The sequence below is a fragment of the Lissotriton vulgaris genome, chromosome 5 (assembly GCF_964263255.1).
Source record: "Lissotriton vulgaris chromosome 5, aLisVul1.2, whole genome shotgun sequence".
NCBI classification, from domain to species: domain Eukaryota; kingdom Metazoa; phylum Chordata; class Amphibia; order Caudata; family Salamandridae; genus Lissotriton; species Lissotriton vulgaris.
In genome coordinates this window covers 811,610,795-812,663,080 of record NC_141693.1, presented here as the reverse complement: position 1 = coordinate 812,663,080, position 1,052,286 = coordinate 811,610,795, and the positions used below count along the sequence as shown (strand labels likewise).

At 45.2% G+C, this 1,052,286-nt stretch overlaps 1 protein-coding gene across 3 annotated transcripts; it reads right to left on the bottom strand.

Moving 5' to 3' along the window:
• Window positions 1-123,601: 123,601 nt before the first annotated feature.
• On the bottom strand, window positions 123,602-880,472 carry NUDT13 (nudix hydrolase 13). 3 transcript variants are annotated; one of them, XM_086922287.1, is made up of 10 exons: window positions 880,425-880,465; window positions 801,097-801,197; window positions 645,950-646,044; window positions 493,931-494,070; window positions 464,108-464,218; window positions 427,398-427,504; window positions 327,501-327,626; window positions 244,634-244,745; window positions 189,938-190,089; window positions 123,602-124,381 (listed from the first exon to the last, which is right to left on the bottom strand). In XM_086922287.1, exons 3-10 carry the CDS (start codon window positions 646,027-646,029, stop codon window positions 124,169-124,171), a joined length of 1,041 nt encoding a protein of 346 aa, XP_086778413.1. In that variant the 5' UTR covers window positions 646,030-646,044; window positions 801,097-801,197; window positions 880,425-880,465; the 3' UTR covers window positions 123,602-124,168. The 3 variants fall into 3 exon arrangements, with proteins under 3 accessions (XP_086778413.1, XP_086778412.1, XP_086778414.1); XM_086922286.1 differs by lacking the exon at window positions 801,097-801,197 and having other exon boundaries at window positions 880,425-880,466; XM_086922288.1 differs by lacking the exons at window positions 493,931-494,070; window positions 801,097-801,197 and having other exon boundaries at window positions 880,425-880,472.
• Between the last annotated feature and the right edge of the window lie 171,814 nt (window positions 880,473-1,052,286).

The following is a 1,052,286-nucleotide window of genomic DNA, read 5'->3' as shown; positions in this document are numbered from 1 at the left end:
GAGGGCTGGTCCCACGAGGTGCACTGACAGTGCGCCACCTTTTAAGTGGGCATCTTTGCCTCTGCACCAACGTCGGTAATACGGCATGGGCGCAGAGGCAAAGGGATTCCCTTATTTGCATCAGGCACACCCCTATGCAAATGAGGGAAGAAGAGAGCACTGGCACTTTATATGTGCCAGCGCTATTGGTATTACAGAAGAGGTGCACAAGCGTCTATGGCCCCTTCTGTCATACCAAAGTGCCCTGGGGGGCGCGCAAAGCGGGTGTAAACACTTGTTGCGCCCCCGGGGCACTTTATGTAATCCGGCTCCAGGTGTCTGTCGATTTAAAGTGTGTGCTCTTTTGAACAGTGCCAGTTTTCAGTTGGGCGACGGAGGCTTCATTATTCTTTACTTTCTTCTCATAGAGTGACATTCCATTGCCAGTACAGAAAATTAAAGTGGCTTACCTAAACATGTGTTCCTTGGTGAAATACAAGATTGAAGTTCATGACTGCATTACTTGTCATAAACCTGAGCTATTCTTGCTAGCAGAGTCGTGGTTGACAGTGGAGACCGCCCCTGAAATAGTAGAAGCAGTCCATGAGGGCTAAGTCCTGCTAATATAAACAAAAAGGTAGGCGGAGGTGTCGCAGCCATCTTGGATAAACATTTGCAGGTCACTCAACTACAATGTAAATCCATTGGCTCAGTAGATCTTTTAGTGTTTAACTCTGATTTTAGTAAACATTCTGTGGTTTGCCTTCCAGTATATTGTCCCCTAATTTTATAGGCCATTTTAATGATCAAATGTTTCACTTGGTCTATCCACTGGTCGTACACTACTCACAAGTATTGATTATTAGAGACTTTAATTTTTTTCTAATTGATTCAGAGTTGGTTGATAATAAAGGTCAAGGATTTTTAGAATCCATGTTGTCCTTGAATTTTCAACAACACATTACTCGGTCAACGCATAGCAAGGGGCATATGCTGAACCTAGTCTGGTCACAGAATAATCAAGTGGCCAGAATTAAAATAAACCCATGCGTTTGGTCCGACAATCATTTAATTTAATTTATGCTTCCGAACCGGAGACAGTTATCCACCCAGATTTCAGTGACCTGCCAAGTACATAAGTGGCAATCTTTTACTGAAAGTGAAATGAGTATAAATCCAGCAGGCTAAACCTAAGGGGAGTGTCTCTGCTCTGGAGGCTAAATGAAAAATCCCGCATGAGTTAATGACAGCGATCGACCTACATGTGCCAGGACAGGAGGCCTACATCAGAGGCCAAACTTAAATTAAGACAGAACGGCATAGAAAATGCGAGGAAAATGTTCAAGTAAAATATAAGGAGGGGGAGGTAAAATGTAAAATACTGCTAACTTCAAGAAAATCAAACTACTACTCAAGTTTGATTATGGACCCTTAAAATAAGCGCAGAGAAACTTTTCAAATGTCAAAGGAACTTACTTCCCCATAAGCAGTAAAATATAAATGGTTCCTACCCAGGATTGTTGTGATGAACTCAATACTCTTTGTTACTCTCGGGGGTTTGAATGGTAGAATTTGTATGCCATTGAAAAAGTATGTAACCCATGGTAAGTGTATGATCATGTTTATGAAAGCGGACTGTTGTTTAACACCTTCGCTGCTAGGTGTTTTCCCCTCCTGTGCTGCAGGATGCTTATTCCCATTGTTCAGCACAGCTCAACCGTGCATCATGACGAGCTGAGCTCGTCATCAGCATCGAAAGGGTTAATAAAAAGAAGTTAAAAAAAAAATAATCCTTTGTTAGTAAAATTCAGAACATTAAAGAGGGGATTTCTATGGGCTCTCTACCATCTGTGAAATTTAATAGAACAAGGAATAAAGAAGCCCAACTAAACTTTACTGAACTTTCTGAGCACTGTGAAAATATTCAGTCAAGTAAATCAGGGTCCTTAAGGACCCTTGCCGCCCGGAGTTTTAAAAAAGGTTTAAGGCTTTCCGTCTCTATTAAATCTCCTTAATATATCACTCTTGCAAAGGGTGCTGTCCGGGCACATTCAAACATGCAGAAGATGATTCCATTACCGAAAAAGTCAGTTTACATTCGATAGAGTTAAAAAATTACCGCCCCATAGCTCTGCTTCCTTTCTGGCTAAACTATTGGAGGCTCATGTTGCCTCTGAACTGTTTAAGTTCTTACAGGATTCAGAGTTTCTGCTCCTTGTTCATAACACAGAATAGATATTACTGTCCATAATTGATGCTGTAAGTCGGAAAGAAGATCAGGAAATAAATGCAGCACAGGTATTGCTTGATCTCTTCAGGGCTTTTCAAAACGGGCGATCATAAGATATTGTGAATAACGAGAAAATTCAAGACCATGCAATCTGCAGGATTGAATCCTTTCTTGACAACGGCACTCAATCGGCCGTACACATCCTAGGCAAAAGGTTTGAGGTGGTGTCTTCACTGTCTCCTCATTTATTTAATCTTTATGTAAGGCCTCTTATCGCTGAGTTGGTAAATAGAGGTTGACAAGTTTATAACTAGGCAGATGACACTCAGTATTTCCTTTGGATGGCAGGCTTCCAGCGCATGCACACTTTCAAGATGCATTTCTGGTCGGATGGAGCTGAACCAACTCAAGTTAAACACTGATAAAACAGAAGTATTCTTGCCAAAATATAAGACTAGGGTTTGGGATCAACACTACTGGTCTAGGCCCGCTACCATCTACCTAATCAGTGGTTAAAAGTTTGGTGATAATTACTGATGGCAGTTTGTCAATGCAGACTCAAGAGCCTTTTTTGCTGTCTAAGTGCATCTTCTTTTTAAAAACGACAAGGAAAAAAGCCCCCTTGGTGACCATGGAAGCACGTAAAGTAATGATAACGGCTTCTATTTTATCCAGGTTAGACTATGCTAATGTGATATTTTGCCAGCTTGCCTATCACTCTTACATAAACTTCAGATGTTACAGAATTTCGGCATTCCAAGACATACTCATGTTACACCATTGTTGACAAAGCTGCTTTGGATTCCTATGAAACAAAGAATAAAATGTAAACTTAGTTTTAAGTGTGCAAACTATTTAGCTCTGACATTTGTGGCTTTTAAGATGAAAAAGTCTGTCTCTTCATGCAATTTAAGGTTTGCCCATTCTAATTTACCAGTTGTTCCCAAATTTTGGAAGAGCAGATCAGGAGGCAGGTACTTTGTAGCGTTAGCCCCCATTAGTTTGAACGCTCTGCCTTTGAGAATTTGCCACGCTGTGGATATTTTGTTGTTCACAAAAAATATAAAGACCTGGTTGTTTAAACAAGCCAGTGAAATTTAATTGGAACTCAAAATAAACCTCCTAATCAGTGTTTTACCTCAGCACCAGGAGACCTTTGGTGAACGTGCGCTTTCTAATTTTTAATCCACCTTCAGTTCTGATGCCTACTGAAATATTGGCTAAAATTCTACTGTTGACTGAACAAGCTAAATCTAACAACATCATAACAGACAAGGAAACAACATATCTCAATAACAGTCATCCCCGCACTCCTGTAGTCTATGTCCTACAGAAAATTCACAAAAATCAACAAAACCCTCCCAGCAGACCAATTGTGTCTGGCTGCGGTTTAATCCTCGAACCGATTGGAAAATACATTGACATCATCATTAAAGAACTCGTCCCCCTCACTGACACCTTTGTCCGTGATTGTATGGACTTAATCAATCTCATCGAGGATACCCCCTTCACTCTAGGCACAGATCTCATGGTCGGTATGGGCATTGAGTCATTATCCGCCAATATACCCCACCAAGAAGGCCTGGCAGTTATTAGAGGTATTCTTGACACAAGACCACAACCCATCAGGATCCCAACCGAGTTTGTGATGTCCCTATTGGATATTGCCTTCGGAAATAACTATTTTCTAAACAAAGATACTTACTACCTTCAAATCAAAGGTGTCTCTATGGGCACTTTTTTTGCCCCAAACTTCGCCATTCTCTATGTCCATCACCTGGAGCGTACCACCATTCTCACTGACCTCAACCCATTCAGGAATAACATAACCCTCTGGCATCGTTACATACACTGTATTCTACTTATTTGGTCAGTAAACCATGCAACCCTCCTCCAATTCATGGATTGCCTACACACCTGCCAACAACACCTGAGGTTTAGCATTGACGCAAAAGAAAACAACTTACCTTTCCTGGACCTATCACTAAAAGTGGAAGTCAACAAAATCGGGACAGCGTTATTTAGGAAACCCACAGAGAGGAACACCTTATTGCTCTACTCCAGCTACCATCTACGAGGCCCGCGCGATGGTCTACCATTTGGGCAATTACTACGCATTCGCCATAATTGTAAGTGGAGAAAGGATTTCTTTAGGGAAGCCACAGTCCTCACTGATAAACTCATCGCACGTGGCTACCCTAAGAAATATTTATGACTCCAATACCTTTAAGCACCCATAATTCTTCAAATGTCTACTAGCTCTAACTGACAACATGAATATCTGGTCACACTGAGTCTGTCTTTCCCTCTCTACTTTCTTCTGTGTTCAAAGAATGTACCTCATGAGAGTACTACAGTGTGTGTTCTGGTTGTTTCCCTTATGACTTTAATATCATCGAGCACCTATATTTTCCATTACTTATCATCTCTAACTTTTTCCGTTCTACTCTAACACTAGGCATACACGTGTGCTCTAGTGTTCCATTCCAACCCCTCCCACGTGACTGGCAGCACGTACTTACTCGCGTCTGCCCAGAATCTCAGTGTTACAGCCTGACTCCCGCCGGCTTCGTGGACTGAGCCCCAGCGACTTAGCTTGACTCCCGCTGGCTTTGTAGATTCTTTCCCACCTTTCCAGATTACACCTAGAAAGTGCTTCCTACAAAACACTGCCCCCGGACATGGAGCCCCTGCCCCGCTTGGATTTTTCACCTGCTCCGTTACTCCGTCCCTCCCTCTGCAACATGCTACCCCACCGAGCGGCCCTCCGCTGCGGGTTACATCATGCTGTTTTTCTCCACCTCGTAGATTCGGAAGGCGGTCCTGCCTCGTCTTCGTTAATTGTTAAGTCCCTGGGCTGCCTCGCAGTTACTGCTTCCCCAACCCTCCGCCACTGAGTTTGGACCTTGCTAACTCAGCTGCCGCATTCCATCCTTGCTCACGGTTTGCCACGTCTTGGCCTGCCACCCCCCACCCTCATATTCTTAGCCATCCTGTTGCTGCCTTGCTTGCCCACGACCTTCACTTCAATTCTGTCTTGTCCTGACCATCCCCACTACACATCTACCACAGAGCCGCCATAGCACCAGAACTGCGATTCACCATCAACACCACCTCTGAGACCGGCATCTTCCCTAACGACTGAAAACACGCAGAAGTCAGGCCCATGCTCAAGAAGCCTTCAGCAGATCCAACGGACCACAAAAACTACCGTCCCATCTTGCTCCTCCCCTTTGCTGCAAAAGTCGCGGAGAAAACCGTTAACACAGAACTTACGAGATTGATCGAGCACAACGCCATCCTCTACCCTTTGCAATCCGGATTCTGCTGCGACCACAGCACCGAGACGACCCTACTCGCCTCCATAGATGACATCTGCACACTCCTCGACCAAGGCCACACTGCAGCCCTGATCCTACTTGACCTATCAGCAGCTTTCGACACTGTCTCCCAACGCACACTTGCCATCAGACTTCACGATGCCAGCATACAAGGAACTGCCCTCAACTGGATTCAATCGTTCCTCACCGGCAGAAGCCAAAGGATCAGACTGCCACCCTTCCTCTCTGAACCCACAGAAACCAACTGAGGAGTACCCCAGGGATCGTTGCTCAGCCCAACCTTCTTCAACATCTACATGGCCTCCCTCGCTGCCATCATCCGACAGCACAGCCTCAGCATAGTATCCTACGCTGATGACACCAAGCTCATCCTCTCCCTCACCAAGGACCCCACCACCACCAGACTAAACTTCCAGGAAGGAATACAGAACAGTGCAGCCTGGATGAGCAACAGCTGCCTGAAGCTTAACTCAGAGAATACAGAAGTCATCGTAACCACCCCATTTGCATGGAACAACAAATGTTGGACCACCGCCCTCGGCAGCCCCCCAACCCCCAGGGACCACGCCAGAAATCTCAGCATCATTCTCTACTCCTCCTTCTCCATGAGATGACAGGTCAACTTTGTCGCCCCCAGCTGCTTCAACACTCTCTGCATCCTCTGTAAGACTATCGAATCAAGGTAGACAGTTACCCACACACTCATTACCAGCAGACTAGACTACTGAAACAACCTCTACGCTGACATAAACAAGTCCATATTCCGCAAGCTCCAAACTATACATAGCACTGCCGCCAGACTCGTCCTGGGAATCCCTCGACATACACACATCAGCCAACACCTATGAATCTCCACTTGCTCCTCCTCGTGAAGAGAATCTTGTTCAAGGTACTCAACCATGCCTACAAATGCCCACACTACACCGGACTCCAATACCTCAAAGACAGAATAACCTTCCGCTTACCCTAAAGGAACCTACCATCCGCCAACCTCGCCTTCGCTGAAACTCAACGGATCCACAAAGTCAAATCAGGGGGTAGAGCCTTCTCCCAAATCCCGGCCAAAACCTGAAACGAGCTCCCGATCAACATCAGATGCACTCACTCCCTGAACACCTTCAGGAAGGCACTTAAGACCTGGCTCTTCGGCTAAACAGAACTACCAACTGCCCCCCGAGCCTTGAGACACTAACGGGTGAGTAGCGCACTACACAGTACCTTGATTTATTGATTGAATGAATGTTGAGGGGTGATACCTAAACTAAATCATGGTTGCGGTTACTGAATATGTACATACTCTGGGAGGAAGTGTGTGCAAAAGACTTCGTTTTGAAATAATGCTTAAAAAAATGCAAGCGTGTTCCTGAAGTTATATACATGTTTCGTATGCTATTTGTTTTTTCGAAAGTATCTACTTGTCTTTTAGTATGCTTTTATGGTTTGTACAGTAACCGAATAAAGTAAATTTGACTGACTGACTGAAAGTATTTAGAAATCAAGGGCCCTATTTATGAAGAAGTGATGAGGCGCAGGAAGTCACCTTGCTGCGTGACAGGGAAAGGGCAGGAATGCACTGCATTTAACACAATATGGCACATTCCTGCCTTTTCAAAGCGTGAAGAGGCACATTTCTGCACACAAACAATCACCTGAGGCATTTTCCTCTATCCATGGTGCAAGAGTGCCTGTGTTTTGAGCAGGATTGTTTTTGTGCAAGAAGGGTCACTTTCCTGCACAACAACAATCTCCTGAGGGATTGTCCTCTTTATATGTGGGCTGCAGAATGCGGCACACCTAGAAAGATGATAAAACAAGGAGAAATTAAGATATTTCACCTCGTTACGCCTCATCTGGGAAGCTGTAGCATTTTGGTACATTCCAAGGTCTACCAGTAATGGTAAATATGGGAATACGTCAAAAACTATGGATGTTGTGTGGGAACACCCACGCATGCACCACCCATGGAATGCCACCCTAAGGAAGAGTAACTTAAAACAGCGATTTTCACTGTGTTGTGTTATTCTGGATTTATCAAGTCACTCAGGTCCATGTAAGGTGGCCTTGTGTGACTTGATAAATCGCATCTTGAGGGTTGCATTGCTTTTGCACCACTTGCATGGAGAAAAATCGAAGCAACCACTTGATAAATATGGCACAAGTCTTTCTTTTTGAAGTTTAAATTGAACAGGATAGAAAACGAGAATAAAAAACTAATTGGTCATCTTTGGTCACTATAAAACAAATTGAGGGATGTGGCAGATTAATTCTTTGTCTGCTTTTGGTTGTTGATTGCTTCTTAGAGAAACACGCTCATATCGATTAGTATTGGTGGGGAATGTAAATCTCTTAGGGGCTTATTTATGACCCACTGTGTCACTTTTGTGCCGCTGTTGTATCCCTTTTTGTAATACACTGACAGCGTAAAATATGCGTCACGTTGCGCCCTATTTGCAAAGTGACAAATCTATGCAGATGTGTCCGTTTTTAAATCCCTGCACCACATTATACCTGTGTCAGGTATAATGTATGCAGGGTGCCCACAAAAGGCCTTGTAGAATGGGCGCATTGCAGTCTATGAGATTTCAGCGCACCACTTCTAGGACGCCATTGTGTCAATATCTTATGCCTGCCTCACAGCAGGTGTAAGACTGACACAGGCCCTTTCACATGGGGCATTCCCCATGTGAAAGGACACATTGCTGGAGTTGCGTCTGTTTCAGACACACCACAGCAATGCGTCACTTTTGTGCTGACAGATACATCAGTAATACTAACGTGTCTGTTATTCCTTCAACATGATGCGTCATAAATTAAATATACAATCAACGAAGGAATATTGCCAATACTGATGTATTCTTTACGAAAGTTATATTTTCTCCAAAGTACAGGCAACAGTTCAATACCTGGGGTTGCTATTGAATAGCTATTTATTCAAAAAATATAAACACCATTTATACTTTAGTGCACCATTTCAGGTTATATTCTTAACCAGTAATGAAAGTTAGGACACAAAAAACAGTAAAAAACTTCAACCATATCATCACTCTTCAGACATATCACATTCAAACCACCTCCATTCAAACATCCATAAAATACACACAAACCGGAACTAAATGAACCAGTTGCAAGAATATCGGGTCAACTATCAGGTTGAACAATAATTCTTAAATTTGCAAGAAATACACCACTGACATTTCACTTTTTGTTAATTCTCTGTCAAGAACTTATAACGCGAAATGGGTGTAAACAAACAAAACTAAGCGCCAAATAACTAGGCACCAGAGAATCAAAAGTTGACCCCACACGGTCTACGCGTTTCGAATCCTTATTAATGACAGGATTCTCTTCAGGACCATAGAACGCTCTTCAGAGGAGACAAAAAGGGAAACAGAGACTAAATCTCAGTTTGTAATTCAAAGTTGGAATAACCAAAACCTCGAGAGCACTACTACACAAAAACCACAGCTCCAGCTTACCAGTCAGAAGACCAAATGGAGAGTTTTTAAAAAAATGAGGTGGCTCCTACATGAAATGAAAAGAGAAGCATAGGAAAAAAGGGGGGGGGGGGGAAATCGAGAGAAAAAGGGGTATTAGTCACACTCCTACATAACAAGTACATGATGCACGTCCTTGGTGTCTTAATGCCACATAGATTACCTCAAGGGGAGTAGCAAGTGTCCCAGTATACCAATAGTATAATCTTCAATAGAGGCGCAGCAAGCTGTGGTAACCTAAATAAACCACAAGTATATGATTTAGAATATGTCCGCTTCGTGGAATCGCAAAATCTTTCAAGTTCAGAGCGGAGCTGTCATTGATTGCTTACCGGGCGTAGTAGCTGGTTGGACTCCGGGGGAGGTTCCAACAGACTTGACTAGCGGTAGTGGCATCGAGGATAGAATCAACACGCCGCACTGTGAAAGCAAAACCGGCAGTCGCCGAATTTAGAATCAATTGGGCCGTAGTCTAGGGTGGCAAGTAGGTGGCTGGTCTAGGGAGAACAAGTTCTTACCGTCAGCAAGCCGGGTCTGACTCCATGGACAAACAATTTGTCAATGGCAACACGCCGCGAGTTGCGCATGCGCGTCCATCGGGAGGCTGGGTAATGTAGTCTAAGTGGCGCGAGGGCTGCAATCCGTGTAAGGGGCGGGTGGGTGGAAATCTAATCTCACTGTAATGGAATGAACCTCCAAATCTGGGGGTTAACAGGGGGGATCATATCAAATGAACTGTGCGGGGGCCGAAAACGGGAGGATCCCCGATGGCCATCGAAATGCATCAAGGGGTACCAGTGTCACAGGGGAAGGGGAATTAATTACAAGAATTACGGAGCCAGGGCCAAAGTGAAGGCCGGCGGCTAATGAAATCACAGTACAAGGGGCTACCAAGAAGACGCTGGTTTACAGCTTGTAAATTTCGGACAGCTCATTTAAACCTGACACAGCCGTGTCGAATTTAACAATAAGCAGGGCTTCCCTTCTAGATAATTTCAAATCCCAGTCACCTCCTCGGGGGTCTTTTTCTACTTTAGAGATGACTGTCCATCTCAAGTCCTTAATCTGGTGTTGAGATCTGTTCCAGTGGTTGACCAACGGTGCAGTTTTCACTTTCTGTTTTATTCTGGACTTGTGTTGTGAAATCCTTTGACGGAATTCCAGATTGGTTTTACCAATATACAAGAGTCCACATGGGCATGTTATTCCATAAACAACGTATTTGGATTTGCAATTACTGAATGTTTTGTGTTTCCACGAAATTCTATTGTGTTGGAATAGAGCACCTTCCATCGTCAGGTCACAACACAGGCATGTCCCACATTTATGGTGACCTGTAACGGGAGTCAAACCCATAAGGTGTCTTAAGGTGGGTTGTGATTCCTTCGGGGGGGCTGCTCTTACTACATAGTTGGCAATACAATTTTCTTTTTTAAATGCAAACAGGGGAAGTTCGTGTAGACTCTCACTAAATGCCAATTCTGTCCAATGACTTTTTTAAGTTTGTTGGCATTAGGGCAAAAGGTAGTGACACAAACTTGACGTTTCAGTTGGAGTTTCTGTTTCCGTTCAAGAAGGCTTTCCCTAGGGGTCCATCTAGCACGCTTCATAGAATTTCGGACTAGTTTTTTAGGGTAACCTCGTTCACACAACTTTTTGACCAGATTACCAGCATGCAGATTGTAGTCATCATTGAAAGAACAATTTCTTTGCACGCGTAGAAATTGGGCGTAAGGCAGATTTTCCTTAAGGCTCCTGGGATGATTGCTGGAGAACAATAATGCCTTATTTCTATCGGTTGGCTTAGTGAATAGTGAAGTTGCTGATTTCCCTTCAGCTGGAAAAACTTCAACATCCAGAAATGATATTCTACTGTCTGAATGAACCAGGCTGAACTGTATATCGATGGTCCTGGCATTTAGCCAATTGTGGAAAAGTGCCAACTTTTCTTCTCCTCCTGACCAAATCATAAAAACGTTGTCGATAAAACGAAGCCATGTCTCTCAATATGCCCGGAAAATGGATTGTTGTTATGTACATAGGTATCTTTATACAGTGACATAAACAATACTGCCAGCTCTGGGGCAAAAGGACACCCCATAGCTACCCCTTTCGTTTGGAAAAAGAATTCCTTCCGAAAGCAAAAGTAATTCTTTTTGAGGGCAATTGAAGCCAAATCAACCAAAAATTGTGTAGGGACTTGAACTGGTCTGGGTCTCAAATCTAGGAAATGGGAAAGCACTGCCACTTCTTCATCCTGGGGTATTTGTGTATAAAGGGAAGTCACATCCATTGTGACTAGTAAGTCTTTCCCTGTTGTAAAATTAATTGTTCCCAGTTTTTTGATAAAGTCAGTGGTGTCTTGTATGTAAGAAATCACACGGTCCATAATTTGTTTTAAAAAACAGTCCACATATTTCGCAGTTGGCTCTAATAGCAAATCACAACCCGCCACAATTGGTCTTCCGGGCGGGTTGCTTTGGTTCTTGTGAACCTTTGGTAAGATGTAAAACATTGGGACTTTGGGATGTTTATTTTGTAAGTAATCATATTCTTTCGGACCAAGGAAGCCTTGTTCGAAGCCCTCTTTGAGTAGAGAAAACAGTTGGTTTTGTAAATCAGTTGTAGGATCTTTTACGATTTTCCGGTAACATGCTCGGTCGTTAAGCTGCCTCATGACCTCGGATGTATATTCAGCTGTATCCCAGACCACAATCGACCCACCTTTATCCGATTGTTTTATTGTAACAGTGGGATCATTCCGTAGAGTTGTCAGTGCATTTGTTTCTTCTTTTGAGATGTTGAATTTAACAAATTTCTTCTGTTTTTCCATCTCAGAGATGGCGGATAGTACCGTTTTTTCAAACACAATGATTTCCTTAGGGATCTTATTGCCTGGGGGGCAAAAGGTCGATTTTTTTCGTAATCCTGTTATTTCAGGTGTCAAAGCCGCTGGACTATCTGCAAAAAACGTCGTCAACCCCAATTTGCGGCAAAACTCACGAAGTCTGTTTTCCTAGATGGCACAAAAGAAAGTCCTTTAGCGAGGACACTTTTTTCCGCCTCAGTTAGAGTTCTTTGAGATAAGTTAAAGATAGGAGAAACCGCTAGTTCTTGTAATGCTGGCGGCGGATTGTCGGTTCCCACGGTTGCGTGTATCTTGTTTTGGCTCTTGACCTGGGTTGACCTCTTCCTAAAAAAGAATTCGAAGATTGTCCTTGAGGCTGTTGCTGTTGATTCCATTTCCGATTCCTATTAGATCTATTACTGCTATTGTCACTGTCGCTTCCTGCTGATGATGACGTATCTGAGAATGTGATGAATTGATCACGTGACCTTCCTCGGTTATCACTTAAATAGCGTCTTGAATCAGACTTTGTGTAGAAATCCGCTTGTAGGAAAGGGTAAACGTTGTCCAGCGAAAAGTTCTTTTTGTCTTTTTCAAATTGGTTAGTTTTTTGTGTGACAGTATAATCTTTGAATTCCTGGATTTCCTTGTCTACTTTTTCAAGTAGGGATTTAGAGTCCGTTATGGTTTGGCTATTGCTTATTTCAGATTCCAGTTGGGCTATTTCCTCAAGTTATTTTTTGGAAATCCTAGCTGCTGTTTCTATAGTGAGGACCATAAGGTCCCTACTACATTTCGTTCAATACAGCTGAATCCTTTTTTGAAAAGAGGATCCTCAGTAAAAATCACAGGAATGTTCTTTATTTGGAGGCCTCCTGGAATAGTTCCTTCCCTTAGATGTTGGAGAAGAAAATGGCCATGCAGATCGGTTCTGATCTGTTTTTTCTTTAATCTTAGTAATTTGTCCGATTCGTTTTGTGAGGTAGCAGAAGTACTGAGGGAAACTGAAGAGAATTTAGGTGGAGCGCTCAAAAGTTTTTTTATATGATCTTCACTATAGGCAAAGGCGTCCTTCTCTGCCATAACCTTTTACAATTAGTAGACTTAAATGAAAACAACAACACAGACAAAAAGGTGCTAAAAAATGATAAGACAGAAATTGAAAGGAATAGGTAAAGAGTAGAAAAGAAACAGCCTTTACCTAAAGCAAAAAGGCCCAAATCCTCAAAGCACCCTCTCATGTAGGGTTTCCACAACAGGAAAAATATATGCCTCGCGAGACTGCTCCCGCTATCTGCACTGAGCTCTTGAGGCGGAAGCCGAGAGCGTTTTTTACCTGCTTTTAAAAATTAACTATTGAAATTTGATTGTCACTTTAACTTGTTGCACTAGTCACTTACTGAGCTCCGGTTGTGCTCGCGCAGTAGATCTAGCGCTGCCGCGGCCCCCAGACCAAACAATCTCTTCCTGCCGCCATCTCGGCGAGGCCGCAGGCCACGCCCCCTTCAGAAGCCACGCCCCCACCGCAGCCCTACAAAGAGACGCTGAATACAAGCGCTTCTCATTAAGACTGCACTGAGCTCTTGAGGCGGAAGCCGAGAGCGCTTTTTACCTGCTTTTAAAAATTAACTATTGAAATTTGATTGTCACTTTAACTTGTTGCACTAGTCACTTACTGAGCTCCGGTTGTGCTCGCGCAGTGGATCTAGCGCTGCCGCGGCCCCCAGACCAAACAATCTCTTCCTGCCGCCATCTCGGCGAGGCCACAGGCCACGCCCCCTTAAGAGGCCACGCCCCCGCCGCCGCCCTACAAAGAGACGCTGAATACAAGTGCTTCTCGTTAAGACTGCACTGAGCTCTTGAGGCGGAAGCCGAGAGCGTTTTTTACCTGCTTTTAAAAATTAACTATTGAAATTTGATTGTCACTTTAACTTTTTTTTATTTTTTTTTATTAAAGGACCTTTATTCTTCATGAAACATAGCATGCTTTGCATATCACACATTCTCGTATAGTTAGTCATAACAACGCAACTTGATTGCCTAGACCAATTATGTTGGACACAGCCATTTAGTCGGCATCCCGGGGGCCCGGCGGCGTACAATGCAGTAAACTGCCAGAGTCAACAGTGCCTAGTCACATCTATACAGCAGAGTATATAGGTCCATGAGTGTGTGCAAGCATCTGGTTTTCACTTGTGTCCAAAACCTTAGGAATACGAAAACGGTCTATAAACAAACTAGCTACCCCAACCAACCTGCCCCCTCCCCCGTGTGCCAGCAATAATGTTCCTAGTGGTGTACTCCTAACAGAGCTATCAGTAAGTTCATATTTCGCTACCTACAGCCATCACCCCAAGTTCCCTACACCTTGACCCGGGCCACCTAGAAGGGACTCTGCTCATTCTATTACCAGTTACCCCACACCCCCTCCCCGCAGCCCCCCCCCCGGGGAAACTATGTCAACTGTTCCACCTGACCCTCTGGAGAATCCGGTAGGGTCAGCCCCTCTGCGCCATCCGAGTTCTCCTCTTCACTCTGCTGTAAGTATGCCTGGTAGAGACCCCAGAAGTTTTTAGGCCTACTTCTAGGGGGGAGAAGCTCGCTATAAAATTCTGACTGAGTGCAGCAGTAGAGTAAATCACCCGCCCATCTCTTTTTGGTGAGAAGTGGCCCCCTCCTCCAGCACTGGGCCACTACCCTCCTAGCCATCAGTAGAGCCATATCAACAAGTCGACGCTGGGACGTCAGGAGTGGCTTGGAGTACCCCAGTAGCGCCAACGCCTGTCCATTAGTCAGCTCCGAGCCCAGGATCGCATTGAGCTCCGAGAAAACCTCCGTCCAGAATTTTTGAATGCCAGGACAGTACCACGCCATGTGGATAAAATCTGCAACCAGCGCGTGGCACCGTTCGCACTCCGCCGACTGCCTAAGTCCGTACCGGTGCAGCCTCTCCGGAGTATAGTATAGCCGCTGAAGAAACTTAAAGTGCACCAGTCTATGCCTTCCATTAAGGGAAAGTCTTCTCGTACTAGAGCAGCAGTATCTCCACATGTCATCGATTGGCAGCTGCAAATCTCTTTGCCACTCCTCTCTAGCTTTGGAAGGCTGGATCTGCTGGTGAGCAACACCCAGCTTGTTCAGGTTAGAGATTAGTTTACAGGAAGACGAGGTTTTAATAACATAGGTGAGCTCAGGGACCTCTGGGGGTTCCTCCATTTCCAGGCCCAATACTTCCTTGAATGCACTCCGAAGTCTATGGAACTGAAACCGCTGCAGTAGCGTAGTCCCGGACAGTGTGGGGGGAAGCTGTTCCCAGGTCTTCAAGGCACCTGCAGCAAACAGATCTTCAATTTTCGCAATCCCCAGCGCACGTAGTGCCTCCGTAACTCCCAATTCCCTGAGTGGACCCAGCCACTGCACCCAGTCAATCTGCATTTGCGGCGAGTACAAGAATCGACAGGCACGCGCATGGTTCAACGCATGCTATGCATGGTTAGTAGACTTGAGGGAGTCCAGTTGGCCAATCGTGCGATCTTCCGGGAGACAGACGGTGGCCGGAAGGGGGAGGGGCTCCGCAAACAAGCGTTCTAAAGTCACATGTGGTATGCGCGGGTCCCCATGGATCCACGAGTGTAAATGGGCTGCTTGCGCAATACGGTAGTATCTTTCCATATCAGGGGCCCCCAGCCCCCCCATTTCACAAGGGAGCAGCAGTGTCGACCACTTAACTCTAGGCTGTTTACCCCCCCATGCCAGCCTGGTAAGCACTTGCGTCAGCTGTTTGAAGAAGGCCTTTGATAGGACCACCGGAATGTTGTTGAAGAGGAATAGGAACCTCGGCAGCACTATCATTTTCATGATAGCTATTCTGCCCATGAGGGACAGCGGAAGTTTACACCATGCATCCACATCCTCTACCAGTCTAGTGTATGCTACACCATAATTTTCCCTAACTAAAACATCCGGGTCAGTGTGCAGTTGTATGCCGAGGTATCTAACTGAATCAGTAGTCCATTTCAGGGGGTACTCCATTTCAAAGGGCTGCGTCACGGGCGTCAGCGGGAAGGCAATTGACTTATCCCAGTTCACTTTCAGTCCGGAGAGAGCGCCAAAACGCACGACCTCGCGCAGAACGGCTGAGAGGTTCGTTTCCGGATCACGGACGTACAGGAGAGTATCATCAGCATACGTTGAGATGCCTATTTTATACGTTGGAAAACTAATACCTTCCAAGCTGTGATATTCTCTGATAGCACAAGCCAATGGCTCCGCCACCAGCGCATATAGAAGGGGCGAGAGAGGACACCCCTGCCTGGTACCTCTGCTGATATCAAACGGTCCGTAACTCTATCCCCTATCTTCAGCCTCGCTGTGGGCCGGTAGTCCAGGATTCCCAGCATCTGCAAAAATGGCTCCCCCAAGCCCAGCTTCCTAAGGACTCTGATCATTAAAGGCCACTCCACCGAGTCAAAGGCCTTTTCCATATCTAGGAAAACTGTTAAGGCAGTGTTTTCCTGACGCACGTGCTGCATTGTCCCTAGCACTGTGCGGAAATTATATGTCAAGTTCCTATTGGGAACGAAACCTGCCTGTTCAGGAGCTACCAGGTCCGGCACTAAGAGCGCCAAGCGGGTGGCCAGTACTTTAGCAAAGAGTTTTGCATCCACATTCAACAGGGAGAGCGGCTTGTAGGAGCTGCAGGACTCCGAGGGCTTCCCAGGCTTTAAGATGGTGACGAGTAGGGCCTCCCTCATTGAGTGGGGCATACTACTCTCCTCACAGATATCATCGAAGAGGATAATCAGGTGTGGGACCAGCTTGTCTTTAAATGACTTATAAAAGCCTACCGTCAAACCGTCCGCGCCCGGGGCACTACCAGAACGCATGCTCGCCAGTGCCTCCAATATCTCGTCCTCCTGTATGGGAGACATCAAGAATTCCCTGTCCGAATCTGGCAAGAATGGCATGGCAATATGCTCGAGGTAGTCATCTATCTCTTCCTCAACTCGTAAGGACCTGGACTTGTATAGCTCAGCATAGTACTGCCTAAACGTTTGGAGGATCCCCTCTTCGTCCGAGATGACCTCACCCTCTGGTGTGTGCAGCTCGTCCCCCACCAGTGGTCTCCTAGTACCGCGTATCATTCTAGCTAGGAGCGCTCCCGGTCGTTCCCCCTCCCCGTAAGTTCGTGCCGTAGCGTATTTTCCCATGTGTAGTACTTCCCTGTCGGCTAGCTCATGGTATTCCGTCAGCAGGTGTTTGAGTTGGGAGTCGGTGTTAGTCTCAGGGTCGCCCAGTAGAAGCCCCTCCAAATCGGTCAGTCGGGATTCAAGCGTTGTCAAGTCACGTCTAATAGACTTAAGCACACTCAAGTGTTTGGACATCGCCATACCCCTGATGCAGGCCTTAAACGCGTCCCATATAGTCTGAAAACTGTCAACAGTCCCCAGATTTGTTTCAAAGAACGTATCTAGATCGTCCGCCAGTTCACCCCAGAAAGCATCGTCCAGTAGGGAGTAAGGGGGAAATCTCCAGGTAAAGGGGGGAATAGTTTTCCTTGGGGTCACTAAGTGCAGCAGTACGGGGGAGTGATCCGAAAGAGTACGGGGGAGCACCTCACATTTCCTAACGCTATCTATTATAGCCTGAGACACTAGCCAGTAATCTATTCTGGTGTGTATATTGTGGAATGCAGAGTAGTGAGTGAAACCACCTTTCGTGGGGTGCTTGCTTCTCCACACGTCCATCAGGTCCAATTTAATCAGTTCCGCCTTCATGTGCAAGGCCGAGGCCACAGGTCTCCAAGCAGGCCCCGCCGACCTATCCAGGTCAGGATCAAATACAAAGTTAAAGTCCCCTCCCCATAACATTCTAGAGGAAACATGTGTTCTGGATTGTGTCGACAGATTTTTGTAGAAGTCAGGGCAATCATAATTAGGTCCGTAAACATTAACCACCAGCAAATCAAGACCCCTGCCCACGCACCTAGCAATGACAAAACGACCCTCCGGGTCCGACACCAGTAGAACCAGTTTTAGTTGAGAGGTAGGGCTCACCCAGGTAAGGACGCCTCTGGAGTGTGTCGTGAACCCTGCCGCCACAATATGTCCCCCAAGTCCCCTGGCCTGCAGCATCCTGCTAGTAAGTGGGAGGTGAGTCTCCTGGAGGAGAGCGAGGTCAACATGATGTCTATGCAAGTAACTTAAAATCCTTCCGTAATTTACGGTAATCATTGAGCCCTCTCACATTCCACGTCAACATCCTTAATTCCTGCAGGTTGCGCGGGACGGTCCCTCCATTAGCACTAGTCATCCCAACAGTGACCACCATAGGTCGCAGATAGCTGCAGAGTCATGTCGTACTCTCACTCTAGACTTGTAATCAGGCAACACATTGCTTGCCATTGGTTTCAAAACCCCACAATCAAGACTGCAAGTACAATCCCCAACATGGATCCCCCCCGCTCAAAGTCGGCCTCCCCCAACCTGGCCAGACAGTCCCCAACCCGCCCACAGCCGACCACCCCCAACCTGGTCAGACAGAGCCCATAACCACCCCCCTCCATCCCAGAAAAAAACAGTCTCAAAACAGTCCCTTAATTGACTCACGCCGGAGCCTTAAAGCCAAAAGCACAAGGGCAGACGTTGCCAGCCAGAAGCAGTTATCCACTAGCACACCACTACAAAGCTGGCGCGCCCCTGTGCCAAGCCCCAGCCGAAAGTTCCGTGCCATAAATGAGACCCAGATCTGCGAGTCCAAAGGTATAGTCAGTCTCACTTTTCTCGTGACCCAAGGCCCCTCTGGATCCTCTGCATCCCAAACCACCCCCCCAATTAACATAATCTTCTGCGTGAGGCAGCAGCTCAAGATGAGGATTCCTCCCGGCACACCCAAACTCAGGGATAAAGCAGAGCATTCTCACCCACCAGAGCGCCCACTGGGCTCTTCCAGAGCTTGGTCCATTGGGAGCCGTCAATACGGTTCAGTTCAGCCGCCTACCACTCCAAGTGTTGCGTGAGCCCACAAAAGGGGAATGTTCCAATCATAACGAAGTCTTGCCCAAGGCGCACTGTCACTGTGCGTTCAGTCTTGCTCATCCATTTGCGAGGAATCATTAGTGTTGTCTCGGTCGCTCCTCTGTCCGTTCCTGCGCTCTCTGGACCACTCCTTCAAAGATTTCTGGAGCTCCCTAGGGTCCGTAAAGAAATGGGAATGGCCCTGTTTGTTGATCCGGAGCTTCGCAGGGTACATCATGGCATAGTCCAATCCCAATTCACGCAGCTGTCTTTTGTAAGGCGCAAATTGTCTCCTTTCCTCCTGCACTCTAGCAGTGAAGTCCGGGTAGAGTGAGATGTCCATGCCCTCATACTGCAGCTTGCCTTTGTCCCTGGCCAAGCGGAGCGCTGTGTCTCTATCTCGATAGTTCAGTAGTTTCGCTATTATGGGACGGGGGAATGCGCCTGGTTTTGGTTTAGGCCCCAGAGTGCGATGGGCCCTCTCAACTATAAACATGGGTTAAAAGACCTCCTCTCCCAGTAGCACTTTCAGGAGTTTCTCCACGAAGAGCTCCATTTTGCCGGTCTGTGTGGTCTCCGCCACTCCCGTGATGCGAATGTTGGATCTCCGTGACCTCGCCTCCAAATCTTCAGACTTGTCTTGAATCACCTGCAGAAGTCTGCCGAACTGCTTACGGTCTTTGTCCCACTCCGACTGCGCCTCCTCCGCCTCGGTCAGTCGTCTTTCCGCCATGTCGAGACGTTCGGCATGCTTGTCAACACGTTCCGACATGCGATCCGTACGATATGTCATGGCGTCGATTTTGGTTCCAATGGTCGCTATACTGTCTTGTAGCCCCTTTTCCATGGATACTAGCAGTTCTCGGATATCGGCGCCCACAGATTCACCGGAGGCGGCACCCCTCGAGGACGTCTCTGTAGCTGGTACCTCCGTCCCCTTGGTCCGACGCTGCTCAAAGGTGAGTTTGGCCTGCGTTCTGTTGTTTTTACCCATGGCTATTCTGCTGGACATCAAAAAGCTCTGTCCTCTCGGCGCCTGCACCCAGTGAGAGCACTCTGGTGTTGTTCGGCGTGCTTCGGAGATCTACACGCTCCCTGCGTCTGGGACCAGACCACACAGGTGGGCACCCAGGGGTGGGCACGGCCGCTCTTGTGATCCTGTACCCCGCTTCACCGAAATGGCGCCAAGCAGCAGTTAGTCGTGGTGCTCTCCCACCAGGCACGCAAGGTCCATAATGTGCGGCACTGCCCCGCCGCTACAGACCCCTCATGCAAGGGATCCAGCCTAGTATGGAAACTGCCTATGCGGAGGGCTCCCACAACTCCTCAAGGACCCAGGGGTCAAGCCGCCTTAGTCAGGGCTCGCGGCTGCAGTCGCTGCAGTCACCACCGCTGCCCAGGTCAACACTGCCCAGCACCGCCGCAAGTCTATATCTTCACTCAGCTGCAGTCACAGGCCACTAGCACCCCCACACTGGCTCTGCTCTCAGTGTAGTCGGGCCTCAAAATGGCGGCCGCCACAGGGGGTTGAAGTCCGCACCAGACCACTATCAAGGGCTGCCCTCACACGCACTCACTGCGTCGCTCACCACCGCGTCCTCTTGGTCGTGTACAGGGCACAATAACGGGGCCCCGCAATGGGGGCTGTCCCAATCCGACGTTTCGCCAAACTGTCGGATCCTCGCTGTTACTCACGGTTGGCGCTCAGGTCTGGAGCGAAGACCACGGCAGTTCCCCCAATGCACTCGCTGGCGTCGCTGAGTCTCAGGTCGCACTCTTCCAGTAGGGCCTCTGCCTGTATCGTATGCCCCCTCGCCGCCAGTTCCTCCGCCAATGGTGAACCGGGCTCGGGTGGTCCACCAGAGTCTGTCCCCCAGAGTGCTCCCAGCTCCTCGCTCGTCTCTGCTGCAAAGCAGCCAGCAAGGGCTCCGCTGGAGATAAAACCCCCCACTGCCGAGGCCCCGCGGTCACAGGGGGGAGAAGCTGGTCACCGCTTCAGGATGTCCCGGTTCCGCCGAGAGATCCGTGTCCCCGGCGCATGCCGCACAGCTCCAGCCGCACGTCGTATGACGTCGCTCGGCTGGTGACTCAGGTCAGGCCGTGGTTTCGGGCCTGGTCCGCCGCTGTCGGAGCCTTCCTCCTGCTTTGCTCCAAGTCGCAGTTGGACGTGCCACCAAGTCACCACCTCGATTCCCGGGGGCTACAGGAGGGTGCACAGGGTTACTGGGGCCAGGCTAGGCACTTTCAAGGATGGTTTTGAAGGATTTTACTGGGGCAAAGGTGAGGAGCCCAGCGCTCACACGTCCACCATTGACGCCGGCAAGCTCCGCCCCCCCATTGTCACTTTAACTTGTTGCACTTGTCACTTACTGAGCTCCGGTTGTGCTCGCGCAGTGGATCTAGTGCTGCCGCGGCCCCCAGACCAAACAATCTCTTCCTGCCGCCATCTCGGCGAGGCCGCAGGCCACGCCCCCTTCAGAGGCCACGCCCCCCGCCACCGCCCTACAAAGAGACGCTGAATACAAGCGCTTCTCATTAAGACTGCACTGAGCTCTTGAGGCGGAAGCCGAGAGCGTTTTTTACCTGCTTTTAAAAATTAACTATTGAAATTTGATTGTCACTTTAACTTGTTGCACTAGTCACTTACTGAGCTTCGGTTGTGCTCGCGCAGTGGATCTAGCGCTGCCGCGGCCCCCAGACCAAACAATCTCTTCCTGCCGCCATCTCAGCGAGGCCACAGGCCATGCCCCCTTCAGAGGCCACGCCCCCCGCCGCCGCCCCTCCAGACCTATAAATCATGTGCATCTTTCGGACGCGAAGCGGACGAGCGCAGCGGGCGCGCCGTCAGCGCGCCGAAGGCGCGCCAAAGGTAAGCCCGTCTGCGCCCGTCCGCGGCAGGCCGGGCCCTAGGGCAAGCCATGCTGGCCATCCCATCTCATACTCTTCACAATCTCTCAGAGATCTACAGCATCTTGCCCCCCGCTGTCTCCCAATTCCTACAGCCGTGTACACACAGGCGGCCTTATGCGCCCTGCTCTACACTCTCCATGCGGCCACACACCTTCAGTTAAACCGACCAGGAACACTACTTCCATTAGGGTGTCATATCTGAACACCCGCTCTCTAGTAAAACACTGCGAGGACATTTTCATCCTGTTGTCTAATAACAACCCTGACATACTCCTGCTAATGGAAATATGGTTAACGTCAGAGTCCCTCCCAGATATTCTGGCGGCCCTCCCCCCTGACTACTACATCCTCCATGCCGATCGCCCCAGTGACCGGCCCGGGGGTGGGGTGGCAGCCATCATATCTAAGCGCCTGAACGCTCGACTTCTTCTTATTCCCTCCCCCTTCCTGAGGTGGATAACTTGCTTGTCAGCTTGTAAACTGACGCCATCACGTTCCTCCTCCTATACCGGCCTCCACATCCTATGCCATCCTTCTCTACCATCATGAGCGAACAGCTGTCCAATCTATTAACGCAGCACTCTAGTTTCGCCCTTTTTGGCAACCTGAACTATTGGTTCAATGATACCAATGCCGGTCCTCATGCTATTGAGCTCTTTGAGACTCTCAACAGCCTGAACCTTACCCAACAGGTCACCCGACCCACTCATATCAAGGGCCATATCCTGGACCAGATCTGGACCTGCAATCTGGCTTTGTCCCAGCCAGCTATATCCCCTTGCGTCTGGTCAGACCATCATTTAGTTGACACTTCCATCACTGTTGTTGGCCGGATCCTTGCTCCTCTGATGGCTGGTGGCTCCTCACGAAAATGGAGCACATATGACTCCCAGGGCTTTCTCACGACCCTGACACCCGCCCAGTCTTTAATCCCACTGATAACATCAACGTCATAGAAAATGACATGGGTTCCTGGCTGAGGTCGGCCAGCGACCAGTTCGCCCCCCTTACCAAATTTCCCCGCACTAGGCATCACAACTTCCACAGGTGGTTCTCTAATGACCTCAAGCAACACAAACTAAAAACGCGCCAGTTGGAACGAATCTGGAGACGCGATTAATTAACTCAGCCAGGCTGTCTTACACGGCTGCACGCAGAGAATACAAAACTGCCATTACCATAGCAAAATCTGAAATTTTTTCCAATAGGATCTCGTCTGCGGTCAATAAATCAAAGGAGGTGTTCAAAGTCATGAATGAACTTACCACAGATGACAGAACGCTCCCGGCCCAGACCCCCACTCAAGAGACATGCGACACTCTCAAACTCTTCTTTGTGGAAAAAATCATAAAAATCAAAAACTCTATCCCTCCCCCACCCCAGCCACACCCATCGGACACCTCCTCTAATAACCCCCTGACTCTTACTACCTTCCCTGCTCTGAACCCTATCCCATTAGCGGAACTCGCTACTCGTGTCAAATCTGGCTACCCTAATGACTGCTATCCGCCATCTGTCTTACGGAATATCTGCCTCAATCTACCTGATTGTATTCTACCCCTGCTGAATGGCTCACTCAGCAGCGGCATCGTTCCTAGTTCTCTCAAGGAGGCCATCCTAGTGCCCCTCCCCAAAAAACCTGGCGCCGACCCCGTGGAGCCAACCAATTATCGTCCCATCTCCCTCCTTCCCTACTTTTCCAAATTAATGGAGGCCCACGTCACCCAATGCCTGTCAAATTTTATCGAATCCTCTTGCCACCTTGAGCCCAATCAAGCTGGCTTCAGACCCGCCCACTCTACTGAGGCCGTCATTCTGGCAGTCCTGGACACGCTTAGGAGTAACGCGGATACGGGGATCCCCCAAGCCCTTGTACTCCTGGACCTGTCGGCCGCGTTCGACACGGTAGACTATAACATCCTTCTCCACCGTGTCGGACAGGCAGGCATCCAGGGTACCGCTCTTAAGTGGGTCGAGTCCTTCCTGACCGGAAGAACACAGGCTGTCTGCCTGGGCCCATATACCGCAACAAAAACCCCCACGATCTGTGGAGTCCCTCTGGGCTCCTCCCTTTCACCGCTTCTGTTCAACCTATACCTCTGGCCCTTGATCCACTCACTTCAGAAATGGGACATTATTGTTTACAACTATGCCGATGATTTGCAGATTGTCCTCCCTCTCAATTCACCTCATACCATCAATACGTGTCACACTGTCATGATTCACATCCAACATTGGATGAACCTGAATCAACTGAAGCTAAACCCCGGGAAAACCGAGCTCCTCCTTCCTGGACTCAGCCATGCTCACTGGGGTCCGCAGTTCTGGCCCTCTGAGCTAGGTCCTCCCCCAGTCCCGGTCAAATCGGTGAAGAGCCTGGGTGTGATTATCAACACCGAACTGTCCCTCAAAACTCAAGTGGGTGCGGTCATCTCATCTTGTATGCACCAGCTCCGGAATATCCGCAAAGTTTGCCACTTACTTCCACCCGCCGCACTTACCCAAGTTGTCATCTCGCTGGTACTTTCCCGTCTGGACTTCTCCAACTCCCTCTACTACGGAGTATGTGTGTATTTTATGGATGTTTGAATGGAAGTGGTTTGAATGTGATATGTCTGAAGAGTGATGATATGGTTGAAGTTTTTTACTGTTTTTTGTGTCCTAACTTTCATTACTGGTTAAGAATATACCCTGAAATGGTGCACTAAAGTATAAATGGTGTTTATATTTTTTGAATAATTTTGAATAAATACCTATTCAATAGCAACCCCAGGTATTGAACTGCCGTCTGTACTTTGGAGAAAATATATCTTTCATAAAGAATACATCAGTATTGGCAATATTCCTTCGTTGATTGTACTTTTGAAGCTCAGCCTTACTGATTAGAGCCAGCCCTTTTATTTATTAGTTGTGATAGCGGGAGCAGTCTCGCAAGGCATATATTTTTCCTGTTGTGGAAACCCTACATGAGGGGGTGCTTTGTGGACTTGGGCCTTTTTGCTTTAGGTAGAGGTTGTTTCTTTTCTACTCTTTACCTATTCCTTTCAATTTCTGTCTTATCATTTTTTAGCACCTCTTTGTCTGTGTTGTTGTTTTCATTTGAGTCTACTAATTGTAAAAGGTTATGGCAGAGAAGGACGCCTTTGCCTATAGTGAAGATCATATAAAAAACCTTTTAAGCGCTCCACCTAAATTCGCTTCAGTTTCCCTCAGTACTTCTGCTACCTCACGAAACGAATCGGACAAATTACTAAGATTAAAGAAAAAACAGGACAGAACCGATCTGCATGGCCATTTTCTTCTCCAACATCTAAGGGAAGGAACTATTCCAGGAGGCCTCCAAATAAAGAACATTCCTGTGATTTTTACTGAGGATCCTCTTTTCAAAAAAGAATTCAGCCCTATTGAAACGAAATGTAGTAGGGACCTTATGGTCCTCACTATAGAAACGGCAGCTAGGATTTCCAAAAAAGAACTTGAGGAAATAGCCTAACTGGAATCTGAAATAAGCAATAGCCAAACCATAATGGACTCTAAATACCTACTTGAAAAAGTAGACAAGGAAATCCAGGAATTCAAAGATTATACTGTCACACAAAAAACTAACCAATTTGAAAAAGACAAAAAGAACTTTTCGCTGGACAACGTTTACCCTTTCCTACAAGCGGATTTCTACACAAAGTCTGATTCAAGAAGCTATTTAAGTGATAACCGAGGAAGGTCACGTAATCAATTCATCACATTCTCAGATACGTCATCATCTGCAGGAAGCGACAGTGACAATAGCAGTAATAGATCTAATAGGAATCGCAAATGGAATCGACAGCAACAGCCTCAAGGACAATCTTCAAATTCTTTTTTAGGAAGAGGTCAACCCAGGTCAAGAGCCAAAACAAGATACACGCAACCGTGGGAAATGACAACCCGCCGCCAGCATTACAAGAACTAGCGGTTTCTCCTATCTTTAACTTATCTCAAAGAACTCTAACTGAGGCGGAAAAAAGTGTCCTCGCTAAAGGACTTTCTTTTGTGCCATCTAGGAAAACAGACTTCGTGAGAATGAAAACAGAATTCATAGAGTTTTGCCGCAAATTGAGGTTGACGACGTTTTTTGCAGATAGTCCAGCGACTTCGACACCTGAAGTAACAGGATTACGAAAAAAATCGACCTTCTGCCCCCCAGGCAATAAGATCCCTAAGGGAATCTTTGTGTTTGAAAAAACGGTACTATCCGCCATCTCTGAGATGGAAAAACAGAAGAAATTTGTTAAATTCAACATCTCAAAAGAAGAAACAAATGCACTGACAACCCTACGGAATGATCCCACTGTTACAATAAAACAATCGGATAAAGGTGGGTCGATTGTGGTCTGGGATACAGCTGAATATACATCTGAGATCATGAGGCAGCTTAACGACCGAGCATGTTACAGGAAAATCGAAAAAGATCCTACAACTGATTTACAAAACCAACTGTTTTCTCTACTCAAAGAGGGCTTCGAACAAGGCTTCCTTGGTCCGAAAGAATATGATTACTTACAAAATAAACATCCCAAAGTCCCAATGTTTTACATCTTACCAAAGGTTCACAAGAACCAAACCAACCCGCCCGGAAGACCAATTGTGGCGGGTTGTGATTCGCTATTACAGCCAATTGCGAAATATGTGGACTGTTTTTTAAAACAATTTATGGACCGTGTGATTTCTTACATACAAGACACCACTGACTTCATCAAAAAACTGGGAGCAATTAATTTTACAATAGGGAAAGACTTACTAGTCACAATGGATGTGACTTCCCTTTATACACAAATACCCCAGGATGAAGCAGTGGCAGTGCTTTCCCATATCCTAGATTTGAGACCCAGACCAGTTCAAGTCCCTACACAATTTTTGGTTGATTTGGCTTCATTTGCCCTCAAAAAGAATTACTTTTGCTTTGGGAAGGAATTCTTTTTCCAAACGAAAGGGGTAGCTATCGGGTGTCCTTTTGCCCCAGAGCTGGCAGTATTATTTCTGTCACTGTATGAAGATACCTATGTACATAACAACAATTCATTTTCCGAGCATATTGAGAGACATGGCTTCGTTTTATCGACAACGTGTTTATGATTTGGTCAGGAGGAGAATAAAAGTTGGCACTTTTCCACAATTGGCTAAATGCCAGGACCATCGATATACAGTTCAGCCTGGTTCAGTCAGACAGTAGAATATCTTTTCTGGATGTTGAAGTTTTTCCAGCTGAAGGGAAATTGGCAACTTCACTATTCACTAAGCCAACCGATAGAAATAAGGCCTTATTGTTCTCCAGCAATCATCCCAGGAGCCTTAAGGAAAATCTGCCTTACGGCCAATTTCTACGCCTGCGAAGGAATTGTTCTTTCAATGATGACTACAATCTGCATGCTGGTAATCTGGTCAAAAAGTTGTGTGAACGAGGTTACCCTATAAAACTAGTCCGAAATTCTATGAAGCGTGCTAGATGGACCCCTAGGGAAAGCCTTCTTGAACGGAAACAGAAACTCCAACTGAAACCTTTTGCCCTAATGCCAACAAACTTAAATAAGTCATTGGACAGAATTGGCATTTAGTGAAGAATGTGCATGAGAGTCTACACAAACTTCCCCTGTTTGCATTTAAAAAAGAAAATTGTATTGCCAACTATGTAGTAAGAGCAGCCGCCCGAAGGAATCACAACCCACCTTAAGACAACTTATGGGTTTGACTCCCGTTACAGGCCACCATAAATGTGGGACATGCCTGTGTTGTGACCTGACGGTGGAAGGTACTCTATTCCAACACAATGGAATTTTGTGGAAACACGAAACATACAGTAATTGCAAATCCAAATACGTTGTTTTTGGAATAACATGCCCATGTGGACTCCTGTATATTGGTAAAACCAATCGAGAAATCCGTCAAAGGATTTCACAACACAAGTCCAGAATAAAACAGAAAGTGAAAACTGCACCGTTGGTCAACCACTGGAACAGATCTCAACACCAGATTAAGGACTTGAGATGGACAGTCATCGCTAAAGTAGAAAAAGACCCCCGAGGAGGTGACTGGGATTTGAAATTATCTAGGAGGGAAGCCCTGCTTATTGTTAAATTTGACACTGCTGTGTCAGGTTTAAATGAGCTGTCCGAAATTTACAAGCTGTAAACCAGCGTCTTCTTGGTAGCCCCTTGTACTGTGATTCCATTAGCCCCCGGCCTTCACTTTGGCCCTGGCTCCGTAATTCTTGTAATTAATTCCCCTTCCCCTGTGACACCGGTACCCCTTGATGCATTTCGATGGCCATCGGGGATCCTCCAGTTTTCGGCCCCGCACAGTTCATTTAATATGATCCCCCCCTGTTAACCCCCAGATTTGGAGGTTCATTCCATTACAGTGAGATTAGATTTCCACCCACCCGCCCCTTACACTGATTGCAGCCCTCGCGCCACTTAGACTACATTACCCAGCCTCCCGATGGACGCGCATGCGCAACTTGCTGCGTGTTGCCATTGACGAATTGTTTGTCCATGGAGTCAGACCCGGCTTGCTGACGGTAAGAACTTGTTCTCCCTAGACCAGCCACCTACTTGCCACCCTAGACTACGGCCCAATTGATTCTAAATTCGGCGACTGCCGGTTTTGCTTTCACAGTGCGGCGTGTTGATTCTATCCTCGACGCCACTACTGCTAGTCAAGTTTGTTGGAACCTCCCCCGGAGTCCAACCAGCTACTCCGCCCGGTAAGCAATCAATGACAGCTCCGCTCTGAACTTGAAAGATTTTGCGATTCCACGAAGCGGACATATTATAAATCATATACTTGTGGTTTATTTAGGTTACCACAGCTTGCTGCGCCTCTATTGAAGATTATGCGATTGGTATACAGGGACACTTGCTACTCCCCTTGAGGTAATGTATGTGGCATTAAGACACCAAGGATGTGCATCATGTACTTGTTATGTAGGAGTGTGACTAATACCCCTTTTTCTCTCGATTTCCCCCCCTTTTTTCACATGCCTTTCTTTTCATTTCATGAAGGAGCCACCTCATTTTTAAAAAAACTCTTCATTTGGTCTTCTGACTGGTAAGCTGGAGCTGTGGTTTTTGTGTAGTAGTGCTCTCGAGGTTTTGGTTATTCCAACTTTGAATTACAAACTGAGATTTAGTCTCTGTTTCCCTTTCCTTTTTGTCTCCTCTGCAGAGCGTTCTATGGTCTTGAAGATAATCCTGTCATTAATAAGGATTCGAAATGCGTAGACCGTTTGGGGTCAATTTTTGATTCTCTGATGCCTAGTTATTTGGCGCTTAGTTTTGTTTGTTTACCTCCATTTAGCGTTATAAGTTCTTGAAAGCGAATTAACAAAAAGTGAAATGTCAGTGGTGTATTTCTTGCAAATTTAAGAATTATTGTTCAACCTGATAGTTGACCCGATATTCTTGCAACTGGTTCATTTAGTTCCAGTTTGTGTGTATTTTTTTGGATGTTTGAATGGAAATGGTTTGAATGTGATATGTCTGAAGAGTGATGATATGGTTGAAGTTTTTTTGTGTCCTAACTTTCATTACTGGTTAAGAATATAACCTGAAATGGTGCACTAAAGTATAAATGGTGTTTATATTTTTTGAATAATTTTGAATAAATAGCTATTCAATAGCAACCCCAGGTATTGAACTGTCGTCTGTACTTTTGAGAAAATATATCTTTCGTAAAGAATACATCAGTATTGGCAATATTCCTTCGTTGATTGTACTTTTGAGGCTCAGCCTTACTGATTAGAGCCAGTCCTTTTTGTTATAAATTAAATATGACGCAGCCATCATGTCGCAAGGAGGGAGCAGTGAAACTGTCACATCGTTGTTTTAACGCAATGATGCAACAGTTTTCATAATTGAGCCCTGAGTCTCCAGATGATTTGGCCTTGTGAGAAATGGGGTCACCAATTCCATGGGGGTAGATTGGCGCGAGCGGGAAGGCACCCGAAAGCTATGTGTAAAGTACGAGTGCAGCACACACTCGCACTGAGACAGGGAACAGACACAATAAATGACACCACACCAGCTAGTCTTTTTAAAATCAATAGACTTTTATCTAGATTGAAATCATGGCTGGCAAATCATTAATTGGAATCAATTCAGCATTAACTCATCAGCAACATTTCATTGTAGGCATAGGCAAAACCATTTCATGAGGACTCAGACAACATTCCATTATAAAAGCATAGGTACTTAATTCATTCAATGAGAACTCAATTAACATTTCATTAGGCAGGCTTCAATATCAACGTGGGTCCTCAGCAGGACCAATAAAGGAGTGTTTCATGACCATTAGGCCTAGGACCCTCTGCTGGCATGGCACATCAACAATACCCACTCAGCTCCTGCTTAAAGGCAGGCTGTAAAGAACAGTCCCCTAGCCAGGGGTTAACTCTATTACAAATCAGTCAGCAAAGGCTTAATTAGGGTCCTTGCCCAGTTCAGGGGGATTTGTAGGCCTTTTCCCCTCTCACCTTAGTGCTTGTGGGCCCACTGGGGGGTTAAACAGGGCCAACAGGGGCCAGTTCCAGCTCTCCTGAGGGGAGGGGCGGTCACGGGGCTTCCTCCTGCCTCCTGGGAGGCCTCACTTCCACTCGTGTCTGCTGCCCTCCTCTCCCGGCGGTGTGGGGCGAAGTGGGCCTCTTGCGGGCTGGTGCAGGTGAGAGGGGAGGGCTCCTGCCCTCCGGTAGGCCCCGCGCTGTCTTGGGACCAGTCCCGGGCCTCTTGTTGGATTCCCCGGCCCAGGGACCAGTTGGGATATAGCCGGGAAGGGTGCGGCCTCTTAAGTCAATGGCGGGGCAGTGCTGGCATGTGCCGGGAGCCAATCCGAGGCTCGCTTACTATGGACTCGGACGCGCCACCAATCCAGGCGCAGCGTTGGCGGGGGCGGGGCCCGTGACGCGGCCAACGCCCCTGTCACTTGATGGTGAAGTCGGGCATCGCGGGGCCCAGCGCAGCCTAACGCTGCACTGTGGCAGCCCTCTCCTGGCTCTCGGGCCTCCGCGACAATGCAGGCAGCAGCGGGAGCCTCTTCAGGCAAGCGCCGGGCCACGGCGGTGACTGCAGATCCCAGAATGCTTCTGGACGGCGCTAGGCAGCGCCTGCAATCCCCGGGCCGCAGCACTGATGACGGCAGCGCTCTCTGGGGCCAATAGCGCTACAGCTGGCACCCAAAGGAGACCTGGGCTGCGGCGGTGAGTCGGGCCTGCAGCGCGACTGTTCCCACAGCGCTTAAGCGTCCTAAGAGGCATGGGGCACAGCGACAAGCCTGATAGCGCTCTTAGGAGCACAGCACAATCGGCAGAGGCACAGTCTTGGCAGTACAGCACTCAGGAATCACAGCGCTTAGGCAGGCAACAGTCTCTAGAGTCACAGCGCTTCTCAGGGGCACAGCAGGAGAGCGCTTTGGGGGAATGGTAGTTCAGGCAGTTTAGCAAAACAACTGAGGCAGGACAGCACAGGGGGGCACAGGTCGAGCAGGGAGTCCGTGGATGATGCAGCGCCGGTACCTGGTTGATCCCCCAGCAGTCCTCCTTGTAGATAGGTGGTTCTTGGCGCTTGATGACTTCTGCGCCATTCTTAGGTTGTTCCTTGGGTGATAGGTAGTAAGGGGGGGTTGAGTTGGTGGGTCAGAGTGAGGATGGTTCCCTTAGATCACTGCAGGTGGTTCTCTGGGTTCCCCCACGCTGAGCCAGATCAGTGGGTTTAGTAGAGTCCCTCACTCAGCTTAGAAGGCAGTGCCTTGGCCCAGTCACTTCCAGTGGTGTAGGTTCCTCCCCTAGGCCCTACCGCCTAAGCTCCTGCAGAGGTTCCCCCAGGTCCAATGATGCCCCAACTGACAAGCAGGTTTCCCTCCTTTCCCTAAATACCTCTAGGTCAGGTGACCACTATCTAAGGCGGCAAAGTGAAACCCCTCCCCTATTCCGGAAGGTTCCAGGAGCTTCCACAGTCTAAGCTGTGGGCAGAAAAGGTGGGATGGCAATGCTACAGTATCCTAATGTCCCAGCTAGCTCCTGGCTACTAGTATGTTACTAAAAAGACCACTCCGCATTAGCAGGGGCCTGTGGCAGCCATGTTGGTAGGAGAGAGCACCTGCACCTTAGCACTGATTGGCAGTGGTAAGGCGCCCAGAGACCTAGGTCCAAAAAAAATGGTGGTGGAAAAACAAGGCAAGGGCGAAAAAAAACGGGGTAAGACCACCCTAGGGCCAACAGTTCTAACAGGCCTGTATATGCTTTGTCCGAAGTTTATTTTCCCAGTGAGAGCTTATTTGTACACAGTCCTAGAGAAATGTGGTACTAGATTAGGTAAACATGATTTTAATTTTTTTTAAATAAGATTTTTAAGTTGAGGTGTACAGCATACAACATATTCTGAAGAGCAGTGTAATTTTTTAATTTCCTTTTTAAGTTAATTCTTTATCTGCCACTGTAGAAGCAGCATGTTTCTGTGTCAATAAGGATACCAATTTTATTGTAAATTTTAATCCTTTGTACTTTCAGTGCTCTTAAAAAAATTATTTTACGTCTTTTAAATGTGTATTTTTAAGAATACATGTGATAATACGATACGAAAGAAACATATAAGACCATGCACTGGCAGTTTTCTGTCACTGGCTCTGTATGTGTTGACAGTGCCACTTAGTTGGAAGCAGAAGAGAAGACTGCATTTATGCCTGCTTTTCCCCATGAATGGAGAGAGCGTCAAGATGAATTGCCCCTGTAGCAGCAGGAGGGAGGATAAACCGAAAGGTCAGTGCCCGGTCTCTGTATCGTTTGTAATGGGGACTTGGAGATGTTGGCTTTGTTATATGGCCATTAGGGTCATTGTTGACATTGCTAAGTTAGCATGAGCTTTGTTGCCATGATGCTGCTTTTTTGCACGTTCCTACATGACTTTATTTTACGAGACTCTGTTTATGCCTTTCACATGAGAATTGACTGCTTTTCATGTTCTCTGCTAGTTCCTTGAGTTTAGTCTGAACACAATGTGCAAGGTAGATAAACAATGCCCCTTGTTATTCTATTTTGGTCAGTCCCTAGCACCTAGACAAAACATGCTAAACACAGCTGCACTGCTGGAGACTCTCGTGCTTTGATATTGCGGGATGCATATTGTTTAAACACCAACTTAGAGAGAGACCATTCCATGGAGAAGAGCTATGCTGTTCCAATGAAGTTAACTTTCCCTCTAGGCTTTAAAGTATGGGGTCTGCTGACAAAGCCCAGAGATCTTATTTTATATAATAAAACTTCTTCCAGCCAAGGGGAGGATGGTTAGGCCCCATACTCCTTTTTTCACTTCTGTATATGATGACATCCCCCTTTATATTCTATGGAATTGTAACAATGCTAATTGTTCTGAGTTTATGCATTTTGCTGCTGGTAGTGGCTCGTATACTGCATTATAGAGCATGATAGTTAAAATAAACATTTTGAACTATTGCAGTGACTGTCAATTCTTATTGTGGACAAGTAGGAGTGAGTGAGTGAATGGGTATGTCTTGCTACTGCAATTCCTGAGAGAGTCAGGAGTGTTGTCTAATCATTTGTAGCTTCGTGATTATGTAGAACAAATTAGACACTATAGCTAGTCAGTTTTGGCATTTTGGGTACTAAGGTGTTAGGTAGGTACAACCCCTATAGACTGAGGTCCTGTTTTCCTGTGCATAGTTCTGTGTATGTACAGAATCCCTGCAACATGGCGCCGCCAACATTTGGTCTGGTTCTTGTCTGCGAGACACCAAAGTAGTGCTTGTGCTTGTCCACAATCCCCTCACTTCTGTTTCCAGAGACGTTTGTGACGGTGTACCCTCCTATATTGTAAAAATGCATAGGCTTTTCAAGCTTGAATTTGAAAAGGAATCCCTCTTTTATCATTCATATTACCCCTTATTTGCGCTGCCATGCATAGGTTGTGCTGTTTTTTTTTTAAAATGTCGATTGTTATTGTGCCTCCTAAGCGTGCACCGCTCAGGGCACATTTGACTCAATATAGAGTACCTGATGCTGGTGTTGCGCTTACCTTTGTTGTGGAAGCGGATGCAGCTTACCACTTCGAGGGGTTTTATTCTTGGGTCACCTTTCCGGCAGTCGATGGAACAGATCATTTATTTCACGGATATACTGCTAAGGCCCTTACTTAGGATTATCGTCCTTATAGGTCTCTTGAAGTTCGCTAACAGCTTGGCAATACCAGATATGGTTTAATGGTGCCTTTACTCACCCAATAACGCCGGGCCGTTTAGTCCCCTTATTGCTAGATTGGGCCACCTGGTCCATTTTGACAGGGTATACCTCACACCCACGCTATTCAACTGTTACAATCGCAGAGTTTTGGGTATGACATGCTGTAAAGATGAGGCGGAGACAGATGATGGAAGTTGTAGGTTTATTGCAGAGCAGAACAGGAGGTAAGAAAGGCTTAAAAAGCGGAGGAACAGCCTCGGTAAGATCAGCCGGTTTAAACATTTAAACAATGTTTCGCTAGATTCCTATGGCTGGCACATGAAAAAGTCACAAAGAGCGCTGCTCAAGCTTATTTGAAAAATAACAACAAAACGGCAAGAAAGATGAACGAAAGTCTGGCGGCTGTGACGGCTCTCAACATGTACAGCAGGCAATAAAAGTTATAAATTTACTCACATGAGTGTCGAGTTTGTAGAAACAAGTGAGATAAGAAAGGTCCTGAACTTCAAAATGATTCAAACGAGGAGGTTGTTTTGAAGGTTGAAAACAGCTGAAGAACAGCCGACCATCCTTGTCGCCAGTGTAAGGATGAGGCGGAGACAGATGATGGAAGTTGTAGGTTTATTGCAGAGAAGAGAGCCGTCCAGCTTGTAGGGGAGACACAGCAGCTGCAACTGCCACACAAGGAACACTAGGGTGGAATCCTCAGCAACCCCATAGGTGACATCACAGTATTCTGTGATGGCATGACAACAGGCAGTATAAAGTACAGATTACAGATCACCACACATGCTTCATTATTACGCTTACAGAGAAATGTTAATCAGTTCATGTCGCGCAACTTCCAGGTAGGATCACCTGGCGTTGCTGCGCAACCACCTGCACCTGGTGGTGTGACTATCAGTCCATTAATGGTTAATTCAGTGATGGGCAAGCGTTCCCAGAATAAGGATGAGCTTCCTTATTGGCTTGCCGAGAAATTTAGGCAACTCAAAGCTGTTTTTCCAATTACCACTCCTGTGGAGAAACACAGGATTTTGACTATAAGTCTTCCAAAAAACCTGTTTCCCGAGTTAGCTGATTGTAGCACTTGGGGTAAAGTATTTGCAGTGGTATATTCAATTTGTTTCGGCACCCCTTCGATGACCGTACTCCCTTTCGTGATTAGATGTGTTCAGGATGAACATGGGGCCGAACCTGCCCTGTGTTAGGAATGAGACTGGCAGGGATGTTCAATATTGTTTCAATATGATCCTTGCTAATGTTAAGGGTGATGCTGTACACTTGTAGGTGGGCCAACGCCTGGAGATTGTGGCAGACACAGACAAGCAACGCAAATTGCCAAAGATTATTGCAAAAGCTTATAAATCCATAGGGCGCTATAGTCTGGGAATCAAACCTTTCACTCAACCACAGATTCAACCTCAAAATCAAGGTTAACAAAAGGCCCAGACTGATAAAGATGGGCGCTGTTTTTTTCCTAAAAAGAATTGGAGAAATAAAAAAAAAGGGGCAGCAGAATCAGGATTTGCGTGCTGGTTCACCAACACCCAAGTCTTCTGAGCGTACTTATGACTTGTGCGGCCGCTCGAAACTTAAGACTCCTGATAGGTGTCAAGTCCCTGATCAGCGCTCTCCTCGTTCTTTACAGGACACATTGGACTCTCAAGTGAGTGGTGAGGAACGCCTGGATTGAGTCAAAGGTCTGACCACACAGCAAGGACTGGATCAACCTCGACTGTTTGACATCAAAGCCAAACAAGAGGATCTGCCTCGTTTTAGACCCCCGAATCAGAAGAAAAAGGTTGCCGCTTTAACAGCAAAATATGCCTCAGATGGTGAGAACATGACTTCTAAATTGGACTTGAGCGGTGACTCTGCTCGACAGCGCAGCAGAGGTTACTATAGTGCGGGAGGCACTGCGTCCTTGTCAGGAGGCGAGAGCAACTGATACATTTATTACAGTAGAAACAGCAGATACACGAGTTGCACCCACGGATAGACTCTATGAAATTGTCTGTCAAATTGAAGGTAATATACAGCGTACAATTACAGGGTTTTTGGGGGAAAATCTCACCACTTCATACAACATTTTGTTGGCGGAGGCAGATTGGCCTCCACCATTTGTGCTAGCGGCTTCTAAAGGGGAGAACATGATAATTCCGAGCTTTTTGCGCTATGTGCCCGAGGAACATGCAAAGGCTTACGCATCTGTGTGGGCTTTGGCCCTTGCCCTGGCGATGTACCGCAATCAGGTGGGCTGGGATAGAGATTCACCAGCACATGAGATACCATTACAGTCTATGCCACAGTCCCTATATGCAATCAGACGAGAAGCCAAGGCTCCCGTTTGTGATATTCTAACACAGTTGGAGTATCAAGGAGTGATTGAATCCTGTATATAACCTATGAATAATCCTCTTTTTACATCATCAAAACCCGATGGAACGTATCGCATTGTATTAGATTATCGAAATCTGAATAGTCATTGTCGTACATTTACGGTACAGAACACACATAGCTCTGCACTAGTGAACAATATTATTCGTAAGAAGTACAAAACTACACTGGATATTTCCAATGGTTTCTATAGTCACAAACTTGGATCCTGAAAGCAGAGACTTAAGAGCATTTACCGCCGTTGGAAATCAGGAAAAACATACTTGTTTGCCTATGGGGTATACGAATAGTTCGGGGCTTTCGCTGCATGTTTATTTATTTATTGATATTTATATAGCGCTGGCTAGACCCGGAGGTATCAGAGTGTTTTACTTGAGGATTAAACAGTGTTACAGCATTAAATCAGTTACAGTTACATTTGTTACTAGTTCATTCCATGACATAGAAAAACTAAACCGATGGAGTAAGGAGGGTAATAGGGGAAACAGTAAAGGGGATTGAGTGCAGATCAGGAATTAGCAGAAAGGTCATGGGGTGAAGGGCAGTAGGGGACAGTAGATGCAGTGGGAGAGAAAGGAGCCTCAAGGTGATCATGCCCTTTGATGCAACGGAGGGAAATTAACACAATAGGGAGACAAGGAAAAGCAATGTCTGATGTCCGGCTGGGTAGATCCCCGCTGAGGGGGTGAATCCCAGAGCCAAACTCCTCTATATCTACATATGACCGCTCCACCGGGTATCAGCTCTGCTCTGGCTCTGCGATAAGTCCAAACAGTTGAAGAATCTGCCCAGGGGGCAACGTCATAGTTCGATTGAAAGCAGTGTCGAACAGAGCTGGAAGTCCAGAGGGAGGAGACAGCAGCGGAGAAAACGAGACCTATGTCCGAATATCAGGCTGGATAGGTGATGGCCCTAGCGGTGAGCCGGAGCCAATCTCCCCTATAGCCGTCGAAGCAGCTACACCGGTAATCGCCCATCTTGCTCAAGCTCTGCTAGGTTAGAATGAAGATCATGAAGTGTCCATAGGTCTCGAGTCCAGAAACAGGAGAATGGAGATGATGAGGATGGTAGGATAGGATATGGAGCTTGACTGCCATCTTAAAGTCGGTTGATCCAGTGATGCTGCAGCTGTTCTTGCCTCCAGTTCTGTGTTTCTTTTACTCTTCTATGCCTTTATTCTAGATTAAACATCGGGACCCCTCGTCTTCACGGACATCCTCCCTCTCTGGTGCCATTTTAGGGTCAGGCTCGGTGATTCTCATTTCAAAAGCACCAGCATAGTTTTCATAGTGGACCAATCTAGGTGCCAGCAGTTCCTCCAAACTCCTATAGTGATCCCTGGGGTCACCCTCCGCTCCCCCACTCACCACCGCCGAATCGCGCCTCTGCTGTGGATCTGTGGACTAATGTGCTTGGGCGTTTAATTGGTCGTGGATCAACAGTACAATAATAAGCAGGCATGGTAAGCATGGGAGAAGCTCCCTTGTAGGACGGTGTGCACGGAAAGCTGGGCACTGTCACAACGCTAACTTAATTAGCACGGGTGTGGTAGCGGTCGCCATCATAAGGTCAGGCAGCATTGAGGTCCCGATCCGCGTGCAGCATGAATTGGCTGAAATAGTAAATGGTATCTCGTGAGTGGATGGGTGGATTTTCCCTCAAGGAACAGCTGCTCGAGTAGGGAAACTGTTGCATCACTACACTGGGAGCTCTGCTGTCAGGTACAACTGGGCCACCCCCATCTAATACACGCCGCGTGTATTGCTGCCGGAGCCTTCCCGATTGCACTTTACTGGAGTTAATGCGTCCAGCTGATGATTGCTGAGTCTGAAAGATGGCAAGCTGCATTAGGTCCCAGAATCAGGCTGCGGTAATTGATAAGGAGTGGGTCAAGTACTGAATTCACGGTTACATAGACGCCATTTTGGCATTGGCGCAGCTTCAGACAAGGTGCCGTTCTCGATCCAGCCCGTGTTGTTTCTTTGTTAGACAGCTTAGACCCTGATGCGTTGTCGTACGTTGATGATATTCAACTTATTCTGCCAGTCGGCTTCCGGAACATACCTCTATTCTGCAATCTTTGCAGTCAAATCTGCTTGCGACTAACTTCTTGTTGACGCGTGACAATACCACAAACCTGGTGATACGTATAGTGCCGGGGACAGTGGGTTTCACTTACCTGACGTTCAATGAGGGAGACACAGTAAAAAATCACATTTTACACACCAGCTGAAATGCGATTTTTGAATGTTGAAAAGGATTCGACGGCAGTCCAGATGGCGATTCTAAAAGAACGCTCGCTGGCTCAGGGAAACCGCATTCTTATGGTCACCCCTTTCCCCGCTTTAGAAGCAGTGACTAAGGCAAGTGTGCCAAACTCTAAGGCATTACATCCCCATTGGATACAATGGGCTACTTCTTTGACAATGGCTGAAGTCACACTTATCTTTGATCCTGCTCTTCAGACTCAGGACTTTTTACAATATATACATGTTCATCATCCTCCTTTGTTGTTGCTTCCTTTAGATGAGTACACATGCGTCATTTAAACCGATGGCTCGGCCCAACCGGTCACCAGTTCCAAACATGCTTATTCAGTGGCTTGCACTATTGTGGCTGGTTCAGTTGTCAATGGAGAGTTTAAGTCTTCCATAGTGCATACGCAGGCACTTGGGACTGTACAGCTCAATTGGCAGAGCTGCATGCTCTTGTTCTTGCTCTTAAGTTTGCTGATCCTAATGTGAATACTCTAATTGTATGCAATTCATACTACTGTGTTCAGTCTTTTAATGACAACTTTTACTTTTGGTCACAAAATGACTATCGCAAAGAAGCTAGGCCGATGGTCCCCGGAGCATATTCTGAACCTCTACAGTTCTGTAAGTTGTGCCAAAGTTTCATATGGGAGTGAGGTTTGGTGCTTTGTAGACCAGCATAAGTTACAAATAGATGAAAACAAATATTTGAGGCCAGTACTGAAAGTCCCAGAAAGCATTTCTTCCTATATGGTTCACGAGGAACTGGGTATAGCCCATCTGTGCGACAAGCTGCAATGGAAGCCCCGCGCATGCTGGATTAAAGTATGGACAAACCCAGAGGCGGAGTTAAGTCAACAAATAGCACTAGACCGCCTGACACGGGCACAGGGTCATAATATTCCATGGCTCAGATATATTAAGGAAAACCTGATAGCCATGGGTTGTGTGGAATATTATACCCACCGACAAAATTGCTAGCTAAGGATAAGGGCTGTATTAAGTCCGAATTTTTAAACAGAGCCACATCAAATAGGGAAGCAAGACTAAGCCATCAGTAAGAACTCACCAGCTCACAAAGTCGTGCCTGGGCCTGGAACCTTAGCTGTGTCTAATCTACAATCCTCAAGACAGATTCCTGATGACCCGTGTCAGGCTAAATTTGTTACATCACACTTTGGCTGTCCCAGCAGGGGATACAAAGCATTTGGAGAGTAAGGGCCCCTGTGGCTGCGACCAACGGTCTCCACAGGATACGTTTCATTTGGTCCTACTATGCTCATTTTATGCTTACCCTAGGCGATTATTTTTAAAAGGTATTTTAAAGAAAGCCACGTTTTAACAAGCTACGGTTGCCCTACTGTTTTTGAAACTGTCAGTAGAACCTTTACCGCTGTTCTGTACAGTAAACTTCTTAAGATTAGCGATGAAATTCAGAACCAGTAGAGGGGTGGAATAATGGTTGTGAATGTTTAATATCTGCTATTGACTGCATTATATTATGGATGAAATATTTGTATTCTGGCACTTCTTGGCCATTTTTATAAGATGATCCTGGTGTTGAATCAATTTTATTTTATGTATTGCTGTTAAATAGAATTTTAGCATGTTTTTTAAAAAAACGTAGGAGATACTGCTTTTTACATGGTACTTTTATGGTATTGTTTTATGCCGAATAAAGTATATATTGAATTGACTATCAAGATTTTAAAGGCAGCACAATAAAGCATAAAATGCTTTGGGTTCGAGTGGCGCAAATTAAAAAACATCTCCCACTCACACAGGTTATACATACTCTTGGCCATCAGAGTGTGGGAGCACATGCTGTTGGTAATTCTTTGGCAGACGAAGTGGCACAATCTGCAGTAGCTACATATTCCGTAGCAGCAAGTCAAGCCAAATAAACTTTATTCCGCTCAGAAGACCTTAAAAGTTTGAACAAACAGATATACAATACAGTCTAAAAACCTTTACATAGCATACTTGAGCAATACCAAGTGTAAAATCCAGACGCTCATTTTCAGGGATTTAGACAGATAAAATGAAGAAGAGAAATATAGATCTTCTTAATATCAGATTCACAATACAACTTGGTACAACATAAATACTAAAACTTCATTAGTACATAAATAGAATTTTAAAACGTTGTATCATTCGCAGTCAACTATTGTAATCCATAACGTTTTCTGATGATCATTGCAGTTTTAATACAAGTAGACATGGCAGTGCAAATCTCAAGGGTAGCCAAGGAGTGCAAAACATCAAAACCTTCAATGGGGGTACATGGACGTTTTACCCTCAAGAGTGGAGCCAAACAGTTTCCTCTCAGCTCTGCAAAAAGGGGGCAGAACAACATAAAGTGCAGGGTGCTCTGAACTGCCATATTATCACAGGGGCAAAGTATCTCTTTATCGACCCATCCTAACTGTTTTGGGAATGCCACTAGAAAATGCAAGGTGTATAAGCCAAGTCTAGTTAAAAGAAATTGAGCCCAGGCACTTGGTAGTAAAAGTGAGATAAAATTGCTGTTGAACAGGATGCATATGCGAGGGTCCAGGCAGCTTCCCATGTGAGCGAAGTTCACTTGCCCTAGAATAGTATTCTTTTTTATGATTTTTTTCGCATTTGAATTAATAACAGGAGGGTTGTCATAGCAGTGCCTCAACCCTATCTCATAGTCTATCTCTTACAAAATGAAGCCAGGGGATCGTCAAAGCACTATCTAGCTGAGTACAATCCTTTGTAATGTCCCTTGTAAACGTTAAATCCTCTGACAGCCAGATTTTGGCCCATAAAAGAAGAGGGGTGGTGTCTTTTCCATCTTGTAAAAATTCCAGTCCTAACTCCTGATGACAAAAGAGTGAAGGGGGACTATTGGCGGTCATCAATAGCCTTTCAGAAAATTTATTTTCCGTGACCTGAAGTTGGCGGCTTTCATGGTAACCTCAAACTCCTGAACCATAGGATGTGACTGATACACATTTAGCTTTGTATAAAGTGACCAGCTCTGTCACCGTTTTATGACCGTTTGCAGGCCAAACGAAAAAGTCCCGCCACAACCCTGCTGGTATGTTGCACCCTGGCAGTGACCTGGGGACCCCAATTCATAGTTATGTTAAAATTATTCCCCAGGTATGTAAAATTAGTCTACTTATCACTAGTCTTTCCTCTTACACTAAACTTTCTTGTTTTGGTAGATTTAGGGCCATATGCCATCATATAAGATTTAATAAAATTGACTTTTAAGTCATGGGCCGACATGAAATCAGTAAAAGCATCAAGTGACTTTTGAAGGCTGTCTGCTGTCAAATCCATTAGCACAGTATCATCTGCATATGATAATAGCGGAACTGGGTTGCCACCTATTCGGAGGAAGTCATAATTCTTGTCTATTAAAAATGCAGAGGCCATTGGTATAAATGAAAAAAGAAACAGAGCTTAAATGCACCCCTGCATAGAAGGGAAATGAGAGCCTCCTCAACAACCATTGTCCCTATGTGGGCCCTGTTAACAGTATCAAAAGCACTGGACAAGTCCAAGAAGTCCAAGTGGACAGAACCCCCTGTCCCTCATGTACTAGCCCATAATCAGGGACAGGTTAAGGCACTGCTCTGTGGTACCCATCTCCTCCTGAAGCCATATTGCGTCCTGGACATGGTTACTGTGTCAGTCGCCCAGGTTTCGAGTCATGCAAGAACGACCCTCCCCAAAACCTTAGCCATAGCATCAATAAGGGAATTGGGGAGGAGGAGCTTGAACGCGTCCAAAATGGCTGCATGAGCTTGAGGCTCCCGAGGCTCCCGAGACCACTGCTGCCCCTGGGCAAATCCTGCTAACTATCCTGTTTTTGGACCGAAGAACTCGGTTGCGGACGAGAAGCGGTGCCGGGAGCTGAAATCTGCGTCCCGATCGGCCGCCGCGATCCCGTTTAAATAGGCCCGGAGGATTGCGTCCTACCTGGACAGAAGCCGGGGTCTCGAGTCGGACCCCAGCCACAGTGCATCAACATCGGGGCCGAAATCGGAAGTCTCCGGCTCGGCCCCGTAGACGTCCTGCCTCTCTCCCTGCACCTGCTGGGCAGCCCCCCCACTACCCCCCACAGAACACTGTGATGGGACCCGCTGAGGGGGCACGCTCACGCCGTGGTGGCGCTACTTTCGGCGTTGCCCGCATCTGGGGCCCCAGCCACGTGGGTGCTGAACTGTGGCCTGCTTGGGTTGCTCTAACTGGGAAGGGGAGCAGAGTTGTGCGCTGAGGGTCCTTTAGTGGACTTTGGGGAGCCACTGAAGATCAGAGGTGCCACCAGCCGTTGGGTGTGGATCGGGTGCGGTAGAGGTGACGCAGGAGAAGAAGGGCATGACGTGGCTGTTGTCGGGCAGGGAGCAAGGCGACTCTCCCACTCTGAGGACCATGGACTTTGATTGGAAGGCTTTCGCAGCGTGCATGTATCCTGTTGCCTAGCCGTCGGGCTGGGTATTGAAGATCAGCGCTGTTCTGGGGCGGTTGGGGCAATTTGGTGGATCGCCATCCCCCTGGAACGTTTGTTCGTGCGGCTGGTGGTGGGCTATGCTGGTTTAATGAGAGTGGCTACGGTCCCGCCCACGCGGTGCTACCCGTGATCTAGTCGCGGGATCTCTGCCGTGGCTGGACCCGCTCTCCACTTGACTTCAGAATGGCGACAAAACCTGAAATGGAGAAGCAACAAGCTAAGACGACGAGAGGGGCTAGATACGTTCAAGCCAACAAGTTGGATCATTACACGCAACCCAGAGGGTCGCCTACCGGGTTTGGGAAATCACAAGACGGGAGTGTGGAGGCGTCGGCCTCTACGACGGAGCCAACTCTACAGGATGTGATGGCCGCGATCGACGGGGTGAAAAACCTCCCTTGGTCAGAAGATGGAGTCCTTGGATCATAAGCTTGGCACAGTCACGATAGAGGTTAATTTAATCCGTGCGGACCTCACCAAAACCGGTGAAAAGGTAAAGTCACTCACTGGACATCAAAACCTCCAGTCTTACGGATGATGTGGCTTTGTTGCAACAGGAAGTTTGTGATCTTAAAACCTCTAGTGAAGTCGCAAGTTGGACGAATATGAAGGGAGAGCCTGTAGAAACAACGTGCGCATTATTGGTGTGCCGGAAAAGGCCGAGGGCCAGGCCGCAGACCCCTTTGTCGAAAACATTATACTTAATCATTTGAAACCTAAAGGCCTGGGGAATTTTTTTACAGTAGAAAGAGCACACAAGATACCGGGAGGGAGATCGCGACCTGGAGCACCACCCTGGCCGATGATTGCACGGGTGCTTAATTTTAGGGACAGAGATGCTATCCTGCAGGCCTCCTGGAATGGGGGGTCCTCTTAAGTATGAAAACTCTACCCTCAGTTTTTTCCCGGACTTTACGCAGGCGGTACAGAAACAACGGCAAACCTTCATGGGTGTCAAAAGGAAACTTTGTGATAAAGGGCTGAAGTATTCCCAGTGGTGCCTGCTACCTGGCCCCTGAAGAAGGAGCGCCATCTTAGGACCCTGAGGCTGCTAGTGGGACCTTGCGCCTCGCGAGCGCTACATCTAAAAAGTGCCAAGAGAAGAGGGGTGTCTGCCCTCTGCAGCACTGGGCTGAGAAAGCGCTATACCCCCATGGACTTTGACGTCCAGCTCATGGTGAGCGCTGTAACGTACTCCCCTAAGAATAAGAAGGAGGTGAGGAGCGTGAGCGCTTTATCTGGTGGGCGCTATACTCTGAGAAGTGTTTCCAGCCTGCGCACCTGCACAGGGAGAACGCTTTGCGGGATTACTGCCCATCGGAAAAGAGGAGCTGGGATGGTAAGGAATTCCAGCGTGTGGGACCCCCCTCCTCTGTTCAGGAGAAAAGCGGGTGCATACCCCGCGTGTGTACCGCCTCTGAACGCTTTGGGAAGTCCGCGGGTGCCTACCCTGCAATTTATTATCTGGCCCGGGTGCCCACCCCGCATTACTGCTGGCACCACGCGCCAGTGCCCTTTGTGATCTAGATTGTAAGGTATGAAGTCTACTGACAAAGCCCAGAGATCTTCTTTTATATAATAAACTTCTTCCAGCCAAGGGGAGGGTGGTTAGGCCTTATAGTCCTTTTGCCACTGTCTGTTTATGATGACATCCCCCTTTAAATTCTTTGGAATTGTAACAATGCTAAGTGTTCTGAGTTTATGCATTTCGCTGCTGGTAGTGGCTTGTATACTGCATTATAGAGCACAATAGTTAAAATAAACATTTTGAACTATTACAGTGACTCTGCCAATTCTTATTGTGGACAAGTACGAGTGAGTGAGCGAATGGGTATGTCTTGTTACTGCGATTCATGAGAGAGTCAGGAGTGTTTGTTCTGGGTTGTCTAATCATTGTAGCTTTGTGCTTATGTAGGAGAACGAATGAGACACTATAGCTAGTTGGGTTTGGGATTTTGGGTACTAAGGTGGTAGGTAGGTACAACCCCTATACACCGAGGTCCTGTTTTTCTGCGCATAGTTCTGTGTTTGTGCAGAATCCCTGCAACAGCATGGTCAATGAGCACTACTGCGATGAGCTCAGCACATCAGCAGCTGAAGAGTGAGTGCCTGCAGCACAAGTTCTGCCTACCTTTAACTTCAAATCCTCCTGGCCCACAGAAGTATCTGAGATTCATGTAGGGTACCAGCACAATCTGTTCATGGCGATACTGTTTGGTCTGACAACTGCAACACACATCTTCAGGAAAGTGCTGGAAGTTGGGTTGACTACATTATGGAGGTCAGGAGTCCATAATGTCCATCCTCCACAACTTTTTTACCATCAATGTACAAAAATCTCATCTAAGGAGGTTGACATTTATAGCTGGGGTGCTGGACCTAATCTGCATGTAGGCGTATTCTCTTCATCTTCCTTGGATTGTGGATAAATGTTAGATTATTCCAATATTTCTGACTCGAACATGAATCCTGGTCCTGTATGTGCTATGCCTGCAGGGTCCAATGGTTATGGATCCTGTAAATCCACAGACCAGATAGCAGATACAAGTTCTTAACTGGCGTCCGAGATAGTAGTGGCTTCAAAACAACAGTAGCCCTGCATTGCAGGTCTTGGTCTTCAAGTCGGTCATTCCAGATCTGCATTGGTGGATCAGGTTCTGAAAAGATGCATACAATTGAACGTAATACCTTCATTCTTTTATGCACAAGCATGTAATTAAACATCTTTTTTCCCCCAAAATTATATAAAATGCTATAGGATTCACAAAATATATGCAAAATGGAGTGCAAGGAGTCTTGAGATTTCTTATTTTCAATTATTCTTTAATTTTAGTCAAATGCATCAGCCCAGCCAACAGGTTTCATCCAACATGGACTTCATCAGGGTTGGAATTGTCTATTTGAAGATCACTAAGATGTTTCTCTATTATAACCACCGTAGCGTCTGTTAGATAAAGACTTTGAAGGAAGTAAAGCCATATTGAGATTATTGTATTGATGATCACCCAGAAGCTTAATTTATTGCCAGATGTAATGTAAATGCGCTGGTAATCACCATTGCGTCCATTCAATAAAATCTTAAAAGGATAATTGCCTTAGATCATTGCTAGCATGTTATCCGCTCAGGTATGTGAGGCTGTCTGTCTATCAGTTGAGGTCGTGACTTCTTAGCGGTGGGGTCACGGGAAGTTGAGCATCTCTACTACACGTATATGAGAATTAAACACACTGGTGCAGCCCCATTGACAACACTTTGAATAACTTCTGCATTGGTGGATGTTTCCCTACAAATTACATGGGGTCTTTCCTTTAGCCTTTTGCAGATGCAGGCTACCACAGTCACAGACCAATTCATACTGGGCTGGGTCATGCATATGGGTGACATCACAGTGCAAAGCCTCTGGGCCACGTCAGAGCTTAGCCTGCATGTGAATGGAGTTGTGAGAGATCTACCTGGACTTATAGGCTTTCCTCCCTTCAAAGGGGGGGGGGGGGCAGGCGGATTTCACAATCTGTCCACGAGACCACAAGTAGGAGCTATGCCTGAAGTGGCAAACATAATCTTCTCCAGACTGGGGCGTCCATCATGAATCTCTTTGTCACAACCCAAAACAGTAAGTGCACTGGGTTTTATGTCCTGCACTTTCCTTTGAATGATTCCCTGGAGGATGTCTTCAGTTTCAGTTGTTCATGGGCATGTTATGCAATTTTCCACTGATTCCATTTGTGGATGGTTCTGCGAAAGGTGCTAGAATATCATGCACAGCTAATTCTGATTGCCCCAGACTGGTTGAGAAGGATTTAATATGCAATCTGCTTGCACTCATCATTCAGCCACATTTTGTTTGCATACAGGTGGGGCTTGCTTTCACAAAAGGATAGCCAGGTCCTTCACCCCAATCACCGAAAGGTGTAGTAGAACACATGAAGATTTAGCAATCTCAGGTAAAATCCTTTAGCTTAGTTGAATATGTCTTCTGGGCAGCCAGGAAACCCACAACACAATCCATGCACGTGAGTTGCTGGAACAGGGTTGTTCCGTGGTGCAATCTGGAAGGCCAGAAACCTTTTCAGACTAGATTTTCTGATACTGTACTCTTTGCCCTGTCAATGGCCCAGCAAGTTCTACCTTTAAACGGTATTGGGCATTCCTATCCACCTTCATTTGTGTCCCTGACAAGCCTCATTTGTTTACATCGCCACTAGTGCTGATGCATTTTTAAAAGGTTTACTTTGTCTGTTTCTTTCCATTTTGCTCTTTGTTCCTCAGTGAGATTTTAGTCTTGAATCGAACTGATACACAATTGCCCTGTTCGGCTTCTCACTGTGAAGACTGTTTTCTTGATGGCAATGACTTCAGCCTCTTAGGTTGGTGAACTTCAGGCCATTTCAGTTCAAACACCCTTCATGGTAATATAGCCAGATACATTGGTTTATATGTGCAGTATCATACTCCACACACTTCACTGAACAAGGCAGTCTGGATTAAGGGAAGGCGTTGACAAAAAGAACCATCCTATTTTGGTTCATCCTCTGTACCAAGATACTCTATGTCTTGCTCAAGAATACCTTTCAAAAAAATGGCATTTGTCGTCAATACGACACCTGCGACTGCTAATGCCAAAGGGTTTCCGAAGTGGAACAGGTAGCTACATAGTCATCCTTGAGTACTTTTTTGAGTAGAGTATTTTTTTGAGTGGAGTACTTTTTATTGCTTGGTGGGTTCAAGAGCATAGTGATGGGTCCTTTCAAGGCCATTGCTGGATAATATATACTGCTCAATTCCACCTCCTTGTTAGTGCTGCTTTACAACTCTTTCAAAAGGGAAGGATTTTTTGTGAGGATGTATCCATCAGAAGAAAAAGATCTTTGCCTTCGGCAATGATAATATTCCCTCAAATTCATTACTGCCTTCCCTATTTCCCCTTTGAGTCAGTGCTGTGATTAAGACGATTCCAAGTTATACAAATAAGTGGATTGTGTTTGTCAAATTTTTGGGCAATTCTGAAGTGTTCTGGAAGAACAGGTTACTTGCCTTCAGTAATGCCTTACCTGGTAGAGACTCTATCTAGCTACAGATTTATTACCTTAGAATTGTCCCCTGGCATCAGGTGGGATCCAGAATTCTTTTAGTAAGCAGCACCCCTGTGCGCTGATAGGTGGCGTTGCTGGCTCTGCATGGCATTGTCTACTGTGCCAAAAGTGACATGCTTGGTGCCTACATAGGCGCCACCCTAGTGCAATGACACCAGTTTCTTTTCACTACTTTCCACGCCAGCAGATCCACCAAAAACACTGACCATTGATCTGTGGAACTAGGACCCTGAAAAGAAATAGCCCTGCACCTAGAAATCAGTTCGCAGAGCAGGGAGGATGAGTGGGTTGGTTAGGAATTTGCAGTTAGGCAGAGTGTCTACCAGATAAGGCATTACCAAAGGTAAGTGTCTTGTTCATCTGATAAAGGCTTCTTGTTGCAGATTTCTTACCTTAGAATAGATATCCAGAACTACCTCACCGGAGGAGGGTCTGCAAACCCGATTTAGACCAGAAAGTCCTGCAGGACCAAATGGGCAAAATGCTGGTCCTGAAGGACCTGACTGTCCAGGCAGTAGTGCTTGGTGAATGGGTGCAGTGATGCCGACTTTGCTGCATGGCAGGTGTCCAGGACTGGAACGCCATGTGTTAACGCAGTGGTCACAGTTTCTGCTTTCGTGGAATGAATACGCACATGCACTGGGTGTTGCTTTTTGGCCAATGCATAAAAGATATTGATGCAGAGTAAAATTTATCAGGAGATGGTTCGTTTCTGCATGGCCTTCCTTTTCTTGACTCTGACATACCCCAAGAAGAGTTGATCATCCACCCAAAGCAGTGTTGTGCAGTCAAGTTAGAATGACAATGCTCTTTTTGGGTCCAGACGATGGAGTCTCTCCCTTCCTTAGAGGGATGAAGCGTAGCATAAAAGACAGGCAAAGTGATGGACTGGCCTACGTGGAATGGAGTGACTACCTTCGGTAAGAAGGATGCCTGAGTCCGCAGGACCAATTTGTCTGGAAAAAAAGAGATGTACAGATGCTGAGATGCCCTCCGGGCAGATGTAGTAGCCACCAGAAAGGCTGTCTTGAAGGTGAGAAAGAGTGGACATTAAATAGGTATGCACCAAGTTATGATCCAATTAAGGCATAACAAAGGGAGCTGCTGGGCTAAGGTAAGGATAAACAACAGAACTTGGGAAGCAGATGCAGATAAAAGGTAAACCTGTATGGGTGTACACCATGCCACACACTTGCTCCAGCGGCCGGCATAAACCGTCTTAGTGGTGAGACGCAGAGCTACCAAAGAAACATTACAGACTTTGGGCGGAAGATCTAAAGCTATCAACTGTCGCCGCTTGATCTCCATACATGAAGGCGGAACATTGACGGGTTCGGTTAGAGAATCCTTCCCTGGAACTGAAGAGCCTTCTAAATGGTCAGTCTGATTGAAGGACCAATGGACATGCACAACAGCTTGGGATACAGGACTCTCAGAGTCCAGTGGGGAGGCACAAGGATTACTTGAGCTTGGTTGTTCATGATCTTCTTGAGAACTCTGGGCTGGAGTGGTATTGGCAGAAAGGCATACAGGAGGCCTACGCTCCAACTGAGACGAAAAGTGTTTCCGAGCAAGAGCCACCTTGGAAACTTCATTGTGCAGAACTGCTTACCTTGCACATTCTCCGCGGTGGCGAACAGATCTAATCAAGGCTCTCCTCACTGCTGAAAGAGACCTTGCACCACTTCTGGTTTGAGATGCCAGTAATGATTCACTAGGAATTGTTGGCTGGGCTTGTTCGCTCTGGTGTTTAGAAAGCCTGCTAGGTGTTGAGCCACTAAGGAAATGCCATGACAATCCAGCCATGCCCAGATATGCATGTGCAGGTTCAATGCCAATTGGATCACATGGTGCTCCAAAAGGTTGATGTGGTGTCGGATTCTGCCAGAGACCAGAGTCCTCTGATCTCCACCTCTCCCAGATTGCCGTCCCATCCGAAGAGTGACCTTCCTGTTACTACCGTCGGCTTTGGTTTGTAAAGGGAGAGGAGTCTATGCTGACCCAAGAGGGGTTCATCCGCCATCACTGCAGATCTTTTGCAGGGCCCTTCTAGATCTGGACCATGTTGGAGAGATTCCCCTGATGCTGCACCCACTGGAACCTCCGGTCCCACTGCAGAGCCTGCATATTCCAAAGGACGTGTCATTAGCAAGAAGAAGGCCATTAGGCCCAGCAGCCTCAGATTCAGTCTTACGGAACCCAGGATAGAGGCTCAAATATCGGTTTCATTGCCTAAATATCCTGGACGCGCTGCTTGGGAGGATAAGCCAGAAGCTGTACTGTGTTCAGAATAGCTCAGATGAGAGGGAGCATCAGAGAAGGGATTCAGTGTAATGTAATTTTGCCACGTTTATAGGGAATCCCAGTGAGTGCAGGAGCTCCGCCGTAGTCTGGAGGTATTAGACGACCGCCTCGTCGCTACAGGGGAAGACTGGTACCACTAATTTCCACAGATGAGTTGCAATCACCAAAGTCACCTTGGTGAACACCTGAGAGGCGCTGGTAAGGCCAAAGGGAAGCATGGCAAACTGAAAGGGCTTGTGACGTACCATGAACCGCAGATAACGTTGTGGACAGGCAGGATGGGAATGTGGAAATATGCATTCTGCAAGTCCAATGCTACCATCCAGTCTCCCGGGTCCAGGCCAGACAAGACTGAAGGGAGCATGAGCATTTTAAATTTCTTTTCAGGAATAAATTGAGAGACTGCAGGTCTATGATAGGATGAGGGCTTACATCCTTCTTGGGCAACAAAAAGTGGCAGGAATAACAAACACAACCTATTTCTGAAGCTAACACCCTCACTATGGCTCGCTCAAAAGTCAGTGGTTTTTAACCAGACGTGGCGCCTAAGGGACTCTGATGATGAAACCGTTCTTCCTAGTGAGTCTGCTATATACCACTCCGTTCTATGACTTGCACCCCTACAACTCTAGGCCACGCGACACCACTCCACTCTATGCCACTTTACTTCACTCTTCGCCACTCCACTCTAAGACATTTCACTCCACTCCACTGCACGCTATGCCAATGCACTATAATCTATGACACTTTACTTCACTCTACACCCCTCCGCTCTACCCCATTCTGCTCTACAACTGTTGATTCTATGCCACTTCACTCTAAGCTCCTCTGCTCTACGACACTCTTCTCCTTGCCCCTCCACTCTAGAAAGTTCCACTCTATGACACTCTGTTCCAGTCTTGACACTTTACTCCATTCTACACCCCTACACTCTAAACCCCTCCATGCCACTCTACAATTCTACAACAGTCCACTCTTTGCCATTCTATGACATTTTACTCCACAACCCTCCATTCTATCCCATTTCACTCTATACCACTCCACTCTACGACCGACACTCCACTCTACGACACTCCATGACATTCCACTCCCCTGGACCCCACTCCAGGAAACTCAATGATATGCACTCTAGGACCCTCCATGATACTCTGCTCCACTCTATGCACTTCACTCTACAACACTCTATTCCATGACATTCCACGCCACTTCACAATCCTCCACTCCATGTCACTTCACTCTAAGACACTCAACCTCACACCACTTTATGTTATTCTACTCTTTGCCACGCTACTCCACTCCTCCCTCTATGCCATTCCATGCTTCTTTTTTCCATTCTACACCACTCCACTCTTTCCCAGCCCACTCTAATACACTCTATGCCACTCCACTCTATGGCCCTTTACTTCAGTCTATGCGCCTCCACTCTATACCCCTCCATTCTACACCACTCATTAACCCTCCACTCTAAACCACTCCACTCTACACCACAATACTCCACTCTTTTCCTCAATACTCCACCGAATTCTGGACATTTCACAATACTACACTCTACTCCATAACACTTCACTCTACTCAACAACACTCTACTCTGCTCCAGGGAACTCCACTCTACTCCAAGACAGTCCACTCTACGACATTCAACACTAAGACACTGTTCTCTACAACACTCCACTCTATGACACTCCACTTCATACCACAACCCTCCACTATAATCCACTGTATGCCACTGTACTCTTCGAAACTCTACGCCTCTCTACTGACCGGCACTCCACTCTACACATCTTTCTCGGCACTCCACTCTACACATCTCGTTACATCCCACTCCATGCCACTTTGCTCCACTCTACTCCCTGCCAGCCCACTCTGACAGTCCACTCTATACCACTTCACACTACAAGACTCTATGCCATTCTATGTCACTCCACACCACTTTAATCCAATCTATGACAACCTTTCCCCTCCACTCAAAGTCCCTCTACTCTGTCATTCCACTAAACACATCTCCCTCAACGCCAATACATGCCACTTCACTCTACACTAGCCACTCTACTCTACCCCACTCCACTCCACTCCACTCTATGCCACCCCACTCTACGATACTCCACTGTATGACATGACACTCTAGGTCAATCCACTGCACTACACATCACACCACTTTAGTCCACACTATGACTCTCTATGACACTTTACTCCACTCCATGGCACTGCACTCCACAATAGTTTACTCCACTCTTCAACACTTTACTCCACTCTATGGCACTTCATTCTATGACACTCTACACCACTCTACTCTAATCCACCCTGCTCTAAGGCACTCTATGCCACAAAACTCTAATCCACTCTATGACTCTACTCCAATCTTTGCCATTCCAATCTACGCTACTCCACTGTACTCCACTCCATGCTGCTTCATTCTACTGTACAACACTTCACTCTCTACCCCTCCACTCTGCACCCCTCTGCTCTACAACACTCCACTCTATGCACCTCCACTCCAAAACAATCTACACCCCTCTACTCTATGACACTCTACGGCACTCCATACTAGTGTATGACATTCCACTCTAGGCAATTCTACTCAATCCTGCGCCATTCTACAATACTTTACTCCATTGCGTGTTACGCCACTCCACTCTATGCCACTCCACAACACTCCACTCTAGGACAGTCGACTCCATGACACTTCACTCTCCACCACCCTACCCTACTCCACTCCACTCCACCTTATACCATGCCACTCCACGACACTCCACTTTATGACCCTCCATTCCACTGTAGGACACTCTACTCCACGCCACTCTACTACACTCCATTCTACAACACTGTACCCCACTCCACATCGTTCTTTTGCTCAACACGCCACCCCAGTTTGGACACAGTCATATGCAAATCAGTTTTGACCCTGTTCCTCATGGGAACAGTCCAGCCCGAACTGCCAAACTAGTTCCTCTCTGGATCGGAAACAAGCATCCGGGTGTCAGTTTCGGGGCACCAACCCTCATCAGCCAGGCTAGATTAAATCCAGTGGCACAGTGAGCACAGAAACCAAGTCTGTGCATACCCTTCCCACTTAGGGTGACAAAAGCAAATGGAACCACAGATGGACGGATTGCTGAACCATGCAAACATTCACCCCCTGTCTGTCAGAAAGATATGGGTTTAATCCACTGTTCTTTTGCTCACCACACCACCCCAGTTTGGACCCAGCCATATGCAAATCAGACTTGACCTTGCTCCTCATGGGAACAGTCCAGTCCGAACTGCCAAGCCAGGCCCTCTTTGGATCAGAAACAAGCATCCTGGGACCGATTTTGGGGCGTTACCCCCATATCAGCCAGGCTAGTTTGAATCCAGTGGCGCAGTAGGCATGGGAGCCAGGTCAGGCCATACCCTTCCCACTTGGGGACACCAAAAGCAAAGGGAACAACTGATTGACGGAATGCTGAACAATGTAAATATTCACCCGTATCTGGGTTTAATCCATTGTTCTTTACACTATACGACACTCTACTCTACTCCATGCATCTCCTTCCATGCCACTCCATCCCACTTTACTCCAATGTACATCACACCACTCTACCCCACTACACTCTACAACACATGCCACTTCACTCTACAACACTTTGCTCCACTCAATGCGCATCAATTTTTCACCCCACAATTCTACACCATTCTTCAACACTCCACTCTCTACTCTGGATTCGCTCTAAAAGACTGAGAAATGAGAGGGTCCTGGCTCGACCAATTCAGACGTATATTAGCATTTCAGAGCTATACATTTATTGGATCTGACAACAAGGATTTTCAGGCTGAGTTTTTGTTATTACTTTGGACAGCCAAGCAAGAAATGAAACTATAAAAGCACAGACCTAGAATTGAATCATTTGGTAATCTTCTCAACTGTTGTCTCTAAAACTGTTTTCATTACTGGACACAAAACTGCACATTCCTGGAATCAGTCCACTCTCCCTGTGATCTGCAGCACTGGCCTTGCCCTTTTTCTGCCCAGTGAGCCTTAGGGTAGGCCTCTAAAGAACCTACAGACTGCCATTAGAAAACCGTTGCCCAGACAGAACAGAGTAGCTATTTTCCCTACGTCAAACATACTTTCCCATATATTTCTCTGGAACTGATCAATTTGGGTCGGATTTTCACTTGCCCTACACTTTATCCGAGATATCTATTTGTTCTCTAATGGAGGAGTGCATTATAATGTCAGTTGGCCTTGGTCCTGGTTAAATCACCTTCTAGTAGTTGTCTAGTATTTTGATTATATCTAATTACTACTCATACTCCACTATGTTTTATAAAGTAGAGGGGACTTTTGGACAACGAGGTATTTGTTGTTTTTTCCCTGCTTTCTGCAGGCTGCTTAATCACCACATCTTTTAAACTGTGCAAGGTATTTGCGAACAGTATCTTCACACAAGAAAGTCTCTGAACATGATATTTTGCCATATCCACTGTATCAGTGGATTGTTAAATGTATCCACTGTAATGTAAGGCTTATGAAACTGAGGGGCCTATTTACAAACTGCATTTTGAAGTACGTAAAGTAGTACTACAACACTACTACTCACATACAATAAAATACTACAAAAGGTCTCAGCAACAAACATCTCTCTGCTTCTAAGTACATGTTTTTAGTTGTAAATGTGAGAGGGATTACTTACTATTAAGTTAGAAGGGTTTAGAGAGATTTAAGCAGGGATGTGATTTTGGCAGGTACATATTTATACAAGCACCCTACCACTAAAGAGTACACACAAAACAGCTGTAAATGTACTCCAATACAGCCTAAGAGTAAGTTAAGCACAACCCACACATGCCAACTCATAGGTATTGGAACAGACTTCCACAGAAATAATTCAATACTTTATTACTTGCTGATTCTCCTGAGGACTAGATCCAGCATAGGATTTACGAATCTTGTGATAAAAATAAATTGTCCTTCAGTGCCCAGAGGGATCCCATGTGGGATTGCCCATGTAAGACCCCTACAAATTGGCATGAGGGTTGGCATAGTTTCAAGTTGCCCTTTTCCTTTTTCAAAAGCCAGTGCACACTGTTCAGTGGCGTGACCAAACTTGAGGGGGCCCCCCTGCAAAGTGCCTGGGGTCCCCATGCTCTGGACACAGTCAGGAGCTCTCAGGCAAGAAGCCTGCCGCCCGTGCACAGTGCCAGAGGGGGGCCCATGGAATTCGGGGGCCCCTGCACAGCAGGGGGCTATCGGTATTCCACAGACCAGCTGCAACAGAAATGTTTCTGTGATGTCAAGTTGATCACAACTGAGCACATCCGCAAATCCACTAGTAGATTAGTAAATTTGTACTGGACTAGGTGAGAAGAAGCTCCCCAATAAAATAAGGCAATTTTTTTTTTTAAAACAAGAATTTAGAAGTTCTCTTCAGATTCACGAATCCACTGAATATTTGCCAATTAATAGTCCAGATATCGCTAAAATGTAACCTCTTCATGCCCAACCCCATCACCTTTTTAAATGCTAATTACTCACATTATTGAAGGATTTATGCCAAACCAAGTAAAGGTACTTCCTTGAGTAAAGCTCTACATTCATGCCAAATTTGATATAATTCTGTTCAGGTGATTTTATCTGTATTCAGCAGCAAACAAGCCAATGGAAATTGAAAGGAGAATTGCCACTTTTGTGGCCTACCCCTTTTCTTGGCTTCTACTTGATAGATCTATTCAGAACTTGCCATCAAGAACTCAGATTGGATGTACTTTTGTTTGGAACGTTTCATGCACATTCATCAGAGGCACAAACGTTAAGAAATAAAAGAAAATGCTGCTCCTATGCAAACTCAGACACAATCGTAGCTATGCTTGCGCTATTGCCACCTATGTAACATATATTTGCATTAAAAATGTATATGTAATTATTATTGTACAATTTAATAAACCTGATAAAAATTGCCATTACATTTTAAATAAAAAAATAAATGTCCTCAAAAGTAATTTTAATTAATTTAACACAACTCTCAACAATTTACACATTTTCAACAAAAATATTTATGGTTTAAAAGTTTAATTTATATAGGTAAATTAACTATTTAGTACACATGTAATTTGAGTTACAGGGCTGCAACATTTATTTGATATGATTTGATAAGTTCTAGGTGAAAAATACATGTTTTTTTAATAATGTACATTTATATCATTCATTAAAATATATTTTTATGTTAAAAACAAAATTATACTTTTGTTTACCTAAAGGAAAATATCTACCACAATGGTGGGGATTGCCGCTAATCTGTCCAAAATTACTATTAATACCGTCACACTCATGAATCATGTTGTAGGAAGCTCAACCCTCCTCCACCGATCTGAAGGAGTGAAGACATATTGGTCTACATCCATTACATTCATCTGTAAATGTACACTTGAAAGGTGGAATAGCAAGAAAAGTGCATTACACCTAAATGTAGTGGTATATATATATATATATATTCACTGAAAAAACCATAGGTTTCCCACATGTTATAGTTAGCTGGAGATTACACTCATACAAAACCATTGAAATTCCCCCGTTATAGTTAGTTCAGCTAACTATAACTCGCGCGCCCGCAATGCACTGCTGATGACATCACATACTACATCACTCATGAGCTGGTCCTTTTTTTTTCTTCTAATGATAACGATATTTTTTTATACGTCTTCTATTTAGATGCTTTCAATCATGGAAATGCAAAGAACACATTTTCCTGAGTGACACTTTTTAAACTCTCCAACGTATGTAGATAATAATACCTTATACGTGTTACTATCAAAATCAAAACCTTTAAAGTTTCAAAGTTTGAAACTTTTCCGAATACGTGCAGACGAAAATCAGTTAAAACGTGAGCACGTGTAAACTGCAAAATGTGCCATCTACATAGGCGGAGCCACATCTTCCTTCCATAGACTACTAAACAACAAAAAACGATATAAACGACACCTACTGTGCAATTAGTTTCATTTTCCCAAGTTATTTCTGAATCGCCAATCTCTGTTGCCGGTTCCGTTCTCTTGCATCGGATTCTCTTTTTGCGTCAACAAACATATTCCGGAGTTATAAGTTGTTTCAAGATGGCATAGGCATAGTACTTAGTTATAAATTGTGACTATTTGTCAATATTTAAACATTGATATGTAGAAAAAAATGTTATTGCATGTTTTCCCTTTTTCTCTGTAACGTCAGCAGCTTGTTCTTAGAAACAGATATATTATAACAAATATTACTCCTTTTCTGGCTCCTTTTACCATATATATAGTGATTTTTTATATTATAATATTGATACTGTACTTCACTCGAGAGCCGTCGACCCTTAACATTTACAATCAACATGACAATGATACACTTGTTATTATGTTTTCCCTTAGAGATCACATACTGTTAATATGTATATTATAACATTGGCAGTCTTAGTGATGCTAGCGAAATTCACAATCGGTCGTCACAAACAGTAACTATAAGTAAGCAACATTACCAGCTTGCGGCTTTCAGTCTATTTTCCCCTTGTGATCATATGCTGTGAGAATATATACATATTATTATTCTCAACGTCATGATCTCAGAGGAGTTTATAACCCGTCGCCACGAAGATCTAATTTTTTCACCACCCGGAGAAAAGAAGTTCAGTAAATAATTACCGCTCGAAACTATTTCATTATGGATGTTCTGTTAAATACATAACTTTATTTTCCTTTTCTTTTTACTGTAACAATGGTATCAATCGTTATATTATAATAGATTGTCCTATTGCTACAGAACAGGAATGGGAGATTTTTCAGCGCCATCTGTAATATAAATATCAAATATTTATAAAAACTTGATCAGGTATTTTTGTATATATTAAAATATAGCTATCATGCATACTTTGTTACTTTAAATATTTAATAAACCCTACATTTCTGAATGTTATTTTCTAATTTCTATTCTTATTTGCGATTCCTATTCACCTTCTCCCTAAAGAATATATAGGCCCTGTGCTATATATTATAAGAGTAACATTCTATATATTCTTTGGTGAGTTTGTGATTTATAAGTGGAAGAGTCTGCAACTTGTAAACACTACGACATCAAGTTTCTGAATTGTAAAGAATACAAATTTTAAAAATAATAATACATGCATTTCTATGTAATATAAAACAATTTAGATTTTACTGTTTTACTTGTTCTCTTGATCTGAGATAATGTAGTGCAGGAGTGTTTGTTGTAGCGCTTCTATTCTACTTTATCTAAAAGTAACTGATGCCCTCTTACATCAACAAGAATGTGGGGCAACACTTTTATAAACTGTAGCACAAAAATGAACTATAGAGCCACGCTTAACTGATATTTTATGAAATTTCATTTTTAATTGTCACCCCTTTCATATATACTGCAACAGTTTCTGAAGAAAGTTTATTTGTATTTGCTTAATAAGAACTGTTTCAAACCTAGACTGAATTTTTTGCTGTGCAATCACACCTCCCCATCATGAAAGTAAACACCACATTATAAGTAAATAGTAGTACTAAGAAGTATGTCACCTACAAACTTGATAAAAGAAAACAGCGCAAAACACTGTCATTTTTGCGCCGTGATTTATACAACACACAGCAATTATATAAATGCCCTTGAAACATATATAAAAAATTGTTTACCTCATAATTCCTCTCCACCACCTTATGGGCACTGTACACAGTTAATAATTTTCCTAACCTGCCCTCTCCTACTTTATTTCCCCATACTCCTTTGGAAAATGCATCACAATATCACTGATAACAGTGAACCGTTCCCACCCAATAAGGAGCAAACTTGTTGTCGGAACCCTTTAGCCAATTAAATGTCCATCTTGTTCCAAAGACGAGCAAGGAATGGCTGCTATACATCTCTGTATACACTTAACTAACAACAGCCTGTATATCTGTTTATCTTTTCTCTTATGGCTAGTTTCATTTAGAAGAGAGCCCGGAAAGATAAACCGATGAGCAATAAATCTCCAAGAAGAGACGATTAGCTCAGAACTTTTGTCAAACGGCTCCGAGACGCCAGCAGTTTCTTAACGCAGCGATCTGATCAAGGTGAGCGCGAGCAATTCACGCTTTTAAACATTCTCGCAGATTTGTTCGTTATAGGCTTATCGTCCCTCTTAGAGTCTCTGAGACGCCATTAGTTTGTAACCGTAGCAATATACTAAATATAGTGAAAGCGAGCAATATAGGCTTGATAGCATTCTCGCTAACTTGGCTGTTAAAAACTTATCGTCCCCCGCAGTGGCTCAGAGACGCTACTAGTTTCCATATGCAGCAACCCGTGAAATACAGTGAAAGCTAACAGCATAGGCTTTAAAGCACCCTTTAGTTTATTTTTCTAAAGTTTAGCGTCTTTCACAACTCGATAATTTAAACCTGTCCTTCTTTATTTTTTCTCAGTAACGTGTTATAAGGAACCTGGAAATATAAAGTGTGATCGTGCAATGATATTTTAATACATACGGTATTCAAGAAAGGAGTAATATCTATACTTAACTATGGTAAGAAGCTAGGAAAATAGTCTTTCAACAAATAATGAGGAGCTTTAATTCATACATATTTAAATATCATGAATGGTCATTTGTAGTTTTCTGACACCATTTAGAACTTCAAGGGAAAGTGAGAAGCCTTGAGAAAACTATACCCAGTAACTGTATTCACTGAAAAGCCGTCGCAACAGACAATCCAGAATAATCTGCATTCGGCCTTAACTTCTAATTACGTAGAGGTAAGCCTGAATATACGACTTATAGACATTCATGTGTGCCATACCCTAACTTGGTTTGATTATCTAGTTGCCCTAAGTTATTATACTAGAGAGCATTAAATGTTATCTTTAAAATTCTTTGCTGTATTAATCATAGGCCATGATAGCCTCTTTGGGGTTTTAATTTGCTTAACACCTGCTAAAAAGACTGATATAGGGTTTTTGTCCCCCACTCATGATTGTGCAGGCTTTTCATGTTAATAGCCATACCCTTGGCTTTCCAGTTAGTAGTTTCAAAGACAGGATAGGACATCAGTGAGGGATTAAGCTACCAGTAACTGAAAATGGTGAGGTGTTTTTAATCCTCATAACTTTGAGTTAACACTTGGTTTCCCAGTTTCTCCTTAAATATAGTAGGGAGTTACTACAACTGCTCAGATACATGTAAATTAGTTTTGTAACTTGTTTTGCAAATGATACATTGCTATAAACATGTAGGGAGGGTTTCTTGCAATAATATGTCTGTGTATGGAAGAAATCGTTTTATAGGATATATAGATTTATTGTACATATATAAATAGATGATAAATTTAATGAATATATCTTTTATGTTTTTGTCATTAGGTGTCTTTTTAGGTATACTTTGTGGCTCCTGAAGAAGGCGTTTCTTTGAACGCCGAAACGCGCGTCGAATACTAATTGCCACCTTTTCTTTGAATTGTTAAATGACTATACACCTTGTTGTTGTTTAAGAAATTTTCTTTTTTATGTGATGATTTTAGTATGAAATAGAAATGTGTTTAAGTGTCATATGGATTTAATTTTTTGTGTAATTTTGTCGATTTTAACTTGTAATACCAATTAAAAGTGATATACAATTTTTTAATTTATTTGTTAGAATTTCTTCCTTTTTGCAACTACCCTCCTGTTGTCCTTTTTAATTTATGCACACGTTAGGAATGGCTGCTAAGCCTTCTACTTTTAATACTTTACAGCCAATGAACATTAAACTTCGTAAAGTCCCGCTTGAAGCACGTTACCCAAATACTCCCCAAAACAGGAAGGAATCCTTAATAAAACTCTTTCACAAACTTCTTCTACGACTAACGGTTCCTATGAAAAAAATTAATATAAATCTCCAGCACAATAAGTATTTCAATTAGCAACATATTGTGATGAACTTCTAACTTCTGTACTCACGCAACTGAATCATGACCTGTTACTATGGGAACAGGCAGAAAAGTAGTGGCTGTACAAATTAACATTATATTTACCTTGGATCCTCTACAAGACAGAAACAAAACCAAAATATCACATTTTCAACCCCTTTGCACAGTTTTTATAATAAAAAGAGGCCCCGGAGGTGGGGGGGGGATGGGGTGGAGGATAAAGCGGTCTCCGGAACTCCGGGGGGCCATGAGCCCGCCCGCATACATATAGTTAAGATCCGGGGGGTAGCGATCCCCACGCAGGGGAGACCCTCTAGGCCCCACATTATGAAAAACAAATTTCCCCAGAGATTTGACCCCCCAAGGCTAATTAAATAAAGCGGGCTTCATGTTTTTTTCTTTTTTGCCCAAAACGCGTACCCTGCGTTTTTTTAATAAAAAAAAATAGCCCGCGTGACTTCTTATACGGTGCCCCGTACACGTACTACACGTAAGATTCTAATTGTTCAAAAACATATATTTATATATTTAATGTACATATTAAGAGAAGACATTATCTGGGATAATCATAAAAATAGTTTTTTAAAACTGTAAAAAAGCAGATATTACTTTTAAAATCAATTATGGAAATATCGCACATACGTCGTAAGAGTAAAGATAGTTTGAAGACTTATACATTTTATAACACAATATAGCACTGCACATTAAAGAAGAAAAGTCAACACAATTATTGACCCTTCTCCCAACATATAAAAGCCCCTGGGGGAGGTGGTAAATTAATCGAGACTGAATACCTTAGTACAGCCTACTGTGCTTACGCTACCAGAAAAACACAACAACAGTACAAATCCCAGATTTCCATTGTAGTGATTTCTTAGTTGCAGGTCTAGTCGTCAGATCGACACACTCTCTCTCATGGCTGGTATACAGCCACACCACGCCTATCCAGCACATCCGTCACTACACAAGTGACCCTATGTATAAAAAAGACGGGGCGTACATGTTCTACGCCATTTTAGAGTTGTTCCCAAACTACCGAACAAGGGGCCCACTACTACATGCGTGGCCTCTTTGGTCACTGAGTTAGTGGTGCCCAAAGCACTGAGCGGGTGAACAACCTGCAATGATAATGATGGGAGCACGAGTATGTCGTTAGCCACATACATTTAACACCCATGAAAAAGGCATAAGCATAATAATGGCTTTCTGGTGAAGGACAAGCGTTGTAATGGCTGTGGCTTACGTGCTTCAAATTACTTTTTACGTATACGTGTCACCAAGTCTGATAACATCAGAGGCCAAAGACAAACACAGGACAGCTCATCGATCACAGACAAGATAGGTGGAGGGTAAAAAGAAAGTAACAGGTATAGAAAAAAATTGAGAAAAACTACTAAAATGGCAGAGGACGGAATATGTAATGAACGTTTGGCGCCTCGACAATTTGATTATTAATATATTACAAAAGTATAGCAGCGATTGGCGCACACACAGCCCGGGAAAAAAAGCGGCAAATTTAATACCTGAAATGAGGACAGCTCTGCTTGGCGAACTTAAAGAAAAAGAAAGAAGCATGGGCTTCGAAACAAGGCTGCTCATGCATAGAGAGTACAACTGGTGCACAAAAAAAACCAGAAAGTTTCACATACTATCATAGAAATATAGCTCTTTTTTTCGCCAGTAAAGTTAGTTCTCAAAAAGAACCGTAGGACATATTATCAAGCCTGGGCGATAAAATTATCGCCGCTTTATCGGCAGGAAGCTGCCGATAAAGTGGCGATAATGGGCTTCATAATATGCTCTATGGAATTCCAATCGAAGCTCATGTTAGATGTCCTTCACATCTAACATGAGCTTCGAATGGAATTCCATAAAGCATTTTATAAAACCCATTATCGTCACTTTATCCGCAGTTTCCTGCTGATAAAGCGGAGATAATTTTATCGCCCTGGCTTGATAATATGGCCCTGTTTTTTTAGCCCCAGTGCCCCCACGATCCTCCCCGCGTCCTTCAAGAGCCGGCATTGCTTTGTCAGAGAGAGGAGCTTACATGCTGCTCTCTCTATCGAAAACCAATCTGCTTTCCTACTTTAAAGAGAGACCAGATTAATGTGCTCTCTCTTTCAAATAGGAACGCGGTTTGCTGTGGTTAAGTGGTAACAGCGATGCTCACGCCCTAACATAGCAAACAGCAGTGTCCTGGGGGTAGGCACCCCGAGACACTGCAGGAGCCGGCCCTGGGAGGCGGCGATCCCCATGGCCATCAAGGGCTCCAGGAGGGGGGCCGGGTGACCCCCTCCCAACATTAAAAAGCCCCAGGGGGTGCAGGTCCCCAGGGCTGAAAGGTAATTTTACATGTTACTGCCCCAGGAAGGTAGCGGTCCCTGGGGCGTGTAAAGGGGGAGCTGAAAACATACTTAAAAAAAATAAATCCTGAGGGGGTGGCGGTCCCCGGGGCTGCGGGGGGGCCTTACAAGCCCCCCTTTATGGATAAAAATTGCCCCCAAGATTTGGCCCCCCGGGAGGCTAATTAAGAATAAAACGTATTTCTAGTTTTTTTTACCTATACGCGTACCCCGTGATTTCTTATTTTTTTTTTTTTAATTGGGTCCCTACAGATCCATGTGGGACCCCCTTAGCAGGCCTAGAAGATCCAGATCTTTCTATACTACCCCCTTTCTTCTTTTTTCCCCAACTTTGTTGTACTGTTTTCTTGTGACTCGGTTCTACTGAGCGACAAGATGGCTGCCAACACTTCCTGGTTTGGAGTGTGGACAAGCAGTTGACATCCAATCAGCAAGCAGCTCGTGCTCGTAATTGTACGGATTTCGGTACGCGTGCTGTACTTCGTCTCCAGATATCGCTATGTTTGCGAACCGAACTCTACCTCTCTGCCAAATTTGGTGTAATTCCGTTCAGCCGTTTGGCCTTTAGCCCTGGCTAAAGGTCCCTATGGAAAATTGCATGGGGAAAACACGTTTTGGCCCCTCCGTTTTTTCTCTGCCCCCACTTGACGAATCACCCCAAACTTTCAGGGAAGGAGCGGAGTAGAGCAGGCCATTTTCTTGGAGAAAATTTGCGAAGATTCGTCCACTGGCGCCAAAGTTGTTCCAAATAGAAAGTTGTGGATTTCCTAAGGAATCTAGGTCCTAACTATAACTACCTACTGGCGAGCGCCAGTAGGTAATATATATATATATATATATTACCTACTGGCGGTCGCAAGTAGGTAGATATGGTTAGGACCTAGTTTCCATAGGAAATCTGCAACATTCTATTTGGAATAACTTTGGCATCGGTTGACGAATCTTCGCGAAATTCTCCAAGAAGATGGCCTGCTCCGCTCCTTCCCTGAAAGTTTTGGGGTGATTCGTGAAGTGGGGACTGAGAAAAAAGGGGGTCCCAAAATGTGTTTTCCCCATGCAATTTTCAATAGGACCTTTAGCCAGGGCTACAGCCCTAACAGCTGAACGGAATTACACCCAATTTGGCAAAAAGGTAGACTTCGGTTCGCAGATTACCCTTTTTGTTAAATGGTGTAAATCCGTTGAGTAGTTCTTGAGAAAATCAAAAGTAAAATCATAGATATATCTATAGACGAAGTACCGTACGCGTACGGTAAGCGTACCTAAAACCATACAATTACGAGCACGAGCTGCATGCTGATTGGCTGTCAACTGTCTGTCAACACTCCAAACCAGGAAGTGTTGGCAGCCATCTTGTACCTCGGTAGAACCGAGTCACAAGAAAACAGGAAAACAAAGTTGAAAAATAAGAAAAGGGGGCAGGGTAGAAACATCCTGACCCCCTAGGCCTACTCAGGGGCTCCCACATGGATCCTTAGGCCAAAAAAAACATTTTTTTAAAAATCTCTGGGTACGTGTATGGTACGTGTTTTGGGCGAAAAAGAAAATAAAACGAAGCCCGCTTTATTGTTAATTAGCCCCCGGGGTGGCCAAATCCCGGGGGTGATTTTTTTCATAATGGGGGGCCCAGAGGGGCCCCCCTGCCTCGGAGATCGCCACCCCCGGGCTTTAACTATATGTATTCGGGGGCTCATGGCCCCCGCAGCCCTGGGGACCGCCACCCCTGGGGCCTCTTTTTATTAAAATAAACTGTGTGGGGGGCTCAAGCCCCCCAAATACCCTGGGGACCGCCACCTCCCCGGGGCTCTCATATAGAAAATAGGGGGTCCCTGAAGGACCCCCCCAGTCCCGGGGACCACCACCCCCCAGGTCTTTGGAATGTTGGGAGGGGGGCCGCGCAGACCCCCTCCTGGAGGCTTTGATAGCCCTGGGGACCACCACTTCCCAGGGCCGGCTCCTGCAGTGTCCCGGGGTGCCTACCTCCGGGAAACTGCTGTTTGCTATGGTTGGGCAGGAGCCTCGTGGCTCCCACCCTACCACAGCAAACCGCTTTCATATTTCAAAGAGAGAGCAGGAAACCTGCTCTCTCTTTCAAGTAGGAAAGCAGATTGCTTTTCGTCAGAGAGAAGCATTTAAGCTGCTCTCTCTGACGAAAAGCAATGCCGGCTCCCGAAGGACGCGGGGAGGTGGCTGGGACCATTGGGGCCTTGGGGCTCCCCCCAAGGTCCCCAACGTTATATTTCAGCCCCGGGGGATGGGGTCCCCGGGGATTATAAAAAATTAGTGATAGAGGCTATTTTTCTTTTACAGTAGATTTATCTACGCGTACCATGCACATATGGACGACGTGCGGTGCGGAGTTTGTAAGTCGTCTCGTAAGCGTACCTAAGCAAGAAAAAGAAAAATATCTTTCAGATATTCATGAAGTGTATGTGTTTAGATGTTGGGTGGCTCTAAAAAGAGCCCTTGTGTTTATTTGGAGATTTTAGTACCTACAAGTAAGTACCAATGCCGAGTCTAAAGTTCAAAAGGAAGACTCTGTTCCCCTCATTTGTCAAATGTACACTGTCACTCCTATAGATGTCATGCATATTGAAACGCATGTTTGTTGTGGTAGATGGATCCCTTTCTATAGTCTCGGAGAAAGGCAGAAACAGGTTTATTCACATGTTTCCTAGCTTTCTCAATCTGTGGACAATAGTGGTTGGAGCAGTTCCATTTCTGCCTTTGGCATATATTAGAATAGACAAAGGTAGTGTTGAAGAAAAGTGTCATCAATTGTCCAAATGTGTCCTTCATAACATTTCTAGACCTACCCCTGTCAAAGTGCCTAGGTCAATGCCACCACAGTGCACAATTATGAGGTCAGGGTGTTGGAGATGTAAAAAGGATTTCACCAATGGCATCAATTGGTGCCACTTTAACCCTCTCTGTCCAATCCATTTAATGTCTACATTTGGTAAACCTAGGTCTTTGTGAATTCCTTTCTGTTCTGCTTACGGTTGGCTCCAGAAAATATCGCTGTGTCCCATAATCCACACTCTAAGCATCTTGAAGAGAGGTCTGGATGCACTCAGATGGTCTCTGTAAATGAAAGGGCAGTTTGAAGAATGTTTTTTACTAAAATGGTAGATAAGTAGAGTTTTGAAAAAAGCAAGAAGTGATTGGTTGTTTTAAAACTTTTTATATAGAAAACTAGGGTGCATTTTTTTGTTTTTTAAAAGCCTGTTATTTATTGGTTAAGAAAAAGTGATAGAAAAGAACAGTACTTAAGATAAGCTGGTATATTGACAAGTCAAGCATACTTGCTGTTTTGATTTGCAACAATGTATGATGAACTTTTCACCTGTGTGCTCAGTTAGGTGTTCCCTGAAGTGTTTCTATGGTAACTGGCAGAATGTGGAATGGGGGAAGGGTTGAAAGTTTTGTCAGTTTGAAAGGGTTCAAAAGTTCAAGCAATAGAAAAGTGTGTTTCGTTTTGATTTAATGTGGGAATAAATGTGATTTGTTATTTATTTGTATATGTGTGTAGATTGGGTGTGTATATTAACAGGAAAGGTTTGCTATTTGCTATAGGACTTCCTGACCCCTAGGGCTCTTTAGGGGTTTTTACAATGATCCCCAAGGTCAAAATCTTTTATTTGTTCTTGCTTAGGTACGCTTACGGGACGACTTACAGACTTCGCACCGTACGTCGTACGTACGTGCATGGTACGTACACGGTAAATCTACTGTAAAAAGAAAAGCCTCTATCAGTAATTTTTATAATCCCCGGGAACCCCATGCCTGGGGCTTCTTTTTAAAATAGATTTTTTTTTAAAAACCTGTGTGGGCGGCTCAAGCCCCCCACGCGCCCTGGGGGCACCACTTCCCCGGGGCTGTAATATAGAAAATAGGGGGATCTGTGACGGACCCCCCAGCCCCGGGGACTACCACCCTGAGGGGTTTTTGAATGTTGGGAGGGGGGCCTCCTGGAGCCTTTGATGGCCCTGGGGACCACCACCTCCCAAGGCCGGCTTCTCCAGTGTCCCGGGGTAGCTACCCCAGGGACTCTGCTGTTTGCTATGGTACGGAGGGAGCCTCGTGGCTCCCACCCTACCGTAGCAAACCGCTTCCCTATTTGAAAGAGAGAGCATGTTAACCGGCTCTCTCTTTCAAGTAGGAAAGCAGGTTGCTTTTCGTCAGAGAGAGCAGCATGCAAGCTGCTCTCTCTGACGAAAAGCAATGCCGGCTCCTGAAGGACGCGGGAAGGCAGCTGGGACCGTGGGGGCCTTGGGGCTCCCCCCACGGTCCCCAACGTTATATTTCAGCCCCGGGGGATGGGCTCTCCGGGGATTATAAAAAATTTGGGATAGAGGCTATTTTTTTTTTTACGGTAGATTTACCGTACGCGTACCATGCACATACGGATGACGTACGGTGCGGAGTTTGTAAGTCGGCCCATAAGCGTACCTAAGCAAGAAAAAATCAATAAAAAATATATATTTTACAGATATCTATCAAGTTTATGTGTTTATATGTTGGTTGGTTCTAATGAGACCTTTTCTCTTTATTGGTATTTATAAGTAAGTACTTATGCATAGTCTAAACTTGTTGAGGAGCAGTGTTTTATAGAGTGGTGAACTTTTGACCTTTGTTGACAGTTGACTTTTGTACAATCTGTTGGGGGTAGGGTGGAAAGTTATGTCAGTTGGAAAGGTTTGAAATGTTGGACCAATGGAAATGTGTGTTTGTTTTTTAATTAATGTGTGAAGGATTTTGATTTGTTATTTACATGTATATATGTGTAAATTGAGAGGGAAAATGTGCCATTTCTTGGTTCTGCTGCAAACACTGAAGTAAAGAGATTCTGTATAAGAATACCTGCTGTGTGAGTGGCATTCTTCTTAATCTACAAATCAATTTCAAAGGTGAGTTGATAAGTTGTAAGGGAATGTATGTGGTATTTTTTTTTTAGTAAGAGTAATGTGTTCTCTGCATTTGGATAACTATTGTGATAAAATCATTTGGTAAGTTAATTTGTTTAGTGAGTCACCTTTGTGCAATAAAGTGCAGTACTAAAAAAGTGTAGAATGTGTGCAGTCACTTTTTCAGTTGTAGAGTAGTTAACAGTGTTGCTTGTTTAGAATTAGGTTTGTGTTCTAAATCTACAATTTTGCAGTCAGTATACATACACTGCTGCATACACTTTTGGCTGATTTATAAGCCCCTTTTGTCTTTTTGTCGTTGTATTTCTCTGTCTCTCCTTATATTCCTTCTATCTCCTCATTTTTTCCCCTCTCTCTTCATACTTCATCTTTCTCTTCATATTCCCTGTTCTGTCCTCTTACTCTTCCCTCTCTCCCTTCATACATTCTGAGGCAGATTTACAAGCCCCTTGTGTGTCTTTGTTGATCTATTGTGTCACTTTTTTATGTCATGTTGGCAAAAATAATGTTGTAAATTGCATATGTATTTTCGAAATGAGTCAGGGTTGTTCACTGAAATGTATTAGTTATATACATGGAATGTGTATGGTCACTTAAACGTTTTTCAGTAGTAAATGTGTTATGGTATAATGCATGGTTTCATTTTTTTGTCTAATATCACACTGTGCGTCTGTGTACATTAAGGAATTATATAAGCCCCTTTTTCCATATTTTCTACCCTCTCATGTCATACTCCCCCCCTCTCTCCTCTTACCCCTTCCTCTCTCCTGGTACTACCCCCTTTTTCTTATATTCTCCTCTGTCCTCATACTGCCCTTCTTTGTGTTTATATTTCCCTGTCTCTCCTCATTTTCCTGCTGTCTCCTCATTTACTTCCCTCTCTCTTCATACTTCATTTTCTCTTCATACTCAGTGTTCTCTCCTCTTTCTCCTTTCTTTCTCTCTGCATAGACTCTGGGGCAGATTTACAAGCCCTTTGTGTGTCTTTCTTGTTTTATTGTGTCACTTCTTTTGATGTAATGTTCGCAGAAATAATATAGTAAATTGCATATGTATTTTCAAAACGAGTCAGGGTTGTTCACTGAAATGTAGTAGTTATATACATGGAATGTGCATAGTCACTTAAACATTTTACAGCAGTAAATGTGTTTTGGTATAATGCATGGTGTCAAATTGTTTTGTCTAATATCACACTTTGCATCTGTGTACATTAAGGATTTATATTCGCCCCTTTTTCCATATTTTCCAGCCTCTCTTGTCATACTCCCTCCTCTCTCTACTTACTCCTTCCTCTCTCCTGATACTACTCCCTTTTTCTTATATTCTCCTCTGTCCTCATACTGCCCTTCTTTGTGTTTATATTTCCCTGTCTCTCCTCATATTCCTGCTGTCTCCTCATTTTCTTCACTCTCTCTTCATACTTCATCTTTCTCTTTATACTCTCTGTTTTGTCCTCTTACTCTTCCCTCTCTCCCTTCATATCATTCAGGGGCAGTTTTACAAGCCCCTTGTGCGTCTTTGTTGTTCTATTGTGTCACTTTTTTTAAATGTAATGTTGGCAAAAATAATGTTGTTATTTGCATATGTATTTTCACAATGAGTCAGGGTTGTTCACTGAAATGTAGTAGTTATATACATGTAATGTGTACAGTAACTTAACCGTTTTACAGTAGTAAATGTGCTTTGGTAAAATGCATGGTCTCATATTTCTTTGTCTAATATCACACTGTGCTACTGTGTACATTAAGGAATTATATTTGCCCCTTTTTCCATATTTTCTACCCTCTCTTGTCATACTCCCCCCTCTCTCCTCTTACTCCTTCCTCTCTGCTGGTACTACCCCCTTTTTCTTATATTCTCCTCTGTACTCATACTGCCCTTCTTTGTGTTTATATTTCGCTGTCTCTCCTCATATTCCTTCTGTCTCCTCATTTTCTTCCCTCTCTCTTCATATTTCATATTTCTCTTCATACTTCCTGTTCTCTCCTCTTTCTTCTTTCTCTCTCTCTGCACAGACTCTGGGGCAGATTTACAAGCCCCTTGTGTGTCTTTGTTGTTGTATTGTGTCACTTTCTTTGATGTAATGTTGGCAGAAATAATGTGGTAAATTGCATAGGTATTTGCAAAATGAGTCAGGATTGTTCACTGAAATGTAGTAGTTATGTACATGGAATGTGTATAGTGACTTAAATGTTTTACAGTAGTAAATTTGTTTTGGTATAATGCATGGTGTCATATTTTTTTGTCTAATATCAAACTGTGCGTCTGTGTATATTAGGAAATTATATTGGCCCTTTTTCCCACATTTTCCATCCTCTCTTGTCATACTCTCCCCTCACTTTTTTTGATGTAATGTTGGCAGAAATAATGTAGTAAATTGCATATGTATTTTCACAATGAGTCAGGATTGTTCACTGAAATGTAGTAGTTATATATATGTAATGTGTACAGTCACTTAACCGTTTTACAGTAGTAAATGTGTTTTGGTAAAATGCATGGTCTTATATTTCTTGTCTAATATCCCACTGTGCGTCTGTGTACATTAAGGAATTGTATTCGTCCCTTTTTCCATATTTTCTACCCTCTCTTGTCATACTCCCTCCTCTCTCCTCTTACTCCTTCCTCTCACCTGATACTACTCCTTTTTTTCCTATATTCTCCTCTGTCCTCATACTGCCCTTCTTTGTGTTTATATTTCTGTGTCTCTCCTCATATTCCTGCTGTCTCCTCATTTTCTTCATTCTCTCTTCATACTCCCTGTTCTTTCCTCTTTCTCCTTTCTCTCTCTCTGTATACATTCTGGGGCAGATTTACAAGCCCCTTGTGCGTCTTTGTTGTTTTATTGTGTCACTTTCTTTGATGTAATGTTGGCAGAAATAATGTGGTAAATTGCATAGGTATTTGCAAAATGAGTCATGATTGTTCACTGAAATGTAGTAGTTATGTACATGGAATGTGTATAGTGACTGAAATGTTTTACAGTAGTAAATTTGTTTTGGTATAATGCATGGTGTCATATTTTTTTGTCTAATATCAAACTGTGCATCTGTGTATATTAAGAAATTATATTTGCCCCTTTTTCCACATTTTCCATCCTCTCTTGTCATACTCTCCCCTCTTCTCTTACTCTTTCCTCTCTCCTGATACTACCCACTTTTTCTTATATTCTCCTCTGTCCTCATATTGCCTTTTTTTGTGTTTATATTTCCCAGTCTCTCCTCATATTCCTCCTGTCTCCTTATTTTCTTCCCTCTCTCTTCATACTTCATCTTTTTCTTCATTATCCCTGTTCTCTCCTCTTTCTACTTTTGTCTATCTCTGCATATACTCTGGGGCAGATTTACAAGTCCCTTGTGCGTTTTTTGTTTTTTTATTGTGTCACTTTTTTTGATGTAATGTTGGTAGAAATAATGTAGTAAATTGCCTATGTATTGGCAAAATGAGTCAGGGTTGTTCATTGAAATGTAGTAGTTATATACATGGAATGTGTATAGTCACTTAAACGTTTTACAGTAGTAAATGTGTTTTGGTATAATGCATGGTCTCATATTTTTTTGTCTAATATCACATTGTGCATCTGTGTACATTAAGGAATTATATTCGTCCCTTTTTCCATATTTTCAACACTCTCTTGTAATACTCCCTCCTCGTTCCTCTTACTCCTTCCTCTCTCATCATACTACCTCCTTTTTCTTATATTCTCCTCTCTTCTTATACTTCTCTTTTCTCTTTATACTTGCCCCTCTTTTTGCATACTTCCCCTACTCTTCATATTCTCTCCTGTCTTTATATTCACCCCTGTCCTCATAGTTCTTACTGTCTCCTCATAGTACTCCCTCTCTCCTTATACACCCAGTCTTCCCTTATATTTGTCTTTTCTCCACATTTTTGTCTCTCTCTTTTATATTCCTTCCTCTTTCCTCTTATATACTCTTCTGTTCTTATATTCTTCCTTTCTTCTTATTCTCGCTCTTCTTTGCACATACTCCCTATTCTTTTCTCATACTTTTCTTTTTCTTCTCCTACTCCCCTCTCTCTGCTCACACTTCTCTTCTCTTCTACTCCCCATTCTCTCCTGATATTCCCCTCCTTTCTTATTGTCACATTCCTCTCCTCATTCTCCCCCTGTCTTTATACTCCCCCTGTTTTTATATTCTCCTCTCTCTCCTCATACTTCTCCCTGTCTCCTCATACTACTGCCTTTTTCTTATATTCCCTTTTGTCCTATACTCATTCTCTCTGTGTTCATATTCTCCTGTCTCTCTTCATATTCCTTTTCAAGTTTCATTTTCTGTCCTCTCTCTTTATACTTCCCCTTTCTGTTCATACTGCCTGCTCTCTTCTCTTACTCCTCCTTGACTCCCTGCATACACTCTGCAGCACTTTCCTCATACTCCCCGTCTTTTCATACTGTCCTCTCTCTTTATATTTGTTTCTCTTGTCATACTCCTGCCTTTTTCCTCATACCCCTTTCACAGTTCATAATCCCCCATCTGTTTATACTCCTTCATTTCTCCTCATACTGTATCCTCTGTTCTTGTACATCCCTTTTCCCCTATTGCTCCACTTTTTATAGTCCTTGTCTCTCTTCTTATACTGCCCCCTCTCTCCTCACACTCTTTCTCTTTCTTCTTATACTCTCCCTTCTCTCCTCATACTCCCACCTTTCTCCTCATACTCTCCCTTACCACTTCATACTTTCCAGTCTGTTCATACTCCCTTTATCCCCTATACTGCAGTATCTGCTTATACTCCACTTTTTCCTCATATTTTCTCTTGTCTCATACTTATCCTTTCCTTTATTATAACTCCTTCTATTTTTTTTATACTCCCACCTTTGTCTTCATAATCCTCCCTCTCTTCTTATAAGTAATATAATAGTATATTTCATATTATATATATAGTTTATAATAGAGTCTATTTATCAACACTGAAAAAAATTCATCATGCCTACAAGAACTAAAAAGAGGAAACAACAAAAGAAAGCTGTTTATTTAAAGAGAACTCAAGATTTACCTGAAGAGCAATGTGTTAACAAAAATAAAACCAGTCCTGGTAAGAGAACGAAGACTTTTCTGAGGAAATTATTAAATACTAAGAGTAGTGTGCACAAAGTGAAAAATACTATTAGTGTATCTGCAACTAAAAAGAAAAACAAGAAACAAAAGAACAACCATGCAAAATCATCTTATGAAAAAACACTGTATAGTAAAAGGAGGAAAAAAACAATTTAAGGAAAATAGGAAAAAATGTTTTATAATAGAGTTGTGTTGAATTTAATCAAGGAAGTAAAGAAATGTTAAAAAACCAGCATTTTATAAGAAGAAAAGTAACGAAAATTTAGTTGAGAAGGCTTTTGAATTGAAAAATGTTTTATTTGTTTTAGTAATCAATAGAATTTGATCACTAGATAATCTAATCCATTTAATGAAGGCCAAAAGTAAGTGGCGAAAAGTAATTAACAGAAGTAATTTTTCTGAGTTTTTTTGGGTAAATGGAAACATAGTTCAAGTTCTGAGCCTTTTTTTAATGAAGAGAGTTATTTTCAGAGTAATGATTTGTTGCATGCAGTTGACACCAGTGGTCGTGCTTTTGAGGTTAGAAACGATACTCCTATTGAGAAAGAGAAAATTGTTCCTAGAAATGCAGAAGAGGTGTCAGCAGATGATGTTTTAGGGAGACGCCCTAAAGCTCCAGTGTACACTTGGAATTGCAGTAGTATTTGTAGTGTACGGCAGGAATCTATTGATTTTTTACATAATTTCCTACGTAACTATACTAAGAAAAGTGTTAAACAAAAGATTAATATGTTACAAGGACTAGACCCTTGCAGAGTGAGAGAAAATACTAGTTTGCAAGGTCATGCTCTGGCTTGTCTTTCTAAAAAAGTATCACAAAGTGTTTTTCACCACTTCAGGATGTTAGCAGTACATCATACTCAAATGAGGAAATTAGTCAGAACATTGTATTACGCAAAAAGTCCAGCACTAATGTTAAAACAGTCGAACAGTGCTCTTTTGCGTGGATCTGTATCAGATGTAATGAACGTTTGTGATGAAATTCAGGTTAGTTACTTTGGTCCTGAGGAAGACAGTGCAGAAATTGATACATTAATAGAAGGAACTGTGGAAGAGAATGTACAACATTGTAGTAGAGAAAATTTTGAGCAAGAAATTACAAAGTTTAAGGTGATTTCAGGTGAAAGGCCACATTATTCTTGTATTTGCTGTCGACGTAGTCATTATGAAAATCAGACCAGGACTGTTGATCTGTATTTAAAAAGTGAAAAGGAAAATAATAATGAGTGGATGGAATTTGCAACTTATTTGTTGGTAGAGAATTGTTTTGATTTGGGTTCTGATCAGCGTATTTGTAAATATTGTTATAACAAATTAGACGCGAACAAAATGCCTGCTAGAGCTGTGCATAATAATCTTGAGTTGGTAAATATTCCTTCTGAACTGATGGATTTAAATACCTATGAATGTATTCTTATTCAATGAATGCATCCATTTCAGGCTATTGTTCGTATGGAGCCTAAGACAGGAAAATTGCCTCCTTCAGATTTACAAAGAGGATTCAAGGGAAGAGTTGTATATTTGCCTCTAGATTTAAAAAAAATTACTGAAACAATTGGTGTAGAAAATGTAGAAGATGAACCTTTAGTTATTCTTGTTATTGGCGTTCCTACTAAGAGTAAGAAAATCTAGCAAGAATTAGTGGATGTTAGGAAAGTGAAAAAGGCAAAGTTGTATCTGGTAAAAAATAATCAATATTATAAAAATGTGTATGTGAGAGAAGAAGAAATAACTGTAGAAGAAGATAGTGACTCGCCATCTGGACAAATTGAAAAAGTGGATGTGTCCAGAACTGATGAAATCTATGAACATTACAGTGTTCATGCACTTCATTCTAAAGAAGTGAGGGGGAATACATAGAGTTATTTCAAATGAAATCAGTTGTTTCCTCAGGAAAAGGAGGACGATACGATGACCGACCTGTGCAGATTCCTGCATCCGAATACCGGACATCAAGATTGTATGCAGAAGATCCAAGATTTCGACAATGTATTCCGTATTTGTTTCATCATTTGTTTGAGAGTGATTTGTCTGGACTTTCTTATGCAGTAAACCATATATTGAAAACAGGTGTACATCTGCAAAAAAATTCGGCAATGGAATTTATGGATAAAGTACTGCAGAAAGATAATGTTTGGGAATCTCAGCTAATTAATCTCATGGCATGTCAGCGTGGTACTAATGAATACTGGTACTGGACCAACAGAAAGCTGTCTTGCCGTTTTTGGGAGCCACTGAAAGAGCCTTTGCCCAGAAAGGAGGTAACGCCAGGATTATTACCAGCTCCTTGCCGGACCCGCTGCGCGGGTCCCGCTGCGTTGCCTCTATCTGTGTGCCATCGTTTGGGAGCTGCAGGGCTGCGAGCTGACCCGCAGGGACTCAATCTCCCAGGAGTCCCTGTGTGAGGTCGAGACCCGCAACACCTGGGTCGCTCTCCCTGCCTGCCCCGCCCTCGCCTCAGCAGATAAGGACCTGCTGCACCAACCCTCGCTGGGACCAACAGAAAGCTGTCTTTCCGTTTTTGGGAGCCACTGAAAGAGCCTTTGCCCAGAAAGGAGGTAACGCCAGGATTATTACCAGCTCCTTGCCGGACCCGCTGCGCGGGTCCCGCTGCGTTGCCTGCATCTGTGTGCCATCGTTTGGGAGCTGCAGGGCTGCGAGCTGACCCGCAGGGACTCAATCTTCCAGGAGTCCCTGCGTGAGGTCGAGACCCGCAACACCTGGGTCGCTCTCCCTGCCTGCCCCGCCCTCGCCTCAGCAGATAAGGACCTCCTGCACCAACCCTCGCTGGGACCAACAGAAAGCTGTCTTGCCATTTTGGGAGCCACTGAAAGAGCCTTTGCCCAGAAAGGAGGTAACGCCAGGATTATTACCAGCTCCTTGCCGGACCCGCTGCGCGGGTCCCGCTTCGTTGCCTGCATCTGTGTGCCATCGTTTGGGAGCTGCAGGGCTGCGAGCTGACCCGCAGGGACTCAATCTCCCAGGAGTCCCTGCGTGAGGTCGAGACCCGCAACACCTGGGTCGCTCTCCCTGCCTGCCCCGCCCCTCGCCTTACACCGCCTTATTAGTGACACAGCGCACCGCTGCGCGGGAGCGCCCGGGGCGAAGCCCGGGCAAAGGGCGGACCGTTTAAGGCCGTCCAAGGTCGATCAAGGACGGGACGGGTCACCCCCTTAATGCTCATTCCTTGGTAAGTGATATCCCCTTTCCCCGCTACCACCCCCAAGGATTCCTCTACTAATCTTACGCTGTATTAGATATCGCTCCTTGTCTAATAAATCCCTGAACAACCATGCCTTCGGACCATGCAAAATCCAGGAACATTACTGTAAACACATAGAGGGGTCCAGTAACAGGAACTATTGATCAATTTTTCAAAAGAGTCACATTTGTCCTAGAAAAAGAAATAGCGGACACTGAAAAGCGCTTATCGATGGACCTGTTAACCGGTAAGCGCTCTTCCTTAGGTTTGATTGGGAACGCCCGCTCTCCAAATTTGATCGACTCTGACTCCCAGTCTTCCATTATTCCTTCCTCTGACATTAACTCACTTTCGCTTTTGGGAAATGATGCGAGGGACACAATCACTCATTCACTCAGTAATGAACCAGAACAAGAACCGGTTCCTGAAATAACTTTAGTTAGCCCCAACGCATCTAGACTATCTAGTTCCCCAAATCTCTCCATTTCCCCTCCACCTCCCTCAGACCAAATAAATAATCACACCAAGAAACGAAAGCGACAATCTTCCCCCACTGCTTCTAGTACAATCACCATCCTGAATACAACCCCCCCTCCGTCAACACCCCTCCTCCTTAGCACGGTGCAGAATACCCGCACCACGACAGGACTACTTCCTGAAATGGAGGCGGAACTTCTCTCCAGAATAGAGGTAATAGTGAAGGCACTCATGCTTCCTCTTCTAGAGAGAACAAGACTAATAAGTTCCCATTTAGAAAATCTGGGCAAACAAATAGAAGAAAACACTGCGGCCATTATCAAACTATCCTCACAACCACACAAACACCCAGCACAAAACCCCACAGGCCAAAACGCGCCTCTACTGGCCCAACCATCTACCAGCAGCGCGTCCCTGAAACCTGGAATCACACAAGGGAAAAAAGCGGTAGCAAAAACTTCAAAAGAAACAATAAATAATGAAACCCCAAAACCATCAAACAGCAATCAGGTAAAAGATGGGGCAAAAGCAACCGTAAGGGGCAAAAACTCGACAGGGAAGAACCCTGCAGTAAGAACCCTCCCCGCATCAAACACTACCTCTAACCCCCCAACGAACCCCATACCAACTAGTGAGTTGGGCGAACAGTTATCACAGCGCCCATATAGACCCAGACGTAGGATAGTTGATTTACCTCCTGAATCTGCACCTTACACAATTGTAATGGCAAGAGTACCAGAACTAGCTGAAGGGGTCAGAGAATCTTACCACGCGTTAAAAAATAAAACCATCTATTGGTTGAAGCAGAACAGACCCCTCCCTGCACATGTCAACGGGGAAATCCTGTTGGTCAGGCGGGCTGTCTGGGTGGGGTCTAGGCCGAAAGACAAAAGAGGGGATGTGATAATTATCAATTTTAAGGATCACAGGGCGGTAAGAACTATAGGTGATTGGTATGAGATTACAGGAGGGGACAATATTACAACACATTATGTCAGCTACTTCTACCCACGGGAATTAATTAACAAGCCAACTCACCATCGCATTAGTAGGCAGCGCCCTGAGCGGAGAGAAGTAGGCTATCAATTCACCCAGAATCAGTTTTTAAATCAACTTCAACACCCACCTTATTACCACCCCTACCAAAATAACCTGTTTAATAACAATTACCATCTGATTCCTTCAGACTACAACATACCTACATTCAATCCCTTCTTAGCTCTGAGCGGCTTAGACGGAATAGATTGACTTGCCAGCAATCAATCTTCACCCGTAGAACCTTCCATGACGAAAAAGAAAATACTCCCCTGGTTGACACAATTCTAGATACTCCAATTGAAACCTGCAATAACGAAAGTCAACCTTAATTTACCCAACTGCATGGAATAAGTCCGAGGGACCAGAAAGACTCTAGCATACGGAGTGAAACAAATATGAGGCCCATCCAAACTCATAGGGAACACAATCCAGACTCAGATATGGTCACAAGAAAAATGGAAGATGGACTAAATAAAGGACAGATTTCCATCAGGAGAGTAGAAAATATCCAGATAATGTTCTGGAATGTTGCGGGTCTCCGAGAAAATTTTTTGGATGGAACTATATTAGACTTTGTCAAAGACTGTCAAGTTGTGGCCCTTCAGGAAACATGGCTTACGAAAGAAATGCACCTTATAGGATACAAAACCTATTCCTCGGCAGGGATCGCAGGAACTTATGGAAGAGCCAAAGGAGGGCTGGCAATTTACATATCTAACACTATACCAGGCTTGGAAGTCACAGTACTTAGCCTAGAACCTAACTTCCAAATTTTAAAGCTGGTTTTCAAGACAAAGAGGACAGTAATTCTTGCTAACCTATATGATAATACAGGGAAAAATGAGAGGCTAAAAATGCTGGGGGCCCTTTGCAAGAAATTATCTAGTGGCGCGACACTAATACCAGGGCTGGAACCCGCAAGCATCGTATGGGGAGGCGACTTTAATCACCATACCTGTACGATGTCAAATTGCGATGTTTGCGGGATCGGAGGCGACTCAGAAGGCCAGATAACCCACCTTAGTCATTCAGCGGCGAGTGATCTATTAAACGAAACATTGTTGAGGTTGGATCTATTTATATTAAATCAAATCAACCCCTTAACCGGGAAACTGGATCCCACCTACCTTGGCAGGGGCCATGAAACAACCGTCGATTACATTCTTATGACAGCATCCCTAGTAAACAGGACCGCAAACTTTAAAACTAAAATTAACACCCTGAGTGACCACTCGGCCCTAGTTTTTGATCTAACTTTGGACCAAGCCCAGCCAATAGTCCAGACTATAATGTCTACCCTTACCCAAAATAATTTACAGCTCACAAAAACAAACGGCTACACCCTGGGGTGGGGAAAGATCGACCCAAATGAGCTGACACATAAAGTGGTAACCGAAGCAGAATCTGCTATATTGAATTGCTTAGACCTTGAGGCTAGTGAAGAGAATGTAATATCCCATTTTAAACTAATATTAGCTAAAGTAAACGAATGCCTTACTAAGAAACAGATAGGGTCTAAGGAAATAAAGAAAAAAGGTTGGTTTAGCCCAGGTTGTACGGCTGCCCATAAACAATTAAAGAGAGCTTTGTCAAAAACAACAAGAAATCAGGAGGAGATTAGGATCCTGAGGAAACAATACAGGCTCGCGTGTAAAGCGCGTAAAGAGGAACTAAAAAAGGCCCTATGGGATCAGCTGCATGAAAGTTCACTCAATAAAGACAGCGATCTGTTCTGGAAGGTGGTAAAAGCACCGTTCCTGAACGACACAGACGACCATCCTAGTATAGAAGTGGCCATTGAGGGCCAAACCTGGGTCAATCACTTTGCTAAGATCTTTGGACAAACCCAGTCTGTAGTCCCTATAGACAGAAGTCACTCCCCAAATCAGGATAAATAATACCCAATCCCATTGGAAATCCAATTACATGAAGTAATCACGGCAGTTAATGCTAGCAAGAGTGGAAAAGCGCCAGGCCCGGATGGGGTCCCGGTCGATTTCTTTAAATTCAAAATAGAACTGTGGGCCCCCATTATAACTAGGGTCTTCAATGCAACAATGCAGCGTGGTCTACTTACCTCTTGGACACAATCTATACTGGTACCCATTTTTAAAAAGGGCAACAGAGAGGAGGTGACTTGTTATCGACCTATTTCCCTCCTCGACTCACTGGGGAAAGTACTGGGAAGAGTAGTACTCCAGCGTTTGCAGGAGTGGGCAGAGGATACCGGGGCCCTCTCGGATATCCAGTATGGCTTCCGAGAGGGACTTGGAACAACGGAACAAGCCCTGAACCTGGCCCTTTTGCTGGGAAAATACGTGTCGGCAAAACGCGGGAAGGTCTACATGGTTTATGTCGACCTTTCCGCGGCTTTCGACTGCGTATCCCACGCAAAACTATGGGCGTTGCTGTCCGATATGGGAATTGACGAGGCCCTGGTGACTTTTCTCAGAGAACTCTACTCGAACGCCTCCTCCAGGGTGCGCTTCGGAGTACGGGGTGAACTGTCGGAACCATTTTCTATAGAGCGTGGGGTCAGGCAGGGGTGCGTCCTTGCCCCCTTCCTCTTCTCCCTCTATACAAATGGTCTAGAGGTGGAAATGTTGAGGGGGGGTTTGGACCTGCCCCGAGTGAACAAGAGACTGGTGCCCGCGCTCCTGTACGCGGATGACGCGGTGCTTTTAGCACGCACCCCACGTGAGCTCCAAAAATCCCAGAATAGTTACGCTAAATTTATGAGCGACCTAGACCTCCACATAAATATAAAAACAACTTATGTTATGGTGGCGGGACAACCTAGGAAACAGGGAAAAGCTATCTTCCTAAATAATGAAAAGCTGGAAACCACCTCCCAGTACCCTTACTTAGGGATTATGATAGATGAGAGGCTCACCTGGAGAGCAGCCATAGAAGCGCGCAAACACCAACTGCTGCGCTCTATCGCTGCCCTAATGAAATTTGCTCAAAAACTGGGGAAAAAGCCTCCGGTAGAATTACTCAAGATCTATAGAGCTAAGTGCCACTCCATCGCACTATACGGGGCGGGCCTATGGGGACACAAAAATACAAATGCCCTGCAGGTAGCAGAAAATATCTTTTTGAGATTCTTGCTTGCGGTCCCAAAAAGAGTCTCCACCTACGCCTGTCATGTAGAATTGGGACTCCCACACATTGAAGATCTGGCTAAAGTTGAACCAGTACTTCTTTGGCGCAGAATATGGGTCTCAACAAAAAACACACTTACCAAAGCTATAATCATGGACTGTATGACTCTAGACAGGGCCGAAAAAATAGATTGGCTCATATATGTAAAGAAACTTTTTGCAGACCTGGGAATGCCGGAGTACTATCACAATCCTGAAACCATCGCCGAAATAACAAAAAAAGAACTAAAGGTAAAGGCGTTGAGCCATTTCGAAGAACTTCGCATCACTGTGGAGACCAGGAAACAATCAGTACAGCACTCCATAGCAGTTATGTCCACCCTGGAAATGGAACCTTACCTAACCTAGGTAAACTCGCAGTTTGAACGTTTCTTATTAACGAGATTTAGGTTGAACATTTTCCACAGGGTGGAGGCATTCCCTAAAAGAAACAGCTGGGAAGAATGTTTAACTCTTTGCCCATGCGACGAACTATCAGAACAGTCAACAATGCATACTGTTTTGTTTTGTAAATTCTATTCTGCTCACCGCAAATTATGGCTAATCCCTCTGCTTCGATCTCTACATCTTAGAAGATGTCGCCCTGCTATGTTATGGTTACAATTCTTAAACTCGGCTTACGTGTGTAAAGTTGTTAGCACCTTCTTAAAATGCATTTTTAAGCACAGGCTAAACCTTCAAAATAACAATCTCTAAAACTATTTGATAAGACAATGATGATTTTTTACTAAACTGAATCTTAATCTGTAATGTTAAATTTTATAAAATGTCTGTACACTTTTATGGTTCTCTTTGTAAAAATGAAACCGAATAAAGATTTTACTACTACTACTGGTACTGTTGTCAGGGAGAACTTAAATGTATGCTAAGGAATTTAGGAACTCCTACATGGTTCCTTACTCTAAGCTGTGCTGAATATGCTTGGGATGATTTACTTAAATTTCTTAGAGAGGCAAATCCAAATATACTAAATATTGAATACAAGATACCTGGAGAATTGTGCTCTTTGGATCCAGTTTATGTATGCAGGTATTTCAATCATAGATTTGAAGCTATGATGTCTTTTATCACCAATAAAAAAAATCCTCCTCTTGGAGAGGTTCTGGATTTCTTTTGGTGAAAGGAGTATCAAGCGAGAGGTGCTTTTCACATACATATGCTAATATGGATCAAAGATGCTCCCAAATTTGGAACAAACTCAGATGATACTGTGTTGTCTTTTATTGAAGAATTTGCTACATGTGATATACCCAAAAGTACACTAGATAAGGACTTAAGACAACAAGCCTTACAATTCCAAAGCCATCTTTGTGGGAAATACTGTTGTCGAAAGTACAAATCTACGGACAAGTTCTACACCAAATGTCGTTTTGGATTTCCACGACCTGTAATATCAAAAGGAAGAGTGAACAGTTTTATGTCATCTTTGCGACATACTATCACAAGAAAGTCTCCAAGAAATACCTACAACTTAAGAAGAAATGAAGAGTCAAAATACATAAATGACTAAAACCCAGTCATTTTGTCCATGTGGAATGCTAACATGGATATTCAATACATTGCAGACAATTCCATTGCTGTTGCTCGATATGTAATATCCTACTTAACCAAATCAGAAAAAACAGAATTGAAGGAGATGTGGGAAGAGATTTCCCATGAGAAGAGTCTAAGTAAGAAATTATATAGTTACAGTTTGAAGATGTTATCTCATCGAGACATTGGAGGGTATGAATGTTCGGATCGCTTATCATCTGCAAGTCTATACTCCAAATCTAGAAGAATCATTTGGGTGAGTCTAGGTCTTGCTGCAACACGAAATTGAGTACTTAAATCTGTACAAGAAATTGAATATGTAGCTAAAAAAGAGCCAGAAAGTACAGATATTGTGAGAACAAATATGTTGGATACATATTATCCAAATAGAAGTCATTATCTTGAGAACAAGTGTCTCTATGAAGTGCTTCAAAACTATATTTTTAAACAGAATATTATAGAAAACATCAATAATGATATATATGCTGTGATTTGTTCTGAAGGATGTTTGGTGAAACAAAGAAAAGGACATTTGATTAATCACGGTAAACTGAGTTGCGAAACTCTTGACAAAAGGGAATTTTACTATTTAGCTCTATTGCAATTTTTCAAGCCATGGCGTTTAGAATTGGAATTACTTGGAGATTTTGAGAGCTATGAAGATTCACATTCGTTCAATGCAAGTAAAGATACTACAGAAAGTCCTGTTTTGCTAATTATGTGAAAATGTTGAACGACGAAATTGAGCAAGAAGCTACAATTGCAGCTGAGATTGCTAGAGACAGTTCTCAAGACAGTCAAACTTCTGCTCCGTTGAGTTAGGATCCACTAGGAGAACCAATTGTTCAAAATGAAGCAGCAACTGCTTTGGAAGAGGTGAAAACAGAAATGTATCAAGCTCAAGAAGATGTAACAAACTTAGTAAACTTGGAAGAACAACTAAATGTTGAGCAGAAAGAAATATATGAGCAAGTGAGAAAACAGATTGACCATGGATTACTTCATGAGAAGAAAGAGTGCTCTTGCTCATCATTTCAACCTATCCGAATGTACGTGAGTGGACAAGCTGGAACAGGCAAAAGTGTTTTAATTAAAATAATCACAACTTTTCTACAAAAAACAAGTGAGTCGTATTTGTCTTGTGTTGTCACTGCTCCAACTGGATTGGCAGCACACAATATTAAAGGAATTACTTTACATCGTTTATTAATGCTACCAGTAGAGCATGAAAACAAATTGGAATACCACAACCTATCTGGAGAAGCTTGTTGTGAAGTTTCAAGAGTCTTGAAGAAAATGAAACTTCTCATTATTGATGAGGTAAGCATGGTATCAAACTTAATGCTTGCCTTTGTGCGTTTAAGAATGCAGCAAATTCTTAAAACAGAATGTGACGTTTTATTTGGAGGAAAACACGTCAGCGTTTTTGGAGATCTACTACAACTTACTCCTAGAAAAGGACAACCAGTGTTTAAAACACTGGCACATGAAGATACCAGAAAGTCTTTGGGGAGCATTGGAAATGTTAACATTTGGACATATTTTGAGTATAAGGAGCCTATTACAAATATGCGACAGCCAAATGATGTTGATTATGGAACTATTCTTCAAGATATAAGAATTGGAAAAGTGACTATACATGGCAAAGAAGCTTTACAGAGACGATTACTTTCCAATTTGTTTCCAAATGAAAATATTGGTCCAGAGAAAGTATATATGTGAGAATTGCAGAAAACAAATCTGTAATTTGCTTAATGCCAACACTGCGTGAATGTTCTATATTCAACTAAGACATTTTAAAGTTGGAAAATGAAGAAATTATCAAATTGAAAGCTATTGATAAAATAGAACATGAAGGAATCACTATTATTTTGACCGAAAAGTTGAAGAGGAAATTGGATTCTTTAGAGAAATCGATAAGTAAAACTGCTGGTTTAGAAAAGAATTTATATGCATGTGTAAACTGTAGGATAATTTCACGACGTATTTTGAATGTGGAAAAAGGTTTAGTAAATGGAGCAATGGGTAAAATTGTTGATTTTGTTACTTATGTAAATAGAGATGGTATTGAATTTTTGAAAATCAAATTTGATGAAATTGAAGAAGTACAACAATTTAGTCGTTGTTCAGCTCAGTTTTTGCTTGTAAAAGATTTGTATGTTTGCAGAAAACAGTTTCCTATTTCTTTGGCGTATGCGGTGACCATTCATAAATCTCAAGGTTTAAGTGTAGATAGTGCTTTAGTGAATATTGGAAGTACCGTGTTTAAAGAGGGTATGGCATATGTTGCTTTGTCTCGAGTGAGAACTTTATCTGGATTGTACTTGATTGATTTTGATGAGACAAGATTAGTGCAGATGCAAATTGTGTGAAAGAGTATAATAGGTTAAGAAGAGAATATGCACCCAATTTAGGTCAATATTCAGTATTTGAAAAGTGTGTGGTAGGTAGAAAAAGAAGATTTGAGAATATCTGTAGTGAAGCTGTAGGGAAAGAAAAAAAACAAGATGAAGTTGTGATTGGAGGCAAAAAGAAAAAGGACAGTGTTGAAGAGAATGTTGGTTATCAGTTTGAAAATAGTTCTGGTGTCAACTGCTATGCTAATATAGTTGTTAATGTTTATTTTTTCTTGAAAGTTTGCAACAGCAAATTGTTGAAAATCGGGAAGATTCTGTTCGTTGTATTCTGTTTATGAGAAATGTAGTAGTGATAAAAGTAAAATACAAAGTGTTTCTGATATTCAAAATGTTTTGGACATATGTTCTGGTTCTACTCAAATTACGCAGAATATTCAGCAAGATTGTCAGGAATTTCTAATGTATATGCTTGTTGTATTGGAAGATGAAGGTACAGGTATTGAAAACCTTGTTGGCCTTTAAAATGGCAACATGACTGTGAAAATTGTTTGTTTACATGTAGCACTAACATTGACACTGAAAGATTCATATATTTGACTTTACCTGACTGTGAATCAGTATCTTTTAACAATCTAGTTAGAGGAGCAAGTCAAAACATGGAGTGTAGCCAATGTAAATCAGAAATATCATCAACATTATTATTATTATTATTATTATTATTTTTTTGGAAATCCTTTATTAATACTTCAACCAGTTACAAATATGGGCCTACAACCACCAGGGCCGGCCGCTAATCAATGTCATCACAACAAATCAATTAGAATCAGACTCGGCCTCCCGGGAGCCGAATATAACTGGCTGCGGATCATACTATACAAATGACAGGATACTAAAGGCTCCATTTTATAATATAAAGATAGAAGGATCAGGTGCCATACAATATCACAAAGGCGCATAAAGGGCGGGCAAAACAGTAGGAGGTCCACAATTAGCTCAATCTCATTTAAGACAGTGGCGCTAGGGCATAAAATTCAGGATAAACAAGCATACAATTACTGTTCGCACCAGTTAAGCGCCCGCCCGATGGTACTAAAGTACTGTGAAAAGTATAGGCACAGATAAAAAGTCGACAGTTGACAGAAGAATAGACCCACTACGCTGACCCGAAAAAGGAAGAAACAAAAGAAAAAGCGAGGAAAGATAAGAAGAGAAAAAGCCCAACCCCCCACCCTGCACCCCTGATCATCAACATTATTTATACAAAGATATGGACATTATGTAATTTTAATGCTGCAACGTTGTAGAGCTGATGAAAGAAAATTGGAAACTTTAATTAAAAATTGTGTAGCTACTCAACTATCAATATCAGGAAGAACTTTTGTAACTGTAGCAATTATTTTTCATGATGGATCTTCTACAACATCTGGACATTACACTGTTTATTTAAAATGTCTGAAAGGTTGGATATATTGTAATGATAGTCAATTGGTTTTTAAACAACGTTTGCCTAAAGAGTTACCAAATTCTTACCTAATATTTTTATAGCCAAAATTTTAGGAACAAAATTTGGCCTTTCAGGATTACTGCTGTTAAGGTAGGTTGGACTGGTGTTGTAGATTACTTTGTAAGTGAGGGTGAGGAGACGTGAAGCCAGTGTAGATTTCTCAGGTGGTGGGTGATATGGCTGCGGCAAGGGACATTAATGATCAGTCGGGCGGAAGTGTTTTGGACTCGTACTCGTTGTAGGTGTTTGTCTGAGTTGAGATTTAGAGAGTTGATCCTTATGCAGTTGGTTACGTCTTTCGATGGTATGTGGCTCCTTGGTGAGGGAGAAGAAGAGTTGGGTGTCGTTGCCTTAGCAGATAATGTTGAGGTTGTGATGGTGGGCAACTTGTATAAGGGTGCCATGTACATGTTGAATAGCGTCAAGTTGAGGGATGAGCCCTGGGGGACGTTGCAAATAATGTCGGTGGTTTTGGATCAGAAAGGTGAGAGACGGATGCCGAGGATTACTATTGAGGAACTTCTTTACTAAGAATTTGAGATATACTATTTGCCCATGGGAAAAGTATATAAAACTATTAAGGACTATTTGTTGTATATTTTGTCAGCATATATTTAAAAGGCACTTTGTTTACAGTGTATGCAAATTAATGATAGTGTTTTGGTATGTAAAGATTCTTTGAGATATCTCATAGTTACGTAAGAAATTGCTGTTTAAAAAAAAATTTAACATATGTTTTATTCAATTTTTTCGATTGTTATTGAAAATGTTGAATTTTTTTTTAAGATAATCTTATTGATTGTCTTTTATTTGCCCGCTGTTATGTGATGAGTACTATTGAACTCACTGTTTCTAGTGAAATTCAATATATTATGAGAACAGCAAAAAAGGGAAATGAAATGCTTCACAAATTATTTGGTGTTGTAAAGGATATATTGTAACTGTATTTTTCTTGTCTTCCACAGATGCTAATTTTATAATATATATATTTTTTATTATTTATTATGTTTAAGATAAGTATAAGTGACTGTTAAAAATGGACAATGGAGTGTGCTTCTACAGAGGTGAAATAACAAAAACAGGATGGAGTACATAAGTGTGCAAAGATGGTTTGTAACTTGTATATACATTTGAAAAACTTAAAATATAAATATACTGAGTGTACCAGTATTCTTTGTATTTTACCACAACACATCTACTAGTTTGGAACAGGTAAGGTGAATAGACATATTGTACTTTTTTTAGTACTGCATTTTATTATAACAGCCTGAGTTTTTTCCGATAGTGATAAGGAGTGACTGGTTTGATAATTTAAGACATTTTAAAAACTGAACATTCATATAGATAATTATATTTATATAATGTTTTAAAGTACTTGAGAATGGTATTTGTATAATATTTTTTAAAGGGCAAATTAGTTGATAAAGCTAGTTTTGTGTTCTGTATTAGGAAAAATGATAAAATGAACTGTTAATGTTTTTGTACAAGGACCTACAACATAAGAAATTCACTATGGAAAATCCACAAACCAATATGGAAGACGGTTTCGAAATTAGTAACAGTGTCATAGAAGAGCTGAAACATACCTTTTACGAGCTGCGAGAATGGAGAGGAAGAAATGAATGCTGTAGATATCAGCTGTGATTTTCTAGATGAAACCTTGGATGCTGCTTTTGTGGAACCATTACTGACATTGAGTTTGATCATACAAGTTTTGAAATTGATAACCAGGAAAATGAAATACCTGATGCAATTATTTTAGAAGCTCTATTAAATTATGAGATAATACAAGAATACATTTATTATTATATAATAATAATGGTTTGAGACACTCTTCTTGCCGAATTGTAATCATTTAGCTAGTACCCAAGTACTCATGGTGTAAAGTGGGCCTTAGGGCATGGACTGCTTCAAACCCTTATAGACTACTTATGTATTTTTCTATGCGCCGGCAAATTTGTCTTTTACAGCTTCTATTCCACAGTCTGTATTATTAGACTTTCACCAAACATTCTCACAGTAATGTTTCAATGTTGTAGTGAGCCATTCAGCAGTATGTGTTTATCTATACACTGTTCTAAAAGTTAAGCTGGTATACATTCAGCTAGAAACTCTCCTTGCAGAATTGTAATAATTCAGCCAGTACCCAAGTAGTCATGGTGCAAAGTGGGCCTTAGGGCATGGACTGCTTTAAACCCCTATAGGCTATGCATGTACTGTTCTATGCACCGGTAAACTTGTGTTTATACCTTCTATTCCTCAGTGTGTACCCTACACTTCCAGAAACCCCTCTGTGATTACTGATTCAGTATTGTACTAAGCTATTCAGCAGAATGTTGTTATCTATACACTGTTCTAAAAGTGAAACTGCTATACATTCAGCCAGACACTCTCCTTGCAGAATTGTAATAATTCAGCCAGTACCCAAGTAGTCATGGTACAAAGTGGGCCTTAGGGCATGGACTGCTTCAAACCGCTATAGACCTTGCGTGTACTGTTCTATGCACCGGCAAACTTGTGTTTTGTACCTTCTATTCCCCAGTCTGTATCCTTACACTTCCAGCCAACTCTCTGTAAATACTGTTTCATTTTTGTACTGAGCTATTCAGTAAAATGTTCTTATCTATGCACTGGGCAAAAAATGAAGCTCCTATAGATTCAGTCATGCACTCTCTTTGCAGAACTGTAATCATGTAGTCAGTACCCAAGTAATTATGGAGCAAAGTAGGCGTTAGGCCATGGACTGTTTTAAAACCCCCTAGACTATGCTTGCAGTCTTATATGCACCTGCAAACTTACCTTTTATACCTTCAATTTCCCCAGTCTGTATCGTTACACTTTCACCAAACACTCTCACACTACTATTTCAGTATTGAAGTGAACTATACAGCAGTATGTGCTTATCTATAAAGTGTTGTGAAAGTAAAGCTGCTATACATTCAGCTAGACATTCTCTTTGCAGAATTGTAATCATTCAGCCAGTACCCATGTGGTCTTGGGTTCTCGAGGCCTACATACTCCGCAGAATACCCTCTACACCATAAGAACTGTTGGCACGAAAACTAGAAAATGTAAAAGACAAGTTTATTAAGACCCCATGGGGTGGTGGTACATTCCTACAGCACCCTTCGGCAATGCAAGAAGTATCACACCGAACATCGGTGTAAGTCCTTCTTTTATACAGTTTTACAGACATTAAAAGATGGGAGGTACATAGTTACAGAGTTTTAAGTACATATATGGTCATTTTTGGAACACAGCCAACTCATGGGAGGGGCTACAACACCGATGGTCAGTTTGGCGGAACATTCCTAAGTGATGACTGGTCAATCAGGACTGCGCATGTGCGGGCTTGACCATTACTAAAAATAGCCTGTTGCTGGGCAAACTCAAGTGGTCAGTGGTACAGAGGAAGGACTGAAGGGCATGCTGACCACGAGGCGACGCATTCTCTAAAATGGCCGCTGTAACATACAAAATGGCGTTTCACGACTATAGTCAAGATAAGGGAATAATGTGTAGCAAAGCTTAACGCTAACCCAGTCATTGTCAAATTACGACAGATGACCCTTTTAGCGTTTAGCTGAAGCTACCTCATAATGGACATAATCAGGATACTCATCTTCTATATCGATGGACATAATCTGGCCCACTTCTTTATGAATCATTTGTTCATTTTTAACAAAAGCTTGTCTGGATGGAATACAAGCTGATGGACACATAGAACATAATGCAGGGCCACATTGAATACATAAGCATAAAAAGAATAATATCCCAATTATTATACATAGAATCGTCAGTAACTTCCAGCCCCATGTACTAAGCATTGACCAAAACCACCCCGAAAAGGTCCACGTACCATTGTCAGGATGTATCTCAGCAGCAATTTTATGTAATTTGGATATGGCATCATACACAGATGGTGAATTATCTGGCACGTAAACACAGCAACTACTTCCGATAATGCGGCATGCCCCCCCTCGGTCGGCTAGAACCACATCGAGAACCATCCGGTTCTGGAGCGTTACAATTCTAGAGATCTGAAGCTCTTCAGTTAAATTCCCTAATGCAAAAGCAGTATAATTGGCAACAGCTTCAACAACACGAGTTAATCGTCGTATTTTTCGGCTATTTAGAGCAGCTCCCACAAAAGAAAACGAACCCAAATTAAAGTCAACTTATTGTTGCAACGCAGTGTCTGTTTGGTCTATGTCATCAAGAACTACTGCTCTCTTGACTCTGTTCAATATAAAATCATGGTACAATGCATAATCATTATCATACATGGGCGGAGCAATAAATACAGGGGGCAATACAAAAGAGATGTAGCATGTTCCTAACCATCCTAAAGAGAGACGATGATAACCTTTATTACCGCATATGAAGTACGTATTTCGGGAGGCTACAAATGAAATGCCATTCGGGGTATCAAAGGTGAGAGTGGTGTTACATTCACTTCTGCCAACTGGGATTGTACCTTTATTACGTACACAGAGATCGGCTTTTGTATCAATAACATTAATAACATGAGAATTGGACATGTTGACACTTCGATGATTACTGTAGACTCGTGGTGCAGACACATTATCCGGGCGGTACTACACCCATTCAAACTTAGTTCCTTCAGCTTGTGGGTAGCCATCTTGATCATTGAAACAAATTTTATTTAAACGAAAAAGCAGCCCCCCTTTTGTTGGCCATCGCAAAGTGAACAGGAGGGTGTACCAGGCATTGCAAGACCCATTATGAGAAAACGGGAGTGGGATAAGCGGTGTGCCCCCTTTCTTCTGATGTCCAGGCAACATCCCACATACCCAGCAGTTAGAAGTGTTCGTCATATTGTGAGTGTGATGCAGAATTTGAATGAAACTATTGTTCAAGTAAGTCTGTCAGTGCCGTTCTTCATGATATGGTAGAGTGAAGTGAAAATGTTCAGATGGAGCCGGGGTAGTCGGCAACAAATGTTCTCGCACAGGTACCACAAGTTCTACTACCCAGGCTATCACAGCTATTACTACAATTGTCAACACAAATAATACAGCACCAAGAATTCTTTTGTCTCGTGCTGCAGAAGACGCCATAGTTCAAAGTTCACAATGTCTCAAAAATACAACTAAAAAATAAAAATGTGAGTGCTGAGCTCCGAGGTAGCCGTTGGTTTCTTCTCCGGGGTCAAGACGGGTGTCGCTACACTTGGCAGAACGGATCCCCCCCCCTTGAGATTCCCGGCTTCCGTTTCACAAACCTGGAGCGGTAACTCAACCAGTCTCGCGGCAAAAAAAAAACTTCTTCTTATCGTGGTCGCAGATTGTATCTTTCTCGTCCAGAAACAGTGTGGTCCGGGAAGGCTCCCTCCGATTCGGCAGACGTTACAGCTGGGCTCTTCTCCTCGTCCAAGATGTCTTGGTAGTCAGACAACGCAGTCGGGCTCACCAGATCTGGAGAGACATGACGGCAGTGAGTAAAGTGCACCCACCGCTTCCTGTTGGTAACTCGCACAGCCGTTCGAGTTGCGAGCAATAACTGCTCGGGGCCACGCCACCTCGGTTCCAAGCTGTTCGTCCTCTCAAACGAGCGAATCATCACATGGTCGCCAGGACGAAGATTGTGAGCCTCTCCAATGGAATTGTCAGGGAGCGCTTCTCGAACCTGTTGATGAATGGAAAGTAAATTATTTGTTAATCATGCCAAATAATTGTTCATCATTATACAAGGCACATCATGTAACAATCGAGGCTTAGGAACTCCCCATATGTTCATTGGCCTTACAAACACCACTTCATAAGGTGTGAGGCCAGTTCGGGAATGGGGCACTGATCTAATAGAGAGTAATGCCAAGGGCAAGGCATCCGGCCACTTCAAAGACGTGGATGCCACAATCTTTGCTAACTTTAGTTTCAGAGTAGCATTATACCTTTCAACAAGACCTGCTGACTGAGGATGGAACACAGCATGAAACTTCTGCTGGATTCCCAATCCCTTCAACACGTACTCCACAATTTTCCCAACAAAATGAGGACCATTATCGCTCCACAAAAATTTGCAAACGCCGTAGCGTGGGAAGTACTCCTTGAGCAAAACCTTAGCTGTTGTCAACGCTGTATTTTCCTTCGTGGGGAAGGCCTCAACCCATTTGCTGAAAGCACACACCACCACTAAGACATACTTGAGGTTATTGCACCGCTCAAGCTGAATATAATCCATTTGCAGAACTTCAAATGGTGCAGTAGGTGGAACAAACCCTCCTTTCGGAGTATGCGTCCCTTTTGCAGGATTGTGCTGTAAACATATCAAACAGGTCTGCACTACTCTCTTGGCCGTATTGGCAATCTCAGGATGCTCCCAAACTCGCGTTAGCAATTGAGTAATTGCAAGAGCTCCAACATGTGCCAATCCATCGCTTGCAAGTAAGCTGCAGGCAATTTCCATCGTTCCATATCTTTACTCCTCCAACAACCCTCATCATCCAGCACTCCCTCTGCTGCCCAAGTTGCAAGTTCTGCTTCGGTCGCTGATTTCTGAATGTCTAGTATCTCCTCTCTAGCATCATGCCATCGCTCAGCCTGTGACTTCACCACATACATTGGAGAGTCATTTCGTGACATAGCCGTTTGTCTTGCTATACTGTCCGCAAAAGCATTGCCTTGTCCCACTTTGTCAGTGACCTTTTTATGTACACTGCATTTGATTATCGCCACTTTCTTTGGGCAAAGCAATGCATTCAAGAGATCACGCACTAGCTCTCCGTGCATAATGTGTACTCCATGCGAAGTCAAAAACCCACGCTCTCTCCAGAGTAGGCCAAAATCATGGGCTACTCCGAAGGCGTACCGGCTGTCTGTGTAGATATTCACACATAAGCCAGCACTCAATTCGCAGGCTCTTGTCAAAGCTATCAGCTCCGCTGCTTGGGCCGATTTCTGTGGTATTCGTGCTGTTTCTACCACTGTCTTAAGTGTCGTGATCGCATATACTGCAGAAGTTGTGCCATCTGGCAGCCTTAAACACGATCCATCAACCCACAGTTCCCCATCCACATCTGGAAGTGGCGTATCCTGTAAGTCGACACAACCCTTTGTTTGTTCTTCAATCAGGAAAACACAGTCATGGTGTTCTTCCTCTTGGCCCTCCGCAACCGGATACGGCAATAAAGTGGCAGGGTTCAGGGTAGCACATCTCTTTAGTGTGATATGTGGCGCCAAGAGTGTAAGCTCATATCCTGTTAAACGTGCACTCGTGAGATACTGGGTTTTCGTTTGGTTTAGCAGAGCGTCTACCGCATGGGGAACTAAAACCAACAGTTTGTGTGACAAAACTATTCCCTCACTCTGTCGTATAGCTACTGCTGTTGCTGCAACTGCTCGGAAACACCCAGGTAATCCTCGTGCTACAGGATCAAGAATGGCCGAAAAGTATGCGCAGGGCCTCTGCTTATCCCCGTGTGTCTGCACTAACACCGACAATGCGCACCCATCTTTCTCATGCACATACAATTGGAAAATCTTTGTGTAATCTGGTGCACCTAACACGGGTGCAGAACAAAGGGCCTGTCTCAATTGTTCAAAACCATTCTGACATTCATCTGTCCATTCAAGGGGCATTGGTGTAGTTTTGGACAGTAACGCTAACAAAGGTTTTATAATGTGCGAAAACCCCATTATCCACTGTCTACAAAAGGACGTTAGTCCTATGAAGGCACGTACATCTCTCTGAGTGCGGGGGACTGGTGTATCTAAAATTGCTTGAATTCGATCAGATGTTAATGCACGTCCCTCCTTAGACAAAAGATGACCGAGGTAGGTCACCTTTGGTCTACAATATTGTAACTTTTTCCTAGAAACTTTGTGATTATTCTGAGCCAAAAAGGAGAGCAAGGCAAGAGTACTCTCCTCGCATTGTGCATAGGTATCTGTAGCCAATAGGAGGTCATCAACGTATTGAATAAGAGCTACTCCAGACCACAATTCAAAAGAGTCAAGCTGTCTTTTTAAAGCCTGGCTATAAATGCTAGGACTTTCTGTGTAACCTTGAGGAACGCGACAAAATCTATACGATTTATTATTTAACGTGAAGCCAAATAAATATCTGCTGTCGGGATGGATGGGAATGGAAAAGAACGCATTCTTAAGATCAATGACAGAGAAGGTAGTGGCAGTGGGGGGGGCCAAAGTAAGTAAGGTGGTGTTGTCAGACACCACTGGGTACTGGGGCACTACAATTTTGTTTATTTCTCTCAAATCAATAATAAATCGATAGACCTTGTCGTCAGTATCTTTCTTAAGGATCGGAAGAATAGGGCTGTTACAGACATTGTAGGGAACTTCCTCCACTACTCCTGCAATAATCAAATCCTGAACGATGTGCGTCAGGGCAATCTCACCTTCTCTAGATATCTTATACTGAGGTACACGTGGCAAAGATACTCCCTCCTTAACAGTAATTCGAATAGGCGGAATGTGCATCTGTCCCACATCCGTATCTGATATCGCCCATAACGTGTGTGGGAAAGAGGCTAGCGCTTCAATTTCCTGCATGGTACAAAGTCTGCCTGCATCTGGATAATTATCATTCAATATAACCCGCACTCCTTCAGGAGCGCAGCGTATTGTCGCTCGAAAATATTTGAGCAAATCTATGCCCATAATATTGTCTGGGGTATGAGGCGACAATAAGAATGGGCATAGGCCAAAAAATTTATCAATGCAAAATGCAAGAGGTTTTGACAATGGGCTTGGAGAGGGTGTGCCATCGAACCCTATACATGTAATCGTTTCGCCAGACAGGGGAGCCCTTGGAACCAAGTTTTTAGACAAAGCACTACGAGTAGGTAGCTCCTGTGTCAACTAAACACTGATCAGTAGAACCCAAAACGCCCGCTGATACATATGGACCTCTTTGATCTACTGGCACTTCAACCGATTCCACACCCCATCCTACGCAATCCTATGCATGCACATAATCCTGACTCTCCACATTTTCACCCTCCGATATCTGATACTGATTTCGTCGATCAAAAGTATTTCGTTCATCCTGACCACGACCCCTCGCCTCAAACCTACCACGATCACTTCCTCCACCTCTCGCTCCCGAATAACTATTCCGTGTCCTTCCACCTCCTCGACCACGCTGGCTACGTTGCTCACGAAGCACCGAACAATCTTCAGCCCAATGCCCAAACTCTTTACAATATGCACATTGGTCCTCAGCAATGTCGGTACAACCATACGACGTATTACCCCCTCCTCGCCTGCCTCTATCATTCCCTCTAGGTTGCGCACCACGAACGTGCGCCAACATCACCTTCGTCTTTAACTCCTTCGCTTTCTTATCAACACTTTCTTTAGCCTCTAATTCCTGACGCTCGTAATACTGTGCCATAGTTAACAAAGACGCAGGGGTCGCCGTGGTCCAGGAACTTTCACAAGTTTTCAACCGCTTTGCAATCTCCGGTAGGAGATTAGCCACATACTTGTCAACAAACAGATGCCTACCCGTATCATCTGTTAACAATTGTCCACTGTAATCATGAAACGCTTCTTCAAAACGTGTGAAGAAGTCAGATACCGACTCGTTTTGTTTCTGTTTGCACGAGGCTAACATAGTCCAATCAATCTTTTTAGGGGGAACAAGCGTTTCAGTTTATTCAAAATAGCTTTTGGGAAATCTAAAATCAGCTGACAGGGTTTACATGCAGGCTCCCTGTCTAAATCAGCTTGGCTTATATCTTTCCAATTTGCTCCTAACATCGTTTGATCATCAAACTTACGAATCGCTCTCCACATATCAGGGGGGAGTATTAGTCCAAAGAAAAGATCTATATCAACTAGCGTCATAACACAGGAAGAAATAGCCCCCTCCACTCCTTCATAGAAAGCTGCCGGATTTTTACAGGGATCAGGTAAAGCATTTTTCAATGCCATCACATCCGCTCTATTCCAAGGCGTATACACCCAATTATATATGAAATACCCTTTTGCATCCCCAGACAATTTATCATCACTAGTACCTTGCCCCTTAGGGGGAACATACAAAGGTGCAGCTTCACGCATAGGCATAACATGCACTTTAGAACTCTTATCTGCTCCAAAGATAGAACACTCTTTGGATTGCTCCGTCGACCCCGGAACGGCTTCTCTGATGCTTTTCGTGCTTCCCGCAATCTGGACGCCTCATCCCGTAGCTGGACCAATCGTAGGAAAAAGGCATCCACATCTGAAATATCAAATAGACCTTTACGCATATGCTCATGATGGACTGATATATCCTTAGATTCTAAATCCTCTGAATTCTTACGAAATCGTTCAACAACTTCATCTGCAAAGGTACTTAAAAAACACAACTGTTCTCGTTCTGACCATTTATTCCTTTCAGCATTAATCTCTGACATAGTTATTTTATTCAAATTCAGTTTCCTAGCGAAATTGCGCAAATCCGCGGCTCTACCAGCAGTTAACCTCGTACTCGCACTATCTCGATCTTCATCACCGAAGTCCTCGTCCGGAGCCGTAGGCGAAACGTACGGAGGCGGACCCCGATCTAATAACGAAAAATCATCAACTTCATTAGTAAGGACAGGATAAAGCGGACGTCGAATAGGAAATTGACCACTCGTTTGCAAATTACGTTCCCGTGCCTCCCTCTCTTTCTTCTCCTGCAACTCCTTCTCCTCCAGCTGTAAAGATTTATCTCGAGCAGCCTTGCGCTGCTCTTTTTCCACCATGGCAATTTCACGCTTCATACGTTCACGCACTGCTTTCTCCCACATTTGCACACAGTCAAACATATTCTGTCTAGACCTGCGTTGAAACAAACATTGCTCCACAAACCGAACCTTTCGTAAATCAAACGACCCATGTAGTGGCCATTGCAACTCAGGATCAAACTTAGTGTATTTGTTCCATAATTTACTATACAATATAGGGGGAAGGCCGAATTTAATATACATTTCACGGTTAGGAGTCCCCTCTGGGGGAGCCGGCTGAGACTCGTTTAATCGGTATGTGGTACCACTCCCAAGACAGCACATCCCTCGGAGTGTGCTTAAAACAGGCATGTTCAAAAAGTACCACGGAAACGTGATACCATAAAAATGGCACTTACTATACTTCACACAAATGTGCCGCTCAAAGTACAAACAAAGTTAGAGAAACATCTCTACATGCCTGCCTATGTGAAGTGCACTACACATATACATCAATTCATAGAACCAAATGTTAGCTAACTCAAAACATATTCATATTCATAGAACCACAGTAAGCGTCCGCAGACTACCTTACCAATCACAATTCTTACCCAAATCTCAAATATCCAGGTTCCAACTGCCAAGGTCTTTGATCAAATCAGCTAAACCGGCACTGTACGACAACGCACACGAGCAGGATCTCAGTCGGGGACCGGCGCCACCTGGAAGATCAGATCAGAAGGAAGGGAAGAAAACACAGTGGGTGCCAAGACTCAGGTCACTCAGTGGCAGCGTACGCGTCCATGGCGAGTTTCCAATCCTTCGTCACGACCTCTCCTTCGGGCATCCGAGTCGCCGATGAGTCCCTTTGTGGTCGCCAATTTGTGGTATTGGGTTCTCCAGGCCTACATACTCCGCAGAATACCCTCTACACCATAAGAACTGTTGGCACGGAAACTAGAAAATGTAAAAGACAAGTTTATTAAGACCCCATGGGGTGGTGGTACATTCCTACAGCACCCTTCGGCAATGCAAGAAGTATCACACCGAACATCGGTGTAAGTCCTTCTTTTATACAGTTTTACAGACATTAAAAGATGGGAGGTACATAGTTACAGAGTTTTAAGTACATATATGGTCATTTTTGGAACACAGCCAACTCATGGGAGGGGCTACAACACCGATGGTCAGTTTGGCGGAACATTCCTAAGTGATGACTGGTCAATCAGGACTGCGCATGTGCGGGCTTGACCATTACTAAAAATAGCCTGTTGCTGGGCAAACTCAAGTGGTCAGTGGTACAGAGGAAGGACTGAAGGGCATGCTGACCACGAGGCGACGCATTCTCTAAAATGGCCGCCGTAACATACAAAATGGCGTTTCACGACTATAGTCAAGATAAGGGAATAATGTGTAACAAAGCTTAACGCTAACCCAGTCATTGTCAAATTACGACACCCAAGTACTCATGGGGTAAGGTGAGCCTTAGGGCATGGATTGCTTAAAACCCCTATAGACTATGCATGCACTATTCTATGCCCCGGCAAACTTGTGTTTTATACCTTAAATTCCCCAGTCTCTATCCTTACACTTCCAGCAAATACCCTGTGATTGTTGATTCAGTATTGTACTAAGGTATTCAGCAGAATGTCCTCATCTATGCACTGTGATCAAAATGAAGCTCTTATAAAGTCAGTCATGCATTCTCTTGGTAGAATTGTAATCATGCAGTCAGTACCCAAGTAATTATGGAGCAAAGTAGGCCTTAGGCCATGGACTGCTTTAAACCCCTATAGACTAAATTAGCAGTTTCCTATGCACCTGCAAACTTGTCTTTTATATCTTCTATTCCCCAGTCTGTATCCTTATACTTCCAGCAAACACTATCACACTTCTGTTTCAGTATTGTAATGAGCCATACAACACTATGTGCTTATCTATACACTGTTATAAAAGAATCCATTCATTACATTAAAACACTAATCAGCAGATGTACAATAAGTGGTACATCCCCAGAGATATGCTAGTTATTGTATACTGTGACATCACCACCATGGATGCACTGTATTTACAATGTTGTGCACTATGGGGCGAAAACGGCACCATATGTGATATATCTGTGCTTTGAAGTTGGTGCATTGCTTGACTTGCATTGCAAGCGTAACACAGCTCCAGGAATGCTCTTGGGGCCCTATGCTCACAATGCTGTGTCAATCCTTACACCTGCTTCAAGCAGGTGCAGGGTTGTGACGCAGCATAAGCCCAAAAGCGACTGAATGAAATCTTATAGACTTCACTCAGTCACTTTTAGGAGACGTTCCTGCGACAGAACCCCCCCCCCCTCCCTGCACAGGAAAGCCTCCATCTGGTGCAGGGCTTTACAATGTCATGCACCTTCCAGATGCATCTTATTGTAAATACCACACACCATGGCACATCTTTTGCACCACAGCTGCATCACAAAAGTAACGCAACAGCTGTGTGAAGGAGGCACAAGGGGGTTGTAAATCCACCTCTAACACATGCACATTCATCCAGACAGTTTCACCAGCAGTGCAAATTGAAGCATAGACTTGTAACATATTTATGTGCATGTGTTACATTCAAGTGCTCCAGAGGTACTACAGCATACTATAGGTAAACACCTATAGATTTATGCTGTAGCACTTCCTTATAGTTCTGCACTTTCACATTCACCATACACTAGTAATGTATTTATTCATTCATTTATGAACTACACATTCATTCTGACAAACTTTTACACACTAACATAGAAATATAGTTCTTTCTTTGACCAGTGAAGGTAGTTCTAAAAATAAGTTTTTTTGTGTTTTTAGTTTTCTATTTTGTTTTTAGCAAGTTTTTTTTTTAATAAAAACCAAAAAATGGAACGGGAACCCAAAAAGTGTCCGAACAGAAACAAAACAATGGAAAAAAAATGAATGTCGAGTACAGCGATGCTCCTGCTTCCTGCGTTTTATCAGGTCAATAGACTGTTTGCCTTAACACAAAACTTCATCGCAATAAATGCATAGAATTTTAACTTCACCGAAATCAGGATCAATCTGTGGGTGTGGACTGCTTGCTGAAGATGCTGCTGCGGCAGTCGATGTGCTTGGTGCAGCAGCTGGTGGGTTCTCCTGTAACCTCTGTGTTGCAGCTCGAGCAAAGTTGTTGGGGTGCAAGTTCTTGACATGTCGCACCATACTCGCTGAGCCAAAGGAGTATTTTTTGGATGGATCACCCCTTGAAAGAGTTGTTTGGCAAATTTTACAGGTTACTAACGGAGCATTAACCTTTTTTTGCCCTTCAGAGAAAGTAAAAAACTTTCAAATTAGAGCTTCTTTCTTCTTCTTTGGATACTCTTCAGGAATGAAATCTCCTTTTGAAGAATGGCTGGAAGATGAGTCCATTGCTAGTATTTTGGTGATCTTCCTTCTATTTGACAGGATTCTCAGAAGAGATGGTTCTTCTTAGAAAATGAAAGTAGAATGAATAGAATGGGAGGGGTCTTTCAACAGTTGGAATATGAAGTGTTATGAACCAATCAAATCTCTTCTTTTAAAGTCACATTGCTTTGCGTACGCTTACGGTGCTCTTACGCTGCAAGTACGTACGGCGTACCGCCGCCATTTGCATAATTGCTTTTCAAAGTAATATACGCTTACTAAAAGTTTTAAAAAACTATTTTCATGATTATCCCAGATAATTTCTTCCCTTAATATGTACATTAAATACATAAATATATGTTTTTGAACAATTAGAAACTTTTGCACCGTACGCAACGCGTTACGTCAACGCTCATTCGTGACGTGTGCGCGTGTACGCGCAGAGTACGATTTACCGTAGATAGTATGGTGCGAGCACCATACGCGTACGGTAAGATTATCCCCAAAAAAATGAAAAAGGAATTATATAGGACTTAATTTTAATATTTTGAAGAAAGAAACAAAATAATTTAAAAAAAAATTGGGGATTTAGTTTTGTAATTATTTTACATAAAAAATATGAAATATAACTTAAAAATAAAATAAATCTAAATATTTATAATAAAAATGTAGGAAATTAATATAAAAAGAAATATAATAATTAATACATTTAAAAATTATCATTTACAAAACAATTGAAATTCACTGAAAAAACCATAGGTTTCACACACGTTATAGTTAGGAATTAGCATTTAAAAAACCTTGCAAATTCAATGAAAAAACCATAGGTTTCACACATGTTATAGTTAGCTGGACATTTCACTCATACAAAACCATTGAAATGTCCCCGTTCTAGTTAGTTCAGCTAACTATTACTCACGCGCCCACAATCCACTGCTGATGACATCACATATTACATCACTCATGACATGGTCAGTGACATCACTCATGACATCACTGATGTGTGAAACCTATGGTTTTTTCATTGAATTTGCAAGGTTTTTTTTAAAATGCTAATTCCTAACTATAACGTGTGTGAAGCCTTTTTTCAGTGAAAAAATAAATATATATATATATATATATATATATATATATATGAATATATATATATATATATATATGAATATATATATATATATATATATATATATATATATATATATATATATATATATATATATATATATATATATATATATATATATATGTAATTATACACACACAAATAATTATCCATGCGTACAGTTTCCATTGTGAATAGACTGCAAAATCTGCTTCTGCTTTTTATATTTTTTAAATGGAAGAAGGAACCCTTGTGATAAGTGCAGCTATTTCATTTTCAGGTTTTGGAAGACCTTTCCATTTGAATGACACCAGGAGGTGGAAATGAGACAGTGGTGCTTTTGGCTGGAGAGCAAATGTACCTGCGTCAACTTATATTTTCATCCATTTGCTTTGCTTCCTTGATATTGAAGAGGGCAGCAGTCCAGACCAGAAAAATCCAAAACCACTTTAGAAAAGTAGAGTGAATTTTACTAAATTAAATACCAGAACAACAAAAATCCAATCCGTAGAACCAGAGATATTGAATTGTAAAGTATTTAGGGAAAATAGTGCCTTTAAGCACAAATTGCCACTCGTGGTCATCTGGTCGTGCTGGACCGGTGGTAAGTCGCAAGTTCAGGCCGACCGCGATGCAGCAGGGGCCGGGCACAGGGACCTGCTGAAAAATTAGTACTGCTAAAAAATTACCTTCTCAAGTCTGGGTTGACGGGTTCTGTTCATGTTGGAGAAGGCCACGAAAAGGAGGTTGTGTCATGGATGGTTATCGTTGTAATGCTAAGAGCAGGTTGAGTGCCGTGGATGGCCATTGCAGTAGTGTGAATAGCCGGTCAAGCGTCATGGATGGTCATTCCTGTAGATTCACAATCAGGGTTGTTGTGGGATGTCTTTGCTGTAGCGTGAAGTGTGGCACATTCATGGTCACAAGGACTGCAACCTTCAATATTTTCATCTTTTCTTTGAGAGGGGTACACTCTGATGCCAGCCTAGAGTCCAGAATTCTTGGTAGATCCTCCTGGGGATCAGGGAATCACTCAAGCAGTAGCCTGCAGGGCTCAGGCTGGTCCCGTTGCAGGTCTGATTGCAGCAGGTGAGTTGGACAGTTAGAGGGAGGCCTCTGAAGCTTGTTGTGTCCCTGAAGCTCACGCAGGAGGTCAGCCCACAAACTCTTGGAGTCACTCTGGTTAGCCTGGAATGATGGTAAGGAGATCTAGTCTTCCTTCTCACACAGCAAGGTAGTCCTTCAGCAGCAGATCAATCAAGTGACAGCAGGGCACTCCTTCTGTAACATCCACATGTCCAGGAGTATTCTGAAGAGTGACTTTGGAGACCTAATATTTGTACCTGGTGTCAGCCTTTGTGTTGAGGAAATCCCTGTCCTACCACCACATCTGGTTCTGGAAAGCTCTTCTCATTCGGCTGTCAATGCTCCAAACTGCCCCGGGTGACAAAAGACAGGGCAGGCCTTGTGTAGATTGCTTTATATGATTCTTCTTTAAATTTAGGGTTTTGATCAATTGATCATGGCTCATATTATGTAATCCCTTGGAACCCCCTCTTTTGGGATCCAGGTTCATCAGCCTAGTGTATTTATCGTCTGAGAACCCAAAAGTTTTTAATTTATCCATGAATGATTGGAAATGTAATTCAATGAATACAGATGCCTTCAAAAGAAGGTCACAGGAGAAACTAGCTCCTCTCCAACCAAAAGGTTGTGCAATACAAATGAAACAAAGTGAGAGGTACCCCTTAAAAGATTCAAGGGAAGTAGGGTTAAACAACCAATACTGAGAAGAAGTTCCCTTGAATGAGATATTCAATAAAACAACTATAATAACAAATCAATTAGGACAATAAAGTTAAGAAAATTGTACACAATTTATTAATATTACAAAATATATTAAAAAACAAGTGGGCAAGAGCGCCACTGTACACAAATAAAAAGAAATAAATTGGAGGAAAAATTGTTAAAACGGTTTTTTGACATACATGGAGATCAAAATCGACCAGCAATATTGATACGAGGAAAGGGGAACAGACAACAGTACGACATCCAATTGTTACAGTACTAGGTGTACATTCGAACTCAATGTGATAACCATGTGCTGTGCACAGTTTTTATATTGTATCAACACCGGTATCCGAGTCTAGGAATTGTACTTGGGAATTGCGTTGACGCGTTTCGGTGGTTGAAATAGTTTTGGACCACCTTTATCAAGACTCAATCTTTTGACTGTCGTGTATCTGGGGTCAAGAACGATCACCCTGAAGAGTGAATATACAGAGGGATTAAAATTGGTGTAACATTATATTTTAGTTAAAACAGAAATTCGCAAGTATTATACATTGTCAAAACCCTTTTTCTTGACTGTGCATTTTGAGTTTATAACAATATTCACCTTTTAGTCAGAGTGTACCCAATATAATTTAGAAACTGTATCTTGATGGTACAACATGGCTGCTATACCCCTACACCCATAAAGATTACTATACAAACAAGAATGAACCCAGTTGGGAGAAACCAAACCCCCAAAGACAAACATATTCTAGAAATAACAACAAACTAATAACCTTCTCGGAATCCTTGGGCTCAAGTGGCGAAGAAGAACAGGACAGACCTAATGAAAATAGAGCTGGCCCCAATTATGAAAGAGAGCCTTTTTTAGACCGGCGCCCAACCCGAGGATACAGAAATCCCAGGGGATACAATCGCCCAGATTACGGGAGGAAGCAACAACCTCAAAACAGCTCCCGAGAGTAGATTGCCATGAGGAGCACTCAGTATTGGAGGTAGGCAGCTTCCCAATAATTAATCTGTCATCTAAAACCCTTAGTGATACAGAACAAACAGTATTACAAAAAGGTTTCAGTTTTGCCCCAACCCAGGTACCCTCCATGTTCCATATTGAAAGTGATCTGAGAACTTTTTTTAGAAAAATCCGTTTAAATAGGTTCTTTGAAAATCGTGAATATAACCCGCCCCCCAGTGTCACGGGTCTCAAACCCAAGTCAACTTTTTTCCCCAGTTTACAGCAAGTTGATAAAAATGTGGAAATATTCGAAAAGGTGGTGAAAGTAGAAATTAAGAACTTACTTTCCAAAAAAACTAGTTTCAACAACAACTTTTCGAAGAAACAGAGAGAGGCACTAAATAATCTACAGAATAATTCGGATTTAACAATCAAACCCGCTGATAAGGGCGGGGGAGTTGTGATCTTTGATACTGTAAAATATGAGAACAAGATGAGAGATCTTTTAAGTATCAAAGAACACTATGAAAAATCCAGATTCCAAGAGCTCAGTAAGTTAAAAAGTGAAGTAGCCCATCTTTTAAGAGTCGGTAAAGAAAGGGGAGCCATAAGTGATAATGAATATAAATTTCTGCTCAATCAAAATCCGATCACCCCAGCCATGTATGGACTTCCAAAGATTCACAAAGACCTTTATGATCCACTCATGAGACCCATAATTAGTGGAATAGGATCCATCCTTGAGCCCCTCAGTCGGTATGTAGACTTCTTTCTACAACCGATTGTGAAAAAACAGAAGTCTTACCTCAAAGACACCTCTCATGCAATATCGGTGTTTGAAGGCAGAGAGTTCAATAGGGTGACCCAGTTCATGGTCACCCTAGATATAGAAGCTCTCTATACCAATATCCCCCAAAATAACACCTTGGAAGTAATAGCCGCAATACTTGAAAATGAAGATCTCCATGGAGGCGAAGACCATTTCATCATGTCCTGCATCCATCTAATTCTTAAAAGAAACTTCTTTCTGTTCAAGGATGATCTGTACCTTCAGATCAAAGGCACCAGCATGGGGGCTACCTGTGCCCCCAGTCTGGCATGTCTGTACGTTGGGAACTTCGAACTCAAACACATTTTCAATGAGGTGGCCCCTTTTTTCGAAAATGTTTCCTGCTGGCACCTCTATATTGATGATATCATCTTCATCTGGAGCGGTGCCAGCGAGGAATTACTCAAATTCCTGCAATGGATTAATTTGGGAGACCCTAACCTGAGATTTACAGGACATCATAGTAATACAAGCGTAGAATTCCTTGATATTAAGATCAAAGATCAGGAAGGTAGCCTTAAAGTAGAGCTCTTCAACAAACCAACCGATAAGAACACCCTTTTACATTACTCAAGCAACCACCCAAAGGCGCAAAAAGACAATGTGCCATTAGGTGAATTTTTAAGATTGAGGCGAAATTGTTCTGACTTAGATGATTTTTATAAGCATTCAGACAACATGAAGAAAAAACTTAAAGAGAGAGGGTACCCCAACAAATTGATTAAAAATTCCTTCAAAAGGGCAAGATTTTATAATCGTGACAGTCTATTAGACCAAAATAAAATCAAAACCAATAATAAAATGGACAGAATTATATTTGTAACCCAATTCTCACATCTGAGTAATCAGATTAAGAATATAGTTTACAGAAACTGGTGCATAATAAATTATGATACCGATAACAAATTGGACAAACCTTTGTTCTCCTTTCGGAGAAACAAAACCCTTCGGAATAGCCTAGTACACACCTATAAGTCTCCAAATGAATCCCAACTCACTCTGAATGGATCTAGAGCACTAGGCAGCTACAAATGCGGCACATGTTCTATATGTCCGCATTGTATCACAAGTTCCAGCCTTGAATACAATGGCAAAACGCTCAGCTCCAAAACATTTAACAACTGCAGGAGCCAAAATGTAGTGCATTTGCTATTGTGTCCCTGCGACCTGGGTTATGTAGGTGAGACTAGCAGGGAGCTCAGACAACGAATACTAGAACACAAATCCGCTATCCGAACAAATAAAAGTAATGCACCTTTGACAGAACATTATAAAGAAAAAAACCACACTTGTGATGATATACGGTGGTATATCATCGAAAAGATTAGAACCACCAGACGTGGTGGGGACATCAATAAACTCAGAAAAACCAGGGAACAGTGGTTTTTCTGCTTTCTGGATACTATTCGCAATGGCCTCAATACCAGAGAAGACTGGACCCAATGCATTTAGTTTCCAACATAGTGCATTTCTCCAAGTTAAAAAATAATCCAAACTGTCCACTGCAAAAATCATGTCTTTTCTTAATGATAAATATAGTCCCCTCGCCAGTCATCAAAACAACATTTAGTCCTAAAATATCTAAAATCGCCATTTCTGAATGTCAGAGACAAATGTATCCCCTTTTGGAATTGTTACAAACATAATTAGTCCACTTAATCCCATTCAATTTAAAATTAGTATACATAGAAAGTGCGCCGTTTTTTCCAGCTACTACAAACGGCAGTTCACTAGAGTAAGTTTGTCAATATAATGCCTTTACTCTAACTCACTAAAAGGCCCGCTGCCTCTGTGAGTCTGTTGTATATGCCAGTCAATAATCATAGGTTCACAGATAGCGGTCAAATACCCTGGAACACCCACTAAATCCTTAGTTTTTTCGACCTTAGTTACTCTAGGCATTACCCATATAAAAGTAGACTCGGGTTAATTGGTTTGAATATCTTGCCTTTACAACATGGCCATAGAATAGGGCATTAGAACATAGATGACCAAACCAACCAATCATAGACCTTTACCTTGGGCCAATGGCAGTCGAGCTTTCCAAGCCAGGATATGCAAACTCCCGGGATTAAAATACAAGTCCCTGATTGGTCTAGAAAGGGAACCAATCAATCGGTAGATTAAAACACAAGTTCCTGATTGGCCTCCAATCGGGAACCAATTAAGCAGTAGTTATTGTATTTAAACCGACCCTTCAGTGGTCTCCAGTAACCGGAATGAAACCAGAGAAGCAGGCAGTTCTCTTCGGCAGAATAGGTAAGCGTTACATGCAACGTAGGAATCCCATATAAATTTGTTAAACGCTAATTCCTCAACCACCAAAAGCAACTTTACAATCTTATGCCGCCCTTTAGGGAAACAATTGTTTTTCGCCGGGAGGACAAGACGAAAGCGACCCTGGTTTCCACTTCTTTTAAACAGAAAAAGACGCTCTTTAACGAGCAGTATCGCCAAGCGCACCACGTTTATCTGCAGGTAGGATAAAATACACTATAAATTTGCGAAAAACAACAATGTTTTGAGCCACGTTCTAACTGCTTCTATAATTGTATTTACCAGGACTTTTAAACCGAAGTCAGACACACAAAAGTGTGAAAGAAAACTGATGTCACCTCACTTATCCTTAAACGCATATTTCTACAACTGAACGTACAGGAAGTTTATCCAAACAAGAATTTAAAGGTATTTAGACAAACTATTAGTTTAATTGAATTACATGAAACTAACTCATCTGAATTAGAACAAGTAGGTCTTTTTAAACCTCCAGTTAAGGATCCAATCAACAGGGACCCGTATTTAACAAAAGCTTAGAGCATTCATATACCAGACCGCTTTTAGTGCTGAATGTCATTGCTTATAGTACTTTGTTTTAAGAAAATCGCCGAAAATTGTTGCAATACATTGACTCTATGCCAAATGCCTACTGTACAATGCCATATGTTTTGTAGCGATTTTTCTGAGACCGATACCAACTGTATCACTGTAAGAGCTATACAAGATTTTGGATAAATTACAGGATGGTTGCTTTTCTAAAAAACGTTACTTTATACTGTTTGTGAAATAATGTTAAAGGTCATTAGGTGGATTGTCCCTGCAAAATGTTTTTTATCGACAATTTTCTTTAGCAGCCATGTTGTACCATCAAGATAGAGTTTCTAAATTATATTGGGTACACTCTGACTAAAAGGTGAATATTGTTATAAACTCAAAATGCACAGTCAAGAAAAAGGGTTTTGACAATGTATAATACTTGCGAATTTCTGTTTTAACTAAAATATAATGTTACATCAATTTTAATCCCTCTGTATATTCACTCTTCAGGGTGATCGTTCTTGACCCCAGATACACGACAGACAAAAGATTGAGTCTTGATAAAGGTGGTCCAAAACTATTTCAACCACCGAAACGCGTCAACGCAATTCCCAAGTACAATTCCTAGACTCGGATACCGGTGTTGATACAATATAAAAACTGTGCACAGCACATGGTTATCACATTGAGTTCGAATGTACACCTAGTACTGTAACAATTGGATGTCGTACTGTTGTCTGTTCCCCTTCCTCGTATCAATATTGCTGGTCGATTTTGATCTCCATGTATGTCAAAAAAACGTTTTAACAATTTTTCCTCCAATTTATTTGTTTTTATTTGTGTACAGTGGCGCTCTTGCCCACTTGTTTTTTAATATATTTCATAATATTAATAAATTGTGTACAATTTTCTTAACTTTATTGTCCTAATTGATTTGTTATTATAGTTGTTTTATTGAATATCTCATTCAAGGGAACTTCTTCTCAGTATTGATTGCTTTATATGGGCAGAAAGTAAAACCCTTTGAAGTGTAAGTGAGGCCGGGAACAGCCCCTCCCCAGCCATTCTGCCAAGATGACCCATCCTGTTCACACTTAAGCCCCCTTTATGTCATCGTTTGGAAGGAATACGGAAACCCTCAACAGCAGAACCATTCACTGTCATGTGACCCAGGACACTGGCAGAAGGCACTAATTGTTTGGGACAAGAAAATGCCAACTTTCTTAAAGTGGGATTTTCAGAATTGTTACTTAACATCATACTTCATCATTAAAAAGGATTTTAACCATACAAATTGTTTTGGAATGTAAACAATATATTTCTACCTGCTGCTAAACCGAATTGTTCACTTAATAAGTGTAATAAGGTAACCCAGTGTTTGGGAATGGGAAAGGTAGGCATTACAACACTGAAAAACAACTTCAGGTGTTTTTCACTGCCAGGACATGTAAAGCTTAAGAACACATCTTATATTTTAAATAAAATACACCCTGGCCAATCGGGGATTATAACCTACTTTAAGAGTGACTTTTAAGGGTTAACAAAGGGGCATGGCCAAGCAAGATGGTCGCTTAGGCGCTTTTTTCAGCGCCCCCGCTGGGGCCAATGGAATTCTTCCAGATTTTTCCACCAGCTGCTTTCCACCAGCTCCTATGCCGATACCCGACAAGCCGCTTGTTTTTGACAGCCTTCTGAGCCGCCCTGTGAACTGGCATGGAGCGCAGCCTCGCTCACTCATGCAAGGGTGCAATCTTGACTCTGGAGGTCAGTCTGAGCCACAGCAACAAGGAGAGGCCCCATCTGTAAATGAGAAGCCTGGTGTTGTTAACCCCGACTATGTAGATCTGTCCCGGTCTCCTGAATGGGCCCAGCTCACCCATTCCTGCTGCCAGATGGGAGCTTCAGGAAGTGCAGGGTGGGCACAAGTAACTGTCTCTAGCAAATCATTATTCTGCCGCCTTACAGTGCACCCTAGGCTGCACACCATAGACAAACTTAGTGGCTTTGTTGCAGTGGCACAGGCAGAAGGGAGTCAGGAGTGGCCTTAACACTAACCAGGGAGGCCCTGCTGTTGCTGAAACACCCCCACTGCAGGGGGATGACTGCTGGTTTGTGATACCCCGTGATGGTGTGCAGCGGCCGGGAGCTCTCCCAAACTCTTTCCGGTGGACTGGATTACTACAGTCCTTCTTCCCAAGTGTTAAAAAGAAAGGTTTAGGCCAGGTAAAACCTTTAACTTGTCCAGGTGGGAATGGCAGTTTAAAACTGGTCTCCAGTGGCAGACCTAAGGATAATTTGGTGTGTGGCACAATGCGGGCTGCAGGCCCACTAGTAGCATTTAATTTACAGGTTTGGAAAATATGTAGTGCCATTTAATAGGTACCTACAAGTAAATAAAATATACCAATCAGGTAGATGTCAATTGTACCATGTTTTAGGGGGCGAGCATATGCACTTTTCTGCTGGTTAGCAGAGTCCTAATGGCAACAAAAATAGGCTGAGCCACAGAAGGCAAAAATTGAGAGGGGGGGGGGTTAAGCTGCAAAAAGGGCCAGGTCCACCAATATTTATTATTGGATGACTATTTTCTTGGTGAGATTACAGTTCTACCTAAAGATTCTCCACGTCACTGTGTGATAACTGTTTTCTATCTGTCATTATATTTTGTGCAATTCACTACTCTGACTTACTATTCGTACTATTAATACATTATTAAATAATTCAAATAATGTTGTGTTCTCACATAACCTAGGCTGAATAGTCATACTTTAGTTGAACTGAGAACAATTGTTGTGTCATACACCTATCTATACTCACACCACACACCTTTGTTTGAGTTAATCAATGACTGCTTACCCACTAACCAGGGCAAGGAGGCCTAAGTGAAGTCCACTTTCTGTTAAGGACGTTGTATCCTGTGCACTGGTTACCTTTACCCGTCAGCTTTCTCCACTTAATAACACATCTTGACAGATCACACACAAAAAAAGAGAATGTTCACCCTGCCAGCAAAAACAAAAAACTGAGATTGTGTTGTGTTATTAGTTTTAATTTGTAATTATTTCTTTCCATAGTTTTGCCAGATAAGTCAGACAGGACTGACTTATTATTGTCAATATGTTTAAATACTCTTGCTAATTGCAGGACTGTCGTATCACACATGGCCAAATTATAGCGTCACATACATTTAAACCTGAAGAATTAAAAGTCACAACAGTTGAGTTGACAAATAGTTATGCCGTATGCCACAAAAGAAAGGATTATGACAACGTTTGCTCTTCAAGAAAAACACTATTATACAATGTGGCATGCAACTACTATCATTCCTGAGGTAAATGTTATTTTGTAGAACAAGAGATAAGGAACAATTAAGTAACATCAGGTCGTTTTCAGATAAGGCCAGTTTCAGTAAACAAGGTAATATAATTGAAATATCTTTAAATGTTAACATTTACACAAATGTGGGCATATACAACATAGCCCCACTCATCTTCACTGGCTCACTTCACCTGGTGTTCAGCACAGATCCTTGGACTTGATCTCCTTGTTACTCTTGCATGAAGTTCAACTCTTCTATGCCTCCTTAGCTTCACCCTCAGTTGTGCTCTATCAGAGCTCCACAGTTACCCCTCTCTTGTTTGACATATATTGAACCTATTCCCCTCCCAAATCCACTTTTATGGACCTGCATATTAAAACTGTAGAAATCTCACAGGTCCTCCTGAAACTACGAAAATGTCTTAGGGCCATATGTAGCAAGCAAATTAGCATTCGCAAAGGCCGAAATTCGCAGAATTTCGGCCTTTGCGAATGCTAATTAGCTAAATGGTATGTATGAAACATTTTGGCAGCAAAATAAGGAATCGCAAAATTTGCCATTCCTTATTTTGCGATTGCATTTAAGGAATCGCAAATTGTGCGATTCCTTAAATGCAATGTATCAAAGGAAAATTAATTCAAAAATTGCCCATAAGGATTCGCAAATTACCACCAACTTCTAGTTGGTGGTAAGTTGCAAATTCTTTCAAAAAATCAATTTATTTAAAATCCAAAGGTGCCATATGACGCTCATACATGCCCTTAGGGCATGTATGTGCGCCATATGCCCACACATGTCATTTTCAGGGGTGCAGCAGGATGTTCTGGTGACACCCCTGCACCCTTAAAAATATTCCTAAATTGCGATTAGCAAATTGCTAATCGCAAATTTCCCCTTCATTCCTATGGGCCTCCTGGCCCATGGAAATGAATGGGAATTTACGATTAGCAATTTGCTAATCGCAATTTAGGAATGTTAAGGAATCTCTAAAAAGAAGCGATTTCCTACATACATACCATTTTGCGATTTCTAAATAGCGATTCCTTAAAAATCGCTATTTAGAAATCGCAAATGGCGATGATGATACATATGGCCCTTAGCTCTTTTGCTAGCTCGCTAAAAACTTTCCTTTTTGTAAGTGATGACTAAATGACCAAGATTCATAAAAAAAATCCCAGAAAAACTCAAATTCGGGCATGTGGTAACTGGCAGCACCAGCCTACTCGGCTAGATCGCTCACCATTTCCAGCTGATTCTGTCGAGAACCCAGAAGTGATCTTGGACTTAGATTTTACTTTCGTTCCACAAATAAACCCTGTATTGAAGGCTTGTGTCCACCACTCAAGATTAATTTAATTGTAAGATAGGTGGATTCTATTATGCAGTCTCTTTTCTTACTGTTTATTTTTTACTGCATTTAAGCGCACCACAACACCCACAATTCTGCTTCCTTAGGCAGGAAATTTCATCAAATGGACCAATCAGACCACAGTATAAATAGGGAAAACCATAAATGACTTCTTGTTTCCTTGATGTTGAGAGTTAAGTTTCTAGGTGGAAGAACTTGGGGTTTATTGGTGTTTCTTATTCAGATTTTAAATTTGTTGAAAACATCTGATTGGAGAATAGCTTTTATGATTCATCTCTTTCGAGGTTTGCAGGGGATATTTTGTATTGAGTGGGATATATGGGTAGAAAGACGCGGTCCTCTTCACTGTGTCAATTTTGCTGCTTGTGCATGGCGGTTAAAAAAAGTAGAGCATTCAGATACTTTGTAGCTAGTAAGATGAACGGTAAAGATAGCGCAGTCCTGCTTGCTTTTATTGTTACTTACTGTCAATTTCAAAACATCATTGTTGTATTTTTGTGAAATCACGCATGTTGAGTGCAAGCAGCCTACAGGGGAAGCTATGGGGTATTAGGCAAGCATTGTGGGTTCACGTTTAGGGTTCAGCCTGGAACTGCAATTTCTGTTTCGTTACATTTTTACGAATGCATAAAAAAAAATGATGATTGTCTAACTAATTTCTGAATATTGTATTAATATAATACTGTTTATTATTATTTGCTACAAATATAAAAGTAGGGCATGATTCTCTTAGATGGTTTAGGTTAATATTGAACTGGACTGTGGGAGCTCAATTCATCAAATGTTATTGATCTCACATTATGACTAATGAGAGTGGCAAATACCATGTCAGAAATAATGAAGAAACAGAGAAAGATTTTTTTAAAGGTACCTCTGTGAATTTCTAGACACTTAATTGTAAAATTTGCTTCCAAAAGTGGATTGATCTTCTCTTAAAATGTTGCCATTGATGCAGATAACCCTGTTACAACCACTGTTACATCTAAGTGGTTCCGAAGGACGATTTATTTCCTTGGCAATGCAAACACTTGTCTGTCCTAAGAAAGGAAAAAGGGCCATTTGGGGATTGACTGCTATATGCAGGCCTTCTTATCTTAGTCAAAGCGCTGTGAGATTTGTGTCTCCAACAAGGGGCTGCGATGGTAGTGGAGTACCGTCCGGGACCGTCCAACATGGTAGCAGACTGGTACTTGAGGACCCTCTTTAACAATGGTCAGTGGAGGCTAAATTGGCAGGTTTTCAGGTCTCTGGAGGAAGTTTGGGGTCCGTTCAATGTGGATCGATTTGCTTCCATGTTAAGGGGCCGGTTGAAAAACATTTCCAAAGGTGGCTGGAATGAGAGTCTTTGGCAATGGATGCTTTTCTCCAGGGCTGGTCTGAGGGAAACCAATATGCTTTTCTACCCTTTTCCATGAGCTCCAGGTCTCAAGCTCAGATACACATGCAATCAGCAAAAGTGATAATGGTGTCACTGCTGTGGCAAAGAAAACCTTGCTATTCTGTTCTGTTGGAGGTAAAAATAAAATACCGGTTCAAACAAAAAGGAACTGTGTTTGACCATTAAGCAAAAATAATGAGAGCTTTAAATAGTGTTGTGGTATAGGCAATTTTGTTGTTTACTTACTGTTGGAGATATCAGCGTATTGTCCTATCCATCTGCCAGCCATCCCACAGATTTTGAAGAACCCTTATAGTCCACACCAGTCTTGTCCTACAGGGAAAGCTGAGCCTAGTAGCAGGGAACATTTCAGGATGTTCACAGACATGCCAGAACTTTTGGAAACTGCTTCTAGATACATCAAGGCCTCATTGGCACAGGGCATTGTCAAGCCTACAGCCCAGCCTGGGAAGTATGAAGTGACTGGTGTATGGACAGGGTATTAATCCTGTTTCATCAGCTGTCACCGGAATTGTTAAATTTCTTAACATCCTTAAGAGCCGGGCAAAAGTCTTACAGAACAATTCATGGTTATAGATTAGCAGTGTCAGTAGGGCACCAGGAGTTTGAGGGGAAACCTGTTTGAGAACACCTGTTTGGGTGCAGATTACTGAAGGGAATGTACATGGATCCCACCAAATCTGGGTATTCGCCTACGTGGTATGTTATCTTGGGTTTACTGTTGTTTGAGCCTTGGGATGATAATTAATGTTTGTCTTTAAATTATTATGTGCACATTTGCTAACACTGTTGTGTCTGGTATCCTCTAGGAGTATATCAGAGATCAGAGAATTGGATATTTCGGCTAGCCATTTTTAGCCCACTGGTTAAGATTTTAGCATTAGAAGATGTACCAAGAATGCATCTACTTATGTGGAATTTCCATTTTTTCTTTTACACCCTAAGCTCTATGTGGTGAGATGTGTAAATCAGAATGTGCATGTAACTGCCACAATTTTTTTTATAGCTTTGCCTATACCTTTCGTTCTAGTAACATCAACCACATTGAGTAGAAGGGTAAAGGGGGTGATGGGTTTGGCAAGAATTCATACAGGACAATTTGGGGCACATTCAACCACCTGGGCTATTGCCTCTAAGGCATTCTGGGTTAGAGGTCAGCTAGAAGCATTCTATAGTCTGCAGATTACAGTCTAGAGTGTCAACCTTTAAGACATTTTATTGCAAGCCTGCTGAGCATACAGCAATGACTGTTTGTCAACAAGCTTTGAACATGCTATTATAGACCTCGTATTTTGCAGGTTCTTCTCATCAGTTGGTGAAGGGGAGCCCTGGTTTTAATAAAGACTAGATGCAAATATTATCCTACTATGGTGAATACCCGCCCCAGCAATGATGATTAATGTGCGCCTTTTAATTACTTCAAGTGCCAGGGGCAGCCAACAAGCTGAGATGTCAAGGTATGAATGGCATGGAGGAGGTTATTCTCTTCAAACTGATCAAACAATTCGAGAGGAAATGTGCTGAGAACAAGGCGAATTGATATGTCTATTACTTGGATTTCCACTGTTGTTTATGCTGTTTCAGTTCACACACCGCTTATAGACTTTATGGGCACATCAGGAAAAGAGGAAGCACATATGGTTTACCCTATTCATACTAATCAACTGTCAAGTCCTGCCTGAGGGAGAAGGATTACTGTAGTTCTGTTGACTGCTGTAAACAATAACAGTAAGAAAAGAGACTGTATAATATTTGCCTCATTTGTCTTTAATAAAATCAATACTCTCCTCACCAACTGGCTAGGGGACTCTGCAATCTTTCCCTACTTAGACATAGATTTCTAACTGTGTTAACATCACTGCAACCTTATGCTCTTTGGGCAATGCCTCAGAGTTCCTGGACAAAGAACCCCCCAGACTGTAAAGGCATCAGTATCCAGCGGCAGGACTTGTTTTCCATCTTTACTCATGGGACTGAATCTATCCAGCTTTACTAACTTTTCACTGGCTACTGATCACCTGTAAATCTCATTCATGGACCTTTAACCGCATGCGTGCGGGCGGAATTCCGCTCGTACGCTGAGTTTTTTAAAACCGCATGTTACGTGACGAGCTGGGCTCGTCATCAGCGTGCGAGCGGGCTACGCCATGACGAGCCCAGCTCGTCATCAGCGTAGAAGGGGTTAAATTACAGGCTAAATAGTCCAAAGAAATGGATCTATGTTCAAGTAATGAAATTGCTCATTTAATTGCCTTGCTGAGCCTTGCAATCAAGACCCAGGCGAGTATTAGGATCTCGCAATGCTAAAAATTACAGAACTCACCAGGAAGGCACCTCCTTCCTGTCTTGGCACATACTACCAATAATCCCTATAAAATTTCATATGCAAAATACCGAACCACCTCTACATGTGCTATTTCTCCTGTAATCAGACTGCTGCTATATCGGTTATGTGGACTCCTGTCCCGTGATGCACATACTTGACTTGGAACCTTGATCATCTTGATATGAATAGTGGTATCAAAGGCTTTAGATTGTGTGCACAGTACTTGGTGTCCTTCTTATATAGTCCATCTCTAACACTTATACATCTAGAGCAATCAAACATATTTATTAATATACAGAATGGGACCTAAAATTCATTTGGTGGTTGTTGTGATTCCTAGGAACGTTTGCACTTGTCAAAGATCCCAGATGTAAAATGTTATGATATCTACTTTGAGTATGCACTTACAATTCGTCCAGATAGCACAAAGAAGTCTTCTAGAAGTAACACATGTTGGTTGTATCGGCTGCGCTCATTGACTTCACACAACACTATTGGGCCTCATATGTAAAAAACAGAACCAACTCTGCATCTAGAAGTCAATAGAAAGTTTGTTGTTCCCTTCTTCTAACACATGATGCACTAATGTGATCAAACTGTGTCCATATTTTCCATGAAGCTCACTTCCCAGAGACACTTCGAACATAAAGCTACTTTGTCCTCAACTCTGATAATATTCCAGAGGAGCCTTAAATCTCACCCCTGGCATGGAAGCTCTCAACATCATGAATTTAAAATAAACCCTACTTTTACTCCCTAATACACTAAATGACTCCTATATGCCTATCTTCGGTGATAACTTTGCCACAACATAACTGGAGAAACTTTCTGGACCTCATGCACTGTACCCATCAATTCACATGTAGGACCTTCACTCATGCACCGTCCCAGCACACACACAGCCTGGAGTTTGCAGTCCTTTGGAAAAATGCAACAGTGCTTCAATGTCACAATAGTTTTAGTTGCATGCTATACAAATGTAATATAAAATAAGAGACAAGGTCACATTTAAGGTCAGCCAGTCACATGGAGCTGTCATTTGAGTGGCTGCTTTTCATATGGGTTAACTGTTTCAGAAAGGAAATATGTTGGGTGCTTTACACATCATAAGGCACAATTATACATAAAATAGAGAATAGGTTCACATTTTACATGCTAATATACCGAGGTAGAAATGTTGCAAGGTACGATATGATGTGCTGCTGTGGTCTTCATTCCACCAGTTGTGTGATCCAAACACTTCACTTACTAATCACCCTTTCACAAAACACCAAAGGCTGTCGGAACACTTCAGACACTTCTCTACTAATACTGGTTTCATTTAGGTAAATTCAAAAGGCTTCCGCATTAGTGGTGTGTGGATTCAGTATTTCCTTTTGCGTAATTAAATAATGTTTCCAAAAAGTTCTGTGAAATTTAAATTTCTTTTAAAGAGTGGAGTGTCTTCACATCCAAAAATATCAAAAGCATGCACTTCGTGCAAAAAATTGCCAAAAAGACGAATGCCATGCGCAACAGCCACTTGTGTTCTGCCCATTCTCGTTGTTACGGTGCTCCAGCAATAGGAACTCTTTTACCTGAGTAACCCACAATTTCACTATAGAAAGATTCATAGACCTGAGACATTGTTACTGTGTGAAATTCCTTTCAAAAGGACGGAAGGCCCTCACCCACCATGGAGGTCGCATACTTCCTCATTGGGCCCCTCCTGCAACTGGTCATTTTGATCCAAGTGCATCCTTTAACGGGTTGCTCTGGAGGTGTTTTCTGAGACCCGGGAACCAGAAGGGTACCCATGTAATGTGAAGTACCACTATGGATGCGAAGTGCAATGGCAACTCAAAAGTGGCTTTAAAAACCCACGGTATCAGTGGAAGACAGTGAACTTTGTTCTAGTAGGGTTAAAAGAGATGCCAATATGTTGGGTCAACATGTTTCTGCCCTTCATTACCCTAAAGAGTAAAGAGTTGTGTCGGCTTTCTTCAGAACTGTGGGTGTGCCTCTCTGCTAAAAAATGGCATGGTTAGTAAAAACAAAGAAACAAAATGTTAACAACCAGCCTGCTTCAGTTTGACTGTACTATCACTTTATAAAGCAGTAGTTAATTGTCATACTCCCTCCAAATGAGTAAAAGCTGCTTCACTTGCTGCTGAAGGGTATGATCCGGGCTACTACAGAGAGCAGATTTTATATTGTCATTTTGTTAGTTGAGTTTATAAGATAACACATACTCCTGTGTAAGGTAAATTTTTACAGAAAGATATAAAGTCTACTACAGTGGTGGTGTCTCATATAGGGGTGGCTTTATATGATAGGGGTTGCCATCTGATCACTAGTTGGTGAGATGTCTTAGTCATAGTGTACTTTCACTTATACTACTGCTTCAAGTTCTAAATAGATTTTCTTGAGAAATTATAGTAACCTTTTGAGGAGTGCATGGTCTTTTTGGTGATCGAAAAAGTAAATAGGAGCTTCCTGCTTGGTCCCCACCAGCAGTACATCCCTCTGTAGCAATGAGTGGACGCTGGCTGTAGGATCGAGCGAGTCGCTTAGCTCTGGTAATGCACCATGTGGAGTGACACAGTTGCATCACACCCTTTGGTATCATGGGAGATGTCACCATTTATCCAATGGTGGGCGATGCAAGCATTTTATGGCAAGCCAGGATTTTATGATAATTTATTGTCAAAATCCAATGTTATCAGAGAACAAGTTGTTATGGCTGAGTGAGTTATGTAGATTAGGTCAGCATGTTATAGAATATAGGCGTTTACATCGCATGCGTTTACAACGCATGCGATTACAACGCAGGTGTTACAATGATCACTTTGTTACATCGCAGTACCTTTGCAACGCAAGTCGTTACAACGACTTGCTGTAGGGGCCGCGCTGGACTTAGAAATAGTATAATTTACTATTCCAACTCCAGTGTGTGGAACAGCAGGGGAAGGTGTTGGAATAGTAAATTATACTATTCCTTAGTTTAGAGCGCCCCCTACTGCAAGTCGTTGTAACAAATTGCGTTGTAATGGTACTGCGATGTAACAACGGGGTCGATGTAACGACCGCATTGTAATTGCATGCGTTGTAAGGCATGAGATATGATGGCTGTTTGCCCATCTTATAATATGCTGCCCACCTCAACTGTTTATTTGATACTCCAGGGAAGAACTTAGATTACTTATCTTCCTATCCGTAATGGGAGGTAAGTAAACGGAGCAAATTCTAAAGGAAATGCCATAAGAAGTTAATTCTGATGGACTTCAAGAACAATAAATGAAAACCCCTTGAACTTTCACCACACATCACTAAGCTACATTTTCTAAAGCTAACTGTTCTAAATATAAAGGTTTGTAGAACTGAACAAGTGCCAAATTTATTTAGAAACAACCCAATCATATTGTTGATATTGTTTAACTAATAAAAGGTTGTCTCGGAGCTACCAAAATAGAAGTCTACTCTGCTATTTACCTTAGGGAGGAGCGAGCCTATCCCACTTGGTAGTGCAGGAAACTAAAGAATATGTGGTCTCTGGAAAATACCATCTTTTGGTGGAATCTAACCTCGTATGATTACAACCAAAAAGGTCCTGGTTTGACCTTTGGGGCTGGTGGAAGACTTTTTCCTTGAAGTGTTTGAACAAATTGTGATGAGTAAGGGAGAACCTTTTTCCAAGAGCAAGCCAAAAATGTAGTAAGATGGAACTTCGTCATAGAGAGAAAACTCAATGCTTTTTTAATGTCCTATAATGGAGTGCATGAACCTTGGCTCTGACAATCAAGAAACAATTACCGCAGAGTCAATTTTGAAAGATATAAATATAAGAGGAAACACAGATGTACACTTTTTCTTCTCGGTGTTCAATGTAACCTAATGAGGATAGCAAAGAGAGGATTTCTAAAGAAGGCAACAAAGGAGAGAAACAAGAGCAAAAGGCTCCCAAATAATAAGGGATTGGTAGGTTAAGATGGAAAACAACAGAAGCCAAATGAAACAATAGTCAGACGCTATACAAATCTTTCTTCAGTCTATAAGCAACAATAGACACGAAGCACAGAAATCGGCTTCCTCTCAAGTCTTTACCGCTCTTTGTGCAGTCCTTGGGCTGTATTACAGTTAATACCACGCGGTCCAACGGGTGTGTGTGCACACTTTATGCACCCCTAGGGCACTATGGTATTACAGAAGGTGCAACAGATGCTTGTGCAACCCCTTCTCTGAAACAGATAGCACTGGTGCGCATGTAGTGCCAGCACTATCTTCAGAGGGGATCCCTCAATTACATGGGGTCTTGGCCCAATGCACATGAGGGAATCATTTTGACTCTGTGCCCATGCCGTATTATGGATGTAGTCGCAAGCATCCATTTGTGAACAGAAATTCAGATGCAACGTCAGGCTCCGTTAGTCACCGGAAGACTTTTCAAGTACCGGTTCAATTAAATGGTTAACATGGAGGTCAAACTGGTGTGGTTTGGGATACAAGTGGAAGAAGTTAATGTCAGTGTTCAGTGGATTTAGTGCATCCTTCAAGGAGAGAAGCAGTGAAACTCTTGCAGCACCTCCACAGTTCCTATACAAAGCTCCGATACGTAAAACGTGGTATATTAAATGCCTCTTCCTGTCTGTGTTGCTTTGCTACCATTCTTGATGAAAAAAAAATCTAATAAACCGAGATTGTGAACAACAGCTGTTTTATAACAAGCACTGGCGTTGCCAATAGGTCTCGCAGTAGGAAAGTTGGAGCTATTTGTTTTGTAAATGACATTTTATATTTATATATTGTTATTGACAATGCCAGTAACGATATATAAATATAAAATGTCATTTACAAAACCAATAGCTCCAACTTTCAAAAAGCGAAACCTATTGTCAACGCCAGTGCTTGTTTTAAAATGTTTAGGAAGAAAGGCTGGCTGCGAGGGGTGTTGTCCCACTTAGGACTGAGATTCGGCGAGTCCGTCTTCGTCTGTCTTGTTGTCCGTCTGCACTTCTACCTAGTGTAGGCGTTTGTCTGTGGGCCTGCAGTCTGACCTCTTAGGGTGAGTGTTCCGAGTGAGCATGCTTCATCATCCAGCTTTGCTAGTAGTATCAGTGAGGGACCCCGGCGCCCACTCTGAGAACATGAGAACTCCCCTCTGAAGCGAAAGAGTAGGGACAGTACACACTGGACCCGCAATTCTTATCCACAGTGTTGTGTTTTAATGACTTTTCAGCAGTAGTTGCACGGGGGCCTAGGGGGTGGGGAAAGGGGCGTGGGGAGGGGGGCGATTGTGCCCCAACTAGAGCTGATGGAAGGGGACAATTTTCCTATCTTGTGGGTTGGTCATGGCACCCTGGCTACGCCTCTGTGGATGAAAACTACTTATCGTGCAACGTAGGCTGCGTCTAGCGATAGCTCTGCTGTCTGGGGCCTGCGATTCACGATGAGTGCAGTGGGGAGATTTTGTGCTGCGTGACCCTGTCAGCTCGGGATAGTGCTGCGGTCTGATACCGGAGCCTCTAGGATCGAGTGCAGTGTCGACATGTGGATATAGCGTCTTCAGTCGTGCTCCTAAAACTGGACCCACATTTCACCCACACGGGGAGAAGGATGTTTCGATCTCGGTGTGTCAGCTGACTCTACAAGATGATTGTGCCAACAAATACCCAGCACTTTCCTCACAGGGGGTGATGCCTTTGTAAGACAAGCTGAGAATGAGAAACCAAATGTTACAATGCATGCCATTTTTAAAATGCTGCTCGCGCTCCCTCAACAGCTGTACAACGATGCACAATTGGTTTCACTGAATGAATAAAATGGGGCTGTTGGACTTCAGCAGAACACGGCAGAAAGAAGAGAAAAAGAGGGAGAGAGAAGGAGGGGGTGAAAGAAGCAGAGGGACTGAGCAGAGGGACTGTGCAAGGGCGACGTGTAGGAGACGGATAGAGAAAGAAGCGACAGAGGCTGAGACTGCAGAAAGAAAGAGTAGGTAGGAGCAAGAGAGAGAAGGGGGTGTGAAGTAAGACAGACAGAGCAGAGGGGATAAATAGTGACACATAGAGGGAAAATCAAACGGGTAAGGGGGATTGCAGCATGAAAGTACGATTAGGGGAGGAGAAGCCCTTTGGGAAACTGAAAGTACTAGGGGAGGAGAAGCCCTTCGGGAAACTGAAAGTACGGCCGGCCTGCGGCCGGCCATGAATAATTAGGGGAGAAGAAGCCCTTTGATGTGCTGGGCTGGCAGTGAATGCACGTGCTTGTTTGCTCACGTGATTCACGTGAACTTCAAGAAAACCGCAGGAATGAAGCCCTTGGTTTGACCATGATTTTGGCCACTTGAATTCTCGTTCCCTCAATGAGCTTGCGCGCATTGTAGGTCATGAGACCTAAAAACTAATATCTTAGTACCGTCGCAGTAAGAAAGACATATTTATGCAGATTTTTTTAATTGATATGGGTTTCTATTTAAGGCAAACTTTTAGGTTCTGAATTTTAGAAATATTTGTTTTTGTATTTATTGTAAATCGGAAGTGTTGTGATTGTTCAACTTCAATTGTGTAGGCAAATCCTGCCCTAAAATAAGGAGCTTGAGCATAAGCAAATGCTGCATGTTGTCAACAGAATACTGCATATATTACAAAAATGACGTAGAATTAATAACAATTTAAGGATGTAAATGAGGAATGGTGGGAAGTAGAAGAAGCGAGAGATGAAACTGTACAGTACCACATCCTCCTCATAAGAAAAACATTTACAGTCACTTTCGTTGGCACTTCCCATGTACTCTATAATATGCAAGTTTACCACTATCCCAGTAAAATATGTGGCCACAAAAAAAGTATTAAAAAGCCATAATAAAACAATTTCTCATGTTATACTTTTGAAGGGACCTGTAGCCAGTTCGCCTTGGTGAAAGGTGAAGAGGTGATTCCAGTCAGGGCTAACATGTTCTACGATTTGGAGCATGTTACTTAAGGCACCCAGTAATGGTGGAATGTTACAAATTTCAAGTCCCTAATTTTTTTTCCCTTTCACACTCAGCACAACAACAGCACACCTATCATTGCCCCATAGCATTCTCTTCTATTATGATCTATATGTTCTGCTTCCGGTTCCGGCGCGCTGCTCCCGGACCCATTCCTGAATCAACTGGTGAGCGATGGCCCACCTGGGGGGGACCCAGATTTGGGTTGAGTCGTCGTCTCTTTTTGAGGGCGTATGCTCTCTGTTCAGAGCTTCCTCCAGCTCCGATACATTGAACCACCGTGCTGACTCCAACTCTAGTTTGTTCACACTCAACTAAAAAAACAAAAATAAAATTGTTTAAACCTGGTTAAGTTTCACATTCATTTTATATATGATCAACACGTTTTAATCTTTCATTACAATTTTCTTGCTCTTTGCTTTATCATGACATGCCTTTGAAACAAAAAAATTTATTGTATACATTGTCTGGACCTTTTAAAGTATTTAACTGTTTGCCTAGTTCTCCTAAAACGACAAATACACTAGAAATATAATAATAATAATCCACATTTGTGGATAATTAGTTCCAGATGGTGATGTTCACTGAAAAGGCAAATGATTGGATAAAAACACATTGAAAAAGATACTGACTGCTACAGTGTAGGCAATCTTGAAAGTGTTCATCCCTGCAATGTTTAAACGTGAGGCTAAGTTGCGAGGCATAAAACCAGGGCACAGCTGTGCATGTTGAATAGGGCGGGCACTGGCATTAAATTAACTTAGAATGGATTGCACAGAAAACGGGAGCACTGAAGCGGTATCCTAACCAAGGGGTCTATTAGGATGGCGGACGAATGGCCGCCTTCGGGCCGGCGGTGGCAACCGCCAGAGCGGCAGTGGACATCCGCCCGCGATCGCTACCCGGAAAACCGCCGGTCCCATTAGCATGGCGGTGACGATAGCAGTCCGCACGCCTGCCTAGCGGGCGGAACTAGACTGCCACAATGGTGCCAGTGCAGTGCCAGGGTCCTCCAGCATGATTATAATGCCGGCGGTAGCCAGCCTTTCTGTGGCGGTGGGACCGCGATGGAAAGGCATGCAGAGAATGTCTCTGGGGGTCCATTGCGGGCCCCCAATGTGTTGGGGGTGTAGGTGCTCTGGGTGGTACCCCCCTACATGTCCCTGTACCAGGTGGCAGGCACTGTGCAGTGCCTGACATGCAGTGCAGGGATATGCTGGACATGCTCCTTTTGACATTGCGGCGGTGCTGCTGGCAGCAGCAACCGCCGCAATGTTAAAGCCCGCGATCGTACCGCCGAGTCAGATTTCGACTGCGGAGCATACTAATTGGACCGGCGGTTATGCTGCAGTCATGGCGGACGGTCTTTTCCCGCTACTATGGCGGTTGGGGTGATTTCCTGACCACCATCCTAATAGACCCCCAAGTCTCAAGGGTCAGTGTGAACAAGACCGTACCATCAAAAGATCATTTAATCTATACTACTATTATAAAGAGAGAAATGTGTCCTTTGAGCCAGGTAAACTCGAAAGGTACAACACCAATTGTAAAACCCAATACAGCGTTGGAAAGGGGGGGTCCTGTAGATGGACATAGGCTATAAAAAAAATAAAAATAAACGTTATTTAAAAAATAAACAATATAAAAAAGTAGTCCCTAAGAAGTAGCGCCAGCCGTGTGTGCTAACAACGTGCGGGCTGACATCATCGGAGGACAGGAACGCGAGGAGGAGCGGACAACAGCGCGGGGAGGAGCGGAAAACTTAGCCAGACATGGAGGGAATGAGGTACGTGAACCGCGGGGAAGAGCGGTGAAGTAAGGCGGACTGGAGCGGAATGGAGGACAACAGTGCATGGAGGAGCGGAGAACGTAGCAAGACTGCAGCGCCATGAGATATGTGAAACGCGGGGAGGAGCGGTGAAGTACGCGGGGAGGAGCGGTAAGTGAGGCGGAATGGAGCGGGATAGCGGACTGCATCGGGCGTGTAGACTGGCTTGGTGTAGTGGGGGACGGTGAAGTGAGGCGGACTGGAGCGGGATAGCAAAATAAATGATAGGTTTTAAAACGGCTTTCACATTTGGTGCAGACATTTAAGTGAGAGTAGTGGGGGGCGGAGTATTAATGTTATAATCCTAGCTGGCTCGGGGAGCATGGTGCAATGTCGAGTTTGGTATCCCTGAACTTGGGGTTTAATAACGCATCCGTTTGTGTGGATGGTTTTTGGACTCTGGGTTTGAAAATAGCACTTTTAGAAAGTGGCTATTTTCTTGTCTAACTATTTCTGGTTTCTGCTGGTTTGGTGTGTGTGTGACAGGAGCTGGGTGGCTCCAGAGGTCTGAGTGAGTCAGTGTGGGATGAGTGGGACATTTGCATTGAGAGTAGGGGGAGAGTAGTTCCTGATAGCCTGCCCTGCCTGATACAATGCTGGCTCCACCTCCTGCCAGGCGACTGATGGCTCTGTGCCTGCCGTGGACGATCCTGGCCCCACCTCCTACCAGGAGGCCGATAGCTCTCCTCCTGCCAGTGACAATGCTGGCTCCACCTCCTGCTGGGCGTCTGAGGACCCAGCCCTGCTCAGTGAATAGGCCAGGTGCCTCTGCCTGGCTACACCCACAACAGACCCAGGATGTGGGGAAATTCCCCTGCATGGACAAAGGGATCAAAGCCAAAAAGGGGTATAAAAGAAGGACCCCTGAACCAAGAATTTAGATCACTTCTGACAAGGAAACCTGAACCAAGGACAAGAAGCCTGCTGATCCAAGGACTTGCCTACCCCTTCTGCCAGTGTGCTGTTTGCTGGGGGGAATCCTGCAGTTGCTTCTTAATTTTTGCCAAGGAACCAGGAGAGAGGAACTGAGTGTTACTCTCAAGCTTTGCTAAAGAAAATCTCCAAGGGCTGGAAGAGTGCCAGCCTCCTGTTGAAGGAGTACAAGGGGAGCTTTGCCCTAGTGGACGAGTGGGGAGGCTGGGCCTAGTAAATGCAATCAGAAAAAGGAGTGCCTCTCCACGACTCAGTTAAACCCCTATTCATGGGACATTGAAAGCGCAAACTGTCGTTTCCAACCAGGTACTTTTATTTATACCATTTAATTAAACAATTGTACTTCATTTGTCGAACAAAACATATTATAGGCAGACAAAGAATGTGTTGAACATAAGGTCAAACCAAAGTAGGACTTTTAAATGCACAACAGTGTCAAAACTGAATGTGAGCAAAATTAATTGTAATCATTAATTAAATAAACATTGTATGGAAGAACAGACAGTGACATTCAAACATACATAACAATAAATGGTGAATACATTCTGACAATTGATTAAAGCAAAACGAAAAATAGAGAAAAAAGGAGTTTAAGGAAGAGACGCGAAAATGAATTCGAGAATCTTATGACACCAGTGGTGGCTGGTGTGTGAATTGTCCTTTTTCAAATTAGCCGACGCGTTTCGAATCCTGAGAATTACTTTCGGGATTCTCATCAGGGCATGGTTATTCTGTCTGTAAGGTTGCCAAAAAGAAAGTAACAGTGTATAAGTATCTTGAAAAAGGGACAAAGTCTCCCTGTGTAGTGACACTCAGCATGAGGGACCTACCGCTATTTGAAGGGCGCTAATTCATTGGAAGTATGGCAGTGCAGACTGGAGAGGGGTCCAAGGATTAGAACTACCTACAACAAAATTAAATTAACATTATGCCAATTGAAGAACTGATAGCTAGACAAAAGGCTAGACAAAAAGCGCGGTTTAGTTTGTATGGAATTAGACATACCGTCGATTATTTCAAGATTTCTCTTGGTGGTTGTCTCTTGGTTGAGTGCAGGCTCTTCGTCACACTTTAAAAAGTAGAACGGCCTGTGGCGCTGTGTGCAAGAACAATGGTGTTGATCAGGGAAGCGGGAGATTTTAAAAAAATATATGACTGGTAAACAGGTTTGCGCGGAACGTACCTTTTAATTCCAACTTGAAACGGAGCAGTCCTAGTTACTGGACGAGCATTGTATTTGAAAACCGGCGTGTTAAAATGCACCCGGGGTCCGTTTCCGCTAAAGAAAAACGGAACAGTTGTTAGCATGTTTAGCGCGTTTAACCGCGAGTGAAATAAAGGGCGATAGCAGGCGCTGGAAGAGCGCCGCTTACCTGCGTGTCTCTCGCTCTTGGCTCCCTGTGTTCTGATGAATCCACAAGATGGATGCTATCGGCGTTGTCATGGCAATATGCTTTTTGGAAAGGCGCTGAGCCTTATGGGATTAGTAGTTCACGCTGGTCTAGGCATTATGGTAATGGGGATTGTCCTATTAGAGAGACGAGTTTGCAACAAAGAGACGCGACCTGTCCGGTCATTAGGTGCCAAGGCACTATAGGGTCAAAGTCTGGCAATTTCAGATAGGCTATTGAGGCCCTTCTGGACACTATTGAATTTTAGAATTAAGTATGCTTCCATTTTAAGGAGCATTCTGTCAAAATCAACGTTACTCTGTGAGGGACGTACTGTGTGCAAAACAGTCCATTTCAAGTCATTGGCATCATGGTTCACATTTACAAAATGTTCCACCATAGGGGCAGTCATGATTTTATTTTTGATCCTTGAGCGGTGTCGGCAGATGCGTGTGTTGACCTGTTGTGTGGTTTTACCAACATAAATGAGGTCACAGAGACATCGAACCAGATAAACGACATTCTTGGTTTTGCAATTTGAAAAGTCCAAATGTTTCCATCTAATGGAACCATGTTGGAACTCATCGCCCTCAATTGTGTTTGGGCACACGACACAGGTACCACACTTGTGGTGCCCCGTAATCGGTTTGAGGTTCCACTGGCTTAAAAGGTTGCTTTTCTTTTTTGGTAGAGATACATCCGCCCTCATGATGTGTTGTCCTACATTTTGGTTTCTCTTATACGCGAACAAAGGTTTTGGCAGTGGACATTCTAAGTTCGCCATTAAGTGCCAATTACTCAGCACAGCTTTTCTCAGTTTATGAGTGTCTGGTCCAAAAGTGGTAACACAGACCAGTCTTTCAAGAGTAGGTTTGGGTCGTACTTGCAAAAGAGTTTCACGGGGGGTGAAGCGCGCTCTTTGTAGAGAGTGCTTCAAAAGTTTCTTTGGGTACCCCCTTTCCTGCATTTCTTGGCAAAATGTCTCCGCATGGGACGTGAAGTCTCTCAAGTCAGAGCAGTTTCTCCTAATGCGCAATAATTGCCCATAGGGAAGGTTGGATTTTAGATTCCTGGGATGGGCACTCTTGTGGTGCAGAATAGTATTCCTGTCTGTGTCCTTTTTAAACAGGGATGATTTGAGGACCCCATTGATGTTCACAATTTCGACATCAAGGAAGGTCATCCTTTCGTTACTGTGCGACATCGAAAATTTGATGTCGACATGCCTGTTATTCAGCCAGTCATGGAACGCTACCAGGTCAGTCTGGCTCCCCTGCCACAGGAGCCAGACATCATCTATGTAGCGAAACCATTGTAGAATGCTTGATTTGAAAGGGTTGTTGTTATCAACAAACATCTGTTCGTACTGTGCCATGTACAATACGGCCATTTCAGGAGCATAAGGGCACCCCATCGCGGTGCCCTTGACCTGCATGAAGAACTCTCCATTGAATGCAAAATAATTCTTTTTTAATGCAATTTCGGCCAGTCTCAAAATAAAGGAAGTGGGTACCTGGTGGGGTCTCTCTCTCTGATTTAAATAGAGTTCCATCACCTCTAACGCTTCCTCCTGGGGAATCTGCGTGTAGAGGGAGGTAACATCCATTGTTACTAGCAGTTGGGTCTCTGGGTCAAACTCAGTGTCTTCCACTTTAAGAAGAAAATCAGTCGTGTCGCGTAAGTACGACTTGACCGTTGTTAAGAATGGTTTCAGAAAGAAATCCACGTATTGCGAAAGGGGTTCTAGACAAGAATCGCACCCGGAGACGATTGGACGTCCCGGGGGGTCTTGGAGGCTCTTGTGGATTTTAGGCAAGAGGTAGAGAACAGGGGTTCTTGGATGTTTTCTTAGTAAATAGTCGTGTTCTTTTTTGCCCAGAAAGCCACCGTCCAACCCATCCTGAAGAGTATCAGCAATGAGTCGTTGGATATCCTTTACAGGATCTTCTGGGAGGCGTCTGTACCAAGTTACATTATTGACCTGTTTATTGCCTTCTGCTAGGTATTTCTCACGGGCCCACACCACCACAGCACCGCCTTTATCGGCTTGCTTGATGAGGATTGAATTATCTTCCTTCAGAGTTTTGATAGCTGCGCGTTGTTTTTGGCCTATGTTTTGTTGAACAAAGTGTCTGCCCTTTTCTAATTTCTCGATGGATGACAAAAGGACCTGTTCAAAAGCGAGAACCTCTTTGGGGATATTTTGATGTGGGACAAAAGTAGATTTGTTGCGTAATCCAGTAACTTCCATGGAGGTCGAGGGAGGTTGATTCCAAAAAAACAGTTTTAGGCGAATTTTTCGACAAAACTCAATGGCTTCTAGCTTGAGTCTTGTATAATCAGTTTTCCTGCCAGGCACAAACTTGAGCCCCAATGCCAGGACTGAATGTTCCTCTGGTGTTAATGGTCTATCAGATAGATTGACCACAGCGTTGGAACCCTCTATGACTTGTATGAGCGGTTCCTGGTTCGCATCTCCCATGGCTGTTTGAAGCGGGCTTTTGGCTGTTGGCCCTGATCTAAAAAAGCCACCTGTTTCTTATTAGGATTACGATTGTCCGAACCCGATGAGTCGGATGAAGAGGTTTCCGAGAATGTTGTGAATCGGTTCCTTGAACGACCTTGAAAGGTTGACAATGCTCTGCGAGATTCTTGTTGGGTATAATAATCCTCCCTTAAAAAGGGATATACCTGCTCGATTTTGAATGCCTTCACGTCTCTTTCATATTTGAAAGTTTTGTCATTAATAGTATTGTCCTTAAAGATCCTGATTTCTTTTTCGATTTTCTCCAATAGTGCCTTGGCATCCGTCACGGCCGGACTAGTCTTGATCGTCTCAATGAGTTCCTCGATCTCTTTCTGTTCTTGTAAGCACAACCTCTGTGCAGTTTCTATGGTATGGACCATGAGGTCCCTGCTGCACTTTGTATTGATAAAGCTGAAGCCTTTTTTATATTCTGCATCATCCACAAAAATTACAGGGACATTTTTGACCTGTAAGCCCCAGGGAATTGTTCCCCCTTTCAGGTGCCTCAGGAGAAAATGTCCATGTAGTTCCGTGCGTACATGCTTCTTTTGTAATCGTATTAATCGGTCTGATTCATTCTGCTGTTTAGCGGTAGAGCTAAGTGTCACATTTGAAAAGGGGGAATTGTCAATCAAATTCTGAATATGGTTTTCGCTAAAAGATAGCGTATCTTTATCTGCCATAGCGTGGGGAATGAAAATTCCCGAAGGGAATATATCACGCGTGAAACACAACCGACAAAGGTGTCCGTAGGCTCTCGCGGGCAATTACCCGCACTTAACAGGAGTACAAGGGGAGCTTGGCCCTAGTGGACGAGTGGGGAGGCTGGGCCTAGTAAATGCAATCAGAAAAAGGAGTGCCTCTCCACGACTCAGTTAAACCCCTATTCATGGGACATTGAAAGCGCAAACTGTTGTTTCCAACCAGGTACTTTTATTTATACCATTTAATTAAACAATTGTACTTCATTTGTCGAACAAAACATATTATAGGCAGACAAAGAATGTGTTGAACATAAGGTCAAACCAAAGTAGGACTTTTAAATGCACAACAGTGTCAAAACTGAATGTGAGCAAAATTCATTGTAATCATTAATTAAACAAACATTGTATGGAAGAACAGACAGTGACATTCAAACATACATAACAATAAATGGTGAATACATTCTGACAATTGATTAAAGCAAAACGAAAAATAGAGAAAAAAGGAGTTTAAGGAAGAGACGCGAAAATGAATTCGAGAATCTTATGACACCAGTGGTGGCTGGTGTGTGAATTGTCCTTTTTCAAATTAGCCGACGCGTTTCGAATCCTGAGAATTACTTTCGGGATTCTCATCAGGGCATGGTTATTCTGTCTGTAAGGTTGCCAAAAAGAAAGTAACAGTGTATAAGTATCTTGAAAAAGGGACAAAGTCTCCCTGTGTAGTGACACTCAGCATGAGGGACCTACCGCTATTTGAAGGGCGCTAATTCATTGGAAGTATGGCAGTGCAGACTGGAGAGGGGTCCAAGGATTGGAACTACCTACAACAAAATTAAATTAACATTATGCCAATTGAAGAACTGATAGCTAGACAAAAGGCTAGACAAAAAGCGCGGTTTAGTTTGTATGGAATTAGACATACCGTCGATTATTTCAAGATTTCTCTTGGTGGTTGTCTCTTGGTTGAGTGCAGGCTCTTCGTCACACTTTAAAAAGTAGAACGGCCTGTGGCGCTGTGTGCAAGAACAATGGTGTTGATCAGGGAAGCGGGAGATTTAAAAAAAATATATGACTGGTAAACAGGTTTGCGCGGAACGTACCTTTTAATTCCAACTTGAAACGGAGCAGTCCTAGTTACTGGACGAGCATTGTATTTGAAAACCGGCGTGTTAAAATGCACCCGGGGTCCGTTTCCGCTAAAGAAAAACGGAACAGTTGTTAGCATGTTTAGCGCGTTTAACCGCGAGTGAAATAAAGGGCGATAGCAGGCGCTGGAAGAGCGCCGCTTACCTGCGTGTCTCTCGCTCTTGCTCCCTGTGTTCTGATGAATCCACAAGATGGATGCTATCGGCGTTGTCATGGCAATATCCTCCTGTTGAAGTCACAGGGCTAAAGGACTTCATCTGCTAAAAGTGCTTGTTGCTGGAACTTGAGAATCCAGCACCTCAGAAAGAAACCAGCAATCTCGTCGCCGACGGACGTCGCCGAATCCAGCTCGACATCGTGAGTAACGGCTCCAGTGTCCCGCTTCCTCGACGCCGGCCGCCGGGCCCGATCGACGCCAGCAGCAACGCCAGTGAGTAGTGAGTTCGGCTCCAGCTCCAAAGTGACCTCGTGTCTGCACCGCTGCTGATCGCATCGACTTCGAGCCCTCTCGACGCCGTGAGCGCTGCTCACTCTTACAACGCCATCATCGACATCGACGACGACGACGACGCCATATCCTGCTTCAACTCGTGAGCGCTGCTCCTGCCTGACATCTGTCGACGCCGCTGCAGGTCGCCCAGACTCCGAGGCCGGATCGACGCCGGAGACGCGACGCCGGACATCTCGACGCCGCTGATCATCGTGTGCTTCGCTTTTCCAAGGTACTGTGTTGTGGGGGTCTGTGCGACTCCAGGCTCGACGTAGCGCTCCTCGCGGTCGATGCCGAACCCTTTGGATTAACCTTGCCTCGACGTCGTGTGACTCCTGTGTGGGTTACATTGTTGCCAAGAACTGTGTTTTAAAGAAGAAGAGTTGCTTTTGTTACTAAAGACTTTGTGCTAAGAAGAAACTACACTTGAACTATTATTTTTCCTTCCAAGAGTATTTATTAAGATTGTGGTATATTTTTGTCGTTATTTGGTCTTGTGCTAAGCCTTATATAAAAAATCCTTATTTTTATAATACTACTGTGTCGTGTCCATTTGTAGTGTATTCACTTTATTATTGTATGTGGTCATAAATGCTTATCACACAGCCTCTGAGATAAGCCTGTCTGCTCTGCCAAGCTACCAAGGGGGTGAGCAGGGGTTATCAAAGGGTGTGATCCCCTTGCCGTGACTAGAAAAGGTGTGTCCCTATTTGTCAGAAGTGCATACCTCTGCCAACTAGAGACAGCCGGTTCTAACACCGACCCATGGCCAGAATGTGCTGGCATTACCAGAACAGAAGACACTCCAGTACGCAGTCGCTGTTTCACAAACGTATGTGAGAGGCGGACGGCAACAAGCAGAAGCACCCAGAACAGAACCACAGTAAACGAGGTAGTCAAGTGGAAGACAGACATACACGGAAGCATACAGTGTGGATGCTAGAACCACACTAAATATAGGGAAATACCCCTGTAGGGTAGCGTGAGCAGCCCAGATGTGAAGTATGTATCACCTGGTAGACATCATAAGCACCAACAGTCATGTGGAAGCAGAGTTGGACAGGATAATGGCCAGATCCGTAAGCGACATCAGCCACCCGTCCGGAAGGAGTTACAGACCCCCGCTAGACAGAGGAGGAGATGGAGTAGGACACGAAAGTGGAAACAGGCAGGACCAACGTAATGGCGTAAGGATGTACAGACAAGAAAGCGAGTATCCTGAAGAGAACACTTCCTCTGAGTGTGTTACAGAGGAACCCATCGCAGAAGCATAGAAAACACTTGTGTGGAAGGCAGCAGGGAAATAGGAAAAACTCCTGTTTGGTAAGTGACCAATAAATGAGAGCACAAGACAGCGTACAGTATAGAAGTACGTAACGAAGGCGCCACTGCTTATAGAGAAGCCAAGACAGGGCTGAAGTACGAGAAAGAACCAACCCATCCCGGAGAGTGGAGGATAGAACCAGTCACAGCAGAAGCAGCAGAACAATGAAGGCACCATATGATAGCGAACATAACATGGTGCCCCCATACTACGCGCAAACACTAAAAGGAGTGCTGTGCAGCGTCTCCGGCCTTACGGTAGGCTACGAAGAACTACGGACAACCGTAGACCTCAACTGCAACCAAAAGTGCAATAGAGCGATGCCAACGAAAGGGTCACATAACAGAAGAAAGAGAGTACAGAACCTCTGTGACTCTATAGGAGTGTACCAAGCCTTCCTTGAAGGAAGGCAGCTATGTAATAGCCACCAAAAACCAAAACATAGGGCAAGTCTGAACCCCTGCGAGGGGAGTCCTCTTGGGATAAGGTCCCAGTCAGAGAACTGAAAAGAAGGCAGAACCAGCCGACCGGCTGTACTGAAGAAAGTCAAAGAGGGCAAAACAACCGCCTACACCATCCGGGTACTACGTTAAAAAACCAGGGCTGAAAACAAACAAGCAACATCGCCTATGCAGAAAATTAGGCCGCAAGGTCAGAAAGTCACAGTAGACCAGACATGAGGCGGGAGACCGCTGAATCAGTGTGGCAGTCAAAAGGGTCCACGCAATCGAAGAGCATCCCGAACATTGTCTGAGAAACGACTGTCGCGCAGCCATGGATGGCGGAGCAAAGCAACCGACCAGGCAAGTACCCTACCCACAGAGTTGGTTGCATCAAGGATTGATCGAAGGGAAAATGACGCCATTCCCCTGCCATCGAGAAGAAGGTGATGTAAGCCTGCCCGGGGCACTTCTGGCATAGAAGGAAGAAGGAGCTAGACTAAGTCCCAAAGGGCAAAGGAAGCACGTGCGAACATGCAAGACTTGTTTAATGCACTGATGCCGGCACTGGCAGAGGCAAAAATCTGGCGACCACATGTCTCCAACCACCTAGATTCCCTAGTGGGAGGTAACAACGGTAAAGTAGAGGAAGGCTGCAAGTCAATAGCAGCCTGAACAACCATACCCTGTGTTCTAGGGTGAAGGGATAGGCAGAGAGTATCATCCGGGGCCGGACGATGCAAACAAGCAATGGCTAGATCAATAGGGTCACCAGAGGACGGCCTTGCCCAGGTACCAAGCAGGATGTCAAACAAAGACCCCCCCAAGGGGCAGCAAAGGCTTCACCTCAACAGGCTCCATGTGGAGGAGATCCAGTAAAGTATCAGAGGGCAGGGAAACCACAGGGGGCTGAAAGTGAAGAATATCTGCTGCACTGGGAATAGCCAGTGCAAAAGCTGCACTAGCCTCAGTCGCCATTCTGGGGGGGGGCGACAATAAACCGTTGATAGGAGATGTTGGAGACTAACCCGTCCACTAGAAAGTAAAAGTGGAGGAGCCTGAGTTTGGCCACGGAACGCTAGGTACCTGCACCAAGGGGCACCGTAACGACTTCGGGCATGGGGAGTCCAAAGGAACATCAACCTCCTGTAAGATAGGAGGTGTAGGCGCCGGCACCGGCGGCGACCGACGGCGCGTCGGCGTTGTATCGACGTCGAGAACCTCCAAAGGGGACTCGGCCTGGGCGCGGTCCGATGGAGTTCCAAACCCTATATGCGGGGAGGAAAGATGTCGACAGGGCATTAAACTCGGTGCAGCATCTGAGGTCCGCGAAGGAAGCCGCGCAGGGCTATGCGGTGACTGGACGAGTCAACATCGTTCTGACTCCAGAACCGGAGTCGATGCACGCAGCCGGCGCCGAGAACAAATCTGGCGGCAAAGACCCGATATGAGTGCCTTCCACCTCAGTGGGACCCGAAGGCACACCATGGAGAGGGGGTGACCCAAAGAAAGAGTGGAGGGCTTTCAAATAAGCCTCCAAGTGGGCCTGTGTTGCTCACACTCCCGGAAAGGGAGGGTATGGAGGAGACGACTGCTGGGTGCCTGTGCCTGGCAAAGATCGAGAGCAACAGGCCCCAGCATCACGTTTACGGGAGGATGACCTCCGCGACTTATGTTTTTGCTTACCCGTCTCCGAACGATGTCTGCGGGAACGACCTCAGGAGCGGTCCCGATCTGGAGAGGGAGAACAACGACGGGAAGGCGCAGGGCCAGACAGCCGTGCGGCCAGCAATTTCATACGATGCTCCCTTAAAGACTTAGATTTCCTTTGTTGACAGGCTTCGGACTCTTCAGAGTCGTGGTGCACTCCCAGGCACCACATACATATGCGGGTCCGTGACAGACATCTGGCGCGCAGGGTTCTCACACGCTTTAAAGCCCAAAGGCATCGCACACTGTTCCGTGACGCCGAAAGCGTTGAGAAGGCCCGAAAAACAAGCCAAGAAACCGCTGGTTTTCCAGGATCCACGTTGGGACGTGGAAAAGAAGAAAACTGACGTTAGCGCGCAGGGAGGGGCTTATAGGACTCCACTGACGTCATGTCTGGGGACGACATCAGGGCGGAGCCCTGCGGCGCCGCTTCAGCGCACAGAGATGCTGCTGTGGAAAGTTTTCCGAATCCAGTCTGACGCCTGGGGATATTCTAAGTTAAGGAATCTGCGGTTAGATGTCTCTATCAGATACAGCCCTCACAGGATGCTAATTGTGCTTAAAAGCGTCTGTATTTCAGCTAGTAAAAACGCACATAAACAAACATCAGACACCCCCTTCGATTCCCCAGCAGCATCAGCTTGCAGCCAGAAATGTTCCCACAAAGCGTGGCACTGGTACTTGAAATACGGTGCGTTGAGCGGGATGCCGGCAGATCACAAGGGTTTTCGTGTTCCTGAGACCTTGGGGGAAAAAGGGGGCATGCCAACGTGCCCTTGGAGGACAATCGGGCACAAGGCAAGCAGCAGGAAGACAAGCCAGCACAAGAGTCAAAATGCATGGTGGCAGTCTCTCCAGCAGCCCATCAGGCAGCAGGCCAGCACAACACAGCAAATAGTCCAAATGGTGGTTCCTTCTGGCAGCACAGCAGTTCTCTGGCAATGTGCAGTTTGTAGAGCCAGCAGTGCCTGGTTTCAAGTCCACGCAGTTTCAGAAAAATATGGGGTCACAGTCCCTGTACTTATACTCAAAATTGTCTTTGATCAAGGGGTGACTTCAAAGGAACCCTTTCAAGTGCACAACAATCCATTTCAACTCAGCCCTGGTTCCAGACATCAGCTGGAAGGACACAGCCTATACAGATGCAAAGTGTGAATCACCTCTCAGTTTTCCAGCCCAGGAAACCTATCAGTATGCAGATAAATGCAGATGTCACCCCTGTCACACCCAGTCCTTTCTGTGTTGTGGCTGTCTGGAAAGAATGCACCAAGTGTGGCTGTCACCCAGCCCTAGACAAGTATTGCAGTCAGGCTGTAATGCACCAAAATCATAAGCACAGAGAAAAGCCCACTTTCTAAAAGTGACTTTTTTCTAAAATAGTAATGTAAAATCCAGCTACATGAGTAAGTAGGATTCCTCAACACTATTTTAAACATACCAAACATGGCAACGCTGCTCCTTTGTGATCAGGATTTACCACTTAAACATATATAATGGAATTTCCAATGCTAGCTTATGAGAGGAGTAGGCCTCACAGCAGTGAAGAACCAAAATAGGCTGTTTGTCACTACTAGGACAAGGCACATGACTTAACTTTTACTTACACAGCACCCTGTCCATAGGGCTACTTAGCATAATTGGTCCTACTAGAAATTGTTCAAATGAAAGAATAAATTGTACCCAACAGCAGGAATAACATACACTTCAATGTATTAATTTCACAATTTTGTATTGAATACCTTGGTATTCAATACAAAATTGTGATCTTAATTCATACCATACCTTACCCAAGTCCTATGGCTTACTGGGTTTCCCCACTGTTTTGTAATGGTCATAGGGCTACTTAGGGCCTACCTTAGGGGAGACGTATGTGTTATAAAAGGGGGGTTTAAAGCTTGGAAAGTAGTTTTAAATGACAGTAAACTGTGCATACAGGCCCTGCAGTGAAATACCCTGAGTCAGGTTTGAAAGGCTACGTCAGTGGGTGGCACAAGCAGGGCTGCAGGCCCACTGTGAGTCCCTTGCTCGCTGTGCCACTGAATTCAAGCTAGGTTGAAGCCATCTACTTGCCACTACTGCCACTGTGCCGTACCGCTTCCTGGATAGTCTGTCATCGCTGGGGGACAGCCGTGCCACGCTGCTGGACGCCGCTGGGGTCTCCACATCCCAGGTCCTCCTGCGCTTTCAAATGCGCTTTAAAGCATGATGCCGGACATCGGCAGACGTTGCCGCCATCTACCTACCAACACTGCCACTCTGCTGGACTGCTTCTTGGATAGCCTGTCATCGCTGGGGGAAAGCCATGCCATGCTGCTGGGCACTCCACATTCCAGCTCCACTTGCGCTTTCAAACATGCTTAAAAGTGGGATGCTAGCCCACGGCACGGGACGCACCGGGCCAAGAGTGGGCTCGTCCATGCCTGTCGGAGCCCGTCGTTGCCTGGGTTGTGCACACCTCCGGCAAGTGGATCACGAAAAAGGACCACAACCTGATGTACTGCAAGGCTGAGTGTGGAGAGAAATGGGAAAGAGGAAGAATACAAATGATCAAGGAGGTGGGTAATAGTTAATACCTTAGATGTCTTTCTGTCAAGGGCCGCAAAAGTTATATCTCAGGAGATAAAACTTATCAAGCGTCGGCTCTCCCTGGAGGAGGGTAGGCAAAATCCTGAGACATCTCAAACTTTGCCCAAAGTGCACTCTGAGCCCTTGGAAAGGGTGAAATGCGAACCTTCTATTGCCCAGTCAAACGGTTGTCATGTGACTGTTTCAGAACCTAAACTAGAATCTCCTACCCCATCTGACCCAGTTTCTGAGCCTGCAGCCAAGAGGAAAAAGGAGGTTAGGGTGCAAAAACAAATATTTACAGGACACATGAGAGCTACCAGAAGTGGGCTGTCTACAGAAGACGAGAGGAGTAAGCCTCAACCCCGCACCGTGAAGTCCTCCCGACTCTTAAAAGACGAATTTAACCACATGCGCGCTAGCGCAATTTTGCTCCTACGCTGAGATTTTCGAAACCGCATGTTACGTGACGAGCTGGGCTCGTCATCAGCGTGCTAGCGGGCTACACCATGACGAGCCCAGCTCGTCATCAGCGTCGAAGGGGTTAACTGGTTGACACTGGAAAATATGATCAATTACTTACTTGTCCCACTGACACATAGACTTAGGAAAATAGAGGAAAGACGAGCCTCCTTTGAAAAAAAATAGCCCATTAAGCATGGTCTTGCCACCCACTTCCAGCCAAGGTGGAGCTCTTCCATCTCGGGGGGATCACATAGCAGGGCCTTCAGCCCCAACCCATAGGTTCCTGACAGCGGTTGTTTCCCCTCCTACCCAATCCCTAACAGATCCACAATCTTCTGTCTCCCTCACCTAGCAGGTGAAACTTATGGGGACAGCAATATGGCCACAGGTAGACCAAATCTATATTATGGCTGAAATATCCCTGGGGGGCAAGTGATAGACATGGACAGGTCAAGTTCTCCAAACCTGTCGTAAATTGGCAGCAATGGGTTAGCGTTAGCAGAAGCCATCTTGTATTTCTGGCAGCCATCTTGTCTGCCATGTGCTGCAATGTGCTCACCATGTGCTTTGTCCTACCTTCCTGTTAACTGCGCCTGAAGTCTGCCCAGTAACAGGATAAATTTAGCCTCCTCCACTTTAACGCATGCCCAGACATGCTCAGTAGGGTCTGCAGCTGTAACTGATTAGTTTCAGATAGGAATGTGTTTACTACTTTCTGAAAACTGTTAGCTCCTCCCACTTGGTTGAGCAAGTAGAACTTGCATGTTCATATTAGGCATTTATGTATGCTCACATGAGCCAGGACTGCCCCTTGCATTTATGCTTACTATGTAACTCTAAAACATATATAAAGCCCCAGGTTTCTGCATTCTTCAGACTGCCTCATTCAGTTGCTAAGGCTTCTGTGTGACGTAGTCTCACTCATTTGAGTTTAATAAATATGTCTTTTTATATTTCAGCTCCTGTGCCAAATTCTTTATCAGTTTAAAAGGACTAAGTATCAGTGAGACCCCTGAGAAGGAGTTTTGATTTCTACAAATGGCGCACCAACGTGGGACTCATCAGAGAGGTGGCTATCTGAAGGAGTGATCTTGTCAGGAGACAGAAACCTACGGAGGAGGACAAGACAAGTTTCTACTAAGGAGGTACTCTGTGCACGGAGATTCTGGGGATTCTTTGCCTCTGCAGCCCAGTATGTTTCTGATCTTCCTGATTTTGAACCTCCAAATGATGTCACCCCTGACTGAGAACATTATTGGTGTGAGTATTCTAAAAAAAAGACCGTTAGGTCATTCAGAACTTGGCAGTTAGAACCTGGACGCTCAGGTAGTGGTAAGAACCGTTGTACGGTACTTGCTGCGAGCTTTTGTAGCCTGTGAGTGGCAAGGCAGTTTTAGAATACGCTTGCTGTGGCAATTTGGAATATGATGACTAGTCATAATGTGTATGTGTATGTGTAAGATATGCAAATTGCAATTTGTGTAGGCAGGTAATGAGGAGACTTTTCTCTACTTTGTATGAAATTTGAACGGTGCACGTACGAAGAGTACTTTAAGCACTACTTTGGGTATAATATTGTATATTCTACAATATTTTTTTGGCATGCCTGTTTCAAGCTCACATCAAAGAATGTGTTGCTTTTTGGAAGGTACCATAGTGAGATGTGAATTAAATTAGCCAGCTCCCCTAGAGGGAATACCTAAATAGGTTTAGGTATAAAAACATATTTCTTCCTTGGTGATTTTGTATCCCCAGGGAATTAAAATATGGACATAATACATATAAGGATCCTTTGTTCTGTGCAATTTTATGAATGGAGATATGCAGAGCACTTTTTTGGTGTTCTGCCAGCCAAAACTAGTGAATTGAGTGTATTTTTGCTTGTTGGACATACAGCAGTCTGTTGGACTGTTTTTGCAGTCTTTTGGAACACTATTGAGAAGGGCTTCTTGTAAATATGACTTGCAACTAGTATTTACAAATAGTTTTGTTTAAGTACAGTCTGTGGGCTGTCCTTTGTTTCAGTCCTATGTGTTGATCTGTTAGTGTAACTTCTGTAAGTAAATAGCAATGGCGCTATTTATGAAACAAATGGCTAAAGCGCTGTATTGTGTTTCCTGAGTGTTTGAACCCTTTCTGCTTATGTCCGAAATGAGCTCAATGTGTGTTTGTGGGTTTTTTGATGTTTTCAGTCTGTTAAGTAAAATGTCAGATTAATTAATATTAAGTAGAAATTAAATAAAAATCCAGCAATTGACCATGTCATATGCTAAAATAGCTATATGTTGCTATTTAATTTATAGACTAAGTAAAAATGCATATGTACAAACTGTTAAATGCGTAAAAAAGATAAAATTAAAATTCACATTCACTAGGAATTTGAAAGGCCTCAAAAATAAATTGTGTGTTTTGTAGAAAAACGAACTTATAGCATTTTTTTTACTTACATACATTGTATTACATATAAACAGGCAAACACTTCAGCTAAAGTGAATTTTTGCTAAATTCAAATGCATATTATTGCACATGCATTTTAAAACTTGAAATGTCTGTTTTAAGTAAGACTGTCACCGTACTCAGGTTTCAACACCGTGCAGGGCTCTTACTGCCGTTAAGGAAGCAGATGTTGTTTTTTGAAGGCTACGAATAACATAGGAATGTTTATTTAGCCAGGACTTCGCCGTTAGTTAATCACGGTTGGAACTTTGCATTTCAGAATAGTGTTTTAAAGGGTTACAAAAATAAGGTTCATTATTTTGTATCACAGGAAGACATTTCAATTGCGGTTTTCCTCTCTTTAAGTATTTTTTGTAAGCATATTCTTGGTTCTGTTGCTAAATAATAATTGTCCTTTTAAAAAAAAAAGTGGCGCGAAAATCTGTCATGTTTTAAGTTAGGCTTCTGTGCTTAGGCTCATAAATGAATGCGTCTAAAAATGATAGGCAAGAGATGCAGCTTGTTTTTATATGTGGAATTATCAAAAAAGATTGGGTTTATTAAAAATAACTATTAATTATGAAAAATAATTATTAAAACTAGGTGCTTCTAAATTTGTTTTTTAATATTTATAAAGCTTAATACTCATACTATGACCTACTAGCATTAAAATTTAATTTAAGTTGTGTTTTACTGCATAATGAGGACATTTGCATGTGGATTTTCACTTGGCGCAGGCGTAAAAAGTCATTTTTCTAAGGAATTACATGAGATATGTCTAATGTCCAATCTCTGCAATATGTAAAGAACATTCTGAGGATGATTAGTAAGTAATGCAATTGTAGGATCTTTATTTTTAAGTGCCACAGATATCAAAGTCGATCTTGAGTTAAATAGACTATTTAAACAGCATTCTTGCCATTTAAAATAGCTTTAAAGTGTCTCAGGCTTTAGTAAATGCATACATTTGTGTATAATACAAATTTGCAGGTTGTTACCATTTGAAGTTGCTTTTCATAGCTCAGTAAGCCAATGTGCCCGGTGCAGAGGTTTGTGTTTAATATCAGGGTTGAAGGTTCTAACTCTAGCTGGACCTACTGAGACGTTCATCCATTTGAGGTTGATGAAATGAGTACCATTGCATGGGTGGTAGCAAACATTTGTTCTAAAGCTGGTATGTTATGTTATTATGTTCTGCGAATTATTCACAGTAAATGTTTTAATAATCTAAGAATAAATAAATTTTAGCCCCTAAAAGAAGTCATTTATATAACATGTGTTTTTAAATAGGGTTGATTATTGCAGGTTAGAAAGAGTTAGGAAGGCTTTTTGTCTTTGTCAGCTTCGGAGTGAGGGAAGAGAGAGGGGGGCTGAGGAGCGCGGAGCGCGCAATGCAGATTTTGACCTTAAGGTCAGTGAGGTGGGATTTAGAAGTAAGTGAAAACAGATGGAGAAATCACTGCTTGGAAAAGCTTCTCTGACAAACAGAAATTAAAGCTTGCACATTGCGAGGCTTTCACATCGACATCTGCAGCCTATTACAGTAGTGCTTTGTCTCCGAGAAATGCATTCCTGACCGGCCTTGAAAAAAAAAAGAGCAGGGCCTTAAAGGGGGTTGGCACACGGGTCACTCTGTCTGTGAAAGAGTTTTATTTTTGGACAGTCAAAATTAAGGTGGTTTAGCATGTTTACAAAAGATGGTTGGTTACAGTTGATATTTTGTGTGTTATGTGCAGTGTCAGCAGTATGTTGAAAAAATATGTGTTTTTTATTATGACTTCTTTGACAAGAAATGTTCGTGCATTTTTCATGTTTTTGCATTTTATTCTTTTATGAATTGTTCCTGCTGGTCCTGTGTGTCAGAAGCGACACAGTAAGTTGTATTTGACAGCCGATCTCCACTAACTGGTGATCTGCTGTCAAAAGGAGGGTGAGGAAAGTAAAATAAAGTAATTTTGGTGTAATTTCGATTTTAAGCCTGACAAATTAAGCAGGCCAGAATATTGGGTTTTGGGCTGCAGTTTCACAGTGCATAAAGTGCATGCAATGGTGTTGTGTGTCACCGCTTATTTACATATGCTATTATACTTTGTCTATGCTTTTGTGCTTGATATACAGCGCGTATATCTGATGGCTTGGAATGTGTGTGTTTTTTATCTTATGCATGTTTTTGTTTTATGTTGTTTTTTGATTCTATTACAAGTTCCCCTGTGTTGTGAAGGGATCTTCATGACGATGCATATCGCTGCACAACAGTTGGGTGAATTTGCTCTGATACTAAATTTCACAGATATGATATTTTCATGCTGTGAACAAGACAGATAACACTTCACCAGTGTATGTCAATTTGGCTATATTAGTATTGAAGAAAAATAAAAAGAGATATACAGGATCAAATTGTGTCACCTGCAGTTAGCTATGACTGCCCTTTCCCTTAGGAAGAAGCAGCCCTAGACTTATGTTTCCTTGATTGGACCTAAGGATGAAATTATAGATTTGTGGCTCTTGCTAAAGGTGACCTAAACTTTTCATTTTTCCTTTGAAGAAGGAACTGGATCATTAGCTGAGATTACCGTATATGGTGTAGGGGCCAGCGGTAGAGTTAAAATTTGTGTACTATTTTGACTTTTGAGTTTCGCCCATACTCTTGGTATTATGTCCAAAACTTGACTATCACCCGAGTAATTTCTTGTTCTTCCTATAGATTTTTCTTTTGCCGCTTCTCCCCTGATCGATGTTGCATTGTGCCTAGTTATTGGGGATTTTAGCTGTGTCCTACTCCCATTTCCCTTTTCCGTATTCCTTTCACCAGTCAGCCCATTTATTATAATTGGTGTATTGTTCAGGTTCACACTTCCAGACTGCAGTGATATACCAGGGACCCCCTTATTACATATAATTCCCTTTGGTATGACCAGACTGGTTTTCAAGAATTTTCTTTAGGCCTACTTCGATGTCTTCCAGTCTGACTGTCAGGGTAGTGATAGACTGGTTAACTGACTTAATATTATAGTAAGACAAGTTTTCCACCTCAATAGGAGATACCTTACGTTTATTTTTTGAATATGACAAATTCAATGCCTATTCTAATTTGGTTTTCAGTTCCTTTTTTCTGCTGCTTTAATTTTTGATGGACCAGATGTGTTTTAATAATGGAAATACCAGGACTCTCTAGTTCTTGTCTTTTTGTTTCCACATTTTGATCATTAGTCTTTGTATTGCATAGTGCGCCTGATGCACAATTATTAAAAGGGAGGTATCTATATGTCCCTGATAATCTGTATTATGTGATTTCTCTTTTGAGATGTTTTAGATAAGGAATTTAGGAACACTTAGACTTAATCATTGAGAAAAAATGTTTACCCCGTTAGACGATGTCACTATGTGTGAGGACATCCATTCATATAGAATTCCCATGTAGCTAGCTACCCTTAGATGGTAGAGGATATGATCTTGCATGGAAATTCAATTGAAGAGGTTAGAGGCACTGTTTTTCCTACTACCTTTGTCTTTGTATTCTATGAGAATGACAGTGTATTTTAGATCATAGTAGTCCCATGGCGTATGGCCACTCCTTTGAAGATTGCAGGCCACCTGCTTGCAGTCCCCTTGTTAAATACATTGAAATGTTTTTGTACTAAATTGAAGGAAACTAACAACTGTGTCACATTTCCTACGTCATTAGGTTCTGCGGTATCAAGTCATAATAACCTGCAGAACGCTGATTTAAGTCTAATTCCCATCAGTGACAGCTACAGATGAGGGCCGGAGGTCTTGGATCTACAGTCCCTGCACCCAGAAAGTAGCAAGGCTGGACAGCGATCGCCAGCACGCCATCAATGGTATCTTCAAAGCATTGTGCTTGCTCATCAGAAGGCGTTGAACATCAGAGAAGAAGGAGGATCTGATTTTGCCACAGAACCAGAGTTTCAGTGCAAAAGAGCAAAAGCTACCTGTCATGTGCTGGTAACCTCTGACAGTGTGCAGTCCCTTGAGCCTCTTGGTCTGAGTTTTGGCCACACATCCCCCTTTTTTCTTTGCTCCAACGGAAGGGCAGTGCACTGGAGGATCCAAGATTGGCAAAGGGCACTACATTATGGTGCCCATGATAGAGCAGCCTGAGCGTCCTCTGACGCTGATTAATGAGTGTTGGAGCTTGAGAATGTAGACCCGGGTCTGCACAAGATGATCTGTGCCAATGATCAATGAAGGATTCAGAAAAGGAGGTGGTGATGAACAGAGTGTCTGAATTAAGCAGACCACTCTTTCCCAGTCCAAAGATCAGGGCTTGATCCATCACCGTTATTTATCTCACTGCACCATCCCAGCTCAGAACCTGGCTATATGCAAATCAGTCTGTCCCTGGCCCAGTGCATCATGGGAACAGGGCAGACTAAACTACCAAGCCAATTCTTCACCAGAAAGGAGACAAGCTACCGGGGACCGGTTTCTGGCATTTCAGCCTTCTTCGGCCCGGCTTGCTTGAATCCTGATGGTGCAGTGAGAAAGGGACTCATGTCTGAGTATACCCTGCCACACCTATAGTGGCCAAAAACGATTCAGAAAAGGGGGTGGTGATGAACAGAGTGTCTGAATTAAGCAGACCACTCTTACCCAGTCCAAAGATCAGGGCTTGATCCATCACCGTTATTTATCTCACTGCACCATCCCAGCTCAGAACCTGGCTATATGCAAATCAGTCTGTCCCTGGCCCAGTGCTTCATGGGAACAGGGCAGACTAAACTACCAAGCCAATTCTTCACCAGAAAGGAGACAAGCTACCGGGGACCGGTTTCTGGCATTTCAGCCTTCTTCGGCCCGGCTTGCTTGAATCCTGATGGTGCAGTGAGACAGGGACTCATGTCTGAGTATACCCTGCCACACCTATAGTGGCCAAAAACGATTCAGAAAAGGGGGTGGTGATGAACAGAGTGTCTGAATTAAGCAGACCACTCTTACCCAGTCCAAAGATCAGGGCTTGATCCATCACCGTTATTTATCTCACTGCACCATCCCAGCTCAGAACCTGGCTATATGCAAATCAGTCTGTCCCTGGCCCAGTGCATCATTGGAACAGGGCAGACTAAACTACCAAGCCAATTCTTCACCAGAAAGGAGACAAGCTACCGGGGACCGGTTTCTGGCATTTCAACCTTCTTCGGCCCGGCTTGCTTGAATCCTGATGGTGCAGTGAGAAAGGGACTCATGTCTGTGTATACCCTGCCACACCTATAGTGGCCAAAAACTATTCAGAAAAGGGGGTGGTGATGAACAGAGTGTCTGAATTAAGCAGACCACTCTTACCCAGTCCAAAGATCAGGGCTTGATCCATCACCGTTATTTATCTCACTGCACCATCCCAGCTCAGAACCTGGCTATATGCAAATCAGTCTGTCCCTGGCCCAGTGCATCATGGGAACATGGCAGACTAAACTACCAAGCCAATTCTTCACCAGAAAGGAGACAAGCTACCGGGGACCGGTTTCTGGCATTTCAGCCTTCTTCGGCCCGGCTTGCTTGAATCCTGATGGTGCAGTGAGAAAGGGACTCATGTCTGAGTATACCCTGCCACACCTATAGTGGCCAAAAACGATTCAGAAAAGGGGGTGGTGATGAACAGAGTGTCTGAATTAAGCAGACCACTCTTACCCAGTCCAAAGATCAGGGCTTGATCCATCACCGTTATTTATCTCACTGCACCATCCCAGCTCAGAACCTGGCTATATGCAAATCAGTCGCTCCCTGGCCCAGTGCATCATGGGAACAGGGCAGAGTAAACTACCAAGCCAATTCTTCACCAGAAAGGAGACAAGCTACCGGGGACCGGTTTCTGGCATTTCAGCCTTCTTCGGCCCGGCTTGCTTGAATCCTGATGGTGCAGTGAGAAAGGGACTCATGTCTGAGTATACCCTGCCACACCTATAGTGGCCAAAAACGATTCAGAAAAGGGGGTGGTGATGAACAGAGTGTCTGAATTAAGCAGACCACTCTTACCCAGTCCAAAGATCAGGGCTTGATCCATCACCGTTATTTATCTCACTGCACCATCCCAGCTCAGAACCTGGCTATAGGCAAATCAGTCTGTCCCTGGCCCAGTGCATCATGGGAACAGGGTAGACCAAACTACCAAGCCAATTCTTATACTGGGAAGGAAACAAGCTACCGGGGACCGGTTTCTGGCATTTCAGCCGTCTTCGGCCCGGCTTGCTTGAAGCCTGATGGTGCAATGAGCTAGGGACTCACATCTGAGTATACCCTTCCACGCTTATGGTGGACAAAAATGATTCAGAAAAGGGGGTGGTGATGAACAGAGTGTCTGAATTAAGCAGACCACTCTTACCCAGTCCAAGGATCAGGGCTTGATCCATCACCGTTTTTTAGCTCACTGCACCATCCCAGCTCAGAACTTGGCTATATGCAAATTATGATCAATGAAGAGCACACTATCTGTTGTGTCTACCGCAGAGGAGAGATACTGGTGTACTGTATTGAGACATTGAGACTTTTGAGTGAGCTGTGAGTGTTTGCCAGGAGGGCACTCCAACGGATACTGAGAAGCACTATTGTCATGGAAGGCCTGAATCAAGAGGCCCAATGCAACAATGGAAGCAGATTTGATGGACGATAGAAGCCTACCAGAGAGGCTTTGAACAGACTCTGGGCATAGTAGTGGTTGCACAAGAGGTTTTTGTGCGATTGCATAAAATGGGTGTTAGGAGACTGATTCTTATTGTTTTGCTGGCATGGTTTTAGAGTAGTATTCTGTTTTGTAAAAACCGAATAAAGTTCATTCTCTGTGGAAGAGTATCCCTATTCAACCTGAGAGCATTGAAGGATTGCCACTGTTTCACCTGCGTATATAGTGGTTACTGAAAGGCATGGGACCTATGAGGGTGTTTACTGGATGATTTTAGGATTTGCTTTTGCTTAGGGTTGTGAAAAATGATAATTTTGTTTGTGATAGTGGTCATTACTTTCTCCTACTGTCTGTATGTTAATTATGACCCAATGCCCCGTTCTCTTTGTATTCCTGCTCATACCCTTAATGAAATGTTTAGAATGGAAAATGCTCACCTAGCAATGAATTAGGAAATTGATAAAATTATGAAAATTAATGAGCACATGTTTTCTATGTTCCTACTGGATCATAGGAATGTCTTCAGCTAACGCTAAAACGGCCGTCTGTCGTAAATTGGCAGCAATGGGTTAGCGTTAGCAGAATCCATCTTGTATTTCTGGAAGCCATCTTGTCTGCCATGTGCTGCAATGTGCTCACCATGTGCTTTGTCCTACCTTCCTGTTAACTGCGCCTGAAGTCTGCCCAGTAACAGGATATATTTAGCCTACTCCACTTTAACGCATGCCCAGACATGCCCGGTAGGGTCTGCAGCTGTTATTGATTAGTTTCAGATAGGAATGTGTTTACTACTTTCTGAAAACTGTTAGCTCCTCCCACTTGGTTGAACAAGTAGAACTTGTATGTCCATATTAGGCATTTTTGTATGCTCACATGAGCCAGGACTGCCCCTTGCATTTATGCTTACTATGTAACTCTAAAACATATATAAAGCCAAAGGTTTCTGCATTCTTCAGACTGCCTCATTCAGTTGCTAAGGCTTCTGTGTGACGTAGTCTGACTCATTTGAGTTTAATAAATATGTCTTTATATATTTCAGCTTCTGTGCCAAATTCTTTATCAGTTTAAAGGACTAAGTATCAGTGAGACCCCTGAGAAGGAGTTTTGATTTCTACAAACCAAGGCAACTTATAAGTCACTAGAGCTCCCTTCCGCTGCTTCCCCACTAGCCTTGTTTTGGTAAATGTCCAGTGTTTAGAGAAGGGCAAAGTGAAACAACAGACCAACTAATGGATAAATCCCTCCACTGGCTACATACGCATCTTGCAAATTCTGGAAGTATTGAAGGTTTGGTTAGATACATCATTATGGCCAGGAGAGAGGGATGGGTGGGCCCCTAAATCAAGGCATTTCAGGGGGACTGTGTAGGAGCAAACTTCAACAATAAATATGTCACAAGGTCCCTTTTCCATCGATTGCTGGGCAATTTTCTATCAAGGACACAGATCTCTGCACTCTTGTTGGAGTACTTTTATAGACACCCCTAACCATCCCGTGAAATGGCTAGCAGAGCATTGAGCGTAGGAGTGGTTGGTAATGTAAAATCAAGACATATGGATCCGAGTGGGCTGAAGTCTGCAATCAGTTTGAGCCTTTAACCCATTTGACAGACCTGGAATCTTGTGACTGACTATGAGGGGAGCCCTCTGCCCAGCCTCGGGAGGTGGAAATCAGGGCTAGCAATCAGAGTGCAATCAAAATCCCTGAATGTCATCTAAGGTGGGGATGAAGTAAGCACTAAATTAGGCTCTTGGAATGTATCAGGCATTGGGTCAAAGCTGGGTAACCCCCACTGGCAACATTTTGACATCTTCTGTCTAGAAGAGACGTGGGCAACTGATCCCATATGTTTCGATGGGTTTCGCTCATTCCAAACAGAGGCATTGCCTTCCCCTTCAGGCAGAGCAAGGGGGGCCTACTGACCTTGATCTTGAACATTGCTGCTCGTTCCCTCTCTCCCTGCTGTGGCCCTATTGTCGAAATTGTTGTAACTGCACTGTACTTGTAGTCGCTGTGTACTGGTCGTTAGTTGTACTGTTGTTCTCATTCTATGCATGTAAATAACTTTTTTCCTCATTTCTGTCCAACTGTTGTGCCCCTGGTGTGCCCTCCCGCCGCTGCTCCCTCGCGGCCCACCCCTTTTCTTTCTGTGAACCCCATTGGCCCCCCGCTCCCGCCTCCCAGCTGCTTCTCCCTCCCACTTCGCCTCATATGGAGCCCACGGGTACGCGCAGCGGGCGCGCCGATTGTGCGCTGAAGGCGCGTCAAAGGCAAGCCCGTCTGCGCCCGTCCGCCCCTGGACCGCGCCCAGTGCCAGGACCCCTGGCCCCTGAGGTTGCCAGCCCACACGACGGACGTACGACGCGCCGACCTCAACGCACTCAAACCCGACCGGAACCCCGCCTGCCACCGAGCCACCCCGAAACACACCCATGGACCCTTCAGCTGCAAAACCTGCAAGTTCACCTGCCTCAGGAGCTGCGCCGCACCCGAAAGGCCAGGCACCAGCAACAACCACCTCAAGTGCATCCTGCTCAACACCCGCTCCGTCCACAGACACGCCATCGAACTCTGGAACCTGCTCGACACCACATCACCAGACGTCGCCTTCCTCACGGAAACCTGGATGAACGCCACCTCAGCGCCCGACTTCGCCATAGCCATCCGGACAGATACAAGATCACCCGGAGGGACCGCGTCAACCAGACTGGAGAAGGCATCGCCATCGTCCACAAGAACACTATCTGCATCACAACCAACTCCGACGACACCTTCACCGCCGCCGAGCACCTCCACTTCCAGATACACACCGAACCTAAGACCACCCTCAGAGGCACTCTCATCTACAGACCCCCGGGACCACGCACACAATTCAGCGAAGACATTGCAGTCTTCATCAGCCCGCACGCCCTCCCCTCCGCTGACTACATCCTCCTAGGGGACCTCAACTTCCACCTGGAGAAAAACAATGACACCAACACCACCACCCTGCTGGACAACCTCGCCAACCTCGGACTCAAGCAACTGGTGAACACCCCATCCACTATGCCGGCCACACGCTCGACCCAGTCTTCTCCTCCAGCAAGCACATCTCCGTCAGCCATTCCACCGGACTCCATTGGGCGGATCACAGCTGCGTCCACTTCAGCTTCAGAAGAACCACGACCCACCACCACCACCAAAAGGTTCCTTGCAGGAGCTGGAGCAAGACCACCGCCGACCAGCTCGTCACCTCCCTCAGCCAGAACCCCCCCGCCAACGCAACGGACCCCAACCAAGCAGCCCGCACCTTCACACAGTGGCTCACCAACTGCGCCGATGACCTCACATCACTGAAGAACCCTCCCAGCAGACCCGGCAGCAAGAAAGCCTCCTGGTTCACGGACGAACTCAAAGCATCCAAGAAAAACTGCTGCACCCTTGAAAAAGCCTGGCGCCACGACCAGACCACAGAAAACATGACTGCCCTCAAAAACGCCACCCGCAAACACCACCAGCTGATCCGCACCACCAAAAGGACAACATTCAAAGAACGACTGGACAACAACACCCACAACAGCAAGGAACTCTTCAGCATCGTCAAAGAGTTCTCCAACCCCAACGCCGGAAACAACAACATCACACCCTCACAAGACCTCTGCACTCACTCGCCACATTCTTCCACCGCAAGATCGCCGACATACACAACAGCTTCGGCGCACAGACCACGCACTCAACCACCGAACCAACGCACCCCACCACCACCCTCTGCAACTGGACGCCGGTCAGCACCAAAGACACCACCGGCACGATGAACACCATCCACTCTGGATCACCAACCGACCCCTGGCCCCATCACGTCTTCAACAAGGCCGACTCCATCATCGCACCCCAACTTCGGGACATCATCAACATCTCCTTCAGCACCGCCACCTTCCCAGAGAGCTGGAAGCACGCCGAGCTCAGCACCTTCCTGAAGAAACCGACAGCGGACCCCACCGACCTCAAGAACTTCTGCCCCATCTCGCTCCTCCCTTTTCCTGCCAAAGTCATCAAGAAGACCGTCAACAAACAGCTCGCCACCTTCCTCGAGAGAAACGGATTCCTCGACCCTTCGCAGTCTGGCTTCCGAGCCAACCACAGCACCGAGACCGCCCTCATCGCAGCCACCGACCACATCAGATCCCTGCTCGACAATGGGGAAACAGCGGCCCTCATCCTCCTGGACCTCTCTGCAGCATTCAACACCGTCTGCCACCGCACCTTAGTACAGCGCCTCAGCAACATCGGAAACCAAGGGAAGGCACTGGAGTGGATCATCTCGTTCCTCGCCGGAAGAACCCAGAGAGTCCGCCTCCCCCGTTCAGATCCGAGGCCACCGAAGTCATCTGCGGCGTACCACAAGGATCCTCACACAGCCCCACCCTCTTCAACGTCCACATTAGCCCCCTCGCAGCCATCGCACGCCAACACAACCTTAACATCATCTCCTACGCCGACGACACCCAGCTGATCCTCTCCCTCACCAACGACCCCGCCACCGCCAGAGCCAGCCTACACGAAGGGATGAAAGCCGCCTGAAACTGAACTCAGACAAGACGGAAGTCCTCATCCTAGGATCATCGCCCTCCGCCTGGGACAACTCCTGGTGGCCCCCTGCCCTGGGCACCACCCCTAAGCCAACGGACCACGCACGTAACCTGCGCTTCATCCTGGACTCCTCCCTCTCGATGACCAGACAAGTCAACGCTGTATCGTCATCGTGCTTCAACACCCTGCACATGCTCCGTAAGATCTTCCGATGGATCCCCACCGAAACCAGGAAGACAGTCACCCAGGCACTCGTCACCAGCCGACTGGACTAGGGGAACGCCCTCTACGAGGAAACCACTGCCAAACTACAGAAACGACTCCAGCGCATACAGAACGCCTCCGCACGACTCATCCTGGACGTCTCTCGCTGCAGCCACATCTCTACCCACCTGAGAGACCTGCACTGGCTCCCCGTCAACAAGAGGATCATGTTCAGACTCCTCACCCACGCACACAAGGCTCTCCACGACATGAGCCCGAAGTACCTCAACAGCCGCCTCATCTTCTACACACCCACCCGCCAGCTACGATCGGCCAGCCTCGCCCTCGCCACCGTACCACGCATTCGCAGAGCCACCGCTGGAGGAACATCATTCTCCTACCTGGCAGCCAAGAGATGTAACTCCATCCCCATCCACCTACAACTGACCCAGGACCACCTCTCCTTCAGGAAACAACTCAAGACCTGGCTTTTCGAGCAGTAACAATCCCCTCCCCCAGCGCCTTGAGAACCTACTGGGTGAATAGCACACTTTAAAAATTGTTGATTCATTGACCATTCTGTTATTGAGAATCAAGAATTTCCAATGCCTGAGCCCTCATTTCCACCTTCTTTTGGTTGAGGGGGATGATGACTGGGACTGGCTGCTAGTACATTTTTATCAACAATTTTGGGGGCAATATGAAGGAAGTAGTGGTCCACTTAGATGCCGAAATCCACAAAAGTATTAGAGTCCTCAAGGGTTCCTAGATCCACCACACACTGCGCCTTAAGTGAAAGTAGGGGGTCGGGAATTGTTTACTAATGATCTATACAATCTAGAAATGCCCCCTTTTCCTAATATGGAGAGTATGAGGGAATTCTCAGGGCGATTGTACTCTGGGACAGATAAGAATTTGTCTCGGTAGACTTTTAGGGCATGCCTAAACTGTAAGCATTAATAGAATTATGAACTATGGACGTGAAAGTTTGCCAGCAGGTCGTTATCCCACAGACTTTTTCCCCGCAGGGATTCACAACGCGGTCGTTACAACGACCGCGTTGTGATTCCGCGTACCATTACCCCGCAAGTCGTAACAACGACTTGCGGAGGGGGGGCACTGGATGTTGGAATAGTAGAATTTACTATTATAACTCCAGTCTGTGCGGACAGTACGGAAGGTGTTGGATTTTAAATCCAACACCTTCCCCCCTTCCGCAATTCGTAGTTTTGACTTGCGGAGTAATGGTATGTGGAATTAAAACGCGGTCGTTGTAATGACCGCGTTGTGATTTCCTGCAGGGAAAAAGTTTTGTGGTAAACGTTATTTACCCCTGGAAGGATTTGATGGGCACTGCCCCTTCACACATCTCCCAGGGTGGAAATTCCAATCAGGTCCCAAGTAGCGAAGCTGGCTAGCCGAGCCATTTCAGACTACCAGATATCTTACCACAACAGAGTTGCCGCTGTTAATGTACCATACCAATGGATATGTGTAAGTGTGGCGTGCTAGCAGAGGATGGGAAAAAGAGCAATCTGGGAAGTCCAAGGGGGGGTGTCTAATCAAACAGTAGATTGACAGTGCCAGTCTCCATATAACCAGTAGTTAGAAGGCCCTCATTGGGATGCTCAATAATAGAGTTCATCAGCAGCCCAGTCTAACCCCGCCTCATTTGGGGACATCCAACACTTGGTAAATGACACCCAGGGGGTTTTTACAAACCACCAGAAGAATGCCAATCTGGGTCTGAAGTTTTAGAAAGAAGGCAGGGGGAAAAGTGTACTGGTAGTGCTGAAGAACATAGAGGAATTGTGCCAGTGAGACCATCTTGAATAATGCTCCACGACCTGCAATAGCAAGTGGCAATGCTGCCACATTAGTTTCCAATATCTCTGCTGGGAAAAGGCCACATTCATTCCTTGAAGGCTTGATTAGATATCCAGCTCCACATTTATGATGGATCTTCGTACGATCTAAAATCATAAGGTCATTTATAGACAAATTCGTCTTCAAAGCAGTCCATCGTGTATCTCGAGTACGAGAAGGATACATCATAAATGTGGAGCTGGATATCTAACTCTGATGAACCGTTATTACTATTCTCCCATGTGAGATGGAATTATCACCACATAAGAAAGGTCTTTTCCAGAGATATTGAAGCCTTGAGAAAGTCGTGGGACGATTTCCCATTGTATGCGACGCAATACGTGTTGGCTGGCAAAGGACATTGTGATGTGATGCAAGACTAAAGAATAAAGAAAGGAAACAAGGCATTAATAACACTGTGTTGATATTTGTGCATACCTTTTGCAGTTATAAGTGGTGTTACACGGTAGATGTGTGCTGAGGATTTCTTTTGCTTTTGTGTTGGCCTTTTGCCGCATTTTGGGGGAGGTTGGTGGTTCTCCTCACCTTACAGAACCGTCTTCCGATATTATTCTCCCTTGAACCCATATATGTGTAACCTCTCCTGAGTGGCACCAATTCACCTAGTATTAAACCACTGATTGTTAAAGTTCTCACTTTACCACTGGTAGCTGCCTCCTGGGCTTTTTCAAGTGCCTACGATTGGGCAAGGTGGCCAACAGGTTTACAGACCTTCCTCTAATGTTGGCTAGATGCTCTATAAAGATGAGCTGAACATCCCCTTACCCGGTTAAAAACCCTCCGTTTTTTCGCAGTTGTCCTTCAATGAGTAGAGGCTGGCTCTTGGGTACTACACAAGGAAGAAGCTAGAGGATTCCAAAAGTGCCCTATCATTGTGTTATAAGATAAATTGACAATTGCTTTCCAGTAACACACCAAAGGTGACACTAGACCCTCTTGAGCACCTGGGTTGGAATATGGATGATCTTACCAGACTTCACCTTACCCCTGTACTGACATCCCAAACTTTACTGACCACACACTTACATCCCCCCTTCTTGAGGGTCTCCTACATGACCCAGCCACACTATAGGGACCATTTAAAAACACGTGTTGGGAGGGGAGATGACATTCTCAAGGACATTTTGCTTGCTTTCCCCCTTATACCCTCCGCACACGTAGTCACCAGACCTGTCAGTTTTAAGTTCTTGTTTAATGTTATTAGTTTTCTTTTTTTTTACAACAAATTTTATTAAGATTTTTGTATCCAAACGGGCTAACCCCCCACAAGCAGTGTTCAGGCAGATTACAGATTATAGGTACACAAGCTGCTGGTGAGGGTAGCACCTGAGGATCAATAAGGCATTCACCCCCCTCCCGCCTACCCCCTCTCTTGCACAGCACCTCCCACATGGAACACTATATATGCATACAGGCTTATGGGCATGTCTCCACTCTGGCCCATTCACAAATTAGATTGGAGAGTTATTAATGATAAGTCTGTCAATAGGGTCTGGATTCACTGACATTGGAAAGATGGATAGGTCAATGTCCAGGGATTCGGCCCACCTGGTCCAGATCTTTCCATGCTTTTGCGGGCAGCCTCGTGCCTGAAACACCGCCACTTCGGCCGACATACATTTATCCAAGGCAGATTTCCATGCCGCCACCCCCGGGGGAAGGAGGACTTCCAATGTTGAGTTATGTCACGCTTGGTCAATGTTAGTCCTAAAAATAGCAAATGTCTTTTAGATCTGTTCCCCCCAATATCTCCTGTACTATGGAGAAGGGTTAATCGAGGATCTGCTGGGAGGTTCCAATCTAGCACCCGCCCCAGACAAGAAAATACCCTCGACCAAAAATGTTGTAGTGCTGTGCAGCCCCAGACCGGGTGGAGAAAGGACCCTTCTTCCGAATTGCATCGGAGGAATGTTATTAGTTTTTGTTTTACTTTTTTCACTCTTCTGTAAGATATTGCCAATGGTGAGCACAATTATACCAATGCTTTGGCTCATAGGGCTGTTTAGATAACATTAAGGGAGATATATCCTACTAGAATATCTATTCTTCAGGTTGTTATAGAGGTAAAACGTAAACCTCAATCATGTATGTATAAGTCATGCACTGTTAGGGTGTCTTTAGTTAGGAGAACTGGCGCCTATGGAGTTAGCGCCAGTATGAAGTAGTAATATATTACAGCAGTGATAGAGGTGAGGGAGAATGCCCAAGACCATCAAATGATTCAACCCTGAGGTCAGTCAAAAACAGTTTCTATCCTCTGCACACGCACAAATCAAATGTGACATTTTTAACAAGTCAGCGCATAACAAAAATGTTTTTAGAGAGTGATTCATATGTTTTTTTTCTTTTTTGCTTTAATCCAAAACGCCCAGCCAACACGTGTTTTGTCAATAGGGGTTGACCCCACGACTTCTTCAGGGCTGTCAGGCTCTTTAGTTCACAATTTTAATTGTCTTCTCTGCCGGTTTTACTTCCGACCCGGCTGGCCATTTAGTATCAAAATATTTAATTTTGTCCAGACATTCATTCACCCAAAATTACTTGAGGCAAGCCCTTGCAATAAGGACTGGTGTTTGGGGAAGAAGTTGTGGGGTCAACCTCTATCGACGAAATACGTGTTGGCTGGGTGTTGTGGATTAAAGAAAAAAACATATGAATCACTCTCTCAATTTTTTTGTTATACGTTGACTTGTTAAAAATTTCACATTTGATTTGTACGTGTTCAGAGGATAGGAATTATGTATGTATATGTACAGCATTAATGATTGCTTGCAATAAAAAAAGTCAAAAGAAACAAGTAAGAAGATCAAACCATACAGACTTGAGACCTAAATCTATGAATAAGGATGTAACATGTATTACCCATGTTAAATTAATTGCATGTTCTAAGTTCAATAAATCTAATAGTGTGGTTTAAAAAAGTTTCACAGCGTCATTCGATCACATACCTTTATGGTAGCCACTTTGCCCATGTCCTCAATTCTTAACTCAAATTGTATTAATTTTGCAGAGGGAAGTCTACACACTTTGGGCCATATGTAGGTGGCGAATACCGGTCGGTAACTCCGAAAAAGGGCCTTTTTCGGTGTTACCAACCGGTATCCAGCCATGTGAGATGTACGTAATACCGAATGCAATCGTTATTAACGAATCGGAGAAAAATTACTGATTCCTTATTTACCGAATCGGAAATACCGAAACAATAAACACCGAATCGGAATTATAGAATCGGTAAAACCCCCAAGAATGCGATGTAGCAAACGTCGGTAACACCGAAAATGAGCAGAATCGAAAATAACGATTCGGTATTTACCACGTTTCAAGAGCATGTGGTAATGAGGTACAGTGCATAAAAAGCGGCCCAAAATGCATCAGTGTGACCACAATGGCAGCCCTCTACGTCATTGCAAGGCGGCTACGCTTGAGAGCAGCAGGAGTGAGGTTCTGGAGACGTGAAGAGCGGGTGTACTGAGTACGCATCACATTGTTCCAATTGACAGAAGCAGAAATTCATGAACGATACAGACTTCACCCAGACACCATCCTGGACCTAATCCATGACCTAAGACCCTATCTGGAGCATCAGACACCAAGAGCCCACGCAATCCCCACCCATGTCCAGGTACTCTGCTGCCTGCACCTCTTGCATCAGGAAGTTTCCAGGGTGTGATAGCTGCAGTGGGTGGAGTGTCACAGGGCTGTCTATCATGTTTCTTCAACACCTTCCTGGATGCCATGATGGACAGAATGGTACATTACATTTCCTTCCCCAGTACGCAGGCGGAGCTGCAGAGAACCAAGCTTGAGTTCTACCAACTAGCACAGTTCCCACACGTCATCGGATGCATCGATGGAACACACATACCCATCTGCCCACCTGCAGCAAGCGAATACATATACAGGAACCGCAAATCCACCCACTCCATCAATGTGCAGGTGATCTGTAATGCCAAGCACATCATTACTGACATCGTGGCCAAATTCCCCGGGAGTAGCCACGACGCCTACATCTTCCGTAACAGTGGCATCCATACACGTCTGCTTGATGGCGAATTTGGAGACGGATACATACTAGGTAAGTACATGTGCCACACCCTGATGTACACCCTGCCTCAAGCTGTTGTGAACAGTGATCAATACCAATTACTTCTTCACATAGGTGACAGCGCATATGCCCTCCGGCCTTATCTGCTCACTATCTCAACCCAACCACCCCAAGGGAGAGGAGGTACAATGTGGCACATAGGAGCACACGCAACGTGGTTGAGCGCATATTTGGATTGCTCAAAAGCAGATTCCGTTGCCTCCACAAAACTGGAGATGCACGTCTGCACAGCCCCCTGAAATGTTGTAAGATCATTGCTACGTGTGCAATGCTGCACAATCTAGCCACTAAAAAAGGTACAGCAGTGGAACTAACTGACTCAGAGGACGAGGACGACGACAACCCTCAGCCAGAGCCCTGCACAGCTGGTGGTGCAATTGAACAAGATGGGAGACAGAGGCGGTCAGAGATTACATCAAACTTTTTCTGAGTGAGTAACGACACTGAGCCATTACCTGTTAAATGTAAAGGTGTTTATTGTGCACACCTACACTATAGTGAGCAATGTTCAATTGGACATGGGTTACATCACCCATCTCATTCATAAAAACAGCCATAGCTCTTCACTTCTTGCGTTCACGCGCTGCTCGTCCACGTTCCCTTTCGCCACTGTCTGGTGTGGACGATTGTTCATGTGCAGGCACGTTACGTTCACTACGCCTCCTGCATTCAGTGGGTGAGGGCGTAATGACACCACGGCTGGTCGCCTCTTCACTGCCCCCCCCCCTTCCATTGTGGCTGCCTGAGCATTCTGCATGTGCTGTAGCACAGTGGTAATGGACACCGTCCCCCTGGCCACATCCCTGCTGCAATGCGCCATCTCCTCCTGCATGGCGATGGACCTGCGGCACATCACTGAAGTTGTAGAGGCCAGCCGGTTCACCCACTTGGTATAGGCCTGGAGCCTCTGTCTCTCCCCGCGCCTGCCAAGACGGTCCTGCTGAAGCTGGCTGCAGAGGTTGTCCACAGAGTTAGCTACTCTCTCCATTCCCGCACACAGGTTCTCACTCATAGCACTGATGCCCTTCTCCATCCTGACCATATGCTTGTTCATGTGTGCCACCTCCCTGTGCATTGACTTCATCTCCCTCCATTGCAGGCGCTGGACCTTCAGCATGTTGCCTTCCAGTCCAGCAAACACACTGTCACCCTGCTCGGATGCAACTGGACTGTCAGGCCTCACCCTGCGGCGTCTTGATGTGATGTGGGAGCCATCGGATGCTGCACCAGCCCTCTCCCTGGGGTAGCGATCAGCAATGGGACTTTGTTCGCCGAATCTGCCCTCCTCCTCCGACCCCTCCATCTGCTGGAGGCTGGCCACAGCATGCCTCCTGCCTGACTGTGATGGTGGTGGTGTCGGTGATCGTCGCTCTGGGGACTGCGTGAGTGGGGACTGCGGCCCTCCCTGGCGCGGTGGTGATGGCTGTGCTGGAGGAATGGGTGGCTGTGATGGCACCGTGCTTGTGGTCCCTGAGGGCATGCTGTCATCCTCATGTTGGCTCCCCTCTGGCCTGGCTGACTTGCCTCTGCTGGCCTCTGCTGCACTGCGAGATGACTCGCCTGTAATGACACAAATGTACATGTACTCAATGCTCTATCAGCAATGGTCTTGCATTAAACAACATGCGTATTGTGCACAGTGGTTGTCCTGACGTAGCCAATTCCTTTCACATGGTATTGTACTTGATAGCCTGACTGACCCAGTCATGTGTTCCCTTTGACTACATCACCCATCATGCATTGTAGGTTACCAGTAAGACATGGGTGGAGTGGATGTCCCTTTGCCACTATGGGGATTGGGGTTGGGGAGGTGGTAGCACAGTATGTTGGGCATGCTTCTTACCTTGTTTTCTTGCCGCTCGGGCGGAGCTGTCTGTGTCTCCCACGCCGCTCACACTCTCCGGCTGGATGGTGGACTCCACCATCAGTTCAAGTGGTGTTGGTGCTGGGGCTCGGCTTTTGCCTCCACCTGTAAGGCCAGCCTGCCAGTGTCTCTGCCATCCTCTGTTTTGCTGCTTTCCTGAGGTCGTACCACCTCTTCCTGATGTCCTCTATGGTGCGCTGGGTGACACCTATGGCATTGATTTTGTCACGAATGCCACTCCAGATTTGCCTCTTCTGTGACTCTGGCACTTGGTGGGACTGGGCTCCAAACAGCTTGTGGTGCTCTTGGCTGACATCCTGGATGAGGACCTCCAGCTCCTTGTCACTGAACTTTAGTTTGCGTTTTCTGTCACCTCCCTCCTTCTCCTTGTACTGGCTTGCCATTTCATTGCTTTCGGGATCTGTCTTGCTTCGTGGCTGTGTGACTGTGTTGCTGCTGCCTCCTCAGCTCTCCTGGCTGACTGCCTGCCTGCCTCACTGTGTGCTCCTGGTCCTGTACACCTCGCTGGGTGTGCCCACTTCCTGTTTGTGAGGTAATTAGTTGTTCTGGATAGGCTGACTCTCCTACGTACGATTTTTTGAATTACCAAATCGGTTTTTACCGATTCGGTAATGGATTCGGTAACACCGAATCGGTATTTCATTGTTGGATTGTAGATTTTTTTACCGATTCTTTCAGATTCGGTATTTAATACCGAATCGGTAAACTTTACCGATTTTTTACCTACATCGCGTTTTACGAATTCTTAATACCGATTCGGTAAAATTCGGTATTAAGGAATCGGTATTCGCCTTTTACCTACATATGGCCCTTTTATTTTTTAAAGTCACCCTACGCTTCAGAAAGAGAATGTTTCACTTTGAGTAACCGCATGATTCCAATGCTTATAGGGCACAACCTGTACTCTTAGATCTATATACCACCAATTACACAGTCCCAGAGGTCATGGTGCCACCTTCTTACAGAATGCTGAAAAGAAATGAGCAGCACTGGATAAACTTTCTTTACTTTTCTTTACCTATAGTTAAAGAAGTCCCCCATGAATTTGCATTTGCCCACATTTACTTCTGTTTTCTCTGGGTACAATAGTCTTGGAAAGAAAACAACAACTTATACTTGTTGTTATCCGTTATACCCAGGGCCGGACTGGCCGTAGCGGGCACTGGGCAATCCCGCGGTGCCCTGCACAGGTGGGGGCCGGTTTTGGTCCCCTGGGGGCCGTTTTTGTTACAGGACCGTTTTTGCAGCATAGCCGAGCACTTTGCCAGGGCCGGTTTTGGTTCCCAGTCCGGCCCTGGTTATACCCTAGAATAGAGTTTTGTCCGCATTCAAGAGACAGGGCACCCAACTTCTGTTCACCAAAGGGTAGTCTAGGTCATTCACTGCTAAGCAGTAATTGATAAAATTGTTAATCAAATATGGGGCACAAAGCAGCACTGTCTTATTCATTTTCTATTCTCCTTGCAGGCCCATGTGGACTGAAGGAGCGTGACTATGTAAAAAGGGTTTCTATCAAACTTCAAGGATCTTATATTTGACCAAGAAAAACCATAATATAAATCTAGCCACATGATAAAATACCACCTCATGGTCTAGGAATTCTAAAAAAATAGACATTTCCCCCTTAAGGCGACATGTTTCTTTATAAAAAACAAAATAGAGGAAATCCTGTCCAACCCTGACATTTGCTGAAAAGCTGCTTGATGCTTGTTAATTATTTCACGTGTTGCCACAGAAAAACATGCAACCTGGAGATCGAGGTTTTTACCCAAATATTCCCTCTAGAAAACAGGCAGGATTTTAATTTGATGTCTCCATCTGGTTACGTTTCTTATGGATTGAAACATTTATTGTCAAATGATAAATGAGACGTGTGAGATGGCTGATGAGAGAAGAGACAATGTTGCAGATAGGTAGGTTATTGGTGGGGAGCACCTCGATGTCAGATGCAGAGGGCTTTTAACACTATTATTTATGGAAAGTCGAATAGAGCAGCGCAGTCATATTTTGAATAAATTGAAGGGGTACAACAATGAAAGCTAGGTGGCCTAGATACAGAGATTAATCACCCAGGCTACTCTTTAATAGGATGAGTTTAGAAGCAGAGGGTCAAGTGTTCGTGGAAGCCAAATCACCATAAAACAAGTGCCAGAAATGTTGTAGATCTGGATGATAAGAGACAGACTGATATTAATTCGGATACCTAGGATGTTTACAGAGGTGGCAGAAATAGGAGAATTGCAAAGCTTGGCAGGCACCAGGCCGATGACCTGATTGAGGAGGAGAGTACAAAAAGTAGTATTTCAGTTTTATCGTTGTTAAATTTTAAGGCGGTTTGGTTCCTACACCAGGCAACAGCATGCATACATGCTCAAAACCAGCACTGCACATCTCTTTACCTCAACTGAAACAATAACTTAAATATCAGTATAAGACATAAGCGAGAACTCAAGTGAGTTTCATCAGAGGTCGAAAGAGGAGACTGAAGAGAGAAGGGCTGAGTGAAGAGCTCAGTAGACCTTCACAAGAAAGAGGTTTGAAAGATGATTAGTATTGAAGCACATATGCTCCACATACTCCATAAAACCCTATAAATAAATCCTCATTAAAATACAGATATTAAAAAGCGTATAAAGTATATAAAAGAGACCATAAAACTTATTTAACAAATATATTAAATTCTGTTTAAGTTATGGTAACATTTAGTTTCTCATATATCAGGCTGTTTGTAAAAAGCGAGCCACGGCAAAACCTACTGCACTTCTCAAAATCTGATTTTAAAATTCGCAAAACCTCTTTGTACTGTTTAAAATGTAGCAAATGGCATATAGGTACAATCCATCTTTTTCATTGGGGTGCATATGCTGGACAGAAAAATAAATAGTATGCCTCTATTTTCTTCTGTAAGGGACACCCTGGACAACAATCAAAGGGGAAAGAGGAATTAAAGCACCCTAATTTGTAGGAAACCCACTTAGGTTTACAATTCCATACTACTTTTAACATATAGACATTAGGCCAAATTCGGACTAATATCATCTAAAAATCTCTTAAAGTGCAGAGCATTTTTAATATCCAGAAAATGATCACTATTGCTCTCTAATGTAAAAGGTTTGATACCAAGACTCTGTTAGATTGACTAAAATCCTGTCTTTAGAAGGTGAGTTGCGGCGTTCGTAATCGAGATTGGTGCAATCCACTCCTCATGAAGACCCAATATTGTCAACCAATACTTCAGGTACTTAAGCCAAAGTGTTATACAATCATGGTCTACTCCTATCAACTCCTGCAAGCATGTTGTGTATGGTGCTAATTACTCGGTAAACTAAATTCTAAACTAATATAGCAATGGTCTAAGCTTAATTACATCTGCTATAACTTTGATGCCCATGTCTAGGTGTAGGTGTAATGTGGGCGCACTCTGTGAAAGGTTGTCCAGAGCTTTTAAGAATTTATTTACAGCTGGGGTTAGGCAATCAACATTACCAATATCCCACAAATCAGCGCTGTAGGTTGCTAACCCTCTAGCATTTGCCCTGTAAATCTCTAACACAGGTGGGATTAATCTAGTGGTAGTTGCTTATAAGTGCTTTAATACAATGAATACAGAATATTGAAGTGCTACTTGACTCTTAGAGACCTGCAAGGTCCAGCGGGGAATTTAGATTTTCACCCCTTATTAATCAAAACGTGTACTCTTTCAGTCAATGTCTCCCACATGGTTTACAAACGTTGCTTCATTTTGTGTGGATTAAAAGTTATGTACTTGGTTTTCTGGGAATTGAGTTCAAGACCTCGAGCATAACAGAAACTCACAAACTGGTCTAAAAGAAGTTGTATACCTGTTATAGATTTTGCCAAAACCAGGGTATTGACAGCAAATAAAAGAGCTGGGAACTTTACACCAGCTATTTTAGGGGAGTTGTAATTGCAGGCATTAAGATAATCTATAGCGCCATTAACATAAAGGGAGAAAAGTGTAAGAGTAAGTTCACACTCCTGCCTAACTCCTTTGATTGCAATGTGATCTGTGAGATCCCCATTTTTACTCCATCTGACCTGGGCATATGTGTTATTGTGGAGTCCAATTAAAATGTTCAAAATGCTACCAGGGACTCCCATTTACCGTAATGCCCATAAGATCTGATCTATTTTACTAATTTTCTCCTCAAACCCTGCTTGTAAGTTGGGGAAAATTGAGTTTTCCTGCATCCAATCATGTAACTTACTAAGCAGTTGTTGAAAAAATATTTTTTGAAGATTATCAATTCAACTAATCGGACGATAGCTGTTAATTTTATTCATAGAAAAGGTAGGAAGAGATTTGCAGAGAGCCATCAAGGAAGTAAATAAATTGTATTAGAGCCGGGAGAAAATACTCCTATTATACACCCAAAACGTCTTTCTATTCACATTTGTAAATAGCTGTAAACTTCAAAATCTGCATTTTGCTATTTTAGGACAATAGATTACTATATAGAAGGCTGTGAGTCATTTCAAAGTTTAAAACTTTGTCGGGTCCAAAACACAAGCACAATACAAAAAATTTGGACTCAAACTTTGAAAGCTATGGCACAGACCCGACAGACTTAACTTATGGAAAATAATCTAAAGTATTTAGCAGCACCGAAACAATTATGACTACAAATATAAAACATTTTAAGGCAAAAAGTTGAGGGTCTAACAAAAGTCACTGTACAAGGTTGATCAGGACCTCAACGCATTTTCAGGCCAACGACGATGGAGCACAGGTCAGATACACCAAGCATGTCACCCCGGTCAAAGTTTATACCTTAGAGCACTGTAAATATTGAATGCACTACCAATGTTTGGAGCTATTGCATTGTGAACCATTAATGCTTTGATTTAATATTGCATTTAATGCCTGCTTAACTCATGGAAATTGCTGAATCAGATTCCAGTCTTAAGTGGTGAATGTTTTTTTGGTTATATGTTGGTTCACTATATGTGATTTAAGAGAAGCACTACCACGACCATTTCTTTAGCATACTGTATCACTGACCCAGGTAGGGTAGTTTTGTATGGGTTTACCCTGTTAAAACTTAACACAGACCAATAAGAGGCAATAGCTTTGAGTGCTAGGCACTCTAGGAACAGGTCAGCCCTAATTTCTTAAATGCTCTATTGATAAATCCTAGACCCCCTATCTTGAGGAGTAGAATGCCTACTTAAACTAACTTTTTAATTAAACGTAGGGTTCCTATCTATTAAAAAAAGGTTATTTTGACATGTATGTAAGAAGTTTAAAAAGCTACAGCAGTCAGGCTACAAATATTGGCCTGGTCAGCCTAGCGGTTGGCACAATATGTGCTTCAGTCCACAGGTGAATCTAAACCTGCATACCATTGGTTTATTTCCTGCACCACACACTACAAATGTAATGAAAAATTAAATATGCCAACTAGAGATTTTCCTATTTTTTGCAGTTTCAGGAATCAGAGCACATACACTGGGCTGGGCAGCAGTACCCCAGATTACAGAGTTAAAAATCACAAGTAACATCAGTCAAAAACAAAGAAAAGTGGGGGTGATAACGCAAAAGGGGGATTTTCTCACGTACCATTCCAGTAATCCTGTTCATGTTTAATAAAAGTGATATTGCCAACTGAAATCAATAGACCCCTGCTGCTGCCCTACTTATTTGACTTTATTGGCTGGACCAAAAAAAGAACTCTATCCCTCTTTAAATTTCGCAACCTACAAATCATGTCTCCTGAAACATATCATCTGAATTTGACATATAGATTGCTGCCATTCTTTATCATGCAATTTAACTTTTCATTTATTCCAGCTCAGCGGTCCAAATGAATCCTTATAGCGAACTCTAAAATGTTAATGCAATGAGGTGGACACTAACAGAGCTTCCACATTTGCTTTGCTTTGCTTTGAGAAATCAACTTTCACCAACATTCATTTCGCTTCTAGTAGGCTATAGTCAGGGAGCATGTCGAGGTCAGAGATGTAAATAGCGATAAAATTGACTGCGGTGCAAGTCATATTATGTCAACAGGCCAGAGAAAGACTGCATGGCAGTCGTGAACATCAAATCGCATAGAAATGCAACTCTTTAAAACCCATCAGTTGGACCACCTGCCAAAGCCAGGCAATCCCCTATGGGGGGTGTTTCTCTCTTCAGGTGTCGTAATCAACCAAGGGCTCAGGATTTCTGAAATTAATGTGGTTATCCATGAGGCAAACGTCAAGCGGAAGTAGGTTCCATTGGGCCGCCACCAGATGGGCAAAGAAGCGGTCCACTGTCCTTACTTTTTTGATGAGCTTTGTCTTGTGCTAGGTTCTGTGACCTCAAGTTTCAAGTTGGTTTGTAAAATTCTAGTCTGGAACATAGAATTGCTGGGCCCGATTTGTAGAATGCTTTGTGTGCTTGGCAGAGAAGTTTACATTTTGCTCTTTTGCACATAGGTAGCCAGAGGAGGGTTTTTAAACAAACTGAGGCTGAGCTAAATCCGTCTTAATTTCAGATAAGTCTAGCTGGCACATTCTGAATTACTTGAAGAATGGAGAAAAGATCATCCGCCATGCCACATAAAGTGCTTTCCTGTGATCCAGTCTACTTGCCACTAGTGCCTGGACCACGGTTCTTCGTCCATCCACCGGAATCCAGCAAAAGACTTTAAGTATGCTGTAGCATTTGCCACAAGTGGCATTGACTTGCTCCTGCATGAATAAAGAGTTATCAATTAAAACCCCTAGATTGTTGCCACTTCATTAGGTTTGGGGGCTGAGCACAAAGCAGTTAGCCATCTTGAGGAGTCCCAAATCTGTTGAGCACCACCAAAGAGCAGGATCTCTGACTTTTTAGCGTTTAATTTCAAGCAACGGTCACTCATCCAACTTGACACCTACGTAGGACAACTGGTAAGATCTTCCCTAGTCCTGATGTTTTGTGGTGATGTGATCATGTCAGAGGACTGTAAGCATTCCGTGATGTCATCGGGAATATTGCGTTCAACATTCCCTGGATGCTCAGAGTGGCAGTTGCTCCCTGTACCTTGGCTGTACTAGGGACGGCTCTCTGTACTCCCCAATAAATCTTCAGTTGAAATCCATACAGCGTTGTTCATCTTCATTTCATATTTATCCCCTATCACAATTACCAGTTGGGTGTCATCTGTGTATGAGGAGATCTAAAATCCCCATTTCCTGACAATTTTCATGATGAATGAGATGTACACATTGGAAAACATTTTAGGGCTTACAGGTGCATTTGATGACTGCTGTGGCTCGCACAATAAGAGGCATATAGTAAAATGTCTATGCCCCAGCTACTAAATGAATTTTTTCTCCCTTCAGAATCAGGCTTGCTCCTGCCTGGGTAGTCCGAGTAACGAGAGCTGCCTTGTTTGTGTGGTTTACCAGGGCTGGGAGGAATTCAACTGATTCAATGTCCGACTAAGTTAATTCTGCCATGGTGGAAAGGATGTGAAGTAGTCTCAAGATGTTGCCACTGTTTAAGTCATGCGACCCCTCGAGTGGTACCTTGGTTCAAACAAGGTTCTTTGGCTTTCCCATTCATGCTTCATTGGATGGGCACAAGTAGTTGTATTAGTTGTGGTTGCTACTCGACGACCAAAGCTAACGTTGACACAATTGAGGTCCTCAGTTACCTGCCGGACCATGTTTTTTAATTCATGAATTCTCTCATGCCTTTTGATAGCTGAGCATAGGACTGTGGCTCTGCCACTGACGTCATATTATTATCTATGAGGGGCCAGTCTTGTGCCATTCTTCCGCTGGGTGCTCTGGGGCTGTTGCAATTGTTTCGACCTGGGGAATAGAAGCTGAGATGGGTGGTGGAGAACTACAATTAGGACTATCCAGCTTACAGAGTGCTTGTAATATGGCACACCGGCATGTGTGAGGCACACTCTTGTGAAGGTGTACCAGGCACAGACTAGGCCAAATGCATCATTTTACTGAATTAATCCACGTGAGCGAATGAGCTGCAGGCGGCACAACTCAGTGGCAGCTTTGTTTCCAAGCTGTGATGCCTGCATCTCATGCACTAACTCACACTCCAGTACTAGAGACCATGGCTTTTTGTACATCTGGCGCCATGTCTAACTTCAAAAGACCTTTTTATTTTTTGACAATCAAATTTATTGGCATTATAATAAACAAAACATACAAAGACAGCATGAGCGTGTACGCTGCATCAAAGTACATCGACAATAAACAGCAGGACATCAGACCTAGGAGCAAGAACCCCCGGGGGGCTACCTCTTGTATGTAGCACAACTGAAAAAAAACACAAATAACTTGCACAGTAATCAGAACAACAAATTTAGCCACTTGCCCCATACCCTTTCGAACTTCTCAGGACATCCCCTGGCCTCGAAGAGGGGTTCCTCTTGGGCCGTGCATCAGTCCACCCCTTGACACCATTTACGCACAGTAGGGGGTTTGGCCTGAGACCAGGCCGCTGCAAAGTCTGGTTTAGCCACTGCAATCGCAGTGCCCAAAAAGCGTTTGTCGACTCTGGAGCCATCTAGACCATTGAATACCCCCAGGAGGAGACGCAAGGGATTGTGAGGAACCAACCATCCCATCGTCAACATAAGCTCTGACTCAACACCTGCCCAGAATGAAGAGGACATTGCCAGACCATGTGATAAAAGTCAGCCAGGGCGTGTTTACACCGCATACAGGCTGGTGAGGGGCGTAGTTTTGCCCTGTACAGACGCGCAGGCGTGAGATATGTCGGGTGGAGATATTAAAGTTGGATGAGTCTTAGGAGCCATAAGCGCGTCTCACCAGTCTGCTTCTTCTAAGGGACCCAGCCAACCCTCCCATCGGGTGTGCAGTGAGTCTAGGGTCACACGCCCAGGGAGCAGTAAATCCATGACAACCCCCTTCTACCCAGGTCCCCCATCATGACTTGGGCATCTAGCGGGCTGAATTCAGGGAGGGAGGTGGCTGGTGGGATGTGCATACTAAGGGCGTGTCGAAACTGCAAATATTGATAGAATTGGGTGTTATGAACGGAGTGGCAATGTTGCAGGTCGGAAAAGGTTCTGATGTGATCTCCCACCCAGACATCCCCAAGGAGTTAAATCCTAATTCGGTCCCACTGCCGAAAACCCTTAAGGACCGACGCCTCATGGAGCCAGGTGCCGTACCACAGAAGTTATGTTATGTTAGGTGGTGTTTTATATAGCGCTCAGCTACTCCAGGGAGTGTCCCGGCGCTTCTGACCTAAGACAAACACGGGACAGGCAAAAGAGGAGGGGGGCAGGCACTACTGAACAAACAACCAGGATTTCAACTCCTTCCTGAAGGCCAACAGGTTTGTGCTCTTTCTCAGAGACACATGCACGGTGTTCCATAGTTGAGGCGCCAGACATCTAAACGACCGCCCTCCAATCCGTGCTCTCCTAGGACCAAGGCCAAAGCTAGTGATGCTGACCAGAGTGACCTAGGAGGCAGATAGAAGGCCAGCCGCCGTTGGATGTATTTGGCACCCATAGCATGGAGAGCTTTGAAGGCCAGAGTAAGCGCCTTAAAAATGATTCGTTTACGGATGGGGAGCCAGTGAAGAGTCTTCAGAAATTCAGAGACTCTGGCTCTCCGATGGAGGCCAAAAACGGCTCTAGCAGCCGAGTTTTGGACTATCTGCAGGCGTTGGAGAAGATACTCCGGCAACCCAAGATACAGGACATTGGAGTAATCAAGGCGAGACCCGATTAGAGCCTGCACTGTGATTTTCCTATGTGCCTGCGAGAGTAGAGGGAGACATTTTCGGAGCATTTTAAGAAGGCCGAAACATTTCCCAACTAGGCCAAGAATCTGGGGCTTCAACGAAAGAGTATTGTCAATTTGTACTCCGAGCTCTTGGCCACCGCCGAAGCAACCGAAGGCGGAAACATATCCACAGGCCACCAAGAATGCCACACAGGATCGGACCGACACCCAAAAAAGAGCACTTCGGATTTATCCGAGTTGCACTTAAGGCTACTTTGCAAAAACCACTGAAATACAGCCCCTAGGCAACCTCTGATGCTCTACCTGTCGAAGTCTGCCCCCTTCTCACACGTGAAAAGGAGCTGGGTGTTGTCGGCGTAAGACACGATCTGGGCACCAAACGACTCAGCTTGTGCCGCCAAGGGGGCCATAAAGATGTTAAAAAGAGTCGGGCTCAGGATAGAGCCCTGAGGAACTCCCACCTCCAATGGCGGCACCACTGCAGAGAACGGAGGGCCCCAGACCGTTTGACGCCGGCCCGCTAGAAAGGACTTGAACCAGCTGAACACCGTCCCCCGCAAACCAATCTCAGTGAGTCTCGAAAGGAGACCGGCATGGGGGACGGTATCAAAAGCCGCCGACAGGTCGAGCATCACCAGCATAGCCTTGCCCCCCGCATCCAAAGCCTCCTTTATTGCCTCCGTTACTTCAAGCAACGCTGTCTCCGTGCTCATGTTGGTGCGAAAGCCGGATTGAGTGCAATGCAGAATGCTGTTGGTTTCAAGGAAGTTGGAGAGAGTAGAATGTACATATTTCTCAACAACTTTGGCAAGGGCTGGCAGAAGAGAGATTGGCCTATAGTTGGCGTGTTCAGCTGGATCCAGATTGGGCTACTTGAGAAGCGGGATGAATAGAGGCTCACCTCCAGGCAGGAGGGACCACTCCCGTGCTGAGAGAAAGATTAAGCACCGGTTTATCTGGGGATTTAACACTTTCGCCATTCTACCTAAGAATTTGGCTGGACAAGGGTCTAGAGAGGAACCAGATTTAAGTTTAGTGATCAGATTCAATGAAGTTACACAGGAAAGCAGCGGGAATTCTGAGAGAGTGGAGGCCCCATCACTCAGGGAAGACGAAAATGGAGGGGTCATATCAGAGACTGCCACTACCCCAGACCGCGCAAAGGAATCCTGGATAGTCTTAATTTTATTGGTAAAAATTCCGCCAATGACATAACCCAGGATGCCAAATGAGCACACGGCGCTGAGCTCATCTTAGGAGAGGTAAATTCCTTCACTATTGAGAAAATTTCCTTACAGGTACTTGAGGCAGCCTCAATTCTTTTTGAGAAATACGCTTTTTCTCTAACAAAATGTTGCGGTGATAGGCATTGATGGATACCCTATACGCCATTTTGGCAGCAATGTCATAATGGCGGCACCATGCCCTTTCTTCCATCTTACATTGCCGACGCTTCACGGACAAAGCTTCAGTGAACCAAGGAGCCGAGACCCGACCGGCGGGTCTGCGGGACGATGTAACAGGGGCAAATTCCTCCAGTCTTTCCTCCAGCCACGTCTGCAGGAGGTGTATGTTGAGTAAGATTCTTGTCCCATCGCGTGTAGTGCAAAGCAGAGTGCGTCAAAAGACCTTAAGCGGTAAAACGCTGTGTGCTTGTTTGAAATGTTAAACTACGAAAAAATCACAGATTACAATTAAATTACCGACTTTAAGAGGACATCTTCACCCGCCTTAGGAGATTGCCACAGGAAATTAAAGTTACTTCTTCACTCGTCAAAATAGGATTTTACTCCAAAGTACCTAATGTAGGTAGTCAAATGGCGCTCATTCAGACTCTAATCTGCCCGCCTATTTTGAGCGCTACCTATCGCAGCTCTTGCTTTGATCTGTGAACCTGCCCCCATCACTTCGTAACCTTGGACTGAGTACATACCAGTAGACGCTGTGCTATACGACCAATCAGTGGTCATTGCAAACAAAACAGGTGATGGACCGAATGTGGATCAATGTCACACATTCACCCCAGTCCAAAGATCTGGGCCCAAATCCATCGTTTTTTTGCACTCCACACCACCCTGGGTTAGACAATGGCGATATGCAAATCAGCTCTGACCCTGTGCCCCATGGGAACAGTCCAGTCCGAACTACAAAAGCCATGTCCTTCCCAGAACGGAATCAAGCATCCGAGGACCGGACCGGTTTCGAGGTAACACCTCTCATCAGCCCGGCTAGCTTGACTCCAGTGGTGTGGAGTGCCTGGGACCCACGTCTGAGCATCCCCAGCGCACTTATGGCGGAATTTGCAAACAAAACAGGTGATGGACCGAATGTGGATCAATGTCACACATTCACCCCAGTCCAAAGATCTGGGCCCAAATCCATCGTTTTTTTGCACTCCACACCACCCTGGGTTAGACAATGGCGATATGCAAATCAGCTCTGACCCTGTTCCCCATGGGAACAGTCCAGTCCGAACTACAAAAGCCATGTCCTTCCCAGAACGGAATCAAGCATCCGAGGACCGGACCGGTTTCGAGGTAACACCTCTCATCAGCCCGGCTAGCTTGACTCCAGTGGTGTGGAGTGCCTGGGACCCACGTCTGAGCATCCCCAGCGCACTTATGGCGGAATTTGCAAACAAAACAGGTGATGGACCGAATGTGGATCAATGTCACACATTCACCCCAGTCCAAAGATCTGGGCCCAAATCCATCGTTTTTTTGCACTCCACACCACCCTGGGTTAGACAATGGCGATATGCAAATCAGCTCTGACCCTGTGCCCCATGGGAACAGTCCAGTCCGAACTACAAAAGCCATGTCCTTCCCAGAACGGAATCAAGCATCCGAGGACCGGATCGGTTTCGAGGTAACACCTCTCATCAGCCCAGCTAGCTTGACTCCAGTGGTGTGGAGTGCCTGGGACCCACGTCTGAGCATCCCCAGCGCACTTATGGCGGAATTTGCAAACAAAACAGGTGATGGACCGAATGTGGATCAATGTCACACATTCACCCCAGTCCAAAGATCTGGGCCCAAATCCATCGTTTTTTTGCAATCCACACCACCCTGGGTTAGACAATGGCGATGTGCAAATCAGCTCTGACCCTGTGCCCCATGGGAACAGTCCAGTCCGAACTACAAAAGCCATGTCCTTCCCAGAACGGAATCAAGCATCCGAGGACCGGACCGGTTTCGAGGTAACACCTCTCATCAGCCCGGCTAGCTTGACTCCAGTGGTGTGGAGTGCCTGGGACCCACGTCTGAGCATCCCCAGCGCACTTATGGCGGAATTTGCAAACAAAACAGGTGATGGACCGAATGTGGATCAATGTCACACATTCACCCCAGTCCAAAGATCTGGGCCCAAGTCCATCGTTTTTTTGCACTCCACACCACCCTGGGTTAGACAATGGCGATATGCAAATCAGCTCTGACCCTGTGCCCCATGGGAACAGTCCAGTCCGAACTACAAAAGCCATGTCCTTCCCAGAACGGAATCAAGCATCCGAGGACCGGACCGGTTTTGAGGTAACACCTCTCATCAGCCCGGCTAGCTTGACTCCAGTGGTGTGGAGTGCCTGGGACCCACGTCTGAGCATCCCCAGCGCACTTATGGCGGAATTTGCAAACAAAACAGGTGATGGACCGAATGTGGATCAATGTCACACATTCACCCCAGTCCAAAGATCTGGGCCCAAATCCATCGTTTTTTGCAATCAGTGGTCCTAGCAGATGTCACTGGATGGGAGTGTCTGCAACTCGGCAGTCTCGCCCTCTTACTCCATGCCCTTTATTTTTCGGGCTTGTCTGCTCTGGCTTCTTTCCTTTTTGGAAGTGACCGGATCAGGATATTGACGTGTCTCACCCTCCCATCTTGGCCTTGCCTGCTGCCTGACCTGCCTCCCGTTCAACATTTCCCTTCCTGGCCTTACCTGCTGCCTGACCTGCCTTGCTTGTCGGTGTCATCTACACGTAGGAAAACATTTTCGGCTTGAGCAGCTTCAATTGTTAAATCTTGCAATATGTGCAAATGATAGATCTGCTGCACATGTGATGTCACGTCCTGCTGTGATGTCACTTCATGTTGTGATGTAATGTCCTGCCGTGATGCCACTTCCTGTTGTGATGTCACGTCCTGCCGTGATGTCACTTCCTGTGACAGCACCTAACTTGGAGAGTACCCCCACTTCTTTTTTTAGGACTTGTGCCCTGCTCCTACCCACACATGCTTGGCGAGCCGCGCTGATCTTATGCCTATGTCACTCATTCTAGACGCAAAGGCTCTGTTGTCTGGGAGGCCATGATTTGCCTTTTGTATGCTGATACATTGACTGTGATGTATTGGAAGGGTGCTCTTGCCATGCTAGTTTTGTTCTGACCTCCAATGTTCTTTACTAGAGGGAGCTAATCCTGTAGTTGAACAAGATTGAGGGCTGTAAGCTGGTGTAACTGTTAATTTCAGGCCGGCGTTGCCAGTTTGTGAGACAGCTTCATGCTGCATATTGTGTTCTGCCTTACTTTTGGTCTCAGCTAGTTCTGATTTATTTTGATTGGCTTAAAAATTGGAAAGAGCTCTGGAATCTTGGCTTTGCCCTTTAGGCGTTCTGGTTGTTGACACACATCCTATTGATTTAGGCATGATTCTCTGTTGAACTGAACGGCTTAGTTTGGCTGATTGTATAATGTCAAGTTGCTCTTTTTGTGTCAAGCTTTCCTCTGTCTTTTCTTTTATCTTTTTGTTGTTGATTTGACTAGATAACCTTGATCTATGGGCGCGTCCATGGGGTGTTGTTTTAAGAGTGTATTTGCCGCATTCTGACATGGTGGCTATATTGGTAATTCTGCTTTAAATTTGGATGGGGACTTATGCTCATGAGGATACTGCAGTGTGCGCTCTCCATTGGAGTTTTAGTAATAAAATGAGTTTCCTCATATGATTTTATTGTATCATTATGACCTCTTTGCTCCTGCCTTGAAAGATCTAAATTGGTGACATTGAAAATTGGTTCGAGTGCATGGAATCGGATCTCTGGAGGGACTTATTGAGATGCTTTGTTTTACAGGTCTGAAATGGGCTGCTCAAATTTGTTTTGATCTCTTTGGTTAGGGTGTCTAAAACTGAAGAAAGTGTGCTAAGTTGATCAATTAGTGATGAACATGAGCATGCTAGCTGTTGTGGTGTATTCACAAATTAATACATTATTTAGATCTCCAAACTCAGTGCCTATGCCAGAACCAAATACTGCTAGAGCATTCAAGAGGTCGATTTGCAAGTCAATATTTTTAGATTGATAGTTTAGGGTATCTACCGAGGACTGGAATATTTTTAACAGGGTTGCCCACGTGTCTGTAGGAGAGCGTGTTAATTCTCTCCTTTATGCATTTATTACAAGTCATCTATTGTTGTTACATGAACAGTCAGACCTTCAATTTCCTTTTTTGGTTCTAATTCTTATTCTTGTGGCCACTCTATTGATGGAGGAAGAGAGTGGTCTGCAGAACCACTCCCATTGTAGAGCTCTGGAGATTGGGACTCTTATACCTAAAGTAATGTATGGGATTACAGAAGTCCATCCCTGCTCCGGCATTCCCAGAGTGGATAGAGTCCTGCTAGGGGCTGGTGCAAGGACGTAAGCATGCATTGGTTGGCAGGAGAGCACTGGTGAGTCAGAGCAGAAACGAGCTAGGGAAGCAAGGGGTCCCGGTCAAAACGCAGCTGCTGCCACCCCTAGAGTTGTCTGCTTGCAACAGTGAGTGGCAGCGGATGATAACCACATTGAAGGTGGCACTTGGAGACAGCAAAAGGCTCCTAAACAAAAGAAGAGTGCCAAAGAACAGACCAGAGGTGCTAGAGATGCCAAATGATAAGGAAAATAGGAGGGTGGAGAGTGATATTGTGTGTGAGAACAGCAACTCGAGAGCAAATGCTCTCAAGGAAGAATGGTAGGAGCCTTCCCAGGCCCAAGCAGCGGCATCTAAGCCAGCCACTTCTGTACACCAGTGAGCCTGCACAGTTGCACCTTATGGGCAACTCCCTATGCAGCCTACTTGGCCTCAAAGTTCCCGTTGTTGCCGCCCATGCAAATCCTGGCCCCACACCCCAAACTGGCTTACCGCCTTGTAACAACCGGATTTTTGGACCAGATAGAATCAGCTCACCAAGACACCACTAACCCAGCCGAAACGTAACCACCGAACTCCCTAGGACCTATTTACAACAGGTATCTATGTTTCCTACCCAAGGATGGGGAATTAGCAATATACAAGCTTTGATCTTCTAAAATACCACACTCATACAATATAGTCTCGCGACCACATGGGTCCAGACTAATCTACCCTGGGGCAGTTCTGATTACTTACCATTACACACTGGCTACAACCAGTGCTCTCTCAAGCCACAATCCTGTGGGTATAAACACTGTGTCCTCCCAGTGCTCTCACTATTACACAAGCCACAATCCTGTGGGTATACACATCGACCTCAGGCAATGCTCTCATTAACGCCGCTTTCTCTAGAGGCGATCTCATTACACACCGATTCCCCCCCTGGTGCTCTCATTAACGCCGCCTTACAACGACAATCACTTTCCTATGAATACCTTTAGCTCTTCATGTTGGGGAATCTCTCACTATCCACTAGAGGTACAATACTACAATATTATGGATCACACAAGAATGGCCGAATTACACGGTGTACAACTTATTCCCTATTTCAAGAGCTCCTCTCTCCCTCATTATTCAGTTACCATTTACCTGGACAGGAGTTGCATCCGTTCACATAACAGCATCTGACTAGAAGAAAGGCTAACTTTACTATAGGACAACAAGACATACACACTGGTTCACTAAGAACTGGGGTATCTTTATTAATCACTAATATCAACAATATAATACTATACTATAACATATAGCCTGAAAAGAAAAAGGAAAGGTTAGAATGTGTGTGCACGCTAATAAGAAAGGGTCGACGTCACCTTATTAATATGAAGTCTGGACTCAGCAGTCATCTGGGTTCCCTTCTCGTCTGTGCCTTGGCTCGTCTTAGGATCACACCTCTGCAGTCACGGATACACGTCTGCACCGCTATGCTCTGTCTCCTCCGTTTCCCTCCAAGTCACTGGAACCTTCCTCTCATCAGCTGCTTTCTCTCTGGTTGTTCTGCACTACTCCTCTCTCCTCTCAATCACGGACTATCTTCACTTGTCAGCTTCGTTTTTATAACTCAGTTTCTACCGCTCTGGTATTCGTTCTCTCAACTAACTGCTTCACTCTGTATGCTCTGATCTTAATGTCAAAGCTCGCCAGCTGCTCCAACTAAAATAACTTCAATCTTTCTAAGAGAGTATCAGCTTCTCGATCTTTCTCGGACTTCAAAATGGCGACTGTCTGCCTTGAAATAATTAATTGCATTGATGCTAATGACTAGCTGCCGCCTACAGACTGACTGACTCACTACCTCATGCTTTCGCTAATATGGAAGCTTGTCCCTTCATGGAAAGTTACGGCCAGTAACCTGCCACCCACCAAATTCTTGTACCTCCCCGTACCAAGGACACGTTCTCAGCCGGCCGGCCTGATGTTATGTCTTCGACACAGAGAAAAATACAGTCTTTAGATAAGGGCCAGCCTGAGCCGGTTCTCTCCAAGCGAACAACACCTCGTAACTAAAACATTACATTTGACCTAGAAGCATCTCAAGCTGCCGGGGCAGAAAGAAAGATGCAGTCTCTCCCGTTTGAGGCCTACAAGGCCTGAAATAAGCATAACTCCATCTGAAATATACTAGCACTCTTATAAAAGGACAGATTACTATTCATACTAAGGAATCTATCCCTTAACATAGATTTATAAGCTCTAAACTAAAGGGAAGGGTATGGAATTGTATCAAACGCCTTTGTAAATAGACCCTGTCTAAGGTTCTAGTCCTCCTATTAGAATGATAGCAGACTAAAGTCACCTTCAATCACCTTCACTCAAGAAAAGGGGCAAAAAGTCGGTCAGAACACGCCTTTACTGGCCTGGTTTGGAGGAGTGTCGGCTTCCAGGCTGTGGGTGACTCAGATTTCAGGCAGCAGCGCTTCTGGAACCTAGGGTGCTGGGATGGTATGGATGTCCAACACTGCGCAAAGCACATGGCAGCATTGGCAGCACACGGTGTGGGAGCCGAACCACAATAATTATCGGAATCCCAACATCTTATATACCCTAATTTTTACCTTAGGCAGTTTGGCTTTGGGATCTTTCATAGATCGAGCCTCAAGAGGCCACTATCCCATCAATATCTCAATATGTTTGCAGGCAGAATTCAAATAGAAACCGGGGCCCCTCAAGAACTGAGTTCTAGATCAGAATTAAGTTTAAAAGATTTCATAAAGAATTGTTAAATACATGATACGGAATAGAAGAACAGTGTCACCATACAGGGTCAGATACAGAATACAGAATTATAAAATCACTATTTAAGTGTCAAACTCATAAAGAGTACTAACAACATTCTAGGTGAGGAAAGGAAAGTCTCAAAATAATCAGACAGAGTCTTGGGAGGAAAATTAAAAGTCGCCCGCAAATCTTAAAAACCAGGGTGTTTTATACACAATCTATGCATAATAATTAGAAAAAACTGCAAAATTCAGTATAGTACGACCATGGTTAGATCGCACAGGCAAATCAAAAAACTTTGTAATAGCTCAAATTATTTAACACTAACCAATTTCTTCAAGTAAGGGAAAACTTCCAGAAACTTCATGAGAAATTGCTTTCTGAGATGTACACCATAATATGAAACATTTCTCCAATAGCTCATAGCATTATGTTCTTCTGCACACCTGCATCGGAGCGTTCAGCGGAAATCCTTCAAAATGATACATCAGGTACACAATAGAAAGTTTAATTCACAATCAATCAATCAATCAATCAAAGACATTTATAGAGCGCACTACTTACCCGTAGGGTCTCAAGGCGCTTGGGGGGGGGGGGGGTGCCGTTACTGCTCGAACAGCCAGGTCTTGAGCTTCTTCCTGAAGGAGAGGTGGTCTTGGGTCAAGCGCAGGTCGGGAGGGAGGGAGTTCCAGGTCTTGGCGGCCAGGTAGGAGAAGGACCTTCCTCCTGTTGTCGCTCTTCGGATGCGGGGGACAGCGGCGAGGGCGTGGTTGGCTGATCGGAGGTGGCGTTTGGGAGCGTAGAAGTTGACTCGGTTGTTGAGTTAGCTCGGGCCTTGATCGTGTAGGGCTTTGTGTGCGTGGGTGAGGAGACGGAAGGTGATTCTTTTGTTGACGGGGAGCCAGTGCAGGTCTCTCAGATGTCCGGAGATGTGGCTGGTTCGTGGGATGTCGAGGATGAGTCTGGCTGAGGCGTTCTGGATCCGTTGGAGTCTCTTCTGGAGCTTGGCGGTGGTACCGGCGTAGAGGGCGTTGCCGTAGTCCAGTCGGCTGGTGACGAGGGCCTGGGTGACGGTCTTCCTGGTCTCGGTGGGGATCCACCAGAAGATCTTCCGTACCTTGCGTAGGATGTTGAAGCACGACGAGGAGATGGCGTTGACTTGCCTGGTCATGGAGAGGGAGGAGTCCAGGATGAAACCCAGGTTCCGTGCGTTGTCTGTCGGTTTGGGTGCGGTGCCCAGGGCGGGGGGCCACCAGGAGTCATCCCAGGCGGAGGGCGAGGAGCCCAGGATGAGGACCTCCGTCTTGTCTGAGTTCAGTTTCAGGCGGCTGGTTGTCATCCACTCGGCTACATCTTTCATCCCTTCGTGCAGATTGGCTCTGGCGGCGGGGTCGTTGGTCAGGGAGAGGATCAGCTGGGTGTCGTCGGCGTAGGAGATTATGTTGAGGTTGTGTTGGCGTGCGATGGCCGCGAGGGGGCTCATGTAGACGTTGAAGAGGGTGGGGCTCAGCGAGGATCCTTGAGGGACGCCGCAGATGACTTCGGTGGCCTCTGACTTGAACGGTGGTAGGCGGACTCTCTGTGTTCTTCCGTCGAGGAAGGAGATGATCCATTCCAGTGCCTTCTCCTGGATTCCGACGTTGCTGAGGCGCTGCACTAGGGTGCGGTGGCAGACAGTGTCGAAGTCCGTGGAGAGGTCTAGGAGGATGAGGGCCGCTGTTTCTCCGTTGTCCATCAGGGCTCGGATGTCGTCGGTGGCGGCGATGAGGGCGGTCTCGGTGCTGTGGTTGGCTCGGAAACCAGACTGTGAGGGGTCGAGGGATCCGTTCGTCTCGAGGAAGGCGGCAAGCTGTCTGTTGACGGTCTTCTCGATGACTTTGGCTGGAAACGGGAGGAGCGAGATGGGGCGGTAATTCTTGAGTTTGGTGGGGTCCGCTGTGGGTTTCTTGCTTTCTAATCCATTTTTTGGTCTTGCCTATTCTATTCCGCAAGGAATGAATTGCGAGTCTAATGCCGCTAAACCACTACTTCAGGCCAAGGGCTCTCCTCTAGCGGATTTTGGACAGTTCACGTGAATCACAATCACGTGACCTGCTCTCATGCACGAGCCTTCCCCCTGACAGCAGCATTTCTCCTTTCACAGCCGCCAGGCCACATCAAAGGGTTCCGCTGCCCCGCCCCCTGCTTCATGGCCATCTGTTCCCCAGCTCCAGCACCTCCCCTCTCTCTCCCCGCACACCCTGCCGTGCTTTAACTCCATCCCCCTCCCTCACCAAAGAGCACATATTTGTATTCTTTATTTTTTTCATTCAGTCCATGCCACTCTCACATAAAAAATGCTGCTTTTTCACGGCCACAGACCGTGACTCGACAGTCCTGCCGTGCTTTAACTCCCTCACCAAAGAACACGTATTTGTATTCTTTTTTTCATTCAGTCCATGCCACTCTCACATAAAAAAATGCCGCTTTTTCACGGCCGCAGGAGGTGACTCGACAGTCCTGCCGTGCTTTAATTCTTTAATACTGTCTCCCCCTCGTTTCACTGGGGTCAGTCATGTTGAGGGCCACCGTTGTGCCAGTTTAGCATAGAGGAAAAGAATCTGTAGAGTACTGATGCTGCCACTTCTCTTTCTTAGGACGCGATCCTTCATTATTAAAAAAGCAGGACATTGGCGATCTGTAAAAACAAGTCCTTTTAAATGAAGGTTGCGAATACCTCTAGGACTAGATGCACGCTTGCCAATTATGCATGCCCATGTAAGCAACTTAGGATAAGGATATTAACCAGATTAAAAGGCAAATCTCAGACAGGCAGGGTTTTAAAAAGGCACCCACCAATTAAAAACTCCCTGAAAATGTCTTGTAGAAAAAAAAACAAGCATAATAGTTCTCCATAGAACCTACCCTTGTGCTGTCACCTCTCGGACACTCTTCAGTCACTGTTTGCAGTTAGTGAAATCATTCCGCCACCTTGCACCATTGACAAATTCCCTCATGTAGTTGGATTATAGAATATTTGTCTCTCTCACGGTCCCCTCGTATTGAAAAGTGAAAAGGTTATTGCATGAATGCTATCCCCTTGACTAGTAGATTGGCCGGTAAGCGGTTATGGCCATATTTGTTTATGTGATCCACAGCTTGAGCCCATTCTAACCAGTGGAAGCAGTTTGCAGTACAGCAGTTTTAAAGATAAAAAGTGTATTACTCTTCTACGTTCCTGCTGTCCTTGCCACTTTGTGCCAGAACTGGAAGCAGCTTCATAGCTGTTGGTGCAGAATGTTTGCAGTGCAGTATCACACACGTATGTAAGTGTTGTAGGGCGCACAGCCCGTCCCGTCACGTTTGTGTTCTTTGACCAGTTTCTTTTTCTGCCGCTTGGTGTGGATGGAATGCTGCTGCCAGTGTGTTATCAGAATAGTAGCCCAGCAGAGACATACGGGTATTTCGGGCTGCCCTCGTATACTAATAGTTTAGTTTTGCAATAGTGCCACAAAATGCTTTAATTAAAAAACTGATTGACAAAAACTGTTACTCATATTATCGCAACTGGGCTGAAAATGGAGATGTGCTTGTTGTAGTTGTCTTTCTTCATTCTCTCACATTTGGTTCTTAGCGTACTCACAGCCCACCCCTTTGCTCTTGTTTTAACAACATGATAACTACAGCCTTTGGAAAGGGCTCCGAGCTATAACACTACTCAGGCTTCAGAGCAACGTGTTTCTCTCTGTCTCATGAAGTGTGTAACCCTTGCACAGCGGCTCGCACTGACATGCATATTGTAGCTATTGTTAAAATGTGCTAAAGAGGGTTTCTAGAGTGCTAAGAAGAGAGGTCACTGCACAGGGAATGACAGTGTGAAACACACGAGCATCCATCCAAGCACATGATATGTCCGCGCTTTTATCCGAGCCGCCTGCCTCCGAGAGCTTCACACAAAGCCATCTGTTGCTTCCCCAGCGCACTCGGCCTCACTTCCCCTGCCCCTAATTACACTTCTTTCACGTCTGGATGAAAGGCCGACATGCCGTGCAGAGCTCGGACCCGGGCCTCCAGGTCGCACCAAATGCCCTAATCTATTGCTTAACTCACCGAGCCAACCAGAAGTAAACGAGTTACCACAGGCCTTCAAAAATATTCATTTTATTTCTGGCATTTGAAACCGACGGAGCTACTTCGGCCCTCAAAAAGTAATTTAACTTCCAAACGTAATCAAGCTCTGTCAGGTCTTTACCAGCACTCAAGTTATTTCAGACTTTTATATTTTAGTAACTTATGTCCTCTGGGCGGAAAATGTTTTTGTCTGCCCTTTTTCAAAGTATTTACTTTCCTCGCTGACAGTTTTGCGTTTAACTATTATTTTTTAAAACTTTACGTTTTGTTTTGTCAAACTAACTATAACGAAGACCCGTTGCCACTCTGGAATTGTGATGTTCTTCTGAGAAGTTATGTTTGTGTTACTATATTTTTATTAATCATTTCCACTCGAATGATTAGGGTGTGCTGGCAAATCCGAGACCAGAAGCAATATTGTGACATCAAGTTCTAATCTCATCCTCTGTGAGGATGAAATTGTGTTCATTACGTGATCTCTAGCTGGTGAGCCTGTGGCTGTGGTTTCTTCCGCTGTAACAAAGATGTTCCTGCCATTACCCAATTTAATGAGACGTCATTTATCACCCTCGTCTGGATGAAAGGCGGACATGCCGTGCAGACCTCGGACCAGGGCCTTTGTATTTTTTGCATTTTTCGCATTTTTGTCCTGAATTCCCAATGAAGGAGCTGGCACTCGGTGTGACCTTCGGCAGATTGTTTTTTCAGCATTATGCCTCGACATATGCATCTCTATGTTTTCCAGTGCCAGGCGGAACAGCTCACTCGGGATTTGGGTGCTTGTTTAATTGAGCTGAACAGTATGAAGGGCTTCCATTTGCTACCACTGTTGCCACAAAAGTGCTTCCATTTGCTACCACAGTTGCCACACGCATTGAGCTCGCCAGGCAGCCCACCCCCTCCCTCTCCAGCGCGCGCCGCGCTCTCCCTTGGTTGCCAAACGCATTCAACTCACCAGGCAGCCCACCCCCTTCCTCTCCATATGGGTGTTAGCGTTTTCTTTGATCTCCGCCGCACGTTCACACAGGCTCCTCTCTGCCCACGCATCTCTCCTCTTCAGTAAACAAAAAATTACTCTCACTCCACAAACAGCACTTTTATTAATTTGATCACTACCACATCACTCTGGGGCAACACTCATTGGCACCACAACATCACTCAGGGACACCCCAACACCACTCAGGGACACCCCCACACATCACTCAGGGACACCCCCACACATCACTCAGGGGCACCACCACATCACTCAGGGACATCCCCACACATTACTCTGGGACACCAACACATCACTCAGGGACACCACCACATCACTCAGGGACACCACCACATCACTCAGGGGCACCACCACATAACTCAGGGACACCACCACATAACTCAGGGAAACCCCCACAGCACTCAGGGACACCCCCACATCACTCAGGGACACCACCACATCACTCAGGGACACCAACACATCATTCAGGGACACCACCACATCACTCAGGGACACCACCACATCACTGAGGGGCACCACCACATCAATTAGGGACCCCCCAACACCACTCAGGGACACCCCAACATCACTCAAGGACACCACCACCACATCACTCAGGGGCACCAACACCACATCACTCAGGGGCACCACCACATCACTCAGGGGCACTACCACATCACTCTGGGACACCATCACATCACTCAGGGCCACCACCACATAACTCAGGGACACCACCACATCACTCAGGGGCACCACCACATAACTCAGGGACACCCCCATATCACTCAGGGACACTACCACATCACTGAGGGACACCACCACATCACTCAGGGGCACCACCACATAACTCAGGGACACCACCACATAACTCAGGGAAACCCCCACAGCACTCAGGGACACCCCCACATCACTCATGGACACCACCACATCACTCAGGGACACCAACACATCATTCAGGGACACCACCACATCACTCAGGGACACCACCACATCACTGAGGGGCACCACCAAATCACTCTGGGACAACACCACATCACTATGGGACACCGCCACATCACTCAGGGGCACCACCACATAACTCAGGGACACCCCCACATCACTCAGGGACACCACCACATCACTCAGGGACACCACCACATCACTCAGGGGCACCAACACATCAATCAGGGACACCACCACATCACTCAGGGGCATCACCACATAACTCAGGGACACCCCCACATCATTCAGGGACACCCCCACACATCACTCAGGGACACCCCCACACATCACTCAGGGACACCCCCACACATCACTCAGGGACACCACATCACTCAGGGACACCACATCACTCAGGGAAATCCCCACACATGACTCTGGACCCCCCCCCCACATCACTCAGGGACACCACCACATCACTCAGGGACAACACCACATCACTCAAGCACACCACCACATCACTCAGGGGCACCATCACATAACTCAGGGACACCCCCACATTACTCAGGGACACCCCCACATCACTCAGGGGCACCAACACATCACTCAGGGACACCACCACATCACTCAGGGGCACCACCACATAACTCAGGGACACCCCCACATCACTCAGGGACAACACCACATCACTCAGGTACACCACCACATCGCTCAGGGGCACCCCCACATCACTCAGGGGCACCACCACATCACTCTGGGGCACCACCACATTACTCGGGGCACGACCACATCACTCAGGGGCACCACCACATTACTCGGGGCACCACCACATCACTCAGGGGCACCACCACATCACTCGGGGGAACCACCACATCACTCGGGGGCACCACAACATCAATCTGTGCAACCATTCAACAACAACTGGTTCAAATATGTTCTCTCAATGTCTCAAACTTTATTACAAATGTCACAAAAAGATGTTAATATTTCACTTCTGTTCTTCATGAAGATTATTTACAAAAGTTTAAACTATTGCTATCATAAATTACAATACGTTTTATTTAAGTATTAATTATTTTTAAAAAAATCAAAAAACATTGTTATTTGTACTAGCAATACATCTAAGTCACGTAAATACAACACATATTGCATTACAAATGCTATAGGTGTCACATTTGCAAAAGTTATAACTATTGGCATTGTAAATGACAAAGCTAGTTATTTAGCTATTTTCAAAACCAACACTGAAATAAAAAATCTGTCATTTACAATACCAATAGCTCAAAATTTCCTAATGCAAGACCTATTGATGTAGAAGTAACATTTGCTAACTTTATAACTATTGCCATTTGTATTACCAAAATTAAAACTTTAATATTTTTAAAAACATAAACAAAAAATCAAAAATCTTTACATTTTACACACCAAAAGCTCAAACTTTTCTATTGCGAGACCAATTACATTGCAAATGCTTGTTCCTTTTGCATCATAACACACTGTGCTCCACGGAAACAGTGGGAGAGAAGACTTGCAGTGGGTCTCTGAGAGGGAGAATGAGCACAAGCAAAATGAGCAGAACAGCAGAAAGTGCATCCATTTTAAATAAATAGTGTCTCACACAAAATTGTGGCACAACTATATTACATTATTCACTCCGCGCTTGGTCCCATCCTGTAAGATGTCGGGAAGTTGCCCCCCACGCCATCGAGCCGACTTTAATCAGCCTCGAGCTTGTACCTTATTTCGGTTGGCCCTGGCAGCAGCATATCTTCTATCACGCGCTCAAGAGCAGAATATAACCAACCCTGGAAATTTCTCAAGGCACCGTGCTCATAAGACGATTCTTCTGGGGTTTTCTCACTCTCCTAGGCAGTGGTTTCGCAACCCCTCAATTCTACAAATATCAAGCCCAGGTGCGCTGCACGAACTACGGTGATGTGCAATTCCCGATCGCATTTATTGGGAGATACTCTTCTTATAGAAAGCGTTTTGAGCAATCTTTGCACCCAAGCATGCGGTTGGTAGTAAGAACTTTGTGACAGATCCCCGTAGTCCTCTACTTAGAAATTCTCCATTCGGACACTTAGAGTCGTGTTGCTGTCCCCCTCCCTTCCCTACTGTGTCCTGATGAAGGTGTGGCCCAAGTCTAGGCCGATCACCGAAACGCGCGTTGGCGCCTGAAGATTGTCCCAAAACTGTTTCATCTGGTCTCTACGGTGTATGAGACCTTATGGGACATGAGTCATCTACATCAGTCGGCAATTTGATTGTGTTGTGAGATGGATGAATGAACTTTGTTGATGCGATCGTGTTTTAGTATAAATGACTGAAGGGACGTGTGGGATGTGGGTTGAATGTGGTAATTATTTATTACATTTTTCTAACCTGAAGTTTGAATTGATAATGTGAAAAATAAAATAAAAATGAAATCGTTTTTCTACCATGGCCTCTTGATGTTATTATAATTGTTGTCCTGTGAGCTCTGGACTGATTGTATAAGTTTGGGACTCTATAAAAGCCTGTATATTTATCAGATCTAGGCAGTAGTTATGTTCGCTAGTTGTGCCTTTGATTCCCCTGCTCCTCTGCCTAGTATCAGTTCTCCCAAGGGTCCTCTTTTGTTTATTGGTTATATTACATTATTAATCACACTTCTAAACCAAATAATCAAATTGGTTTATGTCACATCGTGAATTCATCATATGCACCAAGAAAATTACTATTTTGCACAAATAATTTGTCACCCAAAGTTGCAGATTAAAAATAACTTCTACAACTTTAGAACACATCGACGGTTAGTCAGGTCACAGGTGATCTATCCCTTCCTGGGACCGAACTGCACTGCGTTCGCTATGCATCCTCAGGATGATCCAACTCCTCCCAGCTTGCTCTCCCTGATCTCCGCCTCTGAACATGTGACCTACACTTCTCCAGCAGGTTCACAAGCAACCCAGAACTGGTTTCACAGCATAGCATAATTACCAGATTGTGGGCAGTTCAAGTAGCGGCTACTGAGATTTTGGGAGAGGGGAGGTTGGTAAAGATGTAAATCATTGTGCTTATCATTTGTATTGGTAATATCCCCCACATACTATGAACTTTAATAAGTCTTCAACAAGGAGTGGTGAAGCATTCACACTGTTGGGTTACTCTCAAACTCGATGTGGACTGGGGTGACCTTACAGTTTCCCATAACAATTCTTTCGAGGCATTGAATTTCTATTATCATATCATAACACAAATCTGCCTGTAAAACTGTATTATTGAAGACAGCATGTTTAGACCCATATTTCCAAATACATTTCACTAGCTTAGGTACTTTTAGAGCCTTTAGCTGCGGTACTCAGGACGGTTAATGGGGCTAAGACCTCAAACCTGTTGCTAAGGAGAACATTAATTTCTGAGATAGTTTATCCAGTAGACTTTCTCTTTTTTTCCCCACAGCATAAGGTGTCCCAGCCTGGCGAACAACCTCTCCCTTTTGTGGAGCACCACCCAGCTTCTCAGCCCTTTTTGGATTCTTTACAATACCAAATTTGAACTGGTTTAAAACTAATGGACTTTGATTGGTACTATTTGGGGGGATTACGTGCAATGGACTAACTCTTTCATTGGAATTACCCGCGCAAGTTATTTGTATTAGTTTGTTATTCTTACAGAACATCCTACTTTTTCAATTAGTTGTTAGACTTATCCAATAATCTGTTTCCTTCCAGTATAGTTGCGTTATCGTTTCTGGCCTCAGAGATACATAAACTGACAGCAGCCTTATGTTGGTAGAGCTTTCATCATCAATGATATGTTGTAATTCAGTTAAAGAAAATGTCATATTTAATTAAAACCCATCCCAGACCCAAAAATGAACATAGCTCGCTCTTTATAAAAGCCACAACTACTATTCCCTGACTTTCTGGTTAGTGTGGGCCTTTCCTTGAACGGACTTTGTGTATCAGTGATCAAAGGCCCAGATCTTGCCTCTAGCCGGAATCAGGGTAAGTAGCCTCTGGCAGAGGACTCACTGCTTCCTGGACCATCCAGTTGTCGTAGCTAACTGTAGTCCCCCAGAGCCATCACTCCCAAGGCGCACACACAAAAAGGGGGGTAACAGAAGGACAGGTGAGCCACATATATGTGAGTCTCATAGGGGATCTCCAGGATATTTCAGTGGACAAGCAAGTTATTCTGGTGGTAGGAAAGATGGGAAGTTTGACAGACTTAGAAACTGTTAGCACGTGAGAAGTCTCACCAGAGGAGATGGAGTACAAATCCAGTGGGCGTATTTGAGGGTGGGAACCGTCAAAAATGCCAGGGCACCGATTTACTAATGTTTGTGATTGTCAAATACCTGCTGCAGATATTTTTCTATGAAGGCCATGCCTAAACTACTTATTGTTACCTTCTTTAGCAAAAAAAGAGTAGTTTCAATGTTGCAAAACACAATAGCTACCATTTTAATACATCATAGGCTGTATGTAGTAGTTTAAAGGAAAGACGTACTCACCTGCGCGTGTGGCTGGACTTTAGCTTGGCAAGCAAACATTAAAGAACTGTTGGGAAATGGCCAATGCTGAGAGCCAGAATACTTCATGGACTGTACTTCTAGGCCCACCTCCTCTGCAACCTCCCGTCGGACTGCCTCCTCCAATGTCTCACCTAGAATAGGTGTGTTAGAAAACATTGTAAACAAAAGCCAGTTTAGGAGTAATCCTAAAATAGTCAGGGATAAAAAAGGACTGTCTTCAGGAGCCCAGGCTCTGCGCATGCTTGATAGAGAAAATCTTCTTTAAAAAACGTTAGCTCCTACATGGGATTGGCTGGTGTGATATACGAATACAATAATGCAATCTGGAATTTATATCATCATTCTAATAAAACCATGCCCAACTTTTATAATTTCAAAAAGCATGGGTTGCTTGAGAAACATCCGTTTTACACACAACACCCAGTTTACTTGTTATAGCTTGTTCTTAGCCCATCTGCAGGTCATTGTAATTATTCCACTACAGATATGTATGTCATCAGAAGTTATTGAAAGCATGATACTTCCTGTAGTTACTAGCATAATCCGCAGATTTTCCAAGTAAAGCAATCCTCCATGAATGCATTCTTTCATTTAACGTGTTACTCAGTGATAAAAAACGTTGGCTAACACAGTTCAGGTAACTCAATGTTTAAGCATGTTGTGGTGAAACACTGTAAAACTGGCCCTAGTGCAGATGCAAATATTGGAAAGGCATGAAAATACAACTTATCACCCAAACTATGCTGCAGATTTTACTAACTACGGTGGTAAGTACTAACCGGAAAACTACCAGGTTAAACCCGTCAACAACATTATATACTACCAACGATTTGAACTGTGATTCACCTTCTTTTGCCTTAAACCTTTTCATAGTTAAGAGCTTTTGGCTTCTCTGTTTAAATATTAAACCAGCAGTTCCTTGTCTAGCAATAATCAGAAACATGGCCACAAAGGTTAACTTTTCGCCATTGAATTACTCCACAATTGTACAAGAACAGGACCATGCACTGAAGCTAAACAAAACTCACATCTATTTAAAAAATATGCTGCATGGCGAAGAAAAAAATGACTAAATATTTGCTTTTTTACTCGAACATATAAAACACGGGTTAAAAGCATCCAATTCAAATGTGACTGTGTTCTGAATGCACACTAAGATACTAATACATCCCCAAAAAATTCTCTTGCAAAAATCAGAGACATTACTTATGCATGTAAGTGATATTTGTATAGCACAGATGAAGCCACAGGGGGGCAACAGGGCGTTGTACAGAGTCAAAGAAACGCATAAAGTTAGCGAGTGATAGGGGAGGTAGCTGATCTGTGGACGGGCAATACATTGTGATGTAGTGTCCTTTAAAGAGGCGAGTCTTTAACTCTCTCCTAAACTAGAGCAGTGCTGGGCTGTCCTAATGGATGTGGGAACGTAACCTGGGTGCATAGATGGAAAAGACTTCTTGGTCTCCAGTCCGATGGTGTCCAGGCTGCAGGTGTGCAGAGAACCACCAGAGATGGTGAGCGTGTCTGCAAGATAAGCAGGGGTTCTGACCCCGAGTGCTTTTGTAAATGATACAGCAGGCTTTTAATATTTGCAATTTTAAGGCTATCAGAAAAATCATGTTCTGTAACGGAACATTTTTAGGTGGCTTCTATGATTGCACTGATGTCATTGTGCAAGGGGGTGATACATGTGAGTTCATTAACTTACAGAGAGCGGCTGCAAAAAGACATGTCTTCTATCACTTGCGAAAAATAAGACAATTAAAAATTGAAGGATTAATCCAAAAGAATTCCACAGGTTGAATGAAAGGACAGGAACAACTCAGCCATCCAAACAAGCTCTTTTGAAGTTGGGGATTATCAAAAGCAGAGGTAAGAATATCTAATCGATCTTATAGCAACTCAAGCAAGGCATCTGTCAGCAATGTGCAAAACCCTAAAGCAAATGAAGTCCTTCCTGGATAGCAAATGACAAGAATGTAGCAGGGGACTGGCATCGACAAAATGTAAGGGAGTTAGTCACAGGTCTCACAGCATGATTCTGAAGTTCCCGCTGCAGATCCGATTTAGGAAGCCCAAAATAAACAATGTTTACTTAATTAACTTACCGACCTGTCACTGCCACTTCTGGGTGCTATCAATCATCCTTGACCACCTTGTCAATTTCCACCAATAGAGACGATGGTAAGAGCAAGCAGCAAACACTGCAGAGATATGAGGGATAATTCGGCTCAGAATTAAAGAGAAATCCCAGTTTGACAGAAAGGAGGCAGGACCCATCACAGAGAGCGCACACTGATCGGGCCAGCTATTATCGGGCCCATGAGCCTATATCCGAAATAAAGGTTTTATCTGAGTTAATTAAGCCACTACTACCCGACTTTACTAGACCTGCCTGAAACAAAGTCAAAGATCCTCAGCTCACGGATGGTCACCAACCAGACATAAAATGAAATGAAATGGATGTCACCAGCAAGAAAACATACTAATTTTGGAAGCTGATGAGTGTAATGCAGATGTTGAATCAATAGAGCATTAGGAAGCAGCTCTGCAGCACCCCACACACAACAGGGGCAGACATGAAAGAGATATTGCTGGAGAGAAGTGAAGCAGCTCAAAACTGGACCACGCAATCAGACGGAATCAAGACAATCTAACAGGAGCGAGTACTTCAGGGTGGCAAATGCTGTTGGCAGATGTAATAAAGCTAGAGTACTGATACCAACTTTAACCATCCCTATCCTTAGGTCATTCAGAGTTGCTAAGTGAACAACTTTAGTGCAGAGCTTGGATGCAGCTCTGCATGAGAATTGTCAAGTGAAACTCCATCCGTAAATCAAGCAGGGCATCTTAGATAATGCTTTAGTGCTGTAGCTGGCTGTAAGAAAGATACCGACTATTGTCCTGAGAAGGGCACACAACTACCCATATTTGTGAAAGAAATGTTGGAAGAATTTGAAGATTTGGAATGCTCAGTGGAAGATTTCCGAATAGAGGATGGAAAGTTACTTTTGAAAACTAGAAAGGAAAGGATCCAACCAGATAACTCTAATACAGCACCTACAAACCATGCTCTTGCGATTGGATAACCTCACAAGTGATTTCCGCGCAGCACAAATCAACTGCATAAATCAACTTAAAATAACGTAACTTTCTCGCAAAGAGGCTATGTGCTTTCAAAATGTAATTAAAGACTGGAGCATTATTGTAGGACTGGTGGCTCCTTCATCTGATGGCTCCTCAGTCCACAGGTTAAAAAAACACAAATCTCATCACTGTTACAGGTAGTTGCTAGCATAGTGGCTAACTCTTTAAGAGCTGAGACAAATGTAGATTTGGGGCTTCTTGCCGACAACAAATCTAGACGCCTTCAAGTTCATATACTATGTTTGTTAGCTGGTGGTAGTTTCACTTCTTTTCTTTTGTCTTTTTTTACTTGATCATTTCAAATTGTAGAAAACAACACATACTGAACAACAATCATGGATTCACAGTAAATGTTCATGGAACATGCCAAACCTATGCACACCTACAAGTCATATAATTCAAAGAAGAGCTTTAAAACACAGGGTAGCCTGTAATACCTTTATAAAAGTCAGTCTCTGATTTCCATTTACAGGCGATTTCTAATGTCTCTAGTCTCCCCGTAATGTAGAAATGACGTTGCAGCTCAGTGTATTTAGTAAAAATACATGGGATTCTGCAATCCCTCTATAAAAACCTGTCTCTAATTTCTTTATCATAGGCAACTTGTGATATAACCAATTGCCTATTATGAAAAAATGTCATCAGATCTCAGCTTCAATAACTTGTTAGATTTGAGTTCAGACGTCACAATGCCTGCTGCCACAGCCAGTAGCCCATGAGAAAGGTAGGCCATGTAGCATGTTTAAAGCAGCTGCTTAAGGTACAGAACAGAATGTTGTTTTTCTTTCTTCTGCTTGGTTTTTCCAGCTGTATAGTTGTTGTTTTTGGACTCGGGGTATTTATAGCAAAGTTAGAATGTTTTGGTATGTTTCTACCCATTCCGAGCTGCTGCGCCTTATTTTTTTTAAAGCTGAGTTGTATCAAAGTGATTCTAACATCATTCTGCAACAAATATCTAACGGTTTATTTGATATGCTTAATAATGCATTAGAGATTCTAGTTTTATTCTTAATGTTTGCAAACATGCACTCTCTTTCATATGAAAGGGCTACGCACCAAGGATTTAAGTGGTTTGTGGGAATGGTGTGGTCCTGTATTATAAGGATTAAAGTGCAGACTGCCATACATGATAAAGATATTGCAAGCCATCTCGGAGATACATGAAGGAACTTGGCCCCCAGTCTCGTTCCTCTATAGGGTCATGGAACTCCTCAGTGAGTTGCAATACCCTTTTAATGTACTGTTGGGAATAATGTATCCCATATATACAGTTGAGTTGTGACATCACAACGCCTGTTGCCAGCAGCCAAGGGGAAATGCAGGTCACAGAGCATAATTAAAGCTGCACTTTGAAAAGGAAAACGTAACGTGCCTTTTCCTTCGTCTGATCTTTTGGTCTAGTTTAACAGTGATGGACAGAATGGGGTCAACATGCTTATTCTATTTTCCAATCTTTACGAAAGAAAGAATCACTCTGGATGTTTCCACATATTGGACGCTACAACGTTTTTTAAATCTGACTTGTATTAAATTGTGTCTAATATCTTTTTACAACAAATACCTAACTGCATTCTGGTGTGTTCAATTTGCACTAAGGATTCTAATTTTATTCTTCATGTTTACTATTTCTTTCAAATCAATTTGCACCACGTCATAAATGTAAGTGGTTAGAGGAAAGGGTTATGCTACGACCATGTTTATTAACTAATAAGGTACACCCTTCTGTACATTATCAGGATAGTACAAGTCACTTAGAGTTCCAGGATCTTATAAAGGAACACAGAAAATGCTCACAGAACTCCTAGCTGACTTGATATGAATATAACAATCCAGACTACATTAACTATAACTTGCACCCGCCATGCTCAGTGTTGTCATAAATTATGTCTGCTCAGTTGTCATCAGTAATGTTATCAATGATGTCACAGAACATGTCATGAGTGTTGTACTATGTGAGGTCATAAGCTGTGCATGGCGAGTGCACAGCTTAAACTACAGAAACCGTAGAAATTTTAAAGTTACGTTATAATTTCCGCATGCTCAAAACTTTCTATAGCTCGCGCACCTCAGTATACAGTGTTGTAATCCTGCTAGGAAGACTAAATCAAACATAACTCGCCCTTCTACCAAGTACAGACTTCCCATAAATTATGTCATTTTAGATATCATGAATGTTCTTACAAATGTTATGAATAAATATGCTATGAGTGAAGGCCTGAGTTATAGATGATTTAGCCTACCAGGGAGTTTACAACACTGTACCGAGGTGTGCAAGTTATAGCATGTTTTCAGTGGAGTGTATATTATAGCCTTATAGCCTGCTGTAGCAGGCTGTACCTCCCATTAAAGGTCCTCTTCAGTGTTTGGTGAGGGCCTTTAACAAGCAGGGTGTCATGTCCCCGTAACAAGCCACGAATGAACATGGCTGGTTGGCGGTCTAGCGCTTACGAGTAGCGCAGTACCTTGGGTCATCACCGTCCAACTTCCGGGGGAAGCACCATTTAAACAACCAACGAAGCACACCCCGGTGCTTCTGATTTAGTTTTGGACGACCGCCTTGCAAACCAGTGATTGTTTTCGTTGCGGGAAGCGCAGGAGCGCATTCCCGTTTCCTTGCCTGCTACTTCGCCTTTAATCCGATGCGGGAAGCGCTGGAGCGCATTCCCGTTTCTTTACCTTGTTTCTCCCCCGCCGGCCGGGCACGGTGAGTGCTGGAGCGCAACAACATCACCTTGCCCATATATCGCCTCTGATCAGTTGCAGGAAGCGCTGGAGTGCATTCCCATTTGCTTTGCACTTGTTTCCCCCCTGCCGGCACAGCCCGGTGAACACAGGAGCGCAACACCATTACCTTGCCCGCATTTCATCCCTGATTTAATACGGGAAGCGCTCAAGCGCATTCCCGTTTCCTTTGCCTTTGTTGCCTCCCCGCCGGCACGGCACGGTGAGCGCAGGAGCACAACACCATCACCTTGCCCGCATTTCACCCTTGATACAAGACGGGAAGCGCAGGAGAGCATTCCCGTTACCTTGTCTTTATCCCCTGAGCACAGCACGGTGAGCGCAGGAGCGCGTTATTCATCACCTTGGTTTTGGGACTCTTTCTGCACAGCACGGTGAGCGCAAGAGCTTGTTCTCTTCACCCTGCCATTTATTATTCACATTTGCAGCGCAGTAGTGCGGAGGCACTTAACCATACTTTGTCCTACTCCCTGTTGGTGGCGCAAGAGCGTATTATCTTCCTTTGTTTATCCTGGTAGCTAAGTGCTTCATCCTTATTTCTGCCATTTATCTGAACGACGAGTGCAGGAGCACATCATTTCTTTTCTTCTTCATCGATGAGGACAGCCTTGAAACTTTCTTCTTTCAGGTGACTATGGTTTTCATTACCCTTCATGCTCCCATAAATGCCTAAAGACAGCGTGCAGGCAATCATACATGATAGTAATTGTTGTGGGTTGTCATCTCTTCAGGTCCTGAGTCAAGAAGGTCCCTTATCTCATACAACATCTTCAGGCACCACCCTACCAGGATTCCTTCCCCCGGCTGTCACTGCACCCCCGTTCTGATACCATGAAGGTAGGACAGAGGGGGGTGGGTAAGAGACGGAGGAGGTTATTCATGTCATCCCTGCGAGACTACACTACAGGCAGACGTTAAGGCCTGTGGGGATCGTGACAGAGGGATCCTTTAATGGCCGGCATAGCCCAGCTACAATGGGCTATAAGGCTTTTAGAACATTCCACCACTAGAGGGCAGAATGTTCTAACAAAAAAATACAAAGTCCTCAGTGAGCCTTAGGGGTTTTAAATCCCCTATCCCCTCGGGTTCCATGAGGCCTTACAAATATTAGGATGTTGAAGCTCCAGGCTTGTACCAATGTTTTAATATAATTTTAGGGTAGAACTATAACTTTTTAATTTCTAAGGTTTTTGTATTTTAAGTTGTTTTTCTAATAATAAAACGCGTTATGGCAGACAGATTGAAATAAACAAGAAAATATTTGCACACATCTGTGGTCCACACTCAATCTTTTCTCTACAAGGGAGTGGCATGTTGCAAGAGTTTTTGACATGGTCAGTGACATCACTGATGACATCTCAAATGACATTACTGATGACATCATCCAGTGACTGTGTGTTTCTGTAAAGTTTAAATATGTTTTATATATAGGCCAAGGTGTATTGAAGAATGAGTGGGTGTATGACTGTCTGGATGATTTAGTAGGTGTGTGACTGACTGTATAAGTGAGTGATTAAAAGTGTCTTGCTGAATGCATGGGTTAGTGACTAAACTGTGTGAATGTATGTACCAGTCTGTCTGTTGGTGTGTAAGAGGTTGCATGGGTTGGTGAATAGCTACATGAGTGTCTATATGGGTTAGTGATTGTTTGTCTGTGTATCTGTATGGGTGCCTGAGTGTCTGTGTGGGTGGGCGGGGTGTGTGACTCACTGCATGAATGTGTGAGTGGGTGATTCACTGGATGTATGTGTTCAAGAGTGCGTCTGTGAGGGGCTGTGTGGGTGGGTGAGTGTGTGTATGGCTGTGTTGGTGAGTGAATGGATGTCTCAGTGGTACTTTTGTGAGTAACTACATTGGTGAAAGGCAGTATATGTGAGTGTTGGTGTATATAATGACTATATGTGACAGTGAGTGATTGTGAGAGTGGCTGTGTGGTTGAGTGTGAGCTTGTGTCAGTGATTGCATAAGAGAGTAAGTATGTGTTAGTATCTCTGTGAATAAGTGAGGTGCTGTCTGTATAACTGTAAAGGTGAGTAAATGGGAGTGTGATTGATTCTTTGCATGACTAACTAGCTGTGTAAATAACTCTATGGGTGAGTGGGGTGTGTGAGTGTCTGTATAGGTGTATGAGTCCATATGATAGTGGAGGTATTGATGAGTGACTGCATGTATGACTGAATACGGGTGAGTGAGTGGATGTGTGTGTAGACCTAAGAATCAGTGAGTGGGTATGTAGTAACTGGTATTAGTGTGTCTATGGTATTTGAGAATGGCAGTCTGTATTTTAGAGTGGGTGTATCAAAGGCTATATTAGGCTGTGAGGAGGGGCATCAGAGGATCACATGGATGATGTAATCAGTGGTGTCATCAGTGATGTCATTTGAGATATTTTTATAGCACAGATAAAGCCACAGTGGGGCAACAGGGCGTTGTACAGAGTCAAAGAAACGCATAAAGTTGGCGAGTGATAGGACGGGCAATACATTGTGAAGTAGTGTCCTTTAAAGAGGCGAGTCTTTAACTCTCTCCTAAACTAGAGCAGTGCTGGGCTGTCCTAATGGATGTGGGGATGTAACCTGGGTGCATAGATGGAAACGTCTTCTTGGTCTCCAGTCAGATGTTGTCCTGGCTGCAGGTGTGCAGAGAACCACCAGAGATGGTGAGCGTGTCTGCAAGATAAGCAGGGGTTCTGATCCTGATTGCTTTTGTAAATGATACAGCAGTCTTTTAATATTTGCAATTTTACGGCTATCAGAAAAATCAGGTTCGGTAACGAATTTTTTAGGTGGCTTCTATGCTTGCACTGATGTCATTGTGCAAGGGGGTGATACATGTGAGTTCATTAATAAGCATGGGCGAATTTTGCGAATCTCGCGTTCGCGAATTTTGCGGATTTGCGAACTCGCAATCCGCGAATTCTCGCGAATTTTTTTTTTTTTGTGTTCGCGCGGGTTTCTGCCAGGTCGCAAAGGTTTTTGTACAATTTCGCAAACGCGAACTTACCTGTCGGGTCGCAAGTTTTGCGAACTTGTTGTTTCTACGTGTCCAGCCTGTTTGGGACACTCTTCTTCATCACTGCCACCCTCTGTCACCACATGCCACCCTCTGGCTCACCCATGCCACCCTCTGTTTCATCACAGCACCCTCTGGTTGTCCAGTGTACATTATTGTGGCAAAGCAAAGCACACCTTCCCTGCCTCAAGTGACCTGAATTAATTTGGGGCTGATTAATGTGTCACAGAATATTTTTTTAGCTGGCACCTGCTTCCTTAGTGCTTCCTGATTAGTGATCTTTTGCACTTGCTAAGTGCTTTCATTGTTGCAAAATTAGTTACAACACCTGCCCTGCCCCAACTGACAATAATGAATTAGGGGCTCATTAATGTGTCACTGGATTTGAACTTCCAGCCTGGCTCCTGCTTGTCTCCCTTAGCTGTAATTCAGGACCTTTGTGGCATATGTGTAACTATTCTGAGGGTCAGAGCAGGGTCACATAATAGTTGCAAGTAGGCAACTGAACTCTGGAGGGGCCTCTCAGGAAGCACTACAGGAAATGGCTACTAATGATGAGCTTGAACTTTTGAACCTGGTAAGTAGTTTCAGTTTTGCTAAGATCGTATTTCTGCAATTTAGCGCTTATTCGCGGGGCGCGAAGTTGAACTGGGAAGCCGCGAACTCACGCGAACAGTGCGAGTAAGCCATAAAATCCGCTGCTCGCGGATTTGCGGATTTTGCGGGAAATTCGCGAATCTCGCGGATTGCGAATTTACCCAAAATCCGCGAGCGGAACGGATTTTCCGCCCATACTTATTCATTAACTTACAGAGAGCTGCTGCAAAAAGACATGTCTTCTATCACTTGCGAAAAATAAGACAATTATAAATTGAAGGATTAATCAAAGAGAATTCCACAGGTTGAATGAAAGGACAGAAACAACTCAGCCATCCAAACAAGCTCTTTTGAAGTTGGGGATTATCAAAAGCAGAGGTAAGAAGATCTAATAGATCGTATAGCAACTCAAGCAAGGCATCTGTCAGCAATGTGCAAAACACTAAAACAAATGAAGCCTTCCTGGATAGCAAATGACAAGAACGTAGCAGGGGACTAGCATCGAAAAATGTAAGGGAGTTAGTCACCGGTCTCACAGCATGATTCTGAAGTTACCGCTGCAGATCCGATTTAGGAAGCCCAAAATAAACAATGTTTACTTAATTAACTTACCGACCTGTCACTGCCACTGCTGGGTGCTATCAATCATCCTTGACCACCATGTCATTTTTCACAAATGGAGACGATGGTGAGAGCAAGCAGCCAACACTGCAGAGATATGAGGGATAATTCGGCTCAGAATTAAAGAGAAATCCCAGTTTGACAGAAAGCAGGCAGGACCAATCACAGATCGGGCCAACTATTATCAAGCCCATGAGCCTATATCCGAAATATAGGTTTTATCTGAGTTTAATTGAGCCACTACTACCCGACTTTACTAGACCTGCCTGAAACAAAGTCAAAGATCCTCACCTCACAGAGGGTCTCCAACCAGACATAAAATGAAACTGGTGTCACCAGCAAGAAAACAAACTAATTTTGAAAGCTGATGAGTGTAATGCAGATGTTGAATCAATAGAGCATTCGGAAGTAGCTCTGCAGCACCCCACACACAAAAGGGGCAGACATGAAAGAGATATTGCTGGAGAGAAGTGAGGCAGCTCAACACTGGACCAGCAATCAGACGGAATCAAGACAATCTAACAGGAGGGAGTACTTCAGGGTGGCAAATGCTGTTGGCAAATGTAATAAAGCTAGAGTACTGATACCAACTTTAACCACCCCTATCCTTGGGTCATTCAGAGGTGCTAAGTGAACAACTTTAGTGCAGAGCTTGGATGCAGCTCTCCATGAGAATTGCCAAGTGAAACTCCATCCTTAAATCAAGCAGGGCATCTTAGATAATGCTTTAGTGCTATAGCTGGCTGTAAGAAAGATACCGACTATTGTCCTGAGAAGGGCACACAACTACCCATATTTGGAAAGAAATGTTGGAAGAATCTGAAGATTTGGAATGCTCAGTGGAAGATTCCTGAAGAGAGGATGGAAAGTTACTTTTGAAAACTAGAAAGGAAAGGATCCAACGAGATAACTCTAATACAGCACCTGCAAACCATGCTCTTGCGATTGGATAACCTCACGAGTGATTTCTGCGCAGCACATATCAACTGCATAAATCAACTTAAAATAACGTAACTTTCTCGCAAAGAGGCTATGTGCTTTCAAAATGTAATTAAAGACTGGAGTATTATTGTAGGACTGGTGGCTCCTTCATCTGATGGCTCCTCAGTCCACAGGTTAAAAAGACACAAATCTCATCACTGTTACAGGTAGTTGCTAGCATAGTGGCTAACTCTTTAAGAGCTGAGACAAATGTAGTTTTGGGGCTTCTTGCCGACAACAAATCTAGACGCCTTCAAGTTCATATACTATGCTTGTTAGCTGGTGGTAGTTCCACTTCTTTTCTTTTGTCTTTTTTTACTTGATCATTTCAAATTGTAGAAAACAACACATACTGAAGAACAATCATGGATTCACAGTAAATGTTCATGGAACATACCATACCTATGCACACCCATAAGTCATATAATTCAAAGAAGAGCTTTAAAACACAGGGGAGCCTGCAATGCCTTTATAAAAGTCAGTCTCTGATTTCCATTTACAGGCTATTTCTAATGTCTCTAGTCTCCCCGTAATGAAGAAATGACGTTGTAGCTCAGTGTATTTAGTAATAATACATGGGATTCTGCAATCCTCTATAAAAACCTGTCTCTAATTTCTTTATCATAGGCAACTTGTGATATAACCAATTGCCTATTATGAAAAAATGTCATCAGATCTCAGCTTCAATAACTTGTTAGATTTGAGTTCAGACGTCACAATGCCTGCTGTCACAGCCAGTAGCCCATGAGAAAGGTAGGTCATGTAGCATGTTTAAAGCAGCTGCTTAAAGTACAGAACAGAAGGTTGCGTTTCTTTCTTCTGCTTTGTTTTTCCAGCTGTATAGTTGTTGTTTTTCCACTCGGGGTATTTATAGCAAAGTTAGAATGTTTTGGTATGTTTCTACCCATTCCAAACTGCTGCGCCTTATTTTTTTTTTTAAAGCTGAGTTGTATCAAAGTGATTCTTTTTTTTTAGTTCAAAATGATTTTATTGAATTTTTGACAGCGGAAAAACATAGAATACATACAGAAAATTGATAATAGAATTCATTAAATTACATAAAGCGAATAATCACAGTCAGAAATAAGCATTCATAAATAAATCACATCGCTTAAAAACTAACGTCAATGAAAGGATAACAAAAAATGTAAGGGAAGGAAGGAAGGGAAGAGGGAAATATACAATTCATGTCATAATAAATAAACCAAATAGAGTTACTAACTAATAGTTACAAAATCAATATATTCTAACATCATTCTTCAACAAATATCTAACGGTTTATTTGATGTGCTTAATAATGCATTAGAGATTCTAGTTTTATTCTTAATGTTTGCAAACATGCACTCTCTTTCATATGAAAGGGCTACGTACCAAGGATTTAAGTGGTTTGTGGGAATGATGCGATCATGTATTATAAGGATTAAAGTGCAGACTGCCATACATGTTAAGGATATTGCAAGTCGTCTCAGAGATACATGAAGGAACTTGGCCCCCAGTCTCGTTCCTCTATATGGTCATGGAACTCCTCAGTGAGTTGCAATACCCTTTTAATGTACTGTGGGGAAGAATGTATCCCATATATACAGTTGAGTTGTGAAATCACAACGCCTGTTGCCAGCAGCCAAGTGTTAAATTTGCACTAAGGATTCTAATTTTATTCTTTATGTTTACTATTTCTTTCAAATCAATTTTTACCACGTCATAAATGTAAGTGGTTAGAGGGAAGGATTATGCTACGATCATGTTTATTAACTAATAAGGTACACCCTTCTGTACATTATCAGGATAGTACAAGTCACTTAGAGTTCCCAGATCTTATAAAGGAACACGGAAAATGCTCACAGAACTCCTAGCTGACTTGATATAATTATAACAATCCAGACTACATTAACTATAACTTGCACCCGCCATGCTCAGTGTTGTCATCAATGATGTCTGCTCAGTTGTCATCAGTAATGTTATCAATGATGTCACAGAACATGTCATGAGTGTTGTACTATGTGAGGTCATAAGCTGTGCATGGCGAGTGCACAGATTAAACTACAGAAACCGTACAGATGTTAAAGTTATTGTTATACACAGGTTATCATCCTAAATTCCTTCCTCTTCAGCTTCCTCCCTTGTTGACGGACTTTCCAGCAGTCGCAGACCACCACACTTTCCTCATGTCTATATGGAAGCATGGCAAGCAAGAACTACTTGAAGCCAAACAACACATGAAAACACGAGCGGACAAACACAGACGTCCTGCCCGTGATTATTCTGTCGGAGATCAGATATGGCTGTCCACAAAAAACCTCAGGCTATCAGGACCCCGAAAGTTACATCCCAAATACATGGGTCCATGCACAATACTACATGTAGTTAACCCTGTGGCAGTTAAATTAGAGCTTCCATCAGACATGCATATACACCCTGTTTTTAATACTTCTCTGCTCAAACCATATGTCATCCCTTCATGTCCTGAGCCCCCACCTTCTCCTGTCACCATTGAAGGGGAACTAGAGTATGAAGTCAGGCGTATTATTGATTCACAAAGATACTGGGGGGAACTACAATACCTTGTAGATTGGGTGGGATACGCCCCTGAAGACAGAACATGGGAACCTGCTGAGAACGTTGATGCTCCTTTATTGGTGAGAAAATTCCATGCATTACATCCCTCTAAACCTAGACCGGTGAATAGGCCTTTAGGGGGAGAACTGTTAACCGTCAGGCTTCTTGTACCTTGTCCCTCCTTGATAGCAGCCAAAAACTACCATTCCCATAATGCTCTGCAACTGCTACCAGATTGAATGCTTTTCCATGCTGCACTAGTCTGTCAGATGACATATGCAGCATATAAGCTGCCAGCTCCCGGTCTCAGGTGTTTGGCTTTTTTGCTAGGACCACGCCCTTCCTGCCTGTGAGTTCCTGTTTCTCCAGTACCTGTGCTGCAGTGCCTCTGGTGATTTCCCCGAGCATAAAGCGTTTTTGTATGAGATTTTCGTCCCTGATCTACTGTTATTCAGCCTGGATGTGCTGAATACCTCTGTCTTCCTTATTGCCGTGAGCGCGAGGATGCGCTGGAGCCTGTTTCCCCTTTTCGTTTATTTTGTTCACGCCAGGACCCATTGCACTCTACAGTCTTGTGGATTTCCCTGAGCGCGAGGACGCGCTGGAGACTGTCTTTCCTTTTATTTTACTTACGCGCTATTGAGCGCTGTGCATTTGTTTGATTCCTCACTTTTAAATCTCGCTTTCTGTCGGTCTGACAGACTTTTATGTCCCTTGTGAATAGAGCGCGAGGAGCACTATTACGCTAGTGACTTCTCCTTTTTATTTTGTTGTGTTCACGTGCACGTGAGCAACGGAAGTCGCTTGGTTTTCTTTATAGCACGCACGTGCATAGTGAGGCTGATACTTTGTATCCCTCTGAACCCGTTTGCGTCTTTCAACAAGATTGAATGCTACTTTCTGCAAAGCAGTCTAGTGGGATACACGGACTGCTGGAGGACTTCCAGTTTGTTTAATTGCTTACACTCATGGGGAGTGAGGAAGGAGATTACCTTTATTTATTTTTTGTAACCAAAGAAGACGGCCACACAAAATGACTGTCTGACGTTTATAGTGTCTAGCACCTCAGAGATTTGATAATAAAACCCTCACACACCAACCTGGTTGGTGTCATGCTTCATCATTGGGTCCCAGCCAGGTAGCCGAATGCTACCCGCCTGTGCTGCGACACCTGTTTACAGTGGAGCTGGTTTTGAGGTGTGGTGAATGTCATGAAGTGAGTGAAACTATAATAAAAATACCTCCAGATTGCTACCCGTTATTTTATTCTTGGTGATCTGGGGTATGATTAAAAAAACAAGAGAGCGGATAATATGTTACAGAAACTATGGGTAACAGTATTTATTACTAGTTGGTCAACATGTTTCACCCGTTGAAAAAATATAAGGGCTTTCGTCAGGACCTCTCTAATCAAAGTGAGTGTAGTGAGAAAAAGTGAGTGGTAAAAATTTACCACGTGAAAAGCATTTTTACACTTGCGCCAAGGAGTGCCTTTCATGCGTAGAGGACTAACCTCGTAAAATGTCGAGTAGCTGCAAAGGAATGAAAAAAATGCAATAATACATTAAAAACGGCATTTGGCTCATACCACAACAATACGCAAGTACCCATGCCACAATTATTACTAGTACTGGTGTGTGATATCCGGTGCTTCTACAATTCATACCGTGAATATCGCCAGTACTAGTGGTAAATAACAGGTGCTAAGTACTGATCGCGATGTCAGACATCCGTGTCTGCTGGAAAAATTATTTTAACATGCCATGCACAACAAAAACACAACATGCACATATAGTAGTAAAGGTGCCTATCTCTTGTGTCAATAAAGCACTATTCGTATATCGAATTCCTTGTTAGGGGTGGTGGGGACACCTGTGGATTTTATAGGTGTGCCACATTTGCTGATATATTGCACTGTGTTAAGGACTGGTAGGACTAGTTACATGTGTCAACACTCAAAAATTGTCATATTGTTTATTTTTTTTTGCCTTTCATTTGGAGAGATCTGATTTAATCCTGAGACTGGAATTTCAGAAGTGAGTACGGGGAAGCATATAATTTGAGTACTTAACATGTGATGCTGTCTTATATTTATGCTTGTTCAGCTGTCCTTGGTGTAACCATAGTGTCTGCTGTTTTGTCTGTTTTATGCAGAAGTACCCGATCTATTGATTATCCCTCCTCCTAGTGGGATTGATTACACTTTGTTCTGTTTTTGACGAAACCTCGCAAGAGCAGCAGGCGAAGCTTCGGAGTAGCTGGGCAGTGAGCCGCAGGAGCGGCGAGTCGCGAGGCAAGAGGTGTGAGTCGCGAGCCTCGAGTCGCGGGGAACAGGAACGAGTGAAACGCAGAAAAATGACAGATTATAGATGAGAAGTGAGGGGTTGTGGTGCGGCGCCCTGGTGCCCGGAAGAGTGATAGAGGAGAAACCTGAGGAGCCGTTAAGGCAAACACTAACTTCTAACCGCTAACCCCCCGCCCTTTCACATTCCGGCCTCAGCTCCAACTTGCTCTGCTTAACCCCTGCGCAGTTCAGCTCAGCTTAACACCCGCCTCCACCTGCCACACAGTGCCATTCTTATTTGGTGACTCTTGGAGAGGAAAAGAGAGGAAAAGACTTTGACTTTGGACTGTGGAGAGAGAAAGACCACGCTGGGGGGGGGGGGGGTATAGGGGATTGCTGGTCACTGGTGATTGTTAGCCACGTGACCCCACCCAGAGGACCACACCACAACTGCAAGTACCAGCAGCCCCAGGGGGTGCCGACGCGCATAAAGCGCCAGCAGAGACCCGCAGCGCACCCGGGCGAAGCTCGTCTAAGCCCGTTGGAGCCTGAAGGAGGATGGGCTGGGCCTACTCTCTAACCGCCTACCACAAGAATAAGGCACTGACCTATACTCTACGTATCTACTATTAAAATAAAGGAGCTGTGTAAACCCTAGGATAACATTTTAGACCAGTTGTGGTATTGCCTGCTTGGGACACGTGGAGTAGACGCAGGGGCTAGGGAATTGTGGGGACACTCAACTCGTTTTTAACCAGAGCCACCTCTGTCTTGGAACATGAAATAGAGATAACGCAAAGGCGCCTATCTTTGAAGCCGCTCCCTCAGATAAATCCTGTTGCTATGCCTGAGTCAACATCCCCGATCTTAATACAATACTCAGAGCAAACCCAGAGGGAGGCCATAATAGATGTAGGAGAAGGGGGCGAAACCCCGATCCAAACAACACGGGTAACAACAACTGGAATATCTACCAGGGATGCGGGGGGAGCAAAGGCCAGTGGAGGTACCTTGGAAAAAACAGGGAAGAGGAAAAGAGGGGGGGGGGGCACAGAATCAGAAACCAGCGAACGCCCCCAGACAAACTAAAGATAAATATAAACAAAGAGGGAACAGCAATGAGGAGCAAACTTCCCAGAACATCCAGGATCGAGATACTATCCCAGTAGCCGCTATAACAAATACTGACCCTTTGACAAATGAGGATATGTGGCTTAGACTGGAGACCCTAGTAGCCACGATGTTGAATCCTATTACAGCTACACTCGCAAGGCTGGAGGGGAAGCTATCGGTCCTTGAACTACAGCTGGAAAAAACGAACAGTTATTAGGGTAATGGCGCCCTTAGGGAAGGGTCAAGAGGGTAATGGGACAAATGTAAGAAGGCGTTCAGAACAAGAGACTCAAACTCAAAGTAACCCAACTGGTGTAGATGGGAGGGGGTTTGTGAGGGGGACTACACGAAATACAGAGTACCCACCTTCTCACAGTAACGCCCCAGCTAACCTGTTAATGCAAAACATGAGTGCGGCCTTAAATAGATCTATGAATAATCCATCATGCAGGAAACAGGCAAGTGATATGCGCACTGTCACAAAATACCCACTATCATTACCTCCCCCCAAAGCAGTTTCTACATCTGGAGGACAAATGCAATTTGGCGTAGAGAGAGGGCCAGACAACCAAATAGAACGCCAAAGATCTGATAGGGCGAATGCCGGCCAAATACGAAGCCAATTACAAACCCTACATCTACCGCCGGCAGCTGCTCCCCTAGTATTGGTCCAAGGGAATGCACCGAAGCTGAATGAGGGTCAAGTGGAATCTACGAGTCAACTGATTCACAAAGCATTACACTGGCTGTCAGGAAAATTTAAGGGGCAGGGGGGGAGAGTCCGGAACCTCTAAAGCCAGATGATTATGGCTAGAAGGACTGTGTGAGTGGGTCCAGCGAGAAAAGAACTGGCGGGGGATTGTAATTGTTTTAAACTTTAATAATGAATTTATAGTTAGATATATATTGGAATATTTGGGAAATGACACCATAATGAACTCTGAAATTGTTGTTTCCCGTTGGGCTATTTTTATAAACCATATTACCTGCCACTCCAAAGATCAAATTTATATCACAGAGAGAATGGTCTGTGGAAAAAGGGGGGAGACCCCCTGAGGTTGAAAACTTTGACCCTTGAAAATCAATTTGCCCCATTAACTGACCTGGAAGAATGATTGACTACACCAATCCACCAAAACCACCCAAACTCATTTAGAGAGTTTAGGGCTCAGGACTCCCCGTAACGAAACAATTGCTAACTCGAGTGAGCCACAAAAGGAGCCTAGTAAAAGTTTTTTAAAGATAGCCTCATGGAATTTGGCAGGCATTGCGCAAAAATTAAGTGAGGTAAACTGGTTAAAAATGTGGCAAAACCATGATATTATATGTTTTCAGGAGACATGGTCGATTGACCCAATCTTTGTAAATGGGTATTGCTCCTACCAAACCCCAGCCAAATCTTCATCTTCGGGGAGGGCTAAGGGGGGTATTCTGACATTAATCCCAAATACCTTTTTAGCAAAGGTATTAAAATGTGCACCTTTAAGTGAAAATTCCCTTATTATTACACTGGAGATACATAGAGACGGCATATGGCTTTTAATCAACACTTACAACAATGAGACTTGCCCAAATAAATATGCTATTGTAGAAGAGGTTGATCGAGCGATAGAATATGCCACAAACAATAGTAGTAACTGTCCTTTTAATCTTCTTTGGGTGGGAGATTTTAATATATATCCCTGTAAATACAACACAGCTCCTATATGTGGTATTGAGGACTTGGGGGTGACAGCCTCAACCATTTTATGCATAATGAATATGGCAATTGTCTAAATAGGACCCTAGCAGAAAGAAACATGGTAATGACAGGTGTACTAGAAACAATATCAGGGAAGATGGGTGGAACCTTCCAAAGAAAAGACCTACAGTCAACTGTTGACTATATGTTAGTCACGGCCCCTATCAGTTTAAGAGCCACTAGGTTGGAAAATCAATTTACAATTTATAGTGATCATGCTATTCTATCACTACAGATAAAAACAGCTAGAGGGGAACCTTCAAAACCTCAAATATGGATACCCCATTAGTGGCAAGAAGGAATGGAATACAACTAAAATGGCCCCATGTTAATCAGCCTAAACCGACGGCAAATATGATATCCGCTACACTTAATAATATAGCAACATGTTTAACACCTGAGACCAAAGCAGATGAAATGGTTAAGGCCTTCTGTGATCTCCTAGAGCAGGCAAAACGGACTCTTACATGTAAGAAAGACACTAATAAGAGATACGAAAGGGGATGGTTTGACTCACCATGCTCAGCGGCAAGGAGAGATTTGATCCATGCTCTGAAAAGTAGACCCAGAAATCAGGATGAAATCAGGGGACTGCGGGCTACATATAAACTTAATAGGAGCAACAGAAAGAAGGCAATAAAATAAACCATATGGGAGGACCTTAGAGAGGCAGCAAAAATGGGTAACAGCCGTGATTTCTGGAGAATAATAAATGCACCTCATTTTTAAAATCCTGCAGATCCTACAGTAGACAACAATGTAGACGAGGAAGCGTGGGTGGCACATTTCAAGAATATCTTTGCCTCTACATCCCAACCCTTAATTCTGAATATAGAATGTGGTCAACAGGCTTCTTCTTTCTTCTCATTTAGTGAAGTTAGGGAGAGCCTGATGTTGTGTAGTTCAGGCAAGGCCCCTGGTTCGAACGGTGTCTCCATAGATCTTTTTCAGGGAATACCAGACCTATGGGCACCATTATTGACAAACGTGATGAACAGCATAATTTGAGTCGGCCTCCCTCAATCTTGGTCTGTTGGAGTCATAGTCCCTATTTTTAAAAAAGGGGACAGGTCTGACCCAAAAAAGTTCAGGCCAATATCCCTGCTGGACACAAAAGCAAAGCTAATGGGATGGCTCTGCCTCTCTAAGTTAGTGGATTGGGCCAAAGAAAATAATATCTTAAATCAGGCCCAATATGGTTTACAGCTGGGAAGGGGCACCCTAGATCAGTGCATAAACCGGTCACTCATAATAGAAAATATACCAGGATGAAGGTGGGGAAGATATACATGGCTTTCATGGACCTGTTGGAGGCGTTCGATTGTGTGACCCATGGAAAGCTGTGGACTATCATGAGGGAGATGGGAGTCTATCAATTAATATTACATTTTATTAGACAGATGTATTCCAACGCTATGGCCTCGGTACATTATACAAAAAATTGAGGCTGTACACGCCCATTTAAAATCGCCAGAGGAGTTAGGAGGGCTGTGTTCTTGCACCATTTCTCTTCTCCATTTATACAAATGGAGTAGAAAAAGCCCTTATCAAGTTTACAAGAGATGTCCCAATATTTAACTCGCAACTGGCATACGCAGATGATGCAGTGTTGATGGCCAGGACGGGTTCTGGCATTCAATACCTCATATCTTCGTATGCATCGTTTATGGACTCACTTGATTTGAGGGTGAACCGTACTAAGTCTTTTGCAGTGATAGTGGGAGCAAGGAAAAGAGATAGAACACCGTACTTCCATGTGGAGAATGAGAGGATAGAGGTGGTGGATTCCTTCCCGTATTTGGGGATTCTTATTGATAAGGATTTGGCATAGACAAAGCTAGTGCAAGGTTGCAGAGGGGAAATGGAAAGAACCCTGTCAGCTGTAAAAACTTTTGCTAAAAAATTGGGTGACAGACCAATATTACCAATAAAACAAATTTATGAAGCCAAAGTTTCGGCAGCAGTGACATATGGGGCGGTGTCGGGGGCACTGTAGAAACAGGTGCACTATAACTATAGAAAACAAGTTTTTCAAATCCCTAGTTGGCCTCCCCATCTTGACCCCTAACCACATTTTTGCACTTAGAACTGAGACTCCCCTATATCACCGATTCAATACAATTGGCCCCTGTCCTTTTGTGGCTCGCAATCTGGAGAAGGGACACACTCCCCCTGACACATACAATAATCAAGAATGGTTTAAATATGGATAACTGGAGGAGATCCAGATGGTTGTGCTAAGTAGAAAAACTCCTGAGCAAAATTGGGTTACCTCAATTGCTCCAGGATCCAGTTGAATTCAGAAAGACCTCCAAGGAAAAGGTCAAAAATTTGTTAGGATGAGGGTAGATTATTAGAGAAGGGAAATTCATAATAAGAAGAAGGCAGTGGTAAATGACAGATCAATCCCCCCAGTGATAGAGAGAGGACACTTCTTTTATCTGTCAGACGTTACAAACGCACAACAAAGATTCATATTGTTAAGGTTTCCTTTGAATATGATCCCACTTATGTTAGGTTATCCTGGTAAAATATATAACCATGCTGACCTAATTCTGTGCCCGTGTGACGGCTTGTCAAGACAAACTGATTTGCACCTGGTTTTATTCTGTAAACTGTATAAGAAGGATAGGAATAGCTATATAAAACCGTTATTACAGAAGATGAATTTTAAACAATGTAGGGTGACACTATATTTTTTAAAGAGTCTATCTGATCCTTTGACTTGTGTTATATTAGCTTCGTTTCTATGGGCTTGCATGAAAAAAAGAAAAAAAATAGCGCTAGAAGTAGTTACTGGATGAAAAGTATACATTAGGAGTAAAACCATGAAAACTGACAATTCTTTATAGTTCTAATTGTCAATTTATATAAGGATAACATTAAATATTGTTTTTTTTAACTTTTAAATGAAATTATATATTGGAAATTGGATTTACATATGTACTTTTATGATCACTTTGTATTTCATCGAATAAAGGATTTGACTATGACTATGAGTATGACTATGACTATCCCTCCTCCTTATTACAAGAAGTTCTGGTGGTCCTGCCGGGTCTCTTCACTCCCTGAGGGTATCAGTCTACCATCGGTGTGCCTAATTGGCTAGAGGTGGCTATACCCTATGTTAGTGGAGAGGCGCAATCTTCGCTCCCGTGGATATTGGTTCTTCTGACCTGGGAAAAGACCCCGACATGGGGTTGCAAAAAAGGTAGAAGAGGTGCATGAAGAGGCAAGAGAGGTACAGAAAGAGGAAGGAGGGGTGAAGAAAGAGAAGTGCAGAAAGAAGCAACAGAGGTGCTGAAAGAGGTGCGAACTGTGCAGGAAGAGCAAGAGAAGTGCAGAAAAAAGCAACAGGGGTAAAGAAAGAGGCAGGAGAGGTGCAGAAACAGCCAGGAAATGTGCAGTAAGAGAGAACAGGGGTGCAGAAAGAGGCAAGAGGGGTGCAGAAAGAGAAAAGAGGGGTACAGAAAGAGGAAAGAGGGGTATAGAAAGAAGCTAGAGCAGTGCAGAAAGAAGGACCAGAGATGCAAAAAGAGGCAAGAGAACTGCAGAATGAACCAACGGAGGTGCAAATAGAGGCAAGAGGGGTGCAGAAAGAGGTAGGAGAGGTGCAGAAAGAGGCAAGAGAACTGCTGAAAAAAGTAAAAGAGGTGTAGAAAGAAGCAAGAGAAGTGCAGAAAGGCATGCCAAGTGCAGAAAAAGCAAGAGCTGTGCAGAAAGAACCAACAGAGATGCTGAAAAAGGTGCGAAAGATGCAGAAAGAGCAAGAGATGTACAGAAAGAGGCAAGAGAGGTACAGAAAGAGGCAAGAGATGTGCAGAAACACTCAAGAGAGGTACAGAAACAGGCATGAAAGTGCAGAAACAGGGAACAGGGGTGCAGGAAGGGACAAGAGAGGTGCAGAAAGAGAAAGGGGGTGCAGAAGGAGGCAAAAGATCTGCAGACAAAAGCAACAGAGGTGCTGAAAGAGGCAAGTGAGGTGCAGAAAGAGACAAGAGATCTGCAGAAAAAAGCAACAGAGGTGCTGAAAGAGGCAAGTGAGGTGCAGGAAGAAGCAAGAAAGGTGCAGAAAGAGGTAATCGAAATACAGAAAGAAGCAGAAAGAGGCAAGATAAGTACAGAAAGAAGCAACAGAGGTACAAAAAGAAGCAAGAGCGCTGCAGAAAGAGGGAAGAGAGTTGAACAAAGAGGAAAGAGGGTTGCAGAAAGAGGCAGGAGAGGTACAGAAAGAAGCAACAGAGGTGCCGAAAGAGGCAACAGAGGTGCAGAAAGAAGCAAGTGAAGTGCAGAAAGAGGCAACATAGGTGCAGAAAGATGCAAGAGAGGTGCAGAAACAAGCAAGAGAAGTACAGAAAGAGGCAAGAGAATTGCTGAAAGAACCAACAGAGGTGTAGAAAGAAGCAAGAAAAGTACAGGAAGAGTCATGTGAGATGCAGAAACAGGCAAGAAAGGTACAGAAAGAGGGAAGACGAGCGCAGAAAGAGACAACAGGGGTGCTGAAAGAAGAAAGACACATGCAGAAAGAAGCATAGAAAGTGCAGAATGAAGCAACAGAGGTGCAGAAGGAGGCAAGAGAACTGCAGAAAGAGGCAAGAGAGTTGCAGTAACAGTCAAAAGAGGTACATAAAGAGACAACAGGGGTGCATAAAGAGACAAGAGAGTTACAGAAAGAAGCAAGTGAGGTACAGAAAAAGGCAAGAGAGATGCAGAAACAGGCAAGAGAAGTGCAGAAAAAGGCAAGTGAATTTCTGAAAGAAGTAACAGAGGTGTAAAAAGAAGCAAGAAAAGTGCAGAAAGAGGCAAGTGAGATGCAGAAACAGGCAACAAAGGTACAGAAAGAGGGTAGACGAGTGCAGAAAGAGGTAAAAGGGGCAAGAATGGTGCAGAAATGTGCAAGAAAGGTGAAGAAAGAAGCAATAGCAGTGCAAAAGAACCAACAGAGGTGCAAAAAGAGGCAGTTGAGGTGCAGAAGGAGGCAAGATAACTGCAGAAAGAGGCAAGAGAGTTGCAGAAACAGGCAAAAGGGGTGCAGAAAGAAGGAACAGGTGGGTAGACTGAGGCAAGTGAGGTGCAAAAAGAGGGAAGAGGGGTGTAGAAAAAAGTCAAAAGGGATGCACAGATTTTGGACAGAGGTGCAGGAAGAAGCCAGAGAATTGCAGAAAGATCCAACAGAGGTGCAGAAAGGGGCAAGAGAGGAACAGAAAGAGGCAAGTGAAGTGCAGAACAAAGCAAAAGAGGTACAGAAAGAAATAACAGAGGTGAAATAAGAGGTAAGACGGGTGCAGAAAGGGGTAGGAAAGTTGCACAAAGAGGCACGAGGGGTACCGAAAGAGGCAGGAGGGGTGCAGAAAGAGGAAGAGAACTGCAAAAAGAAGCAACAGAGGTGCTGAAAGAGAAACAAAGGACGCAGAAAGAGATAAGACAGGTGAAAAAAGAAGGAACAGAGGTACGGAAAGAGTCAAGAATGGTGCACAAAGAGGAAAGAGAGGTATAGAAAGAGGCAAGAGAGGTGCACAAAGAGGGAAGACGGGTATAAAAACAGGCAAAAAAGGTGCCAAAAGAAGCAAGTGAGGTGTAGGAAGAGGCAAGAGGTGTGCAGAAAGAAGTAAGAAAGTTACAGAAAGAGGCAAGAGAACGGCAGAAAGAGGCAATTGAGGTGCAGAAAAAACAAGATAGGTGCAGAAAGAAGCAACAGAAGTGCAGAGAGAAGGAAGAGGGAGAGAGAGAGGTAAGAGTGATGCAGAAAGAAGCAAGGCAGATGCAGAAAGAAACAAAAGAAGTGCAGAAAGAAGGAACAGAGGTGCAGAAAGAGGCAAAAAGGGTACAGAAAGATATAAGAGGGATACATAAAAAGACAAGTGAGTTGCAGAAAGAGGGAAGAAGGGTGCAAAAAGAGGGAAGAGAGGTGCAGAAAGTAGAAGAGATTTGCAGAAAGAATCAAGAGAAGTGAAGAAAAAGAAAGAAATGTGCATAAAAAAGCAACAGAATGTAGAAAGAGGCAAGAGAGGCACAGAAGGAAGCAAGAGTGGCTTGAACACCATTAGTACCAATTTAACACCCACATTTAGCAATAAGTAACAGGTGACCATTCTAGGTTTGCAAAGGGCCTTCCACCAGGGTGTAACACTTGTCGCTGCATTTTTTGGTAACGTTTGAGCTAGAAACAAGGCTTTTTTTGTTCAGATCTGCAGATTAGGGAGCAGATGATGAATTATGTGGCTTGCAGAAAATGTATAATTGTGCGAAAGTCGGTGCAGCCAAACAGTTGCATAATTCAAGTGGCCCTGCTCATACCACTGACTAGGTCCACAAGTGCTGCTCAGTGATTCTTTCTTTTTTTGTCTCACTGAGTTCATAGTTGAGCATCTAGGGAAGCGAAGAATACTAAATCTGATGTTACCACTCCACAACACAGACTACCATACCACACAATTACTCTCCATAACACATAATCCCACTCTACATAATTCCTATAAACTAAATGCCACATACTTTCTATCCACATAATTTCACTGCACAACATACCACATAATACCACTACACAAAACATACATCCTCTCCACTCCAAAAAACATTAGTAAAAAATGTTTACATTTACAACGTCAATAGCTCTAATTCTTGCAAATGCAAAACCTATTACATTGCAAACACTTCTTTAACTAGCAGTCGCATTTTCAGAGTGGTGGAAAAAGGGTGCTGGGCCTCCGACCAGCACTCAGGAATTCCGCTCCGTAGGATTTCCAGGAGGTACTAGGAGGGCTTCTTGTCCCCCAAAGTCCCTCAGAAGTAAATTGGACTTCATCCCCAATCCCGTAGTCTGCCAGGAGGCGCGTTTGCAGAGTGGTGGAAAAACGAGCGGCATGCCTCTGAAGACGTCTTAGCAATCCCACTGTGTGGGACTTACTAGAGGCAAGGCCAAGAGCGCACCAGGGAGCGCGTTTGCAAAGTGGTGGGCAAAGGAGGCGTGGCTTGCATGAGAAATTGGCAATCCTGCTGTGTGAGACACACTGGAGGTAATTTCTCATGCAGGCCACGCCCCCTTTGCCCGCCACTCTGCAAACGCACTCCCTGGTGCACTCTTGGATGGAGATTGAAGTCCCCTTCGCTGCTGGGGGTCCTTTGAGGGCCAACAAGCCTACCTCTTGCCTTCAGTAAGCCCCACACATTGAATTGCTGAGAGGTGGACAAAGGCCATGCACCCTTTCCCCACCAATTCTGCAAAAACACCTCCTGGGGCGCTCATCGTTGGGGGATGAAGTCACCTTGGCTCCTGAGGGTCCCTCGGGCCAACTAGCCCACAAGGTACCTCCAGTAAGCCCCACACAGCTGTATTGCTAAGTGGTCTGACGCCACGCCCCCTTTTTACACCACTCTGCAAACGTGCCGCCTGGCGCACTGCTGCTTGGGGGATAAAGTCCACTTGTGTCCTAAGGTCCTCAGAACACAAGAGGACTTCATCGCGCCACCAGCAGTGAGCCAAGAGGCGCGTTTGCAGAGTGGTGTCAAAGGAGCGTGGCCTCGGACCACCTCTCTGCAATTCAGCTGTGTGGGACTTACTGGAGGTACCTAGTGGGCTAGTTGACCCCCAGGGACCCTCAGTAATCAAGGGAAACTTAATTCCCCAATTTAGAAAGTGCCAGGGGGTGCGTTTGCAGAGTGGTGCAGGGAGGGGGGCGGGGCCTCTGGCAAGATCCTGTTTTTTTTTTGGAAGGGGAGCTGTGTGGCCCCCTGCCCTTAATTATTTTTGGGCCCTCTGAACCCTTTCCCCCAGGGCCTGAGCATTTGAATTAGCTTTGAAAAAAAAAAAAACGGGAAGGAGGCGGCGAGGCCCCCTTTCACTCGGCCACTATATATATTCTTTTAAGGAGGGGACCCCATTCCCAGGGGCCTGGCCTGTTTTTTTTAGATTTTATTTCGCGGGAGGGGGACCGCATGCCCCTCCTCCCCTGGGCCACTTCTGCCCCAGGGGATCCCATCCCCCGGGCCAGCCCTCAAGATGGGGACTGTGGGGGGAGCCCCAATGCCCCCACGGTCCCTGCCGACTCCCCGCCTCCTGCGGGAGCCGGCATTCCTTTTGGGCAAGGGGAAGTGCTGACATGCAGCTCCCCTTGCCCAAAAACAATCTGCTCTGCTTTTTGGAAGCGAGAGCAGGGAGCTGCTGCTGAATAGCGGGTGCCCTCCATTGTGTGCTCCAGCTCACCGTACAAGCGGATGCTTCCGGACGAGCTCCCAGCCAGTACTCTCAGTCACTTCCACCACCCTATGGCTCCGGGCACGTCCCTTGCTGCATTTCCTTGCTCGCCGCTGATGCGCCGGGCTTACCGCAATTGTCACTCACGAGGCTCATGTTGCCCCTCCGATGGGACACTCTCCCTGCCTTCTCACTTCAAGTTGAGGCGTAATTGGTGACTGCATAGTCTGAGGGCCTTGCGGTCCTCTGCATCCGATGTGCATCACAGCTGAAAACTCCTGTTTGACCACACCAATTCAGAAACAACTGGGTGAGTTAAGTAGCCTGTGACCCCTCTCAGCAGAGTTGCAATCAGGATTTATGCTCGGATTTTGCCGGACTGATGGTGGCGATCGGGAGAGCTACCCTAAATTGCAGCCATCTTCGAGTCAGGCAAGCTCCGCCCGTCCTTTTTGTTACTTATTCTAAATTAGATCAGTAATTCACATACACCTCCATTTTCTATTTGAGAGCTGGTGGCCCAAATATAATGGAAATGGAACTGGACCTAGAGGAGCTCATCTGGATCAGGTGGGCTCTTGTCTGCAGCTATCACTATTAACTGCAATCTGAAGGGTGTCATCAGCCACTTGAACTAACTGCACTGACTATCTCCATGTTGCAATGAGACCTGAATCCGAACTAACCTGTATACAGCAAGTGGGCGGTAGTTAGCATGCTCATCAGGATCCATGTTAACTTTCTTAGTAGTGACAGGCTTTACGGTCAGGAATCCACCTTACCTTATAGAAGGGATATTTTGATAGCAGGAAGAACCTCAAGACCTGGCTCTTCAACTGTACCACAGGAACCCCCCTCCCCTCCAGCAGCACCTTGAGACCCTTACTGGTGAGTAGCCGGCTTTACAAGATCACTGATTGATTAATTGAGTGCTGCAAGTGCTTCTCCAGAAATCTTCTACTCGATTAGTGATCGGGTGATATTGTTTTAGTAGTCCAAGTATTAACAAAAGAGTGGCTAGGTGCCTAAGAGTAATCAAGCTAAGAATGGAAGATGTTTTAACTGGTGGAGTTTAGAACAAGCATTGGTAAAACCAATAGTTCTTGGATATGAGAACTAATGGTTTTGCCAATGGTTTTTGACATCCCAGCTACTGTATAGCCTATCTAAAAAACGAATGCAGAATAATGTGGCTGCCTACAAGAAGCCACAGACCAAGACTTTATTTTATTTTTATTTATCGATCCAAGATGAATCTCTAAATTTAAAAGCACTTTTTATAAACGTACCACAAAAGTTTGTTAAACAAAAATACTATTAAAAGTTGCGTACGTTGGTGTTGGGGAAGAAGCAACACAGCGGGCAGATAAAAAGCAACCCAGCAGTTGAGAGGCGATGCAAGAGTGAGATAACACGTGGCAAAGGGAGAAGCACACAGGTGAAATAGAGTAAAATGATGTGAAGGCAAGGGATAAGAATATAGGCAAGAGAGAGCAACACAAATGCGACTGGGGTAGAGAACCACATGCATGAAAGAAAGCAACAGAGGGAGGTACAGAAACACATGAGGGAGACAGCTGGAAAACCCATGCACTCTCACAGAGTTCTTCAAAATAAGTTTGGCAGTATCTGTTTGCTAGGTAGTGGCTATAACATCAACATGTTTGATCCTCTGCATCAACATGTTAGATTATCTGTGTTGTTGTGAGGAATATGGATGATCCTGCTAAAGGGTATGTTGGGCAGCTTTAATTTTCTTTTGATAACTGCTTTATATTCACATCTGGATTCATTTTAGTTGTCAATGTCTTGTGCACTTTTATTTAAAAAACTATGAGCTTGTGTTTAGGTAACCAGGCTGTTCTGAAGCCTCCCATGAGTGGGGGAGTTTGTTATACAATCTCCCTCTTACAAGCTTATTCTTTAATTTCCCTCAGCCAGATAGGCCCATGACATCACATTTTTCCCATGGTGCTTGTTTGGGGCTTTGCCTAAGGGCAGCATTGGTCTCATCTGTCTATGCTATGTAGGGAAACCTTTTTGTGTGGGGTGGCTCCTATCATGTGTAGAGTGGTCTTGGCGTAACTTACCTTGAGGAGGCCCACCTGCATAGCATATGAAGGGGGCCCCCTCCGACCACACTCAGGAGCTCTGCTGACAGTGTACTGGGCCGAAGGGGCCCCCTGGAGCTCCGCCCCCGCCCCCGCACAGCGGGGTTCCGGGGGCCGTGGTTACGCCCCTTAGGTCAAATAAAGAAACTAAATAGTGCAAGCATTTGCAAAGCTAAAATGTCTCGCATTTGGGACCTACTGGCTTTCCCAATGATTTTAGCCATGCTGCACAGCATAGTTCAAGAATTTGTATAGCGCACTACTCACCCAGAGGGTCTCAAGGCGCTTGGGGAGGGGGTTCATTATTTATCGAATAGCCAGGTTTTAAGTTCTTTTCTGAAGGAGATGTGGTTCTGTGTAAGGCGGAGGTGAGTGGGAAGTGAGTTCCAGGTCTTGGCCGCCAAGTAGGAGAAGGATCTATCTCCCATGGTGGATCTTTGGATACGCAGAACTGCGGCGAGGCCTTGATTGGAGGATCTTAGTTGGCGGGTGGGTGTGTGGAAGGATAGTCGAGTGTTGAGGCATTCGGGTCCTAGTTTGTAGAGGGCCTTGTGTGCGTGGGTGAGGAGACGGAATGTTATTCTCTTGTTGACGGGAAGCCAGTGAAGGTCTTTCAGGTGGCCGGTAATGTGATCTTGGCGAGGGATGTCCAAAATGAGTCTCGCCGATGCGTTTTGGATGCGTTGGAGTTTTTTCTGTAATTTGGCTGTAATTCCGGCGAAGAGGGTGTTTCCGTAGTCTAGTCGACTCGTAACCAGTGCGTGGGTGACAGTCTTTCTTGTCTTGGTGGGGATCCAATGGAAGATTTTTTTGAGCATACGAAGAACATTGAAGCAGGAGGATGAGACGGCGTTGACTTGTCTGGTCATCGAGAGGGAGGAGTCTAGGATGAAGCCTATGTTACGTGCGTGGTCTGTGGGTATGGGTGCAGAGCCCAGATCTGAAGGCCACCATGAGTCGTCCCAGGCAGAGGGGGATGATCCTAGGATGAGCACTTCCATTTTGTCTGAGTTAAGTTTTAGGCGGCTGTTTTTCATCCATATGGCTACTTCTTTCATGCCTTCGTGAAGATTGGTTTTGGCGGTGTTGGGGTGTTTGGTGAGGGAAAGGATCAGCTGGGTGTCGTCAGCGTAGGAGATGATGTTGAGGTTGTGTTGGCGCGTGATGGAAGCGAGTTGTCTCATATAAACGTTGAAGAGGGTGGGGCTGAGTGATGATCCTTGTAGTACACCGCAGATGAATTCGGTGGCCTTTGATTTGAATGGGGGAAGTTGGACTTTCTGAGTTCTCCCAGCTAGGAACGAGATGATCCAGTCCAAGGCTTTTCCTTTTATGCCGATGTTGCTGAGGCGTTGTATGAGGGTGCTGTGACAGACAGTGTCGAAGGCGGCGGAGAGGTCGAGTAGAATGAGGGCCACTGTTTCTCCGTTGTCCAGTAGTGTTCGGATGTCGTCTGTTGCTGCGATGAGGGCGGTTTCGGTACTGTGTTTGGCTCGAAAGCCGGACTGTGAGGGATTGAGGGAGTTGTTGGATTCGAGGAAGGCGGCGAGTTGGCTATTGACGGCTTTCTCAATGACTTTGGCCGGGAATGGGAGGAGGGATATGGGGCGGTAGTTTTTAAGTTCAGAGGGGTCTGCTGTGGGTTTCTTCAGGAGGGCGCTGACTTCGGCATGTTTCCAACTTTCTGGGAAGGTAGCAGAGTTGAAGGAGCAGCCCGGGCAAAGGGTGGGCCGTCTGTGGCCGTCCGGGGCAGGAGGAGGCAGGGCTGGGCCATTCCCTTAACATCTTGCATGAGACAGACGAGCGGAGAGTGGATCTTAAGTTACTTCTAATATCAGGTGGTCATCCGCTGAAAATGGGAAAGAATGGTGCCATAGCCACTGCGACCAATTTAAATACTATTGACACTGTGCTGGAGCATGCTATGACCCTGGTGAGCAATGAAATTCAGTTGGCAGAGAGAAGACTGTCTGTGGGCACTTTTAAACAACCCTGTACAAACCATCATGACATCTCAGACCCAAGCTTGGCACAGTCACATTTACACGCAGTAACAGTACACCTACCACAGACTGCAACTGGTGTAACTCCACCAGACTTAGAAGAACTGGATCCTACCGGTCCAGTTGCCAATGCCGAGGCTAACTCCAGCCAAACTGACCCCCCAATCATAGCGAATGCACCTACCACGCCTGACCCTGAAAAATGTGGGACTAAAAAGAAAAGGAAGGCATCAAAATCACCCTGCCCTAAACCCAAAAGAAGACAGCCTCCACTCCTGAAATCTCAAAGTGCAACTCTAAATAAATGGCTCGAGGGCAACCATACCACCATCGTTCCTGTCACAGATCCAATCCCAATCAGCGACCCATGTAGTGATTCCACCGATCCAATCATTGTAGTTGAGGAGGACTTAGAACGTAACATCATGGAAACAAAGTCTACACAAACAGGCTTTTCAGACTTTACACTTGGGGACACCGCAATTGATATTATTGTTGATACAGTGTGCTATCGCATTAAAGGGTTTGTAGACTCAAGCTTTGATAGGTTGTGGAAACGATTAGATCGCTTGGAAAGCCTAATTCTGAAACCTATATTGCTAAATAAGGAAAATAATGATCTCCCCAACCATGCTAACACTCAGTAAACTCTTGTGTCAGGAACACCATTGCTTACCCCTGAACCCCCAGCACCCCAAATGGTAAAACCAATGTCATCAGGAACACCATTGTCCTCTTCCACACCTCCAGCACCCCAAACTGTAAAACCCAAGTCACCCACCATTGATTGTAATAAATCCTTACGCCTCGGCACATCATGTGTTGTTAACTCAAACCCTGCTCACAGCAGTGCGACAGATAACACCAGTGCTGCTGTGGCTATGGATAAGGGGCTCGACAAACCTAATAAGGAAATTCTGAACCTGCCACCTTCATCCTGCCCATATGTTCTAGTTCTTGCAGGGGTACCTCCCTTACAGAAAAATAAATCTGAGTCATGGGTTCAACTAAGAAATAAATGTATTGATTGGTTGGCTAAACATAAGAGGTTCAGAATGCCCGATATGCGCAAAATCCTAATGGTCCGTAGGGTGGGTTGGGTGGGACCTACAACAAAAAACATCAAAGGGGACTGTATTGTCATTAATTTTTCACACACGAGGATTGCTGGATCCATACTTGGAGTCAAGGAAACTAACAATTTTTCCTCAACTAATATCCGTGCCCTTTCCCTCGGATTCTTTTACAAATGTCCTCTGACACAACATCCAGTCTCTAGCTCCCCCCAGTATGTAAATCAATACGTGGCCATCTCTGACTTACACACCCTCGACTGACCTCCTGACACAACCACCCCTAATAGTGTGATGGTGTGTGGGAATGTGGACGTGACCGTCCCTGTCAACTCTGAGGTGTCTAACCCCAGCCAAGTTGATAGCCCTGAATCCATACTGAAGGTCCTAAGTTGGAATGTGGCAGGCCTAGCCCCAAAGTTAAAATTAGCAGAGTGGGTGGATATGATTAGAGCATTTGACGTTCTTGTGTTCCAAGAGACCTGGGCCTCCAAAGAACTATACCTTGAGGGATACGAATGCTTTAACTTCGTTCCCGCCAATCCCATCCACGGCAGACCGATAGGGGGTCTATCCATATGGATCAGAATTGCCTCAGGGGGTAGAAAAAAAACAATACCTACCGGAAGTACTAACTTTCAAGCACTAATTTACACACGGGGTGCTTCTATTTGTTTTGCTAACTTTTATAATAATGATTTTTTAACTACCCCGAACCCTAATTTTGAAGAACTTTTTAATTTCATTCTGGATCAAGATAATCTTTTAGGGAAGTATAATTTGGCAGGGATCTGTCTGGGGGGTGATTTTAATGCAAAGATTGGAAGAGGCGTCAACGGGCATCCCACTGACTCAAACAAACCTGACCCATGCAAAAGGGGATATGAGCTAATAGAACACCTAGTAAACTCAAGTCTCCGAAAATGTGATGGATATTGCCCCAATCAACACCAACGGGAACCCAATGCCCACATACAGAGGACTGGGACGAGCCTCAGTCATTGACTATGTCTTCCTATCTCCCTCGTTACAAGGTCACCTCCTTGGGGCAGAGGTAAAATCATCCACCTTCGGAGATCATAACCCCATAATTGTCCTGTTAAAGGTAGCACGTCTCACCAATTTCAGGAAAGAACTGAGAGCTAGTAACTTACATCTCTCTACTGACACCCTAAGAGTTAAATGGAGAGGGCTAGACTATAAAGAGATTTTTGTGAAGATGGTAAAAGCATACCCCACTTTATGTGAGACATGTCTGGTTATGTCAGACCCTAATCCTGAGGCCATCATCGCATTTAACGAATTATGCGCAGGCATAAAAAATTTGATCTCCAGACCAGTGGGCATACGTAACCCTGACCCTAAATGGTTTGATAACATCTGTTCCAGAGCTAATAGGGAGCTGTGATTGGCTTTGTCAGCACACCCCAGAGATCCCACCCTTATTCGTGCTTTAAGGTCCAACCATAAAAGGGAGTTAAGACTCAGGCGTGACACCATCCTGAAAGAACATTGGGATAATCTGGCCTGTGCCGCCAATACTAAAAGTACAACTGTCTTTTGGTCGGCCACAAAATCCCTAAGAACTCTTGGGAACCCTTCCACCCCTCTCGACTGTAACATCTCTAGCGAAGCATGGGTCGCTCACTTTTCTAAGATATATGCTCCTCCATCATACTGCGATAACTCCTTGTCTAACATGTGTCCCACCGAAATTACCATAACTCTAGGGGAGGTTGAGGAGGCAATATCCCAGAGCGCGGGCAACAAAGCCCCAGGCCCGGACGGCCTACCCATAGACCTTATAAAATCAGAACAGGAATTCTGGGCCCCCCTGCTATTAAATGTTTTTAATAATCTGACTACAACTGATATCCCCAGTACATGGTCAACCTCTGTAATCATACCAATTTTTAAAAAAGGATCAAGATCCGATCCTACTTGTTATAGGCCCATCTCATTAACCAATAACACCCTTAAAATATTAGGAAGAGTTTTATTTAATAAAATCAGGGCATTTGATTTTGTTAATAGATCAAGGCTCTGGCAACGTCTCCTGGACTATGGTCTGGATAATAACTTGGTGTACTTTCTGGCCTACCTCCATAGAGATTTAAAAGCCAGAGTAAGGATTAGTATGGATTGAGCAGTGTCAGGAGACATAACGGTGAGTAGAGTAGAGGTGTTAGACAAGGGTGCGTCCTTGCCCCTCTTTTATTCATTTTATACATTAATTAACTTCACAATGTCCTTTCTAAGCTAACTCCCGACGTCCCTATAATAAATGGCACTAAACTCCCCGCCCTATCCTATGCAGACAATGCAGTTTTAATGGGTCGTACACCAAATGCCCTGAGGATCGTAGTGAGGGGATTTGTGGATTTTATGCATAGTCTTGACCTTTGTACCAATGTTTAAAAATCGTATTTAATGTGTTGTGGCTAAAAAGAACGCCACATTAATAGGATCGTTTTGGACCAGGAATCGCTGCTATGCACTCGCACTTTCCCCTACTTGGGCGTACAATTTTCAGACAATGGTTCTTGGACCCCTCACCTGGCCTATGGCCGGTCTAAGTTTATTAAAGCCATAAACTCAGTACTGACCCACCACAAGCCTGAAAGCAGTGAGGTGGTACTGTCTTTAAAAAAAATCTATAGGACACAATGTGTCCCAATCATGACGTATGAGGCCGAAATCTGGGGGTATTCAAACCTAAAAAATGCACAGGCTGAGGAGAACAGATTCTGCAGAAGGCTACTGGGACTACCAATTTCATCATCTACTTTTATAAGCCACACCAAACTGAAACTGTCTTATTTGGAGGACTACATTAAGGCACGCCCTGTCTTGTTCTGGATTAAGGTTTGGAAAAACCCTGCAGCTTCTTTGACAAGGGAAATCCTGGCTGACTGCCTAAAATGTGATCAGGGTATTAAAATCCCTTGGCTGGCCCAAGTACGGGCGAGCCTGGCAGCAGTCAATCTTGAGCACATATTTGATAGTCCAAACGGACTAGATGGGACTAATGGGAAGACAATGTGCAACATTCTTTACAAGCATTATGGGGAGACCAGACATAATGTAGAATTGGCCAAAAAAACTGTGAAACAGTATACCCAAATAGAAGGCGACATTGAATCCACCTCGCTAAAACCAGCTGGTTACCTCCTCAAAGAGATTACATGTTGGGAGCGTAGTCTTCTGTTTCGTTTAAGAGCAGGATGTATAAAGTACCTATTGTGTTTCCCCTTGGGCTACCACCCTAATATCGAGAATTTAGTTTGCCCATGTCAGAACCCAGGAAAACAAACATTAATGCCTTTTCTGTTCTTCTGCTCCTATTATCAAAAATATAGTAAGTACCTCCTGATACCATTTTTTAGGACCAAAGGTATAAAGGACTTTAACGTGGCATATAAAACCGTTCTTCAGCTTAAAGATGATTGATTAATATACAGTGCGTGTACATTTTTAAAAATGGCTATCCGATCTCGTTCCTCTATGAATTAAGACCTATTTACCTGGAGTAACGTGACCCATACACACTTGGAGGTAGCCTCTTCGCACTTTGCACAGTTGCACTTTAACCCATGCTGCTATCTGTATATATATGAATCTTAATAATCTGAGAACTAATGCCTATCTGGCCAACATGTTTTTATTCTATGTACCCTAAAAACCTGCACCTTAAATAATGCTGCTAAATTATGTGTTCTGTGTATATATTGCTGTTATTTTAAGGGTGATCCCTGTATATTTTCATTTATTTGAAAATGTCAAAGAAAAAGACATGAATTTGAGGATCCGGACAAGAATGACACTTTGCACTTTTTTGCTGTCACAGTTCTTAATAAGGAAAATACAGCAATGTCACTCTATTTTAATGCGATTTTTATCTTGACCATGTACGTAATTATGTGTATGTAATTATGTGTGTACTTTTATGGATAACGAAATATCCGAATAAAGGTTATTGACTGACTGACTGATACCCGAACCCGCTTGTGCTGCATGACCATACTAGTGGCAATATAGTGCTGTACAAATCTCTCAACTTAACACAACACATAATAGTACATAAAGTAAACACCACATTAAATACCCAGCTTTTAAATACATTCACACAATAAACATTCACCTAAGACTTACCTTCTTAAACTGTACAAGTGGGTGAGAACATGAATATGAAAAATACCTCTCAGTAGAAAGAAAACACAATTAACCTACATCGTAGCACTAGATTCAGCTATGAATATGCACTCTCACCGAGTCACCGCCATCCATATTTGATCTTTTGACCAGTGTGCGACCGGACGCCATCTTCTTAAGTGAGACTTGGCTTCACGGGAGCTCTGGCCCTGATGTATCGGCCGAGTTGCCAGCTGATTACTCCATTGTAAGAAGAGTCCGTGAAGACAGAATGGGTGGCGGTCTTGCAATTATTTTTAACAATCTGTTAAATTAACCTTCAAGGGATGCGAGGCTATGCTTTTCCAACATGCCCTGACCCCCCAGTTCACCCTCCCAGGAATGTTACTCTACCGCCCCCCCGGGCCGGCTGGCCCTTGGGCTGCTTCTCTTCCTGACCTGTTCGCCCCTCATCTGCTCGGAGCAGCTAACTTCACGATTGTGGGGGACTTGAATCTTCACTTCGATGATCCTACTTGCTCTGTCAGCACCACCTTAATTACCATTTTGGCAGCCATGAACATTTTGCTTCAAAATAATGGTCCCACCCATGTGGCAGGTCATCTATTAGATCCTATTTTTTCGACCCTTCTTAATGTATGCTGCTCTCCTGCTCTTCCTGTCCTTTGGCCAGATCACTTTTGGTTGGGTTTAGGGTCACCTTAGACTTGAACAATTAATTTGCTCTCGTCCCAGGCAATTTGTTTAACTCAAGAAACTGGGGGAAACTAGATATGAAACTTTTCAATAATTTTTTAACAATACCCCTACTAGCAACCTAGTCTCCATGACAGACCTGGAGACGATTAATAACTGGATCTCTAACTCTGTTGATACTTGCCTCCCCCCTTTCACTCAGAAGGTGAAAAATCACCACCCTCCTGCCCCTTGGTATTCACAAAACCTAAAAATAGAAAAAGCAAATGTAAAGCATTAGAAAGGTGCTTGTGAAAGGACTATGAGTCTGAGTTAAAAATTGCTTCCAACAAGCAATCAGAGAATTTCATTCTCTTTGCAATATTGCCCGGGCGGATTATGTGAGTTCCACCATCACTAATGACCAAAATTGTCCTAAAACTCTGTTTAAATTGGTGAAGCAACTTTCCGGCGCAGCAAATCAAGCTTCCCCTCCGATTCTCACGGAATCGCAATTGAGGACCTTGCATTGTTTTTTTAAAAATAAAGTAGAGAAAATTTACTCTGCATTAAATACCACAAACACTACTACCACACAGCTAATTTCAGCTGCTCCTCCTCTATCTAAGACTGATTTTCAGTTGGAGGTTCAACAGGAGACTTGTTTGAGTAAATTAGAGCATTGGCTTCCGCTATATAATATCATTTCTTTTAGTCAGATTTTCGGGAGCCTCAAATCTGGTTCTCCTTTAGACCTGCTTCCTGTCACTGTGTTACAGAAAACTGAGTTACCTGCCATGAGGTTGATCATGGAGCTGCTGAATGCATCCTTGCAGGAAGCCGTGATTCCAACTGAGTGGAAACATGCTATGATTCTTCCGCTTTTAAAGAAAGCAAATGCTGATCTGACACAGCTGTCTAACTTTCGCCCCATTTCCTTGCTTCCAATTTTTTCAAAAATTCTAGATAAACATGTGAACTTGCAATTAACTCAGTACATTGAGTCCCAAGGGCTCTTACATCCCTCTCAATCAGGCTTTCGGAAAGGCTTTTCAACAGAAAACACGCTTCTGGGAGTCGTTCAGTTGCAGGTGACACTGTGGCACTCATACTATTAGATTGGAGTGCCGCTTTTGACACTGTATCTTACACTGTGCTATTGCAAGCCTTACGATCCGTTAGGGTGGTTGGGCCTGTCCTGAAATGGCTGGCGGATTTTTGGGAGGATCGTACTTATCAGGTCTTCACCTCAGTTGCAACTTCTAAAACCTACACATCCCCCTACGGGGTACCACAGGGCTCTATCCTTATCCCTTTATTATTTAATATTTATGTGAAACTTCTGGTGGACATCACCGCTGAGGCAGGGTTGGCAATTTTTTCTTACGCTGAAAACACCCCAAATAATTTTCTCCCTTTCTGTTGAAGGAGCTTCCAAAGCATCATCCCTTCAGGCAGTGTTCCGTAAAATTGCATGGTGGATGCAAGCCAACTCACTAAAACTTAACGGTGAGAAGACCGAAGTGTTGATACTGGGGAATAATAAAGAGCTTTCGGGTCCCCAACACTGGCCATCTGAACTGGGTGCCCTTCCTCAGCCCACCCATCAAGCCCGTAATCTAGGTTTCATTATGGATGATCAGCTTTCTATGAAACACCAGGTGGCAAAGGTGGCTGCAACCTGTTTTTGCATCCTTAGATGGCTCAGGAAAGTTATGTGGATGATGCCAGTCTCTACTCAAAGAACTGTAGTCCAGGCTCTTGTCATCTCACGCTTGGACTATGGCAACATCCTCTTTTTAGGAGCCAATAAGAATGCAATACATAAGTTGCAGGTTGTACAAAATGCTGCAGCCCGCCTACTTTGCCACATTCCGAAAACTGACTCTATTTCAAGCTCTTTACGTGAACTTCACTGGCTTAAGATTGAAAACCGCATCAAATTTAAAACTCTAACCTATATGTTCAAGATTAAAACTGGCAAGACCCCGGAATACTTAAACACTATTGTATTTGAATTTAATTTGAATTTAAAATTATTTATAAAGCGCACGTACACCAGCGGTTTCATGGCGCTACAACTAACAAAAGATCTGGGCGAAGGGGCTGGAGCTGGATGAAGGAAAAACAGACTGCTAATGGGTTAATTGAAGGATTTAGTGAACAGATGAGCTTTGAGCTGCTTCCGGAATTGCGGATACAGGGTTAAGGCTCTGAGCTCGAGAGGCAGGGAGTTCCAGAGGAGCGGGGCAAGGGTCGCAAATTTCGAGCCTCCCCATTTCTTTCTCCGGAACCGTGGGACTGTAAGAAGGGACTGGGTAGATGAACGTAGTTCCCTGGTGGGAACATAGGGGGTGATCTCAGATGAGCTGAAAGCCGGTGCCGTGCCCAGTCGTGCTTGAAAGGTGATGGAGGCGAGCTTAAACTGGACACGGGCACGAACAGGGAGCCAATGTAGAGACTTTAGGAGGGGAGTGATGTGGTGAGACTTCGGGAGTTTGAACACCAGGCGCGCCGCCTGGTTTTGGATCTGCTGCAGACGCCGTAGACTATATGCAGGTATACCTGCATATAGGGCGTTGCCGTAATCCAGGCGGGAGACGACCATAGCCAGGGTGATCAATTTGAGGGCAGCAAAGGAAAAAAAACGGGACACCCTGCGTATAGTGCGCAGTGAAAGGATGGAAGAAGAAACCACAGAGCTAACCTGGGAGTGAAGGGTGAGTTGAGAGTTGAGTTTAATGCCTAATGTTTTAACTGAGGTAGAGGGAACAGGTGGAGAGCCTAGGGAGGGGGGCCAAAATAAAGAAGACCAGGGGCTGGATGAACCACCCGTCAACACCAGCTCGGTCTTGTCTGGGTTGAGTTTCAGATGGTTGTGGTTCATCCAGTCCCGGATATGGATCATAATAGATTGGAAGTTAAGAACAGAAGAGGGGGAAGAAGACAGATTGAAGACAAGCTGGAGGTCGTCCGCATAATTAAACACGGCGACCTCCATTTGTTGCAGTGAGAAGATAAGAGGGGTGATATAAAGATTAAACAAAAGAGGGGAAAGGGAGGAGCCTTGGGGAACCCCGCACTGAACTTTCCGAACGTCCGCAGTAAAGTCACCCAGGCGGACTGCCTGGGTGCGGTCCCTCAGGAAGGAGGATAACCAAACCAGCGCGGTGCCCCCGATCCCCGCCACCTTGACACGGGAAAGCAAGATGGTATGATCCACCGTGTCAAAAGCGGCTGAGAGATCGAGGAGGACCAAGGCCTGGGGCTGGTTGGTGTCCCTTCCCTCCCTGAGGTTGTCAAGGACCGAGAGGACTACGGACTCCGTAGAGTGTGCGGGGCGGATCCGGCCTGGCGGGGGGCAAGAGCCCCGTACTTCTCCACAAAAGAGCTCAGAGCGCTGGTGACATGGCGCTCGAGCACTTTCGCCAGGAATGGCAGGAGGGAGATGGGGCGAAAATTGGCGGGGATTGAGGGGTCCGCGCCCGGCTTTTTCAAGATGGGCACAATGACCGCTGATTTGAGTGGATTAGGTACCACGCCCTGGGAAAGAGAGCTGTTGAGGAGGTGAAGGGGGAGGTCTGGACAAGTGGTAAAGATGTGACGGAGAATATGAGCAGGGCAGGGATCTAACGGGGAGCCGGATTTGACAAGGGGTATTATGGAAGTCAGAGATTCCTTAGTCAGAGGGGGGAGGGTGGTGAGTTGTCCCTTGGGAGGGGGACACTGGGGATCCACAAAAGTAGGGGAGTGGGGAGGGATATTGGCTTTGATGGTGGCTATTTTCTGAATGAAATAGTTATTGAGGGAGTGACAGAGTCCCTTAGAAGGGGCGGGCTTTAGAGACGTTCTGTCTGAAAACGCCAAATTGTGCACAATCAATAAAATTTCCTTCGATTGGTTCTCGGCTGCGAGGATTTTGGAGGAGAAATAGGTAGTTTTGGCCTCCAGGTTGTCCTTTTTGTATTGAGTCAAGATGGTAATGAACTCCAATCGCAGTGAGGGGCAATAGTTTCTCCTCCAGGCCCGCTCCGTACGACGTACCGCTAGTTTGGTGGCCTTGAGATCTTCGTTAAACCACTGATTGGCATCCTTCTTTCGCTTAGAGGTGACCCGTTTTAGAGGGGCAATAGAGTCGCAGCCTGAGGAGAGCCACTGTTCAATGGCCATGACCTGGGAAACGGGGGATTGACCTTGTAAGGAGGGGTGGGAAGTGGTGAGTAGGGAGGATAGATTTTCCGGATCAACTCGTCCCCAAGCGCGGACCCAGATGTTTTTGGGGAGTGGGGGCTTGACCGGAGGGTGTATGGGAAGGGCAAATGAGATCAGGTGGTGGTCAGACCATGTGCAGGGCGAGATGGAAAGGGACTCTACGGGACAGTTCAAAGACCAGATCTGGTCTAGGATGTGACCTTTGATATGGGTAGGAGAATGGATATGAGATGTAAAGTTGAGAGATTGAAGGGTCTCTGAAAATTCTTTTGAAGATGGACATTCAGCTGGGTCAGAGGGCCAAAAATTGAAATCACCCAGGAGTAGAATGGAGGAGTTGTTAACTGTGATCGTGGCCAGAACTTCCAAAAAATCAGGGAGGAACAATAAAGGGGATTGAGGGGGGCGATAGGTGAGTATGCAGGTAAGAGGGGGCGTAATGTCCAGTCACGTTCTCTCCGCTCATCCACTCAAATGAAATTCACGGTTCCTAGACACAGATTGTCAAGTATGGGTGGCAGATCCTTTTCTTGCCTGGGCCCCACCCAGTGGAACTCACTTCCTCTGCCATTAAGGAAAGAAACCACTTTTGTCCACTTTCGTAAGTCACTGAAAACTTGGCTATTCAATCAATAAGTTTCTTCCTTCTTTCTCTCTCCTTGGTCCCCTCAGGCGTGTCGGGAAACCCTTGGGTAGCTGTGCACCTATAAATCCGAAAAAATATAACATAACATAACATCCTCCTAGGTCCATTTTGTCTGGTCTGATTAGGGTTGAAAGAGTTAGAAAGTCATATTCAAGTACTTTTAGTTATGTCTCTCCCTCACTCCCTACAGAGTAGGAAATGCCTGTCGCACATTCAGAAATAAAAAATAATAAAAGGTATCACTAATAAGATCTTGTCACTTTAGCATTCTGTACAGTGATTCCAGCAAATATTTCCTTTTCACGTGGCTGAACGCCACCCTGGGTCACCAACCTTCCTACCTTCCTCACTTTTACACCTACACCACATGTGAGTAAGGTGAGGAGAGTTGTGCATATCCTCATCCTGAAGGAGTTTTTACACTCCAAAACATGTTGGCGCACTTTCTGAGGTTGATGTACCTTAATACACAGTAGCAACCTCACTTTGCACCCTTTTTAACGATACCAGCCGAGGGCTTAATACATTTTATTTTTCATCCTACGAGCCAGGTATCTTTTAACCATCACATTTCACCACCTCACCACTCATATTTATTTTCCCTACACACATCAACACATAGTACACTTCAAGTGCTCCCACGCAGTCGTGAGTCGTAGCACGCCGCATCCCGTAGAGGGGTGCGAAGACCCCAATGATGAAGCATGACACCAAGGGGCCTGTTGGTGTGTGAGGGGTATTCAAAACAACACTGTGTGCTCCCACCATTGTAGGGACCACTACCACTACCTGAGTGGATTCCATTTTGTTTATGTAAATTGTCAGGGGAGACAGAATCCACTTTCCCTCTCCCTCCCTCCTTTGTTATACATTCATCATCTAAGAAAGCCTGTAAAGGGTTTACGTTCTTTACAAAAGTCAAGTGGTAAAGTGAAGCCCTATGCTTCAATAATGATGCCTAGTGGAGTTCTTCCTGATAACACACATAAAAGCAACATGAAATTTACAAAAGCCAAGGTATGCATTAGCTAATTCCTCTAGAACCAAGCTCTAATGTCAAGAAACAGTCATGAGGGATAGGGAATCGTTTTTTCTAGCTGAACTATGAGCCCAGGTGAGCAGAATGTGACCTAAGCCCAAATCTGCTGTGGCCACAGTCAAAGGATCACCTCCAAGTTGTTTGAATTATTCAACTTTTACAGAGTTAATGGAAAGCCCCAGTCTTAATGGAGATCATAGCTTAGGGAATACTTTCCAGTCTCTGATGGGAGGCAACCAGTTGGAAAGGAAGAGAGAAGGAAACCGAGTGATGTAAATGAGTGATAAGTAATAATGTGAACAATCAATTTGCAATTATACCCATTTCCTTTTGTTTGGATATTTATTTTGCAAAACTTAATAATGAACCAGGTAATTATGCAGCAAATACATTTTGTGTATCCCTGAACTGCTAGCTGAAAGGCATGATAAATAAAACAGGTGAAACCATGAATCATCAAATCACGATGTTCATTGTAGGCAATGACGAAGGAGTTATTGATAAAAGAGGGCATGTGTTGTAGATGATTCTCCTAATTCTATTAAGACAATTCAAATTTCAAGTTTAATTTTGCATAGTTACTAAAAACCATTGCAACGCTTTAAAAAAATGTAGTAGAATTACTATTATATACTGATAAAATTAATAAAACACATGCTAAAAAAATACTGTACAGTAGAAAAATTTTGACAGAGCGGGCGATGGCGAGATTCGTTGGTTCACAAGATAAAGGGCAGTGAGTTTGCTATGCTTTACTGATGCCAGGTGTGCGCGTGATGAAGTGCCATATAGTGCATATTGTTCAATTGTTAGAGCCTGCTCAAAATGTATTCCAAAAAAGTGCTAGTGCTCCCTCCTTGATGAGGTCAAGAGAAGCCACTTTTAGTTTGCAGGCCGATTGCACCACAGGAAACTTCTTACTTATGTGGCCGGGATTGGACTATTACATTTTAGGCATTTTTTGTTCGGCCAACAGAAGATATTTTACCAATCTGCAGTTCAGTTGCTAGTTCCCCAGATTAAAGCAGGCCAACACCGCTTGCCTCCTGGTGCGGATGCCTTTCTGCTTAAAGGGTGCTTTTAGTAACTGTAACCATTCTTGGTGCAGTTCCTTGCATGCGCAGATTAGGTGTAAGATGTCTTCTTGATTGGTGTTACACAGCCAGCACGTGCTTTGGGTTGTTGCCCTCAACTATGGTGGAATGTGCTGAGTGCACTGGAGGATACCCAGTCAATGCCTTAGGATTTTCATTTTTAAAACTTTGGGATAACCCTGATTACCCTGGTGCAAGCGTTTTATAAGAATTTATGGTCATCCAGGCATGAGATCTAACTGAGAAAGTTGCCTTGTCCTCCACCAAAGAGATTTGTTCTATGCATTTCCAGACCAATTCTTTAAAAGTTAGATGGCCGAGTTGTGTATTCTAAAGCTCCATGAGCTGGTAGTTTCCAAACATGTCTGAAGGTAGCTTTCCGCTTGGGAAGTTTTCCTGTGTTGGATTTCGTGCCACAGCTGTTGATTTAACGTGTTTGAGGTGGCACTCCTGATCTTATGCCAGCAGATGAAGTAAGACCCGTGCCTGGCCAGGGATTGTTGTAAGAGTCCGAATTCCAGTCTTATTTGAGCCGGTGAAGTGTAATGCGGGAGGCAAAACATGGTCCTATAAGCTTTGACCAGCGTGCTGTCTAGTACCATGGTATCTCTCCCCCGCATTGCATCACTGCCGTAGGTGATCGTGGGGAGTAATTTGGCCTGGACTACCTTCAGAAGCGGGCTCAGTGTCAGCCCCATCAGTTTGTTTGAAAGATTTTTCAGCAATGGTGCTATTAACAGCCATCTCCTTCTTTTTTCCTCTTTTTGGTGAGTAAATATCCCTTCCTTGTCAATTATAACTCCTAGATACTTGTAATCCTGTGATGATTCGAGTTGAGTGCCACCCAAGAACCAATTCCTCTGCCGGTTTCTTTTGTTGTTTATTGTCATTGACCGAGTCTTACTAAGATACATTTTTAAGTTGTTATCTGTGGCATAGTTCTGCATTTCCGTTAGTAGATGTTGAAGACCCACGTAAGTGTGACTAAGCAGAACTACGTCATCTGCGTACATAAGATTGGTCAATGTTTTGCCTCCTAGCTTGGGTGAGTGTGAATTGCAGGCGTCAAGTGCCTTTGGGAGGTCAGCCATGAATAGGTTGAACAGAGTGGGTGCAAGCACACAACTCTGTTTCAAGCCTTTGGTTGAGGGGACTTTTGAGGAGAGGTGAGTGCCGCCGCCTAGTTTCACCTGCACCCAGGTGTCTTTGTGGTGAAGTGACAGGATGTTTAAGATGGGCTGTGGGATTCCCCTGCGTGCCAGCTTCCCCCACAGTCTGCTCCTCTCCACGTTGTCGCATGCAGCACTGAAATCGATAATGCATTGGTGTAAAGGAAGGATGGATGTTTTTGCTGCGTCAATCAATAAAGAGATTGCGAGCATGTTTATTGATGTACCAGCCTGTCTGATTTAGCTATATTATCTTGTTTGCCTCTACCCAGGTTGTGTGCTCCTCTAGAACGGTGCCCGCAAAATATTTTGCTTCATTATCTATCAGGGCTACTATCCGATAGTTGCTTGGCTCTGCCTTATCTCCGTTTTTGTGGATTGGCACAATATTCGAGCCCTTCCATGATTTTGGTAGTCTGTTTAAATGCCGGACTTCCAGGAAACAAAGGTTGCAGGATGTCAGCCCAGTCTTCTGACTTGGCTTTGAACAGTGTGGGCGGGATACCGTTCAGTCCCGGTACCCCTTCTCTCCTTCCTTTTGCGATATGCTTTTTTATTAGAATTGCCAGTGGGCTGCTAGCTTCGCAAGGTGGTATAACTTCTGTGACTAGCGTGTTCAGCTCTATTATTATTATTATTATAATATTTATTTTTATAGAGCGCGCAGCTACCCGGAGGTTTCCCGGCGCTAAAGACATTTTGAGCGAAAACACAGTAGGGGGACAGAAGGGCTTATAGGAGGATTATTGGTTGAACAACCATGTTTTTAGGTTCCTACGGAATTGGAGGCAGCATTTGTCCGTGCGGAGCTGGATGGGGAGAGAATTCCAAAGAGAAGGGGCAAGGTATGAGAAGGAACGTCCACCCATTCTTGCTCGGTTAATCCTGGGTACCTGAAACTTATGTTGGCTTGAAGAGCGGAGGGTTCTTGGGGGGCAATATTGGTGAACAAGGGTGCTCAGGTAGGATGGTGCTTTACCTGCCTTAATTCTGTGCATGAAACACAAGGCTTTAAATTTTGTGCGGCTTTCGATTCGAAGCCAGTGAAGATTATGTAGAACAGAGGAGGTGGAAGATTTTTTGGGCAGTTTGCAGAGCAGCCTAACCGCTTTGTTTTGTACTGTTTGAAGTTTCCTCGTGACTTCTTTACAGGCTCCCAGGTACAAGATGTTGCCGTAGTCCAGTCTAGATGTGATTAGAGCCTGGACTACGTACGGTTTTTTGTGTGTCCTGGGGGAGCATCCACATGATTTTCCTGAGCCACTTGAGGATGGTAAAACAGGTGGCTGCAACTCTGACCGCTTGTTGTTTCATAGAAATTTGGTCATCAAAAATGATGCCAAGATTGCGAGCGGTTTTGGAGGGAGAGGGTGTGGGTCCCATCTGAGGTGGCCAATGTTGGGGGCCCCACATGGCAGTGTGTTTACCAAACAGAAGCAGTTCGGTCTTTCCTCCAATGAGTTTCAGTTTGTTATCATGCATCCATTTGGCAATGTTGTTAAGGCCGGAGCAGAGGGAAGACAGGTTAGAGTGTGCATTAGCGGAGAGTGAATAAATGAGCTGGGTGTCGTCAGCATATGAGTAGATCGTCAACCCAGATTGTTCCGCTAAAGTAGCAAGAGGACTGATGTACAAATTAAATAAAATGGGGCTGAGAATCGAGCCTTGGAGAACCCCAAATTGAGAGTCATGTGGTTTTGAGGAGGATGTGGAAGAGAAGACTTGGAAGGTTCTGTCAGTAAGGAAGCTTTTGACCCATGCAAGGGCTAACCCAGATATGCCACAAGTTTGCAAGGTGTTAAGGAGGATGGTGTGGGAAACCGTGTCAAACGTGGCACTGAGGTCGAGTAAGATGAGTGCCACGGTTTCCCCATTGTCAACTTACCGGCGTATGGTCTCGGAGACCCCTAGAAGGGTCGATTTGGTTGAGAAACCTGCCCTAAATCCCGACTGGGATGTGTGAAGAAGGTTATTTGTTTCTGTAAAGTAAGTGGGTAACAATATGTTTTTCCAAGATTTTAGAAAATAGGGGTAGGAGCGAGATTGGGTGGAAATTAGAAGGGTCATCTGGATCCGCAGTAGCTTTCTTCAATAAGGTACTGATAAAGAGCTCTAGCGTCTCTTTGTAGCTGACTCCAAATTGTTCTTCTGTTGGCCAGCTGTTAGGATCTTGTGTTTCGGCGCATCCGTTTGGTTGTTATCTTGGTCTTTATGGATGTCCCATTTCAGTTTTTTGAGTGATGACCTTTGGTCCCTCCAGAGTAAGCTTGTACTAGCGTCACCCTAAAGTCTTCTCCACTTGCCCATTGTGATGTTTAGTGATTTTTTGAGCAGCTTAAGGCAATCTCTTTGACATTTTGGTATTCTGTTTCCCAGGCGCTTGGCCTGGGAGTGGTGTTTTTTTGTTGAAGTGGCGGCATGACGTTCTAAAAGAGTAACTGTGAACTGTCCCCATTAGGCAATTTGGTCTTTTGAGCTTGTCGCTTGAGATTTAAAAAGTTTGATTGCAGCTTCTGCCTGAGGATCTGTGTTAGTTACTAAGCATTTGATCCTTCTTAAATTGGAGGTGTAGATGGGCCCCAGGGTTAGATCTTGCTTAATAGAGCTAGGTGTGGTGGCTGTTAACTGCATTTCTTGTGGACAGTGGTCGCTCTCCCCCTTGTCTTTCAATCTGAACCCTAGGATATGTGTGAACAGTGAGAGACTTGCAAACTTATAGTCCAGTATGGAGCTTTTTGTTGCGGAGTAGTATGATTCAACAGGAGGTGAGTCGTCGGGGAATCTGTCATTAAGCGCTCGGAGGTTTAGATGTTCTAAATCTGCTAGGAGGCGGCTTTTCTTGCGGTTCTTCCTTCCATATGTTGGTGCACATTGGGTGGGGATGTTATAGATTTCAGTTTGTATGCAAGCCTCCTCTCCCTCTGATGTGCCAAAAAGGTATTGGTTTAGGTCACCTGACAAGACAAACGTTGAAGTTTTCATCTCTGATGCGTACTTTGTTACTTAGTTCCTTGTGTGCTGATTGGCTCCGAGATGCTGGTGCTGTCCGGAACTTTCTGGCGACCCACTGGCCCTCTGTTGTGGAGATCTTCCCAGAGCCCCTCTGAGCACGGAGTTTGTGTATGCATGATGTGTTGTTGGTGCAGGACTTGAGTTGCATGGTAATAAGGGAGATGGATACCCTAGTTTTTGGAAGGGGAAGATGTCAATTCCCCAGTGTTGAAAAGTGCCTTGTTCTGCTAGGATTTTCTCTGCAATTTTACTCGATTTCCACGTTGCCTTTGTGGTCTCTGCCCTTAGAGGGTTTGCAGTGCGGAGGAACTCTATGGAGAGTAGATCAGTTGAGCTCAGACCAGCAAGATTTGGAATTGCCATTGTTAGTCTTATGATGTTACCTCTATTGACAGTGTTCTGATGGCCTTTGGAAACGTACAGGGGGTGGGAGAATATAGCCTGTGTTTCGTACTGCATGGTTCTTAGTTGTTGTAAAACCGGCGGATGAACAGTGGCTGTGGCCCTCAGTACAGATTGGTGTGTGAGGCTAGTTGCTTCTTTTGGCTGGGTTTCAGCTCGTTTGCTTGATGCTCTTAGCATTGAATTCGATGGGTTTGTTTTGGCTGTTGTTAGCTCAGAGGATGTCTGTTTTCTGGCATGAGTGTGTCACCCTAGGCACCAGTAATCTTGTGCTGGAATCACCAGCGTATAGCTTCAGTTTAAAGTTCAACAATACTTCTCAATAATGTTTACTCCATTCGATGTTTTTTTGTTCAAAACCAAAGGTGTTTTATTCACTTTTCATTTCATTCGAAATTCAAAACAATCCATTGTTCCAATGCATTTCGGTGCATTACTACACCTTCGTCAGGGAACGTCGTTGGTGCCCGGGCTGCGACTCCGCCGGGCTCTACTCCTCCTCCACCCGCCGCCTCTCCCTACCCTGGGTGGAGGAGGAGTAGAGCCCGGCGGAGTCGCAGCCCGGGCACCAACGACGTTCCCTGACGAAGGTGTAGTAATGCACCGAAATGCATTGGAACAATAGATTGTTTTGAATTTCGAATGAAATGAAAAGTGAATAAAGCACATTTGGTTTTGAACAAAAAAACATCGAATGGAGTAAACATTATTGAGAAGTATTGTTGAACTTTAAACTGAAGCTATACGCTGGTGATTCCAGCACAAGATTACTGGTGCCTAGGGTGACACACTTATGAGTTAATAAGTGTGCAACTTGAAGTTGTTTTACATACACTCCAGGAGGGGACTGATACCCAAGAGCACAGTCGAAATTTAATGAACACTTTGGTGGTGCACAACCCGATATCCAGAAGCTGTTTTCTGGCATGCACACAGTTCTGGTCCTCCTTGTCTGGGTTCCTCCTACTGGAGCGGTCGTTGGTCGATGGCGAGGCAGGTTTATTCTCTGCAAGCCGTGAATCACAATTTGGCCTAGTTTTGTTTCTTGTGCGTACCCCTATCTGCCCGTTGCTTAGATTCCTGTTGGTTGATTTGCTCGATATTTCTGCCAACCTTTGAACACCTGAGCAATCCGCAGATGCATTTAGCTGTTGGGCATCTTCAGGGGTTTTGGATGTTGTGAAAGGCTCTCCTGTAAGAGCTTGGCAGTGCGCAGCTGTTGGCAATAGCCTATGCAGGGCTTTTTAGTTAGAGGGTTAGCTCTGGTTCCTTGTCCTTTTTCTTCCCTGTTTTTGGCATGTGCTCTAGCTATGTTTAGCAAGGATGAGATTCCTCCTTGTTCCGGAGATTTGTTCTGGCTGTTAGGCAACCGTGGGGCTTGATTTTGTGGGCTTTATCTGCCTGCGTTAATGTCCCATTTGTTGTGATGACCTGAGAAAATTGAAAAATAGGCCGGCGCATTTGTGGGGGTCTTCTGATGGCACCCCCCTTCTAGTTGGTCTTTCATCAATTCGCGGTGAGCACCTTCGTTGCCAAGTCCACGTGTCTTCTTAATGTTCTCTTGTGAATTGCCTTGGAGCAACTTACTTTTTAAGGGATTTGTTGATTGACCGTTGACCATGGCCCACGTGGTGTTAAGATTGTCCTGGCAATTGCTTGTGGTTCCAGTGGTTGAGCATTTAATGCCCTTTATTATGCTGTTTAGCATTGAGGGCAGGGTGGAAAGCTTATCAACAATCTGGCAACAGCTGCAGCTAAGGTGGGTGTCAGATTGAGCTCTCTTTATCAGGCCTTTCAGGTCTCCTAATTTCTCATCGATACCTGCTGTGAAGTGTGCCAAGGTGTTCAATAATGAAAGCTGGATCTCCGTCTTTTCAAACTGGTATTAAAGTGCTTCAACGGCAGTTGTATTGTGTTTAATAGAGAAGCCCAACTACTGATGGATTGTTCATTCGCGGACGCACCCGCCTTTGACTCGTTTTTGATTCAGTACGTGGGTGGTGGGTCCCGTTGGGGCTCTTGCGTGACGTACTCCCTTTGTGATTGGTCTGGTGAGTAAGTGGCAAGCATGTCTTCCTGTTCTTGTGCATTCAGGTAGGAGATGATCGCCTTCCCCTCCTCTTGCTGAGTTAGGTCCAAGGTCCCTGCACATGGTCCTCCTTGGTGAGCCGCGTACAGCCTAGCCAGGCCACTTCCGTGAAAATCCCCGGCTCGCTCTTCACCAGGCCCGGTTCTAGAGGGTGGGCCGGGTGGGCCGGGCCCACCCAAACTTTGGCCTGGCCCACCCAAACATAACCTTTGGCCCTGGCAGTGACGTCAGCAAGGCCAGCAGAATATGGCCACTGCAAGTTAAAACGTTCTTCGAACGTTATCTTTCTTTAGGAGTTGCGTGATTGGGCCTGGGCTCGCACCCCCAATCACGCATCTCCTATTAGGCAGGTGGGCTGTGTCCCCGCCGACTCGTGCAGGTACATTAGGGGCACTACGAAGGGGACAAATCATTTCTTTGGAACTGGATTTGTGGATAATTAATTCTTTTCTGCTGGTAAAGAGGAGTTTGTTTTGCCGTTTTCCTGACCTTCCTGACCCCTCGAGCTGTTTGTTTAACCGATCCGGCTGTGACAGAGTTCGTAAGGAGCAAGTAAGAGAATGTGTGGCTATTGTGTTTTTTAAATCTGTGAGAAAGACATACTTAGAACGCCGTGTTTATTTCATTTTCATTTATATCGTGGGTTTAAATCGTTGGTATCATTCATGAGTGGTTCTGCAAGGATGCACGACAACTAAATGTCCAAATAACCTTGGGGATTGTTGATCTTGCTGGAGAGCGTTCTTTTTTTGGTTTGTAGTATTTAAATGCAATAGAACTGTAGTTAACGTGGATAGCTCAGTAGGTTACTGCCTTTGTCACAGAGATCCTTTGATACATAGGACAGTGTGATCAAAGACGTGTATACAAACCAGAATGGTATAATTAGATTTTTTTTTGTATTGCTAGTTAGTTCGAATTTTCCCAGTATTTCATTATTCTAATGTTGCAATACAGAGTTTGGGCAGATATAATTTCTAATCAGTACAGCCAACCACTGGGGTATGCTTTAAATCCCGTGTTTGTGGTTCTCCAGACCCAACCCTCTTAATACATATTGCCCAGCAGCATGGATGAGATGTGATTCCTACACCTGGTAATCTTCATTAGCTTATGTGACATTCCCTATAGGCTGATTTGGATACTTTTATGAATCATTGTCTGCATAATGTGTGTGTGATGTACAGTACTGTGATACCCTACACTACGAGTAGCGCTATACAAGAAATAAAATGCATATGAGAGAGGGGCTATGGAGTGATGATGGGCTCTGTTGGAGGGTGGCAATGAGGGAATCCGAGGGGGCATCATGAGGGGTAGAGATACGGAGAGATGGAAGGCACTGGTGGAGGTTGTTTGTGAGGGAGTCTGAAGAGGAGGTCATGGGGGAGGGGCTTTGGAGTGATGAGAGGCACTGGCGGAGGGTGGTAGGAAGGGATTCTGAGGAGGAGGTCATAAGGGGGAGTTGCTTTGGAGTGATGAGGGGCACTGGTGGAGGGGTAGGAAGGGAGTCTGAGGAGGAGATCATGAGGGGGTGTTGCTTGGAGTGATGATGGGCACTGGTGGAGGGTGGTAGGGAGGGAGTCTGAGGAGGAGGGCATGAGGGGCACTGGTGGAGAGTGGTAGGGAGGGACTCTGAGGAAGCGGTCATGAGGGGATTGCTTTGGAGTGATGGGCACTGGTGGAGGGTGGTAGGTAGGTAGGGAGTCTGAGGAGGAGGTCATGAGGGGATTGCTTTGGAGTGATGAGGGGCACTGGTGGAGGGTAGTAGGGAGGGAGTCTGAGGAGGAGGTCATGAGGGGAAGAGGCTACGGAGAGATGAAGGCCAGTGTTGGAGGATGGCAATGAGGGAATCCGAGGAGGGGGAGGTCATGGGGAGGAGCTACGGAGAGATGAGGGGCACTGGTGGAGGGTGGTAGTGGGGGAGTCTGGGAGGAGGTCATGAGGGGCACTGGTGGAGGGTGGTAGGGAGGGAGTCTGAGGAGGCGGTCATGAGGGGGGTTGCTTTTGAGGGATGGGCACTGGTGGAGGGTGGTAGGGAGGGAGTCTGAGGAGGGGGTCATGAGGGGAAGAGGCTACGGAGAGATGAAGGCCAGTGTTGGAGGATGGCAATGAGGGAATCCGAGGAGGGGGAGGTCATGGGGAGGAGCTACGGAGAGATGAGGGGCACTGGTGGAGGGTGGTAGTGGGGGAGTCTGGGAGGAGGGTGGCAATGAGGGAATCCGATGAGGTCATGGGGGAGGTGCTTTGGAGCGATGAGGGACACTGGTGGAGGGTGGCAGTGAGGGACTCAGGAGGAGGTCAATGGGGGAGGGGTTATAGAGCGATGAGGGTCACTGGTGAAGGGTATTTGTGTGGGAGTCTGAGGAAGTGGTCATGGGGAGGGGTTTTGGAGAGATGAGGGACACTGGTGGGGGCAGGTAGGGAGGGAGTCTGATGAGGAGGTCATGACTGAAAGGGGCTAAGGAGAGATTAAGTACACTGTTGGAGGGTGGTAGTAAAGTTGTCTATCGAGTAAGAGGTCAGTGGTGGGACACCAATAAATACTTTCACACTGGCGCTATAATAGACCCTGTAATGTTTTTGCTTATTTAATTAGTAGTCGGGTCATTAGGGCCACTGTGTAACATATTTTAAAGTGTGTGCTAATTATATTTACTCTTATATTCAGGGTTTTCAGTTTGAAGGTGATTTTACAAATATTTTTAGTGGGATTATGGAGAATGAAACCAGGTGGTGCCTGATATGGGGCTGGGGACCAAGGTTAGCTGTGAGTTAAGGTGCACGGTAGAGAGATTGTAGAAAATTGATGATCAGGCCTGGAAGGGAGTGTACTGCAGAGTCTGGGGTCAGATGGAGGTAATAATGAAGAGAGATTCTCTCTGAAGGCTGGCAACGAGGCAGGCTGAGTAGTGTTACTTGCCTGATACTCCCACCTCAGAAACCTCCTCTGCCCATCAAAAGGACCTTACATGGGGATCAAAACACTTTTTGAGAGTGTTAACGATTAGAAAGAGATTTGGAAAATAATGGAGGGTCCTGAATCTCCTGTTATCCCCTTCTATCACACGCAGGAGTACAGTTTTTTCTATTTGTAGGCTACCTCCAGAAGCGACACATTGAGCCCGCAGTGGCCCACCCAAATGTGCCCTTGGCCCACCCAAACAAAAGTTCCTGGAGCCGGGCCTGCTCTTCACAGAGGGGGAAAGCCCCCCCCCCCCCCCGAGCTCAGACCCCTTGCCACGTGCCAAGGGCCTGTGCCTGCGCCAGGTCGCCTGTGGCAAGTCATTGTCCACTGTCGCCGCTTCTCACTATGCCGCTCTGGGATTTTTGCTCCTTTACCACCGTTGTAGCGGCAGCATGACAGCGGGCTTCACGCACCCTCTCCCACTCTCACCACGCGGCTCACTGGCTCTCTGGCGCACCGTCTCGCCCTCAAGGTGGAGGGGCCTGCACCAAGTATGCGGACCGAGGATAGGTGCGGGGCCTCGGCACCGCTGCGGACCACTGCCTCGCCTCGCTGCGGGCTCCGTATGGCAGTGGATGCGTCTGCTGCCCAGTAGACTCTGAGCTGAGCTGGAGCCGGAGGTCACAGAGGTCTCCCCGGTCACGTCAGCCTCCAATCAGCTGCAGAGCCGGCTGAGCGAAAGCTTCGCCTTCGCCTCAGGAGCGCGATGTTTGGCGTCTGACGTCACTCAGAGTGCGGATTCAGCATCAAACAGTGAAAGGACTCTAGGACAAAACGTCCAGGTGGTCTATAAGCATTAAGTCTTTGGTCTTGTCGCTCAAATCTTCCCGTAGGTGAGTGTGAAAGTTGTTAAAATGGATGGACAGTACCAAATACAAAAAGAGTGCGAAAAGAAGAAACATTTTATAGCATATTTAACTATCTTTGTCAGTAGTTGCAATAATCTTATTAGTTATCAAGTAAATAAAATAAACATGCTTTTCAATACAGATCAGATTGATTCATGTGTTTATGTGGCTTGTCAGCTCACTCACTGTCTTACCAATGTCACAGAAGCCTGCTATCGCTGTGTACAACCCCTTGGGAAAGGAATCCTGGCGGGCGAGAAGGCAGTGCTCTTCATTTGAGACAAGAGTGATGACCACGGGAGACATCTGAAAAAATCACAGAGAACTTCCTCAAAGAGAATTTGTTTCTAAGGGACATCACACTGATACAAAGTATATTGTAATCAAAAAACTATTAAATAAGCTATTCCATGCATGATGTCACAAGATCTCAAAACCAGAGTTGACATCATACAAACATACATTCTAGTGTGCCTAATGTTGGTAATTGTTAGAGGTGCAGGACTGAGCAAAGGGACACATTTTTTCTCTACCCTTTACAGCTCTATTTAAAGGTGAACTCCCCTAATACAAAATATAGAAGCCATTCCCCTAATGCTTCCACCTTCCCGGATTTTACATTTTCACCTCCTGGAGAAAATATTTACATCTGAATTTAGCGCTGATCACCTGCTTCTTGACACCATGTCAATCACCCAAGATGTACTACTCCGACCTGAATGGCACAGGCCTCCAAAAGATGGGCCACTGAATTAATATTGGGTATTTGGATGGACAGGGGAGAGCTATCCTCTGGAAAGTGCATTTTCTTCAGATGTCAATGGGCACTATTTTTGATGCAGGGCCCCCCTGGGTTTCTTTAGGAAACTGTGTGCCAGATTCCAATGCCCACAATAAGAATTAATCAAAGCAAAAATTGGAACCAAATATGAGCTTATTGTAACCAACTTTATCCTCCTCTATCATGAATAACATACCACTAGATGGCAGAACTTTTCTAATTATGTAGCTTTCATGGAAAACCTTGATCTACATGTGAATAAAGCAAAGTATTTTATCATGTGCATTGGAAAAAGTAAAAAGAAAGGAAATTATGCTATTGCAGAGAGAAAAGTTGATATAGTAGCTAATTTCTCATATTAAGGCATCATGATTGATGATAGTTTAGACTGGAAAATGATGGTGTCTTCAAGGGCTACACGGATGAATAAAGCAAAGGTTTGCATCGAATTTGGGTAACAAACCAATACCAGAGATGGTCAAAATGTATCAGGCAAAAACTATCTGTGGCTACATATGGGGCAGTAATCTAGGGTATAACCAATGTGGACACCCTTCAAGAAATAGAGGATGGGTTAACTAAAAGGTCCCCAAGGCGTGTACCAATGTAATTTCACACAAATCCCTAGGCTTATCCTATATTTCCAATACAATCAAACTGGCCCCTCTGTTACTTTGGTTGTCAATTTTGAAACGGGAGGCAGTACAGATAACAGACTGGCCATGTGGCAACCCAATGGGAAGTTACAACATGAAGGGAAAAATAGAAGCAATTGGGGCAGAGCCACTGAGAGAAAGTAACAGGCTCTGGGAGTGAGGGAGGGGGCAGAGGGAAAGGTGAGCGTATGTGGGAAAGAATCAGCAAGAAAAAGTAATGGGCGGCGAGGAAGGAAAGACATATAGAAGATTGGCAGAATGAGCGATATAAGGTAAGAGGCTGGGCAGAGCTGACAATTGAAGATTAGGGCATGGAAGCACTGGGAGGTTCTGCAACTGCTGACACTGCTGACATTAAACCTATATTGCTCACTAAACTGGGTACTCATGCAGCACTGGCAGCAAAGACTAACACTCTAGTGCTTGATGTAAGGTTAACTTGGATCAGAAGAAACTGGCAGTTTTAGTATCAGAAGCCGAAGCAAAATTGACAACAAGATTTGAGTCCTTAGGAAGCACTTTGAGAACATGCAAGACAGAATCTCAATCCTTGAATAGTGAGCAGAAGATACAGGAGAAAAACCTATGAGAACCAACATTCAGATTGGAGACCCTCACTGAACGAACTAAGGGCTTTAGCACGGCATGTTTTTTAGAAGGGCTACTGTTAGACCGGTCATCCTTGCTGCGATTTCCCTGACTTTTGCCTTCTGACCTCCTGTTTTTGACTGTTGCTGCTAACTTCGTATTTGCTGGCTTTAGGAATCTGGGCACTTTACCACTGCAAAGTACATGTGCTCTTTACTTAAAACATGGCAACATTGGTTCATTCAAAATTGGCATATCTAATGTACTTCTATGTCCCTAGTAAAGTGCACTGTGTGTGCCCAGGGCATGTAAATTAAATGCTTCCAGTGGGACGGCACCATTGATTGTGGCACCCACTTAAGTAGCCCTTTAAACATGCCTCATGCCTGCCATTGCAGAGCCTGTGTGTGCAATTTTAAACTGCCATGTTGACCTGGCAAGTTAACCTGCTTGCCACGCCCAAACCTTCCTTTTTTAATACATGTAGGTCACCCATCAGGTAGGCCCGGGACAGCCCATGGGCAGGGTGCTGTGTATTTAAAAAGTAGGACAAGCACTTTTAACTTTCCCATGTCCTAGTAGTGAAATACACTTAAATTCATTTTTCACTACTGCAAGGCCTATTTCTCCCATAGAATAACATTGGGATAACCTTATCATATTAGACAAGTATAATTTCCAATTGGGAAGACATGGGACCCCCCTTAAAATTGGAATTTTTGGAATCACAATTTAAAAACACAACTTATGGTGAAGTTGGTTTTTAAATTGCAATTCTGAAAATGCCACTTTTAGGAAGTTGGCCTTTTCATACTATAACCATTTCCGGTCTTCTGCTTGTCTCTGGAATACATGTCGGGGTGAGTGACAGCTAGCTTCTTTCATTCCCTCTAGACAGCAACAAACAGAGGAAGGATGAGAGATGAGCAGGATGGGTAGGAGGAGTTGACACTTACACCTGATAAGTTTGCTGGATGTGGGGGAGAAAGTTTTTTCTAAGATATTACTAGGCGTAATGAAGACCTGGTCAGAGCAGTATAACTTGATGCCAATAAAGCAAGGCGGGTTCAAAGAGGGCCACTCAACCATCGACCATTGCCTTTGGCAATGGCAAAAAAGGCAACTGAAGTGCGAGGTAACCTGTTCTGCTGCTTTGTGGACATCCGAGCTGCCTTTGATTCAGTAGATCACAGTTCTTGCTTTAATCCAGGCAATGCACTCAAGGAATTGGGCCAGGGTTATCTTGGATAACCATGGAACCCTATCTGATAAAATTAAGATAACAAATGGTTTGCACGTGGCCATGACGAGCTCAGCTCGTCATCAGCACACGAGCACTGTGGCTGATGATCAGCTGAGCTCGTCATCAGCACCGGGGCGCTGTGCGTGACCCCCCGCCCCCCAGCACAGCGGGGGAATTACCCCCGCTGCGAAGGGGTTAACGCTACATTGAATACCGCGAGTTATGTCCACCCCTGGTGAAAAGAAGTTCCACTGGGTATAACCTTATCGCTCAGCACAGCACAGTGCTCTGCTGGTGAGCAATATACCAAAACCAAGTCACTTAAAGTACTTATCAGGAAATTCATGGCATGGCCCTCTGCACGAGAAACACACCGACTCTGTCAGAATGAGAACATCAGGACCAGGTTTGCATATGGACTTTGTGCCAGATACATTCAACCCTATAATGCTCGACTTAATTTGCATGAAAGTTGCCTGCGATCAATGAGGAACTGATTTTAGGGGAAAGTTACAGTTTAACTAAGTGTAGCCAAAGTAAAGCACTTTTTAGGTCTGGCTTGACAGTTCTAGCTGTCTGCAAAAGCTTGTGTGATGAAGAAAAATAAATATATAACTAGAAAGTTGGGTCGGCTCCCTTCATTCATTATTTGATTAAAGTGTCATTCACACTTTGGAAACTATGTACTATGGGTAGTGAACATATAGTCTGACAATGAGTCAGCCAACTTAAGCCATAGCTTTGTTAGAAGTGTCCTTCACCTTTTGGGTCACTTGCCAGTGATAAGTTAGATGATTTAAAATGCAAATTATTTAGATTAACACTGAAAAATATGGAATGATTATCATAAAATTCTAAGCAATGACACACATTTCAAATGTGCAAACTGTAATAGGCACTCATAGGCACGTGTGTAGGCCATAGAAGTACTAAGAAACAAGCGTCCTTTAACTAAAAGTGAACCTGATATTGCTGAACTGTGCACAATATAATTTAAAAGTCTGACCTTAATATGACATGCCTAGAAATGTTAATCATAACTGCAGAATGTTCAAGTTTTAATCAAATGTATTATTTTACAAATTATTTTACTAAGCAACACATTGTTTGCAATGTTTAAACTTCTGATTCTCACCCTATTTCACATAATGCTTAAGTAAAATAGTTGTACATTAAAAAAAATATTTCTTGTTCGTATCAATGAAATGCATTACTAAACAGTATTTTTGCAATGATAATGTTTTTTCTCTTTAGCATAGTCCATTGTGTACGCAGTGAAACAACTATTTTAGAAGGCCAACCTGCGATTGATGCTTATGGGAACTGAAGCTATGTTTAAGGCTTCACAATCCGCATGTATTTTCGTGGGAAAGGAAGAACGGAACCCGCTCACAGAGGATTGTACCAGAGAGGAAGAAGCCTGATACATTGCATGAAACATGTATTCATGTCTCTTATACTAGTTTGTGTTCCTAGTTAGTCACAATGCGTTTTTCAATACCTATCCATGCTCTTTTCCGAATGCTCTTATTCCCTCCTCCTCACCTACCTTTAGGTGGTGGTGGCTATTGCTGCTTCTGTTCATCCTTAATTCATTTTGCAGCTTTATTTTTACAGATTGCTACTGCAAATGTAAGATCACCTACTTGATTAATGAAACTCGGCTGAGTTTTATGAACTAACCTTTCAGTGAAGTTCTACTGCTTAAAGTTGTTTTTGAGCATTATGCTCCTCAAGTCTCATGCTTTGTCTTTGAACTTGAACTTTTCATGGGTTGTAATAACTCTGAAATTCAGGTCTGACCTTTCAGAATAGGGTTTATTACTTTATGGAACGCGATTGATGCATTGTTTTGCCTATTAGACTCTAACCAGATATTTTAATTAGATTTTTGTAAACGTGCTAAAGACTTGTTGATTAGTAATAAATAAAAAAAAATAATAAAATGGCAAATACTAATCTCTTAATGGGAATAAAACTTTTAAAACGGAAAAAAAATGGTTTGCAGCTGGGCTGTGTTCTTGCCCCATTGTTATTCTCCCTATTTGTATCTGATTTGCCTAGTATATTGAGAAGGACAGGTGGTGTAAGCCCCAACATGGGGGGGGGGGGGGGGGGGGGGCATATGTCTTGTCTTTTATATGCAGATGACTTAGTAATAACGGATATGTCAGAGTTGGGCTTGCAAAAAAACTGTATGCATTTTATGAACATTGCCTAAAAAAATGCCTCACGGTCAATCTAGAAAAGACCAAAATAATGGTATTGGGAAAAAAGATGAGCTCCCTGTACTGGAAATTGGGAGAGGTTAGAGTCAAAGAAGTGGATAGATATAAATATTTTGGTATGTGGTTCAACAGTAAGTTAAACTGGAGGGATCACATACAGTCACTTAAAACAAAGGTTCTCTCTTCAGTATGGGGCCTTAAACAATTCAAGCAGTAGTATGGAGGCCCTTCTCTGCGGCCTATTCTATCAGCTTTTAATGCATTGGTATGCCCACAGTTCCAAAATGGTGTAGAGGTCTTATACATGGGCGGTAAATCGGACTGAAACTTAGAAGAGGGTAAATGCATTAAACAGCTCCTTGCACTCCCCCGTCAATTATGATACAGGCTGTACGAGTGGAATGTCATCTTACAGCCTGGAATTTTCGGGGTATGCATTGCAGTATTTAATTTTTGGCAGAGAATGGATGGAGAGGGGCCCACCAAAAAAGCAAACCTCTGTAAAAAGGAAATAAAGGGTAGCAAACTAAATTGGGTGTCCCAAGCTAGAATTAAGCTAGATAAATTATGTTTTAAACTTTTCCTAGAATCAGATCAATGGAGTTTGGGGAAGCAGATTCCCAAGTCAATGTTGCGTGATATTATTAATACGAAGGCCCGAGAGGAAGATTTGGGTTACTTAAGGAGTAAATCGTCCTCCCAGTTCTTGATAAACGGGTGAATCAATGATCAAACATTCCGCTATATAGAGGCCATGCCTAACCCAAAGCTTAGAAATATAATTCTGAAATTTAGAGTTGGCTTGAATCCACGCAACACTGATTGGAAGACAAAATCTGCTACGATGAATGAACAGGGTCTGTGCACATGTGGATTACAAGTAAAATGTAACGGCCCACATATTCTGTTGGACTGCTTGTGGTTCTTAGAAGAACCAAAAACATTTTTAAAACCCCTTTTTATTGCCTATGAAATTATTAGTAGGGATCAGGCTCTCAGTTTATTGGTAAATATGAGATTTTTAAATGTGGCATGTGCAATGGGGAGATTCTTAATTGCAATACAGGAGTCATTGAAGGAATTGGTTAAATAATTTCAAATGGGCGGGGTAGAAATGTGATCTTACCCATGTTTGGGAATACCCCCGGCTCTTGATATTTATGGTGGATGTACAATTGTATACCCAACGTATAAGTGATCTCTTCCCCTTGTTGATGATGAATTAGGTACTCCCTTTGGTCTGGTAGAGTTCCCTTTGATTATTTTATCAGGATTTTATTGCGTTTTATACTGTTTTATGGTTACAGTGTCTGTATAATTCATATTTTAATTGTATGTATTGTGGTACTTTCTTTTTATGGCTATATATGCCAAATAAAAAGTATAATAAACAGCAACTTACACCTGAAAGAGCTGTGTCCTGTTCCATAACAAAGGTTGCACCCACTCTGCAGTTAGTCTAGAGCCAAGCAGAAAATAAATTGACTCTGTACACTTCAAAGTATCTCTTTGAAGTCAGATTATTCGACTCCCTAGAATGGCCATTCTTGTTTACTATATTGCCCAGGCTAGGATTCAGCCCCAATTTTATCAAGCTTATTAGTCTGCTTTATACTAAGACCACAGCTCGCCTTTAGCAAATGGCCTACTGTCAGAACCATTCCCTATAACCTGCTGAACCAGATAGGGCTGCCCCCTCTCGCTGCTACTATTCGCAGTGGAAATGGAGCATCTTGCTTCCAGAAAACATCAACACCACACCTCTCGAGGACTGGGGTTCACAGACAGAAGTCTAATTATTTCAATGTATGCCGATGATATTAGACTGTACAGTTGAAAACCAGTCGAAAACTTTAATCTGGTGTTACGGGAAGTTCTCCAATTTGGTGGAATGTCTGGCATAAAAATCAACTGGTCTAAGTTGTCACTTCTACCCCTAACTGATGCCCAACTAGAAACCGAGCTGGAATTTCCACTCACATGGGATGATGGCACAGTTAAATACCTGAGCATATGGCTGAGCAGAGACATGCAAGAAATCTGGTGCATGAATTTCGGTTGGTTGCTGGACTGGCTGGATCGCAAATCAAAGTTCTAGTCGGCCCTGTCCTTGTCCCTGGCTGGTTGGAATAGGCATACCAGAAATGATTGTCCTCCTCAAGTTCCTATAACTATTTGCAAATATCCCCATACCCTTAACTCAAGCCTTTTCAATCCCTCTGCTCCATTGTAATAGCCCTGGTGTGAGCCGAGAAGCAGCCATGGGTAAGTTGGGAACTTTTGAAATGTCTGCACTCACTGGGGGCTGGGTGCTCCTGACTTCGAACTCTATGCACTGTGTGCGCAAGCCCAATACCTCCATTTCTGGGTGCCTCCAGTTCCATATCAACCACATGTGGCAATTGAGAAAGATGTAGCACACCCCGTCCCACTGCAAGTCGCACTACATAAACCCTATCACAGAACAACTGGTGAAGTATTATACAGTCGAGACACTGTGCTGGGTCTGGGAGTGACTTAGGAAGCACGTTAAGACCCCATTGCTATATACACTCTCCACGCCCCTTGCATATCACCCACTCTTCCCCTCTCTTCAAGACAACAGTGCCATTGCGAGCGCCCGCTCCATGGGCCTAACCACATTAGGCGAACTCTATCTGCCGGATACATTCCTGGAGACACAACAAAATCAAGAAGGTCATTCAGTATTTATATTAGATTTACTCCTACATTATTAACTTAGAGCTAACTGCAAAACATAGGACCCCTCCTTTCCAGCAGCCCCTGCCACAATGGCGCCACTAGTACACATCCTCGTTACCCCGTCTCCTCGTAAATTGATCACTAGGTTATACAACCTAACACAATCAAACACCCCCTTAGTCGCCCCAAAGGCTCTAGCACAGTGGTGGGCAGACCTGAATGAATCACCTACAGACAAACAATGGTCATTCTGCTGTTCCCAGCTTAGATATTTATCCCCAAACTATAATATGAGACTTATACACTTAAAATTTGTACACAGGGTCTATCGCACTCCCCTGCAACTACTTAAAATAGAACTATGTCCAGACGCGAACTGCTGGAAATGCAAGCAAGAGGATGCAACTTTCCTGAATGTCGCGTGGGCCTAACCATCCCTTCTGGGAAGGACTATATGCAATTATTCACGCTGTCACAGGTGTCTGATTGAAATGCACACCATTGGTAGCCCTGTTGGGTTAAGTAGAGGAGATGCCACTGGAGTAACACTGCCTCACGGCTATGATGTTGTTACATGCTAAACGTAGACCCCAAAAGAGATACCTGGGTGCAGGATGTCGCCTACTGTCAAGAGTAGCTGGCTGCGTTCTGGGAACTCATGCCCATGGCATTCCGCCCGAAAGATATCTGGGAGCCATTTGTGACTTGGCTAAGGGAGAAAGACAAGGTAACATCTGATACTTCTGCGTCAGCCATAAATACATAACTACTAACACAGCCCCACTAGTCGATCCTATAACACCTCCTTCTGCACACACCTCCCGTGGGTGCTATATAGTCAAATCTGTTCCATTCTTGTGCCAAAAGATCTCGACGTATGCATAACTGTGATAAATGCAATGCCCGATAATGATTGCAAGGTCTAATGGATAATCTCACAGCATTATAATCTATGTACATGTTACTGACAAAATTAACGTATACGACACTGGATGCTCTATAACCTTAAGGGCTGTAAACTTGTTTTGCACTGGTCTATTACTGTTTTGCTTAGAGCTATAATCCTGTAGTGAAATTGTATGGTCTGACACTATCTAAATGTCTGTATCATTTATATGTCTGAACAAAACAATAAAAAAAAATAAGTATCTCTTTGAAGTGCCTTCCACTTCAAAAGCCCAACTATATATAAGTACTGGACTTCTGACACAATGAACTCAGAGCTACTTGTTTCCTATTCGCTGGGCGAGGCGCAACCCGCGAAGCCCCTCCCTCCTCTTCGGGGGCACCGCGGTACAGCATTGTGGCCCGGTGTGGCCATTTCAACGGCATTGCGGAAAGCACCCGCGACGCCTGTTGAGTTTTAGGCTCGCTGCATATTTGCACGGCGGCCCATCCGCTTCCTGAGGCACCTTGGGATATTACACTCACCTAGTGTGGGCCTCTGGTGATCCCCCTTCCTTGCGGGCCATATTGTCGCTCTCCTCTTCACCTTGCTCTCAGAAGGCAATAGGGGAGGGTTACTTACCTTCCTAACATGGTGATCTTTCTGTAATGCACTGCTCTGTTTTCCCTATCCAAGATGGTGTCACCTCTCCTTCCTGTTCCTGTATGTTACTTCCTGTTCCCTTATGTCAATTCCGGTTTTTCTGTATCTAAAGGATCAGAACCTTTCCTTCCTTGCATTGCAACACTCCTTGTTCCTGCTGGTGTGTCCTCGCTCTTGTTGGCTCCTTGACTCTTATTTTGGTGATCCCTTCCTTCTGTTAGCGTTCCTGTTACCTTTCGACTTCTGCTCCAGCTTGATATCCAGTTTTCAACTGGTTCCTTTTGGGCTCCTGGTCTTCCAGTGTTTTCTGGCTCCTTGTCTTCTCTTTCATTCTTGGAGTCTCATCATCATCTGAGGTTTTTTCCCTCAGGGGTTTTCCTCTTGGGACTAATTCTGGAGGGCACTGGCTGCGTAGGCTTACATTGTCCGCAGCAATGTGGCTACCGAAAAGGGTCGCCCCGATCTCGGACAAACCAGGACTTACAAGAACTGAAGCCGGGAACCGTCCCAACACCTCAGGGCTGGTAAGAAAGACCCTAAACCCGACAGATTGCAATGCCCAAAAACCTGCATGAATACCTCACAGTCCTCTCCTACCGAAGGGTCGGTAGAAACAGCACAGGCATTAGTACAACTGTTTCTATAACAAGTTCAAGAACTACAATAACTAAGAGACGAAAACTTATCCTTACGCCACGTGCTGACAACTAAGACATCCGATGTACCCATGGTCTCTACCTCTACTCCTCGTTATTCTAGAGATCCCAACAAGCTGAAGGAATTCTTGGATTCCTTGACTGTTTTTTTTGCCTTTTGTCCAGCCCAGTTTTCCTTGGATAGAACTAAAGTTGGATACCGGATTGCACTGGCCCCCTCCTGATTTCACTATATGCGGACGATACGATTTTATATGTCAGGATGCCCCACATTAACCTTAAGCCTCTTATCTTGGAAATAACTCGCTTTGGCAAATCTCCAGCCTTAACATCAACTGGCATAAGTCTGTTATTTGTCTGCTGACCGCTAGCATGTCTGCCTGGACTTGCTCATCCTGCCTTGAGTGGTGTCAAGAGTCGGTTAAATATTTGGGTGTGCATATTCATCTTGATATTGCCACCATGATCAGATTGAACTATGGTAGTGAGGAAATAGAAATTTTTAGGTAGCCAATGTGTCCCCCACTCGCACCCTATCCAAACACACGTGTCCCCTGTATGTCATGTAATTCCTTTTCCGTGCCTGCCAGAAAGACGCATATGCATTTGCGTCCAACGTTAACATGTCAGTCATACAGTTCTCCAAGAAAATCACGTTAATTAGGCTTCTAGGCCTATGGTGCCAACGTCTTTACATGGTACACTTTTGAGTAAAGCACACGTTTTCTCCATGTTTTCTGGCCTAGTTGAGCCAGACCCTCAATCGAGGCTCCGAGTTCTTTTCTGCCTCTGAAAGCTGCAGTTTAGGTATGCATCCCTGACCTCTGCCTTACTTTCTGCTCAGACGAGCGGTGCCCGGCTCGGCCTGGTCTGCTTGCCAAGACGATGTTTTACCTACAAGTTATCTGCTCAGCCTCCTCGAAAACACATTCCAGTCTAGTGAAATAGGTAAACATATTCCCGGCTGCAGAGCAAAGGCCCTGCCTTCCTGTCTCCATGCAAGTAATTCACTGCTCCCGTTACCATGGTAGGCCCATGGCCCCCGCACTTCACATGAAGATACATATGCACGCACTAGCATTCAGTGAAGAACGGCCTCTGCCCGAGAGACCTTTTACTTCAGACACTACATCCTCCAAACATAAGATATCAGATATGTTTTAAGTGCAGGTCGTTCTGACATCCCAGACATTAGTCTCCTCTACTAGTGCTAAAGTCAAAGCCCCAGCTCTCCCCAGTTACACGTCATGCTCAGTTGCGCACGCATCCAGGGTAAAAGTTTCTGCTGATTCTGCAAACTTTCTCTAAAGTATCCACCCACATGTGACGTTTCTCTGACATGTCGGGTACACGCCCATGTGTACGCCTTCTTGCACGCCTCCTGTTACGCACATGTGTTCTTATCTCTCTCTTTTCACCTGTTACGCCTACTGTATTCATTTCAAGTATACTGTTTTACTATATATAATGTGTGATGTTAATAAAATGTTGAATGTCCCTTCCTGAACCTTAGTGGTGATGGAACCCGATGTCCCATGCCTCGAGGCATCCCATTAAAGCCTGTATGACTCAGATACCACGGACTCTGCCTCTCATTTGATTGAGCTATCCTTATTGCTATTTCATGTAATCAAAAATTGTACGGTAAAATTATTTACCACATAATTCTGGCGCCCGAACAGGTACCACCCCCTTCCCAACTCGCCGGCGATGTAACGCAGGCCCCTGACCCCTCCTACAGCTGCGACGGAACCAGTGCACTCCTGCGGGTTTTCCTGCTATCTCCCTCGGGCCCACGGAGGAGACGGAGACTGCGGTCCGGCATCCAGACGAGGCGGTGAGGAATGCGGAGGATCCCGACCAGAGCCCCTAGTCGAGAGAGCAAGGTCCGAGGTATCCGGAGGCCCACCTGTTCCGAAGCGCATGCGTAGTAGCAGCCAGACGTCGTGGTCCAGTCCAGTCCAGTTTCCGAGGCCTTCAGTTTTTGCTTCCCGCTGAGTACCGTTGTTGGGAACGCATCTAGACGGGTCCATTAATTTGTGCCCGGTCAAGACAGGTCTGGGTACACAGACCTGGTCCAGACGTGTTCACTTAGGTGAATACGGTAAAGACGTGTCTCTTTATGGGACCGGTATTGTCTGTACTGTTTAGCAGTGCATCTAGTGATTCAGTATTCTAGTATTGTATCTCGAGATTTCAGTATTCATGTTTTTCTATATACCAGGTAATATCAGTCTGAAATGTTTTAATGTATTTAATGTTGTGGAATGAATGATTGTTTGCTATTCATTACTGTGTTTATTGTGTTCACGTTTAAATCAGTCCGAAAATGCCACTGTTCTCGAAATTACGCCAGATAGGAACTAGGAAAGGGATACTCGAAGAAGCAGTTCCCGTCCCGCCTAGGGACACTCCAGGACATTTTATGTACCATAAGCATGGCTTAGATGCCATACTGTACCTGGATTTGTGGGTGGATTATACTAAAGATCTGGAAGAGAAGTATAGATGGCCTGTCTCAGGGACATGGGATGCTGATTGCATCATGAGAGTAGAAGAAGCATTATGGAAAAAGAAAGCCAGACAATCACAGAAAGATGCCATAGAATTATGGCGTAAAGAAGCGCATAGAAGAACAGAGAAAGAAATCAGGAAAGCAGAGAGAAGTAGAGAAGAATCTGAAAAAGCTAGAGAAAAAGAGTTACTAGAAGAAGGAGAACGAGTCAGAATAGAACAACAAGACAGACAAAGAAATGCCCTTATCACAGGCATGTATCCTGTTCTCGCCGAGGGCCTGCCCAAGGCGACCCCGGAAGTACCCCGTAACTTGCCACCACCATTGGTTCCGACTAAATTACGTCATAAACAGACCGCAGCGGACATTTTCCTTTCTTCCTATTTAGATGATGTAGCTCCAGGATATACCAATGCACGTGTACCTGTACCACCTGCTAATAATGTTCCTAATAATGTTCCTGCTAATACTTTTCCACAACAGTCTGTTCAGGATGACACGACCCCTACCACTGTCCCACCTGCTACTGTTCCTCCTGCCACTGGTCCTAACAATCCTTTTGGGACAGCAACACATGGCCAACTTACATTACCTGCACCTATTACTACTTCCCCTACTCGACCAGTTCCGTTACTACCACCGATAGCACAGTTAGTTGATGGTTACGCTTCCACTTCAGGAGGCGCAGCAGGAGGTCAACCTGTCACCCCACCTCAAGTAAAACGAATGACACTTAGAGAAATAGCATTACAACGTACCCCAAAAGCGGCGTCATTCTCAACCCGTAGACAGTACCTTACAGATTGCAGATATGATCCAGTACCAGGTGAAGACGAGATGATGCTATTCTCAATACGTTTACGACGAGTCACAAACTATCTGTTTCTTCTACCACATATGAAACAACATTTAGATAACATATATAATTTCATTAGAACAGGGGAGAAACCAGAATGCATTCACGAGGCCATAGCACACAATGAGGTTGAGACACAGAGAATGATCTTACAGTTTTTGACAAATTGTTTGATAAGGGAACGAGATCGACCAGGTACAAGCCAGGAAGAGATGGACATACTGATTAATTGGAGTAACAATATAGCTGATGGTAAACATAATAAACAAAGTTGTGTAGAATCCATGTACAGAAAGATCCGTAAAGAAATTGTAGTAATACACGAAAAAGAGAAAGCAGCTAGGGAAGCCGAAAAATAGGACGATGAAATCACAGAGGATGAAGATGTAGATGATACAGAAGCAGACACAGGTAGGATAGCTTACGTAGGTAGAGCAAGACCTTTTGACAGACCCATACGCCCAGACAGCAAGAAACGTTTTCTTTCTCCCATACCAGAACAATGTTCTCTTGAACATTTATTTCAAGACACTGATAAAGTACTAAAACAACGAATAGGTTACAGTGAACTTAGCACCATGCGTGAACAAGAATTAGCCCGATCAGCAGTACAATGGGCTGGAAATAACAATGTATATAAAGATGATTCAGTAGCGCAAACATTTTTGACTCTTTCCCCAGATGAACAGCAACTAGCTGCTATGTACATGATCCAGCATCTCATTACATAATATGAGAATCAGCATTCTGATCCAGGTCCCCTATATAATATATTGGAAGAATTACTCCTAAAAAGATGGAGAGGCCGAGGTACCGATTTAATTAACATCATTCTAGAACAACGCCATAAATACAGAACTTTCCTGACTCCACATTTCGTTCCTGTTCCACCCCCAGTAAGACAACCATTTTACATAGACAGACAGAATCCCTTACGAGAAGTTCATCCCGTCCAGACCCCAGGGGGTGAGCTTCGTCGAGTATTCGTATACACACCCTTGACTAAAATGGAACTATTGGAAATGAAGAAATTAGTGCCCTGTCATGATAAAGATCCAGCAGGGTTTCACCGTGAATTAAAAGACATGTTACTCATGGGAGATTACACATATCCCGATATTCTTAAAATGTTAAAAGTACTGTTGCCAGCCGGTATCTACGAAAAACTTAAAGAAAAGGAATGGGAGGTGGGAGATAAAAAGATTATTTGGACTGAATTAGAAAACGAAGAAAATACACGAATCCCAGGTACTGGTCTTGGGGACAAAGCTAAAGCATTACCAGGATTATTAGTTCAGGTCTTGCCGAGGTTATTGGCAATTAAAAAGGAAGACTGGGATGCAATCTCAGCCTGCAAACAGAAACAAGATGAAGACACTAGTGATTTTTATTCCAGATTCGAGAAATGTTTTATTATTAATAGCGGTTTGAAAACGAGTAGTGAATCATATCCACATCTTTTTGTAACCAAATTAGTTGAGAATTCCTTACCACAAGTTAAAAATAGAGTACTGAAAGTCGAGAGTACGTGGCAAGCAAATACCCTTTCTCAAATGTTACAAATGCTACAGTACCACCAGAACCGAATTAGAGAGGAACATGATCATGAACAGAGACGTATGAAAGACACGAAAATGAAAGTACTAGTTGCTCAGTCTGTTCCCGCTGACGGTCAGAAAAAGGGTACAGCACCGCCAGGTCATTCTGCAGCTCCCGTTAAAGGGAATTGCAACTATTGTAAACAGCCAGGTCACTATATCAACGAATGTACCGTTCTGAAATATAATATTGCTACAGGCAGGACGAAAGAAAGACCGCGTCCTCCCAGACAAGAACATGTTCCACAGAATATTTCACAGAATACGCAACCTCCACAGAATACACAACAGACAGTAGCTGTACCCCAACCCCAACCTATTACTGCCACGCAGCATGTCACACAGCAAATGTACCAGTATGCACAGTCAGATTACCCTGATTATCAGCAGTACTCATGAAACAGCCTAGAGAGGGAGGTTGGCTTGCCTCTTATCGAGGTTCCTGTAGATCAAGAGGGTCCCTATGTACATAGTCAAGTATTAGGGAAAGACAGAAATTTTTGATTGACACAGGGGCGAGCAGAACTACCATCAGTCATGACGAGGTTCCAGGGGCACCCCTCTCAGGCTCACAGAATGTTTCCCTGGGTTTTTCAGGAAAGCCTATTGTTAACGAAGTGTCAAAGCCAGTTTCCCTAGAAGTTGGTCCATTGTCCCGTACTACAGACTTGTTACTTACAAAAGCATGTCCTGAAAATCTGCTTGGTATTAAAACATTGAAAGCTCTAGGAGCAGTAATATGTTGTTCTCCGGAAGGAGTGAGATTGTTTTTACGTGATTTCAAAGGCCATTATGTGTTGAGAGATTTTGATCCAAGATTGCAAAATGTACCACAGCATTTATGGGCACAAGGTCCGACTGATGTAGGTTGTATGCACATTACGCCTTATCGTGTTACACTCAAGCCAGGAGTTGTACTACCCAGAATCCGACAATATAAATTGCCACCCGAGGCTGTAGCAGCCTTACTGAAAATTATTGACGAACTGATTGCCCAAGGAGTAGTTATAGAAACTGAATCCAATGTATGTAATTCTCCAATCATTCCAATTCTTAAACGAACTGACCCAAATGCACCACCAGACTACCGATTGGTGATTGACCTTCGCGAATTAAATAAATGCATCATTCCTCAGTACCCAGTAGTGCCAGACATTTCTTCCTTATTGACTGCCATTGATTCCGAAGCTGCGTTCTTTACTGTAATCGACCTCAAGAACGCCTTCTTTAGTGTCCCCATACATCCAGAAAGCCAGTATCTTTTCCGATTCTCTTTAAATGGCCGAAGCTTCAAATTTGCACGTGCACCTCAAGGGTTCACGGAAAGTCCTAGTATTTACAGTTAAGCCCTGAAACGACAACTAGATGGTATTCACATGCCTACTGACACTGCCCTGCTGCAATACGTTGATGACTTATTAATAACAGCACGGACCGAACGTGACTGCGAGCGAGCATCACTGACTGTCTTGTATTTCTTGGCCGAAAAGGGGCATAAAGTGTCCCCTTCGAAGCTACAATTCTGTGCCCAGCAAGTGGTTTACCTTGGGCACTTGCTGTCCAAGTGGGGGAGACAGTTGACACCAGAACGCATCCAGTTAATTGCACATTTGCCACAACCCAAGACACAAAAGGAGGTACGGGCCTTCATTGGCCTCACTTTTTACTGTAGACAATGGATCACTCAGTACGCATATCTAGCTAAACCACTCATACAGTTGACAACATAGGAGGCAGCGACTTCGACTGTCCTCCCTTGGACTCAGGAACACACACAAGCTTTTGAAGAATTGAAGAAAGCCTTATGTCAAGCACCTGTTTTAGCAACACCATGTTACAGCAAACCTTTTACACTTTTTGTCACAGAACACGATGGCACAGCATTATCTGTACTCACACAAGATCAAGCAGGACACAATAAGCCTTGTGCTTATTTTTCTAGTACATTGGATCCAGTGGCCCAGGCTCTGCCTGCGTGCCTCAAATCAGTTGCAGCAACAGCTCTAGCAATCAGACAAAGCGACTCAATAGTGTTAGGACATCCCCTGACAGTACAAGTTCCACACTCCGTGGAAGTTCTTTTGAACCGAACCCAGACACAACACTTGACCATAGCAAGACTGACAGGATAAAAATTGACATTGTTTCAGCCACACATAGAGATCAGACGTTGCAATATATTAAACCCTGCCACATTGTTACCCTCGAGCACAATTGGCCCGACACCACATGACTGCGTGGAAGTCATCAATACTGTAACGAAACCCAGACAAGACTTGACAGACATTGCATTACCCGACCCAGACCTGACACTTTATGTGGATGGTTCATGTATGAGAGCAAGTACAGGAGAGTTAGTGGCCGCCTATGCAGTGACCACTGAGACTGAAGTCATAGAAACACATCGTATTGACACATTGTCTGCCCAAGCAGCAGAACTCATTGCTCTGACCCAAGCCTGCATCCGAGCCAAGAACCTGAAAGTAAACATATATACAGATTCACAGTACGCATTCGGAGTCGTTCACGACTTCGGCGTCCTCTGGCAAGAGAGAGGTTTTTTAACTTCTCATGGAGCTAAGATACAGCATGGTCCCCTCATTCAAGCTCTATTAGAAGCGATACACTTACCTGCATCCATTGCTATCATGAAGTGCAAGGCACATACGAAAGTCACTGACACCATTTCCCAGGGTAACGACCTGGCAGAACGAACAGCTAAACTCACAGCACAGACTCAAACAGACATTCCAACGGACACGACAAAGACTGAAGTATCATCACAGACACATTGTATGACAGTGAAGGATCCCACTCTAGATGTACTCGACATACAGACACATGCCACTCCAGACGAAATCAAGAAATGGAATGAACGCTCCCCTAAGGAGGTCGCTATTTCCTCGCGTCTCCGCCTGGTACAATTTAAAATCCTGCACCGGGTGTATGTTACCGGTCCGCGGCTATTGCATATGGGCTTCTCGCCAGATGGCCTTTGTCGGAGAGGCTGCGGGGCTCTCGCTACCTTTTTACATATTCTTTGGGAGTGCCCCGTTATTGCCCCCTACTGGGCGAGAGTGCACCGTATTATGGGTGATGTGACTGGTGTAGTGTTGGCTGCGGAGGCGCGGAGGTGTCTCCTTAACGTTTGGGAACCGACTGATCACAACACCGCGCAGACTCGTTGGGTGACATTGGGCAATATGGTTGCCAAGCGTGATATTGCTCAAAAGTGGGGTTCTGCTGCAGCCCCCCTGGTGGTGCAATGGAAAGCCAACATGGACTGGTGCATGTTCCGAGAGAAGACGGTCTATGTAGCCAGGGGAAGGCCCCAGACATGGAATAAAGTGTGGGGGGCATGGAATGCGTACAGGGGGGATGTGTGCTTGCCACCGGAACCTGCCACCCTGGACGAGCACTCATCACCGTAGCCTGTGACACCAACTGTTTTTTACTGTTTGCATTTCTCCTGTCTTTTCTTCCCCCCCCCCTCCCCATCCTTCCATTCATTCTTCTATTGATTCTTTACCCGACCTTCTCCGCCCTTTGCCGACTCCTTGATTACTCTAATGCTCCATTGCCTCTTTCTCGCGCCCTCAGGCGTTTCCTTTCTTGGTTTGGTTCTCTTACTTAAAAAATAAAAAACAACCTTCAAAGTACTGTACAATAGCCTTGCACTTTTCTCTCCTGATATTATGCTGCCTTGCCTCCGGGATGTTAGGCTGAATAGCTGTGTGCTCTTCTGTAAATAAAGGTTTTAAAAATTAAAAAAAAAAAAAAAGAAATGGAATGAACAAGGAGGGATCCAGACAGATCAGGGATGGATGACGAAGGGAAGAGCCACATGGTTCCTCCCCGACTCTATGGTTCAAGTTATCATTAATACAGCACATAGTCCAGCACACTTAGGAGAAAAAGTCATGTTAGACAGCATTCAGAACCTCTGGTTCAACAAGCATTTACGTGCAGCAGCAAAACAGAAAGTGCGTACCTGTATGATCTGTTGTCAGTTCAATCCAGGCAAAGGCATTCCCGTGGAACAAGGTGGATTCCATCCTCCTGACCATCCTTTTGAAGTCCTCCAGATGGATTATATCCAGATGGACCGATGTAGAGGATTTAAATATGTCCTCGTAGTTGTATGTGCCCTTTCCAGATGGACAGAAGCATATCCAGTCCCAGATTACACTGCCGCGACCACTGCCAAGCAGTTGGTTCGTGAATTCTTCCCGCGATACGGTTTGCCCCATGTTGTGTACTCAGATAATGGACAGCCATTCTCGTCCGAGCTTATGAAACAGGTATCACTCCTGTTAGGTTACCAGTGGAAATTTCACTGTGCCCGACACCCCGAAGCAGCGGGTCTAGTCGAGCGTCACAACCAAACTCTGAAAACACGATTAGCCAAGGTCTGTGCAGAAAACGGTGTAGATTGGATAGTAGCCTTGCCAGTTGCCCTCTTCTATATGCGCATGGTTGCTCATTCTAGAACCGGACTATCTCCTTATGAGGTAGTCTTCGGCCGACCTCCCAATATGTGGGGAACGCCTATGCCTCGTAGAATAACCGATGTCGACAGTAATATGCTGACAGATTACCTAGCTTCCTTGATGTCTGCACTACTATCTTGTCGTTCACAGGTCGCGGCTGCCTTCCCGGACAACACCCAAGTAAAACCGCATGAAATAGTTCCTGGGAATTTTGTTTACGTCCGCAACTTCGACCGCACAAGCCCTCTGGAGCCGAGGTGGAAGCAGCCAAAGCTGGTGTTGATGACGACGAGGACCGCAGTAAAGCTGGAAGTTCGCAAGGGGTGGCTCCACTCTAGCCACGTGAAGCGGTTCTACGGACCGTGTCCAGAGACTGAAATAAAGGACTGCCCCCTTTCAGACACTGACTCTAAACTCCCCCTGATAGAAAAAAACTCCCCAACAGGAGTACCGAGCAAAGTTGAGGTCTAGTAAGTCAGACAGCGTTTAATTGTTTAAGTCCCCCTCGGGTGAAGCGGTTAGACAGGTTTCTGACATGAATAAGATAGACCCAAGTAGTCAGAGAGATAGGCGAATCGAAAAGAGAGAACAATATTGTAAACACTTGCATAGTAGATGCATCATAACGTTAATTTTCATGTTTATTCTGAGCATTTCGATTATATGTATAAGCTTCATGTTACATGAATTCTTTCCTTCTTTTGGTTCACATGCACATAATTCCCCTAATGACTCTGTAGAGCACACTTTCAGTGACCTACCCCCTCATGAATTATCCTATCGATTAGCAATGCGCAACAATACATTCATTCGTATGTTACACCATACTCACCAGACCAGCAATGCCACCAAATGCTGGGTATGTGGCCGACTCCCACCTTATCAGAAATACAAGGGAGCTCTGCCTCTCTTTCCCTACCCATTCTCACATAATGGTTCATGTGGAGCATGGTTTGCTTTAATGTCTTCTTTAGACAGTAAGTCCAAAGTTTCCCAAGGCAATTGGATATGGGGGAACCTGAATACAGTCATGAATAAAGCATGTTTCCCAGACGCAGACGGTCTTCCCCAAAGGAGAGGGACCGACCTAGAAAATGAAGTGTATGAATTAGGTAACTTTTCCCTCAATCTTATGATCCTAAACGTCCAGTCCGAGACTAATTCGAACTTGCCGTTTATAACAGTTTTGCCAGTGAAAGGCGAACTATGTGTTAGAAAGAATGGTTCAGTACATCTAGGACACAGTGATTGTAATACTGTGGTCGAATTCAGCGATAAAGGAAGGTCTACTTTCAAAGCCTCTCGCCATTCTTATTTTATTTGTGGTCACACCGCTTATGTACATCTGCCCCCTGATTGGGATGGGACGTGCTATATTGCATTCCTATTACCACCTGTTTTCCTAGCCCCGCCTGATTATCATCGAAATTCACGCCTTGTGCATGTAAGACACAGAAGGGAGATCAAGTCCCCAATAGTCGATCAGACTGAGACAACGTGGGAACAATATACAGATTTCAATAAAGGATTCTTTTTCTTTGTAGGTCCTGTTCAAAACAGTAAACTGATACGCAAATTAACTAGAACACTGGAAGCGGTAGTGAATGAAACTACGTCTGCTTTAGGTAACCTGACCGAAGAGCAATCTGCTATGAGACTTGTTGTTCTTCAAAATCGTCTTGTCCTTGACGTCATCCTGGCCGATAGGGGCGGGGATTGTAGAGTGATCGGATCCAGTTGTTGCGTGTTTATTCCTAATAACGCGCCATCCGTGTATAAGGCCATAACACGGCTCCATGAAATTGCTCACCTGATACACCAGAATCCAGGCACCTGGACTTGGTCCGGTTGGCTCTGGAGTGTAATGTCCGCCTGGGGATGGAAATTATTATCATTCCTAGGAATAATACTACTCATCCTATTCAGTTGTTGTCTCTGTCTGCAATGTGGGCCAGCGATTTGCGGCTTGTGCGCCACAGCTTGTATTCCAGGTCCAAGTTCCCGTTCCCGAATGATAAAAGATGAACAAATGATGTTATATGAACAGATAGATGGTCTCATGAAAATAGATATATCTTAATGGGTGTAGTAGGGGCCAAGGAGGGAATGAGGAAATAGAAATTTTTAGGTAGCCAATGTGTCCCCCACTCCCACCCTATCCAAACACACGTGTCCCCTGTATGTCATGTAATTCCTTTTCCGTGCCTGCCAGAAAGACGCATATGCATTTGCGTCCAAAGTTAACATGTCAGTCATACAGTTCTCCAAGAATATCACGTTAATTAGGCTTCTAGGCCTATGGTGCCAACGTCTTTACATGGTACACTTTTGAGTAAAGCACACGTTTTCTCCATGTTTTCTGGCCTAGTTGAGCCAGACCCTCAATCGAGGCTCCGAGTTCTTTTCTGCCTCTGAAAGCTGCAGTTTAGGTATGCATCCCTGACCTCTGCCTTACTTTCTGCTCAGACGAGCGGTGCCCGGCTCGGCCTGGTCTGCTTGCCAAGACGATGTTTTACCTACAAGTTATCTGCTCAGCCTCCTCGAAAACACATTCCAGTCTAGTGAAATAGGTAAACATATTCCCGGCTGCAGAGCAAAGGCCCTGCCTTCCTGTCTCCATGCAAGTAATTCACTGCTCCCGTTACCATGGTAGGCCCATGGCCCCGCACTTCACATGAAGATCCATATGCACGCACTAGCATTCAGTGATGAACGGCCTCTGCCCGAGAGACCTTTTACTTCAGACACTACATCCTCCAAACATAAGATATCAGATATGTTTTAAGTGCAGGTCGTTCTGACATCCCAGACATTAGTCTCCTCTACTAGTGCTAAAGTCAAAGCCCCAGCTCTCCCCAGTTACACGTCATGCTCAGTTGCGCACACATCCAGGGTAAAAGTTTCTGCTGATTCTGCAAACTTTCTCTAAAGTATCCACCCACATGTGACGTTTCTTGTGACGTTTCTCTGACATGTCGGGTACATGCCCATGTGTACACCTTCTTGCACGCCTCCTGTTACGCACATGTGTTCTTATCTCTCTCTTTTCACCTGTTACGCCTACTGTATTCATTTCAAGTATACTGTTTTACTATATATAATGTGTGATGTTAATAAAATGTTGAATGTCCCTTCCTGAACCTTAGTGGTGATGGAACCCGATGTCCCATGCCTCGAGGCATCCCATTAAAGCCCGTATGACTCAGATACCACGGACTCTGCCTCTCATTTGATTGAGCTATCCTTATTGCTATTTCATGTAATCAAAAATTGTACGGTAAAATTATTTACCACAGTAGTGCGATCAGTACGCTGGAGAGCCAGATAGAGAGGTGGATGCGCCTTCCATTATCTATGGCAGGGCGTATTGCTATAATTAAAATTATTGTCCTTCCACGGTTCTTATAACTTTTTAATAATATCCTGATTCCGCTCACCAAAATCTTTTTTTCTCACCTACGCTCTTTGTTATTGCGTCTAGTGTGGGGAGACAAATCTCCACGTGTCAACTGGCGAGTGCTGACTCTTCCATATGAAAGCGGAGGATTCGGAGTCCCTGATTTTTATCTCTATTTTTTAATAGCACAATGTTCCTACGCATACCCCTGGTTCCACCCAGACGCTCACATCTTATATCTGAAACCTGAAGCAGATTTGGTTCTTCCTAGACTCCTTTCCGCTATCCTCCCCACAGGCTTCCCACGTAACCCTCGGGACATACAGACTGTCTTGACCACCTGTTGGGACTGGGACAGACTGCGCAGACTACTGGGCCTTGCCCAGCTGTATTCACCGGCCCTTCCACTGCCCAATGCTACTTGGTTCCCAATTACGGGGGAATTAATAGTCAAAAACACACTGGAGAAATTCCACATTCATACCATCGGCGATCTCTTCCCTGAGAGTCACGCTTTTTCCATTTCAGAAGAATCCTGATTCACTGAACGATCGTTCATGGACTCCTTCGTCTTGACCCGGCTGCGCTCCATTCTACGCGCCTCGTTTATCACATTCCCACTGGCTCCAGTCCCTACACCCCCACTTACGCTCCTTATCCGGCACCCTTCGGGAGCACACATGGTCTCTAAATTGTACAAACTGTGTAGTGACTCAACTCCCGTTTTTGACTCCAGAGTTCGTCCCGCGTGGGAAGAAGATCTGGGTAAATCTATCACAGACGACCAATGGGAACAATGGGAACAATGTTTTAGAGCTACGAGGGAAGTTTCCCTAAACAATAGACATAAGCTTCTCCATTTTAAGTTTCTCCGCAGATTATACCACACCCCAGCACGTTCTCACAAAATTGACCCAATTCGCCCCCACCATTGTCCTAAGTGCAAGGCCCCCATGCCGATTTTGCCCACCTCTCTTAGACTTGCCCCCTTCTCCATGACTATTGGTCTCAGATACATAGGACCCTCAGCGATATTTTAGGCATGAACCTGATTCCCACTCCCGAAGTCGCGTTGCTGAGCTACGTTTCCAATTTCCCTCGTGCTGTTAGAAAGCTTGCTGCATTGGGTTTTTTGTTAGCCAAGAGGGAAGTCGCTTTGCTATGGGGTGGTAAACGACCTCCGAAGTTGAAATCACGGCTTGGATGCATGGCCTTCTGTAACACTAATTGCTAAGAGTATTCTGCTCAGGTCCCTAGAGCGTCCAGACCGGTGGACATCCGTACCTACATTACCAAGATTAATGCTGAGCGCCTGTCTCAGCCTGAGAATGGCATAGTCCCCGAGGGAATTGGCTGATGAGTCTTGAGGGTGCAAATGATTTACGCATGTTTTAATCTGATTGATGTTCTGTCCTCTGATGTTTTTTTAATTTTTTGCAAATCTGATGATTAGTTCTACCACATATTTGCCACTGTGCTGGCGATTGTTGTCTCTTTTTTTTGTATTTGATGCCTCACGCATCTCTCCGTCTGTACAGTCTTCTGCCTTATTGTAGCCCCTACAATGCATAATTTGTTAGGATGTATCTTGTATGGACGCTCTCCATATTGTCATCGCCTATATGTTATCATATGTAACAAACATTATGATATTGCACTTCTGTGTGGAAAAGGATAAATAAAGTTTTTTAAAAATGTAAAAAAAGTTGGATACCTGATTATTGCCTTGTCTGGTCCTGCATTAGCATGGGCTACACCCTTGGTAGACAGAAAACACCCATAATTGATTCCATTAAAAGGATGTTTGAGAGACCTGAGCTGGAGACCTCAGCGGAAGAAGCCTTGTGTGACATCCAACAAGGGGGTCTGGAGGTCTTGCAGTAAATCACACGCTTCAGGCACTTGGCGGCGGAAACCACTTGGGTGGAACGAACACTGGTAACCATTTTTCGCCGAGGGTTGCAAGGAGAAATTAAAGATGAATTAGATCATTCTCCTGCAGAAACTATGACAAAGTTAATAGACTTAACATCATCAGTTGAACATCGTCTCAAGGAACGTCATTTGGAGAGACGAAAGTCACGACTCCAGCTGCATAACGGAGTAACCCGACCTAAAGTTCATAAAATAGAAAACCCAGTGTCCGACATACACCCTTCGACAGGAGAAGAACCAATGATGATAGGCTTAACTAGGGGACCCCTGTCCGATGTCAAACGTGAACACAGAAGAAGACAAGGACTGTGTCTGTACTGTGGCGCCTCAGGGCACATGACCTGCAATTGTCCTACTCGTCTTCCTAGGCAGTCGGAAAACACCAAATCCCGTTCTCTGTGAGAAGGGTGAGGACGGGATGGTCTGGAATCCCTTCGATCTGTAGCTTGAACAAAACTTCCAACTCTCCCTTTCTTCTGCCTATGCTTATAAGGCTGCCAAATGGAGTAGAAGAAAAGATACTAGCATTGTTGGATTGTGATGCCAGCGGGATGCACTTGGATGAAGCATGGGCTAGTGAGAGGTGAATTAGTCGTGCCCCTAAAGAGATCCAAGTACACACCGTAAACTGAACCTGCCTCATTTCCGGTCCAGTCAAAGACATGACACTGTTATTACAGCTCACGTTTGGAAAACATCAAGAACACTTGTCTTTTGACCTGATCGCCGCACCCAGCCATGTCATGATCTTAGGTATATCTTAGCTGATCAGACATAACCTGTATATCAACTGGGAGACAAAGACCACTTCCCTGTCATCACTCTGCTGTCAGCATTTCTGTTATCCCATTGAAGAGTACTGGTCTCCTAAGGTAATGCCTATGATAAGAAAAGAAGCCTGTACCTCAGTTAACTCCGTCCAAGGACACCAAGTCTCAGGTGAGGGCTGCTGCACAGCGAAGCACTCGGGCTCCCCCGTACAGCCGCGGTGACGCCGGGATTAACTCCAGGCGCACACAAGTACCTGTATCCATAGCGACAATAGCGCTACCAGGACCCCCTAGAAAAGCCCCAGATTCAACTAAAATTGAGTTCCGGTAGGACCCCCCCTAATTGAAAATAAGTGAGCGCTACTCGGATCACTTCGACCATTACGGTTTAAGCATACCTCCAGCGTAAATAGGACCTTTTTGAAGCCGTTTTTTATCGAGCACAACCTGGATCTCCTGAAAAATGATGTTCTAAATACAACGAAAACCTCTCTCTGGTAAACTGCTGGAAGACCAGATAGCCTGTTTCAGAATAATTTTCTATCAGTCACCACTACCCTTAGTTTCAGGAGGCTCATCAGTCCTGATGATGATCTAAACTAACATAGATCGAAACGTCGTCGACCTACCCAAGGAAATACACCCACTTCATTGGATATATTTCTGTGGTTTTAAGCCTTGTTGTTGTGTGACATTTCGTCTTTCACTTTGTTCACTTATGTCACGTTCTGAACCTTGTCACTTACTTGAGCACCTGAAATATACTATAATAATTGTAAATAAAAATAAAAAAGAAAGTAAATAAAAGATTCTACAAGAACCTACATCTTTAGCTCCCTAGTGGTAATTAACTATTCGCTTTACTTCTTTTAGGACCTTATCAGGCCACCCCTGAACCACTGTTCCTTAAAAAGCAGGAACACAGTCAGGGCCTTGAGCAAGGACTGGGGACTGGGTAGAAAACATACAGTGCACAGAAGGAGTAGTACAACACTGGCCAGGATCACACAGGCAGTCAGACGAGAAAAAGGGATCCAAAGGGGAAGCCTGTACAGTGAACAAAATGGCAAAGACTCAAGAGGACGGGCACTCAATAGGCAATTTAGCATTCAGACTAACTACACCCAGGACAGGCGTGCAAGACATATATATAATACAACCTTATCAATAAAGGGGGGTGTGGGGTAAAGCACTCAGGAGCTCCACACGGTAAGACTGAAGCTCAGTAAGTTTCTTCCCCACAATTGCTGTTACAGATACTGACTGCAAATACCCACATGTAGGATATGCATGCAAAGGCAGGGTCTGTGGAGCTTATACCTGGGGTGATGTTATGAATGTAACTCAAAGACAATACACACAGTGAACAAGAAACACCACCTATGTAGTCAGCTGTGCCCACGGATCCTGGCGATCAAACAGGAACATGCAAGGCAGTAACAGCAAGAGGGTAGAACTAAACACAAGCACAATAGACAAAGAGCTAGCAAGGAGGAGTGCTTAACAGGAAAGGAAGGAAATCACAGGGCACACTTGGCAGAAAGCAGGTAACAAACATACAAGGTAACAGAAGCAAGACAGCAGAATAGAAAGACAGTAAACTAGGAACTGGAACCAAGGAATTGGGAAGAAAGGCAGGGACTGGAAAGGGACATACAGAAGGGGAGGCTACAAGGGTATACAAGAATAGTGCAGGTTAAGGAATCAAGAAAAAAAAGTGGCATAGAAGGCAGTGCTGGGGCAGGAACAAGAATTGAGCTAAAGCTCAGGAGTCTAGGTAGCACTGCAGGTAGTTCTGGTTTAGGAACAGGGAATTACTATAGCTAAGGAGTCAAGGTAGTACTGTAAGCAGTGCTAGTAAAAGAATAGGGAATTGCTAAAGCTTTAGGAGTCAAAGTAGCACTGCAGGCAGTGCTAGTTCAGGAACAGGGAATTAGCTACAGCTCAGGAAACCAGGAGTCAAGAGAGAATTGCAAGCAATGCAAATCAGGAACAAGAAATAGCTGAAGCCTAGAAACAGGAACTAAGAGGAACTATAGCTCAGAAACTCAAGAAACGAGAGCACTGCAGGTAGTGCTAATTTAGGTATAAGGAATAGTTATAGCGCAGGAACTTAGTAAACAAGGTATCAAAAGCTCAGAAAATACTGGAAACAAGGGGTTTAAAAGCTCAGGAAACTCTGGGAACAAGGATCGGCCTCACCGGTATACAGCTACAATGACCAACTTTAGCCTGAAGGGAGCTGGGGCTTAAAAGAGCTCACAGTAATCATATGCATCAGGGGTGAGCAGGCTAGCAGCAGCCAGCCACAGATGAGCTACATTCTTCCACCCATCATTGGCCGGCAGAGGTGGAGACAAAGCAGTGTGCAGGGAATTCTGGGTAATGGAGTTTCAGGCATGAGTAGGCTGGCTTCAAGTATAAGCAGGCTGGCTTTCACACAACCCGGCATGGATTGGGAATGGATGTCAGTTCCCAATAAGTGTCCAAATGGCTGGAAGTCAGGATATGCATGCAGGGGAGGGTCTGGAAGCTTATTAGAATACTAGAAAGTCCCACTATGTGGCCCCCTGGTGGTGGGTACGAGAGCACAGGGAGCGAACCATAACAGTACTCCCCCTCCAAAGACCGTCTCCTGGAGTCTGGAACTGGATCCAAAGCCTTTGCTCCTAAGAATCAAGTCAAGTTTCAAGTTTATTTTATTTATGTTTACGGAACTCACATAAGATCCACATAAAAAGAAGAAAGAAAAAAGAACATACTTTTACAATCCATTAAAAACATGCGAAGGATAATATTTAAAAGACATAAAGTTAAAAACGCAGAAACTCCCAACTAATACAAAGGCAAAAAACATTTGAAAAAGTTATATAATCTAAAACAAAACATTTCATTAGGCGGGTTGTACATGGCCGCAGTAAAATCTGTAGCAGAGAGAATATTTAATTTGAGACAAATGGGTCTTAGCCACTTTCGCCTATACGACATTAGAGCTGGACAAATAAAGATGACATGGAGCAAATTCTGGTTATTCTTATTACAAAGATCACATGTGGGAGATGAACTGTACCATCTAGATAGAAGAGAAGTCAGGGGAAGTAAGTTCTGCCTTACTAGAAACAATAGACGCCTGACTCCATGGGGAATATTCCAAGAAACATAAGATTGTGCCTTCCCCACCAAACAGGAATCAGTAACTGGAGTAGTACCTTTTTTAGAGGTACAATTCTCTCTATCCAGTTTGAAACCTAATTCCCAAGATGCGGATTTCAGGAGGGTTTTCAGCTGATATGCAGATAACGAAAACAAAACAGCTTCGTCTAGATGTAATTGGCTCACGGCAAATCTAAAAAATGTTACAATTACAGAGTAATCATTCAAATTTCCCAGCAGCTCCGTTTTTATAAGATTTCTTAATGTGCCAGGCTCACCCTTTCCTAGGCTATAAACCCAACGCACACTCCCCGCTAAACCTTGGACCCAGCTACTTCGTAATCCAAATTCCTGTCTAAGAGCAGCTGTAGAGCTAGCCGTATTGACAGATAAAAGGCTACGAAGGATTTTACCTTCAGAGGAGTTCAGGAAACTCCAGCAATTCATATCAATTAACTCCATTCCATAGAGTAAAGAGGTGGAATTTTTGCTCGATACACCTCCAGCGGGATCGAGAAATGCCTTCTGCCTGTAGCTTTATATAGTGAGATCAAACTCCTTCCCTGCACAATAGCTTTACGGGTGTTATTAGCTATGTGAGCTTTTTCACTTAAATTGCTCATAACAATTTTACCAAGGAAAGTGTAAGATTGCACTACTTCCAACTTTTGGCCCCCCACAGTCCAATGAAAGTTCACAAACTTAGACTTCTTCCTACCCGAGAAGCACATCACTTTACTTTTTGCGATATTTATCAGCAGATGATACTTTCCAGCATAATTGTACAATGCATGCAGGCGATTATTCAGCCCATAAGGCATTAAATCGAGAATCAGAATATCATCAGCATACATAAGACATACAATTGGGGAGCCACCGAGGCTCGGAGCAATACCTGTACTTGCAGAAAGAACCTGCGGTAGATCGGCTATATATAGAGAAAACAGCAAAGGAGCCAATAGGCAACCTTGCTTTAACCCATTAGCTGTGGGAATAGTTCCAGACAGCCCTCTTTCCCCTCCCAACAACACTCTGCACCAGGTATCTGAGTGCAAGGCACGAACTAATCTAAGAAGAGTGGAAGGCATCCCTAAAGCGGATAACTTTCCCCTTAGCGTTACCCTATCTACTTTGTCAAAGGCTGTGGAGAAGTCGATAAAGGCCCCATAAACTCGCCCTCCACGAACCTTGACATATTTCTCAGTTATAACCTGAAGTGCTGTCAGATTATCAAGGGTACCGTGCTTTTGTCTAAAGCCGGTTTGTTGATAGGGTAAAATTTTGGCCGTAGACACCCAATCATTAATTAAATTAAGAAGACATTTAGCAAAGACCTTGCCAATAGCGTCTAATAAGGCGATTTGGCGGTAGTTTTGAGGAAGGTCTCTAGCCCCTTTTTTAAAGAGGGGGGACTAGAATGCTCCCTTTCCAAGATGGGGGAACAGTGCCACTAATAAAACAAAATTTAAACACAGGAAAAAAGATTTTGCTCCACAGTTCGCTCTGATCTTTTAGAACAGAAATAGGAACATCATCTGGACCCATAGCGCCAGAGGAGCGCATGCCCTTAATTGCTAATTCTATGTCTTTTTCGGACGGGGAATCCAAAGGAAGAATGTCCTCATTAAGAGAATCATGATCCCATGACATGCCATTGCTGCTATATAAATGCTTAATGTATTGCTCCCAGATCTGCTCCTCAATACATATTGGTGTGGGTTTAGATCTAGAACCACAACCCTCACCAATTAATGACCAGAATGTCCTGGCTTGATCCTTATAAGAGGATTCCCGGAGTTTAATCCATAAAGAGTCATCCTTATCTCTTTTCAGTCTGGCCTTCAACCTTGTTCTCCTTCTTTTTAGCAGGACAATTTTATGATATCTTTCCTGGTTGAATGATAAATATTGATCCCTTATTAGTTTATTTATTTCAATATTTAATTGACGGAGGGGTAAAGGGAATACTGTAGGTTTTTTAACAGGAAGGGCCTTCTTTGCTGTTGAGGTTACTAATTTAAGTAAATCGGAAAAACCTAGGAATTCCCTTCCATCCCAATGGGACAAATTTTCCACAGTAGGTACCAAAATACTCAGCAGGCTCTTGATTGCTCGAGGATTCCAGTAACGTTTCCCCGACTTAGCTCCAAAATTCACCAAGTCAGTATCACTGTGCCAGGGATCCGACAAGAGCGGCTCAAGATCAACAGTGACAGTCAGCACCTTGTGGCCACTTAGATCCGAATTAACAACCAAGATATCCTTCAAAAAAGGGAAAAAAGAGATATCTGCTACTACATAATCAATGATAGATTCTCCATTTTGCGATTTATGTGTAAAAGCTGCAGGGGTATCAGAGGGGAATCTGCCATTTAATACTAGGCAGTCCACCTTAGATAATCCTTCCAAAAATAATTTCCCTCTTTTGTTGGACTTGATATTCGCAGGGAACTGAGCTTGCGGAATATGGAGAGATTGTTGCTTAAGCTTATTCCTGAAAAGATCAAGGCCACAGTTAGAAATTTTGCAGTTGACGTCCCCCAATAACAATATATATGGAGGGATAGCAGCGTCCATTTGTTTGAGTCTGAAGGAGAAAAGTGACTTTAGGCCATCGTTAAAACAGATATCAGGGAGAATATAAGAATTTATCAGGACAAGCGATTTAGTAGGGTCATCCTTAATCAAATTTTTTTAAGTACTGCCTGGAACAATTTATTAGGCTCCAAATAATGGGAGGCATTCAAATTAATTTTATTTAAAAGTAAACAGGCTAAGCCCCCCTTCGCATGGCCTCTCCTGGAGGGGAGCGCTCTACCATCTAGAACATAATACTCTTTTTCCATCATTAGTTTACCCTCCACCCACGTCTCCTGAAGGCAAATAATATCAGCATCTAGGGAATACAAAAATGACAATTTTTCCGAATTACTTTTAAAACCCGCAATATTCCATGAAATAATCTTTAAATCAATGTTAAAATTGTAAATGCGATTTATGAGATGTGGATTTGCTTGAGAGGACACCAGGCAACCAATTCCATTTAGATATATCATCCAATTAAACTGGGTTTGAAGGAACAGGGTTTTTATAAATTACTTGTCGCTCATTTTTTGATACACATATTTTAAGATCCTCGGTTTTAGCTGAGGACCAGTGTATAGAGACCAGTTTTACTCCATGGGTTAAAGACAAGTTAATGCATAAATTGTTACCCTGTTCCTCAAAAAAAGGAGCAACATCTATCCCTCTTATTTGTAGTTCCTCTGCCCAGTGAAGAAAATGATTTAATACCAATTTAGAGTGAAATTTGACCCTAGCTATTTTCCCTGTAGAGGAGTTCAGAAGCGATACCAGATCTAAATCCGAAGTTTGTATTAATTTTAGACTTTCAATCTCTCGAAAACATTTAAGGAGTACCGATCTATTTAAGATCAGGTCCGTATCAAAGAGACGAGTAAAATCCAAAAAGATGGTATCTACAATGGGTCTCTCCTGAACAGGGAGAATAGGGACATGCTCACTTATAGGAAAATCCTGGAGTGGCTTAGCCAGAGGATTCGAGGTTGGTAATGGGACATTTTTATTGGGAATTGAAACAATAGTTCTAGAAAAGCTTGAGGGTCCTACAGATTCAGAAACAATGTTCACAAGATTCCCTTTAGAGGCACTAGTTGTACCAGATAAGTTGGGTGACAACTCTTCAAGGCAGGATTTATTTGCCGAGACCTCTAAATTACTTTCAAACTTAATTTTCTCTGTCTTTTTTTATAGAATCTTCGAGTAGGTTTCCTTTTTTTACCTCTATTCTTTTTATTGCATTGGAGGGATTGCCTTTTCATCCTTAATTGGGGGATCGATACTTGCCTCTCTTTCTTTTTTTAAAAGAGGAGTAAATATAGGAAAAAGAGGAGGCATTTCCGTATTTTGCTTGTCAACCGAGTCTAACAAGGGTTCTATCTTTTCATCAATAATAGTGATACAGTTGCCTCCAGCTGAGAGTGCATTGTCGACTAAGAAACTCGCTGGAATAGCCGCTGTGTGATTTCCAATCAACTCTTTATTTATTTATTTGTTGGTTTGTATAGCGCTGGAATCAACTCTCAGTGGAGTATCTCTGCGCTTTGACACCTGTAGAACACCAAGAAATAAATATAGGTGGAAGCTAAATTTCATTTTTAAACAGTATTGTTTTCAATTGTTTCCGAAATTTTAGATGGTCTATGCATTGTTTGAGTGAACGAGGGAGTTTGTTCCAGAGAATAGGTCCTGCTATAGAAAGTGCCTTGCTCCCGTCTCTGGCTTTGGAGACAAGATTCATGTCCGATTGAATTGGGTCTAAAGTTTCCCTCTCCTTTGTTAACCTCCTGTCCTTACTCGAGTTTACATTTAAATTGGGGAGATCACGATGCGACCCAGGATCGGTCCCATCTTTATTGTGTAATAACACCCTAAGGATTTGGGATACCGTGTCAAGGACGCAATCTGAGCCTCCAACAAATTTTTCCAATAAAAGTAGAATGGAGGATAACAAATGTTCTAAAGAAGACAGAGATTTGGAAATTAAGTTATTATTGCCAATAGGGGAACTAGGGAGAATATTATTCATATTAGTACCAGGGCTAGAAGTGAGGTTTAACTGAGGTAGTGAGAAATCTAATTTAGAAGGAGTGCTGCTATACAGATGAAGCTTAGGTGTTAAAGGGGCTTCATGCACATCAGTATTGACCAGAACTTTAGCATGTGCAAGTTCCGAATACTGCTTGTGGGACTCTAGATCAATATCGGGTAATGTAAAATCACCCTCCGTAACTACGGGGGTATGCGATGTGCCAGAAACCCCTACTGATCCAGAGGAAAGTTTCCCAGGGGGAGGCGTTGAAAAGGCCACAATCTGAGTTATAGTGTCCTTAGCAGGACAAGAGACTATCTCTGGCTCAATACCCTTTGATTCATCAGAATTTTGGGTATCAGACACAACTATACCCTTTCCCCTTTCCCATAAACTGTACAGTTGGCATTGACCTTTCAATAGCAAAGTAGAATTAATTTTATTCCGCAGAGGGTTCGATTTCGTTTTAGAACAAGATCTCCCAACTAATACTCGGCCAGAGCGGAGTATTTTTTTTGCAGTCATAATAGAGAACAGGGGAGCACAGCAGAAAAGAAGATAATAGTATAACACTCTTAACCAGAGCCAAACGAAGTAATGGAGCAAGTAAGTCAGTCAATATAACAAAATATTAGGACAAGCCAAAGGGACGGGGCCCAGCCCAGCCTACTTCAGCCGCAGACGGCCCGCCCTTGTCCCGGGCTTCTCCCGGGACGCTCCCGCGCAGCGAGATGCAATGTCCGTTATAAAGAGGGGTGGGAGGGTCGTGGCAGCAGGGAGAGCGGGCCAGGTGTAGATGGTTTTGTCCTGCAGGGACTCCTGGGATTTCGAGTCCCTGACTCACCGCTCGCAGCCCTGCCGCTTTCACAGCCTCTTAGTCTCTGCCTCAAGCCTGGTGCACAAGAGACTCTCCTCCGAGCAACGAAGCGGGACCCGCGCAGCGGGTCCGGCGAGCAGCAGCAGCAATATCAGGCAAGTGTTAACAGGGAGTTCCTCGTAGCGAAAAGCAGCGATTCCTCTTAGTGTCCCACGAAGTGCAGAAGAAGAGGAAACTAAATACTCCTTGGGCGGGGGGCGTGGCAGCAGGGAGAACGGGCCAGGTGTAGATGGTTTTGTCCTGCAGGGACTCCTGGGATTTCGAGTCCCTGACTCACCGCTCGCAGCCCTGCCGCTTTCACAGCCTCCTAGTCTCTGCCTCAAGCCTGGTGCACAAGACACTCTGCTCCGAGAAAGGAAGCGGGACCCGCGCAGCGGGTCCGGCGAGCAGCAGCAGCAATATCAGGCAAGTGTTAACAGGGAGTTCCTCATAGCAAAAAGCAGCAATTCCTCTTAGTGTGAATCAAGTCCATTTCCATCATAGATGCAGTGCATGCTACCAGAGGACTGAAGGTAACATGTAATATTCTGGAGGGTTGGATAATGGTCTGTAAATTAACAGCAGTATTGATGATAGAACTTAAAGAGTCCAAATCCAGTGACAGGGGCTTAGAAGCCTGCATTAAAGGTGTTTGAAGTCCTGATGATGGCAGGCTAGAGTAGCCCTCTGGAAAAAAAGGCAGATTGGCTGTAGGGTCAAAAGCAGATAACGGATTGGCAGGAGGCGCAGAGGTCAAAGGCAAGTTGGCTGAAGACAAAGAAGGTGACCAGAAGCAGACCTGAAGTTCTGGCCCTAGAGGAAAATATACAGAAGGTTCACATGCAGGAGACTTTGGAAGTAGGTATGCAGGAGACCCAGGCCCTTGAGGGTTACATGTTAAGAGTTTTGTCTCTGATGCTGGAGATTCAGTCTCTGAATGTATACGTACTGAGACATCTGGAGGCTGGCAAACTGGAAGCACAGGGTCAAAAAGTAAGCAAGATAGAGGTTCAAGGACAGAAGGCAGGGGGCCTGCAAGCCATGGTGCTGAAGGCAGGGGTCCCTGAAGCCCTGGTGCTGAAGGCAGGGGGGCTTGAAGCCCTGGTGCTGAAGGCAGGGGGCCTAGAAGCCCTGGTGCTGAAGGCAGACAGGCTGGAAGCTCTGGCTCTGAAGTCAGACAGGCAGGAAGTTCTGGCTCTGTAGTCAGACAGGCTGGAGACTCTGACTTAGTAGGCAGGGGGCTGAGGGCTTGTGCTCTGAATGCAGGCAGTCTGGAGGCTCCAGTACTAATAGCTGGCAGGCTGCAGGCTTTGGCGCAGATGGCGGGAAGGCTGCAGGCTCGGGCTCGGATGGCGGGAAGGCTGCAGGCTTGGGCTCAGATGGCAGCAGGCCGACTGAGGACTCTGGAGACTCTGAAAGCAGGAGGCCGACTGAGGACTGTGGAGACTCTGAAAGCAGGAGGCCGGCTGAGGATTCTGGAGACTCTGAATGCAGCAGGCCGGCTGAGGATTCTGGAGACTGAAAGAAGACAAGCTGATGAGGCACATGGAGGCACATGGATGACAGACTTTGAAGTCTAGGAATGGCGATAGCTCATGAACAATAGATTCCCTGTTGTCAGTAATGAAATCTTCACAGTTCCTTGGCTCATTAAAAGATACTGAAGTGCTTTCTTTGGGATGGCTAAGAATACTGCTTATTTTAGAGTCTCTGTTGATCAGACTTCCTTTACTTTTTGGCACTTCACATCTCTTAGTCAGAGGAAATAGGTCAGAGACTTCCTGGTCGTGGGAGATTTGTTCAATTCCTTCTGCATTACATGGTGGTACAGATGCATCAGAGCATAGAGTAATATTTCCTGACTTTTCAATATGTTGTGTGCTTTAAGTCAAGAGAGCAAACAAGGGGTCAGGATTTTGTTCCTTCTCAGTGAGGAGGGTGACTTCAGTCGCAGAAGTTAGACCAAAAGCATAGACTGAGTCAGAGAGTGTTCTCACAATAGGGATTATGTTGAGCACTGGTTCAGGTTTTGTCTGTATGTCAATGGCCAGTGTATTTGATACCCCCGGGGTGGAACTGACCTCACTTTGAGGAAGAGAAATCAAACAAGTATTTAGTGTCTTTCAAGGCATCTGGGGTTACTTACACGTGGAGGGACACATCTCAGATGTAGTGCCTATACACAGTTTAGCACTAGAAGACAACAAATTAGAGGAGGTAGAAATTGCCGAATTCAAACAAACACTTTCATTAACTGGACTATGAAACAAGGTAATATGGTTTTTCTGAATGAAATCTGAGGGATCTGCCACTGTATTGTTCACACCATCCCTGGGCCAGCTCTGAGGGGAGCGCAATGCTTGATTCTCCATTTCTAAGGAGGCTAACATAGAGGTAGAATAGTTGTTTTCTACAGGGTTTTTAGATTCCTACTTGAACTCTGGGTTATAGTTTTTAACAGAGTCTGAAACATTTTATTCACTCGTTGTAATTCAAGAATCTCAGATGTACTTATATCCTGTGAAGACTGCAGATCTTTCTCTAGAAGGGCAGTAGTAGACTTGGCAACTTCACAACAAGCAACAGAGCTATACCTTGGATTTTGTTCAAAGTGGCTATTAGCCACCTGTGGTCTAGTAGGTCTTTTTTCTCTTTTGTTAAACTGATTGTCTACTTTGAATGTGGTGTCTAACAAGGTCCCCTTAGTATCCGGGACTGTGATATTTACTGGACTACAAGACTGGGTAGGTATACACCTGTTACAACGCATTTGTTACAACGCACTACCGTTACAACGCGACTTTTACAACGCATACCATTACAACGCATTGCGCTGGGGGGCGCTCTAGGATAGGGAATAAGTATAATTTACTATCCAACACCTTCCCTAGGGTCCACGGGGACTGGAGTTAGAATAGTAAATTATACTTACCACTATCCAGCACCTCAAAGCGCTATGCGTTGTAATGGTATGCGTTGTAACGGTCGCGTTGTAACGGTAGGTAGTTGTAATAGTATGCGGAGTAACATGGTACATCCGACTGGGTAACATTATCTGAATGGAAAACAGAGGTTATGAAATGCATCTGCTCTCTCTTTGGTTGTGTGGTTGAACATTGTATTTTACAACCACTTACAGCAGACATGGGAAAATCTGAAGTATTGTTCAGCAAACTTAGTAAGGTATTATTTTCCTTTTGCAATGCTGACACAGACATTGAATATGGATCAGAACAGAAGAGCAAGTCAGGATCTGGCAAAGAGTTGTTTGAGAGTCAATCAGTAAAATATTCAAAACGTAAATGTCCATTTCTCATAAGAGGATTTATAGTTCAAGGACTAGGGTTAACATCCTCAAATGGTAAAATGGACACTAAATGCCTCTCATTGTTGGGCACTGGCGAACTGCCCTGCATAAACTTAAATGATCCACTGGTGTGTTTCTTTCTTAAACCTCTCATTTTGACACACCTTCAAGATGTTCAAACAGAAATGTAACAGAAGAATGGTAGCTAACTGAATGCAAAGAAAACCTCACAAGTCACCCTGGAGATGTGGGTTTGTCATTCTGTCAGGGACTGTCCGGGACTATGTCAGGAACGCAGTCAGGGACTTGAGCAAGGACTGGGGACTGGGTAGAAAACGTACAGTGCACAGAAAGAGTAGTACAACGCTGCCTAGGATGACGGCGGGAGTCAGAGGAGAAACAGAGATCAAAAGGGGAAGCCTGTACAGTGACCAAAATGGCTAAGACTCAGAGAGGAAGGGCACTCACAAGGCAATTTAGCATTCAGACTAACTACACCCAGGACAGAGGTGCAAGACATATATATATATAATACAACATTATCAATAAAGGTGGGTGTAGGGTAAAGCACTCAGGAGCCCCACACGGTAAGACTGAAGCTCAGTAAATTTCTTACCCACAATTGCTGTTACAGATACTGACTGCAAATACCCACATGTATGATACGCGTGCAAAGGCAGGGTGTGTGGAGCTTATAACAGTGGTGATGTCATAAATGTAACTCAAAGAAAATACTCATAGTGAACAAGAAACACCACCTAGGTAGTTAGCTGTGCCCAAGGATCCTGGCGATCAAACAGGAACACACAAGGCAGTAACAGCAAGAGGGTAGAACTAAACACAAGCACAATAGACAAGGAGCCAGCAAGAAGGAGCGCTTAACAGGAAAGGAAGGAAATCACAGGGCACACTTGGCAGAAAGAAGGTAACAAACATACAAGGTAACAGAAGCAAGACAGCAGAATAGAAATACAGCAAACTAGGAACTCGAACCAAGGAATTTGGAAGAAAGGCAGGGACTGAAAATGGATATGCAGAAGAGAAGTCTACAAGGGTATACTAGAATAGTGCAGGTTAAGGAATCAAGAAAACAAAGTGGCATAGAAGGCAGTGCTGGGGCAGGAACAAGAATTGAGCTAAAGCTCAGGAGTGCCGGTTCAGGAAGAGGGAATTACTATAGCTAAGGAGTCATGGTAGCACTGCAGGCAGTGCTAGTACAGGAATAGGGAATTACTAAAGCTTTAGGAGTCAAAGTAGAACTGCAGGCAGTGCTAGTTCAGAAACAGGGAATTAGCTACAGCTCAGGAAACAAGGAGTCAAGAGAGCACTGCAAGCAGTGCAAATCAGGAACAAGAAATAGCTGAAGCCCAGGAACAGGAACTAAGAATAACTATAGCTCAGGAAGTCGGGAAACAAGAGCACTGCAGGCAGTGCTATTCAGGTATAAAGAATAGCTATAGCTCAGGAACTCAGGAAACAAGGTATCAAAATCTCGGGAAATACTGGAAACAAGGGTTTTAAAAGCTCAGGAAACACTGGGAACATGGATCGGTCTCACCGGTATACAGATACAATGACCACCCTTGTCCTGAAGGGAGCTGGGGCTTAAAAGAGATCACAGTGATCATATGCATCAGGTATGAACAGGCTAGCAGCAGCCAGCCACAGGTGAGCTGAATTCTTCCACCCATCCTTGGCCTGCAGGGGTGGAGACAAAGCAGTGAGCAGGGAATTCTGGGTAATGGAGTTTCAGGCATGAGTAGGCTGGCTTCAAGTATAAGCAGGCTGGCTTTCACAAATCCCTGCATGGATTGGGAATGGATGTCAGTTCCCAATAAGTGTCCAAAGGGCAGGAAGTCAGAATATGCATGCAGGGGAGGGTCTGGAAATTATTAAAAGACTGGAAAGTCCCACTATGTGACCCATTGGTGATGGGTACGAGAGCACTTGGAGCAAATTGTAACACTGTCTCTATCATAGTTCCATGTCCCCTTCTCTCTTTCTGTCTAAAAGAGATGTGCATCCATGCGAACCTGGATAGCAGAAATTCCATTATGTAACCATTTGCAAATTTCCGGTCTGCACTTTGCCCGTAGGCCCTATCATAAAAAAACGTGCTGGACCCAACGCAGGCCCTTACTCTCACCTGTAAACGTAATTTCAGTTCAGTTTCAAGGGATTTATTCGCATAGCGCCATAAAATTGCTTCATACAGTATAAAATGCAATTCATTTTCACAGCTGTTTAAATAGTTACACAGTTCCATTACAACATGTATACAATGCAAAACGCATTAAAATCTCTATATATCGTATAGCCATGACGTATTAACGCTCTATTATAACCTTAGCGCCCTCCAAAACAGGATCTACCGGCCATTAAAGGTCCACTCCAGCGTTAACAAGGAAGCGGGCCTTTGATGACCTGTAGAGCCCGCTACGGAGGGCTTTAAGGCTATTAAAGCATTCTGTTCTAGAGGGCAGAATGTTCTAATTTATAAAAAACAAAGGCCTCTCGGAACCCGAAGGGGTTTAAATCCACTCCGGCTTCGAGAGGCCTTTGCTCACAGTAACATCTGTGAAATGGAAAAATCATTGGAATGTTGCTCTATGAGCTTCTACCAGCCAGTAGAAGCCTGGAGCACTCCATTGTCTTCAATGGAGTGCTCAACATTCCAGTGTTCTAATATAGGTTCAGGCAAGTTTGAAAAGCCTTCTAATGTTATACATAGAATTAGCTAGTGAAGCCTAGCTATAGCTATTACTTCCAAAGCCTTTGGTGGATAGTTTCTTCGTATTAGCAGAATCTTTTCACAAACTTAACATAACCTTAAAGGGTGTTACTACATACTCTTGAAAACTGGTTCTAAATACTTGCAGCGAATATCCAAGAATAAAGGACAATTGAAGAAAAACTGGATTTCGTTTCATCTACAGTTCGGTGAGCTGCAGTTTTTCTGATCATTTGTAAAACTGTTTATTGGCTACATCCCCAGTCTGAATAGGAGGTAGAGAGAATGTGGGCGTGGTGCTACACACACAGGTCTACATAAAGTTCTCTGCCTGGGTTTGTTTTATACTTAAGATACTCAGGATCAAATAAACTGTAATACTATAATTTTGATAATGGCATTCATTCACTTCACTGTAGTGGGATTTGAACAAACACCTATCTGGTCTAGTTATTTCTTTAGTCAAAATAACGTCAGCCCAATGGTTATGTGAGTTGTTTTTTAAATATTTCACCTGATGTAAATAGCTATTTGTATCACATGTTAGGCCATATTGGTAGAATTTAGCCGCTGAATTTGACACTGGGTCCAGAAGTTTACTGTTTTTAGGTGGCCACATCCATAACATTCTTAAACACACGCTCTTCTCTCAAGTGTACAAAGGAGTTTACCTTTGGATGCTAGTCATTTTGCAAAAAATTCAATTTTGAGTGGACTATAGCAACATCACTGAGATATGGCCCACAGTTCTACACTGTAAAGTTCTGAATATGGCAATTTATTTTGGAATGCTTATGGACAGTTGAAAGAGGACCACCGCCTGTTTTAAAAAATAGTAAGGTGAGAGGACCCGATTTGTATTTGCTAATCCTGATGTGTATTTTACGATGCGTTGTGTCAAGTCTGCTTTTTTTAAATTAAATCTCAGTCCGCAATAATCAAAGTAGGTGATGGGATGCAGCCTCGAGCGATGGTCGGTGGCTGGGATAATTTAAGCACTCCATCCATCACTTTGTTGTTGCAATTTGTGTCCTTAAGTGGGATGAATATGCCTAGACATGGGACCCATACGAACTGTGTAACTAGAACCAACCTATACCCTGCTAGTGAGCCCAAATCAGGACGAAACGGGTCTGGGAAGCATATGTTCCAGTTCATGGAGGACCTGGCCTGGCAGTTCAAGATAGACAGTTCTTAATGAAGCAGGGTGAAGACTGATTTGCATATGGCTGGGTCCAAACTGAGGCAGCATGGCTGGTAAAAAATGATGGACTGGTATGCTACCCGGAATGTTTGCCAGTGGCTAAGATTAACCCGTTCCGTGCTCCCGTCAGCCAACGGCCGAAGGGAGCACTCCCTCCCTGGTGCTACGAACGACCATTGGCCGTCGCAGACCCGCCCACCCTTTAGAATGCCCGCAGCGTTAAGGCGTTAATTCAAGCATTCCTTCCATCATCTTGCTGTTTTTGTAGTTGATGTCTTAGGAGCGATGGGTAGGCAGAGACATGGGTCCAGTGCTCACTGTGCTACTGGAGCCATCCTATACCTGGCTGATGAGCCCTAATCAGAGTGAAACCGATCCTGGGTTGCTTGTGTTTCATTTCAGGGAAGACCTGGCCTGACAGTGTGGGCTTGACTTTTCCTACTGGAGCAGGGTCAAGAGTGATTTGCATATGGATGGGCCCAAACTGAGGTGGCATGGTGGGCGGAAACAATGGACTGGGATGTGGCCCGAGTGACTGTCAGTGGCTGAGATTGCTTCAAACATTCCATCACTCACCTTGTTGTTGTTTATGCAGGACTTCAAGCATATCTTCATTCAAGATAGTTCTATCAATATTGTTAAAGGCTGCTATGAGATCTGATCATGGTTACTTTCCCTTTCTTTCTGTTGAGTGCAGCTAGGAACACAGAGTGAATAAGTCAGAAGGACCGTCGTCCTGTAGGTTACCTAACAATACATCACAGATATGGTTACGTGACAATCAAGATCGAGAACATAAAAAAGTTATATAAGCACCCTCAAGGTACATTATGATTTAAAGTAGGAAGAACTACCTCTAATTTCAGCTGCAATCAACTGCCAAAACCTATTAGAATTTTTATCAACTCTCCCCGAATTGGGGGGGATTTGTGTATGTTCTTTTTTTTAGAAAATCATTTTTATTGACATTTCTGATATTGTACTGTACAGAGTTTATGATTGCTTTGGAAACAGACAACATACTAGGGCCGGACTTTAGAACATGACCTATACAAAATTTCTTTAAGTATTGCCGTCGACTTGGGAAAGCGTATGGGTATGAAGCGCAAGTCTGTGGGTAGGTGCCTATTGCATGTACTGTGGGCGAAGCGTGAACTCTCAATGCTGGCCCTATGAGTCATTGTTTTCTATGTTGAAGATAACAATCCAAACTCTTCAAACTGGGAAAATAGAACTGGCGTACAATGTGTCTAAGTGGGTGGCGCGTGATATGAACCGACAAGCTAATACATCGAAGCTAGGCTGTGGAATGTGTGCGCTCGGGGGGGGGCAAGGATGCTGTGCTAGGGGTGTTGTAGATCCTCGGCGTCGAGCCCCGCCCTACCCGGTACCTACTCTGCTATTGGACTGCCGTGGGCAAACTCATGGTACGCTCCTACTGAGGGATCGACTACTCTGTGACAATGGCACCTCCGCTGTCTCGTGCTTGAAGGAATGGAGTAGGATAGCCCATGGCATGGATATGGGGTGTTTACAGATACCCTTAACCTCTTCAGATTGGAGCACCTTTTCTTCTGCAGCGCCCCATTTGTTGACCGCCCCCACCGAAGCCGCCAGTGGGGCCCCCTGGGTGCCCTCCAGTGCATTGCTATGCATCTTTTAGCTAAAAGGAGTGCTAGGGACGCAAAATGTGTTTCCACTTTTTTACTCTCACAGCGCTTGTTTATGCCTAGCGCTCAGGCATCCCATGTGTGGATACCTGTTATTCATGTGACAGTGAGAAGGGTGGTGTGGATCCTGGCACAATATTCGCGGAGCATTGGGCAGTCTCAGAACATGTGTAGAAAAGATGCATTAGGTTTGGGACATCTGGGACACGTGAAGGACGTGTCCGGATAGTAATGTTGGAGTTTATCGGGAGTCAGGTAGGCGTGGCGCAACATATGGAGTTGTATGTCCTTGAAGCGATAGTTGCGGGACACTTTTTTTTAGGAAACTCTAGTGCACGTTACCACTCTTTCTCATGGAGTGGTCACTTGAACTCAGCCATCCACTTCTCCCGGAGGGGCGCGAGGGGGATTAGATGTAGTGCCCGCACCGCTTTGTATATCCATGTGACCAGATAGCGCCCTGGGCCCATCTGCAGCAGTGTGTCTATAGCTGGGTGTGTGGAGGGCTCAGTGTCTATTGTGTGCCACAGTCTGCAGCAGTCTTCCAGCAATTGCTGATGGAGAATAAATTGTCCCCTGGGGAGATCCATGTCAGCCACCTATGCCGCAAACGTCTGCAATTGCCTTTTCATGTATAAGCAGCCTACGTCCGTAACCGAGTGCTCAGTCCACTCTTGCAGCGCTCGTTCTGTATAGTGTGTGCGAAACCTAGGGAAACCCACCAGTGGCAGGACGGGTGAATACATGGGTGCCTCGCGGTTCATTCTGTGAACACGTGTCAGGCAGGCGCGCACCACTGTCACCTGGAGAGGACATTCCTGTATTGGTGCCTTGGTGCCGACCCTGGTAACAACATCCGGATTATGGTTGGGATTGGAATGAACCTGGTGTCTGTGGTTGTTTCCCCCAAGGCACGGCCTGCTGTCCATCTCAACACCCATTGAAGCTGGGCCACGAGGAAATATGCCTCAAAGGAGGTGACACCTAGCCCTCCCTGATCCATGGGTAGTTGCAGCTTAGCAAGGGCAATTCGCCAACGCCCGAGCCCCAAATAAGGGTTGTGGAGGGTGTCCAGCTCCCGGAAGAAGGAAAGTGGGGGAACCACCAGGAGGTTTGCAAAATAATATAGTAACCTCGGAACTAATATCATCTTGGCAACCGCGATTTTGCCAATGACAGCCAGAGGGAGATCCTTCCAGAAGTGCACGGAAGACCGGATAGCAGCCATCACCCCACGATAGTTCCCCTTTTATAGGTCCTGCGGCGTGTGGTACAAGCGGACGCCCAGGTACCTCGCTGCTGGTGGACTCCATTTTTTTTTTAAAACAAATGTTATTGTTTTACATTACGACTGTCAGGTAGCTTACAGTGCAATCAACAATTACTTATACAAATCCCTTCATATTAACCAATTGGCCCAACTACTGTACCAACTTACTTGCCGTATAATGGCCAATCGCTGCACTCTCACTAATGTGGACTTACCATTCTGCACACAATTGTGACATACTTCATGCTCCTCATCAAACCTAATCAATCCTACTAATCAACTACTTTTAATCCAATGAAAACCCTCCCCCCTCACCCCCCCTTCACCGGTGTGTTCTATGTATTTGCAAAAGTGTACATCCTAGTACTTGGGCTGACTGAAAGCCAGGATTCCCCTGATGGGTGCTCAATTGGCCTCCTAGGGTTGGACCACCCTATTCTCAGTCCTCCCCTGACTGTTGGTCGGTCAGAGACTGAACCAGTTCCTCCCATGCTCTCGCCGCATCCACCTATTTCTCGTTATTCAAGCGTCGCGCTTGTTGAAACCGAATAGCACCCTCACTACCAGCCCACTTCATCAGCTCGGCCCTCCACCTATTACTGCTGGGACCCTCCTTTGATTTCCTGTGCATTGTTATTTCTCTTTTTGCCAGCACCAGCCCCATATCTACGAATTTGCTTGTCACCTTTGTCTTGGAGGTATGAGGGAACCAATGTAATATGCACGTGGCCATGTCAAAATCTAACTGGCGCTCTGTAACTAAGTTCTATAGATCTCCCACTTCACCCCAGAAACTCCCCAGGTTCGGGCACTCCCACATCATGTGCTCTAGCTCCACCCCTTCCCTTGTGCGCCTAGGGCATACCGCATTGTCAACTTTAAAATATTTCATGATCTTACCAGGTGTCAAATATGCTCTGTGTATTATAAAAATGTGCACCAGGTGGAATCGTATGTTCCTGGTGCTTTTCCACGCCCTGCGTAGAATATTTCCCCATACGGTTTCCGGTATGGGCTTTCCAATACCTGCCTCCCATTTTAGTCGTCGTGTATCTAGTGGTGCTAATCCCTCGTTCAACATTCTCGAATATAGGCATGTAACTGCTTTAAAATGTTCCAGCTGCCATCACTACATACTGACATGCCATCGTTGTTTTGGGCTCTACCAATCCCCCCTTCCGATGTTTCTGAAGTGCATCCACCAGAGCAGCGTGCACCAAGAATCCCCTCTAGGGATATCGTATCCCTCCTGCAATGCCTGATAGGGCATTAATTCTCCATCTTCATATAAATCCCGAGTACCTGGAACCCTGCCTGTTCCCACTCCAGCAATGACGTCCAGTCTCCACCATGGGGCATTGCTGTAACCTTCCCCAGTGGAATTTCAGGAGCATATGGGTGCAGCACACCTGCTCTTCGCTGACTCCGATTCCAGCATAATCTCAGTGTTTTCTCTTCGAGGGAGAGATCTCTAAGGTCCAGCCGTTGTTGCAATATGATAAAGGATAGGATGTGCCTTGGTATTCCTCTACCTCTCAAGTTCTCAGGGCCCCTAAACTCTATTGCGACCGCCTGTGTAAGGACCTGTAGTTGTGCAATGCTAGACCCTCTGATTTAGTGAGGTGCATTTCATGGAGCAATGCTATATGTATTCCTCTCCTGACCAGATACACATGAACCTTGTGGCGCCTTGTCATCGTATATAGCCCCCGTACATTCCAAGTGATACAACGCAAATCAGGTATTGCCCCCATCGTAGTAAATCAACCGTCCCTGCCCTCCTTGCACAAAGATGAACACACCGGTGATCCCCGTACCCCACCCATTCCCCTCCCCCCCACCCCCCCAGAACAGGTCCTAGAACAAAACTGCTAGTCCCCATCCAAACCATTCCAATGGGTAACATACACCTAAGCCCACCAGTAGTCACTGCGGGCATGCCTTATGGGCAGTGGGGGGGCTCAGCGCAACCTCCTATGAAACACAAATAGCTTCTCTCACCCGTGCACCCTTCCGTAGACTATCGATCTACTGCACACTGAGCCATCCCACTCCAGTGCGGCCTCCCAAAGGACCCCGTAAGCTACCATGCGCCAACATCCCTCAACTGAAACAGTGCCTATGGTCAAGCCTCCTCCTTTCACACAACATTTCCCACCACAGTCTTCTGGAGTTCAGACCATCACTCGTCCAAGAGTCCATCTTCTGATGCTGGGGTTACCTGTGGCATCCGAAAACTCTCTGCCTCCGAGGCCTCAGTGTCCGACTGTGCTTTGTCTTTCTCCGAGTCCGTGCTCCCCGGCGACTGCAATACCTGTTCACCTGACAACGCCGTCACCGCTTCCAGCACTCCCTGCCTTTCCAATTCAGTCTGTGACTACGATGGTTTCTGCATACCCTGCCGCCTGCGTCGAAGGCGCTGTGACTTGCACCGCGGAAGTTCCCCCGAGGACTCTCGAAGGTGACACTCCATTTGGTCTGTTCCAGCCCTATAGGTTTCCAACCACTCCCATGCATCTTCTGGTGTATCATGGAAATGAGTGCCACCATCCAACATTCATTTCAATTTCGCTGGGAATAATAATGAGTATTGAAGGCCTTCCGATCTTAGCTCTCTCTTTACTGCCAGGAAGGATGCGCGGCGGCGCTGGATCTCCAATGTGTAATCTGGAAAGATAGTCACTTTGCCATTTTCGACTTGATATGGACCATCTGTGCGCGCTTTTTGGAGCAATAAGTCCCTGTCCCTATAATGCAGAAGCCTGGATACCACCAGGCGGGGGGTACGCCCCAGCTGCGGCGGTTTTGCAGGTACTCTGTGTGCAAGCTCCAATGTGTAGAAGGGTGACAATCTCTCCGCAGCCACCACCGTCCTTAACCAGTTCTCCAGATATCGCACCATGTCCGACCCCTCCACTTTTTCAGGCAGGCCCACCACGCGAATGTTGTTTCGCCTATTCCGACTTTCTGCATCCTCTGCTCGTTTCTCCAATGCTTGTATGCATTCCAAAGCTTCCGTCATTTTGGTCTCCAATACGGTTTGGGCCTACACCACTTACTGTAGCGTTACCTCGACCTGTTTCACCCTATCCGCAAGTTTAGAGTGGTCCGCTCTCAGGAGGCCAAGCCCCGTTGCTACCTGTGCAATGTCTTGTTGCAGGGCCGTGCGTGAGTCAGCAATCGCCGCCAATATTCGGTCAAACTGCTGCTGCATCTTAGGGTCCTGGGGCGTTTCCAATTGATCTAACTCAGCCTGGGACTGCATTTCGCTGTCCGGTGGTTGGTGCGCTCCCTCTTGCTTCTCTTTCGTTTTTCCCATGTTCTGGTCCTCCAGAGCGTGTTCAGGTGCAAGTAGGCTCGCCACGGTGCTCCGAACTTCCAGGGGGACTGCCAGTGTCCAAGTCCTCCTCAAACGAGCTCAGGTGTCCTGCTCGCCAGGAGAGCCCCCGGTCAGTGCCACAGGTGTCCCAGCTTACAGGCGGCCAGTCTCCCTCAACAGCGCAGATTCTGGAGTACTCGACTAGATCTTGGTTCGTCGCCTCCAGCCCCCCATCAACAATGTCTTGCTCTCGCGCTTAAGGGCCGTAACAACAGTAGAGGAGCAATGACTCGGACCCCCACAAGAGGTTAATGTACAGCTCCTCCACCTCCCCTGGCCCCTCTCAGTACGTGCTCTCCCTGCTGCTCCAGATCAGGGTCCACACCTCATGCTCCTGGGCACTACCATGGGTTTAGATTCTGGCGGTATAGCCCCCTCAGCCAGGGCAGCTCGGGGACACGCTGGCCCAGACCCGCATCCGACTCCACTGTTCCAGAGGCCAGAGCACTCGCCAACGGTCCCCCTCCGTGCCCTTCTTTACACCTCTACCGGCTATCCCCCAGCTGCCGGGGCCGCCACTCCCAGGCACGAGCCTTCTCCAAATTGTCACCGCTCCCGCCTGTAGACTATCGGGTGGGCCCGCAGCGGTCCCCCCACAATGGGCCACGGCCTTCCGTCTGCGCACTCTTCTACCCCCGCCACAGTTTGCAGGCCGCAGCTGCCCCCTCGGCCCGCGTCGGCCTCCGCAGCCAGGGGCCGCTGGTCAGGCCGCACCCCACTCCCCGAGGCAGGTTTGAAAGCGCCACTGCTCCACTAGCACCGATAGGCGTCTCCTCTCCGCCGCACCTACTCCAGCCCCTATGGCGCAACTTCAGGGGATGAGGGGATGAGGGTCCTTGTACCCAGTTTCCGCTCCCTCCTTTCCGCAGTCTGCCCATGTTCAGAGTGTCCGTGGCGCAGGATGCCACAGCCCACGACCGACTCATGTGCGTCTGCAATCTGCCTCTCAGCAAGTCCCTTGTTCCGGCACCACTCCGGCCCCCAGTTACATCTTGCTCCCTCAGCGGGTGGTTCCGCACTGCCTCCGTCCTAGGCCCGATCGTTCTCCGACATCACCGCCACCATTTTGGGATCCGCCACCGCCATCAAATTTGGGCCGACAAACTGCCTAAAACCCTCGCTCCGCGTCTTATTTGCTCTCAGGCAAGTGCCAGGGCAGGTCCGCACCCTCCCATTGCGCTCGGTGCCACCGGGCAGTCCAAAGAACTGTCGTAAATCAGCATTACTGTGGGGATCAGTGCGGAGTTCGGCGCTCACGCAGCCTGCTCCATCGGCCTCCAAGCCACGCCCCCCTCGTGAGCTCCATGATACACCAACGCCACCCAGTCGTATTGGGCAAGGGGGGAAATTACTGACGAGAGGGTATATTGTTGACTTGAACTTATTCACTCCGAGACCCACCACCCGCTCAAATTCTTGCAGCGTATGGGGGTCAGATCCAACGTGACATTGCGGACGTAGATGAGCACGTCGTCCGCGTACAGTGATACGGCATGGGTAGTGTCGGCAAGTTGGATGTCCCAGCTCCCGCCCTCTTTGCGGAGACGGATCGCCAACAGCTCCTTAGAGGTGAGAGCGGGCAGCCTTGGCGTGTGTCCCTAAGTATGGGAAACGATGATGACATACGGAACCTGAGTCTCACCCTAGATGTTGGTGTGGAGTATATGAGCTTGGTGTATGCTAGTAGGCGGGGTCCCTCTCCCTTCTAGCGTATGACCTGAAGTAAGTAAGGCCAAAGGAGAGTATCCAAGGCCTTCTCGAGGTCCAGGACCAGACACGCCGCACGAGGAAAGCAGTCATGGATCTGGTCCTAAAATTGGAACAGGCGCCGTCGGTTGTAGGAAGTATTTCTACCTGGTACGAACCCACACTGATCCGGGTGGATCAGCTTTGGTAGGACTGTGGCGTACCTGTCCGCTAGTATCTTCCCATATATTTCATAGTCAGCTGGTGGTAAGGCTATGGGCCAATATGAACCCATGTGCTGCAGGTCCCTGTCTGGTTTGAGGAGCGAGACTATAACCTAGTCGCACATGGATTGTGGCAACCCGCCCTCGTCCAAAGCCACCTGGAACTGCTTTAATAGTTGAGAGACCAATTGTGCCGCAAAGGTGCCATTAAATTCTAGCGGGAGCTCATCTAACCCATGAGCCTTACATGTGGCCAGTGTTTGTAGTGCCTGCTTGACCTCGGTCGCGGTTATGGGCCCATCAAGGTCTTGTTTGTCATAGCATTCTATACGAAGCAGGGGGTATATGTGTTGAAACCGGGAGAGTCGCTCTGTGTCAACTGGGCCTGGGGCCGCGTAGAGCTGTGTGTAATGGTGTTCAAAGGCATCGAGGATGGCATCTTGCAAGTGCCCCAGAGGGCCCTGTTCGGAGCATATCGCTGTGATCAGTGGGAGAGTTGAGTCCTGCTTCATCAACCACGCTAAAAGCACACCTGCTTTGTCCCTCCCCCCTCTGTGCACCCGAGCCTCGTATGCCCTAAAGTTACATCTGCGGAGGTCCGCTAGAGTCCCACGTACACAGTTTTAGCTTCCACTACTTGGGTTGGTGTGGCTGCATTCTTGTCAGCTGCGCGTGTAAGTGTGGCCAGTGCATGCTCTGTTTCTTTGATGCTTCGCTCAAGGGTTTTTACGGACTCCTGCAATGTGTTGGACACATGTGCCCCTGATAACAACCTTAAATGAGTTTCATTCCGCGGCTCGGTGGTGGCTGTGCATGCGTTCTCCTGGAAATAATTTTGTATCTGCTCCGCTTGTGCTTGTTGAGAGATCGGGTCTTCCAAACAGTCCTTGGGCAGACGCCATGTGGGGACCGGTGGCCTGGGTGGATGCCATGCAAGGGTGATTGTATGGGTGTCATGATCTGAGATGACCCTACCCAGGTAATCAGACTTCTGAATTGTGGGCAGGATGGAGGGGGTGCAGAGAAAGCAGTCCAGTCGGACCTTGAGGTTGTGTGGGATTGAGTGAAATGAGTATGGCTGTGCGTGAGGGTATTTAGCGCGCCAGGCATCCTTCAGGGACCAGTGAGCCAACCATGCCGCAAAGCGTTTAGCTCGCACTATAATTGGAGAGGCCGGTGGGGGGGATATGATCTGTCTAAAGACGTGTTTTGAACACAATTGTAGTCTCCTCCCAGGATCCATGGTGCTTGGGTATGCGAGCTTAGGGGGTGGGAGAGTGTGTCCCAGAATTTGCATTGATCTGCATTAGGAGCATAAATGCTCCCCAGGACTACCGGTTGGCCATCCAGGAGTCTTTGCATAAGGGCATAGCGCCCATCGTGATCGACTGTTCTAGACAGTTCTTGGAAGGGGATCCCTGGACGTACCCAGATAAGGATTCACCGACTATAGGCCGAATAATATGTGGTAGCGCAGAAAATGCTGCTCCATTGCTTGCGCAGTTTAGCCAATTCCTCTGCGGTGAGGTGGGTCTCTTGTAACAGCGCGATCCGCGCATCCTGGCGCTTTATGTAGGCATATATTGAGTATCATTTGCACCCTGTATGCATGCCCTGCACTTTAAGCATGAGGATAGTGATGGTACCGTTATGTGCCATTGGGAATCAGGGGGTGTTGGGGGGAGGGGCACAGTGGAGCCCAGGACCGAGCGGTGACCCGCCCTACCCCTCCCGAGCGCCTGTTTTTGCCTGGCATAGTTGCAGCCCGCTGAGGGTGCAGACATGTTGACACAGTGTGATGTGGTGTGAAAACACGGGGAGGAATAAATGGGGTAGGGGATAACCTCAATGCTGGGGACCTATCGCTACAAGTGATACGTCCAAACTGACTTTCGTAAAAGAAGAGAGCGTGAACATAATGTGAGGGTGGTGTCACATGCCAGCAAGGTGTTTCTCCATAAGGGCATTTGTATGTTCATTGCGCGCCAACTGACCTGCAGTAGGGATGTGTGGGTGCTGTGCTAGTGATGCGTGAACTCTCATCCGAAGTAGTGAGTCTTGACCCCTTTCAATATGTTACTTTTTCTTGTCAACAATTATGGTATTGTATTGTATTGTATTGTATTTATTATTTGTAATGCGCAACTGTCACCCTACGGGTATCCTGGCGCCCAAACAGGAAGTAGTCAGATGGTACTACAATACACTAGCTGTCAAGACATGTAGAACAGCCACCGGATCTATTAAATAAAGTCACAGGGATTAGACTTTGGCGAATAGCCATGTTTTCAGGCTCTTTCTGAAACCCAGTAGGGTGCCAATTTGTCTGATGTTCTGGGGAAGCTCGTTCCACAGCCTAGAGGCAGAGATGCAAAAGGCTCTGCCTCCCATCTTCGACCTCCTGATCCTGGTAGTAGCTGCCAGACTCTGGCTAGAGGAGCGCAGGGATCTGGAGGGCCTATACCAGGAGAGCCTTTCCTGTAGAGGGATAGGTCCCGTGTTGTGCAGGGCTCTGTACACAATACATAAGGATTTAAAAACAACTCTACTCCCGATTGGCAGCCAATGTAGATCTCTTAGCGCCAACGTAGTGGAGGAGCTGCGAGGTCTTTTAAGTGCCAGCTTGGCCGCTATAGACTGGACCCTCTGGAGCCCCTGTAGGATGTATAGGGGGGCCCCTAGATATAGAGAGTTACAGTAGTCCAGTCTGGCCAGGATCACACTCCTAACTACTAATGGCCTGGACTCATCAGGCAGAAGGGGCAAAATCTGTCTGAGTGCTTTCAACAATCCAAAGCAGACACTGATGGTTTTATTGGTCTGAGAGGTCATTTGGAGATCCGCATCAAACAGTACCCCTAGATTGCGCACGGTTTTAACTGGGATACAAGGTTCAGCTCCCGGCGCAAGCCTGATCTCGTGGGAAGGTTGTTGACTCAGTTTGGCTGACGAGCAATAGACAACCTCTGTCTTCCCCTCATTAAACTGAAGGGAGTTTATGGTCAGCCACCTGGAGACCCTGCTCATGCAGTTCTGAAATGTCTCCATGCTCACCGCCTGTCTTCCTTCTAAGGAGAACACCAGTTGTGTATCATCGGCATAGTTTATCAAATCTATGCCGAAGGATTTAATCATGGGGATCAGGGGCTGCAGATAAAGATTAAAGAGAATAGGGCTGATCGAGGAGCCCTGAGGTACTCCGTGACTGACCAGGGACTTGGGAGATGAAAAGGGTGCTAGGGTCACCACCTGTTGTCTACCTGCCAGATAGGATTGTATCCACCTCAGGGCCTTGCCCTTCACGCCCAGTTTTTCCAGCCTACTTAGCAGCACTGCATGGCTAACCGTGTCGAATGCGGCCGACATGTCCAACAGCACCAGGACTGAGGAATTGCCATTGTCGGCTCGCATTCGTATCGTATTGCACTTTTTCTAACAAGGAGGACCACAGTAACTTCTGTTTTTAATTCTGTTGTTAATTCAATAAAAGAGAGACTGCTTTTACCCTTCACAGTCCTTCACGAAACGTGATGTTTCTAAACTCTACTTTTCCTAATCGGTCTCAATAATTGATTTCCTAGCACGCCGATTATTTTGTCAAAATTTATTATATGTTGATTTGGATCCTTCCCAACTTGCTCTACTAGCTTGTCGAACATAGGCTACATTTCATTTATTAGTGATGAGTATGCCTCGTCCCCAGTTTGAAGGCCACTTAGTGTGGGTTCTTTAATTATTACTTGACACTGGACTGGAACAAAAGTTCCATCAGGGACCAAAAATGGTTAATAACCTGCTGTACCCTCAACATACTTCCATTTTCCGATCCAAATCCTGACTCCTCTTTTTTCCACTCATTCTGAGGTAATCCCTGGATCTTAGTGTTATCTAAATTCTGCAATGTTATTTCAAGACATTTCTCTTGAAGCAACACTTCATCCATGTGTAACCCTCCGGATGATGGATCCAATGTTGTTATTTCTCTGCCATGGCACCCTACTCAGTACTCATCCCCTTTATCTCAACATCTGGAAAGAGCTCCATTACTTTGCAGCTAGGTTTGAACCATATAAATCCACATCACTGAAAAAAGATTGGCTGTGAATGAAATTTATGTTGTGCTCCACCTTCGCTAATCATACCCCAGAGCGATCTCCATAAACGTTTTTGAAGGGAGGAACTTGTGTAACTTGCATAGGTTATGAGCATAGCATAGTTAATTATCATGTCTCTTCAAGATTTTCTAAATGTCTGCAAATAATTCTGGCAACTGGTAGATTACCCTGTGAGAGAATTTTGCATGGGTAATTTGAAGCGATAAAAAATGATTGAAAGGATATATAGATCCTAGAGACTCATCATAATAGCCATCCAAGTGAACTCTGGGTGCTCTGATGGGGATAAAGAGGCAGACTCTGACATGTTCTTTCACAAGCTACATTTGCGATGGCAGTCCTACTGAACACTGGAATATTCTTTTTTGGTTCCTTGCTGAATGGCAAAGAGGGCCATTTACAGCTACTCTTAATCTTCCTCAGGCCCCACTATAGGTGGTGTCTAGCTTTAAAATTGACAGCGTAGGGTATCAGTCCAAGGACTTATGGGTTAATCTAGCTCTACCTGCGAACAGCTTCCGAGTTAAGGAAATAAATAATTGGATTGTGAGAGTACTGTGATAAAGCCAATTTTGGACACAGAAATGCGGTCCCATGATCACCCAACACTTTGCCACTTCCCTGAATTACGATTGGTGTGGTGATAGGGATGCAATAGACAGATGTAAATGAAAAGGCAAATATAGTCTGTAACAAACTAAGTGCTAACTCTGAAGGTCTGAGCAGTAATGGTATTATTCTTAGGTGTCACAATATGCTGGTCTTCAGAGAACTTAATTATGCTGAATTTCTGCTGTGCTCTGGCTGGGATCACTAGAGACTAGATCAACCCCATATTATTGATCTGCAAACTAGGGTTCTCCAAGAAGTAGCTGGTGAGGTACTAGTAGCTCACCAGCTACCTGTACGTAGCTCTTCTTTTTGCAGCCCAGCATACTAAATTAGAAGTTTTTGCTTGGCTGAAATAATATATGCATTTCAACATTGTAAAGTGTTTATTAGAGACGAAAATGTGCTCATTTTCAGAACTCATAAGCTGATGTTTGGAGAAAAATGGCTGAATTTCCAAAATATATTTAAAGCTGGTATGTGAATGAAAAACCATCAGGTTTTGGCAGACCTAATATTACATTTATGAACTTGGCGCCTGGAGCTTTGTTACTATTGCTGTTATGTATTACCATTGTAGAGGCATACCACATTGACAACGCATTTTTTACATTACTGCGAACTACCACGCCTGATGTACTGAGATGAAAACTGTTGGTTATCATGCATACAGTAGCCACTATTGTAATCCTGGCTGATGTGGTCGTTTTTAAAGCTCTGATAATATTAGTAGCTCATGATGATTTGCATTGAATGTAAGTAGGTCTCGTTACAGAAAAGGTTGGAGACCCCCTGCCCAAAAAATACTGAATATTTAACACTTTTTTAAGTTGGGGTTGTTACTGAACACTTTCATTTTGTAATAATGTCTTAGGCATATGTTTAGTATGTAGCTTCTTGCAGTGTGTTAAGCATCCGGGGAAGGTGCTGTGATCCCACTACGCTAGTGTAAGAAATTGTTAACAGAAGTGGAAGTAGATGAAAACTAGTGAACTGTGCTCCCTTTGCTTTTATTTATTTTTATTTTGCTATTATTTGGGATCTTAAAAAGTTCCACTATTTCAGATCTTTTTCACTGACCTTGTAGGTTTTCTTTTGTCGTCAAAGCATCTCTCTTGATTTTATAATAGTATCCAATAGGTTAGTTGCTTTAATGATGCTCCATCATCAGCGGGGAGGCATCTAAACTCTGATCTCCGTTAACTAATTACCTCATCCACCTTCCAGCATGCTCCTCTGCTCCATCACCTCAGTACAGTCCACTACTTTTTGGTTACCCTTTGTCTTCAATTTCTTTTCTTATAATTATGCAAGACACTAAAGTAAAGCCCTTTCTTAGATGATTAAACTTCCACAATGTACTTCTATTAGGCTAGCTCACAGTTCGGGTTACTGACTTTTGAATATTTGAGTGCCTGATAAAAAAAGATAATGTCCACTTAAAATAGCTAGAACTTAATAAAAGCAAGAGATTATGGTATATGGCAGTTACATTTTTGTGGCCATCGGTTCCTCAATGGCAGTCCTAGGGAGAAGGTCAATAGCTATAAGAATCCAGGGTTTTCATGTTATCACTACTAATGCTTTAAACTCACAATTTCCTTTAAAAGTTGCATTGTATACATTACAACTAAGGCTATACTTCAATTTGATTGCTATTATGCAGGTCATTAGGTTCAGCCATTTATTAATGTCTACGAATGTAAGATTACGCCCATATTTATCTACGGTGCCCATATTTGGCTTTCTTAATTGAAGCAGTGCATTGACCTACTCGAGGGCCCTTCATTCCATACATTGCTTGGCTTAATAGTTATAACTTGCTTTACCAAAAACTTTGAGACCAACTGTATGACTAGGTTTTGTGCTCACATTTGTGACATTAATTAGTGAAAGCTTCATGTATCTTTAAGCAGTTCTTGATTGTAATTGAACAGTATACACTGTAGAGTTTTGAGACATAAGGTGTTAAGTATTCGACTGAGTGAGATGATAGCATTATTGAAAAATTCAGTTTCATACAACCTGCACAGCTGCTTTTAATGGCTTAGATTCTATGTCAGGGCAGGAAGAGGGGATTATTCTTTTCCTTCTTCGCTTTAATCACATTATAATAGCACAGCAGCCTTAAGGCTAAACAAAAATACTACTTTTCCCATGAACACGAGGGAAAAGAGAAAGAGTTCGACAGACTTTCTTTAGTGTCCACAACCAGGTTACAATAAAGTCCTCTGTCACTGCCTTATCTCCTTCTTTCCTAGCTGCTCAACAGCCAGTTAAGTGGTGCTCGTTTTCTTTAACATTTGTTGGGGAAAATAATGCATAGTCCTGTTATTGTTGTTAAATGTTTTTAGTAGAGCGTGGCTGTGCACCTTTGTTTCTAGATTCCCTTACGTAGTGGGACAGCTGAAGTGCGACTTAAGCAACTTGACCTGATTTTGATGGTGGTTCTGTCCTCCACCCCACAGAGGGCACTGCGGGATGGCGAGACATGCTGGCTTCATGATGCGGATCTCCAGCATTGGAATGTAAGACGTGTAGTGTCAGAGCCAGAAATTGATCAAGCCCGGTTCCCCAGCTCCTCAGGGAGACGGCCAGCGATGACGGCTGGGTCTGTATTTCTCAATTTGTACATGCTTTGGCACTCCGTTGGGGTCTGTATTTGTGAGCTGCACAGTGATCGCCCTGAGGGTGATCAATACTTTCAAGGCTTTTCTTAGGCCCGTGTGGAGACACAGTTCCTGAGCAGCTCCTAAGCCCTGCAAACTATAAGGGTGTGTTGTGTCGTCCATGGCTTGCAACCAACATTGTGTGCCTCTGGCCCACGCATACTTGCCTGAGCCACCTCCCAACTCTTATTTGGACACACTTGCATGTTGAGTGATAGCGACAAGGACTCTCCAGCCCCCATTAAAGCCTTAGGCGTTTTTATCAGTCTACCTCCAATGGGACAAGGACTTTTATGAGGAGGTTGATTCGCGATATTCAGGGTAGTTAATGACCTTGTGGGCCCAATGGAACAGAACCTCACTGAGAAAATTGTGTTGGAGTGTGTGTAAATTGCCCAGTCCACTGTCACTGCCCCGGCAGAGCCTCCACAAGACACCCTGGTCGAGGGGCCTCTACCCCCAAAGAGAAAATGCGAAGAGGGGGTTGAGAGGGAAGTATTAGCATGCCTTAATCAGGTTTTCTTGGCCAAAGCTTTCCCCAAGAAAGTCCAGACGGACCTTCTGAGCCCTATACTGACTCTCCCCGCCCTGATACCACACAACAAACTGGCGATACCCTTGACAAAATGGATAACAAGAAGGGCTCTTCCAGATCTTGGCGTCCAGCCGCGGCCTCAGTTCCCTTAACCAAGGTGGATTCAGATATTCTGGACCCAGATGACATCATCCACCCCAGGTCAGCCAAGTGTGTTCCAGCCGACAAGGTGGCGAAATATGTGGCAGTGCAGCTTAGAAAGCTGCTAGAGAAAGATACCCGCAATTGCCTTTGAGAGGAGTGTCCCCGTCCCACCATAAAGCGAAAGGTGGACCTTACTGCTAACATCGATGTGAAAGTGGCCACATTTCTGACTAAGTTTGTCAAAGACCCTAGGAAGGGCACTGATTGGTCTTGGCATTCATGCCAAGACAAACTGTTGGATGCCATAGGCCCTATAACCAAGATTTTGGATATAGCGGATTAGGCCAAGGCATCGCGGTCTCTAATCACCCTAGATGTCCTGTCCAACTGGGCACAGTGCGCTATATGTTCCATGGGCAACGCAAACTGCGCCCTGTCAACAGAACGCCGCTGCTCCCTTCACATCAAGGTAGACCCCAAGCTGGGAGACCTTGCCTCTTCGGAGGCGGTTGCATGTGGCACAGGGGTCCTATTCAGACATCCGTTTGTCAAGGAGCTGGGCAAGTTTGTGGTGATATTCACGTCGCAAGACAAGGTACAGGCGAATATCAAACATGTCTTTGTGAGAAGGTGGCCTGATATGCAGTGCTCACTATTCTAGTGAACACTATGTATCAGTCCAGCAACCCTTATTGATGATTGGTTGTAAGTCAACATTATAGACCAGCTATCCTAGTAGCATGGATACGAGCAGTCTAAGGCTAAAGACTCGAGAGGGCGTGTTAAGCCAGCCGTTTACCACACATATACCCCTTGAACACCAAGTGAAAGGACACCACACAAGTGTTATGAAAATAAACAGTTATTTATTAAAGATCACAACAGCCCTGTACTCTTTATGAGGACAGGGTACTAAGCACAAACCAAAACTCTTACAAAAATACTTAAGTTAGCACAGTATATACAAATGCCCGAGGGGCACGGAAAACCATATACTCTGAAAGTGGAATGTGAAATTCCTAGCAGGTAAGTACAGCACTAATAGCTTTTGGAATCGGTAGGACTTGACTAGGGAATCGTTAGATTACTTCTAGGAGGCCTAGGGGACTCGGGTGCAGTGTGTGCACTCTCACGCGAGATGCGGACAAAAGTCTATGGTAGCTAGGAATTAGAAAGTTAGTGTTCTCGGGCGAACCCGACCTGGTAGGGAGAAAACGAAAGTAGATTCTGACCCTTGGATAGTGAGGCTATGCTGGGGCACCGAAATGCCGAAGTTACCTAGCCCAGGGGCTGCAGCTGCATAGGTCTGAAAAGACGTCGGGAATCCTCGTAGACGGACCAGGAGCCGGAAGTAAAGATGCTGGCCGGTGACCAGTGAAGAAAGTTCAGTTGGATCCAAGCCTGGATCTCGAAGATAGATGACACCTGAAAGCAGAGGGGACCAAGTTCGAGACTACTAGCCAGTAGTCAGTGGGCACCAGGAGGGCACCGGATGGTAGCCACCTCGACAAGGTGAGTGGGTGACGCTGGAGCTCGAAGATCTCACGGACCAGGAGGCGTTGTCGGCGACCAGGATGGAGGATCGAGCTGTCCCACGAAGATAGAAGCTGTCGGCGTCGCTGGACCCAGGATTGGGCAACAAAGCCTTGGCAAATTCAAGCCCACGCGGTGGACTCAAAATGGCGTCTGGAGTGGACCAGGAGGGTCCGGGGTGCCTCTCTTCAAGAAGGAAGCAAGGGCCAGTCTGGAGCAACCAGACCAGCAGTCGTGAAGTCGTCGGGCGTCGTTCAGAAGGCCACAAGCCAGCCGGCTAGTAGCCAAACAACGCGGTGCACAGCAAACAGCAGAAGGGCCCCACGCAGATCGTGGAGATGCAGGGAGGCTGACCTTGGGTGCTGGAGCTGCGCAGGGTCGGGGCTTCTCGGACCCCAAAGCACTCACCAGTGGAGGACACGGTGGGCTTGCAGTAAAGATGTCGTGCAGTCTTGGCGATCGTCGGTCCCTCGAGGTCTCGTCGCACTCACGGTTCTCAGCTTGGCTGTAGAGGTGAGTAGAGGTCAGAGGTGCCAGGGAAGCCGGGTCTCGTCGAGCTGGGTCGTCGGATTCGTGATGAAGGACTTGCAGCAGACCGCAGTGTTCTTTAGGATGGTGCCCGCTTGATGCAGGGTGACTACTCCTTAGCCACAAGGGAGAATCTTGAAGAAGAAATCGTGAAGTCCTTTCGAAGAAAGTGGTATCTTGATTCCAAAGATGATCTAATTTGAACAGGGGGCCCGCTCCTATCTTTATACTAAAAAAGGGGGCTGACCCGGTGACTAGGTCCTGCCTATGGGTGGGACCAGGAGGGGGGTGGTTACACCCCTCTCCCCTGCCGGACTTCCCCAGGCCAGGGGCTGGTGTGCCCCTGGAACTGGTTCTGACTGGCCTATGCGTAGTGAGCACCGGGGTGCCACTCAGCAGTCACCTTCCTGAAAAGCCCTGCCTACCCAGGATACACAAAACCATGTCTGGGACGGTGCTAGCACCGCCCCGGACAGGAAACCCTTTGTCCAGGCCTCCCTCGCTGGAAGGACTCCCAGCAGCAGGAGGTCAGACTCGTGTCTGTGGTGGCAGCATCCATTTTGTGGAGCTGAGGCTTCAGTTAACTTTAACCGGGGTTCACAGTTACATACATGTCGTGTCCCTCTAGAAGGGTGGAATGCTAACCCCGTCGCCAGAATTGGCGAGGGGTTAGTATTCCAATTCGTATGACACCTTACTCGACATATTTTGATAAAGCAATACCAAAGTTAGCATTTAACCGCGAGGATTATAATGCAGTTAAGAGTATATGGTATGCGATATCATGGAACAGCTATTAGGACTTGGTTCCGCAAGCTGCAGACAGGCTCAGCTCATGCCAGAGCACCATCTCACACGATTCCAAGCACTCTGCCTTCAGGATTGTTAAGGCCTGCCATAGGAGTGACTGATAGGAATCTGTGTGTCCATTTTAGGGTTAGATATAGGTATACTATATCTACAGCAAAGGGTGATTACACGACTTTGCCCCAGCTGTCAAGCAGCCAGTTGTGTCAAATTTAGGAGGCCAGCCAGGGGTGGCATAATACATGCTGCAGCCCCTGGCAGCCCTGGGTACACCCATGCCCTGAGTTACAGGGTCTGATAGGGTGGCCCAGTACCAATTGGAAATGTACCTAGGGTACATGGAATCCATTTTAAAGAGAGAGCAGTAGGCCTGGGGTCCTGATTGGCAGGATCCCAGGTCGACTATGTCAAAAACCAGCTAAAACACTAGGAAGAAAAAGTTGGGGGCAACCATAGTCAGGATGTACCTTCCTACAGTCTTCACCCCCGGGTTTTCCAAGGGAGCGGTCTTGGGGGAAGGTTCGCAATTCTGCCTCCTACAGGGGACAAGGCACCAGGCACGACAATATCAGGCTAATTCGCGCTTCAACAATTCCGACCGACACGTGGACAAGGCTTCCAAGGCTGTGGAGGCTACAAAGGACAAGCAAGCCGTGATGCAAGAAACTGTAAGTGCTCAGATAAAAGTTTGAGGACGGCTGGCATAATTTCTCCATGCCTGGGCCTCCATTACATCAGACGCATGGGCCCTTCAGACAATGCAGGGGTTCTAAATGTAATTTTATGGTTTCTCGTGGCTAGACATTTGCCCTCGTTGCATTTGTTACTCCGCCCATGATGCAACACTCATAGACAAAGAGGTTCTGGCCCTCCTACAGAAGGGATCCATCTGTCAGGCAGTGGTACATCCAAGGGGATTCCTCAGAAATGTTTTCTGGTCAACAAAGCCAATGGAGGCCGCAGACCTGTAATGAACCTAAGGGACTTCAGCGAGTGGATGGTATACCGTCACTTCGGAGTGGAAGGCATTCATCTCCTCAGGGACGTGCTGCTTTTAACCGATTGGATGGTGCACCTGGACCTGAACGATGCATGCCTCACGGTTTCAGTATTCACCCCCGTTGTTTTCTGCAGTACATCTGGTGCTCCTTTTGAGTTCCTTACTCTTCCTTTCGACCTGTAGTGGGCCCCCTGGTGCTTCACAAAGGTTAAAGTAACACAAGAAGGGAGGAAAGAGGTAATGCTCAAAACAGCAGAAGAGTTGGATACGTCCTCCTCAAGTTATGTTGTCAAAAAACAAAAGGATCCACCCTTATGGGAAAGTATAGAAGTGTTCCTCCAGACTACATGTGTCTCCTACAATGGTGGAAAGCACACAGTTTTGTTTAAATACCCCTCACCCACCAAAAGGACCCTTGGTGGCATGCTTCCTCATCTGGGTATTCCCGCCCGCTGCGGGATGGGGCATGCTGCAACCTACGACTATGCGGGAGCACTGGTTATGAAAAACAATACTATGTGTGGTGAGGGAGTGTGAGTTTTGAAATTTCTGCCAAGAGAATCATGTCTCAGTCACGGCAGAGTATTTCCCAGGCAATTAGAACCAGGTAGTGGACTGGCACTCCTGTTACCTACAGGACTCGAACATTTGGAAACTGGACCCTCAAGTCTCCCAAAGGTTGCCCGAAAAGTAAGTCCCATTTCGATCGACCTTGTTTGCCTCTCGCTGTGATCACCAGTTGCCACGTTTCCACAGCTTTAGACTGAAATCTCTAGTGGAGGCAACAGAAGCGTTCCTCCATGACTGGAGTCAAGAGAAGGGTTAGGCATTCTCTCCCTTCTCGATGATCACCAGGGCGTCAGACCAAGTCCACAGGCAGAAGGCACAAGTGGTCTCGATAACTCCCATATGGAAATCTCAAGTGTGGTATCCAGTTCTTCTGGAACTTTAATGGGCTTCTCCAATCCAACTCCTCCCACTTTCCTCACATTCTGCTGGATCCAGATCGTGAGCTCAACTAAACGCTACCAATCGTCTTGGATGAGATGAGTGTGTTGGGGTCTGTAACGGGGTATAGATCCTGTGGGATCTGATGAAGTCCAAATCCTCAATTTCCTTTCAAGTCTAAAGGAGGATGGATTGGCATACCATTGAAGTAACATCTTTCGCTCAGCGATCTCACCTGGACATATTCCTATAGATGAGGCACCGGTTGGTGAGCACTCTTTTGCTTGCAGATTGCTCTGGGGGATTTGGCTCTATCTCCCACCCGAACCGTGTCATGCAACACTTTGGAATTTTAATTTGGTCTTGAACCTTTTTCTGTCATGTCCACCAAAACTATTTCTGTCCTGGAAGAAAGAGATTTCAGCTAAATTGCCAATGTTGCTATGCATCATTTGATACAGGAGGGTTTCAGAGGTACGAGCCTTGGATATAATAGATAGTGTTTTCTCCTGAGGAAGTAGTCTTCACAGTAAGTAGACGCACAGTAAGTAGACACACCTTCATGATTTCTTACCCAGCTTTTTCAGATTATCTCAAATTATGTATGGTAATATGTCTCAAGGCATATGAGGAGAGGACTGACGAGGTTCTCCTTCAGGGTGAGAGAGAACTTCTCGTTGTACTGATAAAGCTGTACAGAGTGGTATACTCACCTACAATAACCCTCTGTGTTCGGTGTGTGATGCAAGACGCAGGTATCTACACTAAAGTCTTTGGTGCACATTCAGTTAAAGGAGCAATGGCCTTGAAAGCTTTTGGTCTGGGAGTGCGCTTAGAAGAGCTCACACGTGCAGCATACTGGTCTTTCGAATCTACTTTAAAGAGACTCTATTTTAAACTAGTGGTGAATGTAGCACAATTAGTGGTAAGTAAGGTTTGAAATAGCATAATCCTCACCTCTGGTCCTGACATAGAATGAAAATGTGCATAACTTAAGTGAAGGTAAGTTTCAATTCTACTAAGGACAGGGAGGAAAGGATTCTCTCACCCGGCAGTCAAGTCAGATGCAAATCGGCAATATACTGGAGTAAATAGTCTGTTCTTCATTTAAAGCTTAGCATGAGTAAAGCTATGTGATGAATTTTAAATTGTTATTACTGTAGTGCAGAGGTCTTCAATCTGTGGGGCCCGACCCTCATGGGGGCCGTGGAGTCATGGGAAGGGGGTCGCGCATTCCCGGGCCTCACTTCTGCCGGGACTCTTGAAAATAACAAGCATTTGCAATGCAATAGGTCTCGCATTAGGAAAGTTTGAGGTATTGGTAATGTAAATGACACATTTTTTATGTATGTGTTGGTTTTGAAAATAGCGAAATTAGTAGCTTTGTCATTTACAATGCCAATAGTTTTAACTTTCGCAAACGTGACACCTATAGCATTTGTAATGCAATATGTGTTGTATATACATGACTTAGATGTATTAATATTACAAATAATAATGCCTTTTAATTTTTTTAAGAATTAATACTTAAATAAAAGTTATTGTAATTTATAATGGCAATAGCTTAAACTTTTGTAAATAACTTTTGGGAAGATTATGTTCAGTGTATTTTATTTGGATGAAAATCCAAGAACAGAAGTGAAATATTAACATCTTTTTATGACATCTATACTACTATTATAAAGGAGAAAGTTTCAGGCTTTGAGGCGGGTAAACTCCAGAATCACTGCGCCAATCTACACACCTGATACACCGTAGAAATCGTCAGGGTGTGGAGATGGTTATAGCCTATATAAAGTTTACAAATAAACCTTATTTAAAAAATTAATATTTAAAAAAAAGTAGTCCCACCCCTCCCCAAAGAAGCGCCGGCCGCAAAGTTTGTGCTCACGTCGAGGAGCGGCATCAGAGCGGCGTCAAAGGAGCTCCGGCCATGGCGCGGGGGAGGAGCGGTCACGTGAAGAGCAGCACGGAGAAGCGGACATGGCGCGGGGGAGGAGCGGCGGCGGACAAGCGGTGAGGAGCAGAGCGGCGAGGAGCTGTGAACTCAGGAGCGGCGGAAAAGGTAAGCAGACGGGTGTCGGGCCAGGCGGGGAACGGCCAAAAGGCAATGTCTGGGCAGGCGGGGGTCGGGGAAGGCCGGGGACTGGGATTCACTCAGGCCATGTGAGGGTCGGGCCAGGCGGCAGGCGGGGGACGGGGCGGGCGGGGGCACGGGCTGCAGGCAGGGAATGGACAAAAGGCAATGTCGGAGCTGGCGGGGGACGGGGAAGGCGGGGGACGGAGATTGACTTAGGCCACGCGAGGGTCGGGCCAGGTGGCAGGCGGGGGACTGGGCGGGCGGGGGCAAGGGCTGCAGGCGGAGAATGGACAAAAGGCAATGTCGGGGCAGGCGGGGGTCGGGGAAGGCGGGGAAGGAGTAGTTTCTGTACTGTAACTCCAGTTCTGTAGTAGGGGTATCTCTGTTATAGTCATAATCTAGTGAATAGTCCCGCCCATGTGCGTGGACCCCGGCAATCAAAAAATAATCCCTTAAGTTGTCAAAATAATGCAGAAACTGCAAAGACACTTAAGAGAGAATTTAAAGACAAATAATGCAGCCTATATCCACAGGCTACACTGTCCAGTACTTCAACTAGAAATTCCACCAAAAATCACCACACACAGCCCAGCCTGCTAGTTTCTACCATAGAGAAACCTGCCTCCCCCAGTCAAAGACTCAGGAATGATAGAGAGGAAGGTAGGGACAGACAAGCCCCATAGGCTGCCATTATGTGGCTTAAATAGGATACTGTGCCTTTAAGAGAACTTTCCAGACTTCTCCCAGTATCCCAGAATGCATAGCAGGTCCAACTTACTTTCAGTTCTTTTTGAAGGCGTATAAAACGCCAGACCTGTAGCATTGTTTACATGAAGAATTCTCCACCGGGGAGGCGGGCGGGCGCTTATGACTATAACAGAGATACCCCTACTACAGAACTGGAGTTACAGTACAGAAACTACTCCTTCTGTAGTAGGGGATCTCTGTGTATAGTCATAATCTAGTGAATAGAATGGCAAGCCCATCCCCACAACAAAGCGGCGGTGGAGAGTAAATACCTAATGCCACTATTGTGCGAACAAATTCCGCAGAGAAGCCTGTCCAACCTGAGCGTCTGCCCTGGCGTCAGTGTCCAGGCAGTAATGCTTAGCAAAGGTATGAACCGACTTCCAAGTGGCTGCCTTGCAGATTTCAGCAATCGGCACGTTACGGAGCAGAGCCGTCGTGGCAGCTTTGCCCCTGGTGGAATGAGCCTTAGGCTTACCTCCTAAGGTCTTATTAGCCTTCTGATAACACAATTGTATGCAGGACACAATCCACCTAGAGATGGACTGCTTAGAGGTCGTAAGACCTGTCCTGACCGATCCATAATTGATAAACAACTGGTCAGACCTACGAATATCTTTGCTTTTATCCAGATAAAATTTCAACACCCTCCTAACATCCAGAGAATGGAGAGACCTCTCCGCTGGGGATGAAGGGTTCTGAAAGAACGTAGGTAAAGTTATAGTCTGGTTGACATGAAAGTCAGAAATAACCTTGGGAAGAAATTTAGGGTGAGTACGCATAACAACCTTAGCAGCATGAAATACAGTATAAGGTTCATTACAACACAACGCCTGAATTTCACTCACCCTGCGGGCCGATGTAATGGCCACGAGGAACGCCGCCTTCCAGGACAGGTGCTGCAACGAAGCCTTATGAATAGGTTCAAAAGGTTCCTTCATCAATCTGGACAGCACCACATTCAATTCCCATGAAGGCGAGGGAAGCCTGACAGGAGGGAATACTTTCTTCAATCCTTCCAGAAAATCTTTGATCACAGGGATCTGGAAAAAGGAAGTCTGTGAAGGGCATTTCCTGTAGGCAGTCAATGCAGCCAGATGAACCTTAATGGAATGCACATTAAGGCCAGACTGCGCCAAATGTAAAAGGTAAGGAAGGATGACATCCTCCTTACAGGTCGTAGGATCATGGTTCTTAGACTGGCACCAGATACAAAACCTCTTCCACTTGTAAGCATACGAAGTCCTAGTGGAAGGTCTCTTGGACTCCTTCAGAACGTCCATGCAATCATCGGGCAGATTAAGATGGCCATACTGCACTATCTCAGGAGCCATGCCGCCAAACTCAAAGACGAGAGGTTGGGGTGTAACATCCGTCCCCCGAACTTCGTGAGAAGGTCCGGCCTGCACGGCAACCGAATGTGAGGAAGGAGAGACCGGTGAAGTAGGTCCGTGAACCACCACTGCCTGGGCCACTCCGGGGCGATGAGTATCATCCGAGCCCTGGACCGGGCCAGCTTGATGAGCACCGCCGGAATCAGGGGAATGGGAGGAAAGGCGTACAGAAAGGTGTCCGTCCAGTCGATCCATAACGCATTCCCCAGCGTCCCTTGCTGGAAGTACCTGGAGGCGGAGTCTCTGCACTTGCTGTTTTCGGCGGTGGCGAACAAATCTACGTCTGGAGTTCCCCACCTTGCGAAGACTTCTCCTAGTACTTCGTCGTTTATGACCCATTTGTGGTTTTCCTGAAGCAGTCTGTTCAGTGCGTCTGCCTGAACATTCTGCACACCTGGTAGATGGGTGGCCGTTATCGTCAGTCCTCTGGCCAGGAGCCAGTGCCAGATCGTCTGCGCCTCCTGTGACAGAGTGCGCGATCTCGACCCCCCCTGCTTGTTGAGGTAATACATCGTGGTGGTATTGTCCGTCTGCACAAGCAGAGAGTTGGTCCGGAAGGACGGAAGAAAGGCCTTCAGCGCCAAGTGAACAGCCCTGAGTTCCAGGAAAATGATGTGATACGTGGCCTCCATCGGTGACCACGTGCCTTGAATCTGTAGAGTCCCGGAGTGCGCTCTCCATCCCAGAAGAGACGCATCCGTCACGACAGTCTGTGTGGGAATGTCCTTGTGAAAGGGAACCCCTCTGAGGAGATTCTCCGCCGAACACCACCACTTCAGGGACTGAAGAGCATGCAGCGATAGGCGAATCTTGTCGTGCCAAGATCCTTTCCTCTGATCCCACTGGTCCTCCAAGCACTCCTGCAACGGTCTCATGTGCAGCCGTGCGTGTGGCGTCAGGAAGATACAAGAGGCCATCGATCCCAGTAGAGAAGACACCGTCCTCACTGTTGTAGATGGAGTCGTCATAAGAGCCTGAGCCTTCCGAAGGAGTGATAATCCTCGCTCTTCCGAAGGAGACACGCTTGCTGACAGCGTATTGATGGAGGCTCCCAAGTACTGTATGCATTGGACCGGAGTCGGGACAGACTTGGCCATGTTGATGTGCAACCCCAGTTTGTTCAAGAGAACGCACGTCTTCTGGAAGTGTGCTCGCGCTTCCGAGAAGGAGGATGCCTTGATCAGCCAATCGTCCAAGTAAGGGTAGACGAACACCTTGTTCTTCCTCAGGTGTGCCGCTACCACCGCCATGCACTTCGAGAATGTCCTTGGCGCAGACTTCAGTCCGAATGGGAGTACTGTGTATTGATAGTGATTGGTGCCGACTTGGAACCGCAGGAACTTCCTGTGTTTGTGTGCAATGGGCACATGGAAGTAAGCATCCTGTAGGTCTATAGCGCAAAGCCAGTCTCCCTGTTGCAACTGAGGGTAGATCTGGTGCAACGACAGCATGCAGAACTTTTCTCTGCGAATCCACTTGTTTGCCTGTCGCAAATCCAGAATGGGCCTGAACTCGTTCTTGTCCTTCTTGCGAACCAGAAAGAACCGGGAGTACAGACCTCTTCCTCTCTGAGACAGAGGTACGTCTTCTATCGCCCTTTTCCTTAACAGGATATCCGCTTCCGCCTGAAGCTCGCGCAGCTGAAACTGCGAGCTGACCGGGGGAATCGCTGGAGGAGGGCTGGTGAACCGAAGACTGTATCCATTGCAAACAATATTCAGCACCCACTTGTCCTGAGTAATGTTTCTCCACTCTGCCAGAAAAAGTTGGATGCTTCCCCCTACCGGAGTGGGTAACGGATCCGGGGGAAGTAAGTTCCTAGGGCCTAGACCTCGCCTGGCCCTTGGGCGCCGGAGCCGACTGCTGGCCTCCTCTGCCCTTCTGCTGCTTCTGGAACGGCTTACGGAACGGCTGCTGCTGTTGCGAGTGCCCCGAAGCCTGTCCCCGTCCTCGGCCTTGTCCTCCGAACCGCCGTTGGAAAGGGCGGTACTGCTTCTTGGTCTCCTTGGGCTTTTCCAGGGCCACAGCCGTCAGCGTTTCGGCCTCCGCCTTCATGCGGGCCATTTCATCATCCGCGTGCTTCCCGAAGAGGGTCTCCCCGGAAAACGGCAGATTGGCCACCCTCTGCTGTGCGTCCGGTTTCAGGGACGTCAGCCGGAGCCACGCGTGGCGCCGTTGGTTGATCCCGTGGCAGAACCCGTGAGCAGCCAACAGGGAAGAGTCCGCAGCCGCGCTGATTATCTGGTTGGCCACCAGCATCCCCTCACTCAGGACTTCCATGAAGTCTTCACGCTGCTCCCGAGGCAAATGTTCCGCAAAGCGCTCGAGGGAGTCCCAGAGGGCGCGGTCGTAACGCCCCAACAGAGCCGTGGCACTCGCCGCTTTCATGGATGTCGCGGAAGTTCCACAGATTTTTCGCCCCGCCGAGTCCATCCACCTAGACTCCTTGTCCGGGGGAACCGTGGAGGTCGGAGTGGTGGCATGCTGCTTGCGGGCCGCCGTGACGATGACGGAGTCAGGCGGAGGCTCCGCTCTCAAAAAGGCCGGATCCGAGTCGGGAGCCCGGTATTTCTTCAGTAATCTGGACGGGGCCGCTCTCGTCACCGCCGGGGTGAGAAACAGCGCCATAGCCGGTTCTTCCAGGCCCGGCACCAAGGGCAGGAGGGGACGAGACATGTGCCTCTGATGTAGAGTCTCGAAAATGACGGACGTCTTCGGAGTAGGCACTGTCAGTGAAATGCCTAGCTTCGCCGCGCCCCTCAACAGGACGTCCTGAAAGGCAACCAGGTCATCTATCGGGGACACTCTGGTGTCCGGCGACCCCGATAGCGTAGGTGAATAGTCCCTGGTCCCAGATGATCTCGTGCGAGAGCGAGATTCGCGCCTCCTATGGCGGTGTCTCGACCTCGTGGAAGATCTGCGCCTAGAGCGAGAACGAGACCTGCCAGCTCTAGGGCGCTCCTTCGGTTTGCGAGGAGGGGTCTTCCGTGGTTCCTCACGGGGTCTCTTCGGATCCTCCCGGGGCTTCGGTTTCGGGGTCCCCTTGGGAGGAGCAGGCAGGGACGGCAGTGAAGTGGACCTCGGCGGAGGAACCACCGGCTGCGGGGTGGGCCCATGCGGAGGGACCGGAGGTGGAGCAGGATCCCCCGAAGGAAGTGGTGGTATGGGCGGAGGGTCCTCCTTAGGTACGGGTGGAGGAGTAGGAGTCCTGGGTCGAGATGGAGTGTACACTTCCGAGTACACCGAGCCCGGTGACCCTTTAGGGGACGGGTGCGGAGATCCATCCCCATCCGCAGGCGACCGCTTCCTCTTGCGTCCACTGGAGGCGGCGTGACTCCTGGGGCTAGAGCCCCCTCTGTGTCGTTTTGGAGAGGGTGACCTACTCCTCGACGCTGACCGCTGTCTGCTGGACGCAGAACGACGCTTCTCCGGCGTCGAATGGCGCTTCCTGGACTCCGGCGTCGAACGTCGTCCCCTCGACGTCGACCCTCTCATCCTCGGCGTCGAACGTCGACTCCTCGCCGTCGTCGTCTCGATGTTCCCGACGTCGAGGAGCCCCTCGACGTCGATCGGCGGTGTCGCCTCGACGACGATCGACGGTGTCGCCTCGACGACGACCGACGGTGTCGCCTCGACGGCGAGCGTCGGTGCCGCTCCGACGGCGAGCGTCGATACACGTCCCTGCGCCTTCGGCGTCGGTATGAAGACCTCGACGTCGACGAAGACGATGACGTCGACGGCGGCTTCGACGTCGGCTTCTCCTTCGCCGTCGAGCCGTCACGCCGTCTCGACCCGGAGCCCCGGGGAGACGGGGAGCACGCCGTCGTCATCCCTCTCGACGTCGTCGTCGAAGCCCTCGACGTCGACGGAGAATGGGATCGTTTGCTGGACTTCCTGCCCCCAGGGAGCCCCCCAGGGGCCTCAGCAGAGGCAGAGGGATCCCTCCCAGGCTGCCCAGACCCACCTGCAGCACGTAGACGCCTATCCTCCAGGCCAGCCAGCCTGATCTTCAATCTGTCCCTGAGGGTCCTAGCAGAAAGTTGCTGGCAGATAACACACTCCTCAGGGCCATGATCTTCTGGAAGGCACACGATGCAGACATCATGGGGGTCGCTTTTGGCCTTCTTCCTCTCACATGCTGGGCACTTAACAAAAAGGCCAGGCATTTCGGAGCCCCAAAACGCCTAAAAAACAGCACAAAAGGGAGAAGAGAACACCAAGCAGTAACTGCAACACTTTTAAAAGTCAAAAGTGCAAAAACGAATTCAATAAACCCTTGAAAAAGGGAGAGCTCAATGCCAGGGTCCTGTAAGCAGGAGCCGGAAAAAAGAACTGAAAGTAAGTTGGACCTGCTATGCATTCTGGGATACTGGGAGAAGTCTGGAAAGTTCTCTTAAAGGCACAGTATCCTATTTAAGCCACATAATGGCAGCCTATGGGGCTTGTCTGTCCCTACCTTCCTCTCTATCATTCCTGAGTCTTTGACTGGGGGAGGCAGGTTTCTCTATGGTAGAAACTAGCAGGCTGGGCTGTGTGTGGTGATTTTTGGTGGAATTTCTAGTTGAAGTACTGGACAGTGTAGCCTGTGGATATAGGCTGCATTATTTGTCTTTAAATTCTCTCTTAAGTGTCTTTGCAGTTTCTGCATTATTTTGACAACTTAAGAGATTATTTTTTGATTGCCGGGGTCCACGCACATGGGCGGGACTATTCACTAGATTATGACTATACACAGAGATCCCCTACTACAGAACGGGGATTGACTCAGGCCACGCGAGGGTCGGGCCAGGCGGCAGGCGGGGGATGGGGTGGGCGGGGGCACAGGCTGCTGGGCAATGTCGGGGCGGGCGGGGGTAGGGGGAAGCCTGAAAGCTCCCGGACAAGGTCAGGACGGGCTGCTAGTTTGTAATAAAGCTGAAACATTGTGAGAACATATTATAACCAGTTGCGTTGAATGGTTTCACAGAGTTGCTGTGGCGTTCAGTGGTGCTGAGTGATGCTGTGGCCTTCAGTGGTGCTGAGTGATGCTGTGGCCTTTAGTGGTGCTGAGTGATGCTGTGGCTTTCAGTGGTGCTGAGTGATGCTGTGGCATTCAGTGGTGCTGAGTGATGCTGTGTCATTCAGTGGTGCTTAGTGATGCTGTGGCATTCAGAGGTGCTGTGGTATTGAGTGGTGCTGAGTGATGCTGTGGTGTTGAGTGATGCTGTGGTGTTGAGGGATGCTGTGGCGTTGAGGGATGCTGTGGCGTTGAGGGATGCTGTGGCGTTGAGGGATGCTGTGCACTGCGTGGTGCTGTGCGCTGAGTGGTGCTGTGCGCTGAGTGGTGCTGTGGCGTTGAGGGGTGCTGAGTGATTCTGTGGTGCTGAATGATTCTGTGGCGCTGAGTGATGCTGTGGTGCTGAGTGAAGCTGTGGCGCTGAGTGGTGCTGCGGCGCTGAGTGGTGCTGTGGCGCTGAGTGGTGCTGTGGCATTGAGTGGTGCTGTGGCATTGAGTGATGCTGTGGCATTGAGGGATGCTTTGGTGCTGAGTGGTGCTGTGGAATTGAGTAGTGCTCTGGCATTGAGGGGTTGCATTGTGTATTGTCTGGGTATTACTAAAATCTATATTTTTGAAGCACCAATTTATCATAAAACAGTTTGCACTTTTTGTAGCACTTTAGCTTATACTGTGTGTAGTGCTAGTACAATGATAATTTGCATATTCACACTGCTTTCTGTCACAGGCTGTGACCTAGTAGCACTAAAAATACACAAATCACTATTCTCCACTGCACCAACGAAGGTTTAATTCTGTGGATCTCTAGTTAAACACATACCGTTTATTAAGGTGAATTGAATACTAGAGGTGTAATAATGTACAATATTGCATTGCCCACTGAGTAGCACTTTTTAAAATTTATTTTTCATCTAAACTGACCCTTAATTTATATGCAGCTACCTGATGGTGAAGTACCTAAAAAGTGTACAGAATATTTAGTTTTTAGCCAAACGTTTTACCCACCCATGTGCTCACACTCTCAAGGCCCTCCAACCGCCCCCCAAACATGACTGAAATCAACAACCGAGGCAAACTAATGTAACCAGGAGTCTGTTTTTGCTAAAATAGAGGAGTCTGTTTTCATAATGTGAAAAATAGAACCTTTTTAGAAAAACAGCGTGAAAGAAAAATAAAGAACAACTTCCTCCCCTGGAAATAAACAAAGCATCCTACTTGGACCTAATAGTTCATCATTAATGACTGTAAATGGTATGTTTTAATGACGATGAATGATGTTCAGCAACCTCCATTTCCAAGCAGCTGTAAAAGCCAAGCCACCAGCATCCCATGAAATATAGTATGGTTCTCCTCGGATGTCTTACACTAAAGTTGCAGCCCATGCATTACAGCCATTATACCCAGGGCCACTGAGATTATGTGATTGTGTAACCACAGCGATTGTCACATTATTATACATTTTCCACATAGTCAATCATCTGCCACATAAGCTGCTGATCGTAACAAAAAAAATAGTGTTTATAGCTCAACCAGTTCACTAGTTACTAAAAAGTATCAACACATGTTTCTGCGCAGTAAGGGCTATTTGCAAGGCTGGACTGGTCACCGTTTTGTAACTTATTGCTATATATATGGGTGTTAAACTGGTATTTATAAGGTGCAAACACATACTGACTACCTCCCTGGAGAAAAACAAGCACATTCATCACTTTAGTTCAGACACATGTTAAAATCCAAATAAGTTTAGCCAAAATATGTTTTATTTTGAAAAAGTATCATTGTAAATTTATGTGTAGTTCTTTTTGGCAACTTTTTGATTGAACTGTGTAGTAAGCCTCTGATACCAATCCACAGTCACCCACAAACATTTGGTTTGCTAAACATTGTTTAATATTGTTTTCCCACCATAAAAATTATTTGCCATGGGAATTGGGGACTTTTATGGTTGTCAAGAATGGTTGTACCAGGTTCCAGAAATTTTTGTCAGGAGGGGGTCATTACGCCTAAAGTTTTTTGACAGGGGGGTCTCGGCATCAACAAGTTTAAAGACCTCTGCTGTAGTGTTATATTGTGTGTGTCCTTGCATGACCGGTTAATGCATTTGTGTCAGAGATTAAGTTGGAATGATCACTGACGCAATAATGTCTTCACAGGAAATTATGGGTCTAAAAAGGATGCTTGAAGAGAACTGTTGCTGTGATCTGTGGGACGAAAGGGAGATAAGGCAGTGACAGAGGACTTTATTGGAACCTGGCTGTGGACCTTAAAGGAAGACTGTTGAACTCCTGCAGATTTTTTCCCTACTGTTCATGGGAAAAGTAGTTTGTTTTGTATGGCTTTAATGGCTGCCGTGCTATAACAATGTGATTAAAGAAAGGAAGGAAAAGCATAATTCTCGCCTTCGTGTCCTTAACAGAATTTAAACTTACCTTCACTAAGCTAGGCACATTTTCATTATTTCTTATTTCAATAAATATCAACAGTTACGAAATCCCCATTAAAGGATTATTACATCATCTGCTGCAATCGAAGTACACTCAATCTGAGGATGTAATTTTTTATGGTAATTTTACATCGTAAAAGCTCAAAAGAACAATTATGAACATTTCTTAATAATTAAGGGTCACAGCTGACTTATAGGCACTAAATCAGTATAATAATTACCATAACTATTTTACCTAATAAAGGCCTACCATAATTTATTAGGCAATACGAAACTGTAAATATGGCCTAAGATAACTTGTAAATTGGAGATGACCAGATTTAATCACCTACTAGTTTTGGAAACAGAGATTGGGTGACGTGGTTTGCCACATGCAACCCACCTGCATTTGTTGTACAGATTTAAATTCAATATGTGAACATCTATGAATCCCTTGCAATACATTGTCTCAAGAAAGATTCTGGGTTCTTTATTAGTGTTCAGCAATATATAGGGGCGCATTAACTCCTCCAACTTCACATTGCAACATAATAAAATAACCGCTACTGTACAGTCCCAACTAATCCGAACTACAATTTCGAAACATTTAATTTGGTCCTGAAAGTTCCCAATATCAAATCAATAAACATTTTTTATACTCAATTCCTCACAAGGAGCAAATTGGGAAAAGACAGAAGACAATAGTGAGCATAATGAAAGACATGAAGGACAATCATTATAGCCTCAAATACAGTATATGCAGTCACCACTCGCCAAATACAGCATTACCCCAGCTGCATTATTTTGCAAAATATGGTTTACCCTTGGTTTCATCAGGAGTCTCACCGATGACTCTATACCCATGGGCTGCAAGCTGCCTCTTATTTCCATAAGGTATCGCCTTCTAATCAAAATATGAAGTAACACATCTAAAAGTATGAGAATGCAGAGGTTATAAGGCACAACTCTGAAACTTCAGAGCTGACCTAAAAATCACCTTCCTCCTGTCATTCTAGCACAGTACTAAAATCACTGTAACGCGACCTGAAGAATCACCACCTCTCACTCTTGCTGGAATGCTGGAAATCTTGTACACTGCTCAATCAGCATCTCCCATTTAACGACCTCCATGGGCGTCCCTCCCACTCCAACACTTTCACAATCTCTGACTTTAATTAACTAGCTTTCTGTGACAAGGACTCTGTTAAACCTGTTAGCCTTAGGGTGGTCGTACCCCAAACCATTTGCCTGTGTACCTTGCCGTTTTGCTGTTATTTTTGGCCCTAAGGACTCAGAGCATTTTACCGCTGCTAACTAGAGCTGAAGCACATGTGCTTCTCCCCTAAATATGGTACCATTGGTGTATACACAATTGGCAGATTTAATTTACTTTTAAGTCCCTTGTAGAGTGATATACCATATACCCATGCCTGTTAATTCAAAACTACTAGTGGGCCTGCAGCACTGAATGTGCTACCCATACAAGTAGCCCTGTAAATATGTCTCACGCCTCCCACTGCTTGTCTGTGCAGTGTTACTGTCACTTCAACGTGGCATTTAAAACCATTAGCCAAGCCCTAAACTACCTTTTATTACACATAAATCAGTCCAAAGTAGTCCATAGGGGAGGGTGCTGTAAAAGGTAGGACATGCACTATTAAGTTTTAAATGTCCTAATAGTGAAAAACACCTAGATTTGTTTTACAATACAGTGAGGCCTACTCCTCTCGTAGGTTATCATTGGGAATTCCTTAATACACTTTTAAACTGTAATTTCTGATTAGAAAGCAGTAGCTATGTCATATCATTCATATCTTTAGAATGTTAATGATAAATCCTTTTAACTGGTAACGTTGGGTTTAAGCTCACTATTTAAGAAATGCCACTTTTAGAAAGTGGACATTTCTCTGTTCGCACAGCTCTGTGTGCCTACAGTCTGTCTCCAATACACATCTGGGGTGGGTGACAGCTACACTTTGTGCATTCCCTCTAGACAACCAGAAACACAGGAAGCTTAGGTGTGTCTGAGTACTCATCTGCATTCTGATGGCTCTTCCTGGGCAGGAAGGGGGAGAGAGGCTGATACTTACACCTGAATAGGCAGTGCCCTGTCCCCACACAAAGGGCTGATTATCCCCTACTGATAGTCAGGAGCCAGGACTGAGAAGAAAGGACCTCTGTGCACTTCAAAGACCCTTCTTTTAAGTCACCCCCACATCAAAGGCAAAACTGGGTATAAGTATTGGATCTCTGACCCCACCAAACCAGAAACTACTGGGCCTGTGAACAACTCTGACAGGAGGAAGGACTACTGTGCTGCTACAAGGACTGTCACTCTGCTAGATTCCGCTCTGGAAGAATTGCTTTTCTGCTCTGCTGTGCAGCCCTGCTGCCTGCTACCCTCTGCCTTGCTGAGAAAAGGGCAGTACCCATCTCACTTGACCCAGAGAGACTCCAAGGACATGCTGGCTTGCCCCCTGTTCAAATGTCTAGGGGCCATATGAATGAAAGTTTGGTTTTGCGATTCTCAAATAGCGATTTTTTGGGAATCACTATTTGAGAATCGCAAAACACTATGTATGTAGGATTTGCAAATAATTTTGCGAATCCTACATATTCCTTAATTGCGAATTGCAAATTTAGATTCGCAATTAAGGAATACCTCCCCATTCATTTTTATGGGCCTGGAGCCCATAGGAATGAATGGGAAGACATTCTCAATTTGCGATTCTCTATTAGAGAATCGCAAATTGAGAATGCAATTTCAAGGGTGCAAGGGTGTCAAAAGGACACCCTGTTGCACCCCTGAAATAAGCATGGGTGCACATGTGGCGCACATACATGCCCTAAGGGCATGCATGTGCTTCACATTTCACTTTGAAAAATGCAAAAAAAGTGCATTTTTTTTAAAATCGCGAATTACCACCAACTTGAAGTTGGTGGTAATTTGCCATTACTTAAGACCAAATTCCATTTTTATGGTGCTTCTTACATTGCATTTAAGGAATCGCAAAATTTGTGATTCCTTAAATGCAATCGCAAAATAAGGAATCGCAAATTTTGCAATCCCTTATATTGCACGCAGATTTGCCTCATACATAACACTAAGCAAAATTGCGATCGCAAACACCGAAATTCTGCAAATTTCGGCATTTACAATCGCAATTTTGCTTGATACATATAGCCCTAAGTGTCATCAAAGACTTCCTGCAACCGCACCTGGACACTGCCATCTGGCATATGGCGGGTATATCAGCTATGCCCCCCCTCGCTCTTCCTTGGTCGCACCACTCATTGATCATGGCTAGCTGGGGGGTAAATTGTGATGACACTCTCCCACCCAGGAAATTTAGAATAGACAGGGCATGGTCAAGGCTCCCTGTAGAGGCCTGGAATGCCCATTTGGAGGGCACCCAGCCTGAGAAGGGTCGGGATCCGGTGACTGCAGATGCCACGGTGAGGAACTGGCTGACCAACGCAGTGGACCATGTGCTTCCACTCAAGAAGATGCTTATTAGGGATAAGAGAGTGGGGTCCGCCCCATGGTATACCCTAGAGCTCAGAACCCTGAGAAAGAAATGCAAACGGGCGGAGAGATCATGGAGGAGGAATGCGGAGACAGATAGCAGGGAAAAATATCGCATGAAACTAAGGACATACAAACTCGCAATACGTGCTGCAAAGGCCTCCTTTTATGGGGAGAGAGTTAAGCACGCTGCGTCCTCATCCAGGGAAGCTTTTCTAGTGATGAAGGAGCTTCTTAAACCGCCTGATCCCATTCTTATCCACGACAGACCACAGGAAAAATGTCTGGAATTGGCCACTTACTTTAAAGATAAAATTGATACCATTGTTAGCTCTCTCCCCCCGGTGATGGGGACTTCGGCCTTTTTTGAGGACTTGAGCATCTCGGAAAAACTATTAACGTCATTTGGCCCTGTAACCTCAGGCGAAGTACTGAAGGTCCTCGGGAGCTTGAAAAGTGGCTCACCTCGGGACCCAGTCCCAATTCGGTATTTAAAGCAGGCCGCCTTGGCGATAGGAGAGCCCTTGACCGATCTGGTCAATCTCTCCTTCGCTCACAGGACTGTGCCGCCGGACTGGAAAAGTGCGGTCGTTAAAGCGCTTCTGAAGAAGCCGGGTTTGGACCCGCAGAACCTGGCCAATTTCAGGCCCATTTCCTTGCTACCAGGGGTTAGTAAGGTTGCCGAGAGGTTGGTAAACCGTCAGCTATCCAACTTTCTCGAGGAGAATGGCCGGTTGAGGGACTCCCAGACGGGATTCCGACCGGGTCATGGAACTGACACGGCTCTGCTAGCAGTGGTAGAGGAGGCCAGAAGCACTTTGGACGCAGGGGGTCAGTGGCAGTGATCCTCCTGGACCTTAGTGCGGCCTTCGATACCGTCAATCATGGAGTGCTGATACAACGTCTAGCAGAGTCGGGTGTCACAGGAGTGGCCCTGGAATGGTTGGCCTCCTTTCTGGAGGGGCGTACCTTCGAGGTTTGGGAAGGAAACGCAAAATCTCCTCCCCCTCCCACTTCATTGCGGGGTGCCCCAGGGCTCATCCCTGAGCCCCACGTTATTCAACGTGTATATGGCACCCCTGGAGGGTGTGGTGTCTCCGTTTGGCTTTAAGACCATAAGCTATGCGGATGACACCCAGCTAGTGGTGGGTCTGACACAGCTGGAGAAACAGCCTGAGACGCTCCATTCATGCTTGAGAGAGGTGTTTGATTGGATGTCCAGGTCATCGCTCAAATTGAATGGCTCAAAAACTGAGCTGATGATCTTGGGCCAGTCAAGTTTTGCCCTCTCGCCGAGCAGCTGGCCCAACTGCATGGGCACCCCGCCTGACCCAAAGAAGGAGATCAAGAGCCTGGGGGTCTGGCTGGAGCCGGATTTGTCCTTTAGGACACACGCCAAGAAGACCGCTGGCGTGTGTTATGGAATGCTCCGGTCGGCCCGTAAGGTTCTCCCCCTGTTACCAGAACTCTCCCGGAAGCTGTTAGTCCAAGGTCTAATCATCTCACGCCTGGACTACAGCAATGCGCTCTTTCTCGGAGCACCGGAGTCAACGTTCAAGATCCTGCAACAAGTGCAGAACGGGGCAGCAAGGCTGCTGCTGAACGTTCCGGCCAGGCAGTCAGCCAGGCCTGCTTTAAAAGCACTCCACTGGCTCCCTGTCAGAGAGAGAGTGACCTTCAAGGCCCTCTGCATTGCCCACAAAAGCATACAGGGGAAAGGACCAGCCATTCTGAAGGACATGATTCGGCCCTACAAGCCCACAAGAGCTCTACACTCTGACAACAAACACCTCCTTCAGACAAAGAGAATTAGGAGAGCCCGTTCAGGTGGCAGGAGTTTTTCCATCCATACAGCACGGGCCTGGAACTCCCTCCCATTCTCACTACGTTCTGAACCAAATCTCCTCAGGTTCCGGAAACATCTGAAAACCTATCTATTTCCAGAATAATTTTAGCTCTTTCTGCTCTGTATTGGCAGCTTGCTCTAGGTCTCTATAAGCGCTTGGATGCCCCTGGGTAACCGTGCGCGGTACAAAATTTGTTAATAATAATAATAATCTGTGAGTCCCTGCCAGGTGGTGCAAATCCAGTCCTGGGCCCTTGAAGGTGAGTTTTTTTTGTGCTGCAACTCTCAACACTGACTCATCACTGCCATTGCGTCGATCAGAACTAGCGCTTTTCACCGACAACAACGCATTGCCCATCTTCAGCAATGCTTGGCACTTAAGCTTCCCCGACTGTGTGGCTTGACAAAGAAGCATCGCCCATCTTCAGTGATGCTGGATGACAAATGTTTCCCTAAGTGTGCAGCTCGACAACGACGCATCACCTACGAATCCCTCGGATTGATGAAGACGCATCGTATTCCTGGTCCTCGCATCTGGTCCTCGACACAGCCCCCTCCAAAGGTACTGTTTTGAGCAGCTGGCCGAGGCTGGTCAATGTATCCAACCTGCGCTCCGTCGCAGTCTGCTTGAAATTTTTAATTTTCCCAGGTCCAGTGCGATCAGATGGCCATGGCTGGCGCTTTGTGACTCTAAGCACTATATGTTCATTTAATATTTTAAATATTCATAACTCCGGTTTTACTTATTGAATTTTTGTCATTTTAGTTGTGTTTTATCCATAAAGGCACAGTCTATTTGTCTGACCTGGTGTGAGGTCTTTTTTGAGGTGTTTTCATTGTGTTACTGTGTGTGCATGCATTGCACAGATATTTTACACATTGCCTCTTCACTTAAGTCAGACTGCCAGGCTGCCCTGTGCCAAGCTAGCAGAGGGTGAGCACAGGTTATCTCTAAGTGCGCATCTAGCTTTCCCTGACTAGGATTGTGGTTCCTGCTAGGACAGGGTACATACCTCTGTCAATCAGAAATTCATTTCACTGTAGCCTCTAAAAGCAGCCAGGCCACTAATTTAATTTAATTTGCGTGTTTATATAGCGCTAGAATCTCTCCCGGGGGAGTATCTCCGCGCTTCGACCGCTGCGAATCCCTTCCTGGCTTCCCTGAGAGATGGTCCCATAATGGGTATCTCCAGGGTGAGACCAGGCATCCCCGGCGGTCTGGTGGGGCCGTTAGTGAAGATGAGGCAAGCTAATGCCCAGAGTTGCCGAGTGTGATCGCTGATCAGAGTGGGCACCGAGGCGAGAGAATTATCGAGTCCGCTGACCCTGGTCCAGAAACCTGCCGCGCCGGGAATCGAACCCTGGTCCTGGGCCGTCCTCTGCTCTCGGGTCTGCTGCCTCTAACCAGTGAGCCACACTACCTCACTAAGTGAGCCATTGTTTACCTGAATTGGGCTTTCACACTCTTTACTTCTGATAAAGATGACAAACTAGCTCATTTAACATTACCAGGGTGGACAGGCTAGCTTATGTTCTTCTTCTCCATTGCTCTCATCACTGTCTTAACCTTCTTAGATTTTTATTCTAGATACAGATTGAGCACGTTGGGTGACCTGACCAATATCTGCTCCCTCATGCAACAGGTCTGTCTGTTCTGGGAACTTTTAAACTCCACTGTAATTAAATGTAAGTCTAAGAGTTGACCTCAGCACAAATAAGTAATCTTTTCTGTTTTTGTTTTCTGCAACTGCCCGCCAAAATGGCCTGAGTATCCACAAGGAAGCTCACAATAGAGAGGTCAGGAAACCTAAAAAATAGTCCTGTGGATATAGGAGGGATACACCACTGTCTATGCACCATATCCCATAGCCAGGCACAACAGTATCTGTGTGGGACTAAGGCTTTCATCCCGCTGACACTGGAGAAGTCTCCAGCTACACCCACTGAAGTTTCGCTATTATAGCCCTACCAGCACACCTAGGCAGGGCTTCTTCCATGTAAGGTGGTCACTCAACTCACACACATCTCTAATGCACCTCCAGGTTACTGAATCCTACGAGTACCAATGTGCTCACCCTCTCAGGCACAGACCTGGGCATCCACATAAGCCGAATATGGTGGGCTATGTTCCACAACAAAAAAGAAAAAATGAAAAAATGCAGCTGAACACAGTTGCTGAAAAAAGGGGGACACTGAAGACTGCAGATTGCTTACTCTAGTTTTACTCAAACTCAGATTTAACCAGCCCAAAAGTTACCTCTCTGAATCCACTGCTTCTTCTGAGGCGGCTACATGGGTCACAAGTTGTCCCAATGTCGGTCAGGCAGGAAAAAAGGCAGGAGCCTCATTGAACGCTCCAAGTAACACCCAGCAAATTCCCCTCCACCCAAAGGGCATGCCGAATGAAGCAATGTCCACTTGTATTTACATATAAATATCTAAATCCGTATTATTTTTCCTCTTTGCCCATGTGTGTCCTAATTAACACGAGGAGCTTACACAAGCCTCAGATGCAGCTTGTACATCTCACTCTTCTACATTACTGGGCTCAACAACCCAGGGAAAAAAATAAGTGCATCAAGCCCGAAGTATTCTGGTTGTAAATTTGATGTCATCCACAAGCATGTTAAGTTAGGCATCGGTTAAGAAGTGAATGATAATAAACTGAGCCATCCAAAATATCAAAATCAACAGTTGATGGACAGAATGCAGAACAATGTCATACATTCACCCCAGTACAGAGATCTGGGCCTAAACCCATCGTTTTTTTGCACTCCACACCACCCCAGTTCAGACTTGGCCATATGCAAATCAGCCTTGACCCTGTGCCTCATGGGAACAGTCCAGCCCGAACTGCCAAGCCATGTCTTTGCTGGACCTAAAATATGATCATAGAAAACGAGAACCTCCACCAGACAACATTCACCCACGTTGGTTTGGAGAGAATGGTCCTCACACCTATTTTATAATGATTCAATTGTAATTTACTTCAGATGTTTATCATGTTATAGGCATGTTTACAGACCTGAAACAGCTGACACTGGATGGGAGTGAAAGACTAACTGAAGAGGTACACCATTCGGATGGCTGTAATCAGTTGCTCACCTGAGGGTAATATATGTGTCCATTGTCACTGCAAACCCGCTTACTGCCCGCCACATTCTTCTTGGTGGGCTGGCCAGTCTTACTGCAGAACTGGTGGGTGTCGTGCCAGCGAAGGAGAGCCTGGGCCTTTAAAAATAAAAACAAAGACGTCAGCCTGTGGCATCTGCTAACTACTTTGTCCTACAAGCAAATGGAAAGCTCTGAATGCAATTGGCTGTCGGTATATACAAAGCGTGAATTGAAAAATCAATACAAGCATTTCACCTGAATAAATAGGTTTGCCTTTTGCAGAGTCACATGAACTACGAGCAAACATCGAGCATTGGCACAGACCAGTACTTCCAGAGACACCCATTTCATAAAGTCCAACAGAAGCGACCGCACAGTGGCCAACAAGCACAGGCATCACTGCACACAGACCACTGTGCTGCATAACTTCACAGTCTACAGCACAATGCGTCAAGCTCAAGCACCAGGGGAGCATAGAGTTGTGCCCACCATGGCAGCAAATGTTTTGCACACATTGAGAGCTAGACCTTAGCATGCACAAATCCATCCTCAGCAATTTTAGGGCCCTCGACAAGGCATATTATGGGGCTTCCTGCAGGCAACAACATTAAACGCAGTACCTATTTTCACCTAATTAAAGCTTTCATTGTACCAACTAATATACAAAGGCCTGTTTAATTTCCAGACGAGGAAGCACAAAAACAGCCGCAATCACAAGCTGCTGTATATCTCCCAGACAAATAGTACCAAAACAAACCTTGATCAAAGATTAACAAAGACTTTTTGGGGCTTGGATCTAGATTTTTTTTTAGTCAATGAAGTGTCTAACAAGCGTATTCTTCTCTTTAGAGGAAACACAAAAAGACGGGTGCCTGGATGTTTGTTTAGAAGACAGATTCAAATAAGAAGGATGCAAAAAGAGCTTGGAATTGTAGCTTTAATTGACAGTTACCCTCACTCACAAATGAATATCTCTTCATTGCTGCCATTCTCGTCGCTGCAACAGGGAAAATCAAAGCGCTGGAAAGCAGTTTTGCCATTCCATCAGGGTAAATCTGATGATTGGATTAGTAATTCTCTACACCTGCGTTGTTTCTCAGTGTACACTTCTCTAGTTAGACTTTGACTTCAGAGTTAACCCACTTGGAGGTTGTGGGGCCACCAAGAGACTGAAGGACACAGAAGCAAAGAGAAAAGTATATCATAAGCGGTAAAATAGAGGGAGTAGAGAGGTAAAGTAGAGAGATTGGTGCAGTAGGGAGAGACGCAACGTAAAGAAAGAAAGGCGATGTAACCAGAATGATGCAGCGAGGGAGGTCGAAAAATGTAGGTATAGATGTAGGTAAGGTTTTAGACTCAGGTAGAGAGTGTTATCCATACGAAGAAACAAATGTAAATTGAGGAAGAAGGGTGGAATATATATACCAAGTAATTAGTTAGAGTGAGGCAGAGACAGAGGCAGAAAGGTGAAATCGCGATGATACAGCCAGATGACAAATAGTAGTGAAGTAGGCAGGGACCATTCAGCCCAGAGGTATATACAGATAGGTCAGGTAAAGAAAGTAGCGAGGGAACAAAAAATGTTGAGAAAGGAGGGTGAAGGTTGGTGAGGTGTTAAGCACAGGAGGGAAGCAAAGAGAGGGAAAAAATGTGGTAGTGACAAAATGAGAGAGGAACTTTGGTTAACAGATGAGCCACCTTTAAATAAAGTTATGATAATTGCAAAAAGGGTTGAACACATGTTAAAATGTGTGAGTGAATTGAGCAAGGTTGGGAAGTCTGCAGTTACTCAAGAAAAGGTAGAGGAAGTTGTGTGTCATGCGGTACATAAGACTGACGCTGATAATAAGAAGAGTGGGGAGGATGAGAAAAGAAACAAGACTGGTGAGGATGTAAAAAGAAATGTTATGCCCTTTAATGGGACTTGTTATCATTGTGGAAAAAGTGGCCATAATGCGAATGCAAGTTTTTGTAATGCACTCAGTGTGGTTTGCAAATATTGTGTGAAAAAAAGGGCATTTCTCAAAGAACTGTTGTTTCCACAATAAAAGAGATGGTAAGATTGATGTGAAAGAGGTCAGTTTTCAGGTGAATGAGGTGTGTGGTTTCGAACATCCTTCGGAATGGGTTAAGATAGGAGATGTGAAGATAAAGATGACGTTTGACTCTTGTTCTCATCTCACATTCATCTTTAAGAATATTTTTTAACAGAATTTTAAAAACAAAGTAAAATTATTAAAAACTGATGTAAGGTTATGGGGGTACTCCAATAAGAATGTTGGGATACTTTCAGACTTGTCTCGAGTGCAAAGAGAGATTTACCGACGCTAAGATCTATGTAGCAGAGAAAAGGGATAACTTACAGAGTTGGACACACCAAGCAAGGTTCGGAATTATTCTTGATCCTAACGGGAATCCTCCTGTACATGTGCAGTCTATGGAGAATGTCGAGGACCGGTATGTGAAGAAGTTCGGAGAATTATTCAAGAACACTTTATGACGTTTGAAGGGCTACAGCCATAGTATCAAGTTGACGTTAGGTGAAAAGCCTATTGCAGCCAAAGTGAGGAGAATGACACTGAGTGTACAAGTACCTGTACAAAAAGACATTGACAGATTATTGGATGCATGTGTGATTGAGCCGGTGGAAGCGACAGAAAGGTAGGCTCCCATAGTGGTGGCTAGAAAGAGCAATAATGAAATTAGTCTTTGTGTGGTCTTACGTGCACTCAATAAAGAGATGGTTGTGGACAATTTTCCATTACCTAATATAGATGAGATGGTATCAACTTTGGATGGTGCTTGTTATTTTAGTACACTGGACTTAGCTTCAGCGTATCTCCAAATGCCCTTAGAAAAAAATTCACAGGAGCTTACTGCTTTTATTATACCTATGGGAGCATTTAATTTAAGGATGCTTTCGGACTGGTCTCAGCCGCCTGTGTTTTTCAGAGAATTTTGAATGATCTGGTAAAGGGTATTAAGGCCGTCAGGTGTTATCAGGATGATCTGTTATTTTACAGAAAGACCATTGAAGAACATGATGGGAGAGTTGAACAAGTGTTAAAAACTAATAAAGGCTGGCCTGACTCTACGTTTTGATAAGTGTAAGTTTGGGGTGATTGAAGTAGATTATCTGGGTCATCATATATCGGGTAGTGGTGTAAAACCAAAGAAAGAGTTGATTGACAAATAGTAAATCTAAAGGAACCATGTTCAAAGGAAGAGCTAGCATTATTTTGGGGAATGGCTGAGTTTTATAGCAAGTTTGTAAAGAATTTTGAGACTAAAACTTGTCATCTAAGAAGTTTGCTGTGCAAAAAGACAGAGTTTGTGTGGGATGAGGTGTGTAAGGAAGAGTTCCTGAATGTCAAGCTGGATCTTAGAAGTGCGCCTAATTTACAAGTTTCAAACCTGGTGATTTGACGTACATCGTGACAGATGCGAATAAGAAAGGACTAGGCGCCTTGTTGATCCAGAAAAGAGATACTCAGAAGTGTTTGGTAGCTTGTGCATCAAGATGTTTAAGAGGGGCTGAAATAAACTACTCAGTCATTGAGAATGAGGCGTTATCCATATTTTGGGCTTTGAATAAATTTAAGAAATTTGTTTGGGGTACTCAATTTATTGTTAGGTCTGATCAAACACCTCTGAAAGAGATTTTTGAGAAAAAAGGTTTGGACTCGATTTCTTCTAGGATCAGGAGGTGGGTGATTTCACTTCGGGAATTGATTTTGCTATGGAGTATATTCCAGAAGCAAGTAATGCTTCGGCAGATTGCCTCTCACGTTTGGTAGATACTGTAGAATGTCACGATGTGAAAGGAGTTGAAGACATGGTGGATGAGTACAATGTGAAAGTTTGTGATATCAGGTCAGGAGCCATCAAGGAAGATGAATGGAGAGAAGAAGTGGAAAAAAACAAGGAAATGCCGAAAGTTATGGATATGATCACACAAGATAAATGGAACAAGCTTGAGAAACCTTGGTTAATGGTGTGTGACAAGTTAGCCATCAGTAATGGCATTTAACCAGAGGCAAGAGGTTGGTTCCCCCAGTGGGTCTGAGAGACAACATTATAAAAATGGCTCATGAGGGACACATGGGTATTTGAAAAACAAAAGAACGCATTAAACAGGACTTTTGGTGGCCTGGTCTCGATCTGATGGTAGAACGTCTTGTGCATTATTGTGTTCCTTGTTCCATGAGGGACATCACAATTCGAGGTACAGAAAGATAGGTCTTGCCTTTAAAACCTTATTGGCTCTCTTGGGGCCCGATGTAGGTGCCCTAATACCGGTCGGAAACGGCCGAATCCGGCCGTTTCCGACCGGTATTACGTTTTCCAGATGTAGGGAATGCATTTACAGAATCGGTATTTTACCGATTCTGTATTTACCGATTCGGACAAATTACCGAATCTGTAAATACAGACTCTGTAAAATACCGATTCTGTAAATGCAGATGTAGCTGGCACATGTCAGAGTGCCACAGGGCTTTAAGAATCGGTATTTTACCACCCGATTCTATTGGGTGGTAAAATACCGAATACAGGTGTGCATGCACATCTGTGCATGCACACCTGTGCAATGTGACACACAGACATGCCCTTAGGGCATGTCTGTGTGCCACATGGCACACAAGTCCGAAATTGGGGTGCTAGAGGGTGTCAAAGTGACACCCCCTGCACCCTTGCAACAATCGGAATTTACCGAACCGGTAAATACCGATTCGGTATTCCACATTGATTCCTATGGGCTTCAAGGCCCATAGGAATCAATGGGGGATACAGATTCGGTATTTACAGAATCTGTAAATACCGAATCTTACAGATTCGGTATTTACCGATTCTGAATTACCTACATTTCCCTCCCTCTAATTTACCACTTCTTAAATACCGAATCGGTATGATTCGGTATTTAAGAAGTGGTAAATTAGAATTACCTACATCGGACCCTTAATGTTTTCAGCAGTGCTTTATATGGGCTGTTACTGTCCGGTACTGAGTACCAGGACCTTTTTATTTTGAGAGGGATAGTACCAGCACTTCTCAAGAGTGACGTAATACTTTTAATTGGAGAGTACCGGCACCTCTCAGAAATAAGCAGGTACTCTGTTACAGGTACCTGCACTCATATTTTTCCATTTCAAGCACTGGATTCCAGCCAGATCAAACAACATCGCACCAGGGCTAAATACAAAAATAAACAAAAATAAATATGAACTAATGAAGAGACTGTCCCATCATTTTGTAAACATGATCATGCGTTCAACATACATGCACACACTTATTAACTAGGAAGTGAGGTGTACCTAAAAAAAAAAAAAAAAAAATATTAAATACACTGCACTGTATTTTGTAAATATAGTGTGCTACAGTATATTTGAAAATGTTTAAAATATTTAATTCTTTATAACAAAGGCTATGGAATACCGCGGTAATACCTACAAATAACCATGCTACTTGAATATGAATGTAAACATATTGTGAAAGAAATAGAAATACAGTGTACTAGATTATATTTCATTAATGTAGTCTACTACACTGTATTTTTGATTTTGAAATATTTTCCTCTAACTACTCGGGTACTTTGTAGGTACTAGTGCAGTTTTGTGTAAAGTGTTTTATAAATATATAAAAAAATATAAATACATTTCACTGATTATCACTTTATTATAGTTGTAAGAAGTAGAGAACAACAATAAAATGTACTACTTACCTATATCTATGTCCCTAACCTAGAATTCAGGCAAAATGTTCTGGAAACTTCATGGCTGCCCTTTTACGTTCTGTAAAGACAGTCATTAGCCAATCATATACTGCCTTCTCCTTAGCATTTATCACAGTATGCTGAAACGTTACAGCAGTATACCATGCCACAATAGATAAGTATTTAAAGACTTAAAATGTTATCACTACTTAAACAATTTACATCTACTACCAAAGATTATCATTTGTACCCCATAATCTATATTTCACCCAGATTACATCTACATCAGTTCACCTACTTTCATACTACAACTGTCTCAAGTATCACACTCCACTATATGCTATTTCAATGTACGCCATTTCATCTACCTCACGCCGCTATACACCACTCCAGTCTACGCTAATCCACTGTACGACACTCCACTTTACACTGCACCACTGTATGCTATTACACTATACGCCACTGCATTCTACTACATTGAAGCCTAGTTCACTCCATGTTCATCCACTTTACACCCCTGCATTCTACGCTATTCCATTGTAGGCAACTAAACTCTATGCCACTACTCTCTAAACCATTCTACTCTATGCCACTTCACTCTACGCCACTCCACTCTATGCCACTCTACTCTACGCTAGTACACTCTACACCGCGGCAGGGTCGTAGACCAGGGTCAACGGACTCGATAATTCTCGCCTCGGTGCCTACTCTAACCAGGGATCACACTCGGCAACTCTGGGCATTAAGCTTGCCTCATCTCTACAACGGCCCGCCACAGACGCCGGGGATGCCTGGTTTCACCTTGGAGATACCCAGAAGGGACCATCTCACAGGGAAAGCCAGGACGGGTTCCCGAGCGGTCTTCAGCGCCAGGACACCCCGAGATGGGGTAACAGTGCGCTTTACAAGTATCACCATTACATTATATTACATTACCGCTCCACTCTACATCACTCCAGTCTAAACCACTCCAATGTATGCCACCCCAATGTACGCCACTCCCTCTATGCTATTCCACTCTATGCCACTCCACTCTACGCTATTCCACCCCACTTACGTCACTTCACTGTATGCCACTACACTCAACACTATTCACTCTACACCAATCCACTCTGCTCTACACCGCTGTATGCCATTACACTTTACACCACTAATCTCTACACCAGTGGTCTTCAAACTTTTTGATGTCGAGACCCCCATCAAAAGATTTTAGGCGTAAGGACCCCCTCCCGACAAAAATTTCTAAGACCTGGTACTCCTTATCATAGACAATCATAAATGTTCTCCAGAGAAACGGTCAATCTGTGGTTGCACCTTATTAGTACCAATTTAACACCCAAATATTGCAATAAGAAACAACAGAAGCTCCTTGCGCTGCGTCATTTTTAATGACGCTCTGGTTGTGCAGACTACAGACCCATATATACGAGGCCACACAAAGCCACTCTGATTTCCCAACACAGGAGAGTCCCTGAATAACAACATACCAGGGAAAGCATTTTAACTACGGGAATTAACCACTTAGAAAGTTCCCTTTTAGCAAATGAAGAGCATGTGATGAGTGAGTACATGTATAAGTGACTATATAGAACTGTTGGTGAATGAGTGCATAGGTATGTAGATGGCGGAATTACTGAATAGGTTGTTGGTAAGTGGTATTATTATCTCAATTTTTTTAATTTTTACTTTCTATTTCTGAAGATGTGTATCAAAGGTTATATTACGCCAAAAAGAGGTCTGCCATTCTTTCACAAGGATGATGTCATCCGTGATGTCATTTGAGATGTCATCAGTGATGTCATCAGTGATTTCACTGACCATGTCATGAGTGATGTTATATGTGACGTCATCCGTAGTGCATTGCGGGCGCGCAAGTTGTAGTTAGCTGAGCTAACTATAACGGAGGAATTTCAAAGGTTTTGTATGAGAGAAATGTTCAGCTAACTATAATGTGTGAAAACTAGGATTTTTTCAATGAATTTGCATGGTTTTTTAAATGCTAATTCCTAACTATAACGTGTGTGAAACCTATTTTTTTTTCAATGAATTTGCAAGGTTTTTTAAATGATATTTTCTAACTATAACGCTTGTGAAACCTATGGTTTTTTCAGTGAATTTCAAAGGTTTTGTAAATCATAAGTTATAAATGTATTAATTATTATGTCTCTCTTTTTACACTAATTTCTTATATTTTTAATATAAATATTTATATGTATTTAATTTTTTAGCTTATATTTCATATTCTTATTATAAAATAATAACAAAACTAAATTGCAAAGTAATTTTTGGATTAATTATTGCTTCACTTCGGTTGCAAGTATAACACAACTCCAGCAATGCTCTGGGGCCCTATGCTCACAAAGCTGTATCAATCCTTACACCTGCTTCAAGCATGTGCAAGGTTTTGACGCAGCATAACCTCAAAAGTGACTGAATTAAATCTTATACATTTCACTCAGTCACTTTTAGGAGGCGTTGCTGCACCCCCTTCTACACAGGAAAGTCTCTTCTGGCGCACAGCTTTACAATGTAATGCACCCTCCAGGTGCGTCACATTGTTAATAGCACGCACCATGGCACATCTTTTGCACCACCACTGTGTCACAAAAGTGACGCAACAGCTGTGTAAAAGAGGCACAAGGGGATTGTAAATCCGCCCCTAACACATACAAATTCACCCAGGCAGATTCACCAGCAGCGCAAATTGAAGCATAGACTTCTAACATATGTATGTACATATGTTACATTCAAGTGCTTCGCACATACTACAGTATACTATAGGTAAACACCTTATAGATTTATGCTGTAGCACTTCCTTATAGTTCTACACTTTCACATTCTCCATACACTAGTAATATATTCATTCATTCATTTATGAACTACACATTCATTCTGACAAACTTTTACACACTAACATAGAAATATAGTTCTTTCTTTGACCAGTGAAGGTAGTTCTAAAAAGAACTGTTTTTTTTGTTTTGTATCTTTTTTGTGTTTTCTCAACAAATTCCAAGCGGAAAAAAAGAATGAAAAAAAGAACAACTAATGTCGAGGACAGCAATGATCCTGTATCCTGCGTTTTATCAGGTCGATAGACTGCTCCCCATAACTCAAAAGTTTATCGCAATTAATGCAAATACATTTAACTTTAGCAAAGTCAGAATCAATTTGTGGGTGTGGACTGCTTGCTGAAAATTCTGCCGTAGTTGATGTGCTTGGTGTAGCAGCAGGTGGGGTCTTGTGCAACCTCAGTCTTTCAGCTCGAGCAAAGTTCTTGGGGTGCAAGTTCTTCACATGTCGCACCATATTTGCTGTGCCAAAGGAGTATTTTTTACATGGATCACCCCTTGAAAGAGTTGTTTGGCAAATTTTACAGGTTACTTTTGCAGCATTAACCTTTTTTTGACCTTCTGAAAAAGTGAAAAACTTCCAAATTAGAGCTTCTTTCCTCTTCTTTGGAGGATCTTCACGAATGAAATCTCCCTCTGAAGAACTGCTGGAAGATGACTCCATTGCTCTTATTATGGTGATCTTCCTTCTATTTGAGAAGATTCTCACAACAAATGCTTCTTGTTAGAAAGTCCAAGTTGAATAATTATAATGAGACGGAACTTTCAACACTCGCAATAGGAAAAGTTATGAACCAATCAAATCTCTACTTTTAAAGTCACATGGCTTTGCGTACGCTTATGATGCGCTTGCGCAGCTCTTTCAATACGAGTACGCATGATCTTCTACCGCGATTTGTGTAATTCTTTTAAAAGTAATATAGTGTTATTAAAAGTATTTAATAAAAAAGTAATAGTTATCCCAAATGTCTGCCCTTAGTATATACATTAAATACATAAATAAATGTTTTAAACCAAGTAGAAACATTGCCCCCTTTCGCATACAGAACGCCGGACATGACGTTACACCGAAGCTTTAATGCGACGGGTAACGTCAAAGCATATTCGTACTGTATGCGCGGGTACACGCTGAGTATGATATGAATTACAAACGATGGTGCGATCACCCTCTCAGTGACAAATCAGAGCTCAGGGCGCGCTAAGGAGAATGATTAGAAGTGCTGACTCATTGCAGATCCGATTCTGGGTCCGCCTCTGCGTACATTATAACACCGCCCCATCTCTCTCTGTTGTTAATTGTTAGTGCACACACTCATACTTGCACATGCGCGGTGAACGCCCGCTCACACTACCCACATGCCACCACCAAGCATGCGTGCTATCATTTAGCCTAGAAACCAATACATTAGCAAATGTGATCTCCCCCAGGGCCATCATTCTTATAGACGGCGAAAACGCTACCAAAGACGGCCCTGGGCTTGGTTTGGTCAGCCCCCGTGGTTCCCATATAATGCGGGCACTGACGTGAGCACGCTCTCTTTTGCCTGCCTCTGCTGCGATGAGACACAGACTGTCGATAACACCCCAGACTCAGCAAAACCACAGCCTTTCAAGACACGACAAAAGACGACAGCAACAAAGGTAAGAGAAGACGTCACAACATCAGCCTCCACTGTAAATTGTATATGCATAACACTATTTTTTTTATCCTTCATATGGCTTTCCTACCCCTCAATGGTTTTAAATTGTACTTACATAATTGAAATATTTCTTTATAAGTCACGAGGTCCTTTACACCTCTAATCTTAAAAATTGTGCGTGCATAAATTTCTGTGTCGTATTTCTGTACTGCGCCACGTGCTTAGGCCTCTATTATTATTAATTATGCATCCATGATAATATTTTTTTTCCTGCATCACGACGCCGTCCCAGGCCTTTATTAACTTATTGATCTTCCTTTGTTTGCAGGAGCTGCAACAGTCTTAACTACAGAATATTAGGAACCCACATTAAAATTCACTTTTGATAGTAGTCACGCAACTCAGTTTCAATGATCAAAATCTACTTTTGTTTCCTTCACCAAACATTGTCCAGAAGCAACTACGGCCTATCGAGCAACAGCAATGGAATTCTCTGCAACTTATTCAATATACTTTGACGTATAGAAGCAGAGTTCAAGTAGAGTGGTGAACTCCGGTGGCCGCACTCTTTATACAAGGTAAGCACAGCAGCCTAGATCTCCAAAGCCTTCATAGGAATGCATTAGAAATAAGTTGGCATAACGGGCGTCAGTAACGCAGTAGGCACTTCCATATAGACACCACTTGAACGTGGCACTATAACAAGTAAAATGTACCAGGTACACTGCACTTGTAAAACTGTAGTGTAACTTTTATTTATGAAAGGAGAGAGGGCCATATTATCAAACCTTGGCAACAGAATTATCGTCACTTTATCGTCAGGAAAGTGGCGATAATGGGTTTGATAATATATTCTATGGAATTCCAATCAAAGCTAATGTTAGATGTGAAGGACATCTGACATGAGCTTCGATTGGAATTCCATAGAGCATATTATCACACCCATTATGGCCACTTTAGCGACACTTTCCTGCCGATAAAGTGGCAATAATTTTGTCGTCCAAGCTTGATACTATGGCCCAGAGTGCGTAGTATACAGCAGCTTCTCTGTAAAATGTATAATTACCTCCGAGCAGTGACAACAGATAGGTTACAACAGTCTGACAAACAGATCATCAACCGTATTACGCCACTTTTGAGTCGCCTTTAACATAGGTAAACTGGTGGAAAAAGCTAGTAAATCTACGTCTGGTTCAACAAAAAATCTCAACTCCAGACACTGCGACACAGTTTTAATGTTGTTTTCTATCTCTCTCACTCTCTGTGACATCATTTCTCTTTCTCTCTTAAACTTAGACACTGCTGTCTGCTTCGACGTGTAGAAGATCTGTTCAACTAAAGTTGTGAACTCCACTTCCTAATGTGTTTGGCGCAAAGTTTACACAACGGTAAGCACAGAGGCCTAGATCTACAAATACTTCATAGGAATACATTAGAAATAATTCGGCATAACGGGCGTCAGTAACGCAGTAGGCCCTTCCATATAGATACCACTTGAACGCGGCACTATAACAAGTAAAATGTACCAGGTACACTGCACTCGTAAAACTGTAGTGTTAGCTTTATTTCTGAAACGAGAGAGGGCCATATTATCAACCCTTGGCGACAAAATTATCGCCACTTTATCGGCTGCAAACTGCCGCTAAAGTGGCCATAATAGGTTTGATAATATGCTCTATGGAATTCCAATCGAAGCTCATGTTAGATATGAAGGACATCTGACATGAGCTTCGATTGGAATTCCATAGAGCATATTATCAAACCCATTAACGCCACTTTAGCGCCACTTTCCTGCCGATAAAGTGGCAATAATTTTTGTCGTCCAAGCTTGATATTATGGCCCAGAGTGCGTAGTGTACAGCAGCTTCTCTGTAAAATGTATAATTACCTCCGAGCAGTGACAACAGATAGGTTACAACAGTCTGACAAACAGATCATCAACCTTGTTACGCCACTTTTGAGTCACTTTTAACATGGGTAAAGTGATGCAAAGAGCTAGTAAATCTACGTCTGGTTCAACAAAAAATCTCACCTCCAGACTCTGCGACACAGTTTTAATGTTGTTTTCTATCTCTTTCACTCTCTGTGATATCATTTCTCTATCTCTCTTAAACTTAGACACTGCTGTCTGCTTGGACGTCTAAAAGATCAGCCCACCTGAAGTTGTCCATCCCAGTGCCTGCAGTGTTTGGCCGCAAGCTTTATACAACGGTAAACACACAGGCCTAGATCTACAAATCCTTCATAGGAATGCATTAGAAATAAGTCGCCATAACGGGCATCAGTAACGCAGTAGGCACTTCCATATAGACACCACTTGAACGCGGCACTATAACAGAACTGGAATGTAAGAGTCACACTGCACACGTAAAACTGTAGAGTTACCACAACTTGTAATGCTTCAGCTCATTTACTCACACCTACATAATTCTAAACTCTAATTTTCTTTTTTCTTTTGCAGATTACCAATCGGACACCTTTTGGAATCCATTTCACAATTTCTTTATAACATTGTTTAACTTATTTTCCCAGTTCTAATATAGTTATAATTGAGTTTCGTTTATATTTATTGTTTAATAAAAGTTTTTAAAAAAAATACATACTTCTTTTATTTTGTATGACGGTCCACAATAAAAAATAATGTTGAAATACTATTGTAAGATATTTAAGACTAGGATTGAAAACTACTGAGTTCTAACTAACTGATATAATAAATACAACGGTGAGAAACTACTAAAATGGCGGTGGATGGAGTACGTAATCAACGTTTGTCGCCTCGCACTACCTTTCAAATAAATATATAAAAAATATGACTATTAATACTGTACAAAAGTACAGCACCGGATGAATCACACGAACCGGGAAAAGAAAGCGACAGATTTACTAACTGATATAAAGAAAGGTTTGCTCGTTGAACTTGAAGAAAAAAACGTGAACTTCGAAACGACGCTGAAGAGAGTACAACTGCTACACCAGAAAAAAAGGAAAGCTTTACATATAAGTCAAGTCAAGTCAAGTCAAATTTAGCTTTATTCGAGGTTCACTCATAAAAGCATTGAGAATTTCATATTTTTCAAGGGTACATATCAATTTAAAAATGAGATTAAAATATAAATTACAGACAAATTAATATAAACAAGGGAGGAGCCTAGCCTGCGACCAAGATGGCCGCCTGATCCTTCGGCTCCGCCGACCTTCTCGCTTCCCTCCCGTCCCGTGCCTCATCCTGGCATTAATCCTGTTCCCGAGTTGCGTTTTCGGGTCTGGGAGGTGACCCCGATTCCAGTGGTGTGCTTCCCTCGTCGCTCCCTGTGGTGGACCCGGCGGGACGCTCCTGCCTTCTCTCGGACGTTACCCGGCGCTGGTGGTTCTTTGTTCTCCGAGATCGGCCGATCTCGTCCACAACAACAGCGGCTGCAATGGACGGGGCTGAACCGGCCGACGGAGCGTAGTGACTGAAGGGTGTCTTCCCGCGGCTGTACTTTCTTCTGCATCGCTCAACGCGAGGGACTTGCTGGTTGGACTCGCAACATTGTATCGCCGCCTAGGCTTGATACCGCTTTGTTTGCTTTGTCTTGCTTCGGGAGGCGGCGAGTGCCATTTTGAACACCGATCAATTGCAACTTGTTTTCTATTACCTCGGACTGCACTTGGTGCCACAGCAGCTGCTAACGTTACATACCTGCCTGCTTAAGACATAATGGTCTGTGTCCCATTTGTGCCCCCGGCCCGGCGATGCTATGGGAAACACCGGCGAGGTGCTCAATTCTACGATGGCGATGTGGATGACCAGTTTAAGGGGCTCCTACGAGTCTCAGAGCCCCATGGACAGAGGTCTGCAGTATCCTTTCCTCCCGAGGCACCAGTACGGATTGTGGATATCCTGAGCGCCCTGGATGATTTTCGAACTGCTATGCGAAATAATGCTTGCGACCTAGGGCACCGTCTGGATGTTGCTCCCCCTGCGGCGCCTTTGCCTGACCGAACAAACTTGCACCTGCGGGACACTGCACCACATCCCGTGTCCGATTCCTGTGGTCTACTTATCCCGGGACGCTCGGATGAGTTGGAGGTATGTGCTCCCGATATCCCCGACATGCTGTCCGTGATGGAGATGCAGTGGCCTGATGTCTATGTGCTCGCTCAGGAGACGGGGTCTCGTTCTCGGACGCCATGTTTGGGTACTCCTTTGTGGACGGTTGGAGATGCCTCCTATGTTCCTCTGCTGCTGATGCTAATGCTCAGGCCGGGTGGCCTGCTACAGTGTGCTCTCCCTCTTTACATCATTCTCGCACGCATGGCACTGGAAAGGACAAACTTTGTTGACCGGCGTCATGCTCTGCTGGGGTCGCTTCGTTTGTTTGTCCCGCTCAGGATGGCTGCTGTACAGCTGGACCGCATCGATACTCCTGATCGCAGGGGCCAGGGTTGAGTTCCTCCTATCAAAGACTGCGGTAGCGTACGCTGTTGGGACTGTGGGGGGTGGACGGTGGAGCCGCCTATTGTTTCTTTGGTTCGGGGATCCGGGGATGGGTGGCCGAGGTCTTACATGCTGATTGTTTGAATTTACGCATATGGCCCTCCTCCAGTCTTATGTGATAATTTTCTTCTTCTTTCTTTCTTCTCGTTTCTTTATCTATATTTCGGGTACTCTTTTGGGGCGACAGACACACTGCTAGGGGGGGGTAGGCCGTAGCCTCTGCATGCGTGTAGGGTGGGGATAGGGGGGTGGGGTTTTATTTTTTCCGCTTCAGTTTCTATGGGCCTCTTTTTTCTTCTTTTTGGTTCTCCTTCTCTTCCTTCTCCTTCTTTCTTGGGTCAGTGGGATGGTTCGGTGCGTGGGGGGTGGCGTCTGGCATGTAGCATTTCCTGATTTCACTATCCTGTCGTACTATTCTCATGCCGCTAGCCTGATTGCGTACTTTGGTCTTTGGATTTCCTTTGTTTGACCTGCCCTCTCATGACATTGGTGGACTGTTGGAACTCTGATCCTTCTTATTGTTTATATTGTGGCATATATAAAAAACTTTAAAATTTAACCTTCACTCCTCCTGTTGCTCGGTAGTGCGAAGATGTCCAGTGTAACCCAAATTGATTGCTATTACATGCTCAGATACTACCGAGTTATCATTTTGCTTGCCACTTTGCATCAATATGTGTCGAGGCCGGCCGGATGGTTGTAGGCCCGTATTTGTTTTGGTAACTTACTGTGCAATAAAGGTTTCAAAAATTAAAAAAAAAAAAAAATTAATAAAAACACAGTCCACAAGGTAAAATTCATCTCAATTGCTATTTACAAATGACTTATAGAATATGAATACGAATATTGTACATTGACTATGAAGACCAATATTCCTTTACAAAAAAAACACAATCAACGGTCAATATCTAAAAGCTTCAGTCTAACCACCCATGCCCAGCCTAAGTATTTAGCAATAGCTACTGAAATCGGCAATAAAGTGCTAGTGCGTATGATTCTTAAAGATTTAGAACTACTAGTAGTATCTAAGGACTTACACAGTGGGGTTAACCAGGCTCGCCTTGGAGATTCATAGGCCGGGCAGGCAAATAGAAAATGGCCAATAGTCTCCTTATGATTTCCGCATGGAGGCAGTTACTATTAGTCGGACTGCCCCACCTGCCTGTCAAAGACCTAAGGGGAAGGGAACCTGCTCTAAGTTGGAAAAAAAGCTTCCTATCCCCCTGGTTTAGTAATTACATCCCAGTAGGGTTCTAAACAGGGATTAAGCTTTGCCTCTAAGAAACCTCCGGCCATAGTCAAGGAGTCAGTACCGCTCCAATTTCGCAGATCCACCTTCTCCCAATAAATTTCCTTTAGAGCCGTTTTTTTTTTTTTTTTAAACTTAGTTTTTATTGCAGATGCACAGATATGAAAAGGGTGACAGCGGTAGCATAATTCAAGCATGTCAAATACATTCCGGATATATGTCTTACAGCCCCCAACGTTACATCGACATATAGTCCATAAAGCAGTCCGATTAAATCTTCGGGTTACACTCAGCGCATCCCCGCCTCAACATAAGCAGAGGGTGCAGTTATCATCTGGGCATCCACTTTTCTGTTTTATTTTAATTAAACTCCCCCCCCCCTCCCTCCCTCCCCAACAAGTTCAGATGTGAGTGCAACGTTAGCAAAACAACCGCTCAGTCAAGGTCGAACAGCACAAGTACAGTAGGGGCACCTACAGATCTCACCTACCCCGACTCCTCCCTCCTCCCGCCTTTCCTGAAGCCCATGGCCAGAGAAAACACTAGGCATGCATAGCGGAGTTGATATGTAGTGTCCCTTCCCATCAAGGTCTTCCCGCCGATCTCCCCCCTCCCCCAGCCCCAGGTCCTCCCACGGGTTCTCCCCCCCCAAGTCCACCATCGAGCCCATGGTAGTGCCGCCATTTTGACCAAACCTTTTTGAACTTATTCGGGCATCCCCTTGATTTGTACGTCACTCGCTCCGCCGCCATGTAGAGGTCTAATCCCATTCTCCATTCACCCACAGTGGGTATCGTCTCCGCCCCCCAATACTTGGCAATGTCACGTTTTGCCACTACCAGGGCCAATGTCAGGAACGTCAGTAAAGGTCGGGGGAGGTCTACATCATTGGTCATGCCCAATAGGGCCAGCTTAGGCTCTTGGTCGAGCGACACGGACAGGACCTCCTGCAGTTCGATGAAAATAAGTGTCCAGTAGGACTGTATTTTCACACAAGTCCACAATATGTGGAGGAAATCCCCACCCTCCTGCTGGCATCTCAGGCACCTATCGTCCGTTGTCTTCCCCATTTTAAATAACCGCACTCGGTCAAAGTACGTCCTATGGAGTACGTTATATTGAATCAGGCGCAGTCGAGATTTTATGGCCACCTCCCTTGGATGCATAAGGATTAAGTCCCAGTCAATGTCCTCCAGGTCTCCCACCTCTCGTTCCCAGACGGCCCTAAGCTTCACCAGATCCCCCAGCATGTTATTTGTGAGGGTTTTATACGTGAGCGACACGGCCTTGTGGGGTATCTGTTCCTGCAGCAGTCTGCCTTCTAGGGGTGCGTACTCCGGTAGGCCCTCAAGATTCAGAGCCTGTGCCCTCCATGCGTGGCGCAGTTGAACATACTTAAAAAATTGAGAGCGGTGGAGCCCATATTCTGTCCTTAAGGTGGCATAGGGTTTTAGCTCCCCTCTGGCGACGACATCTCCCACCGTGGAAATCCCAATGTCGTCCCACTGCTTGAATCCCTTAAGTTTGTGAAGTTCAGAGAGCCACGTGCAGTGCCAGAGTGGGGTCTGCCGGGTGGGTTTCTTATCCCAGCCCGTACGTCTCATCGCCATTTTCCAGGCCCGGAGAGTAATATGCGTGGCCGGGAGTAAGGAACGGCTCGCCGCGCCACCGTATAGGTAGGAAAGCATCGGGCGTGAGGCCAGTTTGGTGCGTTCCAATGCATACGTCGGGTGGTCTCCGGGGGCGTGGAGCCAATCGTTAATGGGGGACAGGTGCTCCGCCCAGTAGTACGCTTCAAGGTTTGGTAGGGAGATACCTCCACTGTATTGGTGGCGTTGCAGGGTGGTCAGTGCAATCCTCGGCTGCTTACCCAACCATATGAAAGATCTGAGGTCAGCATGCATTCTACGGAGGAGACTGTCTGGTATTTGATAGTATTCGTTCTGCAGGGCATACAAATATTTGGGTAGCACGATCATTTTGTACATCGCCGCCCTACCCAGGAGTGTCAGGGGAAGTTGGCGCCACCGGGCCATATCCGCCGCGGAGTTCACCAGTATTTTCTCAACATTTTTGAGAAGTGACCGGTGCCTATCCAGCGTGATGAACACTCCTAGATATTGGAAGCCGTCTGTGGATACCACCAGTCTGTCTGGGAGGTCCCCCTCACTCGCGTCCCCTTTGGGGTCAAAAAGGACGGATTTGTGCCAGTTTACTGCGTAGCCGGAGTGACTACCATATTCGTCCAGGTCTCGGAATAGTTCAGGCACAGAGGTTTGCGGGGCTGTGATATACAGGAGGACATCGTCCGCATACAGGGACAGTTTCTCCTCCGGGCTGTCCGCAGTAGTAAGGCGGAAGCCGGAAATCCTCTGATTTTGTCTGATTTTGGCCGCCAGTATCTCAATTGTCATCGTAAAGAGTAGCGGTGATAGGGGACACCCCTGCCTGGTGCCCCGTTGGATCAAGAATTCTCGAGAGAGTCTCCCGTTCACCCGCACTCTGGCTCGTGGGTTGGTGTACAGCAGGCGAACCCATGAGCGGAATTTTGGGCCGAGACCAAATTTCTCCAGGACAGCCTCGAGGAATGGCCAGTGCACAGAGTCGAAGGCCTTTTCCGCGTCCAATGAGAGGAACCAGTGGGGAGGGACCCTATCCCTAACCTCCTGCAGCCAGTTGTGGGTGCGTCGGAGATTGAGTTTCGTGGCCCGGTCCGGTAAGAAGCCGGTCTGATCTAAGTGTATTAGAGCGGGTAGGACCTCCTTAAGGCGTCGCGCAAGGATCGTGGCTAGGATTTTCACCTCTGTATTCAAGAGGGAGATGGGGCGGTAAGACGCGCAGTCGTCCCGCGGTTTACCCTCCTTGTGGATGGGAACTATGATTGCCAGGGCGAGGTCATCGGGCAGGCAGCCGTCTTGGTATGCCTTAAAATAGAGATTTTTTAGGTGGGGAGCTAAGATGTCGGCCGTGCACTTAAAGAATTCCGGGGGGAACCCGTTCGGGCCCGGCACCTTACCCGACTTCAGCCCCGCAATGGCGGTTTTGACTTCATCCAGAGAGATGTCGGCCTCTAAGGCGGGTAGGGCTTCAGCGTCTACCACGGGGAGGTCAACCTGCGACATGTAAAGAAGAGAGTCCCCACATGAACTCAGTTGCCTGGCCTCGTAGAAGCGGCCATAGTAGACTGCGAAAGCGTCTGCTATGAGGTTGTCTGCGCATAAAGTCTTCCCCCTCTCGTCTGCGACTGCCTCCACCCATCTCGCTGCCCTCTCCTTACGACTAAGCCAGGCCAGAAGTTTGCCGGATTTGTCTCCCACGTCATAAAGACGGTGTAATGTGGCCAGGCGTTGGGTCTTTGCTTCATCCGATACCAGGTCTCGATAGTGTCGCTGGTTATCTAACAGTATGCGCAAGGTGGTCGAGCTCTTTGTACGTAAGTGATCCCTTTCTAACTCCACTATAGTGCGTTCCACAGTTTCTACCTCTTCCATCGTCTTCCGCCTCTCGTCCCTCAATCTAATATTTATTCTGTCTCTTAACACCGGCTTCATCGCTTCCCACAGAGTTACCGCTGAGTCCACTGACCCAACATTCTCAGCTAGGTATACCCGGGCATCGGCACGAACACCCTGGAGTATTGTCTTGTTCGCCAGGTCCCAAGCAGCGAGGCGCCAACTCGCCTCATTCCTGTGTCTAGGGCTTCCCACTGATATTAGCAGCGGTGAGTGGTCTGAAAGACCCCTAGCCAAGTATTCCGCCGTACCCTCTACAGTAAGCTCCGGTCTAGACATAAAAATGTAGTCCAATCTGGAGAACACTTTGTGCACTGCCGAGTAGAATGAGTAGGCCCTAACAGTCGGGTGGAACAGTCGCCATACATCAGTCAGCCCCATCTCCGACACCATTTGAGCCAGGGGAGTCTGAGTACGCTGGTGGTGAGTCTCCCCTGATCTATCCATGTCTCTGTCAAGTACGTCATTAAAGTCTCCACCTACTATCTGTATAGTGTCTGAAGTGTCTAATAGTATGGTAGCTAACTGCTTCAGTGCGGTAGCCTGCAGTTTAGGTGGTGCATACATTGAGACTAGGGTGTACGTACGTCTGCGCCAAGATCCCTGTACTCCTACACATGTACCCAGAGGGTCCCCCCATGTCCGTGTGACCTGAAACGGGGAAGTGTTCTTAATAAGAATAGCTACGCCCCTGGAGTCAGTTGTGTATCCCGCATGACCCAAGACCTTGTATCTACCCCGTGCAATGAACGCGCAGGCCGTGCCCTTCAGGTGTGTCTCTTGCAGAAAAATTATGTCAGGGCCCATTCTCTTAAGGAAGTTGTTCACCAGACCCCGTTTAATTTTGTTGCCCAGGCCATTGACGTTCCACGTCATTACACTCAGTTTTTCAACGGCCATGGGTATAGTGGCGAGGCATGGTTACTCCAGGCCGAGAAGTAGGCAGGCGGGTCAACTCCCATGTAGGAAGAACCAAAGAATGTGTCGACCCCCGTGACTGCATTGCACATAATCTCACATCTCCCCCCCCCTCCCCCTCCCCACAAACAACCAAACTGCATAAACAACTCCCCAGCCCCCCCCCCCCACCCCACCTGCACCCCCCGGCCGTCCCTCCCGTGCAACCATTGACGGTATGGGCCACCAGGCAGCAAGGTCTGTCGCCCACCCTGCAAACAACCCCAACTAAGAAAAGTCTAGTTGGTCAGAGTTCAAGTCTGGTAGTGGTGTGTGACCACCCGAAAAACAACAAAGAAAAGTTACTTGCGTGCCTCCTGGCATGGACTGTATCGGTGCATCTCCGTCCCTACAGCTTCTCAGGAGTGGGAGTCCTGCGTGTCATGGTCCGTGATCACCGCGTTGCTTGGCCCTCCCTGCTCCAAGTCTCGGATGGCAACAGCTAAGGGGTGTAAGGATTGTTCCGTCTGGTCTTCCAAATCTGAAACATTGGTGACATCCTCCTGATCTGTAGCAGTCTCTGAGTCTGGAAGTAGGCACCGGAATCGCGATCCCCGAGTGATATCTCCCGCGGCGGTTGCGTGGTCGTCTCCTCGGGCTCCCCCAGTCGCCAGTTGCTGAGACGGGTAGGGTGATCTTTGTGACTGCCTGTCTGTCCGGTGGTGTCGGGACCTCTGCGATCCGCTCGTGTTCCTCCTGAAGTTGGCCGCTGCCTGCTCTTCCCGAATTCTGCGACCTTCTTCCTCCGCCTCTTGCAGCAGCGGTCTCTCTTCTAGCCAGTGCCAGGCCTCCTCCGGACGGGTGAAGAAGTGCGATCTGCCCTTGAACAGGACTTTCAGTTTCGCAGGGAAAAGGAGCATATAGGAGATGTTGAGCTCTCTTAGCTTCGCTTTCACAGTGTCGTAGGAGCGTCTCTGCTTCTGTACCTCCTGGCTATAATCAGGGAAGATCATGATAACGGTATTTTCAAACTTTAGTTCTCCCAGTTTCCGGGCTTCACGAAGGACAAGATCCCTATCAGCATAGTTGAGGAATCTCGCAATTATCGGGCGAGGTCTCGCTCCCTCCGGCGGCCTTGCGAGGAGCGCCCTGTGTGCTCTCTCGATCACGAAGCAGTTGGAGAAATGGGCCTGGGGAAACATGGTCGTCAGCCAAGAGTGGAGGAAAGCTGCCGTGTCGTTCTTTTCAATTCCTTCCCTCAGGCCCACGAAGCGCAGGTTGTTTCTGCGCGCCCTGTTCTCCGCGTCATCCACTCGCCACAACAATTGTCTATGGGAGGCCTGCAATTCTGCCATGTCCTTCTTGAGTGAGGTAACGGATTCTTCCGTTTCGGATATCCTGGTCTCCGCAGTGCCCACTCTGTCGGACAAGGTCCGGAAGTCCTGCCGCAGTAGTAGAACCTCAGATCCTACTTCCCCGATCTTGGTCTCGAGGGCCGCCCTAGAGTTCTGGATGTCCGCCCGCGAGGCCTGGATCGCCTCCAGGAGCATGGCGGTATCCGGCTGCGTGTCTCGGGCCCCCCCATCTGTGTTCCTGGGTGCCCTCGTGCTAGTGGCGTAGGATTCCATCGTCTCCTGCCTTGCGGCCCGTGGCGCCGGATCCCTCTTGCCCATGGTGGCTATCGGGCGACCCCCCGATGTAACAGGAGGGCTGGGGAGGTAAGGAGTACTGCCCGTCAAGGTGGAACTAGTCCTGCGGATCCCCTGTCTCTACCAGCAGGGCACTGCGCCACGTCCCTCCTCGCGGGCCCCAGCCAGGCGGGCGAAACCAAGTCCAGGCCAGGACCTCCCGATGAAGCGGGGTCCCCGAGGGGTTCTCGCCCACCCCCGAGGATTAGGGAGGGGGGAGGGGAGCGAAATCCAATAGTAGGCCTCTCCGCAGCTCCAGTCAGGCAGCCCCGGGCTCAGGGGACCGCGCAGCAGCCCACGAGCGTCACTGCGCACCAGGCGGGCCAGAGACAGGAAAGCTAGACCCCGGCTTCACAGGCCCCTACTCAGCCTCCGGGAGGCCAGCTCGATCCAGGACCTCGCAGGATTCACCCCCCAGTCTCTCAAGGGGGGGAGGGGGAGGGGGGGGGCGGAGGCCCACAGCGAGCCCCCTCGCAGCTTCAATGAGGCAAGTCCGGAGCGTGCTCTCGCGCACAGGCCCCACAGCTCACCAGGCGGGCCACAGTCAGCAAATTTAGGTCCCGGCTGCACAGGCCCCACTCGACCTCCGTGTGGGCAGCCTCCGATCGCCGCTGCACGGCTCTCCGCGACCCCCACCAGGCAGCACCCGGGCTAGGGCAGCGCACGTCGGCCGCGCAGCTCACCCAGGAGGCCAAGAAGCAAGGCCCCGGTGTGTCAGGCCGTAGACCGCCTCCGGTCCCGAATCCTCCAGATCACCAGAGAAAGGGGGGAGGGGGGGAGGAGGGAGGCAAAATCGCCGGGCCGACCGTCGTCGCTTCGGGGCAGGGGGTCCCCGATGTCCTCACCGTCACTCCTGTGGCGCCACCTCTCCCCCGTCAGCAGCCGGACTCGATGACTCCGGGCGCCGCCATCTTAGGGCGCCGAGTCTTCAGCCCCGGGGTGAAATCGGCGGACAGGTCTGCTTCGCCCGGTCGGAAATTGAAGCCGATGGGCTCTCCAGGCGCCTCTCGCCCTCCGCCGCCGCCACAGCCAATATTTCGGGTGATTTCCCGCTGTTTGGGTCAAAGTATCGCCGGATCAGTACCAGTCATGCCAGGAGCTGCGCTGAGGCACGTCCTACTCAGCCATGCAGCTGGCCACGCCCCCCTTTAGAGCCGTTTTTGATGGAAATGGTGCTGTCTCCAGATTTTCCCATAACATTTGCAAACCTAGGCCAACTAGGGTGTCTCTAAGTTCATTCAGCCAACTTACTTTATGAAAAACATCAGATTTAATAATGTCCAGGAATCCTACCGCATAGTGTAGGAGCTCTGGAGTAGTCCAGAGCCCCTGCCAATATAAAATCGGACGGAGCCTTGCTAGATCAAAAATAGTCTTCCTTCCGAGGTCATACCTCAGAGGAAGCAAGGGGGTGCTCACAGGAAGTCTGATGATGCCTCGGAAAAACTTGTTTTCCGAAATTATCAGAGGCTTCAATTTCTCAAACCCCCACAGCTCAGCGCCGTAAAGCGCTGAGCTGAGAGCCTTAACCTCATACACCTGGAGTACGGGCTTTATTGGCTTAGTTAAGGATGTTTTGTGCTCCAAATTAAGGGCTCCTGCAAGTTGCCTATGCCTTAGTACCGCCATATCTATGTGTTGGGTCCATCTATTGTCCTTTGCCACAAGAATCCCCAAATACATAAAAGCATTGACCACCTCTAATGGGTGTCCATTCATAATGATCTTACTTTTAAAACTACGATGAGGATTAAAAATCACGAGCTTGGTTTTAGCTACATTGACTTCCAAACCATGGTCCGCACAAAATTTATCAAAAATAGAAAGGGCATGCTGCAGACCTCTCGGGGTCTTTGATAAAATCAGCGTGTCATCTGCAAACATTAAAATCGGTGTCTTAATGCCAGCCAAAGTAGGAGCATCCGTGTTTGCAGATAACATGCGCGCGACAACACCATTAATATACAACGTAAAAAGCGTGGGTGCCATCGAGCAGCCTTGGCGAACACCTCGCTGCACCGGGAAATCAGAGGTAACCACTCTCTGCCCTCCCCACTGTATCTTAGCGAAGTTTGCTTCATGCAACCTCATCAGTAGTGTTAGCAGATCTAAGGGTAGGCCCAGATTTTGTAAAACTGCCCATAACTGAGATCTGGGAACTAGGTCGAAGGCAGCGCGTAAATGACGAATGCCGCATACAAACTGCCTTTGCCCAGCAACACAGTCTTCCATTGCAGAAGGGTAAACCGAAAAACTTGATCTATTGTGCTGGTGAACTTTCGGAACCCTGCTTGAAAGGGTGACATAGCACTAGTCTCCTCAGCCCAATCAAGTACCCTATTCACAACCATCCTCCCCACCAACTTTTGAATAGTATCGATAAGGCTTATGGGCCTATAATTACCAGGTTGCAATTCATCTCTTTCTTAAAAACTGGTATTATCACTGCGCCCTGCCATGATTCCGGGACTGGAGCTCCCTGGGCCACAGCGTTAGCAAGAAGCAGGATATTCTTGCCCCAACGATCTTTGTCATTAAGAAAAACATCCGCAGTGACCCCATCAAGTCCCGGTGCTCTACCACTTGCCACCGTGCCAAGGGCCATTGAAACTTCATCAATATTAAAAAAGTTACCTTTATAAAAAACTGGCCTAAGATCTACCAGTGAATTATCCAACTTGTTGCAGGCATATTGAGGTTGAAAATATTTTCACCCAGTCCTTCTGCAAAACATTATTTTCAGGAGGGTCAGATTGGCACCCCCTACCCCACTTGACTATATTCCAGAATTTCCTAGAATCTTTACTGTTGCTGGCTTCCTTTTGGTCTTGCCAGTGTCGATCATCCCACAGTTTCTTGGCCTTTAATATACACCTCTTATACTCCTTTCTGGCAGTACGAATGAACTTCATATGCCTTCCTTTGATAGCGATGCCTAGGGCAAGTCTGGCATTCCTACATTCGGTGTTATACCATTTAAGCAGTTGAGGGGTTGCATCAATGTTCCTCTTTACAGGTTTCAGAAAATGATCCCTAATAACCGAAAAGAGATTATCATGAAGTTTGGTTACTTCCTGTTACATTCTCCTGTTTCAATGTTACTACTGTTCCTTTAATTCTGGTGGAATGTTGGTGACTCCACTGTGTATACATAGGAATGTAGAGGTCAGTTGGAGCTGAGCTTTTCTGCCAGTGACATCTTAGGGTTTTATCTTACAAATAAACTACAAAACTACATCAGCTTCCTGTTCTTCTTACTTGCAAAAGTGGCGACGAGGATGGGATTGTGATTTCTGGTGGCCAGGTATGGACAAGGATGTTGAAAGGTGTGTAAGGAATTGTGCCGCTTGCACATGCAGTGATAAATCTCATGTTTCTCAGGAAACTACGATCTCTGCTGTTTCATTTCCTGACGGACCATGGCAGAAATTAGCTATGGATATTTGTGGTCCGTTCAGCGTTGGTAGTATTACTGGGAAGTTTGCCATTGTGTTAATGGATTATTATAGCAAATGGCCAGAGGTTGCATTTGTCAAGGAAGTTAAAGCTTCCAGTATTGTTAACTTTTGTGAGGAGGTTTTTCATAGGGAAGGTTTTCCTGAGAGCATCACGACTGATAATGGCCCACAGTTCATTGCTTCAGAGTTCCAAAGTTACTTGCATTTATGTGGTATAAAACACATTACTACGGCTGTTTATTGCCCAAGGGAGAACGGCATGGTAGAAAGGTTCAACCGTGTTTTAAAGGATTGCATACAATTAGCTGTGTCAGGTGGCAATGATTGCAAGGTTGCTGTCAAAAATTTGGTTTGGAGTTATAGGAATACTCCACATTCTGCTACCATGGTATCTCCATTCCATCTTTTAAAAGGGCGTTCTGCTGGTAATAAGGTGACTCCTACATGGATGCTTAAGATTTCTGCTGGTCGTAATTATAAAGAGAATCTCAACAGTAGGATGAGCTCTTACCAGAAGAAGTATGTAGACAGACATAATGACAAAATTACGAAACGTGTAAGTAGTTTTGATGTTGGGGATTTAGTGAGATCTTCTCGCTTTGGGTTATCCAAGGATGGTTCTTCCAGATGGTCTCGTCCAAAAAAGGTGTTAAAAGTATTGGGTAATTGCGTACTGCTAGATGATGGACAAAAATGGAATTTATGCAATGTTGTTAGGTGCAATGATTTGGAACGTGACCTTTGGTTGGAAAAGGGGTCTGGTTCTAATTCTGCTTCAAATTCTGTTCATTCTCCCCATGTTCAATCAACGTCATCTGAACTTCCAAAGGAGGATGTTTCCAAGCCCAGAAGATTGTCAGGACGAATTATTGTGAAACCTGTCAAGCTTAAAGATTATATGATGTAACTCTGTATATATATAAAATGATCCTATATTTCATTGTAATGTATATAGTTTTTTTTTTATTTTTGTTTTTTTGTTTAAGAGGGAAGATGTGTTACATTCTCCTGTTTCAATGTTACTACTGTTCCTTTAATTCTGGTGGAATTTTGGTGACTCCACTGTGTATACATAGGAATGTAGAGGTCAGTTGGAGCTGAGCTTTTCTGCCAGTGACATCTTAGGGTTTTATCTTACAAATAAACTACAAAACCACATCAGCTTCCTGTTCTTCTTACTTGCAAAACTTCCATCAAACCATCTACAGATTTATTCATTTGCTCAAGGGCCTGTATGGCTTTATCAGCCTCTTCCCCAATGTTATCCAAGACCTGTTGGTTCGCCACCCATTTGAGCCTACGAAGATCATTTGAGAGGAGACTTATAGGCAAACAATCCACAATAACATCCTTGTCTGTTACTTCTGTTTCCCACCATTAATGCCCCACACACAGTGGATTGTGGTCACTTTCGATACGCCCCCTCACCTCCATATCATCTATCAGTCTCCACAGCTTCATATTACATTGAACATAATCGATCCTACTGCTATATCGGCCATTATCAAAAGTATTAGCCCCTGTCGGGGGCGTGACTAAGCACGCGACTGCAATGGACGCCTTAAGGTAGAGCTCCGCTCCGACTCCCATTCCTGGTGAATTTATCCGCTGAAGTACCACCCACAGCTGGCCGAAAATAGGAGGAGCCGCTGCAGGACATCGTGAACGTGTGCCCAGCCGATTTTGGAGGAAATCGGAGACGTTGAACGGCACCGAGGTTTTTACGGAGCAGCGGCCGGGTGGACCGGCGCCGGGCCTGGCGCGGGCACAGGAAAGACCGAGGCTCCGGCGGGAAAGGTAGGCCCAGGAGTGCGGCCTGCGCTGACGGGGCTGGCGGAGCCGGCCGGGAACACATGAGACATGCCCGGGAACTAATCCTGAGGATCAGAGAGCGCCGATTCCCACGCACTCCCCACCTTGACGCTCGCAAACAGGGAGAAAGAAATAGTGAGGCAGCGGCGAGAGGACGCGGCGCGGCGGCCGGAGCGCTGAGGGCGGGAGCGGAGTGTGACCGAGTGGCGCACTCAGGCCAGAGGCCCGGAGCCGGCAACCACTGAGACCCCGAACCAGACTCCCAACCGCGAGGCCCGCGCCAGGACGCTTGAGGATTGCGAGGGCGAGCAGCGGTAGCTGGGGAGACGTAGGCGGCTGTGGCCTGGGGCACGGGTAGCAATAAGGCACAAGTGAGGGCGGCCGAAGAGAGCACAGCCGACCACCGCTAACGAGAGGAAAGTGAACACAGAGGCCCACGACTGGGGGAACACCTGGCCGCTGACAGGCCCCACGCACGCAGAGACAGGAACGGGGGTGAGGCGTGTAGCGCTCCCATTACTGGCTGAAATACACGAAGAGGAACCACTCGTGGGGCGAGTGAGGGGCTACTGGACCGGACGGCAAGATCGCAACCCCCCGGGGAGGAGGCCCCGCTGCAACATGGTATACGAGCGACGACACCGTGACCTGACCGACGTTGGGATATGCCGGGAACCAACGCGGTGGACGGGGAGAGGACTGAAGATACCTCAGAGCGCTAACAGAGTACGAGCAAGTTGTTACTGCCCCGGGACCCACAGCCCTACAAATACACGCCCCGGCCCGCCATCCGGTGGAAGCGCCATCGCTGCTCCCGCTGAAGTAGCCGAGTGCGCACCAGGGCGCTGATGTCTAGCGGGACCAGAACCCGGAATGGGACCGGGAGCACGAACTCTAAGGGCAAAATGGACAAGACTGGGAAGAACACCGACCCGGATCAAACGGCGGCCAAGCTTGACACCATGCTGGCCGCCATGGAGAGGCTGGAGGAGTCCATCCAACTAACTCGCACCTCCCTGGCAACCAAAATTGATAGTGTCGTGATTGACCTCACTCACCTGAGAGCTGACCATAAAAAACTGGCGGACCGCACCAGGTCCCTGGAAGGCGACATGAAAGAACTCCAGCCCCAAGTCAGCCAGTCAAATAAACAGATGCGGGACCTCTTGAACAGGGTGGAATTCCTGGAAGAAAGAGCTGAAGATGCGGAAGGTAGGGCACGAATAAACAACGTGCGACTAGTGGGGGTACCGGAAAAATGGGAAGGAAGGAACTCAGAGGAACACATGGAGCAGTGGTTAAGGGACATACTACCAGAGGGGTCACTCTCTCCGCACTTTGTGGTGGAGCGTGCGCACCGAGTTCCGACGAGGCCATTACCAACGGGCTCCAACCCAAGACCTATGCTGCTCCGCATATTGAACTACAAAGACAGAGACTCCATCCTGCGAGAAACAGGCAAACTTCAAGACATACGGATCGAGAACATGACAGTGGATGTTCTTTCCAGATTACACGGTGCAAGTGCAAAGACTAAGACACTCTTTCCTGGCAGTGAAGAGGGGCCTGAGGCAGCTCGGACTGCAATACTCTCTTCTGTTTCCTGCGAAATTGAGAGTGGTGGCTCGCGAGAAAACGCACTTCTTTACCGACCCAGACGAAGTGGAGGCATGGCTCAACAGTGGCACAGACACGACCCCTAGGGAAGCCACCGACATCGCTGCCCGGCGACACACCGGGGGAGCCCAGCGGAGACGCAGACCCCGACAGAGACCGCAGAGCGGTGTGCGAGACGCAGCAAGAGTACCCCCCCGGCAGACGCCGCGCAGCAGGAGAAACAAGACGCCCTTCACCTGGTGATGGAACTCAGCCGATCCCCTGCACAGAGTGAAACGACGGGAAGCAGCCCTCGGGATCTCCCCAGTGACGACGAAGCCATCTATGGCATACCGGACTCTCAGGCCTCGGAGGAACGACCTGACGTCACACCTCAGACAGCGGATTTCATAAACTAACTGAGCATTGGGACATACTGCCCTTGGGACGCCAGCTGAGGAGTACCACGGAGGACATAGAGCATGGGGCTGATTGAACCGTGACGCCACGACCACTAGGGACGCTCGTCGCGGCCAGAGACGCCCCTGAGCCCAAATACAATTAGTAAGGCGGGAGTACGCCGGATGTCTATCCAATGAAATCATGGCACGGGGCAGAACAGAAGCCCGTGTGAGACCGGCGCGCGGGACCTGCGCTGACCTGCCTGGCTTCAAGTTGATTGGGACACGTAATGTATAATGTTAAATGCGTGTGCAACCAGTTATCTGCCTTTTCAAGTCTGGTCTAGACTGATATGCATATCCCGGGAGGGTGTGGGGCCCTCACACAACAGACTTCATTAACTAAAAAACAGTTACAGTGCTAATTGCACAGCAACCCCCTTAGCGTTAGACTTTGTTACTCTCCTCGAGAGTATGGAAGGGGGCACGTTTGGCAACCGACCTTTTGGTATTTTACAGGTATATCACATTCCATGGCTTATCGTTTTACTAGTCATGTTCCCCCCCCCCCCCTTTATCCCAATGATGTGGTGTGTAGATATGGATACAATTTCAGGACGCACTGATGGGAGCGTTTTCTTGTTGGGAACTTTGCGGTCCTCTGGGGGGTGGTGGAGGGGCCGGGGAGGGAGATTTGTTGATGATTTACAATGTCTACTGTTAAAATCTGTACGTGGAATGTGAGGGGCATGCACACACCGTCCCGACGCTATCAGATTTACTCATACCTCAAGCGCCATCACATTCAAATAGCCCTCTTGCAGGAGACACACCTTAGCGAGACAGAAACTCGTGTCTTACGACGCAGATGGCGAGGGCAACTATATGCCACGCACTACTCCTCCTACGCTAAAGGAACTTTGGTGTGGGCAAGACCGGGCACCCCTTTGACAGTAATGGACACACATATAGACCCCGGCGGGAGATACGTTGTGGTAAATGGTAGGCTGGACGGGAGGCCAGTGGTTTTGGCCTTGATATATGCACCTAACATGGGTCAGGCGGACTTCCTAGTACAACTATCAGACACGTTAGCGCCCTGGCATGGAATTCCATGGGTATTGGGAGAAGACTACAACTGTACACTTGATCTGACGCTAGACCGGTCACATCCCCCGTCACCAGGCTCACAGACACAGAACGCCGCAAAAGCCTTGCAGGCCTGGTCCACGCAGTGGGACTTGCAAGATTCATGGCGCAGTCGCAACCCCCACACTAGGGTATATTCATACTTTTCAGGAGCACACGCCCTACACGTACGCCTGGACAGGTACATGGTCACCAGCGAGATACTTCCATACGTGACAGACACCTATTACATGGGCCGCACACACTCGGACCACAACCCACACTTCATAGACCTGACATGGGAACAGCCACGACCCCCGGTACCTACCTGGAGACTGCAGCCAGATCTGCTTCTGGACGGTCCATTCAGAAACTCCATATGCACACAAACAGCGCAATACTTCGAAGAAAACACGGGCACGGCGTCCACCCCACAGCTTGAATGGGACGCATTTAAAGTGGTACTTAGAGGGCAATGTCTGGGCACACAAGTTCACTCCCGGCGTCAGATAGAAACGAATCTGAAGCGTTTAGAGTCGGACCTGCTGCAAGCAGAACAAGAAGCAACAGAGGGCACAAACGCTAGACTGCTGGCGGCGCGAGCTGGACATGACAAATTACTGGATAAGTTACGACACGTTAACTACATAGCCCACTCGGCCCGCACGCATCATGCAGGGGATAAACCTGGCAAATTGTTAGCTTGGCTGATCAGCCGCGAGGATCAATCGTCACCTGTGACGGCGATACACTCCGCTGACGGCCCAGTGGTGTACACACCGGAGAAGATACATGAGGCCTTCGTGACACACTATTGCGCACTATATGCGTCGAGACTCCAGACGCCCCAGCCGGGCATTGGCGCCTACCTCGATGAGGTCACACTGCCTACACTGACTGATGACCAGCGAGATGACATAGGGCTGCCGCCCACACCAGACGAGATACGTAAAGCCATTTTCGCCCTCTCGAATGGCAAAAAGCTGGCCCGGACGGGCTGCTGGCCGAGTACTACAAAGCCTGTTCTGACATACTGATCCCGGAGCTCCTCCGGATATATTCTGTGGCGCTGGAGGACTCGTCCTTACCCCAGTCGATGAACGAAGCGACCTTAGTGTCTCTTCTCAAGCCAGGCAGAGATGGCACACTCCTCGGCTCATACCGGCCCCTGGCACTCTTAAATACGGACTACAAGATCCTGGCATCGACCCTAGCCCGACGGCTAGCGACCTTGGTGCCCACCTTAGTGCACAGGGATCAAAACGGCTTTGTGCCCACCAGGTGCACCTCCCAAAATATCAGGAGGTTGTTCCGAGTGCAGGAATACGCAGTGCGACGATGGCCAAGGTGGGGATGCTTGGTTTTAGACCTTGAAAAGGCATTCGACTCGGTTGAATGGCTCTATCTGCTGACAGTATTGCGTAAATTCGACCTGGGAGATGATTACATTGAGATGGTCGGTCGGCTATACAGAAGCCCCGAAGTGCGAGTCCGCACGGGCAAACTGCTATCTGATGCCATTAAAGTCAGACGAGGCACCAGGCAGGGGTGCCCGTTGTCCCCTTTGCTTTTCTCGCTAGCGATAGAGCCCCTCGCAGAGATACTGCGAAGTAGAGGTGCAAACTGGGGTATCCCGTTAGCGGATGGCACGCACATAGTCTCGCTGTACGCAGACGACCTGCTCCTGTACATTAGAGACCTAACTCAATTACCACCGGGGTTGTCGGACATCTTCCGAACCTTTGAGGCTATGTTGGGCCTTAAGGTAAATTGGGCCGAATCAGGGGTGTATTCATTCGACCCTGCCACCCCAGAGCCCGAAATCAGGATCAGTGGCGAAAGATTACCATGGTACCAAACCACGTTCAAATATTTAGGAATACATATATATAGAACCTCTCCAGACATATTGGATGGCAACCTGACGTGAGCCATCACGTCCATACGATCGCAGGTCACCTTTTGGAAGACCCTCCCACTCAACGTGCCAAGCAGAGTGACACTGGCGAAAATGATTGTGCTGCCTAGGCTACTATATTACTATGCCAACTTCCCGGTATACGTCCCGGCCCGCACGTTCAAGGAGCTGGAAACCATGGTCAGAGATCTAATTTGGAACACTGGAAGGCCCAGAGTGGCACTGAGAAAATTATATACGCCTGTCGACGACAGAGGTCTCGCAGTGCCCAACCTGGAGCTTTATTATCTGGCGGCACAGCTACAATGGGGAGCGGCCTTGCTCGGTGGCAGAAATCTAGACGATACGGCCACTTACGCAGACACGATGCCCCCTCTACAGATCCACACGTTGTTCCACCCGCTGACAAAAGTGAAGAGACAGGTACAGCTACACATAGCAGTAGCCACTAAAAGCTATATCAGGAGCCTTCGGCTCACAAAAACGATTAAGCCATATGCCCCAGCACTCCCGCTCCTAGGCACCCCCAGGACCACAGACGTGGTAACCGAAGCAGCGATGGAGCACTGGACACGTTCGGGGGTGGACACCATGGCGGACCTGTACGCCGATGGCGCCTTGATACCTTTCGCAACGCTTGCTGATGATACGGGACTGCCGGCTGGACAGTTCTTGCAACATGCTTCCATAGTTAGGGCATACACACAGCAGTGGGGAAATATTGCAGAGGAACCCCCCACACACCAACTAATACAATGCCTACACGTCATGGGAAATGGCACGCACGTGGTACACTGGTTAACACAGGCACTGTTATCGCACACGCAACATACTCTACAGCCATTACGCGACAAATGGGCGCAGATAGGGGGAAAGAATGGACGGATAAGGAATGGGCAATGGTAATAGCGAGCCCCAGATGTATCCCACGAAACGTGCACTTTAAACTGATACAATTTTACATACTGAACAGAACGTACCTCTCACCAGACAAAATTAACCAATGCTTCCCGGGTGCCTCAGCAGGATGCCCGAGATGCATGCTGACAGGGGCGGACCTACTACACATGTTGTGGCTATGTCCAAGGATCCATACGTACTGGCAGACGGTGCTGCCGTTACTTGAGCGGAGCACAGCCATGCCAATACCACACACATGGGAGGCATGTCTGCTAAGCCTCTATAAGAGGACTAAGCTTAACAAAGTCCCCTCCCGATTCTGGGACCTAGGCCTGCTCACAGCCAAGAGGCTCCTCACTAAACATTGGAAGCGCACAGAGCCACCACTGGCTGAACACTGGCGCGCCTCCCTAGACAACTGGGCGAGAGCAGAGAGTATCACTCTTCACAATGAAGAGACAGCAGGACTGCGGAAATTCCCCATTGCGACTCTATGGGACGAGACGTTGAGCTCCTTCCATCGAGAATGCCAGACACAGGGAGTTCCCTCGAACAGTACCCCCCCTGACAAAAACACGAAGTAACTTACAGGATGGACACCACAAGCCATAGCCCCGAAGGCCCCATCGAAAACAAACACGAACCACAAGATTGGGGCACCCTTTGACCTGTTGGTAGCAATTATGCCTAGCCTGCACAACAGCGTCCCTCACCCACACCACGACCCACCCACTGACTGGCATGCTAATCTCCCGGGAACGGACAAGCTGTCATGAGCAACATGTGATGACATCTCCTAGCTCCCACCACACTGATGCGTTCTCACCATAACACACGATACACACCTCCAAGTTGACTACCCCCCCCCCCCTTCTCCCCCCCATCTTTTTCTCTCTTCCCCAATTACATCCCTACTTACCCTTCTCCTCGATTCTCCCACCTCCTCCATTTCTCCTACCAGGGTCAGGAATTTCCCTCACACTTCCCAGCCGACCTCTTGACCGTACTGATGGACTATTTTGGGCTACAAGTGTCTATGATGCGGCCGTCACACCCGACCGCTACCACACGGCGATGTATATGCATCGGATTGCCTGAGTGGGGGAGATACACACTAACGCATCTGACATGGCGTTGATCGCAATAGACAACCAGGTTTAGAACCGAGACGCGGCGGCGTCAGGCCTTCCTGCTCGCACCGAAACATGAGAGTGGCGCGTCAGTCCCATATCCTGGCCCCGCGGTTGCCGCTGCAACGACACCCAAAACCGCGACACCAGAATTGAGTCACGCGATACAAGATGGGTCCCCCCAGTAGCCACGGCCCGGTGGCAGCCGGAAGGAGCAGGGACCACAGTACCTCGCACGTTGCAAGACTATTGGGACTGCCCAGGTGCCATTACAGCTAGACTGCATGTGACATGAAACTGATGATGTACCAAATGTGATGTAACACTGTATTTCATGAATAACCCCGTGGAGATACCACACACTGTTATAATGTGAGTTAATGAATGATGCACAGTTCATGTTTTTGTGAAAACAATAAAATATATTAAAAAAAAAAAGTATTAGACCCTGTCTTGTCACTCGCAGTTCTCCCTTTTAATGCCCTTAATCCCCTTTCACAACAGATCACATTTAGACATATAACATCCTCAGTCCATCTAGTTTCAGGTTGCAAATCCAATTTGGGAACACCCCATTGCCTCATCCCCAGGATACTGATCATGGGCAACCAAGGGCTCGAAGGCTAGATTTAAGTCACCAGCTATAAGTATATTATTATTTACAGAATTAATTTCTAGGAGCTGATCCAGATCCGCTATAACTTGGGACCTCCCACCTTTATTAACCCTAGCATAAATATTGTAAATATACAACCTACCCAGAGAGCCCAAATCGACTCTACTGAGCTGGATGTCAATACTTCTGGTGGCTACTCTTTGATCGTAAGTGATAAACTCTGCCGGACCCAAATAACCAAACCTCCCATCGGTCGGCCCTTCGGTCCTTTGATTGCCGGGACAAAATAATTTAGATAGCCCTGGCAAAATGCGGTTCACACAGCCAAGTCTCCTGGAAGATACACACATCAAATTCGTTGATGAATGTTAGCCATTCCGGAGACTCCAGCCTGGGGCGCAATCCAGCAATATTCCACGAGCTTAGCTTACCCCTCCAAGGTCCTTTGCTATTACTCGGGTGTGAGGATGCAGCAGTGGCAAAGATTTACATGGTTCCCTCACTATTCCTGCAATATGTTCTTGGATTGAATGGGTTACTAAATGCGCCTCGCTTTCCCCTCTTAACCTTGTGTTCCCGTCCCGTGGTTGGGCGACACCAATATTTATACTTCTAACAGGTGCAACTACTGAGGTCCCTTCTTCACTTGGGCCACCCCCCAAATTACTTAATGGTCCTGGGTTCAGGTCTGATACAAGTCAATCGTTGTTTTCAAGCCCAGAGTCATGACATCCTCTGTGACGGCTCTGTACGTGGAAAGGACGGCCTTGAAAAGAAGAGCACGACTTTCTTAGCTGAATCCATGAATGCGCTGGCGGGCTAGTTCTAAACTCCAGGGCAAACAAATTTTCAGCCAGGGATGCCGAAGTTAATGTTAGCTCAATTGCGTCATATTCATCGAGTGGGGAACTTAACCTTATTGCCTTTAATATATCTTCCCTAATCACCGAGCGACACCCTCTAACATGCTGCAACCAGCGGATTGCCTTATTAGTTAGGGAATCAGCGTTCTCTGTATGACCACTAGTCCCTTTCCCTAATTTGGGGACATTAGTCATATAAATTTTATTGGGGCAATAGTCATCATTTTTTGGGTACACGTTCCCCCTCCTGCTAAAAGCGTTGTTATCTGGTATCACCATTCTAGTGGATGCCTTAGGTATAGTGTACCTTCCTCCTGTGTTAGTAGTTCCGGGTTTCTGACCTTGTTTTGTGTTGGTGCCCATTCTAGTGGATTCCCTAGGTGTAGTGTTACTCCCTCCTGTATAAGTAGTTTCGGGTTTCTGACCTTGTTTTATGTTGGTGCCCGTTGGCCTCCTTACTGCAATTGATGCCCTGTCATTGGATTCTTTGGGGACTGAGTCGGAACTTTCCCTAGTTAAACAAATGGTCTCTGTTACCAGATTCCTAAGAGCCTTGCTAGTTACTATGAACCACAATCAACACACAATGGGGTCGGTCATGGAAAATTCATATTAGGTAAAAAGGAGAAATTGCTCCTTTTTTAGGTGTCCCCTCACTCACCAGGGGTGCCCCATGGTGACATGCTTCATCATTGGGGCATCTCAGTCTTCTACGGGCTGGGGCGTGCTACGACTTGCGAGTAACGTAGGAGCACTTTTCAGAAGACTATGTGTGGTGCATGTGTATTTGTGGAGTGGACTATGTGATGTATCTAAAAATACCTGCCCAGTAGGTTGACAATAAACTTTATTTTTGCCTCTAGGTGGTAATATTAAAAACGGGGTGGATAGATAGGGTGCCCTAAACGTAATGTGTCAAGGTGTACCTATCAACTCCTAACGTCGACATGTTTCGTGCATACCCCAAGCACTTCTTCGGGACTACACAGGGACCAGCCCTGTGTTCGCCACTCCTTAGCTCTCCAATGAGTTATTTTGGTACAATAATAAAATAAGGTGAAATTGCAGCAAACTATAATAAGTGCATGCAGTAATACCTACGTATTTAATCCAAACATGTGGTTCCTGTAAGATAAAAGACAACTTGAAAAATCAAGGGGTAAGTTACCCCAAATCTTATCACACATAGACCGTATAGTAGGATTGTTGTGGAAAACGTAATTACATTTCCCGTGGTCCTTAATGGACGTTTTTGAAGGTGGTTGTTTTCATGCACAAAACGTGTCTGTTCTCATGCATCAAAACGTGATAAAACACCTATCTGTGACACACCCAAACATTCATCTATCACACACTCTCATACTTGTTTTTACATACATGTCATGAGACCTAACTGGGCCCCATGGATTCGGAGGGGTTCAGTATCCCAGCAGATCTAATAGAGATAGGAGAGATGGGATATCGTAAATAAAAAACCACAGGGTCGTTTTTAACTAACGATGGCAAACTGGCCCGTTAAATGTAAGGGTTAACACCCTTCGTTGGTCCGATTTTCACTTACTTATTATCAAGCCCATTATCTCCACTTTATCGGCAGTTTTCTGCCAATAAATGCGACGATAATGTATCGCCTTTTGTTGATAATATGGACCATTGCTTTTTTTTTGACCAGTAAACTCAGGTGCATATTATCAAGGACCAGTGTTAAAATTATCGCCGTGTTATTGGCAAGAAACTGCTGATAAAACGGCGATAATGAGCTTCATAATACGGCCTTTTTATTTCCCATAGAACCCCATGATAGCACCAGAACATAGGCTTCTATGGGACTTAACGAGGACGTATTATCAAGCCCACCCTCCCCACATAAATAACAAACTCCAGACAATGCAGGTACCCGGAGCTAGAAGGTCATTTTACATATCACTGCCCCAGACTGTGGCGTTCCCCGCGACGTGTACGGGGACAGAGTGAGAGAGCTCAAAACATTTTTTTTATTTAAAAGACCCGAGGGGTGCCGCTCCCCGAGACTGTGGGGAGTAGGACCGTAACGCCCCCCTGCATACTTCAAAATAAAACCAGAGGAGTGCCGTTCCCCAGTGCTCGGGGCACCGTACAAGCCCCCATTATGCAGAAAAATTGCCCCCGTAATTTACCCCCCGGGACCTAATGAATAAAACGGACTTCTACTTTTTTTTTCACCTTTTCGACCGCGTACAAGTACTGCATGAGTACCGCGCCATTTTTTTTAAAAATAAAAATTGACCCTAAAGATCCATGTACCACCCCTGACCAAGACTATACGCTCAGAATGTTTCTACCCTGCCCCCTTTCCTTATTTCTCAACTTTGTTTTACTGTTTTCTTGTGACTCTGCTCTTCCGACAAACAACATGGCTGCCAATACTTCCTGGTTTGGAGTATTGACAGCCAATCAGCATGCAGCTCCTGCTCGTAATTGTAGGTATTTACATACGCGTACGCCACGATTTTTCTTTAACCTCATCAGAGCGTCGAACGTTCAGCGCCCAGTGCTGAACGTTCGGATAACGAATGCTGGCCCGTCGGCCAACGGTCGTGCACAGCACTGGGGAGGTAGTGCTCGTGACGACCGTTGGCCGACGGCAGCAGTTAAGGGGTTAAAAGAATAAAATAAAAAATAGAGCCTAAACATCCATATACGACCCACACAAGTGAGGTATCATTTTACTCGGGAGAACAAGCGGAATGCTGGGTGGTAGGACTTTTGTGCCGGCACGGAGATCCCACGCAAAAATGTATGGAAATGTGTTTTTTTAACCTAATTTTAAGGTTTGCAGGGAATTGTGGGTAGGAAACGTTGGGCGACCCCCGCATGTCATACCTCGCTGGACTCCCCCGGGTGTCTAGTTTTCAGAACTGTTTGGGTTTGGTAGGTTCCCAAGATGGCCGCCGAGCACAGGGCTAAAAACTCAGGTGCCCCCCCCCAAAAAAATAAGGTAGTTTTGCTATAGGTAATTTTTAAGTCTCCACCGTACGATTTGGGCCTTTTCCAGTTGCAGCCACTATGCCTACCCACGCAAGTGAGGTACCATTTTTTCGGGAGACCTAGGGGAACACTGGGTGGGAGGAAGTTTGAGGATCCACGCAGATTCCAAAACTTTACCACAAAGAAATGTGAGAAAAAAGCATTTTCTTTGTGAAATTTGAGGTTTACTGTGGATTCTAGGTAGGAGAATTATGAGGGACCCACGCAAGCCATACCTCGCTGGAGTCCCCCAGGTGTCTAGTTTCCACAAATGTGTGGGTTAGGTAGGTTTCCCTAGATGGCCACCGAGCCCCGGGCCAAAAACTCATGGGAACCCCCTTGCAAAACCAGGTTGGTTTGTGATAGGTAATTTTGATGTCGCCTCATTAGGTTTTGGGCCCTTGCCTGTTGCGGATCCTTGAGCCACCCAAGCAAGTGAGGTACCATTTTTATCGGGAGACCTGGCAGAACGCTGGGTGGGAGGAAATTTGTGTGAGCCCACTGATGCCACGCTTTCCCACACAAAAATGTGTGAAAAAAAAATATTTTTTCAGCTAAAATTAAGGTTTGCAAGGGATTCTGGGTAAAGGAACGTTGGAGGATCCACGCAAGCCATACCTCCTTGGAAGCCGCGGGGTGTCTATTGTGCAGAAATGTGTGGGTTTGGTAGGTTTCCCTAGATGGCCGTCTAGCACGGGGCCAAAAACCCAGGTGACCCCCCTTGCAAAAGCTCGTGGTTTTGACAAAGGCGACTTCAAAATTGCCTATGTCAAAACCACCAGCTTTTGCAAGGGGGGTCACCTAGGTTTTTGGCCCCGTGCTAGACGGCCATCTAGGGAAACCTAACAAGCTGTAAAGCCACTTCAAGGCACCAACCGCTTTACAGGCCATTCACACACTTTCATACCTGACACACAGAAGACCATTCACACCACCCGGCACAAAAGCAACTCATCACAACATTTACAAACAAGCATTTGCAATGCAATATGTCTCGCATTAGGAAAGTTAGAGCTATTGGTATTGTAAATGACAATTTTTGTATTTATGTGTTGGTTTTGAAAATAGCGAAATTAATACCTTTTGTCATTTACAATGCCAAAACTTTTAACTTTCGCAAATGTGACACCTATAGCCTTTGTAATGCAATATGTGTCGTATTTACGTGACTTAGATGTATTGATATTACAAATAACAATTGCTTTTAACTTTTTTAATAATTAATACTTAAATGAAAGTTCTTGTAATTTATAATGGCAATAGCTTAAACTTTTGTAAATAACTTTTGTGAAGATTATGTTCAGTGTATTTTATTGTGATGAAAATCCAAGAACAGAAGTGAAATATTAACATCTTTTTGTGACATTTCTAATAAAGCTTGAAACATTGAGAGAACATATTTGAAGCAGTTGTTGTTGAATGGTTGCCTAGATTGATGCTGTGGTGGCACTGAGTGATGTTGTGGTTGCGAAGAGTGATGCTGTGGCGATCAGTGATGCTGAGGCGATCAGTGATGCTGTGGTAGCGCATAGTGATGTTGTGGTGCCCCTGAGTGATGATGTGGTGGTGCTGAGTTATGCTGTGATGATGCGATAGAGTATAATTATGTGGCATGTAACTATGTGGCACTGAGTGGTATTTGAAGTGTATGTTGCATTGAGTGCAGTGTAATTATGTGGCGTGTAATTATGTGGCACTGAGTGGTATTTGGAGTGTATGTTGCGTTGAGCGCAGTGTAAATATGTAGCATATACTTATGTGGCACTGAGTGGTATTTGGAGTGTATGTTGCATTGAGTTCAGTGTCATTATGTGGCGGGTAATTATGAGGCACTGAGTGGTATTTGGAGTGTATGTTGCGTTGAGCGCAGTGTAATTATGTAGCACATAATTATGTGGCACTGAGTGGAATTGTGTGTAGTGTATGTTGCATTGAGTGCAGCCTAATTATGTGGCGTGTAACTATGTGGCACTGAGTGGTATTTGAAGTGTATGTTGCATTGAGGGCAGTGTAATTATGTGGCATGTAACTATATGGCACTGAGTGGTATTTGGAGTGTATGTTACATTGAGTGCAGTGTTATTATGTGGTGTGTAATTATGTGGCACTGAGTGGTATTTGGAGTGTATGTTGCATTGAGTGGAATGTAATTATGTGGCGTGTAACTATGTGGCACTTAGTGGTATTTGGAGTGTATGTTGCATTGGGCGTAGTGTTTTTATGTGGCGTTTACTTATGTGGCACTGAGTGGTATTTGGAGTGTATGTTGCATTGAGTGCAATGTAATTATGTGGCGTGTAACTATGTGGCACTGAGTGGTATTTGGAGTGAATGTTGCATGGAGTGCAGTTTAATTATTCGGCGTGTAATTATGTGGCACTGAGTGGTATTGTTTGGAGTGTATGTTGCATTCAGTAGAGTGTAATTGTGTGGCGTGTAATTATGTGGCACTGAGTGGTATTGTTTGTAGTGTATGTTGCATTGAGTGCATTGTAATTATGTAGCATATAATTATGTGGCACTGAGTGAAATTGTGTGGAGTGTATGTTGTAATGAGTGCAGCATAGTTATGTGGCGTGTAACTATGTGGCGCTGAGTGGTATTTGGAGTGTATGTTACATTGAGTGCAGTGTTATTATGTGGTGTGTAATTATGTGGCACTGAGTGGGATTTGGAGTTTATATTGCATTGAGTGCAATGTATTTATGTGGTGTGTAACTATGTGGCACTGAGTGGTATTTGGAGTGAATGTTGCATGGAGTGCAGTGTAATTATGCGGCATGTAATTATGTGGCACTGAGTGGTATTTGGAGTGAATGTTGCATGGAGTGCAGTTTAATTATTCGGCGTGTAATTATGTGGCACTGAGTGGTATTGTTTGGAGTGTATGTTGCATTGTAATCATGTAGCATATAATTATGTGGCATTGAGTGGTATTGTGTGGAGTGTATGTTGTATTCAGTAGAGTGTAATTGTGTGGCGTGTAGTTATGTGGCACTGAGTGGTATTGTTTGGAGTGTATGTTGCATTGAGTGCAGTGTAAATATGTGGCGTGTAATTATGTGGTACTGAGTGGTATTTGGAGTGTATGTTGCATTGAGTGCAGTGTTATTATGTGGGGTGTAATTATGTGGCACTGATTGGTATTTGGAGTGTATGTTGCATTGTAATCATGTAGCATATAATTATGTGGCATTGAGTGGTATTGTGTGGAGTGTATGTTGTATTCAGTAGAGTGTAATTGTGTGGCGTGTAATTATGTGGGACTGAGTGGTATTGTTTGGAGTGTATGTTGCATTGAGTGCAGTGTAAATATGTGGCGTGTAATTATGTCGTACTGAGTGGTATTTGGAGTGTATGTTGCATTGAGTGCAGTGTTATTATGTGGGGTGTAATTATGTGGCACTGATTGGTATTTGGAGTGTATGTTGCATTGAGTGCAGTGTAATTATGTGGCGTGTAACTATGTGGCACTGAGTGGTATTTCGAGTGTATGTTGCATTGAGTGCAGTGTAATTATGTGACGGGTAATTATGTGGCACTGAGTGGTATTTGGAGTGTATGTTGCATTGAGTGCAGTGTCATTATGTGGCATGTAATTATATGGCACTGAGTGGTATTCGGAGTGTATGTCGCATTGAGTGCAGTGTTAATATATGGCGTGTATCAATGTGGCACTGAGTGGTATTCGGAGTATAGGTTGCATTGAGTGTAGTGTAATTATGTGGCATTTAATTATGTGGCACTGAGTGGTATTTGGAGTGTAGGTTGCATTGAATGCAGTGTAATTATGTGGTGTGTAATTATGTGGCACTGAGTCGTATTTGGAGTGTATGTTGCATTGAGTGCAGTGTAACTATGTGGCGTGTAATTATGTTGCACTGAGTGGTATTTGGAGTGTATGTTGCGTTGAGGGCAGTGTAAATATGTAGCATATAGTTATGTGGAACTGAGTGGTATTGTCTCGAGTGTGGTGTAATTATGTGGTGTGTAATTATGTGACACTGAGTGGTATTGTTTGGAGTGTATGGTGCATTGAGTGCAGTGTAATTATGTGGCATGTAATCGAAATTTGCCTAGCTTAGTAACGGTAAGTTTCAATTCTATTAAGGACACGGAGGCAAGGATTATGCTTTTCTCTCTTCGCTGTTTATTCACATAACACCACACAGCAGCCAGAAAAGCATCAAAACTTGAAAATGTTTGTATTCCAAACACAGGAATCATCAGAAAACATCATAATAACATTTTTTATAACTACAAGTCCCATCAGACCAACATTAGGCAGTCCTTTCTTAGTGTCCATAAATCCAAATATAAGGCGTCCATCTTGTGAACTCCTCCTCTTTCTTCGTCGCGGGTCAGGCCAAAGTCTCAACGATCTTGTTTCGCACCATCATTACCTGGCGGAAAAAAGAACAACGTGAGCTATGCCATACCCGCTAGGCTTGAAGGCAAGTCAACGAAAAACATTGCAACAAGTCAATGACATGCAACCAAAGAGAACAGTAAATCCATATTGCAATTCGGAAAAAGATTTCTTACTCCAGTACGGGTGGGATCTCCGCAGGAGGGATGGGTGGGATAATCCTCGCCTCCGTGTCCTTAATAGATTTGAAACTTACCGTTACTAAGCTAGGCAAATTTCGATTCTATGTCAGGACCGGAGGCTTCGGATTATGCTTGTTCAAAGCTTGTTCACCACCAAACTAGCAATATCCACCACCGGCTTGAAATAAAACCTTTTGAAGGTGGAGTCCGAAGACCAATCCGCAGCGCGCATGAGGTCTTCTAAACGTGCCCCAAGGGCAAACGCTTTGGAGGCCATGGCCCCTCTTGCGTAGTGAGCTCCGAACTGCTTTGTATCAATACCAGCTTCCTGTAATACCCAACGCACCCAACGGGCTATAGTGGGGGAAGAGACAGCCTTGTGAGGTTTGCACAACGCAATGAGCAATTGCCGCTCGCCCGGAGGGCAAAGTTCTGTCGTGACATCCTCATAAGTTTTCAAACATTGCACCACACACAACTTAGGGACATCCGCAAAAGCCGGGTAAGAAATAGACCTCGTAGCAGATTTCGTGCGGCGGCCCACGGTAAAGGTAACCCCATCCGTGGAAAACGCTCTCGCCGTGACATCTAAGGCACGCACGTCGGACACTCTGCGACATGACACCAAACAGAGGAGCATTGCCAGTTTAGCTGACAGTTCCTTTAAGGAGAGATACTTGTTAGGCTGCCAAGAAAGGAAAAGATTCAACACCACGATAACATCCCACAGGACAGAATATCGTGGCTCCGGTGGTAAAGCAAGACGCACTCCTCTGAGGAGCCGGCATACAAGGGGATGTTCCCCGGCCGCCACTCCATCCAACTTCTCATGAGCTGCTGATATGGCAGAACGTATCGTGTTAATAGTCCGGTATGCTAAGCCGGCAGTAGATAGTTCCGCCAGGAAATTCAGGATGGGAACAAGACCTGCGACCATGGGATCCAAGTCCCGTCGAAGACACCAACGAAACCACCTGGTCCAAGCCGATCTATACCGTTTTGCAGTGCTGCCTGCCCAGACTTTGGACAAAAGGTGCTGAGCCGAGTTCGAAAGGCCAGGGAGCGACCAGCGTCTCCTGAAAGCCTCCATGCCATGAGGCGGAGAGAACCCTGGAGGAGATGGTGAGGGACCCCGTCTGGATTGAGGAGAAGACGAGGAAGCCGGGGGAGTAGGATTGGAGAATCCCAGGAAAGTTCCAGAAGAACTGGAAACCACACTTGCGACCTCCACACGGGCGTTACCATCACCACGTCCGCCATCTGACGGCGAAGCTGGGCCGCGGCCCGCACTATCATGGAGAAAGGCGGGAAGGCATACGGTCGTTCCTGACTCCAGTCCTGGAGGAACGCATCCGTCGCCTCCGCCAAAGGGTCCGGTCTCCAGCTGAAGAACCTCGGCAGCTGGAGTCCAGACGGGATGCAAACAGGTCTATGGAAAAAGGACCCCAGCGTGTCGCCAGCCAGTGGAACACTCGGCGAAGGAACCTGCCAGAAGTTCCAAGCAGTTGATGTGAAGTCGCTGCTCGTCGGATGACCAAGCGCCGCCTGTGGAGAATTCCCCGCAGCGGGCGCCCCAACCGGACCTGCTGGCGTCGGACTCGATCACCAAGTCCGGAACGGACCCGAAAATCGCTCGGCCGTTCCACGCCTCCATGTGGGCGAGCCACCAGGACATTTCCTCCTTGACCTCCACCGACAGGGGAATCAAGCAATCGTAAGAGAGCCCCCTGCGCAAATGATGCGCTTTGAGGCGCTGAAGGGCCCAATAATGAAGAGGGCCCGGAAATATCGCCTGAATTGACGACGAGAGAAGGCCTACCACTCTGGCAACCTGCTGAAGAGAGGTGTGCGATTTGGAAATCGTCTGCCGCAGTACATGCCTGATTTTGGCCATCTTGCTGGACGGCAGGCTGAGAGTCGAGTGCACCGAATCTACCACGAAGCCCAAGAACACCATTGTCTGGGCGGGCGTGAAAACCGACTTCTCCTTGTTGACAATAAAACCCAGACCCTGCAATAGTGAGACTGTCTGGGAAAGATGAGCGGTCAACCTGCTCGGGTCCTGGCCCAGCAGCAAAATGTCGTCCAGATAGACGATCAACCGAATCCCCTGACTCCGCAGGGTTTCTATGGCCGGGTGCAGAATTTTGGTAAAGCACCAAGGGGCCGAGGAAAGACCGAATGGAAGGGCCTTGAACTCAAAAACCATGCCTTTCCAGCAAAACTGGAGGAAACGGCGATGAGGAGGGTGGATGGGAACTACCAAATACGCATCCTTGAGGTCCAGGCGAACCATCCAATCGTTCGGGAGCAATACGTCTCTCAACAGATGGATGTCTTCCATCTTGAAGTGGTTGTACACTACCCAGCCATTGAACTCCTTGAGGTTGATGACTGGCCGTCTGCCCCCGTCCACCTTTTCCACAAGAAAAATATTGCTCAGGAAACCCCCGGGGTGACGCGTTGTTCGACAAATAGCCCCTTTGCGCAGCAGCGCCGAGACTTCCTCGTCGATCAACAGTACGTCTGGCTGAGAAAAAGTTATGGGCCGAGGTGGCTGTAACTGGCGTGGTTGATTGTAAAACTCTATGCGGAACCCCCGCACGGTCTGAAGGACCCATGCGTCCATCGTAATAGACGCCCATGCCTGTGGGAAACATGCCAACCTTCCCCCAATAACAACTTGATCCGCAGGGATCACACTCACCGTGGGAATTGTTGCCGCCGGAGTCATTCCTGAAGTTTCCGCGTCCTCAGAAACGCTGACCTCTCGTTGGGTAGAAGTTGTTGTAGTTCACAGAGGAGTTGTAGTTTCCTCTGCCGGAGCCATGCCCTTTATTGGGTTGCTGCTGACCGCCACGGCCGGTCGTGAGGCCCCTGCCACGACCAGCCCCTCGGGAAAAACGCTGGTGGAAGACCCGCTTGATGGTGGACTGGGCCTTGTCCAGGGAAGTGAAAGTGGAGACAAACTTTCCCAGCTCCTTTATAAATGGCTCCCCAAAGAGACCCCCTTGCGCAACAGCGCCAGCCTCCGAGGAGGCCAAATCTCCTAACTTGGGGTCCAGTTTGATCAGGAGAGACCGACGCCGTTCAGTCGAGAGGGCGCAGTTAGCGTTCCCTAAGAATATGACGGCCCGCTGTGCCCAATTGGACAACACCTCCGGGCATATGGCATTACCCGACACCTTGGCTTCCTCGGCCATGTCCAGGATCTTGGTGAGGGGGCCAATGGTGTCCAACAGCTTGTCCTGACAGGAGCGCCAAGAACGGTCGATCCCCTTACGGGGGTCCTTCACAAACTTCGCCATGAAAGTGGCCATCTTTCCATCCAACTCCGGCGTCATAGCCACCTTACCATCTAGAGTCGGACGGGGGCATTCCCCCCTCAAGCAGCTGCGCGCCTCCTTCTCCGAGGGCTTGCGGAGGCGGCCCGCCACAAACTGTGCGACCTTGTCCCCAGGCGCCCAAGCCGCTGACCGCGGGTGCATGATTTCATCCGGGTCGAGCATGCCCGAATTGTCCGTGGGTAACTCCGTCGAGGACGAGGCCGGTCGCCAAGACCGCACGGAGTCTTCATCATCGTCGTCCGTATCCGCGGGGGAAATACCTCCCGGGGAGGCAGAGGCAGTATCCGCCGGCGTCGAGGGGACCTGAGGCGGGAGCGACGCAGGGGTAGGCACAGTCGCCTTAGCCAGGAAAGCGTCTCGTAAGCGCTCGAAGGCGTCCTTGTCCACGCCCTGCCCGCCACTGGGACCCGGGTCCCTACATGCCTTCTTGGCCGCCGGTGGCTGGCTGGGATCGTTGGCGGGCACCCCCGCGAGGCCCGGTGCCAACTTGGCGCACTCTTCAACAATGCGGGCTGATAGCCTGTCCTCCATAGGCCCTACAATTTCCTGCACACAACGGTAAATCGACTGGTCAACAGCCGCATAGAATTCGTCGTCTTGGAGGTACTGGTGGGACTCCTCCTCCTAGACGTAATACCCCTCAGCCATGGCGTCCACAACGCGCAGCAAAGAAGATAGGTATCTGAGGGTTCCGATGGCGTAGAACAACTGCCACGTATGGGCCAACCGGAGGTTAGCAAGTTTTTGTAAGCCGGCGGAACCAGGCAGTCACGAAGGCAGCACCAGCCTTCTGAGCGCGCCGACCCTCTCTCCAGAGACCGGGTCGCACCGCCTCCCAGCGCGCTTGAGCGGGTAACACCCCAGCGGAAGCCGATGTAGGAAAGGTGCTCAAAAACTGCCCGCAGGCGTCAACGTTGTCACAACCACCAGTACGGACCCCAACGGGGCGTTCAAGCACAGGATAATACAACCCAAGAAGGGCGTCAGGGTTAGGCGGCAGCAGGGCTCCGGCGACGTTGTCTCCCCCAGCACGGCTCCAATCAGCGAGACGGAAGCCGCGCTAGGGCAGGCGAGACGCTACGGCGCCCTCTAGCGGTGATATCAACACCGCGGAACACACGGGGACATCGCGTAAGGGGCGAAGGCGTCCCTTACGAGCGCGCCGACCCTCTCTCCAGAGACCGGGCCGCACCGCCTCCCAGCGCGCTTGAGCGGATAACACCCCAGCGGAAGCCGATGTAGGAAAGGTGCTCAAAAACTGCCCGCAGGCGTCAACGTGGTCACAACCACCAGTACGGACCCCAACGGGGCGTTCAAGCACAGGATAATACAACCCAAGAAGGGCGTCAGGGTTAGGCGGCAGCAGGGCTCCGGCGACGTCGTCTCCCCCAGCGCGGCTCCAATCAGCAAGACGGAAGCCGCGCTAGGGCAGGCGAGACGCTACGGCGCCCTAATGTGATATCAACACCGCGGAACACACGGGGACATCGCGTAAGGGGCGAAGGCGTCCCCGCGATGGAAGGGGCTCTGGAAGGGAAAAAACCCCACAGACCCCCCAAAGAAACAAGCAAGAATCTATACAAATAGAATATCAAACAGACAAGAAACAAAACCCCTTTCAGACACAAACTGTGAGAGAGAGGGAGAATAGCACTTAACTTGCTGCGAAGCAGCGAAGAAAGAGGAGGAGTTCACAAGATGGACGCCTTATATTTGGATTTATGGACCCTAAGAAAGGACTGCCTAATGTTGGTCTGATGGGGCTTGTAGTTATAAAAAATGTTATTATGATGTTTTCTGATGATTCCTGTGTTTGGAATACAAAAAATTTCAAGTTTTGATGCTTTTCTGGCTGCTGTGTGGTGTTATGTGAATAAACAGCGAAGAGAGAAAAGCATAATCCAAAGCCTCCGGTCCTGACATAGAATTATGTGGTACTGAGTGGTATTGTGTGCAGTGTGTGTTGCATTCAGTAGAGTGTAATTATGTGGCGTGTAATTATGTGGCACTGAGTGGTATTTGGAGTGTATGTTGCATTGAGTGCAGTGTAATTATGTGGCGTGTAATTATGTGGCACGGAGTTGTATTTGCAGTGTATGTTGCATTGAGTGCAGTGTAATTTGTGAAGAATACTCCTAAAGCGCAGTAGCGCCAGATTATTCTAAACCACGATTATGCTGACATATAAAACTTGTATACAATATCGATTATGAGTGGACAGGCCCCATCAAAAAACAAGGGGCGTTCTCTGCAAGTAATAGTCCAAATTCAGTAAACCCTTGAACTCGTTCATAATGAGCCCACGTTGTAAATTAAACCTTGTAGGAATCAGCTCTTTTCAACAATACGCTCGGAGCTTTATCTTCATGTAGAAAGAAGCATCCTTAAGGGAGCTAGGCGTATTCAGTGTGCCGACTTTTTTCTATGCAGGAATGGTTTGTACGTGATCGGACAAATGTTCTCTTCATTGGGTCATTAAAAGAAGCCTTCTGGCCCTTGTGAGGGAATACTTGACGGTTTCGCTTTTTTCTGCCGCGGGGGGAAGAAACGTGTTGCAGCACAAACAATTTCAAAGTTGGCAGCAGACATTCTTGTGTTTAAAATACAACACGCATTTGCAGTGTTTAGCTTGTCAGTACTTGTGTTTGTCCCAAGAGGCCATATTTCTTTCTCGTTGGACATGATACAGTTGACAGTGTTCGCTGAGTCTGTCAATACAGAGGTTTTATTCCAGGGTGAAAAGGAGGGCACATACTTCAAAACTGTAGTTGCCACATTAAGGACTGCATTTCAAGCACCTCCCCAGATCCTAAGTGTATTTTTAAATTGGGAAGAAATGAATCGGTCAGTATAATTGGGTCCATAATCTACCCTTAACACATACACATATGTGTCATTATCTAGGCATGGAATAAGGTACATAAAGAATCAGTGCTCTTAGACCTTTAGTAGGAGTTTAAATGCTTAAGGTGCAGAGATACCCGGTGGCTGGAATTAACGAGTCCGGACGGTATTTCTGCACCTAGAGCCTATTATGAGGTAGGACCCACAGCAGGGAGAATAATCGCGTAGACCTGGTGTTTCTGTGTCCAATTCTCCACGGTATTCCCTTTTCTGTACAGAGTAATGATGCCCTTTGTAACCTGCAGTGAGTAGGTGGTAAATGGGAGCAGGACGAGGAGGGTGAGGACAGGGCTGGCAGCTTTTTATGCAGCCTTTCAAGTAGGAACTGGTTCAGTCAAGAGATGAAGGCCAGAGCCGGGCTGCACTTGCGATCAAAGCCTAAAGCAATTGTCCTGGCTGGATTTCCATATCAGGAAAATCAGGTGCGGTGTTCCGAAAGCAGGGAAATCATGGTGCAGGAACACTCGGCTATGTATATTTGTTTATGGTTTAAATATTTTATTGAGATTTCAAAAGGAACAGAATTCAGGGACTTCAAACGGTCATGCAGGCAAAGAGAAGCAGGCGCCAATGCAATACAGAGACACATTTCTAGTGTGAAACGGAGCCGATCGGTGATATGGGTCTCCTGTAATACCCTGGAAAACAACAACCCCACCCTCCCCCCTCCCTCTCCCCTTTGTCCACTAAAAAAAAAGATAACCCACTAATAGCGAGAAAGAGAAGAAAAGGAGATAGTCATCAGTGCGTGGATTTCAGTTTGCACTTGTTTGCCTTCTGATCCGATATCGGTGTGTCTGCCAGTCGGAGAAGGCGAAAGTATCTAGGGCAGCTCAATTCACGAAATTCCTTGGTGAGTAATGTCAAAAAGGGGCGCCATAATTCCGGGAATTCATCACCCCGCCCAGCCTGCACCAGCGACAGCTTCTCCACGCCCAGCACCATCCATAACCTATGGAGCCAGCCTGTGTGGGGGCGGGGGGTCTGCGGTGTCCTCCAGTGTGCTAGGATATTTTGCGTGGCTGCCCCTAGCGCTATAGCAATGAGGGGGCCCTTCCGGGACTTCAAGGGATACATCAGGGCATTGGGCAGGCCCAGCAGGATCTAGGCGGGGAATCGGGGGAGGTGGGTATCTAGGTGACCATCTATATCGTCTATTATCATACCCCAGTACCCCTGTAAGCGGTCACAACTCCACAGCAGGTGTTCCAATGTGCCTAGCTCACCACACCTTCTCCAGCATCGGTCGCTAATGTGCGGGTCAAATTGGTGGAGACGTTCTGGCGTAAGGAACCAGTAGGTGGGCAACTTGGTCAGGGTTTCGGTCAGCCCAGCATGGTAGGCGGAATGGCATGCCCATGGTAGATGCCACTCCATTCTTTGTGTGTGAGGGACCTTCCCAGTTCCTTTTCCCATCTGCACCTGCAAGCGTTATGTGTGTAGATGTTTGTGAGGAGGAGATTTTGGTACAGGTCGGAGATCAGTTTTTCCTCCGACGTGCGGGTGACCAGCCTCTTCTCATAGAGGGTGAGGTAGCATTGTGCCCCGGGCCTGACTTTGGGGTGAAGTACCCAGTGTCGAACCTGTAGATACGTTAACCGGTCATCCTCTCTGAGGTCAATAGTCATCTTTTACCTGTTGAAAGGAGAGGACTCAGTTTAAATTAAAAAGGTGTCCTAGGGAGTTGCAAGGAGAGTGCCGCCAGGCGGTAAATGCTTTCGGGTCGAGACCTGGAGTGAAGTTGGGGTTAGCGAGTATGGGCGTCAGAGGGGAGGGGAAGGAAGTCAGGTCGTGTTTGGTGGCCACTCGATCCCACACTTCCATGACTGTGCACGTGATGTGAGATGCATAGAGATTCGGCGACCAGTGTCGTTTGGGGAGAATGGGCACCCCCTATACTGGCATACCTGCCACAGCTTGGTCTTGGAAGAGCCAATGCTTACCCGATTCTAATAGATGCCATTCCACCAGGCTCCTAAGTTGTGCTGCGTAAAAATAAAGCTGGAGATCCGGTACTCCCACCCCGCCGTGACCCGGTGGGAGGATTGCAATATCATGTTTGAAGCGTGGACGACGGCCCTGCCATATGAAGCGTGCCAGTTCGGACTGAGTCTGTTGTATCCAATTCTTCGGTGGCCGTAGGGGGAGGGTCTGAAACAGGTATAAAATCTGAGGTAGGAGAGTCATTTTGGTTGCGGCTATCCTCCCCAGCCAGGAGAGGGAATGATGTGTCCATCTCCGGAGCTCCCCTCGGAGTTGTGTGCGCCATTTGGCATAGTTCGCTTTGGAGGTAGCTGGGTGTGTGGGGCCCAAGAGGATTCCTAGATAGGTGACTGTGGTATCTGACCACTGCATGTCATGTTCCTCCTGAACCTCAGCTAGGGACTCTGGTGACAGAGAAACATTAAGGGCTATTGATTTGTCGGAGTTGATCTTGAACCCGGATGTGAGCGCAAAGCTGTGCAGCTCGATAAATAACGGGCGCAGAATGTCATCAGCGTAAAGACTGATTTTGTGGGTATCCCCTCCGAACGGGATGCCTTTGATGAGGACATGTTGCCGGATTCTCTGTGCAAGTGGTTCCAAATAGAGGCAAATAAAATAGGGGAGAGCGGGCAACCTTTTCTGGTCCCCCTGCCGATCGAAAAGCGGGAAGAGGTGTGTCCATTGACTCGTACGGTGGCGTTGGGCTGCCTGTAGCAGTTTAATATGCGAGTACAGAGCACCTCTCCCAATCCAAATAGGTGCAGGACCTGCTCCAAGTAGGGCCAATGCACCCTATCGAAGGCCTTTTCGGCGTCGATAGTGAGGAGCATGCAGTCCGGTCTTGTGCGTGACCCGGCTTCAAGGAGGTGGAGGACCCTTCTGGTGTTGTCTCTAGTTTGCCGCTGAGGTATATAACCTGCCTGGTCTGGGTCCACTAGTTGTTGCATGTAAGATGCCAAGCGGTTCGCTAAGATTCCGGTATAGAGTTTAAAGTCGATGTTTAAAAGTGATATCGGCTGGTACGAACCACAGCGGGTCGTATCTCTGCCAGGTTTCAGTATGACCGAGATTGCGGCCTCCAGGAGTTCCGCTGGTATTGCGCCGGGCTCGGCAAAGGAATAAAAAAGGTCCCAAAGGATGGGGGCCACCTGATGACAGAACGTTTTATAAAAAACTGCTGTGTAGCCATCGGGGCCGGGCGACTTCCCAAGTTTTAAGCGCGAGATCACTGAGATTACCTCCTCCAGTCCTATGGAACTGTCCAGAAAGTCTGCCTGAGCCGGGGTCAGGGATGGAAGATGAGCGCCTTGTAGGTACGATTGACCCGCTTGTAGGGCAAGAGTGTCGCCCACGTAGAGGGACCGGTAGAACGCCCCAAAAGTTTCTGTGATAGTCGTGTCATCCGAGACCAAGTCGCCGCCATCCGTCCTTATGGCCTCTACTCCCTGCCATTGGCGCTGTTCCCGCAGTTTGTTCGCCAGTAGCCGTCCGCACCTGTCCCCACCCGCATAATAGGCCCGCTTAAGGCGAAGTGCTGCATATTCTGCAGCGTCCTGATCTAAGGTGGCTAACATCTTCCTCTCAGTGAAAAGCTGACGCCATGCCCGAGCTGCTCCCGTGCGCTGGTGCATTTGCTCCAGCTCCGCTACCTGTTGCGTAATCTCGGCCCTCTTCTGCGAGCGTTCCTTATTGTTGGCTGTAGCAATCGAGATGTAAATGTAAATGTGAATGTAAATGTAAATGTAAATGTGTTTGTATTTATATAGCGCACTTCTACCAAGAGGTCTCGTAGCGCTGTATTCATACCGCTGTGGAACCCTTCCTGGCTTTCCTGTGAAATGTCCACTCCTGGGCACCCCCAAGGTGAAGCCAGGCATCCAAGGGCTGCTGCGGCCGTTGTGGAGATTAAGCAAGCTATTGCCCCGAGTCACAGAGTGGGACCCATGATTAGACTAGGCACCGAGGCGAGAATTATCAGGTCCGGGGATATTGAGTCCAAGAGCCACGAGGCGGGGATTGAACCCTGGTCCCGGGCCAGACCTCTGCATCAGGGTCTGCCACTCTAACCATGGAGCCACGCTTCTCCACCTGATGAATTCCCCTCTCAGTACAGCCTTAAGGGCAGCCCATTGAGTGGCCCGTGTGGTGTCGGGGTTGTTGTGAGTCAAAAATTGTGTGCTAGCGGCTTTGATCCGGTCTACTGTCGAGGGGGTGTGGAGGAGGGCGTCCCTAAGGCGCCAGTGTCGTTGTGGGTGCGAGGTGGCTGGTAAGAGAAACGTGGCCACCACCGGTGAGTGGTCTGACAATGAGGCAGGCAAGATATCCACTTTTCGTGTGCGGTGTACCAGTGGGGAGGAGCAGAGGACGTAATCAAGCCGGGCGTAGGATTTATGGGCCCCCGAGTGGTAGGTATATGCAGTGCTACGTGGGTGAAGGTGTCTCCATAGGTCAGAGAGGCCTAAATCGCGGAGATGAGTGTGTCCAGACCTGGATAGGGCCCCCACCTGGCCTGATCTCTGGCACGAGCGATCCGCTACCTTATGGAAAACCAGGTTATGATCGCCCCCAAGCACCAGATGTCGTTCAGTATTGGCTGTGGCCGTCACCAGCGCCCTCAGAAGGAACTTTTCTTGTCCATCATTGGGTGCATATATCGAGCCTACCAAGACAGTGAGTCCCGCCACCAGGAAGCGGCAGACTAATAGTCGCCCTCGTATCTCCGCCATCCGTTGGAGAACTTTGCCCATAAAAGATTTGGATACCAAAATAGCCCCCCGCAGTCTTTTTAGGGGAAGATGAGAAAAGTTGTGAGGGAAAGGCGCGTTTTTGAGGCGATGTTGGTCTTTGGGCAATAAGTGGGTTTCTTGGAGGAGACAGATGTCGGCTGAAGAGTGCTCCAAGAGGGATAGGACCTCTCAGCGCTTAATAGGGTTGTTGAGCCCCCTCACATTAAGGGTTAGTATCTTAAGTCTAGAATGTGTCATTGTGAATCACGGGAAACACCAGATCCCTGAAAGGGGCGTGGGAAATAAAACAGAAGAGAAGGTGGACAAAGGAGAGCCTCTCCCCAAAAAACAACCATCCCAACAAACCCCCCCTCCACCGGTTCCCCCCAAACACCCCCCCCAGTCCCCCGTTCACCCCAACATCCCCCAACTCCCTCCCCCCAACTCCCTCCAACCACCCCCACCCTACCACCCCCCACCCTCCTCACCCCCGCCCCCAGATCCGAACCCCAGTTCGTCTCCAGGATCCAGTCAATGTCCCAGACCTGCCCTCACGTGGCGCAGGGCTGTGGAAAGTACCTGTGTGGTCGTGTAGCCATGCCGCATCCTATGTCCCCCTCCCGGAACCGTGCATAAATGTCAATGCAATGAAGAACTCCCCCCGGAGTAAAGTTAGCCTGAAGATGCGGTGTCCTTAGCCACCTCCTGGACAGCCTCGGTCATCTCTTTCTGGATGGTGTGGGTGTCCAGTCTCAGGCCCACCGGCAGCTGCGGCATTGTGCGGTCTGTTGCCATCCATCCCTGGAGGGTCGTCTCTCTGGTGGTGATGAGGCATCTCCCTCCGCCTGTGTGATGCCCAGCAGCGAGCATGTCTCCTGCAGGGAGCGAAGCTGGTGCAGTGCACAGTTCCATTTAAAAATCAGGCGGAAGGGGTGCCCCCAGGAGTATGGAAAGTCCTTCCTGTGTAGGTAGTCAGTCACGACCCTAAAGGCCTTGCGTTTCTGTAGGGTGATCGCCGATAAGTTCTGAAAGAGGGCCACTGGATGGTCCCGAAACCGTAAGGGTTGCTGCCGCCGTGCGTCCCTGAGAATGCGTTCCTTGAGAGGGAAGTCTGGCAGAAAGGCTAAAATGTCTGGTGGGGGAGCGGGCGAACGGCAAGCTAGCCCAACTCTGTGTGCCCTATCAATCCGTATCTCGAAGTCCGCCGGCTCCCCAAGTATGCTGCGGAACAGGGCCTGCAAATACCCGGTGACATCCGCCCCTTCTTCCTTGGAAGGGACCCCCCCGGACCCGTATGTTGTTCCTTCGGGACCTGTTTTCCAGGTCCTCCGCGTGGGCCTGGAGATCAACTTGCTGCTCCTTCAAACGCAATATGTCCTGTTGGAGTTGTTCCACTTCCTCGTCTCTCATGCGATCCGCTTCTTCTATGGAGGCTACGCGTTCTCCAAGACCATCAACTTCCCTCCTGATTTCTCGGACTTCCCCCGCCACCTCCTGCTTCAGGGTGTGAAAGTCCTCTCGAAGTGAGTTAAATAAGGATTTGAGGAAGGATTTGGTGATGGGGACCTCCCCATCGGTCGGGTCTGTTTGGTGTTGGGGTGTTCCCGGGGAGGGTGGACCTTTCTCCCCTTTCGCCTGGCCCTTGGCCAGCATTTCTGGAAGGGTGCGGTCTCCATTCCTCTTCTGGCCCTCCATGTAGCCCCCCTCGTAGGGCTCCGCTGCGCCGCCTCCACGGCTCTCCTAGTGGAACCTCCGTCTATTGACAGCGCTAGAACTGCGTCACTCCTCGCGGTGAAAGGCCCCTTCTCTGTATAGGTCCCCTGCTTGCCCACTTCTGTGTCACGAGTGATAGGATCACTTAGGTCACCACGACCGATCGCCACCAGGGCATTCCACGCCTATTCCCGTTGTTGTATCTGAGTGGTATGGCGCTGGGCAGATCAGCGCCTATGCCGGCAGCGTTTAAGGCCTGTCCAGAACTGCGTCCGCCGCGGTGACGGTGGGCTACCCTTGGGCCTGTGGGGTATTGTACAGGGCACCTGGTCAGCAAGCCAATCAGGCCTTTGTATCCCACCAGGGGTGTAGGACCTATATTCCCGCTCAAAGTGGGGGCCGCGCAGCCGAGCCGATGGTACGTCCTTAGGGCTGGGGTGGGTATGGGGGTCTTCAAGCGCTCCGGGGATTTCAGGCTGAGGACCTCAGGCACGGTGCTCTTCGGGTCTCAGGGCTATGGAGTCTGGGTGGGCTGATGTGGCATCCCCTCTACTGCCGCTTCCCCTGCTGCACTTCACCTTACTTGCCACCCTGGTTCTGGGATATTGGGCCTCACGGTGTGCCGGGTGTGGGGTCAGGGCTGCCAGTCTGCGGGCGTTGGGCCTTCTGGGCCGAATGTCAATTTCGAGCACTCCCCCACCGGGCGTCCTCCCTGGGCACCGGGTTGCTGGGAAAGGGCGGGCCGCCGCGCCGGGCCGCCTTGTACAGATAGGCCCGGGCGCGTCCCGCACTACGCCACGTCCCCGGCCCCGATTTTCAGGCCGCCGGTGCCCGGGCGCGCCCCGCCGCCGGCACGCCGCTCGTCTCCCGCAGCTGTTCGCGGCCCCCTCAGTGCTCTAGCGGGGCAGCCGGACCCGGTCCTTGCTTCGGTGAGGGTCGACGTAGCCCTCGGGGGCCCTCTGTGTGTTCTGCCACGGCCGGGCGGGGGTCCCAGGTCACCCTCACGTCCGCGGCCTCCGTCTTCAGGCAGGCATCTCAACGCCGACGGCCCACGCTCCCTCTGTCGTGGCTCAAAGACCAGTTTCCTCGGCTCTAGCAGCAAACAGGATATCGCGCTGCTGTCTCCCACCCCTGCGGAGGCTACTCAGGGGCAGAAATGCGTGGAATCATGACCCGGGCAGAGTGGGTACGGAGGAGCACACAGAGAGTGCGACCTCCCACTCCGCCATCTTGGCCACACCCCTACGTATATTTGTTTAGAGCCCACAAATATTATCAAAGTATGTTACTTTTCTTCTGATGGATTCTATTGCCCACAATATTGAATTAATACCTAACCAGAACCTCAAGGGAATTGGGCCTGAGGAGTGAAACGGCAAAAAAAGTCTTCAGTATTCTAGGATATCTCATGTCATGTGTAAAAGATCACAACTAAGGGTCAAAATACGACTTTTGGCGGAGCGGTGGCGCAGCGCTGCCAATTGCCGCACCACCGCTCCGCCGAAGGTCGCTACCGCCCACACACTTGATTCCGATCACTTTTGTGGTCTGGCACGCCGTCTGGCGGTCCCACTGCACTGCGTCTTTCAAAGGCGGCGGTGCTTTTGAAAGAGGGACCCCATTGGGAACGCCACACGAGTTTCGGCACGGCAGCTCGGTTTGTTCCAGCACCACCAGTCTTTGCATGGAGGAAAGACCTCCATAAAACCACTGGCTGTCCTGAAACTTGTAATATGCATGGCGCTGCCGCCCGCATATTGCATAGCCCAGGACTGCAGCACCACCACCAGGGAAGGGCGATTCCCTGGCAAAGCTGGCATTCCAATTACGGCCCAAGTGACCAAGTCGTAATCTGGTTGTCAGACCGCTGGTGCAGCGGTGGCTGGACCGCTACCACAGGTCTGGCAGTCCTTGGACCGCCAGACTCGTAATTTGGCCCTTAGTGTTCGGCAGTGTTAATAAGAATACCCTGGCAAGAAGCCTAGTTCCTATATATACCTGGAAGGTGTCCTGCATGTTTTATGTATACTGAAAAAGGAAGTTTATGCCAGTAGTTGGATCCTTTTGGATTTAAACAGACAAAACCAGGATTAGCGGTTAAACGTTGGCAAGCTTACTTGTTTTCTACACAATTTCTGTCTTCCCATTTCAATTGGATTTTCAGATTCATTCTAGGCATTTTCAGTGTCATTATTGTATATATATATTTGAGGCCATGTGTCCGTCAAAGCGAGTTTCGAGTGATAAAGTTAGGTCCAGCTCTCAAAAGTTTCCCAACTTAGATATGCTTACCTTTAACATGAAAAAGTTGTACAATTCTACATAATCTAGGTCATAAGGATATTTGAATTCTAAGAATGGTCAGGTGATCCTGGCTTGCCCAAGTCTTGAACAAATATAAGCATTTTTAGATACATTTTCCCCAGGCCATTGATGCTCCTAGAATATTTTTATTTCCCCAAATTTATATAAAAGAGGATGTGTTAAAGTCAGTTTTGAATTAAGCATATTGCACATCCTACTGCATCTAATAGTATTCAATGTGAAAGAGAGGTTATTGTTTTGTTTCTAGATTGCAGCAATAATATATATGATAAGGAGCAGAAAATTGATTTTTGATCTGTTCCTAAACCGGTGTATTTGGATTACAGGTTAAACTATCCGCAATCCTTCCAAAACAGAAAGGATGTTTGTCATAAAATATGCAAGATTACCTCCTAGATTTTATTAGTCACAGTTTATTTACTGAAGCATTTTGTGAAGCTTGATTTAGGGTTTTGAAGAAATAAACTGATGGTCAGAGAGGGGGCATACTGGTAATAGGAAATTAATTAAGGGGTTTCGATTTTACTCTACTTACCTACCAGTATTTTCTGAACGTGGTGCTCCTGCTGACTCCGCAGTCAGAAAACTTAGTCTGGTGTCCAGATGACTCAGATTAGAAAACTCTCTATCACAACAATAACCAAAAATATCAAAACAACCTAAACAAATACACAAAATGCTAGCTGGCAAAGTGCTATTACTAACAAAGGCATACCCTATACTGAAACGATAACCAGAACAATACTATAAAAAAATCACCTAAATTAAATCAAACTAAAAACTGACTTCAGAAAATTAAGCAACCAAAACATTTTTATAAATAATAAATGATTAAATTAATTTTAGCACTCTGATAAAATGATAAAATAAATAGTACAATTTCAGAATAACATAATCATAAGTATTGTTTATAAAAAAAATTCTCAAAACAGTCTCATGTACATTAATATGAACAAACCAAATATAATAATGATTGTCCATCCAACAAATAAATAATATAAGCATTTGTTACTCATAGTTTTATAGCTGAATTTCTCAGTAGACGAACACGTTGCAAGGATTCAGTTCATAGACAGAACTATGCCTGGGACTCCATCCCAGGCGAATTTGGAGCCCCTAAATACTTAAAAAAGATTAGGCTTAAGACTTTATATATGGCGACTAAATTATGGACTGAGTGTCGAGCTGCTTTAGGTTTGCCATATTATAGTGATTGGGCTCCAGTGTGGGACTCCCCAGAACGCCGGAATGCCTTATAGACGCACTATCGCTCCCATTAAAAGAGGTCTGAGTCCTATTCTGGAAGGACATACTGGTTGGGAACATCTGTTATCCTTGCAAGTATGGTGGAACATTACCAGTGGAGCCCTTTCTAGATTTAAATTTTACCAAATCTCATTCTGGTGTAGAAGTTCAAACAGGTTAAAGCCCGAGGACACCGCCATGGAAGATGAGCTGCAAGACGCAAAGGTTAGAAAAAAGGAAGTTGGTCGTTGGTACCAGCATCTTCTTGAGACAGCAAATAAGAAAATGGAACGCCCATATCTGGCCCGGGAGAAGTGCTTGCCGAGTGAAGATCTGGAAAAGTTATGGCAAGTATCTTTGGAAATTTTATATTCACTAATTAAATCTGCTGCACTCAGGAAAAACCATTTCTTCACACTGCATACGATATACTGGACACCTCTGAAGCTCGCGAAAATAAGGGAAGGTGGAGAGGCTAATTTTACGAGATGTGAAGCCCCGAACGCAGATGATGCCCACATCTTCGAGGCTTGCCCTCGGATCCAAGAGTTTTGGGGCAGCGTGGGTAAGACCTTGTCTGATCTTTTGGGCATGGAGGTAGAGGTAAGCCCCTCTCTTATTATTTTTGGTATTATATTGAAGCCTGATGGCCTGTTGGGCTTTTCGGGCCTCGAGAATAAACTGGTATTTTACCTCGTTCTGTTGGCTAGTAGGGAGATCAGTAAGCTTTGGCGACAGGTCCTCCCACCAACCTGGAGAGCCTGGTGGAGTGTGGTACGATATTTTAGAGACTTGGATCAAAAGGTCAATCAGAATAGGGGTCGGGCAGATCTGGGGTTGTTTTTGGAACCTGTTAGATGCTACTGTCGGTGTTTAATCTACCTGTGCTATCCGATGATTAGACATCTCGGTCAGCTCCTGATAAGTGGTGGGTTGGGTGCCACTTAAACACCATCAGCTGAGTCCACTCCCCTTAGAAAAAAATGACCAAGGCGGTATAGGTTGAGAGGTAGTTATATCTATGGAGGTCATATGAGGATTAAAAAAAAAAAAGAACTAAGCCTGGGATCCTGGGATCACAGATTGTCAGTATGTAGTGACTGGGGGCCCGATGTAGGTAATCCCAGATTACCGATTCTTAAATACCGAATCATACCGATTCGGTATTTAAGAACAGGCAAATGGGATGTAGGTATTTTTACCGAAAAAATTACCCAATCGGTAAGTTTAGGTAATTACCGAATCGGTATTTACCGATTCAGTAAAAGGGGGAAACATTGAAGGGTGGCAGGATGTCACTTTGACACCCTGTTACACCCCTCAATTGTGTATGGGTGCATATGTTGCATACATACATGCCCTAAGGGCATGTATGTCTGCAACATGGCACTGTTGGAAAAGGAAAAAGAAATGCTTTTTCCAAGGTTTTCATTATTTCCCACCAACTTGTAGTTGGTGGTAAATAACAAATCCTAAAAGGGGTAAAGCACTCATTTGAGTGCTTTCTTCATAGCAAAATCGGTAATTTACCGATTCTGTATTTTAAGAAATCGGTAATTTACTGATTTCCTAAAATACTGATTCGGTAAATTACCTATTCAGTAAAATGCCCACCTACATCTCATTTTCCAAATACCGGTTTGTAACGGCCGAAATGACCGAATTTCGACCGTTACCGACCGGTATTTACCTACCTACATCTGGCCCTAAGTCACCAACCACATCAGTACCTATGTACCCAAATCCTGACTAGCTCAAAGTGCCTTACTTGCCCTCCTAACCTTCTCAGGGTAACAAGTAAGCTGGCCCCCCAGAACACAACACTCTAGTCCCCTCAGGGAACTGTGGTAACAGATCATCGCCTTTTTTTCCTAACTCATGCATGTCCACAATAAACAGAAAGAGACAAAAGAAAAGTTTACAATATATACTGAAACTATCATGCTCTATCACGAAGCAACTGTGCTGCACTTAAAATACCTATGCTACATAGTAACATGATTAGCATTATCAGAAGACTGCGCACAATGAAAAGCCCTACAATAACGAATTATATATTTGCCTAACCCTACCCTCACTGTGTGAGCACAAATAATATATCACAGATCTCTGCGATTAGAGCCGGGCATCATACTTGGCATTTGCCGTTAGTTGGTCTGCATCTCAGATTATGCAAGGCTTGCAAGCTCGTACCAGGATCCTTCCTCTGCGAGAAATTTGCCTCTCTATTTTCAAAATGGAAAGCCTCAGCTTATGTGAGACGAACTGCCATTCTGGAAACAGCAGGTGGGTCTCTTTGTTATATCTATGTGTATGGGTGTTTTATTGACCAGCCACAGAGAAAAACAGGGCACAGTGTTGTTTGACCGTATACAAAATGTACAGACCAAATCCCAGCGGAAGAGCTCAATAACAAAAAGCATGTACAGCCTATTTCTAAAATAATAATGTGGCACAAAAACAAATATGTAACTTCATAATGTGTGCAAAGCAAAAGCGGCTCAAAACCGACAGGCTAACATAGGGAAGAACTACAGTGGGCCCTAAAGAGAACTCACAACATCCCTCTTTTTGTAGGGACAGCAACATAAAGAATAACTAAATAGTGAAGAATTAAGGTGCAAGAAAAGCAAATTCAAAACATTGCTAATAAGCATGTTATAATAAAAGTTATAAGTATAAGAAAAGACCTAACCTCTAAATTTTGAAATAGTAGCAAAATTAATGTGTCAAAGGTATCGATTATGTCATTCGCAACTTCAAAGGCCAGTGAATGCAGAACAGATACTCTCTGCAGACGACGATTGTGCAACAGCCCAGTTCACAAACTCCAGAGAAAAGGCATAATACTCTGTATCAGCCAATCCTGAGAAAGTAGCCGAGCTACCTGTATAAGTATTAATATAGCCAGCATTTAGTGATCCGTGTGCTGAAGCACTTATTTCTGCTGAAAAAAGTGGCTCTACTTGCATTCCGAAGGAGCCGCAGGTCAAAGGGGCAACTTTGAAAATGGGTCCCTAATGGACTCATTAATAGGTCCATATGTCCACAGGAGCCAGTGTTGGCAGAGCCAGGCAAATGTCCAATGCCATTTGAATGGGCACCAGAGGCAGTGAAACAAGGGTTGCATGCAGGTAAACCGGGCAGGTCTGAATGACCAATCAAGGTCCAGTTCCTGGAGCAAGAGGATTCCAAAGAATCGAAGCATATGGTCACAGCACTGCTGGAGCAGTGATAGTAAAGTGGACATTTCGTTGAGTGTGGGGATTCCAAGTCCCAGCAACCAGTGCACCAAGGAGGAGGGGCCGTACAGCACAAGCAGCACTTAAAAAGGGCACCTTGACCCCGATGCCTGTCTATACCCATCAAAGCGCTGTAGATGCTGGGCTGTTCTACCCCCGTAACATCTATTGTCCAAGAACCAATCACCAGCCTCATCTCGTCGTCTCAGGACCAGGAAACAAAGGCACCAAGGGTGTCTTTAAAGTCCTCAGTGATCTGGTGTTAAGCATTACCTCATCCAATCAACCACGACAGCCAGCCAGCTGCAACTGCACATGACGTTTGAGTGCAGACTTACCTGCATCAACATCATGGGCCGTGACAGAACTGGAGCCATGGTGGCCTGATCTCTAGCGATGCACTGAGGCACCCTCCGGGGGACGAAATGGCACATTGGGCTATGGCACGCCCAAATTGGAACCGCTGCCCCCTTTACTGAGGCTCCTGCTGCGTGGGACATGTGTATGTTGGTGCCAGTGGGAGCAGGAACACAGCCACTGAATCTCCCTGTGGCAGGCAGCCGCCTAAGACACTCCCTTTGCACCCGGAGGCACCTATTTAACTTTACTGGGGCTCCTGTCTGCGCCGGTCTGCGTCTTGAAGAGGCTGGGCCACATCTCTTACGTTTGTGATGGATTGCCTCGAACTCCATGGATGAGTGATTTCTGTGCCTCCCTGCCCTAAAATTTTAGTTGATCACATTCTGGGGTGAAGTTTACCATCTAACTCGGTTTGCCTTTTTAATTTTACTCAGTATTATTCTTATGGGGAAGCATAAGTGTTTGGGCGCAGCAGGCTACTCGAACCTCCATCCAAAGCTACCTCGTTTGACCTAATGCTTCAAAGAGCAGTCAAACAGGGTTAACAGATAGAAGACTCTCCCTGGGATCGGGGAAGAGCGTCCAACCTCTGTCCCGGCCGGTTGTGGCAATCACCCCATTACCCCAGGATTCCTCAATGGCAGAACCAAATTTGCAGTATACAGATCCCAGCTCACAAGCACAGTGCTGCATTAAATGAGGCAACTGGTGAGATTACCCTTAACAAATTGCAACTGGTTGCCAAAGGAGTTAGGAGGCCAGGAAGAGGCAATAAACCCGGGCGAGGCCTGTGTGTACCAGTGCTGTCATTAATAATTCAGAATCCACTTGTACTGCCAAACCAAATTGGGTGGACGATTTAATGGTAGAGCTTGTTAATAGGGCAAAATGGATTATAAAGGTGGAACTTTCCCCGTCTTTGGCCATACTGGAAGAAATTAAACTGTCTCTCAGAGCTGCTACTCAAGAGGTACCACCTCCCTGACTGCCCACTGAAAGAGGAGATCAAGGGCCTTCTCTGCTCGGTTTATTCGTAAGGCCAGATGCGGTGGGTAGTGGCAGGGGGAAGTACCCTGGTCTCTGTTGCTACAATTAACAATGATGAATATGCGAGGTCACAACGGGCCACATATACAATGGTCCCTGAACATACATTTTTTCACCGCCAAGAGGTCTGCTCAGGTTGTCATGGGACTGGAGCTGGAGACCTTATTCAGGGCACAAAGGATTTACCCTTCATTACTCTGCTGCCTGGAGCTTGACCCAATGTGATTGTGTTGACTTGAGTTCCAGGGTTGCACAGAGGGCAGAATGACACCCACGTTGAGCTGGTTTGGGTCTCGTTCCGCCTCCACCACCTCAGCATACGTGCCTTTCTGCCCCCCCACCGTGGGTTGTCTGGTTTGGGTGGGCTTTACAATGTATCAGTATCTAACAGGTTTGGGATCCCTAATCAAGTAGACTGACTATCCAATAAGAGTGATCCATCGGTTTCTTGTCACTGAAGCAGGACTTTGGCAGCTGTTACAAGAATGGATCCCAACGAGGGGGATGATACCTCTGCTTTCTTTTACAACCAGTCTTTTAGTCCAGAACTTAATGGCCTCCATGGCAACTCCGTGGTAGGTTTTCCTGTAGAAGTTTCATTGGAACGTCCACCAAATGCCGGGGTGCATTTAGATCATTGTGACTCGATCATCGTGGATAGCACAGTGACCAGCAGGAAGCGGTTTTCCTCCCCACAGCCAATTAGAGGAAGCTCTGCAGCAAGTCCTTTACGTAGAAGCATGGATTCTCGTGGTGCTTTAATTAGTCCTATTCCATCTAGCGGCCACCTAAGGCCTTCCCAGAGTACAGAGGGTGAGACCGGGCGGAAATCCGCCAGGGCCTAACTTTTTCTTGAAGATTCTATCATGGAACACTGCAGGCTTATGTTCTAAGGTAGATAACACTGATTGGGGAATGTTTACTGACTTATATGATGTGTATCTTTTCCAGGAAACTTGGTTAACATCCAAAGTACGGAGAGTGGCTTTTGTTTCCTTTATACTGAGGCAGTTTCCTGTAGCAGGGGTAGACCCTCTAGCGGGCTGGTGACTTGGGTCGGAAGTCATGTGGGATGTACGGTAGAGGGGTCAGAGGTTTTATCTGGAGATCTCTTGTGTGTTACTATTTTATTTCCTACAGGCCATAGAGTATGTATATACACTATAGACTCTAGACCCATGGCTAATAGGCAGGAGTCCTGGACAGTAAATTTGCTTGCTACCCATATGGCTGGGCTACCGGTGGGCACATTGAAGATTGTGGGTGGCGATTTAAACTGCCAGTTTGATCCTCTGGATATTTCCAGCCGCAAGATTGTGACGGAGGAGGACAACGTATGGTCTATTCCCACTCTAACTATTTGTCCCATTAGGAAATGGTCTGCTGGGGCCTTTCAACTCAATGCCCAAACAATGAGCCTAAGAATTTGTGCTTGCAATGGGAGAACTCGTTCTGACAGGGAGGGAAAACACACGTTTAATAGACTGCCCAGTTCTAGCCTATTAGATTATATTTTAGTTGACCTCAGACTATGGACGTATGTGATCGACTTCTCTGTTACAACCAGGCATACCAGCGATCATAACGCACTAGAGCTTGTCCTGGCCTTTCCCCTTATTAGGCTAGCTCTGGCTTGTGTGTCAACCCTGGATGGTAGGAACCAACTAGCCTGCAATAGGCGTAGGTTACAATGGCGAGAAGTGGCCCACTCCCAGGAGTAAATAAAGTTAATTTACACCTTAGTGGAAAGCTTAGGGTCCCTGGGAAACATGGGCTTAAACACATCCCTGGTGAAGGTAGGGGAAGTGCATAATCATTTATTTGAAAAACTTAAAGAGCACTTCTCTAAAGAATGTGGGCTCCTGGGACCAAGAAGGGGCATGCCATCGTGGTTTAACAACCACTGTAGAATTATTAAACGTGCTTTGATTAATGCTATTAGGGGACAGGATAGATGTGATTCAAGCATAGAGAATTGCATACAAGTGTGCTGTGAGTAAAACCAAAGTGGAATGGGACCAAGAGAGGTTGGAATCACTTCTTGCTACTACCAGGGAAAATGATCAGACCACCTTTTGGAATATAGTATCTACTGGGAACAAAAGAGGGGAGAGCTACCATAGAAAACTTCAACACAGCTGAAGCTTGGAAAGTACATTTTTTCAACTTGTACACAACCTCTGTGGGTGGGTGCCTGGTCGTTGCTTTGTCCAGGGAAATCTTCTTACCAGTTATAGACAGACCTTTGGATAACTGTGGGCTTCCTGCTAACACATGCAGGGAGGTAAAGCAGGCAATCAGGTAGACTGACCCCTCTAAGCACTGGCCATAGATAAAGTCCCTGGGGATTTGTTCTTGTCCAAGATTGATGTTTGGGCACCATATCTTACTGTTGTGTTTAATTCTTTCTTGAATAGGCTCCGTAGAAAACCTCCCCATTTACAAGGAGGGTTCTTAATGGACCCAGCTAACTATGGGCCTATCAACCTTAACAATATCATGCAGAAACTCTTTAGTAGAGTCATTCTCTTGAGGTTACAAAACTGGCTAGATGACAGAAACACTCTGCCCCCTGCAAGCAAGAGTTTGTGCTTGTACAACCACCATTAATCAAATGTTCAGGTTTCATCTGATCTATTGGAAATCCATTATTCTGGAGAAGGGCTGGCTATATGTGGTGTTTGTAGAAGGTCCGCTTTCGACCTAGTTCCTAGAAATACACCGTGGAGAGAGCTTGCTGATCTGGGTGTTCCTTTATATCTACACCAAACCACTGAGAGACTGCATGAACAGAATTTTGCCCAAGTCCGTTGTGGGCAGCTGGGAGAAGTTACTGACCCCTTACCTGCGAGTAGGGGTGTAATACAGGGATGTGTCCTTGCCCGACCCTTTTCGCATTCGATATTAATGACTTGGTTGCCTGCCTTCATACCTGTGACAGTAATGTCCCTAAATTGCCCAACATGAGGGCTCACGCCCTCATGTTCGCAGATGGTACCCTTCTTTTATCCAAGTCACCCGTGGGGATTCAGACAACCTTGGATGCGATCAGCAATCGTTAACAAAGAGGACTGGAAATCAATGTTGGTAAAACAAAAATGATGGTTTTCAACCCATGTCTTACTACTTCTTCTAAACCAACGCTTAATGGTACCCCATTAGAACAGGTCCATCTATTTGTCCTTGTATGTTTGGTCTCAGTTCAATGTTCTAATAAGTATTTTATCTGTATTTATTGCAAAATTGTTCTCATTGAGTCCATTTTTATATGTACATATAAGGGTAAGAATAATGTTTTAAGTGTTCTTCTTGTATATGCTTTTTATTCTATGGTTTTCATTTTTTGCTCATGTGAGGCATTTTAACCTGATTGTAATGATTTGTATTATACATTGTGTTTTGTATTATTGTCTCTTTTATGGTAAAATGCAAAATAAAGAGCATGTCACTCAACTGCAAACAGAACATTCATCGCAGAGCAGCAAAAGTAACGCCAAAATAATGCAATGAGGACTAACAGCAGTGGGAAGCCCCCAAAACAAACTAGATAAAAGGGAATGAATAAAAGTCAGTATTACTCCAAAGTCTTTCTGGAAGGAACGGACTAAGCTAGAACTGATAACTTTAAAAAAGTGGGCAAGGCCGGCAGTGTTTGATGCATTAAAAATACAGAAAACTAATTTGCTGAAATGTAAAGGAAGGTTGGTGCTTAACAAGTGCTTTATCTCACTGGTTGTCCTTGCAACTTGCAATTCAAACGTTTCTTAAGCAGATGTTAGTGCTACATCTTTTTGAAACAATATTGCTTAGTCTCCTTAGCGTGTTAAAATCTGCCTTCAAAGTTGGAATGGAAGGCTACAACGAGCTATTCATACCCTCTTGCATGGGATGGAAAAGGACATTATTGCAACAGGTGATGATTTGCAAAACCGATAAAATGTATGGGAGATCACAGCTCTCATTCCATAACACTCCTGATTGTTTAACATTACATAACTTCCATTTGAAAGGACTGTAATCAGTGGGAGCATTGCAGGGGCTGGAGTTCCTGAGAGATAACAGTCCAAATTCCCTACGGATACAATAAAGGTGCTGTGTATGGTCACATGTTTACAAACAAGTGAAAGTCTGCAGAAAAGTCATATTTGTTTCAGTGAGGAAGACCTCTTTATTGGCACTTTCACACCAACACGTAAATAGGAGGGATTGCAATTAATGAATGAGGCTACATATCTACTGACAAGGAAATGTTTCATGCAAGCTGTGAACTGAAATGTTGAAATCGGCAAAGATATTACGCTGTGTATTAGACAGACAGCAGACTGTGTTTCTGCTATTGTAAATGGGAGTTGTTCTAACTTTTCGAGACAGAACATCGTGTATGTGGCCTTTTTTAGACATGAGTTGTTGTTTGTTATGTTACTGCAAATTTGTAAAGCGCACATCCACCAGGTGATCTCTTGGCGCTAGGTAACCAGTCAACTTTCGCCTCACTTAGCAATAACCCTGTCTAAAAAGCTGTTTTTCAAAAGTTTATGAAATGTGGCACGGTCCATTAAGGCGCTTAGTTCCAAAGGCAAGCTGTTCCATACACGAGGGGCGATAATGGCAAACATGCGCCCGCCGATCCTTTGTTTTTTCCAGGGCGGAATCGTCAGGAGATGCAAGTTACTGGATCTTAAAGCTCTAGTTGGACAGTATTCAATACGTCTCGACTTCACAAAGGCAGGGTAACTCAAGTATGAAGACTTAAAAACCATGCAGCAAGCTTTAAACATTGATCTCTGTACAACAGGCACCAATGAAGGTCCATCATTTAAGGGGTAATGTGGCAAAATTTGTCAGGGTGTAAATCAGCTGGGCAACCTGGTTTTGAATAAGCTGGAGCCTGCGCTGAAGGAGTTTAGGGAGACCCAGGTAAATAGCATTAGCATAATCTAATCTCGACATAACTAATGCTAAAATCACTTGAATCAAAGCCTCCTTGATAAGGAATTTGTTTATCTTTTTCATGCGACGTAACTGGCAAAAGCAGGCAGAAGTCACAGCTCCTACCTGCTGCTTAAAAATAAGTTTTGCATCTACTATAACACCCAGGCTTTTTTCAGATTTTTTAGGTGACGGAGGAGAGCCCATCTTGCTGGGCCAAAAACGAAGGACACCAATAGTTCAACTTACTTTTTGGAAGCATTATCTCTGTTTTATTGGGGTTCAGCTTTAAATAATTGCTGTTCCTCCAGTCCCGGATGAACCGCATTGTCTCCTGAAACATGTAGCGAGATGAAGGGCAATCACTAAGCATAAATAGTAGTTGCATATCATCTGCATAATTAAAGATGTTAATTCCTTTGTGTTTGTAGGCATTGAGAAGGGGGTGAATATAGATGTTAAAAAAGTGTGGAGACAGTGAAGTACCTTGAGGAACCCCGCAATTCAGTTGCACCTCTGAAGATGAGTAAGGAGGTAGCTTAACTGATTGAAATCTGTCCCTCAAAAAGGAAAGAAGCCAGTTCAAAGCAGAATCTCGTAGGCCCGCAGCCCTGATCCGGTCGGTCAAAATACCATGGTCGATCGTATCAAAGGCTGCTGACAAATCCAACAACACCAGGACTTGGGCACTGCCATTATCTACCTCTTTTTGAATATCATCGACCACAAACATAAAAACTGTTTCTGTAGAGCGAGCAGGTCAAAATCCTGCTTGTGCATAAACCAAGAAGCCTGACTCTTCAATGAATAGACATAGGTGATGCGCTTTGTGGGCCTCCAGTAGTTTGGCAAAGAAGGGTAAAAGTTAAATAGGCCTGACGTTTTTCATATCCTTAGGATCAGCGCCAGCTTTCTTTATAATTGGGGCAATAGTCACTTTCTTAAAGGTCCAAGGGACCACCCCCACATTGACAGATTGGTTAAGAAAAACAATATACTGTCAGGCAACCAGGTACATACTGCTTTCAAAACCTGCAGGGGAGATGTCAGTTGGAGATCCAGACTTTACCTTTGTCAACAAGAGTATTAGGTCCTCTTGCGTTAGATTGGGGAAAGAAGTGAGAGTGTGTGTATTCATAAGATCCGTACATAAGTGAACAAATGGTAAACAGGTAGAGATGCTGTTCCTAATGGCCTCAATCTTATTTATAAAAAAAGACATTCAGGGAATCACACAGAACTTGAGTAGGAAGAATCGGCAAAGTGACTCTGTCTGGGTTAGAAAGGTAAGAGACAATCCAACAGATCTCTTTAGATCGATTAGTGCCGTTCATAACTCTACCTGTAAAAAGTTCATTTTAGTTTGCCGCAAAAGAGTTTAATAACTTCCAAGTTGTTTAATGTACTCTTTTTTTCAGTTCTGCCACAGATTTCACCCGCCATTTTCTTTCTGCTTACCTGAGGCTTAACTTGGCAGTTTTCAAATTCTTTGAGAACCATTTATCGGCCTCGTGGCTCCTAGGAGCACTAGTTCTACGGAGGGGTGCATGATCATTGCTAGCCGCTGTCAGCCAGCTTTTGAGCTCTTGGGCAAAGGCATCTATGTTCTCGTTCGGAGCTGGAGGGAAGTTACTTAGGTCCTCTTGCGTTAGATTAGGGAAAGAAGTGAGAGTGTGACTATTCATCACATCTGTACACAAGTTATCTATGGAGAATGTATGTATGGCTGTGCTGGTGAGTGAATGGATGTCTCAGTGGTAATCGTGTGAGTAACTACATATGGGAAAGGCAGTATATGTGAGTGTTGGAGTATATAAATGACTATATGTGAGAGTGAGTGATTGTGAGAGTGGCTGTGTGGATGAGTGTGTGCATGTGTCAGTGTTTGTGTAAGAGAGTAATTATGTGTTAGTATCTGTATGAATAAGTGAGGTGGTGAGTGTATAACTGTATAGGTGAGTAAATGAGAGTGTGATTGATTCTTTGCATGACTGACTAGCTGTGTAAGTAGCTCTATGGGTGAGTGGCGGTGTGAGAGTGTCTGTATAGGTGTATGAGTGCATATTATAGTGGCTGTATTGATGAGTGACTGCATGTATGATTGACTGTATGGGTGAGTGAGTGAATGTGTGTGTGTAGACCTAGGAATCAGTGAGTGGGTATGTAGGTATTGGTGTGTCTATGGTTTTGATAATGGTAGTCTGTATTTTAGAGTGAGTGTATCTAAGGTTATATTAGGATGTGAGGAGGTGCATTAGGTATCACGTGGATGATATCATCAGTGATGTCATTTGCCTAGACAGGGGAGCCCTGGGAAGCGAGAGCGGGAAGAGGAAATGAAACCAGAACTAGGGGAGAGGGATCCATAATGATATGGCTATACAGGATACAAGTTCACAAAAGCCTCGCAGGCCCCCCCAAGCCCCGGGGAGGTGGTGGTCCCCGGGGCTTGGAGGGCCTGCGAGGCCCCGCAAACAATTTATAAAAGCCCTGGGGACGTGGCAGTCCCCGGGGCTTGGGGGGGGGCCGTGAGGCCCCCACCCTAAAATAACAATGCTCTGGTGAGGTCCCCGGGGCAGCGTGGGGGGCAGGAGCACCCCACGCATTTTTCCAAAATGCCCTGGGGAGGTGGCCGTCCCCAGGGTTGCGGGGGGGCTGCAAGCTTCCCCCGCATATAATTATTTAAGCTCCAGGAAGGTGGCGGTCCGAAGGGCTGCGTGGGGTCCCAGCTAATTAATTGGGCATTGCCCGGGGACCTGGCCCACCCGGGGGCTTATCGTAAACGAAGCAAGGGAGCCTGCGCATCGTTTAAAAAAAATTGTTCGGATTCATGCGCCCAGCGTGAAATTCGGCCGATTTTGTTTTTTAAAAGGCCTAGGGGGTCAGGGGGGTTTTACCCGGACCCCTTTTCTTGTTTTTTTATGTTTTTTCTACTGTTGTCTTGTGACTCAGTTACAGAGTCACAAGATGGCTGCCAACACATTCTGGTTTGGAGTGTTGGCAGCCAATCAGAATTAGGCTCATGCTCGAGAGGGTTCGCAAATCCTCCTCAGTGCTCAGATATATACATTTTTATTTTTTTAATTTCTCAGCAAACACTGAATGGATTTAAACCATTTTAAAAACGGCGCTTTCTGAACCAAGAGCTACTGTTTTTGCTAGATTTGGTGTAAGTCCGTTCAGCAGTTCGGGCTGTAGCCTGTTCCAAAGTTCCTATGGAAAATAACATGGGGAAAACACGTTTTGGAACCCCCTTTTTTCTCTGCTCCCGCTTGATGAATCACCCCAAAACTTTCAAGACAGGAGCTTACCTGAGTGAACCATTAGTTTTAAAAAATTTGCAAAGATTTGTCGAACAAAGATATTGTCAAAAGAAAAAACGCTTTTTGAATAGAAGGGAGGTCCTAACTATAACTATCTACTGGCGAATGCCAGTTGGAGATATATATATATATATATTCACTGAAAAAACCATAGGTTTCACACCAGTTATAGTTACCTGGAAATATACTGACATAAAACCATTGAAATTCCCACGTTATAGTTAGTTGGACTCACTATAACTTGCGCGTGTAATGCACTGCTGATGACATCACATATTACATCACTCATGACATGGTCAGTGACATAACTCATGACATCACTGATGACACCATCCAGTGAATGTGTGTCTTTCTGAATAATAAATATGTTTTATATACGTATATGTAAAGGTCGATGGAAGAATAAATGGTTAAATAAGTGTCTTAATGGATAGAAAAAAATGATTGGTTAACTAGCTTATTAAGTGTATCATAGTGAATACATATATTAGCGAGTATTGTTTCAATATTTAAATGTTTGTATCTGTGTCTCACTTTGTATATAAGTGGGTGCATGGGTTGGTGAGTAGCTACATGTGTGTGTGTGTATATGGATTATTAGATGTTTTTTTTATTATCTGTTTGATTTGGTGAGGGTGTTACTTAGCACATAGATGCACAAATGCCTGACTCACTGTTTGTATGTGTTTTGAAGACAGCATATGTGTAGGATTGTAAGGGTGAATGAGTGTGTATATGTATGTGTTAGTAAGTAAATGAATGTCTCACTAGTGTCTTTATCAGTAACTACATATGTTTTAATCTAGTATATGTGAGTATTGGTGTATATAATTGAGTGCTCCCTTTAGGACTATTCACTTCCTCTTGGAACCCTCCGCATCAAACGCTCCCTTATTGCCCGTTTTGTGATACAAAGGTCGAATCTGTCGCCCATTTTTTGTTTGAGTGTGGAATTTATGCAGCGCCAAGATCGAAATGGCTGAAGCCCCTGTGTAAGACTTTGGGAACAAGGTCACATGTTGAAGCCCTACGCATATTGCGCTCAGATGCACGCCCGTTTTTTGCATGTTGCATGGCGAAATTCTTAGGTTGGGCTTGGCGCTTAAGAACTTCAAGGTTGTTGCTGCTCCAGTAAGTGTCCCTTGATAAAACTAAATTTCATGCTGGTGTATATATGGAAAAGGTTATCATTATCTGCACACTTGTTTTTAACGCTTTTATCCCTTGAATCTTAAAGCATTATACTGTATATTCTGTATTGTTTTTATTTGATGTTGTACTGCTTTTATGATACGTACTGTATCGAAATAAAGTTATTACTTACTATAATTGAGTATATGTGAGAGTGAGAGATTGAAAGAGTTCTTGTTTTAATAAGTATGTATTTCTATAAGTGATTGTTTAAGAGACTAAGTATGTGTAAGTTTCCTTAGAAGTAAGGTGGTAGTGTGTGTATAGCTGTATATGCAAATAAATGGACGTTCAATAGTTTATTTGCATGTGTGAGTATGTGTGTGAGCAACTTTTGGAAGACCGTCGGTGTGTTAACGGATGTATAGGTGTCTCACTACATATGATGAGTGAGTATATGTATGAGTGACTATATAGAAGTGTTGGTGAGTGAGTGGATGTGTATATAAATGGAGGAATTACTAAATTGGTTGTTGTAACTGGTATAGGTATGTCCACTTTTTTTAAATGTTAGTTTTTATTTTTCAAAATGTGTTTCAAGGGTTACTTTACAGTGAAAGTAGGTCAGTCTCTCTGTCACAAGGATGGTGTCATCAGTGATGTCATGAGTGATGTCACTGACCATGTCATGAGTGATGTAATATGTGATGTCATCAGCAGTGCATTACACGCGCAAGTTATAGTGAGTCCAACTAACTATAACGTGGGAATTTCAATGGTTTTATGTCAGTATATTTCCAGGTAACTATAACTGGTGTGAAACCTATGGTTTTTTCAGTGAATTTGATAGGTTTTTTAAATGCTAATTCCTAACTATAACTGGTGTGAAACCTATGGTTTTTTCAGTGAATTTCAAAGGTTTTTTAACTGCTAATTCCTAACTATAACTGGTGTGAAACCTTTGTTTTTTTCTGTGAATTTCATAGGTTTTTTAACTGCTAATTCTTAACTTTTTATAGGGCTTCATACTTATGTACTTTTTAGTGAATTTCTATGGTTATTTTTCCGCAAATGTCTATAGCTGAGAAAGGTATGTTTTTATAAAAATGAACACTATATTGTATATTAATATACATTTTTTTTTTAAAGTATATTAATTTTTTTTTTAAATTTCACTTTGGTGCGCTTCCGGTGCGCGTACCGGTGAGCGCCCCGGTTCGCGTACCGGGGCACGTTCCGTCAGCGCACTTTTAAAAAAAGACAGAAATGGAACTGGTCCAACCAATTTTGTCCACAATTGAGAAAGCACGGAAACATGTGAATAAATCTGTTTCTGCTTACATGAGAGACTGTGGTATGGGTTCAATATACAATAATAACTTGCGTTACAACATGCAAGACATCTACAGAGGAGATGGTGTGCACTTCTCAGATGAGGGGAATAGAATATTCCTCCTGAATTTAAGACTGTGCATTGGAACCTACTTGTAGGTACCTAAATCAGCCACAGAACCCAAAAGCTCTTTTCAGAGCTACCCTTCCTCTGATCATTCAAAACGTTTATCTTTTTCTAACTTTTTTCACTATTTTTCACCAAAGTACGCTCCCCGGTACGCTTACCGGTGCGCGTACCGAGCGCTCCCCCCCGCAAAATTTTTCAATTTTTTTTTAATTTTTTGCCTATATGAGCGTCCTAAGCCCCCCTCAGAAAACCTAGAGGGTCAGGAAGTGACTACAGTGCCCCCTTCTACCCATTCCCAATGTTGTTTGTCCTCCATCTTGTGTCTCGATTGTACCGAAACACAAAATGGAGGACCCCCGTAACGCTGCCGGTGCGCGTACCGGGGCGCGCACCAGTAAGCGCTCCCTAAAAAAAGGTGGGAAAGTAATTTACAGAAAAACCACGGGAGACACTTTCATCAAATATAGAATAGGCCCTACTACATAGCAGTCCCTACCATTTGCCCAAATTTGGTGAAATTCCATTGAGACATTTAGGCTGCAGACCTGTCTAAATATCCTGAGGTAAATTACATGACCAAAACACATATGAAGTGTTAGAATTGACAACCAATTAAAAAGTTTCTTACATTTTCTACGATTATTTTCTAACATTTGATTGGTTATGTACATGAATATATATAAAAAAAGAGAAGGAAACACAGCCATTTTGACTACTACTTCCTGAAGTACATTTGAAAAGAAATTACACTGACGACTTCAACTGCTTTCTTAAAGGTAAGTTGTTATTTGGAAAAGTGAAGTATGTTGTGAACTTTCAGTTAATTTGAGAAAAAATATTCTGTTACTCATATACTATGCCACTGTAATAGAAATAGATTGAGATAGACTTCTCTGTTATAGTTATGGATTGATTTAGGCTTCCCTTATATTATTATAAATTTACTTAGGCTTTATCACATACACTTTTATATATTTCTAATTCCAGCCTAATACCATACACTACCCAAAGATAGCTTCACTATTAAAAAATCCAAACTGCCTGTCTGAACTTAAACACAACAGTGCCCTAACTCTACTGATATATTTTTTTAATGCAATTTACAGCAACAAAATGGAAGGAGAACAGGATATTTCTTTTGAAATTGTTTTGGACAACAACACAGAAGAAACAATGGCTGAAAATGATGACTTTGATTTTATGGATGAGTCTCTGGCCCATGAATTAGTTCAGTGTGTGGAATCAATGGAATCACATAATACAAATGAGGACATTCCAGACAATATATTATTAGAAGTTTTATTAAATTATGAAAAAGAATCAGAAGAATACATTTATATTTAATAATCAAAAATTGTTCGAGCCATTATTCATTTTTATATGTAATTCATCAAGTAGATCAAACATGTTTAAAATATAAAGTGAGACTTATAGTATACTGTGCAACTTTTTTGTGTTACATAGTAAGTTTGCTCATAGTTACATCCTTTCTCCCACTATATTATCTACAATGTGTATTTAACATCTCTTTATCATCTCCTGCCTCCATGTTGTTTCTGCTTTCCTGACAGACTATGCTATGAATTCCATATACCACAATAACTTCTGTAACAACATGCAAGATATCTACAAAGGAAACAGTGGATATTAAATTATAGACTCTGCATTGGTACCAACATGTTGGTACTTAAATATTAAAAAAAAAAAAAAGAACAATTAATAAACATACAATTTTTGAAAGTCTGTCATTCTTTTTTCCCCATAGTACGCTTCCCGGACCGCTCCCCGGTGCGCGTACCGGGTGCTTCCCCCGCAAAAATCGAAAAAGAAATTATATTTTTTTTGGCCCCACGGGGCCCTTTTAAAACCCCCACATCAAACCTAGGGGGTCAGGGAGGGTCTACTCTGCCCCCTTATGATAATTTCCCCCTTTGTTTTGGCCACCTCTCATGTCTCGATCCTACCGAGACACAAGATGGCGGCCGCTCCAGACTGTTTAGAATGTTTACAGACACCCGAGAGCCAATCCGCTTTCCGTGCGTAAGTCGCGTGGCGCGCCCGGTGCGCGTACCGGGGCGCACTTATAGATATATATATTTTTTTGAACCTAAATTACTCAAACTCCACTGGAGCACATATCTTGAGACATAGCAAAGGCACATCGGGCAACCAGTCCCTACAATTTTGCCAAATTTGGTGGAAATCCATTCAGCCGTTCGAGCTACAAGTGAGGTCGACCGCCCTATGGAAATTAACATGGGGAAAACGCGTTTTGGGACCCCCCTTTTATCTCAGCCCCCGCTTGACGAATCCCCCCCAAACTTTCAGGGAAGAACCGGAGCTCGAAGAGGCCATTTTGAGGAAATTTTCAGGCAGATTCGTCAACCGGCGCCAAAGTTATTCCAAATAGAATTTTGAGATTTAACATTGAAAAAAATCCTAACTATAACTACCTACTGGCGACCGCCAGTAGAATATATATATATATATATATATATATATATATATATATATATATATATATATATATATATAACACACCCAACTGGCGATCACCAGTAGGTAGTTAAGTTAGGACCTATTTTCTAAACACCTCCACTCTACTCCAGTCTACGAAACTGTACAACTCACCACTCCATATCACACCCCCTTCAATCTACAACACACCACTCCATGACACACCACACCCCTCCATTCTGAGACACTCTATGACACGCTACAAAGGCATGCCACTCCACGGTATTCTACAACATGCCACTCCACAACACTCTACTCCATTCTATGCCCCTCCACTTTAAAACAGTCTACAACATCTCCAATCTATAACATTCCACACCTCTGCACTCGACACGCCACATCACTCCACTCGACGACACTGCACTCTATGACTCACCACTCCACTTTATGCCCCTCCACTTTAAGACACTGTCTGCCACGCCACTCAATGACATACCACTCCACAACACGCCACTCCATGACACCTCACTCCATTCTACGCCATCCAACCCTATGGCATCCACTCCACTCTATGACATACCACTCCACTCTAAGACACTCCACAATACGCCACCCAATGACATCTAAATTCACTCTACGCCACCCTACTCTATTATACTACCCGCAACCCCATTCTACGACAATCCACTCCACGCCACTCCACTCTAGGAGAGGCCATTCCACTCTATGAGATGCCACTCCTCTCTACGACAGGCCGCTCCACTCTACGACAGGCCGCTCCACTCTACGACAGGCCGCTCCATTCTACGACAGGCCGCTCCACTCTACGACATGCCACTTCACTCTACTTTACGACAAACCACTGACACTCCACTCGACGCCACTTCAGTCTACGACATGTCACTTCACTCTACACCTCTCCACTCTATGACACACTACTGCACCATTTCACTATTCAACACTCTACTCCGCTCTATGCCCCTCCCCTCTATGCCTCTCCATGATACACCACTTGACTGTAAGCCACTAAACTCTATGACCCTCCAATCTAAGACATTCTACGACATGCCACTCCAGCATTCAACACTCCACTCTACACCACTTCACTATACAACACTGTACTCCACTCTATGCCCAACCACTCTACTCCAGGCTATGACGCACATGACTCTACTCCACAACACGCCAACCCACTCTACAACAAGCCACTCAACCCTTCGACATGTCGCTCCACTCCACGTCCCTCCTCTCTGAGACACCACTTCAATCTACTTTATTACAATACCTCTATGTCAGTCAACTCTACATCACTATAATCCATTGTGTGACATGTCACTCGACTCTATGACATGATATTTCACTCTAGGAAACGCCACTCCACTGCATCATACTCGACGCCACCACACTCTACAAGATGCCATTCAAGTCTATGATATGCCACTTAACTCTACATCCCTCCAATCTAACACACGCCACTCCACTCCAGACTAAGACATGCCACTGCACTACACTCTAAGACAAGCCACTCCATAACACTCCATTCTACAACACTCCATGTCACTTCACTATACGACCCTCCACTCCACAACATGCCTTCTACGACACTCCCTTGTATGAAACATCACTCCACTCTACGATACTCAACTCTGCACCGCTCCTCAACACTGCACTCCACTCTATGCCCCTCCACTCTACCACTCAACTCCAGTCTACAACATGCCACTTCACAAAATTTCACTCTACATGGCACGCCACCCTAAGACATCCCATGCCACTCAAAGGCCCTCCACCTTAAGACACTCAACGCCATGTCACTTTAACTCGCCACTTGAGTGTACTCTATGACACACCACTTCACTTTACAACACGCTCCTCCCACTTCATGACACTGCATGCCCTCCACTCTAAGATTCTCAACAAAACGCTACTCCACTCTAGTCTATGAGACGCAACTCAACTCTTCGCCACTCCACATTATTCTACTCCACTGTACGACACGCCACTTCACAACACTTCAACACACCAGTCCACTCCACGCCACTCCATGCCTCTCCACACTATGCCACCACACTCTACACCACTTTATGAGAAGATACTCTACGACACGCAAATCCACTCTACACCCCTCTACTCTAAAACACTCTACACCCCTCCACTCTGAAACAATCTATGCCACTCCACTCTACAACACATCCCTCCACTCTCTTCTACAACAAGCCATTCCACTCTACAACATGCCACCCTACTCTATGACAGTCCTCCACACTCTACAACACTCCATGCCCCCTCTTAACTTTACAACACACCTATCCACTGTACAGCATTCCACTCTACATTATGAAAAGCCACTTCACAACATGCCTCTCCACTGTATGACACTCCACAATACTCCACTCTATGACATGCCACTCCACTCCACTCCACTCCCCAACACACTACTCCTCTATACGGCACGCCACTCTACTCCTCTCTACAACACGCCACTACACAGCATAGCCCTCCATTATACAAAACTCTACTCCACTCTATGCCTCGCCACTTTACGCCACTCCACAACACTGTATGACATGCCACTGCACCCTATGGCATGCCACTCTACTCCATTCAATGACACACTTCCCCACACTACGCCACTCCACTCTAAGACACTGTACACCACAGTACTCTAGACTTGCCACTCCACTCTCGGATACGCCATGCCAGGCCACTTCACTCTAGGCCATGCCAGTCTAAGACACTCTACAACATGCCACTCCACTCTTCTTCACAACATGCCACTCAATTATAAGACACTCCATGACAGTACACTGAACGACACTCCACTCTATGAAACACCACTCAAGTCTATGACATGCCACTCCACTCTATGCCCCTCCACCTTAAGACACTCTACGTCATGCCACTCCACTCTACAACACTCTACCCAACTCTATTGACATCCACTTTATACAACTCTACGACACGCAACTCCACTCTATGAAACTACACTCTACGACACACCACTCCACCCCAAGCAACTTCTTTGTACAACATGAAAATCTATGCCTCTCCACTCTAAGACACTCCAGCACCAGCCACTCCAATCTTACTCTACGACACGTTACTCAACAACACTTTACTCCAATCTATGTCCCTCCATTCCACCCTTTGACATGCCACTCCACCGTAAGCCCCTCCAGTCTGAGACGCTCTATGACATGCCACTCAATGATAAGCAAGTACAGTGTACTCTATCGCACGCCACTCAACTCTATAACAATCTACTTCCACTTTATTCCCCTCCACTCTGTTACACTTTCACTTTATGATATGCCACTCCATTGCATGCCACCCCACGACACACCACTCCACAACACGCTACTCCACTCCACTCTATGCCCCTCCACTCTCCAACATGCCACTCCACTCCATAAAACGGCACTCCCATCTACAACATGCCACTCCACTCGACTCTATAACATTCCACACCAATCCACTTGACACACCACTGCACAACACGCCTCTCCACTCTACGACATGCCACTCCACTGTTGCCCCTCTACTCTAAGACACTCCACTATGCCACTCCACTTTATTGTATGAAATGCCACTCCATGGCACTCCACTATACAACACTCTACTCCACGCCAATCTACTCAACTATAGAACAAGCCACTTTTCTCCTCTGTACAACACTCCACTCTATGACACTCCACTGTACCACACTACATGTAACTCAACTCCACACCACACCACGCCACACTCTATGACATGCTACTACACTCTAAGACACTGTATGGCACGCCACTAATGACACCACTCGACTCCAGAGCACGCCACTACCCTCTACTCTATGACACACCACTCAATGCCACTCTGCGACATGCCACTTCATTCTACACTCCTCCACTCTAAGACACACAAAGACATGCCACTCCACTCTACTCTACGGCACGTCACTCTACAGCACACCACCCCAATCTACGACAGTTCACTCTACTCTACGCCACTCCACTCTAGGATAGGTCACTCTACTCTACGATAGGCCACTCCAATCTAAGGCAATCCACTCAATGACATGTCTAATTCACTTTACTTTATGACATGCCACTTCACTGTACTCTATGACACTCTACTCCACTCTAAGGCACTCTTCTCGATGCCACTCCACTGTATGACACGTCACTCCACTCTATGCCACTCCACTCTGAGACAATCTATGAGATGCCACGACATGCCACTCTACGACATGCTACTCTACGAAATGCCACTCTAAGACATGTCACTCTAAGACATGCCACTACATGACACTCGCTGCGAGAATCAAGAGGGAGAGAGAGGACCAGATAGCTAGTCCAGATCCCCGGGTTATATGTATGGATATCAAAAGGAGACTAGCTCTAGAGTGGGTTAATCTGACATTAATATGATAGATTACTATTAATTACATAGCGACTCAGTATTGTCTTGCCAAGTGGCAGTGGCACCTGTTGGGTGTCTTTAGAAAGCCCTCACCCACCAACCTAGTTGGTGGCATGCTTCATCATCGGGCCCACCTAGTGACACCTAGCGTGTCCCGGGTGTGCTTCGACGCCTGATTACAGCGGAGCAGGTATGTCACTGTGTGTGCGGTGTAGGGTGTTAAGGTATGTGAAATTAAAACGGCTTGGCGGATGGTCCCTGGGGTGAGGATACTTTATTAAAAGGGCCTCCGTCAGCGGTTAAAAATAAGGCTGTGGGACGTTAGAGGCGGGTTACGACCTCCTACGTCCTTAAGTTGTCAACATGTTTCAGCCAGTGCCTTATACTAATCTGGCTTTCTTCAGGACAATATAAATATGTGTAGGTTAAAATAGGGGTTGTGTAGTGTAGTCTATGTGTCTACACGCCCTAAAGTGTATCTAACTGTGAGAGGGGGGATTCCCTTCTCAAGATCACCTGTACATTTAACATTGAGGACAGGTACAAGACAAACATAGGAGAAACAGAGTCACTAGAAGGTATTGTTCATATGCTATGACAGCCGACTTAAATAGCGAATAGTGCAGGCTATGAGCGGCTCAAGTGTAATGATACTGGTGGTATCATTAATGTGGAATCGCACTAGAACTTCGAGGGTGAAGTGATTAAAACAGCGGTAAAAATTTAACTGCAGTGAAAGGTGAAGAATTGTGGCGCAAGGAACATTTCTTACGCTTTCAATGCTTGTTTTTAGCTCCAAGGTTATTGAAGTGGCAGGGTGAAGCCCTAGTAGGGAGAGAGAGGTAGGACCATTGGGATTAGGGAACCTGTAGGAGAAAAGTAGGGAGCGCTTACCCATTGTAGTGGTACTCAGCATACTCACAGGATTTCTGGCCAGCACCAGCGTGGGACCTGTTGTGCCTCCTTCGCAAAACCGGTAGAGAATGGCTGCTGTTGCCCGTTTTTATACTGTCATAGATAGGGTAATTGATGGCACCTGTTGGAAGAGCAATGGTAGAAAGACTCGCTAGGCGGGTCTGGATAGCGCTCAGGTGTGTTGTTTATTAGCGCGCTGCAATGCCCGTCTAAAGCGCCTGTGTGGGCGTATATGGCTGCCGGGTGCCGGGGCGGCTGTGTATAGCGCATGCGCGGCCGGGAAGTGGTCCGCGCATGCGTGGACGGCAGTTAGAAGCTCATGCGCGGCCAAGAAGTGGTCCGCGCATGCGCCGTCGGTAGTGTTCCGGTGCGCGAATGGGAGGGGATCCCTGTTCGCGCTACCGATGCACTGGCTCAAGTTGCAAGTATTGGACATACGTGGAACGATGAAGCCCCAGAGCGCTACAGTTTGTGGAAAATTAAAAATAAATAAATTGAAATGAATGAAAGGCGGGTAATTAACTCTTCATTACCTACTGTCCTTGCTCATATGAGAGGTAAAGGGAAATACCACTATGGACACCAGATTGGTCTTAAGTGCCAGGTTGGCACAATGTCATGCGGGTCACACCGCATGACATTGTGCCAACCTGGCACTTAAGACCAATCTGGTGTCCATAGTGGTATTTCCCTTTACCACTTGTATTTACCAGCACCTGAAAAACACCCAGGGCAATAAGCGATATCCATTATGTCCCCCCCTTAATCCCCCTCTCATATGAGCAAGGACAGTAGGTAATGAAGAGTTAATTACCCGCCTTTCATTCATTTCAATTTATTTATTTTTAATTTTCCACAAACTGTAGCGCTCTGGGGCTTCATCGTTCCACGTATGTCCAATACTTGCAACTTGAGCCAGTGCATCGGTAGCGCGAACAGGGATCCCCTCCCATTCGCGCACCGGAACACTACCGACGGCGCATGCGCGGACCACTTCTTGGCCGCGCATGAGCTTCTAACTGCCGTCCACGCATGCGCGGACCACTTCCCGGCCGCGCATGCGCTATACACAGCCGCCCCGGCACCCGGCAGCCATATACGCCCACACAGGCGCTTTAGACGGGCATTGCAGCGCGCTAATAAACAACACACCTGAGCGCTATCCAGACCCGCCTAGCGAGTCTTTCTACCATTGCTCTTCCAACAGGTGCCATCAATTACCCTATCTATGACAGTATAAAAACGGGCAACAGCAGCCATTCTCTACCGGTTTTGCGAAGGAGGCACAACAGGTCCCACGCTGGTGCTGGCCAGAAATCCTGTGAGTATGCTGAGTACCACTACAATGGGTAAGCGCTCCCTACTTTTCTCCTACAGGTTCCCTAATCCCAATGGTCCTACCTCTCTCTCCCTACTAGGGCTTCACCCTGCCACTTCAATAACCTTGGAGCTAAAAACAAGCATTGAAAGCGTAAGAAATGTTCCTTGCGCCACAATTCTTCACCTTTCACTGCAGTTAAATTTTTACCGCTGTTTTAATCACTTCACCCTCGAAGTTCTAGTGCGATTCCACATTAATGATACCACCAGTATCATTACACTTGAGCCGCTCATAGCCTGCACTATTCGCTATTTAAGTCGGCTGTCATAGCATATGAACAATACCTTCTAGTGACTCTGTTTCTCCTATGTTTGTCTTGTACCTGTCCTCAATGTTAAATGTACAGGTGATCTTGAGAAGGGAATCCCCCCTCTCACAGTTAGATACACTTTAGGGCGTGTAGACACATAGACTACACTACACAACCCCTATTTTAACCTACACATATTTATATTGTCCTGAAGAAAGCCAGATTAGTATAAGGCACTGGCTGAAACATGTTGACAACTTAAGGACGTAGGAGGTCGTAACCCGCCTCTAACGTCCCACAGCCTTATTTTTAACCGCTGACGGAGGCCCTTTTAATAAAGTATCCTCACCCCAGGGACCATCCGCCAAGCCGTTTTAATTTCACATACCTTAACACCCTACACCGCACACACAGTGACATACCTGCTCCGCTGTAATCAGGCGTCGAAGCACACCCGGGACACGCTAGGTGTCACTAGGTGGGCCCGATGATGAAGCATGCCACCAACTAGGTTGGTGGGTGAGGGCTTTCTAAAGACACCCAACAGGTGCCACTGCCACTTGGCAAGACAATACTGAGTCGCTATGTAATTAATAGTAATCTATCATATTAATGTCAGATTAACCCACTCTAGAGCTAGTCTCCTTTTGATATCCACTACATGACACTCCACATCAAGCCACTCCACTGTGCAGCACGCTACCCCATTCAATGCCAATGCACTTTACTCCACTGTATGACATTCCACTCTGCAATAATCCACTCTACGACAATTTCCTCTACTCAACACTCAGCTCTATGACACTCTATGACACTCTACTCGATGCCACTCCACTGTATGACACGCCACTCCACTCTTAAAACATTCTAGAAAAGTATACCAAAATTTCATAGAAATCATTCATATAACAAAGATCAGTGCCCAATCCATCAAGGAATGTATAAAGTGCAGAAAAGTGCGTCAATCTTAAAACATTCCAGAAAAATATACCAAAACTAACTTCATAGTAATCCATATGATTAAAAAATCACATAAATACCCACTAAAATTGATACAAAATTCTAAAAATTCCTAACATTAAAGTAAATATTTAATTAAGAACCATTCTAAATATTACAGAATCATGAGTTCATAAGAAAGTGTGCAAATCCTCTGTATTGTTAAGACCTCCTGGGCGCATAGAGTCGAATTCTAAAATGTATCTGGCTTCCAGGCATCTCAAGTTGCCTTCCCGATCTCCACCTCTCTTGTGGGGCGGTACCGACTCTAGAGATTAGTACTTTAGATTCTTTGAGGTCACAGTCATGAAACTTCTTAAAATGTCTAGCGACAAGGTAACTGGCATCGTTATTAGTGATGGCCCTTATATGTTGTAAAATTCTTTTGTGCACTACCAGCTTGGTGCCACCTATGTATTTTAAAGTGCAACTGCATTCCAACACATACACTGAAAATTCAGTCTTGCATGTAAGATGCTGTGTGATGTTATGTGTTTTATCATCAAATGCAGTGTGATAGGTGCTGGTATTAATTCCTTGCTGGCAAGCTTTACATGTAATACATCTAAAGAATCAGTTACTTGCTGTCAGCCATGTGGTTGTACGCTGATCTGCCAGACTACTTCATATCAGTGCATTGCCCTTGCTAGTAGTTTTTCTAAAAGTAATGGAAGGATTGTTTGGTAGTAATTTGCTTATAATGGGGTCATCAGGTACGATTGGCCAATTGCGTCTAATGATAGTACGGAGTTGTTTTTCCTGTTTAGAGAAACCTAGTATAAGTCTGACCGCATCTACTTTGTTACTTTTATTGTCAGACTTTTTCTTATATTGTAGCAGGTCTAACCTTGCCTTTAGCTTGGATTTAGCTATGGCTGCTTCAATAACCTAGGTTTTTTAACCCCTTGCTAAGAAGCGGTACGGCATTCTGCTTTCATGTTATCTGCCTGATCCTCATTGCTTCATATGCGACGTAGTCGTAGCATTTCACTGTATGGGATGCTGTTAATGAGGTGGGTAGGATGGGCACTGGAAGCATGTAATAACGTGTTGCCTGCCGTAGGTTTCCTAAATAATGTAGTCGTAAGACAGTTAGTTACTATTTTGATTTGCACATATAAAAATGTAACTTCAGTTTTACTCATGGCATACGTAAATTTAAGACTGACATCATTCACATTCAATTGTTCAATAAAATCCATAGCACTTTGTTGTGTTCCTTTCCATATGATAAATAAATCATCAATAAATCTTAACCAGCTTACAATCTGCGCTAAAAATGTATGTTCATGTTGCCTCATGAGGACCAGCTCCTCCCACCAGCCCATTAATGAACAGGCATAGCTGGGGGAGAAGATGATACATTTGATTATTAAAGGTAAAAAGATTATTCTCCAAACAGAATAACAACATATTTAGAAGCATTTTGTTATGTTGTGCATATCGCATAGGTCTGTTGGACAGAAAATATTCAACAGCCCTGACTCCATCCCTATTTCTAATACATGTATAAAGGGACGAGACGTCCAGGTGCAATAAATAAATAATCCTCATTCCATTCTATGTCTTTGACTTTGCTCAAAAAGTCGCTTGTATCTTGTAAAAACGATTTTAAATTCACAACCCGCTCCTGTAAGAAATAATCTATGTACCTAGACATATTCTCTAATGGACCATTGCATGCAGCTATAATGGGTCTATCAGGCAGTCTGATTATATTTTTATTTATCCTAGGGACAAAATACATGACCGGAACGGTCGGGTGTTCTGTTTTCAAGAATTTGTATTCGTCCCAATTGATCAGACGCAAGCTTTTCCACGCAAGGAATTGGGAGAAAAAATGTTCCTGCGTTTTTCTGTATTTGGACATGGAACTTTTCCAGTAACACTCCTGATCCTTTAATTGATTGTAAGCTTCTTCCAGATATTGGTCTAAGGCCCAGAGTACTATGTTTCCACTCTTATCTGCATTTCTTATGACCACTTTTTTGTTTTTGCTCAATTTATGTATCAATAGATAGTAACTTCTTTCTTGATATGTTATTTTCGTTTTAGATCTGTTCGTTGAATAACATTACCTTTTGATCTGTGCCGCCAATTGTTCACTAAAAATGTCAAGGGAATTCCGTGGCATAATAGGTACACATTTTGACTTTGCCTTGAAGGGAGTGCTGGGTTTGAAGGTAGTTTCAGGTAGGATTTCTTGTTCCTGGCCATTAACATTTTGAGATGCTCCAGTATCAATACTGCTGACTGAATTAAGGCGCCCCAATCGCAATTCATTCAGCTCCTGTAGTAAACCCAAATCTGAGACCAAGAGGCCTGTAGGTTCCGTTCCATTGTTGGGTATCTCATTGCTGTCTGACTTATCCTAAGTTGCTTTTAACCGATGGAATTTAGCTAGTTTTAATTTTCTGATAAACAGATGAATGTCAGCCCTGGTTTGTACGTAGTCAAAATTAGATTCGAGCAGTAGGAAAGACAGTAACTGCTGCTCTGCCTTTGTCAAATTTATATTAGCCAGATCTATGATGGTATTCTCTGAAATGATATTGGGGTCAGTAGTAGTGATACTTTCCTGATGGGCATCATCTATCTGCAATTCCCTCGACCTCTCCCCCTCTTCTTGTTTTCTCCTGTTTCTCCCGGCTTCTCTTCTTCCCCTTCTCCTTTGGGTGTCCCTGCTGCCGCAGGTCCCTTGTTTCGGGGTCGCAGCGTTTCTCTTCGGCTTTTTTTTTTTAAATGTCCAGTTCTTCCCCCAACGTTAGTCTTATGGAACTTTCTTCTTGTCTCCTCCTTGCCATTTCAGTGTTTAACTCGCTGTCAGGTGCAGAGCTTAAATCAGACATAGACACTTACTCAGTTTGCTGCTGATTCATATCCTTATTGTTGGCACCTTGTAATCGTTGGTTAGCCGTAGCTGTTCTATGCGAATCGTACCTCCGCGCAAAAGTAAATGTTTGACCATTGGCGTAGTAATCTCTATCACGCCTAAATTTTTAGGTTTTTCTTGTTTTTATCTTATCCTCTTTTTTGTTAAGTCGGCTGGTCATTTCATCATACAGTTTCTGTCTGCTATGAGGGTCCTTTTGCTGTTAAATCTCATTTTCCAATATTTCGATTTTGGCTTGGAGATCTGTTCTGTCTATCTCTGCGTACTTGACTAGTATCCCTAATAGCCTATGTGAGGATTCAAGGTTGCATTGCGCCCACTCCGCCATCATCAGTGGGTTTGGTGTTTCGTAGCTGGGGGCGATCATAATGCGGAATCCCCTGGGGATTCTCCCCACATCGAGGTACCTCTGCAATGATCTAGCCTCCCATCACTTGGATTGTTCTGCCTTTTTAACTTCTCCAATGTCCGATAGTTTTCCTTAAGACCCTTATTTCTTCCATTGCTCTCACCTTCTGCATTCTTGTTTGCACTGTGTGTTATTGCTGGGTCATCTGAGAACATTTCCTCAGCTGCTGTTTCTCTATTTTTGAGCGTGTCGGTGGTCATGCTTGGTGGCGGCAATATATGTAATATGTCCCAATACGAGATTACTCTATGTCTAATAATGTCAACAGAGTATCCCTTATGGAGCACACCTCCTCTCCTGCCGTAACCAATATCACATACCAGTCGGCATTCCACCTGCGGCTGGAAACTCCCGCTCCCGTTATCACTTCTCCGAGCAATCCACAAGTAGTGCTTCACCGGCCACGATGTTGTCTGCCAGGTCAAATCCTTGTTTCACAGTTGTGCAGGGGGCTCCGGTTGTTCCGTTGCGGGAAATCTTTGTAGTGCCCCTGGGGTCCCCGCCAACTTCAAACTGCGAGCCTGCAGTGTTGTCAGTGTCAGGGAATACCCGGAAGAATGACTTGCCGATCCGGAGCCTACTTCCTGAGGGGGTCCACGAAAAGGAGGCAGCCTCTCCGTAAAATATTGTATTATCCTCGTTCAATCAATCAATCAATCAGAACAATTTGTAAAGCGCGCTACTCACCCGGAAGGGTCTCAAGGCGCTGGGGGGGGTGTTTCGGTCCGTTACTGCTCGAAAAGCCAGGTTTTGAGTTGCTTCCTGAAGGAGAGATGGTCCTGGGTCAGCCGTAGGTGGATGGGGAGGGAGTTCCATGTCTTGGCCGCCAGGTAGGGGAAGGATCTTCCTCCGGCGGTGGCTCTGCGGATGCGTGGTACGGTGGCGAGGGCGAGGCTGGTCGATCGCAGCTGGCGGGTGGGCGTGTAGAAAGTGAGGCGGTTGTTGAGGTATTTGGGGCCCAGGTCGTGGAGAGCTTTGTGTGTGTGGGTGAGGAGTCTGAACGTGATTCTCTTGCTGACGGGGGCCAGTGCAGGTCTCTCAGGTGGGCGGAGATGTGGTTGTGGCGGGGGATGTGGCGGGGGATGTCCAGGACGAGTCGTGCGGAGGCATTCTGTATGCGTTGAAGTCTTTTCTGTAGTTTGGCAGTGGTTCCCGCGTAGAGGGTGTTCCAGTAGTCCATGGTGACGAGTGCCTGGGTGACCGTCTTCCTGGTTTCGGTGGGGATCCATCGGAAGATCTTACAGAGCATGCGCAGGGTGTTGAAGCAGGATGACGATACGGCGTTGACTTGTCTGGTCATTGCGAGGGCGGAGTCCAGGATGAAGCCCAGGTTTCGTGCGTGGTCCGTTGGCTTGGGGATGGTGCCCAGGGCAGGGGGCCACCAGGAGTCGTCCCAGGCGGAGGGGGATGATCCCAGGATGAGGACTTCCGTCTTGTCTGAGTTCAGCTTCAGGCGGCTGCTCTTCATCCATTCGGCGACGTCCTTCATTCCCTCGTGTAGGCTGGCTCTGGCGTTGGCCGGGTCGTTGGTGAGGGAGAGGATCATCTGGGTGTTATCGGCGTATGAGATGATGTTAAGGTTGTGTTGGCGTACGATGGCTGCTCGTTATACGTTCCTTCCCAAGAAAAAACAAGCATAGACCCAAATCTGGGCTTTAGATTCTTTATTGCTACCAAGCTAGTACGCCATGACGCGCTTCCCCGTCCCACGGCCTTGATCACATGACACGGCTCAAACTGTGATTATCGTTTTTAAAGTGCTAGTGCTCACTTTGCATTAATTGACATAGACAACATACTAACATTGCATAGTAAACATATAACTCTGCATTGTACCTTATAAATGTGTAGGTATTATAGTATAAGTATGTATGTGTATATATATATATATATATATATATATATATATATATATATATATATATATATGTATATATATATATATATATATGATCAAGGCCCCACGCAGGCTGAAAAGCGTTATGGTGGTGGTGGTGTCGGGCATGAAATTAATACATTTGCACCATCCATTGGGTTCGCTGCTTCTGTTACTCTACGTACTACTTTACCTGAAAGACGACCAGCTTCATAAATATATATATATATACATATATAAACATATAATATTTATTAATTGAAAACCGAGCGGCCTACCTCTCCGAGCCTTGTAAGACCCTGGGGACCCCTCCCTCAGGGCCAATATCTAAAAAATAAGGGGGGGGGGTGCAGCCTCTTCGAGCCTCGAGAGGCCCTGGGGATCCCATCTCTCATTGCCATTATCAAAAACAAAGAGGAGGGGGCCACTGATTTAACAGCCCCCCTCCCTGAGCCTTGTTAGGCCCTGGGAAACCCACAGGGCCACTGATTTCAATAAAGGGAAGCCATCGCCACTCTTTAGTCTCTTTATGGCCTGGGATCCCCATGGCCTATGTTAAAAGGGGTGGGGGATGGTGCCAATGTGGTCAAGAAAACCCTTGTGTCCCATTAGTAGCCTTCCCGGGATATAGCATGTGAGCTGGCCCCAGCTCACATGCTACATCACATTGCTCACATTTCTCAGGGAAGGCAACCCCCTCCCCCTTAAAGAAATCGGCCCCAGGGATGGGCACCCTAGGGCCCCCTCCACATATAAAGTAATTTTGGCCAAAGGTGTGTCTGGAGGCTTGGGGAGCGAGCTGCACAGCTCCCTGCCCCATAGAAATAAATTTCGGACCTGGTGATGGGCTCCCAGGGGTCTTCGGAGGAATGAGGAGGGGGCCGTGCCACCACCCTCCCCAAATAAAGTCATTCCAGACCGAGGATGGGGGCCTCTGCAGGCTCGGGGGGGAGCCCCCTTTCCCTACATGAATACAGTCCCGGGTGTAGGCTCCCCGGGGCATTAAGTTAGTGAATGCGGCCAGGCCATCATTTTGTTCGGGTTTTTTCAGTCCCAAGGGATAGCTGCATTATTTTGCTTATTTTATTCAGTTTTTGGCCCTGGGAGGGGGCCCTCTGGGTCCCACAATGGGGCCTTAGGGGTTAAGGTATATCTAACCTTCCCCCTTGTACTATTTTTCTTTTAGGACAGGGGAATAAGTCCTGAGTCCTGTAATGGCAGTCAGCAAAATTTTTGTCATGTTGCTGTCAGCCAGTCAGAAAACTCTCTCCTGCAGAAGTCTAACTGCAGGAGCGAGATGGCCCAAGGAAAAATCTGAACGCTTGTTAGGCTAATCAGAACACAATATTTTTTTAATTGGCTTTCCCGCAAGAGTCTCTCTATCCTCTTGCGGACCCAACCATCCAGATATACAATTACATTTCGCTTTTAATTTCTCAAAAACCTCTGAACATCACATCACAAAAAGCACGATCTGTGGACCAAGATCTAGCTTCCCACAAAATTTGCAGTAATTCCATTCAGCAGTTTTTGCTGTAAAAGTCTATTGCGATTTTGCATTTTAGGACTTTTTTCTCGGTTCCTGCTTGACGGATCACCCCGATACATTCCATGCACAAACAAGTATAAAAGTAGCCCCACTTTGGAAAGTTTCATGGGGCTTCATCAAACCGTGCCAAACTTATTAGCAACACAAAAACACACTTTTCCTGTGGAACAGCTGACCTAACTAGAACTACCTAGTGGCGACTGTAAATACATATATACTGAAACTCTACTTTGTGCCGAAACTAACTACATCATGAACCAGCCTAAGGAAGCCTCAACCAGACCCTGAATACTCTTCTGCTCAATTGAACATTACTCCAACTCAAACCAAACACCCCATATCACCCAAAACCAATTGCTACCAACATTGCAAATAATTTCTCTAAATAAATCTTAAAAATGCACAAACGCATTCATATAAACTGTGATTCAACCACCAAAGGGGAAATTATGGAAAGAAACATTAAAGAATGGTCGTTATTCAAGAAGCACAACACTCAGGACATAATCAATATTTTTGCTTCAACTAACATCTCACCATTGGTCAGTGGTCTTCAAACCTTTTAATGCTGCGTCCCCTTCAAGTGTAAAAAAGTATTTTTTGCCCCTCTAAGAATTTTTCACATTTTTCTATTAAATTGGCAATATTTAAATATGTCTACACTGATTAAAACCTTGCAGTTAAGTAGTGTTATTCCTTTAAAAAATGTAATCAAATACATGATTGCCAAATATACTATTCTGGTCAGCTAGGTCTTACAATAGTGTACAATTATTCACAGTGTGATTATCAGAAATAGGGGCAGGGGAGGTCTGAAGAATATTTAGAGTTCCTTCCCCTTTGACACATACTCCCAGCCAGGATACCAGGATATAAATGTCAAAACAATGTAGTGATGGGCCATTAGAGAGTAGTTAACTGCCGTTTATTATGCTGTTGAATTTTTTTTGTAAACACTTATCAGCACTTATGCTTCTTTTGGCCAGAGCCAGGTGCCCCTGGTCGCTGAAGCCCCCTGCTCACCGGGGGCCCGCCCCTCAGTTTAAAGACCGCTGCCATAGGTAAATAATAACATCATGTCATGGCGCCTACACGATAGTGATGAACTTCGTGTAATTAAATCTGGTTTAATTTGCACGACTCGCCAGATGCGTTTTTGCTCCTGGAAGTTTTCTGATTGAGCTGTTATTGAAGGGGAAGTAGCAGGTTCCCTTATTTGGCTTAGATTTATTTAAGCCAATACTGCAACTGTTTAACTTCCTCAATTCCATGGATAAAAGTGGTGTGCAAGGCTGTGGCATGGCAAGTTTGTTTAACCCCTTTCTGCAACCATCATTTTGTTGATAGTGAAGTCTTGGCTCAAAACCAGTGTCATGCTTTTGTCATACAAATGGGTGTGACGACTTTAAGATATGCTTGATTTTGCTTTGGAAAACATCTCTCAGAGCAGCTCTTTTTGATTTTTGTCCCATTACTGAAGCTGACGGAATAGGGCCTTTCGCTTCTTACTGATTGTGCATATCAGAGGTGTACAATACCTATTATGGCGTCAGTCTCTACCCAGGGCAGCTATAACGCAGAAATCCTCTCCTCTTCGGGAGTCAAGCGGACACGGACTCCAGCCTCAAGATGCTCCATTGCACAACAAACACCCCCTCGAGCAAAAGATTAAACTGGGAACTGGCTGGTTCTAACTCCAAGGTCAGAATCCCTTGCCTGACCCCTAAATGGCTACCACTGTGTTCCCTACCACGTCGTGCTACTCCTCTGAGAAACAAAAACGGACTTCAATCAGTCCTCGAACACATCCCCCATCCAGCCTACCCTTCAGGATACCGAATCTGTGAATCCTACCTCTGACTGTGGAGACCTAGCTTTTTGGCCGATGCCCAGTGGAGCTACTTGATAGCTATAGAGGAGATGGGCTGTGGACTCCCCTTCGGCTGTCACCTACCCAGCCGGACACTGGGCAGACCTTACTTCGTCTCTCCGTCGTACTCTCCCTCCTAGCCATTTACTCGACCCACTTTTTCCTTTATACTCCATTTTTCCCTCCCCTTTGCTCTTTAATTGTTTTCTCGTTGAGACCTAGCCGCTTGACTGATGCCCGTGGAGCTACCTGATAGCTATAGAGGAGATGGGCTGTGGACTTCCCCCTCGACCGTCACCTACCCAGCCGGACTTGGTAGAAAGGGAGGTGATACAAAGAGAGAATACTCTGTCTGGTGCACTGCCTTAAAGTATCTACCACATCAGACATTTCAGTTATAAATTCATCCTCAAGAATATCTGATGGTCTAGATGAGGTCCTTTGTCTTCTCCTCTTGTAAAAGGAAACATCACCACCAGTCCACAGGTGTCTCCTTCAAATGTCAGACTTTGTTATCTCCCCCAAACTGTTCCCTTTAGCCAAATCATTGAGATTCACCACATATGAACATTTCACTGCATGTCTTGCAAAAACTGCCTGTTGGAATTGGCCCTTTTTGCATTTATCACTGCTGATCAGTGCTAAAGTGCATGTGCTCTCTTTAGTAAAATTGGTCTACACCTGTTAGGCAAATTTAATTTACCTCTAAGTCCCTTGTCGGTGGTATCCCATATACCCAGGGCCTGTAAATTAAATGCTACTGGTGGGCTTGCAGCGCTGCTTGCGCCACCCACCAAAGTAGCCTTTCAAACCTGTCTCAGGCCTCTGTCAGTGCAGGGTCTGCACACGCAGTTTACAGCCACCGTGAGATGGCATATACAGTGGTTGCCGCATCTGCAATTGTCCCCTTTACTACATATAAGTCGCCCCTAAGGCAGACCCTAGTGAGCCCTATGGGCAGGGTGCTGTGTAGGGAAAAGGTAGGACATGTGCCTTACTGTGTGGCATGTCCTGGTAGTGACAAACAGCCTATTTGGTTTTTCACTGCTGTGATTCTGCCCTTTCATAGGTTTCCATTGGGGATTTCCTGATAAGTGCTTCAGTGGTAATTTCTGATCTGAGAGGGGTAGCGTGACCATGTTTGGTATTTTTGGAATAGTGATAAATCCTGCTTACTGGTGAAAGCAGATTTATTATTACTATTTTAGAAATGCCACTTCTAGAAGGCATTTCTGTGTGCTTATGTATCTTTGTGCCTCTGCTGGTTTGTGAATTGACTGTCTGGTTTTGGAGTGACCGAGACAGGGGATGTAAATTCTCTTCAGACAGCCACTGGGGAGGGGGTGTTGAGGTAGGGCCCACATTTCCTGGATGAGTCAGGGCTGGGTTGAATAGACCTGGGCTGCATTAGAGTAGTGGGAGGAGATTTCTCTGCACCTAAATAGGCCTGGTCTGCCCTGAACTATGCTGTCCCCACCTCCTGTCAGGAAACTACAACAGTGAGCACAGAACTGGTTTGGACTGGGCTCAGAGCCCTCGGCCACCAGAAAACAAAGACCTTGGGATTATAAGTAAAGGGGCTGTGACCCCACATAAAAAGAAGAACACTATGTGGATTGGGAACCAGACGCTACTGGTGCCATATGTTGCCCAAGAGGATTGCTGGGCTACCAGGGAACAGCCATCTGGAATTTGTCTTTGTGGGCCGGCCTGAGCCTGCTTCCTGTTCGGGGACCCGAGTGACCTCTCAGGGCTCTGTGGCTTGCACTGGGTGCTGGCCTGTTGCTCCTTTTGCTAAGAGGGGACGCGCATGAGGAGTACTGTGTAGGAAGTCTTGGAGCTAGCACGCACAGCGCTGCTTGTACCCCGTGTGTGCCAGTGAAGGGAGGGGAAAGCAGGAAGCACTCTCCCTCTCACCTTTCTACTGTCTCTCTATTGGTACCAGTGACTGGGGTTCGGCTGGGTGGCTCCAGGCTGCCCACTGGCCCAACCAAAAAGGGAAACCGGAGCCTTGTGGGCTCACATCAGCTCAGTTCAAATGAGTTTGCAAAGAAGGACAGGGCCGACGGAGACTTCGCTCTATGTCCCACCTGCTTGGGGCGTGGTGCTGCCGAGGATCCCCACAAAAAGCAGAGCGTGTCGCATCTCTACCATTGCAGCGAGCCTGGGAGAGTGGAGAGAAGAGACATCGCTCCGTGTTTTCCCGGCCCGACAGGGATATATGTGATGGTGGGCTAAAATATGCACACATATTACAAGGGGATGGCCTCACCACGGGTTGGTGATGTGTGCAATCTAGGAGTATTTATCCCATTGCCCTGCTTAAGATTCATGCGTAATACTGTGCAGTTTATGTCCTGATGTGGATAGATGTGATGTTACATTGCCAGTAAGGATATTTCCATAATGTGTGCAACTTGCAAGTGTTTACTATGGTGCACTGCTGATGTGTTTGCATAATGATTTATGCTGAAGGTAATCCTACCAGTAGTTACTGGGTGGTACTAACTGTGATGTTTATGACAATGGCCCGATTGGACAAGTGATTTATGTAATCCCTGTGAAGTCATAACAAGTGCCTAGTGGCACAGTAATATATGTGATTGTGATCTAATGGGTTTTTATGGATAATACGAAGGATATTTTATATAACTTTGTGTGGAGTCTCTTTTATGGTGGCCTAGGTTGTCACTGTTGTTTGAGTGTGTTGCGCAAACGCTTCACACATTGCCTCTGGGATACACCTGACTGTTCTGCCAAGCTACCAAGAGGGTAAGTATGGGTTATCTTCAGTGTGTAACTTGCCCTGACTAGAATGGCGAGTTCTGCCTGGTTTAGGTGCATACCCTAGCCAACCAGAAACCCCATTTCTAACAGTGCATCATTTCAGCTATTCCTACTTAGGGAACTGAACATTGACATCTCTAACACTACTTCAACACAGCACTGTCGGTCATTTTCTTCTCTCACCTGGAGAGGTGTACTTGTCTCAAGAAATCAACCTTTCCTGTCAAACCGAATTCTCCATTCAGCAGCTCACTTTTTCACAGGAGCAAAAATATCAGATCACATAACCACCATCGGACTCTACATTGACTTCCTCTAGGACAAATAAGTAACTTTGTAGCTGCTTACATTACAAGCAAAGTGCTACATCTTAGCCCGCCCAGACACCCAAATCAAGAACCAATGTCCTGGGTCTTTGTTATCGCTCCTTGTGGAGTGCTCTGAAGGAGATAGTTCTGAGCTATATAAATGTCTTATTAAATAAATAAATACAGATCTGTAAGAAATATGGCAGACAATTAGTAAAAGTGGTAAGTTTTGGTATATCAGGTTTTGTGCTGTTCACCCAGGGGTTTTGGGGGTGGGGGGTTAAGAATAAGTGGGAAAAAACGTTAGTTCCCCACAGAAATTGTAGCAGCCCGCTACCAAACAAAATGCTTAATGGAACTACACAATACCACTCTGGGCCAAACATAAAATAAACCAAGTCAATGATATTTTCTCGTAACAACTTTCTTTAAAGTCATTCTTAGAAATACAACAATAATTAGGACATTATTCATAACTCTCTAGATATAAGCAGCGCACGAATGCCCTTTCATCAATAATGAAAACAAATCAAAACATAACCTCCAAATTCCCAATTACACAATGTATACATGTGGAAGAATTACTAGGGAATTGTCTCTGTTCTACATAACATCTTTATTGAATATTCATTCTCTAATGACATCTCTTCCACATTACAACAGTGGTGGTCTTTATGATCAAATATACAATTGTTGAATGAGCTTTGGGACACCTTACTGGAAAACTACAATAGAGGGCTCAGAGATTCTCGTCTTAAATGTAGTCATTTTAAAATATTGCATCGCTGGCCCTGGCCACCCTCTAAGTTCTATCTAGCAAAATTTAGACCCGACTCCCTCTATTGGGGATGACAGGGACCTGATTGTGACATTATATTCATATATTCATATACTGTGGAAATGTCATAAGATGTGTACTTTTGGTTTCCGATTGAGAAATATTTAAATGACTTCTCGCCCATTAACATTTCCTTATCGGTCAATATACTACGTTTTTGGAAGACAAATGTACTCCTGACAATCCATTCCTAGCTTGACGATATGAAGGAAGTGGTAACATTTGAGAAAATGATTTATATACTAAAGGATAACTTACAACAATGTTATTGTATTTGGGGCCCTTTTCTGGAACTACAACAGTTATACCATAGTTATCACATATGTATTGAGAGTATAGCTATCATGTATGTTTTATTCACTTAAGTGTTAGTTAATATATTCAAAAGATCTGTTGAGATCATTGTTATCATATATATGTGACTGACATAGTTGAATGTTCTTTGTTCTTTCCTTTTCTTATTCGATTTGTCTTCAAATGTATAATTTGTATTTTAAGCATGATCATATTAATATACCTAACATAGCCTGTTTTAGCTTTGGAATATCAATAGAACATTGGAGAAAAAAGGAACTACACAATACTTGACATAAGGCAAGGATTTTACTCAGAAGATGGATTTTGTTATCTGGTAGAAAACCATTCATGTGGTTTTGAGAGGTTTGTTTTTCAAGAATGTGTTGGATGGGCTTAGACAGTAAATTAACAGTATATCTTGACCATTAATTGGTGAAACATCTGCAGACCTTGGTCCTCGGACCCACATTTAAAAAAAGAAAAAAATCAGTTTGGAGAAAGGGGCATTTTTCCTCTCACCACTGGTGGATCCGTGGTCCAGGAACATGTCAAAGGACCCAAGAAATTTGGCTGGCCAAAGAAAGGCCTTTCCACATTGCATGTAGGATTTTGCAATTAGAGAAATAAAAGTAAATACTTATCTATAGGCTGAGAGAAGCAAAAATGTGTAGGAAGACGGAAGCTGACATTCAATTTCTGTCTTTGAATGCACAACAAATGTGACAAGATAGAAACAAGATTTTAAGTCATCTTTATTACTCATTCACTTTCTCAATGAACTGAACACCTGTTCTTTGCGAGCTTACACCTTGCACGCTACAACAGGGCAGTAGGCTCTAAAAATAGCTTGCCCCGATAAAATCTGACTTGCCATAGGGAGTAGGCAAGTAGATTTTTTGAGGTCTGCGAGTGAGACCAATTGAGATAAGTATTATCACCAAATCCAGCAGCTGGTTGAAATACTAAAGAAAGCAAAAGCAAATCAAATCAGTGAAAATTCAAGAGAATAATCCTCCACCACATCAGTCAGATCACTTTCTGAACAGTGCAGGGGCAGTACAACTCAGATAAGCTAGTGTTTAGGAGTCAGAATAAGAAAAGAAGCAAATGGTAAATTGTAGGGCCATACCCATTGAAAGTGGTATGGTATTATGATTTAGATTCATTTGCTTTCAGTGAAAGGGGCATATTCCTTTTCAATATTATTTGCAACTGATTTTGTTGTTATTTTTTGGACTTGATGCTCATGTTTGATTTACATATTTGTTGGTAGATACCAATAGCTTTTGCTGGATAGATCGGGTATGATCTCAGTAATGTAAAGATATTTTCTACTAGGACATGGAAGGCTGAAAAAAATATCCATATGATTACAGCAGATTCTATTTCCCCTACATTTCACATTAACCCTTCATCTCTGTTTTTCACACAATACTCTTCAGAAAACATTTTAAGACATGTTAATCTCAGGCACAAGCCGGGATTTCGAAGTATATTAAAAAGCTGGCACCTACCCGAGATAATAATGGAGCATCTGTTCCATCAAGCAGAAAGAAAGCCTTTCTTAGGTCAGTAAATTTTCCCTTGAGTTCTGTTTCCACTGTGGATTTTTCTAAAGCTCCTGAAATACAAGAGACTAATTTATCACCAGTATTTCGCTGGTGCATTATCATACATTGCAGCAGCATTTGAATATATTCGTTTTATATTGTTTGTGCAAATAGACAAAAGTAAACCACAGCAGGTAACCATACATTTTCATTTGCATAAATCTACAGCTCTAAGATTTAGAATGGGCACACCAATCAGTCAAGGAACTGTGCATTCAGAAAACTCTCCGACTGACACAGTGTATCACTTTTCTATGGTATTACAAGAAATATAATTCCATAATGTATCCACACTATTAGTAGCATATTGTCACGGTCTTTGGAGTTTATGTGGGTAATAAAAGGTGAATTATCACCCATGTATCTCACAACTGGGACTGGGACACATGAGAATCATGCCTCATCAGACCATTATGTAAAAAGGAGAAGAGTCTTAAATACATGGAGGAATCACAAGAGTCTTCCAAATTTAAGTGCCACAGTAGAGAGGTCACAATGGGTTGTACATGTGACATGTAAGGATACCACCAGAGTGCTTATAGCTGTTTTATAGAAGGAGAAGAGGTAGATGGAAGCAGTCCACCAGCTTATAGAAGTGTGTAAGGCTTTTGAGAAGTAGCCCTTGATGCAACTATTCACTGATTTAGCTAGAAGATACAGTCTTAAATTACAAATTTTCTGTGATTAGCAGCCAGTAGATGACCATTGGTGTGGCTGTGATCATAGACTACATTTGAGCCAGTCACCATGGATCTGAGTTTTCTAGGGCATGGAAGGTGGCTATCTTGGCAGTCCTGCTAAGTGGACACCTCTCACAACATGAATCAGGGTGTTTTATTTTAAAGTAACTGGAGTAAGGGAAGGACACTGCAAAACAAATGTATATGGTGAGACACAAATGTTGGTGATTTTGTTCACTTGAGTTGCAAAACACAGATCACTATCAAACTGTACCCCTAAAATGTATTCTCTCTGTACGATCATGGGTGTAGGGGGTCCTTGTATGTCTAGCTAACAGAAAAAGTTAGGTCTGAAGGTATTTGTGATTGTAGGATACATTCTTTTGCTAGACACCCCGCTCAATTCTTGAAGCCACAAATTCACTCAGGAAATTCACTTATCCTTTTATTCAGGATGTACAGTGCATCGGTCCATCTATTTCTGTTTGCACAATTAACAGTTCTACAAACATTAAAGCATCCCACGTATTGTTACCTGTAAATACATAGTTTCATCTGTGGTTTTAATGGACTCACTGTCTTTAGCCACATTTATCAAAGTGTCTTTCCCTGTGAGAGAGGCTGAAGGTCATTTAAGGCTTCTGCAATCCAGCACAAACAGTATTTTTACTCAATATGGTATTCTGTGTTGCCCAGAAGAGACCCTGTTTTCATACTGCATTGGAAAATGTGTTTTGAGTTACAAACATGTTTCTCATCATCTCCATTAGGTGGCCTATATTTCAGGAGAAAAAGTGTATAGCGAACTGTTTTCTTTGCATCCTTTCCACAGTCGACTACGACAAATTGTTGAAAAAAGGCAGTAAAAAATGACTAAGGCGAGCTCTCCGGATCTGCGCTGAGGACTCGGAAAAAAAGAACTGAGGTCAGCTGGCTACAGTGGCTCCTATATAAACACTATGCATGTCACTTTTGGTGCAGACAATGCCAAGCAGAGACAAACGACACCACATACCAGCTCGCAAAGGGATTGCTAAAATATGTGTCTGCATTTCTAGCCTGACACCTGGGGAATATTCTAAGAAAGGGAATATGTGCTAGAAGGCTCTATCAGTTAGCCATGTTAAATTCTTACATCCACCAGAAACCTATATTTTGTGATCCAGATGTAGGGAAGAGTGTGGTGCTGTAATTAGCATGGACGGTATAAAAGGGGGTGGTGATGGACGGAGCATCTGAATCAATCAAACACTCACACCCAGTCAAAAGATCTGGGTTTAATCCATCACCGTTCTTTAGCCCACTCTGCCACCCCAGTTCAGACATGGCTATATGCAAATCAGTCTGACCCTGTGCCTCATGGGAACAGTCCAGCCCGAACTGCCAAGCCATGTCTTCCCTGGACCGGAAACAAGCTTCCGAGGACCGCTTTCTGGCATTCCAGCCGTCTTCAGCCCGGCTTGCTTGAATCCAGTGGCAAAGTGAGCAAGGGACTCACGACTGAGCATACCCTGCCACACTTATGGCGGCCAAAAGCGGTACAAAAGGGGGTGGTGATGGACGGAGCATCTGAATCAATCAAACACTCACACCAGTGGCAAAGTGAGCAAGGGACTCAAGTCTGAGCATACCCTGCCACACTTATGCCACACTGGATTCAAGCAAGCTGGGCTGAAGATGGCTGGAATGCCAGAAACCGGTCCTCTGAAGCTTGTTTCCGGTCCAGGGAAGACATGGCTTGGCAGTTCGGGCTGGACTGTTCCCATGAGGCACAGGGTCAGACTGATTTGCATATAGCCATGTCTGAACTGGGGTGGCAGAGTGGGCTAAAGAACGGTGATGGATTAAACCCAGATCTTTTGATTGGGTGTGAGTATTTGATTCAGATGCTCCGTCCATCACCACCCCCTTTTGTACCGTAATTAGCATGGAAACATTCTTCTTCCCCTGAGTGTTCCGATACACAATATGTGATCATTTCTCATGATGTTCTCAGAGCAGAGGAGATATCAAACTTCCCAATTGCTATTAAAAGAGCCTGTACTACATGATTTTGGTGAGGAGTGCCCACCTTTGACTTTGGAATATACATCTGCTTTACGATGTACATGCAGAACACCTTTGGGGTTTGAATTGAGGTGATTGAAGAATTTTGCTGATTGAGAGCCCAGACATTTTCAAGACATAGTTGTTTCCTTTTTGATGAGAAAGTAAGGAATTCTTTTCTCCAGATGTTAAATTGTTAAAGTCCGGGCACATGGGCAGGGTCCCACCAGAAGCCTCCTTAGAACACTCTGACATTTCTCCTGAGAGTTATAGTGAGGAAGCAATCAAAATATTGGGGTATAGGAGTTTACATTTTAGGCTTACGAACAGGAAATCCACTAGCAAATTGTATATAGCAAAGAGATGACCTTCAGAACTAAGCTGGTTAGACAGAGGAAAGCTACACAAAGTCTTGAACCCAAACAGATGAGAACAAGTTCAGGTTATAAATAAAAGTGATATCACTGGGATACACATTTTAGGAAAGGGTTATTTAGTGGAAAAATCGGAACGTTGAAAGGTTTTCAGCGCAAGTTTGTCCGAAAGAAGGAAGCAATACCAAAAATGATTAGTGTCAGAAAGGTGGCAATTTTATTTAGGATGGATTGTCTAATGAGTTGAAATGTCTGGTGGAGGCTGGAGTGATAGAGCGCCATCTGAATCGTCATATTGGTTGGCATCCTTGGATGTGGCACTCATGGCCAATAGCCAAATTTGACTGTGCAGATGTCCGGAACCTGAATAACAGTATTGTAATTGACCACTTCCATCTTCCAAAGATCAATGATGTGCCAGCACCTGTATAGGTTACAGAAGTCTTCTCCACATTGATTTATTGGTGAGCTATCATTAGGTTCCACTGCATGAGGATAGTAAGTAACACACAGCTTTCATCATCCAGGGTGGTTGTTTTCGATGTAGGTGGATCCCATTTTCATTAGCTTCAATGACCACTGACTTCCTAGGGATTAGGTTCCCACCCCCCAGCCTCGCCCTTGTCACTATCCCACGGATTTGCAGAACCACCACCGGAGGAAGATCGTTCTCCTACCTGGCAGCCAAAACATGTAACTCCCTCCCTGCAGACCTACGACTGACCCAGGACCACCTCACCTTCAGGAAACACCTCAAGACCTGGCTATTAGAGCAGCAGCAGCACACAGGATTAAATATGCTATTTGGAATACTCCTGCTTTGCAGGGTTTTGACCCAAAGTGTTCTAACTATAGAAATAAAGAGTTAGGGGTCGTACTGTCGCAATGTAATAACATGGGGTAAGAAGTCATAGTGCCATTTGCTTCTAAATCCTTATCAAATGCTGAAGAGAAACATGCAGTTATTAAGTGTGAGGTATTAGCCTATGCTCAGGCTTTGCAGTATTTTTGTTCTTTTGTCTGGAGAAAAAAAGGTGACTAGCAGATGCGAACACAAACGTATGACTAGAGTTTTAACCTCAGGTCACACTTTTAACACTTACTTGCGGTTAGCGTTAATATCATGTTAATATATATACTGGTATTATCCAATCTAATAGTTTATGCTAAGGGCTTGATATAAATGTTAAATAGGAGGGGGGATAAGGGACACCCCTGTCTAGTTCATCTCTGGATGTCGAAACTTGGGGTCAGGGAACCATTCAGGAGGATCTTCGCAGAAGCTCCTAGATAACAATTCCTTAGGGTCTGTACAAACATAGTTCCCATACCCATAGCCTCCAGGACTCCCCAAAGGTACCTACAACATAAAGATCTTGTAATCAGCATTGACCAGGGAGATCGGACGGTAGGAATCAGCCAACAGGGGGTCATTTCCTGGCTTCAATATTAAAACAATTGTGGCTTCCTTCCAGATCTAGGTACAACCCCAGTGGAGCAATAAACTGAATTAAATAGGGTGTGGAATACAGGGGAAAGCTCTTCCAATAAAAGTTTATTTACTTCGTTGGGGAGAGCGTCCATACTGGCAGCCTTTTTACTTTTAGACCTCTTTATTTGATCCCTGATCTCTTCGATGGTTATGGGCTCGTCAAGAACCTCCCTGCAAGATTCAGTGAGAACAGGTAGAGATTTATCCCTTAGCCAGAAAGATATCAAGTCCTCGGAGGGGGATAATACTATCAGTCCGTTTAAATGACAAACCTATCAGTCTAAAATAGCATTGTATGCTGACGATGTTATAGTATACACTAGTGAGCCAGAGATATCCATCCCACGGCTCGAAAACATGTTGAAGGAGTTCGGTCCGATTTCAGGGTACCTCGCCAATTCGGCCAAAACTGAAGTCATGTGTTGGAACATCTGGGATTCCCGGGGACCCCTCTTTGCCTGAGGGATAGCTTGGCAACCCTGATCAAAAGAGCTGGCTTGGTGAAATGGTCGGATCTGGTGGACACAGATGGGATTCTTCCATGGGAGATCTTACACGCTAAGATTGGCCCCACTTTTTCTAAGTTTAAGTTCCTCCAATTAAGCTCATGGTATGAGACAGAAGCGGGCGAAATTACAGGGTGTTGGGAACTCGAGCGCCTACTACAAGATCCTCAGCCAAAAAAGTAAGAAATATCTTTGTGGTATACAAGGCTCCTCAAAACAGAGGATCTTGAGACTCCCTCTCAAACATCGGTCTGGAACCAAACATCACTTGCCCATGTTATTGAAGAATTTTTTTAGTCATCTCTTTAGTTACTTTACAAATACACCAAGCCCGTCAGTTTAAAGAAGAATCATTTTTTTGTGCTCAATAGACTCTATTATACCTCAGCTAAGATAGCCAAGTTTGCCAGCTCCAAATTGCTCTAGAGGTAAATTTTCTAACGCTGACAATATGCACATATTTTTTGAATGTCCAGAGTTAAGTTTCTTTTGGAAAAATGTGGGGGACTCTTTATCATCCATTCTTGAAACTGATATAGAGATCGATCTTCATCTGGTGATAATTGGCAACAACAATCGTATAAACCGGGCGCCACCACAGATTCATAAGGGCTTGTTGTTATACCTTGTATTGTTGGCCCGGAGGAAGATCTGTATAAGGTGGAAGGATTTGAGCCCCCCGAACAGAGAGGAGTGGCTTAAAGATGCGTTGAGTATGGCACGTTTAGAACAAGATGGTAGAGAGGAAAAACTGCATAATATTTGAACCCATTGCTAAACTGGGGACGGCGCCTGCGATTGATAACTTGTTAAGTGTTGTCCTCCCGCACGGGTCCTATGATTACACCAGGTCTCAACCACATGTGGAAGGCCAGGTTGTCCTAGACAAACGCAGTTAGCCGAAGGGCGCGCAGATGCAAAAAAGACGGCTTGTTAAATCTGCTGACGTCTTTGGTGAGATGAGGACAAAAAAAGCAACAAAGAAAAAAAAAAATATATATATATATATATATATATATATATATATATATATATATATATATATATATATATATATATATATATATATTACCTACTGGCGGTCGCCAGTAGGTATATATAGTTAGGATTTTTTCCCTATGGGATTTCTGAAAATTCTATGCCTAATAACTTTGGCGTTTGTGGACGGAATTGGCTGAAATTTTCAGGAAAATGGCACATTTTGTTTCTGAGCAGCCCTTGAAAATTTGGGGGGGTTTTGTGGAGGGGGGGCCGAGAAAAAAGGGGGGTCCCAAAACACGTTTTTCCCATGTTAATTTCCATAGGGCGGTTGGACTCACTTTTAGCCCGAACGGCTGAATGGATTTTCACGAAACTTGGCAAAATTGTAGGGACTGTTAGCCCGATGTGCCTTTGCTAGGTCTCAATATATGTGCTTCAGTGGATTTTGAGAAATTAACGTTTAAATCAAGATATATATCTGTAACAGCGCTCCGGGCAGCTATCCGGTTAGCGAACCTTTCGCGTAACGGAACTTTGCGATGAGAAGCTGATTGGCCCTCCGGTGTCTGTCAACATTCTAAACAGTCCGGAGCGGCCGCCATCTTGTCTCTCGGTAGGATCGAGAGACAAGAGGAGGGCAAAACAAAGGGGGAAATTACCATAAGGGGGCATAGTAGATCCTCGTTGACCCCCTAGGTTTTATGTGGAGGTTTTAAAAGGGCCTAGGAGGGTCCAAAAAAAAAAAAAAAAAATATTTTTTTTGCGTGATAAGCGCCAAGTTCGCGAACCGGAAAGCGTTCTGGGCAGCGAACTTTATGGATAAAAGAATGAAAGACTTTTCTAATGCTGTATGTTAATTGTTTGTTGTTTTTCTTGTTTTTTTTGTTTTCTTTTTTTTAAAGTGTTTTTTTTATTTTGATTCTTTTTCATAATTTATTAAACTTTCTAATATTTCAGTGTCTGAAATGTCATTATTTTCTTGATATATTGTTTGCAATCTGTGAGGTTGCAAAATGTCCTCATTTGCAAGGAGGACATCTACTGCTTGGACACATTGCAGCAGTTCATTATCCAAGCTTTCATCCATAAATTCCATGTCAATTTGTTCAATTAATTCCTGGCTGCTCTCTTGCAGGTCCATCTCAAAAGAAACTTGCTGCTCGCCTTCCATTTTGCCTGAAATTTGGATTAAAAAAATATATATTAGTAGAGATAGGGCACTGTTGGGATTAATTTTAGATAGGCAGTTTTTATCAGTGAATTTATCTTTTGGCAGTGTATAGTATGAGAGTGGAAATAGGACTATAATTTTGCCTGAAATTTGGATTAAAAAAATATATATTAGTAGAGATAGGGCACTGTTGGGATTAATTTTAGATAGGCAGTTTTTATCAGTGAATTTATCTTTTGACAGTGTATAGTATGAGAGTGGAAATAGGACTATAAAAAAGTGTATGTGATTTAACCAAGACAAGCCTTACTCCATTGATAACTATAACAGAGAAGTCTATCTAAATACATTACTACTACAGAGGGATAGTGTATATCTAGCAAAAAAAGTCTACTATATTAAGTCATAGTGCACAATATATTAAATTATAACTTACCTTCACAAAGAAGTTGAAGTTTTTTGAAGCTATTGAAATAGGAGGTGCAACAAGAAGTAGTAGTCAAAATGGCTGTGTTTCCTTCTCTCCCTTTATATATATACAGGTATATAACCAATCAAATGTCAGGTAATAAAAGTAGAAAATTAAAGTAACATTTTCATTGGTTGTCAATGCCAACAATTCAGATGTGTTTTGTGAAGTAATTTACCTCACGGTACTTGGAGAGGTCTACAGGCTAAATGGCTAAATTGAATTTCAATGAAATTTGTGAGAATGGAAGGGATTGTTATGTAGTATGAGCTAATCTATATTTGGTGAGAGTGTCTCTAGTCGTTTTTCTGTAAATTACTTTCCCGCCTTTTTTTAGGACCGCTTTCCGGAAAGCGGCCCGGTTAGCGAACCTTAAGCGTCACGGGAGTCCACCATTTTGTGTTTCGGTCGCATTAAGATACAAGATGGAGGGCAAATAATGTTTAGAATGGGTAGAAGGGGTCATGGTAGACTTATCTTGACCCCCTAGGTTTTCTGAGCGTGGCTGAGGAGGCTTATATGTGCGGAAAAAAAACTTTTTTTAAAAAAATCCGCGAGGTTAGCTTTCGGTTAGCGAACCGGGTAGCGCTCCGGGGAGCGAATTTTGTGGAAAATTAGTGAAAAAAGTTAGAGGAAAATAATAATTGTGAGTGATCAGATGTAGGGTAGCTCTGAGAAGAGCTTTTGGGTTTATGGTACATTTAGGTACTTATAAGTAGGTACCAATGCACAGTCTTAAATTCAGAATGAAAATTCTGTTGCCCTCATCTGAGAAGTGAACTCCATCTCCTCTGTAGATATCTTGCATGTAGTAACGCAAGTTATTGTTGTACAGAGAGCCCATTCCATGGTCTCTCATGTAAGCTGAAACAGATTTGTTTACATGCTTCCTCGCTTTCTCAATTTGTGGACAAAATTGGTTGGACCACCTCCATTTCTGTCTTTGGCATATATTGGAATATACCAAGGCAGTTTGAGGAAAAAGTGCCATTAATTGCTCAAAGGTGTCCTTTAAAAGCATTTCCAGACCTACCCCTGTCAAAGTGCCCAAATCATTACCTCCACAGTGCACTATTAACAGGTCAGGTTTTGGCAAATGCATAAAGGTTTTCACCAATGGTATCAATTGGTGACATTTTAATCCTCTTTGGCCCAACCACTTAATTTCCACATCTTGTAAATTGAGGTTAAGTAAATTTCTGCTCTCAGCATACCTTTGAGCCCAGTGGATGTAACTATGTCCAACAATCCAGACCTTAAACATGGTGGGAGAAGGTTGTTCTGCAGTCAGATGAAGTGTGGTAATGAAAGGGCAGTTGAAACAGTAGGAGTTTCTAAAGAAAAAAAACTGTGGATTTACAATGCTAATGATTCATTAGCAGTGATTGGTGCATTTCCATTTCTGAAAACAGAAAGTTAGGGTGCATGGATGTGTTCTTTGAAAGATGTAATTTGAATGGTCAAGGAAGAAACATTTATTGAAAGATTGCTCTGGATACGCAGGTGCACTGAGAGTTCAGAGTTCAATTGAAACATTGTTGTGTGAATTTGCAAACATGAGAGGTCTTCCAGGAGGTGGTTGCTATGGATTAAGGGAGAGAGGGCAGAGGGGGGAAGGGTTTTGATTTGAAAAAAGTGAGGGAAGAGGTATGATTGGCTAATATGAGAGATATGTGAAATGAATATCTGTATTTCTGTGCTTTCAATAGCTGCAGCCTTTGGAGTGCATCCTTTTTCTTCTGCTGAAGACAATTTGGTGTATTTCTGAGACTGTTTTCAAAACTCAAACAATATTTGCTAAGGTGAGAAAAGATTTATTTAATTTAGATAGAGAATAGTATGATTTAAGGAGAAAATGATGAAGAAAGCTGTGTTTTTAAAATGTGGTTTTGTCTCTAGTGATATAGTAATAGAATTAGTTTTATAGAGAAATTGTAATTGCATATTTGGTGTAACATTCTGGCATGCAGTAACACAAGTTATTGTGGTACATGGAGCCCATTCCATGGTTTGTTATGTAAGCTGAAACAGATATGTTGTTTTTAAAAACGATTTAAGAAATCAATTTATGTGCTATAAAATTCGCCGAAGTGCGGCGATAATTATTGTCTCTAAACAAGTTAGAGACAAAAATTACCGCTAGTTGTTGGAAATATGCCCCCGGGTTTTTCCTTGCAGGAATCGGGAAGCGAAAGACTAGCACTGAAATCAGTAGTCTCACACCTGAATCGGGAGGGTTGGCATGTCTGGATACTCTACAGCTGGAGCCATAAACTACATCCGCAGGGCTAGGTGATAGCCTAGGTCCGGCCTGGACAATCGGACACAGAGGAAGAGAAGTGTCAGAGGGTGCGGTAGTGAATAGGGTGAAAGGGAGGTGTCGAGCGGGCACAGGGTGTGATTCTCAGAGAAGAGCAGCACAGATGGGGGAAGTATATGGCCCATGCATGAGAGAGAGAGCGGGGGTGACCATTGCGTGGGGGAGATGCGTGCGAGGGTGGGGAGCCATGCTGAGAATCGGCGGCGTGCAGAGAGTGGCCCTGGTCAAGGCATCTAAAATGGCTGCCGTGCACGACAAAATTGTGGCATTGGACAAAAACGCAAGATGGCGCAGACAATGTTTATCAATAAGGATTCATTTATAATAAAATATTTACTCGCAGTGACAAAATGGTGTTCAACACTTCCTGATTTCCATCGAATCGAACGTTAACAAACGTCACGCAGCAAAAAAAAAAAAAAAAAGCTCACGCACAGAGCGGTTTTTAGCCATGTTATCCAATGGAAGGTGGATAACATGGCTAAGAGCATTTGCTGGATAATGCATGAATATCGCTGACTTTTCAGCGATATTCATGCATTGTGGCCGATGTGCGGCGATAATTTTTGTCTCTAAACAATTAAAACGAAGCACAAAATGGCGAATTCCCGTTTCGCTACCAGTTTGCGGCCCAGTTTGCGGCCCGTGAAGCGCTTCTACCGTGAAAAATCATTTTTTTTTTATTTTCCCCACGGGACCCTTTAATAACCCCAACAACATTCCTAGGGGGTCAAGAGGGGTATACCTTGCCCCCTTTCAATAAATTCCCCCTTCGTTTTTCACCTCTTCTTCTCTCTCGATCCTACCGAGAGATAAGATGGCGGCCGCTCCGGACTATTTAGAATGTTGACAGACACCGGAGAGCCAATCAGCTTTCTGTTATCCAATGGAAGGTGGATAACATGGCTAAGAGCATTTGCTGGATAATGCATGAATATTGCTGACTTTTCTGCGATGTTATGTTTACCTTTTTAAATGGAAAGTGTTCCTCTTGGGGCAAGTGTCTTGTAAATACGCTCCCATTTGCGCTTGGCAAATTTAGATTTTGATTATGGGAGTTACCTAGCCATGTTAATAGTGTCCCAAAAATGGTGCTAGGGCATTCCAGAAAACACTTTCATGTGTCTCAAGGACATTTTTAGTCATTTCTTCATGAATGCAGGTATACAATTGATTTATATGCTGTGTTTAAAAACGAATTTTGAAATCAATTAAATTTCAGGATATGTACTGTTAGAGCTTCATAGGTTGTTTGGGGTCATATTTAGAAGGCATTTTAGTGTCTTTGATGTTATTTTTCCCTTTTTAAATGGAAAGCGTTCCTCATGGGGCCCTGAGCAGTTCTTAGCCATGTTATTTAATAGGAAGTGGATAACATGGCTAAGAGCATTTGCTGGAAAATGTATGAATATCGCTGATTTTTCTGCGATATTCATGCATTGCGGCCGTTTTTTTTCACATTTGCAAGCACTTCTTAGCCATGTTATCCAATGGGAGGTGGATAACATGGCTAAGAGCATTTGCTTCAAAGGTTGTTTGGGGTTATACACCATTTTTGGGAAATTATTAACATGCCTATCTAACTCCCATAATCAAAATCTAAATTTGCCAACCGCAGGTGGGAGCGTATTTACAATAAATTTGCACCATGAACAACGTAAAATAGCATACTACACACTCAAATGCCTTATAAATATGACCCAAAACATCTTATGAAGCACTAGTAGTGCATATTTCCAGAAATGTATTGGTTTTCATTTAATGATTTACTTCATTGGTAGGCCTTCACATGTTTTTTTACCTTGTTTTTTTTCAGTGATAATCTTATCTGCAACCATGTGTTGGCCTCACCTCAAATAAACAAAACAGGTGATGGACTGAATGTGGATCAATGACACACATTCACCCCAGTCTAAAGATCTGGGCCTAAACAAATCTTTAGATAGGCTACATCTTATCGTCATCCTGAATTAATGATTTAAAATATTAGGGAGTGATTTATGAGTGTTGTATGCCTGTTTTGTACCATTGAGTGTCATTTTTGTGATGCAGTGCTGGTGGAAAATATTTGCTATGTTAAATAATTAGTACGGCATTAAGTTTTAGATGACTGTTATTTATTTACTGTTTGGTAATAGTGGTTAATAACATTTTATATTATATTTTTCCACAGATTCAACTGCAGATTCTTTCATAGTTTGTAAAATGCCTTCCAAAAGTAGAATAAGAAAGGCTAGAAAACGTCAAAGACAGCAGGATGATGTTTTATTGCAGCAGTCCTCTTCCCCAAATACTTGTCAAAACACCAAGAAAGGTCCGGGTAAGAGCACGAAATCATTCTTAAGAAATATTTGTAGTAAAAAAAGTTTTGCTCAAAAAAATGTTTCAGTTCACAAAAAGAAAAGTAATTTAAATGGAAAGGAGAGACCCATCACAAATGTTACTGGTAGAGGAAGAGATAACTCTGTGCATGATAGTAGAAGGAAACAACAGTTTAGGGACATTCGAAATCGAATGTTCCGTAATAGGATATTAGTTAATTTATTGAAAAATATTAAAAAGAAAGGCCAACAGAAAGCGGCATTTTATAAGAAGAAGAAAAATGTAGAGAAAATTATTGATCATGCTTTTGAAATTAAGCGAAAGTTGTTTATTTTGGTAATCAATAGAATTAGGAAACTAAGCAAGGTAATTTCTGATTTCAAAACAAAAAGTAGATGGAAGAGAGTAGTAAATCGTACTAACTTTTGTGAAGTTTTTTCCGGAGAATGGATGCATAGTTCAAGTTCTGAGGCATTTTTTAATGAGGAGACTTATTTTCAGGATAATGATTTGGTGCATGCAGTTGACATCAGTGGTCGAGCTTATGAAGTGAAGGATGGTTGTCCAGTTGAAAAAGAACAACTTGTGACAACAGAGACAGAAGAGGCGCTAAGTGATGAGGTTTTAGGAAGACGTCCTAAGGGTCCTGTGTACATTTGGAAGTGTAGTTCTATTTGCAGTGTGCGACAGGTTTCCATCAATTTGCTTTGTGATTTTATACGGACATTTAATAAGAAAAGTTTGAAGCAGAAAATGAAGTTGTTGCAAGATTTAGATCCTTGCAGAGTGAGACAAATGACAGGTTTGCGTGGTCATTCACTGGCTTGTCTTTCCAGGAGAGTATGCCAGAGTGTTTTTCATCATTTCAGGATGCTAGCAGTGCATCATAATAAAGTGAGAAAATTAGTGAGAATGTTGTATTATGCTAAGAGTCCAGCAATTATGCTTAAACAATTATGTGCTGCTCTTTTGCATGGTTCTGAAATAGATGTGAAGAATATTTGTGAAGAAATTGAGTTTTGTTACTTTGGTAGTAAAGATGAGAATGTTCAAATTGACCCAGAAGTAGAGGGTAATGTGGAAGATAATGTACAGGTTTCCAGTACAGATAATTTTCAGAAGGAAATTGCCACGTTTCAGATGAAATCAAGTGAGAGGCCTAATTTCACTTGTGTATGTTGTCGACGCACTTATTATAAGAATCAGACTAAGGTAGTGGATTTATATGCAAAAAGTGAAAGGGAAAATAATAGTGAATGGAAGGATTTTGCCACATACTTGATGGTAGAAAATTATTTTGATTTGGGATCGGATCAACGTGTGTGTACTTATTGTTGTAATAAATTAAACCAAAACCAGATGCCTGCTAGGGCAGTTCATAATAATCTGGAATTGGTTGAGATTCCTTCTGAATTGAAGGATTTAAATACTTATGAATCTATTTTGATTCAAAGTATCCATCCCTTTCAGGCTATTGTAAGAATGGAGCCAAAGACAGGGAAGTTGCCTCCAGCAGATTTACAGAGAGGATTAAAGGGAAGAGTTGTTTATTTGCCTCTAGATTTGAACAAAAACATTAACACAATTGGAATAGAAGAAGTGGAAGAGGAACCTCTGGTTATCTTGGTTAATGGGGTTCCGACAAAGAATAAGAAAATATGGCAAGATTTAGTGGATGTTAGGAAAGTCAAAAAGGCAACAGTGTATTTGAAGAAAAATAATAAGTACTATAAGAATGTATATGTTGCAGAAGAGGAAGTAAGTGATGAAGAGGATAGCGATTTGTGTGCTGGCCAAATTGAGAAAGTAGAGGCCTCTAAAAGTGAAGAAATATATGAACATTATAGTGTTCATCCTTTGCATTCCAAGGAAGTCATGGGGAATGCTATTGAGTTGTTTCAAATGAAACAAGCCAAAGGGAGTCCCATTAGTGTTTGGGAGGAAAGTTTGGAAGCTCGGTGTTTCCCACAGCTATTTCCCACAGGTCAAGGAGGAAGATATGATGAGCGACCTCATCAAATTCCTGCGTCTGAATACCGGACTTTACGATTGTATGCAGCAGATCCTAGGTTTCGGCAATGCATTCCCTATTTGTTTCATCTCCTGTTTGAAAGCGATCTGTCTGGACTGTCATATGCAGTGAACCACATCTTAAAAAGTGGTATACAGATGCGAAACATCTCGGCAAGTGACTTTATGCATAAAGTCAATGTCCAAGACAGTATTTTGGATTCTCACTTAATTAATCTCATGGCGTGTCAGCGTGGTACTAATGAGTACTGGTACCGTCGTCATGGTGATTTAAAATGTATGCTGAGGAACTTAGGAACTCCAACATGGTTCCTCACTCTGAGCTGTGCCGAGTATGGCTGGGAAGACTTACTTGAATTTCTACGAGAGGCAAATGGAAATATTGAAAACATTGAATTCAAGACACCTGGAGAACTGTGTTCTTTGGATCCAGTGAATGTATGCAGGTACTTCAATCATAGATTTGAAGCTATGATGTCTTTCATCACAAATAAAAAGAATCCACCTCTTGGAGAGGTGTTGGATTTCTTCTGGAGAAAGGAGTACCAAGCAAGAGGTGCCCCTCATATACATATGTTGTTGTGGATCAAGGATGCACCTAAATTTGGAACAGATCCGGATGACTTAGTGATGAATTTCATCGAACAGTATTCTACGTGTGCTGTTCCAAACGCAACGGAGAAGAAAAGTCTAAGAGAACAAGTTCTACGTTTCCAAAGCCATCGTTGTGGAAAGTACTGTCGTCGTAAATTCAGAAACAAGGACAAGTTCTACACCAAATGTCGTTTCAACTTTCCACGACCGGTGATTTCTAAAGGAAGAGTGAACAGTTTGATGTCTTCGCTGCGACATAATGTGACGAGGAAATCACCCAAGAATACATACAATTTGAAAAGGAACGAAGAGTCCAAGTACATCAATGACTACAACCCAGTGATTTTGTCCATGTGGAATGCTAACATGGATATACAGTTTGTGGCTGACAACTGTATGGCTGTGGCTCGGTATGTGACATCTTACATCACCAAAAAAGAAAAGACCGAACTGAAGGATATGTGGGAGGATATTTCTCATGAAAAGAGCCTCAGCAAGAAGTTGTACAGTTTCAGTCTGAAGATGTTGTCGCATCGAGAAATCGGAGCTTACGAATGTTCTGACCGGTTGTCTTCAGCAAGTCTCTATGCCAAATCCAGGAGTCTAGTTTGGGCGAGTCTTGGTCTTGCTGCAACGCGAAATCGAGTTCTAAAACCTGTCCGGGAAATTGAGTATTTGGCAGAAAAGGAACCAAACAGTACCGACATTTTGAAGACCAACATGTTGGATACATATTATCCAAATCGAAGCAGTCACCTTGAGAATGTTTGTCTATATGAGGTTCTCCAAAATTATATATTCAAGAGGAACATCAAAGAAGATATTGAGAAAGGAGTGTATGCTGTAATTGGAAGTGAGGGATGCCTGGTCAAGCAAAGAAAATGCCAATTAGTAAACCATCGAAAATTGAGTGGTGAATCTCCAGAAAAAAAGGAGTTTTTTTATTTAGCACTTTTGCAACTTTTCAAGCCTTGGCGTGCAGAAGAGGAACTGCTTGGAGATTTCCTCTGTTACGAAGACTCTTTCAATGCAGCCAAGGAGTCCATAGAATGTCCTGCTTTTTCTAAATATCAAGAAATGCTAACTTTGGAAATTGAGCAGGAAGCAACGATTGCAGCCGAGATTGCCAGAGACAGTTCTCAGGACAGTCAGAGTTCTGTTTCATTGAGTCAAGTTCCACTTGGAGGACCTATTATCGAAAATGAAGCTGCCACTGCTATGAATGAAGTGGAAAGAGCCATGGCACATGCTCAGGAGGATTCAGTTAACTTAGAAGACTTGGAAAAACAACTCAACGTTGAGCAGAGGAAAATATATGATGAAGTTACCACGGAAATTGAGCACGGATTAAGTCATGAGAAGAACAAGTGCTCATGTACATCGTTGAAGCCTGTCCGACTGTACGTGAGTGGAGAAGCGGGAACTGGAAAAAGTTTCCTCATTAAAGCAATCTCTTGTTATTTGAAGGAAAGGACTGAGTCATCGCTGTCTTGTGTTGTCACCGCTCCTACTGGACTGGCAGCACATAACATTAAAGGTATTACTTTGCATCGTCTACTGATGCTGCCGGTGGAGCATGACAACAAATTACAATACAACAAGTTATCTGGAGATGCTTGCTGTGAAGTTTCAAGAGTCTTGAGGAAAATGAAACTACTTATCATTGACGAAGTAAGCATGGTTTCCAATGTCATGCTTGCCTTTGTGCATTTGAGAATGCAAGAAGTACTTAAAACTGAATATGATGTGTTATTTGGTGGGAAACACATCATTGTTTTCGGAGATCTTCTGCAGCTGACACCAGTAAAAGGTCAACCTGTGTTCAAAATACTCACGCATGAAGATACCAGGAAGTGCCTAGGGAGCATTGGCAACGTCAATATATGGTTAAACTTCAATTATGCAGAACTGCATCAAAATATGCGTCAGGCAAAGGATGAAGATTACAAGAATATTCTACAAGATATTAGAATTGGAAAAGTGACTGAGCATGGGAAAGAAGCTTTAAATGCACGATTACTGTCAAATTTATATCCCAAACAAGAGATTGTGCCTGAGAATATTTTTCAGAAAATTACTGAGAAGAAATCCGGGATATGTCTCATGCCAACTCTTGCAGAATGTGCCATCTTCAACAACAAAATGTTGAATTTAGAAAAGCAAGAGATTGTGAAACTTGAAGCTATCGACAAATTAGAGCATATGGGATCAACAATTATTTTGTCAGACAATTTGAAATCAAAATTGGATTCATTAGAGAAGACTATATCTAAAACAGCGGGTTTTGAAAAGACTTTGAATGTGTGTTTAAATTGCCGAATTATTTTGAGAAGGAATTTACATGTAGAAAGAGGTCTGGTAAATGGATCAATGGGTAATGTTGTTGATTTTGAGAAATACAGAAATAGAGATGGAATAGAATTTTTAAGAATTAAATTTGATGGCATTGAGGAAGTACAGCAAATTGGTCGTTGTTCTGCTAGGTTTTTGCTTGTTAAAGATTTATATGTTCGCCGTAAACAGTTTCCTGTTTGCTTGGCATATGCGGTGACAATCCATAAATCGCAAGGTTTAAGTGTAGACTGTGCATTGGTGAATATTGGCAGTTCTGTATTCAAGGAGGGTATGGCATATGTGGCATTGTCACGAGTTAGAACTTTATCGGGATTGTACTTGATTGACTGTGATGTCACAAACATTTGTGCGGATCTAGATTGTGTTAAGGAATACAATAGGTTAAGAAGAGAGTATGCGCCACATTTGCCTCAATATCCTTTGTTTGAGAAACGTGTGGTAGGCCGCAAACGTAGAAATAGCAGTAATAGTAGGGAGGTTGTTGCAAAAAGACTAAAAGTCAATGAACCGAAAATTGTTAGCAGAAAGAAAGTGGATTCTGTTGAAGATGTTGTCGGTTTTCAATTTGAAAACAGTTCTGGTGTCAACTGCTATGCAAATGTAGTGGTTAATGTTCTCTTTTCACTAGAGAGTTTAAAAGAACAGATTCTGTTGAATTCTGAACAAATTTTATGCTGTTTGTTGAATTCTGTTTTCGAGAAATGTAGCACTGATCGAACAAAAGTAGAAAGTGTGTCTGAAGTTCGTTATCTGTTAGATGAATGTTCAGGTCAAACAGACTTCTCTGAAAATAATCAGCAAGATTGTCAGGAGTTTTTAATGTATATGCTTGATATATTGCAAGTTGAGGGTGTAGATGTAGATCACCTGTTTGGGCTTTCTTATCAATGGCAGCATGACTGCGAGAATTGTAGGGTATCAAGTACTACTAGTGTAGACTCAGAAAGATTTATATATTTAACTTTGCCAGACAGTAAATCAGTCTCCTTTAATAAGCTAGTAAATGCAGCGGATCACAACATGGAGTGTAGCCAATGTAAATCTGAAATGATGTCAACATTACTTATACGTAGATATGGACAGTATGTCATTTTAATGATCCAACGATGTAGGCCTGATGGATCAAAATTGTCAACTTTAATAAAAAATTTTGTGGCTTCTCAGCTTTCAATATCAGGAAGGACTTTTGTAACTGTAGCAATTATCTATCACGATGGTCCTTCAACAACTTCAGGACATTATACAGCTTATTTAAAGTCTCGAAACGGCTGGTCATTCTGCAATGATTCCGTTGTAAGTTTCAAAAAAAAATTGCCGTTTGACCTTAAAAATTCTTACCTGGTGTTTTTAAAACCAAAATTTTAAAGAAAGAATCTCGAGATTTCCTGTGAAGAATTGGAAAAGGTTCATCAAGTTGAGGGAATGTAAGTCTGCAATGCTGTCTAGATTATTGGTCCAAAACTTTTAATTATAATGTTATTTTGTAAAATCCGACTATATAAACCTGATGCAAGTAAGTCTGCTTCATAGTAAGCAGTATCAGTGTCATATGAAAAGGAGAACATGAGTGACAAAGAAGAGTAAGATATTAGTAGTCCAGGATTGTGAAAATAATCTCAAATGTTTTCTTTTTGCAAGTTGCGAAAATAGAAAATGTCGGGATTTGATTGGAAGAATTACAAGACTTGCGAATCGCGGCAACATGATTTGGCCTAGTGGAAACATGTGATAGAATGAGAGAAGTCTTTTTTTCTATGTAACATATTTTTCGTATCGATGGAGGTTTTCTTTCAGAAAGTGGCGGGCTGAAAATATTTATAGCACAACAGAGTGGATGCTGTTCATAGGAGATCCTTCGACGTCATTGAAAGTAAGTTAATTTTAAGGAGTTTTGAAATCAGATTTCTTAGGTTGTATGGGTTTTTTAAACACAGTCATTTTGATTGTGTTTTTTTTCCCCCGCTGTTACATGATGAATATCTTCAAGTCACTGATTTAAGTGAAATTTGATACATTCTGAGAACAGCAAAAATAAACCATTTAACATGTATAATTAATGTTCTTCTGTTTGTACTTATGATATACATTTAGAAATGTGAGGTAGATATGGAAAAACTGAGTCTTTTGTAAGTGTCAATTTTAATGCTTATAGTGCTGTATTTCCGGGTACTGTTTTTTTTAAAAGGAATAGGCCTCACCTCAAAGAAAGCTCTTCAAAGCAGACATCTTATTTGCATCCTGAAACTATCATTTAAAATATTAGAGACAATTTTATGATGGCTTTACATCTTCAACATCAAGATACAGTTTTTTGTAAAATATATATATTTAGGATTGTGTAGGGGACGTAGAGAAGCAGAGACTTCTGTAAATGTCAAAGTTGTTGAAAAACTGTTTGTTCTTGAACCTTTTCCCTTGTCTTTTCTAATTTTTAAGTACATGTTTTAATATTTTTGGAAATGTTTGTTCTCTGTTTTACAGATTGAAAGTATGAAAAAATATTTTAAAAAGGTAACAAGAATTATAAGGTAAATGTTTTCTACTCTTTTTACCCGCAATGCACTGCTGATGATGTCACTGACACTATCTCTCATTTACTCTCTATAGCTGTCTTTCTTTTTACATTATTCTCTGTTTACTTCCCTTATACTAACTCTTCTTTTTTTTAAAAAAATATTTTTTTAGTTCGCTTAAAGTTCGCGAACCGGTCAGCGAACTTGAAGCGAACCAAAAGAAATAGAGCTTGCCAGAGTGATAAACATTCTAGCAATTTTATTTGAAAGGGGAGGTAGTTCTGAAAAGAACTTTTTTTTTTGTTTTTGTTGTTTTATATATTTTTTTTTTTTTCTGAACATTTTTTGATTTTTTTGTATTTTTAGAACAGTTTTATGTTTTTTTGTGTTTTTTATGGAGGGGAAACAACAAAAAAACAGGCATTGAAAACGGCTCAACAGGAGCAAAAAAAAAATTACTTCTTGGGTGCATTAGGGCACTTATGGTTTTCGAACACCATATTAATCAAATTGATGCTCATGTTCCCATACGACAACATTGCACCGCAATATATACAAGTAAACCTCATATGTTGGAAATTTGGTTGAATATTTGGCACAGTTTCCTGTGCCTCTCTTCCTGACAAAGACATTGATGAGGTAGATCTGGCCACAGGAGTTGTCGGGGGATTGTCTTGTAGGTCCCTTAACTCAGCCCGGCTGTAGTTCAAGGGATGCCACCTGGTCATATGTCGATGCATAGTATAGTTGCCCATACTATATTTCTTCTCTGTGCCTCTTGACAATCTGTAATCACAGATGAGGCAGGTGACATATTTCGCATTCACCTTCTTCTCCCCTGGAGGGATGGAAAAAAACTGCCAGATGAAACTAGTTTTTCTCTTTGAAACACGGGGCAACTCTGGGATAAATTGTTGTTGATGTGGATCCTCTTCTTCTTCTTCCTCCTCTTCCTGCTCTCTGTTGGAGGTAAATTGACTTGGTGGTCCTCTCTTCTTATGAGGAGGTGGAGGTGGTGGTGGGGGTGTACCAGCTGCAGCAAGAATGGAAGCCATTGTTGAACTTCAGGTAAATGGTCTTTCTCTCACCAAGATGAAAGTCAGAGTGAGGAAAGAAGGAGGGGTTTACATGATTTGGGAAAAGCAAAAGTTCTGAACCAATGAAAAGTGTTATTTTTAGGTCACATGACCTAGTATTACATCATTAGGAAACCAAAAGTGAAATGAACTAATGAAAAGTGTTATTATCGAGTCACATGACCTGCTGTCTTTACGTTTCGCGCTTTGCGCCACTATCCAATCCGCTTCCGGGTCCGCTAACTTGGCGCGTCGGATAACGTATTACGCGACAACGCAAAACGTCATGATAACGTAACAGTTACGCTTAAGGAACGATTACCGGCTCGCGCACCAAGTCGCGGCTTTGAATTCAGCTAACGGGAAGCTGACCAGTTCGCGGACTAGGAGCGGAACAAATTTTTTTTTTTTTTTAAATGTATAAAAAACATGTACAATATATTTTATGATTTAAAGAAGAATACATTTTACAGATACAAATATTAGCTTTCAAAAAACCATTGAAATTCAATGAAAAAACCATAGGTTATAGTCCATATATAGTTAGGAATTAGCATTTACAAAACCTTATTTTACTCGCATAAAACCATTGAAATTCCATATATAGTTAGATGCGCTAACTATATATCGCGCACCTGCAATCCACTGCTGATGATGTCACATATTACATCATTCATGACATGGTCAGTGACATCACTGATGACATCACTGATCACAACATCCAGTGACTGTATGTTTCTGTAAAGTTAAAATATGTCTTACATATTGAAGAATGAGTGGATGTATAAATGTCTGGATGAAGGATTTAGTAGGTGCATGACTGATTGTATGAGGGAGTGATTAAATGTGTCTCACTGAGTGCATGGGTTAGTGAATAAACTATATTAGTTTGTGCATCATTATATCTGTTGTTCTGTAAACTGCTGCATGTGTTGATCAGTAGCTATATGAATAACTATATGGGTTATTGATTGGTTGCTCAAGTATTTGTATGGGAGACTGAGTATATGTGTGAGTGGCTGGGAGGTGTGTGACTCTGTGCATAGATGTGTGAGCAGTTGATTCACTAGATGTATGGTTTCAAAAGTGCATGTGGAAACAGCTGTATGGGCGGTTGACTGTGTGCATGAGTGTATTGGTGAGTGAATGGATATCTCAGTGCTACATGTCAAAGTAAGTACATATGTAAAACACAGTACATGTGAGAGTTAACATATATAAATAACTGTGCATTAGAGCCAGTGAATGTGTGAATGGCTGTATGGATCATTGTGAACTTTTATTAGGGATTATATAAGAGAGTAAATATGTGTTAGAATATGCTTCAATAAGTAAGGTGTGTATAACTGTATAGTTGAGGAATTGGAGGTGTGATTGATTCTTTGCATGACTGTCTAGGTGTATGAGTAACTCCATGGATGAGTGACAATCTGTGAGTGTCTGTTTTCACTGAGTGTATCTAAGGATATATCAGAGTCTGTAGAGGTTCATTGTATTAACACATGAATGATGTCATCTGTGATGTTGTCAGTGATGTCATTTGAGATGTCATCAGTGATGTCATTTGAGTTGTCATCAGTGATGTCATCAGTGATGTCACTGACCATGTCATGAATGATGTAATATGTGACATCATCAGCAGTGGATTGCGGGTGCGCGATATATAGTTAGCGCATCTAACTATATATGGAATTTCAATGGTTTTATGCGAGTAAAATAAGGTTTTGTAAATGCTAATTCCTAACTATATATGGACTATAACCTATGGTTTTTTCATTGAATATATATATATATATATATATATATATATATATATATATATATATATATATATATATATATACTGGTGGCCAAGCATTGGTGTTAAATGGTCAGTAAGAGAATGCACTAATTATCTGTATCTGACAAGTCTCTCAAAACCTTAGGTTCACCCATGTGCACGTATGAGTGCCCCAGTCCACCGTGGGAGGGCACTACAGTGGACATTATGGGGCCTATTGTTGATTGACACAAATATACTGTTTGTGGAATGCATGTTTTGTCAAGATGTCCATGAATGCAAGTTGTCAACAAAGTTGATACCAACTACACCTTTGCTTTTCTTCACAACTTTTTTCACAGTGAGGGTGTACTTTCATATATTCTTAAAGACAATAGAGTGCAAATCCTTTAAGTTAAGCCAAAGTAATATGTGTAGAATACAGAAATTTTATAGTGAACAAAATTTCTTTAGAATCCCAGTGGAAAAGAGATATGGCAAGTACTTAATAGAATTGGCAATAAGAAACAACTTAGCTCGGGAACTGCAACTATTAAAAAGTACTGAATTGCGTAAGTTGCTACCACCGGATATTTCCTATCTGAAATTGTGAAAGGGAAAAACCAAGATAAAAATCAAAATTCATTCACCTTCTCACACTAAAGTGCTCCGAAAGAATGATCCCGAAAGGTGAATGGGTGTGTTCTTCCCAATCTTATACTGTATCAACCAATCATATTCCTTTTTTTCCCATTCACATGAACTTCACGCCGATCTGCGTGATCGCATGGATCGGAAATTGAACAAAATAACATTTTCTTGCATATTGACTACTCAAACATAAGTTTTTACTGACTCATATTAAACCCCCTAATGTTCAACATAGAATCTAATATGTATACATATGTACTATACTCTTCATCAAAAACATGCATTCTTCGCAGTTAGCGATGTCATCGCAACGTCTGGCATCGCAGCGATCATGCAAACCAGCAAATAAAAGTAATTTATTTGAAAAATTATTACAAAATGTCAAGTTTGAAGAGTATATCAGTAAACAACTTGTGTCAAGCATTAATTGAAATATGTCTAAGTATGTGTTCCAGAGTTTCTAAAAAATCATGCGCTCTTCACGAGTACCAACGCCCTTGCACCTACGGAGTTGCTGCAAATACATAAAACACCACATGAAAGTGGTTTTTAAAACAAGTTATGACTTAAACAGAAGTATAAACAGTACAATAGTAGTGTCTAATAATAGTTCAAATTTGTCTATATATATGTTTCACAGTTTCTCAAAAATACACGCTGTTTGCGATGTCACTGTAGACATTGCAACATTGTCTCAAATATAAAAACATTTGTGGGGAAACAAAAACAACAGTTATTAGTCCAGTTAAGGAAATACAGGGTTACAGAAATACAGGCTACAGGTCAATTATATTAAGGACATAGAATTTGATAAACCTTAGAAATTCACTGAAAAAACTAAGTTTACAGATATGTTATAGTTAGGAAGCAGGAGTTTTTTTAAATCTTCGAAATTCACTGGAAAACAAAGGTTACAGGGACATTATAGTCAGGCTGACACTTTACTCATACAAAACCATAGAAGTTCAGCAGTTATAGTTACCTCAGCTAACTATAACGTACGACCCCGCAATGCACTGCTTATGACCTCACATATTACAGCAGTCATTACATGGTCAGTGACTTCACGGATGACATATCAAATAGACATCACTAATGACATCATCCATAGAGCCACTCACACACACTCTCACACCTGCATAAATCTCATAAACCACTTCCACACAACCACTGACATACTCATTTACAGATCTATACAAACATGCACACCTACTCTCTAATCCATATACCCACTCACACATCAAGTCACCCATACACACACTAATGCAACCACTAACACATTTTTATACACTCATGCACCTACTCATTGACTAATACAACAGTCACACATCCACTCACACAAACCGTTACACAACCACTCATATACCCATACAATCACTCACACACTGCAACACTCACCTATACAGCTACTCATACACCTTTACAGTCACTCACACTGCCGTTCACTCACCCATACAGTTACTCACCCAGTCACTTTACTTAAACATATCCTAACACATATACTCACTTACCTATAGTCACTGATACAAGCACATACACTTCTATACAACCTCTCTCACATTCCCTTAGTCACCCATCCAGCCACTCATACACCCATTCACTTACACACACACTCACTCACACATGCCCCATATCAATTAATGTAGATGTAACAACTATCAGATTTTCTTTAGAACATTTGAGCATATATGTGTGTGTGTCTATATATATATTCACTGAAAAAACCCATAGGTTTCAGGCCCGTTATAGTTAGAAATTAGCATTTAAAAAACCTTAGAAATTCACAGAAAAAAACATAGGTTTCAGGAGTGTTATAGCTAGCTGGACATTTCACGCGTACAAAACCATAGAAATTCCACAGTTATAGTTAGTTCAGCTAACTATAACTCGCGCCCCTGCAATGCACTGCTCATGACGTCACATATTACGTCATTCATGGCATGGTCAGTGACATCTTCACACTTTACAAATGCTGGCATTTTTTAAATTTAACAGCATAGTGATGACAAATATTAGCACACTTTTTTTTTCTTCTATTGTAAACGATATTTTTTCATGTCTTCTATTTAGATGTTTTAATCATGAGAATGCAAATGACACAGTTTACCGGGTAACACTTTTTAAACTCTCCAACGTATGTAGATATTAAGGACCTTATACGTGTTACGATGGAAATCAAAACCTTTACAGCTTCACAGTTTGTAACTTTTCCTAACACGTACACAAGTTAAACAGTTAAAACGTGAGCATGTGTAAACTGTAAAACGTGACATCTAAATGGGCGGAGGCGCATCTTCCTTCCATAGACTACTCAACAACCAAAAACGATACAAATCACACCCGTTTTGCGATTAGTTTTGTTTTTGCGAGTTATTTTTCCGTGCTCAATCTGTGATGCAGGTTCCCTTTTCTAGCATCGGATTCTTATTTTGCGTCAACAAAACATATATTCCGGAGTTGTAAGTTGTTTGAATATGGCATAGTAGATATTTATAATACGTAGCTTTTTGTCAATAGTTAAACATTTATATGTAGAAAAAAGTGTTATTCCATGTTTTTGCCTTTTTTTCTGTAACATCATCAGCTTGTTTTCAGAAACAGACAGTTTACAGCAAACATTGCTCCTTCTCTGGCTCCTTTGAGCTCATATACTGTGACTTTGTATATTATAATATTGACACTGTACTTGACCTCAGAGGTGTTGGCGCAAACCCAAAACATTTACAATTAACGTCACCACCTTCCAGTTGTTACTCTGTTTTCCCCTAGGGATCATATACTGTTAATATGTATATTATAATATGAACAGTCATGGTGATCTCAGAAGAGTTTATGACGCGTTGGCACAAAGAGTAAAGATATATAAGCAACCGCACCAGCTTCTGACTTTTGATCATATAAATATGTATATTATAATTCTCACAGTATAATGATCTCAGAGAGTTTATGACCTGTCGCCACAGAGATCAAACTTTTCGACGTCCCGGAGAAAAGAAGCTCAGAAAATAATTACAGCTCAAAAGTATTTCGTTATGGATCTTCTGTTCTATAGATAACTTTATTTTCCTTTTCTTTTTTGTGTAACAATGGCGTCATTCGTTATATTGTAATAGACTGTCCTATTGTTACAGAAGAGGAATTGGAGATTTGTCAGCGCCATCTGTAATACAGCTTACGAAACATTAGGACGTACTTGATCAGATATTTTTTCAGTGAGCATATTTTACCAAATTGCAGTATAAAAAAATATAGCTTTCATATATACTTTGTTACTTTAACTATTTGATAAACCCTACATTTATGAATGTTCTTTTTTTTATTTTTTTATTCATGCTTGATAAAAATAGACATAGTACAAAAGCATAATAACCGGGTCAAAGAACATTACGCAAAACAGGCAAAGCACATGTACATATGTAAAGAGCAAATAAACTTAGATAGAAAGCGGAATAGATACAAACATAACCCTAGACAATAAGACATAGCGAAACAAAACAGAAATGTATGAATCAAAAGCAAGGACAGAAGACCAAGCAATTTAAGGAATCAACAGAATATTGGAGGTAGGTAAGAAACAACTTAAAAAAAACATTTACTTCCTTATTCGCTAAGCCACTCCACCAGCGGAGCCAAGATTTTCTGGCCCATCTCGCGCCTCCTTTACCCCACCTCCGCCAAATTGCTGATTCTAGATTATAAAGAGCCAAAATCCTCCCTCTCCAATTAATAAAAGTAGGCGCGTCTGGGCTGATCCATTCTGATGTGATACAGAGGCGGACTAAAGACATAGCAATAAGCAGGAGGGCAGAGGCGGTCCATTATTTTCATATCCAAATATCACCACCTCTGGTGAGAGAATAACCGAAATCCTAAGCCTAGAGTTAATAAATCGCTCTACGTCTAAAAGAAAGAATCCCAATTTTGGGCAAACAAAAAACATATGTACATCATTGGCGTCTAAGAAGCCACATCTCGGACAGCAATGGGCCCCACTGCCCCCCATTTAGAAATTTTAGCCGGAGTATACTATATGTCGAATAGGGCCATATAACATTGAGAGCGTAAACTTCCAGAAATTAGCACGCTGCTGGACAGTTCAAGGGCGTGAGTAATATCTACCCCTGTCACACCCAACTTAGCCTCCCACTTAGCATTCTGTAAGGGGATATCATCCGGAAGGCCAGATAGTAAGTGTTGATAAACTACACCAATTCTAGATCTCCTCAAAATCAGTTCAAACAATGTAATCCTATCAAACATGGTGATAGATTGGGCCTTCATTCTGTCAACAAAACTTCAGATCGGCAAATATTTTAAAAAATCATGCGTATTAAGATGGAACTCATCCTTTAAAAATGAGAAAGAGGGAGGGGCGTGTCCAAGATGGTGGACGAGTAGGACGTTCCTGCTCGCCGCTCCTACCCGTGACCGGGGCCTTCCATGCACAGCTTTGCCTAGAGTGTTCCCGTCACAGATAAAGTCACGAGGACACTGAAAAGCGGGCGGACATCTGTCTTTAGCGCCCGAGTTCCGAGGCGGCCGCGTTGAGGCTGTCTGGCGCTCCTGGCATTGACGGTGTTTGTCGGCAAGTGGTGGCGGGGGCGCCGCAGTCGCTCCGGGCGGCCCTGTTGAGCCCAGATTGAAGTGCGGCTGCCGGAGCCCTGCTGCGGGGACCACGCGGAGGAGATCCTGTGGAGTCGACATGCCGGTTGTGGGTCCCGGCGGCCGGGACAAAATGGCGGCCCCCATCCGCATCTGAGGAACAGCAACGCCGGCGGGGGCAGAGAGTGGAGTGCAGCGCAGAGAGGAAGGCGTCGCGTGACTGGAAACCACCCCGGTGAGTCTTAGTGGCCCTGAAGGGGTCGCCATTGCCCGAAGTCAGAATCGGAGTTGCTGATGTGCTGAGCCCTAATCTACACTAAGATGGAGGCCGGGCGGCTGTTGGAGTGCTGTGGTGCCTGTTTGCAGACGGTGTGTCTGGGACTTGCTGGGCTGTTGCTCGACCTCGGAGCTTGCAGCTGCTGCCCTGGTGGGTGACCCAGTGGAGTGGGGGGGACGGACCCGGCTGACCCGAGGAGGAGAGCAAAGGAGCAGACGGGCCCGACACCACTGGAGAGGCGGAGAGAGCTTGGTGGTGACTGAGGGGCCAGGCAGAGACGGACGTATAGCTACTGGCCACTGCGGTGAGGTGCACGCAATAGCGGTGTGGGGCTCGCGTCCTGAGCCTAGCTTGTGGCCATGAGAGACGGCGCGGACAGGTGTGGAGTGCCTGGCAGGGGCGTGAGGAGCCAGGTGAGGCCATTGACTAAGACAAGTGACGCGGGAGAGGTGGAGCGGTGCCCTTGTGCTCTCCCTAGGAGAACGGCTGGCTTCTCCCCAGCCAACTGGCGTGACTGATTGGTTGATTGGTGGCATTACACCCGGAGCAGGGGAGCAGACTGGGAGCTTTCCTACAGCAGGGAGTTGCTACACGACGGGGTGGCCATAGCAGATAACCGGCTGCCCTCTCTGGGAGCCCGAACAGGATTTTCGAGCTCCGGACGTTAGACTAGGGGCTTAGCTACATCCAGGCTGCGATCCTGCACACCCACAGCCTGTTCAGTGCCTGGCCAACATTGGGAGAGCTCATCTTCGGTCTTCCCGAGACTGCCACTACTATCTGCGACATAGCTGGCCAATGGTGCGTAAGTGAGATCACTGCTACTCTCCCCTTGACATTGGCTTAGTGTGGTGTGGGGGTACCACCCGAGGGCGCCTGGAATTACTTTGTCCCCTCTCGGCTGGCGCGCCCCTAAGGCGACCTCCAGGAATCAGAAGGATAAGACTGTCAAGGTCCTATTTCTTAAATCTGCCATGAGAGGGGCAGAGGCCCCGTCGTGGACCGCCGAGGCAGCCGACAAGCAGGTTCCAGCGGATACCGACGGTCATGTCACGCGCTTGGTCTTGGAGTCGCTCTTCGCAGGCCACACCAAGGAGTTCCACGCCATGAAAAGGGATCTCACGCCGGAGATCCGAGAGATGCGTAGGGATCTGGACTCAGTGGGTGGAAGGGTGGACGACCTCGAGAACCAGACCGCAGCCAGAGATGAAGAACTGACTCAGCTTCAGCAAGAGGTGCTGCGCCTCCGTGAGCAGCACTTAGATCTCCAGACTCACACGGAAGACCTGGAGAACCGGTCGCGCCGCAAAAACATCAGGATCTGAGCGGTCCCACAGGGTCTGGTGGCTCCGGACATAGAGGCTTTTGTCGTAGATCTGTTTCGGCATGTCCTAGGAGATCCTCCTGACTTGGAGATTTGGCTAGATCGCACGCACCGAGTGGGCCTCAGGAGGTCGGCGACGGCACCCCCGCCTGATGTCCTTACATGCGTTCATGACTTTAAGCTCAAGGAACGTATCCTGCGGGAGCCGCGGACGAAACACCCTGTCGAGTTCCTCACCGTTTAGGCCGCTATTTTATCAGGATCTGGCTGCCTCCATGCTCCAGAAGAGATGCGATATCCGTCCTGTTACCGCATTTCTCTGCTCCAAAGACGTTGCCTACTCTTGGGGGCACCCATTTAGACTCATCTTCAAGTGGGAGGGTAGGCTCCGTCAGGTCGGCACAGTGGAAGAAGCATCTTCTCTCCTTCGCATCCCGGGGGCGACCAGTGGTTTTCCCGAGAACCCTGCAAGCCCCACTCCACGAGAGGACAGTGGCCGCTGGCGGAAAGTGGAGAGCTCAAGACCGATTCTTCGCCCGGACAGCGAAACTATGGCTAAAGAACAATCAGCGGTTCTTCGCTCTTTGTCGGAGGACTCTACTCTCACCTCCGCTGATTGATTCAGATGTTTGTTGCCATCCTGCTGTCCCCCTACGCCTCTTAGTTTGAACTCCGGTGGGACTGATCTAGCACTTTGGGATAGGCCCGGGTTTGGAGGGGCGGCGGGCACCCCTGCAATCCATCCCACGTCTCACCACAGGCGGATGCCTGGGACTCTTGTGAACTCCATCTATGACTGTTCTTTTGGGTCTGTTGGTTTTGGGGAGTTGTCTTATGGGCTTTTTTCTTGGTTCTTTATGGGGTAATCTCCTCCTCCTTTGTTATCGCGCCATGCTCCTAGTTGGGGGCCCTGTACCGGCCCGAGCGCCTCCACCGAGGGGGATCCACTGCTTTAGACATACCTTGCCACCTTTATGGTCTTTGAGGTTCGTATTGTACCCTTGAATGTGAAAGGCCTTAACAGTCCCTCTAAATGAAGGGCGCTGTTGTCCTATTTGGAGAATACTGTCGCCCATATATGCTTACTTCAAGAGACACACCTTCTCTCAGCTGACTCTCATCGCCCTCGATCACGGGCATTTCCGAATCAATTATTCTTATCAGCTACATCCAAAACTGCAGGAGTGGCCCTCTTGGTTTCCTCCTGTTTCCCGGGCCGGGTGGGAGGGAGGCAAGCTGAAATAAAGTGGAGGCATCTGGCCCACGCCTTTATACTAGACACTCACACGTTTGTTCTAGCCTCAGTTTATTCCCCTAACACTGGTCAGGAGAGTTTTCTTAAAACGGTTATCCAGGAACTTGCAGGGTTTTCAGAACGGACTATCCTGTTGGGAGGGGACATTAACTTAGTACTGGATGGGGACATGGACCGCTCGGGTCTGCGCTGGGGTCAAACGGGGTCATTATCCAATGCAGGGATACTCCTCTTAACGGATGCAGGACTCACTGATCTTTGGAGACATAAACACCCCAATACCTGAGCCTATACATTCCATTCGCACCCTGATAAAACTTATAACCGCATGGACTACATCTTTACTTCCGACCTACTCACGCAGGGCGCTAGAGAGATTGAGATCCTTCCCTGCCCATTGTCCGACAACTCCGCGCTGCGACTCTCTCTGTCTTTTCCCCCAAGGCAAGCTACTCGACGATTTTGGCGCTTGAGGGAGAGCATGCTCCAGCGCTCCTCAGTTGTGCGAGAGCCTAGCGGATTACATAGCTCTGAATGACACGCCAAACGTCTCTCCGACGATCCTCAGGGAAGCTATGAAGGCAGTCCTTAGAGGGGTCTTCATTGGCATTGCATCTGTGGACAATAAAGACAGGAGGGAGAAACGTGCACTTCTGACGGCCAAGGTAGAGGAGTTAGAGCGCATTCACAAGCGCAGCGGAGCACCAAGAGTGTGGCAACAGTTGAAAACAGCCCACGTGCAACTTGCTGGGCTAGATATTGGCCGGATGGAGTACGCCACTTTACACCTTAAGCACTCTTTCTACGTTGGGGCCGATCAATGTGGTCGTCTACTTGCCAATCGGCTCGGCGCTCAGAGACAAGCACATGGGGTGACACTGATACAAGACGCTGGGGGCGGGAGTGTAAGGAGGACGAGACGGTTGTCGAAGCATTCTGACAATTTTACGCCTCATTGTATTCGGCTCAGGTATTGCCTGCGGCTGCTCCATCTCAATATCTTCAGAAGGCGGCCACCTCCACACTTTTGCCTTCTCAGGCAGAGGAACTGAGAGCCCCCATTAGAGTGGAGGAGGTTATCTCCACGATTGCCCGTCTTCAGCATAATAAATCTCCAGGCCCGATGGGTTTTCCTCAGGTTTTTATAAGAAATTCTGTGGCAAGCTGGCCCCTATCCTCGCGCTGGTTTTTAATTCCATAGGGGCGACCGAGTCTTCTTCCCACCCTTCTTCTATGTTGGAAGCTTTAATAACTGTAATACTCAAGCCGGGGAAGGATCACCGTCTTTTGTGGCTCATACATCCCTATAACGCTTCTTAACGTAAACTTAAAGGTCTTTACAAGCATCTTGGCGACGCGGCTATCTAAATGCCTTCCTGGGTTGATAGACCCAGATCAATCCGGTGTTGTCCCCGGGCGGCAATGTTCGGATAATACTAAATGCCTTCTCCACCTTATGGACCGATCTGAGCGATTCCCAGCGGAACGTATGGTCCTCTCTGTCGACACAGAGAAGGCGTTCGACAGGGTTCACTGGTGGTACCTCCGAGCAACCCTGCTTCATTTTGGCCTTCCCGCGCGTTTTATAGCCTGCATCGTCCAGTGCTATACGAATCCCTCAGCCACAGTACGGGTGAATGGGTTGGCGGCAGCAGCCTTTCCAATATGAAGGTGGACAAGGCAAGGGTGCCCGCTGTCGCCACTCCTTTTTGCTTTGTACATGGAGCCCTTGGCCCAACGTATCTGAGGGTACACAGTCAAAATATCGATTTTGTTATTTCGACTTACACTTATATCGAGTTGCTAATATCGATGGGACAGAATATCGATGTCCAGAATATCGATGGCCAGAATATCGACCCTAAGGTAAGTAATATCGAAATTACTTATATCGATAGCATATATATCGATGTAAGTAATATCGACATTACTTATATCGATAGCATATATATTGATGTAAGTAATTTCGATTTACTAATATGTGTTAGAAATATTAGTTAAGTATTTAAATTAATTGTTATAATATGTGTTTAATATGTTTTTATAAAGAAAAAATATATAAAAGTAAATAATATGTTTTACTACCAGAGCGGGTTGTGGGTTTATAGGGGAATAGGGTGGGAAGTAATTCATTTGTAATTAAATAATTATTTTTTAATGATTAATTTATTTTGCTATTCAATAGTAATTGGCAATGAATTATTTTAATTGATTAATTGATTAATTAATTGCTAATTTATGTATTTTTTAAGTAAATTATATGTTTTACTACTGGAGCGGGTTGTGGGTTTTTAGGGGAATAGGGTGGGAAGTAATTTATTTGTAATTAAATAATTTATTTTTTAATGATTCATTTATTTTGCAATTCAATATTAATTGGCAATGAATTATTTTCATTGATTAATTGATTAATTAATTGCTAATTTATGTATTTTTTTAAGTAAATTATATGTTTTACTACTGGAGCGGGTTGTGGGTTTTTACGGGAATAGGGTGGGAAGTAATTTATTTGTAATGAAAAAAATATTTTTTAATGATTAATTTATTTTGCTATGGAATATTAATTGGCAATGATTTATTTTAATTGATTAATAGAATAATTAATTGATAATTTATGTATATTTTTAACTAAATTATATGTTTTACTGCTGGAGCGGGTTGTGGGTTTATAGGGGAATAGGGTGGGAAGTAATTTAATTGTAATATTAATTTATTTTGGGTAAATGAGTATTTTTAGGGTTCAGGGTCAGTTTTGGGTTTTTGGGTAAAGGGGTACTTTTAGTGTTCTGGGTCAGTTTTGGTTTTTGGGGTAAAGGGGTATTTTTTGGATTCAGGGTCAGTTTTCAGTTTTTGGGTAAAGGGGTATTTTTAGGGTTCAGGGTCAGTTTTCAGTTTGTGGGTAAAGAGGTTTTTTAAGGGTTCAGGGTCAGTTTTCAGTTCTTGGGTAAAGGTGTATTTTTTGGGTTCAGGGTCAGTTTTCAGTTTGTTGGTAAAGGGTTTTTTTAAGGGTTCAGGGTCAGTTTTCAGTTTTTGGGTAAAGGGGTATTTTTAGGGTTCAGGGTCAGTTTTCAGTTTTTGGGTAAAGGGGTATTTTTGGTGTTCAGGGTCAGTTTTCAGTTTTTGGGTAAAGGGGTATTTTTAGGGTTCAGGGTCAGTTTTTAGTTTTTGGGTAAAGGGGTATTTTTAGGGTTCAGGGTCAGTTTTCAGTTTTTGGGTAAAGGGGTATTTTTAGGGTTCAGGGTCAGTTTTCAGTTTTTGGGTAAAGGGGTATTTTTAGGGTTCAGGGTCAATTTTAGGTTTTTGGGTAAAGGGGTATTTTTAGGGTTCAGGGTCAGTTTTCCCTACTGTTCCACCCACTGGAGTGGGAATAGTAATTATTGTTAAGTAATTATATATTATATATGATTTTTAATTATTATTTTTTTAATTAAATATGTATTATTATTTTTTTCTCCCATTATTACATATATTTAAATATGTTTAAGTAATTAATAAGTATTGTTTACAGTATTTTTTATGTTATTTTAAATTAAAAAAAATCGATATATTTAACAACGATATTTTTAACATCGATATTATTTTTTCGATATTTTGGTACTTACCATGTTGTACATAGGGCGTCGATATTTTTGCTATCGATATAATCACGCCGATATTTGTGTAGGTCGAAATTCTGTCTGTCGAAATTCTGTCATAGATTCGTATCTGAGATGACCCATTGATTCGAGGGATACCCTTTGGGGGGTCTGAGCAAAAACTGTGCCTTTATGCTGATGATGTAGTGGCGACCCTGGAGCGTCCTTGTGATTCCTTACCAGCCTTTTTGTATGAACTATCTCACTTTGCCCTAGCCTCTGGCTTTCAGATCAATGTGCATAAGTCACAAGCTCTTAACCTATCCCTGGAGCCGGAGACACTGGCGTTCCTCCGGCAGAATTTTCGAGTTCAGTGGGCCCAAGATACCATTTCATATCTGGGGCTCCAGGTGGCACACACCATCTCCCTCACCTTTTTGTTAATTGGTGTAAATCTGTTAAGTAGTTAGAGTAATTTAAAGAAATGTCCAATTGTATATATAGGGACGCAGAGGATCCCCGACCCATTCTGATCTTGTATTGAGAATTCATTGGCAACCAACACTTCAAACCAGGAACTGTTACCAACCATCTTGGTACTCGGCTTGAACCGAGTCCCAGAATTTTTTATTTTTTTAAAGAAAAGAGGGCAGGGTAGAAACACCCTGACCCCATGGGCCTCTTGGTAAGGTCTACACAGGGCCAAAAACAGTGTTATATATTGATTTATCACTGATATTCCTGTAGGCCTGTTTATATATTTGTATATAAAGATTTTTGCCTTTTTACTTGATGATAAATTCAACATTTTCATACACAACCGCCTATTCCTGTTTTGTTTCTTTGTATCTGTTTATTGTTTGACATTAATCTGCATCTTTTGAAATTTATGTGACCTAAAAGTAATTATTGTTGAATGTTCAAACCTTGGGACCATTAAGTTGTCCTACTAATTGTTTCAAATTAATCCAAATATAGATTTAGAACAAATTCCCTTGAAGGCATCCTTTACCTTTTCAGCGATACAGTGCAACACTGTTTTAAGGGGGGAAGCTGAGAAGTAGGTAAGAGAAGATGACAAAGTACCATTCAGCCTGGTAAAAATAATGGTCTTTACAGTGGTGCCACAGTGGAAGAGTCCTGTTATTTTTCAGCAATTAATTTGAAAACATCAATCCAGTTTATTGATGTGTTACCAAAATTAAGCATGGAGTGGGGTAAAATCCAAAATGTATTGAAGACAACACTAGGAGAGTGACACAGAATGTGTAAATTGAAGAGCCGATAGAAGAAAGAAAAGGAGGAACAGAAGAAGTATAAATTACAAGCATTTAAAAACTGTATGTGACAGACAGCCCTCAATGACAATGAGATAGTCAGGCAATGGATGTTGGCAAGAAATGAACCTTAACACAGACTTGGGTACCATCTGCATAAAGATGCACTGAGAGTCAGTGCTCGGCAACATATCATTCTACAGGTCCCTGCAAATGTTAAAAAACAAGACTGCTGGAATCAACCACTGGGGCATTTTCATAGGGCATTGCAATGGAGTCCCCTTGGGCAAAATGAGTGGCTAGAAAAGAAAGAAACTCATTTAGGACCTTGTCTTCCAAACCTATGCTCGGGCATATCAACACATTGGATGAAGGAAAAATATCTTGCAAAGTTACACAGCATTCAATATGTATGGCAGCAAACAGAGTACATCATTTCTCACAGGTTTAGTTCTTAATAAGCCGCCAGATTCAGCACGTGTTACGTGAGCAGGTGAAACAGACCTTGAGGGGTGATGAGGCAGAATCAAGCCCAGTCTAGGTTCCGAAGTGCACGATTAATTATTAAAGTAACTCAGTACTGTTACTCATTGCAAGGGCATTTATCACCCAGTTCAGAGGCTTTGATCAGGATATTCATCACCATTGTTACTGAAACATGAGGCAATTTTCCTCAGTTGTCAATTCATGCCCACTTTATTTCTGATTTTCTATTAATTATTTCATGAGCTGAGATGTTCAAGAATCAGTAAGAAACAAATGCTATATCAAGTCCTCTAATTGCAATGTACTTAAATCAAAGGGGTAGTGATATTCAACATTCCGAGGTAGAAATTCTCACTGCCAATACTTCCTCAATGCTACAAAGGGACAACCAATCAGAATGTAACTCTTTACAATTAAGTAAATAAACACTTTTAAATTCTAACTGATACATTTATAAGTAATGAAAATATATTCTTACCAAGATCCAGGGCAAAATCTGCAACACAATTATCCGAGCAACCAATTAGCACAGAATCCTCCATCATCTTCTCCCCTTCGTATCCCATCTTAGCCAGGAACCTGTCCAGCTCTAGGTCATAATGAAAGAAGAAATGGGGAAATTTTTGGCATTGAAATAGTGCCAGTTACCACTGATTTCAAGTTGCAAGGGTTTTTTTCAATCGACAACAATGTTACTAGTATGTTAGACTATGGGGGAACTAAAGTGGAAAACAAACAAGAAAATACTATGGGACTGATTATAATTTGGCGGTCCAACCCACGATGGCAGTGCTGCTACCGTCGCACTGGCAGTATTTCGGGTTGGGCGGTCAAAACGTCATGGGATCTCTGCTACTACCAGGAATCTGCAATCCCTGGCATTCTTGCAGCGGTTCTGAGTCCCACTATATGCTGGTGGTGCCGCTGCGGGACAGCCAACCATATTACAAGTTTCCTCACCGCCTAGCTTCAATCGTGGTGAGCCTGCCATGGGATGCATACAGGGGGCACATTGTGTACCCCCCTGTCTGCATGCACCCCAGTGCCTGCAAGGCATGGACTGCGCCATGCCATGCAGGAACGGGCTTTGGCATTCCCATTGTGGTGCCTTGCAAAGGCTCACTACCTGGGACTGCAAAAGCGCTGCCTGCCAGACCAGGAGAAAACTTCTAATCTTGAGGGCGGTCGGTGGTCGAGTTTGGTGGTGTGGGAGCGGGGCGCTGGCTTGGTGGCCTGCTCGCACACTGCTAAACTCGGAATCAGACCCTCTGTCAGAACGGGCAACCAGGGGTTATAGGGCCACTACTGGGGTGGTTAATGCCTTTTAACTATGTGGTCCCAAGGCCCAAACTACTATGACCCTGCAGACTGAATACCAAGTACATCCTTTAAGCCCTTGACTCTCAGGCTAGGGTAGTGAGTAGTCGCAGGCTTTTGAGGAAAGAAGTGTTGTGTGTTGACTCAGACCACAACAATTACCCTATAGCATGCTGTAATGATTCTCCAATCCAGTGTTAGTCTTTCATACAAGAGAAATATTTTATTATGCCAAAAAAGAAATATCACACAATGCAAAATATCCATTAGCAAAAACTTCTATAAAAGGAATTACAGCGCACATAAGAAACTAATCAGGATCACTGTTAACAGATTAAGCAGACTTCTGTGTCGATGGCCCGTAAAGTTACTCCTTCAGTGTCCCAGTCACGGGTAACCCCATTCTAGCTTTACCTAAAGCGAAAAGGGTCAAACTGTCAGCTGAGCACAAGTACACAGTTGGACGAGTTACCTGAGCACGACGGCAGTGAGTGCTTCAAGGGAAGGCACTACTTCAGAGTGTGTGTGTGATCTCCTATCTTCCTGCTATGTTGTTCGGGTGGTCCTTTGAAACTGCAACTGATCAGCAGGTGTGGCTGCAGGCTCCAGCAGAGGACCAGGTCCAAAGAAAAAGGCTCCCTCCCACAAAAGTGAAAAGCCCACCCTCCAGTGCCGCCAGTGTTTCTTCAATCATCCTTTTCTCAGGGGCACATCAGTGGGGAACATTGGCAGACATTTTTGGAGGGCTGTAAATATGATTCTTCTCTCTCACTTACCACTTCTCCTTGGTTGGTGCAGCGTGCAGTTATGGTCAAAGTGATAATTGGGAGGATGGGAAAACTCCTGGCCGGGTCCTGCATCGCTTCCTCTTTTGTACTTTAGGGTAGCACACCGATAGTGATTTAACAGCAATCAGGGAGGCCCGCAGACCGAATCTAGCAATGGGATCAGCTCCTGTAAGGCTCCCAATCGAACAGTTTAGTGGGCTTGCCTTTCCACTCAGGCATAAAGGCTGGGCTCTTATGAGTGCTCTCCGCGTGTAGGGTTGTCTTCAGTTCACATTGCTCAGCAGGCCAGGCATGCTCCAGTAAAATTTTCAGGTGATGTCAATATCCCTCTGGGAGACCGGTCTTCAGCAACACCCGCCTTGGATGTTGTATAGTACTCCCCAGCCTGGGTACATGTAAATGATCACGCCACACACGGAGATTGTAAATGGTCTATTCCTCAGTGTGTAACTGTTAACTGAACATTCTACATCATTAATTCTAAATCAGCACCCACACCCATGCACCTACGTCACTGTTCTATGGAGTCCGTGAGGAACCAAAAGGGTCCTTTCATCTTTAACTCATGAGATACTACATCGCCCTCTTTGTTAAATAAAAGGTATCAATAATACATGTATGCATTACAACTCTTCAATAAGTCATTTTGCAGCGCAAATTAATTACCCAGATCTGGTCATGTGAGACTACAGAGATACTGGACAAGTATTCATTCACTGGCATTGGTGACAGAGACATTGGTACAATCACTGCTGCTCTCTGGATTCTCAGGAGGACACGTCTCACTCTTGACATCTGGAAATAGGGAAGATCGAGGGAGGTGCTTTAAATGTGAAGAATCCTGCATAATGGGCTTTCCTGGATAGTGAGCAGTCACCATGTGTCCTTTACTAGTCAAAGCCCTCAGTGGGTAAGCTTCAAAAGGAGTATCAGATTTGCATTCTGTTTCTGTCTGACAATAACTTAGACTCCTCTTTTGAACACAGTGCTCTCAGCAAAGCAGTGTCTGTCCACATAGTCTTTATTTTGCGTTTGTGAGATGAATCAGTGGTTCAAAGTTTATCAACGTCAATAGATCTCTCAATGGTCCACTGTGGCAATTTGGTTTCTATGGCTCTCTCAAGCATTAAGGTGGCATGACTTTCACCTGTGGTAGAATAGGAAGTTGACCTGTGTGGATGAAGCGTAGACCGAAGAACTGATTTGAGTTCAAGGCTTTCCAGTGCGCTGAACGGTCTTCTTGAGGGTAGTCATAAATCTCTCGACCACACCATTAGCCTGTGGCCAGAGAGGTGTGTTGTTCTGATGCTTGGCATTTAAATGAGTGAGAAAATCTTTAAATTATTGAGTATTAAAGGCAGGCCAGTGTCAGATTTCAAAATCAAAGGAATATCCCAAGTTACAAAAATACGTTCTAGTCTCTCAATGACAGAACGTCCACGAGGGAAAAATGTGAATATTCATCAACAATTACTAGTAGAGGATATCCATTGCCAAGGGGTGCAAAGAAATCTATTGCAATCTTCTTCCATGCATGATTTTGGAGATCAGACATGTTTAACGGATGTGGGGCTGTCTTAGATGACAAACAGTTGCACAAATGAAATGCCTTTAACTCTTTTTCAACTCTTTTATTAAGACGAGTAAACCACACTTGGTTCAGTAAAGTTCGTTTCGTAGCAACAACTCCACGGTGTCCCCCATGGGACAGTTCAATAACTTTTGACTCAAACTCTCTGGTATTTCAATTCTCGACCCTTTTAAGATGATGCCTTCTGGAGTAACTGAAAGTTCTTCTTGCACATTTTTGTATTTCGGGTATTCTAGGTCATCATGTAGAGGTTGGGTATGTTTTTGTCACGGTTTGTGTGTAATAATGTCTTTAAGTATTAGCAAATGCCTGTCAGTACTCGTGGCAGTAATGATTGTTTAACAACATATTTTTATTTGGTTTTTCGATAAAGGGTCGGGCGACAGCCCTACAGTGTACTGTAGGAGAAAAAGGATTATTATCAATAAAATTCCAGCATTTTTACCAATTTTCAATACCAGCCAAACATGCCGGTAATACAAATGAAACAAACTGCAGACAGTTTTTGATCTCGAAACATGACTACAGATCATATTTTTATAGGGATCCAGTGACAGACAATACGGGCCAGGCGATTAGAGAGCATATGGGGGCATGGGGCACCATTTAGGGGTCGTGGGTGGCAGAGGGGGAAGCTCGATTCCTCGATATCACGCCCGACGGGTGCATATTTTCCGATGTTTTGCAGGACATCCACATGCTAGATCTATCAAGTTCTGTCTTCCATTTGCCCGGTCGGGGGAGATGTTGCCTTCCATAATTGTGTAATATCCCTTTTGGTGATAGTGAGAGCTAAAAACAATAAATGCTGCTTAAACTTATTACCCCCAATGTCGTCAGTGCTGTGCAGGCGGAAGAGGCACGGGTCAAGCGGAAGATCCCATGAAAGCACCTCGCTAAGACAGGACCTAATTCTACGCCAAAGGGGTTGCAACGCTGTACAACTCCAGACTGTGTGCAAGAATGTCCCCTCTTCCTGGTCACACCGCAAACATGGGGGGGACTGGATAACACTCATCCATCCGCCCAAGTCTGGTCCGTGTGTAATAGGCCCGGTGTAGGTATTTAAACTATATCAAGCGGTATCGTGTGGAAACCGCCACGCCCTTTGGGTTGGCGATAGCTTCAGCCCAGTTATCGTCCGTCATGTCTGGGTCCAGTGTCGGGTGTACAAACTAATCTTTAATTTACCTGAAGATACATGTAACAGTCTGATCTGTATGAAGTTTGGCCTCGTCCAGCAAAGTTACGAATGTCTGGGAACACTGGCAAAATATTATTACTAAGTCACCAAAGCACCAGCAGGATGCCTAAAAGACGTGCTCGAACCAAAGATGAAGGAATGGCCAATCAGTGGAATAGGTACAGGCATAAAGCTGTGGCACTGCTCGGCAATAGAAAACTGGTTCAAGGAAGGTACGAGCTATGCCGCCAAAGAATGCTAATAATAAACTAACATACCAGATATCACGGGGCGCAGATATATCCAATTATCTGGCCACTAGAGGGAAGCTAGGCTTAAGTCAATATTACGACCGTTTTGCTCCAAACAGACATCTGCAGCGATCACATTAACCAACTGAGCTTCTATAAGAGTGCATTTCCCACTAAGGCACTCTTATGCATATATTTTTCATTTCAGTTGTGTTTAAATTTTGTACCTATTTGCCTGCAGCTGAAAGACCAACAAGATAATTGTCTAATATTTAGTTGTTTTAGCCAGATCTCCAGCCATGTCCCCAATATCAATGACATCACCCCTATAACAAAGTTCCCATTCCTTTCTCTAACCACTTCAACCACTACTGTCAAACTTCAAAAACCGTCCGCTAGGCCCCCAGAGAACTGCCTAACCTCAAAATGAACCATGTGATGTAGGGTGACGAGATGTCCCAGATTTGCCCGGATGGTCCCGGTTTTTCACCTGCTGTCCCGGCAGATTTCAGGAAATTTTGCCCCTGTCACGGTTTTTAGAGAGGGGCGACTGAAAACTGTGGGAGGTGCTTTTTTATGTTTTACAAAGCAGGGATAGTTAGCAGTAGTTTCAAGAAAGCAAATTAATTAACAGGCAAGCTTCTGGGTTTAGAAAGTGCATTGTATGTATGTTCTAACTGCCTGTTCTGTAATTGTCTGCTGAGGATGCTGTCATTCTGTGCGCTCGCTTGAAGTAAAGCTGCAGTACTTCTTCTATTTTTGTAAAATGTCCCGGTTTTTGGCTTTAACATTCTGGTCACCCTAATGTGATGTTTAACTGTAAATTGAGGCATCAAAAATAAAAGCCTTAACAAAATTGGCTTAGTACATTTGTTGTACTATTACTGATATGTTAATCAGCAATGTGAACTTGGTAGAAACACTTTGAAGATTTCCATTACGATCTTTGACCTCTCTGGGTTGTTTTTGGTTTGTAAAGACATGTCCTCCGGATCACTGTGTACATGACATTACTTGTAAAGCTGTTTTTCACTTTTCTGGGCTGTATCACAACATAAATGAAACAAGTAAGCATTTGCCGTCGTGCCTTCTGAAATATAAGACCGAAGTATTACTAAATTAATCTTGGTGATTGAACTAATATCAACGAAATCGGTAGGAAATCATTCTCGAAAATGTTTGGAGCAGCTGTACAACTTTTTCTTTACACATTAACACATTAGTTAGGTATGCATTTTTAATTGTAAGATCTGTCAGAGTTATTCAAAATCTTTACCCCTTTTTCGCTTCCTAGCTTTCCGTCTATTCGTCTCAAGATGTAGACCAACTATCAAAACTACATTTATTCAATCCTATTTCAAATCTTGCTTTGGACATCCAGCTTGTTCTAAGCTGTTAAAATGACCTCAGGGTACAGCATTGAAGGAATGAATCCTATTTTTAACCCCGACCTTCAATTTACCAATGTCGCAATCTGCTCAGTGTTCTCAAGTATTCGAATTTCTTAGGTCTGACTGACTGCTAACAAACCTGTTTGATTTCACAAAAAGAGATGCGTCACGAAACTTTGTCAACGACAATCGCAGGAAGTTATATAAAAGGCAAACGTAAAAAAAAAATAAAAAAAATAGACAACCTTCACCGAAAAAGGCACAGTATCTGTAGCTGAATGAAAGCTGTAATATATGCGAGGTGTTGGGCTCTGCAGTGACTGGCTTGATGAAGCTGGACTCTCAGAGTACCACTACACTGACGCATATCTTTTGGCGCTCCTGGTTTAAGGCCGCTTCTTTGAGTTGCTGATTTACCGGACACATCTGACTGAATCACATGCAGCATTTGCAGCGGTCACACTTGCCCTCGTCGACACCATATTTATATATTACAATGCTCCCGCCCACCTTGCCCCTTCCTCCTCTGCTTACATTATTTTCTATGACGTGGATTAACCTGTCGGTCGCCTTCTACGTTTTCAATGTGGCTCAGCAGTTTTATTTTATTTTACTTGTCACCCCTGATGTACTGCGATGGCACCCGGTCCTCGAGGAACGAAGCCTTTGTCCCCGCTGTTTTAAATATATCCTACTCTCAGCCTCTTAATATCGCGAACCGCGTGCGCCAGCACATTGTAATGGTCTGTAATGTGCTGAAAAGCGTAATAAAATATGATTTTATATATATATGCACAAGGGTTCAGACTAAATGGGAGGAAAACATCCTCATGTAGTGTAGCAGAGCTCTGGTCAATTCAGAGCAGTTACCCCTAGTTTTGGAGACACTTAACTGCTTCCTGCCTGTGTCGCGAGCATCTCTACACTCACTCACACATGATCTCTGAAAATGGTTTGTATCAGAATATGTTGTTTTAACACACCTCGCCGAGTATGGATCAGTATCCCTTCTGACCTTCAAATCTGTGTCAAGCAAGATGGCAAGACCTACCTAGTGGGGGGCGAACCAACACATGAACGTCCCGAGCACAGAACATGTTTGCCATGTAAATCGTGCAACAAACATTATTATATGACAAAGCCTCTCCAGAATTAAAAAAAGAGTATTTGTTGGACATGCAGAAGCATTTCAACCCATTACCTCAGATTATATCACTGCATCGAGAGGCATTCGTTCAAAGTGATACTTTATAAATGTGAGAAGCTGGGTTTCTGTTGCAGTAACCCCCCACTTTTTGCCAGACTACTGATGCACTTTGAATTGATGTGCACTGGGTACCTGCCAATCAGGTTCCCAGGGCCCTTGTTCTTTCCCCAAAACGAACCCAAACCCAATTGGCATCTCTGGCCATAGGTCAGAACCTGGTAAATGGTACCACAGGTACCCAGGTCACTGTGAACAGGGAAGACCTCTAAGGGCTGCAGCACTTATTGTGCCACCCTTAGAGGTGTGTTTTTTACCCTTAGAGGCCCAGCACCTTTACACACAAATACACTGCCTTTGCAGGCTACGTGTCTTGGTGCAGAACAAAGTGAAGAGTCGACATGGCACACATCCCTGTGTGCCATGCCTACAACACACTGCCCTGGCATAGATGAGTCACCCCTCTAGCTGGGTGCACTATACCAGTGGTGAGGGTACAGGTGCATGAGCCCTAAAAAGATCTGACCCTAAAAGGCACCCCTACACCCGACGCCCCACGGCCTAGGGTGGTCCAACCGACGGTGCCTAACCAACCTCCAAGATCCCAACTTACCTCTCGATGTGGTGGTCGCACCCAGAATACTTTCGTCCCCAAGCCTGCAGTGCCTTTGCAAACCTGTGGTTCCACATTGCAAACAACAGTGTGCCCTGCACCCGGTCATTCGAGTGCCGCTGAGGGTGCACCTTTGGAGCTACTTTGTTTCCCCATTTGCCTGAGCTAAAGTCTAGGAGCTTTGCTCCTACAACCAAGTCGCCTGCTCGTTAGCAGCCACAAACTGGAGACCCCCTATTCACTATTGGATAACATTGGGCCTCAGCATTCATCACCCGGCTGCCCTATTGCCGCTGAGGGTGTAACAAGAGTGCATCCCTGACCCTGGGGGACCCCTGAGTCTACCCCCAGATCCTCAACTCCCACTACCTGATACTTACCCTAAAACCGATAACACTATTTTCCTCCAGGGATATCAATGACTGTTTTTCTTGGAAAAGTTTCTAAGTGTGGACTTTGAAAACCTAAAGAAAATCTTTAAAATTGTACTAACTAACAAAAACGATTTCACTTACCTGTTTACAGGAAATGTCCCAGCGTAGTATCCAGGTATACTACACTGTGTAAGAAAAGTAATCTCAAAAGTTACTTACCTGTAATTTGACTCAAAATCCTATACAAAGTATATGTACTGTATTTAGAAAGCATTGCATTTCTCAGAAACAATGCTGTAAGTCAAAACAAAGAACATTTACAATTGCAATCTAAACTGTGTTACAATCTATCTGTATATTTACTACAAAGTACTTATCGCATACCTGTACCAGGCTTGTTTGGTTCTAGAAAATGAAAAAACTAAAAGAAGATTTTTATTCAAAAACAATTGGTCTGAAGTTTAGTCTTTGAGTGTGTGAATTCATTTGATGGCTGTGTGTGTACAACAAATGCTTACCACTGTCCTCTGATAAAGCCTTACTGCTCGACCATACTACCACAAATAGAGAGTGAGGTGCTTTCTACTTTACCTCTGCCTACCTTTTGGGTTCCACTGCACACTGTACCTCACTTTGGTATAGTATATACAGAGCTAGTTTCCTACAATAAACATGAATTCAAAGACATTAATGCACTCTAGCACACGGACATTATTGAATTATAGAGATGGGTGACCCATTGAAAGCACGTGCCAGGTTCGAGCCTGAAGCCTAGCTCAGGATCAGCTCAAGGGCCTGTTGGAATCTCGAGCTCATAACAAAGAAGTAAAAACAAAGCCTTAATATTAGCAAAGGAAAATAGGCACCCATTTCTTGGCTGATTTGTTCAAAGTGAAACTAGAAAACCCAGGGGCGTAACAAAACCCGATATGGCCCTCATGCAAAGTAAATGGAGGGGGCCCCCCCACTCAGGGCTGACGGAGCTATGAAGTGGTATGAAAAAGACGTGCAAACTGCAAGCATGGGCTTAGAAATCTACTGTTTTTTCATCAATCCTTACCAAATCTCTAAAAAGTAGCCTATAAATTCTAATTAGTATAGACTACACCAACCACAGTGTTATGTTTTTAATCCTGGGTTTTAATACCAAATGTTGTGTTTCTTTAGACCAAGGGATCTTAACATATGATATCTTGAAGTATCAATGACAAACAAGTGACTCTGACTCCTACATCTTTTAGACCTCATTGTTTTATGTAGAATTTCCTTTATGTTGATTGTACACACTTGTATGGTGTATTGTCTTTGTATAATATGTGTGTGATGTAATGCGCTCTGTCACCCTACATGATGAGAAACGCCCTTTGGCCTTAATGAAATCACAGGTAGTGACATAATATGGCATTTGACTCTGAGTTTTCCCAGGTGATCATGTCACATGAGACTAACCCTGGTGACATCACAATAAGTGACATTACTGACGTCCGATAATTGCTGCATGATTATATAACAACGCAAGACATACGTGTCTATTTTAGATACCACATATATTAAGGTGGTGACATGATCTTTGAAAGTTGTGGGGCATAATAATAACCTTGAAGAGTAGTGACCAAGTAAAGCAAGTGAGCCAGACTTCTTCGAAGATGGTTCAGGGGGCTGCCCCTGAGAACATTTTGAAAAGAATGGGGTAAAATAGTGCATTTTAAAAGACAACTTTCACATCACTTTGCTACAAAGCCATAGTCTCCGAAAGGACACTTTAAATATTCAAGTCCTCGAATGGTGGGGCAAGTCAATGGAACCAGACACTACCCTGGAGTGGACACCATTTTTTCAAAATGTGCTATGTGTGTCCCAATATATCAAAAAATACCTCCATGTTCGAGTTTCGGGGGGGAGGGAGGGGAGGGAGGGTTTTTGGGCTGGGGTGGAGGGATGGGTCGGCGGGGGTAGGGTTGAGGAGGAGGTGGGTAGGTTGTTTGACAAAGGGGGGGTAAATGCAGATGTTTCAGTATTGTTTTTGCTGTGCTCTATTCTCTTCTTATCCTTTTCCACTTCACTTACTATCTATTCTCTGCTGCCACCATGGGCGATATCCACATACGGTTCGCAAACAAAATGTGTTATTAGCTGACATGGCTTCTACAACAAACACCCTGCCCCTGGGGGCAGAAGCTAATCACATAACTCAGATGCCTCTTTGTGGCTTACCCAGCCCGAAAAGACAGTTAGTCATTTCCACACCTGTAACGGGTCTGCACCCTACTCCATACCATTCCGTTCTCTATCATGGCTCCAGATAAGAGTTTAGCAGCTTCTCTAAATATAGTCTTGCTAAACGTTAAAGGGTTTAATCACCCAGTTAAACGTTAAAAAAATTTGGACTATCTGGTTAAAATTAAAGGCAATATGATTCTCCTACAGGAGACTAAGCTATCCCAGGAGGATGCGGAATTCTTTAAACAACACTGGACCTCCCACACGTTATGCTCCCCGGCTGTTCACAAAAAAAGAGGGGTGATCACTCTTATCGCTAAAAAATCTAACTTAGCCCTGATCTCTCACTCTATCGACTCTGAGGGCAGACTAAGCATTGCTCACCTTCAAAGAGATGAGGACCATATTCACGTGGCAAACATTTATGGACCTAACGCAGACCTCCCTGAATTCTGGGAATACGTCTCAAAAGAACTAGAGAACATCCCCCAAGATGAGCTCCTGGTGGTGGGCGGGGACTTCAACCTCCCACTTGATCCCCTATTAGACAGGCAGTCTAAGTGTGTGTATCATCCCCCACGCTCTCATGAGGCATTGTCACGATTATGCTCTAAATTCCAACTACATGACTCGTGGCATCTCCAACACCCGGACGGACGTGACTACACCTTCTACTCCCCACCACACAATTCTTACTCGAGAATAGATTATTTATTGATTTCAAATCCCTTCACACACCTTATTGATGAAACAGGTATAGCCCCTATCTTGGTGTCGGATCACTCCTGTATTCACATGAATCTGGCAGGCTCACACACACTTATCCCTCCGAAGCGATGCCGTCTTAACGAGGAAATCCTGTTGGTCCCTGAGAACAAGAGACTTATAGAGCTTGCCATACAAGAATACTTTAAAATAAACTCCTGCCCAGAATCGGATGTCGCAACAGTATGGGACGCCTTTAAGGCCACAATAAGAGATACACTAATAGGAATCAGGGCTCGAATGAACAAGGACTTACATTCTGAATTAGACTCCCTAGAAAAAGAAATCAGGCAATTGGAGACTTACCACACCTCTAATTTAAATGACAAGGTGACTGTTGACCGCCTGACAAACCTGAAATATAAATATAACGCCATCCTAAGTAAACGTGCACGGCTATGGATTAATACGTTTAAGGCGCAGAAACTCTGCGAAGGTAACAAGGCAGGGAAACTCCTGGTGTCCTACCTTAAGCACAAAAGGAAACAATTCCACATCACCTCTATTAAAGATCAGGCCAATACCACCTTTACCAAACAGAAGGATATCCTTCGCACTTTTCAGTCTTTCTATGAGGATCTCTATAAGAACAAATATCAATTCAACTTGGATGAATGCACTAAACATTTAAACTCAATCCACCTACCTCATATATCTGAGGCTGACAAGACTAAATTAGGGGCCCCATTCACACTTAAAGAAATTTCGGCCGCGGTCAGAACACTAAAGAATAACAAGGCACCAGGGCCTGACGGCTTTACGGCTAACTTTTATAAGACTTTTGAAGACCATCTTAACCCCTTACTCCTCAACCTGTTCCAATCCTTTTCACTGAACAGCAGAATCACCCCCATGATGAGTGAGGCAACAATAATAGTTTTACCAAAGGACGGAAAGGACCCACTGCTGCCAAAGAACTATAGACCGATCTCCCTCATAAACTTAGATTGTAAGACTTATGCGAAAACATTAGCTTGCAGATTAAACTCCATCTTGCCAACCCTAATCTGTAGCTCCCAGGTGGGGTTCTTGAAACACCAGTTATCCAATGACAACACAAGACTCCTATGCCATGTGCTGGAGAAATCGAAAATTTCAGACGCCCCGCAGTAGCAATTACACTTGACACGGAGAAGGCGTTTGATCGGGTGTCGTGGCCCTTTCTGCACCAGTGCATGCAAATATTTAACTTGGGTGACGTGTACATTGACATGGTTATGGCACAATATGCCTGTCCTTCCGCAAGAATTGCCATAAACAGCTCGCTCTCAGAACCATTTCAACTTGAACAAGGGACTAGACAGGGTTGCCCCTTATTACCCGCTCTTTTCCTACTGGCTTTAGAGCCACTCCTTCGCTTTATACAGCAAAATAACAACATTAGTGGAATTGCATTTGGTGACAGGAGAGTAAAACTCGCAGCTTATGCAGACGACATCTTGGTGGTCACTGAACAGCCAGATATCTCTATAGCTGCACTGATGGAATCTATTGAATCCTACTCCACACACTCGGGTTATAAGCTGAATCGTGATAAATCGGAAGTTAAACCTCTTAACATTTTCACCAACAAAGAGATGTTAGGCACATCGGGACTCGTTTGGCAAAGTAGTTACATCAAAAATCTCCAGCACAATGAAACCCTGACCCTCGAAAAAATTTAAAAGCAACTAGATGGTTGGTCACCCCGCTTCATCACTTGGTGGGGCAGACTCTAGATCATCAAGATGATGGTTACACCGCTGGTAACCTACCTAGTCACCATGCTCCCTCTGATGTTGTCCCAAGAGTTCCACCATAAATTAGACAAGGCTCTTACTAACTTTCTTTTGCAAGGAAAAAAGCACGTATCAGTTTTCAGAAACTTAGACTAGATAAGTCCATAGGTGGAGTCAATCTCCCTGATTTTAAGAGATACCAAATAGCCTTCTTAGCTAAGCAAGGCTCCTACTGGTTGTCCCCCCCCCGTGGATTCCTCGCCTGTGTGGTTAGATATAGAAAAAGCTCTCCTGGGAGATATCCATCCCATCTCGATCCTATCAATGAGGGCAAACCAAATCCCTTGCTCGAAATCCATATTTACTAACACCAAGCTAGCCCTATTTAAAATTGACAAGCTGCTAGACACGACAATAAGAAAATCTAGATGGGAATCTATCTGGAAGAACCCTATTATCACATATAAAGGCAAGCCATTGTACAACCCTTCCTGGATTAAGAGTGGAATCCTCTTCCCCCACCAACTCTACCATGGTGCTTACCCTCTGCCCTTTACATGAATCCAATCAAAATTTGGGATTAATGCTTCCGATTTTTATTTATTCCTAAACATAAACACCCATTACAAAAGCGGGATTGTCCCCCACACCTCCAGCCCTTATTACATTTTTCTCCAGCCTAAATAGACTAGGCCACCAAGTCTCAAGGTTGTACAAACTACAAAGCCCACAGTCCCCCAGATTGAACGAAAACTCTACACAGTTTTGGTCTTCTCTCGCCTCTTTTTCCATCTCTGAGCCGGAGTGGTCCACGACGTGGAAATCCTGTATGAGCCATAAAATAAGCCCTACGTTATCACAAACCAAGTTCTGGCTCATGCACAGGGTCTTCTGGACGCCCTCTCGCCTCTATACCCACAAAATCAGCCCCGGCGCTTTCTGCTGGGACTGCAGGCACGCTGAAGGGGATTTAGATCACCTCGTCCTCCAATGCGACTGCGTCTCAACCTATTGGGACAGAGTATTTGACTTCATCCACAAATTGAACAATATCACGCCTCCCAAGGAACTCCCTTACCTTGTTTTTGGCTTTGTTAAGGAAACACAACTCCCTGAACCGAACAGAGCCCTACTAGACCTCCTACTCATGGTGGCTGTTAAGGTCGTCCTAAATAACTGGAAAGACACCAAAAAGGCTAGTTATGCTTGCTGGTTAAACGGGGTGATTAACCTCCGAGGGGCAGACAACATCACTCTCCAAAACACACCCTGGCGACCCTCACGAAGAAGAATGTGGAATTCACTTGATATCTACTTTAACACCCATAAACCTCAGTGAATTCTCCAATTTACCAAATTTCCCGAGCTTCCCTGAATTCCTGTCAATCATACACGGCACACACATCTCGGGTTATACCGATATGGTCAAAACCGTTTTGCTGCATCGTGGCGCACCCCCTTCTCTTTGTTCTTTTTCTCTTTTTCTCTTTGTTCTTCTTCTCTACGTCTATTCTCTCTTTCCTTTCCTTCTCTTTCCTCTTTAGTATCCGTCTCAATAAGACCTCTTGAATGAGTTGTGGTACTCGTATAACGCCCGGACCCATCTGAATGTAACAATGCCCACCATGGTTAACCATTCTAATGCCTTTGACTGTCATGTTCTTAACCATATGATCGGTATACACCTGTTACAACGCAACTTTTACAACTACCTACTATTACAACGCAACTTTTACAACGCATACCATTACAACGCATTGCGCTGGGGGGCGCTCTAGGATAGGGAATAAGTTTAATTTACTATCCAACACCTTCCCTACTGTCCACGGGGACTGGAGTTGGAATAGTAAATTATACTTACCACTATCCAGCACCTCTAAGCGCTATGCGTTGTAATGGTATGCGTTGTAATGGTAGCGTTGTAATGGTAGGTAGTTGTAATGGTATGCGTTGTAACATGGTACATCCATATGATCTTATTTCTGTTCAGATGTACTCTCACCTGCATATATAATGTATTCACAGCATATTTTGTTGCATTGAAATATCCAATAAAACGTTTTTGAAATTAAAAATAAAATACCTCCATTGTGCCAGGGCCAGCATTCTGTCCTGGATGCCCTCTTACGCCAAAAATTACAAGCTATATACCAGAGCCAGAATTTTTGCTATTAATGCCATCAATAAACCATGAGTGACACTTAGGTAATAAATTACCTCAATATGTCAATGCCAGCATTTTTCTAAGGTTTGCCCCTTTCATGCGCCCCAGTTGACCTCACTCATGGCAAAAATTACCTCCAATGTGATAGTGCCAGCATTTTGACACAGATGCTTCCAGCCAAGAATTTCCTCAAGTATGCCAGCAGGTGCCCTATAAGCCACGAATGACCTCTCATATGCCATTACCAGTATTTTATCATTATGTCAAGAACTACCCTCAGAACTAATTACCTCTATCATATCAATTCCAGCAATACACTGTTATGCCAACAACTACCTCCAGTATGCCACTACTTTGTCACAGATACTTGTCATGGTAAGAATTATATTCAGTATGCCAGTGCCAGCATTTTGCCATGGGTGCCTCCATCAACAATTACCTTTGGTATACCATGGCAAACACCAAACTGACAAGCATATTATCACAATCTCACACATGCTCACTTACGTCCACTTATTCTCACTCATGCTCACTTATTCATTTTCACCAAATTGTACTCACTTGTTCATTGCCACTCACTATCTTGCACACACTTTAACTTCCTAACTCTCATTCACTTTCACTCACTGACTCACACATTCTCACTCATTCACAGTCACTCAAATTCACTTTCTCTAACTCAGTCATACTTTCACTAACGCATTCCAAATCGTTTTTTACTCACTCATTGTTTCCCTCCCTCATTCTCACTCACATTGATTCTCACGCTCTCTAGCACTCATTCACTCATTCATTCTCTCACTTGCATTCACTCTTACTCGCAGTCTGACTAACTCATACTCACTGCCACTCAAACTCATACATTGTCATTGAATCTCACTCACATTAATATTTAGACACACATATACACACACACCCTCTCTCACACAAAAACACTCTTACGCGCAAGCAGTTACACCACATACATTTAAAAACATTTTTACCTACCTTAGGTGCCGGGAAGATCCCATTCCAGCTAATTGTACTCTATTTTTTATTACACTAATAGTGAATAACATAATGTTATTCACTATTAGTGTAGAAAACAAATTGGTAGAAAACCAGGAGAGTGAATCCCCAACTGATGCCATAAGAACAAGCAGCTTCTGTGTTCCTGTCACTGATTTTGACCTCACTGAGGCCATGGATCACAAAGAGCAAGCCAGAGCCAGGTGTCACAGCTGCAACCCCTGGTGACCCCTAAATGACACCCATGTCCTAGATAGATAGATAGCAGTTTAGACTACAGTAGAAGGAGACAATAGTGTCTACAGTACTCAGACTTGAAATAGGTTGCGCTGTGGCTTGTGCCATGTGAATGATTTCACGTGCAGTTACACTGTGCATGACTATAACTATGACATGGCCCACCCCACCCTGAGCCAAAGAAGACACCAAGGCCAGGCATTAAGGGCAGGCCCAGACGATCCTTCCAATTTATTGTCTGCGACATTGTGCTGGCTATGTTTAGATATCAATACAACTTATGGAATCGAGGCATTTTTTCAGAATTTGGCATAAATTATTTAATTTGGTGAGGTACTGTGAGACACCTTCCTCCCTGAGGACAAACACCTTAACCCCATCTGAGGACAGAGGGATTCACCTCACAACCACACTGAGTATAAACGGCAGTGCAACGTAGTCACCTGGCAATATGTTATACACATGACAAACCGAATGAACAAATCAATCACAGAAGCAATTGCAATATTGGTAATCAGAAAGACTCATAGTACATTTTCTTGGGTAGGCAAACCAAAGAAAGGTGATTCACTTACATTGGACTGTTTGCACCCCTCTGACATGTTTGGACTCACATGGAACTTGCTGTTTGTAGTTTACGGGGGCTGCAGGGCCTTACGTTACGCAACTGGCACCATAGTACAATGGTGCCTGCGTTGGCGCTCGGCTGCAGTTTGTGCACCAGCGCTGGCAGAAAGGACAGGAATGTGCCGTATCTTGTAGATACTGCATATTCCTGCCCTTTTCTTTGGATAGAGGGCGTGCAGCTCAAAGGCTTGTGGCACTGCCCTACGCCAAAATATTGCAAATATGTCCATTTATTTCTCCTTGTTTTTTCCTTTTTACGTGTGCTGCATTCTACAGAACACATGGAAAGAGGAAAAAAGCCTTAAAGATGGCCTGCAACGCATGGTGCAAGGGTGCCTGCATTGACACTAGGCTGCACTGTATGCCAGCGCAGGGAGAGAGCTTTAATGAGTTGTATCTGAGCAGCGTATTCCATCCCTCTCCATGTGACGCAGTACAATGCAGCAAGATCTCTTGCTGTGCATCACGTCTTCGTAAATCTGTCTTGTAGTCTATAGCCTAATCCACTAAATTATGTGTAACCTGTGGGTTGGGTAAGAGGTGTGAATGTACAGGCCATTAGTACTGTGCCACCTGGAGGGTTATCTGTGAGATGGCTCTGCTGTCTAAGGCCAATGTTTATACGTTCTGTGGCCCTCGAGGGATGGATTTACCACTGCGTGGGGTCCCAGCCATCATGAAGCGCAGTACCTTAGCATCTCTAAGACATGAAGGATAGATATCGTTGCTGTGTCATTTTGAATCTGCAAAGTAGTGAGAAGATATATCTCTACTGTAAAAAAAATAGTTCATGTCTGTAAGACCTGTATAACCTAAGGGTTAATTAGCTATCTACAGCCACAGACACAGCCTTTGCCTGCCCTGCGAGATCCTCTCGAGGCGAGTCAGGGGGTCATAAGGGAGTGGGACGGTGGGTTTCTCATCCTACACCCTGCGGGGTGATGTTTTAATACACTGCAGCTTCTCTTCAAACACTGTTTGATTGTAACCATCCACCTCTGAGCAAAACTGCAGTCCCTACATACCCACAACCTCTACTATCGAGGTGCTCAAGCTCCTATCTGGACTGGAGTCACATTTCCTGTTTTACATGAAGCATGTAAAACATGAAAAGAGACCCCAGTCTAGACACCGACCTGCAGGCAGCTGATCGCGCTGCCACTAAAGAACTAATTTTTTTTTTTTTTTTTTTTAAATATATTTTTATTGCAGGAATTAGTAAATCGTTACAATATCGACCAGCATTGTATCATAAGCGATATCAACAGAATAAGACCCTCTGGCCCCCCCCCGTAAGTTCCGTACACAGCCATCCGGCCCACAACCCTGGGGTCGGGCGGCAAAATGCAATGGGGGATCAGTAGGATGCTTGAGCTGGTCCGGATGATTCACTGTCCGTCATCTGCTTTTCTAAACAAGCCTATAAACCCAAAAGAAAACCCCCACCCGCAAAGGACTACTAACTAAAAGAAAACCCACCCAACCCCACCACCAGCGCCAGGGAGCTACCGACACAGGATCTGCCATGGGACCCACGGGGAAAGCAATAGGACCATCAGTACAAACGTTTACCGGGACTCGGGGCGAGTCGCTTCTTCACCTTCAGAGTCGCTGGGGGCACAATAATCCCTGAGGGCCTGCACTAACATTTCCCACTCCAACGCGGCCTCCTGCGCCTTCTCATTACGCTGCCTCCAAGCTAGTTGATATCTGAGCGCGCTCTCCCCCGCCGCCCACTTCAAAAGCTCACTGTGCCATCTGCTGCCTGTCGGACCAACTCGTGCCTTCCAGTTCCTGGTCACCTCTCGTTTAGCAAGGAGGAGCCCTAGGTCGACAAATTTACTAGAAATTTTATTCCTGGGGGTATGGGGGAACCAGTGTAGGAGCCCCACCGCCGCATCAAATGATAAGGATCTCCCCGTCACCTCCTCCAGGGTCGTTTCTACTTCCTGCCAGTAAGATGACAGACCTGGACAGGCCCATAACATATGTAGGAGGTCCGCTTCCTGAGCGGGGCACCTAGGGCATGCCGCCGAATTCGTGGCAAAATATCGCCTGATTTTCACCGGGGTCAGGTACGCTCTATGGAGAACGTAATAGTGGACCAACTGAAAACGGGCGTTGCGTGTGCCCTTCCAGGCTCGTCTCACCAACTGGGACCAAGTCGTCTCCGGGATCTCCCTACCAATGTCCACCTCCCAGCGGTTCCTTAGAGTGGTGAGAGGAGCCAACCCTTCGTTAATCAACCTGCCGTAGAGGCAAGTGACCGCCTTCACCGTGCCCGCCGACATCATCACGTACTGGCACACCTGAGATAAGGGGGGTTCCTCCTGCCCGTTCTTCCAATGTGCCTGGATCGCTCGCACAATGGCCGAGTGTAGCAGGAAGTCACCACGGGGGATCTCGAAGCGGTCAATAAGATCCTGGAAGGACAAGAGCGCTCCGTCCTCGTACAGATCCCCAACCAGCTGTAAGCCGGCATCCTCCCAGGCCGCCAAGCGTGACCAATCTCCTCCATGGGGGAGGGCCGTCAGCATCCCCAACGGTATTTCAGGCGCATATGGTATCCTCAGTTGGCCTCGGGCGTGGGCCCGATTCCAACACAGGCGGACAGTCCGCTCCTCCATCGACAAGTCCCGCAGGGCCAAACGTTGTCGCAGCGCTATAAAGGAGAGAACATGCCTGGCCATGCCCGTCCCCCTCCCGTCTTCCGGGCCCCGGAATTCCCTGGCGATCTCCTGGGTGAAGGTCTGGAGCTGCGCCGCCAGATAATACTTTTCAAAGTCCGGCACCGCGAGCCCCCCCTCGTCTTTCGGCCTCATTAGGGTTTTGAGGGCCACCCGCCGGCGGCCCGTCCCCCAGAGGAATCCGACCACCATGGAGCGTAACAGTCGAAACGTGGCCGGTGGGATCCAGATCGGTAGAGTCCGGAAGTAATATAATAGCCGGGGAAGCGCCACCATTTTAAGCAGGGCGATCCGTCCCGCCACCGAAAGCGGCAGCGTAGCCCAAAAGGCCATGCAGCCTCGGAGTGCTCGAATGCTACGGGCAATGTTCCCATCTAGGAGGTTGGGTTGGTCGTGGTAAAAAAAACACCCCAAGGTACTTAAAGCAGTCGGGTTCCCACCTAATCTCCCTACTGAGGGCAGGGGCGGGAGTACCCCTGCGTACCGGAAAAAGACAGGTCTTGGACCAATTCACTCGGAGGCCCGAGACCTCCCCGAACTCTGTGAGCGCCACCGCCGCCCCACGTAAAGCGTCGAGCGGGTCCTCCAGGAAGAGCAACAGGTCGTCCGCATACAGCGACACATAATGCGGGCCCGCAGGCGTCCACAAGCCCGTGTAGTGGGCTCCCGACCGAAGGTGCAACGCGAGTGGTTCCACCGCCAGCGCAAAGAGAAGTGGGGACAATGAACACCCTTGCCGCGTGCCTCGTTCTACCGAATACCGCGAGGAAATCAGTGGCCCCGCCCGGACCCTGGCCGAAGCAGAGGCATAGAGAACCGCGGTCCACCTGACAAAGCCCTCCCCAAGGCCGAATCTCCGCAGCACCGTGCAGAGGTAGTCCCACTCCAGGCTATCAAAAGCCTTCTCTAGGTCCACCGACAGGACGACCGGGGACGGGGCATCCACGAATGGTTCCCCTAACAAACGGAATAACCTGCGAATATTCATAGTCGTGTTCCGCCGTGGGATGAAACCAGCTTGGTCTTCATGCACCAGGGAACTCATGTGTCCCAGCAGCCTCGAGGCCAAGATGCTGCTCAATATTTTATAGTCCACCGTCAACATCGATAGGGGACGGTAAGACCCCGGGTCGGACGAGTCTCGGCCCGGTTTGAGGAGAGGAACCACCAACGCCTCACACATCGAGCTTGGGAGTCGCCCCAGCCTCTTCGCCTCCCTGTAGACCACCAATAATCGAGGGGCTAGGAGGTCAGCGTAAGCTGCATAAAACTCCACAGGCAGGCCATCCAGGCCCGGGGTCTTGTTTCTCGCCATCCGTTTAATGGCCCCGCGGATCTCCCCCAATTCAATGTCGGATCCCAGGGCTTTCGCCACTTCCTGCTCCACTGTGCGGAGCTCCAGCGGACGTAGATAATCATCAAGTCGGTCAGGGTCTCGTGCGGAGCGACTACGGTACAAACATTCGTAATAATGCCGGAAGCAGCTAAGAATCTCCGGTTGGGTGTGTACCTCGGTTCCGTCTGCCTCACGCATACTTGTCGTCAATTGGGACTGGCGCGTAGGGTTGGCCAACCACGCCAATAACGCGCTCGATCTGTCTCCCTCTGCGATGGATCGGACCGTATAGGCCTTATAGTCAAAACAGCGGAGCCGTTCGACCTCAGCCGCCACCTTCTCCCTCGCCTCCGCCGTTCGTATTTGCAATTCCGGGTGTCCCGGGCGGCGAAGTTCAAGCTCGCGGAGTCTCCGATCCGCTGCATCTAAATCAGCTAAGATAACGCGCCTCAGGCCCACCTTCTTAGAAATACAGTAACCCCTCACCACTACCTTAAAAGCGTCCCACTCTAACGCTCTAGTACTCGCGGTGCCGCCGTTGGATGCAAAATATTCCAATATCCTGTCCCCCAGGTCAGCCCTAAAGACACTGTCCTCAGGGTTGGAGCTTCCAGGTGGGCACCGCCGGCGTCCCGGGGAACCAACGAAGGTCCAGCAGGAGGGGGTTATGGTCCGAAATGGTCCTGGACAAGTACTCAGATCGGACCGCTGCCGAAACCAGTTCGGGCGACCCAAGAAAGCCATCTAGTCTGACATGCAACTCATGAAGGCTCGAGAAATACGAATAATCCCTAGATGCGGGGTGATGCGCCCTCCAAATGTCCGTCAAACCCCAGCGGGTCTGCCAATCCTGACGACCCTTAGCCGTGCGACGAACCGGAGAATCTGGAAGCGGTGGATGCGAGCGGTCAATATCCACATCCACTACAGAATTGAAGTCTCCTCCAAGCAGAAGGGGCCCGGAGAAAAAGTGGGCCAACGAGCCCAATAGCCTGGAAAGGAAGGCAGTCTGGTCCATATTAGGAGCATACACACAACAAACGTTCAAGTCCCTCCCTCCTAGAGTGCCCGAGATGGCCACGTAACGCCCCTCTGGATCTATCACTGTTCTCGTGACTTGAAAGGGGACCCTTGCCCTGATCCATATTAGCGCCCCTCTGGCATAAGCGGAGTACGACGTGGAAAAGACCTGCCCCCGCCATCTACGCTGTAGCGCCGCCCCTTCCGCCTTGTTCAGATGAGTTTCCTGCAGCAGCGCCATTTGCACTCCCCTACGCACCAAATAAGCGTGGACCTTGTGGCGCCTGGACATGGTATGAAGCCCCCTTACGTTCCAAGTGACACATTTCAAGTTAGCAACATCAGCCATTGTCCCATATTGTTCTTGCACAGTCTCCCCATCCGGGTCCCAACAAAGAAAGGACAACATTCCTCCCAGCACTGATGGCGGCCATTTTCCCCAACCAAAACCAAACAACCCAAGAACGAACCAAACCCTCACCCACCCACCCCAGAACAGGACCCAAACTGCACCATCTAGATCCCATCCAAACCTCGCCTTCCATCCACCCAGTAACCCCTACTAATCCCACGGTCGCCACCGTAGGGAGGCCTTAAGGGCCAGGTGCGGGCCGGGCGGAGGCAGTGGGCCCTCGACGCTCAGGCCACCAGGACTATAACAAGCCCTAAACAGTGCCAAAACCTCTCGGGGCAGAAACAGGGGCACCCCACCCCTCCCTCGTTGTCTGTCAGCAGCAATGGACGGCAACCGCCTCCCCCCTGCCGGGCCCCCTCCCAAAATAAGGCAGCACACCCCGTTACCCTTGTCCATCCAAAAGGTCCTCCACCGATTTCGGTGTGATCACCGGTGTGTGGGCACCATCAGTCACTGAGTCCTCCGAGTCCGATGGTGCCTCCTCTTCGCCCAGGTTTCCTTCCTCCTCAACGGCTTCGTCCCGTGCACCCGACAACTCCGACAGTACTTCCAACACTCCCCTCCGCTCCGACGACGTCTCTGCAGTTGAGGGCCCACCCGTGCGGCCGCGGCGATTCCTGATCCTCCTGGATCGCCGTCTCTGTTCCGGCTCATCTGCCTGTTGGGACGAGGAGCCGAAGCCATCTTTCCCTGTCCTGTAAAGTTCGAGCCAGGCACAGACATCCTCCGGGGTGTCGAAGAACTGAGTTTTGTCATCGACTATGATGCGGAGCCTTGCAGGGTAGAGGAGCGAGTACTGGATGCCCTCGCTCCTGAGCTCGCGCTTGACCGCCAGGAAGGAGAAACGCTTGCGTTGAGTCTCGTAGGTGTAATCCGGAAAGATGTTCACCTGACTGTTCGCTACTTTGAATGGACCATTATGTCTGGCGGCATTGAGGATTAAGTCCCTGTCCCGAAAGTGCAATAAGCGCGCCACCACCGGCCTCGGGGTGCGTCCCTGTTGCGGTGGCCGTGCCGGGACTCTGTGGGCACGCTCCAGAGTGTAGAAGGAGGATAGCCCCTCCGGGGCCACCGTGTCACGGAGCCAGGTCTCTAAGTATGCCACCATGTCGCCATCCTCGATCTTTTCCGGAAGGCCCACTACACGAATGTTGTTTCTCCTGTTGCGGCCTTCCGCATCCTCCGCCCTTTGCTCCAGGGTCGCAATTCGGGATAGGGCATCCTTCATCGTCGCAGCCAAGGTTCGCTGCGCCGGCTCTAAGGTTTTCACCGAGCTCTCCACTTCCTTGACCCGGTCCGAAAGTTTGCCGTGGTCCGCTCTGAGGAGGCCCAGGCTCGTCGCCACCTGGGCAATGTCCTGCTGGAGGGCCGATCTCGTGGTCGTTATCGCCTCCAGGACGCGGTCGAACTGTTGTTGCATCGACGCGCCACCAGAACTCTTTGGGTCCCCATGCTCCTCTTTGTCCTGGGCTTCCGAGTCCGAGGCGGTCGGGGTAGTCCCCTTGGCTCCTCTAGGTTTCCCCATGTCGCCGGGGGCACTCCGTGAAGGTCCCGGAGCAGGCGTCTCCGGGTGCAGATGTCGACCACGACCCTCCCGGTTACTGGTCTTCAAATCGAGTGTGGGAGACCTCCTTCTCCAGAGCCTGTGGAGACTTCTCCGCTTCGGCTCACGCCACCGCCACGGCGTCCGAGGGCACCGCTGAGGGGGCGGAGACAACCGTCGCCGAGTCGGGCAGACCCGCTCACCCGCTAGAGACCCGGGGTGAGGGTCACCAACTCCACCGGACGATTTGTGGCGCCAAAGTGTCGCGCCTCCCATGGAAGTGGACTGGCCGGGAAGACGTAGCTAGGTGCGGAGTCGTGAGTCGGGCCACCGCCTGGATCACAGGGCGTCCGCTCCCAGGGTCCCCTATAACGTGGGCATCCGCCCGGTCACCCAACCGAGCGCAAACTGGTTGTGAAAAGTCCGATCCAGTAGACAGCCAGTGCACAGAGCAGCCGGGGATGGCAAAGTCGGGAGCAAGTCGCTGCTCGCGACGCTCCTCCAAGTCAGTGGGTCCGACCAGGGGGACAAAGAAGTCCGGGCGCCATGTTGGGTCGCACTCCGCAACTCCGCAAACTTCGGTTTAACTCCGGAGCAATTCTCGTCCGAGCCCCATCAGGGGCCCCGGCAGGTCTTCGTCGGTCCGCTCAGCAGAATGCGGGGTCTGGGGTGCCCCGCAGCCTCCGATTTACAGGATAATACCGGGCTCAGTCCCGGAGCCGAGCTCTCAGGCGACCATCGCCATCGGCGCCCAAGCCACGCCCCGCCACTAAAGAACTAATTTGTGGATTTGGACTCTCCTGACTCCGACTCTCTGAATGTGACTGTTAGAACTGGGGTCACCAATTCCACTACGGTAGCTTGGCGCGAGGCAATGTGCAAAGCAGAAGTGCAGCACACACTCACACTGACTCAAGAAGGGACACACAATAAAAGGGACACCACACCAGATTGTTGTTTAAATCATGACACTTTATCTAGACTCTCTCCAGTGCAGGTAAGTAACTTTCCTTATATACTAGGCATCAATTCAGGTACTTAACATTACTCATAGATCAGGCAGATATCACTTTTCAGGTTCTATCAGGCAATTGAGGTCAACATCCCTCCGACCTTAATTCAATGAACATAACACTCTGCTCAGAGGCAGTCTAGGCAATCACCTTCCCTGTAACCATGGGCATCAAATGGGATTTGTCATAAAAGTGCAACTCTCCGTGGGCAGAGATATGGCGAGAACAACATTAACAGAGCATCATTAACAATTCCCAGGCAGGGGCACTCTAAAAAGGAACATTCCCCTGGCAAGGGCTACTTTAAGCACAGTACTTCAATCAGGGCAGTCTGGTGCCCAGTTCAGGAGGGTCCTTTACCCAATTTCACTCTCACTTCAGACCTACAGGGCCACCAAGGCCTTTGCAGGGTTTATTAATGCCAACAGGGCCCAGCTGCAATCTCCTGAGGGGAGGGGCGGTTGCGGGGCTGCCTCTCTGATCTCAAGAAGCTCCTCAGCAGCCCCCGCCATCTCCTGTCTCCTCCACCCTCCCCCAGGGGTGTTACCTTGGTCTGTGGAGGCTCTTGATGTGATGCAGGAGCCCATGCAGACTAAGCGGGCTCCCAGCGGCTCCTCTCTCCTTCCTTTGTACTCCTCCCGTGGGCTACCAGGCTGGGGGAAGACAGGGGGGCTCTCGGTCCTCTCGGAGCCCCCACGCCAAGACCGGGACTGGCTTCCGGCTTAGCAGCGTCTCACGGCGTCAGGGCCAATCAGGGCACAGTGTGCCAGGGGGGTGCCTGCACCCGTCAATCACAGCGCCGCTTGCAGGGGTGTGGCAGCCTCAGCCAATGGCTGCATGGCGGCAGAGGGGGCGCAGCCGATGACGCAGCGCTTTCCCTCTTCAGCGACCCCGAGGTTGTGGCGGTGAGATGGCAATTAGCGCTCCAAGGCCCCAGCGCGTCAGGGCCACATCACCCAGCAGCTGGGGGAAGTTCTGGGCCTGCACCGCGCTCGGGGCATCCGCAGGATTCTGGGCCAATAAGCGCTTTGAGGATACAGCACCTAGGTCACACAGCACAGCGCTTTGGAGGCAGACAGTTCTTCGCAGTTCTGGGCACAATAGCGCTTAGGAGTGTCACAGTGCTTTGCAAGCAGAGCCCAGGAGGACCTTGGGACATCCAGCAGAAGCAGCCTTTAGCAGTCCAGCGCTAGGTGGGCACACAGCACTTTAGGAGCACAGCACAGGGGGCACATTGCTTGGAGATTACAGCAGCAGAGTTCCATCAGTAAAGCGCTTAGGTGGTACAGCGCTGTTTACCTGGTTGATCCCCCACCAGTGCTCACAGCAGGCAGTCCACTCCTTCCTGACAGCGCTTGATAGGCACAGCGCCTTTCTTGGGGGGGATGGATGGCAGGTCTCAGTGCAGGTTCTTGGGGAAGGAAGGGGGGTTGAGTTGGTAGGCTTCAGAGGTAGGATAGTTCCCTGCAGCACACTGGAGATGGTTCCCTGGGTTCCCCCTTGCTGGGCTAGATCAGCAGGCTGGCAGAGTCCCTCATCTAACTTAGGAACAGCAGGGCCTAAGCTCAGTCAGCCCCAGTAGTGTAGGTCCCTCCCCTAGGCCCAATCGCCTACACTCCGGCAGAGGTTTCCCCAGGTCCAGTGGTGCCCCAACTGACAGCCAGGTTTCCCTCCTTTACTCTTATACCCCTAGGTCATGTGACCCTCCTCTAAAGGCGGCAAAGCATAACCCCTCCCAGGGCTGGAAGGTTCCAGGAGCTTCCACATATTAGGCTATGGAACAAAAAGGCGGGATGGCAGAGATACTGTATCAGGATGTCCCAGCTTGCTCCTAACTACTAGTGCGTGTATTCCATGGCCACTCGGCAGTAGCAGGGGCCTGTGGCAGCCATGTGGTTGGGAGGGAGCACCTACACTTCAGCACTGTTTGGCAGTGGTAAGGCGCCCAGAGACCTAGGTCCAACAAAAGATGGTGGCAAAACAAGGCGAAAAGGACAAAAAAAACGGGGTAAGACCAACCTAGTGCTGACAGGTCTAACAGTGACACTGTCACTTACTTGTGAAGCTTGCACTGCAGTTTAGTTTGTGGGCCAGCCTCCCGTCTTTCTCCTCTGACTCTTGGCCGCTGTAACACTAGTCTCTCCCTCGTCAAACGTGCATGGTGCGTCACTCCCGGCATCAGATTCACTCAGTCAGTGCCCCCGGCCCACTGGACCTGCAGTTTACACTGCGCATGACATTCCAGAGTGCTGTGCCCCACCCTGAGGCTGAAGACCAGGAAGCTGCATGCTGCGCAGCATTTGATTTATGTGATTGGACTGGAGCGGGCGGCGTACCATTTAAAGTACGTCTATGTCCCTGTTCTATGACTACTGGTGGTACAATCTAAACGTTGTTTTAGATTGTTTTAGATTGTTTATGTTTATTTAACAAATGCTGTTTGAACGCAGTCAAACTAATGCAGCGACCACTGTGTGCTGAGGGGGCCCCTCGACCTCAGGGGACCTCCCACAACGCGGGGGCTGCGGAGGCCTTAGTTACGCCCCTGAAAAAAACGTGATAAATCTGACTTAAATTGTGTGATCTTAAGCAAATACTTTATTTCACAAAAACTTTTTTCTTCATTATCGTATATGAAAGTGATAATAAAATCAAATAATTGAGTTCACACTAGCAGAGTGTGATCTGGCATTGCGAACATACGAGAACTCAGTAATGGCCGCGCCTTCTTTCTTATCGCATCTCAGAGCGAACAGTCTAGCTGTTGAGACGCACACCACGATGATGCTGGACTCTAGGCCAATCAGCGACGTAGCCGGATGGACGCAAGCAGCCAGTCAGGAAGAAAAGAACTAAAGAGGGATGATACGAGGAGAAGAGGACACAGAGAGATTTCTGCGGTGACGGAGAGGCGTTGTTGAAATCCGACTGCGAGGAACACCGTCAAGGTGTGAGGAAAGATCACGGAGCAGTTCCTGAGGGCCCAGGAGTTTAGGTCAGGTGTGATGTCCTCTGTGGTAGAAGTGGTGGCTCACCGGGGGAGCTGCCTCCTAAGGCTGGCGACTCACGACTGACCTAATTACAGAGATCTTCCTTCTCCGCTAAACTAGTGATGCTGTGTCATGCTACCCAGCAGACTGACGGCACTGATCTCTAGGGATCAGAGATGCTCCCGCAGTCAGAGGGAAAAAGCCAATACAACTGGTCCGCTACCACGCATAGCCTTTATAAAGTGGTTATTACAACGGGTCTACCAGTACCACGCATAGCCATTACCACGCATTATTTTACACGCCATACCTATCAGAGCCATACCTTAACAGAAGGGAGCGATGGTGTGGCCCAGAGATACTCAAAGTACAGCCCGGGGGCCACATGCGGCCCTCCTGACCTTTAATTGAGGCCCCCTGGTAAACAGCAGCACTGGGCTGCTGCTCACTTGACAGAGCAGGAATAACTAAAGTTGTGGTAAAGAAGAAAAGAAGGTGTCCTAGAAAACTTATATTTAGGAACACCTTCAGTTTTAAAGACATCTTGCACTAAACAAGTAAAAACATGATACACTTTTTTGACGTTCGCAGATAGTTAATTCTATTAACATGTATGAGCATTTTACCTTCGAAGATCGGATAAGGATCACTGCATGAGAGGCATTTATTAACCGTAATAGTTTTCAAACATGATCTTGAAAACATTCATGCCACCCCCATTCTTAAAACAATGCCATCAAGAGGCAGGTCATTTATCAGGTGCACCTTGTGTGGAGCCTTGATTGTTATAACATTGGAACAACATTATAGTTTATTAATTAAAACACAAGGGAATGTTTTCTGCACACAAATCCTGAACTTGTATATTTTAAGGGGCTCTCACTTGTGGGAATGAAGAAATAGGAGGCAAAGTTAAATTAACCAATTGCCTAGGATCACACAATTTCGTTAAGTAGGGAAGCCAGGACGGATACCAGGTTTTCTGGTTTCACATTTCCCAATTCAGCCACCAGATGAGTAGCTCTTTCCCACTCACATTTTACATTAGAAGTTAATGGTTTGACTTTAATTCTTGGTGCATGAGAATAGAGGGTAAGAGGCAGAAGTCACATGAAGGCTCGGTTATGTTGTCCACACCATGCATTTTTGCCTTCGCGTCCCCCTACTCCCACCTTTCATCCCCCCCCCCCCACCCGACCCTAGCATTTATGGCATAGGTGCAGCCCTCGGACATGTCACAGATAGTACTTTATGGCCCCCCTTAAAATGTTTGCGAGTTACCATGTTGTGGCCAATACAGGAGCCTGCTGAACCGGAGCCACATGGGGTCACTTCCCCCCAAAGTCCTACCTGGAAGTGAGCAGCAATGTAAAGCAGGCGGAATCTAGTGTGCTACGTTTATAGCAGATTAAAGAGCTGAATTTGTATTTGATGTGGCGACGCAACTGGGGGTTTGATACAGAGAACCTGACCCCGTTGAGAGTAGACTTAACACCTCTTGAATCCTATAGTCAATTAAAAAAAACAGCATTTTCCCAAGAAGAGATCAAAAAATATATCAACTCCATATCACACTGTACACACAATTTAAGAAGAAGTGTCTCACTATTTTGATATATCATAAAAATATCAAACTATTATATTGATTCCCAACAAATCACACTACAAGCACTTAAACTCACAATATAAATATATTTGCGTCAAAGACGAGCTATTTGTCCTGCTTTAGAATAATTACAAAAAATACTTTCCTCCGTACAATCTAATTTAAAGAATATGCTGTCTCTATTTCGGCATACTGTGTCCACAATGTTTATAACTGTATTAGCTTGAAAGGCCTGCTTACCTTTACCATAAATCTTTGGTGCAGAATACTTGTTTCCCACTTTTTCGAGGAAAGGGGTGAGGCGGTGAAAGAGATAAAATGTTCCCCGACTTAGGGCTCGTCGACAAGCTTCGTCTTCTTCCTTTAACTCAAACAGGTGTCTGTAATTATAAGAAGACCGTGAATAAAATAGGTGCGTGAGTTAGTTCCGTGAATAGAAACACTCCAAAAGATATCAAATATGACACTGCTCACAGCTTGTTGTAACAAGTCCCAGACGCTGTATATTTTGTGAGTAGTTTTCAGCACGTACAGGAGGTCAAAAACACCCACATGGGGCCATATGTAGGTGGCCAAATACCGGTCGGTAAAACCAAAAACGGGTCGTTTTCGGCGTTACCGACCGGTATTTAGCCATTTGAGATGTACGTAATAACGAATGGCATTAATAATAACGAATCGGTAAATAATTACAGATTCCTTATTTACCGATCGGAGAATACCGAAACAATGAATACCGAATCAGAAATAACGAATCGGTAAAAACCCCAAAAATGCGATGTAGCAAACCTCGTTATTACCGAATTTGACCAAAATCGGTAATAACGATTCGGTATTTACCACTTTTCAAGAGCAGGTGGTAATCAGGTGCAGTGCATAAAAACAGCCCCAAAATGCTACAGTGTGAACACAATGGCGGGCCTCTACCTCATAGCATGGCGGCTACGCTTGAGAGCAGCAGGAATGAGGATCTGGAGACGGGAAGAGCGGGTGTATAGACTATGCATCACATTGTTCCAATTGACTGAACCTGAAATCCATGAAAGGTACAGACTGCACCCAGACACCATCCTTGACCTAATACGGGACCTACAACCCTAGCTGGAGCATCAGACACCAAGGGCGCACGCAATCCCCACCCATGTCCAGGTACTCTGTTGCCTGCACCTCCTTGCATCAGGAAGTTTCCAGTGGCTGGTGTGCCACAGAGCTGTCTATCACATTTCTTTAACACCTTCCTGGATGCCATGAAGGACAAAATGGAACATTACATCGCCTTCCTCAGTAAACAGGCGGAGCTGCAGAGGACCAAGCTGGAGTACTATCAACTTGCGAAGTTCCCACATGTGATTAGCTGCGACGATGGGACCCATATACCCATCTGCCCACCTGCAGCAAGGGAATATATCTACAGAAACCGCAAATCCACCCACTCCATCAATGCGCAGGTGATATGTAATGCCAAGTACATTATAACTGACATCGTGGCCAAATTCCCCGGGAGTAGCCACGACTCGTACATCTTCCGGAACAGTGGCATCCATACACGTCTGCATTCTGGTGAATTTGGAGACGGATACCTACTAGGTAAGACAATGTGACACACTCTGATGTACACCCTGGCCCAAGCCGTTGGTCACACAAATTAATGGCACTTTCTTCTGTACATAGGTGACAGCGCATATGCCCTCCGGCCTTATCTACTCACACCATATCTCAACCCAACCACCCCAAGGAAGAGGAGATACAATGTGGCACATAGGAGCACACGCAACGTGGTGGAGCACACTTTTGGATTGCTTAAAAGCAGATTCCGTTGCCTTCACAAAACAGGAGGTGCACGTCTGTACAGCCCCATCAAATATTGCAAGATAATTGCTACATGTGCAATGCTACATAATCTGGGCACAAAAAAGGAACAGCAGTGGAACTAACTGACTCAGAGGACGGGGACGAGAACAACCCTCAGCCAGAGCCCTGCGCAGCAGGTGTTGCAAATTAACATGATGGGAGACAGAGACGGGCAGAGATTACGTCAAACTATTTCTGAGTGAGTAACGAGACAGAGCCAGTAACAGTTACATGTTAAGGTGTTTATTAGGCACACCTCCAGTCTTGTGATCAATGTCCAATCGGACATGGGTTACATCACCCATCTCATGTATGGCAACAGGCATAGGTCTCTACTTCCTGCGTCCACGCGCTGCACGTGCACGTTCACTAGCAACCCTGTCTGGTGTGTTGGACTGTTCCTGTGCAGCCCGTGGCGTTCACTGCGCCTCCTGCACTCGGTGGGTGAGGGCGTAATGCTACCATGGCTGGTAGCCTCCTCACTGTCCCCCCCCTTCCATTGTGGCCGCCTTAGCATTCTGTAGGAGCTCTAAAGCTGAGGTCATGGACACCATCCCCCTGGCCACATCCCTGCTGAAATGCGCTATCTCCTGCATGGCGATGGACCTGCGACACATCAGTGATGTTGCAGTGGCCAGCCGGTTCACGGACTTGTTATAAGCCTGGAGCATCTGCCTCTCCCTGCGCCTGCCAAGACGGTCCTGCTCCAGCTGGCTGCAGAGGTTGTCCACAGAGGTTGCTACTCTCTCCATCCCCGCGCACAAGTTCTCTCCCATAGCACTGATGCCCTTTTCCATCCTGTGAATGTGCTTGCTGATGTGTGCCACCTCCCTGTGCATTGATTTCATCTCCCTCCATTGCAGGCGCTGGACCTTCAGCATGTTGCCTTCCAGTCCAGCCAACACACTTTCTCCCTGCTCGGAAGCTTCAGGACTGTCCGGCCTTGCCCTGTGGCGTCGGGATGAACTGTGGGCGCCCTCGGATGGAGTACCAGCCCTATCCCTGTTGGATCCCTGATGTATTGGACTATGTCCGCCCACTGTGCCCTCCTCTGACGACTCCTCCATCTGCTGGAGGGTGGGCACGGCATGCCTCCTGCCTGACTGTGGTGGTGGTGTTGGTGATCGTCGCAGTGGAGACTGGGTGAGAGGGGATTGCGGCCCTCCCTGGCGCTGTGGTGATGGCTGTGGTGGAGGATTGGGTGGCTGTGATGGCGCCGAGCTTGTGGTCCCTGCAGGCATGCTGTCATCCTGATGTTGCCTCCCCTCTGGCCTGGCTGACTTGCCTCTGCTGCCCTCTGCTGTACTGCGAGATGACTCGCCTATAATGACACAAATGTAGAAGTACTCACTGCTCTGTCTGCAGTGGAATTACATTAAACATCATGCCTACAGAGCACAGTGATTGTCCTGACGTAGCCAATTACTTTACCATGCCATTGTGTTTGCTAGCCTGACTGTCCTATACATCAGTTCCCTCTAACTACATCACCCATAATACATTGCAGGTAATCAGTAAGACATGGAGTGGAGTGGGAGCCCCTATGCCACTATGGGGTATGGGGTTGGGGAGGGGGTAGCACAGCATGCTTGGCATGCTTCTTACCTTGTTTTCTTGCTGCTCTGGCAGAGCTGTCTGCGTCTCCCACGCCACTCACACTCTCCGGCTGGATGGTGGACTCCACCATCAGTTCCAGTGGTGTTGGTGCTGGGGCTCTGTTCTTTCCTCCACCTGTTTTTGCAGCCTGCCTCTGTCTCTCTGCCATCCTTAATTTTGCTGTCTTCCTGAGGTCATACCCCCTCTTCCTGATGTCCTCTATGGTGCGCTGGGTCACACCTATTGCATTGATTTTGTCACGAATGCCACTCCAGATTTGCGACTCGGGCACTTGGTGGGACTGTGCTCCAAACAGCTTGTGATGTTCTTGGCTGACATCTCGGATCAGTACCTCCAGCTCCTTGTCACTGAACTTCAGTTTTCTTTTCCTGTCACTTCCCTCCTTCTCCCTGTCCTGGCTTGCCATTTCAATGCTTGTTGTTGTCTTTTTTTTCTTGCTGGTAGCTGTGAGGCTCTGTTGCTGCTGGCTCCTCAGCTCACCTGCCTGCCTCACAGTGAGCTCCAGGTCCTGTGCAGCTGCCTGGGTGTGGCCACTTCCTGTTTGGGAGGTAATTGGGTGATACAGGATTGGCAGATTCAGCGTTTTACGATTTTTTTAATTACCGATTTGGTATTTACCGATTCGGCAATGTATTCTGTAACTCCGAATCGGTATTTGTATTTCGATATTTTAATTTATTACCGATTCGTCCGCATTCGGTATTTATTACCGAATTTTAACAAATCGGTAATGTTTAGCGATTTTTTATCTACATCGCGTTTACCGAATTCTTAATACCGATTCGGTAAAATTCGGTATTAAGGAATCGGTATTCATGATTTACCTACATATGGCCCTCGGACATTTGGCCACTTCTTGTTTTGTTTTGATCTAAGTACATCTGGTGGTATTAACACACTTTTAAGGGTTCCAGTATCAGCATTTGTGAATGTAGGCTGATGAGAACACCCACTATGCAGTTTGAATGTGTGGCTTGTAAAACTGTTTATATTGCTCTGGGGAATCTGCCTCGGTATCTAAAAGGCTTAAAGTTTGGACTTTCCATTTAGTGTTAAAGTAGAGCACCGAGAATTGTCAAACCGAGACGGCCAATAACGTCTATATCCCAATGAGATACACTCCAGTTTCTAGTAATGAGTTGATAGTACAGCTGTCCAAATAGACTTTTTGGCTCTAGGTCCATCCCCTTCACCAAATGGCTTTTTTTGATCATCCTCTTCCAGCCACTGACTCGAGAGTTTGCAACTCACATCTTGGCTCACAAGAGGTGGACTAGCTCTGTTTCTCCAGATGCTAGTGGTTTTTATGGTGTATCGTTCCACCTCCAATGCAGAGATTGCACAGAAGTTCATGAAGTAGCTTCTTTACAGCTATAGGCCTCTGGGTCTTCTCCTGTTGGCTCTCTTCCGTCAGTCCAATGTCTCTCGCTCTTCCTTTCTCCCTTCTACTTCACTCCCTTTTTTGTGTGCTCCTTGTTCCTTCAGCTTACCACCACATCTCGTTCTTCTCTTCCTTTCATCTCCTTGTCTTCCTTTGCCACGTATGCTCCTCATTCCCATACCCACCACCGCCTCTCATTACTCCCTCCTTAAAATTCTCTTTTCCATGTGTTCCTTTTGCGCTATCCATTCTCTTCTTTCTCCCGCCCGCCCCACTCTACTTACCCTAAGTGCACTCCTTGGTCTCCTATCCACCATTTGCCTTTATTTACCTGACTGCCTATTCCTCCCAGTGACAGCTCATAAGTGCCACAGGAACCATGTATTGATGTTTCCTCTCGTTTGTTAGCAACAAAAGGCTTCTATTCTGAAGGCTCCCATGTCTCCAATACAGTCCTCATTTTGCTTGTATGTTGGAAGAATATTGCGTGGCAAGGCTGCTTTATTAGTCCTTGCCTTCTTTCTATGCTATAGAAACTAAAGAATTAGTGTAATGAAGGTTCACTTGCCATCAATGCAAAACAAAAAGATGATAGACAGAATGATGAAACATTGGCAAACATTCACCCCCAGTCATAGATCTGGGTTTAATCCATCGTTATTTTGCTTGCCACGCCATTCCAGTTAGGACCAAGCCATGTGCAAATCAGCCTTGACCCTGTGCCCCATGGGAACAGTGTAGCCCGAACTGCCAGGCCAGGTCCTCTCTGGACTGGAAAACAAGAATCCTGGGACCGGTTTCAGGACATCACCCCTCATCAGCCAGGCTAGTTTGAAACTGGTGGCGTCAAACCTTTATTTGCCATAAACAAACAAGTTTGTAATGAAATTAAAAGAACTTTGATATAGACTGCCTCTCGTTTTTTTGTCTAGCTTTAGTGGTCTTATTATGCTGCTTGTGTTACCACATGAAACCTAGACCTACTAGCTTTGAAAATGCTTGCTAACTTTGGTTTTCCAACACAATATAACCATAATGCACTCTGCATGCAGGACAAAGGGATAGAAAGGCCTAACACATTATATTATCTACGGTGGAGTGCAGTTTTTATTTTATTTCACGTCCATTACCAAGGGGAGTAATGATGGATGCACTGGGACATGGCACAACTGACATGCAGGTCTTTCTGCCTGACTGACCTACGGTGGGCATAGGACAGAGACCAGAAGAAGAGCAGTGCATAATTAACCAAGACAAAGGTGTCACCTCTGCTAGATCAATATTACTTTAGACAATTCACAGACCCTTCTGGACCCCGGATGAATGATTCAAACCTGGTCTTCTAAAGTCGGACAATTGCAGTCCTGCAGAGAAACCCCAGGATACCTAGAACAAATGCTCTTCAAGTGTAAACATGCAAAACCACCCTGGGATGATATAGACAAGACAATCAACAAGATACTTCAAAAAGATATCCCACTTTAACTTATCACTATTGCTCTAGGCACAAGCTCTATGGTAATGGGCCTGCTCCTAATACCAGACATCAAGTCTATCCTATGAGAATGAAAGAACTGCAATAAAGTATCCTATCGCACCTGGTGGGCCTGGGTGTGTTGCTCAAGAAGAGCAGACAACATCATTTGTAACAAAGACTTCAAAACTAATTCCCCATGTCAACTATGGTTCAAACTGGACCTACATTTGCAAAAGTCAAAATCACCCTGCAGTTAAAAATACTCTGGGCATATTGGAGACTCAGAGATACAAATACCAATGACATAAACTATAATACTCTACAACTAGTACGTAGTAACACCCCACCAGTCGTCTACACTGCATTTCACTGACAGATATTCACAGCAGGTACTTATATCACTTAGTTTTACACAATACACACTCAGGTGGGCTTTCAAGAAGCACTCAGACCAGGCTTCTTACCACCACCCCCCCCCCCCGGCACTACTTTTTCTTATTATTTTTCTCTTCTCTCACTCATTAATTATAGAAGGAACACAGCATTAATATCTTAGTATTAATTAGATTTTTTCTTTATCATTGTTACCCTCCCTCCTGCTTTTCCCCTCCTTCTCCCATTTCACTCTTATTTTTGGTCTCCACAACCGGTCTACCACCATTTCATTCTCTTCTACCTCATCGTGCTGACTTTGGTCTCAACTTCTTGATTACCCGCTTTTCTCACATCTGCCTTTCCCTCTGAAGCTTCCCCCTCTCAAGCTACCTCATAACAAGGCCCTCACCCTTGTTTTGGTGATAATTTCCCATTCAATGACTTTTCTCCCACCCCCGCCCCTCTCACCCCCCTCCTTGCGCCACCCTCCACTCTCCCGCCCTCACTACCTGCTTTTTCCCCAGTTTATCTTAGCCGAATCACCATACCTCCCCTCAATCATTACCCCACAGCACCAGATTCACCCATCCCTAGGCATGGCCCCAATTCCTGGACCATCCTTTACCCACCCACCCAACCTTTCTAAAAATGCTAAGAAGAACTTTAAACACAAACCATGAATACGTCGCCAAGAAACCTTATTTGTTGATAACTATCTTAGCCTCACCTCCAACCAACTACATCTTTTACTCCAAACGCCCCTCTAAATGGAAAAGTATATTCCTCCATCACCTCCCCATAACGAAATCTTGGAAAATACCATATGGTTTTAAATTGTCCACCACCCCTTCCGCCACTTTTCTAGGCAAAATCAACATCTCCATTTTTAAATCCGGAAATATCCGCATACAAGCCTCTGAAAACCACCTCACTTTCTTTGAGCACCACTTCAGCTCCTTATCTGACCTACTACCTACACCTTCCCATACCCCTGCAGTCCCTCAAGCACAGGAAGTCTTCCCGCCTGCGCCCCCTGGGATGCCAACCCCTCCTCTCCTTGACCCTGCAAATACCTATGAAGCCTCCCAAGCACAGACTCTTTTTCCCCCACCCTCTTAACATTCTCTTCCCCGCTTGACATTCCCACATCATACTTAGCCACCCAAACCCTCTCCCCCCTCACCTCGTGTGCTTCTCCTCCGTCTCCTGAAATTCCTACTACCCACTCTGCCACCCAAACCCTCTCTACTCCTCCTGACCTCTCCCTACTCAACCTCAACCAACCCCTTCTTCCCTCTCACTCCTCCCAAACCCCTCACACTGATCCCCCCCCTATTCCACTAAGGACACCAATCCCTGGCCATTTAATTGACCCTCACCCCTACAGACCAGATCGCACCCCTCTTCACTCTCCACAAACCTCCTCCTCTTCTCATGACATTCATCAGGCCCATGGGAATGCTGGCTCTCACCCTACAATTCACCCGCACCCTAGCACCAGGAACACCCCTCATTACCCGCCACCTAGGTTCCCTCCACGTCCACATCCTAGTCATCTCTCCCCGACCAACTTGGAACATGCCCCTCTCCCCCGACCTCCATATCTCCTTTCCTTCCTCGCTTATCACCCAGTCACTTCTCAACATAGAACTCCACCTCTTAATCCTGACACTAGACATTTCAACACTCAGAAAAGACGTTAACGCCCTCTCCCCAACTAATCTCGCCAATCATACCTACACCATGGGCTCTATACAAACTAACACCCCATTCCCTCATCATGGGAGCGCTACCTCTTGCATTATTTCTTCATATGGTCCACCTAACGGTAACAGTTCTCTTAGACAACCCCATGCCTTGAGCCACCTCTCCTCCCCTAACCCCCATTAACTAATATCCCCTAATCTCCACGACTATTGACCCTCCTGCACTTGACTCTACCATTCCTGTGAACCTGGGGCGAAGCTGTATCCCTTCCTCCTCAGTCTCCCCCAGACCCCCTCTGCAACTCACCACTATCCATTCTTGCCCCACCCCCCAAAACAACCTTAAACCCCTCAACTGCATGCTGGTCAACTGCCGATCCATCCATCACCACCCCCTTTTGTACCGCTTTTGGCCGCCATAAGTGTGGCAGGGTATGCTCAGACGTGAGTCCCTTGCTCACTTTGCCACTGGATTCAAGCAAGCCGGGCTGAAGACGGCTGGAATGCCAGAAACCGGTCCTCGGAAGCTTGTTTCCGGTCCAGGGAAGACATGGCTTGGCAGTTCGGGCTGGACTGTTCCCATGAGGCACCGGGTCAGACTGATTTGCATATAGCCATGTCTCAACTGGGGTGGCAGAGTGGGCTAAAGAACGGTGATGGATTAAACCCAGATCTTTTGACTGGGTGTGAGTGTTTGATTGATTCAGATGCTCCGTCCATCACCACCCCCTTTTGTACCGCTTTTGGCCGCCATAAGTGTGGCAGTGTATGCTCAGACGTGAGTCCCTAGCTCACTTTGCCACTGGATTCAAGCAAGCCGGGCTGAAGACGGCTGGAATGCCAGAAACCGGTCCTCGGAAGCTTGTTTCCAGTTCAGGGAAGACATGGCTTGGCAGTTCGGGCTGGACTGTTCCCATGAGGCACAGGGTCAGACTGATTTGCATATAGCCATGTCTCAACTGGGGTGGCAGAGTGGGCTAAAGAACGGTGATGGATTAAACCCAGATCTTTTGACTGGGTGTGAGTGTTTGATTGATTCAGATGCTCCGTCCATCACCACCCCCTTTTGTACCGCTTTTGGCCGCCATAAGTGTGGCAGTGTATGCTCAGACGTGAGTCCCTTGCTCACTTTGCCACTGGATTCAAGCAAGCCGGGCTGAAGACGGCTGGAATGCCAGAAACCGGTCCTCGGAAGCTTGTTTCCGGTTCAGGGAAGACATGGCTTGGCAGTTCGGGCTGGACTGTTCCCATGAGGCACAGGGTCAGACTGATTTGCATATAGCCATGTCTCAACTGGGGTGGCAGAGTGGGCTAAAGAACGGTGATGGATTAAACCCAGATCTTTTGACTGGGTGTGAGTGTTTGATTGATTCAGATGCTCCGTCCATCACCACCCCCTTTTGTACCGCTTTTGGCCACCATAAGTGTTGCAGGGTAGGCTCAGACGTGAGTCCCTTGCTCACTTTGCCACTGGATTCAAGCAAGCCGGGCTGAAGACGGCTGGAATGCCAGAAACCGGTCCTCGGAAGCTTGTTTCCGGTCCAGGGAAGACATGGCTTGGCAGTTCGGGCTGGACTGTTCCCATGAGGCACAGGGACAGACTAATTTGCATATAGCCATGTCTCAACTGGGGCGGCAGAGTGGGCTAAAGAATGGTGATGGATTAAACCCAGATCTTTTGACTGGGTGTGAGTGTTTGATTGATTCAGATGCTCCGTCCATCACCACCCCCTTTTGTACCGGTCAACTGCCGATCGGCTGCCAGACCGCAACAGAAATATCGGAAACCATCCTTAGTGAAGCCATTGACATCACATTTCTTACGGAAACCTGGCTCAAGGCCCATTCTTCATCCATTCTTGACCTGCTCTCTCCCCCGGGTTACTCCATCCTCAGAAAAGACAGGCTTGACAAAATTGGAGGGGGCCTAGCCATAATCTATAAAGATGAACTTTAACTCTCACTTGTTCAGAACTCTGATCATGCTACTTTTGAATACATCGGAGTGAAACTTAGAGTTCTGGGTGCCCCTCCTATTTGGCTACATAATATTTATCATCCCCCTGGCCTTTGTGAAGGAATTGTCAGACCTTCTTACCCAATCCTCGATGTCCAACTCCAAAAACCTCTTCCTCTGAGACTTTAATATCCATTGGAAAAAAAAGGATGATCCTCGGTTAACCTCCTCAATGATATATTCAACATTAATGACTTGAAACAAATCTGCCATTCGCCAACTCATTCCAAAGGGGCTACTCTTGATGCTATCATTACAAGGACAGATCTGGCTTCCCTATCCCACATTGTCCCTATTGACTGGTCTGACCATCACCTTATCCTCTTCTCGATTACCAGCACCATGCCTCCCCCTTCCCCTAAAATCTTTAAACACAAGAAATTTACCAGAAATCTTCCCCTTATTCCTCCAGGCGAACTGGAGACTAAGATCAAAGCACAACTGCAGCGAACACCCCCCAAAAATGCAAATGACCTTACCGAACACTACAATAAATCCATCATTGAGGTCCTTGATCAAATTGCCCCAGCCAAATGAAAACTGCAAAAATATAACCCCGCCAAATCCTGGTTCAATACTGATCTCAACAATGAGAGACGCTCTCTCAGGCTGACTGAAAGCATGTGGAGACAACACTCTTCCCCCTTAAATCTTTATCTCCTCAGAGCCGCAAGTGCTAATTACAAAAAACATATCCTCAATGAAAAGGCCTCCTTCTACCACGCTCAACTCGACCGGGCTAAAAATAGACCTAGGGAACTATTTAGCATTGTCAAAAATTAAACAGCTTCCGCCCCCCCACAAACTGTTTGCCTCTATTGAAAGATGTGAAGAAATTGCGAGCCAAGCAACATGGCGGGCGCAACTCTCTAGAGCTCCGTCTGCAAGGCCCTAACTTCTCCTGCAATTCTCCCAAGTTTCCCCATACCGGGCGGAGCAGCTGCGGGACTGCCTGAGGAGCTTGCCGGTGTGTCCATAGTCGGGAAGCGAGGCCGGAGCGGAGGGGAACCGGCCACCGAGCAGAAGGAGCTGGCAGGAGCTGCAAAGGCGCGAAACCTAGCTGGGGTATCGGCGCGCTGGGAGGCCTCCGGCTCTGGTACTGTGAAGATGGAGGGGGGGCCCCGATTGGTGCTGCGGACTGCTGTGTGAGCCGGGGGTGAGCAGAGGCAGCCCCGAGTGAGTGGCCAGACACCGGGTGAAGCCCCTGAAGGTCAGGAGGAGAGGCCCTGCGGCAGCGGCTGCTCTCGGAGCCGGGAGGTGCGCCACCATTGGCCAGCACCGCGGCAGGCGGACAACGGCAAGTGAGAGTGGCGGAGGTGCGGACTCGGCCGCCGGCGGGCCCTGAAGGTTTGCGCTGGCAGGGAAAAGCGCACTCCCCTGCCACGAGTGAGGACCAGGGGCTTTCTGTGTGACGAGGGCGGCAGCGGGAGATTGCCGGAACCACTGTGGTGTATTGCGGTGCCCCGGAGGTGGGCGGCAGGATGGAGGCTCAGCCCTGCTGAGTGCCCGGGATACAGCGCGCCGGATATTTCCTGGCTCCGGTGCACTGGGCGTTGTAGCAGTAGCCGAGAGACACGACCGGGCAGCGGAGGATGGAGCCACGAGGTACAGGAAGTGTGACTGGCCGCAGACTGTACTGTTGGGGTGCCATTTTGTCCCGGCCGCCATTTTGAGCACTCATACAATGAGAGGCCCCTGCCCCTAGGCCACAACAATCGATCCTTCTGTTGCGGGTGCCGCCGGACTCTGAGACTGCGCCAACACTACGAAGCTGGGAGGTGAGGGGGCCCCCTTGTATGGCTGACGTGGCGGTGTATCTGGGAGGACATTGTTGTTTACGCCCCCGCATCCACCTGAAGTGGCGCGCGCTGAGGGTCTGGAGCCAGCCTGTGCGGTGAACAGTTCTTAACTGCCCCAGCATCCAGTCATAAAAGAAAAAGGAATGTATTGGATATAAGCATGGGCGAATTTTGCGAATCTCGCGTTCGCGAATTTTGCGGATTTGCGAACTCGCAATCCGCAAAATCCGCGAATTCTCGCGAATTTGCGGATTTTTTTGTGTTTGCGCGGGTTTCTGCCAGTTCGCGAGGGTTTTGTACAATTTCGCAAACGCGAACTTACCTGTCGGGTCGCAAGTTTTCCGAACTTGTTGTTTCTACGTGTCCAGCCTGTTTGGGACACTCTTCTTCATCACTGCCACTCTCTGTCACCACTGCCACTCTCTGACTACTCATGCCACCCTCTGGCCCACCCATGCCACCCTCTGTTTCATCACAGCACCCTCTGGTTGTCCAGTGTACATTATTGTGGCAAAGCAAAGCACACCTTCCCTGCCTCAAGTGACCTGAATTAATTTGGGGCTGATTAATGTGTCACAGAATATTTTTTTAGCTGGCACCAGCTTCCTTAGTGCTTCCTGATTAGTGATCTTTTGCACTTGCTAAGTGCTTTCATTGTTGCAAAATTAGTTACAACACCTGCCCTGCCCCAACTGACAATAATGAATTAGGGGCTGATTAATGTGTCACTGGATTTGAACTTCCAGCCTGGCTCCTGCTTGTCTGCCTTAGCTGTAATTCAGGACCTTTGTGTAACTATTCTGAGGGTCAGAGCAGGGTCACATAATAGTTGCAAGTAGGCAACTGAACTCTGGAGGGGCCCCTCAGGAAGCACTACAGGAAATGGCTACTAATGATGAGCTTGAACTTTTGAACCTGGTAAGTAGTTTCAGTTTTGCTAAGATCGTATTTCTGCAATTTAGCGCTTATTCGCGGGGCGCGAAGTTGAACTGGGAAGCCGCGAACTCACGCGATTTGCGGATTTTGCGGGAAATTCGCGAATCTCGCGGATTGCGAATTTACCGAAAATCCGCAAAATCCGCGAGCGTAACGGATTTTCCGCCCATGCTTAATTGGATTGGATACTGATGGACTTTCTCACTCTCAAAGCTCTGAACCGGTGGGGCTGAGATGCTTTAAACATTTTAATCTATCTTTTTTTGCTCCCGTTTTCGTTACATGGAAAAGCATTTCCCATAAAAGCGCTTTCCTTTACCTACAAATCCTGCAAAAATGCGAAACTTTCTTAATTCACTCTCAATTACACGTTTGTGTGTGTTTGCATGAGCTTCACATCCTAACAAGACATTATACTGGCTCTGCAATCCTAAAAACATTCGGCCAGATTCATCAACGGAAAATCGGCTCGCAAAGGGCCAGATTCTGAGAATCTGGCCCTTTGCGAGCGCAATTTTTGCATTTGGGATTCATCAGCCCAAATGCAAAAATCGCTATTATAGAAATCGCAAATTTGCGAGGAATTGCATTTAAGGAATCTCTATTTGAGATTCTTTAAATGGAATTCATGAAACATTTAAAAATTGCGAATTCGCAATTTTGGGCCGCTATTTTCCGCGGTAAATAGCGGAAACATAGAAAAATGCACTTAAGTGCATTTTTCTAAGTTGTATGTTACACACACACATGTCCTTGGGAAATGTGTGGGCGTAACACCAGCATCCAATATCATTTCAGGGGTGCAACAGGGTGTCCTTTGGACACCCCTGCACCCTTGAAATCGCAAACTCAAAATGCGAATCGCTATTAGCGATTCGCACATTGACATGTCTTCCCATTCATTCCTATGGGCCTTTAGGCCAATAGGAATGAATGGGGAGTTATTCCTTATTTGCTATTAGCAATTAGCTAATCGCAAATGAGGAAGCTGTAGGAATCGCAATAAATATTGAGATTCCTACATGAATCTCTTTTTGCGAGTCTGTAATAGCGATTCCTTATTAATCGCTACTACAGACTCGCAAAACATGCCGATGATGAATCTAGGGGATTGTTCCTAGGCGGTCTTTGCAGCTATTATCTTTTGATAAATGAAATCCCAGATAATGAAACACACCTCTGTGATTTTTGTTTTAGCTTCAGTGTGTCACAGGCGGTATTTGAAGCATGCAACAATAAAAACAGAAACAAAACCCAAAACCCAAACCATCCCTGGCTCCATTGCCCTTCTTATTCCTAAATTACCAAGGTGCACTCAAGTCGATCACAGCTTAAGTGAGTCATAGCTTTAAGCTATAACACAAACAAGAAACAAGAAAGAGCAATTAGGAATAGAAAACCCTTCAGTTCCAGCAAACAAACCTGGTTTAGCGCTCATTTGTACATTACTGACCCATAGGCCAAATAGGGGAACAGCTTTACCTTCATGGTTTTAACTAAGAACTCATAACTAGGACATAAAAGCTTATTTCGCAGTCTTCTAAAAGCAAATGAAAGCGACGTAGCCTTAGCTTTTAAAATGATTTTTAAAAGATACTCTATTGTCAAATGTAATTACTAAATACTTCTAAGTTTTAACAGTTTCAATCGCTGAACCATTTACTTTCCATTCCCTCATACCAGGTTTAGAGTGGCCTACCAACTTTAATTTCAGTTTTCTTTATATTGATTTTTTTTAAAACACTTTTTCTTTATTTGATTGTTAACACAAGTCATGGCAAACACAATATACAAAAATGCAAAAAAGAAAAAAAAGCAATGATACAAAGACTTAACCAGAAAAGACATAACACAAATTTAGAAATCAATGGTGGAGCCTTTAAAAGAAAAAACGAGAGATAGGCAAAAAGGAAACAGAAAAGACAAGCACGATAGGACTAATACCTATATACCCATGCCAGCAACGATTAGCCCAGCTCTTCTATAGCAATTCTCCCTTGGACCACTTCTCAATAGGGGCCCATATTCTAGTACCCATCTACCGCCTCCTTTTCCCCCTTAAACTGTAAACAGAGGGGAGAAGGCAAAGGAACTTACCTGTGAAACGCTGCCACGCCGCCACCGCCAGGAGTCATTGCCATGGCACCCAGGCACCCAGAAGCACGCCGCCACCGCCAAGAGTCATTTACTATCTGACTACACGCGCCGCCGCTCCGGGACTTCAATTCCCGGCAGCCTACGCGGCGGCGCGCTTTGCAAGCACGTGAGGGCGCCAGGAGGCGCACAAAAGCGCCGCAGCAACCGGCGGAGCGGGGTAGAAGGCAAAGGAACTTACCTGTGAAACGCTGCCACGCCGCCACCGCCAGGAGTCATTGCCAGGGCACCCAGGCACCCAGAAGCACGCCGCCACCGCCAAGAGTCATTTACTATCTGACTACACGTGCCGCCGCTCCGGGACTTCAATTCCCGGCAGCCTACGCGGCGGCGCGCTTTGCAAGCACGTGAGGGCGCCAGGAGGCGCACAAAAGCGCCGCAGCAACCCGCTTCGCGGGACGCCCGGAGCGAAGCCCGGGCAAAGGGCGGGCCCTCTACGGCCCTCATTGGCAGGAGGAGGCAGGAGCAGGGCCAAGACCGCTGCCCAAAAACATCCAAGTAAGTGAAGTAATCTCCTCATTCCTGTATTTGCCTGGGACATCATATTGACTCTAACCCTAAGGACCAGCATTGTTGCTACTTAGTAAAATGTCTAAAGCTAAAGCATCTTCTGCTCCACTTAATACAATAGACAATTATATGGTACAAAAAGTTGCCAAAATTAACCAGGACAGGAGATCATCCTTGGGACTTAGCTATTCACCGGACTTGCTTATCGACAACACGCCTCTACCACCCTCAGTTCTTGATATTAGTAATGAGGTCTTCCAAACCCCAGATAATAACCCTCTGACCCAATTACTAGTTGCAATCAATGAACCACTTCCTGAATGTACAACTGATACTGACATTATTACTTTAGAAGAGGAAACCCCTACACCGGTCCCAGCCCCTAGAGCAACAAAGGGTGGGGGAAAGAATATACCAAAAAGGGGTGGTCTTCGTTCAGGAAAAAAGCGCCTTGAGACTTCGCCTCAGGAGAAAACTGGAGATGATACTGGGAGTAACGGGGGAGGAAAGGTTCACCTGGATGAAGACCAATTTAAAAAGCTACTGAACGCCATAGATAACAAAATTAAAACTATTACCAAACCACTCCTAAGCAAAATTGACCAGCTCACAGCAGAGGTTACCAGACTGGGGGTACTTTTGCAAAAAACTACAGAAGAAAGACCAAAAACTGTTCTAACGAATTTGGGTATGGCTGATCCGGAAACTATCAAAGCCGCAGTCGGGCCAGATTTTACAGCAAATACTTCCCAAAACATCATGTGGAGGCCTGGCCAAGGGGGAGAGGGGACGGGAATTCCAAACCCAGCCACCATTGATGAGGTTTCTGCAAGGCCCGCCTCTAGAAGTACAAATGAGATAGAGAACATAGATAAAGGGCCTGTAGAATTAATAGTGGAAGCCTCCCCACTAATATTAGTTTTAGCAAATGTCCCTCAATTAGAACCAGGGCAAGTAGAGAACATCCCTTCTTTGATAAATAAATCACTTCATTGGTTATCAAAGAATATGGCTTTTAAACCAGGAGGCAGGGATCAGTTGGCACAGGAAGTAGTAAAAGCTAGAAGGGTTGAATGGATCGGGGGTGGCATCAAAAAGTTTAAGGGGGATTGCGTGGTGTTGCACTTCTCAGATCCCGAAGTCCTACCAAACATACTAGCTAATATATATCCCCCTCAGCGTAGATCTACTGAAATAGTGCCATTAACGTTGGACTTCTTCTATATAAAAAAGGGAAACAATATAAATCCAACACTGTTAAAAACCAAATGGAACCCTGTAATAAGAAAAGCCAAACTCCCTGTAAATAAAAACAATTGGGGAATTGTGATAGAAAATAGGTTCTCTGCCCTATCAGGGCTAAGTCAATGTGATTGACTGGAAAAATCAACGAGCTTAGGGCAATTAAAGATTGCAAAGGCCAAACACGGGAATACTAGTATTCTCATGACAACAGGAACAGATTGTTGTGAGTGCAAGATATCTGACCCTAGAGACTACACTTTTAATTTAGTAGAGAACAGCTCACTACCTGTTCACACTGGTATCAATGTAGATGAAGTAAGGTCTCCACCTTGTGCGCCTTTCCCTAACCTGACTATTCCCTTAAATAAGAGGAATATGGAAAGGGAAGGTAGCATCAAGATCATCTCATGGAATATTGCGGGTATCCAACATAAAATAGAGACTCCAGAATGGTGTGACTTTATAGATTCTTATGACATTGTGCTACTACAAGAAACATGGTCAGTGTCACCAGTTTTTCGCCTGGGCTTTTTAAATTTTTATGTTCCTGCGAAGAAGAATACTAAGGGACGCCCTTCAGGGGGTCTAATTATTTGGATACGGCAAGCTCTGCAATGCACTATCAAGCAGAGTCATATCACTAATAGCGACCTACTTTCTATACTGCTCACTTGTAATGACGGTTACAAGTTGGCAATATATAACATCTATGCAAGGGGAACCCAAGGGGGTAGGTCCTCTGACATAGTAGGAGCTTTAGACAATGACCTAGAGATGCTACCCACTCAGTACACTATTATGGTGGGTGGAGACCTAAACACAACATTTGAACCTCTAGGTTGCGAGGATAACGATCTGACTCATGAGGAAGACACCAAATGGGGAATTCCCCAGTTAGACCTTCCGTTGGTTAAAAAATGGACAGAAGTAGCTATACAGGTTAAAAGTTTATGCCTATCCAGAGGATTGAGGGCAGCCAATGGCCGCACCCCTTCTGACTTTCAGGGCAGGCATACCTTTGATAACCTAAGATCAAGTAGTAGGATAGATTATATTCTGATAGATGTTAGAGGTTGGAGCAAAGTGGTTGACATGCAGGTCATACCTAGGTTGGAGAGCGATCACAATCCTTTGTCTTTGCTATTCAACTTAGAACAAAAAACAACGATAGAAAATTTAGCTAGGAACTTTACGACTTTAGATGTTGTTCCATCTAATAATCTCCGACACATCAGATGGGCAACTCTAGTAGGCAACCCAGAGGATATGCAGGTCCTTGAGGGGTTAGTTATTGATGAAGTCGCCAGACTACAGGATTTAATGAACCATGAAAATTTTAAAATAAGGATTGAAGAGTCACAGCCAAAGTTCTTTGCTAGTATCCAGAAGCTATTCTTTAAAACAAACAAGAAGAGGAAGGGTATTGGACCACCCATAAAGAAGGGCTGGTACGACCAATCATGTAGAATAGCAAGACATCTTAGTATCGCATTAAGATCTAGAACGGGAGTTATAAACGCTAGGGATGAATATAGAAAAACTCAGACTAAGGCAAAAAAGCAATGGGATGAGAACCTTTGGCTAGATTTGAAGAAAGCATGTGTTGATAAACACCAGAAAGAGTTCTGGGCCATATTAAAGTGGGGCTCAGGGGGTGTAGCTGACTGCCCGAAAAATCATGTAGCTAAGGAGTCCTGGGTGGATTTTTTCAAACCCCAATATGCTGACAATTCAGGTCCACAGGCTGTTCCTCTCCCAGAAAGGGTATTTTTTACTAATGAATTATTCTCATTAAAAGATGTACACGAGGCAATGGATGGAGTGACCAGAGGCAGGGCACCAGGAATCGATGGTATACCGGCAGATGTCTTCTTATCGGACAGGGATAGCTGGTGTAAATACTTTGTATGGCTTGGAAATGCCATTGCACAGGGGGCAAAGATACCAGCAACTTGGAAAGGAGCAGAAATAATCCCAGTCTACAAAAAAGGGGACAAGGCTCTACCAAGCAACTATAGGCCCATCAGCCTCATCGATTGTGCCCAAAAACTGATGGGCAGGATGGTTCAAAACAAGATACAAGCTTGGATAGTTGATAAGGACATCCTTTCCCCATATCAAGCGGGATTTCGCCCTTTAACCAGCTCAGTCGACCAGGTATTCCACTTCCTAACTATATACTGGAAAAATGTAACCCTGCTAAATGGTCCTCTGTTTGCTGTTTTCGTTGACCTGAAGTTAGCGTTTGATTTAGTTCCCCGGCAAAAACTCTGGGATGTTTTAAGGGATTTAGGAATAAGTCCTGAACTATTAACTTTGCTTGTAAGGCTCCATGAGAACAACTATGCCCGGATTAGGTGGGGAGCCCAGGGAGAGGTCACGGAATCCTTCCCTGTTGAGAGAGGCATGAGACAGGGCTGTGTCCTGGCCCCCACCTTATTTTCCCTTTACATTAATGGCATAGTGGACTTTCTGAAGCAATTTCCGACGGATGCTCCATTATTAGACGGGAAGCGAGTTCCAGTACTAATGTTCGCAGATGACACCCTGCTGGTCTCGCGGACCCCTAGTGGTCTACAAAAGACAATAAACGCTTTTGGTGATTTCTGCCGGATCCGGGGCTTAGAAATAAATACAACTAAGACAAAATTTATGAATCTGAATCCCTCTAAGAAATTCAAGGGGAAAATGGTTTACAATGGGGCTCCTTTGGAAGAAGTGGATGCCTTCACCTACCTAGGTATCTCTTTGAATGCTAGTATGAATTGGAGATCTCACATGGACTCTGTAGTGTTAAAATTTAACCAGTTGGCAGGGGCAATAGCCAAAAAGCACAAATCTTCATTCACAAAACCAATGCAGCCAATAATGGAGATCTATGGCATGAAAGTGCTGGGTGCATGTCTTTATGGATCAGAACTTTGGGGTTTCACCAATTTGAACATTTTAACAGTGGCAGAAAACAAATTCCTGCGGGGCTTAGTTGGTGTTCCACAGAGCACCCCCTCAACTCCTCTCCACTACGACCTTGGGAGGAAAAGGATTGAGGACATGATTAGACTGCGTCCCCTCCTATATTGGAGGCGTATAAAAACTACTCCGGAGTTGAGTCACTACGCAGCTGCCCTATTGGATGTTGATAACTCTGATATATTCCATAAAGTTCTTTGGCTAAAAGAAGTGAGGAAATTACTTCAAAAACTGCACCTTGAACACTTGTGGTCCGTAGTAGACCCAGATGATTTTCCTTCAAAGACTACACTAAAAAAGTTATACTGGGACATGATAAACAATGCTGCACTGACCTCTAGTCAATCTCCTGCCCTGACATCCCAGTTCTTAGAAGTTAAAACTTCCCCAAAGTTCGAACAGTATTGGGATTTGATCTCCAAGTCTCTAGATAGGAAATTGTATTTCCAGTTCAGAATTGGCACCTTACCCTTAAATGCTTTTACTGTCAAATGGTCTTCTGATAATGTAAATACATGCTTTTATTGTAAATCCCATGTAGAAGACATTTTGCATTTTCTATTTGTATGCCCCTTATATGCTGCCCCAAGGAGTAGATGGTTGAAGCCCGCATGCAGAAATTTGGGCACAAGGAGATGTCTAGAGGCTTTAAGGATCTTGAAATCAAACTGTGCCCCTAATCTTGCAATTGCTGTGGCCAAATTCTTGGGGTGGGCTTGGATAATACGCACGCGCACTTTAAAACTCCTATGAACTATTTGAGCATCCTTTGTGCTGTGATGATATTCTTCAAAAATGTGTAATTTTTAAAAATTGTTATTCGCCAACAAAGTACAAATTGTATGGTATTTAATACGATTTTATTATTAGATTAGTATTTATTTTGTCTAGTTTAGGGATACATGCTTTTATGACAATGTTGTTGAATAAAGTATTTAAACTTGAAACTTGACTTGTAAACAGAGGACTCCAAATTATACAATGCGAGCATCCTAGCTCTCCAATTAAAAAATGTAGGAGCTTCCAGGCCTATCCATTGAGATGTGATGCACAGCCAAATCATTGGGATTGCTACAAACAAGAAAACTGCAGTATGCCTAGATCTTCCAACCGTCCCGTTGTCCTCACAACCCATTATGACCAGCTCTAAGGAAATTGCAAACAACATTTTTAACACTGAATTTATAAAAAACTCAAATTCATGAAGAAATTCCCCCAGACTTGGTCACAGATAAAACATGTGAATTGCAACAGCCGATTGAAGCCCACACCTGCCACAACTATTGTGATTATTTAACTGGAACTTCTCCCTTAAAAAAGAAAAAGGTGCTATTTGCCCCGCCGAGCACAGATCACCAATGGCTTTCAAACCCAGCAGTTGCCATTTAAAAAATAACCTGGTCCTGAAAGATTGGTAGCAGGATTCCAGCAGCCGTAAAGGGTGTGTATATATTGATATTTGGAATTCGCCATTTACAGCAGGTTTTCCGCCAAATCCAGAACGCTGCGCCAATTACTTTGAACCTCCTTTTTTTAAAATAACTTGGTTCGAGTATCCGAACTAGAATGCCCTTTGCCGCCTCTCACAGACCTATTTCATAAATAGTCGGTCTGTTTGCTACCGGAAACTCTGCCCTATCCCCTACTAAAAGTACTCCAAAATGTTGCAACATGCATGAGTAGTAATACAATAGAATATTGGGAACCGCCCATCCCCAACGGTCTTTAGGGAGACACATCCATTTAGCAGCCCTAGGTTATCGGCGATAACCCCAGAGGAATCTAGAACAAATCCTCTCAGCCCTGGCCAGGCACACTTGAGAAAATTCTATGGGGATGGGTCTAAATAAATACATACATTTTGGAAGGACCAGCATTTTAAGTATGTTACAGAGGCCATACAGCGAAAGATGCAAATGGTCTAATCTTTCCAGTTTGGTGTTTATAGATTCAACCACTGGCAGGATATTCAGGTCAGGGATGCTAACAACTGAGGCAGTAATTGTAACCCCCAGATATTATTGTTTCAGTGACAACAGGGATATCAGAAGGGCACATGACAGCTGAATGTAATATCTGCGTCTTCTCCACATTCAATTTATAGCCTGATGTTAAACCAAATTGCTCTGCAAGAGTGTGTAAAGTCGCAAAAGCCGGAGCAACATCCATGGTTAGGTTAATGTTGTCCGCATAGGCTAGCGTCTTATAATCTGTACCGTTGACCCTAATCGGCAAAATACTTTTATTCCCTTCGATTCTGTTAGGGAAAGAGTCAATGTACAAAGCAAAAAGCAAAGGCGAACACGGACAGCCTTGTCTGGTACCCCTGCTAATGTTAAATATCACTGTTTCCTGCCCTGAGATACGAATTGTTGCAACTGGAGAAATGTACAATGCTTGGAATGCCTGTATAAATTCAGTACTGAATCTTTTCCAGCGAAGAAGCACTGCCCACAGAAAACTTCAGGAGACCCTGTCGAACGCCTTCTCAGTGTCCAACAGAATAACCCCAAGGGGCGACCTTGTGGCCTGCGCCCAATCCAGCAGAGCAATAACACACCTAACATGGCCGCTGTGTCCCTTCCGGGAATGAATCCATGCTGCCCTATGGAAACTAATGGGGTAATAACTTCGGCGAGTCTAGAGGCTAGTATCGTAGAAGAAACCTTGCTATATGTGTTGATTAGCGAGATAGGCCGATATTATGAGGGATTTAACTCAGGCTTGTCTTTTTTCTTGAAGAGAACAATAGGTGTTCGCCTCCAGGATTCAGGCATGACACCCCTCTGCGCCTCCCAAAAAACCGATAGAACATCCTGTCAGATTTCTCGAGAAAAAACCCTGTAGAATTCTAGCGGGATAGCGTCAGGGCCAGCGGCCTTTCCATTGGCAAGAGATTTTATGGCCATTTCAACCTCCTTCCATGTGATTGGTACTGAGAGAGCCTCATTCTGTTCTGGTGTAATTTTAGGAGTATCAATATCCTGCAAGAACCCCTCCGCCGAAGACTCACTATATACCATGGACCCCTCTTCCTTATATAACAGAGTGTAGAACTTTCCAAAGACCTCCATAACCCCCTCCTGTGTATCCTGAATCTGACCTTGCTGATCTTGGAGTCTCAGAATTCTGTTAGCTATATTTTTTTGCTGTAGCCGTTTGGCAAGGACTCTCCCGGAATTTTCCCAAAACTCATACATCATCGTACGATATTGAATATATTTAGCAGCCAGGTCTTCCCCAAAAAATTCTAGTAATTTAGATTTGATGATAGCCACCACTTGTTGACTTTGATCCGTATTATGGCCATCCTTGATATTCTGTGTTAGCTCCATCTCTGCTACCCGTAACTGCTCAACACAGCCCTTAATCTGCTCCCGAGCGATCTTCCAGCGATAAGCCGCAAAACTCATAGTCTCACCCCGCTCTGCAGCTTTAAATGTGTCCCACACTATACAATCAGAAGCAATCTTTTTGTTGATACTTAAAAATTCAGTTATCCAATTAGTAATGTGATCCCGATAGGATTGATCCAACAACAGTTTTCTTTCGAATGTCCATGGCCTAGGCCCTCTATCCATATTCCCCCAAGGACATTCTACTATTAGTGAGTTGTGGTCAGATAACATTCTTTGGGGAACTTCAACAGAGGCTTCCTCTGCCAAATGGTCGGACATAAAGAGGTAGTCCAAACGGACCATTTTATTATGGGGGGGCGGAGAAATACATGAAGCCATCGTCATCTCCCTGATATTTCTGATTACTCAACAAGTGAAAGTTGCCTGCCAAATGAATATTTAAGTCCCCGCAGACAATCAGTGTATGCGGCCACACTGCTAATTCAACATTTACAAACTTCAAACCCTCTGATTCGTCTAGATTTGCACCATAGATCGTACAGATAGATATAGGTCTATTATTGACCATGATTTTGGCTACTGCCCATCTACCTGCTCTATCCTCTTTCACTTTCTTGCAGATCCCGACTCCCCGCCTTAGCAATATGGCCACACCTCTGATCATAGATGATTGTCATGTACAGGCTACTAAATCAAAGCCTAACCCTTTCAAACATTCCTGCTTCCCCCCTGGAATATGTGTTTCTTGTAAACACAGAATATCCACTTGCATAGTTTGTAGAACTTTGGAAAGAAGCGCTCGCACGCACCGCAGACACTGATACGCAGCCTACCCCGCCTCATTTAAACAAAACATAACTTCTAACCTCAGCTCAACAAATAATAATACTAGGATAGCACCACCATTTTTACTCATTATCTCTGCCCCAACATCAACATTCGCATTGCAGTTGCCATGACTACAATTAGAGTCCACACCCCAGCAAACTCCCCCTTGCCCCACAAACCTGCCCCCTCCCCTTACCCTGACCCAACCCCTAACCCACCCCAACACTCCACCCCCCTTGTGAGGCAACAGGACCGAGGTCCTTGTGATGGTATAAGCTGGCTACCCCTGTTCTCTCCCCTGGATCCCTGCTCACATTTTTAGCCAAAAAAGGGAATCTGAGCTAATAGAAACAGTAAAATACAGAGAAGAAAGAAACCCCTTTTGATTAGCTCATCCCCCACCTCATTACCTAATAACGTTAGCCCCCTACAATGGAAAGCAACAAAAGGATTAATGCATTAATACTTTCTAGATAGAATTCAAAAATTCCTTTGCCTGAATTTCCGACAAAAAAAATCTTGGCCGGCCCCAATATAATATTTTCAACTCCGAGGGATAGAGCAAAAAGGCTTGCGCCCCCTTTGCTTGAAATGCCACTATTAGCTGGCGGAGTAGCCACCTCTGCTCAACTGTTGCCTGACAAAAATCTGGCCTGACAAAAAACTCACAGTCTTTCCCTACTCTGTTCCTGTCTGGCCTCGCTAGATCGAAGATTCCCTCACTAGCAAAAAAAAATATTTTGACAAATTAATATCGCCCGAGGTTTATCCGAGGGCTGAGCCCGGCTTTTGCCTTAGCTTGAAGGGAAACCAATGCACTTGTTGTACCTCCGCCTGTCAGTCCCACTGCTTTAAGTCCAGAAATGCTTCAGAAAAAAGTTCTATGACGAACTGTCTGGCGTCAGACCCATCTCTAACTTCCGTAATTCCTAGAATTCGTCAATTATTCCTACTGGGATGATTCTCCAGGTCCGTCAGCTTCCACAACATATCGTCCCTTTGTGCTTTGATCGAATCTGTAAGGCCTTTCTGTATTGCAAGGTCATCCTCTAGCGTGGAAATCCTTTCTTCAGCCTCTACGATCCTAGCAGCTATATCCGAACATGTTTTGGCCACTCTCCGAATCGAATTCTGCATCTTGCGGCACGCACCCTGAGTGCGAGAGCTTTCTTGGCATGTCTCTTTGCGGTGAGCCATAATAATCTGATAAATGGTTGACAGTGTTATCTCTGCGGGGGGTCCCTGAGCAACATCTATACCACTGGCCCCATCCACAGGCCTACTCCCGACGAATCCCGGCTGAGTAGAGAAAGAATAGTCCCATACCATTGATCCCACTGTCCCAAAGGCCTTGTTTGACATGACACCCCTTGATATTTTTGTTTTATGTACTTAAGAACAGTACCCTCGCCTCGAAGCGATATTTCGCCTTTTTGTCGTTCACCAAACCGCCAGTCAGTGGGATCACTGTCGTGATCAGTCCACTCCTTATCCGGACCTTCATCCTCTGATGAACCCGTGTGGTCTGACATTGATTAGAATTTGTATGCCCCTTCAGGCTCTTTTCTGAGCCCACTACCATCAGATAAGTCCCTTGAATCAGCCCCTTGAGCTTCTGTTCTTGCAAGATCGCAGCCTTTGCTGAGTGATTTCAAATTTGGTTGGTCTACCACGTCCAGCACAACAGAATGCGGGACTACAGTTCTCATAATTCCACTACTCGGAGGAGGCACCATGGTTTTGGATTCGTTAGGTCTCGCCTGTCGATGCGCATGCGCATCGAGCAAGGCGAGAGTATTGGGACTTATCCGCTCTTTATCCACACTGCAAGGAATCGTGGCGATTCCTTGCAGTGCCCGTGACTTTTAAGCTCAATGCGCATGCGCATTGAGCTTAAAAGCGCGTGCACGTCCGTCTTTGTTTACCCGCTCCGCCCCCTCCCCTTCCCGCCGTGTCGCATTTCTCCTCCCCCTCCCCTCTCCTCCGTCCGTCTTGTTTGTTTGTTTAATTTAACCCGCTCCGCCCCCTCCCCTTCCCGCCGTGTCGCATTTCTCCTCCCCCCTCCCCTCTCTCGCTGCATGCCGCACTTTAACTTAAAATATGGTGGCACCTTTAGATTTACAAAAAAGCGTGGCGCTTGCTCCCCCGTTCCCCGCCTTGGCTACAGCTGTTTAGGTCACGCTTTATTTTTACAATAGGCGCTCAAAAAACCTAATTCCACGGGGCTGTCCTTATTATCCATCAGCAGCCGTTCTATTTTTACCTTAATCCAAGGCCCGCCCTCCCTGCCGATATCGTGCTCTCCAACAAGGCACCTTCCAAGCAACATGGCAGTAGCTTAAGTCTAGGTCTCCCACAGGCAGGAGGGCTCGAGGTGCACTGCAATCCAGTGCAAGGGGTCACAACCAAGACAAGAGAAGCTTCTTTCACCTACAGGTTCTACCATCAGAGACCATGCAGACCGCTCTTAACTAAATCCAAGTAAGCGCCAGAGCCATTGAGAGACCTGCAGCGGCACTGCACAAGCCTCCGGTGGTTCTGTGGGTCTGACTGTTAGTTCATATAAGCAAAGCTTCAACTTTCTTGTACATAGTGTGGGAGAGAATCGCTTTTAGTGGTACAGAAGTTTGTTATCCACCAAGCATCAAATTAATGTTGCAGCAAAAGTGATAGAAAGTGGGTTGTTGTTTTTTTGGATTTCAAAACTTTCATGTCTCAGTGATAATGCAGTCTTCCGTTGTGCACAATACATTGTTCTGCAGTTTATGCCTATCATGTGCAGTCCAGGTGGGAAAGCAACATGTCAGGTTTGTTGTGTTAGTGAGTGGAGTACCCTCTGAGTAGCAGGTGTCTTTTCGCAGCAGCTTAGGGCACTGCTTGCAATTTACTTAATCTCCCCGGATCGCCCCAACAAAACTTCCCGCCCCGGAATCTGCATTTAAATAACTGTAGGCGTTTCCAGGCAGGCTAACAGCTCTCATGGCTCTAGTGCTTTGCACACCAGAAACTGGGTAAAAGTGAACTTTAATACAGTGTTAGCTGCACAACATCGCCATGCTTTCTCTTTTCCTAGTGACAAAGTCAGCCTGCCTATTGCGCGCTTTTTTAATAACACTTCTCAGCACGTTGTTCATTTTACGAGCGCAGCACTTTCTCTTCTCCCAGGGACAAAATCAGCCTGCCTTTTGCGCGCTTGTTTAATAACTCTTATCAGCACACTGCTCATTCACAAGCGCTGTGCTTTCTCTTTTCCCCGTGACAAAATCAGCCTGCCTATTGCAGCTCCTCCCACCCACGCTGCCAGGTTAAGGAGACCAGGCCTTTGTAATCTGCTAGGCCGCGTGGGACATTCCTTGCTGCTAGACCCCTTAATTGCCCTCTTGGACCATGACATGCTTCCTCCCTCCTCAAAGAAATGCTCACGATCGGTACCCACCCCGGGAGTGCACAAAACCTTTCCCCTACATGTCCGGCTTCTTGTCTCTATGAGCATGCGCCGTGCGAGGGGGAAGGTGTGCATCCAGAGTGGCCTGTCTGGACTTATTTATATACTTGTGCAGGATAGCCTTGTCTTACCAATTCCTTACTCTGCCGACCCCTTTTTCCTACCACTTACCCCTTACGCCGGGTCTTCTGTGGCTGCCTGCGTTGGTGCCCCATCCCCCCAATCCCTTTGGCGCCCTTCACTCACCCTCACCCTCAACTCCTCACTCACCCTCAACCCCTCACCCTCACCCTCCCTCAACCCCTCACCCTCAACCCCTCACTCACCCTCACTCTCACTCCTCACTCCCCCTCACCCTCACTCACCCTCAACCCCTCACCCTCAACCCCTCACTCACCCTCACCCTGACTCACCCTCACTCACCCTCAACCCCTCACCCTCACTCTCACTCACCCTCACTCACCCTCACTCACCCTCACTCACCCTCAACCCCTCACTCACCCTCACTCACCCTCAACCCCTCAACATCAACCCCTCACCCTCACTCACCCTCACTCACCCTCACTCACCCCACTCACCCTCACCCTCACTCACCCTCACCCTCACTCACCCTCACTCACCCTCACTCACCCTCACCCTCACTCACTCTCACCCTCACTCACCCTCACTCTCACTCACCCTCACTCACCCTCACTCTCACTCACCCTCAACCCCTCACCCTCACTCACCCTCAACCCCTCACTCACCCTCACTCACCCTCACCCACCCTCACCCTCACTCACCCTCACTCACCCTCACTCACCCTCACACAGTGCAATAGGTCTCGGAGCATTTGAGTTAGAGCTTTTAGAAATGTTTATGGCTTTTTTTTTTAATTCTTTAGCATTGGCTACAGGAAACAAAAATGCTAAAGATTTACAAAAAAACCCATAAACAATTCTAAAAGCACTAACTCTAATGCTGCGAGACCTATTGCATTTCCAATGCTTGTTTTTCCCTTCCAAAACAGCCTCAGAGATACTTCCACTACCCCCAGCAAGCATCGAATTATTGATTACTAAGCCCCCTTTGTGAGTGTCAGAACCAGCTTCACTTCTTTTCACTGGCCAGAGACACAGGAGCAGAATGACGCAGGCTCCCAACTCCCCTTCAGGACTCCCCAGCACGCACAATATAAAATGCGTAGCCAGAAGAGCCCCGCCGGGGAAAGGGGAATTGGGCAGAGAAGAGAATGCACACAATGTAGTATTCTTTCTTCTTAAGTGATATTTAGCTTCTGCTCTACTGGTCTGGTTTTCTGCTGCAAAACAAATCACATTTATTTAATTTATCCTTCTACTCTTTTCCTACTCTTGCTCCCTCTGCCTTTCTTTACCTACCCAGTAGTTGTGTGCCTTTGCTTCTCTTCTATTACTGCTGCTCTTCTGTACTCATTTAGTGTCACTGTAATTAAAGAAAACTATTACACCTTGCTCTTTCCTCTTTAATTCTAACTCTGCTCTTTTTCTCTTTTCTTTTCTCTGCTCACCTAAAGTACAAAGACAGCTGCATTGAAATATACTTCTTATCTTCACCTAGCAAACTCTTCGATGCTTCCAGAAGTTCTACAGTTACTTCACTGCTATTTCTCTTCTTGTATCATGGAGGGAAAAAACTAACTGCTGGATATTGCTTCTTTATTTGTCACCAACTCTAGCACTTTCTTGTCAAGGAAATTCGTATTGTACCTTTTATATACTAAATATGGTTACGACTTGTGCAGGCTCTGGCTGCTTCACAAGGCGTGAATATTTTCTGCGCACTCGTATGAGGAAGCGAAGCTTCTACGAGCATGCGCTGTTCTCTATATCTCCGTAACACTAATTATTCAAATTGCGAAAAGTAACGGAACAGTCTTACTTGAATTCTTCTTTTTCTATTACTCAAGGATTCACTCTCTGGAAACGCGACGCGTAGTATTTTAGTCCCTAACTAACGCGACGCGGCAAACACCTCCTACTGCTCTGAGTGGTCCGGTGAAGTGCGTAGTTCGCAGCGCACTTCACCTGGAACTCTTCGACCTCGTTGATGGACTAAAGTGCTAACATGACTCACATTGCGGGATTGACAGCCGCCATGTTGAATTCGGCCTCGCACCCAATGCTGCTTAACTAACCTCGACAATGCCGCCACCATTATTCCAGTCTTTCTGTTTTGTGTCTTTTGTGAGGTAGTTAAGGTTTTTGTTTGGGACCTGACAGTACCCCCTCTCAAAGATCTCTCATTCTTCCGAACCTTCTGCAGGAATCTTCTATGAAACTCAGCTATTAATCATGGAGCATTAATTTCAGTTTCAGGTTCCCAAGACCTTTCTTCAGGCCCATAACCTTTCCAATCTATCAAGTAATAGAGCCTTCCTCTCTGCAATTTGGAGTCTAAAATCTGCTGGACTTCAAACTCATCTCCTTTCTCAGTGTGAATGGGTTTTGGTGTCTGATGCAATCTAACTTCTGGTTCAGCTTTCTTCAGTAAGGAAACATGGAAGACTGGGTGAATACGTAAGGCCTTTCGTAATTTTAATTGATAATTTAATGTGCTTAACCTTTTCTCTATTTGATAAGGTCCGATATATCTTGGCTGGAACTTCCTAACTCCTTTTAGCCTAAGATTCTTTGTGTTCACCCAAACCTTGTCTCCTACCACTAACTCTGGTTCTTTTCTTCTCTTCCTGTCTGCGTAATGTTTGTAATTTGCTTTAGCTGCTGCTAAATTTTGAGTTGCTCTACTATGAACTTGTGTTAGATGTTCTACTAGATCAGTTACTGCAGGGACATCAATTTCCTGGAAATTCAATGAGTGTTGAGGATGTCTACCTGCTTTCAGAAAGAATGGTGTGTAACCTGTGGATGCATTTACAGTGTTGTTATGTGCGAATTCTGCTGCCCATAAATAATCTGGCCAGTCACCCTCCTGCTCCATTAAACACATTCGTAAATACTGCTCTAGTTCCTGATTGGTGCGTTCAGTTTGGCCATCAGACTCTGGGTGAAAACTAGTGGAATATCTATTGTCTATGTTCAAACGCTTAGTGAATGCCTTCCAGAAATGGGACAGAAATTGGGAACCCCTGTCTGACACGAACACCTTTGGTATGCCATGTGCGCGAACTATGTGTTGACTAAAGGCTTCTGCTAAAATCTTGGCTGATGGAATACCTTTTAAAGGCACAAAATGCGCCATCTTGGTGAAGGCGTCCACACAAACCAAGATAGTATCACAACCATGACTAGAAGGCAAGTCAACTACCAGATCTAGAGTTACTGTATGCCATGGAAAAGGAGGGGTGGGTAAAGGCTGTAATAGGCCCTGTGGACATCTCCTGTCTGATTTTCCTTTAGCGCAAGTCTCACAAGTGGCAACATATTGATGTATGTCTTTGATCATGCGTGGCCACCAGAATCGTCGGCGCACCAAATCCTTGGTTTTGTTGATTCCTTTATGCCCAGCCAGGATGCTATCATGGCATTCTCTTAAGGCTTTCAACTGCATCTCTGAAGTGGGTAAATATAAGGCTCCATTATGATAGGGAAGACCCTCTCGTATTTCTTTCCGGGAATCTTCTTTTAACCAACACTCAATTTCCTTTTCACCCAAGGTGCCCGTTTTCTCTTGTTTCTCTGCGGTTTCTTGCAATACTGCACTGATCACCTTTTCCGTTGGGATAATGGCCTGATCCATAACCTTCTCAGTTACTCCTTCAGTTTCCAACCTTGATAAAGCATCTGCCTTTCCATTTTGGGCTCCAGGTCAATAAGTGATGACAAAATCATATTCTGAAAAGTACAAAGACCAACGTAATTGCCTGGGAGTTAAGGTTCGGGCAGATTTTAAAATTTTTAGATTTCGATGATCTGTATACACAGTCACTACATGCCGTGCTCCCATCAGATAATGCCTCCATTCCTTGAAGGCATCCTTTATGGCGAGAAGTTCTTTTTCTGTGATAGTGTAGTTGATTTCTGGGGGTGTTCATTTTCGAGAGCGGAATGCCACTGGATGAAGTTGACCTGTAGATTTGTGTCTCTGCGATAGTATTCCTCCTAAGGCCAGATTAGATGCATCAGTTTCTACAAAGAATGGCTCCGCCGGGTCAGGATGCAACAAAATGGGTGCCGTGGTGAAGTCTTTTTTCAACTGTACGAAGGCTGCTTCAGCTTCATCACTCCACTGAAAAGGAACACCTTTCTTCAATAGTTGCGTGATTGGAATTTTGGAGAAATTCTGAATAAACTTTCTATAGAAATTGGCAAATCCGATGAAACTTTGGATTTCTTTTACTGAGGTTGGTGACTTCCACTCAATCACCGCCTTTATTTTATTCTCATCCATAGTAATACCTCCAGGAGCTAGTACAAAGCCTAAAAACTCTACTAAAGTTACGTCAAAGGCACATTTGTCCAATTTTACAAATAATCCATTTTCACGAAGTCTTTGTAGTACCCTTTTGACATGTTCTTCATGACTTTCCACTTTCGTCGAATAAATCAGTATGTCATCAATATAGACGATCGCCATCTGATCTATGCAATCTTTCAAAACATCATTAATAAAATGTTGAAATGCTGCTGGTGCATTGCATAATCCATACGGCATTACCTGGTATTCAAATAGACCTTGCTTGGTTCTAAATGCCGTTTTCCACTCATCACCCTCTCTGATTCGAACCAGGTGGTAAGCACCTCGCAAGTCAAGTTTTGTGTAGATCTTTGCTTCTTTTACTTGATCAAGAAGTGTGGAAATCAATGGCAAAGGGTAGCGGTTCTTGATTGTTATCCGGTAGATAGCCCTGTAGTCTATGCACGTACGCAATTCCCCGAACTTTGGAATAAAAAACAAAGGGGAAGAAACTGGGGACTGCGAAGGTCGTATGAAACCATTCTCTAAATACTCTGCAAGATAATCTTTTAAATGCTTGTCTTCTTGTTCGGTTAAAGCATAGATCCTGCTGCAGGGTAAATTCACTCCAGGCTCCAAATCTATTTTGCAATCATACTCTCTGCGCGGAGGTAATTTCTTCGCTTCAACCTCATTAAAGACATCTTGGAACTCTTGGTATTTTTCTGGTAACGTAACCGTGTCTATCACACAGACAGAATTATCATTTCTGCTTAAATGGTATGCCAACGATTTCTCAGTTCCAATTTGGCATTCTTTGAAACAATTTTCCTTACAATACTTTGAGTTCAGTGTTATCGTTCTTGCTGCCCAATCAATGGTAGGGTTATGCTCTGTAAACCATGGTAATCCTAAAATCAATTGAAATTGAGGAGCCCCGATTAAATTGAATTGTAGTATTTCTCGATGTCCCTCAGCAGTCTCGAGTTGCACTGGCTCTGTGTGACTTATAATGGGGCCTGTCGTTAGATTGGTGCCGTCTACTGCTCTAACTGGCTCACTTTTCTCCTTCCCTATTGCTCGCAATCCAACTCTCTCTGCAAACCGCAAATCGCAGAAATTTCCCGTTCCTCCAGAGTCTATCATGACTGCGATCTGTTCTATTTTATTTTCTCGATAACTCAGAGTTACAGATATCACCTAATGAGGAGCGGCTGATTGCAATGTGTTCGCCAATGCATGGTCTTTTGGAGCTGACTTTGTTTCAGCGACCACCAGTCCAACTCCATTTACTGGTGGCGCGTGGCGTTTTCCGCCGACACAGACTTCGGCTTTTTGAGGCAATCTCGGACAAAATGCCCACTTCCTCCACAATATAGGCATAACTTGTTGGCCCGCCTCTTCTTCTCCTCCTTGGCAAGAGGTCCACTAATTGTCTGAATCTGCATAGGCTCTGCTCCGCGATTTGAGTCTTGTTCTTTGTTTGTTTCGTATCTGGCTCTATCGAAACGTGGTACATTTGGTCTATAATCCAGTTTCTTCTCTCCTCTCCTCTCACTTTGCCGAAAATCAATGTCTAAGACAAGGTCTACCAAAGCAGAAATCTCTGTGGGACGATTGAGAACTTGAGCTAAGGCATCTTTTAATTCATCCTTTAAACCCCGGTAAAATACCGTGGCTCGTTTATTCTCTGGCCATTATGTCTCTAACACCAATTTATTAAATTGTGCTAAATACGCTATTAATTCTCTGTTCCCTTGTCTTATCTTCAAAAGTTCGTTGTCTGTAGCTTAAGAGACTTTTCGCAGATCAAATATTCTCATGAACTCCTTTTTTAATTCGTCTAAATCAAGTAGCACTGGATCGTTTCTGGTAACCAGGGGCATCGACCATGCTGCAGCATCTCCACTCAAATACGATAGGATAAATGCCACACGAGACTGCGCATCTGGAAAAAGTGCAGGCCTACACATGAAATGCAGGGAACACTGAGTTAGGAAGATTTGTGCCTTCTGTGGGTCCCCACTAAAGCGTTCTGGTGGTGCTAAAGGAATCACTGGGGATAAAGAGTGTATCACTTGAGTATTTACTTTTGGTTGAAATGGAATTGACTCCCCAAATGGACCCCAATCCTGAGAAGACATCTTAATTCCTTCACCAGAAACTAAACTTCCCAACTTTTGTGACAACTCTGTGGTGTCTTTTTAAAGCTCCCTAATTTCCTCTCTAACCGTTATTAATTCTCTTTGGATGCCGTCTAGAATATCCCCCAACTTCTTCAAGTCCAATCCTTCCGCCATTTCTGCTCAGGTGCCCCTATTTGTCGTGGGCACTTCACTCTGTCAGAACCAGCTTCACTTCTTTTCACTGGCCAGAGACACAGGAGCAGAATGACGCAGGCTCCCAACTCCCCTTCAGGACTCCCCAACACGCACAATATAAAATGCGTAGCCAGAAGAGCCCCGCCGGGGAAAGGGGAATTGGACAGAGAAGAGAATGCACACAATGTAGTCTTCTTTCTTCTTAAGTGATATTTAGCTTCTGCTCTACTGGTCTGGTTTTCTGCTGCAAAACAAATCACATTTATTTAATTTATCCTTCTACTCTTTTCCTACTCTCGCTCCCTCTACCACTCTTTACCTACCCAGTAGTTGTGTGCCTTTGCTTCTCTTCTATTACTGCTGCTCTTCTGTACTCAGTTAGTGTCACTGTAATTAAAGAAAACTATTACACCTTGCTCTTTCCTCTTTAATTCTAACTCTGCTCTTTTTCTCTTTTCTTTTCTCTGCTCACCTAAAGTACAAAGACAGCTGCATTGAAATATACTTCTTATCTTCACCTAGCAAACTCTTCGATGCTTCCAGAAGTTCTACAGTTACTTCACTGCTATTTCTCTTCTTGTATCATGGAGGGAAAAAACTAACTGCTGGATATTGCTTCTTTATTTGTCACCAACTCTAGCACCTTCTCGTCAAGGAAATTCGTATTGTACCTTTTATATACTAAATATGGTTACGACTTGTGCAGGCTCTGGCTGCTTCACAAGGCGTGAATATTTTCTGCGCACTCGTATGAGGAAGCGAAGCTTCTACGAGCATGCTCTGTTCTCTATATCTTCGTAACACTAATTATTCAAATTGCGAAAAGTAACGGAACAGTCTTTCTTGAATTCTTCTTCATCTATTACTCAAGGATTCACTCTCTGGAAACGCGACGCGTAGTATTTTAGTCCCTAACTAACGCGACGCGGCAAACACCTCCTCCTGCTCTGAGTGCTCCGGTGAAGTGCGTAGTTCGCAGCGCGCTTCACCTGGAACTCTTCGACCTCGTTGATGGACTAGAGTGCTAACATGACTCAAATTGCGGGATTGACAGCCGCCATGTTGAATTCGGCCTCGCACCCAATGCTGCTTAACTAACCTCGACAATGCCGCCACCATTATTCCAGTCTTTCTGTTTTGTGTCTTTTGTGAGGTAGTTAAGGTTTTTGTTTGGGACCTGACAGTGAGCCGGCGGGCTGTCCCCAGCCTGCTCCGAATGCTGAATCCCACTACGTTCAGGGTCAGAAACTCACTGGCTCCCGTTAGGCACACCCACAGTAGAGACAGTACCTGCACTCGACTCTACCACCTGAGTGTCCACATTGCTTGCAGTTTTTCCAGCAGCTATCAGCTCATGCTTGCTAGCGCCCCCACTCACAGGAATTTCCACTTTCTTCGTTTTGCCAGCCTGTGCCTTGAAGAGGGAGGGGAGCGTCTGCTTCCCTTTACCCGTTCCAGTGACTATCATCTGGGGGTGTCCACCGGCTCCCGCTGCCATCTCTCCTGTACCGCGGGTAGCTTGCGACTCTTTTTCCACAGGGGCTAGCTGTTTGCGCTGTCAGAGCGCGAGTTTTCAGATTCTTTGCCGGTGCTTTCGGGGCCATAGCATAGTGTAATCGCCAAGACGGTCCAGAAAAGCCTATACAAATCCCAGCCAGGCTGTTTTACTGGGTGAGTCCCTTCGCAACTATATCAGCCGCCAAAACATAGCAACCAATTTCGGATTACGCAGCTTTTCTACCGCCTTCAGCGCGTCCCATCACAGCGGCAACTACGCTTGGGAGTAATTGTCCAGGAGAGCTCACAACGCCAGCTCACACAGCTGAGTGACCAGCCACCATCTTGCCCCCTAGTTTTCTTTATATTCATTAGTAGGCTATTGCCTATAATATAGTTATTAAATGAACCTATTAGGTGTAGTAGGCATATTGGAGTATGCCAAGCAATATGGTATTGCCGGCGTACGTGCAAGTATTTTATGTTGGTACTTGAAAAATGTGGCCAATGAGAAATAACTTTTTGTAAGTGGAGAGGTAGATTTGCCATAAATACATTTTAAAAAGTTTTGCTGCTTTGTAGACTTCCACGCAGCATTCGATCTTGTAAACAGGAAACAGCTATGGTCTACCTTGAAAGGCTATAAGTTACACGCAGACCTGTTAGCCCTTATCCAGGCCTTGCATACAGACAACTGGGCCGAGGTAGTCCTGGACGAGGATGATGGATTATCTGGTAAAATCCAGATTGGAAATGGCCTGAGGCAGGGGTGCATATTAGCCCCGTTGCTATACTCTTTGTTGTTGTTTATAGCGGACCTACCTCGGAATCTAAAAGAGGTTAGAGGGGCTAGCCCAAAGCTAGGGGGTAACCATATATCCTGTCTGCTTTATGCAGACGATCTGGTGATCATGGACCAGACGGAGATAGGCTTGCAGAGGAAACTAGATATGTTCCATAAATACTGCTTAAATAAAAAACTGGTAGTAAATATGGAAAAGACCAAAGTCCTATGCTTCGGCAAAAGTAAGACCCGATTCCCTTGGTATTTAGGTACGGAACAACTTGAAAAGGTAACGGAATATAGATATCTGGGAGTATGGTTCACGAGTAACTTGAAATGGACCACCCATCTGGAAGCGTTCAAAATTAGGGCAACAGCTTCTATAAAGGGCTTAAAAAGGTTTAATAGCTTCTACGGAGACTTGCCTGCTATAAAGGCCTACCTGGCAATAGTCCCCGCGCAATTCCTATATGGTTCGGAGGTTCTCCTCCTTAGCGGGAAAAAAGGTTGGGATAAAGAGGAGGGTATGATCCTAAAAAGCTTGTTCTCGTTGCCGAAATCAGCAATGGTACAAGAAGCAAGATTGGAGATAGGAGTCACTTCCTGGGCAATTACATCCAGGATGGCACTAATACGGTTCTGGCAGCGTCTGGAGACAGGGGAACCTCCCAGAAAAATATCACAGTGGTGTAGAGAGGAAATGGCCTCCAGCGAGTTATCATGGGCTAAAGAAACAAGACTCTCACTAAAGGAAGCTTATGGGAAGCTAGGAATAGAACTAGATACCCAGTTAGGGCACACCAATATAGGCAAAAAGAACTACGGTCATTGGGAGCGGATGTGTCCTGCATATGCGATCAAGAGTACTCCGGCAAAAAATATCGGTGTCCCATATGATCCAAGTATGGGTTTTAAAAGTCCACTCCTACCCTTACTTGGATAGGTTGCCGAATCAGCACTTAAGAAGAGAGGTTTTAAAACTGAGAATGGGCATAAACCCGTTATGTAAATACCAGGGTTAGAAAATTACATGATAAATAATAATGGCAATTGCACATGTACGTTAGGTACCTCCTGTGATATTATTCATATTTTATTAGACTGTAGGATGACCCTTGATATACGTAAGGAGATTTTAGGCCCGCTATTCAAAACTTATAGGATTATGAATAGAAAGCAAGCTGTAGATCTCCTGGTGGAGATGGTAAATCTGGATATAGCCTGCGCTCTGGGGAAATACATGAGCCGAGTCAGGGGGTTTCTCCAGAGTACAGAGGTATAGGCGTATGGTAACGAGATTGCACTTTAATGTATGTATTATGTTTGGAAGGCCTGGTCACATATGTTTTCTCATGTTCACCCTTGTGATTTTAACATCCTAGGAGGATACTGTTTAATAACAAAGCTATTGGGGTTTCCTGCCGGAAAGGACTGAATTGCAATATTGTGTATACTTTTATGGTTGTAACAACCCAAATAAAGTTTTAATGACTGACTGACTGAATTAAAAAGACATGGAGCTAAAACACAACCTTGTTCCAATAAGCAAAATGTTTCAAGACAACGGGCTGTACATATACCGTCACCCAGCTTTACCCTGACCCATGTATTTGTGTATAACAATATGATCATGCTCAATAGTTTCTGCAGTATACCCCATGCTACTAACTTTGCCCAGAATACTCTGCGGGGAACAGAGTCATGGCAGCTTATGGGTCTACAAGACAGATATATAACGTTTGGCTTTTATAGTTTGCCCTTTCTGCTAACATTGTGAGGGATATTAAGTTTGTGATTGTCGACTGACCTCTTCTACATCCAGATTGATACATTGGGATTATATTTGATATTAAGGCCCCTTCTTCCAAATCCTTAATTAGGCATGTTGCAAAGACTTTTGCCTCTACAGCTGTTAGGGCTATTAACCGATAGTTGGCTGGGTTATCTGCTGAGCAGCTCTTGTAGATAGGTTGTATAACACTCCCTTGCCAGGATTCCGGAACCAATTTGGTAGTAACAACATCTTTGAATAGTGGAAACATGTTGCCCATAGGACTATACTGGCTTTGAAAACGGCATTAGGAATACCATTGGGGCCGGGTTCTCAGTGTGCTTTAACCCCACCTATTATTCTTAACATTCCCTCATTTATAGATTCAATTATTAATACATTTTCATCACAAGGGTTTTTCTTTCTCTGTGCTCCTACAACTTATGTCGGTTGAGTTGACTGAAATAGTCCATTGCACATTAATACCCACGTCAGTTTCTGGCAGAGCCCCCTGCAATTTAGAAATGAGGGCAGCCCATCCTGTTTCAGATATAGCATCGAATAGCACTGAGGATGAGAGCTGGACTTGTGGGGATTCTCTCTCCAAGACCTTTTGAAAAAATAGTGGCCAAAAAATACATTTAATCGTTTGTAAAGATATTTGGTAACAGCTACAGGTTTGTCAGTTAGTGCGGAATGGGTATTCGTTAACTATTTAATACTTTGAAGGTCTACCAGGCAAGCCAAACATTCCAAAGTAGCAAAATAGTAGATTTGTTTGTACAATTTGACCAGATGTTAGGCAGGCCAATCCTATCCTGTAAATGTCTATCGGAGTCGAAGGATGGACACCTAATGTCAAGAGTGACCACGATTATGCCAAGGCCATCATTATGCAAAGGACCATCACCACTATGCTAGGTCTAGCCATTATTATGTCAAGGATGCAACAACGTGGCAGTCATAACGGCAATAGGACATCAGTATAGCCTAAGGATGAGCAAAATATATTCAAGCCTCAATTATACCATAAATACTACAATTATGCTCGCAACAAATACCAAAAAAGTGTACCCCACTCAAAACCTAGAAAACAAGTAGAGAAATACACTTGCACGCTTACACAGGTAAAATAAACATAAGTAGACACTGGTTCTCATGCAGGCACAAAGTCTCACACGTATATGCAATCTCAATTCGCCAGAACCCCACCCACTCACTCACTCCCTCAAAGACCTGGCAAATCTGCAACAGTGTTCCTGGTTTCACCGTGCTTTCTTATGATGATGAAAGGACCGCTGCATATTGCCAGTTCCTGGACAACAAGGGACGATGTGAGGATGGAGATGCAGATACCCCAAGCCATGTGCTCAACAGAGAACCCTGAGGCATGAATACACCCAGGGGGAGGTAGTAGAGAGTGGATTGCCCTGACTGCTGGGATCTAGAAACCTGGCATGCAGTAACAAGAAGAGAGAGGCACAGGCAGCAACAGGTGGCACATGCCTCCGGCTTTAGCCTCTGTATGAGTCTGCCACTGAGGGGGGAGGCGAGGATGTGAGAGCTGGATCCAGCTGCTTACAGAGTTCATTCAGAACAAGAAACTGTTTTGCATTCAGAAGTTGAATGCAAGCAAGGAAATACAGGAAGCATCCAGGAACAGGTAGTTTATTCAGGGACAAGTTGCAGGTCAAGGCACCCCATCAGGAGCTATAATGTAACAAGCTCAGCCCCAGATATATAGGCTGATATGTCAACTGAGAGGGATAGAACACAAGACTCACGCCAAGCTAAGACCAAAGACAGGCTACCACACAGTGTCTCATCCTGATCCGCGTAAATGGGCCATTATTGCCAGTGCGTGCCTGCCTTAATCTCCGACACAACCTAAGACAGATCGAACAAACACTTAAAGAAACACACACAATCACACCAGTTCGAGGGCATGAACCCAGAGCTGCCAATTTCTAAAACAAGGATTGGCATATCCAATAGTTCTCGCTTTTGGGACCTTATGTGTTTATTTTGAAGTTTTGGCTATGTTGTAGAGTATTGTGGCTCTATACTCTACTCAATACAACATAAATACAAACCACATAATATTCATCAGTGTCACATAATAACACGCCACATAGTTACACTTTACGCAATACAATATAAATACACTCCACATAACACCACTCAAAACCACATAATCACACCACATAATTAAACACTACTAAATGCAACATACACTCCACATATTACCACTAAGTACCACACATAACACTTTTTATTATAACTTTTCTACATAAAACACATCAGCCACAATACTCTACAACATAGCCAAAACTTTAAAATAAACACATAAGGTCCCATAAGCGAGACCTATTGGATATGCCAATGCTTGTTCTTGTTATCTCATAGGCAGCTGATGCTGTCCCTTACAGGGAGAGTTGGCTAGTCCCAAAGCTCTGGATCTCCGAGCATCCAGGCAGCCCTACCTATGGCTTAGGTACACATACACCAGCGTGGGATTCATAGCTAGCAACTGGTTTCGAGGTTGAGTGGGAAGAAATAGAGGTTGGGGGGTGAGCAAAGTCCAGCTGTGCTGAACATTATACTAACCATAAACGGAATGCCTTAAACTGGTGCAGCACATTGATCTTGTCTATGAGAGAAACAGGTAAAGATCCTGGAATACAAGGACAGTATAGATGTAGCCCAAGCCAAGTTCATCATCATTTACAACACTGAACAGGTATGTCCTTGCTAAGTAAGGTTGTAGGTGCAGGTACGGCAGTGCAACTGTGAAAGCAAATGTGCAAGACAAGTGCAACACTTAGATGGTGCAAGGACTTCAGTCCAAGCTAAAGACATTTGTTGCAGACTGTAGATAAGTATGCAATCTTCAGGTCCTAAGTCTGAATGTTGGTTTTCCTGCTCAGCCACTTTTCCTTCTGAAGTGTATACAATGAAGTTAATATTCACAGAAAGAGAGGTGAATGATGCCAACAACCTTTCATTAGGAGCTGTGGGGTGAACAAATTAAAATGAAACGAAAAAGAACTGATACATTCATTTGTGTAATTGCATTGTAAGAGCAAAAAAAGACTGGAAATTAGTTTTAGAGGACACTGTGTGAGACTGCCATTATGATCTACATGTTCATATATAGCCACAAATTAATTTTTGTACAGGACCCAGCACTTTAGATTGATGTGTATTAGTGGAAGTGAAGGGTGTAGGGACAGTTTAGATAGACTCTTTTTATAACAATGTTTTCCTCTTGTCGTATTTTAATGGTTTTGAGTAACCACAAAAAAATGTTATTCATTCATTCATTCATTCATTCAGATCTTTCTGAATGGTGATTTCGGTGGCGATGTCCAGCAGAGCAGTGTAGTGTGAAGTGTAAAGTATGTTTACAGAGTCGTTTAAACTCGCAGTCCTTGTCTGTAGTAAGAAATCTCTTTCACATTCAACCCCACAGTTTACAATTGCTTATTTGAACGGGTGGGCCCCTGATAGGTGAGCCCTGTGTATGGGAGGGTAGTCTACATATTCAAAGTGTGTGTGTTTTCACAGAAGAGTGAGGAAAAGTGTCTCCACCGTGGATCAATGCACTTAGTGCAACCTAACAAGGTGGGGTCACGGGTGGCAGCGATTGTGCCACTGACCGAGCCATGGAAGAGGGTTTTGCTATTTGGGGTGTTTAGAGTCTGCAGCTCATTGGGAGTATTAGGCTAACTCGTGACTCCTAGTCCTAGCTCCCGGAGTCGCATGCGGGTTACCAGACAGGTCATGCTCCTCCATCAACATTTAAGCGGCAACTATTTCCCCTCCGAGCCACCTTCATAAACACTGTTGATTGCTTGCGCAGAAGGGTTTCCTTCTATTTTCCTTCTATTTTACTCTGGAAATGTGTGTACTTGACACTTATTAGCTGTGCACAAATATTTGTCTAAACCGTTTCTCTGTTGTCTAAATACGTTGTTTATAAATGGCAGAGGTGTGCTGTGGCACACACGCAAAGACCGACCAGGATGAGAGAACGGTAAAAAAAACAAGCAAGCGCGCCTCGCGCTGAAAGTAAAAAAAAAAAGTTTCACGAGGAGAGGAGAGGAGGAGGCAGCAGGGAGGGGAGAGAGGAGGGGGCCTGCGCCTGTTTGCCTTGCGGGAGCGAGCAGGAACCATCTGTTAATTACAAACAGTTGGTTTCAAATCTCGCACCCGCAAGGGAATCGCCAAATGTGCACGGGTTGCCATTGAAAGCAATGCAATGCGTGCACATTTTTGGCCCAAAAAAGTAAATCGACTACTAAAGGTCTCCTCCTATGCAGCGCGCGGGGCCTAAAAAAATGCCACCATTTGCGAGGAGGGGGCAGTGCATACTACCAAGCGCAGCCTGGTGCGCCTCTACTCTCCCCCAACCCTTCCACCAAAAATGCAAAAGCATCTAAGCCTGCTACCGATCTCTTCGGAAGGTTTCATACAGCGTACCGGACACCAGCTGTGCAGAACTTCCAAATGCAAACTAAACCAACTCTTTTAAGGGGTTTCCACCTTATCTTTTGTTCCATCGAGTTATATCGGCCCAACTCCAGATGCCCACGTGAAGGGAGTGGATATCGGTGGCACCAAGTGAGCTGGCAGGTCTGTAAACAGCATAATCAAAGGGAAAGGTGTTTTTTACGCTGTTAGTTGCACCCCTTCTGCCAGGCAGTGGAAAAGTAGTGTGGGTGCTATCTCTCAGATAACATGCATAATAGAGCAGATCTGGGGACGGTGTTGTCCTCAAGAATCTACGAGGAAATGAGCCCTAAAAGATAAGATTAAAAAAAACATTCAAAATACTAAATAAATAGGGATTGTTTCAAAAAGGAATTGTGATCAGTAATTAAGAAAAATCATGACCGTTCATTACATGCTAAAGTGCAATACAGAAGGTAAAAATACAGTTCAGTTCAGTAGATCAGCCATAAGGCTCAGAATTCAATTGTTGTAAAGCCTCTTAGCATTCATAAAGATGCAGCAATGAGCAAAGCCTGGAGAATAAACAAAGTCCCGAATAACCAGTAAATCAATAGAAAATTGGCAGCAATCCCAGAGGCTCAGAAAAGAGACTGGCTCACCCCCAAAACATGTGTCGTTATATAACAGATTTCATCATAGGAAGTAATGGAAATCCAACAGGCAGCATGGGGTGAGCAAATGGAGCAACACATTACCAAATCATATCACAGTATTTTAAGACGTCATATAATATCACCATCCAAGAACTAGCCCCTTGAATGAATAATAATGATTCCCTTCTGAACTAATGTCATCAGATGTGTCAGAATAAATACGTTACATAAGCAAGGGAAAGCCTCATAAATGAATAGTCTGCAGAGAACAAACAGGAAGAGCCCTGAAAAGTAAGTAAAGGCTTCTTCCGGAGTACTTAAAGGACAGCTGCTCAACACAAAACAAAAGTGCACATTTTGCTGCGTGCGTGCGGTTTCAATGAGAAAATAAACACACAATAATTACTAATTGCGCCCAAAAAGATTTTCAATCATTCATTTTTGTAGATTTGTTTCTATTTATGTAACTCCTTTTCTTTACAGGACTCCGCCTGGAAGTCCCAGAGGCACAGTGACGGCACGGCTGGGTGGTTAAGACCATCTCTGCCATTCTGCTTCTACCAAGTCTCCAGTCACTGCTGTGCCATGCTTCATGCTCACATATCTCTACCCCCTCTCCTGTACCCATGGCTTTATCCTTTTGGCTTCCACCTAAGGTCCTCCATCCCTGGCACTCCAAACAATAGTGAAGTTGGATTGACTGTGGGAGTTCCTTGTCACAGACACCAATCAGTGCACCCGGGTCAGCTAGCGATACTCAAGCAGCAACCCATGCCTTTTTAGGTCTAGCCATAAGGCAGCACATGCACTGTCGCTTGCAGGACATTTTGTTAATTTACAATTGGCTTAGAGCTCGCTCATTGCTTACCATATTTTGGCTTCATTGTCGCTCTCATTTAATTTCTTGTCATTAGTTACCCTGTGAGCTTTACTTTTATTTCTTGTCTTTGTCCCTCCCCTGGAGCATGGCTGAAGAACTTGTGTTCTCCCACTGCTTTATTTTGGAGAACTGTTTGTGATTAAGCACTTGACGTGAGTGCATGTGTCGAAAGTGAGCTCATACTAGTATCGATGCCCGGACGGCTGGCGCAAGTCGCCTCTTAGTTCCCATTCTGAATAGTTACCAAATAAAGAGACGGGCGCTGGAAGCAGGAGTCACAAGAACAGGATTTATTACTCATGAGGAGAGCCTGTCATTTCGGACACGAAACACAGTGTCTTTCAGGAGGTGCTCTAACATGTGGGCTGAGACATCGTCTTTTATACCTTACAAAACACTTGGCATTACAATCACGATATTGTGAAACAAGGAAGAGACATCCCCATAATCCTCGTGTCAATCCTACCCCACATATGTTCACAATAGGGACCCTTGACCTGCTGATAAGAGGGGAGGGTAATCACGTAGCTGAGTGTTCCGCCAATTTTTAGGATGTGTGCGCCTGATCATAGCCCAGGGGGTGGGGTGGCCAGGATCAATAGTGGGTCCTTTGAAGAGGAGTGATTCCATACAATAAGCAGTAAACAGTATCTCCTGGCTTAGGCGATGACCTCAGACATGTGTGGACAGTCAATCGCGGAGGGAGGGTTTACTAACAGAGGGGTTATTCATGAAGGGAAAGGAGGTGCTGGTCAGGCGCGGCCATGACTCCCAAGGACAGGGTCTTGCAGAAGAAGAAGGTTTATGACTTGCCCGTGTGAGGGAGAAGGAGGGGGGGGGAGAGCCAGGGTGTGCACAGGGACAGAGTCGCACAGAGAGCGAGGTCTTATGACCCGTACATGAGAGAGCGGGGGCAGTCAGGTGCAGCTGGGGAGGGCTATGTCAGCCATGGCGAAGGATGCTTCTTCAAGAGGAAATGGGGGGTTTGCGTGGGTCAAGCAGGAGGGTTGCCTTTCAGGGCAGGGTCGCGCAGAGGGAGAGGGTTTCATAGTCTATGCATGGGAGAGGGGGGGGGGGTTTCAAATACGCGCAGAAGGGAAGCCGGTGATTCTAATGAGCGGGCAAAAAGGGCCAGGGTGCCTAGAATGGCTGTCATGTACATATGGGTACGGGCTTTTACTGGCGGAGTGATGTGGTCAATATTTTATGGTATTCATGGTGCTTACAGGGAGAGGAGTGGGGAAAGGGAAATGAACGCTGTTTATGTACATCAATTTCTCTAATTTTCCACAGATGTGTTCTTTTCAGCGGTCGTCCTTGTCCTTTTGTCTCCTCCGCGTCCCACTACTTTCTATTGATTTCCCCCTGGGTGTGCACTCCCTGCCCACATCCTTCGTGTTCTTTTCCTTCATAATTCGTTCCCTCCATGTCAGAGTGCTCCTACACCCACTGAGTTGCTACCTCTTTTCGTTTCCTCCCCACAAACCCTTCAACTGCGACAGGCAAACAAAATGGAAACAAAAATCAAATATATTGTGAGAGTTTCGCGGATGTCTCAATAGTGAGGTAGTTCTTAATGAAGGTCAGTGTAAAGGTGAAACATTAAAGTCCACTGTCTGCACCAGGGTCTGTTTCAAGTCAGTAAAGGAGCAGCATTGCAAGAATACTGCAAATGTCTCAGCCCATGGGACATGAGCACACATGTTGGTCAGTCTAGAGGTGGATCACTAGAGTCCTGTAAATGCCTGAGCATCAGGACAAGGAAAATCCCATCACTAAAATCTCTCAAGAGGCACGCAATGCACGTCCTCCTCACCTCACAAACAGACTACCTCCACTTTGACCATGAGACCACAAGAGCACCCCAACACCAACACATCCCTGCAGCCTGCAACAGAGCCCCGATACCAGCATCAGCATGCACCAGAAATGCAAATTGTAGACACCCAGAGCAGTCTCAAAAATCAATTTGACTTAAGCACTCCAGGATCTAAAGAAAGTTCAGGATGCTTTTTAAAAAACCTGCTGCCACAGGCCTATGGCTTAAGATTTATGGACATTTCAAAGCTGGGCAAATATCAACAACTCTCAATACTGGTTTGCCCTGCAGTGATTGCCTTGGCTTTTTTTTACCGGTGGTGCCCCCATTTTTCCTTTACCCCACGGGCCATTTGCCACCTCCAACTACAGTGCAATTTAATTTGGTGCTGCATGGCAAAATGTCAGGCATAAAACATAAAGGCAGTATGAAGTACGCTTATCATGGCTAGGGACTCCAAAGGGGATGACTTAAAGGTCAATCCTAGGCTCTACCTCATGAGACTGCACTCTGCAGGTGACGGGATATCTGGCCCAGGGAGCCAAACAAGAGAGAGCCGCCCAAGCAATAGTCTTAAGCCCCATCTCAAAACTCCTGCAACTGACAGTAAAAAGACCACAGAGCATAGCAACAAACAAAAGGCACGAACTGCCTACATTTTAAATATGCTGTATAAATGCGGCTTCTTCCATCTGTGTACCCCAATTGCTTAAATAAAGGTCTTTGATTCTGTCACAAATATTAGGTCGTTAGATGAAAAGCTGGCAACTGAGTAGTGAGTTGAACCCACACCCAGATAACTGTGGTCACATGCAGGTTACATGTTTCAGACTTCGTAAGATGGTGAGAAATCATCATCACATCAATGACAGAGAAGTGTCATTCTGTTATGGGTAGATAAATGGACTGCGATGAAGTTACAGGATCTTGAAAGTCTTTTCACTCATCTCAACGTCGCAGAGCCTGAGAAAATGTATAAGCCCTGATGTGAAAGTGTGTGTTAAGGAAATTCCTCCAGTTTCATAATGCTAAATCTGTAGGAGAATCCATCAGTAAATATTCTCCACCAAATATTGGTGGAGGGTATTCCACCGGTGGATTCTTCTTATGATTTAGAATTCCCTTCAGGGATTTTCTGTTATAAGCAAAATGTATTCAGGCCGAAAGTCTCTGGTCCGAGTCACAAAGTCAATTCTACTTATTAACCAGAGCAACACGTACAAATGGCTGAATTTGAGCCTTCAAGATTTTTTAAGGACCCAGATTTTATTGGAATCAGTGATTTTATGATACATAAGCAAATACAATCAGACAAAGGGATATAAACACATTTGCAATATAATGCAATCACCAATCTTGAGTGTTACATGAATCAAAATCCAGCTACACTTTAATGCCATCCGAAATATGTCAAATATTTTCCCCAAATGTTACTATGTTTCTGTGGGCAAACCTTAGTTACATGCATTGGTTCATCTACCTTGGACCACCAGTCCACTGCCTCTCGCCATGTATGGGGTATCGGGGAGGGGGGGTGCCGATGACCAATGTTTGGCCACGTGTCTTTTGGCAAGCATTATGCCAATCATCATCATAGTACGGTCCCTTCGACTCCCTCACATGCTCTGCAGAATTCTTAGTAACGCCACCCAAGGCAAGAACTCTTAGATTCCTTAACCCCCAGACGCCCCAACTACAGAAACCTTCAATAGGGTATCAAACATCCTTGGCCAGGATGTTATGAGAAGTGGAGAAGACCAAACAATTTTTTTTGTGTAAACTTTATATCATTTTCAGAAAAAAAGTAAAAACAAAAGAGAACATCCTTGTACAGCGCGACATGTACATTAAAAGAATCAGCGGGCAGGGATGTCATATCGATATCACCTTCCACCTTCGTAAATACATCATAAGCAAAATTCCATCCCCACTTTACCCGCCAGCATTATCACCAGAACACAACATATAGTAGTGCAGTATGAACAGCAATCTCACGACAATTGAGCGACATTAAGGAACGTACTATGAATCAAGACTAAAATATTCACCAAATAAGTAAATCGTAGTACACCAGCAAGGAACATAGATATATGAAATGTTCTAACATAATGTTTGCGTAGGCAATATCTCAGCAGTAGGATGCCATCAGAAGACCATGTCAATCAACCCTCAATATCCGTCAATTACTCCCCTTGCATTAGAGACGATTCGATTCTACCTCCTCCCCTCGCAACAGATATGTTTGTAACGGCCCCCATACATCTCTCGGTCTAGAGGCCATCGGTAATATCTCCGCATAAACTGACGCTTGCTCTTGACAATAAATAATATACCGCAACCATTCCTTAAATTTTGGGGCCCTACCCCATTGGCACGCCACTCTGCGTTTGGCCATTAATAATGCAATATCTAGTAATTTTCTACTGTGTTTGGGTGTTTGTGCTGTATATCCCAACAACATAATCAAAGGGTCTCTCTCCAATGTAAATCCTAGCATTTGTTCAAGGGCCCCGTGCACCTGCGTCCAGTATTCCCATATCGCCGGACACTCCCATGCCAAATGCAAGCAGCCCGCTCCTTCCCTCTTACACCTGTCACATCTGTCGTTATCTGAAAGATGACATTTGTATTTTGTGGCGGGAGTGTAATAAACGCGCTGTAGAAACTTATAATGTATGACCTTAAACCTACAACTGGATGATACACATTCTGTGAGGCTACAACAATAAATCCACTGGTCATCAGTAATCTCTCGCTCCAGAACTTCACTTCAGTGAGTACAGGCCGAGCTATCCACCCTATGCCACTGTGACCATATGGTACGATACATACCGGACACCAGGTGTTTACCATCGGAAGAGCTTTGTATAAAGTGCAAGGGAGGAACATTTTCCGGCTCATGGTGGTAGTCAGGGAGGATCGCCTTCATAGAGAAGACCAAACCATGAGGAAAAAAAACCTTCATACCTCAGAGCAGCGGAAATTGGTGGCTGTCAGGAGTTTATATCCGTGCCATCAATGTAGGGGGTAATGTAGGACATATTCAAGTATTTCAATTGGAGGCAAAGCTGTGAGGACATAACTAGCCCTCTTGGGTGCTAGTTATCCCCAGTTGCTGTCGTCCAAGGGACATATTTCATTTTCAGAGCCTGGAAGAAGTCAGGTGAATGTCTGACTAAGGATTTATATATTTGTGACACTCCTCACTTTCCCAAAGGACCCAAGACGACCCTTGCCTCTAGGGTACTACACTCGGGCGCTGCTACAAGGGAGCTATGGTGGGACCGGAGTGCATAGCGCACTTGCAGATAGGGAAATAATTGTTATTTATGAAATCTTGTTAAAGGTCAGAGAAAGATTTCATCTTTGTACCCGGCCATAAATTTCAATATACCAACGAGATCCCAACCTCTAAAGCCCTCAAGACATGCTGTATGTATTCGCCTGGAACCCTGCCACAAATGTGTTTCCAGCATAAGCTTCACGTACCACCATGTCTACCTCCGCGCGGATCTCGATGTGTGCAGAGCTGCCCTGATTATTTCAGCAAATGGGAGAAGGGAAGAGAGAAGACCCCACGTGTTCCAGGGAACAGGGTACTATAGACAATCAAAGTCAAAAGGCTATCCTTGGACTGGTTCAAGGACGGTAACACTCACTAAGCTTTATTCTCTTCGTATACCATTCACTCAGGATATCACATAGATATATTACTTTAGTTACCAATCAACTAAAATGTAACGTTCACAGTCTTTTATTAAAAATTCAAAGTTTCTAAAAAGCGAGACACAAAGGTTTAAAATTTTCAGGAGAAGTGTTTCCATGAAAACAATACACATTGAAACATTTCATACAAATACAATAAAATATGATAAAACATTCAATAATGCATCAAATTAATAAGCAAATATCTATATAAAAATAGAGAAACACATATACATTAACCTAATTATCATTTCTGGTCATATCATACACGTTGAATTAAAAACAAACAATGAAGGAAAAGTATGGAAAAAACCTTTCTTAAATGAGACAGTCAATACTGCTACAACTTAATCAGATCCAATGGTCTTAACATTAATCAAATTTGGCTTCCAGTATCCAAGGTTGGGATATAACTGGTACCCCTTAGACCTTATTTGGATTCTATTGTATGTGGTGCATCGACGCATTTCGGTGTTTGAAGCCGAGATGTGGTTACAACTTCTTCAGGACAGTTTTACTTCAATATGGGGTCATCATGTTCTTATATTTGGTATCCTTCTGTGTATTGAAAAGACATCAGTCAATACACACTAGTACCACTGCAGTAAGTTTTTTACAGTAAGTTTAACAAATTTAAATTATGGAGAGTAATTAAACCGCCCCTTACTGCTCCCCCACATTCGCCATCTTTAAAGCTGGGGTACCTACGGATGGTGTGCACATGTTCTATCTATTGTTCTGTACTTTATACATTATACAGATGCCAGCCGATTTTATGGCTTTTATTATCCTCCGTTATATTTTAGTTGGTTAACAGGGGAGGGTGTTTCACATGTGCCGGTCTATAATTCTAGACTAACCTTGATACTTGTCATAAGATGTCCAGGATATTTCAAGCAGCTATTTGTAAGCTTTCTTTCCCTAAGGTCGGTCGTGCTCTATGGTCGGCACTTTATTCAATAAGGGGCTTATGAGTCGAGTCTACGGGAAAGACGTGACAGATACCCAGATAGTTTTATACTTCTGTTGAACTGTTCTATACTTTCCTTTTACCCTATTTTTGACACATTCATTACCTCTTTTTTAGTACATGTCTCCGCCTGATATTTCCATATATTTATTCATGATTTTCACTCTGGTCTGGAATGATAGTGGGTTTCTATTCAGGTTCTGTAGTGGGAAAAATTGTAAATGGGCTTGATATTCTGTTTCCGGGAGATCTCACTACTGTCTTTTTTACTCCCCGTGTGTGCCTCTTACCTTGTGTATTTAGGAGTATTTCATTCCCTGAGGATTTACAAGCGGCGTGGGCTGTCGGTCATTCAGGTAATAGAACTGGATATGTTCTATAGAGAAAACAATTTTTGTTTGTTCATTATATTGTATTATTGTGGCTTGTTTTACACTCGGTCTTAGTACCTACTCCTTGATCCTTAACCCTTGTTGACTCCTCCCTTGCCATCCTATCATGCTCTTATACCTTCAGTTTTTCTTCAGTTTACTGGCGGCACTTCCCCATGCAATCTCTGTGATAACGGGGTGCAGTCAGCCATTTGGCCTTCATTTATTTTTACATTCATCTCCCCCCGTTTTTAGCAACTTTGTTTTATGACAATTGCTAATCGCAGGGGTATCGGTATATTACATTCTATCTCCTGCCCCTCTCAGCTGCCCGTTGACTCTGGGGCGGAGAGCTAAAAACTTAACTTTGGCCTCGGGTGCCCCATTGCTTATCTCTCTTAACGAGAGGTTCCCCTTTTAACTAGTGTTAACCCCTCTCGCTCACCTCTTTCTTCCTTATCGCCGTCTACGCCTCGGGTACCGTCTCGTGTTCCTTTGTTCGAGTACGGATACCTGACATCTTTTATTCCCGTTTGGCTAATTGCTGTCAGCTGATTTCCTCAGCCGCCTCTCCCTTGCCGCACATGCGCAATTAGTTTGCTTTACAATTTCGTACCTGGCAGCCATCTTACAGTGGCGGAAGGGTTTACTTTTGTGATAAATTATTTTTCCTGATCGTCGCCTACAAAGTTTATGGGCCTCGGGAGAGTATCTTTTAATGGCATTTACGTTTATTTCAATAGGTTCAAATTTTAATTTGCTTAAGCTTTCAGCGAGACGATGCCCGCATCTACTCTATCCATGCCACACATGCGCAAGTGGCTTGTTTTTCAATGTCGTGATTCGCGGCTATGTTAGAGTGGAGAAAAGATTTACTTCTATATCATATTCTTATTCCTAATCACCGGGTACAGGGTTGGTAGGCGTATACTTTGTAGCCCTCGGGGAAGTATCTTTTAATGGCATTTACGTTTCTATCAATCAGCTTAAATCTTTAATTGACTTACGTTAGCGGCACGACGGACCCCGCATCTGCTCTATCCGTGTCACTATACTAGGAATGCACTGTATTTTCACATTTACACTGTGCAATTTCCACTGTTTTTCTACAGTAAATATTTTTTACTCTCCTAACCGACCAGGTGTGGTATTATAAATAGGTTGTCTTCTATACTTCGTGTGTATTCATTGTTTCTTTACATACAGTTGTCTTGTTCCGGGTATCTCAGGATCCCATGTAATACATGTCTCACATTAGCGAGTCCCAGTCTTCCCTCGTGTTCAACCCACATTTAATGGTGTTGAACTTAATCATAAACCATTGTTCCTGCTGTTTCCTTCTCTTTTGACTATTTACCATCCTCATCTGTTCCTTGCTCTTTTCTAAGACCACCCATCTTATCTCTGTTTCAGTGTGATTTTTTTTCTCTCCAATGGCTTGCTAGGGGAGCATTTTCTTTATTTGTCCCAATTGTGGATCTATGTTCTCCTATCCTCACTCTGAGCTCCCTGCCAGTCTCTCCTATATATCCTTGACCGCTGGGACATAATATCAAATATACCAGATTTTTGCTCCTGCAGTTATTTAGTGTGTTGATAGTGTGTTTGACTGAATTCAGACACACTTCCTTACTGACCAAACATAAATCAAAGATACCACACATCCCACATTTATGGTTCCCTACCGCTTTTTCACCTGTCAGGGTTTTTTGTGTTTCCACCACATCGTCCCGATATGTATGGACTAGTGTGGAGCGCAAGTTTTGATTTTTTCTATATGCATATAATGGTCTAGGAAGATTGGTCTCACATCCTTCATTTAATATCTTCCAGTTGTGATTTATCATATTTTTTATCTGGTTGGCTATCCCTGAGAATTGGCTAACCATGACAATGTTATCCATGGTCAAGTCCTTTTCTTTCTTCTCAAGTAGGCTGGCTCTGTTGTAGTAACGTGCCCTTTTAAGGGAATGGTTTATCAATTTCTTGGGGTAACCCCTTTCTCAAAATTTTTGTTTAGTTACTTCAGCATGTTTGTAAAAATCTTCTAAAGATGAACAATTTCTTCTCAATCGGAGAAATTCTCCGAAGGGTATGCTATCCTTTTTGCTTTTGGGGTGATAGCTATTGTAGTGCAATACCGTGTTTCTGTCAGTTTTTTTCTTAAATAATTCCACCATAAGCTGATTATTTTCATTTTTTATGCTAATGTCTAGGAAATCTACTTTTTGGTTGCTGTATGTAGCTGTGAATTTTAGGTTTTCGTCCCCTAGGTTTATCCAAGACAGGAATTCTTTGAGTGAATCCTCTGTTCCTGACCAGATGAAAAAAATATCATCTATAAATCTCACCCAGTTACGGATGTTTTCGTAGAAGGGGCAGATCTCATTATAAACATGCTTTTCCTCAAATACACTAACATAAATACAGGCTAAGCTTGGTGCGCAAGTTGAGCCCATACTAGTCCTTTTTCGTTAAATGTACAGATCTTTCTTAAAGAGGAAAATATTGTTTAAAAGTACCATGGTTACACATTGAACTATGAACTCCTTACTGGCTCCCCTAATCTCGGTTTCTTCTAGCAAAGTCCTAACAACCTCTATGGTGGCTTGTTGGGGTATGTTTGTGTAGAGTGACTCTACGTCGAGAGTAACCATATACTCAGATTCCCCATCAAATGTCATTCCCTCTACTCTAGTGATCATATCAGAGGTGTCCTTTATGTAGGACTTTTGTTGCTGTACTAGGGGTTTTAGGAACCTGTCAGCATACTTGCTGAGTGGTTCTAGCAGTGAGTCAATGGAGGCCACAATTGGTCTTAAAGGTGGGTCCTCCATGCTTTTATGGACCTTTGGTAATCCATAAAATGCTGGTGTTATGGGACTGTCATTATACAGGAATTTGAATTCATCCTCGCTGATGTCTCCATTGGTTCTGGCAGTCTGTAACAACGCCTCCACCTCTCTTTTTAAAGCGTTAAGGATGGTCTGCCATATTTTTGTATAGTGTTGTTTATTAGACCAGATGACATCACTCTCCGGTCGTAGTCTGTCATATTCAAAATCACGACCCCCTCCCCCTTGTCAGCTGGTTTTATGGTTATTTGGGTGTCTTTGGCGAGACAATCTAATGCATTCTTCTGTTCTTTGGAGATGTTATGTCCCTGATAGTGTTTCTTTTCTAACAATTTCCCTATCTATTTCTTGACTATACTTTCAAAAATATCAATGTTCTTATCTACCATCCCTAAACTGGGTGTGAATGTAGATTTTGCCCTTAGGCCTGAGTCTAGAGAATATGAAGATTTTTTAGAGCAGCGTTTACAAAGACCCCAGAGAGGATTTTCGAACAGGGGAAGGGGGTCCTACACAAGGAAACCCATGATGAGAGAGCAGAATCAGGAATACCAGAACACCCGGCCCCTCAGGAATACAAAAGAACAAGGAACAAAGTATACTGGAGATAGAGATGACACCCATTATAAACCTTTCTAGTAGAAATTTGACCAATTTAGAAATAGAGGTGCTAAAGATGGGATTTAGTTTTGTCCCCACGGCAGGCATAAATAAATTCCAACTTGAAAAGAATTTAAGATCATTTTTTAGGAAAATAAGACTTTGTAGGTTTTTTAAAATAGACCAGAGAGAAATTCCCCCACAGACTCAGGCCTAAGGGCAAAATCTACATTCACACCCATAAAACCAGCTGACAAGGGGGGGAGGGTAGTGATTTTGAATACGACAGACTACGACCGGAAATTGATGTCTCTCTTGTCTAATAAACAACACTATACAAAAATATCGCAGACCAGCCTTAATGCTTTACAAAGGGAGGTGGCGGCGTTGTTACAAACTGCCAGAACCAATGGAGACATCAGCGAGGATGAATTCAAATTTCTGTATAATGACAGCCCCAAAACACCAGCATTTTATGGATTACCAAAGGTCCTTAAAGGCATGGAGGATCCACCTTTAAGACCAATTGTGGCCTCCATTGACTCACTGCTAGAACCACTCAGCAAGTATGCTGACAGGTTCCTAAAACCCCTAGTACAGCAACAAAAGTCCGACATAAAGGACACCTCTGATATGATCACTAGAGTAGAGGGAATGACATTTGATGGGGAATGTGAGTATATGGTTACTCTCGACGTAAAGTCACTCTACACGAACATACCCCAACAAGCCACCATAGAGGTAGTTAGGACTTTGCTAGAAGAAACCGAGATTAGGGGAGCCAGTAAGGAGTTCATAGTTCAATGTGTAACCATGGTACTTTTAAACAATATTTTCCTCTTTAAGAAAGATCTGTACATTCAACGAAAAGGGACTAGTATGGGCGCAACTTGGGCACCAAGCTTAGCCTGTATTTATGTTAGTGTATTTGAGGAAAAGCATGTTTATAATGAGATCTACCCCTTCTACGAAAACATCCGTAACTGGGTTAGATTTATAGATGATATTTTTTTCATCTGGTCAGGAACAGAGGATTCACTCAAAGAATTCCTGTCTTGGATAAACCTAAGGGACGAAAACCTAAAATTCACAGCTACATACAGCAAGCAAAAAGTAGATTTCCTAGACATTAGCATAAAAAATGAATATAATCAGCTTATGGTGGAATTATTTAAGAAAAAAACTGACAGAAACACGGTATTGCACTACAATAGCTATCACCCCAAAAGCCAAAAGGATAGCATACCCTTCGGAGAATTTCTCCGATTGAGAAGAAATTGTTCATCTTTAGAAGATTTTTACAAACATGCTGAAGTAACTAAACAAAAACTTAGAGAAAGGGGTTACCCCAAGAAATTGATAAACCATTCCCTTAAAAGGGCACGTTACTAGAACAGAGACAGCCTACTTGAGAAGAAAGAAAAGGACTTGACCATGGATAAAATTGTCATGGTTAGCCAATTCTCAGGGATAGCCAACCAGATAAAAAATATGATAAATCACAACTGGAAGATATTAAATGAAGGATGTGAGACCAATCTTCCTAGACCATTATATGCATATAGAAAAAATAAAAACCTGCGCTCCACACTAGTCCATACATATCGGGACGATGTGGTGGAAACGCAAAAAACCCTGACAGGCGAAAAAGCAGTAGGGAACCATAAATGTGGGATGTGTAGTAGCTGTGATTTATGTTTGGTCATTAAGGAAGTCTGTCTGAATTCAGTCAAACACACTATCAACACACTAAATAACTGCAGGAGCAAAAATCTGGTATATTTGATATTATGTCCCTGCGGTCAAGGATATATAGGAGAGACTGGCAGGGAGCTTAGAGTGAGGATAGGAGAACATAGATCCACAATTAGGACAAATAAAGAAAATGCTCCCCTAGTAAGCCATTGGAGAGAAAAAAATCACACTGAAACAGAGATGAGATGGGTGGTCTTAGAAAAGATCAAGGAACAGATGAGGATGGGAAATAGACAAAAGAGAAGGAAACAGCAGGAACAATGGTTTATGATAAAGTTCAACACCATTAAATGTGGGTTGAACACGAGGGAAGACTGGGACTCGCTAATGTGAGACATGTTTTACATGTGATCCTGAGATACCCGGAACAAGAAAACTGTATGTAAAGAAACAATGAATACACACAAAGCATAGAAGACAACCTATTTATGATACCACACCTGGTAGGTTAGGAGAGTAAAAATTATTTACTGTAGAAAAACAGTGGACATCGCACAGTGTAAATGTGAAAATACAGTGCATTCCTAGTATAGTGACACGGATAGAGCAGATGCGGGGTCCGTCGTGCCGCTAACGTAAGTATCAGGATTGGCTGTAGCTCAAGAATAAAAATATAGCCACTAACCTTTACCAAACGCCAAGCGGAGACAATGGGTGATGCAAGTCCCCTAATCCCCAGAAACACGACCTCCAACAAAGGGCAAATAACTACCTCTGCGTGAATTCGTGCCCCCAGGGAAGAAAGGAAAAGAGAAAAAATAATAAAGCAGCTGTGGTCTCGGTGTAGCACTTGCAGTCCTGGCCAACTTTCAACGAAGACCCCAAAGTTGTGCACACTACAGTAGGATGACCAAGAATGGGTATAAGTAATGTGAAGAAAAATACCTGGACTCTTATTATTTCGAATTCTCCTCACCCTACTCACCCATAGCTCAAAAACTGTCTCTTGAAATAATGTTCTCTTGCTCTCTATTTTTTAAATCAGGAACAGAATACTTTCACAGCTGAAACCAACTTTAGACAGGTACTCCTCGCATAAGTCACAAACATGAACAGTCATTTATCTTCAGAATAGGCTCGCAGCAATCCTTTCTTCATGAATGGTATTCCTGCATACCACACTAAACAGTTTACGGTTTTGCAGAAGCCTTTCTCAATTCCCAAATTTCTTCTTTCCGGAATAGAAGTTCAGATAACTAAACAAACAAAGCTGCCACGGTACTAATTGCCTCTAAGGAAAGCTTTACTACAGAAGGCGTCTTTAACTCAGACACACCTCGAATAAACACTTTCACTCTTTTCTCGCATGCCCTTTAAAAAGCAGATCTTGCGTTTTAAAGCACAGCGGCTGCTTGAACAGTTTTCAGTCGCAAGACTAATTCACAAATGATTGCTTCTTCCTGAAGCTTCTTTCTCACTTGAATACCTGGCACTTTAAACAAGTTCCACGAAGTCCTCCAGGAAACACAGTTCAACAAGGTGACAGTAAATGAAACAAGGCTTTTCTTCCTTCTTCAAGCTGAACTCCGGCGGGGAGCACCATCCGCCATTCCAAAACCTCGAGGGAAAATTGACAAGCACTCTCCTGGTCTCTGGGCAGACCTTAAGTATGCACCGCCTTCATTTTTCCCCAGTGTCAAGCCTAGGGATGCTGGGACATGTAGTTTTGTGCGCTTTTTCCCCAATATTGCGTTTTTCACTGAATAACAGTGATGTTGATTCTTACAGCGCCAGGAAATCGCTACAGTAAGTCAATTAAAGATTTAAGCTGATTGATAGAAACGTAAATGCCATTAAAATATACTTCCCCGAGGGCCACAAAGTATAAGCCTACCAACCCTGTACCCGGTGATTAGGAATAAGAATATGATATAGTAGTAAATCTTTTCGCCACTCTAAGATGGCCACCAATCACGACATTGAAAAACAAACCACTTGCGCATGTGCGGCATGGATAGAGTAGATGCAGGGATCGTCTCGCTGAAAGCTTAAGCTAATTTAAATTTGAGCCTATTGAAATAAACGTAAATGCCATTAAAAGATACTCTCCCGAGGCTCATAAACTTTGTATCCGACGATCAGGAAAAATAATTTATCACAAAAGTAAACCCTTCCGCCACTGTAAGATGGCCGCCTGGTACGAAATTGTAAAGCAAACTAATTGCGCATGTGCGGCAAGGGAGAGGCAGCTGAGGAAATCAGCTAACAGCAATTAGCCAAACGGGAATAAAAGATGTCGGGTATCCGTGCTCGAACATAGGAACACGAGACGGTACCCGAGGCGTTGACGGCGATAAGGAAGAAAGAGGTGAGCGAGAGGGGTTAACACTAGTTAAAAGGGGAACCTCTTGTTAAGAGAGATTATCAATGGGGCACCCGAGGCCAAAGTTAAGCTTGTAGCTCTCCGCCCCAGAGTCAACGGGCAGCTGGGAGGGGCAGGAGATAGAATGTAATATACCGATACCGCTGCGGTTAGCAATTGTCATAAAACAAAGTTGCTAAAAACGGGGGGAGATGAATGTAAAAATAAATGAAGGCTAAATAGCTGACTGCACCCCGTTATCACGGAGATTGCATGGGGAAGTGCCGCCAGTAAACTGAAGAAAAACTGAAGGTTTAAGAGCATGATAGAATGGCAAGGGAGGTGTCAACAAGGGTTAAGGATCAAAGAGTAGGTACTAAGACCGAGTGTAAAACAAGCCGCAATAATACAATATAATGAACAAACAAAAATTGTTTTCTCTATAGAACATATCCAGTTCTATTACCTGAATGACCAACAGCCCACGCCGCTTGTAAATCCTCGGGGAATGAAATACTCCTAAATACACAAGGTAAGAGGCACAAACGGGGAGTATAAAAGACAGTAGTTAGATCTCCCGGAAACAGAATATCAAGCCCATTTACAATTTCTCCCACTACAGAACCTGAATAGAAACCCACTATCATTCCAGACCAGAATGAAAATCATGAATAAATATATGGAAATATCAGGCGGAGACATGTACTAAAAAAAAGGTAATGAATGTGTCAAAAATAGGGTAAAAGGAAAGTATAGAACAGTTCAACAGAAGTATAAAACTATCTGGGTATCTGTCACGTCTTTCCCGTAGACTCGACTCATAAGCTCCTTATTGAATAAAGTGCCGACCATAGAGCACGACCGACCTTGGGGAAGGAAAGCTTGCAAATAGCTGCTTGAAATATCCTACCATCTTATGGCAAGTATCAAGGTTAGTCTAGAATTATAGACCGGCATGTGTGAAAAACCCTCCCCTGTTAACCAACTAAAATGCAACGGAGGATAATAAAAGCCATGAAATCGGCTGGCATCTGTATAATGTATAAAGTACAGAACAATAGATAGAACATGTGCACACCATCCGTAGGTACCCCAGCTTTAAAGATGGCGAATGTGGGGGTGCAGTAAGGGGCGGTATAATTACTCTCCATAATTTAAATTTGTTAAACTTACTGTGAAAAACTTACTGCAGTGGTACTAGTGTGTATTGACTGATGTCTTTTCAATACACAGAAGGATACCAAATATAAGAACATGATGACCCCATATTGAAGTAAAACTGTCCTGAAGAAGGTGTAACCACATCCACGGCTTCAAACACCGAAACGCGTTGACGCACCACATACAATAGAATCCAAATAAGGTCTAAGGGGTACCAGTTATATCCCAACCTTGGATACTGGAAGCCAAATGTGATTAATGTTAAGACCATTCGATCTGATTAAGTTGTAGCAGTATTGACTGTCTCATTTAAGAAAGGGTTTTTTTTTACATACTTTTCCTTCATTGTTTGTTTTTAATTCAACGTGTATGATATGACTAGAAATGATAATTAGGTTAATGTATATGTGTTTCTCTATTTTTATATAGATATTTGCTGTATTAATTTGATGCATTATTGAATGTTTTATCATATTTTATTGTATTTGTATGAAATGTTTCAATATGTATTGTTTTCATGGAAACACTTCTCCTGAAAATTTTAAACCTTTGTGTCTCGCTTTTGAGAAACTTTGAATTTTTAATAAAAGACTGTGGACGTTACATTTTAGTTGATTGATACCTAAAGTAATATATCTATGTGATGTCCTGAGTGAATGGTATACGAAGAGAATAAAGCTTAGTGAGTGTTATCGTCCTTGAACCAGTCCAGGGATAGCCTTTTGACTTTGATTATTTCAGTAAATGTACATAAAATACTGTTCCTCTACAGTAGCCCCATATTCATGTCGAGACCAGCCACCTCCAATAAGAAAGAAAGGTAATGACAACAACCAGTCAGCTACTCATATACTACTAAAATCTGTGTTGCCCAGTAATCAAGATGGACATCTGTCATGCCCTAGCCATCATCATACAGGGACAGTACACATTTCCCAAAAGCCAGGCGGGGAGACTGATGCTGCCAGAGGAAGGCGCAAAACTTACCTGTTAGCTTCTCAAACCTGTTACGCGTGAGGCTTCTTGCACCCTGGCTTGGCTGAAAACAACCCCGCTACAACTCCCATGATGCATCCTTTTGGTCATCCAGTGTTCTTGATTGTGTACTATTTCCAAAAACACCCAGGTATCACCAGGTCAGGTGACTAGCGTTGTATAAAAGAGGGTTTCTCACCAACATCAGTGCTTGGTTTACTTCTACCATGGGATAGGACCACCCCCCCTGACCCGGATTCTCTAGTGTGCTCTTCCTGTTTGTCCTGAGAGCCTTGTGGACATTCTGCACAGCGTTTGTAGGAATCTCTGGAGAGCTTAATGAAGACTCATCTGATGTGCTCGTCGGAGTCTTGATCCTGTGCTGTGCTTCCTGGTTTATTCTCTATTTTCAAGGCAGGAATCCAACTACTGAGGGATGCTGTCTGCCTCCCGTTCCACCCAGCTAACTTCTCCTGTCAAGGTCTGAAGCCCTTTCCCAGCGTTTAGGCGCTGACACTAGGAGACTGCCTGCCTCGCTTCACACTTACCAGACTTCCCCCGCCTGAGACGGATTCTTTTTCCAGCGCATGGCTCGAGGACGACCTGCTTTTGCTACATTGAATCTCCTCCTGGGCTAGCAGGTCAGATGTTTTTGGTGGTTTATGGAAACGCTGAACTCTGTGGCAGCCTGGCCCTGTTAATTTCATTAAAGCCTGACAAAGACTTTCCGTTGAATACAGAGAGCCTCTGTGGAACTCTCAGTGAGAAGAAACTGCTTTGTTAATTTTTACTATCTGACTCAGCAACAATTGTAACAGGACTCGCTACTAGTAATGGGCGTTTGACATTTTTTTCTTTACTTATGGTGCACCTGGTCTCAATCACGACGGAAGGTAGACGTGTGCCTCCGATTATACAAGACGGCAATAGCAGAGCACCTCCAGCTCTTCTAATTTGAGCGAACTGGGTATTTTCATTTCTTGCTATTCCTGAAGAGACGTCTTATGTTAAGCTCAAACCAGCAGTTATAAGTGTGAGTTTGTGATAGTGCATATTGGATGCTTATCCCGCTTAATACCCCTAGCTAACAATGTTACTTTTTAAGTATTGCTATTAAAACTCAGTATATTGTTTCTTTTTCTCTTTCTTTATTATTTTGTGTTCATGCAGTATGGAAGCATACACACAGAAACGTTATTGCTTCAACTCACCTGTCCTGCTGCTGGTCGTCCCCTGGTGGTACTCTTTTATGTCTCTTCTCTCCTAGGAGGTATTAGGCATTACCCGTGTGACTGTTCTACTTGGGATGACTATACCTTACTGGAGAGCTGAGACGCATCTTCGCTCCTGTGGATACTGGCTCTTCTGCATGACTGAAGTCCTGATAAAACCAAGGCTCGGAATGAGCAGAGGATAATTCAACAGGACATACAACTGTTGTGGCAGTGTCATCATTTTAAACAGAGCTTCTCTGCCCAAGACACCGAGTGGAAGTCTTATCCACTTTGCAAGATCTGCGATCGTTGTAAGAATTAAAGGTTTCAAGTTCAGGGCCCAAGACAGATGTGTTCCAGAGCTATATGAAGCCCCAGGTATTGAAAGCTGAGTCTATGGTTTGGCAGTACCGAATGGTAGTCCGTCATCCCCTCTCCATACAAGGCTAGCATTTGAGTCAATCGAGGTCCTGTGAGGGAGGGCCATGAGAAGAGCAGGATGACCTCATCTGCATCCAAGGCAATCCGATCTTCAGTCGCCAGTCCCCAATCAAATCCCCAGAACTGGGTGTCATGGTAGACCCAAGCCACGTAAGACTATGGCAAGAACAAAGAGTATTGGGGACAAGGGACATACCTGTGTCGTGCCTCTTGCCAATCTAGAAAGGGGAAGAGATTGTGCAATGAACTTCATCTTCAGCACGGAGATGGGTATATAGAAGACGAACATATGTTCTGCATTTCACTCCGAATCCAATACACTGTAGGACATCATAGTGAAAAGATCAATCTACGGAGTCAAATGCGTTCTTAAAATCTATGAGCATGAGGGTACTAGAGTCTGTCAGCGCCCCAATAAGGGCTAGGACCATATTAACTCTATGAATACAGTGCCTAGTCCTGCGGCGAGGGATGAAACCACATCATCTGGGTGGACCAGATGAGGTATGAGGCAGAATAACCTGTTTGCAAGAAATTTTGCATAAATCTTGAGTTCCACATTAATGAGGGATATCAGCAGGTATGAGGCACATTGATCTAACAGCTGACCAAGTCTGTGTAGCGCCACAATAGTCGCTCGATCAAGTTCAGAGGGTAACTGTCCATTTGCGATAGCTTATTGATACATATTCAGGAGGGGAAGAATGAAAAGGGGCTGGAAGCTGTGGTAATCTTCCACCCCGTAACCATCAGGGCTGGAGTCTTTCCAGATTTCATCGTTTTAAGGGACTCCCAAATCTCCTGATCCGTAATGTATTGCCATAGGTCCATTCGATAGTCAGACTGCAATCTAGTCAGAGCGAGATCTGTAATAAGAGGTCAAAGGTTTCTCTCTGTGACACTCCCTAGCCGTGAATAAGTTATGATAATAGTCTGTGAACTCAGGTGCCATGTTAGATGCAGTTGTAACGACCCTGTCATCTTCAACAGTGAGGTTGAGACCAGCCAAAAAAGCTGACTCTCTTGTGGCCAGAATCAGAACTAGGTGTAAGTTCACTAAATGCGTCCTTTGACGACTTTTACAGGAATAAGAGGGAAAAGGGATATTGTACTGCTGACAAGTAGGAGCATGGTTGAATGCTGGACGTAGGCAAGTAGTCTCATGTGGGCCTCTTTCCCCTGCCACTCCATCTGAGAGAGGGGCGGCATACATCTTAATAATACCCAGGGGGACAGGGGTGTACCGTGAGGCCGGTCCCCATGTCAATCGACGAGGTCTGGCGTTGCTGCCTGCTGAACATCTTGCGGACCCTCAGATATCCTCTAGGGGTATTGTTGCATGGTTGCGGGTGTGCTCCACATGGTGGGGTGGAGTGGGGAGGTTGGTTGCACCTGAGTGGCATTTGTATGTCATCCAGGTCCAGGCATCTTCGGGTACCTGAGTTCTGAGTTTTGATTTAACTTTCTTGTTGGACCTCCACTGCTGCTGAGTAAGGCATGTATAGTCCAGGAAGATCATGATACAGCCAGTCTGAAAAAGGAGGTCCCCAGCCTTATGCGCCTCCCGTGAAATCTAAGTATCTGTAGTTCAATAGTTTGGCATTCATGGGGCGTGCAGAGGAGTTTGGGGGGTGGTCTCTATGCTAGGGATCTGTGCACTCGCTCTTTAGTAAAACAGGGCGAAAGCTGGGACAAGGACAACCAGGTAGCAAACCAGGATTCCAAAAATTTCTCCGGAGTTGAGCCCTCTACTCCCTCTGAGGAAACCCACAAATCAGAGTGTACATCTTCTTGCTGTTTTTGGCATCCTACATGCGGTCTTCCAGGGTTTAGGATGTGTTGGAAAAGAGATACACCATAGATTAAAGTTTCCCCACTGTGTCCTCCTGTTCGGATATGCGCAGCTCCGCTGCAGAAACTGTGTCTGTGAGTCCACACAAATCTTGTTGCACTTTCACTCCGACTTCACCAATTTTGGTTTCAAGGGCTGCCCCGGAAGTTTTAATTGTTGGAGGACAGTGCCTATGTTGTTGGAGCCAAGAAGCAGAGGGGACCTACTCTCCTTCCCCAACCACTCCACTGGGAGACCCGAAGATCGGCTCGGGCGGTGAATTTATCAATCCAGGTTTAGGAGGGGGTGCTTGTGTCCTAGCCCATGATGGTAATGCTATCTCGGTCTCTCCATGGTAGCCTCTGGCTGCCCAGCACCCAAAATGTGTGAACAGTGTCTCTGCAGTTAGTCTCTGTAGGGGGACAACCAGTTGAAACACCATGTAGGTGAGTATTCATACAGTGCATTAGGAGAGCAAGAGAGCGTGCGACCCCTGGCCCACTTACCCCACACCCAGCTCAGGTGGTCAGCACAAGCAGCCAGGGGCGTGTCTTAGGGAGGCCATTTCAGGTGAGGGGGAAGGAAATAGAGTCGTTATTTGCATCGCCCGAGGGGCCCGGTCCATGGGTTTAAAGGGACACAGTAGTGGAATATGGATCCCTCCATGATCTTAGTACTCATGGTTTTCCACCTTTAACACAGGGGACAAGCAGCTAACTGTGCGGAGGTGAGCTCAGGCTTAAATCTGTACTAGGGCCCCCTGGAAAGGCCCCGTCCTCACACAAATAAATTAATGTGGGGGAGAGACAGCCCCGTCTCTTCCCACCTCCGCTTACTAAGCTCCTCGAGTCCCTGGGCCCCAACCACAACAGGGGATTTCAGTCATTGGCGGAGTCCAGCACAAGTACCGCTTGGGAGCTGGGCCTCGCAGCATGGGCGCCAGCCTGAAGAGTTCCGCAGGCTCCAGAGAGAGTCAAAAAGGGGAGAGGCTGCCATCCACCCTGCGGCACACACTCACACGCTCTATTTTTTGTTTTATATTTATATGGTGTGAACTCGACCCGAAGATATTGGAGCCCTTAACATGAGCCCCAGTTACGTTACACAAGGATGTAGTAAGTGTTACTTGTGCACTGTTGTATATTCTTTATTGAGGACACGGGGCAATCCCACGTGCCCTTGCATATGTTATATACCTATGAAGTTGCCTTGTGTTCCTTTGCGAAGATTGGGTCCACAGCAGTTTCTGTGATACCTAATTTCCGAACGGCTGCTCTGGGTGCGTCTCAGGTTTCTCAGTTTCATTAAACTTCTTAGAATACCACCCTGTGTTGAAGTGATTCATTCACTACATATTGGCGATGATCAGATCTTGCCCCACGGTTCTACAGTCCACCGATGCCATTTCATGCCCAGCAAGCCACAACTTCAAAGCCAGGTGCCAACAGCTCCCTGCCTGCATCTGGGCTTCACCGCCATACTGCCAGCAGTTCAGCTTGATTTTACCAGCTGACAGCTCCCGCCATGCTGTCCACGCCAGAGTCTCTCTAGGATCCAGCTAAACACTTTGTGAGTGTTTCAAGTTTTATTTTAATTCCTGGGCCCAGCGCCGCTTAGGCTTGCGGAGCCCCATTGCGACCTGCCTCTGTGCGCGAGCGCTCTCTGACACGCTATCTCTTTGGAGCATGATGTCACACAACGTCCAACGTGGCGGCTATCTTGGTGCAGTTTATTCTTCACAACTGCACAGATAGTTTCAGCATCGTCAGAAACCTCTTACCCTGCATCTTGGAATCAATTCTTCCGCCAGCAAGTTCTCATTACCTGCTCGTCACTGCGCTTTTTTTCTACAGCGCTCCAAACATTGACAAGTTAATATACAAATACGTTTTAAAAAACATAATAATATTAATATCCATATTCATTTTACATTTCACAAATTTTCAGATACGTAGCCTGGTTACATTATCCTCAAAATGGCAACTCCTCAACAAATAACTCGGCTACCTCCTTTTTTAGCCAAATCTGGTAAACCAGCCATCAAGTGGTCGGAGTGGCTCACACTTTTTGAAAATCATCTTGTGGCTTTTGATGCTGGCAATTACAACCCACTAAGAAAATGTGTCCTACTATTTGGCAGCCTTGGACGTGCTGCTCAACAGATCTTCGATAACTTACCATGTATTCAAGCTTCTACTGGTCGTTCTGGCAATTCACAGTGGAATATTTATATTTGGGCTCTTCAGCGGTTAAGAAAAACAATTTGCAACTGAACCCAACATCATGTTAGGGCGTCACAATTTCTTCAAGCGCAAACAGGGCGAAGGTGAAAGTGTGGAAGAATATGTTGCAGAACTCAGAATATTAGCGTTCACTTGCAAATTTGGCCCTACTGTTGACACCAGCAAACGTGATCAGTTAGTATTTAGCTGTGCTTCACAGAAAATACAGGGAAGAATACTACGGTGCCGCAACACCAGCCTTGATGAGGGCATTGGCTTCGCGATGAGCATCGAACGTTCGCTCATTTCCACCAAGGCCCATCATAGCGATGCTTCAGTCAGCACTGCTGACAACAGAGGACAATACTCAAGCTGATCACATGTGTGCTGTGAACACTAAGTACAAGAGTACCAGACCTACTCAGCATAAAGCTGGTTCTTTTTGTTTCAGATGTGGTTCCAAGAGTCACATTGGTAGCTTTGATGGATGTCCAGCTTCAGGAAAACTTTGCCTCTTTTGCAAGAAAATAGGACATTTTCAGTTGGTCTGCAGAAGTAATAAGAACACCATAGAAGTCAGCTCTATTGACGCACATGTGAATGAATGCACTGACTAAATTAGTAACGTAATCTTAACAATACAATGTAATTCTGTAAGTGTTTCAATCAAAGGTCCCACCTGTGAGGCCAGGATTCATGGTGTAAATATGCATATGATGGCAGATTCCGGCTCCCCTATTACAATTTTGAGAGATACCACATTCCACAAACTCTGGGATAGAGAACTGTTGCCCACTGATGTCAACCCAAAGGCATTTGGTGAAAAGGACATTGACATGTTCGGATTGCTTTCTGCTAAACTAGTCTGCTTGGGTAGAGAAACTGTGACTAAAATGTGCGTAGCCATCAGGGGTAAAAATATTATTGGGTGGCAGGATTTAGCAAAAATGGGAATTATTCTGAAGCCTGGTTCTGATAATCCTATTGTCTTGAGCGATTTACCTGTAGATTACGTATGCAACCTCACAGATCCAGTACAATATATTCTGACTCAATTCAAGAATGTATTTCGCGAGGAAGTGGGCAGTGTAAAAGGTTTTGAGCATTTCATAAGGCTTAAGCTTCATGCTCAGCCTGTGGTTCATAAAGTAAGACCCATTCCTTTCAGTGTGAGAGAAGAGCTCAAAACCATGCTGCAAAGTTTTTGTTCTCAAGGGATCATCGAACCATGTGACTCCTCACTTTGGGTCGCACCCATTGTGGTGGCACGCAAAAAGTGGGAATTATTCTGAAGCCTGGTTCTGATAATCCTATTGTCTTGAGCGATTTACCTGTAGATTACGTATGCAACCTCACAGATCCAGTACAATATATTCTGACTCAATTCAAGAATGTATTTCGCGAGGAAGTGGGCAGTGTAAAAGGTTTTGAGCATTTCATAAGGCTTAAGCTTCATGCTCAGCCTGTGGTTCATAAAGTAAGACCCATTCCTTTCAGTGTGAGAGAAGAGCTCAAAACCATGCTGCAAAGTTTTTGTTCTCAAGGGATCATCGAACCATGTGACTCCTCACTTTGGGTCGCACCCATTGTGGTGGCACGCAAAAAGTCTGGAGAAATCAGACTCTGCGCTGATTTCACAAGTCTTAATGCCAACATTTTCATAGACTGCCATCCCCTCCCTAATATACATGAGTTGTTGGCCAATTTGAGAAGTTCAAAATGGTGTTCCTTGATTGACTTGAGGTCAGCCTACCACCAAGTTGCCCTAGATGAAGACTCACTGGAACTCACTACGTTTATCACACCGCTCTGAGCCAACAAGTACCCAAGATTGCAATTCAGGTTGGCGTCCGTCGCAAGCGTCTTTCAAAAACTGATGGATCATCTGCTTAGTGGTGTACAGGCTTACCAGGCAATGTCCTATTCCATGATGATACCTTAGGAGAGCATAATTGGTTGCTACATTACGTATCAGACATTTTGTCTCAAAGAAACAGAACAATCAGAAAAGATAAAGGCAGGTTCGGCACAATCGAATTGGATTACCTGGGTCATACCATATCCAGCTCAGGCATAAAACCCATATTGTCACTCATCAAGCCATCAAGGAGGCAATGCTCCCATTGACAGGTATGCTTTACCCTCCTTTCTTGGTCTTGCTGAGTCCTATACCAGGTTTGTTACCAGATACGCGAAAGCTGTGGAACCTCTCCGGTCCTTATAAAGAAAAGCAACTAAGTGCACATGGTCTCAAGTCAAGGAAACAGCGTTCATTCAGGTCAAAGCACATATTGAGAAATCTCCCGCTTTAAGTGCATTTCAAGAATGTCTGACTTCTGTTATCACTGTAGAAGTGAGTCAAATGGGTCTTGGGGCTATTTTAAGCCAAAAGCAAACAGGTAAAGAAAATATAGTTGCATTCGCCTCACGAGCCCTCAAACAATGCGAGGAACAATATAGCACAATTGAATGAGAAGCTTTAGCTTGTGTCTGGTCCGTTCACAAATTCAAAATGTACGTCTGGGGTCCTAAATGTATTCTACAAACAGATAACAAACCCTTAGGATACATGTTTTCCAATGGAGCCAATAACAATTTGTCAGTAAGATTAACAAGATTAGTATCCAAATTACAAGATTTTGTGTTTGAAATTAGGCATGTTCCAGGGGAAACAACTTTTATGCAGTCGGACTTTCACGTATGCCTGTAGAAGATGTGAAAGAGGGCGACTTTATGGATGATGTGATTAGTGTGGCGTATGTGGATGCCATAAATCTTGAATTGTGTGCAGGTTTGAGTGAACTGGACTGGTTGACTGCTTGTCAGGAGGATGAAACCTGGAGCAAAGTCTGTGAGTATGTTGTTCAAGGTTGGCCAGAAAAAAGAATACTAAGCTGATCACTAAAATGATGTGCTTAAGTAGCAGATGAACTGTCTTTAGCCAATGGTTTACTCATGAGAGGGGTTTTGAATGTACCTCCAACAAAAGAAAGGGATTCTATCATTAAATATGTGCACCAAGGCCATTTAGGTTCTACCAAAACCATCAGGAAAATTAAACAGTACTTCTGGTGGCCATGAACTGATGCCCAGCTAAGATTCTTGATTGAAAGGTGCCTTGAATGTCTCATTTCTGACCAACACTGGAAGACACACAACACCCCCTTGCATTCTGTCCAGTATCCTATTGCCGCATGGGAGAATTTAGGGTTAGACTTTTCAGAAAGATTCATTTTATTACCAGACCATACGAGGGACTTGGTACATTTGATAGACTATCATTCTAAATGCATGTACTTTTTTTTGTAAAATCTACAGATTCTGAGCCAGCTATTGAATTTTTAAGACAGGTTTCCTTCATTGAAGGTTCACCCAAACGAGTAGTTACCGATAATGGTTCACACTTTACATCTGATCGCATGTCCATATTTTTTACACAACATCACATCATACACTTACGGATGGTTGTGTATGCTCATTCATCCAATGGTTTGGTAGAAAGGGCAACAGAGTCATCAAGGAAAGGGTGCAAAGCACATTTGCAAGAAACATGGGTGTTGGAATGCTTATTTGCAATACGTGTGGTGTTCTAACAGATCCCCACATTGCACCACAGGCGCTACAACATTTTTCCTGCTTAGAGGGAGAGAAGCTCACACAAACGTATTTCCATCTTGGTTAGATGATTAGGTAAACAAGGTTACTATTTCAAAAGGGAAAAAACACAATGAATCCTTGCACCATTACGGTAGGTGATTGGGTGCTCATAAAGAGTCCTTTAAAAGTTACCAAAGGACAATCATCTTATTCAGTCCCAGTCCAAGTGGAAAGGTCCGGCATTGCTTCTGTATTATTAGCTGGCAGAGGGTGATGGAACAAATGTCAGTTAGTCAAATTGGCACCTCAGAAAGCCAACATCATTATGAAAGAAACAAACCTGTTTTAGAATCAGACAGCGCAACTTGGGTGCAACCAATTTCAACTGATGTGTGTGTTTCAGCTTCAAATGATGGGGGAGTTTTTAGTGGTTCCTTTAACCCACTGCCCATCTCAGGCTGCACCCCTGTGTAAACCCCTACTGACAATTCAGTAGGAAGATCCCGCACTATCAAAACTCCTTTGAAATTTTGAGACTTTGTAATGTACTAATCTTGTGATTGTGTTTCTCATCCATGCTGATACCTTTAGTAGTGTATAATTTTTGATACCTTTTGTAATCTATAACCCCACAAAGTTTCTTTTATCTTTTGTGGTTGTAAAGGGAAAGATGATGTAGTAAGTGTTACTTGTGCACTGTTGTATATTCTTTACTGAGGACACACGGCAGCGCCACGTGCCTTTGCATGTGTTATTTACCTACGAAGTTACCTCACATTCCTTGGCGATAGTTGGGTTCCACAGCAGATTTTGCGATGCATGTATTCAGACAGGCTGCTCTGGGTTTGTCATGGGTTTCTCCATTTCAATAAGCTTCTTTGCATATCCACCCTGCCTTGGAGTGATCCATCCACTACAAAGGACACATTCATCAGTGATAGGCACAGGGAGATTAAATGATTAGCCCTGAATCATAGGATGCTGAGCCAATGCCGAGGCTTGAACCTGGTTTCCCAGATCCAAAGTTGGCAGCTCTGGCCATAAGCCCAAAAGCATTAGGCACTGTCGCTCCTCACAAGCAGACAGCGCTCTGCATCAGGCACTACAAGAGCCCGGTGGCACCATTTGCCTGTGTCTGCGCCTCCAATCTAGAGGTCTCGTAACGCCACACTGATGACAGGCTGTTGTCCCACAGGTGAGCAACTCAGGGCACACATCGCCTAGGAAGGGTTCAGGCACTAGCTCCAACGTCTTGGGGGGGGGGGGGGGGGGGCGGGGGCAAAGGTGGACTCAAGAAAAGCCATTAAATCCCATCACCTCAAAGGATTATTCGAGATCCTGGTTGGCGGCTGGGAGCTGAGTGCTGCGCGTCAACCATCTTGACCTCCTAGGCCGTCCCACTGAGCCTAACAAGAAATTTACATAAGAGAAAGCTGCAATAGTAAATCCTTTTTCTCCCTCATAATAATACCACAAAGCTAAGTAGTATTACGCAACAGGCAATACACATAATCCACTAGGAGTGGGTGTTTCAAGGCATGGTTATTCTTATAAATGTATGAACACCGACATGATATAAGTTTCTACCCCTCAACAAACACCTCTGCTGCTGTTTCTCTCCCTTTACGTGACTACTCGAGTAAAGGGTGTGAAGTGAGAGAGACACCCCTAAACTTTGAGGGGGTATAGGGGAGGAGGTTTCTCCACAGAGAAAATTATTTTCCCTATGCACAAAACGAAAGAAATAAACTGTGGCAGTGCACAAATGGAAATGCAGTCACCCCAACAAATAAATAATAGAGACAAAAAAATCCACATTAGTTTCCATGAATAATGCCTGAAAGAATGCAACTAGTATAGCTTAACAGTTTATAAAATGTATAAAAGTACACCCACGAGGAAGCAAAAATCTACAGGAACAGTTTTATACATGCATTGATGTATGGTTTAGTCGGACAAAATGAGTCCTGCTGTCTTACACAATCGAAATTGACGTGCAAAATCGTAATCAAGTGATGTAGCAAAGAGTAGGTTGCAGTGCAGAGTACTCTTTTTTTGAACAAACATTATTGCATTTTCAATGGAAAAAGCTGACAGGATGTGATAACCTACAGCAGTTAAAGCAGTGAACTAAGTTACAATAGGAGTGGTCTAATTCAGTTGCACATAGTACCTTAGTACATCTATGAAGTAGGCAAGTAGCAGTTGAAAAACGATTATGTGCAGCCATCAAAATATCGTCAAAAGTACAATTAAGGACATATTAACCCATTAAACCCCACCCCTGAACCATGCATCTGTACCATGAGCAGTATTCGTGTCAGTGTCGGTAGTCTTATCGAAGTTGTGTTGTGAAACTATATCAGTGCAAAGTACTCTTGACAATAACTGCCAATTGTGGCTTTGTAGACCAAAGTTTATTTACAAATAATGCAACCATTTACCAATGGAACATAGTGCTGACTTTACAATGGATCCTCCTTAGGTGAAAACGGTCATGGAAATAGCTTAACCAGGCTATAAAAGACCCACGTTAGATCCAGGGAGATCACCAAGAACACACCTTCAGTTTGTGAGCCAATCTGCATGATTTATCTGCCCTTATCTAAGGAAGTAAGGATTCATTTTCGTCATACCACAAGTCCGAAAGTGAGACAGCACCACTGTCGGCATATTATCATGATGGTAATTTTTACCAACACTTTTTTTTCCTTTCAAAATATGTAACTAAATTAAACTACCGAGCCCCAAGCTGAAAGGAATATTAATGCTGCACGACATAGAAATGCTCGCATGCCTCTGATTTACAATCATTCCATCTTTGGATTTAGGACGGAAAAAAATTGACACTTCCTGTACTGTGTCGTTATGTGACGTTACTCTGAGCTTTTGGTTAGTATCATTGAAGCTTTGAAGAGTCAGGTCACAAGTGGAAATATGCATAACTGCTTATTATATTTGCGCATCAGACTTATGGGTGAAGAAACTTACAGGAATTATGAAGGATGCATGTAAATCATCATGGAGACTGTGGGTATTAACCATTATAATTTGTAAGGTTCAGTGCTATTTCTGTTTGTGAATTCCAGTGATGCTTTTACAGTGTTTTCTGAAATTTTGGAAATAGGTGATTAGAACAGTTTACGCTGGCTCTTCATCAGACAGTCACAAAAACGGTGTTTTCCAGTGCTTATAACTCAAGTTGCTTTTATTTGAATGCATGCACAACATGAATATTTCGTTTTAGAAAAGGAATGTTTCAGGACGTCTAGTGTTCCTCCTGTTGCCAGTGTGTGTAATGAACTATTAGTGGACTGTGCTCAGCAGTCTTTCTGTGTTTTACATGGAATTGTCTAGCTCGCTAAAACAAAGTGTGTCACTCTCCCTCATGCCCACTGATTCTCAGTCATACTTGTTTCCCCATGCTAACTGACAGCCTATCTTTCCCTCTGGCTTGTACTGACTTAATGGGCTCTTGAGGGCTGGGGATTCTCTTAATAGGCTTGCAGGAACTTTTCTGCATTTTTCCCACGTTTACATAGAGAAGTCTTTACATTGTAGCCTAGTCAAGTGTGACAATTTCCAGCGGTCTGATTTGTTAAACACCAGGTTGTGTTCTTTGATTTGTATTTGTTTCTGTGACTAGTGCAAGTAGGATATAAAACCTAGGCATAGGGTTCTTGATACCAATGGCTATTCTGCTGTCACACGTCCCTGGGCCACCAAGTAGCTATTAGTACAGGTAGTACAGGCATTATGCTGCCTGGTAAGATAACAAGCATTTGCGATACAATAGGTATCGCATTTACAAAAGTTTGAGCTATTGGCATTGTAAATGACAAACCTTTTATCTGTGTGTATTGGTTTGGAAAACAGATAATAAAAGGCATTGTCATTGGCAATGCCAGTAGCTTAAACTCTCTCAAATGCGAGACCTATTGCATTGCGTCACAACTCTTCTGGCACATCTCTGCTGATTAGCAGAGATGCACCAGAAGTCGTAAATCTGCCCCATAGTGTCTGCTATATTAAGGAAATTTAAAGCTACATCATGCAGTGGAATCTCTCCTGTGGTCGAAGTTTACAGGGATACAGCCATAAATGGGGCCATCTATATAGTAGAGCTTTGGGGAAGCGCTGACATCTCTCCCCTTGTACGTGCCAAAAATATGTTTATTAGATCAATTCTTAATATGCCGCCCAGCTCCCCGTGGTCCCTATTTGTTTTGACATAGCACTGCAAAAGATCGATGCTGTTGCCTCTGTAAAGATATTGAAGTTCTGGATACACATCTGGTCAGCACCGGAGCTACATATTGATCTGGATGCTCTAGCAGAGCTTTTAAAGCTTGATGGAAAAGCCTAGACGCCATTGCTCAGTAAGATGAAGTCCCTTTGTAGTTTCAATAAAATGGAAGAAGTCTGATCTACTCCATTGGCCTTATCTAGGGAAACAGCGGTCAGGGTAAAAAAGAGTTTTAATTGCATAAGTGTTTAGCAAGCTTTGAATTGTATCTAGACAGGATTACACCTAGTCTTGATAGATCTTTGTACATTAAGTTCAGAATTGGTAATCTTCCACTGAAATCCCTCACATTAAAATGGGATAGATCTCTGAACTAGACTGCTGATTGTACCTTTTGGCAGTTAATATGTGAGACAGAGGACAATTTCTTGTTCTTTTGCCCAGGCTTTGCGACTCAAAGAAAGCGCTATATCGTTACGGTGTGTAGGTTTTTAGGCACAATGCATTTCTGGGAGGCTGGAAGGGTCTTGATATGTGCCACTCCAGAGCATCTTACTGTTGCCATGCCAAGATACCTGCTCTTTGCCTGGTCAGTGAGACTTGGCAAGGCTGCCGGTTAATTACCCGAAACACAACATGTTGGCATGACTCAAATTAGTAAAGTTAGAACATAGTATCAGGTTTGTAATTAAAATGCAGGTGCAAATGGCAGCGCCGGGCCTTGCCGGTTATTTACCCGAAAGGCACAATGTTTCACTGCTTTTGGTTGCTTTTGTCTGGGCTTAACGCCCCACTGTTATTTGGTGTATTATTTTTATGCAGCCTCCATCTTTGTTAATCTTTTCTGTTTTACTTGCATGGTTTTTAGCTTTTTTTTCATTGCTTACAGTGTCGCTACCATTTGCACCTGCATTTTAAATAAAAACCTGATATGATGTTCTAACTTAACTACTTTGAGTCATGCCAACGTGTTGTTTTTACCACAAGATACAGCAGCTTCTCGTCAACTATTTTCTGCAAGAAGTGCTTCCTCGTTTATCCTATTTTATGCAAATTTTAAAGCTTAAGTCATTAAGTGTGATGTGATGGGAATCAAGAAGACATTGTATTTTATTTTGTATACTGCCAAACGTTTATAGCCTATGGCATAGTAAAGTATATATAAAGAAATTGTATTCTTTTAGCACGAACTACGAACATTTTCCTCACTCTCTCCAGGTCCAGATGGTAATGGTGCTGTGCTTTGTGTGACTAGAGGCGGCATTTAATTTTGTGGTGCACCATGGTATGGATGGTTCTGAGTTGGGGTTTTTGTTGAAAAATGCTGTCAGACTATTTACAAGTAAGTAGAAGATAGGATATTGGCTTATTGGTTGAAAGAATGCCACTTCCACAAAGATGTTTGTATGTTGTTTCCAATGACTTGGGGGGGGGGGGGGGGGGGGGGGGGGGGGGATTGCTGGAGTGGAAGTGGGCCAACCTTACCTGCGGCTGCCCTGATAGACGCTGTCCTGCGGGGGTCGCTCCTGGGTGCCAGACGCTGTAGTCTCCACACCGTTTTCCTCCACCATCCTGCGGCCAGAGACTACAGCTCCCAGTGAGCTTTGCGGGGGACTTCCGGTTTTGGAAAGGATCGCGCCCGGAGGCGCTACAAAAGGTCAGACGCTCCCTCGGTGGAGAGGGGGGCATTGCTGGAGTGGAAGTGGGCCAACCTTACTTGCTGCTGCCCTGATAGACGCCGTCCTGCGGGGGTCGCTCCTGGGTGCCAGACGCTGTAGTCTCCACGCCGTTTTCCTCCACCATCCTGCGACCAGAGACTACAGCTCCCAGTGAGCTTTGCGGGGGACTTCCGGTTTTGGAAAGGATCGCGCCCGGAGGCGCTACAAAAGGTCAGACGCTCCCTCGGTGGAGAGGGGGGCATTGCTGGAGTGGAAGTGGGCCAACCTTAATTGCTGCTGCCCTGATAGACGCTGTCCTGCGGGGGTCGCTCCTGGGTGCCAGACGCTGTAGTCTCCACGCCGTTTTCCTCCACCATCCTGCGGCCAGAGACTACAGCTCCCAGTGAGCTTTGCGGGGACTTCCGGTTTTGGAAAGGATCGCGCCCGGAGGCGCTACAAAAGGTCAGACGCTCCCTCGGTGGAGCGGGGGCATTGCTGGAGTGGAAGTGGGCCAACCTTACCTGCTGCTGCCCTGATAGACACTGTCCTGCGGGGGTCGCTCCTGGGTGCCAGACGCTGTAGTCTCCACGCGGTTTTCCTCCACCATCCTGCTGCCAGAGACTACAGCTCCCAGTGAGCTTTGCGGGGACTTCCGGTTTTGGAAAGGATCGCGCCCGGAGGCGCTACAAAAGGTCAGACGTTCCCTCGGTGGAGCGGGGGGCATTGCTGGAGTGGAAGTGGGCCAACCTTACCTGCTGCTGCCCTGATAGACGCTGTCCTGCGGGGGTCGCTCCTGGGTGCCAGACGCTGTAGTCTCCACGCCGTTTTCCTCCACCATCCTGCGGCCAGAGACTACAGCTCCCAGTGAGCTTTGCAGGGACTTCCGGTTTTGGAAAGGATCGCGCCCGGAGTCGCTACAAAAGGTCAGACGCTCCCTCGGTGGAGCGGGGGGCATTGCTGGAGTGGAAGTGGGCCAACCTTACCTGCTGCTGCCCTGATAGACGCTGTCTCTCAGGAGTACCAGCACTTGCTTTGGGGAAAGCCGAAAGTCAGCAGGACCTACTAAATAAGGTCATATTCTGGTTAGGGAAAAATAGACCCCTATCACCGGACCAAGATGGCGGAATCCTGAGCGTTAGAAGGGTGAACTGGTTAGGCTCACTACCTAAAAACGTTCCCGGGGACTTGGTACTGGTCAAATTCAGAAATAGGAACATCGTTCCGTACTTAAGATCTTGCCTGCCCCAAGAAGGAGATGGCCCTATATGCACCTGGGACATACTTGACTTTTACCCTTGTAAGCCAAACATCCCTTTGCTTAGACCAACAGAAGAGCATTACCATCCGCTGGGAAGGGGGGTCTGTGTATCCCGTGGCATTAGTTTCTCTGCTCCCAACAGATTCGAACCATTACACAATTGTCGCAACTTTTGAATGTACTATGCATTACCACAGCCGATAATGATAAACTGTACCATTAACATGTCTTATTTTGGAATGCGGAGGTTGGGCATATGTCCTTTTAATTTGTAGTCACACTGTCATTGTATGTATGTATTCATTTTAACACTGTCTTTATATGTACGCTTTTATGATTTAAAAAAAAAAATCGAATAAAGCATTTTGATGATGATGACTTGGTGCATCGATGGCAGGGCCATGGACTGCTGTTGGGCTCACAATGATGTTATTGCTTTGCACTGCTAGCCCCATTCCAAAACATCTCCATCGTCCGAAGGCTCATTGACTGTGCTGTACCCCTGACTCTCTCACTTGAAAGCAGTGCTACATGGCAGTTCCCCTGTTGATTATCACATCAGATTAGCCAGTAAGGATGCGAGGACAAAGTTCAAAAGCTGCAATACTGACTCAGAGGAGAGCGCCTGGACCTACCGATCTTGCTCCCCGAGTGTAGCAGCCAACACACCTTCCAGCATGGAACCTTGATTCCAATGCTCTAATTTACTGTGCCACAGTAAACTGTTTTTAAAAGAAATATTTCCTGCAACCTGTGAACTGCAATTTTTTCACTTTTGCCTGTATATACAGTTCAGTGGTAATGGTGTACTGATTGAAATGTCTCTAATATATCAGTGACTATCTAAAACTACATCACTCATGCCGAAAATAATCTGGATTCCCAAAAGCAAGACAATGGTGGCATTAATATGGCAAAATATATAGTAGTATTGTTGCTGAAATTTATTATACAATGTATCCTAAAATCTCTAAATCAAGAGTTAACTGTGGTAATAAAAGTGCAACAGTCAGACGTAGTAGTCCAAAATATTTATCACAGTAAGTAGTGAGTAACAAGCGGTTTGAGACAGCTGATGGAAAAAGCACACATACAGTCCAAATAAAAGTAGACAAGAAAATACCCAAATACAAGAAACAAAACTGGAAGCTGCAGCATAAAAAGCAAGTCACATTCAAGAGAACAAGCTGTCTACACTGTCGAGCCAATAGGGGGGATGGAAAGGGGGAGGGAAAGTGAAAGAGCGCGATGCGCGCGCTGTGTAACGGCAGCCTGGGGACAGGTGATGTGCACCCGAACGGAGTGCACATCTCCTATCCGCGCGCGCCACCTCCTGTCTTCCTTCCAGCACCAAAGAGGCAGCAATAGAGTCTCGCTAGTGAAGCGGCGCATGCGCTGCGTTCGCAAGCAAGACCTTAAAATGCTGTTATGCTTTTGACACTCACCCACGTACAAAATGCCAGAACACTTTTCCTGGGAGCCGGTCACTCCATCATGACCTGGATGAAAACAAGCATCCTAGGACCAGTTTCGGGCTTTCTCTAGGGAAATGGCAGAGTTCTTACTTACACGGGGATAGTCACTTGTGGTTGTACCATACACTGGCAGCACAAGTGCTCTTACTGTAGAGGTGCCAGTTGGCAAAGGGCTGTGCAGTTATGCTTCTTCACGAAGTCCACCAGTAGAACCGTGCGGCTCTCCCCTTCATGATCAGGAAGAACTTGGAACTGGAACAAAGTGAGTCTGCATCGGGCAGTCATCAACCTTCCTGATGCAGAAGCTGGGACAGAAAAAGGGTAGGCCCTACCTAGGAACTTCCCCACCTCTAGCAAGAAGATCTGCTGAGCCACTCCTCTCCCCACCATCTGTCAAGGACATCTAATAAGAAATACCTTAAAAAAGGTCATCAAAGAATTTCCAAGGGTTGAGCTGTCTCCATCCTTCCTCGCCTCAGTGTCTTCACAATCTCACTTTAGGAATGCAAGCAATACACTTTCACTGTGTGAGGAAGCTGTCTTCTCCATTTTGTGCCATGCTAAACCAAGGGCATCCAAACTACATATCTCTGGTCCCAGAAAACATATCCACATGGCACACAGTCTCACTGTCATGCAAGTGCCACACATATACACACTGTATACATGCACTTGACACACCCACTAGATGTTGACCGATGGGCCTGGGAGCTACACTAAATCAGAGCTATTAAACGAATATGGCTTGCAGGGAACACTCCTTTCTGACATAGAAAAAAGGTCTTGTCAGGTCTATCACTTCACGAAAATCGGTATGCTGCAACCATCAACTAATGTCAACAACCCAGGACATGGACAATAATCAGATGTAATTAACAAGGGGGTACACTCCAGGTCAGAGAACCAGTTCTGGACCTAGGTATTACCAGTAATAGGCTTATGCCTCAGTGAACAGGTGACATTACTGTGATAAATGGGCTACTAAAAAACAAAACACCAGAATCACATGTTGTTGGGTCACTCAAAGGAGAGTTACACACCTGTATAGCATGCAGTGGACAGTGAAGGACTAGCAATGTCCTTCACTGGTTCTCCTCCTAGGGTTCCAACCGACACCTGTTTGTTCACATATCTATCACCCTTGGAATCCCACAGGGCTCCATACTTCCTAATGTCATCTTAAAACTATGCATATTGCCACCTGGTGCTCTACTCACACATAACAGCATCAAGATTCACCAATATACTGACGATACACAACTCTTCTTAAAAGTCTACTCTGTTTCAGACATCCAACGCCTCAAACACTGCTTGCACATCATCCAGACCTCGATATACAGCGCCAACCAGAAGCTCAACCAAACCAAGACAGAGTTCCTGTGTTTTGCCAAGAACAATAAAGAAGATACATTACAAACACTGCTCAATGACATGAGCCTAGATGGTTTTGAACCCTAACTTTTATCAAAGCCAAATCACTTGGATTCACCCTGGACACCTCACCCTCAAAGATACATTGCCAAAAAAAAGTTTGTAAGTGTATTTATATAGTGCTTACTATCCCTGATGAGGCACTGAAGAGCTTTTCGACGAGTAGCATGTTGCTCTGGACCCAAAAAGAATGAATGGTAAATTAATATAGGAACATATGAGTTCATTAGAGCAGTGGACATGTGAGTCTCTTAGTTGGATTGAAAAGGATAATGGAGGGACAGAAGAGGGAAGACTCTAGAAAGTATTTATTGGGAGATCATAGTAGTAAGAGGAGGTTTGGGATGGGTAAAGGAGAGTTGGAGGAGGGAAGAGTCTATAGAAATGGAATTAGAGAGATCATAGTAGTAAAATTAGTATTAGGATGAGTCTAAGGAGGGATGCATGAAGGAATAATTTAGAAAGGGTTGTTTGGGAGATCATAGTAGTAAAATGGGGTTTGGAGTGATCCAAGAAAGGGTTATTTTGGAGATCATAGTAGTAAAATGAGGTTGGGGATATGTCAGGGGAGTGGAGGTAGAGGATATATTAAGAGAGGTATAGGGTGAAGCTTAGTGAAGTGCATTGGGGAGAGACAACTTTTCTTTACATTAAGAGTAATACATATATAGATACATAAGTACATAGAGGGTAAACATGTATGAGGAAGGCAATTTAAGTTGTATTTAATAAACTCAGACTTTAAAGTGTTGCGGTACTTTAAGCACAATTGACTATTTGTTTATGTATGTATTTTTTCAGTATTTTAATAGAGAAGCAATTGTAGATAAAATAGTTATAATTTTTACATATTGTGATAGACAAATAAATGGAGAACCATAAGTATCTCATCAAGCAACTTTTAGGAGAACAATGCATTGACTTATATACATGCTATGCATAGAATAATCTATATAAATTTAACCCTATGCCATTGGTGTATCCTGTTGCCTCCTAGATCCTTGCTGCTCAGCCTGCGTGAATGTGATGGACTAGAATATTCATGAGTGCATGGTTTGTATGAATGGTCAGCTGGAATGAGTGGGGCTGAGCAGGACGATGCTGCTCCGGGTGGGGTAACTTTCTTACCATCTTACTTGTAACTGAATAAACCTACTTATATAATATACACTACTGGCTACTTGACTGATTACCTACACGGGTCTAACTCATTAACAAAAGTAATATGTACATTTGTTAAGCAGACCTAAAGAATATCTATATATTTAAAATATAATTATACATATTTATACAAATAAACACATATATCTAGATACATGCATACATACAATCAAATTAAATGTTTATATACACAGGGATATGCTGTACATTAGTGTTAGAGTATGGCAGTCATGTAAAAAAGAGCCAACTCCTACGTAGTCAATCAATCAATAAACTTTATTCAGCTTAATAGAACCATAACAGTACACTGTGCAAATATAAATAATACATGTTACAACAAACAGTGAACAATACAAGACATTTGTAATTATCACATGGCACCATAGGTAAAAGGGCAACTTCCCTCTAAAGGCAAATAAGTGCTTAAAACAGCAAAAACCTCTAAAAAGTCCTAAGGAAAATTGGGCTAAAAAGGGTTTGTCATGCCATCTAAAATAAGAAAACGCTAGCAGAAGTTCAACCTCATCAGAATACTTGAAGCTACTTTATTGAGCCATGAGAATCACAATACACAATTCAAATGTTAAAAGCTTTGTTAATGATCACTCTATTTCTAAATCTTGTGCACAACTGGGGTGTGGAGGTGGACTGAGTAGATTCCAACAACTAGGAATGACAGCATAATCTAACACACCCTACAGGAGTTTAAAATTCATTAGTCAAACCATCTAAAAATATGTTGCCTCAAGCCCTATAGGCAAAAGTGGCTACTGCGGTTCCTAGGTTTCGATATTTACTGTCCTTCCATAAGCTAGCAATGGTCTTATTTTGAACCAGTCCATGTAAAAGGTTTATACCGATATATATATATATTACCTACTGGCGGTCGCCAGTAGGTATATATAGTTAGGATTTTTTTCCTATGGGATTTCTGAAAATTCTATGTCGAATAACTTTGGCGTTTGTGGACGGGATTGGCTGAAATTTTCAGGAAAATGGCACATTTTGTTTCTGAGCAGCCCCTGAAAATTTGGGGGGGGGGGGGGGGTTTCGTCAAGGGGAGGCCGAGAAAAAAGGGGGGTCCCAAAACACGTTTTTCCCATTCATTTTTCCATAGGGCGGTTGGAATCACTTTTAGCTCGAACGGCTGAATGGATTTACACTAAACTTGGCAAAATTGTAGATATGGTTTGCCCGACGTGCCTTTGCTATGTCTCAATATATGTGATCCAGTGGATTTTGAGAAATTAACGTTTTAAAAAACAGATATATCTGTAACAGCGCTCCGGTTAGCGCCCCGGTTCGCGTACCTGACGCGTAACGGAACTTCGCGAAGCGAAGCTGATTGGCTTTCCGGTGTCTGTCAACATTCTAAACAGTCCGTAACGGCCGCCATCTTGTTTCTCGGTAGGATCGAGAGACAAGAGGTGGAGAAAAACAAAGGGGGAATTTAATGAAAGGGGGCAAGGTAGACCCCTCCAGACCCCCTAGGATTGATGAGGGGGATATTAAAGTGCCCCGCGGGGCAAAAAATAAAAAAATAAAAAATTTAGCGATTTTTCCCCAGAGGCGCGTCCCGGGAAGCGAACCGGGTAGCTTACCAGTAGCGTAACGGGAGTTCGCCATTTCGTGTTTTGGAGAAATGTTATCACAAGATGGAGGAATAACAATGTGGGAAATGGTTATAAGGGGGCACGGGAGACGTATTTTGACCCCCTAGGTTTTCTAAGGGTAGCTGAGGAGGCTCATATATGTCGAAAAAAAATAAATTATTTTTTTCGCGCGGTTAGCTGCCGGTACGCGAACCGGGAAGCGAACATAAGTGAAAATTAGTGAAAAAAGGTACATTTGAAATTTTTAAAAAGTAATTATAGTTAAGGTAGCTCTGAAAAGAGCTTTTGGGTTCTGTGTAAGTTCTAGGTACTTATAAGTAGGTACCAATACACAGTCTTAAATTTTGTATGAAAACTCTGTTTCCCTCTTCTGAGAAGTGCACACCATCTCCTCTGTAGATATCTTGCATGTAATAACGCAAGTTATTGTTGTAGATGGCGCCCATTCCATGGTCTCTCATATAAGCTGAAACAGACTTATTTACATGCTTCCTCGCTTTCTCAATTTGTGGACAAATTTGATTGGACCGCCTCCATTTCTGTCTTTGGCATATATTGGAATATACCAAGGCAGTTTGAGGGAAAAGTGCCATTAATTGCTCAAAGGTGTCCTTTAAGAGCATTTCCAGACCTACCCCAGTCAAAGTGCCCAAATCATTTCCTCCACAGTGCACTATTATGAGGTCAGGGTTTGGCAAATGTAAAAAGGTTTTCACCAATGGTATCAATTGGTGACATCTCAATCCTCTTTGGCCAATCCATTTGATTTCCCCATTTTGTAAATTGAGGTTGTGTAAATTTCTGTTATCAGCATACCTGTGAGCCCAGTGGATGTAACTATGTCCAACAATCCAGACAGAAAACATGGTGAGAGGAGGTTCTGCTGCAGTCAGATGAAGTGTGGGAATGAAATGGCAGTTGAAACAGTAGGAGTTTGTAAAGAAAAAAAACTGTGGAGTTTCAGTGCTAATGATGCAGTAGCAGTGATTGGTGGATTTCCATTGCTGAAAACAGAAAGTTAGGGTGCATGGATGTGTTCTTTGAAACATGTAATTTGAATGGTTAAGAAAACATGATTTTAAGAAAGATTGCAGTGGATTAGCAGGTGTACTGAGAGTTCAGAGTTCATTTGAAACATTGTTGTGTGAACTTGTAAACATGAGAGGTCTGGCAGGAGGTAGTTGCTATGGAAAAAGGCCAGAAAGGGCAGAGGGGGGAAGGGTGTTGATTTGAAAAAAGTGAGGGAAGAGTTTTAAATGGGTCACATGAGAGATATGTGTGATGAATTTCAGCATTTCAGTGCCTTTGTTGGTTGCAGCCTCTGGAGTGCATACCTTTTGCTCTGCTAAAGAAAAATTGGTGTGGTTCTGAGACTGTTTTGAAATTCAAAAAGCATTTGCTAAGGTAAGAAAAAAATCATTTAATTTAGATAGAGAGTAGTATAGTTTATTGAGAAAATAAGGAAGTCAGCTGTACATTTAAAATGTTGTTTTGTGTCAAGTGTTTTCATTATTTTTTCCAAAAAGATTTTGCTTCTTTGACAAATTATAATTATAGATAATGTGAAGTATTAGTACTTACAGGGTGTGCTTGTACATAGGAGGTGTGCTGTGTTTTCAAATTATGACCAGAAAATCGTTTTTTTAAAAAAATACATGCTTTTTACATTTATGAGAAGGACAACATGGGGTGTGCTTTTTTAAATAAATATTTCACTTTCCAACATGAATATGGGAGAATAATTTGCTTGTTTGTTGGTTTAAAAACTTGTTTCTTGAAGTCATTTAGGTTTCACAATATGTTTTGCAAGAGTTACATAGTCAACATGGGGGCATATTTACAAGGCTTATGAGACACATTCACGTCATTTTCCCCATTTTAAAAGTGACTTTAAAGGTGGTGCAAGGTTCTTGTAAATACACCCTCATGAGTGCTTTGCAAATTTAAGTCATTTTCCCCTGGTGCATGTGCCTTGTAAATACGCCCCTATGTGTGCTAGACAATTTTAAGGTACTTCTCCCAGGAATCTGGGAGACTAATTTGCTTACATGATTTGTTTAAAAATCGTGCTAGGTGAGAAAAGATTCCTTTAATTTAGAAGGAGATTAGTATGCTTATTGGAGAAAATAAGGAAGCCAGCTAGGGTGTGCTTGTACATAGGAGCTGTGCTGTGTTTTGAAATTATGACCAGAAAATCGTTTTTTTTTAAAAGAAATACTTTTCACATTTATGAGAAGGACAACAAGGGGTTTGCTTTTTTAAATAAATATTTTATTTCTCAACATGAATATGGGAGAATAATTTGCTTGTTTGATGGTTTAAAAACTCGTTTTTTGAAGTCATTTAGGTTTCACAATATGTACTGGTAGAGTTTCATAGTCACTATGATAATTATGATATACATTTAGGACTGTTTAGGAGGCATGGATATGCTGAGTTTTCTGTAATTGTCATTGGAGGAGAATTATGTACATTGCACTGCTGCATACAGTCCTCACCTTCTGCGTACTCTTGGATATGCTAGACTATATCTTCTCAATAAGATACCTAAGCTGAGGAAACACAGGTGATGTGATTGTGAAATGAGCAAAATTATTTGCACGTTTTTCAATTACATCACCTGTGTTTCCTAACATTACTAATCACATTGTGCTGATGAGGTTTAGGCCTGTCCAGGGAGACAGAGGAGGTCTGGCCTTTGTTGAAGTGTGCAGTGGACATGACTCACTTCTTCTGTTGGCCTGCACATGTATTATGTCCTCTGTACTCTTCAACAAGCCAAAATTTCATCTGCAGCGCTGAGTAGGCCTCACCTCAAACAAACTTTTGTGACTGCCAGACCTGCCTTTTTGCTCCTAGATATTTCTTGGTTTTACCATGGCAGACAGACAATCTAGCATACTTCTGCATAGGCCACACCTTATGGTGGTGCAAGAGCCTTGTAAATATGCCCTCATGTGTGCTTGGTAATTTTAAGTCACTTCCCCCTGTTGCAAGGTTCTTGTAAATACACCCTCATGTGTGCTTGGCCATTTCAAGTCACTTCCTCCTGGTGCAAGGGCCTTGTAAATACGCCCTTATGTGTGCTTGGCAATTTTAACTCACATTCCCCTGGTGCATGGGTGTTGTAAATACGCCCTCATGTCTGCTTGGCAATTTTAAGTCACTTCTCCCTGGTGCATGGGTGTGGTAAATACCCCGTCATGTCTGCTTGGTAATTTTAAGTCACTTCCTGCTGGTGCAAGGGCCTTTTAAATACACCCTCATGTGTGCTTGGCAATTTTAACTCACTTCCCCCTGGTGCAAGGGTGTTGTAAATACACCCTCATGTGTGCTTGGCCATTTCAAGTCACTTCTTTCTGGTGCAATGGACTTGTAAATACGCTCTCATGTGTGCTTGGCAATTTTAATTAACTTCCCTCTGGTGCATGGGTGTGGTAAATACGCCTTCATGTCTGCTTGGCAATTTTAAGTCACTTTCCCCTGGTGCAAGGTCCTTGTAAATACGACCCTATGTGTTCTTGGAATTGTAACTCATTTCCCCCATGGTGCAAGTGCGTTGTAAATATGCCCCCTTTGTCTATGTTGTTAAATTACTGTAGATGGAATTGACATCTAGTGTGTTAATTGTTTGCCTACTGTTATTGGTTTACTGTTTGGTAATAGTGGTTAATATCAATTTTTTAAATATTTTTCCACAGATTTAACTGAAGATCTTTAGAAAACTTTAAAAATGCCCTCAAGGCAGCGAAAAGTAAAAGAAGCTAAGCGACTTACACTCCATCTTGGTAAAGATTTGGAACAGTCCTGTAATATGAAATCGTATCAAGTTGCCAAAAAAGCTCCGGGTAAGAAAATAAAATCATTTTTAAAAACAATTTGCAGACAAAAATATACCAGTATTGAACATGTTTTAGTGCATAAGAAGAGAGACAATTTAAAGGAAAAGGAAAGGCCCGTAAAAAAAGTTTCTGCTAGATCAGGAGATAAGTCTGTGCATGGCAGTAGAAGGGGAAATCAATTCAGGGACATTCAGGGCGAATGTTCCGTAACAGGATAATTGTCAATTTGTAAAAAAATTTTAAGAAATTTTAAGAAAGGCCAACAGAAAGTGACATTTTATAAGAAAAAGAAAAATGTAGAGAAAATTATTGATCAGGCTTTCGAAATTAAGCGAAAGTTATTTATTTTGGTAATCAATAGAATTAGGAAACTAAACAAGGTAATTTCAGATTTCAAATCAAATAGTAGATGGAAGAGAGTAGGTAATCGTAGTAATTTTTGTGAAGTTTTCTCAGGAGAATGGATGCATAGTTCAAGTTGTGAGGCATTTTTCAATGAGTAGAGTTACTTCCAGGACAATGATTTGGTGCATGCAGTTGACATCAGTGGTCGAGCATATGAGGTAAAAGATGGTTGTCCGGTTGAAAAAGAAAAACTTGTGTCTGCAGATGCAGAAGAGGTGTTAGGTGATGAGGTTTTAGGAAGACGTCCTAAGGGACCAGTCTACACCTGGAAATGTAGTAGCATTTGTAGTGTGCGACAGGATTCCATCAATTTGTTTTGTGATTTTGTACGTACATTTAATAAGAAAAGTTTAAAACAGAAAATGAAGTTGTTGCAAGAATTAGATCCTTGCAGAGTTAGAGAAGTAACAGGTTTGCATGGGCATTCCCTGGCTTGTCTTTCCAGAAGAGTATGCCAGAGTGTTTTTCATCATTTCAGGATGCTAGCAGTGCATCATAATAAAGTGAGGAAATTAGTGAGAATGTTGTATTATGCTAAGAGTCCAGCAATTATGCTTAAACAATTGAGCAGTGCTCTTTTGCATGGTTCAGAACAACATGTGAAAAATATTTGTGAAGAAATTGAGTTCTGTTACTTTGGTAGTAAAGAGAACAATGTTGTAATTGACCCAGTAGAAGAAGGTAATGTGGTAGAGAGTGTACAGATTTCTAATATAGATAAGTTTCACAAGGAAATTTCCATCTTTCAGGTGAAATCAAGTGAGAGGCCTAATTTCACTTGTGTGTGTTGTCGACGGACTTATTATAAGAATCAGACTAAGTTAGTGGATTTATATGGAAAAAGTGAAATGGAAAACAATAGTGAATGGAAGGATTTTGCTACATACTTGATGGTAGAAAATTGTTTTGATTTGGGATCGGACCAACGCATGTGTACTTATTGTTTTAACAAATTAAACCAAAACCGGATGCCTGCTAGAGCGGTTCATAATAATCTGGAATTGGTTGACATTCCTTCTGAATTGAAGGATTTAAATACTTATGAATCTATTTTGATTCAAAGTGTGCATCCCTTTGAGGCTATTGTACGAATGGAGCCAAAGACAGAGAAATTGCCTCCATCAGATTTACAGAGAGGATTAAAGGGAAGAGTTGTTTATTTGCCTTTAGATTTGAAGAAAAACATTAATAAAATTGGAGTAGAGAAAGTGGAAGAGGAACCTCTGGTTATCCTAGATAATGGTGTTCCGACAAAGAGTAAGAAAATCTGGCAACTTTTAGTGGATGTTAGGAAAGTCAAAAAGGCAACATTGTATTTGATAAAAAACAATGAGTACTACAAGAATGTATGTGTAGCAGAAGAGGAAGTAAGTGAAGAAGAAGACAGCGAATTGTGTGCTGGACAAATTGAGAAAGTAGAAGCCTCTAAAAATGAAGAAATATATGAACATTATAGTGTTCATCCTTTGCATTCCAAGGAAGTCATGGGGAATGCTATTGAGTTGTTTCAAATGAAACAAGCAAAAGGTAGTCCCATTAGTGTTTGGGAGGAAAGTTTGGAAGCTCGGTGTTTTCCACAGTTATTTCCCTCAGGTCGAGGAGGACAATATGATGAGCGACCTGATCAAATTCCTGCTTCTGAATACCGGACTTTACGATTGTATGCAGAAGATCCTAGGTTTCGTCAATGCATTCCCTATTTGTTCCATCTACTGTTTGAAAGTGATCTGTCTGGACTGTCTTTTGCAGTGAACCACATCCTGAAAAGTGGTTTACAACTGCGAAATATCTCAGCAAGGGACTTTATGGATAAAGTCAATGTGCAAGACAGTATTTTGGATTCTCACCTGATTAATCTGATGGCATGTCAGCGTGGTACTAATGAGTATTGGTACCGTCCTCATGGTGACTTAAAATGTATGCTGAGGAACTTAGGAACTCCCACATGGTTCCTCACTCTCAGCTGTGCTGAGTATGGCTGGGAAGACTTACTTGAATTTCTACGAGAGGCAAATGGTAACATTGAAAATATTGAATTCAAGACACCCGGAGAACTGTGCTCTTTGGATCTAGTGAATGTATGCAGGTACTTCAATCATAGATTTGAAGCTATGATGTCTTTCATCACGAACAAGAAAAATCCACCTCTTGGATAGGTGTTGGATTTCTTCTGGAGAAAGGAGTATCAAGCACGAGGTGCTCCTCATATACATATGCTGCTATGGATCAAAGATGCACCCAAATTTGGAACAGATCCGGATGACTTAGTGATGAATTTCATAGAACAGTATTCTACATGTGCTGTTCCAAAGACAAAGTAAGACAAAAGTCTAAGAGAACAAGTTTTACGGTTTCAAAGCCATCGTTGTGGAAAGTACTGTCGTCGTAAATTCAGAAACAAGAACAAGTACTATACAAAATGTCGTTTTGGATTTCCACGATTGGTGATATCTAAAGGAAGAGTGAACAATTTGATGTCTTCGCTGCGACATAATGTGACAAGGAAATCACCCAAAAATACATACAATTTCAAGAGAAACTAAGAGTCCAAGAACATCAATGACTACAACCCAGTGATTTTGTCCATGTGGAATGCTAACATGGATATACAGTATGTGGCTGACAACTGTATGGCTGTGGCTCGGTATGTGACGTCTTACATCACAAAAAAAGAAAAGACAGAACTCAAGGATATGTGGGAGGACATTTCCCATGAAAAGAGCCTCAGTAAGAAGTTGTACAGTTTCAGTCTGAAGATGTTGTCGCATCGAGAAATCGGAGCTTATGAATGTTCTGACAGGTTATCTTCAGCAAGTCTCTATGCCAAATCTAGGAGTATCATTTGGGCAAGTCTTGGTCTTGCTGCAATGCGTAATCGAGTTCTCAAACCTGTACGGGAAATTGAGTATTTGGGGGAGAAGGAGCCAAGCAGTACAGATATTTTGAAGACTAACATGTTGGATACATATTATCCAAATAGAAGCAGTCACTTGGAGAATGTTTGTCTGTATGAGGTTCTACAAAATTACATTTTCAAGAGGAACATCACAGAAGATATTGAAAAAGGAGTGTATGCTGTAAATGGAAGTGAGGGATGTCTGGTCAAGTAAAAAAAATGTCTATTAGTAAATCATCGAAAATTGGATTGCGAATCTCCAGAAAGAAAAGAGTTTTTCTATTTAGCTCTTTTGCAACTTTTCAAGCCTTGGCGTGCAGAAGTGGAACTGCTTGGAGATTTCCTCTGTTACGAAGACTCTTTCAATGCAGCCAATGAGTCCATAAAATGTCCTGTTTTCCCAAAATATCTAGAAATGTTGAATGCAGAAATCGAGCAGGAAGCAACAATAGCAGCCGAGATTGCTAGAGACAGTTCTCAGGACAGTCAGAGTTCTGTTTCATTGAGTCAGGATCCACTAGGAGGACCAGTTATCGAAAATGAAGCTGCCACTGCCATGATTGAAGTGGAAAGAGCCATGGCACATGCTCAGGAGGATGTGGTTAACTTAGAAGATTTAGAAAGACAACTTAACGTTGAGCAGAGGAAAATATATGACGAAGTTACCAACCAAATTGATCATGGATTAAGTCATGAGAAGAAACAGTGCTCATGTACGTCGTTAAAGCCTATCCGACTGTACGTGAGTGGAGAAGCAGGAACTGGAAAAAGTTTCCTCATTAAAGCAATTTCATGTTATTTGCAGAAAAGGACTGAGTCATCGCTGTCTTGTGTTGTCACCGCTCCAACTGGTCTGGCAGCACATAACATTAAAGGTATTACTTTGCATCGTCTACTGATGCTGCCAGTGGAGCATGATAACAAATTACAATACCACAAGTTATCGGGAGATGCTTGTTGTGAAGTATCTAGAGTCCTGAAGAAGATGAAACTTCTTATCATTGATGAATGAAGCATGGTTTCCAATGTCATGCTTGCCTTTGTGCATTAGAGAATGCAGGACGTTCTTAAAACAGAGTATGATGTGTTATTTGGTGGCAAACATATGATTGTTTTCGGTGATCTTCTGCAGCTGACACCAGTGAAAGGACAACCAGTGTTTAAACTGCTTACGCATGAAGATAGCAGGAAGTGCCTAGGGAGCATTGGCAACGTTAACATATGGTTAAACTTCAGTTATGCTGAGCTGCGTGAAAATATGCGTCAGGCGAAGGATGAAGATTACAAGAATATTCTACAAGATGTTAGAATCGGGAAAGTGACTGAGCGTGCGAAAGAAGCTTTACATGCACGATTACTGTCAAATTTGTTTCCAGAAGAAGACGTTCTGCCAGAGAATATTTTTCATAAAATTACTGAGAAGAAATTGGGAATATGTTTGATGCCAACTCTTGCAGAATGTTCCATCTTCAACAACAAAATATTGAATTTAGAGAACCAAGAGATTGTGAAACTGGAAGCTATTGACAGAATAGAGCATATGGGTGCAACAATTGTTTTGTCTGAGAATTTGAAATGTAAATTGGATTCATTAGAGAAGACTATATCTAAAACTGCTGGTTTTGAAAAGACTCTGAATGTGTGCTTAAATTGCCGTATCATTTTGAGAAGGAATTTACATGTTGAAAGAGGTCTGGTAAATGGATCAATGGGTAATGTTGTTGATTTTGAGAAATACAGAAATAGGGATGGAATTGAATTTTTAAAAATTAAATTTGATGGCATTGAGGAAGTACAGCTAATTGGTCGTTGCACAGCTAGGTTTTTGCTTGTAAAAGACTTATATGTTCGCCGTAAGCAATTTCCTGTTTGCTTGGTATATGCGGTGGCAATCCATAAATCACAAGGTTTAAGTGTAGACAGTGCTTTGGTGAATATTGGCAGTTCTGTGTTCAAGGAGGGTATGGCTTATGTAGCATTGTCACGAGTCAGAACTTTATCGGGTTTGTACTTGATTGAGTGTGATGTCACAAATATTTGTGCGGATCTAGATTGTGTTATGGAATACAATAGGTTAAGAAGAGAGTATGCGCCACATTTGCCTCAATATCCTTTGTTTGAGAAACGTGTGGTAGGCCGTAAACGTAGAAATGTCACTAATAGTAGGGAGGTTGTAGTAAAAAAAACAAAAGTCGATGAACCCAAAATTGTAAGCAGAAAGAAAATGAATTCTGTTGAACATGTTGTTGGTTTTCAATTTGAAAATAGTTCTGGTGTGAACTGCTATGCTAATGTAGTGGTTAATGTTGTCTTTTCTCTAGAAACTTTAAAAGAACAGATTGTGATCAATTCGGATCAAAGTTTTTGCTGTTTGTTGAATTCTGTGTTAGAGAAATGTAGTGCTGATAGAACAAGAGTAGAAAGTGTGTCTGAAATTCGAAATCTGTTAGACATATGTTCAGGTCAAAAACAATTCTCTCAAAATATTCAGCAAGATTGTCAGGAGTTTTTAATGTATATGCTTAATGTATTGCAAGATGAAGGTGATGGGCTTTCTTATCGATGGCAGCATGACTGCAAGAATTGTACGTTATCAAGTATTACTAGTGTAGACTCAGAAAGATTTATATATTTAACTTTGCCAGACACTAAATCAGTATCCTTTAATAAGCTAGTAAAAGCAGCCGATCAAAACATGGAGTGTAGCCAATGTAAGTCTGCAATGCTGTCCACATTATTTATACGAAGATATGGCCAGTATGTCATTTTAATGTTCCAACGATGTAGGCCTGATGGAACAAAATTGACAACTTTAATTAAAAATGTTGTGGCTTCTCAGTTGTCAATATCAGGAAGGACTTTTCTAACTGCAGCAATTATAGCAATTAAGCAGCCCACTCCTTTTAAGCAACCTTGTTTCACTGGAGGTCTGATTAACGCCAGGTCCATGTGTAAACACAGTCAGGACATCCACGACCTCATAATCGACCACAACTTGGACTGCCTTATGATCACTGAGACCTGGCTTACTGAAGACAGTAACCCTGACATAGCCATCGCCCTCCCCCCAGGGTACTCCTTCCACAGACAGGATAGACTGAAAGGTAGAGGAGGAGGTGTCGCGGTCATTCTAAGGAACTCCTTCAGCTGCCACACCTTCTGCCTCGACCCCCTCACTGATGCCGAGGGACTAGGTTTCTCCATCAAACTTAGCCAAACCCTCTCATTTTCAGGTGGTCTGATCTACCGCCCCCCTGGAAATGCGGCGAAATTTCTCGGCTCCCTCAATGACGCACTTGGTCACTTCCTACTCCGGTACCCTCATTTCACCCTCTTGGGCGATTTTAACCTGCATCTGGAAATACCGGTTGACCCCTCCACCAGTAACCTGCTGCAGACATTGGATATCTTTGACCTGCAACAAAGCGTCAAGCTGCCCACACATTCCCTTGGTCATACCCTGGACGGTGTCTGTTCTAATTTCCCAGCCATCTCCACCTCACCTCCCATTCCCCAAATATGGTCGGATCACAGCCTGATCCCTTTTCACATTCTCAATGTTCCCCCTTCTAACTGTAAAAAACCATTTCGCCAACACACTCACTCCATAAATTGGAAAACTGTGCAGGCAAGTCTTATCTCTCATCCCTTCTCCCTTTCTAACGCCCCCCCTTCCTCTGGCAACATCGATAAAGATGCAGTCTCCTTTAACAACTGGCTTTCTCAAGAAATCTCTGAACGATGTCCACTTAATAAAAAAGATAACACCCAAAAAAAAACGAAAATCAAAGCCCCTTGGTACACACCTGACCTTACCGCCGCTCACCTTCTCTGCAGGAAAGCAGAACGCAAATGGCGTAGATCATACGACAACGACGACCGTAGCAACTATATTCACCAGAGAAAAAATTATCTCTCAAACATAAAATCAGCAAAAAGAACCTACTATGTAAACGCCATTAATGACGCTAGTCAAAAACAACAAACCCTCTTCTCCATAGTAAAGTCTTTTACTAAACCAAAAGCCCTCCAACCAGAGATCCCCCCGTCCCAAGAGCTGTGCGACAAGATCTCCGACTACTTTGAGGAAAAAATTAGTTCTATCCACATCAACTTCCCCCCTTCCCCTCCGGTGTTCTCATTTTCGGAGCTTGACAAATCTCGCCCGACTACAAACTACCTCACTCATTTCTCTCCGGTAACTTTAACTCAAACCAGAGAAGCGATCCTCTCATGCAAATCAGGCTCTCCCTCTGACCCTTGTCCCCCCAAGATCCTCCACACCATCATTGATGAAATAAACCCCATCATTAACGAAATAATTAACCTCTCCCTCAAATCTGGCTTTGTCCCGCTCGCCTGGAAAAAAGGTGTGGTTAAACCTCTGATGAAAAAGGCAAACAAACCCCCCTCCGATCTAACTAATCTTCGTCCCATCACCCTGCTACCTGCACTGGGCAAAATCACGGAACAATTAGTCCATAAAGAGCTCAAGGCCTTCCTCGATGCCCACAACCTACTTCACCCCCAGCAATCCGGTTTTCGGTCTAGACATTCTACCGAGACCGCCCTGATCGAGCTGACCGACACTATTAAAAACCTTCAAGATCAGAGGAAGAAGGCCATCCTGATCCTTCTTGACCTCACGGCGGCATTCAACACTATTTCCCACTCCATACTGCTCAACAGACTTATGGACATTGGCATCACCAACTCAGCCCTAGCCTGGATCAGCTCCTTCCTCAGTGACAGGTCTCAAACCATCTCACTGGGCCCTTTCCAATCCAAAGAAAAAAAGATCTCGTGTGGAGTACCCCAGGGCTCCATTCTAAGTCCCCTTCTATTCAACATATACCTCATCCCCCTGCTCTCACTCATAGAATCGTTCGGCATAATTGTCACGTCTTATGCCGACGATACTCAGCTTGTCATCCCTCTCGACGACAATTCCAACTCGGCCGAACTTAACCTTAAATGCTGCCTCACAGCGGTCTTTCAATGGATGGATACCAACCATCTTCGCTGTAACTCCAGCAAAACCGAGATCCTGCCCATTGGAAAGAACGCATCCTTCTGTCCCGCTCTGTGGTGGCCTGATAACTCTGCTGTCCCACCCCAGACAGTTTCGTCGGCCAGAAACCTCGGAGTCATCTTCGATTCCGATCTTTCTTTCGATTCCCATGCCACAACTGTAGCAGGTAAATGCTTTGGCATTATAAAATCCATGAGAAAGTTCTTTGACTTTCTCCCGCTCGATTCCAGAAAGACCATTGCGGTAGCCCTCATTCTCTCTCGAGTGGACTACTGCAATGGCCTCTTGGCAGGGACCAAGAAATCCACCCGACTGAAACTGCAAAGTGTCCTGCACACTGCCGCGCGTCTTGTCCTAAAACTCCCACGTAAATCCTCTATTTCCACTGCCCTCAGATTCCTTCATTGGCTCCCCTTGCACAAGAGAATACTCTTCAAAATTCTCGTTGTAGCCTTCCGAGCCTTCCACAAATCCGGCCCAGTCTACCTGGCGAAACGCTTCCCTCATTACATCCCGGGGCGCATTCTTAGATCCTCTCAAGAAAACCTCATGACCCCCCCCAAATTCAACCTGAAGTCCAAAGGCGGAAAAACTCTCAGCACCCTGGCTATTAGAGCCTGGAACAGTATGCCAAGGCATCTTAGACTTCAGACGCAGGAGAAACCTTTTAGGAAGCACCTTAAAACGTGGATTTTTAATCTCTCTGACGACTGGACTAAAGCAGCCATCTAACCCTCCACTGTCCTTCCTCTGATCTGGTCCCAGTTTTTTACAGCGCCAAGATGCTCCCTTCGGAGCGAACGTTAGCGCTCTATAAATACCCTTCCAATATCCAATATCCAATATCATGAGGGTCCTTCAACAACATCAGGACATTACACAACTTATTTGAAGTCTGGAAACGGCTGGTCATTCTACAATGATTCTGTTTTAACTTTCAAAAAAAGATTGCCTTTTCACCTTCAAAACTCTTACCTGTGTTCTTACAACCAGAATTTTAGGAAAGGAATCTCGGGATTTGTTCTGAGGAATTTCAAGAGGCTCTAATAGCTCCTACACTATATAGCCTTGTGGATAAGTGTAGCACAGAGCGAAAATTGTTTTTTTAAATAAGCTAATTCAAGCAGCAGATCAAAAGAAGGAGTAGAGGTGATGTAAGTCTGTAATGCTGTCTACATTATTTATAGAAACTTATCGGTGAAATGTCATTTTACAATTCCAACTATATAAACCGGATGTAAATAAGTTGTCAAGTCTAATTAAAAATGTTTTGGCTGCACAGTCGTCGATTTCAGGAAGAACATTTGTAACTGCAGCTATTATATGACATGATGGTCCTTTAACAAGTTCAAGATATTACACAGCTTATTCGAAATGTAAAAAAGGCTGGTCATTCGGCAATGATTAGAATTTGACTATGAAGCAATTTTGCCTTTTGACTTGTTTTCAGAAGTGAGAATTTAGGGTAGGTAACTGGATTATAATGATTCTAGGTTTTGCTGTAATTTAGTGTGCTGTTTTAAATTGCTTTGTATGTCTCATTTTTCTTAAAACGATAGAGCGTATCTTTCAGAAAGTGGCGGGCAGAAAATAATAACAGCACTACAGAGTAGAAGCTATTCATAGGACATCCTTTGACGTCATGGAAAGTAAGTTACTTTTGAGGAGTTCTGATTTCTGATTGATTATATTATATGGGTTTTTTAAACACAATCATTTTGATTGTGTTTTTTTTCCCCGCTGTTATATGATGAATACCTTCAACTCACTGTTTTCAGTGAAATTTGATATATTCTGAGAACAGCAAAAATAAACCATTTAATATGTATAATTAATTCTGTACTTTGAATTGTGATTTTTAATATGTACTCATCTTGTCTCATGCTCACTCATCTTTTACTACTTTCTATCAATTTTAAAATTTTTGTTCTCTCATTCACAGATTGAAAGTATAAAAATAACACGTGACTAAGTTAACGATAATTATAAGGTAAGTGTTTAGTACTCATTCTGTTACATCTCTTTTACATTTAACTTTTATTAGTTCCACTGCTTCATTTCTTTAACCCTCAGTTTCCTGCCTTTGCTACTTCCCTCATTCCTTTTTCTATTAATTTTTTTACTCTACTCTTTCCACTCCTTTTCTCAGTCCCTCTTTAAACAGTATCTCTGTGTTACTCCCTCTAACTGTCTTTCTTTTAACATTACTCTCAGTTTACTTACTCTTCTTTTTTTTTAAAAAAAATAATTTTTTGAGTTCGCTTCCGGTTCGCGTACCGGTGCGCGAACCGGGAAGCGAACCAAAAGAAATAGAGTTTGTCAGAGTGCTAAACATTCTAGCAATTTCTTATAAAGGGGAGGTAGTTCTGAAAAGAACTTTTTTTAAATTATTTTTGTTGTTTTATATATTTTTTATTATTTTTCTGAACATTTTTTTTTTTTGTATTTTTTGAACGGTTTTATATTTTTTTTGTTTTTTGATGGGGGGAGAAACGAAAATGATTCATTATGAAGGGCTCAACAGGAGCAACAAAAAAAAAAGATAATTTATTTTCTGGGGCATTTTGGACATTTATGATTGTCAATTGCTTTATTGATTAAATGTATGCTACTCTCCCTGAAGCAAATCAGTTGGCCACAAAAAATGCATACGTGCTTCACATTGCCAAATTTCATTTGGATATTTGGGACCATCTCCCTCGCCTCTGGTCCTCTCACTGCCTCTTCATTGGATGTACTGGCCACAGGTGGGGGGTTATCCAGCAGATCACGTACTTGTGCAGCACTGTAATTTATAGGGTGCCACCTGTCCATGTGCCGATGCATGGTATAATTGCCATAACTGTATTTCTTTTCTGTCCCTCTGGACAGTTCATTTTTACAGATGAGACAGGTAACGTACCGGGCATTTACCTTTTTTTGTCCCTGGGGAAATGTAAAAAATTGCCATATATAATTTTCTTTGACATGGGACCTCCTCGGCTGTTCAGGTAAAAACCTCCTCGTCCCTTGCTCCTCTTCCACTTCTTCCTCTTCTTCCTCCTCTTGTTGTAGGATAACCTGAGGAGGTGGTCCTCTCTTCCTAGGAGGTGGTGGTGGTGGTGGGGGGGGGGGGTGCACCAGCTGCAGCTATTAATGAAGCCATTTCTAAGGTATTCAAAGTAGGTCTTTCTCTCATAAAAATGAAAGTCAGAGTGAGGAAAAAAGGTGGGGCTTTCATCATTTGGGAAAAAAAATGTTCTAAACCAATGAAAAGTGTTATTTTTAGGTCATATGACCAAGCCTTACATCATTAGGAAACCAAAAGTAAAATGAACCAATGAAAAGTTTTATGAACAAGTCACATGACCTGTTATGCTTACGTTACGCGTCCCGCTACGCACCCGGAGCGCTTCCGGGGCGCTGCGCTTCGTGCCTCGGTTCGCGTTCCGGAGCGCTTCCGGGTGCGCTAACGCGGCACGTCATAAGACACATTACGCGGTAACGCGATACGTCGCGCTTACGCGACGCGTCACGATGTTGCTTTCTAACGCGGTAGTTGCGCTAACGGAACATTTACCGGTTCGCGGACAGGGTCGCGGAACAAAATTAAGCTAACGGGAAGCTGCCCGGTTCGCGGACGGCAGCGAAACAAAAAAAAATTATTAAAAAAAATATATAAATAAAAAATTATATTACAAAAATATAAAATATATTTTTGCATTAGAATAAAAATACATTTTACAGCTTTTGATATTTGCTATTAAAAAACCATTGAAATTCACTGAAAAAACCATAGGTTATAGACCATATATAGTTAGGGATTAGCATTTACAAAACCTTAATTTACTCGCACAAAACCATTGAAATTCGCATATATAGTTAGTTGCACTAACTATATATCGCGCACCCGCAATCCACTGCTGATGATGTCACATATTACATCATTCATGACATGGTCAGTGACATCACTGATGACATCACTGATGACATCTCAAATGACATCACTGATGACATCACTGATGACATCTCAAATGATGTCACTGATGACATCTCATTTGACATTACTTATCACATCACTGATGAGAAGCCAGCCGGCAGGTAAATGAATTCCTTTTATTAGGCGACGTGCTTGCGAGCAGGCAGCAGTGCAAAGGTCAGCTTCCCAAATGTATTTCACACAGCTTAAGCCAGACGCGTTTCGGGGAATGGAATCCCCTTCTTCAATGGCAGCTTGTTATTGACTGACGAGTGATTTTGCACAGCATTTATTTGAAAGAGTCCCAACCCATGTGGGCGTGACCGCGCACCAGGCCTTCTGGATCTCGTAGTTCATACTGGAATAAAACTCTTGTGAGTTCGTCTGTCAAAAAAATTAAAATGTTCGTACTTGCCCCAGTGGGTGGAATCATACTTTTGCACCAAATGTCTGTTCCGCTTTGTAGCCGCAGCCACGGAAAACTGCCCCCTGTGACAAGGATAGCACCGTGTGGCGCAATCCTCAGGCCCACACACCCGTGGGTTGAAAGAGTCCCACATGGGCTGGGACTCTTTCAAATAAATGCTGTGCAAAATCACTCGTCAGTCAATAACAAGCTGCCATTGAAGAAGGGGATTCCATTCCCCGATACGCGTCTGGCTTAAGCTGTGTGAAATACATTTGGGAAGCTGACCTTTGCACTGCTGCCTGCTCGCAAGCACGTCGCCCAATAAAAGGAATTCATTTACCTGCCGGCTGGCTTCTCTCATTGGGGCAACCTTGTGTGATTGGATATATATATATATATATATCCAACCAACAAGTCGCTATAGAACCCTGCCACTTGCCAAAGGCGGGCCTCGGATGGGATAGCGAGTCCCAATGTATCCAGCCAAAACCTTCTCCAGTAAAGAAAAGAAATCCGGGCCACTTGGAAGTGCAAAGCGTGATTTTATTCAATGGCTTTCTCGACGCGTTTCGCAGTCAATTCTGCTTTTTCACGAGACAGAAACCAAACAGGAAGTACTGATTATATACAGTCACATGGTATTAGATTCATACTCATGGAAAACAGACTACAGGTAAGTTCACGGGCTGAGTCCGGTGTAAACAAACACTCGCTGTGCAGTAGAATGGACAATTTAGCAATCGCATATGTGAAATAAATATTTACACATTACATACACTCGCTGTGCAGAAAAATGAACAAATAGCAATGGTGTTTGTAAAACAAAAATAATTGCAGATATGCCGTCTTGCATATATGATGCACCTTACACCATAATAATGCAGCCCCTGTGGGCACAGTGATCGCAACCTTTGCATGCAGCGGTTGTCCGATTCAAATGTAACTGCAACCAAGGGCTGTTTGCCTTATACTCGTCATTTAGAGAAAAATGACGCCCCAGTGGGCACCGTGACAGCAATGAATTCATTCATTCATACTGTCCAAATCATTTCAGACGTGCGCAGCCTACTTCATACTAATGTAATTGCGCCCAAGTGGGCCAAATAGTTCAAAATTTCAGCGAAGTCCATTCATACATATCACGTGATATGTATGAATGGACTTCGCTGAAATTTTGAACTATTTGGCCCACTTGGGCGCAATTACATTATTTTTGTTTTACAAACACCATTGCTATTTGTTCATTTTTCTGCACAGCGAGTGTATGTAATGTGTAAATATTTATTTCACATATGCGATTGCTAAATTGTCCATTCTACTGCACAGCGAGTGTTTGTTTACACCGGACTCAGCCCGTGAACTTACCTGTAGTCTGTTTTCCATGAGTATGAATCTAATACCATGTGACTGTATATAATCAGTACTTCCTGTTTGGTTTCTGTCTCGTGAAAAAGCAGAATTGACTGCGAAACGCGTCGAGAAAGCCATTGAATAAAATCACGCTTTGCACTTCCAAGTGGTATATATATATATATATATATATATATATATATATATATATATATATATATATATATATATATATATATATATATATATTCAGATCCACATCCTTTGCAACGCCGGGACACCAAGACAACGGTGCAGTCAGGGGCAAAGGTTCCCCTGTGTAAATATACAGGTCCACAACACGTAGAAGCGCTACGTTACATGCACTCCCCTCGAGAATCCAAGGATCAAAAGTTCACAACGAAGTGCGCTTTTCCAAAATCCATATTTATTCAAAATGCAGCATCGTCATAAGCCATGGAACAAACCCAACGCGTTTCGGCGAGGAAACTCGCCTTGGTCACGGGTAATTTCAGAACCAATAAACAAACAATAAATAAAGTTTCACGTCAAAGGTGCAAAATAAACAAAGGACTCATAGCTTAAACATGGTGGCCATCTTAGAGTGGAGTACCTATGCATTAATCACGTAGCCCAAGTTATACATTCTCTTGGCAACTTTTGTTAAATCAAAAACATTTCTCGGGAATGAACCCATTCCTATCACGTATATTGTATTTCATAATACAAAGGAAATAATTCCAAGAGACGTTCATCTCGCGTTCTTCAGTCTCATTAGCATATTAGCTAAGTATGAAACACATCCGATTTTTTCCCCATAATAAGACTTCAAGTGAGCTGCCCAAATGTAGATTTTAAGAGATAACCTCGTATATATCCAATCCCCAGTGAGCTTATGTACATACTGTCTTATCAAATCATAAAGTTAACTTAGATATTTGTTTAAGTCCTCCTCAAGTGAGTTTATATTTCATAAACTGTCGCACAGTACATTGCATAATATGTGAAGTCCCAAGTGAGATATATTAGACAGAGCATTCACTCGAACCAATCCAAGTATAATAGTCTTAGAAGGATGTTTCTTCATGAGCATCATAACATAATCAGTACCTATAAGTGAAACACAAAAGAGAAGTGCCAATCAAAATCCTTGTTAAGCATAACCAGGAACTAATGAATTAGCTATGAGTTATAAACTAGGTGAATTAAAGTGGTGAAACCAAATAAAAATTACAAGTTCATTAAAAACAGCAGTAGGCACTGTGTAGACCATGAGCCCAAAACATGTTACAGTCCTAGTTACATCAAGAGCTCAATTACTGAAACAGAAACATTTAGTAACACATATAAAATGCAACCTGAAACTAATCACCTAGATGCCATTTAATTTCTTCCTCCGAATTTAAACCCCTGGGCATCAGCTCAATGATGTACCTGTTCTCCATTTGTCTTAGCTTGCAGATTTTATCACCACCTCTTTTCATGGCAGGGAGCTTGTCAATTACGAAGAACTTAAGCAAATTTCTATTGCTTTTGTGTTGTTCCTCGAAATGACGTGCGATGGGTGAGGTTTGATCTTTATTGTCAATAGATCTCATGTGTTCAAGGACACGTTTCTTTGCAGGGAACATCGTGCTCCCTACGTACTTCCTTGCACAAGGGCACGTCAAAACGTACACGCAATATTCAGACAGGCATGTTAGATGTTTATTAATTGGTTTTTCAACTGCTTAAACAGGAAAGAAGACTCTTTTGATATTATGGCTATACCTGCAGGCTTTACATTTCATGCAAGTATAAAAGCCTTTGATGTCACTCGATTTAGTTGTATTCATGCTCACCTCATTTTTACTCAACTTGTCCTTCAGGGAATGCGCTTTCCTGTAAGTCATCATGGGATTCTCACTCAGAACTTCACTTAGGGTAGGTTCCGTCCTAAGGACATTCCAGTGGCGTTTAAAGGTATTAAATACTTGCCATGATCTGGAATGATAGGTAGAAATAAACCTCACTACCTCTTTGGTGTTTGCAGTTTTTGGGTTTTCGCTAGTAGCTAACAGGGATTGATGGCTGACCTCACTAGCTTTTTTCAGTGCAGCATCTATGATAGAAGATTGGTATCCCCTTTCAACAAAGCGCTCTCTCATGCCCACACTTTCAGTCATGAAATCTTCTTCAGTGCTACAATTCCTCCGAGCCCGGAGGAATTCACCAAACGGAATGCTTTTAATCAATGTTTTCGGGTGTCCACTGTCCGCATGTAATAAGGTATTACCCGCAGTTTCTTTGCGGTATAGGCTGGTTTTTAATTTCTTATTGAACACCTTCACATGTAAATCCAGAAACACCATACTCTGGGTGTTCATGTGGCCTTCCAACCTGATGTTCTGGTCATTCCTATTTAGGTCTGCCACGAAATTCTCTGCATCACTCTGTGTCCCATCCCAGATGATGAACAAGTCATCGATGTAGCGCAGCCATAGTTTCACATGGCTGCGGTACATCGGATGAGTCTTCTCTACTTGCTGCTCCCAGCTCGCCATGAAGAGATTAGCAAAGCTGGGAGCAAAACAAGTTTGTCCCTCCCATTGGCGGTAGTCCGCATGACAAAAGTCACGTGATGGCAACTCCGCTGCAGCCTGAACATCAACTACAGCTCCCAGAATGCAGTAATGCCGGGTAAGTGTTGCTGGGATCAGATTGGCACTGTGGGTGTTCAAATCCTACTGGCAAAAACGTGGGATGTTTCAATCAGGAAGTCCTTGCAATGAAATAGCAGATGTCCCTCGGGTCCCCCTGATACGTTCTCACCAACCAATGCGTGTGTCAGTCGAGTCTTGAAACAGCAGGAGCAGTGCCTCTGTCCCTTCGTTAAGTAACGAACTGCACAGCAGAAACCCAAGCGTGACGTACAATGTCTGGTGATTTTGGAAAAGCGCACTTTGTTGTGAACTTTTGATCCTTGGATTCTCGAGGGGAGTGCATGTAACGTAGCGCTGCTACGTGTTGTGGACCTGTATATATATATATATATAAAATCACAAAGTTTTGTCCCCATGGAGCAAGCCTCACAACGAGAAGGTAAGTAATAGGCGTTTATTCATGTAAGCAGCAGCTCGTTCAGTCAGAGCAAATTCCCCATGGAACAAAGTCTGTATGCCAAAGTCAAATCGCCGACGCGTTTCGTGCGTCTTGCACACTTCTTCCAGGGCTGACTTTGAAACAAACACCGCCTTGCAGATGCACCGCACCTTAAATCACCTGTGGCACTCGCCCCAGTGGGCGGGACATTCCAAATGCCTGCTGTTCTAGGTATTCTTAATGGTGACGTGAAGTGAAATTCAAGTGAATTTGCGCGTGCGCTGTTAAAATAAAATTAAAAACCCCAGTGGGTTGGTGAAATGTTCTGTGCCTCAAACAAGCTGCCCAGTGTCACTTACAGCACGCGCCTTCTGAGTCCATGCCACTGACGTCGATTAGGCGCCAGCATAGACCGTGTAGAACACGGCGGGGCTTCCTCCGCAGCAGGACGGGCCGCCAACAAATCATCACAAAGTTTTGCCACATGGAGCAAGCCTCACAACCAGAAGGTAAGTAATAGGCGTTTATTCGTGTAAGCAGCAGCTCTTTCAGTCAGAGCAAATCCCCCATGGACCAAAGTTTGTATGCCAAAGTCAAATCGCCGACGCGTTTCTTGCGTCTTGCACACTTCTTCCAGGGGTGACTTTGAAACAAAGACCGCCTTGCAGATGCACCGCACCTTAAATCACCTGTGGCAATCGCCCCAGTGGGCGGGACAATCCAAATGCCTGCTGGTCTAGGTAGTCTTAATGGTGCCGTGAAGTGAAATTCAAGTGAATTTGCAATTGCGCTGTTAAAACAAAATTAAAAACCCCAGTGGGTTGGTGAAATGTTCTGTGCCTCAAACAACCTGCCCAGTGTCACTTACAGCACGCGCCTTCTGAGTCCATGCCACTGACGTCGATTAGGCGCCAGCGTAGACCGTGTGGAACACAGCGGGGCTTCCTCCACGGCAGGACGGGCTGCCAACAAATCATCACAAAGTTTTGTCCTCATGGAGCAAGCCTCACAACCAGAAGGTAAGTAATAGGCGTTTATTCGTGTAAGCAGCAGCTCTTTCAGTCAGAGCAAATCCCCCATGGACCAAAGTTTGTATGCCAAAGTCAGATCGCCGACGCGTTTCTTGCGACTTGCACACTTCTTCCAGGGGTGACTTTGAAACAAAGACCGCCTTGCAGATGCACCGCACCTTAAATCACCTGTGGCACTCGCCCCAGCGGGACATTCTAAATGCCTGCTGGTCTAGGTAGTCTTAATGGCGCGGTGAAGTGAAATTCAAGTGAATTTGCAAGTGCGCTGTTAAAACAAAATTAAAAACCCCAGTGGGTTGGTGAAATGTTCTGTGCCTCAAACAAGCTGCCCATTGTCACTTACAGCACGCGCCTTCTGAGTCCATGCCACTGACGTCGATTAGGCGCCAGCGTAGACCGCGTGGAACACGGCGGGGCTTCCTCCGCGGCAGGACGGGCAGCCAACAAATCATCACAAAGTTTTGTCCCTATGAAGCAAGCCTCACAACCAGAAGGTAAGTAATAGGCGTTCATTCGTGTAAGCAGCAGCTCGTTCAGTCAGAGCAAATCCCCCATGGACCAAAGTCTGTATGCCAAAGTCAAATCGCCGCCGCGTTTCGTGCGTCTTGCCTACTTCTTCCAGGGCTGACTTTGAAACAAACACCGCCTTGCAGATGCACCGCACCTTAAATCACCTGTGGCACTCGCCCCAGTGGGCGGGACATTCCAAATGCCTACTGGTCTAGGTAGTCTTAATGGTGCTGTAAAGTGAAATTCAAGTGAATTTGCAAGCGCGCTGTTAAAACAAAATTCAAAACCCCAGTGGGTTGGTGAAATGTTCTGTGCCTCAAACAAGCTGCCCAGTGTCACTTACAGCATGCGCCTTCTGAGTCCATGCCACTGACGTCAATTAGGCGCCAGCGTAGACCGTGTGGAACACGGCGGGGCTTCGTCCGTGGCAGGACGGGCGGCTAAAAATCATTACAAAGTTTTGTCTCTATGGAGCAAGCCTCACAACCAGAAGGTAAGTAATAGGCGTTTATTCATGTAAGCAGCAGCTCGTTCAGTCAGAGCAAATCCCCCATGGATCAAAGTCTGTATGCCAAACTCAAATTGCCGACGCGTTTCGTGCGTCTTGCCTACTTCTTCCAGGGCTGACTTTGAAACAAACACCGCCTTGCAGATGCACCGCACCTTAAATCACCTGTGGCACTCGCCCCAGTGGGCAGGACATTCCAAATGCCTGCTGGTCTAGGTAGTCTTAATGGTGCCTTGAAGTTAAATTCAAGTGAATTTGCAAGCGCACTGTTGAAATAAAATTAAAAACCCCAGTGGGTTGGTGAAATGATCTGTGCCTCAAACAAGCTGCCCAGTGTCACTTACAGTACGCTCCTTCTGAGTCCATGCCACTGACGTCGATTAGGCACCAGCGTAGACCGTGTGGAACACGGCGGGGCTTCCTCCGCGGCAGGACGGGCGGCCAACAAATCATCATAAAGTTTTGTCCCCATGGAGCAAGCCTCACAACCAGAAGGTAAGTAATAGGCATTTATTTGTGTAAGCAGCAGCTCGTTCAGTCAGAGCAAATCCCCCATGGACCAAAGTCTGTATGCCAAAGTCAAATCACCGACGCGTTTCGTGCGTCTTGCACACTTCTTCCAGGGCTGACTTTGAAACAAACACCGCCTTGCAGATGCACCGCACCTTAAATCACCTGTGGAACTGTGGGCAGCTTGTTTGAGGCACAGAACATTTCACCAACCCACTGGGGTTTTTAATTTTGTTTTAACAGCGCACTTGCAAATTCACTTGAATTTCACTTCATGGCACCATTAAGACTACCTAGACCAGCAGGCATTTGGAATGTCCCGGCCACTGGGGCGAGTGCCACAGGTGATTTAAGGTGCGGTGCATCTGCAAGGCGGTGTTTGTTTCAAAGTCAGCCCTGGAAGAAGTGTGCAAGACACACAAAACGCTTCAGCGATTTGACTTTGGCATACAGACTTTGGTCCATGGGGGATTTGCTCTGACTGAACGAGCTGATGCTTACACGAATAAACGCCTATTACTTACCTTCTGGTTGTGAGGCTTGCTCCATGGGGACAAAACTTTGTGATATATATATATATATATATTCACTGAAAAAACCATAGGTTTCACACCAGTTATAGTTAGGAATTAGCATTTGAAAAACCTATTAAATTCACTGAAAAAACCATAGGTTTGACACCAGTTATAGTTAGCTGGAAATTTTACTGACATAAAACCATTGAAATTCCCACGTTATAGTTAGTTGGACTCACTATAACTTGCGCGCCTGCCATGCACTGCTGATGACATCACATATTACATCACTCATGACATGGTCAGTGACATCACTCATGACATCACTGATGACACCATCCAGTGAATGTGTGTCTTTCTGAAAAATAAATATGTTTTATATATGTATATGTAAAGGTCGATGGAAGAATAAATGTTTAAATAAGTGTCTTAATGGATGTTTTTTTAAAAAAAATTGATTAGTTAACTGGCTTATTAAGTGTATCTTAGTGAATACATATATTAGCGAGTATTGTTTAAATATTTAAATGTTTGTATCAGTGTTTCACTTTGTGTATAAGTGGCTGCATGGGTTGGTGAGTAGCTACATGTGTGTGTATATGGGTTATTAGATGTTTTTTTAGTATCAGTATGAGTGTCTGTATGGTTTGGTGGGGGTGTTACTTAGCACATAGATGCATCAATGACTGACTCACTGTTTGTATGTGTTTTGAGGACAGCATATGTGCAGGACTGTATGGGTGGATGAGTGTGTATATGTGTGTGTTAGTGAGTGAATAACTGTCTCACTAGTGTCTTTATCAGTAACTACATATGTTTTAATCTAGTATATGTGAGTATTGATGTATATAAGTGAGTATATGTGAGAGTGAGAGATTGAAAGAGTTCTTGTTTAAATAAGTATGTGTTTCTATAAGTGATTGTTTAAGAGAGTGAGTATGTGTAAGTTTCCTTAGAAGTAAGGTGGTAGTGTGTGTATAGCTGTATATGCAAATAAATGGATGTTCAATAGTTTATTTGCATGTGTGATTATGTGTGTGAGTAACTTTCGGATGACTGTCGGTGTGTAACAGGATGTATAGGTGTTTCACTACATATGATGAGTGAATATATGTATGAGTGACTATATAGAACTGTTGGTGAATGAGTGGATGTGTATATAGATGGTGGTATTACTGAATTGGTTGTTGTAACTGGTATGGGTATCTCTATTTTTTTGAAAATTTTAGTTTCTATTTTTGAATATGTGTTTCAAGGGTTACATTACACTGAAAGGAGGTCTGTCACTCTGTCACAAGGATGGTGTCATCAGTGATGTCATGAGTGATGTCACTGACCATGTCATGAGTGATGCAATATGTGACGTCATCAGCAGTGCATTGCAGGCGCGCAAGTTATAGTGAGTCCAACTAACTATAACGTGGGAATTTCAATGGTTTTATGTCAGTAAAATTTCCAGCTAACTATAACTGATGTCAAACCTATGGTTTTTTCTGTGAATTTAATAGGTTTTTTAAATGCTAATTCCTAACTATAACTGGTGTGAAACCTATGGTTTTTTCAGTGAATTTCATAGGTTTTTTAAATGCTAATTCCTAACTATATAAGGCCTGAAACCTATGTTTTTGTCAGTGAATTTCAAAGGTTTTTTTAATGCTAATTCCTAACTATATAAGACCTGAAAGCCCACCAGGAATCTCCAGTATGCGCCAGGGGACTGCATTGCAGAGAGGTGTAATGAAGCCACGCCCCTTTTTACGCCTCTCTGCAACGTAGCCCCCGTGCATGTTTGAAGAGGGGGAACTAATTCCCCTTGCATACTGGGGGCCCCTGGGGGCCAACTAGCCCACCTAGAACCTCCAGTATGCGCCAGGGGGCTTCATTGCAGAGGTGTAATGAGGCTATGCCCCTTGTTACACCTCTCTGCAGCGCAGCCCCCTGCCGCGTTTGCAGAGGGGAAACTAATTCCCCTTGCATACTGGGGGTCCCTGGGGGCCAACTAGCCCACCAGGAGCCTCCAGTATGCGCCAGGGGGCTGCATTGCAGAGAGGTGTAATGAGGCCACACCCTTTTTTACACCTCTCTGCAATGCAGCCCCCGTGCATGTTTGAAGAGGGGGAACTAATTCCCCTTGCATACTAGGGGTCCCTGGGGGCCAACTGCCCACCTGGAACCTCCAGTATGCGCCAGGGGGCTGCATTGCACAGAGGTGTAATGAGGCTATGCCCCTTTTTACACCTCTTTGCAACGCAGACCACTGGCGCGTTTGCAGAGGGGGGACTAATTCATCTTGCAAACTGGGGGTCCCTGGGTCATATCTGCCCAAACACTGATATTCCAAACGATTGAAAATGACTTTTCTTGAGAAACATTTGGATTTGGATTATCATGTCCTATACTTTGGAATTTTTGAAAGACTGACTTTGAGGATGCTATGATTTGTGTGGGTAAAATTGATACCTAGTCACTTTGAATAAGAATGTACTTACGTCTCGTCTAACATTTGGAAGAAATATCTAGTTATATGACAACAGGATACCGACATAACTTGAAGGAAATAAGAACGCCCTGAAGAAGTTCTGTTGTACAGAACGAAACGTTTCGGCTGGCTGTGGTACATAAACTTAAGGAAAATAAAAGCATTTGAATATACACCAAGATTCAGTGCTTCAATAAGGACTCTAAGTGATATGACTTGATTGGACTTATTGTGCAAGTGGTGCTGTGCCACACTTTGGAATATTCTCCACTACTCTCTACTACTTACTCTCTCCTACTCCACTACTCTCAAATACTCACTCTCTACTACTCATTCTCTACTATTCTCTACTACTCACTATCTACTACTCTCTACTACTCACTCTCTACTACTCTCTCTCTACTACTCACTCTCTACTACTCACTCTACTTCTCACTCTCTACTACTCACTCTCTACTACTCACTCTACTACTCACTTTCTACTACTCTCTACTACTCACTCTCTACTACTCTCTATCTATTGGTCTCTACTACTCACTCTCTACTACTCTCTACTATTCTCTCTCTCTGCTACTCACTCTCTACTACTCTCTACTACTCACTCTCTACTACTCTCTACTACTCACTCTTTACTACTCTCTACTACTCACTCTCTACTGCTCTCTACTACTCACTCTACTACTTACTCTCTACTACTCTCTACTACTCACTCTCTACTACTCTCTACTACTCTACTATTCACTCTACTACTCTATACTACTCACTCTCTTCTCTCTATTACTCACTCTCTACTCTCTACCTCTCTACCTCTCTCAACTTCTCTCTCTACTAGTCTCTACCTCTCTACCGCTCAGTGGCGGCTGGTGGAATTTGAAACTGGTAGGGCGTATGCAGAATGAATCAAGGTATGCGAGCGAGCGCAGCGAGCGGGCCCGACGGTATTTACCTATACATGAATTTTCCATATTCCATTCATTACTGTTATCCCACCTTGGCACACCCATTACAGAACCAAGCATGAACATATTTTTCATGACAGTGCCACACTTTAGATTACAGCGAGTGAACAGGAACACATCACACTGGCCGGACAATATATCACACCACAGCATACATTTTCCAACACCAGTGACACTGTGAAACACGAGCACAACATAGCTTACACACATCTAACCCATCAAACAAGCACGACTGTCAACACAATGTTCATGGCAACGATCTGCAAACAATAACAGTTAGGGTTGGGCGGTAGTCAGCCAGTGGCTTTGGGTCTGCGGAGAGTTTCTTAAGGAAGGGGGAGTATAAATGAAAACCTAGGCCTGGAAACCATGTGTTCTCATCAAACTTAGCCATTTAGTAACCCTACAGAATGGCAGATATAAGGCATCCACTGTACATATAGCCACATTTGAATTGATGAAGGATATGTGTGTAGTGCAGAATGCAGCAGCTCGTATGCAACTGGAATGTTTTTGGAGTCTGAACACGTGTTGCACATGTATCCATTCTGAACCTTGTCAGGGTATGGCATCCGGTGTATGAAACTACTCGCCACTAATAATCTGTACAAACCACAGTGTCACAAGGCACACTCGTCCAATTCCCTCAGCACCTAGATTTGCTTTTTTTTTTTACTGTTTTCCTATCTCACATATGCAGTGCGGCGTAATCTTCTACAATTCTTTAAAAAGAAAAATAAGAAAAAAAGTGACTCAATCTGTAGTGTTCTTTTTACGCTCGATTGGCACTTTATCTCTAACTAATCCCTACTGGCTTTCACTTGAATTGTTTTCGGGCAATAAAGATACAGCGCTATCTGTTAACTTCTAAACAGACATTCTTCACCCACAGTTTACACACCTTTTGGACCAGCAGTCACTTAATCCGTCTCTGTCAACAGAATTACATGCTTTAATGACGCAAGATATAAATGCATTTATAGAGCACCAAAAGAGCTTTCAACCTTATATATTCTCGAATATAAAATAATTGTTATCTCATTTCGTAAGACATTTCAGTAACGCACAAGCTCTACCAACCGAATCTTTTTAAAATGTTCATGGCCCTTTATTCTTGGATGAAAACTCACGGTATCCAGCTGTATTACACAACCGCACTAGAGCAATTTAAAACCAGAATGTCCAGTTTACATGGATACACTAGTGCTATGTTGCATCAATATTTCAATAAACTGGAGTAAAAGGTTGTTTTTTCCCCTCTGCCTTTTGGTGTAAATGTTATTTCTACAACTGTCAGTGGAATTTTTAGTTCACAATTAGTCCAGTTACTTAGGAAAGTGAGAAAAATGTAACCAGGCTACCATACGCCCTCCACGACTTAAACTAAGCAGATAAACGTTGCATAATTGCCACCATCACCAATGTGAACATTATAATCTGGACATTTTAAGGAAAAATTGGACCATGCAATCTATGCATCCCCGTCAATAAAGCAAGCCTGAACTATGCAAAAAGCAACGTGCACCTTATTTTCAAATAACAACACTGGACGTGGAAAGTATACTTTTCAATAATTAAAAGTGTATAGGCCTGCACACCAATCTCCACCTACATATGCCATTGTGAACCTCCTTCAGATTATGGTGCAAAGTCTAAAAATGTAGTGCGTATTGTTGTTGACACTATATCTCACATACATACACGTATAACTGCCGCTGAACCCTGGCCGACCATCACAAGTCTGCGCACACAGATACACAACTCATCAGACAGCACACCTCACATACATCCACACAAGTGTGTCACCCGACTTGTAAGGGTGTTCAGAGCTGTCCACCATTAACTTTCAGAGACACAACAGGGCATATCAGATCACCTCACATACACCCAGCACAGCTGTGCCACCCTGTCTGTGCACAACACGTTTCTGCATAAACATAACAGACCAGTTTTGGGTAGAACAACTCACACATATTTAACACAGCACCTTGCTGGGCACCGCGTTCTTCACACAGAACTGGCCACTGAAATACACCCCCGAGAAACACACCAGTGGGAAAGAGGCAGACCGCCCGCCTAAGAGGTTCACTCAACCACCAAACATCACATGGCATATTACCCCTGGTGATACTGAGTTCATAACACCGCACTCAATGTTACTCGTTTTATCGACACCGAGAGGATGAGAGGCAGAGCAGTGGCTGTCGAGACTTGCACTTGTGACGTGGAGGTTACATGCACGGGGTCCAGCAACTGACTTCTCATAGAAAGATTATCCCTGTGTGCAGGCCTGCCCCCACCCCAGCCCTCTCCCGTCTGCTCTCAGGTCCCACCTTCAGGGCATTCCCGAGTTTATCTATGCGGTGCCTGGGTCCTCAGTGAAGAGCAGATGCGCAAAAAAAAACCCTTGTCAGACCGGCAAGGGGACCGGGCCTGGGTCCCAGGGTGGACACATGGGGGCTTCTTTGCTCCAGCGCTCCTCGTCATGGGTCGATTCACTTCCCTGCGCTGCTTCAAATAGAGTTTCTGCCGCTAATGAGGGAGCGGGGAGTCTTATCAGGGGACTCTCCGTGCTGTATGGCACTTTAGCAACGCACACCACCTAACATAACAGAGCTGTGCTGGCCTAGAGTTGGGGCCGATATAAACCAATTAGGCTAGGGCGGAGATCAAAACTTTCCAAACTTTTAGTAAATGGAGCATGGCGCGACTGTCTGCAGGCCCCAGAATTTTAAGAAACCTTCCAATACTCCGACGTGACTGACTCCTCACTTAAGCGATGCCAGACCTCACCGCGCATCCTCCCAAGCTGGCACACCAGTCCACAGGAAAGGGGATATCTAATCTTCAAGTTCTCACAGCAGACGAGCAGCTTTTTAATAAGCGTAGAGTATGATCTGCTGTGGCTCTCAGTGGGTAGAAGAGAAAGTGTCTACATCGTCGGAGAAAAACAAGCAGCTGAGCTACCCAATGCCTATGGCTATGCCCAAATTAAAGCAGAGACAATAATGAGTGTATGAAGATCTCCGGTTGTTAATATGAGTCGTCCCACGTGGGACAAATAATAACATCCCGTGCAGGAAGCCATCGCGTATTATACTATTAATCCCACCTCTCTCTCAGTGTCGGACTCGGAATGCTTCCTATTTTAAGTAGCATTTTCGTATCAATTCAGCGTGCCCGTGACTCTATGCTAATGCTTTGCTTGTATATTTACAGAGCCCCCAACCAGTCGCGGACGGCATAACTTGGAGCCTGGAGGTACGTGCGGGGAGGGGTGGGGTGGGGGGGGGGTTAAATTAACCCGGTTAATTTAATTAATAAAACTTACCAGGCCAGGCATCTCCTCCGGTCCCACGTCGCCTCTGCAATGGTGGAACTAACTTCTAATCTCCCCGCTCTTTTCTTTTGCGGCTCAACAGGTAACTAACTGCAAATAGGGCACACACGGCGGTAACTCAGCCAATCCTGGTGCAGCATAACATTGCCACTGCACCAGGATTGGTTATAGAGCAGGGCTAATACTGCCCATTAGGAGACCCGGCTCCCCCGGATCTCTGCCTGTGTTTGTGCTAGAGGAGGAGGAGGAGGGAAGGGCCTGCTGCGTGTGTGCGCATGCGTGGGCAAGTCGAAAAAATGACTTGTCTTAAATGCGCACACACTGCAGTTGACCTGTCCTCCCTGCCTCGCTGTGCTATGCTATCTGCCACTGCCAGCCGCCTGCCACTCACTGCCACAGGCCCGCCCCCCACCCTTCCGCAATCGCATGAGGTCACCACAGTGACTCACTCACTCCGATTCTTCGAAAATAAATTATGACTGCTGGCTGCGCTCCTAATTTTAATTATTGGTATGCGCAGACAGTGTCAGACAGTGACGTGACGGTCGTCCATGGCTAGTGGGGCAACGCCCCAACGCCCCCAATGGACGAACCGCCACTGCTACCGCTACCGCTCTATCTCTACCTCTACCTCTCTCTACACGCACACATATACACATATATATATATATGCATATATATATGTACATACATATATAAACATATATAATCTGTATATCTATATAAATACAAATATAAATGCATGCATACATATACATATATGCATACAGATGCATGTTATTTACATGAAAGTTTAAAAAACACTAATAAAAGAAAAAGCTAAAAAGCCACCTCATTACAAACAGAATGGCTTTAACTTAAACGAGGGCAAGATCTATTGCATTTTCAATGCTTGTTTACTTTGGTTCCATCAAGAAGGCATTCAGATGTGTCACACATTTGCCATAAATTCTGAATGTTAGCACTCTAGTTGCTCATTAGATCACTGTAGTAAAGCTACTGCTCAGCAGGGAAGTCTGCTGCTGGTATTCAAAGTGCATGTTTCAGTCTGCATGTCAGAATTTGTTTAATGAAATAGAAGAGGATTTGAGAAATCCCTCAAAATGTGCCCTAATTTTTCTTTCTGCAGCACTAATCATACTTTCTATGGCAAAATATACCCCCTCATTTTGTTCCTTTTTAAATTAAATGTTTTAAGAGTTACCACTTTATTCCAATCAAGATGGCTTCAGGTGTGCCATACCTTTGTAATAAGTAGGACTGTTAGCGCTCTAGTTGTTCTTTAGAACACTCTGGGACATTCTGTAATTGGGCTATACTTGGGCTACATCTGGGTGATATTTGGGCAACATTTGGGCTCTTTTGTCTCTGGTGGCCATCTTGGGAGACTGCATGTCAGAATTTTTTAATGAAATAGAAGAGGATTTGGGAAGTCACTCAAAATGTGCCCTAATTTTTCTTTCTGCAGCACTAATAATACTTTCTATAGCATAATATACCCCCTCATTTTGTTCCTTTTTAAATTAAATGTTTTAAGAGTTACCACTTTATTCCCATCACGATGGCTTCAGGTGTGCTATACCTTTGTAAGAAGTAGGACTGTTAGCGCTCTAGTTGTTCTTTAGAACACTCTAGGAGGCTGCAGTAGAACACAAAGGAATCAACTGACAGTCTCTGTCCTTGTTGGATGTACATGTTTTACTGAGAATGTCAGACTTCATTCTCACATGACTGAGAAAGATAATGTGAATTTACAGAAAATATGCTTTCAGTTTAGCTTATAGATCCCCTTCCAAACCACTGTGGGAAAATCATGAGATAGTAGTTTTCTTTCAAACATGATTCATAATATCACAGCAGAAGGCTTTTTCACATTGTAAAATCACCTTAGAACACACCACAATTCCTAAAATGAATATGGTACCATCAACAAATGATTTATAATGTAACTAAAGTCCTAAAACCCTCTATTAACTACAATGCTTTTTAATGAGGTGCTATCATGTATATTGGTCCCAAGATGGCTGCCAACACTTCTTGGATGAAGTGCTGACAGCCAATCAGATCAGATGTGTGGTTAGGCTCCGCCCAGATATATATATTTTTTTGAACCTAAATTACTCAAAATCCACTGGAGCACATATCTTGAGACATAGAAAAGGCACATCGGGCTACCAGTCCCTACAATTTTGCCAGGTTTTGTGGAAATCCATTCAGCCGTTCGGGCTAAAAGTAAGTCCAACCGCCCTATGGAAATTAACATGGGGAAAACACGTTTTGGGACCCCCCTTTTATCTCGGCCCCCGCTTGACGAATCCCCCCAAACTTTCAGGGAAGGAGCGGAGTGCAGCGAGGCAAATTTAAGGAAAATTACAGGCAGATTCCTCAACCGGCGCCAAAGTTATTCCCAATAGAATGTTGCAGATTTCCTATAGAAAACAATCCTAACTATAACTACCTACTGGCGACCGCCAGTAGGTAATATATATATATATATATATATATATATATATATATATATATTACCTACTGGCGGTCGCCAGTAGGTAGTTATAGTTAAAACCTAGTTTCCATAGGAAATCCGCAACATTCTATTTGGAATAACTTTGGCGCTGGTGGACAAATCTTTGCAAATTTCTCCAAGAAAATGGTCTGCTCCGCTCCTTCCCTGAAAGTTTAGGGGTGATTCGTCAAGTGGGGGCTGAGAAAAAAGGGGGGTCCCAAAACATGTTTTTCCCATGCAATTTTCCCTAGGGACCTTTAGCCAGGGCTACAGCCCGAACGGCTGAACGGAATTACACCAAATTTGGCAGAGAGGTAGAGTTTGGTTGGCAGATTGTGCTTTTTGTTAAATGGTGTAAATCCGTTTAGTAGTTCCTGAGAAAATCAAAAGTAAAATCATAGTGACATCTAGAGACGAAGTACAGTACAGGTACTCTGTACCATCCCGAGCACGAGCTGCATGCTGATTGGCTGTCAACACTCGGAAGTGTTGGCAGCCATCTTCTGCCTCGGTAGAACCGAGGCAGAAGAAAGCAGTGAAACAAATGTGCAAAACACGCAAAGAGGGCAGGGTAGAAACACCCTGACCCCCTAGGCATGCTCTGGGGGTCCCACAAAGACCCCCAAGGCCAAAAACATTTTTTTTAAATCACGGGGTACGAAGTACAGTACTCTGTACCTTTCCGAGCGCATATTGGAGGTTCCTGGTGCGCTAGTTGGCCCCCAGGGACCACCAGTATGCAAGGGGAACTAGTTCCCCTTATGCAAACGCGCCAGGGGGCTGCGTTGCAGAGAGGTGTAAAAAGGGGCATGGCCTCATTACACCTCTCTGCAATGCAGCCCCCTGGCACATACTGGAGGTTCCTGGTGGGCTAGTTGGCCCCCAGGGACCTCCAGTATGCAAGGGCAATTAGTTCCCCCTCTGCAAATGCGCAAGGGGGCTGCGTTGCAGAGAGGTGTAATGAGGCCACGCCCCTTTTTACACCTCTCTGCAACGCAGCCCCCTGGTGCACACTGGAGGTTCCTGGTGGGCTAGTTGGCCCCCATGGACCCACAGTATGCAAGGGGACTAAATCCCCCAACTTAGAACATGCTACAGGCTGTGTTTGCACAGTGGGGAAGGTAAGGGGCAGGGCTTGAGGTGATGTGAGTGCAAACATGCCCTGTGGCGCGTTTTAAGTTGGAGAATTAATTCCTCTTCAATCCAGAGGTCCCCTAGGGGCAACTAGTCCAACAGGTATCTCCAGTAAGCGCCACAGAGCTGTGTTGCAGAGTGTTGTAAAAAGGGGGCTTGCCCTCTGAACACCTCTCTGCAACACAGCTGCCTGGCGCATACTGGAGGTGGGCTAGTTGGCTCACAGGGGACCTCAGGATTGAAGAGGAATTAATTCCCCAATCTAAAATGCACCACAGGGCGTGTTTGCACACGTTACCTCAGGCCCGCCCCCTTCCTTCACTATTGAGCAAAATATTCCTGTAAAATCAGCCGAACTACGAATTCCAATTTACTCACATGTTATCACAAGAAACGTCAGTGATGAATCTTTGAGCGTACTACTGATCCTGAAAAGTAATTCTAACCATACTTACAGTAACAAATTTCCTTCCATAGGCTAACATTGACTGGTTTCACTTGGAAATTTTTCCAAGTGTGGAGTTTTGGAACTTTAAAAAATTCCTCTAAAATCAGCCGAACTATGAATTCCGATTTACTGATCTGTTATCAGGAGAGACCTCTGTGCTGCATCTTTCAGCCCACTACTGATCCTGATAGTAATTCTAATTGTAGTTACAATAACTGGAATTTCCTTCCATAGGCTAACATTGACTGGTTTCACTTGGAAATTTTTCTAAGTGTGGAGTTTTGGAACTTAAAAAAATTCCTCAAAAATCAGTCGAACTACGAATTCCAATTCATTCCCAAAAAAGCTGCCCTTAACTTTCTCACCCATAATCATTTGATAAATTGATGGAGTCTGGCAATCGAGCACTTCCACTCTATCTCCCATAATTAAGGGGCTTATGTATTGCAATGCGGCAGAAAAATAATAAAAAAGAAAGTAAGGAACATTCCATCCGCCACATTCATTACTGAGTATCATTTTCTTTGTAGCTTTCCTATGACGTTTATAGCCCCATAGAAACCGAAAAATAGTTCTTTCTAAATTTCTAAAACAAAGCACTTGAAATTCTAATGGTATTGTGCGAAACAGATACAGTACTTTTGGTAGAATCAGCATTTTTTAAATGTTAAGTCTGCCATAAAGTGATAAATGTAAATGATCTAGGTGCTGCAGTGAAGTATTGATTTGAGTTACTATAGGGTTTAGGTTACGTTCTGGTATCTTCTCTATGGGTAATGAGATCTTAATTCCTAAGTATGTGACCTCTGGAGTAGTAGAGATATTTGCAGGTGGATTTTCTCCTGAGCAAAGAATTTGTTTTTTTTCCAAATTGAGTTTGTAACCAGAAAAAGACCCAAACTGTATAGCAATCTCATCAATAGCAGGTAGAGCTGTTTGAACATCCATAGTAGTTATCACTATATCATCGGCATAGGCTAAAACTCGATAATTGACATTAGCTAAGTGAATAGGTTTAATATTTGGTTCCAGAAAAAAACGATTAATTAGAGGATCAATATAAAAAGCAAAAAGTAACGGAGAACAGGGGCATCCCTGTCGGGTGCCCCTAGTAATTAAGAAAGGTGAGGATATTTGCCCATTAATTCGAATATACGCTCTAGGGGCAGTATACAGAGTTTTTAAAGCTTTCATAATGCCGTGGCCTAGTCCCTTCCTGGACAGGATTTCCCAAGGATAGCCCCAAGCAACCCGGTCAAAAGCTTTCTCAGCATCTAGAAATACAAGTCCAATATTAGACCGAGTTGCTTGAGACCAATCCAAGAAAGAAATCACACGCCGAATGTGATCAGCAGTGTCTCTAGCAGGAATAAAGCCATGTTGGTAAATAGAGACTAAAGGGGAAATAATATTTGATCATCGTAAAGCTAAAATTTTGGAAAAAACTTTACTATCAGCATTTATAAGTGATATAGGACGGAAAGATGAGGGTAGTAACGGAGGCTTGCCTTTCTTAAGAAACACAGTAATTATGGAATCATGCCATGATTGAGGGGCGCTACCTTGCTGAGCATTCAGACATAGATCCACTAATTCTAATTTTAGAACATTCCTAAACTGTTTAAAAAACTCTAAAGGAATGGCATCGGGGCCTGCAGCTTTTCCTAAAGCTAAAGACATTAGAGAGAGTTCGATTTCCTCCCACGTGAATGGTAAATCTAATTTCTCCTTCTCTTCATTAGATAGAGTAGTATTCAAAGCTAAGTCAACAAACCGAGTAATCTGATCTGAACAGTCAGGACGATCATCGTCAGCATACAACTTAGAATAAAAGTCACTAAATACTTTAAGAATGTCTTCTAATTTGTTAACAGTCGTCCCTGTCTGATTATTTATTTTATTGATGCTAGAAAATGTCGCTTTTTGTCTAGCCCTCTTAGCCAAGAGTTTACCAGAGTTTTCTCCAACTTCATAAACCTCTGTCCTAAAGGCAGAGACTTGCTGAGCAAATCGCTGATGTATCTTGACTTTAAGAGTCGTTAACTTCTTTATAAAACTTTCAGTAGGTAAACCTTGGTTACACGCTTGCATAAGCTGAATCTCTAGGGATCTAAGGTTTTTAATTTCTGAATCTTCTTGCATTCTAGCTTCCTTTTGTTTTCTTATTGAGTAGCTCAATGTTTCTCCCCGGACCCCACATTTAAAAGCATCCCAGACTATTTCTGGGGAAGAAGTGCCTTTATTATTAGAAAAAAATTCTGCAATCCAAGTATTCATATGATCAATATAGGATAAATCATACAGTAATTTACGGTCAAATGACCATAATCGAGGGGTATAAGAAGTACTCAATTCAAACTTAAGCGTTATAGTATTATGATCTGAGATCATTTTTGGAAGAACCTCATATTCCACTTGAGCTAGCTCATTATATAAACCTTTAGATACGAAGAAGTAATCTAATCTAAAAAATCTTTGATGCGGGGCAGAAAAAAAAGTATATCCAGACATTCCTCCCCTTTTCTCATGCCCTACGTCAGATAGTCTATATTCTTGAATAATCCCTTTGAGTGCTCCAAATACCTTCTTCTTCCTACCCTTGTATGGAGTACTGCTGTGAATGTCAAATGTTTCCTCCAAATGTAAGTTAAAATCTCCACATAGTATAATATTAGATGACCATTGAGCTAATTCTACACTTAAATGACTAAGAGCAGTGGGATCATCCATTATAGATGCATATAGTGAGCATATAGTAGTAATCAGTCATCCAAATTTAAGTTCAGCAATCACCCATCGTCCTGATGAGTCTTCTTTTATTTCCCCCATTCCATATCTCTTTAGAATTGCAACCCCTCTTATTGTAGAGCTCTGACGGGAACACCCTACAACTTCCAGTCCAAGATCTCTTAGCCACCCTCTGTTAGACCAGGCGATGTGAGTCTCCTGTACACAGACTATATACATCCGCATAGTTTTTAACATCTGAGCCATTATATCCCTTTTTCTTTTATCATTTAAGCCACAAACATTGATAGAACATATCGTCAATTTAGCCATTGTATTTTTTTTTAAGGTAAATTAGCCTAATTAAAGATACATTAACAGAAATTTCCAGAATTCGGCACCTGCCGTAAATGGATCTTAAACACAGAATGAATACATCTTCCAGCTGTATGTCCTTGCACCCTAAAAGAAAGAATTTTTCCCACCCACAACCCCCCCAGCTCTTCCCCCCCACTCCACCCTTTCCTCAGCACCCCCCCACCAGAAGCGTAAGGGCTAGCGCCCTCATTGATGGTAAGTGAGTATGGGCTGTTGATTCCGCCCGGGCCAGTCCGACCTGAAAAAATAGTATGCCTCTGGCACAAAAAAAGAGCAATGACATAAAGATAAAACACAACTAGAGGGTCCGACCACTCAATCTAGAAACAGTTGTTATCCTTAGCCTTTATCCTGTAAATCATTATTACATAGTTTCTAGAAATTGTTGTGCTTTGATCTCTGATACAAAAAAAAAAGTTCTTCCCTTATGCACAACCTTAAGCTTAGCTGGGTTTAACAGGAAGGTTTGCCCCCCCCCCCTTAGATTGTATTGGTGCCATTAACTATTTGAGTCTCCAGCGTTGTTGCACTGTTGCAAAGTAGAAATCTGGTCGAACAAAAAATTCGTGCCCCAGACCCTTTCTGGTTTTGGATAGCCTAGCCAGGTCATATAAAATCTCACGGAGGAGATAATTCTGCAAACTTATAAGATTAGCTCTTGGATTTTTATTTCCCCCTTCCTGATCATGTTTTTGGTTGAAGGGAAAGCGATGAGCTCTTATGATTTCTTTGTCCTAGTCCCATCCTTTAAGATCCTGAAAAGCGTCTGAGAACATCTGTACAACAAACCGTCGAACGTCCTTTCCTTCTGATTTTTCCGCCACTCCCAAAATACGTAAGTTGTTGCGACGAGCACGATTTTCTAAATCAGTTAATTTCCAATCGACATCTTGTCTAGTACTATCCAAGTCTTTGATTGAGTTTTTTTGTAGAGTTAGCTCATCCTCTACCGCAGATATGCGCGTTTCAGTCTCCTGTACTCTCAGATTGGTATCCGTACTAGACTTAGCCAATCGACGAACAACATTCTGGAGCTTACGTACAGCTCCTTGAGTACGAAGCCCCTCTGCTTTAGTTTCCTCTCTGTGAGTCATAATCATTCGGTACATTGACGTCTGTAACTTATATATAGATTTCAATGTAACCTCTTCATCTTCCTCTAGTAACTCTGGAGATTCAGGGTCGGTTTCAATATTCATACCAGCCCCATCCCATTGTGGTTGACTCATGGCACCTATATTTTCATCTGTTTTGGGCTCTATGACCTTGCAAACAGTATTTGTGACTCCTTAATTTGTTAAAAAATCAGATCCAAGCATATCTTCTTCAGACACTTGGTTGCAATCATCAGCCCAGTCTTTTTCAAGGAGATGACCCTCGCTAAGTAGTTCTTCATCAAGGTCTCCTTCCGATGCTATCGATACGTCAGACATTGAAAAAAATTGGCCCCCTGATTCTATAGAATCTGCATCTTGCTGTTCATTCAACCTAGGCGAAACTCTGACTCCCTCTACAGCAAGGCAGAGTTCAGATACTGCATCATCACTCACTCCCGCTCTTACTCCGACTCCTTCCTCATCTAGAGCTAAAATAGCAGGAGATTTGGCTAAATGACTTGCATCAGGATTTTTAGAAATGGCACGTGGTAAAACCTTAGAGGGGTGTCAGCTCATTTGTGCTATTTTTGTTGCGGTTAGTTGTAGTCTTTTTTCTGAATAGTTCAGGTATAATGGGCTCTTTAGTGGTACCATTTGCTTGAGAATTACGGTTTTCTGGCTCTGTTACTGTTGCTGTTGTCGTTTTCTCTGTAACTCCTGGGGTAGTATTTGCAGGGTTAACCAAATTAGTAGTATTTTTTTTTTGTTCCTCTGCCTTTGGGAGCCATGGCTGAATTTTCAATTACTGTGTCAAGATTGTAAGATAGCAAGTAGCAAGTAGCCTTGTTCAGCCTTTGTTCAGCCCTTTAAGATTTTTTATCAATCACTTAACACCGTAGGTTTTTTCAAAAACTAAACATATATTTTCAATATGGCAGAGATACCCCGATCCCCCCGGGAGGCCATCTTGGGCGGGGGGCGAGTCCCGGCTGGTATGCCCAAAGCGGCGTAGCCGGGGCGCGCCTTTTCCCGCCCTGTAGGGGGTTGTCCTAGACGCTGACGCCGCCGGCCACGCCCCCGGGGGGCAGGCGGAGGCGGGTTTACGCCCGCCCGAAGACGGATAAAAGGAGCAGCAAGCCAAGAGAGCATCCTCTTGTTCCTATGCTCTGAAGCTGCACCTCCCCGCTGCACGTGAGCTCGAGACGGAACGAAGAGCCAATTTTGAGCGTTGTAATCTTTCTCTTTGTCTTACAGATATCTTCGCTTGAGAATGCCGGGCAAGAAGGTCGGAAAGCGGGTCGGTACCGATCAGATGCTACGCATGCTCATAAAGGAGGTAGCCGATTTGAAGAAGCAGATGGCGGCTAAAGACGGGGAGGGAGGACCGAAGCGAGTCATCGGACCAGCTTTGCCGGGAGTAGTCCCTAGCGGGAGAGGCAAGAGGTCAAAAAGGGGGGCACTTGGGGGGGAAACCCCGGTTCCCGATACTCCACGTGAGGAGCCAACCTCGGTTCCGAAGGAGGGGCATCCGATCCCCGTGGTGGTCACCCCCGTGAACGGGGAAGATATGCCTCCCGAGTTGGCGGCGCAATTGGCAGCGTGGTTGGGGAAAGATAGTAAGGGCGCCACGGCTGACGACGCTCGGGCAGTAATGAGACAGCTGCGGGAATCCAGAGAGGCTGCGAAGGCACCATCTTCTGTTCCCCCACAGGTTCCGGCGGCTGAGAGTGCAGCAGGCCCGAGTTCGGCGGCAAGTGCGGGATCTACTTCAGGTAAACGGCCATTGCCGATTGCGGGGGAGGGGTCTGTACCTTCTCGAAGGGAGAAGATTGCCCAGCATGTTCCACTGGAAATTAAGGAAATGATTTGGGCGGATAAGTATGTAAACATGTTTTCATTGCTTACCGACCATTACGAGATAGAGCATGTGAAGAGCCAAAAGGAGCTCATGCATCCGAGTGTCTGGCGCGCAAAAATGGCCGCCTTTAAGGTTGACGAAAACATAGGTACTTGGGGCAGAGCGTGGGGCATTTTTACCTCCATCATGGGTGAGCGCAGGCCCGAGTTGTTGACCGAGTTGCCTATTTATCAGTCACGTATCATGGAGTATTCCCTGACGTACGGGGGCAATCAGTGGTTCTGTTATGACAATCTTTTTAGAAAAGCTAAAGAGCACACCCCAGTTCTAACATGGGATTGTTTCGACTCTGTCTCGTGGCAGAAAATGGAGTGAAACATGTATTCGCGCGACGAAAGTAAACCTGCATCAATTGCAACAAGTGGTGGGTCAGTTGAATTTTGCCCTGAGAGTGATGCCAATGGCCCGCCCCTTTTCCCGCTCGATTGCACAAGCCATGGTCGGTCTGAAGGAAGGACATCACCGCACGAGGCTCTCGGCAAAGGTTCGCCAGGACATGCTCATTTGGTTGGCATTTCTGGCGGATTTCAATGGTCGAATTGTCTGGAACAAACCAGCGGTGTCCTCCGAGGAGCTGGGGCTTTGGACAGATTCGGCGGGGAGTATAGGTTTTGGGGCCATATTTGGGACACAATGGTCGGCTCAAAAATGGCCGTCATGGTGGCACGAGTGCGGGCTGACGAGTAACATTGCTTTTCTGGAACTCTTCCCTATTCTGGTGGCCTTGAAAACGTGGCCGGAGGGGTTCCGGGATCACTCTGTGGTGTTCTGGTCTGATAACATGACTGTGGTTGAGTGTATCAATAGTCAGGCAGCACGTTGCAAATGGATTCTGAGACTGCTCAAAGAAATTGTGTTATTATGTATGCAGTTGAATGTGCTCTTTAGGGCAAGACATGTCCCGGGGGTACTGAACCAAGCGGCTGATGCACTTTCTCGTTTCCGTATGCAGGCCTTCTGGGGTTTTCTGCCCACAGCGGACCCGGTGGCGGCACCCTTTCCCGAAGCTCTCTGGTCTCTCGGTGCCCCGAACTACAAAACCTCGTGGGAGAGAGTATAGCACCCAGGACAAGGAAGGCATATGAAGGGGCGTTCCGTTCCTATTGGTCCTTTTTGGGTTCTGCTAGGGGGGAGCTTTGGGGACAGGAAGAGCTTGTCGTAAAATTCGGGGGGACAGAGTGGTCGCCCCTTTCCATTATGTGTTTTCAATTATTGTGCTGAACCACAGATACAGTCTTTTCTCCACTCGTTTTTAATCAGGTATTATAGCCCCCACCTGCTGCTGAAAAGGTTAACACACCACAATGTAGCAAGCTCAGCAAAGAATGTGTCAGCTCACCGCTTGATTTATCTGCAACTCCGAGCGCGGTACCTGGCAAGCTCAGGAAACTGCTACACTGTTGCGGCGATAAATTCAGAGAGCTTTTCGATTCAGATCCCCGGTCTTATCCTCGCGGCCCCTGCCGTCTCTCCAGCAAAGACGCCGTGAATCGCGTCCTCGCACTCCGCACAGCAACAAGTCCAAACGCCAAGGAAACACAGCTGAGACGCCGCAGTCCCACCTAAGCCACAGCAGGAGAAAGCGGACGACCGCTGTGATTTTGCAGCAGCAGCTCCAATGCGAGCCGGTCTCCCTCTCCCAAGCACCGAAGCTCAGGAATCATAAAAGTCAATGCAGCGGCCAGGTAACCTGCGGCTTATCCCAAATTACCAACGCCGGTTAAACCAGGTCGGGTCGGCCAGCGGACAGAAACATCACAGCTCCTCACACGGCTGCAGTAGCGGCCGCCATCAAATTAAAAAAATATTAAATAAAATAAAAAATATTACAATTTCAATATTTTTAAAACAACCTTTTTTTTAAATTTATAATAAAAATATGTAATGTAATTTAAAAAATAAAATATCTAAAAATAAATACTTTAAAACAGTGAAGTAAATTAGTATAAAAATATAACAATTAATACATTTAAAAATGATCATTTACAAAACCTTTGAAATTCACTGAAAAAACCATAGGTTTCAGCCACGTTATAGTTAGGAATTAGCATTTAAAAAACCTTTGAAATTCACTGAAAAAACCATAGGTTTAAGCCAGGTTATAGTTAGAAATTAGCATTTAAAAAACCTTTGAAATTCACTGAAAAAAACATAGGTTTCACACATGTTATAGTTAGCAGGACATTTCACTCTTACAAAACCATTGAAATTCCCCCCTTATAGTTACTTCAGCTAACTATAACTTGCGCGCCCGCAATGCACTGCTGATAACGTCACATATTACATCACTCATGACATGGTCAGTGACATCACTCATGACATCACTGATGACATCTCAAATGACATCACTGATGACATCATCCTTGTGAAAGAGTGGCAGACCTCCTCTCACCCTAATATACCCTTTGATACACACATTCAAAAATAGAACCTAAAATGTTCAAAAAAATTGAGATACCAATACCAGTTAGAACAACCTATTCAGTAATTCCAAAATCTACATACACATCCACTCATTCACCAATAGTTCTATATAGTCACTCATACATGTACTCACTCATCATATGTACTCATACACCTATAAATCCTGTTACAAACCTACACTTATACATAGAGTTATTTACACATATACTCACACATGCAAATAAACTATCAAACATCAATTTACTTGCATATACAGCTCTACACACACCACTATACTTATTTCTACAGAAACGTACACATACTCACTCTCTTAAACAATCAGTTATAGAAACATACTTATTTATACAGGAACTCTTCCAATCTGTCACTGTCAAATATCCTTACTTATATACATCAATACTCACATATACTAGTTTAAAACATATGTACTTACTCATAAAGACACTATTGAGGCAGTCATTCACTCACTAACACACCCACACACACATCATCCACCCATACAGTCCTGCACACATGCTGTCTTCAAAACACATACAAACAGTGAGTCAGTCATTTATGCATCAAATCAAATCAAATGATTTTATTGCACAATTATTTAAAATCGTTGCAATATGCAAGAGTACACAAGGACGGTAGTAAAAAAACTTGAGACTGTTAAAAACTCAAACAGTAAATGGGTGGGAAAGAAAAGTAAAAAGACAAGGAAAGTCAAAAATCAGTTACTTGGAGGCAATTAAATTCAGGTTTGCACAGAGGGAAAAGTCATGGAATTAATTTCAGTTATGAATTTGACAAAGTGGGTCGCCATTTGAGGCGAATCCCCCCTCATACATTCCTCAAGTTCTTCTTGGCATGTCCTAATGCCTAGAAGGAGCCAGATTGATTTCAGCCAGAATGTTCTTTATGCCGCAGTTGATGGCAAATGCACAAAATGTGAATTAGGTTTTCCTCTCCCCGTTTGCAAAACCGGCATTGGGAGGAGGCTCCTGTCTTATATCCTTGCCCAAACTTGTATGCTTTCAGCGGGATTAGGCCAAATCGAAATCTCATTAGCTGATGTTTAATATACGGTTGCATTGCTGATGCAAGGTAGGGTGGGAGGGTTTTCGGAGCATATAATTTGGCGGCCCAGGTACCGTGAGAAAGCTTACGTACCAGTTGTGTGTCCGATTGGTTTGAAAGGATTTTTGCTTGCTTGTTTAAGAGATTACTTTTCGTTTCGTTGGGCAGAGAAGAAAGCCATATATCCTCCGCTTCAAGCAATTTGAGGCAGAACATTAGGTATTTGTTCCATGATGTAGCGGGGTTGTTGAGGACCAGCCATATACAGCTCTTTAGCCTATGAGAATTTGTTTGTTTCGCTTTTAAGCAATATGTAACGAATCTTGCAGCTATAATCCAAAGCATCGAGGATAGAAAGAATTCTTTCCGTAGTTGGGCATGGGAAGTCGAATTTGGAAGTCGAAAGACCCGGCGATAGCATGATGATTGCGCTCTATCGAGCCAGTTATTCAGTTTGTCCTTGAAGATGATTGCTCCAAAGGCAATTGTGGGCAAAAGTTTTGCATTTATCAATTTTATTAATGGAACAAAATCCTGGGAGTGTAGAGCGTTCTTTGTTCTCATAAAGACCCCCTCAAGACGGCGAGCCACTGTCAGCATATCAGTTGTATGCACCGAGCATCTACCTTTGTGGTCAATCCAGACACCTAGATATTTATATGTAGGCACAGTCTCCAGTTGTTTCCCCTCTATGAACCACAGGAGGTTTTTTTTGTTCGTGGGTGAGACTGCCATCGCCTTGGTTTTACCTATATTTATCTCGAGCATATTGTTTTTACAATACTGGGCAAGAGAGTTGAACAGCCGTTGGAGGCCCACCTGAGTTTGGTCTAATAGAATCGTATCATCCGCATACTGCAGAATTTGGATTTTGCTTTGGCCCATTCCAGGGGGGAAGGCTCTTGATCCAGTTAACCATTCGGGTAGGTCAGCGAGGTACAAATTGAAAAGTAATGGTGCGAGTGTACACCCTTGTTTAAGGCCTCTATTTGTATAAATGTTATTAGAGGTGGTCCATTTTGATGTTACTCTGACCTTAACCCATGTGTCCGTATGAAGGGCTATTAGCGCATTTAGTAGAGCCCGCGGGATTCCCCATTTTGACAGTTTTTCCCATAGTTTGGGACGGCTAACACTGTCGAATGCTTTGCGGAAATCAATAAATCCCATGTACAGGGATTTGCCTTTTGCAGCTATGGTAGTCTCCATCAGGTGGACTATCGAAATCAGATTGTCTTCGATGTGGCAGCCTTTTCGGAAGCCAGTTTGGGTGAAGGGGATTAGATTTTTCGATTTCACCCATTTTGTAAGTTCTTTCAACAATATGCTTGCGTAGGCTTTCCCGTCCACATCGAGTAGAGCTATCATCCGATAGTTATCGGGATCAGAGCGCGAACCTTTTTTATGGAAAGGTACTAAGAGTGATCCTTGCCACGTATGTGGGATGGTGCGTCCCAGTATTGCATCTTCAAATAGCGGAGTCAGCAGCAAAGCCCATTTTTGTGCAGCTGCTTTAAAGACCTGAGTTGGAATTCCAATGGGGCCTGGAGCACCACCAGAGCGCATTTTCCTTATTACCGCAGCTATTTCTTCTGTGGCTATCGTGATAGGTCAGGACGTGTCTTCCTCCTCAACTTGCTGATCAGGTTTTAGTTGAACGCCCCTACTGCCAATTGGGGCGCCCGATGTTGTATACAGCTCTTTGACATACTTCTCCCAATCAGCGGGGGAGATATTAGTTGCAGTCGGAGGTTTGGCAGCTTTGGATGCCTCATTCACCCAATTCCAAAATTTCCTTTGGTCCTTGGTTTTAATTATCTCGAATGCTGCCGCCCAGTGAAGCTCTTCTTCCTGTCTTAATAAGGCGAATCTGGCCTTCCTATAGACTTTTCTAGCCGCTGATATATCGCTCTTCAGGGATTTGTATTCGCTTTCGCTGTAAGTATGGGCTCGTTGCAACTTATTTAGTTTACTCTTTGAGAGAATTACAGCTTGTTTTTGCTCCAGCAATTTAGACGAGGCCGGCAGCACCTGCAGAGGGCTACTTGTTATTTTTAATGCCAACTGATCTCTGAATTTACTCAGTCTTGTTTCCCAGGAGAGACCTGCCGAATAGTCAGCCCCATCATGACAGTGTTCAAAAAGAAGATTATCAATCTCTGCTTCAAGGACTTCACAATTCTCCTCGGACCATCTCAGTTTTTTTACCTTCTGAAGGTTTGATTCCCGTCCAATCAGGGGAATTGTTGGGCGATGTTGAGGCCAGAGGGCGATGTTACATACTAGGATGGCATGGTCGCTGTCTATAGATGGCATTACCGAGAAGTGGTGCACCAAATGGAAGGCGAGAAGAGATATCCAGATGTAATCTAGAGTAGCCATGCGGAAAGGGGATATATGGGTATAAGCTGCAGGATTATCGGTGGGAAACCTTCCATTAAGAGCACGCAGACCAGATTGGTTTAGTTTTGTTGCAAGCTTCATTCCGCTAACTTCCTTCCGTTGGTATTGAGACTTTATCTCCGGAATTGCCCACTCTTCATTTCCTGGAGCTATTTGGAAGGCTTGGGTTGGGTCCAGGTCCATTAGGTTGCAGTTGAAGTCTCCCATTATCAGCCGCAAATCATTTGGGAATAGAGCTTCCAGGTCCTCTATTATAGGAATCAAAGTATTTAAAGTTGCCTCCCGGCGGATTTTTACAGGATGAAGATAAACGCAACCGAGGATGATTTTTTGCCTTATTTTCCCCTTATCGTGGCTCTTGATCTCAATACTGAGAAAGATATAAATGTAAATGTAAATGTATTTGAGCTTATATAGCGCACAGCTACCCGCAGTGGGTGTCCCGGTGCTTGCTTAGGGAACCCGTCCTGGTATTCCCCTGTGAGATAGCCCCAGCAGGGTATTAATCGCCCTTCCCGTTGTAAAGTGGCACTAATTTTGCGTCCAGTGTGTTCTTTACGGCGATCAACACGCCCCCGGATGCATGGCCACCTACTGCAGAGGGAATAGCAAAGGATTCGACTGTAGTGAAATCTTCCCAGATGGTATTTTCTAAGGCCCAAGTCTCTTGAATCGCAAAGATGTCGTTTAGCTCCTGGAGGTCCTTGATTGTGCGACACATTTTCTCTTTGGTTAGGCCCCTGATGTTCCACGAACAAATGTTTAAGCATCGAACTGTTTCACATTTTGGTTTGCTTTCTGGCTGGCTTGCCTGTGTACTACCCTAAGGCCTTGGAAAGCCAGGACCAATCATAGGATCTGTTTAATTTAAATGTGCACTTACGTGGACCACCTGCAGCTGCAGCGGTTACTTGAAGTGGGGTGTCCATCCAGGGTGCAGCTTTTAATTCCTGTCTGGGGCCCCGTAACATCGACTGTTGCTGCTCTTTTCTCCCTTTCACATTTAAGTAAGAGCCCGTATTGTTAGACAACGGGGTTTCAAAAGTTTTTTTTAAAAAGGTCGGGTAGTTGACGGACGTGTAGGAACTGACTTGGATGCCCCATTCACTCAGTTGTTTTGAGTTTTTAGCTAATATTACCGCAGGCTCTGGGTTGGTAAAAGTTACCAGAGTTGACTAATTTATTTGGCCCCAGGCGGGGACAATAAAAGCCACTGTTTCAATGTCTGCTGAGTTGATGTTTTCTAAGCCTGGTAGATTCTGGCAAAGTGTTAGAACATTTCCCCTGTTGAGGATGTCCCATTGACCCTGCGATTCATATTCGGGATAGAGTAGTACTTTTTTATTCTGTCGCTGTAAAAGGCTAGTTCCTGGATATTAGTGGTAGCTTTATGCAGTTGTCGTCGATTAGGGCTGCAAATAGGAGGATCTATTTGGGACTTTTCTTTGAGGCGATGTTCTGAATTTTCTAGAGCAGTTTGCTTTGAAGACTGAGCGCTGCAGCGGATTCTTGAGAGGAAGGTGTTTTGTTATTAGGTCCGATCTCCTCTTGTGCGGCCTCTTTGCTGGTTTGACTTTCATCTTCCCTTAATGTTTGAGTTTCTGTGCTAGAGACTCTTTTTATTTGCCCCAGACCTTCAGCCATGGGCATATTTATTCCGCTGGTAACGGCTGAAGAGTTTTTAATGGCAGGCTTAATAGGCTTTTCACTTTGAGTCGGATGATTGCTACAGGGCATTTTCATATTGCTGTTATTTTTAAGTGCTTTTTCCTACTTTAGGTCTGTTATTTTCTGTGTAGGATTTTGAATTGGTTTTGATTTTTCAACAACAACAACGTCATTGTGGAGGTCCGTTAATTCGTCTAGCTCCTCCACCTAGTTTAACGAGGGTTTCCTCCCATTTGTTCCGAGCCATTGTACTAGTGCAGTGTTCTTTTTATTAGCTTTATTTAATTTCTTCATTTTTTTCTTATTTTTTCTCGACATCGTTGTTCCTCCCTTCAGGACTTGCTTGAGCTCACTTGAGGGCATGGAAGAGTTTATTGTGGCAAGGGGCTGATCCAGGGGGAGGCTTATTGCAGTATTTAATTGCTGCTGATCCTGGTTTGAGTTATTGTTATTATTGCTGGGGCTAACTAATTTGTTAGGGGTTGATGTAGATTGCAGTGATGTTTCATGAATTTGGGGATTGAACACGTGGCTAGTTTTCTGTTGAATTGAAGTGCATGCTTTCTGCAATTTATTTTGTGGCCTTGTCCTTAAATCTTCAATTAACTCGGACATTATTTCAGGCAGGGTCTCGAGTTGTTTTATCAGAGGCTCACAGATGCAGTTGGTATGCATATTGTTTGAATGTGGGATGATGTTTGCTAGCGGTTCCTGATTTAAGTTTGCTGCGAAGGTGTAATTTTCACCCACGTTATTTTGAACCCTTCGGATCAGTGAGTTTAACTGTTCAAGTTTTTTGTCAATGCCCATTATAGAATCTGCTAGGATTTGGAGGATAGCTATCTGCATCTCGAGTTTATCGGCATGCATATGGGCAGCAGTAGCCATTGAGTTCAGGGCCTGATTGGTGGCTGCAAGTAGCATTTCAACTTTAGGCGTTCCTGGGCTTGCTTGAGGAGACCTTTGTATAGTATTTGCCGACTGGAAATTTTTCCCATTGGTGTACTTGTAGAAAGGCGACGAGTTGAGAAGTGAATTTGTGACATCTCTTTGAGGATTTTTATTAGGATCGTAGTTGAAACACTTGTCTTTGTCTTTATTTAAAGTTTTGCTGTTGGTGAGGTTTGCAGACGTAACTTTGGGCAATGCCTCAGATAAATCGATATTGCTAAAAGGCAGGAAATGGGGGGCTCCATTTGAAATTGGGGTGGATGTGTGAGATAGGAAGAGAGGACTACATTTTTTAGTGTAGTCGTTTGGCACGCCCTCTGTCATGTTTATCGTTTTTTCATGTAGTAGCACTTCTTGCTGAGATAGTATTTTTGGTGATTGATTCAGGGGGCAAGACGATGAAATCCAGATTATTGAATCGTCTGAATCGACTGGGGAGGGCGCCGTTGTTTTATCATTGACTTTCTCTTTTCCCCGCTGGACACATGTAGTTTCTTTCTCAGGGTCATTTGCGATGGCGAGGCTATTAGCTTGCGATGTAACAAAGACAACAGACAATGACATGGGTGATAGCGCAAGTAATACCCCCCACCAAACCATACAGACACTCATTCTGATACTCAAAAAAACAACTAATCTATACTACTATAATAAAGGAAGAACTTTCAGCCTTTGAGGCGGGTAAACTCGAGAACCACAGCGCCAATCCACACATCCGATACACCGCTGGAATCGTCATGGTGTGTAGATGGTTATAGGCTATATAAATTTTTTTTAAAAACGTTATTTAAAAAATTTACAGTAAAAAAAAAAGTAGTCTCTCCGAGTAGCGCCGGCCGCGACGTGCGTGCTCACGTCAGGAGCGTGGGGAGGAGCAGCGTCCAGGAGCGCGACGAGGAGCGGCGGACATGGCGCGGGGGAGGAGCGGTAACCTGAGGAACAATGGACAGGCCAGCGGCGGTGCGAGCAGCGGACAGGCTGGAGGAGCGGTGGCTTAGGTAAGGGAGCGGGGGAGGAGCGGTGACGTGAGGAGCAGCAGACAGGCCAGTGGCAGTGCGAGCAGCGGACAGGCGGGAGGAGCGGCGGCTGAGGTAAAGGGACCCATGTCGGGGTAGGCGGGGGACGGGCTGGTCGGGGGCCCGGGCTGCAGGAGAAAAGAGAATGATCCTGTGTTTTTATGGTGAAACAGCAATCATTAACACACCTCTAGGCCAAAAAGATTAGCTATGATGTAAGCTTTCCCAGCCAATGTACACTCTGTAGAACGGATTGGTCAGCTGCACACCTCTGCAAAGAAGAACAGACATATTTAAAGCAGTATATCAGCAGTGGACAAGCGGGAGGAGCGGCGGATGAGCAGGCGGGGGTCGGGGCAGGCGGGGGTCGGGGCAGGCGGCGGACGGGCCGGGCGGGAGCCAGGGCTGCTGGACAATGTCGGGGCGGGCGGGGGGGCAGGGAAGCCTGTTACTCCCGGACAAGGTCGGGACGGGCTGCTAGTAACCCATAAAGACACTCATGTAGCTACTCAGTAACCCATGCAGCCACTTATACACAAAGTGAGATACTGATATAGATATTTACATATTGAAATATTACTCGCTAATACATGTATTCACTAAGATATACTTAGTCAGTTATTCAATCAATTTTACAAAAAAAACATTTAGACACTTATTTACCCATTTATTCTTCCATCAACCTTTAGATATACATATATAAAAAATATTTTTTTCAGAAAGACACGCATTCACTGGATGATGTCATCAGTGATGTCATTTGAGATGTCATCAGTGATGTCATGAGTGATGTCACTGACCATGTCATGAGTGATGTAATATGTGACGTCATCAGCAGTACATTGCGGGCGCGCGAGTTATAGTTAGCTGAACTAACTATAACGGGGAAATATCAATGGTTTTTTTTGGAAATGTCCAGCTAACTATAACATGTGTGAAACCTATGTTTTTTCAGTGAATATATATATATATATATATATATATATATATATATATATATATATATATATATATATATTAATTACCTACTGGCGGTCGCCAGTAGGTATATATAGTTAGGATTTTTTTGAATAGGGATTTCTGAAAATTCTATTTTGAATAACTTTGGCGTTGATGGACGGAATTGGCTGAAATTTTCAGGAAAATGGCACATTTTGTTTCCGAGCGTCCCCTGAAAGTTTGAGGGGGTTTTGTCAAGCGGGGGCCGAGAAAAAAGGGGGGGTCCCAAAACATGTTTTTAACATTGAGTTTTCCATAGGGCGGTTGGACTTACTTTTAGCTCTAATGGCTGAATGGATTTCCACAAAACTTGGCAAAATTGTAGGGACTGGTAGCCCAATGTGCCTTTGCTATGTCTCAAGATATATGCTCCAGTGGTTTTTACAAAAATTAACTTTGAAAAATATATATTGGGCTACATTGGGCTATATATATGTTAGAGCCCAAATGTAGCCCAATGTAGCCCAATGTAGCCCAAAGATGGCCACCAGAGACAAAAAAAAACAAATGTAGCCCAAATATCAGCCAGATGTAGCCCAACTATAGCCCAGTGACAGAATGCCACAGAGTGTTGTAAAGAACAACTAGAGCGCTAACAGTCTTACTTATGACAAAAGTATGGCACACCTGAAGTCATCTTGATTGGAATAAAGTGTTAACACTTAAACCATTTAATTTGCAAAGGAACAAAATGAGGGGTTTCATTTTGCCATAGAAATGTTATATATATATATATAATATATATATATATATATATATATATATATATATATATATATATATATGTATATATATATAGAGAGAGATATATATGTCATATATTACCTACTGGCGGTCGCCTGTAGGTATATATAGTTAGGATTTTTTTGAATAGGGATTTCTGAAAATTCTGAGATGTCATCAGTGATGTCATCAGTGATGTCACTGACCATGTCATGAATGATGTAATATGTGACATGATCAGCAGTGGATTGCGGGTGCGCGATATATAGTTAGTGCAACTAACTATATATGCGAATTTCAATGGTTTTGTGTGAGTAAAATAAGGTTTTGTAAATGCTAATTCCTAACTATATATGGTCTATAACCTATGGTTTTTTCAGTGAATTTTCAAGGTTTTGTAAATGCTAATTCCTAACTATATATGGTCTATAACCTATGTTTTTTTCAGTGAATATATATATATATATATCCTGCAGCAAACCTTCTAGTTTCAGAAAGTAGTCGGGACACTCCGGGATGCTCAAAATAACTTTATTTGCAACAAATGGCCACAAACCGATGCGTTTCGCCGTAAGGCTTGGTCACGACCGTGCCCGAACGGGCACAGACGGGCTTTCCTCTGGCGATATATATATATATATATATATATATATCAACTCACAAGGTGTGCCTGCTGTAGAGAGAGCCTCAATCAGGTAGGTTAATGTCCAAGTATCTTTATTGCAAGCTGCATCAAAATGGTGCTGCTCTTTCCCAAGTCCCGTTTGCACAATTCACCTCACAATAACGGGTACCTGATCCTATGGCAGCGTCGCTGTTTAACGTCACTGCAGGGCAGAGAGAACCCTGACGCCGCCTGCGGTGTCCCTGCAGTGACGTTAAACAGCGACGCTGCCATAGGATCAGGTACCCGTTATTGTGAGGTGAATTGTGCAAACGGGACTTTGAGCAAACACCAGAACCCACTTGGGAAAGAGCAGCACCATTTTGATGAAGGCACGGCAGCTCACTGAAGCAGAATATGGCACTACAATAACCAGCGGCCACGGGAGTGGCCACACCCACATGGGAGGGATTACCAGCGGTTATAATCATGCCGAAATGCCGTGCTAGTAATCTTGCAGTCCAAGCCTCTGATGAAATGCACAGCATGAAACGCGTCAGGCGAATGGATTTTAATTTTCTGTGCTGATTTGCTGAATCCCGCTGCAGCTTGCAATAAAGATACTTGGACATTAACCTACCTGATTGAGGCTCTCTCTACAGCAGGCACACCTTGTGAGTTGATATATATATATATATATATATATGTACGAGACACTTCGTTATCCAACGAAAGATGGACGGCACTCAGAGTCTATTGTCCAGCAAAAGAATTTTATTAGGCAGACCCCCTGCCCCCTCGACAAACGCGTTTCGCCACTAGGGCTTCGTCAGTGTCAACCAGATTGTGCAAAGAAACACCATTTTATCCCCACCTCCTCCTCAACATGGAAAGAGGACTTAATCTCGCCAAATCGGCAGCCATCTTATAAAGTGCAAACATCATATTCAATATACTATGTACAATACATGTTTGGTGAGGTAAATGGTGAATAGAAAGTGCTCATGTGTTTTAAAAACATTGTGTCGTCCAAAGTGTTAAAAATAGCAATTCATAAATCACACATACAACATTTTTAGTTGATTAGGGTACCACTGGTTATTTCCATGTACACAGTGTTTGACAAAACTATGTCTCGCCCCGAATTACATTTGCATCATGGGCGTCCAGGTACCATTAGTAATCCTATATGTGTATGTGGATAAGGTTTCTAGCCCTGTATGGGCATATTTATTGGACACATTATTCCCTGCTTTTCAATTGTGCCCTGTATGGGCAAGTTTTCTTGTACAGTTGCGCCACTCTTGTAATGCAAAACAGTAACAGTTTTTTCTTCCTAGTTATCCCCTCTTTATTCCAGATGGACCCATAATTCCTCGTCGTTGTTCAGACCTCTCGGCTGCATACTTTGGAGGTCAATGATATACCTTGACTCCAAGGCTCGCAGTGCTCTGATTTTATCACCACCCCGTTCTTTCCTATCCAGTTGGTCGATAAGAAAGTAAGACAATAGATCCCTATTGCTATTGTGGTAGGCCTCGAAATGGCGGGCCACAGGGTAGCTCTTATCCCTGTTTGTTATTGCTCGCATGTGCTCCAGGATACGTTTCTTGGCCTGATTGATTGTACTGCCAATGTATCTCTTGGAGCACGGGCATTCCAGGCAATAAACCACATATTCTGAATTGCAATTCAGTAATTTTGTGATGATTCTAGTAGGACGTGGATCATTGGGTCTTCCATCATATTTTGTGCGTTTTCTACTATACTTGCAAGCCTTGCAATGCATGCAAGGATAGAAGCCGCAAACTGGTTTCTTATTTGATGTTTTAGGGGAATCTTCAAAGTGGCTGTCAGTCAGATGGTCACTTAAAGATTTGCATCTTCTGTAAGTTACAGAGGGTCTGGGGGTAGAGTGTGTTTCATTATTGGATCAGTATGCAAGATGTGCCAATTTTTGCTGAATATAGCCACTAATTCGCTAGATCTCATATTGAATGTGGTTATCATTCTGGCGCTCCCCTCCGTTACTACCTCCTTCTCTTTACTTTTCATCAAGTCTTTTCTTTCTAGGAGGTCAGCTCTACTTATTGCACTCGCTAGCGTTGCCTTAGAGTACCCTCTATCTTTGAATCTATGTACCGCTTCATCCCGAGCCTGTAAGAAATCTTCCGGATCTGTACAATTCCTTTTAAGGTGGAGTAGTTCCCCAAAGGGGATATTTCTTATCATACTCCTGGGGTGATGACTATCCGCATGTAATACGGTATTGCCCGCTGTGGGCTTGCGGTACAATTTAGTTAGTAGAGAGCTTCCTTTCACAAAGACTTCCAGATCAAGATAATATACCGTCCTGTCGCTAATGTTGCTCGTAAATCTCAAATTGAGATTGTTGTCGTTCAGGGACGTAATGTAGTCCTCAGCCGAGGACCTATCGCCCCGCCATACGACAAACAGGTCATCTATATATCTTGCCCAGATCATAATCTGGTCCAACCATTTCTCATTGGTCCCCCCCCAGGCCACGTGCTTCTCCCACCAGCCCACAAACAAGTTCGCGTAGCTGGGGGCGAAGCACGTACCCATGGCAGTCCCCCTGGTTTGTCTGTACATATTTCCTGCAAAAAGAAAGACGTTATTATTGAGACAAAACTCAGCCATCTTCAACAGCATACAATTATGTTGATGGTGCTTCATATTTTTCATGCCTAAAAACCATTTCATTGCCAGGACACCATCTTGATGTTCTATGCAGGTATAGAGATTGGCCACATCGAGGGTAATTAAAAGCATATCCGGCTCCCACTCGATGCCGTCAATCAATCTTATAAAGTCTTGGGTGTCCCTGACATAGGAGGGTAAGTCCTTAACAAAGGGGGCTAAGTAGGTATCAATAAACCTTGAAGTGTTCTCCAGGAGGCTCCCTATTGAGGAGACAATGGGTCTCCCCGGAGGATTTTTCATGTCTTTGTGCACCTTGGGGAGGTGATAGAACGTTGGAATTATTGGGTGCTCACAATGTAGATATTCATATTCATGTTTATTCAGCATCCCTTCATCCCTGCACCCCTTCAATAGAGCATGATAGTCAATGGTGCATTTTACAAAGTCTTTTCTGTTTATGATGGTATAACAGTTCCTGTCCTGTAATTGTCGTAGAGCCTCTTGTTTATATTGATTTTTGCTGAAGATCACAATATTTCCCCCCTTGTCCGAGGGCTTGATTTCAATTGTTGTATCCTCCTTTAATGTTTTGATGGCTTCCCATTCCAGCCGAGAGATATTCTAATTGTTCCTGTTCAATTCCAGATTTTTGTTGGACATTGCTTCCAGATCTTGGAGGATAGCGTCATTAAAGACGTCTATTGCGTCACGTGTTATATGGGGCAGGAATCTAGATTTGCGTTTCAAATTACTGGGATCCCTGACTTGCGTAATCTCTTCTCTTTGTAGTACCTCCATGGTACTAGGTACTTCACCTATTTCCGCCAAATCATGGGTGGTTACGAGCAATGGCAAGTCATTGTCCCTGAGAGTGGTACCAGTGGCCCCAGTTGTTTCAAGAGGTCCTTCTATTCCAGATTGGGTTTTCTGTGCGAATATTTTTTGTAGCTTTAGCTTCCTTACAAACTTGAATATATCTATTCGTGTTTGTACTGGGTCGAATTTGGATTTGGGACAGAAAGTTAATCCTCTTTTCAGAACATTTTCTTCATGGGCGTTTAATTTTCTTTCAGAGAGGTTCACAATGGTTTGTTCATCCCTTACCATCTCCCTCTCCCGCCCCTGCTGCGAGTCACCATTGGTTGCGTCACTTGCGTGTTTCCTCCTGCCCCTCCTGCCCCGCCTTGTTTTCCTCTTTTTTGTTGAGGTTTCTGTGGTGTTTGGCCTTGTGGGCGATGTCGTGTCTCCTTGAGGACCTCGTACTCGTCTAAAAAAGGATCCACAGTTGTAGTGGGTGGTCCTTTCTTTTTCCCTTTGTCACCTCTCAATGATTCATCCTCCGACATAGATGCGTCAGACTCGGAAGTTACAGCTTCGCTAGTAGCCAGGGTCCCCTGCGCTAATCTCTTCCTTGTTGCGTCAAACTTTTTCGCAAAAGTCAAGATTCTACCTGTCAGGTAATCTTGTTCATCCCTTTGGAATTTGGTTTGTTTGCGTTTCTTTATACCACTTTCATAGTCTTTTAATCTTTAAAAAATATATATATATATATATATATATATATATATATGGGCTCATCTACTCTATTAGGGCTCATCTACTCTATTGCTGGACTGGAAAATCTAGACAGCATAACAGACCCTTTTTTGCCCAATACTAGGTTCTCTTAGAGGCTCTTGCTGCTATTGGTTTTACTTGTCCATTTAGGAAGAGGGATTGATAATGTGAGCTTTTATTCGATATTAGCTTAATATTTGATAATTGCTCTTGTGTTTTGTAACATATATATTGTATTAGGTATCTTAACTCCTTTTTTAAATGTAACATGTATATATGTATTTTACTAGATATTTATAACTATTTTTATCACTTGTTGAACTGTATCGCATGTTGCACTTTTAGGGTCATTCGACCAAAATAATCGCTATTGATTGATTGATCACTAATATCAAATATAAATGAGAAAGTGGCAATATATAGGTAGAATTACAGGATTTGGATCGTACTTTCAGGGCACTTAAAATGTAATTTGAAAACAGCATAAATAACAGTTTTGCTTCCCAAACAGTGAGTATAATCAAAAGCAACTACATGAGATCTGGATTCTAATACTCGTAGTACTGGGTGAAAGAACTGACTTCTTTGAGGGGTGTAAAATGTGCAAACTGTAAGTCTTCTGAAGATAAGATAGTTATCTGTGGATCTTATGTTTGGGGGTAATGAGTTCCATAGTTGAGCTGCTTAAACAGAGAGAGATGTGCTACCTATGTTTTTTTTCTTGTATGGTGGGATTTTGAGGCGAGGTGTTGAATGTATTTGGTGATTTTATTCCTGATTAACGTCGGTCCTGTTCCATGTATTGCTTTAAGGGTGATACAAAGCAGTTTGAATGCGGATCTTCTGGCAGCCAGTAACGAAGACAGGGTCTATGTGGGTTTGTGGCTTTACATGTAGGAGTAGACTGGCAACAGAGTCCTGAATCTGTTGTCGTTTTTTCACGGTTGACAAAGATGATCCGTGGTAGAGGCCATTGGCGTAATCAAGTTTAGACAGTACAAGAGAGATAGTAGCCTAGACCTTGTGTGGAAATCCCAGGTAGGGGAAGATCCGTTGCAGAGTTTTTATAGCAATGAAGCTTGATCTTGCGAACTTGTCCACTTGGGCATTCATTGATAGCTTGGAGTCCATGGTAATTCCAGGGTTTCTTACTTCCTTAGATACTTAAGGAGATGGTCCCAGATCGTCAGGCCAGTAGCTGAGTGAGTCATCATTTTTCCAATTGTCACATGTTAGTATTTTGTTTTAGAAGCATTTAATTTGAGATGGCTCCATGTCACCCACTGTTCAACAGCTTTGAGGCAACTATGTCTTTCGGGCCTTTCCAGTTTAAGGATTATTATTTATCTGTCATCTGCATAGTTATAGTATGTGAGCTGAAATTCATTGGTCATTGGCTGTAATGACTTCATGTAGACATTAAAAAGCATGTGTGAGATGATCGAGCCTTGAGAGGCCCCTCCTTTTGTGACATACGGTTTGGATTAGAAAGTTGGAGTACAGATGACAGTCCTATTTTGAAGGTAGCATGTGATCCAGTCGAGAACAGTCCCCTCTAAGCTGGCGTCATAGAGTCTTTGTAGTAGAGTATCATGGTCAACTGTACCGAAGGCAGTTGGGAGGTCCAGGCGAAGTAGTGAAGCGACCTCCATTGTGGTCTACTGTGTTTTTAAGGTCACTCCAGATGGCGATGAGGGCAGATTCTGTGCCTCTTCCTTGACGGAAACCTGTTTGGTAGCATGAAAGTATGGAGTTATCTTCAATGAATTGTGACATCAGGTTGAATGCTGTTCTTTCAGTTTGCCCAGGAAAGGCCCATTTGAAATTGGTCTGTTATTGCCGGGGTTATGTGGATCCAGGTTTGTTTTCTTTAATAATGGGAATCTGTATGCCTTTTTTAGGTTTTCAGGAAAGATTCCTGTAGGTAAAGAATTATTGATAATTCTTATTACTGGCATGGCAGCCGAGGTAGTTAAAGGAATGTTCTTGAGTGTTTGTGGTGGACAAGGGTTGGAAAGTCAGCCGCTGGCCTGCTTGCTTTGACTAGATCCATAAATTCCCTTTGAGATATTTGTGTAATGGAATGCAGAGGTTGGGGCAGTTTACTCGTGGAGGGTATTTCTGGAAATGGGTTGGTGCTAATGGTTTTCCTTTGATTCAAATAGGAGTTCAACGTGTCTACTTTGGTTGTGTAATGATTTACCAGTTTGTCAGTGAGTTCTTGAGTAATGGGATAAGTTCCATCTGTGCATTTTGCTTTACGAAATTCAGTGAGAATTAAGAAAAAATCTGTATTTGCACATTTAGCATTTTGAATTTTGTCTAAATAGTACCTTTTTATCTTTTTGATTGTTGACTTGAATAATCTGTTACATTTCTGTGTGTGAAGGTTGCCTTGATTGCTGTTCGTTTTGAGCCAGGTGCATTGCAGCTTTCTAATTTGCTGTTTTATTTCTTTATTTCTCATAGGTGTCTGTTTTCTTTTGTCCTGTTTTGCTGTTTGATATTGATTGATATTAGGCTATTAAAAGCCTCCATGTAAGGTGGTTTTAAGTGTGTTGCTTTGTGGTGTTTTATATTAGAAAACAAGCAAATGGTGGTCTGACCAAGTGACTGAAGTAATATTTTAACAGTTAACTATTTCTGGATTTGCAAAAATGACATCCATGATGTTTCCAGCAATGTGTGTGGGTTTGTGGACGATCTGATGTAGGTTCAGTGTGTCTAGCACACAAACATTCACAAATCTGGGTTTAATCCATCGTTATTTTGCTCACCAGGCCACCCCAGTTCAGACATGGCTATATGCAAAGCAGTCTTGACCCTGTGCCTCATGGGAAAAGTCCAGACCGAACTGCCAAGCCATGTCTTCCCTGGACCGGAATCAGGCATCCTAGGGCCGGTTTCTGGCTATCAGCCGTCTTCAGCCAGGATAGCTTGATTCCAGTGGCATGGAGAGCACGGGACTCACGTCTGAGCATACCCGTCCCACTCGGGGTGACAAATGCAAAAACAACAATTGATGGACGGAATGTTGCACAATGGCAATGTGTTGGTGTATTTGTGTTAGGTGTGGGAGAAGATAGACAATTTGGGAGTAAAGATGGTTTACGATGTGTATTATTTGTGTAGTCAGGAGGGTGGGAGTGGATGTTTGTGCTACGTTTTTATGGAATGTATTATGTGTGTGTGAGTTTTTGATGTATTGGTGTTTGTGTTTTTGTGGGGTAGTGAGCAGGGGCATGGTGTTGTATATGAATTTAAGACCCTAGTGTAATTCTTCCGATTCATGCCCATATATAGGTATAAATCACTCTATCCTTACATAGGAATAGAAATCATAACCTAATTTAGACTTTATTTATTTATTTATTTTTATTTATTTCAATTTGTATAGCGCATTATCACCCCGGGGTCTCTAAGCGCTTGTCAATGCAGCACTTAGCCAATGCAGTCCAAGTAAGGCATTGCTACTTCCACCAGTTCCGAAAATCCACAACGATTTCTTGGAAAAACCCGCCTTCAGCAGTCAGGGACTTCCACTTGCTTGAATATTAATTTATCTAAGAAATCATGGAGTTTTCAAAGAACTGAGTCTTTGATGATGTTATGTCCAACCGTACGTCAATCTCGGTACCTTCAAGGTATAAATATGCCCACTCTTGCCCAGGCAAACACACAGTGGTTTGGAGCAGTTCGACTATCTACCTACACGACACAGCTCGCCGTAGCAAGTGCCGAAGGAAGCCGACCCCTCCAGCAGACGCACTAGGAGACGCTGTCTTTTCTCCTGCTGAAAAATCCAGCTCCAGTGTTTTCAGGCTGCCCTTGCGGGTTGCAGGGAAATCGAGTTCTGAGAGAGAGATACAAGACCTCCTTCATTCTAAAACCAAGATACAGAGCTGATTAGACCCGTAGAGAATTCTTGGAGAGATTCTTGGCAAAGAATACTAAACTTAAGCTACACCTCACTTACTTCTTCCCTCGTACTAGACCTAGGTTAGGTACACCGGGGTAGGCATATTTTAGAAGCACCAGTTGAGTACTTTTAGTCATTATTTATTAATGTATGTATTTTATGTTATATTTTATGGCTTAGAAACCATATCATGCTTTTACAGTATTATTTTATAATACTCTTCGTACTGTATGCATAGTACTTTGCAACCAGTATTACGATTGTAGCAGTTAATTTCTCCTGCATGAGACAGAAGACTGTTCAATAAATAACTTTCATTGAAAACGCCCATCTCTCTATTTCTCTGTACCTCTGGTGAAATGAAGCATGCACGATTGACTGAGTGAAATATCTATCTATTGTTTCCGCGACTCTAGAGATACGTTTCTTATTCTTGAGGAACAAAGTTGTCATGTTTATGCGGTTGTCAAAAACGAATCCCTTCTTATGAATTCGAGAAAGTTTCTAGTGACCTCTGAGCTAGCTGGCACTCACAATTAAGTCTAATATATTCGATAGAGACCTCGTCGACCTCAGTCCTACGTCTAAACTATAGTATATATTATTCCAATGCGCAGAGCCTATTGGGAATATAGGAACTACACTACAATGGTACCAGCTCTCTCGTCTAAAGAAATTCAAACCATTTCTTCCAGAAAGCAACTTCTGAATAGCTCTTCAAGCCCTAGTACTCTGAATGGAGGAAATGTCCTACTACATGGCCTTCCAGACTCTACACTGGCATTCCCCTTAGAGGCATTCTACCTGCTACAACACTTCACATTTCGGGTCGGAAGAAATATGATTACATGATGAAACTACATTGTATTGTAATTGCAATTGTATATCGCTTACTACCCCTGACAAGCCTTCAAATCGCTTTTTTCGGTGAGTAGCACGCTGCTCCAGGACCCATAGAGGATTAGAGTTGAATTAGTATAGTGAAACATGCAGGTAAATTTTAAGTGGTGGATAGATTAGTCAGTCATTTAGATTCAGAAGCATAGCAGAAGGATAGAAGAGGGGAAAAGGTTTGAATTTATATAGAGCTTGTTACCCCTGATGGGGTGTTGAAGCACGCTACTCCGGAACCCATAAAGGATTAGTGTTGAAAATTAGTATCTTGAAATATGAAGTAATTTGAGAGGAGTATATGTTAGTAAGTTATTTAGATAGAGAAGGGTAGGTGGCGGGATAGAAGAGGGAAAGAGGTTTGTATTTATGTAGTGTTTTCTACCCCGATGGGGTTTGAAGCGCTTCTTTGGCGAGTACCACGCTACTCTGGAACCCATAAGGATTAGTGTTGAATTAGTATGGTGAAACATGAAATTAATTTGAGTGGTGGATACTTAAGTCAGTTATTTGGTTTGAGAAGAGTTGGGGAGGGGTATAAAAGGGAAAAAAGGTTTGCCTTTATATAGTGCTTGTAACCCTGATGGGGTGTTGAAACGCCTTATTGGCGAGTAGCACCCTACTCTGGAACCCATAAAGGATTAGTGGTGAGTTAGTATAGGGGAATATGGAATTTGAGAAGTGAACATGTTAGTCTGTTATTTTGATTGAAAAGGATAGTGGATGAATAGAAGAGTGAATGACTTCTTTTTTTAGGTCATAGCAGTAGGAGGAGGCTTTTGGGGTGAGTAAACAGTGGTTTTGGAGAGGAAGAGTCAGAGGGAAGAGTTTAGAAAGGTTTATTTTGGAAGATCGGAATAGTAAAAGAGGCGTCAGATGATACAAGGAGGGGTGGAGTGGGAGAGAGTGTAGAAAGGGTTATTTTGGGGATCATAGTAGTGGCATGGGGTTTGGGAGAAAATCAGAGAGTGGATGTGGAGGATATATTGATAGATGTATAGGGTTAGAGAGAGGGTAGTGCATTGGAAAGAGTAGTAGAAAGTATTTTAAGATGAGTCGGAAAGTTGGGATAGAAGATATATTGAGAGAAGTATATGCTGAGAAATAGGGTAGTACATTGGAAATGCCAAATTAGAAGAAAGAGATAAATATATAGATCCATATGTACATTGAAAGTATATAGATGCATAATGGAGATAAATATATGTAGATTAAAGATATTGATAGAGGTACAGGATGAGAAATAGGGTAGTGCATTGGATATGCTTTTTCAGGAGAAAAGTAACAGACACACAGATCCAAGTACATGGAGGTACATAGATGCACAATGGAAGCAAGTACATGTAGACCAAAGATATATATATTTTTTTACAACATAATTATTCTACGTTCATACAAAGCAATACACAAATATGGATACATGCCTATAGTGAAAATAAATTGTGGGTGGGTATTACTGAATGGGTACATGGGCAGCATTTCTGGCCCTGGTCCTGACCAAACTCAAACAGACTCAAACAGGCTCAAACAGGCAAATATGCAAATCCAAAGGGGATGATGGACTGAGTGTTGAACATTGCAAGCACTCACCCCCAGTCAACCGATCTGGGTTTAATCCATCATTATTCTTTAGCTCACTCCACCACCCCAGTTCAGAAATGGCCATATGCAAATAAGTCTGACCCTGTGCCTCATGAGAACAGTCCAGCTCGAACTGCCAAGCCATGTCTTCCCTGGAACGGAAACAAGCATCCTGGGACCGGTTTCTGGCTAATCAGCCATCGTCATCCAGGCTAGCTTGAATCCAATGGCAAAGTAGGCAATGGACCCACGTCTGGGCATACCCTGCCAACTTAGGGCGAACAAAGCAAAACCAAAGGGGATGATGGGCGGAGTGTTGACCATTGCAAACACTCACCCCAGCCAACTGATCTGGGTTTAATCCATCATCGTTCTAATCAGCCGTCATCAGCCAAATCTCTGTACTGGGGTGAATGTATGAAATTGTTCTGCATTCTGTCCATCAACTGTTGTTTTTGCATTTGTCACCCCGAGTGGGACGGGTATGCCCAGACGTGGGTCGGGTGCTCTCCATGCCATTGGAATCAAGCTATCCTGGCTGAAGAGGGGTGAAACCCCGAAACCGGTTCTAGGATGCTTGTTTCCAGTCCAGGGAGGACCTGGCTTGGCAGTTCAGGTTCAACTGTTCCAATAAGGCACAGGGTCAAGACTGATTTGCATATGGATAGGTCCAAACTGGAATGGCATGGTGAGCAGAAAAAACAATGGATTTAGGACCAGATCTCTGTACTGGAGTTAATGTATGACATTGTTCTGCATTCTGTCCATCAACGGTTGTTTTTGCATCAAACAGACAACTACTCTTAAAAGGTTCAAACAGGCAAATGCCCTTAACAGGCTTAAAGAGACAACTGCCCTTAACAGGCTCAAACAGGCAACTGTCCTTGTCCTCTCTGCCCTTAGCTGAGACACCTGGGCTGAGACGCCTTAACCCTGGCCTTTTATAGCCCTTGTAATCAGGTGACCCCCTCCGGCCAATGGGAACCCTAGCCCTAACACTATCCAATCACAACACTACGCCTAAAATCTGGAGCCAGTGGGAGACCAGGACCTTAAAGCCAATCTTAGCCCTATCCAAGCAACCAATCAGTTTAAAAAAACCTGATCTCTACGTCTAATAGAGGCCCTAGCACTACCAGTAGTCCCAAACCAAGTCCAAGCAACCAATGGCACAGGAAGCCCTAGTCCCTACTTCCAATAGAAAGTCTAACCCTACTCTTAGTCCCACATCCCACACCTAGTCCAGCAACCAATCACACCAGAAGCCCTAATAGCTACTTCCAATTAAAGGCCTAACCATAGCCCTACTTCCACTCTAGTCCCAACAACCAATAACACAGGAAGCCCTAGTCCCTACTTCCAATGGAAATCCTAACCCTAGCCCTAGTCCCAACCCTACATTGATTGAATCACAGAAACCAATCAGAACCCTCAAATACCCAACCAACGAGGACACTAACCCTAATCCAACAGAAAAACCAGATACAACCACCAATCATTGTACACATATGCCAAACAATAGCAGACTATATAAGGTCCCAGCTACCTCAGACAAGGTTTGCTGGCCAGGGAGTTGGTAGCTGCTGCTCTATTCGGAAATCTCCCAGGAGACAGACAGGCTCAATCCACACTTTGGACTTCTGCAGGTAGGAGCCTAACAAACCTGTCCTTTAACAATACTGTTTGAATACAACTTTACTCCCTCTCCCTGTTGCTGGGGAGAAAGGGGGAAGGGGGAGCTGGTTTCACTGACTTGTTAACACAAAATGGTGGCTGGGGGCGCACTTAGCTTGCTCGCACCAGCTGCATCATTTATAAAGCTATCATGACCAGCAACCCCACTTATCTTACAGATAAGCTCACCATCTCTGGCGGATCTTGGCACACCAGCAACCAGGACACCATCAAACTGCAGAATATGAATCGTAAAAAAAAAAATAAAAAAAAAGAATGCAGGCCTTTCCCCTGTATACACTAAGGATCTGGAACAACATCCCTGTATCCATCAGGACTGCCCCAGCAGTGCTTCTATTTAGGCAAGAACTGAAGAGTAACCACATTCAATACAATCATTGAATATATGCTTTATTTCATTTTTGAAATAAAAGCATAAAGGTCAAGCACAATATAATATATTATATACACAATAGCAACAATACAGAATTAGAGAGGTCACAGTTAACCTTGCTTCAAAACACTAGAGAGATATCATGATAAAAAAATAATATACTGTGGCGACTAACAAAATCTGTACAAACAATAACGCAGGTCTCACTTGGTTAAAATTCATTGGTAACAAAAGGGGCTTTCTGAAATTGTGGCGCACGCTGCCATACTTAGTGCTGGTCATTACAATGTGCAAAGTATCAGAAATTGAGACATTATCACACACACATTCAGGCAAATTAGAATCCATATAGCAGCTAAGGCTAGAAGACATGAGTCTTCGAGGGTAGATATACATATCTACATCTAGTTAAAGCTCCATGCAACTAGCAGTTTTCACCAATATTGAATGACAAACTGAATTCTCGTTTAGGGCCAGTGCCTTGCGTTCTCCTACCACCTTGTCTCTAAAGGCCTGTTTCAGCCAAATAAGATCAGTTTTGACACTACAATCTGGTTATAAAAAGAGCTCAAGCTGGATGAAACACAACATAACCAGGGGATTTGTGACGAATTGTCAAGGTCCATGCAATTGTGAACAATTAATCCATTAAACTCCAGCTCACCCTTCGTCCAAACTGAAAGGCAAAGAAGCAAGGCAGGAAGAGGAGAAAAATCAGAAACCTAACCCACACCAATTCTTTCTGGTGGACCTCAGAGGGTGTGCTTTGTTGGATCCTTAAGAGCTCCCTAAAAAACGTGTTTTCTACTATTTTTATAGATTCAATTTGGCCTATAGCCCCAAATCCCACATCCATAGTTAACTATGGGAATGCATTTAGCTTCAAAAATATCCAAAACTGTCTTCAGATGAGTATGCCCTAGCAGGCAAAAAAAAATCACCTATGCTGTAGATAGCCCTGTTAAAGGGCCTTATGTTGTGATTAATCAATGGATGCCAATTAAGATGATAATCCAACTGAACACCCAACTATCAGAAATTGTCAACCTGGCTGATATGATGAAAGTTCGCCACAAATTTGAGAGATTTAATCTTATTTGGGCCAAACAGCATCACCTGGGATTTTGAATAATTAGTGGAGGGATCAAGTCTGGCCATAAAACCAATAAAAAGATCTAAAAGACACTGTAAGCATAATTAAACTGTCTCAATTTACATTTCATCTGCATAAAGCAGAGCAGGTATTTGACTACCTCCTGCCCCAGGGACATCCAAAGGTAAGTCTGTTAAAACTGATTCCAATCGGTTGATATAAAAATTTAACAAAAAAGACGCCAGACTACAACCCTGACAGACTCTACGCTTGTGCATTCCCTATTAGGGCCATATCTAACTGATGCCGAGAGGTCCTCGTGCAAATCGCGCAAAAAGAAGACTAATGCAGGCGTGCCGACATCTGCGCCATCACGGACCGCAGCTTGGAGCAATTTACTCTATCAAAAGCTGAGCTGAGGTACATGACGGCCAGATGAATTGCACCTCTCTTGACTTTGGTATATTTACAAATGAGCAAATAAAGATTTAGGCTTTGTTCAATTGGACCCCATCCAGGCCCAAACCCATATTGTCGATCAGGCAAGATACTGTGCTCTTCGGCCCAAGATAAAAGTTGATCCAACAAAACCCCACCTATTATTTTAACCTCTGAGTCAATACGAGATATGGGTCTGTAACATGATGGGTCTGATCCGTTTCCTTTTTTGAATCTTCTTAATCATAGATGGGCTTGACATTATTAACACAGGCCTGCGGCACAATGGTTGAAGCCTGGTAAGAGAGTTGCTCGCAGCTAAACAGAGGAGATTTACGACATGCCTAAAGGCAGCATTGTCACACTGAGTTGGCAATAAGTAGATTATCCCAGGCCTCCGTTTTCAGTGGGCTCTTGCACTCATTACATGTCGAATGGTGAACTGCCCTGGTTGTCGTCTTCTCATCTTGGCATCAGGGTTTCTTATGCCAAGCCACTAGCCGGTACTTATGTGCTTACAAGCACTTTTTATATCAAACCACTTGAGGGGGCGCGGGAGGAAAAGAAGATACACTTGGCTTAAGAGCAGACTTGATGAATCTACAGATGTTTAAGAAGGACTTCAGAATGCTCTGGTCTGAAGCATCACCATTAAGGCTGGTAGTAAAATCAGTTGAACACATGGTGACCAAAGTGGAAAACAATTGATGTCCATCTGACCCTCCCACCCTGATTGGTAGTTAATACTGGATCCTAGTACAAACAGATAGCATTGACATGCTTTTTATCCCATAAAAAACCTGCTGTCATGGGGCTATGGCCACTCAGGGTATCCCGCATAACCTTACGTTTTACGAAGACAGAGAATAAACAGAATGATACAAAAAGGTAATCAATGGTGGAGCTGGTGCCCCTCCCCTTAAACATAGGTATCCTCTCAGTTGGCCCATCCTGTCTCAATTCCATAAGGTTTATTAGATTATAATAAAAAATCAGAGTGTTTATCATATCACTTTGCTGCGTGTGTTTGAGATGGAACTGATCAATAAACGGGGATTCATTCTCTGGCTCTTCGTTACCATGACAGGATAAACAGGGATGCAAGTGGAAATTTCCGAATAACAGAATCACTGCGAATAAAGACACTTGAATGAAAATAGTCATCTATGTAGGTCTTAGACTAGAGATAGCATCCACTTCTTCCTAATTATAACAGCATTATAGAAGTTAACAACCAGTAGTCTATGCTTATTAGCAAAAATCAGGACACCAGGATTGTCTGGTGATTTGGTCACCACTTTAAAGACCATTACATGACAATGCACTAGCCATCCAATACCCAGCTTCCTCTTCTCTTACTCATTGAACTTAAGCTTATCTTTGAGCATATACAGCACTCTCCTGCCTTTTGGCAACATTCACACTATAGAAACCCCATATTCATGCATACATTTCCCTCCCAACAACATATTTAAATTACAATAAACATATACAGGATTTAAGGCACACAGGGATCAATCAAAGGTCCGCAACTTAACCATTCAGACCATGCAGACAATCTTAAATGCATGTTGAAAACATTTTGACCAAACTTCTCCAGTCCGCCCATAGATTATTAGGTAACCACTGCCAGAGGTCAGCTGACCTATAAGAGAATCTGTTGATGATAGATGTCATAACCCTTTGGAAGGCAATTAAGACTGGAGCAGTGCACTGTTCGTACAGCTTTGATATGCAATTGACTGCCGCAGCCCTGTCAATTTTTTGGCTGGACGAGTTGAGTGGTCTTCAGATTTTCCTAAAAGCAAGTCTGTGTCTGGCCCACTGTAAAGCTTAATGATTTAATTCTGCCATTTACATATGCGCAAGGGTTGTGTTATTCTAGGATAAGAGGCACTTTAATGTCAACGTGCCTTGGCACTTGAGCAATTTAAGAAGTTCTGAGGGGCAATGCAATCTGCCATTCCATGGTCAAGACACTGGATGCCCAGTATTATCTTGTCAAATGAACAGCCAGTCCAGCCCCAACTGCCATGTGAATAGATACAACTTCCATTAGATAAGTATTAAACTGGCTCAAGCAATTAGTGAGTGAGGTCTTACCGCATCTGTGTAACATAGGTGGAGTACAACCTAATGCGTTGACAGGAAACATTCCTTCCAATAGCTGCAAGGATCTTCATTATAAACCATGCAAGCTGAAAAAAGAGAGTGTATAAGTGAAAGGATACAGGTGAGCAGTGAAAGCAGGAACACATTTTGCTAACTGCTGAATCTAGAACCCAACAACTTTAAGAATGCTGAATGATACCATATCACCATGTACTCAGAAGAATGACACAATAATAAACATTGCAAATAATAAAGAGAGGAAATGCTTTAGCATGTTGCTATATACTACAATTGTGGAAATCACAGATAATTGCCTTAGCATAAGCTGAAGCCAGTTTAGTTGTGGCACCTATTTTGTTAGCCGCAGGATTCTGCCAGCTTCACTGTTGCTTGCCTTTCTATTCTGTTTGAGTCATCAACTCTAGTTAACTCCTTCAGCAATGTATGAGCTCAGAAAAGGCATGTAGCTGCTAGAATGCACCTGTCTTAGAATGTAACTGCCAGGCTGTTCCAACTGATGTAAGCAGTTCTGTCTCCTCTCCCACTCTGCTGGCAAAATGGTTTCTATCTGTCCATGTTAGTCGATAGCTATTCCTGTATATGCATTTACCTTCTATTTGTAACTACATGCTTACTGTGCAACAAACTGGGTATATAAGACCGTTGGTTTCTGTATTCCATGTACTACCTCATACAGTTGTGTTGTATTGATGTAGTCAAGGGTGTTGTATTGATGTAGTCCCACTCATGAGTGATTAATAAACTTGTTATTTGATATTCCAGCTTCCGTGCCAATCTCTATTTTGTTGGTTTAAGGACCAGTGGACAGATAAGGGTTAACCCCTGCATTGGTGGGCCCCTAAAAAGGCAAATTTCCACAAATTGGCGCCCAACTTGGGGCTCATTAGAGACACGACTGCCCGAAGGAGTGCTCTTGACGGAGGAATGGAATCTACTGAGGATGTACCCTGCACAAGGAGACTCTTTGTCTTTGCAGTCTGACGTGTTTTACCGGTTTTCCTGATCTGACCCTCCAGGTGGTGGCCGGTACCAACCGAGATCTCTTTTGGCGTAAGTATTGCAGTGTATTAAATATGGTATTTCCTCCCAAATGTATAGTACACTGTGGAACAAATATATGAAAAAGGATCCAGATTTACGATGGCCAGTAAATGGGCCATTTGATTTTAAAAAGATTCAGTATGTTGAGCAGTGTCTGTTTGGACAAAAGAGTCAACAAGAGATGTTTGATTATGTACGAATGTGGAGATTTTTCTCCTTATCATATTTATAACATGGAACAGTCTTTGGGTTGTTTTCTTGTCTTGGTGCAGAACCTGGAATGCTTTTGAGAACTCTTTTTTTGGAAATATGATTTTCAATTGGTTTGGTTTGAGTACAGTCTGTGGGCTGCCTCTTGTTTTTGTCCTGGTGTTGATTTGTGGGATGATTGTGTGTTTGAGTGTCTATGAAGTTTGTGGACTGACACCGGTGGTAATGCTTGTGAAGTACTTGTTTGAGTGAGTAGCGACTGTGCTCTTTGTGTAAGGATGGCTTGCCTCAGCAAGCTGTGTTGTGTGTTATGAGTGTGTGGCCCCTTCTTGAAAATGTCTGGAATTAGCTCAATTTGGTTTGTTGTGGTCATTGTGTTCTGCAGATGCCATTGGAAGAATTACACTTTAAATTTCAAAGAATGATTTATATAAAATATGTTAAGTAGATGCACGCTACTATGGAAAGTAAAGCAGTAACAAAGTATAGATGTGTGAACATTCAATTATTATATTGCCACAATGGTAAAAAATTAGAATTAATACTCGAGGCAGAACTGCCTAGCATTCCATATAAAAATAGAAAATGTTATCTCACAACAAGTAAAGGGCTTTGAGACCTTTGGGCATAGCTAGAGCTATTTAATGTTAAAACTAACTTTACCTAGAAAAAGGCATTCAATAGGGAAAAGTAGGCCTCACAGAGAAAATTGAATGTGTGTTTTATACAACTAGGATTTAGCAAAATTAAAAATAGATGCCCAACATTTTGTGAGTATTGCAACAAGCTGTGCAAACTGTTACAGCACTATCCTTAGATACATCATATTTAATATTAAAAGGCATTCACATTATAGGAGTAATTGATTGCTGCTAAAATAAAAGCGTAATTCTTTTACAACACTGCAATTGATAGATTTTGAATGGCTTGGAAAGCCTGGTTTTTAATAGAATGAACTGAGCCTCATTCCCAGCAAAAGAAAGTGAGCCTTTAATAGCTGCTCAAGCTGTCTGTCCGAAAGAAGCTGTCTTGTCAGAGCAGAGTGAGGTAATCAGTGGTTTATCAACTTTTTGGGGTTTCTGTAAGGACATTACCCTCATTTGAGCTCGTCATGACACGTGTCGCGCTCACGCGGGGATAATTCCCCCGCTGTGCTGAGCGTTCTATAGAAACGGGCATGGTCATGACGAGCTCAGCTCGTCATGAGCACAGCGCCACCGTGCCGCGTGACGAGCTGAGCTCGTCACGAGCACCGCGGCGATGTGCTCGTCCCCCCTCCCCCCAGCACAGCGGGGGAATTAGCCATGCGGGAAGGGGTTAGAGTACAGCACATTGCTGTCATATTGGAAACAAATAGCATTATAAGGGGTCCTGTGCCATTAAATGTCAGACAGGATTTTTCAGTCCTAGAGCACAAGGCCTTCTCTCCAGAAAAAGTGTAGAAGCGAACACCTGCCGGTCATAAAATACAGCTAAATAAAGACAGGCTTTACCCAGGCACAAGCTACAAATAAACACTGTGGCAACTAGGTTATAAGTTATTACAAAATGGCATAAAAGCATGTGCATTAAAGACTACTAATTTTGAAAGTTAGAAATACAGCTTCATTATTGTGGATAAAAGAGAAAGGATAAAACTAAGGACTTTCTTTCTTGTTACTTTCCTAAGTAGCACATCTGTGGATCTGATGGTAAATAATTACTACTTTCTAAACGGTGGAACAAACTGTCTATGTTTCAGTAAAGCTTCTGTGCTTAGTTTCAAAAGAAGTTTTGTAAGTGTTATAAATAAATGCATTTAAGGACAAAAGGAAAGGAATGAGGTTTGCTTTTCATATGTAGAAACAAAAAAAGGGTTAGTCATCATTATTCAAAAAATGACTACATGTAAAAAAATATTAAAAGTCATTGCACTAAAATTGTTTTTGCATTATTATGATCTTTATAATGTCTAATAACACTATTGTGGAAATTCAATAATATTTAGCAATGAAGAAAATTACCCTGTGCAAATTGTGCATTAAGATTTCAATGTTTTAATGGTAAATATAGTGTGCATCAAAATTAAAAAGGTGAATATTAGTTTCTCTAACAATGACAATATTACTGTATCCTAGTGACAAACTTAAAATATGATTTCTAGTATGGCCTAATGGCTGCAGTCTCAAATACTATTAAAAGTTATTCAAAAAGTTAGACAGTACAATAGCTAAAAGACTAGGTAGTTGGTCAGTGGATTAATGTTTTCTAGTTAGCTCAATATGCTTGTACAGCAAAATTTACAAAGTGGTACAGTCCAATAGTATTGGACATGGTCTCCTGGGTATGGATTCCCCTGTATGGATTCCCCTAGCTATTTACCTCCTACAAGTCTGTTTGTGCCCAACTGCAAAAGGGGGTAAGTATTGTCGATAGAAGGTCACCTGCTTAGGTTACCTACTCTCGAACGAGGGGTAGGAGACTATCTGCTGGGCAAATTAAGGGTAAGCAAAATTAAGTAACACACTGTGTTTTTTTGTTTTTTGTGCTTGGTATATGTATTATTGTGTCTTTTTTCTTGGTTTATATGCCGATTATGTGTAGTATTGTGAGCTATTCTGCGTGGAAAGTACGCAGGGCAGCTTGTTGTTGTGTCCTCTCTCTCTCGCTCTCTAGCCTATCTAAGCTGTCTAGGAACGGCCATGAGACAATTGGTTGTGCTCGCTTTAGTCATTCATTTCACAGAATTGCTGTGAATATGTTCTTGAATAAAGAGACAAAGCACCTCACAAGTGCACGTCTCATTGGCTATTAAGTAATACTGTCTGAACAAATTGTTAGAATTAACAAAATGAATAAATACGCCATATTACTGCCTATCCTGTCTGTAAACTGATGAAATTGGAATTGGATAATGATGAAAGAATGGGTAGAATAGACTGATGTTCCCTTATTTGACCTTTAAGGGGAACTATATGCTGGTGTTTTTTGTTCCAAATTCCCAGGTGGCAACACCATTATTGTTTATGTTATTACAGCACTACATAAGTCGCAGAGGCATCACAAGTCCCTCATTAGTTAGTCTATGTAATTGAACTGACAACTCTTGCTAGAGCTGGTGAATAGGTTTCTCCCCTGAATATGATATTACATGGCCCAGATCGTAAAAAGTATGATGCATATGGTTCACAATGCTAGGAAAGATGCCCATATGCCCTTGGCATATATTTTTAAGAACAAAATGTTATTTTGCTTTTTTTCTTGTCTGCCACAAACAAGTTCTGCTGGAAAATTCATGTACCTGCTAGGTTATGTCTAATTTATCAGTTATTCATGTAATATGGATCTCTGCTACATTCAAAGTTTTAGAGTTACCCACTACACCTATAATATGAGAGCATGGTCATAAGCACAAAACATGGTTGTTCTTATGCAAGAAAAATAACTTTAGAAGTGTCTGCTGTTTTGCACAATAGTGAAGGTTCACAAAGTAGAAGCTGAATTGTGATTTTTATGACTTATTAAGTACGAGTTTTTTTAAAAAAAGAGTTGTTTTGAAATTTCTTTTTTCTTTGAGGTTCCTCAGAAGAATAATATAGGGACGTTTCTGAAATTGAATATCCTCTTTTGATTGATTATTTGTATGTTAAGTCTAAAGATTTCTGTTCTGTTAAGTAACAGATATCTGCTGCCCTACAACCATTGCCAGAGGGGCCAAGATATCAGATCCAACCAGGGAACTAAGTGCAAGTCTAATTTGGAGCCGAGGTGAGGGGACTCAGCCCAGGTGTTGTTGGACACTATAACAGCGGTGAAGGTGGAAGGCCGGAAGAAACGAGTACTCCTACCACTGTCTGATAATTCTTGTGTGAAAGACGGGGTCACAAATCAGGAAGGAGAGCTGATTCTTCGCTTTGTTCCTGTTTTTGATGCCTAGCTAAGAGAGGCACACACTGATAAAAAAGCAAGGAGATTTTGCCTGAGGGGATCCTCTCTGAAACAAGAGTTGCTTCAGATACTCCAGTTTCTGTGCATCAGGCGTCTGAGATCCGGTCCCCAAGTGAAAGCTAGTCTGCACCTTTGTTTGTTGATAAGGAGGTGCCTGGGTACACTAGGTACAATCTGCAGCCCGACGAAAGAGCAGTGCACCAGCAGAGAAACACAGGATTTAGGGAAGGACTTGAGTTCAGGGTACAGGTCCTGTGCCACTGGTGCCTGTTAGATTAGAGTGAAGAATACTGGTGCACTGCCTGAGACACTGGACAGGATTGTTGAGGGTATTTGCCCTGGAGGGTGATTGCCCTATCCTGAAAGAAAGACTTTTTCCTTAGCCTGGGCCATGATTGTTTTTCTGTGATGCAAGTTGTGCAGCTCCACCGTGGCAGAAGTGAACACTTGATGAACGATAAGAGCCTGCCTGTGAGGCTCAGAAGGACACAGGGAGAAGACTCCCCTCTGGCTGGTTGTACAGTGGCTTCAATCAATCAATCAATCAATCAATCATGGCATTTTTAAAGCGAGCTACTCACCCGGGAGGGTCTCAAGGCGCTGGGGGAGAGGGGTATGTTACTGCTCGAACAGCCAGGTCTTGAGCTGCTTCCTGAAGGTGAGATGGTCTTGGGTTCGCCGAAGGTGGGTGGGGAGGGAGTTCCAAGTCTTGGCTGCCAGGTAGGAGAAGGATCTTCCTCCGGCGGAGGCTCTGCGGATGCATGGTACGGTGGCGAGGGCGTGGCTGGTCGATCGTAGCTGGCGGGTGGGCGTGTAGAAGGTCATGCGGTCGTTGAGGTACTTGGGGCCCAGGTTGTGGAGAGCCTTGTGAGCGTGGGTGAGGAGTCTGAACGTGATTCTCTCGCTGACGGGGAGCCAGTGCAGGTCTCTCAGGTGTCCGGTGATGTGGCTTTGTCGGGGGATGTCCAGGATGAGTCGTGCGGAGGCGTTCTGGATGCGTTGGAGTCTTTTTTGAAGTTTAGCTGTGGTTCCGGCGTAGAGGGTGTTCCGGTAGTCCAGTCGGCTGGTGACGAATGTCTGGGTCACTGTCTTCCTGGTTTCTGTGGGGATCCATCTGAAGATCTTGCGGAGCATGCGCAGGGTGTTAAAGCATGATGAGGAAACGGCGTTGACTTATCTAGTCATCGAGAGGGAGGAGTCCAGGATGAAGCCCAGGTTGCGTGCATGGTCCGTTGGCCTGGGAGCGGTGCCCAGGGCAGGGGGCCACCAGGAGTCGTCCCAAGAGGAGGGTGATGATCCCAGGATGAGGACTTCCGTCTTGTCTGAGCTCAGTTTCAGGCGGCTGTTCTTCATCCAGTCGGCGACGTCTTTCATCCCTTCGTGTAGGCTGGCTCTGGCGGTGGCGGGGTCGTTGGTGAAGGAGAGGATCAGTTGGGTGTCATCGGCATAGGAGATGATGTTGAGGTTGTGTTGGCGTGCGATGGCTGCGAGGGGGCTCATGTAGACGTTGAAGAGGGTTGGGCTGAGTGAAGATCCCTGTGGTACGCCGCAGATGACTTCGGTGGCCTTGGATCTGAACGGGGGGAGGCGGACTCTCTGGGTTCTTCCGGCGAGGAACAAGATGATCCACTACAGTGCTTTCTCTTGGATTCCGATGTTGCTGAGGCGCTGCACTAGGGTGCGGTGGCAGACAGTGTTGAACGCCGCGGAGAGGTCCAGGAGGATGAGGGCCGCTGTTTCCCCGTTTTCGATCAGGGCTCTGATGTCGTCGGTGGCTGTGATCAGGGCGGTCTCGGTGCTGTGGTTGGCCCGAAACCCGGACTGCGAGGGGTCAAGGGATCCGTTCGTCTCGAGGAAGGCGGCGAGCTGTCTGTTGACAGTCTTCTCGATGACTTTGGCAGGAAAAGGAAGGAGCGAGATGGGACGGTAGTTCTTGAGGTCGGTGGGGTCCGCCGTTGGTTTCTTCAGGAGGGCGGTAAGCTCGGCGTGCTTCCAGCTCTCCGGGAAGGTGTCGGTGTGGAAGGAGGTGTTGATTATGTTCCGGAAATTGGGTGCTATGATGGCGTTGGCTTTGTTGAAAACGTGGTGTGGGCAGGGGTCGGTTGGTGATCCGGAGTGAATGGAGTTCATCGTGCGGATGGTGTCTTCGGTGCTGATCGGGGTCCAGTTGCAGAGGGTGGTGGTGGCGGGCGTTGGTTCGGTGGTAGGGTGCGTGGTCCGTGCGTCGAAGCTGTTGTGTATGTCGGCGATCTTGCGGTGGAAGAACGAGGCGAGTGAGTTGCAGAGGTCTTGCGAGGGAGTGATGTCGTTGTTTCCGGCGCTGGGGTTGGAGAACTCTTTGACGATGCTGAAGAGTTCCTTGCTGTCGTGGGCGTTGTTGTCCAGTCGTTCTTTGAGTGCCGTCTTCTTGGTGGCGCGGATCAGCTGATGGTGTTTGCGGGTGGCGCGCTTGAGGGCGGTCCTGTTGTCTGTGGTCTGGTCGAGCCGCCAGGCTTTCTCGAGGGTGCAGCAGTTCTTCTTGGAGTCCTTGAGTTCGTCGGTGAACCAGGGGGTTTTCTTGCTGCCGGGTTTGCTGGGAGGGTTCTTTAGTGGTGCGAGGTCATCGACGCAGGCGGTCAGCCACTTGGTGAGGTTGCTGGCTGCTTCGTTGGGGTCCGTTGTGCTGGTGGGAGTGTTCGGCTGAGGGAGGCGGTGAGCTGCTCGGCGGTGATCTTGCTCCAGCTCCGGCGGGGAACCTGTTGCGGGTGGTGGTGGGTCGTAGTTTTTCTGAAGCTGAAGTGGACACAGCTGTGGTCGGTCCAGTGGAGTCCGGTGGAGTGGCTGAAGGAGATGTGCTTGCTGGATGAGAAGACAGGGTCAAGCGTGTGGCCGGCGTAGTGGGTGGGGGTGTTCACCAGTTGCTTGAGTCCGAGGTTGGCTAGGTTGTCCAGCAGGGTGGTGTTTCTGTCATTGTTGTTTTCCAGGTGGAAGTTGAGGTCCCCTAGGAAGATGTAGTAGACGGAGGGAAGGGCGTGCGGGCTGATGAAGTCTGCGATGTCTTCGCTGAATTGTGTGCGTGGTCCCGGGGGTCTGTAGATGAGGGTGCCTCGGAGGGTGGTCTTGGGGTCGGTGTGTACCTGGAAGTGGAGGTGTTCGGCGGTGAGGAAGGTTTCGTCAGAGTTGGTCGAGATGCGGATGGTGTTCTTGTGTACGATGGCGATGCCTTCTCCCGTCTGGGTGACGCGGTCCCTCCGGGTGATCTTGTATCCGCCCGGGATGGCTATGGCGATGTCGGGTGCTGAGGAGGCGTTCATCCAGGTTTCAGTGAGGAAGGAGACGTCTGGTGCTGTCGCGTCGAGCAGGTTCCAGAGTTCCACGGCGTGCCTTCAATTCCCCAAGTACTTTTTTCTTAGCAATGTACCCCTTTGGTCATCCTATTTTTGAGGAGGAGCAGCCCTCTTATTTGGAATACTGTTTTTTATGCAAGAAAAATATTTTGTGCACACTTTGTACTACCCCCCCCCCGAACATATCATTGGTACTCTAGGCCTCATACAGAAGAACACTGGAAGGTCTATCAAGACAATGTTTTTATTTAGACATTGCATCAGACAGGTGCTGTTGGCTATTTCCAAACTGAATAAGATAGCCACTGATGTTAGTTGATATAGGTGATAACTTTCATGTTTCTTCTATTGCATAGCGAATGTCTTCAGCTAATGCTAAAAGGGCCGTCTGTGGAAATCACAGATAATTGCCTTGGCATATCCTGAAACCATTTTGGTTGCGGCACCCATTTTGTTAGCCATGTGATTCTGCCGTCTTCACTGTTGCTTGCCTTTCTATTCTGCTTGAGTCATCAACTGTAGTTAACTCCTTCAGTACTGAGGCAGAGCAATGTATGAGCTCAAAAAGGCCTGTGGCTGCTAGAATGCACTTGTCTCAGAATGTAACTGTCAGGCTGTTCCAACTGATGTTAGCAGTTCTGTCTCCCCTCCCACTCTGCTGACAAAGTGGTTTCTATCTGTCCATGTTAGTCGATAGCTATTCCTGTGTATACCTGTACCTTCTATTTGTAACTACATGCTTACTGTGCAACAAACTGGGTATATAGGACCCTTGGTTTCTGTATTCCATGTACTACCTCATACAGTGCCCGAGGGTGTTGTATTGATGTAGTCTCACTCATGAGTGATAAATAAACTTGTTATTTGATATGCCAGCAATCTCTATTGTGTTGGTTTAAGGACCAGTGGACAGATAAGGGTGAACCCCTGCACTGGTGGGCCCCTAAAAAGCCTCATTCCCACACAATTCCTGTATCCTTTAGACAGCATTCCGGTCAATTTTAGTCCCCTTGCTTGACTGTGTAACAGCAGATCAACCATGTGCACATCAGCACAATCCTGACCAACCAGGAGCATTCATCACAAACTACTGGGTGGAGCTTGACCATGAAATGACAAGACCTTCCAAATGTGTTTCAGGTGCATTTATTTCTTATTTAACATTATCAGCGAGATGTAGTTTCAGTTCCTAGGTGAAGCTAGTAAGGGGTCCATCTAGATATATATATAGCTTATTGCGAATCACCCATTTTTTAGAACCCCCTCAAACAGGCACATATGCAAGACATTAAAGGGAGATACAGCCAACTCTGAGCATCAAATAGCAAACATAAAGCATGAAAGATACTTACTGCATGTAGAGAGAGCAAGCTCGGTATTCCCTGGCTACTCTGGTATGGATTCATCTTTTCTGTCACAGCTCTGCTGTTTTCCTTCCTGTTTTGCTATCTCACCAGATTGCACATCAGTGGTTACTGTCTATGGTTACTGTCGCTGTGTACAAATATGATATGATTGATGGGAGGTTGCTGAGGGCTGATGATAGTAAAAGCATAGGAATTTCACTTGCACCCAGACTCAGCAATGGACAATTGGTCCCTGCCTGGTAAAACCTGCACAAAGTGTGATAACCGAGAGCTCTCATTCCCCCCTGAATCAAAAATTAATGTGGCTATTTTAGATGTGTGTCAACAAGCGAATACGGTTCCCCTTTGAGGTGGAGAGTGCCATTATGGACATGACTGGTTACTGTTCTCACCATCCCTTCTATGGAATGCTGCTGCTGCTCCATTCCACCTCCTTGCATGGGTCGGTTCATAGGACTAATCTGGACCATGGGAGTAATCCTAACATTCCACCCATCACTTTGAGCAAGCTCTGGGACCTGGCACATATGCAGTTGATATCAATAATGATATCAAGTTTCTTGGTGCCTCAGACATGATACCAACTACACGTGGGTAATTCTTCCATAGTTACCTCTAGGAGCCCTCTTTCAAGTTGCTGGTTATATGTTTCCTGGAGCCTACAAGGATATGGAGCTGCCTTATTTAATTTGCGCTTTTCAGTACAATAGAAGACTGACGGCATGGCCACTTACCTACATCTAACAGAAAATATTCTCTGTGTCGAAGATGTGATGGGCCTAAATAAAGCAAAAATTGGTAAAAATAGTATGTGAAAGAAAGAGAAAACAATTATGAAGAATATAGTGTTTATGGACCTGATTACATTAATAGAGAAAGGCACAGCTATGTATAAACATGAAATATCAAATTAGTTAAGGACCTTCAAGTTGTGTGTACTATCATATTCTGAGCTGTCTATAGAATAAGGAGTAGGTGTCTTTCATGTTCAAAACAAATTGTGGGTATAAGGCGTAAGAATGTGGTTTTGTGGACGATCTTTGTCAGTTTGAAGGTGAATCAATCAGAGATGCATCGTTTCCTTTATGCTCTGTGAAATGACTATTTTTAAAGTCAAGCCGACCAAACAGCGCAAGGGGACTGCTTGCAAAAGATATATTGTGAGCTTACAGCGGGCTTAAAGCTCTCCAATTGCTGATCACTGGTTAGCTTTATTGTTACTCTCGTTTGCTTGCTTAATATTCAATGGCTTGTCTTCCTCCTCATACTTTGTTCCCTTCCCTGGAGCCTAGCCTCTTTACAATCATTTTGATTGGCTGACTTGTATCCTTTTACTGCTCAAATTTAAGGCACTACTTTTTTCTTTGTCATTCAGCAGCAAAGAGAGCATTCTTTTTATTTTTCTCCCTCTTGTTCTGCTTCACCTCTTACATACCACCACCTGCGTTGTGCTGCACCCCAACCCTCCCATTATCATTGTAAAAGCACAGAAACATGGATATTTTTGCTGCGGTGTGGTTGAAAAGAAGAATGTAAGGTTTTTTTAAATCTGTATTCCACAAAGCTTAAATATTGGTACACATGGGCTCTCAGCTGGTGTCTGAGGCAGCATGACAATTCTAATAAATCTGCTCCCAGGGCTACTGCAGTGGAAGCAGGTGGGTGAATCCTGTGGAAAGTAAACTAGGCACTGAGAAGTGTTTCTGACATGTCCTTATTCTTTTTTAATTCTATTCTGATTTTCCTGAGCGAAAAAATATTAGAAAAATAAACCATGAGATTTATCAAAATTGGAAACAATTAATATAATGTACAGTTTTGAGATGTTATAAGATTTTTGTTTGTTTTTCCTTAAGTATTCTGATTTTGTTTTTATTTTACTTTTATAAACTGCTTTACAGACAAACATTTGCAAAGCCAACAGCTTGGGACTCGCATTATAAAGGTTAGATCTAGCAGATTTGCCAATGTTTGTTTGCTAAGTAGTCATTTTAGCACATCAGTTTCGAGTACCAGTCATCACTTCCCAGACACAAGCATTCTACATTGCTGTGATGAGGCAGCAAAGTTACAGAGGAGCACCAAGGTCCTGGCTGTGGAATTCTGTGTACTAGCACCATGGATATGGCAAGTACTGATGGATTTGGTTAGTCTGTATACAATAAGCATATAGGGTTGGTGGGGGTAGGGGGTGGGCGGATGTGGCCAAGACAGGAATGGAGTGAGATGTACTTGGTCTCAGCTCCAGATCCCTGTGGCCAATCAGACCTATTCTAGTGCACCAGGACTGGACTTTTAGGCCCTTACCGGCCGGCATGAATACCCGGGGAACTCCTGCAGCTGGGGTAGAGCCTGGGATCCAGGTGTGAGGCCCAGGAAGCAGCAACAGAGTCCAGCACTCAGCAGACTCTCACCGTCCTCCATCTTGAATTGCGGGTGTGAGCTTGACCGGGAGTGTTACAGCGGCCGAAACTCCGGCACCGCCCGACCCCAAGGCTTGCTGCAAAAATCAAGGGGGCCTGGGGCAGCACAGTAACACTTGACCCCTTAAAGATCCAATCCTGTGGTCTCCCCCGCTGTGGCTCGGCCTCATGGACTAGAGAGGCTATGGGGCTGGTGAGATCCCCTCCCCCCCTCACCCCCATGGAGGGCAATCATACTGACGTGGGAGTGGTGGAATGCCTGGGTCTTGAGGAGGTAGCTGAGTCTTGGACAAGCGAGCATAAAGACCTCTGGAGGCTTGGAATGGCCAGCAGCATAAGGTCTGTCTCTGGCCCTGTGCCCTGCTTCCCCCCTAGCTCGTGGCTATGGGCCCTAGACCAATCCGGGGCCTCAAACTGCCTGCTGCTTCTGAGGCACATTGGGAACACCTAACTGCCTTATCTCCCCTTAAAGATCCAATCCTGTGGTCTCCCCCGCTGTGGCTCGGCCTCATGGACTAGAGAGGCTATGGGGCTGGTGAGATCCCCTCCCCCCCTCACCCCCATGGAGGGCAATCATACTGACGTGGGAGTGGTGGAATGCCTGGGTCTTGAGGAGGTAGCTGAGTCTTGGACAAGCGAGCATAAAGACCTCTGGAGGCTTGGAATGGCCAGCAGCATAAGGTCTGTCTCTGGCCCTGTGCCCTGCTTCCCCCCTAGCTCGTGGCTATGGGCCCTAGACCAATCCGGGGCCTCAAACTGCCTGCTGCTTCTGAGGCACATTGGGAACACCTAACTGCCTTACCTCCTCTTAAAGATCCAATCCTGTGGTCTCCCCCGCTGTGGCTCGGCCTCATGGACTAGAGAGGCTATGGGGCTGGTGAGATCCCCTCCCCCCCTCACCCCCATGGAGGGCAATCATACTGACGTGGGAGTGGTGGAATGCCTGGGTCTTGAGGAGGTAGCTGAGTCTTGGACAAGCGAGCATAAAGACCTCTGGAGGCTTGGAATGGCCAGCAGCATAAGGTCTGTCTCTGGCCCTGTGCCCTGCTTCCCCCCTAGCTCGTGGCTATGGGCCCTAGACCAATACGGGGCCTCAAACTGCCTGCTGCTTCTGAGGCACATTGGGAACACCTAACTGCCTTACCTCCCCTGCCCCCCCCCCCCACTACGCTTGGGATACCTGGACTTCCATATAGAGGCAAGAGCTGTAGCTCCAGACCGAGGATAGGCTGGGTTGTTCACCACCCCACTGGCCCCCAGGTACTGCACTAGCGCTACCCCACATCCATTACAGACGGACAGAGAATTGACTGGGCAGGTGCAGGCCCCCCCCCCCTGCAACTGATGAGGACTGAGGAATCTAAAAGTAGGGACAATCTCAGAAGAGAGAAGGGCCCTGCCCCCGTGACCCTCCTGGGGGCTACCCATGAATGTGTAACAGACTGCACTCTGCAGGATTCCCAGTGGCTTTGCGCTACCACTACCCACTGAGCCACCCCTGCAAATCATCTCCCCTTCCACCTGACTGATGTGAAGTGAGCACCTGGCCCTTCTGTCGGTGCCCTGAGTTGCCCTTGCCCCACCCAATCCTTGCAGGGAGATAACAAGCGAAGCTCAGCAACAACCTACCATGCCTCGTCTTAAACCTGTAAAAGAAAGCTTGGGGGGGGCATGGCCAAGATGGCGGGCTGAGAGGACACTCTCTCGGTGAGCTCCCGTGGTCCCGAAGCCCCTGCACCGCTCTGTGGCGCTGATCTCCCCCGGATTCAGCTGTACCGGCGCCTGGTGCGGTCGAGCACACAGTGGCACTGTTTGGAGCCCGTTGCAGCCTCACAAACCCGGAGGCGCAGCACCGGTGAGGCCCCGGAGCGAGAGCCGATTGAGGCGCCATCGGAGGCCCGGAGGGCGGGCGGCCGCCGCCTGCCGGAAAGCCAGAGTCCGGCACCGGCAAAGTAGTGATGCCCTACGGAGCTGAGGCGGACCCAGCCTGCGCGGCCGACGAGACCTGGAGGCGGAGGCATCGAGTGTGGCGAACGGGGCTCCGGCCGGAGTGACCCGGGGGAGGAGCCAACAGAAAGCTGCTACTCCGGTCCGGGGATCGGGAGGCCGGTAGGCCGGTGTCTGCGCGCCGATCCCCGACCTCCAAGCCAGCAACCCCGCTTTGAGATTGAGGACGAGTTGGTACCGAGGGGTGCCTGTAGGTGCCTTGCCTGCTGGGGGAACGATTCAAGACCCCGCCGTGGCCTAGCTTCCGAGGGGACTTCTCCGCCAGGCCTGTGACGCAGCATCACCACGTGGGCCCGCAGGCCCGACCGGACATAGGCCTCTTCTTGCTGACCTTCCATTTGTGGAGCCGAAATCCGGCAGCTGAAGCGGGGGTTCCCCCGGGGCACCCCTACGGACCCCCTTAACCCCGCGCAGCAAGGCACAGCGCCCGAGGTGGCGGACGGACGCCGAGGAGGGGACTGCCTCGACATACCTCCCGCGCTTGCACTGTGGAGAGTGACCCTGACTCCGAGGGAGGTGGCGCGGCCTGTGTGTTGGCCTAGAGGGGAGGTTTGTGCCCTACACACCCAGCCGTCAGTGACTCAAGACCTCTGCTCCTGCTCCAGGACGCAGTTGAGGCGACCTGCTGCAGAGCACGGACCACTGCTGCCCCCTGGGTCGGCGCTCTCGCTGCTCGGAGAGCGTGCTGGGTGGGGAGAGACGGAGGATCGATACCCGTGGGAGCGCCACGGTGCCCGGACCTCGCAAGGCACTTGGACTCCTGACGCCGCCACACCACGCAGATCCTCGTGAGGGTCATCCTGCCTGCCGCGCATTCCCACCGCCACGATGTCGAGCACCAGAGGGGGTAAGAAAGGAGACCGCACCTTGCCGGAAATGCTAGGCAGGGGTGCCCGAGACAAGATAGGGGCCAACCGGCCCCGAGCCCTCCGAACACCTCTCATGGCAGGGAGGGGGGGGGAGCCCCCGGTAACCAGATCCTTCCTGGAGTCACTGTTCAGCTCCCTCAGAGAGGACTTCCAAACGCTGAAGCAGGAGGTGGCCGGAGAGGTGCGCGAGGTGAGGAGGGAGGTCGACTCCCTTGGTGAAAGGGTGTCCACCGTGGAGGAAGCCGGCCACTCTCGAGATGAGGAGATCACGCATCTGCAGCAAGAGGTCCTGCGGCTCAGAGACCAACAGATCGATCTCCAGGCCCACGCAGAGGATCTAGAGAACAGATCCAGGCGCAACAACATTCGGGTCCGGGGCGTACCGTCTCAAGAAGAAGGTGAGGACGCGGCCGCATACCTGCGGGACCTGTTTTGAGAAATACTGGGCGAACCTGGGGACTTCCCTGTGAGAATCGATAGAGCACACAGAGTGGGCCCGCCACGGAGAGCCTCGGCACCACCCCCAGACATCCTGGCCTTCCTGCCGGACTTCCCTCTGAAGGAAAGGATTCTCCGCGAGGCACGTCGACAGCAGCCCCCGCGTTTCCGGGGTCACCCGGTGGCCCAGTTTCAGGACTTATCAGCGATCACACTGCAGAAACGCAAGACATTCAAAATAGCTACGGATTTCCTGCGAGAACATGACACGCAGTACTCCTGGGGCCACCCTTTCCGGCTCATTTTCCGTTGGAACGGGACTCTCCATCAGCTTCGGTCCCTCCAGGACACCTGCGGAGTACTAGGGATCACCGCGACAGAAGAAGAAGTCGCTCCTACACCTCGCCGCAGACGTAGCACTAGGGATGGCTGGCAGACGATTCGGAGGCGGCGGTCCTCACCTCCGGCCCGGCGGCCTGACTCGCCCACTATCTGTGCGCAAATGGACAGTGCAATACAGGAGGTGACCAGAGACACGGTGGCTGGTGATGTGGCCCTCACGGCCTGAACATGTTCCGAGGGGAGATCATCTTGGCTTCATCTTCATTGCAGGTGCAGGGGTTCCGGGGAAGGGGGGCGGCGGGAGGGCATGGGTTGTGGCTGGACGTCCACTTAAATAACTTACCACGGACTCGTCCATTTCGGACCGGACTGGGACAATGGTGTTTTTGAATGGTTGAGGGTGAGGGAGGAGGGAGTGTGGGGGTGTTGGGGGGGATTTGGGTTCGGGGTTTGCAAGGGAGGGAAGGGGAGGAGGGGAGTTGGAGGGTAGTTCTAAAGGAGAGAGTGGGGGGGTTCAGGGGCCGTGCTATATTTTTGTTGCATTTGCTTTGACCTCACACTACCTTTACGCGGATCCGGGTACCGTGTTGTACTGTTGCTGCATCAGCTCTCACCTTGCACCACCATTTCACAATGCTGATACTAGCGATGACCCCACAGGGACACAACAGACTCATAAGCACTGCCCTTACGATTGTCATTGATGGCCCTTAAAATTGTGACCCTTAATGTGAAAGGGCTGAACAACCCGGTCAAGCGGGAAGCGGTACTGTCCCTACTTGATAACACTCAGGCCGACATTTGCCTGTTGCAGGAGACACACCTCTTAGCCAAAGACTGCCACAGGCTGCGATCGCCGAAATTCCCAGTACAGTTCTTTTCCTCTAACGCCACCAAAACAGCAGGGGTTGCAATCTTAGTGTCTAGGAGATTCAAGGGGGAGGTCTTCCATAAAGTGACGGAACAGAAAGGGAGGCTCCTGGTTTACAGGGTCAGGATGGGAGGTATGGTGTTTACTATTGGCTCGATATATAGCCCCAATGACCACCAAGAACGGTTTCTCCATACGGCCCTGGAGGACATAGCGATTACCCCGGATAGGCATATACTCATCGGAGGGGACCTGAATATAGTCTTTGACTCATCTTTAGACCGATCGGTGCAGCGAAGCCCACAAACTGGGGAGATCTCGCAACTGAGTAAATCACGCTTGGGAGATCTGGATTTGCATGATTTGTGGCGACGCCTCCACCCTACTGCCCGAGCCTATTCCTACTATTCACACGCGCATAAGTCCTATGCGAGATTAGATCACCTTCTAGTGACGGGGCCGCTTTCCGACCTAGCAACGGCCTCCGAAATAGGGGTTCTTACATTATCGGATCACGCCCCAGTAACTGGCACTTTCCAGCTACCACCGATGCCTCCCACACGGGGGTCTGGCGCCTCAGAGATTCTCTACTACATAGGCGATCTGTAGTACAACATATACGGAACTCGATCAGCGAATATCAGCGGCACAATGATAATGATGATACCACCCGAGCGACCCAATGGGCCGCACTGAAGGCGGTGCTTCGCGGTGAGTTTATTGCCGTTTCCTCTGCGGAAAACAGGGAACGCCAACAAAAAAGAGACGAACTTACGAGTAAGGTGAGGGAGTTGGAACAGGTGCACCAGAGAACGGGGGCCCCCAGAGTCTGGAGGCAACTTAAGGCGGCTCGAAAACTCGTATCTGCACTAGACATGGATAGAGCGGAATACGCGGCGTTGCGCCTGAAACACGCGTACTACACCGGTGGTGACAGGTGCGGCCGGCTCTTGGAGCATAAGCTCCGTGTTAAACACCAACTCCACCGGGTGAAGGAGCTCTCGGTTCCTGGAGGGGGGACGGCCATGGAGGATGACCAAATTGCGGACGGGTTCCGCCGCTACTATGCCGATTTATATGCCGGCGTGCCCCCCTCGGCGCAAGCAGAGGCAGACTACTTGGCTTCGGTTGATCTTCCCACACTTGCTCCGGAACAGGCAGAATACTTGGAACGGGACATTCGGATCGAGGAGGTGTTCACGGCTATTTCCCGACTCAAACAGGGGAAAGCCCCGGGACCCGATGGTTACACCCCACTTTTCTATAAAACGTTCTGCCAAAAACTGGCGCCGCTGCTGATGCGACTCTTCAACTCTTTCTCCGACCCGGGGGCTATCCCCCCGGACCTCCTCCAAGCGACGGTGTCGGTTATCCCTAAGCCGGGGAAAGACCGGACTGAGTGCGGCTCCTACCGGCCGATCTCACTTTTAAAATGTGGACCTCAAGCTGTACACGGGGATTCTGGCGGCGCGCCTAGCACCTCATATGCCGGGGCTAGTAGATTCGGACCAGGCGGGGTTAGTTCCTGGTAGGCAAAGGGTTGACAATACCAAGAGAGTGATCCACATCCTGGAAAAGGCATCCCGTATTCCTGGGGAACGAATGCTTCTTTCGGTTGACGCGGAAAAGGCGTTCGATCGGGTGCACTGGCCGTACTTAGAGAAATTTCTATGCAAACTGGGGATAGGTGAGAAATTTCGCACATTGATATTTAATTGTTATAGATTCCCGTCTGCAGTGGTTCGAGTGAACGGCTGTAGCTCCCAAAAATTTGCGATAGAGCGGGGTACCAGACAAGGGTGCCCATTATCGCCGCTACTCTTCGCTCTTTACATGGAGCCCTTCGCTCAGAGGATTCGTCTAAATCCTGATGCGTCGGGTGTTCGGATGGGGAGGTATGTCCACACCATTCGTTTATACACGGACGACGTGATCTTGACACTCGACGACCCAAGAAAGGCGCTCCCTGCCTGCATCGCCGAGTTGGACGCCTTCGCTGCAGTGGCGGGTTTTAAAATGAATATGGGAAAATCAGCAGCCCTTGACATCTCCCTGACCACCGCCACGAGAGCCGAATTACAGAGTCTTTTCCCCATGCGCTGGTCCAAGGACCTAGTGCTGTACCTGGGTCTACTATTGGCGCCCTCTTTACCAGACATGGTGACGGCCAACTACACGGCCTTAGGTAAAAAAATCAGGGAGGAACTGACACGCTGGAATAAAGGTACATTATCGTTGCTGGGCAGAATCGCAGCGGTGAGGATGACACTCTTGCCACAGGTGCTATATCTCTTTAGGGCCCTGCCACTTCAACCTCCGAAGGGGTGGATTGGGCAGGCTCAAGCCGACATTGCGCGCTTTGTCTGGCAAGGTCGCAAACCCAGGCTCAAGAGGGCCTTGCCCACGCAGGCACCTGAGTCTGGAGGACTTGGTATTCCGGATCAACACAAGTACTTCCAGGCGGCGCATTTGCGGTATTTAGTGGAATGGAGCAAGTGGGAATCTGACAAGCACTGGTTGTTCCAGGACCAGGCGGTGGCAGGTAGAACCCTGCAGGAGGTGCCCTTCCTGCGCAGGGCACACCGCCCCCCCCAACCTCTACGCGTCCTTCATCACGCGAGTCCCGCTACGAGTTTGGGACGATGTGAATGCTAAGCAGGAGCTCACCACCTTCCCCTCACCGTTTACGCCACTGGTTGAGAACCCGGACTTCCATCCTGGAATGGAACCGGGAGCCTTCGCGCACTGGCGAGCGGCTAGATGCAGTGCGCTGTTTCATATATATGGCCCGGATGGCGCCATATCATTTCAGGCTCTCAGGCGAGAATACCGTTTACCTGAGACCGAACGGATGCGATATCTGCAGGTGCGTCACTGGGCGCTTCAGCCGCAGGTGCATGTTTTAGCTGACCGGAAGCTCACACCCTATGAGAAGTAGCTGGTGACGCGCTCCTCGGACTCCAAACTCATCTCAGATCCATACAAGCTTTTGCAACCCCCCCTTTCCACATTTACAATCCAGGGCGCGAGCGCTGGGAACGGGAGCTGGGAAGGACACAGTCACATGGAATGGGACCACAGTTCCTATTGGGCGCGCCACTCTGCATACCACACCAGCCTCACCGAAACATTCACCAAGATATCCACATACTGGTACTATACACCTGAGAGAATACACGAAATGAATCGTAATATTGTAAACACCTGTTGGCGAGAATGTGGAGAGATAGGCACACTTACGCACGTCTTGTGGGATTGACCTTTACAGAGCACCTACTGGAAGGAGATCATAGATGAGATAGACCAGTGCTTCGACATTGAACTACCCCGTTTCCCAGCCTATGTCTTGCTAGGGTTGCCCAATGGCCTATTGTATCCTCTGAAGTCCAGGAAGGGTAGGCAGATAGCGATCGCCTTGGGATCCGCGTTTCAGAACATACTCATCCACTGGCGCACCACCACGCTTCCCACCACTGTTGGCTGGTTACATAGATTGTGGCACGTTCTGGGAATGGAGAAGCTGTCCCTCATGGTGGCGGGGGAGGTGGACAAGTTTGAGGAGCTGTGGTAGCCTTTCCATACCCTCCTACAGTCAGAATTCAAAGAAATTACCTGTCCCCGGTACCTTCGATTACTGCGACTAACGTCCCCGGCTAACCCGTCCACCTAGTAAGCCCGGGAAGAATGCTTAACGAGACAAGTGGGGTGCGCTGCAGATATGGTAGAGGTTTGCGACATTCGCACAACACGGGGGGACGGGAGAATTGGGGGGGCGGGAGGGTGGGGGGAAGTTGGGGAAGGGGTTGTTGGTTTTTGGAAATGGTCGTCGCCGCATGCACACTTGGCCAAATGCTCTGAAGGAATTCATAATTGCACTATATTTTGCGTGATGATGGCGCTCCTGGAGCGGGAACTTTGCACTATCTCTTATGAGACGACTGTATTTATTTGTTTGTATTGTTTTCCATTATGCAATAAAATGCTTTAAATCTAAAAGAAAGCTTGGTAACCTCTCTTTGGCACAAAGCCACAGCAGCTGAAATAGACTCTAAAGAAAGCGCTTCACCAGCAGCGATCGGAGGATCAGCCTCCATGCTTATTTCCCAGGGCTACATGAAACAATTCCTTAAAGACTGAAATAGGGTACATCAAATCCGACTTCAACTCCTTCCTGCATGATCTGCACTAAGATGTTTTTGAAATAAGGGCATGAGTGGATGACTTGGAACGAGCAACTGACTCCAGGGTGCAACATCAAGAATTGCTATGGGGCGGTGGGATTACACTTGAAGAACAGAAAGTATAAATTGCAAACTAAACAGGAATACCTTGAAAATAGATGCCGCTGCACCAAGATACACATCATAATGGCCACCACAGCCGAGTTTCTTTAGACGAACCAAGGTCAGGTGGAAGCTCCCCCCTCCAACCCCCCTTACCCCCGAGTGCTTCTTATGATACTCTGGAGCGTATATATATATAGCCTAAATCAGCGTCTGATTGAAATGTTGGAACATAACAAAATGCTGTTATCTATGACCAGTTTCTGTCTAAACCATAACTATTTCATGTTCCTCAACCAACATTACCAGCAGGTTAGGGGTGTCACCATGGGGGCCTGCTTCTCTCCCAATTATGCCTGTTTGCATATGGCTACTGGGAGAGGCAGGTCCTCTATGGTGACCACCATGACATTTGCAATAGTCACATCATACGATGGTATAGGTACATCGATGATGTTTTCTTGATCTGGCGAGGTACACATGAAGAAGCAGTTAAGTTTGTTGAAATCCTGAATTGCAATGCTTATCAAACATCAGTCAGTCCCAGGCACATTTTTTGGAAATTACGATCGAAATTAATGAGGACAAGTTGGAAACAAAACTGTACAGAAAGCCCACTGCGGGCAACACTGTACTCCATGCTGATAGCCATCACCCACCGCACTTGATCAGGAGCATCCCCTACGGGGAAATGCTTAGGATCTGGCGGATCTGCAGCACAAACGATCAGTACAAGTTAGCACAGGCAGCTAGTAAACAAAGGTTCCTGGCTAGAGGTATAAAGAGACCACAAAAGATATAGCTATCAACAAGGCAAATGCATTGTCCCGTGATGACACACTAGTCCACAAGACAGCTCGGAGACCCGTTGAGTTCAAGGCACACCAACCAACCAGACTCATCTGGACCTACAAAAGGCAGCATGGGGCACTAAGGAAAATAGTGAACAAACACTGGAACCTAATCTGGTTTGATCCAGTAATCGGCGAACATATGCCTAGCAAACCGGCAATCACATTCAGGAAGGCATATTCCATGCAGGATGCCTTATTGAAATCTAGTCCTGAGGTGATTCCCCCAAAAAACTGGATGGCAACCAGCAAGGGATTAAGAAAATGTTCCAGCTGTAAGGCGTGCTCACATGGAATCAGTAAAACTGAATTCATGACAGCATTCTCCCCGGTGCCCCGCAAAATCAATAAACAACTGACGTGCAAGAGTGAGTACGTGGTCTATGTGCTGGAGTGTCCGTGTGGCCTGCAATATATTGGTATTACCAAGTTGCAGGTCCATAAAAGGATACTCCAGCACATAAGGGCAATCAACACCAATGATGCCACGTACCCAGCTGCCAGGCATTTTAAGGAGTGCCACAATAACAACAGTGGACTCCTCAGATACTATGCCATCGATACAGTGGGTCCCTTGAGACGAGGTGGTAATAGGGAGGGTATCTCAAGAGCACTAGAAACAAGATACATTCTAGAAATGGACAGCAAGACCCTGCGGGGCCTCAACTCTACAGAAGATTTCCATACTTGTCTCTAACAACTAGGACTGTTTAGTACTCTGTCCAAATATGCCGTTGTCAATTAGAGATATATTCCGATAGTTACTCAATTTCTTTCACTGGACCAATTCTAAATGCATTTCCAGCTAGGTTGGTCAGTGACAAAATGCTTCCGATAGGTTCCTACACTTTGTGTATCACCTCAAGTATTTGCCGTAGGTTAGGACTAACCTACATGAAACATCTAGCATTACTTGGTTTTTTATAATTATACAAAATTTTGAAAAAAATCATTTTTTTTTCACATATTCACAATTAGTTGGCTGTCCCCGACAAAACTAGACGTTAAACACAGGATTAGTGGCTTAGTTGTGACCCATTAGACAGCAAGGGATAACATTGACTATAGGGAAAGTGTGATCTGGATTCAAAATTTTCCAGCCTACACGTACTTCACTTAAATTACAAAGATAAACACCAAAAGATTTTTGTATAAAAGCATAATATTACATGGTGGTTTTTAATCCGAATTTTTTACAACTATTTATTTTGTAACAAATCTTTTATCTAAGTATTTTACATCAATTGTGTATAGGGTAATTAATGTTGCTTTTATCAGATTATATTATAAACTAATATATTTGCAAAGTGATTGTTGTAAATTCCCAGAGATTACCCCACTATGAGCACTGAACGAATGTGTTTTCCATGTCTATTGCTACATACCACTGCCTTAATGTCGAGTCAGCCAATGAAATGCACTAATTTTCGCGCAGTTGCACTTTAAAAACTGCCCACTTCTCTCATTGCGTCATGTGGCCAAGGCCTCTGTGCAGGCCGAAACGTTATGCTGACGAGGAGTGCCAAATAAAAAAAACTCACCTGCATCCTAGGTCTTCTGCTCCTTCTCGCGTTCCAGAGTTGAGGGACGTGCTGCTGATTTGGAACAAGCAGGTATATATATATATATATATATTCACTGAAAAAACCATAGGTTATAGATCATATATAGTTAGGAATGAGCATTTACAAAACCTTATTTTACTCACACAAAACCATTGAAATTCGCATATATAGTTAGTTGCACTAACTATATATCGCGCACCCGCAATCCACTGCTGATCATGTCACATATTACATCATTCATGACATGGTCAGTGACATCACTGATGACATCACTGATGACATCACTGATGACATCACTGATGACATCTCAAATGACATCACTGATGACATCTCATTTGACATTACTGATCACATCACTGATGACATCATTCATGTGATAATACGATGAACCTCTTCAGACTCTAATATAACCTTAGATACACTCAGTGTAAACAGACACTCACAGACTGTCACTCATCCATGGAGTTACTCACACACCTAGTCAGTCATGCAAAGAATCAATCACACCTCCATTTCCTCAACTATACAGTTATACACACCTTACTTATTCAAACGTATACTAACACATATTTACTCTCTTATACAATCCCTGATACAAGTTCACAATGATCCATACAGCCACTCACACATTCACTGGCTCTTATGCACAGTTATTTATATATGTCAACTCTCACATGTACTGTGTTTTACATATGTACTTACTTTGACATGTAGCACTGAGATATCCATTCACTCACCAATACACTCATACACACAGTCAACCGCCCATACAGCTGTTTCCACATGCACTTTTGAACCCATACATCTAGTGAATCAACTGCTCACACATCTATGCACAGAGTCATACACCTCCCAGCCACCCACACACACACTCAGTATCCCATACAAATACTTGGGCAACCAATCAATAACCCATATAGTTACTCATATAGCTACTGATAAACACATGCAGCAGTTTATAGAACAACAGACATAATGATGCACAAATTAAGACAGTTTAGTCACTAACCCATGCACTCAGTGAGACACATTTAATCACTCACTCATACAGTCAGTCATGCACCTACTAAATCCTTCATCCAGACACTTATACATCCACTCATTCTTCAATATGTAAGACATATTTTAACTTTACAGAAACATACAGTCACTGGATGTTGTCATCAGTGATGTCATCAGTGATGTCATTTGAGATGTCATCAGTGATGTCACTGACCATGTCATGAATGATGTAATATGTGACATGATCAGCAGTGGATTGCGGGTAATTGTAATCTGTAAATTGATACTTGTATAGCACACTACTCACCCGCAAGGGTCTCAAGGCGCTTGTACGAATACCGCTGTGGAACCCATCCTGGCTTTCCCTGTGAGACGTCCACTCCTGGGCACCCCCAAGGAGGAGGCCAGGCATCCTTAGTGTTGTGGGGCCGTTGTGGAGATTAAGCAAGCTATTGCCCAGAGTTGCAGAGTGGGACTCAATGATTGGAATAGGCACCGAGGCGAGAATTATCAGGCCCGTGGAATTTTGAGCCCAAGACCCGCCGAGGCGGGGAATTGAACCCTGGTCCCGGGCTAGACCTCTGCATCAAGGTCTACCGCTCTAATCATTGAGCCACACTTCTCCACGGGTGCGCGATATATAGTTAGTGCAACTAACTATATATGCAAATTTCAATGGTTTTGTGTGAGTAAAATAAGGTTTTATAAATGCTAATTCCTAACTGTATATGGTCTATAACCTATGTTTTTTTCAGTGAATTTTCAAGGTTTTGTAAATGCTAATTCCTAACTATATATGGTCTATAACCTATGGTTTTTTCAGTGAATTTCAATGGTTTTTTAATAGCAAATATCAAAAGCTGTAAAATGTATTCTTCTTTTAAAGGAAAAATATATTTTATATGTATTTAATATAATTTTTTTATGTATATACATTTTTTGAGGGAACAAATTTATCAACTATCATGCTGAAGAAGAGTGTGGGAAAAAAAACAAAGAGGAGGACTAAGAGGAAAGAACAATCAGTTCAAAAATACAATTGCTTTAAAGCATGAAGTGCTTTTCCACACATTTACATTTAAATAACCCATATTAGAATATACAAAATATCTATAGAGGAGACGGTGTACATTGAATTTTAGACTCTTCATTGGTACCTACATGTTGGTACTTACATCACCCACACAACACAACAGCTCTATTCAGAGCTACCCTACCTCAAAGTACTCTAAAATATTATTTTACTATTTCCCTTGGTTTTCCCATTGTTACGCTTTCCGGAACGCTACCCGGTGCGCGGACCGGGCGCTAACCGTGCGAAAATTTGAAAAAAAAACTGTGTTTTTTTTCCCACATATATGGGCCTCCTCAGCCACCCTCAGAAAACCTAGGGGGTCAGGATATGTCTCCCGTGCCCCCTTATACCCATTCCCAACATTGTTTATCCTCCATCTTGTGACTAAATTCGTCGGAATGAGGAAATATAAATTTTTGGTCAAGCTATGTTCCCTATCGTGTACCCCACCGTCTCCATGTACGAGTTTAAAGTGCATGTAACTTCCCTCCTGTGCCAGCTATGAAGACGCAAATACATTTGCGTCCAACGTTAACATGTCCTCTTTCAGACCCACCCTGAATGGGTTGAATAGTCCGTTCCTAAGTATGCCATGCCAACGTCTTTTTGTGGTGTACTTTACACGTTCTTCAGCTCTGGCAAAGTAGGCCCTGAATTTTGCCATCGAGCCTTTTTCCTGCCTTCTGACTCTGAAAACATCAGCCCAGGCTGCCCCTGTACCTGTGAACTCTGCCTTACTTTCAGCGCGACCCACCGCGCTTAGCTCAGCCTGCTGCCTGCCAAGAATGAATTCAACCTTCGAGTTATCTGTTTCCCTCTCCGAAGATGCATTCCTGCCTACTAGTTTAAGTAAACATCCCCCCAGCTGCAGAGCGAAGGGCCTGGCCTTACTGTCTCTGTGCAAGTAATTCATAGCCTCTGTTACCATGCTCCCATGGAAGGCCCATGCCCCCACGCTTCTCATGCAGACACTTAGGCGCTTATACACGCACTCACAGTCAGTATAGAATAGCTTCTGCCCCAGAGACCTTTCCGTCCAGATAGCTCAGTTCCTAAACATCAGATATCAGATATGATAGAAGCACAAGTTGATCTGACATGCCAGACTTCTGTCTCTTTCCGCTAGTTGAAATGTCAAGTCCCCTGCACCCCTTCAGCTTCACGTCAGTCACACGTCATGCAGCTGCGCGCGCATCCAGGCCTCAGATTTCTGCTGACATTGCAAGATTCTGCTCTTGTTGCCACCCACTTATGACACCTACCTGTGACGTTTCTAGCACACACTTCTATGTTCACGCCTAGTTCACGCCTTCTAATTACGTATCATGACCACGTGTGTGTTTTATCTTGTTTCTCTCAGCTGTTACGCCTACTATATTGGTTTCCTATAATGTAACTCAAGTATATAAGCTATGTATTGTCAATAAAATATTGCTCTATCCCTTCCTGCACCCTCAGTGGTGGCAGGAACCAGATATCCGGTCATGACCATTCCTTTTTAAGGAATAAAACCCCTAAGAACTCTAACACCACGGACTCTGCGTCTTTCTTTCCGATTGAGTTATTATTGATTAAGTACTTACCTGCATAGAAATTAAGACGGTAAATCAAATATTTACCACATTATTTTGGCGCCCGAACAGGGACCCCTCCCCCACCTCACGCGCCGGTTGGTGCGTTGCAAACTCTGTCCCCTGCCATCAGTTAGACGGAAACTACGCGTACCGGCAGGATTTCCTGTATCTCCCTCTGGCCCACGGAGGTGACGAAGACTGCAATTAGCACCCAGACGAGGCGGTGAGGAGCGCGGAGGATCCCGACCAGAGCCTAGCCGAAAGAAGCAAGGTCCGAGGTGTCAAGAGGCCCACCAGTTTTCCGAAGTATCCACGTGTCGAGTCGAGTCGAGTCCGGTCCAGTCCAGTCGAGTTTTCCGAGGCCTTCTGTTTTCCGTGCTTCCCGGTGAGTACCATTGCTGGGACGTATCTAGACGGGTTTGGGTACACAAGTCCGGTCTGCACTGTTTTAGACAGTGTATCTGTACTGTTTAGCAGTATATCCGATGATTCAAGTTCTTGCACTGTTCTCAGCAGTGTATCTGTGCTGTTTAGCAGTACATCCGGTATAGGGGGTAGTAATAAGTGTTTTTTAAATGTCTTTTTCCATGTGATTAATGTCGTTGTATGAGTGACTGTTTTATGTACATTATTGTGTTCTTGTGTAACTAGCTGTATTCAGTATTAAGTAGCAAGGATTGAGCATTCAGAATTAAGTAAACAAGATGCCGTTTTTCAACAAGTTAAAGCAGATAGGAACTAGGAAAGGGATGCTAGAGGAAGAAATTCCTATCCCCCCTAGGGACACTCCTGGAAATTTCATGTACCATAAACATGGCATAGACGCCATACTGTATCTAGAATTATGGGCAGATTATACTAAGCATCTAGACGAAAGACACAGATGGCCCGTTACCGGAACATGGGATGCCGAGTGCATCTTGAAGGTAGAAGAAGCATTATGGAAAAAGAAAGCCAGACAATCTCAGAAAGACGCCATAGAATTTTGGCGTAAGGAATCGCATAAACGTGCTGAAAAAGCACTCCGTAGAGAAGACAGACTTAAAGAATCAGAAAAAGCTCAAGAAAACGAGTTATTTACTGAGGGGATCCGAGTAAAATCAGAGCAAATAGACCGCGCACGAAACAATCTCGTAAATGGTATGTATCTCGTGGCCGAGGGTTCGCCAGAGGCCACTTCAGAAATACCGAAAAATCTGCCGCCACCATTAATTCCAACTAAAGTAACTCACAGGACCACTAAAGACATATTCCTGAATTCCTATCTAGAGGATGTAGCTCCCGCTTACACCAATCTGCCTGTCCGCGTCCCGCCTACCGACGGTGACGGGGGTGGTAACCCGCCCCGAGATCGTATCCCGCCAGTACCACAGCAAGGTTCTCCCATCCGACAGGTTCCCCCTGTCCCACCACCTCCACCACTTCCCGCACCTAAAATTAATATACCGAAACCGCTTCTACCTGATCCTACTAAAAGACAAATTCAAGTGCCGATACAGACTCCACAAAGAGATAACGCTCAAGCTTCAGCCTCAGGAGGTGCGTCCGGGGGTCCCCAGACCCCGCCGCCAACACGTAGATTACACTTGCAGAAGCCCTTTATGCTCCACTCACCCCACCTCGACCCACTCAAAGAACCGCTTCAAGTTTGCAGATACGACCCAGTACCCGGTAAAGATGATAGGATGTTTTTAGCATCACTACGCTTACGACAAGCTACAGATTACCTACTGTACTTCCCAGGAATGAAAGAGTACCTAGATAGAATATACAATTTTGTCCGGACTGGGGAAGACCCTGACAGTATTAAGGAAGCCATGGCACATCAGAAAGTCGACACTCAAGCGTATCTACTACGTTTTCTCATAAATTGCTTAATAAGAGAACGAGACAGGCCTGAGACAGACCAGGATGAATTAGATGGACTCAACAAGTGGGGTCAAAATATATCTGAAGGAAAACATGATAAAGGGGGTTGCATAGCCAGTATGTACAAGAAAATAAGAAAAGAAGTAATAGAGATACACAAAAAAGAAAAAGAAAAAGAGAATGCCTCCTCCGGGGAGGAGGAAGAACCTGAAGAACCAGAAAAGACTACAGATACGATAGCGTATGTAGGTAAGGGGACTTACCTTAGGAAAGGCATCCGTCCAGAAAGCAAGAGAGTTTTTCTCTCTGGCATAACAAAACCGAATTCTCCTGAACATCAGTTCCAGGAGACTGATAAAAGGCTTCGAGAACGAATGGGGTACCATGTACTCAATTCTATGGATGAACAAGAACTAGCCCGGTCAGCTGTACTATGGGCTGACAACCCGAATATATACAATGATGACACCGTAGCACAGACATTTCTGCACCTTTCCCCAGACGAGCAGAAGTTAGCAGGTGTGTACATGATTCAACACCTCCTCACGCTATTCAGATATCAACACGCTGACCCAGGTCCCTTACACGATACATTAGAAGCACTACTCATGGATAGATGGAGAGATTTAAGTACCCAATTAATTCAAATAATTCTAGAACAACGACACAGACATAACACTTTCCTGGGTTCGCAATATGTTCCTGCTCCGCCCCCAGAAAGAAAAATGTATCATATGGAGCGCCTGCATGGCATTGAAAGCCAGAACCCCTTACGAGAAGTACATCCAGTCATGGGTGCCGATCATAATCTGAAACGTGTGTACGTCCACACACCTCTGACCAAGTTAGAACTATTGGAAATGAAGAAACTAGTACCCTGTCATGATAAAGACCCTGCAGGTTTTCATAGAGAACTTAAAGACATGTTACTGATGGGGGATTACACATATGAAGATATCATGAAAATGTTAAAGGTACTGCTGCCCACGGGCATCTACGAGAAACTCAAGGAAAAAGAATGGGAAGTGGGAGACAAAAAGATTGTATGGGCAGAAATAGAAGAAGAGGAGGGAAAACATACCCCAGGGCTAGGCCTTGGGGAGAAAACTAAAGCATTACCAGGTTTAATAGTACAGGTCCTCCCAAGATTACTGACAACTAGAAAGGAAGATTGGGACGCAATCTCGTCCTGTAAACAGAAACACGATGAAGATACTAGTGACTTCTATTCAAGATTCGAGAAATGTTTCATTATTAATAGTGGCCTTAAACCAAGTAGTGAGTCATACCCGCATCTTTTTGTATCAAAATTAGTCGAGAATTCCCTGCCATTAGTTAAGAACCGCGTGTATAAAGTTGAAAGTACTTGGCAGGCAAATACGCCATCCCAGATGTTACAGATGTTACAATATCATCAGAACAGAATTAGAGAAGAACAGGATCAGGATCAGAAACGCATGAAAGACACGAAAATGAAAATGTTAGTGGCCCAATCGGTTCCAGCCGACGGCCAGAGAAAGGGTACGACCCAGACAGGCCATTCCGCAGCTCCCGTTAAAGGGACATGCAACTATTGCAAGCAGCCAGGTCACTACGTACACGAATGTCCAGTTCTGAAACATAATATAGCGACAGGTAAAACTAAAGAAAGACCGCATCCGCCTAGACAAGACCATAACCAGCATCAGTCTTCACAGAATATACAGCCCATGCAGAATACACAGCCTACGCATGCTCCATCACATACAGCACAGACAGTAGCGGTACCTCAGAGACAATCACAGCCACAGGCCATTGCCGCGACTCAGCAAGTATCGCAACAGATGTACCAGTATGCTCAATCTGATTATCCCGATTATCAACGATACACATGAAACAGCCTAGAGAGGGAGGGTGGCTTGCCTCTTATTGAGATTCCTGTAGATCAAGAGGGTCCTTATGTACACAGTCAAGTATTGGAAAAAGACAGAAAGTTTTTAATTGACACAGGGGCAAGTCGCACCACAATCAGTCATGATGAAGTTCCAGGGGCACCCCTCTCAGGCTCACAGAATGTTTCCCTTGGTTTTTCAGGACAGCCTATTGTAAATGAGGTATCGAAACCAGTTCCCCTGGCTGTGGGTCCATTATCACGTGTTACAGACCTGTTACTGACGAAATCATGTCCAGAAAATCTGTTAGGAATAAAAACATTGAAAGCCCTAGGAGCTGTTATATGTTGCTCCCCGGAAGGAGTTAGACTTTTCTTGAGAGACTTTAAGGGTCATTATGTGTTACGTGAGTTTGATGTCAGATTGAAAAATGTACCAGATCACTTGTGGGCAAAAGGCCCAACTGATGTAGGTTGTATGCACATTACACCATACCGTGTTACACTCAAACCAGGTGTAGTTTTACCCAGAATCAGACAATACAAGTTACCACCCGATGCTGTAGTGGCTTTACTGGAAATCATTGAAGAGCTCATTGCCCAAGGAGTGGTCGTAGAAACCGACTCCAATATCTGTAATTCACCCATCATTCCGATTCTTAAACGTACTGATCCCAATGCACCGCCAGTATATCGGCTGGTGATTGATTTAAGAGAATTGAATAAATGCATTGTTCCACAGTACCCTGTGGTTCCCGACATCTCATCCTTATTGACTGCTATTGATTCAGAAGCAGCGTTCTTTACTGTAATTGACCTCAAGAACGCCTTCTTCAGTGTGCCCATTGATCCAGAGAGCCAATATCTCTTCGGATTCAGCTTAAATGGACGAAGTTTCAAATTTTCCCGCGCACCTCAAGGATTCACAGAAAGCCCCAGCATCTATAGCCAAGCACTGAAAAGACAACTTGATTGTATCATTATGCCAGTTAACACCGCTTTACTGCAATACGTCAATGATCTGCTGATCACCGCACGAAGTGAGCCCGAATGTGAACAAGCATCACTGACAGTTTTACATTTTCTGGCCGATAAGGGGCACAAGGTGTCTCCTTCGAAGCTACAATTCTGTGTTCAGCAAGTTGTGTACTTGGGTCACTTGCTGTCCAAAGTGGGGAGACAGCTCACTCCCGATCGCATTCAGTTAATTGTAAATATGCCACAACCCCAGACACAAAAGGAAGTGCGGGCCTTTATAGGCCTCACCTCGTACTGCAGACAATGGATTCCCCAGTATGCATTTCTAGCTAAACCACTCATCCAGTTAACAACACAGGAGGCAGCGACTTCGACTGCCCTCCCTTGGACTCAGGAACATACACAGGCTTTTGAAGAATTAAAGAAAGCTTTATGCCAAGCACCAGTTCTAGCGACACCATGTTACAGCAAACCTTTTACACTTTTCGTTACAGAACGTGAAGGTACAGCATTGTCTGTCCTCACTCAAGATCAAGCAGGTTCACATAAGCCTTGCGCTTATTTTTCAAGTACATTGGATTCAGTAGCTCAGGCACTCCCTGCGTGCTTGAAGTCAGTAGCAGCAACAGCACTAGCAATCAGACAGAGCGATTCAATTGTTTTAGGACACCCATTAACAGTTCAAGTTCCACATTCTGTAGAGGTTCTTTTAAACAGAACCCAGACTCAGCACTTGACTATAGCACGACTGACAGGTTATGAATTGACACTCTTCCAGCCACACATAGAAATCAGACGCTGTAGCATTCTGAACCCCGCAACATTGTTACCTACAATTATGACAGATCCAACCCCGCATGATTGCATAGAGATCATTAATACAGTAACAAAACCTCGACGAGACCTAACAGATGTTCCACTGGAAAATCCAGACCTGACACTTTATGTGGACGGTTCATGCATGAGAACAAGTACAGGAGAATTAGTGGCCGCGTATGCAGTGACCACTGAAACTGAAGTTAAAGAAACACATCGTATTGACACACTGTCTGCTCAAGCGGCGGAGCTCATCGCTCTGACCCGAGCTTGTATTCTAGCCAAGAACAGAAATGTTAACATATACACTGATTCCCGCTATGCGTTCGGAGTCGTACACGACTTCGGAATGTTATGGCAAGAAAGAGGTTTCTTGACCTCTCATGGTGCCAAGATCCAACACGGTCCCCTCATTCAAGCACTGTTAGAAGCAATACATTTGCCCTCGGGCATATCAGTCATGAAGTGTAAAGCACATACTAAAGTTACGGATTCTGTTTCCCAGGGTAATGACCTGGCAGACCAGACAGCAAAACATACAGCATTGACTCACACCCAGACTACTGATGTGACAAAGACAATAGTACCAACTCAGTGTATGTCAGTCAGGGATCCCACCCTAGATGTAATCGATATTCAGACACATGCCACTCCAGATGAAATAAAGAAATGGACTGAACTAGGAGGGATCCAGACAGATCAAGGATGGGTCACAAAGGGAAAATCTACATGGTTCCTCCCCGACTCTATGGTCCAAATCATGATAAATACAGCACATAGTCCTGCACATCTAGGAGAGAAAGCTATGTTAGACAGTTTACAGAATCTCTGGTACAACAAACACTTACGAGCAGCAGCAAAACAGAAAGTGCGTACTTGCATGATCTGTTGTCAGTTCAATCCAGGTAAAAGCGTTCCTGTAGAGCAAGGTGGATTTCATCCTCCCGATCACCCTTTTGAAGTCCTCCAGATGGATTATATCCAGATGGACCGTTGTCGAGGATTCAAATATGTCCTCGTAGTTGTTTGTGCACTTTCTCGTTGGACCGAAGCATACCCAGTCTCAGATTACACTGCCCCGACCAATGCCAGGCAGCTGGTTCGAGAATTCTTCCCACGATACGGCTTGCCTCGTGTCGTGTACTCAGATAACGGACAGCCGTTCTCATCCGAACTCATGAAGCATGTCTCCCTTCTGCTAGGATATCAGTGGAGATTCCATTGTGTCCGACATCCCGAAGCAGCAGGCCTTGTAGAAAGGCATAATCAGACATTAAAAACCCGTCTTGCAAAAGTTTGTAAAGAGAAAGGGGTCGACTGGATAGTCGCCCTTCCAGTTGCTTTATTCTATATGAGAATGGTGGCCCATTCGAGATCAGGATTATCCCCGTACGAAGTGGTCTTTGGCAGACCACCGAATATGTGGGGGACGCCCATGCCTAGGAAAATTACTGATGTCGATTGTAATATGCTGACAGATTACCTTGCCTCCTTGATGTCTGCACTCCAATCATGTCGTTCACAGGTTGCCGCAGCCTTCCCTGACAACACTGATGTAAAGCCGCACGATGTCCGACCAGGTGACACCGTCTTAATAAGGAACTTTGACAGGAAAAGTCCGCTGGAGCCCCGCTGGAAAGAGCCGAAGACCGTCCTGCTCACTACGAGGACAGCAATCAAAGTGGAAGGCAGAAAGGGGTGGATACATACGAGTCATATTAAAAAATGCAACGAACTGAAACCAGACCCTGACTCGTCCACCCCCACCAAAGACTGTATTAAACCTAGTGACTTTAAGGTTCCCGAACGAGAGAAAACTCCCCAAGAGGAGTATAAATTGAAACTTCGATCTAGCAAGTCAGACAGTTTAATTGTTTAAGTCCTCCCCTAGGTGAATCGGTTAAATAGTTTCTGACATGTATCCCCTAGATCGAGATAGAGAGAGAGAGAGAGAATTCAAGAAACGTGCATATTGCAAATCACTCCGCAGCCACTGTATAGTGACTTTATTAATCATGTTTTTTCTAAGTCTTCTGATTATTGTGGCGAGTATATTGCTTCCTATATATTACCCTATCTTCAAGCGTGAACAATCTGCTTACAATGTTTCTGCTGAACATTCTTTTAGTACATTACCCCCTCACGAATTGTCTTACAGACTTGCGCTGCGCAACAACACATTCATTAGCATGTTACATCACTCCCATCAGACGAGTAATGCTACAAACTGTTGGATATGTGGCCGACTCCCTCCCCATCAGAAATACAAGGGAGTTCTGCCCCTCTTTCCGTATCCGTTCACTCACAATGGCTCCTGTGGTGCATGGAGTAGATTGATTCATTCTTTAGATTCTGATATTGCTGTTACCCGCGAAGGGGGCTGGGTTTGGGGAAACCTGAATTCAGTTCTGTTCGACGTCTGTTACCCTGATAAAAGTGGACGATCCGTTAGAATAGGAACTGACCTAGAAAACGAAGTATATGGATTAGGTAATTACACAGTTAACCTCATGATCCTTACTATTGAGTCCGAAGCTGCACCCATCCTCCCCGCTATGTCAGTATTACCAGTCACTGGTCATCTTTGTGTTAGAAAGAAAGGTTCAGTACACTTAGGTCATAGTAAATGTACTACTGTGGTCGAATTCACTGATGAGGGTAGGTCCTCATTCCGAGCTACGCGTCATTCCTACTTTGTTTGCGGCCATACCGCATACATACGTTTACCTCCAGATTGGGATGGTACCTGTTACATTGCTTTCCTTCTGCCCCCTGTTTTTCTAGCTCCTCCTGATTATCATAGAAATACAAATCTAGTAAAAGATAGATTCCGAAGAGATCTCCCGATTGTCGACTATACTGAAACGGCATGGGAGCAATACACAGATTTTAATAAAGGATTCTTTTTCTTCACAGGCCCCGTCCAAAACAGTAAATTAATACGTAGATTAACTAGAACACTTGAAGCAGTAGTACATGAAACTGCCTCCGCCCTAGGAAACTTAACAGAGGAGCAGTCTGCTATGCGGATTGTTGTCCTTCAAAATCGTCTTGTTATTGACGTCATCTTGGCAGATAGAGGTGGAGCTTGTAAGGTCATCGGGTCAAGTTGCTGTGTTTTCATTCCAGAAAACGCGCCATCTGTATACAAAGCTATTACACGTCTTCATAAGATTGCAAGTTTAATACATCAGAATCCAGGCACCTGGACTTGGTCCGGATGGTTCTGGACAACGTTGACCGCTTGGGGATGGAAGATCCTATCCTTCCTAGGCATTGCCCTTGTCATAGTATTCAGTTGCTGCCTGTGCCTACAGTGTGGGCCGGCGATATGTGGACTGTGCGCCACATCGTGCATTGAACATTCCAGTTTTCTCTCAAACCGACAACGGAAGAGAGACGAGCAAATGATGTTACAAGAACAGACTGATCGATTCATGATGATCGAGATATCATGATGGGTCCGTAGGGAACAAGGAGGGAATGAGGAAATATAAATTTTTGGTCAAGCTATGTTCCCTATCGTGTACCCCACCGTCTCCATGTACGAGTTTAAAGTGCATGTAACTTCCCTCCTGTGCCAGCTATGAAGACGCAAATACATTTGCGTCCAACTTTAACATGTCCTCTTTCAGACCCACCCTGAATGGGTTGAATAGTCCGTTCCTAAGTATGCCATGCCAACGTCTTTTTGTGGTGTACTTTACACGTTCTTCAGCTCTGGCAAAGTAGGCCCTGAATTTTGCCATCGAGCCTTTTTCCTGCCTTCTGACTCTGAAAACCTCAGCCCAGGCTGCCCCTGTACCTGTGAACTCTGCCTTACTTTCAGCGCGACCCACCGCGCTTAGCTCAGCCTGCTGCCTGCCAAGAATGAATTCAACCTTCGAGTTATCTGTTTCCCTCTCCGAAGATGCATTCCTGCCTACTAGTTTAAGTAAACATCCCCCCAGCTGCAGAGCGAAGGGCCTGGCCTTACTGTCTCTGTGCAAGTAATTCATAGCCTCTGTTACCATGCTCCCATGGAAGGCCCATGCCCCCACGCTTCTCATGCAGACACTTAGGCGCTTATACACGCACTCACAGTCAGTATAGAATAGCTTCTGCCCCAGAGACCTTTCCGTCCAGATAGCTCAGTTCCTAAACATCAGATATCAGATATGATAGAAGCACAAGTTGATCTGACATGCCAGACTTCTGTCTCTTTCCGCTAGTTGAAATGTCAAGTCCCCTGCACCCCTTCAGCTTCACGTCAGTCACACGTCATGCAGCTGCGCGCGCATCCAGGCCTCAGATTTCTGCTGACATTGCAAGATTCTGCTCTTGTTGCCACCCACTTATGACACCTACCTGTGACGTTTCTAGCACACACTTCTATGTTCCCGCCTAGTTCACGCCTTCTAATTACGTATCATGACCACGTGTGTGTTTTATCTTGTTTCTCTCAGCTGTTACGCCTACTATATTGGTTTCCTATAATGTAACTCAAGTATATAAGCTATGTATTGTCAATAAAATATTGCTCTATCCCTTCCTGCACCCTCAGTGGTGGCAGGAACCAGATATCCGGTCATGACCATTCCTTTTTAAGGAATAAAACCCCTAAGAACTCTAACACCACGGACTCTGCGTCTTTCTTTCCGATTGAGTTATTATTGATTAAGCACTTACCTGCATAGAAATTAAGACGGTAAATCAAATATTTACCACAGGAAACACAAGCTGGCGGACTCCCGTTACGCTACCGGTGAGCTACCCGGTTCGCGTACCGGGTAGCGCTTCCACCGCGAAAAATCGAAAAAAAATGTATTTTCCTTTTTTGCCCCGCGGGGCCCTTTAATAGCCCTCGCATCAATCCTAGGGGGTCAGGAGGGGTCTACCTTGCCCCCTTTCATTCATTTCCCCCTTCGTTTATTTCCAGAGACAAGATGGCGGCCGCTCCGGACTGTTTAGAATGTTGACAGTCACCGGAGAGCCAATCGACTTCTCCTCGCGAAGTTCCGTTACGCGTCTGGTACGCGAACCGGGGCGTTAACCGGGACGCTGTCACAGATATATATATTTTTTTGAACGTTAATTTCTCAAAATCCACTGGAGCACATATCTTGAGACCTAGCAAAGGCACATCGGGCAAACAGTCTCTACAATTTTGCCAAGTTTCATAGAAATCCATTCAGCCGTTCGAGCTAAAAGTGAGTCCAACCGCCCTATGGAAAACTCAATGTTAAAGACACGTTTTGGGACCCCCCTTTTTTCTCGGCCCCCGCTTGCCGAAACCCCCCCAAAATTTTCAGGGGACGCCATTTTCCTGAAAATTTCAGCCAATTCCGTCCATCAACGCCAAAGTTATTCAACATAGAATTTTCAGAAATCCCTATTCAAAAAAATCCTAACTATATATACCTACTGGCGACCGCCAGTAGGTAATACATATATATATATATATATATATATATATATATATATATATATATATATATATATATATATATATATATATATATATATATATATATATATAAAACATTTCTATGGCAAAATGAAACCCCTCATTTTGTTCCTTTTCAAATTAAATGTATTATGTGTTACCACTTTATTCCAATCAAGATGACTTCAGGTGTGCCATACCCTTTGTCATAAGTAAGACTGTTAGCGTTCTAGTTGTTCTTTAGAACACTCTGGGACATTATGTCATTGGGCTATAGTTGGGCTACATCTGGCTGATATTTGGGCTACATTTGTTTTTTTTGTCTCTGGTGGCCATCTTTGGGCTACATTGGGCTACATTGGGCTACATTTGGGCTCTAACATATATATAGCTCAATGTAGCCCAATATATATTTTTCAAAGTTAATTTTCGTAAAAACCACAGGAGCATATATCTTGAGACATAGCAAGGGCACATCGGGCTACCAGTCCCTACAATTTTGCCAAGTTTTGTGGAAATCCATTCAGCCTTTCGAGCTAAAAGTGAGTCCAACCGCCCTATGGAAAACTCAATGTTAAAAACACGTTTTGGAACCCCCCTTTTTTCTCGGCCCCCGCTTGACGAAACCCCCCCAAACTTTCAGGCGACGCTCAGAAACAAAATGTGCCATTTTTCTGAAAATTTCAGCCAATTCCGTCCATCAACGCCAAAGTTATTCAACATAGAATTTTCAGAAATCCCTATTCAAAAAAATCCTAACTATATATACCTACTGGAGACCGCCAGTAGGATATATATATATATATACTTTTGTGTATACCAGCAATTGAAAGCAACATTGTATCAGCGATTAGTGTTTTCTCACTGTTTATTCAACATCACGTGATTTTGGTGGACGCCTCCAGGGGGCGGTGTCAGTTTCACTGCATACACCTATAAAAAAGCATAACGTTTTGAAACATGTTGTAGCGTGATCAAGGGCTTTCCGCCCGAAACGCGTCGCTGGTTCTGTTAAAAATAAAATTCCATCTTGCTGACTTTTGATGGTCCGGTCCTCTTTCTTTGCTGGCGTGGAGGCGGTGTCTGCGAGTGCAGAGCAAGTTGCTGAGGAATCCCTGGTCTCATACATTGACGGAAGTTGATTTGCTTCCGTAACGGACTCCCTCGTCGACTGTTGACAGCTGCCTCAAATCACGTCTTTGGGCTCTCGCATGGGAATCAAAGCGGCTGTCCCCGGATGCACTGAAACCCGGCCACTCTGGTCTTGGCAGTTTTGAGCGGCCCCGAGGATTCGCGTCGGAGGACGTGGGATGCGGAGCAGTTCCTGCCTGAAACCAACGGTGAGTGCGTTTCGAATGTTATGCCATCCGGTGACGAGGTAATCGAGCAGCAGTAAAGAGACGAGCCTTACGCGTGCTCGTTAACTTTGATTATTCGGCAGAACCTTTAACAACATGGACAGAAATGAAATTGACAAACAGCGGGAAGAAGCTGCTTTGTCACTGTTTGACTCTACAAACACGTCTTCCAATCGAAACGCAGCACAGACACAAAGTGAAAATGCCAATTCGCAAGCAAAAGATCTCAAACAATTGTTCAAGGAGCTAGTAAAACTGCACAAGGCTGAATGTACTAAATGGTGGGAGCACAAATCCCTCAGTAAATACAAAGAAGTGGTCCGGGTTCCACGAGGATTAAGGATTTTATTGGCCCCCAGTTTTGATAACCCGGACCCAGCCATGTTACAGGAATGGGGGGAGAGTAACTTGGCTGCTTCCATGAATTTAGTCTGCATCTTAATAAAATATGCTGCCAGCGACCGAGCGAAACTGCTGGAACGGATCAAAGCATTAGAATTGGAAATCGAGGCTTGTCAGAATGTCACTGAAACCAAAAAACTTACGGACAACATGAATGAGCATGAAGAAAAAATCAAAACTCGCAAAGCATCCAAATTTACCCGTGATGCAGGGAGGATATTTACATTCTCTAAAAAGTATAACACTGCTAAAAGACAGGCGTATACAAAAAAGAAAAATGCCTCTGCATCCAAATCCAACAATGACATGGCAACCACCAGCTCGGGCTCGACAGCATTAACTGATGCTAATTCCATGGAACAACAGTCGGAATCATCGATTACAAGCGCTTCAAGTATGGAATCTTTATCGTCTGGCTCAACTAGCAATGGTTTAAACTCAAACGGACTGGAAACATTAAATCTCCAGCAGGAAATGGATTTTGTGGTGGAGGAGAGACTCCAAACCCTGAGATCGTGGCAAAACAACCCACAAACAAACAAAGGAGGAATAAACGCAGGAAGGAGCGACGACGCAGACGGAAGCAACGCCGGGGAACAACCCCAACAGAAGCAAAAGAAAAAAACATGGGGGAAACGACGATAAGTGACAATACAATCATCAACCTCTCTGATGTTGTTCTAAATAAAGCTGAAGAACAATTGCTCGCATTGGGATTGAACTATTCACCCATACAATATTTTAATTACACCATGACCAGGGTTGACCTGTTTTGCTTCATCAGGAAATTAAAATTAAAAAAGCATTTTGCCTTGCAAACAGCCAAAGACCTTGATGTGCAGAACAACGACACAAGAGTAAATGAACCTGGTGAACCATTGTCCCTATTGGCATCTGACACACATGTTTTCCTTGATGCCAATGATTTACTCAATCCCAATAACGGTGTGGATTTAGATTCTATGGATTCCACCCAGAATCGCCTAAGACAAGTCCCCATTCCTCCCAAAGGAGCAGGTTTGAGTCCCTTCCACAGCAAATCAAAATTCGTTCCTCTAATGCCCAAAGACGCGATAGACATTTATCACGATTGTGTCACCAATGACATTAAGACATTGTATACCACCACCAACAACAAAAGACTTAAAAAGGAGACATATACCAAAATTGCCTATGATAAATTGATGAAGAAACTGGACAGCAATCCGGATATAGTGATCAAAAAGTCAGATAAGGGGGGCAATCTGGTGATTTGGCCAAAAAAAGATTATATCGTGGAAGCCAAGCGCCAACTTGAAGACCCTATCTGCTATGCGAAAAGTACACACTTGGAATATGAAAGAGCAACATCCAAGCTACATAAATCCCTCAGCCAATGGAAGAGAGAAGGCTTAATATCTCCTGAAGAATATAAATACATGCATGTTAATTTTCCTATCCTGCCTTCTCTCTATCTCATTCCGAAGGTACACAAGGCCGTGCAACCAATACCAGGCAGGCCAATTGTATCTGCCATTGGCAGTGCAGGGGAAAAAGTTGGGGAATATGTAGACTTTTTTCTTCAGGACTTTGTCAAACAACTCCCCAGTTTCACTCGTGACACCAGTGATTTTCTATCCAAAATATCCACTATTGTATGGGAAGATGACATGTGGCTTATAACGCTTGATGTTGAATCGCTGTACACCAGCATAGATCATGGAAAAGGCTTATCTGCTGTTCAGCATTACCTTGCTAGTAGACCCATCCAATTTTATGAGCATAATAAGGTTATTGTAGGCCTTATAGAATGGTGCCTTCACAATAATTTCTTCTCCTTCGGCAAGGAGATTTATAGGCAACTGAGAGGCGTGGCGATGGGGGCCTGCTTCTCTCCCAGCTATGCGTGCTTGCACGTTGGCTGGTGGGAGGAGCAGGTCCTCAGGGTCCGCCATAAAACTTGGATGGAGGGCCACGTTAAATGCTACTTGAGGTACATCGATGATGTCTTCATCATCTGGAAGGGCAGCAGTGAGGAAGCGTTGTCATTTATCCAGGATATAAATGACAACTCACTTAACCTGAATTTCACTGCTGATATACACAAGAATCGCATCCAATTTTGGGATGTTGAAGTATATGTCGCCGACGGAATCCTCAACACTACCCTCCACAGAAAACAGACTGCAGGTAATGCTACCCTGCATGCAGCCAGTATGCATCCTAGGCACACTATTTCTGGAATCCCCTATGGGGAAATTCTCAGGTTAAAGAGGATCTGCAGCTCCCCATCTGATTTCAATACCTGCTTGGAAGAACTATTAAACAGATTGAGAGCGAGGGGATATTCAGAGCAGATATTGAATGCTGCAGTAACTAAGTCCCTCTCTAGGTCTAGGGAGAGCCTCTTTTCTGCCTCTGCACCTACAATAGAACCCTCCTTGGGAGGGGAACCCCAACCCGAGTGCCCACGTCTCATCACAACTTACAGTAGGGAAGAAAGAAAAATCAGGTAAATTCTCAATAAACATTGGCCGATTATAATGAGTGACCATATCTTAAACACAAGGTTACCCTCTACCCCAACCATAACTTTCAGACGGGCTAGAACTACGGGCAACTATTTGGACAGAGCAGCTCCTGAACTGAAAACTAAAGTGCCATGGCTACGCCCTTCCAGAGGCTTCTTTAAATGCTCCAGCTGTAGGGCCTGTACATTTGGAATTTCCACTACACACTACCATACCCCGTTTAGCTCAGTTGCCAAGACCATCAATGGCAACTATAACTGCAAAACAGATTATGCTGTGTATGTCCTGGCGTGCACCTGTGGGCTTAGATACGTTGGCAGTACTAAGCTCCAGGTGCACGCCAGAATACTACAGCATCTACGGGCTATACTGCACAGTGACCCTACTTACCCGGTCGCCCGGCATTTCAAGCGGGTCCATAACAAAGATTTAAACTGCCTCAGTTACTTCGTAATCGGGGCTGTACCCAGCTTGAAAAGAGGGGGAGACCGTGAGGCAGAACTAAGAAAACTGGAGTCTAGGTTCATATTGGAACTCGATAGTTGTTGGCCCAACGGGCTCAACAACATTGAGGAAATGCATCACTTCTTGTAATGTACTAGACATATTTTGATTGCATTCTGTTGGTCTTCTCCGTATTATACACGTACTTCTAGTTAGGTTCCCTATTAGAATTACCTTGTGGTCCCTATATCTCCTGTCCCATGATCTGTTTTTACAACTAGTGAAGGTTTACATCATACTCACTCATGGTGACATACTCAGCGCACTTTGTTCTGTCTATGTAATACCATGCAAATTTTATTGTATTTATTCAATCCTACTCTTTGATTGTAATGTTAGAGTTCCATTAGATTATTTCAAAGGTATAGCATACAGTGTATTGTTTTTTCAATATACAAGAATTTTGTGTACATATATTTTCTGTACATTTGTAAATACATAGAATTGAGGTTTAACATTTGACATGTAATAAGGAGGTGTACATATGGAGATATGCGGGCAGTTCATCTTGTATATATGGGCTTTTGGGATGGGTGTGTGTATATAGTGACCATTTCGGTGATACATATATTATTTTGTTGTTTGGGGGGCCTCTTTGGTCTCTCACCTTTAGTCTTGTGATTTGTACGTGCTGTTTATTTCAACTAGTATTATTTTTTCTGGCATATATTTTTTCTGGTATGTTTGGTTAGATGTGTAAGTAGGCGCAAAGAGTGTATATATATGAAATATGGTCTTATTTATACATATTGTCATTTTTAGCTTCTTAGATGATAACCCCCTCCTTCTTCTCTCCTTACTTGGAACCCTTTGAAAGAACTCGGAATAGAATAGGATTTTTCTAATGAATTTAATCATATCAAATTGTTAAACAGAGTATATGACTGTTCCAATAGGAGTTTGCCATGTTCCCGCACCTTTGCACTTTAGATCCTCATCACTTATGCACTTTTTTATCAATGCACTTTAATATGATCGCTGCTATATTCTACAAATTGCATATTTGCACAACATTGGTATACATGTCATTTGTATTTTTACCATGAGAAAAGGTGTTTCGATGTATCTACATCTGAAAAATTCTTTTAACACAATGTATCAATTCTGGGATTTAACCAGTCAGAACTTTTGTGTATACCAGCAATTGAAAGCAACATTGTATCAGCGATTAGTGTTTTCTCACTGTTTATTCAACATCACGTGATTTTGGTGGACGCCTCCAGGGGGCGGTGTCAGTTTCACTGCATACACCTATAAAAAAGCATAACGTTTTGAAACATGTTGTAGCGTGATCAAGGGCTTTCCGCCCGAAACGCGTCGCTGGTTCTGTTAAAAATAAAATTCCATCTTGCTGACTTTTGATGGTCCGGTCCTCTTTCTTTGCTGGCGTGGAGGCGGTGTCTGCGAGCGCAGAGCAAGTTGCTGAGGAATCCCTGGAGATAGATAGATAGATAGATAGATAGATAGATAGATAGATATATATATATATATATATATATATATATATATATATATATATATATATATATATATATATATATATATCCATCGAAACAGGAACCCAAGTGAAAAAAGGCTTCTGGAAACTTAAGTAAGCTCGTAGGTTTAATGAACAGCTTGCCAGCAGAGTCACCACAAATGAGCATGCTTCAAACAGCTTCACACGCTGAACGCGTTTCGAGAAAGAATCTCTTCATCAGCAGCGTTTGTTCGTGGCACAAATGAAAGCGCTGCATAGGTCGCACCCTTAAATGAACATCACCTGCCCCAATGGGCGTGGCCACCCCCGTGGCCCTCTGGATGATGTAGTGCGTACCCTTCAGTTCCCAGTGGATGCGCTGTCATTGTCCAATAAAACATTCATAAATCCAAGTGGTAAGAACACAGTCACAGTGGGGACCTGCCCCGCTTCTCAGCTGCCATTGAGCTAGAACCTGGCATCACCCTGCAATGTAGCCAGTCCTGTTTCCTCCCGACATCTGCAGCAAAAGTATCGCGCTGACGCGGGCCCCGCAGCAGCAGGTGAGCCTCTCCTCTCGGCCGGGACAGCCGAATTACATCCATCGAAACAGGAACCCAAGTGAAAAAAGGCTTCTGGAAACTTAAGTAAGCTCGTAGGTTTAATGAACAGCTTGCCAGCAGAGTCACCACAAATGAGCATGCTTCAAACAGCTTCACACGCTGAACGCGTTTCGAGAAAGAATCTCTTCATCAGCAGCGTTTGTTCGTGGCACAAATGAAAGCGCTGCATAGGTCGCACCCTTAAATGAACATCACCTGCCCCAATGGGCGTGGCCACCCCCGTGGCCCTCTGGATGATGTAGTGCGTACCCTTCAGTTCCCAGTGGATGCGCTGTCATTGTCCAATAAAACATTCATAAATCCAAGTGGTAAGAACACAGTCACAGTGGGGACCTGCCCCGCTTCTCAGCTGCCATTGAGCTAGAACCTGGCATCACCCTGCAATGTAGCCAGTCCTGTTTCCTCCCGACATCTGCAGCAAAAGTATCGCGCTGACGCGGGCCCCGCAGCAGCAGGTGAGCCTCTCCTCTCGGCCGGGACAGCCGAATTACATCCATCGAAACAGGAACCCAAGTGAAAAAAGGCTTCTGGAAACTTAAGTAAGCTCGTAGGTTTAATGAACAGCTTGCCAGCAGAGTCACCACAAATGAGCATGCTTCAAACAGCTTCACACGCTGAACGCGTTTCGAGAAAGAATCTCTTCATCAGCAGCGTTTGTTCGTGGCACAAATGAAAGCGCTGCATAGGTCGCACCCTTAAATGAACATCACCTGCCCCAATGGGCGTGGCCACCCCCGTGGCCCTCTGGATGATGTAGTGCGTACCCTTCAGTTCCCAGTGGATGCGCTGTCATTGTCCAATAAAACATTCATAAATCCAAGTGGTAAGAACACAGTCACAGTGGGGACCTGCCCCGCTTCTCAGCTGCCATTGAGCTAGAACCTGGCATCACCCTGCAATGTAGCCAGTCCTGTTTCCTCCCGACATCTGCAGCAAAAGTATCGCGCTGACGCGGGCCCCGCAGCAGCAGGTGAGCCTCTCCTCTCGGCCGGGACAGCCGAATTACATCCATCGAAACAGGAACCCAAGTGAAAAAAGGCTTCTGGAAACTTAAGTAAGCTCGTAGGTTTAATGAACAGCTTGCCAGCAGAGTCACCACAAATGAGCATGCTTCAAACAGCTTCACACGCTGAACGCGTTTCGAGAAAGAATCTCTTCATCAGCAGCGTTTGTTCGTGGCACAAATGAAAGCGCTGCATAGGTCGCACCCTTAAATGAACATCACCTGCCCCAATGGGCGTGGCCACCCCCGTGGCCCTCTGGATGATGTAGTGCGTACCCTTCAGTTCCCAGTGGATGCGCTGTCATTGTCCAATAAAACATTCATAAATCCAAGTGGTAAGAACACAGTCACAGTGGGGACCTGCCCCGCTTCTCAGCTGCCATTGAGCTAGAACCTGGCATCACCCTGCAATGTAGCCAGTCCTGTTTCCTCCCGACATCTGCAGCAAAAGTATCGCGCTGACGCGGGCCCCGCAGCAGCAGGTGAGCCTCTCCTCTCGGCCGGGACAGCCGAATTACATCCATCGAAACAGGAACCCAAGTGAAAAAAGGCTTCTGGAAACTTAAGTAAGCTCGTAGGTTTAATGAACAGCTTGCCAGCAGAGTCACCACAAATGAGCATGCTTCAAACAGCTTCACACGCTGAACGCGTTTCGAGAAAGAATCTCTTCATCAGCAGCGTTTGTTCGTGGCACAAATGAAAGCGCTGCATAGGTCGCACCCTTAAATGAACATCACCTGCCCCAATGGGCGTGGCCACCCCCGTGGCCCTCTGGATGATGTAGTGCGTACCCTTCAGTTCCCAGTGGATGCGCTGTCATTGTCCAATAAAACATTCATAAATCCAAGTGGTAAGAACACAGTCACAGTGGGGACCTGCCCCGCTTCTCAGCTGCCATTGAGCTAGAACCTGGCATCACCCTGCAATGTAGCCAGTCCTGTTTCCTCCCGACATCTGCAGCAAAAGTATCGCGCTGACGCGGGCCCCGCAGCAGCAGGTGAGCCTCTCCTCTCGGCCGGGACAGCCGAATTACATCCATCGAAACAGGAACCCAAGTGAAAAAAGGCTTCTGGAAACTTAAGTAAGCTCGTAGGTTTAATGAACAGCTTGCCAGCAGAGTCACCACAAATGAGCATGCTTCAAACAGCTTCACACGCTGAACGCGTTTCGAGAAAGAATCTCTTCATCAGCAGCGTTTGTTCGTGGCACAAATGAAAGCGCTGCATAGGTCGCACCCTTAAATGAACATCACCTGCCCCAATGGGCGTGGCCACCCCCGTGGCCCTCTGGATGATGTAGTGCGTACCCTTCAGTTCCCAGTGGATGCGCTGTCATTGTCCAATAAAACATTCATAAATCCAAGTGGTAAGAACACAGTCACAGTGGGGACCTGCCCCGCTTCTCAGCTGCCATTGAGCTAGAACCTGGCATCACCCTGCAATGTAGCCAGTCCTGTTTCCTCCCGACATCTGCAGCAAAAGTATCGCCCTGACGCGGGCCCCGCAGCAGCAGGTGAGCCTCTCCTCTCGGCCGGGACAGCCGAATTACATCCATCGAAACAGGAACCCAAGTGAAAAAAGGCTTCTGGAAACTTAAGTAAGCTCGTAGGTTTAATGAACAGCTTGCCAGCAGAGTCACCACAAATGAGCATGCTTCAAACAGCTTCACACGCTGAACGCGTTTCGAGAAAGAATCTCTTCATCAGCAGCGTTTGTTCGTGGCACAAATGAAAGCGCTGCATAGGTCGCACCCTTAAATGAACATCACCTGCCCCAATGGGCGTGGCCACCCCCGTGGCCCTCTGGATGATGTAGTGCGTACCCTTCAGTTCCCAGTGGATGCGCTGTCATTGTCCAATAAAACATTCATAAATCCAAGTGGTAAGAACACAGTCACAGTGGGGACCTGCCCCGCTTCTCAGCTGCCATTGAGCTAGAACCTGGCATCACCCTGCAATGTAGCCAGTCCTGTTTCCTCCCGACATCTGCAGCAAAAGTATCGCGCTGACGCGGGCCCCGCAGCAGCAGGTGAGCCTCTCCTCTCGGCCGGGACAGCCGAATTACATCCATCGAAACAGGAACCCAAGTGAAAAAAGGCTTCTGGAAACTTAAGTAAGCTCGTAGGTTTAATGAACAGCTTGCCAGCAGAGTCACCACAAATGAGCATGCTTCAAACAGCTTCACACGCTGAACGCGTTTCGAGAAAGAATCTCTTCATCAGCAGCGTTTGTTCGTGGCACAAATGAAAGCGCTGCATAGGTCGCACCCTTAAATGAACATCACCTGCCCCAATGGGCGTGGCCACCCCCGTGGCCCTCTGGATGATGTAGTGCGTACCCTTCAGTTCCCAGTGGATGCGCTGTCATTGTCCAATAAAACATTCATAAATCCAAGTGGTAAGAACACAGTCACAGTGGGGACCTGCCCCGCTTCTCAGCTGCCATTGAGCTAGAACCTGGCATCACCCTGCAATGTAGCCAGTCCTGTTTCCTCCCGACATCTGCAGCAAAAGTATCGCGCTGACGCGGGCCCCGCAGCAGCAGGTGAGCCTCTCCTCTCGGCCGGGACAGCCGAATTACATCCATCGAAACAGGAACCCAAGTGAAAAAAGGCTTCTGGAAACTTAAGTAAGCTCGTAGGTTTAATGAACAGCTTGCCAGCAGAGTCACCACAAATGAGCATGCTTCAAACAGCTTCACACGCTGAACGCGTTTCGAGAAAGAATCTCTTCATCAGCAGCGTTTGTTCGTGGCACAAATGAAAGCGCTGCATAGGTCGCACCCTTAAATGAACATCACCTGCCCCAATGGGCGTGGCCACCCCCGTGGCCCTCTGGATGATGTAGTGCGTACCCTTCAGTTCTGGCTACATTGCAGGGTGATGCCAGGTTCTAGCTCAATGGCAGCTGAGAAGCGGGGCAGGTCCCCACTGTGACTGTGTTCTTACCACTTGGATTTATGAATGTTTTATTGGACAATGACAGCGCATCCACTGGGAACTGAAGGGTACGCACTACATCATCCAGAGGGCCACGGGGGTGGCCACGCCCATTGGGGCAGGTGATGTTCATTTAAGGGTGCGACCTATGCAGCGCTTTCATTTGTGCCACGAACAAACGCTGCTGATGAAGAGATTCTTTCTCGAAACGCGTTCAGCGTGTGAAGCTGTTTGAAGCATGCTCATTTGTGGTGACTCTGCTGGCAAGCTGTTCATTAAACCTACGAGCTTACTTAAGTTTCCAGAAGCCTTTTTTCACTTGGGTTCCTGTTTCGATGGATGTAATTCGGCTGTCCCGGCCGAGAGGAGAGGCTCACCTGCTGCTGCGGGGCCCGCGTCAGCGCGATACTTTTGCTGCAGATGTCGGGAGGAAACAGGACTGGCTACATTGCAGGGTGATGCCAGGTTCTAGCTCAATGGCAGCTGAGAAGCGGGGCAGGTCCCCACTGTGACTGTGTTCTTACCACTTGGATTTATGAATGTTTTATTGGACAATGACAGCGCATCCACTGGGAACTGAAGGGTACGCACTACATCATCCAGAGGGCCACGGGGGTGGCCACGCCCATTGGGGCAGGTGATGTTCATTTAAGGGTGCGACCTATGCAGCGCTTTCATTTGTGCCACGAACAAACGCTGCTGATGAAGAGATTCTTTCTCGAAACGCGTTCAGCGTGTGAAGCTGTTTGAAGCATGCTCATTTGTGGTGACTCTGCTGGCAAGCTGTTCATTAAACCTACGAGCTTACTTAAGTTTCCAGAAGCCTTTTTTCACTTGGGTTCCTGTTTCGATGGATGTAATTCGGCTGTCCCGGCCGAGAGGAGAGGCTCACCTGCTGCTGCGGGGCCCGCGTCAGCGCGATACTTTTGCTGCAGATGTCGGGAGGAAACAGGACTGGCTACATTGCAGGGTGATGCCAGGTTCTAGCTCAATGGCAGCTGAGAAGCGGGGCAGGTCCCCACTGTGACTGTGTTCTTACCACTTGGATTTATGAATGTTTTATTGGACAATGACAGCGCATCCACTGGGAACTGAAGGGTACGCACTACATCATCCAGAGGGCCACGGGGGTGGCCACGCCCATTGGGGCAGGTGATGTTCATTTAAGGGTGCGACCTATGCAGCGCTTTCATTTGTGCCACGAACAAACGCTGCTGATGAAGAGATTCTTTATCGAAACGCGTTCAGCGTGTGAAGCTGTTTGAAGCATGCTCATTTGTGGTGACTCTGCTGGCAAGCTGTTCATTAAACCTACGAGCTTACTTAAGTTTCCAGAAGCCTTTTTTCACTTGGGTTCCTGTTTCGATGGATATATATATATATATATATATATATATATATATATATCGACAGTCACTCCTGAAGAACCACCTCCGAACCAGCAGGAACGGCGAAGCAGGAGACAGACCACAGCTTTCAGGAAAAAGATTTATTGTTCCAGATTATTCTGTGAGTAACCAGACATGACGCGTTTCGAGCTAAACAGCCCTTGTTCACATGCAAGGCAAAAGTGCAATGATAGTGCTTATAAAGTGCTTAAAGTGCTCCGCCCACCATTCTGTTTCCCAGTGAGTCACGTGACTCGCATCACAATGGAAAACAGACTATCTTAAAAACGTATATATCTACAGGTATGTTGAACTGTCACTGTGAATATTTACAATTCCTGCATCAATGCGCAATGTGTAACAAAGATCTAAAACCAATATTTAGAATCCATTTAAAATTATTATACACACAAAAAATACATATTCTGAGGACATTTGTCCAAAGGAAGGAGTTATAACTGGATGAATCCAGATAGCAAGTATTCACAGCTGCAGAATGGAGCAGTCAAATTGATCGTAAAGAGATAGTAAAAAATCTTAGGGTGGCCAATATATACCTAATCATTACAAAGGAATCAACCTTTGACAGAGAAGTATTGGCATGGCAGAGCCATATAACTAACAACCACAAACATGCTAGGACAAACCATGCCTAGTGTGCAAAGGAGGCTAAGAATAAAGTGCATACTGTCTGTTCAACTAGATTAAGCATATCAAGTTCATGGTATTATGTACATAAAGCACTGAAATATGAAAAAACATTATTATTACCCATGATAAAATCAGGAACTATATTATGTTTTTCTGTCTAAAAAGTGCAATCTTAAAACCATGAAATTCATAAAAACCACATCCAAAAAGAACATAACAGACTATAATACAAACATTAAATAGTGTTAAAAGTGTAAAAAACGTGAAGAGAAGATATATCAACCCCAGATATAAAATTGGGGATGGCACACTATAAGAAAATTCAAAATACACAACACATAAATATGCAAATAAATAATCCTATTATACATATAAAGTGCTATGAACAGATGAGTGTCATATAAACCATGAAAGACAACAGGGAACCTGACTGTCTTTCAGCATTAACCAGGATCAAAGAGAGACTCATACTCTAAACATCCGTCCTGTGTTATATATTGAGTTGTACTGAGCAACAGGGAACCTGACTACTCGTGGACACAGGGCAGATAATCCATACTGGAGAGAACCGAACAGCTCATTTCCAATCAACAGGTATCACAGGTATGGGCACGGGAAGCAAAACATGTAGCTGGAGTTCGTAATACTTCTAGAGAAAGTTATAAAAATCCTCAGTGTTATTAAGGCCATTAGGCCACTTACTATCGAACTCGAGTATAAAGCGAGTTTCGAGCTGTCGTAATAACAGCTCTCTGTTCCCTCCCCTGCGTAAGGGCAATACAGATCCTATTACAAAGTATCTCAAACAATTGAGATCTTTGTTGTGCTTAGCCGCGAAATGGCGTGCTACAGGATATGCTGTATCTGTATGTAGTATGGCCCTTAAATGCTGGAGAATCCTGACGTGCACCTGGGCAGTAGTACTACCGATGTAATGTAGTCCACAGGTGCACGTCAGAACATAGACTGCAAAATCTGTTTTGCAGTCATACCTGCCTTTGATAGGGATGTCATTAGAGCAAAATGGAATACGATAGTGAGTTTTGTTCTCCCCAAATTTACATGCTCTACAGTGTGAACATTTCCGAAATCCTGGTGTGGCCTTCAACCATATTTCCTTCTGTTTTAATTCAGGACTGGAGATGTCAAGACAACTACCCATGTTCCTTGCTCTACGGAAAGTCACCGCAGGTCTAACAGGTAAAGTAGGGCTTAGAATATGATCAGTCAGGATAACAGGCCAATTTTTTTGAATAATTTTTTTAATGGCCTGTTGATCACTACTGTACGCGGTGATAAACCTGGGACAAGTGTGGGTAGTGGAGTCAGACATCACGGAAATATTGGCATTATCAGAATTGGATGTTGAGAATAGACTCTCTCTACTTCTCAACCTTGCTTTAGCCAAAGCTTGGTTGAAAATGTGATTGGAGTAACCACGTTCCAAAAATCTGCCTCTGAGATCAGTGATACACTTATCAAATTCTAGTGTAGAGCTGCAAATTCTTTTAACTCTCAAGATTTCGCCAAGAGGGATACTGTAAATAGTATGGTTCGGATGGAGACTGGAGGCGTGTAGCAAGGTGTTACCTGATGTCGGTTTGCGATGCAATGTGGAAAAGAGTTTGTTTTGTTCCACATAAACCTGAACATCAAGGAATTCTATTTGGCAAGCACTAATATGTGAAGTAAAGTGAAGGTTTAACACATTGTCATTGATCTCAGTAATAAACAACAAAGCTTCCTGTTCACTTCCTTGCCAAAGAATGAAGATATCATCTATGTATCTCAAATATTTGATGATCTTTTCTCTCACCCAAATTGCGTGTGTAGTGCCCAGGACCTGTTCCTCCCACCAGCCCACGTGCAAGCACACGTAGCTGGGGGAGAAACAGGAACCCATGGCCACGCCTCGCAATTGCCTCCATATGTCTTTCCCAAAGGTGAAAAAGTTGTTATTGAGACACCAGTGCATAAGTTCCATGATGACTTTATTATGTTCATAGAAGTCCGCAGAACGAGTGTCTAAGAAATGTTTAGCAGCTCTAAGTCCCTCTACATGGCCAATGCTCGTGTAGAGGGATTCCACATCCAAAGTGATAAGCAGCATGTCCTCCTGCCATTCCAAGTCTTGAATTTTCATCAAGAAATCGCCAGTGTCACGCACATAGCTGGGTAATTTCTTGACTAGGTCCTGCAAAAGTGATCAACATAGCGGCTAACATTTTCCCCTGCACTGTTGATCGCCGAGATGATAGGTCTTCCAGGGGTCGGCGAGACGTTTTTATGTATTTTCGGGATTAGATAGAAAACAGAGAGGACGGGGAACTCTTTGTGCATAAATTTGTACTCCTCACCTGAAATCAATCCCTCTCGCCGAAATCTGTTGAGCATTTTTTCCAACATAGTTTTGGCGTTGAGATAATCTTTCTTAGTTGCTTTGCAATAGCAAGTGATAGTATTCAATTGCCGCAACGCTTCAGTTACATAGTCCTTTTTATCCCAGATTACCAAATTGCCTCCTTTATCCGCTGTTTTCACAACGATATTTGGGTTACTGGATAGTTTTTTCATAAGTGCTATGTACTTGGCCTGTTGTTGGTAATATCTACCTTTATTCCTTTTGCAAGACTTTATGTATAATGACTTGATATCGTTGGTTATACATTCATGGAACGTGTCGATACCATCTTTGGCCATTAAAGGTACAAACTTAGATTTGTTTTTAAAGGGCGTGATGCCTGTACCCTTCTGGTGGATGTTAATAGTGGCCAGTCTGGTTTGAGTGTTACTTTCTGACTCAGAGATAAATGGTTGAGAATCAGTGGCTTGACAAAGGTCATTAAGATCTAAATAGGTGGATACATCAGCGGCTCTTACCTCCAACCCCCCGTCCGGGGTGTTGACATCAGTTGGAACCGGGATCACGGTATTAGACTTCAAAGTTTGTGTGGCAAAGTATTTGCGCAATTTCATTTTGCGTATAAAGCGATACACATCTATACGCGTCGCTGCATAGTCAAAAGGCTGGGCCGGGCAGAAGTTGAGTCCTAAAGATAGAAGTTGTTCTTCTGCTTTCTCCAGAACTACATTCGAGAGATTAATGACTGCGTGGCTGCCACTCACTTCTTTCGCAGCCATGGCCCCTTGGCTTTCTTTTTTTGTTGCGGTCCTTTGTTTTCTTGCGTGTTTCCTTCGTTCTCGTCTTTTTTGGTTCTTTGTTTTATGACTTGCCCTTGACTGTCCAAGCGAGGGCGCAATGTTCTCAGTCTCTCTGCCACTAAAAAATCAAGTTCTTCACCCACATCCAAAATAGGCGCTTGTTGTTGATCCCTACTAAGATCTTCGCTGGAGACACTTGATGAGATGTTACTGCCGGTTTCATCATTCGGCAGCCCCTCCTCATGTTCAGGATAGTTGCAGGCAGCAGTGGGAACCGGTTGTTGTTTGACGTTGCCACTATATTGTTGGCGTTTAGCGGCGCTATATTTCCGGGCAAAAGTAAAAATCTGACCATTAGCATAGTCTGCTTGGTCGCGGGCAAACTTGCTGACTTTTCTAGCCTTGATCTTGTCCTCATGTTTTTTGAGTCGGTCAGTCATGGAAGTTTCCAGGCTTTTTACAATTTCCTCGGACTCCTTACATTTGCTGATTTCCTCAGTAATTTTGTTTATGTTCAACAGTATTTGATCCCTGTCGATGGCAGCATATTTAATTAAAATATGCACTAAGTTCATTGAGGCTGCCAAATTACTCTGCCCCCACTCCTTGAGCATCATGGGGTTAGGGCGATCGAAACTCGGAGCCAGCATGATGCGGAGCCCCCTCGGAACACGACCAGCATCCGCATATTTGGTCAATGAGTAATGTTCCCACCACTTAGTGATCTCCAAGCGTCGTTCTTTTTCCAAATTTCTGTACAGCGTCTTAATGTTACCTTCGCCACTATTTTCCGCCCCAGCCGGGACCTTGCTAGTGGTGACACTCGTGATGGATATGTTTTCAAATAATTGTGCCGCTTCTGCTTCTCTGGCACGGAAAGCCTCCGCTGACATCCTGGTTACTGTTTACAGAATAGTGTAATCATGCGGTCCGCACTAAAACACGCCGCTTGCCGAGATTACTGCAGACGCGGCTGTAGGTTCGCGTTTGAACAGTGCAGCTGAGTTTACCGAAGCACCTCTCCACCTATCAAATGCCGTGTGGTTAGAGTCAGTTTTCGTGCACCAATCCGGAAGGCAGAGTCAGCCGACCCAGCCCGGGACTGTATCGCACTGGAACACCGACTTCCTTACACCGTACTGCAGATAGGGAGCATCTGTACCAAGTTCCGATCCCGGAAAAACGTACCGCTTGCTTTGAACGATGGATGCCACACTCGGAGAGGGGGTCTGTGATCAGAAGCAAAGCCAAACTTCTGTAATTATCGACAGTCACTCCTGAAGAACCACCTCCGAACCAGCAGGAACGGCGAAGCAGGAGACAGACCACAGCTTTCAGGAAAAAGATTTATTGTTCCAGATTATTCTGTGAGTAACCAGACATGACGCGTTTCGAGCTAAACAGCCCTTGTTCACATGCAAGGCAAAAGTGCAATGATAGTGCTTATAAAGTGCTTAAAGTGCTCCGCCCACCATTCTGTTTCCCAGTGAGTCACGTGACTCGCATCACAATGGAAAACAGACTATCTCAAAAACGTATATATCTACAGGTATGTTGAACTGTCACTGTGAATATTTACAATTCCTGCATCAATGCGCAATGTGTAACAAAGATCTAAAACCAATATTTAGAATCCATTTAAAATTATTATACACACAAAAAATACATATTCTGAGGACATTTTTTGCTGGCGTGGAGGCGGTGTCTGCGAGCGCAGAGCAAGTTGCTGAGGAATCCCTGGTCTTATATATATATATATATATATATATATATTCCATAAAAATCCAAGTTAGACGCGCACTCAGAGGTAAAGTGTACACAGTGTCGCTTTATTTGCTGTTACGCGTTTCGGAAGCCAAAACTCCCTTGCTCACACAGCAAGCCATTAGCTTTCCACCAGTTACATACACACTGCGTCATAGCCATAGAAACAGGACTGTACACATTTCATTTTGGCTGACATCTTTGAGTGTACATATTCTACATTTTTCTTGTACATATAATGTCTCCTTTTACACCACCACTTATTCATAAAAGTGATTAAGTACATTTCATAATTATTCATTATGTCACATTTCATTTGCCACAGTGGCTGATTGTGCAGTTACTGTTTCTAAACCCCTCTTCTTTCGCCTAGTGGCTTAATTAGGGTTCAATGTCTCTTGTTAAAGCTTTATCTTTAAAAACAAAAAAAGTGCCAAAAACGTGAACTATAAGTGAAGAAAATTCTACTTAGTGAAGAAGTCTTCTACTCTATTTTCCCGTGAATCTTCTGGGTGACAGGCTCAATTTCTCGTGAAGTGCACGTGATCCCTAACGATATCATCTTGATTTCGCCTGTTAGAGTAAAACAAAAGTTAAAATTACAATCTTATTCTCATTAAAAACATATTTCCAGCTTAGATATTTTAACCAACATTACTTCATTGTGACAAACATGCATCGGTTTTTACGTTTCATAGGTACAGGATTCATACTTTTCTCCTATGTTTTTTCATGAATCATATAGATGAACTACCAATTCCTCATGGTCATTGTGCCCATTCGGTTGTCGTGTTTCTAGTTCTAGAATCCATTTTGACTCTTTTTTCCTCAACTGTATCTCTCTGTTACCCCCTCTCTGATTTTGCCTCACCTGTTCGATTGCAAAGTATGTTAACAAATTGCAATTCGATCTGTGATGTTGCGCAAAATGTCTTGCGACTGGGTATTGAGGGTCCTGATTTGTGATTGCCCTTAGATGTTGCATCACCCTATTCTTGGCCATTACTGTTGTGCTGCCCACATATCTTTTTTTTACACGGACATTCAAGTACGTATACCACATGTGTAGAGCTGCACGTGAGGAATTGTGTTATCTTTCTTTTGGTCTTTCCATGAGGGAGATCGAAGTCTTTTCTCATAGGGCTATATTTGCAGGCTTTACAATGCCCGCACGGAAAGAAACCTGCAAGATTGTGTTGGTTCCTATCCTTATAGTCTGTGATGTCTCCCTTCGTGAGTATGTCCCTCAGACTATGACTTTTCCTGTAGGTAATGGCTGGTCTAGTGCTTAACTCAGGGCCAATGATAGGATCACTTTTAAGGATGTTCCAATTTTTTGCAATTATTTTCCTTATTTTGTGAGACCCTCTATTGAATGTTAGAATTACCCTGGTGGTATCATTCCCTTGGTCTTCCCTCTCTTTGGTTATTAAGGTGCTTTCCCTTGTTACACTTTCCATCTTTGCCAGGGCTCTATCAAGAACCCACTTGGGGTAACCCCTTTCTTTGAATCTCTGTATCATATTTCCACTTTCTTGTTTGTACTCCTCTGTGCTAGAACAATTACTCCTTGCTCTTAGCAGTTCCCCATAGGGGATACTCCATTTTAAGGTATCAGGGTGACTGCTAAGAGCATGGAGGACACTATTGCCTGCTGTTTCCTTCCTGAACAACTTTGTTCTTAAACGGTCACCTTCTGCTCTTACTTCTACGTCCAAATATTCAACCTTGTGTCTGTCCTTTTGATGAGTAAGTTTTATATTGTACTCATTGGTGTTTAAAAGTTTCACAAATTCATCCGCTTCTGCATCATTTCCACTCCACACTACAAAAAGGTCATCTATATACCTTAGCCATACTATGACTCTTTCAAATGCCAGTCTGTACTGGGGGTCATTGTGTATCTCCTCTTCCCATTTCCCCAAGAACAAATTCGCAAAGCTCGGCGCGAAGCTCGTACCCATACAAGTTCCAGTTGTTTGCTTGTACAGTTCACCATTAAACATAAATACATTATTCTCCAAACATATTCTTATCATTTCCCTTATCATCCTTGTATGTTCTAGGTACATTATGTTCCGTTTTTTCAGATAATGCATGCATGCCTCTATACCATGTTCATGTTCAATGACTGTGTACAATGAGTTTACATCCATTGTTATTAACATGTACTCAGCTTTCCAATTTATGGTGTCAATCTTTTTTAGAAAATCTTGGGTATCCTTCACATAGGAAGGCAGCTCCTTTACATGTTCCTGGAGGAAGAATTCAACATATTTTGACACATTTTCATACACGCTACCTATGGATGACACTATGGGTCTCCCTGGTGGTGTAAGTGGGTTCTTATGGATTTTGGGAAGAAAGTAGATTATTGGCAATTTAGGATAATCTTTTTTCAAGAAAGTAAACTCCTCCCAAGATAGGAGACCTTCCTCCTGCCATTTGCTCAGGTTAGACCACATAGTCAGGATGTTATTTTTGTATATGCTACCATTACTTTTACAGTAATAGTTTTCATTATTTAGTTGTCTTGCCGCCTCTGCTATATACGCCTCCCGATCTTGTATCACCACATTTCCCCCTTTATCTGCTGGGCGTATTATAATGGAGGAATCATTTGCTAGGGATTCAATGGCTTTCTTTTGCTTTAAATTTAGGTTGAAACCTCCTCCCTTTCCCCTTGGGCAATGCTTGTATTCCATTAGTGCCTTAGTTGTTACATCATGAAAAGTGTCTACGTTATCATGTGGGAGATTAGGAAAAAACACAGATTTGGGTTTAAAACTAGTCATGGCCGCTCTATCTGTAGTTAAGTTCAGTGATTCCGTGCCCCCCTCCCGGATGTATGTTCCTGTGTTCTCTCCTTCATATAACAGGTCCTGCGCTATTTGGATGGCACTCGCGTCTCCCACCTCTAATAAGGGCTGACTCGGGGGTATGGGTTCCTGTGTGTTCCAGTTACTAGTGTTGTTCCTGAGAGCATGCCATTTTTTTAATTTTAATTTTCTTATGAACCGGAATATATCAATTCTGGTCTCGCTGTAGTTGAATATTTCTGTTGGACAAAATGAGAGACCCAAACTCAAAGTTTTCTTTTCAACGTCAGTTAACTCTCTACTCGATAAATTTACTATAGTTTTGTTTACCATTTCATTGTTCTCCATTATTGGTTGCGTTTCTTGTAGCCCCCACGCCTGGTTCCCACTGGCTCGCGTTCCACTTCTTTTCCTCTTCCTTTGTTTCCTTCTTTTCCTATGTTGTTTGCTTCGTCCGTCCCTCTTCCGGCTCCTCTTGCTTTCCCCCGGGGCCTCCCTCTCGTGCCTCTTCCTTTTTGTACTGGAGGGGGTGAGAATCTTCCCGACTGCCGCCCCCTCTTCAGCGCTCGGAATTCGTCTAAATACGTCGGTTTGGAGGTAATTATTTCCATCTCAGCGAAATAATTACCTCCAAACCGACGTATTTAGACGAATTCCGAGCGCTGAAGAGGGGGCGGCAGTCGGGAAGATTCTCACCCCCTCCAGTACAAAGAGGAAGAGGCACGAGAGGGAGGCCCCGGGGGAAAGCAAGAGGAGCCGGAAGAGGGACGGACGAAGCAAACAACGTAGGAAAAGAAGGAAACAAAGGAAGAGGAAAAGAAGTGGAACGCGAGCCAGTGGGAACCAGGCGTGGGGGCTACAAGAAACGCAACCAATAATGGAGAACAATGAAATGGTAAACAAAACTATAGTAAATTTATCGAGTAGAGAGTTAACTGACGTTGAAAAGAAAACTTTGAGTTTGGGTCTCTCATTTTGTCCAACAGAAATATTCAACTACAGCGAGACCAGAATTGATATATTCCGGTTCATAAGAAAATTAAAACTAAAAAAATGGCATGCTCTCAGGAACAACACTAGTAACTGGAACACACAGGAACCCATACCCCCGAGTCAGCCCTTATTAGAGGTGGGAGACGCGAGTGCCATCCAAATAGCGCAGGACCTGTTATATGAAGGAGAGAACACAGGAACATACATCCGGGAGGGGGGCACGGAATCACTGAACTTAACTACAGATAGAGCGGCCATGACTAGTTTTAAACCCAAATCTGTGTTTTTTCCTAATCTCCCACATGATAACGTAGACACTTTTCATGATGTAACAACTAAGGCACTAATGGAATACAAGCATTGCCCAAGGGGAAAGGGAGGAGGTTTCAACCTAAATTTAAAGCAAAAGAAAGCCATTGAATCCCTAGCAAATGATTCCTCCATTATAATACGCCCAGCAGATAAAGGGGGAAATGTGGTGATACAAGATCGGGAGGCGTATATAGCAGAGGCGGCAAGACAACTAAATAATGAAAACTATTACTGTAAAAGTAATGGTAGCATATACAAAAATAACATCCTGACTATGTGGTCTAACCTGAGCAAATGGCAGGAGGAAGGTCTCCTATCTTGGGAGGAGTTTACTTTCTTGAAAAAAGATTATCCTAAATTGCCAATAATCTACTTTCTTCCCAAAATCCATAAGAACCCACTTACACCACCAGGGAGACCCATAGTGTCATCCATAGGTAGCGTGTATGAAAATGTGTCAAAATATGTTGAATTCTTCCTCCAGGAACATGTAAAGGAGCTGCCTTCCTATGTGAAGGATACCCAAGATTTTCTAAAAAAGATTGACACCATAAATTGGAAAGCTGAGTACATGTTAATAACAATGGATGTAAACTCATTGTACACAGTCATTGAACATGAACATGGTATAGAGGCATGCATGCATTATCTGAAAAAACGGAACATAATGTACCTAGAACATACAAGGATGATAAGGGAAATGATAAGAATATGTTTGGAGAATAATGTATTTATGTTTAATGGTGAACTGTACAAGCAAACAACTGGAACTTGTATGGGTACGAGCTTCGCGCCAAGCTTTGCGAATTTGTTCTTGGGGAAATGGGAAGAGGAGATACACAATGACCCCCAGTACAGACTGGCATTTGAAAGAGTCATAGTATGGCTAAGGTATATAGATGACCTTTTTGTAGTGTGGAGTGGAAATGATGCAGAAGCGGATGAATTTGTGAAACTTTTAAACACCAATGAGTACAATATAAAACTTACTCATCAAAAGGACAGACACAAGGTTGAATATTTGGACGTAGAAGTAAGAGCAGAAGGTGACCGTTTAAGAACAAAGTTGTTCAGGAAGGAAACAGCAGGCAATAGTGTCCTCCATGCTCTTAGCAGTCACCCTGATACCTTAAAATGGAGTATCCCCTATGGGGAACTGCTAAGAGCAAGGAGAAATTGTTCTAGCACAGAGGAGTACAAACAAGAAAGTGGAAATATGATACAGAGATTCAAAGAAAGGGGTTACCCCAAGTGGGTTCTTGATAGAGCCCTGGCAAAGATGGAAAGTGTAACAAGGGAAAGCACCTTAATAACCAAAGAGAGGGAAGACCAAGGGAATGATACCACCAGGGTAATTCTAACATTCAATAGAGGGTCTCACAAAATAAGGAAAATAATTGCAAAAAATTGGAACATCCTTAAAAGTGATCCTATCATTGGCCCTGAGTTAAGCACTAGACCAGCCATTACCTACAGGAAAAGTCATAGTCTGAGGGACATACTCACGAAGGGAGACATCACAGACTATAAGGATAGGAACCAACACAATCTTGCAGGTTTCTTTCCGTGCGGGCATTGTAAAGCCTGCAAATATAGCCCTATGAGAAAAGACTTCGATCTCCCTCATGGAAAGACCAAAAGAAAGATAACACAATTCCTCACGTGCAGCTCTACACATGTGGTATACGTACTTGAATGTCCGTGTAAAAAAAGATATGTGGGCAGCACAACAGTAATGGCCAAGAATAGGGTGATGCAACATCTAAGGGCAATCACAAATCAGGACCCTTAATACCCAGTCGCAAGACATTTTGCGCAACATCACAGATCGAATTGCAATTTGTTAACATACTTTGCAATCGAACAGGTGAGGCAAAATCAGAGAGGGGGTAACAGAGAGATACAGTTGAGGAAAAAAGAGTCAAAATGGATTCTAGAACTAGAAACACGACAACCGAATGGGCACAATGACCATGAGGAATTGGTAGTTCATCTATATGATTCATGAAAAAACATAGGAGAAAAGTATGAATCCTGTACCTATGAAACGTAAAAACCGATGCATGTTTGTCACAATGAAGTAATGTTGGTTAAAATATCTAAGCTGGAAATATGTTTTTAATGAGAATAAGATTGTAATTTTAACTTTTGTTTTACTCTAACAGGCGAAATCAAGATGATATCGTTAGGGATCACGTGCACTTCACGAGAAATTGAGCCTGTCACCCAGAAGATTCACGGGAAAATAGAGTAGAAGACTTCTTCACTAAGTAGAATTTTCTTCACTTATAGTTCACGTTTTTGGCACTTTTTTTGTTTTTAAAGATAAAGCTTTAACCAGAGACATTGAACCCTAATTAAGCCACTAGGCGAAAGAAGAGGGGTTTAGAAACAGTAACTGCACAATCAGCCACTGTGGCGAATGAAATGTGACATAATGAATAATTATGAAATGTACTTAATCACTTTTATGAATAAGTGGTGGTGTAAAAGGAGACATTATATGTACAAGAAAAATGTAGAATATGTACACTCAAAGATGTCAGCCAAAATGAAATGTGTACAGTCCTGTTTCTATGGCTATGACGCAGTGTGTATGTAACTGGTGGAAAGCTAATGGCTTGCTGTGTGAGCAAGGGAGTTTTGGCTTCCGAAACGCGTAACAGCAAATAAAGCGACACTGTGTACACTTTACCTCTGAGTGCGCGTCTAACTTGGATTTTTATGGAAAATAATTGACTGGCGGGGCTCTGCCAGCCTTGAACGCGCCACCGGACTGTGGGAGGTTCCGCCGCGAAAGAGCCGTGGAAAGTAAGCATATATATATATATATATATATATTTAGATTTTTTGCCAGCCATTTAAGAAGATTCTATGACATAGTCAACACTGTCCACACCTTAACAAACTAGAGAGTATCCTGTATAGGAAAACAACTGCAGGCAACAGCCTGCTACATGCACGCAGTTGCCATCAAAGTTCATTGATACAAAGTATCCCAGTGGATGAGCTCCTTGGAGCTAAAAGAAATTGTAGTACTACCCAGAGCTTTGAAGAAGAATGAACAATGACCGAGAGGTTTTTTGCTAGAGGCTACACACAAAAAACCATAGAGAGGGCCAAATTGATAGTTTCAGAAAGAAGCAGAGATTCACTATTGGCAGAGAAAAGTCAAAAGGTAGAAGCTAAAGAAGATAGTGTGACGAGATTTATCACCACCTATAGTAGCCAAGCATTTATGGTGAAACGCAGTCTCAATAAATTCTGGCCAGTTTTAAAAACTGACCCAGACATTGCAGAGTATGTAGAAACATACCCGCAAATAACCTTCAGAAAAGCAAAGTCATTAAAAGATGAACTATGCAGTGCAGTGGAACCAGTGAAAGAAAAAGTAAGGGGTATACAAGGCTTTTATCCCTGCAGAAACTGCAAGGCATGCAGGAACAGTAAAAATTGCAAAAAAGTTAGGTTGTCTCCAAAAGTGAAACCCTTCGAAATTCGAGAACACACATCATGTAATACAGAGTTTGCGGTGTATGCTTTGTTTTGCCCATGTGAGAAGGCCTATGTAGGTAGCACCATACATAAGGCAAAAATTAGAATTTTGAAACACCTAAGGGCAATAAAAAACGGCGAAAAGACATATTCGATTGCCAGACACTTTCAATCACAGCATAACCAAAACACAAACCTACTAAGATTTTGTGTACTCGATATGGTAAAACATGATGAGAGAGGAGGGAACAAGGTACAAAGACTGAGAAGATTAGAGTCAAGATTCATTATTAAATATCAGACAATAGTCCCAATAGGCCATAATTGTGATGAGGAACTAGAAACTCATCTGGGATAAGATACTGAAAAAGAGTAGCTGGTATTTTGAATCCTCAATACAATTCGTATGCAAACATCTGTAAATGAATTAAGATATTGATCTTGTTTAAAATTGTTTTAGTTCTGATATCTGAGAAGACACCTAGGTTTGTCAACCATAAAGGAATCTGTGACTTATGACATTTGATAATCATGTAATCGTAGACTGTCTCATATTAACGAAAAGGTTTTTTAATCACGAATGGTGTTTTTATTTGAATTTGTGGGTTGATATATGATTTATATATTCCTTATAGATTCTAAAGGAGAGTAGGAGAAGAAGATGAAAATGAGATTTGGGCAGTCTCCATTATGAATCAAATTGAATGAATGAAGAAGGTGACAAAATGGACTAATACTTCGGCATGAAGCCTTAGAGTCTAAATTACTAAATCTTTAAAATAACACGTTTTGCAGGTTCAAGCCCACTAGGGCAAGATACCTTACAAGAAATAGCAACAATAGGAATTGGCATGAAAGAGAGATCTGCCGAATTTATTTATTTTACTTTTTGCAAAATTGACATGACTGATAGCAGATGACTATTTGTTAAAGTTTTTGTTGAAAAACACGAACGTGCAAAAAATGATTAAGATTTCACAAACAAAAGATTAAACGCATGAATTTAATTTTGTCACTAGTGCATTCATTAATATTATGTTTATGAGGCAAAACGAAACCTTGATTAACAGCATTCTCTGTTTTCCATTTGAGTCAATCATGTTATATTTTAGCAGTTTCAGTCTGCTGTTTATGTTTGTTAATTTAGTGAATGTCACATGTTTATTTAAAACCTATCACTGATGACACACCATTACTCGTGAGCAAGGGAGGAGAGTTCCCGAAACGCGTTGAGTTTGGTTGCATTTGTAGAAAAATTAAGGCTGTTTTCCATTAAGAAGTGTCCGTGTGTTTCTAGCAGTGAAAAGCGGAAGAAATTGGAGTTTGATAGATAGATATATATAGATATATATATATATATATATATATATATATTTTTTTAGATTTTTTGCCAGCCATTTAAGAAGATTCTATGACATAGTCAACACTGTCCACACCTTAGTGCTTTTTTTTGCTTTTTACTTTCAGTAATTATTTTTAATGTATTTTATTAAATCTTAAAGCGTACAAAGAAAACAATGAAAAACCAGTCATCCATTTACCCCCAGCCCTCCCTCCCTAAAGTGACCAATGCTTCAATGATTCATAAATTGCAAATCCATCCTTTCCAAAGTTTATCAAACTTTTTAGGACATCCTCTCCTGTAATATATTTTTTTCCTCTATACTGCTCATATCTATTTACCATTCCCAGTCTGCTATCTTAAGAGGCCCAGCCACGCCCCATCTGCGTGCTCTCTCTCTCTTGGCCAACAGGAACCCCAGAAAAATAAGAATTCACTGGTATGAAGTGGCATAAGAAGCTGTCCATATTCCCAATAAGGCTCGCGGGGCAGATATCTCCATCTTAATTCCATTGGTCTTCTCTAATGCTGATGTAATTTCTCCCAGAAACTGTCAGTGTTTGACAGTCCCAAAGAGTATGGAATACGGTTCCCAATTGCCCACATTGCCGTGAACTGGAGGGATCAGAAACTGTCCCAATTGTGTGCAACTGTGCTCTAGTATAAAAGACTCTATATAGGACTTTTTATTGTAGTTTGTATCGATCTTTAAATCACTACCTGTTTAGGGAATTGCAACGCCACTATCCAATCATCATCGTCCAGCTCTCCAACATCAATCTGCCATTTATGTCTCAGTGTACCTAAATATTTCAGAGTATTTCTCATGAGTGCATGGTATGCATGCAATATAATTTTCTTGTCGGGGGCATCCAATAACCTATATTCTAAGGTGGAAGACTCCATAGTTTCTTCCCCTGCCGCTATTTGTCCTTTCAAAGCGTGTCACAACTTGAGGTATTTAAACATTTGAGAGGGGCGCATGCAATACTCTGTTTGAAAGGCAAGATTGATGCCTCTCCGTCGGCATCCCACACAACTGACAATATACTGATTCCTATTACATCTCATTATGTAAATCTCCCAGTGCCGCAGCATCTTGCAATCTAGTGCCCAACTACAATGGGGTCCCAGGGTTCAATCTACTTTTCAAGCCCATTGCTTTGTGTAACTCATGCCATAATTTCACTGGCAGTTTTGTAGTGGGGGGAGCATCCAATCTCAATTTCCCTCCATACAAGAAATATAGGTAACCTTATCCTAAATCAAACAAAAAGAGGGGGACCAGGAGCTTGTTGTGGTCCAGTGCCGTGCTCCAAATCAAGTGTAATAACCAAATAAGAGGGTCACTGTTCAATCGGAGTGCGTATCCGTGAAGTCACGTTCACACTCAGATAAGGAGAAGGGTAGAACGAGAAATCCTATCTAAGGAAAGAAAAGAAAACTAGGTTTTTGTTAAGAGCCCTCTCACAATGGGAGACGGGGGAGGGAGGGGGAGAACACTTTTTGTCTCTTGTTGCCCTAACACACCCGAAGGATGTCATGCTTCATCATCGGGCGGTGCTCCTCGTCGAGCCGGCGCTGCAATGCAGGTTGATCCAGTGCGCTTCATGAGGACTAGTGAAAATAAGAACTGTGTGGACTAACTAGAGCAGGTGCAGGGAAGGCACGGGAGGCGCCCTCTCAGTCCCTACATCCCAACACACCGACCGGGGTGGGTTAGAACATGGGGCACTCCTTCTTTGCACCCGCACTGGTATTGATTCAACGGTGGCACACTTCTGCCCTTCGAGGCCTGTGGTCGGGTCCTGGTGGTTTTGGGACTCATCGCCTTTCCTGGCGCCGGGGACGCTTTGCCTGACGCTAAGGGAGATTGTACAGTGTTCGGTTCATTCCTCGGACCTTTATGTCATCACACAACTGTGTAGGTTACTGATCATTGTCCGTGTCCTGGAGGGGTGGTGCAGGATATCGTCTGCTTTAGCTGGACTGTGGTTGTTGTCAGAGGTAATGCTCGCCATCACACGAGCTGAGTTGCTACGATGGTCTTGCAATCTAGTAAATATTATTTCTGTTTCTTTTATCTTACTTTCAATTTTCGTGCTATTCGTTTTCTTTTTTTTGCATCTCTGTTGCCTTATCAGAAAATGTTTCTATTGTAACATTCACAATGTTCTAATACGCAATCCTGCTGGACACTTAAATGTACTAATTGAAATGTTATATGTGGTACCTGATATTCATATGTGCCTGATGTATATTCGGTCTTTGCAAATGTGTATTGCCTCAGCAGCCTTAATAAAATGTTAAAAAAAAAAAAAACTAGAGCAGGTGCAGGGGGAAATTGCTAACCCCCTCTGCTGGAGGTAAAAGCGGTGTAATACTCCTAGTAGGGTGCCGCTGTTTAATAGATAATTAATCTCCTCTCCAGGAAAACCTCTCTGAAGGTGGAGTATTACTCCATGGGTGGGGGAGTAGGTATCACGGTCGACTCACAGTGTTTCTGTTGGTAAACATGTGAAAAGAACAGGAGTATAACCCATCAACCACGTTGGGATTGGGGTAAGAATATGTATTAAACAAACAGTATCCCAACAGGTATAGTTCAATCAGACAATTAAATATGATATGAAAAAACATTATCAATGACAGAAACAAGAGACTCAATATATCCATTTGTATGTGCCATTGGCATCATATTTATGCAAACAATGTAGGAGAAGCAGTACTATCAGCACTGGAAGTTAAAATGATACAACTCAAGTTGTACTTGGTGCAGACAAGGTGCAAGTGATGTGCACAATAGCGACGCAAGTGACAAAAGTGCTCAGCGTGAACGGCGCAAGAAATACAAGTGTACAATATTTACAGTGATAGAATACAATGTAACTAGATCCTAAGTCGGAACATAATTTCTTGGCTTTTGAAGGTGGTCACATTGTAGATAGCGCCTTTTGAATGGGCTGGGGAGTCGATGACGTTTTGATCCAGTCAAGTTAGGATCATCCTCAGGACAGGGTTGCAGGATGAAGCAGTGCTGTAGTGGGGGGGGGAGGAGTGGGGTTAGGGAGAGGGTAGGTCAGGAAGAGAACGGTGTTGGGCAGCAGGAAAGGTGGCGCGTGGTCAGGTAGTCAATTAGCCGTGGAAATGCCCAATTAGAAGAGCCAGTGTATGCAAGGGGTGGGAGGTGAACCGGTGTGCCCCGAGGCATCTGGGCAGTGCGGGAAGCAGAGTGAGACTGTTTGCCACATAAATTTAATCAGTGATCCCAGCCCAGGACATGGGGTGAGTGCGACCCTGAAAGCCAGAGCCAGCGTCTACGTGGATGGCGGTAGACCGTGTGCACTTCAACCATCTAGTAGAACTATAAACGCACGGCTGTGGAGCGTGAAACAGGGTGAAAGAATGGGAGCCGTTGGTGCTGTAAAAGCACGGCTGCGGAGCGTGAGACCGGGAGAAAGAATGGGGCCGGGAGCCATTGGTGAATAACTGAACTAGCCGGCGATACTGAGTCGGGTGTGAGCGGCGTGCCTAATATAAGGGCCTGGCCGTGAGTGGATGCTAGATCGGGGATGCGTGATGTTAGTGGACACGGGCAGGCTCAGAACCGCATGATAAGCGCGGCACGCGTGGTCTGACTTAGGTGGGGACTAGGGGCTCATCAGGGGAGGGAAACGCAAGCATGAATTATACCTGTCAGGTATCGGAGTTAATTGAGTCCTGGGCGGCGGCTCAATCAGACGTCCAGGGGAACTGTAACCTAAGGGGGAACAAGGTTTTAGTGAGGGGGGTCAATAGAGTATGACCACGGACTACGGGTGCAATCGCGCAAAGGTGTGTACCTGGATGGCTTCTGTAGTCACTCGCAACAGAAAGGTTGTGGAGGACTAGGGTCCGGCGGTCGAGAACGGTGTCTTCCGTCTGGTTGAGAGTGCGGTAGCCCCACAGGGGGACCGCAATGGCCGAAAAATGAATCTGGGGACAAAGGGAAAACTAATCAAGGGACTGTGAGGTGGGCATGGGCACTCAAAAAATTAGCAGTATCTGTGCTGCATACCTCTGGCTGAATGTAGAGAGCTTCCGGGTCAGTCGGGAGCCTCGGGCGTAGTCATGGAAACCAGGAATGCCCGAGAGGAAATAGAGTAAAGGGGCGTGGCTAAGTAGTGTGGGTGTGCCCAATGAGTAAAGGGAAGGTGGTGAGAGGGGGGGCGGGGGCGTGTCGCACGGCAGAGCTAGCACTTGCGTGATACCACGGGGGAGCGTAAACATTGGCGCTCGGATAGTATGGCATTGGAGTAAAGGTAAACAGCTAAATGTGGCACATAATAAATGTGAACAAGAGACATGAACAAATGGTGGCCTCCATTAAGTAGCTAAATGTGGTAACCATTAGGTATAAATGGAGCAGTTGGAAGCATAAATTCATAACATTCATTAAAAAACATGTCCGTTATGAGAGCCGAAGGCAAGTATTGGACAGATTGCTGTAACATTCATACAGTTAAGCCTATGGCAAACAATTGTGATGACCCCGAGGGATCATGGGGTGCAGCAGGGGTACGTGGATGATATGAGAGCAAAGATCAGTATGGGATGACACTGTTGGACCAGGAATTATATGGCAATGGTACTGTTCCACTCATCTAGGGAATTGAGCCCTTGATTGACTGAGTCACAGTATGTCATCCACTTACATTCACAGCGGTTAAGGAGGTTGCGAATGTTGCCTCCTCTGACTGGTAAAGAGACTTGTTCTAAAACCTGCCAAGCCATGTCTGTGTCCTTGTGTCCCTTTTCTAAGTAGTGTGTTACTCTTGTGCTGGATAATGGGGTTTTTCACCATCTGGGTGGTTTGGCCGATGTACAAAAGGTCGCAGGGACATTTAATGGCGTAGATGACGTTGGTGGACCTGCAATTGGTGAAGTGTCTCAATTTGTGTGTTCTGTTCAGGTATGTGAAGTCCTTGCAATTGATGGTAAGGTCGCAGACCGAGCAATTCTGACATTTGAAATGGCCAATGACAGGTGGGAGCCCCCATGCTGCTGTCAGGGTGTTTCTGTCGATAGATTTGCTGGGCCAAGTAATGGCATGTATCAGATGAGTTGCAAGTTTATCGCCTCTCTGATAAGAGAAAAGTGGTTGTTCTTGAAATGGTTTAAGAGCCCGCAATATAGGCCAGTTTTTCTTTATAATCTTGGCCACTTGATTGCTTGAGGGACTGAATTTAGATACAAATGGAATCCTCTTCATTGGTTTCTTGACTTGTGGGGTGAGAAGATGTTCAGGGTGGCAGTACCAGGCCCCCTTTTTAGCTTTTGAAACAAGTCGTTTAGGATATCAGCGAGCGATGAGTTTGTTGGCCAGCACTTCTGATTCGTTGAAATAGTCGACGCGCCACTTACAATTATGCCTAATTCGAAGGAATTGGACGTAAGGTAGACCATCAATTAGTCCGCGAGGGTGGTAGCTTGCGTATTGCAAGAGGGTATTTCTCTCTGTGGGTTTTCGGAAGAGACAAGTCCCAAGTTTGCCATCCTCTGTATGTATAGTGACATCCAGGAAGGGAAGGTCATTTGTTCTGCTGTCATGGTGAAGGTCAGATGTTCCTGCGAATTGTTGAGCCAATCCATAAAGGCGGTAAGATCAGACTGGGTGCCCTTCCACAATAGTAGGATGTCGTCTATGTAGCGTCGCAACAAATTTATGTTAGACAGAAACAGATTTGTAGTGTGAAGAATATGAGTGGTCTCCATATGATAGACAAACAGTATAGCGAAATTGGGGGCAAAATAAGCGCCCATCGAGACGCCTTTTATTTGCAGGTAGAAAGTCTCTCTGTACAAGAAGTAATTATTTTGGAATGCAATCCGTAGTAGATCCATGATGAAGTTGGTAGGAAAACGGTTGGGCCTTGGTCTGTTGTTAAGGATAGATTCAATTACTTGCAGACCCTCTGTGTGTGGAATGTTAGTATATAAGGACTCGATGTCCAATCCCACCATCAATTCGGTGTCCATGTCAAACGATCTGTCCTCAATGGTGTTAATGAGGTCCATAGTGTCCCGGATAAAGGTATCGATGAGTGGGACAAACTCTTTGAGGATGGCGTCAATGAATTTGCCAAGAGGCTCTAAGATGGATCCACATCCCGAGACGATGGGGCATCCCGGGGGATTGGTGTTATCCTTGTGGATTTTGGGCAGGATGTAAATCACCGGAGTCCTGGGTTGGGGATTGTTAAGGAATAGGTATTCCTTTTGAGAGATGATGTTGGATGCTTTTGCCTGTTCCGTGACAGACAAGAGCTTCTGTTTAATGTCTGTGAGGGGGTCTTTAGAGAGGGATCAGTAGAGGTTGGCATTATTTAGTTGGCGTTTGATTTCAGAGTTGTATTGTTCTGTACTCGTGACCACTATCCCGCCCCCTTTATCCGCTGGCTTGATTATGATATTATCGTTATTTTTCAGATTCACCAATGATTCTTTCTCTTGGCCTGAGATGTTGTATGGAATGTATTGGAATTCCGTTTGTAGTTTGGCAACTTCGAGCAGAACCAGTCTTTCAAAGGCTGTTTCTGTCATTGATAATGTTTTTTCATATCATATTTAATTGTCTGATTGAACTATATCTGTTGGTAAACAGGCGCTGACTAGCACCTACCCTCCATACGCTGCCCCGGCGTATGGAGGGTAGGTGCTAGTCAGCACCACCACAGAGCCGCAGCCAGAGTGCAGGATCAGTCCACATAGGCCCAATAGGAGGCCTCCGTATGACCTGTCCCAACACCAGCCATTGGGCGAGCATGGCAATGTCCAGGAGATCCACTGACCTGGTAAGCAGGTAGACCTCAGTCTAAAGGGCCCTCCGATCGAGCGCTCCGCTCAACCAACGCCAGGCCACAGAGCGGACGCTCACAATCTGCAGCAATTAACACTGCAGAACTATTTTGGGAAGCCGGGCCACAGCAACTGCGACCCACCTCGCTCCCAATCCACAGAGCCCGGGGGGGGGTCACACTCACTTCAGTGTCAGTCAGGCAGGGGAGCTCTTTCCCTGATGGGGAGTCCAGGGGCCAGTTTTGTGTATGTATGTATGTATGTATGTATAGGCATTTATATAGCGCACTACTTACCCGGAGGGTCCCAAGGCGCTTCGACCGCTGCGAAACCCTTCCTGGCTTCCCTGAGAGATGGTCCCTTAATGGGTATCTCCAGGGTGAGACCAGGCATCCCCGGCGGTCTGGTGGGGCCGTTAGTGAAGATGAGGCAAGCTAGTGTCCAGAGTTGCCGAGTGTGATCGCTGATCAGAGTGGGCACCGAGGCGAGAGAATTATCGAGTACGCTGACCCTGGTCCAGAAACCTGCCGCACCGGGAATCGAACCCTGGTCCCGGGCCGTCCTCTGCTCTCGGGTCTGCCGCCTCTAACCAGTGAGCCACACTACTTCACTAGGGGGACCATTATGCAGGATCTCTGCCCCCACAGCCGCAGCGCACATCGGAGCTCCACAGCTCTGTTACTGTTGCCTTGCTGCACAGTCCACGCCCCCCCTAGCAATGTTGCTTGTTATATTTGTGGTGTCCCAGCACACACAATAGACAACTCACACCTTGTACCTGGTGGGGGAATCATTGTAACTTGATTACATTACATAATCGTATCATTGAAGGGGATCACACTGTTATGGCTGATTGAGCAGAACCTGAACTGGCTTGCCTATCCACACATGGTGAGCGGGACAGCAGCAGGGGCTGGAAGCTGCGAGGACGGAAGCGGCAAGCCTTTCTACTTATAGTGCTCAGGCTTGGGGTATACTGGATGGTATCTGTCCCACACGATGTACAAATAATGTCAACATTTGCTATTATTTATAATAGAACAGAGGTCCCTTATGCAAAGCATTTAGACAGCTGAATGTACATATTGATACAGTGAAGCCTATGTGTGATGTCCAAATGCACGATTTGTAAATATTTATTTAGCACAAAAAAAAAACTAAATGGTGTGGGGGAAAAACAACCAGAATAGACCATAAATAAGATGCTACAAAAAAAATAACTGACGTTACTGATATCCTTGTCTACACAGCAGGCCAGAAGGAACACCAGCAAAAGTTCACATGACTTGTAGTTTACTCAAGGTGACGTGCGGGATAATGGCCAAATCACACAAGAATCCAGTAAAGTAGGAACATATATGAACTCAGCATGATTTGATGGGCTGAATTTCAAACACCCCGCTTTAATGAGGAGGGTATAATGAGATATCTAGAATTCCAAAATATGTGCAGGTGACTCCAATACCATTACAGACCCGTGGAGAAATAATTAAACAGCTACGGCGAGGCACCTCACAAGGGCAGCTAGGGCACCACTACAGTGTCAAGACCCATTTCAAAATGAATGATACATGCTTAGTGGCACTTACGTCCAGAGATGACAGAATGTTTATTTCACTTACAGGTACATCATGGATTTTTTAGAACATATCAGATTTTTGTATCACCTAAGATGACACATTAGGGTTCAGTCAAACTCCTACCTAGAGTGATTTTAGAAATACTATCCAGTGATCTTCAGGCTAATTTTGTACTAAAATGAAACTATAATAGGTCCAACCTTTGGCAGTTTAAGACACTGCGCTGAAATATACGGCTGTGGGAGAACACTGCACTGCAAGATTAATGATGTTTCTATGTCAGGCTGTACCGAGAGAGCTCAAGTGGGCAGTTAGAATTTAATGAAACTGCCAGGCGGGAGGGAGATGTTGTTGCTGGCAAAATGAAGAAGGTGAAAAACGCCAAACAAGAGAAATTGTGTGAACTTGAACCACTAAGGAAGTAAAGGCTGTAGATTTGTGAGGGCTGCTGCCATTAGCGAAACTATGGTTTCTGCTAATGCAGGTCCTTCAAACCAGACCATGAGGTATTTGGGATCCTCTTAGAAGCTTGCGTCTTAGCCCTTTGGCAGGATGGTGGTGACTAGGAATGGCAATGCACACGAATGGTCCCACAAAGACTATTGATTTCAAAACAGGCACTATGTGCTGCATAGCAAACGCTATTATAGCCTTGTGTCAATGGAATCCTTTGGGGGGAAAAGTGTGGTTACCATGAAAGAGACTGAACCATAAACACAGTTTAATACTGAGTATGTGTGCTGATGTCCCCACACGTTCACTATCTCTTCTGAATATCTTTGACGGCTGGCTGAACCTGAAGTTGCTGTTTGATGAGAATTATGCAATGATGACGGTTCCTTGTTATTTTGGGGTTCAGCCTATTTGGCTGCTTTCTTTTATTAGAAAAAAATCTAAAGTAAAGTTTTAAAAAATGAGACACAAAGGGATTCATGGTCACCATGGAGGCAAGTTTTACCTCACTTTTTACAAAGTATTATAGAGTTGTATTTGGAATAGCCAGGACCCCAGTAAGATAAAGCAATTCTTAGAACCATATCACATTCCATGGAGAATGGATAGAGGGAGAGTGAAGATAGCATAGGCAGGTGCTGCTGATGACCTATATTCCAAATACTGGATAAGACTAATAAGGATTGGCGGACAGGCAAAGGTGAATTGAGACTCTAATATCGTCCTATAAACATGGCGCGTTACCAACACCAAATCTGAGAACATAATTTCGAGGGGCATATGTTCACTATGCCAAATACTGCGTTTTAAAAGCCCCACAATCCCCTCATGTCGACACAAAGCATGCCATAGCATTCCCAGCGGCTCCTAAAGGAGTGCTTCTTGGTAAAGTGCGCATACCAAAATCTAAGAACAGTGTGTGGTGTATAGCAGGGTGGACAAGTCGACAACTTGCAGTGTACTCTCCTCAGCTGCACTGTGTGAATATTCCCAATAAACCGGTTGCACTTGAAAGATAATAAAAAATAGTTGGGATTTAAAACTTTAGAGACTTCTTCAGGAATAACATATTTAATATATTAAAGACACCTGGGATGGAATCCACTGAGTGCTTCAGGTATGTTTTAGTTACAGGATTAAAATAGGCTTGGCCAAATAAATCCTGGACTTCCCGGCTTAACCCAATACATTGAGGCCTTCACTGTGATATCCCACGTGACGCGTGAATACCTTCCCGGCAATTACAAGTAGCCCCATGGATTCAGAACTAATATTTCTGTGTCCGGAGACATTGGGTAGAGTTATCTCCGTATTGTTTGGCGTCAGGCGAAAATGCTGCAGAGAAGGGACAGGGGCTGTGAGCAAAAAACACTAACTAGCCCCTACTCTAATCCCTCAGCAACAGGGGGAGCAGACAATGCAACCCCCAGCCTACTCCACCTTTGCTCTGGCACAAACTCCCCGCTGGCCACTTCTGTTAGTCTCGGTGAATAGAGGGAGACCGGCCAGAACTGGAGAATTCCATCCCCGCTGGCCACTTCTGTTTGTCTCGGTGAATAGAGGGAGACCGGCCAGAACTGGAGAATTCCATCCCCGCTGGCCACTTCTGTTTGTCTCAGTGAATAGAGGGAGACCGGCCAGAACTGGGGAATTCCATTTCAGTACTCAGAGGGGCAGCTGGTGACTCATCTAAAGGTTGTGAAGGGTAAAGCAACTTTTCCTGAAATCTAGAGCAGCACATCCTTTCCTGACTCCCCTGCTGCTGAAACCCAACAGTTTCAACAGAGAGTAAAATGACTACTCTAGTATAACAGAATGTGCCTAGAGAGTACCATATATCTTTCGATCCCTTCAATTTCCAGGGCTGGAGGCTGAATTCGTGGGTGGAAATGTGCAAGTGCTGTCTTGAGTGGCAGAAGCATGGGAATCCCTGAACCACAATGTGCGTCCTTTATACGGAGTAAAATAAAATAAGATTTTCAGAATCTGTAAATATTGTTAGCAACAGTAAATACTATAATAGTTTTCAGTGTCTTTTAGTATAAATGTCACGGTATCCACATTTCTACAGGTATAATTATTTTACAATAAGCTCACGTAAGAATACATTTAGTTTAAAGAAACCATATTATGTCTCTTAGTCCGAATGTTTCATACATTTTTAAAAGATTCCAGAAGAGACCTCAAAAACTGGGTACATCACTTAAACTGTAGCTTTTGGAACTGAACACACTTGCCACCGGTGTCCCCCTGAACGGTGTATTAGGCACTCAATATTGTTATTGTTAATTAGCAAGGACATAGCTCGCAATCTGCCATTAGTATAGCATCGAAGCACGATGCGGTAGTCTGGTGCAGTATGGCTTTCCAAACAGCAGTCCTGAAGTGAAAGCATCATTCCTAAGGTAGGTAGCCTCCAGAACTGAGCGGCATATGTCAAAGATGTCCTCCAGAAAACCCACATTAGCTAGAGATGGTCCTCTTTGAATTCACAACACACCTGGGAAGGTTTCCTTAACTGGACACGAGGGAACATTCAGTACTGAACACAATTCTCAAGATGTGGCTTCCAGAGCTGGGCACATTGCTTCACAGTATTACAAATAAGCAATGCCCCTATTCATTAAATCCCAACGAGAGAAAGCTCTCACCGCGGACCAAGTGTCTATATCGGGGTTTTTCTTAGTTCTGAACAGTATTGTAGCCTGATTTCTAAGTGAGAAACTATTTAACAATGACAGAGAGTAATAGAGAATGTCTCATCACAATTTATTCACCATACACGATATTAAAAATATACAATTTCGAGCTATTTCTAGCCTCAGTAAATACTGTAATATTCCTCCTTAACCAAGGTTACAATCTAAAATATTTGTGTCACTTGGGACAATAAAAACATTTGTTAAAAAACAGTTGACGTCCGTCGTCCTAGGGACATTGCTTATTTGTAGTACTATGTTTACCCCGTCCCTTTGCTCTGCATTGGGGTAACTCCTTCCTTTTTGTCACATAGCTTCACATCAATACTCAAGCAATGGATGCAGCCCATTATGTGGCCAGCAGAACATTTCTCTTCCTGACTATGCCAGCTGTTAGGATTAGGTCCCCAGTCCTCTTTTGTTGACCATGTCCAGTACCATCACATGACACACCAGTAGTATAAAAAGGAGTCCTACCCTTATGTCTATGCTTGTTATTGCTACCTGTGGGTTCCTGCATCCTGGCTCCTGTGTTTCCTGTCGATTGCTGTTGTCTTTTCACGGGCTCGTGTAAAGACTTGGAGGATTCCCAGTTTATTTCAGCCTTTTCCCCTATCCTTGCTTCCTTCCTTAACTTGTTGCCTTGTTTTTGCCCATCCCGTTCCTTAGCAAGTTCCCCGTTGAGTTAGATGATAGTTAGTTTCATTAGGTGTAGTGTTTTTCCCCTTCCCTCTCCCTTTTTTTTGCCCCGTGTTACGGTGATCTTTGGTCGTTTCCGTTGACCTCCGCCGCCATACAGGGGCTCCTGTTTGGTGTGATTGTGAGCATTGCGTCTCTCTGTTTGTTCTGAGACGCGCTGAGCTTCACGGCGGCTTTATCGCGGATACGCGATACATTGTTGCTAAGAGTGCAACCAGTCCGCATCTGTTTACGCGGAAGTGACATTTTCGTCGATTCCGCTAGGGAAACCCGGCTGGGTTTGTTTCTTCTCCCTAGTGAGCCAGAACGGAGGTGACAGCGAGTTTTTTTCCCCGCATTTGACCCCGTTCCCAAGAATAATTAGTCAGGGGTTTTTTACATGCCGGTAAAAGTGGCACGTTTTTTTTACCCTGTGTTTTACTAATTAGACCAAACTATACACCCTCACGAACTCGTTCAGTCGCATGTATAAAACGCCTAAGAGAGTTTATCTTGGGTCAACAGAGTTTTAAGACTGACAACTCCTTGAAGCTAATCCTGCTCACGCTTCTGGTAAGTGTATGTGCTGTGGTTATTATTGGATAATGGTCTTATGTATCAGAAGAAGGATTGGGGACTGAATAATTACAGTAGGGTGGCCATTGTGTTTCCCTTTTATGCAGGTGCAGAAGAAGGAGGCGGGTGTTCCTATTTAAGCTCATTACAAGGGTGGAAGGTTTGGTTACCCTTTGATTTCCACCCTCTTTTCTGGGTCAGCAGCTTACTCATATGTGTACATCAGTGAGTGGTTGGTGAGCTAGATAAGTGGACTGGACTATTCCTCGTTCCTGCAGTGTGTGGGTTGGGCAGGAGTCCAACACCAGCAGCTTTTCATATTGTTTTCTGCTGACCGTTGCCAAAATCCTGGTGTGTGAGGGAAACCTGCACTGCTGCTATCTATGATGTTTCATTAACTTTAAAGGTAGAGTGATGTCAGAACGATCCGTTCCCTTCGTACACTCATACCCCACTCATTTCCAACAAAAGACCGATCTACTGTCTTTGTCAATAACATAAGCAACGTTGCCAATGAATGCAAAAGTAAGAGGATGCAGAAAAGAGCCTGTTAAGTATAAAAATTACGCTGTCAGAATAATTACGAATTTATGGGGAAATGAATGGCGGGCGGGCGTGATTCATTGTGTTCTTTCACCAGAAGTGGTATTTTTTGTCTGAAAAATAATCTCAAAAACAAACCCGTGCAGCAGGCACCAGTCGCCTTTAGCGGATGAAACCAGGAAAGTTGGATGTCATTACAATAATGCAAGTTCAACGCATATATTTGCCTCGGGTCGTTGCTTTGAATTGTACAAAAAAGACCTTTTAATGTAATCGGTATTTAAGTCTAAGCCTTTACGGTGTTTAATCAGTGGTTTGTAATGCCGAATCAATTTAAAAGAGTGTGTCATCCAATTTGAGTTGAATTTCTAGGTGGGATAAGCAAACAGTATCTGCTTTGGGTTAAGGAAGAGCCATCTGTTCAAACAGCTATCTGCATATACAAACGGGGTTTATTTAACTTGGCATTCGAACGCAGTTGCAACCAGTTTTACTCTTTAAGCTTTGGCATCTGGCATTTAAATTTGACAAAGTGGGATGACTGCATTTTCGCGCATATGCATGTTTCTGCTACTTTCAACGCCTTATTTTTTGTTACAAGAAGCTTCGCGTTTCATGTACGTCAGCAGTGCCAGGCTACCAGAAGCGCAGCCATGACGTCACTTCCTGCTGGGCTAAGGCTGTAGAGATCTCGGCAAACGTAATAGGTACGGGGCAAGTTGGCCGATCAAGGTACCGCCGACTGAGGAGGAAACAAGTAATACGTGGTATTCGTTTGAAAGATCACACGGATGACCCGATTAGGTGACCAGCAGTCCGTCATTTACATATACCGTCCAGTTTAGGGCAAAAGCCCGTACCTAACACACTAACTGACATTTGTCCGTAATTCAAAAGATTCTGGTGCACAGCATTGCACCGTCATTTTCCACAATCTCCACGAACAGTTTATTGTCTAACATGCCAATGCATTGCGTTTCTGATAAGGCTTTTGTAGACGTAGATAAAACAGAGCTACTCCTACCCGTTATTTCCACTGTTGGAGGCTGAAACCAAGGCTACCCTTTATGTGCATACAACCCCGTAGGAAGCTTTGCTTTGTAAATAGGTGCAGCAGAAATATATGTATGCATCATACTGCTGCACATGCACCTGCAAATTGCAAATTCCTCTGCCCAGCTCCATATTGGAGCAAAAGACACAATTGATGGACGGAATGCTGAACAAATCAAAACATTCACACACCATGCCCCCACCCCCCCTCAATAGATCTGGGTTAAAACCATCATTCGTTTACTCACCATGCCACCACAGTTTAGACCTGACCATATGCAAACCAGTCTTGACCATGTGCCTCATGGGAACAGTACAGTCCGAACTGCCAAGCCAGGTCCTCCCTGGATCGGAAACAAGCATCCTATAACTGGTATCAGGGTTTCACCCCTCACCAGCCAGGATAGCTTGGGTCCAAACAGGAATAGCATAGTGAGCAAAAAAATGATGAATTTAGGCCCAGATCTCTATACCAGGGTGAATGTATGACATTGTTCGGCGTTCTGTTCCATCAATTATTATTTTTGCCTCAGCTCCATATTGGAGCAGTGAACACGTTTATATGATCGTACTCGTAGAGAGTTTGAAACTGTTTAACATCATCAATTTGTTGGGAATGTACCACAGAGACTTGAAAAGGAAGCATTACCTTTTCACCAGCACATCTGTAGGTGTGAGTATTGTGAGTATGTGTGTGCATTATGTTTTATCCATAGGTCTGACATATGGAGTTATGATAAAGGCAGTAGGTATATTTATTGTACTGTGAAAAATGTTTGATAAGACATTGTGTTACAGGCAGTAGGCCAGTATTTTGTAATATGTAATCTCATAGATTACCATAAAAGGAAAAGGTTTTGGTGTTGGCCATGCACTCTGGCAAACCCTGGAGGCTTTCACTGTGATGATTCTAGTTAGGCGCCATTGAGACGGGTTGTATATTGTTTTGCAGACTGTATTTTTCCACAAATTTGTAATTTTATGACTGTATGGATTATGGTTAGCCATTTATGTGCACGTGACTATGTACTGTGTTGGACATTGTGTCAAGCCAATTTAAAGGCTATGATAAGGGGCTCTGAAATTATGTGATTTTGCTGCTACAGTGTCTTCTGCGTAAATATAGAACTCCCATAAAATAAATCATCTGCTACTTAATCTGCAGATTTTAACAAAAAAAGTTTCTTGCACTAACGGATTAAAAGTTCTTAAAAACTAAGTGAAACGTGTTGCCATGTAGTGGATGGCCCTTGAAAAGGTTGACTGGTCACCTTGCTGGTGCTTGTTGCTATATTCTATGTCAAACGTATACTACTGGTACTTAAACTTTGATACAATAGTATTAACATGTAAAAACAAGCATTTGCAATGCAATTGGTCTCGCCTTTGGGACCTTATATGTATTTAGCTATGCAGCACATTAGCCAGGGTGCCGAAACATCTACTGTTCTTTAATATGGTGGGAAAGTAAGCACCAAACTGCGTGGCATGCCAGGTATGTGAACACATGGAGAGAAATATTGCCTTTCATCTGGAAATGGTATAGTCCAAAGCTCTGTTTTTAATATAAAAGCAGGGCCTTCAGTGGTCATATCACTGAAAATACAAGATTTTAAAAAAATATTGTCTACGGGTCCTCGTGGAAGATAATTGCTATAGACTGGAATCTAGAGAATGCTAAAGTGATTCTGCTATTTTACTGACCTTTACTGGCCGTTTTCTATCAAGAAAGTTAAATAGAGGCAGTTGCCAGAAAAAAAAGTAGCTCAGCAGAAAGCAATTCTGGTATTTTACTGACCTCTGCTGGTCGTTTTCTATCAAGACAGTTAAATAGAGGCAGATGAACAGAAAAAAAGTCCCTAAGCGGAAGCAGACAAGTCCTAGGGCTGATCTACAGAGCCCACAAAGTACATACACATATGAGTATATACTAAAGTATATATATTAAAGTATATACAAGAGGTCTCGAATGCTCGACCTAATGACAAAATATTGAGAATGCTATCACAAAATGTGCTTCACCACATAATATGCATTTCCTTGCCACATAATTTAGTAAGCCATGCCGCATAGTTTGGTCCTCGCCACTGCATAATTCCAGTGGCCCTGGCTATAGGCATTATATGTTCATTGGGAAAAATCATGCCAGATTCAGCAGATTTGATCGGTTAATTAGAAAAAGTTATGACAAAGCCAGTAAGCTTGACTTACTGAGAAAAGTATGCATTAAACACAATAGTTTTTTAAGGATGGATTATATGAAAATGGGCTAACCTGCATGCAGGTGTATTTTGTTTACATGAACTCTCACAGACTACCACAGTAGGCAATTTTGGTGTTGGTACTTAATCAGAACGAAACAAGGGGATAGAGGATGTGCACTATGATAAACCTCATTAGGCTTTTCTAGGAGGCGTTTTATATTGTTTTAACAAATGTCATTTTGTAAATATTCGCAAGTTTATCACTGCATACCTGATGGTTGCCTTGTGGGATAGCTTATGCCAACAAAGAAGGTCTGAGTTGATTATAATGACAAACTAATGATATAGGTTATATGATTGTTTCTTATGAAAAGAATCAACAGAGGTACTAGTCATGGTATATTTATTGTGAGTATAGGCTAAAGTTATTAGGCATTGAGTGTCATTTACACTCTGCTTCCATCAGTGACAGTGCACTGCATGTGGTAATGATTCAGTCCACATCAATCATGGCTTTACCACCCCACGAATAATGGCATTTTCTGATCACATTTGCAAATTCACCTAAAAATCAGTACGCTTCAGTGTCAAAGCTGGTTGATAGTCCTTTGGTTTTACATTTTCTCATTTTTTAATTCTTCTTTAATTTCTTTGTTTTTCCTCTTTTTATATTTCTTTTTATAAGGAGATAAGAGGATACTAAAGCTCCCTAGGCAGTGCTAGGTTCCCTTGTTTACCACACATTTCATCTGCAGTGCACTGCATCCTGCGTAACCACTTCCTTTAAACCAGATAACCATAATGGAATGCTGTTTTCTGTAGTATATCATTGTTTTACCATTCCAACATGACTAAAATATTGTTGCTAAACGGGGGGGTTTTGTTTAGGTATTACTAACATACATCCGGCATTTTTAAATGCCATATTTTATTTTTTTCTACTTGCATTCATTTAATTTATCTTGCATACGTCGTTGACTTTCTGCATGTTTTATTGTGGTAGTGTCAGAGGATGACTGCAAGAATGAGTCAATTAATGGTTGAATTGAGCCCAAAGAGTGACAGAGTGGATGTGTAATGACTTATTGAGTGCCTAAACTCACTAATGACACAAGACACGTTTACAAGCCAGCACTATTGGCATTGGCAATGCTTGTTGTCACATAGATTCAATGAAGTATACATACTTTTTCTTGTGCGTTCTACTGTCAAGTGGGTTCACTATACCACTCCTAGAATTACAGCGAAAGGACTTGGTATTTGATCTATGAGGTTGGGGTGCTTTTTTGCAATCTTAATGACAGTTTTTGTAATAGATTGCAGGCAGCTATTAAATATATGCACCTATTTTAATAACTTGATGGACAATAAATAGCATGCACTGCTCTTCCTCAATGCCTCATGCTTGATTACTCTATTGATCCGTCTTCTTTTCCTTCACATCCTCCTGTTAACAAACACAACTTGACTTGGGTATCTTTTTGAAACTTTCTATAACTGTGCATGCAAATGCTTGCCTGGTGATCTCCAATGTTTTCATAAAGCTGATGGTTATTACAACAGAATCATTTGATTAAATCATGAGCCCGCACCATTTGAGAAGTCTCTGAGAGCAGAGACACTACCTCCCACAGGCAAGGGTCTAAAATACTTACCTAATAAGCCTAGGTGTACAGGACACAGAGCCATGTGATCATCTTAGTCCCAACCAGGTGTTTTCATCTTTAGTAAAAGGTAATATTTAATGTGAGCTAGGATAGGAAGACTGACCGCTGGTACTTAACTCCTTGACCGCGGTGCGAATTCCGCCGCAGTGCGGGAGTTCTAATCAGTAGGCGGTGCTGTATCGGTCAACGGACGTGTGCAGCGCCAGCGAGGTAGTGCTCGGAATGGGTTAATGGTGAGACATAGAGCTACAGAAATGGAAGATGTTAGTGAAAAAACAAAACTTCAGTTGAAGTAGCTTCCTTGCAGCGGTGCTCTAAATATTTTGAATTGGTTGTAATACATTTAGTACTATGGTGACCATTGACTCCATTTTGTGTGCACAGCTTCATTTTGACATATTTCTTGCAGCTACAGGGGGGAATGTTTTCATTTTTCACAGCACAGAGCAAAACAGTTTCTGAAACATGTAGTGTGGGATGAGTATTTGATACAGTTCACAAGCGTGAGCGAGGAATATACTGCTCTGCCTCGGAGGAAACACTGGAGCATGGCCAGCTTCCGTGAATGACCTTGAAGCAGATTGGTCTGGCATGCCAGCTTTGACTGTTTACCAAAAGGAAGGATGCGGGGGTTCTAGAAATCTCTCCTCGAGTTGAGTAAAGGTATTAAAGACAGGGACTTTTGGCACTCAGACTAGAGCTCACCTGTGGAACAGATGTGTTTCCCAGGGACCTTTTGTGATCCCGATTTAGACTTCTGCCTAACTGTGAGGGCTCCCCAGTCGTGTTGGTCAGAATGTTGAAAGATACCCAATCAGTAATGTATTTCAAGTCTTTATTACTTGTTTTGTGTATATATTATATCTTCCTTTGTATACATGTTCCCTATATTTCATTTCTTTCATTTGGCAACTGGGAAAGTGCCTTTATAAGCACATTTTGTCTTCCTCTTAAGAGTGCTGCATTAATATATACTTTATCTTCCTCTTAAGAGTGCAGCATTAATAAAGGGATTTGCTTTATTTTGACAGTGCATTGATACATTAATTCGCCTCATTTTGAGAGTGCTGAGTTCCTATTTTTTTAAGTGTGTCTTATGGTTTCAAGTCTGAAGCAACACATTTTTGGCGTAGTCGGCAGGATACAATGTTAATGGGGAAGATGTTTTCTAGGAAAACAAAGACAGATTCCCAAATACCAAATGAGATACTTGGGTGGGAAGTAGCCCCCTACGCTACACTTGCTCATGAATCGCCGCATTGTGCTGGGTTGAGTAAAAACTGGAATGCATGTATAGCAGATGTTGATTTAGTACAAGTACTGGCCTGTTTGCAGAAAGTGTCCATCTAAAAAGGAAAAGAGACAACTACGTTAGGAAGAAGGGGGTGGATTCTTTTATGTGCTTATCGAACAAGTTACTTACCTTCGGTAACGCATTATCTGGTAGAGACTCTATCTAGCTACAGATTCCTTACCTATGAATTTCCCAGGCAGCAGGCTGGATCCGCAAACTTTTGCTGAGCAATACACCTTGTGTGCGACGTTGGGTGGCTCCATTCGGTTCCGCCTGTCATCGATGGCATCAGTAGCGTAGGTTATGATGTTGCGGTGCCAACATAGGCGCAACCAGGCTCAAATACGCTGCGCATGGCCTCGTAAAAATATTTAATTTGAGGGGAGTCGCTCCGGCTCCCGGAAATGGAGTGAGGTGCGAAGTCGACTCTGGCTCCGGCTCCGTAGAACCGCGCCTAGAACGTTGGTGTTCCTTACTTCTATTGACGACGGACGCCAGTTTAGATGAAGTCAAAGTCTGCTTTTGACTTCTTCCTCTTCTTGTGCCTCTTTCCAGAGTGCCCAGATGACCTCCAATGGGAGGAAGAGGACTTAGGTCTCCGTGAGCAGTGGCGGCTCCTGCATAGGGGCGTGGGGGCATTGCCCCACTGCTTTCTCGCAGCAAGAGAAGGCAGACACATTAAATTTAAGAAAGCAGAAGGCCCTGGAGTGCCTGGTTGTGGGCGATCCTGGTCACGGACAGGGGGGGAGTGGCTGTGCCCACTGTTGTGGATACTGACTGTTTGGTCGGCCCCAGGGCCGAACAAAGCAGTCATGCGCACTCCCCCATTTTCTCTATGTAGGGTGCTACCTGCAGCCTACATAGAGAAAATAGCCCGGCTGGTGTGCTGCCTTCGCCAATCACAACGCTGCCACGCTGCCATGGCAGCGTTGTGATTGGTGGAGGGAAGGGAGGCTGCCTGTGGGTGGCTCCGCATTCCTGGGTAGAGCTGCAGGAAAAGAAAACGCGGGACTGCCAAGACATGAGGCGGTGTAAACAACCCCTCCTGCCTCCCCTCCCCCCCATCCCCACCCCCTACCACTACCCCATTTCCACCTCAGTCATGCCAGGCAGCGACTGTGTAGGTTGCATAAGTATCAGCTTACGTCACCGTAGTTCAGTTACTCTAAATAGGTCTTCCCCATGGGTATTTGTATAACGCCGCCGACTTCACTGATCTCTTTGCTGTGCGTGATCATGTGCACTTCGTGGGGTCCCGCATGATTTCTTTGTTGCGTGCATGGGTACATAAGTCATATTTATTTAATCATTGCCCGTATCTGACTGTTCAAAAAAATGGGCATTGCAGTGTTCCAGTCATTGGAAGAAGGCCAAAATCGGCAGAGAAAAGCTTGTTTCCTAGTAAAAAGCCTGTTCTGTGTCTATCACTGCCACCTGAAGCACACCTCATCAGGCATTAAAAAAGGACTGCATTATAATCCTGTGCTGTATGAGACATTCAACATTAACGGTTTTACTGTGAAATATAAAAATGGCATATTCTATAACGGCTCCATTAAAATAATGGCCCTGCATCAGGGAGGGCGCAATTGTTTTTTTTTTTTAGAAGTGTGCTAATGTATGCAAACGCAGACTTCTTTAATGCAACGAGGACAAGGGTACAACTGAAATGATTCAACAGGAAACAGAGGCAAGTGGGGGGCATTTGCACCCCCACAATGCTTTTCAATTTCACGTTGTTCAATATTCGTGTGTTAATGGTATTCTTTAAACTCACTGACTTGCTTTGTTGGTGCTCACGGATCTCTGTTCTCCTTTAATAAATTCTGAGATCAACCTCATTTAGTTAGAAATATGACACTAATAAACGTGCTGGTGACATACGTGATTTCTTTTGTTGATTGTAAGGGACTACTGTGCCCTGTGCCAGTGGGTTCAGCCTGCGAGTTTGGAGTACATGGTGATATGAAAGCTCCTTCTGCAGGTGGTTGTTAGTCTGGCAGTGCTCTTAGCGTACACATACATGTTTCATTAACGAAGCCCCTTTTAATGGACCCCATCTCCAGAATTTAGCAGAGGCGGATCTGTCTCTTAGCAGTTTTATCCTTTTTCTGTCCTCTTTCCTGAAGAACTACATTTTCAAGCCACGTTGTACTTTTCAAGTAGTATTTTTTTTACTGATTACATCTGTTATTTCTGGGCTGCTTTTGTGGGGTATGTGTCACAAATGCATTACTTTATACTGGGCCGGACTGTGATCCAAATTAAGCCCTGCCAAAATATTCATACACGGTGTACTTTACAAGGCGCGTAGACCTCACATATTTGCTTGCTCGCTGCAGTGCAGTACAATAATTGATTTACGCCTCACCACTTCCAAATGTCACCAGCCGCCACTGTCCGTGAGTGACCCCATGACCTCCTCTTCCTCGAACGGGACCGTGACCTCCTCAGAGGCTCGCTAGACGGGGTTGACTCCAGGCCACGAGCAACTTCATCGCCAGCTCCCTCAAGGTCTTCGAAGCCATCCCCTGGCAGTCTGAACAGGACTTTGAATCGTGGTCGCGTTTAAGACACCACAGACATACGCAGTGGGGATCGGTAACCAACATCATTCGGGAACAAGTCCCACATAGTTTAAAACCTGTCTTCTTACCAGACATCTCTTGCACACAAAGTCGTCAAAAATATCAACAAAAGTCAAGAACAAGCCTGCCAAAAAGCGGCAGAGGGGTAGCTCTAGCCCGGAAAGTCAGTCAACTTGCGAGGAAGGAAAAGAACTGATGTCCGCATGCCTGGAAGGCACCTATGTAGGCACAGCAACGTCATAACCGACACTACCGACGCCATCAACATCAGGCGGAGTTGAATGGAGCCACCCAACGTCGTGTGCAAGGGATTTTGCTCAGCTAATGTTTCCGGATCCAGCCTGATGCCTGGGAAATTCATAGGTAAGGAATCTGCAGCTCAAAATCTCTATCAGATCTAAAATGCATAAAAAATGTGCTCAGTTAGAGCAGGAAAATGATTACATAGAAAAGCAATTTGTGGAAGCTAAAAATACCTCCACGATGCTATCATGTCAGAATAGACTGTTGCAAGATAAACTGGAAACTTATTAGATAGTGGCTGAGAGTGCAGCAGTGCGTATAGCACAAAATAAATATAAGAGAAGAAGAGGGAAAGTTAACAAACGAAAGTTCATTTAACTATTGCTAAGGCAGGGATAGATTGGAGTCCTGAAGAATGGGATGTCTACAACATGGATTCATCCGACCTTTCAGATTCTAGGGGAGACTATTGTCAGCACATTAACCAGGGTGATTTGGAAGAGCAAAAGGTTGTTTATGCGCAGCCAGAGCATCGACGAAAAATACAGATTGATCCATAACACCCACAGGGGATTACACTGGACTCCCTGGAGGATTTTACTCAGCTAGAGATTAATGACATGTTAGACAGAAATCGACAGAGACCAGGGGGAATATTACTTTCATGGATGGTGCGACTGTTTGATTTGGGAGCGTCTGGAGTGATGTTATATAGAGGAGCTGCTGCAAAGCTTTGCATACTTAACACTGACCCCACTGTACAGGGATAGTTTAGGAGTTATGAGGGTGGTGATCAGATTGACCTGTTACAATTAGCTGTTGAAGAGTGCAGTCATACACATCCTACAGAGTCAGACTGGCCATTGAATGATTAACCCTTGTTCACATTGAGAGATGCTATGCAGAGAATTAAAGAAGTGATGAAAACTGCTGTTTGTCTAGGTAATGTGCACCGTTTAACGGAAGGATTGCTGACAGTGTCAGTGTGAAACAAAATAATTAGTTTGCCTCCCCCAGTGTACAAACATGTAATAATGACTGTATTAATTAACCAGACTAGTAATCCTGTGGGGCAGGTGATACTGGGCTGGTGGACTAAAGGATTGCCAGATGCTGGAGAGCAGTATACTCCCTTTGAAAAGCAGGTGTTAGTGTGTCACTGGGCTCTGGTGGACAGTGGGCAGATGACAATAGGGCATAATGTAATTTTGAGGAGGGTCCCAGTGGGCCCAGAAAGAACTGTAGCTCTGCATGCAAGAAGGTGGCCCAGACCCCAGATGAGGATGAGCAGGTGTTACAGGATATACCAGAGGTAAAGGAATCTCTAGTAAAGTGGGATGAGGCATTTAACGTATTGTCCCTCGAGGATAGGAAGCATGTGTGGTGTACCGATGGTTCAGCAAGATATGTGGGAGCCAAGGGACATTATAAGGCAGTGTCATACCATCCTGTGACCAAGAAGCTGCTGTCCACTACTGGAGAAGGAAAGAGTGGTCAATATGCAGAGCTGTATGTCAATCTCTAAAACAAGAGTTACTTGGGAGATGTCATATTTATACTGATGAAGGGTCTACTGCCAAAGGGCTAACTACAGTCACTGTGTATCATGTAAACGCCCACTGTCCCACTGATTCATTAGAACAATAGTTCACTTCACTTTCAGATAAAAAGGCCAAATCTTGGAAGCAGAAAAGGCAACGCAGGATTCTGATTTGGTGGGGATGGCTAAGTGGGCAGATACTGGGACCGGCTTCGTGCATCACCTCTCATTAGCCAAGCTAGCTTGAATCCAATGGCATGGTGAGCTGTAAGCAATCTACCAGGCCCTAACATGTCTGATGAAGAGGCTGTCTAGTTATAAGTGGTTACTGTTTGTAATCGCAAGGCCATAGACGTTGGAGGCCACATGGGTCACTACCTCACTTAGAGGGCATGGGGGCAAGGGAATTGTAGATCTTCTTAGGTCGTCCATATAGGTAAAACGGACACTGCGTTCCCCCCACATTGAAGTCTATGCGACCTGGGAATTGTATTTTCAATGAGGTCGTCCAAAGCCATTGTTAAAAACATCTATATCAAGGAAATCTAACATTTTACCTTTTTATCTCTATCCAGTAAATAAGAATATTTACTTCTTCATGCACTGACATTTACAAAATGTGCTTCCCTACTCACAGGAGGCCTGAATATATGCGACATATAGTTCCATTGAGGGTGCTATGTATAAAATTCAGTTTCTCTATTAATACAAATATATTTTTTTATTGCACGATTAATAAGGCTCCCAGTTTTCTATTTTTACTGATTTTTACCGAACAATACAGACAGAAAACAATGTGTTTCCTATCTGTATTTATTTTTAAAAGCGGAAGAATACTGAAAATTGTGTTTCTTGTGGGAGACTCTCCATGCTGTCTTTTACGAACTCAAGGCAAAAGCTGAGCAGATAGACATATGGGGAGTTAAAAAACAGGATCACATTTCTTTAAACACAGGCATATGTTAACATATATATGTAATGTAATGTCAGTCAGTCAGTCAAAATACTTTTATTCGATTTTTGGTAAAATCATAAAAAGACATACATTTCATACACATTAAAATACAGTAATACGTTTACAAAAATAACTTCAAATACATTGGTTTTTAAAAAAATGGTAAAAAACATTTTCAAGAGTTTTTACTGTTACATTCAATAAAAACAATTAATAAGGGGATTTATGCAAAAAGGCAAAGCGCCAAGCAAAGTGTCAATGTGGGCCGTGGGAGGTAAACAGTCATTAAATGCTGGCTAATGTATCGTGGCTGGATTTAATGCGTGATGCTGCTGCCAAGTAATTTCCCATGCAAAACATAGTGCGAATGTTAGTCATGGACAGAAGATTAAGAAGTGCCGGTCTGACTTGTGTGAAGCCAGCTTCCCTCAGAATTGGTAACAAATATTCATTACGGGGAACTGAGAATAATGAACAAAACATAACGAAGTGCTCCGTGTCCTGGGTTGAAAAATTATCACAGGAACATGGAGGGGCTGACTCTGGTCTAGCCCAAGACTGATAATTACCCAATGATAATGGATCAAATTAAATCTAAATTTGGTCAAAAGAAATCTGTGAAAAGGTCTAGTGACAATGCTGAGGTAGGGTTCCATGGAAATGGAATTAGTTAATATATAATGAGACCTCACCGAGGGCTTCTGTAATTCTTTTTCCTCGCGGGCTAATCTTGCCAAAGTCAGAAACTGCCTCTTGACTAAAGCTACGTCCATGTTGCTAATGCGTGAGGGGAATTAAAAAAGTTCCGGTCTCCCTACTTGGCCAAAGGACTTCCTCAAGTAATCCAGCCAGGGGATCTTTTTATAATGATCTAAGGACATGACATCCTCCATAATTGAGTGGTTCAGAGTTAACTCCTTATTGAGCCATGTCCTTAGCCAAAAGATCAACGGGGCCAAGTTAAGCCTATCTGTGATATAGTCCAAGCCCACCTCCCCATGGATAGAATATGTTGGGGTGGATGTAGGAACTGACAATAGGGAGCGTAGAAACCTATTTTCTGCCCTCTGTATGGGCTCTAGCTGTACATATCCCCAAATTGGAGCACCATACATAGCAATAGGGATACATTTAGTGCTATAAACCTTCAAAAGGGCCTCCATTGGCCTAGCCCCCAATCTTTTTGAAAAGGCCATAAGGGACGCCGCTGACCTGGCCACAGATAGGCATTTAGCCCTCACCTGGGGGCCGCACGATCCCCTCTCATCGAAGAGCACCCCCAGGTAGGGGAAAGTTGCCGTTCTAGAGACCACTTGACCCTTACACCTAAAGGTTTTTGGCTTCCCTTTGCGCCTTAGGGCTCCAACCACCATCGTGTGGGATTTGCCTGCATTGACCTTCATGTCCAAGTTGTCCATGAAGGCACCAAATGCCTGCAACAAGCTCTGCAGGCCATTGCCGGTACGGGCTATGAGGACTGCGTCATCGGTGTATAGGAGAGCAGGGATCTTAGCTTCTCCTACACGTGGGACGTCCCCCTCTGCTTCCTCCAGGTAGCTCCCCAAACCGTTAATGTATATGGTGAACAGTAAGGGGGCTAATATGCAGCCCTGCCGTACCCCACGCATGGACTTGAACGGGGGACTGCATCTTCCCTCCCTGGTGACCCTGACCATGGCGGACAAATCCTGGTGAAGAGAGGCCATGAACCTAACTAGGGCCCCGTCTCTCCCAATCCTCAATAGGGTGTCCCACAACTTCGACCTGTTCACCAAGTCGAAGGCCGAAGAGAGATCCATAAAGGCTAGGAATAAGGACCCCTCCTTGGCCACCGTGTACTTGGCGATCAGGAGGTGCAAATTGGAGCACTGCTCCATTGTCCCCATCTTCTCCCTAAACCTGTATTGGATGTTAGCCAGCCCACCACAGTTCTCCATACTCTCCCTCAGCTTGGTTAACAGGACTCTGCCTAGGATCTTAATGGCAGAGTCCAAGAGAGATATAGGCCTATAACAACCAGGATCATCACGGTGGCCTTTCTTGAAGATTGAGACAATGATGGAAGTTGCCCAAGTGGTTGGAAGGGAGTTACCAGTAGCTGAGTTGAATACATTTGTCAGAACTTCCGCCCACAGACCTGGGGAGTATTTATAAAAATCGGCCGGCACCCCGTCGGGGCCTGGTGCTTTATTCTTCGTGGTTTCATGAATGGCTTTTTCCACCTCACCCTTATTGAAGCTCATAGGGGACGTCTCGAGGACTGCAGGCAAGCTTAAAGTGCAGTCCACGGGCGCTCCATCGTATACTGCGCTAAAGTGGCTAATCCATTTTTCGTCCGGAATGACACAGTCCATATCTGAATTGGTCGATTCGGAGAAAAAGGGCTGGTTTATTATAGACCAAAATTGTCTAATGTCCCTCAAGAATGTAATGCTAATATGCCGCTGTGGGTGTAGTGTTTTCTTAGATGTGGATACTTAATTTGCTAAAATGCGACATGCATCCGCATTTGAGTAAACATCACGGATTAAGATAAATGTTGAAATATACCATTTTATGACTGCATTTATTCTCAAAATACAGAATAAATATGGAAAAAAACAATAAGATGACCAAAAAATAAAAATTGATAAATCAAGATGGAAATGTTAAAAAATATAAATACCTAAAACCGGGATCCCTAAGGATTAATAAAAACCTTTGCAATTTCACATATATATGTCCAAAGGATAAAACCAAAGCCATCAAGCGGGCACAGATAAATATAATAAAGTGGCAGTGCTATTGTGCTATATGTACTGAAACAGAAATAGGTATTTTATAAAATAAATACTGGTAAAATTGTGTAACTTAAACAGTTAATTTTATGTGGGTGAAAAAAACATCATCTTGCGTTATAGAATCATTGCTTGCTTGTAAACGGCTGAACTTCATCTTTGCTCTTATATGGCCTTTACCAAATCATAAAATATTGACAAACTTGACAAACCTGATATTCATATTTTAAGGGTTTATGGGTGCTATGAAGTCTGGTCCACACATTCAAACACTTAGGAGATTAAACTGGTAGCGGAGTAACCTTTTGTGATGATCAAGTAGTACAGGACATAAGTATATAATATGGAGCAGAGTGCCCTGCTCTTTTTCACAAAGTCTGCATTTTGTCTCTGGAGTTTGAACTCGCCATTTCAATAGATGAGCCAATGTTTGGAGCACTCCAAAGCGAAATGCCAGAAATAATTTTTTTATTTATCTTTGCTAAATTGTACCCAGGTGGGGCTGTTTCCCCCAACTAATGTATGATGATAAAATCATCCATGCTTGAGAGTGCAGAGTCAGGGTGCCCTTATGGGACTCTTTTTTGTCTCTTTCCTGAATTCACTCTGGCTTGTTTCCAAAATCCATACCCCATTGATTCAAAGATCGTACAGACATACATTCATGTACTGAGCATGGGCAGCGTTACCTCTGGCAGACTTGAATTTGCTCTAGTTTAAACTATTGAGTGCATCTAGTGATGCAGACCTAATCGTGTGGCACAGCTTAAGGAATGCGCCCTTCCTAAAGGCTAATTGCTGCAGAAGGACAAACTCTAAGGGGCCATGTGCTGGTAATGCTGACTTTGGGATGAAGAAGAATCTTTTGTAAATTGTTGTTTATAGAAAAATCAAGCTATCTGGCCTCTTTATGTAGCAACCTCTGTATGCCCACCTGAGTGTGGCTCAACAGGACTAGATCATCTGCATACTGCAGATTGGACAGTGGTTTAGACAAGAGAATATGGGGTGCAAGTTGATCTTGCCTAGCTCCTCTGTAAGATTTGAAATAAATAGATCAAAGAGCAAAGGGACCAAGATGCACCCCTGTTTTAAGCCATCTGGAGTGGGGATTTTCCTCAACAGGTAGCCACCCTCTCCCAGTTTAATCTGCAGCCAGGTTCCAGGGAATTATAACTGGATCAGCTTAAAAAAGCTTTTCCAGCACACCCCGGGCTTATAACTTTTTCCATAGCCTATTTCTGGAAAGTCCATCAAAAGCTGCATTAAAGCTGATAAAGCATGCGGACTGACTGATCACACAATCCATTAGCGATGAAATTGCCATAAAATGTGAACACCAGCCCTGATTTTGGCGGAATCCCCATTATTCAGGGGGATAAGCCTGTTCTTGTTGGCTCTACATTAAAGATCTTTTAACTACAACATTGAAACATATTTAGCTTCAGTGTCAATCAGAGTAATCAAACTGTAATTATTCGTTTTTGTTGGGTCCCCGTTTATATAAATTGGGTGGATTATTGAACCCCTATATGAGTCAGAAATGTCTTCAGCCTGCATAATGTTTATATAACACAGTGAGCCTACTGGCCCATAACACAGGGCCTTTTCTAAACAGGGCTTGTAGTACCCCAGGTGATCAGTCTATGCTTGATTTAGTGAGGATGTTCTCTAGGTTTTCACTGGATGGTGTAAGATAACCAACATCATTTTTCTGACCTTTTCAAATATTGCGAGTATACGCAGGTTGACACCTATGCGTTGTTGCACTGACTACAGTGCCTTCTTCTGCCGTTCCGATGACCATACCAATTCTTTTGTCCTGACTACACCTATTTAAACCTACTTGGCTCATGTTCCTAGGCCACTCCTCGGGAACCCCAAAATTATTTGTTAGATAAGTTATCCAGGCCTGCTTACTGATGTTTGCGTTGTTGGCTTTCCACTTCCCGTGCTGTTATTTGTTGATCATACACCAAACGTTTCTATCATTTTTATCCTTACTTGCTCAAAAAGTTTTGCCCAGTAGTGGTCTTATTTTGCCTTTTTGATTGCCCAAAGCACCTTCAATAAGTTTACTCCTCTCACCTGTAACTGCAGCACTTAATCTGGCACATTTTATAGATGCTCTTAGCTGCAGCATTAACTTATTTACAATCTTTTGTATTTTTCTCTCTGCTATGACATCGTCCCATCTTACCCTCCTCAGATTGATCGTATATGCATCAGTGAGAAACTCTGAGGGCTCCAGGTGGGTCTGGATATTCAACAAAAGATAATTTGCTGCAAGTGATTACTATCTGATTGATCAATATAAAATTGTTTGAGAGGGTGACATTTACATGTGAAACCATGTTTCCTGGTATAGTCTGTTGTCAAATTGCTGTAGATAAATTGTAAAATCAGTGTCACTGATTTTATTGTTTATGCCCCCAATGTTCTACAAATGAGTTGTAAACTGTTTGTGATGCAGAGCATTGTTATGTGATTTTAATGGCAATCTAGTTCGGTTGAAACATGAGGAATGAGGACTGAAAGGACTGGTATATTTATAAGAGTATGATTTATTTTTTGTTAGTCAGCAAATATCGAATTATTATTTATAGGCCACCGCGAGGTAAAGCGTGTAGTTTTGAAGGGCTCTTCTGGGACACGGAGTACAACTTGAGAAGTTAAAAGAAACCCGAGGGGGAGTGAGTTGTGGACGCAAAAATGTTCTATTTACTGGTTTTGCTTGTTTTCGTGTTGGTTTTCCGGGCATGTGACCGTGTGGTGGGTGGAGAGTAACGGGGGTAATAAAGGAATGATCAAGTTTAAACCAGTTATAACAACCTTTGTACGAGATAAGATGGTAGGGCATTCTGCTGAAATACGAATGGATTAGTTAATGAACTGATTTTAGAAACCCCCACGACTAGGTAAGCGTACCGTTTAAACATTTCATTATACTTTGAAGTAAGAAATAGAAGTTAATTTTGAATAATATATAAATCTGTTGGTAGCGTAAATATCAACACAGAAACGTGTGGTGCTTTTGAGTAAGCGGGAGGTTTATTTAGGATGAAATTGGTTGATAGAGCTGACTTAAACGTGAAGTATGATAGCAAATGTAAATACGTTTTTTAGAATATAACATTCTCGAGAAACAACTGTTTCTTATAAATGTATCATATATTTTATGATCATGCATCGCAAATAATGATGTATGTTTAAATTAATGTATGTATTAACTTTATATAGACACCCCTGACGAAGGTTCAGTATCGAAATGCATTGGGTGAAGCTCAAATAAAGTCGTGTTTTACGGAAACATCTCCTGGTTATGAATATTCTTGTATGAAAATCGGAAATGGATAAAATAAATTGATAAAAACAAGGATAACAAGGAAAAGAATTATGTTTAAAACATGGATAAAATGAAGAGTGGAACATAATATTGGTTTATTGGCTGTGCAGCTGGAGTGGGATCAGAACAGGTTCCCCGTGTATCCGTCCCAATGTTCTACAAGCACATTTTTTATTGATTGGTGTTGATTGGGATGGTAGAAGTGGGCATGAATGGTCACTTGCACTTGTACCAAGCAGGTAGTGCTGCTGCAAGCCATCCCCATTCTTGCACCTGGCTATTGTGGGATCTGGAAGTGTACCCGGTTTCCTACCTATGTCGCTTCATCAGGGGTGCACTGTTGTCCCGTTGCTGCATTGGGGAGAATCCTGTGGGGGATCTTAGTGCTCCTCACAGGACAGAGAAAGTTTTGCGGCTACCTTGCCGGGAAGATTCTTGTATAGCCAGCCAGGGGCGTGGGCTAGGAAATCCCAGTAAATCACCTGATCTTGATACCCCAATTCTATGTCAGGACTGGAGGCGAGGATTATACCTTCTTTCTTCACTTTTTTTAACACAGCAGCCATGTAATATCAAACACAACTACTTTTCCCATGGTACATCGGGAGAAAACTGTAGTTCAATCAACCAATGAGAACACCATTGTCAACCAATAAACACATAGATAGTCCCATACAGTCCTTTCTCTTTGTCCCCTTGTCCTCTTTCTTCGCTGCTGTGCAGCCAAGATAAGTACTCTGTGGTTTTATCTCTTCAGCTTGTCTGATAAAATCTTGTGTATAACGTTTGTGATGTGAGCCGTCACCGCTGTGTTTTAGGCGTGTAGTGACTTTCGAATTATCATTTATTATTGTGTAGGATTCTGTCTTTGTGGTAAAATTGCGTTCTTGCATTTTTTCTTTTGTTTTCAGGTATGCGCCACAGTTTTTCTGTGTTTTCTCTTCCTGCCCGTTATATTTGCTGCTTTGAGCCGAATCGGGCAGTTCAGGACGCAAGAGCGTTTTTTCGCTCTTACACGTCCTGTTCCTGGAGCACAGTTGTCCTCCTGCCCCCAGAGGGCGTGTGAGAGGCGCAGCAGGAGCGGCGCATTGTTTGAAATTCCTCTCAGAGGTATTTCAACATTCACAAGCTTTCCGCTGCTTGCATGTCGGTTGAGGAAGACGCAGCCCCATCTGCTTTCCCCCATTGAAGCATGTCAGACTGCCAGACAGTGACCGCCGGGCACCTGGGGGACTTCCACCTCATAGTGAGCACCCGAATCGCCAGGATGAGTACCAGGTCTGCAAACTTTAGCCGCACCATTTGGATCTTAGAGAATCTATGAAGTCCTCCACCCATCGTGCCCTAAGGGATGTAAGTGTTATTGCCGCAAGTACCCGTATCCCAGTGTAGAGCCAGCGCACCAAATGTCCTCCAGGTCCCATATAGTATAGGAGATGTACTAAGGTATGGTGTGGGGGTTCAGTCCTCTCTGGGGCCACGTGGTTCTGATATAGTGTGCCATGGTGGCGTGTAAGAGATACAGAAGCGGTGGTGCTCCCGTAGCCTGTAAAAAGGAACCATGATCCAGTATAGTGCCGTCGCCAAAGAAAGCTCCCACCTCCTGTAGTCTGGTCCGTGTGATTCTCCCCTGTGGTGTAGGGATGCCCAGTATGGGGACATTAGGGGCTTAGGGAACCACCGTGGATGTGTATGATAGGGCCTTTCTCCAGCATATTAGGGCTGTTCGTAACAGAGAGGGGACAATCAGGGGGGATCTTAGCCCTCGGCAGCAATAAAGAATGCAGTTCACCCCAGTCTAGCCGCTGCGGCGTAAACCCAATTTCGTGTAAGTTCCTGCCTGCAGTCCCATAAGACAGCCACTGAAGCTGGCTGGCGTAGTAGTACCCTCGGAAGTCCGGAACTCCCAGGCCGCCACTTTGCGTTGGCAGCTGGAGCTTTCGAAGACCTATGAGCGTCCGACCTACGCCCCCAAATGAGAGTGGATGATACAGTGTTCAGCGTATTAAAAATGGATTGTGGGAGGAGTACGGGTAGGGTCACAAAATAATGAGTTGAGGTAACATAACCATTTATGAGATGGCGATCCTCCCCATTACTGATAAGGGCAGAGAAGTCCAGAACCCAACACTAGCACGGAGCCCCCTTACAGCCCGCAATATATTGCCCTTCATTTGGTCATCTTGTGATCTTTATACGCAGACACCTAGGTATTTAAAGGTGGTGGGGGCCATTGGTAGGTCATAAGTGCAGAATTGCAGGAGGGTTATATGTGGCGTGTCTTGGTAGAAATAGCCAGCCGACTTCTCCGGGTTTACGGCCAGTCCAGAAGGGCATTCAAAGGTGGTGAACATACCCGGGAGGGGGGCATTATCCGCAGTCAAGTCCCTTAGGTATAGGAGAATATAATCCGCGTAGATAGATATTAGGTGGTGTACCCCGTCAATGCGGATACCGAGCTGGTCCGCCGATTTTCGGAGAGCCAGGGGTTCTAGCGCCAATACAAATAGTAGGGGAGATAGAGGGCACCCCTGCCTTGTGCTTCTGTAAATATTATATTGGTCGGAGATATAGTTGCCCGTAGGGGCCCTGGCTGTAGGGGATGTGTATAATAAGTGGACTTATTTAAGGTATGTATTCGGGAGCCCAAATCGTTGCAACGTCGCAAACATAAAGTCCCAAGAAAGGGAATCGAATGCCTGTCTAAGGTCCAGCGCAATGCATCCTGCATGATGGTAATCTCTCAGAGTGGCCGTCATTACAGAATGTAACCGTCTGGTGTTCAGAGAGGTGCTGCGGTTAGGGAGGAAGCCGCACTGATCGCTGTGAATAAGTGCATTAAGGTGCGGTTGTATACGGTTGGCAAGGGCCTTGCTTAGGATTTTGTATTCAGTGGCGAGCATAGAGAGGGGCCTGTAATTAGATATTTCCAAACCGTCTCGCCCCGGTTTGGGTATGGACAGGACAAGTGCTTGCATGGTGGAATCTGACAGACAACCAGTCTCAAAGGCTGTCTTGTAGACAGCCTCCAGGGCGGGCAATAGGGACTCCGAGTACGTAAGATAAAATTCAACAGGGAGCCCGTCCATTCCAGGAGTCTTGTTACGGTTTAAGCCCTTTATCGCAGTGCGGATTTCCTGTTGAGTTATAAGGCCATCAATATCTTTCCGGACGTCCTCCAGTAGAACCGGGAAGGAAAGGTCCCTGAAGAAGTCGGTGATCGAAGATCCTTCAACTGGGGCGGGGGCTGCATAGAGCGTCTCCAAGTGTTCATGGAAGGCAGCTTTTATTTTGCCTTGTGTGTGCACTACATGTCCTGCAATGGTGCGGATACTGGAAATGCATGGTGAGTCAGGTCTATCCTTTACTATGTGGGCAAGCAGTGTGCCCGCTCTGTCTGCCTCAGTGTGTTTCCGTTGGAGGTACGCCCTGTAGTCTATCGTCCGTAGAGTACCAAGGTATCCTTATGGTCTATATGAGCGGATTGTAATCTCTCCCGTTTATCCGGGTCAGACACTGCCTCTCTATCCAGTAAATTTAACTTGCTCTCAATGTTCAGCAGGCGTCAGCGAGTTTCCTGTCTAGCCCCCACTAGCTGTCCAATCACCCCCTCACCACCACCTTCAAGGTATCCCATTCGATTAAGTTGGAGGATGGTGTGTTCCAGTTTTAAGTCAGGTAGTTAGTAATGGTGTTGGACAGGGCCGTGCGAAAGGGGGCATCTTCAAGCAAGTGTGGGTGCAACTTCCAGGTGGGTACTGGAGTGGATACCATGCCTCAATGAAGTGTAAGCTCTACTGGGTTGTAGTCTGAAAACGTCTTGGCCAGGTATGTGGAGCTGTGGACCTTCGGCATGATGGAGTTTGAGCACAGGAACCTGTCATTGGATGGCTGTGTACTGGAGAGTAAAAGTAATATTCTTTATGAGTCGGATAAAGGCCTCTCCATGCGTCAGAAAGAGACCACCCGGTTACCCATGAGGTGAATTGGTCTGCGAGCTTACCAGCAGTTGTACCGTGTAAGTGGGGTGTGACCTGTCCAACCCAGTGTCTAGCACCGCGTTCCAGTCCCCGCCCAACACCCAGGAGATCCCTTCGCAGTCCGCTAAGACAGTACTCAGCTTATTCAGGAATCGGTCTTGGTCAAAGTTAGGGGCGTAAATACTCCTGAGGATCACCAGGGAGCCATCTAAAGTGCCCTTCACCAGTATGTATTGACACTGGTTGTCCACTAGGCGCTCAAGTCTTACAAATGGGACCCCATGCCGCACCCAAATAGTCGCCCAACTATCAAAAGCAGAGTAGTCAGTGGAGTATATATGCCCTCTCCATTTTTTCTCATCTTTTGTGTTTCAGAAGCAGTTAGGTGGGATTCCTGGAGGAACTCCATCTGTGTGTGCCGTCTGAGGAGATATGATTGTATACAGTGTCTTTTCTGGATTGCCCCCAGTCCCCGAACGTTCCATGTTAGCAGGTTGTATGACCCTGTTGTACTATTAGCTCCTGTCATGCTCCAACATGTAAGCTGTACTCATCTCTACGTGGTGCTAATAGGGCAGAACTGAACAGGAGTTCCCCTTCCCAAACAACCTCAACAAAACTCGTCACAGCGCCTAAACTGCGTGAGCCCAACAATAGTGTGCAAGTGGTACAAAACAAATAACTGTGTATTCGCTATTAGGGAGGTAGCCAGCCCGCCTCTAGTCATAATTCCAGGATGGCCCGTGTCCAATGGCTCACCGGTGTCCCATCTCCCGGGGGGAGGGGGGGTTAGACATTGGGATGGCAGGGACGACATCAGTAGTATAAGCAGATACGGCAGTGGAAATTGTAAAGCCCCCCCAGCAAGCAGCGCACAATCTAGACATCCCCTCGCGCTGCATATGTAAGAAGAGAACATGCATGTAGCGTTTCATACAACAGGAACCATTTATAGTAGTGCGCCAGTGAATACAGTGATCTATACCAATGAAAGGATACAAAAGTTCGACCAGCGCTGGGGTCCCACCCATCACAAGGGCAAAGCTTTTAGTCTCAGTCTCTTGTGTCCTAGACCCATCCGCCCTCCTCAACTGTCGATCAAGTTATCGGCCGCTCTCGGTGTGATGGTGGGGAACAGGATGGCACTTTGCTCGGAATCCGAATGGAGTGTGCTGTCCTCCGAGTCAGTAGCAATTGTGTGCAGGTCTTCGCTAAAGGAACCAGCCACCGCTAAAGCTCCCTCTTGGTCTCTTCGTTGCTGCTCCCGTGATGGACCCGCCCCTCCTTTGCCCCGGCTGGAGTTCTGAGTTTGTCGAGGGGTTTTCTTTGGGAGTGAGCTCGAGTCCTGCGAGGATCCATCTTTTTGACTTATTTAACTAGAGCCGATGCCCATCACCTCCAGCCATTCGTCTACGTCTGCCGGGCTCTCAAAGAAATTAGTCTTCTTGTCGTGGATGACGTTCGGGTGGGCAGGATACAAGAGAGTATATTTGAGCTGTGCCGTCTGTAGCTTTTTCTTTATTGCCTGGTAGGACGATCTCTGCCTTTGCACCAACACTGTATAGTCCAGGTATAAGGAGATACGGTGATTCTCGTACTGAATTAGGGTCCTTTCCCTAGCCCTCTGTAGCAGGATGTCACGGTCTCTATAGTTGAGGATTTCCACAATCAGAGGACGAGGTGGCTTCTGGTTTTGGTTGACCCGTTGGGATTCTATGGGCTCTTTCCACGCAGAAGTACGTGGAGAGCTCCTCGGAGGCCACATGTTCCCGGAACCATGTTTCCATGAATTCAGCCGCTCTGCTCCCCTCACATCGTTCCGGCAGTCCAATAACTCGTATGTTATTGCGTCGGTTTCTGCCCTCCGCATCCTCCACCCAGTCCAGGAGCGTGGTCAACTGTTGTTGTAGCTGTTGAAATGAGGAAGATTGTTATTTCACTGTTGGAGTGAGGTCAGCAATAGTTTGGTCGTGTTCCTTTACGGTGTCTGCCAGTTTGGTATGGTCCGCCTTCAGCAGCGTTAATCCAGAGGTGAGCGTGCCCAGCTGAATCTCCATTGCCATTCTAGAGTCTCGAATCTCTTTGAGGATAAAATCCAACTTATCCGGTGTCCCCTCCTCGTGGTCAGGCAGGTCCGTTCTAGGCGAGGGGGGTCTACTAGTGCGATCCGACATGGTAGAGGGGGGATTTGGGCCGTGTTGCCTCTCCGTTGTCTTCATCTGGTTTCTGCCCATGTCTCAGTGTCCTCTCCAGGCCTCTCGTGGAGTCGTCTCGATGGTCAGCTACAGGGGAGTGCTTCTCTTCCTCGTCGCAGTTCGACGCCACAGATCTCAACGAGCTCCGCTGTCGCCTCCAGGCTCCTGTTAGGCGGGTCTTAGGAACGTCACAAGAGGAGGTCGGTAGTGCTAGCGATGACAGCGTAACGCACGCCTGTTACCTCACTACACTCCCCAGTGATGTCCCAGCAAGGGGGGGAAGGAGGGGAGAAGGGGGGAGGTTCACCGGCCAGGCTGGGCCGAATCTTGTTGTACGCAGCCAAGTCGCCAGATGAATCCAATGGCGGCGAGTCACAGTGCTGTCAGTAAGCTGTACGGGCCCCCGGGCCGCGTCCACAGCGTGGCCCCGCTGATGACCTGCTACCAGATAATGGGCTCCAGCTGTACCCCCCGGTGTGACCGCCCTAAGGAGAAATCTTAGAACGTAGTGCCCCGCGTGGGGGTCCCGTGGGTCGCGACTCTGCACCTTGGGAGATCGGCACAGTCCCCCTCCTCCAGCACCTCTCAGTCTCGGTGCAGCTCCATCCTCGGGTCCAGTGCGGCCCCTGCACATCGGCGCAGTCAGGCACATCCTCCAGCGAATCCAGTGCAGCAGGCCTCACGCGGGTTGTGGCAAGCCACACTCAATCGGTCGCGCAGGCCCACTGCGTGTGTATCTCTCACCTCTACTCCCGTATCCACAGACACTGCCCCCAGTGCTCATGCAGGACAGTAGCTACTGGGGGTGGGGGGGGCTCCGACCCTCACGGAGAGTTGCGACGGTCCTCAGCTCCGCTGCGCTGCCTCTCACCTCCGCCAGCAGGCCGTCTCTCAGCCGGGCAGCACGGTCCGGTCGTCCCAGCGGGGAGCCCCGTTCAGGGCCCTCGTAACGTCGGGGATGCTCCCGGGGGCGTGGATCCTAGGGGGGACACAAGAACCACTGGATGCAGGTAGGGCCGAACCACTGCCCACACAGCCCCGCACCCTGCGAGTGGGCGCTGCTCTACGTCAGGCCCCGGCCTCAGACCACGTTCGGCATCGGGTAGGCCCCAATCCGAGGCGGAAACGTCAGGGCCGCTCAGGGCGTCGATGGAGTCACTCCGCTGCCGTGGGGGCCTCAGCTCATCGTCATCTGAGCTTCCCGGTAGACCTCAGCCGTGTTTACAGCGTATATCTAGCAGTCCCCAACCCCCCCCGGAAGGGTCCGGAGCTCCACTAGAACACCACCGCCATCTTAGATGGCTAGCCACGCCCCTTCACGTCCTTCGATAAGACACAGACAACGAACAAGAGGGCGTTTTCTCAGGGTTTCTGCTTGGACGGTCGAGGCAGGGGTCGCTCGACTGGCCATAGTGCAAACCAGTACCAGCAGAAGGGACAAGCCCCCTGACAGTACCAGGACCAGACAAGGTTCAACAATTTCTACCCTACAAGAGGACCCCGTGGCAAGGGTAGAGGATACAGAGGAGCGAATGCAACCGCAAGCCACCGTGAGTGTACTCCCTTCTTCCCATTTAAAATTAGGGGGATGTCTGGCAAATTTTTTCCGAGCATGCACTTCCATCACAGGGGCTGCTTGGGTCCTACAGACGGTTCAGGGATTCCATTTAGAGTTTTTCAGGAATCCTATCCAAAGAAGCCGTCCTCATCCGCTCCAGTTTTCTCATCAAGATATTGTTCTGGTGGATCAAGAAGTAGCCTCTCTTCTTTCCGAAGGCGCTATTCAGCCTACCTCCCCTCACCAGACTGGTTTCATCAGCAATATTTTTCTAGTGGAAAAAGTCCATGGTGGCCAAAGGCCTGTAATAAACCTGAGCAAGTTCAACGAGTGGGTGGTTTATCACCATTTCAAAATGGAAGGGATCCGCCATCTCAGAGATGTCCTGAGGCCTCTAGACTGGAAGGTCAGTTTGGACCTCAAAGATGCATATCTGGTAGTCTCGATTTTTCCTCCTCACCGGAAATTCCTGCAGTTCACTTGGATGGGTCCGACATACGAATTTGCATCCCTTACATTTGGTCTCTCCTCTGCCCCGTGGTGCTTTACCAAGGTTCTCAAACTGGTGGTGGAACACCTCAGGACTCTAGCAGTATGAATTATGGTATATTTAGACAATCTGCTCCTTATGGACTCTTGTTCCTGGAGGCTACTCTCACATCTTCACCTGGCAGTGACTCTCTTGCAGAACTCTGGTTTGTAATCAAGGAGAAGAAATCTCTCTTGACGCCCTCTCAGATGATAAAGTTTTTAGGATTCGTGATAGACTCCACAACCTCTACCTTAAGTCTTCCGACAAGGAATGTGGAGAAAATTTGTCACAAATTAAGACAATACCCTGTCCAGACCTCCGGTGACGCTCAGGCAGATAGCTCGAGTGGTAGGCCTCCTCTCTTCATCGATCCAAGCCATCTTCCCGGGGCCCTTACATTACAGGGCCCTTTAACGTCAAAAAGCGTCCCACCTTCGCAGGGGTTGTCCTTACTCTCACAAGGTGTCTCTGTCCGAGGAATCTCAGGAGGAGCTCCAATGGTGGCTGTGTCACATAGAAACTTAGAATGGCCGAGCGATCTTTGGTTCAGCACCAGGTTTAGTTATAGAGTCCGATGCCAGTAGGACAGGCTGGGGGGCCAGATGTGGCGCAGGTTCCACGGGAGGCCTGTGGTAGCCAGAAGAACGCTTTCACATAAATTGCCTAGAACTTGTATCCGGTTCATGCAGTGCATTGCTCGACCAAAGATTCTATTCAAGATTGGGAGGCAATCGATCGAGGGCTCTCTCGGACCTGGCAGCAGCATTATTGGAAGTATTGCCTGGACCATTAGGTCTGGTGACGGCAGAATGTTTGCCGGGCTGCGAGAACCAGGAGGCAGACTTCCAATCTTGCAGTCTCAGAGATGCCAGCCTCTGGAAGCTGGACCCGGAAGTGTTTGCAACTCTGAATTCTCGGTGGGATCAGTTTGCAATAGACCTTTTTGCCTCGAGACTGGATCACCAACTTCCTCGCTTCTTTAGTTGGAGGCCAGACCACTAGCTTTAGCCACGGATGTGTTCCTCCAGGATTGGAGTCTGGAGAAGGGGTATGCATTCCCCCTTTTGCGATGATCACAAGAGTGACCGCACAAATCAGGAGGCAAAAGGCGGCGTGGTTCTGGTCCCCCCCTCTGGAGGTCTCAAGTCTGGTTTCCAGTTCTTCCGGAACTTTCTTGGGATTCTCCAATCCTACTCCCCGAGTTTCTGACTCTCCTCGAGAGTCCAGATCAGATTCCTCATTCTCTACTTCAAGAGAATTCACTGTTGCTCATGGTGTGGCGGATTACCGGAAACGCTGTGAAATCACATGACTTTTGGAGACGGCTGAGGTGCTCATGTCCAGAGCATGGGCGGATAGTACGGTCAAGAGGTACAAGTCTGCTTGGGGCAGATGGTCCGGTTGGTGTATGTGAAGGGATCTCAATCCCTTGGACTCGGATCTAGTCAATATCCTTCATTTTTGGCTCATCTGCCTCGTAGAGGCTTAGCCTACAGGTCTATCAATACCTTCCGATCGGCCATTCCGGCCAGCCACATCCCGATTAATGATGCAGCAGTGGGCGAACCCTCATTAGTCTGCAGATTACTTCGCAGTATCGGACTTTTGCTTCCCCCAGAACCTCGTTATTCATTCCGTTGGGATGTCAATCAGGTCCTTAACCTTTTCCTCTTGTTGCAACCTAACCGTTTTCTTTCTAGGAAGGAGTTGTCAGCCAAGCTGGCTATGTTTCTTTGTCTCATTTCTTGTTGCTGTGTCTCTGATGTAAGGGCATTAGATGTCACAGGCCAAATTTTTTCCCTACCTGTTGTCACCTTTACTTTGCATGAGAGGACAAAATGGCAAGTTATTTCCTATCCAGAGTTTCCAGAGGCTCCAAAGCTCTGCGTAGTACGATGCCTTAAGGCATATGAGGAGATGACGGAGGAACTCGGTCCACCCGGAGAAGGGCAACTGTTCATTGCTTTCTGTAAGCCCTTAAAGCGGTCTCTACTCCCACTATTTCTTGATGGGTGAGGCAGGAAGCCGGGATAGATCTCAGAATTTTTGGGGCACACTCAGCCAGAGGTGCGATGGCTTCTAAAGCTTTCGGTTTGGGCGCCCATTTAGAAGATATATATATATTTTTTTTATTTGTAAAAATTTTTATTTGGAAAACCTCAAACATTACAGCATGTGCAAAGCAAGTATAGGCCAGGGGGTCACCAAACAATATAATTCCAGATGTCGAAATGTCGTGCAACAAAGGGAAACAATATGGTGTACCCCGGCCCGACCAGCCACATTAAATCAGGATCGACGTGCAAAATTGTCCACATTATTACAGGATATGGGAGGATTCCAATTTATAATAGAGTTGAAGGATCAAACAGCAAGCATTAGTACGACGTCGCATATCAATCAAAGCACAGGACAGGATAGTAGCCTTTAGTCGAACACAGCATTGGGAGAACAATAGGAAGATATTAAGCCAAATACGATCGAACTGAGCCACAGTGCCCCACTCACGAAAGCGAGCAATGACAGCCAAAATCCGTAGCTTAAAGGGACACAAGCGATGATCCTCCCAAGGAACCCGAACCCCCGCCTCCAACTATAAGGAAATATATAAGAAAGGAAGATACACCAAGAAAGAACGAGAAAAGAAGAAAGAAAGTAGGGCCATAGAGACAAAGAAAAAACAGAAATACGTCCCGCCCCCACCCCCACCCTGCATGCAGCGGAAGGCCACGGCCCACCCCCCCCCATAGGCATGCCTGTCGCCCCAGAAAACCCCACAAAAGGGAAATTAGGAGGAGGGCCCTAGCTCCGGCCCCAGATACGCCCCCCCCACCCCTCCCGAAAAACATGTAAGCCCGCCATGATGGAGGGCAAACAACAATATACAGTCATCCCGATCACCCCAAATCACCGTCACAAGCCATGGTACAGTCCGGCACCAAGAACATCCAACAAGTACATAAACAGCCCAGGTTCAGCCCTGGCCGGTCCGAACTGAAATAGTAAAGCACCGCATATCATGGAGAGGCAAGTACAATGAGTCCACAATCCCTGTTGGAGCCGATCCAACTACGAGTAAGAACAAAAGCGTCGATGCGATGATGCATCTTCATGTCACACTAGCCATCGGAAAAACTGGGCGCTGCAGAGCAGGAGAGGAAATAATGAGCTGGAGGGTAGGAAAGTCATCAAACACAGAAGCTCGGTCACATGATCCGCCAACTCCAGTTTCCAGTGTTACGCACTCCAGGGAATCCTCAGCATCGGCAAACTGGGACAGATCGTGCTCTCGATCGACAGTTTGTCCTCCCATCACTGTATAACTTGCCGCCGCCTGCAGGTCGTCCACGACCGTCCATCGACGTCTCAAAGCTGAGTGCAGATCTGTGAGGGCCAGCAGGATGTCCTGCATTGTGGGTTCCATCGCCATTTCAACGATTTACGTAGTGCACCTATCTTCCAGGGAACCTCAGAGCAGGAGAGGAAGCAAGCCCCACAGGCAGCTGAGAAATCAAGCGCTGCCCGTAACACACGCACGGGTCATATCAGGCACACTCGAGTCCACGAACACCCACCTCACTGCCAATCGCTTACCAGCCGTAGCCGGAGACTCCCATAAAAAACAGCATTGCAGGGAGATCGTTCGGCCGCCAGCAGTTCCCGAGGTAGGGCAAATCCAGGCCGTGTGTCGATAGGTGTAGCTGAGGTTACACGCAATTACAGGCACCAACGTAAAACCTTAGGTGGGCTGCTCGGGGGCTCCAGCGCCAAGCTCCGATCGACCGTCTATGGCCACGTACAGTCACAAGTCCCGGTCTGGGTCACCGGACAAACATGGCCGACCGGAGCCGATGTTGATCAATCCTGTGCCGGCCGCTGCGTCACTCGAGGTCCCGGGTCGCTCACTCCAAGGGCCAGAAAGTTTAGATCGACGGATCACGGCCACCAGGGGTGGATTTCACGCCGGAGTCACACAGCCGGGCTCCACACGCCTTCACCAGTACGGGGCCACGATCGGGATACAGGATATACGCCAGGATGGTGTGGGAGGCGAGGGCGAGCGGCGGAGCCGGGCGTCTATGCGGCCGCCGTCTTGGCTCCTCCCTTAGAAGATATTTTAAATGCGGCGGATTGGTCTTTAGACTCCACTTTTAAAAGGTTTTATTTCAAACCAGTGCTTAATATGGCACATTTGGTGGTCAACAAGTTTTAAACTAGCATAATCCTCGCCTCCAGTCCTGACATAGAATGAAAAATTTCCTGGATATCGTAACGGAAAGTTTCAATTCTATTAAGGACTTGGAGGCAAGGATTATCCCACCCTAGAGATTCTTTCAAGGAGATCACCCTCCCCGTATTGGAGTAGGTAATTCTTGCATTTAACCATGTATTCGGAAGTTGCCTTGGTTTACAGTATTTGGCTAATTTGTGAAAGGTAACTTTCCACAGGTTTTTATATTAGTGGTAGACCTTTTGTGGTGACAATTGTCCTTATTGTTGCAGGTTCTGATGCTAACAAACAGGATACATGATGGTGATCCTTTGGTTGACTCCGGTTTTCGAAAGAGGACAAGGGGACAAGGAGAAAGGACTACAGTTTTCTCCCAATGTACCATGGGACAAGTAGTTCTTGTTTGATATTACATGGCTGCTGTGTTAAATAAAGTGAAGAAAGAAGGCATAATCCTTGCCTCTGAGTCCTTAATAAAATTGAAACTTTCTATTCCGATAGCTAGGACATTTTTAATTCCTGAGAATGGTTTTATTCAGGTTGAGCTGCATGACTTGAATGACTGATGAGAAGGTGAGAACTGCAGGTTCAGACTGTTGCAGTCCAAGAAGGGCAATGACCTCTATGGAGGCAATGTCTCATGACCGTATACCTGCCAGCCCAGGGAATTTGACAAGCAGTCAAAGGATGCTAGAGCAATTTAAAACATCATGAGGTCCCCTTGTTTTATACTCTGGATACCATAGTAGTTTATTTTGCATTTCTGCTCTGTTGCTTTGATCCTGAGGGACCTCTATATTTTCAGTTTCTCCAGTTGCAGTCTGCTTAACAGTGCAGTGGACCCTGGCTCCCATTCTAATTGGAGATTGCAGTTTATGCCCTGTAGGACATCTCCCAGCTGTTGGGGCAAGTTCCTTTATGATAACCCATTCTGTTTGGAATTCCGTAAATACCATTGTGATTTTTTTCCCTTCATTAGGAGTTCCTTCTGCCAGAACCAGCTGGCTGCACTAACCTCTGCCTTGTGGATGTTGTCAGCAGGTCCGTCCTTCCCTGAGGTCGGCTTCTGGTAATTGGGATTCAGTTATTTCAGCTATGATCAGTGTGGGTACCCTCTCTAGTGGCACATCCCTCTGCTTTGATTGATTACGTTGATTAGCTTCTGCTTTCTGGCTGTCACTTGGTTGCCAGATATGATCTGTGTGTTCCATGTCTTTGCCTACTTCAGTAGTGCGACTGTTGTCTGATTTTTTAATTTAAATAATTAAATACCTGGAACTGTCCTTATTGAAAATTGGAAATAACTCTCCCACAATCTTTTCCACAGCTGGCACTGAATATCTTTTCCTACCTTTGTGTTGTCTCTTCCTTTTCCTCTTGCTCTGCTGGGATGGGGATTTGCCATGGCATAGACTTTGGGCATTAGTCGCATTATGGTTGTATCCTCGGGGGCTTCCTGGTTTACAGGTAAGTTCATGACACCCTCTCTCTCAACCCCCACCTGCTCCTTTCGATCTGCCACGCCCAGCATGCACTGGCCTGTGTTGATGGTCGCAAGGACACTTTCAGTAGTCATGTGTCTGTCATCTTTAACCCATGGTACTGGGCTTACTGAGTCTATGGCAGGACCGGAGGTTCAGATTATGCTTTTCTTTCTCCGCATTTTATTAAAACTATTCTCACAGCAGCCTCAGAAAAGCTTTATCGAAAAAAATATCTTTTCTTTTATCATCAAAACAAGATAACAACATATTCCATTTCGTTGAAACTACAAATCCCAATAGTCCGAGTAACTGTCCAAGTGCAGTCCTTCCTTAGTGTTGACCAGGGCTAGATAGCAAGTCTCTCCTCTGTGTTCTTCCTCTTTCTTCGCTGCTCACGCAGCCAGTTAAGTCATTTTTCATTGCTCTCCTGTTTTATCTGTGTGTTTCCCTGTAGGGGACCCCAGAGGGAGGGGAGCGAGTTGTGGGGTTTGCTCTGTTACCTTAATTGTATTTTGCCTTGACAGAGCCCGTTTTCATCGTCGGAACGTCTTCGTTCCTGACGCGATTCTCCCGCTTGAGTGCAGTGCATAAAAGGCCGCCAGGGGGCGCTGTGGCGTCTCGTTGCTCCGCAGCGCGGGGGTTTTTCCACACATAGAGGAACCGCGCTGTGGAGCTGCTATGCGTCAGGAGCCTTGCCCCAGCCCTTCTCTTAAGCCTGGTTTTCGGGTCGGTACTGGCTCGTGTTTGCTGGTGAACGCCCCGTGAGGGGTCAGTATTGCGGCAGAGACCGCGTTGAGTGCCCGAGGGCGAGTTTGGCACCGTGCTGGTAACTGGTGTGGCTGAGCGCGCTGAGAGCGGGCTTGTGACTCGGTCTGTTGGTCTGAGGGTCTGCGCGCTCTTGAGGTGTGGTGCCGCATTGATTGCCTGTTGTCTTGGCCCCAAACAAAATTGCAGTCCTCCGGTCTGCCCATAACTTAGGCACAACCCCATAGTTTTAAGGCCCTTGTCCTTCATTTATTTTCCTGAGGCCTGCGTGCTTGCGCGGGACGGTCATGAACCAGGAAGAGTATTATGAGGAGGATGCTTCTCACTCCTACCTCAATGATGACAAGTTTTTCCAAGCAGTGGATTCTTCCATTTACCGCTGCGTCACTGAGGTAGTGGGTCCCATGGAGGATCGCCTGTCGGCCCGTATCGTGGAGGAATGCAGACGGTCATGAACCAGGAAGAGTAATATGAGGAGGATGCTTCTCACTCCTACCTCAATGATGACAAGTTTTTCCAAGCAGTGGATTCTTCCATTTACCGCTGCGTCACTGAGGTAGTGGGTCCCATGGAGGATCGCCTGTCGGCCCGTATCGTGGAGGAATGCCCTAAGTTTGCACAAGCTCACTTGGGGGCAACTGCAGAGCTTACGGGTCCCTTGGGAGAGGCCCCTCCGGCCCCGAAGAGGCATTGCAGGGAGGGGGTCCCTGGGGGTGTGCAGTGGGTGGACAGAGACGCCTTTGAGCGTCTGCGCGACGCTTTTTTGGCAAAGGCGACCGCCACCACCACCGCGCCACCCTCGGTTCCCGACCGTTCGGTGGCCTCAGGTACCGCTCCTCCTTCCCTGGGCGTGGATTCCCCTGACTCGTACGACGATGGGGAGTCTGTGCGGTCTTGGCGTCCGTCGAGCTCCACTGCTGAGTTAGCCCAGGACAGTTCGGGCATGCTGGATCCGGACGAGATCATCCATCCGCGTTCCGTGGCCTGGACCCCTGGGGACAAGGTGGCGAAGTTCGTGGCAAGCCAGCTCCGCAAGCCCCTTGAGAAGGAAGCAAGAGGATGCCTGCGGGGTGAATGCCCTAGGCCCACACTGGAGGGGAAGGTGGCGTTAACACCAGAACTTGATCCCAAGATGGCCACCTTCTTGGCGAAATTTATCAAGGACCCGCGTAAGGGCATAGACCGCTCTTGGCGGTCTTGCCAAGATAAATTGTTAGACGCGGTTGGTCCTATAACTAAAATTCTGGACATGGCGGAAGAGGCGAAGGTTTCGGGCGCCGCTATCTCACCGGAGGTTCTCTCGAATTGGGCGCAGAGGGTGGTTGTCTTTTTAGGCAACGCCAACTGCGCCTTATTGACGGAACGCCGTAGGTCCCACTTAATCAAATTGGACGCAAAGTTGGGCGACTTGGCCTCTTCGGAGGCAGGGGCTGTGGCCCAGGGGGGCCTCTTTGGAGAGCCTTTAATAAAGAAACTGGGAAAATTTGTATTGACGTTCACTTCCCTAGATAAGGCCCAAACTAACATAAAAAAGGTCTTTCAGCGGAGGAGGAGCTACCAGCAACCAAGATGGCCACATAGGCTCCTGGCTCCGCCGACCTCCGTCTGCTGACTGATGATCCTGCCAGATATCCTGATTTTACGCCCCACCCCCGTGTGGATGAACTGCTGCTGAATCTGACGGTGCAGTCCCGAGAACTTTATCGCCCAGATTGACGGAGTTGTGGCGTGTTTAAGATCTCAGCCTAACCCAGCTTCGGAGCCGGGGCCCGAGTACTTGCCCAGCCGGGTTGCAGTTGAATAACATCGGCCGTGGAACTCAGACAGGGTCCGGTCTCTTGCAGTGGAGGTTATCCTGGCCTTTTTTTGGTGGCGAGCGTCTGGTCTGTTTTATACTGAAGGAGTAGTGATAGGCTTCGTCTGTGGCTGTGGGGGGGGTCCCCGTCCCCGGCGACCGGGTCGCCACCTCCCGGGTCTGCTGGGCCGGGGCCCTCGCTCGCGGTGGCGTACTGCTGACCGATAATGCACCCTCCGTTGCCGTCCGCTCCGCTCTTGCCTCTTCTCCCGGAGAGACCCGGCTCTCTGAGGAAACCGCCCATGCTTGGAACCGAGCGAGTGGAGGCGGATCGGACGAACTGTGAGCCGTCCTTGAAGACCGTAATGGCCGCCATCGGGGCACTTCAATTGCATCTGGAGACCATTGTCCATAAAATGATCGCTGGTGACATCGAAACTGGGCGACTGAGTCTGGGCTCTGTTCTATTGCATGACTTTCAACAAACTTATTCTCCCACGATGCCCGTAGTAAAGGAAGATGGAGACCCTGTGCGCGATAAAGTTTTGACGCCATTGACCTGTTTGCAGAATACTTGCGGAATTGTTTCTCTGGGGGTATCGCTGCATTCGCCATCGCAGCCGATTATTGTGGAGCTACCTGGTTCTACACTCCTTGAGACTACGACTAGCAAAAACCGAAAGTCACTACCGTCCCTTCCCGCCCTTGTGGTTCTTTTAGCTCTACGGAGGAAAGGACATCTGGACTGCATGTCGGGGAGGGAGATCTTACCGGTGGCGGATGCTTGCAGAGACTCAATGTGTTCGACTGGTCTCATATTAATCTTAATTGAACTTCCTACGATCTTTAACTCTCATGGGGCGGTGATGGTGTTACCGGACAGAGTCCGCATGAAAGATCGCAGGGGTCAAGGATGAGACTGTTGGTCTGGGTCTAATTTCTGGGCTTTAGAGGACAAGGGATTCCCTAACGTAATGCTTGCAGGAGGTTGGGCGGTGTCCAACGTCTCCCCTGTCTGGCTCTGTCTATAATATTTTTTGAGTACTCTGTGGTCTTAGGACAGGGGTTGTTCGTTTCAGGCGGGGGGGAAAGGTGACCGGGAGTTTGTATGACATTCTCCTCCTCCATTCCTCTTTTACTATTTGTAGTTTAGTTAGTCGGGGCGACAGGCACGCTGCTAGTTGGGGTTAGGCGAAAGCCACATGCTGGGGTGCAGGATGGGGGATGGGTTTATTGTTTTGTTAGTTAGTTCAGTTTTTATGGTTTCTTTATCTCACACTTTCCTTTCGCTCTCCTTTCATAACGTTGGGGTATTATTCTGATCTCGTATGTATTACAGTATCTGGTAACCGTACTTCTTTTTTATCCTGGCGTAGATGGGTGGGCGGGGTCGGTGTGCGGGCGACTGTGTTGGGTTATAGATTGCTTTGTCATACATCCTGTTTTGTGCTTGTTAGAGCAGGCGTCTCGGTCGTTCCCTTTAAATTGATCTGTGATTATTCTATTTTTGTACCTGCTCACTTTATCATAGTGTTTGAATGTATGGCACAAGATATGTCTGTTTCTTTTTCCTCGCTTTTTAGGTTGGGGGGGTTAAACATAAAATGAAACCTTCGTCTTATCCTGTAACGTGTGGTGAGTTCAATACAATGTTTATCCTGATTTGCTGCCGGACCTCTGGGTCGTTGGCTGAAGAGCTGTGTCATCTGATAATATAGTGGGTCTCATTCTTGTGTAGCGGCCGGCCCATGCGGTTGTTGGCCCGTGCTTGTAATTTTATTGAACTGTACAATAAAGGTTTTAAAAAAAAAAGCCTTCCAGCAACGTTTCTCCCAGGGGGCCGGGCGTGGCAGGGGCCGCACGCCCGGCCCGGCGGTCAGAATGCCAGCAATAGAGGGCAAGGCTCCGGGCGAGGCCAGTATAACTCCTCAGCCAATTATACCAACTTTTACCCAACGAGAGGGCAACGTTTCAGAGGACGTGGATTCAAGTCCAACGCAGGCAACAACAACAACGGTGAGTGTTATCCCAGCAAGTCAGGTACAAATTGGAGGTCGGTTAGCGGCCTTTCTGGGTGCGTGGGAGGCACTTACGTCAGACTGGATGGTGGGGTTAGATCTCAAGGATGCTTATCTGGTGATACCCATCCATCCCCCTCATCGTCGTTTCCTCCAGTTTCTCTGGGGAGGACAAATTTTCGAGTTCACCGCCCTTCCATTCGAGCTTTCCTCGGCCCCGTGATGTTTCACGAAAGTATTGCATCCGGCGATAGAGTTCCTGCGGGGCTGGGGGATTCGGATGATTGTCTATCCAGACGACATCCTGTTGATGGCGCAATGTCCCGAAAGACTGCACCTTCAATTGCGGCAGACCATCTCCCTTTTACAAGGGCTACGTTTTATTATCAACAGCGACAAGTCGGTTCTCGAACCGTGTCAGCAGGTAATTTTCCTGGGTTTTGTCATAGATTCGGTCCAATGTTCTTTGAGCCTACCGACTCGGAAGATGGCGAAGATCCGCCAAGTACTGCGACAGCCTATTGCCAAGACCCGGACCTCCCTGAAGGCAGATTGCCAGAGTGGTGGGTACTGACACCACTAAGTGAATTAACCAACGTCAGTCTCCTTACTCACACAGTCCCTTTCTTACAACTTGTGTGACTGTATGTATACTAACTCCTGGGTAAGGAGAACCCAAATGATGTAATAGTGGTGGTACAGAGAGACAACTGATGGGAAAATTCTCACCCTGACTGTATGTTGCGTGTATGTGTGTTCAAATGGTGTATATGTCCAACTTTTTTCAACCCACAATCTTCTCCTTTGTCGTGTAGCGGTTTGTCTATGAGAGAAACATATATTTTTGACTCCTGGATACCTTTTGTGGTAACTGGTAACATTTTCAAGCCTTCGAGAAGAGAATACAATGTACATAAAACATTTAGGCAGCTCTCGAGAAAAGTACGCTGTTCGTCGAACCGAAATGAACAGGCACACAAAACTAAATTAAAGAAAATTGCATTAAGAGCACACAAAATCAAGGACACTTACCATGTTGCTGCTACAGCGCCTTGACCCCTACACACACAGTGATCAGAGTTGCGCTACAAGACCACATGGGTGTACACAGTGCGCATGCTCTCTCCTACCCGCGAGGTTAGAGGTCACGTATGCCGGTATTTAATTTACAGAAAACTGCTTTATTTTTGCTACCAATTTACGACTCCTACTACGCACACATCGTAAGGTAGCTCGTGCTTTTTATACGGTTTAAAAGAGGCTCGTTTCATTCACAAGGAGCGGTGCGTCGAACTCCAAGAATTTCGTAACATTGCCTCTGACCTTGGCACACGCGAGACTTCCAGAAGATTCTCGAGTTTGAAGCCCCGGACTCGGCATAACGTATAACCTCATGGCAATGATGTCGCCTCTTTTTGACATTTACCGCAAGACAACTAGACTACGCAACAAGGTTTGTCAAGAGCAGCCTTGTTTTCTATGGGATTGTCTGTCTTGCTCGATGAACAAATGCAATTTTTTTTTCCCACAGAGAAACAATTCTCCTGTTAAAGAAAGCTTCCCCCCCCACCCTCCCCCCCCAAAGTTGGGAATGTGTTGTCCATTTACTACCATGGAAGAAGAGTTACTCACTCCTGCCCTTTGCTGGAGTAACTCTCCGGTCGTTTCCAGAGTGAAGAGGAGATGTGAACTGTCAGCGTCTCAGAGATAGCTGGTCTCTGTTTCTCTCGGGATACGATAAGAGAGCCTCCAGGTACTGGGCACTTTTGCGAAGATAGGACCAAAATGATCGAATGTGGAATTTGTAATTGTTTAGTTCACTCCTATGTTTATTTGTTTTTATTCTGTTATGATTTGTTTTGAGGACGGCAAGGGGCTCTGTGTCCAAGTGTTTCGCCTACTATTTATTTATCTGTGTTTATACCTTTACCACTTTGTGTCTGGATCCCGGCGAGATCATGGCTTACCTCTCTTTGGTAGACGTAAAAGTTGCCCGCCTATTTCACCCACCACTTCCAATGGCGTCTACACAGTGATTTTAAGACCTAGCATGTTGTGCTCGTCTGTCCGTCGGTTTTAACTTGCCTTACTAAGCGGCAGTTTAATATTATTTAGAATTGGATTGGCACCACTTGTATACATCCTTTGTATCCGAAGTCCACACCAATTGAGCACACATATCGTGTTTAGAATTGGATTGGCACCACTTGTATACATCCTTTGTATCCGACGTCCACACCAATTGAGCACACATATCATGTTTATGCGCATTATAAACGACCTTTACTAAATCGTTTTGAATCGATACTTACTGAACCATTTTGAGTTCAGACTTTGTTTATTCCAACTTAAAATATGCGTTGTACATTTGTTTTGCTTGTGTATCGTTAGACAGAGTGCTGTATGTCGTCACATTGATCACGTTTACCACTCATGCTTCAAGTGAATTGTGTTACATTTGGTATATACAGCAACTTTTCCAAGTGTTTTGAGTATTTGTATAACACACGTGTGCTAGTATTATGGCCCTGTAATACAGCAGTACTTTTTTGGTACGACTCCATCTGTTGGTGGTCTGGTTCATCTTGGGACTTTGGTGTTGCCATTGTTTCTTAGGAAGTTTGAACATTTTTCAAAATTATAAATGGTCATTGAGTGGCGATGTATTATTAAACAATGTTGTATGATTCTAGTTTTGGGGAATAAAGAAGGTAGAAGGCTTTTATTACCAGGTGGTTTATTTTTAGGTTGGTTGAATGTCTATTGCAGTTTAACTCTGGTGCTGTTTTGCTGGCCTTGTGGCATTTCTGAGTGGCACTGGACTTGCTTATGGTATTTTCTTATGTGTTGTGTTGCCTATAACTTAAGTTTCTTAGGTCGTCATACACAAACACGTATTGTCCACACACTTCCAGCCAATCTATACAAAAGACGGCTTTCATTTTTATTCCTAATCATTACTTAGGCCAGTAGCAATTCCTCCACCACCAAACCACCATCCAACAGTGCTCCCTCAATCCACTTGAATGTACCAGCTACAGAGACCTACGTGGATACAGACATTGCATTACTATTGTGATAAACCCAAAAGATATACTGAAATAAAGTAACCTATGAAGTTAATTACTGATCTCCTACATTCACTCCGGAATAAAACAAATCCTGAAATTAAACAAAAATACAAATACAAATACAAAAAAGATAACTTGTAATAGTCTAGCAAATGTATTGTAAATAATGTGCCTTGATGGTTGTCATTTCATAGTATAGATGATTACAAACAAAGATATGATTTTTCTTTCAAAGCTTTAAATGTGTCCTGGCTTGCTACAGGGTTGAAAAATTACTGTGCCCATTTTCATGAGGAAAAAAAACAGGTCTCAAATACTGTTCGGTCTCCCTACCCACTTTCCTCAGGCCCTCACCATCTTTGGCCTAGGTCCGCATGGTGTGCCACGCCGCACCCTCAGATCATCCAACGCTAACCTACTAAAACCCCCTGTTTTCAGGTGTGTCTCAAAAAGGGGGAAATCAATTCCAGTGATATGGACCAAGGCCTGGAACCAACTGCCCAATCATCTACGTTTCATTCAATCAGAAACCCTTTTCAGGGAAGCTCTGAAATCCTTGCATTGCAATAGGTCTCGCATTTGTGAGAGTTTAACCTATTAGCATTGTAAATGACAATGCCTTTTGTTTATGTTTTAAAAACCAACACATAAATAAAAGGCATTGCCATTTGCAATGCCAATAGCTCAAACTCTAACAACTGCGAGACCTATTGCATTGCAAATGCTTGTTAGATTTCCAGTTGGTGTGATGTCTCAGTACCCAGTGAGTTTTTAAATCAAAGCCAATTGTATTATTTCTTTCAGTGTGTGAACATTCACCACAGTGACCTCAAGGAACATTTCTGAAAATGTTCAATTAAATTACATTAATTGGTCTATATATTTGTAATTTGATTTTTTGGTTGGGTGTGTACTAACTTGTCTTTCAGTGTTTTACCTCTCATAAAAGAGATCATTGGTTTCTCAAAAGTGAACAATCATCTTGAATTCAGGATCTTCCTGGGTTTTCTTCAGCTAATTTGAATATACTCCATAAGTGGTAATACATTTTAAGCGGTCTGGTGTTGATCTGTTAAAATAGTGTAACAGTTGGTCTTGTGAGTTATTTCTGTTTTTTTCTCTGCCTTTTTCATAATTTGTAGAGGATACTGTTGGTACAATTCCGTCTAAGTCTCGGAAACTGACCCACTGGTAGATGTTTTACAGAGAGACCTCAGATGGGCACTTTCAATGCGAAGGAGGTTGTTCCTATCTGTATTTTTGTAAAAATAATTCTAACTTAAGTGTATCATTGTGTTTTCGATCAACAGGTCCAAATATAAGATCTTCTCCTTGCTCATGGGGACGCTAAATTTGAGATACTAGTTTATGTTGTTCCATGTTGCAAATTCTTTGGCTTCATCTTTTGTGCCATGCAGTATACAAAAGATGCCATCAGTATAATGTATCCCTATTCTCAGATATTGTCTGAAAGGGATGTCCTGGTTCAGTATATTTATTGTTTTAAATTGATGGATATACAGGCATGCCAGATTGGATGCAATGTGCTGTCCATTAAAGTGCCATGAATTTGAAGTAAAAAATAATTGTCAAATTTAAAGAAATTACAGGTCAACTCCATCTAGGCAAAGTTCAAAATGAAGTCTATTGGTGTGATGGAATTTCTTTGAAGAGTGCTTCTATTGCCCTTAGAGATTTTTCTTGGAGAGATCCTGGTATATAAAGATTCTACATCTAAAGTAACCAGGATCTCCGTTGCTGGATAACATTTTATCCCTTCAAGGATGTTTAACATATCTTTAGTATCCTTCACGTATGATTGCATCCTGTTGACAAGTGGCCTGAGGAAATGATCAGCAAACTTTGAAAGGAGTTCCAATAATGAGCCCGGAAACAATTGGTCCCCCAGGTGGAGTGGTCTTTCCTTTATGTACTTCTGGGAGGAAGTAAAAATAAGGGATCCCTGATTGCTTTTCTAGGACAAAAACATACTTCTCTTTGGTGACCCATTCCTTTTTTCCTGCTTTTGTACCAAAAATTCAATGCCCCCCATAATCTTTTTTTGAGGCATCTCTTTCTAGTGTTCTGTAATTCCTGGTATCTTTTAGTGGTCTAGGGCGCTCTTCCCTATACATCTGGATAGGTATAACTAATGTAGATCAAACTTTGTCAGCAGGTTTTATAATCACAGAGTCCAGTTTGCCAAGCTCTTACAAAGTCTTTTGTTTCAGCGTGGTTAGGCTGTGAAAATCTTGAGTAGGTTTGTCTTTCAAATTATCTAAATCCTAGGTAACTGCTTGCTCAAGGGCCAGTAGTTCCAAAGGTATGTTAGCAGGGGGGAGAAAACTGGATTTCTTGTACCGACCTGTGTTCCTCTCAATCTCTGTTGAATCTGTCTCTTTATTAGGGAGAAAAACCTGCAACCTTACCATCTGAAAGAATTCAAACATTTATTTTCTCAGCTCAAACATGCTGTGGTATCAGCACATCCTGTTCGATATTGTCCTTATCCCTCCAAGATATCTGCTGTCCCCTTCCTCTTCCTCTGCCTAAAAAAGGTACAGTAGTCTGAGGGAACCAAGAAACAGCTTGTTGCTGGAATGGAGGGTAACTCATGTATGGATTCCATCCACACATAAGTTGTTGTATTTCAGGATGAATATATGGAGGATTATTCCTTTTATATTGATGTTGACCTCTCCGCTGCCCTCTTCCACATCATATAATATTTGATGGCTTACTGTCATTCCAATCTGATTCTGATGAGTTAAAATCATTTGATGAGGTAACTGATATTTCTCTTCCGTTGTAAGCAGGTTTTGAGCAAGGAAAGGTTCCATCCATTGAAAACTGTTTCACATATTTTTGGAATCTAGCCACTTTGGACTATGTGAGAAAGTCTTATTGGTTTCATTTTGAACATGGCGAGTGAGAGCTGGGGTTTTAATGCTGACTCGATGTCCTTGATTTGTAGTATATCAGAACATTTCTTTGCTGTTTACCAATATCAATATAGCCCTGACTAAGGCCGTTGGCCCTAACAGACACAAGACAATGCCGAAACATGCAAGTATGCAATTCTATCACTGGAAAGGTAACACATTATACCAGTCATTAATCCACACAAACCCTTTTAATAATCTCTGGGGTTCTCCATTAATAAAGTGGTAATTCCAATCTAGTATACCCCAAGGTATTTTTAAATATCTGGATCCTGCGACTATCCAAATTTTATCTGAACTCCCGGATAGCGGTAGTGTTCACCAAGGTGGCTATTCCCCTACCTTGGTCTGTATAGGTCACACATGATGATGCATGTGACAAAGTGGGTGAGGTGACCTATCCATATCTTATAGGATACTGTTGTATCTCACAGCAATGTTAGCAATGTTATGCCATAGAATGTTATACGTGGAATGTCATTTGCCTTGTTTCCATGTACCTGACATAATTTAATTGGTGACGTCTTGGGGAAGAGCGGACTACACCAGTGTTGTGGTATCTTGACCGCAACTCACACCACAATTTATGAACTGAACTGGCTTCCGGATATGCATGAATTTAAACATTACTGTGCTGAGTGAGCCCACCCCTACGCTTCCTGGACAACCTTTATTTGAGTTTTCCCCTTTTTAGTTAACATGTTCTATGTGCCAGCCGTTACACTTAGGGTTTGCCAATATGTATGCAGAACGTGACTGTGCCTCCTTTTTTGTCTTGATTAAACCAGGTGAGCCTCCAATTTCTTGGAAGAAATGGAAATGTGTTTTTGCACATTATGCCAGGGTTTGTGGCATGTCAATAAGTGTAGGTCGCAAGATGACTTTACTACTGCATTGTCTATGGTCAGAAGGCCAAGAAGTTTTTGAACATTTGCCTGAATTAAAAGCTAATCTGAGTGCCAATTTGAAATATGCTTAATAAAATTGGATTTACTTTACTTACCAAAAGAGTTCAAAGAGTTTTAGAGAGATATCAATTTGGTAAGCGTCTGCACAGTTCTGGTGAATCAGTTGAAGAGTATATGAGCCTTTTGAGAAAATTGGCCTCAACCTGCAGTTTTGGTGCTAGTAATGAAGAAAGACTGCGAGACCAATTTATGCTAGGATGTAGCTTAGAGGAAGCGAAGGAACATTTTTGGCAAAAAGATGATCCCTCACTCTCTGAAGTAGTGACCATTTCTAAAACTTATAAACATAGTTTAGAGTGTGTAGTAATAAAAAAAAGGAAGCAACAAGAAAAAGGAGGATATAGTACCATTAGTTTCCTCCCATAAAGGACAGAACGAGCAAAGCACAAGTTGGAAAGTTATTTTTTTTAAAGGTTATGTGGGTTGGAAGGAAGAAATGTGGGAAGAAGGGACATGTTGCAAAATGTTGCAGGAGCTCTGATTATAACAAAAAGAGGATTGAAAAAGTAACATGTGGGGACTCTGTTGATTCTTCAAGTGAGGAGATTATTTTGCAGGCACAAGTGGTCCTTTGGCGATAGTACAAGTTAAAGGTGTATCAGTTTCAATGTTGTGTGACTCAGGGGCAAAGATTATGCTAATACATAAGGATTTCTTTGAAAGAAATCTGCTAGGCAAAGTCAAATTGTTCAAACCTGATAATTGATGGGTTACTTTAGTGGGTCCATAAAGTTCAAGGACAGAGTAACTGCGGGGAAGGTATAAGTCTCCATGAGAGGTGACTCTCTCATCAGTTAGTACCATCAGAGAGACGGGAAAGTGTATCTTGATCCTAATGCAAATCCTTTGGTCAGACTGAAGCAAGTTGAACAAATAAGCTAAGTGTGCAATGCCAACCTAAATTCTGAACACAAGTATTTCAGACCAAACTAGGTTGTTTGAAGGATTATGTGCATAAGATAAGAGTAAAGAAAGGTTCTTTGCCTGTAGTGAACAAGGTCATGGCCGTGCTATTGATTGTTAAGGACAAGATGAGAATGAGAATGGAATTAGACAATTTGAAGACAAATGGCATAATTGTAGAGGTACAAGCCACAGAATGACTTGCCCCAGTAGTTATGGCGAAGAAGGATAATGGGGAGGTAAGCCTCTGTAGAGCTGATGCACTGGGCCAGGGACAGACTAATTTGCATGTAGCCAGGTTCTGAGCTGGGATGGTGCAGTGAGCTAAAAAACGGTGATGGATCAAGCCCTGATCTGTTGACTGGGTAGGAGTGTTCTGTTTAATTCAGATACTCTGTCCATCATCACCCCCCTTTCTGAATCATTAATGTTGAAAGGGGCACAGCATTTCTCATCAATGGAACTCACATCAGCTTATCAGGTGAGATTACACCAAGATTCACTAGAACTGACTGCTTTTGTCACCCCGTTTGCTCCTAAAAAATTGGACGCATGCCATTTGGGTTGATCTCGGCGGCGGCTGTTTTTCAACGGGTGATGGAGAGGGTTTAAAAGGTATTGTGGGCATAAAAATCCATCACGATGATGTGTTGGTGCATTGCAAAAAGGAAGAACACAATAAACAGGTGCTAGAGGTTTTACAGAGATTTAAAACATGTATCAACTTTGAATGCAGGAAAATGTAAGTTAATTTCAACGAAATCAATTACTTGGGTCATAAAACAACGTTGGAAGGTGTTGAACCAAGAAAAGAGCCAGTTGAAACTACATGGTAACTTAGTCAGTCCTAGTTCAAAAGAGGAGCTTGTCAAGTTCCTAGGAATGCCTGAATGTTATACCAAGTTTGCTGACAATTTTGCAGAAAGAACGAAAAATATGAGGTCACTACTAAAGAAAGGTGTTCTGTTTAAGTGGAATGAAGCGTGTAAAGATGAGTTTAGGACAAAAAAGTATTGTCTTAAAAAAGGATCTTATCTGCAGAGTTTTGAACCAGGATAAGAATCTACCATAATGACTGATGCTAGTTCAAAGGACCTTGAAGCCATTCTCCTTCAAAAGCATAATTGTATAGAGAAAACCATTTTGTTTATTTCCAGAGGTCTGAAAGGGGCAGAACTGAGTTACTCAGTCATCGAGAAAGAGGCGTTAGTAGTTTTAAGGGCAGTGCAAAAATTAAGAACCTTTGAGTGGGGAAGCTGATTTCTAATAAAAACTGATCCCAAACCTCTTAAAGAGATCTTTGAAAAAAGGGGGGAAATACAGTGTCTGTGAGAATAAGACGTTGGGTAATTGCTTTGCAGGGGTTTCAATTTGAGGTAGAATATGTGCCTGGAGTAAAGAACTGTGTGGCGGATTGGTGTTCCCGTTTGGTAGGAAAAGAGGAGGATGTTGAGCAAAAGAATAAATGCACTGAGGAAGACAAATGTGAGATATGTTTGATCAGAGAAGGAATACTTAAAGATAATCGGTTAACTGAACAAGGCAAGTAATACATCATTTAGAAATGGTCTGAGTAATCAGGACAAGAATCATCCTCATTTGAAAGGTTTTTGGAGAGTTAAAGATGAATTGTCTGTGCAGGGCAATTTAGTTTTGAGAGGGATCAAATTAATCCCTCCTGTTCCTTAAGGGAAGACTTAGTTTCTCTAGCACATGAAAGTCACCCGGGGATCTCAAAAACAAAGGAGAGGCTCAGACAAATATATTGGTGGCCAGGAATGGACATCCAGGTGGAGAGAATGTTGCAAGCGTGCCAATGCAGACAAAATTCGAAAATGTAGGGTGCAGCCCATGATAATCAGGGAAAACCCAAAGAGCTATGGCAGGAGGTTGTCATAGCTATTTTGGATCTTATGAGGCACATCAAGACAAATAATTATGTCATTATTCTCATTAACATGTATACACGGTGGCCAGAGATGGAGATAACAAATCCAATAGAAACATGTGATGTGATAGGAAATCCCTCTCTTTAAAAAACACCTATGTCTATACTTACAGATAATGGGGTACAACTTGTATCTCATGTTATGGAGAAACATCTGGGTGAAAGGGGCATCAAACACAAGAAATCAGCTCTATATCGTACCGAGACCAACGGTATGGTGGAGAGACTAAACAGAGTCTAAAAATAGACTATAGAGAGGGCCACTGCAGGGAATGTGTGCTGGAAACACGCATTTTTAGGCAAAATAAAGAATCACAGGATGACAACACACTCCGCCACAGGGTTCTCTCCATTTGAACTGTTCATGAGAAGAAAAGTGAATATATTGGTTTGTCCCTTGTGGGTGAAGGACAAAGTGGGTGATAATTTGAGTGTGAATAAAAAAGGCTGAAATGAAAGAACTGAGGGAGTGTAAGGAGGCTGAAACAAAGATATGGTTTGATTGCTGCAATGCAGTAAAGAAAACAGTGTTTCAAGCTGGGGACCTTGTGAAGATTAAGAATCCTCGGGTAGGAGTCTCAAAAACGTTTTCCAAATATTCATCTCCCATTAAAGTCATCAAGGTATTTAAAAAGACCGAAGACCATAGAATTTAGAATTTAGGGTTTGTAGTAAGGGTAAAGGATGATCTGGGAAAACCCAGAGAGAGTGTGACATGTGGAGAATTGGTGAATAAGCAAGGTTTGAGGAAACGTCTGAGAACATCCAAAATACCTGAATTTCTTAAAGAGTAGGCTTAAAGGTCTGAGAGCATCCAAAAGTTCTGAATTTCATAAAGATTGTTTAAATTATATTCCTAAATAAGTTGCATGAATGTTTTCTTTGCTTTCTTTCATTTCACATTTGTATTTTTGATCTCCCACTCAAGTGTTTTCTTACTAATGAATTGTAATGTTTCCTTGTCATTTTGATGAAGAGGAGGGAGGTGTGTGGTATCTCATAGCAATATTAGGCCATAGAATGTTATCTGTGGAATGTAATTTGTTTCCATGGTGTTACTTGGGTTTGTTGGAATGTGTATTTCTGAACCAGGACGGATGAGATCAGAGGTGAGTGGTGGCTGAGGTGATTACTACTAAGTTAAATTAATATGACCTTTATCAACAACCTGGAGTACTGACATCATTTCAGATACCTTCAGATAATGTAATGTAGGGCTTTATCTAACATTAGCCTAAAAATTCCAAGCACAATTTTTATGTGACAACTGGGTGATGGAAGCTTTTCTAACAAAAGAACAAAGAGAAAGAGAAAAATATGATTGTATACAAATAAAGCCTAAGTAAGACAACTAGTTGCATTGTAAAGGCCATGGCTGAGTATGTAAGAGCTAATGAAATACAGATCTTGCTGTAGTCAGCATGAAATACAGTTTATTAGTTATAATCTCGCCGGAAAGGTGCATAGACGTAATGCAACAAAGGATCTATGCTAATACACAAAGCATTGAGGCCTAAACTAGGATCTGCTGATTGGCAGATTCTAATTAACCCATTTAAAGACTCAATGGTTTTCTGGAGTCGCCATATCGACGACATCCTGTTGATATGGACTGGCACGGAGGAAACACTAAGTCATTTCTTAACCAGGCTCAACACACGAGCCCCATTCCTGCGTTTTACCAGCTCAAGCAGTAACAACCAATTGCAATTCCTTGACCTACTGATCAGCGTAAAGGGCGAGAAACTATGTACAACTACATACTACAAACCAACTGCAAGAAACTCTTTACTACAATTTGGAAACTTTCACCCACGCCCCCTCAGGGAAAACCTGCCCTTTGGGCAATTCTTACGCATCAGTCACAACTGCAGCAGCAGAGTGGGCTATAAAATCCAGGCAGCCGACGTAGCCCAGAAACTGCACCAACGAGGTTACCCGCAAAGCATCATTAACAAAACTAAAACGTGCAGGGAACAAAAACCGAGAAGCCCTGTTTGAGGCCCCAGAAAGAACTGATGACGCCGCATCCCTCACGTGTGTCACAATCTATAACTGTATTTCAGTGGAGGAGTGTGGCTCAATGGTTAGAGCGGCAGACCCTGATGCAGAGTTCTGGCCAGGGACCAGGGTTCGATCCCCGCCTCGGCGGGGTCTCAGGCTCAATTTCCTCGGACCTGTTCATTCTCGCCTCGGTGCCTATTCTAATCACAGGCCCCACGCTGCAACTCTGGGCAATAGCTTGCTTAGCCTCCAGACCGGCCCCAACAGCGCTAAGGATGCCTGGCTTCACTCTGGGGGTGCCCAGGAGTGGACGCCTCACAGGGAAAGCCAGGAGGGGTTCCAAAGCGGTATGAGTATCAGCGCCAGGAAGCCGAATAGGCGACACCGCAAGGTGACTGTCTGGTGACAGTGCACTCTATAAGTACCATGACATTTACATTTACATTTCAAACCAAGTGGCCAAAATCATAAATAAGAATTGGAGGATCGTTAATACAGGCAACCGCGAATGGGCACAGCCCTTATTCGCCTATAAAAAATCAAGTAGCCTGAAGGACCAACTTGTGTCGAAGCGACCCAGGACCACTGAACCCGCAACAAACACTACATTGCATACAGCCCAAAGTCACAGGACATTACCCCTGTGGTGACTGCAGCATTTGCCACCTTACCCAACACAGCAAGACCTTAGACCTGGAACCAGGAAAACATGGCACCAACTAAAGCACACTAACTGTAACTCAACGAATCTAATATATCTGATTGAGTGCCCATGTAAACTCAGATATGTGGGAATGACCACCAGAAAAGTGCGCACACGGATCACAGAACACAGAAGCACGATCCGGTGCAAAAAGCCCCACAGCCAACTCATGGACCAATTTTTCCAACTAGGTCAAATCACTAATGATATAAGGTGGACAGCAATTGAACACATCCCTGTCCACCCCACCGACAATGAGAAAATCCTCCTAACAAAGAAACAACGCTGGATATACAGACTGTCTACCCACATCGGGGACTCAATGACAATATCCCGTGGAACAGCCTTAGGAGATAACTGCTCACTAATGTATATCCCAAATGGCCCCACAGCCACTGCACCCTACCAGCGTGATGACACAGGGGTCCCCAGCCCCCTTGGTCGAAGTGCATACCTTGCACCAGCACCTTGCACATGACCATAGTCTAGCTAACTAGACCCTGTAACACTTCTCAGCCACGAGTAGATTCCCTGTATATTCACCAAGGGAGATCTATGCTGAAGGTAGTCATGATGACCAGCCCCAATGGGTACCCAAAGCACATACATAACTGCATTATAGCCCGAGTTTCTGCTGCCAAATACATAAACACCCCATAGCGCAGCGCTTAATCACACACACTTTCATGCCGCAGTTGGCCTGTTCGAGACAGCAGACCCTCCCTTTTCTCAGTCTAAACAAGTTACCACTTTTATTAATGAGTCGCTTAGTTTTTTGGGAACTCTGTCTCCATTACACAACCATTCAATAATTTTATTTCGTGGTCGCTTGAAATGCTTGAATGAGGGATATATACCAATAGCAGGTTGTTAGGACATGTGCACATGTATCTTTTTTCTCTGCCTATCTTTTCAGGCACGCCCAGCAGTGAGCTCAGCAGAACGGTACACACGTACGCTACTCTCATAAAAGCCCCGCCAGCCCCTATCGAGGAACACCGGCGGCACTCAGAGGGTATTTCAAGATGCTGGCTCTGAGAGATCATTTCCATCGGAACTCCCGGGCCGGACAACAGGTGTACCAAAGGGTCCGGAGACCCTGCCAAGTAAGTGCTGAGACTCGCTCTTGCTCGCGGTACAGCCGCTATTCATGCTACCTTCGGCCGTGACTAAGCGTGCATCTTTTACCGCTAGGGGCCACTTGGTCCCTCATACTCAGACATCTCTTTTCTCAACGCCAGTCCAGAGTGCATTTTAGTCCCGACCCTCCGGCGGAGCTCCTGGGAGTTTGTCCTCTGTACTTAGTAGTAAGCACTATAAATCTATCTGCATTTTTCTCGCCGAAATTTTACTACATTGAACTGCCGCAAATAGGTACTAGTACCTTACCGCATAAATCATACCACCGGCAATTGCCACGTTTCGCCGCCAACACACTTTCGCCTTATTTGCTCGCATGTTTTAGGCACCAGGCGCAGACCCACGAATATGTGTGGTTTGAATTTGCGTGTTTTTTAACAATATGTGTCTCTTGTTTTGGTTATCCTGTTTTGTCTTTCTTTTATTTTATCTTTCACCAACAGGTACAACTCTGAGAGGAAACACCTCTCACATATAATAGCACTTTAGCGCGTGCTCAACATACAGGGCATTGACACAAATAGTTATCTCTGTACCACCCCCACACATAAAAGGTCCTGATGAAAGCCAGTTTAGAAAGAAGGCCTGGCTGAAACTAGTCGACCACACTGGACGTGGGAGACCATAAGTCAACCCCTACACGTCCGAAGCCTTTGTTTTTATTTACTGCCTCGGGCCCACCAATAAAGTATCTTCTTGGGACCCCAAGGACGGTATTTTAAAACTTCACGCAACACATCAGCACATCACACTCACGTTCCAAAACCCGCTCCGCAGTAATCTGGCGTTGCTGCACACCTGAGGCACACTCGGTGCCTCGGGTCGGGCCTGATGATGAAGCATGCCGCCAACTAGGTTGGTGGGTGAGGGCCTTCATAAAAACCAAATGGTTTTCCATGCAGACACATAGAATGCAAACATCACCCTTGAAGCTAGTTCTCTTTGTCTTTTCTCTTATACAGATTCTAATTACCAACATGAAGGATACCAAGTAGTATCTAAAATGGATTTTAAACTGCATATACAAGAAAGAAGAATCAGGAGCGGAAAGCGTGCTGGAATTAAGATATCATGTGAAGGGCTACTGCACATTATACTAAATTAGGTGGTGTGTACCTTAAGGAAATATAATCAGAGTGATCAGTATTCTGTGCATGCTACTGAAGGAATGTGTTTACTTCCTATGTACACAATATTTGTAGTATATTTGCTCCTACCTAACACTACATAGAAGACTAAGAGTTGGAGGTGGGAAGAATTAGATGGCTCTATGAAATGTGTATGCTGAATGCTCCCGGACAGTCATTTAGACTTGCCTATTGTGACTAGTAATGGATATAATCTGTCAGGAGTTGAGAATAGTCAGACCTAAATTGGCTGAAGGGGATAATCCCATTAAGATCAGAAAAGGGAGCCCACTAGTTTGCAACCCCTGTCTAGCCGTTGTTTAAACACTTCTGAATGTTGGCAGGGGGAAAGTCGGGGTTCTGGAGTATTGGTGTCTTTGGGGAGTGAAACGTGGTTAAACCATACTCAAGGACTACGGAGTCCCACACTTTCTGTGTCGCGTTTGTCACTGGTGAAGAATACAATCCCCATGCATGATGCCTGCGGGGCAGCCAAAGTAGTAGCGAGTAATTCGGGGAAGCTCCAGACCCTTGTCTCGTTTCTGGCGACACAACATCTTATGGTGAAGATGCGCCTTCTTGCATCCCAAATAAATCTGTTAATAGCTAGTTGTAGTGGGTGCAAGAGGAATAGTTTGGAATAAAGTATGGAAGGAATCACCGTCATTTTAATAGCTGCTATATACTACCAGTCCACGACAATTGGAGTCGGCTCCAAGAAGATGAAGTCTTGTTCATTAGAGAGATAAGAGTGTTACAATTTAAAGGCCAAGGTTGTAAGAAGAGTTGCAGCTACCTGGATGCCAAAGTAAGTGTTAACTTCTTCAGCCCAAGTGAAGGGGAACTGAGAATGCAGAATGATTTTGTGAGAAGGAGCAACTGAAAGATTTAGGATCTGAGATTTTTGCAGATTGACTCTGAAGCCAGAAACCTCTCCAAACAGTCAGTTTGTCAAATAATAATGGCAACGAGGTCATCAGATTAATAACAAAATAACATCATAAGCATAAAGGCTGCAACAGTGTCTGTCCCTGCCAAAAGAAATTCCGGCAGTCTGCAGATCGTCCCTCAGTCTTTGTGACATGAGCTCCATATAGAGAGGTGAAAGAAGGGGGCTCCCCTGACTAGTTCCGCGAGTTATAGGGAATGTGGGGATAACACGCCATTGGCCCGGACAGAGGCTCGGGCAGCACTATATATGCAGCGTACTCATCTAATACATTTGTCGCCAAAGCCAAATTCTCGAGGGGCCGCAAGAAGGTATGGCCAGTGAATGCGGCCAAACGCTTTCTCCACGTCAATAGAAAGAGGGCTTCTGTCTGTGACCAGTGAATTTTGTTGAAAAGGTGTATATGGCGTTTAATGTTATCTCCGCATTGCCTTGTTGGAATGAATCCGGCTTGGTCCGTATCAACCAAACTCGGCATGAGTGGGTTCAAATGGTGTGCTAAAATACTCGTAAAGAGCTTGGCGTCTTGTTGAGGAGAGAAATGGGTCTATATCACCTGCAGTTTGCGAACTCCTTGACTGGTTTGAGAATAACCGTGATGGACGCCTCCAACATAAAGTCAGTCAAGGAGCCCATATCAATGAATGAATTGAAGAGCCATGTCAGAAGGGGCGCAAGTTCCTGAAATAAGGTTTATAGAATTGGGCAGCAAAGCCATCCGGCCTTGGTAATTTTGCGGTCTTGAGGTGGGCGGTAGCCGCTATCACTTCATCCACCTGTATGGGTTAATGTAGCAGGGCTGCATCCGTTGACGGCAAATGTGTCAAGGCCAACCCATGAAGATACTGGGGTGGATCTCCCCTAGGACCATCAGAGAAGGAATACAGGGAACCTTAAAATGCATGGAACTTTGAGGCGATCTCCGTGTCTGTGTAGACCAGTATATCACGGTCAGCGCGTATCATCTTCATGGAGCCAGAGTGGACTTTGCTACAGAGACGATGAGCTAACATGCGTCCACAGCAGTTACTACCCAGATAAAAGTTTGGTTTATGGGGAAAAAGGGCATATTCTGCCCTGTCCAGATCTAGGCCCTTCAGAAGAAGTCTCATCTTCTCTAGCTCCCGTCAAATTCTAGGAGTGCACTTGCGTTTATGTATCGCCTCGAGGTCTACAACTGACTGTTCCAAGAGGTGACGTTTTTGACTTTCAGCCACAAAGATGACTATAAGCTCACCTCTCATGCCTAGTTTCAAAGCTTCCCAAACCAACGCCAAAGAGACTTCCCCGGAATTGATGATACGAAGATAATCCGTCAGAATAGTACGCAAAGAACTGACCAAGGAGGGAGATTATAATACGTGTCTCTGAGTCGCCAGCAAGGCGGGCGATATCTAGCCAATCTAGTCAGAGAGTTAGGGAAAGCGGGGAATGATCCGAAAGCGTCCAGGGCTCAAAGACTGCTTCTGCGACACGACTACTAGAGTAAGGATGGTAGGAAGTGTTCAATAAGGGCATACATTTTACGCGCCGCAGAGTAGAAAGTGTAATCCCTAGATAAGAGATGGAGGTGGCGGCAGATGTTGCATATCCCACAGTCCATTAACCATTGTAGACCTGGGGCAGAAAAATCTCCTGTCTGACTGGAAAGCTGGCTGGAACGATCTAGGTTGGGGCAATCACTAAATTCAGGTCTCATCCAATCAGTATGGCAGCATCAGGGGTGTTAGGGGCAGATTTTATAGGGTTAATGATAAAGGGTTCTTGGCGTTCGGGGCACAGATGTTCACTTAGGTAAATTAAAAAGTGCCCTATTGCTTCGAACTGCAAACAGATGAATCTTGATTTCTGCAACAGTGGATAATACATTGCCACAAAATCTGAGAGAGAGATGGATAGCTACTTTATTGCTCTTCGAGGGGCCTGAGGACCAAAGCTGGCAGCGGAGCCAGCACAACTGCATGCCAAAGGTGTCTTTAGGCAGCAGATGAGTTTCCTGAATTAGACATATGTCGCAGCTAGACTGGTCTAAAAGTGAAAGCACCACAGCCCGCTTGACAGGACTGTTTAGGCCCCAGGCATTAAAACTAAGAACCTGAGATACTGAATTAGGATGCAGGAAAAGATGAAGCTAGCTAGTAAACCAGGTCCCAAAATTATACAACAGATTTAGCCGGTGACCATGTGCATGCTGAGGGGCAAAAAAATATATAACCCCATGAACATCATTAGTAACTCCAACATATAGAGAAAAGCAACATAAAAGTGACATAAGTTCATCATACAAAGATATTGCTTGAAGAACATAAGTCAGGCAGAGACAGTGAGTTTGGTTGTGAGCCAAAGAGGAAATTTCACATGTGGTAGATTCTTGAGAGAAATCCAGCATTGTGAAAAGAAAAACTCACTCTTCCCACCGTCCTGGTACATCCCTGCCTGGAAAAACTGAGTTGTAATGTGGTAGTTCCTTTGGCATCAAGGAATTTCGACCTGGTCGGTAATTCCAGAAAGCGACATTAGTTTTGATTGTCTCTCTTTGGCCATGGTCACAGAGTCAGGTTTTACACCAGTATAAGGGGCTTTACTGCGTTGCCATCGAGATTTCTTGAGCATCTTATTTTCTTGAGGGCTATTGTTACGGTACCCTGATGCAGATTCTGGAATGTCAAGTATAAACATTCTTCTTTGAGAGATCGCAGTTGAAGTAATTTTTCTTCGAGGTGGATTATGTTCTGAAAAGGTGGGCCCAGGAATATGATATACTAGCTTTACTTAGATGGTTGGTAACTGTGCGGACATCTCTGCATTTCTGAAGGGTTATCAACCACAAGTCTCGATATAAAACAGGTGAATGGCCCCTAAGTTGCATTGGATGAGAGTTCCGGACTCTATGAGTGATGATGTCTTTCATTTGAAAGTCATGAACACAAACCAAAATGTCAGCAGGTGCATACTCATGCCTGGGTGGCCTGATACGGTGGACTCGAGCAAGTTTTAGGTCCCTATCTGCTGAGAGACCCAGAATGTGTCTGAAAAGGGCGCCCACATACTCTTCGAGATCCGAACCCTCTACTTGGGCCGGCACACCCCTGATACGAACATTGTTCCAGTGGGAGCGGTTTTCTAGGTCCTCGGCAAGCAATTGTAGATTGATGTGTTGGTCTCTAAAGCGAAGAACCTCTTGTTGGAGCCATTCTACCTCCTCATTACGCCTGGTCTCTTGGTTCGCCATAAGGGCCACCATGTTGCCAACCTTCTCTAGGGCAGAACACACTTCTCGTAGATTTGCAGAAAAATCTGTGGGTCCTCCCAAAGGGATGCGAAGAGTGCCTTTAAAAGGACTTGGTTACCGTACCGTTCATGTCCTCTGGTTATGAAAGTTGATCTGCATCAGGCATGAACAGTTCAGTGCCTGCTGCTGCCCCTCAGGGCTCCGTGAGCATATCCCTGAAAGAGTGATCAAGTTTACAAGTTTATTTATTTTATGATTACGGAACTCATATGAGATCCACATAAAAGACAAAATATTACATTCCAAATATACATGATAAAACTAGACATCAAAACTTTCGCCTAATGCAGAGTCAAGAAACATTTTAAAAAGTTGAACAATTTAAAACAAAACATTTAATTTGGGGGATTGTTCATTGCCACAATGAAGGCAGCAGCAGATAAAATATTCAATTGGAGACAAATCGGTCTTAACCACTTGCGCCTGTGCGACATTAAAGCGGGACAGACAAACATAACATGCATCAAATCCTGATTATTCATATTGCAAAAATCACATATGGCTGATGAACCATACCATTTAGATAAAAGTGATTTCAAGGGGAGTAAATCCTGCCTTAATAGAAACACAAAACGCCTAACTCCGTGAGGAATATTCCAATGAACATATGGTTGCGCTTTCCTAATCATACAGGAATCAATAGTTGGAGTGGTACCCTTGTTCTGAGTGCAAAACTCTCTGTCTAATCTAAACCCTAATTCCCAGGATGCAGACTTTAGAAGGAATTTCAATTGATATGACGATAAAGCAAATAGAACTTCTTCATCTAATTGCAAAATGTTTACAGCATATCTAAAAAAATTTAGGATCAAGGAATATTCATTAAGATTCCCCAGTAGCTCAGATTTAATAAGATATCGTAACGAGCCTGGTTCACCCTTAGTCAGGCTAAAAGCCCAGCGGACGCACCCAGCTAAACCTTGCACCCAGCTGCTACGTAGACCAAGTTCCTGTCTAAGAGCAGCTGTTGAACTAGCTGTATTGATAGAAAGAAGGCTACGTAGAATTTTACCTTCAGTGGAGTTTAAGAAACTCCAACATTTAATATCAATTAATTCCATTCCATAAAGTAGGGAGGCGGGTATTTTTGCTCTAAATACCTCCAACAGTATCGAAAGATGTCTTCTGCCTGTGGCCTTATATAGGGACACCAAGCTCTTTCCTTGGACAATAGTTTTCCGGATGTTGTTAGCTATATGAGCTTTCTCACTTAAATTGCTCATAACAATTTTGCCAAGGAAAGTATAAGATTTTACTGTTTCTAATTTTTGGCCCCCCACAGTCCAAAGAAAGTTCACATATTTGGGATTTTTCCTGCCCGATAGACACATCACTTTGCTTTTTGCGATGTTTATTGTTAAGTGATGGTTTCCTGCATATTTATGTAATGCATGCAGTCTAATATTCAACCCTTTAGGCGTTAAATCAAGAATTAAAATGTCGTCTGCATACATAAGACATATAATTGGCGAACCCCCCAAATTCGGAGCAATACCGCTACTCGCAGAAAGAGCCTGGGGTAAATCCGCTACATATAAAGAGAACAGCAAAGGAGCTAACAGGCAACCTTGCTTTAACCCATTAGATGTAGCAATAATTTTAGATAGACCTCTTCCCCCCCTCCCCAGCAACACTCTGCACCAGGTATCCGTATGCAAGGCACGGACCAGTCTGATGAGAGAAGATGGCATCCCCAAATCGAATAACTTTCCCCACAGTATTGATTTATCCACTTTGTCAAAAGCTGTGGAGAAATCAATAAAGGCTCCATAAATACACCCTCCACGAACCTTCACATATTTCTCTGTTAAAACTTGGAGAGCAGTCAAATTGTCAAGGGTACTATGCCTCTTCCTAAAGTCGGTTTGTTCAAAGGGCAAGATTTTAGTCAGAGATACCCAATCGTTAATTAAATTAAGGAGACATCTAGCAAAAACCTTACTAATAGCATCTAAAAGTGCAATTTGGCAATAGTTCTGAGGGAGATCTCTAGCTCCCTTCTTAAAGAGAGGAACTAGTATACTTCCTTTCCAAGATGTAGGAACAGTACCACTAGTAAAACAAAATTTGAACACTGGATAAAGAATTTTACTCCAGAGTTCGCAATGCTGCGTTAGAGCGTAAATCGGTATCTCATCTGGACCCATCGCGCCTGAAGAGCGCATGCCCCTAATCGCCAATTCGATGTCCTTTTCGGATGGGGTATCATAGGGGAGATAATCCTCATACAAAGGATCAGTATCCTGATGCAAACCGTTAGTACTATATAGTTGCTTGATAAATTGAACCCAAATCTGCTCTTCGATGTAGATAGACGTGGGGCGGGACTAGAGCCACAACCTTCGGCAATTAGAGACCAAAATGTCCTGGCATGGCCCTTATAAGAGGATACCCGGAGTTTAATCCATAGAGAATCCTCCTTATCTCTTTTTAATCTAGCCCTCAACCTTGATCTCCTTCTTTTTAATAAGGCCAATTTATGGTACCGATCTTTACTAAATAGTAAGTATTGCCCCCTTATCAGTTTATTTATTTCAATGTTTAATTATCGAAGAGAGTGATCCTTTTTTGACCTGGCCACCAACATGTTGTGAGACACTGTGAGACTGAGGCTGAAGGAGCGCACCCTGATCCAGCAAAGCAGTAGGCCAGACACTCCTGTGGTAGAGCCGCTGAACCACAGGCCCAACAAAGGCGGTTCGAGGCTTAAGCTGGAGAAAAGGGCCTGCCTCCATTCCCAGGTTCTATAGGGCACTAGATCCGGTCCTGGTTAGGCCTTGAAATCTGGCTAGGGTTAGGTGGTGCCCAGTGAGTACCAAGGGGCTGGAACCAAAAACCAAGGGGCAACCTACAGACACCACAGGAGGGGCTTAGGTGGAAACAATGCTAAAGAAAAGTAAAAATCCAACTGCGTGTGTCAAGATTCCAAGACTGAATGAAAGCTTAAAGCTCAACAGGGGTCCTATCCCCGGTGCGCTAGGCCGCGCTTTCACAAGCTAGTGAAAAGAAGGTGGTGTGATAATAGTAGTCCGCAGGGGAATCCTAACGCTCGACATGTCCCAAAGTTGGTGCATCCGGTGGAGTCCTCACTGTATGCTGTCCCCTCTCCAGCGACGAACAATGCAGGGGAAATGGTGCGGCAGGGCCAACGAACCTCCACTCTAAGGCCCAGATAGTCAGGGAGCATCACCACCACCTCCGCAGGGAAGCAGAAGCCCATGAGCCCATACAGGATCGGGCCTGGGACCAAGCACCAGGTAAGACCTCTTCCGGTAGGAAGAATCCGGCAATGAGGCCAATACAGGATGGTGCTAGAAAGTCAGGCTGGTGCCGTTAGGCCTCATTGTAGTGCTGCAGATCATCCTCCTCGCCCCGCAGCCAGGCAGAGGCCCCCTGGCAGCCAGGCAGGCAGGGAGGCACCAGCGTGCCGCGTCAGTTCCACGGCCCCACTGGGGTCGCCTGCCGTCCCTCCACTGGAAATGTAGGAAGAAGGGGAAGGGGGGTGTCTCACATCCGCTGCCACCCCCTCGTACCAGGAGTGTCTCGGGCTCTACATGCTGACCTGCCAGACGCGGTGCCCGCTCCGATGGGCCCGCTAGTCAGTACTGCTCCTGTGCCGGCACCAGGGGAAGCCAGCGGCCGACAAAAAAAGAGCTGGGGGGTGGGCATCAGGAAGAAGCAGCACACTGCTCCCTTATGCGATGAGGGTGTTGTTGCTCTGCCAGAATAGAGGGATGCGGGTGGGCATCAAATACCCCCACCACGTCAGCAGCTGCCATTACTCCAGAAAGGTGGCCACGCAGCCTCTCTGACCACAGCTCCCAGCACCAAATTGGGGGTCAGAGAGGGGGCCGGTGGGATCCACTGGTACCAGCGTCGATCAGGTCCCCTTCAACCATTGAGGGAACCCGCTAGAGCAGACAGGGAGGGTGTTAAGAATCGCAAAAGAAACGACGGGGACTGAGAGACAGATGGATGCGTCTCACCCGTCCTTCATCTTGGCCATGCCCAATAAGAACACTTTTAAAAGTCCTTGCACAGGCAAGATCTGTTGGAGATCATGTTGGGGGTGATTGCTTTGATTAGGTCACTAATTTCAATGTCCGATTGCTGTTTGAATGAGGTTAGAGACTGTTGAGTGTTAATGTTATTTATGATGTTGTTCCTGTTCAGTGTACGTTTAGTTTTTTTGCTGTATTACCAAAGTGGTCTTCAAGATCTTTTACTTTGTAGATAACTTTGTTGGAAATTGTGTTGCATAAAGTTTGTGATTGTGGTGCATTAGGGGTTGTAGACCTGGTCAGAAATCCTTTGTAGTGCTTTTGGGCTGCATTCTGCACTGGTTATTTGCCCCGAGTAGCCTAGGTGCTTTTTAGCTATACTGTTTTGCTTTTTGTGTTGTAGCACTGTAGAGGGATTTATCATTGTTTACATTTGACTTTCTACTTATGCACCAAAAAGGATCAAGTTCGCTTTTCAGCTTATCCTTTCATTAGACCATGGAGTCCTTTCCCTCTATTTGGTTCCTGGGATGACTTTGACAGTAATTGGTTGTCTAAAGCATTGGTACTCCAGTTGTAGAACTAGGCCACTTCTGATAGTTGTTATTTTGGGTAGGTGATTGATGAGGCATGACTCTAATGTTGTGAGAGACAGTTTCTTCAGTTTTCCATAACTATTTATTATATTTGTTATTTCAGTTGATTTAATATGAAAAGGAGATTGATGGAGAAAGAAATGGTGTGGTGGGTGCTGCAAATTATGTGGCAGCTTTCTGTTAAAATGCCATGCTCGAAGTTGTTGTAAGCTGCGGGCTAGAAGGTTTGATGTGATGGGTCTTTCTTGAGTTAGACTTGAATAGTCAAACCAAAATGTTTCAGTTCCCAAGAATACATCAAATTGTGTGACTCAATATGGTCTCTGTCACAGAACCCATTAAGGTACCCTTGAAACTCATGTTACTCAGATGTGTTCTGTGTATAAGTAGTAATGATCAAGTAAAAGCAGAAGTTGACGAGCATCTCACAAGGAGGTTCTCATTGAGTCATTATAAAATATTCAATGTTCATGGTCTTTATTGTTTTAAGACAACTTAAGACATTGTCTACCTGATAAGGTTTGTTGCAATAGATTATATTGTATTCTGTGGGAATGGCCTCATTTCAGTTTGGTGGGGTATCATCCTGAATTTGGGGTTCACTTACGAAAAGAAGTCAAGCGATGAGTCGTAGATCAAACAGAAGATGTTTGAACATTCCCTACGCGTGGAGTAGAACTTGATGGCAAAAAATGTGCTTGATGTGAGCCTGCCAATTATTATCTGAGAATGATGAGGGAGGGAAAGGGGACGTTTATATCTGTGGAGTGGGCAGGGGCACATGGGATGGGACTAGATCAGGTGTTGCCTGCAAGATGCACACTCTTATGAGGTGAAACAAGGCAAAGAGGAGTTTTATAGAAAGACTTGGACGAAAGGGTTGCTGACGGGGCTTGGAAAGAGTGTAGCTTGTGGACCATTTCAATTAAGCAGGAGGATATTATGCAGAATATGTAACTGAAGTGACTGAGTGAGGTTTGCATGTCTTGTAGAAACATAGTCCCAGACAGTGAGGAAGGAATGATTAGGTAGTTTGAACAGGGGTCACGAGTTTACGGAATTCAACTAGGCACAATACGTTTGTGAATTCCATTTTCTTTTTTTCTTTTTTATTATTAGTTTCAGTTTGCTGGTACAATACAGAAACAGTGGTGACGAGCAGTAAGTAACTAGGTAAATTTTTTTTTTTTTAAATCTGTTTTTATTGCAAAATTATAAACAAGACCTCCAAGTAGGTGAACCATTTCACTCAAGACACTGCATGCCTAGGAACAGCAATAAAGTCATACAAAGCCAGTTAGCCCACATACCGGAGGCTGGGTGGCGCACCAGTTCGTTCCTACAAAGAAAGTGTCACGGTGGTCACCTCATAGAGGTGTCTGGTTAACAACACCATTCAGTATCCGCTTTTTTGCCCCCCCAAATCCCTCCCCCCTAGATATCACCAATTATAGCCCGACACCTCACAGGGGCTGAGCCAGTATCCCTAGTGCCCACTTCCACATGAACACGTAAGAGCCCTCTATGGCGGTCTGCCCCAGGTTCGACCATATTCACTCCCCGGAGACCCGCGGTGCCCGCCCAGGGGTCCCACTTCTGGAAGGGCCAGCCTAAGGACCTAAACATAGGCATATTGCTCGACATTACTGTGATATCTAATAACACCCCTCCAACCTCCCTCCCCTCCCCCCCACTGCTGCTGATGTGGGTGTAATCATGTAGGTCTATTAGATGAGCTCGCCTCAGGTCGGGGGATGCATTTGTCCATGCAAGCCTCATGGAGCCCTACTTCCTAAGTGTACTTACTCCTCGTCCTCTATCATGTAGTCCCGCAGCGCCTGCACTATCAGTTCCCAAGCCCTCGCCATCTCCAAACTCTTATAATTGTCAGTTCTGGCAGCCTGTCGCATTCTAATCACACTTTCACATCCAGACCATTTCAACAACTCATTCATCCATCTCCTCACTGATGGGCCCTCCTTGGATTTCCAGTGCCAGGTAATCTCTCTCTGAGCCAGTATGAGTCCCAGGTCAATATATTTGCTCGTGATTTTCGTCTTTACCGTGTGTGGGAACCAAAGCAGCAGACATGCCGCCATGTAAAACTCCACCTCCCTTTCAGTTACCACATTTAGGAGTTCTCCCACTTCCTGCCAGTACGTCCCTAACTTCGGGCAATCCCATAACAGGTGATCCAGTTCGACCTCCAGCGCCAAGCACTACGGGCACATTGCATCCTGCACTCGAAAGTACCGCTTAATCCTCCCCGGGGTAAGGTAGGCCCTATGCAATATGAAGAAGTGTACCTGTTGGAAGCGTGCATTCCTGCTGCCCTTCCACGTCCGTTTCATAATGTGGCCCCAGACCGTATCCGGTATGGGCTTACCTATGCTGGTCTCCCACTTTGTCTTCAGCGCCTGCAGCGGTTCCAGTCCCTCATGCAACATTCTAGTATGGAGGCAGGTCACCGCCTTAAATGTGCCCGCAGCCATCACCACATACTGGCAGGCCATGGTCGTATCCAGTTCCACTAGCCCTCCCTTCCAGTGCTTCTGCATCGCCGCGATCACCGCCGCATGCAAAAGGTAGTCCCCGTCTGGAAGACCAAACTGATCCTGCAACGTCTGGAAGGGAACCAGCGTCCCATCTATGTATAGGTCCCAAACTACCTGCAGGCCCAGCTCCTCCCATTCTAATAACGGGGACCAATCGCCCCCATGCGGCAGCGCCGTCAGCATCCTTAACGGGATCTCTGGCGCATATGGTCGGGCTGTCTTCGCTCTCCTCAGGCTCCTGTGCCAGCACAACCGGAGGGTCCGTTCCTCCATCGTGAGATCCCTCAAGTCTAATTTCTGTTGCATGATTATATACGACAAGATATGTCGCTGGATACCAGTCCCTCGATCTTGATCCGGGCCTCTGAATTCTCTGGCAATGTTTTGTGTCAATACCTGCAGTTGAGCCGCCAGGTAATATAATTCGAAATCAGGGACTGCCATCCCTCCCTCGAGTTTGGGTCTGAGCAGAGTAGTCAGTGCCACCCTACGTTGTCTTTGTCCCCAGAGGAAGTCAGTGATCATCATCTTCAAATCTTTGAAGATCCGCTGTGGAATCCAGATCGGCAGGGTACGGAAGTAATAAAGCAATCGTGGTAAAGCCACCATCTTCAACAGCGCTACCCTGCCTAATACTGACAGAGGGAGGGAGGTCCAAAAGGACATGCACCCCCTTAGTGCTCTTATGCAGCGCCCTATATTTCCCTCCAGCAGATTCGCCGCCTCATGGTAAATGCGGACCCCCAGGTAGGTGAAGCATGTGGGCTCCCAGACTACCTCCACTGAAAGGGGGGGACACAACATGTCCACCCGTAACGGAAAAACACAGCTTTTACTCCAGTTTACTTTTAGGCCTGATATCAGTCCAAATCCAGATAACATCTCAACGGCTCCCTCCAGAGCCCGCTCCGCATCTGCCAGATACAACAGCAGATCATCTGCATACAACGATATATAATGCAACTCCTCACCACAACCGACCCCACGGTACTTTGTTCCCGACCTCGCCTGCGCTGCCAGTGGTTCCATTGCCAATGCGAACAACAGGGGAGACAGCGAGCAACCCTGCCTTGTACCTCTGCGCACCGGGTAGTCCGAGGATATAACTGACCCCAAGTGTACCCTTGCGGTAGCGGACGAGTAGAGAACTCTTGTCCATCGCCCAAATCCGTCCCCTGTGCCGAACTTCTCCAATACTTCATCCAGATACTTCCACTCAAGGCTATCGAAAGCTTTTTCGATGTCAACCGACAATACCGCTGGGTTTTGATCTGAATCCTTAGCTCTGTCTAGTACGCGGGTCAAGCGGCGTATGTTCATTGACGTGTTCCTAGTAGGGATAAACCCTGCCTGGTCCTTGTGTACCAGCTTAGTCATGTGTGGCAGCAATCTGGTGGCTAGAATACGGCTCAAGATCTTGTAATCCACCGTCAGCATAGACAAGGGTCTATACGATGTCACATCCAATGCCTCCTTACCGGGCTTCAGCAACGGCACCACTAGCGCTTCCTTCATTGACTTGGGCAAGTGCCCCAGTGTCCTAGCTTCAGAGTACACCACCAACAGCCTGGGCGCTAAAACATCTATATATTTGACGTAGAATTCAATCGGTAGGCCATCCACCCCCGGCGTTTTATTTCTAGCCATCTGCTTAATGGCCACCCGGATCTCTGACAGCGTTATGGGGCCACCTAGGTCCTTCGCATCCTCACTATCTACGACTGGGAGATGAACTGATTCTAGGTATTCGCTAATCGCGGAGACCTCCACCCCCAGCTGACTTTCATACAGACTCACGTAATAGGACTGGAAGCGTGTCAGAACAGCTGTCTGCGAGTAGACTATTTCCCCCGTCTCTTTCCTAATGCTCATTACCGGGCAACCTCTAGGTTCTGGATTGGCAAGCTTGGCAAGTAGCGTCCCCACTTTATCCCCCTCTGCATGTACCTTGGTGACATACAGCTTGTAATCATAGCATCGCAGCCGCTCCGTCTCTGTAGCCACTAGTTCCTTGGCCTCCAGTAACTGCGCTTGTAAGTCCGGTCGTTCAGGTCTACGTTGCTCCAGATCCCTCAACACACATTCCGCCATCTCCAGATCAGCCAAAACCGATGTCCTCGCATTCGAAAACCGGCCCATACATACGCCTCTCACCACCACTTTCATCGCATCCCATTCGATCGATCTCGTGGCAGCTGTGCCCTCATTCTCTCCAAAGTAGTGTTCGATGCCCTGTAGGACCTTGTCACTAAATACTAGATCTTCTAAAGTATCAGGTCGCAGCTTCCATGTCGGGACCGCGGACCTCACCTGTTGCCACTGCACTGACACTAATAAGGGATTATGATCTGAGATGGTCCTGGTAAGGTACTCCGTGTGAGCAATCATGGCGGCCAGGGGGCCACTGCATAGGATGGAGTCAATCCTGACATGCAACGCATGCAAAGCTGAGAAAAAGGAATAGTCCCTATCTTCAGGATGCTGCTCCCTCCACACATCTATGAGGCCCCACCTCTCCTGCCAGTCTTTCCTGTGTGTGGCTAGCCTGCGTACCGGGGAATCAGCCAATGGTGGGTGCGACCTATCAAGTGCTACATCGGTGATTGAGTTGAAGTCGCCTCCCAAAATGATGGGGCCCGCTAGGAAGTATGCCAGTGAATTTTTCCAACATCCGTGAACTCCGCCCCTAACTCCGTGTAGCGGTCTGTGCGGAGTTTGTTGCATGACAGGCGTAGACGGCTCTGCCCGTTTGGTTACCTGTAAGTACTCAACAGCCCTTCTCGAGTGCCTTTCGTAACTGGAGATTCACTCGTCTTGCATTCGGTTACACCCCTACTTCTTGTTTACCGTGTTCGTGCCTTTCCTGACCTGTGGACCACTTGACGGTTCCGTCGGGCCGTTAACAAATTCCACATTTGAAGAACAATTACTCTCCTTTTCGCGCCAACCTGGAGGTAAATTTTGATTTCACAATTTTTAGATTTTTCAAAGTGCCCTAACGCACAATTGCATCTTAGACATAGATTGCTTAGTGATCCGTATCACAATTCACTCTTCTCATGTGTTCCGCGATTGCTAGTCTCCATTGTCCCTGCGTGTAAGCAGTTGCACACGCTTAAAATCATTTACAGGCTCTCAGTAACCGGACATTAATTTAGTCCAGCGTCATTAGAAATCATACACGTTCTACTCTGTAAAATTGTAACCCATTATCTTTACCCACAGCCCGTGCTTGCCTGCACCGACTTTGAAATTGATTCCTGACGACCATAGTTCCACTACTCACTTACCAGTCGTCCTAACCTTGAAGTGTGTAAGTGTAGTCTCATTTTACCAGACAGCATTAAATCCTAGGACACTTTTCATCCTTTGTATCTTATCGATTGTTGTCTCCTCTGCATTTGAGGATTTTTCACAATTGTGATCGACCACGACACCCTGCGTGGCGTATTCCCCTTCCTTGTACAGAGCCCAGTCAGGCCGTACTCCATGGTAATTAATTATTTTAATTTTTTGTTATAATGTTAGATAGGATGTTTTTTTTCACTCCTATTATGTACTAAAGTGCGAATCCTTTATTAACTTTTTCAGATAGAATTGCCCCACCACCCCTCCCAGCCCTTGTAGATGTCCTGATGAAGACCCCGAGAAAGGACTCAACATAGCCTGTAGATAGGGGTCGAAACGTCGACGGTTGTTTCTTTCCTTGGACTTCTGGCACATGCCCCGATATTTCTGAATGCTGTATGTGACCGTTGAATGTCATTTATTGAATAAGTTCCAATGTATGCCTTGAATCTGGGCTTTCGCATCATAATTGTCACAACGTTGATCGCAATATTGTAATCCATTTATTCTTTCTGGAACTGTGTTTACTTTCTTTGACCTGACACTCCCCTGAGCACTACCCTTCCCTCCCCTTTTTCCCCCCTTTGGGGCCTGAAATTTTATGTGATTGTATATTGCCTTCGGCAACTACGTGGTGTTGTTTAATAAATTACAATACCTGTAAATTCCTTGTATAATTGAATTATTCTGAATATTCCTAGTGTATGTAGTTCACAATACACTTTCCTTGCGGGGACCCCCTTATATATGTATCATATAGCGCCCAGGTCCCTGTGACTGCATGGGTTCCACCCCCCTCTTTGTAACCTCTGTATTAGTAGGTCACGGTTCTTGTAGTGCAATAGTTAAACCACCATCGGCCTGGGTGGGCGGCCCAGCATGGGCGGGCGGGCCGGGACTCTATGCGCTCGCTCCAAGGAGAAGAAGGGAGAGAGGCCTTCCGGGGCCACAACCGTTTTAAACCAGTTCTCCATATAGGCCACTGCGTCATCCCCTTCAATTTTTTCCGGCAGGCCAACCACCCTTACGTTGTTCCTCCTATTACGGCTTTCGGCATCCTCCGCACGTTTCTCCAATGTCGCCAGGCGGCCAAGGATATCCGTCAGCTTGTGTTCTGCGGTCACTACCGCTGGTTTGAGCTCCTGAAGCAGCAGTTTGTTTTCCTTTACTCTATCAGAGAGTTTAGCATGGTCCGCCCTCAGGAGGCCCAGTCCCGTGGCGACCTGTGCTATGTCCTGATGTAGGGACTCCTTGGTCGCGGCTATCGCCTCCAGAATACTATCCAGTCGCAAATTCAATCTCTGTTCCTGCGCAGTTGCGTTCGGGGCAGGATGGGTTCCGCTATCCGTGCCCGGAGTGGTCGCCTTGTCATGTCCCTGCCTCACGTCCAGGCCACTGCCACTAGCGGCCATCTTGGTAGCCTCGTGCGTCGTCGTGGAATTGCCTTTTGGGGCTTTCCCAGCCCCCACCTACATCCGTCGTGTGAAGGCTGCTCTCTGTACTCCTTCGTCACTCAGCAAAATCATGGAAGGCCCAGCTCAGCCACCCGGAGGAACCAACAACACGCCTCCAACAAGGCAGACAGCCGTCGGCCAGAGCTGGATGCGCAGCCTGTTTACGGGCGTGGCGCTGTGTTAGTTTAACGGCCAATCTCAGTACTATTCAGTCCCAGCACCACCGCCTTTCATCGAGCTATACAGTTTGAGTGTAACACTGATGTTCTCCAGCTCCCCGCAACCTCAGTTTGTTCAATTAGCGTGCCCAAGTCCAGCCCTTGTACCGCACTGCAATGGCCGCCCCTGCCGATGTCTTGCTCCAGGAGCTTTACTCTGCCAGAGCCCGCGCTCGGAACGGTACACAACCTCGTAGCTGGTGATGTGCGCTCCCCATGTAAGCGGCCTTTCTGTCCCGTATGTGTCTCCCCTTCCTGGGAGACCGCCGCAAAGCTGCAGGTGATTGCCAGCGGCCGCGGGAGCCAAGGCCGCCGTTCGGAAGAGAGACAGTCGTCACACGGCCGCCATGTTGGGGAGTGGGGGGATGGGAGCCGCTTCTGTCGTTCTCCAGGTCAACGGGGAGCACTCCTCGCCGCTATCGCTTCCGCGGTGCTTTGCTCTGCCGGGACCACGCTCCGCTCACCTCCTATGGCCGTGGATCACACTTCATTCCGTCCGCGGTCTCTCTCGTGCCGAGGAGCGGCCTCTACTGCTCTCGACCGCCGCCATCTTCCACATTGCAGCTCGGCACCCCGGGTCTCCGGAATCGGGTCTTAGCGCCGTATTTTGTCACTCGCCGGCTCACAGCTGCTTCCCCCCGGTTCTCCGTGCGGGGTCTCCTTGCCGCGAGCAGCGCTTTAGGCAGTTATTACAGGATGATTTGCGGGATCAGGCGCGGAGCTGCAGGCTCACGCCGCCATCCCGATCGGCGTCCAAGCCACGCCCCTAAGTAACTAGGTACATTAAAAAGTATTGTAGTATTTGTGATAGACATGCAGAACATTATACGAAATAGCGAAGTACAGTTGACCAGTGGACAATTCTGAAGGGAGAAGGTGACATGACATAAAGAAGGAGTTAAATGGGGCAGGAGAGGGGAATTGTGCGCGGGACGCTATGCGTCTGTGTCTTGGCTGAAACCGTCCGGGGGAGGAGCACATTGGGGGGTCTGGGAGGTAAGGGAGGGTCAGGAGCTTGCGCATGAGATACAGTCTGAGAGGTTGCCATATCTTTAGGACAGGAAGTAAGGGGTAGGATGGATGAATATACCTCACTTGTCAGATCACAAAAGGTCATGCTGCAAAGCCAGGCTTTCATGGTGGGACGCACACAGCTGCCCCAGTGTAGGGCAATCTTGCGGTTACCTAAGAGCAAAGCAACTGCGGCAAATCTGCGGGCAGCTGTGGGAATAGGGGCGACATTACCCAGGAGGACCATGAAAGGGGAAGGGTCAACTGCTACAGAGATCATACCGGAGAGAACCTAAAACACATCAGCCCAGAAGGAGGCCAGGTTAGATGTAGAAAATCTGCATCAGGGCCACGACATTTGGGGCAGAGAGCGGATTTGAAAGGGTCAATGTGGGCCAGTCCGAGAAGGCATAACATAGGCTCTGCGGAGATGCATAAGTTTATGTCTGTGGTAAGGGGAGATCAGTCTAGTCTAGGCACAGCAAAATGCCCAGTACTTGTCAGCTGTGCATACATTATAAGGTTTAATGATGAGGTGGGACCATCGGGTTCTGATATCAGATGGGTTAGAGGTGTAGTCAGAGGTGATCGGTTAGGACGGGATCCGGGAGCCCAGGGCTGTCTGAAAACACATCTCCGAGTGTGGAGCTCCTACTTACGGAGGGTGCGGTGTACTAATTTTTTGGTGGTGAGGGAAAGCCGTAGATTCCCATGTAGAGGGAGATTGGGCGAATAGAGAAAATTGAAGCCCAACATGCCACTGAGCGTCCGCCAGGCTCAGCAAGTGGTGGACAAGGTCTGGATGTCGTTGGGGTCTATTCGGATGCCCAATGGTAGGAGTGCATTCAGAGGTGTCGGATCAGCCAGGACGCACTCCGGTTTGGCGTAGGGTAGGCGAGCGTCCGACTGGAACTAGTGGTATGCAAAATGTGCCTGAGCTACGAGGAAGTATAGTCGGACGTAGGGGGCTGCAAAGCGATCATGGTCACAAGGGAGTGTGATCGTGCTGTAGGCAACACATGGTCATCGGCCAGCCCAAACCAGTTTTAGGAGAAGGCCTCGAAGAGTAGCAAAAAAGGTGATGGTCAAGGGTATAGGAATATTAACAAATAGATAAAGAAACCGCAGTAGGACTACCATTTTTATAGGGGCAATGCGGCCGGTCAACGATAAGGGAAGTTGTATCCAACAGTTAATTTGGGCGGTGAGTCTTTCGATGGCTGGCCCGTAATTCTGCCGGATGACCTGTTCCTTGTTCCTGTGTAAAATCACTCCTAGGTACTTGGTAGTGTTGGTGGACGATTGAAAGGGGTAAGTGCAGGTCGGGGGTGTGGTAGGTAGAGGGGAACAACTCCGATTTAGATCAGTTAATGGCAAGGCCGGAAAGTTCACCAAAGCAGGTCACCTCCTAGACAATGGAAACTAAGTTAGAGGCAGGGTGTCTGATGAACAGGAGAATATCGTCTGCGTACATGGACATAAAAAGTGGCTGCATGGTTAATTGCAGATCGTGGTGCATATGGTGCTCCTGGAGGTGACGAGCCAGGGGGTCAATAGATATGATAAATAGAAGGGGTGAAAGTGGGCAACCTTACCTGGTGCCCCAGGAGATGCTGAAGGAGTCGATAACAGATACATTAACATGAATGTGATCTGTTGTTTTAGAGTATAAGAAAGAGACAAAGGAGGTAAATTATTCAGAGATTTTGAGTTTCCGCAGAGTGTCTAGAGAAAGGGCCACTCCAGGGAGTAGAAGGCCTTCCCTGCGTCAAGTAGGGCGACTACCGCCGGGGTGTCAGGGGATATGCAATGTAAAACTGAGAAGATGGTGCATAAATTTAAAGGGGTGTAATGATGTTGTATGAATCCGGGCTGCACCGGCGACAATATTGTTTCCAGTAGTAAGGACAGGCAGTTAGCCGGAGCCTTGGCCTAGATTATGCTGTTGAAATTGATGAGGGATAGAGGTTTGTATGAGGCACAGCAATGATGGTCTTTCCCGGGTTTCAGTAAGAGGGAGATTACTGCCTCTCACATGGAAGGAGGAAAGACACTGATGGATGAGGCCTCAGCATATACTTCAAGCAAATGGGGAACCAGTATCGCTTTATATTCCTTGTAAAAGGCAACAACAGGAGGTCCAGTCCCGGGGCCTTCGAGCCATCCAGGGAGTCAATCGACTGTGATATCTCCTCCGCAAAGAATGGTTCACTGAGGAACTGAGATTGGCCGTCAGAGAGCCAAACCATAGCTATCTCCTCTGAGTAATTCCGACACGTTGCGGACTCAGAGGTGAGTCGAGATGTCTAAAGTGTTGCATAGTAAGAGGTTACCTCAGTGAGAATGACCGTTGGAGAGGGAATGAGGGTGCCATCGTCCAGCTCCAAGGACACAACATACCCGAAGCTAGTGGGGGGATGGGGGAACAGCAGACGGGCAAGAGTCTGACTAGGGTGCTCGCCTTCGCCCTATCTGCGTGCCAGTTCAAGGAACTACTCCCACAAGACAGAGTGCTCCTGGAGGTAGGTAGGGGTAGGCAAGGGGATGCTCCTCTCGTCGATGTTTTGGAGTGCGGACTCCAAAAGGGACAAGTTATTGCAGAAGTCGCGGAGCACCCCTGTCTGTTTGGTGTCTCCACTAATATAGGCCTTAAATGCGTTCCTAAGGTTAGCATACTGCGAAAAGTCCCCACATACTAGCATGATGTTTGCGTTGGAGCTTTCTAGCAAGGCAGCTACTGAGCGATAGAAAGGGAGGGTCATCAGTTTTTGGGGCATACAGATTCAAGAAAGCAATGTGTCTCCCACAGGCCTCCTGTAAGGCCATGGTGAAATCTGGATAAATGAAGAGGGTAACCCCCCGGTAGAGAAGCGGGGAGCACTCTCATGCCTGTCGAAGGGCAGCATCTTGGTCCCTGTAGTTCAGGAGGCACCCGATCACGGGTCAGCGGTGAAAGGGGAAGTAGGGACCTCTATGCCCTCTCCAAGAGGAACTTGGAGGAGAAATGCTGGGCGCCAAATAGTTCCACCAGCAGGTTCTCCACAAACTGCTACGGTCGGCTCATGTTGGGGGACTCAACTAGGCCGATAATGCGGATGATGTTGCGCTGAGAGGGCGCCTCAAAGTCCTCGTTCTTATTGGTGACTGCATTTGGGAGTCTCTCAGTCTGTTCCAGGTGCTTGGATAAAGAGGCAGGGATGTCTTCGACCTTGGATTTGCACTCTTCTGAAGCGTCAAGGTGTGTGCCCTGTCTGTCAAGTCGCTGGTCCAAGCGTTCCAAGCAGTAAGCGAGTGTGTCAAAGCGAGCACCAATGGCGCGGAATCCAGTGCGCAGCTCAGTCAGTATGGAGGCCACCCATCCTGGGGGACCCAAGGGAACCATGGAGTCCTGGTCATCATCCATGTCGTAGGGAGGGTTCTGGTGATCCGCACCCTAGGCCGATCAAAGGACAATTTGCGCTGCTTGGGTTCGCTCCGACCCATGGCAGGGTAGCTGCGGAAAGTCCAAAAGCGTGGCAGGTAGGTACAGTAGGCACCCGCAGGGCCCTCAAAGTCACCTATTTCCATTGCCCGCTCTTGCTATACCACTGCAATCAATCACAGCATTCAAAAAAATGTAGTCATTGCTTAATTTATTATTTTTTGACTTTTCTATACAAAAACATTAATGTATTCATGAGAACAAATCGTGGCTAAAGAATTTCAGAAAAATTCATCGGATCCCATTGAACACCTTTCATTCGTCAGCAATACAATCGCTTTCATACCCACAACATACTCACGCGAAACCACCAATACATACATCACATATATACCAAAACATCATAATACACACCGAGTCCCCTCACACTGCGTGTCCTTGAACAGAGACATTTGTTTCAAACAGGGAATACCATAGTTCAAAGTGGTTTTTTTAATTTAACCAGAAGCTTGGTGTCCTAACACAAAGAAACTTTATAATTTGATTATATTCAGACAAGAGACAATTCCCAATCAATAGAAAATGTTTTGACATAATAAATCAGCTTGCAAAATAAATGAAAAGAGGGGACTGATTTAGAGCGCCACGCGCGTTTCGGTGGAACCCTTTATACTTTTGGGATATCACCTTCCTCAGGGCGCATATAAGGAATTTTCAATAAAAAAGGCAATGGGACCTGTAGAGCTCATCTGGGAGAATGCTGATGTAACTAGAATTCTCCTAATCAGTGAAGCAATTGATAATGTTGAAAAAGCAGGCGTGTCCAAAGTAGTGAGGACGACGTTCTAAGGTCAGTGTTTAAACTAATAATGAAGAGACGCAGGGGCCATAGAATGAATTGGTCACAAGGAAAGACTTTCCATATGAAATTTGCAAAAATCGTCCAAGTAAAATCTCCCTTCTATCACACGATTAATGAGAGTGCTGGCCGGGTTCAACTTGGGAGAGTTTGTTACTCTGATGCTCGTATAAGAGGCTTCACGGAGCAGACTCACGCTCCATCCTGTGGGTGTTTAAACAAACGGCTAGAAATTATTCCCTAGATGTGCGGATGAAAGTAACCCACGCCTGCCATGTAGTAGAGCGTCCCGCTGATAACACGAAAACCCCCAGGGCCCTCCCAGACAGAGGAAGCAGCCACCAAGTCGCAATTGTGGGGTGCCCAGAGAGTGTATCAAGCCGGCCAGGTAAGGTGGGACCCGCTGTCATGTGCCAGCTGCAACAGGGAGGGCCATGAGGTTCAGCAGGCAAGCAGCGGGCATATCAGGAGGGCGGGGTCCGGAGGGGTCCCCAATCCAGGAGCACCCATCACGACCGCTCCTGCACCAGGCCGACCACGGGCCTCCCCGCAGGCAAAGATAGTAAAGCCACAGGCAGAAGGGTACCAGGCACCCACCACAGGGCCGGCGCTAGGCATGGTCAGTGTGGGCAGCTGCCCAGGGCCTCACACTCTGCCAAAAAACAGGGGGCCCCCACATCAGTGTGAAAGGCCACACTTTAACAATTAGCCAACCTATTCCTGCGAGGCCCGCCCCTGCCCCAAGTTACCACATTACGTCTTGACCTTGCTGGCCAGGGCGTGGTGACATTCCTGGGGGTGCAGGGGTGGGTGGAAGGTACAAACAGAATGGGGGACCGCACACCAGCTGGGCCAGTAATTATGTTGGCTCAGTGTCAGAGTGAGGCAGCGCCGCTGTTTAGTACCGGCCATTCTAGGCGCCCTTTGTGCATTTTGTATCCAGGCGACAGAAGGCCCCTTTGTTTCCAGGGGCAGCCGGACACAGGTAAGAGGAGGCTGGTGAGGGGAGGAGGGGGCAGCCAGATCAACTGCCTTTTGACCTTTCTTTGTGTCTAAACTGCGTGTTTTGGGAAGTGTGTCCTTACAGTTTCAAGGCCCAGGGGATGGGCCCCCCTCCCTGGGCCTCGAAGCACTGGATCAAGCATAAAGGTTCAGGTGTGAGGCCCCCCGTCCCTGGGCCTTGTAGTAATTATGCAATGCCAGGGTTGGATTGAGAAGGGAGGTATTCGGCCTGTGGGAGAGGCCCAGTCCCTGAGGCTTAAGTGGGCTGTTTTTTTTCCTCTCATTTATGTTCAGGCTTGCTCTGCTGCTGTGAACTCAAGAGGCCTCAGCAGCTCCTTCCACGGTCCATTTTCATATAAATAATTCGTTTTTCTATTATCCTTGAACAGTGAAAGAACTGCATGGATTTTTGGCATTGATTTAATTTTAAATGTTGAATCTTGGTGCTCCATGTAAAGCAAGCATTTGCAATGCAATAGGTCTTGCATTTAAGCGAGTTTGAGCTATTGACATTGTAAATAACAATGCCTTTTATTTATATTTTAATTCTTAAAACATAATTAAAGGCATTGCCATTTACAATGCTAATAGCTTAAACTCTCACAAATGCGAGACATATTGCATTGTGAATGCTTGTGTCCATCTGGCACACCGAGCGCTGCAGAAGGAAAGTAAAACTACAGGTCACAGAATACACACATGTGAGGCAACTATAGAGCTCTTAGGATCTGCTTCATACCTGCCCACTAAGTCTACTTAAGCATATTAGTTGCACAGAGAGACAGTGATAGCACTGTCCACCTTTGGATCTTAAATCATCCATAACAATTACTCAGTGAGAATAATCATGACATGCTCATCCTCCTGTGTAACCTTTGAACCACAGTGTGTCCGCCTTGCATGACATCTGGCACTGCAAGTGAAAGACCGACTATACCTCTCTATTAATTTTAGAACTTCCAAAAACTCTTATTTTGCAGCCATATTTAAGTATTATGTCCCTTGTGGTTCTTGCTGAGTCATGGATTAGGAGCCTGTGGTCCCAGACCAGTTATCTGATCTGCATAAATGAGCTTTGCCTGAGGCTTTTTCTCTGTAATATAAAAAAAGAGAGAAGTCTGGCAATACCATCTGCATGTCTGTATTAAGTGGGTATATCGCTCCTTGGTACAGGGCCTGCCCTTTCACAAAAAACGCACAATGTAGCATGCAGCCTTTCAATGAAAGAGGCAAAAATAAACACACCCAGCCAGCAGTGGTCTGCAGTAGTTTATTTATGGCTGGCAGAACATTTTCAAAGAGCAGAGCAGTCAGTGCTTAATTTGTACCAACATACGTGCCAGGGCTCTCATCAGGAGGTCACTGCAGCTTCCACCACAAACTGCCCCCGCCGCCAATTTTAATAACAACACAGCTACTAACCATCACACTACTCTAAATGCGACAATTCTGACTATTTCAGGCCCCCAAGGCTATAAGAATGGCTTGGGTGACAGGGAATAATAATTTTTTATGTATATTGACTTAATAATTAACTGTTGTTGTGGCCATCTCTAAATTAGATAGACAGCACAACCTTGTGGCAGACTGTCACAAGCCCCGGTGTCGTCAATTAAGTGCCGGTGCCGAGCACCGGAAACCACCGGCTCAAATTGAGCACTGGCAGAGCTGCTGAAAACATCTGGAGTGATCACTGCATAGTGAAATGTATGACCAACTATTCCACTCACTGCCATGTCTGGGCAGGGCTGCCTTAACAGCATCATAGGCCCTCGTGCAAAGCAGTGCATTGAGCCCAGCCTACACAACCACTTTCAGGAATAAAAAATGAGAATCAGTGTTAAATTTTAGTCTGCATGGGGGCCCCTATGCTTGTGGGGGCCCCAGGCACCTGCCCAGCATGCCCTTGCATTGAGGGCACTGTGTCTGCGGGTCTCATGGTTGACAGCACTAGTCCTCAGCGCTCTCTTTACTTTTGCTTATTGCCTGCTGCAGCTGTTTCTGTGGTCGTCGCCGGAAATATGTAAATATGTCTTTTTGGTATTTGTTATGAGTTTATGAAGCACAGCATTCACCCTTGGGCTTTTTGCTGCAGAGTCAGTAAACGGTTTACAAGTAAAGGGCTTCATTGGAAGTAGGCGTTTGAAGCCTCCCTGGGTTTAAGGAGGGATTCTTCCCAGCGTGGTGACAAGGGAGTAGACTTCTGCAGCTGGGCTGCAGTGACAGAGGAAGCCTGGCTACCAGCTAAACACCTCCTGTACTTCGACACATCCTCTTTGAGTTATGCACAGACACCTGCACTAAAAACACTGCTTTTTGCAAAACCATACCAACACAGTCATAATCTAATTAAATCACAAGACACTTCCTCATGCTTAACATAAACCTATTTTATAAAAAAATACAGGAGTACATTCTGACTTTGTTATTACTGGTTCTAACAAGAAAGAGGGCAGTGGCATTCAATAGTGGGGAGATGGGTGTATATGTCAGTTAAGTGAATCTGTGTCATTGTGGTGTTTCCACTCAGCTACCAGTGAAATTGTTGCATTCTCATAGGTTGACCATGCTCCCCTGGTGAAGCTGCTCATGGGCGAGAACAACTGTGGTTCCTCCTTGTGTAAATTGCTTATTTTACTATAACCAGATGGCCTTGGCAGTGAGTTTCCTGTTCTTTAGTGTCACCCCATTGCAGCTTTTAAATGACCGTAATCAAAGGGCAGCCCTACAGAAAGTGTTACTATTTTTTAGAGAGATCAACTGTTTGATTATGTACTCCTTTTTTTAATACAAAGCTCTTTCAAACAAAGCCAGTGAAGGTGTTTATGCCTGTAGTTTGATCAGTAAGACAGCACAGTCATTAACATGCTGTCTGCTGGGGTGTAGGTGTACTGATATAACCAGGGCCACTGGAATGATGCAGCAGTCGAGGACCAAATTATGCAGCGTGGACAATACAGTGGTGTGCAAGCTCGAATCTTAAGAGAACAGACAGGCTTTTTTTACACTGTGCGCCTGTCACAATCGGAACCTGATCTTGAGAGATGCTGCAGCTTCATCTGCATATGCTGCCTACATTTCTGGTATTATTCAATGACTTTACTCATTGTTCTCTGCATCAACAAAAAGTTGGAATCATTAACCAAAGCTGGAGTGCACCTTACCCTCAAAAGCCTCTCTGCTACTCAGTGGGAATGCTGTCTGGAAAGCGTCAAAGCGGTCCGAATTCAGATGAGTCTAATACATGAAGCACTTCTGTAGGTGTCTGAAATGAATAAAGATGTGAAACCCAGCGGTGAAGCAACATTACTCGCATTAGAGCTTAAATCATAGGAATTCCTCCTATGTTTAGTCATGTGGTATGATATTTTAATGAGAATCAACACAGTCAGTAATCTGATGCAGACTGAGAACATGCAGCTTGATGTAGCTGTGAAACACGTTCAGGAACTACTTGCATTCCTAAAAAGTATCGCCATGAAGGATTTACAGCTGCATTGATCTCAGAAAATGAACTTGCAGATGAATTGGAAATTCAAAAATAATTTAAATGTGATTGAAGAAAATCAAAGAAAAAGAAAATGTTTGGATATGAGGGAGCTGACACACCAATAATAGATGCAAAAGAGCAATTGTGCGTCAAGTTTTTTAATGCTCTTGTTGATACAGCAATTGTGTGCATTGAGAGACGATTTGAGCAGCTGAAAATCACCACAACCAATTTGTCTTTCTTTATAATATTTCCAGCTTAAAAGACACGGAATCTAATCTAATTCCAACACCAGTAGATAGATTTGACGAAAGGTGGGCCATGCGAGAATACAAACTCGGATATATCATGAGCCCTGACATAATCACAGAGGCTTGTATCAGAGCTCTAATGCAATGAGAATGTTGCCATAATTTCGCGCTTTACTGCATGAAACCAAAAGGGTCAACTGTTTTGAGTTTTGTTTTACTGGATAAATTGATTTCTGAAGCATCTCGTCCTTTGACAAGCAGATATTTTATAAACTTCAATTCCCCTTGTGTCCACCGCGAGTGGGAATGCACTGTTTGGTTACACGGGACTCAACATGTACAAGCACCAGCCTAACCAATGTGTATGCTTTCTTAATTTCTACAATAAGGTCGTACGTTTTCTCAGCCCACCAGGCTTTACTTCATAAAACTGACAATGAGGATGGCCTCTCCCATGCCCATTTAGCTGCTGGGTGGTGATGTCAGCTTTGGTAGTCACTTGTTCTGTTTAATGACAGTTGGAGTGTTTGTCATGCAGAGGCGATGTCTTGTGGACTGATGACACTTGAGAGGCTGATACTTTTCTGCATGGAGTAATACATATTTGTAGCACATGCTGAGTTCCCACGAGGCAAAATTCCCTTACCTCATTCAGTGAGCTTGACGATCCCACCATCGCATGCCTCAAAGTGCGGATATAGAGATCAAATAATTATGTCAAAATGACAATGAGATCTATATAGGCTTCTGCACTATGTGACAAGAAAGAATACTAATGACTAAAACAAAGTTGCTGTGTCGCATGAGAAACATTTCTATCTCCAGATCAATTACCAATACAAATATCATATTGCAAGAGGCGGTGGAACATACTGTAGAATATCTTGATCATTTCTATGCTTGCCGATGTGAAGTCACATGCGTGGATGATGACCAGGATAAGGAGGGGAGAATACGGATAATCAAAGGGTATTAGAGTAAGTATCTTAGACTGACAAACCAATCTTGCAAGAAACTCGAATAACCTCTTGTTCTTAGAAGGCTGCATGAACTATGCACTGCATGTGCCACATCGATAGAAAAAGCACTTGCAAAGATGGCAATAAAAACAGAAGCAAGTGAAATATTGGCTGACAAGTTGGAGCACACTGATAAATTTAGATATCAAGGCCCTCCAAAGGACAATGCTTATCAGACATCGACAACCATTAACCCATTCAGAGTGTGCGGATAGTGTGGCAATAACAAGAATACTGTAGACACATGGCAGGCTCAGGGGAAGAATTGCTCAGCTTGCTGGAGCATAAACCACATCCTTATTGTCTGCAGAAGCATAAGCAGTGACTGGCCTCCTTCGGGATAAGCTCCACCAAGGTTTACACAGTGACTGCTAAGTGCGAGGACCGGGCCCCCAGTCCCGAGCTCATCTCCGCCAATGAAAAGAGAGAAAAGGAAGGCATATCCTTAGCATGCTTTGTTGGTCAAAATGGAAAACTAAGAAGATCTTAGTCAAACTATGAACTAATTGTTCAAGGCTTGAGGGTCACTGCCTTACTAGTCACCTGAACATCTGTGAATGTCAGATGAAAGAGACATCTACTGCTAAAAACCAGTCCAAGGCTGGCATCAACCCACACTCAAATTTAACCATATGGTGAAATAGAGCTGCTGTGACTGGCAGACACATTTTAGATGACGATACAGCATGGAATGGGGCCAGTCAAGGCAAAGTACGACGTCACTGAAAATGGCACTGGCACAACTGTCAATAGCTGCATCAAGAAAGACCTGTGAATGATAAAAGTAAATAAATTCAAAATAGAGGACCTTGTGTGTGAACTCTGTCACCTGTTCACAGGTTTGGGTTGCCTCCAAACCAGTCCTTTCGCATTGATCAGACCATTGAGTCTTAGGGCGTAGGATACAGATCTATCTGCTACATGTCTGTCACAGGTGACATTAAATTAAGCAAGCTGAAGATAGAAGTGGTGAGTGAGAAAGTCCCCCACCCACTACCACAGGTATCTCCTATGGTTATCACATGTAAGCCCAAAGATCCAGGTGTTGTCAAGGCTAAGTATCGATATGCCCTTTCTCAATAAAGTCAGCTCAAGAAAAAAGCAGTCAACACCAAACATGGGAAACATACTGATGGAGCACAACGTATCCAAATGATTTTCAAACTTGATCTAGATGCTGGGGACCAATAGAAAAATTAACGGAAACATCATAAAATCCTCTACGCGTGTACAAATAGTTGAGATGAGGCATCTCCTCAAAAGCAGAGGTTTTCCACAAGGCACTTGCAAGACTTAAAAGTGTAAAGAATGTTAATCGGGAAATTCTGATATAAGTTACCAAAGTATTGGAGCACCACAGGAAGTGGTGAGCAGCCCTGTAGAAAATATTAGATTATGACAGGACATTACACAGAAGGATATGAGAATTCTTAAAGGACCTCCTGCAGTTCCTTGGACAAGTCTTCTCAAGCAAAAGGGTGAGTTCTAACTTCCAAAAAATTAAAGAAATTAAACGCACTGGCCATGTAAAATGTGTCATGGAAGCCCAAAGCTTTCATGGAACAACCACCAGTTGTCAGAGGTTCATTCTGAACCTCACCATATCTCCATGCCAATGAGGAACTATAATAAGGAACAACAATATACAAATGGTATTCTTAAGCAGCTTTTTTTTTTTTAAATCTTTTTATTATTTTAAACAAACAAAAAGCATCAGGTGACATATATCTTTTCGTAGTAAGTGATTACACATTTCCAATAATCAGAATATATTTAGAATAACGGTATGGGTTACTGGGACCCCAGCGCCATCACTTCCCCATCAACACTCGGTGGAGTACAAATATCCCCCCTGTAGCCGTCCACGCTCCCCAGATCTTCCCCCATTTACGGGGCCAGCCCCTAGCAATGTAAACCGCTCTTTCCCTGAACATGCACCAGTCCAGGTCTTCCATCCATTTCTCAATGTGCGGCACCTGAGCAGCCCCCCACAACTGGGCTGTATTACGCTTGGCTATCATGCATGCCAGGGTCACCCATTGCTTCCCATGCGAGGTCAAATCAGTCAGCTCCCAGACATTCAGTATACAACGCTGTGTCTCTAGCGCCAGTTCCACTCCCACCACCTCCCTGATCTTCTCGTGATTTTGAACCCAGTATTCCTGTATTGCCCCACAGTGCCACAGAATGTGCATGAATGTGCCGGTCTCTCCACATCCCCTCCTACATTCCCCGCTGCCCGCCAAACCCATATGTACCAAGCGTGGGCCAGTGGCGTATACCCTGTGCAAGATTTTTAACTGCACCAATCTAAGTCGCATCTGGATGGCTACAACTTTTGGGGAGGAAACGGCCTCTCTCCAGTCTTCATCATCCAAGACTAGGCCACCTGCGCCATAAGCAGCTTATTTTATGCATAATATATACAACCTCCGCCATCCCTCACTCCACAGCTCCTCTTTCACCTATACTCCTCTTGAATTGAATCAAACATTCTAAGCAATCCAAGTTTCAAAACAAATTCCAAGAATACCACACTTCCTTCTGACCACAAATAACATGCAATGAAGAGTAGAGATGAAGTGAACAATAAAAGGCAACTAAGCATTGTGCTGGAGAAGTGTTACATGTGAGAAGACAAGATGAAAACCAAACTGGTAGAAATATGAATTTTCTTTTGAGGTAACTAAGCAAGGAAAGCTCAGATATAATCTAATTTTGCATAGTCTCCGAAGTAGACTGGTACCCAACATAACATTTCTGGCTCTTCAAGACCATTTTGCTTACTCCGATTGTTAGACCTGGGTGAACGTTTCAACTCTCTGTTCAGGTTCTTTTTCCTATGGTCTTCATTCTTGACTGAATTCTTGAAGATTGTTGTTTTTATCATAAGATCAGTGAATTGTGATTAGACATTACACTTCCTTGGGTTTCTGATTTTCATCAGATAACCTATCTCCACTTCAGTCTTTGCAGCCCTACACATATAAAACCTTGTCTTTCTTTCTTCCACCTTTCTCTCTTCCCTGTTCTCACAACACTCTTTTTTATCATGTTCGTGACACCCACTCATTATTTTATCATTTATACAAGGTGGACATACTCTTGTATTGACTTTTCTTACCCTTAAAAGGTCAAATGGTGTAACCCTATATTAGAGCGAGGTGACAATTTATAAACCTTCTTGTTGGTTTTTAGCTTCTTCTTTCAACACAAACCAACATCTACTGCCTTTTGAATCATCTCCCTTAAACACAATTACCAAGACCCTCTGAAAGACTGAAGCTGCAGATATTAAACCAAAAGGAATTTTCAGGCATGTATCAAACAGTTTACTGAATGATGTTAATTACTGTGATTTGTGGTGCAACCTCACCCGATGAAAATCTGAAGTCAGGTCTAATGCCGAAAAATATTTGGACCCATTCAGTATGGACAATATTAGCTCATTTATATTGGCAAAGGGTAGTGACACACTACAACACATTTGTTTAGGTCGTACAAATCCACTCACGACCTGGCCTCACTGTTGGCCTTGCATGGCACTACAATAAGTGCTAATCAGTCAGTCACTTCCACTTCCTCAATAATGCCATTGCTCTTCAACTTTTCAAGTTCCCTAGGCAAAGATATTCTAAAAAAAAAGTGGGTGCATTCTTGATTTTCTTCACTTTGGAATCTGACTCTTCCTTTAGCTTGATCATATGAAGGGATTCTTTAACACATTCCAAATCTTCCTTAAATAATTTTTGGGAACTCAATCTCAGTCTAGCTTTTCCATCCCAGCATGTTTCTCGTCTGCCTGTCGTCTTAGTCTGACTGCTGGAACTAAATTTTTTTGATGAAAGCAGCTAATTAATGAGTCGCCCTTAAATGAATCATATTTTTTTCCAGTTGCATCTCGTCGTTTAGAATTAATGCTACCTACGAAACAACCTAGCAATTTTAAGGGCTCTCTACCATGTGCCGGCATACATTGGGCTTGTACAATTTAATTATTCCTCTCAACTCTTTCACAAACACTTCCCTTGGAATTAAGGCAATCTTTGCACCTGAATCAAAAAACATATTAAAGGAGAAATTTTCAATTTGTACTTCCTCAACTGAACCATTCATACGCTTACCAATCTTTTGTAACACCACCCCCTACACGTGTCATTATCATCACTGTTTTCTATTCGCACCTTATTTTTAAGACCTTCACTCTTACAATAAAGTGTCCTTGCTTTCTACCCTAACAATCTTTACTGCTCGCCATGTGTCCTTATGTTGCGTGTCTCAAACACTTTTCTCTAAACTTCACAGTGCCCGAACTACCAAGCCGGTCCTCCCTGGACCAGAAACAAGCATGCTGAGACTGGTTTCGGGGCATCACCCCTAATCAGCCAGACTAGCTTGAGTCCAGTGGCAAAGTGACCCCAGGACCCACGTCTGGGCATATCTGGCGCACTTAGGGCGAGAAAGCAAAAGATACACAGATGATGGACGGAATGCAGCACAAATCAAACATTCACCCCCAGTTGAGAGATCTGGGTTAAATCCATCATTCTTTTGCTCTCTATGTCACCCCAGTTTAGACCCAGCCATATGCAAATCAGTCTGACCCTGTGCCTCATGGGAACAGTCCAGCCTGAACTGCCAAGCCAGGTCTTCCCTGGACCTGAAACAAGCATTCTAGGATCGGTTTCTGGGCATCATCCCTCATCAGTCAGGCTAGCTTGAATCCAGTGGCACAGTGACCCCTGGACACAAGTCTTGGCATACCTGGCGCACTTAAGGCGAGAAAGCAAAAGACACACAGATGATGGAGGGAATGCAGAGCAAATCAAACATTCACCCCCAGTCAAGAGATCTAGGTTAAATCCAGCATTCTTTTGCTTACTATGCCACCCCAGTTTAGACTCAGCCATACGCAAATCAGTCTTGACCCTGTGCCGCATGGGAACAGGCTAGCCCAAACTGCCGAGCCATGTCCTCCCTGGACCGGAAACAAGCCTCCTGGGACCAGTTTCGGGGCATCACCCCTCATCAGGCAGGCTAGTATGAATCCAGTGGCACAGTGAGCCCGGGAACCACGTCTGGCCATACCTGGCGTAATTAGAATTGAATCTAAACTTGATGGCCTTAGTGTTGGAGGGGGTCAAGCTCATAGCGTAAGTAGTCTTGATGTTTTTGAAGGTAGTAGGAGTTCTAAATTGCTTTGTGTTGGGACCTGTGATTTTGAGGATAGGGCATCAACCTTGGTTCCTCCAGGACCTCCCAGTAAACACAACACAAGCAATGGCCCAATGGGAGGGATTTTTAAAGGGCCTGTTAAGTCTAGTCAGCAAAAGTCTAGCACACCACCGAGCCCAGCTCCGAATCCCAAAGATCTTAGAGTTGAACTGGTAGGGCTGGATTTTCCATCAGAAGCAACCCCCTTAGTGGCGGTCTTAGTAGGGGTACCACCTGTCAAAAGTAACTGTGTTGAGACCACGGAGGAGCTTATCCATAAAGTCAGGTTTTGGTGTAACAGGGCTGAGGGGGGCCTAGGGGCATCTACACAAATCATAATGGCCAGGCGGGTGGGTAGGGTGGTAAGTTGCCTGAAAACGATAGCCGGAGATTGTATAGTGATCAATTTTGACCGGAAGGATGTGGCAGGGTGGCTTCTCCATGGGTGTGCCAATCAGGCATCAGAGGGATTATCGCTCTACCTTTGGGCTTTTTCTATCCCCCGTTGTAGGTACCTGGGGCAGAGCTAGCCAGGGACCACAAGGATATAGGGCAGTAAATAGGCCATTTAGTCCAGTGGTTTAAACAGCACACAACCCTCTCAAGTTCTCCAGGGTTGGTACTGTTGATCAAACCCGATATCAGCATAGAGGGATTATCCCTGTAGACGAAAGGTCTTCTGAAAGTAGGCTCACGACATTGAACAGATTTGCCCCACTAAGTGAGCATGATAATAACTACTGACTAGATCTTTATCCGGAAGGGGGAAATGAAGGTGGAGTAAATAATATGGTTTGTTTAAATAATATTACTCACGGGCCCAAGAGCAATCTGGGAGAATGCTCGAAGATATTGAGTTGGAATATTGCGGGGCTGAAAAATAAATCGGATGAGGTCAGGTGGAAGGATTTTCTAAGCGATTTTGACATCATCGGGTTACAGGAAACCTGAGATACTAATAATCTCTTCTGGCTGGATGGCTATACCACCTATTCGATACCAGCGAAAGCTTCTGCAATGGGCAGGGCAAAGGGTGGGCTATTGACCCTGATTTCTCTGAAAATTGCAGGTATTCATAGTAAATTGGAAACTGGCTCACCTAATTGTCTGGCCTTACAGATTGCCCTTACTAATGCGCGAACCGTGCTTATTGTTAATTTTTATAATTCCTTTCATAAGGCTTTTGAAAATGAACATTTGATTAGTCTCTATCATTTTCTTGAACTGTATAGTGAGAAACAAACAACTGCTTATTCGGTTATTGTTTTAGGTGATTTTAATATACATTGTTGTAACCAAAATTGTTATGTTTGGGATAGTTTTGGTCCTGTTGATCAAGCAGAGACACACTTTGAACACTCACCGCAGGGAGGTTTTCTAGAGAACCTTATGGTGGATAATGGTCTAACTTACCCCAACAAATTTGATGATGGCATAGTTGTTCCTACTTTTAAAGGCAAGGGTATGCACTCAACTATGGATTATATTTTTATCAGTGCAGCCCTGACTTCCAGGGTTATAGGCTACACCACTATTTGGTCCCTGTTTAGTGACCATAATCCTGTCATCTTGACACTGGTGGATGGACTTAAGACGCCCAACAAACCTAACAGATCCGCCGGTATTTTAGATATACAACTACAGACCAGGCCCATAGAATTAAATGGTGCTCGGTAGTGCCGCAGGATTTTCAGGCCAATTTATTGGTTGAGGTAGAAAGCAAGATGCACCTCGGTTTAGACGAAAGTTCCAGGGATGTTGATGTCCTTACGGCTTATACCACAATCTGTACCCAGATAGCCTCTGATCTTAAGCGGCCCTGCAAGGAGCAGCCAACAAAAGGGAGAGATGGTTTGATCGAAACTGTTCAGCTGCTCATCATAAGCTGTTAGCAGCTTTAAAGTCTAATCCACTGGATAAATGCGCCATAGTAGTCTAAAGAAAAAGTTATAACATGGCTCTAATAAAAAGTAAAAAGGAGATTACAAATGAGGCATGGAATGAGTTATTATCTATCAATGTCATTAAAAATAGTACCAGATTTTGGGATGTTGTCAACAAACCCTTTTTCCAAGGTTCCATGGATAACCCCCTTGATTGCAATATACAGGAACGTGCCTGGTTGGTTGGTTGATAGGCTTTATTTTGATATAAAAATATCATAAAAGCTTGTACAACAAGTATAAAACGCAGCATTTATAACAATCACTTCATAATTGTACAGAAGGGGAAGACAGGGAAGAAATGTTAAAACAGTTAAAACAGAATTAAATTGACAAAGAGAGCCTTCTTGCACGAATCAACCATGACCACTTTTAAAATTTTGACACAGCACAAACAGTCAAAGTGGATGTCAGACATTAAAATACGTAACGCCACTTTGTGTTGGCGGGTACCTAAAAGTCTACATAAGGGTTTAAGCCAACGCCTCCTAGGTGCACAGTAATCCGGACATTCGAAAAGAATGTGGGCTACCGACTCTACTCGAGTGGGACAGCGCGCACAAAAGGGGGAAAACTGGTAAAAGGATTTCCAGCGGGTAACTAGTTCACCTACTGGTAGGGTCCCCACTCTGAACTTAAAATATAGGGCACGGTCGAAAGAGATGGAAATCATGTCTAGGTAAGGTTCATAGGTCACCACGTCTTTAATCCTCACAAAGGCTACAGTGGAATTGCAATGACTTGGATCTGAAAATAGTTTGGAGGAGACCCAGTTCCAGTACAATTTCTTAATCATGGCTTTAGGTGGGGCGGTTCTCGATGCCCATGCATCGCCTAGCCCTAACTCCACTAATAGCCGTTTTACATCCCTCAACCATTTAATCGTAGACCAGCCTTCCATGGCCATTACCTCTGATAGCGCTTCTGCATAGGAGGCTAGTTCAGGCACCCGCCACAACCGAGCCCAAAGAAGCAGGGGGCGGAGTTGCGCTTGGTCCTTGATTGATCTGCAGCCTAGATCAAGTAACACTGGAACAGTAGGAGTACTCAACGGGAGAGCCATCAGATCTTTCAAAAATTTGCTCTTCGATTTTGCTAGTACATCCAGGTTGCAAGTACCCCACAGCTCCGCCCCATATAGGGCAGCGCTGACCCCTCTAGCTTTGTATATCTCCACAACTGGGGCTATAGATTTGCTTGTGGAGGAGCGTTGTTCCTTGAGTAATACTCCACCCACCCGCTTATGACTGAGGAACATTTTTTGGATGTGTGAGTTCCAGCTAAGTGAATCGTTAAGACGGATATCCAAATAGTCAAACTCGGATACCCTCTCCAATGGAACAGAATTCAAGGTCGGAGGTCGCCCAGGTTTTTTAGGGGGATTCATAATCAAATACTTAGTTTTATCGGTATTGATTACCAATCCCCTCTGTGAGCAAAACTCCTGAAAACTATTCAGGAGACTCTGGAGGCCCGTGGGGGACTTTGAAATAAGAAGGGTGTCATCGGCAAAAAGCAGTGTTGGGATCCGTTTGCCCGCCAGGGAAGGTGCATCGGAGGGGTTTCTTAACAAATGCTCAACCACTCCGTTCACATAAAGAGAGGACAGGGTGGGAGCTAGCACACATCCCTGACGGACGCCCCTTCCCACTGGAATCCTGTCAGTTTTTTCACCATTCGTGCCCCATCGCACCTGCGCAAAATTGCCAGCGTGTAGTCTCATGAGGAGGGATAGGATATACGGAGGCAACCCCAGTTCTAACAAAACCTTCCACAACTCCTCCCTTGGTACCAGGTCAAAGGCAGTCTTAAGGTCTATAAAGGCCAAATACGGACTGCCTTTGCCCAGCACCACCACCTTCCAATACAGGAGAGCCAGTCTGAAGGCCTGTTCAATAGTCCCAGTTCCAGAGCGAAATACAGCTTGGAGGTCCGACAGGATATTATTGTCGTCCACCCACTGGAGCCCCCTTCCCAAAATCACCTTTCCTGCCACTTTTTGGGATGAGTCGATAAGACTTATTGGCCTGGAGTTGGCTGGGTTGTCCCGACACCCCTTTTTGAATATCGGGACAACCTCAGCCCCCTTCCAGGATTCTGGTACAGGCGCACCTCCATTAATAGCGTTGAGCAATGATGAAACCAGCTTCCCCCACTCTTTGGGGTTTGCCCGTAGCAAGTCGCCAGGTATACCATCAGGCCCTGCTGCTTTTAGAGGCACCAATGATTTAATTACACCTTCCAACTCTCTGGCAGTAAAGGGAACGCCCTCAGTACCCCCTATACAGTCAGCCATAGAGAAGGTGGTATAAGAAGCCACCTCAATAGGGGAATAGAGGGACGAGAAGTGGCCCTAGTACCAAGTCTCCTAATTTTCTTATAGGGTTTGGGATGACAACCTTTGCGCGGGCTAGCAGTTCTTTTCCTTTTGGTATGGACAGATCTATTTACTACCAGCGATACCAATACTGGTGGAGGGAGGGGATCCCCATGACTAGGACAAATATTAGGAGGGAGCATGGGGACGGGGGCATTGCTAGACCGTAAATCCAAAGCGTCTTCCATACTCTCCAGCCTATCAGGACTGACCCTTAGAGCAGCAAACCGTGGATGATCTAAGGGAAGAGAAGCATTCACCACGGGATCAATTGCACATGCTGGAGAAAGGGCTTGCGCCAAGGATGACAACCCGCTTCTCTGGAAGATTTTTAAGAAGTACGATGGATAAACGACGCTCAGCACGTCTCTCAGCCAGGGCGATTTCTCTGTCTATCTCTCGAGTAGCCCTGACAAAATATTTATCTAGGGGTCCTAATATTGAAACCCCTACAGTAGAGGGTAAGGGATTTGGAGTACACGTAGTCATGCTATAGCCAACAATCAATAGTTATAAAAACGTAGTCACTATGGACCACTAGGTAAGAGTCCCGAAAGTGTAATAGTCCTTTAACACTAACAGTTGATGATGTCGAACAAACAACGACTCACTGTGTCAAAAGTCGAAGAATCAGAAGGAGGTCCTGAGCCAAATGTTAGGGGGTGGGCCAAGCCCAGCCTCCTGCAGCCCCTGACGGCCACAGACGGTCCCGCCCTTGTCCCGGGCTTCTCCCGCACGCTCCCACGTTGCGGTAATCAAGATCTACTAAATAGTGCCTGAGGTGAACGCGGGCGGGGCTTCCGGCCGAACGCGTGACCAGGTGTGTCAGGTCAGGCAGGGACTCCTGGTACTTGGAGTACCTGCAGCGTTCGGCGCGTTCTTCCAGCCAGCCCACATTCCCCCAGTGAGCACACAGAGCTGCCCCGGACGACAGCAGCTCCCTCCAAGGACCAAGATCGCGAAGTGGCACCCGCGGCAAGTTGTGGGTTCGATTCACTGGATAAACTGGCAACTGGCAACAGGTCCAAAGGGCTCCACCCGGTCAAAGTTATCTTTTAGAGTCCTGGTATAATCATTTTAAATCTGTGTATGGTGACCATGATATCCAAGGTCACCCTTGCACTATATTTGAGATCGAGGCATACACTCTGACCCTGACAGAGTCAGATGTAGCAGAAGCTATAAGTCAAATGACAAGCAATAAGGCCCCTGGACAAGATGGTGTTCCAGCCGATCTTTTTAACTCTGATATAAAGATATGGTCCAAAATTTTGGTCAACGTTTTTAAAAAGGCATGTAAATCAGGCCTACCCAGTTCGCGGTCTGAGTCAGTGATAGTGAAATTTTTTAAAAAGGGTAACAGAGGGGACCCTGGTTGTTACCGACCCATTTCACTTATTGATTCTGCTGTAAAGGTGCTTGGAAGCGTGGTAAGCTTACAGGTTGGCTATCTGAAACTAAAATCCTATCAGATCTGCAATACGGATTTAGGAAAGGCAGAGGCCCCACCGATCAATGCCTCAATCTACACCTTTTAATAGGGAAGTACACCGTGGCCAAGAAAGGTACACTCTATCTGGCGTTCATGGACCTTTCCTCGGCCTTTGACCGAGTGAATAGGTCCAAAGTATGGGTCATGCTTCTCGAGCTAGATGTAGATAAAAATATTGTGCATTTCCTTGCCGATTTCCGCACGGATTTTACTGCCACCGTGAGATACGATCAAAGGGGCAACTGCACTCATGAAGTACGTATTGCCAACAGTGTTAGGCAGAGGTGCATTTTGGCCTCTCTACTTTTCACCCTTTACATTAATAATTTGGATCAAGTATGTAAAGACATTCCGCACGCAGGGGAACGCCTGATCCCGGCACTCCTCTACGCGGACGATGCCGCCCTTCTACCACGAACGGCAGTTGGGTTACAACTTCTTTTAAACTCCTTTGCTGCTTTTATGAAATCCCTGGACTTAAGTGTCAACTTTTCTAAATCTCGTATCATGATAATTGGCCTTAAACCTAAAAGGGTTAAAACCTTTACAGCTGCTATCTAATGTTTGGGAGACCTTTAGTGTAGCTAGCTTTCTTACTGCAGCAGTTAAATTAAGGAGGAAAATAATGAAAAGGTAACTGACTTTTATTAATTAGCTTGAATCAATTAATTTAAAATGTTTTAAAAAAAAGGAACCCGAGGTTTTTAAAAATGTAATGAATTGCTTTTGATATGTACTTAATGTTTGAAATTTTTACTGTGAATTATTGTTTTAATAATTCAAATTTATGTATAGTATGCTTTTATGGTCTTTAAATTAACTGAATAAAGTATATTCTGACTATCAGGTAGGGATTTGCTATGCAAAATGAATTGCGCAATCTTTTGCACCCCAAGTGGTGTTAAAATTCAAACTCCAGATGAAGACTGAGTTTATAAATTAATGTTGGCCAAACACGAAACTGAAAATAAAAAGATGCTAGTGGAAGACCTCCCAAAAGAATTGCAACATGCAGTGAATCCTGAAGTGTGGGATTTCACTGGAAAAGATGTAGGATTAATGGCAAATGTTAACCCGATAAAAGTGACAGTGAAAGAAGGTGCAGTTTACCCAAACATTCGACAATACAAAATGAGCCCAAAAATAAAAGCAGGTGTTGCAGTAGAAATAAAACGATTGGTTGAGAAAGGCATTTTACAAGAAATAATGAGCAGTCCATGTAATTCACCCATAATTGACATAAAGAAACTGAGCGGTAAATATAGGGTCGTACAAGACCTTCGCAAAATTATTAAAATTGTTGTCCCATGTTGTCCAGTTGTGCCAAATCCTGCAGTGATTCTGTATCAGATACCGTAGAGAGCCGCATGGTTCACGGTAATAGATCTGTGCCATGCATTTTTCTCCATACCATTACATCTAGATAGCAAATATATTTTCTTGTTCAAATTCGACGATCATGTCTACGTTTGGAACCGTGTTCCTCAGGGGTACACAAAAGTTAATCGAATTTCAATCAGATATTGAAAAAATACCTTGAATCTCTGGTCTTGCCCGGACAGTCTGTCCTGGTGCAATATATAGACGACCTGTTGGTGGCGTCTAAGACTCGAAATGACTGTGTTGTTGATACCATTGCATTGCTGAATCATTTGGCAGAAGGAGGGCATAAAGTGTCACTTGAGAAGTTGCAATTCTGCACCACATCGGTAAAGTATCTTGGGCACCAGATAGAGAGAGGTGTCTGACGAGTTACCTCTGAAAGAATCAAAATAATCAGAAACATGAATCTACCTCAGACACAGAAAGAAATCAGGATGTTTCTTGGAGTTGTAGGTTACTGCAGGCAGTGGATGTGGGATTTGCAGTCCTAGCTAAACCTTTGATACAGATGACAATGAAAAGAGCAAAAGACCCAGTACAGTGGTATGACGAAAGCATGACTGCCTTCTTGAAGCTGCAAGACTGTCTCTGCTCAGCTCCAGCCTTAGGAATGCCTGACTATTCGAAGGAATTGGCATTATTCTGTGATGCACACGACAATTGCGCATTGTCTGTTTTGACCCAAACTCATGGTTTAATGAGACGTCCTGTGGCATATTTTTTATCCACACTAGATCCAGTGGCATCTGCATTGCCAGGATGTCTGAAAGCAGTAGCTGCAACCTGCATGAGTCTTGAACACAGTGAATCCATCATTATGGGACAGCCTGTAACTGTGTATGTTCCACACTCAGTAGTGATTCTGTTAACCAGGACACGTACTCAGTATTTGACTCCTAGTCGGCTGACTAAGTATGAGCGAATTATTCTACGTGCAGGGAATGTGACCATTGCCAAATGCACTGTTTTAAATCCAGTTACACTGTTACCTGATAAACACTTCGCAGAAGTAAAAGGGGAAGTCGAACATGATTGCATCGACCTCACAGAATACAGTACAAAGCCCCGACCAGATATAAGAGAAGAGCCATTGTTGATATTTGAATATGAGCTGTTTGTTGATGGCTCATGCATGAGACATGAGGAAGGAAGATTAAGTACTGCTTATGCTGTGTGTACTCTGTGGGGTCCAGTGGAAGCATCCTATTTACCTGGAGTCAAGTCTGCACAAGTAGCCGAATTAGTTGCATTGACAAGAGCCTGCACATTTGGGAAAATTTTGAAAGTAACCATATACACTGACAGTCAGTATGGTTACGGGGTTGTGCATGACTATGGCCAACTATGGATGCAAAGTGAGTTTCTGACTTCTTCGGGTACTCCTATTAAGAATGGACATTATGTAAAAGATTTACTAGAAGCAATTAAATTACCAAAAGAGGTGGCTGTGGTCAAGTGTGCTGCTCATCAATCTGGAAATGACAAAGTGACATCAGGTAACCGATATGCTGACCAATTAGCCCAGCATTGTGCCAAACATGAGATGGCAATAAATAAGAAAATCGATGTACATGGAAACAGCTGCCAACTTATGTTGCTTGAAAGAGTGAAAACATGGGAAGAAGTGAGAGATTTGCAAAATGAGGCAAAAATGAAGGAAAAGGAAGAGTGGGAGAAAATAGGATGTCGGAGAAAGGCTGAGAATGGTGTTATTGTTTACCTTGATGGGAGACCTGTGTTACCAGAATTTATGCTTGCTCCAATGGCTAGGATGTATCATGGAAGTACACTTGTGGGTAGAGATGCAATGATAAGACAGTTCAGACAGAGTTGGTTCAATGTGAGATTCAGGAATGTAGCAGAGAGACTTTGCCAGAGGTGTATAACATGCCAAACAATGAATCCTGGTAAAAGAACTGTAGTGTTGCCAGGAAAGATTGGAAAGGCAGAAGGTCCCTTCATACGACTCCAGATGGATTTCATCCAATTACCCCCTTGCCGAGGACTGAAGTACGACCTAGTCATTGTCTGCCTGTTTTCAAAATGGGTGGAAGCCTACCCTACACGCAGAAATGATAGCATCACTGTAGCTAGGTTACTACTGAGGGAACTCATACCACGTTTAGATTTTCCAGTAACGATTGAATCAGACCGAGGCTCTCATTTTAGAAATGAAATAATTCGTCTGATCTGTGAAGCATTCCAAATTGAGCAAAAACTGCACTGTGCTTACAGCCCAAAGGCTTCTGGAGTGGTAGAACAACTGAATGGCACAATCCAGTCACGATTGGGAAAGATGTATGAATCTACCCGATTGGAGTGGCCTGATGCTTTACCTCTTGTTCTGATGGGACTCCAAAGCATTCCAGACAGAAACACAGGCTTGAGTCCCCATGAAATACTCACGGGAAAAGCAATGAGGCAGGCATGGGTACCAGGACACAAGCTGATAAATATATCTGATGATTTAGTGCTCGAGTACTGCAAAGAACTGGCTGACGAAGTGCGTTCTATCTCTCACCAGGTTGGGGAAGACGCTGTCGCCAGACAATCAACTCCAGCACATGACCTGAATCCAGGTGACTGGGTAGTGATAAAAGAAAATACTTGAGAATCTTGCCTAGCACCAAGGTGGGGAGAGCCACATCAAGTGATATTGGTTACTACCACAGCTGTTATTTATGAGTGCGAATGATTATCTACTACTTATTTTCTTGCTAACTCCCTTGATCCCTTAGGACTCTAGGTACCGGTGACAAGGATTGGTAAGTCAAGGTATAGGTCCTAAAAAGGTTAAATTAATCACTGAGTTGAGTGTAGGTTTACCTGTTCAAGTGTGTATGTTTATGGGCCCAGGTGAGTATGGTAAAATTCTGGGCAGGTGAACCTGCTCTCCATCAGTATTTTTGGTAGCAGAGCAGTGGTTAGGGTTTAGTTAAGATAGGTAGTTAGTCTGTATTGATTATTTTGAAATTGCATAGATTTTATATATTAATCAAAACCCGTCTGTATTGCTGTACGTTTGTTTGGAATCCCAGGGGGCAGAATAGCGGGTAGTAAATGGAGGCCACTTTGCATTGAGGTCACTTGCCTAAGGAAGTAAGTGCATGGTTAGGTAAAAATGGAAGCACTGAGTAGGGAACCTTCTGTATAAATGTGTGAATAAATGATAGCAAAGGAGTTCACTGGTGAAACTTTGGCCTTATATCACCTAGAAAGGGTAAGCCAGAGGGAGTAACAGGTTCTCTAATTCTTGTATGAAGAGTAGGCGGAAGGGATCTAGTGGCAGTGTATGAAGAGTAAGTGGAAGGGATTTACTTGGAGTAAAAGAAATCATCTTTCCTTTGAATTTAGTCACTTAGGCACAGTGGTGAACGTTTTTACGTTGTAAATTAATAAATATTGCATTTAAAAGTGAAAAGGAATAAGTTTACGTATTACCTTGCAAAGGAGGGATTTAGTTGCGGAGCTGCGCTGTCACTCAGAGCCACGCTGTTATTGGTTGGGACAGCAGGTGTGTAATTGTAAAGGAGGGGTGAGTGCAGGAGCGTGAGAACTTGTGTCACGAGAAAGGCGGCGCAATTATTGGTCGAAAGTAAATTGAATTCAAATCAATGTTTGGTTCATGAAAATAAGAAACGCACTGGTATTGGTGAAGCATTTGGTAAACAATTGAGTGTAGCTGCATATTAAAGTTATTGGCGTAAAGTATATGTGGCATTTAGACCCAACAGTTATAGGAAATAGACCCGATAGGAGGAACTTATGTTTTGAGTACGAGCAATACATAAGGGGAAGTCCTCATATCATGTACGCAGGAGAGAGAAAAATGTTGCTATTTAAAAAGTTTAAGAATTTCTTTAAAAAGGACAACACTATTAAAACTAGAGAAGGGATTATTATTCCTCCACCAAATATGCCTGCAATCATACATGTTAGAAATGGGATTTCTGGTTGGTTAAGGCTTGCACCAAAGTCAGGCAGAAACCACCATTCTACGTCAGGGCAAAGAAGTCACCCGCCAAGATAACCCCTGTCACCCCCTTGGTAGCTTGGCACGAGCAGTCAGGCCTATCTCGGAGGCAAGGTGTAAAGCGTTTGCGGGCGCACCCAACAACAACACCCGAGGCCCACCACAAAGGAAACTACACACAAGGTTATATATAAAAATAGCCTTTGTATTGTACAAAACACATTAGATAATAAATACACATTTTACAATGTGCCATAGGCATGGGCAGAATTTACAGGGGATTAGGTACATGGGACAGGGCCACTGGCGCCACTGTCAGGAATAAACACTTGGTAGAAATAGCACTTAGAACATAGAATATAAAAGCACTGTAGCACAAAATAGCAACTGTAGCACACAACCAGTAATCACTGGTAAAAGGTAAGTACCACCTGCGCAACCCTAACCACCTTAGGAGAATGTCACGCAGGGAACCAGGACCTCACTTATAACACCTGTACTAGGAAGAACAACCACCTAAGTATACATTCAGGGGTATAGGCATAAGAACATTACACATGATGCATCACAACATTCAGAGGTGTAGGGAAAAATACATGATGCATAAACATACATTCAGCGGTGTAGGGAAAAGCACATGACGCATAACAACACATTCAGAGGTGCAGGGAAAAGCACATGACGCATAAAAACACATTCAGAGGTGCAGCAAAGAACACATGATGCAAAAAAACACATTCAGATGTGCAGGAAAAGCATAATTGTGCATAAAAACGTAGGCCACAACCTGGGCCTGTCCCCAGGCCAATTGGCCTCTCTGGGGCTGAAACGCCCTGTGTCCAGAAAGTCAGAGCAGGCTCCGCAGGCAGCCGAAGAAGGATTGTGCAAAGGTCCCTAAACGTAGCAACTGCCCACTAAGTGCTGGGCAGCAGTAGGAATGTGGCCTGGGCTCTCAGCAGCCCCGTGAATAGATTGCGCCACGTTGGAGCCCTCTGGCTCAAGAAACAGGATGCCCCCTGGAGCCTCGGGGGCTCGAAATACTTGTGTGCCCACTGGGGGAGCGCCCCGCTGCCAACTGGGGCCGCTTTACCCTCAGAAATGTCTGCGGGGGCTGGAGCCTCGTGGGCTCGAACTAAACAAAAATGCCCAAGAACCAAGATCACACAGGCAGGAGGGGTCGGGCACCGGCAATGTGCCCCGACGCCCCCTCTAACAACAATGGCCCCCGGAGTTGGAGTCCCCCCTCTAGGGACTCGGAATACAAAAATGCCCCCAGAGCCTTGCGGGCTCTAAATAACAGAACGCCCCTGAGCCTCGTGGGCTCTGAAGAAATGCGCCTCTGATGCTGGAGTCCCTTGCTCGGGACCCTAAAGGAAATGGCCACCGGAGCCCTCATGGGCTCTAAACACAAAGGTGTGCCCTGGACGTGGGAGTCCCGCTCAGGGGACTCGAAAACAATGTGCCCCCAAAAACGAGGCTAGTACTACTGGGGGGGAGCCGGGCACCGGCAATGTGCCCAGACGCCCCCCCTCTTGTCAAAGGAACCCGGGCCCCACTCACCGGGTCTGTTGTCAGGCAGCGGGAGGCTCTGTCCCCCGGCTTCTTCTCAGGGGACTCTTCAGTCTCGCTGGAGCCGCAGGCTGGGCTCTCCCTCGCTGGGGCCTCTCTTCTCCCACTGCCTCTTCCGGGCAGGCCGCGCTGGGATTGGCCGTCCAGCTGCTTCCGGGTTGGGGCGCTTCCGGGTCGCCGTGGGCAGGGCGGCGACCTGCAGGGAGGATTTTAACACGGGGTAGGCTCCAGTTAAATAAATAAAACTTAAGATCAGGCACAAGAGGGGTAGGCTCCCTCAGATTCACCCATATAGCGGGGTGGCACCTAATTAAATAAATAATCAAACGGGGTGGGCACCCGTGCCAAAAAGCAAAGACAGGGGGATCCCCACGCCGGGGAATCCCTCAGGAGGGCGATCGCAGCTCCAGGCTACAGTTCACATGTGAAAGCGCTCCTCTGGGGGAGAAATCAAGCGCTGCCCAGGCGCTTCAAGGAACAAGGTCACAGGTCCCAAAAGAAGCCCAGCACAAGTCTTTTAGGAAGTGGGGGGGCAAAGGCTGGGCCCAGGTGCCAGCTCACAGGGCCCTCCAGGCAGGGAGGCAGTCCCAGTGGCGGTCCTCCTGGTGCCCAGCAGCAGCAGGCCCCCTCAGGATAGGATCAGGAAGAAGACAACATTTCTGGGGACACTGCCCCTTTTATACAGGTAAATCCTTTGTCTGTGTGCAGGGTGGGGGAAAAACCAGTTGCAGCTGGTTTTGGAGCACTGTGATATGCTCAGCCACCCTTCCTATTCACTAGTCAGGCTAGGGTCATCAGTCGCACCACAGGGGGCGGAGCCAGCATTGTGTGGGGAAAGCCCAGCCCTATTCAGGTCCCAGGTGCACTCCTCCCTCACATCAGCATGCTAATCTCTCCACTCACCACCGGGGCAGACCCATCCTGACTCCTGGAGCCAGGCTCACCAGCTAGCTCCAGCCAATCACACGCCAGACATAAATTACACAGGTATGCCAACTTCTAGGAGTGGCACTTCCACACTAGACACAATCATGCCGCACACATAATCGCACAACATTTAATCACACGAGTCCGCAGATACCAAACTCGAGCTTCCACTCCGCATGCATCAGGAACTAACATGGACACATACATTCCCTATGCATTCCTATGGGAGGGCAGGCCAACCTTACTACACGCACGCACTTTACCCTGGGACACAGTGGGAAAGTGCGCCACAGCTAGAAATCACTAACGCCAAGTCACATTCATAAGCAAAAAGTTTAGGGGTGAACCTGCCAGAAGGGCCAAGTCCAACAATACATGATGGTTGAAAGGGGATACCACACCTGTGTGTGGTGAGAGAACTGGACCGAGTACACAAAAGATGATTGTGTTTTAGCATTTCCAGACCATTGCACCTTTAATTGTAGAGTTTTGTACAATTTGAGAACACGCATGAATGAATTAGATCCTAGACCTAGATTAACTCAGCACGAAGCATTAGAGGAATGGGAAACTGAGGCTTTCGAGCCAGATAGACCCAGAAGCGACAGAAATTGGAGTACATTTTATCCCAGATTTCCAAAAGAGACAAGAGATAAACAAATGAAGAATTGGAGACAGTCTATGTTGGTAGAAGGATTATATCCTGTACGAACTTTAGAGGAAGCGTCAGGAAGAAAATGCACAAAAAAAAATGAAAGATTTGATGACTTGTGGTGAGTCAGGTGATGACTACTTGGAGGATTTATTAATGAAAAGTCCGCCACCTTACCATGAAGAAGCAAATAGAGTTAACCCTAGCGCCCCGTTCTTAAAACCACCTTTGGTTCCGCAAGTAGTGCATGAAACCTTGTTAGAAAAAGTGTTACAGGAAAGGGAACGAGAAGCCATAAATAAACAGAGAAGTGAATTAATTCAGAAAATTTCACAGTTAAATAGGAGTCCTGCAGCCTTGACCATTCCGGTAACCATAGGTTCCGTTGTTCCATTATATGGAGAGAAACAGTCCTGTCCTAAACCTCCTGTTCTGACTACACCTGTAGTGCAATCTATAAAAGAACCCTTGATAGTTGATGATCAAGCAAGTGAATGTGAGTCAGTGATTTCCCTGATGAATTTACCTATAAGGGAACCGGTGGATGATTCAGTCAGGAAAAACACTCCTGGAACTTCTAGAGAGGTACGGATGGAAACATCCTCAGCTACAAGAAGTGCTACTGTAGTAACCCCAGAAGAAATAGAGAGATGATCCAGAGAAATAGAAAAACCAAAATCCCAGCCGAAGGTATTGGATATTTTTTAATTAAGAGTTGAATTAGAAGAACTGATGGCAGGAAATGTGGGATTAGACAGTTTAAACACTCTCAGTGAGGACGAATTGTTGTTTATATGTCGAAGTATCACTTGAAATACTAAAACATTTCATGAAAGGTTAATGAGTTTGGCTTCTGAAATGGGAATTGATATTGGAAAATCTAAAGTCTTACAGAAACCTTACCGAGCTGAATTTTCTGACAAGGATTTAGAAAACATGAATGTGTCAGGACGTAAAGTGCAAATTAAAGAGCTATTGTCCTTGTTACAGAAGTGGAGCGATTTAGATAAATGGAAAGCTCGATGGGCAAAGAAAAAGGAGGAAGCCCAAGTGAAAAAAACTGCAAATTAATATTTATTAAAAGAACCCGAAAAAGTGGAAAGGTTCTGCCAGATGAGAGAAGTGCCTGGAGGAGGCTATGTGCATGTCCCATGGTCGAGACAGGATATTTGATCATTTACGAATGATTTTCCGAAGCTCAGAGAAAAATCTGTAGAGTGGTACAGGCAGGTTGAAAGATTTGTAAAAGTCTCAAAAGTGCTGCTAAAAGATTTAGATGGGTTATTTGACATTGTTGTTCCTGTGGATCTATGGACAGAATGTAAGATAGCGGTTGATTGGCCTAATGACGAGTACGCTAGAGACCCGAAGACTGGAGCCCAGTCAGATGAAGTTATGAAAAAATATAATCAAGTAATACTATACTTGAAAGGAAAGGTACCCCCAAAGGATACTGACTGGACAAGAATAGACGCAACTACACAAAATAAAGATGAATCAGTACATGCATATTATGAACGCCTTTTACAGGGATTCAAGCAGTACAGTGGGTTGGAAAGCATTGACAAGAAAGACATGACCCATTTTATTTATCGATTTGTGTCAAGGTTAAAACCAGAAATTTCGCAAATGATTAAAGATCATAAAATCTGCTGGCAGGCCAAGCCAATAGATGAGATACTTAAGTAGTTAAAATATTGTGGGGATGAAATTGACAATAAACGAAACAATTTAGAAGAAAATGTAATGTGGGCACAAGTAAAATTAGCAGATCAACAGGAACTTCAATTAAATCAATTGAAAAATAATCAGAACCAGGGAGATGGAAATGGGGGTAAACCAAGAGGTAGAATGAACAGAGAGGAGGCCAAGAAGAAATTTCAGTGTCATGAGTGCGGAAAGATGGGACATTGGAGGAACGAGTGTAGAGCTGTATTGAGTAACCCTGTACAAAACGAAAATTTGAATCCACAGATGCAGAAAAGGGTGTCAAGGAAGCCACAGCAACAGGTAATACAGAACCAGTAACCACTTGCACCTATGCCAGCTTCTGGGAGCCAAGCAAATTACAAGGTGGATACCGTAAATTGGGAGGGAAGTAGAAAGAGAGACGCAAGGACATCACAACACATCACAATTTCTTTTGAGTGACGCCTTTTTTGAGGAAGATAGTTACTGACGGTGCCTGAGAGGGGAGGACGAGGAGTGCGTACTTGGCGATTCCTTACCGGTAGATCAGTCAGGTCCATACATTGAGGAAAAGGTTGAGGGAAATGATGTTACCTTTTTGTTGGATGTAAATGTAAATGTAAATGTCAAGGTATTTGTAGAGCGCACTGCCACCAAGCGGTTTCCTGGCGCTATTACTCATACCGCTGAGGAACCCTTCCTGGCTTTCCCTGTGAAGTGTCCACTCCTGGGCACCCCCAGGGTGAAGCCAGTCATTCTAGCGCTGTTGGGGCCGGTGTGGAGGTTAAGCAAGCTATTGCCCAGAGTTGCAGCGTGGGGCCCATGATAAGAATAGGCACCGAGGCGAGAATTGTCAGGTCCGAGGAAATTGAGCCCAAGACCCGCCGAGGCGGGAATTGAACCCTGGTCCCGGGCCAGAACTCTGCATCAGGGTCTGCCGCTCTAACCATTGAGCACACTCCTCCACTACTGGCGCTACCCGTTCTACTGTTAGAACAGCAGACGTTCCAAAAATACCCCTCTCGGGAGAAGCGATCCAAGTAGTGGGCATTTCTAATAAACAAATTAGTACCCCTGTTACAGGACCTATGGAAATTAGAATAGGGAATTTTAAAGAAACGCACAAATTTGTGGTGTGTGACTCCAGTCCAGTAAACCTATTAGGAGCCTGTTACAGACCTGCTGCTTTTGCCATTTGTCACTGCTTCACTCTGCCACCAGTCACACAGCGGGGAGGAGAGAGGGCCACAACTCCCACACTGCAACGCGGGCCACGGACCTGCAGCGCTGTCACGTCATCGCCAGCGCCCGGAGGCGCTTATAATGCGAACAGGGCTCCCGCAATGTGGGACGGATGCGGGCATGCCCGGGCCATGGGCAGGCCCATCCGTGCCCGTCAGTGACCGACTGAGACCGGACCGGGGCTACCCTCTTTCATCAAGGCCTCATTATGGGTAAGCGTAAAGACCTTTGCTCCGCAGACACTACAATCTCCAAGGCAAGGCTACCGCTGTAGGGGCTATCCCTAATGAGATTTAGGATGTGGAGGCTCAGCTGGGTCTGGGGTGTCTAATGGAGCGATCATAATTCCTCCAGAGGAGGTTCTAGGTTCAAACCCTGTCTCCAGTCATAGTTTGGACCTGGTTGCCAACAGTGACAGTGTTCCTCCATCTTGTCCGACAGTTCAAGCGAAGGAGAAAGGGAGCTTGGACTCTTCAAGCAGTGAGACTGTAGCCCCTGGCAAAATAGTGAGGAAAAAAAGTTTGAAACCAGGCAACACTGCCACAAAGATGCTACCAATGCGTAAGGGTGGTACCACACAAAGGACAACGGCGGAATTGGTAGGCCCTGATTTGTCTATTGTGGACTTGGACCCGGTTAATACGCATATTAATTTGCTTATTGGTTCCCTAAAGGAGGACCTATTTAAATATGTTCAATCTGGTCTAGATCGGGTGTTGGACAGGCTAATTAGAATTGAATCTAAACTTGATGACCATAGTGTAGCCCTTAGTGTTGGAGGGGGGTCAGGCTCATAGTGTAAGTAGTCTTGGTGTTGTTGAAGGGAGTAGGAGTTCTAAATTGCTTTGTGTTGGGACCCGTGATGTTGAGGATAGGGCATTCACCTTGGTTCCTCCAGGACCTCCCGGTAAACACAACGCAAGCAATGGACCAATGGGAGGGATTGTTAAAGGGCCTGTTAAGTCTAGTCAGCAAAAGTCTAGCACACCACCGAGCCCAGCGCCGAATCCCAAAGATCTTAGATTTGAACAGGTAGGGCTGGATTTGCCATCAGAAGCAACCCCCTTAGTGGCGGTCTTAGTAGGGGTACCACCTGTCAAAAGTAACTGCGTTGAGACCACGGAGGAGCTTACCTGTAAAGTCAGGTTTTGGTGTAGCAGGGCTTCTGAGGGGGGCCTAGGGGCATCTATAGACATCATAATGGCCAGGCAGGTGGTTTGGGTGGGAAGTTGCCTGAAAACGATCGCCGGAGATTGTATAGTGATCAATTTTGACCGGAAGGATGTGGCAGGGTGGCTTCTCCAGGGGTGTGACAATCAGGCATCGGGAGGGATTATTGCTCTACCTTTGGGCTTTTTTCTATCCCCCCATTGTAGGTACCTGGGGCAGAGATAGCCAGGGGCCATAAGGATATAGGGCAGAAAATAGGCCATTTATTTATTTATAAAGTAGTCCAGTGGTTGAAACAGCACACAACCCCCTCAAGTTCTCCAGGGTTGGTACTGTTGATCGAACCCGATATCAGTATTGAGGGATTATCCCTGTAGACGAAAGGTCATGTGAAAGTAGGCTCACGACGTTTAACAGATTTGGCCCACTAAGTGAGCTTGATAATAACGACTGACTAGATCTTTATCCGGAAGGGGGAAATGAAGGTGGAGTAAATAATATGGTTTGTTTAAATAATATTACTCACGGGCCCAAGAGCAATCTGGGAGAATGCTCGAAGATATTGAGTTGGAATATTGCGGGGCTGAAAAATAAATCGGATGATGTCAGGTGGAAGGATTTTCTAAGCGATTTTGACATCATCGGGTTACAGGAAACCTGAGATACTAATAATCTCTTCTGGCTGGATGGCTATACCACCTATTCGATACCAGCGAAAGCTTCTGCAATGGGCAGGGCAAAGGGTGGGCTATTGACCCTGATTTCTCTGAAAATTGCAGGTATTCATAGTAAATTGGAAACTGGCTCACCTAATTGTCTGGCCCTACAGATTGCCCTTACTAATGCGCGAACCCTGCTTATTGTTAATTTTTATAATTCCTTTCATAAGGCTTTTGAAAATGAACATTTGGTTAGTCTCTATCATTTTCTTGAACTGTATAGTGAGAAACAAACAACTGCTTCTTCGGTTATTGTTTTAGGTGATTTTAATATACATTGTTGTAACCAAAATTGTTATGTTTGGGATAGTTTTGGTCCTGTTGATCAAGCAGAGACACACGTTGAACACTCACCGCAGGGAGGTTTTCTGGAGAACCTTGTGGTGGATAATGGTCTAACTTACCCCAACAAATTTGATGATGGCATAGTTGTTCCTACTTTTAAAGGCAAGGGTATGCACTCAACTATGGATTATATTTTTATCAGTGCAGCCCTGACTTCCAGGGTTATAGGCTACACCACTATTTGGTTCCAGTTTAGGGACCATAATCCGGTCATCTTGACACTGGTGGATGGATTTAAGAAGCCCAACAAACCTAACAGATCCGCCGGTATTTTAGATATTCGAACTACAGACCAGGCCTGTAGAATAAATGGTGCTTGGTAGTGCCGCAGGATTTTCAGGCCAATTTATTGGTTGAGGTAGGAAGTGAGATGCACCTCTATTTAGACGAAAGTTCCAGGGATGTTGATGTCCTTACAGCTTATACCACAATCTGTACCCAGATAGCCTCTGATCTTAAGCGGCCCTGCAGGGATCAGCCAACAAAAGGGGAGAGATGGTTTGATCGAAACTGTTCAGCTGCTCATCATAAGCTGTTATCAGCTTTAAAGTCTAATCGGCTGGATAAATCCGCCAATCCACGTCAGCCTATATTATCCATCAGGAGATTGGAGCTGGTTTTTTGGAAGATTTAATTGCTATAGCACCTCTCCTGAAATGGATCTCAACTTGGTTAAACCCTGAATTAGAGCTGAACCATGAAGTCTTGAGAGACTGCCTTGCTCTAGATCAAGCGAATCGTATCCCCTGGTTGAGTTATGTCCATAGGCTGGCAGTGAAATTGGGACGGCAAGAGATATTTAACTCGCCAGACAAGCTACTAAAAGGTTATATGAAATGGGCGATGAAAAACTATCTGTTGATGGCTTCTATGGATAGAAAAGAAAGGGAGTTGGTAAAACCAACCGTAAGAGCTCACCAATTGTTAAAAACATCTAGTGCAATTGAACCATACCTGAATGTTGTCACAAATCCCAACCACCGCTTTCTCCTTGTAAGATTCCGGTTGAACCAACTTCACTTCTTTCTTGCTGATTCCCCGGGATGGAGGAGGGTGGAGAACTTGGGGGTATGTTCTTGTGACGATTTTTCTACCCAGGACACATTGCACCTTATCTGTTTTTTGTGAGTACTTTTAGCACATTCGGAAGCATTTCATTCTCCCAATCTTAAAGGATAAAGGTTTCTTGCAAGTTAAACCAGCTCTTTTATATTTACAGTTACAGCAGTTAGATTAAGGAGGAAAATATTGAAAAGGTAACTGATTTTTATGAATTAGCTTGAATCAATAATTTAAAATATGTTTAAAAAAAATGGACCTGAGATTTTTAAAAATGTAATTAATTGCTTTTGATATGTACTTAATGTTTGAAATTTTTACTGTGAATTATTGTTTTAATAATTCAAATGTATGTATAGTGTGCTTTTATGGTTTTTAAATTAACCAAATAAAGAATTTTCGGACTATTAGGTAGGGATTTGCTATGCAAAATGAATTGCACAATCTTTTGTACCCCAAGTGGTGTTGAAATTCAAACCCCAGATGAAGATGGAGTTTATGAATTAATGTTGGCCAAACAAGAAACTGAAAATAAAAAGCTAGTGGAAGACCTCCCAATAGAATTGCAACATACAGTGAATCCTGAAATGTGGGATTTCACTGGAAAAGATGTAGGATTAATGGCAAATGTTGACCAGGTAAAAGTGACAGTGAAAGAAGGTGCAGTTTACCCAAACATTCAACAATACAAAATTAGCCCAGAAATAAAAGCAGGTGTTGCAGTAGAAATAAAACGATTGGTTGAGCAAGGTATTTTACAAGAAATAATGAGCAGTCAATGTAATTCACCAATAATTGGAATAAAGAAATCGAGCGGGAAATTTTGGGTCGTACAAGACCTTCGCAAAATTAATAAAATTGATGTCCCATTTTGTCCAGTTGTACCAAATCCTGCAGTGATTCTGTATCAGATAGCTTGGGGAGTATGATGGTTCACGGTAATAGATCTGTGCCATGCATTTTCTCCATACCATTACATCCAGATAGCAAATATCTTTTCTCGTTCAAATTTGATGACCATGTCTACGTTTGGAACAGTGTTCCTCAGGGGTACACAGAAAGTCCATCTATTTTCCATCAGATATTGAAAAAATGACTTGAATCTCTGGTCTTGCCCGGACAGTCAGTCCTGGTGCAATATATAGACGACCTGTTGGTGGCGTCTAAGACTCGAAATGACTGTGTTGTTCATACCATTGCATTGCTGAATCATTTGGCAGAAGGAGGGCATAAAGTGTCACCTAAAGTATTTGGGCCACCAGATAGAGAGAGGTGTCAGATGAGTTACCTCTGAAAGAATCAAAATAATCAGAAACATGAATCTACCTCAGACACAGAAAGAAATCAGGATGTTTCTTGGAGTTGTAGGTTACTGCAGGCAGTGGATTGTGGGATTTGCAGTCCTAGCTAAACCTTTGATACAGATGACAACGAAAAGACCAAAAGACCCAGTAGAGTGGGATGACGAAAGCATAACTGCCTTCTTGAAGCTGCAAGACTCTCTCTGCTCAGCTCCAGCCTTAGGAATGCCTGACTATTCGTAGGAATTTGCATTATTCTGTGATGCACGAGATAATTGTGCATTGTCTGTTCTGACCCAAACTCATGGTTTAATGAGACGTCCTGTGGCATATTTTAGATACAGTGGCATCTGCATTGCCAGGATGTCTGAAAGCAGTAGCTGCAACCTGCATGAGTCTTGAACAAAGTGAATCCATCATTATGGGACAGCCTGTAACTGTGTATGTTCCACATTCAGTAGTGATTCTGTTAACCAGGACACGTACTCAGTATTTGACTCCTAGTCGGCTGACTAAGCATGAGCGAATTCTTCTAGGTGCAGGGAATGTGACCATTGCCAGATGCACTGTTTTAAATCCAGCTACACTGTTACCTGATTCACAGTTTGCAGAAGTAAAAGGGGAAGTCGAGCATGATTGCATCAGCCTCACAGAAAACAGTACAAAGATCCGACCAGACATAAGCAAAGAACCATTGTTGATATTTGAATATGAGCTGTTTGTTGATGGCTCATGCATGAGATATGAGGAAGGAGGATTAAGTGCTGCTTATGCTGTGTGTACCCTGTGGGGTCCAGTGGAAGCATCCTATTTACCTGGAGTCAAGTCTGCACTAGTAGACAAATTAGTTGCATTGACAAGAGCCTACAAGTTTGGGAAACATTTGAAAGTAACCATATACACTGGCAGTCAGTATGGTTACGGGGTTGTGCATGAGTTTGGCCAACTTTGAATGCAAAGGGAGTTTCTGACTTCTTCGGGTACTCCTATTAAGAATGGATATTATGTAAAAGATTTACTAGAAGCAATTCAACTACCGAAATAAGTGGCTGTGGTCCAGTGTGCTGCTCACCAATCTGGAAATGACAAAGTGACCGCAGTTAACCAATATGCAGGCCAATTAGCCCAGCATTGTACCAAACATAAGATGGCAATAAATAAGAAAATCGATGCACATGGAAAAAGCTGCCAACTTATGTTGCTTGAAAGAGTGAAAACATGGGAAGAATTGAGAGATTTGCAAAATGAGGCAGAAATGAAGGAAAAGGAAGAGTGGGAGAAAATAGGATGTCGGGGAAGCCCTGAGGATGGTGTTATTGTTTACCTTGAAGGGAGACATGTGTTTCCAGATTGTATACTTGCTCCTATGGCTAGCATGTATCATGGAAGTACACACATGGGTAGAGATGCAATGATAGGACAGTTCAGACAGAGTTCAATGCGATCTTCAGGAATGCAGCAGAGAGTGTTTGCCAGAGGTATATAACATGCTAACGAATGAATCCTGGTAAAAGAACTTTAGTGTTGCCAGGAAAGATTGGAAAGGCAGAAGGTCCCTTCATACGACTCCAGATTGATTTCATCCAATTACCCCCTTGCCGAGGACTGAAGTACATCCTAGTCATTGTCTGCCTGTTTTCAAAATGGGTGGAAACCTACCCTACACGCAGAAATGATAGCATCACTGTAGATAAGTTACTACTGAGGGAACTCATACCACATTTCGGTTTTCCAGTAACGATTGCATCAGATGAGGGTCTCATTTTAATATTGAAATAATTTGTCTGATCTGTGAAGCATTCCAAATTGAGCAAAAACTGCACTGTGCATACCGCTCAGAATCTTCTGGAGTGGTAGAACAACTGAATGGCACAATCAAGTCACGATTGGGAAAGGTGTATGAATCTACCCCATTGGAGTGGCCTGATGCTTTACCTCTTGTTCTGATGGGACTCAGAAGAATTCCAGACAGAAACACAGGCTTGAGTCCCCATGAAATACTCATGGGAAGAGCAATGAGGCAGGCATGGGTACCAGGAAACATGCTGATAAATATATCTGATGATTTAGTGCTCGAGTACTGCAAAGAAGTGGCTGACCAAGTGCGTTCTATCTCTCACCTGGTTGGGGAAGACGCTGTCGCCAGAAAGTCAACTCCAGCACATGACCTGAATCCAGGTGACTGGGTAGTGATAAAAGAACATACTCGAGTATCTTGCCTAGCACCAAGGTGGGGAGAGCCACATCAAGTAATATTGGTTACCACCACAGCTGTAAAGTGCAGGGGAATTCCAAACTGGATCCACGGGAGTCACACCAAGAGGGTGACTGAGCCTGATGACGTAGGAGCTGAAGGTTGTGCAGCTGAGGGGTCTCAAGAAGTTGATCTCAAAGTAGTTGATGAGGAACAACCGAGCACCAGTCAGAATGAATGGATTCCAGTAGTCGATATACCTGCAGACTTTGTGAGAACCAGAAGTCAAACCTATCTAGATAGACAGAGTGATAGTGAGGATGAGTCAGGAATAGAAGAAGGTACTCAGATTATAGAAATCCAAGTCAAAAGAGATTCTGAGGAGGACCAGATAAGGAAAGGTTGGTGTACTCAGACATTTGAAAATCAGCCAGTACTCCAGAGTCTGAGGAGGGAAAGATAGGTATTAGGGCAAAAGCTCAGGCAGAAGACAATCAAGACATCAGAAGACCTGAGCAGGACCAGACAGGTGTAGAAAAACGTGTTCAGGAAGAAAAAGGTGAACAAAATCAAAGTCAAGTACAGCAAACTCCTGAACAAGGCCAGATTAGTAACCAGGCAGAAGAAACACAATTAAGCCCTGGACCAAGTCAGATAGAGAGGAATTTAGAAGTTGACAGAGAACAAGAAGTGCCACAACTAAATGAAAATAAAAGAGCATATGAAGAAAGTCAAAGCACAGTGCCAGCTAAAAGACTCAGACAGGGAGATAAGTGGCCTGGTGTTGTTACAAGACTGAAATCTTACCTTAAAACAATAAATGAAGAACCAGAACAAGTAAACGAAATATCAAGCCAAGCTGGACCGTCCACAGAGCAACCCAGAAGGAGAAGTCCACGTTTGAAATGACTGAATAACAAGTTCAAAGGACCTGAGTAGACGTACGTCAAACTTGAAGATTTCGAAAATCTAGAACTGAGTGTTGATCAGACTGACGAAGAAGTGAGACCAACTTGAGAAAAGAATCACAGGTTAAAAGTCTGTGAAAAGTTACAAAGAGGAGATAAAATCTCCTTAGTCGAAAATGGCTGATTATAATGTTAACAGAAGACCAAAAATAAATTGTCTAAGGCCTGTTGTAGAATATGCACATGTAGTATGGTAATAGTAGTTATAGTATGGTTTGGATTTACATTAGCTATACCTTACCTAATGAGTAAAGAAATGCAGAATAACACTAATATACCTGAGCAAGTAGATTCACCTAAGACAATAGATACACATACACATGAGAAAGCAGTTAGTCTTAAGCAAGCTAGAGTAGATTTAGAAGCACCAGATGAGGGAGACTTACATTATAGAAGAGCTAGAAATAGAACTCATTTAAATGTATTTGCTAATTAGTTAGTACTTTATGTAGAAGCTATGGAAATTAGTGATTGCTACATGTGCATTAAGTTGCCCACATCAGTAGTTGAAGGAGTCACTTACCATCACTTACCACTGATCTATGGTATTTCATGTAGCATTTTAGCTAGTTTGTTTTATAGAACTGGAAAATTGCAGTATTATTCTAATTTTGAAGTAATCTTTTCTGAATTTTCTTTACGTAGAAATGTAAATCGTATTTCTAGTACTAGAGACTCCACTCACTTCATGGGAGATTATTTTCTAATAGTAGGATCAATGGATATAACTAAGGCTCACAAAGAAAATCTAACATGCACATTACAAGAGAAAGAAAAGAAGTTTTTAGATTTAGTCGAGAAAAGGAGACAGGATTTCCATAGAAAAGCCACTGATCATAAGGGAAAGATTCTTAAATGGGCTGAAAATAAAGACTTTTCCTCTAATGGCAAGACTCAAGCTGCTATGTTGCTGGATTTTGAAAATAAAGGGAAACTCTGTCTCCATAGGGAGAAAACAGATTATTATAACAATATATTCATTGGTTCCAGTGAATGTGAACACAATTTCAAAGTTATTGGGTGTTGGGGTTTCAAATATGGTACTAAACCAGTTTATCCTGGAATTTATTACATTTGTGGGTACAAAGCTTATTTTAAATTGCCTGATCATTGGTACGGGAGTTGCTATTTTGGAATAGTATTCCCAAAGGTGTACCATGTGGATAAAATCACTGGAAGCAATGACCAAACTAATGGACTAATTCGTAGTAAAAGAGCATAATTTGCTGAAATTGAGGGTGACATATTTAGTGCAATAATACCTTCAGTGGGAGTGGTTATGAATACTTAAAGAATCTGCAAATTGTCAACAGTGGTGGATCGCTTATCGACTGACACTGCTAGTGGATTCTTGATGATCTATACCGAACTAGTTGCGGTAAGATCACTGGTTTTACAAAAACGACTTGCTCTTGATATAATATTGGCAAAAGAGGGCAGAGTCTGTAGAATGCTGAAGACACAACATTGTTGCACTTACATTCCAGACAAAGGTGTGGAAATTAAAAGGTACGCAGGAAATATTACCAATTTGAGAGAAGAATTGAAACCACTGGAGGTTGACAGTGCGTGGAAGAGACTAATTAATGGTCTCTCCTCAATAGGTAGTTGGTTCACTAACGTAGGAAAGAGTTTTGTAGGTAAAATATTGATGCCAATAGTGGGAGTAGCACTACTGATTTTAGGGATAATCATGTGTTGCAAATGTCGCAAACATAAAAAGACATATAAGGTAAATCAGAGAGGAAAGAAAACAAACTTCAGTGAAATTGAGCTTGAAGAATTAAATGGGAATTTGTACAAGGAAATGAAAACCTTCCACATGAATAATGGGCAAAAGCCTAAATGAGTGTTTGAAGAAATAGAAATGAGTAAATGTTGAAAAGTTGGCATCTGCTTCTGTAATTTGTGATGATATAAAATATCATCAAAGAGGGGATTGATGGAGCAAGGTTTCGAACGCAAAGCACCTTGTTTGGACTCAACCCTCTCAAAATAATAAGTAATGTAGTAACCAACATGTTTTGTCCTATTAACAATGCACCACACGACATTTCTAGTATCTAGGGGAAGCTTTTCAATGTGCTTTTACTAACCGTAACTCGAATGCATTAAAATGGCCGCCGCAACGCAGGAACTTTTCTGCTCATGCGTCTGTCACACTCACGTGACATGACGTACTTACTGCTTGGTGGGAAAACGTTGCTTCTGCGCACTAGAAGTAAAGATGGCTGCTCTATGTTCTCATGCGCTAAATGCTTGCATTACTGCTTTTACTAAATTGTTCGTCAGCATAATCCCTAATGCTGTAGTTAAAATAAAGTAATGGGAATAGAGTAGAGATAAGTGGTATACAATACATTCATTTATAAAAGTTTCTAAAACTGTTTCTCTTTGACTTTGCTATTAGCTCGTGTTCTGACAAATCAAGTGTAATGATGTTCCATCTTGGGTCCTGAAACTGGGCATGCGCCAAATTCACCCGAGTCTACAAGCCATGGCATTGAATCCATGCCAATTTCTGACTTGCTAGAAAATGTTCCTGGGAATCCGACCTCCTGAACCTCCAAGAGGATGTCAAATTATACATTGTATTATTATTGGAACATTCATTGTTGGGTGGAATAAAAGTGCCTGGGAAAATAAATTATTGGGCGGGAACATAGATCTGAATATTGAAGAGCATGACCTCATAACTGGTATGGTGTGATAACCTCTCCTCGTCTTTTGACCAATCAAATTGAGGGAATTCACACATTTGCAACATTGGGGGGTGGTACACTGCCCTCGAAAATGGTATAGCTAAGGTAGGCTTAGCTAGTTAGATTGTCCGACTTGTCCGAATAGCTGACCTGTCACTGATCCAATGTACTCAATAGGCGATCGAGAGAAGAGGTGCTGGCGGAGCACTCTGTCAGACGATTCGATAACCCAATCGGGGTTCTGGAAAGGAGTTTGAGAACCCAATCGGGGTTCCTGAGGGAGAAGATTCGCTAACCCAATCGGGTCCGACTGTTAGCTGCAGAGAGGGGTGTGACGCTGGCGTTGCACTTTAGCTGTGGGTGCCGGTCCTGACCTGCGGTGGTCCTGTCCTGATTCAATTTGGTCCGTACTTATCCTGATTCTGGTCTGCACCTGCTCTATCCCGTTGGCACCTGCACTATCGGGGGTCCTATCCTTTATCCCAGCCCGTGGCCAGGGTAGATCTTCACACCATTCTAGGTACATTTAAAAGTTGTAATGGTAAGTCATTGTGCTGTTTCCCTCTTCTTACCCTTCTTTCTATGTTTCAATGCTTAAAGAATGTTTCGAAATATTTTCACATCATCTTGCTTTGATTTTATTCTTAATTGATCAAGCCCTGATTAATCTAGTATGGACATTGACATTTAAAGAATTATTTAGATAAAGCATTTAAATCTTTCCCAAGTCTGAGGTTATTTTATGAGTGCAAATGATTATCTACTACTTATTTTCTTGCTAACTCCCTTGATCCCATAGGACTCTAGGTACCGGTGACAAGGATTGGGAAGTCAAGGTATAGGTCCTAAAAAGGTTAAATTAATCACTGGTTGAGTGTAGGTTTACCTGTTCAAGTGTGTATGTTTATGGGCCCAGGTGAGTATGGTAAAATTCTGGGCAGGTAAGCCCGCGCTCTATCACTACTACAGGAATTCGGAGTTCAACTCACAGAATGCAAAGAAATACATCTGTAATGGCGCACCTAACCAGCATCGAGCTATAAAACTGGAGTTTTGCAAGCATGAAGAAACAGATCCCTAGAATAAGGTGAGAAGCAGGGTTGAGGCTAGAGAAAGGTGAAAGCAGGAGGATTGGACAACCCAGGCACACAGGGAAGTTTTCTAGAGCCCTCTTCTGCATCACAGATTTGTTAATCAACTGAACAACTCTTCACACTGGCCCCAAGAGTCCCTCTTTATGACTTGGAAAACAATAAAAAAGCTATTACACAAATGTCAACATTATCTCAAAAGCACAGCTCATAGCTTTCCATGGTGCTGCTGCGCTACTCTGGCAGATCAAACCGTATTTAGGTACATGACGATATAAGAGGAGGGGGCAGCAAGGAGATACGAATCTGCAACTATTCTCCTATACAGACGTTTTTCAAGCTGCTGAAATCCACAGGGGTTGTTCTTAAGCCTCCCTACGAGACACTGAATTCCAGAATTGTCAGCAGTTAACCCCTTCGCTGCTCATGACGAGCTCAGCTCGTCATGCAGTACACTGGTCGTGTGCTCATGACGAGCTGAGCTCGTCATGAACCATGGGTTATAACAATTTCCAGCACAGGAGAGGAATCAGCTTAGCAGTCATGTGGTTAAAAACAACGCGGGGGAGTAATGGGGCAGGAAGGATGGATGAAGGAGCAAACAACAGGGTGGGAGGAGTGAGGGACGAGCACAGCAAGTGACAGGGAAACAATCAATAGAAGTTGTAATTACAACTGTTATTTATAATGAGCTTACTAACCCTCACCAGGCGTCGAATCACTTTACCCCGGGCAGCACGCTGATACGGCACCCAAGGTTAGGGGTTAGCCCAGTGTTATAGGTTACTATTCGTTATTGGGATTAGTCTTGTGCCCTCAAGGAAAATATTCTAGGCAGTCATTCTCATTTCTTTACGGTGGACTAAATTAATAGGAGATAGTTGCAATCATTATTGGGGGGTATGTGAGGTCATGCACATGGGTGGTGGGATTAATGGGTGAATCAGAGGAGATTTGTTATTGTTAGTTTGCATAGGTAGGACTTTAAGAGGAAGGAGGCGAGATTGGGAACTTGTAAATGAGTTACAGGCAATTTTCAGAATTAGAGTAATAGAGAATAAGGCAAACATGCATGTGTCAGAGTAGATTATGCTCCGAGAGAGGTGGCATGCAGAGGATGGAAGGAAAGGACAGGGGCATTTGAAAGCGAACATAAAAGTAGAGGTGACAAATGGAAGCTTTGAATAATGGTCAGTTTTTCATGCTGGATTTAAGGGATTTAGAGAATATATTTGAGGAAGCATGCAGTTTGAGGATGTAAGAATGTACACAGAAAACATTATTTACTTTTGAGGATAGTGCTATATTGGGTAATTTGATAGGTACTATAATCAGGTGAATCATCTCTCCACTGCTAGGCTACTACTAGACCACCAATCCAGCCAAGTAAGTTGATCAGCATAAGGGTTATAAGCGAAAAATAATGTCTGGACGCATATGTCAGGATATATCAAGACCTATAATCTGAACTCAGAGGAAGCAGTAGCTTTAAAATCATCGCAGTGTGGGAAAATACACGAGAAATAATGTACACATTAAAAAGGAGATTCTTCAAATGTCTACCTGGTGTTCATCCTGAAGTCTGGCTCACACTATTAATTACAAAGCAGACTGGGATGTATTTGAATGTCTCTGGTTTCAATTAGCACATCATAGAATGTGAGGACAGCTTCCCAGATAGTGGAAGTGTGTTGCCTACATTCCAAACGATGGAGGGTCGTGAACCAGAGACCCTGTGAGTAGGGATGGTGAAAGGCATCCCTTTACAAATTCTGTGAAAACCCTCTTAATAAGTGGCTGCTGATTACACGTCTTGAAGCATGGTCCTTTGTAGATTCTGTAGAGGAGGAAGGGTGGAGCTGCAGGTTGAAGAGGTCCCTTTAGGTGAGGCCAAGCCTTTTGTCTGCCTTGATCATACTTCAGTGAAGAGCACTCAGACCTCTTGGTGCCTCTGCTGGGGGTTCTTGGGATGGAGACTACCCTGCTGTAAGGGGAATCAGTACACAAACGCTGTGTCTGGAGAACAGTCTATCGCTTTCGAAGATCATAAAAATGCTGTGAATGCCTTCACCACGTGTCAAAATGTGTTCTCTTTAACACTTGATGGCATTGTGCACTTCATCTTCCGATGGTCGCACTATATTTCTTCGATGTACCACACACTGAGGGTATATTGTGGACACAGATGTGACACAGCTCAGGCTTAGTCCATCCTAACAAATGGATCCCAAGCCCACCTTTCTGAACCAGTTCCCCCCATTGCAGGGGTCTTCAAACATTGGAGGGTGGACCCCCTTAGGGGGCCTCAAGGGATTCCGGAAAGAGGGGTACAGGCTCTGGCCAAACGAAGCATTATGCTGATAACAGTGCTTTGTTTTAAACAAAATAAAATGACCGGCAGTGAGCCTCTCTGTAATGGGCCATCACTATCATCTTTGTCATTTATATCCCAGGTGGGAATATGTGTCAAAAAGGACTTTAATTTTCTTCAACACCCTCACCCCCATTTCTAATAATCATGTTGTGGGTACTTGTACAGGTTAATAAGGCCTGCCTGAGCAGAACGGTATGTTTTATATAGCACTAGCAGCCCGTCCGATTCACAGTGCACTGCTGATGCACTTAAGAGTGCGCGTTCAGTAGTATGTGAACTCGAGTTTCCCTACTTTATTTTTCCTTGCAATATTATATAGCGCGAACTCGACAACATGGCATGAGCACAATTTACATTGCAGAAGAACACATTCATTTGTGGTAGGCACAGGGAGACAAAGCGATTTGCCTGGAATCACAGGATGTTGAGCTGATGCCGAGATTCAAACGTATCTCCCCAGCTCTAAAGTTCGCAATTCTAGAACTTGTGGTGGGATGTGTGTCTAAAAGTGTATGTCGGTGCTGGCCATCAATGAGAGAGACCTGTGCATTTTTCAAATGGGTGGTGAAAAATATGAGTATGTTGCTGGAGATATGGGCCGCCGTGCCACCAATGTACTTACCGGGGGAGGGTAAACACCCATTATTCCCCAACTTTCTTTCCGCATACCATGACTCTGCATACTTTCACTACGAAAGTACCATGACTCCGCAATGCCGTTATAACGCATGGCATTACATTTTATATGCTTTTACCATGCATACATTTACAACGAAATTCGTTGTAAATGCAAATGGTAAAAGCATGTTTTTGTTTTAATGTTTGGATAAGGTAAGTATGGGTATAGGGTTATATGTTTTGGGGTACTGAGGTATATGTTTTGGGGTGTTTGGGTATTTTAAGGGTTCAGATATATTTTTGGGTTATGGGGTACAGGGGTAGTTTTAGGGTTCAGGGCTAGGTTTGGGTTTTGGGGTATAGGGGTATTATTAGGGTTCAGGGGTAGGTTTGGGTTTTGGGGTACAGGGGTATTTTAAGGGTTCAGGGCTAGGTTTGGGTTTTGGGGTACAGGGGTATTTTAGGGTTCAGGGGTAGGTGTCACCTTTGGGTCACAAGAATGGAAGGAGCCAACACTGAAGGGGTCGTTTTAACTCCTTTTATTGAGTTACAACACAATGTTCGGGATATCATTAAACACAGTGAGGGTCCAGGATCCTTCCTTGGTGTCCTCAGCGTCAGGTCTTGGGGCGGAGGTCCGAGTGTACCAGATCGTGTAGGGAAACATAAAAGAAAACAATGTGGCTTTTAGGTACTGGTCACGCTTTACACTAGACAGGGGGAAAGGGAGTGAGGGGAATAGTCAGAACCACCACCAGCAATTGTGGATACCCGTGAACAGTGCTCGAGAGTTACGGTGTCAGGCCTCCCGTGAATGGTTCTCAAGAGCTGCGGTGACAGACCTCCCCTCCCGTCTCCCTACTCAGTCTGCCCTTCTTAACCCGAAAGAGCAAACCCAAACGAGCACGCACCTGGGTAAGCCACGCGTCCTCCTTTGCGTGGCTGGGAGATACGCTGTATCGTTGGCCTCCTGGAGTTCCCTTTGACGTTCTCTGCCTCTCGTCCGGTTCAGTCCTGGCATCTTCTCCGGCCGCTGTGTCGGATCCCGTGAGAAGCTCCGCCGCCTTGGTTCCGTCTTCCGTTTCAGTCGTCTTGGTCTCGGCTTCTCTGTTCCGGCTCGCGTTCTTCTGTTCCTGGCGTTGAACCTCTGCTTCCCACGAGTCTGCCAACCGAGACACGGCGTCTTCCGGACCCACCCTCAAATGGTGCAAGGTCGCACCGGATAGGCCCACAAAGTCAGGTGGTCCAGAGGCGAGGCGGTCATCCAGATAGCACGGGCTGTTCTTAAAGGGCCCGTAGTAATCCGCCTGTAGGTGAGACGTATAATCAGTCATCTCTGTCTGAGCCGAGCAAGGGACCCCCTGACAGTAGGTTTGGGTTTCGGAGTACAGGGTTATTTTTAGGGTTCAGGGCTAGGTTTGGGTTTTGGGGTACAGGGGTATTTTAGGGTTCAGGAGAAGGTTTGGGTTTTGGGGTACAGGGTATTTATAGGGTTCAGGGGTAGGTTTGGGCTTTGAGGTACAGGGGTATTTATAGGGTTCAGGGCTAGGTTTGGGTTTTGGTGTATAGGGGTATTTTTAGGGTTTAGGGATAGGTTTGGGTTTTGGGGTACAGGATACATTTATAGGGTTAAGATGGGTTAGTGTTTAAGGGTGTTGGGGTACTTTAAGGAGTAAGGGTGGGTTATGATTATGGGGTGCAGGGGTATTTAAAGGGAGCAGGGTGGGATTAGCACATGATATGAGACATGGCATGAAGGGCGGAAAGTACCACACGCCCCCAGCGTTTATCACGCCCCCAGCACACGCCCAAAGCACATCGCAGACACGTCCACAAGGGACTACTTTGCTGGCACGGTTCTTTTACCTTTTAAATGTATATGGTGGGCGTCTGCATAGCCTATGACTTCTGCTGCAACTGACCTTTCCAACGCTGTATTGGGTGTTGTGATTGGTGCTGTGGTTCCTGAGATTACCCGCCTAAACGGTTTGGGCTCTCTCTTTATTATATTAGTATGGATATGGATATGGATGAACTAGAACCGAGGCATCGGGTATCAGAGAGCTTTACATGAGCACCAGTTTCGTTACAGATAAACACATTAATTTTTGTTAGGCATGGGGTAGATTAAATGATTTGCCCAGAATCACAGGATGATGAGCGTCATTGCCCAGACTTGAACCTAGTTCTCCAAGTCCGAGGTCGACCACTCTAGCCGCAAGGCTACATGCATTTGATTGCTTGTAAAATTGTAATAGAACTTAACTGCAATACTTAAATATGTCTAGACATATTAAACATTGCCAATGTAATAGAATAATTGTTAAAAATTCTGCGGTGTGCCCCTATAATGTTTTTTCCCCACGGGGGATGAGAGCGTGGCATTAATACGGTTCATGGCCATTGCCCCATCGCTTTCTCTACTCCCACTTGTCCCCCGCGGTGAAATGCACAGGTGCCCCAGTGGCAACGCAGCGTACTGTGAGAAGAGATGTCTTGGCCAGTCTACACTCATAGTTCTACATGCTGCTTTAAGTGAAGTGATCATCATTCACGAACACAGAGGGGAGACACAGCTCTTTATGACTAATGGACACAAGCAAAGTAGCAAGAAGAGTGCCTTAACTTTAGCAACTGCACCCCGCCGAGGTCTCTACCTTGACGTATCTGGGAGTGACAGGAAAATAATTGCTATCAGAGAGAACAAGAACAATGTATACCCAGGGCTCTGGTAGCCCCTACAAGGCTACCAGAGCCCTGCGCTCGGATCACAAATATTTGTTACAAACGGTCAGAGTGAAAAGAGCCCGGACGGGCGGTAGAAGATTCTCAGTGAACGTAGCCAATTTGTGGAATGCGCTTCCTTTGAATCTACGTGCAGAGACTTGGACTATGCGGTTCCGGAAACTACTCAAGACCCACCTGCTGGGCAAGAAGGATCACCCCACATGGTGTGCAGGGATCATCTTCTCTTATATAAAGCAACTCATTTGCGATGGACTCGCTTGCCACGTGAACATAAATGGTGTAAAGTGCCGCAGGCACCCGGATGTTATTTATGTTTCTTTAGATGTATTTCCCTTCTGGAAGTACCTTAATTGAACTTATAAACAAATACAACTTATGTAACAGCATTATTTCCCTGCCAACTACTTTGTTTTACTTCTTTGTGATTAAATTATAGAGCACCCTGCTTCTCCCATTTGTCTTGGCGCTATTGAAAACGTAGGACGAATACTGTGCCACTGGATTCAAGCTATCCTGGCTGATGGAGGATGAAACCCCGAAACCGGTCCTAGGATGATTCTTTGCGGCCCAGGGAAGACCTGGTTTGGAAGTTTGGGCTGGACTGTTCCCATGAGGCACAGGGTCAAGACTGATTTGTATATGTTATGCATTCCGTCCATCAATAGTGTGCCTTTTACAATGTAAAAGGTGGCATGCATATATTTGAGCAATAAATGACTAATCGCAAAAATAAATGAAACTGAAGCAGAAACAAAAGAAGATATGGGTATACCCACACCAGCATTGAAGTAAGTGAACTACTTTCTAAGTGGATATGCATACCTGCAAGAGCAAAATGCTGTCACTCACAGTGAAGAGAACTAATAGCTGAACCACTGCCCCATTTTTTTTAACAGATTTTTATTATGTTTTATAGTTTTGATGAGAAATACATTACATTTCAAATGCATAGTCTGGTATTATAGTAACAATTCCTTTATCTGATAACAAGAATAGCAATCATTAAAGGACTACAATGACTGTATCTACCAAATACTTGTTTACATAATCAGTGCCCGAAAATAGAATAAAACAAAGCAAAGCATGATCCAGTAAGGATATGCGTCATATTTATAGACTTACCCCCAGATGCATCAAAGTTATGTTTTGCGAGTCCTTAATAGCGAATTTTAAGGAATCGCTATTTAAGACTCGCAAAACGGAATGCATGTAGGAATCGCAATGTTATATGCGATTCCTACTGATTCCTTATTTGCGATTCGCTAATTGCGAATCGCAAATAAGGAATGGCTTTCCCATTCATTCCTATGAATCGCAAATGTGCCGCAATTTCAAGGGTGCCAGGGTGTCCAAAGGACACCCTGTTGCACCCCTGAAATGGTACTGTTCACTGGTGTTGCGCACACACACATATCCCAAGGACATGTGTGTGTGTAATATACAACTTAAAAAAATGCACTAAAGTGCATATTTCTAAGTTTTTGCTATTTACCACGTACTTTGGATTCGCTGTAAATAGCGACCCCAGATTGCGAATTCGCAATCTTGGAATGGTTCATGCATTGCATTTAAGGAATCGCAAATTATGATTCTTTAAATGTAATCGCAATTTCAGAACTCGCAATTATTTGCGAATTCTTAAATTGCGAGTGTATGAACCCTTGATGCATCTCAAATGCCATTTTTGCGTGCGCAAACGGCCGAATTTTGCGATTCGCACCGTTTGCGCTCGCAAAAATGCTTGATGCATCTACCTATTAGTATGCTAGGTAAAAACGTGTCCGTTCTGCCCGTGAACACAATATTGAACAAAGATCTGTGTCAAAAATAAAGAAGAAAGAAACAACAGTAAAGAACGGTGCTACTCAAGACAACTAAACGTCTGTTCCATAATCCAATCGGGGGCTGAGCAGGGCTAGGGCACTAGGAGGTGGGCGGGGCATGGGGGGCGGGAGCGGGGTGCGGGAGATAAAACACCAGATTACTGCTTCAGTGCTACATCAGCCGTCGGCCACATATGCATTTTGTGTCTTAAAATGTTCTAATAATTGCGCCCACTCCAAGTATATTGGTTTCTTCCTCAAGCTTCTGTATCTTCGCAGTGTAACGCCGCCCTCCCAGCAGTGGGCCACTTTATAACCTCCTCCTGCCATGCCCCCACACATGGTGCCTTGTGTTACTTTCATCGCTGTGTAATAAGCCCGTTGGCCAGCATTAAGATAAGGCTCGAGAAGCAGCACAGTACTTTTGCCTTCTTAGGAAGGGGGAAGAGACCTAGGAGACAGGCCTCAGGGGTATTCCAAGAAGCTAGCTCGGTGAGTTTTGTGAGACCCTGTAGAACCTCCATCCAAAAATCTACAAGGGAGGGGCATGTCCAGAACATATGTATGAAAACTGGCTCTAGGCAAGACATCACATTCCGATGCCGAATTGGGTACATATGGTGTACCACTTGAGGTGTGAGGTAGTCCCTGTGGAGTAAACAGCTGTATTGTTTTAAGCTGGGCATTGCAGGATACCATCTAGGGATATTCAAGGACGTGCATTCACTCTTTATCTGTAAATTTCCGAGTCATCTCCGCTTCCCATCTTTGATCAAGGGTCAACAAGGAGATTCACAGATGAGACTGTAAGGCGAGATATAGCCATCTAACCAGATGACTACCACGTTCCATTATGTGTAGCATCTGCAGCAATCCAAAGGTCGGGGGATCTTTCTAATCCACTGGCCAGTATTTACGTACATACTTCGTAACCGCAGCATGGATTAATAATAATGTAGAAGGGGCTGAATAAGCCTGCACAAATTCTTCATGAGGCATAAAGTTCCAATAGGTCCCCCACAGTAGTCGCACCTGCCTCGACTAGGCTCTGCACTCTAGCGGCAGATAGTATGCCCCTTAGTGTGGGTAAACCGCACAAGGGTAAACGTGGAGCGTATGGTACAGATATATATGTACAATAATGGAGCGCAATGCAAAAGAAATGGAGGATCCTTCACCCGACAGAATGACGACTTTGACCCACGGGAATACGCAGCCGTTGTGCCAGAGGCTCTACAGCAAGCATAAACAGCAAGGGCGATAACAGGCAACCTTGCCGAATACCCCGAAACACATTATAAGCAGGAGAAAAATTGGTGCCAGTCTTGTCCCTTGCCTTGGGTCGAGTGTAAAGTAGTTACACCCATTCAATATATGCTGGGGTAATCCTGTATTAAACCAGTGCAGCCACCATTTAGGACCAGCTTACGGAGTCAAAAGCCTGATGCATATCTAAAGAGAGACATCCTGAACGTGGGGAATTAGCTCGGGCAGAGTGCAAAATGGCATAGAGGCAGCGTATATTTAAGGAGGTTCTACGATTAGATATAAAGCTGCATTGGTCCGTATGGGTCAAAGTGGGGAGTAAGGGGAGCTGTCTCGACGCCAATAGCTTACTAAGGATTTTGTATTTCGTATTGAGGATTGATAGGGGCCTATACGCTGTGAGATCTGTTGGAGACTTATCAGGTTTCAGCAAGGAGGTCTCTACCGCCTCCCTAGTCGTAGGGAGCAAAGTACCCTGCGTCAAGGCAGTAGTATACAAGTGGAGCAATTTGGGAACTATGGATTTTGCGACGGTAGAATAAAACTCAATGGGGAGCCCATCAGAGCCTGGAGTCTTGTTACAGGTAAGTCCTCTTATAGCGCACCGGATTTCTGGGTCGGACAAGGGGGCCGCCAGGTCTTCTGCCTGAGCCGCAGTGATGGTGGGAAGCATTATCGAATCCAAGAATGTAGCAGTTGCGTTTGTCGTGTCATGTGAGGGGGCAGTGTATAGGGCTTCACAATATTCGTGGAATGTTTTATTAATGTCTGTCTGCGTGGTGAGTAGTGTAGGAGGGTAGGATCTGCTTACTATGGTTACCACCACTTTTTGCTGTGTTTCACTGATTTATCGACTTTAGTCTGGCTGGGGCCCAGCTAACCAGGACCCCAGCCTAGCTGTTCCCTCTCTAAACTGATTGCATATACATTAGGTACACTGCAGATTGGTTACTGGGTTACCCTTGTGAGTCCCTATTATATGGTGCCTTAGGTACCAAGGGCATAGGTAGCCCAGAGGCCTACCGGGGGCTGAAACATGTGTTATGATACCCCTAGGAAGCCTTCCAAAATGGCACCACAGGTCTGCTACTGCAGCCTGGGTAAGGTGGTACTTGTACCCCTTACTTAGATATAGTATACCTATATATACAGACACATAGAAACCTATAAGTCACTCCTTTAGCAGGCCTTGACAATCCTGAAGGCAGAGTGCTTTGTTTTGTGTGAGAGGTTGCCCAAGCATGAGCTGAGCCCCTCTGCAGCTTTCGAAATCCCTTCCTTATAGCTGTTCTGTGATACAGCAATACTATATACTCTTAAGTGCATTATAACCTCGCTGTTAATGCCAACTTTGGAATGGCTGCATCAAAACATATCATGTTTGGTGTCAAAAACTTTGGAATACTACCCCCCCCCGCCAGTTCTGGCACGGTGGGGGTAGCATTCCACCCTTCTAGAGGAAGAAGACATGTACACACTGGTCTAACTGGTAAACGTTAGAGTCCCAGCATCACAAAATGGATGCTGTTGCCACAGACACGAGTCTGACCTCCTGCTGCTGGACGAAACTCTGGCAGGGGAGGCCTGGACACTAGGTTTCCTGCTCAGGGAGGTGTAACCACCTCCCCAGACAGGCTTTAGTGTATTTGGGCAAGGTGGGTGCATTCAGTGAATGCTTTTCAGACAGTGCCTGGGGCACACAATGTGTCCCTGTGCATACCCCAGTTCAAACCGGTTGCTAGGGCACTCAGCCCCAGCTCTGGCGCGAAACTGGACAATGGGGAAGGGGTGTAACCACCCCCTCCCCAGGTCCTCCCATAGGTGGGACCTTAGACTTAGTCCAACCCCTAGACTTAGTAGAAGTATAGGAACCCAGTCCCTAGGACTTCAGATTACCCTGTACGAAACTGTGCAACATATATCCTGGAACTTCGACATTCTATTTCGACTAGAAGACGGAAGAAGCTCCCTTGGGGTCAAGGAGTGACTCCCCTGTTCAAACAGGCACCAAAGAGGCATCTTGCCGGTCTGCATTTTCGAGGCTCCCGCCGGATCCTGAAGAATCTGCAACACAGGACACAGACTTCCAGACATCTCCGAGGGCGACACGAGATCTCAGCAGACCTGAGACCTGTAGCCATCACGAGAGACGTGGGACCGGAACACCTGGACATCCAGCACATTTGCTAGTGCATCGACTTCCCGAGCTTTCCCGAAGTTGTGCATTGGGCTACTTGTAGTCTAAGCCCTGAGCACCTTTTTCACCAAAGCTCTTGGGCATACACTCCACGAGTGTTCCGTGGGCCCGTTTCCTGCATTTCTGCTCGAGGCCCCTTCGTAATCTCTGGTCCGTCGACTGGTGGGTCCCCACAAAGGAATTTCTTTTGTTTCTTGGGCTTCCCTGGTTGCTTCAGACGTGCCCTGATTCCCCTCCAAAGGGTGAGTCCCTCAGACCTTGCTGGTCTGTTCCGAAGCCAATCTTTGCATCTTGCGTGGGTTGCTGTTGCTAAGGCTTGTTGGGTCCAATCTGGATACTGATGCTGCAGCACTCGACATCTGATGTGGACAGTTTGAATCCAGCTTCTGGCTGTTGTCGACGCCTCCTGGTCCTCGTGGCTGAAGAGTCAAGCTTCACCTGCATCTCCTGTAGTCACCGACATCGGCTGGCATTTTCTTGTCGCCTTCTTGGTTACTGGGTAGTGACCCAGACTCTGTCCCCTCAGCTTTCAGGTTCTTCACATCCTCGATCCACCCTTGGATCCACCCGGACACTCTGCATCTGGTCGCCTACAGCACTTCTTTGCAGCTTTCCATAGGAAACGACGACAAAACCCGACACGAAAAGACACCTATGCACCCGGCTTTCCTGGGTGAGGTAACACGAGTACTTTGGTGCTCCTGTGGGTCTTGACTCTCGAAGTGCCCAGTACTGAAGGGGTTTGTTCCTAGTCCACTCCTAAGTGTCCTTATTCTTTAAAAATCTAATTGCAACTTTCTACATAGAAGTCAATGGTGATTCGCGGCTGTGTTTAGACACTGCACGCGTCCCACGTGGGTCTCTTGCGTCCCTACCTTGGGTGGTTTCTGGTTGCCTCAGCAGTTCTACAGGCCCTATGCCTTGTCTCTAAGTTCACAGCGGTACTTATACCACTTTCTTAGTATATGGTTTGTGAGGCCCGTGCTCAAGGCGGTCTTGCCGAAACGAGTTGAGTTTGTTCCGGCTTGGTGCTATGCAAATAAATTCTTCCCAAGCTCTTTGATTTGTGCTGATTTTCAGAAGGAGTGCATGTGAGCATGTTTGTACAGAGAGAAATATATATATATTCACTGAAAAAACCATAGGTTATAGACCATATATAGTTAGGAATTAGCATTTACAAAACCTTATTTTACTCACACAAAACCATTGAAATTCGCATATATAGTTAGTTGCACTAACTATATATGGCGCACCCGCAATCCACTGCTGATCATGTCACATATTACATCATTCATGACATGGTCAGTGACATCACTGATGACATCACTGATGACATCTCAAATGAAACTATATATGGTCTATTGCAAATTAAATGTTTTAAGTGTTAACACTTTATTCCAATCAAGATGACTTCAGGTGTGCCATACTTTTGTCATAAGTAAGACTGTTAGCGCTCTAGTTGTTCTTTAGAACACTCTGGGACATTCTGTCACTGGGCTATAGTTGGGCTACATCTGGCTGATATTTGGGCTACATTTGTTTTTTTTTGTCTCTGGTGGCCATCTTTGGGCTACATTGGGCTACATTTGGGCTCTAACATATATATAGCCCAATGTAGCCCAATATATATTTTTCAAAGTTAATTTTCGTAAAAACCACTGGAGCATATATCTTGAGACATAGCAAAGGCACATCGGGCTACCAGTCCCTACAATTTTGCCAGGTTTTGTGGAAATCCATTCAGCCGTTCGAGCTAAAAGTGAGTCTAACTGCCCTATGGAAAACTCAATGTTAAAAACACGTTTTGGGACCCCCCTTTTTTCTCGGCCCCCGCTTGACGAAACCCCCCAAAACTTTCAGGGGACGCTCAGAAACAAAATGTGCCATTTTCCTGAAAACTTTTAGCCAATTCCGTCCATCAACGCCAAAGTTATTCAACATAGAATTTTCAGAAATCCCTATTCAAAAAAATCCTAACTATATATACCTACTGGCGACCGCCCGTAGGATAAATATTCAGTTCCTAGACATAGAACTATATGTAGAACAGAGTAAAATACAAACGAGAACATATCGTAAGCCCACAGCTGGGAACTCGGTGCTACACGCACAAAGTTTCCATCCTCAGAACCTGAAGGAATCAATTCCCTACGCAGAATGCTTAAGGATGACCAGAAATTGCAGTACAAAGACAGGACTAGATGAGGCAAAACAGAACCTATTTACAAGACTAGGAAAGAGAGGTTACAGTCAAAAAACATGCAACAGAGCAAACATAAAATGTAGCCAGACCAACAGAAAAGATCTCCTCTTTGCCAAAAAACAAGAAAAGACAGAGAAAACTCCCAAACCAGAGCCACCTAGATTGATTACAGGATTTAATACCTACCACAACCAGGTCAGAAAGATACTGACCAAGCATTGGCCGCTAGTAAGGAGAGACCCCGTAATTGGAGAATTATGTGGCAAAAGACCAATGATGGCATTTAGGAAGGCTAAATCTATGAGGGAGCACCTAGTTTGCAATGCACCAGCTATCAAAAAACAGGATGACTGGCTGTCAAAAATCAAAGGTTTCAGCAAGTGCAGTAAATGCAAAGCCTGTAAGCATGGGATAAATACTACAAAAGTGGAAATACCCTTTAGGAAGAGACCATACAAGATCAGAGGCAAATACAATTGCAAGACTGACCATGCGGTGTATGTCCTAAACTGCATCTGTGGTAAAAGATATGTGGGTAGTACCATCCACCCTGTACATATCAGAGTCCTCCAACACCTCCGCGCTATAAACAATGACGACCCAGCTTACCCTGTAGCCAGGCACATAAACACTACCCATGCAGGGGATATAGGAGTATTAACATACTTCGTCATTGACAGTGTGCCAAAAAACCCAAGAGGTGGTAATCGCCTGCAGAGTTTGAGAAGACTAGAATCACGGTATATCATAATGCTTAATTCAAAAATACCGAATGGTCTCAACTCTGATGAAGCACTCAGTGTCCATCTCTAACTATGAAAACATGGTTCTTGATGACAATGCCCCGAACCCTGTAATAGTTAACTTCCCCCCTCCCACCCAGTTAACATCTATTGTTCAGTTTTAATAATGTTCTATCACTGTATATATTAGCACTATTATGACCCCTATAGCAGTTTTAGCCTGTAAGAGCAGCATTTAGATGAATCACTTCACGCACACATAGGTCAATACATGGGGAATTACTGCTAATGTTGCACATTGATGATCCATAAAGTAATGCATATATGTAATAGGGACTAAAACCTTTTAGATGTCATATTGTATTGCTAGATATGTCATTACCCATCAGCACAAGGAACTGAAGAAATGCCTGTAATTTTGTCCACTAGGAAATAATGTATAAATGTTATGCATATTGAATGTTAGATAGGTATCCCATTACTGAGTTTTGACCTAAGTCCACTGGGAGATTAGGCAACATAAGTAAAAAACAGGCGCTATGATTAAGGCAAAATTAGCACTCTGTAGCAATAGCAGGTTTTCCCTGACTAACCCCGCGCGTCCTTGAATTACACTGCGAGGTGTGCTTACAAACGCGCGCCCAAATGAACTAAGTAACCATGTGCACTAACGCGCTAACAATATCCCCAGAACATCCCCCGCTGCACCCGCTCACAAAAGCGTCCTGTAACGCGAATACGAGGCGGCATGACAAAAACGCGTGCCTTTGAAAACCCAATGAGCCGTGTGTGTTATTAAACGCGCACGTAGTATCCCTTAAGCATTCCACAAACTGTAACCGCTTTAACACGCGCACAATACAAACAGCTTAGCGCCGCAGGCCCAACACCTCGGAAATATAAACAAACAGCAGGAATAGCCTATGGTGTCAGTTTACAAACTCACCAGCGCCGAGGAAGGGATTCAAACGCGAATTGACTCGTGGAAATCGGCCCAACGAGGCATAAGCGAGGCACACACACAGCGATTGACAGACAAGGCAGGAATGAGAAAATCACTAGGCTCATGTGACATAAGGGTTTCTATAGTAACGAAACCAAACATGGGGGCGGATGATGTAACCAATTAACAGGGAAAATGAAAGTAATTTGTTTATGTCAATCTCAAGTGGACGACGCCCCATATTACCATGGTAACTGGGTTTGACTAGAGTGTGTAATGAGAAAAACAAGCTGAAATGTGCGTAGAAACAGGAGTTTAACATGCATGATGTAATGCAATGACTAAGGGGTATAAATACAATCACAGTCTGTCATGATGTTGTGAACAAGGCGGGTGCTTACCGCCGAAACGCGTCAAGCAGCCTAAATGAGAGAATAAATTTATTTGGAATCAACCAATTTTCACGGAGTCAGTGCCTTACTTGGATGAGAAAGTTTGGAGTGTTCCAGATAAATAGAAATCTCCTGTCCTGGAGATTCAACACTGACCCTCCTCGATCTGGTGCGCTGTGGAAGATAAGGACGAATTCTTGGGTATTCTTTCTGAGGAGAGACACGCAGCGCCCCCCTTGACCAGAAATTGGAACTTGTGAAGCACCAAGAGTGTCTGGAAAACACCACGGAGAGCCTGACTGGAATCTACAGTTTCCGTAAGGCGATTGGGATTGCCAGGTAAGGCCAGTACGTGTGTGAGAGTACAAGACCCAAGGGTGTGTTTGCACTAACCAAGGTATTTAAGGGAGAGGCAGCCTAAGTGCGGAGTGCGCATAATTAAGGCAGTGAAATATTCCAAAGAACTTTAATTCCTTAAGAAACACATAATGGCTGTGGAATGGGAGAGAGAAAGGGAAGAGGCGGCACGGAACATATTCCAAGACACTGACACAGGCGAAGACAACACTCCTAATGTGTCAGCCCCAAAAGACAAAGGAGGGAACAAAGACGAAACAAAAAACCTACTGACAGAACTGGAGAAGTTAAGGAAAAAAGAGGTGGCAAAATGGTGGGAGGTGAAATCATTAAGCAGATATATTGAAGTCGGCCGAGTACCAAGAGGGCTAAGAATACTAGTAGCCCCAACGTATGAAAACCCAGACCCAGCTATGCTCCAAGATTGGACGGATAACAGCGCACTAGCATCAACCAACATGCTAAAAATCTTGACAAAATATGCAGCAAGCGACAGAGAAAAACTTATCGCCCGCATTGAGGAAATCATAAAAGAATTAGACACTAAAGAAAACAAGGAAGAAATAGCCAAAAGTTTGGATGAAATTAAAGGGAGAGTTCTTAAACATGAGGAAGAAATAAAAGAAAGAAAAGCCATAAAATTCCAAAGGGACCGGAAAGACTACATGACTGGAAGAATATATACATTCGCAAGGAAGTATGACCAAGTACGTAGTCAATCATTGCCCAAAAGCATGACCAGCACTGGAACCCTAGGAGAACAAAGTGAACCAGACTTGAGCACTGATTATGAATCAGAGAACGAAACAAATAACCCGCTGGGCGCCACTGGACCAATACCCACCCCGGCACAGGAGTTGGCTTTTTTAAGGGTACAACGCCTCACAACGCTGAGGCCAAGAAGACCATATCAACAAAGGAGCAACTCAACCTCAAAACAAGACTCCCAACAAAAACAAAAAGTCGCCGCCGGAAAGACAGACGGTGGGGAAAAGGACAAAGAAAAAACGAAACCAACGGCAACAGCAAAGAAACAATACAAAAAGAAATCTCAGCGATAATGACAGGAAACACAACAAGTAAAGATAACACAGTAATTAATCTTTCAAACATGGAACTATCGCAAAGAGAAATAGAGATTTTATCCTTGGGACTAACGTTTTGTGCCCACACAAACTTTGACTATGCTCAAACCAGAATTGACTTCTTTCAATACATGCGGAAGCTAAAACTCCAAAAACATTTTGCGAACACCCTCAACCAAAAAGACGGAATTGAAGGGAATATCCAAAACAGTCAAGGACTCAGTGTGGCAAATATGAATGTGTTGAGAGACATGATTGACATTGAACAAGACAACACAAACAATTTGGTGTCATCTGGAATGGCTGCAGAAATCACAGACATAGACATTTACAAAACAGAAAAAACCAACTTTAAGCCGAAATCGGTATTTATGCCAATAACGCTGAAGGATGGGCTTGACCTGTTCACAGAGTGTGTTATCAAAGATTTGAAGGATTTGTCTACAAAAAGCTCAGAAGAGTTCTTTACAAAATACCAGAATAGAAATGGGCCGTATGAGAAACTGATGGAAAAAATAAAAATGAGATCAGACATTGTTATCAGATGGTCAGATAAAGGAGGAAACATTGTGCTATGGCCATTACAAATGTATAACGATGAGGCAATGGCACAATTGCAAGACCAGGATTGTTACACCAGAATAACTCTGACGCAGCTGGTGAGTGTCCAAGAGAATTACACAAATGAATTATATAGATGGAAAGGCGCAGGTTTGTTGAGCAAGGAGGAATTTGAGTATTTGAAAACGGATTACCCGACATGCCCCCAACTATACCTCATCCCAAATATTCATAAAAATGAGACAACACCACCTGGAAGACCAATAATCTCAGCTATTGGCAGCCTGTTTGAGAAGACCAGCATCTTTATAGACCATTTTCTACAACCCTATGTGAAAGCCCTGCCAGCATACATAAAAGACACGAGTGATTTTTTACGTAAAGTGTATGATGTACATTGGGAAGATGATTATGTATTTATGACCCTGGATGTTCAATCCTTATACACTAGCATCCGACATCATGATGGATTAAGGGCAGTGAAACACTTCCTAGGGCAGAAACCAATTGAACTATACAATCATACTAAAATGTTGTTGGAAATGACGGAGTGGTGTCTGACTAATAATAACTTCATCTTTAATAGACTCCACTACAGACAAATCCAGGGATCGGCCATGGGTACTTGTTTCTCTCCCAGCTATGCGAATCTACACATGGGCTGGTGGGAGGAACAGATACTCATGGCTAAACACCAAGCTACTATGTCGAGAAATGTGATAATGTATAAGCGGTACATAGATGACATTTTTATACTGTGGAAAGGCCCTAAAGAAGATGCAGAATTTTTTGCTGCTGAGCTAAATGAAAACGCACTTAATCTGCGATTCACCTGCACTACTAACCCCACCTCAATTCAGTTCCTAGACATAGAACTATATGTAGAACAGAGTAAAATACAAACGAGAACATATCGTAAGCCCACAGCTGGGAACTCGGTGCTACACGCACAAAGTTTCCATCCTCAGAACCTGAAGGAATCAATTCCCTACGCAGAATGCTTAAGGATGACCAGAAATTGCAGTACAAAGACAGGACTAGATGAGGCAAAACAGAACCTATTTACAAGACTAGGAAAGAGAGGTTACAGTCAAAAAACATGCAACAGAGCAAACATAAAATGTAGCCAGACCAACAGAAAAGATCTCCTCTTTGCCAAAAAACAAGAAAAGACAGAGAAAACTCCCAAACCAGAGCCACCTAGATTGATTACAGGATTTAATACCTACCACAACCAGGTCAGAAAGATACTGACCAAGCATTGGCCGCTAGTAAGGAGAGACCCCGTAATTGGAGAATTATGTGGCAAAAGACCAATGATGGCATTTAGGAAGGCTAAATCTATGAGGGAGCACCTAGTTTGCAATGCACCGGCTATCAAAAAACAGGATGACTGGCTGTCAAAAATCAAAGGTTTCAGCAAGTGCAGTAAATGCAAAGCCTGTAAGCATGGGATAAATACCACAAAAGTGGAAATACCCTTTAGGAAGAGACCATACAAGATCAGAGGCAAATACAATTGCAAGACTGACCATGCGGTGTATGTCCTAAACTGCATCTGTGGTAAAAGATATGTGGGTAGTACCATCCACCCTGTACATATCAGAGTCCTCCAACACCTCCGCGCTATAAACAATGACGACCCAGCTTACCCTGTAGCCAGGCACATAAACACTACCCATGCAGGGGATATAGGAGTATTAACATACTTTGTCATTGACAGTGTGCCAAAAAACCCAAGAGGTGGTAATCGCCTGCAGAGTTTGAGAAGACTAGAATCACGGTATATCATAATGCTTAATTCAAAAATACCGAATGGTCTCAACTCTGATGAAGCACTCAGTGTCCATCTCTAACTATGAAAACATGGTTCTTGATGACAATGCCCCGAACCCTGTAATAGTTAACTTCCCCCCTCCCACCCAGTTAACATCTATTGTTCAGTTTTAATAATGTTCTATCACTGTATATATTAGCACTATTATGACCCCTATAGCAGTTTTAGCCTGTAAGAGCAGCATTTAGATGAATCACTTCACGCACACATAGGTCAATACATGGGGAATTACTGCTAATGTTGCACATTGATGATCCATAAAGTAATGCATATATGTAATAGGGACTAAAACCTTTTAGATGTCATATTGTATTGCTAGATATGTCATTACCCATCAGCACAAGGAACTGAAGAAATGCCTGTAATTTTGTCCACTAGGAAATAATGTATAAATGTTATGCATATTGAATGTTAGATAGGTCAAAACTCAGTAATGGGATACCTAAGTCCACTGGGAGATTAGGCAACATAAGTAAAAAACAGGCGCTATGATTAAGGCAAAATTAGCACTCTGTAGCAATAGCAGGTTTTCCCTGACTAACCCCGCGCGTCCTTGAATTACACTGCGAGGTGTTCTTACAAACGCGCGCCCAAATGAACTAAGTAACCATGTGCACTAACGCGCTAACAATATCCCCAGAACATCCCCCGCTGCACCCGCTCACAAAAGCGTCCTGTAACGCGAATACGAGGCGGCATGACAAAAACGCGCGCCTTTGAAAACCCAATGAGCCGTGTGTGTTATTAAACGCGCACGTAGTATCCCTTAAGCATTCCACAAACGGTAAAAGCTTTAACACGCGCACAATACAAACAGCTTAGCGCCGCAGGCCCAACACCTCGGAAATATAAACAAACAGCAGGAATAGCCTATGGTGTCAGTTTACAAACTCACCAGCGCCGAGGAAGGGATTCAAACGCGAATTGACTCGTGGAAATCGGCCCAACGAGGCATAAGCGAGGCACACACACAGCGATTGACAGACAAGGCAGGAATGAGAAAATCACTAGGCTCATGTGACATAAGGGTTTCTATAGTAACGAAACCAAACATGGGGGCGGATGATGTAACCAATTAACAGGGAAAATGAAAGTAATTTGTTTATGTCAATCTCAAGTGGACGACGCCCCATATTACCATGGTAACTGGGTTTGACTAGAGTGTGTAATGAGAAAAACAAGCTGAAATGTGCGTAGAAACAGGAGTTTAACATGCATGATGTAATGCAATGACTAAGGGGTATAAATACAATCACAGTCTGTCATGATGTTGTGAACAAGGCGGGTGCTTACCGCCGAAACGCGTCAAGCAGCCTAAATGAGAGAATAAATTTATTTGGAATCAACCAATTTTCACGGAGTCAGTGCCTTACTTGGATGAGAAAGTTTGGAGTGTTCCAGATATATATATATATATATATATATATATATTTTTTTTTTTTAATACATTGGAATCAAGACCCCGCAGCGCGCAGAGCCCATCCAGGGCGTGCATTGGTGAACTTCGGCGGAGCGGCACCCATCCAGGGAAAATGATACAGGACTTCATTGACCACAATCCTGTGGGAGACTGCTGGGAGTGGCTTATCAAGCACTGCCTATCAGCAGGCGGCAGATTCACTTATGAAGCCCTGTTAACGTTGCCGAGACTCTGAAGGGAACAGCCTTTGAAGAAGCCATGTCGGCGAAACGCGTCAGGCTGCTGTCTGTCCGCTGCGGAATCTAGAGGGTATTGCTGATCCCGGTTTGCGCTCTCGCCAGCGAGGGCGAACTTGGAGCATTGATTTACACGTGGCATCCCCTGCCACGGAGGGCGCACCACTGCGTGTATAACAGCAGGTCGAATACTGGGAATCTTGCCTGGTTGTGCTTGAAGGGAACAGCACCGGAATCAAGACCCCGCAGCGCGCAGAGCCCATCCAGGGCATGCATTGGTGAACTTCGGCGGAGCGGCACCCATCCAGGGAAAATGATACAGGACTTCATTGACCACAATCCTGTGGGAGACTGCTGGGAGTGGCTTATCAAGCACTGCCTATCAGCAGGCGGCAGATTCACTTATGAAGCCCTGTTAACGTTGCCGAGACTCTGAAGGGAACAGCCTTTGAAGAAGCCATGTCGGCGAAACGCGTCAGGCTGCTGTCTGTCCGCTGCGGAATCTAGAGGGTATTGCTGATCCCGGTGTGCGCTCTCGCCAGCGAGGGCGAACTTGGAGCATTGATATATATATATATATATATATATATACACATATATACATATATATATATACAGCCCCTCACAAAGCCACTCACAGACCCATTCACAGGCCCATGCAGTTGCTCACACACCCACTCACAAACCAATGCAGCCACTCACGCATTCACTCTCTAAGGTTACAGATTAAAGTGAGAAAATAGAATGTAAAAAAAATATAGAAATTCACTGAAAAAACAAAGGTTACAGGGACGTTGTAGTTAAGAAATTATATTTTAAAAACCCTTAGAAATTCACAGAAAAAAACAAAGGTTACAGGGATGTTATAGTTAGGCTCAGACTTCACACACACAAAACCATAGCAATTCAGCAGCTTTAATTACCTGTCCTAACTATAACTTACGCTCCTGCAATGCACTGTATCTTCATGTTCCAGAATGAGAATTTGCTTGACCCAGAAACCAAGACCAGCTAATGGAGTTACACATGAAATATGGGGCCACTTGGTAACTATAGTCTAAGGAAGGGGGTTGTGTCTAATCTGAGGGCAATAGGATATTATCCCTTGGTCTCTGTTATGTCATGGAATGAGGAACACCTTGGTATTCGCAGGGTGGCAGTTGACGGGAGTAGAGTGAACGGAACACCTTGGTATTCGCGGGGTGGCAGTTGACGGGAGTCGAGTGAACGGATACTATTCCTCAGTGTTGGGCTCCTGTTATATATGCACTATAGGTGTACTTTACTTTGTATTTCGTCTGCGGTATTTCTTTCCCACATTTGGCGAGGAGCGGGAAAAACTGGAGCCATCAAGGATTCAAACATGTATGCCGCATTTATTGAGGAACACTGCAGCGGCAGGACAGCAGGATGAAATTATCCATGTTGATGAGGAGTGTCTGTGAGTCCCAGATAAGCTCATGTGAAGTCACCTATTTTACTTTATTCTTCAGATGTCTCAGGCGCGAGCAGACTAATTGTATTGCCAGGAAAGGGTTGAGGAGGTAGTTTGCACTGTTGAGAAAAATCTGTGCGTGGGTGGGAATGTATGACATCACCGGCCTGAACGTGCAATGTAAAACGGCACTGCTTGCCTAGCAATGCTGAAGCAATAGCGGGCATGCACGCCCCCCTTGTATCAATGCACTAATCTTCAATTTCGTCTCGCTGTAAGTATGGGCATACTGCGAGTTGTCACTGGTTAACTAACATTTCTTTATATCTTCCATCATCACCAGCACTCCACCCTTTTTTTTCTTGCAAAGTACTGCTGATCCACTGATGGGCTGGGAGTTATAGCTTCTGTTTTTTTCTGGCTTATGAGGAAATATTGGAAGGGGAGGATTGTTAAATCGCATTGCTAAAACACTGTTTGGGTGGAGTTGGCCTGATCGAATATATGAATGTATCACCTTTGGAACATCCATGGAATGTCAATGTGTTTAAGCAGGCCACTAAATGATTAGCATTGAAGTTTGGATAAAAACGTGAGTGGTGATGGAGAGATAAAAATTTTATTCCAGGGAGCAAAAAGAGAATGAGTCTATAGAAGATTACGTCACTACTCTGCGCACATTAGCTGTTGCGTGTGAATTTGAAATAATAACATATGACCAGGTTTTAAGAGACCCGGTCATGATGAAAATGAAAAGCAAAAAATAAAAAACTAGAAAGGTAATGGGCAGGATCGGAAATGACATTAAGTGCTACAGTTAATATTGCTAAAAACATATAACAATCAGCAATATTTGTTTGAGATAAGAGTTCTAAATGACATTACTGTGAGTATTAAACAATCTGAAGTCTTATTTGAGATAAATGCAGTAGATAGGCAAAGGTAATGGGAAAAAAGTGTGGGAGAATGTGAAGAAATAGGGAAAGGAGGAAAGGAGGATGTCTTGTTTTCGCTGTAGTAGTTTCTATCATTACAGAAATTTCAAAGGATACCCGGGGTGGATAAAAGTAGCAGTCACAGTAAACGTAAAGGGCATTTCAGTTGAGTGTCTAAAGCAAATTTTAGCAATAAAATGTATATGGTTACTGGTTATATGAGGAAATAACGGAGGACAAATGCAACCCTAACCACGCGTTGTGTGAAAAATGCCAAAACACAGTTTTTTTCCCCAAACGTGTGACAAAAACTGATGGTGAAGAAGTAGAGATGATGGCCGGCTACTGTGTGTGGTACAGCATTATTGATAAAAAAATAAAGGAACGTCTAATGAGTAAGAAACATGTATTACCTCCAGATTTTCAATCAGGAGGTTACATGGGTCACATAATTGATTTTATTGGTTAATTTTGGGCTGAATTGTGTTTCCATGGTAAAGAAACTAAGTGTAACGTTTACTTTGCTGAAAAAGAAGACCTATCCTGGGTTGGTCACATCAACGGGAAATAGGTATTAATCTGATTCCTAATGCTGTACCACTAGTTTATCCTGTAATGAATGAAAATGACGGTGCTGGTTATTAAGTTCTACTTGTACATAGTTTTCCTAAGGTTTTCTGTTATGATTTCGGAAGGTTCACTGGTTTTAAGCATAACATTATACTAGAACAAAATGCTATACCTATACACCATAAGTTTCTAATTTTCAGCTGAATTACAGATCAAAGTTAAAGTCTATTTTGAATGACCTGTGTGCCAAAGAGATCATCAAACCAATTGAATCTTTTCCTTGGGTTTCTCCAGTGATGTTGTCTTTGAAGTGTTCGTGGGAACTCATGTTATGTGTGAACCTGAGAAGTCTCAATAAGGACATTTGTACAGATAATCAACCATTGCCAAATTTACATGAATTGGCGTCATCTATGAATGGAGCTTGATTTAGCTAGTGCATGCCATCAAGTAGAGTTAGATAAAGACTATACACATGTGACAACATTTGTGACACCGGAAGAGTTGCCTTTCGGTTTGGTTAGTGCTGCCTCGGTTTTCCATAGTTTATTGAAGGAAAGTTTGGAAGGAGCAAAAGGTGCAATTGCTTTCCAAGATTATATCTTGTTTTTTGGAAAAAAGTAAAAGAGAATGCCACTAATTTGTGTGATGTTTTATTTTATTTGGATAATAAACGGCTAACTGTGAAGGTTAATAAATGTTGATTTAAATGTAGTAAAGTGGAATATCTAGGACATTTAATTACAAGAAATGGCATACAACCAAAACAGAATCACATCTGTGCCATTTTGGATGCACCTTCTCCTCAATCTAGAGATCAACTGGTATCTTTTCTTGGTTTAGCCAAATTATATTCCCAGTTTGTGGACAATTATTCCACAAAAGTGAAAACTCATCGTTGTTTGCAACAAAAAAAATGTAATATTTATTGGGGTAATTAGCAACAAGACCATTTTGACCAGCTTAAGCAAGAACTGATTACCGCTCCTTGTTTTACATCGTTTGAGACTGGTGAGGTGTGTTATGTTGCTGTGGTTGCAAATGCGCATGGGCTTGGAACTGTACTTTTGCAACATGACAAAGGCAAAGAATGTGTGTTATTGTATGCTTCTCATAATTTGAATGTATCTGAAAGGAATTGCTGTGTAACAGAGAAAGCATAATTAGCTTGTTCTTGGACTAATGATTATTTCAGGCAATTTCTTTGGGAAACAAGGTTTATTCTTCGTACAGATCATAAACCGCGGGTTCATGTGTTATCACCAGGAAGTGGGAAAACACCTACCCCTAGATAGCCATCTACCAGTTAAACTACAATCCTATCAATTCAAAGTTTAATGTGTGCTGGGCAGGGATAATGTACATTCAGATTGCATGTCTTGTTTGCCCTTAAATTCAGAATTTGTAGGAGAATAATTGAATGGTGAATGTGAAGTAGAATTCACTTAATAGGACGTAAATGTTCTGAATGTGCATGATTCTATATCCAGTATTTCCAGGGAAATATGGGAATTGCAAATGATCAAGTATGATGGAATGATGAAAGTATGTAAAAATTTAAGGGATGGTGGCCACCGAGAGAAAATTAAGTGGGGACGCAAGTGCATTTCTTTTAAATTAAGAAACAGTTAATGTACAGTGATGATATACCCAGAATCCATCTGAAAAGAAATGGGGCAGCTCCTTGTCCTATCTGGCAGCTAAGTTTTGGAACTCTCTTTCCCTTGAGCTCCGTAGCTTTCAAAACCCTACTTATTTTAGGAAAAAACTCAAAACTTTCCTATTCAATTAAGCTTGTTTCCTTTTCTGCCTCTATCTCTATCTCTGTTCACGTTCTTTATGGGCTCACGCCGGGACCCTCTTCCGAGTAGCCGTGCACATTATAAATCACCAATAACATAACATAACATAACATATATTAATGAGAGGAGACAAAGTTATTCCTCCATTTGACCAAAGGAAGAGAATTTGTATGATGGGTCATGAGAGACATATGGGTATGAGGCCAATAAGAGACGGATCTGGGAATTTAATTGGTGGTAGAGATGGATTTTTTACTCGACAGTTGGGTATGCAATTGTGAAAAGTTTCTGGGTAGTGACAGCTACTAAGCCTTGTATCACTGGAAGTCTTCTTGTTGAATGTCCTGCAGGTCCATGGAGGAGAATTTGTGTCTTTATTATGGGGCCTTTCAAAATATTTCAGAGCAAATAAGCTTTTGGTTAAGTAATGGTAGACTATTTTTCAAAGTGGCCTGAAGTGAGAATATTTATTCTGAAGATGTATAGATTTTCTTGAAGTAGTTTTAGATTTTCTTAAAGACGTATTCTGTAGGGAAGGGTCACCTGAGGAAAGAGTTGCAGGATAAAAAACAAAGGAACTGGCAACTACGTACCCAACCTAATGGATATGTAGAGGGGTTTAATCATGTGGTTAGTGAAACGATACAGTTGGCAGTGAAGGGTGACATCTTCGTGGAGAAATGCACTCTGGACTGTTTTATTGACTTACAGATTAACCCCTGATTGTGTAACTTCATATGCTCCTTTTGAATTATTAAGAGGGAAAAAAACAGGGTTGAAATGTATTCCATGGTGGATAAAACAGGGTTGGAGTATGAACCTATTTTTGGGCCAGTGAAGGAATGAATCTCAAAATATCAGAGCTAAATGAAAAAAGTTACTGGTTACTGTGTAAAGAAGGGGTTAGAAATAAATTAATCAAAAACAAAATATATGTCCATAAACCAGCAAAAGTTCTTTAGAAAGAATTTGGCTCTAAATAACCAAAAATTGGAATATGTGGGGAGCTTCAACTACTTAGGCATTAAGTTGGATAGCAACCTTTCATGGAAGGGACATCTAGCAAAGAGTAAGTTATCCTTTAAGCAGAATTCGATGTCCATCCTAAAAGTGCACGGAGCCAGTTATTCTAAAGCCATTACACCGGCACTTAAAGTATTTAAGGCAAAGGCCCAATCAGAGGCACTTTATGGTACTGAGGTTTGGGGACATTATTGTAAACGCAATTTTGAAAAGGAAGAGAACCATTTTCTGCGTAGATTACTTAAACTACCAACTAAAACTCCCCTTGTTCCAATGTTTTTGGATTTGGATCTTAAACGGACAGATTATCAAGCAGCTCTTAGACCATTGCTGTATTGGATAAGATTGTGGACAACCCTGGAGTTGTGTAACTATAAAAGTGGTCTGATGGAAATTATTCAGATTGATGAATACAAAAAAATCGCCGGGTTAAAACATGTTTCCCTTTGGTGTACCAGGTTAGGGCTGTCCCATTTTTGGGACGAACCACAGAATATGACACCGGTGTGTAAAAAGCTCTTAAAATTGACTTACTGGTCCAACGTCAATGATGAGCTATCCCATAGTTCTTCTATTGGCACATTGACCCAGGAATTTATGATTATAAAAGATAATGCTGCATTCGAACCATTTATGGATGAGATAGGACCACCATTAGCAAAAACCTTATATTTACAATTTAGATATGGGGTATTGCAGATAAATGCTAAAACAAGCAATTGGGGGGCGTGGCCAAGATGGCGACGGAGTGAGTCGCTCTCTGCGTTCCCTCCGGCGCCGATTTCAACAAAGCACCGTATAGCACCCCCGGGACCGTGCTTTGACCGGTGATACTGTTGCCAAGGGGCACCGGAGCATAGTGGCTGCGTTCTGGTGGCGGCGCTGGTCCCTCGGAACGTCCCGCGAGGAGAGGCGCGCTCTTGGAGCGGAAGCGGTGGAGGGCCTGTCCGACGCCGGACTGGCGTAGGAAGGAGCGCCGACCGGAAGTGCAGGCAAAGCGGACGCAGTAAGGGAATGGAGGTCGGCCCGATGCCTGGAGCGGCACCTCAGTAGCCGGCGAGATCTCCGGAGGTCGGCATTTGCCCCGCCGCCCCCTTCCCGTGTGCCAAGCTGTGTGGAGCGGAGCCGGGGGCTGAGTGCGGATCGGGGGTGCGGAGGCCCTGCAGAACGGAAGGAGGTGAGAGCCTGGAGGCAGCCGGAGGGGGCTCAGGACCGCGATCTGGCACGCGGAGGGCGCCGACTGAGCCGGGCTGCTGGGCAGGACTTGCGAGGGGGCGGCATTGAGCTCTGGCCGAGTGCAAGGACGGCCTGGTGCAGGTTGGGCGGCCCCCCATGAGTGGGTTAACTGAAGATTGCGGCCACGAGTAGCCTCCGCCTGCAGGGCGCCCTGGACGGCGGCGGCCTATAGTGGAGGGGGTGGCGAGGCACCTGGAGCCACCGCTGAGGCCTACAACCTGAGTGAGGCTCGGCTCGGAGGGCCTGTGCCGAGCAGCGAACCTGAGCGCCATTGAATCGGGGAGCAGTGGCCTGGACACGAGGGGCGCTCTCTGGTCTTAGGGGGCACGCGCACCCCTGAACTGTGACCTGGTGGGGGCTGTCGCAAGATCTGAAGGGCTGGCCGTGAAGTGGAGCGGACCTGCTACGGCGGCCCTAGCACCTCGAGGAAGGGCACAGGGAGGCCCGCGGTGTGGAGCGAGGGAGGGGGGCCAGCCTCGGTCTCCTCACCTCGCAGACGACGATTGACGCAGTGGGTTGTGGTCGCCGGCAGATTGTGGTCGGCTTGGGGAGACGCACACGACCGGCCTTGTGATGGCGAACAACCAGAGGAGGGGGAAGACCAACAAGGATGGCCTGACCAGGGGCTCCCAGCTTCCGCCATCGCCTGGGGCGAGCTCCTCCTCCGCGTCAGGGGACGGTGATGCGCCGGTCACCAAAGCATTCATGACTGAGCTGTTTGCTTCCATTAAAGATGACATCTCAGAGCTGCGGTCCCAGCTCGCGTCGGACCTTAGGGAGGTGAGGAGAGACCTGGATGGGGTTGGCGAGAGGGTAGCCACCCTAGAGGACCATGATCTTAACCTGGCTAATGATGTCCATCAGCTGCAACAGGATGTGCTGCGTCTTAGGGAACAGAACCTGGACCTGCAGTCCCATGCGGAGGACCTGGAGAACCGCTCCAGGCGGAACAACGTCCGTATTAAGTCGGTACCATGGGACGGGGAGTCCGGCGATCTGAGAGGCTATGTCCTGGCGCTGTTCCAGCAGATCTTGGGCGACGAAGAAATTACTGATGTCAAGATGGACAGGGCCCATAGAGTTGGTCTTCCTAGGCGTGGGGGGGGCCCTCCGCCGGACATCCTAGTCTGCGTCCACGATTTTCAGTTGAAAGAGCGCATTCTGAAGAAGGCCCGGGAGGCTGCGTCTATCCAGTTTCGTGGGCACCATCCGCAGCTGTACCAGGATTTGGCAGCTTCTACTCTACGGAAACGGCGTGAGTTCAGACCAGTGACTGCCTTTCTGCGGGACCGCAACATTGCTTACTCCTGGGGCCACCCGTTTCGCATCATATTTCGTTGGAACAACAGGCTTGAACAGATCAGGTCCCTTCAAGTGGCAATGGATCTACTGGGGATCGACGGACCGGATGCTTCACCTGGCGATAGGAGTCCATCTGCAAGGGGCCGGCGACGGTCCCCCTCCTGGCACAGGGTGGGCGGGGAGGGGGGGAGGAGGGTGCCTGACGGGACCACCAGCATGCAAGAACGGGACGACGCGGTGGCCTCGGTTGCCACCGCCACGCTGTCTGCCTCTCAGCTTAGTTCCGGGGCGGCGTGATTTCTGAAGACGGATCTGGCTGGCGCCGGAGGGGCGCACCCCTGCAGGTACCATGGGTTCGTATGTACTTTGTGGGAAGACACCCAGGTACGAGGTGTGTGGGGGACATCGGCCGATGTCTCCTTGCCATCCTGTGGAGGACTCTTTTGGACTTTCGATGGTTTGTGTGGGGGTTTCCGGGGGGGGGAGGGTCTTGGAGGGGCTGTTTGGGGTGTTGGGGTTGGGGGTGAGGGGGGGTGTTGGTGGTGACGCGGACGTGTGGTGGATAGTGTTGTGTGGTGGTGAGAGGGTGGATGGGAGGTGCTGCTGGGGTGGGAGATGCGAGGCGGGTAGGCATGGGACTCGAGGTTGGGATAGTAGGGCGGAGGGTTGGCGGGAGCCTGATCTTAACACGTGTTGTGACCGGGGCATCTTCCGGCAGGGGTGGGGGGTGTGCCCCCGAGTCATAGAGGATTCTTGTTTTTTGTCTCACGATGCCTGTTAGCATAGGGACCTGGAATGTTAAGGGACTGAACTCTCCGCAGAAAAGGCAAAGGGTGTGGAAATATATAACGGACCACCAATTAGATATAGTGGGCCTGCAGGAAACTCACCTTACACGCACAGATGAGCTGCGTCTTAAGCATAAGGCATATCCCCTAATATACAGATCCTCTGCGTCCACAAAGCACAAGGGGGTGGCCCTCCTCTTCCATGCTTCGCTGCGTTTTCAGCCTGAGGCGATACGCACGGACAGGGAGGGCCGTTGGTTGATGGTGAAGGGGCTGGTTCAGGGGAGGCTCTGTACTTTTGTTGTGCTGTATGTTCCTAATTCTGGCCAGAATAAGTTTTTGCAAGGCTTACTGCATAAAGTGGGTGATTTTGTTGAAGGGCAGTTGTTCCTCATGGGGGACTGTAATTTGGTGTGGGACGGGGCGCTGGACTGTTCTGGCGCTCGCAGGGCAGATACTGGTGTGTTCTCAGAGATGTCACGGCAAAAAGTTGCGGAAATGGGGTTGGTTGATGGGTGGCGGTTTCTGCATCCAACATCCAAGGATTACGCGTTTTTTTCTCATGTACACCGCTCCTATTCACGACTGGACCATATATTCCTTAGCCAGGCTCTTAGAGGAGATGTCCTTGACTCCACCATACTGCCCCTCTCGGTCTCGGACCACAGCATGCTGGTACTTACTCTGCGCTGGTCGTCGGCAGGCGCCGGGCAACGGAAATGGTATTTCCCGGCTTCGGTGCTTCGGGATGAGGCTTCTAACAAGGCGCTGCGGGTGGCCATTAGGGAGTTCTTTGCCCTCAATCCCCCGTCTGATACCTCAGTGCCCAACACGTGGGATGCATTTAAGGCGTCCATCAGGGGCACTTGCTTGGGCCTTAACGCACAACTCAATAGGATGCGACGCAAGGAGAGGGAGGCCCTGGAGGCTGAACTGGCTTCTCTAGAGCAGGCGCATAAACTCAACCCCTCGAGGGTGACCCTCCGGCCTCTCACGGCGGTACGGGGGAAATTGAGGGCCCATTACAGCAACAGGGCGGAGTTCACCCTACTGCGATTGGGCCGACAGTCCTACTCTTGTGGTAACAAGGTGGGGAGGCACTTGGCCCGACAGCTTCGTGACAGGCGGGAACGTGAGTACATTGGAGGGATCCGCGACTCTGCTGGACAGCTGCAGCATCGGGACGAGACGAAGGCGGCCATCTTCGGTAGCTTTTACTCGGACCTATACAAGGGGGAACAGCTGGAAACGGCTGCCCAGAAAGAATACCTGAGACGTCTGCCCCTTCCGCAGGTGTCTAAGGAATGGAACGAGCTCTTAGGGGCACCGATTACCAGGGAGGAGGTGCTAGCTGCTATTAAGAACTTGAAGCTTCACAAGGCGCCTGGCCCGGACGGTTACACTGCTGTGTTTTATAAATCTTACGCCTCCGAGCTCTGCGACTTCTTGGTCACCCTCTTTAATGATGTGGCCGCCTCTGGTTCCTCCACTGGCTCCCTGGCGGAGGCAATGATTACGGTCTTGCCAAAGCCGGGGAAGGATCCGGCACAATGCGCCTCCTTTCGCCCGATAGCGCTTCTTAACTTGGACGCCAAACTATATTCGGCGATCCTGGCGCGTAGGCTACAAGACCTTATGCCGGCGCTAATCCATCCGGACCAGTCTGGCTTTATCAAGGGGCGCCAGACGCATGATAACACTCGTCGGGTAGTGCATCTAATAGAAAAAGCGGAACGTTTTCGTATCCCAGCGGTCCTAGTGGGCCTGGACGCCGAGAAGGCCTTCGATAGGGTGGACTGGGGGTTCCTATTCAATACCATGACTGCCTTTGGTTTTTCGGAGACCTTCATTACTATGGTGAGGGCTAATTACTGCTGCCCCCGGTCCCGGGTTGCGGTGAATGGTCATATGTCAGCGTTCTTTGCTCATACCCGAGGCACTAGACAGGGTTGTCCTCTGTCCCCCCTGCTATTCGCGCTGAGCATCGAGCCGCTAGCTGTGGCGGTGCGGGAGCATGGCGGGATCCGAGGTTTACCATTCGCGGGGGAACAGCATAAGATTTCGCTCTTCGCGGACGATGTCCTGTTCTCTATTACTGATCCGGAGAGCTCGCTACCTTGCATCAGGGAGGTCTTGTTGGAATTTGAGGGAGTGGCAGGCTTTAAGGTCAACTATAGCAAGTCGCACATCCTGAATCTTACCCTGTCGCAGGTCGAGAGGGACCGGGTGCGGCCGCTGACTCCGTTGGCCTGGGCCTCAGGTTCGATTGTCTACCTGGGGGTCCATCTGACTCCGACGGTGAGCGGGCTGTTCCAGGCCAATTTCCCATCTTTGCTGGCAAAATCCCGGGCGGAATTGGATAGGTGGAAGCCAAAATTTCTGTCATGGCTTGGCAGAATCCATGCCGTGAAGATGGTCCTCCTTCCTAAATTCTTATATTTGTTCCAAGCTTTGCCTATCCCCATGGGCAGCGATTTCTTTCGGCGGCTCAAGACTCAATTATTGCGTTTCGTGTGGCAGGGGGGTCAGGCACGGGTCTCCTATGCAGTTCTCCGTCGTCCGAGATCTGTGGGTGGGGTTGGGCTCCCGGACCTGCAGTTATATTACAAAGCGGCGCAACTGAGAGTCTTGGTAGAGTGGTCGCAACAGACCTCCGAGAAACACTGGCTCCATATGGACCGATGCGTTGCCGGTAGGTCAATCTGGGACCTGGCCTGGAAACCGAAGAAGGGCCGCCCGCTCAATGCATATATCAGCACTCCCACCAGCACGGTGTTGAAGGTGTGGGACTCACTAGCGGGAGACGACCGTTGGACCACGTTCCCCTCACCGTTTACGCCCTTGCATTATAACCCAGCTTTCCCACCGGCGCTACATGAAGGGCCGTTTGCGGTGTGGAGGGAAGGGGGGTGTCGGGCGCTGACCCATTTGTTCCACGGCCTGGACACCCTCACCTTCGCTAACTGTATGAGAGATTATGGGGTCCCCCAGACTGAACAATTCCGGCATGTTCAGCTGCTTCACTGGGCTACGTCACCTGGTGTGGTGGAGGCGGCTACGAGACCGCCGACGCCGTTTGAAGCCTTTATATTGCGGACTTCTGCCATGAAGGGGGCCATTTCCTTCATTTACCAGCTGTTGCTTCAATCGGCAATAGCTCCTCGACCTCGTTATATGGGGCAATGGGAAGAAATGCTGGGGCGAGAGGTCTCGGATGCGGAATGGTCGGCGCTATGGCGCGACTTGACGACCTTTAACCATTCCCTGCACTTGAGGGAAGCCCACCTCAAGACGGTCATGCAATGGTATATGTGCCCGGCTAGGCTTCACCGCATTTTTCCGGGGACCTCCGATAAGTGCTGGAGGGGTTGCGGGCTTCTGGGGGACTTCCGCCATATCTGGTGGGACTGCCCGGTGATCCGTCCGTACTGGGAGGAAATCCTCTCCCACATGAAGGACATATTGACTTATCCCATTGATGAATCTATGGCCTGTGTCCTGCTAGGGCTGCGTGACCCTGGCCTTGTTTATCAGACCAGGGCGGATAAAAAGATTTTGTGGCTATGCCTCGGCGCAGCGAAGCTCACACTGGCTGCGGCCTGGAAGAAGAAGGAGGCCCCGGCGATCTCACTGTGGCATGCGCGGCTGTGGAGGCTGCTCAGTCTGGAGAGAGTGGCGGACATCTTCCTGGGCCAGTATAAGAATTTCCGATATCAGTGGGGTCCCCTGGTTACGTTTCTTTCTAAGGGGTTACCCTCGGCCGTATGTCCGGCTTCTTTGAGGTCGATGCACCTCTTTCAAGTGTGATGTCGATGTGTTTGAGTGCTGAGTGTATGGCGTCACCACCGGGGGGGAGGGAGGGGGTGGGACAGGGATGTTGGTTGTTTTGGTTTTTTGGGCTGTGGAGGATCCACGAATTGATTATCTGCACCGCTTGTATGGATCTTGGAGGTCTGGGGTCCGGCACATTGCAGCGATGGTCATCTTAGCTGGACCGACCCAATGATAAGCTGGTAGAACACTGTGTACAGTGGTCCTAATTGATATGTTGTCTCGAGCCTGGACTGGATATGCTCATGGTATGGTTTGGGTCACTGCCGATGTGCGTACAAAGATTTTGCCTTGCTTGTGGGTACTGTGCGGATCCCCCGCAGCCCTTTGTTTATTCTCCTATGCAACTCAAAATAAAAATTTTACAAAAAAAAAAACAAGCAATTGGGGAGGTAAAAATGATAATGGCCTCTGTTCCCTTTGCTCATTAAAGGCAAAGGAAGACGAAGTCCATTTACTGCTTTTTTTGTCCAGCATATAAGTCACCTAAGCACCGCTGGATTAGACCCCTTTGTATAAATATGGGTGTCAGGTCCTACAAAGAGGCAGAGCGTATTATTAAGTCAAATACCTCACAATTGGTAGTTTTTTGCATAAGCAGGTTCTTGTTTAATGTGTATCTCATCAGGAAACGGCTTGGATACAAGCTGTAATGTAACATTGGTGCTTGTAGCCTTCGCCTTTCAGCATTAGTTAATGCAAAATGCACGGAGTTCACTTTTTGTAAAATGTGTGGTTTTAAAAGTTTTAAATTTGGTTTTTAGCCTGGCTTTTTAAGCATGGAAAAAACCCTTTTATTTAAATTATTTAGATTTTTAACGCAGTATTGTAAATGTACCTGTTTTGAATTAATCGTTACTTAGTCCCATTCTATTAATTGCCACCTATAATATGTGATGAATTGTTGGTGAGGGCACTGCAAATGTTTGTCAGTAAATGTTCTAATGTCTGTAAATGTTTTCTTGTTATCTCTGTACTCCTGCTTTTATGGCTATATTAGCCGAAATAAAGTTGAATTGAACTGAACTGAATTGAACAAAGAAAGTGGACCTTAAAAGAGGAAATGTCGGGGCGTGGCTTGGCGGGCGAAGATGGCGGTCGCAGCCTTGTAGAGCTCCCGCCGGCCCGGACCTAATCCGATCATTTATCCTGACCCCCGAGCCCGCTGTGGGTACCCAGTGCTTGCTTTCGATCTGGCGAAGTCTCCTGTCTACTTTGGTGTGTCGATCCTGCATTTCTTCCCTTCCTGTGATCGGAGGGAGGCGGCGGTGAAGTGCGGCCTGGTGACCGGCCGGAGACCGGGGTCCTCGAATTTCGCGACGCCTGGTGGCAGTTGCGATCTGGCGGGTGCGGGTGGCATCCGCTACATCGCCCTTGGCTCATCTTTCTGGCCGTGATCGTCTGGAGTTCGGGACGGTGCCAATAGCTCCTACTTATCGGCTCTCCCCCTGTGTGACCAGCGAGCGGTGACGGCACGGCGTGGCCCCGCGACAGTCTGGAAACGGGGTTCCTTGAGCCCCGAGGCGGCCGGTGACGGACTGGCGGACGGTGGTGGCATCCGATCTGCCTCTCCTGGCCCGGCCCACTGGATACGGCTGCCCACAGACCACGGAGCCACAGCTTCCTTTTGTACTTTGGACAGCCGCTCGTGGGGACGAGTGCGGGTGCGGCCTGTCCCGTCTGGGTGACGCCGGGACCTCGATTTTCGCGACACCCGATCTCGGCGGCCGGCCCGCATTCCTCTCTGGGGCCTCATCGTCCCATTCAAGACTTGTGACGGAGCCCGAAGGTTCGGGGGTGGTGTCCGCCCTGCCCAGCATGTGCCATGACCAGGGACAGAGGAGGTGGCCCGCCTAAACATGGCCCCATCGATAAATTCACTGGGCCGAGTGGTGGCGCCGGGGCGGCCGGTGGCAGCGGTGGCCCTGGGCCGGACAATGCAGCTATACTGGCAGCCATCACCCAATCCCGAGACATGCTTGATGCCAAGATTGGGGCAGTTGGGGCGGATGTCACGCTCCTGCGCCAGGACCTCCGCAACGCGGTGGAGCGGATCGCTGGGGCTGAGACCCGTATCACGGAGACCGAGGCGGACATTGGTGGCCTAAAGAAGCGGTTGGCGGAGGTGGAGAGCATCCAAAAGACACTGGCGGCCCGCGTGGAAGATGCAGAAGGGCGCGCGCGGCGCAACAACCTCCGCTTCATTGGCTTTCCGGAGCGGTGCGAGAAGGACAGCATGGAGCGGTTCTTAACCGGGTGGCTGGAAAGCTGGCTCCCCGAAGGGGCACTGTCTACGTGCTTCGTGATTGAGAGGGCCCACAGGGCTCTGACCCAGCGGCCGCCGGAGGGCGAGCGCCCACGACCTGTCATCGCTCGCCTGCTGAATTATCATGACCGGGATGTTATCCTGCGGGAGGCGAGGAACAAGGGCTCACTAGCCTTCGAGAATCATACTATCATGATTTTCCCGGACTACACGAAGATGGTACAGCAACAGAGGCAATCCTTCATGGACGCTAAGGCTAAGCTACGGGGCCTCAAGCTCCAATACTCGCTCCTGTATCCGGCTCGCCTGCGGGTGATATATCAGTCTCGGACCCATTTCTTCGATTCACCGGAGGAGGTGTTCCGCTGGACCGATGAGGCGGTGCGACTCAGGCCCCATGCCCAGCCGGGGCTGGACCCGGGCAGGTCCCAGGGATCGTCGCCGGAGCGGACGGATCGCCCGAACAGGAAGGGCCGCCATCGGAGGTCTCGCTCCAAGAAGAGATCGGCTTCCGCCAGTGCATCGCAGTCAGGTGGTGCCAGGGACTCGGAGCACTCCGATGCGGGCAGCTGAACATTGCTGGGTCTGCACGCACTTTGTATGCTGAATACTGAACTGCTCTGCTTTGGCTGGTGAGACTGTTTCATTCTGTCCTTGATGTGCCAGTCGGTTCCCATGTGAAGACTCCAGTTATTGCCATGGGGACGCAGTGGGGCTCGGGGGGTATCATTTGTGGGCCTCAGACCCTCACGGATGTGAGTGTTGTTGGGGGGTGGTGTGTGTGTCATTGTGGGGTTGTTGGGATCCATTGGTATGGCGGGCCCTGGGTCCTCTGTTTTGGACCCGGGTCTCTCCATGCCGCGACAGATACTTCAACGTTTTCTGAGGTATTGGGGTGGTGGGTGTGGGGCGTGGGGGAGAGTTCTGGTGTTGCGATTGTTGGGGGGGTTCTGGGTTGGGAAGGGGGTGCTGAGTTTGCGGGCTGGGGGGGTGGGTCCACACGTGTCTGAGGCTTTGACTTTTGTTGATTTGCGGGTTGCACCAGGGTGGGAAGGGGGGCCGGATTCTGGACTGTGCATTGACAATGGCTGATACTGCGACTATGTCTCCTTCAAAGACCCTGCGGGTGGTGACATGGAATGTGCGGGGTATCCTGGATAAGATCAAGCGTGGGGCTGTGCTGCGGTGGGGGAAGAGGGAGATGGTGGATGTACTCCTGCTCCAGGAGACTCACATGCTGGGCTCCAAGGCCCTTAGCCTTCAGAGGTTTGGTTATCAACAGGTTTATCATGCTGGCTTTACGAGGGGGTCACGGGGGGTGGCCATATTGGTACACCGTAGGGTGGCTTATGTTCATGAGAAGCAATGGATTGATCCTCAGGGTAGGTTTGTCTTTATTAAAGGCCTGCTGGGTTCCGAGCCGGTGGTCTTTGGAAGTGTGTACGCCCCTCCCCCCCTGCAGTGGGCATTGTCTGAGCGGCTGTTTGCGCTGTGGGACGAAATCCCCGAGGTCCTGACCATGGTGGGGGGTGACTGGAATGAAGTCATGGATGTGGGCCTGGACCGCCTGAGGCGAGCACATGTAGTGCCTGACCCCCCCCCCCCCCCCCGCGGCTGCTCCCACCCGATTGTGTGCGACTGTGCGTAGTCTGGGCTGGATTGATGTGTGGCGGCATTTTCATCCCGCAGTGCAGGCCTTCACGTATGTATCGGCGGTGCATGGGTCCTTCTCGAGGCTCGATTATTTGTTTGTACCGGGTGCCTGTCTGAGCCGTGTCAGGGATGCCGCAATACTCCCCAGGGGCCTCTCAGATCATTCCCCTGTCCTGGCCACCGTGACCCTCCCCTCTAAACGGCAACCCTTTCGCTGGCGTATGTCCGCCTGGCAGCTGCAGCGGCCGGAGTACGTGACGCATTTACGCGAAGCGATCGATCACTTCTGGCGCGAGAACTTGGTGGGGGGTGTCGATGCTATTGTTGTGTGGGAGGCGCTGAAGCCTACGCTCCGGGGCGTTGATATAACTTGGTGTGCGGCCGCTCGGCGGGAACGTCGGGAAGCCATTGTGACTGCCGCGGCCCGCGTGGAGGAGCTGGAGCAGCGTGGTCGGCTCGGGGGTGACGAGGGCGTCGTGCGACAGCTCCTGCAGGCCCAGCAGACGTATGCCTCGGTTCTATACGAGGAGGCCCGACAGGCGTGGCTCGCCACGCGCAGCAGGGTGTACCAGTGGGGCGATAAGTCCTGCACCATGTTGCATAGGCTTTGCCAGGCGACTTTCCAGCCCCTAGAGCTGCCCGGTCTTACGGCGGAGGACGGCTCGGTCATGACCGACCCGGGTCTGTTGGCGGCTAGCTTTGCCCGCTACTACGAGGCACAATACGCTCCTCGTGACCCCTTGGTGGAGGGCGAGATTGCCTCATACTTGGACGACCTGCTCCCACAGGCAGTCCCGGATGAGACTAGAACAGCCTTGGAGGCCCCGCTCACGTCCGAGGAACTTGGGGAGGCCCTTGGCCAGTTGAATACTGGGAAGGCGCCCGGCCCGAGCGGTTATCCTGCCGAATTTTATAAAAAGTTCCACGTCCAGCTGGGACCCCACTTTCGCAGTGCCCTGGAGGCGGCGCGGACTAGGGGCGAGCTGCCACCTGACTGGCGTCATGCCGAGATTGTGGTCTTTTTGAAGCCGGGCAGGGCGCCGGACCGGCACGACTCTTACAGGCCGATCTCCCTTCTCAACATCGAGGCCAAGATTTTGGCGAAAGCCCTGGCGAACCGCCTTCTGCCCCACATCGCCGACCTGGTCCACCCTGACCAGGCCGGGTTCATGCCGCGCAGGGCCACCCGGCATAATATCCGGCGGGCACAGGCGGCGATCGACGCCATGGGTGCTAGGGATGAACAGGCCGCACTTCTTCTTGCGGACATGGACCGAGCCTTTGACTCGGTGAGTTGGGCGTATTTGTTCACCTTGCTGGCCCGCCTCAATCTAGGGCCTGTCTTCTTGTCCTACATTCGTCTCCTATACACCAATGTTACGGCGTCGGTCCGTGTGGCCGGCGCGGTCTCTGGGCGCTTTCAAATCGGACGTGGTACTCGACAGGGTTGCCCGCTGTCCCCCTACCTGTTCGCCCTGGCCATGGAGCCCCTGGCGTGGCGGATACGAATGGATGCCCATCTACGTGGCTTTGTCTGGAATGATAACCTAGCAGATAAGATTGCATTATATGCGGACGACGTCCTCCTGTTCCTCACCGATCTGCGGCGCTCGGGTCCCCGAGTTTTGGAGATCATGCGGGGGTTTGGCGAGGTCTCAGGGCTTCGCCTTAATCTGACTAAATCGACCCTATGGATTCTGGATGGCGGAGTGGTTGCCGACCCATGGGCCGCTGAATTGCGTGTGGCGACGGACGGCCTGAAGTATCTGGGTGTCTTCCTCTCGGCCTCGCGGGCCGTGGCCTGGGCACGCAGTGTCTTGCCGGTGTGGGAACGGGTCCAGACAGATGTCAAAACGTGGTCCAGGATGCCCCTCACGATCTTTGGGAGGTCGGCCATCTTTAAGATGGTGGCGCTGCCGAGGCTGTTGTACCAACTCCAAAACTTCCCGCACCCCATTGGCATGGAGTGGTTCCGCCAGGTGAACTCTGTGCTGGGCCGCTTCCTGTGGGATGGCGGTGCAGCCAGGGTGGCCCTGAGGACGTGCTTTCTGTCCACATACTGTGGTGGTTTGGCCACATCCGACCTCCTCTCCTACTACCAAGCGTCACACCTGCTTGTCCTCAATGAATGGTGGTATGGGGATAGGAGTGACCTGGCCTATGCCCTGGAGAGACATCTCATGGGAGATCGCACGCTCCACACTATTCTTTACTCGGCCCGTATACGCCGTGGGTTGCCGTCAGTAACTAAAGTGGTATTTGCAGTGTGGCGGCAGTCTCTGCACCGCATGGGTTGGTGGGGCAAATTAACAGCTGAAACGCCGCTGTGGTACAATGGCATGCTCCCGGAACTGGCGGCCTTGGCCGGGTTTGAGGGTTGGGAGGCTATTGGAATTACACAACTGGGCCAGGTCGTATCAGGTGCCACCCTCAAGTCCTTTGAGGAACTCCGTGTGGAGTTCCAGATGCCTCAGTCCCAGTTCTTCCGTTACCTCCAGCTGCGGCATGCCCTTGCCCCGAGCATTGCCGGTCTTGACTCCCTGCCGGAGTTCAGCCCACTTGAGGCGAAAGTGTTTATGGGAGACTTGGGAGACAAGAAGGTCTCTAGGATCTATCAGTCACTTGTTATTCACTGCTCCTCCACTCTCAGCTCCCTTCGGGAGGCATGGGAGGTAGACGTGGGCGCCCTAGATGAGGACGATTGGAGGGAGGCGCTGGAGTCCCCGCGCGGCACCGCTGTTGCGGTTCGGCTCCGCCTGATACAGTTCAAATACCTGCATCGTGCCTATTATACACGTGAACGTCTGTGGAAGGCTGGCTTGATTGCGTCGTCGGAGTGCCTGCGCTGTGGGGAAGTGCCTGGCTCCCTGCTACATACGGTGTGGTCGTGTGGTCGCCTGGCTGGATTCTGGAGGGGCGTATGGAGTTGCCTGGCTGAGGTCCTGGGCTGGGATCTTCCTCGAACCCACCGGCTGGGCCTGCTGCATATCATGGAAGGGGTTGGGGGCAACATGTATAAGCGCCATCTGTTGCTCCTGGGCCTGGTGGTGGCCAAGCGTGACCTGGCTCGGGCATGGAAATCTGTGAGGGCCCCCCCCTGTCTGCGTGGAAGGCTGGGCTAGACTACTTCATGGGCCTTGAAAAACCGGTCTTTGAGGCGCGGGGCTGCCCACGCAAACATTTCAAGATCTGGAAGCGGTGGGCCGACTACCGTGGCCTGTCCTTGGAACCCCCGGCGGAGCAGGAGGAGGACATTTGCTCGCAGTGACACTTCTGGCCCGACTGGCAAAGCCCGGGGTGCATTATACCTGCTTCTTCTATGTACATCGTCTTTGTGTTGCCTTCTGTACATGTGTGGTGGGGGGGGGTGTTGGGTACGGGTGGGGGTGTAGTTGGGGTTGGGGTAGGCTGCTAGGGCATCTTCAAAGCTGAGCTTCATTGACACTTGCTTCATTGATTACTATGTTTGTCACCATTACATTGATACTGTTGTGGTGATCTTGGTGTGTGAAGATACCACATTCTTGATACTCTTCTGCTCAATAAAATTGGTTATGAAAAAAAGAGGAAATGTCACTATAGTACAACTAAAAGTGGTGGATTGGGTATGTTTTAAGGTTCCCAAAGTTAATGGGAAAGATGCACAAAAATTGTCTGATCCAATTAAGGTTGTAGAAGTTTTCAGCAACTCTATAAGAGGAGCAGTAGGAAAAATTTGGATTTTAAGTAGATTGTATGTAGAATTGGGAGTGTTTGGTGTGATTTGGAAGTGGGGAACATGCCAAAAAATTTTGTTGATAATACTATTCAGGAAAGTAATGTTTTCATTGACTTTGGAGTTAATCTGGCAGGGAAAATGAATTCTTCCCCTGGAGGTTATGTTTTGGATGATGGAAACATAACTGATAATAACAACTTTCCCCACAAATATACACTAATGTATCGCAGGAAAGTTGATTGCAGAATTTTCAAGAATATGTAGGATACAGATTGTTAATTTTATCAAGATAATCTGTCATATGTAGGATCTATAATAGACTTTTACTGTAGTTAATTTTTTTTCCTTGTATAGTATGGCTATCGTTTTGTAGACAATTTATATGCTCATTGTTTTTATATAATTTTTAGTTTCTGTTGATTCTATTTTATATTTATTTTGGGGGGGAGGGGTGGGAGGGGAAGGTATGTTATGTTGTATGTCATGGAATGTAGTACACTGCGGTGTCTGCCTGGTGGCAAATGATGGGAGAGGAGTGGATAGATGATACTCCTCTGTATTGGGCTCCTGTTATATTCGCTTGGTGTACTTTACCTTGAATTTCATTGGTGGTATTTCTTTCACACAGTGACACACGTCAGTTTACAATATACGTTGATCTACTCTCGATAAAAATAGTCTTTACTGCTTTGTAAAGAGAGTAACGCATTGTTCATAAGTAAATGCATGAATGTGGTATAGATTAACAGTTTTGGGTAAATGACTTCACCCTTTCTATAGCCCAAGAAAACAGGCAATATCAACTACTGTTAGGGGCATAACCTCAACAGCAAAACTTTTGTGGTCCCTAATTTCCCAAGTCGTCAGATGGATAATAAACAAGCATTTGCAATGCAATAGGTCTTGCATTATGATAGTTTGCGCTTTTGGCGTTGCAAATAATATTGCAACGCCAATAGCTCATACTTTCAGAAATGCAAGGCTTAGTGCATTGCAAATGCTTGCATAGTGAGCAAAGAAACAGCATTGTATGTCTGAGTGCAGTACCACAAGCTGCTCCTAGAGATCCCTAGTGAGCAAGGCACCGGCACTGAGTGTCTAGGTGCAGTACCACAAAATGCTCCTAGAGGGCCCTAGTGAGCAAGACACCACCACTGCATATCTAGGTGTAGTACAGTAAGCTGCTCCTAGAGGTCCCTAGGGAGCAAGGCACCAGCACTGCATGTCTAGGTGCAGTACCGCAAGCTGCTCCTAGAGGTCCCTAGTGAGCAAGTCACCAGCACTGCATGTCTCAGTGCAGTACCGCAAGCTGCTCCTAGAGGTCCCTAGTGAGCAAGGCACCAGCACTGCATGTCTATGTGAAGTACTTCAAGCCTGCTCCTAGAGGTCCCTAGTGAGCAAGGCACTAGCACTGCATGTCTACAAAGTTGGAGTTGTTGGCATTACAAATGGCAATGCTTTTTACCAAGTCATGTTGCAGGGTACAGTACCATATGGGGCCGAAAGGGAATCTCTTTTAGTCACATATGGTACTGCACCCTGCAGAAGTTATGGTAAATCCAACCTACCCATAATGCAATGTATGCAAGACAGTACTATGAGTATATTCAAATAGCTATGTCCATATATATAATTAGTAGCTTTGAAGTGTGACAAAATAATTATTACATTAATTTCGGATTAGGTTGTACACTGTGTGGAGCTGATAAAGGGAAAGTTATAGACAGTCTCATATAAATTTGAGATGTTCTAGTGAGTGAAGTAACACTGCCAGCCTAACTTAGGACCAAGTGTGCGTCCTGCCTCAAGCAATTTAAGAAAATAGTGCCTTGAGGCTGTAATTAAAAACTAGGGAGTGACAACACATGTAACAGGGGATGTCCTCATAGGAGGTTGCAAGAAGAGACAAGGCGGTACTAAGGAGGGAATACTAAGCCTATTGACCAATGAAAAGCCACCATTTACAAAGGGCAGGAGCTAATTAAAATGATGGCCAGAAAGTGGACAAGGCTTTATCCCCATATCCTGAATACAGCATGTCTTGAAGAGACCGCACAAGCGCTGCCTAGGAGAGACCTAAAAATGCTGGATTAAAGGGTACTAAGTAAATGGGCAATTATCAAAATGCAAAGAAGACAGTAGTGTAATGGTTGCTGAAAAGCTCTCACTTTGCACTAAACAAGTGTAATTATATTCGTCCTTTCTTTTAAATTTTTCACTCGTGAATTAGTATTATATAAACTTCAACACAAATATTATATAATCCATAACATTATGGGAAACAGATCACAATTTAGAGAAATGCAGACGGATATTAATTTTACGGGGAAGGATATTCAACATTGTACTCTACTTACAGTACACACAACACTGCCTGAAGTAGACTGCCCACGGCTCCAGTGGCAGGAAGTGACCAAAACTGGCGAAGGGCTGATGGGAATTGTAGTCTGCTCATTTGACCAATGAAAGGGTCGCTTATGTTTATCTTTGTGAAGAAAAACTCGCACTCCCAGGAACCACGCAAAACTCGCCTATGTACAGTGAATAGAAGAAACACTGTCTGACCTTTCATTAAATTCCTTAGAATGAGTAACGCTGAAAAGTCTGTTACTGAGCACATTCTGGTCCCAACGATTTAGCAGAACGCGTTAGTCAAACACATTCTTAAGTGAGTAGAGGCCTAGTTTAATGTTATTTGAGAAAACGATTTTTTAAAAATTATGTTCCATGACTGCGCTCTATTAAAAGCATGACAACTGTTTAGCGCTGTTTTGATGTTCTAATTGTACAATCTCCCTTTTATGTGTGATTTTTTTTGCTCAATTGTTTAAGGTATAGAAAACGCTAAATAAATTGTGTTCGAGCAGTTTGCGGGTAGCCCTTGGTGCTACTTCTGTTAAGTTTGTTGTGACTAAATCACTCAATCCCTCCTGGCTGAAAAAGTTGCTGTGACGCTCTTTTTAAAACCCCGTACTCATACTCCCAAAATCATCACTTTGTCACTTTAGTTTGTGAGAACCTTTTTAAAAATGTTTAATTCGTTTTTTTGTAATATGTTTCTGTCCGCTCCCACTCCCCATGCACGTCCCTATGTACTTCTGTGTAATATCAGCTACATTTTGCCTATTTATAGCTTGCTTTTTGTAGCACTAAGGGTAGTTGACTAACATATACAGATTTTTTTTTAAATAAGGATGTTATGAAAGAAATATGCTTAATACCTATGGAAATGCTTTAACAATCTTGTGGACCTGGGTAAGAGGCTCACGGTGCTAAGCTTGCAGCGCGCCCACAAACGTTGCTCAAACAGTGACTCCTAAAAGCGTGAACACAGGCTATTCAATTAAAGCTATAATGATCTCGATTGTGGACCACTCTTTATATTTTCTAAGAGACAGAGTTTTACTGTTTTTAAATACATCCTACAATGAGTCGACAGGTACATTCTTTCTGGACCTCGTTTTCCTGACTTTTAAGTTGGTGTCTTGATCCTTATAATTTATTGTTTACGTTATCTGGCATAGATTGCAATTGATGTAATTGTATTATCTATATCTGTGTGCTACTGTATTTTTATACTTTGTCTTATTTGCCTTACATCTTGCATTGGTTTATAATGACATTGCTAGCACCCCATAAGGTACCTAAACATCCCCAAGGAAAAATGTAACTGCTTCTTCCGGACATGGAGGGCCCACTTGACTGCGGAAATGCCCTTTTATGTGCTCGCTAAGCTCGGCATCACTGGTATATGTTGCGTAAGTGTGGGCAATCAGTTATGAGCCATATCTATTTACATCAAACATGAGACATAACATGCTTCTAAAACAAATGTAGTAGAGGTTCAACTCCGTTTTTGCAACTGGAACATTGGGGTGTAACTTCGTCACTCAGATCACATTGTACTTTAAGTCTTACCATAATGCAGATTATATTGCAAACCAGATACTTATTGTCAATTACATTTGACCCTAGACCGTCCTACCAGATCCTGCCAGATTTTCCTTGATGCAGACTGGGATTAGACTGGTATTTATACTCGGAAGTTCTCCTCTTCAAGCCTACCTCATGGAAAATATGTTGGACTTTTTTGTGGGCCTGAAGGTGCTTTCACATGTTTTTAAAAGTATACCTTTCTAGTGACAGCATCCTCAACTCTGGCGATCGTCATCACCACACCTCTGTAAAGGGGCGAGGGTTGGGAAAACATGGCTCTTGGATACTTATCCTTCAAAAACACCGGGTCAACCAATTGAGTGTCCTATGGGTGAGCCCTCCTTTGAATGCAGGAAACACAGCTGTGCCATAAGAATGTTCCTGTCACAAGCTGGTCGAACAGGACTACTGGAGGAGACAAGAGTATTCTGCCAGTCCCCTAAAATATAGAATAAACCTACCCCAGTGTCATTCCCTTGTCCTTTGTCCATACACAGTGTACATTTTACAGTACATGTAAACAATTCCACTTCCCAGAGGTCAAGAGGCCATAACCTTGTGGTGAGGTCCAGATACTGCAGAAACGCATCTCTGAAAAGGTGGTCTGCTGTCCCTCTTTATTTTCTGTGGTGGAATGGGAGTGAGCAGTACTTTATCCAGTTTGAGAATCACTCGATCTGTCAAGGATGAACATACTTTTCCCACCAAATGGATTCACTATGATAAAAACATATCTGCCATCTGGGACTCCGCCAAGTTGGGCACCAACCTTCCCTCGTAGCATGGTTCTTTACACATTCATTAAAAGATTTGAGGGTGTTCCTCTTAGCCAGTGCCTAATTTGAAAATTAATGTGTTCCAGGGCCCAAACTTCTCCCAGGTGACTGCTGTCAGCACTGACAAATGTTGGGGTTCCCAACACCAACATCGCAGCCAGAGAACTCCACACCTGCATCTCCAAATGCGTGAATGAACGCGCCCGCTACACAACCCCGACAAACAGCTTCCCAGGAAACCTGCCTGGTTCACCACTGATCTCCATGAAGCCAGATGCACCTGCAGACTCCTAGAGAAAAACTGAGGAACACCAAGACACCCAGAAACCACGCCACCTACAAGAATGCCATGACGGAATACTGCAACCAAATCAGAATTGCCAACATGACCTTCATCCACACCAAAATCCTTGCAAACTCCACCGACTCTAAGGAACTCTTCATGGTCGTCCAGGAGTTCACCAACCCTCGCAGCGAAGCCACAGACATCATCCCGTCCCAAGACCTCGGTGACAAGTTTGGAACCTACTTCCACCTCAAGATCAAAAACCTCTACAACTTTGTCGACCTTCCACCTGATGCCACAGCCGGCCCGCCTCCCAGACACACCAGCCAGCCCACGATCTCCACCTTGACACCGAACACAGCTGAAGACACCACCTCAACCATGAAAGGCATCCGCTCAGGGGTCCCCACAGACCCCTGCCCCCCACACATCTATCACAGAGCCACTACCACCATCGCACCCGAACTACAACGCACCATCAACACCACCCTCGACTCAGTCACCTTCCCAGATGTCTGGAAACGCGCAGAGGTCAGGCCTCTGCTCAAGAAGCCGACAGCTGACCCCACCGACCTCAAGAACTACTGGCCCATCTTGCTCCTCCCCTTTGCAGCCAAAGTTGCAGAGAAAACATTCAACAGGGAACTGACACAATTCATTGAAGACCGTGCCATCTTCGACCCATCCCAATCCGGATTCTGAAGCAACCACAACACAGAGACGTCCTGCTCGCCTCCACAGATGACATCCGTACCCTCCTGGACCAAGGCCACCCGCAGCCCTAATCCTGCTCGACCTATCTGTAGCCTTCTACACTGTCTCCCACCGCACACTCGTCGCCAGACTACACGACCCCAGCATACAAGCAACAGCCCTAGACTGGATCCGATCATTCCTCACTGGAAGAAGCCAAAGAATCAGACTGCCGCCCTTCCTTTCCGATCCCACGGAACTCACCTGCGGAGTTCCACAGGGATCATCGCTGAGCCCAACCCTCTTCAACATCTGAATGGCCCTCCTCGCCGCCATCGTCCCACAACACCTCCTCAACATAGTCTCCTACGCTGATGACACCCAACGTATCCACTTCCTCACCAAAGACCTGCCACTGCCAGACTCAACTTCCAGAAGGGAATGCAGGAGGTCACAGTCTGAATGACCAACAGCTGCCTTAAGCTCAACACCGACAAGACAGAAGTCTTTGTCCTCAGAACCACCCTTTTAGCATGGGACAACACCTGGTGGCCGACAGCCCTCGGAAACCCACCGGCCCCCTCGAACTATGCCAAGAACCTCGGCATCGTACTCGACTTATCCCTCACCATGAACTGACAGATCAACGCCATCACCTCCAGCTGCTTCAACACCCTCAGCATCCTCCGCAAGACCTTCAAATGGATCCCCCGGAGTCAAGGAAGACAGTCACCCACGCCCTCATCACCAACTGACTGGACTATGGAAACACACTATACACTGGTATAAATATAATCCGAAAACTCCAGACGATACAGAATACCGCCGCCCAGCTCGTCCTCGGCAACCCCTGGCACAAACACATCAGTCAACACCTTCGAAGGCTCCACTGGCTCCCCGTAAAGAAAAGAATCCCCTTCAAAATCCTCACCCATGCCTACAAATGCCTACACAACACCGGACCCAAATACCTCAACGAAAGAATCAACTTCCATGTACCCAAAAGAAACCTCTGATCTTCCAACCTCACAGTGGCTGAAACCCAGCACATCTGCCGAGTCAGAACAGGCGGAAGATCCTTCTCCCACAATGCGGCCAAAACCTCCTGGAACGCCCCCTCCCTGAACGCCTTCAGGAAGGCACTCAAGACCTGGCTCTTCGGCTAACTGATATGCAACCACCCCCTCCCCCGCACCTTGAGACCCTCACAGGTTGGTAGCGCACTTAATAAACCCCGATTTGTTGACCATATACAATGGCTGAATACTCTTTGTTTTCTGGAAGCCACGCTACTCACCCCTGTCACTCCGTGTTCCAGCTGCTGAGCCGCTGGTGCTCGCCGGACCCGCTGCGCGGGTCCCGCTTCGCGGTTATCAGCGGCTGTTGACTGATTACAAGGGGCATCACCTGGTGACCGGCAGGGCTGCGAGGGAACAGCGGGTGGACTCCACGGACCAGGAGTCCCCGCGCGCCCGTTCCCAGCTGGGCTCCTTTCCCTGCCGGCCCCGCCCCCATCACTGCAATCTTTAAGAGGCTCCCTGCCTTTTCATCGGCGGATTTGTTTTCTGGAAGCCACGCTACTCACCCCTGTCACTCCGTGTTCCAGCCTGCTGAGCCGCTGCTGCTCGCCGGACCCGCTGCGCGGGTCCCGCTGCGCGGTTATCAGCGGCTGTTGACTGATTACAAGGGGCATCACCTGGTGACCGGCAGGGCTGCGAGGGAACAGCGGGTGGACTCCACGGACCAGGAGTCCCCGCGCGCCCGTTTCCAGCTGGGCTCCTCTCCCTGCCGGCCCCGCCCCCATCACTGCAATCTTTAAGTGGCTCCCTGCCTTTTCATCGGTGGATTTGTTTTCTGGAAGCCACGCTACTCACCCCTGTCACTCCGTGTTCCAGCCTGCTGAGCCCCTGCTGCCTGCCGGACCCGCTGCGCGGTTATCAGCGGCTGTTGACTGATTACAAGGGGCATCACCTGGTGACCGGCAGGGCTGCGAGGGAACAGCGGGTGGACTCCACGGACCAGGAGTCCCCGCGCGCCCGTTCCCAGCTGGGCTCCTCTCCCTGCCGGCCCGCCCCCATCACTGCAATCTTTAAGAGGCTCCCTGCCTTTTCATCGGCGGATTTGTTTTCTGGAAGCCACGCTACTCACCCCTGTCACTCCGTGTTCCAGCCTGCTGAGCCGCTGCTGCGCGGGGTCCCGCTTCGCGGTTATCAGCGGCTGTTGACTGATTACAAGGGGCATCACCTGGTGACCGGCAGGGCTGCGAGGGAACAGCGGGTGGACTCCACGGACCAGGAGTCCCCGCGCGCCCGTTTCCAGGTGGGCTCCTCTCCCTGCCGGCCCCGCCCCCATCACTGCAATCTTTAAGAGGCTCCCTGCCTTTTCATCGGCGGATTTGTTTTCTGGAAGCCACGCTACTCACCCCTGTCACTCCGTGTTCCAGCCTGCTGAGCCGCTGCTGCTCGCCGGACCCGCTGCGCGGGTCCCGCTTCGCGGTTATCAGCGGCTGTTGACTGATTACAAGGGGCATCACCTGGTGACCGGCAGGGCTGCGAGGGAACAGCGGGTGGACTCCACGGACCAGGAGTCCCCGCGCGCCCGTTCCCAGCTGGGCTCCTCTCCCTGCCGGCCCCGCCCCCATCACTGCAATCTTTAAGAGGCTCCCTGCCTTTTCATCGGCGGATTTGTTTTCTGGAAGCCACGCTACTCACCCCTGTCACTCCGTGTTCCAGCCTGCTGAGCCGCTGCTGCTCGCCGGACCCGCTGCGCGGGTCCCGCTTCGCGGTTATCAGCGGCTGTTGACTGATTACAAGGGGCATCACCTGGTGACCGGCAGGGCTGCGAGGGAACAGCGGGTGGACTCCACGGACCAGGAGTCCCCGCACGCCCGTTCCCAGCTGGGCTCCTCTCCCTGCCGGCCCCACCCCCATCACTGCAATCTTTAAGAGGCTCCCTGCCTTTTCATCGGCGGATTTGTTTTCTGGAAGCCACGCTACTCACCCCTGTCACTCCGTGTTCCAGCCTGCTGAGCCGCTGCTGCTCGCCGGAACCCGCTGCGCGGGTCCCACTTCGCGGTTATCAGCGGCTGTTGACTGATTTCAAGGGGCATCACCTGGTGACCGGCAGGGCTGCGAGGGAACAGCGGGTGGACTCCACGGACCAGGAGTCCCCGCGCGCCCGTTCCCAGCTGGGCTCCTCTCCCTGCCGGCCCCGCCCCCATCACTGCAATCTTTAAGAGGCTCCCTGCCTTTTCATCGGCGGATTTGTTTTCTGGAAGCCACGCTACTCACCCCTGTCACTCCGTGTTCCAGCCTGCTGAGCCGCTGCTGCTCGCCGGACCCGCTGCGCGGGTCCCGCTTCGCGGTTATCAGCGGCTGTTGACTGATTACAAGGGGCATCACCTGGTGACCGGCAGGGCTGCGAGGGAACAGCGGGTGGACTCCACGGACCAGGAGTCCCCGCGCGCCCGTTCCCAGCTGGGCTCCTCTCCCTGCCGGCCCCGCCCCCTTGGTGTCCCAAGCACACCTATAAAGAGGAGTGGACATACCCGCTGCGCGGGAGCGCGCGGGAGGGCGCCGGGAGAAGCCCGGGACAAGGGCGGGACCGTCTGTGGCCGTCCGGGGCCGAAGGTGGCCGGGCTGGCTAGGTGATTTACATCTTGCTTGTTGTATGCAGTGTTTTAGTAACCTTACATTGTGGATAGTTAGCAGTGGTTTATAGTTATTACATCAAGCACCTTTATTCTGAACTATCCTCCTTTAACATGAGCCACTCTGCTCCGCCTGGTGTGAGTGTCTCTGTTCTGGGCCCCCTAGATAAATTTTTCAAGAAAACTGCAAAGGAGGTAGATATGGACTTACTACTTGCCGAAAGAAGAGCTGAGCGCAGACGCTCAATTGAGCAGTTAAAGAAAAACCCACTACCAGTTTTTAATACCACAAAAGAACTTCCCGCCCAAGGCTTGAGCGTTATTGACGCCGACGCGACTGATCTCAACCTTACCCCTAGTATATTTAGGTTTCCTGCTATCTCTCCGCCCTGTAGTAGTGCCACCTGCGGAGGTCAGCTTGTTTGTCCTCCTATCGATCACTCAAGCATAATTTAAACAAACATCCCCGAGACTTCCATCAGGGAAGTAGAACCAACCCCCATGCTGTCCAACTTGTCTCTGGTCTGTATTGATCCAGGCGAGATCATTCCTGAGACGAGTGGATTAAAGCCAGGAACCACGTCAGACAGAGCTACTAGGGTTGTTCACTCCCCACCAAGGAAGAAAAGGAGAAAGGGAGGGGTAAAAAGGAAAGGGCGTAGCTGTCAGGCTCCACCACTGCCCGACCTAACCCAAATATTGAGCCTGTTCCACCGCCCTTAGTAGAGCCTCTTCCCTTGGACACACGTGATCATGTTTCCTCAGAGTTAGTAACTGTAGGGGTTAGTGAGGTGTCCGTTGATATCTTGGAGAACTTTGGGTGAAAAATTGGATCGCCTTGTGGCGACCATTGAATCTACACACACCACTGGCCTGGATATGAACAAGGGCCCTTCCACTAAACCAGCCGGTTCATCTCTTGCTGCTGGCAAACCACCTAAAAGTACCACCCAACTCACTACCAATATTTCTAAAGCAGTCACCATTTCAAATAAAGCACCAATGGTGGTTGCGAAACCCACTTTAACACTACCCCCCGCGACAGCTAACCCCAGTGCGGTAGTCAGCAAACCATTGGCTAAAGGTTCAGCACCGCAGACAAAGAAAGGGATGGGTAAACCCGCTGGCGCAAACGGTAAAAAGAACAAACCCTTACCATCAAAGAGAAATGTAGACTTGCCGCCAGACTCATTAAATTTTGTTATTGTTATGACAGGTGTGCCTCCAGTTCAGGAAGGGGATAGAGAAAATGACGAAAGCCTAAAAAACAAAGTCATCTTCTGGCTAAAAACTAACAGACCCCTTCCTCCTAACCTTAACGGGGATATCGTCACGGTCAGAAGATGTCAGTGGGTTGGGGTGCGCCCTAAGGATATTGAGGGGGACATAGTGATCATCAACTTTAGGGACCATCGGGTTGTATCTCACCTTACAGATTGGTATGTGGGAAACAATGAGGGAGGAATTTCCACAAGGAATCTAAGTTATTTCTACCCCGAAACCCTGATCAACTCAAATAGTCAACCTCCTGGTAGAACTAACAAAAACACTAAAAGCCTCCTCAAATGGTCCAACTTCACACCAAGTTTCCATGTACCCCACTTCAACCCAGAGGCGCTATATCGCTCTTATATCCAATCTACCTACAACTGCCCAGTACAAACGCCGGGCTGGGCTAAGCCATATATCCAGCCCTCTGGTCCCCCATCACTTCTGGAACTGCCATTTGCAAATAATCCCCCGTTTCCCTTGGCTCCCCCAACACCTGCCTTTTCACAGTTTCAGCAGCCTCCCAGTTTATTTCCTGTAAATCCCTATACCATTAGGCCTTCCCACCCCAAAGACCTTTGGAACATTCCCCTGAGAAACTTATATGATCCTCTCTCTGGGCTGTCGTCCAATGATTGACAAACAAGAGAGAATAGTAACGATGTCCTGTACAATTCGTGTGTGGGAGGTGACTTGAGTATCCTCTCACGTACTGTTGCAAGCTCTAAAGTCTCACTCCAGTGTTGTGAGGAGGGAAGTTTAACTCACCAAAGTGAGCTGGTTATACCTACACCGTCTCTTGACACACTGTACTCTAAGGTTGCTTCTCCCTCAGGCTCTACTGCAGTGCAAGCAACCCAGGATGGGTTAATAAGTACGAGAAGGAAAGGGTTGTTCACTGAGGTATCTCTATCTGAAGAATCTTCCCTTCAACCCTGTGAACCCCCCCCTTTAGATACATTAGTCCCGTGTGTTCAAGCTTGTGTTAAGGGTACTACTTTGGGATGTTGGAATGTGGCGGGTATAGAATCCTGTTTATGCGTACCTGACTGGGCTGACTTCATCAGTCATGGTGATGTTTGGTCTTTTCAGGAGACCTGGTCAACCCATCCAGTTTTTCTTCCAGGTTTTCTGAGTTTTAACAAACCCGCAGTTAGAGGCCCAAGAGGCAGGGCTATGGGGGGCCTCACTATTTGGGTTCGCCAAACTGCAGGGGTCTCTGTGAAGGAAATTTATATTGACTGTCCTGATATCCTTATAGTTAACATGAAATTTACTTGTGGGCTGGATATTTTGTTGTTTAATGTTTATGCCAGAGGAACCCCTGGTGGTCGTGTATCAGCCACCCTAACATGTTTAGATGAATTCCTTGGCTCTACCCAACCAGTGGGTCATGTGGTTGTAATGGGTGATTTTAATACTTGCTTCGAACCTCTAAGCAGGGAGGATGGGATGCTAACTGAGGACGAGGATATGATGTGGGGTATTCCACAACTCAAGCTTCCTCCAATTACTAAGTGGTCCCAATGTGCCATTTACATCAAAGGCCTATGTCTGAATTGGGGGTTGCGCGCCCTAAACGGTCGTACAAGATCGGATAGAATGGGCAACCCAACATTCTTCAATGGCAGGCATAGTAGTCGCATCGATTATATCTTAGTCGATACAACCTTGTGGCCCTTGGTAACGGATATGTCAATCAGTCCACGGCCTGAAAGTGATCACGAACCACTCATCGCAGAACTGAAGGACCTTAGTTTTGCCGGGCCGGATGTGCGACATTCTAATCTCGTTCAAGAGGCCGTGGTATTAACTAACGATATGAGGAGGGTTCGTTGGCCAAAGGTTGCTGTAGACGTGAATGCACGTAGGGAAATAAGAACTCTGGTTTCCGGTTCCCTTAGGGAACTAGAGAAGTGTGACGACCTGAACCGGACAAACCCCAACATTTCAGACATTCATGCCAGCCTGTTTGCTTCCCTAAAGACACTATTTGTTAAAATTGTAGCCAAAAAGGGCTTAGGAAAAGCGAGAAAACCTGCGAACTGGTTTAATGAAGAGTGTGGCAAATCCCAATTCAAACTTGTTTAAAGCACTAAAATCTAGGAACCCAGCCCTAATCAAAACTAGCAGGAAGGCTTACAATGAAGCTAAACGGCGGGCCAAAGCCGCATGGGATGTTGAGCGCTGGGCCCTCCTTGTTGAGGCCTGCGGCTCTGGGAACCTCACGCAATTTTGGCATCTCCTCAAATGGGGACAGTCCCAGGATGATCGACCCAGCCCTGCTTCCGTTGATCAACTAAAATGGGTGTCCCACTTTGAGGAACAGTTTAGGTGTCTTAGGGAGGGGGAAGATCCCATTAGTTGGCCACTGACCTTTGATACCCTTGTGTTTTCAGCCAAAGAGGTTGTAAACGTTTTGAATGCCATCCCCAGGGGCAAAGCGCCCGGTCCGGACTGCATCCCAGCAGATATTTTCCAGCAGGATCAAGACTTATGGGTTCCTTATATACTGCATTTGGCAAATACGTTGGCTAGGGGCGCCAAGGTACCTGTCTCATGGGCTGGTGCCGAGATCTTGCCCATCTTCAAGAAGGGTGATCGGTCGGTTCCATCCAACTACCGGCCGATCAGTCTTATTGATGCGGTACAAAAGATAGTATCTCGTCTTGTCCTTTCTAGGGTCCAGGCATGGATTGAAGAACATAACGTACTCACTCCTCTCCAAGCAGGGTTTAGACCCCACGTAAGCACCCTGGATCAGGCTTTCCGCTTTATGCTTCTACACTGGAAGACGGTCACCCTTGGCAAAGGAAACTTATTTGCGGCATTCGTAGACCTTCGGTCTGCGTTTGACCTTGTCCCGAGGGCTGGGCTCTGGAATTGCCTTCTAGAAATGGGTATGCCTCCCACTTTGGTCCGCATTATAGTCAACCTCCACGCAGAGACATATGCCTTTGTGAGGTGGGGCAAACCTGGTGAGGTGACTAAGACCTTCCCTGTGTCGAAAGGTGTTAGACAGGGATGTGTTTTGGCACCAACCTTGTTTTCTCTCTATATTAACAGAGTTATTAAGTACTTCGACGGATTTCCCACTGATGCCCCAAGTTTGTCTGGCATGAAAATCCCCCTGCTCATGTTCGCTGACGACACTCTCCTGATTTCACGAACCAGACAGGGCCTCCAGCTTGCTCTGTCGAGGTTTGAGAGTTTCTGCAGCGAACATGAGCTGGAGGTGAACGTAGCCAAAACCAAATTTATGGTGATGAGGGGGCACAAACTGGTCAAGGCTAGGGTTACAATGGGGGATACCCCTCTGGAGCAGACCAAGCACTTCACCTATCTGGGCGTTACCTTCAGTGACACCCTAAGCTGGACTCACCAGATAGAGCTCATGACCCTGAAACACCAACAGTTGGGCGGAGTCCTGATTAAGGAACACAAAGGGTCATTCACGAAGCCTATGTCTCCGCTGATGAAGATCTATGGTGGAAAGGTTTTATCAGCGGTGTTATATGGCGCAGAGCTATGGGGTGGAAGTAATCTGGAATCCTTGAAACATGCCCAAAACAAATTTCTAAGGATGGTAACAGGTCTGCCTCAGTCAACTCCTCTAATCCCTCTTTTATTTGATCTGGGCTGCCACTCGGTGGTCGATTATGCAAAATGTCGACCATTATCATTCTGGCGACGCCTGTGGACAACGCCGGAAGTACACCATTACGCAGAAGCTTGTCTGGAGGTAAAAAATAGTCCTGGAGCCACTAAAATCGGTTGGTTCAAAGATCTTAGGGCCACCTTACTATCTTTGGGCCTCATTGAGTTGTGGTCTACGCCCGAGACAGCCAAATTTCCATCAAAAAATGAGCTCAAAAAATGTTACTGGGAATGGGTGATGCATAACATTTTCTCAAAAACGAGCTCGAGCAGTCTTGCTGGTCTATTTATGGTACATAAAGACTCACCCAGGTTAGAAAGGTACTGGGAAACCATTACCAAACCTCTGGACCGTAAACTCTTTTTTCAACTTAGATGTGGTTCTCTTCCCCTAGGGGACTTCACCAAAAAGTGGGGAACGGATGGTATGGGGTATTGTGCTAACTGTCAGGGCACTGGGGAAAGTCTTTCTCACTTTTTATACGTGTGCCCACTATACTCAGCCCCCAGAACCAAGTGGCTCAAACCAGTGTGTAGACAACTAGGTACCAGATCGGCAGCTGAAGCCTTGAGACTGTTAAAAACCAATCTGGATCCACTTATTGTTGTGGGGGTTGCTAAGTTTCTTGGGTGGGCATGGGTGATCAGATGTAGGTTTATTAAACACAATCTAGTGGAGACTGCCTAAACTTTTTGTATATACAGTGGTAGTATGGTCATGTACGACACCTTTTAAATTTTTGTATAGTTCTGTATGAAGCCAACTCGATGTCGATGATTTACTACTGGTTTTATATGTTATTGTGTACTTGTATTTATGTCTTTTATGATGAATTAATCGAATAAAGACTTCTTGAACTGAATACTCTTAATTCCCCATCTCCCTGCCCCTTCATCACACACACACTTTCAGGATATTTTCTTATCTTTGCATTCTCCCTTTATCGCTATTCTTTCTTTTTTCCTTTTTCGTCTGTTTCCCCCCTTATCTGCCTTTCTTTCTCTTGTTCTGGTCAAAGTCTGCTAATGAAAAATAAATCCCCACCACAAAATGAGTGCCGGTAAGTCCCAGGTGCTGCAATCAGCTCAATTAAACCACTGCTCTTATCCAATCACTTGACATGCTAGGCATTGGGAGGGCTTCTCTTCTACCCTGGAAGAAACACATATTTTATAGCTTTCCACGTTTTCATAGCCCCAAAATTGGGTGCATGTGCTAGTTACCTGCTCTTACATGTGGGAGATTTTGCATTACAAATTGACACCTTCTTAAGAGCCCTAGATCAACATAGAAAACTCTAAATTAATGTTCAAGAGAGCTTCTAATTCTTTGATGTAGCTTTATTGTAGGATAGTGGCCCAACCCTAAACTAGTCTTCTTCTGTTTTAATGTTGAGCCTTCATGATTACCAGTAGCCATTCATCTTGGGCAGTGGTCTAGATGATTTTGTTTACCTGCATTGCCTTGGGCTTGCTCCTTCTACCACTAGGCTCACTTGTTCCTCCAGTGTCCTGCTGGTATGGCAGGTTAGGGCTGTCCACCAGAAATTCCATTCAAGACTTGTATTTTACCTCTTAATTGGTACAGTTGATGCTGTATGGTCCATTTTTCAGTCACGGCTGTGGGACAGAAACCTTGATCGCTGGTCGTTTCACATAACCCGGGAGAGACGCATAAGTAATACCTATAGAAATTGTGCTCTCTATACAGCATTACAATGGCTTATTTTTCAATCTGGAAGTCTATATTCTCTGTGCAATTCAAAATTCTAATATGTAGTGGCAGTCAGGCAGGTTATGACTTTCAAATGATTTTTTTAAAAAATGAAATGAAAAAAAACTAAGTAAATAATGAAATCAACAGGGGTAAATAACGGTATGGTGAACAACTTGCTTAGTCAATCAATCAAATATTATCTTTATTTCGGCCCAAAATGACCATAAAAGCACATATAAATGCAGTCAACAGCATAATACATTTAAAAAACAAGGACCATGTACACAACAATAATTTAATAAATACAGTTTACAGATAAAACACATAAGTCATATCGAAAGGTATATAAAATGGTGAAAATTCCACAAAATTATATTAAAACAACATTGAATTGCGAAGTTTAACAGCCGAATTAAAAAAAAGGCCCACTCTAGAACATATTTCCTGCGTATGTAAGGACTACAAATTAATAAGTGCGGCTCTGCAATTTTCAATCTCTACCATAAGCAGACCCTTGGACAAATCTTTATAAAATCTTCATAAAAAAACAAAGTGCAACAGGGTTTGATCTGGTGATTCATCGCAGGAAGGGTTGATGGTGGTGACGTCATACTGACCAAACATTGGACCCGATTACGGTGGCGGTGAACCCAGATTACCTGTCGGATGCACCCGCATCAACAGAATGGTGGTGTGCCTAGCAGGCATCGCCCGCCAGATTTGGATGCTGGATCCCCGCCAGCCTTTCCACGGCAGTTCCTTCGCCATTGAAAGGCTGGTGAGGATCGACTTCGGGGGCCAGTTGTGCCCCCGACCCCATGCAGGGGCACTTTTGTTTTGCACTCGGGAGGGCACCCGTGGTGCAAACAGTGCATTTCTAACATTGCTGCAGGTGCTGAAGCCAGCAGCACCCACCGCAATGTTAAACGTGCCATATGCAGCTGCCGTGGTGGCGGGCGTATTATATTTTCACTTGCAGAACCCCCACCTTAAAGGCAGCTGGTCTCAATCCCCGGGACGACGGCAGACGGACTGAAGTGCATCCGCCATCATAATCACCCCCATAGTTTTCATTTGACTTAGCCCAGATGGAATCTGGAGAGAAGTGATCTCTTCCAAGGGTGGTTAACCCATTCCAAATATGGTTCAATCCCAGGGCACGTTTAGATCATTGCGTACCCTCTGAAGGTGTATTCAAAACGGACATTGACAGATCACTATCCTAGGGCCACTTGATCAGGAAATTGGATCGGTGAAGTGGCTGGGTCTCCCTAGACTAGAGAGATTTGACTGTATATACTTAAACCAAGGTATCGAAGATCCAAAGGCACACAGCAAGCAGTCTTCAACATTACATCTCTACTAAGGGAGGCCTGAACATTCCACCAGATGGAACACCAAAGTAAAAGAGGAGCAGTTTCATAAAGTCTTCCAAATAGTCTAAACCGAGCTCCTCATGTTTAGGAAGCATCCTGTTTTCTCCAATCTGTAAGTTATCCGTGTTTCAGTAACCCCTATTCCAACACCATATGTTAGAACAGGGACACACCTGCGCCTTTATATCAACGAACGGGTGAATGGGCTTATTCCCTGTGGAAGCTCAAACGTTAAAGATTGAACCAATAGCACGTGAGAAGATAACACTCCTATTAACCATACATGAGGTCCAACTAAGGATTTCGTGAAAAGTAACTCTTAGATAGGGAAAGGATTGCACTCTCTCAATATGCTTGGCCTTAATGTTAAGAGTTCTGGTCTTCACGTTTTTAGGGCCACAGACCATAACAAAGGTTTGAGACGTATTTGTTTCTAAATTAAGACTCTCCATAAAGGTCACAAAATCATCAATAAGAGCCTTTCGTCCATTAGGGGTTTTGGCTAATAAGACGGCAAAGAGTTCTAACAGCAGAAGCACTACCACCTGCTGTGGAATTGACAAGGCAACCAGAGTCAGAAATAAAGTTAGTACAGCTTCCTGGTTTGTCTTGCCAAGGTATTGAAAAGTTGCTAGACTTTACTTGGGTCAAACTCCATTGCTTTATTAAGTCTAGCTTCGATGGTCACCAACCTTGAAATGATATTAACTGTAACACTTGATGCTTCATCAAGCTCAAGCCTGATAGAAATCGACCAGGTGATCCACTAAGTTCAAGCCCTGCCTTCGGGTATCCAGATTGTGACTCGGAGTTGATCATAGTAGATTTCACCTTAAATTTAGCAGACCTCCTTGTCCTCATTCTCTTAATCTCTGTACTCGAGCACTGTGACTGAGAAGACTACTGTGTGATTTTGTTTGTTGAGTCTAGCCCTAACAAAGGACATGAGGTCGACTGGGAAGAAATCACAACTGCCTTGGTGGGAGTCTCAGGTTCGGCCTATGCAGGGCATGGTAAATGTAACTCAGAGATGGGGTCAAGGTCGAACACTGGGAAGGAAGGCTTTCCTTGGTCAGGGAGAGGTGGCACTGCGCAAGATGTATCTTTTTCTTTTTATACTCCAATTTAATTGGTTTTAAAAAATAAACAAGGCAGAGACACAACAGTACAAAGACATAAAGTGCGGATGTTTAACCCAGATCAATTGGGGTGCCGTGCAACAACATCCATCTTCTTAGAGAACGCTCACGGCGCATGCCAGGAACCGATTGGTGGTCGGATTCTCGGGGAAACAGGTGGGGGCAGGGGTTTATTTATAGGTGCCTTTCTTTTACCCATATTTCAAGCAAACTGCTGGACGGTTCCAGATAAACAAATAAACAGCCAAGTCAAAAAGTACCTGCCACGGTCCTTAATAGAGGACCAAGGGGGTGGCCCAGCCCAACAGCTGTTGGGAGATGATGGGCAGAAACAGGCCTGATGTTCACTAATGCTGCGAGCAAGGAACCAGGTTTAATAGTGCCCGACCGGCGTGAATCAGCAGCCCCGTCCTCTAGAGGCACTTATGGGCTTATGGGCAATGGAGTCCGCCTCTCTCCTTGGCGGTGTCTTTGGCTTCAGTCAATGTTAGCAAGATCTTTTTATGATAGATATTTTCTGTTCATCTATCTAGTACCAGTTGGGGAACTCAGCATTTAGGTTATGGGGGTTCCTATTTTAATTTTTGCTTATTAATTTTTTCAGATTTAGAGTACTTATGTGAGCAGAATTTATTTTACGCTTTATCCTCAAAATAAGGATGACTTCCCATCCTCAAACTGGTAGTGTTGGTCAAAGTAAAAGCACTTGCAATAAATGAGTATACCTTAGTAGGTCCACTAATATGGTCCAAAGGATAGTCAAAAACACCTGTACAGGTAAGAATCCCAGTAATCACTTATACTGACACTTAAGAGCTGCTCTGCATGAAACAAATCCGGTCACTCATCCCCACTGTAGTAGCAAAGTGAGAACATCTCCCCAGATTTCCTAAAACAGTACAGTATCTGCACCCAGCACACAAACAGAAGAGAGAGTGAATGGTACTCTACCGTGTCAGACTGAGTTATGGGTTAGATATGGGGAAGTATCCTTATCAGGGTAAGGTTATCTTCTTGACATCAATCCAATCCTGCATGGTCTTTGTGAAGAGCTTTGCTTCTGTGTCATTTAGACTTCTTAGACTGTACAACCTAGGGTCTTCTGTTTCCCCTTGAGTTTAGAGGAGGCTGATTCCAGAGTTCAACCAGAACAAAGGGATCTTAAGCTAGCAGGCACACAATGTGATGAGGGTGTGCAGTACAGGGAACATCAATCTTTATTCTGTGTAATGTGCTCACTTGGTACTACAAAATGAGGGCCAGGACCTTCCAAATGTGCTTTGATATTTCCCCAGTTGCAATCCAGTTATTTATTATGGTTTTCCCACATGTCCTGGCAGTTTTGCATATGAAGGAGTGATGGTACGGTTCTTTTTTAAATGAATGGTTCATTCAGTATCCATAAAACAGTTACAAAGAAATGCATTTAGAGTTCACTTGTCACTGGAAAGTCATAGTTGACTAATCAACAGCAAGATGTTAAACATACAATCCCAGACTCTGACCTTTACAGAACTAATGTTTTGTATGGATGTAACAATGATTAAATAGCGAGATGCCAAGTGTTATAAATGGGGGTCTCTAGTTGGCAGTGGCTGGCCACAGTCCAAAGGGGACCCTTCTTCCTAAGTCAGAGTAAGGGGGCTACACCCTTTGATAACCCCTGCTCAACCCTGTGGTAACGTAGCATGAGCAGCTAGGCTTATCTCAGAGGCAGTGTGTAAAGCATTTACGATCATACACAGTGAAGGACACTACAAAGGTACGCCACACAGGTAGTTATAAAAAATAAGTATCTTTATATATAGACTTAACACAAGACCACAAACGGTAAAAAGACACAATACCGAACAAGCATTGGAAATGCGATAGGGCTCGCATTAGGAAAGTAGGAGCTATTGGTGTTATAAATGATTTTTTTTATTTATGCGTTATTTTTTCAAATATTTAAATTAATAGCTTTGTCATTTACAATGCCAATAGTTATAACTTTCGCAAATGTGACGCCTATAGCATTTGTAATGCAACATGTTTTGTATTTAGGTGACTTAGATGTATTGATATTACAAATAACAATGCTTTTAATTTTTTAAAATAATTAATACTTAAATAATTTATTAAATTTGTAATGGCAATAGCTTACATTTTTGTAAATAACGTTTGTGAAGATTATGTTCAGTGTTTTTTATTGTGACGAAAATCCAAGAACAGAAGTGAAATATTAACATCTTTTTGTGATTTGTAATAAAGCGTGAAAGCTTAAAAACAGCTTGAAACATTGAAAGAACATATTTGAACCAGTGATGCTGTGGTGGTGCTGAGTGATGCTGTTGTTGCGCTGAGTGATGCCGTGGTTGCGCTGAGTGATGCTGTGGTTCCGCTGAGTGATGCTGTGGTTGCGCTGAGTGATGCTGTGGTTGCGCTGAGTGATGCTGTGGTTGCGCTGAGTGATGCTGTGGTTGCGCTGAGTGATGCTGTGGTTGCGCTGAGTGATGCTGTGGTGGCGCTGAGTGATGCTGTGGTGGCGCTGAGTGATGCTGTGGTTGCGCTGAGTGATGCTGTGGTTGCGCTGAGTGATGCTGTGGTTGCGCTGAGTGATGCTGTGGTGGCGCTGAGTGATGCTGTGGTGGCGCTGAGTGATGCTGTGGTGGCGCTGAGTGATGCTGTGGTGGCGCTGAGTGGTGCTGTGGTGGTGCTGAGTGGGAGATGGGGTGTGGGTGCAGAGTGCGTGAGGGTGCAGAGTGCGTGAGGGTGCAGAGTGTGTGAGGGTGCAGAGTGTGTGAGGGTGCAGAGTGTGTGAGGGTGCAGAGTGTGTGAGGGTGCAGAGTGTGTGAGGGTGCAGAGTGTGTGAGGGTGCAGAGTGTGTGAGTGGGTGCAGAGTGTGTGTGGGCGCAGCAATGGTAGTTGTACAGAGTAGGAAACCTTTGAAAGTGCATAGGAAAGGCTCCGTGTGAATGTAAAATGTTTAACGTAATACGTGCGAGACAGGAAGTCTGTGGCTGAGATGCAACCACTTTGTGATGCTGCTATGTTTTGTTATGCTATGCTATGTTTTGTTTTGCTATCCTATGCTTTGTTTTGTTATGCTATGCTATGTTTAGTTTTGCTATCCTATGCTTTGTTTTGTTTTATTATGCTATGCTTTGTTTTGCTATGCTATGTTTTGTTATGCTATGCTATACTTTTTATGCTATGTTTTGTTATGCTTTGCTATGTTTTGTTGTTTTGTTATGCTATGCTATGCTATGATATGTATTGTTTTGTTATACTATGCTTTGCTATGCTATGTTTTGTAATGCGATGCTATGTTTTGTTGTGTTGTGTTGTGTTTTGTTATGCTATGCTATGTTTTTTTGTGTTTTGTTATGTTTTGTTATGCTATGTTTTGTTACGCTATGTTTTGTTATGTTATACTATGCTTTCTTCTGCTATATTTTGTTGTGTTTTGTTATGCTATGCTATGTTTTGTTATACTATGCTATGCTTTGTTATGTTATACTATGTTTTGTTATGCTATATTATGTTTTGTTGTGCTATACTATGTTTTGTTGTCAGGGCCTTGGTTTCTTAAGCCCCCCCAAGAGTTTCTCAGGAGCTCTACCCTAAAAGCTCACAATCTGCTGAAACGCTAGTACTTCCGTTTTTCCCCAGAAGAGGCAAATAACCCCGTATTAACAGGAAAACGAAGTAACTTTCACCATGTAGTTTTTATATACAGTAACCAATATTTCAGCACGTTAGTTGCATTAATCGGCATAGGCATGAAGTATCAACATGTAACATTGATTCAGTCTGGATTCAAAATGTTTCAATAGCACAGGAATAATTCAATACATGGAGCATAAAGACATAAACACGCACAGGAGTTTTCAATACGCATTGCCTGCATAAGAGTTGCCTTCAAAGTAATACACACAAATCAAATCAGCACACAATTAAGCACAAAGAATGAATAGGTCCCAAGATCTGAATTCTGTTCTATTCACAGAATTGCTCTTTGCAGTTATTCAAATACCGAAGACCCAAGGTGAAACAAAAGTACTTAAAACAGAATCTATGTCCCAAGACCTCCTCCGAGGTAGTTCAAGTGTTTAGTAGTCTCAGAGTTAAAGGCAAGAGTCCAGAAACCAAAACCGATAAACCATGTCCAGAAAACAACAGGGAAACGCCCCTCGCGTTTGTCCTTAAGAACTCTATGAAGATTCCTCCAGCCGGCAAATAGTAATTGGATAAATCCTACCTGCGTTTTCTGCAAGCGGATTTTCGTGGTAGTTTACTACCATTTAGCAGGAAACAGGACTGTCTTGAACCTCAGCGAAGACCCTCAGCGTAGGAGACGAAGACCGGATCAGGAGCAGGGAACCTCCGACCTCTGGAACCAAAAGGAATAATCCGCGCGATGATTAGGGCGTGGCCGCCTTTATAGTCCCAAGCTGGAGTATGGAGGCTGCAAAGGGAACAAAGACCTCGGCAGCCAAACTCGAAATAGGGAACTTCTAAAGCGCAAAGAAACAAGCATTGGCAAGGCGCTTTGACAACAAGCATTGGCAAGGCGCTACAATAACAAGCATTGGCAAAGTGAAAACAACAAACACTGCGAGGGCAAGAATCACAACAGCAATCACTGGCAAATAGCAACAAGTAATGGCACAACAAGCATTGGTCCATAGCAAGGGCAAGAACATCACATAGGTGCATAGCAAGGGCAAGAATCCTGACAGTGCCCCCCAACAAAAACGGAGACACTCCCCCCCCCAGGGTCTCAGAAGTGAGATGTTGGGTGCCGGGCATGAAAAGATCGCACCAAACGAGGAGCATGAACATTGGCCTCGGAGACCCACGATTCCTCCTCAGGTCCATAGCCTTTCCAGGAGAGTAGGTACCAAAGCTTTCCCCTGACGCGTTTACAGTCCTTAATACAGCGCACCTCGTACTCATCCTGACCTTTCACAAGAAGAGCAGGAGGGCGAGGTCGCCGCTTGACAGTTGCCCTCTTTAGCAGGGAAACATGGAACACTGGGTGAATTTTCATACCATTAGGAAGGAGTAACTTGTAAGTCACTGGATTTACACACTGAAGAATCTTATATGGTCCAATGAACTTAGGGTGGAACTTGTAGCGTCTCCTGAACTGAAAGTTCCTGGTAGAAAGCCAAACTGCATCTCCCACATGAAGATCTGGACCCTTCTGACGCTTCCTGTCCGCAAATTTTTTGTATGTGGCTTTGGCTCTCAAAACATTTGTTTGTAAGGCTTTGGTGATACGTTCCATTTCTTTAAAGTGTGAATCCAAGGAAGGTATGTGGGTTTTGTGATGTGCCAGCAGCAAAGGTGAAAAATGGGGGTGCCGGCCATAAACAGCAAAAAAGGGCGACAGACCCGTGGAGGTGTTCTGCAGATTATTGTAAGCGAACTCAGCTTCCCATAAGAGTGGTAACCATGAACCCTGTTTTTTGAATAGAAAACACCTTAGATATTGTTTCAGGACCTGGTTAACTCGTTCTGTTTGCCCGTCTGACTCCGGATGAAAACTAGTGGAGGTGTTACAAGTAATGTGAAGAGCTTTACACCAGGCCTTCCAGAACTGCGAGATGAACTGTGGACCTCGATCTGAAGTGATGGATCTCGGAAGGCCGTGAAGACGAACCACATGTTCCAGGAGTAATTGGACCAATTGAGATGAAGTAGGAAGCTTAGGGCAAGGGATAAAGTGGGCCATCTTTGATAAACGATCCACCACCACAAGAATAGTGTTCATGCCTTTCTCTTCCGGTAAATCAGTTATGAAGTCCATAGCAATGTCCTCCCAAACCTGTGATGGGGTGGGGAGTGGAAGAAGAAGACCTCTCTTCCGACCATGTTCAGTTTTAGCTTGGGCACAAACATCGCAGTTCTGTACAAAAGAATGAACATCCTTACTCCAGGTTGGCCACCAGAAATTTCGCTGTAGCAACTCTTTGGTTTTTGTGATACCAGGATGACCGGCCAATTGACTTACATGACACCACTGTAAAACTTGAGTCTGTAGTTTCTTCGTTGGGACAAATAGGAGGTTGGAGAAAAAGGGTAGGTTCTGATGGATTGTTCTATTGGGCCCATCCCGAACCCAGGAAAGAAGTTTGGGTATAGGCATTGCCTGTCTAATCTGTTGAAAGAAGACATCGGACATTGTGGCACCTATGATTTGTTTTTCGGAAAGCATACTAGCTGGTTTGGGATTAGAAAGGAGATCATCTGATTTATGATCGTACCGAGACAGGGAATCTGCTTTGTTGTTCTTGGTTCCAGGTCTAAAAGTTATGATGAAGTCGAATTCTGCAAAAAACAATGTCCAACGGAGTTGTCTAGGGGTTAAGGCTTTTGCACATCTTAGAAATTGTAGATTCCGATGGTCTGTGTACACGGTTACTGTGTGTCTTGCTCCTAGTAGATAGTGACGCCATTCTTTGAAGGCATAACGAATGGCCAAGAGTTCTTTCTCTGCAATGGTGTAGTTTGTTTCTGCAGGCAGGAACTTTCTGGATAAAAAGGCGATGGGATGCAGTTCATTTGTTTCCTGATCTCTTTGTGAAAGAATCGCTCCAACTGCAAAGTCAGAAGCGTCCGCTTCCACAAGAAAGGGCAAGTTCGAGTCAGGATGTCGCAAAATGGGTGCTTGAGTAAATGTTCTTTTAAGGGTTTGAAATGAGTTATCAGTGGTAGTAGACCAAGTGAACTTGACATTTTTTCTTAAAAGCTGGGTCAAGGGTGTGGCCAAGGTTGAAAAATCTTTGATGAAACGGCGGTAGAAGTTGGCAAATCCAAGAAATCGTTGGATGTCTTTCACTGAAGTTGGGGTAGGCCAATCAAGGATTGCTTGGATTTTCCTTGGGGCCATAGTAATACCAGATGGGGAGAGAATAAAGCCAAGGAATTCAACTTTGGTGGTATGGAACTCACATTTAGATAGCTTACAGAATAGACCATGAGACCTCAAGGTGTTTAAGATGGTTTTCACATGTCTAATGTGTTCCTCCGTTGAGGAAGAAAAAATTAAAAGGTCGTCAATATAGGCTATGACAAACCTATCTAAGAAGTCCCGAAGGACGTCATTAATAAAAAATTGAAATGCTGCTGGAGCGTTGCATAAGCCAAAGGGCATTACACAATACTCAAACAAGCCAAAACGAGTTCGGAAGGCAGTCTTCCATTCATCACCTGGTCTGATACGGACCAAGTGGTAGGCGCCTCGCAAGTCGAGCTTCGTAAAGATTGTAGCCGATCGCACTTGATCAAGGAGCACTGGGATCAATGGTAGAGGATATCTATTCTTGATGGTGATATTATTGAGTGCTCTGTAATCGATACAAGTGCGCAATTCTCCATTACTTTTCTATCTCGAGACCAAGAGTTTTTAGGTTTGAGAGAACATTCCCTAACAAAATGACCCTTTTTTCCGCAATAAAGACATAGGCCATTCTTGCGCCGGGTTTCTTTTTCTTCAGAAGTTAAAGGTTTCCTCAAACTTCCTATCTCCATAGGCTCTGTGGATTCCTGGGCACTGGGGAGTGATCTATCCTTCGTTCTGGAGAAGATCCTAACATCAGTTCGTTTCTTATCTCCCTTGCGATCAGCAACTCGATGGTCAAGACGTAGACTGAGTGCTATAAGATCTGCACAAGTTCGAGGTTGGGGATCGATTGGTGCAATAAGGTCTTTAAGCTCATCTCTTAGTCCTTGGTAATAAAGAGCAGCTCTCTTGGCTTCTGGCCAGTCAGTTTCTGCAATGAGACGATTGAATTGGGTAAGGTAGTGAACAAGTTCCTTGTTTCCCTGTCTTAATTCTAATAGTTCTCTATCTGCTGATCCTGTTATTGTTCTCCTATCGAAAATTCTCTCAAACTCTCGTTTACTGCGCCCAGTTATATAACATTGGATCATCGGATTGAACCAGGGGAACCGCCCACATAGCTGCGTCGCCACTCAAAAAGGAAATCAGAAAGGCAGTTCGTGACTGAGGATTCGGGAACGAAGCTGGTTTAACCATGAAATGCAACTGAACCTGCGTAAGAAAGGTTTGGAACTTGTTTGGTTCCCCACCAAATCTCTCAGGCTGGGCCAACGGAACAGTAGTAGGAACAGTTACTGAAACAGAGGGCGATGGACCTGATACGTTTGATTGATGCTGAGTTGTAGATGGTGTTGAATCCAAACGTGATTGCAAGTGGATAACCTTATTGGCTAAAGCTGCTGTTTCTGTCCTACTGACAGTCAATTCGGTTTGAAGATTCCCAATCATTGCACACAGATCATCCATGGTGGCATTCATTTGGTTTTGCTCGGGAGAAACAAAATTCGTGGGCGGATTATTCTGTCAGGGCCTCGGTTTCTTAAGCCCCCCCAAGAGTTTCTCAGGAGCTCTACCCTAAAAGCTCACAATCTGCTGAAACGCTAGTACTTCCGTTTTTCCCCAGAAGAGGCAAATAACCCTGTATTAACAGGAAAACGAAGTAACTTTCACCATGTAGTTTTTATATACAGTAACCAATATTTCAGCACGTTAGTTGCATTAATCGGCATAGGCATGAAGTATCAACATGTAACATTGATTCAGTCTGGATTCAAAATGTTTCAATAGCACAGGAATAATTCAATACATGGAGCATAAAGACATAAACACGCACAGGAGTTTTCAATACGCATTGCCTGCATAAGAGTTGCCTTCAAAGTAATACACGCAAATCAAATCAGCACACAATTAAGCACAAAGAATGAATAGGTCCCAAGATCTGAATTCTGTTCTATTCACAGAATTGCTCTTTGCAGTTATTCAAATACCGAAGACCCAAGGTGAAACAAAAGTACTTAAAACAGAATCTATGTCCCAAGACCTCCTCCGAGGTAGTTCAAGTGTTTAGTAGTCTCAGAGTTAAAGGCAAGAGTCCAGAAACCAAAACCGATAAACCATGTCCAGAAAACAACAGGGAAACGCCCCTCGCGTTTGTCCTTAAGAACTCTATGAAGATTCCTCCAGCCGGCAAATAGTAATTGGATAAATCCTACCTGCGTTTTCTGCAAGCGGATTTTCGTGGTAGTTTACTACCATTTAGCAGGAAACAGGACTGTCTTGAACCTCAGCGAAGACCCTCAGCGTAGGAGACGAAGACCGGATCAGGAGCAGGGAACCTCCGACCTCTGGAACCAAAAGGAATAATCCGCGCGATGATTAGGGCGTGGCCGCCTTTGTAGTCCCAAGCTGGAGTATGGAGGCTGCAAAGGGAACAAAGACCTCGGCAGCCAAACTCGAAATAGGGAACTTCTAAAGCGCAAAGAAACAAGCATTGGCAAGGCGCTTTGACAACAAGCATTGGCAAGGCGCTACAATAACAAGCATTGGCAAAGTGAAAACAACAAACACTGCGAGGGCAAGAATCACAACAGCAATCACTGGCAAATAGCAACAAGTAATGGCACAACAAGCATTGGTCCATAGCAAGGGCAAGAACATCACATAGGTGCATAGCAAGGGCAAGAATCCTGACATTTGTTATGCTATGTTTTGTTTTGCTATGCTTTGTTATGTTATGCTATGCTGTTTTTGTTTTGTTATGCTATGCTATGTTTTGTTATGCTATGTTTTGTCATGCTACACTATGTTTTGTTATGCTATACTATGTTTTGTTATGCTATGTTTTGTTTTGCTATGCTATGTTTTGCTATCCTGGTGTGTGTGTGGTTGTGTGTGTGGGGGGGTTGTGTGTGGGCGGTTGTGTGTGGGGGGGTTGTGTGTGTGTGTGGGGGGGTTGTGTGTGGGGGGTTGTGTGTGTGGGGGGGTTGTGCGTGGGGGGTTGTGTGTGGGGGGTTGTGTGTGGAGGGGTTCTGTGTATGTGGGGTTGTGTGTGTGGTTTTGTGTGTTTGTGTGTGGGGAGTTGTGTGTGTGGGGGGTGTGAGGGGGCAGTGTGTGAGTGATCTGTGTGTGAGTGGGCAGTGTGTGAGTGGGCAGTGTGTGAGTGGGCAGTGTGTGAGTGGGCAGTGTGTGAGTGGGCGTTGTGTGAGTGGGCGTTGTGTGTGTGGGGGGGGTTGTGTGTGTGTGGGGTTGTGTGTGTGTGTGTGGGTGGGGTTGTGTGTGTGGGTGGGGTTGTGTGTGTGTGGATTTGTGTGTGTGTGTGTGGGGGGGCAGTTGTGTGAGGGGGCAGTGTGTGAGTGGGTTGTGTGTGTGGGTGTGGTTGTGTGTGTGTGTGGATATGTGTGTGTGTGGGGGGGTCGTGTGTGTGTGTGGGGGGGTTGTGTGTGTGGTGTTTTGCATGTGTGTGTGGTTGTGTGTGTGTCCTTTTGAGTGCCACTCACAAGGCTGGGAAGCACCACATATACTGTTGATGTCACCTCTGACACAGTTAGAGGTGTCTGGTGAGATGTGAAGTGCTAGATACAGTATCGCCATGCAATGTGACGCAATTGCAATAGGCTAACAGGGTGGCATGAACTGGATGTATATATTTATTTACATAGCGCCTTACTATTCCTGCCGAGATGTTGACTTGTGCTGTAAAGCACAGGCGGCTAAAAAACACCAAATATGCCTCTCCGGTGACTGAGATGCGAAGCACTTGATGGAGGAGTGTCCTGTAGTTCATAACCATTGAAAGTCCGACTTCACTATTTTTTGCTATTTATTTATGCCTGTCAGCTCTTGATAGCATCTGAACTATCTTAGTAGAAAGTGAGGCTGAGATTTTGCACAGTAGGTCGTGTGACGTAAAGCGACATATACAAAAGTGTTGACCATATTTCGCAGGCAAAGGGTATTTTTGTGTCAAAAATCTATACCAGCGCAATGCTAAACATCATTGTGACATGAAGCTCAAAACCACTATTAATGTATGCTGAGTGTGCGTTCTGTAAGGCAAATGCGCGTAGCACGATCGCAAAACAAACAAAACAAGATTTTGGCATTGCTGTGTGGGGGTCGGGGAGGGGAGCAGGGCAGCGAGCGAGTGGGAAGGAAGTGGGAGGGAAGGAGCATATGGCGAGCGGCGGGGGAGCAGCTTGAAAAGTTTTGACCATATTTCGCACGCAAAGGGTTTATTTTGTGTCAAAAATCGATACCAGCGCAGTGCTAAACCTCATTCTGACATGAAGCTCAAAACCTTTATTAATGTATGCCGAGTGTGCGTTCTGTAAGGCAAATGCGCGTAGCACGATCGCAAAACAAACCAAACAAGATCTTGGCATTGCTGTGTGGGGGGCAGGAGAGGGGGAGCAGGGCAGCGAGTGAGTGGGTGGGAATGCTTTGTATAGTGTATTATGCTCACAAACATAGGAAGCCTCATGTAGAGACGGCTTAGAAACAGAAGCGTGGGTGGGAGAGGCTCATTAATATGGAAAACTAGTGCGAGATGCTAACAAATGAGCCATGCATGTGAGATACTGAGTGTGATTTTACCACACACGAGAACCCTGGTGTGAGGTACTCACAAAAGTGTACAGTGTGAAATGCTCGCAAACATGAGCAGGCATGATGTATAAACCCAGATAAGGCAGCGTTCGGATGTGAAGGTGCTCTGGCTGGGGTTGGGATAGGGCGGGTGTGAGGGTGAAAAAGGCGGAGCGAGTGAAAACACGAGCACAAGTATGGACTGCTCAAACACAAAGAAAACAAGCCATAAAAGCCAGAAACACCAGGGGGGCGGGTAAGCAGATTGCCTTCAAGCATATGGGGAAAGCGAGGCACTACAGAAAGACAAGCGTGCGTGAATAATTAGGGGAGGACAAATGCAGACACGACCTGGGGGAAGCTTGTGGGAGGGAGGCTGGTGGCATTGGGCACGTGCTCATGTGCACTGCATCAAATCGCCAGTGGTTAAGCTCTCGATAAGCCCCTATATGTCTCGCCAGCTCAATGTGCAAGCGCATTGGCAGGCGAGTCCTAAAAAGGGAGGTACTCTTGAAAAGCTGGAAAAAGAGTTCAAGGTGTTCATATAGGGGTTCATCTCAAAGCAGGGATCTCTGCGACCCTTTTACTTACAAAGTACCTGGATTTCATAGCAAAACAAGCAAAATGTCGCAAACGAGCTATAGCGATGATTTTCCCCACGCTAGGCCGGCAATGCGTTGAATCCTTGCCTCAAGCGAGGATGATGCGCCGGTCTGCGGGTGGGACAAAGCGACAGACTTCTTCACTCTAGGCCAGCGATGCGTTGAATCCTTGCCGTCAGGGAGTATGATGTGCTGATCCTGTTGCGTGTGCGATCTTGTTGCAATAAAAGAAAATGGCGCCTGCTAGGGAGCGACGATCTGGGTGCGATGTGAGGAAAATGGCAGACGCACGGCGCTCGCTCTGCGATGTCGAGATGCAATGAGCTCGATGCGATGATCCGGGGTTAGCGAGCCTTCGACAAGCCCGCAAACGTGCGATGCGATGATCTCGGGGGTTAGCAAGCACTTTGAGGCCCGCAAGCGTGCGATGCGCTGATCTTTGATTTGCGAGCGCTCGGCGGCAGCAACGCAATGATTTTTCTTACGCTCTTCAGCTGCGGCGGCTCACGAACGGGTGTTAGCGACAATTTCAGCACTCTCTTCTCTGTAGTAGAACTAGAGGCCCTGGAACTCACAGGGGCAGATAGAAAACCTCGCTGGGAGGAATCAGGAGGCTGGTGGGGGATTCAGGTGTGCCTGTGACTCCAGCAGGAGGCTAGCTCTCTTCTAGCCCTTGGGTGATTGCTTAGCAAAATAAAAGTCTCTCAAAAGTCCTTTTCCCTCTTCTTCCAAGTCCAAGGGGAACTACTGCAGGCCAATCCAAGAAACAGCACACAAGCACAAGGACAGTCCTCTCCTTTAGATTCCTTCCGTAACATGGACAGAGGTTGACATCCAAGAGCAACACAAAAATCAGGGGTTTGGGCACATATATTTTTTACCCCAAAAGTCTTTGTTCTCAAAAGTCTCTAGTTGCTGAACCCAGCCAGAACCAGTTCTGCTCAGGCCTGGAGCTCTTTGTTTACCAGGCTGCATCCTTCCTTTCAGAAAGAGGGGGTCTGCCATCAGGCGCACAGTAGGAGGTGGAGCCAGCATTCACCTTGCCAGGCACAGCCCTATTCAGGTCAAGGAGCTACCCCTCCCCAGTACTCAATGCAGATCTCTCTATTCAACCCAGGTCTGACTCAGCCTGCCTTGCCCCTCTAAACCCAGACAATCAATACACATAACAGCAGAGCGCACTGGAAGGCTTAGGCAAGAAAATACCTACTATCTAAAAGTGGTATTTTCAAACACAGAGTGTTAAAACCAACTTCACTAAAAGATGTATTTTATCATTCTGAGTTCAGGCATACTAAACTCTAATTTCTACCATGTTCCCTGTGTCAGATAGGACTATAAGATGTAATAGCCAGTCTGCCCATTCTAGCCTATGGAGAACAGGTAGCCTTGTAGCAGTGAAAACAAAATGGAGGGTAATTCACTACCAGGACATGCTACACATATCAAGCCATTTCCTACCTTACACACACAATGCACCTACCGTAAGGGTGACTGATATGTTGCTAAGGGAAGGTTCAGGGGCTGGGAAGTGTGGGCACTTCACAGCCAAGATGGCAGTTCTGGACTGTACGCAGACACTGCAGTGGCAGGTCTGAGGAACACTTTAAAAGCTGCTTCTGTGGGTGGCGCAAACCAGCGCTGCTGGCCCACCAGCAGCATTTGGGTTACCAGCCCTGGGCACGCACAGGCCACACTACTAGGGACTAATAGGTAAGCCAATCAAGGATATAGAAATTCATAGTCATATTTACACAGGGAGCATTTGCGCTGTGGCACTGAATGGCAGTGGCACAGCGCCCGAGCATCTAATACCATCAAAACCAGAGGAGACAACAGCGAAAAATGGAAGGGAAACACACGCCAATCGTGCCAGGACTAACACGTGTCCCCTCCAGCTGATATGTCGGGAGAACTACCCATCTCCTTGGGGGTTCTCTTCACTAAGGTGGAAAAATCTGGACAGACCCTTGGGTGATTGCTTAGCAAAATAAGTCTCTCAAAAGTCCTTTTCCCTCTTCTTCCAAGTCCAAGGGGAACTACTGCAGGCCAATCCAAGAAACAGCACACAAGCACAAGGACAGTCCTCTCCTTTAGATTCCTTCAGTAACATGGACGCATTGGCGTGTTCTGTGTCAGGGCGGTGTTCCACTGTGAAATCCATACCCTGTAGGGAAATGGACCAACTCAACAACTTGGGATTCTCACCCCTCATCTGCATCAGCCATCTGGGTGCCTGTGGTCTGTCTGAACCCGGAAGTGAGTCCCAAACATATATGGTCTCAGCTTCTTCAGTGCCCAAACCACAGCAAATGCCTCACTCTCAATTGCACTCCACCTCTGTTCCCGGGGAAGTAACCTCCTACTTATGAAGGCTACAGTTTGGTCTAGTCCCTCCTCATTGATTTGTGACAGAACAGCCCCCACACAATGCTCTGAAGCATCTGTCTGGACAAGAAATTCCTTAGTAAAATTGGGCGCCTGGAGGACGGGTGCTGTAAACATGGCAGTCTTGAGGGCATCAACAGCTTTCTGACAGGTGTCAGACCAATCTTTGGCTGCTTCTTGGAAGTCAGCTCAGTCAAGGGGGCAACAATGTTGCCATACCCCTTGACAAATCTCCTGTAATAACCCGTGAGACCTAAGAAGGCTCTCACCAGGGTCTGGGTCCTGAGGGGCTCCCATTCCAGGATGGTTTCAATCTTAGGCTGTAGGGGTGTGTAACGGTCGGATTCTCGGACCAGATAGGAACAGCTCCTCAGAGCACCTCCAACCCAGCCGGAACGTAATCACCTCCCTCCCTAGGACGTATTTACAATAGGTATGTATATGCTTTGTACCTAAGGATGGGGAATTAGCAATATACATGTGTGGGTTTTCTACAATATCCCACTCATACTAGTTAGTCTCACGGCGACTTAGGCCCAGACTAGTCTACCCTAGGGCAGTTCTGATTAGTTACCATTACACACTGACCACAGTCAGTGCTCGCTCGGCACGCCGCAATCCTGCGTGCCTACACACCAGTGTCCTCCCTGGTGTTCTCTCACTCACATTCCGATCCACAATCCGGCGGATCTACGCACCAGTGTCCCGCCTGGTGTTCTCATTAACGCCGCTTACCAACGACGATCACTTTCCTATGAATACCTTTGGAAGGAATCTCTCATTGGCTACTTGGGATATGATACTACAATATTATGAATTATACAACAACTTACCAAATTAGAGGATGTGCAATCTATTCTTCACATCAAGGGGTCCCTCTCTCCCTCATTGCTCAGTCACTTCTTACCTGACCGGGAATTACATCTGTTCATGAAAACAATGCCTGACTAGAAGAACAGGTTACCCTGATTGAACAAGAATACGAGGCACATGCTTGTTCACTAAGAACTGGGGTACTTTATTACAATGATCATAAAAACACAATACTACACTATAACATATATCCTGCAAAGGAAAGTGAAAGGTTAGAATGTGCACACTATAGAATATAGACAGATATCACCTTATTAACGTGAAGTCGGGGTTCAGCAGTCATCTAGGTTCCCTTCTCGTCCGTGCCTTGGCTCGTCTTAGAGTCACACTTCAGCAGTCACGAGTACACGTCTGCACTGCTATGCTCTGTCTTCTCTGCTTCCCTCCAAGTCACTGGAACCTTCCTTTCATTAGCTGCTTTCTCTCTGGCTGTTCTGCGCTACTCCTCTCTCCTCTCAATCACGGACAGTCTTCACTTCTCGGCTTCGATCTTATAAATCAGTTTCAGCCACTCTGGTATTCGTTCTCCTGACTAACTGCTTCATTCGGAATGCTCTGATCTTATAGGTCAAAGCTCGCCAGCTGCTCCAACTGAAATAACTTCGATCTTTCTAAGAGAGTATCAGCTTCTTGATCTTTCTCGGACTTCAAAATGGCGACTGTCTGCCTGGAAATAATTAATGGCATTGATGCTAACGGCTAGCTGCCGCCTACAGACTGACTAACTCACTACCTCATGCTTTCGCTAATATGGAAGCTTGTCCTTTCATGGAAAGTTACGGCCAGTAACCTGCCGCCCACCAAATTCTTGTACCTCCCCGTACCAAGGACACGTTCTCAGTCGGCCGATCTGATGTTGTGTCTTCGGAGTGGAGAAAAATACAGTCTTTCGATAAGGGCCAGCCTGAGCCGGTTCTCTCCAAGCGAACAACACTTCGAAACTAAAACATTACACTTGACCTAGAAGCATCTCAAGCTGCCGGGCAGAAAGCAAGATGGAGTCTCTCCCGTTTGAGGCCTACAAGGCCCGAAATAAGCATAACTCCATAGAAGGTATACTAACACTCTTGCAAAAGGACGGATTATCACTAATACTAATGAATCTATCCCCTAACATAAGTTTATAAGCCCTGATCTAAGAAAAAGGGTACGAAAGTGCATTACTGTGCCCTATGGATAGGCCCTGTCTATGGTTCTAACCCTTGCACTAGAATGATAATAGACTGGAGTCACTTCCAATCATCCTCCCTCAAAGGAGGGCCGAAAAAGTCAGTCAGAACACTTCACCCTTGACTTTAGTCTATTAATCATTCATTATACGGAACTAACATCTGTGGAAGAACAATAGGAAACAAAACTAACTGATCTATTCCTCGTGCCGAATCTACAGTATTGGAGTAGGGAAGGGATGCACTGAATAAAGCAGCAAATTGCCACTAAAATACTAATAGCAATCACAATACCCCCTAATATCTGTCGTAGGGAATGTAAGTCAGGTAACCAATTGAAGAGCCAGTCAAACCAACCCTGGTCAATGTGTTTCTAACCTCTTCAGTCAAGTCATGAAGTTTGTCAATATGAGCCTGAATGGATTTAGTATGGTCAGACAGGTTGAAACAGCAAAGACCTTCAAAATCAGAACAATCATGTCCATGTTTTAGCAAAAGGTAATCAATGGCCGCACGATTTTGCAAGATAGCTCGGCGTTCACCCTGGGCATCTAATAACATATCCGATAAAATTGTAGAAGTTTGATTAATTGATTTGACCATCCAACAGGCCATTTTTTGGCGTTATAAACAGCCAATGCTGGGACACCAATAATGGAAATAGCTAAACTAAGGTATTCAGATTTGGAATAGAGATGTAGGGAAGAATCACAGTCCTCCATGTAACATCATAGCATCACGAACTATACGGGAATAGGTATTAGGATGTGAAGAAAACATTAATAAACTCAGTCTAGTGATGGCACATGGGCCTCCGGATATATTTGCGGGAATATAGGGCCAAGAGGTGTTGCCACAGGAAAACAACCAACCAGAAGGTAACAACATTGTACGATAATGGCTAGGAGCAACTACTATACTTTTACAATTCATATTATTTTTAACGGAAGTACATGACTTTGGGGGTCTTCGGGAGCACAAAGTTCGTTCATGAGCTGAAAAAGAGGTAGCTGCTTTGAGCTTCAGCTTTACACATTAAGTAATTGCATTGGGATCACAAGTCAGGAAAAAGCACAGGTCACCCTGTGTGATATTATAGGTAGTGATCTGGGAATGAATTGGGGGCATTGAATCTGAAAGGATAGTACATAAGGGACAGTACTCGTGAGCTGCAAAATCGCCTAGAATTACATTGGGTCGGGCATTTGATATATTAAAAATATGCTTCAGAGTCTCCATCGAGGCAGGGACAGCAACCAAACAGGTCGCTAGAATATCAGTCACTGAACGCATCGGTGTCAAGCAAAAATGCGGAGAATTGGTAACTCGTTTAGCTAAAGTTGTCCAGAAGTTCGATGATGAATCCCCCGCAGTGAAGGAACGCGGTACTCGGGTTCTCAAATCAACCAAAGTCTGTGGGTTCCCTCCTTTCCCGACGTAGCAGACCAAAAGGAGTCCAACGCCGGCACATCCTGCAGCAGCAGTCCAGAGAATGATCTGAAAGAAAATCAAATACAGGCATTATTCATTCTCGTAAATAACATTTGTCAGCCGGGACAGCTTCTCAGCTATCTTTCCCTGGTCTCATTATCAAAATGGTGTTGTCATGACCGGTTACAATGATTTCAGCTTGTTCAGGGGGATTTTTAGGCGATTGCACCCATATTCTCGCTCCAGTGTTATCTGTAGAGCCAAAGCCTTTCTGGCTTCGCATAGTTAGCAACGTTGGGGCAGTGCCTTTCTGAATCTCACCACTGAAAACAGGCATAATTAGCAATTGAGCAACTCGGTCAGTCTTTTGAATCGATAAATCAACCTCACTGCTGTTCAGCAGGAGAACCTTAATCTCTCCCTGATAATCACTGTCAATTACTCCTCCGAGTACTTGAACGCCTTTTAAGGCCAAGCCCGATCTAGGGGCAATCAGTCCAAAATTTCCAGTTAGTATACAGACACCAACACCAGTTTCAATGATGACTCGATCCTTACTCTTAATCACAGTGTCAGTCATGGCATGCAGGTCCAAGCCTGCGGAACCTGGCGTTGCTCTGCATGGAGCCAGACCTCCGAGGGAAATTTCCCAGTACATTACAGTATTGCCAATGGTGTTGGGTTTCACATTGACATTTGGGGGAAACAAACGCATTAAAGGAGATTCCGCATTCAGAAAGGGACGATTGTTCAGAATTAACAATGCTTGAAACAAATAATCTCTCCAATTTTTATATTTGTTGTCAGTCAATTTTCGCAATTGTTCTTTAAGCAAACCATTCATTCTTTCAATAAGGCCTGATGCCTGTGGATAATATGGTATATGAAACACCCATTCAATATTATTTTCCGCACAAAATTCCTGTACCAATCTTCCACGAAAGTGGGATGCATTGTCAGATTGAATTTGAAATGGAACGCCATAATACAATATAATCAATTCCAATGTTTTAATGGTATTTACTTGAGTAGCTTGTTTACAAGGAAAGGCCACTAAAAGGCCACTGTAGGTGTCGACAATTGTACAAACATATTGGCAATTTTTGCTCATAGGGAGTGGACCAATATAATCAATCTGCCAAATTTGAGCGGGCAATTTTCCTCGATGTAAATGACCTTTAACAATTTGTGGTACTTTTCGTTGTCTAGAATGTTGACAGATGGGACAATGCAAAATGGTATCTTTAATGTAATTTAAAGGAATATAAATTCCTCGATCGGCGGCCCACCTGCTAGTGGCTCTCTCTCCAAAATGTCCTGCTTTCTGGTGGGCCCATTTCGCCAATCCCGCCAAATCAGAATCCTGCATGTCCACCACTGCCTCAGCAATTTTAGATTTCTCATCTGCAAGGTTATGAAAGAATTTGTCAATGGAGTCTATTGGTGTATGAGCATCCACATGAAAGATTGTCACAGTACTCTGTGGGAGCATTTCCCAAATTTCTTGCCATAATTCTTTTCCCCACAGTTCTTTTGAATGCACTTCCCAATTATGAGAGTGCCAAGTTGGTAACCAGACCGCCAGTCCATTAGCGGTGTACCAGGAATCAGTAAAAATATGACATGTGCCAGGTAACTCCTGTTTCAAAACTTGGTAAACTGCATATAATTCAGCAAATTGACTGCTCTTTCCCTCACCAGTTGTACTCAGCAATTTCTGTGTGATCGGGTTATAGGACACTGCCTTCCAATGCCGTTTCTCTCCTATGAACCTCGCTGAACCATCCGTAAACCACACATGTTTTCTGTCCTCCACGGACAAATCATCAAATGGCTTACCCCACTTAACAGGAGATTCCTGTACTACAGGTACAGAGCAATCACTTCCAGTTTCAATCGATGGCGCCTGCGCCACTTGATCATGTAATGCTGCTACACCTTTCGGACCCACACGTGCCCTGTCTTGAATGTACCATTTCCACTTAATCACACTCGCTTCTTGAGCATGTCCAATTCGATGAGTTTTCGGCGAACTCATAACCCACTGCATAATAGGAATTTCAGGTCTCAAAATCACATCATGACCCAAAGTCAATTGCTCGGTATCCACCAGAGCCCAATAGCATGCAAGCAACTGTTTCTCAAAAGGTGTATAACCCTCACCAGCCTCAGGTAACTTTTTGGTCCAAAAACCTAATGGTACTTTTTGTCTGTCTTGTTTCTGCCACAGACTCCAATTTGCATAAAGACCTTGCACGGACACATTTAAATCCACATCACCCTCGCACACAGGCCACAGATCCAGGTAGGAAGGTATACTAACACTCTTGCAAAAGGACGGATTATCACTAATACTAATGAATCTATCCCCTAACATAAGTTTATAAGCCCTGATCTAAGAAAAAGGGTACGAAAGTGCATTACTGTGCCCTATGGATAGGCCCTGTCTATGGTTCTAACCCTTGCACTAGAATGATAATAGACTGGAGTCACTTCCAATCATCCTCCCTCAAAGGAGGGCCGAAAAAGTCGGTCAGAACAGGGTGCCACCTGGCCACTCCCAACCTGGTGTCCCAAATACCCACAGAACCCTGCCCAATCTGGCACTTACTGGCCTTGATGGTGAGGCCTGCTCTGCGCAGCGCCATCAACACTTCCCAGAGGGGGCGCAAGTGGTCCTCCCAGGAGGAACATAACACTGCAATGTCGTCTAGGTAAAATGACATCCTCCAGCCCACCCAACACCTGGTTGACCACCTTCTGAAAGGTGGCAGGGGCATTCTTCATTCCAAAGGGCATCACATGGAACTTGTAGTGCCCATCTGGTGTGAAGAATGCGGACCTCTCCTTGGCCCCATCAGTTAAGGCTATCTGGCAGTACCCAGACGTTAGACCAAACGTGCTGAGGTACCGGGCAGACCCTAACCGATCTATGAGCTCATCAGCTCCGGGGATGGGGTGCGCGTCGGTCTTTGTGACCGAATTGAGACCTCGGTAGTCCACACAGAATCTGAATTCAGGGGTGGCACCAGGCGCGGCAGCTTTTGGTACCAAGACCACGGGCTGGACCATGGGCTGCTAGAGGACTCAATCTCCCCTAGGGAAAACGTTTTGGAGACCTCCTCCTTAATGTAGGCCCTCACCCGGTCAGTCACTCGGTAAGCCTTGTGCTTGACAGGAGGACTCTTTCCAGTGTCCACATCATGGACGCACCACTCAGTGACACCAGGCACCAGAGAAAACAAAATCAGAAAATTGCCCCAACAGTTGGGGACAATCTCTCTCCTGCTCAGGGGACTACACCCTCCACTGACCCATCCTTCTCTCCTGCACACAGGAGGTCAGGAAGAGGCTCCCTCTCCTCCTCCATTCCAGCATCTGTGGCAAGAAGCATGCCCACTTCAGACCTTGTAAAGTTGGGCTTCAGGCAGTTCACATGCAGGACCCGCAAGGGGTTCCTGGGAAACTGAAAGTCCACCAAGTAGGTAACTGGACTTTTGCACTCCACCACTTCAAATGGACCGGTCCACTTATCTTGGAGCACACCAGACTCCACTGGGGCCAGTACCCAAACCTTCTGACCAGGTTGAAACTTGACCAGAGTAGTGTTCTGGTCGTGCCAGCGTTTCATTTACTCCTGGCTGACTTCCAGATTTTCCTCAGCAATTTTTCTGAAACGCCGAATCTGGTTCTTGAAGGCCAAGATGTAGTTGAATACATCTTGGGGAGGTTTCCTGTGAGATTACTCCCAGCCTTCCTTGACCAGACTCAGAGGCCCTCTTACCGGATGGCCATAGAGCAGTTCAAAGGGACTGAACCCTAAGAACTTCTGTGGCACCTCAGGGTAGACAAACAACAAGCTTGGCAAGAGGACGTCCCACTTACGCCTCAGGGGCTCTACTAGGCCCATAATCCTGCCCTTTAAGGTCCGGTCGAACCTTTCAACCAGACCATTACCTTGGGGGTGGTAAGGAGTGGTGAACTTATAAGTTAACCCACACTCCTTCCACAGGGACTTCATGTACTGGGAGATGGAATTGGTCCCCCTGTCAGACACCACCTCTCTGAGTAACCCCAAGTGGGAGAAAATCCCCATCAGTGCACGTCCCACCAAGGGGGCCATCACCGTCCTGAGTAGGATGGCTTCAGGGTACCAGGTGGCATGGTCCACCAGAACCAGGATAAACCTGTTGCCCATGGCTTTTCTGGGTTCCAGAGGCCCCACAATGCCAATGCCCACTCGCTCGAAAGGGGCACTAACAACTGGAAAGGGCTGGAGTGGGGCCTTGATCTCCCCCCCCCCCCACTTCCCACTTGCCTAGCAAGTCTCACATGTCCTGCAATGAGTGTCTGAACTCTTGCGCATCTGAGGCCAATAAAAGTGGGTGACCAGCCTTTCAAAGGTCTTGGTCTGCCCCAGATGTCCTGGCAATGGAACGTCATGATCCAACCCCAGTAGGAAGGCTCTGAAGCATGCAGGCACCACCAGCACACGGGCTGACCCCAGCTCAGCAGCCTTAGGCTCGCTATACAGGAGACCGTTCTCCCATTAAATCAGATGTGAACCGGACTGGTCACCTGCTGCCTGAGCTGCAGCCTGTTGCCGCATACTCTCAAGAGAAAGGCTAACTCTCTGCTGCTCACAAAACTCCTCTCTGGTGGGCCCTACTTCCTGCTGCCAATGTGTCAGCTCAGGCAGGTCCCCCAGGTTGGCACCCTGCTCCATGGTAGGCTCCAGGGCACCCCACTCTGGGTCTGCTCCCTCCTGGACCGCTTCTCTCTAAGGCAGGGATCTGGGCCATACTCTCAGGTCCCAGATCCTTCTCAACATCCTTCTTGGCTGCCATTGACCTAGTGGTAGCACACGCCCACTCAGACAGACCCAACATTTGCGAGTGAGCTCTCCTCTCCACCGTAGCCCACGGGCAGTTCTCTAAATCATTGCCCAACAGATAGTCTACAGGCATGGCGGGCCTCACAGCTATCTGAAGAGTTCCAGAGATTTCCCCCACTCAAAGGGAACCTGAGCCACCTCACATTTGCTCTCTTTGTTTTCTGCTGACACTACAGGGTAGATTGAATGAGGGACAACCTGTTCTTTGGACACCAACCGGGAGCTGACAGCAGTTACACTGGCTCCTGTGTCCCTTAGAGCCTCCACTCTATGGCCATTGAGGGTCACCGACTGCCTGTACTTCTTAGTGTTTTCAGGCAGTGCAGGTTTAGGGACCATCTCAAAGTCTCCTAATGAAACAAGGGTCAATTCTACGGGGTCCCACCCTTCTTGGGCGCCCATCTCTTCCTCTCCTAGGGCTACACTAGCAAGTTGGCGGGGTGGTGCATAGGTTGGTGCAGGGTGGTCCCTCTGGGGACACTGGGGATCAAAATACTGGTGGCCTGCTTGACCACACTTTTTTTTTTTTTTTGGTGAACCTTTATTCGTCTTGCAATCAAATACAGGTACGGGCCTACAACCTTCTCGGCCGGCCGCGAACCAAGGTAAAAATGTAGCAATCAATACGAAGAATCAGAGCAGTTCAAAAGCCGGAACGATAGGTATATCAGGAGACAACACATGGGCATACGGTCAGGTCCGAAGTCAGGATTACAGAGGTTCATTTTAAATATAGGGAACTGAAAAAGTGCCATACAATCACACGTGGTCCTACAACACAGCACGTAAATCAGGATATGCACAAGTAATATAAATACCGACGAAGTAGTGGTGTTACGGCACACATATCATGAGAGACATTGGCACAAATCCGGTGGAGAGCAAACCCCAACCCCACCCCTCAAAGCAGTACACGTTACAGGAACCACGAATGAAGACGACACTATAGAAAAAGACGAAGACTAAAGGGCCATGGAAACAAAGAACGGACAAACCCCACCCCCCTACCCCCACCCTGCACACCCGCGGAAGGCCAAGGCCTACCCCCCCAGCCGCGTGCCTGTCGCCCTAATGGAACCCGAAATTTAGAGAAGAGAAAGAGAAAGACAAGAAGCATAGATGGAGGAGGGCCCTCAAAGTCGCCACCCGGCCCCGCCCATCACCCCTGCACGTGGAGGAAGTCCAAAGGCAAAATGGAGTATCGCGGAGAATGTCAAGTACCAAGCACATCAAAAATACAACCCCAGTACAAACACACCCAAAGCACCATCAGTTAACATGAGGGCCACCGAAACCTAAAATGCATCACCCCTGGCCTCGTCTAACAACGGAACCACCCAATGATCCCTTGTCAATCGAAATACAGTACCTTTTGAAGGATCTGGAGGATCCAAGCAAATCAGGCCAGAATAATACCAAAAAAGGGGTTAGCAGCTCGAGTCCATCCAGTCGTGTGTAGGTGAAGTCCAAGGGCGGTAATATCACGCCCGCGGGTGCCACAAAGTCCAAGCACAGTAATGCCAGCCATGAAGAGGAATTATCACTGTCCAACGAATTCCGCGGTGTTGTTGAGGCGGTCCGAAAAGAAGAACAGCAGCGCGTCTCTAAGCTCAGATTAGGCATGTGTCCCAAAGAGGCACTCACGTGTACATCCGCACTGTCCAGGCAGGACGAAGCAACCAGGTCTCTCGGCAGTTCCTGAAATCCAGGCGGGTCCAGAGTCCTCCCCAAGGAAGTAGAAACAGGCACAGAGGCGCTCCATTGAAATCGGACTACGTCCTCACAGGGCGGTGAAACAGCAATGGCGGCCATTTTTCGATCCAGGTCACAGATATTGCAAAGCAGGGAATCGCGTAGATCCGTTAGGGCGGCCAGGACATCTTTGGGTGTGGGCTCCATTGTGCGCTGCCAGCATCCCATCTCCGTGCCTACGGCAGCCGTCCGATCGGGACATGGTCCGTGATGAGGGGTGTCAGTCGCCATCTTCGTCAGTTCGGCCCCGTCCCTCTGCACCTCACTGTGGGGACCGGCCCCGGCACAGGACGCCGCTAAAGTACGCCCAGAACACAAAGTTATGAGGCAGGTTCCCCAGGGAGAGTCACCAAAAGGCTAAACAAAAGACCCTACCACTCCCTGGGGGCTGCCCGCCTGTCTCGGGGGCGACCCTTGGTTATGTCCGGGCACGGAGTCCGAAGAGGGGGGCCAGGAGCCACGCACCCCCCTCGACTCCAGTATGCCTCTCAGGCCCCCAAGGCTCTTCAACAAGGGACCTGGCTGTTGTTGCCTTCAGCGGCACTCCAAGACAACGGCACTCCAAGACAACGGCACCCTCCGACCGACTCCACACCACCAGAGGCGGCCGCTGTGGTTGCAGTCGCCACCGGCCGCCCGCTGTAATCGACACACCGGCTTCGTCACCGCATGGGCCGCTGGGCAATGGTTGGGAAATTCTCCGGTTTCACATCACGCAGGAATCTCAGGAGCAGGTGGTAAGTGAACGCTCCCCTTCCATTATCCAAATATACCTTTGTAGTTCAGAACGAACAGCAGGATGGGCGTGCAGGGTGAGAGGGCTCGCGGAGCCGAGCGGCTATGCGGCCATATCGGATGCTGGCTTGGCCCCCCCCCCCTGCTTGACCACACTTATAACAAGTAAGGGGCCCCCTCTGAACAGGCCTAACTTACGGGGGCACTGACCTCTGCTCTTGGGGAGGCTGGGATACCACTGCTTGGTTCCCTTGGAAATTACTTTGGGGCCCTCTTGGAAACTCCCTTGGTTTACCCCTGTCCACCCACTTCTCTGCCGGGGACCCTGCCTACCTTTGGCAAAGTCTCCCATCAGACCCTTGTGAACCAGGGTGCTCACCCAGGTGTCCGCCTCCTCAGCAAGCTTCCTAGGGTTAGTTAGCTTGCGTAGCTCAGGAAAACAGTTACTAGATAAATGCTCCCATGCAATCAAATCATGCAGTTGCTCAAAAGTTTCTTCTTTGCTACCTTTTACCCAGCGCTCCATTGCTCAGCAGAGAAAAGACACATATTCAACCCACGTGGTACCCTCTAGCTTCTTGTAGGTCCTAAACCTCTGCCTATACATCTCAGGGGTTAAACCATCGCAGGTCATCAAGCTTCCTTCATGTGGGCATAAACCATTCACTTTCCTGGGGCAGGTGCAACAAGATATCTCTCCCCTCACTAACAAAGCGCCCCCACAACCCAGCTCCCCAATCCTTCTCAGGGACCCGTTGGGGCACCATGGCTAATTCGTATGCTGCAAACCACTGTCCAATATCTTCACTCTTGTGGAAATGCTTAATAACTTATTTGGGTATATACACTCTACTCTCAGTATGCACTACAGGTATGCTGCCACCAGAGGGGGAGATCTCTACACTCTTTGCCTTAATATCCAACTCCCTCAATACTCTCATGTCCAAATTTCATCTTCATTATCTCAACCTCTAACTTCTTGTTCTCTAGGTCCTTCTGACCCTCCATCTTGATCTTAACCATCTCCATGTTATGCCACCTATCTCTCTCCCTGTCCTCCATCTCTTCTGAAGACAGGCCCCTTGAGGACACACTAGTGCCCGGGCTGGAAAGCGCTTTACTACCTATCAAATCTATTACTTCCACATGCTGCTCTCCTGTATTCTTTCCCTCCTCCCCAGGCTCTCCCACATACTTAGGGGCATCACTGGCTTCTAGCCAGGCCTTCAGTGCTTTGTAAAATTCCTCTTTCTTAGTGAGGCCTGTGATAGAGACTGTGAATCTTTTTCAAAAAAACTTGAGCTGACGGGTATTGTAGGTATCTAATCTCTCTTCTTCCCAGGAGAGGTCCTCTGAGGCATTGGATCTGGGCTTGCCCATTGTAGAAATAACTAGCGATCTCAATCAAAAACCTCAAAAGAATCTGTGGTTGCGTTAAGGTCTACACTCACTAGTAGTGTACACTATAATTACATCATAAAACTATGGATTTAGGCCCAGATCTCTGTACTGGGGTGAATGTATGACATTGTTCTGCATTCTGTCCATCAACTGTGGTTTTTGCATTTGTCACCCCGAGTGGGATGGGTATGCTCAGACGTGAGTCCCATGCTCTCCACACCACTGGATTCAAGCAAGCGGGGCTGAAGACGGCTGGAATGCCAGAAACCGGTCCTCGGAAGCTTGTTTCCGGTCCAGGGAAGGCATGGCTTGGCAGTTCGGGCTGGACTGTTCCCATAAGGCACAGGGTCAGACTGATTTGCATATGGCCATGTCTGAACTGGGGTGGTGTGGAGTGCAAAAAAACGATGGATTTAGGCCCAGATCTCTGTACTGGGGTGAATGTATGATATTGTTCTGCATTCTGTCCATCTACTGTGATTTTTGCATTTGTCACCCCGAGTGGGATGGGTATGCTCAGACGTGAGTCCCATGCTCTCCACACCACTGGATTCAAGCAAGCCGGGCTGAAGACGGCTGGAATATCAGAAACCGGTCCTCGGAAGCTTGTTTCCGGTCCAGGGAAGGCATGGCTTGGCAGTTCGGGCTGGACTGTTCCCATGAGGCACAGGGTCAGACTGTTTTGTATATGGCCATGTCTGAACTGGGGTGGTGTGGAGTGCAAAAAAACGATGGATTTGGGCCCAGATCTCTGTACTGGGGTGAATGTATGACATTGTTCTGCATTCTGTCCATCAACTGTGATTTTTGCATTTGTCACCCCGAGTGGGATGGGTATGCTCAGACGTGAGTCACATGCTCAGTGAGAGAAAGTTATAGCTAGAAATCAATTAATTTGAACAACTGTGTTCCTAACTAAATACCCTAAGTTGTCTTAGGTATAGACATGTATAGGACAGGCTCTCTAACATAACATGATAGACAGAAAATGCTAATGTTAGTCAAAATGTTTATTTATTTGTTCATTTTATCTTTTTTTCTGAATTTTTATATAGTTGATATTAAAGTGAATTAAACAATAAATGAATTATGTTCTAGAAAACCAAAAAATTGTGACACATGAATGAATTCATATACAATCATAAATATATACAAATCTTCTATGATAGACGAGAAACGTTGACTCAGGCAGTGCGGCAGATGTCTACAACGCGCGTTTCGGCAAACATGCCTTCATCAGGTAGCCGTCCACTACTCAAAAACGAGATGAGGGTTGGCGATATACTGTGGTTTCTGCTCAGTCAAGGTATCATAATAAGAATGACGTATTCAATTTAAAAACCAGAAGGTATTATTCGGGAAGTTTAATTTCACAGATAATAACCTAGGATTCCTGGTAGGGTCACACAACCGTGTGTATTGGATTATTTATACACGGTGGCAACAAATATTCTTCATGAGGCGGTCCCAGATTAATCGTGGAGCCAGCTAGGCGGTAGTGGTGACCAGTAGATTTCAACCGGTCAAAGGATATTATCTGATTTTTAGATGTGTTTAAGAAGTTTATTAACTGTCACCACGTCTTGCAAATTAACTTGATCGTTTCACATTGTAAGTTCGAAGATATTTACCTTGAATAAAGTGATAGATTATGGATGTGATGTTTCTAATCGGTGCTGCTGGCTCCAAGGGGGGTCAATGGAAAAAGATGAGAGTCCCAGATCTCTGTACTGGGGTGAATGTATGACATTGTTCTGCAATCTGTCCATCAACTGTGATTTTTGCAGTGCCCTAGTGGGGCACAGAGCTGAGGACGGAGGAAGGCAGGGCACCGAGAGCAGAGGGCAGCTTCCACGTAGCTCTGGAAGCGGATAATCATCAGGGGGGAGCACGTCGATCTGCAGCGAAGACTAGCAGGGATTCGCGGGGGGACCGCCACTTGCGGGGCCGCGCAAGGCGGCCGGCAGACAGCCAAACGACTGGTGCCCCCCACGCAGCGCACCTGGCCGTCGGAGCGGCTTACAAGCCCCCAACCCCGCCCGCAAAGCCACAGAGGCCACCCCACTCACCTGCAGGCCCAGATGGCGTCCAGCGACGACCAGCAATTTCCCGCAGCTGCCAAGATGGAAGGCTTCATGGTCCAGGAGGCGTGGGCCCGGTGGTACAGGTGATGGCACATTCCCTCCAGGGGACACAGCACTCCGAAGGATGGCCGGAGTGGGCACAGCTGGGGGGCAGCAGTAGAGGAGTCCAGGCGACATATGAAAGGAGGTAAGCCGAGAGCCAGCGGGCCGCAGCAGGCCCGAGGCCGTCCCAGTAGACTCGGCCCACAGGAGTGACAGAGGGCCGAGTCTGAAGGTAGACACAGCCCGGGAATCAGCGGGCAGCGCCCGCGCAGCCAGAAGGAGCGATAGGCTACGGGGGGTTGCACCAGCAACCATCGTGGCAATGAGTGGGGAGTCGCGGGGGCTCACTGCACGCAGCGCCGACCCGTGCGCCCACGGCGACTGCACGAGGCAGCCCGGAGTGCACCAGGGGTCCGGCGCTCACTTCACGGCAAACCGGGCCCGGCGTGACGGGTCGGCCCCAAACCCCACCTGAAGGACCATGGCAGCAGCCCCACTCACGCACGGCCGGCCAGCAGCGACCCAGTGGCTCCAGACAGTCTGCGGCTGAGAAGGCCCAACCTCGCGATCCAGAAGTCGTAGGCCCGACGTCTCGGGAAAATGGCACAGCTCCGCCGCAGGACTCAATCAGGAGACGGCCGCGCAATGGTTCGGCGACGCACTGTATCAGGAGCCAGGAATCCGCCTCAGAGTGCAGCGATGGTAAAGATGTTGACAGGATTATATTGGATGTTTATGCTTGGCGGCAGAGCCCACTCAATGTGGGTCCATCTTGCAGCCGGCCAAGCCACGCCCCCCCTTAAGCATCAGAACCTTGACTAGGTATAAACTAAGATCATCCAGTTCATTATGAGATCTCGACAAACATAACTGCAGCAGGATGGGGACTGATATTGACACTGTCAATTAATTCTTACTTTTTACTGAAATGTTTTAAAAACATGTTTTTATATTAGAGATTGTAAGTGCTTTTATGAGGGAATCTCGAATAATGCGACTTTGACTTGACTTGATTTTGACACAGGTGAAAGTGAGGGGCAATGGTTCATGGGAAAATGCCACAGACTATCCAAATGGAGAGACTTAAATGCTATTCTGAACATTCTTGAGGTCTTCATATACAGCAAGCTGTCGTAATAATTCAGGCAAACAGTAAGGTAGACTGGGTGTACATGAAATGTTAGCAGGAACAATGACACCAGTGTCAGAATTAGCTTCTTAACAGGCTCCACAACATGGGAGAGATGTAGCTGGTTGCTATGATGGCAGTACTGACAGTAGGTGTGGATTAACTGAATGCGGACTGGGTAGTCCCACAATCAAAGGACTTCATCGTAGATACGTGTCATGCATCAAGATTGGCACTGTTTGCTTCAAGAGAGAGGAGTTCTACTATTTCCCTGATCTTGAAAACTGTTTGATAAGGCATAGGGAGTGGAGGCATTGTGATGGAATGGCACAGCCTACTCCGGTGTACATTTACTATATTCTCTTTGACACACATAGTATTTGCAAAAATCAGTTAGTCTTGGTCTAAACTACTAGAAAGGAGAGCAGCCACACCTAAATGCCTGTTGGAGTTTAACCCATCGCTGATTGGTCCTTCGGTCTCTCTTAATGCCAATTGCAGCGTCTCCGGTTCTCATTCTGAGGGTTGAGATAGCAGATCTTTATTTTTTGGGAAAATCTAGAGGTTTTAACCGGGGTGACGGGTATAGCAGCAATTGTGACGTCCTTCATGTAAGGTCTTTACACCTCCTTGCGACTCAGTCCAGTTAAGGAGCCTTAGGCCCTCAGTCTCATTCTCCTCCCATAATATTTGAATTTTTAGTAGAGCAATTCCGTAAGGCTCTGTGAATGATGGTACTGAAGGAGCATTGGGTGGTTATCAAAACATTTCTACAGCCTTGGGGAAGGCTAGAAAAGTTAGCTGAATAGGTGCAGGGACGGGTAATTTTTGTGTTAGTGAGAATGGTGATTGTGCCTGTATGGAACTTTCTATTCGGTCTTCAGAAATTATATCGGACTGCTTTTATGCCTGTAGAAGGGATCCATATAGATCTCCTCACAAAAAGGTATGTTATTGGATTTGTCTGATATGTTTGAAGTCCTGTCTCAGTATGGAACTATATTCAAAGGTTTTGAAATCTTTCTATCGTACCTCTACAATATGCCCATATTTTTATTTTGACCAGATGATGATCCTTCCTGGGTGCTCCGAAGCTTCATGAACAAGAGACCAGAGTGGTCTGAATGACACAATCGTCTTGACATGGCTCTCTAGAGACAGTCGACACAAGGCAGTGTGAGGCACTATTTGTAAATAATGGTCTTTTGAGGAAGGTACCCTAGCAACCCTTGATAATTGATAGTATATGAATTGGGGTTCTACTGGATAAAGCATATTCCCAGGTAGGGGCTGACTGTTTTCCTTTGTTCCAGGCCATCTCCACCAGAGGATTTGGGGATTTCTGGGTGTCTGAGGGATGGCACAGGGGAAAATGCTAGGCTCCACAATATACTTTTTATCCATGTTACAGGCTGCAGGTGGTGTGTGGTGCTGATGCAGTGGTGGGCCATGCAATATTCTGGTCTGCTCCTTGTAAGAATTCACTGAAGGAATGTGATGAAGGTCTCAAGTGCTGCATTTCTGAATATGGTGGCTTTTCATTTCGTGTAAGCCACAACCGGTCATGATCGTACTTATGTATATTATGAGAGGTAGGAAATGGTGCAAGGGAGAGTATTTACAGTAACCGAGTGTGGTCTTGTCCCATTTCTTCTGTCCCACTGTCTTTGCTTTTGGAAGGATAAAACAGTTGTTGCTCACCTAGGTTGACATTCTGTTTGGTAACTCACAGAACCTCAAAATGTTTCCAGTTGTTGTCCCTTTGTGGCTTGCTACGGGGAAGAACTTCAAGGGAGGCACAGGTGTATTTTACTTAACCAGATTGATGAATAAAAAAATGGAAGGATACATCATTGGGGATTGTTAAGAGAGGCTGTGGGAGAGGGAATGATAGTTTGAAAAGTAAGCCATATTCTTGGTAGCTTTAATGTATAGAGTCATAGACAACAGAAATTAAATGGAGGACTCTGACAGTCTGTAACCTATCAGACTGGAAAGCAAGCGGATACAATCGGTTGCCCTGATCAAACTTAAAGGTCGAAGCAACTTGCAAGTGTGCACACAAGATTCACAGTGCCCCTCTATTAGTCTTGCATCCTAAAATGATATCCCACTTTTGAAATATTCCCAAAGCTCTCGCAAGGTACATTAATTCTGAGCTGCAACAGGGCCCTGCCATCCCATTCCTGAGACAACCATCGAGGTCTCACAGTGCACCTCAACTGTAAATTGCATTGTTTGTGGACTGAAATTTCAGTGTTGAGTCATTCATATGAACTCTATAATGCACTTCTCACCTTACCTGCACCATCATTCTACTGCTGAGGCATTAACAGTGAGCTCACAAATTCTCTTAACCCTGATTTAAAAAATACATTGGTATCCCAATACAGGTATGACCTCAGTTATGATAAGAAATCTGTGTCGTAGCCTGAGTAGCCAGAGACTCCGGGCCAGATGTACGACCATTGTAAATTACACATCACAATTTGTGCTTGATTGCGAGTTGCAAAATTTCTACAATAAAAGATGGGCACTATTACAAATCGACTTTTGTTTGCATATCAACACCCTAACAACACCAAGGAGGTTCCTACATTGAAACCCTCCAAAAAACATTCTTGCACCAAGGAATGGAATAATTGCAGACATTGTAATAATATGATCACTGGTAATATCTTCACTCACCCTCACAAGGGTTTTAAACTTCCTTTACAGTATTCAGGAGATTATAACAGCAAAATTGTTATTTACTTTTTGGAATGCCCATGTATACTACTATATGTGAGTTTAACAGAAAGAAAGATCAGGACTAGGATAACGGAACATAAAAGTAACATTTTGAAACTGATATAAGAAATCCACAGTAGTACTTCACTGGATAGAACCTGGACATAATATTTGTCAATTGCAGTTTCAAATTTTAAAGATTACCAACTACTACCAGGGAATAGGCAACATCAAAAAGCTTCTCCAAAGAGAGATAGTTTTGACTAAATCTTTGAACATGTTGCAGCCGAATCGCATAAATGAGAGACCGGAGATGTATTGTTTCTTCTAAGGGTCATTGTTTGCAATCAGCATCTCATTTTTTCACATTAATCACATTTCTTATTGCAGGAAACCTAGAATTAGTATTGTTGGATTAAATGACAATATGTGTTTTGTTATATACACGGGGCGCTGAAAACATTTTAACTTCTTGGAGCTCAGTATTAATTACTTTCACTGTATTGTTTACAAGATGGCAACCTTAAGTGGTGTGATTTTAAGTGTACACTTGCTACTTTAGTTTTCACTTCCCACTTTCCCCTAGTTATTGTTATAACAGAACAATGTATGAGTGTAAAAAACTCTTGATTGGTTGACATTTGCTTCATCATGTTTATTTAGGTCACATGCTCTCACATTACTAATGTGTTTTGAACTTGTTCAAGATGGAACCTTCTTTTTTAACATACCCCTGGTTATAAGCTTTCCTTTTCCTGATCTTGTTCACTTCCAGGTTTCTCTCTATGCCCTGTCTGCAGATGTAAGGCGTTCGGGACAAATGAGCAGTGAACATTACTGACAGCAGATTCAGCGCACAGTTGTTGGTCGAAGGTAGTTATACTGAGCAGTGTGACTTTCAGACGGTTGGTTTTCACATGGATTTTCACATGGCTGTTCATTTTGTTTCCGTGGCTTACCTGTCACATATAGAATTCAGGGGACTTCTCCTTTTAGTAGGATACCAATGAGGTCAGCGAGGTACATTTCAGCCTAAGCGTTAATGTGAAGCTTGGAGCTTTGCACTCCCGTTGATTTAGCTCACTGGTGATTGTGAGTGCATCTTTCTTTTTTGGTTTTCACAGTGCACTGATATATTTGAGTAACTTTAATTTCCCTCGTATTGCATACAGTACAGGTGGTTAATCAGATGGCACAGCATGTATAGAAGCCCATACTGAGTCTGCGCCTCTAAGACCCGAAATACATTGGAAATTGTCATAATTTGGATGCATGTGTTAGTGATCACAGGTGTCATAAAACACACAGCAAATTTAATTTTGGAAATTGCACAATAAATACCCAGATGTACATAGATAATTGTTGATAAATCATTAAAGATGGAACGCGATACTTTGGATGAACTTTTGTTTATTCTGTTCACACAATTCCACCCTGCAGGCAGTTCTTCAACAGTATGTATTGGGACTGGAGATAGCTGATATTTGCAACCAACAATGTCAACACTTCCTGAATTTGGGCATCACATGCAGAAGCTGGAACTTTGTCAAGGGAAGCATTTGAATTAGTCTTGGCATTCTCAGAGGCCTCAAAATTGGAATGAGCTGCAAGGGAAGAGAATTGTGAGCAAGCCATTATAATTGTTGACTAAGGTCAACACATCATTTAAGTGATTTTAAAGATTTGTATTAAACCTGTCCTTCAGGTGCTCTCATACATCAACTAAATCCGATCTTGAGAGCCGAAGCAGTCCTGTTAGACACTACTAAAGCTTTTGGTTCCCTGGAATGGAATTTCCGTTTTCTTATTTTAACTAGAATGGGGATCGCCCACCTCTTTTCTGCACTGGGTCCGATTACTCCATGGCAAGCCACACACCAGAGTCCACATCTATGGACTCCTCTAAACCCTAATCCAAATCTTTAGGAGGATCCATGAAGGGTGCCCGCTCTCACGCATCTGGTTCGCACTGACATTGAAGATGCTACCATGTGTTATTACGCAATGCCATGCACATAGAGGACTCAACTTCACTTCCCGACTTCACTTCTCGAAACTTAGTCATCTATTTGTATGCTCATGACATTACACAATATCTCTGTGAACCACATCGTAACCTGACACCAGTTATTCGAGAATTCACTGTATTCAACTGCAAGTCCAACATTTCTATAAACTAGACAAAATTGCCCAATGGACTGCCTTTTGTATTGGTGTACGTCCTCAGTTAGATATGTGGGCATTTGTATTAGTCAGCACAAAAAATCAGTTTTGTTAGAGAACTACGGAACAGTAATATCGAAAATTGAAGACCAGATAAAGTGCTGGAGGGCATTGACCCAGCTACTATACCAATTCAATATTTAAATATTTTCTCCATCTCATCACTGCAACACTTTTTCAAAAGATTACAGTCTCTCATGATTCACCTGGCAGGGCTGGTGACTGTCCCAGGATAAAATGGGAAGTGTAAATGCTGCTGATGACCAAGTTGGTCTTGCAGCCCCTGATTTCGAATTATATTATCTCCGTGCTCAAGCACAATTATCATATTATTGGCTGCACTCAGCTCTTTTAAAGGCCCACATCACCACTGAATGTGGCACGCTGGTTACACTGCCCCTATCGACAGTCCTTTGCGGAATCACCATCTAATTAATTCCACTACCTGCGCTCAACCAGCACGGGATGGACTCTACAAGAGAGCAACATGCCCTATACAGTATGCTCATGAACAGTCTTTGTCACATTTCCTCTTCACCCACTTTCCCAAGATCCATGATAGAATTATGCAATCAATTCTGTTAACAATGGCTGATCTGTTCCCAAATGGGTTGTTTATCACATATTACGACATTGAAATAAAACACACTACTAAGTCCATGGACTGCATTATCTAATATAGATTACCGGAGAAATGCAAGGTAGCCTTTCTCTCTTTAGCGCTGGAACAAAAGCCATATGAGATAATCTCCCTCCTCCTCGCCCTTACTTCCAATAAACAGATTTAATTAAGCTCTAGCTGTAATTGTAGAGTAGACAGAGGTTCCAATGGAGACACCCTGTGTGCGGAAAAAAGTGGGAGCAACATCCGCTGCCAGACAAGGTCTGTCTTTACTTTTGTTCACAAACAGTACCAATCTTCCCCAACCATGGGTTACATCTTCTCCACTTCAAATATTTGCATCAGTTATACAGCACCCCGTGCTTCTTCATGGAAGAGGGTTGGTAGAGGACTCCACTTGTGTGAGATGCCATGATATGCATGTTGACTTTCTACACCTTGCGTGGCTCTGTCACACAATATAAGCATACTGGGTGGAAATATTCAAGCAGATGTCTGTCATGCTGGACCTAGCTATACCTCTTTCTCCACTGACTGCGCTCCTAGTGTTAACGGCCCCACTCACTGTGGGGATGCGTCGTCTAGCATCTGTGGCCCTTTTATTAGCTAAGAGGAGGGTGAAATGGTACGGGGGAGATACTGCTCACCGCCTCACCCAAAATCAAAGGCTGGCTGTTCGATCTAATCTGCTATAATGAGCAGCTGAACTTCTGCTAATCCATGCTACCTAGGAAGGTCAGATAGGTCGTCTGGGGCATGTGTGTGAGAGACACAGGCTGACTCACGGTAAAAGGTTAATGAGTGCCTTAATTGTTCGACTGTTACAAATAACAATTGTAATTATTATCCAATTACTCATTTGCGAATGTAAAGGTGGACATCATCATTGTGTCATCATTGCTGGGTTGTAATTTTCCACCTTCTCAGAGTTTTCTTTTCGTAATGTTTATTGTTGCTCAAACTATCAGAAATAAAATTATTTAAAAACTTGTCCTTCAAACCTGTATTTACCTTTCCCAATCAGTTACAGCTCGACCAAGATCCATTGTTCAGTTTATTTGCGGTTTTATGCATGCTAACAATCTTATATTTTTGTAGACACTCCTTTTTCGATATATAATGGCAATTTAATCTTAACACAGTTACCGAATGACAGCTTACAATCAATATTACTATCGAGATGAGAGTCAAACCTTTAGTGTTTGAAATTAATGTTATCACTAGCTTTGGTTTCATAACCCTTGATTCATAAAACATTGATTAAGAAATTAAATCACAATTACTGTAGTAGACTGATAAATCGACTTGATCTTAACCCATTTAGAAAAGTAGTCAACCAAAACCAAAGCATACATTTTCCTATTGGACCAAGATTCATACAGATCTGACATATCTAATAATAACTTTTCCCTAGGCCCTCTTAGAAACTTGAATCGAAATTTGCCTAGCTTATGTAACGGTAAGTTTCAATTCTATGAAGGACACGGAGGCGAGGATTTTGCTATATCTTCCTTCGCTTTATTAACATAAAACTCCACAGCAGCTTAGGAAAATATTCAAAACAGTGAACGAAAAATGCTTTAAGTCCCAAAGCATTTGAAGGAACGTTTTAACAGTCCAAAACCACAACTCCCAAGAGTCTCTTGTGTATTGCTAGTCCATAGTCCTTCCATCATGTCTACCATAGCTAGATAGCCAGTCCTCTCTTCCTCTTCCTCCTCTTTCTTCGCGCAGATCACGCATTCACCTCACTGATCCTGCTCAGCACCCTCGTTGCCTGCCGGAAAAAAGGACAGCGTAAGCGAGGAGTCACAGGAGTCGAATAATATGACAGAGGAATAATCAAATTCTATTCACATAACATAACTGCATAAAGGAAAACGCTTTACTTACTGCCATACGGGCGGGTAGAAAAACCACCGTGCGTTCTGGGTGGGATAATCCTCGCCTCCGTGTCCTTAATAGAATTGAAACTTACCGTTACATAAGCTAGGCAAATTTCGATTCTGTCAGGACCGGAGGCTTCAGATTATGCTAGTTCAAAGCTTACTTACCACCAACTGGGCTAAATCCACCACAGGTTTAAAATAAAACCTCTTAAAGGTGGAGTCCGAGGACCAATCTGCAGCTCGCATTAAATCCTCCAAGCGAGCACCCACAGCGAACGCCTTAGAGGCCATGGCCCCTCTGGCAGAGTGTGCTCCAAAAAGCTTCGTATTGATGCCTGCTTCTTGCATGACCCAACGCACCCACCTAGCAATAGTGGGGGAGGAGACAGCTTTGTGTGGCTTTCGCAAGGCAATCAATAATTGACGCTCGCCCGGGGGGCGCAAGTCTAATGTTAACTCCTCATATGCTTTGAGGCATTGCACAACACACAACTTAGGGGTGTCTAGAAAAGCTGGATATGAAATGGATCGTGACGCCGTTTTAGTGCGGCGACCCACGGTAAAAGTAACCCCATCCGGGGAGAAGATGCGCGCTGATATGTCCAGGGCGCGTACGTCAGACACACGCCTACAAGAAACTAAACACAACAGCATGGCCAACTTTGCCGAGAGCTCTTTTAGAGACAGATAGGAGTTGGCCGGCCATGAAAGGAACAAATTCAGGACCAAATTGACGCCCCAAAGGACAGAATACCTGGGTTCTGGAGGCAACGCGAGCCGAATAGCCCGCAGAAGACGACAAACAAAAGGATGCTCTCCCACCGGAGAGTTATCGATGTTGGTATGGCCTGCCGAAATCGCTGACCGAATCGCATTAATTGTTCTGTAGGCAAGGCCTTTGTCAGCTAGTTCAGCCAGGAAATTCAGGACGGGAACGAGGCCCGCGACCAAGGGATCCAAATCCCTTCGAAGACACCAACGCATCCACTTAAGCCAAGCGGATCTGTAGCGCTTCGTCGTACTATCGGCCCATGCTTTGGAGAGAAGGTTCTCAGCCGACCCCGAAAGGCCCGGGAGCGTCCAACGTCTCCTGAGAGCCTCCACGCCATGAGGCGGAGCGAGTTCCGCATGATGAGAGGATGCGGTTCCTGATCTGGATTCCTCAGGAGGAGAGGAAACAGGGGGAGTAGGATTGGAAAATCCCAAGAAAGTTCCAGAAGAACCGGAAACCACACTTGAGACCTCCAAAGCGGTGTAATCAACACCAGCTCCACTCCTTGGCGGCGTACCTGGGCCGCTGTCCGCACCACCATGGAGAACGGGGGGAACGCAAACGGTTTCTCCCGACTCCAATCCTGCAGAAAGGCGTCCGTGGCCTCCGCGAGAGGGTCCGGCCTCCAACTGAAAAAGCGCGGCAGTTGGTGGTCCAGACGGGACGCAAACAGGTCCACCGAAAAGGGACCCCAAAGGCTTTGTAGCCACTGGAAGACTTCCGGATCCAGTTTCTACTGACTGGCATCCCTGAGGTACCTGGAGTGCCAATCCGCTACCTGATTGGCCTGGCCTGGCAGGTACTCCGCTGTCACAGCAATGTGACGCGATAGGCAGTAATCCCAGAAGTCCTTCGCCAAATTCGCCAGAGCACGAGAGCGAGGACCCCCTAGATGGTTCACATAACGAACCGCTGAAACATTGTCCATTTTCAGTAAAACACAGGCCTTGACCGAATCCTTGGTCCAGCAACGGACCGCGAAGGAGCCCGCCAGGAGCTCCAAACAGTTGATATGCAACCGTTGTTCGTCTGAAGACCAGGCGCCGCCGGTGGAGAAATCCCCGCACCGAGCGCCCCAACCCGATCTGCTGGCATCGGATTCTATGACAAGATCTGGGACCGACCCGAAGATCGCCCGACCATTCCACGCCTCCATGTGAGACAGCCAACACGACATTTCCTCCTTCACCTCCTCCGTGAGAGGAACCAGCTGATCGTAGCTCATCCCTCTCCGGAGGTGTTGAGCTTTGAGGCGTTGAAGCGCCCTGTAATGTAGGGGCCCCGGAAAGATCGCTTGGATGGAGGACGACAGAAGTCCCACCACCTTGGCGACATGTCGCAAGGACGTATAATCCTTTGTGATCGTCTGCCGAAGCAAATGTCTGATCTTCGCGATCTTCCGGGGTGGGAGACTCAGAACAGCCTCCACCGAGTCCACTACGAAACCCAGGAAGGTAAGTCTCTGAGTGGGGGTCAAAACCGACTTGGAGCCGTTGATAACGAACCCCAGTTTCTGAAGAAGGTGTACGGCCTGTTGCAGCTGCCCGGCCAAAACCACTGGACATTGACCCATGAGGAGGATGTCGTCCAAGTAGACCAACATCCGCACCCCTTGACCCCCAGGGGGCCGATGAAAGGCCGAACGGCAGCGCCGTGAACTCGAACACTCTGTCGTTCCACAAAAACTGAAGGAAACGATGATGTGGCAGGTGGATAGGAACGACTAGGTAAGCATCCTTGAGGTCTAGCCTCACCATCCAATCCCGAGGGAGGAGCACGTCCCGAAGGAGGTGGATACCCTCCATTTTGAAGTGTCGATAGATCAACCACCCGTTGAACTCCTTGAGGTTGATAACAGGTCTCTTGCCCCCATCCGTCTTGTCCACTAGGAAGACATTGCTGACAAACCCATTGGGGTGGCGCGTTGATTGATGGATGGCACCTTTGCGAAGCAACTCCGCGACCTCTCCGTCTATCAAAAGCGCGTCGGACTCTGAAAACACCATAGGACGTGGAAAAACTTCCTGAGTGGGTTGGTCGTAGAACTCTATATGGAACCCACGGATGGTTTGCAAAACCCAAGCGTCGGCAGTGAGCAATTCCCACTCCTCGTAAAAGGCTGCCAACCTCCCTCCTATCGGAACCTGATCCAAACAAAGTACACTCACCGGAGGTATTCCCTGGTCCGGAATTCTTCCTGAAACCTCTGCCGCCGAAGCGTTGCCCTCTGGTGGGATAGAAATTATTGAAGTTCGCAGAGGTCTGGTACTGGCCTCTGCCGGAGCCTTGCCCTCTATTATTGGCCTGTTGGCCACGGCCGGTCGCGCGGCCCCTGCCGCGACCGGCCCCTCCAGAGAAACGCTGGTGAAAAACGCGTTTGATGCTGGACTGTGCCTTGTCCAGCGATGTAAAAGTGGACACGAACTTGCCCAGCTCTCTAATAAAGGGCTCGCCGAAGAGGCCCCCCTGGGCCACCGCGCCCGCCTCCGACGAGGCCAGGTCCCCCAGCTTAGGGTCTAGTTTAATCAGTAATGATCGCCTGCGCTCGGTGGACAGGGCGCAATTGGCATTACCCAGAAACACGATAACACGTTGTGCCCAATTCGATAGCACCTCTGGGGAAATGACCGTGCCATTCGCTTTCGCCTCCTCCGCCATGTCGAGGATTTTTGTGGCGGGCCCTACGGCATCCAGTAACTTATCCTGACAGGACCGCCAGGATCGGTCAACACCCTTGCGGGGATCTTTCATGAATTTGGCCAGGAAGGTGGCCATCTTCGCATCCAACTCGGGGGTCATAGCCACCTTCCCTTCCAAAGTCGGCCTCGGGCATTCCCCTCGCAGACAGCCTCTGGCTTCTTTTTCCAGTGGCTTAGCGCAGTCGACCCGCAACGAACTTCGCCACAGTCTCTCCCGGTGTCCAAGCTGCGGACCGCGGATGAACAATCTCGTCTGGGTCCAACATGCCCGACTCATCCCGAGGAAGCTCTGTGGCTGAGCTCGAGGGGCGCCCTAGAGCGCACCGACTCCCCGTCATCGTCAGTGTCCGGTGAATCATACACTGGTGAAGCGGGGGCCGTGCCAACGTCCCCTGTAGCGTCAGGGTTCGCCAGGGGAGCAGGGGGCGCAGCCGTTGCCTTTGCCAAAAAGGCGTCACAGAGACGCTCAAAAGGCGCCTCTGTCTACCCCCTGCGACTCTGAAGAGGGTCCCTCTCTGCAGGGTTTCTTCGGTGCCGGCGGTTTCCCGCCCGATGTTCCCCGGGGGTCAGTAGGCACCCCCAAATGCGCGGACGCTAATTTTGCGCATTCTTCCACAATGCGTGCGGAGAGGCGGTCCTCCATGGGCCCCACCACCTCCGTCACGCAGCGGTAAATGGAGTTATCCACCGCTTGGTAAAATTCATCGTCCTGGAGGTAGGAATAGGGCTCCTCCTCATACTCCCCTTCCATCACGAACACACAGAAACAAGGGGACCAGCCACAAGACAGAAGGCAGGGAAAAAACACCCCCCAAATCCAGGGGCAACTCTACAGGCACCCAAGAGGGTGTTATTTGAAAGGCAGTTCGATTTTGGGCAGACAAAACTGACTGCGATTACTTTGTGGGCCAACAGGCGTGGCAGGTAGGGCTGCACCAACCCCCCAGCGCGCGGACTCTCCTCACCGGGACCGAGTCTGGCTACCCCTCAAGCGCGCTATGCCACACGAAGATAACTGAGGTGCACAAAAGGCGCCCGAAGGCGTTTTACTCGGTCTACGCCGCAATACAGACCCCAGCGGGGCGTCAGAAAGCAGGAGTACAGACCCGGTAAACCAGGTGTCAGAGGGGCAAGCGAGGGCAGGCTCCGGCGCAGGCAGGCTCCTCAGCGCGGCTCCTGTAACTGAAGAGACGCGCCGAAGAGCCGGCGAGACGCGCGGGCGCCCCCTGGCGGCTTTATCAGTCACCGCACACAATCGGGAAAAGAAAAAGTCGCGTAGGAACGAATAGAACGTTCCCGCGACTGGGGACTCTGCAATGAAGAAACGTAAACCATGCGACGAGCCCCCAACAAATCGTATACACGATATATACAGTAAATCTCATACAAAAGGAAAAACATGCGGGAGCAGCGAAGAAAGAGGAGGAAGAGGAAGAGAGGACTGGCTATCTAGCTATGGTAGACATGATGGAAGGACTATGGACTAGCAATACACAAGAGACTCTTGGGAGTTGTGGTTTTGGACTGTTAAAACGTTCCTTCAAATGCTTTGGGACTTAAAGCATTTTTCGTTCACTGTTTTGAATATTTTCCTAAGCTGCTGTGGAGTTTTATGTTAATAAAGCGAAGGAAGATATAGCATAATCTGAAGCCTCCGTTCCTGACATAGAATTGAAAATATTTTACTTTACTGGTAGTGAGGGATTTATCTGAATAAGTGCAAGTAGAACATTGCTTTTTAAAATTGGATATCTGTGTGTCCATATACAGACACCAGAATATTTCTATAACTTTTTTCTTAGTTAAGGTATCTCATAAATGCCCTGAGTGAGCTAATTTTAAAATGGTAGTGCTGACAACTTTCGGGGGAACCACACAAATTCCTCTTTCATTACTAAACGGTCAAAAACAAAAATAGTGTCTTTAACCCCTTCGAGGCTAATGACGAGCTGGCCTCGTCATGGCGCTTACCTGCCGTGCGCGGATGACAAGGCCAGCTCGTCATGAAATAAAGGAAAACAATAAAACTCAGCGCAGGACGGGAAAACGCCTAGCAGCCAAGTGGTTAACCTTCCAATAAACTTAAATTCCAAGAATCAGTGGAATGGATCCTTCCCAATATACCTACCTGTACAATTGATCGACCTCAACGACACTCCCGCCTGCAACTAGGGTAGTATTCATAGTTTGGCAATAATCCCTTCGTCGAATGTGGTGGTGGGGACGAATCACCAAGGAAACCCCATTGTGGCACAACCGTCTATTTTCACTGATGGCAGATCTACAAGGCTTTGTGCAATGGGACCGAATAGGGATCTCATTGGTTGGAGATATAGTACGAGGGTTGGTTCTTAAATCATTCTAGGACTTGCAGAGAGAATACGTGCTGCACCGTAGTCAAGTTTATAAAAACATGCAACTCAGTCACGCCATATACCCACATATTCACAATCTCTCTGATATACCAGAATTCAATCCGTTAGAAGGCAAATTACTCAAGGGCGACCTAGTAGAACACAAGATTACTAAAATGTATCAAACCCTAACTACAAATAACCCCAGCACCCTGGATATACTACGGATTAAATGGGTGACAGATCTAGGACTCGTAGATGAAGATGATTGGACCAAACTAAGCCTTACAATGACCTGGGGGGCAGCTATAGCCACACTCCTTAGACTCATACGGTTTAAGTACCTTCACAGGACATACTGCACACGGCTCAAGCTATAGAGAGCTGGACTAATTACATTCCCTCAGTGCCTCCACTGCAAACGGGAGGAAGGCTCTTTCCTACACAGCACATGGTCTTATATGGTTCAGGAACGCTTTTGGTCAAGAGTGTTAGGATGCCTGGGGGAGGTGCTGGGGTGGCACCTCCCAAGATCTCCAAAGTTTACACTATTACACTGTACGGAGGGTATTGGCGGAGAATATCTACAAGCAACACCTGCTGTTTCTGGGGCTCACTTTGGCTAAGCGGGATTTAGCCAGATTCTGGAGGCAGGAGCAATGCCCCGTATTGGAGTCTGGGAACGAGGCATGGACTTTAATATGGGGCTGGAAATCACACTTTTTGAACCGCGCAGATGCCCCCAAAGCATACAAAAATCTGGCAGAGAAGGGCTGACTATAGAGGTCTGCCATTAGAAGCACGGACTAATTCCCATTGATCATTGGATGACAGGTATTTAGCCCGGGTATACGTATCTACAGATATGAGACAGACTAGGACTCATACTTAATAAATGATTGGGGTTTGAGGAGGGGGTGCTTAGATGTAAATTATTTAATGTTAAGATTAAGTCTAAAATGGGGTATTCAAAGCATTACAGCTGGTTCTGTAGACACATTTATGTGACATGAATATATTTATTAAGCGGAAACAATCCGTCCCACAGAAGCGGACGTTCCCAGTTTGTAGTGAATTAAATGCCCAAAAAATGTGTTGTGAAAATAATAAAGAAACATTAACTTTTTATCAGGCCACCCTTTACTAGAAAAGTCCATTACTCTAAGAAGTTAATCAACCTGATTTATACATGTCATCATATTTTCCTTGCTAAAACTGTTTTCACACAAGTTTATAACATCATCAACGGAAGCAACCATACACCCATTAAGAAAAAAAAATGTATTTGCAACCATACACACTCTTGAATTAATTCAGATTAGGTTTTCTGATTGGACTCAAACAATCTGTACCGTCATTCAACAACAACATTACAGGTGTCTGGAATGTAATTAGCATAAAACATCTCACCAGGCAACAAGATGCTTTACCTATCCCATTACTGCTGAGAATGATAGTAAGGGTTTATAATCCGCTTTTATGGTGAAAATCTTCTCCCATAAATAGATTTTAAAATATTCAAAAACCCTTTAACAGGTCAAAGCCTCTCGCCTAATGCCGGAATATCCAAACTCAGCTTTTGACTAATGTCTTCAGGCAACAGCTATAGTTTTTTCACACCCTTGTGATGTTTGCTTCAAAACTGCTCCTAAACCCTCCGCACAGGCATCAACATATACAACACAATGATGTGTATGTTTGAATGGTGATAACGAGTGAACATTCACAATAGAAGTTTTGAGTTCTCAAAAGCAGACTGATGATCTTTAGTCCAAACTAATGTTACACCCATTTTTAGAAGTGTTTTAATGGTGAAGCAATAGGGCAAGTATGTAAAAAACCCTTTAATAACACTCATGCAATCCAAGATATGATCTCATATGATTCTTGTTGGCTGGTGCAAACATAATTTCAATGGCACAAACCAAAGTCTGCTTGAGAAAAATACTGTTTTCTAATATAATATGCCCATGATACTTAAAATCCTTGGTGAAAAACTAGCACTTTTCCATTTGTAACATCATACCCGTGCGCATTGGGTTTCTGTTAATTAAAAGAGCACTATGGTTTGAGCTTGTGCTAACATAAGCTTGTTTACACTGTCCTCCTTCTTGCCCCAACGTCCCAGGATATCATGTGAGGACTGTTGTTGATTCTGCTTCTTAACCAAACTCGTCCACTTTTGCTTGAATAAGCAGAAAATGTTCTCAGAGAAATTTCCTCGTTGCGCAGAATCAAGGACAGGTCTTACTGTCCCAGTATGTTAACAATGTATCAGCTCAATCATACAGCTAAAACCCTGAGAATGGTGAATCTTAACTTAATTTACCCCAATGACGAGAGAATCTTCGACTGTATTCAATAGTAAAAAGTTTCTTCTAAGATGTTCCCTAATGGTCCAAACCAGGGGAATAATAGCTCCCCATCAAATTTATGAACCTCTTTGTCTAAAGTCGGATATAAGAGTGTGGCTATTACTAGTAAGAGGAACCCCAATTCCCTATTTTAGAAGGTGACTCTATGGTTGATTTAATTTAGAGCAGTACTGCGTTCTCTGTACATATAACCTATATGCTTTGCTGCTACATTTGCTCTTGGCACCTCTTCTGTATTTTGCAAATAAATACTTAGATAAAGCACTGACAAGGTAACTATTGTTGGTCATTCTTATGAGAATGTTTCAGTATCAGTGAATGAGTCCTTCTAACAAAAGAGATGGTTTTAGTCGGGGGGCCACTAAACTCTGTATCAGGACTACTCCGCTCCCTGTCCTAGATGTTGGCATGCCCTTTGAGTTGGGTAATTGATATAGATTCCCGCATAGACAAATTTGGTAGCAGAGGTGATGGTTCCGATTGGAGCCAACGTATAATCTTAAATTGATTGGCTATAGAACCAAGTACAGTATCTTCATAGTCTTGACGGTTTGCCTCAAGATGTAAATTGGGCAATCCTAATCTGATCCAGGTTCTGGAGAGACGAGGTGGCTGACAGAAGAACAACAAAGCATGTATCAATAGGGATTGCATGAGAGGTGTACTTTGAGGCACTATCAGGTGCACCAAATTAAAAACTTAATTTTCTTGTGAAAGTGTATTAAGAGGGATCCGTGTTGATTTGTTCCTTAGTGCACAGTGAGTGGACACGCTGAGTAGTGACTTTCACAGTTCAAGAGCTCACATAGTGCGGGAGTAGCTAGAATTCCTGTTCTTTAGAAAACCTTTGTGCCGTCGAAGCAGGAAAACAGAGTAAAGATTAGAAGGAGTCTCGAGCGATCACAGTGTTGCGGCAGTGCCGCGCAGTGACTGGCTGGTGAATGGTAAAATCGCACTGTGATAGTGTAGCAGGGTTTCCGTTCTCCCACAGAACTGTGCACAGAGATCTAGAACCTGGGTGAGTTAGGGTGACCCAAAACTCACCTTAGTTTCAGAAATCCCCTTACCAAGCTAGCTACAGTGTCTCATCAGTAGTAATAACTTCCCAATGACTTAGACAATCCAGAACATGAACTTAGGGTATCTCAGGTATCGTGGAACACATGAACATAATATAATCATTACAAACCGAAACTGGGAGGCAAAGAACACACGTGCAAGTTTGAAATGTTTATTTTTCAATGCAAAGTTCTCAAACGCAGTATCTTGTATAATATCAACATACATATTATAAAAATCAGAGTTAGCAGCATAGTCACTAATCCATAGTAAGCAAAAGGTGATAGCATGTTATGATGCAAAAATCTATCGAATTCTGTATCGCCTATATTTCGCTCATCCAATTTAGCATATTATATTATATCTAAGAAGGTCTCGTTTGGGTTCTAGCAGGGCGGGCCCATACCTCTAATTTTCAGTAGGAGCAGATCACATCAACAGCTACCAGCTCTCTGCATGCGAAGTATCAAGTGTGTTGATTCATTCCCTGTAACTCTATCTTAAACCCGAGTAGAGCTCAATGTTGGCAGCAACATTATTTGTGTTATGTCTAATGTGGTGCGAGGATCAGGCCTTCAGCAACCTTGTGTTAGGTTATTCTTAGAGGGTGCAGTTCTCAGTGTGCAGACATTTGTACCAAGTGTACCAAGCCCGACTGATATCAGAGCAATAACATATTATTCTCAAATAAATCACATCTTTCGTCTAGGTTGAAAGCTAAAATAACAATTAGGTGTTGTGTGCAAACTGAAGCCGAAGTAAAACATGGTGTTTAAACATTTAATAAACTCATGCTAACTTAACACAATATATAGAAACGCAGTAACCATATGACACCCCCCCCAATGATCCGAGGACGGTCAAAAAAGGAAAAATTAAGCCAATACTATAAGAAAGGCAAAACATGAAAGCAGAGTTAAACAATATTGAGCCAAGCTAAATGTATGTAAATGTATATAAAAATCAATAATACAAAATATGTATGAATGCCTATAGTGGCCACACAAAATATATAAAAAAAAAAACTTGAACTTGAGGCCATTTATAAAATCATAGGCCCAGAACATATCAAAGTCCAATGTTCGTAATAGAAAAGGCACCATTCAGAATTACTAAAAAGTCACGTGCCATAATAGTGAAAGTCTCCAAAGCCACTCATGGGTGGATAGAATATGCAAAATAGGTAGCCACAGCTTCCAACATGAAATCACTGTCATCATCCGAAAACAGTTCAGCCATCCAATTAAGCAATGGAAAAGAACATACGTGCTCCTCCAGCACCGAATCCTCTAGCAACATCAGAGGACAACTCAGTGGGTTCTCGAGAACGCTATGTGCCAGAAAGTCATGCGCCGCTCCGAATATGTCCCACTGACCCATTAGTCCATGCATCGCTGCCACGGCCATAACCCTTTCGCCAGAACAAACCAACTCGTGAGCAACTACGGCGCGCATCAGCTGATCAAAATCGCCGTCAGGAGAAGTCGGTAAGCAGAGACACAAATCAATGGCCCAGTCGAAATCACAGCTCAGGCAATGAAACACAGGCTGGACACATGTGAAATAGGAAAATCGAAACGATAATCCAAAAGCCGTGCTTAAAGTCGCAAGCGGCAAGGAGCCATAGTAATCAAACATCCGGTTGCGAAACAGCAGCAGTAGGGGCTGAGCGTTTTCTTGCGCAGGAAGGGCATCCATGTTTTATAAAGCAAAATATCACCAGAACGCCAGCAGCCAACGCCAGCAAAACAGGGAATCCGCCAAACAAGCTTGCGAATATAGAATGAAAAAACGCAGGGATAATACCAAATACTTTTTCAAACGTAGTCACGAGACCACTGCTAACCAATTTAAAAAAATGTGCTAGGCCAGACGTGGAGGAGGCATTAAAGATTTGATGAACCAACTCGCAGAAATGAAACGGTAAATCAGTATTTAAAAGTGCCTGCACCTCTGTGCGTGTGTTAGCTATGTGAAGGACATAAGTTTCACGGGCCGAGCTCAGGGCCACTTCTTTTTGAGACAATAGGGCTCTTATTCGGCTCAAACCATTGAACTCAGCTCTCAAGGTTGGGATTCGCGGCCAAATGGAAACCTCTGAATTCCCATGCGTGGGTGGATATAACACGTTCTTGCAACACACCACACGTTCTGATACAGTAACCACATATGCGATACCGACCATTAACCCACAACACATTTCGTTGTTCAAAAGTAAATAACTACTGTTAGACAATAAAGTGAATGTGGGAACTATAGCAGGAACCGGTGTGCCTTTTAAAACACAGGCTAAATTTGGCCTGTCCTGATTAAAAGAACCATGCAATTGGATGTGCCTGCATATCAGTGAACGGTCAGGCGACTGTGTGCATTCTTCACCATTCAGATTCACTTCCTTTCCTTCTTTCAGACATCTGTATGTATATGGTAAAGACCATGTCTCATGCAGGAAAGCACTACCTAGTGGTTCATATCGCCCTATAACAATATACCTCATACAATTTGTAAATTTATACAGAGCAAATGGTAAAGTAATAATACCATGGATAAGCCATGTAGCAGCAGCCGCCTCAGCCACAGAGAATGGCAAAGATTCTAACTTCTCAATGTGTAACATAGAAAATGATGCATCTCGCATGGAAAGCATGCGCTGCTTGTCAGTCAAATTAAATGGGGCAAATAGTGATGAGACGTTCATATAACTCCAAGGCACTCGACCAGCCTTCAGAGTCTGTAGTGTCCAGGCAAACTGCATAACAGAACGCAATTGATTTTGACCATGATATAATACGGACACTTCATCATGCACAATGTCAACAACAGAAGAAACAATATTGTTTAATGTGTAAATTCGGGAAGAAAGCGTGTTAATACTGTTATCGACCACTGCAAGTACTTTTTCCAAATTTGCTTGGTCAATTGCCCTTAGGCGCTTAGCAGCCTCAATTTGAGATACTTTCCAAATTTCATTGTAAACAGCATAAATCCACCGTTTAGATCTACCCTTAGCTGGGCCTTTTATAAAATCATTCAAATCCACATTTTCAGTTAACTGAGACAAATGTAGTTTAACTGCAGCTAATGTGGAATGTTGTAACCAATTCTGACACAGTTTCCCTACAGAGTAAGTGGTGACAGTATAATCAGTTTCAAAACGGGGATCTGGTCGCACTTGTGTGAACCCTTCAGCCAACCCCAGAAATCGACGTTGGCAAGAATCAGAACTTTTTTGCCACAACAGCCAACCTTTTGGATCCAAGCTGGATACATTAAAGGACGAATTGTGTATTAGAGACTGTATCTCATGAATAGACAAATCAGAAAAATTACCCCATCCTGAATATTCTTCTAATTCGGGGATTATTGGTGTATTTAATTTTTTAGAAGTAGCCAATCCAAAGCATGTTGTTTGGGAAATAGTAGAATTTAGAAACAACATGTGATTCGGGATGAGACATGCACGGTGCAAAGCCTCAATGCCTTGTACCTGCCAATCTTTGGTACCCCAAACCGATTTAAGGTCAATTATTCCCTTCCAGAACTCGTAGCCCTCTAAAGCCAGTTTGTCTAGAAAGGACTTCGAATACAGCAACTTTGTATCGGTAAGTCTAACTTTGGACATGGACTTTTCTGTCATCCTGAAATAAAATGACTCAGGATTTGATTGATTGAAATCTGTAAAATAACTGTATTTTTTCAGAAATGTACTGGAGCTTCCAATTATAGGAGCTGGGCAATGTTCCCATTGCGTGTAATTCACTGCAACCCTCCTGGAATTTGTCTTATGGAGAAAATGATTACCATAATGTTGGAAGCAAAATAAATCACCATAATTAATAGAATCTAAATATGTCTTCAGCATCAAAAGCCGCATAGTATTTCAAATCAGAAAATAATGCTTCTACGGCCTGAATATCCCAATCATCAGAACGTATATTTTGTTTAATCACATCTCCCATGTTTACTCTAAGCACATTCGGAACATTAATCACTTCAGTGGGCCCATGTATTTGAAATCTAACCGCATCCCACACAATCCCATCAAGGACAGGCCAAGCAGTAATGTTAACTGTATTCAAGTTTCGTTTCAGTCTGTGCGCTGAATGTGAAGAGGAAAGAGGGGCCAATGTTCCATTAAGGTACCGAATTCCTGTTCTTTCTTTAATGTAGTGACCATCGATCAGGCGGAAAAAATAAAACACAAAACCAATTGACATAAAAAGGTAAAATGAAAATAAGATCAACCAAATGTATGTCCAAGGGGGAATTAAAAAATGTTTTTTAAACAACGTGGCATATTTTGCAATAGTTGAGGGTTTCTTTGAAAGTTCCGAAACAGAGTCAAAAGAGAATCTGGACTGGTCGGCCAAACGAGTCTGCAAATCAGGCATCGATAAATCAGCAGGATAGGTGTAGTTCAACTCATCAATGTTAGTAACAGGAATAGTATTTAATAAAGGACTGGATATGGCAGGCATCTCGAGGGACACCTCCTGTTCTGCACCAGATGTAATAGCCAGCACAGAGTGCCTCACCATGGAAGGAAAGGATACAGCCGGTGTCATGCTATGAAGAATCGGCCACCCTGTGTGTCTTGACATTGTCAATAGAAATAAATCTGTTTTCCTTACGACCTGGAAGGGGTGGTAAAATGACTGTTCTTTTGCCCTTCACTCCAAGAACTCGAACCGGTGCACGATATGAGGGACCAAACTCTTTCTTGTTATCGATCTTCTCTCGAACCAGTTCTCCAACTTGGGGTAGCCAGCCAACTACCGGGATCTGCAACGCATCATCCGATGTGGAGGGCAAATGTTCCTTTGCTAGACTGTCTCTGGTCTTTTGTAGATCCTGTAAAACATTGCATTGTTCATCTACGTCAAAGGCCGAGGCCTGGGCCTTGCAGTCTAAACCATCGAGGTCAGGGACGTACATCTTGATACCAAAGAGCATTTCGTACGGGGTCCGCCCACCCAGAGACCTTCTAGGGAGATTATTAAGCGCACGCTGCACGCCATTAAGGTGGGCTAACCAGTTTCTGCCAGTGCCTATAACTCGGGCTGTCAAAGATTGCTTTAAGTCACGATTCATTCGTTCCACTACACTGTTACCCTCGGGTCTGTACGGACTTGAAAACTTGACTTGGACCCCCAACGAAACCATAGCATCCTTATACGCCTTAGAGGCGAAAGCCGGACCCTGATCCGAATGGAAGGTACCACAGGCAAAAATCCCTATAAAGACTCGCAAATCCTTGATGACAGTCCGTGAATCAGCGCTCCGATGTGGCCATACCCACACAAAGCGTGTGCATGAATCAACTGCTACTAAGATGTACTTGTATGCAGTATCAGAAGAAAATGGACCGCAGTGATCCAAATAAACGCATCCAAGCGGTTTATTAGAGATGTACAACTTTGTCTGAGGCGGACGTGCAGCAGTTGAAGGTTTAATCTGCTGGCAAATGTCACATTGAAGGACATAATAGCGCGTCTGTTTGTACAGTCCCCGCCACCAGAACCTTAGTTGTAGCTGAGTTACAGTGGCTGAGACACCCGCATGCGCAGACGCCACACCTTCATGAGCCGCTGTAATCAACGCAGCCCTGCGATCCGAGTTGGGAACTAGATGTTCGCCAACATCAGGAATTTTCACATAAGGAACCTTATCGGGACTTAAGTGGTATGTGTACTTAGAAGGGAACCCCACAGGATATTTACCTCCCTTCTCGGTCGCAGCAACAGCTGCCAAGATGTCATCATCTATTTTGCTTTTGGACCTCGTGACTGCTGCAACTAAGTATTTTGATACCGCTGACTTCGCTGCTTCATCAGCAAGCGAATTACCAACAGCGTGGACCCCCACGCGCTGATGGCCGAGAGTATGAATCACAAACACGAGTGGCAACTTCTCTTTAAGTTCCGCCACTCGGACCCAGATCATTTTATGTTTTATTGTACTACCTTTGGAATCACGAAATTCATTCTGAATCCAAAAGAACAAGTTTTCATTGTAAGACTGGACACAGTAGTATGAATCACTTACGATCAAAGTCGTCACACTAGGATCTGCGTACTCCAATGCAAGCATCAGAGCCCGAAGCTCAGCTAATTGTGCGGTGCAGTCCCCAAGCGTCTGCGTGTGCACGACACTGGACTTGAACTCATCGTTCACCATGGCACCGACCACAATGGCGCAAGCGGAAACGTAGGCATGGTTAGAGCCATGCGCAACCTGCGCCGAACCATCAGTGTAAATGATGCAATGGAAATCCTCCAACGGCCGCATTGCTAAAGGAGCAGGATGAACAAATTCATACTGTAAATACTCCTGCGACCGTAAAGTGGCGTCAAAAATAAACGTGACATCCTGGGACGTCAAGGATGCAGCCCACTGAATCCACCTAGGGTGCAAAGCTTTGGAATTAGGTACACTGGCTTTCGTAACTGCCTCCAAGGCAGGACACGGGGTAACAACCAACATGCGTTTTCCTTGTGACAGGGCACGTTCCTTAAGAATCGCCATCTGTACGCACGTTCCTTAAGAATCGCCATCTGTACAGCCGTCAAAACTTTCTCCACAGTGGAAAAACGCAGTTCAGCCGAAGTGTACAAGTGTGACTTGTAAGCAATAGGTACTGTATCTCCTTCATTAAAAGTCAGGTACGTGAAACCCACCGCCCCAGGGATAATTCTTATCACCAGGTTGGTCTGGTTATCACGAGTCTGTAAGTATTCAGAAGCGAGCAAATCAGCCTGCAAAGACTGCAGAATGGCTGAATGCTCAGGCAGCCAGCATGATTTGGAAAAAGATGGTTGTATCAAAGCATACAAAGGCTTGATTCGCTGGGCATATTCCGGAATGTAAGTCCTCCCGAAATTCAAGAAGCCCAGTAGAGATTGTAATTTTTTCAGTGTTGTCGGAGAGCGCAACTGTGCGCATTTCTCCAGGAAGTGAGGTGCCAACCCCTTTCCCTCGTTGTTAAGCTCGTAGCCGAGAAACAACACTGTGTTAAACTTGTAACCTATGTCTGCAAAGTTACAAATTATGCTATTTACTCGACACAGATGCTCCCAAAGATCGTCGTCTGTGAGATAAATGTCATCCACATACGAACAAGCAACTGGGTCGATGCCCTCTAAAAGAGAGACAATGCGGGCGGAGAATACACCAGGACTATTCTTATAGCCCATTGGGAGACGCCGGAACATTTTTTGCACACCGCCGCATGTAAAACTGGTCCATTGGGAACTTAGACCATCTAATCTATGGGCATAAAAACCATTGGAAATGTCAAGCGTGGTTTTGAACCGTTTACGCTCAAGACTATTCACTAAAGCAGAGCCATGAGTATTCTGTACTGCGCAGTTACGGCAATGCGAGTTCAAATGCCTGTAATCCAAAACCAAACGATATGAGCCGTCCGGCTTGTTTACAGTAAAAAGGGGGTTATTCATTGGCGACACACACGTTTCAATTACACCTTGATATTCCAATTGTTCAAGGATAGCCGCGACTGAAGCTTTGGCTTCACGCCGTATGGGATATTGAGGTTGAGGCTGCGGCTGAGACCGTAAAGGAATCTCGTGGCTTGGAGAAATTTATCCCAGCCACACTGATTACGGTACACAGCCGGCGCAAGCGCCAGAGCCCACTCTTCTGCAAAATGCAGCGCTTCCACTCTTGATACAGTGTGCGTGAAACTGGGGAGGATCACCTCCTCCCCTCGCGGAGCTGCGAGAACAAAAGGTGGGGGCCAGTCAGCCTCCGAAAGCAAAATGTCATACGTAGACGAAAGATTTTCCCAAAATACCCCTTTTACAGTTTGCTGCATGTCACCTTCGATTAACAGGACAATTTCAAAAAGACGTTCAGGGGGAGCAACATGCGTATCAGCTGTTTCAATTACAACATAAGTGTCAGTCGCTGTCACCTTCAACAGTGGATGGAGGGCCTCTCTCACTATGGTAATCTCTGCCGCTCTGTCCAGCAAGGTCAGAGCCCACGTCAGATTCCGAAGCCGCGTTCTCACTATCTGGGGCATATCGATGCGCTGTCAGGGCGGCGACTTTCTTTGTGGCAAACTGTGGTCTCTTGGGCGTAGCGCCTTCCTGCTGCTCTCCACCGTTACGCGGGCGGGGCTGACCACGTCCTTGCTGGCCACCCCGGCCCCTGCCGCCCCCTCCACCACCGGTTGACGGAGCCGATGAGTCCTGAAAGGAACGAGGAGAGCGTTGGTCAGAAGCCTGAAACCTCTCAGGCGATTTTAATCATCGCGCGGTCGCGCAAATCATAAACACGATCTGACTGCGCAGGCAACGAAGACGCAGGAGCAGAAACCTGTGTTTGTTGTTGCTTACCCTGAGTCTGTTCTTTAGGCCAATTTTGTTTCTTGGACTTCGGTTGAACACCAGTTTCTGAAGACTGACCCTGGGGCTGCTTTTTCTCTTTATCAGGAAAAGCTTTAAGCCCCTTCGCATTGCGGCCAACCGTTTTATAAGCAGCCACAATAATCCTTGCCAACTGACGGGGTCTCTCGGCCTCGGGAATTAACGCTAAAGCGTTAGCAACCTGAAAGTTCACTGCATCTCCCTTGACATTTGCAAGGATCAGATCGCAAACTACATCAAAGGAGCCACACAGGCGCATACCCAATTCAACCGCCGACTCCGGTCCGTGTTCGTCTTGAACACGTTTAAGGACCGCACCCAGATTGGTCACAGACGGGGTGCCATAGCACCTCGAATAGACCGCTGCAAAAGTCTTACCCCAAGTCTCACAGTCAAGAAGCTCAGGTGCCAAATCTTTCGGTAAACTCAGTGTAAGAATCCGGTGCTTATCACCTGGATTCGTATTAGGAAACACAGCTTCCAGCTGGCCGAATTTCTCTGCAAGCCAGAAAGGAAAATCATCCTTGTCCTGGGGCTTCTTGCCCATCACGGAATTCACCATGACAGGATTGATCTTCAAACCAGCCTGTTCTGCACGAAGCTGTGCACCCCTAGGGGCTACGTCTTGACATTACGGCTAGTGTAATGAACAAGCGCTCTAATCACTGCCACTGCGACTTCATGAAGTTGCCGCAGATCAGCCACGTTACACGTGGCGCGATTAGGGTGAGGAGTGAATCCAGCCCAAGCGGGCCAAGGTGTGCCCGGAATGGGCAAAGGACCCAACCTCGGAGCGGTTAAAGCGTGTGGTAGGGCGCCACCAAACCAAACTCCATGCTGCCAAGCATCTATAGGAACCTCCAGTGCTCTGTACGGAGCATACGCAGCCGGTACAGCCGTAGCAGTGTAGGAGTGGAAAACACCAGAATTAGCGTTCACCGCCGGAAATGTCACCCACGAATAAAACAGTTCGTACGGGTAAGCATGTTCCGCACTCACCACTAGAACAACAGCCAAGCCTTCCACAGGTACATTATAAGCCCGTAAATGGTCACACACCGCAATGCGACTATGCTGCGGGATGTCCACGGCTTGTGCCATGTCAGCACAGGAAAGTGAAAAAACAAAGATTACTTTGTAGCACAACTGGGTAGTAATTCAAGGAAACCGTTTTTAGATAGATTCAAGCTTGAAAAAGACCTATTTCAAAAATAGGTAGGTTTTTCCAACACTGCCGTTTTCCGGAAACGGGAATGAAGGGGTTAAGGTTGAATGATTTACTACTCGAGTGTCATGATATAAGGCCAACAACGTATGGGCGCCATGTAGCAGGGTTTCCGTTCTCCCACAGAACTGTGCACAGAGATCTAGAACCTGGGTGAGTTAGGGTGACCCAAAACTCACCTTAGTTTCAGAAATCCCCTTACCAAGCTAGCTACAGTGTCTCATCGGTAGTAATAACTTCCCAATGACTTAGACAATCCAGAACATGAATTTAGGGTACCTCCGGTATCGTGGAACACATGAACACTCTTTCGTTATATAATCATTACGAAACTGGGAGGCAAAGAACACACGTGCAAGTTTGAAATGTTTATTTTTCAATGCAAAGTTCTCAAACGCAGTATCTTGTATAATATCAACATACATATTATAAAAATAAGGGTTAGCAGCATACTCACTAATCCATAGCAAGCAAAAGGTGATAGCATGTTATGATGCAAAAATCTATAGAATTCTGTATCACCTATATTTCGCGCACCCTATTTAGCATATTATATCTAAGAAGGTCTCGTTTGGGTTCTAGCAGGGCGGGCCCATACCTCTAATTTTCAGTAGGAGCAGATCACATCAACAGCTACCAGCTCTCTGCATGCTAAGTATCAAGTGTGTTGATTCATTCCCTGTAACTCTATCTTAAACCCGAGTAGAGCTCAATGTTGGCAGCAACATTATTTGTGTTATGTCTAATGTGGTGCGAGGATCAGGCCTTCAGCAACCTTGTGTTAGGTTATTCTTAGAGGGTGCAGTTCTCAGTGTGCAGACATTTGTACCAAGTGTACCAAGCCCGACTGATATCAGAGCAATAACATATTATTCTCAAATAAATCACATCTTACGTCTAGGTTGAAAGCTACAATAACAATTAGGTGTCGTGTGCAAACTGAAGCCGAAGTAAAACATGGTGTTTAAACATTTAATAAACTCATGCTAACTTAACACAATATATAGAAACGCAGTAACCATATGACAATAGGGTGACCTTTGACAGAGACGAGCTGTAATTGGTGAACTGATTAGAGTAATTATTGGTGCAAGATGAGTGGAAATTTGAACCAGAACTACATGCGATTGTTTTTATAATAGGGAATCCATTGTCTAAAAGGGGATAAGACAAATATGGAACAGAGGTTTCCGCCCAAAGGTCCCCAACCTAGGGAAATGGCGGCAGAAAAAGGGTTACACACGTGCATGAGGTTTGACCAATGGTATGAATATACATCATAAGATGGGGCGCTTCAGTTTCCCCGCATTGCCCGAATAGAGAATTTGAGGAGAAGAATATATGATCTAAAACCCCAACCCAGATCCACGCAATTTGAGGCACTAAATCTTTGTGAACACATGGTGAGTGAAAAGAAGGGAAAGAAATTTTTATTGAGGATTCGTAGTACTGCTCATTCATGGAGAAAGGAGCAGGAAGAGGACAGGCAGAGAAGGTGGATGGAGGACGTCATCAAAACAGTAGGAGTATATCCTCTGTTTGAAAAGGAAGACAGGGAAACGGAAACCCTGAGAAAGAACCAGATACAAAACGCAAGGAGGAAGATGCTCTCATAGAAGACATTCTCAGTGTTAGAACACCCCATACTATGCCACCCACAGATACGACAAGTGCTACAGCACCTGTACTACCTGACAATGCAGTGTCCGCAGGATCCTAAGTGGAGTCACGTACACCTCCAAGTTATACAGACACCTTGTTCCATTCTCTACACAGACACCTGTATCAGTTGTGATACATACCATACCCTTGCTGAGCATCATTCCTGCCCTCCCAGTTGAGACTTCCATTAATTTAGTTCTGAAACAACCTGTCCCAAATATGCCATGAGATTCAGCACCAAGCACAGGAAGCATGGCTATTGATCCTTACCGAGGAGGAAACGTGATCAATAGAGAAATAAGGAGTCAGACAACCACCACAGACTTGCCAGTTAACACTCGCCTGGTGTAGGTCAAACCTCCCTGAGAATAACCTTATTTCAGTTAAAGACAGAGTTTAAAGCGCTGGGAAAAGGAAATGTGGGAATTGATTACTTAGGATATTATAGAGAAAACAAGTTGCTCCCTCGCCTATAGTTAATACCAAGTATGAGGAAATTATAAGACATCTAAAGACGAAGGTTCCCCAAGGGAGATTAACTGGCCTAAGATTTGCCAAGATTTTCAAGAACCCAAGGAATCGGTGAACGGTTGGTTATTTTTAGAGACTAATGCAGGTGTATAGAGAGCATAGTGGGATGAATGGTCCTTGAGGAGAAAATAAGGGAGAATTTTTGCATCATTTGTATACGACTTAAGGCCAGAAATCAGCAACCATATCATTCAGGGCATCCTCTGTTGGTAGAGTAAATCAGTTGACAAGATCTTACAGTATACAAATTATTGCAGCAAGACTTTAGAGGCTAAACAAAAGGGACTGAAAGAGAAGTTCATGATTGGTCAGACCCAGTTGGCTCAGAAAGCAGGGATGAAGGGATGTAATTACAAACTGAATGAACTGAGCCAAGGATGTGCACTCTCAACCCACTTGGTTCCGCTTTATCCTACTGACAAAAATTACATCAGATTCAAATCAAATTAAATCAAAAGAAGGCTTTAGTCCATTGTTATAACAGACAATCATAAAAGCAAGTTAAGAGAGAAAAACATTTTTCATTACATTCAGTATAAAATTCAGTTAAGATGTTGATTAAAACAGTATTAACTAACATAGCCCTCTTTCATATAGAACAATTAAATTAACATAAATTTCCTTTGGCTCATCATTTTCCTCATAGCTCACAATCTTAACAACACATTACGGAAAGACAAAATAAGTTTTTTCGTTACACGCAGTTCAATTAAAATATTCATTAGAACGGGGTAAGCTAACATAGCCCTCTTTTTTATAACAATAAGTGAACATACATTTCCTTTGACTCAGCACTTTTCTCTAAAAACACTGTGCTCGTTGTCCAAGTGTTGTAGTGCCAAAAAAGCATGTTGACCCTGCCGAAGACCGAACCACTTTCTTAAATAAATACTCCTCACGTGGGAATAAAATTTACAAAAAAGGATGATGCGAATCGTACATTGGGCAGAAGTATTCTCGCAGGGGTATGGTTGGAGGTCTTGAGCCCAATCGTTCATTTTAGGATGGGTAACTAATCTGTGAAAAAAAAACAACCTGAATCGGGTTAATAGGAACCTGTTGTGAGCTCCTGGTACAAAGAATAAATAGGGTTGGATGTTAAAAGAAGTTAAAATCAGTTGGTTGTGCAGGACTGTGGGTTTTAATATCTCAGTTGACATTCTAATGGAGTCCGACAGCAGAATACCCTTGTTGCGGGGCAAGAGTGACTGAGGCAGAGGCTTTACTTGTGCTTTTAAGTGAAGCCTTTATTTTTATAAACACTCTTCTTTGCCGGCTTGTGAGTCTTTCTCTGGCGAATGCCGCCAGGTCTGTTTTGGTATTTCTTAAGGGATCCAGACTGTAGGGGCTGCAGGTGATATGTCAGATTATAGGCCCTCCGTAGATCCAGGGTCTCACTTAGTGGTTGATGCCAAAAAATAAGCACAAAAGAAACAAACACAGGGATTAGGACGGGTGTCCTTGCTTAAAGTACGAGGGGCCGGGAGTGAAGGAAACCTAGTGCTCAAGTGTTAACATGAGTACGGCGGTTGTGTGATCAGGTGCTCGTGATGAGGGTAGGTAGTGCAGACTATACAGACTATTTACAGCTATGTACAATATACAGGCGGACTTTTTAAACAGCAGGATATTTACGTCATCCCACCCAACCCGCTACCTTGCCCCATACCTGTTCAAGCCACGCTCCTCCCGTGGGAACGTGGCAGGGCGGCTCGTGGGGTCGTTGGCCTCCTGGCTTGTCGTGGACGCTGATGGTACTCCGAGCCTTGCACGTCTCGTCTGCTTCTTCCTCCTGGATCTCCGGGTTCGCTCTTCTCCTCCACTCTCGATCGCCTTCTTCCTCCGGGGAAACGCTGTCCGCCTTCTTCCTGGTTCTTCCTTCTTTTGATGGGTTCTTCGTGATGACGTCATCCAGGGGAGGAGTTTCGTCTGGTTGGAAACCCCGATTAAAGGAGCCTTGTTCCTTTTCTTCGTCCTGACTCCATAGGGGCTGATCATCCGGAAACCATTCCTGGTTCTGATAAGGTTTAGGCTGCTGTTGAAAGGGGACAGAAGACGGTGAGAGTGGGACCGCGGACCACCATTCCTGTATCTCGTCTTGTCCCTCTGGAGAACGGCCCACCCTGTCACAACCCTATTTTCTTAATTCTTTTCTGGTTATTGACCGAATAGTACTAGGGTTAGTAAAATACTCAAGATAGCCCGAATCTTTTAGAAAATTATGGACATATCTAATCCATGGAATCCTTGAAGCCCCTTCTAATTTCAGAGTGTCCAAGAGGACATCTCTGTTCAATTTTGCCTCTTCTTTAGTCCAGAGCCTATGCCATAATAGCACAGTTTTATTAAATCAGAGCTAAAGGGGAGCCACAACTCCGCATGGCATATACATGCTGAAGTACCATTAGGGACGGTAAGAATGTATCTTGGGAAATAATTTTCTGCTCGTTGGATAGGGAGCAGGTCAGTAAACCCCCAGACTCCTGCCCCATAAACTACAGCTGAAACACACTTTGCCTTATAAATAGCAATAAGCTCCTCCGGTGGTCTTTTACCCAGTTTCCTAGCAAAGGTAGTGAGTGCGGATGTTGTGAGTAGGAGTACTAGTTTTTTAGCTGCAACTGTATGAGCCCAGTTATCATTATGGGCAAACGAAAATACCCAGATATGAAAACCTCTTAGTTACCCCAATCTTTTGTCCTGACACGACCATATCTCTAAATTTCTTGATGCCAGGGCCACAACGCATGATGAAAGTCTTGGATGATTTTATTCTTAAACCAAGATCATTCATGAATAAAGAAAAACTATCAAGCACTCTCTGAAGACCTACTTGTGTGCGGGACAGCAGCACCACTCCGTCCACCTACAGGAGTGCAGGTATTGGGCGTCCGGACACTTGAGGGGAGTGGTGGTTATCCTGAAGAAGGGCCTCCTCCAATCCATTAATATAAAGATTAAAATGGAACGGGGCCAGGACACAGCCTTGCCTGACTCCGCTCCTGCTCTGGAAGGCGGCCGAGCACTCACCCTTCAGGCCACAGCACACGCGTGCCTTGGCACCACTATAAAAATGTTTCACAAAATAAATAATCTGAACATCAACTCCCATATCTTTTAAAATTGACCAGAGCTTACTATGGACCACACAGTCAAACGCGGCCGTGAGGTCAACAAATGCTAAGAATAGGTTCCCCTTTTTAGCCCTCGTATATTTCCCCACCAGTGTGGTAAATATAAATTACCTATACTTAATTTATGCGGTAAAGTTCAATAAGAATAACTCAGTCAAAAATAAGAGGCATGATCCGTGATATTTGAGGTTTTAAAAGGGGTTTTATTCCTTAAAAAGGAATTGGTTATATGGTTCGAACCATGGCAAATCGATTTCCGTTGCCACTAAGGCTCGGGAAAGGATAGACAATACTTTATTGACAGGTTATCATATATATAGTCAATGCATTACAGTAAGACAGATGCAGGAGGCGTAACAGCTGAGAGGAGAGATAAGAATACACATACGTAATGAAAAGAGGCGTTACAATAGGCGTGCATGAGGGCAGGTACTAGAAACGTCATTATGTGATATCACAGGTGGGTGGATCCATAAGAGAATCCTGCAATGTCAGCAGAAATATATGGCAGAGATGCGCGCGCAGCAGTATGACGTGTAATTGACGTGGAACTGGAGGGTGAAGGGGACTTGACATTTAGCCTTACATGAGGAGACAGAAGTCTGGGGTGTCAGAACAACCTAATCCCAAATCGTATCTAATATCTTGTGTTTAAGGAACTGTATTATCTGGAAGGAAAGGTCTCTCGGGCAAAAGGCTATTCTATACTGACTGCTAGTGCGTGCATATGCGTCTACGTGTCTACGTGTCTACATGAGATGCGAGGGGGCATGGGCCTACCATGGTAACAGGAGCTATGAATTACTTGCATGGAGACAGTGAGGCCGGGCCCTTTGCTCTGCAGCTGGAAGGATGTTTTCCTAAACTACTAGACAGGAATGTATTTTCGAGGAGCGGAACAGATAACTTGAAGGCAAAATACCGTTTTGGCAGGCAACAGGCTGAGCCAGGCACCGTTAGCCGCGCAGGGAGTAAGACAAAGGTCATGGATACAGAGGCTCATCCAAGCTGGAGCATTCAGAGGCAGAAAGCAGGAAAGGACTCGATGATAGAAATCAGGGCCTAACTCGCCTGAGCCAGGGAAAACGTGAAAAGTGCACCATGAAAAGACGTTGGCAAGGCACACTTAGGAACGGAATATCTGACCCATTCATGGTGGGTCTGAAAGAGGACATATTAACGTTGGACGCAAATGTATTTGCGTCTTCATAGCTGATACAGGAGGGAAGTTACATGCACTTTAAGCTCGTATATGGAGACGGTGGGGTACACGTTAGGGAACATTTCTGACCATAAAATTTATATTTCCTCATTCCCTCCTTGTTCCCTAAGGACCCTTCATGAAATATCTATACTCATAAGTCTATCAATCTGTTCACGTAGTATCATTTGCTCTTCTTTCTTCTTATGTCGTTTTGAATGAGAACTTGAATGAGGAATACATGATGTGGCGCACAAGCCGCAAATCGCCGGCCCACATTGTAGACATAGGCAACAACTGAATACTATGAGAAGGGCAATACCTAGGAAGGATAGGATCTTCCATCCCCAGGCTGACAACGTACTCCAGAACCAACCGGACCAAGTCCAGGTGCCTGGATTCTGGTGTATCTGACTTGCAATTTTGTGAAGACGAGTAATGGCTCTATATACTGATGGCGCGTTTTCTGGAATGAAAACACAGCAACTCGATCCGATGACTCTACAGGCTCCGCCCCTATCAGCCAGGATGACGTCAAGGACGAGACGATTTTGAAGAACAACAATCCGCATCGCAGACTGCTCCTCTGTTAAGTTGCCTAGGGCAGAAGTAGTCTCATTCACTACTGCTTCGAGGGTTCTAGTTAACTTGCGTATCAGTTTACTATTAAAGATAGCACCTAAGTAGGGAAAGAAACCTTTATTGAAATCGGTGTATTGCTCCCATGCCGTTTCAGTATAGTCGACAATCGGGAGATCTCTCTGGGGTCTATTGTGTACTAGATGGGTATTCCTATGATAATCAGGAGGAGCTAGGAAAACAGGTGGCAGAAGGAATGCAATGTAACAGGTACCATCCCAATCTAGAGGTAATCGTATATTTGCGGTATGACCACAAATGAAGTAGGAATGTCGTGAAGCTTTAAACGCAGACTTGCCCTTATCACTGAATTCGATCACAGTAGTACATTTACTATGACCCAGGTGTACTGAACCATTCTTCTTAACACATAGTTCACCTTTGACTGGTAATACTGACATAGCGGGCAAGACTGGCTCCGATTGGGATTCAACATTCAGGATCATGAGGTTAAGTGTAAAGTTACCTAGTCCATATACTTCATTTTCTAGATCAGTCCCTGTCCTTTTGGGGAGTCCCTCCTTGTCAGGGAAACATACTTTATGCAGAACTGTATTCAGGTTTCCCCATACCCAGTTGCCCTGGTAAACTACTGTATTTGAATCTAAAGAATTAATCAAACTAAACCATGCGCCACAGGAACCATTATGTGTGAATGGGTACGGAAAAAGGGGCAGAACTCCCCTGTATTTCTGGTAGGGAGGGAGTCGGCCACATATCCAACAATTTGTAGCGTTGCTGGTCTGATGCGAGTGATGTAACATACTAATGAAGGTGTTGTTGCGCAGCGCAAGTCTGTAGGACAACTCATGCGGGGGTAATTCACTAAAAGAATGTTCGGCAGTGACGTTGGAAGCAGAATGTGTACTCTTGAAAATAGGGTAATAGATGTGCAATTGTATACTTGCAGCAATAATCAAAAGACTTAGAAAAAACATAATCAACAGTGTCACTATACAGTGACTACGAAGTGATTTACAATATTCATGTTTCTTGAGCTGTTTCTGTCTATCTCTCTCTCTATTTCGGTCTAGGGGATACATGTCAGAAACTAATTTAACCGATTCACCTAGGGGAGGACTTAAACAATTAAACTGTCTGACTTACTAGACCAGGGGGAGTTTTGAGTCAGTCTGTGGAGGAGGGCAGGGCTGAGAATTCAAATCAGAAGGTAGTCCGTGAAATTTCTTGATGTGGCTCGAGTGCAGCCACCCTTTCCGGCCCTCAATTTTCACAGCAGTCCTCGTCGTCAAAAGTACCAATTTCGGCGTTTGCCAGCGGGGCTCCAGCGGGCTCCGTCGGTCGAAGTTTCTTATAAAAACATGATCTCCAGGAACCACTTCATGGGGCTTCACGTCGGTGTTGTCGGGAAAGGCTGCAGCTACCTGTGAACGACAAGATTGTAGTGCAGACATCAAGGAGGCAAGGTAATCTGTCAGCATATTACAATCAACATCCGTTATTTTACGAGGTATAGGCGTCCCCCACATATTTGGTGGCCTACCGAAGACCACCTCATACGGGGATAGCCCTGATCGAGAATGTGCTATCATTCTCATGTAGAAGAGCGCAACTGGCAAAGCTACTATCCAGTCAACGCCTTTCTCTCTGCAGATTTTAGCAAGTCGAATTTTCAGAGTCTGATTATGGCGCTCCACGAGACCTGCTGCCTCGGGATGCCGGACACAGTGGAATTTCCACTGATAGCCTAACAGGAGTGTAACTTGTTTTACAAGCTCGGATGAGAATGGCTGGCCGTTATCTGAGTATACGATACGGGGCAAGCCGTACCGTGGGAAGAATTCACGTACCAGCTGCTTGGCAGTGGTCGGAGCAGTGTAATCTGGGACTGGATATGCTTCTGTCCATCGGGAGAGTGCACATACAACTACGAGGACATATTTGAATCCTCAACAACGTTCCATCTGGATATAATCCATCTGGAGGACTTCAAAAGGGTGATCGGGAGGATGAAATCCACCTTGCTCTACAGGAATGCTTTTACCTGGGTTGAACTGACAACAGATCATGCAAGTACGCACTTTCTGTTTGGCTGCTGCTCGTAAGTGTTTGTTGAACCAGATGTTTTGAATACTGTCTAGCATAGCTTTTTCTCCTAGGTGTGCAGGACGGTGTACTGTGTTAATGATGAACCATAGAGTCGGGGAGAAACCATGTAGATTTTCCCTTCGTCATCCATCCCTGATCTGTTTGGATCCCTCCTAGTTCAGTCCATTTCTTTATTTCATCTGGTGTGGCATGTGTCTGTATGTCAATTACATCATTAGCGGGATCCCTAACTGTCATGCAGTGTGTCGGTGTCGGAACTATTGTCTTTGTCAGGTCAGTTGCGTGAGTCTGAGCTGTGTGCTTGGCTGTTCGGTCTGCCAGGTCGTTACCCTGGGAAACGATATCAATGATTTTTGTATGTGCCTTGCACTTCATGATGGATATGGCAGTAGGCAGATGTATTGCGTCTAACAGAGCTTGAATGAGGGGACCGTGTTGAATGTTGGCACCGTGAGAAGTTAAGTAACCTCTCTCTCGCCATAATACGCCGAAGTCGTGTACAACTCCGAAAGCATAACGGGAATCTGTGTATATGTTAACTCTCTTGTTCTTGGCTTGGATACAGGCTTGTGTCAGAGCGATGAGCTCTGCAGCTTGAGCTGACAGGGTGTCAATACAGTTTGTTTCTATGACTTCAGTGTCTGTCGTGACTGCTTAGGCGGCCACTAACTCTCCTGTATTTGTTCTCATACATGAACCATCCACATAAAGTGTCAGGTCTGGATCTGGTAATGGAGTGTCTGTCAAGTCTTGTCTAGGCTTCGTTGTAATAGTAATGACTTCAATACAATCATGTGCCAATGGGTCTGTTCCACTTAACGGCAAAAGTGTGGCAGGATTTAATGTACTACAGCGTCTGATCTCTATGTGTGGCTGAAACAATGTCAATTCATAACCTGTCAGTCGTGCTATAGTCAAGTGCTGGGTCTGTGTTCGATTTAAAAGAACTTCCACGGAGTGTGGAACTTGTACTGTCAACTGATGTCCTAACACTATAGAATCACTTTGTCTGATTGCTAGAGCTGTCGCTGCAACTGATTTCAAGCACGCAGGCAGAGCCTGGGCTACTGGATCTAATGTGCTAGAAAAGTAAGCACACAGTTTGTGTGAACCTGCTTGTTCCTGTGTGAGTACTGACAAGGCAGTACCTTCGCGTTCAGTAACAAAAAGTGTAAAAGGCTTATTGTAACATGGTGTTGCTAAAACAGGTGCTTGACATAAGGCTTTCTTTAAGTCTTCAAAAGCTTGTGTATGTTCCTGAGTCCAAGGGAGGACAGTCGAAGACGCTGCCTCCTGGGTTGTCAACTGAATGAGTGGCTTTGCTAGAAATGCATATTGAGGAATCCATTGTCTGCAGTAAGAAGTGAGGCCTATGAAGGCCCGTACCTCCTTTTGTGTCTTGGGTCGTGACATATTTACAATTAACTGGATGCGATCAGGTGTGAGCTGTCTCCCCCATTTGGACAGCAGGTGCCCAAGGTAAACAACTTGCTGAACACAGAATTGCAGCTTCGAAGGGGACACCTTGTGCCCCTTGTCGGCCAGAAAATGTAAAACAGTCAGTGATGCTTTTTCACATTCAGGTTCGCTTCGGGCGGTGATCAACAGATCATCGACATACTGAAGCAGAGCAGTGTTATTAGGCATGTGAATACTGTCGAGTTGTCTTTTCAGTGCTTGGCTATAGATGCTGGGGCTTTCTGTGAATCCTTGAGGTGCGCGTGCAAATTTGAAACTTCGTCCATTTAAACAGAATCCGAACAAGTATTGGCTTTCTGGGTCAATTGGAACACTAAAGAAAGCGTTCTTCAGGTCAATTACGGTAAAGAACGTTGCTTCTGGATCGATAGCTGTCAATAATGAAGAGATATCTGGGACCACGGGGTACTGTGGTACAATACATTTATTTAATTCGCGCAGATCAATAACTAATCGATAAACTGGTGGTGCATTGGGATCGGTGCGTTTAAGAATTGGAATGATAGGTGAATTACATACATTGGAGTCGGTTTCCACAACCACTCCTTGTGCAATGAGCTCGTCAATGATTTGCAGTAAAGCCACTACAGCATCTGGGGGTAACTTGTATTGTCGCATTCGTGGTAATACTACTCCTTGCTTGAGTGTAACTCGATATGGTGTGATGTGCATACAACCTACATCAGTGGGGCCTTGCGCCCATAAATGTGCAGGGACATTCCGTAATCTGGGATCCATATCTCTCAATACATAGTGACCTTTAAAGTCGCGCAGAAATAGTCGTACTCCTTCCGGAGAACAACATATTACAGCTCCTAGAGCTTTCAGTGTCTTTATACCTAGCAAGTTTTCTGGGCATAATTTTGTAAGTAGTAAGTCTGTAGTACGTGTCAAAGGACCAACTGCAAGGGGAAGTGGTTGCGACACTTCGTTAATAATAGGCTTTCCTGAAAATCCAAGGGAAACATTCTGTGAGCCTGAGAGGGGTGCCCCTGGAACCTCGTCGTGACTGATTGTTGTCCTGCTTGCCCCTGTATCAATTAAAAACTTTCTGTCTTTCCCTAATACTTGACTATGTACATAAGGACCCTCTTGATCTACAGGGACCTCAATAAGAGGCAAGCCAACCTCCCTCTCTAGGCTGTTTCATGTGTATCGCTGATAGTCGGGATAATCATTTTGCGCATACTGATACATCTGTTGTGTCGTGTTTTGTGTTGCGGTGATGGGCTGTGACTGTGGCACTGCTACGGTCTGTACTGTCTGTTGTGAAGCTTGCATAGGCTGGATATCCTGCGGCACTTGTTGTTGGACTTGGTCTTGTCTGGGTGGACGTGGTCTCTCTTTGGTTTTACCCGTAGAGATATTATGTTTCAAAACTGCACAAGCGTTTATATAGTGACCTGGCTGCTTACAGTAGTTGCATGTCCCTTTAACAGGACCTGCTGAATTATTGGACTGTGTTGCAACCTTTTTCTGACCATCAGCTGGAACTGACTGAGCAACTAGCATTTTCATTTTCGTATCTTTCATGCGTCTTTGTTCGTGTTCATGTTCTTCTCTAATTCTATTCTGGTGGTACTGTAACATTTGTAACATTTGGGATGGGGAATTTGCTTGCCAGGTGCTTTCGACTTTCAATACTCGGTTCTTAACCTGGGGCAGAGAATTCTCGACTAATTTGGATACAAAAAGATGTGGATATGACTCGCTACTTGCTTTCAGGCCACTATTAATACCAAAACATTTCTCAAATCGGGAATAAAAATCACTAGTGTCTTCATCAGGTTTCTGTTTACAGGCTGAGATTGCATCCCAGTCTTCCTTTTTCGTTGACAATAAACGTGGTAATACTTGTACTAATAATCCTGGTAATGCTTTAGTTTTGTCCCCAAGCCCTAGGCCTGGAGTACGAGTGTTTTCTTCGTTTTCTAATGCAGCCCACTCAATCTTCTGCTCTCCCACCTCCCATTCTTTTTCCTTGAGTTTCTCGTAAATACCGGCAGGCAATAATACTTTCAATATTTTCATGATATCCGGATAGGTGTAATCACCCATGAGTAACATGTCTTTTATTTCGCGGTGAAACCCTGCTGGATCTTTGTCATGACTAGGCACTAGTTTCTTCATTTCTAACAATTCCAATTTTGTTAAAGGCGTGTACACAAACACACGTCTTAGGGTATTATCATCATTCATAACTGGGTGCACTTCTCGCAAGGGATTCTGTCTGTCTATGTAATACGTTTCTCTTTCCATGAAGGGAGCCGGATCAAGCCGTGGACACAAGAAGGCACTGTACCTATGCCGATGTTCTAGAATTATTTTAATTAAATCAGTACCTAGACCTCTCCATTTCCTCATGAGTAGTTCTATCAATATATCGGGTAGGGGACCTGGATCAGAGTGTTGGCTTTTATACAGTATAAGAAGATGTTGTATCATGTACATACCAGCTAAACGCTGTTCGTGGGGTGAAAGATTCAAAAACGTGTGTGCTAGCGCATCATCACTATATTTATCAGGACTGTCAGCCCATTGTACTGCTGACCTGGCTAATTCTTGTTCATCCATAGAATCGAGTACATGGTACCCCATTCGTTCTCGAAGTAATTTATCCGTAGCCTGAAATAAGTGTTCAGGCGTCCTCGGATTTGACATGGCGGCTTGATAAAGTCTCTTACTTTCTGGACGTACCGGACGTATTGAATTATTCAAGGGTCTTCCCTTACCTACATAAGCTATCATTTCTTTGGTTGGTAATTGTAATTGTAACTGTCCTGTTGTTGTTCCTGGTTGATCGTCCTCCTCCGAGGATTCAGTCTTATCTGCATCATTCTCTATTTCAGGCTGTTCTCTTTCATGTATCTGTACTACTGTTTTTCGGATCCTTTTGTACATATTTTCTATACAACTTTGTCTATCATGTTTTCCGTCTGCTATATTCTGACCCCATTTGTTAAGTGCTTTCATTTCTTCCTGGTCTACACCAGGCCTATCTCTGTTTCTTATCAAGCAGTTTATGAAGAATCGTAACAACAGTTTTTGGGTATCGACTTTCTGGTATGCCATGGCCTCGCCAATGCTTTCAGGACCTTGCCCTGTTTGGACAAAGTGATATATTTTGTCTAGATGATCAACCATTCCTGGTAGTAACAGTAAGTAGTTTGAGACTCGTCGTAGACGTACTGATGATAGCATCATTCTGTCGTCATCTTTACCGGGCACTGGATCATATCTACAGTCTGTAAGAGGCTCCTTAAGTATGTCGTAATTCGCTGATTGGGGTGTACGTTGGTGTGCTAAATCCCTATAAGTCAGTCTATGTGCTTGTGGTGGGGTCTGAAAACCTCCTGTGGCACCTCCTGAGGTGCCAGGTCCAAAAGGATTTGTTGAGTGGAAGATAGGGAGAATAGGTGCAGGAAGAGGTGGTGGAACGGGCGGAAGGTGTTGATCGGCAGGAGGAGTTTGTTGCTGTAGAAGTGGGGGCGGATTGTTTCGGGGCGGAGTGCCATCAGCGGGTGGCGCCTGGACACGTGGATCTGTATATGCGGGAGCTACATCGTCTAAGTAGGATGAAAGGAAAATGTCCTTTGCGGTTTTGTGGTGTAATTTAGTCGGAAGCAATGGAGGTGGCAGATCTTTTGGTACTTCCGGGGTGGCTTTAGGTAAACCCTCGGTCAGGAGAGGATGCATACCATTCATAAGAGTGTTTCGTTGTCTGTCTACTTGTTCTGCTTTTACTCGTATACCTTCCCCAACTAATACGTTTTCTCCGGTTTTGTCAGACTCCTCTCTACTCTTCTCTTCTTTTCTGAGCGCTTTCTCTATGAGTCTATGCGATTCTTTACGCCATAATTCGATGGCATCTTTTTGTGACTGTCTGGCTTTCTTTTTCCATAATGCTTCTTCTACTCTCATGATGCAATCAGCATCCCATGTCCCAGCAGCGGGCCATCTCTGATTCTCTGTTAACTCTTTAGTATAATCTACCCACAAATCGAGATATAGTACGGCATCTAAGCCATGTTTGTAGTACATAAAGTACCCTGGAGTGTCCCTAGGTGGAATAGGAACAGCTTCCTCGAGTACCCCTTTTCTGGTTTTATCTGTCTTAATTTGGAGAACAGCGGCATGTTTCAGCCGTGATGCTTGATACTTGATACTTACTCGAGCTTGAACACAGTTAATACAATTAACACAATAATGAAAATCAAACAATCACTCATACCACGACATTTAAAACCATATTAAAACATTTTCAAAACGAACAATAATAATTAGAATAAAACTAGCTAACTGCATGATACAGGATGTACTGCTAAACAGTACAGATACACCGCTAAAACAGTGCAGACCGGATATACTGCTAAACAGTACAGATACACCGCTAAAAACAGTGCATACCGGGTCTGTGTACCCAAACCCGTCTTGACCGGCACAAACTAATGCGCACGTCTAGATGCGTCCCCAGCAACGGTACTCACCGGGAAGCACTGAACAGAAGGCCTCGGAAACTCGACACTGGACTGGACTCGACTCGACTCGTGACGCAGATACTTCGGAACTTCGGAACCTGGTGGGCCTCCATATACCTCGGATCTTGCCCTCTCAGCTAGGCTCTGGTCGGGATCCTCCGCACTCCTCACCGCCTCGTCTGGGTATTAATCGCAGCCTCAGTCACCTCCGTTGGCCTGAGGGAGATACAGGAAATCCTGCGGGTACGCGTAGTTGTCCGTCCGGCTGTGGCAGGGGACCGGGCCTGCAACGCACCTCCGGCGCGTAAGGTGGGGGAGGGGTCCCTGTTCGGGCGCCAATTATGTGGTAAATATAAATTACCTATACTTAATTTATGCGGTAAAGTTCAATAAGAATAACTCAGTCAAAAATAAGAGGCATGATCCGTGATATTTGAGGTTTTAAAAGGGGTTTTATTCCTTAAAAAGGAATTGGTTATATGGTTCGAACCATGGCAAATCGATTTCCGTTGCCACTAAGGCTCGGGAAAGGATAGACAATACTTTATTGACAGGTTATCATATATATAGTCAATGCATTACAGTAAGACAGATGCAGGAGGCGTAACAGCTGAGAGGAGAGATAAGAATACACATACGTAATGAAAAGAGGCGTTACAATAGGCGTGCATGAGGGCAGGTACTAGAAACGTCATTATGTGATATCACAGGTGGGTGGATCCATAAGAGAACCCTGCAATGTCAGCAGAAATATATGGCAGAGATGCGCGCGCAGCAGTATGACGTGTAATTGACGTGGAACTGGAGGGTGAAGGGGACTTGACATTTAGCCTTACATGAGGAGACAGAAGTCTGGGGTGTCAGAACAACCTAATCCCAAATCGTATCTAATATCTTGTGTTTAAGGAACTGTATTATCTGGAAGGAAAGGTCTCTCGGGCAAAAGGCTATTCTATACTGACTGCTAGTGCGTGCATATGCGTCTACGTGTCTACGTGTCTACGTGTCTACATGAGATGCGAGGGGGCATGGGCCTACCATGGTAACAGGAGCTATGAATTACTTGCATGAAGACAGTGAGGCCGGGCCCTTTGCTCTGCAGCTGGAAGGATGTTTTCCTAAACTACTAGACAGGAATGTATTTTCGAGGAGCGGAACAGATAACTTGAAGGCAAAATACCGTTTTGGCAGGCAACAGGCTGAGCCAGGCACCGTTAGCCGCGCAGGGAGTAAGACAAAGGTCATGGATACAGATGCTCATCCAAGCTGGAGCATTCAGAGGCAGAAAGCAGGAAAGGACTCGATGACAGAAATCAGGGCCTAACTCGCCTGAGCCAGGGAAAACGTGAAAAGTGCACCATGAAAAGACGTTGGCAAGGCACACTTAGGAACGGAATATCTGACCCATTCATGGTGGGTCTGAAAGAGGACATATTAACGTTGGACGCAAATGTATTTGCGTCTTCATAGCTGATACAGGAGGGAAGTTACATGCACTTTAAGCTCGTACATGGAGACGGTGGGGTACACGTTAGGGAACATTTCTGACCATAAAATTTATATTTCCTCATTAGGATGGACAAATTTAAACCCTGCTTCACCTTCCCCAACCCGATTGGAAAGCTATATTACAGGTCAGATAGAACAGAGTTCTCCTTGGCCCAATCCTGGAGGCGTTCTAAAATTATTCTTCCCCTACTTTGGTTATTGCATCTAATAGGAATATTGGCCTGTAGCACCCTGGGTCCTGTCTATCCCCCTTATAAAAAATGGGCAAAATCGTAGTCAGATTTCTCTGGATCTGTTGCAACTCTTTTTTTAGGTGGGAATAGGCTTGAGTACACCTAAAGTCAAACCACCCCTTTGGATTCCTATTACTACTTTTCCGTCTGAGGGACTCTCTTACTGCTTTGGAAATCATGGAGAATGAGGCTAAAATGTAAGCTGGAGCCGCTGTTTCACTCAGACATGTCTACACTTACCCACCACTGTCGTGATTAATGCTGCTTGATCTATAATATTCCAGCACAGGGAATACTCATTAACACTCCCAATGGCTAGGTTTTCTAACAATTGATCTTTATTTTTAGACACATTAATTTTGCTAGAAGGTAGTTTGTTAGCCAAGCATAGGGGGAAATGATCCCTGAGCGAATTGTCTGAGACATGAAAAGAGTGTAGCCTATGTGTCTGACAACTGGATATTAAAACATAATCAATAGTCGTATAAAAGACCTCTGCCATTGAATGTCCAGGGCATAGGGCTAGGTACTGGGCATAGTTTGTTGAAAAAATCCAGATCAAGGCTAAAAATTAATTCATTAAAATGCTCTCCTAACGTTGAATGCCGAAAGTGTGAAACGCATGCCCCTTCTTCAATTAAAGCTCCACTTAAATTATCCCCGGCATTGGCACATAGCGCACAGTTAAAATCCCCTTCTAATGTTAACATCGTATCTCTTACCAAATTGCTCCCCAAAAATTTCAACGACTGCAACATATTATTAACAACGGTTCCTACTTGCTCTGCAGGAATGTTATTATAAAAGCTGGTGAGGACATTAGAGTGTTTAGCATCAATGTCCAGTTTAACTAATTGGAAACGATATTTGCTAGCAAGCAAAGTTATGTTTTATACGTTCATAGTGCACAATTTGTATGTGCTCAATCAAGCCTTAGCCCTACATCTCAAACCATCAATTGCTGGAGTGTGAAACGTCCTGAACCCATTTAGATGAATGGCCTCCTTGGTCCATGTTTCTTGAAAGCACATAACCTCATACCTTGAAATAAAGTCCCACCACTGGTGGCTGCCTAATTTGGAGGAGATACCCGCAATATTCCATGAAACAATGTTACAAAGGGCGGGCTTACCAATATCCAAAGGATTAGTAGAGGACACGATCCCGAGTGGCTCCTCAATTACATTGCCTCGTGGGGGAGAAACAATTAAAGAACCATCCTCAATTACATTGCAATGTGGAGAAGAAGTAATTCATTGTCCTAGGTGTACGAGAGTAGGATCTGCTTACTATTGTTACCCCCACTTTTTTCTGGTGTTTCACAGTTTTTTCGACTTTAGTCTGGCTGGGGCCCTGCTAACCAGGACCCCAGCCTAGCTGCTTCCTCTCTAAATTGATTGCATGTACTTTAGGAACACTTCAGATTGGTTACTGGGTTACCCTTTTGAGTCCCTAGAATATGGTACCTTAGGTACTAAGGGCATAGGTACCCCAAAGGCCTACCAGGGGCTGAAGCATGTATTATGCCACCCTTGGGAAGCCTTCCAAAATGGCACCACAGGTCTGCTACTATCCGAATTGAACCCAACAAGCCTTGGCAACAGCAACCCACGCAGAAAGCAGAGATTGGCTTCGGAGCAGACCAGCAAGGTCTGAGGGACTCACCCTTTGGAGGGGAGTCAGAGCACACCTGGAGCAACCAGGAAAACCCAAGAAACAAAAGAGTTACCTTCGAAGGGACCCACCAGTCGACGGATCAGGGATCGCGACGGAGCCTTGGGCGGAAATGCTAGAAGCGGGCCCACGGAACACTTGTGGAGTGTAGGCCCAAAATCTTCGGTGCAAATGGTGCGCGGGGCTTGGACTACAAGAAGCCCAATGCACAACTTTGGGAAAGCTCGGGAAGTCAATGCACTTGCAAATGTGCACGGTGTCCAGGATTTCCGGTCCCACGTCTCTCGTGACGGCTGCAGGTCTCAGCTTTGTTGTGATCTCGTGTCGGCTTCTGAGAAGTCTGGAAGTCCGTGTCCTGAGTCGCAAATCCGGCGGGATCCGGCAGGAGCCTTGGAAATGCAGTCCGGCAAGATGTATGTATTGCGACTTATATACCTGGTGTGGATCTCCTTTCATTTGGTCATTCATGAGATTATAGACTTGTAAAACAAGCTGCTTTACATTCCTTCAAGACTTAGCCTGAAGGCTTCTCTACACGGCTACCACTAGGATAGCTTTCTATATAGGTTGTCTCTAAACCTACCATCAATAAGGGTTATTTGGACTGGTGCAAGGTGCCCACTAGAATAGTGGACAGCATATGCCAGGCCAACTTCTCACACTAGGGGTACAGCGTGAGCTTCCAACTCTTGGCCTGTTATCATAGGAACCACATCTATATCTCTGTTACTATTATGTATAGGCAGTAGGTCGACATTATCAGTTATGGTCAGTCCAGAGTGGCCCTCATCATTGGGCCTGCTAGCTTCGGGGCAGGGGCACGCAAACATCTTTAAACTCAGTCTTCCAAGGGATTCAAGCATCGAAACGGTTACGCACCGGGACCACAAATCTGAGCTCCCTGGTCCTCGTGGAGTTGCCTCCTGTGTGCAAGTGACCTCGGAGATTGGGGGGGATTAAGTGGTTGATCAAAATAACCAAGTGGAATTAAATTTATCTCATTAAATTGATGTACCTATTATTTCCCCTCTCTAAGATTTCGTGCACCAGATAGGGGGAGCTAAACGTTAAAACTACACAATCACCGCAAAGTGATTCTCCGTGCCCTTTTAAATTCTGAGAAAAGGGAGTTTTTGATGCCTGTCTTTGTACATAGATAGTGTAGTGACTTGTTCCTTAAAGCCGACCAGTGTTCAAAGACATTGTGGGGTAGGGAAGGGACATTAGCCAAAACGACGGTGTACGGGGTTGCTTCTGGGGCAGATTTAAATAACATGGGGAATTAGGAGACTTGTCTTGTTGTTCAAGAGAGTTTAGCCCTCTTTCCAGCTCCTCATTTCTTCCCTGTATTCTAGCCCTGGACCACCTCTCTTGGAGCTAGCTTTACTATTAGTTTCTATTGCAGAGAGTCCTACACCAGGGGAAATCTGAACCGTACAAATAGGGATGTTTAATACACTTGGTGTGATATTACCAGGACCGCCCTTGTCTTGTGCCTGTCTATTTACAATAATACTAACTGGGTTTGCCGGCCTCGCATCTTTCCTTATGATATTTGGTGGGTCGATATTGTGGTTAGGATTCATTGCCAGGATAGCTGGTGAATTACGACTGATCCGTTCCTCCACTTTGCGCCATCTAGTTTCAACAAGACACATTTTTTGCAAAATGGGTTCCAGCAAGGTTGACATCAGGGTTTCAAGTCTGCCCCAGAAATTCCCCTCTTGTGCACGATCAGCTAGCTGCTCTGGCACAATGTGAGGGGGGACGTTAATAGGACCCTCGTTAGGTGCATTTAGAATTAAAGCAGATTTTGCTTTCTTCCCATTTATTCTTTGGGCGGGTTTATTCTGTTTTTGTACCTCTCTGCTCTTTCTTTTATTTGGGGGGGTTCGGTGATACGAACCAACCCAAGTTTAGCTTTCTGCCCTATGGTAGTGGCTTTAGGCTTGGTGGGACTAGGTTCTGAATCAGAGGATGGAAAAGAGACAATCTCTGTCACTGAGTCTAGTACCCGATGTGGTGACGGGCTCGTCCGAGGTGGGGCTACTCCATGGTTGTTCGCCGCAGAGATTTCAGTGAGTGCAGGAGTCAAAGAAAGTCTGTTCTGGGAGGGTAATGGCTCGGGAGAAAGCCTTCATTCTGTGAGCTTAATCTCATTAATGAGAGCCGATTCTGCCCTCAATAGGAAGGCGTCTAACATCCCTACGACACCTTTGCCTCTACTAAAAGTGTGTTTACTCATGATAGCAGTCTATAGTCAGAGCAATATAATGTTAACCAAAACATTGCAAACAAAAACTACAAAACACAGAAGCGCCCCTGTGGCCAAGTTCTTAGGGGGTTTCCCGGCCCGGCCTCTTATGGTCCCTGACGGGCGCAGATGGGCCCGGGCTTCTCCGAGGGGGGTCAAGGCAGCGCTTATATCGCGATGAACACTCCTCCCCCCACGGCAGCTGAAGCTGGTTAGGTTGCTGTGGTGCACCATGGGAATCCCAGTCCCACCAGGGTGAGGCAATGGTGCGAGGGCAATGGAGATCCCCCTGGGCGCTAAAAATGGTGCAGGGCAGCCTGCGTCTCAAACTGAGTAGGTTTAAAAATGGCACAGCAAAGGAAAATGCAAAGAAATTGACCAGCGCGTCTACACACAGCTAGTTAGTGAAAAGTCTTTTAAAACTGATGTTACCAAAAATAAACTTGTAGTCTCTGTCGTTCTTCAGGCAAATGCAATATCACAAGTTCAAATTCCCTTTGGCACCAACATATGGTGTTCCTGTGGTTATTGAGCTCTTCGCTGCTCTAAGACTGACTCCACGGTCAGCGACACGAAAATATACCCCTAGATACTTTGTAAATGAGCAGGAGTAAGTAAACGGCCCCCATCCGCTGTTATCAGGGAGTAGAGAAACAGAGAGAGACCCCTAAGGTCACAGGTGCCCCGGCTGCTGCCAATCTCGGACCAGGTGCAGTTTTTACATGTAAACCCCCTCTGGTTGCTACGAGGCAGGATTAAGGCATCCAGACTTGTTTAGAACCGTGAGTGTACCTGATGGATCTCCACAATCCAACGAGGCCCCCCTCCAAGGGAGCCTACAGCACTCCTGCCGGTGATGTAGAAAAGGGAGGGCTGCTCCGCTCACAACCTCTGCCTTTACTTTCCAGCTGCCAGGGCCTCGGAAGGCCCCCGGGTAGTACAGGACTCCGGCCCAGGGGAAGCCCTGCTCCGTTTAATTTACCTTTGTTATGGACCCGACAGCGGTGTACAAAACAAACATAAAACAAAAAAAGTTCTCTAGACCCGTCAATAAATTAACACTCCTTCACAAAATAAGGGAGTGACTACAAAACAAATCGTATATCAAGCGGCGTGAGCTCAACAAAACTTTCACAAACAAAACCAGACTTTGGGTAGTGGGGAGAAATGTATGTACTTCACACCATAATTAGATTTTCCATCTGTATAGTTCTAGCTCTGGAAAGAAAAAAGAATCCGTTTCACACCCCATCATACATGAGAGAGTTGTGTCCATTGAGATATCACCATGAAAATCTTACCTAAGATAGCATTGTCCGTAAAGTGACTTGGTACATCAAGAGAAACAACATAATATTGACTTCAGCCACAAACTGGAAGAGAAACAAAACACAGATATGGTAGATAGCAGCGGAACCATTTAGAACCATTTGGTAAGCCAGCAGCCATCAATTAACCTGATCTCAAGCACCATTTACACATATCTAAAGTGAAAGCAACAGTACCCCAAGTCTTCATGTGCCATTGAAAATACCATTCATTATCAATTTGCTAGATCTGAAACGCCGTAAGCATCTTACTGAAATCACGAAGGAAAGAAGAAAATATTCAGAACCCACCTGTTACGCCAAAAGGGATTGTACTTTGTTTAACACTGTACTCTGAAATAAGGTTTACCAAAGTATGTAACCCAATATACGGTGAACTCGCCAGCCCTAAGAGGTAATGTGATGCCTAGAAAATCTAACCTTTCTCATCAATAACCACCACTAGTTTAATATAGCTGTGGGCACAATCAGCTTTAAAGTGCGGAAACCCACTAAAACACGCACATTCTCCTTAAAGTGTAACAAACAAAACAAGCATTAAAAATGCAATAGGTCTCGCCTTTTATTAAGTTAAAGCCATTTACTTTGCTATACAATACCATTAGCAAAGCAAATGGCTTTAACTTGATCAAAGGCAAGACCTATTGAATTTTAAATGCTTGTTTATTCTTGTTTTACTACCACTTAGCCCCCCCTTCTCTTCTCTGCTCTGCGCTGCCAACCCCGATTGGTGCTGACCGCTCCTGGTGCAGTTGTGGTTAGGCGTTGGGAATTTCATCCGTAGCTGCTCGCTTTGAGAAATCTGTGTGCTCTGCAAAAACCTAGGGAACATCACCCTGATTGAAGAAGGCCTGGAGCTTCTGTGTTCAGTGATAGGTGCACGTGGTCCGCAAGACACTGCATCTGTTTCAGAGAGATTTGTTGTGGCCTCGTGTATGTGGAGGGAGATGACGTGTGTTTACTGCAGGGAACTTTTAGTGTTTGCATCCATTTTCAGTGGGCATGGCCAGCTGTAACACAGCTCAGTGCAGGGCATTTACTGTCACAACAGCACATTGATATCAGGTTATATTCCTACCTCTCCCTACAGCATGTGTACACCTTAGACACAATCTCTGGCACATTTATTCGTTTGTATATTCAGCCTGACTTAATGTAAAGCGCTGTGATATCCGCAAGGATCTTGTTTGCGCTATATAAGACCTTCAAAATAAATAAATAAATAAACCCTGCACACAACATGGCAACACCAGACAGTTGGTTTTAACCTCAAGAGCGCATGATCCGAATCGCCGACATGAGATGAGACGATGGTGCCAGCCAGTAGGGGGCGCTGCCATGCCTGCAGCAGGGTGACGCTGACGAGTGCGTGCACATCTTCTGTCCGATCGTACGCGTGCACATCTAGCTGCGGAATCTGTATCGATTCCAAAAGGCCCTCACATAGTGAGTGCAGCGCATACGCGCTTCTTATGCCAGGCAATACCTAAAAACCTATAGCAAACAAAGAAAAGCAGAAAAATATAGCTCCCCTGTACTGAAACTTACATGCAAATCCGCATGTCTACTTTGAAAAATGTATGTGAAACTTTGTATCCAGTTACATTCAAATATGTGCAGGTATGCTTCCAGATAATGTCAATGCTAAAAACAGAAAGCAGAGGAACAAGGAAAGAAACAAAACTACTCAATCATGTACATAATGTTTGCGATGAGAACTAGCCAAAAACCGCAGTAGCTACAGTTAACACATCCCCTTGTACCTCTAATTACAATTTTTACCTCGCATTCCCGTCTGAACCTCTTTCACATAGAACATCCAAAATACTCCAAAGGGGGAGATGGTTCTTTTATAGTCAGTTAAGGTCTAATCGTTGTTACCTGCTGCTGTATGGCACCGGTATTCTTTCGCATGATTTTGAAGGTGACCAATCCTCTTTCTGCAGATTCAGTAAGATCCGGACTAAAATAAAGAACAGATGGAGTTAGGCAAACATAGTTTAGGTGTGTGAAAGCCCACTAAAACCCAATAAAACTAGAAACGTTTAGGCCATGGAAATTGTAAAAAACAAAACACGATTTCTTAGGTAAACATCAGAAATAAATGAAAATCCTAACCGATAAGACACAAAATGCCATTTTAAGTAAAAAATCGAGCTTTCAGTTTCAGTACACGTAGGGCTATGTTTTTGTGCTTTTCTTTGTTTGCAACAGTTTTTATTCTTTTTAGTTTGTTTGTTGTACCCTAAGGGGAACGTCCGCATCTTGCTTTGTTTCAGCACTTTAGAGCTGATTGGCACAGAGCTAGTATTAAATGAGTGGTGGTTACTGATGACAATGGTTAGATTTTCTAGGCATATTCTTCCCTCTTAGGGCTGGCAAGTTCACAATATATGGGGTTACATACATGCTTTGGCAAACCTGAGTACTGCGTTAAACGAATGCACAATCCCTTTTGGTCTAACTGATGGGTTCTGGATATAGTTTTCTTCTTTCCTTAGTGGGGTCAATAAGATGCATACGGCGTTTCAGATCTAGCAACTTTATAGTGAATGGCATTTTCAATGGCACATGAAGACTTGGGGTGCTGCTTCTGTTACTCTAGGTGTGCATAAACGGTGCTTGAGATCAAGTTAATTGATAGCTAATGGATTGTCTTAAATGGCGCTCTATGGTTTGGGCACATCCACTGAGTTTCCATGAATATCTCCACCTAACATAGCAGACAACATTAAGTAACATAATGTGCAGATCATTCTATAATAAGCAGAGAAACACCCACTCCCATCTTAGCAACAGGGGAACAAGTTAAAATAAATTCATAAATCCTTTAAAAAGTGTCAATTTCATACAATTTACTTCATTCTTTGAATGGAAAAGGAACTCTTGTGCTGCCTCTACTGACTTAACATTATTCAATAAAACATTGGACGAATAAGGAGGGGGCACAAAGACACTAGTGCAGGACAAACAAAAAGAACATGGTTGAGGTCCTGAATCCCCAGATCACACAAATTACAATTGTTCCCAATTTTCTCAGAGGAGGACTAGTTTGCAGTTTGTTGTACCTGGCCCAATTTGCAGGTTTATCACCAAACATTTTGTCTTTTGCCTCCTATTTTTCCGACCTGTTTTTGTTGTCATAGTACTCTGGACACTTTACCACTACTAATCAGTGCTAAAGTGCATATGCTTTCCTGTGTAAATTGTAATTCTGATTGGTTATCCATGATTGGCATATCTGACTTACAAGTAAGCCCCTAGTAAAGTGCACTATGTGTGCCTAGGGCCCTTAAATGAAATGTTACTAATGGGCCTGCAGCACTGGTTGAGCCACCCACATGAATAGCCCTGTAAACCTGTCTCAGACCTGCCATTGCAGAGTCTGTAAGTGAAGTTTTAAACTGCTGTGTCAAAATGGCAAGCGCAACCACTCGCCAGGCCCAACCCTTCCCTTTTATTACACGTAAGGCACCCATGAGGTAGACCCAAGGTACCCCCACCAATAGGGTGCAGTGTATGTGAAAGGTAGGACATGTGCTGGTGTGTTTTGCATGTCCTGATAGTGAAATACTGCAAGTTTTTCTGCCTTGGTGTACTTTTGGACTATAAGAAACAGGTTTAAAGTCCGCTCCACTGTTCTCTAGCCTGGTCGAAACACAAATTGTAAATCTGATAGCCCCTGAGTCTCTGCTGGCCAGTTTTCTAGTTTGGCCAATATAACCCTTCCTAGGATCTTTACTGTGCTATCCAGAACTGATATTGGCTGAAAGTAGCGTGTCTGGCTTTTATCACCCTTTTTAAAAATGGGCATAATAGTGACCTCTTCACAAGCTTTAACCTGAGGGCCAGTGATTGCACATCTTAGGACATTAGTTATTAAAGGTGCCAAAAACTGTGGAAGAGATTTAAAAATATCCGAGGGGATTCTGTTGGGTCCTTTGGCCTTCTCAGATGGACAGTTTTTAAATGTTAAAGCGACATCAGAGACCTTGATGGATCTACTCAGTTCCCAGCTGGAGGTGGAATCGCTAAAAGGTCTAGCATCTATAACTTGTGTTAGTGTCTGTGCCTTAGGGCCAAAAATATTTTAGAAGTGGAGCACCCTGGAATCGCTTGGGATGAGACACTTAATTTTTGGGAGGGACTCGCCCAGTACGGTCTGAGAATGTACTACCTGCCAAAATGCTTAGGAATCTCTCAGCCCGCTGGCAGCCCTTTGGTCCTCCCAGGCCTTCTCCATTATTTCTAATTTCCACTTTGAGATGGCTTCTTTATAGATTTTTCTGGTCAGCGCTACTCTCAATGTGTCCAGCAGGCGTTTATTGAGAGCACTCTTTAGGAGTTTGTGGACTTTAGAACAGGTAATATTAAACCACCTTGGGCTAGAGTGGTCGTTTCCCAATTTTTGGAGCAGTTTATCTGCCATGTACTTTGTGAGTGAGGTAAAGGCCTGCATTACCTCCTTTGGGCTGGAGTCCTCTTTTAGGACCCGATTCATCTCCATTTGCTTATGTGTAAATAGGTCATTATAGAAGGCATCCTTATAAACCTGTCCCCATCTGATTTTTACTCCTTTGTTTTTATTATATTCTATTTGATGCTGGTGGGTTTTCTGAACATCCCTACCTAATAGTTTTAGGTTTAGGTGTTAGTGGGTTGTGATCACTCATGCACGATGCCACGGTTTTACAGCGACCAATACTGCTATCAGCTCCTTTGAGATTAATATGTGGTCTATGATAGAATTAGAACCTGACAAAATATATGTCAGAATCCAGATGGAGGGCCCCATACTATAATCCTGTTCAAATAGCAAATTGTTAGCAGAGGACACACTGATTAGAGCGTCTCCATTAGGGGGTATGTCTAAAATGTGTAAGGGTATCACCAAAATGGTCACAAATACTGCATATTAAAGAGGAGCCATTGCCACACTTTTCTATAATGAAATCTCCAAGCCACAGAAGTAGTAGCTCCTTTCGGGAAACATCCTTTACAACGCAACTTTTACCACGCAGTGCCTTTTCAACGCAAGTCATTACAACTACTTGCGCTGGGGGCCCTCTAGGATAGGTAATAGTTTAATTTACTATCCAACACCTTCCCTACTATCCACGGGGACTGGAGTTGGAATAGTAAATTAAACTATTCACTGTCCAGTACCCCTCAACACAAGTCGTTGTAACGACTTGCGTTGAAAAACCTGCGTTGTAAAGGCATGCGTGGTAAAAGCATGCGTTGTAACAACGTACATCCCTCCTTTCTGTGGTTGTTTAAGGTCTTTTGCAAAACACCCTCTATCCTATCTATGATCTTTGTTTCTGCAGGGTTAAATATATTGGAATAATAATTAATCAGTAATAGGTCAAAAGATTTCCTGAGGTGAACAGGAGTGATAACCACTTCACCGACGTTTCAGTCCGCCAATCACATAGACAAATGTTACCAATCCTCCTTTACCTTGACCTGAATTGAGGGGATTGCTGAAATGTAAAAAGTGAAAAAAGCTGTTTATATGCGTGGGATCCAGTAACCAGGTCACTTGGCAGCAGACTATTTAATTGCACCCTGTCCAAGTAGGGCCCTTCCTTCTAGTCAGGATAAGGGGATTACACATCCAAAAGAGCCCCTGCTTGGTAGCTTAACACATGCAGTCAGGCTTATATCAGAGGCAATGTGTAAAGTAATTGTACATACCACACACAGTAACACAGTGAAACCAAGTATCTTTATCTAAACAGAACATGACCAAAATGACACAAATCCAACATACACAACTCTAAATATGACTTTTCAAAGGTTTCAAGCTATTCTGTACATAGAACTCTATTGATGAGTGATTTTTATACAAAAATGTACCTCAGATGCGTCAAAATCCACAAGGCAAAACTGCAGCAAAGGATGGAGACGTCGGAAAACACTGCGATACACCAGTTCCTAAATCTTTGGGGAGGCGATGCGATGCAACAGTTCTCCTGCAGGCCGGAGAAGTTATGTGTTGAATTAGAACTTGCGGTGGTCTCAAACTTCGGAGAACGTGCACTGGATTTGGCATGCTGTGGTTTCTCAGGTTGCAGGCGCTGCATCGGTTTCTTCAGTCGCATGGCGGCGGTGCATGGAAATTTCTCCCACATGGCGGTGCTGCATCGGAAAAACAGGCGCTGAAAATTATTTTCTTGATGCCTTTTCCAGCAGGAACAACCTCCTAGGACCCAGGTCTGGAACTGGAAGCACAAGGCTAGTCAGAACTCCCCGCAGTAGATTTCTAGGATGCTGCACATGAAGTCTTTATGCCCCTGAAACTTCTTAACGGGAGGCAAGCTCTACTTCAAGCCCTTGGGGAATCTTCTCAAACAAGATACAGCAAAGTAAAAGTCTAGTCCTTTCCACTGCCCACAGACAGAAGCAACAAGTGCTGGCCAACCCAGCAAAGCAACACACAGCAAAGGTGGTATATCTTTTGTTTACTCATTATTTCTGTTTATTCTTTGTAAGGTGAGGAGGTGTGTTATATCTTATGTTTACTTATTATTTCTGTTAATTCATTATTTTGTTATGACCTTTGTATTCATGTATCTTCAACTATGCTGTGTTGTTAATGCATCTTTCAATTGAAAGAGCTTAGCAGTTTAGAATGTTGGGCTTGTACTAGCCAGTATGAGCTGTAGCTGATTGAAGAAACACTCTGCTTGGATCTGAGTGCTGCACTTGTTCAAGAATAAATCTTATTCTTATCCACATTTCCTTCTCATCTCTTCATTGGATGTAACATAAATTTGGCGACAAGGTGGTCAAGTCAGCACTCTCTGAACCCATCAATCTTATATGAGTCTCTGATACGCACACTGGGAATGATTCCGTGTCAGTTTCCGATACACATTTGGGGAATGATGTTTTTTCTCCTCCAGATGTTTGCAGTTCTTCTGTTAGGACTAGCTCTAGATTGAAGGTTACTCCTAAATATTTGGAGGATTATGTTTCTTAAAATTTTAGACATTGTAAGGTGAGGAGGTGTGTTATATCTTTTGTTTACTCATTATTTCTGTTTATTCTTTGTAAGGTGAGGAGGTGTGTTATATCTTATGTTTACTTATTATTTCTGTTTATTCATTATTTTGTTATTACCTTTGTATTCATGTATCTTTAACTATGCTGTGTTGTTAATGCATCTTTCAATTGAGAGCTTAGCAGTTTAGAATGTTGGGCTTGTACTAGCCAGTATGAGCTGTAGCTGATTGAAGAAACACTCTGCTTGGATCTGAGTGCTGCACTTGTTCAAGAATAAATCTTATTCTTATCCACATTTCCTTCTCATCTCTTCATTGGATGTAACAAAAGTGGAAGCACTTCTCCTGGCAGCTCTTCTTCTTGGCAGGGTCCTCTTGATCCAGAAGTGTTCTGAAGTTCTGCGGTCAGAGCACCACTACTTCTACTACTTTGAGTCTTTGAAGTATGCAGGCTTCAAAGAAAGACTCTCTTGCTTAGTAGAACCAGTTGAGTCCTTCCTGGTCCAGCCGCACTACAGGGGGTGGAGACAGCATTGTGAAAGGCAGACACATCCTATTCAGGTTTCAGTAACAAATCCTCCCACCACTCTAGCTCAGGAAGACCCATCCGCCTGGTTATGGGCAACAGGATATGTGGGGAACACCTCACCTCCCTTTGTGTGACTGTATAGAGTGAATGCACAAAACAGCCCCTGTCAGTCTAAACCAGACGTTGATTCCACAGGCAGGCAGAGGCACAGTATGGTAAAGCAAGAAAATGTCCACTTTCTAGAAGTTTTTTTTTTTTTTGTATAAAGCACAGGAGCAAAAACCCATCAACCACATTGGGATTGGGGTAAGTAATCTAAAAAAACATGTAGTATCCCAACTGGTATTATTGGTGGACAATTAGAAAGGATATGTCATAGACATTATCAGGAAAGAAGTAAGGAGACTCTATAGTTGTTTCAAATGTGCTCATGGCATCAAGTTTATCCAAAAACAGGGATTGGCAAGTTATACAGTTGTATCAGCACTGTAAATAAACAAATAATACAACCCATAATTGTACTTGGTGCTCAAGATGTGCAAGTGATGTGTAGGATGGCGACGCAAGTGACAATGTGATCAGCAAAATTCGGCGCAAGGTGACTAGTGCATAAATATATACAGTGAGTCAATAAAACAATATGGTTCCAGCTGAATTGTGAAGATTGGTTCTACTTTGGTTTGGCTGCAGTTTGAAAGAACCACATTGTGTGCTGCGCCTATAATTGCGCTGAGTGGTCGGCGTTTCGATCCTCATCAATCGGGATCTTCATCAGGACTGGGTTGAAGAGCCAACAGTGCTGTCCATAGGGGGAAACAAGGGCGGGGTTAAAGGAAGTGGAACTGGTGGGGCCGTAAACAGAGTTAAGGTAGCGGGCACATGGAGAGTGTGAGGGGGCGGGTCGCTGAGCATGTGGACGGCTGAGGCAGGCAGTGGTACAAGTCCAAAATAAGGACTTGGGGACAGCAAGACATGTATTCCAATGTGGCTAAGGAATACTGATGTCCAGTAGGATCCAGAGCAAGGGGGTAAATGCGATGCGCTCTGGTTTGTGAGTGACCACGTAGGTAGTTATGGTGGATGAAGGGAAGGTGCAACAGTTAGTATGGGATATGTGGGAGGACTTATAAGAATTACAGCTAGCCTACTGCAGCGGAAAACATGTGGCCTGGCCGAGGGTGGGCAAGGATCGGGTTAGTCTGTCAAGGTGGTAATGAAAGGACGTGGGCAGGCGGTGGCTGTGAGGGGCCGTGATGCGCGTTGGGAAATAGCGTAGAGGAATGAGCGGCTGGATGTTCGGTAACCTCCTGTATGTAGCAGAAGCAGACGCTAACTGGGTGCTAGTATCGGAACATTATGGCGACAACATGGTAACTATATCGATGTGGTATGTGACTGGGGTGGGCGGCGAGTGGTTGTCAGGGGTTGGGTAGCGCGTAGTAAAGAGGCGCTGAAAATTAATAAGCGGCTGAATACCTGGACTATAAATGGATTCCTGTCGAAACTGGCAAGCGGCAAAGGTCGTCGGTCTAACTTGGCCGGGCCTAAAGCAAGAATGAGGACCTGAATTTAGTCACTTTAAGGAGCGCTAGAACACAGATCGAATGTGCAAGTTGGAAGGCTCACCTGAGAACCGGTGTTCGGTGTTGGGATAAGGGGGGCCCTGGCCAGTACGATCGGGCAATCGATCCGTATCGTGATCGTATGGAGGAGAGTGAATCTAGAATAAGGCACAATGAGAACAGTTAGGGGAGGGTGGGTGGCGCAGGGGGTGAATAGTAGGACGCAGCGTTGGTCCTGCACGTACCTCACGAGTAGAATGATCGCGTCTATCTCCGAGTGAATCGAGCGTTGTCAAGGAGACGCTGGGGCATCAGGAAGAATAAGGCGGGCCGAGGGGGAGTGGCTGAGACCCATAAGGGGGTTGGGCAGCAAGGAACTTGAAAGGTGATTGGATGGCCGCTGGGGATGGGCGCAGTTGGTGTGTGAAGTAGGTAGTGATCATAAGCCTACGTGCGGGGGTGTGTGTAAAAGTCATGCGTGATTAAATTGGTATGAAGATATGTAAATGTGCTGGGGAATGCGTTTTATCTGAACCTCGTCATGTACGGGCAAGAGTCATTGTAGTGATGGCGTGGTCACTGATAGATGCCATACTAATAACTCGCAAGTCATCGTGAGCAGAAACACATGAAAAAAGCGGCATTGGAACAGATCGAGAGTACAATTTGATCATATTGTAAGGAACAATTAAACATGTACATAATAAAAAAGTCAATTAGGACGGTGAGAAAGACATATGTACCACAAATAAAGACTGCATGTTGGCAGATTGAAGGTCCAATTACATGTCACAGTTCAATGTTAGTGGGAAGAACAGTTGGATATGTACATGAAAAAGGTAGCTCTGTGACATTGCGGTGAAACGTTTTGTGACTTAGATAAGATCAATGCAGGCTTGTTATATTCACATATTGAGGGCAGAGTGTGGGCATATGATGCAGCACACTAGGTTAAGACAGAGTAACATTTATAGTGATACCATCATGTCTAAAGGATGCAGAATTGCATGTGCGAACAACCACAAATTAACATGTAATTCAAGAGAAAGTGGGAAAGAATATAAGGGAGAAGAATTCATGATTCTCAGAGTAAGAAAGAGTCAGTACTGCTGGGATAGGTTAGATGGCAATGGTACTGTTCCATTCATCTATGGTGTTGATTAACAGAGTCACATAATGTCATCCATTTGCATTCACATCTGTTTAAGGGGTTTTTGATATCACCGCCTCTTGGGGGAAGCGTGACCTGTTCTATCACCTGCCAGGTGATGTCGGTGTCTTGGTGGTTATTCTCTAGGTAGTGAGTGACCAAGGGGGCAGTTGTCACTTTGCAGTTGATGCGACTCTTATGTTGGATGATTCTGTTTTTTACCATCTGGGTAGTCTAGCCGACATACAAGAGATCGCAGGGACATTTGATAGTGTAGATAACATTTTAAGATCTACAGTTCATATGGTGTTTCAGTTTGTGAGTTCTGTTTTTGTAGAGGAATTCTTCGGTGTTTGTTGTTAAGTCACATACTGAGCAGTTCTGGCATTTGAAATGTCCAATGACTGGTGGGAACCCCCATGCAGCAGTGATTGTATGTTTGTCCATAGATTTTTCTGGCCATGTGACGGCATGTACCAGCTGCGATGCTAGGTTATCCCCACGTTGATAGGAGAAAAGTGGTTGTTCTTTGAACGGTTCAAAAGGGCGTAGTATAGTTCAATTTTTCTTTATGATTTTCGCCACTTGGTTGCTGCTCGGGCTGAACTTGGATACAAAAGGAATACTTTTCATAGGTTTCTTGGGTTGGGTGGTCAGAAGATGTTCTCTATGGCAATTCCCTAGCCCTTTTACGAGCCCTTAAGACAAGACGTTTGGGATAGCCTCTGGAGGTCAGTTTGTTAGCCAAGACGTCTGATTCACGAAAATAATCCTTGCGCCACGTACAATTTCTCCTGATCCGGAGGAATTGGCCGTAGGGTAGTCCGTCTCTCAATCCTCGTGGATGGTAGCTCGAATATTGTAGTAGTGTATTCCGTTCGGTTGGTTTACGTAAAAGGAAGGTACCTAGTTTGCCCTCTTCTGCATGTATGGCAGGGCTCGACAAATTCACTCGACCGCTCGCATTTGCGAGTGAGATTGATAAAGGACGAGCTATTTTTAGGTCCTACTCGCCCTTTCTGGCGAGTAGGAATACAAACTTGACACTTGACCTCTGCCTCTGAAAGCAGAGGAAATGTGACAAGATAGGAAGATTTAAAGGCATCTTTATTGCACACAAAGTAAACGAGCAATAAAAATGCTTTTAAATCTTGTTAACTTGTCACATTTGCTCAGTTTTAATGTTTGAGGTCAAGTTCATTTAAGTTAGGTCGAGGAGATTTTGTAGTTTACTAGACCTGCAGGTCTAGAGCATTTTTTATGATTTGTCGAGCCCTGTATGGTAACATCAAGGAAGGGCAGATCGTTGTTCCTGCAGTCATAGGTGAAGCGCAGATGCTGTTGGGAGTGGTTGAGCCAATCAGGAAAAGTGGTTAAAGTCTCTCTTGTTCCATTCCAAAGAACAAGGATATCGTCTATATAACGACGCCATAGGTTGATGTTGCTCAAGAAAGGGTTGTTGATGTGTAAAATGTGTGTTTTCTCCATGTGGTGCACAAAAAGAATGGCGAGATTAGGGGCAAAACAAGCACCAATGGAGACCCCCTTTAACCTGTAGGTAGAAAATGACTTGATATAGAAAATAATTATACTGAAGGGCAATTCGTAAAAGGTCCATAATGAAATCCGTGGGGATCCGGGTGGGCATGGGTCTGGCAAGGAGGAGGGATTTGATCACCTGTAGTCCTTCAGCGTGCGGAATGTTCGTATAAAGAGATTTGATGTCTAATCCAACCATCAAATCGGTCTCCAAGTTAAACGGTCTATCCTCGATGGTGTTGATCAGGTCCGTAGTGTCCCGGATGAAGGTGTCGGTGATGGGTACAAACTCCTTGATGATTGAATCAATGTATTTTCCAAGGGTTCCAAAATCGAACCGCAACCCGACACGATGGGACGGCCAAGAGGGTTGATGTTGTCCTTGTGAATTTTAGGGAGTATGTACAGGACTGGAGTCCGGGGATGTGGGTTACAATATCGCTAGCTTTTGCTTGTTCTGTGATGTGTTGGATTTTTTGCCTGATATCTTGGAGAGGGTCTTTGGTTAGGGGACGAAATCACATTTCAAGTTCCTTGCTGCCACTCCCCTTACGGGTCTCAGCCACTCCCCACTCGGCCCGCCTTATTCTTCCTGATGCCCCAGCGTCTCCTTGACAACGCTCGATTCACTAGGAGATAGACGCGATCATTGTACTTGTGAGGTACGTTCAGGACCAACGCGGCGTTCTACTTGTCACCCCTTGAGCCACCCGCCCTCCCCTAACTGTTCTCTTCGTGCCTTTTTCTAGATTCACTCTCCTCCAAACGATCACGCTACGGATCGATTGCCCGATCGTACTGGCCAGGGCCCCCCTTATCCCGACACCGGTTCTCAGGTGAGCCTTCCAACTTGCACATTCGATCTGTGTTCTAGCGCTCCTTAAAGTCACTTAATTCAGGTCCTCATTCTTGCTTTAGGCCCGGCCAAGTTAGACTGACGACCTTTGCCGCTTGCCAGTTTCTACAGGAATCATTTATACTCCAGGTATTCAGCCGCTTATTAATTTTCAGCGCCTCTTTACTACGCGCTATCCGACCCCTGACAACCACTCGCCGCCCACCCCATCACATACCACATCGATATAGTTACCATGTTGCTGCCATAATGTTCTGATACTAGCGCCCCATTAGCGCCTGCTTCTGCTACATACAGGAGGTTACCGAACATCCAGCCGCTCAATTCCTCCACGCTATTTCCCAATGCGCATCACGGCTCCTCACAGCCACCGCCTGCCACGTCCTTTCATTACCACCTTGACAGACTAACCCGATCCTTGCCCACCCTCGGCCAGGCCAAACGCTTTCTGCTACAGTAGGCTAGCTGTAATTCTTATAAGTCCTCCCACATATGCCATACTAACTGTTGCACCTTCCCTTCATCCACCATAACTACCCACGTGGTCACTCACATACCAGCGCGCCATGCATTTACCCCCTTGCTCTGGATCCTACTGGACATCAGTATTCCTAAGCAACCTTGGAATACGTGTCTTGCTGTCCCCAAGTCCTTATTTCGTACTTGTACTACTGCCTGCCTCTGCCGTCCACCCGCTCAGCGCCCTCACCCCCTCTCACACTCTCCCCGTGCCCGCTACCTTAACTCTGTTTACGGCCCCACCAGTTCCACTTCCTTTAACCCCGCCCTTGTTCCCCCCCATGTACAGCACTGTTGGCTCTTCAACCCAGTCCTGATGAAGATCCCGATTAATCGGGTTCGAAACACCATCGACCACTCAGCGCAATTATAGACACAGCACACAATGTGGTTCTTTCAAACTACAGCCAAACCAAAGTAGAACCAGTCTTCACAATTCAGCTGGAACCATATTGTTTTATTGACTCACTGTATATATTTATGCACTGGTCACCTTGCGCCGAATTTTGCTGATCACATTGTCACTTGCATCGCCATCCTGCACATCACTTGCACATCTTGAGCACCAAGTACAATTATGGGTTATATTATTTGTTTATTGACAGTGCTGATACAACTGTAAAACTTGCCAATCCCTGTTGTTTGGATAATCTTGATGCCATGAGCACTCAACAACCAGCTCGCCGCCTTCCTCGAAACCAACAAATCCCTCGACTCCTCACAGTCCGGCTTCCGAGCCAAACACAGCACTGAGACCGCACTCATCGCAGCAACAGACGACATTCGAACTCTACTGGACAATGGAGACACAGTCGCCCTCATCCTCCTCGACCTCTCCGCAGCCTTCGACACAGTCTGTCACAGCACCCTGTTACAACGCCTCAGTAACATCGGAATCCAAGAAAAAGCACTGGAATCGATCACCTCGTTCCTTGCCGGCAGAACTCAGAGAGTCCGCCTCCCACCATTCAAGTCAGAGGCCACTGAAGTCATTTGCGGCGTGCCACAAGGATCTTCACTCAGCCCCACCCTCTTCAACGTATACATGAGCCCCCTTGCGGCCATCGCACGCCAACACAACCTCAATATCATCTCCTACGCTGATGACACTCAACTGATCCTCTCACTCACCAAAGACCCTAACACCGCCAAAACCAACCTACATGAAGGAATGAAAGAAGTAGCCGAGTGGATGAAGCACAGCCGTCTGAAACTGAATTCAGACAAAAGAGAAGTCCTTATATTAGGTACCTCCCCCTCCGCCTGGGACGACTCTTGGTGGCCAGAGGCCCTTGGAAAAGCACCCATCCCGACGGACCACGCACGGAACCTGGGCGTCATCCTGAACTCCTCACTCTCGATGACCAGACAAGTCAACGCCGTTTCCTCATCCTGCTTCAACATTCTTCACGTGCTCAAAAAAACATTTCGCTGGATCCCCACCGAAACTAGAAAAACGGTCACCCACGCACTGGTTACAAGCCGCCTGGACTACGGAAACACCCTATACGCCGGCACCACCGCAAAACTGCAGAAAAAACTCCAACGCATCCAGAACACATCAGCCAGACTCATACTAGAGATCCCGCGTAAAGACCACATCTCTGGTCACCTGAAAAACCTCCACTGGCTCCCCGTCGATAAGAGGATAACATTCCGCCTCCTAACCCACGCACACAAAGCACTTTACGAACTTGGACCCGAATGCCTCAACAGACGACTTTCCTTCTACACCCCCTCCCGCCAGCTACGCTCTTCCAACCAAGCCCTTGCTGCTGTACATCGCATCAACAAAACCACCATGGGCGGAAGATCCTTCTCCTACCTGGCGGCTAAAACCTGGAACTCACTTCCCATTCACCTTCGCCTCACTCAGAACCACCTAGCATTCAGAAAGCAACTTAACCTGGATTTTCAACAAGTAATTCCCCACCCTTCTTCAAGCGCCTTGAGACCCTCTGGGTATGTAGCGCGCTATATAAATTAATTGAATTGAATTGAATTGAATTGAATTGAATTTCTAATTGTCCACCAATAATACCAGTTGGGATACTTCGTGTTTTTCTAAATTACTTACCCCAATCCCAACGTGGTTGATGGGTTTTTGCTCCTGCGCTTTATACAATAAAAAAAAACTTCTAGAACGTATGCATTTTCTTGCTTTACCATTCTGTGCCTCTGCCTGACTGTGGAATCAACGTCTGGTTTAGACTGACAGGGGCTGTTTTGTGCATTCACTATATACAGTCACACAAAGGGAGCTGAGGTGTTCCCCACATATCCTGTTGCCCATAACCAGGCGGATGGGTATTCCTGAGCTAGAGTGGTGGGAGGATTTGTCACTGAAACCTGAATAGAGATGTGTCTGCCTTTCACAATGCTGTCTCCACCCCCTATAGTGCGGCTGGACCAGGAAGACTAAACTGGTTCTATTAAGCAAGAGAGTCTTTCTTTGAAGCCTGCATACTTCAAAGACTCAAAGTAGTATAAGTAGTGGTGCTCTGACCGCAGAACTTCAGAAAACTTCTGGATCAAGAGGACCCTGCCAAGAAGAAGAGCTGCCAGGAGAAGAGCTGCCGCTTTGCTGTGTGTTGCTTTGCTGGGTTGGCCAGCACTTGTTGCTTCTGTCTGTGGGCAGTGGAAAGGACTGGACTTTTACTTTGCTGTATCCTGCTTGAGAAGATTCCCCAAGGGCTTGAAGTAGAACTTGCCTCCCGTTAAGAAGTTTCAGGGGCATAAAGACTTCACATGCAGCATCCTAGAATTCTATTCTACTGCCGGGAGTTCTGACCAGCCTTGTGGTTCCAGTTCCAGACCTGGGTCCTAGGGGGTTGTTCCTGCTGCAAAAAGCATCAAGAAAACACTTTTCAGCGCCTGTTTTTCCGATGCAGCACCGCCATGTGGGAGAAAATTCCATGCACCACCGCCATGCGACTGAAGAAACCGATGCAGCGCCTGCAACCTGAGAAACCACAGCACGCCAAATCCAGTGCACGTTCTCCGAAGTTTGAGACAACCGCAAGTTCGAATTCAACACATAACTTCTCCGGCCTGCAGGAAAACTGTTGCATCGCATCGCCTCCCCAAAGATTTAGGAACTGGTGTATCACTGTGTTTTCCGACGTCTCCATCCTCTGCTGCAGTTTTGCCTTGTGGATTTTGACGCATCTGAGGTACGTTTTTGTATAAAAATCACTTATACATAGAGTTCTATGTACAGAATGACTTGAAACCTTTGAAAAGTCATATTTTGAGTTGTGTATGTTGGATTTGTGTCATTTTGGTCATGTTCTGTTTAGATAAAGATACTTGGTTTCACTGTGTTACTGTGTGTGGTATGTACAATTACTTTACACATTGCCTCTGAGATAAGCCTGACTGCATGTGTTAAGCTACCAAGCAGGGGCTCTTTTGGGTGTGTAATCCCTTTATCTTGACTAGAAGGAAGGGCCCCTACTTGGACCGGGTGCAATTAAACAGCCTGCTGCCAAGTGACCTGGTTACTGGATCCCACGCATATAAACAGCTTTTTTCACTTTTTACATTTCAGCAATCCCCTCAAAGTTAGGTCAAGTTAAAGGATGATTGGTAACATTTGTCTATGTGATTGATGGACTGAAACGTCCCTGAAGTGGTTATCACTACTGTTCACCTCGGGAAATCTTTTGACCTATTACTGGTTAATTATTATTACAATATATTTAACCCTGCAGAAACAAAGATCATAGATAGGATAGAGGGTGTTTTGCAAAAGACCTTAAACAACCACAGAAAGGAGCTACTAATTCTGTGGCTTGGAGATTTCATTATAGAAATGTGTGGCAATGGCTCCTCTGTAATATGCAGAATTTGTGACCATTTTGGTGATACCCTCACACTTTTTAGACATACCCCCCAATGGGGACGCTCTAATCAGTGTGTCCTCTGCTAACAATTTGGTATTTGAACAGGATTATAGTATGGGGCCCTCCATCTGGATTCTGATATATATTGGGTCAGGTTCTAATTCTATCATAGACCACATATTAATCTCAAAGGAGCTGATAGCAGTATTGGTCGCTGTAAAACGGTGGCCTCGTGCATGAGTGATCACAACCCACTAACACCTAAACCTAAAACTATTAGGTAGGGATGTTCAGAAAACCCACTAGCATCAAATGGAATATAATAAAAACAAAGGAGTAAACATCAGATGGGGACAGGTTGATAAGGATGCCTTCTATAATGACCTATTTACACATAAGCAAATGGAGATGAATCGGGTCCTAAAAGAGGACTCCAGCCCAAAGGAGGTAATGCAGGCCTTTACCTCACTCACAAAGTATATGGGAGAGAAACTGCTCGAAAAAGTAGGAAATGACCACTCTAGCCCAAGGTGGTTTAATATTACCTGTTCTAAAGTCCACAAACTCCTAAATGTGGACCTCTGCACTTTCTTATTCATATTCTTCTGTTCCCCCTCTGTGGGTAGCATTACTACAGGGGCCTCCTTATTTTGAAAAACAGGGAAGAGATTATTTCCATTTCTCTCATTAGAGGAGGGAGAACTCAAGTGCAGTGTTGGATCCCCTAACTTTACAACGGTTGTGAATGGAGAAATATACTCCCACCTGATTGTTCAGGTGAGATTTGCTTTATGTTTCTATTTGCCACTATGGGGCTTCTCTCTCATATTGGTCTTGATGCATTACTGTTGCAATTCATTATTGCTGTGCTATTTAGTGTCACCTTAAGTTATTGTGTGGGTGCGGTAATCTTGTCCAGTTTGTTATCGGTCTACTACAACACTTATTATTGGGGGCCATATGACATGGGAGCCATAATATTTGTCGATGTGATTGATGGACTGAAACGTCCTTGAAGTGGTTATCACTACTGTTCACCTCGGGAAATCTTTTGACCTATTACTGGTTAATTATTATTACAATATATTTAACCCTGCAGAAACAAAGATCATAGATAGAATAGAGGGTGTTTTGCAAAAGACCTTAAACAACCACAGAAAGGAGCTACTAATTCTGTGGCTTGGAGATTTCATTATATAAATGTGTGGCAATGGCTCCTCTGTAATATGCAGAATTTGTGACCATTTTGGTGATACCCTCACACTTTTTAGACATACCCCCCAATGGGGACGCTCTAATCAGTGTGTCCTCTGCTAACAATTTGGTATTTGAACAGGATTATAGTATGGGGCCCTCCATCTGGATTCTGACATATATTGGGTCGGGTTCTAATTCTATCATAGACCACATATTAATCTCAAAGGAGCTGATAGCAGTATTGGTCGCGGTAAAACGGTGGCCTCGTGCATGAGTGATCACAACCCACTAACACCTAAACCTAAAACTATTAGGTAGGGATGTTCAGAAAACCCACTAGCATCAAATGGAATATAATAAAAACAAAGGAGTAAACATCAGATGGGGACAGGTTGATAAGGATGCCTTCTATAATGACCTATTTACACATAAGCAAATGGAGATGAATCAGGTCCTAAAAGAGGACTCCAGCCCAAAGGAGGTAATGCAGGCCTTTACCTCACTCACAAAGTATATGGGAGAGAAACTGCTCGAAAAAGTGGGAAATGACCACTCTAGCCCAAGGTGGTTTAATATTACCTGTTCTAAAGTCCACAAACTCCTAAATGTGGACCTCTGCACTTTCTTATTCATATTCTTCTGTTCCCCCTCTGTGGGTAGCATTACTACAGGGGCCTCCTTATTTTGAAAAACAGGGAAGAGATTATTTCCATTTCTCTCATTAGAGGAGGGAGAACTCAAGTGCAGTGTTGGATCCCCTAACTTTACAACGGTTGTGAATGGAAAAATATACTCCCACCTGATTGTTCAGGTGAGATTTGCTTTATGTTTCTATTTGCCACTATGTGGCTTCTCTCTCATATTGGTCTTGATGCATTACTGTTGCAATTCATTATTGCTGTGCTATTTAGTGTCACCTTAAGTTATTGTGTGGGTGCGGTAATCTTGTCCAGTTTGTTATCGGTCTACTACAACACTTATTATTGGGGGCCATATGACATGGGAGCCATAATATTTGATATGTACTCTTTCTCAATCATCTGACTTGTTCAGTATTATTTATATGCTGATATTTTTCATATTAGGAGATCGGCTCAGTATATTGTGGACTTATATTTGAGAGGCTATTTTCTCTAAGTTGTTACATATCAGTGAAGAGACATAATTCCCCAAATTATATTTTAAGGTGAGACTTGGGTTTGTTACTTCAAATAATCTCAAGGTTAGGGATCACTTTGTTTTCTATCCTTTTTAATAGAGAACGTTCTGTGTGTCTCTCCCTTCCTGTTTATTTCTCCTTTTTCTTGTTTTTAATACTTGTTTGGAGTTTCTTGGCTCACTATCTTCCCAAGTATATTGGTTATGTTTAGGTACGGTACCTTGAAAATTGGATTCTATTCTGTTTCATCCTTTTCAGAAACTGTTGCAATGTATAGGTAATAATGGCACTAATTGAAGATTTTGGGAGGCTTACACCTGTATTTTTTAAGATTATCAATTAGTGTCCATCCATTTTTAGATATTATATGTATTTCGATATGTTATATGTATGTTTTTTAAGGTGGGCCTTTTTGTGTTGTTATTGTACTTGGTTTATGTGCGTCACGTCATTTCATATGTACTTTTAAATTGTCAAAATGTTATGTTTGTGACTTACCTTAGATGGTTTATGTTGTTATTTGTGGTATGTTTTGAATGTATTTTTTCAGCCCTGATGAAGTTCCTCCATGGGAATGAAACGCGTTGGCTGATGTCCATTTTTTAAACATTTTCTTCAATAAAGAAAACTGCTGGACTGATTTGATGACTCTGACTCCATCCCTGGTGCACCTTCCTTTCGTCTACAGAATGTGCAGTGTTGGACTATCCCTTGACATAAACAGCTTCTTCTCTTCGTCTTTTAATCTACACCGAGGTGGGCCAGCTTTTGTGGTTGAGTCCTTGCAACAGTGGATGGCAATAACATCCTCTCTATGAGGCTCACTTGGAGATGCGGTGGGAGGATCAAGCTCAGATTGACCTACATTCACCACATCACAAACTTTGATAAAAGGGGATCTGACCTTTTCTGCTAAGGCCTATGTGTTTCTACTTGTACCTCATATATATCAGCTAAACGAAATGTTCCGAAGATAAATGCCCGACTAGTAACTGCCTGTCCAATATCATAAACTTTGTCAAAGACAAAAGCAAGGCCAGGATATGATCAGAGTTGTTCACCAATGTTTCCATTAGTGCCAAGATCGTACACAGGACTCTTTCTAAGCAACAAAGTGATTCAGACAACAAATCCTTCCCACCATGGGTATTACAATAAGAATTTGGACTCAGGTATAAATCTAGAGAGTTAGACATTCTTAAGTTGAAGAATTTCCACTGTGAGTACTGATAAAAAGCTGTAACTTAGGAGGGCGCCACAAGGGGGTACCAATTGTATTTTCCACAGGGAGCTGAGATGACAAAGTGCCAGAGGATGCACTAAATAATTGAGTCGCATTAGAAGCAATAGCAAAATTAATATCGGGCAGCAAATGTGTGGAAATGAGCCTTTTTACGGGCCCACCGATGTAGGGGTTCACCCTTATCTGGCCACTGGTCCTTAAACCAACAAAATAGAGATTGGCACGGTTGCTGGAATATCAAATAACACGTTTATTAATCCCTCATGAGTGGGACTACATCAATACAACACCCTCGGGCACTGTAGGAGGTAGTACAAGGAATACAGAAACCAAGGGTCTTTTGTACCCAGCTGGTTGCTGAGTAAGGGTGGAGTCTCAAAATAGAAGGTACAGGCATACACAGGAGTAGATATTGACTAACGTGGGCAGACAGATCTCACTTGGTCAGCAAAGTGGGAGGGGAGACAGAACTGCTTACATCAGTTGGAATAGCCTGATATTTACATTCTAAAATGGGTGCATTCTAGCAGCTACAGGCCTTGCTGAGCTCATACATTGCTGTGGCTTAGAATAGAAAGAGTTAACTAAAGCTGATGACTCAAGCAGAATAGAAAGGCAGGCAACAGTGAAGACGGCAGGATCACATGGCTTAACAAAATGGATGCCACAACTAAAATGGCTTCAGCTTATGCTAACGGCAATTTCTGCGATTTCCACAGACGGACCTTTTAGCATTAGCTGAAGACATTTGCTATGCAGTAGAAGAAACATGAAAGTTATCACCTATATCAACTAACATCAGTTCTCTTGTTTCTTGGTCACTTACTAGTCGGGCATTTATATTCTGAATATTTCGTTTAGCTGGTGTACATGAGGTACAAGTAGAAACACATAGGGAACAGAGCATTGGGCCACATTAGATACAAAGGCCGCAGGAAAAAAAGGATCACAACAAATATACATAGAGCTGACAATAACTTCCAGCCCTAGACAGTAAACATTGTTCTTAGCCATCCAGTCAAAGTCCATGTTCCTGAATCCTGATGCATTTCAGTGGCTATTTTGTGCATTTTAGAAATCGCCTCAAAAACTGAAGGGTTGTGTTCAGGGATATTTACGCAGCAACTGCTCCCAATGATGTGGCATGCTCCACCACGATCGGCCAGGATGACGTCAAGGACCATCCTGTTTTGGAGCACCACAATTCTCCCAATTTGTAGTTCTTCCGTGAGATTTCCAAGTGTCATGGCTGTCTGATTGATTACAGCTTCCACAACACGTGTCAAGCGCCTGATTTTTCTGCTGTTTAAGGCTGCACCAACAAAGAAGACTAGCCTCAAACTAAGGTCAACGTACTGCTGCAGTTTGATCCACCTCATCATGATTTATTGTCCTCTTATATTGGTTCTTAGAAATTTTATTATACAGTTTATAGCATTTGTGGTAGGATGCAGGAGCCAAAAACAGAGGTGATAGCAAAAAGGATATGTAGCAGCTATCTGACCATCCAATAGGTAGGTGGTAATAACCTTTACTTCCACAGATAAAACAGGTGTTATGTGACGACCATAAACTGCTATTGTTCATTCCAGTAACATTTAACACTATAGTACAGTCACTTTTTCCCACAGGAATACTGCCAATACTGCTCACACAAAGATCTGCTCGAGCTCTAGTAACAGCTATAACAGGAGGTCCATTTCCTTTGGTTGTTCGAGTATTAGAGAAAACATAGCATGCATAGGAATTTCCTCGACGATACTCCTCCATTTCCCATACAGTTCCTTTAGCTTGTGTAGCTCCTTCCTCATCAGGGTAACACACTTTGTTTAATTGGGCATTCAGTCCACCTACATCAGCTTCAGTAATGTTAGCAACTTTGGAAGCCCATAGTAGCGCACACCAGGCCCTACAAGTACCATTGTGTGAAAATGGCAGAGGAATGAAAGGTGCTCTTCCCTTTTTCTGATGAGCTGGCATCATTCCACACACCCAACAGTTGGTAATGTTCGTATCTTTGTGGGAGTGATGCAACATTAGAATGAACGTATTGTTGAGATAAGACTGTTGGTGCTTTTGCTCATGATAAGGGAGAGTGTAGTAATGGTGCTCAATGGGGACAGGAGTAGTAGCAGTCAGCAGATTTCGAGCAGGAGCTACTCCCTCTATAACCCATGTTATCGTAGCAATGATGATAACAATGGAAGTAAGTCCAATAACAAACATAGGGCCAGATGTAGGTGGCCATTTACCGGCCGGTACCGACCGGTAAATGGGTTTTTGGGATGTAGGGGGCCAATTTTACCGAATCAGTAAATTTACCGAATCAGTATTTTTACTGATTCAGTAACTTCTAGATGTAGGTGGGACTCTTCTGAGTCCCAAAGGCCTTTCAGATTCGGTACTTTACCACCCAATCCAATTGGGTGGTAAAATACCGAATCCAGGTGTGCATGCACATCTATGCCATGTGACAGACAGACATGCCACATGGCACACATGCCTGTATTTGGGGTGCTAGAGGGTGTCAAAGTGACACCCCCTGCACCCTTGCTGGAATCGGTATTTACCGAATCGGTAAATACCGATTCGGTAATGCCCATTGATTCCCATGGGCTTCAATGCCCATAGGAATCAATGGGCATTACCGAATCGGTATTTACAGAATCGGTAAATACCGAATCTTAACGATTCGGTATTTACCGATTCTGTAATACCTACATTCCACCCCTCTATTTTACCGCTTCTTAAATACCGAATCGGTAAAATTCAGTATTTAAGAAGTGGTAAAATAAAATTACCTACATCTAGGCCATAGTCTTTCAATCACAGACTCTCGTAGCAATTGAGCTCTTCTCCACAGGCGATGTTGAAAAACAAAACAGATGGTACCCTAAGGTCCTGGGCAGCCATTGGTTTCTTCACTGAGATTGAGATGAGTATCACAAAAAGAGTCCCCCCCCCCCCTTGTAACTCAGGCTTTCACTAACCCAGGACAGTGGCTCAAACAGTCTTTTTCAGCGATGAAGTGTCTCTCTTACGGGGTCGCAGTTGATATCGAGATGTACCAGGGATCGTATGGTCTGGGAAGACTTCCTCAGGTTCTTCAGGTGACGCAGCTTGCCCTCTATCTGTGTCCAGGAAGTCGCAGTGATCTTTCAGCGCAGCAGGTTCCACCAAGGCGGACGGCACCCTCTTGCAGTGGGTGGAGTGGACCCAGTTCTTCCGATTGGTCACTCGGACTGCAGTACTAGTGGCCAGGAGTACTAGATTGGGTCCCCGCCACCTCGGTTCCAGGCTGCTCGACCTCTGGAATGCATTCACCATCAACTGGTCACTGGGCCGCAGATCATGACCATCACCTTGCGACCTGTCAGGAAGAGCTTCTCGAACCTGTTGATGAATAGAAAGTAAGCAGTCAGTCAACTGAGACAAGTAGTCGCTCATCAACACATAAGGTACATCATTTATATTGCGTGGCTTAGGAATCCCCCGAATGTTCATTGGCTTCCAGAAAACCAACTCATATGATATGAGGCCAGATCGTGTATGTGATATCGATCTAATGGAGAGCAAAGCTGAGGGGCGTGGCAGGCTGTGCAGCGGAATGGCCGCGTCTTAGACCGGCTCCGCCAGCCGAGCAAACAAAATCCGACACTTATCCGGAAAAGAAGTACCAAAGTTGTCCTGGTGGTGCTGCGCATGCCGCGAATCGTCCCTGGTGAGCCACGAGTGATTTTTGGACATCAGAGCGCCCAAACATTTGAAGGAGCTGTCCCATCCGGCATAGAGGCCTACAGTCCGACTGTCGAGTGAAGCCGGGACCTGAAGTGATTCAACGCCGGGGCTGCGGCACAGTGTTTGGAGGTAGGGGGTTCTCTCAGCGCCGGACTGGAGAAAAGCTGGACAGTGATACCGGGATCGGGCCCCCCCTCTACGTGGCCTGGGTGGGCGAGGACGTGCGGGGGCTGCGGCAGATATGCCCCGCAATCACCGAGAGAAGTACTCGGTATATCACTGAGCGGAGGCGGGAAATGGTTGCAGCGTAGCTTCGGGAAGACAGGGTGGAGCGGCCGCCATTTTCCACAGAGGAGCCGGGACCAGGCAGAGGCGTGGGGAGCATTTGGGACTTCGAATTTGGCGCAGATGCACGCGTTAACGAGGGGATTAAGAAATACTGCTGCCCGTATACTGCTAAAGTCTGTACATTCCCCTCCAGCACATCACCAAGAGAATCCAATAAGTTGCACCGGGGAACTGCCTCCTGTGGGCGATTGGGAATTGCAGCTCTGACATCTTTGTGGTGGCGCAGTGTGGCTTGGTGGTGAACACAAAATTATTGGACGCACGCCTTTGAGACGCCGCCCTACTATCGGGACTGATCGATACTACACTGTGAACAGCCTGTATGGTGTGACTGATCTTTAGTGGATTGACGCGGACGCCGTTTTTTGGCCTGCGCACTGGCAAAGGGACAGTGGACGACCCTGTACTGACACTGGGCTGCTGGGGAGACGCATTATCGGCTTTGCTGGGCCCCGGTGCGTGGGTGTGAAAGTGCTCATTCTACACAAGAAGATATCCGCCAAGCGGATATATATCTGAACTCAAGTCTGAGAGACCATCATGGGTAAGCCAGAGACAATTAACAATCAGAGGGGAGAGAGAGAAATCAGAATGGATTCATTCTCCCTGGGCATATTTAAATAAACAGTTAGAATCCATTCCTTGAGATTAAGGGTGTCTCCTCCACAGTGGGGAACACCTTTATGTTTTTAGGTCCCCTCACACACCAACAGGCCCCTTGGTGTCATGCTTCATCATCGGGGTCATCGTACCCCTCTACGGGGTACAGCGTGCTGCGACCTACGGAGACGTGGGAGCACTTGTTAGACTATGTGTGGTGTTGGTGAGGGGGTATTTTGAATAAATGTGAGTGTATTGTGGGGTTTGGGAAATAGTGATAGTTAAAAAGAACCTGGCTCGTGGGGTGACTAAAGATTATTTAATAAGCCCCCGGGCTGGTGCTGTTAAAAATGAGGGTGGGAGGTTACTACGCTGACAATGTGCGTTACCTCCTTTTTGTGTGCGTCGACATGTTTCGGTGCCAGAAGCACCTTCTTCAGGACGGGGTGCACAAATCCCCACCTTACTCACGTTTCTCTAACTAATACCAGAATTTTCTAATAAAAGTGAGGAAAAATTACAGTGCAGGTAAAAGTACTGTACCTAGCAGAAAAAGACGTTGTCTATTGATCAACCTGTAAAGGAAAGAAGACAAAAACATTTTTTTCTGGTGGTCTCTCTCTCCATATCCATAGGTAAAATGTCCAGTGGTTACAGGTGACATACTATAGCTGTATTCCAGTGCTTATAGTGGGATAAAAATATTTTACAAAAAACACACTAGACTCACTGACACACAACATAGAGCACACACACTTAATGAGGAAATTTTTGATCAGATGTTTTTCAAATCATTTCCTGGTCGTAACACTATTGTTGGTAAAGAGGGAAAGGACAAAGTGTGTGTTATATCCCTGTAAAGTGAGGAGGAAAAATGTAAATTTCATGCCATTACATATTTACAACATACTGTTTTGGAGTTGTAGATAAACCTCATGAGCCAAAACGTCAGGATCTGGTGTGCTATCTAGCACCTGTTTGAGAAAGAAAGGCATATTCAGGTCTTGGTTTAACTTACATTCATGTAGTGGTGGCAGTGCTCACAATCATCAGACCTTTCTACTCACGATTTCTACGAGGAAATACCTCCCGATCGATCCCTACGTGGCTCCGGTGATAATGCCAGAAGGAATTTTGAAACCGGGGTTTTATACCTTTTCCCGGGTTGGAGTTAATTAGTTAATTGCATGATTAAGGTTTCCTTATGGCCATATATGGTCATTGTCGGTTTTAGTTAGTTAATTGAATGGTTGTGGTTTCCTTATGGCCATATATGGTCATTGTCGGTTCCTTGCTCGCTGTCAGTTTTCTCGCGCCTTTCCTTCGCGCATGCGTCCATGCGGTGTGTTTTGTCCTGCTGCGCATGCGCTGGTATGGGTGTCTTTGTTACCTGTTATGCGCATGCGCTATCCTGCGCTTGTCTCATATCTCATGATGGTTAGTTATGGCAATACGAATGATGTTTTTCCTCCTAACGGACACAATGTGCATGGCGTTTCATTGGAAAAAACGCCCACTTTGTTCATAATACTGCGTTTCATTGTTTGCTTGTTTTCTTTTGCCAAGGGGCAGAGAATACATATTACCAGGATGAGTGGATATATATTCTAAGGGTGAATGAAAGATGCAGACCCCCGGGCATATTATGGTTCGTCTGGTAGATGCTCATGTGGGGAAAGTCTGGAAATCTTCATGAGACACTCTGTTTACATAAATTGTATTTATGCCGCGTTGAAGAGGAAATTCATCAGGGCATCATCTAAGTTAACTGACCCCAGGGGATATTGTCATTTAGACCTGTAGTGTTAGTCCCCAGTCTAAAAACCATTCTCTGCTCTTTCTCAAAGAGTCCTTGTTCAGATGGGAGTTGTTCAACTACTGTCCACCTGCTATCATTCACACAATGTCCATTCTCAATGAAATGTGTGGCCATTTTTGTCGTCGTCTTCTTACAACGGATATTGCTCTTATGTTCCCCGATTCGTGTTTTCACTGGTCTTTTTGTCATGCCAATATACTCCAAATTGCGAGGGCAGGTTATCATATAAATGACATTTTTGCTGTTGCAGTTGGTTAGTTTCCGTTGTTCCCACCTCGTTCCGTTAGTAAAAGTTAGATTCTTACTTTTCTGAGTCAGGTGACAGCTCGCACAGTTACCACATGGGTAGTGGCCTCCCAGTCCTTGTGGATGGAGTTGTGGCATTTGTTGCAGTTTTGGGCGTGTGTGCACTAGCATGTCCTTGAGATTTTTGCCTCGTTTGTGGGCAAATAAGGGTTTCTCAATGTTAAGTTTGCCACTTGTCGGGATGCGCCAATGTTTATTCAGAAGTTTGGAAACCTCATTGGTTTGGGGGCTGTAGGTAGTCACGCAGATGGGTCTGGCTGATGCCTGATTGCTCTGGGGTTTGTTTTCCAGTAGTGCCTCCCGATGGTTATTTCTCGCCCTTTTCATCTCGTTGTTGATGACCTTCTCTGGGTACTGTCTTCTCTGCAATTAGATTTTTAAATCCTTTGCTTGTGCCTTGTAGTCCTGGATTTGTGTGCAATTACGTCTCAGGCGTAGGAACTGACCATACGGCAAATTGGTGCATAAGTGCCGTGGATGAAAGCGGTCATAGCGAAGGAGACAGTTCCTCGCCGTTGGTTTAAAGTGGGTATTGGTATGTAGTTTCCCGTCTTTTGGGAAGATGTTAAGATCCAGGAACACCAATGTTTCTCTTGACACTGTATGAGTGAACTTTAAGAAATGGTTCTGATGGTTTAACCAAACCATAAACTCAGATACAGATTCTTGGTCCCCATGCCATATCACAAGCACATCATCGATGTACCTTCTCCATGTGTGTATGTGATGTCTGTATGGGTTGTCGGTATGTAGGATTTTTCTGCTCTCCATGTGGTGGACATACAGGCCCGCCAGGCTCGGCGCGAAAGTGCTGCCCATACTGGTGCCATGGCGTTGGAGGTAGAGGGTCCCTTCATACTCAAAAAAGTTTCTCGTTAATGCAAGTGTGATGCACTCCATTACCACACCTCTCGGTGTTTGGTATCTCCAGTCGGTACTGTATAAAACCTCTTCTATGATAGCCAAGGTTTCATCGTGAGGGAGGCTCGTGTACAGGCTCTCAATGTCCAGGCTAAGAAGTAGTTGATTTTCTGGATCAAAAGTCAGTTCTTGTAAAAGCTGGAGGACTGCTTTTGTGTCCTTCAGGTATGTGTTCGTCCCCTGGACTAAGGGGCGCAAGAAGGCGTCAGAAAATTTTGTCAGGGGGTCAAGGATGGAGCCTATCCCCGAGACGATGGGTCTGCCTGGTGGATTTTCCAGTCTCTTGTGAATTTTCGGGATGCAGTAGAAATACAGTGTTTTTGGTGTCTTCTGGGCTAGAAATTCAGCTTCTTTCTTTGACAACCAATTATGAGCCAGGGCTTCCTCCACCATGGCTCCAATGGTAATTCTAATGGATTCTGTCGGGTCTTCGTTTAGGATGGTATAATTCCGTTGATCCGACAGCAGCCTAAGGCATTCCTTTCTATAGGCTGTTGTTGTCTGGATTACCACAGCTCCCCCTTTGTCCGCTGGCTTGATTGTTATTTCTTGGTTGTTAGCTAGGTCACGAATGGCTTTGTGTTCATAACGGTTGGTATTTTGGAAGACCTGCCGATTATCCTTGTTCAGGGCTTGTAACTCAGTCATCCCCGCATTTTCCTAAGCCAGGACTTCTATAGGTAGTGTATTGTCTGGTGGGACAAAGGACGATTTCGGTCTTAGTCCTGTATCGGTTTCCATGGGTTTTTCTTTACCTTCAAAGAAAACCAGTAGTTTTATTTTCCGTAAAAATTCATGTACTTCAGTGTGTAATTTGAATAGGTCTAGCTTGTTGGTGGGAACGAAGCCTAATCCTTTGTTCAAGACCCTCCTTTGGGTATCAGTTAGTTCATACGGGGTAATGTTTATTACTAAGTCCCCCTCCGGCTGGTTGATGGGTTCTCTGGTAGGGCCCCCGTCATACTCCTGGTATTCATTCTCGGATCCGTTTGGGCCGGGTCCTGCCAAGACACGTTGTTTCCTTTTCTGTTTCTGCCTCTGCGTGGTCCTGGGCGTGAGGCTAAAAAAGACTGGTTCTGAAAGAAACCATTGTCATATTCATTACCCCACTGTTGGTACATTTGGTTAGGTGGAGGTGGAGGGCCGTAGGAAAAAGGTGGAAACTGAGCAGGCCCCCCGTACTGTGAGTAGAAAGGTTGTGGTTGGTAACCCCTCCATCCTCTTTGTATTGGGTAATTTTGGCCTCTTGACCTTTGTGTGCCCCTGTGTTTGGGGTAACTGCCGGTACTTGATCCCGACGATCCACTGTCTGAACCTTCACTGTCAACATCGCTGTTGACGTTCCGGGAGACGTAGTCATCCTTCGTATAGGGGTACGCAGTTTCTGGAGTGAAGCGGTCTTTATCTTTCCCTAGTTTTTTGAACTTACTCTGTTTGAGTGTTGCTTCGAAATCCGACATTTCTTGGTTCAATTCCTCAAGTCTTTTCTTTGGTTCAGTAGGTTTTATGTAGGTTTTCAATTGAATCTCAATCTTTTGGATATCTATTTTTAGTTCCTGTGTGATTCGTTTTGCTGTCGTTATGATTAGGACTAACCAATCCCGTGTACAGTGCCACGAGATTAGTGACCACTCCTTTTTAAAGACTTTGTCCGTCTGAAAAATGAAAGGTTCGTTCTTAACTAGAAGCCCCTGTGGCGCAATTTTGTTTCTCAGATATTCCGTCATTAGGAGACCATGAAGGGCTGCTCTTATCTGGGTTTTTCTGAGATTCATCATCTCGTCCCAGTCAGCCACGCTTGGTCCTAGATCTGTATTGCTGAGGCCTTCAAAGGCGTTAGCTGCCGCCAAAATTTCATCAATTTCGTCCTCTCCAAATGTAAGTCCATGTTCAGACTCCATCGTGCTGTAAGTGTGTGTATACTTTCGACCAATGTGTGTGTTAATAATGAAGTGTTGTCAGTGCTACTAGTGGGAAAAGGGGAACTCCCGCAGCTGCGCGCTGCCTAGGTATAATTAACAATCAGAGGGGGGAGAGAGAGAAATCAGAATGGATTCATTCTCCCTGGGCACATTTAAATAAACAGTTAGAATCCATTCCTTGAGATTAAGGGTGTCTCCTCCACAGTGGGGAACACCGTTATGTTTTTAGGTCCCCTCACACACCAACAGGCCCCTTGGTGTCATGCTTCATCATCGGGGTCATCGTACCCCTCTACGGGGTACGGCATGCTGCGACCTACGAAGACGTGGGAGCACTTGTTAGACTATGTGTGGTGTTGGTGAGGGGGTATTTTACAGGTTGATCAATAGACAACGTCTTTTTTTGCTAGGTACATTACTTTTACCTGCACTGTAATTTTTCCTCACTTTTATTAGAAAATTCTGGTATTAGTTAGAGAAACGTGAGTAAGGTGGGGATTTGTGCACCCCGTCCTGAAGAAGGTGCTTCTGGCACCGAAACATGTCGACGCATACAAAAAGGAGGTAACGCACATTGTCAGCGTAGTAACCTCCCACCCTCATTTTTAACAGCACCAGCCCGGGGGCTTATTAAATAATTTTTAGTCGCCCCACGAGCCAGGTTCTTTTTAACTATCACTATTTCCCAAACCCCACAATACACTCACATTTATTCAAAATACCCCCTCACCAACACCACACATAGTCTAGCAAGTGCTCCCACGTCTCCGTAGGTCGCATTACGCCGTACCCTGTAGAGGGGTACGATGACCCCGATGATGAAGCATGACACCAAGGGGCCTGTTGGTGTGTGAGGGGACCTAAAAACATAAAGGTGTTCCCCACTGTGGAGGAGACACCCTTAATCTCAAGGAATGGATTCTAACTGTTTATTTAAATAAGCCAGAGACAAAGCAGCCAAAAACTCACTTTGATAAAAAATGTAGTAAATCGGCAGACGGCGATGTGGGGCAGCAGGAGATGACGGGAAGTGGCGCTGTTGACAACCCTCCTGCAGAAGATATAAGGGAAATGTTTAAAGAACTTAAGTCAGGTCTGCAAAGTATAGTCTCCAAGATGGACTCCTTGGCGGAGCAGATAATAAAAAAAATGGTAATGTAGTTTCTTATATAGCGCACGTATCACCACAAAGGGTATCTCGGCGCTTGCTTTGGGAACCCGTCCTGATTTTTCCCTGTGGGATAGCCCAGCTCGGCACCCCCAAGGTGAAAGCCAGGCATCTCGCCGCAGGGGCCGTAGTGGAGATTGAGCAAGCTATTGCCCAGAGTTGCAGAGTGTGAACCCCTGATTCAAGTAGGCACCAAAGCGAGAATTATCAGGTCCGTGGACATTTGGGCTCCAAACCCTGCCGCGTCGGGAATTGAACCCTGGTCCCAGGCCGACCTCTGCTTCTGGGTCTGCCTCCTCTAACCGGTGAGCCACACTTCTCCACGGTTAGGATAACACATCGCGTCGAAAAGCAGGAGGGCTGTATGGCCGTGTTGGAAACTAGGAAACAGAGGAAAGTCAAACGGATATGGACAAGAAACTACGCGGGATGGATGGAGTACTACAGCTGATCCGTCAGAAGAACGCGGATTTGGAGGCGAGGTCAAGAATCAACAACGTGCGGATCACAGGCGTGGCAGAATCGTCAGATTCACAAAACATGGAGAAGTTTGTGGAAGAAATGATGAGGGAACTGTTTGGCACCGAACTCTCAACTATGTTCCTGATTGGAAGGGCGCATCGGTCGTTTGGGCCAAGGCCAAAATCCGGGGGCACCGGCTAGACCAATCATAGCCAGAGTCCTCAACTACAGGGACAGGGATACTATCCTCCGGCTTGCCCGTGAGAAAGGGGAGGTCCAGTATAAGGGTAATCACATCGCCTTCTATCCGGACTTCACCCTACAGGTTCAGGCGGCCCGCAGAGAATTCATCCCGGCGAAGAAGATCTTCCAACAGAAAGGGACCAGATATGCCTTGATTTATCCTGCAAAGTTACGTGTGCAAGGTCACAGGAAGCCTGCCTTTTTTACTGATGCCACGGCCGCCCTAGCCTATGCAAAACAGTTGGCGAAGGAACAAAAACACACAGCGTCATCAACTGCACAGCAGCAGGAGGGCGGCCTGAGCGACGCAGACTGAATACTGTGGCATGACCGATGGAAGTGCAGATAAGTTTAATATTTTTAAGGACGAACTAGACATTGTCTATTCTAAGGGGCCATGTAATGTCGTTTCTGGGTGTGGTGACAATGGTCCCATGTTTATTTGGTGGGCCCTGAATGTCTGCCTTGGTCGGCCGGGATGGGGGCGCCCGTATTGCACTTGGATGATGGCTGTCAGCTGCAGGCTCGGCCACCCTACCAAAAGTGTGTGGGAGGTTTGCCAGCGTCCTCATGTTCCCTAATGGGATGATTCCCTTTAAGTTATGTTTCCTTTTTAAGGGAGCGGGGGAGGGAAATACACAACCTAATTGTGGGTGGAGGGGGGAAGGGGAGTTTATGGAATTCAGTTTCCTGCCAAGCCTATTGTCTGTAATCCTATATTGTTTTCACCAACCTTGTGTTGCCGTTGATTGTATGCCTGCTGAGGAGTTCCCTTGCATTGTCTTAACACAAATCCTTGTTTTTTACTCAAGTACCGTTGCCACCAGCTGTGTATGTGTAAAAAAGCGTACAGATATATGTCTTTCTCACTGTGAATATGATGACCATTACGTGCCTATCATGGAACGTTAGGGGCCTAACTGATAGACGGAAAGTACGGCTTATTCATTCTTACTTGATCGCCATGGAGTCGATATCTGTCTATTACAAGACACACACTTGAGCCCAACACACACTAACCTGTTACGCCACAATAGATGGGGTGAGATAGTGGAGTCTCCATATTCAAACTACTCCAGAGGAGTGGCTGTTTTAATTCGTAGGGGATTACATTGGAAAACACACACCACGCTCCTCAACAAGGAAGGGAGATACATAATAATTCAGGGGGCGTTGTTCAAAACTCCAGTGGCCATAGTCAACGCATATGGACCTAATGTGGACAGACCTTTATTTTTTAAGCACATTTTGCATAAGATCCAGTCGCTAGGGCAAGTGGCAGTATTGTGGGATGGGGATTTTAATGTGGTGCTATCCCCTACGGCTGACAGGCGGGGAACGGCTCGCAAGCACCATCTTAAGGCTGCTGCAGTTCTACTAACATTGTAGAGGAGGGCCACTTGGTTGACACGCGGAGAGCATTACATCCAATGGCAAGAGAGGGCACATGTGTGACGGCACATAGAAACGCCTGGTCACAACTGGATTACTGGTTGCTTTTGAAAGAGTTACATGCCCTAGTTAAGGGGGCCTCACACCTTCCACGTACATTCTCAGATCATGCACCTACACAGATAAAGTTACAAATCCCCCCACAATATGAGCAGCCATTTAGTTGGAGATTCCCCTCATGGGCGCTGCTTGATCAGGTCTTCCGTGAAGAACTCAGGGAGAAACTAATGGAATATTTTGAGATGAATGAGGGATGGATGGAGTCACCGGGGACACTTTGGGAGGCATTTAAGGTGGTGGCAAGAGGTCACTGCATGGCATGAAGGTGGGAGTCCTTAGAGCCATTCAAAATACGCTAAAAACATTGGAACGGGACATAGCTACTCTGGAAGCCGAATATAGAGAATGCCCTTCCCCAGCTGTACAGGCCCCATTATGTGCTAAGGTGACAGAATTCCAGGAAGAGGCCGAAAGGGAAACAGTTTACTTACACAAACACGCACAGGGTAGAAGATATGGAGCAGGAGATAGGGCGGGGAAAACACTGGCTGGGTTACTGCGTGTACTGAGAGGGACAGACTACATAACTGAACTTCAGACAGACGCAGGGGAGGTAGTGAGGGCACCGCAAGACATACTTAGGACCATGACTGACTTTTATCGCCCACTTTATACCTCCAACACCAACCCACTCAGATATCACAGATTACATGGACACTATAGTGTTGGCATGGTTTAACGAAGGGGCTAGAGAATACATAAAGCTTCCCAGTACGGTGGAAGATATCAAACAAGTGATTTCTGGAATGCCGGCTGATAAAGCCCCTGGTGCGGACGGGCTCACTGCGGCCTTCTATAAAGAATATGTGGACATTGTGGCACCCAGGTTGCTTCAGGTATACCTGAAGGCGGTGGAAATGGGTTCGCTTCCTCCTATTTTACGAGAAGCGATGATAATTACCCTTTTGAAACCTGACAAGGACCCTACCAAGCTTGATTCATATCGCCCTCTCTCGTTCATTAACTTGGACGCCAAAATATATGCAAAATTAATGGCTGATAGGTTAAAACAAATGCTTCCGCAAATTGCACTTTCTGACCAATCAGGATTCATACCGGGCTGATCCACATCTCACAATCTCCGGTTGTTATTTGGGCTCCTCCACTATTTGGCCCCTCCGGTTCAGGCGGAAGCGGTGCTTTTAGATGCAACCAAAGCATTCGACTCTTTGGAGTGGAAATTTTTGTTTGTCCTACTGGCTAGAATGAGGTTTAGTCCTCTTTTAATAAAACAGATCCCAGTTATATACACTAGTCCAAAAGCTAGGGTAAGGGTGAACGGTCAAATGTCAGACGCATTTGCTATTATGAGAGGGACGAGGCAGGGTTGCTGGTTCTCACCACTGCTGTTTGCAATAGCTACAGAGCCATTGGCTGCAAGGTTGCAACAGCACCATACGCAACGTAGTATCAGCTTCACTTCTAGAGGGCTGCTGATATCAATGTATGCGGACGACATGACAATTTACCTGACCAACCCCAAAGAGAATTTTGACGTAGTCATGAGGGAATTCATCAGATATGGCGGACTAACGGGTATACAAATTAATTGGTCTAAATCGGTATTGCTTCCACTTACTGATGACACTGAGAGGTGGGAGTCTGAATTCCCTATCCAGTGGATGAGTGGGGATGTGAAATATTTAGGTATATGGATCAGTAGATCCATACAGGAAGTATGGTTAACAAATTATGGAAGAGTGGTTGACTGGTTGGAGGACAAGGTTCAACGGTGGAAACGCTTGCCGCTCGCACTGACAGGGCGGATAGCCATTATAAAAATGGTTGTTTTTCCGAAATTGTTGTATTTATTTGTTAATATTCCCCTGCCATTGAACACTCACTTCTTCAGGAGGCTCAGGACTGCGGTACTGGAGTTGGTATGAGTGGGGCGTCAGCCCCGAGTCACTTGGAGGCTTCTGACTCTTCCGTTCTCACAGGGGGGCCTGGGAGCTCCTGACTTTGAATTATATGCGTACAGTGCACAAGCCCAATATTTACATTATTGGCAACACCCTACTCCTTACCAACCGCATGTCGCTATTGAATTAGATATTGTTGCGCCCACTCCTCTCCATGCGGCGGTCTATCATCCATATAAACGTTCCCACATGGACATAAACACGGTCGAAACTACGCGCTGGGCGTGGCAAAATATTACAAAACGTGCGGGTAACAAGGAATTATATGCGCCATCCATGCCGCTGGATGGCAATCCACTAATCGGTCCCTTAACAGACTGGGTGGTGACTGAGCACGCCAAAAGGTATGGTATAACGATGGGAAGAGACCTGTATCCAGAAGATGAGTTCTTGACACTCCAGGGGATGTATGGTACGGGAGAGCCCACGGCTTCTGACATGCTGTTCTATTATCAACTAAGGGCGGCATGATGAGCGAGATATTCAGACTTCCCAAAGGCCCCAGCACCATTGCCAGCACTAGAAAATATACTGGTGAATTACTCCCCTAAGAAACTGATTACGCGCATTTACAGCATTACACAAGAGACGGCCCCAGTTGTGCTCACCACATCCAGGGAGGAATGGGAGAAGGAGGCAGATATAACAATCACAGATAAACAGTGGCGGTTCTGCTGTTCCCAGTTGGAAAACCTATCACCCAATTATAGGCTAAGATTAATACACTTCAACTACCTACACAGAACATATTGTACACCCATCCAATTACATTTTATGGGCCTGCAACAAGACGCGGGTTGTTGGAGATGTAGTTCGCCGGAGGCCTCTTTTTTACATCTGGCTTGGGCGTGCAATATGATAGCAGACTACTGGTCGAAAATCATGAAACATATAGGGGAAATAATAGATTTTGCAATGAAAGTTGACCCACTGGTAGCGCTCCTGGGGTTTGTTCTGGAGGTACCCAAAGCTTCTCGAAAACTGTCGGCAGTGTTGCTACTGTTGGCCAAACGTCGGGTGGCGTTGCACTGGGAAAAAATCGACTCCCCCCCCCCCCCATGGTGGCGGGCTGGTTAAATACGGTCATATACTGCAAAGATCAATTGACGAATTACTGGGAATTACTTCCTAGCAGCTCTAGACCGTTAGATATATGGCATCTCTTAGTGTCCTGGTTGGAGGGGGGTGGCTCTGATCTTCGTATGGCTGGGCAAAATGTACACAGACCTGTATCAGACTAGACGGTACAGATGTAGGTTTAGAGTTACATGTTATTATTATGAGGACTATCCTTTTCATTTCAGGTGGTGGCATCAACGAGGTAGCGCCAGAAGACATTGCTATGGGAACATTTTTAGTTAGAGACTTCATAGATACAGGACTGGTATATTATGTAGGCAACAAGGCAGGGTGGGACACGGTTTATCAATAAGACGATACACATGTTATTTATAAAGCACTGGTTGTTTGTTTTCTATAGATGATCGTGATCTTGATGGGCTTCTTGTATATACTATATACAACCCCAACTTGCCGCCGTACCCCCGGGTTGTCGGCCATATGGCTGTGTTATATTAGAGTAAATCAGTATCTGCCAGGTGTTGGCCTCAGGGTTGTAGGCGTATGACTGTGTAACATGTGCGATGTTTAATAAAGGTTTTTGAAAAAAAAAAAATTATAAAATGAGAGCAAAGCTAGGGGCAGTGACTCAGGCCATTTCAGAGATGTGGAAGCTAGGATTTTGGCATCTTTCAATTCCAACGTGAAGTTGTAACGCTCCACCAAAACTGCTGACTGCGCGTGAAAAGCTGCATGAAATTTCTGCTTAATTCCCAATCCTTTCAAGACATACTCAACAACTTGCCCAATGAAATGGGGTCTGTTGTCACTCCACAAAATTCGACATACGCCGAATCTGGGGAAAAACTCCTTTAGAAGCACCTTTGCTGTAGTAAGAGCTGTATTATCTTTCGTAGCATATGCCTCTATCCACTTACTAAAGGCACAGACCACCACTAAGGGATGCTTCAGATTATTACAACCTCCTAGTTGGATGTAATCCGTTTGCAAAACCTCAAAAGGTGCAGTTGGTATAGCAAACACTCCTGTTGGAGTTTGTGTTCCCTTTCCAGGATTATACTGGAGACAAATGAGACAAGACTGTACAATCTTTTTAGCTGTGCCGGCAATATCTGGATGGTCCAAACTTGCCTAAGTAGCTTTACTATTGAGGATACTCCAACAGGTGCCGGCCCATATGCCATCTGAATCATGGGATGTAGGTAGGCTGTGGGTAGTCTCCACCTGGCCATGTCTTTATTCCTCCAACAGCCCTCATCATCCAATGTTCCTTTCTTAGACCATTGGTCTAATTCATTAGCAGAGGCAGATCATTGCGTGTCCAGTACCTCTTGCCTGGCATCATGCCAATGTTCAGCTTGTGACTTAACCACATAGATAAATGTAGTGCTTCGTTACATTGCAGTCTCACGAGCTGTATGATCCGCAAAGGCATTGCCCTGTCCTATTTTAATAGTCACCTTTTTGTGTGTGCTACACTTGACAATCACTACTTTTTTAGGATATGTCAAGGCAGTAAGGAGAATATGTACTAATTCATCATGCACTATTTGTGTCCAATGTGGTTTAAGGAAGCCTCTTTCCTTCCAAAGCTGCCCAAAATCGTGAGCCACTCCAAAAGCATATCGACTGTCTGTGTAGATGTTAACAAAGAGATCAGTACTAAGCTCACATGCTCTTGTTAGCGCTATCAGACGAGCTGCCTGAGCTGACTTCTGTGGGATGCGAGCTGTCTCCACTACTGTCTGAAGTGTTGTTATTGCATAGGCAGCAGATGACGTGGCATTGGGCAATTTCAAGCAGGACCCGTCAACCCACAGTTCCCTGTCAACACTAGAAAGGGGTGTATCTTGTAGGTCAACACAAGCCTTTGTTTGTTCTTCAGTAAGGGATATACAGTCATGGGACTCTTGTGACTGAGGCTGAGTAGCTGGAAATGGCAATAGGGTCGAACATCTTTTCAATGTGATATGAGAGGCCAAAAGTGTCAATTCATAACCTGTCAAGCGAGCACTGGTCAAATGTTGTGTTTTCATTTGGTTCAAAAGGGCGTCAACTGAATGGGCACTAGCACAAGCAATCTATGTGACAAGACTATTCCCTCACTCTGACGTATGGGCACAGCTGTCGCCGCTACCGCTCGAAAACACCCAGGCAACGCACGAGCGACTGGATCAAGGACAGCTGAGAAATATGCACAAGGATGCTGCTTATCTTCGTGTGTCTGGGTTAAAACCAAGAGAGCACAACCGTCCCTCTCGTGTACATAGAGTGTGAAGGTCTTAGTGTAGTCTGGATTTCCTAATACTGGTGCAGAGCAAAGAGCTTGACGTAACTGCTGAAAAGCATCTGGCATTCAGTAGTCCATGGGAGAGGCATTGGAGTGCCTTTAGTAAAAAGGGCTAAGAAGGGCTTAACAATGTAGGAAAAGCCAGGGATCCATTGCCTACAGAAAGAAGTAAGGCCAATCAGTGCACGAACATCGTTCTGAGTACAGGGCACAGGCGTATCCAAAATAGTTTGAATGCAATCTGGTGTGAGTGCACGTCCCTCCTTAGACAGGAGGTGACCTAAGTAGGTAACCTGCTGTCTACAATATTGCAATTTCTTCTGAGAGACTTCGTGATGATGAGAGGCAAGAAATGATAACAACAGTGTTCCTTCATCATACTGATCAAGGGTATCAGCTGCCAACAAGATGTCATCGACATATTGAATAAGAGCCACCCCTTTTGGTACAGGGAAAGAATCAAGCTGTCTTTTCAATGCCTGGCTATAAATGCTAGGACTCTCGGTATACCCTTGTGGAGCACTACTGAATCTGAAAAATCAATTATTCAAAGTGAAGCTGAACAAGTAACGGCTGTCAAGATGAATAGGTAACGAGAAGAAAGCATTCTTCAAAGCGATCACACTGAATGTAGTTGAAGTAGGAGGAACAATAGTAAGAAGTGTTGTGATGTCAGAAACTACCGCATATTGAGGTACTACTATCTTGTTGACCTCTTGCAGGTCAATGATCAATCTATCAACCTTAGTATCGGTGTCCTTTTTCAAAATGGGAAGATTAGGGCTATTACAGGTATTGTAGGGGCCTTCTTCCACTACCCCACTCCAATCAAATCCTGCGCAATGTGTATCAATGCTTCTTCACCTTCTCGAGAGATTTTATATTGGGGCAATCGAGGCAAAAAGCACCTTCCTTCACTTGAATATGTACTGGTGGGATAACCATTTGTCCCACACCAGTATCTGATGTAGCCCACAAAGTGCTAGGTAACGATGCTAGAGCAACATCCTCTATAATGAGACAAGACCTCTCAACCATCGGATAGTTGTCATTTAAAATAACATGCACACCTTATTGTAGCACGAAAATGTTTGAGCATATCGGTACTCCACAATATTCTCTGGTGTGTTACGGGAAAGCAGAAATGGACATGCTGCAGTGAATTTATCAAGACTAAATGCAAGTGACTGTGACAGTGGGCTAAGGGAAGGTGTCCCATCGACTCTTATTGATGCTATCATTGCGCCAGACAGGGGATCCCTAGGAACCAATTGTTTAGACAGAGCATTACAAGTAGCTCCTGTATCAACCAGAAAGCGATCAGTAGAACCCAAGACGTTTGCATCGACATAGGGACCCCTCTGATCTACTGGTACCTCAACCAGTTCCTTACCCCATTCTAGGCATTCCTTTTTTTTGATTAACACATTTTTATTGATTTGACAAAAGACACCAGCAATTCATCACAACACCATGAAATCACAGGGGTATATTCAGCATTCTGAGTGACCCATTTTACTGAGACAGATAGACACAAGGCAATATATCTTTGAACTTTCCCTGCGAAACTAAACCATTCCCCGCAACTACTTCCCCCAGACCCTCCGATATTTCTTAGGACAACTGCGTGCCTCATACATAGTTTTTTCCTACGTAGCACACCAGTCAACCCCAGTCTGCCAGCGTCCAACGCTTGGGGGGTCAGGGCACTTCCAGGAGGCCGCTATGTCTCTTTTAGCCCCCACCATTGCCGTAGTAAAAGATATTTTCTCATTCCTGGACCCATCCAGCCCGTCAGTGATGCCCAGAATCGTGTGTTTTGGATCGTGCAGGACTTTACCACCCAGCATTTCGGTAAGTTCCTCTTCAATGTCGCCCCAGAACTGCGTCAAGCGTGGACTGGCCCATATCATATGGAAGAAGTCGGCTGGCTCATGGCCGTACCTAGTGCATGAGGGGGTCTGGCTAAATCCTGCTTGGTGAAGGCGCACGGGGGTCAGATAGGCTGCGTGTAAATAGTAAAGCTGTACCATACAAACCTTGACAGAAGCGGGGACCATCCTGGTGGCAATAAGGGCATTACGCTAGTCCTCCTCCTCCAGAGTGCCCACCCATTCCTCCCACTGATTACGCAGCCAATCTAGGGCTGTCGGAGTGTTATTGATCAGTGTACTGTAGATGCGGGAGATGCCACCTTTCCCCAGGTCCCCAAGCATAATCTGCATCTCCGGCAGGCTATTATCAGGGAAGCCATGTGCCGGTCGTGAGGTGTGTGCGAAGAGCGTGTCGCAATTGCAGGTATTTATAAAACTGTGACTGGTGCAGGGAGTATCTGGTTTGAAGATCCTCGAAGGAACGCATGTGATCACCCACCCACACGTCTCCCAATTGTGAAATACCTATGAGGTCCCAAGATCGGAAACCCTGCAGCCCATTAACTTCCCTGAGCCAATTACCCTGCCACAGGGGCGTGCACTGAGTCAGTTTATGTGTCCACTTGGTGTCGTAGCGCTGCCCACCAAGCCAGCAGCGCAGAATGCGTCACTTCTGGTAGACGGGACGGAATAGGATCCCCATACAGCATAGACTGGACGCCGGCCATACACAGATCACCTAACTCCAGCCTGTATGCTGGACGGACCAACCCCCGTTGTACCAGTCGTGTATAGGTAGTAGGCGTTTGGCTAGATAGTACAAGTATAAGTGGGTCATCCCCAAGCCTCCATCAAAGGATGGAATCCTACAGACGTTCAGAGCAAGGGTGACCCTCCCTTTCCCCCAGAGGGACTTAGAGGCCATGCTATCCAACTCTCGAAACCAGGCCCTCGGGAAGCAGAGGTGAGTGTTCTGAAGAACGTAAAGGAACCTGGGGAGAATCATCATTTTAAAGAGGGCGACTCTCCCCATGGGGTTCTTTGGCAGTGTTTGCCACCTCTGGAGGTTCGCCTTGGCCTTCTTCACTAGGGGAGGAACATTGAGGGCCCAGCTGAGCTCGGGGAGTAGAGTCACCCATATCCCCAGGTATGTGAACGATTGGCGGCGGAGCAGTATATTGGACTGCCAATCAACGCATTCTCTAGACAAGTGGAGAGGGACCAGGACTGACTTGTCGGGGTTCCGCCGGAGGCCGAAGGCCTGTTCAAAGGAATGTAGGACACGGAGACAATGTGGGCCTGATCAGGCGGGATCCGCTAAGTAAATGAGCACATCGTCTGCATGAAGGGCGATCTTTTCAGTCTCTGTGTTTCTCCAGTTCCAACCCTGCACAAGCTCGTTCGATCGTATCAGGGCCGCCAAGGGCTCCATCACCAAAGCAAAGAGCAGGGGGAAAAGAGGACATCCCTACCTTGTTCCCCTACGGACCGAGAAGGGCCCCGAAAGGACCCCATTTCCCCAGACACATGCCCTAGGACAGGCGTACAGAACACGGACCAGTCCTCGAAAGTGGGGACCGAAGCCCATCACGTCTAGAACCGCCTCTAGGAACCCCCAGTCCACTGAGTCGAAGGCTTTCTCAAAGTCTACAAGGAGAATCGCTAGGTAGGGGGTAAGCAAGTGACAGTGAACCAGGCCTAGTTGTAACCGCCTGAGACAGTGCCCGGTACCGTGTGAGGGCATAAACCCACTGTGACGGGTTGGAGTCACCCGGTAGGAATCTAGAGTTAAGGGGTGACTGGTGGTCTGCTGTACCTCCTTCTACAACTCTTGTCCCCTTTCAGCAGGAGGAATGGATGCCGGAGGATAGAACTTTATTGCACCACACCAACGACGAACAGGAGAACGGCTCTTTTAATTGGGGATTCATTCCAGACGAGACTCCTCCCCTGATGACCTCACCACGCTACCGGCCTTAAGAGTAGAGACTTCCTGGAATTCAGCGTGCACAGACACCGGAGAAGAGACTGAGTCGAGAGTGAGAGCATTTACGGTGACCAGAGGAGCAGAAGGAAACAACGAGGAAGAATGCAGAACAGATCCCGCTGTAGCCGCGATAGAGCTAGGAGGCCAACGACACCGCGAGCTGCAGTGCTACGCTCCAGGAGGGGCATGGCTAGAACAGGTACGGGACAAGTTCTCTGGGTGGGTGGGAAGGAAAGAGCGCAAACCACCTAGCGAGAGACCGCCGACCCCCACCAGTTTTTAGAATCCTTCTTTTCACCCGCACTAGCACCAGTCCACTGCCTTTTTTGTTTTGGTTAGAATTGTGTGTCACTGCGTGCACAGTGTGTGTTGTTTTCCCTCACTCCCCGGTCCTTTAAATACGGGATCTCGAAGGACAAGAGTCCTGATACATCTCTTCATTTCTTTTATTTCACGCAACACTCCTCCACCTGACGTGGCGTCCGAGAGACGGGGAACAGACGTTATGAGCTCCAGCAACAGAACCTTAACCAGTTCCAGGTAGACCCGAAACCACCACCAAGACGGATCCTGCCAAGTTTGCTAATCAAAGACTAACGAGTAGACAGAAGCGTGTTTAAGGCAAAATAAAACCATACCTAACATGTTCTGGCCTATGCCCTGTCATTGCAACCCCGCCACAACTGGTGTCAGAAGTGGGATTGCCATCCCACACCATCGGCTAACATATGATGGACACCCCTATCCAACACTTCATTAAAGGCCAGGAAAAGCCTGAATGGGCCATCAAGAGACAGATGACCTCAGTGCAGGCGGACCGCGAAGTCTTTAAAAGTACCATCACTGCCCGTATCGAGAGCCTACAGAAGGCAGGGCACGTCCCTGGCACCTCTAAACCAGTGGAAAGGCGTGCTCCCCTGCCGAACCCATCTGGAATATCTCTCAAAGAAGTACTTGCCCGGTGAGGATCCAGACGCCTTTTTATTGAATTTTGAGACGGCAGCCCGAGCTTGTGGATGGCCCGAGGACAAATGGCCCTTTTTCTTGGCACCCCTCCTAACAGGCGAAGTCCAATTTGCCTATCAAGTTGCCAATCCTAAGGGGGACACTCCCTTACAGAGGATTGAAGAGGTAATACTCGACCATCTCGGTCTAGATGCGGAAGTTAACCGAGTAAGGTTCCAAAATGAACGAGGAATACCAGGGGAAAATCCGAAGACACTATTTTTTGCCTTAAAATGGCCGCAGATAAGTGGCTGAAGCCGGCCACTAGCACCAAGGATGAGATAATGACCCGGGTGTACCTGGAACAATTCATGGAGGCTCTCCCGTATAGAACCCATTGGTGGCTTAAGCAACATTCCAACCTCTCAGCCAAGCAAGCCATCGAGATGGCCGCAAATTACTCAAGAGCACAACCGCGAACAATGATAAGGGACAATGAAAGACCCCACAAGAGTGCTCTACCCCCAAAACCCAACAAGAAACCAACATCCCTGATGGACATGCCAAAACCCAAAGCAGTCCGAGTGGAGACCCCCCAGTTCAGAGGGCCCCAGTGCTTTGAATGTGGCGACTGGAGCCACATACCCCGTCTATGCCCCAGAAAGAAACCAGCGGAGGAGCCCATGGAGGTTGGGTACTTCCCGAAGGCAATACTATACTCAGCAGAAATGGGGACATCCTTTTATGTACGTGTGCAGGTGAATGGTAAAATAGTAAAAGCCCTATTAGACTCAGGGTGTAGGCCGTCAGTGGTTCAGATGAGCAACATCTTCCCTGCCCAAATTATCCCCGATACATTAGTCCTCATCCGGTGCATGCACGGAGATGTAAAGCCCTATCCACTGGCGCTATTGACTATGGTACCCTTAGATAGAAACCCATGCACGGTAAAGGTGGGGGTGGTGGATTCCTTCCTGAAGATATCATTCTGGGGGTCGACAATCCCAGCTTTTTCTCCCTGTTCCAAGATAAAGTAGGGAGGAAAACAGGAGTACAGGGGTCCCCCTTCCGGCCTTCACCTCCCCAGACCCTTGGTTGTTAGATCATAGCTTCCGCTTCGCACAAGCCAATGATTCCACCTTATTTAACGCCTGGAAATCCGCCCATGTTAATCAGAGTAACCCATCCACCATTTATCCCCGTTTCCTGATCAAAAACGACCTTCTGTATCGGGAAGGTCAACCAGGGGAACCCACACAGCTACTAGTCCCCAACGTGGGGTCCCTGTACCATTCCGAGAACAGATCCTGTTTTTCTCCCACGCACATCTCACCGCAGGGTACGCAGGGCCTGAGAAAACCACTGAGAACCTACTGCATCACTTCTTTTGGCCTGGCATCCATAAAGACATCCAGCGGTACTGTCAAACTTGCAAATATGCCAGAAAAAGAATATGCAAAGACCTCCAGCAGCCCTGTTGCAACCCATGCCAATCATAAGAACCCCCTTTGAAAGAGTCGGTATGGACTTGATAGGACCACTACCTAAAACATCGAAAGGCAATCTTTATGCATTGGTTATTGTGATTACGTCACTAGATTCCCCGAGGCATTCCCCTTCAGGGCCCCCACTACGAAGAACATCGCAGAAAAGTTTGTGGACTTGTTCTCCAGGGTGGGTTTCCCCAAAGAAGTGTTGACGGACCAGGGGACGGCATTCGTGTCCCGCCTAATGAAAGAAGTATGCCTCTCTTTGGATATACACCACCTACGCATGTCAGTATACCATCCTCAGACTGACGGTCTTGTCGAGAGGTATAACCGCTCCCTAAAAACAACTTTAAATAAGATGCTCACCGTAGAGGGACAGGATTGGGACCGTCTCTACCACTGGCCCTATATGTGTTACGTTTCCAGGTACAAAGCAGCCTGGGCTGTTCAGCATTTGAGATGCTGTACGGACGACAGCCCAGATCACTCCTAGAGATGACCAAAGATGTGTGGGAGACAGAAGAAGAAAACGACCAGCGTTCTTTATTAGAATATACCCAACAACTAAGGTCAAAGCTGGGAAAGTTGAGGGATTAAGCCTACTCCAACCTGGAGAAAAGTAGGAATAAACAAAAGAAATACTATGATAGGGGGAAAAGGTCGAGGACACAATCAGTTGGCGACTGGGTATTAGTCCCACTCCCTTCTTCTACCCGTAAATTCCAAAGCGAATGGTTAGGACCTTACCGAGTAGCAGACACCCCGGGTAAAACAACATATCGAGTACAGATAACATCCACAAAGACACAATGCTACCATATAAATATGCTGAAGAAATGGCTCGGGCCCACACCTAAAGCAGCACACCTTTCGTTGCCCACATCTACTTCCCAGGACTCTACAATGGAAAAACTTGTGTTCAACGAAGACATCACAGACAAGATGAGAGATGAACTACAGCAAACACTGCTTCCGTTTTTCGGATAAACCAGGAAAGACTACCCTAGCAGAACATAAGATTGAATCTATAAATACGACAAAAAGGGAGAGAGAAAAGGAGGTGGATTCAGTCTCCCTTAAAAACAATCTACATAAACAGAAAGAATCCACACAAGAATGTTACTAGAGTAGTCCCCAAGGTGGTGGAGAGCACTCAGTGTTCTTTTGATACCCCTCACACACCAAAAGGACCCTTGGTGTCATGCTTCATCATCGGGGTCTTCGCACCCCTCTATGGGATGCGGCGTGCTGCTAACCGACGAAATACGCGGGAGCACTTTAGATTGATGATTAGTGGTGTGCGGAGGGGTTATGTTAAGTGAGTGGTGGGTTTGAAGTGATAAATGGTGAAAAAAGTTTAAAAGGGCCTGGCACGTGAAGTCTAGTAAATTTTAATGGGCCTCCATGCTGGCTCTGTTAAAGTGGTGTTGAGGTGTATATGTATGATAATGTACAACACTTCATGAGTGCGTCAACATGTTTCGATGCAAATCATCTTCAGGACGGGGCTGCACAATCCCCACCTTACTCACATCAAAAATACTTTGTATTAAACATAAATAGTTTAATTTGGCTTTCCGAAACTAATGTGTACCTAATTTTTATTATTTATATTTCGTAGACATCTGCAATGAATATCTGCAAAAAAGGAAAATAACACAAAAAAAATTGGTATTACATTTCTAAGATATCCAGTTGTTGGTTTAGTGACCTAGAAAGATATATGTGAGGGCAACACTATCTAGACAAAATTTGTCATGCTACTCCTGTGAGGTGCCCTGGAAGGAAAAAAGACAAACGCAAGACACACACACATAACGTAAAACACAGGCTCTATTCAAACATCTGCAGGGATGGTGCAGTGCTCCAGGATATTGTTATTAGGTTTCACAGAGGAAAGAAAATAGTGAAACACCTTTTGAAAACATAGTAAAACAAAGGGCATACCGGATACCTGCAGTGAGGGGAGCGGCAGTACGAAGAGAGGTGCAGGAGATGTTGAAACTAGGCACAATACGACCACCCAACAGCGATTGGTCATCTCCAGTTGTAATGATCCCAAAGCCTGACGGAACAACCCGCTTATGCATGGACTTTCGGGCCCTAAGTGCTATATCGACGTTTGACGCCTAGCCTATCCCCAGGGTAGAAAAACTTATAGAGAAGCTAGGTGACTTCAAGTACATCACGACTTTTGACTTAATGTAGGGGTACTGTCTGGTGCCTCTCCGAGAAGAGGACCGAAAGAAAACTGCGTTTTCAACTGATGATGGACTCTTTGAATTTAATGTTCTCCCTTTCGGTTTCCACAGGGCACCTGCCACGTTCCAAAGACTGATGAATACTATCCTAAAGACATACTCCTCTTTTTGTTCATCGTACCTGGATGATATCGTTGTTTTTAGCCCAAATTGGCCAGAACATCTGGAGACCGTTTTACAAGCACTTGACTGTGCAGGACTACATATTAATGCAAACAAATCCCAGGCAGCATATCAAAGAGTAAAATACCTCGGATATGTATTGGGAGACCGTGTGATCGCCCTACAGGCAGAAAAAGTGAAGGCTATAGTAGAGACACCTTTTCCCACCACAAAAAGGGAACTACGGGCATTTTTGGGCCTGATTGGCTACTATCTGAGGTTCATCCCCCAGTTTGCAGAGCTAGCAGTCCCTTTAACTAACCTCCTTCGAAAGGAGGTGCGACCACAACAGCTCCTACATCCATACCCTGAGATGTTAGAGGCCTTTAAGGAGCTAAAAAGGATCATCACCTCAGGCCCTGTCTTCATCTCCCCAGACTACAGCAAAACGTTTAACTTGTCCTGAAGGAACCACGCATTTAAACTCCACGTTCGAGGCATGTGGGCTGCTGAATTCATATCTGTGCATAGATCGCCGCCTAGTGTTGGGTCCGGATGATTGCACATTGTTGTCCTGGAAGAGTCTTCGAAGTATCACGAGATAGGTGGCTCCTCCCCTGGACTACAGTGCGCATGGGCATCGGCTCCATCCCCAGATTGTTTTTTTCCGCCATTGGGTTCGGATGTGTGTCGGTTCCCTCTGTCGGAACCGATAGTTATTAACTTTCTTCACTCGAGACCAAAAGGTCTTTAGGCTTGGCGCTGGTATCGTTTTCGTTCGGGTTTACTGTTTTCTCCAGCTCCGAACTCTCGCTGCCCTTCCGCGTGCTGTCGGCGCGGACGAGCCTACGCGACGCTCCAGACATGGAACGGACTCCGTTTAAACGGTGCCCGGTTTGCAACGCGAAATACTCGCACCTCGACGTGCACCCAGTGTGCAACACTTGTCTGTCGCCGGACCACGACGAGGCCAGGTGCATGGCCTGCTCAAAGTTCCGGTGCAAGAAGACCCTCAAGATTCGTCGGGCTGCGAGACTCCAGGCCAAACTGTCGGCGCCCCCGCCGGACAACATCTTCGAGGAAGAAGTCGGAGACGACGAGGTCCAGCAGGTTTCGGACTCTAGCCCCGCGTCTGAGGGGGAGGCTTATGACGCAGGGGACGAGGAGTTTGACGAAGCCGACGACGAGGTAGGGGACGACGATACGGCCATTGCCACCGTGGGGGATAGCTCTGAGGAGGAGCACCCCCGGACTGTCTCAGGGGTCGACCCCCATTCTGCGGCCCAGGTCGAGGGATCGCCTTCGGGCCTTACCCAAGACCATGTTATTAGTCCAGCAGCCCCGCCTACGAGCCCGGCCACGGACATTTTGGAGGTGCCACTCACATTTACAAAAACGAAAGTGAAGCCCTCGGGTTCAACGGCTCCGGCTTCGAAACCGAAAGTGAAAGCCGTACAGAAGGCTCTGGAGGCGTCAAAACCTAAAAAATCCAAAATGGCCGACATGGACAGTCCCGCCAACATGGCCGACCCGAAGGCTTCAGGGTCGGTGCCGAAGGCAAAGTCGTCCGACGCGGCTACGTCGGCGCCGAAGATTGTCGCGGTCGACGACCCGAAGAAGGCTTCGAAGAAGCGTCAAGGCGATCCCAAAGCTCTGGCTTCCCCGGCCCCGGCCGTCGGAGCCAAGGATGGTGCCGCGTCGACTCCGAAGACGGTGCCTCTCGCCGACACCACTCCCAAATCTGGGAAATCAAGCGAGGCGGTCACTCCCTCTCCAGCCTTTTCGAAAAAGGTCCAGGAGTCCCTGCAACGGATTCGAAAGGCCGCAGTGCTTACCGACCCTGAGGCTGGGGTGTCGAAGCCCGCGCAGAAGCCGTCCAAGGCACAGACGCCTATCCGCTTCACCCTGCTGCCGAAGTCGGCGCCGAAGGCCTTCGCTTCGAATCAGGGGGCGGGGGTGCCCTCGAAGGAGGTGTCGACGCCCAAAGTGTCTCAGGTGGTGTCTAAACCTCGGCTCCAACCACTCGCGGAGGAAGAACGTCGTGAAGTCATCATCGACGCCAATACTGGGAAACTGTCCCTCCTCAAGAGAAAAATCACCACGGAGCCGGTGCTGGAACACTTTCGCATTCCTCTAAAAAACAAAAAGGACTCTGCGGGTACTTCAGCGCCTCTGACGCCGGCGTCCCCAAGTGACCTGCCGCGTTCCCCAACTCGCTCTACTGCGGGGGATGACAACGAGGAGGAGTTCGAGTACAACTATCCGGCGTACTCGGATCCGGAGGAGGAACATGAACCTTGGTCGGCCGGAGGCGACCCTGAGGACCCGCAGTCGGGTCAGGAACCGCATCTCTTTGCGGCAAAACCTTCGTCAACGGAGGACTCTGCTGCCTTCAACGCGCTGATCGAGAGAGCTGCGGCTAACCACGATGTCGAGCTGCACTCCGATCCTGTGGATGTGGACTTTTTATGTGACACTTTCTCTGTGGCCGAAAAGTCAATTAAAACTTTGCCAATGCTCAAGGGAGTGCTCAAGCGGCGCATGGAGGTCTTCAAGGAGCCCACTCTGGCACGTGTCATCAATCCACGCATTGATAAAAAATATAAGGCAGCGCCCTCGGATCCAACATATATCAAGGGACACTTGCCACTAGACTCTTTGGTTGTTTCCAACGCTCGCAAGAGGGCGAACTCACAGACAACTGGTGACGCTCCTCCCCCGGACAAAGAGTCGAAAATATTTGAGGCCTCAGGGAAACGTATTGCTGCACAGGCAGCTAACATTTGGCGCATCTCTAACACGCAGGCCCTACTTGCACGCTACGATAGGGCTCATTATGACACCCTAGAAGCACTACTGCAGCACTTGCCTGACCAGTACAAGGAGGCAGGGGAGATGTTAATTCAAGAGGGAAAGCTCATCACAAACGCTTCCATAAAATGTGCGCTAGATGTGGCTGATACGGCATCCAGGGCAATCAACACTAGTGTGTTGCTCAGAAGGCATGCATGGCTTAGGATTTCAGGGTTTAAACCTGATATACAAACAACCATCCTGAACCAGACGGTTAATCCTGACCATTTGTTCGGCCCTGAGGTGGATGCGACGCTTGAGAAAATGAAAAAAGATACAGACACTGCTAAGTCTATGGGGGCCCTTCAGTCTCAGCAGTTTCGGGGTGGCTCCTTTCGCCGCTCCAATACCAGAGGCACCTCAAGGGGTCAGGCTTCGCAATCCACCCAGTACTACAAAGGCAATACCCAAACCTCGTACTCCAACAAGGGTAGAGGTGGCTACAGAGGCAACAACATCAAAGGCAGGGGACGTGGAAACAACAGCTCCAGGTCCACCGCCGCCAACAAGCAGTGACGCCTTGTCACTGCCCCCCGACCACACAACACCGGTCGGGGGGAGACTCCAGCAGTTCCTGCCCGCGTGGAAATCCATCACCACGGACAGGTGGGTCAAGTCTCTTATCCAGTACGGTTACTGTCTGGAACTTACCTCCACTCCACCGAACATACCTCCAAGAAGCCGTCCTATGTCCGGCGAGCACTTGCTCTTGTTGCAGCAGGAGGTTCAGGTCATGCTGCAAAAAGGCGCAATAGAGCTCGTCCCACTGCAGGAAAGGGGTACAGGAGTGTACTCTCTGTACTTTCTAATCCCCAAAAAGGACGGATCCCTCAGGCCCATCCTGGACCTCAGGCCCCTCAACTGGTATATTCTCTCGGAGCACTTCCATATGCTCACGTTACAGCAGGTACTCCCTCTGCTGCAACAGGGGGACTTCCTGGCTACATTGGATCTAAAAGACGCATACTTTCATATCCCCCTGCATCCTTCCCACAGGAAGTATCTCAGATTCACGATCCAAAACCAGCACTACCAGTTCAGGGTTCTGCCGTTCGGGGTCACCACAGCGCCAGGGGTCTTTACGAAGTGCCTGGCGACTGTGGCGGCGCATCTGCGACGCCAGAACGTCCACGTCTATCCTTACCTGGACGACTGGCTCATTCAAGCAAAAACAGAACAACAGTGCGCCGACCACGTGTCCCGCACCATTCATCTCCTGCACGATCTGGGATTCTCTCTGAACTACCCGAAATCCCATCTCCAGCCCGCCCATGTACGACAGTATCTGGGCGCAACCATAAACACTCTGGCAGCCACTGCGCAGCCAAATTCAGTAAGAATCGCCAGTATCCAAACGCTAATCCAACGATTCAGACCTCAACACTCGCTTCCAGCGAAGGTGTTCATGCAGTTGATAGGCATGATGGCCTCCTGCATCTCCATTGTCCCGCACGCGAGGCTACATATGCGTCCGCTTCAGGAGTGCCTGGCACGTCAGTGGACTCAGGCTCATGGGCAACTGACAGACCTAGTGTTGGTGAGCGGTCGGGCTTACAACTCTCTGCATTGGTGGAATCCACAAAACCTTTGCAAGGGCCGAAGATTCCAAGAGCCTGTGCCGCAGATTATCCTGACAACGGACGCTTCTCTCCAGGGATGGGGAGCGCATGTACTCCACTACACGGTGCAGGGACTATGGACACTACAGCAAAGGAAGATGCACATCAATGTCTTGGAACTGATGGCAATCTTCATGGCCTTAAAGGCGTTCAAAGTACATCTGTGCAACAAGGTCGTGTTGATCCGGACGGACAACATGACAGCCATGTACTACATTCAGAAGCAGGGAGGCACACACTCTCCGCAGCTGTCTCATCTGGCTCAGAGCATGTGGAAGTGGGCCATTCAGAGGAACATCTTCCTCATGGCGGAGCATCTCCCGGGCAAGGACAACCAGATGGCGGACCTGCTCAGCAGGCACAGCCATCAAATGCACGAGTGGGAGATACATCCATCCGTACTCCAGCCGTACTTTATTATTATTATTATTATTATTATTATTAAAGGCTTTTATATCGCGCTCTATTACTAAAAAAATAGTATCCTGGCGCGTTGAAGGCAGAGCAGACTAGGTGGGCATAAATATCTAGGATTACAGGGAGAGGGGAGGTTTAGGCTATAATATTAAAAAGATGGGTTTTTAGATTCTTCTTAAAGGAGCAGAGAGTCGGTGCAGTTTTTAGATAGAGAGGTAAAGTATTCCAAGATTTCGCTGCTCTCACTGAAATCGATTGACCGCCAAGTCTGCAATATTTGAATTTGGGGACAACCATTTGGCACAGATTGGCCGAGCGCAAAGGGCGATTGGGAATGTACAGGGAGAACCTATTTCTCAAGTAGACAGGACCAGTGTGATGGATGGCCCGATACGCCAGCACTAGGATTTTAAACAAAATCCTGTGGGCAACAGGGAGCCAGTGCAACGCGCGGAGAAGAGGTCGGGCACTGGAACGCCTTGGGACATTGAACAGAAGTCTGGCGGCGGCGTTCTGAATAACCTGAAGGCGATGAATCAGGTAAGCCGGAAGGCCAGAGAACAGTCCATTAGCGTAATCTAACCGAGAGAGTACCAGTGCCCGAATGACAGTCTCTTTAGCTTCTTTCGGTAATAGGGGGAAAAACCTGCGCACAGTTTTTAAGGTAAAAAAGCAGACTCCAGTGACTTTATTTATATGGTCTTCAAACTTAAGGTTCTTACCGAACCAGACCCCCAAATTCTTCACTGGGCCCAAAGCAGCTTTTGGAGGGGGTAGGTCGGTAGGCCAAAGACGGTCACTAAAGTCCTCAGGGAAAGAACCATATAGTAGGATCTCGGATTTGCTTTCGTTACATTTTAACTGGGCATTAGCTAACCATTGGAAGACAGAAGATAGGCATGATTGGGCCGCCGACGTATCTAAATTGTCTTTGGGCCAAGTAAACAACAATTGCGTATCGTCGGCGTACGCCATAATTTTTGCCCCTAACTGTTCAGCCAGGTAGATCAGAGGGGTAAGGTAAATATTGAAAAGCAGAGGGCTTAACATAGACCCCTGAGGAACACCAGTAGAAAGCAATTTAGGAGTGGAAGCAAAGGGGGGCAACCAAACTTGTTGCGTGCGATTATTTAAAAAAGAAGTCAGCCAGTCAAATACGGAGCCAGTAATACCTATATCGGCTAGTCTGGAGAGTAGAAGAGAGTGAGGCACCGTATCGAAGGCAGCAGAGAGGTCCAATAAAATCAGAGCCGCTCTGCCGCCCCCGTCAAGACACTCTCGAATAGCCTCCGATATTTCGACTAAAGCCGTCTCTGTGCTGTAGGCTGCCCTAAAGCCAGACTGAGCTGGATGAAGGGCCTCCGTAGATTCCACGAATTTCTCTAGTTGACTAAAAACAATCTTTTCGCATACTTTTGCAAGCGCTGGCAGCAAAGATATTGGTCGAAAATTGGACGGGGTGGCCGGATCAAGTCCACTTTTTTTTATTAGTGGGAGCAGTTTTGCTTGTTTCCAACAGTCCGGGACAGTAGCTGAGTGGAGCGAGAGGTTAATAATTTGAGTTACCTCATTTCCCACCGATTCAGCTACACCCGCAAGTACTCTGGCCGGACATGGGTCAGAGGGAGATCCGGATTTTAAGGCAGCAACAATGGCAGTAATATCCGAAACTAGTTGAGGGGTAAAGTTGGCCAATTGGGCAGTGCGACTGGGCATTATAGGAAGCGAAGTTGTTAAAAAAGAAGAGGGGCCATTCCAAACATTTTGCAAGTCCACCTGAATTTTGGCAATTTTTTCAACGAAGAACTCAGATAGTTCTTCGCACCATTCTTCTGAGGCGGACAGCAAAGGTTTTGAGGCACAGGGGGATACGAAGCTATTGACAATCGCAAATATTTCCTTGCTATTGTTATTAGCTTTGCTGATGCGCCCTGCGTAGTAGCTACTTTTGGCAGATCTGATGGCTGCATAATACTTTTTCTGTGCAGTCCGCAGATCCTTTTTCGCCTCAGGCAAGTAAGCTAGTCTCCATAACCTTTCCAGCTTTTTACAGCCTGATTTAAGGTCTCGGAGAGTGGGACAAAACCAAGGTTTAGAAGGGGTAGCGCGAAGTCTACAGACCCGGCTGCTCTTAATTGTTGCAACAGTCGCACGCTCCACCCATAAGTTAAATGCGCAGGCTGCAGCGTCAATGTCGGGAGGGAGCGATGGACGAGAAGCAGCAAGACCAGCTGAAAGAGTGTTTAAATTGATCTTCGGTGTGTGGGCAATTTGGGGCTGGGTCGCAGTAGAGAGCAACAGAGGCCAAGTGAATCTGATGAGCTCATGGTCAGACCAAGGTACTGGCTCAGGGTGGGCCATGTTGATGTCAAAGTTTGTACATACCAGATCCAAAATATGGCCGCCCAAATGGGTTGGAGCGACCACCCATTGTTTTAGTTGGGCCATAGAGAGAACTTCTGAGAGGCGAGCTGCCTCTGGAAGATCCGGGCAGTCGACATGAATGTTAAAATCCCCCAGAAGGAGGTACCTGGAATGACGCAAAATCCTAGGAACTATAACTTCTTCCAGGACCTGTACGAAATTGCCGATATAGCCAGGAGGACGGTAAACCAGTGTGCCACCAATGGATGAGTGGGCATTGAATTTCAGAGAGAAATGTAGCAGCTCCGCCTCAGCCAGTTGTTCCTGGGGGTCAGAGGAGAAAATCCACTGTTCTCTGAAAACAACCGCGGTGCCGCCACCTCTACCCAGAGGGCGGTCCGACCTGTTGATTTTGAATCCACGTGGAATAGCAAGTTCCACAGAAGGGGCACATGTATCATTGAGCCAAGTTTCCGTAATAAATAGTAAGTCCAACTGATTGTCACTCAGCAACTCAGTACTTCCAAAGGTGGGGTCATCCAGAGATAGACCTGTTCGCCACAAAGGAGAACGCAAAATGCCAAAGCTTCGCCGCCAGGTTCCCACACCCGCAATCACAGGGCAATGCGATGTGGATGAACTGGTCAGGCAGATTTGCGTACGCTTTTCCCCCAGCACCTCTGATACCGCTGGTGGCACGCAAGCTCAGGCAGCACTCGATGGCTCTCATCCTGGTTGCTCCAACGTGGGCTCGCCAACCATGGTACACCACGTTTCTGGAACTCTCCGTGGTACCGCATCAAAGGCTTCATCTCACTCCCAGCCTTCTGACGCAGAGCCATGGCGACATTCAGCACCCAGACCCGCAACAGCTCAACCTGGCGATCTGGCTCCTGAAGTCCTAGAGTTTGGCTACCTCAATCTTCCTCCCGATTGCATGAACATCATTCGGGAGGCAAGAAAGCCCACTACTAGAGCTTGTTATGCGGCTAAATGGAAGAGGTTTGTCATTTACTGTGTTAACCACAATATTGACCCGCTAGATGCTTCCATTCAAAACATCATTGGTTACCTGTTCCACTTGTATCGATGCAATTTGGCGTACTCTTCCATCCGCATTCACCTGTCTGCTATGGCAGCATACCTCCAGAATAGGCAACACCTGTCACTTTTTAAGGTCCCTGCTATCAAGGCTTTTCTGGAAGGACTCAAAAGAGTCATTCCACCAAGGACCCCACCAGCTCCAGAATGGAACCTCAATGTGGTTCTTACAAGACTGATGGGTCCTCCCTTTGAGCCACTGCACTCTTGTGAGCTTCAGTTTCTGACTTGGAAGGTTGTTTTCTTAGTAGCAATTACTTCGCTACGGAGGGTTAGCGAGTTGCAGGCGCTCACCATCCAGGAACCTTTCTTCCAAGTACATGCTAACAGGGTTGTGCTCCGCACTAACCCTAAATTCTTACCCAAGGTTGTGTCTCAATTCCATATGAACCAGACAATTGAGTTGCCGGTGTTTTTCCAAAACCCAGAGACACTGGCAGAGCGGATGCTCCACACCCTTGACGTTAAAAGAGCCTTGATGTACTATGTGGACAGAACAAAAGATTTCCGCAAAACCAAGCAGCTTTTCGTTGCTTTTGCCTCACACCACAAGGGAAACGCTATCTCCAAAGCTGGGATCGCTAGGTGGATTGTGAAATGCATTCAGATCTGTTACGCTAAAGCTAAACGCACTCTCACTATCCCACCGAGAGCCCACTCCACCAGGAAGCTGGGGGCCTCTATGGCTTTCCTAGGTAACATTCCCTTAGAAGATATTTGTAGAGCAGCCACATGGTCTACCACACATACTTTCACTAAACATTACTGCGTAGACGTGCACTCCAAACAGCAGGCAGCCGTTGGTCAGGCTGTTCTCAAGACGCTTTTTCAGACTGCTGCAGCTGGCACAGGCGGCCGCCGCTAATGGAGGGACTGCTATGTATTCTATGCACAGATATGAATTCAGCAGCCCACATGCCTCGAACTGCAAATGCTACTTACCAGTATGCATCTGTTCTTGGCATGTAGGGCTGCTGACATTCATATCGCCCACCCTCCTCCCCGGCGCCTGTAGCAGCTGCAGTCTTCATATATATATGCTCATAGCATGGTCATCACTCACATTCTTCACTCCATCTCTGCCAATGGCTAAAAACAATCTGGGGATGGAGCCGATGCCCATGCGCACTGTAGTCCAGGGGAGGAGCCACCTATCTCGTGATACTTCGAAGACTCTTCCAGGACAACAATGTGCAATCATCCGGACCCAACACTAGGCGGCGATCTATGCACAGATATGAATGTCAGCAGCCCTACATGCCAAGAACAGATGCATACTGGTAAGTAGCATTTGCAGTCTGATGCAGTGAAGCGGGAGGGGAGCCCACATTAAGCATCACCGGGGAATGATCAGAGAAACCACGGGGGAAGGATGGAAACATCTTGGATCTTGATACAGTCAGTCGAGGGGACAAAAATCGCGTCCATACGTGCCTGCGTGTGGTGAGCTGCTGAGGTATGTGTGAATTGTTTGGAGTGTGGATGCCAGATGCGCCACTTGTTGCAGAGACCCAATGATTCAGACCAGTTTGTCAACTGTCTCGCTTGCGCGAGTCTACTATGGGAAGGGGGGCCCGTCGTGTCCAAATCAGGGGAAGAAACCACAATAAATTTGCTCGAGAAAAGTGGAGCCCAAGGGCAATGAAGTCAGGAGGTTGGCGGAGTTTGCTAGGGTCTTTGTTAACATCGATGGAGGAGCGTAGAATGATACAAGGTTAAGGGGGTCACCATTCATTGTGCCGCTTAGGGCCACGAAGGTGCCCTGTGCATTAGGATTACTCGTGTGGCCACAAAAGGAAGGGAACGTTTCAGCAGGATCGCCACCACACGGGAACCTCGGGTGTTTTCCGAGTGCCAAACTCTGTCCTACCTGTATCACGCTAAGAAGAGGCAATGATTACCCATCAGATGCGTCTGTTGTAGCAATAGGACCACCACCCCCAGGTGCTGCGCGTGTCTCAAGACAGCCATGCGCTTAAGGCAGTCTAAAAGGCCGTTGACCTTTCAGGACATTACGCGCAGAGAAGCCCTTACCAAAGGCTCATCAGGCATAGTAGCAGATCGTTTCATGTGCGGGGGAGGATCCACAGAGGAGCTCGGCCATGAGCTGGGTTGCCAGGAGGTTGGTCTGGTACCCAGCGAGGAGTCATTGAGCCCCACAGGGAGTGGAGCAGGGCATCATGTGAGTGCTGGTGCAAATAGCCAAAGGAACAACAAAACACAAAGAATAAAACTCGGGACAACGGTACCCCACCCTAACCCAACGAACAACCCCCCACACTATGCTTCAGGAACGGAAGCATCTGTCGCCCTAACAGTGGAAAACTAACACATGACCAAACTAAAATGCTTGGGAATGGGGAAGCGTGGAGGACCTCTCCTCATGACAGGATGTACATAATCGAGTCCGTCAGGAATAGAAACTGTGATGCACCAATTTGCCTTCTCCGTCTGCAGAGCCAGGCCCGGCAGGCAGAGACAAGTTCAAGCAGGGTCCCTGAGAAGCATTGACAAACATGAAAGATGTGTGTCCGGAAGGTCCAGCAGCGAGGGCTGTGGCGAGGTACCCCAGGGTCTACGCCGCTAGAGGAACCAGATCGTACCACACCCAGGTGTTTTCCAGGAGGCACGCCAGATGCCGAGAGGAGCCCAACGGGGAGTCTGACCCGGCTCGCCTCTGGCCACGGCACCTACGGGAGCGGTTGCGCTGATGCTGGGGAGCGGAGGTCTCCAGGCGAGCGGACCCACCCTCCGCACCACCAGGCGATGAATTCCGGTCACTGGTTCGCAAGGCACGCTCCTCCGTAAACCAAATCCTCTTCGAAGAATAGGGTCTTGTTAAAGAACACCACTCACAGATGCCCCGGGAAGAGGAGCCTATATTGTATATTAAGGGCACAGAGCTTTTGCTTGACTTCGCCGAACGAGCGGCGCTGACCCTGAACCTCACGAGTTTAGTCCGGGAAGATCATGATTGTGCGTTTGTCATATCGGAGACGCTTCTGTTTGCGGACTTCAGTCAGGATAGAGTTGTGGTCCTTAACGTTGAGAATCTGCATTATGACCGGTCTGAGGGCCACACTCGTTGGTGGTTTAGGAGCCAGGGAGTGGTGAGCCTGCTCGATCGCAAACCACGGGGAGAGGGAGCCCTCAATGATCCATGACCGCAGCCACTTCTCCATAAAGTTCGTAGTACGGCCTTGTTCTACTCCCTCCGGAAAGCCCACCATGCGAAGGTTGTTGCGGTGGAACCCGTCTTCGGCCCGTCGGTGAAATTCCTGGGTGTGGGATTGGAGACGAGCGACCTGCCCTTTTAGCTGTTGGACGTCGTCTTCCACAGTAGACATTCGAGATTCTGTCTCTTTGACCCGGTATTTCACAACAATAGTACCTCTGACACCATGAATGAAAAGTCAATAGTATCACAGAAGTCCCTTTTATTGACTCTGCGTTATCACTCATTTAATTTTACTTTGTATTTTTTATATATATTGGTATCCACATTCGTTTCAAAAGCTCTCCTCTTATACACAACAAATTATATGAGGTTATTACCACAAAAAACGTGTTTGTATCACAAAACATATAACTTTACACAAAACATATATACAATTTCAGTGCGGTCAATTAAATTCATCTGTACATTTCATTTAATTGGTACAATCAAATAATTTCAAATCATCCTACTGTATACACTTTGACAAGTGCTAAATCTGGGGTAGAGATATATGACCCTCGGATTTAGATTGAATCAGTAGTCCTAAATAGTGTAGGAGAAAATTACTCTAGACAATTATGCTCTTCTGGAAAAAAGTCTTTTTTTCTCTTATATATATATAAGTAGTTATAGAGCATAAATATCTCCAATCCACTAAATAATGCCAACGCGTTTCGACCGTCTTATCGTTAGGACAAGGTCAACTTTTGTTGTGCGGTCTTCATCAGGGCTGTAATTTGGTTGTAGGACATCACCCTTGGTTTTCAGAATCCATTGTGCGGAATACTGTTGTCCCTTTTCGGGGTTCTCGGTGTATCTTGAGTCGCTCTCTTGGCTTTATCTTACTTTGTTTTCTTCGATTCCGTGGGTTGTTTCTTTCTTCGTGCTTGGCGCTTCCGGCTAACGCGTGCAGGGTGTGGATCTGAAAGGCTGTCTCTTTGACCCGGGCCATGGCGTTTCGGAGGTCCTGTCGGATGACGGTCATGTCCACCCAGACTTCCGCCATCTTGCCCTCCATGGAGGATTGCGAGGCATGGATCGCCTGGAGGATGGTGGGCAGGTCTGCGGCCGGTCGGGCCCCCCCATCCGTGGCTCCCCCCAGTCTCTGTGGTGGTGAAGCAGTCTATTTAAGTCTGGGTGGTCTTTGTCTTGACAGGCCTGTCCCGGCCCATGATGCCTCCCGAAAGGGCACGGACCCCGAGGGTCTCCACAGAAGGTGTTGTAGCAAGGGGCCGGCGAACGATCCTAGAAGGCACAAGAGTGATGAGGCAATGGGGGGGGGGGAGATCTCTGCAGGCCCCCTACCGCTCGATATCCGCGGCAGGTTCCACCCCTTGGGCCGATCATACCCCGCTGGCAAGGGCACAAACGTCCAGTCTCAAGGCAGCAGCAAAGCCCCTGTGCCACTCACCTAATTAGATCGGACACCTGTGAAGAAAGAAAGGTGCCATCACTTAACTGTTTATAATCATGATTTATATCAGAGGGCTCTAGAGCACCAGAATGTTTTCTAAAACTGAGTATTACCTCCCAAGTAAACGTTTCTAAAAAATATAACTCCTCTAAATCTGACCATTGCTGAATCATTGCTAGAGGTCTGGGGCGGAGGCACTCCACAAGCTGCTTTTACGAGCTGCAGATCTATGGGTGGCCTTATGCTCAGTGGTTAAAGTAGAGCGAGTTGTCCACCCAATTTGCTTATCGTCATCTTTTTAATCTGAAGAAAAATGCTCATCATCAGAAACTTCATTCTCAGGGGCTCTAGGGAATTTATACGGGGTGGAGGTCTATCTAACAAAATAGAATCATCTTGAGGTCTATTAAGTGTGGGATACATGGGGCCCATGATAGGGTACTGGCCAGTTACCTCTAAATGATGCTCCACATCTTCTTTCTCTTTTATTTCCTTCATCTCTTTATTTTTCAATTCTATTGCTTTCTGGTAAATTGTCTTGTGCTGTTCTTTTTCTGCTATACCTTCTTCTTTCCTCACTCTTTCATTCACCTCTTTCTCCTGCATTCGTACACAATCAAACATATCTTGCTGGCTCTTTCTCTGAAAGAGACTCTGCTCAGCTTACTGAATCTTCTTAAAATCAAATGACCCATTTACTGGCCATTGTAGATCAGGATCCTTTTTCATATATTTGTTCCACAGTGTTCTATATATTCTGGAAGAAATACTGTATTTAATATACATAAACCTATTAGGTGTCCCCTCTAGGGAAGCCGGCGGACTACTTTCTAGATTCATATTGGTACCTTGAAGACAGCAACACATTCTACGAAGCGTGCTAGGAGGAGGCATGCCAAAAATCTATACTTATATAATAAAGAGAGAGCCCAAACCTTTGTGAGGCGGGTAATCTCAGGAACCACAGCACCAATCATAACACCCAATACAGCATTGGAAAGGGCAGTTGCAGCAGAAGGACATAGCTATGCAGACACCCACCATATACATTTAAACGGTAAAAGAACCAGTGCCAGCAAAGTAGTCCCTTGTGGGCGTGTCTGTGTTGTGCCGTGGGCGTGTGCTGGGGGCGTGACAAATGCTGGGGGCGTGTGGTACTTTCCGCCCTTCATGCTATGTCTCATATCGTGTGCTAATCCCACCCTGCTCCCTTTAAATACCGCTGCACCCCATAATCATAACCCACCCTTACTCCTTAAAATACCCCAACACCCTTAATCACTAACCCATCTTAACCCTATAATTATACCCTGTACCCCAAAACCCAAACCTATCCCTTAACCCTAAAAATACCCCTGTACCTCAAAACCCAAACCTACCCCTGAACCCTAAAAATACCCCTGTACCACAAAACCCAGACCTAGCCCTGAACCCTAAAAATACCACTGTACCCCAAACCTACCCCTGAACCCTAAAATACCACTATACCCCAAAACCCAAACCTAGCCCTGAACCCTTAAAATACCCCTGTACCCCAAAACCCAAACCTACCCCTGAACCCTAAAAATACCCCTGTACCCCAAAACCCAAACCTAACCCTGAACCCTAAAAATAACCCTGTACCCCAAAACCCAAACCTACCCCTGAACCCTAAAATACCCCTGTACCCCAAAACCCAAACCTAGCCCGAACCCTAAAAATACCCCTGTACCCCAAAACCCAAACCTACCCCTGAACCCTAAAAATACCCCTATATCCCAAACCCCAAATCTAGCCCTGAACCCTAAAAATACCCCTGTACCCCAAAACCCATACCTATCCCTAAACCCTAAAACGACCCCTGTACCCCATAACCCAAAACTATATCTGAACCCTTAAAATACCCAAATACCCAAACACCCCAAAACATATACCTCAGTACCCCAAAACATATACTCCTATACCCATTCTTACCTTATCCAAATATAAAATAAAACACATGCTTTTACGATTCATGCATTTACAACGAATTTCGTTGTAAATGTATGCGTGGTAAAAGCATATAAAATGTAATGCCATGCGTTATAATGGCATTGCCAGTCATGGTACATTCGTAATGAAAGTTTCCGGAGTGATGGTATGCAGAAAGAAAGTTGCAGAATAATAAGTGTTTACCCTCCCCCGGTAAGTACATTGGTGGCACGGCGGCCCACATCTCCAACAACATACTCCTATTTTTTCACCACCCATTTGAAAAATGCACAGGTCTCTCTCATTGATTGCCCTCACCTACATACACTTTTAGACACACCTCTGTTATGTTTACTTAAATTAGCATGCCAAGCAATGTATTGCACGCACGCTCTACCTACTGCACGCGCGTCCTGCCAGTGCATTGTGACGTCAGGTTGTTCCTGCTGGTCACAGGCAGGATGACAGTTATGTTGACAGTTGCTGCAAGAGGCTCCCAGCTGAGAGACGTGCCTTGGTGTCAGTGATAATATCGTCAATAAAGCAGTTACTACTTACAACATCTACGTGTCTGCTTTACAACCTCCCGCCACAAGTTCTAGAATTGTGAACTTTAGAGCTGGGGGAGCTACGCTCGAATCTCGGCATCAGCTCAACATCCTGTGATTCCAGGCAAATCGCTTTGTCTCCCCGTGCCTACCACAAATGAATGTGTTCTTCTGTAATGTAAATTGTGCTCATGCCATGTTGTCGAGTTCGCGCTATATAATATTGCAAGGAAAAATAAAGTAGGGAAACTCGAGTTCACACACTACTGAACGCACACTCTTAAGTGCATCAGCAGTGCACTGTGAATCGGAGCGTTTCACAGGCCTGTCAGAGATAAGAAATTGTATCAAGACGAAATCCTACAAAACAATATACTACTGGCCGGCAGCAATTCATACCCGGACAACGTTGGGACGGGCTGCTAGTATTATAATAAAATATAATATTATAATCAAATAGTATTTACCCCAAGTATATAAAAGTAGGCAAAAGTCTTCTCATTACCTGCCTTTGTTTAGTGTGACAAACAAACAAACAAAACCTGAATCTTGGCCAAGCAAATCCAAAATCAAGAGTGTCGCTACAGGGGGGCGTGGCTAGCGGCCGAACATGGCGGCAGCATAGAGGACTAGCTCCGGCAGGAAAGCGGCCTCTCCAACTATCCGCACATTAATCCGTGGCTAAATCTCACCTCAGACGGAGGCACCGAACGCCCGAGACCGGGCGGAACTGGCAGCAAGTACCCGAACAAAAATCGAGGACCGGATGACAGAGTTATCGTCGAGTGCTGAATCGATCGAAACACAGGCCTGCCTCCGGGGAGTCCAGTGGCGAGTGAAGCCGACCGGAAGTGCAGTCTGATCGGCTGCCCCAGACAGGAAGTGATCGGTACTGAAGAAACACCCCGCGCAACGACCAGCGAACAGGGTCCCTGTCTAGGGACGGAACATTTGCCATAACTGAAAGTGGCTCGTTGAAGGAGGTGCCCGAGGATCCTCAGGAATACCAAAGAAATAATATTCTGCCGGGAAGGCACTGACCATCTGCTCCATTAAGACCATCGGGGCGTTTCCCCCATTGCTGCGGGAGCCTCTCTTTGAACTAGACTGAGAGCCGCGCTGTAGCGGCGGTTACTCCTGGTGCTCCCTCGCTCCGAAGAACTGTATAATTTCCGTGACCGAACTATGGCCGGGAAGGGTGTTAAAGGCGGTACGACTCAGACACGTATCGAACGATACACTAACGACAAAACCGCTTCCCCTCCGGCGGATGGAAGGCATTTTTCCACGAAAACAGGCGAAACTGTGGGGACAAAGAAGGCGACGCTGGATGATGTTATGAAGGCTCTCACACAGGTTCAGACGACGGTGGTTTCTATCTCGACCAAAATCACCCCCATCCGAGCGGATCTTCACAAGATGGCCGAGAAAGTAGGTTCATTGGAACTGGTTACGAAATCGCTAGTTGAGGACGTATCGGAACTACAGACGGCCATGGAGGCGGTAATGGCGGAGAACAAAATCCTAAAAGATAAGCTGGACGACCAAGAAGGACGCTCCAGGCGAAATAATGTACGTATTCTTGGTGTTCCGGAGTCGGAGGGCACGAGAGCAATGGATCTGTACGTGGAAGACCTCATTAAAACACACCTTCAACCTAAAGGACTGTCGGCCTTCTTTTCAGTCGAGAGGGCACACAGAGTCCCGGGAGGTCAGCCTAAGCCAGGGGCCTCACCCAGGCCGATCCTAGCGAGAATGTTCAATTACCGCGACCGGGACGTCATCCTTCAGGCGGCACGGGTCTCACCACCAGTGAAAATACTGAACTCCACAGTGGCGTTCTTCCCGGATTACACGGCGGAGGTGGCCAGGTGGCGGAAAACTTTCCTGGACATTAAAAAGGAACTCAGGAAACGAGAACTTCCATATTCTATGATCTTTCCGGTCAAGCTCCGGGTGGTGGCGGAGAACAGGACCTGGTTTTTCGACAACCCTGAGACTGCACGAGACTGGCTGGACGGCTGGCGTCCTGCCTCCCACTCTCGCCGCCCTGGACGGACTAAAAATGGCCAACATCCGAACGACCGGGACGACGCTGGAGACGCGGATATGAACAGTGGCAGAAGCTCGCCAGTTAGAGACAGTGTCGACGCGAACCAGGAGGTAGACTTATGAACACTCGACGGGTATGAGACATTATTGTTTGGGACTGCGGCTGGAACCTCCATGGACACTGGGCTGAGGGCCTCTGCAGAGGGTATGAGGGGTCGCTAATTCCGGAGTACTCCTCACCCCCAACGAGCAAGTAACTGTGTGTTTTCCTTGGGGTGGGTCTAAGCACTCTGCTAAATTGGGGTGGCGGGCAGTTTTGAGTCTGTGTAGCAGGGAAGCAGGGAGGGCGGGAGTTCGGGGAACAGGGGGGTTTCGATGGTTTGTTAGTTTGTATTGTTTGGCTCTAATGATCATCTGGATGCTACTCGTAGTCACACGTGGCCGCATTCCATACACCGGGTGTACCACTGCTGATCTTCTAGCACTACAAAGACTCCAACATGCGATTAGTTCCACGTGGAGGGGAAGGCCTCCATCGACCACAGTTCCGTCCTATCCCATGGAATCCCAATTTACATACACGTCCACACGATGGCGGACCACCCACGACCTAATAACATAACAACTGACACTGGGATAGGGCCTGTGCCGCCGCTACAAATAATGTCTGGAATGTCCGAGGGTTGGGGGACAAAGTAAAGAGGGGACTGGTTCTGCAGGGTATCAGGAGATTGAACTGCGACATCGCCCTGCTTCAGGAAACACACTTGGTGGGTGCAGCTACCAGAGCTTTAGACAGAAGAGGTTACCACATGGTTGTACATTCGGATTTTACTTCAGGGTCCCGAGGGACGGGTGTTTGGGTGAGAAAAACATCTCGCTTCATACAACAATCCACAAAAACGGACAAACATGGCCACTTTGCGGCAGTATGTGGGCAATGGGAAGGTGTGCCCATTAATGTGGTGTCTGTATACATCCCGCCAGCGCTACATTCATCCGCACTTCCGGACCTGGGCAAATTTCTTCTAGAACTCCCGGATGGGGACCTGATGGTGGGCGGAGACTTCAATGCACTGGCAAATACTGACCGGGATAGATTCCCGGTTCGCACCCTCACCACTGGCCCAACGAAATTCGGGGACTTTTTGGAGGCACAGGGTCTGGTCGATATATGGAGGCAGCTCCACCCCACGGATCGACATTACTCTTACTATTCATCCACTCACGACTGCCTATCCCGTATTGACTACTTCCTTACACTGGGGGGTGGCAGACTCACGATTACTGACGTGCAGATTAGGCCTCGGGGTATATCAGATCATTCCCCCCTGACTGCCACACTGTCCTGCACAGCAGCGGCGCGCAAGCGAATCTATCCCATCTACCCTGGTTATCTTAAACTCCCTCCGGTTCGTAAAACCCTGAAAACAACCACTAAGCATTACTTCCAAGAAAACGCCGGCTAGGTATCTTCCCCGACGACACTATGGGAAGCGTATAAGACGGTGATACGAGACCAGGCGATCTCGGCCATAACCGACCATAAACGCAAGCAGAAACAGGAACTAATAGAGCTGGAACTGAAGTTGGAACAGGCAAAGGCGGCCCATATGGCCGTACCGTCGGACGACACTCGACACGCATTGCACCTTTGCCAGCAGCGACATGGCGACCTTCTTAAACGACGGACGTTAGAAAATATAGAGACGACGGCGCATAAGATTTATGATGTAGGCGATAAGGCCAACAAACTATTGGCCTGGCTAGACAGGAAACAAGGCGGCAGCAGGCACATTTTGCAATTGCAGGACCCGGAAGGGACGTGCCACACAAGCCCCCCCAAAATTGTTGACCTCTTAGCGGATCACTTTCAGGCAGTCTATACCCCGGGGGTGGCGGTCACGGCAGAGGCGGCAGAGCTTTCTCTCCAAGATGTAGAAGTGGAGACGCTGTCGCCGGAGGCGGCGACTGAGCTGGAAGCGGACCTCACGGTGGAAGAACTCCGTGTGGCGATAGGTGCACTGCATACAGGTAAAGCGCTGGGCCCTAACGGGATACCGATCGAATGGTTTCAAGCAATGACGGATACCTTGGGCCTACCGTTATTGGCCATGTTCGAGGACTGCCGAGGAGCCGGGACACTGCCTTTGGACCAGCGTTTAGCGACTATAGTGGCTATCCCGAAACCGGGCAAGCCTCCTACGGACTGCACGTCGTATCGCCCGATCTCGCTCCTCAATGCAGAGGCGAAGATTTTGGCGAAACTGATTGCAAATAGGCTGACCCCGCACCTATCCCAACTGATCCACCCGGACCAATCGGACTTCATGCCACATAGGAGCACAGCGCTAAATCTCCGTAGGGTGCATGGCGCATTGGCTCGAGCACATTTGCTGAAAGAGCCGGCGGCCATTTTGCCGCTGGACGCCAGAATGGCTTTCGATATGGTAGAGTGGCAATACCTGTTTGCAGTTCTGACCCGAATGGGCTTTGGACCAAAATTTTTATCGTGGGTTAGGCTCCTCTACACGGACCCGGTAGCCCATGTGGCGGCCAATGGCCACATCTCCCGAGCGATTCCTCTGGCGCGTGGGACTCGTCAGGGTTGCCCCTTATCCCCGCTATTATTCGCGCTAGTCCTTGAACCGCTCGCTATTGTTATTAGGAGCACACCGCTGCTGAAAGGTATTAAATGGACTGAGGCATGGGAAGACAGAGTATCCCTGTATGCTGATGATATGTTGGTCTACTTATCTGACCCCGAGTCGAGTGTCCCGATATTGTTGGCACTCTGTGATAAACATGGCTCGACCTCCGGATATACCATTAACTGGACGAAGTCGGTCCTTTACGTCCTGAAAGGCCCTATACCAATCCTTCCTGAACAGTGTCCTCTAGTGTTGACTGATGTCTCCTTTAAATACTTGGGCATACATGTCACCGGTGACGCGAGCGTGTTCTATGATCGGAACCTGGCGCCCCCCCTCCTTCGCCTGAAAGTAGATGCCCGACACTGGACGGCCCTGCCACTCACGCTATTAGGGCACGCTGCCTTATTTAAAATGATGGCACTACCGCGCCTCCTGTATGCTCTGGAGAACACCCCAGATGTGATTCCGCCCTCCTACCTTCGTAAAGTCACCGCAGTGGTGACTACCCTGTTGTGGGGTGAACATCCACCGAGAATTGCCCACGTTAAACTTAACCGCGGTTGGTATGATGGGGGAATAGCACTACCGAATGTACAACTTTACTACTGGGCATCCCAACTTAGTGATTAATCAATGGATCCACGTACCACACGATGACCCGGCATATTTGGCTGATAGGGCCCAATTGGGAACGCATAGTTTGTTGGCCCCGTTATACAACTCGAGTCTTCTTAAGGGACTGATTGGCCCAACCAAGCATACAGTTACTTTATGGTACAGGGCACTCGCACGGCTAAAGTGGAAGGGGGTCATTACGAAGCTGACTTCACTTTGGGACACTAAAAAATTGGGCTGCCTTCGGTCCAGCAAGGGGTTCACCCAGTGGGATAACATAGGCATTTCAACGGTAGGAGATCTTTGGACGTCCACAGGGGTACTTCCCTTTTCACAACTGCAGCAACAATACGCACTGGGCCCCACTGAAACCTATAGGTACATCCAGATAAGGCACGCTTTGCTGGCAGTACTAGAACCGGGGTCCACCGTCCCAGAGTCCTCACCCCTAGAAGACCGGCTTCTTACAGACTTTCTGCAAACACGTGCCACTTCACTCACATACCGCAAACTGTTGAACAATCTCCCGGATCCCTTGCAGCGTTTACGAGAGAGATGGGAAAATGAGTTATGAGCTATGGAGGAGACGGATTGGAATGCTGCTATGGCGTCACCAAGGGAGGCGGGGATATCGGCCAGGTTTAGGCTCATACAATTAAAAATACTACATAGAGTGTATTACACAAGGACTACCCTACATAAAATACATAGGGCTGAAACCCCACACTGTCTCAGGGGGTGTGGGGAGGATGGTACATTATTGCATACACTGTGGGATTGCCCGTCCATAAGGAGGTATTGGCAACAGGTCATGAGGACAATCTCCCAGGCTCTTGACGCTTCCCTTACACCGGAGCCACGCCTCTGCCTGCTGAATATTTGGGAGGGAACTGAGCTTAATCTTAGACAACAGCAGTGGGTTACTATCGGGACAAGGATATATGATGATACAACGCGTGTTATTACAACGCATGCTTTTACATCGCATTTTTTACAACGCAAAAACTTTTACAACGCATGTATTTACAACGCATGTTTTTACAACGCAGGTACCTTTACAACGCATACCATTACAACGTAAGTATTGGTAAATATATATTAATTTTATAATCGTAAATTAATTGAAAAAAATATAATTTAATGTAATTTAATTTAATTTAATTTCATTTAATTAATTTCATTTATTTTTACCCTGTACCCCTGTACCCCAAAAACCCCAAACTGACCCTCAACCCCAAAAATACCCCTTTACCCAAAAACCCAAAACTGACCCTGAACCCCAAAAATACCCCTTTACCCAAAAACCCAAAACTGACCCTGAACCCCCAAAATACCCCTTTACCCAAAAACTAAAAACTGACCCTGAACCCCAAAAATACCCCTTTACCCAAAAACCCAAAACTGACCCTGAACCCCAAAAATACCCCTTTACCCAAAAACTAAAAACTGACCCTGAACCCCAAAAATACCCCTTTACCCAAAAACTAAAAACTGACCCTGAACCCCAAAAATACCCCTTTACCCAAAAACTAAAAACTGACCCTGAACCCCAAAAATACCCCTTTACCCAAAAACCAAAAACTGACCCTGAACCCTAAAAATACCCCTTTACCCAAAAACCCAAAACTGACCCTGAACCCTAAAAATACCCCTTTACCCCAAACATATAACATTTAAAATATAATTATATACTTACCAATACTTACGTTGTAATGGTATGCGTTGTAAAGGTACCTGCGTTGTAAAAACATGCGTTGTAAATACATGTGTTGTAAAAGTTTTTGCGTTGTAAAAGTTCAGTTGTAATGGTATGTCGTTGTAAAAGTTGCGTTGGCAGTGATGTTTCCCTCGGGACAATGGTGGCCAAGCGCGACGTGGCGCAAAGGTGGGGGGTGGCGGAGGTACCCACGTTAGCATTGTGGTGCAGGACTATGGACAAATTGATGTTAACTGAAAGAACTGTGTATAAAATGAGAGCTAACCCAAAGAAATGGAACAAGGTGTGGGAGGCATGGAATAGATACAGGGGAGACATATGTGAACCGCTGCCGGAGGACGAAGACGAAGACTCGGAGGATGAGGAGGAACTGGTCGATTGAATCGGGAGGGAATTCTGGGGATGGACGGGGAATGTTCCTTTGCTAACAGGGATTTAGACTTGTTCGGTGCTTGAGGGGGGAAGGGTATCTACCTGGGTAATTGGGATCGGCACACTTCACTGACACTGTTTCCTATTTTGTGACTATACACCACAGATGAGCCATCAAGTTTTGTTTTGTTCAACTTTCTACACAAAAACAAAAAATGGACTAGAAAAAGTAAGATTTCATAAATTCAATTATTGTATCCTGATTGCATTTCACATCATTTCCATCGATCGCTGCCGGACCGGAGGGTTGTCGGCTGAATAGCTGTGTGACAGTACAAACTATTGCATTACCATATGAAGTGTATGTCCATCCTGATGTACTGATGTTATTTTGATGGCAATTGTCAATATAAATCTTACACCAAAAAAAAAAAAAAAAAGTGTTGCTACAGCGACCTTACCAAACCAAAGTCTCGAACCTCCACCTGCCAAGTTCTGGGTTGACCTAATGGTCACTAGAGATTGATTGATTGATTAGAGAAACTTACGTCAAAGAACATCAGTCGGAACGGGCCACCACCTGGAGGATCAGATCGGGGAAACCGGAAAAACACGTTGGTCTGTGTATGAAGTTGGAATCTGACTATATGGTTACCCCCACTTTTTTCCTGGTGTTTTGCTGGGTTTCGATTTAGTTGGACTGGGACCCTGCTATTCAGTGCCCCAGTCTATCTGCTTTCCCTATAAAATGGATTCCATGTACTTTAGGTACATACCAGATTGGTTACTGGTTCGCCCTTGTGAGCCCCTGTATAGTGTACCATAGGTACCCATGGCACAGGTGCACCCTAGGCCTACCAGGGGCTGCAGCATGTATTGTGCCACCCCTGGTTTGCCTTCCAAACTGACACCACAGGTCTGTTCACACAGCCTGGGTAAGGTGGTGTATTCACTCCTTTCTTAGATATAGTATACCTATATCTATATATAGATATAGACACTTATACACCTCTAAGTCACTCCTATGGCAGGCCTTAACAATCCTGGAGTCAGAGTGCTTGGTTTTATGTGAGAGGGTGCCCTAACATGAGCTGAGCCCCTCTGCAGCTTTCGGAACCATCTCCTTATAGCTGGTCTATGATAAAGCCATACCATATACTCTTAAGTGCATTATAATCCTCGCGGTTAATGCTAACTTTGATTTGGCTTTATCAAAACATGTCGTGTAAGGTGTCCAACACTTTGGAATACTACCCCCCGCCAGTCCTGGCGGCAGGGGTAGCATTCCACCCATCTAGAGGGAGAAGACATGTAGTTACTGGTTTACTCGGTTAAAGTTAAACAGAGCCTCAGCATCACAAAATGGATGCTGCTGCCACAGAGACGAGTCTGACCTCCTGGTGCTGGACGAAACTCCGGCAGGGGAGGCCTGGACAATAGGTTTCCTGTCCAGGGAGGTGCCAGCACCTCACCAGACAGGCTTTTGTGTATTGGGGCAGGGAGGGCTGCATTCAGTGACTGCTTTCCAGACACTGCCTGGGGCACACAAGGTGCTCCATGCATTTCCCAGTTCAAACCGGTTGCTGCTGCACTCTGCCCCAGCTCTGGCGCGAAACTGGACAAAGGGAAAGGGGTGTAACCACCTCTTCCCAGGTCCACCCATAGGAGGGACCTTAAGGGTAATCCAACCCCTAAACTTGGTATAAGTATAGGAGCCCAGTCACTAGGTCTTTAGATTACCCTGGACGAAACGTTGAAACATAAATCCTGGACCTTCGACATTCCATTTCGACTGGAAGACAGAAGACATCTCCCTTGTGGTCAAGGAGTGACCACCTGTTCAAATAGGCACCAACAGCAACTTTGCCGGTCTGCATTTTCGAGGCTCCCTCCAGATCCCGAAGAATCTGTGACAGAGGACACGGCCTTCCAGACATCTCTGACCCGACTTTCGCTCATAGCAAAGCTGAGACACGTGGCGGACACTAGAGATGTGGGACCGGAACTCCTGGACATCCTGCATTTTGCAAGCTGCACTCACTTCACGAGGTAACTCGAAGTTGTGCATTGGGGTGCTTGAAGCCCCAGACCCGAGCACCATTTGCACCAAAGCTCAGAGGCCCCCACTCCACGAATGACCCGTGGGCCCCGGTTTTGCATTTCAGCTCGACGCGTCTTCGCGGTTCCTAGTCCGTTGGCTAGTGAGCCCCCGAAGACTTTCTTTTGAATCTAACTTGCTTTCCTGGTTGCTCCAGGCTTGCTCCAACTTCCCTACAAAGGAGAAGTTCCTCAGACCTTGCTGGTCTGCACCGAAGCCAATCTCGACATCCTGCGTGTGTTGCATTTGCCAAGGCTTGTTGGGTCCAGTCCGGATACCGACACCGCAGTCAACTAGATCCTTCGTGGGACAGCTCGAATCCAGCTCCTGGTCGTCGTCGACGCCTCCTGGTCGAAGAGACAAACTTCACATCTTCACCTGACATCCCCCGACATCTGGTAGCATCTTTCTACGCCGCCCTGGTCACTGGCAAGTGACCCAAACTCTGTCCCATCTGCTTTCAGGTTCTACAGATCTCCGATCCACCCTTGGATCCACCCGGACATTTTTCCTCTGGTCGCCTGCAGCACTTCTTTGCAGCTCTCCACTGAAAATGACAACGAAACCCGACACGAAAAGAAACCTATGCACCCGGCTTCCCTGGGTGAGGTAACATGAGTACTCTGGTGCTCCCGTGGGTCTTAACTCTCGAAGTGTCCTAATTTAAAAGGGTTCCATCGTAGTCCATCCGGAAGTGTCCTTAAATTGTAAATGTGTAACTTCTTCGTTTCCCATAGAAAGTCAATGGTAACCCGCGGCTGTGTTTAGACACTGCACGCGTCTCCCGTGGGCCTCCTACTTCCTAACCTTTAGTTGTTTAGAGTAGCCCCAGAGATTCCACAGGCCCCAGGCCTGCTTTCTAATTCTCACGTGGTTCTTATACCACTATTTTAGTATATGGTTTGTGAGGCCCCTAGGGCATAACATATACTGTGGAACTTATCATATATTAATTGAGTAACTTGTATTGTACTTTTACCTCTGACCTCATAAAGAGTGCAGAGGGGTTGTTTTTAGAATAAATACATATATATTTGATATATACCTTGTGTGGTGTCCTTTCATTTGGTACTCAAGGGATTATAATTGGTAAAACAACTTGCTTAATATGCTCTCTGAAGTCTTAGCCTGATGACTGCTGGTCCATGCTACCACTAGGATGGCTTGTCTATAAGGTTGACTTTACAACCACCATCAATAAGGGTCGATTAGACTGGTGCAAGGTGCCCACTAGAACTAGTGGACATCATATGCCAGGCTACCTTCTCACAGTCTGCAAAGACAAAGGGTCTCCTCGTGCAGGGTACCTCCTCAGTAGATTCCGTCAAGACCGCTCCTTCGGATGGCCGCGTCTCCGATGAGCCCCACGCGTCGGTCGCCAATTTGTGTAAATGAGCTTTTTTAGGGGCTCACCGGTGCAGGGGTTCATCCTTATCTGTCCACTGGTCCTTAAACCAGCAAAATAGAGATTGGCACAGAAGCTGGAATATCAAATAACAAGTTTATTAATCACTCATGAGTGGGACTACGTCAATACAAAACCCTCGGGCACTTAGGGAGGTAGTACAAGGAATACAGAAACCAAGTGTCTTTTAAACCCAGCTTGTTGCCGAGTAAGCATGGAGACTCAAAATAGAAGGTACAGGCATACACAGGAGTATCTATTACCAGACTAAGACTAGGTATTGTACTCAACTTGGTGGCATTCCCCTTGATAAAAAAACACCCCTATGTATTTTGTCCATGTGATGGGGTCTCAAAGCAGAGCACTATGCACTTTTTACTTATCTGTAATTTGTATATGCATTTTCATATTTCCTATCTTAAGCCGCTTTTTATAAAATACTCTGTATCAACTGTCAAAACTGCTATGAGCCTACTATTCGCGCTAGATGAGCCCGATATATGTTTCTTTACAGCAACATTTATCCTGAAATCTATGGCTGCTAGGAAAAGTATGTTTTTTTCTTTAACTGATATTGTCCCCAAATGATGTTATAATAACCAGTATTCTGTCCTCTAATGAACGCTCCCACTTGGTCCTTTTTCATTTATTTTTTTTTAACAACTGTAATATTTTATTGGTAGAATATCCCATGAATTGTTTATGAAATGTTTTCTGTGTGTGCTTTTATGATTGTTTTTAATGATCGAATAAAGCTTTTTTTTAATTGAATTTAATTGACTGACATGGGCAGACAGATATCACTTGGTCAGCAAAGTGGGAGGGGAGACAGAACTGCTTACATCAGTTGGAATAGCCTGACCTTTACATTCTAAAACAGGTGCATTATAGCAGCTAAAGGCCTTTCTGAGCTCATACATTCCTCTGGCTTAGAACCGAAGGAGTTAACTAAAGCTGATGACTCAAGCAGAATAGAAAGGCAGGCAACAGTGAAGACGGCAGAGTAACATGGCTTAACAAAATGGATGCCACAACTAAAATGACTTCAGCTTATGCTAACGCCAATTTCTTCGATTTCCACAAATGGTCTTCAAAAAGAGAAGCTTTTTCCCTAATTTTTCGAGATAACCTGAACCAAACGCTCCTTCGAATTATTATACACTACGGATTTATTAGGTCTAGTGGGGCATTTGGCCTTTGCCAACAAATTTGTGAATGATTCTGGGTGTCCTTCTACCAGTGCCAATTTATTCAGGCCCACTTCCCCTTTGGTGAAAAACGTAGAGTTTGCGTTGAAACCTTTCAGGGTATTCGCTTGCATGGTCTTATTTGTCAGGGGATTGGCTTTGGTCTTTTTGCATGCCATTGTGAAGACCAGTCTCCCACTGCGAAGCCTCTTGGTGGTCATACCTTGAAGCACTGGCCCACTGGCCCACTATCCATAAATATCCAATCTCAAAGAGCTATTTTTGGGAGGGCTAAAAAAACTACGAGAACTGTAGAACACCACCAGCAGCACCCAGACCGCCAGCCAACTTGCCCATCGCTTGCGACGCACTACACCTCCTTCCCCTGTGGGTGCTGATGGCCACCTACTCTTTCTACGTATTTCAAAACAGACCAGAAGTCTCCACCTCCGGGATAACGGCTATAGGAGGGATGTGGGCAGGATGCAACATCACCACAGGAGAAGAGGAGACCACTGTACCTTCTGGAGTAGGTGTAAAGTGATGGGGTCATGCAGCACGAGCATCTAGACTGCTCTCTTAGCTAGAGGCATAAGCTAAAATATTGGGCGGCTGGCACTTGACCACAAATATGTCCTTAGACAGCAGCCATGACAGTACCAGGCGAGTGGTGAAAAAGCAGAGATCCACGCTTCTGTGTCACTTCTTTACTGTGATTATCCAGGCGAGGCCGCCAAATATCTAAATATCCACTGGTTGATGGCTATAGATAGCTAGTCATAGTTACAAAAAATCAGTCTGGCAATTCAGTTGATGGGAGAAAAAACAGGTCCAAGGCTGAGGGAGAGGAGGGGAGTGAGGTATGTGGGTCCTCATGAGAGCAAGCCACACGGCCTAATGCCATCTGGTTCCGCACCTACCCGGAGGAACCTGTAGCTATGAGCCTTACCTGCAATCCTAAGGCTACCCTTGCCACGTCCCACTACTGCATGTGTCTGCGGGAGCCACACGAACTCAGATTGGAGCGTCAGGAATTTGGCAGCACCGCTCTTCCCTACTCACAAAGACTACATGCCGTGGGGGCCTAGGTCATGTCCCAGTTGTCGACCGACGATGGTGGGACTTCAAATTCTCTTTTACAACTCTCGAAAATACGCACTTCATAATTGTGAAACGTATCAGACACCTTCCGGCATCCCCTCTCCCACCAAATGTCAAATGGACCCTCCATTGCCGTTGGTGGGAAGTTAGAGTTAAAATGAATGACCGTGTGGAGTGAAGGAAAAGAAGTCTGCCTCCCCTCTCTCGTAACCTCATCCGAAATCTTAAGCGTGGCTCGTGTAGGGGTGCTGATGTGTGCATTTGCAGGTCTTTCTGTCTTCGGCCGCCATGGTATATCCCAAATCGATCGTCCCATTATCGCCCTGTTCATATGAAGCCAATGTGTATCAGATTCTCTCAGGGATCATTCTACTAGTACTCTCAGCTTGGCAGCCTTATAGTAGCTTCCTCCTTTTTTAGCCCTGAAGAAGCGTAGCCAGCAGTCGGGGAAACACATGTTGGTAAGTACAGTACCTTGACAAATGCAAATGTATGATTTATGTCAATCTATGTTATCAATTGTAATTTTGCATTGTGCTATTTTTGGCACATACAGTGCCTTGACAATTATAGATTTATGATTTCTATCAATCTATGCTATCAAATGTCATTTTGCATTGTGCTATGTTTCTGTTGTGGAACTCGTATTTTTCTAAAAAGAATAAATAAAAACTGATGGAATATCTACGTATGTTATGAAGCACTTATATTTCCCCCCACTACCCAAAACTTGAGTATAAGGGAATTAATTTCCCATTGAATACACAAAAAGAAGAGGGACTAAATAATCAAGAAACGTTGTGATCAAAGGACAGGGGGAAAACACTTGGGTGTTTTAACACTGCTCTCACACCCAGTATACTGTGTCTTGCTTCATTATAGGGCTGCTGACACACCTCCGCACAAGCCAACACTGGAGGTGGAGCAATAGGGAGGGGAAGACAATGCAACACACAAGAATGAAAAATAATGGGATCATAAGTGAATAAAGGTGC

Coding starts and splice junctions, on each gene's coding strand:
- NUDT13 (XM_086922286.1), bottom strand. CDS start 646,029: ATGAAGATCCTTGCAGCTATTGGAAGGAATGTTTCCTGTCAACGCATT. Junction 190,090..244,633: donor AGCAGGCTTCTGTGACATTG/GTAAGACAGTGA, acceptor CACCTATTCTAG/GTGAGACATTGGAGGAGGCA. Junction 124,382..189,937: donor AAGTCCAGCCACACGCGCAG/GTGAGTACGTCT, acceptor TTGTTTTTTTAG/TTGAGTGTGAACAAACTAGA.